Genomic DNA, 947,422 nt, shown 5'->3' on the forward strand with positions numbered 1-947,422 from the left:
CTGTCTCTATTGCCAGTCCTACGTCTCTCATCCCTTCGTGTTATTCGTGTTAGCTTCAGGTCCTCCTTCATGTTATTTATTACTTTTGCTTTGTGGTCTTCGCTTGTGGGAATTTTTCCTGTTTGTTTCGATCTGAGTATCACCAGGTTTGGCGTTGGCAGGAGCGTCTTCCTCTTCTGGTGCGTTGTTATTGTCTGGTGCGTTGTTGTCTGTTGCGTTTCCGTTGGGGTCCTCGGCGCTTCTGAATATGTCGGGGCACGTTGTGGCATTTGACTTGCCCCGCGTTCCATATAGGCCTGTAATCGTGTGGTAGCTCTCTCTTTGTCGAGATGTTCATTATGTAGGATTGTCTCCATATTGTGGAAGATGTTGCCCATACTTCACCACGTGGAGGCTATCCGGGTGTTCCTAGTGAGTCAATTGTACTCTGTTCTGGTTTCGCCACACAAGACAAAACTGCGCAATTGTCGGAAAGCACCGGTGACGCCCACACAAAAATTCTATGTCACTATGCCACAGCTCGCCAGCTACATGAAAAGTTATCATGGTGGAAAAATGAAACTCTGAGACCTTTGTTATTATATGCACGGAATTGATTGAATTTCTCTACAATATTATAAAATAACAAAATATCATATAAATCATTAAAAAATAAAAAAACTGCACATAACTCGCTTTAATTATTTCTTAAGAAGTTAATTCTTTTATCCTCCAACGTGACGATATTTACTCTTTCTGGCACTCATACATTGATCTCTCTCTCTCTCTCTCTCTCTCTCTCTCTCTCTCTCTCTCTCTCTCTCTCTCCTCTCGTATATTATCCCAGGCATGCATTTAATATTGATATCACACACATTTACATTTCATTGCATATAATACTGACATCACATGTGGATATTTCATTACATTTAAAACTGACATGACAACATGTGTTATCATTTTGTATAATGTCCGCTATTGCATTAAACAAATTTAATTGTTGTTTACCTTTCTTTACATTAGCACTACATTTTAGTCGTTATGTTTACCAAGTAAATAAGTTCAGTTAGTAGTGCTTAATGAATTCAGTTGGTAGTGCTTCATTGAATACCTGTATAAAATGCGGAAAATTTAAAAAAAATTTCAGGGATTGAGAGGTGCCGCATTTTACAGTTTTTACTGGCTTTATAGATCAACAAAAATGTAGGCGATAAGTACAGATTAATTCAATGTAAAATTAAAAACTATTCAAATTTACACTTTTCGCAAATATCATTTAATTATTATTAATAGAATAAAAATATATTCAATATAAATATGTAAATTTTAATAAAATAGGTGGATAAAATAATAACTGTCGTCATTTTCACTAATCCTCCAAAGAAAAACTGAAACTACTTACGATGGATAGCCTTCAGTTAATATGCAGAAATTCTTCCCAGATAATGCACATGGAGGCATGGAACCATCTGGCAGTGGTCGATCAGGTCGAGGAATCTTCTGAAGAGGACCAATTTCTGGACAAAGAGCTTCTGTTTTCGACCTAAATGACTCCGTTGGTGCTCGAACCTTTGATGGGAGAGGCGGTGGAACTGGTGGCCTTATTGAAGGAAGAGTGGGATGAATTAATGGCGTTATTGAGGCAAGTGGAGGCAGTGGTGGTGGTGGAGGAGTAGGAGTAGACCAAATTGGTGCTTTTGTAGAAGATGGTGGAGAAGGTGGTAATAGAGTTGGTGGCTTTATTACAAGATGTGGTCGAGTCGGTGGCGTTTTAGGAAGATGTGGTCGAACTGGTGGCTTTCTCGAAGGTGGAGGATGAGGAAATCGAATTGGTCTTGTTGGAGAAGACAGTGGTGGCTGTGGTGTTGGAGAAGGAGATAGAATTGGAGTTACTTTTGGCCTTGATGGAGGCAATGGGTGAATTGGTGCCTTTGTCGGAAAGGAGTGAATTGGCCTTATTGGAGGAGATAGTGATAGTGGAGGTGGTTTAACTGGTGGCTTTTTTAGAGGTCGTGGAACAGATAATTGAATCTGTGGCTTTGTTGGAGGAAGTTTTGGTTGAATTTTTCTTATTGGAGGTAGACTTGGTGATGTTCGAGATGGAGGCTGAATTGGCCTTTTGGAAGGTTCGACTTTTTTGGCTGGTCTCCTTGTTGGGGAAGGTGGTTTAATGGGTGATAGAAATGGTGGTGGTGCCAGAGGTGGTCGAATTGGTAGCAGTGTTTGTGATGGTGGAGAAGGTATTGGAAGTGGTCTGATTGGTGGCATTGTCAATGGTGGAGGAGGTGACTGTGTCGTTGGTGGTAGTCTTATTAGAGGTCTCTGTGTTAGTGGTAGCCTTAGTGGAGGTTGCTGTGTTGGTGGTGGCTTTATTGGAAGTTGCTGTGTTGACAGAGCTAGAGAAGGAGGCATTATTGGAGATTGCCTTGTCGGTGATGGTGGAAGATGTGTTCTCATTGGAGATGGTCGGATTGGTAGATGAAGAGGTGGCCTTATTGAAAGTGGTTGGATGAATTTGATTGGTGACTGTGATCGTGGAGTGGGTAGCCTTACTGGTGGTGGTTGAATTGGTGGAAGAGATGGTCGAATAGGTAGAAGTGTTGGTGGTGCTGGTGGAGGAGGTAGTCGAATAGGTGGAAGTGTTGGAGGAGGTGGCCTTAATGTGAGCGGTTGGAATGGTGGAAGTGTTGGAGGAGGTGGCCTTAATGTGAGCGGTTGGAATGGTGGAAGTGTTCGAGAAGGAAGCCCTACTGGAGGTGGTTGAATAGGTGGAACTGTTGGTGGTGGTGGAGGAGTTGGTGGAAGTGTTGGTGGTGGTGGAGGAGGTGGCCTTATTGGAGGTGGTTGGATTGGTGGTAGTGTTGGTGGTGGTGGAGGAGGTGGCCTTACTTTCGGTGGTTGGAATTGTGGTAGCATTGGTGGTGGATAAGATGGCAGCATTGTTGCTGGTGGAGAAGGCGAATTTACTACAGGTGGTTGGATTAGTGGAGGAGGAGGACGATTTGGCAGCAGTTTTGGTGCTGGTAGATGAGGTGGACTGGTAGATGGGGGGGATTGAAGGTGTGGTTGTGTTGATAGCCTTATCATGGAAGTTTGGGTGATGGGAGATGGTGCTTTTGTTGGATGTCTGAGGGATCTTGTGGGAGGTGACGGAAAAACAGATGTTGTGTGAGGAAGTATACAAGGACATTGGAGACGATTTCCTAATGAATCAGTTGGATAAATGACCAGACGTACTGTTGGATTTGTTACTTCTCCTATGTACTGTTGCCACCATTCTTTCCACCATTCTCCTGCGATGACTGATCCTGCTCCGATGTGCCCCACCCTTTTATCTCTATGAATCTTTTTGCTATCAGTCCACTCTGATAATAATATTAGACAGAAGATGATTAGCCACCACTCCTACAAAATTTAAAAATTTCTCTTTGATATAAATGAACATAATTGTACTTAAATAGGAAACCATAATAATTAAGAAAAACACAATAAAACATTATATAATGAGCCATTATTACTTTTAGTTGTGAAAGATTAATTAATGAACAAATCATTCAGTTATAGAAATAGCAAGTAATTTATTTTTTTATTAAAATAACCATCAATTGGGTAAATTGTCCTCTTGTTGGACCTGTTTCAATTTCTATGTACTCTTTTGTAATATTAGAATCCTTTTGCAACTGGCATCAACAAATAATTACAGTATACAAATGCAGGTCGCCATTCGGTGGAATCATAGGTTCTTTCATATTAAACACTATGTTTTGGTCTTTTTAGTCGATCTGATCATGTGGAAGACAGGTGATCCTTCTGTTTCAGATGGATGCAATTATTGGAGGATATTAAGTGAGATTTAGAAACAATTAAAAAACGAAGGAAATCATGAGTGTGTTGCATTCTCAAAGTGCGTCATCAGTGGAAGATAAAAGGAAATGTAGATGTAAAAGTCGGGAAAAAAAAACCCTCGGAAATTTAATGCATTAGAATAGAAGGACAAAAAATGACTGAAAAAATCAATTCAGGCAAGCAAAGACTCCTTTACAACCGCACTGTGCCATGGGAGTCTAATAATGCGCTTATATGAATGCCTCTTCTTTCTGTAAAAATTTGAACGATTCGGCTGGAGTGATACAGGTAGTAACGAGTGGAGAGGTGAATGAAATGATCCTTGACCCCAGATGTGGAAAGTTTATTTCAACACACTTAGTGGTGCTGCTTACTTCCGGTTGTATTTCTTTTCTAACCTGGCAGGTGTCTCTTCTTACTTCCAGTTCCGCTTGAATTTTTTGTTTTTATTTTCCCTCCACAGATAGCATTAATAGTATTTTCAGGATTTCATTTTCAATTTTATTTTTCCCTTGAGCTGGTCTTGAACTTGGGTCAGTGCTCTCAGTTGCTAGCGATATATATTCAGGGCTGACAGGAAGATACAATACAAATTGAAGACTGAGTTATTCCCATTCATCTTACATTTCGCTAAAAAGTTTTGCACTGTGTTGAAAGGTATTGTGTTCCATATATAATGCTCATAAACTGGGTAAAATGGCATGGTGAATAAAGTTGTCAAGAAATGTTCCTGTTTCAATCTCTCTCTTGCAGAGATTGAAACCCTGGTTGTTCTGATTCCAGAATTTGGAAGAAATCATCGGAATTTTCATATGTTCCATTTCTGAAATGTCTAAGGGTAAATGCATTTCAAGCTTATCGCTGTCACAGAGTCACACTAGAGTTGCAATGGAATTTCCAGTTCCGACGGTCAGTCCCTGAAGTTGTAAAGTTTCTTTCGTGCGACTACGAATGAGAAGGATTTCATATGCCTTTGCTTCCATCCATTGCTTCTTGGACAGTCGTATGTGCACTTTAGAATTTTGCAGTAGCACCACCGGGTCATAATAAAAAAAAAATGTAACTCAAAGAGTTTATCGCATTCCTAGATGTCGATAGAACACTGCATTCTTTTTTACGGTGTTGGATGCGTCATAATTTGTAGCTGACAACTTATGAGTTGGATGCACAAACAGATACCAAAGTTGAAATGACTTGCTCAACCAGAGACAGAACAGACGTACAATGTGATCCGCACAGAAGCGAGTCAAATGATGCAGTGAACATGTGCCCTTATCGAAATGGCGCTTTCTTATTGGCGGACATCCCAGCTCCCTCAAATCTGAGATGGGGAGGGAAGAAAAATGTCTCAAAATATTTTTTCAAGTCCTTTTACAAAAATACGATCGCAAGTGCGAATATTACGCTGTGATTGTTTACCAGCGTCCCAAGAAATTTTGTGAATGTGCTTCTGCAACCACTTATTCTGTGCATGAATTTTAATCGGCAATTTCCACCACGGGCAAGGAGGTAGAATTATTACTGAAAACACACTCGAATAAGAAAAGACGGCTATTTCTTTTATTGTTAATTCCCCATTTTCATTCAGACTTAACTGAAAGTCGCAAACGCTCCTGTTTACGTATTACCAAAACGTGACAAGACACGATCATTAGCCTTATACAGTTCAGTGTGAGTCATTGGTTGTCAAAAGTCAAGTCCTACTATCATCCGACACTTCCTGGAGCACCAGTCTCACTCCTTCAAAGATAACATCTGATCATTATGACTAGAAACAGATGCGTTTATTTCCAAGACACTGTAAACATTTTTGATTAGTCAGTGTGCAAAGTATAACGAACATACATATTTTTCATAGTTCTTTTGAATGTAATTGATATTTTCCCTGAATTGTACTATGGAGAGAATTTTACATTAATTTCATTTATCTTATTGTCAATAGCAGGCTTTGGAAATCTAAAAATTCAGTAGGAAATATGAATTTAAAGCTTGAGCAATCTGATGAAAACCCCACACCTTTATTTGTGTGAGTTTCTTTCACTCGCACGTGTGTCTATTTTTTTAATCTTCAATCTCTCCAACAAGTTTTCTCATGAGAAAATGCTGATATTTACAAAAGACAATTTTAAATTCCAAAAGCCGTGTTTTGCTACTCAGAACAACTACAGTATATCGATTCCGGGCGAACCTGTTACTAGCAACTTGTGTGGTGATTGCACCCAATCGTTACTTCCAGCTTGTGAAATCAGTAATTGTATGTTCAAATCTCGATAAGAAAGAGATTCGTTTTACTATCCACCAAAGAAACATACTACTGTGAAAGCTAACGATATGTTTTTGTTTTTTTTTCTATTCAACACGATTACGCACTTTTCGATTTGAACCGTAACTTCCAACATATACAATTCATGTTACATTGTGCCTCTTCTGTCTACCGTTCAAGGCAAGTGACTCAATTTATTCATAAGGTTGAAATGGGTGAAAAAAAAAAAAAAAAAGTAAAGTGCAGCCATTATCAACCCACTGCAGGGTGGAAGCCTCCTTAACAATTCATACTGAGGGAAATGGACCATAATCTGCCACGCTGGTCCAGTGCGGGTTGGCAGATCGACCGTATTCAGCAGTCAGGGGCTTGAACCCCGGTCTACTCAAAGAGCGTGTGCTACTGCACTCCCGCTCCTGCCCACTCGGCTACGGGGTGAAATGGGTGTTAATTATAGATGTTTACCTCTCCAGACAACAAAATAAAACTAGTGGTTTCTCGTGATGCGAATACGCAAATTTTGATTTCTCGATATGAATAGCCGTTTTCATTCCAATGACATCAAGAAAGTTTCATTTTTTAGTGTCTGGTGAAAACCCATGAATCGAAATGGGTAGCTTTTTTCTAGAATTCAATATAATTTTGAAAGTTTTACTCCCAGTTCAAAATACATTTATCTATCCCAGGGTTGAAACGTATACAGAGATGTCTGCGACCCTCCCCACGGGTCAAAGTTTAAGAATAACTCACTTCCCTTTTCCATGAGAATCAAGGAAACTTCCCTCCCAATGAAAATGGCCAAAAAACCATGCATACATATGGTGGTCAGTCATTTTGAACACATTTCAAGCAAAATGATCAATCCTCACCAGTCTTTAAAAAGGGTGAATTTGAGTGGCATTTTCAATTGCTCTCTTTTCAACATTGTTGCTGTTTTTTCTTGTGATTATTCTTCTGCCTTTGTGATGGAGACTAGTAAGACTCCTGTTTCGACCACTGATGGAGGTCACACACTTCATGAGATGGAGTTTCACTTTGACTCTGATGGTGAGACAGAAGCTGTCAAACTGAAATAAACTGAAACGGAAATTTTATTTAAATTAAAAGTAATCATGACTCAGACCAGAGCAGCAAAACAAAAGGCTCAAGCTTATGGAAGTGCTGTGGCTCAGAGCAGAACTGAGGGGAGCAGTTGCCTTCTGAATCACAGCCTTCTAAAATGCACAGCTTGCATGATGTTTGTGGACATTCAGGTACGGGACATGATATTGCCATGGGGGATGTCTTTGTGTGTGCGCGATGCAAGGAGTGTATCGAAATCAGGCAACAACTCAGCGTTGTTATGGCCCTATATGAGAGCTTGAAGGACAGGGTGGATGCCCTCGAAGGAACTAAATTGAGGGGCCCATCAAGCTCTCAGCTGGCCACATCAACGCCAGAGCTTGCACTTGGTCATCGCGCAACACAGCGGCAACCCCCAAGGCAGAATGCGCTGGTCCCAAAGGAACTAGTAGTTGTTGGTGACTCTATTGTCAGGGAAACGGGGAACATGCTTTGTAAAAAGGATAGGGGGGAACAGGACCAGGGTATGTCTGCCAGGGGCGAAGGTTGATGACGTTGTAGAGCAGATATCATCTTTTAAGGGCACAAAAGGTATAGTTGTACACGTTGGCACTAATGATATCAAGAGTAGGAGACGGCAGAATTGCTTAACAAGTACAGGTCACTGTTGAAAAAAAGCCGTGAAATAGGGTTGAATTTGAAAGTGTCTGCAATTCTGCCCAGACACGATAGGAGGAAGTATATGATGAGAGCCTTGTCGATCAATTCGGCCCTGGAAAGATTGTGCAAGGCTCAAGGAGTAGAATTTTTTTCAGCCTGGACTGTACTTGTTAACAGGAGAGACTGCTTCTACAGGGATGGGATACACTTAAATAGAAAGGGTGCAAGAATATTTGATGATGCTATCGAGGCAGTGTTAGGTGGGTCGGAAAACTGCTGGTTTCGGGGGAGACAAAGACGAATAGATTAACAGTAGCCACTGGCAGAGGTGAAAGAGATTCTTGCATTGCTTCTATTGGAATGAGCAGAAGCCTGAAAAACAAGATTCAGGATATTTCAGAGACAGCTGGGAGTCATTGCGGTACAAGTAAACACATGGGTTGTGTTAGGGTAGCTAAGAATAGAAATAGGTGCATGTATACTTGCGTGTACACCAATGCTAGGAGTTTAGTAAATAAATTTGATGAATTTGAGGTATTGCTCAAAACATCAAAGGCAGATATTGTTGGGATATCAGAGACTTGGTGTCACACAGATGTAAGGAATGCAGAACTGGAATTTGGGGAGTACAACATCTACAGAAAGGATAGACTGGATAGGAAGGGAGGAGGGGTTATGCTATTAGTTAAGAAATACATAAAATCCAAGGAAGTGAAGCCAGTGGACATCTCTGGACAGTGCAGTGTCGAATCAGTTTGGTGTGACATAAGCATTGGGAGATCAAAATTGAGAGCAGGAGAGTGCTATAGGCCTAATGACTCTGATAAGTATAATAAGAAACTGTACAGGGAAATAGAGTGGGCCAGTAAATCAGAGACTCTTATAATGGGAGATTTTAATTTCCCAGATATTGACTGGAGTTTGGGGGCTGGTCATTCACACACTAGCAAGGCTTTTGTGGGTTTATTGGATGATTGTTTTCTACATCAGCATGTTCGGAAGGCAACTAGAGGGAGGAATACTCTTGATTTGATTATCAGCAGTGATTCTTCATGCATTAAGTATCTGCAGATAAATGAACCACTAGGTGGCAGTGATCACAGTGTGCTGAAGTGGGATTTACTCAAAGAGGTAACTACCATTAGGGGTAAAGGGAAGGGTTATTGCTTTCGTAAAGGCGACTACGATGGACTGAGACAGTATTTAAATTCTATACAGTGGGACCAACTGATGATGTTACCAACAGCAAATGCAAAATGGGAAGCATTCAAAGAACTTATCTTGGAAGCTACTAGGGTTTACATACCAACTAAGAAATATTGTTCAAGGTTTAGGCCTAAATGGATGTCAGATGAACTGATGAGGCATATGGCAGAGAAGAAACATGCATGGGATACATACAAATTAACACATGACACAGAAGCCTATGATAGATACAAGTTGATCTGTAACCAAGTTACAAAGGAGGTTAGGCAGGCGAAGGCAGAGTACGAGAAATCTTTGGCAAGGGATGCAAAGAAAAACAGCAAAGAGTTCTTTACTTATGTAAACTCTAGAAGGAAGGGGATGAATCAGATTGGTCCACTTGATATTGATGGGTCAACTGTTGCTGATCCTGCTCAGGTAGCTAACAAACTAAAGGAATATTTTGCATCGACATTCACACTTGAGGAGTTATTTAGGGAGGGGAAAGCCAGAGGTGTATTCAACTCTAGCAATGAGCTAGAGAATCTTGTAATAACTGAGAGTAAAGTGGAGGAGAAACTGTGGAAGATAAACACAGGAAAAGCACCCGGGGTGGATGGGATCTATCCAGTTATATTAAAGGAGGCATCAGAGGAAGTAAGCAAACCCTTAGCCATAATTATGAGAGCTTCTTTGGACTCAGGGGAGGTACCCGCAGACTGGAGATGTGCAAATGTGACCCCAATTCACAAAGGAGGATCAAAGGCTGACACAAGCAATTATAGACCTGTGAGTTTAACTTCTGTTCCAGGAAAATTAATGGGGGCACTAGTTAAAGAAGCACTGCAGGATCATTTAGACAAGACTTCAGTTATAGCTCGGACACAGCATGGTTTTGTTAAGGGGTAGTCTTGGCTGATCAATTTGAGTGGATACTATAATGCAGTCACAAAGGAACTGGATGCAGGGAATAACTTTGATATTATATACTTGGATCTTAGAAAGGCTTTTGATATTGTTGCGCATGGAAGACTGCTGCACAAATTGGAGCAGTGTGACATTGGAAGAAAATTGCTGCTGTGGATAAAGGGGTGGCTGAGGGGGAGAAGACAGAGAGTGGTAATCAATGGACACTGCTCATCGTGGACTAATGTTATTAGTGGAGTCCCTCAGGGCTCAGTGTTGGGTCCATTATTGTTTTCTGTATTCATAAATGATATTGATGATGGTATATCAAGCTTAATGTCGAAGTTTGCAGACGATACAAAGGTTGGCAGGGTTTCCAAGTGCACTACTGACACTATGCTGCTGCAACAGGATCTGGAAAGGTTGAGCAGATGGGCTGAGAGGTGGCAAATGAAGTTTAACATTGACAAATGTAAAGTACTACACTTGCGAAACAGCAACCGCAGAGCAACGTATCAACTCTGTGGTACTACACTGACAGTGGTAGAGAACGAAAGGGACCTGGGGGTGGTTGTGCAGGCAGATATGAAGTTCTCTGAGCAGACGGGCTGCAAGAGTAGCTCATGGTGTATTGTCAATGATATATAGGAATTTTTCTAGCAGGTATAAGGTGGTGATTATTCCCTTGTATAAGGAAATGGTCAGGCCACACCTAGAGTACTGTATATAGGTCTGGAGGCCTCATTTCAAGAAGAATGTAGAGCTGCTGGAACGAGTACAGAGAAGGGCAACAAGATTAGTGAATGGAACAAAGGGGTGCTCTTAGGAAGAAAGGCTTAAGTTTTGCAAATTACAGTGTCTGGAGACTAGGCACCAGCGAGATGATCTGATAGATGGGTATAAAGCATTGAATGGTTTGAGCATGCTCAATGCTGATGGGATTCTTCCTCTCGCTCAGAATAATCACCTGAGAGGGCATAAATTCAAATTGAGGAATGACAGATGTAGGATAGACTTGCGGAAATTTGCCTTTAGCCAGCGAGTGGTTGGTTGGTGGAACAGACTTCCATTCCTTGTCGTGGAAGTTGATAGCCTAAATAAGTTTAAGGCTCAGCTGGACAGGTATTTTGAACGAACAGAGGGGTGAAGTGGAAGTGTTTTTTTTTTTTTTTTTTGGCTGATGCTGCATAAGCTTGCTTTCTTGCATCAAATGCCTCTACTAATGCTAATGCTAACTAGCCGACCGATTCGAGACCGAAACCGAATTAACTTGTCGGATCAAAGTCGAGAAGTTATCTGTCAGGATATAATTTATACTAATATCAGTATTACAGTTTTTCATGCTGCAAATTATAATCGTGTTTAAAACCATCGGTTTCCATGTTTTCTTTCAGCGTGTGTTCTTACTGATTATAATTGACCCTAAAACAGTGACTTACATGTTTCTTCCAGAACAATGATTTCTTTCAATAGGACGAAGTTTGGGGGAGGCAGAATGCGATCATCCCAGCCTCTTGGCATTGCGGTCTGCCCTGAGGACTGCCCCCAGTGTCTTGCCATTGCAGAATACGCGGTACCGCACTTCTCGGCATTGCGGGAAGCTCTACCAATGGCTCCCAAATTACCGTTAACTCTAACGCCCAAGTGAGTTGATGTCTATATTTGTTTCTAAAGTGAAAATTCACGTGGAATCCCCAAGTTTAACACTAAGCATCCAATGGTTCCCGGGTGTCGTCTCCTTTTCGGTGCACCGTTGGTGCACTGGGGATGCCCCCTCCCCCTTTCTACCATCACTTTATGGATGCGCACTGGGGGATGTGATGCCTTCACGAAACGATGGCCAGGGATGCACGGTGGGGAAAATGAGTAGAACACCCCAACGAGGTGTTCTTTTGGGTTTTAATGTGACAATGAAACGTGTTTTTATCGATAAAAAATCAGCAAGTTTTAAAACTATACTCTTTTTAATCAGGAATTGTCAGGGAGAAAATTAAGAGAATAAGGGAAACTTTTAAAATTGGATCTTATTGACTTTAAAAATCAAAGAAAATTTAAATTGGCAACATTTTTTATTTTTCCAGAGACCCTCCCCTCCCTCACCTTCTGTCTTTTTTGTTGCTGGCCCAGCCACACTTGCCTACATAAATACCAGTTCCAAACTAGGCACGTCCACACAAAACATTTTCAAGCATCCATTTACTTGGATCATCTCGGGAGCCACTCAATTGGGAGAAACCACTTTTGTTTTGTCACTACTTGAGCACTGCCAAACTTTAATTTCCCCACCTCCTCAAAGAATTGTTTATTGCTTTTCGGAGCATCAAGAAAAGTTTCTCCAGTACCCACAAACCGAGTTCGTCGAAGGTTTAAACGTACTCGAATTCGACCCATGAGTGAACAATCTGCTCTTTTTAGACGATCTGATCATCCAGGCAAAAGATAGTGGCCGAAATATCATAAACGACTCGCACCAACCATAGAAATCTGAGTGTTATTCTACTCACTCAAAACTTGTTCTGTCAAGGTTCACAATTTGAACCATCAGTTTTAATTCTCACTACTTGGTAGTGTTTTAAAACCATCAAGACTCATGTCAAATCACACATTTGGCCACCCCAGTGTTCCCAGGCGTATCCGTAGATTTATAATGACACAGCGCGACTCCACATTCATATCTGCCTTTTGACTTTAGTGGATACAGATGAGCGATTACGCTTCCAATCACACGTGTTACCAAATGGCAAGGAGATTAGCATGTCACTCTAACCTCATCATGTCTCTCAGAAGCTCATCCTAAACAGGCTACAGTCCTGCTGAAGTTTTCAACTCAGAGCCAGATTACTTCGACTCGTGAAATTTGCAAGAACCTGATTCGTGGAAACATACCAGCAACTCCCTTAGGAAAATGCAAGCTCTGACGTAAGAAGAAGCTACTGCAAACCCTCATAGATAAAAAGATTGCATTTAAAACCCCTCAGAAATAAATACATTAGCATTGTTTCCTCTTCTGGGCAGTCTAATTGTACCTTTGATTACAAGCTTAAATAAACAGATAAATAATTCTCTCTGCAAATTTCTACCTGTCATAGCTCCACCAGAGCAGAACAGACTAGTATCTATGGACAAACACATGTCATCGATTTTAAAAAGAAAGGAGCTGTCTGTAGGATCTTCAGTTAAAAGGTATCTGCAGTCTCTTCAATTGTACTTAGACCTGAAAACGAATGCAGAAATCCATTTCTATGCCCAACATTCAGTCTGAAAGTGGGCGGAAGAAGAAAGAGAGAGAAAAAAATCTGGAAGCGGAAATACGCAGTGCTCACTTTCTTTGCCTTGCCGCCTTAGAAGCAAGTTTCATTGGACCAGGATGTAAGTATGATTTTCAATAAAGAGACATTTGTTTTGTTAAACATTTTAGGAAGTAAATGCTGAATTACATCTAAAGTCGCGATTGATCACATACAAATTGAATTACATCTAAAGTCGCGATTGCCCACAAATCTTTACAATTATATCGGTTTACAATATTTTTCATAGATGTGCCTCTACATCGATATGTTAAGAAAAATGTAATTTGAAAATGAAATGCACAAAGCACAATTCTTATGGGTTTTGGTATTTAACCATATAATATTGGTGTAAATATACCATAGTTAACCCATAAATTTGAACTACATAAGTAGTTAGAAGGCATCGTTTTAACTGAATCTCATATTGTGGTTGCCTTCACTACGAGATAGCGGTATTGCACTACTTCAAATAAATAACGCTTCTCTAGTAGAGAAGACTAATGTTATTTATTTTCAGAGGATTGCCACCAACCAGAAGCTATTGTGATTTTAATGTGAAAAATAACCCATTGGACCAGATCTATTAAACCAAACAATTGAGTTATAAAATTCAAACCTATATCATGGAACTGTTTTGATGAGAGCCTAAGAGATCTAGATTTTTTAATCAAGAAAACGGAATTTTGTAATAAAGGAAAAAAAAAAACCCCAGTTGCTTTTTTTTTTTTTTTTTTTTCCAAATAACCAAAACCAGTACTTTAGCTGAACCTCATCTCCAACCAAACTGCACAGAAGAAGTGGCTCTCCCCACCTTTTCAGAAACTTATCAGAACCTAACCGCCATTTTTCCAACTGTAAAAACCTTTGCATGGAAGCAGACATTGTTTGTTTCAATTCCCACAGGGATCCCCTAAAGGTCCCAAACCTTTTCCGTTTTCGAAGCTTCCACACATGATATTTTGCATCTGTAATTAAAAATATCGTGAACATTTTTTTATTGCCCAAGGGATGATCGAATTGCAAGTAAATTACCTCCTCCAGTATGAACTGCCTTATCCTCAAAAATCTACAAATTCTCTTTCAAACTTCCTGCGCGAATCGACAGTAATAAAATAAATGGTACACTGTTTCAATTTCGGTACAAAATTGACATAACTGTTGCATGTCTGACTAAATCTATACCTGATATCGTTCACTGGTATATTTCCGTACCCAACCCTCCACGAAAAATCAATACGAGATGGGTATTTTCCGCCAATTTTTAGATTTTTAAAAAACAACTGCGCATTATGGTTTCCTAAATTTGGCATTTCTGTATTTTCTGAGGTAAACAGTGTCCAGTAGAATCGTTTTAACCCACCCTTAAAAGGATCTATATCTTTCTCCCTTAACTGCGTGCACATATCCCCAATTTTTTTGTAATATATAGGAATTATCTCTGCTTTTGGCGCTAGATAATTGTCGCCTTTAATTAAGGCTGTATTGAAAATCCCATAAAATATTTTATCAGTACCGCTACTAAATGGTCAGATTGCACCATATTAGCCACGTCCAGCAGTCTCTTACAGCTACACTTCAAATTAATTTTTGGAATACTTATTCCTCCATCTTCCAACGGTAAAAATAAAAAAAATTTCTGCGCTATCTCTTTCCGTTTCTTCCCCATAGAAACTGAAATGTTGGAAGGTAAAACCGTCTCATTGTCCTAGCTGTGATTCCTGTTATAATAAATAATAATAAATAAATAAATTTTATTTATTATTATTTAAAATTTATTATTTAGACAGAATACAAGAAACAGCACCATATTCAGCAGTCGCGGGTTTGAACCCCGGTCACTCAAGGCACGTGTACTTATGCACCCGCACGCCTGACCACTAGGCTACGGCGGTCCTTTTTATAAACACCGTGTATAAGATTATAGGAAGAATTACGGTTCTAACAATAATGGATTTCTTCTCAAAAGAAAATTGCCCCACTTCCCACTCTTTTGAACTTGCCCATATTTTAGTGGTGAGCTCCCATATTTTAGTGGTGAGCTCCCGTATTTTAGTGGTGGGACTCTCTCCAAACGGAACTCCCAATATTTGAATCGGTTTATCCGACTCCACTTCTCATTGTGGTAAAGGCCGATGTACCCATTCCCCTAACAATTTGATCCTAGTTTTATCTTCGTTTATGTTTAACCCCGACTTTTTACCAAAAGAAGTAACGAGTGACAAATTCTTCCAGAGCATAACTCGTAGTGAGAGTGGCGGTAACATCATCCGCATACACTATACATTTACACTGCTCTGCCGGCTTTGGCAACGGTATCCCCTGAATGGCCTCAGTTCTGTCTATTCTTCCCAGCAGTGGTTCTAGTGCTAACGTAAATAACAAAGGACTAAGCGGACATCCATGTTTTACTCCCCTATCAATTTTAATGTTTTTCGAAATTTCTCCATTTATCAAAAGTCGTGTGCTGCTACGTGTATATAGATTTCTCAGGACTGTAAAACAACTGAGATCCTATGTTCGTATCTTTAATTATAGAGAAAAGGTAGTCGTGTTCGATTCTATCGAAAGCCTTTTCTAGGTCGATTGCTATTAACGCTAAATTGTAACTCTTTCGTTTCAGATATTCTAATATATCTCTTAATAGCCAAAGGTTATATTCTATACGTCTCCCCGGTATACCATAGCACTGTGTGCTTCTAACTACCTGGGTTACGTCGCGTTTTAACTTAGCTGCAAAATCTTTGCAAATATTTTGTAGTCACAAATAGCCAACGTTATAGGTCTCCAGTTACCAATTTTCGTTAAATCCCGTCCATGCTTCGGAATGAAAGTAGCATAGGCATTTAAAAAGCCTTCGGGTAAACCCCTTCCTGAAAAAAAATTGTAAAAGACGGCCAGAAGAATAGGCGCTAACAAGTTCCAAAATTTCTTATGAAGTTCAACTGCCAAACCATCCGGTCGCGGCACGCGTCGTAATTTACATGATTTTAGAGCCACAGTTAGATCTCCCATAATTATTTCCCTGTCCTGTAATGTTTTTTTTCTCTGGTGTGAATTGTACAATCGTCCAAATGGAGTTGTCTCTCTCTTTTTTCTGCAAAGCAAGCTTTTTCATAGTAATTTACAAAACTATTCATAACAGTTAGCGTTATCGAATGTGTGTTGTCATCATCTTTAATTTCTTGAACCGTTTTGGCTAAATTGTTTAGCCTTAGTCGTCTTTGGTAAAGCGCAGCTAAAGGACTATCAGCCTCTCTAAATTTCAGCTGTATTTTTCGCGCCTTTTATTTCTCTTCTTCCAATATTATACCGTCAATAATCGCTTCTACTTCTGCTGTCGCCCTTTCATCCCTGCACCGTTGGTAAATTCTTTTTTCTTGTAAGAGATATTTCAGTCTGTTTCTGCGTTGTTCGTTTCTTTCCTTAATTTTTGAGTAATAAAATGATTTAGCACTTTCTTTAATTTTCGGCCACATTTCCACCTTGCTCTACTATCTTTTTAATAACTGTTGTAAAGTCTCAGTCCTCTCTCTCTCCAGAACTGCTGGGTTGAGCTTCCAATAGCCTTTCCCCAGACTAACGTTCGTAAATAAATATCCCTTCCACCTTACTGCCATGTGATCTGAAACTTGTCGACCTTCCGAAAATTTCACATGCCGTATCCTTGTTATCTTATCCTTCAACTGACTCGTTGCATAAGTGCGATCTATCCTAGTTCCTATATTCTGACCGTTTGGTCGTCCCGGAGTATAAACAGAAAATTTATTTATTTATTTATATTAATGTCTATTCTGGTGGCCGCTGGTTTCCCCGGATTTTTTCCCTCCAGACGTCTACCAAGTCCCATTTATACAAACCTCGATTAATTCACGAACCTCCCCCATGTACCATGATGCGGGGTACCCCCATGTACCATGATGCGGGGTACCCCCAGAATTTTGTCGTTAATAGGGACAGGATCGCAGTTCCAGTCTCCTGCCATTACAATCCACTGCACCCCCCTCATATAGTTGCCCAGCCCCTGAAACAGAGTTTTCCTTCCTAAAGTGGAATTTGGACTATAGACACAGATTAATTCTAATTGTGCGCCCCCCCATAACTCCAATCCACTGCCACAACCCGACCTTCTGTATCCCTACCCGCCAGTTGTACAGTCCCTAAAATTGGAGGAACCACTACTATTCCTCTGTGGATCGATTTGTCCCAAAACTCCAAAATCCTAACAACCGGTATCTGTTTTGAAACTGCTGGATGAGAGCTAAACTTGTGAAATGGGTTTCTTGTAGAAACCAAATCTTTACCCCCATGTTCATCGTAATTTGCCCATCCGTTTGTTTGTTAATCGCTCTCAGACCCTGTACATTTAATGACATAAATGTTATTCCGGACATTATGAGCAGAACTTTACTAGAACTTCTGCTAAGATATTCCTATGTTCGGCATTTAACTTTAACTTGTTACTGGTGAGCAACACGGTGAGATCTCCAACATTCTTGTTTTTAATATTGGAAATAATGAAATCGCCCCAATTGAACAGAATATTAACTACTTGACCCTTCTCGTTTTCATTCCAAAGAAAATTCGGCTCTCCTCGAGTTTTCACAATTTCTGCCAAGCTTCGCCTATATTCCCTGTATTCTTTTGTGTTTCCTATTACATTTAACCATTGTATTCCTTCGTATTCCCCTCGTTTGTATGCCATCTGAATCCGAATCAGACCCCGAAAGTGTTTTGCAATCTTTCTTACCGCCTGACAAAATTTATACCTCTTCCCCCTCTATTTGTTTTGTTTCGGTCTCTTCTTGAATTTCCTCTGTTCCCACTTTTGCTCTTTTAGTTTTACCGCTTATTTCTTCCTTCTCCCCCCTCTTATTTACATGTTGTACTGTATTTTCCGCTTCCATATCGTCGGTTAGTTCTGCGTGTTCCGATTGTGTTACCGACATATCGTACGCTTTTGTAAACGTTGGTGTGATTTCTTTAATCTGCGTCTCACCCCTCTGCGCTACTATAGTTTCCGCGCTCTCAGCGTTAGGCATATCTTTTGGCGGCTTGCTCGCTTTCTGCTGTCCTCCCCCACCAGCAACTCTTTCGGCAACCGTGCGTTCCGGGCATTGAATGAATTTATGCGTGGAAGCTCATAAATTCTTGGGGATCTCAGACATGGGGAAGCGCTAGTGCAGATAAAAAGGCTTCAGAAGAGTTTTTGAAAAAATTTGAAGATTTAATCATGAAGGAAGGCTACTTGCCGCAACAAATTTTTAAAGGGGATGAAACTGAGTTATTTTGGAAGCGCTTACCAACTCGAACATACATCACGCAAGAAGTGACGCTCCCAGGACATAAGCCTATGAAAGATAGGCTTACCTTGTTATTGGCAGCAAATGCAAGCGGAGACTTTAAATAAAGCCACTTCTCGTTTGCCACTCTAAAAATTCTGGCTGCTTTGGGAAGAAAATCATCAAGTCAAAACTGCCAGTGATGTGGAGATCCAATGCAAAAGCCTGGGTAGACCAGAAAGTCTTCAAAGATTGGATTTTTGAGGAGTTTGCCCCGAGTGTAAAAAAATTCCTCATTGACAACAATTTTTACCTTTGAAAGCACTGCTGATTCTTGACAATGCTAGTGCCCACCCCCAAGACTTGGCAAACATACTTGAAATTGACTTTGAGTCCAGTTTTTGCCTCCAAACATCACATCACTGATCCAACCCATGGATCAAGAAGTAATTGCCTGTTTTAAAAAACTTTACACCAAGGCTTTGTTTTCACAGCTTTTTGACCTGACTCATTCTTCTGATAAGACACTGAAGGAGTTCTGGAAGACTGAGTTCAATATTCTTCACGCCATTTCCTTTATTAAAACTGCCTGGGAGGGAGTGACACAGAGGACCCTTCGTGCATCATGGAAGAAACTCGTTCCTTTTATCGGGATGACAACAATGCAATCCAAGCCGCTGAAGAATCAGAAGCAACTGCGGCCATGCGAGAAATCATTTCGACGGCGGAGAAACTCGACATAGGAGAAGTTGATGAGGCTGATGTGGAAGAGCTTGTGCAGGATCACAATGACGAACCAACCGTGGAAGAACTCAAAACACTCAGCGAACAGGAAGCAAAAGAGAGAGAAAAGGAAATTTCACTTGAAGAAGACAGGGAAAAAGGGCCGATGCCAACAGCTGTCATTAAAGAAATTTTATTCCATTGGGAGAAGGTGCAGTCTGCTTGTTTAAAATGGCACCCCAACACTCCTGTTGTAACTAGAATGACAGACTTGTTTAACAACACTACTATGCATCACTTCAAGGCTATCTTGAAAAAGAGGGAGAGACAGTCCACCGTTGATCAATTCCTCATCACCATTCAAGCCAAGAGGAGAAGAAAAAGGGTAGAACAAGATAAAAAAACATCCTTCCAACATCTAAGGCTCAATGAAATGCATGTACTCATTATGTATTTTCTAATTTCGTTTGTTATATGGTAGAATATAGTAAAGTCAATAATACTGTTTATTTCTCTCCAACAACGAATTAATCAATTTTCCATAAACTTATATGGAAAATATTGACCCGCAATTCGACAAATTCGCAATTCGACTCTAATTCGGCGACGGATTATAGTCGAATTGCGAGGCACCACTGTAGTGCAATAAATTAATGATTAATTAAAATTAAAAAATTATTCATAAACTACGAAAATCCAGGCGCTGATGTAACAACAGGAATTAATTTTATCTTAATATAATTTCAACAATATACGATATACGCGTATATCGTAAGTTTGCCCTGCAGGTGAACCTTTGTAAGTACAAAGTAGCAAATACGATTCTATTGCTCCGATGAGCGGTAGCGCAGCCGCGCGGGGCCTATACAGCGTAGTATGTGTTTAGTAAAAAATTTTCTGTTTATACTCCGGCACGACAACCAAGTCAGTAGAGTTTACAATAAATCATCAATACAAATATTTATCGTATTTAGTAGTCACGGGCTTGAACCCCGGTCCACTCAAGGAACGCGTACTACGCACTCTCGCTCCTGACCACTGGGCTACATCAGACCCCTTAAATAAATTTTCTGTTTATACTCCAGCACGACAACCAAGTCAGTAGAGTTTACAATAAATCGTCAATACAAATATTTATCGTATTTAGTAGTCACGGGCTTGAACCCCAGTCCACTCAAGGAATGCGTGCTATGCACTCTCGCTCCTGACCACTAGGCTACGTCAGGCCTAATAGCTATGCAGCGTAGTAATAAAAATAAGCGATAAACATACTATCGAGTTTTACCGCCGATTGTAAACTTGTACGTAATTAAAACTGCATATATGAAACCAAAATTGTTGTCATTAGAAAAAAGTTTAAACTTGGAGTTTTGCGGGGCCCTTCAGAAGTCGGGGCCCAGGACGCGTGCCCGGTGGGCCCGCCGTTAAATCCGCCTCTGTAGGCGAAGCTTGGCGGAAATTGTTAAAACTAGAGGAGACCCGATTTTTATTTGGAATGAAAACGAGGAGAGTGAAGTAGTAAATATACAGTTCGCTTGGGGAGGTTTCGTTATTTCCAATATTAGAAACAAGAATGTTGGAAATCTCACTGTGTTGCTCACCAATAACAAATTAAAGTTAAATGCTGAACATAGGAATATCTTAGCAGAAGTTCTAGTAAAGTTCTGCTCATAATGTCCAGAATAACATTTATGTCGTTAAATGTACAGGGTCTGAGAGCGGTTAACAAACAAAGGATGATATGGCAAATTACGATGAACATGGGGGTGAAGATTTGGTTTCTACAAGAAACCCACTTCGCAAGTTTAGCAGACATCCAGCAGTTTCAAAACAGATACCGGTTGTTAGGATTTTGGAGTTTTGGGACAAATCGATCCGCAGGGGTGGGAATAGTAGTGATTTCTCCAATTTTAGGGACTGTACGATTGGCGGGTAGGGATACAGAAGGTTGGGTTGTGGCAGTGGATTGGAGTTATGGGAGCGCACAATTAGACTAATTTGTGTCTATAGTCCAAATTCCACTTTAGAAAGGAAACCTCTGTTTCAGGGACTGGGTAACTATATGAGGGGGGGTGCAGTGGCTTATACTGGCAAGGGACTGGAATTCCTGACATCATCATGAACAAAATTCTGGGGGGTACCCGCATCATGGTACGGGGGGGGGTTCGTGAATTAATCGAGGTTTGTACTAAATGGGACTTGGTAGACGTCTGGAGTCAGTTGAAGGATAAGATGACAATGATACAGCATGTGAAATTTGGGGAGGTCGACAAGTTTCAGATCAATGGCAGTAATGTGGAAGAGAGATTTATTTACAAATGTTAGTCTGGAAAAAGGCTATTGGAAGCTCAACCCAGCAGTTCTGGAGAGAGAGGATTGGGACTTTAAACAGTTATTAAAAAGATAGTAGAGCAAGGTGGAAATGTGGACGAAAATTAAAGAAAGTGCTAAATCATTTTATTACTCAAAAATTAAGGAAAGAAACGAACAACGCAGAAATAGACTGAAATATCTCTTACAAGAAAAAATAATTTACCAACGGTGCGGGGATGGAAGGGCAACAGCAGAAGTACAAGCGATTATTGACGGTATAATATTGGAAGAAGAGAAAGAAAAGGTGCAAAAAATTCAGCTGAAATTTAGGGAGGCTGATAGTCCTTCAGCCGCGATTTATAAAAGGTAAAGGTTTACTAAAGGTAAACAATTTAGCCAAAACGGTTCAGGAAATTAAAGACGATGACAACACACATTCAACAACGCTAACTATTATGAATAGTTTTTTTGCTTGCTTTGCAGAAAAAAGAGAGAGAGACAACTCCATTTTGGATGATTGGACAATTCACACCTGAACAAAAAGCATTACAGGACAGGGAAATAATTTTGGGAGATCTAACTGTGGCTCTAAAATCATGTAAATTACGACGCGTGCAGGGACCGGATGGTTTGGGGGTTGAATTTTATAAGAAGTTTTGGAACTTGTCAGCGCCTATTCTTTTGGCCGTCTTTAACAATTTTTTTCAGGAAGGGGTTGTACCCGAAGGCTTTTTAAGTGCCCAAACTACTGTCATTCCGAAGCATGGATGGGATTTAACGAAAATTGGTAACTGGAGACCTATAACGTTGGCTAATTGTGACTACAAAATATTTGCAAAGATTTTGGCCGCTAAGTTAAAACGCGACGTAACCCAGGAAGTTAGAAGCACACAGTGCTACGGTATACCGGGGAGTCAGGCAGATAGAATATAACCTTTGGCTATTAAAAGATATATTAGAATATCTGAAAACGAAAGAGTTACAATTTAGCATTAGTAGCAATCGACCTAGAAAAGGCTTTCGATAGAATCGAACACGACTACCTTTTCTCTATAATTAAAGATACGAACATAGGATCTCAGTTGTTTTACAGTCCTGAGAAATCTATATACACGTAGCAGCACACGACTTTTGATAAATGGAGAAATTTCGAAAAACATTAAAATTGATAGGGGAGTAAAACATGGATGTCCGTTTAGTCCTTTGTTATTTACGTTAGCACTAGAACCACTGCTGGGAAGAATAGACAGAACTGAGGCCATTCAGGGGATACCGTTGCCAAAGCCGGCAGAGCAGTGTAAATGTATAGTGTATGCGGATGATGTTACCGCCACTCTCACTACGAGTTATGCTGTGGAAGAATTTGTCACTCGTTACTTCTTTTGGTAAAAAGTCGGGGTTAAACATAAACGAAGATAAAACTAGGATCAAATTGTTAGGGAAATGGGTATATCGGCCTTTACCACAACGAGAAGTAGAGTCGGATAAATCGATTCGAATCGATTTATCCGACTTTTAGTGATAAATCCGTATTTTAGTAATAAATCAATTCAAATCTATTTGAATCGATTTATCACTAAAATACGGAACTTTTCGTATTTTAGTGATAAAATACGGAAAAATACGGAAATGGCTCACCACTAAAATACGGAAAAGTTTAAAAGAGTGGTAAGTGGGATAATTTTCTTTTGAGAACAAATCCATTATTGTTAGAACAGTAATTCTTCATAAAATTTTATACACGGTGTTTATAACAGGAATCACAGCTAGGACAATGAGACGATTTTACGGTCCAACATTTCAGTTTCTATGGGGAGGAAAACGGCAAGATATAGTGCAGAAATTTTTATTTTTACCGTGGGAAGATGGGGGAATAATTATTCCAAAACAGAAATTGAGGATTCCATACTAGAACTCCATGCAAATGACACAATGTATCGCCTTCCCAAAAAAAAATTCTGGAAAAAATGCTCCTCATTCCAAAAACGGTCAGATGTATCATCCTGATTGTTTGTTTGTTATTTGGTTTTTAGGAGCATTAGCAACTAAGGCCATATTGCTCCGGGGATATGCGGTGGTCATTCCCTGACCTTTCCACATCCTCTGTATTTGGTGGTGATGGGCTTGAACGCCGGTCTAATCAAGAAGCGTGTGCTACGCACTGCTGCTCCTTCCCACCTGGCTACGGAGGCGCCGTATCATCCTGAACAAAACCTAAATGATACAGACCATTTTACAATGGAATTGCAGAGGCTTTCGTTGCAACACAGACGATATAAAAGATCTAAATTAACCGGTTTTCTCCAATTGCCCTTTGTCTCCAGGAAACTTACCTAACCTTACAAATTTCTCCTTTGATAAAGAACTACTGCCTTTATCGAAGAAACCGTAATACAGCTAATACTGACCATGACAGTGTGCAGTCCTCATAAATTCAAAAATCCCAACTAAACAAAAAAAAAAAAAAAATCAAGTTATTATTTTAGGGTTTCCCGCAATTGAATACATTAACTCGTATTTGTGTCTGTAAATTGCATGTGTTCTATGGTCGATTTGCCTGTTTTGCTGGAATAAAAAAACCCCAATTTCTGGGAAGGAAAACCTTGCTATCTACGTCTGTGATCGACTAACTCAGCCACGGAGTGAAAAAAGCCCATTAAAATTTCTTCGCGTCATCGAACCCGGGCTTTTTCCACCCAGTGTGGGGAGGACGGTGGCGATACCACTGTGCTACCGCGCAGACATCCCAACTACACATACCCCTCTTCAGACTGAATTAGAAGCTGTTGCTGTTCGTGTAACTCTCCATATTGCTATAACGCTTGTCTCAATATACTTACTGCCAAACCATACTTACTCTTTAAAAGATCTTGAAGATCTTATCATACATATTCCTCCACCGTTCTGTATATTAGTGTATTTTAATGGACATCACCCCTAATGCGGTGCTCCAAAATTAGATAAACGGGGTACACTCATTGGAAGACTTCTAGAGGCCCAAGACCTCTTCATACTCAATACTGATGCACGCACTCACATACAGTTCCCAAATGTACACACCTTAGCAATTCATCTCTCCATTAGTTCTCCAGTACTGGTACCGACTATAGAGTAGTACGTACTAAAAGATTCCATGAGTAGTGACCACTTCCCAATTGTTTGTAATCTGCTCACTACACAACCACCATTAAACCAACCCTGCAGGAACTGGAAATTCTCTAAAGCCAAATGGGCCTAATTTCAGTCAGCAATCACTCTGGACAAAAAAAACTATTCAACTACAGTCCATAGATAAAGTCACTCACTGATTTTATCACATTCTTTCTTTTAGTTTCAGCTAAATACTCAATTCCATTATCAAATCTCCCGACCAGACGGCACTTCAACTACTGGTGGAACGAAGAGTGCACAAAAGCGAAGAAGGAAAAAACACAAAGCATTCGATATATTCTGTCGATCTCCAACTACACCCAATCTAATTAACTACAAGAAGCTAAGGGCGAAAGCGCGTTTCATTCAAAGGAAAGCCAAGAAAGATTCATGGACTCGGTTCGCATCTACTATCAATATAAACACCGACTTCCAATTAATATGGAAGAAAATTAGGCAGCTTTCTGGGAAATTTCCAACTACCCCTTTCCCACTTCTTTCTTGCAATGGGCAAGAATTGTCTTCTCCTCTAGATATTGCAAATTCCTAGGCCAAAACAGAAAAACAAGACCGCCACTGAACAGAGATCCATCAACTTTCGAACCTCACAATCACTTCCATATAATCAGCCTCTTCAATATTGCGAACTTTTACAGGCCATTAAAACAACACGAAACAGTGCCGCTGGGCCAGGTGGTATATATTATGTTATGCTGCAGCATCTCGATGACAAAAACTTACAACTGCTGCTAGTCTTTTTTAACCGGATCTTCCTGGAAAATATTTTTCCAACAACCTCCTGGCACTATGCTACAGTTTTAGCATTTTTGAAGCCTGGAAAAGATCCCTCCACTCGTTATAGTTACAGGCCAATCTTTGTCAAGTTTCCTTGGTAAAATTCTCGAAAAATGATCCACAGTCGACTCATTTGGATCATTGAAGCTAAACATGTACTGAGTAATTGCCAACATGGCTTTCGCCAAAACAGGTCATCCTTAGATCTGATGCTCAAGGCTGAATCTGAAATTCGCAATGCCTTTGTAAAAAACGAACACTTTGTTATGGTCTCCATAGATATAGAGAAGGCATTTGATACCACCTGGCGGTATGGCATTCTCAGTGACCTTCATACTCTTGGTCTATGAGGCAACCTGCCCATATTTATTAAGAACTTCCTCCAAAGCCGCACTTTCGAGGTTCGATATCAAAACTCTCTTTCTACTATCTTCTCGCAGAAAGAAAGTGTACCACAAGGGTCCGTGCAACCCTATTTGCCCTTAGAATTGATTCCATTACAAAAGAACTCCCAAATACTGTGAAGGCATATCTTTACGCTGGCGATCTCTCTATTTCTTGCTATGAGATCTATCGAATGGCAACTGCAGACGACCCTCAATAAAGTGAAAAAGTGGGCTGAGCCCAATGGATATCGTATTTCCCATCAGAAAACCTGTTGCGAACCACTTCTGCAATCAACGCAAATTGCATATAGATCCTGAATTTCGGATATCAAATTGCACCATTCCGATTGCCGATAATAGCAGATTCCTGCGATTGATCCTTGACAGCAAGTTAAAATTCTTTGAGAACATTAAATTAATACGCACTACCTGTCTGAAAAAGCTGAACATGCTAAGAGCTTTATCTGCCCGGTCTTGGAGAGCAGGTCGTACAACTTTGCTGCTCTTATATAGAGCACTGATTAGATTCCGTTTGGACTATGGTGCTCCAGTTTATGATTCTGCCCGAAGGAGTGCATTTCGTTGGCTGGATCCTATACAACATAATGCACTGCGGATTGCCCTTGGCGCTTATAGGAAATCTCCAATCTATAGTCTATACATTGAAGCTCATGAGCCCCCTCTCTACCTCCGCAGAAGAATGTCATTACTTAAATTGCAGCCAAAATACAAAGTTGCTCTCCGCATCCTATTCAGCCATACCTCTTTAATCCACCATTCCACAATCTATAGAAATAAACCAAGTAAAATACGACTAGCAGGCCTACGACCCCTTGAAATAACACAGAATTGGAATTTGCTCTCAGCAATAGGCAACAGGTAAAAAATTACTCTCCTCCACCAGGGACCACCTTTCTTCAACTGACATGTGATACATATTTTCTTCAATGGGGAAAGAACTGTGTGACGACTCTAAATGTGCAACAACTCCATGCTAGCCATATTCAAAATTATGCAAACTACGCTGACTTCCTTCTTTCCTACCAACTGTTGGAGCAGCAGTAGTGTTTCTCTCTCTGCTATCATAACAGCTGCTCTTCCACCTGAGTATGTATGTATGTATTTCAGCGGAACTATATGCAGTACAATTAACTCTAGAAAACGACTCTTCACCCATCTGCAAAATATTTAGTTTAGACCGATTCTCTCAGCTAAATTAAAGCAATGCAGAATCCCTTTCGTAAGTATCACCCTGTTATAAATAAGATCAGGAGTTTGCTGTTAAAAACTAAAGTGAAGTTTTGCTGGATTCCAGCACTAAAGGCATTAAAGGGAATGAACTGACTGATATTTCTGCTAAAAATCCATCAACTTTAGACTTAACCTCTTTCTTCATTCCAGCTACTGATTATAATATCATAATTCAAGCAGCATACCATGCACAGTGGACAGAGCTATGGCATAAAGAAACAAATAATAAATTCTTCCAATTGAAACAAGATCCAAAATTTTGGCACTCGAGCATTCAGCAGTTCGGCGAGAAAAAGTGGTACTCGCACGGATTAGAATAGGACATATTCATCTGACACCTGCATCTACTCACAGGTGATGATCCTCCTCAGTGTTCACACTGCTCGGAACATGTAACAGTCAAACATATTCTGATTGACTGTGCACATTATCAACAACATCGAACCTCAGTATTTCTTTCTCTGGCTAATCTCCGAGAATCGATGACATTAAATCATATCATTGGAGAAGAGGCAAACATTAATGAACTTTACTGTTTTTTGAAAGAAATTGGAATTTATGATCGCATATAAATAGTTTCTGAGCTGAAATGAAATTGAGCTGGTTTCATATTAATTATTTTTTATAACATTCCTATGAATAGGGGCACTATAGCCACAGCAGCTTGTGCGCCGTTAAACACCCATACTACACACACAGACACACACACACATGTGTATGTGTTCACATGTGTGATCGAACACACGTGTTCGATCAGTTTGAAAGAATTTTCGTACTCTGATTCCAAAACATTAATCTCTCTACGCCAGGATGAAAGGTTTTTAGGGAACACTATTATCTCTGCCTAGCCTTCAGAAATGTTATTCCAAGAATTATGAACGTAAATTTCTAATAATGCAACTTCCCACTTACCAGTGAGTGACATAGCATTGGACAAAATAACATTAAAATTAGACTGCGTGTTTTTTCCCGATGTGTGTTTCTCCATGCACATGTTACTCGGAAGCATTACGAATAAAATCGTTGGCATGAATCCAAGGTTATACGAGGCAGGATATCTGGTCCACTTTATGAAACATTGATGTTGATTGCATCTCGTTCTCTCCTTAAGTATTTTTCTATCAGGAAAATGTCTGAAGGCAGTTCATCTTTGAGATTAACCTTCTGCAATTGCTGTTCGATCTTTCACTCTATACACAACTGATCATCTCAGTTTTAAAATTTGAGAAACTGTAAACACTTCTTTACTCCAGTTTCCCCAGAATTCCTTGCGAAATGGATGAGAACCACGATTGTCGACTTTAAATTTTAAAATCTATTCTTTGGGTTTTTTCAAGTACAACTTTCGTTAAACAAGGTGACATCAACAGGTGGTATCCCTATAGTGCGGTGCACAGTCGGTTATAAGTGTCGTAAATGTAAGGGAGAACATGAAATATTTCTTGCTTTTAGAAAATGTTATCCATTTAAAGATTTCTTTTTGTTTTTCAGGGTACTGATTTTGGATATGGCAACCTTTTTTTTCCCATCTAGTTGTGTAGAAATTAATATTAGGAGACTTGAACAATGCACGTCCATCTTTATTTGTAAACTCCTTTCCCTAGTCGGTGATCACGTTAAACGGAGTTATTTCTTTAAAAATCGATTTGAATGCCTTTACCACTCGCTGTGAAGAATTTTGAATTGGTCGGACCAAACATATCTCGAAAAGCAGTCTATGCACCCCATTCTCTTTGGATGGACACTTCGGCTTAGTCACACTGAAAAGTGTGAAGTTCCGGAATTTTGTTCCTTGGAAAATTAACTCTTGGTGGCTTATGTTGCAGATAAGTCGGCTCACTGGCCAAGTACTCTTTCGCGATACATCGGGGTAATTTTTTTGTTTTTGTAATGCATTAATACCACTAAAACTACACACTATACGAAGGTCACTGCAATCTTCTAACACAACTATAGGAAAACGCTTCGTCATTCTAATTCTGGTCGTTATATTGCTGATCATCGGAGGTTTTACAATGTACTGCTAGACGAACTGCATGGCATTAAATGTGTCATTGATCAATTTCCTTTAATGTAAAATTTAACGATAAAACCATGCTTTTGTAAATTTTATAATTGTCTGTGTTCATTATCTTTTTTAAGTATAAGTGCTATTGTGGAAATACACTTTAAAAATTAAATGCTAAGGAAAATAATGCCGATAAAAAAAACTCAACTGGTTTTAAATATGCAGACAAAATAGCCTGATTTTCAAACTTTCATATTAAAACTTTTTAAGTTTCAGAAAACACTTTTATTTGCTAGAAAAAATATACACATAAGTAAACTTTAAAATTAAATGCTAAAGAGGTTAATGCTGACAAAAAAAAGAGGTAGACAAAATAAACTAAGCCTAAGTAGAATGATTTTTTTGCATGTAGTTTTTTCTTTCACTGCCAATACTTTGGGTGGAAATTCTAAGTTTAATACCCCTAAGTCAGATTTTTTTCAGCTTTCATCCCGCATACTGAGCCACAACTTTTGGGACAAATACCTACAAACGAGATGCTGGTTTCGGCTTCTCATCCTGCTATCAACAGTGGGGTGGAAATTCTATATGTGAATGCCCACAAGTCCGATTTTTTCAGCTTTCCATCCCTCAGAAGGAGCCACCGCTTTTGTGAAAATTCCAAGTTTAATGAGTACAAAGTCAGATTTTTTTCAACTTTTCATACCACGGTAGTGGACCCCATCACAACACACTGACCCAGATGCCACGAAATTTTCATCCCACACACTTCAACGCTCCCATTTTTAAAACCCCCAGAATTTGGTAGAAAGCCCCCCATTTTAAAACCCCAGTATTCACCACAGTATTAGTGAAAAATTTCCCCCATGACTTTCGTCTCCGTATTTGTATTAAGAATTAATCAATAATTTGGTTAATCATTAATACAAATCATTAATTTGTATTAATGATTAACCAAATCTCTGCCAGTCGATTTGAATAGTTAAAAGTAGTAGATTAATTGAAGATTTTTCAAGTAGGTACACGATTGTGGCTTTGGATTAGATAAGTTAGCTGGAGTAATAGCTTCTGTATTATAATAATAATTAATTGCATGAACTGAGTTAAAAAAATTTGGAAGTGAATTTAGGAGCAGAATACATTTTTAAATATTGTCAGTTATTGATTGAAAATTGAGGAAGAAAAAGAAAAAATATATATTTATTTTGTTAGTAAATTGCATGAGAAAATCGGATATAAGTAGAAGATTATTGGACGGGTCTATGACTTATATAGAAGACAAAATGCGGTGATAAGAGTGAGCGGAGAACTAATAGAAAAAGCTAAAGTTAAAAAGAGAGTAAGACATGGATGCTTACTTTCACCTGGTTTGTTCAATGATTTTGCCGAGGTGATAATAAAGGAGGCACTTGAGAATAAGAAGGTGGGGGATTAAAATAGGTGAAAAGTACGTACAGGCTATTAAGTTTGCAGACGATCAGGCCATACTAGCAGGTTGCACTGCTACGCTGCAAAATACTAAATAAGAAAGCACTGAAGTATGGAATGAAGGTAAACGTTATGAAATGATGATTGGTAAAAGGTTAATTCCTTTCTGAATTCAGTTCGATGGAGTAAGAATAGAACAGGTAGAGCACTTTAGGTATCCGGGGCAGTTATTTGCACAGGAAATTTCATGTCAAACAGATTCAATCCAGATTTGCAATGGAAAAACAATCTTTCAAGAATAAACTGTCCTTGATTACACAGAAAAAGATGTCACAAGAAATTAAGAAGAAGATAATAAAGACATATCTGTTCAGTGGCACTATATGCAGCAGAGATATGGATTCTAACAAAGAGAGACAAAAAGAGACGTGTGGCCTTCGAGATGTGGTGCTGGCGCAGGATGTAAATAATTAAATGGACTGGAAGAACGTGTCAAAGAACAAAAGAAAATTTTAGGTAGAATAAGATCAACAAAGATCAAAAATGATTGGGATAAGGAATTACGTAAAAGTTAAGAAAAATGTTCAGAGTGATATGGATTTGGCTGAGAAAAACGAAAATTCTTCAGTTAAAATTGAGATAGGGAACGATACTGAAGCGAGTATCTTGCCATCGTGTTCAAAAGAAATTAGGAACGAAAACATGAATTTTAATCCTGTTGTCAAAACACATGACTTCTTCTAGGGAGAAAAACTGCCTCGCGCAGATTGTGTTTTCGGAGCAGATAATACTCATAGCTTTAAAATAACATTTAAATTACACAAAGATTTGGAAGATTTCTTTTTTGGCAAGGAGAGTGGTATAAATCGGAGTTCAATCAGAGGGATACTGTCTAGATGGGATCTTCTTGACGCCATGGATTTGGAACTTGGAATACAGAATGAGAAATTTAAGGAACGGATACAATGTATGCATTAATCCGCTCAGAATTATAAGCAAGATACGCATAACCGATAAAATCTGAAACTTTATAGTGATGTAGTTAAGAGTGAATTAACTTCTGTTGCAAAGGGTTGAAAGTGAATTCTTCAGACGATGAAGTGGCTAGATCATATGATGATGAGCATGTTTTATTAATTCAAGCTATTGACGACTCTGTACTTAAAAGTAGCAAAAATGTTCGAAATGCTGTGGATAAAGAAATGAGAAACTCGTTGAGAGGGGTGGGGATACGTAAGGTAAGACAAGTATTTGATCGTGGCATTGTTTTAGAGACGCAAACTAAAAAAGACATAGAAGAAATAAAAAAGTGCAAACAATTGACATGGCTTGGATTTCCCAAGAGCCCTGGAATGAAGTGAATTGTGTATGACGTTAGTAAGGAAGTTCAGAAGGATGATCTTCTACGTGGCATGTATGAGAAAAATCTTTTTCATTTGAGATTGACGAAAGAGGAGATGGTTGCTGAGGTCACTGTTCACTTCATAAGTCGAAACAAGAGTGATTTCGGAGGTTTCACAAAAAATTAATGTTTCTAATGCAATGGCAACACTTGTTTGTTGGACTGATTGTCATACAGATTAAACGATTTCTATCTTGTGACTGTATGTTACAATTGTCAGGGTTTTGGGCATACTATCAAAACATCACAAGCTGGACATTCCGAGACTCTTGGACCACGTCTGACCACAGAGTGATTACCTTTCAAATCAACCGATTCTCTCTATAGAACACCAATAGCCAAACAGATGCTTACCCGCTTTGCGGTGAACAAAGCTGACTGGAGACTCTTTGGGGAGCTGCTGACTCGAACCTTATGCCAACATCGCTTTGACACGGACCGACAAGAAGACCCATACGACATCCAGAGAAAAATTATCAAGGTTATAACAGCGGCCAGTGAGACCGCGATGAAGCAAAATTGTCCACAGCTGCTGCAGTCCCTTGCTAGACTCGGGAAATCCAGAACCTCAGAAGAGAAGTCATAAAGGCAAGAAAACAATTCCAAAGAGCAAGACGATCCTGGCTGGAAGTGGAAGTAACAGCACTCAGACGAAGATACGCAGCAGTCAGAAACAGATACACTGAATTAATACGAAAAAGTAAGCAGAAGGCCTGGAAGCACTTAGTCAGCACGACTGGAAATGCCGACCACTGAAGGGTGGTGTACAAAGTCACCATGAATAAGCTCCCCCAGGGGTGAGGTCAAGACCTCCACCCGCACCCCGCAGGTTACATTGGCCACCACCTGGGAATAGTCTATCATCAACATCCTTGCTAGGTTTTCCAAAAACCAGCAGACCCACAACTGCAGATCTGCGATGGAAATGAAGCATATCACATAGACCAAATGGAACCACCTTTTGCCCTAGAAGAACTACAACAGGGAGCGCAACAAATGAGGAATAAAAAATGTCCAGGCCCAGATCTATCCTCGGGAACCCGAATTTATTAAAAAAGTAGAAGACATCTTTCCGTAGACTTTACTAAACCTCTTCAACACATACCTGAAGACTGGAGCCTTTCCAACCGACTGGAAAATGGCCGACGTCAAATTAATTCTAAAAAATGCAATGACGCCACCGGAATAACTCGAATCATACACCAATTGCCCTGCTCCAGTTGCTAGTAAACTCCTTGAAAAGATGGTTCACAAGCAACTCCTGCGCAACAATGAAACTGCAAATCTCGTGATGTCCACACAGTTTAGGTTCAAAACCGGAACCTGAACAGTGGCTGCACTCCACAGCTTCCTGAGTTCGACTGCTGCTTGCGACCAGAAGTAATTTTTGGTTATTTCGGTCGATTTTTCTGGAGCCTTCAACACCATCTGGGGGTCGAGCGTCCTGGCTAGACTGTAGAAGACAAAAATACCCGTCAACCTTTACAAAATAATCTAGTCATATTTATCCCAGAGAAAAATCCCAAGCCTGTTTACAGGGGCTGCCCCCCAAGGCTCGGTACTTTGACCGCTCCTCTGGAGTGTGATATTGGATGAGTTTCTGGCCTTCGACCTAGGGGATGTCCATTCCCATTCATTCGCAGATGACCTGATACTGACTGTTGCTGCAGAAAACCGATTTCAATTGGAAACCAGGGCAAATCGAGCAATTAAAATTCTGCAAGACTGGATGAAGATCCATTTTCTTAAGATCTCACCGGGAAAAACCTCCTCAATGCTATTTGAAAGGAATATTAAATCTCTGTTGACCACCGAAAATTAAAATATAAAATACAACTATCAGACTACTATTCAGTGAGATGAAATACCTAAGGGTCACACTAGAGGAACCAATCTTTCAACCCACAATTCAAACATATCCTAGAGAAAATCAGGAGACATTCTGTCCTCGTCGGAAGAATTGCTAAAGGGGATTGGGTACTCAAGAGGCACACCTTTGGACTGTATTACAAAACGACATTTATACCGGCCATCACTTAAGTGTCACCCGGCTGCTTCAGGAAAGCAACTACTGCAATTAATAGGCAAACTCTAGACTATCCACCAGACAATACACCTCTCTATTACACGGCCCTGCTGCACTGTAAGTGTGTTTAGAGTCAAGCGACACCAGGGGTTTCCCCCATCTCCGCGTAGTTTACGTTGTGGGTGTTACAGTACGCTATAAATACCTGAGATTTAAAAGTGTCTGGCTCTTGGATCGTTTAGTGTCGTGTACCGTTGTTCTTCTGGTAGTTTAACCGCTAGACCACTGTTGCCCCACTTACGTCCCGTGGAGACAGACCAGGAACCTAGTATCTTATACAGGGTGTCTCAGAAATATTGGTACACACGTTTAGGGGAGGCAAGTAACATCTAAAGAAATGTGAATCGCATAGGAACCCATAACTGGAAACGTCACGGGATAGCAGAGGCACAAGAAGCAGAAATGACACAAGACAGTAATTAGTAGCAAACATTTATTTGACATAATATTAACAATGGAGTACGAGATGGATGCATTTCATAATGTTACAACAGATTCACAAAGGTTCCACCATGAGACGCGATGCATGCGTGATACGGACTTAGTATGGATTTTAGGATACGGTTGAACACACCTGGAGTTTCTTTGATAGTAGCAGCATCGCAGGCGAGTCTCGCCACGAGATCCATTTTCATCTCCACAGGCGATTCATACACGATAGATTTGAGGGCCACCACAGAAATAAATCAAGGCTCGATAAATCAGATGAGCGTGGGGGCCAGGCAACGGGTCCACCACGGCCAATCCATCGACGCTGAACACATCTCTTCAAATGGACACGAACACACCTTCCATAATGGGCAGGCGCCCTGTCATGTTGAAACCAAATATTGCGTCTCACATTTTCTGGAACATCGTCAAGTAACCCTGGTAGAACTTGTTCAAGAAAGATCCGATATTTATCGGAGTTCATGCGGAATGGTAATAGGTATGGGCAGACTAAACAGTCACCGACCATACCTGCCCACACATTTATTGCGAAGCGATGTTGTGCCGCCTGGGGACGCATACCTTTTGGGTTGTCGTGAGCCCACACATATGCTGATTGAATAAGCCTCATCCGGGAACAAAATATAGGCTGGAAAATTCAAGTCTTCAGCACTTTCTTGGAGAAACCACTGCACAAAAGCCTCACGTGCAGGATGATATTGGGGGAGCAGTAACTGAACCCTTTGGAGATGAAAGGGGTGTAAGGAATCGTCATGCCAGACATGCTGTACACTGCAACGAGACACTCCTAAGGCAGAAGCAACGGCACGTGTGCTGGTAGTAGGATTATTCTGGACGGCATTCAACACACTTTTCATGGCGGGAGTTCGCGTCGAACGTGGTCTGCCCTGTTACCTCTAAATGACCCATAATCGCTCAAATTTTGATGCACACGCGCAAACAAACGGTGGTCCGGTACATGTCTGTCCGGGAAGCGTTCTCCAAAATTCGTTGAGCGGCTCGTCCATTGCCCCCTTCTAATCCATACACTAGGTGCATGTCTGCCAGCTCACAGTTCATATATCGATGCATGCTCTTCGTGCGGCGACTACCGCGCCGTCTACCGAATTACGGTGACGTTTCCTGTTATGGGTTCCTATGCGATTCACATTCCTTTAGATGTTACCTACCTCCCTTAAACGTTTGTACCAATATTTTTGAGACACCCTGTATATACTCTGGCAGGTCCTGCAACCTAAGTTCCTGAGATTTCGGCGGCTAGGACCTAAAAAAAAAAAAAACGGGAACACTTAAGTTTTGAAAAAGCCAGGGAGGTTATTGTGGTTCAGGTTTCAATTTAGAAATCGTTAATTTTGATTAGTTGCGTGGGGTGTACGCTGGCGTATTAGTCAGAGTAGGGGGTCGATAGGGAAGGCAACCCCAGTTGGTAAGTAAGGCATGCCCATGCCTCACGAGGGGAAGTATATGGGGTGGCAGGGAACGGAGGAGACACTGCTGCACTGTGAGTAGACATGCACTGCAGGTTCTGGCGGGAGCACTCCCCCTTGACCTTGAAGTGGTGCGTTGATGCTACGAAACAAAACTTTCCAACCACCTGCAACAGGTCTGGCAGGACAGGTGTCCAGAATCCACAAAAGAGGGGATAACGAGGAAATTTCTGCCTAATTTCGGAAGATTATACCTGAAAGTACCATCATAGTTTCACCCTGAACGGTACACAACGTATCTGTTAACAGGTCATGGGGCCCTGAATGCCAAACTAAACAGTTTTAAATTAGCGAACGATCCCCGCTGTGCCTGTGGGGGAAGTGGAGACATGACGTCACATAATATACAACTGTGAAAACTATGAGGATCTCCGCTGCCTCCTGACGACATAATTGACTTTCTTCCCTCGAGACATGGAATCAAACCTGTTGGACTCGCAAGAGGAGTATAAGGAGTTGACAAAATTCACCCAGGAACTGTTCATCCGAAGGACGACACTTATTGCTATCTACAAGGATCAAGAACAGACACCGAAACAAAGCTAAGTCCTTGGACACAACCAAACTGGCTCTCACCCAGAGACAAGACTTTCCTTTGGGACTGAAGTAGCATAATAAGGGACTCGCAGGACCTGACCTAAGGTAGCAAAGACACCTGCTCAAGATTTATATCCTGGATCTGCCAAACCACAGACGGAATCCAAACACCGGACTTCACGGACCGGAATTTATCCCACGATTGACCTTATAATTGGTCTGATTCCTGCTGGGATCAGACTGGGACAGCCGGACAGATCGCAGCTCTGCTGCCAAAAGTCTGAATAGGGTGGTCTAACCCTATTCACTTTTAATTACCTAACCCCTGGCAGGGGGGAGACGGTTTTTTTACTGTTTCCTCCCCCCTGTACAAGATCCTAAATGAACAGAGGTGTATAAAATGGCCGCTTCCAAGCGTGCACGTGTGTGTGACAGCTCTGTAAATTGTGACCTGGTTTACTAGTTTAAAGTTAGCGCCAAACTCTGGATTTGTGTGGATCAAAGCCATTAAGGAACTGAAACACCTTGGTGAGTTTTGTATTAACTTTCTTTGGGTAGAAGTGAGATTCTGTTTGCGTTATTTATCCAACGCTAACGACAATGGGTCTGCCGTTAAAAGCGCCATTGTCTTAGAATTGGAGAGAGAGTGACCACGTGACAACATACGCTCACCACGCCTGAATCACACTTATAGACTGGGGATTAGTGCCCCCCCCCCCCTGTGTGCTACTATAGCGTAGGATTGTGCTCCTTCACTCTACGACCTTGTAAACAACATAGTGAAGTAAATAAGTAAATGTGTCTTCAAGTTCTCCCCCTCCTTCCCTACCAATAGTCATTGCATGGGCGAGCTACAACTTTTCTTCCGTGCTCCCGCACCGAAATAAAATAACTATAATTTTTGTGATCGGCTTCACTCCAACTCAACCAAACTTCACCGTTTCAGTATTCCTGTTTTTATAGGATCATCTTTTCACATCCATTTATCCACCCCCCCCCCCCCAAATTGACTTAAACAGTGAACTGTACGAGAACCAAAAGGGCTACGGACTTGTAGCGGGTATCGTTTTGGTGCTCTTAACAGCCACAAGCTGACCAAAAATAATACACTCCCGAATAACCGTAAACGCCGTTTATCCGAAATATAAAGAGAATTATGGGAAAACATAAAAAGTCGACTGGTACAAAAATAGAGCGGGGAACACGTTCCCAAACTGAAGCAAGGTAACAACCAGAGAGTATGCCATCTACAAAGGACACTGGAGAAGAGAAGCCACCATAGGTTTCCTTGGATCCTACCTTGCCTGAAGGCACAGTGTATGAAAAATCTCTAGCCTTGAAGACGGCATTAGAGAATATTTTCAAAGAATCATCAAGCAGAATTACAACAGGTATTAGATCGCAAATTGCAAACTTTTTCAGTAAGATGGAAGCCATGCTGATAGAGACCTTCCTAGAAAATGAAAAGGCACACGTTAAGATACAAATCTACGAACAATGTGGGGCAAATCAAATGCAACAGCGTGCCCCCACATATGCCCAGGCGCTGAGGAATGGCTCAAACCAGTTACAACCAAACGAAGAAGGGCAACAAGAAAAAAGGCCACCACTCTTGAAAACACCAAACTTGGTGGTTCTCAGACCGACAACCCTGGAAAACACTGAAAATGTCCAATCCAACGAAGAACTAAAGGTTAAATTTATGAAAGAGATGAAAGATGACTTGAGGACTACTAGAATTAAAGCGATAAGAAAAACAAGAAGCACGGGACTAATAATAGAAACAGAAAATGAGGAAGATATACAGGCAATAATGGAAAACCCAAAACTTGTAAAGTTAGGGCTAACAGCGGAGCCGCCAAAAAAGCGTGGGCCTTCAATTATAATATTTATTGTAGACAAAGACGTAACGCTTGAACAACTAGCAACTGAAATTGTCACCAGAAATCTAAGGAATTTAGCCCAGGAAGCACAAAAAAATGCACTGTAACACTAAGGTATTCAACCGGTACCAGATCGGGAAGCAGTAGGAACTGGGTAGTTGAACTAGACCCATCTGCATGGCAACAGCTGAAAAACTGCAACAGAATATATATAGAATGGGGATCCCACCGGTTCCGGGAGCATGCAGCAGTGCTGAAATGCTTCCGGTGCTGCAAGTTCGGACACACAACCCACACTTGTACTCGGACAACGCCTACCTGCGGCCACTGCTCTGGCAAGGGCCATGAGTACAAAACTTGCCCCAACAGGGAACAGGATCCAACCTGTGCCAATTGTAAAGCAACCAAAATGGAATACACACATTCCATCAGAGATCCAAACTGCCTGGTCTATATCAAAGCAAAGGGTCAATACCAAAAGAGAACCGACTATGGAGCCAAACAATAAGAAATATAATACATCCAAAATAGAGATCATCCAACAAAATGCGCAAAGAGCCAGAGCAGTGGCAGAACAGCTAAGGATAAAAGCTGACGAAATCAATGCAGACATTCTCATACTTCAGGAGCCGTACACCCACTCTAAACGGGTGTGTGGATACCCAATCACATATAAGGTAGTACATGAAGAGGAAGATATCCCTTGGGCGGCGGTAGTGGTACGCAACCCAGACTACACAGTCACGAAAGTTAAACAACTATGCTCGTCATGGGCAGCTTGTGCCCACGTATTGACGCCGCTAGGCCAGTTCTACCTAGTAGCACTGTACTGTAGATCGGGGGAGGACATTACCCCAGCTACACAATACCTTCAAGCTTTGGTGGACATGCTCCCGGACCAGAAAATAATCATAGGGAGAGATGTCAATTGCCGATCCCCCACCTGGCACAGCCTGACTACGGACAGAAGCGGAACTCGGAACGGGAAAATACTACACGAATACCTTTCCAACTCCCCGATCGTGGTACTAAATAGGCCGCACCAACTGCCCACGTTCTGTAACACACTGTGGGAGGCCACGATCGACGTCACGCTGTCCACTAGGAACGTCGCAGGCTATATAAAGGATTGGCTTGTTCGGGATTGGTGGACAACGTCCGATCACAGAGTGATTACCTATCAGACAGCAAGGTCACTTGTCAGAGCCCCAATATCCAAGCAAATACAAAGCCGCTATGCCATTCGCAAAGCAAATTGGAAATGTTTTAAGGAAATCCTAATACCAGCAACGGCCCAACATCTAACTGTGACAAATCAGCTCGAGGAACCCAATAAAACCCAAACTAAAGTAACCAAGATAATAACAGAAGCCAGCAATGCAGCAATAAAAAGAAGAACCCCGATCCGGGGGGGCTGTCCCCTGGTGGACCCTGGAAATTCAACAGCTCAGACGGGAAACAATTAAAAGAAGAAAACAATTCCAACGGGCAAGGCGCACATGGCCGGCCCATAAGGTTGAAGCTTTAAGGGAAAGATATAGAGAAGCCAGAAACAGCTACACAAATGCGATCGTTAAGAGTTAACGCAAGGCCTGGGAGACGTTTGTTAGCACAACAGGGAACACCGAACCCTGGGGAGTGGTGTACAAGATAGTCACGAATAAACTTCCCAGGGGAGAAGTCATTTCAACCACCCAGACACCACAAGGTGATTATACCACCACGTGGCAACAATCTATAAGCAATATATTGGATGTCATCTTCCCGGAACCAATAGAGCCAACACTGCCAGAGCAACTTATCATCTGTCAAGATAATGAAGCTTACTCAACAGACACTCAGGAGCCACCCTTCACACGGGATGAACTACAACAAATGGCAACCCAGATAAGAAACAATAAATGTCCAGGCCTGGACTACTTAGAACCCGAAATTATTAAAAAGACTGTGGAGATCGTTCCAGACCTCCCTTACACCTCTATAACAGCTGCTTGGCTAAGGGCATCTTCCCCAAAAAATGGAAGACAGCAAAGGTAAAATTAATCCCCAAAAATTCGAACAAACCACCCCACCTGCCAAACTCCTATCAGCCAATAGCTCTACTGCCATTTGCAAGAAAACTGCTAGAAAGACTACTCTACACAAGGATAAATCAGCATTACCAGACAGCGAAACTCATACAGACATCGCAATACGAATTCAAGCAGGGTTCATCTACTGTGGAAGCCTTGCGTAGCCTATCGGAATCAGCAGCAAACTGCAATAATAAATATCTACTAGTCATCTCCGTTGACTTCGCTGGGCCGTTCGACACCATTTGGTGACCGAGCGTACTGGCAAGACTAAGGCAAGCACAAGTGCCGATCAACTTATACTCCATAATTAGGTCATATCTCTCCGAGAGACGCATCATCCTGGAAGCACCTTATGGTAGAGTGAATCGTGATGTCCGCAGGGGCTGTCCCTAGGGTTCTGTTCTGGGGCCACTCCTGTGGAACATGGTTCTGGACGGGTTCTTGGCTTTGCACCTCGGTGATGTGCGCTCCCAAGATTTTGCTGATGATTTGGTCCTCACCATTGCTGCAGATAGCAAGGCCCAGCTAGAGGAAAAGGCCAATCGGGCAATGCTGATATTGCAAAATTGGACCAGAACCCACTGCCTGACGATATCAACAACAAAGACGTCCTCCATTATGCTAAAAGGCAAGCTTCATATACGTAGACCGCCACAAATAAAGGTGGGACCTACCATAATAAAATTAGTGACCCAGTTAAAATATTTAGGGGTTATACTGGATGGTAATGTTACATTTAAACACCATCTAACCTATATCAGAGCCAAAATTAAAAGATACTCTGGATTGGTGGCTAGGATCGCCAGGCGGGACTGGGGGTTAAACCAACGCACCCTGTCATTGTTTTATAAAACAACCTTTCTACCGATCATCACTTACGCCTCAGCAGTATGGTTTCCCAAAACAGCAACTGTAGTAAACAGACGCATCCTTGATGCAACGCAAAGAACCATCCTACTGACAGTTACACGTGCTTGTAGAACAACTAGTACCCACGCACTGCAGGTCTTGGTCGGGGCTCTCCCCCTTGACTTAGAGATCACACGCAGGGGAATAAACTACCACATAGAGAAAGGAATAACTTGTACATACCATGGCTATACTATGGACATTAATGCACCACAAAAAAATGAAAAGACAAGACTGCAAAAACACCTGATGCAAGTTTGGCAGGAGCGCTGGGCCAACTCAAATAAGGGAAATATCACCAGAATATACACCACCTATTTATTGACTGGTCACGGGGCCTTTAAAGCCAAGCTGACAGCGCTGTGGATCCGAGCTGTGCCTGTGGGGAGCTTGAGTGCTGGGAGCACATTATGTACGATTGCACCCATTATGAGGACCTCAGGTGCAGACTGATCACTGCAATACACTACCTCCCCAAGAACTTGGAATCACATCCATTGGACTCACTAGAGGAATATATGGAGCTAAAGGAATATGTGAAAACTATTTGGTAGGCGTAAAACACTGATAGCCATCTACAGAAGAAGAAGATAAAAATAAAAAACTAACAAAATAAAATAAATAAATAAATAAAACGAGACACAGAACACCAGTGGAGAGGACTCAAGGAGAACCTCCCTCAGCAACCTGCTCACTACTAATCATCTAAAACCAGCGATCGCAAGAATAACCCCATGGAGATGCGGATCTTCCCATGATGAAGAGAACCACAGCCATTGATAACAGACTAACAACGGACCTGACCAGTGTTCATAGCTGAGACAAATCTGGATACTAAAGGCTACCGATGACAGAGAAGACCGATGAAGATAGAGAAACTCCAAGTTGCTGCCTTGACGGAGCCATATTGGCTCAAGGCTCTGCACTCTCTTGTGCAGTGCAATTCTTTTACTCCCACACCCGGCGAGGGAGGTGACGGCTTGCTGTCTCCTCTCTTCCCTGCCACACCATCCCTTCCCTCTGGTGGGGCATGGGCATGCCTCACTGAATAATTGGGGGTCACCTACCCTATCGACCCTCTTCTTCCTATTTCACCCCCCAGCCTTCACTCTCCCCTCCCAGCACTTTCTCTTGCACAGTGCCCTACACATCCAAATTTAAAATACACATATAGTACGGTGAATGGTTCATCTTACATAGATGCAACTTTTGTTACTGGAGCAGTAAGAAATAAGATCAAGAATTGGAGAGTGGTAGAGGGCTTAACCACTAGTGATCATAATGTGATTATGTTTGATTTTGATTCGCAGGATGATAAAAGGGAATGGATTAACCTTGAAAGATTTCTAATTAAGGATGCTGCATGGCCAAGATTTGTAGAAAAGTATAATAGTTTAATGCTAAGAGTTTGCTGGGATGACCTGAGTGCTGAAGATCATGTAAATAAATTAACAAGTGTGATTATACAAGCCTGTGAAACAAGCATGAAGAAAAGAAGTATCACTTCTAGACCTGTTTTCTGGTGGACAAATGAACTGACGATTCTAAGGAAGGAAGTTAATCAACTAAGAAGATTGTGTCAACGGCAACGAAGGAATTGTAACTTAGATTTAATAAGCAATTATATTGATCAGTATAAAGAAAAAAGAAAGACGTATCTATGTAAGAGCAATTAATAAGTCTAAATTGTGTCATTGGAAGAAGTATATCGAAGAGCAAGGATCTAAGGATCCATGGGAAATTTTAAAATTAATTAACAATAAAAAGAGTTTTATGGATATAACAACAACAATTGGTAGTGAGAATGATCAAACATTAAATTGGGAGCGATCTGTGATCTGGGACAAGAATCAAGGACAAGAATTGAATAGTTTGTACCAAGAAGTATTTGAAGAAGGCAAGGAGTGTGAGTTCACACTAGAAGAGGTCCAAAAAGCAATTAGACGGGCAAAATTAAAAAAGGCGCCAGGCCTTGATGGACTTGAAGTTGGCGTAATGAAAAGGCTTTCGAACTGACTCCAGAAATATTCCTTGGAATGTATAATAAATGTTTGAAAGAGGGTGTCTTTCCCGGAGCCTGGAAGGATGCACACGTGAAGCTAATAATAAAAGGTATGGACAAATTACTGATTGAGACCGGAGCATACCGACCCATTGCTCTTCTTCCAGTCTTGGGAAAGGTTTATGAAAGACTTTGCATAAGTCGCCTAATGATTAATTACGAGAGTAGGTCTATGTCCTCTCGGCTTCAGTACGGTTTTAAAACCGGGAAAAGTACAGAGGACGCTATATATAGACTTGTCCAGACTGTTGAGGGGAGCAGTGATAGGTATGTTCTGGCTGTCTTTGTTGACTTCCGTGGTGCGTTTGACAGGCTCTGGTGGGAGAGTATCCTTCTCAGGATAAGAGAATCTGGTTGCTCAAGAAATCTCTATCAAGTTTACAAAAGTTACTTCCAAGACAGGAAAGTGATAATAAGGAATAACTATAGAGAAATTGTTAAGCCTATGCACAGAGGATGTCCTCAAGGATCTGTAACAGGACCATACGTATGGAACATGGTGTTCGATATCTTCTTACAAAATATATTTGAAGGAGTAAGCATGATAGCGTATGCAGATGATCTGGTGATGCTGGTCCAAGCAAATGCCCGTTCTCAACTGGAAACCAGGGCCGAAAATGCACTGTGTTCGTTGAACGAATGGTTGAAAATAAATAAATTAGAAATATCCAAGAGTAAAACCGTTCAAATGCTGGTGAAGGGCAAACTTAGCATGAATAGGCATCCTACCGTTCGAATAGATGGTGAACCTGTATGCTATGTTCAGACAACTAAATACCTGGGTGTGCCTGTGCAGTTGGAGGAACGGTTATTTTTTACAGAGCATGCCAAATATATAAAAGATAAGACAAGGTTGTTATATGCCAAGATTAGGAGGATAGTAAGGACGGAGTGGGGTATTAAAGGACGCTCCTTAAATATGCTGTACCAAAGTTTATTTGTCCCGATCCTTACTTATGCATCTGGAGCATGGGTGCAACGTATAGATAAAACCAAGATCCAAAAGCATCTCATACAAGCGCAGAGATTTGCTCTCCTTGGCATTACCCGTGCATGCAGAACTGTTTCCTCTGATGCACTTCAGGTTCTGGCAGGAAGGAAACCAGCTTACCTAGAAGTATTAATGCAAGGTCTAATTTTTTACACCAAGAATAATATAAGGAAAACCATATTGGGCGTGACTTCTTGTCCGGTAGAAGGACATGAATATACTAGAATGGATGTCCGAGAAGAGAAGAAAAGAATAAATACAGAAATCATAGGACTATGGCAAGAAGGCTGGACACATAGCGAAAAGGGTAGGCAGACTTATATGTTTCTTCCTAATGTGAGAACGGTAGAGACCAGATCTAAACCCTGGTTACAATTTGGCCTTCATGCGGCTTTTCTAATAACTGGACAAGGATTAAAATATAAATTATTTCAGCTTGGATTGCATCAATCTGGACTATGCTTATGCGGTGAAAATGAAACATCACAGCATTTGATGCTGGAATGTAATGCTTATCTGGAAATAAGAACGAAACTAGAGACCTTAGTGAGAGAATTAGAAGAGGATCGTTTGGAGATCCTGTTCGCAGATCGTAGTAAATTTTCATTGTTCAATGAGTTTGTAAATGACCTGTTTAAAAGAAGAGTTTTTCTGGATAGTAGCGACCCACCTCCCCGTGGTAGGGACGTGGTAGGGACTCTGATCAGAATACATAGTTCCAAAATCTAAATGTATTGCTTCTCAGAGTAGGCTAAGTGGTCATTTAAAAATTTTTGAGTTAGAGTTTGAGTTTTAAAATTTTTAAATTATTTTATAGAATGTTCCTAAATTCAGACGCCAAAAATTTTTTGATCCTAGCCATGGATGTGCTTCGGCACTGGTAATGGTAGGTTCAGGTATTTCGAATGTACCCTATCGACCCTCTTCTTCCTATTTCATCCCCCAGCCTTCACTCTCCCCTCCCAGCACTTTCTCTTGCACAGTGCCCTACACATGCAAATTTAAAATACACCAAAAAAATTTCGCCCAACCTTTTAGGCACTTCAGAAACAGGCCTTCAGCGTTAAACCCCATATTAGCGCTTTAATTCAAGTGAATTAAAATCAACCGCGGTCGTTCCAATTTTATTTTAGGTCCTAGGCACTAAAATCCCAGGAAAGTAAGTGGCAGGACCTGCCACTTACTTGACTCAATGGTAACACCCGGATAGCCTCCACGTGGCGAGGTATGGGCAACGTCGGGTCCCATTAGGGGCCTGGCGGCCAATAAGCTGGATAAACAATGGGCACAACATATAACACTACTCGTGACCCACACACTTCTAAATCTCTGGCTTTGACAGGGTACTGTCACCGATACATAGAACATTCGCGGAGATGGGAGAAATCCCAGGAGTCGCTAAACCCTCAAAATACCTCATACTCCTGTACAAATGCCTTCTCTCGCAAGAAAGGATTTTCTTATCTTGGAGTTCTCACAAATTCCATCGGTTTACAATTGTAACCAAGTGTTACCTCTGCTTAGGATATAGGCACACTACACAGTTTTGTTCCCACGAATCCCCTTCGTGAGGTCACTGTGCCCGCAGTGGTCATGTTTTCTCTGAGTGCCCTCATAAGGAAGAGGCGGCTTGCTGCGCAAACTGCAAGCGACGTAAACGGGAGTACAGCCATTCTGTAAAGGACAGTGAATGTTCTGAATATAAAAGAGCATTAGAAACCGCAAGAATAAGGACCGCTTATGAGTAATTTGACTCATCACTCTGTACATAATGTAAACCTCTACCTCTCTAAACAGTTCTACGCCAGTTTCGTCTGTAAGGGAGAAAGGCCGTCTGAGGATTATGCAGATAAACGGGCAGCGATCTCTGGCAGTAGCTGACGAGATTAGGCTTTCTGCCGAGACAAATTGTATTGACATTGTCGCTATACAAGAGCCTTATTTTGCACGCGTCCAGTCTGGACCACAGTCTAAAATCCTGGGTTACTCGTTTTAAAAATCAGAATAATACAACCCGTTGACCAGAATCCCAAATCTTGTATATTAATTCTTAACGACTCTTTAGACATCACGATTCTTCATGGATTTTGCACTTAGTTCTCTACCTGCGTTCTTGTCACACACTCAGTAATGAATTTTTACTTAATTTCTCTCTACTGCCCTCCATCGGAGGACTTTAATCACTCTCTTGCTTACCTCGAGACTGTGACAAATACTTTGGGACCGAATAGCAATATATTGATCTCATCGGACGTCAACGCAAAATCAAACATTTGGCACAGCTCTTCTACAGATGCACGTGGCCTTCTCTTGGAGGAGTTCACAATTAACCATTGTGTTTCAATTCACAACAAGTCTAATCACCCTCATACTTTCTCAAGTTATGCAGGAGAATCTAATATAGATATAACGATGGCAAACTCTCATTCGATTTGCGGCTTACTGACTGGACTGTGTATATGGACTGGTGCACCAGTGACCATAGAGTCATCTTTTATATGCTTTCCCCTGATTCTTCCGTTCCATCTTCACACACTTTCTCATAGCCAGAATTAATAAGATTTTCCATCAGAAATATTGACTGGAATGCTTTTGACTCTTCCATTCTTCTGGACCTTGACGAACAGAAACTTACTTCTTTTGAAACCTCACCTATTTCTCATCAAGTGAACTATATTCAAAATGCTATAATAAAAGCGTCATATAAGTCTTCTAGGAAAAAGAGGGTTAATCAGAAGACGTGTTCATGGTGGACGCAGGAGTTATCCCAGTTAAGAAGGGAAGTTCATCGAGCCCGTAGGTACTACCAAAGGCATAGAGACTGGCCCCAAGCCGACGTTAATCGTTTTTACCAGCAGTATTCTTCATTGAGGAAAAGCTACGTGAAGGCCATTGCCTCTCGAAAGCGTGAAACGTGGATGAATTTCGTTCACACCTCTGGAAATGCTAACTCTTGCGGTCTTCTATACAAGATTGTAAGAGGAAAAACCGCTGGTTCTAACATATTTGGCTCAATTGTGGCGGACTCCGTGGAAACACTGAACTGGCATGATCTGCAAATGCAATCTTAGATGCTCTTTTTCCGTTGGATGATCCTACCTCAGACTTAGCTGTTCATTCTAAAATCCGATCAGACAATGAATTTTATGTGTCCTCAACAACCACCGAACCTTTTACGTTGGATGAACTGCAGGCTGTCACAATTGAGCCAAATATGTTAGAACCAGAGGTTTTTCCTCTTACAATCTTGTATAGAAGACCCCAAGAGTTAGCATTTCCGGAAACTTTTCCGGAAATTTGGAAGGTCGCTCTAGTTAAGTTGATCAGAAAGCCGGATAAGCCTTCTGGAGCGGCTAGATCGTACAGGCAGATCGCTCTGCTGGCTAATTTGGGTAAACGTATGTCGTGTTCGGTTATGCTCTTCATAGATAGCAAGTTCAGTTTTAGTTACTTATCCTTGACCGTACAGCATGATTCAAGTACCAATAGATTCCTCTTCTTCCGCCCACGGATGAGCCATCATCTCCCTCATCAAACAAACAGGTACTTCATGTTTACTTTTCTATGCTATTGCTTCCATTATATTAGCTCTAACCCGTATACAGCCAGCAAACACTAGTGCCCTAAAGGCATATGGCGACATCGTGGTCAATCTTGAGAAGTCACAAAGCCCTGCGCTGCTGAACCCCCAGGGTACGTTAAACTCTCCTATTCTTTCAACTTTAAAAACTCCCCTCTCAGCAGAAATACAGTGGTGGATGTATCGATACTAATCCTCAGAAGTGAACATAAAGGCACTGTATAACCCGTCTTATTCCGAACACCCCCCCCCCCACAGGCAAACCATCATCAAGAGAACACCTAAAATACAAGCGGTTTTAATTCTTCGCAGAAAAGTAATTAGTCGGACAAATTTCAACCTAAAGGCAAAGTATGGCAGAATCAGAAATTTCGACAAGCACTCCCACGTGCTTCCGTTGTAAAGTAGATCATCAGGAAGCAGTAATCCAATGTACGTCATGTCAGCAATCTTACTGCGCGACTTGTACCAAATGCGATATCAAGCGGTTCAATAAGCAGCGACGTCAAAAGTACATCTGCCCATTCTGCAAAGAAAGTAAAGAACAAATGACAAATGCAAAGGAATATGTGGATATCCAGAATGACACGGAGATCGAAAATAAACAAACAAACGTCCAAACATCAAATTTTAGTCAGACTCACGCTGAAAGTCAAACTGACTCAGTAGCGGTTAACCCGGAGTGTGAAATGGACTCAGATGTCTGCATTCAACAACCAATCATCGCGACACATGAAAATCCTGTGGAATGTAGGAAACAAAGCCAAGGGGAAAGTGCCCTCCTTAATGATGAGCAAAACAGGTTCCTGAAAAACATTAATGGCATCTGTACAGAACACATGAAATTGTACCACATGCAAACTGCAGAATTTCTGGAAAACATAATGTGGAAACTGACATCAATTTCTGACAGTCTGCAGAATTTATCTGAAGAGAACCGGCAGCTTCGTGTACAGAACAATGACATGAAACAAGAAATAGGTCTCTAACCAATCAAGTGTGTCCACTAGCAACCTTATTTATGGCAAATGAAAACAGTATATCCAACGTCCCACACAACATGGCTCAGGGAACCTCGGAAAACAAGCCACAAGAAGTAGAATTGATACACGATTCCAACGCTAAAAGGAATTATACTCCCCAATTTATGTATAATGCAATGCCTCATATGCCTGTCACCCTTAGCCCAATGGCAGCGATAACACAAGGAGATAAGAATCAGCTTAATAGCGGAGATGCAGGGCTGAATGACTGTAACTCACCCAAACCTGCATCTAATAACACTGGGGGTAGCCACTCAAAGACCTCTCAGGTGGCCCTCTCCACAATACCGATCCAAATTACTACTAAATCTAAAAGGTTAAAGGAGACACTCAATACTGGAAAGGGTGCATCAAGACCCACATTTGCAGAAGTAGTCACCGGCAAAAAAGATGTTGAGAATAACCAAAAGATCCCACCAGCAGGGCTCATAGGCAGCCTCTACTCCCTGGCATCTCTCACCGACAAACATGTTCACTCAAAAGAAACCCGGATGACATATTCAACATATCAGAACATGGAACATGAAAGACAACATGGCAATAGAGATGCCACAGAACTTTCCTCGAAGGGTACTCTTGCTAATTCGTACAATATCACAGCAGTTCAGACTCGTGGTCGAATCTTTATATCTCGACTGGAACCGACTACTAAACCAGACAGCATTAAGGCCATGTTTACAGAAGTACATGGGATGAATATTGATGAATATTGACAGAGAAGAACCAAGTATCCAACCTACGCCTCTTTCATCCTTACCTGCCACCCAGAGAAGATGAGCTTCGTACTGGGTCCAAGGCTATGGCCCCCTGGAACCCTCGTCAAACCCTTCCTAGATCAGAAGCCAAGAACCGCAATAAACCACTGACATCAACATCAAACGCAATAGCAATTAAAGCTAACAAGCTCCCAAGCCAACAAAACGCATGAGAAATCAGATAACTTCACTGAGAACAAACTTACCATATGAAACAAACTGTCCACATATCATTCAATCCAACTCTCAGCAGATTATAATGACAATCCCCAGGGCTTCAGACCTCTAAAGAATATCCCTGTACACATCGCAATGCACAGTAGACCAGTGCGAAGCTTAAAAAGAGACTTGCCACCTGTACGAACTCCAGTTACTATGGCTACCACCATTCGAATTGTCTATCAAAATGCAAGGAGTATTTGTAACAAGCTAGACACTGTCGAACAGCTTCTCCTCTCTAAAATCTTTGATATTCTCTGCATTGCCGAAACGTGGCTTGGGAATGGGCGGGACTCCCTTGCCTGTGCTCCTCAGGCTGGATACCAGATGCTCAGTTCCTCCAGAGAGGATCGTAGAGGTGGGGGGGGAGTCGCAATATTCTATAATACCACTATCTCCTCATTGGCATATTCTGTGGTAACCAAATCCCTTGCATTTGAAGCTGCATTTGAAGCTGCTATATCCTTCAAGCTCAATGCCAACCTGATATACATAGCAACAGTATACATTCCACCAGGCCCAAACAGTGACATCATTGAAGATGTGATCCACTGGCTGGTAAATCACCTCCATGCCTCTGCTAAGCACATTATTTGTGGAGACTTCAATCTTCCACCTACTCTCACACATCTTAGTAGGAAACTCATTAGAAGTATGAATTCATTGGGTATTGGCTTACTTAATTGCCACCCCACGAGAGGATATAATCTCTTGGATCTGATATTCTCCTCAGCACCATGCGACCTCGAAGACAGTCCTCAAAACCTATTTCAATCCGATCACGAACCCATTGCCTTACTCCTGCACTTAGCCGCACCTAACTTTGATATCCAAGGCCCAAAAAAGAAAAAAGACATCACAGCACCCAAATTCATTGATCCACCACGATGTCTCGAAGCTGCATCCTCGATACCTTGGGAGGCTCTCAATAATTGTGATCTCGAGCTAGCTGTTGACCTCATGACTAGATGGATTCGAACCATTGCAAGTTATGGTGCTACAAAAACTGTCTGAATCACTCTCCGTTCGAGAGCTTGGTGGACACCAGCACTGAACAACAGCTTTCAACGAAAACAAAATCTGCATAAGAGATGGAATGAATCAAACGCTAAGATCGTATTGCCTTCTCCAGAGCCCGAGCAGTTTTCAAACGTCAGAAAATATTTTCAATTAAAAAGCATTTAAATTCAACCCTACGAAAAGGCAAATCGTTTTATGACTCTCAGCACACAGGAATTCCTAAGGCACTGGACCTTGAACTGTGGATGGACCACGTTGCACGGTTCTCAAACACTGTGGCCCCGATGCACCTAGGCAATTTACCTATCAACAACGTCCCTACTGATATGCTTGCCACCGTTCGCATCACCAGGAAGCAGCTTATAACTGCTATAAATGGATTGCCACCCACTGCAACTGCAGGCCCCGATCTTGTGCCACAATTCATGATTAAATGTCTTAGCTCGTTTATCATCGATCCGCTACTATCAATTTTTAACCGTGTATTAACGCAGCACTACTTTCCCCCTCTCTGGAACAGATATGCTGTGAGGCCACACCCTAAATGCCAATCTGCAACCCTCATTAAACAGTTCAGGCCAATCTCTCATTCTTCCAGCCTCTTGAAGCTCATGGAGAAGACATTACTTTCCACCATCACCAATCAATTCATGCCTCACAATCCCCCACAGATTCACTATGGCATTCCAGGTAGATCCACAGTCACCAATTTAACATCGATAACCAACATCATTCTCAGTGCACTAGAAGCTAAAGCACAGCTTTCTGTCACCTACATCAACCTGGACGCTGCTTTCGACTCCATCAGTATCCCCTCACTTGTTCACCTCCTAGAAAACTACTTCTACATAAAAGGTGACATGTTGTGGTTTATCACAGCCCTGCTCTCTGACAGAACCATTCTTCTTAAAGCGGATCAACACACAATCCGGAGAAAGATCACTGCGGGAGTTCCCCAAGGCGGAGTTCTCTCCGGAGCATTATTCACCGCAGTTATTCTTCCGTTTGTGCAACAGAGAGAAGACATACTCTGCTATGCCGATGATATTAAGATATATACTCAGATTAACCCCGGCGAACATCTCTCAAACATGAATAAAAAGATCTGTGAAAAGTTACATAACTTAGGATCCTATCTCCATCAATTTGGCCTCCTAATTAACCCTGCCAAATCAGCACAAATTGTCTTTTCTCTGAAGCGCCAACCCACTGAAATCCAAGCCTCTCTAGACGGCATTCCCTTCCCAGTGGTCAATATGCATACAGACTTGGGAGTCGTCTTCGACTATAAACTGAGCTTCAACCCCCACATTGACAAGCTCACAGCAAAATTCTGTCAAATGCGCTGGATCACAAAACAACAACTGCTCCACGTTAGGGATCTAGATGTGACCCGTCGATACGTATACACCTCAGTATACTCCGTCGTACTGTATGCCTCGGAAATTTGGGGGTCCGCGAGCCCTACCAACATCAAGCGCGTGTACTCCGCCGAATACTGGCTCCTTCGTTGCAACACGCAAAAACATCGTCGTCCACCCCAGCAAAGAACAACTGCGATGGCGATGTCACTTCATTTTACCCGACTTCCAGACCTTGTATTTGAAAAACGCCTTGTTCTCACTGTCAAGATGACAACCGGAATGGTCTCGGAGCCAAGCATCTGGGAACTGTGTGGCTGGAGGATCCGTCTACCCGGACTGAGGTCAGCTCCCACGCTCACAGCTCACTATAACAGACTATCGCTCAGTGACCGCTTTCTTCCCAGGGAGATGCTCCCCACAATCGTTTCAATTGACGTCGACCTCTGTAGGTTTGTGAAGGATCGGAGGTACCGAAGACAGATCCTTAAGAGCCTGACCCTGGCCAGGAAAAGTGCACATTGATAAGGGCAGCATAATAATATATTGTAAGTATATTATTATGCCGCCCATAATAATATGCCCAGTATATTGTAAATAATGTTGAAAGCACGATGTCTTTATGAATGTGTTGTAAATAAAGTCAACAATATCTTTATGAATATAAATATTAATATAACATAATGTAAATATGAATATCTTTATTATTTCATTGTAAATACTGTCAAAAGCATATATCCTGTAAATAATCTGACACTGATTCCATTTTATTGTTGGCTCTGGGGGATGAGCCCGAACTTCGATGTGGGCCCCGTTCCCCCAAGGCTATTGTCCACCAACCAATGTAAAACCCCTGGCATTGCTGTTGTGAAGGGTCTATTGTATATACCATGTTTGTATACAATAAAGATTATATATATATATATATATATATATATATATATATATATATATATATATATATATATATATATATATATATATATATATAAATTGCTAGAGCGACTAATAGCCATTAGATTGAATACCCTACTGGTAGAACAGGATCTGCTTTCAAGGAGTCAATAATGGGTTCTGTCCCGGACGCTCCTGTGTGGATGCTCTTGTGGACTTTGTCTCTTCAGTTCAAAACTCTGTACATAAATATAACCTGGCCGTTTTCATCGACTTCGAGGGCGCCTTCGACTCCCTTTGCTTGGAGAGCGTCCTGGAGCGTCTGCGATCGGCTAGGTGCTCCAACCACCTTTACCTTTTAATCCGTAATTACTTTGCCAATAGAACCATAATAGTCAAGGCTAAACATAGCCAAGTATCAAGATCAGTATCTAGAGGGTGCCCACAGGGCTCTATATTGGGTCCTTTTACATGGAACATGGTGCTGCAGCAGTGGCTCTCCCGATCTTTCGATAACGTCAAAATAATAGCGTATGCAGACGATCTCACCATCTTGGTAAATGGTAACTCTAGGGCCGATCTTGAAACTACCGCAAATTTTGTTCTCCGGGATCTCTACGATTGGACTGTGGCCAATAAGCTTAAAATCAGCTTGTCAAAAACAAAGATGATGATTCTTGGATCAAAGTTGGATATCTCTCGTCCTCCGTTGGTCAAGATCAGCAACATTCGTCTCCCCAAAGTTAAAGAGTACAAGGTTCTAGGAGTGGTAATTGATTCCAGTCTCAATTTTATTCCTCACTTGACAAACTTATCATCTAAAATACGTAGATTTACTGGTGCAATTGTTAGGGTGTCCCGTGTTGAATGGGGGCTCTCCAGAAAAACTTTAAGGATCTATTACAATGCAGTTTTCCTCCCTCTAATCACGTACGCTGCAGGTGCATGGTTTCACGAAGCACGGCTCAAAAACTTCAAAGCAAAACTCGCCTCATTGCAGAGAACCATCTTGCGGTGTTTAGTTAAGGCATGCAGGACAGTCTCGACGCAAGCTCTGCAAGTACTAGCCGGAACATTACCTTTAGACTTGCAAGTTACTTATAGAGGATTTTTGTACAGACTGAAAAAGCAGATTGAGACCGAATTTCTTGGAATAACCATCAACCTTCAAGATGATGCTAAAAGAGAAAGAAGGAGACTGTGGAACGAGTTAATTAACATTTGGCAGTCTCGATGGGATACAGCTCCCGTTGGTGCAACAACGAGAAAATTTATACAACAAGTTTCATTTCTCCTTGATAAACGTGTTCGATTGTGGTTCTGTATGGACATATTCACGTCGAACCTGTTGACAGGACATAGATCGATGAACCAGAGTCTTCTTAGGTTCAATTTATCACAAACAGACCTCTGTTCGTGTGGATCACCAGAGAGTTGGGATCACATCTTGTTTCATTGCTCCCTGTACGACATTGATTTCATTGCTCCCTGCAGACAAGACAAATTCTCGTCACACTGACGAAATTCCTGAAAGAGACCAACACTGAAGCGTCCCAGAGCTAGAGTAGAGCGCCATCTGGCTCTCATATCCTGCACCTGCAGGAACCCCTTTAAACCCCATTTCCTCACAGGGGGAGAACCCTCTTTTCCCCTTGCCACCCTTCTTTCCTTCTGGTGGGGCATGGGCATGCTCCACTGAAAAACGGGTGTCATCTTCTCTATCGCCTCCTTTGCTTCTTATTTCCACCCCTAGTCTTCTGCCTCCCCACCCAAAACTGTCATCTTACATAGCGATCAGCTCAACATCAAAATTTAAGACACACCAAAATTTATGCACGACCTTTTAGGCCTTACAGACTTTCAGTGTAAACCCCAAACGATGTGTAAAAGAACCTTAACTAACTAAACGACGCTCGCGACTTCTCCAATGTATTTTATTTTATATATATATATATACAGGGTGAGTCACTACCAGTGCGACAAACTTGCAGGAAGTGTCGGGGACACAAAGACGAATCGGAATCACATACCATTGCAGGGTCCGAAATGCCTTCGTCATGCGGTAGAGGACGTTGAACGGGATGTCGCGTGAACAGCGATCCCGCTGGAAATCAGCATTTGCGAACCATTTCTGTTGAAGAAACCAAGTAGCAAAAGTCCTCCGGAGTGGATAATCCGCAGGCTCCAATGATTGGACGCGTTGCAGATGATATGAACTCATTTGGTTTGTTAACAGTATCCTCCATACAGTGGATTGGGATTCGTACTCGGATTGCCTTCTGCAAGACGTAGGACATTGTCCTCATTGTCTGGCGTCTCGTCGTTCGCTCCCGATTCATAGTACCTCTTGTGAAACAACCAGTCTCACGTAACCTTCTGTGCACACGTGCGAAAATCGTATGATGAGGAGCACGCCTGTGCGGGAAACGTTCCTGGTACAAGCCCAGAGTGGCGCACCCGTTACAGTACGCAACTGCATACGCGAGGTGCATGTCGGCCAGTTCAACGTTTGAATATTCGTCCATCCTTCTGCCTCGGGAACCGGTTCGCAAATGCTGACTTATAGCGGGATCGTTGTTCACGCGACCTCCCGTTCAACGTCCTCTACCGCATGACGAAGATATTTCGGACCCTGCAATGCTATGTGATTCCGATTCGTCTTTGTGCCCCCTACACCTCCTGCAAGTTTGTCGCACTGATAGTGAATCACACTGTATATATATATATATATATATTTTTTTTTTTTTTCGGTCCTAGCCACTGAAATCTCAGGAAAGTAAGTGGCAGGACCCGCCAGAGTAAAATAGCCTCATTGGGTACACCCGGCCATCCTCCCCATGGCAGGGTGTGGAAACATCAGGTCCCACTAGGGGCCTGGCGACTAATAGGCCGGATGAACAAAGGGCAAAACACGCCACATAGCTCATGAACCATATATATTTAAAAAAAAAAATCTCAGGCTAGCCCGAAACATAGAAAATACGCTGAGATGGGGGAACCCCAGGAGCCGTTAGACCCCCAACACACCTTAAACCTTACCTCCCCTGCCGTCCCCTTTCTTTGCCTGGTGAGGCATGAGCCTGTCTCACTGATCTTCTGGAGTCGTCTTCTCTATCGTCGCCATACTTCTGGCTTTCCCCCCAGTCTTCAGTCTATCCCCCCTCTGCCTAACATGCCATCGTAAACCCCGACAACTTTTCAAAAATTTAAAAAATGTCCAAATTTTAACTGCGCTTATGAAAACCTTTTGGCCTTCTCTATTTCCTAGCGTTTACCCCCATTTTTGTACAGACCCTAGCCACTGAAATCTCAGGAAATTAGGTGGCCGGGGCTGCCAGAGTAAAAAATTCCAACTACTGGGTACCTGGCCTGCCACCATGGGGCCAAGTGTGGGCAACGTTGCACCCCAGCAAGGGTCTAGCGACTAAATGACCAGAAGAATAACGATACATAACACTACACTTACAAAATCCATACACTTTTAAATCTCTGGCCTTTACAGTGAACTGTTACACCCACAATGAAAGCAACGCTGAAATGGGAGAAACCCCTGGTGCCGTTAGACACGAAAAGTGTAAGGTTACACTTTACACTTTTCTTTACCAAAACATGTAGACGACGAGATCCTATAATGCAGCCATTGTACTGGGAAAGGCCATACACATAAGAATTGCAAAGACATTAACAAAGAGGCAGTGTGTTCGAACAGTATTGCTAGAAATGATGTGGGAGACCATTCTGTTCGTGACAAAAGGTGTCCAGAATATCAAAGAGAACTTAAACTAATTAAACTGCGTACGGCTGATTCCTTTGGCCAACAGTCCGAATTACTGTAACTCAAATCACTACGCTCACAATATAAGTTCGTATAAGGGTTTCAAAATAATGCAGCTCAATGCGCAGTATTCTCGATTTGTTGCGGATGAAATAAAAATTGTACATCAACAAGAAAATGTCGATGTTGCTTGCATCCAAGAACCTTATTATGTGAATGATAAGATAGTTGGTTATCCCCTTTCTTGTAGGGTTATATATAATCCATGTCCAGAAGTGAGAGCTGCAATAATTGACTTTAATTCTGATTTAGTATTAACCAAAATTGAATCCTTCTCTATCAGTCATGCGGTTTGTATTAACATTCAATCTACTGTTGGTGCATTTGTATTTGTTTTTGTTTTACTACATTTAAATACAACTCTGACATTCGGCCATATTTAGTTTATATGGATAGTGTTCTTGATAAGCTAAGACATTTGCCTGTATTGTTTGCAATTGATTCTACGGTGAAGAGTTCACTTTTGTTCAGTGGCACTTCTGATGATAGAGGGAAGCTTTAGATGATATGATAGCGGAGCGGAAACATATGGTTCACAGTTTACCTGGGGAGGAGTCCACCTTTAGGACAGTAAATAGTGAATCAAACATAGACGTAAATATAACAAACTCAATTGACGCTAGATTTGTCTCTAGATGGAAAGTCAAATCTGACTGGATATTGAGAGATCATTGTGCGATATTTTAGGAAATCAGTACACATAGGGAAAACAGTGTTGGCTTGAATCAATTACGGTGCTTTTCTGTTAAGCATGCAAACTGGGATAAATTTGAGAGAAGTCTTCAGCGGACCATCATTGCGATCTCTGAATTATCTAACATGACAGGTGAGAACTCTGTGGGGTTTTTGCAGAAACTTATCTGTGATGCGTGTGTAGCTGATCCCCTGCTTGGCACAGTGAAAGACCAGACCGTGGGGGTGCCAGAAATGGTCAGCACCTGGAGGATTACATCTCCAACAGTAATCTAGAAGTTCTGAACAGGCCTAATCAACCATCAACTTTCTCCAGCACACTATGGGAGGCAAATATAGATGTAACTCTGGCCACTCGGTCGATTGTTGGGCATCTCTCCCCCTGGGTGGTACAAGAACACTGGACAACCTCGGACCACAGAGTCCTAACCTTTGACCTCCACCACTCCCTCATAGCACAGTATCCACCTAGATTCCTCTCGCCAAGATACGCCATCCAAAAAGCAGACTGGAACTTATTCCAACAATCATTGATGGAAAAAGCCAGGAATTTCGACCCAAAATATCTCAGTCCAGACCAACACCAACAAAAAGTAACGCAGCTTATAACTGAAGCAGCAAACATGGCCATCAGGAAGAAGAAGCCCGTTCCCAAAGTGGTCCACTGGTGGTCATCAGAACTCCAGGCAATAAGACAGCGAGTGAATAATGCCCGAAAAAGGTTCCAAAGGGCACGCAGATCTTGGCCCCAAGCAGAGGTTGACATACTCGCAGAGCAATACCGGGAGGTCAGGAACCAATATACGGCTAAAATTAAAACAAGAAAGAGACACTCCTGGGAAGACTTTGTATCCACAGTGGAAATCCAGACCCCTGGGGATTGGCATATAAAAATCACCACAAGTAAATTCCCCAGGGGAGAAGTCGTTGCTGCCACCTTAACACCTCAAGGGACATACACTAGATCCTGGCACTCCTCCATTAATAATATATTGGACCATATCCTCCTACCTTCAACAATTCCACACACGCATGAACAGAGAACTCTCTGCGAGGAGAATGATAAATACTCCACCCAGACAGTGGAGCCCCCTTTCACGATAACAGAACTCAACATAGCTGCAGCCAAAATGCAAAACAGGAAAACTCCCGGCGAATTTGATCTTTCAAATAGAGCCGGAAATACTAAAAAAGGCAGTGGAAATTATACCGGATACTATATTAAACCTAGCAAATCAATGCCTCACAGAGGGTTTCTTTCCAACTTCGTGGAAGACAGCCCAAGTCAGACTTATCCTGAAAAACCCCACTTAACCCCAGTACATGCCAGGCTCATACAGGCCTATCGCTCTGCTGTCGATGCTGAGCAAGCTCTTTGAGCGACTCATGTACCACAGAATTGAAAACCGTTACCAGAATGCTCAATTGATGTCAAGAAACCAATTTGGTTTCAGGAGTGGATGCTCCACCACTGATCCCTTCGAGAGGATCATCGATGCAGTCAGAAACTGTAACAAGAAATATTTCCTCCTCATCTCAATTGACTTCGCTGGAGCCTTTGACTCCCTCTGGTGGCCCAGTGTTCTAGCCAGGCTCCAACGGGCTGAAATCCCATCAAATCTATTTCGCTGCATGAAATCTTACCTGGAAAACCGAAGAATCACTGTCAGCACTCCCTTTACCTCTGCATCCAGACCGGTTTACAGGGGCTGCCCCAGGGATCCGTCCTGGGCCGCTCCTGTGGAACCTGGTGCTTGATGAGTTTTTAAACCTGGATGTTCCAAATGTCATTACACAGGCATACGCTGATGATCTGATTATGATGCTTCAAGCAGACAGCAGGGCTCAACTGGAGGCCATAGGCAATCATGCCACACACATGCTACAGGACTGGGCCAAGAGGAATCTTCTAACGATCTCAACCAAAAAAACAAACTCAATACTCCTCAGGGGTCACCTTCACCCTGGTAGACCTCCACTAATCAAAATAAATGGAGCGACCATCAAACTCAAACAGGAACTAAAATACTTAGGAATAACACTAGACAGAAACTTGAACTTCACATCTCATCTCTGTTATCTCAGAACGAAAACAAGAAGGCTCTCGGCCCTGATAACGAAAATCACCAGGAGGGACTGGGGACTAAAGAAGAGGGCCCTTTCTCTTCTATACAAAGCTCTCTTCATCCCTATCCTTTCCTATGGTGCAGGCGCCTGGTATCAGTAAGCAAACACAGCAGTCAACAAGGAAAAGCTGGAGTCGATCCACCGATCCATACTATTGACAACAACTAGAGCCTGCTGCACGGTGAGCACCCATGGGCTCCAGGTCCTGGCAGGCTTCCTTCCCCTGGACCTGGAGATTGTGCACTGTGGGCTGCTACACCAACATTCAAAATGAAGAACCACAACTTATTTAGGCTACACAACAGATCCACAGAAAAGCAAATCCTCAGAAAATAAGAGGTTAACGGAACACCTGCAATCTATCTGGCAAAATAGATGGAATCTTACCACAAAAGGTCAAGTCACCAAAAAATTTATACCCGATGTCAGCAGGGTATATCCTATTTTCCCGTCCTGGTTTTCCCCTGGCTTGAACACCACCTTCCTTCTTACAGGACAAGGCTCCTTCAGAGGAAAACTCCATGAGCTGGGAATCTCTGACAACCCGAGCTGTAACTGCGGTCAGGAGGAAACATGGGAACATCTTATCCATGACTGTGACAACTACGAGGACCTCAGATGTCAGCTATATACACGCATCAACTCCTTGCTAAAAAACCGAGAAGAATAATATTGCAAGGTGAAGATAATTACCGGGCTTTCACCATCTTTGCCCGCAAACTCTTTGAAAGACAAAAATCCTGCCACATCATCACTAACCTATGAAAACACAGACGTAACTACCTGAGATGACTGAGAAACTCTGAAATAGTGACCACCTGAAGCAGATAAAACACATGAACATAAAAAACTGGACCTGACTTCTGGACTTGGACCTCCACTGGACCAATGCAAAGACGAAGATTGAAACTTGGACTCGGACCTTAAAGATTGCATCTTATGATGCCATATAGCGCCCCGGTTCTGTCTAGCCTGCTTTTTACTCCTCTTTCCCTAGCAGGGGGGAGGGGACGGCCTGCTGTCTCCTCCCCCTCCTGCCACCCCTCTTTCTCCTCTGGTAGGGCATGGGCATGCCCCACTATTTCAACAGGGGTCATCTTCCCTATAGACCCCTTACTTCCAATTTCCAACCCCCCAGTCTTCCACCTCCCCTCCCATCTCTTTCTCTTTACAACAGCGCCTGCCCCACACGTCCAAATTTAAAACACCAAAATTCATGCCCGACCTATTAGGAAATATTATTACCTCCAGCGCTTATCCCTTATAGCCCCTCTAAGTTGCGTGTAATGTACCATCTGTGCCCAAAAGAAAAGAAGAATTTTTATTTTAATGATTTATTTATTTTTTATTTATTTTTTTTTTATTTATTTATTTTTTTATTTATTTATTTTTTTTATTTATTTTTTTTTTTATTTTATTTTATTTTATTATTATTTTTTTTAAGGTCCTAGCCACTGAAATCTCAGGAAAATAGGTGGTAGAACCTGCCAGAGCAAACTTTAAGGGAACACCTGGCTGGCCTCCATGTATGTAAACGACAGGTCCCATCTGGGGCCTGGCGGCTAACAAGCCAGAGGAACAAGGGGCACAACATATTACACAATACATGATCCACACACTTTTAAACCTCTGGCCTTGACAGCGTACTGTCCTCGATACAAAGAACATACGCGGAGATGGGGTAAATCCCTGGTGCCGTTAGACCCAAAAAATACTCTGTACTCTGTAGCTTCCTCCATTCCAGACTCCTAACACACTACACAGAAGCTGGCCTACAATACAATTCACAGTATGGATTTCGCCCACAACGCTGCACAGACGATGCTCTCTACCAAATAACACAATCTGCAGCCAGCACTAATTACAAGTACTTCCTCCTCATAACCATTGACTTTGCTGGGGCCTTTGACATGCTCTGGTGGCCAAGCATTCTTCGCAGGCTAAGACTGGCATGCATACCAGCCAACTTATACAAGTGTATACAAAGTTACCTTTCCAACAGGAAGATCACCATCTCCTCACCATACCAGAAGCTCACCAAATCTATCTACAGAGGCTGCTCACAGGGTTCGGTCCTCGGCCTGTTCCTTTGGAACTTCGTCCTTGATGAGTTACTTGGCCTGGATCTGGGCCCTGTTACTATCCAAGCATTCGCAGATGATATTACCATGTCCATTGCAGCAGACACCAGAGAAGCTCTTGAGGCCACCGGAAATCAAGCACTACAGATCTTACAGGACTGGGCGACTCGACACAAGCTCCGGACTTCTCCACAGAAGACACAATCCATACTTCTCAAAGGCACCCTACAAATATCAAGGCCTCTTCAGATCAAGGTACAAGGAAAAACCATCAATCTGGAAACTTCCCTAAAACACCTGGGTATCATCCTGGATTCGAAGTTCTCCTTCTTCCCACACCTCTCATACCTTCAAGAAAAAATCAGAAATTATGCAGCCCTAATCGTCCGAATAAGCAGGTGTGACTGGGATCTGAACCGGAGAACACTCAAACTCTTGTATAAAGCTATATTCCTCCCTGTTATTACAAACGGATCCGGGATGCCGTACCATAGAGCAATAATTGTTCGCAATAAACGCAAACTGGAAACAATTCAGCGGAGTATATTGCTCGTCATTACCAGGGCCTGTTGCACAAGTGTTTTTTTTTTTTTTTTTTTGACAAGCGGCACCGGTGCTTTCGCACAACTCCGCATTTGAATCTCTTGTGAAGTAAGACAGTACAGTACTGTCAAGGCCAGATAGCATATGTTAGTGTATGTTCATGTTTGCTTAGTGCGGGTTATGTTGTTCATCTGGCCGCTTAGCCTAGGGTCTGTGGAACACCACAGACTGCTAGTTACCGTCACTGGCACTGGGAGCCGGACCAGGTATGTGGAAAGAGAACTCTGGCTGGCCGACCCTGGGGTTAGCCTGAGCTTCCCAGGGAGGGACGAGAAAAAAAAAAAATAATAATAATAAAATAAAATAAAAAAGAATAATAATAAAATAAAATAAAAATAATAAATAATAAATAATATAAAAAAAAATAAATAAATAAAAAAATAAAAAAAATAATAATAAAAAAAATTAATAAAAAATAATAATAATAATAAAAAATAAATAAAAAAATAAATAAATAAAATAAATAAAAATAAAAAAATAAATAAAAAAAAAATTTTTTTTTTTTTTTTTTTTTTTTTTGAAATAGGAGAAGGGGTGAGAGATTGAGGAGAAGAAAGAAGGTAAGCAGAAGAGAGAGAGGGTGAGGTAGGGTGGGCTCCCCCCTGGGGGAGCCCACCCTACCTCAGGAAGAAGAGAAAAGGTTGTGAGGTCAAGTGACCCACAAAGTCAGATTGCCTAATAGCATGATCCTGCATTTGAAAGTCAAATGCCAGCCCCACTCCCAGAGGAGTATTTATATGAGTTCCTGCACAAGTAGGAAAATCAGATATTGTCATACACCTTGAAGAGAAGAGGTGCCAGCAAGTGAGTGGGTCCCACAATGGGCAAGGGGCCCAGGGTCAACAATTTAATCTTCTTCATCCAAGGGTGACTTGTAGGCAATGAGCAGTGTCCCACACTGGGACTTGGATAATCTTCTCTTAGGGGATGAGAGGAGGCACATGGATTCATGAAACTCAAGGATTGCTTGGAGTTCTTGTGGCTATTGTAGAAAAGTCCTTTTTGGGTTCGTGGGTTTGTCAGATAGCTTCCTTTGTGAACGTCGAGAGATTCCTGTTAGGTCATGACAAAGATCAATATTCTGTTTGTGTTTTCTTTGATTCCATTCAGGATATGTTCTGTGAATTGAGTTTTGGGTTCATTATAAGATGGGGGTGCGTTGAACAGTTTGCTGTAGGTGAATTTGACGCATTTCAAATACAGTCTGGGCAAAAGTAGTGAACGCTTTGTAGTTGGTTTCGTCAATTATGTAGAGGTGTTCCTGCCCACTGGGTATATTTCCAGTTTTGGTAATTAGGAGACTTCTGGGTAAATCATAAAGAGGGCAATTATACATGAGGTGAATCCAGTCTTCATTGTCACCGCATGTGCAGAGAGGAGAATCGGTGAGACCCAGGGCATGCAGCTTGGCCCGAAACGATCCATGACCAGTGAGGAAGAACGAGACGTGAAGGCCTGGTGAGTACCACGGAGGAGGTTTTGGTGCAGTTATCATAACTTGTGGAAGAAATCTTTTAGTTGTTTCACCTTTGGTTGTTTGCTCCCAAGATCTTTGCCAATGCTGGAAGAGCTTAGAGTAAATCTGTTTCATTTCGTTTTTTGGATCATTAGCTAGATCAAGTGTTATATCCAGAATGGTGGTGGCAATTCCTCTCTTTATGCGGTATGCAAAGCCGCGACGAATAACCTCCAGGTCCAGAGGAAGAGTGCCTGCTAAGACCTGCAGGGCAGGATTACTGACCGTGCGGCATGCTCTAGTCACAGTGAGTAGGATATTGCGTTGAATTGTATGTAGCTTTGCTTTATTACGTGCAATGATGGCACGAGGGAACCATATGGCTGCACCATAGCACACAGCTGGTAAGAAGATGGTTTTATAAAGTAGCATGAGAGTCCTCCTCTTCAAACCCCAGTCTGCTCTGCTAATTCTTACGATCATGGCAGTATAACGACGTATTTTATTGGAGAGGTAATTAAGATGAGGTAAGAATGTTAATCGGGAGTCAAAGGTTACTCCTAGATATTTTAGTTCTGTTTTGAGTTGCAATGTCTGCCCAGAGATTTTAATTTGGGGTGGTCTTCTTATGTCCAAGGATCCTTTGAGGAGGATTGTCTTCGTTTTTTCCCCAGAGATGACTAACTTGTGGTTGTTTGCCCAATTTTGGAGGATCGTTAAGGCAGGGGAGGCAATTTGCTCAAGCTGAGTTCTAGAATCAGCTTTGATAAGGAGGATGAGGTCATCTGCATAGGCCATGCAGTCCACAGGACCCAAATCCATAAGAAGAAATTCATCTAGTATCAAGTTCCAGAAGTAGGGCCCAAGAACCGAGACCTGTGGACACCCTCTAACAACTGGTCGGGAGGTTTTCTGAAAATTTGTTTGAACAGTGACTGAGCGGTTGAAGAGGTAGTTCTGGAGACAGCGGTAGAGGTTGAGTGGAATATTGATTTGACGTAATCTCCTGACAATGCTGGGCCACCAGATGGAATCGAAGGCACCAGCAAAGTCAATGGAAATAGCCAGTAGATATTTTTCTGTGGTTGAGTTTGCTGTGTTGAGCAGATTGTTCATAGCATCTTCAGTGGAGCATCCTGGCTTAAAGCCATACTGCTTTGGAGAGTCTAAGTTGGCTGCCTGGTAGTAGGTGGATAATCTGGATTGAAGCAGCCGCTCCATTACCTTTCCCAAGACCGGGAGAAGAGCAATGGGGCGGTAAGATTTGGGTAGAGTAGGATCTTTATCTGGACCTTTTAGGATGAGTCGAAGCACTGCCTGTTTCCAAGAATCAGGGAAAATTCCTTTCGCAAGGCATTTGTTGAATAGTGCTAATAGGTGGTTTGGGAGATGTGTTGCTGCTTTCTTGATGACCTCAACCTCAATATTATCATGACCAGGGCATTTATTCATTTTTGTTCTGTCAAGTGCTTTGTTCATTTCCTCAGAGGTGAAAGGAGGTTCTATTTTATTGTTGGAGAAGGCCTGGTTGTCTTGTTTAATTTGCTTTTGTTCATCATTGAGGGGACTCTCATCTGTCTGAAGTAGGGCATTCAGAATATTATTCATGGATTCAGGCCATGTGTGTGTTGGATTGCCATCAGGAGTCAGGGTTGCATTTAACATCTCTCCCCTGGGCAGCTTGTTCATAACAATGCGATAAACGACCCCCCAAGGATCTGCGTTACCAGTGGTTGTCACAAGGTTCTGCCAAGACACTTTCTTTTTCTGCCGAATGAGGCTTGTGTAGTCGTTACGATATCTTCTATATGCTTCCCGTAGAGCCTGGACCTCAGCAGGAGGCCAGGAGTGCCTCGCTCTCTGGAAGGCTTTTCGGGCAGTGTGGACTTGCCGCCTTAGGTTTTCTAGTTCCCTGCACCACCAAGGGACAGCCTTTAGGTGCTTCTGACGTTTTTTCATAGTTCTCTCACATGCTTGTTGGAGTGTGCTTGTTAGGAGAGAGAGGTGCTCCTGTGGATCAAGATGGTTTAGTTGGGATGTATCCATTTGTAGCTTTGATTTTATATTGTCCTTGAAGGCATTCCAGTCAGCTGTTTTGGTGGAGTATCTGATGATATCGTGGTAGGTGGGAGGAGTACTATCAAGTTGTCTAGATAGATGGAAGGAGATGGCCCTGTGGTCTGAGGTGGTCCAGGCCTCATGAACCATCCATGATGAGAACTTTTGTGCTATGGACCGTGTGGCGAGCGTAACGTCAATGTTGCTTTCCCACAGGGTATTGCTGAAGGTAGAAAGGTGATGTGGTTTGTTAAGGACTTCAAATGGGGAAGATGAAAGGAAATCTTCTAATTGCTGTCCATTCTGGGAAACTATGTGGCCATCCACACGGCTATGCCACAAGCGAGATCTACAATTGGCATCCATCGTTACTAGGATTTTGCTGGAAGGTAAGAGGGTTATGACTGACTGGAGATATTCAATATATGTTGCGATATCAGTTCGTGGTCGGCAGTACAACGAGACTACGTGCAGAGAGCCTTGTTGGCAGATAATGTGTGCACAAACACCAAAGGGGGTGCATAAGGAGTCGATCTTTGTGACTGTAATTGTTGTATTCCTAATAATGATGGCTGCCCATGGAGTATCTGTGGTTGTCTCAATGATCCTATAAGCGCGAGGGTAGCCCTGTACCCGTCCCTTGTGGGTGTAGGGCTCTTGAACGCAAAGGATATCAATTTCTTCTTCATCCATTTTCATTCTAATTTGTTCGACCACATTTCTAGCTCTTTGGGCATTCAGTTGGAGAATTTTGAGGACGTTGGTGGAATGGCGATTATGGTGTACAGCCATAGTCGGTTTTGTTATGGATGGTTCTCAATACCCTTAAATAGATTGGACATTTGACATCCCGGACGGAGTGATTGGGATCCATTTTTGCTGCTTTGCAGTTGGCGCAGTTAGGGGCTTGATGTTTGTTTGGACAATTGTTGTAGGTGTGTCCGCGTTCAGCACAGTGGCCACAGGTGAAGTCTTGTCGGGCACAGACATGGGATGTGTGTCCAAATCGGAGACATTTAAAGCACTTGATGGTAGGTATGTGCTCCTTGAACCGGCAAGAGCTCCAGCCAATAAATATTCGTTGTTGTTGGAATAATATTTGCCATATCTTCGGGGAGAGTTCGACTACCCAGTTGCAACAAGTACCCGATCTGGATTTGGTGGAGTACTTGACTTTAAGTTCACTTTGAATTTCATGTCTAGTGATATGATCAGCAAGGTTCCTGTCATATATTTCCTCAAGGAGGTCATCTTTGGAAATTCCTTTTTCGACATCGAAGATTACAATTGATGGGCCTTTTGGTTTGGGTATCTCAGCGCTAAGACCCAGTTCATTTATCTGTGGGATTTGAATAATGTTTTCTGCATCTTTTTTGGAAGCAGTCTCAATGATGATTCCAGAATTACGGATTTTTCTGAGGCTTTTAATTTTTATGGTTTTCATTTGAGGTTTCAAGTTGGTAGTAACAACCTCCTTGACAGCCTCGCTTGAAGTAAAGCAACCCTCTTGGGTCGCACGAAGGATGACTAGGTTTTGTTCTCTATTCTGTCTGGTGTTGGGAGGGGCAAATAGCTTATCTGCCATTGGTTGGATCCTTTGCGCATCTGAATAGGACCGGGGGCGCTGTGGCATTTCACTTGGTTCCCGGTTCTTGGTCTGGTGATAATCATTAACTGTGATATTCGGTTCACTGTCCATAAGGTGGCAGTCAGTGTGATTGGGAGGATGGGCATTAATTTTTGGCCGCTGTACCATAGCAGCATAGCTTGATTCTGGGATAGGTGTAGGGAGAAGTGCTGGTCGTGTCTGGCGGTTTGATTGTGCTGTCAGATCTGGGAGGAAAGAGTTCTGAGTGCTATGGCTGGTCCAAGCTGGACTGCTGAGGGCCTTTGTCAAAGTATAATTTGTTTCCCTCAGTTGTTCATTGATTGCAATTAGTTGTTCATTCTGTAGTATTAGGTCATGTAACATTTTCTCGAGGGTACCCCAGCAGCCTGTAACTTTTTGGGCAGCTGGCTTGGTTACTCTACTTCCTTCAAAGCGAAGGCAGCATTCCATCATGGACCTGAGGATCATAATTTTCTCCAAGTGAGAGCAATCCTTATCTAGTGAGGACTGCATGGAGTTCAGTTCTTCTTCTAGGTTCTCCCAGAGAGTAGCTGAAGGAGAACAGGTTTTAGTGGATTTCTTGACCTTTTTTTTGGGTTTTAGCCGTTTTCGCTCAGCTGGAGGGGTGGGGTTATTCATATTGGTGTCCACACCCGCGACCTCCTCATCAATAATAATATTGCTATTATTTGGATCCCGTTGCGAGGAAACATCAGTGCCTAACTTAGCTGGTTGTTTGTTGAGCTGTTTAATCAGAGCTGAGTTTGGGAAGGTGTTTTCAAGTAGTTCCTGGTTGCTTGAGGTGTGCCGTGCTCTGCATGAAGGGCGCAATAGCACAACTACGGGAGTACTGTTTCCCGTTTGAGATTCGATTTTTGACATATTTTCTTTAATTTTATTTTTGTTTATTATTACTATTTTATTTATTATCAATTATTTATTATTATTCACCTATTATTATTTATCCATATATTATAATTATTACTCATTTATTTATTATTATTATTATTATTTTTTGAAGTTGTTCAAAACAGCTAGAATTTATAGCCAATTAGCAGGAAGCTTCTTAATGCCAACTCGAAAAACGTAGGTTCGCTAAGTGAAACAATATGGTGGCGAACAAAGGAGACTGGCGATAAACATGGTAAAAGGTAAAATAAACTGCTAGGATCTAAAATAAAGACGTTGTATGTGAGGTGACCAGTTTAAAAGTTTCCTGGGAGAACTCCGTTCCCAGTCAGTTTCACAGTTTACAGGTTTCACTGCCTCAGTGACACTATCTCTACGGCGACCACGTGGGTTTCCATAGGGAAGATACGACGATATATTTCACTTGCTTGTAAAATGGCCTTCCCACATCAAATAAAAGATAAAATTTTACCTGCAGGTAGAGAAAGCGATGCTGCATCCACTGAAATGGTCGTCACAGTCCAGGGAATTGATAATCCAAAGTAGAATCCGTATTTTATGGGAACACTCTAAACATCGTTGCAACACAGGGAATGAACAGTAGCGCCACCGGCCTGTTGCACAGTAAGTTCTACGGCCTCCAGGTCCTTGCAGGTGTCCTCCCCCTTGACTTGGAGGTTATCCGTCGAGGATTGCACTACTGCTTGTCGCGGGGAATCCCAGCTACCATCTTTGGACATACCATCGACACCCGCACTGACGGTAAGCAAGAAGAGAAGAAACTAGCTGCCATGCTACTACAAATCTGGCAGACAAGATGGGAGGAGACGGACAAGGGCTTAATAACTAAGAAATTCATCCCGGATGTCAAACTAGTTTATCCAAATTTTCCGCCTTGGCTCTCTCCTGGCCTCTACTGTACATATATTATAACTGGACACGGCTATATAAATCATAAGTTGACTACCTTGGGAATCATCAATAACCCGTACTGTACATGTGGAGAAATTGAAGATTGGGACCATTTTCTTTATAACTGCCCAATTTATGACGATCTTCGAGGAACACTGTACACCAGACTCCAACACATACCTCAAGGACAGGAGCTCCTGTTAATTTCTGACAAACAATACTACAAATTATTAACGGAGTACGCACAGAACCTCTTTTCTAGGCACAGGACTCTACAACCAACTCAAACTAGGGATACAAACCTGTAAGGGACTTGCTCAAACTTGAAATAAAAAAATCTGTACTTCACCGTTTTACCAGCATCGACCTGTTAACCCTGGAGCATCCAGGGTAGGATTATCTGCTAACTTTCCACATGATTGGGTAGACTCCAGTGGTGTTGACCACTGCACCACAAAATATAGTCACACTCAGCACTCTCGCTGAGTAGCTTTTCTACCCTTCTGGAGTTATCCCCTTCACCCTTTTCTCCTGGTGGGGCATACGCTCCACTGTCAATTTAGGGGATGCCCTCACCTACATCCCCTTATGCTTACTTTCATCCCCCATCTTCTTCCATACACACTGTACTGCCGCACTCTACCTTATTTTTTCATTTATTTTTATTATTTTTATTATTTATTTATTTATTTTATTATTTATTTTATTTATTTATTTTATTATTTATTTATTATTTATTTATTTTATTATTTATTTTATTTATTTATTTTATTATTTTTTTATTATTTATTTATTTTTATTATTATTTATTTATTTTTATTATTATTATTATTATTTATTTATTTTTAATTGGTCTCCATTCAGGAAGCTCAGGCAACCCTGACAGAGACCTGCCAAAGAATAATGGGCAGGGCAGCCTGGCTACCTCCTAGTGGGCGCCTCCGTAGCCAAGTGGGAAGGAGCAGCAGTGCGTAGCATACGCTTCTTGATTAGACCGGGGTTCGAGCCCGTCACCACCAAATACGGAGGGTGCGGAAAGGTCAGGGAATGACCACCGCATATCCCGGAGCAATATGGCCTTAGTTGCTAATGCTCCTAAAAACCAAATAACAAACAAACAATACTTCCTGGTGGTGTGTGTGGGCAACGTGGGGTCCCATCAGGGATCCCACGCCCAAATGCAAGGACACACAATCGAACCCAACACAATACTACACACTACACTTTTTCTGGCATTTATAGTGTTCTGTATTTCTTCGGTGTACATACGGCGCAGATGTGGGAAACCACAGGTGACGCCTGCCCCTAACACTATGCACGCTATGTAGCTGCTATGCGACTTTACAAGTTATTTACCTTTGTGCTTGCTTACATTTTGTTATCATCTTCTAAAACTGTCTAAGTTAATTTTTACGAATTATTACTTATCTAATTCTACTATGTACCTATAAAAGCTTTATCAAATTTACAAATATGTCTGATGAAAACTCTTCGTCCTCTGATAGAATGCCAGGTGATCTGACTGTTGCACCGGAGCTTGCAGAGGCTAGTCTGAAAGAATTTCAGGAGCCGTTTGTACAGCTTGTTAAAATCACGGAGGTTGAAATTTCACCTGTACAACAGTCCCAGTCATCTGCACAACAGTCAACAGGCCGCTGCTGATAATGTACAGTCTGACGGAGAACTAGAGCAGTCAAGAAACACTGAAAATTTAGATTTTGTTCTAGCACTAATCTACTAGATACGCTTAAATCTGGTTCTAAGGTTACTCCAACAATGGTAATAGAAGTGAGTAAAATATGGAATACCACGGAGAGAATATTAATTGATCTCATAATGGAAAATGAAAAATTGAAAGCAAAATCAGAACCTCCTGCCGTGCCCACGTCTTCAAATGCAGCTAGCTGTGCTACCGTGGCTGCTTCAAACGTGGGCAGAAAGTTAGATCAGAGTGACGTTCCTTCGGGAACGCAAACAAAACATGTAATTATACGTGCTAATGATGAGTGTGATCTTAAAACGAGCGAGGAGATCAAACAAGCTGTATCTAAAAACTTTAAAACAGAATTGAGGTGGGTAAAAATTAAATCCGTACGGAAAGTACGTGAAAAAGGCATAGTTATAGAAACAGCATCGAGTAATGATTTAGAAAAGCTCAAAGCTTGCGCTAAATTTAAAGAACACAACCTTAATATTGAGTCACCAAGAAAATTAAACCCAACCCTTATAGCTTACGACATAAATAAAGAAGTTTCAAACCGAGAATTTTTAGAAGACCTATACGAGAAAAATCTTAGAGGGTCTAATATAAATGAGAATGATTTTAAAAAAACTAGTTAAGATAACATTTAAAATTAAATCAAAAAATAAGAATAATTCACACTGTATTTTCGAGGTTCCTGCTAATATTAGAAATATTTTACTAAGCTCTGATAGTAGCCTGTATTTGGGTTTTTCAGTGCATAGTCTTAAGGATTTTATTATTGCTTCCGGCTGTTTTAAATGCTTAGGTTACGGGCACTCTGCCCGGAACTGCCGTCAAACTGACAGCACATGTGGGCACTGTGGACAGCAAGGGCATCAAATTGAAGAATGTCAAAAGTAAATAATCGCCAATTGTTTGCCCCATTTGCAAGATTAGGAAGAAAATGTCAGACCACTCATATCGTGACTTAAAATGTCCGGAGTATTTACGTGCCCAGGATCAAAGAAAAGTTCGGACCAATTATGCATAGAACAAACAAAATAAATAATAATAATAGAGGAACGGTTAAAATAATTCAACTAAATTGTCAAAGACCGGCTTCTGTCTTACACGATCTGTCTAAAATTAATGTAGAGCAAAATATTGGCATTCTTGGTCTACAAGAATTATATGCCTACAAAGATGTAGTCAAAGGTCTACCCAATGACTGCAAAATCGTACAGTCTGTCACTCAAACCACGCGGATTCGAGGTAATGCTGTGGCTAGGGTTTGGGCAGCCCTGGTCATAGCGGATTCAAACATCACGGTTACTATGATTAATGGCTTGTGCACGGAGCACTCCGCGTGTGCATGTTTGGAGGGCATTTTTGGGGAAATTTACTACATATCACTTTATATGCAATGTAGCCAAACTGGTCAATCAATTGAACCATTCATGAACTATTTAGAAACGGCCTTAAACAAATTAGCTGGGAAGAAAGTGGATGCAAAGCATGGTCAACACTATGGAACAGCCCCGTTTCGGACTCTAAAGGTGAGCAGTTAGAGGAAATTATTCAATCAAAGAACTTACCTAATTGGAATTCCCCAGGACATCCACCAACATTTGTCTCTGCCTCCGGAAAATCCTTTATTGATGTCACATTGCCTAACAGAACGTTTGGTCACTGTGTCAGGGACTGGAGGGGTCATACCTCCTGGACCGGCAGTGACCACAATGTTATTGCATTCAACGTTGTATCATCTTCAGATTCCAGATATCATAATTGGAATTATGACTTTCCTCGTTACTAAACACAAAGTACAGATTGGGAGCTCTTCGATTCCAAGTTAAGAGAAATTTTCACTGATGGCAATGTTGACCGTTTGGGAGAACTGGATTTAAACTGGCAATTGCGAGAGGTAATGAAACTTATTACTGAGGTTTGTGATGGAACTCTCCAAAAGAAAACGCGACGAAGGAATTCTGTCCCGTGGTGGACTCAGGATCTTTCTGCTTTGCGAAGCAACCTAATGAATGCCAGGCGAGATTACCAACGCGCAAAACGTAATAACAGACCAAATGAGGAGATCGAGCGCTTACAGGAAATTTATAAGGAGATCAAAAGAACATATTTTAATCTTATTTATAAAGAAAAGCTTATTTATAAAGAAAAGCATTGGGAACGATTGGTAAAAACAACTCTTGATGAAGACCAGTGGGCCTCCCTTACAAACTGGTTGTTGAAAAGATACATCCGGCAGAGATCTTCTCATCTATATTAAAGTCAAATAATACTGAAACGCTTACATGGTCGGAGACCATGAATGCTATTCTGGACGAAATAATACATCAGGCTGTTCAGTCTCCAGAAAATACCGAACAGACTAGAATAAGAATAAACCATTTAACATACGAAGAACCTTGATTTGAAGAAAATTTCAAGCGTGAGGAGATTGACGAGGCCATTTGCTGCATGAAGGAGGGAAAATGCCCGGGTTTAGATTTGATGGAAGTTTCTGTCTTGAAAAGAATTTGGAAAGATTGTCCAAAATTGATTGAAAATCTACTTAACACCTATCTTAAAGAAGGTTATTTTCCCAAATCGTGGAAGCAAGCGAATTTGAAAATATTATTAACAAATCCGTAAACCAGGCGTCATCATACCGTCCTATTGCCCTTCTTCCCGTTCCTGGGTAGGTACTGGAGAGACTTATTGTTGCAAGATTTCTAAATTATTACAATGGAAAAAATTTACACGTACCTAATCAATTCTGTTTTACTAAAGGAAAATCTACAGTAGATGCAATTAAACAAACTATGGATTTCGTCTCTACTTCAAGTACTAAATATGTCCTCGGCCTCTTCGTGGACTTCAAAGGGGCCTTTGACACCTTATGGTGGCAGAGTGTCCTGGCGAGATTCCGGGAAGCCGTGATCTCTATCCCCATTTACAGAATTATCACTGACTACTTTCAGGACAGATGTCTTGTAGTCTCATCTGGACATTGCTCTCACTGCGCGGGTAGCACAGTGATATCGTCACCGTCCTCCCCACACCGGGTGGAAAAGGCCTGGGTTCGAATCCCGTCGATGACGCGAGGAACTTTAATGGGCTTTTTTCACTCCGTGGCTGAGTTAGTTGGTCTCAGGCGTAGAGAGCAAGGTTTTAACTGGGGTTTTTTCGTCCAGCAAAACAGGCAAATCAACCATAGAACATACGCAATTTACAGACACAAATACGGGTTAATGTATTTAATTACGGGCAACCCTAAAATAATAAAAAATAATAATTTTGGACATTGCTCTGTATCGAGACCAGTTACTCGCGGCTACCCTCAGAGATCCGTTCTCGGCCCTGTTTGCTGGAACGTGGTCCTTGATGGGTGGCTGGTTAAAGAACATGAGCGTATTTCAAACTTGCATATGGAGACGATCTTGTTGTTCTCATATATGGCAATTCTAGACTTGAATTGGAAGAACGTGGAAATGATGTGTTGCTTGACTTAAATACTTGGTGTGTAACCCACAAACTGGAGATTTCCGTAATGAAAACCAAACAAATGTTCTTTAAAAGCAACCTAAATTTACAGAGACCACCAAACGTAAGATTAAACGACCAACCTATTAAAATTGTCCGTACGTATAAATACCTTGGTGTAATGATCGATGATCGGTTTCAGTTCGTAGCCCATGCAAAATATATACTCCAGAAAGTAAAAACACTGACTGGAAAATTAATTAGAATTACAAGATGTGCCTGGGCCATTAAGCCTTCTACATTAAAATTGTATTATGGAAGCATATTTCTACCTATAGTTTGCTATGCAGCAGGTGCATGGAACTAGTATTTGTAAATACCTTGTAAAAAGTATTTTGTGCAAGCTCAACGGTTCTTTTTATTAGCGATATCAAGGGCATGTCGTACAATTTCGACATCAGCTCTCCAGGTACTAACAGGCAAACTGCCTATTCAGTTTGAAATAATGTTTAACTACCTAGAGTATTATAGGCGGAAGGGTCTAACTGCTGGTATTGACCACTACACACTTAATCTAGAGTTACCAGTTAAGAAAGATGTGCAGAGAATTTGTAATCAGTTCCTTGTAGATTGGCAGGAGGAATAGTCTAATAATACTAAGGGTAGAATAGCTAATAAATTCATGCCTAGGGTGATAGAATTAAGTAAATCAAATATGCCTTGGTTTAATCCAGGCTTAAATTTAATGTTGTTGAATTCAGGCCATGGAAGTCTTAATTTTAAATGCATGCTTTTGCCTTGCTGCTTCTCCACTATGTAACTGCGGAGAGCCTGAAACAATGCAGAATTTAATTTTTGAATGTAACTGTTAGTTAGATTATAGAAGGGACTTACAAATATTGACAAATATATACGAGGAGAATGATTGACCTAGATTTCTTGATAGTAAAGAAAATTACCTTGCTCTGGCGGAATTCGCAGATAAGATCTTTAAGCGAAGGAAAAGACTGAATGGAACTAATCCTTAGCAAAAACAATTGTCCCTTGAGAACAACATGATGTTCTCCATTATGTTTGTACTGAGCACAGAGCTTGTGCTTGGTATTTTGATTCCTCAAACGACCTGGGAAAAATTGTGTATAAAAATAAAATTGAGACTCTCACAATTGGAAAGTAATGATAACGCTTTCATTGCTAAGGTTTGCAGAAATTTTGAATTTTGCTGAATTATAGACAAGACTGGATCGAGTCAATTAAAGATTGGTGATAAAATATATATTGAACTTATGAAAATGTTAAAATGAATACCTTGTGTGCTCATGCAGTTGGCCCTTTGTAAATGGTTGATCTTGTGTTCTGGGTGGCTCTGGACATAATTTACTTGAAATGACTTCCCACACGGGATGATGACAGATCTCAGAAAGAAACTTTTGCCTTGCAGCTTCATATTGCTGAAATCTCAGATTGGTTGTAGTATTTTGGGTATAGTCTATTATCTGACTTACTATTTTTTTGCTGTGAGATCAGGATTGCTGACTTGCTAAATTGAAATTAAAATCACTATGAAATTTTGTTAGATACAAATTTGTAGATATTGAGCTGTTTGTTGACAAATTTATATCTTAGGTTGAGGTCAAATTTCAATCGAGTTGACCTGTAGTGATGGGGATAAAGAGGTTATTCGATTATCACAAGACTGATTTCTGGTTTAACGTAGTTGTTGTTGCGTGTTCAGTTTAATAATTGGATGTTTTCAATTGCGTAAATTGCTTTCTTATTGGCTGGGGAAATCCCAATTAGCTAGTACCTTAACCTCTTGTCTTTTCTTCACTACATGGTCTTGTGTTAATAATAATAATATCAAGAGTGTTAATCATAATATCAAGAGTGTTAACGTTAACAGTTAACCAAATCAATTGAAAATTGTCTTTGTATCTGATTGTTGCAGCTATGACATGTTAATTTTCTTTGTAATTGGTAAACAGTTATTGTTCTACAAGATTAATCTAAAAGATTAATTTCTTAGTTTAAAAATTGATTGTCTTTTCCACTAATAACTTTACTCTTTTCTTCCTACTTTGCTTCTTTTCCGGGGATGCCTATTTCTCTCGTCCCCTTGCTTTCTATCCACTTTCCTCTCCCTCCATTTTCCATACTAGCCCTTCTATATCCCTTTTCCTTTCTTTAAATATCTTGGGGCTTCCAGGCTTCTCTGATAGCCCCAGTAAGAGTCTCAGCTAGAAAGTGAAACCTGGTACGCTTCCGCGTGGCCAAGATTGGTGGGAGTCAGTCAGGAGGCAGAGGTCCAGGTGTCCCCTTCCCCCTGGCTGCGAATTCGCCAGATGCCGGCACTCAACACTCAACATAACAGGAGAGACTGCTTCTACAGGGATGGGATACACTTAAATAGAAAGGGTGCAAGAATATTTGCTGAAGCTATCGAGGAGGCAGTGTTAGGTGGGTCGGAAAACTGCTAGCTTGGGGGGGGGTCACAGACTAAAACTTTAAAAGTAGCCACAGGCAGAGGTGAAGGTGATTCTTGCACAACTTCTATTAGAAGTTGTGCAAGTCTGATGGCAGTCATCGTGAAACAGGTGGGTATATGGGATGTGTCAGGTTAACTAGGAATAGGAATAGGTGCATGTATGCTTGCATGTATACCAATGCTAGAAGTATAGTAAATACATTTGATGAATTTGAAGCGTTGTTTCAAGACATCAAAGGCGGATATTGTTGGGATATCAGAGACGTGGTATCACACAGATATTAGGAATGCAGAATTGGAATTTTGGGGAGTACAATGTGTACAGAAAGGATAGACAGGATAGGAAGAGAGGAGGTGTCATGCTGTTAATTAAGGAAAACATAAAATCATAAGAAGTGCATCCAGTTGATATAGATGAACAGTGCACTGTTGAGTCAGTTTGGTGTGACATAATCACTGCGAAAGCAAATATAAGAGTAGGAGTGTGATATAGGCCTAATGACTCGAATGAGTACATTGTACAGAGAAATAGAGTGGGCAAGTAAATCAGAAATTTGTCTTATAATGGGGGATTTTAACTTCCCAGATATTGACTAGAACTTGTGGGTTGGTCACTCACACACTAGTAAGACTTTTGTGGATTTATTGGATGATTGTTTTCTGCAGCAGCATGTTCGAGAGGCAACCAGAGAGGGTAATACTCTTGATCTGGTTATCAGCAGTGATCATTCATGTATTAAGAATTTGCAGATAACAGAACCACTAGGCGGCAGTGATCACAGTGTACTGATGTGGGATTTACTTAAAGATATAGTAAAGGAAAGAGTTTTTGCTTCCGTAAAGGTGAGTATAGTGGTCTCAGACAGTTTTTAAATTTTGTACAGTGGGATCAACTGACGATGTTACTAACAGTAAATTCTAAGTGGGAAGCATTCAAGGAATTAATCGTGGAAGCTACTAAAAGTTTCATACCTATTAAGAAATATTGTTCAAGGTTTAGATCTAAATGGTTATCAAATGAACTAATGAGACTCGTGACAGAGAAGTAAAAATGCATGGGATGCATATAAATTATCAAGTGACTCAGAAGCCTATGGCAGATATAAGCTAGTCTGTAATCAGCTCACAAAGGAGGTTAGGCAGGCGAAGACAGATTACGAGAAATCTTTGGCAAAGGATGCTAACAAAAACAACAAGGATTTCTTTACTTATATAAACTCTAAAAGGAAGGGGATGAATCTGATTGGTCCACTTGCTATCGATGGTTCGACTGTTGATGACTCTGCTAAGATAGCAAACAAACTGAGTGAGTATTTTGCATTTACATTCACACATGAGGAGTTACTAAAGTTTGAAAATGGCAGAAGGTTATCAAATTGTAGCAGGGTGCTTAATGATTTTGTAATAACTGAAAGCAAAGTGGAGGAGAAGTTGTTGAAGCTAAACATAAGAAAGGCACCTGGGGTGAATGGGATCTATCCAGTTATATTAAAGGAGGCGGAAAAGCAAATAAGCAAACCCTTAGCCATAATTTTGAGAGCATTCTTGGATGCAGGGGAGGTCCTCACGGACTGGAGATGTGCAAATGTATCCACAATTCACAAAGGGGGATCGAAGGGTGACACGAGTAATTACAGACCAGTTAGTTTAACATCTGTTCCGGGTAAAATAATGGAATCACTGGTTAAAGATGCATTGCAGGATCATCTAGACAAGACTGCAGCAATAATTCAGATACAGCATGGGTTTGTTAAGGGAAAGTCTTGTCTTACAGATTTGATAGGATATTATGATGTGGTTACAAAGGAACTGGATGCAAAAAATAATTTTGATATCATGTATTTGGATTTCAGAAAAGCGTTTGACACTGTTGCGCATGGAAGACTATTGTACAAATTGGAGCAGAATGGTATTAAGGGTAAGTTGCTACAATGGATAAAAGGATGGTTGAGTGGGAGAAGACAGAGGGTGGTAATCGATGGGTGCTGCTCTTCGTGGACTAATATTATTAGTGGAGTCCCACAGGGTTCGGTGTTGGTTTCACTGTTGTTTTGTATATCTATCAATGATATTGATGAAGGTATATATGAGGCTTAGTGTCGAAGTTTCAAGATGATACAAAGGTTGGCTGGGTTGTTAATGACAGTAATGGCAGTGTGCTACTGCAACAGGATCTAGATAATTCGGGCAGATGGGCTAAGAAGTGGCAAGTGAAGTTTAACCTTGACAAATGCAAAGTACTGCATATGGGTAGAAGTAACCCCAGAGAAACATACCAACTGTGTGGTACTACAGTTAAGGTGGTAGAAAATGAAAAAGACCTGGGAGTAATTGTGCAGTCAGATACAAAGTTGTCTGAGCAATGCAGACAGGCTGCCAGAGCAGGTCATGGGGTTTTGTCAATATATATAAGAATTTTGCTAGCAGGGAAAAGGAGGTGATTGTCCCTCTGTATAAGGCAATGGTCAGACCACGCCTTGAATACTGCGTACAGGTCTGGAGGCCTCATTTTAGGAAGGATGTAGATTTGCTTGAGCGTGTACAGAGAAGGACAACAAGAGGGGATGAAGGGATCCTTTTACCAAGAGAGGCTTAAGTTCTGCAAATTGCAGTGGCTGGAGACTAGGCACCTGTGCGGTGCCTAGTCTCCAGTAAAATAATGGAATCACTGATTCCATTATTGGTGATCTGATTGAGGTTTATAAGGCCTTGAATGGGTTGATCACGCTGAATTCTGAAACCTAAGGGGGGTTAAATTCAAATTAAGAAAAGACAGATGTAGAATAGATGTGCGGAAATTTGCCTTTAGCCAGCGGCTGGACCAAACTTCCATCTGTCGTTGTGGAAGTTGATAGGTTAAATAAATTTAAGGAGGAACTGGACAAGCATTTGCAGGGAATGGTGGGATTTATTTTATTTATTTATTTTTTTTTTTTGGCTGATGCTGCATAAGCTCATACACTTGCTTTCTTGCATCACATGCCACTTCTACTACTACTACTACTATATACACTTGCCGGCCTGGCCTTTGCCTTTTCAGATGCTACAGCGGCATATAGGGGAAATCCTGGAGATCGCAATTAAAACAAACACACCTTGATCTTGTAGCTGCTATGAAACGGAAACAGATAAAACATAGACACCTCAGTGGTGGACAAGTCAACTTACTCTATTGAAAAAAAAAAAAAAAACAGGTTAATAAGGGTAGGAAGCAATATAAGAAGAGAAAACGTAGGGAAAGTACCGTACAAGTTATTCGATTAAAAAAGACTCTCAAAGTCTTGGTAATAAGTATGTCCATGCTATCGCTAAACGGAGATATGACTGCTGGAAAACGTTGGTGAAAACAGCAGGAAATAATTAACCTTGGGGATTGGTTTATAAAATTTGTAATGGCAAATTCAGAGCAGCTACTGATGTTATACTGTATATTCTATTGGCAAGGGCACCACTGAGATGTATAGTTGGGAAGATTCCATGAGTGTAATCTTAGATCACCTTATAGGTAATGATAACATGGCTGATAACCCATGCGTTAAGCTAGAACATCGTCATATGCAGGCGTTGAATGAGTCGTATGGTAACGACATTGAAGAATTACTCTTTACCCATGATGAACTTCTCACCGTTGTTAAGTCCATTAAATATAACAAATGTACCAACTGGAGAGAGAGGTAACAAAAAGTTCTCTAATCTTTATTCGAACGGATTGTTATAAGTTTTTAATAACTGTCAAAGAGATGGTGTATTTCCGTCTCCTCGAAAGATGCACTGCTCAAGATTATCCTGAAATCTCTAACCAGTTTACCTGCTTCAATTAGACCTCTTGCATTGCTTCCTGGTCTTGGTAAAATTTATGAGAAGCTTTTAGCCATGCCGTTTGCTATCTACCAAAGAACTAATATTGGCGTTTCTAACAAACAATATGGTTTCACTCCTGGTATTGAGGATGAGCTTCACTCTATAGTTCGCAATGTACGGGAATCGAATTATAACTATACCTTGGGAATGTTTGTACACTTTGCTGGTGCCTTTGATTCCATTAGTTGGGACAGTGTACTGATGATGTTGCGCAAGGCTAAATGTTCCTTTAATATTTTCTCTATAATTAAAGATTACTTTAGGGATCGCACAGTAACAGTTAAGTCGAATTTTGGATCAATTACGCATCGTGTGACTCGAGGCTGTTCGCAAGGGTCTGTCTTTGGTCCTTTCATGTGGAACTTGGTTTCGGAAGATTGGTTCAAGAGAGTATTTGACCACTCACACACAATCTAGATAGTATGGTAGATGATATGGAAATACTGGTGCATGGAAACACCACAAAGGAGCTTGAAATGAGGTCTGATTGCATATTGAAAGAATTATGCAATTAGTGCAATTTACATAGTTTGACAATCTCTACCTCCAAAACTAAAATCATGATGTTGAAGGAAAGATTGGTTCTTAGTAGACCTTAGCTCATAAGGTTGAATGGTATTTCCTTACAGGCGGGGTTAGGGATCAAATACTTGGGAATATGTATTGCTAGTGGCTTGAAATTTATACCACACATTAATTATATATCAGAGAAAGTTAAGAAATTTATAGCCATGATCTCAAGAATAACTCGTGTGGAATGGGGGATAAAGGGGAAAGCACTCCATTTGATTTTTAATTGCACTTTTCTGCCGATTGTTACGTATGATGCATCAATCTGGGTTGGCCATGCAATCAAGTTAGCAACACCGGAAATCAAAAATCTCTATTCTATACATCGAGTTATGTTACTCAAAATGGTTATGACCTGCAGAACGGTTTCTACAGAAGCTTTGCAAGTTTCAGCTGGCAAAATGGCACTTGATTTGCAGTTAGTGTTTAAAAAATTATCTTTTTATTTGAGAAGACGTACAAAACACGATTTGCTGGACATCGAAATTAACAATTTAAACGACTTGAGAAACGAAAAGAAGAGGATTTGAGAGCTCCTTTTACAAAAAATGGCAAAACAGATGAAATTGTTCGGAAAAGGTAGAATAACATTCAAATTTTTCCCTTATCTTAATGGTGGGAATTAGCATTTTAGCATTAGCATTAGTAGAGGCATATGATGCAAGAAAGCAAGCTTATGCAGCATCAGCCAAAAAAAAACAAAAAAAACTTCCACTTCACCCCTCCGTTCGTTCGAAATACCGGTCCAGCTGAGCCTTAAATTTATTTAGGGTATCAACTTCGAAAACAAGGGATGGAAGTCTCTTCCACCAACCAACTACCCGCTGGCTAAAGGCACATCTATCTTACACATCTGTCTTTCCTCAATTTGAATTTATGCCCTCTCAGGTGATTATTCTGTGCAAGAGGCATTGAGCATACTCAAATCAGCATTGAGCATACTCAAACCATTCAACGCTTTATACACCTCTATCAGATCACTTGGCCGATGTGCCTAGTCTACAGACACTGTAACTTGCAAAACCTAAGCCTTTCTTCGAAAGAGCAACCCTTTGTTCCATTCACTAATCTTGTTGCCCTTCTCTGTACTCGTTCTAGCAGCTCTACATCCTTCTTGAAATGAAGCCTCAAGGTGTGGCCTGACCATTGCCTTATACAAGGGAATAATCACCTTCTTATCCCTGCTAGAAAGGTTCCTGTATATTATTGACAAATCACCATGAGCTACTCTTGCAGCCCGTCTGCACTGCTCAGAGAACTTTATATCCGCCTGCACAATTACCCCCAGGTCCTTTTCATTCTCTACCACTGTCAGTTTAGTACCACAGAGTTGATACGTTGCTCTGGGGTTGCTGTTTCCCATATGTAGTACTTTTCATTTGTCAATGTTAAACTTCATTTGCCACCTCTCAGCCCATCTGCTCAACATTTCCAGATCCTGTTGCAGCAGCAGCATAGCGTCAGTAGTGTCTTTTACAACCCTGCCAACCTTTGTATCCTCTTCAAACTTGGACATTAAGCTTGATATACCATCATCAATATCATTTATAAATATAGAAAACAATAATGGACCCAATACTGAACCCTGAGGGACTCTACTAATAACATTAGTCCATGATGAGCAGTGTCAATTGATTACCACTCTCTGTCTTCTCCCCCTTAACCACCCCTTTATCCATAGCAGCAATTTGCCTCCAATGCCACACTGCTCCAATTTCTGCAGCAGTTTTCCATGTGCAACAGTATCAAAAGCCTTTCTAAGTTCCAAGTATATAGTATCAAAGTTATTCCCTGCATCCAGCTCTTTGGTGAATGCATCATAGTATCCAATCAAATTGGTCAGGCAAGACTTCCCCTTAACAAAACCATGCTGTGTCCGAACTATAATTGAAGTCTTGTCTAGATGATCTTGCAGTGCTTCTTTAACCAGTGCATCCATTAATTTTCCTGGAACAGAAGTTAAACTCACAGGTCTATAATTACTTGTGTCAGCCTTTGATCCTCCTTTGTGAATTGGGGTCACATTTGCACATTCCAGTGTATGGGTACCTCCCCTGAGTCCAAGGAAGCTCTCATAATTATGGCTAAGGGTTTGCTTACTTCCTTTGCTGCCTCCTTTAATATAACTGGAAAGATCCCATCCACCCCAGGTGCCTTTCCTGTGTTTATCTTCAACAATTTCTCCTCCACTTTACTCTCAGTTATTACAAGATTATCTAGCTTACTGCCAGAGTTGAATACACCTCTGGCATTCCCCTCGCTGAATAACTCCTCATGTGTGAATGTCGATGCAAAATATTCATTTAGTTTGTTAGCTACCTGAGCAGGATCATCAACACTTGACCCATCAATATCAAGTGGACCAATCTGATTCATCCCCTTCCTTCTAGAGTTTACATAAGTAAAGAACTCTTTGCTGTTTTTCTTTGCATCCCTTGCCAAGGATTTCTCGTAATCTGCCTTCGCCTGCCTAACCTCCTTTGTAACTTGGTTGCATATCAACTTGTATCTATCATAGGCTTCTGTGACATGTGTTAATTTGTATGTATCCCATGTATTTTTCTTCTCTGCCATATGCCTCATTAGTTCATCTGACATCCATTTAGGCCTAAACCTTGAACAATATTACTTACTTGGAATGTAAAGCCTAGTAGCTTCCAAGACAAGTTCCCTGCATGCTTCCCATTTCGAACTTGCTGTTGGTAACATCATCAGTTGGTCCACTGTATAGAATTTAAATACTGTCTCAGACCATCGTAGTCGCCTTTACGAAAGCAATAACCCTTCTCCTTACTCCTGATGGTAGTTTCCTCTTTGAGTAAATCCCACTTCAGCACAATGTGATCACTGCCACCTAGTAGTTCCTTTATCTGTAGATTCTTAACGCATAAAGAATCATTACTGATAATCAAATCAAGAATATTACTCCCTCTAGTTGCCTCCCGAACGTGCAGATGTAGAAAACAATCATCCAATAAATCTACAAAAGCCTTGCTAGTGTGTGAGGTACCAACTCACAAATTCTAGTCAATATCTGGGAAATTAAAATCCCCCATTATAAGACTCTCTGACTGGCCCACTCTATTTCCCTGTACATTTTCTTATTATACTCATCAGAGTCATTAGGCCTATAGCACACTCCTACTCTCAATTTTGATCTCCCAATGCAAACTGACACCAAACTGACTCGACACTGCCCTGTCCATCGATGTCGACTGGCTTCACTTCCTTGGACTTTATGTGTTTCTTAAGTAATAGCATAATTCCTCCTCCCTTCTTATCCAGTCTATCCTTTCTGTAGACGTTGTACTCCCCAAATTCCAGTTCTGCATTCTTTATATCTGTGTGACACCACGTCTCTGATATCCCAACAATATCCGCCTTTGATGCTTTGAGCAATACCTCAAATTCATCAAATTTATTTACCAAACGCCTAGAATTATATTAAACTGATCTGCTTAGTACCAAATCTACGTTGTACATTCTTACTAACAGGTCACTGATCTTATTTTGCTAAACTGATTGGTCTTGGATTCGTAGCAAGAGGTTGGCGCCTCCGTAGCCAGGTGGGAAGGAGCAGCAGTGCGTAGCACACTCTTCTTGGCCGGGGTTCGAGCCCGTCACCACCAAATACGGAGGTTGCGGAAAGGCCAGGGAATGACCACCGCATATTCCCGGAGCAATATGGCCTTAGTTGCTAATGCTCCTGAAAACCAAATAACAAACAAACAAACGTAGCAAGAGGCAATTGTACGTGTGGTGATCTGGAAACATGGGAACATGCTGTGTTTACTTGTTTGGAATATACTGATTTGCGTTCGGATTTACTGAATAACTTTGATGATGTAACTCCTCTCGTGGATGAGATTGAACCATTACTTATTAAAACAAGGGAAAATTTTATTGCCTTTCAAAATTTTGAAAGCAATAAAATTTTGGCAACAAAAAGGCAAACAAATTCAATTTTCATGGGAAGGAATATATTTTTGCAATTCGAAGAGTTAAGTTTGAATAATGGATGAATTGGTGGACTGTACCCTCTTCTTTGGCGCCTCCGTAGCCAGGTGGGAAGGAGCAGCAGTGCGTAGCACACGCATCTTGATTAGACCGGGGTTCGAGCCTGTCACCACCAAATACGGAGTTTGCGGAAAGGTCAGGGAATGACCACCGCATATCCCCGGAGCAATATGGCCTTAGTTGCTAATGCTCCTAAAAAAAAAACCAAAATAACAACAAATAACAATACCCTCTTCTTTACATGGAACAGTGTGTTATTTTTTATATAGGAACAGAGAAAATTCTTTGCATAGGTGGACAGGATGTTGGTACTCTGTTTCCTTAATGGGTGGGTGTCCACGTTTTATCTTGCCAACTACGATGGCAAGACGCCTTAGTTGTTTTTCTTGGATTTGATCTTGCATTATACACCTTGCATTATAACACCTTGCAGCTTGGCATTTTCTGGTTAATATGAGTAACTTCTATTGAGCTCTCTGGCTGCTGGTAGAGAACTGTTCGTTGAAATCTTTGTCTTTTGGAGAATACTGGCGATGATCAACCTCTACGATGTGATACTTGTGCTCACTGTAAAAGTGTCTCTTTATCGGTTTCTGTTGTAGCCTATTTGTCCAGCTCGTTGTGATGATCATGCTCTAGGATTTGATGCTTGTGCTTATCTGTGGATAGTATTGCTTCATCGGTTTTTCCTGTAGCCTACTTGCAATAGTTGTTGTGTTGTTGTGAAGGGGATGACGTCTGCACAGTACAGTTAATTTGTAATGTGAATGCGAAATTTGTATTGTTAAGAATTGTATACTTTACTATACTATTTCTATATGTATGGTGGATTTGCCAGATTTTTTTTTAGCTAGGGGCCACTTTACTCAATAAATGAATGAATGACTTTATTTGGTAGAATATTGTCCCATGCACATTTGGAGGCTTGTATTATCATTACACTTTTGAATAAATTTTTTCCATCAAAACAGTTGTTTTTTTATAAAAATTATTTTCATTCCAATTGTCTTTATCAGAAATTTTTCGTGGGTATCAGGAATATGTGAGTTTTATAACAAGTGATTACAAGGCCTATATAAATCCGATGGTTATTGGGGACGAAAACTTTTCTCGCTGTGGATTTCATGAGATTTGCTGCTATTTGAATGATATCGGTTATAATTGGTGATATGAAAAACAAAGTATCATTTATAATGTTTGAATTTTTTTTTTAACCTCAAGTTTACATGTTTAATGGAAAATAATTTTATAGGTTTGTGTTTTGAATGTACACTTATCAAAAGAATCGGTATGGTTATTTTCCTCGAGCTTTATTTTGCTTAAATCTAATGGCAGTAGACCGCCACTCCCCCGCTGGTAAATTCTGTTCAAAATGCTCGCACTCCTACTAATGTTATACTTGAAATTTGGGATGTGCTAGAGGAAAAAGCAATGAAAATATATATTCAAAATCAAGTTTTGAAAGCTAGACTACGAGATTGCCAATTACTGCAGAAATGTAGTTGAAAGAAACACATGCAGCGACAGCAGCAAAGAATAACCAATAGGATCAAAGGGAAGAAAACCAGGTTTACACAGTATTGTTGAAATGAGAGTAGTAATCGGAGCGTATAGTAACCGATTTTGCCGTGACGGGTCCCAGGAGGAGGCGGGTTCCAATTTGGCGGGAATTGGTATTTGGGAATAAAAAGTTTTGCTTTTCTCTCGATAGTTGGTGTTAGTTGTAATTTCAGAATTTAAATTTCAATTTATTTTTACCTTTGAGTTGGGGTCGAACTGGGGTTAATGTGCTCAGTGGGTGGTGACGTTTCCTTTTCCTCTCAGTTAATGGCTTCCCCAATATTGGAGGATTACATGTAGTCTTTGAATGTATCGGTTGTGATACATTAAAATGATTCATAGTGAATCATTTTAACGTTATTAATGTGGCAGTGCACTGCGGGTCTTAATTAAGGTCTATTTTGGGGGTGGTTATGCTGTGAGGGAGGGCCGCCGCCCGCCGTCCCGCTTCTGCATCGCAGACACGACATATTGTTTGTGTGCAGGATGAAAAACCTTTTTTTTTCTGAAAGATAAATTCGAGACCTGAAAATAAAATTGTATGCATTCTTAAAGTTTTTCTTGACCAAACTGCCACCTGTTCTTCAAAAGCTGAAAAATGAAACCTGTGTGCTTGAAGTTTTTATCAAGTTTATTTGCAATGGTTATTATTTTTTTGAAACCTTTGTGCATACTTGATGTGTAAAATAATTTTCAAAGTAAAATTTAAAATTAAGCAGTTATTAAAAAGGTAATTACCTGCTCTTGAAAAGCTGAAAATTAAACCTGTATGTTTCCTTGAAGTCTGCGATGATTGTTATTTTCTCAAATCTCTGTATATACTTGATGTGAAAATTATTTTTCCAAAGTAAAATTTAATTAAGCAGTTAACACTTAAAAAGTAATTTTTCTCTTTAATACTAAAGAATCACACAGACTCAGATAATATTTGTAAAAAATAATAATTTTTATTGGCTAAAAAATAAAAAAATAATAAAAATTACGAGGGAAGAATGCTCAATGAATTTTTTTGCAACTTTAAATTCTTTTGTTTTGTCCATACTTTTCTGTAATCCCTCCATTAGTGGCCGGTCGTAGAAGGCTCCCAGTGCCATTAGTATTAGTACCACCAGCACTCCTGCGAGTCTTCTTCGTATGTTTCTTCTATCTGGAAAAGAACAACAAGATGTTAGACGATTACAACGACCCTCGCATTGTAGGTAGTTTCAGTGGCATTACGGTTTTGCAAAAACACAGTTACCCAGTCATATCGTGAAAGAGTATTTGGCAAGTCAGCCGAGTTATGTGCGACACTGACTTGATTTTCCCAGGAACAAGATAGTTGTTCCGGGACTTCACCATACATTTCAGTGTGATTTAGCTGACATTTCCAATCTATCTAAAGTGAATGGAGGTATATCCTATCTTCTCATTTGTATCGACGCCTTTTCAAGAGACGTTTGGGTGAGGCCACTTAAAAATAAAACTTCACAACAAATGGGTAAGGCATTCAAATCTATTTTCAAAGAAAAAACGACCTTTCAATCTCAACACAGACCAAGGAAAGGAGCTTACAAATAAAGAGGTAAAGGCTTTATTTAAGTCTCTTTACATTAATTTCTCGAAGGAAAAAAAGCAGCAATAGCAAAGCAGTTCATTAGAACCCTGAAAGAAAAAAATATCCAAATGGATAATTTATTCTAAAAGTAAGAAATATGTTCATGTGCTTCCAGACATTGTCGATACTTATATCTTATGATCCTAATCTTAATGCCTGATCTTTCAAGTGATCAAGTAACAATCAATGAATGCCTGTCAACTTGTGCATGAAGTTTCAGCAGCGTTGCTCCAGCAAAAGATAGGTATTTTACTAATTTCTCTTTTTGGCTTTGCGACAATGCACTTCTCCAAGATGGACGCTATCTTGTACAGTAGTTATTTCTTATACAGCATAATGGCAGTTAGTGGACACTAGCTAAGTGCTTCGCTGACCAGTAACGTTTCCTCGCTCTTGCTCCGTTTCGTGTCACCTCCTTGTCTGCAGCAATTCCTCTACAGCAGGAGGTCCCGTAAACAGAAAGCTTTGTTTTGCAGCAATGACTAACGGAGTTAAATTGTGTGTGAGCGCCGAATACGTAGTTTTCATTTTCATTTATTTGCTTAATTATGGAAGGGGAGACTCGTACTAAAAATGCAGATATCTGCAAATTATGCAAAAAAATAAATCAATAAATTAAACAAAGGTGTATATATTAAATGTTCGAAATGCAAATGCCAAATTTGCCACAGCTGCTCAGGCCTCTACCATTTAAGCCTGAAAAAGCTATCAAGCGCAGCCCACGCGAAATTTGTCGAATACTGCTGTCGGAAAAAGTCGGCGAATGGTCAAGGGAACTCTTTCCACTCAGCCTTGGGTTCTTCCCCCCTAGTTTGCTGCTCGACTCCCACTTAACGCCGCCTTGCCCGCTGCTGCATAGTAGAAGGCGGCACATAAGAGACAGCCTTGTGGATTCCACCCAGTTTGATAAACACGTATATTTCAGCCAGCTTTGTAAAGAAAGCCATGATGACATGTAGGCGACAACGGGCACACCAACTGAAAACACAGAAGGAAACAAACAGCAAGAGTCAACCCCCAATCTAGATCCCACTCTTCCTGAAGGAAGCATCCTAGAACAGATTCGTACGTTGCGTATGCAGCTGGAGAGCCTGATGGCCAAATCAAATAACAAGATCAGTACAGGCCTCCGTGGTGAGATTATCAATATATGGACAAAGATGGAGATTATTTAATGAACACCCACCTGGAACAAGAAAAGGCCAACGCTAAACTGGAGGCTTTTCGCATGGATAGGGCAAACCAAATGCCACTGTGTGCCCCATCCTGCCCAGACACGCTCCAGCAACCAAATCTTGTCATACTAAAGCCTGCTACAGATGACGCTCCCAAGACAAGTGAGGGAATAAAAAAAACTGCGATCACCAAGTTAAACGATGATCTGAAAACCACAAAGATTAAATCAATCCGCAAGACAAGAAACACTGGAATAATTATAGAAACGGAGACACATGAAGGGGTAGCCAAAATCCTCAGCAGCACAAGAATTCAGTAATTGGGGGTAGTGGCTGAAACTCAAAGGAAAAAGGCCCGGCGATAATCATTTTTGATGTCAACAAAGATCTGATCACGGATGAACTTAAAGAGGAATTGTACTATAGAAACTTACAGGAGGAGCTTCCGGACGCGGAAATGGATCAACTAATAACCCCGAAATATAAAACAAGATCTAGGAATGGAAATGCCACCAACCGGGTGGTCGAGTTGCCCCATTAATATGGCAAAAAATCAGTAACGAAAACAGAGTTTACATTCAATGGGGAAGCCACTGTTTTAAGGAGAATGTGGCTGTATCCCAAGTGTTTTAAGTGCTGCCGCTTCGGCCACACCACACACACACACATGCACCCAGACTGAGCGAACCTGCGGGCACTGTGCCGAAAAAAAGGCATAAATACAGCACATGCCCTAATAAATCCGACGAGCCCGTCTGTGCGAACTGCAAGACACAGAAACTTGACCACTCAATCATGAATAACTCAACAATGCCAAATCAGCCCACATGACAATCGCGAAAAGGAAGGTCAGGAATGACATTCGAGTTACAGTTAATGGTGAGACAGTCCCCAAAGTCTCATCTCATACTGACCTGGGACTAACATGGGATGAAGGCTTAAATTTCAAGGAACACTTCCTAAAGGCAAAGAAGAAGACCTATGCTACTTTCTGGGCTATCCGCCAGGAGCTCGCAGGCTTTCACAACACCAAACTGATCGGGTAATACATTAATAGATGTCTCGCACCCATAGCACTATATGCCTCAGAAATCTGGTCCTCTGCATCTACCACTCGAGGTAACAAATTTCTGTCAATGGAACATTGGATTCTGCGGTGCCTGAACCGTTTGGGAGGGAACCCGTTCACCATCTCGAAATCCATTCTCCTAGTCAACCTACGCATGACCTCCTGGAAGCTCAGTGTCCTCAAAAAAAATCTGTCAACACTCACCAAGCTGCTAACTCGCCAGATTGATGCCCCATCAATAGAAGATATCATCGCACTAACAAGAGGAAGAAATAGAAGCCATCACATACTTAGGATGAAGCTATCAAACTTGGACTCCCTAAAAGGAATGTTCCCATGTAACACCATTGAACACTTCAACACCTTCTCCATTGATCCGGTAAAGTTTGAAGTCAATAAAAGAAGTCAAATTATAGACCAAATCTGGACTAAATCACTAGGATTGCTGTGAAAATTGAGCAGTTTTAATCAGAAATTTGTATGATATGAATAATTAAATGTAATAATATAATGAAAATAAATAAATCTGTTATGTTAGTTGCTGATAAAAAAAAGTCAACTTGTGTATTTAACTCTTCAATTATTAAGATCTATGTTATTTTAAAGTGAATACAATTAAGTAAATGTATATATCTAGTTTAATAATTATTACTATACAATAATTATATTGAAAGATCTGAAAAGTTTTATAAAATTGTATAATGTATATTTCAAAATTTCTGTACACCCTCCTAGCCCACTAGCTATACAGGGGGTGAACCTTGTGTTAATAAACTGATGATAATAATAATAAGGGTTCTGTCTTGGGTCTCCTACTATGGAACATTGTACTTGACGAGTTCCTGAACATAGACCTGCAGAATGTCCAATCTCAAGCATATGCAGACAACTTAGTCCTTACCATTGCCGCTGATACTAGATCCCAACTGTAAGCTGCAGCAAATAGAGCATTCGGCACAACCATGTAGAAATCTCACCAGTGAAGAAAATTTCATCCTGCTCTCTGAACGTAGCGAGGCTACCACAAATCAAAATCCAAGGGAGAACTGTCTGGTTAACAACCGAGATTAGATATCTTGGAGTGATCTTGGACAGGAATGTATCTTTCACACCACACCTGAAATATCTACATAACAAGATTCGAAAATATATTGCACTCGTGGCAAGAATCGCACGTTGGGACTGGGGATTGAAGCGACGGGCGCTCACCCTCTTCTTTAAGGCTATGTTCACCCCCATAATCACCTATGCGTCCGGTATCTGGATCTCAAATGCCACAACAGCAATTGACAAGAGGAAGCTAGACTCGATTTAGCGCGTCATCCTGCTCACGATCACCCCGGCCTGCTGCACGGTCAGCACATATGCCTTGCAAGTGCTGGCGGCATATTACCTCTAGATCTAAAAATAGTCAAATTTTTATGACTATATTTTTATGACTTTATATGCTTTCCAAAGGTAAAGCCATCTCCTGTCTGGATTTTAACACCGACCCCTCAAATAACATCAAGGCCGAGAAAAAGCGCCTCACTGCATAATTGCAGCAGGTGTAGCAGTCTAGGTGACCACAGTCTACAAAAGGAGAAGTCACCAGAAAATTCATACCTACAATAGCAACAGTACACCCAAAATTTTCCACATGGTTCTCCCCTGGCCTATACGTCACCTTTTTGTTAACTGGTCATGGATCTATCATAAGAAAACTCACTGCACTCGGATCACCAAAAAGCTACAACGCCTTGTGGTTCCCTCGAAAGTTGAGACCACCTGATGTACGAGTGCGGAATATATGAAGATTTGAGATGACTCCTCCTGACTAGGATACCTTACCTTCCTAAAAAAAAAGAACAACACATCCTCTAAAGAGAAGACTGTCGCCTTTACGCGATATGCACAGGATTTATTCGCACGACGGAAGACTCTACCATGGATATAATCACTATCTGGATTATCATCAAAACCAAGAGAAGACAACCACCTATATTTTGGGAATCAATGCAGAGGCTTATCAGCAAATGAGACTATACCACCACCAAATCTGAGAAGATCCATTATAGGACAACCACAGTTGCATTCCTATTTATATCCCTACTGACTTACAGATCACCGGATAGGACTTTGACTACCAAACTACACATCAGCACTGAAATTGACATCACGGCCGGACCTGAATGAGAAAAGTAAGAAGATTGTGCCAAATGACGATCAGGCTTGTGCTCCCTCGCACGGCAACTTTTCTCCCACTCCCATCCACTATTTTCGCCTGATGGATGTATTCTATTGTACCTGGGGGATGCCTTCTTCATCCCCCATACTTCTACCTATTACCCACCACCCCTTTCTTGACTCTAAAACATACCCAATCTAACATTTTTTTTTTTTTTGGTCTATGTCAGGAAGCTTAGGCGACCCTGGCAGAGACCAGCCAGAGAATAATGAGCAACCTGGCTACCTCCTAGCGGTGTGTGCGGGCAACGTGGGGATCCACCAGGGGCCCTGCAGCCAAAGGCCAGGATACCCAACAGAACCCAACACAATACCACGTATTCAACACAAAACACTTTTATGGTATTTACAAAACTGTAGTTCTGTATTTCTTCACATTGTACATAATTACGCAGATGTGGGGAAACCACAGGCGAAGCCTGATCCTAATACTATGCACATTATGGTGATACTTATAATCGAACAACGCATGGCACCATCGGGATCCTCCTCCTGCAGACCTCGAAATTACCATCAGGAGATATGTAAAAGGAAAAAACCAGCTTGGGAAAACCTTGTGAGCACTCAGGGAAATAGTGATCCCTTGGGGCTCATCTACAAATTATTAAATAATAAGATTCCTCCTGGCGAAATTTTTTCCTCAATGAGAACAGAAGATAATTTTGATACTTTTTCCTGGGTTCCTACTATAGACAGGATATTGGATGTAACATAAACCAGGAAGAGGAGACATATTACCACCCATTACAACTAGGTATTAAAAGGGAAAATGCTAATTACGTGGGTTCTGATGATGAATTCCCCTTTACCTTCGAGGAGATAGATTTAGCTATTAAATCTATGCGATCGGGGAAGTGCCCGGGTATTGACGGTATAGAAGTTAAAGTGCTAAAGCGAGTTTGGAAAAATTTTTCCAATGTCATTTTGTTCTTATTTAATTCCTGTCTTTCTCATGGTATGTTTCCCAAGACTTGGATGTTGGCTAATTTGAAGATGCTGTTATAAAACCCTAGGAAACCTGTGTCTGATCCCTCTTTTTATAGACCAGTTGCCTTGCTCTCCCTCATGGGCAAGTCTTTGGAAAAAGTTATTGCAAGTCACCTTCTTGCAATCTACACTTCTTCACCAGCTCAGTTTGGCTTTACTCGAGGTAAAGGGACTGAGGATGCTGTAAACTCTTTTGGCCCTTCAGAGGGAAACCACAACTAAGTATTTGCTCGGCCTTTTTGTGGACTTGAAAGGGGCCTTTGACACTCTTTGGTGGAAAAGTGCCCTAGCGAGGTTCCCGGAGGCCAGATTCTCTAAGCCATTGTACAGTCTCTTAACCAGCTATTTTTTCAACGGTCCTTGGTTGTAAAAAGTAATACTGCCCAGGTTTCCAGAAGCGTCACAAGATCTGTATACTCGGACCTTTATGCTGGAACTTTGTTTTTGACTCTTGGTTGTTCAGACGTTTTGATGAGACATCAATGGTCGCCTATGCAGACGACGTAACTCTTTTATTTCAAGGAAATCCATTGAAGAGGTGGCTAACCATGTATTAAATACATTATCTGAGTGGGCAGACATGCATATGCTTCAAGTTCCAACTAGTAAGACTTCACAAATGCTACTAAAAGGTAAGCTAGATAGAGAGCATCCTTCTGTAATAAAATACAAGGGTCAGTCAATCAAGTACAACTCAACAACAAAGTATTTGGGCATAATGCTTGATGATTCACTGGGTTTTATTCCTCATGCTAAGAATATGAAAGAAAAATGTAAGTCTTTTCTATCCAGATTACGACACGTAACCAGAGAGGACTGGGGTTTGAAGGGACACTCCTTGAGACTTTACTACAATTCTGTCTTCCTGTCCATCATTACGTACGGCTCTGGCGCTTGAGGTTATAGGACGACCAAGACCGCTATAATAAAGCAGTTGCAACAGGCACAACGTGCTGCTCTGTTAATGATGTCGAGGGCCTGTAGAACTATTTCAACAGCAGCTCTGCAGGTCATAACAGGGAAATTACCAATACAGTACGAGATCCAGTATTGCTATTTAAATTAACACCTGGAAAAAGCAGTTCCCATATCCTTAAATGATATTCAATTAAATTTGAACGGAACAGACTTCGCTCTTTCTTCTTGCTTGGCTAAGTGGCAAGCTGATTGGAATAATTCGGACCTGGGAAAAGTGACTAAGGAATTTTTGCCTGCTGTTGTGGATTTCAAGAAAAGGGAACACCTATGGTTCTCTCCTGGGTTATGTGGCATATATCTACTGTCTGGCCAGGCAGTATTAATAACAAGTTGCATAAATTAGGTTTGTCACCTACGCAGCTTTGTCTTTGTGGTTTTGTTGAGGACGTCGACCACATCCTCTTGGATTGTCACTTTTATACTGATCTTCGGCTTGAGCTCCAATTGATTGTGGCCTCTCTTAATGGAGACAAAAATTCCTTCTAGCGCAGACTCAAACAGATTTTAACGCTCTTAATACGTTTGCATCTAGAGTGTTTAAGAGAAGAGATGAAATAAGATTTGCTACTTTACACTGAACTGTCTTTAATGAGACAGTAGTGCAGTAATATCTTTACCTTGAATTGTATGGGAAAACTCAGGAACCCTGTTTAATTGGAAAAGCAGTGTTTGAGAACCTGTACGTTGTATATACAGTGTGTTTAAATATTCAAGTATTTAAGTGCTTCATGTCAGGTTCCTTGTTTAAAGTACTTATATGGTGTTTCACACTGTTTTGTATTATGCTTCATATAAAAGTGCTATATATAGTGCTTCATATGGTGACTCATAGTGCTTATAAAGTCCTTCATATAGTGACTCATAGTGCTTATAAAGTGCTTCATGTGGTGACTCATAGTGCTTATAAAGTGCTTCATATGGTGACACATAGTGCTTATAAAGCTTCATATAGAACTTCAAATAGTGCTTCATTCAGTGAGAATTCCTACATAGTATTTATAGGGTATAGAAGTGCTCCTTTTGGTGCTTCACATAAAAAAGTGCTTCATATTGTGCTTTAAGAGTGATTCATAAAAGTGCCTCTTAGTGCTTCAAGTTGTGCCTCTTAGTGCTTCATATAGTGAAACTCATATAGTGCTTCATATAGTTAAACTCATATACTGCTTCGTATAATGCAACTCATATAGTGCTTCAAATAAAAGTGTTTAACAGCTCTTTATATAGTACTTCACTTTGTGATTCTGCTGGATCGTTTTTCTGTTGATAACTAATTGAGGCCTGATGAAAGTTTTCCGCTCAATAGTTTCTTCGTACAGGTCGCCACAGCTTGTTTCTCTGGGTCTGTAAAGTGTTAGGCCTAAAACATTTCTCGAATCCGTGGATGTAATAGCCATAATACTCGTAAGCAGTGTTATCATCACCGCATCTATAAAAAAGTCCTACCTTAACTTCCCCTCCCCATGAACGAGCATTAGCATTAGTAGAGGCACACGATGCAAGAAAGCAAGCTTATGCAACATTAGTCAAAAAAAAAAAAAAAAACGCTCCAATTTCACTCCTCCATTCGTTGCAAATATCTGTCCAGCTCAGCCTTAAATTTATTTAAGCTACCAACTTCCACAACAAAGGTGGAAGTCTGCTCCACCAATCAACTACCCGCTGGCTAAAGGCAACTTCCGCACATCTATCCTACAATTGTCTTTCCTCAATTTGAATTTATGCCCTCTAGGTGATTATTCTGAGCAGGAGGAAGAATCCCATCAGCATTGAGCATGCTGAAACCATTCAAGGATTTATACACCTCAATCAGATCACCTCGCAGGTGCCGAGTCTCCAAACACTGTAATCTGCAAAATGTAAGCCTTTCTTCGTAAGAGCAATCCTTTGTTCCATTCACTAATCTTATTGCCCTTCTCTGTACTCGTTCCAACAGCTCTACATCCTTCTTAAAATGAGGCATCCAGACCTGTAAAAAGTAAGTTGTGGCCTAACCATCGCCTTATACAAGGGAATAATCACCTTATCCCTGCTAGAAAAATTCCTCTATATCGACAAGACACCATGAGCTACCCTTGCAGACCGTCTGCTCTGCTCAGAAAACTTCATATCTGCCTGCACAATTACCGCCAGATCATTTTCATTCTCTACCACTGTCAATGTAGTACCACAGAGTTGATACGTTACTCTGGGGTTACGGCTTCCCATATGTAGTACGTTACATTTATTAATGTTAGACATGATTTGCCACCGCTCAGCCCATCTGCTTAACTTTTCTAGATCCTGTTGCAGCAGCATACTCTCACTGTCATAAGTATAATTAAAAATTCTGCCAACCTTCGTATCGTCTGCAAACTTAGACATTAAGCCTGCTATACCATCATCAATACCCTTTAAAAATACAGAAAATAACAATGGATCCAACACTGAACCTTCAGGAACTCCACTAATAACATTAGTCCACAAAGACCAGTGTCCATTGATTACCACTCTCTGTCTGCTCCCACTCAACCACTTATCCACAGCAGCAAATGGCCTCCAATGCGGACTGCTCCAATTTGTGCAGCACTCTTTCATGCGCAACTGTATCAAAAGACTTTCTAAGATCCAAATAAAGTATGTCTCAAAAATATCGGTACAAACGTTTAGGGGAGGTAGGTAGCATCTAAAGGAATGTTAATCGCATAGGAACCCAAAACCGGAAACGTCACCGTAAGCCGGTACACGGCGCTGTTCATCAGTTCGCGAGAGGAAAAATTTCTGGTTTACTCTTGTTTACTCATTCAAGCAGTAGTCGCCGCACGAAGAGCATGCATCGATATACGAACTGTGTGCTGGCAGACGCACTTAGTGTATGGATTAGCAGAGGGCAATGGACGAGCCGCTCAACGAATTTATGGAGAACTCTTCCCAGACAGACATGTACCGCACCACCTTTTGGTTGCGCGCGTACATCAAAATTTGTGCGATTATGGGTCACTTAGAGGTAACAAGAGTAGTGCGGGCAGACCACCACGTTCGACGCGAACTCCCGCCATAGAAGAAAGCGTGTTGAATTCCGTCCAGATTAATCCTACTACCAGCACACGTGCCGTTGCCTCTGCCTTAGGAGTGTCTCGTTGCAGTGTACAGCGTGTCTGACACGACGATTCCTTACACCCCTTTCATCTCCAAAGGGTTCAGTTACTGCTCCCCCCAAGGTCATCCTGCACGTGTGGCTTTTGCGCAGTGGTTTCTCCAAGAAAATGTTCAACGGATGAGTCTTATTTCACTCGAGAAGGCTTATTCAATCAGCACAATACTCATGTGTGGGCTCACGACAACCCACACGGTGTGCGCCCCCATGCGCCACAACATTGCTTCGCAATAAATGTGTGGGCAGGTATGCTCGGTGACTGCTTAGTTGGCTCATACCTGTTTACATCCCGCGTAAACTCAGCTAAATATCGAATCTTTCTTGAATACGTTCTACCAGGGTTACTTGAAGATGTTCCAGCAAATGTGAGACGCAACATTTAGTTTCAACATGACGGGGCGCCTGCCCATTATAGAAGGTGTGATCATGACCATTTGAACAGGCGTTTTGGGCTTCGATGGATTGGCCGTGGTGGACCCGTTACCTAGCCCCCACGCTTACCTGATTTATCGAGCCTTGATTTCTTTCGTCCCTCAAATCTATCGTGTATCAATCGCCTGTGGAGACGGAAATGGATCTCGTCTGATCTGCTGCTACTGTCAAAGAAACTCCAGGTGTGTTCGACCGTGTCCGCCAATCCATGCTGCGTCGGTGTCACGCATGCATCGCGTCTCGTGGTGGAACCTTCGAGTATCTGTTGTAACATCATGAAATGCATCCATCTCGTAGTCCATTGTTAATATTATGTCAAATAAATGTTTGCCATTAATTACTGTCTTGTGTAATTTCTGCTTCTTGTGCCTCTGCTACTACTTTCCCATGACGTTTCCGGTTATGGGTTCCTATGCAATTCACATTCCTTTAGATGTTACCTACCTCCCGTAAACGTTTGTACCAATATTTTTCAGACATCCTGTATATGAAATCAAAGTTATTCCCTGCATCCAGTTGCTTTGTTACCACATCATAGTATCCAATCGAATTGGTCAGATAAGGCTTCCCCTTAACAAACCCATGCTGTGTCTGATCTATAACTGATGTCATGTCTAGATGATCCAGCAATGCTTCTTGCACTGGTTAAAGAAGCATTACTAGATGATCCAGCAATGCTTCTTTAACCAGTGCCTCCATTAATTTCTCTGGAACAGATGTTAAACTAATAGGTCTATAATTACTTTTATCGCCCTTTCATCATCCTTTGTGAATTTGGGTCACATTTGCACATCTCCAGTTCATGGGTACCTCCCCTGAGTCCAAGGAAGCTCTCATAATTATGGCTAAGGGTTTGCTTACTTCCTTTGCTGCCTCCTTTAATATAACTGGATAGATCCCATCCACCCCAGGTGCCTTTCTTATGTTTATCTTCAAACAATTTCTCCTCCAAATTCCTCTTTGTTATTAAAAAATCAGCAAGCTCACTGCAGAGTTTAGTTCACCTCTGGCATTCCCCTCCCTGAATAACTAGTCATGTGTGAATGTAGATACAATTCACTCATGTAGTTTGTTAGCCACCTGAGCAAGATCATCAATAATTGAACCATTGATAGCCAGTGGACCAATCTGATTCATCCGCTTCCTTCTAGAGTTTACATAGGTAAAGAACTCTTTACTGTTTTTCTTTGCATCCTTTGCCAAAGATTTCTTATAATCTGCGTTCGTTTTCTTGCCTAACCTTCTTTATGACTTGGTTACATACCAGCTTATATCTATTGTAGGCTTCCACGTCACCCATTAATTTATATGTATCCCATGCATTTTCTTCTCTGCCACATGTCTCATTAGTTCATCTGACATCCATTTAGGCCTAAACTTTAGACAACATTTCTTAGTTGGTAAGTAAAGCCTAATAGTTCCCAATATTAAATCTTTGAATTCTTCCCATTTTGAATTTGCTGTTGGTAACATCATCAGTTGGTCCAACCGTATACAATTTAAATACTGTCTCAGACCTCAATGTACCACAATGATTCCCAGCAGTCTCTGAAATCCCCTGCATCTTGTTTTCCAGGCTGCTGCTCATTACAATAAAATAAGTGCAAAAATCACTTTCACCTCTGCCAGCGACTACTGTTAATCTATTAGTCCGTGTATTCCCCCCCAGCCTGTTGAATTTTAATGTTGTTCTGTTGTTCCAACCATGAAAGACAGGCCACCGTTTTTTGACTTGTGTGTTTGTGTCCATGTATCCGCCTGGGGGTAGGACTGTCGTTGTGTTCAGTTCTAGAAGTTGCGGGCAAAGATCCTGCTACAGGCCCCGTGATAGTTATGTCCTGACAGAAGGGGCAACTTGAGCGACCGCTATAAAGAGAGAATGAAATTTGTTGCACGAATATCGCAATATTCTAACGTCATCGAGGGTATATGCCAATAACTCTGACTTGAGACTATATTTCACATGACTTCTCATACTACCATAACTCGAATTCCTTACGAGTTTCTTTCGTCAGGAATTCCAGTTGAAAAAATTTCTGGTCTGGAATTATATCCTCATATTCTAATGTGTCTAATTTCTGAAACTCATGAGGAAAGAAACGCTTACGAACCTCAGGCAGCTCAAACATTGCTGGCAGTTTTCAGAGCAGCACAAAAGGAAAGAGTAAGAATCTAGGAAAACAAGAAAAGTGCCCAAAATCTTCGAGCCATCAAAAATCATGTACCTGTCGAAACAAAGAAGATTATGCACCACTACTCGTACATTGTTATATTTCGGTTCGTTGTGTCGAATTTTTTTGACGTGCCGTTTACGTTTCATTGTCTCCTGGACCCCCAAACAGCTCGTCCAAAAACTCCGCTACGCAAGATCGGACCCAGTATATGCATTCTTGGTCCCCAAAAGAAGCAACACAAAGTACAGCCACGTGTTCATTGTTTAATAGATTTGTTTCTGTATCGAAATAAATTACAGAAACTGAAGATTTTGGATCCTCCAGTTTTTGAATGAAACAGTGTTAAGGCTTTTTCAGAGCCTTTCAGTGACAATAGAATTCTGGATTTTGGCATTAGTATGTGGTTTTAGCGAGATAGGTGCACAAACAAATGCAGCAAGGATGCAGTTCTGAGCAACTATTGTGTTCCCGGTGATAATCCAAACACTCGCTGCCTTTTAAATACCTGTTGCGGGTGTTGCATAAAAGAAGGTTGCTTCCACTATGATGGGTGTTGGTCCTGCACCTATTACATGAATGAGGACAAGTATGTGTTGAAAATCCCTCTTGATTTTAACTCTTCAAACACAATGGGCAGTAGTAGCCACTACATAACAGAGCCTTTATGGAGTCCTCCAAATCATAATGTTCATCGTGGTGCAGAAGGAAAATCTGTTTAGTAGCCTCTATCCCCTGATAAATCACTTCAAACCCACACTCGCGGAAATCACCACAATCTGAAAATTACCGCCAGATCATCGGCGATGAGAACGCGCTGAAACGTTTCCTTCAGCCAAGCCACAAGCAGTTAAAGCAACCCCTGCAATTTCATGTAACTCTTTAGCCCTTATAATCTGCTTATCTTCCCGCACTTGTCGGTATGTTTTGGCATCATCCTGATGGGATGAAATGCCGACTCATAATGCTCTTGAAAGGCACAGCGAATCATCATTATTGAAATGAACTACGTATCATTTTTTTTTTCAAAAATTCGTTCAGATGCAACATACCCCGTTTCTTAATATTCTCAGAACAATGCCTGCCCATATTGGAGATGTTAATGAAAATAACATTCAAGACTAAAATCGTTCGTGATCATAAAGTCTGTATTTGATTGGTCTACTTTTATGAACGCAGCCATCACCCTGTCTAACATTAGATCAGACAGTGCCATGAAGGGTAAATTAATGGAGTTTTTGAGGCTAGGCGCATGGAGGCACAGATATACGTGAGAACAGTTCCCCTGTGCACTCAAGCATCTGATAATTTCCTCTAACATCTCTCGGAAGGCAGAAAAAAAATTTCACCATCATCATCTGCAAGCCTATCTATGTTTCTGAAGTCTTGAACAGCGTACGGTATTTCTTGGAATAACGTCTTTAATGGTGTAAAAATGCTCATATCTTGCAAAAGGGACATCTTCTCCTTCCCCAGGTGGAAAGAAAAACAAAAACGCATCACTTTTCGAAAAAATTACAAAACTTTTGAATTCAACTTACCTGCTATGAGAATCGTCATGCAGAGCAGGGGCATCTTCACCTGCTCTACCTTTAAAAAAACGTGTAATGCAAAGTTTATCCACACATAAAAAAATTATTGCTTTCGAAAAAAATTACAAAATTTAGAGTTCAACTTATCTGATAGTTATCATTGTCTTTATGCTGTGACTTGGTGCTTTGGGTTGTGGCTCCTTCTTCAGGGCTCTCCGCATTGTGAAGAATTTGTGGGCCATTGCTTGAGCATCGGCCTTGCGTAGTGGTTCAATGGTAGTGCACGGAGCGAAAACGTCTAGTTGAGACGGGTTAAAGAACTGCATATCCTGAAAAAATAGAAGATCGTTGTTTTTAGAACTCAAATAATAACGTCCATTGAAAGACAGTAAAGAATAAGTTGTTATTTTTTAAATTCGGTTTAAAAAGCCACTTAAAATTAAAAAGTAGCTCTATATTGTCAATAAGAAATACTTACACTAGTAAAATCCAATTCACGGTAGAAACATCTTTCAGCTGGGATCTGTCTTCTCTCTCAGCATTGACTTTTATACGTTTGCGTATTTCTGCATCCTTCTCCACCTTATCCACCGAGGCAACAGTCTCCATTTCGCTATCAGTATCGCTGTAAAAATCTCGTTCTTGAGAATACATATCTTCAGAATCTACCTCTTCAGAATAAAACAACTAAGTAAACACAGTGGCAGCGATCAGGAAAAAAAGCAAGTGGGGAAGGCGCTAAAACAGCTCATTTTAAACACTGGTTTGGATTAAAATGACAATTGCAAGTAATCAATCAGTACCGAAAAAGGGTTCTGGGGGCAGCCAAGGCGATGGGAAGCCTAGAATAGAAACAAACTAACCAATAAGATTTTTCTTTAAGAACACAAAATCTCATGCATGTCGGGACAGGAAATCATACAATGTATATGAGTCATACGTCCACCTGTTACCACCGGCCTCTAGGTGGGGAGAGGTTGGGATAGAAACATGTGTACCTGTTTAATTTAAGTATTCTTTCAAAAGTAAACTTTCAAATAAAAAAATTTCATTTCACGTTCTTTTTAAGCTGAGAGAAAAAAAATGCTGTTGTTTTTTTTTTTTTTTCGGGATGGAAATACGATTTATTCATGATAATCGAGTTGTTTGTGATCAAGCAGTAAGTTAATAAGGACATAAGTGCTTTGTATATTCGTTACACTGACTAAACGAACCGTCAGCATTGAAATTTTGCGTCTTAAATGAGAGATTTATCGTAATTTCCAGAGCCGGGGTATGATTCGTGATATAGTAGTTACGAGTTAGGATATAAACCAGTTCCAAGGTCACAGATCCGGGAACTGGTTCCAGGAATACCCGAGCGGTATATGGGGTTTTAAAGGCCGTATTTCTCTATATTTTTCTGTCGATTTGTGTGGAGTTAAGATGTAAATGTGATTATTTTCTGTCTGACAGATTAAAATTCGAAATTGAATATTATTTGCTGTTTGTAATATCGATTCATTATCTTGTATCATGCTGATATTGCTATATTGAAAATGATAGCAGATTATCGATAATGCATATTTGGAAATAAACACAGGGTCGCATCTGTTTTTTTTTTTTTTTTTTCATGAAAACGATTATTTTTTTAAATCTGACTTTCGAAAATACAGGTAGCGATGTGGATTTTTTAGATTTTAAAAAAGCTAACTACAGATATGAAAGAAATAATTGTCTACAGTTTTTCCAGTGACAAAATATCCAATAATTTCAAAGAAAAAAATACATGTATATCCATTTAATTCCAAAAGAAGAGTCATATTTTATTGTTTTTACTTGTATGTCAGACGTCAGTGTTATGCGATTATAAGGCCGGAGATTATCGCTTTGATATTCGCCGCCTAATATCCCGTTGTGAACACTAAACCCTTACGCTCCCTTGGAAGAGGATGGGGGAATAACTTTATGTGCTTTCGAAATTAGTATCCTCAAAATAAATTGAAGAGAAAATATCATTGTAAATTCAAAATAAAAACAACATCGGTTTTCCCCGTGAGAATTACAAGACCAAATCTAACGTTATTTGATGATTTCAGATTTTCAAAATGGTAGCTACAGACAGTGGGAAAAAATATAAATTTCATTCCGAAGAATGGAAATAAATATCAGGTTCTATTTTCAACCATGGTCTTTGACGTTGTCACAGACATTTCTAAAATCTGCCAGACAAGCTGTACTTGCAACCTGGGATTCTAAAACGTTGAGGGAACTGATATTCGAGTGACACTCAAGTCAAGTGGACCATTTTCGGCGAAGTCCGGACGGTCTGTGACAGCCAAATACTCTGCTTGCACCTTCACGATGGTGGGACTGTTAATAAACCTGCATAAAACCCCAAGCACAAGCACACTGTGAGAGCACAAAAAGCACACCCAAGTGAACCAAAGTAAGCAGGGTTGTAGGTGTGGAGCACACACCACATGGAAGAATGCCGCCTCTCTGTGTTATCAGGCAATACTAGGTGGTGATTACCCTCTTCAACCGGTGCAATACCACCACTTTGCTTATTGGAGGCTTGAAGTGGCGGAACCCATGTTTAGTCTCCAGAGCAAAGTTCTGGTCAATCCTTCCCCATCATGCAGTATGACAGATGACTTTTTTTTTTATGTAAACTCCAAATACGAGAGGTATTAGAACCTATAGTACTTAGTATCGTGCTTGGGTTGGAGGTTGAGAAGACGAAAGAAGATATTTGTTCATATTGGACTTGAACTTCTGTAGACTAAGTTTCAGGAAATACGTATAAAGGGAATTTGTTCCACAAAACGGCAGTTGAATGAATAAAGAAGGAAGACGAAAAGTTGGTTCTGTGAGTTTGAAGTTCGACAGTAAATGGATGTTGGCTGGTGGCTGCACATGTTCAGAATAACAGTGCCCATGGAAATATCTGTAGAAGATGCAGCGGGCAGAAACAGTAGGCCTATGAGACAGCGAGTGGAGAGACTCTGTTAGAGATGAATCATTAATTAACTTAACTGCCCTTTTCTCAATGGAATGAAGAAGCCTGAGAGAGGTTTTGGGGGCACCAACCCAGATGTGGGAATAATATTCCATGGTAGGGCGGATTTGCGATTTATACAGTATGCAACTGTTTGGAAGAAAAGTAACGCCGAGAGGAAAGAGAAAACCAAGTTTTTTTAGATGCAGTGGAAGCAATATTTGAAATGTGCTTGTGCCAAGAGAGATTAGAAGACAAGGTGATCCCCAAAAGAGATATATCATTTTGCCTAGAAATCGGAGTGTCACCAAAGATAAGCATAGAAGCAATCCTTTTTGCGAGATTTTCGAGAAAAGCTGGTTAAGCAGGACAAAGGTTTCCCAAAATGGAAAGTGTAATGCAATGTGCTATCATCGACAGAACTATGGATAGGATTTCCAGTCATTGGAAGAAGGTCATTAATATACAAGAGGAAAAGAGTGGGGAAAAGAACTGAACCTTGGGGGACACTGGCACTAGTGGAGAAATCAGAAGACAGAGAGCCATCTACCATCACCCTCAGTGAGCGATCAGAGAGAAAACTGGATAACCAATTACAAAAGACAGTTGGCAATCCATAAGATGGAAGTTTGTTTAGAAGACCTTTATGCCAAACACGATCGAAAGCCTTTGAAATGTCAAGAGCAACTACTTGTGTTTCACCAAACTTTTCCATCGAGTTAGTCCATAAATGGGTAACAAAAGCCAGAATATCACCATGGGATCTGTGGGGGGTGGAATTTATGAAAATGTTATTTTTATATATTTGGTTATATTGATTATTTCCCCTTTTAAATAATTCCCTTTTATAATATCTCCCCACTTGCGCATCAGACTTTACTTCTCAGAAAATTCTAAGTTCATAGGGGAGAACTCTTATATGTTTAATTCCCATTGGTTAGGCTTGTGTCCAGTACAACAATTACACACACACAAATATATAAAATGAACATAGTTTATTTTCATATATATATATACAACATACAAAATGAACAATTGGGAAAAGTACAGTTAATGTTCAACCGTGATGGCTTAGTATTAGTTTTATTTTCAACTTCATATATTGAGTATTCTCAATTAACGTTATCCTGTAATTTATAACACAAACGATATCAGTACAGTAATCTATTATCGTTTCTACCTTGCACATTATCCATAATTTTCTTTACATGCTCTATATTTCTTACTTTGTATACAGGTTTAGGACCTTACTCTCCCTTTCAAAAAAAAAATGCTATTCATATCTACAATTTCCAGTAACAACTTATTACAAATATTCCCTTTTTCTCTCCTTTATTATAACATGACATATGTTTGATTAGTAATAAAAGCCATTAATATCAATAACACTCTTATCTTTTTCTTCAGTTCCTTTCTGTAATTACAAAATTTATATCAGTCAAATTTCTATTATATTTCTAACCTATCCCTCCCACTTTGCGTATATAATTTTATACATGTACATATATCTCTAAGTATCATAAATCCTCCCTAATCATTTATTAGGGTCCTAAAGTCCTTTAAGATAATGCGAATATTATGTTAGCCACTTACTTAATTTTTCTTTTGTCGTGCTTCGCTGTTCGAGATCCTTCCATTCTTAGCTGAAAATGTCGTCGTCGTACTTCAGGGCATTCATTCTGGGACTCCTGGCTAATTTCTCTAGTAAGGATCACAATTCTGGCATTTAGATGTCCTCACTGTATATCTGAACTGAACTGGCACTTTGTCGCACGGTCTTACTCCATGGCTACGGGTACTGCTATCTTTCCTTCCTGAGGCTTTTTTTTTCACCCTAGTCGGCTATCTTTCCACAAGGAGAGAGTGCACCGAAGCTACTCTTCTTTACTCTATCTTGCACAAGCTTCTTATTAAACTAAGCATTATTTGACAGTGCTCGTATCACACGGTCACTATCCATGACGGTTTGTCTCGTAAAGACGGCCACTGCTCTTGCCTTCTAATGCCGGACTGGCTTAATCTCCGCACTCTCCCTAACGCTCCGAAAACTCATATATTGCTAACACATAATTTTTTTCCGACGACAAAACCCTCAAATATTAACTGTTACTCACTTCTTTTATTTACGCTGACGAAAATCTTAACAGCTGTTTCCGTTGACTACTTCCATTTCTTCAAACCACTAAAAAAAACCCACACTCCCACATAGCTCACACAGGTCTCTCTTCATCCTCCTACCCTTTCACTCTCCTCCCTGTATATCTTTTTTCTCCTCTATCCTCAATTTGCTTCGGAGTTTTCCACGCCTCTACACAGTGGTTCCTACCAATCCCCTCTTTCTTTATTTATTATTGTTCCTTTAATTCGTTGAAAAGCCTCGGTCAGCCTGCCCCGTAGCACGTGAACAATACTCTCTATTCTCCACCTGTTGGATCTGTGGCCATCCGGTGTGTTCCTTTGAAGTAGCCGGATACTTCCAAAACAACACATTACCCTACACATATAACACTTCGTCTCTAAGGCAATTTAAAACCACAAGGAAACGACATCCGTGACTATAGCATCTGTTTTTGGGAACTTGTGCGTGTGTTTACGAACCGATTTCCTGTCTGCGGTAATTTGGCTGTACTAAAGTGTCTCGGAATAACCCTCACTTGTTTGTCGTAGTAAGCCACCCCCTAGTGTTCCTTGTTCTAGCTTAAGTAAGGTTAATTGTTCTGTTTTCGTTTCATTACCCTTTCCCAGGACAACTAATTTGGTTCTGCCAGTGTTATGTAGGAAATTTTACAATTGGGAATTTTTTTTAATATTTTCAGCCCCTACCGGAATAAATTTGATTTCAAAACTGCAGATTTTATTCCTATATCTCATTAGTGGCAAGAATCTAAACAAAAAGAACTAATTTTCCAAATAAAAAAATCAGAAATTTTTGTAAGATTTTCAATATTCTTACAGATCGACACTGACGGAATCCATACTGGCGATAGTTGATCAGACGGAAGGTTTCTAGGTAGTTTAAAATTTGGCGGTTAATTGATTTCTCCATTACTTTAGAAAGAGTAGAAGTAATTGCAATGGGACGATAATTGGATGGGATGGATTTGCCACTCTTTCTGGAACTGGTTGGATATGAGCAAATTTCCAAGCAGAAGGAAAAATACTTTTGGAATAAGAAAGTGAAAAACGGCGGCAAGAATAGGAGTAAGTTCAGGATCACAAGGTTTTGAGAACAAGTGGATAAATACCATTGGGACCTGGAGCTTTCTTAGCATCAAGATTCGTCAAAATCCTTCTGACATCCTTTTGACGAAATTCCACAGGAGGCATTGAATGGAGCATGTTCAGAAGGTGGGAGGTGTTTTACGAAGATCATTAATACATGAGTTTGAAAAACATTGAGATGCTAGCAAATCAGCTTTATCCTTGGCTGAAGTAACAACCACAACCATATGGTTTGGACAAAGGTGGGAACAGAGATGGGCAAAAGTTGCCGCCAACAGCTTTGGCAAGAGACCAGAATGCTCGGCTACCATTAGAGCAAGAAGCAAGTTTTCTACTTTTACCTTGTTTAAACTCTAGTTTTGAATCATCAGAAGTTTTGAAGCAGTAATTCGGCCAAGCAAAAGAAGAAAAGAAATCATGCAGGTCATCCCATTTTGCATTCTTGTGATGCCCAACAACACGAGGTTCGGAATAGCCATGAGATAAAGGCTCCATTGGAGAAGAGAGAATCACAAAGTTGTGCTCTGAAGTGCCTAAATGACCTCTCACTTCGACCGTGTAGTTAGAACGGTTGTTTGTGAGAAAACAATCAAGCGTGTTGGCTGAATGATTAGGATTGTCCGGTATTCTTGTAGGTAAATGAATAATCTGTGCAAGGTCATTAGTAATTGCAAAAGCCTCAGCATCTTGACCAGCTGGGTCGGTGTGACTATGAAACCGAAGCCAGCTTGATTTGTGAACATTAAAATCACCAAGGAAAATTATTTCGTTGTTAAGAAAGTTGAACTGGAGAAAGTCAAGTTGCAAAGAGAGGAAGTCAAAGAGCTCCAAGTGATTAGTGGAGTTGGGATAACGGCAGAGACAAACAGATTAATTTGACACAATGAGATTTTAAGCCAGAGAATATTGAAGAGAGGAGATGCCAAATTACCAAGTCTCTGAGAGGGAATATCAGAGCGGGCATATGCACAAGTACCTTTGAGGCGAAAGGAATCATACAGCGAATAATTTAGGCATCTGAGATGAGCAGTAGTTGAATCATCCGATAACTGAGATGCTGTCAGAAAAAGTACATATGGTTTGGCAGACTGCAAGTGGAAAGGGACATCGTTGAGATTAGAATTGAGACCACGTATATTTCTGAAATGAATTAGGAAGAGTTTGGGAGGTTTAGATCTTTTCGCAGATAAGCTTGCTCTATTAGTTTGACAATTCATGGTATATTCAATAGTAAGAAAAAGTGAGTGGGACATGTTGTATGAAGTAATGAAATTTTTTGATATACCCATAGTAAAAAATACCCAGATCCTTGACATAATGTTGCCTGGACAATGCACCCCCCCCCCCGAATACACACTACTCGGACTCCTTCTAGTCACTATCTGGCAGAGTAGAGGTAGCAAGATTATACACTAGCTGATCTGGAAGCCTCTTAGAGAGTTACCAATAGGTTCAGTCCGGTGCATTAACTAGCGGCCGGCCTGCGAACGCCGTTTTAGAGCTCAACCCTCGATATGTAAGGAATAATGGATCTCGCCACGTTGTTCATCATAACCTCAAAAGTCATCAACCCTTCCCCATCTCTTCCATCAATCATGATGGAAGAGATGGGGAAGGGTTGATCAGAACGTAGCTCTAGAGACTAAACATGGGTTCCACCATTTCTAGCCTCCAATAAGCAAAGTGGTGGTATTGCACCGGTTGATGAGAGTTATCTACCACCTAGTACTGCCTGGTAACATATAGGGGCGGCATTCATCCGTGTGTGTTTCGGCGCCACATCTTGACACCTGCTTACGTTGGTTCACACCTGGGTGGTCAGCCACCATGTATTTGTGCATGGAGGTTATACCCAGGATTACTAACAGTCCCACCATCCTGAAGTTGCAAGCAGAGGATTTGGCTGTCAGAGACCATCCGGACTTCGCCGAAATTGGATCCACTTGACTTGATTGTCACCCGAATATCAGTTCCATCAGCGTTTTAGAGTCCCAGGTAGCAAGTACAGCATATCTCACAGAATGTCTGTGACAAAAGGACCAAAGGTTATGATGGACCTCATGGCGAGATCCAATCGTCCATACATTTCGAGGGCACAGCTCTAAAACGGTGTTCGCAGGCAGGCCGCTAATTAGTACACTAGACCGAACCTACTGGTAATTCTTTAGGAAGCTTCGGGATCAGCTAGTGTATAAACTTGCTACCTCTACTCTGTGAGATAGTAACTGCGAATCTAAAACTTTGATGGAACTGATATTCGGGCGACACTCAAGTCAAGTGGACCCAATTTTGGCGAAATCCAACGGTCTGTGACAGCCAAATCCTCTGATTGCACTTTAAGATGGTGTGCTGTTAGTAATCCTGGGTATAACCCCGATGCATAAGTACACTGTGGGTGACCACACAGGTGTGAACCAAAGTAAGCAGGGGTCGAGGTGTGGCGCCCACATGACAAAGAGGAATGCTGCCCTTCTGGGTTACCAGGCAATACTAAGTGATAGATAAGTCTTATCAACTGGTGCAATACCACCACTTTGTTTATTGAAGGCTTGAAGTGGTGGAACCCATGTTTCGTCTCCAGAGCTAATTTCCGGTCAACCCTTCCACATCTCTTCCATCATGTAGTGTGACTGATGACTTTTGAGTTTATTATGGACATCATGGCGGGATCCAATCTTCCTTACATTTCGAGGGTACAGCTAAAACGGTGTTCCCAAAGCCGGCTGCTAGTTAGTACAGCAGATCGAACCTATTGGTAATTCTTTAGGTTTTCGCATCAGCTAGTGTGTAATCTTGCTATCTCTACTCTGCCAGATAGTGACTGGAAGGAGTCCAAGTAGTGTGTATGCGGGGCATTGTTGGGGCCACGTTATGTCAAGGATCAGTGTATATTCTTACCATGTGTACACCTAATCCAAAATTTTCATTACTGGAATTAAAATAATGCAGATTAATGGACAACGATCGAGATTGGTAGCGGACGAGATTAGGAAGATTAGTGAGGATTTTCAAATTGATTTGGTGGCAATACAGGAACCTTATTGGGCTAGAGTTCCAGGTGAGCAAACATCTAGAATATTTGGTTATCACTTAACGTCACGAATAATACAACCGGTGCAGGAAGAGCCTAAAACTGGAATTGTGGTCAATAATAGAGATCTAGACGTAGTGGTTGTTCATAGGTTATGCAACCAGTTCGCTACATGTGTTATGGTGGCCTCGGCAAATGTTCAATTCTATTTTATATCTCTGTATTGTGCTCCTTCAATGGACTTTAATAATTGCGTGGATTATTTAGAGTATGTGTTGCTCATTTTAAGACCTAAACAAGTGATTATTTCGACAGACGCTAACGCAAAGTCTCCGTTGTGGTATAGTGCAACATCTGACATGAGAGGTTTATTGCTGGAAGAGTTTTTATCGAGCCATAATTTATTTGTAATGAACAAATCAAATCAACTGTCTACCTTCTGTGGACCAATGGGTGAATCTAATATTGATTTAACTATAACAACTTCTGGTATTAGACATTGTATTTGTAACTGGAAGGTAATGCCTGATTGGACATCAAGTGATCATCGAGCCATATTGTTTTATGTAAAGAATGTGCCGGATTTAACTGGTACTCAAGATCGGATACCGCACATTGTACGGTTTTCATTGAAATCGTTTGATTGGTCCATGTATGAAGCTTCTGTTCTTCGGGACTTTTCCTCGGATAAACAACAACAGATAAGTTCGTGAATCTGCAATATATTTAGCTAATACTATAGAGGATTCAATAGTAAGAGCGGCATATAAGTCAGGTAGGAAGAACGTAATTAAACAAAAATCCTGCCCATGGTGGACAAACGAACTGACTGTCTTACGACGGGCTGTATATCGAGCTAGGAGACAGTACCAGCGGCATCGGAACTGGGGTCATTCTGAGGTAGTTAGATTGCATGAAAATTACGTATCTCTTAAGAATAATTACAAGAGAACCATGGCAACTCGGAAGAGAGAAACCTGGCGATTGTTTGTAAAAGAATCGGGGAGAAATGAGTCCTGGGGTTTGCTATATAAGTTGTCAAGAGATAAACTGAGAAGTTTGGAGGTATTTAATACAATTCAAGAGGATTCTACTGAGACTATTGGCTGGGAGGATTCAGTAAATGCAATATTAACTAGGCTGTTCCCGGTTGACGATCCCATCTTAGACTCACAGTGCCAATCCGAACTGCGGAGAAAAAATCAGTATTATGTAGCTAGAGGTAATACCATGGCGTTTACAATAGATGAATTGGCAGGGGTGTTAAAGAAACTTAATTTTGCAAAATGTCCAGGAATAGATTTGATTGAGAATGCATTTATAGTGAGGTTTTTTAAGTTGATACCTAACATGTTACTTTTGTTATATAATAAGTGCTTAGAGGAAGGACTGTTTCCATTGAAATGGAAGATTGCTTTATTGAGGCTAATTAGGAAGCCTGGGAAACCTTTAATTGAGCCTAAGTCCTACCGTCCAATTGCTTTGTTGGCTAATCTGGGGAAAGTGTTAGAGAGGTTAATGGCAATACGTTTACAAGAATTGCTAGAACGCCATGACATGATTACACCTAATCAGTATGGTTTTACACCGGGGAAATCGTGCGAGGATGCTCTTCTGGACTTTCATACATACATTTCAAACTCTGATTCAAAATATGAACTTGCTATATATATAGATTTTGAAGGTGCGTTCGACTCAGTATGGTGGGAGGCAGCTCTTTCTCAACTGTGTCGTGCTGAGTGTTCTAAGCAGTTATACAGTCTGTTCAGGAGTTATTTTTCTGAGAGATATGTGACTGTAAGGTCTAAACATTTTCTCCTTCAAAGACAAATCACGCGAGGTTGCCCTCAGGGCTCTGTATTAGGTCCTTCAATTTGGAATTTGGTGCTACAGAACGGGCTGGTTCGACCACAAGTAAATTGTCACGTGATAGCTTTTGCTGATGATGTCACATTAATTGTGGCAGGTCGATCACGACACGATTTGGAGCAAAATGCAAACCGTGTAATAAATGATATTAATACCTGGGCACAAGGATTTAAGCTTACCATTAGCCCCAAAAGACCAAAATGATGCTTTTTAAAACAAAACTTGATTTGGGACGACCGCCGCAAATAAAATTAAATGGGAGACAGTTGACTATGGTTTCTGAAACTAAATACTTGGGGCTCCTTATTGATCACAAGTTGTCTTATTATGCGCATATAACACATCTACATAGCAAGATCAGGAAATTTGCCGGTTATATTATAAGAGTATCAAGAGGAGATTGGGGAGTGTCCAATAAAACTTTATTTTTATATTATAAGGTGGTGTTTCTGCCTATGGTTACATATGCAGCGGGAGTTTGGTCTCACAGAGTGGCTCTTGTTAGATTTCGGGCTAAATTAAACTCACTACAAAGAACAATGCTTCTCAGTATATTAAGGGTATGTAGAACTGTAGCTACGACTGCACTTCAAGTGATGGCTGGGGCAGTCCCCTTGGATTTGTTCGTGGCTTATCGAGGGCTGTGCTATGGCATTAAGAAGAAAATATCTACTAGACTTGTTGGTATAGAAGTTGACATAAATTCTGACATTAAGAGGGAGAAGAGAAGATGTTTAAACGAGATTGTTAACTTGTGGCAAACAAGATGGGACACTGTATCTTCTGGTCGAGTGACAAAGAAATTTATTCCTGATGTTACCTTTTTAAGTGACAGAACAGTTCGAAGTTGGTTTACACCAAGTTTACAAACATCATTTTTAGTAACAGGTCACGGCTCGATGAAAGCGAAATTATTTCAGTTGGGACTTTCGGATACAGATCTCTGTTTTTGTGGTGAGGTTGAAAGTTGGCACCATATATTATATGTGTGTACAATTTATGATAATGTCAGGGAAATAATCAGGGAAATCATTGCTGAAAATGAGTTAGGTCGGGAAGAGGTGTTCTTATCTAATAGGAGTGTATTTCAATTATTCCAGGAGTTTGCAAAGGGAGCCTTTGAACTGAGGAAACGCCTGTTAAACACTTGAACCAAAATAATGTGTTGAAAACATTACCGAAGTGTGTCCAGAATGCCCAAGAAACTAATGGTGATGATGAGGAGGATTTTTTTTTTTTATTATTATTATTTATTTATTTATTTTTTTTTATTATTATTTTATTTTATTTATTTATTTATTTATTTTTATTTTATTTTATTTATTTATTTATTTATTATTATTTTTTAATTTTATTTATTTATTATTATTTTTTTATTATTATTATTTTTTAATTTAATTTTATTTATTTTATTATTTTTTATTTTTTTATTTTTTTTTTTTCATTATTTTTTTATTTTTTTTTTATTTTTTTTTTTATTTATTTATTTATATATATGTATATATATATGTGTGCATATATATATATATATATATATATATATTTTTTTTTTTTTTTTTCTAGCTCTGGATTGGGCCCCCAGAGGTTTTTTTTTTTTTTTTTAAAGTGTTGTTGTCTCATAACCTGAGACCTTATGCGTCCCATCTACTGGAACTGGCCCACCTTCCCGTGGTGTGGACGAGTATCTAGAAGCAGCCTTCCTGGTGATAGCTGCTTCTGGGTAGCCAAGAGGTCAGCATAACACAACAACATAACATGCATTAAACTACACGAACATTGCACTATATTACACGCTGGCCTGTTTTGCAGAGTCTGTTCAACCTACAAAGAAACGAGGTGGATTTGAACGGACGTTCTAGGAGCCACCCTACCTATACACACACATGTCCACATGTATTGGTAATTCTTTAGGTTTTCGCATCAGCTAGTGTATAATCTTGCTATCTCTACTCTGCCAGATAGTGACTGGAAGGAGTCCAAGTAGTGTGTATGCGGGGCATTGTCGGGGCCACGTTATGTCAAGGATCAGTGTATATTCTTACCATGTGTACACCTAATCCAAAATTTTCATTACTTCATACAGCATGTCCCCTCCTCCAATTATTTTTAATATTGAATACACTATGAATTGTCAAACTAATAGAGTAAGCTTATCGGCAAAAAGATCTAAACCTCCCGAACACTTCCAAGTTCATTTCACAAATAAACATCGTATCAATTATAATCTCAATGATGTCCATTTCCACTTGCAGTCTGCCAAACTCCATGTACTTTTCCTGACAGAATCTCAGTTATGGGTTGATTGAACTACTGCTCATCCAAAGTTTTCGCTCTATGATTCCTTTCGCTTCATATGTCGTTCCGATATTCTGTGTGAGATAATAGGCAATTTGGAATCTCCTCTGGTTTAAAACCTCTCTGCCCCATTCATTCAAATTCATGTGTTGCTTCTACCGTTCTCCCAACTCCACTAATCACTTGGAGCTCTTCGACTTCCTCTCTTTGCAACTTAACTTTCCCATTCCAACTTTCCTAACAGTGAGGTAATTTTCTTTGGTGATTTTAATGTTCACAACTCCAGCTGGATTCTGTTTTATACTAACACCGACCCAACTGGCCGAGATGCTGAGGCTTTTGCAATTATTACCTTGCGCAAATTGTTCATTTACCTACAAGAATATCGGACAATTCTAATCATACATCCAACACGCTTCATCTTTTTCTCACAAACAGCCCTTCTAAGTACTGTACATGGTCAGAATGAGTGGTCTCTTAGGCAACTCAGATCACAACTTGGGAATGGTCTCTTCTCCAATGGAGCATTTATCTCATGGCTATTCCCAAGCTATTGGTCGCAACTTTTGCCCAAATTTACTCCTACCTCTGTCAAAACCAGATGTTTCTGTTATCACTTCGGCCAAGGATAAAGCTGATCTGCTAGCATCCCATTTTTCTTCCAACTGATGTAATAATGATCTTGCTAAAATCCCTCAAACCATTCCCAATGCACTCTATTCAATGCCTCCTGTGGTCTTCCGTCAAAAGGATGTCAGAAGAATTTTAAAGAATCTTGATCTCAGGAAGCTCCCGGTCCTGATGGTATTTCTCCACTTTTTCTCAAAACTTGTGCTCCTGAACTTGCTCCTGTTCTTCGCCACCCTTTCTCACTTTCTTAATCCAAAGGTGTTTTTCCTTCTGCTTGGAAATTTGCTCTTATCCATCCAGTTCCTGAAACGGGTGACAAATCCCTCCCATCGAATTATCGTCTCACTGCAATTACTTTTACTGTTTCTAAAGTAATGAAGAAATCAATTAACCGCCAACTCTTAAACTACCTAGATACCTTCCGTCTGATCAATGATCGCCAGGATGGATTCCGTCAGCATCAATCCACTGGTGATATTCTGGCTTACGTTACCCATTTATGGACAAATTCAATCGAAAATTTCGGGGAAACACAAGCAGTTTTTCTTGACATCACAAAGGCTTTCGATCGTGTTTGGCCTAAAGGTCTTCTAAACAAGCTTCCATCTTATGGCTTTCCAACTGTTTTTAGTAATTGATTATCCAGTTTTCTCTCTTATCGCTCACTGAGGGTATATGCTCTCTGTCTTCTAACTTCTCCACTAATGCTGGTGTCCCCTAAGGTTCAGTTCTTCCTCCACTCTTTTCCTCTTGAATATTAATGACCTTCCCTTGACTTGAAATCCTATCCATAGTTTTGCCAATGATAACACCTTGCATTCCTCTTTTTAGTTTGAGAAACCATGCCCTGCTCGATCAACTTCAACTTCTCGAATATCCGCTTCCAATTCCTTAAATGCCAATCTCCAGGTAATTTTCAGTGGGGAAAATGCAACTTAGTTGGTTTCAATCCTTCTAAAACTCAGTCTTGTCTTATACCTTGCAAAAAGCATTCTTCTGCTCCTATGCTTATCTTTGGTGACACTTCGATTTCTAGGCAAGTTGATATATCTCTTTTGATGATTACCCTGTCTTCTAATCTGTTTTGACACAAGTACCTTGCATTGCTTCCTCTGCTTCTAAAAAACTTGGTTTTCTCTTTCGCTCTCGGCGTTACTTTTCTTCGAAACAACTGTTCACTCTGTACAAATCGCAAATCCGCTGTACCATGGAATTCCACATATGAGGCGATGCCCCCAAGTCCTCTCGCTCAGGCTTCTTTATTCTATTCTGAAGTGGGCAGTTTGGTTAATTAATGACTCATCTGTAACAGTCTCTCCACTCGCTGTCTCATTGTCGTACTGTGTCTGCTGCTTTCCTTTTCTACAAATACTTCCATGGGCACTGTTTTTTTCTGAATTGGCTTCTATAATTTCCGCCTTCTCTTTCAAAAGAGCCCGAACACGTGCCGCCACCAAGCAACATCCATTTACTGTCCAACTTCAAACTCATGGAACGATCTTTTCATCTTTCTCGTTTACTCATTCAACTGCTGTTTTCTGGAACAGCCTTCCTTCATATGTCTTTCCTGAAAATTACAGTCTACATAATTTCAAGTCTAATATCATCAAATATCTTCTCTCGTCTTCTCAATCTCCAACCTAAGCACGGTACTCGGTGCTATAAGGGTTCTCGTAATTGGGGTTTTCATAAAAAAAAAAAAAAAACAAACAGTCAGAAACGTAATATCAAAAAAGTTCAACGGGATATGACTCATAGTTGAAACGGACAAGTCCCAGCTTGTTTCCGTTAAACACATGAGCCCCTAATTAGGAAAGGAGTGGCGTCGTTGGTCAAGATTACTGCGCGTGTCACAGCCGGCGATTGCTCCTGCTCTGGCTTAAGAAAGTGATTATCAGTTTGTTCTCTGTTTGTGCGGTTCGTAAAAATGACTAGTGCTACTAACTACGATGCATCCGTCATGCAGAAGAAAAATGTTGTTTTCCATAGGCGTTTCGGTACTCACTCAACGATTCGAGTTTTGTTTTTTGATTTCCAGCCATCTCTCTTGTTGGAAAATGTTAATAACTATATAAGACTGTCCAAAACCAATAGCTAGAATTGAAGTCAAAAATTTGTGAAATTGTTGTACTCCTACGTGGAAGGGCAGAAGAGATTTTTCATTTCCACCAGTTAGTAGTTGAAACAGGTAATCCCTAAGCAATCAGTAAAATGCGCTTAGTAAATTAAGCGCATTTTACTTTGGAAAAATATTTTTCACATCAAGTATATACAGAGGTTTGAGAAAATAACAATCATTGCAGATAAACTTGATAAGACTTCAAGGAAACACACAGGCTTAATTTTCAGCTTTTCAAGAACAGGTAATAACCTTTTTAACAACTTTTAAATTTTAAATTTTACTTTGGAAAATATTTTACACATCAAGTTAACATAGAAGTTTCAAAAAAAAATAACAACCATTGCAGATAAACTTGATAAACTTGATAGAAGCACACAGGTTCAATTTATGAGCTTTTCAAGACTAGATGGAACTTTGGTCAAGAAAAACTTTAAGAACGCATACAATTATATTTTCACGTCTCAGCAACAGATGGAAACAGCAAGGAATTTTTATCTTTCAGAAAAAAAAAAAAGGATTTTCATCACGCACACAAACAAATGCGTGTCTGCGATGCAGACGCGGGGCGGCGGGCAGCAGCGACGGCCCTCCCCACCCACAGCATAACCACTCCAAAATAAACTTCGGTATTAAGACGGGGATTTCCCTCTCCCTCAGCATAACTGCCCCCAAAATAGACCTTCCCAATTAAGATCCACAACGCACTGCCATAAAATGAACGTTAAATTTATTCACAAAAATTGACTATGAGGAAACGTCAAAAATTAACTTAGAGGAAACGTCACCACCCACTGAGCACATCAGCTCAAGTTCGCACCCCAACCCAAAGGTAAAAATAAATTGAAAATTAATTTCTGAAATTATAACTAACACCATCTATCGAGAGAAAAACAAAACTTTTTATTCCCAAATACCATTTCCCGCCAATTCGGGACCCGCCTTCGTCTCCGCCAAATCAATTCATATTATCGGAAACCGCCTCCTCCTCCTGGCACCGATGTCCGCAAAATCGGTTACTATACTCTCCCATTAATCAGGTTCTGACAACATTTAAATCCAGTGAATAAATACAACAGGAGTTAGTACAAAATGTTAGGCCTGTATTACATTGGCACTTCAATTCTGAAAAAGGATTAAGAACTGAATTGTGAAGAGGCTTGGGGATGAAAATGTTAGTACAAAAGAGTGGAACCAGATGTTGATAAGGAAACTATGTTGGAACAGACTTTAGAGAGAAATTTAAAACTTGTGTGTATAGTAGATGACATTAAAGAACGAATTGTGGCGCAATCAGTAAATAAAGCAACAGGGAAAAGTATTAAGAATTGGATAATAGAAGTTTCCTCAAATATTAAAAGCTTCTTGTAATAAAAAACGCATATATATTAATTGGTCCTCATACACAGTACGGGATATTGTAGTCGTGCTGAAGTGCTTTAAATGTCTTACATAAGGACTGTATCTAAATATTACAAAGTATCTAAATAATTTAATAATTTTTTTAATAAATAATTTATTACAAGTATCTAAATAATACATGCCTCTTCCTGGCACATTGACCACACTGACGTGAGGTCACTGTGCCAGGAAGGGGTATGTATTTAAGCATTGTGATAAAAAGAATGAGAGTCGAGTATGTGTTAACTGCAAAAATAAGGGCAAAGTAGTGGACCATTCTGTTAAAGATAGAATGTGTCCTGAATATGTAAAGCAGCTAGAAATTATGAAAAAAAAATTGAAATATGGATGAATATGGGTCGATGATTGAAAGGGTGGAATTTCTACATGTAAAATGCAAGAAGAACATGTGTCCTTGCAGTTAACAAAGAAAATGGACGGAAAGGACATTGCTGTTCTCCTCAGGGACGCGTTATCCAACAGGCAAAAAAGACATCTGCGGGCCTCCGATCAGAGGGGCCCCAAAAGCACTGTTTGAAAAACTCATTGCTATTTTTTACCGATATTTTTAAGTGATTTTTATCGGAAACTGACTTTCTACCTGAAGGTCAATGAACTTGAAGATTAATTTGAAAATCACGTTTTCTTCAAAAATGGTTTTACCAATTTTGATGAAATTTTATATTTAGTTCTTCCTTAAATAGTTGAGTTAATTGAAAAAGTAAAGACTTCCTTGTATGTAAACAGCGCCCCTGACAGCCTTATGCTTAAGGGTGTTCCGATGTAGAACACAGGTGACCGCTTATCTGGAACCAGCAGCGAAATACAGCTAAAGCTTCTCACAGGCTATGATAATAACTGAAAGTGGAAGAGAAAAATATTTTTGGGAACGAATTTGAAAATCATAAAAATAAAGATTCGAATTTACAACATGCTGTAAATCTTTTAAAATCATTGTCATTATATACGGTGGCGGACAAAAAAACTCCATCGTCTTAAAAAAAAAGGTAACATTTCTAGTGAAACATATAAGATATTGTTTGATTACAGTCATTGTTTGTCGCAAAGCAAAGGTATTGCGTCAGATAAAACTTCGATTGCATCCGACAGTAATTGCAAGGTACTGCATCAGCCGTTTCTATAAATACGGCTTTGGAAGGGTATACACGCTCATCATTAGTATCCTGTTTTGCGGAGGTGTAAGCATGGCTCCATATGTTCAGTTGACACTAAGAAAAAAAAATGTAGTTGTTGCTCTATCCCAAGAAGGGCTTTCTACGCGTGCTGTCACTGATGAAATACGTTGCCACCAGTCAACAATATTCCGGGTGCTGAAATTAAAGCGTGAAACTGGTACTGTGAAGTGAAGACCTGGATCAGGCCGTAAGAGAGTGACTAACGGCTTCCCAAGATCGATATTTCAACCTTCGTAATCGCCATGCTAGTACTCCTGATCTAAAACTGGACTTTGAGCTGGTGTTGACACTAGTGCACCAACTATTCAAAGACGGATTTCAGAATGTGGTTGGCATGCCTATCGGCCAAAGAAGAAGCCACTTACTTGGGCTAAAATGCATCTTTCATGGACAAAAGAGCAATGGGACACTGTCATATTTTCTGACGAATCGAAAATCAACTTGCAAAAAAAAAAAAAAAAAATATGATATAAGGTCCCCCTTAAATGATTACATCTACCCATATATTTATTTCGTCTGTAAATTGCGTATGTTCTCTAGTAGATTTGCCTGTTTACTGGACGAAAAAACCCCCAGTTTCTGGGGGAAAACCTTGCTGTCCACGACTGAGACCGACTAACTCAGCCATGGAGTGAAAAAAGCCCACCTCGCGTCATCGTGTCTTTTCCACCCGGTGTGAGATGGACGTTGACGATACCACTGTGCTAGCTGCTTAAATAAAATTCAACCTGCATGGCTCGAATGGGAAGCGATATATGAGAAGACGAAAATCGGAGGCATACCATCCTGATGCATAACACCGACTGTAAAGTTCCCCGCCCGCCGGTCAGATGATTTGGAGATACATAACAAGCAAACGTTTGAGGTGAATTAAGTTAATTAATGGAACTGTGAATGCAGAAACCTACACTGCTAGCATTGAGGAGTGCCTGAAATCCGTTATTAAGGATCACCACACAGACGTCCAAAACTGCATTTTTCAACAGTACTCAGCACCTTGCCACACAGCAAAATTGGTAAGTTTTATGCTATTTAGATTTAATGACGAATTTTTCTTCTTGTCTTACAAAGCTTAAAACATACTTACGCCAATATTTACCCTGGTTTTTCTCTCTTAAGGTGCAGTCATACCTCAGAAATGCTGGCATTACAGGGTTGGACTGGACTGGCCCGGCAACAGTGCAGATTTGAAGCCTATTGAAAATTGCTGGTACATAATGTCGTCTAAAATTGCTCAGAAAAAGCAAATAAGTAAGAGAGCATTGTAAGGTTGTGGTACCACGAAATTGGGCAACCTTATATCCCGAATTTGATTAACTCTAGGCCAGATCGTTGCAAGGCTGTAATTGCAGCTCGAGGAGGAACAACAAAATATTGAGGACTTATTTTGCTGATTGACAGTACATAATACTAATACGTCAACTTGTCATTTCAATTTTTACACGTAAATGCAATAAAATGTATGTTTGGTTGTCATGATTGCCATTTGCATGATTTCTCATATTTCCATTGATTACTCATTTATCCTTTGGGAAGATAATAATAATAATAATTTATTTATCCCTATTTTATGTTACACTTTTTTGGGAGATAACAGCAAAAAGGGAGGGAGAACACATAAGCCATTGGCTTTTTAGGGAGCGTTCCCTTAAAAAATTATGAATATACAATTGAAAAATGTACAGTCTTGAAAATGTACAGGTAATGTTCAACAGGAAAAGACATAAATAAATTGGAGTTTTTTTTTTTATACATTTCATTACAGAAGACTTCAAAAAGCATCACTACTTATAACATTATTGTGAACATTTTTAAAATTAAATGAGGAGAGAAAATAAAAATGATGAGATACATGCACAGAAATTTACAAACTATTTGCCAACTGCCTCCTTTAACATTTATACATTATTTCCATGTTGGTGTTTTTAAAATCCAGGAGTTGGGTGGAAGGTAATTTGAATCAGATATCCCTGGTGATGTGTTCAATTAGTAGTTTCTTGAATTGATTTAGTGAAGTGACATTTTTGATTTTTTCAGGAAGTTTGTTCCAGGTTTTAGCACCTCTCTATTTTATGCTTTTCTGACCTATGGCTTTTCTAAAAAGCGGAATCTTCAGGTTGGCTTCATTTCTTAGATTGTATGATATTTCTTCTTCGTCTGTGGTTATGAAAAAGGATCTGAAGAGAGGGGGAAAGTCTATTGTCTTCATAGCATTGTAAACAAGGATCGCCTCGGCTTTCTGCAATAGCTGGTTAGGAGTCTCACTTCCTTGTATCTCGAACTAACCGATGCGTTCCAGGGAAGGCCCAAAATTGAACGAACGCATCGATTGAGAATGGAGTTGATTCTCGCGAGGTTTTCTTGGCTGGTGGTACCCCAGATGATTCCATAGGTGAGGTGCGGCTGAATTAAAGAAAGGAATGCTTGTCTGAGAAGAGAAGGAGACACCCAGGCAGAGGCCCTGGCGAGTATTCCCGCTAGTGACAAAGTTTTCTTTCGTAGGGTTATCATTTGTTTTGCCCAACTTAGCTTATCATCTAGCCAGATTCCGAGAAACTTGGTTTCATGCACCCTTTCAAGTTGTTTTTCTTTGTATGTTACATCTAAATCAATATTTAGTGGTTTGTTTTTCGTTCTAAACACCATATATTTTGATTTTTCTGGATTCAGTATAAGCTGATTCTTTTGAAGCCAATTATGCATCACAGAAAGCAAGGCAGAGATTTTGAGTTGGAGCTCATGATATTTCCATCCTAATCTGTGATTAGGATGGAAATATCATCGGCATACGCTACTAGGTGAGAAGGTGGAAGAGGAGAGAGAAATTCATTGATGTAAAGAACAAATACGATAGGTCCAAGAAGTGAGCCTTGAGGTACTCCCCTGGAGAAATAACAGATGTCAGAGTATGATTGATTTGTTCTTACGACAAACGGCCGATTGGTATGGTAGTTTTCAAGGAGAAGGTTAATTTTCCCTCTCAAGCCAAGGTTATTGAGTTTGTTAAGTAGAATAGTATGGTTTATGCGATCAAAAGCTTTAGATAAGTCAAGAAACAGTGCATAGTGACCCATTTCAAGACTATCAATAATCCTTGAGCAGAAGTCAACAATTGCAAGATCATTTTTAGAGCGATAAGCATACTGTTGTTGATGGATGAGCTGATTTTCTTCAAGAAAACCCATGAGTCTGCTATGAGAAATTTTTTCGAGTAATTTTGCAAAAACTGAGAGTAGAGCTTTTGGTCGAAATTTGTTGTTGGAGTTACAAAGGTTTCCCTTTGGAACAGGAATGATTATTGCTTTTTTTAATTCAGAAGGGAATTTACCAGATTGAAACGAGAGATTGAATATACAGGGTGTTTCAGTTAAACGTTTCAGAACTTCTAAGAGGGGTAGGGTACATCCTGACAACTCGAAATCATATAGCAATGTGGGGTCGGAAATGCTTTCCTGAAGCGGTGTTGTACACAGAAGCACCATAAAGAAAAGAGACCGTAAGTGAGAAATCGTTTTAATAATACATGAAAAGAAGCAAAAGGTACATGGATTAAAGTAAGTGTTCGAAGTTTCTTCCACGGGCTACAATGCACGCCTCACATCTCCGACGCATGGACATCCGAACATTCTGGAATACTCCAGGCGAATTTCGAATTTCTTGAACAAGAACGCCAAGTTAGTAGGATGGATGATTACACGAACGCAGAGTTAGCCGATATGCATTTGGCGTACGGGGCTGCAAATTGTAGTGGGCCAGCCGCACAGCGTTTGTACGCGGAACGATATCCGACGAGGCGTATTCCCAGTCATAATTTCTTTACAAGACTGCACCAGAGGTTAGCTGAGAGAGGTTCATTTGAAAGAGCTGACAGGGACAGGGTAAGAACAGCACGGACTCCAGCCGTCGAACAGAATGTGCTGCAGCATGTACAGGGGAATCCAAGAACGAGTACACGAAGTCTAGCAAACGCAGTCGGGGTTTCCCATTGCAGCGTCTGGAGGATTCTCCGAGAACAAGACATGCATCCGTTTCACGTGCAGCGTGTCCAGACACAGCAACCGGAGGATTATGCACCTCGTATTGCTTTCGCACAGTGGTACCTTGGAAAATGTGCTACAAATCCCCTTTTTCCTGCTGAAGTGTTGTTTTCCGATGAGGCATCCTTCACAAGGGAAGGAATTTTCAACACGCATAACGACCATATCTGGGCGGTCGAGAACCCGCATGCAATACGACGTCGTGCAGCACAGATTCGAGTTTCGGTCAATGTATGGGCCGGTATTATGGGCCATCACCTCATCGGACCTTACCTGTTACCGTGTCGTCTAACCGGACCTATCTACTTGATCTTTCTGCAGAAAGTATTGCCACAACTTTTGAGAGATGAACAGATTTCTGCATCGACGCAACAGACAATGTGGTTCCAACACGATGGAGCCCCTGCCCATTATAGCGGAGATGTTCGTAACTACCTGGATGTCACATTTGGTCAACAGTGGATCGGACGTGGTGGTCCCGTGCGTTGGCCTGCTCGGTCACCCGACCTATCATGTCTTGATTTTTATTTCTGGGGTCATATGAAATCGCTAGTTTATGACACCCCTGTTGACAATGCTGAGGAGCTGGTTGCAAGAATCGCAGTAGCTGCCGAAGAAATTCGAAATTCGCCTGGAGTATTCCAGAATGTTCGGATGTCCATGCGTCGGAGATGTGAGGCGTGCATTGTAGCCCGTGGAAGAAACTTCGAACACTTACTTTAATCCATGTACCTTTTGCTTCTTTTCATGTATTATTAAAACGATTTCTCACTTACGGTCTCTTTTCTTTATGGTGCTTCTGTGTACAACACCGCTTCAGGAAAGCATTTCCGACCCCACATTGCTATATGATTTCGAGTTGTCAGGATGTACCCTACCCCTCTTAGAAGTTCTGAAACGTTTAACTGAAACACCCTGTATACTTCAGTGGCATAAGAATTGAGCTAAGGACCTTTTTCAGCAGAGACGGAGATATTTCATCAAAGCCAGGGGCTCCCTTTTCTTTCAATTGATTCCCTGCTTCTAAAATCTCTTGATCGGAGAGAGGAACGAAAAAAAAAGAGTTTCTGACTGAGTACTTGGCAGATTCTCTCATTTCATTGTCTCTGAAGTCAAGTTCGTCTTGAAAGAGGTTATTCACACTTGAATTAAAGTGGTTACACTTTAATTAAAAGGCAGTAGCTTTTAGCTCGTCATCTGAAATGAGTTCCTCGTTTTCAACTACATCTCCAACATAGCTTCGTGATTTCAGTTTCCTTCCCGGTAACAGTTTGTTCAAAACTGTCCATTTTTTCTTGCTTGTTATGATACCTGTAAGTTGAGAACTATAGTATTTTCTTTTCTCTGACCGAATGCAGTCAGTGACTTTGTTTCTGTACGTTGTGTATTTAGTTTTATCTGCCTCGATTCCTGTTGCTCTAGCAATTCTTGCAAAGCTGTCTCTTTTCTTTAACATATTACAAATCTTATTTGAGATGAACGGGCATATTTTCCCTCTTGGCTTGGTGGCCTTTTTATTCCCTGGGCTCCTGATATATGACACGTATTTTTCATAGCTATTTAGGATATGCTTAAAAAGCAGTTCGTTGCAATTTCAGGATCGCTTGTAGCAAGCACTCCATCCCACGTTAACTGCTGCAGGTCGTGACAAAGCTGATTGAGAGAGTCTGGAGTGATAGATTTGAAACTATTCATGATCTCTGCTTCATATATTTCATTTTCGATTACCATTAAGATGGGACGATGATCCGAAATAGTTGTATCAAGTATTGCATACGTGAGAGAGCATTCCCCAATTGCGAAATCAAGAAGGAAATTGTGGGACTCTTCCATTCTAGTCGGAGTATCTCCATCAGTAAGAACAGAGAAACCATTTGAAGTAATGACATCTAGGAGGTCTTGCACCTGAGAGGATGAGCTTTGAAGAATGTTAATATTAAAGTCACCAATCAGTAGAAGGCTTAGGGATTTGCTTGTGAAATGAGATAGAGTGTTGTCAAGAGTTACAAGGAAGCTGTTAACTGAAGCTGAGGGAGGTCGGTATAGACACCCGATCACCAAAGAGGCAATGCGGATAAAAGTGAGTTCACAAGCTTGATCAGGCAGATTTGAGATAGGAAAGGCAGAGCATCGCAGATGACTATGAACATAAATAGCAACTCCAACACCTTTTGAATCACCTCTGCAACTTTGAAAAAGAAAGTAGTCTGGAATTTGGATTGAAACCTCAGGAGAGAACCAGGTTTCAGTAAAAACCATCAGGTCTGGATGCAGATTCCATGATGTCAGTTGAGCGAGGATTTCATCATTATGTTTTACAAGACTGCGTGCGTTCATGTAGTAATTACATAATACAGTAATTGCATCTTTTGATGCTGCAGTAAGGCATAAGTTGTTTGGCTTAATTGTTGGCAAGTAACAGGGTAGAAAGATGTTTTCACAAGAGTTAGTGTCATTGAAATTCTGGTAGGCTGAAGAGACATTTGTAGACGTTATTTCCTGGATGTCTGAAAAACGCACGGATTGTCATTCATGCTCACTTGTTTCGATAGCTGAGTCACTAGCTGGTAACCTAGGGCCAGGGACAGGGGGTCGTCCGTAAAAAGGCCGAATGATAGTTCCCACAGGCCAACAGTGGTCCTTGAGTAATTCGTCAAAGTCTGTTTGCTGGCATTGAATGTAGAAAGAGCTGTAATGATTTCTAAACACAAGTCGTGTTTAGAAATCATTTTTATTGCCTTTGTTTCTATCTGCAGCTGCGTTCTGATGTGCTGCTCTACTTCTCTATCGCCGAGACAAAAATACCCTTGTCAAAAATACTCTGATGTGCTGCTCTACTTCTCTCGAGACAAAAATACCCTTGGTCGAATTTTTGGTTCTGGGGATTGCTCTGATTGTAGAGTTGGTGGCTGTTCCCACAACAGGAGGAGGATGTCGACATCTGCCTGTGTGATTAGAGGCAGATAGATTCCGCTGTCTTCTGATGAGATCTGTCCGCCGCCTAGAGGAAATGATATCTTATAGGAATGGATTTGCAGTTCGATTGACGTCCTTAGATGTTTTCTGAGACTGACTGGGGACAGAGGCATATTCTGGAGGGTATGGAGGTTGCTTTATAATAGATGCGTAAGATATTTATGGCAATTAGGAATATCAGGTGGAGTCTTTTTATTGGATTTCATTCACAGAGATATATATCCCATCTAACAAATGCATTCGACCATTTCTGCAACCCACAATGCAGAGCAAAACACACAAGTGTTGCAGTTCTTTTGTCCGCCAAAATTTAATAAATGTAATTTAATAAACTTATTCATATGCCATTGACGCTAATGTTTTTAAAGAATTAACGCATTTTATACATTTTGCAAAAAATTAAAATTTATATTCACCTTCTTTAATGTACGAAGCAATTCAAGTAGGACTAATATCAACTTTTCCTAATGTGAACATAATTTTAAAAATATTTTTGTCAATTCCTGTTTCGAACGCATCAGCAGAACGATGGTTCTCTGTGCTTAAAAGAGTTAAGAATTATATTAGAAATTCACTTGGACAAGAAAAGTTAAGTAATTTGTATTGAGAATGATATAATGATTCACAAACATGATTCATTACAATGAACTGATATACAATTTCTCAGCCCAAAAAGCAAGAAAAGTCCATATAAAGTTGTATAAAAATACTTATTAGTTTTAAGTAAATGTATTATTTCTGAATTATTCTTCTGGATTAGATATTTTTCTTATGTTATATAATTTTTTTTTGTTGTCACAATAAAATGAAATTGAAAATGTTCTTTATTAGATGTTCTTATATTAAAAGTAGCTTCAGGTAAGAACTGGCTAGCAACATTTCCAGTAGAGCCTGTGTCCCAGTGGGTTTCCACATATTTGTTAACTAGTTCCTTCTACACCATTTTTCTCTTTTGATATGTGCGGAGAAATCACAATAAATCCTTAGTTTAAATAAAAGTTTTCGATAACTGCATTCAGCCGTAATTGGCTGACCCAGGACGCCTTGTTCCTACACCGATGCCAGCATATTCGCGTTGGATAACGACTACTGCAGTGCAGTCACCTGCTGTGGTTTGGGAATCGCCTCTCATGTCTACAGTGCCTAGCCCAGGATGGTTTCCTTCCCAGATCTGGGCACCAGTTTTTATATCCCCAAAGTATGCTGACGCTTTGAAGTGCCGTCGGATCCCACCGCTGACACTTTCATAGCAAATATTGGAGATAATTTACTAGTAAATAAGTAATCCAACCTACTTGCACTCTACTTAAATAAAAACATTTTTTTTTTTATTTGTGCCCTTCCAAGAAAGCCTAAACGACTATGGGACCAGAGGGCAGCGGTATTCACCTGGCCCGGCTTGCTCTGCTTATCTCCACGGCTCCCTGTAGGCTAACGGCAATACGAAAAAGAAACTCTCATTACCCTACGTTACACACATATACACATACACTAACCACGCACAATATACACAATCTGGCCTTGACTAGTATATTAACTAGTGTCTAATCCATATACACTAGATTTCACAATCTTTTGTCGCTCAAGTCACACTTGAAGTATGCATATTCATGATACACCTAAATAGTGATTGCCGTTGAACTCAATGGAGTTTTTCCGAATCTCGTGGCACACATTTACCTCAGACACTAATCAATTTAGCTATTGGTCTTGCTGTTCCTACATTGTACTGTAAAGTGTAAAGTGTAAAGTGTAAAGTGTGTTTAGGGTCAAACGGCACCAGGGGTTTCCCCCATCTCCGCGTTGCTTTCATTGTGAGTGAACCAGTTCGCTGGGAAATGCCAGAGATTTAAAAGTGTATGGATATTGTATATGTGTAATGTCATGTACCGTTGTTCATCTGGTCGTTTAGCCGCTGGACCCCTACTGAGGCCCAACGTTGCCCCACTTTCGCCCCGTGGAGGCAGACCAGGAAACACCAGTAGACTAAGATTTACTCTGGCAGGTCCTGCCGCTTAATTTCCTGAGATTTCGGCGGCTAGGACCTAAAAAAAAAAAAAAAAAAAAAAAAAAAAAAAAAATATATATATATAAAAATAAAAAATAAAAAAATAATAAAATAAAAAGAGGAAATGAAAGTTAAAAAATAAACTAAGATATATATATATATATATATTTTTTTTTATTTTGGTAAATTCTATGGGGAATAACGCTAAATTTTTGAAACGCCGAGTGTATGGGCGAAAAACGTAATTTGGAGATGATTAAATCAATTCCGATGTGTAGGGCATTCGCTTGCGTATGTGCAGGTAGAGTGGGTGGGGAGACTGAAGTCTGGGGGGAAAAGACAGAAGTATGGAGTCGAGAGAGGAGGCAACTCCAAGTCACAGTGGGGCATGCCCATGCCGCACCAGAAGGGAAAGTGGGAATGGTGAGAGGGGGATGAGACAGTAAGACCGTCTCCCCCCCACCGGGGATATGGGTATTAAAGATGAAGGAGGCTAGGGTGCCCTCTTCAATTCGCCAAATGGCGTTTGGCAGCTGTGCTGCGTTAAGTCTCTTTTCTTCAATATTGAGCCGGTTTCAGTCCAGTCGCTCATGGGGTAAGCGCCGTCCTTGTGTTTTTCACTCACTTGTCTCAAGGTTTTTCTCTGTAGTAACTCTGTTGGATAGTATTTTATGGTCTTGTACAGTTTAACTTGTGGTGATATTTCTTCAGACACGATTTATGGTAATTAGCAGTTTTCTCCTCTCGAAGAGGTCCTGCGCATATTGAGAAAGTGCTCTGTATTCCTCTTCTGTGTCAATGAAGTGGGATTCCAGTCCTTTCGGAAGGTAGTGTATCTTTGTGATCAGGATGCCTCTGAGATCTTCGTATTCTGGGCAGTCGTAGACCAAGTGGTTCCAGTTCTCGATCTCCCCACATGTGCAGTTGGGGTCCTCAACAAGGCAGAACCCGAGCAGCTTCTCCTTAAAGGGACCATGACCAGTAAGGAGCGAAGTCAAATGCTTCCCCGGAAAGTACCAGGCTGGTTGCTTGGGATATATTTTGCTGAGGTTGGGAAGGAATTTTCTTGTGATTTCTCCTTTTGTTGTATCGGTCCATCTTTGTTACCACTCCCGAAGTAGGTAAGCCTGTAATCGGACTTTTTCTGTTTTTGTACTACTCGCTGGGTCAATTATGAAATCCTGGAAGGTGGCAGCAACCCCCCTGGCATGCAGGAAGAGCAAGCCAGCTTTTACAGTCTCCAAATCGAGGGGGAGCGCTCCAGCAAGCACCTGCAACGCTGGTGTGCTTACTGTTCTGCATGCTCGTGTGGTTGTTAGTAAAATGGTCCTTTGTATCGTATCCAGAGTTCTCCTATTGACTGCAAGCGTCGTTTTGCTGTACCACACTGCAGCAGCATAAGTTATCGCAGGGATGAAGGTTGCCTTATAATACAACATTAGTGCTGTTTTTTTTAATCCCCAGTCTTTTCTCGTAACCCTCGCCACCAGTGCCGAGTAACGTCTTATCTTCGTCCTTATATATTGTAGGTGAGGTTGAAAGGATAAGTTTTTGTCTAGGATAACTCCTAGATATTTCATTTGGTTGGCAAGTTTAATGGTCACACCTTCTATTTTAATTTGGGGTGGGCGCCGTATTTGCAGGGTTCCTTTTAGTAGAATAGATGTGGTTTTCGTCGGTGAAATTTTTAACTGGTTTCTTGTAGCCCAATTTTGTATTTTCTGCAGAGCTTGGTTTGCGGTAGTTTCCAGTTGGGCTCTTGAGTCAGCCTCAATGGTAAGAATAAGGTCGTCTGCAAAGGCCTGGGCTCAGATCAGCCCCAGGTCCAGGTTCAGGAGCTCATCTAGAACCATATTCCAAAGGAGTGGCCCCAAGACAGACCCCTGCGGGCAGCCCCTGTATACAGATCTTGTGACTTTTTGGTAGTTGGCATTTATTTCTACTTTCCTGCAAGATAGGTAGTCCTCCATTACCTTGTATAGGTTGATAGGGACTGCAGCCACCCTTAGTCTGGCTAGGACGCTCGGCCACCAAAGTGAGTCGAACGCCCCAGCAAAATCAATTGAAATGACTAGCAGGTATTTTTTTCTGCATTCCTGTGCCTTCCGAAGCAGGTTTCCAAGTGCATCCACTGTGGAGGAACCCGGCTTAAATCCGAACTGATTCCTAGCCGCCAGGTTTGTCCTCTCATAGTGGTTTTTGATTCGCTTGTGCAGCAGTCTTTCATATAGTTTGCTGACCACTGAGAGCAGGGCAATAGGTCTATATGACTCTGGGCAGTCCGGTTTTTTGTTAGGATTTTTAAGTAACAACTTGGTGTTTGCTGTTTTCCATGCTGTGGGGAATTTGCCTGTTTCCAGGCACCTGTTGTAGAGAGTAAGTAGTAAGTGCGGTGCAAATTCTGCAGTTTTCTTCAAGATCTCTGGTTCGATCATGTCCAGTCCTGGGCATTTGCGATTTCTGATCTTGGTGGCAGCCTCACTGAGCTCTTCCAGGGTGAAGGGGAGTTCAATTGTCGAGGTGTTATAGATTGCGTTCTCCTTGCAAATTTCGTGTTGTTCTTGCATGGTTAATATTGCTGGTTCCTTGAAGATTTTGTCCAGTATGTTGCCCATTGACTGCTCCCAAGTGGTCGTTAGGTTTCCCTCCGGTGTCCTGGTAGTACTAATGACCTCGCCCCTGGGAAGCTTATTGGTTATCACCTTGTAGACTATGCCCCAGGGGTCGGTGTTTCCAGAAGTAGACACTAGGCGCTCCCAAGAACCCTTCTTACTTTTTTTTATGGTGTCTGTGTAACGGTTCCTAGCTTCTCTGTAATGTTGTCTGAAGACCTCCACCTCATCTTCGGGCCAGGTTCTGCGAGCTCTCTGGAAGTCTTTTCTTGTTTTTTGCATTTGTCGTCGTAGTACTGCAATTTCTGGTGTCCACCAGGGTACTGTGCCAGGTTTTGGGTTTTTTTTTTTTATCACTCGATCACTGATGTTTAGTAATAATTTTGTAGTTTCCCTCTGAAGGTCATCCGGGTCGCTCCGGGGGTTTATGTTTTCCAGATTGTGTTTAATTGCTGTGGTGAGCAACTCTCTATATAGTGTCCAGTCTGCATTTGCGACTGCATATCTCATTTGTGGTTGGTTTGTTTGAGTTATTCTTGTTAGTTGTCTTTCAACTGAAAAGGTTATTGCCCGGTGGTCTGAGGTGGTCCATGCTTCCTCCACCCTCCAATTAGTCACATGTCCGGCCATACTCCTGGTGGCCAGGGAGACATCAATTGTGGCCTCCCAGAGGGTGCTCGAAAATGTTGGCAGATGGTGGGGTCGATTTAGAACAGTTAGATAGGATCCTGCAAGGTAGTCTTCTAAGAGTTGTCCATTTCGAGTTCCTCGCCTGTCTGGGGTGAGGCTGTGCCATGCCGGGGAGCGACAGTTGACATCAGCTCCAATGATGACTCTTTGATTTGGTAGGGTGTCCTGTAGGCATCGGAGGTAGTCGATTGCAAAGCCTATATCTTGTCCCGGTCTGCAGTAGAGTGCCACGACATATAGAGATCCTAATGCTGTGCCAAGTTGTGCACAAGCAGCCCATGGAGTACACAGCTGTGTGATTTTAGTTGCGCTGATGTTGATGTTTCTTACCAGAACGGCAGCCCATGGGGTGTCATCATCCGTGTGGATCACCTTATAATTGTGTGGGTACCCTGCAACCCGCTTTAGATGTGTATACGGTTCCTGGACTATAATGACATCCAAGTTTTCGTCTTCGGCTTTGGTCCGTAACTGGTCAACCACTGATCTGGCCCGCTGTGCGTTAATTTGGATTATTTTCAGCATATTTGTGTTATAATTTTTAATTCTCGTTCCCATAGTTGATCCTGCTTTGGTATAAGGTCTTGGTTCGTTGGTATGTAGGGCATTTCGGGTCCCTAAGTGAGTGCTTGTGGTCTAATTTCATAGTCTTGCAGTTAACGCAGGTGGGTTCCTTATCTTTGTGGGGGCAGGCGTTAAAATCGTGGCCCTTTTCAGAACAGTGGCCACATGTTGGGGTGGTTTGCGCACATGTGTGTGTCGTGTGGCCAAACTTACAGCAACGGTAGCATTTCGGTATGATTACTCGTTCGTGATAGCGGTAGCTTCCCCATTCAATGAAAACCCTTGTTTGGTCTTTCAGGACCTTCCAGGCCTCCGGGGTAAGCTCAACTACCCAATTTTTATTTATTCCGTTTCTCGCTTGTATGAAGTATTTGGGTATTACTGTTTCTTGTGGGTTCTTTCCCGGGATTTTGCTCTGTAAGTTCCTGTGGTACAGCTCAGACGCTAGTTGGTTAGGTGTGACATCCTTGCCCACGTCATAAATTATTATCGCCGGACCTTTTCTTTTTGGTGGCTCAGCTGTTAGGCCCAGGGCAGCAATCTTGGGGTTTTCAATTATCTCTTGCATCTCTCGCTTTGACTCGGTTTCGATCACGAGTCCTACGCTCCTTAGTTTGCGTATTCCTCTTATTCTTGTTTGCTGGAAGTCGTCCTTCATAGTGCTTATTAGTTTGTTTTTGATTTCGTCACTTGTACCAATTTCCTCGGTGTTTTTGGGTCTTAATATTACAAGGTTAGGCGTTGGGAGTAGCGTTTTTTTCTCTGGTTGTTCCTTAGCTGGTATATTTATTACAGTTGGTGGGTTCCTCAGCGCATTTGCGTAGGTAGGGGCGCGCTGTTGCATTTGTGTGCCCCTACATTCCAGGTAGGCCTCTAATTTGGCCGCGTTTTTTTCTGCCTCGCTGTTGACCTTGTGGAGGACTGTTTCTAGTTTAGTCCAGATTCCCACAATCTCGCCTCTGAGGGCCGCAGTGATTCTGTTCGTTGACTCTTTTAGTTTGTTTTCGAGCTCTACCCGAAGGGCCAGTACCTGGTCTAGCACAGAGCCTTCCGGCAGCCTGGAGTCAATGTTTGGGGATTCAGGCTGTTTGCTTGCTTCTTCGTTGTTTTCTGTTCGTACATCCTCTTTATCTTGTTGTTCTTTATGTTCGCCTTGAGATCTTGTCTCCCTTCCCAACTTCGGGGTGGCGTATTTCTTGTACTTCTTTTTGGGCGTTGGCTGTGGCAGTGCAACGTTGCAGTCTCCACTTTGCTCTGTTATTTGCAATTTGTCGTTTTGATCTTGTTTGTGATGTCCTCTTGTTAGTTTTTCTTCGTCCATAGTTTGTTCTGTGATTTTCTGATTTGAATTACTCATTTTGTCCCAGTTCGTGTCTGACTTCGGATCATCGAGGCTGTTGCGGATTAACGAGTTCAGGACCTCTCCGTCTGGAAGAGCCTTTGCGATGATAGCAAATGATGCCAACCGTGAGTCCGTGGCGAAATTTGTTGCCTGACAACGTTCAGTTCAAGTTTTTAACTTCCCCGTTACAATTTGGTGGGGGGGGGAACGCCCGAGAGTGAAACTAGTCTTTGAGAGATCAAACTAATTTCTGTTGGGGTTTTCTATGACGGAGGTTATAATGGTGAACACAGTTTTTACGCTAATGGTGTAGTTACGATGATTTAATCCGTCCATGAGAGTCTATGGCAGGTGGGGGGGGGGAAACACTAGAATCATTGTTCCTTGCATTTAAGTCCACAATAAAGTTTCAATTTTTGATTGGGACACCTCCCCAGTCAAGTGCAAATACTCTGTATAGTGCCTTTAGATGGACATTCGCAATTAGTGAAATGCGGCAGTCAAGGTCACAACTGAAGGAATACAGTAGATGTATTTACTCACTAAGTCCTGCGCCGGAGGGGAATGCGACACATTCTTGTCACACCAGGGGGTATACATTCCATTGTCACACGAGCCTCCCAAGTCAAGTGCAGGGTATTTGCGTGGCAACCACAGTGTAATTGGTGCCTCTCTATAGCCCTGCTGTCAGCCGCATGGTGACCAGTACGGTCTGGCAACAAAGGATACAGATAGAAAACGCAAATAACCTGCAAAGTTCCCAGTAAAAGAGCAAAAGTTTCTCACCCTGAGATCCACTGTAGTAATTCTTCTAATTAGTACACTTTTCATTAACTAACAGGCACTGTAAACACATATTCAGAGACGAAACCCAGGAGCGCGGAAAACGTGCGTCCACACTGGACGACGGCCAAACTACTCTCCTACATTGTACTGTGTGGTTACCTGGGCCACTGTACAACGCTGTTGCTGTGTTACGAGATGAAACTCATGATGTTAATTACGGGGGTCGAGCAGACATCGCTGTCTCCCTTGTAACATTAACTTGTTCGGGGAAGTAATCGTAGAAACTACTAGAGTTTTTATACCGGCTAAGAGATATTATTGAAGGTTATGACTTTAATTTCTCTCAGATGAGCTGATCAGACTAATGGCAGAGAAGAAAAATGCATGGAATAATTATAAATTATTAAGGAGACAAAACCTTACAATCTATTACGCAATCAAGTTACAAACGATGTTGGGCAAACAGAGGCAGATTACTTACGAACAGGTTTTCGCTAAGAATGCAAAGAAAAAAAAAGAAAGAATTCTTCGCTTATATTAACACTATAAGGAAAAGGATGAACCATGCTAGTTATCAATAGTTATATCCACAGGATATTGATAATATCCTGTTTAGGTTGTGACAAACAAAATGCATATTTTCATGTCTGAATTCTAATGTGAAGAAGTTTCGTAGGGATAAGGATACCACAAATGTAAAAAGTATTTTGTGATTTTAGTCAAAGATTTTTGGTGCAAGCAGCCTTTCAGTTTACCAAGATGTGGGAACATTGCACCTCCAGCACACTCATCCAGTCTAGGATGTCCCTGGACTTGGCTCCGATAATTGAGAGGAAAGTTTAAGAGAAACTGTAAAACTGAATAAGTCACCAAGGCCAAGCAATCAAATTATATGAAAAGAAGAAACAGAAGAGGTGAGTGTAAGTGAATGAGTATCCATATTAGGTATGCATCCTTAAAGTTCAGTGTGTGTGTGTTCCTTCGTCCAGCAAACAAACAGGCAAATCGACCAGGGAACACACACAATTTTCACACTTCAATAATATATACGGCGCTAATGCACCTAAAATCCCTACAAAAACAATGCAATCGCATCACGAATTTATTAAAGGGAGATCTTTTCTGACGAGTCAGATTAGCTATTATGATGCAATTGTAGGTGCCTCATAGCCCCTTCCTGCTGGGCAGGATTTGTACAATAGTGTTCATTTTTCTAGTTGTACAATGAAGAGTATTTAGTAAAAGAATTGGGAGTAAAAAATAATTTTATAAATTATATACAGTATATTAACTAGATTTTAAGACGCTTTTAATATGGTTGCATATTTACTGTTCTACAAATGAAAATTGTTCTACCTGCCCCTAATAATGCCCCTAATAATGTAGCATTAGGAGAAAGCTGCTACTTAAGATGAGTGGCAAAAGACAGAGATAGTTATTTATGGAAGCTGATCTTCTTGAACTAATGTACAGTACTGTACTGTAATTTGTGGAGCCCCTTTAGTTTCAGTGACGGCCCCCTCTTACGGTTTCCAGTATTTATTTCAGATGTTGATAATAGTATATCAAGTTGTTTAAACCGACGTAGTAGCACCCCAAAGTGTAGCAAAGGAGGTAGCAGGACACCTGAGAGGTGCCAATTTTCTGTAAAAGTTCTTGAATTCTGCTTGGATTATAACAATATTTTATCTTTCTTAATGGATTCCATTAAGATAATTGAAATTTATGTCACGTAACGAATTTGGCTGAAAAATTAAAAAACATTTTTTATATGATCTATTAACCACCTTCATTTTCCAATTTAAAAGACTTAAATGCCCGAGATTTCAAACTTGTTCGTGAGAATATATTTATTCTGGTCACCTTTTAGCTACCAACTTTATAATTTCTGGCAAACATTTGGAATTTTTTAAAATTCTGCTTGTACAATGCTTGTTTTTTTTTTTCATTAAATATTACAATACTTATTGTATTAAACTTTTTTCTTTTTAATGCAAAAATAAAATATTTAAAAAATTATGAATTCTATATCTTTTATTTTCAATAACAAAAAAAAAAAAAAACATTCCACTCATAAGAAACAAATATAACAATATTTGGACTCTTCCAGTTTAAAATAATACAAAATAAGCTGTTACAAGTAGAATGACGTTTTATTTAAGAGAAAATAGCGAGTAATGAACATGTTTTTAATTTTTTTTTTTTCATAACTCGTTGCATTTCTACTATTTGTGGCGACTGAACATTGACAAAAAATCATTGAGTTGAATATTAATCGACACCTGATTAACGCGTTAATCACACGTTAGTCATCAACATGGTCACAATGAAATGTAAGAATCACTCTGAATACAAATGCGAAATTAAATTTAATGAAATTCATTTTGTTTCTCATTATTTCATGTATAGTTTCTTCACCTAGAAGAAACTATACATGAAATAAACATAATAATTCAATTAAACTTTTGTAATTAAGGCACAGAGTTACAAAGGTCACACTCACGATCCTCATGGTTGTAATGCTGCAACTTTCAAAAGGCAGTGACTAAATATCCATTCCTTGGCAAGTGAAGCGCAACCCGAACTGCAGATTCTTGCGGAGCCAGCGATATTCGCCTGGTGTCCTAGATTTAGTAAGGCCGGTGTACTCACAGGAGGACACTGAATATTTGTATTTCTCAACAGCGTTTTCAAGCAGAATGTTAAAGGTAGCCAGGCATTTTAATACTTGAGGCTGGTCAGAGGTCATGATTTCGCATTCCTCTCACCCAATAGAGGAACTTTGGGACCAGGTCACTTGCACTTTAGCGTTTCCGAGCTCTTCCGCGAAAGGAGAGTATTTTCTTTCCCCGCTTCCTTTTCCTCCCTTTTTCTCCTAGTCCGGTCTAGGATGCCACAAGCAGCCGTAGGAAATAGGCCATGCTACGTGAAATCTTATGGCGGCTTATCAGTGTGAATCATTTTGTCTTTTAGATGAAACGCTGCTTGCTAATCATGTCCATATCTTTCTCCACACTTAAGAAAGAACTAGGTACGTGACATACCACCTACTTTTCCAGGTAAAGTGCATACTGTCATTATAACCACGGGTAAAGAAGCCCGTCTGCCCTTCATGAATATAGGTCGAGAGATTACTCCTACTCTGCGTTTGTAATAATATATCAAAAATAGAGAATTTTACACTTCGTTTCTCAGATAAGCTATTTTAACTACAACTTCGATACTACGACAATGGTTGACAAAGTAAGGCCATTTCTGTTCTAAATTTTACCTAAAATGAAACATTGTACATATAATTAGGGTGACCATGCGTCCCGGATTTTAAACTGTTTTCCCGGCGAGTTTAGTGCATGTACCGGTTAAAAATATTTTTATTTCAAATGTAAATTTTTTATTGGTCTATTTTTCTATCCCATGGAGATTAATACTAACTTTCTAAAGAATTTATGTCTTCTGAGTTACTTAATAATAGAATTATACACAAATATAGAATCTTACGCAAACAATAAATATGGAATAAATAAATTATAACGCTATACTAAATCTCAAACACAGCAGTGTTACTACTAAACAACCAAACAGTGAAACAACACGGCAGCCTGTGGAAGCCTGGCAGTCTGTGAACTTTTCTCTAGCTACCCTCAGAGCAAATATTTTTCATTAAAAAGTGGAAAGAGGTTACAGCAACGAAGAGTATGCGTACGTGCACTTCATGTATGGTAACGCCAACGGCAGTGCACTCGAGGCTGCACGTTTGTACCAAGAAGCATTTCCCCGCCAAAGGCAGCGCAACAGGTGCACATTCATCAGAGTACATCACGCCTAAGAGAACATGGGCGCTTTGCACATGGAGTGCGAGCAGGTAGGCCCAGAAGCATAACACCTGACTTTGAGGAAAGGGTGTTAGAAAGAATAAAAATTATTAAATTTATCATGAAAGTTTATCATGAAAGTTTGTCATGAAAGTTTGCATCCTACAAAAATTAAACCAAGTCAGTCTGAAAACTTTGAAGCCATATCCGCGTCTCAAGGAAGGCTCAAGAAATCCAAGTCTACCTTATATATCTTCGGCCGGAACACAGTGCTGACACCAGGACCGAGCTTCTTGTTTGGATTTCAGAGAATCTTGGCACAGATATTCCCATGATTGTAACTGGCGTCTTTAATATGCCTAGCCCAAGCTAAAGATCAAGCTAAAGAATACCTTGATGCAACCTTCCAAACCTTAGGACTGACCCTACTTGATACGCTTCCGACTAAGGGAGAGCAGCATTTGGATTTATTATATCATAATCCGATAAACATAAAAAATGTTATCCCTCAAACTAAATTCCAGTCAGAACACAACCTAATATGTTCTGAAATTTCCCTATCCAATAGTGCAGGTGAGCAACGCATCGATGAGCAAACTCGTCACACCAAGAAGATATACTCTCTTAAGTTCATTAGACCTGAAATTATTTTAAACAACTGGAATGCTCTATACAATAAACCGGTGGAAGAAGCTGCCAACTTTTTTGAGGAAGAGCTCCTATTTATTGATGACCTGGGTACCTCAAAAGAGGTAAGGGTCACCGACAAAACTAAACCGTAGTTCAATGAGTATTTAAAACAGGCGTTCGTGGCCAAGCGAAAGCTTATAGCAGATGGAAAAAATCAGGATTGAATGAAGACTTCACGGATTACAAGAAAAAAAGAGCCATTTTCTTGAAAAAGAAAATTCACGCTACGAAGAGGTTATTAGAAAGCTTCAATATTCGAAAAGAATCGTGAGCAAAAAGGCCGCTAAATTTGAAAAGGAAGAAATCACATTCGGACAATGGTCTAAGAAGTGCTTTGAAAGTCTACCAGTTGAAGGTAAAGCAAAAAATGTTCAAGGATATCAGCTGGAGAATATGGCACAACATATTTTAGCGAGAGGAGGCGTTTGCGAGAATGTTTTATCCACATTCACTATTTCTACAGAAGATCTCATCAATGCCATTAATTCCATGCTTACCAAATCTACGATCGGCCCCGACGGGTTTCCTATCTTTATTTTAAAAATATGCAGTGCCTATATTGTTGATGTGCTGTTGCACATTTTCCAAAACATCCTGAGAGACGGAGTCCTCCCCCAGAGATGGAATCACTACTTTGTGCTGCCCCTGTGCCAAAAAAGAGAACCCTAAGGCCTATTCAGACTTTCGACCTATATCCAGTTGTTCTCTTTTAAAACTTTTTGTAAAAACATCCTTCCTGCTTTAACCGAACAATGTTTTGCGCAGAGGCCACCCAACCTCCATACCGTAGTACCGAGACAATCCACTACTACTAATCTGTTGGAGACTCTCTTCAGAATGCAGCACGCTTTAAATGAAAAAGCCCAAATTGACATCATATTCCTTGATATAAAGGCAGCTTTCGATAATGTGCGTTACCTGCGCTTGAAAACATATTGAAAGTTTATTTCCGCATTGAGGGCAAACTATTGCAGATCATCAAGACCATTTTGAAGCCAATTGTACAACACCAAGAATTCCGTGCTCAGTTCCGTGAGGGCATCCCTCAGGGAGGAGTTTTATCATCTTTGCTGTTCGCTGCCGCCCTGGAGCCTTTTCTGGCGCGGAATCAGAATTTTATTTCCTATGCCGATGATATTAGAAATTCTTCTTTAGAAACAACAAAATATGTATTTTGTTGTTTCTAAAGAAGAATCTCTGGTGTCCGACGTCAATTTCCATGCCAACACTAAGCTGTAGGAACTGGAGACATGCCTACGTAAAATCGGTCTGTGGCTCAACTCAGACAAGTCAGCACAACTGACAATAACTAATAATAAGATAAAAAATAAAATGAAATTATCTATTAATGGAGCACAGATTAAGAAAGCCAACTCACACACCGACCTAGGAGTGACGTGGGACGAGGCCCTTACCTTCCAAAGGCACTTTCAGAACACGAGAACAAAAACTCTTACTGCCATATGGGCTACAAGACAGGAAATAACTGGGATTCGAAACTAGCAACTAGTGACCCAATATATCCAAAGATGTATCGTTCCTGTATCCTTATATGCTTCGATATTTTGGTCCTCTGCTCTAAATACTTGGAAAGTTCTCTTATTACATTAGGAAATTTCTCAGCATGGAACACTGGTTGCTCCGTTGGTTAAATAGGATTGCCGGGAAGCCCTTCACAATTTCGAAATCCATACTGTACGCAAACTTGAACACAGCTCCGTGGATTCAGATGATCACAATATGTAACATCTGCACTCTAGCACAACTTCTCACTGGGAGTTTCGATGCCCCTCAAATTGAAAATCTTGCATTAAGGCCCCGCCCTGGAGCCCGCTTCCACAACCCTCGTAATCTCCGAAGCGCTTTCAATAACACAAACGGATTAAGGCGGATGTTTCCTGACAATACTCTGGAGCTGTTTAGAGACCTCAAAATAGACCCGGACAGGTACTGCCACGAGAAAACTTACAGGAAGCTCATTGCAGTGGATCTGTATACGAAACTACAAATATGATGAAGAATGTAATTGAAGAAAGACTTCAAGTGCCCTCGAACTCATAAAAATCTTAAATGAACAATATATTGTCTTTCCAAAAGACTCTTATAGGACTGAGGGTGTTCCTTTTGTTCAGAGAATATGACAGTGAGGACCAATTCATAGTGTAAATGACGATGTCATTTTCTATGTATGTAATGGTTTGTAATTTTTATGGTTTGTAATTATTATAATGGTATGTATAATGGTTTGTAATTTTTCTATGAATGTATGATTTTTATATCTATGTAATTTTTCCTCTATATTTATACAGGGTGTTTCAGTTAAACGTTTCAGAACTTCTAAGAGGGGTAGGGTACATCCTGACAACTCGAAATCATATAGCAATGTGGGGTCGGAAATGCTTTCCTGAAGCGGTGTTGTACACAGAAGCACCATAAAGAAAAGAGACCGTAAGTGAGAAATCGTTTTAATAATACATGAAAAGAAGCAAAAGGGGATTTGTGCTACAAATCCCCTTTTTCCTGCTGAAGTGTTGTTTTCCGATGAGGCATCCTTCACAAGGGAAGGAATTTTCAACACGCATAACGACCATATCTGGGCGGTCGAGAACCCGCATGCAATACGACGTCGTGCAGCACAGATTCGATTTTCGGTCAATGTATGGGCCGGTATTATGGGAGATCACCTCATCGGACCTTACCTGTTACCGTGTCGTCTAACCCGACCTATCTACTTGATCTTTCTGCAGCAAGTATTGCCACAACTTTTGAGAGATGAACAGATTTCTGCATCGACGTAACAAACAATGTGGTTCCAACACGATGGAGCCCCTGCCCATTATAGCGGAGCTGTTCGTAACTACCTGGATGTCACATTTGGTCAACAGTGGATCGGACGTGGTGGTCCCGTGCGTTGGCCTGCTCGGTCACCCGACCTATCATGTCTTGATTTTTATTTCTGGGGTCATATGAAATCGCTAGTTTATGACAATCCTGTTGACAATGCTGAGGAGCTGGTTGCAAGAATCGCAGTAGCTGCCGAAGAAATTCGAAATTCGCCTGGAGTATTCCAGAATGTTCGGATGTCCATGCGTCGGAGATGTGAGGCGTGCATTGTAGCCCGTGGAAGAAACTTCGAACACATACTTTAATCCATGTACCTTTTGCTTCTTTTCATGTATTATTAAAACGATTTCTCACTTACGGTCTCTTTTCTTTATGGTGCTTCTGTGTACAACACCGCTTCAGGAAAGCATTTCCGACCCCACATTGCTATATGATTTCGAGTTGTCAGGATGTACCCTACCCCTCTTAGAAGTTCTGAAACGTTTAACTGAAACACCCTGTATATCTTATGTATTTGCTGATATTTTATCCCGTGTTACACTCTAATAAGTTTAGTTGGATGTATGTATGGGCCACCTTCCTAGATAATCTCTGTACAGGGGTGTGGGTTGTTTGTTGAATAAACTGATAATAATAATAATAATATTTTGGTCACCCGAATAATTAAATTCATCTGCCGTGCTGTGTGTCTTATGTCTGTTAATTGTGTGTGTTCTCTGGTCGACTTTTCTGTTTTGATGGACGAAAAACCCCAGTTTCTGGGGGGAAAACCTTGCTATCTACGCCTGAGATCGACTAACTCAGCCACGGAGTGAAAAAAAGCCCACTAAGTTCCTCGCGCCATCGACTGGATTCGAACCTGGGCCTTTTCCATCCGGTGTTGGGATTCATGTTAATTGTGTGTGTGTGTGTGTGTGTGTGTGTGTGTGTGTGTGTGTGTGTGTGTGTGTGTGTGTGTGTGTGTGTGTGTGTGTGTGTGTGTGTGTGTGTGTTGCCTGAGCGGAGTCCGGAATTTCTCCCATTAGCTGCTTCATGTCTTCTTGTTTATGAGACTTCTTTCTTCTTTCTAACCGGCAACTTAGCAAGTGGGGGGGCAGAACACGAGGTATCCGCTCCCTACTACTGCCACGAGGAGGCGTGCCGGGTTCTACTATCATCTGGCTGAGTGTCCCTGAGAGATTTAGGGGCACTCAATTTAGGGGGAAGTAAGGAAGAGTAACAGAAAGGGGGCAAATCCAAGAGTAGGACCGCCCTAAGAAGAAGAGATGAGAGTTTTAGTAAGGATAAAATATCTCTCACCCAGGGTGGTGAGAGAGAGAAAGAGGAATGTTTGTTGTTTTCAGTCAGGTTCAAGGTTGGTAGTTATTTGTCAAATCCGGTTGTCCATTTTTCCTAATGGCTGTTTGTTGTTTGTTGTTATTTGGTTTTTAGGAGCATTAGCAACTAAGGCCATATTGCTCCGGAGTTATGCGGTGGTCATTCTCTGACCTTTCCGCATCCTCCGTATTTGGTGGTCACGGGCTCGAACCCCGGTCTAATCAAGAAGCGTGTGCTACGCACTGCTGCTTCTGCCCACCTGGCTACGAAGGCACCAAATTCCTAATGGCCTTTTTTCTCTTAGTCGCGAAGATGTTGAATGCCTTGAAATTGTCGTCGCTTTTTGTGAGCTTTGCCTTGTTAATTGGTGGTATTTTTAGTATTTGATATTTGGTATGTTGGGGGTCTAACGGTTCCTGGGATTTCTCTCATCTCCGCGTATGAACTCTGTATCTGTCAAGCCAGAGATTTAAAAGTGTGTGGGATATGTACTATGTAGTATGTTGTGCCCATTGTTCATCCGGCCTGTTAGCCGCCGGGCCCCTAGTAGGGCCCAATGTGACCAATACCAGCCACGGAGAGGCCGGCCGGGTGTTATCAGTGATTGAATCAGTACTCTGGCAGGTCCTGCCACCTACTTTCCTGGGATTTCAGTGGCTAGGACCAAAATAAATAAAATAAAAATTAGAAAAATAAATAGTCGCGAGGATGTTTTATTGCGAATTTGGGGTTTTGCTTTAGGAACACGGTTTGGGGTTTTACGCTGAAGGTTTCGATAAAGCCTAATTGGGCAGGGCAAGAATTTTGATGTAGGGGTAATCGCTGTATGAGATCAGAGATATGGGTGGGAGGCAGAAAGCTGGGGGGAAATAGGAAGCAGAGGGGTCGATAGGGAAGGTGACCCTCAAATTTTCAGTGGGGCATGCCCATGCCTCACCAGAGGGAAATAGGGTTGGCAAGGGGAAAGGAAGCATGTGTCTCCCCCCCGCCAGGGATTAGGGTTTTAAACAAATCTCGCAGGTGCGAGATTTGATAGCCAGATGGCACTCTAGTTCTTATGTTTTCAGAACTGCAGTTTTCGTTTTCAGGAACTTCGTTGTTGCGTGTTTGTATCAAGTCCGAGATGGTTGGCCGCAGGATTCTTGCTTTGGTATCTCCCAGGAGGAGTAGCCTTGCGCATGTCTCAAATAGCGTGTCTATTTCCTCATGCTGAAATTTTATTCTTTTGCTCTTGCTTTGACTCTTCTGTGTCTCTCCTTTATTTCTAGTTCGTCCATGACATTTGGTTTGTAATATATCTATTGAGTGTTATTGTTCGCCTGAGGATCAGGTTGCATTGCGATAATTGTTTTTCTTCTTGTGAATAATTGTATTGCGAAGTTAGTTAGTGCTGTGTACTCTTCCTGAGTGTCTAATAGTCGGGACCCTTGGTGGGTTGGGTTACAATGAATTCTTACAATAAGACTTGCTCTTATATCTTCATAGTTGTTGCAGTCATGTCAATTGGCGGTTTTCTTTTTTTTATTTTTTCCTTGGGCCTATTAGAAAAGCGAGGTTTAATTTGCTGCTTGACTTCCCATTCTGTGTATCCATGATCCTTTAGGTGTTTTGGTACAAATCACTTATTATTTGCTCATATTTTATATTTTTATGGATGTTATAGATGGCCAGTGTGGGGTCAAGTATTTTAGGGACCTCTGCTTGTAGCCCTGCCTGGTGCAGCCCCGGGCATCCTTTGATCTTGTCTAACTTTTCTTTTTTAGGCACCTCTATGATCACCCCATTCGCTCTTATTTTTCTGATGGTTGTGATTTTCATGTCTCTTAGTACTGAGGCTAATTTAGTCTTAACTTCTTCTTTTATCTCCTCAATTGTTGTATTTCTTCCTTCCGTGACTTTGATGATGATGACATGTTATTTGCTTTGTCTTGGCAGGTTAATGTTAAGTCTTTGCAACATTGTGTTTCTTTTGGGCTTGTATATGTCAGTTATTTGGGAATAAGATGCCTGAGTTCGGCTGTTATCATCTTTTTGGTTTAACTTCAGCCAGTGGTGTGCTTCCATCTCCTGTGGAAACTCCAGGAGGGTTTTTTTCTCTTTTTCCTTGGCTTCCAATGTGTTGGGCAGCTTGTTTAGGAGCTGTGTCAGGATATCTGTTCTTGCTTTCAGTTCAGTGGCCCGTGCTTTCCATCTCTCCTGTCCAGCAGAAGAGCCGTGTTGAGGGTCTCCCGCTCAGCCCATAATGAGAGAACACGGCTTGCAGTACCGTTTGGGATATGTTCATTTCTTGGAAGACATTTACACAGTGCTATTTTTATGTTTTTTGTTGCATTGTGAATTTTATTTCGGTCTGCAGTTTTATTTGTTTTTTGTTGCGTTGTGAATTTTGTTTCGGTCTGCAGTTTTATTTATGTTTTTTGTTGCATTGTGAATTTTGTTTCGGTCTGCAGTTTTATTTATGTTTTTTGTTGCATTGTGAATTTTGTTTCGGTCTGCAGTTTTATTTATGTTGACAGTATCTAGGAGTATGGCATCTTGTGTGTCTGTAGTTTCCTGCCCGGTTTCTCTTGTTTACAAGTCTTTTTTTCCCCCAGTGTTTGGTTCTGGAATTTTCCTCTTCAGTTTCAGTCGGGTCATCACATCTACTTAGTAATATTCTTAGGGTTCTTTTCTGTCCATCTGTTGGAGTCATAGTTCTTGTCTCAATGTCTTCACTTTTCCGCTCAGGGTCGGGTTGTGAGATAAATTCATCATTTTCCTTTCGTTGGGATTGTGTTTCTGCCCATGTTGCATCCAAATCAGAATGGGCCCCTGTTCCAGTTAGTTGCTGTAGAGTGGATGGCGTGGAGTGGGTTTGTTTTCTCCCTTTCTTCCTCTTTCTTTTCATGGCTCTTTTCAGTTTCCTTATCATGTTTTTCTTTTCAACTAGGCTTGATTTGATTTTTTCTCTGTCCAGAATCGCTTCGTATATCAGTTTCTCCAACTGAGCCCATGTCCTTTGTGCCTGGGCACAAACCCTCAAAATGTTCACACTTATCACTGTTTTCTCAGTGATAAGTGTGCCCATTTTGAAGGTTTCCTGCCAAGTGGCTCTCAAAGATTGTATAGTGTCTATAATCGATTACTCTAGTTTTGTTTGGTCATAATCTTGGGTCAGATTGTCTCTTGTTTGCAGGGAGTTGTTGGGATCTTCTTCAGAATTCGGTTCATGGCGTGCCTGTTCTGACATGAGGTCTGCAAGTTTTGCAGAGGGATCTTGTATTTCTGCCACTGCTTCCTGTATGGCCTCTTGGGTTGTGGAGACCTCAAGGACTTCTGCCAGATTCATGTCTGGGGTGCAGACCACTTCTGGTCCCTGGTCACAATTGCTTCTATTATTGTTCCTTGTTGTTTCCATTTGCTGCCTTGCAGGCTTAGGAGCCTGTAGGCAGGGGGCCTCTGCCGTGCTGGTTGTCCTCTTCTTCCGAGGGCCTCCGTAGCCGAGTGGGCAGGAGCGGGAGTGCAGTAGCACACGCTCTTTGAGTAGACCGGGGTTCAAGCCCCTGCCTGCTGAATACGGTCGATCTGCCAACCCGCACTGGACCAGCGTGGCAGATTATGGTCCATTTCCCTCAGCATGAATTGTTGAGGAGGCTTCCACCCTGCAGTGGGTTGATAATGGCTGCACTTTACTTTACTTTTACTGGTGAGTTGTTTGGTTGTATTTTCAATAATAATCTAGCGTCAGTTGGTTGGGTTTTATTGTCACAGTTTTTAGTTAAGTTTAACACTCACCTTTCAGCTCACAGTGTGTGTCTCATGAGGTTCAAGTTCAGTTATGTTTATAATGATGCTATAATGCTAAACTACAGTACAATTCAGTTCAATAATTTGTAAGACATAATATATTACAAACTAAAGAAAGAGAAATATATAAATTTTTATTATAACAATGATGGGGTTGCTGTCCCCCAAACTTGAAGATTAATTCTAAGTGTGGTACAGTAATACCCATTACAAATCACAAATATTGTTTAAGATAGAGGGTCTCACGCTAATGGAATTAAATTAAGTGGAGTCTATATTTAATGTAAGAGCAAATATACCATGAAAATAAACATTAGAAAGAGACATATGATCAGCGCCCACTACCTGAAAGAGCAAGCGAAGATAGCGAGATGGAACAGTGGGGGGTAAATTGATGGAATGGCTAGGGACGAATTGCTCGAGAGACTACAATAGGGGTACCAGTTGTAAGCGGTTTTTGTTTACTGCACACAGAGCGGGGGTGGTCATTTATAATAAGGCGAGACGAATCAAATAAATGGACACAGATGTTTTCTGGATGGTTCTGGAAAGATTCTGAGCTTCCGGATGTACAAAGAAAGTTCGAGAAATTTCTGGAAACTGGAAGTCCCCTCTACACCGGAAGGAGCTCGACCTTTTGCCTATTGCACGTGACGTGCAATAGGCAAATGAGAATGTATGTATGTATGTATGTATGTATGTGTGTATGTATTTGTCTTGGGTGGCACCTGGAACGTTAGTTCATCTCCGCCTTGTTTCACTTTTAAATTAGAGGATTCTGCAGAAATGGCCAGAAGTGAACTGGCTGTTTGGCTACCCGGAATCAGCAGGTCGTAAACGCGCCACCACCACCGCCACGAGAAGGTAGACCAGGGGCAACCAACCGGCGGCAGCAGAAGAGAGGGACGGTAAGAGCCCAACAAAGTACGAGCCAAAAATAGTAAAAAAAAAAGAAAAAAAGGAACTTATACAACTATACAAAGATTAAATACTGTACAAAAGATAACCTCAACAGATTGAGGTAAACACAGAAGATATTCTGAAATTTCAAAGTAAACAATGAAAGTGATCTTATGCATATTAACACAAAAAAAAAAAAATAAGGTTTGTGCCTTATTATAACAAACCTTATCAGCTTGATAAGGGCTGTCTTCCACAGATCTGGGAAGTCCCAGCATCTAAACATTTATTGAAAAGTTGTAGAAGTATACTGGGCTTAATCTTGGCGAGCCGTACAATACAGGTACTCTCCAGCAGGGCATTTCTTAACTTTCACTTGTTTGACCGCTGTGTCCAACTCGATGGCACTGTCTTAATTGAAGGCTGTCTTAATTGAAGAAACATACAGAGAATTGGCAGAACGAATATTAGTGTGAAAATCAGTGTCGGAGCTCACATTGTCCTGTAGAAAAAGATTATCTAGAATACTAGGAACACTAGATACCGAAAAAAAAAAAAAAAAAAAAAAAAAATATATATATATATATATATATATATATATATATATAACATAACCGTTTTGGGATATAACTTAAGGATTTAATTTTTGTTTTAAATTTTATTGAATTAAATTGGAATCATGACTCTGACCAGAGCAGCAAAGCAAAAGGCTCAAGCTAATGGGAGTGCTGTGGTTCAGGGGAGAACTGAGGGGGGCAGTTGCCCTCTGAATCACAGTCTATTAAAATGCACTGTTTGCTTGATGTTTGCGGAGCAGTCGGGTACGGGACATGATACTGCCAAGGGGGATGTCTTTGTGTGTGCACGATGTAAGGAGTGCAAGGAAATCAGGCGACAACTCAGCGTTGTTATGGGCCTTTATGAGACCTTGAAGGACAGGGTGGATGCCCTCGAAGGAAATAAATTGAGGGGCCCATCAAGCTCTCAGCTGCCCACATCAACGCCAGAGCTTGCACTTGGTCATCAGGCAACACAGGGGCAGCCCCCTAGGCAGAATGCGCTGGTCCCACAGGAACTAGTAGTTATTGGTGACTCTATTGTCAGGGAAACGGGGAACATACTTTGTAAAAAGGATAGGTGGAATAGGACCAGGGTATGTCTGCCAGGGGCAAAGGTTGATGACGTTGTAGAGCGGATATCATCTTTTAAAGGCACAAAGGGTGATATAGTTGTACACGTTGGCACTAATGATATTAAGAGTAGGAGACCGGCGGAATTACTTAGCAAGTACAGGTCACTGTTGAAAAAAAGCCGTGAATTAGGGTTGAACTTGAAAGTGTCTGCAATTCTGCCCAGACACGATAGGAGGGAGTATATGATGAGAGCCTTGTCGATCAATTCGGCCCTGGAGCGATTGTGCAAGGCTCAAGGGGTAGAATTTTTTTCAGCCTGGACTGTACTTGTTAACAGGAGAGATTGCTTCTACAGGGATGGGATACACTTAAATAGAAAGGGTGCAAGAATTTTTGCTGATGCTGTCGAGGCAGTGTTAGGTGGGTCGGAAAACTGCTAGTTGGGGGGGATACAAGGACTAATAGATTAACAGTAGCCACTGGCAGAGGTGGAAGTGATTCTTGCACTGCTTCTATTCAAATGAGCAGAAGTCTGAAAAACAAGATGCAGGATATTTCAGAGACTGCTGGTAGTCATTGCGTTACAAGTAAACACATGGGTTGTGTTAGGGTAGCTAAGAATAGAAACAGGTGCATGTATACCTGCGTGTACACCAATGCTAGGAGTTTGGTAAATAAATTTGATGAATTTGAGGTATTGCTCAAAACATCAAAGGCAGATATTGTTGGGATATCAGAGACGTGGTGTCACACAGATATAAGTAATGCGGAACTGGAATTTGGGGAATACAATGTATATAGAAAGGATAGACAGGACAGGAGGGGAGGAGGGGTTATGATATTAATTAAGAAACACATAAAGTCAAAGGAAGTGAAGCCAGTTGACATCGATGGACAGGGCAGTGTCGAGTCAGTTTGGTGTGACATAAGCATAGGGAAATCAAAATTGAGAGTAGGAGTGTGCTATAGGCCTAATGACTCTGATGAGTATAATAATATATTGTACAGGGAAATAGAGTGGGCCAGTAAATCAGAGAGTCTTATAATGGGGGATTTTAATTTCCCAGATATTGACTGGAATTTGTGGGTTGGTCACTCGCACACTAGCAAGGCTTTTGTGGATTTATTGGATGATTGTTTTCTACATCAGCATGTTCGTGAGGCAACAAGAGGGAGCAATACTCTTGATCTGATTATCAGTAGTGATTCTTCATGCATTAAGAACCTGCAGATAAATGAACCACTAGGTGGCAGTGATCACAATGTGTTGAAGTGGGATTTACTCAAGGAGGTAACTACCATCAGAGGTAAAGGGAAGGGCTTTTGTTTTCGTAAAGGCGACTATGATGGTCTGAGACAGTATTTAAATTCTATACAGTGGGACCAACTGATGATGTTACCAACAGCAAACTCAAAATGGGAAGCATTCAAGGAACTAATCTTGGTGGCTACCAGGCTTTACATACCAACTAAGAAATATTGTTCAAGGTTTAGGCCTAAATGGTTGTCAGATGGACTAATGAGACATGTGGCAGAGAAGAAAAATGCATGGGATACATACAAATTAATGGGTGACATGGAAGCCTATGATAGATATAAGTTGGTCTGTAACCAAGTCACAAAGGAGATTAGGCAGGCAAAGGCAGACTACGAAAAATCCTTGGCAAAGGATGCAAAGAAAAACAGAAAGGAGTTCTTTACATACTTGAACTCGAGAAGGAAAGGGATGAATCAGATTGGTCCACTGGATATTGATGGTTCAACAGTTGAGGATCCTGCTCAGGTGGCTAACAATCTAAACGAGTATTTTGCATCTACATTCACGCATGAGGAGTTATTCAGGAAGGAGAATGATGTAGGTAAAGTAAACATTGGCAGTGAGCTGGATGATTTTGTAATAACCGAGAGGAAAGTGGAGGAGAGATTGTTGAGGATAAACATAAAAAAGGCACCTGGGGTGGATGGGATCTATCCAGTTATATTAAAGGAGGCAGCAAAGGAAGTATGCAAACCCCTAGCCATAATTATGAGAACTTCTTTGGACTCAGGGGAGGTACCCATAGACTGGAGATGTGCAAATGTAACCCCAATTCACAAAGGAGGATCAAAGGCTGACACAAGTAATTATAGACCTGTTAGTTTAACTTCTGTTCCAGGTAAATTAATGGAGGCACTGGTTAAAGAAGCACTGCAGGATCATCTAGACAAGAATTCAGTTATAGCTCAGACGCAGCATGGTTTTGTTAAGGGCAGGTCTTGCCTGACCAATTTGATTGGATACTATGATGTAGTCACAAAAGAACTGGATGCAGGGAATAACTTTGATATTATATATTTGGATCTCAGAAAGGCTTTTGATACTGTTGCACATGGAAGACTGCTGCACAAATTGGAGCAGTGTGGCATTGGAGGCAAATTGCTGCTATGGATAAGGGGATGGTTGAGTGGCAGAAGACAGAGAGTGGTAATCAATGGACACTGCTCAACGTGGACTAATGTTATTAGTGGAGTTCCTCAAGGTTCAGTGTTGGGTCCATTGTTGTTTTCGGTGTTTATGAATGATATTGATGATGGGATATCAAGTTTAATGTCTAAGTTTGCAGATGATACAAAGGTTGGCAGGGTCGTTAAGGACACTACTGACGCTATGCTGCTGCAACAGGATCTGGAAAGGTTGAACAGATGGGCTGAGAGGTGGCAAATGAAGTTTAACATTGACAAATGTAAAGTACTACATATGGGTAACAGTAACCCCAGAGCAATGTATCAACTCTGCGGTACTACACTGACAGTGGTGGAGAATGAAAAGGACCTGGGGGTAATTGTGCAGGCAGATATGAAGTTCTCTGAGCAGTGCAGACGAGCTGCAAGAGTAGCTCATGGTGTCTTGTCAATGATATACAGGAATTTTTCTAGCAGGGATAAGGAGGTGATTATTCCCTTGTATAAGGCAATGGTTAGGCCACATCTTGAGTACTGTATACAGGTCTGGAGGCCTCATTTCAAGAAGGATGTAGAGCTGCTGGAACGGGTACAGAGAAGGGCAACAAGATTAGTAAATGGAACAAAGGGTTGCTCTTACGAAGAAAGGCTTAAGTTTTGCAAATTACAGAGTCTGGAGACTAGGCACCGGCGAGGTGATCTGATAGAGGTGTATAAGGCTTTGAATGGTTTGAGCATGCTCAATGCCAATGGGATTCTTCATCTTTCTCAGAATAATCACCTCAGAGGGCATAAATTCAAATTGAGGAAGGACGGATGTCGGATAGATGTGCGGAAATTTGCCTTTGGCCAGCGGGTGGTTGGTTGGTGGAACCGACTTCCATCACTTGTTGTTGAAATTGATAGCCTAAACAAATTTAAAGCTCAACTGGACAGGTATTTCGACCGAACGGAGGGGTGAAATGGGAGAGGTTTTTTTTTTTTTTTTTTTTTTGGCTGATGCTGAATAAGCTTGCTTTCTTGCATCATATGCCTCTACTAATGCTAATGCTAATGCTAATGCTAATAATGTTTACAGAATCCGTATAGTTATTGGTCTTCAGACCGTTGTATATGATCGATCCATACACTTCTTGTGTAAATAATTTATTTCTTACAATTTTATAAAGTAGCCCCCACGGGTCTGCATTACCAGAGTTGTACACAATTCTGTCCAAGTTTCCTTCTTCCTGGTAGCAATTGCCTTCACATAACGTTTCTTGAGATCAACGTAATAATTATAAAAGATGCGAACATCAGCCTGAGACAAATGACGATTGCGCTGATAGGTGCGTCGAGCGTGGTGGACCTGTTTCCGAAGCGAAGATAATTCTGACGACCACCAGGAACAAGTTCTGGAATTGACACGTTTTTTCCTTGATGATTTATATGATGCATTAATCAAAATTTTTTGAATCTGTGTCCCAGCTTCAGACACAGACATGGCGTCAAAATGAGAGTTAGTCAGTTTGGAGAAATCAGCATTTACAGAATATTCAAATATGTCCCAATTAATGTTATTAATTGAAAAGCGAACGTACTCAGTCACACAGATACTCGAATCTGAGGGACGAGATGGAGACCGAGAAAGAAATTGTCCGATGGTCACTTGTTGTCCAGTTAGGCTGTACAGTCCAATCGTTGATTACAGAAGAAGAGATTACAGAAGGAATTTGAAAAAGTGATATCAATGTTTGATTCTCCGGAGAAGCTGGAGAACGTAGTGAACTGTTGAGGTCTTTTAAAAATCTTCATATTATTATTATTAATAATAAATTCTTCCAGTAATTGCCCTCGAGCATCAGAGCGTGCACTAAACCAAAACTTAGACTTGGCGTTTACTACCGCTGAAATAAGGACATTGCGAGGACCCAGAAAATTCAATGTGAATGCTAAATAATTTAATGAGTTATTTAAGTCTTCAGATGGAGGGCAGTATATCGAGATGATATAAAAGTTCATGGTAGAATATGTGATAAGGATACAAGTTGTAATTTGGTGACAGAGACCATTAATGACAGTTACATCAATTTTGTCGTTTAATACAACAATACAAGGCTTCGGTTGCTGGGGAGCAGGTTGGATTAATCGGGTGGAAAGAATATAACCTGTGATCTTTGAACAATCTCCCATTCGCCCTTTAGCAAAATATGGCTCTTGAATAGTGATGACGTCGATTGAGTTTTGTTCTGCTATTAATCTAATCTCGTCCGAAACAAATCGAGAATGATGCCCGTTGATCTGCATAAATTTCAGATTAATAGACTGAACACTAGGCAAGTTCGTACTATTAACATCACCAGCAGGGGAATTATTTACACTATATACACTGGAATTGGGTGTGTTTTGTTCTGCTATTAATCTAATCTCGTCCGAAACAAATCGAGAATGATGCCCGTTGATCTGCATAAATTTCAGATTAATAGACTGAACACTAGGCAAGTTCGTACTATTAACATCACCAGCAGGGGAATTATTTACACTATATACACTGGAATTGGGTGTGTTACTCATCAGCAATGCTCAGTCGTGCTGTTTCCAAGGCCTTTTTTGTAGACAGGACAGTTGCTATCTCTCACCGAATGGTGAGAGTCACGTTTTTCCTCTCTTACTATTGATACACGATGGCTCTTCGTTTTTATTAGGACACTCGTTAAACACATGACCACCATGTGAACAGTGACTGCAAGACCGAGACTCGTGCGTGCAATACTGAGCGGTGTGACCATATCCCAAGTACTGAAAGCATTTCGTCACAACAGTATAAGGTCTGTGTCTATGAGAACTCCAGGCAAGAAATATGCGCTCCAGAGTTATCATATGTTTGTAAATCGTGGGAGAAAAACTAACAGCCCAGTTTATAGATAATTTTACCTTGCTTTAGTTGAGAAACGAAAGAAAGTTCCCTTCTTAACCTCCTCAAATGTAAAATCCGAATCGCCAAGATTTCTGTGATATAAATTTTCAAGTATCTCGTCACGTGTCAATTCCTTTGGGACATCATAAATCAGTACAGTGGGGTTTCCCTTTCGAGGAACACCTCAGCTGATACCTGAAGATGTAAAAGAGTCCGAGGAGAACAAACACTCCAGATCTGCTTTAGAGGCCGTTTCCAGCAAGACTCCTTTGTTCCTCACTAGCCTAAGAGACTTGATCTTAACATTTTTTAAATCCGATTTAAGAGTTTTAGCCTCCAATGTCTTAACGTCAGCAATTGACTTACAATCACTGTTTTCAGAAGCTCTAAGAATTAAGACATTGTCAGGTTTCACTTTAGGAACAATTGCAGCGGAACGGGCAGAATCAGCAAAGGTCCTGACAATAGAGGTGTCAGTAGCAGCGTCTTCCTGCAAAGTTGAATCATCCGTGACAATCGGGGCAGGGGACGCATCATGTCTTAATGTAGGTTTGTCTGTAGAGGAACTGTCACTAACAGATTGTTTGGCCAAATAAGCCATATTTGTTGTTGTTATACCGGAAAATGTATTTATAACTCTTTCCAAAAGATTGGTACGTGTATTTATTTCTATGTTTAGGGCCTTTAGCTTTTCGTTCTCTACAAGGAGATAAGTCGCAACAGTCTCCAAATTGAGCCATTTATTCATTATAGTGTTACCTGATTGCTTGGTAATCTTGTTGCCTTCATAAGAAAGGAAGCTAGAGAGATCCCGTCTCATTTTTGCAATTCTGTCGTATAAAATAAGAACATTCTGTCCCGGGTCGCTCGCCTGAGCATTTGTTAAATTATTTTTCTCCTCTGCACCTGCAGTTCCAAGTTTATTACTCGAAGGGAGCTCTGCCTGACGTTCTTTTTCAAGAGTTGATTGTGAAAGAGAATCAGTAGCAACTTTTTAAGATGAGCTTTCCTGAGAGGCAATAGTCGGTTCCGGTGATTGAGTCAATGGCACTTGAGGGGTCAGAGGTGTTGAGATCTCACCAAGAGATGGAAACGGAGAAAAGATATCAGTTGCAGTAGGTTGTTTATCATCCATGTTAACTGAAATCAGAAATATATGCGTAGAGCAAATTTAATATCTAAAAGTGATGGCACTGAGACAAAAGAAGAGTTTAACTTGAAACCTCTTCAGTCTTCGCGGAGTCCAGGAGAACAGACTCTTCAGGTCAGATTTTTGCAGTCTGGTAGCTGATCTTGGCATGAAATGGGTGTGCTGTACAGATCTTTATGCAGATGGTGAAAATTTGAGATGCATGCATGCTATTGAGACAAGCATTGCTGGCACTGGGTAAGTGTTAATAAGGAAGTAAACACCGGAGGCACAAAACGGTGAAACTGGTAGCTTCAATGCCACGCCCGTCCAAACAGCCCGAGTCAAATTAGTAAGGATAAAGACTCTGGTGGTCAGGCAAAGGAGTGATCACCTCCCAAAAGCTTCGGCTATGGCGCCTAAGATGAGTGACCAAAGAACAATAGCAGTGAGAAGAAAATGGAAGAAACTTGAAAGAGAGCTCTAATAACACAAAACTATGCTTACCAACAGAATCCTCAAGTTGTAATTATCTATTTGGTAAAAAACTGCACTTTTAACACGAAATAAATCCATAGTTCTAACACGATAATACATGAGCTAAAATTAACGTGACCTCTATGCTACGGACCCCTCCTTCCACGAGGGGTTGTGTATGGTGCCAGTCGAAATACGAAAAGGCTGGTTGTGCTATTTTTGGTGGTAACTTCAGTCCTGAATGCTCACAGCTTGGAGTTTATCGCTATGCCGTACTTGACAACTTTTTTCAGAAGAGACGCAATTCACAGACATATTATATACGGCACAATATGGCCTAAGTTTCTGATGCTCCTAAAACCCCTACAACTGAGAATGGAGATGATGATGAGAAGATAGAAATGATTGGTTGAGGAAAGGAGGGGTGTTACGAAATTTTGGGAAATAAAAAGGGAAGAGCGCGCGTGATGAAAGTTTTTTTTCAGAGAGGTAGGCTCGGGAAACAGTCCCCGGAAGTGATCCACCAGTAGAAACAGTTATGGTGAGTTGACTAAATTCTGATAGTTTAAGTAAAGTATAGATAGGTTACAGAAAAGGGAACTTTCTCGAGATGGAACATAAAGTCCGAAAGCGTCCACCGAAAGATATATTTAGAAGGAGGACGGCGCGAGATAATGCGGTCCGAAGAACCGGACCGTCCTGCAGCCTACAGAGAGAAATAAAGTAAAGGGAAGCGACTCCTACTGAATGATCTGGCACAGCGAAGAAAGATATGACACCAGGAATGATCGTCGAAGCGAATAGTATCCCTGGCAGATGTTAGCAGTTTCGAAGCTGAAGAAGAGAGATCTCATACTGATGGTAGACCCCGATGCAGAGCAGAAAGTCAAAGACCAATCCCTGTATTAGCTGAGGAATTCAGATCACCAGAAGTAAGTGCTTAACGGCATGTGTACCATTAGGTAATACAAAAGACTGTAGCTAAAGATACATAATGGTTAAAGGGAATTTATTTGGGATACTTGTAGTTAATTCAATACTTATTCTATAGATAAGTGCAGAAATATCATATAGATTGATTTAAAAAAAAAGGGGTAGTTCATAGTTACGTTTCATCTGCCTAACTTTAATGAATATAGAATAAAAACCTTTTGAAAGGATTAATCAATAGTGCTGTCAGAGTTGTATGTTAACATGAATAACGTCCCAGAAGTAGAGGAGTGGCGCTGCTAGCCGCAGATAGCCGAGATTCATTTATCTCTTTATTTTCCTTGAAAATCCTAAGGTGAACAGAACTATTACAGTTTAAATGGAAGCTTTATTAATGTTAAGGTGAGACTGATCTAGAGAAACTTATCAGTTGGACAGTTAGCCAAGGAAGAATAGAATTGTATTAGCGAATGATTAAAGGAAAGATATGTGTAATAACTGTAGAAATAAATGTGATTGTTTTAATGAACTTTAATTAAAAATATATATATATAAACGCAAGAGAGTGATACTGGCCCAACGGCAAGAAAATGATGTATAGAAGAGCCTAATGACCATAATCATAGTCCATGCCATGTACTAATATCAAGTGAATAATGTGTAATGATTTGCTAGATTTTTTTTTATTTGTAAATATGTATAATAAACTAATTGTATTTAACTTAATGCAAATGATGTTTCGTCATTTCTGAACACAGAAAAATCCAAAGGAGGAGTGCACTAATATAGAAACTCCCTCAGAACCAGAATTCTTCTGTGAGATACATACAAGGCAGATGCAAAGTGGGATATAGTAAATATATAAATAATAATAAATAATATAGTAAATAAAGAAATAAAGAAAGCAAATAATAAAATATGTAAACTACCCAACCCCCACAAATTGAAGTTCAATAGATGAGGCTGTCGGCAGCGCTAGAAGAGGGGGGGAGGGAAGAATCCCACAACCACCCAAAAGTGGAAGGCAGCAGGGTTTTTTTTTTTTTGTGAGACATGGAAGTATCCATTCTCAGTTCCCCCCCCCCCCCTCAGCACTGCAGACCACTGGGCAGTTTAAGTTGCCATATACTATAACAAGCTACAATACTAAAGGTTAAGATAAAATCATATATAGTGGGAATCATAATTAAACATTTATCTAGAAGAGTAATGCGCTATCTGGGTATAACACTTGAGCATTATCTCCTCTTGGACTCCTTAATGCTTGAAAGCGGCGAAAGAAAATCCGATGTGGCACATTCTTTAGTATTAGCGCATTCAACTTTAACAACCATACTAAGTCAATCAGAAAAAATTAAACAGTCTGCTCAGAATTGTACACATATTACAGCTGCAAAATTAACTCGCTTAAGGAGTTCAATTTAAAAAAAATGGAGAAAATGTTAAGTTTGTGGATAAATGATATGTCACAACGTCATATGCCTTTAAGTTAAATGGTGATTCAAGAAAAAGCATAATTTTTGTTTAATCACCTGAAATCTAAACAAACTGAAGAAATTACGGAAACTTTTGGGACTTCTCGTGGTTGGTTCGAGAAATTTGAAAAACGGGCCAGGATTCATAGTGTAAATTAACAGGAGAAGCTGCAAGTGCAGATGTTGCAAATAAATTTCCAGAAAAACTAAAGGAAATAATTGAACGTGAAAAAAGGAGAAGCTGCAAATATATTTCTAGAAAAACTAAAGGAAATAATTGAACGTGAAAAATTTCCACCAAATTTGGTGTTAAATGTTGATGAAAGCCGTTTGTTCTGGAAACGGCTACCATCAAAAAGCTTCATTTCTATTGAAGAAAAATCAGCTGCTGGCTTCAAAGCAACCAAAGACCGTTTAACGTTACTCTTTGGATCAAATGCCTCTGGCGATTACAAATTAAAATTGTTAGTAGTTTACCATTCAGAAATCCGAGGGCGTTAAAAGGTAACATGGAAACGAATTTACCAGTAATATGGAAAGCAAATAGAAAACCGTGGGTTACCAAGGAGTTATTTACTGATTGGTTTGATAACCACTTTTGTCCTGAAGTAAAACGGTATTGTCAAAAAAATAACTTTGAAGGAAAAGCTCTTTTGTTGTTAGACAATGCTCCGGGAAAAACATTGGACAAACGTTACACGTTGGACACATGCATTCCTGTCAAAGTTGTGTTTCTTCCAACAAACACAACTTCCCAGATTCAACCATTGAATCAGGGAGTAATAGCATCATTTCAAGCTCGAACATTAAGCAATTTGTGGGAGTTGGAGATCTTATTATTTTATTTATTTATTTATTTTTTTTTTTTGTTTTCGCTATCTCTATTAATGCCTACTCAGTTAATGAGATAAACAGTAATAGAGAAAGGTGCCCTTAAACCTCTGATACCCACTTACGCTACCTGACTGCAGTATCTAATTCAGAAATTTTCCCCGTTCAGAGGGTGTTGTGATTTCCCTCGGTCCTGATAAAACCTAATTATGTCGACAAGCCAGTGTCTGAGTCTATGAATAATTACAAACAATTATTATACCTTTGAAACATCTTTAATACATGTCATAATATATAGAAGTACATATAATACATATTATAAATTTCATAAGTGCAATATCTACAAATACTACTCAAAATGAAGACAGCTCAAACATTATACCAGCAGATTCTAATCTAGTTATCTCATTCGGTTTACTTTCTCTTGGTGAACAACCTAGGTGTACTTTATCAATTCTATTGTTTATTCTTGCCTTTTGTTTTCGCTATCTCTATTAATGCCTACTCAATTAATGAGATAAACAGTAATAGAGAAAGGTGCCCTCAAACCTCTGATACCCACTTAAGCTACCTGACTGAAGTATCTATTTAGAAATTTTCCCGGTTCAGAGGGCGTTGTGATTTCCCTCGGTCCTAAAAACCTAATTATGTCGACAAGCCAGTGTCTGAGTCTATGAATAATTACAAACCTTACTTATACAGGGTGTCTCAAAAATATTGGTCCAAACGTTTAGGGGAGGTAGGTAACATCTAAAGGAATATGAATCGCATAGGAACCCATAACCGGAAACGACACTGTAAGTCGGTACACGGCGCTGTTCATCACTTCGCGAGAGGAAAAAATTCTGATTTACTCATTCAAGCAGTAGTCCCCGCACGAAGAGCATGCATCGATATATACGAACTGTGAACTTGCAGACATGCACCTAGCGTATGGATTAGCAGAGGGCAATGGACGAGCCGCTCAACGAATTTATGGAGAACGCTTCCCAGACCAGACCACCGTTTGTTTGCGCGTGTGCATCAAAATTTGTGCGATTATATGTCATTTAGAGGTAATAGGAGTAGTGCGAGCAGACCACGTTCGACGCGAACTCCCGCCATAGAAGAAAGTGTGTTGAATGCCGTCCAGAATAATCCTACTATCAGCATACGTGCCGTTGCCTCTGCCTTAGGAGTGTCTCGTTGCAGTGTACAGCGTGACTGGCACGACGATTCCTTACACCCCTTTCATCTCGAAAGGGTTCAGTTACTGCTCCCCCAAGATCATCCTGCACGTGTGGCTTTTGCGTAGTGGTTTCTCCAATAAAGTGTTCAAGACTTGAATTTTCCAGCCTATGTTTTGCTCACGGATGAGGCTTATTTCACTCGGTTAGGCTTATTCAATCAGCACAATACTCATGTGTTCGCTCACGACAACCCACACGATGTGTGCTCCCATGCGGCACAACATCGCTTCGCAATAAATGTGTGGGCAGGTATGGTCGGTGACTGCTTCGTCGGCCCATACCTGTTACCATCCCGCATGAACTCCGCTAAATATCAGATCTTTCTTGAACAAGTTCTACCAGGGTTACTTGACGATGTTCCAGCAAATGTGAGACACAACATTTGGTTTCAACATGACGGGGCACCTGCCCATTATGCAAGGTGTGTTCGTGACCATTTGAACAGGCGTTTTGGGTGTCGATGGATTGGCCGTGGTGGAACTGTTGCCTGGCCGCCACGCTCAACTGATTTATTGAGCCTTGATTTCTTTCTGTGGTGGGCCCTCAAATCTATCGTGTATAAATCGTCTGTGGAGACGGAAATGGATCTCGTGGCGAGACTCGTCTGCGCTGCTGCTACTGTCAAAGAAACTCCAGGTGTGTTCGACCATGTCCGCCAATCCTTGATGCGTCGGTGTCACGCATGCATCGCGTCTCATGGTGGAATCTTCGAGCGTCTGTTGTAACATCATGAAATGCATCCATCTCGTACTCCATTGTTAATATTATGTCAAATAAATGTTTGCCACTAATTACTGTCTTGTGTCATTTCTGCTTCTTGTGCCTCTGCTACTACTTTCCCGTGACGTTTCCGTTTATGGTTTCCTATGCGATTCACATTCCTTTAGATGTTACCTACCTCCCCTAAACGTTTGTACCAATATTTTTGAGACACCCTGTAAAACTCTGATAAATGTTTTGGCGGAAAACAAAGCAAATCACTGTGCTAGTTTGAGCAAATATGACAGGAAGTGAAAAATTAAGACTTTTAGTCATCGGAAAATCAAAAACCCAAGATGTTTTAGAGGCACAAAACCTTTGGTAATTGACTATACCTTTAATAAAAAAAGCATGGATGACAAGTGATATTTTTGAAAAATGGGTATTAAAACTAGACAAGTGTATAACAAAATGAAAAAGGAAATTCGTGTTGGTAACTGACAACTGTCCGGCACATCCTGCCAGTATTTCTGCCAAACTTAAAAGTGTGGAAGTTCTTGTTTTTAGCCACCAAATGTAACGTCAAAACTCCAGCCAATGGACCAAGGCATTATTAAAAATTTTAAATTTTATTATCGAAAGAGAATAATAATGAAGATTGTCAGTGCGTTATCAGAAAATAGAAACTTGGAGGTTACAATTAACCTTAGAGATTGCATCGCTGAACTGGCAAAAGTTTGGACAAACGATGTCACCGAATACACTATTCAAAATTGTTTTTCGAAAGCGGGATTTGCATTGAATACAGAAGTCGAAGAACAACTGGATGAACAAGATGAACTGCCCATTTCACAACTGAAAAACTTTTGGACATTATTAGAATTGTCCGGAAACATCGAAAATGAAATAACACTGGATAGTTATGTTTATGTAGATCCGACTACAACAGAACATCCAAATGAAGTTGAAATACTGCTGAACAGTGTTAGATGCGCCCATGATCATGAAGAAATTAACGATGACGCTGAAGATGCATCAGGACAACTCGTAGAAAAGCCAACTCGCGAAGAAATGATTCACGCTTTTAAAACGGTTCGTATGGGTTTACAATTTTGTGAAAATGTTCCTGATAATGTTTTTAATGCTCTGAACAAATGTGAGGTTTTCTTTGAGAATCAGACATTTTTTAATTGTACTGTGCAAACGAAAATTACAGATTTTTTTTTTAATTTGTGGTACTTACGGCGAAAATTGTGTAAACGTAATTTAAATAAGTGTTTTTGAAATAAAATACATTAAAAATAAATGTAGATTCATTTTCATTTTCTAATTAGATAACAATTTCTAATAAAAAAGATATTCTCTGTATAATGAAATTTCTCTATAACGAATTTTTTCACTGGATTTATCGAATTCGTTATAGGGAAGTTCGACTGTATTTCCTTCTCCATAGTGTCCCACTACAGGCCTTGAAATCCTCAGTACCTTGTTTCTGCTCTGCTTCATGTTCCAATAGAAGCAGTGCAAGAATCACTTTCACTTCTGCCTACGGCTTTTGCTAAATTGCATAATTTCTGACCCACATAATACTGCATCGATAGCATCAGCAAATATTCTTGCACCCTTTCTATTTAAGTAAATACCATCCCTGCACAGGGTGTTTCAAAAGTGATGGTCAATAATTAAAAGGTGACCTGTACAGACTAAAATATGCAAAGAAAGCCCAATAAACATGTCCTTCAAGATATCGTACATTTCTAGTTGGGATCCATCACTGACCAGGTACAGAGTTAGGATCCACCTTTGACAAGGTACAGATTTAGGATCCACCTCTGACAATGTACAGAATTTGGATCCACCACTGACAAGGTACAGAGTTGGGATCCACCACTGATTTGTTTGTTTACCTTAGGTTATGCTCATTCTCCTCTTCCCTCTCTCAATGCTCTGAGACATAGCAGGCATACTAGTGCTTGTCAAAGGATAGTTAACATGGAAAGAAGTTACAGCAATGAAGAGTATGTGGACATGCACTTCATGTATAGTAAAGCCAATGGTAGTGCACTTGATGCTGCACGTTTGTACCAAGAAGCATTTCCGCGCCGAAGGTAGCCCAACAGGAGCACATTCATCAGGTTACATCAACGCCTTAGAGAGCATGAGTGCTTCACACATGGAGTACGAGCAGGTAGGCCCAGAAGCATAACACCTGATGTTGAGGAAAGGGTGTTAGAAAGGACATCCTGTAACATATGTAAAAAATCCTGCGGTGTTGAAACCAAAAATTAAAAATGTATTATCATATGTTTAATAAAGCCACCTTTAGCAAAGGATTCACAGCTTTTTTCCTAAACTAGTGCTCCCATAGTTAGTGGCGGATCTTAACAGAATATGTGCATTATCTTGAAAACAGTTCATTTGCGGCCCGATATTTAATGGGACTTTTTTGCTTATTTTAGTTTGCACTTTTTACTGAGGGTTTGCGTTCACATGTAGTGTGTAGACAAGTTGCTCTTCAACCTTTCTCTTCAACAAACAAAAAGTTTGCTCTTCAACTTTTTAAAAATTTAAATAGTTTCTTCCCGTTTATCAAATCCAAACTTATACTAATAGATGCCTTATTGGATGTTCTTCTCGTCCTTCAGCTTATATTATGCAGATTGTCATCAGGTAACCCTTTTTTATTTAATTTTCCTATATGATATGTACATGCGTTAAGCTACTCTCTCCGCTGCCGTATGACACAAGGTCAAAGAGCTCTCAGCTACAAAGGCTTTATAATCAACGGCAGGGAAACTCAAGGTCAAACATTCCTACTTTTCAGGTGGTAAAAGTGTCATCCTACCTCCCTGCCATGGTGACCTTCCAATCTGAAGGCAATTAATTAACGGAACACAACAGTTTATTTTGTCAATAGCAGCGGCCATGTTTCCAATGCATTTTTCGGGAACAATTTTATACACTCTAGCAGTGATTAACATTTATTAATTTTATTGCTTGTTGAACTGATTTCTGCTTGACATCAAAATATCAAAATGAATACTAATCTGGAGTCAAACATTATCAATGTTAAAAAGAAAGTAGAAGGAAGAGAAGAGAGGGACAAGTCACACTCGCTATCTCCTAAAACATCTCAGTCAGAGATAAATCAATTAGCTGATTCTCAACATGGAATATTAGCAAGTAATGAGCAAATTACGTCACCCAGTCAACTGAATTTGCAATCTATCGCAAATAAAGAGGTTAATGTGGGAACAGCTACTAATGTTGAAGTAAGTGATAATTCTTGTAGTACTGATGCGAACGATGAGACGAAGAATAGCAAAAATAAGGACGAAGAGCAAGTTTCTGCAGTTTATGAAATAATTTCAAAAATGAGAAAGAACATGCAGAGAGAAATCAACAAAATGACCAAAACTGTAGGAACATCATTATGGACAAGTGGACAGATTTGGAAACCGTAGCCACAGCACTGTTAATAGAGAATCAAAAATTAAAAGTTTTAAACGAAGACGTTAACATAAGAGTTAATTTATTAGAAAAGATTATTGGGTCTCTTACTATAACTCCCCTGAGGAAGGAAGATAATGAGCAAGCTTATGAGAATAAACGAACGCAAGTGAAAGTTGTAGAGCAGGTAGATCCTGATAAACAATCTGCTGTCTCTAAAAGTTCATATGCAGAAGTTGCAAGTAGAGTACCATCTTCAGCGACAAGGTCACCTAATAGTGATAATATATTGATACTTAGAGCAACTGATAACAGTGAATTAAAAACAAGTACAGAAGTAAAATCAGTGGTTGCTGAAACTTTAAAAATTGATTTTAAATCAATAAAGATTGTCTCTTCGGTTAGTAAGAAACAAAGGAGTGGTATTAGAGACAGCATCAAAATCAGATATAGTCACTATTTCTACTTCTGATTCCTTGTTAACTGGGGGAATCTCAGCTGCGGTTCCTAGGAAAGATAATCCAGCATTATTGATATATGATATTCCCAAAGATCTTGGGAAAGAAGAGATAATCGAAGAGTTGCACAATAAAAATTTAATGGAATGGAGATATTCGCTGGAACAAATTAAACAAGGGGTAACCTTCAGGTTCACTACGAAATCAAAATCGTCTACTAATGTGCATTGGGTCGTCAGTTTTACGCGAAACTTATATAAGAAAATAACTACGAATGACAGAATTTATTATCGTGGAGTTCCCACAAATATAGACCTTTCACTATAGTAACCAAGTGTTTTATGCGCTTAGCTTACGGGCACACAACACAGCACTGTATACACAACTCTCCATCGTGTGGACATTGTTCCTGTGGAGGTCATGTGTCTGCAGAATGCCCACACAAGGACGAGCCACCATCTTGTGTAAATTGCAAACGTCGCAAACGTGATTCTCAGCATTCAGTACGAGATCCAGTATGTCCAGAATATCAGCGTGAATTACAAATGGCAAGACTGAGGATCAATAATGGATAATGTCTGTAATGATGATAATAACAACGGAGATTCAAATTTAAAGAAATCCACTGTTAAATTAAGGATAATACAAATAAATGGCCAATGATCCCGTACAGTATTAAATGAAATCAGGGTAGCTACAGAAGATAACAATATAGATATTAGTGCTATAGAAGAGCCTTATTGTGTTAAGGCTCAGTTGGTAAACCTTCAAAGATTAGGGGATTTCCAATACATTCTAGAGTAATACTAGAGGAAGGAGATCCAAAAGCTGGGATAGTGGTAATGAACAAAAATAGTGATATTGTTACAATACATAGTTTAAATTCTAAAAATGCAGTATGTATCATGGTTATGTATTTTTCAATTACATTTCATTTAATTTCAATCTATTGCTCACCCTATGCTGACTCTAATGAGTTACTCAATTATCTGGATCATGCCATGCAATATCTTAGAGTTGTAAAGTTATTATATCTTCAGATGCAAATGCAAAATCTAGTTATTGGTATAGTTCAACGACGGACTCTAGAGGGATAATGCTGGAAGAATTTATAGATAGTTATAATTTATTTATAGTCAACAGACCTAGTATTTATACAATATATTATAGTACTACAGGACAATCAAACATCGATGTTGCAATTAGTAACTGTAGATTTCGTAACCAAGTAACAAATTGGATGATTCATACTGATTGGATGATATGATCAGTGACCACAGAGTTATCACTTATGAAATTAATGACACTGTGGTTTGTAACTATGATCAGACTCGGCCGGTACAGTTTATTAGATTTTCTATAAGAAATATTGACTGGAATGCATTTGAAACGTCTATAAAGACAGATTATATAACCTTTAACTGGACCAGACTAGACTTAATTTCTACTGCTAATCTGGTCGATCAAACATCTACCTCCCTGTTTAAGGCGTCATATAAATCAACAAATAAAAAGATTGTCACCCAAAGGAATTGAGCCTGGTGGAACCACGAGTTAACAGTATTAAGAAAGTTAGTTCATTCTGCCAGGAAGAAATATCAGCGTCACAGCCATTGGCCGGAAAATGAGGTAGATCGAGGTAGACTATTAAAAATAGATAAACCAAAGAAATTCTAAATAGGTAGCGTGACATGTGGAAGCAATTTGTAACGACGAATAAAACTAATCCCTGAGGGCTATTATACAAAATTTCAAGGGAAAACTGTATACCACTGAGCTATTAGGCTCGGTTGTTAATACGACAGAAGAAACATTAGCATAGATACTGTTGATGCAATAATAAAAAGGTTGTTTCCCTCAGATGATTCGGCAGATGATTTGCAATATCATACGGAAATTCGGGAAGCAAACAGTCATTATACTACCGAAAATCGATGTGAACCCTTTACTACAGACGAATTGAAACAAGTTCTACAGAAGATCAATATTAATTAATGTCCTGGAATAGACACAATCGAAAATATTTTTATATTTTAAATTAAAGTTCTTTGAATTCTTTCCGCAGGTTAGCATTATACAATAAATGTTTCTGTGATAGTATATTCCCCAAAGAATGGAAAATAGCTTTAATAAAACTGGTTAGGAAACCCAACAAACCGGCCCAGCATCCAATGTCATACCAACAAATAGCACTTCTGGCTAATCTGGGAAAAATTTAGAACGTTTAATGGTCCTACGAACAACACAAATGTTAGTAGATAAATACAAGATTTCTGATAAACAATATGGGTTCACTGCAAGCAGATCATGGGAGGATGCTCTTGCTGATTTTGACTCTCATATACAGAATTCTAGTGCCAAGTATGAATTGGCAATATATGTGGATTTTGAGAGGGCCTTTGACTCCCTCTGGTGTAAGGGAGTCCTTGACCGCCTAGGGAAACTGGATTGCCATTATCAATTATATTTATTTTACAGGAACTATTTCTCGGACAGATACATAATAGTGAAGTCACAATATCATAATCTAAAAAGACACGTTATGCGCCTGTGCCCTCAGGGATCGGTGTTAGGACCATTACTATGGAACATGATACTAATGAATCGCTTGAAAGAGATTTTGATTGTTGTAGAATTTTAGATTTCGCAGATGACCTCACTCTCACCGTTCGCTGTACATCAAGGGCAGACATTGAGCAATCTGCTAATTACATCCTTAATGATCTCTACCAGTGGTCTAATGATAACAAATTAATAATAAATCCTAGTAAAACAAAAATGACTATTTTTAAAACTCAACTAGACCACAGAATACCACCACAAATTAAAATTAATCAAATACAGCTACCATTAGTAAAAGAAAATAAATATCTAGGAATTCTGCTGGGCAATAAGTTAAGCTTTCTCCCTCATTTGTACATCTTGCACAGAAAATTAAAAAAAAATTCTCAGGAACGATAATTAGAATTTCAAGAGCAGACTGGGGTCTTTCTAGAAAAACTTTACTTTTGTATTACAAAGAAGTGTTCTTACCTATTGTCACATATGTAGCAGGAGCCTGGTTTTATAGAGCTAGAGTACTAAGATTTGCAAACAAGTTACAGACGATACAAAGATCAATATTAGTTGTCATCAATCGTGCTTGCAGAAGAGTATCAACTGTAGCATTGCAAGTATTAGCTGGAACCATGCCACTGGATTTATATATTATTTTCCGAAGATTGTGCTACAGAATTAAAAGGGAGATACCAACAGTACAGTACAGTATATATCTAAATATACAGGTCAATTTAGAGGCCAATCCAAAGATAGAGAAGAAAAAATGTTGGAACGAACTGATGAAACTATGGCAGATCAGATGGGATACTTCCTCAACGGGAGTAAAAAAGAAGTTTTATACCACAAGTAACATATTTACTAAATAAGTCGACAAAAACATGGTTTTCTATAGGAATGGAAACTTCATATATTATAACAGGAAATGGGCCCCTCAATGAAAAATTATTCCAACTCGGACTACATCATACAGATTTACGTGCTTGTCGAGCTGTTGAAAACTGGAAGCATGTACTTTATGACTGTCCATATTATGATGATTTGCGATTACAAATGCAGAGCTGTGTTTCGAATTTCCATCCAGGTGAAGAAGAGAATCTTCTCTCCAACCGAGCAACTTTTCAGGAATTGCAAGAATTTGTTAAGGAAGAACAGTATTTAAAAGAAGACGAAGGGTGGTTCGCTGAGACTCTGAGAGTAACAATTAGTACTGAAGTGGAATCAGCAGAAGACTATCACCATCTTTTTTTTCTTTTTTTTTATTTTATTTAATTTTTTAAAATTATATATATATATATATATATATATAATCAAATTAATCGAAAAATTACTGAAATATATATAAATAAGAAATAAATAAGATAAATAAGAAAATAAATAAGATAAATAAGAAAAATAATAGAAAAATAAAAATTACTGAAATATATATTAAAATAAATAAGATCAAGTTAATCGAAAAATTAAATAGAGAAATAAAAATTACTGAAATATATATTAAAATAAATAAGAAAAAATAATAGAAAAGCCAACATCAGTGGCAGCAGAAAAGCACAAACCACTACATGTTTCTTATAATAAGCTAAATTAAAATAGGATATTGCCAGTAGCATGGCAAACCAGTAGAGTGAAAATGAACTGAACCAAATAAAATAACAATAACAGAAAAATATAAGGGAGGGCGTAAAGAAGAAAAGGGTAGTGTTGAAGCAAAATTCCTAAAATAATTTAGAAATTAAGCCAATTAAAAGAAATTTAGCGGCGCCCCCTAGTAAGCGCCCGTTTCCGAATTATCTTAAATTTCACTAAGGTGGAAACGTAAACTAACAACATTACATGACCAAATAAACTGAAAATTAATAAAATAAAATAGACTGACCATTATGCCTCATCTCGACAGAGAACCACGAGGCCAATAATAGCAAGGGAATCACTGCATTTCGAACGCAAAACAAATCCATGCAACCATGGAATGATACTAAGATCAAACCGCAGATGCAATAGATTTGCATAGCGGTGGTCCTTATGCATTGAAAAATAATAAAACAGAATGCCTAGTATTCGCATGGCCAAACCACACCACTATATTTTTTCAGTTCAACAGTAGTTGAATTGAAAATATACAGAAACAAATTAGGCTATAGATGGCGGTAAGAACGCAGCGTTAAGTAAAGTGTGTTTATGGTCAAACGGCACAAGAGTTCCCCCATCTCCGCGTGGTATACATTGTCTTGTGATACAGATCACTGTGAAGGCCAGAGGTTTAAAAGTATATGGGTATTGTTTACGTGTAGTGTTGTGTATCGTTGTTCCTCTGGCCAACGATACACAACGATATACAAGCCGCCAGACCCCTACGGAGGCCCGACGTTGCCCACACTTCGCCCCGTGGAGGCAGACCAGGTACACCAGTACTTTAAGATTACTCTGGCAGGACCTGCCACCTAATTTCCTGAGATTTCAGTGGCAAGGACCGAAAAAAAAAAAAAAAACAGTGGCACACACACATATGGAGTGATGATCGCTGCATGGAGTGATGGTCGCTGCACCCCATCTGTGTTCACTGGCACACAGATAGAGTGGTTGTGGAAGACTAAAGGCTGGGAGGAAAAGGTAGAAATATGGGGACAATAGAGAAGGCGACCCCAGAGAGTAAGTAAGGCAGACCCATGCCTCACCAGGTGAAAGGAGGGGTCGGCGGGGGAAGGGAGACAGGGCACATCTTCTCTCCCCATGCCAAGGAAAGGGGAGTTAAAAGGGGAACTAGCCAAGAGAATTAGGTTCAGATCGCCAATATTGGCATTGGGCAGTCTAGCCGCATTGTCATTCATGGTCCGGTCCAGTATTTTTTTTTTTTTTTTTTTTAATTCTTGAGATGTAGGTCTGAGTTTGGGATGTTGTCTTTTAGTACAGTTCTTCTTGTTCTTGATGTAGGTGTCTTCTTTTAGTCCTTTTATAGTAATTAGTGAGTGTGGTTACTTGCGGTGTTTTCGGTCCTGCGAGTTGGTGGTGTTCGAAATTCACTAGTGGGTAACCAATGGTTTTTCTTGTGTCTGTTTGCCTTTTTCAGGATTAAACAGTAGGCTCTAGGGTAGTCGCGGTAGGGTCCATAGTCTGGTAAACATCCCTTGAGCAAATTGCAAGAGAGCCAGGTAATGATCCTCCTTCTGCAGTATGAGGTGCTCCTGATCCTTTGGGTTGAAATGGATATTCGTGATGAGATGGCAATGGAGGTCTTTGTAGAGGGGGAAATCGTGCATTAAATGCTTCCAGGTTTACTCCTCACCGCAGTGGCATAGTGGCGATTCTACAATACGGAAGGCGGCCAATTTTGCATTGAAGTATCCGTGGGTGGTTGATGTGGGTAGACTTGAAGAATGTCAGGGATAAATTTCCGGGTCACAGCACCCTTGGTTGAATCCATCCATCTGGATTGCCAGATTTGTCCAAGGAAGGTTGTAAGGTGTTTCTTCTCCGTTACATTGTTATTGATTGGGTTGGTGGTGAAACCAATACACGTTACTGGTCTTTATTTTTTTAAAGGTGGTAGAGTAGGCCGCAACGGATGATTTCCAAGTCTAGGGGGAGACAGCCCACTAGGACCTGGAGTGCGTGCGAGCTCACAGTACAGCATCCCTTGAGATCGTTAGTAGGATGGAGCGCTGTATAGTCTCTAATTTTCTCCTATTGACTGCCGTGGTAGCTTTTTTAAACCAGACACCCGCAGCATATGACGGCTGGGATAAATATGGCTTTATAAAAGAGGGATAGTGTCCTCTTCTTTAGGCTCCAATTCTTCCGAGTAACTCTGGCAATAAATGCTGAGTACCTCTTAATTTTTTTTTCTGCAGATGTTCAAGATGTGGGAAAGATAAGTTCTTGTCAAGGGTAAGTCTGAGATGCTTCAATTCTGTCGCTAGTTTTATTGTGATATCCTGTATCTTGATTTGCGGTGGCCGGCAAAGAATGTCGAGAGAACCTTTCAGGAGTATCGAGGAAGTTTTGGTTGAGGAAATTCTCAGGTGATTGAGACTGACCCATTTCTGTAGTCTGTCAATGGCCTGGTTTGCAGTAGCTTCCATCTGGGCTCTGATGGCCGCCTGTAGCATGAGAACAAGATCATCCGCGCATGCTTGGGTATCTACTCCATCAAGGTCCAGGCCTGGGAAACTGTCCAGGACAATGTTCCAAAGTAGTGGCTCCAGTACAGGGCCCTGTGGGCACCCCCGATGAACAGGTCAGGTGACTTGGCAGTAGGGAGTAGTTACAGTGACAATTCTGTCAGAGAGATAGGTTTGTATGCAGTCAAATAGATTGCTCGGAATATGTGCTTCCCTGAGTCTGCCGAGGACGCTTGGCCACCAAAGTGAGTCAAACGCCCCAGCAAAGTCAATGGAAATGACCAGGAAATATTTTTTGTTGCAGTTTTGGGCTGCATCTGTTATGCGTTCAAGAGCGTCAACCGCAGAGCACCCCCTCAGGAAGCCAAACTGGTTCAGGGGGAAGAGACCCGCGGCAAGGTAGTGACTTTCAATTTTATTATAGAGAAGGTTCTCAAAGAGCTTGATGATTACAGGGACAAGTGCAATCGGTCTATATGACTCAGGGAGGTCTTGTGGCTTGCTTGGCTTTTTTAGTATGAGTCTGACTTTTGCCAATCTCCAGTTACGAGGAAAGTGGCCTGTAGAGAGGCAATGATTAAATAAATTTAAGATAAGGTCCGGGATATATTCTATTGCCTTTTTAACAATCTCAGGTTAAAGGTAGTCCTCTCCTGCATTTTCCTGTTTTGCAATTTGTTCACTGCCAGAAGGAGTTCTGTATGAGTGAAAGGGGGCTGTTGGAGAGCGGGTTTGTATTTGTTGTTCTCCTCGCAGAACTGGAACTGTTCTGCGGAGTTAGGAACCATTAGAGGAAGAAAAGTAACATCCAAAATTTCATTTACTGATTTATGCCACGTCTTGGTGGCATGAATTGGCAAGGTAGTGACTTTCAATAAAATTGAAAGTCACTACCTTGCCGCGGGTCTCTCCCCCTGAACCAGTTTGGCTTCCGGAGGGGGTGCTCTGCGGTTAACGCTCTTGAACGCATAACAGATGCAGCCCAAAACTGCAACAAAAAATATTTCCAGGTGTCCATGGGTGTTTTGATGGCTGGTATCACCTCCCCTCTGGGTAGTTTATTGGTTGTTATTTTGTATACAACTCCCCAAGGGTTAGTATTTCCAACCAGTAGAGACTAGGTTCTCCCAAGACTGCTTCTTCTTTTTTCTTATTAGAGCAGTATATTCGTTCCTGACCTCACGATAACGCTGTTTTAGGGCTTCCACTTCAGCTGCTGGCCAGGAGCGGCACGCACTGTGGAAGTTCTTGCAGCATGCATTGACTTCACGTCTGAGTCTTTGGAGTTCTGGGCACCACCACGGAATGGACCCAGGGGATGGTCTCTTTCTTGAGATTTCAGCGGTTGCAGCTTCTGTAATAATTGTTGTTATGGTTCTTTGATGTTGGTCTGGTGTGAAACCTGCATAGTCAAAGGTCCGGGCAGCCTCAGTCAGCTTCTCTCTGAAAAGGTCCCAGTTGGCTGTTTTCACTGAAAATCTGTACAGGGTGAGCCTAGGAATAGGTTGATGGGTGAGAGCACGATGTAACTGGAAGGTGATAACTCTGTGGTCTGAGATGATCCAATCTTCTCTGACCACCCAGGAGGATATGTGGTTTGCGATGGAGCGAGTAGCCAGATTGACATCGATGGTGTCTTCCCAAAGAGAGCTTGAGAAGGTGGGTGCATTGTTTGGTTGGTTAAGAACTGTGAGGCTGTTGTTGGTAAGGAATTCTTCAAGGCCCATTTCTGGATTCGCGTCTTTCGGGAGTTGTGCTGTGCCATGCCGGTGACCTACAATTGACATCGGCACAGATGATGATTTTAGCATTAGAAATATCATGTAGGACGTTCTGCAGGTAGTTTACAGCCGGGTGGATGTCTTCACCTGGTCAACAGTATAATGATATTGCATGAAAGTCCCCCAGTGGGGAGGCAATATGGGCACAGGCAGCCCATTTGTTGCACAGATGTGAGACCTTAGTCACCGTGAGGTCAGGATTACGGACGATTCCCACACTTCAAAATTAATACATCAAAACCGCCATACGCCCAGCATTCGGTCTAAGAAATTAAAGCGATAATATTCCCACGTCAACGCAAATAACAAAAAACTCTTTATTTTATTTTCTTGATGACCATTGGAATATGCCACCCAAAGTTTTTTTTTTTTTGGTCTTAGCCGCCGAAATCTCAGGAAACTAAGTGGCTGGACCTGCCAGAGTAAACTAAGTCTACAGAGTTCCTGGCCTGCCTCCACGGGGCGTAAGTGGGGCAACGTTGGATCCCAACAGGGGTCCAGCGGCTAAATGGCCAGAAGAACAACGATACACGACATTACACGATCCAAGATCCATACACTTTTAAATCTCTGGCATTTACAGTGTACTGTAATACACCACAACGTAAACTACGCGGAGATGGGGGGACCCCTGGTGCCGCTTGACCCTAAAAACACTTACACTTACACTTACACTTGTCAAGCGGCACCAGGGGTTGCCCCGATCTCCGTGTTGCTTGCATTGTGATGGGTGTGCCAGTTTACTGGAAATGCCAGAGATTCAAACGTGTATGGATATTGTACATGTGTAGTGTCGTGTACCGTTGTTCATCTGATCATTTAGCCGCTGGACCCCTACTGAGGCCCAATGCGTTAAGTGTAAGTGTGTTTTTAGGCTCAAGCGGCACCAGGGTTTCCCCCCATCTCCGCGTAATTTACATTGTGGTGTATTACAGCACACTTTAAATGCCAGAGATTTAAAAGTGCATGGATCTTAGATCGTGTAATGACGTGTACCGCTGTTGTTCTGGCCATTTAGCCGCTGGACCCCTGTTTCCAGAGATTTCGGTGGCTAGGACAAAAAAAAAAAAAAAAAAAAAAAGAATAAAATAAAGTGAGTTTTATTATTTTCGTTGACGTGGGGGTATAATCGCTTTAATTTTTTAGGCCGAATGCTGGGCGTATGGCGGTTTTGATGTTTTGGACTTTCGCTAACGTGAAGATAGAGGAGGGGAGGCAGAAGACTGGGGGGGTGGGGGAGAAAGGCAGAAGTATGGAGCCAATAGAGAAGGCGGCTCCAGTTTCAGTGGGACATGCCTATGCCTCACCAGAGAGGAAACAGGGGATGGCGATAAGGGGGACCGTGTGGCCGTCCCCGTCTCCTGGGGAGTTAGGAATTATAGGTGAAGGGGGCTAGAGTGCCCTCTTCAGGTCTCCAATATGGCCTTCACTTCACGTCTGTTTCTCTTCACTGTCACTCATGGGGCAAGCCCCATCCTTGTATTCCTTTTTCTTTGGTTCAGCATCCTTCTTTGATTGTGTGGTAGCTTTTTTTTTTTATTTATTTACTTTCATATCAGGTGGATTCTGTTATCTTACACGGGTGGCATTCCGTTCTCAGCTTTGGGTGGCCTATTCCAATGGTCATCAATTATTGGTTTGTATCCCGTCCTTAGTTTCTCATATTCTTTGGTGTCCATATTTGGGTTCATTACCCCTGTTGGCCTTGATAGATGGCTATTTGTAGTTTTCTTCTGGAGAAGACTTCCTGGGCAGAGCGTTAAAAGGCCGCCAAGTCTTCTGGTGTATCCAGGAGATTGTGTTCCTGGGTGTTAGGGATGTATTTAATTCTCGTGATCATTTGACATATGATGTCTTCGTATATTTCACACTGATGCATGACGTGATGCCATGTTTCTAGTTCGCCGCAGAGACAGTGTGATTCTTCAATTATGCCCAAGGCATTTAATTTGGCCTTGAAAGGCCCGTTGCCGGTGAGTAGAAAAGTAGTGTTTAGGCCTGGGTAGAGCCATGCGGGAGCCTTGGGATACTGCTTGGTTACTTGGGGAATAAATTTTTTTGTTATCGCTCCTTTTTCCACATCTGTCCATCTCTGCCAAATTTGTACAAGGTGGTCCACTATTTTTTGTTTCTCATTTTTCCTGTTATTGGTGATGTCAATGGTAAGACTATTAGATACATACTATTAGATACTATTTGGCTATTAGATACATAAGTCTGCAGCGGGTTACGTCTAAATCCAAGGGTAGGGTCCCCGCAATAACCTGTAGGGCACTCGTACTAACCGTGTTACATGCTCTTGTTACTGTTAATAATATGTTGCGTTGAATTGTGTCCAGTATCCTTTTATTCACTGTTGTTCTGGCTTTCTTGTACCATATGGGAGATCCATATGTTATTACCGGGATGAAGATGGCTTTATAATACAGGGACAGGGTTCTCCTGTTTAGCCCCAGTCCCTGCGTGTAACTCTGGCAACGAGCGCTGTGTATTTCCGCAGTTTCTCTTTTAGATAGATTAGGTGTGATTTAAATGATAAGTTCTGATCGATGATCAGTCCCAGATATTTAATTTACGTTGACAGTTTGATTGTTCGTCCTGCCAGCTTGATTTGTGGTGGTCTTCTAAGGTTTAACCTCCCTCTGAGTAGTACTGAGTCCGTCTTCGTTGGTGAGGTTGTTAAGCTGTGTAGTTTTGCCCAGTCCTGCAAGGTTTCAAGGCCTTGGTTTGCAATCGTTTCAAGGTTCTGTCTGGAATCCGCCGCGACCGTCAGGACGAGGTCGTCTGGGAAGGCTTGGGCCTCCACCTCCCGCAGGTCCATGGTGAGGAACTCGTCAAACAATCTGTTCCACAGGAGCGGCCCCAGGACAGCTCCCTGAGGGCAGCCCCTGCGGAGCGGCCAGGTCAACTTCTTGTAGGACGTTTTTACTTGGACGTTTCTGTCCGAGAGATAAGTTTTGATGCTCCTGTACTGATGCTGCTTGGTGTTCTCGCTGTCCTGAGCCTGCCAAAGATGCTTGGCCACCAGAGGGTGTCGAACACCCCGGAAAGTCGACGGCTATGACCAGGAAATATTTCTTGGTACACTGCATCACTTTGGTGATTAGGCCTTGGATAGCATCTATGGTCAAAGATCCCGATTTGAAGCCATATTGCTTGGGTGAATTCAGGTTTGCCTCATTATAGTGGTTGTGGATCCTTTTATGTAATAATCTTTCGTAAAGCTTCCTGAGTGTCAACAATAAGGCTATGGGTCTATATGAATTGGGATTTTCGTGGTGTCTGTTTCGATTTTTGAGGATCAGTTTTAGATTGGCTGTCCTCCATCTGGTGGGGAACTGGCCCTCTGTGATACAGGTGTTGTACAGTCGGAGCAGGAGGTCCAGCATAACCTCCGCTGCTTTCTTGACCATTTCCGGCTCGATGAGATCGGGGCCAGGACACTTTTTGTTCCTGGTTTGTGATACCGCTTCTTGTAATTCGTTGGCTGTGAAAGGGAGCTCTAGTTGTTGAGTTTCATATTCTTCGTTTGCTTGGCAAATGGCTTTCTTGTTCTCTGTTAGTATGCGTGGTGGGTCTTGGATTAGATTGCTGAGTATGTTCGTTATTGAGTCCTGCCATGTTGCAGTGAGTGTTCCTTGCGCCGTCTTTGTTGCAGTCATCACTTCGCCTCTGGGGAGTTTGTTTGTGGTGATTTTATACACCACTCCCCCAGTTCAGTACTTCCCGTTACTTGGACAAGTTGTTCCCAGGATGTTTTATTGTTTTTCTTAATGGTTTCTGTATAAAAGTTTCGGATCTGTCTATATTGTTGTCTCAGTTCCGCGACTTCCGCCTGGGGCCACCTTCTTCGTGCCCCTTGATACTGCTTTCTTTTATCCTGTACTTGTCTTCTCATTCTTTGCAGCTCCGGGGTCCACCATGGCATGGCTCCCGTCATCGGAGTTTTCCTTTTCATGGCCGCTTCCGCTGCGTTGGTGATTATTCAGGTTATATCTTGTGCGAACTGGCTGGGGTCTATCCTTTCGCCTTCGGTCTCCCGTATGTCCAAGTCCTCCACGTACTGTCTCCCTTGGGTGGATAAGAAATTGCAGTAGGCGTCCTAATTTGCTTTCCCGATTGTTACTCTGTTTGCCAGGTATTTTGTGGCGATTGTTCTAGCCTGATTCCTTCGTATGCTGTAAGTGATGGTGGTCAGACATAGTCCACGCGTTTTGTACAGTCCAGTGGGTTACGTTTGTTTCTATATTTCTGGATGTTAAAAGTTATGTCGATCGTTTCTTCCCATAGCATGTTACAATACGTTGGGAGGCAGAACGGCTGGTTTATGACTGTAAATATTGAATTTGCTAGGAAGACTTCTAGTTTCCCTCCATTTGAGGTTCTCCTGCGGTCCTGTGTGGCACTTTGCCATACAGGTGATCGGCAGTTAACATCCGCTCCAATCAAGATTTTATGCCCTGCCAGGGTTGTCTGTACAGATTTTAAATATGTTGTGGCAAAGTCGATTTCTACTCCAGGCCTACAGTAGAGGGCTATTATGTAATAGCTGCCTATGGAGCTATTACATAGGTGCCTGTGCCCATATAATATGGACAGCTATTATGTAATAGCTGTCCATATTATATGGGCACAGGCTGCCCAGGGCGTGCAAAGTTGTGGTATCTTTGTAACCGTTAACTCTGGATTTCTTATTAGTACTGCTGCCAAGGGGGTGTCTTCGTTGCTTTGAACAATTTTATAATTGAGCGAGTATCCCCTTACCTGTTTCTGATTGGTATACGGTTCTAAGACTCTGATAATGTCGGCATTATCTCATCTGCTTGGAGTCGTACCTGCTCAACAACCGCTCGAGCTAGGTGGGCGTTTAGTTGGTGTATCTTTAGTACGCCGCAATTGTATTTTTTATGTTATATTCCTATAATCGATTCTTTCTTGGTAGGTGCCTTTTACCTTGAGGTAGCTGGGACAGTTTGAGTCTCGTATGGAGTGGTTGTGTTCCATTCTGAGGCTTTTGCAATTGGTGCAGATGGGTTCCTTAGTTTTGTTGGGGCAGTTCTTGAAATCATGTCCCCTCTCTGAGCAGTGGCCGCAGGTTGGTTCCTTTTGGGCACAGGTGTGAGTGGTGTGGTCATATTTGCAACATCTATAGCATGTCGGTATGACCACGTACACTCTAAAACGGAGGCAGCTCCACTCGATAAAAATCCTGCTTTGGTTTTTTAGGACCTGCCAGGCGGGCGGAGTCACTCAACTGTCCAGTTATATCCTCCATTTGTTTTGAACTGGGTTCTGTATTTTGGGGTCACCAGTTCCGCCCCTTCTTGATTCGGTAAGTGGATTTTTAGGTTTCTTCTATATATTTCTTCCGTGAGTTGTTGTGGTTGTAGATTTTGGTCCACATTGAAAATAACTATTGATGGGCCTTTCTTTTTTGGGGTCTCTGCCATGAGTCCCCGGACATTTAGCTTGAGGTTTGTTATTATCCCCTCGGCTTCCTCCTTGCTTTCCGTTTCATTTACAATACCAGGAATCCTTGTTTTCTGAATAGACTTTATCCTAGTGTCTTCGAAGTGCTCATTGAGATTGTTTATGACTTTTTGCTTTATTTGTTCACTAGAGGGTGTCTCTTCTCCGGTGGGTCTCAGTATGATGATGTTCGGGGTTTCAATAATACTTCCTTTTGTTGGATTTCCACTTTGTTTGTTTTCTCTGTCTCGTTTGATATATTCCTCAGTGCTTGGGCATATGTGGGGGCGCGCTGTGGCATTTTGTTTGCCCCCAAATTCCATATAGGTTTGTAGCCGTGTAGCTATTCTCTCACTTTCTAAGTATGTATCATGGAGAATTGTTCCGTTTTGTGAAATATTGTCACAATTTGAGACTTCAGTCCAGAGGAGACCCTGTTAGCGTTCTCTTTGAATATATTATCAAGGGCCGTTTTTAAAATGAGTATTTTCTCATAGACGGAGCCCTCTGGAAGAGTGTGGTTCAGGGATGGTTCCTGTTATTTGTCATCGTTGTGTTTCCCTTTGAGATGCTGTGGGATCGGACTGCTCTCTAGACTCGGTCCGGGAGCGGGTCTTTCGCTTGTAATTTTTTCGCTTGGCTTGAGAGGCACCTAATCAGATGTCCTCCATCTCTTCTGTCTCGTCAATAATGTCGAGGTCGTCACTTTGTGACTGCATCAAGGATTCCATAATTTTTTCTGTTTTCCCTTCCACTTAGCGAATTCCGGATAACCGGGATAGTTCGGTTTATCGCGCGTATGTTGAAATGATCTGGTAGGGCACTGAAAATGCTGTCGGACGATGTCCTCCACATATCTGTGGTTGACTTTGGGGGCACACAGTGGTTATTGAAGTTTTGGGCTATGCCCCTCGGTCACTAAGTGGGGGGAAAACAGCCTAGTGTGAAAATGCTCCCAGAAGAGCAGGATCACTTCCCATAGGGGCTTCCTGGGGCGTCGGAGGCGATGGTCTCATTAGTTACTAATTCCGTGGGATGCATAGGTAAAGAGTTCACAGTCAGCCAGGCAAAGTTTATGGCAAGAGGGGGGAGTCACTGAATTCATTGCTTCTGGTTTAATATACACATACAGCAGTTAATACACACATAACATAACATACAGCAGTTAATACACACATAATATAACACACAGCAGTAAATACACACATAATATAACATACAGCAGTTAATACACACATAATATAACAGCAGTTATCAGCACAGTTTGGTGGAGCAAACTTTCTGCTCGGTTTTAACAAGGTTCGAGAACCTCCCCAGTCAAGTGTACACTACCGACGTGGCCACTGCTTTATATCAGTACCTCTCTATAGCCCTGCCGCAAGCCACATGGTGACTATTGTAGGTCTAGCAACAAAGGACACAGATAAAAACGCTGGTAGTTTACTAAATTCCCAGTAGAATATAAAAATAGTCTCACCTACGGAATTCTCCCATTTAGTTCTTTCAGCTTGAACACGTTTTTGAACTATATGCGCATTTTAAACTACTAAATTCCATTAAAAATCAGGAGCGCGATAAAACGTATCCGGACACTAAGGCCACCATATTGGCTATCCCGCCCAATGCGATAGTGTAAAGTGAAAAGTGTGTTTAGGGTCAAACGGCACCAGGGGTTTCCCCCATCTCTGCGTAGTGGGTGAACTAGTTGACTGGAAAAGCCAGAGATTTAAAAGTGTACGGATAGTGTACATGCGTAGTGTTGTGTACCGTTTAGCTGCCAGACTCCCTACTGAGGCCCGACGTTGCCCCACTTTCGCCCCGTGGAGGCAGACCAGGTACCCACTAGTATATAGTTCACCCTGGCAGGTCCTGCCACCTAATTTCCTCAGATTTCAGTGGTTAGGACCTTAAAAAAAAAATGATCGCGTACGCGTCGCAGGAAGCGCTAGGGAGAAGTCCAAAATGTTCGGCGAAATTAATTTAGATTGGTGACTTTAGGTTGTGTGGGGCGTGTTCACGTTGCTGTCAGATAGAGTGGGGAGAAGGCTGAAGACTTGGGGGGGGGGAGATAGATAGAAATATGGAGCCGAAAGGGAAGGTAACTCCAGGTTACCATGCCCATTCCCCACCAGAGGGAAAAAAGGGGTGGCAGAAGGGGGAGAGACAGTAAAACCATGCCCAACCAGAGGGAAAAAAGGGGTGGCAAAAGGGGGAGGAGACAGCAAAACCATCACCTCCCCCCTCCCCCGCCAGGAGAGGGAAAAATAGTAGGCCAGACAAGGGGACTGGCCCAGATCGCCAATAGGGCATGGATGCAAGAGGCTGCAGGCCAGGTGCAGAGGCAACAGGTTTGTGCCATCGGGAACCCAGCGAGGGTGTTTCCATCCAAGGTTTTGGTCTAGATTTGGTAGTGATTTATGTAAGTTCTGGTTATGTATTCACTCATGGGATACAAGTCCCGTCCGTTGGTCGTTGTTCAGTGAGTTTGTCCTCGTCAGTGGTGATTCCGTCCATAGATCATAGATCAGCAAGTAGGAAATCCGGACAGTCAGCCAGGATTTGGGTGGTGGTCCATACAGGTGATGTCATTCTTTGGTTCAGTTCTCTCATGGGATAAATATTCAGTTTCAGTATGTATGTATGTATGCTGTTTTATTCTGGTTGTTCTGGGTTTCATGGCATAGGTAGAGTCTGTCGTCTTTCAAATAAGCACTCTGTAAAGTTAGTGAGGGCATTGTAGTAGATAGTCTTCTAGTAGGTAGTGCTCCTCTAGTAGGTAGTGCTCTTGGTTTTTAGAGTTGAAGCGGACTCGTGTGATAAAGTTTCCCCGAAAATCTTCATACAACTCGCACTCGTGCAGCAGGTTTCAAGGGAGCCACACGCACATGCTGGGTTATCTGTTAGTCCGAGGAGGTTAAACTTATAGCGGATGGCTCCATGTCCAGTGAGAAGGTAGGTGACATGGAGACCAGGGCAGAGCCATGAGGGACATTTTGGGTTTACTCGTTGCAAGTTCGGGAGGAACCTTCGGGTGACGTCTCCTTTGTCAGACATTGTCCAGCGTTGTTGCCATATTGATGTTAAGTAGTTTTGCAGCCTGTTCTTCTCAGCTTTACAATCATTTTCCGGATCCGTGGTGTGTGATACTGGAAGGTTGTGACTTTGCCACGTCTGCGTTGCTGAAGTATGCCGGTGCGAGTCACCTCAAGATCAAGAGGGAGAGCACCCGCGATCAATTGTAGTGCATGGGTAGAGACTGTCTTGCATGCTCGGGTGAGGGTCAATAGGATGGGTCTATGTATAATATCCAGTCGTCTGCGGTTTACCACTGTTGAAGCTTTGTGGAACCAGACACTGGAGACGTATGTGAGTGCCGGAATAATGGCTGCTTTATAAAGGATCGCAAGGGTGCGCCTTTTTAGGTAACAGTCGCTACGTGTGACTCTGGCAAGCATGGCAGCATGTTTTTTCATCTTAGCCTGTATATATTTTAGGTGTGGGGTGGAAGATAGATTACGGTCCAGGATAACACCCAGGTACTTTAGTTCTATGGCTAGCTTAATTTTTCTATTGTTGATTCTTATTTGCGGCGGTTGGGGTTAGGTAGCCCTTAAGTAAAATGGATTTGGTCTTGGTGGTCGATATGGTGAGTCGATGCCTTTCCGTCCATTCTCGCAGTGTGATTACCGCTGCATTCGTGAAAGTTTCTAGTTGGGCTCTTGAATCTGCAGTAAGGGTTAGGGAAGGTCGTCTGCATAGGCCAATGCCTGTACGCCCCCTAAGTCGACGAAGAGGAACTCGTCCAGTACAGAGTTCCACAGGAGAGGCTCTAAGACAGATCCCTACGGGCATCCCCGGTCTGTTTGTCGGTCAACCTTGCAATAGGGGCCTGTACTAGGACCAGTCGGTTGGTCAAATAGCTTCTTACGCTATCATAGAGGTTTGTCGGCAGTTGGGCAACCTTGAGTCTTGCGAGGACGCTCGGCCACCAAAGGGCGTCGAACGCTCCCGCAAAGTAAAGAGATGAGGAGAAAATATTTTTGTCGGCAGCTCTCCGCCATGTTAAGAATGGATTCCAGTGCATAGACGGTGGAATTTACTGGCTTAAATCCAAATTGTTTGTTGGCTGTTAAGCTTGCAGTGGTGTAGTGCACTTCAATTCTCTGTCTGAGCAGCTGCTCCAGTACTTTGCTGAGCACAGACAGTAGGGCAATTAGTCGATAGGAGTCCGGTTTATGCTGTGGTTTGGATGGATTTTTTAGGATAAATCTGATGTTTGCCACTTTCCAGTCGAAAGGGAAACAGCCTGAATGGAGACAGTGGTTGTAAAGGCCCAGGAACAGGTCTGGGGTTTACTCAGCCACTTTCCTAACCAGCTGTGGCTCAAGCATATCTAGCCCTGGGGTTTTCCCATTTCTTATCTTGCTTATGGCAGTTTGCTGTTCTGGGTGGGTAAAGGGCTCCTCCGTTCTGAGGGATTTGTATACTTCATTGGCCTGGCATAGCAGTTGCTGTTCTGGGTGGGGCTCCTCCGTTCTGAGGGATTTGTATACTTCATTGGCCTGGCATAGCAGTTGCTGTTCAGTGGTGTTGTTGCGTTCGATTGTTTTGAAAGTGGCGTCTAGTATGTTATTAACTGTGTCATGCCAGTTGTTGGTCATGACACCTTGTGGAGTTACGGTGGAAGGGGTTACCTCCCCCCTAGGCAGCTTGTTTGTGGTTACCCGGTAGGTTGCCGACAGTAGAGACCAGATGCTCCCAGGACAGCTTTTTCCGCTGCCTGATCATCGCAGTATAGGTGTTCGCACTATAGGTGTTCCTAACCTCCCTGTACTGTTGCCTGAGAGTATCCATCTCAGGGGGTGGCCAGGTCTGTCTGGCTCTTTGAAAGGCGTGTCTCTTCTCGTCCATTGCTCTTCTAAGCTGGTCGAGCTTTTCGAACACCACGGGACAGCTCCCGGCTGGTAGGTCCTCCTCCTAATTGAATGATTACCTGCGTTACTATGGCATTGGTTACAGCGCGTTGATGTTGAATGGCCTCTTTGAATTTACTCCAGTCTGCTTTATTGACAGCATATCTTTCCTGTTTGTAGCTGATTATCTGGATTCGATGGAGTGACCTATGCATAGTGAAGGTGATGGACCTGCAGTCGAAAGTTGTCCAATCCTCTTGCACCATCCAATCGTTCAGGTGACCAGCTAGACACCTAGTGGCCATGGTGGCATCCAGGGTGGCCTCCCAGAGTGTCGAACTAAATGTGAGAAGATTGTTGGCGCGATTGATGACGACAAAGCTGCTGTTGGCTAGGAATTCCTCCATCTGCTGTCCGTTTATAGAGCCTCTACGCTCCTGGGTCTCTCTCTCTGTGCCATAGAGGTGAACGACAAAAAAAATTACTATATTAGGGTTACCCGTAAATGATTACATTAACCCGTATTCGTGTCTGTAAATTGCGTGTGTTCTCTGGTCGATTTGCCTGTTTTGCTGGACGAAAAAACCCCGGTTTCTGAAGGAAAAGACCTTGCTATCTACGCCTGAGACCGACTAACTCAGCCACGGAGTGAAAAAAAGCCCACCGTCCTCCCCACACCGGGCCTTTTTCACCCGGTGTGGGGAGGACGGTGACGATACCATTGTGCTACCCACGCAGAGAGGTGAACGACAGTTCAGGTCGGCTGATATGATAATCTTAGCTCCTGTTAGTTCAGTTTGCACTTTGTGTAGATATTGGATGTATGGGAGGACGTCGGCCTCCGGACGGCAGTACAACGAGGTGATGTAAAGTTCTCCTAGGGAACTAACGATGTGTGCACAAGATGCCCACTCGTGGCACAGGTGTGAGATCCTGGTGACGGTTATGTTCGGGTTTCTTACAACAACAGCAGCCCATGTTGTTGGTGGGGTTGCTCCGTCCACCTGAACGATCTTATAGCTGAGTGGGTATTCCCGGACAGCCCCGACGCAGGTGTAGGGTTCTTTCAGCAGGAGGATGTCTAGGTTTTCTTCTTCGGCCTTTTGCCTTATCTGTCCCGCTATGGCAATTGCTCGCTGAGCGTTGAGTTGGAGGAAGTTAATGCAAGTGTTGTTACTTTTAGGCAGAGTGCCCATATTGAATTCTTAATTGTTGGGCGCTTCTTTCTTTAATATATACCGGGCATTTGTTATCTCTGACTGAGTGTGTATGGGGGAGTTTTTTCCACTTGCAGTTTGCACAGGCTGGGTCTCTTTAGTTGGGCAGTTTGCGCAGTGCCCACACGTAGGCTCCTGCTGGATGCACGTGTGGGTGGTGTGGCCAAATCGGCAGCACCGGAAGCACTTTGGGACCGCAATGTGTTCCCTGAAGCGGTGGGAGCTCCAGTTTATATATATTCTCTCTTGTTTTTTTTATCACCCTCCATGCCTCGGGGGTTAGTCCGACCACCCAGTTTATTGAGCTGCCATTCCCGCTCTTGGTTTGGTGTTTAGGCGCCAGTAAACTTGCGTGGTCTCTGTCTGGTATGTGTTGTTGGAGGTTTCTTGTGTATATCTCCTCGCAGGTGGAAGTGGGGCTCAGATTCGGGTCTATGCCGAATATAACAATTGAGGGGCCTTTTTCTCTAGGTAGCTCAGCAGAGGGTCCGAGCGTAGGTATCTTGGCATTATTTATGATAAAGTTGGCAACGTCTTTTGTTTCCGTCTCGATTATTACCCCAGTGTTACGTGTTTTCCTGATGGCTCTAATCTTGGCTGTTTTGAATTCTTGTGTCAGAGAGTCAATGACTTTCTTTTTGACCTCTTCGCTAGTTTTAAGAGTGTCAGTAGTAGTTGGTTTAAGAACCACAAGATGTGGTGTAGGGAGCAGGGTCTTCCTGGGTGCGGACTTGATGTTGATGGTGTTTCTGATAGCCATTGTTGTCGCAGGTTGATTCCCCAGCGCACCAGAATATGTCGGGGCGCGCTGTGGCCTTTGACTTGCGCCGCATTCCATATAGGCCTGTAGCCGGGTGGTTGCTCTCTCTTCTAACTATAACTAGGGCATGCAAAATGGTGAGCACCCACGCTCTGCAGGTCCTGGCAGGAGCTCTTCCGCTGGACCTCGAGGTGACTAGATGTGGACTCATATTTAAGGATATACCTGCCTCCATCTATGACTTTACTTTGGACCCAACCAACAGCCGGATGACAGAGAAACAACGAATAGTGGCTCACATGTTGAAGATTTGGCAGCACAGATGGGAGATGTCGCCAAAGGGTCAAGTTACAAGAAGCTTCATACCGATAGTCGCAAAAATGTACCCAAAAGCCCCCCTCGTGGTTCTATCCTGGGCAACCTTCAATACAACCTTCCTCTTGACGGGCCACGGCCCATTTAAAGCAAAAATGAACGCACTCGGAATAATAGAAGAGTCCACATGCACCTGTGGAGAACCTGAAACCTGGCGGCATATTATGCACGACTGTGAATGCTACGAAGAACACAGAAGTAGACTTATAACTGAGATTCAGTACTTGCCGAAAAATCAAGAATACCATCTACTGGATTCAGAAGATGAATACAGAGCCCTCAGCCGATTTGCACTTCACGTCTTCAATAGACGACGAACAGAAATAGCCATGCCATCCACAACGAATAGATGACCACAAATAATAAATAAAGGCAAACTGATAAAACATCAACACAGAGGAAAGGATAGCAAAATACTAAGGACAAACGGCATAATATGCAGCAGAATAAATGAAACAGCATCGACCTAGGAACCAATGGGAGTGGCTCCAGCCAGGATGTCGTCGTCGCTCCCAGGATGAACCCACACACCTAGAAAAGGACCAAGCCCCACCAACGAGTCATCATCAGACTGCACTTGCTGGAGGGCACTGCAAATTGCCGCTATGGCGAACTGGGCGGGGCTCCCTTGCCCAGCCCACTTTCTCTCCCTATCCCTGGTGGGGTGAGGGGAAGGTCTTTCTGCCCCCTCCCTACCCCACCATCCCCTCTTTTCCCTCTGGTGGGGCAAGGGCATGCCCCACTGATATACCTCTGGAGTCGCCTTCCCTATTGACCCCATATTTCTGTCTTTTTCCCCCAGCCTTCCGTCTCTCCCCCCTACTCTACCTATATCGCCAGCGAAAAGCGAATGCCCCACACACAACGTAAAAAATTTTAAATTCCAAACTCGACACACTTGCAACCTCTTTCGGCCTAATTAGATTCAAGCGTTTGCCCCTCTCCCCCCCCTTTTTATATATACATTTTGTTCTCAGCCGTTCTTCTGCCTTTCGTGACGGGCCGAACTGATATTATCACCTTCGCCGATGATATAAAGCTGTTCACTGTTATCAACCCCGGAGACACTGCTGACTACACAAATTTCGTAATCGAACATAAAATCCAGAACCTTGAGGCCTTCCTCTCCGGTTTCGGCCTTCACATCAATCCTGAGAAGTCGAAACAGCTCACTTTCTCGCTCAAACGGAACCCAACGATGGTGCAACCCACTATAAGAGGATCCGCGATTTCTGTTGTGCAGCAACACACCGACCTGGGCGTTATTTTTGACGAGAAGCTCTCCTTTATACCACACATAGACCACCTGCAAAAAAAATTCTGTCGACTCCGGTGGATGCTTAAGCAACAACTTATGCATGTCCATGACCAGGCCGTTGGGTGCAGGTATATTAAGACGTGTGTCTATCCGGTCATTCTTTATGGAGCAGAAGTCTGGACCTCAACTGCCGCAACGCATCTAAGACGGATTTTTGCGGGCGAATTTTGGCTATTGAAGTGGGCATATGGAAATTCCGACTTCCCCCTGCACGAAGGACCACCCAGATGGCAGCATCTCTAAACATCAGACGTCTTCCTGCCACTATCCATGAGAGAAGACTCGTCTTTTCTGTAAAAATGATGGTTGGCATTATTTCGCACCCCGACTTCTGGGCCAACTGCGGTTGGAGGATCCCGGTCCCAAGCCTTCGGGCCAATCCAGTCCTCCAGGCCACCCCAAACCGGTTAAAGTTATCCGATCGCTTCATACCCGTGCAAATGCTGCAGTACGTATACTCCTTGGATGGCGACCTCTACAAGTTCGCACTGGATAAAAAATACAGGCAGAACTTACTCCAGCGACTTCCTTCTCAGGACCATGTCACAGGGCATTAGAACCTGCTCCCAAAGACCTGTCCATCACTCCCATGGATCCCTCACTACATTGCTCCAACTTTCTGCGCCTGCTCAGATGACTCCAACACTGTAAGAGGACTGCTCCCTGGAGGATAAATTAGCATGATAACATGCTGTTGTGTATTTACGTTCATATGTAAATTTTCCATTTGCTTTCATTTCATTACACTTGTATAATGAGTAATAAGATTATTTTTTCTCCTATCCCATTCTTGTTTATTGCAGTGTATTAGCCTTTGTAACCTTTATATTAGACTTTTACCTTGTGTTAACCTTTACTGTAAACCCCTGGCTTCTAGCCGTGAAGGGTATTGTGTACGGCATATGCATTTTGTATACAATAAAGATTTCTTCTTCTTCTTCTTCTTCTTATATATAGGTCCTAGCAACTGAAATCTCAGTAAATTAGATGGCAGGAATTGCCAGAGTACTTATCTAAAAATACTGGTGTACCTGGTCTGCCTGCACGGGGCCAAGTGTGGGAAACGTTGGGCCCCAGCAGGTGTCTAGCAGCTAAACGGCCAGATGAACAACAGAACACAACACTACACATGTACAATATCCATACACTTTTAAATCTCTGGCCTTCCCAGTGAACTGGTATACCCACAATGAAAGCAACGCGGAGATGGGGAAACCCCTGGTGCTGTTAGACACTAAATACACTTTACACTTTTGTCAAGATGTTCATCGTGTAGGATTGTCTCCATCTTGTAGAAGATTGTGACAATCTCAGATCGGAGTGCTGCAGACACACTATTTGAGTTTTCTTTGAAAATGTTCTCAAGTGCGGTTTTGAGGAAGAGCGTCTTTTCATATATAGTACCCTCTGGAATGGTTGGGTCGAGGGGTGAGTCCTGCTGTTTGTCTTCTTTCGGGTCTTTTTGTGATGCAGCTATTTCAGGCTGTTCTTTAGTCTCTGTCTGGGAACGTGTTTCCCGCCCAAACTTGGGGATCAGCTGATTGCGATTTTTCCGCTTGTTGAGTTGGGATCCAGAATCTGGGTCTTCCTCTTCGTCCTTGGGTTCCACAATAACAGGGTCGTCACTCTGGCCCTCGGGTTCATTGTGTTTTCCTGTTCTTCCCTCCATTTCACGAAATTCCGGTAACCGGTACAGTTCGGATTATCGGGTGTATGGTAGGATAATAAGATAGGCCACTGAAAATGATGGCAAATAATGCCTACCACAAGTTCAATTAGCTTAATTTGAAGGTACACAACACAGTTGGTTATGGGAATTTTGGGCTATCACCTCTGTCAGTTGTGGGGGGGGGGACCGCTAGATATGAAAGCGTTCCTAGAAAAACGGGGTTACTTCCTCTTAAGGTTTTCGGAGGCGCTAATCACACTGGTGAAATCAGTTTTACTCCAGGAACAATAATTAGAGAGATCTGTCTCTTCCATGGAATGCTCATGGAGTGGGGGGACACTGAGCACATGGTACATTTAGTTCCGCAAAGATAAAAGTAACATAAAATGGTGGGGCACTCTTGCAGCCCAGAGAGCACTAACTGGCGAATCCTCACAAGTCAAGAATCAGATTTTAACGTGGCAGCCGCGTTATATCGGAGCACTCTCCATTACCTCGTTGTGAGCGGCATGGTGACCTGTCTCACAACAAAGGAAATAGATAAAAAACGTAAAAATCTGATTATATTTCCCTAGAGAGTTAGAAATGTCTCACCCTATGAGTCCACTGTTGGTTGATCTTCAGCTAGAACCAATAATTATTAACTGTATTACATTTAAAACACAAATTTCAGACAAATTATTGCAGAGCGATAAACAACACGTCCGTACTGTAAGGCAGCCATATTGGCGATGTAAAGCGTAAAGTGTGTTTGGTGTCAAGCAGCACCAGGGGTTTCCCCCATCTCCGCGTTGCTTACATTGTGATGGGTGTGCCAGTTTACTCGAAATGCCAGAGATTCAAAAGTGTATGTATGTTTGGTATTTGGTATGTTGAGGGTCTAGCAGCTCCTGGGATTTCTCCCATCTTCGCGGTGTTCTCTGTATCGAGTGATAGTACCCTGTCAAGCCAGAGATTTAAAGTGTGTGGATCGTGTATAGTGTAGTCTGTTGTGCCCATTGTTCATCTAGCTTATTGGCCATCGGTCCCCTGATTGGACCCGACGTTACCCATACCGCGCCACGTGGAGGCCAGCCAGGTGTTACCAGTAAGGAAACTAGGACCTATAATAAAAAATAAAAAAGGCATTGCTTTAATCGCTGTTTTTTGACTCTCCAGGTGGTTTACTTAGTCTCGGCAGAGGCCAGGATGCGTCAGCTGCACGTGACAGGCCAGCTACATCTAGGCCCCAGTGTTTGGTCGCATCCAGTTAGGATTCAGTTGTCTTTCAGTTGCTGTACGTTGTCCCCACCACTTGTGTTCAAGTCCTGTAGTCACTCAGCTGGTCGTAAATGGCCAGTTGTGTTCTTTGTGTCCATCGGTGGAAGTGCTCTTTGCCTCGCGAAGAGATTTTGAGCGAAAAGCGTGAAAGTTATAGTTTTCTTCTTCCTGCAGCACTATGTCCTCCTGATTTCTAAGGATGGAGCGTAGTTTGGTAAACAGCAGGCCACGGAGGTCTTCATATATATTACATTCGTAGAGCAAGTGCTCTCAAGTTTCTTCTTGTCCGCATCTACACTGCGCTATGTCCGAGATTCCAAAATCGTGTAGCTTCTTCCTGAAGGAGCTAAGTGGTATGAAGTCCAGGAGAGTACCAGGTCGGGGAAATAGGGTAAACATATCCAATGTCTGGTATGAAGTTTCTAGTTATGCGGCCTTTAGTGGAGTCATTCTACCGATTCTGCCACACTGTTCTCATGTGGTCTGTAAGACGTCTTTTTTCCTGTGGTCTAGTCAGAGTTGGGTCTGTAGTGTATCCCAAATGTGTGATTACCCTTCCTTTGGCATGTTGGTGCAGCAGCCCATGGCCGACAATCTCCAAGTCCAGAGGGAGACATCCCGCAAGGACCTGGAGAGCGTGCGTGCTCACCGTGCAGCATGCTTTGGTTGTTGTTGTTGTGAAGAGAATTATTCGATGGATGGTTTCCAATTTCCTTCTGTTAACAGCAGTGCTTGCCTTAGCGTACCAAGCTCCCGCTGCATAAGCCATTGCCGGGATGAAGAATGCCTTGTAGAATGAGCTGGCGAGCGCCCTCTGCTTCAGACCCCAGTCTCTGCGTGTAACTCTAGCGAATAGGCCAGAATATTTCCTGAATTTTACTCTGAGGTAACTAAGATGCGGTGTGAAGTTGAGGTGTCTTTCGAGGATAACGCCAAGATACTTGACTTCTGTTTGGAGTTTAATGGTTGTTCCATTTATCTTGATCTGGGGAGGCCTCCTGGGATCAAGGGAGCCCTTGAGGAGTATTGAATGTGTTTTTCCGGTGAGATGTTCAGTAGGTTCCCATCTGCCCATCCTTGCGGAACAGGAATGGCATGATTTACATGGGTCTCCAGCTGTGTCCTGCTATTAGCCTGCAGCATCAGTATAAGAACATCGGTATGCCTGCGTTCTTATATTAGGGATTTCCATATTGAGGAACTCATCCAGCACAAGAGTCCACAGAAGGGCCCCAGAACTGATCCCTGGGGGCACCCTCTGTGTACCTGCCTGGAGAGAGTGGCAAAGGGAGTAGTCATTGTAATCGTTCTGTCATCCAAGTATGATCTAAGGCAGCAGAACAGGTTGCCTGGAATTTGGGCGCGCCAGAGAGAATCAAAAGAGCCAGCAAAGTCTATTGATATGAGGAGAAAATACTTCATGTCGCAGTTTTTTGCTGCCTCAATTATGTTTTCCAAAGCGTCTGCCGCTGAGTGTCCTCTTCTGAAGCCGAACTGGTTTGGCGACATCATGTTCGCTTCCTGGAAGTGAGTCTCTAATCTATGGTATAGAAGCCGCTCAAAAAGTATGCTCACGGTAGAAAGCAAAGCTATGGGTCTGTACGATGTTGGCTTATCCAGGGGTTTGGTTGGATTCTTAAGTATAAGTCTTATTCTTGCTGTTTTCCACTTATTAGGTTAATAGCCTTCTGAAAGACAGCGATTGAAGAGATTTAGAATGATGTCTGGTATCTTCTCTACTGCCTTTTTGAGCATCTCTGGTTCAATCCTGTCGTCACCAGGGGCTTTCCTGTTTTTTAATGTTTGCTGCTGCTATGCCCAGCTCCATGATTGTAAATGGGGGCTCAACTGCCGTGGTATAATAAGAGAAGTTTTCTCTGTTCCTCATGTGGTCTAATATGTTGTCAATTGATGATTTCCAGGTTCTAGTATAACTTCCTGGTGCAGTTTCGGTGGCTGTAACCACTTCCCCTCTTGGGAGCTCGTTTGTGAAAACTCTATAAACAATTCCCCATGGGTCAGCATTGCCATTTGCACTGACCAGAGTTTCCCATGTTTCTTTTTTCTTCTACTTAATCTTGGCCGTGTAGTTATTTCTTGCCTCGCGATACCTCTGCCTTAGCTCGTCCACCTGCACCTGTGGCCAGGTTCTGCGTGCTCCTTGGAATGCTTTTCGGGCTCTGTTTGCTCTGTGTCTGAGGTCAGCTAGTTCTGGTGACCACCAGAGAACAGCTCTGGGGGCCAGGTGTTTCTTTTTTATGGCTATGTCCGCTGCGTCCGTGATTAATGTTGTCACCTGCTGCTGGAGGTCATTTAAGTTTTGGCCTTCAGTACGGATGTTTTCTGCTCCCATCATCAGCGTCCGTCGGAAGAGATCCCAGTCGGCTTTGGGAATGGCATACCTTGGCGAGAGAAATCTGACGATCTGTCTTGGAATTAGGGTTCGGTGCAGACTGAGGGTTATAACCCTATGATCAGATGTCGTCCAATGGTCCTGTACCTCCCAGAGGGTGAGGTGTCCTGCTATTGTGCGGCTTGCAAGGGTAAGATCAATGATTTCTTCCCACATTGTACTTTAAAACGTGGGAAGTTGTTTTGGTAGGTTCAGGATAGTAAAGTTACTGCTTGCTATGCACTCATACAGTCGCTGTCCATTGTGTGTACCTCTCCTATCTTGTGTCTCACTATGCCAGGCCGGGGACCTGCAATTTGCATCCATTCCAATAATAATTTTGGCACTCGGAAGCTGCCGCTGTAGGGTTTGCAGATATGTTGTGATGGGGAGAATGTCCTCTCCCGGTCTGGCATAGACCGAAGAGACGTAAAATTCCCCCAGTGATGAGGCAATGTGGGGCACATACTGCCCAGATTGTGCAAAGGTCGGTTATTTTTGTAACCGTGAGGTCTGGGTTACAAACCACGACAGCCGCCCAAGGAGTGTCTCCTTCCACTTGGACAATCTTGAACTTTAGGGGATAACCTCTCACTCCTTTATTATGTGTTTACGGCTCCTGGAGTATGAGAACGTCCAGGTTTTTTTTAATTAGATTTCTTAACTAGCTGAGTAGCAACTGCCTTAGAACGCTGTGCATTATGTTGTGCAATTTTTATCCCGAAGTGATTGTATTGTTTTGGATTACTCCCCATAATTTATCCGTAGGTGTTGTGTATTCCTTGCTTTATTGTATGTATGGAGTGGTCATGTGGCAGCTTCAGGGCCTTGCAGTTGATGCAGACCGGGGCTTCAGCTTTGTTTGGACAGTCTTTATATTCGTGGCCATCTTTGGCACAGTGGCCAAATGTAGAGTGCGTTTGCCTGCAGGTGTGTGTCGTGTGGCCAAAACGACAACATCTGAAGCATTTGGGGACAGCCACATACTCCCTGTAGCGGTGACTGCCCCAATTTACATATACCCTTATCTGTTACTTTATGGATTTCCAGGCAACTGTGGACAGCTCCAAGACCCAGTTGACAGCACCACCAGTCCTGGCCCTAGTCTTGAACCTCGGTGTGATGTGCTGCTCTGGCGTTCCGTACCGTTGCAATTCATTGAGATTTTTCCTGTAGATTTCTTGGACTAACTCTTCAGTGGTGATATCATTATCTAGGTCATGTATCATTATGCAGGGCCCTTTTTCCCTAGGCGATTCGGCAAGCAGCCCCAGCGAGGATATTTTGCAGTTTATTATTATCCCCTGTATGTCTTGTTCCGTTTCAGTTTGAATGATCACGCCAACATTTCTCGTTTTCCTGATGGATGTTATTTTTGTGTATTTAAAGTCGTCCTTCAGGTTGTTCATGACGGTTTGTTTAACTGCTTCACTGGACTTATGTGTTTCCAGTGCTGCTGGTTTCAAAACTACCACGTGGGGTCTGGTTAGCAGGGTTTTCTTCTGCCCCGTTTTGAGGCATCCTGTGTCCGTATTCACACTTGTGATATTTATGTTGTTCCTCAGCGCCTGTGAGTATGTGGGAACGTGCTGTGACATTTGGTTCGTTCCACTGATTGGAGGGACGTCTAGCTTGGCTTGGGCAATTTCCTTTTCAAGTTGCGTCTGGACAAATCGTCTCCATCTTCATCCAGATTCGTTCTACTGATTTGGAGGACCTCTAGCTTGGCTTGGGCAATCTCCTTTTCAAGTTGCGTCTGGACTATTATCGTCTCCATCTTTATCCAGATGGAGACTATCTCTGCCCTAAGACCGCTGAAACCCTGTTTGTTTGTTCCTTGAATAAGCTCTCTAGTGCCGTTCGCAGGGCAAGGGACTGTTCCAGGGCTGTGCCCGGCGATAGTGTCTGGTCTAACGAGGTGCCCTGCGATTTTTCCGGGGGTTTCTCCCCGATGTTGTCTGCCTGTATCACAGGTTGTTCAGCAGGATCCTTATTCTCGCTTTTAGAGCGAGTCACTCTTTCCATATTTGGTGTCACATATTTTTTGTGTTTTCCTTTGGCTGTAGTAGAGCCAGATTGTGCGAAGTTAATGTCCCCACTTTCTATAATTTCAAAGTTTTCGTTGTTTGCCATCTGTGGCTGCGATGCTCTTTATTTTCCTGTTTTGTCATCCGTTTCCGTTGTCTTCGGATTAACGAGGTTGGAACGATTTATGGAATCCATAGCTTTGAATGGATTGAGCAAGCTCAATGTTGATGGGATTCTTCCTCTTGCTCAGGCTATATACACAGAGGGCAAAAATTCAAATCGAGGAAGAATGGTCGCAGAATAGATGTGAGGAAGTTTGCCCTTAGCCAGCTGGTGGTTGATTGTTAGAACAAACTTTCCTCTGCTGTTGTGGTAGATGACAGTTGGAATAAATTCAAGGAAGAACTAGGCATTGGAGGTGATGAATATATGAAATGTCTTTTTTTAAAATATTTTATTTTTGTTGAGTTGATGCTGTATAACCTTGCTTTCTTGAATTGTCTGCCACTACAAATTCTAATGCTAATGCTAATGAAGTACTTCATGCCACGACCCTTCAGTATCACATTTAGTTCCTCCCAGAAACGGCCGATTGCTAAAACATGGGAGTAGTCATAACATTTTGATTGGACCGTTTATAATATGTAAAATATAAAAGCTCAGGCAACCCTGGAGGAGATCAGCGTATGAGGCCAGCCTGGCTCATCTCCCAGTGGTGGTGGCAGGCCAGGAAGGGTCCCACTAGGGATCCTGCGTCCAAGTAGCCAGAGACACAACAGCAGAACATAACACAATACTGCATAAACATTTAAGGTCATTTAAGTTTTGGCCTTCAGTACGGATGTTTTCTGCTCTCATCATCAGCGTCCGTTGGAATAGATCCCAGTCGGCCTTGGGAATGGCGTACCTTGGCGAGAGAAGTCTGAAGATCTGTCTTGGAATTAGGGTTCGGTGCAGACTGAGGGTTATAACCCTGTGACCAGATGTGGTCCAATGGTCCTGTACCTCCCGGGGGATGAGGTGTTCTGCTATTGTGCGGCTTCCAAGGGTAAGATCAATGTTTGTTTCCCACATTGTACTTGAAAACGTGGGAAGTTGATTTGGAAATTCAGGATAGTAAAATTACTGCTTGCTATGCACTCCTCCAGTCGCTGTCCATTGTGTGTACCTCTCCTATCTGGCGTCTCACTATGACAGGCCGGGGACCTGCAATTTGCATCCATTCCAATAATAATTTTGGCACACAGAAGCTGGCGCTGTAGGGTTTGCAGATACGTTGTGACGGGGAGAATGTCCTCTCCCGGTCTGGCAGGCATCGACCGAAGAGACGTAAAATTCCACCAGTGATGAGGCAATATGGGCACATACTGCCCAGTTTGTGCAAAGGTCGGTTATTTTTATAACCGAGAGGTCTGGGTTACAAACCACGACAGCCACCCAAGGAGTGTCCCCTTCCACTTGGACAATCTTGAACTTTAGAGAGTAACCCCTCCTCCTTTATTATGTGTATACGGCTCCTGGAGTATGAGCAGGTACAGGTTTTTTTCATTAGATTTCTTAACTAGTTGAGCAGCAACTGCCTTAGAACGCTGTGCATTACGTTGTGCAATTTTTATCCTGAAGTGATTGTATTGTTTTGGATTACTCCCCATAATTTATCCGTAGCTGTTATGTACTCCTTGCTTTACTGTATGTTGGGCAAGCACTATCCCTTATACAGTGGTCATGTGGCAGCTTAAGGGCCTTGCAGTTGATGCAGACCGGGACTTCAGGTTTGTCTGGACAGTCTCTATATTCGTGACCATCTTTCCATCTTTGGCACAGTGGTCACATGTAGAGTGCGTTTGCCGGCAGGTGTGTGTCGTGTGGCCAAAACGACAACATCTGAAGCATTTGGGGACAGCCACATACTCCCTGTAGCGGTGACTGCCCAAATTTACATATACCATTGTCTGTTGCTTTATGGATTTCCAGGCAGCTATGGATAGCTCCAAGACCCAGTTGACAGCACCCCCAGTCCTGGCCCTGGTCTAGAATCTCTGTGTAATATGCTGCTTTGGCGTTCCGTCCCGATAAATTGCAATCTCAATGAATTGCAACGTTCATTGAGATTTTTCCTGTAGATTTCTTGGACTAACTCTTCAGTGGTGATATCATTATCTAGGTCATGTATCATTATGCAGGGCCCTTTTTCCCTAGGCGGTTCGGCAAGCAGCCCCAGCGAGGATATTTTGGAGTTTTTTAGTATCCCCTGTATGTCTTGTTCCGTTTCAGTTTGAATGATCACGCCAACATTTCTCGTTTTCCTGATGGATCTTATTTTTGTGTGTTTAAAGTCGTCCTTCAGATTGTCCATGACGGTCTGTTTAACTGCTTCACTGGACTTATGTGTTTCCGGTGTTGCTGATTTCAAAACTATCAGGTGAGGGCTTGTTAGCAGGACTTTCTTCTGCCCCTTTTTGTGGCATCATGTATCTGTATTCACATTTGTGATATTTATGTTGTTCCTCAACGCCTGTGAGTATGCGGGAACGCGCTGTGACATTTGGTTCGTTCCACTGATTTGGAGGACCTCTAGCTTGGCTTGGGCAATCTCCTTTTCAAGTTGCGTCTGGACTAATATCGTCTCCATCTTCATCCAGATGGAGACTATCTCTGTCCTAAGGACCGCTGAAACCCTGTTTGTTTGTTCCTTGAACAAGCTCTCTAGTGCCGTTCGCAGGGCAAGGGACTATTCCAGGGCTGGGCCCGGCAGTAGTGTTGGGTCTACGGAGGTGCCCTGCAATTTGTCCTGGTGTTTCTCCCCGATGTTGTCTGCCTGTATTCTTGTTCAGCAGGATCCTTATTCTCACTTTTAGAGCGAGACACTCTTTCGATTTTTGGTGTCACATATTTTTTGTGTTTTCCTTTGGCTGTAGTGGAGCCAGCTTCTGCGAAGTCAATGTCCTCATTTTCTATAATTTCAAAGTTTTCGTTGTTTGCCATCCGTGGCTGCAATGCTCTTGATTTTCCTGCTTTGTCATTCGTTTCGTTGTCTTCGGATTAACGAGGTTGGAATGATTTATGGAATCAATTTTCTTTGGTCTAAATGTAACGGTACTCTTAATTTCGTTTAATTTCTTTAATGTGGCAGCCGGAATAATTGGAGCCGTCCTATAGCTTTGCTGCCTGGATGATTTTACTTTCTATTTTTCAGACGGAAGGTGAGTCGTTTCCTATTTTGCCACAGGTCAAGCTCCGGGAAGGGATTAACTCGAAGAGTGCCTGAACATTTGACTGAGCGAGCACTTCCAGACCTTAAAAAAAAAAAAAAAAAAAAAAAATATATATATATATATATATATATACAGGGTGATTCACTACCAGTGCGAAAAACTTGCAGGAGGTGTAGGGGGCACAAAGACGAATCGGAATCACATAGTCACACAATCACAGGATCCGAAATGCCTTCATCATGCGGTAGAGGACGTTGAACAGGAGATCGCGTGAACAGCGATCCCGCTGGAAGTCAGCATTTGCGAACCGTTTCTGTTTAAGAAACCAAGTAGCAAACGTCCTCCGGAGTGGATAATCCGCAGGCTCCAATGATTGGACGCGTTGCAGATGGTATGAACTCATTTGGTTTGTTGACAGTATCCTCCATACAGTGGATTGGGAAATACCCAATCGTTGGCCTGTCGCTCGAGTACTCGTACTCGGATTGCCTTCTGCAAGAAGATTGTCTGGCGTCCTCGTCGTTCGCTCTCGATTCATGGTACCTTTCATGAAACAACCAGTCTCATGTAACCTTCTGTGCACACGTGCGAAAATCGTATGATGAGAGCACGCCTGTGCGGGAAACGTTCCTGGTACAAGCGCAGAGCGGTGCGCCCGTTACAGTCCGCAGCTCCATACGCGAGGTGCATGTCGGCCAGTTCAACGTTTGAATACTCGTCCATCCTACTGCCTCGGGAACCGGTTCGCAAATGCTGACTTCCAGCGGGATCGCTGTTCACGCGACCTCCTGTTCAACGTCCTCATGACGAAGGCATTTCGACCCTGCAATGCTATGTGATTCCGATTCGTCTTTGTGCCCCTACACCTTCTGCAAGTTTGTCGCACTGGTAGTGAATCACCCTGTTTATACATATAAAATATATATACCTATCCTTTATGCGCTCGCGTGGCAGGGAGGTGCTAGGAATGAGAGGCCGAAAGTAGTGTGCGATGGTGATTTTATATAGTTTAATTTAGATTGTGTGGGGCATTCACTTGTGTGCAGGTAGAGTGGGGGAGTAGATTGAAGGCTGGGGGGAAAGGCAGAGACATGGAGCTGATAGAGAAGACAGCTCCAGTTTACAGTGGGGCATGCCATGCCCCACCAGAGAGTAAGAATGGGGGTGGTGCGTGGGGGGGAGACAGCAGAACCGTCATACTCCCCCACCCGCCGGCGAGGGTGGAAAAGGTGAGCCAGGCAAGGGAGCTGGCTCAGGTCGCGAATACGGCGCTGCGTGCAGAGACTGCGATTTGTCCATGTGGCATTTGGTATAGACCAGTAGGAGTGAATCTCTTCTAGGATTTAACTCCAGCCTTAGTGAGATTTCACATAATTCGGAAACGGGTGCTTACTAGGGGGCGCCGCTAAATTTCTTTTAATTGGCTTAATTTCTAAATTATTTTAGGAACGTTGCTTCAACACTACCCTTTTCTTCTTTACCCCCTCCTTATATTTTTATGTTATTGTTATTTTATTTGGTTCAGTTCATTTTCACTCTACTGGTTTTCCATGCTGCTGGCAATATCCTATTTTAATTTAGCTTATATATATATATTTTTTTATTTATTTTACTTTATTATTTTTTATGTTTATTCTTATTTTATTTTATTTATTTATTTTACTTTATTATTTTTTATGTTTATTCTTATTTTATTATTTTTTTTATTATTTTTTTTTTTAACACCACGAGAACTCTATTTCTTCCTTTTCTTTCCTCATTATTATTATTATTTTATATTATTTTATTTGTTTATTTTTTTTTTTCCTCTGGAATGGGCCGCCACAGAAATCTGGCTCACCTTCTGGCAACATCAGGTATGTTAGAGTCTCGAATTGAGACAGTACGAACACTATGGGATTGGCCCACCTTCCCGTGGTGTGGTTGAGTACCAAGAAACATCTGTCCAGGTGATTGATGCTTCTGGGTAGCCAAGCGGCCAGATACAACAACGCACACATAATACAAAAAAAACTCCGTCACACACGTTATCTGGCCCATCTGTAGTGATACTGTTCTTCACAGAAATAAAAGGCGGACTTGAACTGACGTTCTAGGAACCGCCCTTTACAAAAACACATGTACTTTTCACCTTTAAATTATTGACCATCGTTTTTGAAACACCCTGTAGAAGCAGCCTCTCCTGTTAAGATTGGAAATCTAGTTACTAGCAATAAATTTTGGATTAACTGCTGTTAGTCCAAAATTTTACTGCTAATTAATGTTACTAATCTCAGTATGATCATCACTTGCGTTCTGTAATTTTTCTTCCCTTCAAAAATTTCTATTTATTTATTTCCGTGACCAAGCCAGGCGCAGTAAGAAACGCAAGATAAGTACAACGCGTCCTGATAAAAATATAGCTCTGGTGATTGTCGCTTGTGCAAGACAGTTTCGTGATAGGAAAATGTAGCGAATGGCAAGAGTCATAGAGTATTAACTTCCGCCAAACTAACGTACAATATGTACCAGTAACCTGCTTAAAGGTGACTAACCTCTGTTTTGCCCACTCCTTTATTGACCCTCTCACAGTCTGTTGACCTAAAGTAAATTTCAGGACGAATGTCTTTCACGGCGAAAGTTATTCTGCTTAAATTCACATTAAATATTAACTCGGCTTCTTACGGCTTTTTTTTTTTTTTTTTTTTTTGTTTTCAACATCATTTTATCTTTAGTAGTTAGTTGGTCTCAGGCGTAGATAGCAAGGTTTTTCTCCCCAGTAACTGGGGTTTTTTCGTCCAGCAAAACAGGCAAATCAACCATAGAACATACGCAATTTACAGACACAAATACGGGTTCTTCTTCTTCTTCTTCTTTAATGCTGCCGAATGGCGTTTGCGACTTCGTTTTGATATTGTTCTCTGTCTAGCGCTGCGTGTAGAATTTGTGCTGTTGTCATGTGAAGCCAGGTGTTGATGTTATCTAGCCATGCCATTTTCGGTCTGCCTGGGCGTTTCTTGCCTTCGATCTTTCCCTCCAGGATGAGTGGTAGTAGGTGATATTTTTGTTGGTTCCTAGCGATGTGACCTAGGTATTTGCATTTCCTGCTGATGATGGTTTTGAGCAGGTCCCGTTCCGTGTGCACGTCCTGCAGGACCCTGTGCGTTGGTTATCTTGGCTGTCCACGGAATTTTCAGCATTCTTCGGTAGAGCCACATTTCGAAGGCCTGGAGCTTTTTTGCAGTGGCTGATGTTAGAGTCCAGGTTTCTACACCGTAGAGCAGTATTGGCCAGATGTAGCATTTCAATGTGCGTAATTTGAGCACGATGTTCAAGCTTCTGTCGGTGAGGAGGGTTCTCCATTTGGTGAATGCCTGCCTGGCTTGTTCAATTCTGCTTTTGATTTCGGCCTCATGGTTCAGCTGGTCATCAATGAGTACTCCGAGATACTTGAAGCGGTGTATTTGCTCTAATTTTTCGTTGTTTAGTTTGATCGTGATTTTGCTTGCAGTCCTGCTGACCTTCATCACCTTTGTTTTCTTTTTGTTGATTCGTAGCCCCCATGCTTGGCTTTCTATGTCCACTTCGTTCAAGATGGTCTGTAAATCTTGTTCTGAATCCGCTATTAGTGCTGTGTCATCGGCATATCTTAAGTTATTGATGTAGTGTCCGTTAACTTTTATGCCGATGTTCTTGTCAGCCAGTGTTTGGTCGAAGATCATTTCCGAATAGATGTTAAAAAGAATGGGAGATAATGGACAGCCTTGCCGGACGCCTTTTTTTATTGGAATTGGGTCTGTCAGATCGTTGTCATAGCGAAGCCGGGCTGTTTGATTCCAGTAGAGAGTTGTAATAAAGTTGATATCATTGTTTTCAAGCCCAAGATTTCTCAGTCGGTCAATTAGGCGGTCGTGGTCTACTGAATCGAAGGCTTTCTCGTAGTCAATAAAACATATATACACGTCGTTTTGATGTTCATAGCACCTTTGTAGCAATATTTGTAAACAGAAAATTGCTTCTCTGGTGCCTAGTCCCCTGCAGAATCCGAACTGTGTGTTTCCTAGTGCACTTTCGCACTTACATCTTATCCTTTGCTGAATCACCTTGAGGAAGACTTTTAGCACCTGGCTCATTAGACTGATCAGCCTGAAGTCTTAGCATTTCCGGCTGTTAGCCTTTTTTGGTAGGGCCACAAAGATGGATTGGAGCCATTCGGATGGAATGTCGTTGTTGTTGTAGATTTGATTGAACCATTTCGTTAGTTGTTGGATGTTGCTGTAGTCTAGTTGTTTCAGCAGTTCCACATGAATCTGATCAGGTCCACAGGCCTTGCCTGGCTTTGTTATTCGGATGGCATGTTCCACTTCAGATGTTAATATGTGGAGATTGTCTTCCTGTGTTTGTTGTTGCGTTTCTGCCGGTTTTCTGTTGGTGCCGAACAGATTATATATATAGCTCTTCCAGGTGTCGAGTTTGGCTTGTTTGCTTAGTATAGGTTGATTGTTGTCCGTATATAAACTTGGGATAGGAGCCGGTTTGTAGATGTTTCCAGCTTCTTTAAGCTTCTTGTGCAGGTTATAGTTGTCATTTTTCTTGATTAGTTCTTCGATTTCTGCACACTAATCTTCCATCCATTTTTCCTTCGCCTTCCGGATTTCCTGTTTGATCTTTTGTTGTATTTCTTTGTATTTTTCCCGGTTGTTGTTGTTTTTGAATATTCTCCGTCCATCCATTAGGTCTAGTATGTGCTGGGTCATCCACCGTTGTTTCTTTTTCGACGCCTGATGTCCTAGCAGGGTTTCTGCTGTTTCATTGATGCACTGTTTGAGTGAACGCCCAAATGCTTGCACGTCTGTTGTTACTGCTTCGATCGATCGGATTGTAGTGTTCAGATGAAGCTGTACTTGTCGTCTGTTGGCGGTGTTCTTCAGTTTCTCCAGGTCGATTCTTTTTGTTGTGCTTGTGCGTTTGACTGCTCGTAATTTGAGACGTAGTGTTGCTGTTACTGGGTTATGGTCTGATGATATGTCAGCTCCGGGGTAAGTTTTTGCCTTGAGGACACTTGACTTATATCTGATGTTGATTAAGATGTAGTCAATTTGGTTCCTGACGATATTGTTGTCAGAGTCTTGTGGTGAGGTCCAGGTGTATAGTCGTCGAGGTGGTAGTTTGAACCAAGTGTTGGCAATGCTAAATTTTTCTTCTTGGCAGAACTGGACGAGTCTGTCGCCTCGTTCATTCCGTGTCCCCAAGCCATGTTCTCCGACTATGTTTTGTAGCTTTCCTTGACCGATTTTGGCATTAAAGTCACCGAGGATGACCGTCATGTCGTGCTTCTTCAGCGACTTTAAAGTGTTGCTTAGCTTGTCGTAGAACAATTCAATTTCTTGATCGTCTTTGTCCGCTGTTGGTGCGTAGACCTGGAGCACATTCAGGTTGATCTTGTTGCCTGCTAGCTGTAGTAGTGCGATTCGTTCCGATATTGGTGTGAAACTGGTGACTTTGTTGGCCAGTTGTTTGTGGACAACGAAAGCGACGCCGTACGTCTGCTTGGTGTTCTCTTCTCCTCCGGAACAGAAGACGTGGTGGTCGTTTGATATAAACTTCTTTGTTCCAGGCCATTTGGTTTCACTTAGCCCAAGTATGTTGATGTTAATGCGTTCCATTTCTTGTAAAGCATTGGCTAGTTTTCCTGGTTGTAGTAGGCTTCTAACGTTCCATGTAGCTAGTTTCAGAAAATTCTTCGACGCAAGCTCGGAGATTCTTAGCACCCCTGCCCCATTCAAGGGACGCCGAGACTCGGGGCCGTGGTTTATTTTGCTTGCTATCATTGAAGTTTTCAAGGGAAGGATAATCCAAGTAGTTTCCCGTTGCTTTCTTGGATCACAATTTAGTTGAAAAGGTCGTGTGTGGACCTTTTGAAACGGGTTTCGTCTGACGTCTCCACTGAAACCTTTCCGCCATGGAAGGCCCTTCTGGGAGCATATATCTTTCGGTGCTTTAGTAGTTTAACAAATTAACAAATTAAACTACTAAACCTGCCGCAGCCATATAAATGGAGTAGCTCTTATTCAGTGATGAAGCTGCCTCGTGATGTCACAATTTTACGCAATTTATGCCGAATTTCTAGTCACCACTGACCAAGCAGGTGGCACTGCTGTAGTTTTATCTCCTGGAACATCCAAATGGCTGACTCGGTAAAATTACTGTGACCTTGAAAATACCAATAATGTATAACTCAGCAAAACGTGAGTATTTTTAAATACAATTTGGTATCCTGAAAACTTCTACATCAAAGCTATCATGTAGCACAACTATTCTACTAAGAATTCCCAGTGACTGATTATAGTTCCTTAAAAATTTAATGACCTTGAAATTTCCTATGTCCGAACATAACAATGATAACCATTTTAAAAAGTTCAGTCCGAAAAATAAAACCACGTTTAGGTCTCAAATCTTAACCTATCACTCACCCACACTTATTTTATCTAAAATATAACTTCTTTTTGAGCAACACTCCCGAAAACCTTCTTTATTTATTAATTTTTAAGAGCGCACTAATTTAGCTAGCATACAGCTGGTGCCACCAGCGCCACAATACGGGTTAATGTATTTAATTACGGGCAACCCTAAAAAATAATAAATAATAAAAAAAAATGTATCTTTAGTAACACATAAAAATAAAGTTGACAAAATCACTACCTTGTAAAGTAGTATTATGTGTAGTATGCAGGCAAAGTAGTATAAAGTAAAGTTTTATGTAAAAACCTATTACTGTTATTATATTAGGATCACCTAGAAAGTCACTTCACCTATTCCTGTGTATTGTATTTGTAAATTGTGTGTGTTCTCTGGTCGATTTGTCTGCTTTCCTGGACGAAAACTCACAGTTTTTCTGTGGAAAGAACCTTTCTATCTACGCCTGACATCGACTAACTCAGCCACGGAGTGAAAAAAAGCTCGTAAAAGTTCCTCGCGTCATCGACGGAATTCGAACCCGGGCCTTTTCCACTCAGTGTCGGGAAAACGGTGATGATATCACTGTGCTACCCACGCAGACAAATATTTTGTAAAGGTGTAAGGTATATTGTTGTCATGCTGCACCAGGGGTTTCCCCCACAACCGCGTTGCTTTCTTTGTGGGTGTACCAGTTTTCTGGGACACCCACAAAGAAAGCAACGCGGCAGGACCTGCCAGAATAAATTTTAGTCTACTGGTGTTTCCCGGTCTGCCTCCACGGGGCGAAGGTGGGGCAACGCTGGGCTCCAGCAGGGGTACAGCGGCTAAATGACCAGATGAACAAGGGTACATAGGACCTAAAAAAAAAACTTATGTACACATACATATATATGCACATATACACAACAGTGATACATAATATATACGCATCCATGCAATCGTAATTACTTTGGATGTTTGCATACAGCACGTGTGCATCCATTCATATGGCAGGAGTAGGGCAGTGCGTAGCATAATTAGGCCGAGACTGGGCGAAGATTATTTTTGGGCTAGATTAAATTTAGTGTGTAGGGCGCTCGCGTCGTGTATAGATACAGTGGGGGAGGGGAGGAAGAAGGTTGGGGGGAAAAGGCAGAAGTATGGGGGACACAGAAGAGATTCCCCCAGGTGGTCAGTGAGGCATGCCCAAGCCTCACCAAAAGGAAAGGTGGGGTAGCAGAGGAGCGAGGCAACTGGTCGTCTCGTCCTCCTGCCAGGAAGGAGTATTAAAGGAGAGCCAGGCTAGTGCTTGGCTCAGGCCGCCAGAACAGCTGCTATTCGTCCTTCATTCAGATTTTTTGTCTCTCTTCATGGTTGCTTAGTAGGTCATCTTTGGTGTTATATGCACATTTTGGCTTCTAGCCATTATGTGGCTAGTGTGCATTCAGGTCCCGTCTTCTTCTGTACAAGGCTTCAGCGAACTTTGAGAAGGCAATATATTCCTGCCTCCCGTCCAGGAGGTGTTGTTCTCTATCTCTGGGCAAAAAGGTGATCCGGGTGATGAGCTGGCAGCGGAGGTCATCATAAAGCTGGCATTCATGCATGAGGTGGTGCCAGCTCGCCAGCTCTCCAGCTCTCTACAGCAGCAAGTAGGTTCATCTGTAATGCCCAGGGCTGTAAGTTTAGCCTTAAAGCACCATGTCCTGTTAGCAGGAAGGTCGCGTGGAGTCCCGGCGTGAACCATGCTGGAGCCATTGGATAGAGTTTGCCAACGTTGGGGAAGAATCTTTGGTGACTTCTCCCTTTGGGGAATTCTCCCATCTGGTTTGCCAGGTTTGCACGAGATGATTTGTAAGTCTCTTTTTCTCAGTCAAACGGTTTGTAGTAGGATCTGCGTCGTAGCCGGCGAAGGTGCAGGCTCCTCCTTGGAGAGTTCATATAATACACCACATTTAGCTACTTCGAGGTCTAAAGGTAGGGTTCCCGCCAGCCCCTGCAGTGCGTGGGTGCAGACTGTTCTGCAGGCCCGGGTTATAGCGAGCAGCATGGCTCTATGGATAGAGTCGAGGATTCTGCGATTTACAGCCATGGTGACTTTGGGGTACCATGCTCCGGAAGCATAGGTAGCTATTGGCAGGAAGGCGGCTTTGTAAAACAGCTTGAGGGGCTTCTTTTTCAATCCCCAGTCCCTTTTTGCGACTCTGGTAACAAGGGCTGTATAGCCCTTGTTACCAGAGTTATCTTGTTACCTTGTTATCCGTAAGAAGTAACAAGGGCTGTATAACCCTTGTTACTTCTTACGGATGTATTACAAGTGTGCCTGGAAGGAGAGAGTGGGGTCCAGTATTACTCCGAGGTATCTAAGTTCCTTGGGCAGTCGTAGTGTGACACCATCAATCTTAATCTGTGGGGTCTCCTGTAATCTAGGGCACCCGTGAGAAGAATGGAGTCCGTTTTGGTTGCAGAGATCCTAAGGAAGTGGATATTGGTCCACTCTTGTAGGATTTTAAGGGCATGATTTGCCTTTCTTTCCAGCTGGATTCTGCTGTTTGCCTCTATCATCACGATGAGGTCGTCTGCAAAGGCTTGTGAAGACGCCTCTCCAATATCGGTATTTAGGAATTCATCCAAGACTATGTTCCATAACGTAGGTCCTAAAACGGAGCCTTGTGGACAGCCTCTGTTGATTTTTCTGGTGAGTATTTTACATGGAGCATTCACCATGATGAGTCTACTGGAGCGGTAGCTTTGGATTTCTCGATAGAGGTTGACTGGCATCGCACTCGCCCGGAGCCGGGCCAGGACGCTCGGCCACCAAAGAGTGTAGAACGCCCCAGAAAAATCGATAGAGATAGCCAGGAAGTATTTGTTTTCAGTGGCAGCTGCACGTGTAAGGACGTTCTTCAGGGCATCTACAGTCGACGTTCCCGGTCTAAAGCCGTACTGGTTTGGGGACATTAGGTTTTCCTGTAGGTAGTGAGCCTATATTCTGGTTAACAGGAGTCGTTCCAAGAGTTTACTGCAAACTGTTAGTAGGGCTATTGGTCTGTAGGAAGTTGGTTGGTCTGGTGGTTTTGTCGGATTTTTAATTATGAGTTTAATGTTTGCTTTTTTCCAGTCCTTCGGATAAGTCCCAGTTTGCAGACATAGACTGAAGAGATTCAGTAGCATATCGGGGGATATCTCCACCACCTTCCTGATGATTTCCTGCTCTAAGAGGTCCGGACCCGGCCATTTCTTACTTTTAATAAGGTGCGCAGCCGCTTGTAATTCCTCTATTGTGAAATCCGGTTCCCTGTCTTCTGTTCAGTAGTCGTCATTCTCTGTGCATATCTTGATTTGTTGGGGTGTCTGTGGGTCTACGTGGAAGGTTGCGTCCAAAATATTGTTCACAGATGCCTCCCAAGAATTGGTAGCATCTCCCTGTGGTGTTATGGTGGCTCAAATTACCTCTCCCCTGGGGAGTTTATTAGTGGTTACTTTGTAGACCACCCCCCAGTGGTCAGTGTTTCTAGTGGTTGCGACCAGATTTTCCCACGAGAGTTGTTTACTTCTGCATATGAGCGAGGTGTACTGGTTTCTGGCCTCCTTGTAGATTTCCCGCAGTGCATCCACTTCAGGGGGCAGGCCAGGAGCGTCTGGCTCTCTGGAATGCTTTCCGTTTGTCCTGGACTACTCTTCGGAGCCTCTGGAACTCCGGACTCCACCATGGTACAGCACCTGAGGCAGGTTTTCTTCGTTTTATGGCAGCATTCGCTCCTTTAGTAATGATCGCTGTGACTGTTTTTTCGAGTTGGTCAGGGTCTTGATTTGTGTGAATTGCAGCTTGCTGTGTATCTTTTTCTGCTACTAGAGTGTCTCTGAATTGGTTCCAGTTTGCAGTGTTCAGCGCATATCTCTGCAGCATTTTTCTCTCAGCATATTGTCTCTGATGGTCTCTGTTGAGTTGGAAGGTCAGGACCCTGTGGTCGGATGTTGTCCAGGCATCCTGAACCGTCCAGTCTGTTATATTGCCAGCAATGTTCCTAGTGGCTAGGGAGACATCGATGGTTGATTCCCATCGTAGGTTGCAGTAAGTCGGTAGTTGATTAGGTTGGTTTAGCACTGTTATCGTTGATGCTGCTAGGAATTCCTCCAGGCGCAGCCCATTCCTTGTCCCCTGTCTGTCCGAGGTGTGGCTGTACCAAGCTGGTGACCTGCAGTTCACGTCCGCTCCTATTATTAGTTTCTGGTCAGGGAGGATATTTGTTACATGTTCTAGGTACCTTGTAGCTATCGTTATGTCCTCTCCAGGGCGGCAATAAAGGACGACGACGTAGAAGGCTCCCAGTGCTGAGATAAGATGTGCACAGACTGCCCAGGCCGTGCAGAGGTGAGTGATCCTGGTAACTGTTATATCTGGGTTTCTGACCACAATAGCGGCCCAATGGATTTCATTTTCAGGCTGTATGATCTTGTATTGTAGGGGGTATCCCCTTACTTGATTGGCGGCTGAGTATGGTTCTTGGAGTATGATGATATCTATATTTTCGTCGTCGGCTTTCATCCTGACCTGGTCGGCCACTGCCCTGGTTCTATGAGCGTTTAGCTGGAAGAATTTGATTACTTTAGTGTTGAATTGTTTATGGTGCGGTGCCATAATCTGTTCTGGATTGGGTCAAGCTCTTGTATTTTTGGTATATGGGACACATGCTGTCTCTGAGGGAATGGGAGGCATCCATTTTTTGACTTCTGCAGTTAGCACAAACGGCGTCTGTGCTCTTATTTGGGCAGTCGGTGAAGTTGTGGCCCTTGCCAGCGCAGTGGCCGCAGGTTCGCACAGCCTGGGAGCATGTGTGCGACGTGTGTCCGAACTTGCAGCAGTTGATGATAGCCACACGTTCGCGGAATTGGTGGCCACCCCAATATATATAAACTCTAGTCTGATTTATAAGTATTTGCCAAGTTACCGGGCTCAATTCTACAGACCAGTTGACTGTGCTCGAGGACTTGGTCTTTATGGTGTGCTTGGGTGTAACATGATCATTTAGATTTTTATCCGGCAAATGTTTGGACAGATTTCTATCAAACAATTCTCTTGCGACTTCTTCGGGTTTGATATCCTTATCTAGGTCGTATATAAGGATGGAGGGCCCCTTCCTTCTTGGGGGTTCAGCTCTGAGCCCCAGTGTTGCGATCTTGGGGTTAGCTATTATTTCGTTTATTTTCTCTGTGGTCTCTGTTTCGATGACCACGCCTGGATTCCTTGTCTTTCGTACCGATTTTATTTTCGTGGTCCTTAGGTCATCGGAAAATATATCAATTATTGCCTGCTTAATGCCTTCACTAGAATGTTTGTCCATTTTATTAAGGAGTCTCAACACTACAAGGTTAGGTCGCCGAGTGGTGGATTTCTCCCTGGCTTGTATTGGGTGGCTGAGCGTCACACTGAGCCGGTGTCCTCAGCGCATCTGCATAGCAGGGAGTGCGCTGTGGCATATTTTTTTGCTCCTCCTTCCTTATAAGCCTAAAGTAACAATTTGGCCTCTGAAGCCTGCTGAGATTCTGTTGCTCTGGTCCCTAAATAGGTCTTCTAGGGCTGTCATGAAAGTGCGTGCTTGATCTAAGGGGGATCCCTCTGGGAGTGCAGGGTCCAGGGGGGAATCCTTCGGCTTGGTTTCAATTTGTTTTCCTGGTTGTAAGGAGCCAGGATCATCATGAGCGTCCTTTGGTTGGCTCTGGCTTCTAGTTGCTCTGTCCGAATTAGAGACTATTTGATTTTGATTTTTTCTTTTAGCCAAAGGTGTCGGTTTAACTTCTTGAGTAAGAAATTGGTGTTCAGGGTTAACTTGTTCACAGTCAGAGTCACAGTCTTTTTCGTGTGGTTCTTCCACCATGTTTGTATCCATTTCGGGTTTTCGAAGTTATCCGGATTAGTGAGGTCTAGACGCGTTATTTTGTTTGAGGGCTCTGAGAGCTGTTGGGGGATATAAATCACTAGTCCGTGGTTATATTTGTTGCCGTGTGATCTGAAGGCGAAGATTTGGGCTCTCCCCCACTGGCAGTATGGGGGGGGGAACAGCCTAGTATATAAGTGGCCCTAGGAAAACGGGGTTACTTTGTCTGGGGGTTTTTCTGGGCGCCGATAACAGTGGTGACATCAGTTTTTGCACTACATGTATATTTGCTAAGATCCATTCTGTCCACGGTATGTCTATTGCAGAGGGGGGGAAGACACAAAATACATGTTTCACTGGCACAGTAACGGTAATTCAGCACAGATGATGGAACGCTCTTGCAGCTCGGGTTTGGCACAAGTTGGGGCACCTCCCCAGTCAACTGCAGGGTATTTACGTGGCCGCCGCTTTATATTGGTGCCTCTCTATATCCTTGCTGCCAGCCACATGGTGACCACTGCGGTCTCGCAAACAAAGGTTATAGATGAAAACGCAAACAGCCTGCTAAATTCCTAGTTGAAATTTAAAAATTTCTTACCATGAGAGTCCACTAGTTGACTTCTTTAGGTGAGAACACTTTTTAGGGCAATAACTATAATTAAAACGCATATTTAAGCACATTTTCTTTAGCGTTGATCAGCACGTCCGACTAGTAAGGCAGCCCTCTAGCGGTGGCCGAATATTATATAAAATGTTATAAAATAGAAAGTACTCACTACCTTGTAAACAAAAAAATATTAAAGTCACGACCAAAATACTAAGTCAACTTACATCGCCATGTATTTCGAATTATCTTTGAATTTTTTTTTTATTTCAGAATATTTATACAATAGATTTTTTTTTGTTTTTCGTTTGGTTATAAATTAGACTCATGTAAAGCTGTTTTCTTATCAAAGTAAATAATGCGGCCCAGTAGTAATTACACTGGTCCGCATCAATTTCCTCCCTGAAATAAGTTCTCATCACCCTCTGTTTTCAAATATCGCAGATTAATTACCGAAAACCAAGACCTGTAGTTGATTTAATCATCTTTTCCAACTATTTTGTATAGATTTTTTTTCTGGAACATTCGGAGGATTTCTAGAGTATTCGAGAGATTTCTACAACATTCAAATAGGCTGAGCGTCGATGCGGACGCAAACTCTATGTGCTCCGTGTATTCGTTTAATAATTCGCTGGTCAACACCAAAAATGTTTCTGGCTTGAAAATAGTCAATTCTTCTTAATTTCAGCATGAGAAACTAATATAACATTTAAAACTCTTAGTTAGCTATCGGTTCCGCGATATAGCCCCTCTTATGATTTAGGGGAATATTGGTGAATACTAGGAAATTTTGGAGTCTAGGGGTAACACTGAAACAGGAACCGATACGCCATGTATTTTTGTGTTTTTTTGTATTTTTCAGTGTATTTGTATTTCTGTATATCGTTTACCTTCCAAGTGATGAGTGATGTGCACTTCTTTTTTTTTTTTTTTTTTTCAGATTTATGGACAAAAATTACGTAAAAAGCCAGGATGCCACGTAAATGTGTTAACAGTGTTGACAATTTTTGTTATGTGTATAGTGATGTGATATTTTCCACTCAGAAACGCCAATTGACTCCACTTGTGAAGATCGCGTCCTACTATTATTTCGGCTGTAAGTTAGGGGATGAAGACAAACCCTCGGCACCTCATATTTGCTGCAACACATGTGCTCTAAATCTCCGTGGATGGTTGAATAATAAAAGACGTTCAATGCCTTTTGCCATTCCAATGATTTTGAGGGAGCCTTCAAATCATGTAAATTAGTTATATCTGCATGGTGCTTCCTCTTCAGCATGGCATGTCAAAAAAAAAAAGTGGACTGTGGAATAGCCCAACATCCCATGAGCTATCCGACCAGTGGCACATGGGGATGGTTTGCCTGTACCTCACCCTCACCCTCCTTTGTAGTCTGATGAAGATGAGGATAGTGCGAGGAATGATGGTCAATCTGGGCCTTCAACATCAGAGGATCCTGATTTTGTGACTTACTCAACGTGAACTAAGTGATCTAATGCGAGACCTAGATCTATCGAAACATAAAGCGAGACCTAGATCTATCGAAACATAAAGCAGAGCTTCTGGGATCAAGGCTCCAACTGTGGAATTTTCTACGGGGTATCCCAACAACAAATGTCAAGGTGTCCGTGTAGCAGGCAGAATGCTTTGACTCCATATTTTAAGAGTGAAAACAACCTTGTTGTCTGCTGTGATGTCAATGGTTTGATAACAGCTTTGAATGTGGAGCAAACAACCCACAGAACTGGAGGCTATTCATAGACTCATCAAAGCTGTTTTGCTCCACAATGGCAATGCTCTTCCTTCAATTCCTCGGACACAGCATGGGTTTGTATCAGGACTGTACTTGCAGTTCTCGGGGACCGAGACGCTAATGTCTTGGGCAATCCCCTTTAAAGATACTAAAGTCCAAAAAAAAAAAAAAAAAAAACTTGCATACATAAATAAAATCAGATAAAAAAAATTAAACACAAACGTTGCAATACAACAGTGCTCAACTGAAATCTGTTTCGCAACAGACCGTGAGGGTATGATGACCAGCCCTACGGCTTTGGCGGATCATCACGTGGTCAACGAATCGACTTCCATCGCCGTGTTTCTGGCTTTCCTGAAGTAGCTCTCATTTGACATCATGCTGCTCGGTGAACGCCATAAATTTGGGCACCCACCGGAATCGAACCTGGGCTGCCTACACTGAAGGCTTGAGCACTGAGCTACGGGGGTACCCCAACAACAATAAAGTATAATACACAAATAAGTGCGAAAATTAATGTTAATTACTCATATTTTTACTAATTTTGCTTTAAAAAATTTGAGATTACAGAGGCCATGCGAGGCCCCTTTCTACGGTGAGGTCCGAGGCTAGTGCCTCATGCGCCTGTTCCTAAGTACGGCCCTGCTTATTTACAAAAACACTTGTTAAGTTTATGCACCACTCGCTGCCTGAAACAGATACACTTTTTGAAATATTTGAAATACGAAAGTGCTTGCTTGATGAGGAAGCCACTGGCATAGCGGTAGAGCAGTTTCCGGAAGGCTCACATTTTTCTAGAAAACTCCGCAAAAATACGTTCAAAACTCCGACCGAGTTTTGAACATATTTTGACGGAGTTCTCTGAAAAAAAACTCCGGCAAAATATGTTGCAGAACGACGGAGTTCTGGAACCTTCCAGAAATATCCTGATTTTTCTTCTGCAGGCGACAATATTCTAATACGTTTCAGAACATTCTCAAACGTTGTAGAAGGCATCGGAATGCTACAGAAATCTTTCGAATGCACTAGAAATTTTTTTTTAAAAAAATAAACAGATGAAATACACTGAAAAGATGATTAAACCAACTTTAGGTCTCGGTTTTCGATCACTAAACTACGATATTTGAAATCTGAGGGTGATGATAATTGTTTAATCACATATCTGTGTTTTTGAACATATTTCCTACGAGAATTTGTTGAAATTATTTCAGGGAGGAAATTAATGCCGATCAGTGTTATCTTCATTTTTCACATTAACAATTGCTGTTTTGCTTCTAATAATTTGAAATAAATAAACCTCAGAATCTACCCGTAAAGCATTATATCTATTGATATTAAAATAGTCCAACTAGAATTTTCAAATGTTATTTCATCCATTTTTCTTTGCATTTCATTCAAACGCAAATTATAATATTCATTTAAATCAGTTCCTGGTAAAATCCTACTATTAATACTTTGAAATTAAAATATACCACGTTCATCTTGTTTACGAATAACAATTATTAAATGAATATTATCTTTGAAACTAATTTGCTGTGAAATTTCTTTAATTTTTTTTTTTTTTTCAAAGAATATCATATTCACCTTTTGAATTTCTAAGAAGTTAGTTTTTAACCTATCATCATAAGCTGATTCGATTTTTTTAATTTCATTATTTATTAAACAGTTTTTTAAACATAGCTTTCATTGAGTTTCATTAACTTTTTCAGAATTATGTGTTTTTAAAGTTTTGCATTTTATGAATCGTAAAAACGTTTTTTTTTTTTTCCTTAGGAAATATTTCATACTATCAAGTATGCCAGCTACTCTAGCAAATATTTGTCTTTCAACTCTATCACGTTTTTCACTTTGCAATTTCATTCAGTATATTTAGAACTAAATTTTCGCTATTTCTTATTCTTGTATAGCCACGAAGTTGATTTTCACCGCAATATTTTTTCAATTCACTAGCACTTTTATTTTCAAGAATATATTGAACTCTATTGTTTCTATGTAATCCTGTTTATAAAATTTCGATTCACTAGCACTATTATTTTCAAAAATATATTGAACTCTATTGTTTTTTTTTTTTTTTTATGTGAACCCCAAACACGAGAGGTATTAGAACCTATAGTACTTAGTACCGTGCTTGGGTTGGAGGTTGAGAAGACGAAAGAAGATATTTGTTAACATTGGACTTGAACTTCTGTAGATTGTAATTTTCAGGAAATACGTATGAAGGAAGGTTGTTCCAGAAAATAGCAGTTGAATGAATAAATGAGGAAGATGAAAAGTTGGTTCTGTGGGTTTGAAGTTGGACAGTAAATGGATGTTGGCTGGTGGCGACTTTGAAAGAGAAAGCGGGAATTATAGAAGCCAATTCAGAAGAACAGTGCCCATGAAAGTATCTGTAGAAGAGGCATGCAGCAGAAACAGTACGTCTATGAGAAAGCGAGTGGAGAGACTCTGTTACAGATGAATCAATAATTAACCTAACTGCCCTCTTCTGAATGGAATCAAAAAGCCTGAGAGAGGTTTTGGGGGCACCACCCCAGATGTGGGAACAATATTCCATGGCAGGGCAGATTTCCGATTTATACAGAGTGAGCAGCTGTTTGGAAGAAAAGTAACGCCGAGAGCAAAAGAGAAAACCAAGTTTTTTAGAGGCAGAGGAAGCAATATTTGTAATATGCTTGTGCCAAGAGAGATTAGAAGTCAGGGTAATCCCCAAAAGAGATATATCATTTTGCCTAGAAATCAGGGTGTCACTAAAGACAAGTATAGGAGCAGAAGAATCCTTTTTGCGAGATATAAGACAAGACTGAGTTTTAGAAGGGTTGAAATCAACTAAGTTGTCTTTGCCCCACTGGACAATTACCTGAAGATCGGCATTTAAGGAATTTGTAGCAGATTTTCGAGAAGTTGAAGCTGATTGAGCAGGACAAGGGTTCTCAAAATTTAAAGTGGAATGCTTTGTGCTATCATCGGCAAAACTATGGATAGGATTTCCAGTCAATGGAAGAAGGTCATTAATATACAAGAGGAAAAGAGTGGGGGAAAGAACTGAACCTTGGGAGTCACCGGCATTAGTGGAGAAGTTAAAAGACAGAGAGCCATCTACCATCACAATCAGTGAGCGATCGCAGAGAAAACTGGATAACCAATTACTAAAAACAGTTGGCAAACCATAAGATGGAAGCTTGTTTAGAAGACCTTTATGCCAAACATGATCAAAAGCCTTTGAGATGTCAAGAGCAACTATTTGAGTTTCACCGAACCTTTCCATTGAAGGAGTCCATAAATGGGTAACATAAGCCAGAGTATCACCAGTGGATCGACACTGACGGAATCCATACTGGCGATCGTTGATCAGACGGAAGGTTTCTAGGTAGTTTAAGAGTTGGCGGTAAATAGATTTCTCCATTACTTTAGAAAGAGTAGAAGTAATTGCAATTGACGATAATTGGATGGGAGGGATTTGTCACCCTTTTTAGGAACTGGCTGGATATGAGCAAATTTCCAAGCAATGGGAAAAACAACTTTGGAATAAGAAAGTGAAAAAAGGCGGCAAAGAATAGGAGTGAGGGCAGGAGCACAGGTTTTGAGAACAATTGGAGAAATACTATCAGGACCTGGAGCTTTCCAACATCAAGATTCATCAAAATCCTTCTGATATCCTTTTGACGGAAGACCACAGGATACGGAAGACAACAGGATTGAATGGAGCGTATTGGGAATGGGGAGGTGTTTTACCAAGATCATTAATACATGAGCTGGAAGAAAAATGGGATGCTAGCAGGTCAGCTTTATCCTTGGCTGAAGTGACAACAGAACCATCTGGTTTGGACACAGGTGGGAAAAATACTATCGGGACCTGGAGCTTTCTTAGCATCAAGATTCATCGAAATCCTTCTGATATCCTTTTGACGGAAGACTACAGGATGCATTGAATGGAGCGTATTGGGAATGGTGGGAGGTGTTTTACCAAGATCATTAATACACGAGCTGGAAGAAAAATGAGATGCTAGCAGGTCAGCTTTATCCTTGGCTGAAGTGACAACAGAACTACCTGGTTTGGACACAGGTGGGAGCAGAGATGGGCAAAAGTTGCGGCCAAAGCTTTGGCAAGAGACCAGAATTCTCGGCTACCATTAGGGCAAAAAGCAAGTTTTCTACTCTTGGCCTGTTCAAATTGTAGTTTGGACTGATCAATAACTGCTTTACAATTGTTGAGAGCCTTGGTGTAGTCAGAAAATGAAGCTGAAGAATTAGAAACAAGCCAATTACGATATGCAACATTCTTCTCTTGAACAGCCTTAGCACATTTATTGGAAAACCAAGGTTTAGATAAAGGACGAGATTTTAAAGTGGAGTGTGGGATAAAGGATTCCATTCCTGCAAGAATAATTTCACTGACACCATCTGAGCAAACGTTGACATCAGAAGTTTTGAAACAGTAATCCGACCAAGGAAAAGAAGAAAGGAAGTCTCGCAGGTCATCCCATTTTGCATTCTTGTAATGCCAAACAACACTAGGTTGCGAATAGCCATGAGATAAAGGTTCCATTGGAGAAGAGACAATCACCAAGTTGTGATCTGAAGTGCCTAAAGGACCTCTCACTTCGGCCGTGTACTTAGAAGGGTTGTTTGTGAGAAAAAGATCAAGCGTATTGTCTGTATGATTAGGATTGTCCGGTATTCTTGTAGGTAAATGAACAATCTGTGCATTAGTAATTGCAGAAGCCTCAGCATCTCGACCTGCTGGGTCGGTGTTACTAGAAAACCGAAGCCAGCTGCAGTTGTGAACATTAAAATCACCAAGGAAAATTACCTCACTGTTAGGAAAGTTGGACTGGAGAAAGTCAAGTTGCAAAGAGAGGAAGTCAAAGAGCTCCAAGTGATTTGTGGACTTGGAAGAACAGTAGAGACAACAGATGAATTTGACACAATGATGAAGAGAGATTTTTAGCGAGAGAAGATCAAAGAGAGGAGTTTCCAAATTGCCAAGTCTCTGACAGGGAATGTCAGAACGGACATATACCCAAGTACCACCTTTGGGGTGAAAGGAATCATACAGCGAATAATTTGGGCATCTGAGATGAGCAGTAGTTGAATCTACCGATAACTGAGATTCTGTCAGAAAACGTACATGGGGTTTGGTAGACTGCAATTGGAAATGGACATCGTTGAGATTAGAATTGAGACCACGTATATTTGTGAAATGAATTAGGAAGTGCTTGGGAGGTTTAGATCTTTTCGCAGATAAGCTTGCTCTATTAGTTTGACAATTCATGGTATATTCAATAGCAAGAAAAAGTCGGTGGGACATGCTGTAAAAAGTAATGAAATTTTTGGATATGGCGTAAACGTGGTAATAATTAGCATTAGCATTAGCATTAGTAGAGGCATATGATGCAAGAAAGCAAGCTTATTCAGCTTCAGCCGAAAAAAAAAAAAAAAAAAAAACCCCCACTCCCATTTCACCCCTCTGTTCGTTCGAAACACCTGTCCAGTTGAGCTTTAAATTTGTTCAGGCTATCAACTTCAACAACAAGTGATGGAAGTCGGTTCCACCAACCAACCACCCGCTGGCCAAAGGCAAATTTCCGCACATCTATCCGACATCCGTCCTTCCTCAATTTGAATTTATGCCCCCTGAGGTGATTATTCTGAGCAAGATGAAGAATCCCATTGGCATTGAGCATGCTCAAACCATTCAAAGCCTTATACACCTCTATCAGATCACCTCGCCGGTGCCTAGTCTCCAGACTCTGTAATTTGCAAAACTTAAGCCTTTCTTCGTAAGAGCAAACCTTTGTTCTATTCACTAATCTTGTTGCCCTTCTCTGTACCCGTTCCAGCAGTTCTACATCCTTCTTGAAATGAGGCCTCCAGACCTGTATACAGTACTCAAGATGTGGCCTAACCATTGCCTTATACAAAGGAATAATCACGTCCTTATCCCTGCTAGAAAAATTCCTGTATATCATTCACAAGACACCATGAGCTACTCTTGCAGCTCGTCTGCACTGCTCAGAGAACTTCATATCTGCCTGCACCACCACCCCCAGGTCCTTTTCATTCTCCACCACTGTCAGTGTAGTACCGCAGAGTTGATACGTTGCTCTGGGGTTACTGTTTCCCATATGTAGTACTTTACATTTTTCAATGTTAAACTTCATTTGCCACCTCTCAGCCCATCTGTTCAACCTTTCCAGATCCTGTTGCAGCAGCATAGCGTCAGTAGTGTCCTTAACGACCCTGCCAACCTTTGTATCATCTGCAAACTTGGACATTAAACTTGATATCCCATCATCAATATCATTCATAAACACCGAAAACAACAACGGACCCAACACTGAACCTTGAGGAACTCCACTAATAACATTAGTCCATGTTGAGCAGTGTCCATTGATTACCACTCTCTGTCTTCTGCCACTCAACCATCCCCTTATCCATAGCAGCAATTTGCCTCCAATGCCACACTGCTCCAATTTGTGCAGCAGTCTTCCATGTGCAACAGTATCAAAAGCCTTTCTAAGATTCAAATATATAATATCAAAGTTATTCCCTGCATCCAGTTCTTTTGTGACTACATCATAGTATCCAATCAAATTGGTCAGGCAAGACCTGCCCTTAACAAAACCATGCTGAGTCTGAGCTATAACTGAATTCTTGTCTAGATGATCCTGCAGTGCTTCTTTAACCAGTGCCTCCATTAATTTACCTGGAACAGAAGTTAAACTAACAGGTCTATAATTACTTGTGTCAGCCTTTGATCCTCCTTTGTGAATTGGGGTTACATTTGCACATCTCCAATCTATGGGTACCTCCCTTGAGTCCAAAGAAGCTCTCATAATTATGGCTAGGGGTTTGCATACTTCCTTTGCTGCCTCCTTTAATATAACTGTATAGATCCCATCCACCCCAGGTGCCTTTTTTATGTTTATCCTCAACAATCTCTCCTCCACTTTCCTCTCAGTTATTACAAAATCATCCAGCTCACTGCCAATGTTTACTTTACCTACATCATTCTCCTTCCTGAATAACTCCTCATGCGTGAATGTAGATGCAAAATACTCGTTTAGATTGTTAGCCACCTGAGCAGGATCATCAACTGTTGAACCATCAATATCCAGTGGACCAATCTGATTCATCCCTTTCCTTCTCGAGTTCAAATATGTAAAGAACTCTTTTCTGTTTTTCTTTGCATCCTTTGCCAAGGATTTTTCGTAGTCTGCCTTTGTCTGCCTAATCTCCTTTGTGACTTGGTTACAGACCAACTTATATCTATCATAGGCTTCCATGTCACCCATTAATTTGTATGTATCCCATGCATTTTTCTTCTCTGTCACATGTCTCATTAATTCATCTGACAACCATTTAGGCCTAAACCTTGAACAATATTTCTTAGTTGGTATGTAAAGCCTGGTAGCCTCCAAGATTAGTTCCTTGAATTCTTCCCATTTTGAGTTTGCTGTTGGTAACATCATCAGTTGGTCCCACTGTATAGAATTTAAATACTGTCTCAGACCATCATAGTCGCCTTTACGAAAACAAAAACCCTTCCCTTTACCTCTGATGGTAGTTACCTCCTTGAGTAAATCCCACTTCAACACACTGTGATCACTGCCACCTAGTGGTTCATTTATCTGCAGATTCTTAATGCATGAAGAATCACTACTGATAATCAGATCAAGAGTATTGCTCCCTCTTGTTGCCTCACGAACATGCTGATGTAGAAAACAATCATCCAATAAATCCACAAAAGCCTTGCTAGTGTGCGGGTGACCAACCCACAAATTCCAGTCAATATCTGGAAAATTATATACCTAGATCCAATGTTCCCCGCATACATTGAAGTGGGAGTTACTCAAAGAGGTAACTACCATTAGGGGTAAAGGGAAGGGGTATTGCTTTCGTAAAGGCGACTACAATGGACTGAGACAGTATTTAAATTCTATACAGTGGGATCAACTGATGATATTGCCAACAGCAAATTCAAAATGGGAAGCATTCAAAGAACTTATCGTGGAAGCTACTAGGCTTTACATACCAACTAAGAAATATTGTTCAAGGTTTAGGCCTAAATGGTTGTCAGATGAACTAATGAGGCATATGGCAGAGAAGAAAAATGCATGGGATACATACAAATTAACACGTGACACGGACGCCTATGATAGATACAAGTTGATCTGTAACCAAGTTACAAAGGAGGTTAGGCAGGCGAAGGCAGATTACGAGAGATCCTTGGCAAGGGATGCGAAGAAAAACAGCAAAGAGTTCTTTACTTATGTAAACTCTAGAAGGAAGGGGATGAATCAGATTGGTCCACTTGAGATCGATGGGTCAACTGTTGATGACCCTGCTCGGGTAGCTAACAAACTAAATGAATATTTTGCATCGACATTCACACATGAGGAGTTATTCAGCGAGGGGAATGCCAGAGGTGTATTCAACTCTAGCAGTAAGCTAGAGAATCTTGTAATAACTGAGAGCAAAGTGGAGGAGAAATTGTTGAAGATAAACACAAGAAAGGCACCTGGGGTGGATGGGATCTATCCAGTTATATTAAAGGAGGCAGCAAAGGAGGTAAGCAAACCCTTAGCCATAATTATGAGAGCTTCCTTGGACTCAGGGGAAGTACCCATTGACAGGAGATGTGCAAATGTGACCCCAATTCACAAAGGGGGATCAAAGGCTGACACAAGTAATTATAGACCTGTGAGTTTAACTTCTGTTACCGGAAAATTAATGGAGGCACTGGTGAAAGAAGCACTGCAGGATCATCTAGACAAGACTTCAGTTATAGCTAGGACACAGCATGGTTTTGTTAAGGGGAGGTCTTGCCTGACCAATTTGATTGGATACTATGATGCAGTCACAAAAGAACTGGATGCAGGGAATAACTTTGATATTATATACTTGGATCTTAGAAAGGCTTTTGATACTGTTGCACATGGAAGACTGCTGCACAAATTGGAGCAGTGTGGCATTGGAGGCAAGTTGCTGCTATGGATAAAGGGGTGGTTGAGGGGGAGAAGACAGAGAGTGGTAATCAATGGACACTGCTCATCGTGGACTAATGTTATTAGTGGAGTCCCTCAGGGTTCAGTATTGGGGCCTTTATTGTTTTCTGTATTTATAAATGATATTGATGATGGTATATCAGGCTTAATGTCCAAGTTTGCAGACGATACGAAGGTTGGCAGGGTTGTCAAGGACACTACTGACACTATGCTGCTGCAACAGGATTTGGAAAGGTTGAGCAGATGGGCTTCGAGGTGGCAAATGAAGTTTAACATTGACAAATGTAAAGTACTACATATGGGAAACAGCAACCCCAGAGCAACGTATCAACTCTGTGGTACTACACTGACAGTGGTAGAGAATGAAAGGGACCTGGGGGTGGTGGTGCAGGCAGATATGAAGTTCTCTGAGCAGTGCAGACGAGCTGCAAGAGTAGCTCATGGTGTATTGTCAATGATATATAGGAATTTTTCTAGCAGGGATAAGGAGGTGATTATTCCCTTGTATAAGGCAATGGTCAGGCCACACCTAGAGTACTGTATACAGGCCTGGAGGCCTCATTTCAGGAAGGATGTAGAGCTGCTGGAACGAGTACAGAGAAGGGCAACTAGATTGGTGAATGGGACAAAGGGGTTCTCTTACGAAGAAAGGCTTAAGTTTTGCAAATTACAGTGTCTGGAAACTAGGCACCAGCGGGGTGATCTGATAGAGGTGTACAAAGCCTTGAATGGTTTGAGCATGCTCAATGCTGATGGGATTCTTCCTCTAGCTCAGAAAAATCACCTGAGAGGGCATAAATTCAAATTGAGGAAAGACAGATGTAGGATAGATGTGCGGAAATTTGCCTTTAGCCAGCGGGTGGTTGGTGGGTGGAACAGACTTCCATCCCTTGTCGTGGAAGTTGATAGCCTAAATAAGTTTAAGGCTCAGCTGGACAGGTATTTCGAACGAACAGAGGGGTGAAGTGGAAGTGGTTATTTTTATTTATTTATGTTACTTTTTTTTTTTTTTTTTTTTTTTTTTTTTTTGGCTGATGCTGCATAAGCTTGCTTTCTTGCATCAAATGCCTCTACTAATGCTAATGCTAATGCTAATGCTAATACACACTGCTCGGACTCCCTCCAGTCACTATCTGGCAGAGTAGAGGTAGCAAGATTATACACTAGCTGATCTGGAAGTCTCCTAGAGAGTTACCAATAAGTTCGGTCCGGTGTACTAACTAGCGACTGGCCTGCGAACACCGTTTTAGAGCTGTACCCTCGAAATGTAAGGAATATTGGATCTCGCCACGACGTTTATCATAACCTCAAAAGTCATCAATCATACTGCATGAAGGAAGAGATAGGGAAGGGTTGACCGGAACTTAGCTCTAGAGACTAAACATGGGTTCCACCACTTTAAGCCTCCAATAAGCAAAGTGGTGGAATTTCACCAGTTAATGAGAGTCATCTACCGCCTATTACTGCCTGGTAACATAGAGGGGCGGCGTTCATCCATGTTGTGTGGGCGCCACACCTCGACCCCTGCTTACGTTAATTCACACCTGGGTGGTCACCGAGCATGGAGGTTATATCTAGGATTACTAACAGTCCCACCATCGTGAAGATGCAAACAGAGGATTTGGATGTCACAGACCGTCTGGACTTCGCCGAAATTGGGTCCACATGACTTGAGTGTCACCCGAATATCAGTTCCATCAGCGTTTTAGACTCCCAGGTAGCAAGTACAGCTCGTCTGGTACATCTGAGAATATGTCTGTGACAACCTCAAGGACCATGTTTCTATGTAATCCATTATAAAATTAATCAAATTTTCTCTATTTAAATTTGCATATCCTATATGTACATGTATTTACGACATTTACAAATATATTTTAATTCCATTACAGACTTATGGGTTTATACAGAGATTTTCTCACTCATTTATTAGAAAAAAAAATTAGAAATGACTTAAAAATTAATTTCTTAACAACTGAATATTTTTAAATTTTTATGGGTGAAACGAGAAAAATATTTGGTGATTTGTTTATATTTTTAATTAATTTTTCATTCAATTAATTCATTTTTTCGCACATTTTTTTTCCGTAAGATTCATTCTCTGTTGTTCCTTTTCTATGATTAGCATTACCATTATCGGTGGTGTAAGGTAAGGTATGTTGAGGGTCTAACGGCTCCTGGGGGTTTCCCCCATCTCCGCGTATTTTCTATATTTCGGGCATGCCTGAGATTTTTTTTTTTTTTTTAAATGTGTGGTTCATGTGCTATGTCGTGTGTTGTGCCCTTTGTTCATCCGGCCTATTAGCCGCCAGGCCCCTAGTGGGACTAGACGTTTCCACACCCTGCCACATGGTCGGGTGTACCCAAGTGAGGCTATTTTACTCTGGCGGGTCCTGCCACTTACTTTCCTGAGATTTCAGTGGCTAGGACCCAAAAAAAAAAAAAAAAAAAAAAAAAAATATATATATATATATATATATATATATATATATATATATCTGATAATTAAAATAAATATGATATTTAAAATTTTTATTACTTTTGCCTAACTTTTACCTCACATAATATATATATATATATATATATATATATAAAATAAGATAAATTGGATAAGTCGCGAGCGTAGTTTAGTTAGTTAAGGCTCTTTTAAACATCGTTTGGGGTTTACACTGAAGGTCAGTAAGGCATAAATGTCGGGCATAAATTTTGGTGTGTCTTAAATTTTGATGTTGGGCTGATCGCTACGTAAGATGACAGTTTTGGGTGGGGAGGCAGAAGACTGGGGGAGAAGTAGGAAACAAAGGGGTCGATAGAGAAGATGACCCCCCCGTTTTTCAGTGGAGCATGCCCATGCCCCATCAGACGGAAAGAAGGGTGGCAAGGGGGAAAGAGGGTTTCCTCCTGCGAGGAAATGGAGTTTAAAGAAGATCCTGGAAGTGCAGGATCTGAGAGCCAGATGGCGCTCTATTCTAGCTCTGAGATGCTTCAGTGTTGGTCTCTTTCAGTAAATTCGTCAGTGTGACGAGAATTTGTCTTGTCTGGGGTAGTTTTCCTCAAGATAGTTGTTTTCTCCTTTTCCTGTGAGCAACTTTGATTAGTCTTTTAGGAACTAATGGTGCATTTTTCTCTACTGTAGAATTTTCTTCTTTGATTCTGGTTTGTTTGAGTTTCTCCCTTGTTCTGGTTCATCCATTCCGTCTACGTTTAGGCTTTTCTATTGAGTGTTGTTGTCTTTCTGCTGGACAGGTTGTAGTGCAATAATTGTTTTCCTTCTTGTAAATAGTTGAGTTGTAAAGTTGGTAAACGCTACAAACTGTTCTTGTGCATTCAGGAGTCGGGATTCTTGGTTAATTGGATTGTACTGGATGTTTGTAATGAGGCTCGTCATGTCGTCATAATTTTCACATTCATGAATGACATGAGTCCATGATTCGGGTTCTCTGCAAGTACAATTTCTATCTTCTGTTATGCCCAGCATGTGTAGGGTTTCCTTAAACGGGCCATGTAGTGTTAAGGCCCAGGAAAAACCAGAGTGGAAGAAATTTATGGGTTATTGCTCCTTTGGTGGTTTCATTCCACCTTCTTTGCCAGGTTTCTGTTAAGAATTCATATAGCTTTTTTGTCCCATTATCGGTGGTATTTCTTAACAAGAAAGTACTTTGTTAAGAAACTTAACAACAAATTATGCAAGCAAGCTTAGCGATCGTGTGTAGCAGTGTTTGTACCATCGCCGTCCTCCCCACACCGGAAGGGTTTCAGTTCGAATCCCGTCGATAACGGGAAGAATTTTTATGAGTTTTATGCACAACGTCGCTGAGGTAGTGGGTCGCAGGTAGCATTGTTTTTCTCCCGGAAACTCTGGTTTTTGGTACAACAGAAAATTAGAAAAGAAAACAGAAAACATGGCCTTAGTTGCCGATGCTCCTAAAACCCAACAATAACAACAAGCAAGCAAGCTAATATACATCATCAGCCAAAAAAAAAAAAAAAACATCTCCCATTTCACTTATTCATTCCCTCCAATATTTTGTCTAGTTCTTCCTTGAATTTATTTAAGCTATAGACTTCCAAACAACAGATGGACGGTTTTTTAGCAATCAACCACCCACTGGCAAGAAGCAAACTTCTGCACATCTATTGTCCAACCAACCTTCCTCAATTTGAATTTGTTCTCCTCCTATCTGAGCACGTGGAATAATTTTATCAACATTGAGCTTGCTCGATCCATTCAAAGCCTTAACAACCTCAATCAGTTCACCTGACAGTTGCCTAGTATCTAGACACTGCAATTTGCAGAAATGAAGCCTTGCTTAGTAAGAGCATCCCTTTGTTCCTCTCACCAGTCTCGTTGCCCATCTGTTGGTTCGTTTCAGCAGCTCCACCTCCTTCCTAAAGTGAATCCTCCAGAGCTGTATTCAGTACTCAAGATGTGGCCTGACCAGATGTGGCCTGACTTTCATACAAATGGATAACCACCATCTTAACCCTGTTAAAAAAATTCCTGTATATAAGTGACAAAATCCTATGAGCCGTCCTGGTAGCCTATCTATATTGCTCAGAGAATTTTATACCTGATTTCACAATTACCTCCAGGCAAGTATTTTTCATTTTCCACTACTCTGAGTGTAGTACAACGCAGTTGGTACGTTATTATGGGGTTACTGCTAACCATAGATAGTACTTTGCATTTGTCAATTTTAAACTTCAATTGCCATTTCTCAGCCCACTGTGAAATTATTTTAAATCCTGTTGTAGTACCATACTGTCATTACTCTCATCATCCCCCTGACAACCTTTGTACCATCTGCAAACTTGGACATTGTCTGCTTTGCCTTCATCAATGTCATTGATAAATATATAGAACAACAATGTGCCAAACGTCGAACCCTGGACGACTCCGCTAATAATATTACTCCACCAAGAGCAATGTCCATTCGTTACTACTTCTTCCACTTAACCATCCCTTTATCCATAGCAGCAACTTGCTCTTAATGCCACACTGCTCCAACTTGTACAGCAGTCTTTTATGTTCAACAGCATCAAAAGCTTTCTTGAAATCCAAGTACATGAAATCAAAATTGTTTTTTGCATTCAATCAAATTGGTCAAACAAGATTTCCTCTTACCGATCCATTGCCCTGCTGACATATAATTGCCGTTTTGTTTAGATAATCATGCATTAATTCTTTTATCAGTGACTCCATTATTATTTTCCCTGGAACAGATATTAAACCAACAGGTACGTAATTACTCATATCATCCCTTGATTCCCCCTTTAAGGATTGGGGATACATTCACACACATATGTAGCCCGCCGAGAGCTCCCTTGAATCCAAAGATGCTCTCATAATTATGGCTAAGAATTTGCTTACTCTCAGGATCCCAGGTTCCTTTATTATGTTTAATTTCAATAATTTCTCCTCCACTTAACTCTCAGTTATTACAAAATCATTTAGCTCCCTGTCAGAATTTAATAAACTTCCGGCGTTCCCTTCCATAAAGAATTCCGCGTGTGTGAATTTAGATACAATATACTGTTTCAGTTTGTCAATAACCTGAGCAGGATCATCAACAATCAAACATTCGATATGAAATGGACGAAAGTGATTCATCCACTTCCTTTTAGTGTTTACATAAATAAAGAACCCTTTTCTGTTTTTCTTTGCATTCTTTGCGAAATATTTCTCGTTATATGCCACTGCTTGCCTAACCTAATTTTGACTAGTTTATATGTACCATTATACCTACTATTTGACTAGTTTATATCTACCATTATACATACTATTTGACTAGTTTATATCTACCATAGGCTTCTGTGAGCCCGATAATTTATAAGCTTCCCATGAATTTTTCTTCTCTGTCACGAGTCCCAACGGTTCATCTGACATCCATTTAGGCCTATACCTTGAAGAGTATTTCTTAGTTGGAATGAAAAGACTAGTCGTTTCTGTGATTAATTCCTTGAAACGCTCCCATTTAGAATTTGCTGTTGGTAAATCATCAGTTCGTCTCATTATACAGAATTTAAAAACTCTCTGAGACCACCATAGTCTTGAGGACTTCCCGTTGTGCCTTCCTAATGAAAGTGCGGGTTGCACCTCATTATTCCATTCGGTGGAATACATCACAAAATGTTTAGCTCTGATTTTTTTTTTTTTTTTTTTTTTTTTTTGTATGGTGGTTATCTCCTCTGGAGAGAAGCGGGCAAAACCGTACTCGTGTGTCTCCATATACTGGGCCTTACTCAAGTAGTCGGCAACTACATTGTTTCTACCCGGATGTAACTAAATTGGTGGTTGTATTCTTTTTATCATTATCCTTAGCGGTTGATGATCAGACAGTGCCACTACTTTCCGTCAAGATACACTGAAACCTCCTTTAACAACCCAATTTTAATCTGCTGTAGTATTTCTTACCCAGTTCAAATTACAACAAATTATTTCTATAGTTTCTACTATATCCACATGCAAAAGCTGTCACCAGAACCATTTTCTTCCAAATTTAAGAAATCTCTGTTTAATTATCATGCAAACAGTAAAAATATACAATCAAGTATGCATATGCGTAAGCTTTTTTAATTATTTAATGATAAAAAAAAACAAAAAAAACAGACATTGCAGTTTTTAATTAAGCACCAATTAGCATTTAGCATTATCAAAGGCACATAATGCAAGAAAGTAAGTTTATATAGCATCAGCCAACAGAAAAAAAAAACCTATTTCACCCATCCACTCGCTCCAAATGTTTGTCAAGTTCTGCCTTGAATCTATTTAAGCTGTCCACTTCTACAATGACAGAAGTTTGTTCCAGCAATCAACCACCCACTGGCTAAAGGCACATCTATACTACAACCGTCTTTCCTCAATTTCAATTTATGCCCTCTCAGGTGATTATTCTGAGCAAGAGGAGAATCCCATCAGCGTTGAGAATGCTCAAACCATTCAAGGCTTTATACACCTGAATCAGATCCCCTCACAGGTGCCTAGTCTCCAGACATTGTAATTTGCAAAATTTAAGCCTTTCTTCCTAAGAGCAACCCTTTGTTCCATTCTCTAATCTTGTTGCCCTTCTCTGTACTCATTAAAAAGCTCTACATCCTTCTTAAAATGAGACCTCTAGACCTGTATACAGTACTCAACATGTGGTCTGGCCATTGCCTTATACAAGAGGATAATTACCTCCTTATCCCTTATAAAAATGCTATCATTTTTATCCCTTTCGCCCGCTTTTAAGAAGCATTTATTCCTCAAAGTGCCCTATACTTTTTCCGCACCCTGTGTAACTAAAGTAGCATCACTCCATCAGAATTAGTTGCGTTTCACTTTTGTTTTCACACGTTCAACCAGCACCGCCCAGGGGATGCTACATTGAAACATTATACCTCCGTTAAGTGTCCAGGGAATTAGTGATGTGAGGTCCTTCTCCCGGTAGCAGGCTGGCAGCGAACACGTAATAGCCCCAAGAACAACGAGGGGAGAATGCGACTTTTGTCAGAGAAAGGTGATTAAGCAGAACAAGCGACATGATTTCTTACGCAATCGAATCCGATAAACACACCAATTGTCGTTTCAAAATTCCATACATAAAAGTGTATCGATTTATGTTCGATGACCGCAACTGTAAAACAAAAGAAACTGCCGTACACAAATATGAGATTTCCCTTCTACATATAACATATCATTTTTAGTAGTGTCAAATCCCAAAAGTTGACAGTCCCCAAGTGTAATACTTTGCGTGAAATCAGAACAGGTGATGGGAAACTTAGGAAGGGGGATGCAGAGGTATATATTCGAAAAAGGGGGTAGAAAACGAGGAGTCTTTGGGTAGATTTTAAAGGATTCGGAGTTGTAGGAGAGTCTTTGGATAGATTTTGTAGGATTCGGGGGTTGTAAAGGCTTCTTTGGGTAGATTTTGGAGCGTTCAGAGTGATGAGAAGAGATTTGGAAGTCACTTATTAGATTCAAGAGTTTGAAGAGATTTGGAAGTCGATGATTAGATTCAAGAGTTTTAAGAGATTTTCTAGAGTCGAGTGTAGTCAGCAAAGTCTTGAAGAGCGTCAGATAAAAAAACTGAGGAAGATTGCAGATCTTGTCAATTGAGCAGATATTCCCAAAACCATACTTATAGAGTGAAGAGTAGAATCCAGAAGTGCTGAAGAAGAATGACAATTTGTGGGTAAGTTGACTAGAATTTTTTAGAACAAACCAAACCAAACCCAACTACTCAAAGTTAGTCCTACTCCCCCACCTTTAATTTATCTGTACCCACTGAACTCTCTTCTCATAGACACATTCTGACAATTGTTTATTTAGCAGGTAATGAGACTTAATGACCTAGTTGTCAAAAATACTAATTATAACTGTTAATTTGACATATAACCTTATTCTAGCAGTAGAACAGTTGCATGGTATGACTGACTCCAGCCATTGTGAATACTCATGAGAGTAATGGTGGAAGTGCCGACATGAAGAACACTGTAAAATTGTAATACCAGTAACAGCAAGATTATACCTTCTATTCAGTTTGTTTCCAAGCAATCAATTGCCAATTATGCTAAATTTTGACCGGTTCTTTTGTAACTATTTGTATTATTAATACATGTAATAAACCTTGTTTTGTTGATCATTTTTCCTAGTGACATTTCTCTGCTACACATAACTCACTGAGTAGATGATTGATTATGAACCATAGTTAAGCGGCACTCAAAGATCAAATTACAAAGAAAGGTTTTTGAGTGAAATCGCAATGCAATCTTCGATGCTGCAAGCTTGCTCTCAGTGTCAATCTGAGTGAGTCTTGGGAGCACAAGATTTTTGTCCTAATCCAAACTACTGGACTATCATATGAAATACAGGTTTTCTGGACACACATATTAGCGTGCGTTCTTACCAGCAGTTGTATAATTCACAGAGAGCTTCGATTGACAGCAAGATGGAACCAGCAATACAGTAAGTGCAGACGCTGTAACAGAAAGAGCCTATGGAACACTGGTGCTAATCGTGAACAGGATTGAAGCGTGTTATTGCGGGATGAAAAACCATTTCTCCTGAATGCCCAGGAATGATTGCTGTAGACTGAGTAGCAAAGTACCAGTAGGATCAATCACAGAACAGGTAACGAAACTAAAGAGCTAGAAAGTTTCTACCACCGCTAAACTGCGGTGGTAGAAAGAATAGTGGTAGCACTGATATTTTATGTGTGCAGAGAATAGTTATAGGCATCTCTTTTTATTTTTCAGCAATACAAATAACACAGACGATTTCAGAAGTGCACATTTCGAAAATAGTCAGCAACTTGTAACATTTCGACGTAGAAAATTTATCAAAATTAAAAAGAAAACGAGTTGTTATATGTTCAAGCACTTTTTTTTAGAATTGCTGAGTACTAACGTTATAATTTGGTTTCAGCTCGACGGAAAGGTAACTTCATGCCATTTTCGCGGGACATTAATCTTACACAGATATTAATAAATACAAAATGGAAGAGCACAGTCCGCAGACTACAGGTTTAGAAAATTCAGATCCACTTTTTGGGACCCAGCCGACACAGTCTTTGTCCCAAACTAGTAGGACTCATTTGGCTAATGTTGCGGGTTACCTTGGACTAGTACCAGTTTTCTTTGGCAAACCGGATGAAGGCCCATTTGTCCCATAATTTTTTGAAACTTTTCAAAGCATAGGGGAACGAGCATTTTGGCGAGACCTAGAATTGATAGTGATCTGTAGGGTGAAATTCCATTCTGTTGCTGCAGATTTTCTTGCACAGTCGACTGAATTACGCAAATAAAAAAACTATAGCATGTTCAAAAATGTAGTCGTGGCACAGTGTGAGAAAACAGCACCAATCTTAACATGTTTGCATCAGTTTTCAACTGCTGTTCAAGGGCCTACAGAAATAGTAGCACGTTATAGCGCTAGAGTCCAGAACTTAGCCTGTTTGGCCTTTAAAATGGAAAAATAATTCTCCAGAAGCATTAAATATTCTTGATAAAGCGATGCTGGCTCAGTTTCTCAGGGGAATTTCGAATAAAATTAGAAGATTGGTTCTTTCTCACAACACTTTAACTTTCTCACAAGCAGTTAAGATCGCGAGACAAGAGGAATCGGACAATCTCACAGACACAAAACATAGACCAATTAACATCGTATGTAGTCAAAATCACAGCAGCGATGACGTTAGTCACCAGGAAAACTTTTTTAAAAATATTCTAAAACCTTTGCAAGACCAGATTCAAGGTTTACAACAATCCATTCATGCATTAACAATAGACACTGCTACTCATAATTGCTCAGAAGGGCACGTTGAGGCGGTTAATGTAACAAGACGGCAGCAGAGTGATAATCATTTTCTCCCTCCATGCAAAATGCTCGACATCCAGTATTCACCATCCGACAGGCAAAGCGATGCCAGTGACATTAGAACAAAGGGCAATGACCTTTCTAGTAGTTGTTCTCTTGCTCCATGTTATGCAAGGAAGTATGCACCGAAATCTCTGCTGCAGAGATGGGGAAAATGGTAGCATCAGTCGCGTCCATTCCTGCAGCTCTTGGCCGATGCCAAATCCTTCTCCTCACCCGTGCCCGAGTCAGGGAACGGGTGAGGAGAAGGATTTGGCATCGGTGATGATTATATTAGTATGGGGAGCCCAAAAAATTGGGCTCCCCATACTAATATAATAGACAAGGGTGTAATTTTAAGGGAAATCGAGGTAATAAGGCAAACAGAATGTGTCACAATGAACAAAACAGAGGAAGAACTCCTATACAAAGAAAAGAAGGGGAATATATAGAAATGAGTCTGCGTGTGATCAGACACACTAAACCGATTTTGACAAGACCAGTAATTCAGGCCAGTTACAAGCGAAATAGAGATAGGTATTTGTGACAGAGACAGAATAAAGTGGGTTATCATCATTGTAGAACTGTTTCCCCTTGTCAAAACTTGAACAAAGTTAGCAAATCAAATGCTAATGGTAAAAATATACAACAGGGAGTATATATTCTATATAATGAAGTGAAATTACCATTAATTTCCGGTTATGTTCAGAACATTGAGGCCAAGTTCTTAATCGATACAGGAGCTAGTGTGACGCTGATTTCCACGAATGTATTTAATAAGATCAAGCATGACAAATCGTTAAATCCGAGATCTCCAGACTTGACCATGACTGGTGTCTCAGGTTATATAGTTCCAATCTACACTGCAGTTTTAGCGAATGTTAAATTAGATAACGCAACTTTTCAGGAGAATGTATTGGTAGCATCAGGAAATTTTAAAGGACAGTACGATATGATATTAGGATTAAATGTTTTAAGGTGATTTTCATTCATAATAGACTTAGGTAAAGGAATAATCAGCTCAGTCCCATTGAAAATTCGCTTAAAAGAAGATGGTGTCAGGGAAAGGTTTTTGAACTCAAAACCATCTGTAGCCAAATTAACCAGTAAGCAATTGATTCCAGCGTCTTCAGAGCAAGTAGTAATGGCTTTTTGCAATCACTTTGCTGTTGCTACTGAACAACTTGTATTAACAGAGCCTAACTCTAACCTAAGTAGGGAAGATTTGGCAGTTAGATCTGCAGTGGATAAAATAAGTCTAGATGGGAAGGTTTCAGTTCTTGTTGCTAATCTGATGGCCGAACCTCTGCACCTCCAGAAAGGAATGAAGATAGCTAATCTTGAAAGTATTAATGATAACCCAGTTGCTCGTGCAGATGAGAAAGGGGATGATAGAAATACATCTCCTGTCCCTTTACAAGATTATCATTTGGATCACCTGACCGGTGATCAAAAACACAAATTATCAGATTTGTTATACGAAAATCGCGACATTTTCGTGAAAACTCCATTTCAGCTAGGTAATTCAAAGGTGTTTAATCACAGGATTAAATTGACTGACCATATACCAGAAAAGCAAACAGCTTATAGAGTTCCATTTTTATTGAAAAATGAAGTTCGATGGCAGGTGAATGAACTTTTGGAGTCAAATATCATTAAATCCAGTTGTTCACCATACTCAGCACCGATTGTTCTTGTGATAAAAGGTTCAATCTTACCGGCTTTTTTATCGATTTTCATAAATTAAATGCTAAAACTAACTCTGACAATTTCCCAATTCTGAATATGGGAGAAATTTTACAATTTCTCGGACAGGTGCGTTACTTCCCTTCAGTAGACTTGCAGAGTGGATTTGACCAGATTGGGGTAGACCCAGCAGACCATCATAAAACAGCTTTTACCACTGGCGAACTTTTTACGAATATCAAAAAATGCTATTTGGGTTAAAAAATAACCCGTGCTTTTTTGTGTGAGCCATGTCTCTAGTACTGCAAGATCTACAAAAAGACAATATTTGTACCTAGATGACATAATTGTCGTGTCAGCTGATTTCAATTCCCATCTTGGGAGGCTAAGGAAAGTCTTTCAGCGTCTACGGGAATATGACCTTAAGTTGAAGCCATAAAAGTGTGAATTTTTGAAGGAACAGTTAAAATATCTCGGCCACTCAGTCAACGATGATGGTGTTCATCCTGACCCAGAAAATGTCGCCGCAATCAGAGACTGTCGACTTCTGAGGACAGTCGAACAGGTCCGATCTTTTCTAGGAATGGCAGGATTCTACAGAAAGTGCATTCCAGATTTTGCGGAAATTGCGCGCCCTCTCACACTGCTCACAAAGAAGGAAACACCTTTTGTTTGGGACTCTTCCATGCAGCAGGCTTTCAATCAACTAAAAACTGCCTTGACAACTGAACCTTTGTTAGTTTATCCAGATTTCACTAAACCGTTCGTCCTCACGATGGACGCATCATCTTATTGTGTTACTGTGTGTTAGAACTACAAGTGGATGAAAATTCGAGACAGCCAGTTGCCTATGCTTCTAGACTCTTAAAGAAATCAGAGATAATGTATAGCACCGCAGAAAAGGAAGCCTTGGTGATTGTTTTCGCAGTGACACAGTGCAGACCATTTTTGATGTCCAATCATTTCACCCTGATAATAGATCATCAACCGTTGAGTCACCTGCTTCATCTGAAAAATCCCTCACCTCATCTAGCATGTTGGAGCATGCTGTTACAAGAATACAATTATAAAATCATTTACCATCCTGGTAAAGTACATTCAAATGCAGACTTCCTTTCGAGACCTGCGTTGGAGGCAGATGAAAAACAGAAAAGTGAAGAGGTCAAAAATAACTGAGTTAATTGTTCCCATATCAGCTGATACAATGCAGGAATCAGCTGATAATGCCACATCAGCTGACCGAAGTCTAATTAAAACCCTGCAGAGAGAAGATCCTCTGTTGCAGAAGTTAATCGATCAGTTGGAGGGTACACTCCAACTGTCATTGAAAATACCGGATACTTTCTATTTCAGTATGGATGGAATTCTGTATCACTACACTCTATCTCACTCTGGAGCCACATGTGATGAGCCAAATGAACAGTTGGTCATCCCAGCCAGATTGAACGTAGAGGTTTTGGAGTCATGCCATGATAATGTTCTCAGTGGAGGACATTTTTGCGCTACAGAAGACATTAGAAAAAAATCAGAAAAGATTTCTTTTGGATAGGCATGTACAGTGATGTCACAAATTATGTTGAGTCATGTACATCAGTGTTTCTCAAAGGGTGTGCCGCGTCACATTAGTGTGCCGCAAAATTTTCCAAGTGTACCACAAAATCTTAAAAAACAACTAGCGTCGTTTTTATTTTAACATCATTGTCCGAATATATGTTCAATACCATTAATAAGCATAAAGTACATGAATGATCTTTTTATGACGAATTGAAATTGCATTCAGACGCCAACACTATTTGAATAAAGACCAATTATCTGTAGCCCACAGACCACGTGAATTGGACCGACGCGATACTGTATAAGTGCATTGACCCCTGAATTACCTCAGAAAGTCAAAATACGGGATCCCGTCTCTAGTCTCTCTAGTTCTCTGGGAGTTGTACACGTAGGCATGCGGTGTATTATGTGTTTATATATATCGTGTTTTTAATATTGTCATATTAAACTGTGTTTGTGTTGTAAAGTAAATAATTTAGGGTTAGGCGATTTCTTAAGGTAATTTAAATGCATATAAAAATTTAAAATTCTACAAAACCGTTTTTTGTTTATTAGAAAAAACTGAAAACGGATATACGAAAATTTTTAAATAAAAACAAAACTATTGATATCGGCAACAGTAGTTCTATAGCAGATACAACTATATCCATTGAAAATAGTGATAATATGAACAATACCAGCACCGATGAATCTCAGCCAAAAAGATCGAAAGTTAGTACAAGAAAATATAATGAAGATTACTTAAATTTTGGTTTTACTTGGACAGGGGACATAAATTTCCCCTTACCTTTATGTGTTGTATGTGGACATAAAAAAGCAAACAGTGCAATGGTTCCTAGAAAGCTAAAGCGCCATATGGAAAAAGTTCATCAAAATTTGATGTCTAAAGACGAAAGGTATTTTGAACGATTAATGACAAATAGTGCCAAACAAATACAAAAATTGGAAAACACAATAAAAGTGTCTGACAAAGCACAAATTGCCTCCTATGAAGTAGCGCAACTTATTGCACAAAAAGGGAAACCTCCTTCGATTGGAGAAACGTTGACCGGTCCTGCTTGTCATATAATGGTGAAATGTATGTTCGACAAAGATGCAGAAGCTGAAATAAATAAAATTCCTCTTTCCAACGATACTATAAGTCGAAGAATAATCCATATGTTGGAAAATATAGTAGAAAAGGTTCAACAAAAACTTGATGGTCAAATTTTTGCTCTGCAAATAGATGAGTCAACAGATATCAGCGGGAAAGCACAATTAATGGGATTTGTTCGATTCATTAACGGAGATTTAATTATGAACAAGATTTAATTATGAATTATGAATATTAATTATGTCAAGAATTGCCAGGAAGGGAAATATTTAATTGTGTAGATAACTTTTTCGAAAATACAAAGTTATCATGGAATTTTTGTACAGGCATTTGTGCATATGGTGCTGCATCAATGATCGGACCTGAAAAAGGTTTTTTGGTGTTTGCAAAACAAAAAAATTAAAATCTTATTTCTACACATTGCATTATTCATCGAGAATCTTTAGTAGGCAAAAATCTCCCGACAGAATTAAGCATTGTACTAGATGACGTAATAAAAATTAACTATATTAAAAGCAGACCTTTAAAATCACGAATTTTCAAAGAATTAAGTGACAGCATGGAATCTAACTACAATTGTTTATTACTACATAATGATATTCGTTGGCTTTCTAGAGGAAAAGTTTTAGAATTGCAAGCAGAACTTTGTGCATTTTTTAAAAATGAAATAAATACCGCAGGAAAACAAAAGAATCGTATGAAAATACAAAAATTTTATGATTGTTTTAACAATGTATTGTGATGTGCAAAACTGGCTTACACAGAACATATATTTCCACAACTTAATATTTTAAATACTAGTTTACAAGGGCGAAACGAAAATATCTTAACATCAACAGATAAGTTAATTGCTTTTGATAAAAAATTATGCTTGTGGATGAATAAACTTGATGAAAATAATTTAGCTATGTTTCCTAAGATTCCTGAACAGATGAGAAATTTTCTTGCACCAATGGTAAAAACCATTTGGATTTGCTTCAAAAGGCAATGAAAACATATTTTCCATCTATTAAATCGGAAAAATATGACTGGATTCGAAATCCTTTTATTAATGATACATCAAACTGGAATCTTTGTCTTGAAGAAGAGGAAGAACTGATTTCCCTTTCATCCGATCGAACATTAAAAATCAAACATTCGGAATTTCATTTGGATACTTTTGGATTTCAGTCAGAGATGAATATCCAAAGTTATCTAAAAGAGCAATAAATATTTTACTCCAATTTTCTACGTCGTATTTATATGAGTTAGGATTTTCAACTCTCACTACCATGAAAAATAAAAAACGATCAAGACTGGAAAATGTCGAAGATGACCTGCGAGTTGCTCTATCTGAAATAAGACCTGATATAGCAGAAATAACAAAACATCGTCAATCACATATGTCACATTGACTATAATTTTTTTAAATAAAAATTAATTTGATCTCTATCAAAGATTTGAATAATATAAAGCTTTGCTGAAGGTATACATATTTTCTTTTTGTAATTATTTATTTAATTATTTTTATATTTTATTTTGGTTGTAAGAATTGTTTGCATAACACAGATACAGTTGGTCCTCGTATAACATGTGTTTACATTACATGAATTCGATCATACACGATTTATAAATAGGGGAACGATATCTTATATAACATGACTGAATTCGCTTATGCATGATTCGCCTTTGTGTTTACAAGAAAGGGCAGTCGAATGCAACATGATAGGAATGAAGAGAAGATTCTGAAAATGCATTTATGTTTTTTATATCAGTGAAGGGGAAACACATTTCACCATAATAACATAAAAACCAACACAATTCCAGCTATCGATATAATCGCAAATCCAATTAGATGGCGTTTACTACCAGTTTATAACAGATTCCACTAGCAGAAACGCAACTGGAAATTGTTTTATGGTAGTAACCCCCAGAAATGTGCTTTAGTAAAATGTGAAGTGTTAATAGTGTATCTCGGCCTTTACGGTGTTGTTTATTCAGTTGCTACACCGGCGCAGCTTTGTTTATGTGTATCAAGCATGCCTTCTTGTTTTGTAATTGTGCTTTATTCCCTAAAAATCAGTAAAATACTTAAAAGGTGTGAAAAGGAAGCATCCTGGCAAAGACACTGCAGATTCAGAGAGAAAAAAAAGCAATATCGATAAACAGAAGCGGACTGGCTCAAAAATACTTACCCGGGAAAATTTATAGTGGCCTCATATTGTGGTTTATAGCCAAAATCACACCAGCCTCTGCCCACCGGGATTTCCCGGGTAAGGCTTATGGCCAGTCCGCCTCTGTCGATAGAGAAAAAATATGAAATTGTGAATCGCTTTGAGCAAAATGAAAGACCATGTGATATTGCACGTGCTACAGACCGAAATGAGGCAATGCCGAGAATTAGAAAGAATGCAGAGAAAATAAAAACAACTTTCATAGCAGGAACAACACAAAGTGTAATTAAAATCCATTAGATTAAGACACAAAGAATTGGAAGAGATGGAACGGCTGTCATCTGTTTGGATAGAAAATCAAACAAAAAACAAGTTTGCTTACGATAGAAGCAAAAGCATTAGCAATATTTTATTACGTAATAGTCGTAATAAAGTACATAAGTATTTTATTACGACTATTTTATTTAATATAATTTTTTACTATTTTATTAATAAATTTTTATTATTTAAATAAATAATAAAAAATAAATATTTTTATCATTTATTATATTATAATAAAAATAAAAAAATATAATATTTTTTTTTTTTACGTATTTTAATCGTTATAAAATACATAAGTATTTTATAACGATTAAAATTACCCGATTATTTATTGTGTTTGGTAATGTTTTGGTTCCAAATGTGTGTTCAATCTTGGGTGGTCAGCACCTAACCCCACTTTACCCATAGGGCCTGTTGTTTATATTGCACGATTTTGCATTGCACGAGGGTTTCTAGGAACACAACTATCGTGCTATATGAGGACAGACTGTATAAGTATAAATAAAACAAATTGTTAATATTATTTTTTGTTCTATTTATTTTATTTAGAAATTTCTTCTTATATGACTACGTAGGTGTGCCGCAAAATTTTTCTTCTTTGGAAAATGTGCCACGAGAGTAAAAAGATTGAGAAACACTGATGTACATCATGCATGGAACATAAAGGCCACAACCCAAAAGCTAAAGCAGCCCTGATGAGAGTCCCAGTTGAGAACTCGCCTTGGGTAAGAGTCTCCCTGGACATATTAATACCTCTCCCAATGTCACTTAGAGGAAAAAAATACCTGTTGTTAGCAGTGGATATTACATGCTATGCCAAAGTTATTCCACTCCAGACTCAGAAAGCGGATGAAGTTGCCATAGCCTTTATCAATAATGTGATAACAAGACATGGAATTCCCAAGTACATATTAATGAATCAGGATACGAATTTTATGTCTTCATTGCTACGGCAAGTGTGTGAGAAGCTGAGCATCCACCAACTTCACTCATCATCTTTTCATCCTCAGTGTAATGCAAAAGTTGAACGTTTAAACAGTACTTTGGCAAATATTTTGTCACATGTGGTGAATGATGCCCAATCAGATTGCGATGTGATGGTTCCACTAGCAGTCACTGTGTACCATGCACAGCATGACACAGGAATCCCTCAACTTTTTAATATATGGCAGAGATTTGGTGTTGCCTTCAGACCTATGGCATTCTAAGCAGAGACAGACTTATGCAACATTGGAGAATTATTCTGAATAGATGTGTGCACAACTTAGGAGAACTGATGATATCATCTCCGAGCATTTAGAAAGGGCAGTGCAGAAACAAGAACAATGAAAAGCAGCAGTAGCTGTAGATAAGGATATCCATGTAGGAAATCTCATTTATCTTTTTACTCCTAACGTGAAAGTCTGTACCACCAAGAAGCTAGGTTGTCTTAGTTCAGGTCCCTACTGTGTAATCAGTCAGTGTTCGCCAGTAAACTATGAAATACAGAACTTGTATAACACAAGAGACAGGCAGATAGTGCATGTAGACCGATTGATGAAAGTTGTTGATCGAACAACTTTTATCAATTGATTGATCTTGTAAGATAAATAAGTACATGATAGGTCTTGTAAGTCACTATCTTCTGAGTCTGAAGGCTCAGAAGATAGTGACTTACAAGATCAATTGTGTACACAGTCAGTGCCTAAAGAGACGTGGATCTTTGATGAACCCATTGTGGAAGAATGTGCTTTCATTTCACCAATAGACCCCTGACCCATGTATTTTCAACCAGTTATAACTGCATCTATTCCAGAACCTTTGATGATGTCTCAAAATGAGAGTCGGATTAGGCCCTCAGTGATAAAACGATCTGAGGAGTCAGCTGAATCCACCTGTAGGCCAGCACAGACACATGGCTATAATTTGCGTAGTCATAGCCATGCAACTCACACCCCCCTCCTGTGGTGTCTAGTACCCCTCCATCACAAAATGAAGTGTTAGTCCCTGAGTCGGTTCCAGTTAGAAGAGAGGAGGCAGAACAAAATTATCCAACCATAGGAATGGAGGTTCAGAGGAGTGAACCTCCAGATCAGAATAATGAAGAACAAGGAAGTACAGTAGGGTGGATAGGACTATTAAGTGGATGCTGGGAGGTCCATTTGCCGCGAGGTTGGATGCACCAAGTAATGACAAAGGCTTTGATTTGGCAAGTATTATCAGAGATGTGTGCAGAGATTGAAAAAAAAATGAAGCTTATGATTAATTAGAGGATTGGGCCCATGAATATTTATACTTCTAAGGGGAAAAGAAAAGATAGTTTCCATCAGACTCTATCAATGTGTATTTCAGCACTTTTGTTATGGATGTTGCAATGAGCACAGAGAATTAAATAATGAAGGTAAAAACATGGGAAAGAGAATCTGAATTTCAAATAAAAGCAACAGTTATTTTCAGGAGTCAAAAAAAATAAATAAAAAGAGCAAAGGAGGATAAGTACTTGAACTCCTATTCAAATATGACCATTGAGAAAATATTTTTATGGAACCTATACTATTACCCTCCTCCCACAAAACATGTTTCAATTATATAGGCCAATGTAGAGAGAAAGGATGCAGATGAGGCTAGGGCCTCATGGGTGCACCCCCTAGTTTATTTTTGTTCTCTCTCTCTCTCTCTCTCTGTCTCTCTCTCATTGCATAGCTAAAATTTAAGTTCAAGAGAAAGGATCCTAAGTGAGGAAAAAATATATATATTTAGGCTTTTTCTTTTGAAGATTGGATGAAATAAGGAGCCTGAGGATGGCTAGTTCCACCCAGTCACTGCTTGTTTTGTCGTTGCTCCGAAGAGAAGAGTAGAGTGAAATAAATAGTAACACCCATATTTCAAGAAGATAAGAGGATCTTTTCTTGTGCTATTTTGAAAAGAAAACTCAGCCTTATCCTGAGTTAAGGTTTTGAAACAATACAAGTCAGAATTCTAGTTCCATAAATAATTTTTTTTTCGAAAAGAACTTTATCCACTAATTGCAACTTTATCATGTATGAAATTAGAGGAGTGAGTGATATTGCATCAATGTAAAGAGTGTTTAGACAGTATACATATATAGTTAATGTCAACTGTAATGAAAAGAAAACCGAAACCAAATTGCTGAAGTATCGCACTCGTGCTCATCCCTTCGAAAATCCAGACAGCTGATAATTAAAACAGTGTGCTGATTGAGAAAATCAGAGCTTAATTTCAAGTTAAGAAAATGGTTGCCAATTCCTTTTGATGGGATTCTTGTTAATCTTTCATGCGGGGCTTGTGTGGTTTTTTTTCCAAATAAATTTGGAATGAGGCAAGCCCAGTCCCTGGAACGTGAAGTCAAAATGGAGAGCTTTCAAGACATACAATTTTCTTGTGGCACATCGAGTGAGGGCAGACGAGACTTCCTAAACTGGAAAGGGGAACTGCAAATTGCCTCACTGACCTGGGAAAAACTCAGTGCCCCTGTCAGCCAACCTGGACTGGTTACCTGCAGATGCTGTCTTCACAACACTCCATCAGCCGAGTCCTGTACCTGTCAACAATTGGGTGTTTGTTGATTTTGCCTTTTCCAACAGTGTCGAAGGTACACTCTCCATAGAAGAAGTTGCCTGTCACACTTGGGACAGTCCGTTTGTTGTCTTTCTCCCAATGTCTGGTGCACTCTCCTCACCATGCTTCGAAGCATGGTTTAGCCGGACCACAGAACCATACAACATGATCCTGACCAAGGGAAAAAGTAATGTACGATGTGTGGAAGCAGTTGTCCCATTCAGAAGTGTAGTGAACATTGAATCTTTCTCTTGCCCCAACATGACATTCATGCCCGCTGTGAAGGTCTATCCCCATGAATGTCCATGGAATCACTAAAAGGAATGTTGTGCTGTCTTCGTAGCCGACAAGTGTACACAGTGGCTTGAACTCAAAGGACTGGTGAAGTCAAGAACTCTCCCTATCTGGAGGTAAAGTGTAAAGTGTGTTTAGCGTCAAGCAGCACCAGGGGTTTCCCCATCTCTGAGTTAGTTGCATTGTGATTGGTGTGCCAGTTTACTGGAAATGCCAGAGATTCAAAAGTGTATGGATATTGTACATGTGTAGTGTCATGTACTGTTGTTCATCTGATCATTTAGCCACTGGACCCCTACTGAGACCCAACATTGCCCCACTTTCACCCCGTGGAGGCAGAACAGGAAACACCAGTAGACTAAGATTAACTCTAGCAGCTCCTGCCACTTAATTTCCTGAGATTTCAGTGGCTAGGACCTATAAAAAAATATAAAAATTTAAAAAATCATGTACGCGTCACGGGAAGCACTAGAAGTCCAGAATGTTGGGCAAAATTAAATTCGATTGGTGATTTTAGATTGTGTGGGGCGTGTTCACATTTCTGAAGGCTGAAGACTCTGGGGAGATAGACAGAAATATGGAGCCGAAAGGGAAAGCAACTCCAGTTAACAGCAGGAGCATACCGATGCCCCACCAGAGGGAAGAAATAGGGTGGCAGGGTGGGGAGGGGACAGCAAACTGTCCCCTCCCCACCCTATCCGGACATAATGAGATACCTCATAAGATGTTTGATAACACCTCCAGAAGATCTGGAACAGTTAAAAACTATCTTATTGGTCAGTTAATACAACTGCCGAAATTTTTACAGTTGAGTTTGTATTTTTAGAACATTGCAAGTTAGGTCATATGTAGAAACTTGCAATCATATTTACTCATATGTATTCCTTATATTCAGTGGTTTTATCTTCTTGCAAATAGTATGCACAATTTGCAGTTATATATTTGAGCATTTATATTATTTAACCACTTTGAGTTTGTTGCTTGCTAAGTTTTCCTTTAAAAAAAACGGACTGGTCATGTGTTGTAAAAACTATCTTTACTGTTTACTAGATACATATATAAATACATTCACCATAAGAGGATGGCATATGCATTGTACATCTTTTCTATACTTGTGTTGTCTCAGATGTTAACAGTCACAACGAAAACTATGTTTAGTGATAGGTTATACTGATTATGTTAAAACAAGAATGGATATTGATTCTTTGATTATTCTATGTCACGTAATACTGCTGTGTCAAGTCAAAGGTACAACAAAGGGGATGCCCCCAGAGAATTCTTTGAGAAGAAAGTTCCAGTATTGACCCGGACCAACAATGGTCAGTCTCATCACTATTCCAGTGCTTCAAATTTCCAGTCTCGACGTTACCAGCCAAGGGAATATTCAGTGAAATGGTTACCAAAACATGTGTTAATCCATTGAAAAATATATATATATATTGCTATACTATAAACATTGGAAATGTGATAAACAGGACATTGCACCTCTTTACTTATGATAAAATATACTTTCTTGTCTGTGATTGTTTTTTTAAGGTCTGTGTGAGACCAGTTTGTCTGTTCAACCTCAAAATGCCCTATACGTTTTACGCACGTTGTGTAACTACAGTAGCATCACTCCATCAGAATTAGTTGCATTTCACTTTTGTTTTTGCATGTGCAACCAACACCGCCCAGGGGATGCTGTCATTGAAATATTATACCTCCGTTAAGTGTCCAGGGAATTAGTGATGTCAGGTCCTTCTCCCGGTAGTAGGCTGGCAGCGAACACATAATAGCTCCAAGAACAATGAGGGGAGAATACGACTTTTGTCAGAAGAAGGTGATTAAGCAGAACAAGTGATATGATTTCTTACGCAATCGAATCCAATAAACACACCAATTGTTGTTTCACAATTCCATACATAAAAGTGTATCGATTTATGTTCGATGACTGCAATTGTAAAACAAAAGAAACTGACATACACAAATATGAGATTTCCCTTCTACATACAACATATCATTTTTAGTAGTGTCAAACCCCAAAAGTTGGCAGTCCCCAAGTGTAATTCTTTGTCCCACATGATTAACCCATGAAATCAGAACAGGTGATGGGAAACTTAGGAAGGAACAAGTAGTCTTTGGGTAGATTTCGGAGGATTCGGAATTGTAGGAGAGTCTTTGGGTAGATTTTGAAGGTTTGGAGTTGTAATGGCTTCTTTGGGTAGATTTTGGAGCATTCAGAGAGATGAGATGAGATTTGGAAGTCACTGATTAGATTCAAGAGTTTGAAGAGATTTTCTAGAGCCAAGTGTAGTCAGCAGTGCCTTGAAGAGTGCCAGATAAAGAAAACCAAGGAAGATTACAGAGCTTGTCAATTGAGCAGATATCCCCAAAACCATACTTATGGAGCAAAGAATAGACTCCAGAAGTGCTGAAGAAGAACGAAAATTTGTGGGTAAGTTGACTAGCACTTTTTTAGAACAAACCAAACCCGACTACTCAAAGTTAATCCTACTCTCCCACCTTTATTTTATCTGTACCCACTGAACTCTCTTCTCATAGACACATTCTGACAATTCAATTGTTTATCTACATTTAGTAATTAAAATTTAACAGGTAATGAGACTTAATGACCTAGTTGTCAAAAATACTAATTATAACTGTTAAGTTGACATATAACCTTATTCTAGCAGTAGAACAGTCGTATGGTATGACTGACTCCATCCATTGTGAATACTCGTGAGAGTAATGGTGGAAGTGCCAACACAAAGAACACTGTAAAATTGTAATACCAGTAGTAGCAGCAAGATTATACCCGCTATTCAATTAATTTTTTAAGCAATCAATTGCCAATTATTTTGTGGCCTGATGTAGCCCAGTGGTTAGGAGTGAGAGTGTATAGCATGTGTTGCTTGAGTGGACTGGAGTTCAAGACTGTGACTACTAAATACGATAAATATTTGTATTGACGATTTATTGTAAACTCTACTGACTTGGTTGTCGTGCCAGAGTATAAACAGAAAAATTTATTTTAAACTTGGACCGGTTCTTTTGTAACTATTTGTATTATTAATACATGTAATAAACCTTGTTTTGTTGATCATTTTGCCTAGTGACATTTCTCTGCTATACGTAACTCACTGAGTAGATCATTGATTATGAACCATAGTTAAGTGGCTGTCAAAGATCCAATTACAAAGAAAGGTTTTTGAGTGAAATCACAACGCAATCTTCGATGCTGCGAGCTTGCTCTCAGTGTCAATCTGAATGAGTCTTGGTGGTACAAAATTTTTGTCCTAATCGAAACTAATGGATGACCATATGAAACCCAGGTTTTCTGGATACACATATTAGTGTGCGTTCTTACCGGCAGTTGTATAATTCACAGGGAGCTTCGATTGATGGCAAGATTGAACCAGCAGCACATGGGTAAGCACACACTATAACAGAAAAAGCCCGTGGAACATCCTTCTAGAAAAATTCCTGTATGTCATTGACAAAACACCATGAGCTACTATTGCAGACCGTCTGCTCTGTCAGAAAACTTCATATCTGCCTGCACAAGTACCCCCAGGTCCTTTTCATTCTCTACCACTATCAGTGAGGTACCAGAGAGCTGATACATTACTCTGGGATTACTGCTTCCCATATGCAGTATTTGACATTTGTCAATGTTAAACTTCATTTGCCACCTCTCAGCCCATCTGCTTAACTTTTTTAGATCCTGTTGCAGTAGTGTACTGTCATTAGTGTCATTAACAACCCTGCCAACCTTCATATCATTGCAAACTTGGACATTAACCTGATATACCATCATCAATATCATCTATAAATTCAGAAAACAACAATGGACCCAACATTGAACCCTGAGGGACTCCACTAATAACATTAGTCCACGAATAGCAGTGTCCATTGATTACCATGCTGTCTTCTCCCACTCAACCATCCCTTTATCCATAGCAGCAATTTGACTCCAATGCTACACTACTCCAATTTGCGCAGCAGTCTTCCATGTGCAACAGTATCAACGGCTTTTCTAAGATCCAAATATATGATATCAAAGCTATACTTTGCATCCAGTTCCTTTGTGACTACATCATAGAATGCAATCAAATTAGTCAGACAGGACTTCCCCTTAACAAACCCATGCTCTGTCCGAGCTATAACTGAAGTCTTGTCTAGATGATCCTGCAATGCTTCTTTAACCAGTGCCTCCATTAATTGCCCTGGAACAGAAGTTAAACTAACAGGTCTGTAATTACCAATGTCTCCCTGTGATCCTTCTTTGTGGATTGGGGTCACATTTGCATATCTCCAGTCCATGTGTACCTCCCCTGAATCCAGGGAAGCTCACATAATTATGGCTAAGGGTTTGCTTACTTCCTTTGCCACCTCCTTTAATATAACTGGATAGATTGCACACGCCCCAGGTGCCTTTCTTGTGTGTAACTTCAACAATTTCTCCTCCACTTTACTCTCATTTATTACATGATTATCTAGCTTACTGCCAGAGTTGAATACACCTCTGGCATTCCCCTCCCTGAATAACTCCTCATGTGTGAATGTCGATGCAAAATATTCATTTAGTTTGTTAGCTGGATCTTCAACAGTTGAACCATCGATATCAAGTGGACCATTCCGATTCATCCCCTTCATTCTAGAGTTTTCATGACTAATGAATTCTTTGCTGTTTTTCTTTGCATCCTTTGCCAAACATTTCTCGTAGTATGCCTTCGCCTGCCTAACCTCCTTTGTAACTTGGTTATAGAACAGCTTATTTCTATCATAGGCTTCTGTGTCACATGTTAATTTATATGTATCCCATGCAATTTTCTTCTCTGCCATATGTCTCATTACTTCATCTCACATCCATGTTTTAGGCCTAAATCTTGAACAATATTTCTTTGGTGGTATGAAAAGCCTAGTAGCTTCCAAGATTAATTCTTTTAATGCTTCTCATTTTGAATTTTCTGTTGGTGACATGATCAGTTGGTTCCGTCGTTCAGAATTTAAATACTTTCTCAGACTACTGTAGTCACCTTTACGAAAGCAAAAACCCTTCCCTTTACCCTTGATGGTAGTTACCTCTGATTAAATCCCACTTCAGCACACTGTGATCACTGCCACCTAGTGGTTCCTTTATCTGCAGATTCTTGATGCATGAAGAATCATTACTGATAATCAGATCAAGTGTATTACTCCCTCTAGTTGCCTCCAGAACATGCTGCTGTAGAAGACAATCATCCAATAAATCCACAAAAGCCTTGCTAGTGTGTGAGTGACCAACCTCAAATTCCAGTCAATATCTGGGAAACTAAAATGCCCCATTTTAAGACACTAATTTACTGGCCCAATCTATTTCTCTGCACAATTGCACAATTGAAGGCACTACCCTAGTCATTTGTGTTTCCCTCGAGTGTTTCATGCCCACCGACTAAAGAAAATCTTGTTACACTCTCCTTGTAAACGTGTAGGTGTTGCATAACTGAAAATGTGGCCTCTGTATAGCGCTATTCATTATCTTCAGCGATATTGTATTAGTCACAGTGTTACAAATCTATGGCATTTGAGCATGTGTCTAAATATTGCAGAAATGATCACTTCTGTGGACACTGTTCTGTGAAAGGCTGTTGTTATTTGGCTTGCCCTTTGAGGATGAAGGTGAGCAGAGGCATCAACTGTTGGAGGAAGAACATTATTGCTGAGCATCCCACTATTGATAAATCCTGCCCAGATTATCAATGGGTTTCTGAGATAAATATTTTACACACTCTTTCTCTCTCTCTCTCTCTCTCTCTCTCTCTCTCCCTCTCGTTTAGACTACCGTTTGGAAAATAAGTCTACCGTTTATACTCTTGGTTTTTTTATGTTTTTGCGTTACAGCTTTTAAAATTTAAGTTCGCTTACATATTGATTTTATAGATGATAACCGGAGGAATGGACGGTGTACTTCTTCTTCCTCTGAGCTTAAATTAAATGTAGTTTAAATTATTATGTATTATCTTCTATTTTTTTATTAATTATATTTTTAGAGTCTTCGCTTTTCATACTTCTATAACTCCAATGTGAAAAACGCGGATAATTTAGGCGAGTACCGATAATTAAGCAATTTCTATACTCTTGGTTGAGCATTAAAGCGCAATGTAATCCAGGTAGTCAGTAGTAGAAAATGCTATGGTATACGGGAAAGGGGGATGAAATATAACCTTTGGCTACTAAAGGATATGTTACAATATCAGAAACGAAAAGATTATATTTGGCGTTAGTAACAATTGACTTCGAAAAGCCTTTTGATAGAATCGACCACGACCACCTTTTCTCCGTAACAAGGCAACGAACATATGATATAAGTTGTTTACAGTCCTGAGAAATTTATATACACAATTAGTACATTACTTTTGATAAATGGGGAAATTTCGCAAAACATCAAAATTGATAGGGGAGTAAAGAAAGGATGTCCGCTTAGTCCTTTGCTATTTACGTTCACGTTGGAAACACTACTGGGAAGAATAGACAAAACTGAGGCCATTCAGGGATACCGTTGTCAAAGCCGACCGAGCAGTGTAAATGTATAGTGTGTGTGGATGATGTTATCGCTACTCTCCGTATGAGTTATGCGATGAAGGAATTTATATCACTACTTTTTCATTTGTAAGACGTCGGGGTTAAATATAAATGTAGATAAAACTAGGGTAAAATTGTTTGAGGATTGAGTACACTGGCCCTTAGCACAACAAGAATTAGAATCAGACAAATCGATTCAAATATTAGGAGTTCTGTTTAGAAAGAGTCCCATGCTACCTGTAGGAGGGCTGACTACTAAAATATTGGAACGTTTAAAAGAATGGGAAGTGGGACAATTTTCTTTTGATAATGAATACATTATTGTTAGGACCATAATTCTTCCTATAATTTTATATACAGTGTTTCTAACGGGAATCACAGCTAGGACAAGGCGACGATTTTATTTTCAAATATTTCAGTTTTTATGGGTAGGGAACGGCAAGAGATAGCACAGTATTTTTTATTTTTACCATGGGAAGATGGGGAAATAAATATTCTAAAAATTAAATTGAGGTGAAACTGTAAGAGAGCGCTGGACATGACTAATACGATTAGCCATGACTATTCATTTAGTAGCGGTGCTGTTAAAGTATTTTATGGAGTTTAATACAATCCTAATTAAAGGCGGAAATTATCATGGTCCAAAAGCTGAAACAGTTCCTATATATTATAAACAAATTCTAGATAAGTGCACACAGTTAAGGGAAAAAGATATAGATCCCTTTAAGGGTGACTTAAAACGTTTCTACTGGACACTTAGAAAATCCAGAAAAGCCAAATTTATGAAATCATAATGCAAAATTATTTTTAAAAAATCTAAAAATTAGCAGAAACTAGCCATCGCGTATTGACTTTTCATGGAGTGGGTTACGGAAAATACCAGTGAACGACGTTGCGTATAAATTTTGCGAATGCGAATTTTATACTGAAATAGAAAGAGGGTGCCATTTATTTTACTACTCTGGCTTTGCTCATGAAGTTTGGAAGAGAATTTGTGTTTTTGAAAATAAGACAGTTCAGTCTGGCGCAGGTAATTTACTGCAATTCGATCATCCCACGTGCAGGAAATAGTGTTCACTATATTTTTAATTATAGAGCCAAAATATGTGGAAGATTCGAAAACGCAGAAGATTTGGGACATGGGAATTGAAACTAAATACGTCTGCTTCCTTGCAAATCTTTTTACATTTGGAAAAATGGCGTTTAGGGTCTGGCAAGTTTCGTAAAAGTTGGGGAGATCCACCACTTCTGTGCAGTTTGGTTGGAGATGAGGTACATCTAAAATATTTGGTTAAAAAGGAAAAAAAGGCCGCACCTGATTTTTTTTTTTTTTTTTTTTTTGTTTATTTAGTACAAAATTAAGTTTTCTTGACTAAGTTTTCTAAAATTAAGTTAAGACTAAAATTAAAGACTAAATTATAATTAAAGACTAAAATTAAAATTAAAGACTAAATTATAATTAAAGACTAAAATTAAAATTAAAGACTAAATTATAATTAAAGACTAAAATTAAGTTTTCTTGATTTAGACTCATAACCTGTGATGTTCTCACCAGATCAGTTCTTCTTAATGCCTGAATTAAATTTTTCCATGATATAGGTTTCAATTTTATAGTCCACCTGTTCGAGTTTTTTTTTTTTTTACGTTCTTGAGTCAGGGTGGCACCTAGGCAAATGCCCATTTACACCTTGAACACCTGTGACAGCCAAAACCTCTGTGAAACGGCCTGAAAAAAGTGTGTCAGGCCTCTTCGAACTAGCGAGCAGCGAACATCTGGGCAGCCGCCGCCAAATGCCTATCCCAAGCTCGAGGAGCCAGGTCCGGGTCCATTATTCACTGTCAGTTCTCAGCGCACTAAAATCCCGCACCCGCCAGATGTAGTGCAATACCGGCGGGTGCCAGCAATCCTGCTCCCAGGTTGCCCATACCTGGGAGCTAGCGAAAAAAATTAAATAAATAAAATAAAATAAAAATAAAAATAATTTTAAAAAAATAAATAATCATAAAAAATAATAATAACAAAAAACAAAATAAAATAAACAAATAATAATAATGACTAAAAAATAAATAAAAAACTAACTAGTGGCAAAATCACTGTACAAAAGCTCATTACTTCTGAGAAAACAGTATAGCTAAATTAAGACCGTTAAATTATTTAAAGTTAATTTTAGTTAAAAACCAAAATATTCTCAGCATATTCGAGACAAAAAAAAATTAATAAGTACGTAAGAACCAACAACAAAACATAAAAAAGGTGCTTTTGCGCAAAACTCATTTTGAGTTTGTCAGTTTAACTGTTGGCATTTGTCTTGCCCTTCAAATAGCTCCTGTCACTGCGAGCAGCAGTCACAATGAGACCACTTCCCATTGCAGCCTAAATAGTCCGACAGTCATTTTCTGGAAGTCTTCACAATCTTCATTATCGCCAAATAATTTTTCACTCAAGCTATACTCGTTCTGTCTGAACGCTGGTTTCTTCCAGTTGTTAAGCACTGAAACTTGAACATGGAAGTTTTCCAATAGTCAATGCCACACTGTGTAGAACACACTTAAGATCCGATTTGTCATAAACAACCACATTTCCAAAGTCCAAAGATCTTCTGGAGCACAAAATGCCATATAAAATTCAAGATTGAAATTTTCATCCTCAGTGGCAATTAAATGTTATATCCATTTTCCTGATCCGTGATACTCCCGAGCACGCTTGCCATGCAAGGCTTTGAAATTGAACTTGAAATATTCATCCACAATAGAAAGAGGAACAATTGAACATAATCTATTAAAATGTTCTGCCAGATAACAATCACAACTTGGTCAAGTTATTCTAGGAAATACAAATTTTCCCAAGACTTTCAAAAAATGTAAAATTTTGAAAATCCATAACTCTGGAACTAATTGCCAGAGAGAGGCAGAAAAATCCAAAAAATTAAATACACTGAAGTAAATAAATGTGACTATTGTATATCAATTTTCTAAAATATCAAATAGATTATACCGGTCAAAAGTTTGAGATCACAGAAGCTTGGAAGTGAAGTTACTGACTATTAACTGCAGACCCAAAAGTGGCCTAACCCTTAAAATTTCATACTAATTATTTAAACATATATGCATATTTTTTATCATGAAAAGCTATAAGAGGTATGATTTCCACTGTACTAGCTGAAGCAATGAGGCGCCTATCCATGTTCACCTCAACAGTCCAGACAAACATGTAAACTACTTCTGAAAAAGTTAATTTTTAGATTTCCAGGTCCTCAAAATCAACCAGCAGGAGACTACATGATTCAAAAAATGAACATTTATTCATATATATAAATATCATTCAAGAGCTGAAGACCACATATCCTAAGGTAAAGGAAAATCAATTACCAAATTGACGCCCTAAATTGATCCAATTACAAATTTCTTCTATTTATACTGTCTTGTGCTGAGAATATGATTAACGCAGCAATAACCAGCATTTTGCTACCACCACTGATGTAAATAAATGTGAATATTGTATATCAATTTTCTAACATATCAAATAGATTATACACATAAAACTAACTCGTTTCTTAAAAAAGCTGCTCTAAGTTCCCTCCTTCTGGTAAACACCAAGAAGGAGAAGTTCTGGAGAACCCCAAAGCTTTCGAGATCGTCAACCAAAAGGTGTAAATTGTTTTCATCTAGATTGGGTACGTTGTATAGCAAGGTAGCTGCAATATTGTTGCATTGTATGCAATGTAACAGCACATGCAACCATGTTCCGTCCTGTCAGCAAGGGCACAAAGGATCTGGCTCCAGCCTTCTCTCTTATAACTTGGATCTAAAGGAACCATGTCCTGATAACAATGATGAAGTAAACATTGTAGGGTAAAACCAATTAAACACTGTTCCTTTAGCTGCAAATTCAACCCGCGAAATAAATTTTTTAGTAACTTCCCCAAATACACTTGCGTCCCATCTTCTCTGCGATTCCTCCATAAATAAATTACAAATCCTGTTTTTTTCCTGTTTAAAGTTGTTAGCCGGATCAGAGACAATATCCCAACAACTCACTGAAATCCCCTTTTTTAATTTGTAAGTCATTCCTCGATATTGTATGTAGAGGTCCAGAGGTATAATTCCTGCCAACACTTGCAGGGCGTTATTTGAAATTGTTCTGGGGGCATTTATGATGGTCAATAACATAGATCTCTGTAGTGATATTAATTTTGATTTGATCTTAACCTTAGACACAGCCTGAAACCACACTCCACATGCGTAAGCAATAATGGGAAGGAAAATTGTCTTGTAATATAAATATAACATTTTTTTACCTAAGCCCCACTCTTTACGGGAAAACCGAATAATTGCCGTAGTAAATTTCTTAATATTTTCCTTAAATTTATTTATGTGGACCCTGAAAATCCAGCCTATCATCCAGAATGATACCCAAATACTTAGTGTTGGAAACATATGGTAATTTTGTGCCTCCCAATAATACTTTAGGCGGTCGATCATAATCAAAATACGATTTAAAAACTATAAAGTTGGTTTTATTTACAGACATTTTCAACTTATTTAGTTTTTCCCAGTTTTGTGAATCATCCAACTGGTTGAATTGTATCCTCAAGGACCCTTCGGAACCCTTGAGGATAAAATTCAATACATTACTCCGACCACTAGGTCATCGGCATAAGCCACTTCCATGTAACTTTCACTTTCCTTCTGCAGCCACTGGTCCAGAACCGCGTTTCAGAGGAGAGGCCCTAGAACCCTGAGGGCATCAGAGTACTCTATGGGAGATGTTTGGCTTGAAACTTTATTGCTCTGTCCATGAAATATGATCGCAATACTTGATAAATGTAGTTATTACAGTGGGCCATCCTGCGGGATCTGAGGGCACACTCCCACCAAAAAGAGTCGAAAGCGCCCTCAAAATCCATGCAAACCATCAATACGTACTTGCTTGGTGAGTCAGAAATATAATTTAACACTGTGATAATTGCATCCTCTGTTGAATGCTCCTTTTGAAAGCCATGCTGGCAGTCCGAACAGCGGTGGTTTTCCATGAGCATATTAGTGATTCTAGGGGAAAAAAGTCGTTCAAATAGTTTTCCCATGTTGGCCAAAAGAGAAATGGGTCTGTAAGACCTGGGATTTATTTTGGGTTTACCCAGTTTATGGAGAATCTTCAATAATGCTTGTTTCCAAACTCTGGGAGGAAAGTTCCCTCCCAGTAAACATTTGTTTTACAGATTAAGTAATACAGTACATTTGGAAGAAATTCGAAAATTTGACTTTAATTTGATTTTCTGTTAGTGTTTTTCGGCACTTTTTCGAATTTAATTTTGAAATTGCAGCCCCTAACACAATCATGTTGAAAAGCTCAATGTCCATGGGTCCAGTATATCTCTCATTCTTCAGAAGAATTGCAGCCTATTCAAGTGAATCCAGATCCGAAGAATCCAAGGGAAAAAGATTTTAAACAATCGATTCTACGGTTGTTTTCCAGTCCATGGTTTCCTGGTTGTTATGAACAACAGTATTGTAAACATCCCCACTAAGTAATTTATTTCTCATTCATTTATAAACCAGCCCCCATGGCTCCGTATTACCAACCTATTTCACTAAGTCTTGCTCTCCGCTATCTTCTTGTGAAATTTTCTTCCCTTTAACCTATAATCATCTTTAAGTTGTCGTACATCTAGTTCCAACAGGTCCCTCCCTCCCTCCCTCGTTGGTAGTCCTTTCTCGCGCTCTGTACTTGAACTTTCAAAGTGGTCAACTCTGGTGAACACCATTGGACCGAAGGTTTTTTAATCTGCTTTCTCCTGGTGGAGTACGACATTGCAACAAATAAATGGTACTGTTAACATACTCAAGAGCGGCGATGTTGTTTATTTCCATTAAGTTCTGCGAACCAAAGATCGTTCCTAGATAGACTCTGAATTTATTCCATCTCATTTTGTTCATGCAGAACCTCCTTAGGTCATTCATAGGCAAGTCTTCATTGGTATTCTCTGCCCTAACACAAAGCGTGATAGCACAGTGATCGCTGTTAACTAATTCCGGTTTTACGTACCACCCATGTATTTTATCTACATAGTAAGGTCAATGTTTGATATCCCGTTTACCGTAGAAAAGGTGAAAGGTTTTCCTGCAAGGTTTTGAATGCATAAATTGTATACCAAAATAATATCCTCGAATAAACCGCCTCTGGCACCCGTACAACCACTGTGCCAGAACAGGAATTTCGCATTCACGTCGGCCGTGATTACAAGATTGTTTGCTGCGAATTTAGAACAGAATTTGTCAAGCTCATGTATAGCATTTTCTATATTTTCTGATGGAAGGCAGTACAAACAAGCAAGATAAAAAGAAAAAACCCCTAGAAGAAACTTTAATACAAGTGATGTTGGGGAGCATAGCCCCGTAATTGATATGATGACTAGTTCACTGTTGAATACTACCACTGCTGTCTTTGGAGGGACTTCACTCGTTGATATTACCCTGACGGATGTTGGAAAGCCCATGATCTTGTGGGCCTGCATTGAAAAGAATGGCTCCTGTATACATACTAGATCGTAACTGTATTCAATTGCAGCTGCCCGGATTTCATCTGCTGCTACTCGAGATCGTTGCCCGTTAATTTGTAAAATCTTTATCTCTGCAGGAGAAGTATTCAAACATATATTTGCAGTATTTTCGGTTGTATTATTCATTTATGGTTTTTCTTTTTGCCAACTCTACAGCTCTAAGGTATTCCGGGCACTTGCTGTACGGCACTGAGTGGTTACTATCTTTATTCCTACGCTTACAGTTTACGCACTGTGGAGGATCTTCTTTGTGCGTACACTCTGCAAACACGTGATCACTGTAACCGCAGTGGCCACAGGCCACGGTTTTGTGTGTGCAATTGTTCGTGGAGTGACCGTAAGCGAGGCATCGGAAACATTTATTTACTACTGTAAGTTTATCAAAACCATGAGAGTTGAATCTAAGGTATATTCTGTCTGATTGTATTAAATATCTTAAAATATGAGGGCTGAACCCAATCACCCAGTTGGTAACACGTGTCCTAATTCCAGAGTTAAACCGGAAAGTTGTCTCCCGAGAGACCTCCTTTTGAGAGACCCCAAAGTCCTTGAGGTTTTTAACATAGAGATCTTCGAGGATATCTTCCTTGAGGTTTTTAAAATAGAGATTTTCGAGTCCTTGAGGTTTTTAACATAGAGATCTTCGAGAATATCTCCCTTAGTGTAATCTTTGGGGACTCCAAACACCAACACCGCAGGGTATGTCAATTTCGGGTTTTCAATAGTAAGACCAGCCTGAACCAGAGATGGAGCCTTGCTAATTTTAGAAGCATCTGTAGAGTTGGTGGTCTTCACCAGAACTCGTTTATTCCGTAACAATCTAATGTTTTTAATTTTCAATTCTCTGAAGTATTTTTTGAATGACTCAGTACGAGGTCTAAGTATAAAACCTAGCGAGGTGGTCAAAGAACTTTTAGGACTATAATGTTCCTCCCCCAGTCTGGTTGAGGCTTTTGTTGTAGTTTTTGGTTCCTTGTCTTACTTTCTGTGTAGAAACATCATCCTTAACTATATCTGCAAAGGTCTTTTGCACTGGGCACTGTCCCTCAAATACATGTCAAAAAGCTCTGCTCTTATTTGGACCTCAACTGATTTTGCTTTGAGCCTTTCATTATCAATCATCAGGGCTGTAGTTAGCGGCTCGAGATCCTCCCAAAGGCTATTAATGCGGTTAGAGGCCAGCTTTGTAATTTTGCTGGAATCTGCAGCTATGTAGTCGTCCAAGGTCTTTTTAATTTTAAGAACTTTTGCATGAACCGTTGACATATCTAATGATTCTCCCAAGTCAATACCTTCTGTGTATGACACGTTGTGTACAATTTCAGACTCCGACAAAATTGTTTCTTCATTTTATTCATTATTTACACAATTTACATTACTGCCCACTGCCACTGAGGATGTAGGTGGTATTTCATCCGGAGCAGGATCTTGATCACACCTTGTGACAATGATCTTGAGTTACTTTTTCCCCACAGATTTACTCATGTCTGTTTCTGATGTGCTGGGATTACTAGCCAAATCTTGTGTTTGGTTGCTATCTGCAACTGTTTCCATGCTATCTTGTGTGCAGAATGAAGTAAAAAATATAATACAACATTTAATAAAATTCAATAAAACTGACAGTATTATTGAATTTTAACCTGAAATAGAATCTTCTCTGTTTATTAATGATATTTTCTTTTTCTTTTGTATTCTATCATCTTTAGCTCCAATAATGTTTAAAATACCACTTACCTACTGGGAAGTACCTAGACACAATATACTGTATAAAGTTTTTTTTGTCTATGGCCGAGTCATCCAGTGTGGTAACGTGTTGCATGTCAATATGAGAAAAGTAAAAAATTAAGTTTTTGTATTTCCCCTGTAAACCACCAGAGGAAGCCACAAAAAATATGAAATATAAGCAATTCTTATTGGACTTCACCTGCTAAAGATCAAGTCTTTAGGACCAATGGAGAGGAGTCTCTATATTCAGTCATGTTTACTATATACAATGATATCGACATGGAAAACTGACCCCATAGATGGTACTGGAATAACCCGATGTTCATATTCAATGTTTTTAAGTCCAACAAATCAGTAGCACAGTTGGCGCTAAAAGAAATATGTCTCTTTGCAGTAACTACGTAATATTTCCCTCCAAAACATCGCCGTCATCTTGGCCTTCTTCACAAAATTAATGAAACCTACATTAAAACATGTACTCTGTCCACAAGTGCTTATATAGAGCAGCCATGTTAGGCCAAGGCATTTTGCTTTATGATGGTAGTCTATGGGAAAATGTCTAGAAAATATTTCTAAACCTAAGATATCTTCAAAGTCTGATATCTAAGCAAGCCCCTCTCGAAAACATACAAAAATTATATCTTATTACTCACTGACCCTTTATGAACAACATCCATGTAAATATCCATAAGGGGTTGTTTAAACTAGCCATAATAATCCGATTTGGAAGAGCACAAAACACCAAAATAGCACTAAACACTGGCGAGGCGCCACCTCACCTGTTTGAGTTGTAGAGTGCAGAGAGTGTTTAGTGTCAAACGGCACCAGGGGTTCCCCCCATCTCCGTGTAGTCTACATTGTTGCATGTTACAGAAGTCTGTAAAGGCCAGAGATTTAAAAGTGTATAGATATTGTTGGATGTAGTGTCGTGTACCGTTGTTCATCTGGCCATTTAGCCTCTGGACCCCTACTGAGGCCCAATGTTGCCCACACTTAGCCCCGTGGAGGCAAGCCAGGTACACCAGTATTTTTAAATAAGTACTCTGGCAGGTCCTGCCACCTAATTTCCTAGGATTTCGTGGCTATGACCATAAAAAAAAAGAGGTGCGCTAGAGGTTGGGTCAGGCCAAAGGAGTTTTAAGTTATACAGTGCGGAATTAAGAATTTTGGGTGTAGGGCTAGGATAATTTCGACATGGGATGAATGCTAGTTGGAAAGCTGGAGGGAAGACTCAAGGCTGAGGGGGTGAGAGACAGAAGTATAGGGTCGATAGAGTAGATGACCCCAAAATCAGTGAGGTAGGCCCATTCCCCACCAGAAGGAAAGAGGGGCGGCGGCGGGGAAACAAGGGGACCATCACCACCTTCCCGCCAGGACAATCGATTGCGATCCTGAATCCGTGCAAGGGAGCATGGGTTCAGGATCGCCACGTGGCATTGGCAGCAATGCTGGGTGAAGTCCTAGTTGGCAAAGTCCAGTCCGAGAAGGTTAAATTCGAGTAGTGCAATCTTGGGACAGACAGGTCCCGTCCAGGTGGTGAAGTCATTTCAGTAGTGAGCTGCATGAAGATATATTTGGTAGAGTCAATCCAAGAGGATCAAATCCAGGTAGTGTCAATCCTTGGACAAAGAAGTCCTGTCTAGATAGTGGAGTCATTTCAGTGGTGAGTCAACTTGGTGGGGGCGAAGCCGGAGCGGCAGTAATGGTAGATCGAAGTTATATTGAGGCTGCATTGTAAAGGCACAATTATTGTGCAGGTTGAAAGTCTTCACGGGGATTGTAGTATGCTAAATCAAGTAGTGGTCTTGACACATGGCTGATTAGGCCGTTTCATTGTCTGGTTGGGTCTGATTCTGAGGTTGTGGTAGGGTTTTTCACCTCGTGAAGAGGCCCTGAGCAAAGTTCGAGAAGGCTGTATAGGTATGGTGGTCTTCCAGGAGATGTTGCTCCTGGTCTCTCAGAATGAAATGAATTTGTGTGATGAGAGAAGATCTGATGCATGACTGTCATCATATGGCCACGTGGCCATATGATGGCAGTCATGCATCAAGCGGTTCCAGGTCTCCTGGGCACCAGAGGTGCAAAGGGAGCTGTTGCAAAGTCCAAGAAGGTTCAGTTTGCTGCGAAAGGCACCATGCTCTGTTAGGAGGTACACGGTTAGAAGGCCTGGGGAGAACCAGGATGGTGATTTGGGATATACTTTGCATATGTCCGGTATAAATTTGCAGGTGATGGTCCCTTTGGTGGATTCAGACCATCTATCTTGCCAGGTCTGTTGTAAGTAGATTAGGAGTTTTTTTTTTCCACTGGAAGAGGTGTTAGCAGGATCCGTGGTAAAATCAATAAAAGTGGTAAACTTTCCTTTGCTGGGCTGATCCAGCTTCCCCACATGGGCCACCTCAAGGTCTAGGGGCAGTACACCGGTGAGGACCTGTAGAGCCTGAGTGCTGGAGGTGCAACATGCTCTGGTTATCGTAATGAGAATTGGCCGTTGAATTATGTTCAGCTTTCTTCGTCCTACCACAGTGGAGGCTTTGGTGAACCATATGCCAGAACCGTAGGTGATAGCCGGTATGAATAATGCGTTTTTTGAGCCCCCAATCTCGGCGGGTCACCCTGGCAACCAGTGCAATGTAATTTCTTATTTTCTTCTGTAGATAGTTGAGGTGTGGGAGAAATGTTAGTTTGCTGGCGATGATAATGCCAAGGAGTTTCAGCTGGGTAACAAACTTGATGGTTGTGCCATGTATCTTGATTTGAGGCGGCCTCCATGGATCAAGATAGCCCTTCAAGAAAATGGATTGAATTTTAGTGGATGAGATGCTCAGATGGTTTTTCCGGACCCACTCTTGCAGAGTAGTAAGAGCTCTGTTGGTAGATAAATCAAGTTCAGCCCTGGAGTTCCCTGCCAGGATCAGGAAGAGATCATCAGCGTATGCCAAGGTCTGGACATCGCCTAAGAGTACTGAGAAGCTCGTCGAGTACAGAGTTCCAGAAAAGGGGCCTAGGACAGAGCCCTGAGGGCAACCTCGGTTGACACAACGTTCCACTCTGGAGAAGGGAGCCTGAATCACAATGCTCCTGTCACTGAGATAGCTGGCAATGCAGTTGTAGAGATTTCCTGAGAACTCAGTGCATCTCAGCCGTCCGAGGACGCTAGGCCACATAAGGTGTCGAACGCCCCAGGACAGAGCCCTGAGGGAAACCTCGGTTGACACAACGTTCCACACTCGAGAAGGGAGCTTGAACCACAATGCTCCTGTCACTGAGATAGCTGGCAATGCAGTTGTAGAGATTTCCTGAGAGCTTAGTGCGTCTCAGCCGTCAGAGGATGCTAGGCCACATAAGGTGTCGAACGCCCCAGCAAAATCGATCGAGATGACGAGGAGGTACTTCTGGGTGCAGTTCCTGGCACCATTGGTAATGGTCTCCAGCACATCGACCATAGACATGTCCGGCTTGAACCCAAATTGATTTCGTGCTGGTAGCTGTTCAGTATTGTAGTGGTTTTCCAGTCTCCGTCTAAGGAGCTCCTCAAAGACCTTACTCAGCACAGAAAGGAAAGCAATAGGTCTGTACGAGTCAGGTCGATCGTGCGGTTTAGTTGGATTTTTGAGTATGAGCCGAATGGACGCAGTTTTCCAATCAGTTAGGAACCATCCCTTTAGCAGCCAATGACTGAAGAGGTTTAGCAGGGTTTCAGGAGCAAATTCGGCAAGTTTTTTAATTATTTCGGGCTCGAGCATGTCCAGGCCTGGTGACTTGTTATTTCTCAGTCTCCCAACGGCCATAGAGAGATCCTCGACGGTGAAAGGTTCTTCCACGAGTGTTGAGTTATAGTTGTTATTGTCAAGGCAAAGCTGCTGTTGTTCTGCAGAGTTGTCATCTAGTGGCTGTTTGAAAGCGTGATCAAGTGTTTGAAATTAAATGCTGCCAGGTGGTGGTCACGTGGCCTTGTGGGGTGATTGTGAAACGAATAACTTCACCTCTTGGCAGTTTATTTGTTGTTACCTTGAACACGACACCCCAGGGGTCAGAGTTACCAACTGTTAATAACAAGTGCTCCCAGGACAGTCTTTTACGCTGCCTGATCATGCGTTGTAGGCGTTTCGAGTCTCTCTGTACTCCTGCCGGAGGTATTCAATTTGTGTGGGGGAACAGGATCGCCTGGCCCGTTGGAATGCACGCCTCTTTTGGTTTACTTCGCGTCTGAGGGCCTGAAGCTCCCCTGACCACCAAGGGACCGCCCCCGGCATGGGAATTTTCCGTTTTATTGCTGTATTTGCAGCGTTCGTAATTATGTCCGTGACATTGCGCTGATGGGAGTCTGGATGCTGAACTTGCACATTCTCGGTTTGTAGGCGCAATATCCCATTGATGAGTGTTTCTTTAAACAGGCTCCAGGCAGCTTTGTTCAAAGCGTATCTGTGTTGCTTCTGTCTGAGAATTGTGGACTGAGTGATCGATCTGTACATATTGAAAGTTATGGCTCGATGGTCTGAGGTGAATCAGCCCTCCCGCACGGTCCAATCCTACAGAAATCTAGCAAACAACCTGGTGGAGGGAGTCATGTCAATCGTGGCTTCCTAAAGTGAACTGGAAAAGGCCGACAGGCTGTTGGGCCCATCTCCGTATAGTATACATTGTGGGTGTTTCACACCTACAATGTATACAATGCCAGAAGTTTAAAATGTATACGTTGTTCCTCTGGTCATTTGGCCGCTGGGCCCCTAATGGGATCCAATGTTGCCCACACTCTGCCCCGTGGAGGCAGACCGAGTACACGAGTATTAGTTATTTACTCTGTCAGATTCTGCCAACTAATTTCCTAAGATTTCAGTGACTAGGACCTAAAAAAAAAAACCGCTATAGATAGGGGTCAGCCAAAAGGAATACTAGTTATGCGATTTGACGTCATTAAGTTTTGGGTGTAGGGCTCAAGCAATTTAATAATGATTTGAACGCTAGTAGTTGTAAGTTAGAGGGGAAGGGGAGACCATAGAGAAGATGACCCCCAAATCAGTGGAGCAGGCCTGCCCCATCAGAGCGGAAAGAGGAGCAGCAAGGGGGAGGAGTTCAGAGCTTACCCCCCTCCTTCCGGGTAATGGAGGAAAAGGACCACGCAAGGGAGCGTGGCTAGGAACGCCTAATCGCAGCAGCTGAGCGTTGTGCCAGGTGGTTGTATCCCACCTGGGGCAGCATTCCATAGCATGCTGGCCAGAAACAGCCAACAGCATGGAGGACCTTGTGGTTCATAAGGTTCCCATGGCTATCTGTCCATCTGGTGGAGAGGCTGGAATAGAACATGCAATTTATATCATTCGCTCACTCACAATTTTTTTTCTTTCTTTCTCTTTTCTTTACATTTTATAGTTTTTTTTCCCTACATTTCAAGGCAACATGTTATAGTTTTTACATTTTACAACTTTTTTATACATTTTTTTCTTCTTTTTCCATTCATCCATCATTCTCATTCACGCCAGGGAGGGGTGATTTATTAAACAAGCAAAAGTGACAGCAAGCTATCAATCCCGCCTGTCCAATTATTGCTTTTAAAATAATTTAATGCTTGTTTAACCATTACTTTAAAGACAAAGCAACAATTCAAACAAGCAAATAATTTAAAGAAAGCTCACACAATTTAAATGATATACAAAAAAAAAAAAAAAACACACACATTTATATAACAATTATACTAAGGCTAATTTTTTTTCTTTTAAAACAAACTTCCTGTCATCCTTTTACATTCTGCTTTCGGCATTTATACATTGAACACTATTTATCGCATTCATTCACTCATCCAGGCACACACTTTTACACCCTTACGCAGCCCATTTCACGCAGACTCCACAGTCATTCGCTAATTGTACTCAATTTCCACATTTACTCTTTCAGCACTCACCTCTTCTCACACATTCATCCCTCACACACCCAGAGGCATAAATTATCAATTCACTCACCCTTCCTAGAATTTCCTTTCGTACTCTCGCCTTTACATTCACTTCAGTTCTCATTCATACTAGCATAATTCAGAAACCTGCAGCTTACAAGTTATTTCCAGCAGACAGGTAATCCTGGTTGCATGTCTATACCAGTCTCTTTAAAGTCCTGTCCGTGAGTGTTGTCATGTTTCGGAACAGTCTATTTTGGTTGGACGCATGCTACGAGGAAGGTAGTACCAGACTGCCTTTATTCCCACCAGTCACATTTGGTTATTTTCCTAAATCTATGGTCCACTGGCAATGAGCCAAAGGAGTCCCCAGGGGCAGGGTGTCACCTCTGGTAAAGTCCCGGTAATTTACCTGTTTGAGTTTTTTTTTTTTTTTTAATTTCAAAATATTATGTAGGGTGGCCACTGAAAGACTGAAGGGTTTGAAAAAGTCATAACTTGTTCATTTTTAATCTTTTTTATTTTATTTTTTTACAGGTTATAGAGCATCCCTTGGAGATTAAAATGTGGCCACTGAAAGACTGACCACCCTTTCAGAATCTTCTGAAGCGATGTTCTGGCGATGCCTAGTTGAGCAGAGCGACGACGGGTAGAGGCAGATGGATCCTCAAGGACACTCTGCCGTGCAGGTTCCACCGCTGCGTCAGTGCCCGCAGTGCGCTTAGGACATCTTCCCGGAAGATTTCCGACTGATCCAATTCTTTGAAACCGGGCGATTAGGTTCCGAATCATGTTATCGCTAGGAGGACTTTAAAATGTTGCCGGTATTTTCTCTGAGTTTCAATAATTAATCATTCACTGGAATAGAAAAACCCAGTTTTACTTATGATGTTTACTCGTTGCTGGACATCATTTTAATCTCCAAGGAAAAATGAAAAAGATTAAAAATGAACAAGTTATGACTTTTTCAAACGCTTCAGTCTTTCTGTGGCCACCCTGTATTAGTGCCACCTGTAATTTCTTACATATACCCATTTATTTATTATGTCTGTAAATTGGATGTGTTCTCTGGTCAATTTGCCTGTTTTGCTGGACGAAAAAACCTTGCTAATCCAATGTTTTGTTTTTTTTCACATTATTTCAGAAAGCCTTGAAACGGTGCCGTATGGATGGTAGTATACACCGAGAATAAGTAATACTTACAGTACATCACCACTGCGGAGATGGGGGGGGGGAACCCCCGGTGCCGTCAGACAACTAACACAGTACATCACCACTGGCGAAGCGTTGCTCATTCGAGGTAGTGCAATCAGGGAAACTCGCTATGAAGGCCAGCGGCGGGCCGTTCCGTGGGTGTAAGGGGTGCACTGCACCTGGGCGCCAACGTTCAAGGAGCGCTTGAAAACCTGGAACTTACATACACATAGGAAGAAAATTTAAAGGGGGTGCCAAATTTAAATTGGCACTCGGGCGCCAGATACCGTAGGAACGCCCCTGGTGAAGGCATTCACAATATGAGATATTACGAAAACGATTCCAATTCACCTACTTCGTGGTTTACTTCGAACTAACATGACTATACATTAACTTGTTCGACTATTTTTATGGTGAAATTGAAATTGGTATTAAAATCTATAAATTTAAATTAAGTTTAAATTGTTAAGTACCAAGCGTTTTTAACGTTTCACACGACGACTTTCGATATTCACTGAGTAATAAAGGATTAATCAAAGTGTGCTTTTTGAAAAGATTACTATCACTGGCATTCTAAAATTAACCCAGTTACCGTTCATACATATATTCACAGAAAGGAGAGACAGCAAGCAGTAAACAAGTGGCAAAATCATCACGTGATTACTTCCCACAGATAACCAGTAAAACGTTGCCTGGGGTCACTACGTGTAAACAACACACACACACACAGTGAGCTAATGGGCATATACCATTTTATTGGACTATCTCCATTGCAGATAGCCCAATAAAATTAGACGAGGGGGGGGGAAGAAAACCTATAAAATCTGAGATTATATAGCTCTACATATTATCTTTTATGATTCAATAAAATGAAATTGTGATGCTAAATCAAGAGTGTTACACATTGCAACATACAAAGGGCTCGGAGTTTCACATTTTGATTCAATAAAGCAGCTGATTCAATTAACTAGTGATTCTGGTAGACCAGGGGTGGCCAACGAGTCGATCGTGGATTTAATTTCGGTCGATCACGACGAATTTTAAATATACAGTCATGCCTCGATTTGTGCACCTTGTGCAATGAAATTTTTGAGATGGTAGATCGCGGCACAATTTGAAGGAAAAAAGTAGATCGCATCACAAATTAGGCTGGCCACTCCTGTTGTAGACGGTACCCACTGTATTAAATTTTAATGAATTGTTTTCTGCAACTAAAAAACTATGATAAAATAAAATTTAAAAAAAATCTGCTGTGTACTCTTTAAATCCTTCCGACTACCCTGAGGGTACGCGTACCACACTTTGGGAGACACTACTCTACAAGTGTTCAAAGAATCCTTTTTGATGCTAGGCATTTTAGATATTGTATTTCTTAAAAACTGGTCATGAGATAAATTTAGGCAGCTTTTGATTTTACGGCTGATACAGCCGGAAATTTCAGAAGTATTTTATGTGCAAAAAATTCTGGTTCGTATTTCAGGATTAAAAATGAAATTTTAAGGAGGTAATATAAACAAAATGGCTTTGAAGTTTTGAATGACGAAAATAAAATAAATAAAAATAAAGCAGACTTGTGGATACTAAAATGTTTCTTGTTTATACTCCGACACGACAACCATGTCAGAGGAATTTACAAAAAACCTTAAATACCATTGTTAATCTATTTAACAGTCATGGGCAGCTTGAACTACGATCCCCTCAAGGAGCATACACTACTGCACGCGCGTTCCTAATCACTGGGCTGCCTCATACGTTTGAAATAGCTGATAACTAAAATTCTAAAAGAAAAACGAAGTGAGGTTTGTCGGACTGTATATAGAGAGAAATGGACATCATGGAGATTGATTGATTCTATATTCTGCAACTTGGGCAGCACATATGTCTGAAATAATTTGTACAGTATTGTAAAAATAGATAGCGGGATTGCCAGAAGACCTGGCTGGTACCGTCTAGATTAATAAATTTTTTAAAAAAATCATGGAGCTTGAAAATTTATCCATTGTACGGGTGTGCTTATTCGTATTTTTTTATTATTTCATTATATTTATTATTTTGTACAATTCAGAACTCCATAGCCATTCTAACATTCAAACAGTTCTGGTTCAGTATACGTTCAGAACCAGAAACATGACTTTTTTTCATTTTCTTTCTTTTTGTACTTTTTTTTTTGTCATATTTTGGACTCTATAATAGATCCAAAAAATTCTAGATCTGTTCTGAGTCCAAACTTCATAAATACATTAAGTGGTTGAGTGGACAGAAATCACGGGATACCTACCTACCTAGTAACGGTTAGGCCCACCTATCGCCCGGTTAAAGGACAGTCATACGGCGAGGCTTTGAGTTCACTAGTTCACGAAATCGTTCCACAAATATTTCCATCCATGCTTGCTGCACCGCTGTCCATAATTCCGTCGCATTCCTGGGTGGAGGATCCAAAGTTCGAACGGACCTTTCCAGCATCTAAAAGAGGCTCTACAGGGTTCATGTCCGCTGAACGGGGAGGCCATTCCATGGTAGTAAAATCTGCGGAATGCTCTTCGAACCACGTTCTAGTCACCATAGCTCTTTGGGGAGGCACATTATCCTGCTGGAAGAATCCTTTGCCCTGTGGGTAACCGACGACCATGAAGGGATGCGGATGGTCTGCAAGGATGGACACGTAACCGGGACCGTTCAGAGATACGTCTAGACGTACCAGAGGTTCCAACGTGTGCCAGTTGAACTCTCCCCAGACTATTAGTGACCATCCACATGCCTGAACAGTTCCTGTTGACATGACGGGTGCATAATTTTGTGCGGTTTCCGCCAGATATGCACCTTCCCGTCCGCTCGAAATAACTAAAAACGGGACTCATCGGAACAGGAGACCCGTCTCCAATCATCCGAGGTCCAATGCCGATGTTCTTTCGCCCTGTTGAGGCGTAGCGTCCTGTGTTGTGGTGTTAGCAATGGGACTCTGGTGGGTCAGGGCTCTCATAACATATTGCGGCTAATGATCGCCTCCGGTTGGCTGAAACAATGCGAGGCAGACGTCGACGGGCACGTCCACCATCTTTCTCAGGGCCGGCTCCCTTGCCTGGCCTAACTTTTACCCTTCCCCGGCGGGAGGAGCATCTTTGCTGTCCCCTCCTCTTCTCGCCACCCCTTCTTTTCCTTCTGGAGCATAGGCATGCCACACTGTAAACTGGAGTTGTCTTCCCTATCGGCTCCGTACTTCTATCTATCTCCCTCCAGTCTTCAGTCTCCCTCCCCACTCTACCTGCACGCTAGTGAACGCCCCACACAATCTAAATTCCACAATTCAAAATCAATTTCGCCCACCATTTTTTGACTGCTCCTAGCGTTCCCCTCAACGCGATCACATCTTTTTTTTTTTTTAGGTCCTAGCCACTGAAATCTCAGAAAATTAGGTAGCAGGACCTGCCAGAGTAAACTTAAGCTGCTAAGTACCTGGTCTGCCTCCAAGGGGCGAAACTGGAGCAACGTCGGGTCTCAGTAGGGGTCTGGCGACCAGAAGAACAACGACACATGATATTACACATATACAGAGCCCATACACTTTTAAATCTCTGGCATTTCCAGTCAACTGATACACCCACAATGTGAACTATGCGGAGATGTGGGAACCCCTGGTGCCGTTTAACCCTAAACACACTTTACATCTTTCTCCGACCACAGCGCTGTCCACGATGAGATCTTATTCTGGAAATGGCGTATTCCCGATACACTCTTGATACCGTCGAACGGGAATAGTGCAAGTTCTGTATCACCTCCGCGATAGTGACCCATGCGTCGAGCACTCACTATCATCCCTCTTTCAAAGTCGGTTAACTAACAACGTTTATCCATACTGACATCGAATTACCGTCTATGTGAATGCAGTGTACCTATACACCTGCCAAACGGTGAGTTCATCCCCTAGCAAGAAGGGGGTTTCAGTGTCGCGTTGCCCAGGAACCAGGTATCCTATGAATTCTGTCCTTTCGATGTACTTTTGAAGCACTCTGCAGATCTGCAGGTCTTAATGAAGTTCTATAAACTACATAAATTCAATTCAAATGTCAACATGTTTCTTTTGGCTTTTCAATCCTGAGCCCAACTACATGGTCGCAAAATAATTGAGTTTAACAAACGAGTTTTGGATATTTCAAAAAATACTGTAGTTACACTTTCTTCTGTGAATTATTAGTTATTTAGTTTTTCCTGTTTATAATCATGGTGCCAAGATTTATGTTTAAACCTTTATTTATTAATTTATTTCGAAATTCATGAGAAATGCTGGTTACTGATGCTTTTGGTTAGGTAATTTTACTCGATAACTCATGGCAACACATTCTATTTCAACATTAAAAGTACGAAGAGTGCTGCAATGATGAAAGATAAAACAAACCAACAGATAAGGTAGTACTGTATTGCCTTCGGGTTTAAGATCTTAGATTATCTCATTTAATTGAATGCACTTCCTGTACATGCAGTGGCGTGCGTTATATTGATGCGGTGAATTTTACGCAAAAGATCTGACACTGGGTTATTAAGCAGTATTATTTGCATTAAGACTTATGTAGAAAGTAAATACAAGTAAAAAATTGATTCTCTGCAGTTTTGGGATTGAAATATTCATTGATTTAATTCATTATATTCCTTTTTATTAATTATTTTTTAAACTTCGCTGAACAGAGCTTAGAGTAATACAGGACAATATGCAGAAAAAATAATTACAGAAGCTAATCATATATTGGGAATACATACAAACCATAGTAGCACGCTCAAGATCACTCATATGTCTTTTCAATCCATACAAAGCAATACGGAAAAGAAGCGGAGTGAGTGAATATGAGCTGTACGTTGTTTTTCTCCTTATTATAGGAACATTCGTTACCTATGAGAGAGAGTGCTCCTGGCACGATTAGCTATTTCCTCTTTGATGAACTGCGACTTGCAGTTCATCTATATCATATGTCACATTTCATCTCTTTCATTTATTTGTTGGGTGGAGGAATTGTAATTTTTATTTAATATTCAATTTTTTTCATTCCTTTTGTAAGTGATTATTTTTTTCCTATTTGTTCATGTGTTTCTTTCAAATATTTTTACTAGATGTTTGTTACTGTATAACCTTTTAACTGGCATGCTTGGGACCTGAAGGTTTTTCCCCGATATGAGGTTTTTCCGATTTTTTGCTAGCCAAGCTTAAATTGTACAAAAAATACTAGAAATAATTCAAGTAAATAAATAAATAAATGTTTATTAATAAATATATCTTTAGTCCATTGCTCTGCTTCCAAAATGAATGTATCATAATTTGATTCGCATCAGCTATATGGCATCATCATCAGAAGTAATATCTTCAGAAATATTTTGACTGATTGAAAAAGATCTAGTTGATGGGATAGACACACTAGAAGTTGATAGATGAACTCAGGAATAAATGCTATCTTCCGCTACAGGTACGCTCCCGCCTAAAAGTTTGAAATCGCAGCGTATATCAACAGTTTCCATTAATATTTTTGAAATTATCTGGCAATGCAAGGTTTAATATAAAAAAAAAAAACAATACACTGAAAAGTATTTTAAGATTTTTTTTATTAAGCTCCGTAAACTTTACGGCAAAAAATATTGAAATGATTAATTTTAACAACTATACTGATTTTTCATCAAAATATCCTCAACGAGATTTTCTCAATAACTTTACACAGACGTGTCATTCTGGAGATTAACTTTATAATAGTGTCTTGACTAACATTATCAAACAATCTGTATGGTTCCCATAAAGTTTCTGAAGTTGGGCAGACTTCAAGGACTTGATTGATGATGAAACAATTGAGCCCCTCCCCCACTCTCTCCAGGTGCCACAAGGAAGAGTCCGTTAAGGAAAAAGAAACCAGTAAAATTAAAACGAAGGAGAAAAAGAAACGGAAAGGCAAAATTGGCACCACCTAGTTCTGAAATCCCAGATTGCGACGATGTGAGACCGAAGCTCCCCTTTCATTAGTCTCAGAGAGATCATTAGAGATCATTAGTCTCATCAGACTCTGAGGAGTCTGATGAGACTAATGATCTCTCCGCATCCAAGGCAGAAGATACCACACTTTCCCTAAAAGAACCCACTAAAAATAATAGTGCCCCTGGTCACAGTGGACGTAGGGGTGGTCCATTAAGTCCAATGTGGCCAGGGGAACTATTATTTTCAGAGGAAAATAATAGGAACATGGCTCACTTCTACTATCGGACAAAAATGATAACCTTGATCCCGCACTATTTTACGAAGAAATAACTAATCTGAAAATGACACTGCTTGACTACATGACAATTTAAACAAACAAAAATACAAAACTGGCCAACAACTTCTTTCATGGGGCTTTGGGCTCAATTGGAGTCCATAACTACAGTATTCATTATGAGGAATGAAAAGCTAAAGGTGAAATAGCAGAACTCCAAATCAGTGCTGACCATTTTGACAACCTTATGGCAGAAAGGATGCAAAGGCCCATAACATACGCAGACACTGTAAAGAAGCACACCAGGGTTGGAGTACCAAATATGGTTACTAAGGTCCATAGCACCCTGTGCAAAACTACTGCACCCAACAACTGCTCCATGTGCAAAACTACTGCACCCAACCTCAGATCCCTCAGGCTCACTAAAAAAACCACAGCACATTTTAATCTTTCACCCCATGGGCTCACATTTGGTGAGTATGGGCTTGGTGCGTCTAGGGTTGTGAGCTGGATATCATCATTCTTTCTTTTTTGGTGATTCCCTTCTACCTTTACTCCTCTCTCTCTCTCTCTCTCTCTCTCTCTCTCTCTCTCTCTCTCTCTTTTGGCTGGTGCAGTAAAAGCCTCAGGCTTTCTTGCACCATATGGCTAAATATAGTAATAATAATAATAATAATCTTTCGTCCCACAGAAAAATCGCAGCTTGCATTCAGCCAGGAAAAAAGTGAAAAAACCTTGAGGACTGAGCACAAAGCTATTACAATAAAGAGCATCAGAACAGTCAGAAATAAAGGAGTCCTTTCTGAGGCCGTCAATGATTTGAGCAGGATTACTAGTACGGCAACTCTCAAGTAGTCAGCAGGATTAACTCACGCGAACCGAAAACTTTCGAATCATACTATACTGGTCTACGACGTGCCAAAGGAGTATACACGAAAGAGGAAATACTGGAAGATATCTCTTAAAAAAACATGTAGTAATTCGGATTTTCCCTGGATGAAATCGGAAAGAAGATAAATTGTTGGGCCTCACGACGGGCCACCAGGAACAACTCGCAAGAGCAGATAAAGAAGACTACACGAGTGGAGCCTTAGGCCAGACAACAGTCTGATGTCGCAATAATAAAGGAGGAGTCCCCAGGTTACAGTGGAGCTGTGCACTCGAAGAGAAGTACTCCCATAATGGTGGAGAAGCTCCAACAGACGGCTGATGTTCCGGTTGTCTCTGTCGGTTTAAGAATCATCAAAAGTAGCAAGAATTTGGACCTTCTTGATGATGAAGAATATGATGTACCTACTGGTTAGGAGAATCCTAGAATATAGGGATTATATGGAAGATATAGCCCTAGAATTTCATGGTGAGATCCAGGGACTCAGGGGCAGGATAGAGGCACTTGAGGACCAAGGACCTCATGATGAAAGTAGGGATCATGAGGAACGAGAAGAGATGCTCGAGCAACCCAAGCCAAGATCCATGCAGAGACTCGAAGACTCAGACGAAGTCTAAGCCAAGGACAAAAACAGTCATTGTGAAGGCGACATTGGGTCAATTCGCTTCCAGTGAAGAGATAAAGGAGAAGCTGGTGGAAGATATTAAATTAGACCAGTACTTCCCAAAGTTAAAATAATCGCTGTTAGACCGATAAGGGATCGGAGGGTTGCTATTGAGGCAGCTTTTGATCAAAATGTGCAGCAACTGACAAAATGTCCCCAAAGAAGGGAGCTAGGCCTGGGGTCGAGATGCCTCCTAGGAAACGCCCAAGAATTGCGGTGTTTGACATTAATAAATCAGTGACTAATGACTACTTTTATCAGGAGCTTTACGAGAGGAACCTGGCCGAGTGTGGGGTGACTCGAAATCAGATGCTGGATGAAGTAAACTTTCTGACAAAGAATAAGGCCAGAGGAACCTCTGGCTTTAAATATCTGGAGTTCTCTGATGTAATTCTGACAGCCCAGACTAGAATGTATATTGAATGGTCATCGCATCGGGTGAGGGATCTCCTGTTACCGACCCAGTGCTACAAACGTTTGTTATTCAGCCATGTGGCCAGGCATTGTGTGGCAGATGTCATCTGTGGACATTATGCTGAGCAGAGCCATTCCTACAGAGAGTGTAGTAAGAAGAATCAGCCGCCAAAGTGTGCAAATTGTATGAGGAGGAGGTGTTCCTCCGAGAACGCCTCAGTAGATAAAAAGTGCCCAGACTATATAAGGGCTACTGAATCGTAAGACGAATAACAAATTACGATAGTTGCCACTGTGGTGTTGCTTGGGGGCCCCTCCGTTTGGTGAGTAGAAATGATTGAAGATGTGTATTGACGCTATCTGTGATGGTCCCCTCAGTTAATGAACTCAGAAGCTGCTAGTAGCAAATGCTGCATTGAGTTTTGGGGTCCGTTGCCTGATGTGGGCTTTAAAATAATTTAATTTTCCCTGAAGGAAAGAAGTGTCGGGTTGTACTGTTACAGTATCAATACTTCTGGAATTAAATTACTTAAATTCATAATATGTTATGATTGGAGACACCAATTTTGAGTTATAGGGAGAGCCAGACTCTCTTCATTCGCCTGAGCTAGACCCTCGAGTAGGGTTAGTGAGAGATTTTCGCAACCAGCTCTGTAATTAATTTAGAAATATTTGGTTGTCCCCAAAAATATTCAAATTGAGACTGCCATTGTGCTGTGATAGCTGCCGTCTTTCACAGCATAATAAACAATATTGTGCACATATAATCGTTCAGTTAGTTTTTATTGGCTAGAAACAGCTTCTAAGCTTGCATATTAACAAAATATTATTTGAAAATATCTTAATAAACTCTTTTTGCAGTTATTTAGGAATTGTGTCTTCGTGTCTCAGTTCTATGAATTATGCAAACTGGATTATGATATCATAAGCGTCGAATTGTAAAACCGCTGAGATATGTTGTTATTTGATTTTTTAGAAGCATTAGCAACTAAGGCTATATTGCTCCGGGGATATGCGGTGGTCTTCCCTGACCTTTCCGCATCCTCCGTATTTGGTGGTCCGCACTGCTGTTCCTGCCCACCTGGCTACCGAGGTGCCTCGCTGAGATATAGTGGATATCATGCAAACATATTAATGACGTTTTGGGTTTATCAAGCAGTACGAGCTACTTGGCAGTTATTTGCATGCAAATAGCTTAAAGAAATGGTTCATGAAATATAAAAAGAGGTGAAAAACTTAATAATTCAGAATAATTTGTTAGACCAAACTATAATGTTCAACACATGCTTAAGTGGGTTTTCATGGAATTCGAGCTACTTGGGCCGTAGCCTAATGATCAGGCGCGCGGGTGCATAAGTACACGTGCCTTGAGTGACCGGGGGTTCAAACCCGTAACTACTGAATATGGTGCTGTTTCTTGTATTCTATCTATCTTGTGAACTCCTCTGACTGTTTGGTCGTCCCGGAGTATAAACAGAAAATTTATTTATTTTAAAGAGAAACTTAATTTTTTTTGTTTAAAACGTTGCACACACACACAAAGGCATAGGGAAAAAATTGGATATCCCTTAATTTTTGTGCATGATTGTTCACAGCGCTTTATGATTAGTTGTGGGGTGGTATGAAATTGCAGGCGATCAGTTTGGTTACATTTCAATTGTGTTAAGACATGGCGTCGAAATGTTGGTGTTATTACAATTTCTACCATTCTGTATCTTCAAAATGGATTGCTCGTTTTGGATTTGTGAATTTTCATTCTGGTATTGTTTTTGTGTTGTTATTAAGTGTCAAGAACGGATCTAATTTCAAATCAAATTATTATATTAAGGCCACCCATTATACCTAATATATAAACATATATGTAATTTGTCTGTAAATTGCGTGTTCTCTGGTCGATTTGCCTGTTTTACTGGATGAAAAACCTTGCTTTCTACGCCCGAGACCGACTAACTCAGCCACGGACTGAAAGAAGTCCATTAAAGTTCCTCGTTATCGGGAATTCGAACCCGGGCCTTTTCCACCCGGTGTGAGGAGAACGGTGACAATACCACTGTGCTACCCACGCAGAGCAGATCTAATTTCAGAAGAAACTTCCTGAATTGACAAGATATGTGCAGCAAAACGAAGATAATGAATGTAGAATCACCCAGAACCTGGAAACAGTGTGCGCGAATGGGATTCTGACTATTTTACAGATAACAACGATATTGACGAAGTTGAGTTGGAAGATTTTGAACTTCATACTTTACCAAATAAAACTGTGTCCATTCAAAAAATGACTGCACCTTTTATAGGAGGAAATGCCTACTTCAAACTTGTGGAGAGCATTATTAAATCGCATTTATATCGATTTCCGGAAGAAATTTTTCCACACCGCTACGTTTTTGACCAGTGCAGATGAAGAACATTTCATGGAATATTATGCCTTGTGCATTTAGTTTCCAAAAAGTATACAAACTGTATTTAAAGATAGTGTATCCATACGACGTAGTTCATGAATTAGAGCTGAAATGAAAAGTAAAGGATTCTCATCTCCATTTGATTCTTATCAGGTGTTCAGTGCTGTTATCTGAATTGGGAAGTTTGTTGTTAGACAAAACTCATACTCATTATTAGATTCCTTTAGCTTTCATTCATTAAAACTTGTGTTTCTTAGTGAAACTAAAAATTCATGAACACTTTTTGAAAACATTGTCAGTTGGGAAAATATTTTCTTCATTAAGCACTATTAATTAAAAATAATTATGTTCGAAATAAATACCTCACATTAATTGAAAATTGTGTTCAAATAATACCACTCATTCATTGAAATAATTGTGTTCAATTGTGTACCACTAAATCATTAAAACAACTGTGTTCAGTTTACATTCTAATACCACATTTTCATTGCTGTAAGTCTGGTTAGCGCAATTGTTACAGCACATAGACTCCAGTTAGAATCCCACAAAAAGAAATATTTTTATGGTAATAATCCCATGTCACCATCCAGTAGCAAAATTTAAATTAAATTTTGAAAATCGGACTCCGACCGTCGCCACAGTTAGATAAAGCCTGATCACAGCAAGTTTAACATCATCATAAGTGGGCCATATGAAGCTGCACAGAATTGAGGAAAGCAAGAGTTGAATGCAAATAACTTTATTTTCTGTGCACAATGGAAAGATAATTTATGTTGCAAGGGACAATACGAATAAAATTAATAAATAAAAAAATTACAGCTTTGATAGTAATAATGTGTGATAATTTTTCTTAATCATAATATTCTGAAAAAATTAAGGCAACACAGTTTATAGTTAACTATTTTATTATACTGTATTTTGAATGTTATACATGTAATTTGTAATCCAACTAATGTATACATTTTTTCATTAAATCTAATAATTTGATTATTATAGTTTAACAGAAATTATTTTTCAATGTTTAAGTTTATGCTTTGCTTTCAATACATCATTTCAATTTTACAAAACTTTTGAGCAGAATATTGATAATGGTATTAAATAGCAAATTTAAAATTATTTCTCCAAAATGACCATTTTGCAAACATCATTCAAAGAAAATCAATCAGTAATCAATATAAGGTTTCGGTTGAATTTCATCGATCATTAAACACATTTTGCGCCCTAGAGAATTTAAAAAAAGGTCAATTTCTGTTTAGCATACATCAGAAAAAGATTCTCTCGCTGGTCATCTGGAATTTTTATGCTTTTAGAGAAGAGCAGAGCCTACGAATAGTACTTGGATGAGGGAAAAGTAGGAATGCAGAAATTTGTAGGCATGTGGAGATATCGAAATCATCAAAGGTGAAAATATTAATACTTCGGTTAAAAACCTGTATGCATTCTTTTCACATTCTGAGAAATGTGATTGTTTGTACATGAATTTAAACACTGATTCTCTCTCGCTATTCATGTCTCCCGCAATCGAATTCAGTAAACTACAAGCAGCATTTAAAACAAAAGAAATATTATTAACATCGATTCTGTTGGCAATTACTGGTATCTGTTCTAAGATGTCAGTAATCTAATTGAGACTATTCACCCTCATAGGAAGTTCTAGTGACTTTGACTTGCTTAAATTATTAATTTAAGTACTCTGTGCAAATACCGACAACATCAAATCTTCACTAATCACGAATAAATACAGTAGGCTGAAAAGACGCTGGCTGAAATATTAAATATAAAATCATAATACATGTAGAGTTATTTCAAAAAATAACTGTATTGTGTAAAAATGTTTTCATTTTTCTTTTCGTTTGCCTTTGGATCTATTACTTCATCAAATCACCTTATACTTTTGTCACTGCTATACATGTAGTGTGATACTCACTCCGTGTATCAGGCTGTTTCTTTTTTTTTTTTTTTTTGCATACGCCCATTGACACTGCGCTAGGGAAAACAGCAGTAGAAACACTATTCCATCTTTATGAGACCGGCTGATTCACAGCAAGAGATAGTTACTCGATCGAATCGGATGAACATCGTGGATATAATATTTATAAAGCAGTGAGAAAGTACATGACTTTCATCAGAGAAAAGAGAGTAATGACAATTAAGAAACATACTTCAGGGTGAAATCTGAACCTTATAACTACGGGGTGATTGTTGTCTAGAAATTCCTTGTATAGGGGAAATCGACTTTAGAGCTAGTGACTACTGCTGGGCAGTCTGGAAATTTCACACCCTGCAGATGTGACGTTCCTTTTTCTCCTCATAAGTATGCAGATGGGAAACAAAGAGAGAAGGGTGAGGACAGACAGAACGAAAAAATGAAAAAATCGGAGAGGACAGGAAACGAGGGAACGAAGAGAGACACGCTGGGAGAATGGAGAAGATGGAGAGAGAGACACGGAGAAACCCAGAAGGAGACAAAGAGACAAAGGGAGTCTTGTCCTGTGCGAAGCACTTCTCTTTTCTTGAGGCTATCACCCTACATTAACGACATGATAGTTTAACAGAATGAAAGTGTCGGACGTTCATACCGGACTCTTTTTGTAATAGAGTCTACTGAGAAATATCCCTCCTCATAGGAACATTGACTAAGGTAGTCAATCTATCTCACAAAACCAAGAAATTATAGATTAGGATTCGCAAGATCGATTTGGATTAATATAATACCGTAAGTTATGACTGTTACATGTTAAGTCTGTATAGTACACTTACATATACACCCAGATACTCAAACTGGAGGATGACTGTTGACTCCGAGAGTACGGGCAGCAGTGCCAACTGAAGATCACACGAAGAACACGGACATGTTTATATACATGTATCATTAGCCCTATAGTATATTTTATACCTGTTTTGTATGCTAGAAGTAATAAAACAAGTTTTGTTTAATCATCCTTGCCTCTTAGCCATTCTCTTGCTACACGTTATCCGTAACACGAGTTTTATAGTAAAAGAACCATATTTTGGGGCATTCTGAGGTCTAACTTATATGAGAATTTTAGTATGAATAACACAACACCTTTTCGATGTTGCTAGTCTATTCTCCACGTTCCAGAGTAGGTCTTGAAAATATGAGATATCAGTCCTAGTATATAAATCAGTAGTCGATCATATAAGACCTGACGTATCCGAGTGGTCAGGAGTGAGCGTACATAGCACACGTTCCTTGAGTGGACTGGGGTTCAAGCCCATGACTATTAAATACAATAAATATTTGTATTGACGATTTATTGTAAACCCTACTGACTTGGTTGTCGTGCTGGAGTATAAACATAAAATTTTTAAAACACAGGCGTTTTCTGGAACATCAATATTAACGAATAAACTTGCTCGGAAATCTTGTTATACACATTTCATCCTGAGTAATATTAAGAGTCGAATGTCTTAATCTCCATGTGAAGAATGATGTCCGGAAGAACCCCTGTGGAACCCTGTTGCTAATCGCGACCAGGAAATTTTTCCGGGATGAAAAACCGTTCTACATGAATGCCCGTGAACAATTTCAATTTTTGTGGACTGAGGAGCAAGTTAAAGTAGAACAAACCAGAGAACAGAAGAAGAAACTAATGGGACTACTGTAGTAGAAAGAAAGGTTGACAGTGTTGCTGGTTTTGTGTATTCAGAGAATAGGTAAAGAGGCATTTCTCTTTCACATCAATACAAACAATACAGATGTCTTCAGGAATACTTATACTGTATTCAACAACAGTCAGCAACTAGTAATCATTCTACCTATATACATCTGGGGAAAAAAACGAGTTGCTATATGTTGTAAAACTTTTAGAATAAGTGATAACTAAAATTATTGTTCCTTTTCAGCTCTACATAAAGGTAAGTCACACCATTTTGGGGGACCCTAATTTCACCCAGATATTAATAAATTTAAAATGGAAGAACAGATCCCACAAACAACAGTAGATTTATCAACCCCCTTATTTGGAACACAGCAATCACAACCCCCCTCCCAAATCTGGCAGGCCTCGTTTGGCTAATATCGCGGGTTACCTTGGCTTGTGCCAATCTTTTTTGGCAAACATGATGAAAGCCCTTCTGTCCAGTTGTGTTTTGAGATTTTAGAGGTGTGGGTGAACACCTCTAAGATCACATTTTAGCAAGATCGCAAATTGATCGTGGTGACAAAAGCGAAAATCAGGAATTTAGCAGCAGACATTTTGGCCAATTCCATTGAATTATGCGGAGAAGAATTACAACGTGTTGTAAAATGCCTTTTTGGCTCAGTTTGAGAAAAGGGAACCAATTATTACCTATCTCCACCAATTTGCAACGGCTATACAAGGACTGTCAGGATCCATGGCCTGTTATAGTGTCCGAGTGAAATATTTAGCTCAACTAGCATTAAAAACACAAGGAAATACTCCTGAGACTTTAGCCATACTGGAATAAGCAATGTTGGCACAATTTCTCAGGGGTATTTCAAATAAAATTAGAAGAATGGTACGCCCCCAGAATCCCTTAACTTTTTTGCAGGCAGTCGCAATTTCATGAAGAGGAGAAACCAACGATGAGTTAACCCAGTGGTTTTCCACTTTTTTAATAACGGCACCCCTAAGTAATTATTATTTTGCAGCATCCTACTCAATTTTCTGCCTGTTTTATCTGGTTCTCTCTCTCTGTATATATATATATATATATATATATATATATAAGAACAATAGGGATAAGTATAAATATGAAAGCATAATATTCAGATCAGATTAATGCCATCAATAGCTGATTGTACATTACATCAGTCTATAATTACATCAGTCTATAATTACAGTAAACGAAATAACTTATAAGAACTACTAATTCTGGACACAGTTAAACAGGCAGAGGTCAAACAGAAACAGATAGCTCCGTTAATTGTTGTTGGGATATATTGAGAGGGTTAGCCCTTAAAAAGTTTCCTTTCACTGTATCTCTACACCAAACATTAACTACATAATCACCATTGTAATGAATTATACATCTTTTATATTTTATTAATAAAAATTATTTGTATTTTTCCAGGGTTGAGCCTTGTGGGCCATCATCGGCTTTAGTAGTTCTTATAAGTTATTTTTGGTCGTATTGGCTTACTGTTAGCTGTATACTGTAGGGTTTATATACACATTCAGCTGCAGTAATACTCCAGAACACGGTGCCCCTTTGACAATTATGTCGAGAAGAAGAGGGGGAAAGCAGTGACATACGGTTCGTAACTCCGCCCACTCACTGCGTTCCCCTTCTTCTTCTCGACAACTGCACATGGCGAATGTCAAGCGACATAACAGTATGGCGGAACCTAAAAATAATGAAATTATCGGCAACAGTAATTTTTTCGGAGCAGCAGCCAAAATAATTGCAAATTAAACACTAATTTCGTTCTTCAAAACGAAAAAAAAATAATGAGACACAGCAAGCGACCAACTTTCGACAAATAACTGGCGAAGTCCCGCAAAAAGGTAACTTACCATTTTTAATTAAACACAAACGAAAGACAATTAAAAACTTAATTCCAATTGAAACACGTTCTTCAAAACGAAAAAGAAATAATGAGATGCAGCAAACGACCAATTTTGGGCAAATAACTGGCATAGTCCAGCAAAAAGGTAACCTACCATTTTTAATTAAACAAACGAAAGACAATTAAAAACGTAATTCCCAATATACATTTTTTTTTTCGTACAACGACTGGTTTTTGCTTGAATCCTTCCCAAAAGCGCATGAAAACCTAACCTTTTCTGGCTAAACAGAAACGAAAGTCAATTAACACGTGCAACGAACAATAAAATTGTTCTTTGCATAAGCACAAAACGGCAACATAGAATTTTTTGTTTAAAAAAAAAAGAACGCAACGACACAATACTACGTTAATAATACGTGAAAATAACACAGAAATACAAGACAAACTAAACTCACCTCACAGCAGCAAAAAACAAAGAAACAGTTCACCAGCAGGACTGAACGGGATAACGACAAACTGAAAACCACGAGGCAATAACAAGAAATAACAGCTCAGCACCGTACGCACTAAAAACCAACATTCAAAAGAAAGAATACACAATGAGTTTCGCATTTAGCGCTCCAGTGACGTCGTGTCACGTGACATCCACGTGAAACGAAGAGGGGACGCAGTCAGTAGGCGGGATCAAAACCTGTCAATCACTGCTTTCCCCCGTTCTGACAGCCAATTACAAGGGGGCACCGTATATTGGAGTATGGCCTCAGCTGCTGCTGCATAGTACTTATTGCATTTACTATATATATATATATATATATATATTTTAGTCAATTTTATTTAATGGTATCTATCTGTAGGGAATTAGGTGTATAAGGACCAAACTAACAAGTTAGTTTTTTTTACATTAACACATTTTCATTAACATACTTCTTGTATTTGATCATGCTAACACTTATTGTTCTGGTATAAACACATCATTTCATTTATATAGGTTCCTTCCGACATCAGAGGCAACCCCCCACTAACTCAAATATAAACCCTCTCAATGCTATCAGAACATTTCATTGACATAGGACATATTGCCTACAGAAATTTCACCATCACCCATAGTCAATGAAAAGCGCAGCTGCGCAGTATCATTTAATCAACACATAAAACAACCAGAAGGTGGGAATTGACCCCTTTTCAGTCTGACCACCACAGAACAAGGAGGAAGTAAGAACCTATTCTCTTTAATCTGATACATACCCATAGGGCTTTGTGTCACCTATCCCAGTTTGCTGATTCTGACACTACTTTTACAAAATTTAAATTTAAATTTAACACAAATTTTACAAAATTTAAATTAAACATATTATCTGTTCTCATTTATTAGCACTTCCCATTTAATTTCGATTAATTTCAATACAATCACCTAAAAATTAAAAATTAAAATCTGGCAAAGCTGGAATGGGGACAACAGAAACGGGTAGGTATGAGACATTCTTTAATCTGGCTATCAGTCTGCTCAAAGCCCCCCAAGAAGTAGCAGACCTATAGAGAATGTTATTTACAATTTTCATTGTTTATTATCATATTTACAATTTCATTGTTTATTATCATTTTTATTGTTATTTTCATTGTCTACCATTTTATTTTTATTTCAATTTTCATTAATATAACTTTATATAGGCCTTCCAGGCTAAAGCTGGTTTACTTTTACTAACTTGTTAGTTTGGTCCTTATACACCTAATTCCCTACAGATAGATACCATTAAATAAAATTGACTAATATATTTTCATGTACGTATAATGCCTAATTGCACAACTGACAGATGCCTAATACGGTAAACTTTACCAAATATAATTTTATAGTCTTCAGTAAGAACACAATATATATATATATATATATAAATATTTAATATTAAAATATATATATATATAAATATTTAATATTAAAATATATATATATATATAAATATTTAATATTAAAATATATATATATATAAATATTTAATATTAAAATATATATATGTATATGATATTTATTAAAATATATATATGATATGATATCATGTATCTTCTTCTTCTTTAATGCTGCCGAATGGCGTTTGCGATTTCGTTTTGATATTGTTCTCTGTCTAGCGCTGCGGGTAGAATTTGTGCTGTTGTCATGTGAAGCCAGGTGTTGATGTTAACTAGCCATGCCATTTTCGGTCTGCCTGGGCGTTTCTTGCCTTCGATCTTTCCCTCCAGGATGAGTGGTAGTAGGTGATATTTTTGTTGGTTCCTAGCGATGTGACCTAGGTATTTGCATTTCCTGCTGATGATGGTTTTGAGCAGGTCCCGTTCCGTGTGCATGTCCTGCAGGACCTGTGCGTTGGTTATCTTGGCTGTCCACGGAATTTTCAGCATTCTTCGGTAGAGCCACATTTCGAAGGCCTGGAGCTTTTTTGTAGTGGCTGATGTTAGAGTCCAGGTTTCTACACCGTAGAGCAGTATTGGCCAGATGTAGCATTTCAATGTGCATAATTTGAGCACGATGTTCAAGCTTCTGTCGGTGAGGAGGGTTCTCCATTTGGTGAATGCCTGCCTGGCTTGTTCAATTCTGTAATAAATATCATGTATATGATATTTATTACAATAATATAATTATATAAACTACATTTCATAATACAAATTACATATATATAGTATATAATTTTATTCTTTAGATAGAAGTACTAAGTAAATGTCAATTATAGATCACCACGAAATTAAAAGGATATTGTACACCATTTTATAATGAAATAAACATATAAATTAAAAAATAATAATAAGTTTAAGTAACTTAAACCCAAATTACGTGGCACCCCTAGAATGTTGTTGCGGCACCCTAGGGTGCTGTTGCACTGCATTGAAAACCACTGAGTTAACTAATCATAAAATATGCCAATTCATGTTATCAATAGTCAGGCTGAGTCATGAAATTTGGGATCAACAGGAAAGTAATTTAAAATATATTCTTAAGCCTATACAAGACTTGCAACAATCGTTAAATGCATTAGCAGTAAACAATGCAACTCTTAATAATTTAGAGATGCAAGTCGCGTCTTTGAATCAGAAGTGTTGATTTCAAAATGATAATACCGAGGGTCACTTTCCCCCTCCCCACGATCGCAAGGCACTAAGATTAACGTATTCACAGCTAGACAGGATGTTCCTAGATGATGGTATGACCATGAGGGCAGAGGTCATTGACTGCTCCAAAAGATGCTTCATTGCACCGTGCTATGCTAGGTAGCATACATTCGAAAATGCTGTGAACAACAGTAGAATGCACGGAGGGAGAAGCTTTGTTGACTGCAGAATGCATATGTTTCGTCCACCTCTGTTACCTCCCACTTGCCTGTATATGAACCTCTCAGTGCACAAATATATTGCATTACAAAAAATTGGAATGTCTTATGCTAACAAACAGTGTTACAATTTTAATGGAAACCGGGATAGAAGATATTATAATTATCAAAATAAGAGTAATATGAACTCTAATGTAGGGGTAAGAAGGGGAGTTTCTAGGAATGAGTTTAATCAGAGCCAAACTCAGCCTAAAGCCATTTTAGGTAGGCCAATACATCAGGCAGGCAGTGGAAGTTACAGGCAACATAGAGATAGATATTTTTGACAAAGACGGGTTTCTGAACAAAATAAAGGGGACTTTCAACATTCTAGAACCTTTTCACCTCATCAAAATCTTATGCCCATCGTAAAAACGTACAACATGGGGTATATATTTTAGAGAATGATTCCAAATTACCAAATTACAAATGATTCCAAATTAGGGTACATTCAAAACATTGAAGCCAAATTTCTTGTAGACACTGGGGCAAGTGTCACTTTAATGAGTACAGTTTATTTAACAAAATTAAGCATGAAAGATTGCTAAATCCATGGTCACCATACCTGAGGATTTCACCAATGAGACCGAACAATATCACCTGAAACCAGTGTTTCAGGTAATATTCCTATACAAACTGAAGTTACAGCAAATCTTAAGTTAGACAGTTCAACGTTTCAGGAGAATGTTTTAGTAGCTTCTGGAAATTTTAAGGGGCAATATGATATAATATTGGAATTAAACGTGTTATGACGATTTTCTTTTACAATAGATTTAGGTAAAGGAATAGTGCATTCGGTTCCATTGAGGATTTGCTTAAGAGAAGTAGGTATTAGGGACAGTTCTTGGGTCCCAAACCCCCTGTAGCCAAACTTATCTGTAAGCATTTGTTACCAGCATCCTCAGAGAGGGTAGTAACAGCATTTTGTGAACAGCTTGCTGCTCCTAACGAATAACTAGTCTTACCAGAACCTAATTTTAATTTGAGTCGGGATGATTTAGCTGTTCGGTGCTCAGTTGATAAAATAGGGCCAGAGGGAAAAATCTCAGTGCTTCTTGCGAATTTGACAACTGAGCTTCTTCACCTTCCAAAAGGAATGGGAATTGCTAATCTTGAGAGCCTTATAACAATCTAGTTACCTTTGCAGGTGAGGAAGGGGATGAGAAAAGAACATCTCCTATGACTATACAAGACTTTCAGTCTGATCATCTGACAGACGATCCAAGTCATCAATTGTCAGACTTATTGTGTAAATACCCTTGTATTTACACGATAAGTCTGTGTTCAACAAGTCTCCAGCCCAGTTAGGTAATTCAAAGGTCTCTAGATACGGAATTAGATTGATTGACTATACCCCAGTAAAGCAAATGGCCTATAGAGTTCCTTTTTTATTAAAAGATGAAATGCGGAGGCAGGTAGATGATCTTCTGGAATTGGGTATCATTGAACCGAGTAATTCTCGATATAGAGCACCAATTGTTTTAGTGAAGAAGAAAGATAGATCATATCGTTTAGGTATTGATTTCTGTAAGCTCAATGCATAGACCATTGCGCACAATTATCCAATCCCAACATGTCGGAGATTTTGGATGTTCGCACCAATGCATGTTATTTCAGTTCTTTAGACCTGCAGAGTGGATACCCCCAAATCGAAGTCCATCCTTCAGACCTCCATAAAACAGCTTTTACCACAGGTGAATCATTATTTCAATATGCAAAAATGCCATTTGGACTGAAAAATGCTATGAGCTCGTTCGTTCAGGCTATGTCTTTGGTTAGGTTAGTTTTGGTTTGGTTAAAATAACCTAACCTACAACAGGATATGAGAAAGGACTCGATCTTTGTATACCTGGATGATATCATGATCGCATCCACTGATTGGGAGTCACATCTTATGAAACTGCAGGTCTTCCAGCATCTAAGAGAATATGATCATAAGCTGAAGCCTAAAAAATGCAAATTTCTGAAGGAGCAGTTGAAGTATTTCGGCTACCTGGTTAGCAGAGACAGTATCTGCCCAGATCCAGCCAAAATCACTGCATTCCGAGAGTATCGCCCACCAAGGACAGTTAAACAAGTCCGATTATTTTTCGGGATGGCAGGATTTTACAGAAAGTTCATCCCAGAGTTTGCTGCAATGGCACATCCTTTGACGCAGCTCATCAAGAAAGAAACATCTTTTGTTTGGGACAGTTCCACTTTTGACAAACTGAAAACTGCTTTGATAATGCAGACTCTGTTGATTTATTCGGATTTCACAAGACCATTCTTTGTTTCAATAGATGCTTCATCATGTGCTATCACATTGGTTTTGGAACAGCAAGGTGAAAATTTGAGACAGCCTGTGGCTTATGCTTCTAGACTGTTGAAAATATTGGAGAAAATGTACAGCACCACAGAAAAGGAGGCCTTGGTGTTAGTTTTCGTAGTGATGCAATACAGACCTCTTTTAGTGTCCAATAGTTTCACACTGATATGGACCACCAACCATTGAGCTATTTGCTCCATCTGAAAAATCCTTCACCACATTTAGCACACTGAAGCATGTTGTTAAAAGAGTATGACAACAAAATTTTATACCGTCCTGGTAAGGTGCATTCAAATGCAGATTTATTTTGTAGAACAGTGTTAGAGGAAGAGGAAAAAAAGAAAAAGCCAAAGAAACCAAACACTGCTGAATTAGTTGCTCCTATATCAGAAGATGTAACTTTGGAATCACTAGTTATGCCTCATCAGCAAACCAGAACTTTGATTAAAACCTTTCAAAGAGAAGACCCGAATCTGAAGTTAATTGAACAGCTAGAGAGCGTACTCCAGGCATCAATGAAAATCCCAGATTCCTTTTATTTAAGTGAAGAGGGAATATTGTATAATTTCCCTTTATCTGACCCTGGAGCAACACGTCAAGAGCCCCTGAACAATTAATAGTCCCGGTTGGTTTGAAGACAGAAGTGTTGGTCATGTCATGACAACGTTCTCAGTGGGGGTCATAAGTTGTCGTCGTTATTTGTTTTTAGGAGCATTAGCAACTAGTGCTATATTGCTCCAGGGATATGCGGTGGTCATTCCCTGACCTTTCCACATCGTCCATATTTGGTGTTCATGGGCTCGAACCCTGGTCTGATCAAGAAGGGTGTGCTATGCACTGCTGCTGCTGCCCACCTGGCTATGGAAGCACCCGAGGGTAATATGGCATTACAGAAGACATTGGAGACAATTAGAAAAATTGTTTTCTGGACAGGTATGTACAGTGAAGTGAAGAACTATGTTGAGCAATGTCCATCTTGTATGGAGCGTAAAGGATACAAGCCTAAGGCCAAATGGCCGTGATGAGAGTCTCTCTTGAAAACTCTTCTTGGGTAAGATTGTCCCTGAACATTCTAGAACCTCTTCCAATGATTGTGAGAGGCCATAAATATCTATTGATCACAGTAGATAATTATACCCATTACGCTGAAGTGATTCCACTCCAGACTCAAAAAGCTGATGAAGTAGCCACAGCTTTCATCGCAAGACATTGAATTCCTAAGTATATACTCACAGATCAAGGTAGTAACTTCATGTCTTCATTGTTAAGGCAGGTTTGTGAGAAGCTGAGTATCCATCGACTCCACACATCTTTTCATCCTCTGTGCAATGCTAAATTAGAACATTTGAATCACACATTAGCAACAATTTTGTTACATGTAGTCAATGATGCTCAGTCAGATTGGGATGTCATGGTTCCACTGGCAGTCATTGTGTACCAGGCCACAGCCCACAGTTTCACATAGGAATCACCCAACTTTTTGCTCTATGGGAGAGATTTGGTGTTGCCCTCTGACCTATGGCACACCAAAGTAAGACTTTTTTACACATGTTTGGACAATTATTCAGAGCAGATGTGTGCATGCCGTCAGAGAACTTATGAGATTGTCTCTCAACATTTAGAAGAAGCAGTGCAAATACAAGAACATAGAGCATCAATAGTTTTGACAAGAATATCTATGTAGGAAGCCTCGTTTGTCTTTTCACACCTAAGATAAAAGTAGGTACTACAAAGAAACTGGCTCGTTGGAGCATAGGTCCTTATCGAGTGATCAGTCAGACCTTACTGGTTAACCAGGAAATACAGCACCTGTATAACCCTAAAGATAATTAGATTGTGCATTTAGATAGATTGACACAGGTAGTTGATTGGAAAAATTTTCCCGAACTTAGAACAGAGGAATCAGAAGATATTCAACTTCCAGGTCAAACATGTACAGAGACCGTGCCAAAAGAAACTTGGATCTTTAATGATCCTGTAGTGGAAGAGTGTGATTGGATCACCCCAATAAACCCCAGACCAGTGATAACCCAGCCAACTAAAACTGTAACTAGTCCAGTGTCCATTTCTTTGAAGTCTCTCCCAAATAAGAATCAGAATAGGCAATCAGAGATAGAGCAGTCTGTTAAGTCAGATGAAACTGCTCGTATGCCCACCCAGTCACATGGTTATAATTTGCGCAGTCACAGTCATGTGATTCACACCCCACATGTCGTAACTATTACTTCCCCATCACAAAACGAAGTACCCAAGACAACTTCCATTACAAGAGTGGAAACAGAACATAGTAATCCCATCAGTGAAACAGAGATGGAGAGAGATGACTCTCCAGATCAAAATGTTGGAGAACAAGGAAATTCAGATCAAGTAGAACAGCCTACAGGAGTAAAGAGAACAATACAGTGGATGTTAGGTCCACTTGCCTCGAGATTGGATCCACAAAACAATGACAAAGATTTTTATTTAGCAGGTTCACTTAGAGATGCTTGGATGTGATGAATTTTAAGATCAAAACTCTGGAGAATGAGAGGGCTTTATGAGGAGAAGGCTCGCTATTGTATTTCTTTTGTTTTAAAGGGAAAAGGGAGAGGTATATAAGAGTGACAGTTTCTTTTTCTATCTTTGAAGATTGATTACACTGTGTTCTGAAACAAATATGAAGTTCAGCATGACATTTTTTCTAGGGATGATGACCCTAGGGATATATTTGATGTTTAGTCAAGCTAATATCGAACTTTGTCAAGTGAAGCATGGAGTGTATGTGTGTGTGTGAAATGACCAGACCCTCTGTGACTCTGTGAGTTTATTCCCGATAACAGTTGTTCCATTATGAACTGTGAAAATTGCCTCAAACAGTGGGTATCCAGAATTCTTAAAAATGGCACTTTAATCCCACCAGCGCATTTTATATCGAAACAATCTAGAAGAAAATGGCACTTCACCATTTACCAGTGTCAAAGAGATGGAGACAGTTGTGAATGCAGTAAAGATCAGTGTAATGGAAGCATCACATACTGTTACGAAACCGAGTGCAATCAGCAGGCTTCATGCATATGTCAGAGACAAGCAGTTGAAACATATTGGCTAGCAAATTTGAACCAGATTAGACACATGAGGCATGTGGAATCTGATGAGCAAGCTCATTTTGAAGAGCAAGGGTTGGAGGTCATGTTTACAGAGCCAATTTTCACTACATTAGAGAAGGGTACATTGATAATAAGAAAATTTGGTAATGAAAGAACTTATCTAATAAATAAAGAACCATTACAGGCGGAGGTACTGCGTGAGTTTGTATTAACTCCAGGGCTATTGAAGTTTATTTTTATATTAAAACAATGGAATGTGGTACAAGGAATGATACACTTGGCAAGAAGAGATGAGTGCAAGAGAATGATCTGCATTTTTTGTTGGGAATATTTGTTGTTTCTTCATGCATGGCATGCTCTTGAAAATAAATTAATTTTTTTATAATTGAAAAAGGAAGAGGAAAGGGATCAAGAAAGTTACATTTGAGATAGAGAGAGAGCAAGAAGAGCAAATGAGGTGTAAATGAGATAAGATACCCCTCTCCTTGTGTTTAAAAAAAAAGAGAGAAAGTATGCAAATGAATTAGCATTAGTAGAGGCATTTGATGTAAGAAAGCAAGCTTATGCAGTTTCAGCCAAAAAAAAAAAAAAAAAAACCACTTCCACTTCACCCCTCTCTTCGTTCAAAATACCTGTCCAGCTGAGCCTTAAACTTATTTAGGCTATCAACCTCCACCACAAGGGATGGAAGTCTGTTCCACCAACCAACCACCCGCTGGCTAAAGGCAAATTTCCGCACGTCTATCCTACATCTGTCTTTCCTCAATTTGAATTTATGCCCTCTCAGGTGATTTTTCTGAGCTAGAGGAAGAATCCCATCAGCATTGAGCATGCTTAAACCATTCAAGGCTTTATACACCTCTATCAGATCACCTCGCTGGTGCCTAGTCTCCAGACACTGTAATTTGCAAAACTTAAGCCTTTCTTCGTAAGAGCACCCCTTTGTTCCATTCACTAATCTTGTTGCCCTTCTCTGTACTCATTCCAGCAGCTCTACGTCCTTCTTGAAATGAGGCCTCCAGACCTGTATACAGTACTCTAGGTGTGGCCTGACCATTGCCTTATACAATGGAATAATCACCTCCTTATCCCTGCTGGAAAAATTCCTGTATATCATTGACAATACTTCATGAGCTACACTTGCAGCCCGTCTGCACTGCCCAGAGAACTTCATATCTGCCTGCACAACCACCCCCAAGTCCCTTTCATTCTCTACCACTGTCAGTGTAGTACCACAGAGTTGATACGTTGCTCTGGGGTTGCTGTTTCCCATGTGTAGTACTTTACATTTGTCAATGTTAAACTTCATTTGCCACCTCTCAGCCCATCTGCTCAACCTTTCCAGATCCTGTTGCAGCAGCATAGTGTCAGTAGTGTCCTTGACAACCCTGCCAACCTTTGTATCATCTGCAAACTTGGACATTAGGCTTGATATACCATCATCAATATCATTTATAAATACAGAAAACAATAATGGACCCAACACTGAGCCCTGAGGGACTCCACTAATAACATTAGTCCACGATGAGCAGTGTCCATTGATTACCACTCTCTGTCTTCTCCCCCTCAACCACCCCTTTATCCATAGCAGCAATTTGCCTCCAATGTCACACTGCTCCAATTTGTGTAGCAGTCTTCCATGTGCGACAGTATCAAAAGCCTTTCTACGATCCAAGTATATAATATCAAAGTTATTCTCTGCATCCAGTTTTTTGTGACTGCATCATAGTATCCAATCAAGTTGGTCAGGCAAGACTTCCCCTTAACAAAACCATGCTGTGTCTGAGCTATAACTGAAGTCTTGTCTAAATGATCCTGCAGTGCTTCTTTAACCAGTGCATCCATTAATTTTCCTGGAACAGAAGTTAAGCTCACAGGTCTATAATTACTTGTGTCAGCCTTTGATCCTCCTTTGTGAATTGGGGTCACATTTGCACATTTCCAGTCTATGGGTACCTCCCCTGAGTCCAAGGAAGCTCTCATAATTATGGCTAAGGGTTTGCTTACTGCCTTTGCTGCCTCCTTTAATATAACTGGATAGATCCCATCCACCCCGGGTGCCTTTCTTGAGTTTCTCTTCAACAGTTTCTCCTCCACTTTACTCCCAGTTATTTCAAGGTTCTGTAGCTTACTGCCAGAGTTGAATACACCTCTGGCATTCCCCTTGCTGAATAACTCCTCATGTGTGAATGTCGATGCAAACTATTCATTTAGTTTGTTAGCTACCTGAGCAGGCTCATCAACAGTTGACCCATCAATATCAAGTGGACCAATCTGATTCATCTCCTTCCTTCTAGAGTTTACATGAGTAAAGAACTCTTTGCTGTTTTTCTTTGCATCCCTTGCCAAGGATTTCTCGTAATCTACCTTCACCTGCCTAACCTCCTTTGTAACTTGGTTGCATATCAACTTGTATCTATCATAGGCTTCTGTGTCATGTGTTAATTTGTAAGTATCCCATGCATTTTTCTTCTCTGCCATATGCCTCATTAGTTCATCTGACATCCATTTTGGCCTAAACCTTGAACAATATTTCTTAGTTGGTATATAAAGCCTAGTAGCTTCCAAGATAAGTTCTTTGAATGCTTCCCATTTTGAATTTGCTGTTGGTAACATCATCAGTTGTTCCCACTGTATAAAATTTAAATACTGTCTCAGTCCATCGTAGTCGCCTTTACGGAAGCAATAACCCTTCCGTTTACCCCTAATGGTAGTTACCTCTTTGAGTAAATCCCACTTCAGCACACTGTGATCACTGCCACCTAGTGGTTCATTTATCTGCAGATTCTTAATGCATGAAGAATCACTGCTGATAATTAAATCAAGAGTATTACTCCCTCTAGTTGCCTCCCGAACATGCTGATGTAGAAAACAATCATCCAATAAATCCACAAAAGCCCTGCTAGTGTGTGAGTAACCAGCCCCCAAATTTCAGTCAATATCTGGGAAATTAAAATCTCCCATTATAAGACTCTCTGATTTACTGGCCCACTCTATTTCCCTGTACAGTTCCTTATTATACTCATCAGAGTCATTAGGCCTATAGCACACTCCTACTCTCAATTTTGATCTCCCAATGCTTATGTCACACCAAACTGACTCAACACTGCACTGTCCAGCAATGTCGACTGGCTTCACTTCCTTGGTTTTTATGTGTTTCTTAACTAATAGCATAACCCCTCCCCGCTTCCTATCCTGTCTATCCTTGCTGTAGACGTTGTACTCCCCAAATTGCAGTTCTGCATCCCTTATATCTGTGTGACACCACGTCTATTATATCCCAACAATATCTGCCTTTGATGTTTTGAGCAATACCTCAAATTCATCAAATTTATTTACTAAACTCCTAGCATTGGTGTACACGCAAGTATACCTGCACCTGTTTCTATTCTTAGCTACCCTAACACAACCCATGTGTTTACTTGTACCGCAATGGCTCCCAGCAGTCTCTGAAATACCATGCATCTTGTTTTTCAGGCTTCTGCTCATTCTAATAGAAGCAGTGCAAGAATCTCTTTCACCTCTACCAGTGGCTAGTGTCAATCTATTGGTCTTTGTCTCCCCCCATGCTAGCAGTTTTCCGACCCACCTAACACTGCCTCGATAGCATCAGCAAATATTCTTGCACTCTTTCTATTTAAGTGTATCCCATCCCTGTAGAAGCAATCTCTCCTGTTAACAAGTACAGTCCAGGCTGAAAAAAATTCCACCCCTTGAGCCTTGCACAATCTTTCCAAGGCCAAATTGATCAACAAGGCTCTCATCATATACTCCCTCCTATCGTGTCTGGGCAGAATTGCAGACACTTTCAAATTCAACCCTAATTCTCGGCTTTTGTTCAACAGTGACCTGTACTTGTTAAGTTATTCTGCATGTCTCCTACTCTTAATATTATTAGTGCCAACGTGTACAACTATATCAACTTTTGTGCCCTTAAAAGATGATATTCGCTCTACAACGTCATCAACCTTTGCCCCTGGCAGACATACCCTGGTCCTGTTCAACCTATCTTTTTTACAAAGCATGTTCGTCATCAACATGCTGACAATAGAGTCACCAACAACTACTAGTTCCTTCGGGACCAGCGCATTCTGCCTTGGGGGTTGTCTCTGTGTCACGCGATGCCCAAGTGCAAGCTCTGGCGTTGATGTGGGCAGCTGAGAGCTTGATGGGCCCCTCAATTTAGTTTCTTCGAGGGCATCCACCCTGTCCTTCAAGTTCTCATATAGGCCCACAAGAACGCCGAGTTGTTGCCTGATATCGATACACTCCTTGCATCGCGCACACACAAAGACATCCCCCTTGGCAGTATCATGTCCCGTACCCGATTGCTCTGCAAACATCAAGCAAACAGTGCATTTTATAAAGCTGTGAGTCAGAGGACAACTGCCCCCCTCAATTCTGCTCTGAGCCACAGCACTTCGATTAGCTTGAGCCTTTTGCTTTGCTGCTCTGGTCTGAGTCATGATTCTATTAATTTATTAATTAATTATAATTAATTATGTTATGTTATTAATTATCTTAAATCTAATTAATTATATTACGTTTGTAATCTAAGTCGTTATATGTATTTATTTAAACGTACAATTTAACTGCTAACGAAGTTCAACTAACGCTATCTAGTACGGTATATCGTATCACAAAGGCGGGAAAATTACGAACGGTAGCAGAGTTGAAACACGTGGAAACCTTTACCGATACTTTTATCCAATTACAAGGCCGAGTAAAGAATAAATACACCAAATTAATCAGAAAATCACAAAATAATGTTATACTACTAAATTTAAATCAAAAGTTTTAGAAAAACAATAATTTCAAATCAATAAATAAGAAAAATCCACTTAGCGGCTTTGAACACGACCATCTCTAGTAGCCTCGTCAGCAGACTCTGAAGTGGATCATGAAGTGGATCTTGAAGTGGATCTTTCATCTGAAAGGGAAGAATGAAGAGAGAAAGAGAGTGTAAATGGAATTTTTTTCTTACTATCTTTCTCTCCCAATTCATAGCTTCTACAACTAGGCCCCCTCAAAACTTTTAGCGGATTATGAGCAAGCTTTGGTCCTTCCTCCTCGCTCCTTTATGCTGGTGGTGGTGTGAAGCAATGGCCAGTGAAGGCTTCGAGGAAAACAACTTCCCGAGGTGAGTGAAGGAATGCCAAAACCCCCAGTACCCAGCCAGCCGGAAATCATTTCTCCCCCCCTCAATGGATACCATCAAGATTTGTGCAAAGCAGAATTGGTACACGCCCCCCAACAACTCGTCAAGAGCTGGCAGAAGCATCAGGGAATGAACCACGCCCAGTCATTAAAGGGAAAAGCTGAAGATAAAAACCACTGCAAAAGGTTCTTCCTTCACACCAGACAATACTAATGCGCCCAAGAAAACTGGAGATTTCCTTAATCAAAGGGATGAAGTGCAGGTCTCTGGAAATCACATCAGAGTGGTGGAGCACCCCTTTCAGATGGCCATGATTCGATCTTCCCTATCCCAGATGACATCCACACGTGGTCCTTCCACGCCATTCCCAGTTCCAGCTGACATTTGGGCTTTCATTGACGTACAGTTCTGTCAAGACACTGAAGGTGTGCTCGCAGCAGAGCTGATCACTATAATTGGTTGTGGCAGCCAATATATAACTTCGGTTCAAAAGCAAGGAGTTCTCGCAGCACCTACTTTGAGACATGGATTAGACCCAGCACCAGGTCTTACCAAGTGATCTTTACTGAAGGGGAGGAGAGAGAGAGGGAGAGAGAGAGAGAGAGAGCATGCTACCTTCAGAAAATTCTTGGATCCAAGGCTGTCGTAGATATCAGGGACTTCTCCTGCCCTGATAAGGGTTTGTTGTGGTTCGAAGAAGATGGTCAATTCCAGTGCTATTGGGATCATCCAACAATACACTATGCAGTGCAAGCAGCCAATTTATATGCTCAATGGCTCGAGCGTGAGGGAATGGCAAGAAAGAGATGCAGTCCTGCCCAGTCAGAGTGGTGGGATGAATGAAAGTCGGACAGTCCAAAAAAAAAAAAAAAAGAGATGAATTGCCCATATTAAATTTGTATATGATTTATAACTTACATTTGTTCATGTTCAATTAGTATATGACGCATAACTTACATTTGTCCAAATTTAACCCCGGGGGCTCACATCTGGTGAGTATGGGCTTGGCAAACCCAGGGTCCTGAGCTGGATATCATCATTCTTCTCTTTCTTGGTGATTCCTTTCCACTTCTCTCTCTCTCTCTCTCTCTCTCTCTCTCTCTCTCTCTCTCTCTCTCTCTCTCTCTCTCAGGGGGTAACTTGGGATTTTTTTTTTTTTTTTTTTTTTTTGGCTGGTGCAGCATAAGCCTTAGGCTTCCTTGTACCATATGGCCAATAATAATAATAATAATAATAATAATAATAAGTTAAACTAGTATACAATATATAACCAGCATTAGTTTATATTTTATAGACAGAATTATAACACACTTTCTTATATGCATATATTATTATTGTATCAATATGAGTCATTTGGTGAGAAATTTCCTAAACAATTAATGCTAAATATGGATTTTGTATCAAATCATATATATACAATGTTATTTTAGTGTCATGAAGAACAGATACTAATCCAGTATTTCTTTATGTTTCTATGTATGGTCAACACACCAAATGGACAGGAAGCGGGAAAAGAAGCTACAGTCTATGGAGCCGCTGAAGAGGTGTACTCCACACATCATTCCACTTCAGTGGGAGGGTGTCTCCTCAGTGCGATGCAAAGTTTTTTTTCCCAAGGACAGCTACAAGCAGTGTGCTATTTCTCTTTTACTCACATCAGAACAATAAAAGAAGAGATTTGTTGCGACAACGGCTTAAAAGGGTGACAGACATTCTATGAATATTTTTTGGCAATATCCAAAAAAAAACATTAAACAGATGAAGCTTTTGTGTATTATTTTAAATTGAACTTTACAATCAAGAAGAAAGTGTCCCTTGTGTCTGTATAATGTCACTGTGTGATGGAATACGCCATGTGATTTTTTTCTTAAAAATGAAACAAGTCGAATTAAATGTATGTAAAACAGTTTAAATTTTTCATAACATGTTTTCTTTAGGTACTAAGGTACTTTAGGTACAAAATTGTAAGAGGAAGTATGTTTTGATTTTTCCCCCCACCAAAAGATCCTTCACAGAACCTTTCGACCCTAGTGCAAGCTCCCTGAAGTTTGGACATGTGCATTTTTTTTACACCTGCCCAAAATTGCTGCATTGGAGGGAGGAGTGTAAAAATTTCTTCATTCTTACTTTTCGTTTCCCTTTGAGGGCTGTTATTTCGCCAACTTTCTAATTCTTGACTTGTTTCTAATTCTCCAGTTTCATTTTCTGCCTACAGCAAAGCTCGGAACAATTGTAATGCAGTTATTAATCAGTCCAAACTAGAGTTTGAACAGGCTAAGAGTAGAAAACTTGCTTCTTGCCCTAATGGTAGCCGAGCATTCTGGTCTCTTGCCAAAGCTATTGGCAGCAACTTTTGCCCATATCTGCTCCCACCTCTGTCCAAACTAGATGGTTCTGTTGCCACTTCAGCCAAGGATAAAGCTGATCTGCTAGCATCCCATTTTTCCCAACTCCTGTATTAACGATCTTGGTAAAACACCTCCCACCATTCCCAACACGCTCCATTCAATGCCTCCTGTGGTCTTCCATCAAAAGAATGTCAGAAGGATTTTGACGAATCTTGATGCTAAGAAAGCTCCATGTCCCACTGGTATTTCTCCACTTGTTCTCAAAACCTGTGCTCCTGAACTTACTCCTATTCTTTGCCGCCTTTTTTCACTTTCTTATTCCAAAGGGGAATAAGAAAGTTATTAAGTTTTTCCTTCGGCATGGAAATTTGCCCATATCCAGCCAGTTCCTAAAAAGGGTGACAAATCCCTCGCATCCAATTATTGTCCCATTGCAATTTCTTCTACTCTTGTCTGTATAGTACACTTACATATGCACTCAGATACTCAAACTGGAGAATGATTGTTGGCTCCGAAAGTATGGGCAGCAGTGCCAACTGAAGATCACAGGAAGAACACGGACATATTATACACATGTACCATTAGCCATATAGTATATCGTTTTATCCTCTTTGATAAGAATTAGAGCTCATGTATAACCAATATTTTATACCTGTTTTGTATGCTAGAAGCAATAAAACAAGTTTTGTTTAATCATCCTTGCCTCTTAGCCATTCTCTTGCTACACGTTATCCATAGCACGAGTTTTATAGTAAAAGAACGATAGTTTTACGACATTCTGAAGTCTAACTTAAGCGAGGATTTTAGGATGAATAACATACCTTTTCGATGTTGCGAGTCTATTCTCCACGTTGCAGAGTAGGTCTTCAAAACACGAGATTGTTGTCCTAGTACTTAAACCACTAGTCGATCATATAAGCCATAGGCGTTTTCTGAAACATCAATATTAACGAATAAACGTGCCCGGAAATCTTGTTATACAGATTTGATCTTGAGTAATATTAAGATTCGAATGTCTTAATCTCCATCTGAAGAATGACGTCCAGAAGAACCTCTGTGGAACAATTGTGATTGGCGTAATGTATTTCTATTCAGGCACTATGCTAGTTGTGGGAAATTCTCGAGCTTTTTCATAATCATACTTACTGTTAATACTATTTTCCAAGGCTTTCACAAAGTTTATTCTTCTAATCTTCGCTTCTTCTTTATGGGATTGTTCTTGTTGACTTGGACATAACTTCAAATAACTTGGACAGTTGCAATGGGACAGCTGCGTGAATTAATTTTGGATGCTTGAAATCTACGGTGAGCCTATGATTTTTCCCATCAAATTTCGATGTCGGTCTAACTATCTGGGATGGCTCGAAATGAATCCCACATACCTGTAGCAATATGAAATATATAAATAAAATGTTATCCCCTCTTCCTAATTTCACTTTACTTGTTATTAGCATTCCATAGATGACTGTTATTAGCTTTTACAACTAAGAATACATCGGCATACAGTCCGTATACACCGGCCTATGGTTTATCAAAGGTTGCTTCTAATTAAACTTCGTGTATTTATCTACACAAAAAGTTTGAATAAATAAAATTAACATTACGTATCGTTCAAATATTGAGATTTTTTGATTTCTTGAACAACCATGCACTTTTGTTCAGTGTATCCAATACACGAAATGAATATTTTATATATAAATGGAACCACAAAAACCGAAGTTCTGGCAAGAACATATTTGTTTTGTTTCCTTATGACAGCTAATTGTGTGATTAGATAAATGTACTATACGATCGTTTCATTACTGTTAAAATACTACTACCTGGGTAGTAGCAATTGATGGAGATGCATTACCCATGCTTAAACAGCCTTTTTCATGATTAATATGGGTATGTGTGCTCAGAACTGCTTAAAAAGTTGGTAAAAATGGATTTTAAACAATTGGTAGTGTAAGCAAATAGGACGAATTATAAATTATCACAAAATAAGACGTCATTTTTATTAAACAAACAGAAACTTTTACAGAATAAATAATTACAATTGGAAGAAATAATAGCATGGTGTTTTTATTCAGATGCTATATATTCAAATATTTTTAAACTAGAACATTTTATTTTAGTAATTTGTTTCTGAATATGCTTGTACTAATGAAAAAAATTAATGATTTTATTGGTAGACAAGTAAAATCGTTTTATACTACATTGTAGAATTTACGTGGCTCATATAGAAGGATACATATATTATTACCCTCGCTCTTAATAACTGGTTTTAGAAACTTCCGGATAGTATGTGTCCGGTTAAAATGTTCCTTAGTGTACAGTATTTCATTTGTACTTCTGTGTGTTATGTTCTTTTTTATATCACGGTAAGTACTTAATTTAATTTTTTTCCATTTACACATGTGTTTTTCTTTCAATATTTTAATTAATATTCCATTTTATTGAAATCACTTTTTGTTATATATATATTTTTTTTCCCATTTGTATTTCTAATTCATTCCATTTAAAAATCATTTTTATTGCATTACGATAAGTGTACTTTTTGCTTATCTTTTTCGCAAATTGATCAAAGCTATGTATTTCTTGTAGTTGAAACTGCGTATATTATTTTAATAAATCAACCTATATATCTTAAAATCGAATAAACCTATTTGATTATATTAAAAAAGATTAAAACTGTGTGTTATTTCTGTAGGTTGTGTTTTCATCAAGATGAACAACAACTTTTTTTTTAATGAAAGCGTTTATTCTCATAAGTTCGATTACATTTTTTCAAAGCTCTTTTTTATATCACGGTAAGTACTTAATTTAATTTTTTTCCATTTACACATGTGTTTTTCTTTCAATATTTTAATTAATATTCCATTTTATTGAAATCACTTTTTGTTATATACGTGTTAGTATCTTGTAACTGTAACGTGAAAACAAGTTACAATCCGGCCACAAAACTACCGTTTATTATTTATTTCACAAATATAGACTGATGTGGCTTTTTTGAACAGACGTTGATTCTTTTGAAAAAATGGAATACAGTACTTTGTTTTCTTCTTCCAGTGAATCCAATTTCAGTAAAAGGATGTTTATTGCCAGACGCCTTGCCGTTAGAAGAAGGAATAGCAACTTATTTTTTTAAACAACTTGTAAATATATTAATAACTATTATTTAAGTACGTTATCATATATACTTATGTTAACACATACGAACAAGAGCCTCCTTGCACTCAGCACCGGACTACACCGATAGAAAGGGAGTTCCCAAAGGAAAATAAACAATCGAATCTTTGATGAGGACCAAACAGCCTTTTACAGGAAACTGGGTGAAGATGAGAAAGCAGGAAACGGACCACCCAAGAATATTACGATCGAATAGCTCTGGGGAAATATCTGGAGCAGTGAAGTAAGATACAACAGCAAAGCACCCTGGATAGAAGTAGAAAGGAAGAAAAAGAAAGACACACAAGAGATGAGAGAGTGGGAGATTCGAGAAGGAGAAGTAAAACAGTCGATCAAGAACACCCACAACTGGCAAACCCCGGGAATTGATAACATCTATAACTACTGATACAAGAAGCTCAGCTGCACATACAAGCAACTAGCAGAGCAGTTCACTCGAAAGATAAGGAACCCGGAGACAATCCCGAAGTTTCTCACTGAAGGAGTCACATATCTGAAGCCTAAAGATGAAGATACAAGAAACCCGGCGAAATACAAGCCAATCACATGCCTCCCAACGATGTACAAGATCCTGACCAGCTACATAATTAAGACGATATCAGACCACTTAGAGAGTCAGAACGTAATGGCCGAACAGCAGAAATGATGCAAGCGGAGGAGTAAAGGATGCAAGGAGCAATTAACCATAGATGCCGCAGTTATGGAGCATGCCTTCAAGAAGCACCGCAACCTATACACGGCCTACATTGATTACCGCAAGGCCTTCGACTCCGAACGTCATAGCTAGCTAATAGAGACCCTGAAGATCTACAATGTCAATCTGATAGTGACAAACTTCCTAGAAGCAGCAATGGCGAAATGGAGTACCACCATTCAGGTCGAGAACATCACAACCAGGCCAATTTGCATTAGAAGAGGAATCTTTCAGGGAGATGCTCTGAGCACACTATGATTCTGTGTAGCACTCAACCAGCTATCCACCATGCTTAACGGCAGCAAGTATGGATATAACCTCAAAGAAGGAAGAAAAAAACTGTACAGCCTCACCCACCTGATATACATGGATGGCATCAAGCTCTACGCGGCAACTGAGAAGCAACTCCAGCAACTACTCCGGATCACAGAAGAATTTAGCAAGGACATCAGGATGCAATTTGGTCTAGAAAAATGCAAGACCCACACACTACACCTGGGAAAATTAGTTGGCCGAAAATATCAGTTGCTGACTGGTAGAGATCGAAGCTATGACAGAAGGAGAGACCTACAAACACCTAGGGATGATGCAGGCTTAGCAGTTAGAGCACAAGGAAATCAAGAAGTGCCTGACCGAAAAATATCAACAGAGATTCAGAAGCCTTCTGAAAGCAAAATTGAACAGATTGAACACAGTTAAAGCCATAAACACCTATGCAGCTCCAGTAATAACATAAACATTCAGTGTCATAGATTGGACTAACACCGAGCTAGAAGATATCATGCGAAAGACAAGGACGACCAAGAGTCGCCAACACCACCCGAGTCAGAAGTGGAGATAATAACAATACTTTGGAAAGAGGGAGGAAGGGGCCTGATAGACCTGACAGAACAACAGAAAACAGCAATAGTTAACCTGAAGGATTACTTCGAGAACAACAGAGCACCACTCCACTACACCACACCATAAGGAAGATAGATAAGTGGTATACCCCACTCAACCTAAGCCAGGAAACCCGTTGCACCCAAACGGTACAAGAAACGAAGATAGAAAGATGGGCAGAGAAGACACTCCATGGCAGTCACTACAATGATACATCGATAACATTGCTTCCATCACATTGCTTCTTGTATCTTCGTCTTTAGGCTTCAGACATGTGACTCCTTCGGTGAGAAACTTCGGGATTTTCTACGGGTGCCTTATCATTCGAGTGAACTGCTCTGCTAGGTGCTTGTGTGTGCAGGTGAGCTTCTTGTATCAGTAGTTGTGGATGTTATCAATTCCTGGGGTCCGCCAGTTGTGAGTGTTCCTGATCGACTGTTTTACTTCTTCTTCTCGAATCTCCCACTCTCTCATCTCTAGTATATCCTTGGTTTTCTTCCGTTCTACTTCTATGTTATGTTTTACTTCCCTGTTCCATATGTATCCCCAGAAATCCTCAATTGTCTTCTTCTCGAGTGGTCCGTTTCCTGCTTTCTCATCTTCACCCGGTTTCCTGTAATCCTCCTCTTTGGTCCTCATCGAAGATTCGGTTGTTTTTCAGTGTGTCCAAGTATTCTCCTATTCTCTGATTTCTGGTCTCATATTTCCTGTGGACGCTGTCTCTCTTTAGGATGCTCTTCACCTTTCCAATCAATTTCTTACTTCTATTACCCTGTTGGTACAGGGTCAACTGACCTATCTTGACTCTTAATTCTTCTATCTTCTGCTGAAGTCTTATTTCCCAAGCTGGCGGTTTCTTCTGTTTTTGGTTCTTCTACTGCTGGTCTCTCGTTTCTTTTCTATTAATCCTAGTAACTGTTATGGCAGCACAATTACGGCTGTGTGGATAGCCTCCAGAGTTGCACCCTTGTTGTCAAGGTAATGTGGCATTATTTGCCGATTGAGGTGGTCTGTTACTCTCCACAGGATTTTATTTGGCCTCTGCTTAGGTATGACGTGGGAACGTGTGGGGTTCATTCCTTTGAATTCTGTTAGGACCTTCTTCCACTCGTCTTCTATTCTGGATATCATGATTTCGTCTCTTTCCACTTAAGCTATTCTGGGTTGTATTTCGTCTTGCTGTTCTTCCTCTTGTTCCATGGTATGATGTTCCTCCTCTAGTTCCATATTGACCATATTCGTTGTGCCTTTTAGTTGATCGTTGACATCCTGCTTGATTTTTTCCAAGATGGCAGGAGCTATGAGGCTCTTTGTGACGATGGTCCTTCTTTGGTCTGCTAATCGCTGTTCAGTGACCTGAATATCGCATCGTTCCAAACAATCGGTATGTAGTCGCGAACTGTACATTGACATATCGGTCTCTAGCCTGGTTATTTCATAGTATGCTCTCATGATGTACATATTCATTTCAATGCTGAACTTCATGCCGTGGCGTTTTCTTCCTTATTGGGTGGCAACAATGCGCAGTTGCGCCGAAAGCACTTCCAGCTGGTCGGGCTGAATGATCTTGCCCTTCTCGTGCGGTAGCCTTACGGGAGAAAGCGCCGCTTGCTCCACTGTCTTGCTCGGGAGACTGTCTCCAACTTTTCGAATAGACCCTCTGCCTGAACGCCAATGACATTGTCCTGTGCCACACTCGATACAGTATGAATAATATTTCTCTGCGGCATCATCCTTCTATGGTGGTGGACTTGTTTAGCTTCGGCTTATGTCCAGTGTTTTATTTAATTTATTTTTCTTTCTCACGAGTGACACCAGATGGTGCCAATATATACCTCAGCCGTCACTCCGACCTTGGGTAAGTTAAGACCAATCGGGTAACTATTATTATTATTATTATTATTATTATTATTGTTATTATTGTTGCTCTTATATTATTTCTCCCTGATTGGGGGATTCCACTCTGTGACGGGTACTGCTACCAACTACACAGGATGGCTGTAATGTCTGGTGTTACAGTTGGTAAAGGAAATCTCTGACTATCCTACAGGTGGTCAGAATTGTGACTTTCTGGAGTTCCTTGTAGGTGTTCTCTGGGAGACCTATTGCTGCTATGTATGGTCTTTGGTACCATACCAGTGATCAAAGAAAGTGTACCATTATTATTATTATTTCTCCCTGATTGGGGGGTTCCTCCACGTGATGGGTATTGCTACCAAGTACACAGGGGGTGGTTGTTATGTCTGGTGTTGCTGTTGGTCCAGGTACTCTCTGTCTATCCAATGGATGTTCAGGATTGCGACTTTCTGGAGATCCTTGTAGGTGTTCGCTGGGAGACCTATTGCTGCTAGGCTGTTATGTAGGGTCCTTGGCACCATACCTGTGTTGATACAATGAATGAGATGGTTGTTACTTGTTGCATATGCAAAATCTCTTTGATCTCCTGTCTTAGTTTCATTTAATTCTTGATTTTTTTCCCCATGGGTTTTTTGCAGGTTGCCAGTGTTGGGTACCACTATGTCAATCAGATAGGTAGCCTTTTCCTTCTTGTCCACAATCGTTATGTCTTGTCTGTTGTGCTGGATTGTCCTATCCGTTATTATGGTGCGGTCCCAGTACAGCTTGTGGGTTGGGGTGTTTAGTACTGCCTGGGGTTCATATTTGTAGTATGGTACACTTTCTTTGATCAACTGGTATTTCCTTGCTAGCTTCTGATTTATAATTCTGGATATCTGCTCATGTCTATGAGTGTATTCAGTGTGGGTGATAACCCGCACCCAGCGGGTTATCACCCACACTGAATGTGTTGGAGCTTTCTGAGGCAAGGTGGCATCATTAACATGTGTCATCGGACAGTCCGGGCTATTTGGCGATGTATTTTCTATAGTTTCTGGTGTTGATTACCTGGTCTTGGATGGCAAACATGAATCCTTCAGTCTCGGAGAGAGAGTCCCGTTCATGAACCATGCATTGGAAGCAATTTTATCTATGTGATCCTTGTACAATGATGGAGATCATTGTAGTGTCTTCTCTGCCCATCGCTTGTGCTTCCTGATTGGGGGGTAATCCTCACTTAGGTTGAGTGGGGTATACCTTTAGTCTAACTTCCTTGTGGCCTTCTGGAGTACTGTTCTGTGTTTCTGCAAGTAATCCTTCAGCATTACTCTTCAGAATAACTATCACACTCTTCTGTTGCTCAATGAGGTCTATCAGGCCCCTTCCTTCTTCTTTCCGGGCAATTGTCAGTCTCTCCACTGCAGATTTCGGGTGGTGTTCGCGGCTCTTGGTCATCATTGTCCTTATCTTTCTTATGATATCCTCCAGCTCAGTGTTAGTCCAATCTATGACCCTGAAGGAGTATGTTAGCGCTGAGACTGCATGGGTCTTTATGACTTTCACTGTGTACCCTCCGTTCAGGTTTGCTTTAAGCAGGATTCTGACCCCCTGATGGTATTTTTCGGTCAGACAGGCCTTAATTACTTTGAGTTGTAACTGCTGAGCCTGCATCATGGCTGCCATAGATTCGGTCTCTTTACCAGTGTGCAGCTGGTAGTTTTGGTTGACTAATTTTCCTTGGTGCAATCTGCGGGACTTGCATTTGTTTAGACCAAATTCCATCCTAATATCATTGCTGAATTCTTCGGTGATCTGGAATACTTGCTGGAGGTGCTTCTTGGATCCCGCGTAGAGATTTATGTCATCCGTGTATATCAAGTGGGTGAGGGTGTATAGGTTCTTCCTTCCGTCTTTGAGGTAATATCCGTACTTGCTACTGTTGAGCATGATGGATAGCGGGTTAAGTGCTAGACAGAACCACAATGGGCTCAGGGCATCTCCCTGAAAGGTTCCTCTCCTGATGGGGATTGGCCTGGTTGTGATGTTTTCGACCTTAACGGTGGTACTCAATTTCGCTATCGTTTCTCCTAGGAAGTTTGTCGCTATCGGATTGACTTTGTAAATGTTCAGCGCTTCTATTAGTCAGCTATGAGACACGGAGTCAAAGGCCTTGCAGTAAACGATGTGGCTCTGTACGTGTTGCGGCGCTTCTTTGGAGGCTTGCTGTTGAGAAAGGAGACAGCTGTCTCCGAAAGCTTCGGATTTTCGATCATTGTAGTGTCTGTCATGTAGTGTCTTCTCTGTCCATCTTTCTAGCTTCCTTTGTACCTCCTGGTATGGGAGAATTCCTCAATTAAGTTCAGTGGGGTATTCTGCTTGTCAATCTTCCTTATGGCCTGGTGAAGTGCTGCTGTATGTTTCTGGAAGTAATCCTTGAGGTTAACTATTGCTGTTTTCTGTTGCTCTATCAGGTCTATCAGGCCTCTTCCTGCTTCTTTCCGGGCAATTATCAGTCTCTCCATGGCAAATTTCTGGTGGTGTTGGCGGCTCTTCGTCATCATTGTCCTTGTCTTTCTCATGATATCCTCCAACTCGGTGTTAGTCCAATCTATGATACCGAAGGAGTATGTTAGCACTGGGACTGCATAGGTGTTTATGGCTTAAACTGTGTTCCCTCCATTCAGGTTTGTTTTCAGCAGGCTTCTGAATCTCGGTTGGTATTTTCCAGTCGGGCAGGTCTTAATTTCCTTGTGCTGTAAATGCTGAGACTGCATCGTCCCCAAATATTTGCATGCCTCTCCCTCTGCCATGGCTTCGATCTCTTTAGCGCTCTGCAGCTGCTAGTTTCGGTTGACTCATTTTCCCTGACGCAATCAGTAGGTCTTGCAATTGTGTAGACGAAATTCCATCCTAATATCATTGCTGTATTCTTCGGTGATCTGGAGTAGTTGCTGAAGTTGTTTCTCAGTTCCGGCGTAGAGCTTGATGTCATCCATGTACATCAGGTGGGTGAGGGTTTACATGTTTTTCCTTCCTTCTTTGAGGAAGGAAAAACATGTAAACCCTCACCTTACCATGCTCAAAGATAGCAAGTATCGTTGAGCATGGTAGATAGCAGGTTAAGTGCTAAACAGAACCATTATGTGCTCAGGGCATCTCCCTGAAATATCCCTCTCCTGATAAGGATTGGCCTGGTTGTGACGTTTCACACCTTAATGGTGGTACTCGATTTCGCCATCGTTTCGCCTAGGATGTTTGTCACTATTGGATTGACTTTGTAGGTGTTCAGCGCCTCTATTAGTCAGCTATGAGGCACTGAGTCGTAGGCCTTGCGGTAATCGATGTAGGCTGAGTACATGTTGCGGCGCTTCTTATAGGCTTGCTCCATAACCGCGGCATCTATGGTTAATTGCTCCTTACATCCTTTGCTCAGGCGCTTGCATCCTTTCTGCTGTTTAGCCATTATGTTTTGGCTCTCCAAGTGGTCTGATATCTTCCTGGCTATGCAGCTGGTCAGGATCTTGTACATTGTTGGGAGGCAGGTGATTGGCCTATATTTTGCTGGGTTTCTTATATCTTCGTCTTTAGGCTTCAGATACATGATTCCTTGAGTGAGAAACTTCAGAACTGTCTCTGGGTGCCTTATCATTCAGGTGAACTGCTTTGCTAGGTGCTTTTGTGTGTGCAAGTGAGCTCCTTGTACCAGTAGTTGTGAATGTTATCTATTCCTGGAGTTCGCTAGTTGTGAGACTTCCTGATCGTCAATTTTACTTCTTCTTCCCGAATCTCCCATCATCTCATTTCTTGTATGTCCTTGGTTTTCTTCCGTTCTAGTTCTATCCAGGTTGCTCGACTGTTACGTCTTAATTCCCTGCTCCATATATTTCCCCAGAATTCCACAATCGTCTTTTTCTCAGGTGGTCCGTTCCCTTCTTTGATCCTCATCGAAGATTCGGTTGTTTATTTTCCTCTGGGAACTCCCTTTGTATCAGCATAATCTCTTGCTAAGTACAAGGAGGTTCTGCTTCAATGTATCCAAGTACTCCCCTATTCTCTCATTCTTTGTCTCATGTTTGCTGTCTCTCTTGAGGATGCACTTCACCTTTCCAATCAATTTCTTACTTCTATTACCCTGTTGGTACTGGGTCAATTGGCCTATCTTGACTCTTAATTCTTCTATCTTCTGTTGAAGTCTTCTTTCCAAAGCTGGCAGTTCCTTCTGTTTTCGGTTCTTCTGCTGCTGGTCTCCCGCTTCTCTTCTATTAATCCTTGTGGCTGCTATCACAGCACAATACATGGCTGTGTGGATCGCCTCCAGTGTTGCACCATTTCTGTCGAGGTAGTGCGGTATTATGTGCCGGTTCAGGTGGTCTCTGACTCTCCACAAGGTTCTATTCGGCCTCTGCTTCGGTATCACGTGAGTATTTGTGAGGTCCGTTCCTTCGAATTCTGTATGAGCCTTCTTCCACTCGTCCTCTATTCTTGATATCATGATCTCGTCTGTTTCCACTTCAGCTGCTGTGGGTTGTATTTCTTCTTGCTCTTTCTCCTCTGGATTGGTGGTGGCATATTCTTCCTCCTCTGGTTCCCTATTCTTTATCCTTTGCAGTTGACCGCTCACATCCTGCTTGATTTTTTTCCAAAGTTGCGGGAGCTATCTGGTTCTTCATGACGATGGTCCTTCTCTGGTCCACTATACGCTGTTCGGTGACCTGAATATCCGGGAATCGTTCCAGCTTGGTATGCAGTCTCACCCTGTAAGTCGTCATATCGGTAAGTTGTTATTTCGTAGTATGTTTGCATGATGTACGTATTCATTTCGATGCTCCACTTCATGCGTTGGCGTTTTCTTCCTTCCTGGGTGGTCACTAGTGCAGATGCGCAGGAAGCACTTCCAGTTGGTGGAGCTGGATGGTCTTGCCCTTCTCTTGTGGTAGCCATATGGGGACAATGCCATTCACTCCACTGTTTTCCTCGGGAGACTGTCTTAACTTTTCGATCCGACCCCTCTGCCTAAGGCCTGAATGCGAGAGACTTTATCCTGCGCCACACTCGATGCAGTATGATTAATTTTTCTCTGTGACATCATCCATCTATGGCGGTGGACCTGTTTAGCTTGGGCTTATGTCCAGTGGTAGTTCTCGCGAGTAACACCAGGTGGCACCAGAATCTGCCTCAGCCACCACTCTCACCTTGGGGCATGCCCCACTGGCACATGCTGGGGTCGTCTACTCTATTGACCCCAGTCTTTCCTAGCTATTCCCCCCCTAGCCTTCAGTCTCCTCCCCTCTCTATCTCTATGCCAGCGCAAGACCCACACCAAAATTCTAGCTTCTCTAAATTATTTCGCCCTCTCCTCGGCCATTAAATTTTCAAATGCAACCCCTTAAAACCGGGAAACATGTATGTGATCAACATACAACGTGCAAATTTTTTTTTTTTTTTTTTTTTTTAAGGTCCTAGCCACTGAAATCTCAGGAAAATAGGTGGCAGGACCTACCAGAGTAAATTAATTATAATACTGGTGTACCTGGTCTGCCTCCACGGGGCGAAAGTGGGGCAACGTTGGGCCTCGGTAGGGGTCCAGCGGCTAAATGACCAGATGAACAACGGTACACGACACTGCATATGAACAATATCCACACACTTTTAAATCTCTGGCATTTCCAGCAAACTGGTACACCCATCACAATTAGTAAAATAATAAGAGGAGTATACCTCAATTGATTTGTATTGTGTTAAATTGATTATTTAATTATTTATTTTATTAATTATTTATTTTTTACTCTAATGTACCGGTAAGTTTGCCGATTTTTTCGTTTTTTCCGTTTTAATTTCTGGAGGGTATCATACGGAAGGGTTCTACGCACTATATTGAGGTATACTCCTCTTATTATTTTACTAATATTATTATCAACGTAGAACATATTGAGTAGCACAGCTCGGATTCATACTATCAAATTAACTTTTAAACTCTTATTGACTATTTCATTCACTTCCTGTCTCTCCAGCAGTAAACAGTCGATACACACAACTATGGGATATTTTTTGAATGGCTTGGTACAAAATTACATTAAATCTACACTAAGGTACTCGGCCCAAAGTTACCATATTTCTTTTCTAAAATATTGCCTTCAAAACAACATCGTTCCGAAGTTTGCCAGGGTAAATTTAAATCAAAAAAATATCAGGCATAAAACAACTAACACTGGCGACATCGCGTAATATCGTCAAGCTTGCCTTAAAATCTCGATATTCGAATAAACAAAAATACCTTTCTCAGGTTAGGAAGCTTCGCGATAAATTAAAAAATTATCTACATCCGAACGATTGGTCTATATTGAAGACCTCTATAGATTTGCGACGGGAAGCACAGGCCTCAGAAATAAAAAACAGACACGTTAATAAGTTGCAAACATTATCGGATAGGTCAAGACACGTTCATGCGAATTCTAACACATTGTCGCGGGATTGCGACCAAGTTCATACGAATTGGGTGACATCTCCCCCACAGACACACAACGTGTTACCACAGAATATGTCAGCTAGTTCACGAACACCCCCTCACCAATTATCCAACGAACCGACATATCAACAGGTTACAAACCTTTCCTCGTGCACACTATCACAGGACCAGATTTCGCTTTTATCCAAAGGACTAAATTATAATTTACCACCTCGAAAACTGCCTAAAAAACAATGCGTAATTGATATTGAATTTGGACTTCGTAATGTTCCACAAAAAGATATATTTATTCAACAAGTTAACCAAGTAGTGAATAACATAAAAGAAACGCGACTTCCTAAATTGAATACACATGACAGTTTAGCTTTACGAGAGCTTCGGGGAAATAAGGACATTATTATACAGAGGGCAGATAAAGGAGATACAGTGGTAATACTAGATAAACTTGATTATATTAATAAGTTAGATTCAGTTGTGTCAGATACCTCCACATATCGTGAAGTAGACCCGGCACTGTTTACCAATTTGGTCAATCAATACAATAAAACGTTAACCACGTATCGAAAAAACGACTACATTACCATGGTTCAGTTAAAGGAATTGAAGTCCAGAACATACAATATTCCTGCACTTTTCGGTCAGGTAAAATTACACAAGACTGGGTTTCCTATTCGACCTATTGTTTCCTACAGGAACTCGGCATTTTCATCCTTAGCCACACATGTGTATAACATTATAAAACCCTTTAGACAGGTAATACAATTTGGGATTAAGAACTACGATACATTATTTAATACGCTGAAAGACTGTAGACTCGGCGACAATGACAATTTATTCTCACTAGATGTTACCTCATTATATACGAATGTAAACGTTGAATACACATTAGATATTATTTGGGATATGTTAAATAAAAACTCGACACCGATTAATTATACGAAGCTACCTATTAAGGAAATTTTTCACTTAATTAAACTGTTAGTTGAGGCCAACTACATCACCTTTCGAGACAAGGTATACAAACAAATTTTTGGATTACCAATGGGTTTGAGCCTGAGTGGCTTAATGTCAGAGATCTATCTCTCAACGATTGAGCAGATACATTTGACACCTTTTCGAACCCGTATCACATACTATGGGAGGTATTTAGATGATGTTCTAGTTATTACCGATAGTAATACTATCCAAGACATTTTACATTCGTTTAATAATATTCATTCTAGACTCAAATTTACATTGGAAAGGGAGGATACGGATACTAAGTCATTAAACTTTCTAAATTTCACGCTTACCCGGGACTCGAATAGAATACAATTTAGCATCTATCGAAAACCTACAAACACCGGTATGCTTCTACATTATAATAGCTATCACCCGTTCACCTACAAAAGATCGATTATCTTTAATCAATTTCTTAATGCCTATAAATATTCAACGACGGAATCTGCTTTGGACTCAGAAATACAAATATTAACTAGCAGATTCTTAAACAGGGGTTATTCCATTACCACAATAAACCGAATTAGATTACAAGCTAAGGATAGGATACAAAATACTACACCAATCAACAATAGTAACATCAAAAAATACTTTATTTCTGTCCCATATGTTGAACAGTGGCACAAACAGCTTAACAGATTCTTTAAAGATACCGAATTTAAAATTGTAGCTAGGCCAATACGGAAGTTACACACTATATTGAACAATCGCTCGGTTCTTTCAGCGTTCGCAACACAAATTAATGATTTGGTATACAACATTTCTTGCGGTGATTGCGACGCGTCTTATCAGGGTTCGACCCGATTTTCTCTTAATATTCGTGTAAAATAACATGAAGCCTCAGTTCGTGCTTCTCGTTCAGCAGCGTCAGAATTAGCCTTTCAGGCCATTAACGAAAAACATACTTTTTTATTTCGCGAAGCCAAAATACTTAACGTTCAACGTAATTATACGCGACTATTAATTGCAGAAACCGTTGAAATTAAATTACACGAGAATTCTGTTAATGTTCGTCGGCCATATTTGATCTCCGATTCGTGGACCTTTACGCGCATGCGCGAAGACAAATAATCTCTATTTAAGTAACAGGTTTAACCCGATTCGGTAATTTTCATCCTGTGATCACGACATACGGTCGAAAAGCGTTGTCAGCTTCAGGAAGGAAAATCGTTTTGAATATTTTCGTTTGATTCTTTTAATTGCGTTAATTTGATTTTTAATTGTTTTAAATTGATTTGTATTGTGTTAAATTGATTATTTAATTATTTATTTTATTAATTATTTATTTTTTACTCTAATGTACCGGTAAGTTTGCCGATTTTTTCGTTTTTTCCGTTTTAATTTCTTGAGGGTATCATACGGAAGGGTTCTACGCACTATATTGAGGTATACTCCTCTTATTATTTTACTAATATTATTATCAACGTAGAACATATTGAGTAGCACAGCTCTGATTCATACTATCAAATTAACCTATCACAATGTAAACAACGCGGAGATGGGGGAAACCCCTGGTGCCGTATCACCCTAAATACACTTTACACTTTACTCTGACCTTGGGGTAGGTCGGAGTGGTGGTTGAGCAGCAGCTTTAGAGCAGCTTTCATGATGTTTATTTTATTAATTTTTTATTACTATTAATTTATTAATTATTATTATTCAAATTTATTACTATTATTATACCGGTCTCCCAGCTTGATAGAGCCGTGTTAGCTTCCGCCAAGGCGGTACCCAAGACCGGGTCCATCAGTCTCGTAATCTAGTGCCGTAACCACTGGGCCATCGTGCCCCTTCTTATAATAATAATAATAATAATAATAATTATTATTATTATTATTATTATTATTATTATTGCTCTTATATTATTTCTCCCTGATTGGGGGTTCCACCTCCTGACGGGAATTGCTACCTAGTATGGTTGTAATGTTTGGTGTTACTGTTGGTCTGACTAACCTACAGGTTTTGAAGATTGCCAATTTCTGGAGTTCCTTGTAAGTCTTCTCTGGGAGACCTGTTGCTGCTAGGCTGCTATGTAGTCTTTGGCACCATACCAGTGGTTGACATGATGAACACTGGATGGTCGATACTTCATGTCTCAATTCGTGTACTTACTAATTTTTTCCTCATGGGTTTTCTGGACATTGCTAGTGTTGGGCACTGCTATGTCAATCAGATAGGTAGCCTTTTCCATCTTGTCCAAAGGGTTTAGTCCGGTCTGTTGTGCGGGATGCTCTTATCCATTATTATGGCGCGGTCCCAGTACAGCTTGTGGGTTCAGGTCTCTAGTACTGCCTGGGGTTTGTACTTGTGGTATGGTACACTTTATTTGGTCAACTGGTATTTCCTCACTAGCTTCTGATGTATTATCCTGGCTACCTGGTCGTGTATATGAGTGTACTCCAGTCTGGGTGATCACTTTGCAACCCCCAGTGATGTGTTGGATCGATTCTGAGGCCAGACGGCATCGTCGGCATGTGTCATCTGACATTCCGGGCTCCTTTGAGATGTATTTTCTATAGTTTCTGGTATTGGTTACCTGGTCTTGGATGACCAGCATGAATCCTTCAGTCTCCTGGAAGAGCGTCCAGATTGTGAGCCATGCATTGGAAGCAATGTTATCGATATGATCTTGATGGAGGTCATTGTAGTGTCTGCCATGGAAGGTCTTCTTAGACCACCTTTCTAACTTCGTTCGTATTGCCGTCTGGGAGAGTGGGAGTTCCTCGCTTAGGTTGTCCTCGTCTTTCGCATGATATCTTCTAGCTCAGTGTTAGTTCAATCTATGACCCCGAAGGTGTATGTTAGTACTGGAGCTCCATAGCTGTTTAGGGCTTTAACTGGGTTCCCTCCAATCAATTTTGCATTCAGGAGGCTTCTGAGTCTCTGATGATATTTTTCGATCAGGCACTTGTTGATTTCCTTGTATTCTAACTGCTCAGCCTGCATCATCTCTAGGTATTTGTAGGTCTCTCCTTCTGTCATAACTTCGATCTCTTTACCAGACAGCAGCTGGTAGTTTCGGCCAACTAATTTTCCCTGCTGCAGAGTGAGGGTCTTGCATTTGTCTAGACCAAATTCCATCCTGATGTCTTTGCTGAATTCTTCGGTGATCCGGAGTACTTGCTTGTCTGTTTCCACATAGAGCTTGATGTCATCCATGTACATCAAGTGGGTGACTGTGTACAGGTTCTTTCTTCCTTCTTTGAGGTTATATCCATATTTGCTGCCGTTAAGCATGGTGGATAACGGGTTGAGTGCTAGACAGAACCACAGTGGGCCCAGAGCATCTCCCTGAAAGGTTCCTCTTCTAATGGGGATTAGCCTGGTTGTGATGTTCTCGACCTTAATGGTGGTACTCTATTTCGCTATTGTTGCGAAGGAAGTTTGCTCCTAGGAAGTTTGTTGGTTGGCTGGGTTCTATTGGCGCATTAGCAACTAAGGCTATAATGCGCCAAGGAATTTGTCACTATCGGATTGATCTTGTAGATTTTCAGGGTCTCTATTAGCCAGCTATGGGGTACGGAGTCGAAGGCCTTGCGGTAATTGATGTAGGCCGTGTATAGGTTGTGGTGCTTCTTGTTCACTTGCTCCATAACTGCAGCATGTATGGTTAATTGCCCTTTGCATCCTTTCTGCGCTTCGGCCATCATGTTCTGACTCTCTAAGTGGTCTGATATCTTCTTAGTTATGCAGCTGCTCAGGATCTTGTACATCGTTGGGAGGCATTTGATTGGCCTGTATTTCGCCGAGTTTCTTATGTCTTTGTCTTTAGGCTTCTGATATATACGCAATACTCAAGGTGCGGCCTGACCATTGCCTTATACAAAGGGATAATCACCTCGTTATCCCTGCTAGCAAAATTCCTGTATATCATTGATATGACCCCATAATCTTCTTTGGGAAGCATCTGCACTGCTCAGAAATCTTCATATCTCACTGCAGAATTATCCCAGGTCATTTTCATTCTCCACTGCGCTGAGTGCAGTAACACACAGTTGGTACATTTTGTTGGGTATACTGATATCTATGTGCAGTAATTTGCATTTGTAAAAGTTAAACTTCAGTTGCCACCTTTCATCCCATTTGCCGAACTTTTCTAGGTCTAGTTGTAATAGCATACTGTCGTGAAAAACCCTGCCAACCATCGTATCATCCGACATTAAGCCTGATATACCTACCTTAATATCAATGTTAAAATAAGAAATCAATAATGAGCCAAACACTGGACCCTGAGGACTCACTAATTATATTAGTCCACGAAGAGCAGTGCATTGATTACACCTCTCATTATCTTCTCCCACTCAAACACGCTGATATATTGACTCACTCTGTTTGTCTTTACAGTTGTTCGTTTTATTTGACCTATAACACACTTCTACTCTAATTTTTTACTTTCGCAATGCTTAGATCACACCAAACACAACATTGTATTGCCATCCATGTCAACTGGATGCACTGCTTTAGATGTTATGTGTTTCTTAACTAATAACCCCTCGTCCCTTCCTATCCTCGCTAACCTTTCTGTAAACGTTCTACTCTCCAATTGCAAATTCAACAATAATTGCATTTGATATTTTAACCAGCACTTCATATTCATCAAATTTATGTACTATAATCGTAGCATTGGTGTTCCTGAATCTGTTGTTACCCTTAGTTGCTCTAATATCCCCCATGTGTTTACTGGTTCCATGATAATTCCCAGCAGTTCTTGAAATCCCCAGAAACTTCATTAGTTCATCTGACAACACTGGTTGTCAGATGAACTAATGAGACATGTGGCAGAGAAGAAAAATGCATGGGATACATACAAATTAATGGGTGACATGGAAGCCTATGATAGATATAAGTTGGTCTGTAACCAAGTCACAAAGGAGATTAGGCAGGCAAAGGCAGACTACGAAAAATCCTTGGCAAAGGATGCAAAGAAAAACAGAAAAGAGTTCTTTACATATTTAAACTCAAGAAGGAAAGGGATGAATCAGATTGGTCCACTGGATATTGATGGTTCAACAGTGGAGGATCCTGCTCAGGTGGCTAACAATCTAAACGAGTATTTTGCATCTACATTCACGCATGAGGAGTTATTCAGGAAGGAGAATGATGTAGGTAAAGTAAACATTGGCAGTGAGCTGGATGATTTTGTAATTATTTGAAATTATTGTTTTTCTAAAACTTTTGATTTAAATTTAGTAGTATAACATTATTTTGTGATTTTCTGATTAAATTGGTGTATTTATTCTTTACTCGGCCTTGTAATTGCATAAAAGTATCGGTAAAGGTTTCCACGTGTTTCAACTCCGCTAACCGTTCGTAATTTTCCCGCCTTTGTGATACGATATACCGTACTAGATAGCGTTAGTTGAACTTCGTTAGCAGTTAAATTGTACGCTTAAATAAATACATATAACGACTTAGATTACAAACGTAATATAATTAATTATATTTAACATAATTAATTATACATATAACCACTTAGGTTACGTAACATAAATAATTAGTAAAAACAAATAATTAATACATAACTTGATACGAAAGTTATATAAAGGGATTTTGCAGATAACACTCGTTACTGAAACGTAAATATTTCGTAGATAACACTCGTTACTGAAACGTAAATATTCCGTAGATAACACTCGTTACTGAAACATAAATATAGCGTTATAACTGTGTTGGATACAAGTTTAGGATTTAATTTTGTACAGAAATTGAAATTTTATTGAAAGTAAATCTAAATCATGACTCAAACCAGAGCAGCAAAGCAAAGGGCTCAAGCTAATGGGAATGCTGTGGCCCAGGGGAGAACTGAGGGGGGCAGTTGTCCTCTGAATCACAGCCTTGTAAGATGCACTATTTGCTTGATGTTTGCGGAGCAGTCAAGTATGGGACATGATACTGCCATGGGGGATGTCTTTGTGTCTGTGCGATGCAAGGAGTGTAAGGAGATAAGGCGACAACTCAGCGTTGTTATGGGCCTATATGAGAGCTTGAAGGATAGGGTGGATGCCCTCGAAGGATTACAAGTGAGGGGCCCATCAAGCTCTCAGCTGCCCACACCAATGCCAGAGCTTGCACTTGGTCATCGCGGAACACAGCGGCAACCCCCAAGGCAGAATGCGCTGGTCCCAAAGGAACTAGTAGTTGTTGGTGACTCTATTGTCAGGGAAACGGGAAACATGCTTTGTAAAAAGGATAGGTGGAATAGGACCAGGGTATGTCTGCCAGGGGCAAAAGTTGATGACGTTGTAGAGCGGATATCATCTTTTAAGGGCACAAAAGGTGATATAGTTGTACACGTTGGCACTAATGACATTAAGAGTAGGAGACCGGCGGAATTACTTGACAAGTACAGGTCACTGATGAAAAAAAGCCGTGAATTAGGGTTGAAATTGAAAGTGTCTGCAATTCTGCCCAGACACGATAGGAGGGAGTATATGATGAGAGCCCTGTCAATCAATTCGGCCCTGGAAAGATTGTGCAGGGCTCAAGGGGTAGAATTTTTTTCAGCCTGGTCTGTACTTGTTAACAGGAGAGACTGCTTCTACAGGGATGGGATACACTTAAATAGAAAGGGTGCAAGAATGTTTGCTGATGCTATCGAGGCAATGTTAGGTGGGTCGGAAAACTGCTAGATTGGGGGGATACAAGGACTAATAGATTAACAGTAGCCACTGGCAGAGGTGAAAGTGATTCTTGCACTGCTTCTATTGGAATGAGCCGCAGCCTGGAAAATAAGATGCAGGATATTTCAGAGACTGCTGGGAATCATTGGGGTACAAGTAAACACATGGGTTGTGTTAGGGTAGCTAAGAAAAAGAACAGGTGCATGTATACTTGTGTGTACACCAATGCTAGGAGTTTAGTAAATAAATTTGATGAATTTGAGGTATTGCTCAAAACATCAAAGGCAGATATTGTGGGGATTTCAGAGACGTGGTGTCACACAGATATAAGAAATGCAGAACTGGAATTTGGGGAGTACAATGTCTACAGAAAGGATAGACAGGATAGGAAGGGAGGAGGGGTTATGCTATTAGTTAAAAAACACATAAAATCCAAGGAAGTGAAGCCAGTGGACATCGCTGGACAGTGCAGTGTCGAGTCAGTTTGGTGTGACATAAGCATTGGGAGATCAAAATTGAGAGTAGGAGTGTGCTATAGGCCTAATGACTCTGATGAGTATAATAAGAAACTGTTCGGAGAAATAGAGTGGGCCAGTAAATCAGAGAGTCTTATAATGGGGGATTTTAATTTCCCAGATATTGACTGGAATTTGGGGGCTGGTCACTCGCACAGTAGCAAGGCTTTTGTGGATTTATTGGATGATTGTTTTCTACATCAGCATGTTCGGGAGGCAACTAGAGGGAGTAATACTCTTGATTTGATTATCAGTAGTGATTCTTCATGCATTAAGAATCTGCAGATAAATGAACCACTTGGTGGCAGTGATCACAGTGTGCTGAAGTGGGAGTTACTCAAAGAGGTAACTACCATTAGGGGTAAAGGGAAGGGGTATTGCTTTCGTAAAGGCGACTACAATGGACTGAGACAGTATTTAAATTCTATACAGTGGGATCAACTGATGATATTGCCAACAGCAAATTCAAAATGGGAAGCATTCAAAGAACTTATCGTGGAAGCTACTAGGCTTTACATACCAACTAAGAAATATTGTTCAAGGTTTAGGCCTAAATGGTTGTCAGATGAACTAATGAGGCATATGACAGAGAAGAAAAATGCATGGGATACATACAAATTAACACGTGACACGGACGCCTATGATAGATACAAGTTGATCTGTAACCAAGTTACAAAGGAGGTTAGGCAGGCGAAGGCAGATTACGAGAGATCCTTGGCAAGGGATGCGAAGAAAAACAGCAAAGAGTTCTTTACTTATGTAAACTCTAGAAGGAAGGGGATGAATCAGATTGGTCCACTTGAGATCGATGGGTCAACTGTTGATGACCCTGCTCGGGTAGCTAACAAACTGAATGAATATTTTGCATCGACATTCACACATGAGGAGTTATTCAGCGAGGGGAATGCCAGAGGTGTATTCAACTCTAGCAGTAAGCTAGAGAATCTTGTAATAACTGAGAGCAAAGTGGAGGAGAAATTGTTGAAGATAAACACAAGAAAGGCACCTGGGGTGGATGGGATCTATCCAGTTATATTAAAGGAGGCAGCAAAGGAGGTAAGCAAACCCTTAGCCATAATTATGAGAGCTTCCTTGGACTCAGGGGAGGTACCCATTGACTGGAGATGTGCAAATGTGACCCCAATTCACAAAGGGGGATCAAAGGCTGACACAAGTAATTATAGACCTGTGAGTTTAACTTCTGTTCCCGGAAAATTAATGGAGGCACTGGTGAAAGAAGCACTGCAGGATCATCTAGACAAGACTTCAGTTATAGCTAGGACACAGCATGGTTTTGTTAAGGGGAAGTCTTGCCTGACCAATTTGATTGGATACTATGATGCAGTCACAAAAGAACTGGATGCAGGGAATAACTTTGATATTATATACTTGGATCTTAGAAAGGCTTTTGATACTGTTGCACATGGAAGACTGCTGCACAAATTGGAGCAGTGTGGCATTGGAGGCAAGTTGCTGCTATGGATAAAGGGGTGGTTGAGGGGGAGAAGACAGAGAGTGGTAATCAATGGACACTGCTCATCGTGGACTAATGTTATTAGTGGAGTCCCTCAGGGTTCAGTATTGGGGCCTTTATTGTTTTCTGTATTTATAAATGATATTGATGATGGTATATCAGGCTTAATGTCCAAGTTTGCAGACGATACGAAGGTTGGCAGGGTGGTCAAGGACACTACTGACACTATGCTGCTGCAACAGGATTTGGAAAGGTTGAGCAGATGGGCTTCGAGGTGGCAAATGAAGTTTAACATTGACAAATGTAAAGTACTACATATGGGAAACAGCAACCCCAGAGCAACGTATCAACTCTGTGGTACTACACTGACAGTGGTAGAGAATGAAAGGGACCTGGGGGTGGTGGTGCAGGCAGATATGAAGTTCTCTGAGCAGTGCAGACGAGCTGCAAGAGTAGCTCATGGTGTATTGTCAATGATATATAGGAATTTTTCTAGCAGGGATAAGGAGGTGATTATTCCCTTGTATAAGGCAATGGTCAGGCCACACCTAGAGTACTGTATACAGGCCTGGAGGCCTCATTTCAGGAAGGATGTAGAGCTGCTGGAACGAGTACAGAGAAGGGCAACTAGATTGGTGAATGGGACAAAGGGGTTCTCTTACGAAGAAAGGCTTAAGTTTTGCAAATTACAGTGTCTGGAAACTAGGCACCAGCGGGGTGATCTGATAGAGGTGTACAAAGCCTTGAATGGTTTGAGCATGCTCAATGCTGATGGGATTCTTCCTCTAGCTCAGAAAAATCACCTGAGAGGGCATAAATTCAAATTGAGGAAAGACAGATGTAGGATAGATGTGCGGAAATTTGCCTTTAGCCAGCGGGTGGTTGGTGGGTGGAACAGACTTCCATCCCTTGTCGTGGAAGTTGATAGCCTAAATAAGTTTAAGGCTCAGCTGGACAGGTATTTCGAACGAACAGAGGGGTGAAGTGGAAGTGGTTATTTTTATTTATTTATGTTACTCTTTTTTTTTTTTTTTTTTTTTTGGCTGATGCTGCATAAGCTTGCTTTCTTGCATCAAATGCCTCTACTAATGCTAATGCTAATGCTAATGCTAATAACTGAGAGGAAAGTGGAGGAGAGATTGTTGAGGATAAACATAAAAAAGGCACCTGGGGTGGATGGGATCTATCCAGTTATATTAAAGGAGGCAGCAAAGGAAGTAAGCAAACCCCTAGCCATAATTATGAGAGCTTCTTTGGACTCAGGGGAGGTACCCATAGACTGGAGATGTGCAAATGTAACCCCAATTCACAAAGGAGGAACAAAGGCTGACACAAGTAATTATAGACCTGTCAGTTTAACTTCTGTTCCAGGTAAATTAATGGAGGCACTGGTTAAAGAAGCACTGCAGGATCATCTAGACAAGAATTCAGTTATAGCTCAGACGCAGCATGGTTTTGTTAGGGGCAGGTCTTGCCTGACCAATTTGATTGGATACTATGATGTAGTCACAAACGAACTGGATGCAGGGAATAACTTTGATATTATATATTTGGATCTTAGAAAGGCTTTTGATACTGTTGCACATGGAAGACTGCTGCACAAATTGGAGCAGTGTGACATTGGAGGCAAATTGCTGCTATGGATAAGGGGATGGTTGAGTGGCAGAAGACAGAGAGTGGTAATCAATGGACACTGCTCAACGTGGACTAATGTTATTAGTGGAGTTCCTCAGGGTTCAGTGTTGGGTCCGTTGTTGTTTTCGGTGTTTATGAATGATATTGATGATGGGATATCAGGTTTAATGTTCAAGTTTGCAGATGATACAAAGTTGGCAGGGTTGTTAAGGACACTACTGACGCTATGCTGCTGCAACAGGATCTGGAAAGGTTGAACAGATGGGCTGAGAGGTGGCAAATGAAGTTTAACATTGACAAATGTAAAGTACTACATATGGGAAACAGTAACCCCAGAGCAACGTATCAACTCTGCGGTACTACACTGACAGTGGTGGAGAATGAAATGGACCTGGGGGTAATTGTGCAGGCAGATATGAAGTTCTCTGAGCAGTGCAGACGAGCTGCAAGAGTAGCTCATGGTGTCTTGTCAATGATATACAGGAATGTTTCTAGCAGGGATAAGGAGGTGATTATTCCCTTGTATAAGGCAATGGTTAGGCCACATCTTGCGTACTGTATACAGGTCTGGAGGCCTCATTTCAAGAAGGATGCAGATCTGCTGGAACGGGTACAGAGAAGGGAAACAAGATTAGTGAATGGAACAAAGCGTTGCTCTTACGAAGAAAGGCTTAAGTTTTGCAAATTACAGAGTCTGGAGACTAGGCACCGGCGAGGTGATCTGATAGAGGTGTATAAGGCTTTGAATGGTTTGAGCATGCTCAATGCCAATGGGACTCTTCATCTTGCTCAGAATAATCACCTCAGAGGGCATAAATTCAAATTGAGGAAGGACGGATGTCGGATTGATGTGCAGAAATTTGCCTTTGGCCAGCGGGTGGTTGGTTGGTGGAACCGACTTCCATCACTTGTTGTTGAAGTTGATAGCCTAAACAAATTTAAAGCTCAACTGGACAGGTATTTCGAACGAACGGAGGGGTGAAAAGGGAGTGGTGTGTGTGTGTGTGTGTGTGTGTGTGTGTGTGTGTGTGTGTGTGTGTGTGTGTGTGTGTGTGTGTGTGTGTGTGTGTGTGTGTGTGTGTGTGTGTGTGTTTTTTTGTTGGCTGATGCTGAATAAGCTTGCTTTCTTGCATCATATGCCTCTACTAATGCTAATGCTAATGCTAACTTGCTGTCCACCATACAGCTCATTCCAATAGAAGCAGTGCAAGAATCACATTCATTTCTGCACGTGGCTACTCTGGTCTATTAGTTTGCATATCCTGCGAAGCTAGCAGTTTAGCTACCAACTTAACACTGTCTGGATGGCCTCCTCAAATAAACATGCATCCTTTGTATTTAAGTGTATACCATTCCTGTAGAAGCAGTGTCTCAAATTAATAAGCAGAGACCAGGCTGTGAAAAATTTTCTACCACATTCTACCTTTGCACAGTCTCTTCAGAGTAAACGTTTCTAACAAGATTCTCATCATATACCTCTTTCTATCTTTTCTGGGCAGAATTGCGTTTATTTAAATTTAATCCTGACTCGAGACTGATTTTTTCAACTTTGCTCTGCACTTGTTAAGCAAGTCAGCAGATCTTCTACTCTTAATGTCATTAGCATTAGCATTAGTAGAGGCAGAGGTTGCAAGAAAGCAAGCTCACGCATCATCAGCCAAACCCCCCCCCATTCGTTCCAAATGCCTGTCCAACTCAGTCTTAAATTTATTTAGGCTATCAAATTCGACAACAAAAGATGGAAATGTGTTCCATCAGTCAACTACCCGCTGGCTAAAGGCAAATTTCCGAACATCTATTCTACAACTGTCTTTCCTGAATTTGAATATATTCCCCCTCAAGTCCTTAATCTGACCAAGAGAAAGAATCCCAACAGCATTCAGCTTGCTCATTCCATTTAAGGCCTTATGCACCTCAATCAGATCACTTCGCTGGTGCTTACTCTCCAGTCACTGCAGTTTTCAGAACTGAAGCCTTTCCTGGTAAGAGTACCCCGTTGTTCCCATCACCCTTCTTTCTGCTCTTCTTTGTACTCGTTTCAGCAACTCAACATACTTCCTAAAATGAGGCCTCCAGACCTATACACAGTACTCTACGTGTGGCCTAACCATTGACTTGGATAACGAGATAATCATCTCCCTGTTCCTGCTAGCAAAATTCCTATACATCATTGAAAAGACTCCATGACCTGCCCTGGCAGCCCATCTGCACTGCTCAGCGAACTTCACATTTGACTGCACAATTACCCGTAGGTCTTTTTCACTTTACACTTCCCTCAGTATAGTACCACACAGTTGGTACGTTTCTCTTGGCTTATTGCTACCCATATGCAGTACTTTGCGTTTGTCAATGTTAAACTTCTGTTGCCATTTCCAGGCCATTTGCCCAACTATGTAGATCCGTTTGGAGTAGCATACTGTCTTTACTGTCGTTAACAACCCTGCCAACTTTTGTATTGTCTGCAAACGTGGACGTTAAAGCTGAAAAACCTTCATCAATATCATTGATAAATATACAAAAGAACAATGGGCACAACACCGAACCCGGGGGAACTCCACTAATAACGTTTTACCACGAAGAGCAGTGTCCATTTATTACCACTCTGTCGTTTCCCACTCGACCATCCCTTTATCCAATGTAGAAACTTACCCTTTAATGCCATACCTCTCCAATTTGTACAGCATTCGTCCATATGCCACAGTATCAAAAGCTTTCCTGAAATCCAAGAACTGTATATGATATCAAATTTTATTTTTGGCATTCAGTTCCTTTGTGACCACATTATAGTATCCAATAAAATTGGTCAGAAAAGACCTCTCTTTAACAAAACCATGCTGTGTCTTAACTATTACTTCAGTTTTGTCTAGATGATCCTGCAATGCTTCTTTAACCAGTGATTCCATTATTTTCCCTAGAACACAAGTTAAACTAACAGGTCGATAGTTACTTGTGTCGCCTATCGAACCCCCTTTGTGAATTGGTGATACATTTGCACACCTCCATTCCACGGGGACCTCCCCTGAGTCCAAGGAAGCACCCATAATTATGACTACGGGTTTGCCTATTTCCTTTGCTATCTCCTTTATTATAACTGGCTAGATCGCATCCACCCCAGGTGGCTTTTTTATGTTTGAATTCAACAATTTCTCCTGCACTTTGCTCTCAGTTATTACTAAATCACTTAGCTCCCTGTTAGAGCTTGATAAACGTCTGGCACTCCACCTCATTAAATAACTCCTCCTCTGTGAATGTAGATCCAAAATTTCCATTCAGTTTTCAGCTGTCTGAGCGTGATCCTCAATAATGAACCCATCTATGTTAAGCAGTCCAATCTGATTCATTCCTTTCCTTCTGGAGTTTACATAAGTAAAGACTCTTTGCTATTTTTCGTTTGCATCCTTTGCCAAAGATTTCTTGTAATATGCCTTCGCCTGCCTAGCCTCCATTGTGACTTGATTACAGACTAGCTTATATCTGCCATAGGCTTCTATGTCACCTGATACTTTATATGCATCCCATACAGTTTTCTTCTCTGCCACAAGCCTCATTAATCCATCTGACATCCATTTAGGTCTGAGCCTTGAACAGTATTTCTTAGTTGGAATGAAAAGCCTAGTAGCTTCCATGATTAAGTCCTTGAAGGCTTCCCATTTACAACGTTGGTAACATCATCAGTTGAACCCACTGTGCAGAATTTAAAAACTGTTGAGACTCCTGTAGTCACCTTTACGAAAGCAAAAGCCCTTCCCTTTAGCCTTTATGGTAGTTACATCTTTAAGTAATTCCCACATCAGTACATTGTGATCGCTGTCACCCAGTTGTTCCTTTATCTGCAAATTCCTAATGCATGAACAATCACAGGGGCTTACATCGGGTGAGTGTGGGCTTGGCACACCCAGGGTACAAAGCTGAATATCTTCATTCATATAACGTCAACAAATAACTTCATTCATATACATATAACGACTTGGATTACGTAACATAAATAATTAGTAAAAAATAAATAATTAATACTTAACTTGATACGGAAGTTATATAAAGGGATTTCGTAGATAACACTCGATACTGAAACAGAAATATAGAGTTATAACTGTGTTGAGATATAGGTTTAGGGTTTTAATTTTGTACTGAAATTGAAATTTTATTGAAATTAAATCGAAATCATGACTCTGACCAGAGCAGCAAAGCAAAAGGCTCAAGCTAATGGGAGTGCTGTGGCTCAGGGGAGAATAGGAATCACAGCCTATTTAATAGGAATCACAGCCTATTAAAATGCACTAATTTTAATAGGCTGTGATTTTTGTGTGTGCGCGATGCAAGGAGTGTAAGGAAATCAGGCGACAAATCAGCATTGTTATGGGCCTATATGAGAGCTTGAAGGACAGGGTGGATGCTCTCGAAGCATTAAACGTGAGGGGCCCATCAAGCTCTCAGCTGCCCACACCAATGCCAGAGCTTACACTTGGTCATCGCGCAACACAGCGGCAGCCCCCAAGGCAGAACGCGCTGGTCCCAAAGGAACTAGTAGTTGTTGGTGACTCTATTGTCAGGGAAACGGGAAACATGCTTTGTAAAAAGGATAGGTGGAACAGGACCAGGGTATGTCTGCCAGGGGCAAAGGTTGATGACGTTCTACACCGGATATCATCTTTTAAGGGCACAAAAGGTGATATAGTTGTACACGTTGGCACTAATGATATTAAGAGTAGGAGACCGGCGAAATTACTTAACAAGTAAGCATTGGGAGATCAAAATTGAGAGTAGGAGTGTGCTATAGGCCTAATGACTCTGATGAGTATAATAAGAAACTGTACAGGGAAATAGAGTGGGCCAGTAAATCAGAGAGTCTTATAATGCGAGATTTTAATTTCCCAGATATTGACTGGAATTTGGGGGCTGGTCACTCTCACACTAGCAGGGCTTTTGTGGATTTATTGGATGATTGTTTTCTACATCAGCATGTTCGAGAGGCAACTAGAGGGAGTAATACTCTTGATTTGATTATCAGCAGTGATTCTTCATGCATTAAGAATCTGCAGATAAATGAACAACTAGGTGGCAGTGATCACAGTGTGCTGAAGTGGGATTTACTCAAAGAGGTAACTACCATTAGGGGTAAACGGAAGGGTTATTGCTTCCGTAAAGGCGACTACGACGGACTGAGACAGTATCTAAATACTATACAGTGGGACCAACTGATGATGTTACCAACAGCAAATTCAAAATGGGAAGCATTCAAAGAACTTATCTTGGAAGCTACTAGGCTTTACATACCAACTAAGAAATATTGTTCAAGGTTTAGGCCAAAATGGATGTCAGATGAACTAATGAGGCATATGGCAGAAAAGAAAAATGCATGGGATACTTACAAATTAACACATGACACAGAAGCCTATGATAGATACAAGTTGATATGCAACCAAGTTACAAAGGAGGCAGGCGAAGGCAGATTACGAGAAATCCTTGGCAAGGGATGCAAAGAAATACAGCAAAGAGTTCTTTACTTATGTAAATTCTAGAAGGAAGGGGCTGAATCAGATTGGTCCACTTGATATTGATGGGTCAACTGTTGATGATCCTGCACAGGTAGCTAACAAACTAAATGAAGATTTTGCATCGACATTCACACATGAGGAGTTATTCAGCGAGGGGAATATCAGAGGTGTATTCAACTCTAGCAGTAAGCTACAGAATCTTGAAATAACTGGGAGTAAAGTGGAGGAGAAACTGTTGAAGATAAACACAAGAAAGGCACCCGGGGTGGATGGGATCTATCCAGTTATATTAAAGGAGGCAGCAAAGGAAGTAAGCAAACTCTTAGCCATAATTATGAGAGCTTCCTTGGACTCAGGGGAGGTACCCATAGACTGGAAATGTGCAAATGTGACCCCAATTCACAAAGGAGGATCAAAGGCTGACACAAGTAATTATAGACCTGTGAGCTTAACTTCTGTTCCAGGAAAATTAATGGAGGCACTGGTTAAAGAGGCACTGCAGGATCATTTAGACAAGGCTTCAGTTATAGCTCGGACACAGCATGGTTTTGTTAAGGGGAAGTCTTGCCTGACCAATTTGATTGGATAATATGATGCAGTCACAAAAGAACTGGATGCAGGGAATAGCTTTGATATTATATACTTGGATCTTAGAAAGGGTTTTGATACTGTTGCACATGGAAGACTGCTACAAAAATTGGAGCAGTGTGACATTGGAGGCAAATTGCTGCTATGGATAAAGGGGTGGTTGAGGGGGAGAAGACAGAGAGTGGTAATCAATGGACACTGCTCATCGTGGACTAATGTGATTAGTGGAGTCCCTCAGGGCTCAGTGTTGGGTCCATTATTGTTTTCTGTATTTATAAATGATATTGATGATGGTATATCAAGCTTAATGTCCAAGTTTGCAGACGATACAAAGGTTGGCAGGGTTGTCAAGGACACTACTGACACTATGCTGCTGCAACAGGATCTGGAAAGGTTGAGCAGATGGGCTGAGAGGTGGCAAATGAAGTTTAACATTGACAAATGTGAAGTACTACACATGGGAAACAGCAATCCCAGAGCAACGTATCAATTCTGTGGTACTACTCTGACAGTGGTAGAGAATGAAAGGGATTTGGGGGTGGTTGTGCAGCCAGATATGAAGTTCTCTGAGCAGTGCAGACGGGCTGCAAGAGTAGCTCATGGAGTATTGTCAATGATATACAGGAATTTTTCCAGCAGGGATAAGTAGGTGATTATTCCCTTGTATAAAGCAATGGTCAGGCCACACCTAGAGTACTGTATACAGGTCTGGAGGCCTCATTTCAAGAAGAAATGTAGAGCTGCTGGAACGAGTACAGAGAAGGGCAACAAGATTAGTGAATGCAACAAAGGGATGCTCTTACGAAGAAAGTCTTAAGTTTTGCAAATTACAGTGTCTGGAGACTAGGCACCAGCGAGGTGATCTGATAGAGGTGTATAAAGCCTTGAATGGTTTGAGCATGCTCAATGCTGATGGGATTATTCCTCTTGCTCAGAATAATCACCTGAGAGGGCATAAATTTAAATTGAGGAAAGACGGATTTAGGATGGACGTGCGGAAATTTGCCTTTAGCCAGCGGGTGGTTGGTTGGTTGGTGGAACAGACTTCCATCCCTTGTAGTGGAGGTTGATAGCCTAAATAAGTTTAAGGCTCATCTGGACAGGTATTTTGAACGAACAGAGGGGTGAAGTGGAAGTGGGTTTTTTTTTTTTTTTTGTTTTTTTGGCCTCTACTAATGCTAACTACAGGTCACTGTTGAAAAAAAGCCGTGAATTAGGGTTGAATTTGAAAGTGTCTGCAATTCTGCCCAGACACGATAGGAGGGAGTATATGATGAGAGCCCTGTCGATCAATACGGCCAAGGAAGGATTGTGCAAGGCTCCAGGGGTAGAATTTTTTTCAGCCTGGTCTGTACTTGTTAACAGGAGAGACTGCTTCTACAGGGTTGGGATACACTTCAATAGAAAGGGTGCAAGAATGTTTGCTGATGCTATCGAGGCAGTGTTAGGTGGGTCGGAAAACTGCTAGATTGGGGGGATACAAGGACTAATAGATTAACAGTAGCCACTGGCAGAGGTGAAAGTGATTCTTGCACTGCTTCTATTGGAATGAGCCGCAGCCTGGAAAATAAGATGCAGGATAGTTTAGAGACTGCTGGGAATCATTGGAGTACAAATAAACACATAGGTTGTGTTAGGGTAGCTAAGAAAAAGAACAGGTGCATGTATACTTGCGTGTACACCAATGCTAGGAGTTTAGTAAAAAATTTGATGAATTATTGTTCAAAACATCAAAGGCAGATATTGTTGAGATATCAGAGATGTGGTGTCACACAGATATAAGGAATGCAGAACTGGAATTTGGGGAGGACAATGTCAACAGAAACGATAGACAGGGTAGGAAGGGAGGAGGGGTTATGCTATTAGTTAAGAAATACATAAAATCCAAGGAAGTGAAGCCAGTCGACATTGCTGGACAGTGCAGTGTCGAGTCAGTTTGGTGTGACATAAGCGTTGGGAGATCAAAATTGAGAGTAGGAGTGTGCTATAGGCCTAATTACTCTGATGAGTATAATAAGAAACTGTACGGGGAAATAAAATGGGCCAGTAAATCAGAGAGTCTTGTAATGGGGGATTTTAATTTCCCAGGTATTGACTGAAATTTGGGGGCTGGTCACACACTAGCAAGGCTTTTGTGGATTTATTGGATGATTGTTTTCTACATCATCATGTTCGGGAGGCAACTAGAGGGAGTAATACTCTTGATTTGATTATCAGTAGTGATTCTTCATGCATTAAGAATCTGCAGGTAAATGAACCACTAGGTGGCAGCGATCACAGTGTGCTGAAGTGGGATTTACTCAAAGAGGTAACTACCATTAGGGATAAAGGGAAGGGTTATTGCTTTCGTAAAGTCGACTACGATGGACTGAGACAGTATTTAAATTCTATACAGTGGGACCAACTGATGATGTTACCAACAGCAAATTCAAAATGGGAAACATTCAAAGAACTTATCTTGGAAGCTACTAGGCTTTACATACCAACTAAGAAATATTGTTCAAGGTTTAGGCCTAAGTGGATCTGAGATGAACTAATGAGGCATATGGCAGAGAAGAAAAATGCATGGGATACATACAAATTAACACATGACACAGAAGCCTATGATAGCTAAAAGTTGATCTGTAACCAAGTTACAAAGGAGGTTAGGCAGGCGAAGGCAGATTACGAGAAATCTTTGGCAAGGGATGCAAAGAAATACAGCAAAGAGTTCTTTCCTTATGTAAACTCTAGAAGGAAGGGGATGAATCAGATTGGTCCACTTGATATCGATGGGTCAACTGTTGATGATCCTGCTCAGGTTGCTGACAAACTGAATGAATATTTTGCATCGACATTCACCCATGAGGAGTTGTTCAGCGAGGGGAATGCCAGAGGTGTATTCAACTCTGGCAGTAAGCTAGAGAATCTTGTAATAACTGAGAGTAAAGTGGAGGTGAAATTGTTGAAGATCAATACAAGAAAGGCACCTGGGGTAGATGGGATCTATCCAGTTATATTAAAGGAATTAGCAAAGGAAGTAAGCAAACCCTTAGCCATAATTATGAGAGCTTCCTTGGACTCAGGGGAAGTACCCATGGACTGGAGATGTACAAATGTAACCCCAATTCAGAAAGGAGTATCAAAAAGCGACACAAAAAATTATAGACCTGTTACTTTAACTTCTGTTCCTGGAAAATTAATGGAGGCACTGGTTAAGGAAGCACAGCAGGATCATCTAGACAAAACGTCAGTCATAGCTCAGACACAGCATGGTTTTGTTAAGGGGAAGTCTTGCCTGACCAATTTGATTGGATACTATGATGCAGTCACAAAAGAACTGAATGCAGGGAATAACTTTGATATTGTATACTTGGATCTTAGAAAGGCTTTTGATACTGTTGCACATGGAAGACTGCTGCACAAATTGGAGCAGTGTGGCATTGCAGGCAAATTGCTGCTGTGGATAAAGGGGTGGTTGAGGGGGAGAAGACAGAGAGTGGTAATCAATGGACACTGCTCATCGTGGACTAATGTGGAGTCCCTCAGGGTTCAGTATTGGGTCCATTATTGGTTTCTGTATTTATAAATGATATTGATGATGGTATATCAAGCTTAATGTCCAAGTTTGTCGACAATACGAAGGTTGGCAGGGTTGTCAAGGACACTACTGACACTATGCTACTGCAACAGGATCTGGAAAGGTTGAGCAGATGGGCTTCGAGGTGGCAAATGAAGTTTAACATTGTCAAATGTAAAGTACTACATATGGGAAACAGCAACCCCAGAGCAACGTATCAACTCTGTGGTTCTAGGCTGACAGTGGTAGCGAATGAAAGGAACCTGGCGGTGGTTGTGCAGGCAGATATGAAATTTTCTGACAGTGCAGACGGGCTGCAAGAGTAGCTCATGGTGTATTGTCGATGATATATAGGAATTTTTCTAGCAGGGATAAGGAGGTGATTATTCCCTTAAATGGTCAGACCACACCTAGAATATTGTATACAGGTCTGGAGGCCTCATTTCCAGAAGGATGTAGAGATGCTGGAACGAGTACAGAGAAGGGCAACAAGATTAGTGAATGGAACAAAGGGGTGCTCTTACGAAGAAAGGCTTAAGTTTTGCAAATTACAGTGTCTGGAGACTAGGCACCGGCGAGGGTGATTGATTTAGATTTTATTGGCGCATTAGCAGCTTTGACTATAATGCGCCAAGACCAGGTCATATATATAAAAAAATTTTAATGTTCATTGATCTAACTAATTAGGTCACCATGTCAAAATATATAATAACAAATGTATAATAGGTATAAAAGATAAATCAATAGAAAAGCACAATAAAATGTAAATTTTATATACCAGTAAAAATGTTTATTGATTTTAAAAAGCTAAAACAGCAGACACATGGTCATTGTCAGATAAAATCAGACTGAGTGTATAAGGCTCAGCAATATGGCCTTAGTTGCTAATGCTCTTAAAAACCAAACAACAACATAAGGCTCAGCCGGATGACTAAAAACGGTAAAATGTAAATCACGTTCTTGTCTAAAACGTGGACACACGGTTAAAATGTGATGAATTGTTAAAATGGTGCCACAGTTCTCGCACATAGGACAGTCATCTGCAATCAGCAGAAAAGCATGTGTAAGATGGCTGTGTCCTATGCGGAGACGAGCTAGAACAACTTCCTCTTTGCGGTTCCTGCGTAGACTAGACTGCCACGGTTCAATTACAGGCTTTATACGATATAATTTATTCGCGGTCTGTCTATTCCACGAATCCTGACATTGGGAATGTATCTTTTGTTGTATTATTTGCCTGTAGTCTGTATAGGGGACTGACAGGCAGCTATTATTATTGGGAATTGCTGATTTGGCTGCGGTGTCAGCCAAATCATTTCCCTTAATCCCAATGTGGCTAGGAATCCAGCAGAAGCGGATATCATATTCACGTTCACGAAGGAAGTGAATCTTCTGCTGAATGCTAGACAGAACTGGATGAGAATTATATCTCACAGTTATTAAAGCCTGTATCACGCTGAGAGAGTCGGAATATAAAACGAACCGTTGGTATTGGCATTTACTGATGTGATCCAAGGCTAACTCAATTGCGTGCAGCTCTGCAGTAAATATGCTACATTGCGACGGAATCTGCTCCGATGTAGTGCTGTCTGTAAAGACAGCACTGGCGAGGTGATCTGATAGAGGTGTATAAAGCCTTGAATGGTTTGAGCATGCTCAATGCTGATGGGATTCTTCCTCTTGCTCAGAATAATCACCTGAGAGGGCATAAATTCAAATTGAGAAAAGACAGATGTAGGATAGACATGAGGAAATTTGCCTTTAGCCAGCGGGTGGTTGGTTGGTGGAATAAACTTCCATCCCTTCTCGTGGAAGTTGATAACCTAAATAGTAGTCCTTGTGGTTGTCACAGACTTTCTCTCAGATATGCCAGACAAGCTGTACTTGCTATCTGGGAGTCTAAAACGCTGATGGAACTGATATTCGTGTGACACTCAAGTCACGTGGACCCAATTTCGGCGAGGTCCGGACGGTCTGTGACAGCCAAATCCTCTGCTTGCACATTCACGATGGTGGGACTGTTAGTAATCCTAGGTATAACCTCCATGCACAAGTATATGGTGGGTGACCACCCAGGTGGGGGTCGAGGTGTGGCGCCCACACCACATGGAGGAACGCCGCACCTCTATGTTACCAGGCAGTACTAGGTGGTAGATGACTCTCATCAACCGGTGAAATACCACCACTTTGCTTATTGGAGGCTTGAAATGGTGGAACCCATGTTTAGTCTCTAGAGCTAAGTTCCGGTCAACCTTTCCCGATCTCTTCCATCATGCAGTATGATTGATGACTTTTGAGGTTATGATGAACGTCGTGGCGAGATCCAATATTCCTTACATTTCGAGGGTGCAGCTCTAAAACGGTGTTCGCAGGCCGGCCGCTAGTTAGTACACCGGACTGAACCTATTGGTAACTCTCTAGGAAGCTTCTGGATCAGCTAGTGTATAATCTTGCTGCCTTTACTCTGCCAGATAGTGACTGGAGGGAGTCCGAGTAGTGTGTATGCGGGGAGCATTGTCGAGGCCACGTTATGTCAAGGATCTGGGTATATTCTTACCACATGTACGCCACATCCAAAAATTTCATTACTTCATACAGCATGTCCCACCTACTTTTTCTTACTATTGAATACACCATGAATTGTCAAACTAATAGAGCAAGCTTATCTGCGAAAAGATCTAAACCTCCCAAGGACTTCCTAATTCATTTCACAAATATACGTGGTCTCAATTCTAATCTCAACGATGTCCATTTCCACTTGCAGACTGCCAAACCCCATGTACCTTTTCTGACAGAATCTCAGTTATCGGTTGATTCATCTACTGCTCATCTCAGATGCCCAAATTATTCGCTGTATGATTCCTTTCGCCTCAAAGGTGGTACTTGTGCATATGTCCGTTCTGATATTCCCTGTCAGAGACTTGGCAATTTGGAATCACCTCTCTTTGATCTTCTCTGGCTTAAAATCTCTCTACCTCATTGTGTCAAATTCATCTGTTGTCTCTACCGTTCTCCTAACTCCACTAATCACTTGGAGCTCTTTGACTTCCTCTCTTTGCAACTTGACTTTCTCCAGTCCAACTTTCCTAACAGTGATGTAATTTTTCTTGGTGATTTTAATGTTCACAACTCTAGCTGGCTTCCGTTTTCTAGTCACACCGACCGAGCAGGTCGAGATGCTGAGGCTTTTGCAATTACTAATGACCTAGCACAGATTGTTCATTTACCTACAAGAATACCGGAGAATCCTAATCATACAGCCAATACGCTAGATCTTTTTCTCACAAACAACCCTTCTAAGTACACGGTCGAAGTGAGAGGTCCTTTATACCTCTACCGTTCTCCAACTCCACTAATCACTTGAGCTCTTTGACTTCCTCTCTTTGCAACTTGACTTTCTCCAGTCCAACTTTCCTAACAGTGAAGTAATTTTCCTTGGTGATTTTAATGTTCACAACTCCAGCTGGCTTCCGTTTTCTAGTCACACCGACCGAGCAGGTCGAGATGCTGAGGCTTTTGCATTACTAATGACCTAGCACAGATTGTTCATTTACCTACAAGAATACCGGACAATCCTAATCACAGCCAATACGCTAGATCTTTTTCTCACAAACAACCCTTCTAAGTACACGGTCGAAGTGAGAGGTCCTTTAGGTACTTCAGATCACAACTTGTGATTGTCTCTTCTCCAAGGGAACCTTTATCTCATGGCTATTCCCAACCTCGTGTTGTTTGGCATTACAAGATGCAAAATGGGATGGCCTGCGAGACTTCTTTTCTTCTTTTCCTTGGTCGGATTACTGTTTCAAAAACTTCTGATGTCAACATTTGCTCAGATCGTGTCAGTGAAATTATTCTTGCAGGAATGGATCCTTTATCCACACTCCACTTTAAATCTCGTCCTTTATCTAAACCTTGTTTTCCAATAAATGTGCTAAGGCTGTCAAGAGAAGAATCGTTGCATATTGTAATTGGCTCGTTTCCAATTCTTCAGTTTCATTTTCTGCCTACACCAAGCTCGCAACAGTTGTAAAGCAGTTATTAACCAGGTCCAAACTAGAGTTTGAACAGGCTAAGAGTAGAAAACTTGCTTCTTGCCCTAATGGTATTCTGGTCTCTTGCCAAGCTATTGGCCGCAACTTTTGCCCATCTTTGCTCCACCTCTGTCCAAACCAGATGGTTCTGTTGCACTTCAGCCAAGGATAAAGCTGACCTGCTAGCATCCCATTTTTCTTCCAGCTCATGTATTAATGATCTTGGTAAAACACCTCCCACCATTCCCAACACGCTCCATTCAATGCCTCCTGTGGTCTTCCGTCAAAAGGATATCAGAAGGATTTTGATGAATCTTGATGCTAAGAAAGCTCCAGGTCCTGATGGCATTTCTCCACTTGTTCTCAAAACCTGTGCTCCTGAACTTACTCCTATTCTTTGCCGCCTTTTTACACTTTCTTATTCCAAAGGTGTTTTTCCTTCTGCTTGGAAATTTGCTCATATCCAGCCAGTTCCTAAAAAGGGTGACAAATCCTCCCATCCAATTATCGTCCATTGCAATTACTTCTACTCTTTCTAAAGTAATGAGAAATCAATAACCGCCAACTCTTAAACTACCTAGAAACCTTCCGTCTGATCACGATCACCAGTATGGATTCCGTCAGTGTCGATCCACTGGAGATATTCTGGCTTATGTTACCCATTTATGGACTAATTCAATGGAAAGGTTCGGTGAAACACAAGTAGTTGCTCTTGACATCTCAAAGGCTTTTGATCGTGTTTGGCATAAAGGTCTTCTATACAAGCTTCCATCTTATGGTTTGCGAACTGTTTTTAGTAATTGGTTATCAGTTTTCTCTCTGATCGCTCACTGAGGTGATGGTAGATGGCTCTCTGTCTTCTAACCTCTCCACTAATGCCGGTGTCCCCAAGGTTCAGTTCTTTCCCCCACTCTTTTGCTCTTGTATATTAATGACCTTCTTCCATTGACTAGCAATCCTATCCATAGTTTTGCAGATGATAGCACATTGCATCCAACTTTCCATTTTGAGACACCTTGTCCTGCTCAATCAGCTTCAACTTCTCGAAAATCTGCTACCAATTCCTTAAATGCCGATCTTCAGGTAATTCTCCAGTGGGGCAAAGACAACTTAGTTGATTTCAACCCTTCTAAAACTCAGTCTTGTCTTATATCTCGCAAAAAGGATTCTTCTACTCCTATGCTTATCTTTAGTGACACTTCCGATTTCTAGGCAAAATGATATATCTCTTTTGGGGATTACCCTGACTTCTGATCTCTCTTGGCACAAGCACATTACAAATATTGCTTCCTTTGCATCTAAAAAACTTGGTTTTCTCTTTCGCTCTCGGCGTTACTTTTCTTCCAAACAGCTGCTCACTCTGTATAAATCGCAAATTCGCCCTGCCATGGAATATTGTTCCCGTATCTGGGGTGGTGCCCCCAAAACCTCTCTCCGGCTTCTTGATTCCATTCAGAAGAGGGCAGTTAGGTTAATTAATGATTCATCTCTAACAGAGTATCTCCACTTGCTTTCTCATAGACGCACTGTTTCTGCTGCATGCCTCTTCTACAGATACTTCCATGGGTACTGTCCTTCGGAATTGGCTTCTATAATTCCTGCTCTCTCTTTCAAAACAGTCCGAACACGTGCCGCCACCAGCCAACATCCATTTACTGTCCAACTTCAAACCCACAGAACCAACTTTTCATCTTCCTCATTTATTCATTCAACTGCCGTTTTCTGGAACAACCTTCCTTCATACGTATTTCCTGAAAATTACAATCTACAGAAGTTCAAGTCCAATGTCAACAAATATCCTCTTTCGTCTTCTTAACCTCAAACCCAAGCACGGTACTAAGTACTATAGGTTCTAATACCTCTCGTGTTTGGGGTTCACAAAAAAAAAATAAAAAAAAAAGTAAGTTTAAGGCTTGGCTGGACAGGTATTTCGAATGAACAGAGGGGTGAAGTGGAAGTGGTTATTTTTTATTAATTTATTTATTTTATTTTATTTTTTTGGCTGATGCTGCATAAGCTTGCTTTCTTGCATCAAATGCCTCTACTAATGCTAATGCTAATAATGCTAATTCTTCTCTCTCTCTCTCTCTCTCAGCGTAACTTGGAATTTTTTTTTTTTTTTTTGGCTGGTGCAGCCTAAGCTTCAGGCTTTGGGTGCACCAGCCAAATATGATATTAATAATAATAATAATAATAATAAAAAGAAAAACAACAACAACAATAATAATAATAATAATAATAACAATCACTTCTAATAATCAGATCAAGAGTATTACTCCCGCTGGTTGCCTCTCGAACATGTTGCTGTAGAAACAGTCATAGAATAAATCCACAAAAGTCCTGCTAGTGTGTGAGTGACCAATCCACAAGTTCCAGTCAATATCTGGAAGTTAAAATCCCCCATTATAAGACATTCTGATTTACTGGCCCACTCTATTTCCCTGCACAATTGCTCATTAGTGCTGACTTGTAAAAAAATAAAATATTTTGTGCCCTTTAAAGATATCTGCTGTACGTCATCTACTTTCTCTTGAGAGACATGCCTTGGTCCTATTCCACCTATTGTGTTTTCACGTTCTTTTATTAAAGCGTTCATAGCCAACCTATGGCAATTCCGCTGTCATTCAAATATAATTTATCAGTATCGTATTCTAATATATTCCCTCTCCTTGTTGCTCATGTAGAGGGAGAGAAAGAATGCCACGACCAAATCAGATACATACAAAAAAATAATAAATAAAATAAAATAAAGAGGAAAATAATCAAATTACATAAAAATAAATAAATATAATTAAATATCAGACAAAGACCAAATTTCATTCCAAAGAGCTACATCTGCTCAGAGTCTGTAAGTACCAGACACTCCCGGTACTTACAGATGAATGCTGGCATTCGTTTAGGAAGGAACTGCCGAGAACAGAACTGCCAACACTAGGAGCTGCAGTTTCTGTTATCTTCCTGAAACTTTGGCCTTCCATTCCGCAAAACCCGACCATGGAAAAAAACGCAGTTTACGAACTTAATATACTGACGAATCAGAACAAATTTTAAGTTCGACTAGTATTACTTTCTCCTGATGCAGATTAGCATTGGATGTGTTTTGAAATCGTGGAGTATTTAGAGAAGCGATGTTATATAGAGCACAGAGTAGTAATGTCTTACTACTCTGTGATATAGAGTTTATTGAAAAAATTACAGCAATGGTAACAAATCATTGCTTCGAATGATGATTTTTTACCATTGCCTTTTGTTGTCCTCTGCCCACAAGAAAATTATTCCTCTCATGCAATGAATAGTTACGAGAAAAAAAAGTACTAAAAAAAAAAAAAAGCGCCCGCCCAACTTCCAACATGTTTTGCGTTTTGGAGGTGACGATTATACTTTGCTTTATTTTCATTGGCTTAATCACTTCAACACACCTTCCATATCAGGGATAGCTAGCGAGCTGGTTTTCTAGTTGGCTTTAGGAGAAATCAATTTGGCGTGTGTTGTTGTGTGATGCTGTGTGTTTTGTTTTTGTTAAAGTTAACTTTTTAAGTGTGTGTATATATATATATATATTATTTATTCATTTAAATATATCTTTACTAAGGTGAAATTTGAAATCAAAAGTATTATTGTTTTGGGATTTCGCTGGTGTTTTTATTAGATTACATATCATTGAGAACATGTTTGGATCTCCAGCCACGATAATTGGTAATTATCGTAGACTTATTGGACCACATAACTGTTGGGCACTTTCAAATGTAGCTCTGCAATTGCGTGCTGCGGCAAGTCTATTCTTACAGTCGAGACATTATTCAGACCACGAGGTTCCAGATCATCTTCAATACGTGGAGGAGGCAGATCAGCCGTCGTTTTTTCATATGGTAGAATATTTTTACCACAGGGGTTGGCAAGTAGTGGAAGACAAACTGGTAGAAGATTTTAAGGGTAAACTTAGTTTAGAAGAAAAACGCAAAAAAGTCAGGGGATACTTGGGTATACTTGGACCATGCCATTCAGTATTAGAAATTTCTTTTCCTTTGAAAAGAGATAATGGTGAATATGTGATGATTAATGGATGGAGAGCACAACACAGCCATCACCGAACACCATGCAAAGGAGGTAGGGTATTATAGAATTAAGATATCTGGTTATGTATTTATTCGGGTAACTGAAATAATTATAAATTACATATATTTGTCATTTTTGGAATGAAGTAGTTAATTAAAATATTGCATGTGAGAAGACAGAGAGTGGTTAGCAATGGGCACTGCTATTAGTGGAGTAACCCTGGGGTTCAATTCTGTGCCCATTGTTGTTTTCAGGGGTGGGCTGTCCCGAGGGTGAAAGGGATGCACTGCATATAGGTGCCAATGTTCAAGAGACCTGAAACTTAGATACACATATGAAGAAAATTTTAAAGGGGTGCCAAATTTCAATTTGCACCCAGGTGCCGAATACCCTAGGAACTCCCCTGGTTGTTTGCAATATTTATGAAGGTGAAGGTATTGGGCTTAATGGCTAAGCTTGCAGATGATATGCAGGTTAGCAGGCCGGTTAATGACAGTAATCAGGATGACTACTGCAACAAGATATAGGAAAATTAGGTTAATGGGCTGAGAAATGGCAGTTGAATTTTAACATTGACAAATGCATGGTACTGCATATGGGTTGCAGTAATCCCAGATTAATATACCAATTGGAATTACACTCAGGGTAGTAGAAAATGAAAAATACCTTGGGGGTAATTGTGTCATGTATGAGGTTCTTTGAGCAGTGTAGAAAGGCTGCTAGGAAAGCTTATGGGGTTTTGTCAGTGATATACAGAAACTTTGCTAAAAGGGATAAGAAGGATTATCCATTTGTACAAGGATATGGTTAGGCTGCATCTTGAGTAGTGTATACAGGCCTAGATGCCTCACTTTAAGAAGGATATTGATCTGCTTGAATGGGTGCAGAGAAGGGCATCCAGATTGGTGAAGGAACAAAATTTCTCTTACCAAGAAAGGCTTCAATTCTGTGAATAGTAGTGTTGGGAGACTAGGCACCTGCAGGGAGATCTGAATGAGGTGTTTAAGGCAAGAGGGGGCATAAATTCAAGTTGAGAAAGGATGTTTACAGGATAGATGTTTTGCAGCTTGCCTTCAGCCAACAGGTGGTTGATTGTTGTGGAAGTTGGTGATTTGAATAAATTCAAGGAAGAACTAGATCAATTGTTGGAGGGTATGGATGGGTGAAGAGTTTTTTTTTTTTTTTTTTTTTGGCTGATGCTTTATAAGCTTGTTTTCTTGCATCATTAATGATATCAATGATAGCCTACTTAAAAATAGTATATTGAAAATGAAGTTTTAAAAAGGGGTTCATTTTCCCTTTAACTTAAATGATGGTTGGGCAGAGTTAGGTGGCTTGGAAAACTGCTGGTTTGGGTGCGATAAATTGAGTAATTGAATAATAGCAGCTGTGGACTTCTTGCACTGTTTTTATTGGAACATGCAGATGTCTTTAAAGCAGGCAGCTTCATGTCAGATTACAAAGCCTACATCCTCATGGACCTTATAATCAAATAAAATACAGGGGCTGTGTTAGTAGTAATAGTAGTAATGAAAAATGATGCAAGAAAGTAAGCTTATATAGAATCAGCCAAAAGGGAAAAAACTACACAGTTCACCCATCTGTACCCTGCAAGAATTGGTTTTCTTGAATTTATTCAACCCATCCACTTCCACAACAACAGATCAAAGCCTGTTCCAAGATCAACCACCCACCGGCTGAAAGCAGACTCCTACACATCTGTCCTGCAATCATCCTTTCTCCACTTGAATTTATGCTTCCTTATGTGTGCAGTCTCAGCAAGTGGAAGAATGCCATTAACATACAGCTTACTCACTCCATTAATGGCTTTAAACACCTCAGTGAGATCTCTCTCTGCTGGTGCCTAGTCTTGAGACATCGCAATTTGCAGAACTGAAGCCTTTCTAGATAAGATCACCATTTTGTTCCCTTCTACAGTCTGGTTGTCCTTCTTTGCACCCGTTCCAGCAGATCTATATCTTTTCTAAAATGAGCCCTCCAGACCTGTATACAGTACTCAAGATGTGGCCTATCCCTTATACAAAGGAATAATCACTTCCTTATCCCTGCTAGCAAAGTTCCTGTATATCATTCACAAATCCCCATGAACTATTCTGTCAGTATGTCTGCACTGCTCAGAGAATTTCATTTCTGACTGCTCAATCACACCTAGATCTTTTTCATTTTCCACCACCCTGAGTGTAGTACTACACAGTTGATAAGTTTCTCTGGGGCATATTGCTACCTGTATGCAGTACCTTGCATTTGTCAATGTTAAACTTCAACTGCCATTTCTCAGCCCATCGACCCAATTTTCCTAAATCTTGTTGCCGTAGCTCACCCTGCCAACCTTTATATCATCTGCAAACTAAGAAATTAAGCCTGATCATTCATCAATATCATTGATAAATATTGAAAACAACAATAGGCCTAGCACTGAATCTTGGGAAACTTCTCTAATAACATTATTTCATGAAGAGCAGTGCCCATTGATGACCACTTTGTCTTCTCTCACTGAACCATCTTCTTGAACTGAGCATGAACAGAGAAGGGCAACAAGATTGGTGAGGGGAAACGAAGGGGTTCTCCTACCAAGAAAGGCTTAAGTTCTGCAAATTGCCACAGCTGGAGACTAGGCACCTGTGGGTGATCTGATTGAGGTGTATAAGGCCTTGAATGGGTTGAGTATGCTGAATTCTGAAGGGATTCTTCTGCTTGCTCAGATTACAAACCTGAGGGGACGTGAATTCTAATTGAGGAAAGGCAGTTGTAGAATAATGTGCATAAATTTGCTTTTAGCCAGCCTGTGGTTAATTGTTGGAACAAACTTCCATCTGTCATTGTGAAAGTTGGATAGCTTAAATAAATTCAAGGAGGAACTGAACAAACTTTTAGAGGGAATGGTTGCGTGAAATTTTTATTTATTAATTTTTTTTTTTTTTTTTGGCTGATGCTACATAATCTCATACGCTTGCTTTCTTGCATCTTCTATTACTAAACCAAGTATGTTAAAATTATTTTTTTTGCATCCAGTTTCTTGGTCACTGCATCATAGTAACATATCAGATTGGGTAGACAAGACCGCCCCCTAACAAATTCATGCCATGTAATTGCATGACTGTCCAGATGGTCCTGCATTACTTCTTTAACCAGTGATTCCATTATTTTCCCTGGAACAGATGTTAAAGCTAACAGGTCTGTAATTATTCATGCTGCCTTTTGAACTCCCTGTTATGAATTGGGGATACATTCGCACATCTGTAGTTCATCGGACCTCCCCTGAATCCAAGCATACAATCGTAATTATGGATATTTGCTTATCTTCTTTGTTACCTCCTTTTATATGAATGGATAGATTCCGTCCACCCAACATGCCCTTTTTTTATGTCCATCTTCAAGAATTTCTCCTCCACTTTCCTTTAAGTTATCACGAAGTCATTTAGCTCCTTGTTAGAGTTTGATAAACTTCAGGTATCCCCCTCCCTAAAGAATTCTTCATTCATGAATGTAGATGCAAAATATCTATTTAATTTGTTTGCAATCTGAGTTTGGTCATCAACAGTTAACCAACAGACAAAGCGGCCCAATGTGATTCAACTAATTTCTTCTACTGTTAGTATAAGCACAGAGGTCTTTGCATTCTTTGCCAGAGACTTTTCTTAATCTACCTTTGCTTGCTTAACCTCCTTTGTGACTTGATTACACGCTAATTTGTCTATAAATTATCATGGGATGCATATAAATTATCATCTGATAATTTATATGCATCCCATGCAATTTTATTCTTTTTTTTATTATTATTATAATTATTAGCTATATGGTGCAAGGAAGCCTGAGGCTTATGCTGCAACAGCCTAAAGAAAAAAAAAAATTCCCTAGTTATACTGAGAGACTGAGAGAGAATCACCAATAAAGATGATACTCAACAGATGTGAGCCTTCTTTGCCACATATCTCAATAATTCTTCTGACATCCCATTTAGGTCTAAGCTTTGAATTGTATTTCTACATTGGTATGAAAAAATCCTAGTAGCTTCTTTGAGTACTTCCCATTTAGAATTTGCTGTTGATAATATTATCAGTTGGTCCCACTGCACAGAATTTAAAAACTGTTTGGTGTTTGTTTTCCTAAGGGTGACTTAGGGAAGCAAAAGCTTTATCCTTCACATTAGTTATGTCTATAACTAAATTCCACATTAGTACACTGTGATCACTGCCACACAGTGTGTCTTTTACCTGCAGATTTTTAATGCATGAAGAATCATTGCTGATAACAAGATCAAGAGTATTGCTGCTTCTTTTTGTTGCCTCTCTAACATGCTGCTGTAAAAAAAAAAAAAACAATCATATCCACAAAAGCCCCCCCTCCCTCTCTCTCTCTCTCTCTGTCTGTTTGTGTCCAACCTGCAAATCTGTCCACATCTAGAAAGTTAAAATCCCCCATTATGAGATATTCTGATTTGCTGCTTTTCTATATAGCTTTTTATTATAGTCATTAAGCCTATAACACACTCCTACTCTTAATTTTGTTTCCCCCCTGCTTATATCACACCAAACTGACTCAAAATTGCACCTGTCACCCATGTCAACTGGATGCACTGCCTTAGAGTTAATGTGCTTCTTAACTAACAGTATCATCCTTCCCATTGTATTTCTTTACATTGTACTTCCCATATTCAAATTCATCATCACTGATGTCTGAGTGACACCATGTTTCTCCTATTCTTACAATGTTTACATTTCGTGACTTAATCAGTACTTCAAATTCGTTAAATTTATTTATAATGCTCCTAGCATTAGTGTATGTGCAAGTATAAATGCACATGTTCTTACTCTTAGTTACTCTAACACAGCCCATGTATTTATTTGTTCCATATTGACCCACAGCAGGTCCTGACGTCCCAGACACCTTGCTTTCCAGGCTGCTGCACGTACCAATAGTAACTGTGCAAAAATCACTTTTGCCTCTGCCTGTGGCTCTAGTTAGTCTATTAGACTGTATCCCCGTCACTCTAGCAGTTTTCCAATCCCCTATCACTGCCTGTGCCCCCTCTTTTCAAGTGTATTCCATCCTTACTAATAGGAGAAAATGTAGAAACATTTTCTCCTATTAGTAAGCACAGACTATGCTGAGAAAAAAATCTACCCCATGAGCCTTGCACAATCTTTCCAGGGCCAAATTGATTGACAAGTCTCTCAACATATACTTCCTTCTATCATGATTTGGGCAGCATTGCAGACACTTCCTTCAGTTACTAAGACACCTTGCAGACAATTAGTGTTACTAAGTATAATAACAGTGCAAGTATACTTGCATGTAAAAAATGTACACTAATGCTAAGTGGATAATAAATAAATTGGAATTTAAGTTATTTGGAGTCATGTGGTCACTTAAACATAAGGGTTGCAGAATTTGAATATGGGGCATACAATGTGGAGAGACAGGACAGGAAGTGAAGGAGTTATTCACTTAGTTAAGAAGCACATAAGATATAAGGCAGTGCATGCAGTTGACATAGGTGGATAATGCAATGGTAAGGCAATTTGGCATGAGATAAGCATGGAAAAGCAGAAGTGAGAGGGGGGGGGGTGAGTATGCTTTAAAACTAATGCCTGATGAGTAATAATGAGCAAATTTACAGACAAATAGACTGGCCCCGTAAATCAGAATGTCTTATAATCTGAGATTTTAATTTTCCAGATACCATTGGAACTTGAGTTGGTCACCATGACTTTTGTTGATTTGGTGGATGACTGTTTTCTACACCAGCATGTTAGAGAGTAAATGAGAGAAGGTCTCTTGATCTGATTATCAGTGGAGATTCTTCATGCATTAAGAACCTGCAGATAAAAGTGCCACTAGATGGCAGTGATTACAATGTAAAGGTGACTACTGTTGTGGAACTACTGATATTACTATCAGCAAATTATAAGTGGGAAGCATGCAGGGAAGTAATACTAGAAGCTAGTAAGCTTCTTATGCCAACTATGAGATGCTGTTCAAGCCTGGGATCTAAATGGATGTCAGATGAACTGATGAGACTCATGGCAGGAAGAAAAATATGTGGTATGCATATGTGAGGCAGGATTCAAAAAGTTTGACCTGAGTATGAAGAGGTAGTTGTAGGTACCACATTAAAGTTTACTGTGTAACACTTCAAATGTGTTACACATTTGAAGTTTCATATACGAGTTTCAGTAGCATCTTTGCAAATGGTAACTAACCAAGTTTCATATAGTTTCAGTAACTTTTTTTATTTTAATTAAATAGCCTAAAGTGAACAAAGTATAAAGCAGATTACAGTGTATGGAGACTAGGCACCTGTGAGGTGGTCTGATTGAGGTGTATAAAGCCTTGAATGGTTTGAGCATGCTCAATCCTGATAGGATTCTTCCTCTTGCTCAGAATAATCACCTGAGAGGGCATAAATTCAAATTGAGGAAAGACAGTTGTAGGATAGATCTGCGGAAGTTTGCCTTTAGCCAGTGGATAGTTGATTGGTGGCACAGACTTCCATCTTTTGTTGTGGCAGTTGATAGCCTAAATAAATTTAAGGCTGAGCTGGACAGGTATTTGTAATGAACGGAGGGGTGAAATGGGAGCCGGTTTTTTTTTTGACTGATGCTGCATAAGCTTGCTTTCTTGCATCGTATGCCTCTATTAATACTAATGCTAAAGTTGTGTGAAAGAGGATAGATTGGCAAAATCAGTCGCCCTCATCAAAATTAGTCTTCCAATCTGGGAAAAAAAGGGACTACCACCAAAGGTAATTCTTGGGGATATTGTTACACCATTGGAGGAGAATGATCCTTCCATGGTTAAGAAGTGTGCAGCAGAATACAAGAGGGAGGGAGAGCCGGGAAGATTACCCATGCTATGGAAGACCTGGAACATCCATTATTCTGAAAGTTGACTCATGATCTCATTCACTCATCATGATCTCATGAAGACCTGGAACATCCATTATTCTGGAAGTTGACTCATGATCTCATTCACTCATCATGATCTCATGATGAGTGAATGGAAAAAAGTGAAAAAAAGTGTTGCCAACCCCGGGGGCTCACATCTGGTGAGTATGGGCTTGGCAAACCCAGGGTCCTGAGCTGGATATCATCATTCTTCTCTTTCTTGGTGATACCCCCCTCTCTCTCTCTCTCTCTCTCTCTCTCTCACACACACACACACACACACACACACACACACACACACACACACACACACACACACACACACATGGGGGTAACTGGGGAATTTTTTTTTTTTTGGCTGGTGCAGCATAAGCCTCAGGCTTCCTTGTACCATATGGCTAATAATAATAATAATAATGGATTACCTTCAGAAAGGCCAGACAGTCACAAGGGCATATTATGTAAATAGACCTTGTGAGCCATTGCTCAAAATCATCAAATACAAATATTGAGCAAAAACTCATCAAAGGTGTATTGTTCCACCAGAACAATGTGCCTGCTCACAAGTTTGTCACTGTTGTGGCTGCCCTGTGTGAGTGAATATATATATATATTTTTTTTTTTTTTTTTTTTTTTTTTTATGAAAACCCAAACACGAGAGGTATGTATGGGTTGGAGGTTGAGAAGATGACAGAAGATATTTGTTGAGATTAGACTTGAACTTCTGTAGATTTTAAATTTCAGGAAATACATATGAAGGAAGGTTGTTCCAGAATTTGGAAGTTGAATGAATAAATGAAGAAGAAAAGTTGGCTCTGTGAGTTTGAAGCATTAGCATTAGTAGAGGCATCTGATGCAAGAAAGCAAGCTTATGCAGCATCAGCCAAAAAAAAAAAAAAAAAACCCCACTTCCACTTCGCCCCTCTGTTCGTTCAAAATATCTCTCCAGCTGAGCCTTAAACTTATTTAGGCTATCAGCCTCCACCACAAGGGATGGAAGTCTGTTCCACCAACCAACCACCCGCTGGCTAAAGGCAAATTTCCGCACGTCTATCCTACATCGGTCTTTCCTCAATTTGAATTTATGCCCTCTCAGGTGATTTTTCTGAGCTAGAGGAAGAATCCCATCAGCATTGAGCATGCTCAAACCATTCAAGGCTTTATACACCTCTATCAGATCACCTCGCTGGTGCCTAGTCTCCAGACACTGTAATTTGCAAAACTTAAGCCTTTCTTCGTAAGAGCACCCCTTTGTTCCATTTACCAATCTTGTTGCCCTTCTCTGTACTCGTTCCAGCAGCTCTACATCTTTCTTGAAATGAGGCCTCCAGACCTGTATACAGTACTCTAGGTGCGGTCTGACCATTGCCTTATACAAGGGAATAATCACCTCCTTATCCCTGCTAGAAAAATTCCTATATATCATCGACAATACTCCATGAGCTACTCTTGCAGCCCGTCTGCACTGCTCAGAAAACTTCATATCTGCCTGCACAACCACCCCCAGGTCACTTTCATTCTCTACCACTGTCAGTGTAGTACCACAGAGTTGATACGTTGCTCTGGGGTTGCTGTTTCCCATGTGTAGTACTTTACATTTGTCAATGTTAAATTTCATTTGCCACCTCTCAGCCCATCTGCTCAACCTTTCCAGATCCTGTTGCAGCAGCATAGTGTCAGTAGTGTCCTTGAAAACCCTGCCAACCTTTGTATCGTCTGCAAACTTGGACATTAAGCTTGATATACCATCATCAATATCATTTATAAATACAGAAAATAATGGACACAACACTGAGCCCTGAGGGACTCCACTAATAACATTAATCCACGATGAGCAGTGTCCATTGATTACCACTCTCTGTCTTCTCCCCCTCAACCATCCCTTTATCCATAGCAGCAATTTGCCTCCAGTGCCATACTGCTCCAATTTGTGCAGCAGTCTTCCATGTGCAACAGTATCAAAAGCCTTTCTAAGATCCAAGTATATAATATCAAAGTTATTCCCTGCATCCAGTTCTTTTGTGACTGCATCATAGTATCCAATCAAGTTGGTCAGGCAAGACTTCCCCTTAACAAAACCATGCTGTGTCCGAGCTATAACTGAAGTCTTGTCTAAATGATCCTGCAGTGCTTCTTTAACCAGTGCCTCCATTAATTTTCCTGGAACAGAAGTTAAGCTCACAGGTCTATAATTACTTGTGTCAGCCTTTGATCCTCCTTTGTGAATTGGGGTCACATTTGCACATTTCCAGTCTATGGGCCTCCCCTGAGTCCAAGGAAGCTCTCATAATTATGGCTAAAGGTTTGCTTACTTCCTTTGCTGCCTCCTTTAATATAACTGGATAGATCCCATCCACCCCGGGTGCCTTTCTTGTGTTTATCTTCAACAGTTTCTCCTCCACTTTACTCCCAGTTATTTCAAGATTCTGTAGCTTACTGCTAGGGTTGAATACACCTCTGGCATTCCCCTTGCTGAATAATTCCTCATGTATGAATGTCGATGCAAAATATTCATTTAGTTTGTTAGCTACCTGAGCAGGATCATCAACAGTTGACCCATCAATATCAAGTGGACCAATCTGATTCATCCCCTTCCTTCTAGAGTTTACATAAGTAAAAAACTCTTTGCTGTTTTTCTTTGCATCCCTTGCCAAGGATTTCTCGTAATCTGCCTTCGCCTGCCTAACCTCCTTTGTAACTTGGTTGCATATCAACTTGTATCTATCATAGGCTTCTGTGTCATGTGTTAATTTGTAAGTATCCCATGCATTTTTCTTCTCTGCCATATGCCTCATTAGTTCATCTGACATCCATTTTGGCCTAAACCTTGAACAATATTTCTTAGTTGGTATGTAAAGCCTAGTAAATTTGCTGTTGGTAACATCATCAGTTGGTCCCACTGTATAGAATTTAAATACTGTCTCAGTCCATCGTAGTCGCCTTTACGGAAGCAATAACCCTTCCCTTTACCCCTAATGGTAGTTACCTCTTTGAGTAAATCCCACTTCAGTACACTGTGATCACTGCCACCTAGTGGTTCATTTATCTGCAGATTCTTAATGCATGAAGAATCACTGCTGATAATCAAATCAAGAGTATTACTCCCTCTAGTTGCCTCCCGAACATGCTTATGTAGAAAACAATCATCCAATAAATCCACAAAAGCCCTGCTAGTGTGTGAGTAACCAGCCCCCAAATTCCAGTCAATATCTGGGAAATTAAAATCTCCCATTATAAGACTCTCTGATTTACTGGCCCACTCTATTTCCCTGTACAGATCCTTATTATACTCATCAGAGTCATTAGGCCTATAGCACACTCCTACTCTCAATTTTGATCTCCCAATGCTTATGTCACACCAAACTGACTCAACACTGCACTGTCCAGCGATGTCGACTGGCTTCACTTCCTTGGTTTTTATGTGTTTCTTAACTAATAGCATAACCCCTCCCCCCTTCCTATCCTGTCTATCCTTTCTGTAGACGTTGTACTCCCCAAATTGCAGTTCTGCATCCCTTATATCTGTGTGACACCATGTCTCTGATATCCCAACAATATCTGCCTTTGATGTTTTGAGCAATACCTCAAATTCATCAAATTTATTTACTAAAAGTTGGACAGTAAAAGGTTGTTGACTGGTTGCAGCAAATGTTCAGACTAGTTTTAAAGAGAGTGGTTTTAAATTATAGAAGCCAATCAGAAGAACATTGCCTAGCATCTTCCTGGCTAGCATATAGAAAAGGCATGCTGCAGAAACAGAAGGTCTGAGAGACAGCGGAGAGATTCTTTTTTAGAGACAAGTCATTAATTGATCTAACTGTGCTCTTTTGAATGGAATCTAGAAGCCTGAGAGAGGCTTTTGGGACACTGCCCGAGATGTGGGAAGAATATTCCATGGTAGGGTGGAGTTGCAATTTGTGCAGAGTGAACAGCTGCTTGGAAGAAAAGTAACGCTGAGAGCAAAACAGAAAACCCAGTTTTGTAGATGCAGAAAAAGCAATATTTGTAATGTGTGTATGCCAAGAGAGATTAAAAGTGAGGGTAATCCAAAATAGAGATATATGATCTTGTCTATAAATGTGTCATTCAAGATAAGCATAGGTGCAGAAGAATCCTTTTTGTGAGATATAAGACAGACCTGAGTTTTAGAAGGATTGAAATCAACTAAATTATCTTTGCTCCATTGGAGAATTATCTGGAAATCAGAATCTAAGGAACTGGTAGTGGATATTTTGAATATCCACTACCAATTCCTTAAATTCTGTTGAAATTGAAGCTGTTTGAGCAGGGTAAGGTTTCTCAAACTGTAAGGTGGAATGCAACGTGCTGTTATCAGCACGTTGCATTCCACCTAACTGTGGATAGGATTTCCGGTCAATGAAAGAAGGTCATTAATATACAAGAGAAAAAGAGTGGGAGACAGAACTGAACCTTGGGAACATTGCCCAAGTTGGGCAAAAGTTGCTGACAATAGCTTTGGCAAGAGACCAGAATGCCTGGCTACTATTTGGACAACAAGCAAGTTTTCTATTCTTAGCCTGTTAGAAATCTAGTTTGGACTGATTAATAACTACTTTACAATTGTTGCAAACTTTGGTGTGGGCAGAAAATGAAACTGAAGATTTGGAAATAAGGCAATTACGATATGCAACATTCTTCTCCTGAACAGCCTTGGCACATTTATTGGTTTAGATGAAGGACAAGATAAAGGACAAGATTTTAAGTTGGGGTGTGGAATAAAGGATTCCACTATACAGGAACAATTTCGCTGACACGATCTGAGCAAACATTGACATCAGAAGTTTTAAAACAGTAATCTGACCAAGGAAAAGAAATCTTGCAGATTTCTTTTCCTTGGTCAGATTACTGTTTTAAAAATTCATTTCATTTTGCATTCTTGTAATGCCAAAAAACACTAGGTTGGGAATGGCCACTAGAGAAAGACTCCATTGGAGAAGAGACTATCATAAAGCTATGATCTGAAGTGCCTAGAGGACCACTGCCCTTGATCATGTGCCTAGAAGGGTTGCTGGTGAGAAAAAGATCAAGTGTGTTGGCTGTGTGGTATTCCGGTAGGTAGACAAACAATCTGTGTTAGGTTATTAGTAATTGCAAAAGCTTCAGCATCTCGACCAGATGGGTTCGTGTGACTAGAAAATGGAAGCCAGCTGAAGTTGTGAACATTAAAATCACCAAGAAAAATTATCTCACTGTTAGGAAAGTTGGACTGGAGAAATTCAAGTTTCAAAGAGAGAAAGTCAAAGTGATTAGTGGAGTTTGGAGAACAATAGAGGCAAGAGATGAATTTTACAAAATGTGGTAGAGAGATTTTAAGCCAGAGAAGATTGAAAAGAGGAGATTCCAAATTACTAAGTTTCTGACATTCATTCAAGATACTGTTAGACACCCACCCATTCAAGACACCCACCACTCAAGCCGACGCTTATATGTGGCTTAGAACTTAACTTTTTTTCAACTCATGCCGTATAATGAAACTCAATAATTAATTAATTTAACACAACTCAAAATAACACAAGTAACTAAGATTGAGAGCTCATTATGCCACTTGGCTCAAGCCAAGTGAGATAAACTTTGGACCTTCATCGTAAGTCCCGTCTATCCCAGTGGACTTGGTTTCCATCCCTGCCCTGGGAGGCAGGATCTACTATCTTACTTTTATTTGCTCTCTCCTTTTAAATATAGCATAAACAAAATCATTAAAATAAGCAAACATTTTTCTACTACTACTATCTACTATCTTACTTTTATTTGCTCTCTCCTTTTAAATATAGCATAAACAAAATCATTAAAATAAGCAAACATTTTTCGACAAACATAGTCCATAAGGATCTTGATCAAGTCTTCCCATCAATATCTCCAATCGACTCCTTATATCGACATAACAGCTGCAATAGAACATTATATGTTCAGATGTTTCCTCATGGTCTCCACACGGGCAATTCTGATCTTGTGGCGACCCTAACTCATAGAGTCCTTTAGCAAGACCATGCCCAGTAATAAGGAATGCTGCATTCACACCAAACTGCTGCCAGACTTTCTTCCTTACATCAATAATATTAACTTTTGGCAAGAACATGTAGGTAACTACCCTTATCTGAGGTATCCCACCTCCTTTGCCATTCTAACATTACCTCTGACAGTATCCTTCTTTTCTCAGATTGTACATTTTGTCTAGTAGTACAGCCTAGTATATGGCCCCTGGGCACGAACCCACATTTAATATGGTCTTTCTTATATTCCTCCTTGTGCAGTACATCAAAGCGGACAGAATAATCAACAAATCTGCTGGCAGCCTACCTGAAATAACTTGGAGTGTCTGTCGAAACAGTTCGACATACTCAAGTGATCGACAAAAGAGCGAACCTTTGAGCCTGCAATATATATTTTTTAATTAATGAATTTGTCATTCTATGAAAAGCTGCCGAGGCATAAGTTATTATTATTGGGACAAAGAGGCAGCTATACAATAGATTAAGTGCTCTGCCCTTTATGCCCCAGTCCACCCATATAACTCTTTAGCTTGGTGTATAATGTTCTTATCTTTTTCAAAGAAGATAAGGACAAAACTGATCTGCTCTCCTACTAACACACCCAATTACTTTACTGTCGTGACATTCGAACAGACACTCCATATGCAAGAACCAAAGGTCGCCTTTGCTCAATTGTCCTTTTTAAGAATAGTTGCACAGTTTTAGTTTCAGAAATTTGTAAGCCATACAATGTAGACCATTCCATTAAATCTCCTAAAACTCTTGCAGCCTGTTCTTCTATATGAGTTTGAGCATTACCATACACCAAAAAGAGGTCATCGGCATAGGCTATCACATCAACACCCACATAATTTTGTTTCAGGAATTTATATATTACCATGTACCAGGCCTGAGGGCCAATCACAGAGCCCTGAGGATAGCCTCTCACTACATCTTTTACAATTTCTGTGTAAGCTGTTCTTACGACAACTTTCCTATCTTCAAAATATTGTCAAAACACAGAAAACAATTTTTCAGAACATTTTTGTTGCTCTTAACCTAATTAAGATCCCATCCCACCACAGCCTATCAAATGCACCATGAAAATCCAAAAAAACACCTAGTACATACCTGCCCCTCATACTCCTCACCATCTGACACACGGCATCTTCTGTTGATCTTCCCTTCCTATAACCAAACTGATTACAAGAGGACAACAGGTTTTGTTCATATATAATCATAATTCTATTAATATATAGTTGTTCATATGTTTTTGCCAGCACAGATAGTAAAGCAATCGGGCAGTATGCAACAGGCTCATCTGGTATCTTCTCTGGACTTTTTATAATTAATCTTAATAGTGCAGTTCTCCAGGCTGGGGGAAAGGAACCTTTATCTAAACATTTATTATACATATCCACAAAGACAACAGGTCTCAAATGGAATGCTCTTTTCATTACTTTCACCTCTGTCAAATCAAGGCCCGGCAATTGGTCGTTCTTAGCCTGTGCTAAGGACGACCTCTGAAACCTCATCTTGAGGAAACAACACTTTATCCTTATCAGATTGATATGAAACATTGCCTCTGACCATCCCTTGATGTGCGTCTCTTTGTTCAATTTCTAATTCCGGAAACAACTGATCCAAGATTATTTGTGGAATTGTACCAATCAATGGCACTAAAATTTCCACTATTAATTGCATAACTCATTTCATTAAAACATACTTTTTCGGTTACAACCTTAAAAATTGATCCCCATAGGTCTCTTGATCCTTTCTCATTCACAAACTTCTTCCAAGAAGTTTCTTTTACAACCTTTATACTCCTAACATATTCTTTCCTTAACCTCCTATATTCTAATTTATATATATCAGCCATATTAACATCACCAACACAATGATAAAATTGAAATTATTTTCTAACGGTCCTTGACTCCTTTCTCTGTAAATCCAATAATCCACTCCACCAATTTACAGGATGCCTTGTAAATTTCTTTTTACATATACTACACTTTGATGATACATATAAAGCTTTTTGTAACTCTTGTACATGCTCAATATCCGACAATTCATTCCGTTTGACATTATTTGAGTACAGAAAGCCAGATCGAATTTGGTCCAATTTGCAGTATGCACTGCAAATTTCATTTAACTCCTCTTCTCTGGCAACTACAACACTACTTATTTCAAAGATAACTGCATTATGGTCACTAGTCAAAGTCTTCAAGGACCTGCCAGTTTTCTATCTTACTATAAAGAGAAATTGTACTTACAGTTAAACCTATATGGGACTCCCCATGTACAGTGGAATAAGTAGGCTGATGTCCTGGTGTATTTATTACCACCAGCCCCGAGGCAGAAAGGAAATCCTCAAGAATCTCACCTCTTTCATTGGACTCCCTTCCACCCCAGAGTGGGGAATTCAAATTAGAATCAAGAGCAACAGTTATATCATTAGGTAATAACACATGATATATCCTCTAACTTTTTTTTATATACGGCTTGACTACATTTCCTCAGAAGGTGGACAATATAAGGAAACAAAATAGATCTACCCAAAATTCACAACATATTATACTTTCATCTGAAAGATGAGTTAATTTGGTCACCACCATTCTTACATTCCTTACCAAAATGACAGTTTTGGGATGATCACCTTCAGACACAATAACTCATAGGATATCTTCTAACTTTACCCTTAATACTTCATAAGGTTCTTGAACCAGAGCAATATCTAATTCTTTCTTCTCCATCTCATATGCCAATTGTGATGCTACACCTTTTTGCTCTCTGTGCATTTAACTGTATGTATCACACTCAGTTTTTCAGCCATAATTTATCTTCTCATTATACATTTGCAATGCTCTTTTATATTCTTGGCAATTCTTATCCACTGCAACATGGTTCATTGCCCTCTTCCTCTGTTTGCAATTATTACAAACCGGTCCTTCATTTTTACAAATACAACTACAATCTTTGTAAGAATGATCTGTTTCGGAACAGTGTCCACAAACAACAGTTCTCTGACAATATTTTGAAATGTGTCCAAAACATAGACATTTGAAACATTGTGTTATCGAGAAGATTTTGTGGAATTTATATGCCATCCATAGGGCATATAATCTTTCATGCTTTCCAATAACCTTCCAGACCTTCAGCCTGACCTCCAGCACTCAATTAACCTTATCACTATTCCTAGATTTATTTACAGAAACAAGCTCAACATTCTCATTGAATACCTTCTTTGGACACTTCATAGTCTTTACAGTTCCATAACTGATCCATGTTTACATGATTCTTGGTTTACATCCTTATCTATGTGAAAAATCACAATCCTTGGATGAACTGACCTTGGTACACTCAGTCTTAAACCCACTTCCTGTATCTTGGCACAGCCTTTGATTTTGCATATATCATCATCCCCCTCGGCCTCCACTAGCACACCACAATCTTGTACTATTCTAATGATTTTTACTTTCACGTCTTTCAATACGGGTTTTACTTCTTTTTTAATAATTTTGATTTCACTTCTTCACTAGTTTTGAATCTTTCACTATCATTTTTTATCAACAATACCTTTGGGACTGTCTTTTATTTTGGACTTCCTTGTATTACTCCAGCATAAGTTTTCACTTCTTGAGCCTTTTTATCTAATCGTTCATCACTGCTAATAATCAAATCAACAGTATTATCCCCTCTGTTTGCCCTCGAATCACTGCTAATAATCAAATCAACAGTATTATCCCCTCTGTTTGCCCTCGAATATGTTGCTGAGGAAAACAATCCTCCAATAAATCGACAAAAGTCTTGCTAGTGTGCGAGTGAACAAATCCGCAAGTTCCAGTCAATATCTGGAAAGTTAAAATCCCCCATTACAAGTCATTCTGATTTACTGGCCCACTATTTCTCTGCACAGCTGTTCTTTGTACTTATCAGAGTCATTAGGCCTATAACACACTCCTACTCTCATTTTCCCTTTCCCAGTGTTTGTCACACCCAACTGACTCAATGTTACACTGTCCATTGTCAACTGGATGCACTGTCTTAGATTTTTTTTTTTTTTTTTTTTAACTAACAACATAACCCCTTCTCCCTTCTTACCCGATCTATTCTTTCTGTACACATTGTGCTTCCCAAATTCCGTTTCTGCACTGCTTATATCTGTGTGACACAATGTCTCTGATATCCCAACAATATCTGCCTTTGATGCCATGATCAGCACTTCAATGTCATCAAATTTATTTACTGTACTTCTAGCATTTGCAAGAATATTTGCTGATGCTATCAAGGCAACGTTAGGTTACTCGGAAAACTGCTAGCTTCGGGGTATACACAGACTAAAAGGTTAACAGTGGCTGCAGGCAGAGGCAAAAGTGATTCTTGCACTGCTTCTATTAGAATGAGCAGCAGCATGGAAATCAAGGCAATAGAGATTTCCAGCGAGTCATAGTGGAACAAAAAAATAAATGGGATGTTATGGTAACTAAGAGTAGAAACCGGTGCGTGTATACTTGCATGCACACCAATGCTAGGAGTACAGTAAATAAATTTGTTGAGCTTGAAGTGTTAGTCAAGACATCAAAGGCAGATATTGTTGGGATATTAGAGTCGTGGTGTCACACAGATATAAGCAGTACAGAATTAGAAATTGGGGAGTACAATGTGTACAGAAAGGATAGACAGGAAGGGAGGAGGGGGTTATGCTGTTAGTTTAGTTAAGCTTAGATAAGATCTAAGGAAGTGCATTCAATTGATGTTCGTGGACAATGCAATGTTAAGTCTGTTTGGTGTGACATAAGCACTGGGAAAGGAAAAATGAGAGTAGGAGTGTGTTATAGGCCTAATGAATCTGAGCAATTGTGCAGAGAAATAGTGGGCCAGTAAATTAGAATGTCTTATAATGCAGGATTTTAATTTTCCAGATATTGACTGGAACTTGTGGGTTGGTCACTGGTAAGGCTTTTTTTGGATTTATTGGATGACTGTTTTCTACAGCAGCATGTTCGAGAGGCAACCTGAGGGATGCTCTTGATCTGATTATCAGCAGTGATTATTTATGCATTAAGAATTTGCAGATAAATTAACCACTGGGTGACAGTGAGCACACTGTATTGATATGGGAATTACTTAAGAATGTAACTACCATCAAGGCTTTTGCTTTCGTAAAGGTGACTACACTGGTCTCAGACAGTTTAAATTCTGAACAGTGGGATCAACTAATGATGTTACCAACCTAAATGGGAAGCCTTCAGGGGGGGGGGGTGTTGTTGGGTTTTTTAGGAGCATTAACAACTAAGGCCATATTGCTCCGGGAATATGCGGTGGTCATTCCATTGACCTTTCCGCATCCTCCGTATTTGGTGGTGACGGGCTCGAACCCCGGTCTAATCAAGAAGCGTGTGCTACGCACTGCTGCTCCTTCCCACCTGGCTACGGAGGCGCTCGCCTTCAGGGACTTAAACTTGGAAGCTACTAGGCTTTTCATTCCAACTAAGATATACTGTTCAAGGTTCAGGCCTAAATGGATGTCAGATGAATTAATGAGGCTCGTGGCAGAGAAGAAAAATGTTTGGGATGTATATAAATTATCAGGCGACATAGAAGCCTATGGCAGATATAAGCTTGTCTGCAATCAAGTCACAAAGGGGGTTAGGCAGGCGAAGGCAGATTGCGAGAAATCCGTGGAAAAGGATGCAAAGAAAAACAGCAAAGGGCTCTTTACATAAGTAAAGAGCTCTTTGCTGGAAGGAAAGGGATGAATCAGATTGGACCACTTAACGTAGATGGGTTGACTATTAATGATCTTGCTCAGGTAGCTGAATAAATTGCCAGAAGTATTGATGATCTTGCTCAGGTAGCTGATAAATTGAATGAGTATTTTGCATCTGCATTATCACATGACGAGTTATTGAATGAGGGGAATGCCAGAAGTGCATCAAATTATAACAGGGAGCTGAGTGATTTTGTAATAACTGAGAGTAAATTGGGGGAGAAATTGTTGAAGTTTAACTTAAGGAAGGCACCTGGAGTGAACGGGATCTATCCAGTTATATTAAAGGAGGCAGCAAAGGAAGTATGCAGACCCTTAGCCATAACTGTGAGAGCTTCCTTGCAGTCAGAGGAGGTCCCCATGGACTGGAGGTGTGCAAATATATCACCAATTCACAAAGGGTGTTCAAAAAGTGACTAGTAGCTATATACCTTTTAGTTTAACTTATGTTCTGATGAAAATAATGGAGTCACTGGTTAAGGAAGTATTGCAGGATCATCTAGACAAGACTGCAGTAATAGTTAAGATACAGCATGGGTTTGTAAAAGGCAGGTCTTGTCTGACCAGTTTGATTGGATACTATGATGTGGTCACAAAGGAACTAAATGTCAAAAATAATTTTGATATCATATACAGGAACTCCCCGACTTAAGTAATACTCGACTTACAGAAATTTGACTTTACGTAAGTTTTTACCGGCTGGTGCAAACTTAAAATCGTGGAAATGTATTTTGCATCCCGTAGGAATAAATGGAGGTATTGTAAAAATATTGTAATGCGAACCCAATAACACATTGGTGTTTTTTTTTTTTTTTTTTTTTTTTTTGTAATTCATTCCAAGTTCTTGTAAGTTAAATTTTGCTATATTACTAAGCTATTTATTTCTCTAAAAGGTCATATTTATAATTGAAATCGCACTACCCTTTCATCGTTATCATATGTTCCCGTTATAACAATCAGTTTTGAATGCTTTTTTGGTATTTTTCTAAAACGTGTTTCTGGAGGTCACTACCATAAAACAATTTGCAATTTCCGGTTTATTGGGCTTTTCTGTTAGTGCATCTTTTCAGAAACTTCTCTTCATTCATATTTACGTATTACAATGATGAAGGGAACGCAACCAACGAAAAGTGTAAGTTAGTGGTAGTGCCAGGAAATGAAACAAAATTGATTAAGAAGTACAAGGCAGGACAAAGTTCATCATCTATTTCAAGGGAATTAGGTCTCACTGCTTCAATACTATTGAAGCAGTAAGACCTAACAACGGTGAATACTATTTTAAAGGACAGTGTGCATATAAAAGAATATGTCAAATGATCAGCGCTCTGAAGATCAACAGTGATCATAAAACAGCGTTCAGGTGCTATATAGATTCAGAAGGGAGTGCCCTAGAGCCTAATGACCATTCAAGCAAAAGCAACAAGTATTTATAAAGGTATTAAGGATAAGTACGGCAAACCCCAACCCAAGTTCATGGCAAGCAACAGGCGGTTTAATAGGTTCAAGCATTGCGATGGTTTCCACAACATTAAAGTATGCGGTGAAAGTTGCCAGTGCCAATTCTGCAGCTGCAGAGAAATTTTGTGATTTGTTGGAAAAAATTATTGATGAAGGCTATTCAACACGTCAAATTTTTAATAATGACGAGACTGCTCTGTATTGGAAAAAAAAAAGTTGGATTGCACATACATTGCCAAAGATGAAAATACGATGCCAGGGTTCAAGGCATCAAAAGATACGGCCACACTCTTGTTTGGGGCCATTGCAGTGGGAGATTACCGATTAAAACCACTGCTTGTGCTTGTGCATTTAAGGGCATCAATAAAGCCACCCTACCCATGCATTTCCGATTGAATCAGAGAGCATGGATAACAATATCTCTCTTTGAAGTCAATAAAGCGGCTAAATATAATTAAAAACTTGGCATTTGCCAGAGCTGCAAAATCTTGCATAACCTATCTAATCTCTATCTAAGTTGAACTTAGTCTGACCGTACTGTAATACCTAAGTCCCTTTCCTCCACTACTGGCTTTCGTTCGACTCTACCAACTGTATAAGTTATTTTAGGGTTACTGTTCCCCAGGTGCAATACTTAACACTTTGCATAGCTGCCATTTTTCTGACCATCCCTGAAGTTGATCTAGGTCATTCTAAAGAAGCTCTGCTTGGTGGGGATCATTAACTACTCTATCAATCTTTATATTAGCATTAGCATTAGTAGAGGCATTTGATGCAAGAAAGCAAGCTTATGCAGCATCAGCCAAAAAAAAAAAAAAAATAAATAAATAAAAAATAACCACTTCCACTTCACCCCTCTGTTCGTTTGAAATACCTGTCCAGCTGAGCCTTAAACTTATTTAGGCTATCAACTTCCACGACAAGGGATGGAAGTCTGTTCCACCTACCAACCACCCGCTGGCTAAAGGCAAATTTCCGCACATCTATCCGACATCTGTCTTTCCTCAATTTGAACTTATGCCCTCTCAGGTGATTATTCTGAGCAAGAGGAAGAATCCCATCAGCATTGAGCATGCTCAAACCATTGAAGGCTTTGTACACCTCTATCAGATCACCTCGCAAGTGCCTAGTCTCCAGACACTGTAATTCGCAAAACTTAAGCCTTTCTTCGTAAGATCACCCCTTTGTTCCATTCACTAATCTTGTTGCTCTTCTCTGTACTCGTTCCAGCAGCTCTACATCCTTCTTGAAATGAGGCCTCCAGGCCTGTATACAGTACTCTACGTGTGGCCTGACCATTGCCTTATACAAGGGAATAATCACCTCCTTATCCCTGCTAGAAAAATTCCTATATATCATTGACAATACACCATGAGCTACTCTTGCAGCCCGTCTGCACTGATCAGAGAACTTCATATCTGCCTGCACAACCACCCCCCAGGTCCCTTTCATTCTCTACCACTGTCAGTGTAGTACCACAGAGTTGATACGTTGCTCTGGGGTTGCTGTTTCCCATATGTAGTACTTTACATTTGTCAATGTTAAACTTCATTTGCCACCTCTCAGCCCATCTGCTCAACCTTTCCAGATCCTGTTGCAGTAGCATAGTGTCAGTAGTGTCCTTGACAACCCTGCCAACCTTCGTATCGTCTGCAAACTTGGACATTAAGCTTGATATATCATCATCAATATCATTTATAAATACAGAGAACAATAAAGGACCCAATACTGAATCCTGAGGGACTCCACTAATAACATTAGTCCACGATGAGCAGTGTACATTGATTACCACTCTCTGTCTTCTCCCCCTCAACTACCCCTTTATCCATAGCAGCAATTTGCCTCCAATGCCACACTGCTCCAATTTGTGCAGCAGTCTTCCATGTGCAACAGTATCAAAAGCCTTTCTAAGATCCAAGTATATAATATCAAAGTTATTCCCTGCATCCAGTTCTTTTGTGACTGCATCATAGTATCCAATCAAATTGGTCAGGCAAGACTTCCCCTTAACAAAACCATGCTGTGTCCGAGCTATAACTGAAGTCTTGTCTAGATGATCCTGCAGTGCTTCTTTAACCAGTGCCTCCATTAATTTTCCGGGAACAGAAGTTAAACTCACAGGTCTATAATTACTTGTGTCAGCCTTTGATCCTCCCTTGTGAATTGGGGGTCACATTTGCACATTTCCAGTCCATGGGTACCTCCCCTGAGTCCAAGGAAGCTCTCATAATTATGGCTAAGGGTTTGCTTACTTCCTTTTCTGCCTCCTTTAATATAAATGGATAGTCCCATCCACCCCAGGTGCCTTTCTTGTGTTTATCTTCAACAATTTCTCCTCCACTTTACTCTCAGTTATTACAAGATTCTCTAGCTTACTGCTAGAGTTGAATACACCTCTGGCATTCCCCTCGCTGAATAACTCCTCATGTGTGAATGTCGATGCAAAATATTCATTTAGTTTGTTAGCTACCTGAGCAGGGTCATCAACAGTTGACCCATCAATATCAAGTGGACCAATCTGATTCATCCCCTTCCTTTTAGAGTTTACATAAGTAAAGAACTCTTTGCTGTTTTTCTTCGCATCCCTTGCCAAAGATCTCTCGTAATCTGCCTTCACCTGCCTAACCTCCTTTGTAACTTGGTTACAGATCAACTTGTATCTATCATAGGCTTCTGTGTCACGTGTTAATTTGTATGTATCCCATGCATTTTTCTTCTCTGCCATATGCCTCATTAGTTCATCTGACATCCATTTAGGCCTAAACCTTGAACAATATTTCTTAGTTGGTATGTAAAGTCTAGTAGCTTGCATGATAAGTTCTTTGAATGCTTCTCATTTTGAATTTGCTGTTGGTAACATCATCAGTTGATCCCACTGTATAGAATTTAAATACTGTCTCAGTCCAACGTAGTCGCCTTTACGAAAGCAATATCCCTTCCCTTTACCCCTAATGGTAGTTACCTCTTTGAGTAACTCCCACTTCAGAACACTGTGATCACTGCCACCTAGTGGTTCATTTATCTGCAGATTCTTAATGCATAAAGAATCACTGCTGATAATCAAATCAAGAGTATTACTCCCTCTAATTGCCTCCCGAACATGCTGATGTAGAAAACAATCATCCAATAAATCCACAAAAGCCTTGCTAGTGTGTGAGTGACCAGCCCCCAAATTCCAGTCAATATCTGGGAAATTAAAATCCCCCATTATAAGACTCTCTGATTTACTGGCCCACTCTATTTCTCTGTACAATTTCTTATTATACTCATCAGAGTCATTAGGCCTATAGCACACTCCTACTCTCAATTTTGATCTCCCAATGCTTATGTCACACCAAACTGACTCGACACTGCATTGTCCAGTGATGTCGACTGGCTTCACTTCCTTGGATTTTATGTGTTTCTTAACTAATAGCATAACCCCTCCTCCCTTCCTATCCTGTCTATCCTTTCTGTAGACATTGTACTCCCCAAATTCCAGTTCTGCATTCCTTATATCTGTGTGACACCACGTCTCTGAAATCCCAACAATATCTGCCTTTGATGTTTTGAGCAATAACTCAAATTCATCAAATTTATTTACTAAACTCCTAGCATTGGTGTACACGCAAGTATACATGCACCTGCTCTTTCTCTTAGCCACCCTAACACAATCCATGTGTTTACTTGTACCCCCATGATTCCCAGCACTCTGTAATATCCTGCATCTTATTTTCCAGGCTGCTGCTCATTCCAATAGAAGCAGTGCAAGAATCACTTTCTCCTCTGCCAGTGGCTACTGTTAATCTATTAGTCCTTGTATCCCCCCAATCTAGCAGTTTTCCGACCCACCTAACACTGCCTCGATAGCATCAGCAAACATTCTTGCACCCTTTCTATTTAAGTGTATCCCATCCCTGTAGAAGCAGTCTCTCCTGTTAACAAGTACAGACCAGGCTGAAAAAAATTCTACCCCTTGAGCCCTGCACAATCTTTCCAGGGCCGAATTGATCGACAGGGCTCTCATCATATACTCTCTCCTATCGTGTCTGGGCAGAATTGCAGACACTTTCAAATTCAACCCTAATTCACGGCTTTTTTTCATCAGTGACCTGTACTTGTTAAGTAATTCCGCCGGTCTCCTACCGGCAAAATGAAATGAGAATACAAAATGAGACATGGAATACGTGGGCTACAGTTTGGTAATCAAGTGAAGGCATATATTTGAAGTTTATTACATTAGCCAGCGAGTTGTAAATCACGAATACGTTGTCTCCGGTGCTAAGTGTGACTTACAGCTTGGAGAAATTCAAAGGCCTGCTGCATCGGTAACTACGAGAAGAGAGTGACACATAAGTCACGGTTTTTTTTTTTTTTTTTTTTTGATACAACAAAAGCACAACTTCTTTGCACCGCATGGTCAATATTAATAGTAATAAATTAATTAATATTAAAATTAATTAAAACAATATTAGTTAAATTATAGTAATTAACTGTTATTAAATCATAATTTACTAATTAAATAAATTAAAACAGTTAATTATTAAACAATAGTTAACTTAAAATAACTAAAAGGAAAGGTGCATTTTCTGATATTTGGCCATCGGTGACAAAACTCCTAGTGACGTCTCTGCACAAAGTTAACACTGGACGCTTGAAACCCTCAAGAAGTTCAACGTCAGTCTGAAAGAAATAAGCTATTTCACCTTTTTCTTGAGTAACATCAAGCAGAGTAAAGAGAGAGTTGTCCATTTTTTTATTAGTTTGAAGTTATAACAGAAATAATCTATATACATATATCATCTGCAAATTTAGACATCATGTCCTCTATCCCTTCATCAATGTCATTTATGGAAAATCAAAAACAACAGTTGTCCCGAGAGTAATCCTTGGGGAACCCCACTTCTTACATCAACCCAATCTGGGAAATAACCATTTATCACAACCCTCTACATCCTGCCCTGAAGCCATCCAGCTATGCATATAAGGATTTTCCATGTGATTCCAACCCGTTCCAGCTTATAAATTAACCACTCATGTGGGACTGAGTCAAATTTTTTGCTGAAAATCCAAATAAACAATGTCGAAATTATTCCCGAAGTCAAGCTCTTGAGTGACCCTGTCGAAATAGCTAACCAGATTGGTTAAACATGATTTTCCCTTTACAAAACCATGCTGAGTATCCTTAAGAATTCCATTTCTATCTAAATGATCCTGAATTCCAACCTTGATCATTGTCTCCATGATTTTCTCTACTACTGAAGTTAGACTAACTGGCCAGTAATTTCCCACTTCACTCTTAGAACCGCCCTTATTGGAGATGTTGGCACGTTTCCAATCCAATGGAATTGCTCCCGAGTTCAGTGATACATTCATAATTAGCCTTAATGGTTCAATGTATTCACTTGCTGCCTCCCTTAACAGGGTATATACCATTAACCCCCGGGAGCCTTATTGGCCTGTAGGCTCGAAAGTTTTTTGATTAAATAAACATGTGAAATTTCAACATCATCAATTACATTTTTTTTTTCAACTTCACTCCCATAATTTCTCATTGACATAAATGGTTTTTCTTCTGTAAATATTGATGCAAAGTAACTGGTGAGTTTATCTGCAACTTCAGCTGGTACTATTCCACATCCATTACATAAGGGTCAATCTGATTTGTCCTTCTCTTCTTTGTATTTATACGTATATGTAAAGAATTCCCTATTCTCCCCCTCCCCTCCCTGTTTGTTCTCTTTACCAGCAATTTCTCATAATCTGCCTTTGCCAGCCTAACCTTTTCTGTGGCACTATTACCGATCAATTTGTAGCTGTTATAGGCTTCAGTACTTTTTATTGCTCTGTAACTTTTCCATGCTGTCCTTTTCTGCTCACGTAATCTGGAAACTTCATTATTCATCTAACTTGGAATCCTCCTCATGGAGTATTTTATTTATTTTTTTAAAATAGTATATAAGTATTCAAAGCTTCTTGATTAATGTTTTAAAGGTGTACCATAATTCAATTGTATTCACTCCGTGAGATAACTACCCAGTTAATAGAGGCCATGTAGTACTTAAGGCATCGTGTGTGGTATGGTTGTTTATTGGCACATTGGCTACTATGGCTATAGTGTGTCTCTAAGGCATTGTAATTCCCTTTTCTGAAATTATAACCCATTCATTTGCCTTTAACTACTGCTACCTCTCTCTCTCTCTCTCTTCACCATCCACTGTAGAAGTCCGTGATCACTTCTTGCTACCGGTTCCTGTACTGTCAACCCTATTATGTCATCTGGTTCATGGGTGATGATTAGGTCGAGTATCTAGTTGATTTTAAAATTTTGTCCTCCATGTAGAGTTTCCTTCCCATTTGTTCCAATCAATTAGAGGCAAATTAAAATCACCCATAATTATTTTATTTTTATTAATTATTACTAGCCATATGGTGCAAGGAAGACTGAGGCTTCCTTGCACCATATGGCTGGTGCAAAAAAAAATTCTGACTTACCCTGAGAGAGAGAGAGAGAGAGAGAGAGAGAGAGAGAGAGAGAGAGAGAGAGAGAGAGAGAGAGTTGACCCTCTACATTTGCATGTAGAGGGTCAACCGGGTCAATGCCACGCCCTCATGGTCCGAAAAATAAGAAAGGTGAAGTACCTCCTACTACCCAAGAAAACATGGAGGTCGAGCAGAAGGAGGTACACGAAGATTCAGTTTTGGAGCTCTTTGCTGAGGAGAGAGAGAGAGAGAGAGAGAGAGAGAGAGAGAGAGAGAGAGAGAGAGAGAGAGAGAGAGAGAGAGAGAGAGAGAGAGAGAGTGTGTGTGTGTGTGTCAGTCAGCAGTAGAAAGGAATCACCAAGAGAGGGAAGAATGATGATATCCAGCTCAGGATATCATCATTCTTCACCTTCATGGGGTGTGCCAAGCCCATACTCACCAGATGTGAGCCCCAGGGTTAGTAATAAGAATTTCGCACTTATTTGCCCATTCCATTTGCATGTAGAGGCTCTCATCATAGTCTTCACAATCACCTGGCCTGTAGATTAAGTATTTGTTAGGTTATTCAGTATTATACGTCTTTGCAGTTAAAAAGTCCTTTAGTTCCTGGCCATTTGTCTGTCTGGTCACTAAGTGCAGATTTTGCATTTGATTCCATAGTTATGAATTGAACCAATTGGTCTACTGCATGATCCAGATAGTTCAAGTATTATTCTTTATCTGTGCCTGATTGCTAGTATATATAGTATGTGACGTGTGGCAATAAAGTACTCTGATTGGTGATGCTGCAGTCAATAAATGAACCCCTCGACGTGGGCACCTGTACGTGGTGAGGGGACCTCCCAGTGACGCTGCTGGACTTCCAGACTAGCATCACTGGGATCCAACGCCCACAGCCCAGGTTCCAGGCTTACATCAATGGAATCCGGCGTGTTTGCCGTGCGCTGCGACCCGTGGAAATTCGGAAAGGGGGATCCTGTTGGTTGAGGGGCCCAGCTTCAATACACCACTTTGGCCCCTGCTTCGACAAGACGGGTGGTCCTGGAAGGCCCGGCTAGGATCAATCGGCTAGTAGGCTCGCCTGCGAGGGTCAACCGGGTCAATGCCACGCCCCTACCCTCATGGTCCGAGGGACAGGATTCAGGCTGGCGGCGGTGCGGGTATAGTGCCTGGGTAGCCCTGGCGTTCCACTCCCGAGCGCATTTATTGCATGCCGGGTAGTGGGCGTCCCTTTGGGCTCCGTGGTGGGTGGGGAGCCCGGGCACTGAACAATTTAAAATTTCTATGAATCCTGATAAATTTATTTCTTCAGGGGCCCCAACCCAGTCCCTATCTGAAAATACAGACGGAGAGGCAGATATTATTGCGAAAAAGAGACAGCGAACTGAAACATCATCAGGGTCTGTCCCAAGATTTTTAATTATACACTCGACGAATGAAAAACCGATTGGCAAAATGTCACCCTTCTTTATACAGAAAGGGTTAGATGGGTTAGTAGGGTCACCCAAATCAGTTAAGAGGCTCCGTTCTGGAGACCTCTTAATTGAAACCAAAACTGACAGGCAGTCTGAGCAGCTACTCCGTGCAACATCAATCGGAGGAATACCCATAACAGTAACACCACATACAACACTAAACTCATCGAGAGGTGTCATTTCGGAATGGGACCTTCTCAACGTAACCGAGGAGGAAATCTGCTTGGAACTGAAACCTCAGGGAGTTATAGCCGTCAAGAGAATTAGTGCGCTTAGGGATGGGAAACTTGTTAAAACCAGGAGTGTTATCCTGACTTTTAACTCTCCCAAACCTCCTGATGAGATTAAAGCTGGATACATCAACTGTTCAGTGTGCCCGTACGTTCCGAACCCTTTACGGTGTTTTAAATGCCAGAAGTACGGACATTCTCAAATGGCCTGCCGTGGAGTCCTTGCATGCGCCCGATGCGGTGCAAAGGACCACGAAACAACAGCATGTTCAGCCGCAAAACCCACCTGTATTAACTGTGAGGGAGAACACCCGGCCTACTCACGAGCATGCCAGAGGTGGAAAGAATAAAAAGAAATACAACGGCTGAAGGCAGAGCTAAACATATCGTACCAGGAGGCAAGGAAAGCGGTGAAACCGTTTAACATCAACAAACCTACCTACGCCCAGAAGGTAGCAGGGAGGTGTTCCATCGGAACACAGACGGACATGTCCATCCCTCCAAAAGAATCATTTACACCCATCGCACGTTATCTTTTAAGCTCCCAAACACCTGTACAGAAGGACCAATCAGCTGCCACTCCGATATCTGTACCTCCTAATGCTCCAGAAGTAACAAAGGCAATCACCAAAGAAAAAAATAAGAAAGGTGAAGTACCTCCTACTACCCAAGAAAACATGGAGGTCGAGCAGAAGGAGGTACACGAAGATTCAGTTTTGGAGCTCTTTGCTGAGGAGGAAATGGACACTGGTCAGCGTCCGTACTTCCCCAGGAAGGATAAAACCAAAACTGAAAAAGGTAAGCCCTCAGCACCTCGGAAGCCGCCTGACGGACCCACCAAGCCAAAATAATGGCTAAATTCCTACAATGGAATTGTCGTGGATTCCGGCAAAATACTGATGACATCAAGGCCCTCCTGCAAAAGCACGAGCCAGTTTGCTTTTGCTTGCAGGAGACTTATCTGAAGGCAAATGATGATCCCACCATGCACAACATCGCAATTTTTCGAAAGGATAGAATTGCGGATGGTCTTGCTCATGGAGGAGTGGCTATCCTTGTGGGCAACCAGACCCCAGTTCAGCCATTGGACATTACAACCAGCATAGAGGCTGCTGCAATTCGCCTTTCAGTGGGATTTTTATTAACCGTCTGTTCTATTTATTTGCCACTTGGGACTGACATCTCCCAGGAAGACCTTGATGATCTTGTAACGCAGTTGCCTCCCCCTTTCTTACTTCTCGGGGATTTTAATGGACATAACACCCTGTGGGGTAGTGCTAACCTTAATGCAAGGGGACGAGTCATAGAGCGCACGCTCAATGACGATGACCTTTCCCTTCTAAATACTGGAACAAACACCTTCTTCCACATGCCTACCCGTACCTTTTCTGCCCTTGATCTCTCTATCTGCTCCCTTTCTCTACTCCCCTCACTCTCCTGGGAAGTGGAGGAGAACCCATTCGGAAGTGATCACTTCCCTGTGATAACCTCGCTACACAGTGGGAGACCATGCCTTCCCTCCAGGTTACCACGGTGGAAAATTGATCAGGCTGACTGGACTGCCTTCCAACATCAGGCAAATTTCCACCTGAATACAGTCAGTCAGGAGCCTATCAATGATGCAGTAACGTACATCACAGAGGTTATGGTCCAAGCAGCTGCGAATGCTGTTCCAAAAACATCTGCCCGGTTTCCACCATTTCCCAAACCTTGGTGGAATTCCCAATGCACAGCAGCAAAAAAGGCTGAAAACAAAGCGTGGGGGATATTCCGCCGATATCCTACCACGAACAACCTTATAGCGTTTAAACGTGCACGAGTCAAAGCACGCTACATCCGCCGTCAGAGTCAAAGGGAATCGTGGATCCGCTTTACATCATCTATTACCCAGTCTACCAACTCTAAGGTAGTCTGGGATAAAATCCAGAAAATGAAGGGAAAACATACATCCCACCCTACTTCAATCCTAGATTATAATGGATGCGCTATTGCAGATCCAACTGCAGCCAACTCTCATGGGGAAACATTCTCTAACATCTGTGCAACATCTTCGTATTCCCCAGAGTTCCTGGTCCTGAAACATAAAATAGAAAAACAGGCACTTAATTTTAAGTGTAAGAGTGACTGTCCCTATAACGGGGAATTCACTATACACAAACTGAAAAGAGCCCTCACTCTTTCCAAAGCAAGTGCTGTTGGACCAGATGGCATCCATTATGAAATGATTAAACATCTTTCACCAAAATCTATGGATTATCTGCTCGCTCTGTATAACAGAATCTTTATCGAAGGGCAGTTTCCGGATTCCTGGCGCAAGGCAACCGTTCTTGCTTTTGCTAAGCCAGGAAAGGATCCAAAAGTCACTAGAAATTATCGTCCCATTGCTCTGACTAGCTGTTTGTGCAAAATCCTGGAGAGAATGGTTCTTCTTCTTCTTTAATGCTGCCGAATGGCGTTTGCGACTTCGTTTTGATATTGTTCTCTGTCTAGCGCTGCGTGTAGAATTTGTGCTGTTGTCATGTGAAGCCAGGTGTTGATGTTATCTAGCCATGCCATTTTCGGTCTGCCTGGGCGTTTCTTGCCTTCGATCTTTCCCTCCAGGATGAGTGGTAGTAGGTGATATTTTTGTTGGTTCCTAGCGATGTGACCTAGGTATTTGCATTTCCTGCTGATGATGGTTTTGAGCAGGTCCCGTTCCGTGTGCACATCCTGCAGGACCTGTGCGTTGGTTATCTTGGCTGTCCACGGAAGTTTCAGCATTCTTCGGTAGCGCCACATTTCGAAGGCCTGGAGCTTTTTTGCAGTGGCTGATGTTAGAGTCCAGGTTTCTACACCGTAGAGCAGTATTGGCCAGATGTAGCATTTCAATGTGTGTAATTTGAGCACGATGTTCAAGCTTCTGTCGGTGAGGAGGGTTCTCCATTTGGTGAATGCCTGCCTAGCTTGTTCAATTCTGCTTTTGATTTCGGCCTCATGGTTCAGCTGGTCATCAATGAGCACTCCGAGATACTTGAAGCGGTGTATTTGCTCTAATTTTTCGTTGTTTAGTTTGATCGTGATTTTGCTTGCAGTCCTGCTGACCTTCATCACCTTTGTTTTCTTTTTGTTGATTCGTAGCCCCCATGCTTGGTTTTCTATGTCCACTTCGTTCAAGATGGTCTGTAAATCTTGTTCCGAAGTCATGGTGAAGAGAATGGTTAATTCTCGTTTAATCTGGTATTTAGAATCAAATGACCTTCTCTCCAACATCCAGTGCGGCTTCCGAAGGAACCAGTCCACTTTGGACCATCTTATTAGACTGGAAACATCCATCTGGGATGCTTTCCTAAAACGCGAACACTTGGTGTCGGTGTTCTTTGACATGGAGAAAGCGTATGACACAGCTTGGAGATTTGGCATATTAAAAGATTTGCACAGCCTAGGCCTTAGAGAGCATCTTCCTGTGTTTATTCAAAACTTTTTAGCCAATCGATCTTTTCAAGTTCATGTGGGATCCTCACTCTCTTGTTCCTTTTGCCAAGAGGAGGGAGTACCACAAGGATCAGTTTTAAGTGTCATGCTTTTCGCCATCAAAATAAATTCCATCACAGAACAACTTCCTCCAACTGTAAACAGTGCCCTCTATGTTGATGACTTCAGCATTTTTTGTCAGTCATGCAACATGAGGGTTATTGAAAGACAACTGCAGAAAGCCGTTGATCGACTCAGTTCCTGGGCACTTGCTAATGGCTTCAGGTTCTCGCCGGAGAAGACCGTTTGCGTACATTTTTGTCGTAAGCGTAATCTTCATCCTGAACCTGAATTAATGCTCGGACAAAATGCTATTCCAGTAGTGTCAAGCACAAAATTCTTGGGACTTGTGTTCGACAAAAAGTTGACCTTTCTTGAACATATTCGTCAACTTCGTACAAAGTGCACGAAGGGACTAAATATTCTTCGCTCTCTCTCGTCTATGCGTTGGGGAGCAGATAGGTGACACCCTACTACGTATTTATCGTGCACTTGTACGATCCAAATTGGACTACGGGGCCCAGGTATACTCCTCAGCTAGAGACAGTGTCCTTCGATGGTTGGATCCCGTCCACCATCAGGCTATCCGTATCGCTACTGGAGCATTTCGAACATCTCCTGTCCAGAGCTTATACGTCAAAGCAAACGAACCACCCTTCGTTATCCCTTCGACGTAAGCAGTTGTCTTTAAGCTATGCTTTAAAGCTGAAATCCCTGCCAGATCATCCTACGTGGACATCTGGCTTTGAGCCACGTTGGGAAAACTTGTACAATACCCGTCAGACTGCCAACCGACCTTTTGGTATTCGTGTCCAAGAGCTACTAAGAGAGTTTAACATCATGGTAGACAAGGTTGCACAAACACCAAAAGAGACTTTCCCACCCTGGCATGCTCATACTCCATCGTGCGACTTCTCCCTTAAGAAATGGGTAAAATCTCAAACCTCGTCATCTGTCTACCATCAGCTCTATTCCGCACACCGAGCTGAGTATTCCGACTTCCTGCCCGTCTACACAGATGGCTCGAAGTCTGAATCGTGCGTAGGATCTGCTGCTGTCTTTCGGGCCACTATAATATCTCAGCAGATTCTTCCTGAATCCAGCATATACACTGCAGAGCTGCATGCTATAGAGTTAGCCTTGGATCACATTCGAACTTCTCAATGCCAAAGGTCAATAATATATTCTGATTCTTTGAGTGTATTACAGGCTTTATTATCTTTGAGACACAACTGTCATCCAGTTCTCTCTCGGGTTCAGCAGAAGATATATTCTCTTTATAAATACAAATTTGATATCCGCTTCTGCTGGATTCCTAGCCATATTGGGATAAAGGGAAATGATTTGGCTGACACTGCAGCCAAATCAGCTGCTCCCACTAACAATTGTTGCCTGTCAGTCCCCTATACAGACTACAGGCAAATAATACACCAAAAGATATATTCCCAATGGCAAGAACTATGGCATAGAGAGAGAACAAATAAATTATACCAAATAAAGCCTCTAATACAAACATGGCAGTCCAGTCTGCGCAGGAATCGGAGCGAGGAAGTTGTTCTTGCCTGACTCCACATGGGACACAGTCATCTGACACATTCGTTTCTGCTGAGGGCGGATGATCCTCCTATGTGTGAGCAATGCGACACCATTTTATCCGTTAAACATATTTTATGTAACTGTTCCAGTTTTAGTAATGCTCGTTTTATCGCTTTTAACCATCTGACTGAGCCTTATACACTCAGTCAGATTTTATCCGACAATGACAATGTGTCTGCTGTTTTTAGCTTTTTAAAATCAATAAGCGTTTTTGCTCGTGCATAAAATTTATATTTTACTATGATTTTTTTTTTTTATTGATTTTTTTTTTTATACCTTTTATACATTTTGACCTAGTGACCTAACTAATTAGGTCACTGAATGTTTAAAATTCTTTATATATGACCTGGTCTTGGCGCATTTTTTTTACTTGGCGCCTTATAGCCCTGGAAGCTAATGCGCCAATAAAAAATCAAATCAAATCAAAATCAATAAATGAATGAAAATAAATGGAAATAGTATGTTGTAGTTCAGACTTCATCCAACAAATGGCAGAACAGAATTGCCCAGTAGCTGACAGTTTGCGAATAAAAACCAATTTCATTAGTAGTGTTAACATTCTGTGATATGATTTTGCAATAGAGTAATGAACGGATATCAAGTTTTTCTTTAAACTGGGAGAATCAACAACAGTCCTAATATCCTTGAATGTATTGTCAGTGGAGATGAGTGTTGGACAGATTATGAGAAGCTCAATTATTAAATTATAAGGCTACTGGTTCCTGTACTCAGAAAAGACTTATGCTTATGTTAACTGTAGAAGGAAGGGGTTGGTATCAATGGGTTAGTAACAACTTAGTATCAATGGATTAACTTTGATGACACTGCTCAGTTTGCTAATAAATTGAATAGGTATTTTTGCATCTACATTCACACATGAGGAATTCTTTAGGGAATGTGATGCCAGAAGTTTATCAAACTTTAATTGGGAGCGGAATGATTTTGTGATAAGGAAAGTGGAAGAGAAATTGTTGAAGCAAAACATAAAGCCACTGGGGGATGGATGGAATATATCCAATTATATTAAGGGGGGCAGCAAAGGAGGTAAGCAAACCCTTAGCCATAATTATGAGAGCATCCTTGAATTCAGGGAAGGTTTCTATGGACTGAAGATATATCCCAATTGACAAAGGGGGGGGATCTAAAGGAGACATGAATAATTACAGACCTGTTAGCATAATGCCTGTACAAGGGACTGGTAGAGATCAATTTGTAGCTGTTATATGCTTCAATACTTTTTATTGCCCTAACTTTTCCATGCCCTCTTTTTCTGCTCAAGTAATCTGGCAACTTCATTATTCATCCAACTTGGAATCCTCCTTATGGAATTTTTTTAATGATATATACGTATTCAAGGCTTCTGTGATTAATGTTTCAAAGGTATACCATAATTCAATTGTATTTGCTCTGTGTGAGATATCTACCCATTTTATAGAGGCTATGTAGCACCTTAAGCTGTTGTAATTTCCTTTCCTAAAATTATATCCCTTTCCTTAGCCTTTAAGTACTATTACCTCTCTCTTCATCGTCCACTGTCCTTTAAAATAGTATTCACTGTTGAAGCAGTGAGACCTAATTCCCTTGCAATAGATGACAAACATCCTACTTCGTACTTAATCATTTTCATCTTCATTTCTAAATCAATTTTGTTTCATTTCCTAGCACTGCAAGCACTTGCACTTTCCATTGGTCCCTTTCCCTTCATCATTGTAATAAGTAAATATGAATGAAGAGAAGTTTCTGAAAATTTGTTTTTTATATGATTGAAGATTTCAGTGAAGGGGAACACATTTCACCATAATGGCATAAAAACCTACACAATTGCAGTTATCGGTATTATCGCAAATGCAATAAGATTGAATTTACTACGCGTTTATAATTAGATGTACTAACAGAAAAGCCCAATAAACCAGAAAGTGCAAATTGTTTTATGGTCGTGACCTCTAGAAACGTGCTTTAGAAAAATATCACAAGGGCATTCAAAATTGATTCTTATAATGGGAACATATGATAACGATGAAAGGGTAGTGCAATTTCCATTATAAATATGACCTTTTAGAGAGATAAATAGCTTAGTAATATAGCAAAATTTTCAACTTACAAGAACTTGGAATGAATTCAAAATAAAAAAAAAAAAACAACTAATGTGTTATTGGGTTCACATTACGATATTTTCATGATACCTCCATTTATTCCTATGGGATGGAAAATAAGTATCTACAATTTTTTTCTTTTTTTAGTTTGCACTGGCTGGCAAAAACTTAACGTAAAGTCGAATTTCTGTAAGTTGAGCGTTTGTAAGTCGGGGAGTTCCTGTATCTAGTTGATTTAAAAATTTTGTCCACTGCGTAGAGTTTCCTTCCAATTTGCTCCAATCAATTAGAGGCAAATTAAAATCGCCCATAATAAGATATTCATGCTTATTTGTCCATTCCATTTGTATGTAGAGGCTTTCATCATAATCTTCACAATCGTCTGACCTGTAGATTACTATACTACTCCACTCTTATTATACCTTTGTTTCCAACTATCTCACACCATAAAGATTCTATACTAGCAAACTTCTAAATCCAGGAAAGCTTTTGTCATGCTCAGGCTGCTTTTGTTAAGAAGCGTGACCCCATCACCCCTTCTATCTGCCCTATCCTTCCTAACTATATTGTACCTACCTTACAGAAACTCGTCATCCCCTATTTCCAGGTTGCAACCCATTTCCATAAGCCTTATTATGTCAGCTTTACTTGTCCTAACCAGCAGTTAGAATTCATTCATTTTATTGATGAGACTTCTAACATTACTGTATAAACAATTAAGACTTAATATTAGCATTAGCATTAGTAGAGGCATTTGATGCAAGAAAGCAAGCTTATGCAGCATCAGCCAAAAAAAAAAAAAAAACCCACTTCCACTTCACCCCTCTGTTCGTTCAAAATACCTGTCCAGCTGAGCCTTAAACTTATTTAGGCTATCAACCTCCACCACAAGGGATGGCAGTCTGTTCCACCAACCAACCACCCGCTGGCTAAAGGCAAATTTCCACACGTCTATCCTACATCTGTCTTTCCTCAATTTGAATTTATGCCCTCTCAGGTGATTTTTCTGAGCTAGAGGAAGAATCCCATCAGCATTGAGCATGCTTAAACCATTCAAGGCTTTATACACCTCTATCAGATCACCTCGCTGGTGCCTAGTCTCCAGACACTGTAATTTGCAAAAATTAAGCCTTTCTTCGTAAGAGCACCCCTTTGTTCCATTCACTAATCTTGTTGCCCTTCTCTGTACTCGTTCCAGCAGCTCTACATCCTTCTTGAAATGAGGCCTCCAGACCTGTATACAGTACTCTAGGTGTGGCCTGACCATTGCCTTATACAATGGAATAATCACCTCCTTATCCCTGCTGGAAAAATTCCTGTATATCATTGACAATACTCCATGAGCTACTCTTGCTGCCCGTCTGCACTGCTCAGAGAACTTCATATCTGCCTGCACAATCACCCCCAAGTCCCTTTCATTCTCCACCACTGTCAGTGCAGCACCACAGAGTTGATACGTTGCTCTGGGGTTGCTGTTTCCCATGTGTAGTACTTTACATTTGTCAATGTTAAACTTCATTTGCCACCTCTCAGCCCATCTGCTCAACCTTTCCAGATCCTGTTGCAGCAGCATAGTGTCAGTAGTGTCCTTGACAACCCTGCCAACCTTTGTATCGTCTGCAAACTTGAACATTAAGCAGGATATACCATCATCAATATCATTTATAAATACAGAAAACAATAATGGACCCAAAGGGACTCCACTAATAACATTAGTCCACGATGAGCAGTGTCCATTGATTACCACTCTCTGTCTTCTCCCCCTCAACCACCCCTTTATCAATAGCAGCAATTTGCCTCCAATGTCACACTGCTCCAATTTGTGTAGCAGTCTTCCATGTGCAACAGTATCAAAAGCCTTTCTAAGATCCAAGTATATAATATCAAAGTTATTCCTTGCATCCAGTTCTTTTGTGACTGCATCATAGTATCCAATCAAGTTGGTCAGGCAAGACTTCCCCTTAACAAAACCATGCTGTGTCTGAGCTATAACTGAAGTCTTGTCTAAATGATCCTGCAGTGCTTTTTTAACCAGTGCCTCCATTAATTTTCCTGGAACAGAAGTTAAGCTCCCAGGTCTATAATTACTTGTGTCAGCCTTTGATCCTCCTTTGTGAATTGGGGTCACATTTGCACATTTCCAGTCTATGGGTACCTCCCCTGAGTCCAAGGAAGCTCTCATAATTATGGCTAAGGGTTTGCTTACTTCCTTTGCTGCCTCCTTTAATATAACTGGATAGATCCCATCCACCCCGGGTGCCTTTCTTGTGTTTATCTTCAACAGTTTCTCCTCCACTTTACTCCCAGTTATTTCAAGATTCTGTAGCTGACTGCTAGAGTTCAATACACCTCTGGCATTCCCCTTGCTGAATAACTCCTCATGTGTGAATGTTGATGCAAAATATTCATTTAGTTTGTTAGCTACCTGAGCAGGATCATCAACAGTTGACCCATCAATATCAAGTGGACCAATCTGATTCATCCCCTTCCTTCTAGAGTTTACATAAGTAAAGAACTCTTTGCTGTTTTTCTTTGCATCCCTTGCCAAGGATTTCTCGTAATCTGCCTTCGCCTGCCTAACCTCCTTTGTAACTTGGTTGCATATCAACTTGTATCTATCATAGGCTTCTGTGTCATGTGTTAATTTGTAAGTATCCCATGCATTTTTCTTCTCTGCCATATGCCTTATTAGTTCATCTGACATCCATTTTGGCCTAAACTTTGAACAATATTTCTTAGTTGGTATGTAAAGCCTAGTAGCTTCCAAGATAAGTTCTTTGAATGCTTCCCATTTTGAGTTTGCTGTTGGTAACATCATCAGTTGGTCCCACTGTATAGAATTTAAATACTGTCTCAGTCCATCGTAGTCGCGTTTACGGAAGCAATAACCCTTCCCTTTACCCCTAATGGTAGTTACCTCTTTCAGTAACTCCCACTTCAGCACACTGTGATCACTGCCACCTAGTGGTTCATTTATCTGCAGATTCTTAATGCATGAAAAATCACTGCTGATAATCAAATCAAGAGTATTACTCCCTCTAGTTGCCTCCCGAACATGCTGATGTAGAAAACAATCATCCAATAAATCCACAAAAGCCCTGCTAGTGTGTGAGTAACCAGCCCCCAAATTCCAGTCAATATCTGGGAAATTAAAATCTCCCATTATAAGACTCTCTGATTTACTGGCCCACTCTATTTCCCTGTACAGTTCCTTATTATACTCATCAGAGTCATTAGGCCTATAGCACACTCCTACTCTCAATTTTGATCTCCCAATGCTTATGTCACACCAAACTGACTCAACACTGCACTGTCCAGCGATGTCGACTGGCTTCACTTCCTTGGTTTTTATGTGTTTCTTAACTAATAGCATAACCCCTCCCCCCTTCCTATCCTGTCTATCCTTTCTGTAGACGTTGTACTCCCCAAATTGCAGTTCTGCATCCCTTATATCTGTGTGACACCACGTCTCTGATATCCCAACAATATCTGCCTTTGATGTTTTGAGCAATACCTCAAATTCATCAAATTTATTTACTAAACTCCTAGCATTGGTGTACACGCAAGTATACCTGCACCTGTTTCTATTCTTAGCTACCCTAACACAACCCATGTGTTTATTTGTACCGCAATGACTCCCAGCAGTCTCTGAAATATCCTGAATCTTGTTTTTCAGGCTTCTGCTCATTCCAATAGAAGCAGTGCAAGAATCTCTTTCACCTCTGCCAGTGGCTACTGTTAATCTATTCGTCTTTGTATCCCCCCCAAGCTAGCAGTTTTCCGACCCACCTAACACTGCCTCGATAGCATCAGCAAATATTCTTGCACCCTTTCTATTTAAGTGTATCCCATCCCTGTAGAAGCAATCTCTCCTGTTAACAAGTACAGTCCAGGTTAAAAAAAATTCTACCCCTTGAGCCTTGCACAATCTTTCCAGGGCCGAATTGATCGACAAGGCTCTCATCATATACTCCCTCCTATCGTGTCTGGGCAGAATTGCAGACACTTTCAAATTCAACCCTAATTCTCGGCTTTTGTTCAACAGTGACCTGTACTTGTTAAGTAATTCTGCCGGTCATATTCATGTATAGTTAACTACCCTGACACATCCTTTGAAGTTATTTCAACTTTATTCCCTGGCATTAGCTACCTGCTCTTTCGAAACATTTTTGTCTTCAGAATGTCTTGTTAATATGATCTGTTGCGGTAACAAACAAAAACTCTTGACCATTTACCTAATGATATTAGGTAAATGCATATCTACATTTTCCTTGTTCTCCCCCCTCCCCAAAACTAGCAGTTTTCCTGAACCTTTAAGGTATTGTTAATGATAGCGGCAAAAACCCTTTTGTCATCTTTGTTTAAACGTATGGAGAGTATGGATGGGTGAAATATGTAGGTGTTTTTTTGATGATGCTGTTTAAGCTCGCTTTCTTTCTTGCATTGTTTGCCCCTTCTAGTACTAATACTTCAAAATTATCACCAAGCTCACAAAGTTTTAAATTACAAAACTTGGGATTAGCACTATGCTGATAATTTTTTTTTTTTGGCAAATGGTATGATTTATAAGGAATTTTGTACCTGAGTAGTAGAGTCAATGTTGCATTCTATGTACTGCGGTTTCACAGACTATTGAAGTACATTTCTCAGATGAGGCTGAATTTCGATAGAAAGGCAGCTGATTCTTGTTGCATGATAGTGCCCTCCCCATTTCATGCTTATGAAGGCATTTCTGACAAAACATGGCATAGTACAGATCAACCATGCACCCTACTCTCCTGATCTAGCACCAATCGGACTCCTCCCTCTTTTCCCAAGGTGAAAACTGCCCTCAAAGGAAAGATTTCATGATGTTGAGGACATAATAAAATAAAAAAATAAAAAAAAGATATATGTGTAAACAGTGAACTGAATGTCATTTCTATGAGTGTATTCCCTATCTGTTCATATTGAGACTGGCTCACTCAATATGAACCAATATATCAACCAGTAGCAGAAAACTGCCACCAGTTGGAGCCGAGCCAGTGATCTATTATCTTGCAAACACGGATGTATGCTCATCAATCTATCAATGCTCCTTTGCAAGATAGTAGAAGTCCAAACAAGCAGAAATGACAAAATTAGGAATTAGCCAGAGTAAATAATATATCATATTCTGCTCCCTAATGAATCTATACAAGTAAGCTGGAATAACCATAATCACTTAATCCTTATGTGAAGAATGGACGATGTTCTAATAGACTAGCTCAGGATTCGCCAATGTTAGGTTGCAGCTCAATGAATTGCATTAAAGTCATTGAAGGGAACATTGCAGAACAAGCAACTGCTTTTGCCATTGAGATATACACAGAAGCATAAAGAAAAGTTGTATCTGATTCTGTGCTGTAATAATGAAATGTGCAAAAAGAAATCAACTTGCACCATATTGAGGAAGACCTAAAGATAGTTTTAGACAGTTGAAAAATCACTGAGCATAACTGTCCACTGGAGTTCCTAAAGCAAGCCTAGCACGAATAATCAGACTTCCTGTGGCCATTGGCACATGTTGCTGTTGTCAAATCTGGCCGAGCAGGCTTCACACAGAAGGCTTCTTGTTCTGTTACTTGGACTATGTATTGGAGAATGTGGCAGAAGGAGCAGTATGAAGGATGGAAATTGCAGTACCAGAAACCACATTAGAAGATTGAGATTGTGGTGCAAGGAATAGCATTATGTAAAACTTTCTTGAAAGAGAGATTTAAACCTCAAAGAACTGTCCTGAAGGAATCCAGAAGAAGGCTGTAATGCTTGCTTGAATATTTAGCATTAGCATTAGTAGAGGCATTTGATGCAAGAAAGCAAGCTTATGCAGCATCAGCCAAAAAAAAAAAAAACCACTTCCACTTCACCCCTCTGTTCGTTCAAAATACCTGTCCAGCCTATTTTTAAAGCATAAATGTTCAAAGATTCACTGCAGCATAAAGAGCTGCATTGAAGGTCTCAAGATGCTACAGATTTGTCAGATCAGGAATAATCAGGTTCTGACGTGTTGCTTCTTGCATCCCTATTGTGATTATTCACAGGGTAAGCTATCCACTATTAATTGGAATTGTTACCTCACATCCTATATTTACCTGAACTTTATAACAATTCTGTTCCAATGGCCATATAGGTTTTAAGCAGCTACAAGGCTAAGTGTTCAAGCTCATTCTTGCAAGATTGAATCTTAGCACAACCCATGTTTCGTTATTTCTTGCTGCTCTAGTTGTGGCATAGGGTTTAGGGTAAGGCATCATTGATGGTCTCTCACGACTGCACTCTCTAGTTGCAACAGCAGTTGCTTTCTACAAAAGAAGTCTCTCTAGAAGACCAAGAAATCCTTTTTCATTTTTATTAAAAGCATCGACTAGAGCATTGACTAGTTTCTACAGTCTTGTCTAGCAGTGCGCTGAATTTAATTTTAATTAGTACAGTGGAAAGTATCAATTGACCTAGTATCTGCACATGTATGGCAAGTAATAATAGGTCAGTCTACTAGATTAACCTTTTGAATACTTGCCACACATTGTACAAGGACAAATCCATGACTCACAGAGAAATTGTTCTTGGCTATTCGTGTCTAAGTGATAATATCCTGTGATGAATATTGAAGGTGGATTTTGTAACAATCATTATTAAGATAAAAATTAGACTTTCAAAATAATACATAAATAACTTTATAAAATGTTACAATAATTAAATTAAGAAAATAGTACTGTACAAGAATTAAGCTTTTACTGAAACTTAAGATTTTAAATTTACAAAATGTTATGGGAAAAATAACTGTTCAAAATTACAGAAATTAAATCTGCAAGGTATAATAATTAAGCATATAACAAAAGTTAAGTTACCACTTAAATCTGGACCCAAATCTCTTATAATACATGAGAATAGCAGAGCCTCCATGGCCCCGAGTGCCAAGCGATAGTTCCCAAGCGATCTTTCTAGTGCGATTTTCTAGCGATTTTTCTAGGGCGAGTACTAGTGCTTAAATAATCCCTCCACCGCTCGCAATGTTACTGTTGACCGCTCGCATCGTCACTGCTTCCCTCGCTGAGCAACGTCACTGCTTCAACGCTAGCAACGTCACTGCTAACCCCGCTTGCATCGTTACTGCTATCGCTAGCAACGTACTGCTCTCCTCTTCTGCTGATCGCTTGGTCACTGGTTGGCACCACTCCTGCCTCCACGTGGCGGGGTCGGTAACCTGGGAGAAGGAATTCCCTCTTCCGGGGCTAAAAGGAGCAGCGATGGATTGCGATGCATATCCATCGCTAGAGCCCACGGGCTCCAGACCCGTCAACTCTGATTCAGAGCATGACTTGAATCGTCCAAAGAGACTACGGACAGAAAAACAACAACAGACATGCCAGCATTTCTGATAATGCATTCCCTATCCACACAACCTGTTGGCAAGCTATCGCCTTTCTTAATACAGAAATGTTTAGAATCGGTTGTTGGATCTCCCAAAATGGTTAAACGTCTCCAATCCGGAGACCTTCTAATTGAAGCCTGTCAGCCAAATCACTCAGAAAAATTGTTAAAATTAACAACTTTTAACAATATTCCTGTGTCAGTAACAGCCCATAACACTCTGAACACCTCTAAAGGAGTTATCAGCGAATGGGACTTACTAAATGTGTCTGAGGAAGAAATCATTCAAGAGCTTAGCGAACAAAAAGTGACTCATGCACGGAGAATTATGACGAAAAAAGATGGCAACCTATTACCAACCAGGTCCATTATTTTGACATTCAGTACTCCGAATCTCCCATCTTCTGTAAAAGCAGGTTACTTAAACTGCAAGATTCGACCCTACATCCCGAATCCCATTCGCTGCTTTAAGTGTCAGAAGTACGGCCATTCTCAGACGGCATGCCGAGGCGATGCTGTGTGCCCTATTTGCGGCTCCAAGGAACATTCCCAAGGAGACTGTACAGCTTCCACTCCCACTTGCCCAAACTGTAAAGGAAGCCATCCTGCATTTTCTAAAGCGTGTGACCTTTGGAAAACAGGGAAAAAAATCCAAAAGTATAAAGTGGAGCATAAAGTCACATACCCTGAAGCAAGAAAGCAAATAATGCTAACCATGCCTAGCCGATCATATGCATCGGTCACCAAAAATAGCCGCTCAGCTGCAACCCAAACAGATGTCTCCATCGAACCGAATATTTCCTTTGCCACCTGGGCCAAAACTGTGCTAACTTACAATAACAAAACTACAGTCAGTGAGACCAGCAACACCCCAATCAGCATCCCAACTGATGCTATCTCAACCTTGCCCGAAACAACGAAATCAGCTACTGTTGAAAACCAGAAGAAAGTGAAACCACGCATTAGCAACATGGAAATGGAGGTTCAGTCAGAGGATGAAGAGACAGTACTAGAGTTACATGCTAGTGATACCATGGATACAGGACGCCCAACGTTTCCCAGAAATGAAAAATCAAAACTAAGCAGACAGAAACCTTCCCAGAAAAAACAGTCAGATCAATCTTCCTCAAGTAAATCCAACAAATGAATAAATTCCTTCAATGGAACTGTAGAGGATTACGCAGTAATATAGATGACTTGAATGATTTACTAATCGAAACTAAAGCAATAGGTGTATGTTTACAGGAAACCTTTTTATCACCACAAGTTTCTCTGAAAATTAAAAATTATTCTATGTTTAGGCGAGATAGGGATTCTGACACTCCTGCTCGTGGTGGGGTGGCTATTCTTATCAGAACTAACATACCGTCAAGACATCTCCAACTACAAACCTCTTTAGAAGTTGTAGCGGTTCGGATAGCAATGGGAATATCACTAACCCTTGCATCCATTTATATCCCACCGAATTATCCTTGCTCCCAGACTGAACTTGACAATCTTATCAAACAATTGCCACCTCCAGTCTGTTTACTCGGCGATTTCAACGGTCACCATCCATTGTGGGGATCTTCCATCATGGATAGGAGAGGCCAATTAATAGAAATATTCCTGGATAACCATAACCTGACTCTGTTAAATTCTGGCTCTCCAACTCATATTCAACTACCTACAGGTAGTACATCAGCCATAGACTTATCAATATGTTCAGCCTCTCTTTATCCAAGCATGGAATGGTTAGTGTTAAATGATCCATTGCACAGTGACCATTTTCCTATCATCAGTTCAATTCAAACACAGACGGTGTCATGTCCTAAAAGCCGCACTTCTTGGAACTTTCATAAAGCAGACTGGAAAAACTATTCAACTTGTGTTCTACTTGACAAACTATATGTACAACAAAATCGTATTGATGACGTAACTGATCACATTACAAGCCACATATTATCTGCAGCAGAAATTTCAATTCCAAAATCTAATCAGTGCAAGCGGGTACACCAAAATCAGTGGTGGAATGAAGAATGCTCCAAAGCGAAACGAGAAAAAAATCATGCCTGGAACCAGTTTCGCAAATTTCCAACTACCGCCAACCTAATTATGTACAAAAAACTCAGAGCCAAAGCAAGACAAATTAGGAAGACAGCAAAACGTGACTCCTGGATTAAATTCGCCTCAGATATTAATAAAAATACTGACACTCGAGTCATTTGGAGAAAAATTCAAGCTCTGAATGGGAAATTTCTACCGCAGCAATCTCCAATAATACAATGCAATGGGCAGGACTTATCCTCTCCTACTGACATTGCAAATGCTTTAGCCGAATCTTTTTATAACATTTCTGCCTGTTCCTCTTATGTGATCTCCTTTCAACGCAGTAAAACTGATTCAGAACGCCATAAGTTTAATTTCACAACTAGACTTTCACTTCCATATAACCAGCTGTTTACTCTATCTGAACTGAGAGAATCTTTGAGCAAATCTCCGAACAGCGCAGCAGGACCAGACGGCATTCACTACAATATGCTGAAGCATCTGTGTGAAGCCGATCTCGGCACACTATTACTCTTTTATAACCGGATCTTCTCTGAAAATACGTATCCTCTGTCATGGCGTCATTCCTATATTTGTGCTATTCCAAAACCAGGCAAAGATCCTTCTCTAGTTGAGAATTACAGACCAATATCATTGACAAGCTGTCTGGGCAAAATCTTTGAAAGGATGGTACATAAGAGGCTCACCTGGATTCTAGACTCCGAAAATCTCCTTTCTGATCACCAATATGGCTTCCGTAAAAACAGGTCCACCCTAGATGTACTTGTAAAAATTGAATCCAACATTCGTAATGCCTTTGTCAAAAAACAGCATCTAGTGATGGTCAACTTGGATATTCATAAAGCATTTGACACCACATGGCGTCATGGTATAATTAAAGATATGCATCAGTTGGGGCTGAGAGGACATCTCCCTTTAATAATTCAGAACTTTTTAAAATTGCGTACATTTCAGGTCCGGTATAAAAACATGCTGTCAACATCTCACATTCAAGAAGAGGGTGTCCCACAGGGTTCCATATTGAGTCCAACCCTATTTGCGATTAGGATCAACAATATTTTGGAAGAACTTCCAAAAACGGTTGAAGTATACATGTATGCTGATGATCTCACCATATGCTGCCAATCGCAAACCATGAATACTATCGAAAGGCAGCTACAAATTGCTTTAACGAGAATTAAATCCTGGACCTTACGAAATGGATATAATCTCGCTGAACAGAAAACCACTACCACTCATTTCTGCAAACTTCGGTCACTTCATCCTGATCCAGAGCTAAAGATAAACAATGTGCCAGTTCCTCTTGCTCACAATGTCCGTTTCCTTGGTCTGATACTAGACAGGAAACTGAACTTTCAAGCACATGTGGCCTATCTTCGAACTGTCTGCTTGAAGAAATTAAACATCCTCCGGTGTGTGTCATCCATGTCATGGGGCGCTGATCGTCACACCCTCATCCATCTTTATAGAGCTCTCATCAGGTCTCGCTTGGACTATGGCTCTCCAGTATATGATTCAGCGAGGAAAAGTACTTTAGAACAACTAAACACCATCCAGCACAGTGCTTTGAGAGTCGCTCTAGGTGCATTCAGAACCTCCCCAGTTCAGAGCCTGTACATCGATGCTCATGAACCTCCCTTACATCTTCGCAGGAAATCATTACTTCTGATGTATGCCGCAAAAATCCGTAGTCTGCCCTCTCATCCTTGTTGGAGATGTCTCTTCAATACTGAATGCGAGTCATTTTACATCAGTAAACCTAATGAAAACCGACCTGCTTCACTTAGATTTAAGGAACTGGCTCAAACATGGAACATAGAAATCAGCAATATATTTCAGGACAAAACACCACCAGAGCCACCCTGGAAAAATATCTGTGCAATATATGATTACTACTTTGAACAGTGGGGAAAGAACATGCTGTCTCCCTCCAATATCGCACAGTTACATGCAACTTACGCTCTTTCTAATTCAAACGCATGTGAAATCTATACAGATGGATCAAAAACCGAGACCCAAGTAGGTGCTGCTGCAATCTTCCCATCATTTAGCACTTCTGTCTCATTGCCAATAGAATGCAGTATCTTCACTGCTGAGCTCTATGCTATAAACTTAGCTCTGGATCACATTATTGAAAATCTAATTCCGTCTGCTTTAATATACACTGACTCACTCAGTGCTGTCTCTGCCATAAATACTAATACCAACTCCTCTCATCCTGTAATAAAACAGATTCATTCTAAGTTACTTGCCTGTAAGGAATTGAACCAAACTGTGACATTCTGCTGGATCCCAGGACATTCTGGAATAGCTGGCAATGAAAGAGCAGATCATGCAGCCAAACAACCAGAAACCACTATTTCGCAGTCTTTTCAAGTTCCATATACAGATTACAAACACATTATCCGTAAAGCATGTCATAACAGCTGGTCATTAATCTGGAAAGGTTATCCAGGAAATAAACTCTACCAAATAAAACCGGAACCAAAGCTGTGGCAATCCAGCTTCAGAAAAAACAGGCGAGATGAAATAATTTTAGGAAGGCTAAGAATCGGGCATACTCACCTCACTCACCTGTATCTGTTAACTAATGACAGCGCTCCCCAATGTACATCATGTCAAGTACAACTGACCATTCGACATTTGTTAGTGGACTGTCCCCACTTTCACACCATCCGCTTAGACACCTTTAAGTCAATTTCTAATATGCAGTCTTCAATAAAATTATTACAGATTCTGGGAGATGATTTTAATCAAAAAGAACTATTTGCTTTCCTAAATCGTATAGGAATATATCATAAAATATAGTTATCACAATTAAGATAATATTTCATATTTACCATTTGAAAGACACAATATGGCCCTAGCAGCCTATGTGTCGTTAAACACAACAACAACAACAACAACAACAGAGCCTCCATAGTTGCCTGATCAGTGTTACTGCCCAGGTAATGTCATACTATATATCAGTGCAATAGTAGTAGTGCCCATTTTATGTAATATCATAGTACTGTATATACTATTAATTATAAATTTCCACCTGTTTAACCCTTTACTAGTATGCTGTGATTTTTGTTGCATTATTAGTATTGTGCAGTCCAGGTTTTTTATTTTTTTAATCATAAATGATCAATCTTCTATCAATGAAAGAAACAGAAATACATGTAATAAAAATATAAGTTAAAAGTTAATTACACATTAATATATTTCAAAATTACATACTCAATGTTTTGTAAGCAGTACAGTAAGTCTCTCAGACTGGGAGCAGAATTTTAACTTATTGCACAAAAATAAAACATGTCAGTAGGTATCAATATCTTAATAGATAAGTCTGTAAGAATACTGTTGTGCATGTGGTATAAAGCTACCATATTCTCATTACCATGGGTAAACTAAAACTAGCACAAATGGAAAATTTAAATGTCTTGGTGATGACCAATTCTGTTTGATGGCATTAATTAAATGCATTTGTTAATAAGCAAATTACTAATAATATAATTAATTAGGTTATTTTTTTTTTTTTTTTGCAGGTATTAGGTTCAGCACAGATGTCAGCCTTGATGAAGTAAAAGCACTTTCTGCATTAATGACTTTCAAGTGTGCTGTTGTTGATTGTCCTTTTGGAGGTGCTAAAGCAGGTTTGAAAATAAATCCAAGAGAATTCAGCGAGTTTGAACTTGAAAAAATCACCCGAAATTTTGCCCTTCAGTTGGCAAAGAAAGGATTTTTAGGTATCTTGTTTTATCTTTTCCTTTTTTTATGTGACTAATTTGAACATATTTCTTTCCTTATTTCCCTCTGTCTCTAACCACAGAGACAGAGGGAAATACACAGACACACACAGACAGACACAGTTATTTTTCGGACCGCTGTGTACAAGTAAGAACGAGCTTTGAGCAAGAATGTTATGAAGTTGAACGTGGCTGCCCTCAGGGTTCAATTCTGGGTCCTTACATCTGGAACATGGTTTTAGATGATTTTTTAAACTCTGACATGGAGGACACGCAAGTAGTGGCCTATGCAGATGATATAGTTCTTTTGGTGGATGGGAATTCAAGAAAAGACCTTGAAATTAAAGCTAGTAGAATTCTAGAAAAATTATTAAATTGGAGTAAAAAGCATAAGTTAGAAGTGTCCACAAGTAAGACTGTTACTATGCTGTTGAAGGGTAAACTAAGTCTTACAAGGCCTCCATTAGTGAGAAGTGGTGATGTCTCCATAAAATATGTTAAGACCTTGAAATATCTGGGGTTGTTCCTGGAGGAGCGATTGTTTTTTACGGAGCATGCAAGGTTTCTGAAGCAGAAAGTTAAGCTCCTGTACGCGAAGCTCCGCAGAGTTGTAAGAGTTAAATGGGGTATAAAGGGCCGAGCCCTTAACATGTTATATGAAAGTGTTTTCGTACCCATTATAACCTACGGAGCTGGAGCGTGGTGCAGTAGAGCAACAAACTCTGCAGTGATGAGACAACTGTTGTCAGCTCAGCGATTTGCTCTTCTGGGGATAACTCGGATATGCAGAACAGTTTCGACTGTTGCTGCTCAGGTTATTGCTGGAAAGTTGCCGGCGGACCTTTTAGTGGTCCGTTCTGGCTTATTATATTGTTTGAAACGGGGCATCACCAAGGAGATTCTTGGCATCCGGTCCTGTGCGGTTGGCGAGGCAGTGTCTGATGTACGACTGATGGCGGTTGAACGGAGGAGGATTGAGAGTGATGTGGAAAATATTTGGCAAAATAGATGGCTTAACTCGGATAAAGGTAGAGAGACATATCATTTTCTCCCCTCCGTTAAAATAGTGAATTATAGAACAAGACCATGGCTTCAGTTCGGATTACAGGCATGCTTCGTTTTAACTGGTCACGGACTACGGGCCAGGCTGAGTGAGTTTGGATTATCAGAGACAGGCTTATGTGCTTGTGGACAAATGGAGACGGGCCTCCATGTTATGTTACATTGTCCGTTCTATTCAGATTTTAGAATTATGCTTGAGGTGGCTCTTGGTATCAATCAGAGTACCTTATATACTCTATTTTTAAGTAGAGAGAATTTTAATGTTTTTAATGAGTTTATTGAAAATGTGTTTAAAAGAAGGATATCTTGTATATAGTGTAAATGTAGAGGTCTTCCTCCCCGTGGAAGGGGCGGGAACTGAAGCCATAGGGAATATTAACTTATTCTCTATGGCGACAGGCTAAAGACCGAGCAATTGTAAATCATAGACAAAAGAGTTAGAAGTTTTTAACTTTTTAAATGTCCTTATTAACTTACTAACAAAATTTGTTGTCGTTCATTAACACAATGTTTTTGAGATGAAATTTTCAAAATTTTAAGAATTAAATTGTGCATATGGGCACCTTTGCCCAGGTGGCACTACTACTAACTCAGTTGTATATGATGATGTCTCTAACCACAGTGCTTGTGGAACCTCTTGGATACCCCTGCAAAATGTCAGTTGTGTGTTAATGTTGGTTAATGGTTAACTTTCTTAACTTTCTGCCCTTCCTTAATATAGACAATTTTAGTTGAATAGTTTTGGAAGTGAACAGTTATTGCTTACGTGGAATTACACATGGCAAAAGACCCTGTCAGCTTCTGCACCACTCTATTTTATTACTATTTTTGTTTAGTTTGCATAAACGAGTATATTAATTGCTGCACAATTGTTGCTTCTAAAAGTTGGTATTGTTCATTATACAGAGTGTCTCAAAAATATTGGTACAAACATTTAGGGGAGGTAGGTAACATCTAAAGGAATGTGAATTGCTTAGGAACCCATAACCGGAAACGTCACCGTAAGTCGGTAGATGGCGCTATTCATCAGTTCGCGAGAGGGAAAATTTCAATGTTTTGTTCACAGATGAGGCTTATTTCACTCGGGAAGGCTTATTCAATCAGCACAATGCTCATGTGTGGGCTCATGACAACCCACACGGTGTGCACCCCCATGCGGCACAGCATCGCTTCACAATAAATGTGTGCCGACCGGGCTAGCCGAGTGGGTAAAGTGCTTGCTTAGCAACCCAAAGGTTGCGGGTTCGAATCCCGCCTCGGGCATGGATCAGAGTAGTGCAAAAACCTTGGGAGGTGCATTATGGCCACAGAAGCCGATGCGCGAACAAATTACAAAAAAAAAAAAAAAAAAAACCCAATAAATGTGTGGGCAGGTATAGTCGGTGATTGCTTAGTCGGCCCATATCTGTTACCATCCCGCATGAACTGCGCTAAATATCGAATCTTTCTTGAACAAGTTCTATCAGGGTTACTTGATTATGTTCCAGCAAATGTGAGACGCAACATTTGGTTTCAACATGACGGGGCGCCTGCCCATTATGGAAGGTGTGTTCGTGACCATTTGAACAGGCGTTTTGGGCATCGATGGATTGGCTGTGGTGGACCCGTTGCCTGGCTCCAACACTCACCTGATTTATCAAGCCTTGATTTCTTTCTGTGGGGGGCCCTCAAATCTATCGTGTATGAATTGCCTGTGGAGACGGAAATGGATCTCGTGGCGAGACTCGTCTGCGCTGCTGCTACTGTCAAAGAAACTTTAGGTGTGTTCGACCGTGTCCGCCAATCCATGCTGCGTCGGTGTCACGCATGCATCACGTCTCATGGTGGAACCTTCGAGCATCTGTTGTAACATCATGAAATGCATCCATCTCGTACTCCACTGTTAATGTTATGTCAAATAAATGTTTGTCACTAATTACTGTCTTGTATCATTTCTATTCTTGTGCCTCTGCTACTACTTTCCCGTGACGTTTCCAGTTATGGGTTCCTATCCGATTCACATTCCTTTAGATGTTACCTACCTCCCCTAAATGTTTGTACCAATATTTTTGAGACACCCTGTATTTGAATTATTGCTATAGGTAACACACACACACACACACACACACACACACGGTACTAATAAAAAATTTGAATATTGCACAATTAATTTTGTTCATTGATAAGTGTTTGCATTGCCTATAGTCTTCAATATAATTATTTCTGCAACCTCATAATTACTCACCATGCCTGTCACTTTGGACATTCTTCTTTCTTCATTTTAAAGCGAAAAATTTCCCCCACAAAACCATTTGAAACTACTCTAAAACTGTTTTCTAACATAACATCATATCCATAAACTGTAATGAGCATTTTGTGTTTATTTTCATATCTCATTTTCTAAGTTTAAAAGAGAATTTAACGTTCACCCCAGATTTTGCAATTTTCAGCACACGTTGTGTGTACTGAAAATGACAAAATGGCAATAGATGAGAAAAAAGTGTTCACTCCAAGCAGCATTTTTCCTTAGAATGGCTCATAACAATTAGAATAACATTCTAATTGTTATATATTTAACTAGAATAACATTCTAGTTAAATCTTATTTAACTTGCTCAAATGATGACATAAGTCTTGAACACAACTATTCTTGAACACACACCTGCTGTGTGTGTTCAAGAATTAAAACCATATGCTGAACTTTCTGATCAAGTGTGTGTGTTTTAATTAAATTGAGCAGTTAAAAGGCACCAGGGTCTATCTATCTTGCTTACTTCTCATTAGGTCATTTATTGTCTTCACTTTTTATCATATTTGTGCTGAAATTTTTGAATTTGATGTTAAAATTGGACTAGGTTTTTTTAGATTTTATGATTTTGAAATTTAATCTGGCAGTAGTATCATGTTGCCTGACAAGCCCTCTGGTGACTGACTGATTGAAAATTACTAGTTGTTACTTTTAGAATTTTCCTAATAGTATCTGTAGTCTTCTATGTGCTGGTTTTTTTTTTTTTTTTTTTTTTTTTTTAGCACATTTATATTGTTCACTTTTTGTAAGCTTGATAGGGCCTTGTGAGGCTATGTGATATTATTCATTACCTCATTGTGTCTGGCCAAGTACAGTTCATTTTGATAGTGACTTCAAAGTTTTCAACTGGGATCCTACTTCTTGTGAAATCCCCATTACTGCACATCGCATGGGACTCCCCTCCATGAAGACATAAATAGTCTGAATAACATCAAAAAACCAAAGATGGTTCTGTTTTGGGTACTTGACGTGCATGTATCTACTAGGACAAGGTTCAAACAATGTGCATAGCAGTAAATGCATAATATTTCACTGTTTACATTTCATTTGAACTCTCACATTATATCCATACATAGTAGATACACCATCAAAATAGACTGAGCAAAGCCAACCTGCTTTGCGAGGGCAATACAATGCTTTTAATTTAGGAAGCTCGTTTACAGGATCAAAGCCTTTAAAATTAAGAATAAAATCTGGTAAAAGAGGCTGCCAAACACCATGTAAGCATTCTTTTGTCACTTCATTCCAAGCCTCCACAATTATGTAAATAGAATTCTTTATGTTGAATCGTTTCCAGAAGTTTTAACTGTTGGTGCATTTTCGCCTTCTGTTTCTGCTATCAGCATCTTAAATGTTCGTCTTGTGAAATAGCTCTTAAAAGCAGCAATTACTCCTTGGTCAAGTGGCTGGATAAGAGATGTTGTGTTCGGTGGTTAAAACAGGATTTTAATGTTTGGTGACAGTTCAGCAAGAGTTGGAGGGTGACTTGGTGCATTGGCCTTAAAATCTCTCTAAAATCCAAAAAAAAAAACGAGAAAACCTTGTGCAAGAGAAGTTTTTACGGTTCCGGAAAATAGTTTTTTCTGTTTTATTAACTTAAATTGGCTTAAATTGGGGTATTAACTTATTTTCTAGAGTAGCTTTATATTCCTAGTTAAGATACTTAGTTTAAATTTTAACTTAGATAGAGATATTGTAGGTTATTACTTAGTATCGGTAAGGGTATCCAATCCACATATTTTACAAATTTTGCAGATCCAGTAGATAGGAAGTGTTTTAGCTATATTTAGTATATAGCTAAAAAAGATCTTGACTAAGTCTATAAGTAGCTTATAGACTTAGTCAAGATCCTTGGTTTATTCTGAATTGAGACAGCGAGATTTTGGAAGTTAATTAATATTTAAGGGTCCGTAGATTTAGCGTTCGGAACTTGCCGCCATTGTTATACGATACAACGATATATCCCGAACTAGATAGTTAGCTTAGTATAGTATATACTATATTATCAATTAATATATTATATACTGTATTAATTGATAATATATTATATAATATCAATTAATCAGTAAAATTTATTAATTTTGTTTAACTTCATTGTCAATTAAATTGTACTTTTTAACTAAATACTACATATAACGACTTAGATTTTACAAATGTAACATAATTAATTAATTAATTAATTAATACTAACTTGATACGGAAGTTATAACGGAACTCGAAGATAATACTCGATACTGAAAAAATATATTTAGTGTTACAACTGCGTTGGGATACAAGTTGAGGGGTATAATTTTGTACTGAAATTGAAATTTTATTGAAATTGAATCGCAATCATCACTCGGACCAGAGCAGCAAAGCAAAAGGCTCAAGCTAAATGGAGTGCTGCGGCTCAGGGGGAGAATGGATGGGGGGGAAGTTGCCGAATCACAGCCTTTTAAAATGCACTGCTTGCTTGATGTTTGTGGAGCAATCAGGTACGGGACATGATATTGCCAAGGTGGATGTCTTTGTGTACGCGCAATGTAAGGAGTGTGAGGAAATCAGACGACAACTCAGGACAGGGTGGATGCCCTCGAAGGATTTAAATTGAGGGGCCCATCAAGCTCTCAGCTGCCCACATCAACGCCAGAGCTTGCACTTGATCATCACGCAACACAGCGGCAACCCCCAAGGCAGAATGCGCTGGTCCCACAGGAACTAGTAGTAGTTGGTGACTCTATTGTCAGGGAAACGGTGAAAGTGCTATGTAAAAAGGATAGGTGGAACAGGACTAGGGTGTGTCTGTGAGGGGCAAAGGTTCATGACGTAGAGCGGATATCATCTATTAACAGCAATAAAGGTGATATTGTTGTACATGTTGGCAGTAATGATATTAAGAGTAGGATATTGGCGGAATTACTTAACAAGTACGGGTCACTGATGAAAAAAAGCGTTGAATTAGAAAGTGTCTGCAATTCTGCCCAGACACGACAGGAGGGAGTGTATGATGAGCGCCTTGTCGATCAATTCAGCCCTGGAAAGATGGTGCAAGGCTCAAGGGGTAGAATTTTTTTTCAGCCTGGTGAGTACTTGTTAACAGGAGAGACTGCTTCTATAGGGATGGGATACACTTAAATAGAAAGGGTGCAAGAATATTTGCTGATGCTATCGAGGCAGTGCTAGGTGGGTCGGAAAACTGTTAGCTTAGGGGGGGGATACAAGGACTAATAGATTAACAGTAGCCACTGGCAGAGGTGAAAGTGATTCTTGCACTGCTTCTATTGGAATGAGCAGCAGCCTGGAAAACAAGATGCAGGGAATTTCAGAGACTGGTGGGAGTCATTTGCGGTACAGGAAACACATGGGTTGTGTTACGGTAGCTAAGAATAGGAATAGGTGCATGTATACTTGCGTATACACCAATACTAGGAGTTTGGTAAATAAATTTGATGAATTTGAGTTATTGCTCAAAACATCAAAGGCAGATATTGTTGGGATATCAGAGACGTGGTGTCACACAGATATAAGGAATGCAGAACTGGAATTTGGGGAGTACAATGTGTACTGGTAAGATAGACAGGATAGGAAGGGAGGAGGGTTTATGCCGTTAGTTAAGTAATGCATAAAATCCGAGGAAGTGAAGCCAGCCGACATCATTGGACAGTGCAGTGTCGAGTCAGTTTGGTGTGACATAAGCATTGGGAGATTGAAATTGATTGAGAGTAGGAGTGTGTTATAGGTGTAATGACTCTGATGAGTATAATAAGAAACTGTACAGGAAAATAGAGTGGGCCAGTAAATCAGAGAGTCTTATAATGGGGGATTTTAATTTCCCAGATATTGACTGGAATTTGTGGGTTGGTCACTCGCACACTAACAAGGCTTTTGTGGATTTATTGGATAATTGTTTTCTACATCAGCATGTTCGGGAGGCAACTAAAGGGAGTAATACTCTTGATCTGATTATAAGTAGTGATTCTTCATGCGTTAAGAATCTGCAGATAAAGGAACCACTAGTTGGCAGTAATCACAGTGTGCTGAAGTGGGATTTACTCAAAGAGGTGGTTAAAGGGAAGGGTTTTGCTTTCGTAAAGGTGACTACGGTGGTCTGAGACAGTATTTAAATTCTATACGGTGGGACCAACTGATGATCTTACCAACAGCAAATTCAAAATGGGAATCATTCAAAGAATTTATCTTGGAAACTACTAGGCTTTACATACCAACTAAGAAATATTGTTCAATGTTTAGGCCTAAATGGATGTCAGATGAACTAATGAGACATATGGCAGATAAGAAAAATGCATGGGATACATATAAATTAATGGGTGATGTAGAAGCCTATGATAGATATAAGCTGGTCTGTAACCAAGTCACAAAGGAGATTAGGAGGCAAAGGCAGATTATGAGAAATCTTTGGCAAAGGATGCAAAGAAAAACAACAAAGAGTTCTTTACCTATGTAAACTCTAGAAGGAAGGGATGAATCAGATTTGTCCCCTGGATATTGATGGTTCAACTGTTGATGATCCTGTTCAGGTGGCTATCAAAATAAATGAGTATTTTACATTCTACATTCACACATGAGGAGTTATTCAGGGAGGGGAATGCCAGAGGAGAGTTAAACTCTGGCAGTGAGCTAGATGATTTTGTAAGAACTGAGAGGAAAGTGAAGGAGAAATTGTTGAAGATAAACATAAAAAAGGTACCCAGGGTGGATTGGATGTATCCAGTTATATTAAAGGAGGCAGCAAACCCTTAGCCATAATTATGAGAGCTTCCATGGACACAGGGGAGGTAATCATGGACTGGAGATGTGCAAATGTGACCCCAATTCATAAAGGAGGATGAGAGGGAAACGAAAGTAATTACAGACCTGTTACTTTAACTTCTGTTACAGGGAAATTAATGGAGGCACTGGTGAAAGAAGCACTGCAGGGTCATCTAGACAAGACTTCAGTTATAGCTCGTACACAGCATGGGACACATCAACTTTGTTAAGGGGAAGTCTTGTCTGACTAATTTGATTGGATACTATGATGTGGTCACAAAGGAACTGGATGCAGGGAATAATTTTGTTATCGTATATTTGGATCTTAGAAAGGCATTTGATACTGTTGTACATGGAAGACTGCTGAACAAATTGGAGCAGTGTGGCATTGGAGGCAAATTGCTGCTATGGATAAAGGGATGGTTGAGTGGGAGAAGACAGTGTTAATCAATGGACACTGCTCATCGTGGACTAATGTTATTAGTGGAGCCCCTCAGGGTTCAAGGTTGGGTCCATTGTTGTTTTCTGTATTTATAAATGATATTGATGATGGTATATCAAGCTTAATGTCCAGGTTTGTCCAAACAAGAAGGACCTGGGAGTAATTGTGCAGGCAGATATGAAGTTTTCTGAGCAGTGAAAATGAAGTATTCAGATACAAAGTTTTCTGAGCAGCTCTCTGGCAGACGGTCTGCAAGAGTAGCTCATGGTGATATACAGGAATTTTTCCTGTATATCACCATTTTTCCTCAATGATATACAGGAATTTTTCTTGCTGGGATAAGGAGGTGATTATCCCCTTGTATAAGGAAATGGTCAGGCCAGACCTTGAGTACTGTATACAAGTCTGGAGGCCTCATTCTAAGAAGTATGTAGAGCTGTTGGAATGAGTACAGAGAAGGGCAACAAGATTAGTGAATGGAGCAAAGGGTTGCTCTTACGAAGAGAGGTTTAAGTTTTGCAAATTTCCGTCTCTGGAGACTTAGGCACCTGCAAGGTGATTTGATTGAGGTGTATAAAGCCTTGAATGGTTTGAACAAGCTCAATGCTGATGGGATTCTTGCTCACAATAATCAACTGAGAGGGCATAAATTGAAATTGAGGAAAGACAGATGTAGGAGAGATGTGCGGAAGTTTGCCTTTAGCCAGCGCGTTGTTGGTTGGTGGAACAGACTTTCATTCTTTGTTGTGGAAGTTGATAGCCTAAATAAATTTAAGGCTGAGCTGAACAGGTATTTGGAACAAATGGAGGGGTGAAATGGGAGAGTTTTTTTTTTTCATTTTTTTTTTTTTTTTTTTGGCTGATGCTGCATAAGCTTGGTTTCTTGCATCATGTGCCTATGCTAACGTGTAGGGGATTGGTCGAAAACAGACATTTGTAAAAAGTTTGTAATTGCTAATTGTCGGAATCATAAAGAATAGAGACTAACTTACTGCAATGTTTGAGCCAGATAGGAAATGGATGAGAACAGCCAAACACGAAGATTTGGAGGCTGCCTTGCTTGTTTGGTTCAAACAAGCTAGGTCTCAGAATGCTCCAATGTCTGAACCTCTATAAATGGAATAAGCGGACGTGTTTGGAATTCAAATGGGGATTGAAATCACTGCGAATCCAGGCTGGTTGGAACATTTCAAGAAAAGAAATGGCATAGTTTTTAAAAATTTTAAATTTTAAATATTTAAATAAATTTAAAATATTAAATTTTAAATAGCTGATGCTATCGAGGCAGTGTTAGGTGGGTCGGAAAACTGCTAGCTTGGGGGGAGACAAAGACCAATAGATTGACAGTAGCCACTGGCAGAGGTGAAAGAGATTCTTGCACTGCTTCTATTAGAATGAGCAGAAGCCTGAAAAACAAGATGCATGGTATTTCAGAGACTGCTGGGAGCCATTGCGGTACAAGTAAACACATGGGTTGTGTTAGGGTAGCTAAGAATAGAAACAGGTGCAGGTATACTTGCGTGTACACCAATGCTAGGAGTTTAGTAAATAAATTTGATGAATTTGAGGTATTGCTCAAAATATCAAAGGCAGATATTGTTGGGATATCAGAGACGTGGTGTCACACAGATATAAGGGATGCAGAACTGCAATTTGGGGAATACAACGTCTACAGAAAGGATAGACAGGATAGGAAGGGGGGAGGGGTTATGCTATTAGTTAAGAAACACATAAAAACCAAGGAAGTGAAGCCAGTCGACATCGCTGGACAGTGCAGTGTTGAGTCAGTTTGGTGTGACATAAGCATTGGGAGATCAAAATTGAGAGTAGGAGTGTGCTATAGGCCTAATGACTCTGATGAGTATAATAAGGAACTGTACAGGGAAATAGAGTGGGCCAGTAAATCAGAGAGTCTTATAATGGGAGATTTTAATTTCCCATATATTGACTGGAATTTGGGGGCTGGTTACTCACACGCTAGCAGGGCTTTTGTGGATTTATTGGATGATTGTTTTCTACATCAGCATGTTCGGGAGGCAACTAGAGGGAGTAATACTCTTGATTTGATTATCAGCAGTGATTCTTCATGCATTAAGAATCTGAAGATAAATGAACCACTAGGTGGCAGTGATCACAGTGTGCTGAAGTGGGATTTACTGAAAGAGGTAACTACCATTAGGGGTAAAGGGAAGGGTTATTGCTTCCGTAAAGGCGACTACGATGGACTGAGACACTATTTAAATTCTATACAGTGGGACCAACTGATGATGTTACCAACAGCAAATTCAAAATGGGAAGCATTCAAAGAACTTATCTTGGAAGCCACTAGGCTTTACATACCAACTAAGAAATATTGTTCAAGGTTTAGGCCAAAATGGATGTCAGATGAACTAATGAGGCATATGGCAGAGAAGAAAAATGCATGGGATACATATAAATTAACACATGACACAGAAGCCTATGATAGATACAAGTTGATATGCAACCAAGTTACAAAGGAGGTTAGGCAGGCGAAGGCAGATTACGAGAAATCCTTGGCAAGGGATGCAAAGAAAAACAGCAAAGAGTTCTTTACTTATGTAAACTCTAGAAGGAAGGGGATGAATCAGATTGGTCCACTTGATATTGATGGGTCAACTGTTGATGATCCTGCTCAGGTAGCTAACAAACTAAATGAATGTTTTGCATCGACATTCACACATGAGGAGTTATTCAGCGAGGGGAATGCCAGAGGTGTATTCAACTCTAGCAGTAAGCTACAGAATCTTGAAATAACTGGGAGTAAAGTGGAGGAGAAACTGTTGAAGATAAACACAAGAAAGGCACCCGGGGTGGATGGGATCTATCCAGTTATATTAAAGGAGGCAGCAAAGGAAGTAAGCAAACCCTTAGCCATAATTATGAGAGCTTCCTTGGACTCAGGGGAGGTACCCATAGACTGGAAATGTGCAAATGTGACCCCAATTCACAAAGGAGGATCAAAGGCTGACACAAGTAATTATAGACCTGTGAGCTTAACTTCTGTTCCAGGAAAATTAATTGAGGCACTGGTTAAAGAAGCACTGCAGGATCATTTAGACAAGACTTCAGTTATAGCTCAGACACAGCATGGTTTTGTTAAGGGGAAGTCTTGCCTGACCAACTTGATTGGATACTATGATGCAGTCACAAAAGAACTGGATGCAGGGAATAACTTTGATATTATATACTTGGATCTTAGAAAGGCTTTTGATACTGTTGCACATGGAAGACTGCTACACAAATTGGAGCAGTGTGACATTGGAGGCAAATTGCTGCTATGGATAAAGGGGTGGTTGAGGGGGAGAAGACAGAGAGTGGTAATCAATGGACACTGCTCATCGTGGACTGATGTTATTAGTGGAGTCCCTCAGGGCTCAGTGTTGGGTCCATTATTGTTTTCTGTATTTATAAATGATATTGATGATGGTATATCAAGCTTAATGTCCAAGTTTGCAGATGATACAAAGGTTGGCAGGGTTGTCAAGGACACTACTGACACTATGCTGCTGCAACAGGATCTGGAAAGGTTGAGCAGGTGGGCTGAGAGGTGGCAAATGAAGTTTAACATTGACAAATGTAAAGTACTACACATGGGAAACAGCAACCCCAGAGCAACGTATCAACTCTGTGGTACTACACTGGCAGTGGTAGAGAATGAAAGGGACTTGGGGGTGGTTGTGCAGGCAGATATGAAGTTCTCTGAGCAGTGCAGACGGGCTGCAAGAGTAGCTCATGGAGTATTGTCAATGATATACAGGAATTTTTCCAGCAGGGATAAGGAGGTGATTATTCCATTGTATAAGGCAATGGTCAGGCCACACCTAGAGTACTGTATACAGGTCTGGAGGCCTCATTTCAAGAAGGATGTAGAGCTGATGGAACGAGTACAGAGAAGGGCAACAAGATTAGTGAATGGAACAAAGGGGTGCTCTTACGAAGAAAGGCTTAAGTTTTGCAAATTACAGTGTCTGGAGACTAGGCACCAGCGAGGTGATCTGATAGAGGTGTATAAAGCCTTGAATGGTTTAAGCATGCTCAATGCTGATGGGATTCTTCCTCTAGCTCAGAAAAATCACCTGAGAGGGCATAAATTCAAATTGAGGAAAGACAGATGTAGGATAGACGTGCGGAAATTTGCCTTTAGCCAGCGGGTGGTAGGTTGGTGGAACAGACTGCCATCCCTTGTGGTGGAGGTTGATAGCCTAAATAAGTTTAAATCTCAGCTGGACAGGTATTTTGAACGAACAGAGGGGTGAAGTGGAAGTGGGTTTTTTTTTTTTTTTTTTTTTTTGGCTGATGCTGCATAAGCTTGCTTTCTTGCATCAAATGCCTCTACTAATGCTAATGCTAAATGTTTGCGGTGAAGCAAATCAAGTTTCACCAGGTGTGACATAAGATTGGCTGCAGTTTACATTGCCCACAGTGCTTGAAGAATATAGCACGAGAGATGTCTTTAACCCAAATGAAATGGGGTTGTTCTATCGCTGCTTATCCGATAAAACTTTATCATTTATGGGACAGCAGCGTTCTGGCAGCAAAAAAGTCCAAAGAGAGGATAACAGTAGTGGTGGCTTGCAATTCGGCCGGATCTGAAAAGCTGTCCTTCTTCATTATTGGGAAGAGCATGAATCTGCGCCATTTTAAAAATGTAAAAAAAATTCCGAATTTAGGTAAGCACTTTTTATGCAAAAAGCAAAAAGTTGCCATGATTGTTGATAATTGTTCAGCTCACTCTGAAATGAGATTAAAAGCTATAAAGCTTATATTTTTGCCTCCTCCAAACACTATGAGATTTTACAGCCTTGTGATCAAGGCATAATACAGAAGTTAAAATTTTATTACTGAAAACAATTGCGAAGAAAATATTTGGCCGCAATTGGAGCAGAAGAAGATTTCTCCGTCAACTTATTGGATGCATTGCATATGTTGTGCACTGCTTGGAATCTTGTAACACCAAAGACTATCAAATTGTTTTCATCATGCGGGATTTTCCAAAATGACAGATTTAATACCTACTCAAGAGTCTCAAGAAAATCAAGAACCTGAACCGATATTCAGTGAAATGTTTGCGCATGTTTCATCTCTTTTAGAAAGTTCACTATCTTTGGATCAATTTGTCGCAGTTGATGATTGTAATTTGTGTACAGTGCTGATTTTAACAGATAGTGATATTTTGGATGTCATATGCCTATGGATTTGGTTCCCGTCGGTGAAGATAGTGATGATAATGTAGACAGTGACATCGATTTGTTAGTTCCTGTTCCTACTACATCAGAAATGCAAAAATTGATAAAAAAGTATGTGCAGATATTTAGATGTACATACGAGTGGTGAAATGAATCAAATGATGGACGATATTGAATAATTTGTAGATAATAAGATGATAAATGACACGGTGCAAAAAAAAAATATCAGATTTTTTTACAAAAAATAATTAACATTTTTTAAAATTTTTACATATTGTATGTGTTTTTTATCTGATGAAGTCAATGAACATGTTAAGTGTTAATAAATCGTGTTTGTAAAATGCCCCTTGTATAGTGTTATTTATATAGTGCATAAAATGTTAACTTGTTTAAACTTTCTACTTAACTCTTGATCATTACGACATCAAAAACATTGGTGAGATTTTTTTTTTTTTTTTTGTTTACTTCTTTTAATACAAAAAAATATTTCTGTCCCCATGGTTTCGTGTTAAACGATTTCCATCAAATCTACATTCTTGTTCGCTTCTTGCAATGAATGGCTCTTTAAATACTGAATTGGCTCAGTTTAATCTTTCTGATTCTGATCTTTGTTTTTGTGTCAAGGTCGAGACTTCTGAGCACATTCTGTTTGCATGCTCTATTTATGATGATTTTTGTTAAACCCTTTTTTTCTATAATCAGAATAATCTTATGAAATCAACAATCTTTCTTTTAAACAAAACTAATTTTGTCTTTCAAAATTTTGCTGCTTCTACTTCTCATTGTTGGAGGTCACTTATGTGATGCCATTAGTGGTCTTGACTTCCTATGAAGAAAGTCTTATCCTAAATTTTATTTTTATTTATTTTATTTTTTATATTTTATTTTTTTTATTTTATTTGCCCTTATTTTTTTTATTATTATTTCTTAATTTTTTTTTTTCCTAGTGCCCTGGGTTTGCACCACTCAGGGTTTTTTAAATGAGTGGCTGCTTAAACAATATGATGATTATCAATCAATGACATATATGGGATTTATTGCTGGTACCCACTGGTATAGCACAATCCCAGCGGGTATTAGGTATATTCGGGGTCTGACGACACCTGGGATTTCTCCCATCTCCGTGTATGTAGTTTGTTGTGCCCATTGTTCTTCCTGCCTGTTTGCCGCCGGGCCCCTAGTAAGACCCAACGTTACCAATACCCGCCACAGGGAGGCCGGCCGGGTGTTACCAATATTTGTACTCTGGCTGGTCTTGCCACTTACTTTCCTGGGATTTCAGTGGCTAGGACCAAAAAAAAATAAAATAAAATAAAATAAAAAAAAAAAAAAAAAAATCGAGGTTGATATTAGTGATACTTAACGAGTTAGTATTAATAGTATGCGACATTGGGGCTGTGTGGTGAAAGTGAGTTTTAAAAACCAAATAGGTTCGGGCAAGAATTTTGATGTTCTCTTTTGATTTTGAAATGTAGGGCTAAACGCTGTGCAAGACAAAAGTTTGGGAGGAGGATGAAGACTGGGGGGAAGAAATTGGAAATAAGGGGCCGACAGAGTAGATGGCCCCTGCAAGTAGTGAGGCATGCCCGTGCCCCACCAGAGTGAGAAAATTGGGGAGGCAAGGAGAGGCAAGCCTCTCCTCCCCAGGAGTTTGGGAAGAAAGATCAGCTCAAGAGTGCGGATTTGGGTCGCCAATAGGCTGTTCCGGCGGGAGAGTGCCACTGTATGTCGTCTCCATCAGTTTGCAGGCCCTAAAAAGCTGGCCGTTGAGTCTCATCTAGGTGGGACACTAATAGGGGGTTAAATCTGGGATGTCATCTGTCCAGACTGCATGTGGACAGATGACACCTTTAGGGCAGACAATCATTTTAGTGTCTGTAAGAAATGAAGGTATTATGTAGGAACACTGAGTCAAGGATGGCAGTGAAGAGAAAAGAGGGACAGTACCCCACATCTCAGCATCTGTTGCAACAATCCACATCCTTCTTAAAATGAGGTTTCCATACCCATATGCAGTACTCAAGATGTGGCCTAATCATTACCTTATACATTAGAATAATCACTTACTTTGTCTCTACAAACAAAATTCCATTGATAGAATGCCACGAACCAGCCTAACAAATGTGTGCACTGCTCAGAAAACTTTGTTGGTCTGTACAATTAGCCTAGGTCCATTACTGTGAGATGTGGTACCATCAAGTTGGTGTATTAATCAAGGATTACTGCTGCTCGTAATCAGCACTTTGCATTTTTGAAAGTTAAACCTTAATTAGCACTTCTTAGACCTAATTTTTATAATGCCTAATGCATATTGGTCCTTGAGGTTGTCACAGACATTCTCTCAGATATGCCAGACAAGCTATACTTGCTACCTCGGAGTCTAAAACGCTGATGGAACTGATATTCGGGTGACACTCAAGTCAAGTGGACCCAATTTCGGCGAAGTCCGGATGGTCTCTGACAGCCAAATCCTCTGCTTGCACCTCCACGATGGTGGGACTGTTAGTAATCCTGGGTATAACCTCCATGCACAAGTACATGGTGGGTGACCACCCAGGTGTGAACCAACGTGAGCAGGGGTCGAGGTGTGGCACCCACACCACATGGAGGAATGCTGCCCCTCTATGTTACCAGGCAGTACTAGGTGGTAGATGACTCTCATCAACCGGTGAAATACCACCACTTTGCTTATTGAAGGCTTGAAGTGGTGGAACCCATGTTTAGTCTCTAGAGCTAAGTTCCGGTCAACCCTTCCAAATCATGCAGTATGATTGATGACTTTTGAGGTTATGTTGAACATCATGGCGAGATCCAATATTCCTTACATTTCGAGGGTACAGCTCAAAAACGGTGTTCGCAGGCTGGCCGCTAGTTAGTACACTGGACCGAACCTATTGGTAACTCTCTAGGAGGCTGCCGGATTAGCTAGTGTATAATCTTGCTACCTCTACTCTGCCAGATAGTGACTGGAGGGAGTCAGAGTAGTATGTATGCGGGGAGCAGTGTCGAGGCCACGTTATGTCAAGGATCTGGGTACATTCTTACCACGTGTACGCCATATCCAAAAATTTCATTACTTCATACAGCATGTCCCACCCACTTTTTCTTACTATTGAATACACCATGAATTGTCAAACTAACAGAGCAAGCTTATCTGCGAAAAGATCTAAACCTCCCAAGCACTTCCTAATTCATTTCACAAATATACGTGGTCTCAATTCTAATTTCAACAATGTCCATTTACACTTGCAGTCTGCCAAACCCCATGTACTTTTTCTGACAGAATCACAGTTATCGGTTGATTCAACTACTGCTCATCTCAGATGCCCAAATTATTCACTGTATGATTCCTTTCGCCTCAAAGGTGGTACTTGTGCATATGTCCATTCTGCTATTCCCTGTCAGAGACTTGGCAATTTGGAATCTCCTCTCTTTGATCTTCTCTGGCTTAAAATCTCTCTACCTCATTGTGTCAAATTCATCTGTTGTCTCTACCATTCTCCCAACTCCGCCAATCACTTGGAGCTCTTTGACTTCCTCTCTTTGCAACTTGATTTTCTCCAGTCCAACTTTCCTAACAGTGATGTAATTTTCCTTGGTGATTTTAATGTTCACAACTCCAGCTGGCTTCCGTTTTCTAGTCACACTGACCCGGTCGAGATGCTCAGGCTTTTGCAATTACCAATGACCTAGCACAGATTGTTCATATACCTACAAGAATTCCGGACAATCCTAATCATGCAGACAATACGCTTGATCTTTTTCTCACAAACAACCCTTCTAAATACACTGTCGAAGTGAGAGGTCCTTTAGGCACTTCAGATCACAACTTGGTGATTGCCTCTTCTCCAATGGAACCTTTATCTCATGGCTATTCCCAACCTTGTGTTGTTTGGCATTACAAGAATTCAAAATGGGATGACCTGCAAGACTTCTTTTCCTTGGTCGGATTACTCTTTCAAAACTTCTGATGTCAACGTTTGCTCAGATTGTGTCAGTGAAATTATTCTTGCAGGAATGGAATCCTTTATCCCACACTCCACTTTAAAATCTCTTCCTTTATCTAAACCTTGGTTTTCCAATAAATGTGCTAAGGCTGTTCAAGAGAAGAATGTTGCATATCGTAATTGGCTTGTTTCTAATTCTTCAGCTTCATTTTCTGCCTACACCAAAGCTCGTAACAATTGTAAAGCAGTTATTAATCAGTCCAAACTAGAGTGTGAACAAGCTAAGAGTAGAAAACTTGCTTCTTGCCCTGATGGTAGCCGAGCATTCCGGTCTCTTGCCAAAGCTATTGGCTGCAACTTTTGCCCATCTGCTCCCACCTCTGTCCAAACCAGATGGTTCTGTTGTCACTTCAGCCAAGGATAAAGCTGACCTGCTAGCATCCCATTTTTCTTCCAGCTCATGTATTAATGATCTTGGTAAAACACCTCCCACCATTCCCAACATGCTCCATTCAATGCCTCCTGTGCTCTTCCGTCAAAAGGATATCAGAAGGATTTTGATGAATCTTGATGCTAAGAAAGCTCCAGTTCCTGATGGTATTTCTCCACTTGTTCTCAAAACCTGTGCTTCTGAAGTTACTCCTATTCTTTGCTGCCTTTTTTTCACTTTCTTATTCCAAAGGTGTTTTTCCTTCTGCTTGGAAATTTGCTCATATTCAGCCAGTTCCTAAAAAGGGTGACAAATCCCTCCCATCCAATTATCGTCCCATTGCAATTACTTCTACTCTTTCCAAAATAATGGAGAAATCAATTAACCGCCAACTCTTAAACTACCTAGAAACCTTCTGTCTGATGAACGATCGCCAGTATGGATTCCATCAGTGTCAGTCCACTTGTGATATTCTGGCTTATGTTACCTATTTATGGACTAATTCAATGGAAAGGTTCGGTGAAACACAAGTAGTTGCCCTTGACATCTCAAAGGCTTTTGATCGTGTTTGGCATCATCATCATCAGCCATTTTCAATCCACTGCAGGATGAAGGCCTCTCCAGCAACTTTCCAGTTCCTTCTGTTTTGAGCACTGGCCATCCATTTACTACTCAAAAACTCATGAATTTCATCTATCCATCTCCGCCTTTGTCTTCCAGGTTTTCTTCTAGCTCCTCTTGGGTACCATTCTGTTATTTTCTTAGTCCATCTGTCATCATGTCTTCGAGCTATGTGTCCTGCCCAAGACCATTTTAGTTCTTTAGTTTTGATAAGAATGTCCTTTACTTGAGTTTGCTGCCTAATCCATGTGTTTCTCTTCTTATCTAACAGTCTGATTCCCAATATAATTCGTTCCATTCTTCGCTGTGTAGTTCTTAGCTTCTCTTCCATTCTTTTGGTGAGTGCCCAAGTTTCACTTCCATAAGTCATGGTGGGGAGTATACATTGATTCATTATTTTACGTTTCAGACAAACTGGGATATTGCTCTTCAGTATGTGACTATATTTCCTGAATGCTATCCATCCAAAATTTATTCTTCTCTTGACTTCCAGCCATTTATCATTATTACACCTAATAACTTGTCCCAGATAAGTACATGACTCCACCTTTTCTATTACTGCTACTTCAATCATTATTTCCATTTCCGTGGCATACTTGTTCATCATTACTTTTGTTTTAGCCATATTCATCTTTAGTCCAAAATCCTTACTAACTGTGCATAACTGATTAAGATTTTCCTCTAATTCTTTGGGATCGTGGCTTATGTCCACAATGTCATCTGCAAATCGTAAATGGTTTAGGTACTCTCCGTTCACATTGACTCCTTTCTGCGACCAGTCTAATCTTCTGAAAGCTTCCTCAAGGGCAGCAGTAAACAACTTCGGAGATATTGTGTCTCCTTGTTGAACTCCTTTCTCGATTTTAAATTTCCTACTGTCTTTGTCTAGTCTAATAAAGGATGTAGCACTCTCATATATTTTCTTCAAAATCGTAATATATTGGGTATCTATGGCTTGTCTTTCCAGTGCCCGAAACATTGCCTTATGCTGTATGGAGTCAAATGCCTTTTCATAATCCACAAATGCCAGGCATAATGGTGTTTTATATTCATTTGCTTTCTCCATTAGCTGTGATATTACGTGAAGGTGATCCATAGTTGAGAATCCTGTCGTAAAGCCAGCTTGCTCTTTTGATTGATTCTCATCAAGTATTCTTTCTAATCTATTAGTAATGACCCTTGTGAACAACTTGTAGATGTGGGATAACAAGCTAATTGGTCTATAATTTCCAATTTCTGATTTATCTCCTTTCTTATGCAGCAAAACTATGATTGCATTATTCTACTGCTTAGGCGTCACACCTTTTCTAATGCACTTTGTGAAGAGCCTTTCCAGTTTTTGTGTTATGTCTTTTCCTCTCAATTTTAACAACTCTATTACAGTAACTTCATCTTCCCCTGGGGCTTTCTGATTCTTCATTTTCTTCAATGCATGTTCTACCTCATCAGGAAGAATATCGGGTATGTCATATGTGTTGCTACTTTGCAATCCATCTTCCCCACTCCTGGCGTCATTCCCCTGCTCCTTGTATAATTCTCTATAGTAGCCTTCTGCTATTTGAATTATGCCTTTTCTGCTGTTTATAAGTACACCATCGCTATTCTTCAGTTTCAGTATCATTTGTCTTTCTGTATTACTGCTCATGGCTGCTGATTTAAATCCTTTGTTTTCCCTTAATGCTTGTTCTACTTTTCTTGTGTTAAATCTTCTTATGTCCTCTCTGAGTCTCTTTCTAATGGCTTTGCATAACTCAGTATACTCAATTTTCTCCCTGTCAGTGTTTTTCTTGCTCTTCATTTGTCGTCTTTGGTTCATCATGACAAGTGTTTCTTGACTAATTTTTTCTTCTTTGGATTTCTGTTTCCCTATAGGTTTCTTGGGCTTTATCACTTTCAGAAAGTTGTAATATTCCTCGTCGATATCTTGGTCCTGAGCAGTCTGCAGAAGCTCAAACTTGTTCTTAAGTTCCAGTACATACTGCTTTTTCTCCTCCTCTGTTATTTCAAAGACCTTTGTATTATTTACTCGAGTCAGTTTTTTCCTTTCCTTTCCTACATCTATATCAAGTGTACATCTTGCCATTCTGTGATCACTTCCAACATTTACCTTATTCAGGACGGTAACATCATTCACAATATATCTTCTGTTAGTGAGGATGAAGTCTATTTCATTAGTTGTTAATCCATTTGGACTCTTCCATGTCCACTTTCTGTTCACCCTTTTCTTGAAAAAAGTGTTCATTACTGACAGTCCTTGAGATTCTGCAAATTCCACAAGTCTTTCACCTATTTTATTTCTTTCACCAATTCCAAAATTTCCTATAGTTCCTCTTTCTGCGCTGTTTTGCCTTTTTCCAACCTTAGCATTGAAGTCCCCCATAATAATAGTGTAGTGGGTTTTCTGCTCATCTAGAAGACTCTCAATTTCAGTGTACATTTCTTCAACCTCTTCATCATCATGGCTTGATGTTGCTACATAAATCATTATAATCTTTAGCTTGTACGTCTTAGAAATCTTGAATATTAGTCTTGACACCCTTGGTGATGTACTTTTGAATTCCAAAATGTTGTTTTTAAAATCTTTATGGACCAGAAACCCAACTCCACCTTCACTCCTTTCACTGTTTCCATTGGTGTACAGCAGATTTCCACTTGATAAACTTATAAGTGATTCATTTCTTCTTCTTGTTTCAGCCAAACCGTGTTTGGCATAAAGGTCTTCTAAACAAGTTTCCATCTTATGGTTTGCCAACTGGTTTTAATAATTGGTTATCCAGTTTCCTCTCTGATCGCTCACTGAGGGTGACGGTAGATGGCTCTCTGTCTTCTAACTTCTCCACTAATGCCGGTGTCCCCCAAGGTTCAGTTCTTTCCCCCACTCTTTTCCTCTTGTATATTAATGACCTTTTTCCATTGACTGGAAATCCTATCCATAGTTTTGCCGATGATAGCACATTGCATTGCACTTTCCATTTTGAGAAACCTTGTCCTGTTCAATCAGCTTCAACTTCTCGAAAATCTGCTAGCATTTCCTTAAATACCGATCTTCAGGTAATTCTCCAGTGGGGCAAAGACAACTTAGTTGATTTCAACCCTTCTAAAACTCAGTCTTGTCTTATATCTCAAAAAGGATTCTTCTGCTCCTATGCTTATCTTTAGTGACACTCCGATTTCTAGACAAAATGATATATCTCTTTTGGGGATTACCCTGACTTCTAATCTCTCTTGGCACAAGCACATTGCAAATATTGCTTCCACTGCATCTAAAAAACTTGGTTTTCTCTTTTGCTCTCGGCGTTACTTTTCTTCCAAACAGCTGCTCACTCTGTATAAATCGCAAATCCCCCCTGCCATTAAATATTGTTCTCACATCTGGGGTGGTGCCCCCAAAACCTCTCTCAGGCTTCTTGATTCCATTCAGAAGAGGGTAGTTAGGTTAATTAATGATTCATCTCTAACAGAGTCTCTCCACTTGCTTTCTCATAAACGTACTGTTTCTGCTGCATGCCTCTTCTACAGATACTTCCATGGGCACTGTTCTTCTGAATTGGCTTCTATAATTCCCGCTGTCTCTTTCAAAACAGTCTGAACACGTGCCTTCATTAATTTTCCGGGAACAGAAGTTAAACTAACAGGTCTATAATTATTTGTGTCGCACTTTGATCCTCCTTTCTGAATTGGGGTTACATTTGCACATCTCCAGTCCATGAGTACTTCCCCTGAGTCCAAGGAAGCTCTCATAATTATGGCTAAGGGTTTGCTTACTTCCTTTGCTGCTTCCTTTAATATAACTGGATAGATCCCATCCACCCCAGGTGCCTTTCTTGTATTTATCTTCAACAATTTCTCCTCCACTTTACTCTCAGTTATTACAAGATTCTCTAGCTTACTGCCAGAGTTGAATACACCTCTGGCATTCCCCTCGCTGAATAACTCTTCATGTGTGAATGTCGATGCAAAATATTCATTTAGTTTGTTAGCTACCTGAGCAGGATCATCAACAGTTGGACCAATCTGATTCATCCCCTTCCTTCTAGAGTTTACATAAGTAAAGAACTCTTTGCTGTTTTTCTTTGCATCCCTTGCCAAAGATTTCTCGTAATCTGCCTTCGCCTGCCTAACCTCCTTTGTAACTTGGTTACAGATCAAGTTGTATCTATCATAGGCTTCTGTGTCACGTGTTAATTTGTATGTATCCCATGCATTTTTCTTCTCTGCCACATGTCTCATTAGTTCATCTGACATCCATTTAGGCCTAAACCTTGAACAGATTTAGGCCTAAATGGATCTGACATCCATTTAGGCCTAAACCTAAACCTTTCTTAGTTGGTATGTAAAGCCTAGTAGCTTCCAAGATAAGTTCTTTGAATGCTTCCCATTTTGAATTTGCTGTTGGTAACATCATCAGTTGGTCCCACTGTATAGAATTTTTAAATACTGTCTCAGTCCATCGTAGTCGCCTTTATGAAAGCAATAACCCTTCCCTTTACCCCTAATGGTAGTTACCTCTTTGAGTAAATCCCACTTCAGCACACTGAAATTATTATTTGTCTGGTCCGTTAAATCTGAAATCCCTTATATTGGGGTCCGTTAAATCTAGGGTTTACTGTACTGATTAAATCATTGAATGCAGACATTGTAGGAATGGCAGAGATGTGGTGTTACTCAGACCTAAATTATGCTGAATTTGAATATGGGGAGTATAATGTATACAAGAAGCAGACAGGACAGACAAGATGGAGGGTTTATGCTCTTAGTTAAGAAGCATATTAAATCTAAGGAAGTGCATTCAGTTGACATGCGTGACCAGTGCAACGTTGGGTGAGTTTGGTTTGATATAAGCACTGGGAAAAACAAAATTGAGAGTTAGTGTGTTATAGGCCTAATGACCCATCATAGTCGTTATAGGCCACTATGATGAGTATACCAAATAGTTACAAAGAAAGAGTGGGCCAGCAAATCAGAATGCCTCATAATGGGTGATTTTAAGTTTTCAAATGGTGATTGAAATTTGTGGGTTTGGTCACTCATGCACTAACAAGATTTTTGTGGATTCCTTGGATGACTGTTTTCTATAGTAGCATGTTAGAGGCAACAAGAGGAAGCGATACTTTTGATCTGGTTATCAGTAGTGATTCTACATGCATAAAGAATCAATTAGGTAAACAATCCCCTGAGTGGCAGTGTTCACAGTTGCTAATGTGGAATATAATTAAAAACTTTAACTACTGTCCAGGAAAAAGGGAAAGGCTTTTTGTCTTGTAAGGGTGACTACAGCGGTCTCAGACAGTTTTTAATTTGTGTTGTAGAACCAACTAATGAAGTTAGCAACAACAAATTCTAAAAGGGAGGTATTCAGGGAAGTAATCAAAAAAGCTGCTGGGCTTTTCATGCCAGCAAAGAAATACCATTCAAGGCTTAGACCTAAATGATTGTTAGGTGAACTATTGAGACATGTGGCAGAAAAGAAAAGTACATTGGATGCATATAAATAATCAGGTGATTCAGAAGCCTATTGTAGATATAAATTAGTTTGTAATCAAGTCACGAAGGAGGTTAGGCAAGCAAAGGCAGATTAGGAGAAGTTTCTGAGAAAGAATGCAAAGAAAACTGCAATGACTTCTATGCTCATATTAACTGTAGAATGAAGGGATTGAATCACATTGGGTCATTAGATGTCTATGGGATAGCTGTTGATGATGCTCAGGTTGCGGACAAACTTTGCATCTACATTCAAGGTATTTTGCATCTACATTCAAACATGAGGAATTCTTTAGGGAAGGAGATACCAGATTTATCAAACTGTAATGAGGAAATAAATGACAGTGATAAATGAAAGTAAAGTGGAGGAGGAACTGTTGAAGATGGACCTAAAAAAGGCACCTGGAGTGGATGGAATAAATCCAATTATATTAAGGGATGCAGCAGAGGAGGTAAGCAAACCCTTAGCCATAATTGTGAGAGTATCCTTAGATTCAGGGGAGGTCCCTGTGGACTTCAAGTGCAAATATATCCCCAATTCATAAAGTGGGTCAAAGGGTGATATGAGTACATACAGGCCTTTTAATGTAACCTTTGTTCCAATTAAAATAATGGAATCACTGGTTGAAGAAGTAAGGCAGGACCATCTGTACCGGCATATGATTATATTGCTATCACAGCATGGTTTTGTTAAGGAGCAGTCTTCTTTAACCAGTCTGATAGGTTACTATGTAGTGACCAAGGAAGTGAATGCAAAAAATAATTGTGACATAACATACTTGGATTTCAGATAAGTTTTTGATACTGTTGCATACAAAAGACTGCTGTACAAACTTACTCTTATATGGCAATAACAGCAAGTTACTGCTGTGGATAAAGGGGTCGTTAAGTGGAAGAAGACAGAGTGGTTATCAATCAGCTCTTCATGGATTACCATTATTACTGGAGTTTCCGAGGGTTCAGAGCTGGGCCCATTTTGGTTTTCAATATTTATGTATGATATTGATGAAGGTATATCAGGCATAATGTCTAAGTTTGAAGATGATACAAAGGTTGGCAGGGTGGTTAATGACAGTCATCAGAGTGAGCTACTGCAACAAGATCTAGGAAAATTGAGTTGATGGGCTAAGAAATGGCAGTTGAAGTTTAAAACTGACAAATGCATGGTACTGTATATGGATAGCAGTAACCTCAGAGTAACTTATCAACTGTGTGGTACTACACTCAGGGTAGTGGAGAATGAAAAATATCTGGGTAATTGTGCAGTCAGATATGAATTTCTCTGAGTAGTGCAAACATGCTATCAGGACAGCCCATTGGGTTTTGTGAATGATATACAGAAACTTTGTTAGCAGGCATAAGGAGGTAATTATCCCTTTGTATAAGGCTATGGTGAGACTGCATCTTGAATAATATATACTGGTCTGGAGGCCTCGCTTTAGGAAGGATGTAGATCTGCTGGAATGGGTGCAAAGAAGGGCAACCAGATTGGTGAAGTGAACAAAAGGGTGCTCTTACCTAGAGAGGCTTCCATTCTTCTGCAAATTGCAGCATCTTGAGACTAGGCACTTGTGGGGAGATCTGAGTGAGGTATTTAAAACCCCGTATAGATTGAGTAAGCTGAATGGCATTCTTCCACTTGCTGATACTACACACGAGGGGGCATAAATTCAAGTTGAGGAAGTTTGCCTTCAGCCTGTGGGTGTTGATTATTGGAACAGGCTTCCATCTACTGCTGTTGTGGTGGAAGTGGATGGCTTGAATAAATTCAAGGAAGAACTAGACAGATTTTTGGAGTGTACGGAGGGGTAAACTGTAGTTTTTTTTTTTTTTCAGCTGATGCTGTATAAGCTTATTTTCTTGCATCATTTCCATTGCTAGTAATCAGAACTGCCTGGGAAATTGTGTGACAAATCCGGAACAAGGTCCTTTCACCTACTGTCCGTAGCTCAGCAACTACTTGCTCTACCGAAACCACTTCTTGTCATGGCACCATTAATAATTCTATATTATATGTTCTCTTGCCTACAGATAATCCAAATAATCACCTTCCAGAATTTTGCCAAATTCATATTTGATAACTGTATGTACTCCGTGGCTGCTACTGATCCCTTCACTCAAATTGAAGTTAATCTTGCTGTTGCTAAAATGTGTAGTTGTAACTGCCCTGGTATCTTATTAAAGGAACTTTTAAGATGTTTCATCCATCTGTCTTACCAACATGATATAATATTTGAATGAAGGCCCACTTCCTTCGATTTGGAAGTCTTCTCTGCTAAAATTGATACCTAAATGATTGATTCAACAGCAGTGAAATCATACAGTCCTATTGCCCTTCTCTCCTACTTAGGCAAACTTCTTGAACAGTTGATCTCTATGAGCCTCACATATTTTTTCTTTAGACAAATTACTTATCTCTGTCAATCAATTCAGGGCATGCTACTGAGGAAGCTCTGGTTGAGCTTCTCTTGCATGTCCAAGATCATGACTCCAAATATGTCTATGCCATCTGTTGACTTTACCAACACCTTTGAACATCTTTGGTGGCCCTATTTGTTTTCCCAGTTGCATCAAGCATCTCATCCAGTAATTTATATCACCTAACTAAAAGCTACTTTGAAGACCGATCTGTTACTGTTCTCTCATGCTCCAACTCCATCATTATTCTTGTCATGATTGTCCACAAGGTTCAGTGTTAAGTCCACTCATCTGGAACCTTGTCCTGGATGAGTGGTTCCTTAGGACTGCTCATAACATCTCTAAACTGACATATGCCGATGATCTTGCTCTGCTGGTAAAAGTATCTTGTCAGTCTGATGCAAATGCTATTATGATTGATTTATCTCAATGGTGTACCATCATCAATTTGTCTATTTCATCAACCAAGACTACAATAATGATGCTAAAGGGATTGCTTGATCCTTCCTGGACTCTGGTGGTTTAACTTTCAAATAAGTCAGTCTTTGGTGGCCTTTCAGAAATTCTTCAGTATAATTATAATCATTGACTGCAAACTTAATTTTATTAAACATTTGGTGCATCTTCGTGAAAAAATCAAAAATTATACGTCCATGCTGAGCCAAACATTTCCAAACAACCTTTATACGTGAGATGCAGAGAGCATATCCCGTATAAAGCTGTATTTGCCTCGATTTGTACATATGGTGTCTGGTTTTGGCAAGTCTGTAAAATCTGTGTGCAGAATAAGCTATCTTCCATCCAGTGGTCTATGCTTATGGCAATGTTTTGGGCCTGTTGAACTGTATCAACCCCAGCCCTGCAGGCCTTTAACGGTTGTTTGCACCTTGATTTACTGCTTAATTTCTGTGGTATCAGTTTTTATAAGACATTGGACTTTTATTAAATTTTTGGGTTTTACAGTTAACAGTAGCATTAAAGTCTTGTTGCTAGAAGTTTTTGATTTGGTGGCAAGATAAGTGGAATAACTCTCCTAAGGGATGGATAAGTTACAAATTTATTCCAAATGTTCTTTTTGCTTCTGTGGAAAATAATTCTTGCTGATTTGCTCAAAACTTATTTACATTATTTCTCATTTGGCATGGGTCACTGAATACCAAACTGGCTGAATTCCATATTACAGCTTCACCTCTGCGTATTTGTGGCGATACTGAAAATTGGGAACATGTCCCTTTCTATTTTCACCTGTATGCGAATTTATGGCTGCCTATGATACACCTTTTGCCTTCGCTTGCTTGTAGTCAGGAAGAAATTCTGCTGAGCTCTAAGAAGAACTTTCTATTTCTTTCTATTTACGTCCCTACAACTATATACTGGCCACTGTTGATGCTTCAATCCAACTACAACCAGATTCCTTTTTATGGGTCAGTCTATGTAGGGAACTTCTTCACCAACCCTAGTTTGCAGATAATGATGCTGACAGAGACAGTAACCACTGAACTATTATCTTTTCCTCCTTCCCCTCTCCCTTATCCCCCTACTTTTTTTCCCTTCTCCTTTCTGGCCTTGTACTTGAGGTGGGATTTTGTTGATGCTCAGTTTGGGGTTGTTGGGCACACAATTCATTGCATGAACTGTGTGTTTTTTTGTTTTTTTTTTTCCTGCTGGGTTTTTTATTTTCTTTTTTCTTTTTTGGAGTTGTCTGGGTTTAGGCTTCCTGGGTATGAAATAGCTGGTATCCATGTGGCACTTTTTTTTTCAATTTTTTTAAAAAAAAATTCTTTGTTTTTTATTTTATTTTTTATCACATTTTTTAATTAATTAATTTAATTTTATTATTATGGTTATTAATTTTTTTGAATGATCTCAAAGTCTCTTTGGGCATTCAGTATGGGGTTGTTAGGGTCCACAATGATTCATGCTTAGTTGTAGGCCTCCTGCTCGTGGTGGATGAACACTTATAATATTTGAGGCTTTTTAGGCGATTGTCTTCCTGGTGACATACTGGCCAGAAACAACTAAACCACACAACACACCTGCACAAAACATAGCCTTACACACATTTCTGGCCTTTTACAGAGTTCTGTATCCATCAGAGTATCAAGGCAGAATTGAACTGACATTCAGGTGCTCCTTACATCTCTCTCTCTCTCTGCTATCTGTTACAATTATTTTCAGCTGCACTGTTCTTCTGATGTGGCATCCAAACTTGTAGGACGGCCAACCAGTGTCCACTTGTTGTTTTGTTATTTGTTTCTTTCTCTTATATAGGGGCACAGTGTTCTGTATGCCTCCCAAAAATTTTTGTCATTGCTAACTTTTCTTACTTCTAGTGTATATATCAATAAATTTATTCTAGTTTCACAGCCTTTGACCAGTCCACATTACTAGAAGAGCATAGACTCGCACAGCCTTTCAAAAAAAAACAAAAAAAAAAACACCTATCTTCACTTCATTTTTTTTTTTTTTTTTCTTACTTTTGGTTTCTGTGTCAATATGTCTCTTCCGACTTCCCAATCTTCAACCAATCCACATTACTGAGCTAGCTAGCATATGGCTGTAACAACTTTCACAGTGGTCATCTTCATTTCTTTTCCTTGCTTGTAATGTTTTTTGGTTTCCCACACCTCAATCAGTCCATCCTATTGAAACAACCTTAAAAAACATTGTCAAGCCCCATTTAATATATATATATATACAGGCATACCTCGGTTAACGTTACCTCTGATAACGAAGCCTCGATATAACGAAGTCCGCAATTTCAAGCCCCATTTAACATAAAAAAATATTCCATTTTTGTTTAATCACCTGAAATCTAAACAAACTGAAGAAATTACGGAAACATTTGGGGCTTCTCGTGGTTGGTTCGAGAAATTTAAAAAACGGGCCAGGATTCATAGTGTAAAATTAACAGGAGAAACTGCAAGTGCAGATGTTGAAGCTGCAAATAAGTTTCCAGAAAAACTAAAGGAAACAATTAAACGTGAAAATTTTCCACCAAATTTGGTGTTATGTTGACGAAAGCGGTTTGTTCTGGAAACGGCTACCAACAAAAAGCTTCATTTCTATTGAAGAAAAATCAGCTGCTGGGTTCAAAGCAGCCAAAGACCGTTTAACGTTACTCTTTGGATCAAATGCCTCTGGCGATTATAAATTAAAATCGTTATTAGTTTACCATTCAGAAAATCCGAGGGCGTTAAAAGGTAACATAAAAATGAATTTACCTGTAATATGGAAAGCAAATAGAAAAGCGTGGGTTACCAAGGAGTTATTTTCTGATTGGTTTGTTAACCACTTTTGTCCTGGAGTAAAACGGTATTGTCAAAAAAAACAACTTTGAAGAAAAAGCTCTTTTGTTGTTAGACAATGCTCCGGGACATCCTACTGATCTTAACACGTTGGACACATGCATTCCTGTCAAAGTTGTGTTTCTTCCAGCAACCACAACTTCCCTGATTCAACCATTGGATCAGGGAGTAATAGCATCATTTAAAGCTTATTATCTGCGTCGAACTTTAAGCAATTTAACTGAACTAGAGGATAAAGAGGAAATGACAGTTAAAACTTTTTGGAAAAACTACACCATTAAAAACGCAAGAAAGCATTGATAGTTCTTGGAAAGAAGTCACTAAGAAATGCTTAAATGGAGTTTGGCGCAAAATATGTCCAGAAGTTGTACTAGAAGAAGAAAATAGCATCCAAGAAATTAGAAATGAAGTTATCCAGATGGCTCAATCAATAGGTTTCGAAAATGTCGATGAAGAGGATGTTAGAAATTTATTGAATGTAGAAGATGATGGTTTTTCAGTGGAAGATTTAGAAAGCCTTGTTAGCAACGAAGACAAAGATAATGAATGCGAAGTTAAAGAAGTTCCTGCCGAAAAAGTGTTAACAACCAAAGATTTAAAAAGGTGCTTAAATGATATTGAAAACGTTTTAAATTTTTTTAGTGAAAATGATCCTGACTTAGGAAGACGTGTTATAGTTAAGCGATCAGTGTTAAATGCAATAACTCCGTATAGGCAATTATGAAAGAGAAAAAAAGCATAAACAATCGACTTTAACCTCATATTTTAAAATGTGATTTCACTTTGTATTTAAGTTGACTGTTTATTTAATAAAACTTTTCTTTGTTCGAAAAAAAGCTTTTCATTTTCTTTACGTAGGAACGTATCCCTATTCTGGCCATAGTATTTTTACCTCTGAAAACGAAGTTTCGCTTAACGAAGTAATTTCGTGGAACGCATCCTATTCGTTAATCGAGGTATGCCTGTATATATATTTTTTTTTTTTTTTTTTTTTCCCCTGGGTCAATCAATAAATTTCTTTCATCTTCCGAACTCTGTTAACCAAATCACGCTGTTCGAATTCTTCTGGTTTTTCTTCTTTCCAACCTGGATGGAGTTATACTGAAATAGGCACGTATTCACTCTCCAACATGCCTATGAGAAGGATCAGCATGAATCCTTTTATACAAAATAAACGGATAAAAAATATATTATTTCCTTTTTTCTAATCAGCATTTCTGCACTCCTCTTTTTTTACGTTGGCAGAATTTCTCTTGTTTCCTGAACGTTTTACTTCATTGAATTTGTTAATTCCTGATCTCTGTGTGGTATACTGAATTGTCTCTCATACACTGAATTGTTGCAGCCAAATATTGTCTTTTGCAAAATGGTTATATGCCAAATTGTCATCCACAATAAAATGTCATGCACCGAAGTGTTACATACAATGAACTGTCATGCAACAAATTGACATGGACTGGACCCATCTGACTAGTTTGGACTGGAACTAGTTCTGGGGCATATGATGACTTTTGAGACATTGGTAGACTATTCTGCTCCAGAATCATTCAAAGATGATCAGTATTGAATGGTAGTTGTGCTTTGGGATTCAGTAGGAATGACTCATTGATTTTCTTCCATTTTGTGCAATATTTAACACTCAATTTAACAACTTGCTTTTCAATGATTTGCAATTAGCAGTTTGCGAACAATGCCTAGGAACCTGTCAAATGGAATTATTTTGCTGCATGACAATGTATCCAAAAATTTATATGACAATACATATACAGCAGATGGACAACATTAGCGACTCTATGCTTAGAAATCATTAACCTCTTGACTGGAATTTGGGGGCTGGTTACTCACACACTAGCAGGGCTTTTGTGGATTTATTGGATGATTGTTTTCTACATCAGCATGTTCGGGAGGCAACTAGAGGGAGTAATACTCTTGATTTGATTATCAGCAGTGATTCTTCATGCATTAAGAATCTGCAGATAAATGAACCACTAGGTGGCAGTGATCACAGTGTGCTGAAGTGGGATTTACTCAAAGAGGTAACTACCATTAGGGGTAAAGGGAAGGGTTATTGCTTCCGTAAAGGCGACTACGATGGACTGAGACAGTATTTAAATTCTATACAGTGGGACCAACTGATGATGTTACCAACAGCAAATTCAAAATGGGAAGCATTCAAAGAACTTATCTTGGAAGCTACTAGGCTTTACATACCAACTAAGAAATATTGTTCAAGATTTAGGCCAAAATGGACGTCAGATGAACTAATGAGGCATATGGCAGAAAAGAAAAATGCATTGGATACTTACAAATTAACACATGACACAGAAGCCTATGATAGATACAAGTTGATATGCAACCAAGTTACAAAGGAGGTTAGGCAGGCGAAGGCAGATTACGAGAAATCTTTGGCAAGGGATGCAAAGAAAAACAGCAAAGAGTTCTTTACTTATGTAAACTCTATAAGGAAGGGGATGAATCAGATTGGTCCACTTGATATTGATGGGTCAACTGTTGATGATCCTGCTCAGGTAGCTAACAAACTAAATGAATATTTTGCATCGACATTCACACATGAGGAGTTATTCAGCAAGGGGAATGCCAGAGGTGTATTCAACTCTAGCAGTAAGCTACAGAATCTTGAAATAACTGGGAGTAAAGTGGAGGAGAAACTGTTGAAGATAAACACAAGAAAGGCACCCGGGGTGGATGGGATCTATCCAGTTATATTAAAGGAGGCAGCAAAGGAAGTAAGCAAACCCTTAGCCATAATTATGAGAGCTTCCTTGGACTCAGGGGAGGTACCCATAGACTGGAAATGTGCAAATGTGACCCCAATTCACAAAGGAGGATCAAAGGCAGACACAAGTAATTATAGACCTGTGAGCTTAACTTCTGTTCCAGGAAAATTAATGGAGGCACTGGTTAAAGAAGCACTGCAGGATCATTTAGACAAGACTTCAGTTATAGCTCAGACACAGCATGGTTTTGTTAAGGGGAAGTCTTGCCTGACCAACTTGATTGGATACTATGATGCAGTCACAAAACAACTGGATGCAGGGAATAACTTTGATATTATATACTTGGATCTTAGAAAGGCTTTTGATACTGTTGCACATGGAAGACTGCTACACAAATTGGAGCAGTGTGACATTGGAGGCAAATTGCTGCTATGGATAAAGGGGTGGTTGAGGGGGAGAAGACAGAGAGTGGTAAACAACGGACACTGCTCATCGTGGACTAATGTTATTAGTGGAGTCCCTCAGGGCTCAGTGTTGGGTCCATTATTGTTTTCTGTATTTATAAATGATATTGATGATGGTATATCAAGCTTAATGTCCAAGTTTGCAGACGATACAAAGGTTGGCAGGGTTGTCAAGGACACTACTGACACTATGCTGCTGCAACAGGATCTGGAAAGGTTGAGCAGATGGGCTGAGAGGTGGCAAATGAAGTTTAACATTGACAAATGTAAAGTACTACACATGGGAAACAGCAACCCCAGAGCAACGTATCAACTCTGTGGTACTACACTGACAGTGGTAGAGAATGAAAGGGACTTGGGGGTGGTTGTGCAGGCAGATATGAAGTTCTCTGAGCAGTGCAGACGGGCTGCAAGTGTAGCTCATGGAGTATTGTCAATGATATACAGGAATTTTTCCAGCAGGGATAAGGAGGTGATTATTCCATTGTATAAGGCAATGGTCAGGCCACACCTAGAGTACTGTATACAGGTCTGGAGGCCTCATTTCAAGAAGGATGTAGAGCTGCTGGAACGAGTACAGAGAAGGGCAACAAGATTAGTGAATGGAACAAAGGGGGTGCTCTTACGAAGAAAGGCTTAAGTTTTGCAAATTACAGTGTCTGGAGACTAGGCACCAGCGAGGTGATCTGATAGAGGTGTATAAAGCCTTGAATGGTTTAAGCATGCTCAATGCTGATGGGATTCTTCCTCTAGCTCAGAAAAATCACCTGAGAGGGCATAAATTCAAATTGAGGAAAGACAGATGTAGAATAGACGTGCGGAAATTTGCCTTTAGCCAGCGGGTGGTTGGTTGTTGGAACAGACTTCCATCCCTTGTGGTGGAGGTTGATAGCCTAAATAAATTTAAGGCTCAGCTGGACAGGTATTTTGAACGAACAGAGGGGTGAAGTGGAAGTGGGTTTTTTTTTTTTTTTTTTGGCTGATGCTGCATAAGCTTGCTTTCTTGCATCAAATGCCTCTACTAATGCTAAAACCTCCCTCCTTTCAGTTCGACGTAGCCACCTCTTTGGTTCTCATTTTTTGGATCAATGAAATAGCACAATGTCCTGAATTGACTACATAGTCAACCTATTTCTTTCTGTGCTGCTGGCATCGTTGCCTTGCCATGCATTTCAATAATGTGGAAAAATTTTTAATCTTGAAAGTTTAGAATTTGTGAAAGTTTGAGTAACTTTGATCATACTGGTATCTATATTTTTTGAAATATACTAAGCCATGTCAACCTTTTGAACCATTCTCCTAATTTTAGAATCTGATGTTTTGTGTAGGACTACATATTAGTATATTGGTGTTTTGTGTAGGACTACATAACATTGTGCCTGCTACAAGACAGCCTTTCCACTGAAAGGAAAGTGGAAGAGGAATCTTCCCAGTGGAGTTTGATAAACTCCACTGAAGAATTCCTCATGTGAATGTAGATACAAAATACCTATTCAATTTGTCAGCATCCTGAGCAGAGTCATCAGCAGTTAATCCATGGTTATCAAGTGGCCCAATGTGATTCAGTCCCTTTCTTCTTATTAAGTGTTAATATAAACATTTAAATCTTTGCTGCTTTCCTTTGAATTCTTTGCTGGACACCTCATCTGCCTTAGCTTGCCTAAACTATTTTATGACTTGATTACAAACTAATTTATATTTACCATAGGCTATTGAATCACCTGATAATTTATATGCATCCCATGTGCTTTTCTTTCTATCACTTCTCAGTAGTTAATGTGATGTCCATTTAGGACTTGAACAGTATTTCTTCGAGTTATGAAAAGTCTAATAGCTTCTGTAATTACTTTCCTGAATGCTTCCCATTTAGTATTTGCTGTTGGCAGCATCATCAGTTGATCCCATTGCATAGAATTTAAAAACTGTCGACAGTGCTGTAGTCACCCTTACGAAAGTAAAAGCATTTCCCTTTATCCTGGACAGTTGTTAATGTCTTTAATTAAATTCCACATTACTACGCTCTGATTGCTGCCACCCAGTGGATCCTTTACTTGTAGATCCTTTATGCATGTAGAATCACTGCTGATAACCAGATCAAGAGTATTGCTTCCTCTTGTTACCTCTAATATGCTTCTAAGAAAAGTCATCCAAGAAATCCGTAAAATTTTTGTTAGTGTGTAAGTGATCAACTGACAAATTCCAGTCAACATCTGGAAATTTAAAATCCCTCATTATGAGACATTCTGATTTACTGGTCCACTCTTTCTCTATGTAGCTGTTTGATATATTCATTGCAATTGTTAGGCCTATAACACACTTCTACTCCCAATTTTTTTTTCTCCATGCTTGCATCACACCAAACTGACTCAACATTGCACTTGTCACTCATGTTCACTAGATGCACTGCCTTAGATGTTTGCTATGCTTCTTAACTAAGAAAAGAACAGAACTGCTCCTGTCCTGTCTGCCCTTCCTGTATACATTGTTCCATATATTCAAATTCAGCATCACTTATATCTTAGTGACAGCATGTTTCTTCTATCTCTACATTGCATTTGATGATTTAATCAGTATTTCAAGTTCAAATTTATTTGCAATGCTCCTGCCATTTGTACATGCCGAAGTATACATGCACATCTTACACTTAGTTACCCTTACATAGCCTTACATGTATTCACTTGTTCCATGAAGACCCAGCTTTACCTCTGCTTGCCGCTCTGGTTAATCAGTTAATCTGTGTAACTCACCCCCCCCCCCCAAGCTAGCAGTTTTCCGACCCACCTATCGCCGCCTCGATAGCATCAGCAATTATTCTTGACCCCTTTTATTTAAGTGTATTCCATTCCTGTAAAAATGGTTTCTCCTGTTAACAAGTACACTGAGAAAAATTCTATCCCACAAGCTTTGCACATTCTCTCCAGGGCCAATTTCATCGATTCTCTCAACATGTCTCTCTCCTATCATGTCGGAGCAGAATTGTAGACGCTTTCAAATTCAGTCCTAACTGGCAACTTTTTTGCCAACATTGCCCTGTACGTGCTACAGGGCAATGTAAGGCCTCTGATCTCCTACTCAATATCATTAGTACCAGCATGTACAACAGTATCACCTTTTGTACCATTAAAATATAATATCTGCTCCACAACTTCGTTTACTTTTGTCTCTGGCAGACATACCCTGAATGAAGACACTAAGTGAAGTCATTGGTAATTTCAAAACTTTGGCAGTTTAACTAGCTGGGTACGTTTAACTAGAAATTTGAAGCAAACTGTAATTGTAAATATTAAAATCAATACGTAAAATTACTTTGCTGTTAGGAAAATTAGATTGGAGAAAGTTGAGTTTGAAAGAAAGGAACTGAAATGGTTCAGAATTATTAGTGGAGTTGGGAGAATGATAGAGGTATGAATTGATGTAATGGGCCAGTAGATTTTAAAGCCAGAGAAGATCAAAAAGGTAAAGATTCCAAATTAGCATTAGCCTACTTGTTAAGTAGAAGCATATGATGCACGAAAGATTATATAGAATCAACCAAAAAAAAAAAAACCATTTCCATTCCTTCCAAATGTTTATCTAATTCGGCCTTGAACATATTTCAGTTGTTGACCTTTACTACTACAACAGATGGAACTTTGTTCCAACTATCAACCACCCACTGGCTTAAAAGGCAAATATCCTCACATTTATTCTACAACTGTCCTTCCTCAATTTGAATTTATGCCCCCTCAGATTCGTAATCTGAACAAGTGGAAGAATCCTATCAGCATTGAGCTTGCTCAAACCATTCAAGACCTTATACACCACACTCAGATCACCTTGCAGGAGCTTAGGCTCCAGATGCTACAATTTGCAGAACTTTACACGTTCGCTGCCGTGATGTCGCATCAGTATTGAAGAGCCGATCACGTGCAGGCATGTAATGATGCCACATCCCACGCCTGCACGTGATCAGTAGTATTGAAAAGCCGATCATGTGCAGGTGTGGGATGTGGCATCATTACCCAGTAGCCAATCACATGCAGATGCTGGATTCATTAGACGTTAGTATGAAGTTCTCAACTTCAGTTGGCATTGTGTTTCTGCTGTGTATAGTTGTTTCGGCATCAAGTAAAGGTGTAAACTATATGTAGTATGTGGTGTTGAACATTTTGTTACGTGACGTGCGGAAAAGCCTTGTAATAAGAGTTGTGCAGATAATAGTTTAGCAGGCCCATCGCGCCCAAAAAGAAGAAAAGTGCAATATAAAAAATCCCTTACAGATGAAGAAATTGAAAAATATTGGAAGAGTTATCTGACGTATATCCCAGTGACATCAGTTACGACGATGACGAAGATTTTATCCCTCCAAAGGACGCTTCGGATTTGGAAAGTGTAGATGAAGAAGATATTGTGGAAGAGGCTACACTTCCACAGCAGGATTCCGGTGAGTTGGAAAACGTCATGTGGGAAAACGACGTAACATTGATGAAACAGTTTCGTTTTACAAAATCAGAGTCTTTGCTGCAACCCGTGTCAGGGGATAATCCTATAGATTACTTTCGTCATTTATTGACCGACAATACCTTCGATAAAATAATTACACAAACAAATGTTTATGCTCGTGAAATACTTCTTTCCCCGAGAAAATAAAGAACATTCTCGAATAAATGCATGGAAGGACACCACTAGAGATGGAATGCTGGTATTTTTTGGATTGATTTTACCTATAGGAACCATTCAACTTAACCGCATACAAGATTATTGGAAAACAGAAACTGTTTGGATTACATGTGTTCGCAGATAACATGAGCAGGAATCGTTTCTTATTATTACTGCGGGCCTTGCAAAATGCAGGGCCCGCAATAATAATAAGAAAAATCCAGAAAAGAAAGAATTATGTCCATGGGATCGCCTATATAAAATTAAAAAAAATGGTGAATCTGTTCAATGCATGAATATCGGAAATATATTATCCAGGACGTGAGATTAGCTTAGATGAGTCTATGATATTGTGGCATGGAAGGCTTGTTTTTCGACAGTACATTCAAATCAAACGTCATAAGTACGGCATCAAGTTATATATGATTACAACGCCTACTGGCATGGTTATCAAATTTCAAGTATATACCGGTATGTTATATGATTCTGGTGGAAAAAGACATGCACAAAAAGTCGTCATGAACTTACTTGATGGGATGTTAGATGTCGGGCCTAGCATATTTGTGGACAATTATTACAATAGCTATGAACTCGCTAAGTGTCTCATTGGCAGACAAACCCATTGTACTGGGACAATCAGAAGTAATAGGAAAACATTTCCGAAAGAGGTTCGAGAAAAAAAACTGAAGAAAGGGGAAACTTTATCAAGGTGTGCCCATGGTGTAATGATTGCTAAGTGGGAGGACAGAAGAGATGTCAGTTACATATCTACAGAATACCAAAATGATATAGTGGAAATGCAGAACAAACGAGGTGAACTGAAATCAAAACTATTGCCTATAATTGAATATAATAGGTTTATGTCAAGCATTGACAAGCAAGATCAAATGCATGCCTATTATCCTTTCGAGAGGAAAACCATTAGGTGGCCTACAAAAATATTTATGCATCTTTTGCAACTAATAATGATGAATGCACACCATATCTATACTAAATATTCACATAAGATGCAACTTTATGACTTCCGTTTATCAGTGATCAGATCTTTATTGAAACAGCCATCTGATCTCCCTCATACTGTGCATGATGTACCTGAACTGGAACATGTGCTCAAATCGCGGGGGAAGAAAGAAAAGGTGGAAAGATATTGAGGAAGCAATGCAAACGTTGCTATTCCGAAGGAAAACATAAGGATACAATCTATATCAGCAGTGTTTGTGAAGGATCACTCAGCTATTGCTTAGATTGTGCGAACATTATACATAAGTAACATTCTTACACTTAGTATTTGTAATCTGCACAAATTTAAACATATACACCAACCATTTATAACTGATTTAATAGTAAAATAAAATAAAATGATACAAAAGACTGTAAAATAATATTTATAAATGTGATTATTTACAAAAAACTAATTTACAACAAAAATAAAATAAGTAAATAAGTTAAAATGCATTAAAATATAAATTTAAAAGCGATAAAAACACTATTGAAGCTTTCGGAGGTGTCTGCCTCCTTCCTTGTTTGTAAATATTATTTTACAGTCTTTTGTATCATTTTATTTTATTTTATTATTAAATCAGTTATAAACGGTTGGTGTAAATGTTTAAATTTGTGGTATGAATAATTCCAACCTTAGAGGCCTTATTGCAGATATTTGTAATCTGTATTGGTTTTGTATGAAATAATATGTATTTTTTAATGTTACCATGATTTTTGTTTTATTATTTACATACTATATTATTATGTTTTTGTGTCACGTGCCAGCACGTGATGCGGCATTTACAGCCAAATTTGACTTCCAGTTCCTATCACGTGCTGGCGCGTGAATCTCAAAATCTTTTGGAAACTGCTTATACGACACTTGAATATTGATATGGTATACCTAACAATCCCTTATTACCAATTTTTAAGCTTTTTCGTTATGGAAACACAGTCGGCTTCTAGCGACAGTTTCCTCCTTCTATGCCGCTCTATTGACGATAGCATGCTGACTCGTGACCGGCAGCGAACGTGTTAAGTTCGCTGCCTTTCTCTGTACTCATTCCAGCAGCTCTACAGCCTTCCTAAAATCAGGCCTCCAGATCTATATACTCAAGGTGTGGCCAGACCATTGCCTTATACAAGGGAACAATCACCTCTTTATCATTGCTAGCAAAATTCTTGTATATTATTGACAAGACACCATGAGCTTCTGTTGCTACAGTCTGCACTGCTCAAAAAACTTCATATCGGACTGCACAATTACCCTCAAGTCTTTTCATTCTCCACTATGCTGAGTGTACTACCAATCAGGTGTAGCTTCAGTTGCCACCCCTCAGTACTTTTCAGCTGCTAAACTTTTCTTGATCCTGTTGTAGTAGTGTACTATCATTATTGTCGTTGATATTAACACCCTGCCAACCTTTGTATCGTCTGCAAACATAGACATTAACTGTGATGTATCTTCATCAATATCACTGATAAATACAGAAAACAAAAATGGGCCCAACACCGAACACTGGGGACTCCACTAATAACATTAGTCCACGAAGAGCAGTGTCCATTGATTACAACTCTGTCTTCTCCCACTCAACCATCCTATTATCCATTGTACTTGCCCTTAATGCCACACTGCTCCAATTTGTACAGTAGTCTTACATGTGCAACAGTATCCAAAGCTTTCCTAAAATCCAGGTATATGATATCAAAATTATTTTTTGCATCCAGTTCCTTTGTGACCACATCATAGTATCCAAACAAATTTGTCAGACAAGACTTCTCCTTAAAAAAAACCATGCTGTTTCTGAATTATAACTGCAGTTTTGTCTAGATGATCCTGCATTGCTTCTTTAATTAGTGACTGCATTATTTTCCCTAGAACAGAAGTTAAACTGTAATTACAGACCTGTTGTCTGTAATGATTTGTCACCCTTTGATCTCCCTTTGTGAATTAGGGACACATTTGCACATCTCCAGTCCATGGAGACCACCCCTGAGTCCAAGGAAAATTTCATAATTATGGCTAAGGGTTTGCTTACTTCCTTTGCTGCTTCCTTTAATATAACTGGATAGATCACATCCACCCCAGGTGCCATTCGTATGTTCAATTTCAGCAATTTATCCTCCACTTTGCTCTCAGCTATTACAAAATAATTTAGCTCCCTGCAAAAGCTTGATAAACGTCTGGCCTCCACTTCCCTATAAACATTCCTCATGTGTGAATGTAGATGCAAAGTACTCATTCAGTTTGTCAGCTGCCTCATCAGATTCATCAACAATCGAACTCAATGTTAAGTGGACCAATCTGATTCATCTCCTTCATTCTAGAGTTTACATAAGTAAAGAAGTGTTTGCTGTTTTTCTTTGCATCCTTTATCAAGATTTCTCATAATCTGCCTTAGCTTGCCTAACCTCCTTTGGACTTGATTACAGACCAACATATATCTACCATAGGTATCTGTGTCACCTGAACTTACACTGTTGAAAAAGTGCATCACCCCTTAAAATTGTAATCGTCATCCGAATAACGTAAATATATGGCTATATATTTTACAAATTGCATAAGATAAGATTGACATGTGTAGATAATGACGTAATATTGCATCAGCTGTTACTTTCAGCTATATAAGCACACTCTGTAAGAGTTGCAGTCATTCCTTGCTTGTGTCAGGATGGCGAGTTACGTATAGTTGAAGCCATGAAGAAAGAGTGCTATTGTTGCTTTACGCGAGGAAGGATGTACTTCCCATCATATTTCTTATAGAGGGTCTTGTAATCAGTTGACGGTGAGTAGATTTCTTTCCAAACTCAAGAATACTGTTTCTGCTGATAGAAATAAAGGAACCTAGCTCAAACGAGTCTCTACACCAAAACAGGACCGCGTTTTGATGCATTTATACCTTAAAAACCGTAAAGCTTCTCTATCTGAGCTGAAAAGAGAATTGAAAGAACATACGGGAGTGGCAGCAAGTGAAGTAACAGTCAGAAGATGCCTCTTCAAAAGTGGATTGCACATCTCCATGGACTGGAGATGTGCAATCCAAGATTTGGATATGTAGCCTGGCGTCCTAAGAAGAAACCCCTCCTCACACAAAAAATGAAAAAGGCCTGATTAATTTGGTGTAAGGAGCATGTCAAATGGATCCCCCGAGCAGTGGAAGTTAGTTATTTTCTCAGATGAGAAGAAATTTAACCTGCATGGCTCTGATGGGAGACAAATGATTCGTCGTAGACGTGGTGAAGAATACCATCCTGACTGTATGGTGTCTGCAATGAAATTCTACCAGCCAAATGATAATGGGGAGTGTATTTCATATTGTGGAGTAGTTCATCTGCAGTTTATAAAAGGTTCCGTAAATGCCAATGGATACCTGGCTATATTGGAAGGCAAATTGCTGCCAACCATTAGAGACCATTTCAAACTGCCAAGTAACCACATCTTTCAGGACGACTCTGCTCCTTGTCATTGGGCGAAAAGTGTAAGTAGGCACTTTTATAGTTAATTTAGCTTAATTTCTGCATTAGCGGTTTGACAGTAATGTGTTTACATTTGTTACAGGTGAAAAATTGTTTGGAAGAATGGTCCAATACTCCTCTTAGATGGCCTGGAAACAGCATGGACCTGAATCCTATGGAGAACTATCAGCATCGTGCGAAATTTGAAATTGCCAGAAAGAAACAAAGACTCTTTGTGGGGCCGACCGGGCTAGCCGAGTGGGTAAAGTACCTGCCCGGCAACCCAAAGGTCGCGGGTTCGATTCCCGCCTCGGGCTTGGATCAAAGTACTGCAAAAACCTTGCGAGGTGCAATATGGCCACAGAAGCCGATGCGCCAACAACTACCAAAACAAAAAAAAAAAAAAAAAAACTCTTTGTGAACTTCAGGAAGCCATAATTCGTGTTTGCAACCACGAACTATCAGCTGATTGTCTTCAAAAATTGATTTTGTCAATGCCTCGACGGTGTACTACTGTCATCGGTGCCAGAGGCAGTTCAACTCAATATTAGTTTGTACCTGGTTAACTTTTCATTTTGTTTTCCATTTAAAATGATAAACTGAAGCAAATTTGAGAGCTTCTGATAACATTTCAGCCATAATTGTCGTATTTACCAAAACTGTTTTATTTCTTAATTGGTATGAACTGCCTAGTAGCTTCCACGGTTACTTTTAGCATTAGTAGAGGCATATGATGCAAGAAAGCAAGCTTATGCAGCATCAGCCGGAAAAAAAACAAAAAAAAAACCACTTCCACTTCACCCCTCTGATCGTCTGAAATACCTGCCCAGCTGAGCCTTAAATTTATATAGGCTATAATTTCCACAACAAGGGATGGAAGTCTGTTCCAACAACTAACTACCTGCTGGCTAAAGGCAGATTTCCGTACATCTATCCTACATCTGTCTTTCCTCAATCTGAATTTATACCCTCTCAGATAATTATTCTGAGCAAGAGGAAGACTCCCATTGGCATTGAGCATGCTCAACCCATTCAAGGCTTTATGCACCTCTATCAGATCACCTCGCCGGTGCCTAGTCTCCAGACTGTAATTTGCAAAACCTAAGCCTTTCTTTGTAAGAGCAACCCTTTGTTCCATTCACTAATCTTGTTGCCCTTCTCTGTACTCGTTCCAGCAGCTCTACATCCTTCTTGAAATGAGGCCTCCAGACCTGTATACAGTACTCAAGGTGTGGCCTGACCATTGCCTTATACAAGGGAATAATCACCTCCTTATCCCTGCTAGAAAAATTCCTGTATATCATTGACAAGACACCATGAGCTACTCTTGCCGCCCGTCTACACTGCTCAGAGAACTTCATATCTGCCTGCACAATTACCCCCAGGTGCTTTTCATTGTCTACCACTGTCAGTGTAGTACCACAGAGTTGATACGTTGCTCTGGGGTTGCTGTTTCCCATTTTACATTTGTCAATGTTAAACTTCATTTGCCACCTCTCAGCCCATCTGCTCAACCTTTCCAGATCCTGTTGCAGCAGCATAGCTTCAGTAGTGTCCATAACAACCCTGCCAACCTTTGTATCGTCTGCAAACTTGGACATTAAGCTTGATATACCATCATCAGTATCATTTATAAATACAGAAAACAATAATGGACCCAACACAGAACCCTGAGCGACTCCACTAATAACATTAGCCCACGATGAGCAGTGTCCATTGATTACCACTCTCTGTCTTCTCCCCTCAACCATCCCTTTATCCATAGCAGCAATTTGCCTCCAGTGCCACATTGCTCCAATTTGTGCAGCAGTCTTCCATGTGCAACAGTATCGAAAGCCTTTCTAAGATCGAAATATATAATATCAAAGTTATTCCCTGCATCCAGTTCTTTTGTGACTGCATCATAGTATCCAATCAAATTGGTCAGGCAAGACTTTTCCCTTAACAAAACCATGCAGTGTCTGAGCTATAACTGAAGTCTTGTCTAGATATTCCTGCAGTGCTTCTTTAACCAGAGCAGGATCATCTAGACAATCCTGCAGTGCTTCTTTAACCAGTGCCTCCATTAATTTTCCTGGAACAGAAGTTAAACTAACAGGTCTATAATTACTTGTGTCAGCCTTTGTGAATTGGGGTCACATTTGCACATCTCCAGTCTATGGGTACCTCCCCTGAGTCCAAGGAAGCTCTCATAATTATGGCTAAGGGTTTGCTTACTTCCTTTGCTGCCTCCTTTAATATAACTGGATAGATCCCATCCACCCCAGGTGCCTTTCTTGTGTTTATCTTCCACAATTTCTCCTCCACTTTACTCTCAGTTATTACAAGATTATCTAGCTTACTGCCAGAGTTGAATACACCTCTGGCATTTCCCTCGCTGAATAACTCCTCATGTGTGAATGTCGATGGAAAATATTCATTTAGTTTGTTAGCTACCTGAGCAGGATCATCAACAGTTGAACCATCAATATCAAGTGGACCAATCTGGTTCATCCCCTTCCTTCTAGAGTTTATAAAAGTAAAGAACTCTTTGCTGTTTTGCTTTGCATCCTTTGCCAAAGATTTCTCATAATCTGCCTTTGCCTGCCTAACCTCCTTTGTAATTTGGTTACAGATCCACTTATATCTATCATAGGCTTCTGTGTCATGTTAATTTATATGTATCCCATGCATTTTTCTTCTCTGCCATATGCCTCATTAGAAATCAAGGCTCGATAAATCAGGTAAGCATGGGGGCCAGGCAACTGGTCCACCACTCCACCACGGCCAAACCAGTGACACCCAAAACGCCTATTCAAATGGTCACAAACACACCTTCCATAATGGGCAGGCACCCCGTCATGTTGAAACCAAATGTTGCGTCTCACATTTGCTGGAACATCATCAAGTAACCCTGGTAGAACTTGTTCAAGAAAGATCTGATATTTAGCGGAGTTCATGCGGGATAGTAACAGATATGGGCTGACTAAGCAGTCACCGACCATACCTGCTCACACATTTATTGCGAAGCAATGTTGTGCCGCATGGGGGTGCACACCGTATGGGCCCTCTGCCATTCCATACACTAGGTGCATGTCTGCCAGCTCACAGTTCGTATATTGATGCATGCTCTTCGTGCGGCAACTATTGCTTGAATGAGTAAACCAGAAATTTTCCCTCTTGCTTACTGATGAACAGCACAGTGTACCGACTTACGGTGATGTTTCTGGTTATAGGTTCCTATGTGATGCACATTCCTTTAGATCTTACCTACCTTCCCTAAACATTTGTACCAATATTTTTGAGACACCCTGTATATATAGACATATGTATTTGATCAGTGTATTGAGTAGGTTTTCTGACCTGGTCAAGTGTAATTACAATGGAGTAAATTGAGAATGCCTGCAAGGCAAAAGCAGATTACCTGATATTAAATGAGATTAAGATTAACTTTTTGGTGTCTTTCCTTTTCGGTCTCTGTTGGGTTGGCTATGATGTATACATTTCGTACATATTCATCATAGCAGAAACAGAGACCTTGCCTGTTGCTGTGGCTCCTGTGATTTTTGCTGCCAACCCTATAAAGACGTAGTTAATGTCATAGGACCTACAGCATTAGGTACCATTTTTATTATTTTTGTTATTTTTAAGTTAATCTCATTTAATTTGAGGTAATCTGCTTTTATCTTGCAGGCATTCTCAATTTACTCCATTGTAATAACACTTGGAAGGTCAGAAACTCTACTCAATACACTGATCAAATACATTTTTTTATATTTCATTATGGTTGCTGGGTATTTCTGCTATTACTAGTAGTGTCCCGGATCCATAATCTGATTAAATAAATGAACTTTTTTGTTCTTTTTTAGGCGTTCAGTTTTATCAATACATCCTATTATTTTTATTTATTTATATATACAGTCGGTCCTCGTATAACACGTGTTTACATTACACGAATTCGATCATACACGATTTATAAATAGGGGAAAGTTATCTTATATAACACGAACCGAATTCGCTTATACACGATTCGCCTTTGTGTTTACAAGAAATGGCAGTCGAACGCGGAATCACCCCAACTGAACGCAACAAGATAGGAATGAAGAAGATTCTGAAAATGTATTTATGTGTTTTATATCAGTGAAGGGGAAACACATTTCACCATAATAACGTAAAAAACCAACACAATTCCAGTTATCGATATAATAGCAAATGCAATTAGATGGAGTTTACTACCAGTTTATAACAGATTCCACTAGCAGAAACAATAAAAACAATTTCCAGTTGCGTTTCGCAACTGGAAATTGTTTTTATTGTTTTATGTTAGTAACCCCCAGAAATGTGCTTTAGTAAAATGTGAGGTGTTAATAGTGTATCTCGGCCGTGTTGTTTATTCAGTTGCTACACGCGCGCAGCTTTGTTTATGTGTATCAAGCGTGCCTCCTCGTTTTGTAATTGTGCTTTATTCCCTAAAAATGAGTAAAATACTTAAATGGTGTGAAAAGGAAGCGTTCTGGCTAAGACACTGCAGATTCAGAGAAAAAAAAAAAAAGCAATATCGATAAACAGAGGCGGACTGGATCAAAAATTCTTAACCGGGAAAATTTATAGTGGCCTCATACTACGGTTTATGGCCAAAATCACACCGGCCTCTGGCCCACCGTGGTTTCCCCCGTAAGGCTTCTGCCCGCCTCTGTCGATAGAGAAAAAATATGAAATTGTGAAACGCTTTGAGCGAAATGAAAGACCATGTGATACTGCACGTGCTATAGACCTAAATCAGGCAACGCCGAGAATTACAAAGAATGCAGAGAAAATAAAAACAACTTTCATAGCGGGAACAACTCAAAGTGTAATTAAAATCCATTAGATTAAGACACAAGAATTGGAAGGGATGGAACGGCTGTCATCTGTTTGGATAGAAAATCAAACAAAAAGCAAGTTTGCTTACGATAGAAGCAAAAGCATTAGCAATATTTTATTACGACTTACGTATTATAAAATACGTAAGTATTTTATTACGACTATTTTATTTAATATAATAAATTTTTTACGAATAAAATACGTATTTTATTCGTAAAAAATACTTTTTTAGTATTAAAAATACTAAAAATACTTTATTATAATATTTCTATTACGTATTTTAATCGTTATAAAATACTTAATGTATTTTATAACGATTAAAATTACCCGATTATTTATTGTGTTTGGTAATGTTTTGGTTCCAAATGCGTGTTCAATCTTGGGTGGTCGGCACCTAACCCCACTTTTCCCATAGGGCCTGTTGTTTATATTGCACGATTTCGCATTGCACGAGAGTTTCTAGGAACGTAACTATCGTGCTATACGAGGACAGACATATATATATGTTCGACCGCTGTTGTGCCGACCCACTTGAACTGGTCTACAGATGCCCAGTGGTCTGTGGACCCTAGTTTGGGAAATGCCGAGGTAGAATAATACTCCCTCTAGTTGCCTCTCGAACTTTCTGCTGTAGAAAACAGTCATCCAATAAACCCACAAAAGCTTTGCTAGTGCACGAGTGACCAACTCACAATTTCCATTCAATATCTGGGAAGTTAAAATCCCCCATTATAAGGCAATCTGATTTACTGGCTCACTCTATTTCTCTGTACAGTTGTTCATTGTCATTTTGCTTTCCCCATGCTTAGGACTGACTCAACATTATACTGTCCACCCATGCCAGCTGGATGCACTTCCTTAGATTTTGTTTCTTAACTAACAGCATAAACCCTCCTGCCTTCCTTTCATGTCTATCCTTTCTGTACACATTGTACTCACTGAATTACAATTTTGTATTCCTTATATATGTGTGACCCCATGTCTCTGATATCCCAACAATATCTACCTTTGATGGCTTGACCAGCACCTCAAATTCATCAAATTTATTTACTAAACTCCTAATTGGTGTACATGCACTTGTTCTTACTCTTAGTTACTCTAGCACAGCTCATTTATTTACTTGTTTCATGACTCCCAGCAATTTCTGAAATCCCCCGCAACTTGCTTTCTTGGGCTGCTGCTCATCCAGTAGAAGCAGGCGCCTCTGTAGCCAGGTGGGCAGGAGCAGCAGTGTGTAGCACATGCTTCTTGATTAGACCGGGGTTCGAGCCCGTGACCACCAAATACGGAGGATGTGGAAAGGACAGGAAATGACCACTGCATATCCCCGGAGCAATGTGGCCTTAGTTGCTAATGCTCCTAAAAGAAAAACCAAATAACCAAACCAATAGAAGCAGTTCAAGAATCACTTTCACCTCTACATGTAGTATTAGTCTGTGAATCCTCCCAAGCTAGCAGTTTTCTGATCCACCTAACGCTGCCTGGATAGCATCAGCAATTATTCTTGCAACCTTTCTATTTAAGCATATCCCATACCTGTAGAAGCAGTCGCTCCTGTTAAGAAGCACAGACCATGCTGAATAAAATTTTACCCCATGAGCCTTGTACAATCTCTCCAGTGCCGTGTTGATTGACAAAGTTCTCATCATATACTCCCTCTTATTGTGACTGGACAGAATTGCAGACACTTTCAAATTTTACCCTAACTCACCACTTTTTCTTAACATTGACCTGTACTTGTTAATCAAGTCCACAGATCTCCTAATCTTAATGTCATTATTGTCAATGTGTAAACAATATCATGATTTGTGCCCTTAAAAGATGATATCTGCTCTACAATATCATTAACTTTTGACTCTGGCAGACATACCCTGGTCCTTTTCCACCCGGTCCTCTTTGTACAATTTATTTCCAGTCTTTCTGACAATAGAGTAATCGACAACAACTAGCTCCTGTGGGAGCAGCACATTCTGTCGTGAAAATTGCCGCTTTTTGCACATTGCACGAGAGTGAGCTCTGGCATTGAGTTGGACTGCTTGAGAGCTTGATGGCTCCCCCATTTTAATTCCTTAATAGAGTAAGGCATCTATCCTACTCTTCAAACTCTCATAAATACTCATCAGAACGCTGAGTTGGCACCTAATTTTTTGACACTCTCTGCACATACAGACATCCTCCATAGTTAGATCAGGTCCTGTTTCAGAACGATCTGCAGACATTCTACAAGTTGCACATTTTTTTAGGCTGTGATGTGTTGAAGAATTGCCCCCTTCGGTTCTACCCTGAGCCCAGCACTCCCACTACTCTGTGCTTGTTGCTTTATTGATCTAGTCTGTGGCATGATTTACAATTAAATACTATTTAATTGATTAATTGATTTAATAGTCATAAGGTTAAAAAATTTAATTTACAATTTTGCACTAAGCTAATGCAGCAATACATATTACGCTATCTAGTTCTTACGTTATACCTTACACTATCAAGTACAAATATATGCAAGTTAGCATTAGCATTAGTAGAGGCATATGATGCAAGAAAGCAAGCTTATTCAGCATCAGCCAAAAAAAAAAACACACCACTCCCATTTCACCCCTCCGTTCGTTCGAAATACCTGTCCAGTTGAGCTTTAAATTTGTTTAGGCTATCAACTTCAACAACAAGTGATGGAAGTCGGTTCCACCAACCAACCACCCGCTGGCCAAAGGCAAATTTCCGCACATCTATCCGACATCCGTCCTTCCTCAATTTGAATTTATGCCCTCTGAGGTGATTATTCTGAGCAAGATGAAGAATCCCATTGGCATTGAGCATGCCCAAACCATTCAAAGCCTTATACACCTCTATCAGATCACCTCGCCGGTGCCTAGTCTCCAGACTCTGTAATTTGCAAAATTTAAGCCTTTCTTCGTAAGAGCAACCCTTTGTTCCATTCACTAATCTTGTTGCCCTTCTCTGTACCCGTTCCAGCAGCTCTACATCCTTCTTGAAATGAGGCCTCCAGACCTGTATACAGTACTCAAGATGTGGCCTAACCAGTGCCTTATACAAGGGAATAATCACCTCCTTATCCCTGCTAGAAAAATTCCTGTATATCATTGACAAGACACCATGAGCTACTCTTGCAGCTCGTCTGCACTGCTCAGAGAACTTCATATCTGCCTGCACAATTACCCCCAGGTCCATTTCATTCTCCACCACTGTCAGTGTAGTACCGCAGAGTTGATACGTTGCTCTGGGGTTACTGTTTCCCATATGTAGTACTTAACATTTGTCAATGTTAAACTTCATTTGCCACCTCTCAGCCCATCTGTTCAACCTTTCCAGATCCTGTTGCAGCAGCATAGCATCAGTAGTGTCCTTAACAACCCTGCCAACCTTTGTATCATCTGCAAACTTGGACATTAAACTTGATATCCCATCATCAATATCATTCATAAACACCGAAAACAACAACGGACCCAACACTGAACCCTGAGGAACTCCACTAATAACATTAGTCCACGTTGAGCAGTGTCCATTGATTACCACTCTCTCTCTTCTGCCACTCAACCATCCCCTTATCCATACCAGCAATTTGCCTCCAATGCCACACTGCTCCAATTTGTGCAGCAGTCTTCCATGTGCAACAGTATCAAAAGCCTTTCTAAGATCCAAATATATAATATCAAAGTTATTCCCTGCATCCAGTTCTTTTGTGACTACATCATAGTATCCAATCAAATTGGTCAGGCAAGACCTGCCCTTAACAAAACCATGCTGCGTCTGAGCTATAACTGAATTCTTGTCTAGCTGATCCTGCAGTGCTTCTTTAACCAGTGCCTCCATTAATTTACCTGGAACAGAAGTTAAACTAACAGGTCTATAATTACTTGTGTCAGCCTTTGATCCTCCTTTGTGAATTGGGGTTACATTTGCACATCTCCAGTCTATGGGTACCTCCCCTGAGTCCAAAGAAGCTCTCATAATTATGGCTAGGGGTTTGCTTACTTCCTTTGCTGCCTCCTTTAATATAACTGGATAGATCCCATCCACCCCAGGTGCCTTTTTTATGTTTATCCTCAACAATCTCTCCTCCACTTTCCTCTCAGTTATTACAAAATCATCCAGCTCACTGCCAATGTTTACTTTACCTACATCATTCTCCTTCCTGAATAACTCCTCATGCGTGAATGTAGATGCGAAATACTCGTTTAGATTGTTAGCCACCTGAGCAGGATCCTCAACTGTTGAACCATCAATATCCAGTGGACCAATCTGATTCATCCCTTTCCTTCTTGAGTTTAAATATGTAAAGAACTCTTTTCTGTTTTTCTTTGCATCCTTTGCCAAGGATTTTTCGTAGTCTGCCTTTGCCTGCCTAATCTCCTTTGTGAATTGGTTACAGACCAACTTATATCTATCATAGGCTTCCATGTCACCCATTAATTTGTATGTATCCCATGCATTTTTCTTCTCTGCCACCTGTCTCATTAGTTCATCTGACAACCATTTAGGCCTAAACCTTGAACAATATTTCTTAGTTGGTATGTAAAGCCTGGTAGCCTCCAAGATTAGTTCCTTGAGTTCTTCCCATTTTGAGTTTGCTGTTGGTAACATCATCAGTTGGTCCCACTGTATAGAATTTAAATACTGTCTCAGACCATCATAGTTGCCTTAACGAAAACAAAAACCCTTCCCTTTACCTCTGATGGTAGTTACCTCCTTGAGTAAATCCCACTTCAACACACTGTGATCACTGCCACCTAGTGGTTCATTTATCTGCAGATTCTTAATGCATGAAGAATCACTACTGATAATCAGATCAAGAGTATTGCTCCCTCTTGTTGCCTCACGAACATGCTGATGTAGAAAGCAATCATCCAATAAATCCACAAAAGCCTTGCTAGTGTGCGAGTGACCAACTCACAAATTCCAGTCAATATCTGGGAAATTAAAATCCCCCATTATAAGACTCTCTGATTTACTGGCCCACTCTATTTCCCTGTACAATATCTTATTATACTCATCAGAGTCATTAGGCCTATAGCACACTCCTACTCGCAATTTTGATTCCCCTATGCTTATGTCACACCAAACTGACTCGACACTGCCCTGTTCATCGATGTGGACTGGCTTCACTTCCTTGGACTTTATGTGTTTCTTAACTAATAGCATAACGCCTCCTCCCCTCCTGTCCTGTCTATCCTTTCTATACACATTGTATTCCCCAAATTCCAGTTCCGCATTACTTATATCTGTGTGACACCACGTCTCTGATATCCCAACAATATCTGCCTTTGATGTTTTGAGCAATACCTCAAATTCATCAAATTTATTTACCAAACTCCTAGCATTGGTGTACACGCAGGTATACATGCACCTGTTTCTATTCTTAGCTACCCTAACACAACCCATGTGTTTACTTGTACCACAATGCCTCCCAGCAGTCTCTGAAATATCCTGAATCTTGTTTTTCAGGCTTCTGCTCATTTCAAAAGAAGCAGTGCAAGAATCACTTCCACCTCTGCCAGTGGCTACTGTTAATCTATTAGTCCTTGTATCCCCCCCAACTAGCAGTTTTCCGACCCACCTAACACTGCCTCGACAGCATCAGCAAAAATTCTTGCACCCTTTCTATTTAAGTGTATCCCTTCCCTGTAGAAGCAATCTCTCCTGTTAACAAGTACAGTCCAGGCTGAAAAAAATTCTACCCCTTGAGCCTTGCACAATCCCTCCAGGGCCGAATTGATCGACAAGGCTCTCATCATATACTCCCTCCTATCGTGTCTGGGCAGAATTGCAGACACTTTCAAATTCAACCCTAATTCACGGCTTTTTTTCAACAGTGACCTGTACTTGCTAAGTAATTCCGCCGGTCTCCTACTCTTAATGTCATTAGTGCCAACGTGTACAACTATATCACCTTTTGTGCCCTTAAAAGATGATATCCGCTCTGCAACATCATCAACCTTTGCCCCTGGCAGACATACCCTGGTCCTATTCCACCTATCCTTTTTACAAAGCATGTTCCCCGTTTCCCTGACAATGGAGTCACCAACAACTACTAGTTCCTGTGGGACCAGCGCATTCTGCCTAGGGGGCTGCCTCTGTGTTGCCTGATGACCAAGTGCAAGCTCTGGCGTTGATGTGGGCAGCTGAGAGCTTGATGGGCCCCTCAATTTATTTCCTTCGAGGGCATCCACCCTGTCCTTCAAGCTCTCATAAAGGCCCATAACAACGCTGAGTTGTCGCCTGATTTAGTTGCACTCCTTACATCGTGCACACACAAAGACATACCCCTTGGCAGCATCATGTTCCGTACCCGACTGCTCCGCAAACATCAAGCAAACAGTGCATTTTAAAAGACTGTGATTCAGAGGGCAACTGCCCCCCTCAGTTCTCCCCTGAACCACAGCACTCCCATTAGCTTGAGCCTTTTGCTTTGCTGCCCTGGTCAGAGTCATGATTCCGATTTAATTCAATAAAATTTCAAAACAAAAATTAAATCCTTAAGTTATGTCCAAAAACAGTTATGTTATTTTTTATTTTTATGTTTTTTTTTTTCGGTATCTAGTGTTTTCTACGAGTTCCCTTTATACAACTTCCGTATCACGTGTACCACTATAGTTATGTATTAATTATTTGTTACGATTAAGTCGTTATAAATATATAGAGTTAAAAATACAATTTAATTGACAATAAAGTTTATTAAGATTAATAGATTTACTGATTAATTGACAATATTATATTATATTGTCAATTTAATTGTATTATATTGGCACTATACTACACTAAGCTTATGCTATCGTGTAAAAATGACGGGAATTCTCGAACGGTCTAAAGTTGCACTATACCGTAACGATCAGAATATTAAATTAGTTATATCCTTATCTAAATACAAAAGGTATATGCCAACAAGTGAATAAAATCTTCAAATTACTTATTTATCATGATTAAAACTCTAGTATTCTTCTGCACTACTGTTTGCATTCTGTGATATTCGGGCCAAACACTGATACAGTGGGTTGTAAGTTGTAACTTACAATAATCACTAGTTAAATTTAAAAATAAGCTAATGAACACTACTGAGCCTTTTTTTTTAATATCTTTGTAAATTAGGAAGTCTGATAAGAAATATTATAGTAGACACGTGCACAAGTACTGCCTTTTGAAGTGAAAGGAATTAGGAAGTGAATAATTAGGGAAACTAAGATGAACAGTTTTGAAATAACTGATAATTGAGATTGTCAGGAAATGTAAGCAGGGCTTGGCAGGCTGTTGGTGGATATCGTTGAAATTGGAATGAACTGGATATCATTGAGATTGGAATTAAGAACATATAAATACTTATCTTTATTGTTACAGTATAGTAAAAGTAACAGAAAAAAATATTGTGTGTTTAGTTTTGTCATTAGTCACATTTTTCTTATTTTAATCTATAAAACCATTAGTGTAATAAAATTAAAGAAGTTATATATATTTAATAATACTGTTTAAGTATTGTGAAGTCCAATAGTCTCCAGAGTGTAACCCTGGCATGTTACATTGTTTTGTTAGGAAAATGATTTCTGAGATATGTGTGTGTCAATTTACTTAATGACCTATGTTACTGTGTAATGCAAGGGATACTTTGCATAATATTTATTAAGAGTCTTTTGACAGTTATTATTTCAAACCACTTTATATTACTACAGGACCTGGCCTGGATGTACCTGCACCAGATATGGGAACTGGAGAACGAGAAATGAGCTGGATAGCAGATACATATGCTCAAACAATAGGTAAGCTGCAACTTTAAGCAAGTCTAACTTGAATATTTATCGACTAGTATCCTCAGTTTGGGAGCATTTTAGTCATGCATTCTCTAAATTTTTTTACTTACTACTTCAGTGCTGCTATGTACCTTGGGAGGATGATGCTACTGCAGAAATTGGGACACTTCCTTTATAAATAGTAATGGGGGGGGGGTTATGGTTAGTGTGCAGGATGCAAAATGACCCCGATATGACATTAAATGCGCTAGTTTTACTAGAAGAAACCTTGTAAAATAATTAGCTTGATTTAAAAGAATGATGAAATGAATTTTATGTTATTTATGCTGCACAAATGAGGGTAAGGTTTCAATGTCACAGAAATATAACTTTCAGGATTTATAGAATACTATGCAACTGTTCAGTGATGCATTAGAAAAATATACAATCTCCCACTTACACGAGAGAAGTGCAAGTAGCTATCTGTTTCTTATGGGTTTAAAAGCAAGAAATCAAAAGAAGTCAAAGAAATTATGCCTGTGTGGTCGAGGCAACATGTTCAGTGGAGTTGATTATTTAAGGAAGTATAAAGAAAAAATGCAGTTGTAAAACTGGGTGATTGCTCACGAATATCATTGCTGTTAATATTATTGAAGCTGAACTCATTAAAAAAAAAATCATCACCTGATTGTAAAAGCCACTGTATTGATTCTTGACATTTCTTACGATAGAAATATGGCAGCTTGAGCTATTATTCATTAGGAAGTGAATTTTGTAAAGTAGGTTGGTTCTAAATTGTTGACAGATGAGCAACAAAAAAAGTGTAAGAGACTGAGAAAGAGAGGGTGGCGAGAGTTCTTTGTAGTGCTTCAGAGAAGAATTTTCTGGATCGAATTCCTCCCCTCCGCTCATAGTTGAGACTGTCACTAAAATACTTCCACATTATTGAAGCAAGCTTTGATATGGAAGCATTCTCAATTCACCAGTGAAAAATTCAAGCATACTTTCTGCAGGAAAATTTATAAACATCATCAAATTTCCTGCAGAAGCTGCATCTTCTTGGGTGGGAAGAAGTTCTCTGGATTGATGCTGTGGATCAGTGTTTCCCAAACTGTGTTCCTCAAAACACTAGTGTTCTGTGAGATGTGGACAGGTGTTTCATGAAAAGTCATAATTAATAATTAAAACATAATAAAATACAGGCATACCTCGAATAACGAATAGGATGCGTTCCACGAAATTACTTCGTTAAGCAAAACTTCGTTTTCAGAGGTAAAAATACTATGGCCAGAATAGGGATACGTTCCTACGTAAAGAAAATGAAAAACTTTTTTTTCGAACAAAGAAAAGTTTTATTAAATAAACAGTCAACTTACATACAAAGTGAAATCACATTTTAAAATATGAGTCTACAGTTGATTACTTATTCTTTTTTCTCTTTCATTTAACAATTGCCTATACGGAGTTATTGCATTTAACACTGATCGCTTAACGATAACACTTCTTCCTAAATCAGGATCATTTTCACTAAAAAAATTTAAAACGTTTTCAATGTCATTTAAGCACCTTTTTAAATCTTTGGTTGTTAACACTTTTTCGGCAGGAACTTCTTTAACTTCGTCTTCATTATCTTTGTCTTCGTTGCTAACAAAGTTTTCTAAATCTTCCACTGAAAAACCATCATCTTCTGCATTCGATAAATTTCTAACATCCTCTTCATCGACAATTTCGAAACCTATTGATTAAGCCATCTGGATAACTTCATTTCTAATTTCTTGGATGTTATTTTCTTCTTCTAGTACAACTTCTGGCTATATTTTGCACTAGACTCCATTTAAGCATTTCTTAGTGACTTCTTTCCAAGAACTATCAATGTTTTCAATTGCGTTTTTAATGGTGTAGTTTTTCCAAAAAGTTTTAACTGTCATTTCCTCTTTATCCTCTAGTTCAGTTAAATTGCTTAATGTTCGACGCAGATAATAAGCTTTAAATGATGCTATTACTCCCTGATCCAATGGTTGAATCAGGGAATTTGTGTTTGCTGGAAGAAACACAACTTTGACAGGAATGCATGTGTCCAACGTGTTAAGATCAGTAGGATGTCCCGGAGCATTGTCTAACAACAAAAGAGCTTTTTCTTCAAAGTTGTTTTTTTGACAATACCGTTTTACTTCAGGACAAAAACGGTTAACAAACCAATCAGTAAATAACTCCTTGGTAACCCATGCTTTTCTTTTTTATGTTACCTTCTAACGCCCTCGGATTTTCTGAATGGTAAACTAATAACAATTTTAATTTATAATCGCCAGAGGCATTTGATCCAAAGAGTAACGTTAAACGGTCTTTGGCTGCTTTGAACCCAGTAGCTGATTTTTCTTCAATAGAAATGAAGCTTTTTGTTGGTAGCCGTTTCCAGACCAAACCGCTTTCGTCAACACTGAACACCAAATTTGGTGGAAAATTTTCACGTTCAATTATTTCCTTTAGTTTTTCTGGAAACTTATTTGCAGCTTCTCCTGTTAATTTTACACTATGAATCCTGGCCCGTTTTTTTAAATTTCTCGAACCAACCACGAGAAGCCCAAAAGGTTTCCGTAATTTCTTCAGTTTGTTTAGATTTCAGGTGATTAAACCGGAATATTTTTTTTTATGTTAAATGGGGCTTGAAATTGCGGACTTCGTTATATCGAAGCTTCGTTATCAGAGGTAACGTTAACCGAGGTATGCCTGTAAATAAATTTTGCATATTTGTAGCGTACAGCACTTTTGTATCATTATAATTTTTAACATTTATTTTTTTCCTGGTTATTAATATACTCGCATAGAGTAATAATCAAATAGACCGCAGAACACTTTATTTTGGCAGGCTTTTGCATAAAGAAGTATGTGTAGAGGTAATGACATCTAAAAAAAAAGTAGCAATGTAACGATGTAATATGCCATTCGTATGCGATTTAGCCTGGAGTACATGGGTTGAAGAAGGGGATGCGAATCGATATCATAACTAAACTCACTTCCTTGTATAAATTTTTTTTTGGTAATTATCAGTATTTTGAAATATTATTATTAAAATAAATGACCATGGATTTGTGGTTGAAAAAAGGAACTTTAAACGAGATGCAAGAACTTCTAGTATTGCAACTGTGGTCGATAAAGACGAACACAGTATTGTCACACTTTAAAGTGAAGATGAACAATCGCAGCCTTTTTTGTTCCCCAAAAATCCAAAGTGAAAAAACCGGAACCAACTAATAAAAGACCAAAACGAAAGTATGATGACAGTTATATTTAAAATTTCGGCTTTACATGTTTTGGAAATAAAGATACTCCTGATGTGCAGTACGTCATATGTAATAAAATACAGTGGATTCCAGTTATTTGGGCCACTGGTTAATCAGGTGCAGCCGTTTATTTGGGACAAATCTTAAAGAACAGAACTCAATCGAAAAAATAGCCAGGGTTTACTTTGCTTAATTGGGACAACATGCCGTTTAATCGGGGCAGGAGACCACAGCACTCGAGATTACCCTACAATTGTCTCCGACCATACCACATTGTCTGGAGGTCACAACCATAAAACAATTAGCAGTTTCTAGTTTAGTGGGCTTTTTCTGTTAATGCAATCTATAAAAAGATTTGTAAATAATAAGTTTACCTCAATATAATACGTAGACATTTCCGTATGATACTCTGCAGCAATTAAAACGCAGAAATCGAAAATCTTGTATTACAGTGAAAAATAATTAAAAATCAATCTAACATAATTAAATAAATTAATTAAAAGAAATTTGGTATTGGTATTGTTATTTCTGGCGCAAGGGCTACTAGGGCCATATTGCGCCTATCAAGGGTAAAGGAGTCCAGATATTGTGATTATAAAATCATGTCAGATGCGGTCATATAGCTGTATCTCTTTGAGGAAGCAAAAAAATTCTATTAGATTTGCGTCATTGCCTATAATGTGACGAAGTGTTAAAGGTTCTTGAAGATTTCGTAGAGTACCGAATGAGGCTTTTCTGGCAGCAGTATATAGTGTACAATCAATGAGAATGTGTTTGATAGTGAGAAAAGAGTTGCAGTGAGTACACTTCGGAGGATCGTCTCCTGTGAGTAGATAAAGATGGGTGAGGTGACTGTGACCGATTCGCGCTCTGGACAAGACGACTTCTTCCCTTCTGTTTACACGGAAACTGGAAGCCCATAACTGTGGTTCAGATTTTATTTGCAGGAGCTTGTTCTGCAGTTGAGCTTGCCACAGAAGTGTCCACTGTTCTTTACATACATGTCTTATATAGGATCTATAGTCAATATACGGAACGTAGTAATTCGTTGATGCTATGTTGGATGATTGTTTTGCTGCATAATCCGCTTTTTCATTCCCTGATATCCCCATGTGGCCTGGGATCCAACAAAAGATGACTATTTGCTTGTGTTCTTGGATATGCATCAGCCGAGATTTTATTGTTGCTATTACAGGATGTGTTGGCGAGGAGGAATTTTGCAAGGCTATAAGTGCACTCTGTGAGTCTGTATATATCACAGTTTTTTGGATGGACAGATGGAGGATATTTTCTAAGGCAAGGTTGATGACACATAATTCTGCTGTATAACTGCTGCATTCAGTGGGCAAGGAAACAGAGATAGTGTTATGGGGAAAGACGGCTGCAGCCCCGACTCCACTTTCAGACTTTGATCCATCAGTGTATACTTTTGTAAAATGTGGATAATTTTGTGTGTGAGCAGTATGGAGTTGTTGCATGTTGATATTAGCAAGCGAATGTTTTCCCCAGCTTAGGAAATAGCTGTCACAGGATGCTTTAATAGAATACCATGGAGGATCTGCACTGTTTGAATCTTGGAGGACTTTGTCAAGATGTATATTCCATGTTTGCGATAATGCCTGCAATCTGATGCCAGTAGGTTGAACTGCTCTAGGTTTGTTTCTATAGTGCATAAAGAACTGTGAATCATTAAGTATTGGCCTAATGGGGTGAGTAGATATACTTTGAATTTTGGCCGCATAGTTTAGGAGTAACATCTTTCTCCTGAGTCTGAGGGGAGGTTCATGGGTTTCAATATAAAGACTTTGTACTGGCGACGTTCTATAAGCACCTACAGCAATCCTGAGGGCAGAATGTTGAATAGGGGCAAGACATGATAACGCGCTTTCCCTAGCAGAATCATACACCGGGGCACCATAATCAAGGCGAGATCTAATTAGGGCTCTATATAAGTGAAGTAGGGTGAAACGATCTGCACCCCACGATGTAGAAGAAATAACTCTTAGTAAGTTCATTTTTTTTCTGGGAAACAGTCCGTAGATGTTTAATGTGTTCTTTAAAGTTCAATTTATTGTCAAAAATCACACCAAGAAGACGAACGCTGTTCACAACTGCGACAGGTTGGTTTCTTAAATGTATTTCAAGAATGTATCACATTTTAAAATGAATGATACTAGATTTCTGATAGGACAGTCGGTAACCATTCTGTGTCATCCATAGTTCGATATTATTGATTGATGTTTGAAGTTGCCTCTCAATAAAACTCATGTTTTGTGAACTGCAAGAGACCGTCAGATCATCAGCATATAGGTATGAAGTCACTGTATTGGGAATAATTTTAGTCAACTGATTTATTCTTATTGCAAACAAAGTTGCACTAAGAACAGAGCCCTGAGGGACTCCTTCTTGTATATATGTTTTGGAAAGGACTTGCCGATAGCGAACTTGAAAGGTTCTCTGCTGTAGGAAATTCTGTATGAAAAATGGTAAGTGACCTCTCAGATCCAGGGAATGTAGATCTCTCAGGATGCCAAAACGCCAAGTGGTGTCAAAGGCTTTCTCTATATCGAGACATGCCATGACGAGATGCTTATTTTGAATAAATGCATTCCTAATATTAGTTTCTGCTTTGATCATAAGATCCAGTGATGATCGGTTTTTCCTGAAACCAAATTGATTATCAGATATTATGTTTTGGGAATCAAGGTACCATGTTAGTCTACGGTGTATTATTTTTTCTAGGGTTTTACTTAAGCAGCTGGTGAGAGAAATGGGTCTATAATTATTAGGCATAGAGAGATCTTTCCCTGGTTTGGGTATTGCCAGTACAAAAGAGTGACGCCAAGAACTGGGGAATGAATGTTCTATGAAGATGCGATTATAGAATGTCAGAAGCGAAGATAGCGATTTATTATCTAGATGCTGTAGCATTATGTTGTATATTCCATCAGGGCCAGCAGCGCTGTTTCTTGCAGTGGATAGAGCCTCTTGAAGTTCTAGCATAGTGAGTGGTTGATTGTACGGTAGAAAGGATTTGGTTCTGAAATTCAGGTGGGATTTTTCGGCTGAAGTCTTAATCTTTTGAAATGATGATTCGTATGCTGTTGATTGAGATAACTGTGAAAATACTGCGCCTAGGGCATCTGCAATCTCTGCAGGAGTAGACAGTTCCAGCCCGTTCCAGGTGATAAGTGGAGAAGACAATGGGTGAAATTTGCCGTTTAATTGCCTGATTTTTTTCCATATAATTCTTACGTCAGTATTTTTATTAATTTCAGTTGCAAATCGAATCCAAGAGTCTTTTTTTGCTTTTTTCCTAATATGGCGGGCCTTAGCTCTAAGTTTTTTGTAGTTTATCAAGTTAGCAGTGGTAGGGTATTTATGGAATAAATTCCAAGCACGGTTTTTTTCTTTTTTTGCATTTCTACAGTCCTCATTCCACCAGTAGTTTCTGCTTCTACGGATGCTTGTCTGTGTTTGTGGAATGGCAATAGATGCAGCTACTAGGATCTGTTTTGTAATATGGTTGGCAGCTTTGTCAATTGGTTGATATTCAATGATCTGGTTGTCAAAGGATACATGGGAAGCATACTTTGTCCAATCTGCCTTAGAAAATTTCCATTTTGTGCTGGTTTCTGAAGTTATGCAGAGTGAAGTTTGTATTTTACAGATTATTGGGTAGTGGTCACTATTGAGTGGATCGTCCAGAGCAGTCCACTCAATACTAGGAAAGAGGATAGGAGAGCAGATGGATAGGTCTACTGCAGAGACTGATCCTGTTGGGAGATGGAAATAAGTTGGTGAGCCTGTATTTAATATGGTTAGATTTTGTCTGTCGACAAGCATTTCAATGAGTTGTCCTCGGGCGTCTGTGTTGGGAGATCCCCACAATGGATTATGTCCATTGAAGTCGCCCAATAAACAGAAAGGAGTTGGCAACTGCAAAATGAGATCTTGAAGTTCTTGAAACGTACAAGGATCACTGGAGGAGTGTGGCTACCCCTCCATGAGCATTTGTGGTTGTAAGTCTGTCTTGCCGAAAGAGAGTATAATTTTTTATCAAGAGAGACAACTGCGGTGTTAAATATGTCTCCTGTAAGCAGGTTCCGATTGGATTATGGTTCATAATTATTTCGTGGATGTCGTCAATATTGCTGCGAAAGCCTCTGCAATTCCATTGTACGATGTTTTTCATTGTTTGGGTTTATATGGAGTAGCTGCATCTGTCTGCTTTTTGGAAATCTGTTTCAGGCGGTCAGCTTTCATCTTCTCTCTCTTTGAAAAAACAGGTCTGGTTTCTATTTCGTCTTCTGGATGGATTTCCAAAATGGTTTCATTTTCTTCTTGATTGCAAGCCTCATTTGTGTCCATAGCGGAAGAGGATTCAGCATGCTGCTTATTAATGGGATCAGCATTTTCTTTTTGAGCAGGTCTTACGGAAGTTGCAGCAGCAACAGGTGGTATCGTAACTGGTGTGTTACAAGATCTGGTTGAAGTCTGTTGCTTTGAGGACTGTGGTACGGAAGAGAGTATAGACCGAGCCCACTCAGAAATAGAAATGTTTGGTGGTATTGATGTGTCAGTCTGAACAGATATTGTATGAAATCTTTTGGTAGCATCAGCATATGTATGTTTTGGTATCACTTGCTGTATTTGTTTCCTTGCTTCTGAAAATGAAACTTTTTTTCTACCTTGTACTTCTGAATTTTCTTTTCATATTTCCATTGGTCACATGTTTTAGAGAAGGCTGGGTGGTTGCCTTTGCAATTAGGGCAGAGTGAGGACTGTGATTTACATTCAGCTTGGGTATGCTCCTTCGAGCCACAGTTAGGGCATACAGCATCACCTCGACAGACTGTTTGGGAGTGTCCGAATTTCTGACATTTATAACATCTTAATGGATTTGGAATATACGGGCGAATGCGGCAGTTCAGATACCCGGCTTTCACCGATGTAGGTAGGTTTGGTGAACTAAATGTCAGTATGATGCTTCGAGTTGGGATAAGTTCGCCATCTTTCTTCAGCATAATTCTTTTCGCCTGTGTGACCTTCTGATCTTGCAATTCATTTACAATTCATTTACAAGTACAGGTCACTGTTGAACAAAAGCCGAGAATTAGGGTTGAATTTGAAAGTGTCTGCAATTCTGCCCAGACACGATAGGAGGGAGTATATGATGAGAGCCTTGTTGATCAATTCGGCCCTGGAAAGATTGTGCAAGGCTCAAGGGGTAGAATTTTTTTCAGCCTGGACTGTACTTGTTAACAGGAGAGATTGCTTCTACAGGGATGGGATACACTTAAATAGAAAGGGTGCAAGAATATTTGCTGATGCTATCGAGGCAGTGTTAGGTGGGTCGGAAAACTGCTAGCTTGGGGGGAGACAAAGACCAATAGATTGACAGTAGCCACTGGCAGAGGTGAAAGAGATTCTTGCACTGCTTCTATTAGAATGAGCAGAAGCCTGAAAAACAAGATGCATGGTATTTCAGAGACTGCTGGGAGTCATTGCGGTACAAATAAACACATGGGTTGTGTTAGGGTAGCTAAGAATAGAAACAGGTGCAGGTATACTTGCGTGTACACCAATGCTAGGAGTTTAGTAAATAAATTTGATGAATTTGAGGTATTGCTCAAAACATCGAAGGCAGATATTGTTGGGATATCAGAGACATGGTGTCACACAGATATAAGGGATGCAGAACTGCAATTTGGGGAGTACAACGTCTACAGAAAGGATAGACAGGATAGGAAGGGGGAGGGGTTATGCTATTAGTTAAGAAACACATAAAAACCAAGGAAGTGAAGCCAGTCGACATCGCTGGACAGTGCAGTGTTGAGTCAGTTTGGTGTGACATAAGCATTGGGAGATCAAAATTGAGAGTAGGAGTGTGCTATAGGCCTAATGACTCTGATGAGTATAATAAGGAACTGTACAGGGAAATAGAGTGGGCCAGTAAATCAGAGAGTCTTATAATGGGAGATTTTAATTTCCCAGATATTGACTGGAATTTGGGGGCTGGTTACTCACACACTAGCAGGGCTTTTGTGGATTTATTGGATGATTGTTTTCTACATCAGCATGTTCGGGAGGCAACTAGAGGGAGTAATACTCTTGATTTGATTATCAGCAGTGATTCTTCATGCATTAAGAATCTGCAGATAAATGAACCACTAGGTGGCAGTGATCACAGTGTGCTGAAGTGGGAGTTACTGAAAGAGGTAACTACCATTAGGGGTAAAGGGAAGGGTTATTGCTTCCGTAAAGGCGACTACGATGGACTGATACAGTATTTAAATTCTATACAGTGGGACCAACTGATGATGTTACCAACAGCAAACTCAAAATGGGAAGCATTCAAAGAACTTATCTTGGAAGCTACTAGGCTTTACATACCAACTAAGAAATATTGTTCAAGGTTTAGGCCAAAATGGATGTCAGATGAACTAATGAGGCATATGGCAGAGAAGAAAAATGCATGGGATACTTACAAATTAACACATGACACAGAAGCCTATGATAGATACAAGTTGATATGCAACCAAGTTACAAAGGAGGTTAGGCAGGCGAAGGCAGATTACGAGAAATCCTTGGCAAGGGATGCAAAGAAAAACAGCAAATAGTTCTTTACTTATGTAAACTCTAGAAGGAAGTGGATGAATCAGATTGGTCCACTTGATATTGATGGGTCAACTGTTGATGATCCTGCTCAGGTAGCTAACAAACTAAATGAATATTTTGCATCGGCATTCACACATGAGGAGTTATTCAGCAAGGGGAATGCCAGAGGTGTATTCAACTCTAGCAGTCAGCTACAGAATCTTGAAATAACTGGGAGTAAAGTGGAGGAGAAACTGTTGAAGATAAACACAAGAAAGGCACCCGGGGTGGATGGGATCTATCCAGTTATATTAAAGGAGGCAGCAAAGGAAGTAAGCAAACCCTTAGCCATAATTATGAGAGCTTCCTTGGACTCAGGGGAGGTACCCATAGACTGGAAATGTGCAAATGTGACCCCAATTCACAAAGGAGGATCAAAGGCTGACACAAGTAATTATAGACCTGTGAGCTTAACTTCTGTTCCAGGAAAATTAATTGAGGCACTGGTTAAAGAAGCACTGCAGGATCATTTAGACAAGACTTCAGTTATAGCTCAGACACAGCATGGTTTTGTTAAGGGGAAGTCTTGCCTGACCAACTTGATTGGATACTATGATGCAGTCACAAAAGAACTGGATGCAGGGAATAACTTTGATATTATATACTTGGATCTTAGAAAGGCTTTTGATACTGTTGCACATGGAAGACTGCTACACAAATTGGAGCAGTGTGACATTGGAGGCAAATTGCTGCTATGGATAAAGGGGTGGTTGAGGGGGAGAAGACAGAGAGTGGTAATCAATGGACACTGCTCATCGTGGACTGATGTTATTAGTGGAGTCCCTCAGGGCTCAGTGTTGGGTCCATTATTGTTTTCTGTATTTATAAATGATATTGATGATGGTATATCAAGCTTAATGTCCAAGTTTGCAGATGATACAAAGGTTGGCAGGGTTGTCAAGGACACTACTGACACTATGCTGCTGCAACAGGATCTGGAAAGGTTGAGCAGGTGGGCTGAGAGGTGGCAAATGAAGTTTAACATTGACAAATGTAAAGTACTACACATGGGAAACAGCAACCCCAGAGCAACGTATCAACTCTGTGGTACTACACTGGCAGTGGTAGAGAATGAAAGGGACTTGGGGGTGGTTGTGCAGGCAGATATGAAGTTCTCTGAGCAGTGCAGACGGGCTGCAAGAGTAGCTCATGGAGTATTGTCAATGATATACAGGAATTTTTCCAGCAGGGATAAGGAGGTGATTATTCCATTGTATAAGGCAATGGTCAGGCCACACCTAGAGTACTGTATACAGGTCTGGAGGCCTCATTTCAAGAAGGATGTAGAGCTGATGGAACGAGTACAGAGAAGGGCAACAAGATTAGTGAATGGAACAAAGGGGTGCTCTTACGAAGAAAGGCTTAAGTTTTGCAAATTACAGTGTCTGGAGACTAGGCACCAGCGAGGTGATCTGATAGAGGTGTATAAAGCCTTGAATGGTTTAAGCATGCTCAATGCTGATGGGATTCTTCCTCTAGCTCAGAAAAATCACCTGAGAGGGCATAAATTCAAATTGAGGAAAGACAGATGTAGGATAGACGTGCGGAAATTTGCCTTTGGCCAGCGGGTGGTTGGTTGGTGGAACAGACTGCCATCCCTTGTGGTGGAGGTTGATAGCCTAAATAAGTTTAAGACTCAGCTGGACAGGTATTTTGAACGAACAGAGGGGTGAAGTGGAAGTGGGTTTTTTTTTTTTTTTTTTGGCTGATGCTGCATAAGCTTGCTTTCTTGCATCAAATGCTAATGCTAATGCCCTCCTCTGAGACATTCATTAGGTCCCATTCTGAGATGACACCTTTGGAGGTATTGAGTGTAGCATGTGGTGACACCGTGACTGAAATTCCACCAAATGTGGTGAGTTTCAGAAGGGACTCAGAGTGTTTGGAACTGGTGGTCTCAACCAGTAGGTCGCCAGATTTTAGACGTCTCACCATTTTCGGGGAACCTGCTACACTTTCTAGACATTTCTGTATGAGAAATGGAGATAGATTGCCTATGGCCTGGTTTGTTAAAGAATGCAAGATCAGGAAAGTAGGATGTTCTATTCTGCAAGCATCCGTCTTCAGTCTCTTTCTGGTGTTTGTGTCATCATCGGGATGGTGCAAATCCATTGAGTTAGGATTTGCTGTCTGGATCGGGGGAAAGTTGTCGAAATCCATGTTTTGCTCCTTTTGGCCCTGGGGGTTTGCTTTACCACCCAGGTTTCCGGCCCCGCCACGGGGAGGCAGGAGCAGTGCCACGAGGTGACCAAGCGGCTGTGTTAGTAAGTTAGTACTAATAGAAAAAGGAAACAGAAAGGTGGTTTTCCTTTCTGGGCTTCTGCCTACTCTTTGTAGTGCGAGACAGCTACTCTAATATAGAAATAAAGAGAACGGTGTTTGAAACTAAAAATATAAACTGATTGCTTAAATTCTCTTTTTAGAAAACGCTTTCAGAGATGCACTATAATCGCTTGGCCACGGAACGCTTGGCACCCGGGGCCAAAAGAAATTTAATGAAAAAATTGCAAAACGATTTTTCTTCCTGAAGCTGACACGCTTTTCGACTGCATGTTGTGATCACAGGAACAAATTACTGAATAGGGGTGAGCATGCAACTTAAATAGGGATTAATTTCTTCTTTTTTTTTTTTTTTATCAAAACCCCAAACACTAGAGGTATTAGAACCTATAGTACTTAGTACCATACTTGGGTTGAAGATGAAAGAAGATATTTGTTAACATTAGACTTGAACTTCTGTAGACTGTAATTTTCAGGAAATGGGTATGAAGGAAAAGGGTTGTTCCAGAAAAGGGCAGTTGAATGAATAAACGAAGAAGATGAAAAGTTAGTTTTGTGACTTTGAAGTTGGACAGTAAATGGCTGGTGGCGGCACATGTTCGGACTGTGTTGAAAGAGAGAGAGGGAATTATAAAGCCAATTCAGAAGAATAGTGCCATGGAAGTATCTGTAGAAAAGGTATGCAGCAGAAACAGTACATCTATGAGACAGTGAGTGGAGAGAGACTGTTACAGATGAGTCATTAATTTACCTAACTGCCCTCTTCTGAATGGAATCTAGGAGCCTGAGAGAGGTTTTGAGGGCACCACCCGAGATGTGGGAACAATATTTCATGATAGGGTGGATTTGTGATTTGTACAGCTGTTTGGAAGAAAAGTAATGTCGAGAACGAAAGAGAAAACCAAGTTTTTTAGATGAAGAGGAAGCAATATTTGTAATGTGCTTGTGCCAAGAGAGATAAGAAGTCCAGGTTATCTCCAAAAGAGATATATCATTTTGCCTAGAAATCGGAGTAACACCAAAGATAAGCATAGAAGCAGAAGAATCCTTTTTTCGAGATATAACACAAAACTGAATTTTAGGAGGATTGAAATCTACTGAGTTGTCTTTGCCCCACTGGAGAATTACCTGGAAACCGGCATTTAAGGAATTGGTTGCGGATATTCGAGAAGTTGAAGCTGATTGAGCAGGGCAAGATTTCTCAAAAAAAGTGTAATGCAATGTGCTATCATCGGCAAAACTATGGATAGGATTTCCAGTCAATGGAAGGTCATTAATATACAAGAGGAAAAGAGTGGGGGAGAGAATTGAAACCTTGGGGGGACACCAGCATTTGTGGAGAAGTTAGAAGACAGAGAGCCATTATCCTCAGTGAGCAATCAGAGAGAAAACTGGATAACCAATTACAAAAACAGTTGGCAACCAATAAGATGGAAGCTTGTTTAGAAGACCTTTATGCCAAACATGGTTGAAAGCCTTTGAGTTGTCAAGAGCAACTGCTTCTGTTTCACCAAACTTTTCCATTGAATTTATCCATAAATGGGTAACATAAGCCAGAATAATATCACCAGTGGATCGACACTGACGGAATCCATACTGGTGATCGTTAATCAGCGGAAGGTTCCTAGGTACTTTAAGAGTTGGCAGTAAATTGATTTCTCCCTTACTTTAGAAACATAAGAAGTAATTGTAATGGGATGAGAGGGACTTGTCATCCTTTTTAGGAACTGGTTAGCTATGAGCAAATTTCCAAATAGAAGGAAAAACACCTTTGCAATAAGAAAGTGAAAAAGGTGGCAAAGAACAGGAGTAAGTTGAGGACACAGGTTTTGAGAATAAGTGGAGAAATACCATCAAGACCTGGAGCTTTCTTAACATCAAGATTCGTCAAAATCCTTCTGACATCCTTTTGGTGGAAGACCACAGGAATCATTGAATGGAGCATGTGGGGAATGGTGGGAGGTATTTTACCAAGATCATTAATACAAGAGTTGGAAGAAAAATGAGATGCTATCAGGTCAGCTTTATCCTTGGCTGAAGAAACATCTGATTTTGACAGGTGGGAGCAGGGATGGCAAAAGTTGCGGCCAATAGCTTTGGCAAGAGACCAGAATGCTCGGCTACCATTAGGGCAAGAAACAAGTTTTCTACTCTTAGCCTGTTCAAACTCTAGTTTGGACTGATTAATAACTGCTTTACAATTGTTGCAAGCTTTGGTTTAGGCAGAAAATGAAACTGAAGAATTGGAAACAAGCCAACTATGATATGCAACATTCTTCTCTTGAACAGCCTTAGCACATTTATTGGAAAACCAAGGTTTTGATAAAGAACGAGATTTTAAAGTGGAGTGTGGGATAAAGGATTCCATTCCTACAAGAATAATTTCATTGACACTATCTGAGCAAACATTGACATCAGAAGTTTTGAAACAGTAATCCGACCAAGGAAAAGAAGAAAAGAAATCTCGGTCATCCCATTTTGCATTCTTGTAATGCCAAACAATACCGAGGTTAGGAATAGCCATGAGATAAAGGCTCCATTGGAGAAGAGACAATCACCAAGTTGTGACCCGAGGTGTCTAAAGGACCACTCACTTCGACCGTGTATTTAGAAGGGTTGTTTGTGAGAAAATGATCAAGCGTGTTGGCTGTATGGTTAGGATTGTCTGGTATTCTTGTAGGTAAATGAACAAACTGTGCAAGGTCATTAGTAATTGCAAAAGCCTCAGAATCTCGATCAGCTGGGTTGGTGTGGCTAAAAACCGAAGCCAGCTGGAGTTCTGAACATTAAAATCACCAAGGAAAATTACCTCACTGTTAGGAAAGTTGGACTGGAGAAAGTCAAGTTGCAAAGAGAGACGTCAAAGAGCTCCAAGTGATTAGTGGATTTGGGAGAATGCTAGAGACAACAGATGAATTTGACAGAATGAGGTAGAGAGATTTTAAGCGAGAGAAGATCGAAAAGAGGAGATTCCAAATTACCAAGTCTATGACAGGGAATATTGGAATGGACATATGCACAAGTACCACCTTTGTGGCTAAAGGAATCATACAGTGAATAATTTGGACAACTGAGATGAGCAATAGTTGAATCAACCGATAACTGAGATTCTGTCAGAAAAAGTACATGGGATTTGGCAGACTACAAGTGGAAATGGACATCGTTGAGATTAGAACTGAAACCACATATATTTGTGAAATGAACTAGGAACTGGTTGGGAGGTTCAGATCTTTTGGCAGATAAGCTTACTCTATTAGTTTGATAATTCATGGTGTATTCAATAGTAAGAAAAAGTGGGGGATATATGAAGTAATAAAATTTTTGGATATGGCATACACATGGTAAGAATATACCCAGATCCTTGACATAATGCGGCTTACTCAATGCCCCCCCTCTGCATACACACTACTCAGACTCCCTCCAGTCACTATCTGGCAGAGTAGAGGTAGCAAGATTATACACTAGCTGATCCGGAAGCTTCCTAAAGAGTTACCAATTGGTTCGGTCCAGTGTACTAACTAGCGGCCGGCCTGTGAACACCGTTTTAGAGCTGTACTCTCGAAATGTAAGGAAGATTGGATCTCGCCACGATGTTGATCATAACCTCAAAAGTCATCGGTCATACTGCATGATGGAAGAGATGGGGAAGGGTTGCCCGGAACTTAGCTGTGGAGACTAAATGTGGGTACCACCACTTCAAGCCTCCAATAAGCAAAGATGTGGTATTGCACTGGTTGATGAGTCATCTACCACCTAGTACTGCCTGGTAACATAGAGGGGCGACATTCCTCCATGTGGTGTGGGTGCCACACCTTGACCCCTGCTTATGTTGGTTTACACCTGGGTGTTCAACCACAATGTGCTTGTGCATGGAGGTTATACCCGGAATCTAGACCATTTGCATAAATATGGAGCAGGGAAAATAAACAGGCAGGCCCCGAGGTCTATTTATGCACTTGAATTACTTGAGTCACATTTAGGGGAAGAGGGAGTCAAGTCATTTATTTTAGGACATTTAGGTTTCATCTTAACCTGAAATTAAGTTATGGGTAAGGTTTCTTCACCTGGTTACAAAGATCTGTTTGATAATGTCACAAAATGTCATGTAATTGTGCTCCTCAGAAATGAGGTTCTCGCTACCACTTATGATTGGTTCTGTTTTTGTCATAAGTATGTTTGTGTGGTAATTGGGACAATTATGAAGAATGTGTGCCCAATTAGTGGTCATCCTGATTGGCACTATAGGTGCATCTTGGATCATGTGTAAGTCCTAGTTGGCCCAGCTTGGTATAAATATGGTATATAGACCAGGTGCATACTTAGTTGGGTCTAACTTGTTTTCCTTTCTTGTTTGGTGTCAACATCTAGGTTTTGGGAATTCCCTGAGGTGTCAATAGGAATTTGTTTCATAATTCTGGAGTTTAGTGCTCTTCTGATGACCTCTAAATTCAGAGGTAGTGTGCCTGCTAGCACTTGGACAGCAGGTGTGCTAACAGTATGACAGGCTCTCTAATGGTTAGTAATATAATATGCTGAATGGAATTTGGCAATACTTTTGGCTAGTGTGGCTCTGGTAAACCAAGTGATTGCACCATAGGTGATGACTGGGACAAAGATTGCCTTTTAAATAAGAACAGGAGCCTTCATTTTCAGTCTCCAGTCATCATAGCTAATTCTTGCTGTGATGACTGGGGACTAAAAAGTTAAATGAACAGGTCTGTAATTACTCATGTCACCCTTCCACCCCAACTTTGTGAACTGGAGATTTGCATATCTGCAGTCCATAAGGACCTCCATTGAGTCCAAGGATGCCCTCATAATTATGGCTAAGGGTTTTCTAACTTCCTTTCCTGCATCTTTTTAATATGTTGCTAGGAAAGCGAGGAACTATTCTGGCATGACTGCAAGAATTAGCAGTGAAGATTGGGAACTAAAAATTAAGACTCCTGCTCTTATTTATAGTCATCACCTACGATGACTATAAATAAGAGCAGGAGTCAGGCACTTAGTTTACCAGAGCCACACTAGCCAGAAATGTTGCCAAATTCCATTTAGCATTATGATGCAAGAAAGAAAGCTTACACGGCATCAACCAAGAAAAAAAAAAAAAAAAAAATCTTCCAACTTCACCCAACCATTAACTTGAAGCTTGTCCAGTTCTTCCTTGTGTTCCAGCAGTCAACTGGCTGAAGGCAAATTTCCTCATCTATTCTACAACTGTTTTTCCTTAATTTGAATTTATGCCTTCTTGTGCGTGTAATCTGAGCAAGAGTCTCATCAGCACTGGGCTTACTCAAACCCTTCAAGGCCTTATATACCTCAGTCAGATCACCTCGCAAGTGCCTAGTCTCCAGATGCTGCAATTGGTAGAACTTAGGCCATTCTTGTTAAGAGCAACCCTTTGTGCCCCTCACCAATCTCATGGCCCTTCTCTGCACTCGTTCCAGCCACTTTACATCCTTCCCAAAGTGAGGCCTCCAGACCTGTATGCATATACTGAAGGTGTGGCCTAACCATTGCCTTATACAAAGGGATAATCACCTTATTCCTACAAGTAAAATTCCTGTATATCATTGACAAGACCCAATGAGCTGCTCTAGCAGCCTGTCTGCACTGCTTAGAAAACTTTATATCTGACTACACAATTACCCCCAGGACTTTTTCATTCTCCACTACCCTGAGTGTAGTACCACACGGTAGGTACGTTGCTCTGGAGTTACTGCTACCCATATGCAATATTTTGCATTTGTCTATGTTAAACTTCAGTTGCCATCTCTCAGCCCAACTTTTCTAGATCTTGTTGAAGTAGTTAACAAACCTGCCAACCATTGTATTGTCGGCAAACTTAGACATTAAGCCGGTTAGACATCATCAGTATCATTGATAAGTACAGAAAACAACAATGGGCCCAATATCGAACCCTGGGGGACTCCACGAAGAGCAGTGTCCATTAATTACCACTCTGTGTTCTCCCACTCAGCCATCTCTTTATTTATAGCAACAAACTCATGCTGTGTCTGAACTATAACTGCAGTCTTGTCTAGATGATCTTGCATTGCTTCTTTAATCAGTGACTCCATTAATTTTCCTGGAACAGAAGTTAAACTAATAGGTCTGTAATTACTCAAGTCACCCTTCGATCCCCCTTTGTGAATTGGGAATACATTTCCCCATCTCCAGTTCATGGGGACTTCCCCTGTGTCCAAGGATACTCTCATAATTATGGCTAAGGGTTTGCTTACTTTCTTTGCCACCTCCTCATAGATCCCATCCACCCCAGGTGCCTTATGTTTAACTTCAATTTCTCATCCACTTTGCTCTTAGTTATTATTGAATCACTTAGCTCCCTGTTAGAGTTTGATAAACTTCTGGCCTCCGCTTCCCTTCAGAATTTCCCATGTGTGAATGTAGATGCAAAATACTCATTCAGTTTGTGAGTTACCTGAGCTGACAAAATGAATGCTGATAAGCAGATCAAGGATTGAGTCATTAGGCCTACTCCCTTTGGTTGTCTCTTGAACATGCTGCTGTAGAAAACAATCATCCAATAAAGCCACAAAGTCTTGCTAGTGTGCGAGTGACCAATCCACAAGATCTAGTCAATATTTGGGAAGTTAAAATTCCCCATTATAAGACATTCTGATTCACCGGTTCACTCTCTGTACAGTTTTTCATTATTCTTGAGTCATTAGGCCTATAACAGACTCTTACTCTCATTTTTGCTTTCTCAGTGTCACACCAAATTGACTCAAAATTGCACTGTCCACTCATGTGATCTGGATAAACTGCTTTAGATGTTATTTTTCTTAACTAGCAGCATAACACCTCTTTCCTGTGTATCCTTTCTGTATACATTCTACTCTCCAAGTTCAAATTTTGCATTCTTTCTTATCTATGTGACACCACACCTCTGATATACCAACAATATCCACTTTTGATGTCTTGACCAGCACTTCAAATTCATCAAATTTATTTATAATACTCCTAGCCTTTGGGTACATGCAAGTATACATGCACCTGTTCTTACTCTTAGTTGCCCCAACACAGCCCATGTATTTACTTGTTCCAATGTGACTCAGAGCAGTTCTTCAAATCCCTATTACCTTGCTTTTCAGGCTGTTGCTCATTCCAATAGAAGTAGTGCAAGAATCATTCACCTATGCCTGCGGCTAGTGTTACTCTAATAGTCTGTGAATCCCCTCAAGCTACGTTTTCTGACCCACTTAACACTGCCCCATAACATCAGCAAATATTCTTGCACCCTTTCTAGTTAAGTCTATCTCATCCCCCTAGAAGTAGTCTCTCCTGTTAACAAGCAAAGACACACTGAGAGAAATTCTACCTCATAAGCCTTGCACTCTTTCTCCAGTGGTGAATTGAATGTCAAGGCTCTGAACATGTACTCTTATCTTGTCTGGGCAGAATTTCAGATACTCTCAAATTCAATCCTAACTCGTGATTTTTTTGCCTGCATTGCTCTGTACTTGTTAAGTAACTCCTCAGTTTTCTTACTCTGAATATCATTAGTGCCAACGTATTGAACAATATCGCCTTTTGTGCCTTTAAAAGATATCTGCTTTACAATATCATTGACTTTTGCCCTGGCAGACACGCCCTGGTTCTATTCCACCTATCCTTTATGCACAATATTTTTCCCGTCTCCCTGACAATAGTCACCAACAGTAACTAGCTCTGTGGGTCCAGCAGATTCTGCCTTGAAGATTGTCGCTGTGTTACCTGATGCACAAGAATGAGCTCTGGTGCTGAGTTGGACAGCTGAGAGCTTGATGGGCCCCCATTTGAACTCCTTCGAGGGCTTCTACCCTACTCTTCAAACTCTCAGACACCTATCAGAATGCTAAGTTGGTGCCTAATTTTTTTTACACACTCTGCACCTAGCACAACACACACATGATGCTGTATAAGCTTGCTTTCTTGAATCACATGCCTCTACTAATGCTAACATACATAAGGTGTGGATAAAAAGTTTGTTTGGTGTCAAGGTATTTTAGGTATTATCACCTAGGTATTTTAATTCCATAACCTGGGCTTTTTTTTTGTCTGTTATTTTAATTTGTGGGTCTTGTTATGCTCAGAGAACCGTTTAAAAGTATTGATTTATTCTTGCTATTAGTTATTGCTTATTAGCATTAGTAGAGGTATAAGATGAAAGAAAGTAAGCTTATACAGTATTGGCTAAACAAAACAAAAAAAAAAAATCCTTCCCATTTCACCCATCCTTTCGCTCCAAATGTTTGTCTACTTCTTCCTTGAATTTATTTAAGCTATCAACTTCCACAACAACCGATGGAAGTTTTTTCCAGCAATCAACCACCGGCTGGCTAAAGACAAATTTCTGCACATCTATTCTGCAACTGTCTTTCCTCAACTTGAATTTATGCTCCCTCAGTTGCACAATCTGAGCAAGAGAAGAATCAGCATTGAGCTTGCTCAAACCATTTAAGGCCTAATACACTTTAATCAGATCACCTTGCAGGTGCCTAGTCTCCAGACATTGCAATTTGCAGTACTTAAGTCATTTGTTGCGCATGGAAGACTGCTGCACAAATTGGAGAAGTGTGGCATTGGAGGCAAATTGCTGCTATGGATAAAGGGATGGTTGAGTGGCAGAAGACAGAGAGTGGTAATCAATGGACACTGCTCAACGTGGACTAATGTTATTAGTGGAGTTCCTCAGGGTTCAGTGTTGGGTCCATTGTTGTTTTCTGTATTTATAAATGATATTGATGATGGTGTGTCAGGCTTAATGTCCAAGTTTGCAGACGATACCAAGGTTGGCAGGGTTGTTAAGGACACTACTGATACTATGCTGATGCAACAGGATCTGGAAAGGTTGAGCAGATGGGCTGAGAGGTGGCAAATGAAGTTTAACATTGACAAATGTTAAACTTCATTAAACTTCAAATGTTAAACCAAATGTACTACATATGGGAAACAGTAACCCCAGATCAACGTATCAAATCTGTGGTACTACGCTGACAGTGGTAGAGAATGAAAAGGACCTGGGGGTAATTGTGCAGGCAGATATGAAGTTCTCTGAGCAGTGCAGATGAGCTGCAAGAGTAGCTCATGGTGTCTTGTCAATGATATACAGGAATTTTTCTAGCAGGGATAAAGATGTGATTATTCCCTTGTATAAGGTATTGGTCAGGCCACACCTTGAGTACTGTATACAGGTCTGGAGGCCTCATTTCAAGAAGGATGTAGAGCTGCTCGAACGAGTACAGAGAAGGGCAACAAGATTAGTGAATGGAACAAAGAGTTGCTCTTACGAAGAAAGGCTTAAGTTTTGCAAATTACAGAGCCTGGAGACTAGGCATCGGCGAGGTGATCTGATACAGGTGTATAAGGCTTTGAATGGCTTGAGCATGCTCAATGCCGATGGGATTCTTCCTCTTGCTCAGAATAATCACCTGAGAGGGCATAAATTCAAATTGAGGAAGGACGGATGTCGGATAGATGTTCGGAAATTTGCCTTTAGCCAGCGGGCAGTTTGTTTGTGGAATAGACTCCCATCGCTTGTTGTTGAAGTTGATAGCCTAAATAAATTTAAGGCTGAGCTGGACAGGTATTTCGAACGAACGGAGGGGTGAAATGGGAGCAGTGGTGTTTTTTTTTTTTTTTTTTTTTTTTTTTGGCTGATGCTGACAAAGACCAATAGATTGACAGTAGCCACTGGCAGAGGTGAAAGAGATTCTTGCACTGCTTCTATTAGAATGAGCAGAAGCCTGAAAAACAAGATGCATGGTATTTCAGAGACTGCTGGGAGACATTGCGGTACAAGTAAACACATGGGTTGTGTTAGGGTAGCTAAGAATAGAAACAGGTGCAGGTATACTTGCGTGTACACCAATGCTAGGAGTTTAGTAAATAAATTTGATGAATTTGAGGTATTGCTCAAAACATCGAAGGCAGATATTGTTGGGATATCAGAGACGTGGTGTCACACAGATATAAGGGATGCAGAACTGCAATTTGGGGAGTACAACGTCTACAGAAAGGATAGACAGGATAGGAAGGGGGGAGGGGTTATGCTATTAGTTAAGAAACACATAAAAACCAAGGAAGTGAAGCCAGTCGACATCGCTGGACAGTGCAGTGTTGAGTCAGTTTGGTGTGACATAAGCATTGGGAGATCAAAATTGAGAGTAGGAGTGTGCTATAGGCCTAATGACTCTGATGAGTATAATAAGGAACTGTACAGGGAAATAGAGTGGGCCAGTAAATCAGAGAGTCTTATAATGGGAGATTTTAATTTCCCAGATATTGACTGGAATTTGGGGGCTGGTTACTCACACACTAGCAGGGCTTTTGTGGATTTATTGGATGATTGTTTTCTACATCAGCATGTTCGGGAGGCAACTAGAGGGAGTAATACTCTTGATTTGATTATCAGCAGTGATTCTTCATGCATTAAGAATCTGCAGATAAATGAACCACTAGGTGGCAGTGATCACAGTGTGCTGAAGTGGGATTTACTGAAAGAGGTAACTACCATTAGGGGTAAAGGGAAGGGTTATTGCTTCCGTAAAGGCGACTACGATGGACTGAGACAGTATTTAAATTCTATACAGTGGGACCAACTGATGATGTTACCAACAGCAAATTCAAAATGGGAAGCATTCAAAGAACTTATCTTGGAAGCTACTAGGCTTTACATACCAACTAAGAAATATTGTTCAAGGTTTAGGCCAAAATGGATGTCAGATGAACTAATGAGGCATATGGCAAAGAAGAAAAATGCATGGGATACATATAAATTAACACATGACACAGAAGCCTATGATAGATACAAGTTGATATGCAACCAAGTTACAAAGGAGGTTGGGCAGGCGAAGGCAGATTACGAGAAATCCTTGGCAAGGGATGCAAAGAAAAACAGCAAAGAGTTCTTTACTTATGTAAACTCTAGAAGGAAGGGGATGATTCAGATTGGTCCACTTGATATTGATGGGTCAACTGTTGATGATCCTGCTCGGGTAGCTAACAAACTAAATGAATATTTTGCATCGACATTCACACATGAGGAGTTATTCAGCGAGGGGAATGCCAGAGGTGTATTCAACTCTAGCAGTAAGCTACAGAATCTTGAAATAACTGGGAGTAAAGTGGAGGAGAAACTGTTGAAGATAAACACAAGAAAGGCACCCAGGGTGGATGGGATCTATCCAGTTATATTAAAGGAGGCAGCAAAGGAAGTAAGCAAACCCTTAGCCATAATTATGAGAGCTTCCTTGGACTCAGGGGAGGTACCCATAGACTGGAAATGTGCAAATGTGACCCCAATTCACAAAGGAGGATCAAAGGCTGACACAAGTAATTATAGACCTGTGAGCTTAACTTCTGTTCCAGGAAAATTAATGGAGGCACTGGTTAAAGAAGCACTGCAGGATCATTTAGACAAGACTTCAGTTATAGCTCAGACACAGCATGGTTTTGTTAAGGGGAAGTCTTGCCTGACCAACTTGATTGGATACTATGATGCAGTCACAAAAGAACTGGATGCAAGGAATAACTTTGATATTATATACTTGGATCTTAGAAAGGCTTTTGATACTGTTGCACATGGAAGACTGCTACACAAATTGGAGCAGTGTGACATTGGAGGCAAATTGCTGCTATGGATAAAGGGGTGGTTGAGGGGGAGAAGACAGAGAGTGGTAATCAATGGACACTGCTCATCGTGGACTAACGTTATTAGTGGAGTCCCTCAGGGCTCAGTGTTGGGTCCATTATTGTTTTCTGTATTTATAAATGATATTGATGAGGGTATATCAAGCTTAATGTCCAAGTTTGCAGATGATACAAAGGTTGGCAGGGTTGTCAAGGACACTACTGACACTATGCTGCTGCAACAGGATCTGGAAAGGTTGAGCAGATGGGCTGAGAGGTGGCAAATGAAGTTTAACATTGACAAATGTAATGTACTACACATGGGAAACAGCAACCCCAGAGCAACGTATCAACTCTGTGGTACTACACTGACAGTGGTAGAGAATGAAAGGGACTTGGGGGTGGTTGTGCAGGCAGATATGAAGTTCTCTGAGCAGTGCAGACGGGCTGCAAGAGTAGCTCATGGAGTATTGTCAATGATATACAGGAATTTTTCCAGCAGGGATAAGGAGGTGATTATTCCATTGTATAAGGCAATGGTCAGGCCACACCTAGAGTACTGTATACAGGTCTGGAGGCCTCATTTCAAGAAGGATGTAGAGCTGCTGGAACGAGTACAGAGAAGGGCAACAAGATTAGTGAATGGAACAAAGGGGTGCTCTTACGAAGAAAGGCTTAAGTTTTGCAAATTACAGTGTCTGGAGACTAGGCACCAGCGAGGTGATCTGATAGAGGTGTATAAAGCCTTGAATGGTTTAAGCATGCTCAATGCTGATGGGATTCTTCCTCTAGCTCAGAAAAATCACCTGAGAGGGCATAAATTCAAATTGAGGAAAGACAGATGTAGGATTGACGTGCGGAAATTTGCCTTTAGCCAGCGGGTGGTTGGTTGGTGGAACAGACTGCCATCCCTTGTGGTGGAGGTTGATAGCCTAAATAAGTTTAAGGCTCAGCTGGACAGGTATTTTGAACGAACAGAGGAGTGAAGTGGAAGTGGGTTTTTTTTTTTTTGGCTGATGCTGCATAAGCTTGCTTTCTTGCATCAAATGCCTCTACTAATGCTAATGAATAAGCTTGCTTTCTTGCATCATATGCCTCTACTAATGCTAATGCATTCTTGGTAAGAGCAACCCTTTGTTTCCCTCACTAATCGTTTTCAGTAGCTGTACATCATTCCTAAAATGCCAGAGGCTGCCAGACCTGTATACAGTGCTCAAGGTGTGGTCTGACCATTTCCTTATACAAGGGAATAATCACCTCCTTATCCCTGCTAACAAAATTCCTGTATATCATTGACAAGACCCAACCATCAAATCTGACTTTTGGATTGCCTAGAGTAGTCTACTCTAGATGCTGTGGAGTAGCCTGGCTACTCTAGAGCATCTAGAGTAGACTAGATGCTCTAGAGTAGGCTACTCTAGATGCTCTAGAGTAGCCTGGTTGTGGACTTATTGAAGTAAGATGAGGATGTCATTGAAAATGACCCTGTCAGCCTGGCCAATATCTATCCTTATGAATACATCCAGAATCAGGTTCCAAAAACAGGGCCCTAGAACTGAACCCTGTGGGAATCCTTGGGTTACTGTATATGTGATGTTTTGATAATGGTTTCTGACTGAAACCTATTTCTGAAAGTAATCATTTATGCACTTGGCGAATTTTGGTTTGACAAAGTCTGCTATGCCACAATAATGCATCCAAGGTGCCTGCAAAATGAGATGGAGTAAAATCATTCTTTCTAACCTTTCCCAGAACTGGTAAGGAGGCAAATAGGCCTGTATGGATTTTGGATCTGTTGGTGGTTTATTAGGATTTTTCATTATTAGTGTGAAGTTTTGTATGCTTCCAGGTGCAAGTTAACAAACCCCTTTCTAGACAGTTATTTATACAGTCGTATGAGTAGTTAGGTCAGTTTTTTTTATTATTTTTTTTTTTATTATTATTAAGTGAATTCTTTAATTATTTCTGTTAAGTTATTGGCTTGGACATTTGTTATTTTTTGTTGGGTTTAATATGGTAGTTAAATATTTATAATTCTCAGGACAAATGTTAATTTGTACCCGAGTAAGGGATTGGTCATCAAATGGCAATACTGCATACAGAACAGTGTCCCAGGTGGAGTTCTCTTCAGCCACAGCATTTGTGGTGTTAACCACGTCTCCTCTGGGCAACTTGTTGGTGTTAAAAAGGAGACATGGCCCAAAGCCCAATTCACATTGCATGATTCGGCATTGCCAGTGGTACCAATGAGCATTTTCAAGGGAATTTTTTTTTTGTGTGATAAGGTATAAGCATTTCTTAGGGTATGTGATATTCTTCCCTTTGTGTATTTACTTCTACTGGTGGCCAATTTGTTCTGGATCTTTGAAAATGTTTCCTTGCCTGGTTGACCTGCCTCTGGAGATTACCCAGATCAGGGTATCACAAGCAGGAAATTGTAGGGGATCTGGGCTCTTTCTTTTGCATGGGTGCAACAGTAGCTTTACAGTTTTATCAGTTAATCTTTCAACCCATTCATTTAATGGCAGTTGATTGATTATATTAATGAATTCGTAGACACTATTATATCACATGGTAGCTTCAGTAATTTATAATCAAAATTATACAATTTAATTGAAATTTGACACCTCAGTGCCAAATGCTTAAACTATTTATGGCTACTTTTTGGGAACTTACTGTTTTCCATTTTTAGGCATATTTGGAATAGAATATTGCTTGAGGAGTGGTATTACAAGTTTTCAATATGATAATGAAATTTGATTATTTGCATACAATGTATTCTAATTATACTATACTCCTTTACATGTGCAATTGTATAATTATTACACTTTTCTTATAAATTTAATCAGCTCATCAAATTAATAAAGACAGTTTAGGAAGAATCCCTAGAGTTACTTTCTAAATTAGTTGGAATGGCTTACCTGTTAATTGTTCTGTGAGTTGAGTCTCTTGGTCCAGTTAGGGAAGACTGGGGTGGAAGGAACCTATAGGTAAAAATAAATCCAAAGAAGAAAAAATTAGTCAGGAAACACTTGTCACGATGAATCAAGGACAAAATTGAGTATCCTGAGTTATGCAAAGCCATTAGAAAAAGACTCAGAGGAAATTTACCACGAGGAAAGTAGAACATACATTAAGGGAAAACAAAGAACTTAAACCAGTAGCCACGAGCAGTAATAATGCAATCATAATTTTCCTGCATAAGAAAGGAGACAAATCAGAAATTGGAAATTATAGACCAATTAGCTTGTTGTCCCACATCTACAAGTTGTTCACAAGGGTCATTACTAACTGATTAGAAAGAATACTTGATGAGAATCAACTGAAAGAGCAAGCTGGCTTTAATATAGGAATCTCAACTACAGATCACCTTCTTGTAATATCGCTTCAAATGGATATTGCAGAAAGGAGTCAGTGTGAACGGAGAGTACCTAAACCATTTACGATTTGCAGATGACAAAGTGGTCGTAAGCCATGATCCCGAGGAATTAGAGGAAAACCTTAACCAGTTATGCAGAGTTAGCAAGGATTTTGGACTAAAGATGAGTATGGCTAAAATTAAAGTAGTGACGAACAAGTATGCCACAGAAACGGATATAATCATTGAAGGAGTAGAAATTGAAAAGTTGGATTCATATACTTGGACAAGTCATTAGCTGTAACTATGATAAATGGCTGGAAGTCAAGAGAAGAATAAATTTCGAATCGATAGCATTCAGGAAATATAGTCACATACTGAGGAGCAATATCCCAATTTATCTGAAGTGTAAAATAATGAACCAATGTATACTCCCCACCATGACTTATGGAAGTGAAATTTGGGCACTCACCAAAAGAATGAAAGGGAAGCTGTAAACTACACAGCAAAGAATGGAATGAATTATATTAGGAATCAGGCTGATGGATAAGAAGATAAATGCATGGCGTAGGCAGCAACCACAAATAACGGACTTTTTTTTATCAAAATTATAGAACTGAAATGGACTTTGGCCAGACACATAGCTCGAAGATAATGAGGGCAGATTGACTAAGAAAATAATTATTGAATGGTATCCAAGGGGAGCTAAAAGAAAACCTGGAAGACAGCAACAGATGGACACATGAAATTCACTAGTTCATGGGTAGTAAATTGATGGCCATTGCACAAAACATAAGAAACTGAAAGTTGTTGGAGAGGCTAGTAACCTGCAGAGGATTGAAAATGGCTGATGATGATTGTGACTATAGGAATTGAAACTACAGTTAACCATATTAAAAAAAAAAAAAAAAAAAAAATATATATATATATATATATATATATATATATATATATATATATATATATATCAAATCTAACCTAAAATGAAGAGCTTCAGAAATAATACACAGACACATGCTGTAGTCTCAATCCCAGTAAAGGGATCAAGTCTACAGCTGTATATTACAGCAGGCATACAATGCAAGAAAGCAAGCTTATGCAGTATCAGCCAAAAAAAACAAAAACCCTCCCATTTCACCCCTCCATTCATTCCAAATTGCCTGTCCAGCTCAGCCTTAAATTTATTTGTTATCAACTTCCACAACAAAAGATGGACGTCTGTTCCACCAATCAATCATCCGCTAGCTAAAGGCAAATTTCCGCACATCAGTTCTACAACTGTCTCATCAATTTGAATCTATGCCCCTTGAGGTTCTTAATCTGAGCAAGAGGAAGAATCCAATCAGCATTCAGCTTGCTCAACCCATTCAAGGTTTTATACTCCTCAATCAGATCACCTCACAAGTGCTTACTCTCCAGGCACTGCAATTTGCAGAACTTAAGCCTTTATTCGTAAGACACCCCTTTGTTCCCCTAACCAATATTGCTGCCCTTCTTTGTACTCTTTCTAGCAACTCTACATCCTTCCTAAAATTAAGCCTCCAGACCTGTACACAGTACTCTAGGTATGGCCTGACCATTTCCTTGTACAATGGGATAATCACTTTCCTGTCCCTGCTAGCAAAATTCCTATATATCAAAATTGGCAAGACTCCATAACCTGCTCTGGCAGCCTATCTGCACTGCTCAGCAAACTTCATATTTGACTGCACAATTACCCCCAGGTTTTTTTCACTTTCCACTTCCCTAAGTTTAGTACCACACAGTTGGTACATTTCTTTTGGGTTATTGCTACCTATATGCAGTACTTTGAATTTGTCAATGTTAAACTTCAGTTGGCACTTCTCTGCCCATTTTCCCAACTTATCTAGATCCAGTTGGAGTAGCATACTGTCTTTACTGTTGTTTACAACCCTGCCAACCTTTGTATCATCTGCAAACATGGACATTAATCCTGATATACTTTCATCAATATCATTGATGAATAGACAACACAACAATGGGTCCAGCACCCAACCATAGGGAACTCCACTAATAACATTTGTCCATGAATAGCAGTGTCCATTGTTTACCACTGTTGTCTTGCTCTTAGCCATCCCTTTATCCAACTTAGCAACTTACCCTTAATGCCATACCTCTCCAATTTGTACAGCAGTCTTCCATGTGCAACAGTATCAAAAGCTTTCTTGAAATTCAAGTATATGATATCATAATTATTTTTGACATTCAGTTCCTTTGTGACCACATAATAGTTATTCAATCAAATTGGTCTGACAAGACCTCCCTTTAACAAACACATGATGTGTCTTAACTATTACTGCAGTCTTGTCTAGATGATTCTGCAATGCTTCTTTAACCAGATTCCATTATTTTCCCCAAAACACTACTTAAACTAACAGGTCTATAGGTACCTATGTCACCGTTTGAGCCCCCTTTGTGATTTGGTGACACATTTGCACACCTCCACTCCATGGGGACCACCCCTGAGTCCAAGGAAGCTCTCATAATTATGGCTAAGGGTTTGCTTACTTCCTTTGCTGCATCCTTTAATATAACTGGATAGATTCCATCCACCCCAGGTGCCTTTCTTGTGTTTATCTTCAACAATTTCTCCTCCACTTTACTCTCAGTTATTACAAGATTATCTAGCTTACTGCCAGAGTTGAATATACCAAAGATTTCTTGTAATCTGCCTTTGCCTGCCCCGCCTCCTTTTTGAATTGATTACAGACCAGCTTATATCTTCCATAGGCTTCTGTGTCACGTGTTAATTTATATGAATCTCGTGCATTTTTATTCTCTGCCACATGTCTCATTAGTTCGTCTGATTAACCTTGAACTAAACCTTGTACACTATTTCTTAGTTAGTATGAAAAGCCTAGTAGCTTCCAAGATTAATTCTTTGAATGATTCCCATTTAGAATTTGCTGTTAGTAACATCATCAGTTGGTCCCACTGTATAGACTTTAAAAACTGTCTCAGACCTCCGTAGTGATCTTAACGAAAGCATAAGCCTTTCCCTTTACCCCTGATGGTACTTGCCTCTTTTGAGTAAATCCAACATCAGTCTTAATGCATGAGGAAACACTACTGATGATCAAATCACAAGTATTATTCCCTCCGCTTGCCTCCCAAACATGCTGCTGTAGAAAACAGTCATCCAGTAAATCTACAAAAGCCTTGCCAGTATACGAATGACCAACCCACAAGTTCTAGTCAATATCTGGGCAATTAAAAATTGCCCATTATAAGACAATCTGATTTATTTGCCCACTCTATTTCTCTGTACAGCTGTTCATTATGCTCATCAGAATCATTAGGCCTATAACACTCCTACTCTCAATTTTGCTTTCCTAGTGTGTTTGTCACCCCCAAACGGACTCAGCACTGCACTGTACACCCATGTCAACTAGATGGACTTCCTCAGATTTTGTGTTTCTTAACTAATAGCATAACCCCTCCTCCCTTCCTATCCTGTCTATCCTTTCTGTACACATTGTACTCCCCAAATTCCAATTCAGCATTCTTTATATGTGTGACACCACATATCTGATATCCCAACAATATCTTTGATGTTTGACCAGTACCTCAAATTCATTAAATTTATTTACTACACTCTTAGCATTGGTGCACAAGCAAATATACATGCACCTGTTCTTATTCTTAGCTTCCCTAACACAGCCCATGTATTTACTTGTTCCGCTGTGACTCCCAGCAGTCTCTGAAATTTCCGGCACCTTGTTTTCCAGGCTGCTGCTCATTCCAATCGAAGCAGTGCAAGAATCACTTTCACCTCCTTTGTTGTTTAGCTTTTAGGAGCATTAGGAACTAAGGCCATATTGCTCCAGGGATATGCGGTGGTCATTCCCTGACCTTTCCGCATCCTCCGTATTTGGTGGTTACGGGCTCGAACTCTGCTCTAATCAAAAAGCGTGTGCTACGCACTGCTGCTCCTGCCCACATGGCTACGGAAGTGCCTTTCACCTCCTTCAGCAGCTACTGTTAGTCTGTGTATTCCCCCCCCCCCCCCCCCGAAGCTAGCAGCTTTGCAACCCACCTAACATTGCCTTGATAGCATCAGCAAATATTCTTGCACTGTTTCTATTTAAGTGTATCTCATCCCTGTAGAAGCAGTCTTTCTTGTTAACAAGCACAGCCCAGGCTGAAAAAAATTCTACCCATGAGCCTTGCACAATTTCTCTATGGCCGAATTGATTGCCAAGCCTCGATCACATACTCCTTCCTATCTACAAAATTGTGCAGAATTGCAGACGCCTTCTTATTCAACCAATCTTGACTTTTTTTTAACATTGACCTGTACTTGCTGAGTAATTTCGCTGTTCTCCTACTCATAATATCATTGGGGCCAATGTCCACAACTGTATCACCTTTTGTGCCCTTAAAAGATGATATCTGCTCTATAACGTCATCAACCTTTGCCCTGGCAGACATATCTCGGTCCTGTTTCACCTATCCTATTTTGCACAATATATTCCCCGTTTTCCTGACAATAGTCACCAATAACAACTAGTTCCTGTGGAACAAGCACATTCTGGCTTGGGGATTACTGCTGTGCTTCCTGATGTTCAAGTGCAAGCTCTGTCGTTGATGTGGGCAGCTGTGATCATGATGGGCCCCTCAATTTAAGTCTTCGAGGGCATCTACCCTGTTCTTCAAGGTCTCACATTTGTTACATCAAGCACACACAGAAGGACATTCCTCCTTACACACACAATCCCCTTTGAAATATCATTAGCATTAGTAGAGTCCACAACTGTATCACCTTTTGTGCCCTTAAAAGATAATATCTGCTCTATAACGTCATCAACCTTTGCCCTGGCAGACATATCTCGGTCCTGTTTCACCTATCCTATTTTGCACAATATATTCCCCGTTTTCCTGACAATAGTCACCAATAACAACTAGTTCCTGTGGAACAAGCACAAGCACATTCTGGCTTGGGGATTACTGCTGTGCTTCCTGATGTTCAAGTGCAAGCTCTGTCGTTGATGTGGGCAGCTGTGATCATGATGGGCCCCTCAATTTAAGTCTTCGAGGGCATCTACCCTGTTCTTCAAGGTCTCACATTTGTTACATCAAGCACACACAGAAGGACATTCCTCCTTACACACACAATCCCCTTCGAAATATCATTAGCATTAGTAGAGGCTGATGATACAAGAAAGCAAGCTTATGCAGCATCAGCCAAAAAAAAAAAAAAGAAAAACCCTTCCACTTCACCCCTCCATTCGTTCGAAATACCTGTCCAGCTGAGCCTTAAATTTATTTAGGCTATCAACTTCCACAACAAGGGATGGAAGTCTGTTCCACCAACCAACTACCCGCTGGCTAAAGGCAAATTTCTGCACATCTGTCTTTCCTCGATTTGAATTTATGCCCTCTAAGGTGATTATTCTGAGCAAGAGGCAGTATCCCATCAGCATTGAGCATACTCAAACCATTCAAAGCTTTGTACACCTCTATCATCACCTCGCTGGTGCCTAGTCTCCAGACACTGTAATTTGCAAAACTTGATCCTTTCTTCGTAAGAGCAACCCTTAGTTCCGTTCACTAACCTTGTTGCCCTTCTCTGTACTCGTTCCAGCAGCTCTACATCCTTCTTGAAATGAAGCCTCCAGACCTGTATACAGTACTCAAGGTGTGGCCTGACCATTGTCTTACACAAGGGAATGCCTTATACAGTGAGGTAATTTTCCTTGGTGATTTTAATGTTCACAACTCCAGCTGGCTTCCGTTTTCTAGTCACACCGAACCAGCAGGGCGAGATGCTGAGGCTTTTGCAATTACTAATGCAATTACTAGCACAGATTGTTCATTTACCTACAAGAATACTGGACATGTTCACAACTCCAGCTGGCTTCCGTTTTCTAGTCACACCGAACCAGCAGGTCGAGATGCTGAGGCTTTTGCAATTACTAATGCAATTACTAGCACAGATTGTTCATTTACCTACAAGAATACTGGACAATCCTAATCATACAGCCAATACACTTGATCTTTTTCTCACAAACAACCCTTCTAAGTACACGGTCGAAGTGAGAGGTCCTTTAGGCACTTCAGATCACAACTTGGTAATTGTCTCTTCTCCAATGGAACCTTTATCTCATGGCTACTCCCAACCTTGTGTTGTTTGGCATTACAAGAATGCAAAATGCGATGACCTGCGAGACTTCTTTTCTTCTTTTCCTTGGAGGCACCTCCGTAGCCAGGTGGGAAGGAGCAGCAGTGCGGAGCACATGCTTCTTGATTAGACCGGGGTTCGAGCCCGTCACCACCAAATATGGAGGATGCGGAAAGGTCAGGGAATGACCACCGCATATCCCGGAGCAATATGGCCTTAGTTGCTAATGCTCCTAAAAACCAAATAAATAACAAACAATAATTTTCCTTGGTCGGATTACTGTTACAAAACTTCTGATGTCATCCTTTGCTCAGATCGTGTCAGTGAAATTATTCTTGCAGGAATGGAATCCTTTATCCCACACTACACTTTAAAATCTCGTTCTTTATCTAAACCTTGGTTTTCCAATAAATGTGCTAAGGCTGTTCAAGAGAAGAATGTTGCATATCGCAATTGGCTTGTTGCTAATTCTTCAGTTTCATTTTCTGCCTACACCAAAGCTCGCAACAATTGTAAAGCAGTTATTAATCAGTCCAAACTAGAGTGTGAACAGGCTAAGATTAGAAAACTTGCTTCTTGCCCTGATAGTAGCCGAGCATTCTGGTCTCTTGCCAAAGCTATTGGCCGCAACTTTTGCCCATCTCTTCTCCTACCTCTGTCCAAACCAGATGGTTCTGTTGTCACTTCAGCCAAGGATAAAGCTGACCTGCTAGCATCCCATTTTTCTTCCAGCTCATGTGTTAATGATCTTGGTAAAACACCTCCCACCATTCCCAACACGCTCCATTCAATGCTTCCTGTGGTCTTCCGTCAAAAGGTTATCAGAAGGATTTCGATGAATCTTGATGCAAAGAAAGCTCCGGTCCTGATGGTATTTCTCCACTTGTTCTCAAAACCTGTGCTCCTGAACTTACTCCTATTCTTTGGTGCCTTTTTTCACTTTCTTATTCCAAAGGTGTTTTTCCTTCTGCTTGGAAATTTGCTCATATCCAGCCAGTTCCTAAAAAGGGTGACAAATCCCTCCAATCCAGTTATCGTCCCATTGCAATTACTTCTACTCTTTCTAAAGTAATGGAGAAATCAATTAACCGCCAACTCTTAAACTACCTAGAAACCTTCTGTCTGATCAACGATCGCCAGTGTGGATTCCGTCAGTGTCGATCCACTGCTGATATTCTGGCTTATGTTACCCATTTATGGACTAATTCAATGGAAAAGTTCGGTGAAATACAAGTAGTTGCTCTTGACATCTCAAAGGCTTTTGATCGTGTTTGGCATAAAGGTCTTTTAAACAAGTTTCCATCTTATGGTTTGCCAACTGTTTTTAGTATTTGGTTATCCAGTTTTCTCTCTGATCGCTCACTGAGGGTGATGGTAGATGGCTCTCTGACTTCTAACTTCTCCACTAATGCTGGTGTCCCCCAAGGTTCAGTTCTTTCCCCCACTCTTTTCCTCTTGTATATTAATGACCTTCTTCCATTGACTAGCAATCCTATCCATAGTTTTGCCGATGATAGCACATTGCATTGCACTTTCCATTTTGAGAAACCTTGTCCTGTTCAATCAGCTTCAACTTCTCGAAAATCTGCTACCAATTCCTTAAATGTCGATCTTCTGGTACTTCTCCAGTGGGGCAAAGACAACTTAATTGATTTCTAAAACTCAGTCTTGTCTTATATCTCTCAAAAAGGATTCTTCTGCTCCTATGCTTATCTTTAGGGACACTCTGATTTCTAGGCAAAATGATATCTCTTTTGGGGATTACCCTGACTTCTAATCTCACTTGGCACAAGCACATTACAAATATTGCTTCCTCTGCATCTAAAAAACTTGGATTTCTCTTTCGCTCTCGGCGTTACTTTTCTTCCAAACAGCTGCTCACTCTGTAAGTCGTAAATCTGCCCTGCCATGGAATATTGTTCCCACATCTGGGGTGGTGCCCCCAAAACCTCTCTCAGGCTTCTTGATTCCATTCAGAAGAGGGCAGTTAGGTTAATTAATGATTCATCTCTAACAGAGTCTCTCCATTCGCTTTCTCATTGATGTACAGTTTCTGCTGCATGCCTCTTCTACAGATACTTCCATGGGCACTGTTCTTCCGAATTGGCTTCTATAATTCCTGCTCTCTCTCTTTCAAAACAGTCCGAGCACGTACCGCCACCAGCCAACTTCCATTTGCTGTCCAATTCAAACCCACAGAACCAACTTTTCATCTTCCTCATTTATTCATTCAACTGCCGTTTTCTGGAACAACCTTCCTTCATACGTATTTCCTGAAAATTACAATCTACAGAAGTTCAAGTCCAATGTCAACAAATATCTTCTTTCATGTTCTCAACCTCCAACCCAAGCACGGTACTAAGTACTATAGGTTCTAATACCTGTTGTGTTTGGGGTTCACATAAAAAAAAATAATAATAAAAAATAATCACCTCCCTATCCCTGCTAGAAAAATTCCTGTATATCATTGATAAGACACCATGAGCTACTCTTGCAGTCTGTCTGCACTGCTCAGAGAACTTCATATCTGCTTGCACAATTACCCCCAGGTCCTTCTCATTCTCTACCCCTGTCAGTGTAGTACCACAGAGTTGATATGTTGCTGTGGGGTTGCTGTTTCCCATATGTACTAGTTTAAATTTGTCAATGTTAAACTTCATGTGCCACCTCTCAGCCTGTCTGCTCAACCTTTCCAGATCCTGTTGCAGCAGCAGCATAGGGTCAGTAGCGTCCTTAACAACCCTGCCAACCTTTGTATTGTCTGCAAACTTGGACATTAAGCTTGATATACCATCAGCAATATTATTTATAAATACAGAAAACAACAATGGACCCAACACTGAATCCAGAGGGACTCCACTAATAACATTAGTCCACGATGAGCAGTGTCCATTAATTACCACTCTGTCTTCTGCAACTCAACCTTCCCTTTATCCATAGCAACAATTTGCCATCAATGCCACACTGTTCCAATTTGTGCAGCAGTCTTCCATGTGCAACAGTATCAAAAGCCTTTCTAAGATCCAAATATATAATATCAAAGTTATTCCCTGCATCCAATTCTTTTGTGACTACATTGTAGTATCCAATCAAATTGGTCAGGCAAGACCTTCACTTAACAAAACCATGCTGTGTCTGAGCTATAACTGAATTCTTGTCAAGGTGATCCTGCAGTGCTTCTTTAACCAGTGACTCCATTAATTTTCCTGGAACAGAAGTTAAACTCACAGGTCTATAATTACTTGTGTCAGCCTTTGATCCTCCTTTGTGAATTGGGGTTACATTTGCACATCTCCACTCTGTGGGTACCTGCCCTGAGTCCAAGGAAGCTCTCATAATTATGGCCAATGGATTGCTTACTTCCTTTGTTGCCTCCTTTAATATAACTGCATAGATCCCATCCACCTCAGGTGCCTTTCTTATATTTATCTTTAACAATTTCTTCTCCACTTTACTCTCAATTATTAAAAGATCATCTAGCTCACTGCCAGTGTTTACTTCATCTATGGCATTCCCCTTCCTTAATAACTCCTCATGTGTGAATGTAGATGCATAATATTGATTTAGTTTGTTAGCTGCCTGAGCAGGATCATCAACAGTTGAACCATCGATATCAAGTGGACCAATCTGATTCATCCCCTTCCTTCTAGAGTTTACATAAGTAAAGAACTCCTTGCTGTTTTTCTTTACATCCCTTGCCAAAGATTTCTCGTAATCTGCCTTCGCCTGCCTTAACCTCCTTTGTAACTTGGTTACAGATCAACTTATATCTATCATAGGCTTCTGTGTCACATGTTAATTTAAATGTATCCCATGCATTTTTCTTCTCTGCCATATGTCTCATTAGTTCATCTGACATCCACTTAGGCCTGAACCTTGAACAATATTTCTTAGTTGGTATGTAAAGCCTAGGAGCTTCCAAGATAAGTTCTTTGAATGCTTCCCATTTTGAGTTTGCTGTTGGTAACATCATCAGATGGTTCCACGGTATAGAATTTAAATTCTGTCTCAGACCGTTGCAGTCGCCTTTATGAAAGCAAAAACCCTTCCCTTTACCCCTAATGTTAGTTATCTCCTTGAGTAAATCCCACTTCAGCACTCTGTGATTACTGCCACCTAGAGGTTCCTCTATCTGCAGATTCTTAATGCATGAAGAATCACTACTGATAATCAAATGAAGAGTATTGCCCCCTCTAGTTGCCTCCCGAATGTGCTGATTTAGAAAACAATCGTCCAATTAATCCACAAAAGCCTTGCTAGCGTGTGAGTGACCAATCCACAAATTCCAGTCAATATCTGGGAAATTAAAATCCCCCATTATAAGACTTTCTGATTTACTGGCCCACTCTATTTCCCTGTACAGTTTCTTATTATACTCATCAGAGTCATTAGGCTTATAGCACACTCCTACTCAATTTTGATCTCCCAATGCTTATGTCACACCAAAGTGACTTGACACTGCACTGTCCAGCGATGTCGACTGGCTTCACTTCCTTGGATTTTGTGTTTCTTAACTAATAGCATAACCCTCCTCCCTTCCTATCCTGTCTATCCTTTCTGTAGACATTGTACTCCCCAAATTCCAGTTCTGCATTACTTATATCTATGTGACACCACGTCTCTGATATCCCAACAATATCCGTCTTTGATGCTGTGAGCAATACCTCAAATTCATAAAATTTATTTACCAAACTCCTAGCATTGGTGTACATGGAAGTATACATGCACCTGTTCGTTTTCTTAGCTACCCTAACACAACCCATGTGTTTACTTGTATTGGAATGACTCCCATCAGTCTCTGAAATATCCTGCATCTTATTTTCCAAGCTGCTGCTCATTCCAATAGATGCAGTGCAAAAATCACTTTCACATCCGCCAGTGGCTACTGTTAATCTATTAGTCCTTGTATTCCCCCAATCTAGCAGTTTTCTGACCCACCTAACACTGCCTTGATGGCATCAGCAAGCATACTTGTACCCTTTCTATTTAAGTGTATCCCATCCCTGTAGAAGCAGTCTCTCGTGTTAACAAGTAGAGACCAGGCTGCAAAAAATTCTACCCCTTGAGCCTTGTACAATATTTCCAGGGCCAAATTGATCGACAGGGCTCTCATCATATACTCCCTCCTATCGTGTCTGGGTAGAATTGCAGACACTTTCAAATTCAACCCTATTTCACGGTTTTTTTTTCAACAGTGACCTGTACTTGTTAAGTAATACCGCCGGTCTTCTACTCTTAATATCATTAGTGCCAACGTGTACAGCTATATCACCTTTTGTGCCCTTAAAAGATATCATGTCTCATTCCTGATTGCTCCACAAACATCAAACAAGCAGTACATTTGAAAAGGCTGTGATTCAGAGGACAACCCCCCCCCCCCCTCAGTTCTCCCCTGAGCCACAGCACTCCCACTACCTTCAGCATTTTGCTTTGCTGCTCTGGTCTGAGGCATGATTTCAATTCAGTTTTAATACAATTCAAATATAAATTTAAATAAATTCAAAATAAATTTTATTGTATATAATATATACAATTAAAAAAATTACACTAAACTTCTATCCCAATGTAGTAATAACACTACATATATATTTCAGTATAGAGTTTTATCTCATTCTGAATTATGTTATATTAATTTTGTGTCTCCTATCAAGTTTAAGTAATGTGTACTAAGTTATAACATTATGTTTATAAAATCTAAGTGGTTATATGTATTACGTTAAAAGTTACATTTGTAAAAGCGAAGGATTTGTAATAGATAATAAATTTAACTATGTATTGCCACCCATATGGTTTGAACTCTCACGGCAGCTATCTATGCCAAAACACCGATTCCTAAAACACTACTAATATTATGATTGTTGTACATTATGTCTACATGACAAGTTAACTTATTAAAAGATGTAAGCAGTGCTATAATTTATAGTTTATAATCCTCTGCTGACACTGTTTACACTGCTACAAGTTACGTAGAAACTTCCAGTATCTGCTATACTGATACGAAGAACAATGGCAGCAGATTCATATGCTTCTGTCGATACAATATCGGCAGAATCGACTGTGATTTTTTTTTGCAGTTACAAGGCTGAGTAACGAATAAATGCACCAAATTAATCAAAAAATACTATACTAATAAATTTAAATGAAAAGTTAAAAGAAAACAATTTCAAATCATTAAATAAAAAAAAGTCGACTTTGCGGCTGTGAACACGAGCAGCTTCTACTAGCATTGTCAGCAAACTGTACTTATAAAAGGTAAAGATTATATTTTAAAGATTTAAGAAATTGAAGTTACAAGATAATTTAAATAAATAAAGGGAAAAAAAATTGTCTGCTTCGACACGTGATCTAATCCCTCATCTTAAATACAGCTATAAAGGTTGAGAATCCTCATTTTAGGAAGGGCATCACAGGTACTCTTACGACGAAAGATACTGAATTCAGTAAATGAAATTTCTTCCTACACATAAAGATGAAATTTGAATTCTGTTAATTGCAACATCTGGTCACTAGGCATCTGCTAGGAGACTTAATTGAAGTATTTAAGGTTTTAAGTGGGCTGAGTAAACTAAATGCTGATGGAATTCGTATTCTTTCTAGAATTATACACAGAAGTCTACTTAAATTTAAATTGGAAAAGGATTATTACGAACAGATGTATGGATATTTGTAACCAGCCGGATAGTAATTCATTGTTGGTATAAAATTCAACCTGGAGTTGTGGAAGTTTGTAGTTTTTGAATTTAATCTCTAGCTGCGTGCATGGTATATTCTATATGCAAAAACTTATAAATTTTGTAAAACATGAATTCTAAATATCTGTTAGAATTTTAGTATTCCTCCAGTATGATATTCATTTTTGATCCCCATCATTAATTACCTGAATTGATGGAAAAGCTTTTCTGTAAAAAATAATTTATGACTGTGTGTGTGTGTGTGTGTGTGTGTGTGTGTGTGTGTGTGTGTGTGTGTGTGTGTGTGTGTGTGTGTGTTTTAGAATCAACAATTTCTGTGGGAACTTTCATAGCGTTTTGTTCACTACTCTGAGATCTGGTAGGAAAATATATATATTTTTTTGAATAGCCAGGCTGATGATTCACAACAGGCTTTGAAGTTCCTGGTACCTTACATTCCAGGCTGCTGTATGTTCCAATAGAAGCAGTTCAAGAATCACTTTCACCTCTGCCTACAGCTGTTGTATTCCTGCACAATTTTTATTTAAGTGCATTCCATCCCTGTACAAATACAGACCACATCGAGAGAAAAATTCTAACCCATGAGCCTTGCACAATCTCTCCAAGACCAAATTGATTGACAAGGCTGTCAACATATACTTCCACCTATCGTGTCTGGGCAGAATTCCAGACACTCAAATTTAACCCTAACTCATGACTTTTTTTCAACATTGCCTTGTACTTGTTAAGTAAGCCTGTAGATCTCCTACTTTTAATGTCATTAGTGCCAACATATACAACAGTATCACCTTTTGTACCCTTAAAAGATATTTACTCTACATCATCAACTTTTGCCACTGGGGAGACATACTCTGGTTCTCTTTTACCTATCCTTTTTACACAATATATTTTCCATTTCCCTAATAATAGGGTCATGAACAATAACTAGTTCCTGTGGGACCAGTGCATTCTGCCTTGTGGGTCACTGCTCTGTTCCCTAATGCTCAAGTGCAACTCTGGCATTGAAGTGGGAGCTGAGAGCGTGATGGGAGAGCTAATTTAAATCCTTTGAGGGTATCCACCCAGTTCTTCAAGCTCTCATAAAGGCTCATACTGATGCTGAGTTTGTGCCTCGTATCCTTATGCTCTTTGCGTTGAACACACACACACACACACACAAAGTTCCTTTCATGATAAATCCACAAGCATAATAATTGAGTCATAAAACATAATTTTGAATTCAATGACCATTGAATATAAAACAAAGAAATTACTTTCTATAGCAGATGCTTCTGCCATATATCATCTTACAAGCCAATTTCAAACAACATATGTGAGCAATTGGTTGCAAAACTGCGTGTTAAAGTGAAAGTTAAAAATGGTAAATAGTCAACTGCCTGATAAGTGTGCTATGCAGTCATAATTCCAAAAGTAAACGATAGTTCATTTACGAACCATCTCAAACAAAAGTTTGACTGTATTTATTAAGGTAGGGAAAAACTGAGATTTTTAATCATTAATTGCACAGTTAAAATGTGCACCAATTATTTTTTTTAAGAGACACTTGTTAGGTGCATTGTGGCAGGTGCCAGGTTAAAGTTTTTAGATGTGCCATTTGTTTAAATATATATATATTTTTTATGGGTGATTTTGTGTAAGTTTAGTTTGTTTCATCATTTTACTAATACTACCATTAATTTTATTGCAGATGATAATTTTTTAATCTGTAATTAGGAAATTGTTTTAGAGTAAAAAAGTTAACTGTGAAATGTGACTGCTAAATAGGATGGATGTGTCAATGAGTATCATATTTCACAACCAGTAACATGTTGCAAGATGCTGACATTATTCATAAATTCAGTGTAATTTCATGGTTAGGTTGCTCCAAGTTTTATTTTTGAATTGTGCTTTGATTACTATATTATTTAATATAGTAATCACTATTACTGTAAAATTCTATATATTCTGATTACTATATTATTGTAATATAGTAATCAGTATTTTATAGAATTTTGCAAGTTTTGACCTTAATTACAATTTAAATATGTTGTTATGAACTTTAAGAGTAAGGTAATTCTGTGTTTTGTTCTATCAAGTAAGTATAAGTAATTTGAGCTTACCTACTTGCAGTCTTGTTGATTAGGGTCATTCTGAATCTATTCACCAGAGATATCTTGAATTTTTAATAGAGTAATGTAAAAAAAAAAAAAAAAAAAATTACTTTTGTAAGCATTTAGTGAGTAGAGTTGCTTCTGAGTGCAAAATAGGAAAAGAAAAAAAAAAAAAAAAACCCAAAAGAATGAGAGAAGGCACAGCACTTAATAGGAACCCCTTCCCATATGGGCTAATGGCCAGTGGGCCTAACTTCTTCAGTAACATAAATGACTACATCCTGCTTTCACTAAAAAATATTTTCATGTGAATAGCAAGCAAACAAAGATTTGTTTGCTTGCTGTTCACATGAAATTATGATGGTGAAAAAAATGGCGAATTAGTATTTCTGTAATATTCATTGCAGAAATACTAATTCCCCATTCTCCATGTTAAAATCAAAATAGTGACTCTCTGCCTTTAAGAAACCTGAATTTATCTTAATTTTTATTTTTAGGTCATACTGACCTCAATTCCCATGCTTGTGTAACAGGAAAGCCTATAAATCAAGGTGGCATTCATGGAAGGATTTCAGCCACAGGGAGAGTAAGCACATTTAGTTAAGTTTTATGTTCCATATACCATTTCACACCAGTTTTATCTTGTGTGTATATTATATCTGGATTTACAGTGGCAACCATGTTTTTGGTCTTGCATGTCTTTGTCCCTCTGTCAAAACAGATTTTTTTTTCTCTTTACAAAAAAAAAAAAAAAAATATATATATATATATATATATATATATATATATATATATATATAGTGAAACTACAACCTGTAGTAAAGTCAACAATTTTAATAAATTATGTGAATTCTTGCTTATTTCATTAATGAATTGAGTGCCAGGTTACTAGTTTGTTACTTAAAATATGGGAAACGTGAGGAATAGTATATATATTGTACTACTCTGTGTTGTTACCTGTAGAATTTATTATATTTTTTTGTATGGTGCAATATTAATTCACAATATCCTTCCTTCAGTAAGATGATAAAAAATATAAAGTAACATTTCATAAGACATATGTGAGGTACATAAGAAAATATACCAAGATTTACAGTGCTAATATATTTAAACCTATTTGCCATATTTACTGAAAATATTTTTGCTTACACAAGATGATAAATAATTTTCATCAGAAAATACATTGTGGACTAGATAGATCTTTGGATGCTGTTTTCAGTTTTTCTCTAATATATTCAATTTTTGTGATTAGACCAATTACATGAAATTTCAACTTTGTATTATTAAACATCATCGGAGAAAAAATGTGTTACCTTACTTTTCGTAAACCCCTCGTAATTAGTTAACAATACTATATGAAAGAATACGTTAAAATAAAAAACAATTCGGGCAACGCTGTCTTCATTTCAAAAGCAATAGCGATGACGAAACTGACTATACCACTTGCGTACTTATTCAGCCAATCTACATGAATATCATATTATTTATTATTGCTTATACAATTATCTTTATCTGATTGTTTGAATATATCTATATCCTTGTTATTTCATGTTAAATTGATTTAATGAATTACTGAATCACTTCTTAAAATCACCCCATCAAATTCTGCTGTGTGCTGATCTTTCTAACCTCCCTTTGATGTGGGCACCTGTACATGATGAGAAAATCTTCTAGTGATGCTGCTGGTTCTCCAGATTAATATCACTGCAATCCAGTGTCCATGATCTAGGTTTTAGGCTACAACCCTACAAATCTGGCATGTTTGCAATGCACTGTGACCCATGGAAAGGGGATCTCGGTGGCTGAGGGACCCAAATTCAACACACCACTTTGGCCCCTGCTTCTACAAGAGGGGTGGTCCTGGAATGACTCACCCAGGATCAGTCAGCTTCTGCTCATTCGTGAAGCTGTGCAGCACAAATTTTGCACAGCCTTTTGTTTTCCATAAATCTTTATGCAGAATTTGATGGTGGGTACCTTTACGTGGTGAAGGGACCACCTCCCAGTGATGCTGCTGGACTTCATCACTGGGATCCACAGCTCAGGTTCCAAGGTACCACCATAGCAAACACATCAGATTGCTATGTGCTGCATCCTGTGGAAAACTCACAAAGGGGATCTTGGTGGTTGGGGGAAGGGTTTAGTTTCAACACGTCACACGTCACCCCTGCCTCGATAGATGGGTGGTCCTAGGATGGTGCTTGCACCTTCACGATGGTGGGACTGTTAGTAATCCTGGGTATAACCTCCATGCACAAGTACATGGTGGGTGACCACCCAGGTGTGACCACCAACGTAAGCAGGGGTCGAGGTGTGCCGCCCACACCACATATAGGAACGCCGCCCCTCTATGTTACCAGGCAGTACTAGGTGGTAGATGACTCTCATCAACTGGTGAAATACCACCACTTTGCATATTGGAGGCTTGAAGTGGCGGAACCCATGTTTAGTCTCTAGAGCTAAGTTCCGGTCAACCCTTCCCTATCTCTTCCATCATGCAGTATGATTGATGACTTTTGAGGTTATGATGAACGTCGTGGCGAGATCCAATATTCCTTACATTTCGAGGGTACAGCTCTAAAACGGTGTTCGCAGGCCGGCCGCTAGTTAGTACAATGGACCGAACCTATTGGTAACTCTCTAGGAGGCTTCCGGATCAGTTAGTGTATAATCTTGCTACCTCTACTCTGCCAGATAGTGACTGGAGGGAGTCTGAGTAGTGTGTATGCGGGGAGCATTGTCGAGGCCACGTTATGTCAAGGATCTGGGTATATTCTTACCACGTGTACGCCATATCCAAAAATTTCATTACTTCACACAGCATGTCCCATCCACTTTTTCTTACTATTGAATACACCATGAATTGTCAAACTAATAGAGCAAGCTTATCTGCGAAAAGATATAAACCTCCCAAGCACTTCCTAATTCATTTCACAAATATACGTGGTCTCAATTCTAATTTCAACAATGTCCATTTCCACTTGCAGTCTGCCAAACCCCATGTACTTTTTCTGACAGAATCTCAGTTATCGGTTGATTCAACTACTGCTCATCTCAGATGCCCAAATTATTCGCTGTACGATTTCTTTCACCTCAAAGGTGGTACTTGTGCATATGTCCGTTCTGATATTCTCTGTCAGAGAATTGGCAATTTGGAATCTCCTCTCTTTGATCTTCTCTGGCTCAAAATCTCTCTACCTCATTGTGTCAAATTCATCTGTTGTCGCTACCGTTCTCCCAACTCCACTAATCACTTGGAGCTCTTTGACTTCCTCTCTTTGCAACTTGACTTTCTCCAGTCCAACTTTCCTAACAGTGAGGTAATTTTCCTTGGTGATTTTAATGTTCACAACTCCAGCTGGCTTCCGTTTTCTAGTCACACCGACCCAGCAGGTCGAGATGCTGAGGCTTTTGCAATTACTAATGACCTAGCACAGATTGTTCATTTACCTACAAGAATACCGGACAATCCTAATTATTACGCTTGATCTTTTTCTCACAAACAACCCTTCTAAGTACACGGTCGACGTGACAGGTCCTTTAGGCATTTCAGATCACAACTTGGTGACTGTCTCTTCTCCAATGGAACCTTTATCACATGGCTATTCCCAACCTCATATTGTTTGGCATTACAAGAATGCAAAATGGGATGACCTGCGAGACTTCTTTTCTTTCTTCCCTTGGTCGGATTACTGTTTCAAAACTTCTGATGTCAACGTTTGCTCAGATCATGTCAGTGAAATTATTCTTGCAGGAATGGAATCCTTTATCCCACACTCCACTTTAAAATCTCTTCCTTTATCTAAACCTTGGTTTTCCAATGAATATGCTAAGGCTGTTCAAGAGAAGAATGTTGCATATCGTAATTGGCTTGTTTCTAATTCTTCAGTTTCATTTTCTGCCTACACCAAAGCTCTCAACAATTGTAAAGCAGTTTATTAATCAGTCCAAACTAGAGTTTGAACAGGCTAAGCGTAGAAAACTTGCTTCTTGCCCTAATGGTAGCCGAGCATTCTGGTCTCTTGCCAAAGCTATTGGCCGCAACTTTTGCCCATCTCTGCTCCCACCTCTGTCCAAACCAGATGGTTCTGTTGTCACTTCAGCCAAGGATAAAGCTGACCTGCTAGCATTCCATTTTTCTTCAAGCTCGTGTATTAATGATCTTGGTAAAACACCTCCCACCATTCCCAACACGCTCCATTCACTGCCTCCTGTGGTCTTCTGTCAAAAGGATATCAGAAGGATTTTGATGAATCTTGATGCTAAGAAAGCTCCAGGTCCTGATGCTATTTCTCCACTTGTTCTCAAAACCTGCTCGTGAACTTAATCCTATTCTTTGCTGCCTTTTGTCACTTTCTTATTCCAAAGGTGTTTTTCCTTCTGCTTGGAAATTTGCTCTTATCCAGCCAGTTCCTAAGAAGGGTGACAAATCCCTCCCATCCAATTATCGTCCCATTGCAATTACTTCTACTCTTTCTAAAGTAATGGAGAAATCAATTAACTGCCAACTCTTTAACTGAAACCTTCCGTCTGATCAACGATCGTCAGTATGGATTCCGTCAGTGTCGATCCACTGGTAATATTCTGGCTTATGTTACCCATTTATGGACTAATTCAATGGAAAGGTTCGGTGAAACACAAGTAGTTACTCTTGATATCTCAAAGGCTTTTGATCGTGTTTGGCATAAATGTCTTCTAAACAAGCTTCCATCTTATGGTTTGCCAACTGTTTTTAGTAATTGGCTATCCAGTTTTCTCTCTGATTGCACACTGAGGGTGATGGTAGATGGCTCTCTGACTTCTAACTTCTCCACTAATGCCGGTGTCCCCCAAGCTTCAGTTCTTTCCCCCCACTCTTTTCCTCTTGTATATTAATGACCTTCTTCCATTGACTGGAAATCCTATCCGTAGTTTTGCCGATGATAGCACATTGCATTCCACTTTCCATTTTGAGAAACCTTGTCCTGCTCAATCAGCTTCAACTTCTCGAAAATCTGCTACCAATTCCTTAAATGCCGATCTTCAAGTAATTCTCCAGTGGCGCAAAGACAACTTAGTTGATTTCAACCCTTCTAAAACTCAGTCTTGTCTTATATCTCGCAAAAAAGGATTCTTCTGCTCTTATGCTTATCTTTAGTGACACTCCGATTTCTATGCAAAATAATATATCTCCTTTGGGGATTACCCTGACTTCTAATCTCTCTCTTGGCACAAGCACATTACAAATATTGCTTCCTCTGCATCTAAAAAAGTTGATTTCTCTTTCGCTCTCGGCGTTACTTTTCTTCCAAACAGCTGCTCACTCTGTATAAATCGCAAATCTGCCCTGCCATGGAATATTGTTCCCACATCTGGGGGTGGTGCCCCCAAAACCTCTCTCAGGCTTCTTGATTCCATTCAGAAGAGGGCAGTTAGGTTAATTAATGATTCATCTCTAACAGAGTCTCTCTACTCGCCATATGGAAATTTCGGCTTCCCTCTACACCAAGGACCACCCAGATGGCGGCAGCTCTCCACATGAGACGTCTTCCTGCCATCATTCACGAGAGAAGACTCGTCTTTGCCATCAAAATGATGGTCGGCATTATTTCAGTGCCAGATTTCTGGGCTAACTGTGGATGGAGGATCCCGGTCCCAAGCCTTAGGGCTAATCCAATCCTGCAGGCCATTCCAAACCGGTTAAAGCTAACTGAGCGGTTCCTACCCGTGCAAATGCTGCAAGACATAGTCCTTGGACGGCGACCTCTACAAATTCGCAGTCGACAAGGAATATAGGCAGAAAGTACTCGGTCGACTTTCTTCCCAGGACCACGTTAGAGGACAGTAGACCCTGCTCCCGGAGACCTATTCATCACTGCCCTTAATCCATCATCTCAGTGTACAAACTTTTCAGGAGTCATAATGCTCTTTTTTTTTCTTTATTTTTGTGTTTATTGTATTATATGATTTCTTTTATGTAAACCCCTGGCTTGTAGCCGTGAAGGGAGTTGTATACAGCAATGTGCTTTCTGTATATAATAAAGAATTCTTCTTTCTCATAGACGTACTGTTTCTGCTGCATGCCTCTTCTACAGATACTTCCATGGGCACTGTTCTTCTGAATCGGCTTCTATAATTCCCGCTCTCTCTTTCAAAACAGTCCGAACACGTGCCGCCACCAGCCAACATCCATTTACTATCAAACTTCAAACCCACAGAACCAACTTTTCATCTTCCTCATTTATTCATTCAACTGCCGTTTTCTGGAACAACCTTCCTTCATTCATAATTTCCTGAAAATTACAATCTACAGAAGTTCAAGTCCAATGTCAACAAATATCTTCTTTCGTCTTCTCAACCTCCAACCCAAGCACGGTACTAAGTACTATAGGTTCTAATACCTGTCGTGTTTGGGGTTCACATAAAAAAAAAAAAAAGTACCACCATAGCAATCTGATGTGTTTGCTATGTGCTGCATCCTGTGGAAAACTCACAAATGAGATCTTGGTGGTTGGGGGAGGGGTTTAGTTTCAACACGTCACTTTAGCCCCTGCCTCGATAGATGGGTGGTCCTAGGATGGCTTGCTTGCTAATCATCAGTTGGCTAGTGGGTTTGCCTACAAGGGTCAACCATGTCAATGCCATGTCTCTATTGTCGTGGTCTGGTGAACAGATTCAGGCTTATGACAGTATGGGTAGCCCTGGCATCCCACTCCCAAGTGCCTTTATTGCTGACTGGATTGGCTCTGTAGTGGGTGTGGAGGGCTTGGGTGCTGAACAAAAATAAATAAGATGACTCCTAATAGTCTAAACTTTTCTTCTGGGGCTCAAAACATGATCCCTACCAGAAAAATGGGATGTTGACCCTACTAGTGTCACCTCAGCAAAAATGACTAATAATCCCCAGGGGCTCACATCTGGTGAGTATGGGCTTGGCACTCCCATAGTCCTGAGCTGGATATCATCTTTCTTGGTGATTTCCTTCTACTTTTCTCTCTCTCTCTCTCGGTAACTCAGGAATGAATTTTTTTTTGGCTGGTGCAGCATAAGTCTAAGGCTTCATTGCACAATATAGCTAGTAATAATGTCACTTCAGAAAACAGAAGAAACATACGCTCTATAGGAAAAATTCCAAGCTTCTAAGTCCAGAGGGGGGCTTTGGAAGGGTAGGCAGGATCTCCCAAATCGGTCAAATGGCTTTGCTTTTTCTACATCCTTGTGGAGACCAGAAGTGACACGCATTCAGAACAGCTCCACATGTATAGGAAGAATGTAGATCATAGTCACCCTCCTCCAAGAACACTGAATTCATCCTGTGGTGTCATCTCCTTAAAGTATCTGAAGAGGAAATCTGTTCTGAATTAAAACCTCAAAGAGTGACAGCTGCGAAACAAATATTTGTGCATAGGGTGGAAATCTTGTTCCCTCCTAGAAACATCATCCTGATGTTTAATTCACCAGTGTCTCCTAATGAGATCAAAGCTGGCTATATTAACTATCCAGTGCATAAGCTGAACATATATCAGGAGGCAAGAAAAACTGAAACCTTTAAATACAAACAAACCTACATATGCTCAGAGGGTAGCAGTGAGATGTTCAACTCAAACAGAAATGGCTGTCCCACCAAAAGAGTCATTCACTCCCATCACATGTTACCTGCAAAGCTCACAAAACCCCACACAACAGGGTTTATCTGCCACTCCCATATCTGTACCTCCTAATAACAAATTAGGAGGTACAGATATGGGATTAACAAAAACTACTAAAGAAACGAATAATAAAAAAAAAAAAAAAAAAAATGTCTGTGTCAAGCACACGCGGTAGGTGGTTTTATGTGAAACACCCTTGGGGGCACCTACAATGGATTTATGATTACTAAAGTAAGAGGTGTGTACTTACAATTGCAATGTATATAAATGTCTCTGGAAAACAGCATTGATTTTGGTACCCGATACTTGCAACCTTAGATTTTGTTGATTTCATCCTTGCTCGATACCCTCGAGAATGCTCTGCGCTTGACTTCAGCATTGTTGAACACTCAAATTTTATTTTAGAAAATTATTGATGTGAAAACATCTATAGTGGCACCTAACAATAGAATGTAATGGAAATGTGAGACAAAAAAAATAATTGTTCACAAGAATACAAATTATTTGTATTCTTGCAGTCATATGACAAATATTGTATTTTTGCAATTGTACTTCCTGCAGTAGTAACTGCAGGATTGTGATGTCATATGATTTGAACAAATGGCTACAATCAAATGGGTAATTAGGCCTTTGGCTTATATTTTGTTAACCTCTTCCAAGCCAAGGATGTTTTCACATAAAATAAAACATCTTTCATGCGTACAAGGTACACACATTTTTTTTTTTTTTTTTTGTTTTTGTTTATTGTGTTTTTCTAATGTAGTTTGAAATTCAAACAAATATCATTTGAATTTTGTAAATTGATTCACTAGAACTTGAGATATCGATCCATCACGAAAAACGTGTCACGCGCACTAGTCACACTGTGGTGGAAGCATGAGAAGCACCTCTGGCAAAAACGCCGCACATTATGAAATCAAGCACTGTGATACAATTTTAACTATCAAACATATTCTTATCAAGTGTGAGAGATTTTTAAATGTGCACCTTTTTATGTTTTAATACTTTTAACCGTTTGACTGAGTCTTATACACTTTGTCAGATTTTATCTGACAAAGAAGATATGGGTACGAGGGTAACCACTTGTTGGACAAGATTTTGCAGCTCTGGCGAATGCTAAGTTTTTAATTATATTTAAAATTTGTTTTATTGACTTAATTGGTATATTAAATTATTTTCTATAAGTAGCTAATAGTCCTAGTCAGGCTCCTTGGTTTATTTTGAATTTAGATAGCGATTTTGAAAGTTAATACTTAGTGTCCTTAGATTTTAACGTTTGTAACTTTCTGCCATTGTTATACGATACAGAACTGCATAACATATCTTGAACTAGAGAGCGTAAGGTTTAACGTAAAACTAGATAGTGAAACACGTAGCACTGTATTAGAAATCTGTTAGCTTAGTATAGTATTATCAATTAATCAGTAAAATTTATTAATCTAATTTAATTTCATTGTTAATTAAATTGAACTTAAAAAGAATCATGATCCAGACTAGAGCAGCAAAGCAACGGTCACAGATTAGTCAGAGTGCTGTGGCTCGGGGGAGAACTGCAGGGGGAGATTCTCCAATGCATCACAGTCAAAAAAAATGCACAAAATGTAAAATGTTTGGGGACCTGTCTAGAACAAGACATGATCTAGCCAAGGAGTATGTTTTTTTGTGTGATAGGTGCAGAGACTGTGAGGAAATTAGGTGCCAACTCAGCATTCTGAAGGGTGTCTGAGAGTTTGAGCTGTAGGTAGATCCTTTCTAGTAAATTGATATGATGGGGCCCATCAAGCTCTCAGCTGCCCAACTCAATGCCAGCACTCACTCCTGTGCATTAGGCAACACAGCAGCAGTCTCCAAGGCAGAATGTGCTGGTACTACAAGAACTAGTTCTTGTTGGTGACACCATTGTCTGGGAGACAGGGAATATATGATGGGAAAAGGATAAGTGGAACAGGACCAGGGTATGGCTACCAGGGGAAAAGGTTGATAACATTGTAGAGCAGATATCATCTTTTAAGGGTGCAAAAGGTGATATTGTTGTACACATTGGCACTAATGACCTTAAGTAAGGGATCTGCAGATTTACTTAACAAGTACAGGTCAATGCTGAAAAAAGTCGCGAGTTTGGGTTAAATTTGAAAGTGTCTACAATTCTGACTGGACACCATAGGAGGGAATATATGATGAGAGCCTTTTCAATCAATTCGGCCCTGGAGAAAGTGTGCAAGGCTCACATGATAGAATTTTTTTCAGCATGGTCTGTGCTTGCTAACAGGAGAGACTGCTTCTACAGGGATGAGATATATTTAAATAGAAAGGGTGCAAGAATATTTGCTGAGGCTTTTGAGGCAGTGTTAGGTGGGTCAGAAAACTGCTAGTTTGGTTGGATTCACAGGCTAAAAGATTAACAATAGCCGCAGGTAGAAGCGAAAGTGATTCTTACACTGCTTCTATTGTAATGAGCAGCAGCCTAGAGAGCAAGTTGCTGGGGATTTCCAGAGCTGCTGGGAGTCATCATGGAACAAGTAAACATGTAGCACTGTATTAGAAATCTGTTAGCTTAGCTTAGTATACTGTTGAAGAAGGACACAGCAGTCTCCGAAAGCTTCAGGTTTCATCGCTTTTAATCCAGTTTATTTTAGATAATTTTATTGCTTTGGTATTTTTAACTATGTTTTTATCGTAGTTTATTTTATCGTAATTTATTGTAATATTTTAGTCTTCCGATAGTGTTTTCATTATATTTTATTTTTATAGTAAATTTTTAATTCCTTGGCTGGTGTTTGTCTTTAATTATTGCAGAACAAGTAAACACTTGCTATGTTAGGATAACTAAGAGTAAGAACAAGTGCATGTATACTTGTATGTACACTAATGCTAGAAGTATAGTAAATAAAATTGATGAATTTGAAGTGCTGATCAAGACATCAAAGGCAGATATTGTAGGGATATCAGAGACATGGTGTCACAAAGATATAAGCAGTGCCGAATTGGAATTTGGGGAGTACAATGTGTACAGAAAGGACAGACAGGGTAGGAAGGGAAGAGTAGTTATGCTGTTAGTTAAGAAACACATAAAATCTAAGGAAGTGCATCCAATTGACACTGGTGGACAGTGCAATGTTGAGTCTGTTTGGTGTGACATAATCACTGGGAAAGAGAAAGGTAAGAGTAGGAGTATGTTATAGGCCTAATGAAGCTGATGAGTACAGTGAGTCTTGTATTGGGGAATTTTAACTTTACAGATATTGGGTGGAACTTGTGGATTGGTCACTTGCACACTAGTAAGACTTTTGTGGATTTATTGGAGGATTGTTTTCTACAGCAACATGTTCGAGGGACAACCAGAGGGAGTAATACCCTTGATCTGATTATCAGCAGTGATTATGCATGCATTAGGAATTTGCAGATAAAGGAACAACTAGTTGCCAGTGATCACAGTGTACTTATGTGGGATTTACTTAAAGATATAACTACCATCAAGGGAAAAGGTAAGGGCTTTTGTTTTCGTAAAGGTGACTACAGAGGTCTCAGGCAGTTTTTAAATTCTATAGAGTGGGATCAACTGATGTGTTACCAATGGTGAATTCTAAATGGGAAACCTTCAGGGACTTAATCTTGGAGGTTACTAGGCTTTTCATACCAACTAAGAAATACTGTTCAAGGTTCAAGCCTAAATGGATGTCAGATGAATTTACGAGGCTCATGGCAGAGAAGAAAAATGCATGGGATGCATATAAATTATTAGGCGACACAGAAGCCTATGACAGATATAAGCTAGTCTGTAATCAAGTCACAAAGGAGGTTAGGCAGGCAAAGGCAATAAACAAGAGTACATGCGTGGTCAACCTGAGACATTTACAGGATTAAATATGCAAAATATACAATTGCATGAAGACAAAACAAAGTCTTTGTCAAATACAAATAGGCAAATTAAAACAAAAACAACCAGTCTGTCATGTCCAGGAGCAGGCGAGTATTATAGATTCATTATCTGGTAACAGTTATTGAGGATTTCCTTCCTCAAGGAAATGTATCATGACACCACTCAGGACGTTCTACATCTATTTAACAACATTCATACGAGACTGCATTTTACATTGGAGGAAGAACATATAGAAACAAAAGCTCTAAATTTCACTCTTACATGAGACATGCAAAAAATACAATTTAGCATTTACCAAAAACCCACAACCATCTGCATTATAAAAGTTATCATCCATTTATTTATAAGAGGTCCATAATATTTAACCAGTTCTTTAATGCTTACAAATATTCAACTTCTGAACCCACCTTACATTTAGAAATTGATACACTAACCAACAGGTTTTTAAATATAGGAAATCCCTGACTTACATAATTCTTGACTTACGGAAATTCGACTTTACATAAGTTTTTGCCGGCTGGTGCAAACTTAAAAGAATCGTGGAAACGCATTTATCTTCCTTTTAGAAATAAATGGAGATATCATGAAAATATTGTAATGTGAACCCAATAACATATTGTTTTTTTTTTTATAATTCGTTCCAAATCCTTGGAAGTTGAAAATTTTGCTATATTACTAAGCTTTCTCTCTAAAAGGTCATATTTATAATGGAAATTGCACCACCCTTTCATCGTTATCATATGTTCCCATTATAAGAATCAGTTTTGAACTCCTCTGTGATATTTTTCTAAAGCACGTTTCTGGATGTAAAGACCATAAAACAATTTGCACTTTCTGGTTTATTGGGCTTCTCTGTTAGTGCATAAATGGGTAGTAAATGCAATCTTATTGCATTTGCAATAATACCAATAACTGCGGTTGTGTAGCTTTTTAGGCCATTATGGTGAAATGTGTTCCTCTTCACTGAAATCTTCAATCATATAAAAAACAAATTTTCAGAAACTTCTCTTCGTTCCTATTTACTTATTGCAATGATGAACGGAAAGTGCAAGTGCTTGCAGTGCTAGGAAATGAAACAAAATTGATTTTAGAAATTAAGATGAAAATGATTCAGAAGTACGAAGTAGGACAACGTTTGTCATCTATTGCAAGGGAATTAGGTCTCGCTGCTTCAACAGTGAATACTATTTTAAAGGACAGTGCGTGTACAAAAGGAACATGTCAAAGGATCAATGCACTTAAGATCAACAGTGATTACAAAACAGTGTTCAGGTGCTATATTGAAGATGGAACAGCTGTTAATAATATGGATGGAAAATCAGATTCAGACGCGAATGCCCCTGAGTCTAATGACCATTCAAGCAAAAGCGACAAGTATTTATAAAGATATTAAGGATAAGTATGGCGAACACCAACCCAAGTTCGTGGCAAGCAATGGGTGGTTTAATAGGTTCAAGCATTGTGCTGGTTTCCACAACCTTCAAGTATGCGGTGAAGTTGCCAGTGCCGATTCTGCAGCTGCAGAGAAATTTAGTGATGTGTTGGAAAAAATTATTGATGACAGCGGCTATTCAATGCAGCAAATTTTTAACGTTTACGAGACTGCTCTGTATTGGGAAAAAAAAAAAAAAATGCCGGATCGAACATACTTTGCCAAAGAGGAAAATACAATGCCAGATTTCAAGGCGTCAAAAGATATGGCTATGCTCTTGCTTGGAACTAATGCAGTGTAAGATTACAGATTAAAACCACTGGTTGTGTACCATTCTGGAAATCATCATGCATTTAAGGCATCAATATAGCCATCCTACCTGTGCATTTCTGATCAAACCAGAGAGCATGGATGACAATATCTTTCTTTGAGGATTGGTTTAAATGCTGCTTCATACCCGAGGTTGAAAAATATTGTAAAGACAACAACGTTCCTTTCAATATTTTGCTTCTATTAGATAATGCTCCTGGACATCCTACACATCTAGATGATTTAAATTCGTACATGATTCATATTTCTACTGCCAAACATGACTTCACTCATCCAACCCATGGATCAGGGTGTTATTTCGAATTTAAAAGCATACTATTTATGCACAACATTTACTCAGGCATTGTTTTCAGTAGACAATTAGAAAAATTTTACGTTAAAAGAGACTTTTGGAAATCTTACAGTATTTACTATGCCATCTTACAATCTTACAAATTGGAAATCTTACAATATTTACCATGCACATTAATAAGGCTAGGACAGAAATTACTAAAAGTTGTTTAAATGGCAGTTGGAAGAAAATATGCCCACGGCATGTAAAAGGCTTCGAAGGATTTGAAAAAGACGAATCATATGAAGTGGTTACAGATAAGATTGTAAAGGTTGCAGAGCTACTTCAGTTGGCGGTTGATGTCAAAGATGTGGAGGAGTTATTAGAGGAAGAAGAGAAGGAATTATCTAACGAAGAACTTATTGACTTGCAGGCAGCGATAGTGAAAGAAGAAAATTCTGACAAAGCTCAAGATGACCCAAATGAGGAGCTGAGAAACTTCACCACCAGAAAGATGGCAGTGGCATTTCATGAAATTGCATCGGCAATGGCAAGTTTTGAGAAGATGGATCCTGACAGTGAACAATTCTTAAAAGTTAACAGAGGGGTGAATGATATGCTTGCTTCCTACAAAGAAATCTATGATGAAAAGAAAAATGCCACCGACCAGTCATCCATTCATATGTTCTTTCGTAAGGTTGAGTGGCCGATCCCTTCTAAATCTACACAGCCCTCAACCTCCGCAGTGACGTACTTATCAGCTGAAGACGTTGATTCTGGCAATGATGCTCAAGAGGTAAAACTTACTGACATTATGCTCGTCTCCTCTTTTTTTATAATTTTGAAATTTTTTTAAATTGCATGCTTTTGTAATTTTTCCTGCACACGAGATAAAAAATTGAATAAATACAATAAATAATTCTATTTACACGTTCGTCGAACATTTCTTTTTTGATTCAATCAATTCAACGATTTTGTTTGTTTGTTTTAGGGTTTTATGGCACATTAGCATCTAAGGCTATAATGTGCCAAGTCAATCAATTCAACGAGGACAGTTGCGAGTGCTGCACAACGCGGGGAAAATTCTGACTTGCGTATAGTTCCACGGAATGCAAGTCTTACGTAAGTCCGGGAATTCCCATAGAGGAATTTCATTCCCGTTATAAATCAAATCAGATTACAAGTTAAAATAAGACAGAATATGATACTTATTAATGAAATCAATAAAAACACTTTATTTCTATACCATACCATATGTCGAACAATAGTACATGTAACTCAATAAACTCTTTAAAAATATATTAAATAATATATTAAAAAATTGCACAGTTCTTCCTTTTTGCTCGGTACAGGTAAATGATCTTGTACACAAGATTTCTTGTAGTCAGTGCGATTAATCGTACGAAGGGGCGACCCAGTGTACTCTAGATTTACGTGTCAGGCAACATGCTGCTTCGGTCCACACATCAACCGTATCAGAATTGGCCTTTCACGCCATTAATTAAGGTCACCTATTCCTATTCAATGAAGCGAAAATTTTAAGCATACAACATAATTACATAAAATCACGGAAACCCTTGAAATAAAACTACACAAATTCTATGTAGAATTTATGATGTCTTTACCTAATTTCGGATTTCTGGTCTTTTTTTACACATGAGTCAGTACAAATCTCTCCACTTAAGAGCCTAACATACGCATTCACTTCACAATATTTCCATCCTGTGAACACGGCAATCAGTCAAAGCATTGTCTGCTTAAGGAAGGGAAAAGCTGTGAATTTAGTTTGTTCATCCAAAATTTTAATCTTATGTTTAATTGTGATTTTAATTATTTATTCTCGTAAGCAGTTTTTCGATTTTAATTATTTATTCTGACACACAGTCTTTTCACACTCATGGTCTTGCTGAGTTAGTTCGATGTGTTTCGGGGTCAGATGGGGGCTTTCGATTCCATTGCGCCTCAAATCGGTCATATCTCTATGAGTGAAAGAATTCATTAAATTATTTTATCCATTTATTTTCTTTTTTTATTCATTACATTTGGAGAGCATTGACTAGGAGCATTCTATGCAAAGCATTGAGGTAATCCCTTACTCTTTTAGATATATTGTAATAACAGAAGTTATTGAGCCTTGCAGCTCTGTGTTTTTACTAATAAATCTATGTATATGTAATAATTTGCTTATGTCTCCTGTCCTTCTGTCCAGAACACTCTTTGAGCCTTTGAAAAAACTAAACAAGCTGTTGACCTGATTCCTTATGCAATATCAATATTAATATTATTATTATTATCCATATGGTGCAAGGAAGTCTGAGGTTTATGCTGCACCAGCCAAAAAAAATGAGTTACCCAGAGAGAGAGAGAGAGAGAGAGAGAGAGAGAGAGAGAGAGAGAGAGAGAGAGAGAGAGAGAGAGAGAGAGAGAGAGAATCACCAAATAAGAGAAGAAATGATATCCAGCTCAGGACCCTGGGTATACCAATCCCATACTTACCAGATGTTGAGCCCCTGGGGTTTTATATGTTATGTTTAGCAGTAAAATAAAAAAAAAATCCAAAAAAAAATTTTCCAACTGATTTTGAAATCCCAACAATTGATTTAGTTACCAGTGAAACTAACTAATTTACCATTTACTTTGAAGAGAAGACAATTTCTTAGCTTTTGTCATCACAGTCAATAAATTTCAGGATCAGACTTCCAACAAAGTTGGTGTTTTTCTAATGGACAACTTTACAAAGCAGTTTCCAGGTACAGATAATTTTTGTTCAGTAATTTTAATTTTTTTAAAGGATGATATAGTCATACATGTAAAAAAAATTATCAAATTGCATTTTTACCCAAGTCTGTCCCACTGACACCTTAGCTAGCAACGAAGGGAGCTGAGGGAAAGGTCTTTCTAATTATGTAGATATTAATCTTTACTTCTCTGAAACAGTTGAGAGTCAGAAGTAGAAGGGAATCACCAAATAAGAGAAGAATGATGATATCCAGCTCAGGACTTGGTGCATCATACCCTTAATTGCTCATGTGCCGTAAAATCTAAAATCGTCCACCAAACCTTATTCCTATCTGCCTCATCAGCCATCATTCTGAGGATCAAATGGTTATCTCTTGCCACAATTATCCCAAACTTTTGCAACTCTGTTCTCATTTCAAGAGGATTCCAAATGCCTGCTTCTTGGGTCATCATGAACATCCTTACATCTCTCTTTCAACTGCTTGTACCATTCAAATATACTGGCAAGACTTAGTTTCATTACTGTAAACAATTTTTAATATTTCACTAGTTTCTTTTTCAGATTTTCCCAGTTTAAAGTAAAATTTGATATCCATTCATTGATCCTCCATTGCAAAATTGTAACATGGAACAGTAAAGCTACTAACAAACTAGTTGTTACTTGCAACCTGCTGGACAGTCTGTGTACCACCATCTGTTGGAGGAAGTTGGAACTTCGACTTAGCACTTCCATTTTTTTTTTCCGAACTCATTGAACATTACTGCAACTTTATTATCACATCTCATATACGTGCAGAGTTAGTCTAAGATCACATTAGAACTTGCCAATACCAACGGTTTATTTAATATGTCAATTCTTTGAGTGCACTACTCATCCAACTATCTTGAGTTTATCAGATGATATGCTGTGACTATGAAGGTGAATTCACTATCTTTTTCTGCTGGATCCCCAGCCACATTGGGACTAACAGAAATGATTCGGTTGATACTGTGGCCAAATCAGTAGTCCCCTCAAATAATCTTGGCCTATCAGTGCCCTATACAGACAAGCAAATAATCCATAATAAGATATATTTATATTTACAGCGACAAGATTTATTGCATAGGCAGTTAATGAACAACCTGTATCAGATTAATGTTAATAGTATTTGTCATAGATTTCAAGGAAGCCACTGCCTTTTGCTGCTTTAGCAAAAACAAAACACAAGTAGATAAGAAAATACAAATTGTGTGCTTCCCTCCTCACATAGGTAAATTTAAAGGTCCAGTTGACCTTTGAATTTATTCAAACTGTCAGTTTCAACTACCTGTGAAGGCAAATTGTTCCAGCAATCAACTACTCACGAGCCAAAAGAAAACTTCCTACAATCTAGTCTAAACTTCTTGTCTTGTAATTTTAATTTATGGCTTCTAGTTCTGGAATTCTTTCTAAGAGCAAAAATCCCAACTTCATTCAATTTACTAACCCCTCTTTAGAGCCTTATAAACCTCAGTCGCATCACATTTGAGGTGTCTGGTTGCCAAGCTCTGTAGCCCACATAATTGGAGCCTTTCCCCATATGGTCATCTTTTTGCTGATCTCACCATTCGAGTTGCACGTCTTTGGACCCTTTCAAGAAGCTTGTCTTTTTTCAGATGAGGCCTTTATACTTGAGCACAATATTCCAAATTTGGTCTAAACCAGTTACCTTATACAGTGGAGTGGGTTATGACCTCCCTATCACTATGATAATGTTTAATGAATCATCTACAGAACATGTGCTTTCCTGGCTGCTTGTTTACACTGCTTAGTAAACTTAATATCTGCCCATATCATAACTCCCTCTACTGTTTGTAATTCAATCCCACCAAACGTATAATTTATTTTGGGGTTGCTATTCCTCACGTGTAAGACCTTGCATTTATCTGCATTAAAACATAGCTGCCACATCTCTGATCATCTTTGAAGACTTTTCAAGTCATCCTGAGCACTGCTTGGCACTGATCATTAACAACTCTGCCAATCTTTGTTTTTTGAAAATTTGCTGGTAAGGCTTTGACATCATGCCTTCTGTCCCTTCACTGATGTCATTTATGAAAACTATAAACAACAGTGGTCCAAGAACTAATCCTTGAGGGACCCCACTCCTGATGTTGCACCAGTCTGACAGATATTCATTAGTCACAACCCTCTGCCTGCTGCAAGCCATAAATCTCAACCTGCTAAAGCTTATACAGTATGCTCTCATGAGGGACTGAGTCAAATGCTTTACTAAAATCCAATTAAACTATGTCAAAACTGTTTGCTATATCCAGCTCATGAGTAACTGTGTCAAAATAGCCTACTGAGTTAGTTAAACATGATTTTCCCCTAACAAAATCATGATGCGTGTCCTTTAGAATGACATATCTATCTAAATGTCTGTGGATTGCACTCTTAATCATTGCCTCTAAGATTTTTTCTACCACTGAAGTCAGAATAACTGGTCTGTAGTTATTGACCTCACTCTTAGACCTGCCTTTATGCGTTGGGAATCTCTCCCAATTCCAGAGATGCCCTCACTGTTTCTCCCAATTCCATTAACCTCAATGTTTCTATACACTTCCTGGTGGCATCCTTCAAAATACTGGATATATGCCATATACTCATGGAGCCTTACTTGCAATTAGGGCACTGGGGCAGATCTATTAAGTTATATTAAGAGAGAGGCAGAAAACTTCCAGCCATGATTATGGGAGCATCCTTAGAGTCAGGAAAGGTCTGAATGGACTGGAGATATGCAAAGTTTTCCCAAATTCACAAAGAGGAATCAAAGGGTGAAATGACTAAGTAACACACCTGCAAGCTTCACTTCTGTTCCAGAGAAAATAATTGTCATGAGTTGAAGAAATAATGCAGGGCCACCTAAACAGAAATGCAGTTAAATGGCATTATAAAGATTGGTACTGTAACCACTTATTTCTGAATTTCTTAAATGACAGTGATGAACATTAGCGGGTGGTATGTCAAAATTTGCAGATTTATAGATCAGAAGATTATTTAATGATCAAAGCCAAGTAGTACTTCTTTGTAATGATCTGGATAGGATGGTCAGAAAAGTGACAACTAAATTTGAATGCAAGGCATGGGAGAATACTCCAAAATACCTTATACATTTGACTGAATTAAAACTAAATCACTGAACTAAAAAACAGTAAACTGCCCATGATTTTCTCTCAGTGATTTATTGAACATTTGTTGTAAAAATGAAGAGTTCATAATTCTACTACAAGGCTATTGTAAAGCCACACTTGGAATATTGTGTCCATATATGGATACTGCACCTAAAATAAAATCCGAGCATTTTGAAATGATCTGAAGATAGGCAACATGCCAGATGAGTTCATCAAAAGGGCACCCATAATAGAATTCTTTGAATATGTGGTGTACAGAACAGAACTTGGTAACTCGGGACCTTAGAAAGGACCTGATTGAGGTCTCTGTAAGGCAGTTTATATATGATACCATAACTAGAGCCAAGAACTGAAATTATACTGGCTTATAATAATTTTTCTTTTAGCCAGCAAACTGTTAATTAATGGACTAAGCTTCCTTTTTGTTGGTTGAAGCTTGATAGCTGGAGGAAATTGAAAGGGCTGTTGGTTGAAGCTTGATAGCTTGAGGAAATTGAAAGGGCTGTTGGATAAGCACCAACATATGAGAAAAGAACCACATAGATATTTTATTTATTTATAAAAAAAAAAAATGCTTGGAGCTCCCTTGCAACATATGTCTAATACTAAAAGAAATTATTCTGCAATTTGTATAGACCTGTAAATTTCTTGATAACTGCTTCATTACTTTTAGAGATAACAGCTGGTGTTTCCAATATGACCCTTTCATGACACATCAGAGTCACCTATGGAGGGGAGCCTTATTGCATCATTAACAAAATAATAATAATAAAATAAAATAAAGTGATGCTCAGAAGTTGCAAGTGGAACCCCTGCTGATTGCTGTTTCTATCAAAAAGAGATTGCACATAAGAAGTTTACTGCTGCAGGTGTAACTGTTTATTAAGTCCTTTAGAAGAGTGCTGCTTTACAGTGCTTAATCACAATGATTCATTGCCAATTATCAAGGCTAGATTATCCACAGGACGTAGCGGCCGGAGGTTATGAAGCTCCCATCGGTCTGTGAAAAATGTTTTGGTTTCAAAGAATCTGACTCAAAAATGAGAAATGAAAATCTGTTAAACCAAATTTAATAGTTCATTTTAATTGAATTACTTTACAAAATATACCTTTTTATATTTGGTATACCTTTTTGTTATAATAATACATCCACAAATATTTTAGATAAATTATTATAAGAACCCATTCATGATTATTTAATTAAATCTCTAGTCAGTGTGTGTGTGTGTGTGTGTGTGTGTGTGTGCGCGCGCTTGCTTGCATACGTACTCACTCGCATATTTTATTCAAATAATCATGCATGGGTTGTATGGTTTATTTCAAAAATCATATGATATTAATAGTATCACAGTCAATGAATTATAGTATCACAGCATTATACGTAGGCATGGACCACAAGAAGATAATAGTCATGGACCAGACACAGAGGGATAGGTTGTAAACCAGGGCTCTGGAGTCGGAAGAAAATTTTGCGTCTCCAGCCCTGGCTCCTTTAATTTATCAAAATCTTAATTTAGTTTTGAACTGTTGAAGTGAGCAATGATCATACCAAACTGACAAATGAAAACACTAAGAACATTATAGGCTAAAAATACACAGTTAATTTGACCTTTTGTTTAATGAAAAAAAGAAACAAAAATGAATGATGAATTGAAAACAGGTTATTGCATTATAGAAAAAACATTGACTTATATTTGCCATATTAAAACATGCAAATTAACTTTAATTCACTTAAAAACTGAATTTTCAAATTTTTAATTGTTTTCCCTAAGCAAGTCCTCTTTCATTGATGATTGAATTTCTGATTTAATGATTTTTCGAGCTGAAAATAAACACTGCACTGGCTCGAATAAAGGGCAATGCATTGTGCAACATCTTGTATGATTTTAGGATACTTTAATATTGCATATTTTACTGGCATCTTTGATTGACAATCAATTTTTTCCACTTCAGTGAGGGACGTTAATACTTCTAACTTGAATTTAGTCAATATACTAATAGGAGTAATGTGGTATGCCTTTTTTAAATTCCAGTGGACAGCGTTTTGAGCTATGCTGTTTGTCAGTCTTTTCAAAATCAAACTCATTTTCAGAATTAGTATTAGATGATGCTGATGGTGGATTGCTTTGTATTTCATCTGCTGAGGCTGGACATTCTTAAGGGTTTCTTATTTTGAGTTCTATATCACATAAAGCTTCCTTTTCTTTGCTTTGTTGTCCATCTGTTAATAAACATCTATACTTGGGATCAACATAAATGACAGCTAACATTACATCATTTCCCAATAGAGTTTTTTTCACTAACTTCCATGAAGGTCATGATGCATTCAGCTATGGGACCATATTCATCAAATTCAAAATGGGAAGCCACTAGGCTTTTCATACCAATTAAGAAATATTGTTCAAAGTTTAGCCTTAAATGTATGTCAGATGAACTAATGAGAAATGTGGCAAAAATGCATGGGATACATAAATTAATGGGTGATACGGAAGCCTATGATAGATATAAGCTGGTCACAGAAGCCTATGATAGATATAAGCTGGTCACAGAAGCCTATGATAGATATAAAGCAGGTTAAGCAGGCAAAGACAGATAACGAGAAATCTTTGGCAAAGGATGCAAAGAAAAACAGCAAAGATTTACTTATGTAAACTCTAGAAGGAAGGGGATGAATCAGAATGGTCCACTGGATATCAATCTTTCATCTGTTGATGATCCTGCTCAAGTAGCTAACAAACTAAATGAGTATTTTGCATCTACATTCACATATGAGTTATACAGGGAGGGGAATGCCAGAGGTGAATTTAACTCTAGATGATTTTGTAAAAACTAAGAGCAAAGTTGGGAGAAATTGTTGAAGATAAATATAAGAAAGGCACCTGGGGTGGATGGGATCTATCCAGTTATATTAAAGGACACAGGGGAGGTACGCATGGACTGGAGATGTGCAAATGTGACCCCAATTCACAAAGGAGGATGAGAGGGCAACAAAAGTAATTACAGACCTGTTAGTTTAACTTCTGTTACAGGGAAATTAATGGAGTCACTGGTTAAAGAAGCACTGCAGAATCATCTAGACAAGACTTCAGTTATAGCTCAGACACAACATGATTTTGTTAAAGGGAAGTCTTTTCTGACCAATTTTATTGGATGCTATGATGTGGTCACAAAGGAACTGGATGTAGGGAATAATTTTGATATCATATATTTGGATCTTAGAAAGGCTTTTGATACTGTTTCTCATGGAAGACTGCTGCACAAATTGGAGCAGTGTGGCATTGGAGGCAAATTGCTGCTATGGATAAAGGCATGGTTGAGTGGGAGAAGACAGAGTGGTAATCAATGGACACTGCTCTTCGTGGACTAATGTTATTTGTGGAGTCCCTCAGGGTTCAGCGTTGGGTCCATTGTTGTTTTCTGTATTTTTTTAATGATATTGATGGTGGTATATCAGTTAATGTCCAAGTTTGCAGACGATATGAAGGTTGGCACGGTTGTTAATGACACTAATGACAGTACCCTGCTGCAACAGGATCTAGAAAAGTTGAGCAGATGGGCTGATAGGTGTGAACTGAAGTTTAACATTGACAAATGTAAAGTACTGCATATGGGAAGCAGTAACCCCAGAGTAACAGTATCAATTGTGTGGCTACACTGACAGTGGTAGAGAATGAAAAAGACTTGGGGGTAATTGTGCAGATAGATATGAAGATTTCTTAGCGTGCAGATGGTCTGCAAGAGTAGCTCATGGTGTCTTGTCAATGATATACAGGAATTTTTCTAGCAGAGATAAGGAGGTGATTATCCCCTTCTATAAGGCAATGGTCAGGCCGCACCTTGAGTACTGTATACAGGTCTGGAGGCCTCATTTTAGGAAGGATGTAGAGCTGCTGGAGCAAGCGCAGAGAAGGGCAACAAGATTAAATGGAACAAAGGGTTGCACTTATGAAGAAAGGCTTAAGTTTTGCAAATTACAGTGTCTGGAGACTAGGCACCTGCAAGGTGATCTGATTGAGGTGTATAAAGCCTTGAATGGTTTGAGCATGCTCAATGCTGATGGGATTTTTCCTCTTGCTCAGAATAATTGACTGAGAGGGCGTAAATTCAGATTGAGGAAAGACAGTTGTAGGATAGATTTGTGGAAGTTTGCCTTTAGCCAGCATGCGGTTGATTACTGGAACAGACTTCCATCTGTCGCTGTAGAAGTTGATACCTTAAATAGATTCAAGGCAGAACTAGACAAACATTTGGAGTGAGTGGATGGTTAGGTTTTTTTTTTTTTTTTTTGGTTGAAGCTATATAAGCTTGCTTTCTTGCATGATGTGCCTTTACTAATGCTAATATATCTTGGAGAGGTAGTAGATCAGAGACTTCCATTCCTTTAGGAACTGACCAGGAGTGAAGACTTTACTTTGAATTTTCTTTGTAGTGATATGCACCTGGTCCCACAGTGCTTCTGTTAGTGTTACTTCACTTTTGGCCAGGTCAATAAGGATAGGTAGGTTTCAGTTCCAGTAAGCAATCCATCATCCTACCTAGTAACTTGATCCAAAATTGATAGTTTTCTAGCATGCCGTGTAATTATTGCTTCATTTTTTGGTTTTCTATGGCTATTACAACCTGCCTGACCTTACTTACAAGAGCAGGTGCGTGATTATTTCCTAAGCCATCATGAATTGCCAGCTGTAAAGTATGTGCTGGACTCTCGAGAGGCTTGAAATGCCATCCATAATGTCACTTAAATCCAGTTCTGCTTCTGCGTCATCATCAGGTTCTAATTCTGGAGTCTCACCACTTGATTCATCTATTTCACTTTCATCATCTGTTATTGAATCTCTTGATCTTTATTTAAATTCTCAATGGTACTTGACAAGTTGGAGGCATTATCAGTCACAATGCATAACACACTCTTTTTCTATTTCAAACTCTTGCAGAATGTCTTTCACTAGATGAAAGTACTCACCTTCATCTAGTGAAAGTATGTTGGGCTTTTGTATCCCTTACTGCTAATGTATGTGTAACGATTTTATTGTTGGCATCAACAAATCAAGCGTTTATTGAAAAGTAGTTTACAACGTGTGCAAGCAGCCATTTTAAAATATACAAAACTTCCTTTTAAATCATTTATGCTAGGAGTATAGTAAATAAATTTGAAGGGATGGTTAAGACATCAAAGGTGGATATTGTTGAGATATCAGAGACTTGGTGTCACACAGATATAAGGAATGCAGAATTGGAATTTGGGGAGTACAATGTGTAAAGAAAGGATAGGAAGGGAAAAGGGATTATGCCGTTAGTTAATAAACAAATAAAATCACTGTCCATCTAGGTCAACATACAGTTGACCTAGATGGACAGTGCAATGTTGAGTCAGTTTGGTGTGACATAAATACTGAGAAAGCAAAAATGAAGGTTGAAGTTTGTTATAGGATTAATGACTCTGATGAGTACAATGAACAGCTATACAGAGGAATAGAGTGGGCCAGTAAATCAGAATGTCTTATAATGGGGGAATTTAACTTTCCATATATTGATTGGAACTTGTGGGTTGGTAACTCGCACTATCAAGGCTTTTGTGGATATATTGGATGATTGTTTTCTACAGGAGCATGTTAGAGAGGCAACCAGAAGGAGTAATACTCTTGTCTGATTATCAGCAGTGATTATTCATGCATTAAGAATGTACAGATAAAGGAACCCCTAGGTAGCAGTGATGATGTGGGATGTACTCAAAATTGTAACTACCATCAGGGATAAAGGGAAAGGTTTTTAAATTCATTACAGTGGGACCAACTGATGATGTTACCAACAGCAAATTCTAAATGGGAAGCATTCAAGGAATTAATCTTGGAAGCTACAAGGCTTTTCATGCTGATTAAGAAATACTGTTCAAAGTTTAGGCCTAATTGGATGAACTAATGAGATTTGTGGCAGAGAAGAAAAATGCATGAAATGCAAAGGCGACATATCAAGCAACACAGAAGCCTGTGGTAGATATAAGCTAGTCTGTAATCAAGTCACAGATGAGGTTAGGAGAGCGAAGGCAGATTACAAGAAATCTTTGGAAAAGGATGCAAAGAAAAAACAGCAAAAGACTTCTTAATTATATAAACTCTAAAAGGAAGGGGATGGATCAGATTGGTCTGCTTGATGTCAATGGTTTGACTGTAGATGATCCTGCTCAGATAGCTGCCAAACTGAGTGAGTATTTTGCATCTCCATTCACTCATGAGGAATTCTGTAGGGAAGTGGAGAACCAAAGCTTATTAAACTAACAGGGAGCTAAATGATTTAGTAATAACTGAAAGTAAAGTGGAGGAGAAATTGTTGAAGTTAAACAGAAGAAATGCACCTGGAGTGAATGGGATCTATCCAGTTATATTAAAGAAGGTGGTAAAGGAAGCAAGCAAACCCTTATCCATAATTACGAGGGAATCGTTGGACTCAGGGGAGTTCCCCACAGACTGGAGATGTGCAAAAGTATCTCCAATTCACAAAGGGGGGGGATCAAAGGGTGACATGAGTAATTACACGCTTATTAGTTTAACTTCTGTTCCCAGGGAAAATAATGGAGTCAATGGTTAAAGAAGCATTACAAGATCATCTAGACAGGAGTGCAGTAATAATTCAGACACAGCATGGGTTTGTTAAGGGGAAGTCTCATCTGACCAATTTGATTGGATACTATGATGTGGTTACAAAGGAACTGGATGCAAAAAATAATTTTGATATCATATACCTGGATTTTAGGAAAGCTTTTGATACTGTTGCACATGGAAGAATACTGTACAAATTGGAGCAGTATGGCATTAAGGGCAAGTTGCTACAATGGATAAAAGGTTGTTTGAGTGGGACAAGATAGTGGTAATCAATAAACTGCTCTTCATGAACTAATGTTATTAGCAGATTCCCCCAGGGTTCGGTGTTGTGTCCATTCTTGTTTTGTGTATTCATCAATGACATTGATGAAGATACATGACAGTTAATGTCTGTTTGCAGACGATACAAAGGTTGACAGGGTGTTAATATCAACGACAATAATGACAGTACACCACTGCAACAGGATCAAGAAAAGCTTAGCAGTTGAAAAGTACTGAGGGGTGGCAACTGTAGCTACAACTGATTGGTAGTACTCAGGGTAGTGGAGAATGAAAAGACTTGTGGGTAATTGTGCAGTCCGATATGAAGTTTTCTGAGCAGTGCAGACAGGCAGCAACAGTAGCTCATGGTGTCTTATCAATGATATACAAGAATTTTGCTAGCAATGATAAAGAGTTGATTGTTCCCTTGTATAAGGCAATGGTCTGGCCACACCTTGAGTGCCTGGAGGCCTCATTTTAGGAAGGCTGTACAGAGAAAGGCAATGAGATTGGTGAGTGGAACAAATGGCTACTGTTACAAGAAAGGCTTAACACGTTTGCTGCTGATCATGAGTCAGCATGCAATCGTCAATAGCGCGGCATATAAGGAGGAAACTGTCGCCAGAAGCAGACTGTGTTTCCATAACGAAAATGCTTAAAAATTGGTAATAAGGGATTGTTAGGTATACCATATCAATATTCAAGTGTCGTATAAGCAGTTTCCAAAAGATTTTGAGATTCACGCGCCAGTGCGTGATAGGAACTGGAGGTCAAATTTGGCTGTAAATGCCGCATCACATGCTGGCACGTGACACTAAAACATAATAATATAGTATGTAAATAATAAACAAAAAACAAAATAAAACAAAAAACATGGTGACATTTAAGAAATACATATTATTTCAATATGTATTTCTCAATACATATTGAGAATACATATTTGTAATCTGTATCAATACAGATTACAAATACTATGTGTAAGAATGTTACATTATGTATAATGTTCGCACAATCTAAGCAATAGCTGAGTGATCCTCACAAACACTGCAGATATAGATTGTATCCTTATGTTTCCCTTCGGAATAGCATCGTTTGCATTGCTTCCTCAATATCTTTCCACCTTTTCTTTCTTCCCGCGGTTTGAGCACATGTTCCAGTTCAGGTACATCATGCACAGTATCTTGTTAAGTGCAAGTTTTCAGATGATACAATTAACATTGACAAATGAAAAGTACTGCATATAGGTAGCAGTAATCACCCCAGAAAAATGTACCAACTGTGTGGTTGTTACCCTCAGGGTAGTGGGGAATGAAAGATACCTGGGGGTAATTGTGCAGCCAGATATGAAGTTTTCTGAGCATTGCAGGTCATGGGGTCTTGTCAGTGATATACAAGAATTTTGCTAGTAGGGATAAGAAGGTGATTATCCCCTTGTATAAGGCAATGGTCAGGCCACACCTTGAGTACTGCGTACAGGTGTGGAGACCTCATTTTAGAAAGGATGTAGAGTTGCTTGAGCAAGTACCGAGAAGGGCAACAAGACCTGGTGAGGGGAACAAAGGGGTGCTCTTTTGAAGAAAGGCATAAGTTCTGCCTTTAAGTTCAGCATTTGGAGTCTAGGGATCTGTGAGGTGATCTGATTGAGGTGCATAAGGCCTTGAATGGATAGAGCAGGCTGAATGCTGATTGGATTCTTCCTCTTGCTCAGATTATTAACGCAATGGGGCATAAACTGAAATTGAGGAAAGACAGTTGCTGAATAGATGTGTGGAAATTTGCCTTTAGTCAGCGGGTAGTTGATTGCTGGAAGAAACTTCCATCTGTTGTTGAAGTTGATAGCTTAAATAAATTCAAGGATAAGGTGGATAATCTTTAGGAGTGAATGGATGGGTGAAATGGGTAAGTTTTTTTTTTTTTTGGCTGATGCTATATAAGCTTGCTTTCTTGCATTATATGACTATACTAATGGTAATGAGGGCAAATGTTTCTTCCTTTGCTTTCTCTATTATAACACTTTGAATTATAACACTTTCTATCCAAACTAATTTTGAATTTTTGGTTCATTTCTCCTATTAAAGCAAGCATGGTTTTCTTACAAAAGATAATCAGAGATAAAGAATTCTTCTCCACTAACTCAATATTGTAATTCTTGAATTGATATGTTGTAATGGAAACAGTGACTTTTTGACTAACAGCATATTTAGATATATGATTGATTTACTTGACCATTTGATATTCAAAAACTAGAAATACAGGAAACCCTTGATTAGTGCGGTTAATGAATCCTTGAAATATACCGCAAATATTAAAACCGCACTAATCAAACTTAAGAAACAATGGGAATAATTATAATGAATCCTTGAAAATTATGAAATTGTGAAAATATATTTTTTCTTACTCAATACGTACCTATAATGCACTGCATAGTTCTTAAATTATTAAGGAATAAATTTAAAAAAAGATAGTATGATTTAAATTTTATTTTTTGCAAAAAAAACTTATCTAACTTCAATTGAACAGTGGTGGCTTTCTTCCTTTCCTCCATGATTTTGCGATAACAATCAATTTGCTTATCTAACCCTCAACGAACGTTCATGCTTCTCTCTGCATCTGGATCAATCTCTAGTATGAGTTCTTTTGCTTTTTAAAGTGTATTAAATAGTTCAAGTTTTTTGAATGAAATTTCTTTGGGAGCAAATTGCTTTTCTTCTGCTTCATTTTCGTCTTCTTCCTCGTATGCATGTTGATGCTCAATTTCAAGATCGTCGTTACTTAAGTCTTTTGAATGCGATTCCAATAATTCTCTAACGTTTTCTGAATCTACTTCCTCAAAGCCGAGGTCTTTTCCAATTGTAGTAATTTCATCAATAACTTTGTTGACAGGATTAATGAAACTGCAAAAATCATTTGCGCATTCAGGCAAAAGATTCTGCCAGACAGCTCTCATGCAGCTGTTCGTCATTTCTTCCCACGATTTGTGTATGTTCTCAACTGCTTCTTTAATATCATAATATTAAAGAAGTTTAATATTAATAATAAAAGAATAAAAGAATATGAGTTACCCGAGCAAATTTCAATTTCAGAGTCATATGGGGTGCTGCTGTCGAGCGCTTGAGTCGATTCCCATTCATTTAAGTTAGAAGACCCTGGTGAGTGCCTTTCACGTATTTGCCGCTTTAGGCGCCGTTGTGAGTTGCCAAGCACCGCAAGAAAAAAACAGCGCACTAATCAAATTTGATAACGCATATATTAAGGGGATAGTATCAAAAAAATTTTTCGCACTAATTAAAACTGCATTGTTCAAAACCGCATTAATCAAGGGTTTCCTGTACTTGACTTGTTATTCTTGAGTCTCTCTTACTCTTAAGCATTTCAGGATGATTGCGACTTATGTGACACTTCAAATGAATGATCGTGTTGAAACAATGGTCTTATTGGTCAAAGGTTTACTAATTTTTGATGCACAAGTCAATTTGGCCATCAGTGTCATTCACTTGGCATGTGCAAACATAGTATTTATCATCTACAGTGACCGTAAAGTATTCAAATACATTAGACTTTGTTTTGGATTCTTTGTTCATCATTGAGGGCTTCCAGACATTTGACATTTATGAAAAAATAAAATATGCATTATTCGAAAACCACTCACTGGTTTCAACATTAGAAAAAACTTAGTAAACAAATGGAACAGGGAAATGAAAACTACACCATGAAGCAATACGGCATTTACCAATACTGGAGCCACCCTCATGATTATGACTAACCAAGTTAATTGGAACCATGGAGTCAGTTTTTTTTTTTTTTTTTTTACTGGCTGGAGCCAGTAGAAACCTCTGGTCCAGCCTCTAACTCCACAGCCCTGTTTTAAACATGAAAGTTTTAATTAAATTTTTAAGGAGATAAAAAGTTTGCCCTTAGCATTAGTAGAGGCATATGATGCAAGAAAGCAAGCTTATGCAGCATCAGCCAAAAAAAAAAAAAAAAACACCGCTCCCATTTCACCCCTCTGTTTGTTCCAAATACCTTTGTCCAGCTCAGTGTTAAATTTATTTAGGTTATCAACTTCCACAACAAAGGATGGAAGTCTGTTCCACCAACCAACTACCCGCTGGCTTAAAGACAAACTTCCACACATCTATCCTTCATCTGTCTTTCCTCAATTTGAATTTATGCCCTCTCAGGCTCATTCTGAGCAAGAGGAAGAATCCCATCAGCATTGAGCATGCTCAAACCATTCAAAACTTTATACACCTCAATCAGATCACCTCGCAGGTGCCTAGTCTCTAGACACTGTAATTTTCAAAACTTAAGCCTTTCTTCTTAAGAGCAACCCTTTGTTCCATTCACTAATCTTGTTGCTTTTCTCTGTATTCATTCCAACAGCTCTACATCCTTCTTAAAATGAAGCCTCCAGACCTGTACACAGTACTCAAGGTGTGATCTGACCATTGCCCTTATACAAGGGGATAATCACCTCTTTATCCCTGCTAGAAAAATTCCTGTATATCATTGACAAGACAACTGTGAGCTATTCTTGCAGACCGTCTGCACTGCTCAGAAAACTTCATATCTGTGTGCACAAATCCCCAGGTCCTTTTTGTTCTCTGCCTCTGTCAGTGTAGTACCACAGACTGGGTTACTGCTTCCCATATGTAGTACTTTACATTTGTCAGTGTTAAACTTCATTTGCCACCTCTCAGTCCATCTGCTCAACTTTTCTAGAACGCTTTTCTATACGCTGCTGCAACATCCTGTTGCAGCAGCGTACTGTCATTAGTGTCCTTAACAAACCTGCCAACCTTCGTATCTTCTGCAAACTTGGACATTAAGCTTGATATACCATCATCAATGTCATTTATAAATACAGGAAACAATGGACCCAACACTTATTTCTCATTAGGGGAGTCCCTGAGGGACTCCACTAATAACATTAGCCCACGATGAGCAGTGTCCATTGATTACCACTCTGTCGTCTCCCCTCAACCACCCCAACAACTTAGGCATCCACTTGTGTATGCACTACCAGCTAGTTTGTGAGTGGTTGTCTTCTTGTTGCGTTCCATGGTAAGTGAAAAGCCTTCCAAATACTGAATTTTATTATTTTAGTCCTATGAGTAATTAATTTTTCTTCCCCATCTGTGGCCCCTTATCAGGTACCTACCTGGAAATAATGCTAACAAAAAGAAACACTAAGCTGCACCATCTCCTAAACTCCATTTTCTTATTATGCATTCTATTGGAGAAAAGGAAATTGTTAAAATATCACCCTTCTTCAGGTTGCTGACAAACTGAATGAGTATTTTGGATCTACATACGAATGGCACCTAGAGTTGGATGGGAGTGATTCAATTATTACCGTTAGTAGCGGCATATGATGTAAGAAAGCAAGCTTATAGAGCATCAGCCAAACAAAAAAAAATGAAAAATAAAAACTACTTCCCATTCACACCAAATGTTTGTCCAGTTCTTAACTGAATTTATTTAAGTCATCAACTTCCACAGCTACAGACGGATATTTGTTCCAGCAATCACCACTCATTGGCTAAAGGCAAATTTCCATACATCTCTTCTGCAACTCTTTCCTCAATTTGAAATTTATGCTTCCTCAATTTGAATTTATGCTCCCTCAACTGAATTAGCTGGGCAAGAGGAAGAATCCTATCAGCATTGAGTGCTCAAACCATTCAAAGCCTTATATATCCCAACCAGATCAGTGCCTAGTCTCTAGACACTGCAATTTGCAGAAAAGACTTTTTTTGGTAAGAGCACCCTCTGTTCCCCTCACCAATCTCATTGCCCTTCTCTGTATTCATCCCAGCAACTCAACATCTTTCCTAAATTAGGCTTCCAGACCTGTATGCAATACTCAGGTTTGTATATCACTGACAAGACCCCATGAGCTACTCTGGCAGCCTGTCTGCACTGCTCTAAAAACTCCATATCTGACTGCACAATTATCCCCTAGGTATTTTTTATTCTCCACTACCCTGAAGTTCTACTATACAGTTGGTATATTACTCTGGGGTTCCTGCTATCCACATGCAGTACTTTGCATTTGTCAATGTTAACTTCATTTGTCACCTCCCAGCCCATCTGCCCAACTTTTACAGATTCTGTTGCATCAATGCATCTTCACTGTCATTAACAAACCCACCAACCTTTGTATCATCTGCAAATTTGGACATTAAGCCTGTTATATCTTAATCAACTTCCACAACAAAAGATGGAAGTCTGTTTCACTGATCAACTACCCACTGGCTAAAAGCAAATTTCCACACATCTATTCTACAACTGTCTTTCCTCAGTTTGAATCTATGCCCCCTCAGGTTCTTAATCTGAGCAAGAGGAAGAATCCCATCAGCATTCAGCTGGCTCAACCCATTCAAGGCCTTGTACACCTCAATCAGATCACCTTGCAGGTGCCTACTCTCCAGGTGCTGCAATTTGCAGAACCACACAGTTGGTACGTTTCTCTTGGATTATTGCTACCCATATATGATGGGTAGCAATGGGTAGCATCATGAGTACATGATGATACAAAAGTTATCAGCATAGCTAATGACAGTATGCTACTGTGCAACAGGATCTAGAAGAGTTAGGCAGATCACCTGAGAAATAACAACTGAAATTTAACATTGGCAAATTCAAAGTACTGCGCATATAGTAGCAGTAACCCCAGAGTAACCAACCGTGTGGTACTACACCCAGGGTTGTGGAAAATGAAAAAGACCTGGAGTAATTGTGCAGTCAGATATGAAGTTCTCTGAGCAGTGCAGGTAGGTTGCCAGGACAACTTGTGGGTTTTTGTCAATAAATATACTGGAATTTTTCCTAGCAGGAATGAGGTGATTATCACATTGTATAAGGCAGTGGTCATGTCACATCTTCAATAGTGCACAGAGGTCTGGAGGTCTCATTTTAAGAAGGATGTAGAGCTGCTGGAATGAATACAGAGAAGGGCAACAAGATTGGTGAGTGGAACAAAGGGGGTGCTCTTACCAAGAAAGGTGTCATTTCTGCAATTGGATCTGATTTAGTTTTTTAAGGCTTTCACTGGATTGAGCAAACCTAATGCTGGTGAGATATTTTTCTCTTGCTCAGAATATGCACATGAGGGGGCACAAATTCAAATTGAAGAGGATGGTTGCTGAACCATCCTCCTCAATTTGAATTTGGGAGTTGATAGATTAAATAAATTCAAGAACCAGATAAACTATTGAATAGATGAAATTTTTTTTTTTTTTTTTTTTCTTTTGGCTGATGCTGTATAATCTTGGTGTTTTGCTTCATTTGTCTCTAATGCTAATACCAGATCATGTGGAAATCAGTGGACTCTGATTCCTCTTTCCAACTTTGTCATACAATTAGGTGTATCCACATTTGGAGAAAGGATCATGAGGTATTGGCACCTTGATGAACTGTTTGTGTTCAGCAGGCTTGTGCTGGCGTTTTGATTTCAGGACTGTTTTCATGACATATGAAAACATCAGGATCGTTTCCCTGTGACCATTATTAATCAACTGCTCCAAGGGAATATCAACCTTCGTATCGTCGCTGCCTTAGTACCTTTCCCTTCATGATGACAATGTATCCAGACAACTCTGCTATCTGTCAACAAGAGAACGCACCATGCCACAAGGTAAGGAGTTTGATAACTGGTTTCAGGAATACGACAAATTCTCCATTCTCCCATGGCTGCCCAACTCACCCGGATCTCAATCCAATTGAGCATGTTTGGCACCTGCTGGAAAATGACTATCAGCGCTACGACTCTCCAATGACAGTCTGTAGTCATTGCTACACATTGTCGTTGGAGTCTTGTGGTAGTGCAACACATGGGTAGCACTATTACAGGACACCTTGCAATGCCTTGTTCAGTTCATGCCAAGATACGCATAAGCTGTAATACAGGCAAAAAGTGGCCCCACAATGTATTAGGTAGGGATTACTAATGCAAGTCAACTCAGTGTATGTTAATAAGAAAAGAAAGGTAAATTTCCTTCCTGTGTTCCTGAGGCCGCCATATAGTGGGCAGGCATGCAGGTGCATAAGTACACATGCCTTGAGTGACAGGGTTCAAGTCTGTGACTGCTGAATACTGTGCTGTTTCTTGTATTCTGTCTATTTTGTGAGCTCCTCTGACCGTTTGGTCATCCCAAAGTATAAAGAGAAAATTTAATTTATTATTTGCGACTGAGTATAGAATTGGCTTAAACAAAAACTGCTGAGAGAAAAACAATATTAAAAAAAAAAAAAAAAAAATTTATTGTAAGGCAAGATTGCACTAAGATTGAGATCAAAAGTAGAGCATACACCCTAAAGAGATGGGGTGTCAAGAGAAATAAACGTTTTCCCAGGTATATTTTTCCTATACTGTATATGTGTTGCACTATCTGTTTCCACTGCTTTAGATTATTTCTTTTCTAAATTCAATTCAGCTTGTAATAATTTTAGTCAAGCAAAGCAGCTATATTTCTTGCTGGTTTTCCTCGAGTTTTTCACTTCTGAAACCTCCATGTCTGAAAGAAGACTTGCTGCGTCACAAATATTTTTTTATATTACTTTTCCAACTGTTTATTACTGCATTGTTTATTATGTGGCATTGGAGGCTAATTGCTGCTATGGATAAATTGCAGCCTGTCTGCACTGCTCAGAAAACTTCATATCTGCCTGCACAACCACCCCCAGGTCCCTTACATTCTCTACCACTGTCAGTGTAGTACCACAGAGTTGATATGTTGCTCTGGGGTTGCTGTTTCCCATATGTAGTACTTTACATTTGTCAATGTTAAACTTCATTTGCCACCTCTCAGCCCATCTGCTCAACCTTTCCAGATCCTGTTGCAGTAGCATAGTGTCAGTAGTGTCCTTGACAACCCTGCCAACCTTCGTATCGTCTGCAAACGTGGACATTAAGCTTGATATACCATCATCAATATCATTTATAAATACAGAAAACAATAATGGACCCAATACTGGACCCTGAGGGACTCCACTAATAACATTAGTCCACGATGAGCAGTGTCCATTGATTACCACTCTCTGTCTTCTCTCCCTCAACCACCCCTTTATCCATAGCAGCAATTTGCCTCCAATGCCACACTGCTCCAATTTGTGCAGCAGTCTTCCATGTGCAACAGTATCAAAAGCCTTTCTAAGATCCAAGTATATAATATCAAAGTTATTCCCTGCATCCAGTTCTTTTGTGACTGCATCATAGTATCCAATCAAATTGGTCAGGCAAGACTTACCCTTAACAAAACCATGCTGTGTCCTAGCTATAACTGAAGTCTTGTCTAGATGATCCTGCAGTGCCTCCATTAATTTTTCAGGAACAGAAGTTAAACTCACAGGTCTATAATTACTTGTGTCAGCCTTTGATCCCCCTTTGTGAATTGGGGTCACATTTGCACATCTCCAGTCCATGGGTACCTCCCCTGAGTCCAAGGAAGCTCTCATAATTATGGCTAAGGGCCCGCTTAATTCTCCCGCTGCCTCCTTTAATATAACAGGATAGATCCCATCCACCCCAGGTGCCTTTCTTGTTTTTATCTTCAACAATTTCTCCTCCACTTTGCTCTCAGTTATTACAAGATTCTCTAGCTTACTGCTAGAGTTGAATACACCTCTGGCATTCCCCTCGCTGAATAACTCCTCATGTGTGAATGTTGATGCAAAATATTCATTTAGTTTGTTAGCTACCTGAGCAGGGTCATCAACAGTTGACCCATCGATCTCAAGTGGACCAATCTGATTCATCCCCTTCCTTTTAGAGTTTACATAAGTAAAGAACTCTTTGCTGTTTTTCTTCGCATCCCTTGCCAAGGATCTCTCGTAATCTGCCTTCGCCTGCCTAATCTCCTTTGTAACTTGGTTGCATATCAACTTGTATCTATCATAGGCTTCTGTGTCACGTGTTAATTTGTATGTATCCCATGCATTTTTCTTTTCTGCCATATGCCTCATCAGTTCATCTGACATCCATTTAGGCCGAAACCTTGAACAATATTTCTTAGTTGGTATGTAAAGCCTAGTAGCTTCCAAGATAAGTTCTTTGAATGCTTCCCATTTTGAATTTGCTGTTTGCAATATCATCAGTTGATCCCACTGTATAGAATTTAAATACTGTCTCAGTCCATTGTAGTCGCCTTTACGAAAGCAATACCCCTTCCCTTTACCCCTAATGGTAGTTACCTCTTTGAGTAACTCCCACTTCAGCACACTGTGGTCACTGCCACCAAGTGGTTCATTTATCTGCAGATTCTTAATGCATGAAGAATCACTACTGATAATCAAATCAAGAGTATTACTCCCTCTAGTTGCCTCCCGAACATGCTGATGTAGAAAACAATCATCCAATAAATCCACAAAAGCCTTGCTACTGTGTGAGTTACCAGCCCCCAAATTCCAGTCAATATCTGGGAAATAAAAATCCCCCATTATAAGACTCTCTGATTTACTGCCCCACTCTATTTCTCCGAACAGTTTCTTATTATACTCATCAGAGTCATTAGGCCTATAGCACACTCCTACTCTCAATTTTGATCTCCCAATGCTTATGTCACACCAAACTGACTCGACACTGCACTGTCCAGCTATTTCGACTGGCTTCACTTCCTTGGATTTTATGTGTTTTTTAACTAATAGCATAACCCCTCCTCCCTTCCTATCCTGTCTATTCTTTCTGTAGACATTGTACTCCCCAAATTCCAGTTCTGCATTCCTTATATCTGTGTGACACCACGTCTCTGAAATCCCCACAATATCTGCCTTTGATGTTTTGAGCAATACCTCAAATTCATCAAATTTATTTACTAAACTCCTAGCATTGGTGTACACACAAGTATACATGCACCTGTTCTTTTTCTTAGCTACCCTAACACAACCCATGTGTTTACTTGTACCCCAATGATTCCCAGCAGTCTCTGAAATATCCTGCATCTTGTTTTCCAGGCTGCTGCTCATTCCAATAGAAGCAGTGCAAGAATCACTTTCACCTCTGCCAGTGGCTACTGTTAATCTATTAGTCCTTGTATCCCCCCAATCTAGCAGTTTTCCGACCCACCTAACACTGCCTCGATAGCATCAGCAAACATTCTTGCACCCTTTCTATTTAAGTGTATCCCATCCCTGTAGAAGCAGTCTCTCCTGTTAACAAGTACAGACCAGGCTGAAAAAAATTCTACCCCTTGAGCCCTGCACAATCTTTTCAGGGCCGAATTGATTGACAGGGCTCTCATCATATACTCCCTCCTATCGTGTCTGGGCAGAATTGCAGACACTTTCAATTTCAACCCTAATTCACGGCTTTTTTTCATCAGTGACCTGTACTTGTCAAGTAATTCCGCCGGTCTTCTACTCTTAATATCATTGGTGCCAACGTGTACAACTATATCACCTTTTGTGCCCTTAAAAGATGATATCCGCTGTACAACGTCATCAACTTTTGCCCCTGGCAGACATACCCTGGTCCTGTTCCACCTATCCTTTTTACAAAGCATGTTTCCCGTTTCCCTGACAATAGAGTCACCAACAACTACTAGTTCCTTTGGGACCAGCGCATTCTGCCTTGGGGGTTGCCGCTGTGTTGCACGATGACCAAATGCAAGCTCTGGCATTGGTGTGGGCAGCTGAGAGCTTGATGGGCCCCTCACTTGTAATCCTTCGTGGGCATCCACCCTGTCCTTCAAGCTCTCATATAGGCCCATAACAACGCTGAGTTTTCGCCTTATCTCCTTACACTCCTTGCATCGCACACATACAAAGACATCCCCCATGGCAGTATTATGTCCCATACTTGACTGCTCCGCAAACATCAAGCAAATAGTGCATCTTAAAAGGCTGTGATTCAGAGGACAACTGCCCCCCTCAGTTCTCCCCTGGGCCACAGCATTCCCATTAGCTTGAGCCCTTTGCTTTGCTGCTCTGGTTTGAGTCATGATTTAGATTTACTTTCAATAAAATTTCAATTTCTGTACAAAATTAAATCCTAAACTTGTATCCAAGCACAGTTATAACGCTATATTTATGTTTCAGTAACGAGTATTATCTACGAAATATTTATGTTTCGGTAACGAATGTTATCTACGAAATATTTACGTTTCCGTTACGAGTGTTATCTATGAAATATTTACGTTTCAGTAACGAGTGTTATCTACGAAATATTTACGCTTCAGTAACGAGTGTTATCTACGAAATCCCTTTATATAACTTTCGTATCAAGTTATGTATTAATTATTTGTTTTTACTAATTATTTATGTTACGTAACCTAAGTGGTTATATGTATAGTTAAAAGTTCAATTTAATTGCCAATGAAGTTCGACAAGATTAATAGATTTTACTGATTAATTTTCCCGTAACAATGGCAGATATTTATGAACGGTAAACACGTGTATTTGATACCCTTTCCGATACTAAGTAATACCTACAAAATCTCTATCTAAGTTACTTGAAACTTAAGTACCCTAATAGGAATATAAAGCTACTCTAGAAAATAAGTTAATATGTCAATTTAAACTAATAAAGCAGAAAATAAATCAGAAAAAACTTCTCTGTTCGAAGAGCAGCAGAAAGGCACGTCCGCACCGGCAACCTCGTCCCTCAAAAATTCACAAATATGTACTCACATGTACATATTTGTGAATTACAACTGTTTTGAACAGGAGATTGCACGTTTAACTCTCTACGAAACAAGTCAGTTTAACAAGTTAAGCCTGAGAAAACATTCAGACGTTTATACACGTTCATACGTGCATGTACTGCTGCGTTGATCAACTGCTCATACTAGCATCACATCAAAAGATGTAATTTTCAGTCAGTGTGCAAATACAGTATAATTTATTATAAGAAATATTTCACTCTTCTTTTCCCACTTTTCAGAATAAAAGTGTCTCGGGCCTACAAACATTAAAATCCGGCCCTGATTAAGATGGATCCCTTAACTGCCAGACTATCACTTTACAGCAAGTCCATGGGCCACAGCGCATGGCAAACAAGCTGGATTCTAGTGATGGTGATCTTGAACCAGTAACTTGAAGGGAGACTGAGACTTAGACAGAGTTCTTAGCAGGAGCATCAGCAGTCTAGACTTCTTACAAGGGATGTTGTTAGACTGCTTCATATTGAATGTCAGTTATTCTGGAGTTATTCTGTTAAAGAGCAGATGAGGGCATTGGATCCCAGTAACGCTAATCTGTAGTTCCAGCAGCATCATGACAGGTCCCTTCAATATGGGCACATGTTGAGGGGCCGATATGTTGGGAGTAAACAGAGTAGGTAAAAGCTTTATTATCTGGCATACATTAGATTGGGTTGTTCCAGTTATCTAAACTTTATAGTTACTGGAGAGTCCCATCAACTTAATCCAAACAATTAATAATAGCACTCGTAGGCTTAAGGGCATTCCCTAGGGTATGTGGTGCCTGGGTAGCAATTTCAGTTTGGTGCCCAGGTGCCAATTGAAACTTGTCACTCCTTTAAAATTTTCTTCATATACAAACCATCAACAGTACCTTCTATCTTGGCTGAAGCAGGCACTGAAGTAGTGTATTAAGATGGGCCCCAGGTTCAGATTTTCAGGTGCCCATCGAATGTTACTGCCGGGTGCATTGCACCCTCTGGACAGCCTGCCCCTGCATAGGCTGGTCTGACAGTGAAAGTAAGATGAGGAGTGTTAGGCATTCCTATTGTTGTGTGTCTATACACAGTCCTTGAGTAGCCGACCGGGCTAGCCGAGTGGGTAAAGTACCTGCCCGGCAACCCAAAGGTCGCGGGTTCGATTCCCGCCTCGGGCTTGGATCAAAGTACTGCAAAAACCTTGGGAGGTGCAATATGGCCACAGAAGCCGATGCGCCAACAACTACCAAATCAAAAAAAAAAAAAAAAAAAAGTCCTTGAGTGTGATGTGTCATGAGCAGTTTCATTGAAAAAGTAACCTAGGCTGCTCAAATGGAGGATAGTTATTGTATTTCATGGTTTTCTACTTTTTGCCGTGGGTTTTAACCTTCCTTTCCAGATTTCCAGCCCCATCACAAGGCAGAAGAAATACCACTAAAAGGCCAAGCTGTCAAAAGGGTTAGTTTTTAATAATATACAGGTAGGTCCCATTTTACGATGGTCCGTTTTATGGCTTTTCACATTGACTGTTTCAAAATATTACCTAAACAATTTGAAAAAAATTGAAAATAACAAAAAATCGTAACTCAGTAACGCATCGCAGAAACACCTGCAAGTCCAAACACACAACTAGGCATTTCTTTTGATTTTCCTGGTGCATTGTGGGTGGAATGATAGTGATGCCAAGAATCGTTTACATTCATTGTGCCATGTTGGTTTCATTGTGAATTTTCCCTCAATTGTTAACGGGTTGCACAGTGTTATTAATAATAATAATTTTTGTGTGACTATGAACTCTCAGCACAGGGCAGTGTCTGTGCTGGGGGCGGCAAAAAAGAGCATAAAACACTAACAGTTGAGGAGAAAATGGGTGTGATTTGTCACATGGAGTCTGGTGAGCGTCAGTCGGATGTGTGTGTGTAAGTTGTTGAGTTTAGTGCCTTCTACTGTATCAACAGTTAGAAACACTGTTGATAAAATAAAGTGCACACGCACACAGGGATAACAAGTGTGTTGTCCTCCAGAACAACTTATTCACTCAGTGAGACAATGGAAAAAATGGAGAAATTGTTAGTCTTGTGGGTTGATGATATGAACCAAAATAACATTCCTGTTACACAGGCGGTAATTTTGAACAAGGCGAAGTCATTAATTGACGAAATCTGTGAGGAAACTGGTAACACTGAAACATTTTATGGCCAGCAAAGGGTGGTTTCACCGGTTTAAAAACCATTCTAAAATTTACAATGTGAAAGCGTCTGGTGAGGCTGCTAGTGCTTACGTTGCAGTGGCGGAAGAGTATCCTTCTGAATTTTAACGCTTAATGGGCATAGACAACTACCACCCTGATTTAGTTTTTAATGTGGACGAAACGCGGCTTTATTGGAAAAAAATTGCCAAGTAGGATGTACATCGCCTGTGAGGAGAGGCCTTCCCCTGGTTTCAAGGTTGCAAAAGATCGATTGACATTGCCTTTTGGGTGGCAATACGTCAGGAACAATTAAACTCAAACCGATGTTGGTGTAGCATTCAGTGAAGGCCATGGCGAAGACACGGCTTCCTGTGTTTTGCCGCTCTAACAAAAAGGCGTGGGTGATTCAAACAATTTTTAGCGAATGCCGTGGGTTTTAACACCTTGTACTTTTGTCCAGAAGTTGCTCAGTTTTGTGCAGCAAATGGCTTGCCTCCCAAAGTCATGTTGGTGCTGGACAATGCCCCAGGGCTCCCAGCCAACCTCCAAGAAATCCACAATGACCATTTGGAAGTTGAGATTATGTATTTGCCTCCCAAAACAACTTCACTTTTGCAACAGATGGACCAAGGTGTAATTGCAAACTTTAAGGCGTATTATTTGTATATGACTTCCAAAGGGATTGTTGAGGCTGTGCAGTCTGATATAATTGTGAGGGACTACTGGAAGTCGTATAACATCCTGAATGCCATCACAAACATTGATTGTCTGGGAGGAAGTGTCACAGTCCTGTATGAATGGCATCTGGCATAAATAGTGGTCTGAAGCAGTGATTGATTTTGTAAGGATTGAGCCAGTTTTGGAAATGGCTAAAGATGTTTCTCACATGGCTAAGGATGTTGGCATTGAAAACGTTGATCCAGATGATGTTGACCCATTGCTGGAGAGTCATGGTTGAGCCACTTTTGAGGGAGGAATTGGAGGAACTGATTGCACAACTTCAACAGCATGAGGCTGACACAACAGATGGAGTGGAAGAGTTGGAGCCAATCAGAACATTAAAAACAAAACATTCAGAGTGCTCTTGCCAAATTCATAGTACATTTGATGAACTTTGTGATAATGATTCTGATTGGGAACATAGCCATGGCATGCAAAGAGGTGTCATCAGAACCCTATGACCCTCAACAAGGGACCTCCCATTAATGTCACCCCATTACGCCATTGTCACATAAAATATCAGCGAAGTAAATACGTACTCAAGCGATGGCTCCACAGGACCAAAGTAAGTTAAAATTTTATTTTATTTTTTATGTATAAGTATAAATAAAACATGTGCATTAAATGTTTAAAATATTTAATTATTTATAAAGAACAGAAATATTAGTACATACTTGTGAAAATTTTGGGAATTTTGGTAACCAATCTCACCAAATTACATTATAATTTGGTCTTGTTTTAAGACTTTTCATTTTACAACCCTGTTTTGCTGGAACCTAACCCTGTCATAAAACGGGTCCTACTTGTATACAGAGTCGCCTTTGTATTAGCAAAACAGCCTTGTGTAGGAATGGACTGGTCTGTAATACACTGCACATTCACACGTCATGAATGGCTGATAATAAGATTATAGTTTGCACATGTGGTTTTTGAGTGTCTTCTAGAAAGAATGGGTCACCACTGAGATCTTTCCAACTTTGAATATGGAATGATTATGGGGCAAGATAGGCAGGTGTCATTATCTCAAGAACAGTCAACACGGTTGAGTGTTCCCCCTAGTCTACCATAACTAGCTCTACAGCAGTCAAAAAAAACCAGCCAAAGGTCACATATGGGAAATGGCGCCTCCGTAGCCAGGTGGGAAGGAGCAGCAGTGCGTAGCACACGCTTCTTGATTAGACCGGGGTTCGAGCCCATCACCACCAAATACGGAGGATGCAGAAAGGTCAGGGAATGACCACCGCATATCCCGGAGCAATATGGTCTTAGTTGCTAATGCTCCTAAAAACCAAACAGACAACAAACATATGGGAAATGCCTGTGATGAAACCCAGTGACACATTAGTGGCCCAGTTAACCTCCAGTACGAGAATTTGATGAGGTAGGATTTGATGTGTGCTGCAGAGCTCCACTTGATAATTAAATGGCAGAAGAAGCCAAGGATCCCTACTACCAAGGTTCAACTTATTTGAAGAAATTGAACATGAAGAATCAAAACCACAAGGTAAGTCTCAATGCCTGCAGTTAAAATATCACAGATAAGTATTGGTCGCCAGCCATCGCATAGTAGCGAACTACAGTTTCACCTTTTGTTTGGAATGGTGAGAATACTGATTATTTTTGTGATAAATGGTATCAGATAGGCCTTAATTACCACAAGGAAACTGAATATAACATTTGTAGTTAGTGTTGTACTGTTTTTCCAGATGTCTTTGTTCTGAGTAACGGAATTTTCAAATGTTTCTCCCCCACACGGAACTTGAAACAGGCATAACTTGCAAACTAAAGGTCATAACATAAATTTGGTATCAAATTGTTTGTTAGTAGCGAACTACAGTTTTCCTTTTGTTTGGAATGGTGAGAATACTGATTATTTTTGTGATAAATGGTATCAGATAGGCCTTAATTACCACAAGGAAACTGAATATAACATTTGTAGTTAGTGTTGTACTGTTTTTCCAGATGTCTTTGTTCTGAGTAACGGAATTTTCAAATGTTTCTCCCCCACACAGAACTTGAAACAGGCATAACTTGCAAACTAAAGGTCATAACATAAATTTGGTATCAAATTGTTTGTTTAAATGAAGACCCTGAAAACTAACTCTGGGAATGTTCCAGAATTATACAATGTAGAAAGCTCAAAGGAAGATCCCCCTATTGGTGACAATAACGATGAAATAGACAACTGCTCCCCAGAGCCACTTAGTACAAAGAAAGCCAGTAAAGGGAAACAATAGGCTGAAAGTCAGGATCCTTCAAATAAAGAAACTGTTGAGCCGAACAAAACAGATTCTATACAAGAACCAATTGACCAAATGGTAGCCACAAAACTCTACTTAGAAGACTTAATGGTTGGTCAATCGAATTGAATAGCAGCTGCAATTAGACAAAGAATTATTCACTGCTGGACTAAGGTTGAGAGCATAATAAACAAAGTTTTCAAAGCAAAATTAGAAACAGCAGATACAATTAACAAAAATTACAGACAGGCAAATGTGCTAACTTATGAACAGGCTGTCAGAGCTTCAACAAGCATGGAACAGACACAACTGAAGGAGGCAAGAACAATGACCAAGAAGAGAACACCCCAAAAAGGATGAAAACATTATAATTCTAAAGGCAACAGAAGAATCTTCACTCAGAAGCAGTGAGGAAGTCAAAGAAACAATTCTTACCAAATTGTAACCACACTTGAAGGAAGTTAAAGTTAATGGCCTCAGAAAGACCAGAAATACTGGAGTTTAATTGAGGCAGCTTCCAAAGAAGATATGGAAACAATACAGAATCGCCCTAAAAAAGTGAAAAACTGGGGCTGCATGCTAAAAAGCCGAAGGATAGAAATCCTAACATAATCATTTTTGATATTCCTAAGACCACCCTTAGAGAGACATCATGCAGGATTTTTACTGCAAAAATTTTAGTGGACATCTAACCCTGGATGAAATGGCAAACGAGTTTGACATTAAACATGGAATTACCAACAAGAAAAATGGCCAAGTAAATGCTATCGTCGCACTTTTACCAAGGGTATAGACCATAGGTTCCCAAAGTGGGCGGTACCGCCCCCCCAGTGGGCACTGAAGCCTTCTGGGGGGGGGGGGTGATAGTGGGTTCAGAAGCAATTGGGGGGTAGTCTAGGGGTCGGTGGCTCCTTATCCGTATTTTTATCTCCTCAGGGTCCAGTGGACCCAGTTCAAAGGTCAACTAATAAATTCTATAATTTTTACTCTATGGACTCAGCTGAAATTCACTATAGGTGAAGCCAGAACTGTTTTCTTCGATTTTCCCACTTCAATTTTCAAAACCTTCTATTGAATTTCACACAAATGACAAAAATGTGACATCGTGTGTATTTTTTTTTAGGCCATTTTCTGTTATTTTTCTAAATCCACCCTAATTAGCCTAGGGCCTTTGAAACGCGACAACGCGAGCTACTGTGAGTTGACATAAGAAGCAATAAAGCGAAACAGTAGCAACAAATGTTTTTGAAAGGCGTACATTTTTGCTGTTTAGGAATAAGTTTCATTACAATCATCAGTCAAAAGTGTGATAGATAAGTGGAGTCATCCAAAGTGTAAATTTAATCTTTTATTTTGTGAATATTTTTGCAAATTTTATTACTTCATTATGTCTGAATCTAAGAAGAAATGTCGACAGTACAGTATTAAGTATTTGAATTACGGCTTTATTCAGTCTCCTATGAACCAATTATTACCTATGTGCTTGATTTGCCAAAAAGTATTTTCAAATGAAGCCTTCTAGGCTACAAGAGCATTTGACTAAAATGCATGCTGACGAAAAGGATAAAGATTTGTCCTATTTTCAAGTACTAGAAGAACAATATTTTAAACGTCCAACTATATCAAAACTTTTTGCATCGTCCACTAAACAAGATAATGATGGATTACAAGCTTCTTATAATATTTCATTATTAATCGCAAAAGTGGGAAAACCACACACAATTGGTGAGGAATTAACCTTGCTGGCAGTAAAAGAAGTAATAAACACTGTGCTTCATAAGTCAGCATCAGATATCATCAGTAAAATTCCTTTGAGCAATAATTCAGTGCAAAGAAGAATCGATGAAATGGCTGAAGACTTTGAAAAATCATTGTGCGATTATTTGAAGACATGCCAATTTTCCATTCAACTCGATGAATCAACTCTCTCAAATAATGAAGCACTACTCTTATCAGACGTACGTACAATTCATGAAAGAAGAAAAAGTTTGTCAAGAATTATTATTTGCTAAAAATTTGGAAGCGGATACAAAAGGAGAATCTATATTTAATACTATGAATAAGTTTTTTCAAGAGAAAGACATTCCTATTCGTAATATTTTGTCTGTTGCTACTGATGGTGCTCCAGCAATGACAGGGTGCCACAAGGGTTTCATAGCGCATTTGAAACAAGTAGTACCAAATGTACTCACTATACATTGTGTTCTTCATCGTGAACATTTGGTTGCAAAGAATTTAAGTGAATGCTTGCATACATCACTCCATTACGTTATTAGAGCAGTCAACAAGATTAGAAGCAATTCATTGAGTGACAGATTGTTTAGCCAACTTTGTAGTGAAAACGATGAAGATTTCAATCGTTTGTTGCTTCACACAGAAGTTCGTTGGCTTTCAAAAGGTATTTGTCTGAATCGATTTTAAAATTTGTTTGATTCAGTACTAGAGTTCCTAGAAAACAGAGACGACGGATTGTGGGCCAACCTGATTACATCCAAAAATGACATCGCTTATTTGACAGACCTCTATAAAATATTTAATGAAGTCAATCTACAATTACAAGGTGATGAATGGAATTTAATTAAAACAAAAAACGTTATTGCCGCTTTTGTGGGGAAACTTCTTCTGTTCAATTGTAATCTAGGCCGAGAGGAATATAGCCACTTTTCAAATTTATCAGCAGTGTCTCTCAAAAAGGAAGATTTACTTACATACTGCCAACACTTGGAGGTTCTCCATGCTGATTTTAATGAGCAATTCAAGGATATTCTAAACGTGAATATATCAAATTGGGTTCTAGATCCTTTCTCACATGTAAACACAGCAGGATCATCAAATTTAGAAGAGGAACTCGTAGAACTCACAACAAATGAAGAACTAAAAATAAAATTCAAAAGTGGATACCAAGAGTTCTGGCTTCAGAAATCAATACAGACATTGTACTCTGGATTATGGGAAATAATGCAGAAATTTTTAATTGCATTTCCATCTTTTTATTTGGCTGATCATGGATTTAGTGCTGTAGCGAATTTACTATCTAAGAAAAGGAACCGATTGCATATAACTGAGCGTGGCGATTTACGACTGTTTTTAACGAAAGTTGAACCCGATATTAACAAACTTTTAAAAATGCATCAGGCTTATCCTTCACATTAATTTATTTTTTCTTTGTATTTTCACTTTGTAAGTTCGAAATAAACAATTTTCTAATACATTTGATGGTGTTTTAATTATTACAATAAGATTCTTACTAATGTAATACAATCTCTTAATATGTATTCCAAATTTTCATATTTAAACCATTGTATGAAACTGTGCATAATGTTATTCGAGCATACACTTTACAATCTTTACATATGGGCTATGTTTCATCAAAATCGGAATAGCAATAACTGTGTTCAAGATGAAGCACATATTGGCCACTACCTTTTCAATAATTTAACGGCATAAGCAGTAATGTATCATTAGTTGCTATTTACATCGAAAATATCAAACGGCTTGAACGCGGAAAACTGTTATAATGTGGGGCATTACAAAATTTATGTCTTGCAAAGTGGGCGGTGGCCCGAAAAAGTTTGGGAACCTATGGTATAGACAATCATAAAAAATCAGCAGAGAATCTATGCTGGTTGGACAGGCCATTATACTATTACAAAGTGCTATCACTGCCACCGATTTGGTCACCCAGCCAGGCAGTGCCAGAAAAAGACCCGGTCTGTGACCATTGTGCAATCACTGGCCATGGCTATAAAACATATACAAGTAGATCTACATAACCAAAATGCACTACCTATAAATCGGCTAAAATAGACTTCCACCATAGTATAGTGTCAGAGACAACAATTGTCCCAGTTATCAAAAAATATAGACTTGTAACAGGACTCTTAAGTTCATCCATTTAAATTCTCAGAGAGCTTGTATAGTTGTGGATCAAATTAAGCTTAAAGCTGAAGAAAATAATATAGACATTCTGGTACTCCAAGAGCCCTACACTCAACAGGTTAGGGTCCAAGGATTCCCCAGAACATAGAATAATAGACTCTCACATGGTACATAAAAAAAAACAGCAATAGTAGTTATAAATTCCTTTCTTACAGTTACCAAAGTAAATTCTCTCTCTTCTCCCTTGGCAGTTTGTGCCCATGTTATTAGTCAAATAGGATCATTTCACATTACATCCATATACTGCAGGCCAGGAGAGGATATAAATCCCAGCATACTCTATCTGCAAAATGCATTGACAGTTCTTTTAAATTCTAAGATAATGGTCTCAATAGATGCCAACTGTTGGTCAATCCTCTGGCACAGCCAAACAGAAGACAGACCAGATATGCATAAAGGACAGATTTTAACAGACTACATAGCTACCACAACCTTTCAGGTTTTAAATAGACATCATAACCTAACCACCTACTGTAGTACACTATGGGAAAGTGATATAGGTATAAACCTGGCTACCACTTTCATATCCAGCAGAGTAACAGATTGGTTGGTCCAAGAAGCTTGGATTACTTCTGACCATAGAGCTAACCTTCACCATAAGGCGACATATAGACAATCAGTTACAGCCACCCCAAAATATCATGAGATAGAACTTAAAGAAAATGAACTAGCAAATCTTCACAGATTAAATCCAGAGTGAACTACAGCAACAGCAGGACCAGAATTATAACTACAACTATAGCCTGGATGAACACAACTCAAACGTGACAACTATGCTTCAAAAAGTATGTAACCTGGCAATTCCTAAAAGAAAACTGAGGAAGAAGTTCTCTGGTGGTGCCCTGAACTTGATGTAATCCAGTGAGGGTGCACCAGGCCAGAAAACACTTTCAGAGAACTGCTTTTATCTTGACAACAGAAGTGTAGCAGTATGCACATAGTTTCAAGATATCAAATGACCTGTAACAAAAGGCTGCCCACAGGTTTCTGTGCTGGGTCCATTCTTTTGGACCATAATATATTAGATGAATTTGGACCATAGTATTAGATGAATTCCTGGCACAAGATCTGGGCCCCACGGATAAGGTTGCCTTTGCTGATGACCTTGTACTGTTGGTCAACGGTGATGCAAGAGTGGTAGTAGAACAAAGAGCCAATGCTGCATTAAGATAGCTGCAAGACTGGGAACTGACTCACATGCTAAAAATCTTGCCAGAAAAAAAAAGAAAAAACTAAATGTATTCTATTAAAAGGAACCTTAAATATATGTAGATCACCAATGATTAAAATAGGTAAAACTAAAATTGGATTCTAAATTAATTTTTTATCCTCATTTGATGGAATGATTGCTAAAGTCAGCCGAGCTGATTGAGATCTCAAGCATAGGGCTCTGGCACTGGTCTACCATGCAGTGTTTCTTCCTGCAATCTCCTGTAGTGCTGGCATGTGGTTTCACTCTGCATTTCGCAATGCATACACTGCAAACAAGAAAGTGTGGATGACTTCGGTTATTTTTTGGCAATACGTAAATGATGGGAATAAGGAGCTATTCAAAAAGAAGAAAAATATTTTATTGTTAGTTGATAAGTTCTGCACATCCCCAGATTCAAAATTCATCCAACATTAAGCTAGTGTTTCTGCCTTCCAGTGCGACATCAATTTTACAACCAATGGAGATAGGTGTAATCAAGAGTTTGAAAGGATTTTATAAAAGATATCTAGTTCTACATCTGATCAGTCAAAGAGAACAGAAACTTACTGAGTCTATATCGATATTGGATGCTATAAATTTATTGAATGCATGGAACAACGTTACTTCAACAACCATATCAAATTGCTTCAAGAAATCGAAATTAAATTCAAATGAAATTTCAATTGTAGGTGAAGAAGATGGAAATGAAGAAAACAACTTTCCATTATCTGAATGGTTGCTATGTAACAACGTTGTAGGTTTTAATACAGATAACATCGATGAATTTGTATGAGTCAATGGCAAATTATTAACTAGTGGTCTTCCTACAGAGTGACATTGTAGATGCTGTGCTCAACAAAGACTATAACAATGATGGTAAAGAAGTTTATTGTGATGATGATATGATGACAATTGAAACTGAATCAAAATCAGTGCCAAGTTTGACTGTATGATATTATATTGTTACATTGACTGCAATTATTGACTCTTCTCTCCCTGTGTCTCACAAGCTCAAGGTGCAATGGACACAGTCAATTTTTTTGAAGGAATCTCAAACTAGGGCAAGTAATGAGAGTTAACGCGTTGAGTGTTTTAAGGGGAAACCTAAGAAATATCAAAGTGAAATCTTTAAAGCAAACATCAATTTTAAGATTCATAAATAAAGACTTATTGAAATTGTGTTTAGTATTAAATAGTATTGTTTTTAATTACAGAGAAATAAATTGTTTAGTATTAAGTGTATGGTTTTAAAATTACAGACAAATAAATTGTTTAATATTAAGTGTATTGTAGTTTATACAAGCATATTAATAGAAATAATATGTAAGTATATACTTTCTCTCCAATTTATTTTGTTTTTTGAAGCTATCTTTTTATCAAGTTATTGAGAATTTTAAAAAAATAGGAGGTATATTTAATTCATTACTGATAGTTCATTGTTTAATGGCCCTAGGGGTTTCCCCATCTCTGCTATCACTGATATAGCGAGTAATGGTTATAGCAAGGAAATTTTATTGGTCCCTTGATGCTCGTTATAACCAAGTTTGACTGTATGATATTATATTGTTACATTGACTGCAATTATTGACTTCTCTCCCTGTGTGAGTTGAGTTGAGGGGGAGGTATAAAAAGCTGTAAATAGGTAAACAAAATGGGTTGTTTATGTAATATAGGAAAAAATTACAAATTATAAAAATGTATGAAAAAGTATAAAATAAAATGTATGAAAAAGTATAAAATAAAATGCAAGAAAAGTATAAAACAGAAAATGAAAAAAAAAAAAAAAAAAACTATGAATGATGAGTGAATGAATTGCATGTTCTATTTCAGCCTCTTCACTGGACAGACTAGCTTTGAGAGCCCTGATGACTCCTGCTGCTGGCATGGTGTGTAATGCTGGCACTGGCCAGTATGGTAACCTCGGGCCAGTGTGGGACAACGCTGCCTAGGCACAGTTAACCATATGGATCCATGCCCCTATGTTCTTTCATTCCAACCACCTGGGGCTGTTGTCTCCTTCCCCTAGGAATTCCCCATCCCCCCACCCCAGGTGCTCCCATTCCTCCTATGCCTGGTGGCCCATCCCACAACTCACTTTCAATCCGCTTGGCCAGGATTGGCATCCTGTACCAGGGGGTTTCCCTTACTGTCTCCTGTTTAAAATCAGGAGAGTGCCTCCACTACTACCCCCTCTGTCCTTCTGTCTCTTTTAGCTCATCCTCTCCCTATCTTTCCATATTTCCTTTCAACAAAAATTTTATAATTTTTCTGGGGTCTCCCTAGATGCTTCAGCAACCCCAGTATTCACTCCACCAGAGCTTTCACTCCCTACTGACCTGGCCCACCTCGTGGCAATGGTTGGTAAACTAGAGGGTTTTGTGTTCCCCCCCCACAAGCCCCTAGCTAAATGCCTGAAAGAAAAACACCATTTCCACTAGCACTACTTGAACACACTAACCTACACTGTGCTGCCACTTTATTATATACACCTACCTAGTAGCATGTTGAGCCTCCTTTAAGCCTTCAAAATAGCCTGAATTTGTCTAGGCATGGATTGAACAAGATGCTTAAACGGTGTGCAGGAATGGAGTGCCATGCAAACTTGAGTGTGTCACGCAGTTCAGTTCCTTGAGATTCAATGGAGGTGTAGGCCTGCAGCAAACAGCCCTTTCCAGCTCATCCCAAAGATGTTCAATATGATTTTGATCCGGAGATTGAGGGCCACTGCAGCAAAGAAAAGTAATTGTCATGTTCCTGGAACTATTCTGTAGTGATTTGGGCTTTGTGCACCGGCTCATTATCCTGCTGGAAGTAACCATCTGACTGAGGATAAACTGTCAACATGAACGGATGCACTTGGTCAGCAATGATGTTTATGTACAATGTGACATTCAGACGTGACTCTATGCATTGGGTATCAATGGACCCCCGACGTGTGCCAAGAAAACATTCCCCACACCATAATACTGCCCCCACCACCTTGCACAGTAGTTGTCACATGGATTCATGTTGTTTTCGCCAAATTCTGAGCCTTCCATCAACATGATGCACCAGGAACTTCAACTCGTCAGACCAAGCAACTGTTTTCCAATCCTCGATAGTTAAGTGCTGGTGTTGCTGTGCTCACAGGAGGCATGCTCTCTTGTTCTTCATTGATAATAAAGGTACACAATGTGGCTGTCGGCTGTTGTAGCCCATTTGCAACAAAGTGTGACTAGTGGTTCGTTGCGATATTTTTTGTGCACCAAGGTCATATTCTGAAGTGATGTGCAACATTGTGGCCTGTCTGTTTGCTTGCACAATTCTAGCCATCCTCCTCTGATCTCTCATCAACAAGCGATTTTCTTGCATAGGAGTGCCATTGGGAGGATGTTTTCTGTTCATTGCACAATTCTTGATACACCCTTGAAATTGTGGTGCATGAAAAGTTCAGGAGAACTGCCATTTCAGAGATGCTTTGTCCTGCAAGTCTTGCACCTACTACTGTGCCACGTTCAAAGTCCGTGTTAGATCAATCCTTTTCCCTATTCTTGCTATTTTGTATGCTTAACTGATACTAGAAAGGTTGTTCTGCTGCATTTATATCCACAACTGTGGTCCTGTGACTTGCAACGTTGTGGAACAAACCATTTGTATGCACAGCAGGAGTACCTAATAAATTGGCAGCACAGTGTACACTATCTGGACTTTACAGTGTTTGTATTCATCACAGAGTTAAACATGGAGTTGGGAGAATCCCCTGGAGCAGCATTACAAATAACACAAATAACAACATAGGAATAACAAGACCAGTATTCACATGGACTATGTGATAGATATTAGCTTCTATAGGCTGTGGCAATCAATGGCCATCATGGTTACTCTGCTCACAGCACCAACATCAGGTGCATAGCAAACAAATTTGAAGTGCTGGTCAAGATGTGGACACTGTTGGGAGTTAGTTAGTTATTTTGGTTTTTAGGAGCATTAGCAACTAAGGCCATATTGCTCGGGGTTATGCGGTGGTCATTCCCTGACCTTTCTGTATTTGGTGGTGACAGGCTCGAACCGCGGTCTAATCAAGAAGCGTGTGCTACGCACTGCTGCTCCTTCCCACATGGCTACGGAGGCGCCTACACACTGTTGGGATATCAGAGATGTGGTGTCACTCAGATATAAGGAATGGAATATATATTTCCTTTATTCTTTTATCCATCCCTGATATCTGATAAAAGGGATGGATAAAGGAATTTTAATATGAGGAGTATGCGTACAGAAAGGATATATTGTTGATTCTCAAGTGGCCAGTGATCCACCCAACTCTGCTGTCAAAAAGAATATAGTGTATTTTGTTTATTGTCAAGTGGCACCAGCCCCCCTACTCAACTCCTTGTTGTATATTCTGTGTCATAGTACAAAGTCTGTAAAGGCCAGAGATAGTGTTAGTTTCATGGTCTGCATAGTGTAGTGTAGTGTTGGTGTGCTGTTCCTTTGGCCACTTATCCTTGAGCCCGAGAACAAGGTTCCCCATTGCCCATCCTCCACCATGAGAAGGTGGGCCAAGTTGTTGGATGTGAAAGGTTCTCTGGCTGGGGAAAAAAGGTTTTCCCGAGAAGGCCCCCTAAAAAATAGGTTTTTATTGGAAAGGAGTGCAGAGGAGGCAGTTGAGGTGGGAAGGAACTGTTGTTGTTACTGTTGTTTGGTTTTTAGGAGCATTAGGAACTAAGGCCATATTGCTCCAGGATATGCGGTGGTCATTCCCTGACCTTTCCGCATCCCCCCCCCGTATTTGGTGGTGACGGGCTCGAACCCCGGTCTAATCCAAAAGCGTGTGCTAGTGGGAAGGAACAGATGAAGAAAAGGTGGATTAGAGGAACACTTCCACCTGAGAAACAGAAGTTAAAGGGGACAGAAGGGCACCCCCTCTGCAAAGAGCCTGTCCTCCACGGGGGACCTCTTAAGAGCAGAGAAAGTTTTGTAGTGGTACATTTCACCAGGCAAAGAGGTTGGGATGGGAAGTGGGGGAAACGGGTACTAAAGGGGAGTAAAGATATAGGGCCAGGGTACCCTATCTGGGGGGGAGGGATATTGCACTGTAAATGTACCGTACTTCTCTGTTTTGAATCCTATTATTAATATAAGTAAAGAAGTCTTTGTTGCATTTCTTGGCCTTTTTGCTAGAGAACTGAGTAGTAGAGTGCTTGTGATGCAAGAAAGCAAGTGTATGAGCTTATGCAGCATCAGCAAAGAAAAAAAAAAAAAAAAAACACACCATTCCCTCCAAATGCCTGTCCAGTTCCTCCTTAAATTTATTCAACCTATCAACTTCCACGACAGATGGAAGTTTGTTCCAGCAATTAACCACTCACTGGCTAAAGGCAAATTTCCACACATCTATTCCACCTCTGTCCTTTCTTAATTTGAATTTATGCTCCCTTAGGTTCGTAATCTGAAGAAGTGGAAGGATCCCATCAGAATTCAGCGTGCTCAACTCATTCAAGGCCTTATACACCTCAATCAGATCACCGCGCAGGTGCCTAGTCTCCAGCCACTGCAATTTGCAGAACTTAAGCCTTTCTTGGTAAGAGGATCCTTTCATTCCCCTCACCAATCTTGTTGCCCTTCCCTGTACATGCTCAAGTAAATCTACATCCTTCCTAGAATGAGGCCTCCAGACCTGTACACAGTACTCAAGGTGTGGCCTGACCATTGCCTTATACAGAGGGATAATCACCTCCTTTTCCCTGCTAGCAAAATTCCTATATATCATTGACAAAACCCCATGACCTGCCCTGGCAGCCTGTCTGCAATGCTCAGAAAACTTCATATCTGCCTGCACAATTACTCCCAGGTCTTTTTCATTTTCTACCACCTTAAGTGTAGTACCACACAGTTGATACGTTTCTCTGGGGTTACTGTTACATATATGCAGTACTTTGCATTTGTAAAGGTTAAACTTCAGTTGCCACTTCTTAGCCCATCTGCCCAAATTATCTAGATCCTGTTGCAGTAGCACACTGCCATTACTGTCATTAACAACCCTGCCAACCTTTATATCATCTGCAAACTTTGACATTAAGCCTGATATACCTTCATCAATGATATACCTTCACTGAACCCTGTGGGACTCCACTAATAACATTAGTCCACTAAGAGCAGCACCCATTGATTACCACCCTCTGTCTTCTCTTACTTAACCATCCTTTTATCCATTGTAGCAACTTACCCTTAATACCATTCTGCTCCAATTTGTACAATAGTCTTCCATGCGCAACAGTGTCAAAAGCTTTCCTGAAATCCAAATACAGTGAAACTTCTCCTAACGGACACCTCTCGTTAACGGACATCTCTCTACAACGGACATTTTCAAATTCCCCAACTCACCTCCATTGGTTTTAACGTGTTTGCAGCTTCTGTCTAGCGGACATTCTCTGTAAGGACGCGGACAGGCAATCTGCCCTGTTTCGTTTAGATTAGCACTTTATTTGATCTCCTCATAACGGACAGCGGGCGAACTCACGGCCCTTTTTCTAGGAATGTTTCTTCCACGTATTGCCTCAATCGTGTGTTTATTTTCTATTTCCGATTCTCTGAATTTTATCAAGGTTTACTTCGCGGTTCTAAACCCTTTTTCAAGAATTTTAAGTCACGTGTAAAACTTCTGATGAATTCGGTGTGTGCAGGGGGGGAAATGGTCGGCCTTTCGTCTTTTCAGTTTTCAGTTTTGTTCAGTGTCGTGGGAAGTGCACAATGTCTTCTCGTAAACATTTAACTTTAAAAGATAAAGTCGAACTCATTAATGCGTATGATCGGCAAAAAAATAGTGTTCACACTCTCACTGCAAAATTCAAAATCGGGAAGACGCAGGTAAGCGACATCCTAAAGAAAAAAAAATGAACTGCTCAAACAATTTTGGCAACACGGAAATGATCAGGTTCAAAAATCATTCCCGAAAATTGTTGGACTTCAAATTTGTCGCGCACATGCTAAAAAAATTCCCATTAATGGGCCTATTATTAGGGAAAAGGCTTTGGGGGTTGCGAAATCTATGGGAGTAAATGAGTTCAAAGCTTCTGTGGGATGGCTAGACAAGTTCAAAACTCAGCATAAAACTTCTTGGAAAACCGTAAGTAGTGACGGTGGATCTGTTGATACTGGGGTTGTAACAGAGTGGACCGTCAAATTGGAAGATTTATGTTGTGATTTTGAAGCTAAGGATATTTACAACTGTGACGAAACAGGGTTGTTTTTTTAAAGCTCTTCCTGAAAAAACAGAGTCTTAAAAAAGAAAAGTGCCAGGGCGGAAAAATTTCTAAGGAACGCTTGACTGTACTATTGTGTACAAATATGCTGGGAGACTTTGAACAACCTCTTGTTATAGGAAAACCACAAAATCCTCGTTGTTTCAAGGGCATAAAGTTGAATGTTGACTGGAAGTCTAATAAAAAAGCATGGATGACACGAGATATCATGAGCGAATGGATAAGTCACTTTAACCAAAACATGATTCTTCAAAACAGAGAAATTATTCTTTTCATGGAAAATGCTGCATCTCATCCGCACATTGAATTGTCCAACATTCAAATCATTTTTCTGCCGCCAAACACATCTGCAGAGTGTCAGCCCTTGGATCAAGGGATAATAAAAAATTTTAAACTTCACTACAGAAAACGTGTTTTAAGACATCTCATTGCAAACATGAACGATGTAACATTTGCGAGTGACCTTGCAAAGAAAATCGGCATCCTAGATGCGATTCAATGGATTTCCTCTTTAGTAAACGCAATTAGAAAACAAACTGTCGTGAACTGTTTTGTAAAGTCTGGCTTCTCAAACGCAAAAATTGAAGTTGTGAACAGCAATGTGGAGCACCAAGAACAAGAACTTCAACATCTATTGATAATGTACAATACTTCCGCTGCAAGTGACCCAGCTACAAAGATATAGACTCAAACCTCACTACAGAAGATGGCAACGACATTATTGCTCTAGATAGCAACGACATTATCATCGATATTTTTCAAGAAGTTCCTCATGAGGATGAAGAAATGGAAGGAGGTCATTCTGTCGAAGAACATATTAACGACGAACCACCGATGAAAATAGAAGAAGCGCTCATACAAATCAATCGTTTAAAAATGTTTTTCGCCACTGAAGAAGATACTGAAGGACTTTCGATGGTTTCTTCACTCCAAACAAATGTTGAAAACAAAATTATCAGCCCGAAGAAGGTGCAGAAGAAAATAAGTGATTACTGTATGTATTTTTCTTAAGATAAAGTCATAATATGCATAGCACAATTGTATGTATATTATTTACAAAAATATTGTGCAAAATCTGTATATAATTTAATTTAATTTTACATTAAACGTTTAACGATTTTTCTTTATCTCTTGTGTATGTAATTGTATATTATTTACAAAAATATTGTTCAAAATCTGTATATATTTTAATTTAATTTTACATTAAACGTTTAACGATTTTTCTTTCATTCTTTTTTTTTTTCTCCCTCAGACTTCTTGTTAGCGGACACTTCTCTCTAACGGACACATTTTCGTTCCCCATGGCTGTCCGTTAAAGGGAAGTTTCACTGTATATGATATCAAAATTATTTTTTGCATCCAGTTCCTTTGTAACCACATCATAATATCCTATCAAATTTGTCAGACAAGACTTTCCCTTAACAAACCCATGCTGTGTCTGAATTATTGCTGCAGTCTTGTCTAGATGATCCTGCAATGCATCTTTAACCAGTGACTCCATTATTTTACCCGGAACAGAAGTTAAACTAACTGGTCTGTAATTACTCGTGTCACCCTTCGATCCCCCTTTGTGAATTGGGGATACATTTGCACATCTCCAGTCCGTGGGAACCTCCCCTGAGTCCAAGGATGCTCTCATAATTATGGCTAAGGGTTTGCTTAGTTGCTTTGCCGCCTCCTTTAATATAACTGGATAGATCCCCTCTACCCCAGGTGCTTCTCTTATGTTTAACTTCAACAATTTTTCCTCCACTTTGCTCTCAGTTATTACAAAATCATTAAGTATCCTGCTACAATTTGATAACCTTCTGCCATTTTCAAACCTTAATAATTCCTCATGTGTGAATGTAGATGCAAAATACTCATTCAGTTTGTTTGCTATCTGAGCAGGATCATCAACAGTCGAACCATCGATGTCAAGTGGACCAATCAGATTCATCCCCTTCCTTTTAGAGTTTATATAAGTAAAGAAATCCTTGCTGTTTTCTTAGCATCTTTTTCCAAGGATTTCTCGTAATCTGCCTTCGCCTGCCTAACCTCCTTTGTGACCTAATTACAGACATGAGTACATGTAGAGTATGTGTTATTTTGACAGGCCGGTTGCAGTCTAATTAGGGGAACTGTCAAAATAACACACACTACATGTACTCAATTCTCTAGCAAAAAAAAAAAAACCAAGAAAAGCAGCCAAAGACTTCTTTACTTATTAATGGTAGAAGGAAGGGGGTTGACTCACATTGGCCCACCTGATAATGATGGTTTAACTGTTGATACACCTGCTCAGGTTGCTGTCGGGCCGAATAGGTATGTTGCATCTACATCACCCAGGAATTCTTTAGGGAGGCAGATGCCAGACGTTTAACAGTCTCTAACAGGAAGCTATATGATTTTCTGATAACTGAGAGGAAAGTGGAAGAGAAAATTTGGAAGAAGTTAAACATAAAAAAGGCACCTCTGGTGAACGAACCTATCCGAATGTATTAAGGGTAGCAGCAGAGGAGGTAAGCAATTACTTAACCATAATTATGACAACATCTTTGGATTCAGAGAACGTCCTTGTGGACTGGAGATGTGTGAATGTATTCCCAATTAAAAAGGGGATCAAAGGGTGATGTGTAAATACACATCTGTTAGCCTAACTTTTATTAGAGGAAAAATAATGCAGTACCATCTGGACAGAAGTACAGTTATACTTCAGTCATACCATGGGTTTGTTAAGAAGAGATCTTGTCTGACCATTTTGACTAGAAACTATGATGCAGTAACAAAAGAACTGGATGCAAAAATTAATTCTGATATTATATACTTAGTTTCAGGAAAACTTTGATACTTGCACATAAGAGACCGCTGCACAAATAGGAATAGTGTGGAATTTAGGGAAAGTTGCTTCTATGGATGGTTGAGTGGAAGAAGACAGAGTGGTTATCAATGGATACTGTCCTTTGTGGACACTGCTAGTTGTTAGTGGAGTCCCATAAGGTTTAGTGCTGGACTCATTGCAGTTTTCTGTATTTATTAATGTTAACTGATGAAGGTATATCAGGCTTAATGTATGAGTTTACAGATGATACAAAGGTTTCCAGGGTAGTTAATAGCTGTAATAAAGGTATGCTGCTGCAACAAGTCTAGAAAAATTAGGCAGATCAGATGGGCTGAGAAATGACAATTGAAATTTAACATTGACAAAAAATAATAGATGGAATGGGACCAGGGTATGTTGTCAGAGGCAAAGGTTACAACGTTGTACAGCAGATATCTTTTAAGAGCACAAAAGGTGATATCTTTGTACATGGCACTAATGACATTAAGTGTAAGAGATCTACAGATTTACTTAACAAGTACAGGTCAGTGTTGGAAAAAAACGACCAGTCTGCTGACCGGGCTAGCCAGGTGGTTAAAGTGCCTGCCTGGCAGGCACTTTAACCACCTGGTAAAGTGCCTGGCAGGCACTTCACCTTTACCTCACTTTACCTTTACACTTTACCTTTACCAGGTAAAGGTAAAGTGTAAAGTGTGTTTGGGGTCAAACGGCACCAGGGGTTTCCCCCATCTCCGCGTAGTTTACATTGTCGTGTGATACAGTACGCTGTAAAGGCCAGAGATTTAAAAGTGTATGGATATTGTACATGATTAGTGTTGTGTACCGTTGTTCTTCTGGCCATTTAGCCGCCAGGCCTCTGCTGAGGCCAGATGTTGTCCACACTTTGCCCCGTGGAGGTAGACCAGGTACACCAATATTTTAAATAAGTACTCTGGCAGGTCCTGCCACCTAGTTTCCTGAGATTTCAGTGGCTAGGACCTAAAAAAAATAAAATAAAATAAAATAAAAAAAAATAATAAATAAATAAGTAAAAAAAAAAAAAAAAAAAAAAAAATTGAGAGGTTATCGCATGGTGGTTGTGCTAGAATTGTGAGGCCGAAAATTGTGGGCGAATCAAATTTGGCTGTAATTAAGTTTGGATGTGTGGGGCTTGCGTGCAGGTAGAGTGGGAGAGAGACTGAAGGCTGGGGGGGGCGACAGACAGAAGAATGGAGTTGATAGGGAGGGTGACTCCAAGATTTGGTGGGACATGCCCATGCCCCACCAGAAAGGAAAGTGTGGGTAGCAAGGAGGGAAGGAGACAGAGGGACCATCACCTCCCCCACCCCCGGCCAGGGAAAAGGAAGAAAAGTGGACCAGGCAAGGGTGCCAGGTCAGATCGCCAATAAGGCTAGTGTGCAGAGAGGCTCTGCAGTTTCTTCAGTCGGTGGAATGTCATTTTTGGGACATTGTCCCATCCGAGGTTTACAAAGTCCAGTTTATTTTGTAGCCATTCATTGGTTAAGATCCCATCCGAGGTTATTTCGTCCAGTCAGCTTGGATGTGCATTTGCGATTTCATTTTGTTCCTTCTGTTATGAAGTCGGATCCCTGCGGGTTTGATTTGTTCTGGTGGTCCTTAGTGGTGTCGAATTGTTTTTCAGATTATGGGCAGCTTTGATGGGTACCTGCATTCTCTTCATTGTAGTGGTTGCGGCTGGGGGAAGGTCCGTCTTCTGCTGAAGAGGCCCTGAGCAAATTTTGCTAGTGCTTTGTAGCTGTCTTCTTCTTCTAGGATGTGGTGTTCCTGGTTTTGCAGTGCGAATCGAATTTCAGTGATGAGCCGGCAGCGTAGATCTTGATACAGGTGACAGTGATACATGAGGCGTTCCCATGTTTCTGTTTGGCCACAGTGGCAGAGAGGAGTGTCACTGAGTCGGAAGCCTGACAACTTGTGTCTGAATGCACCGTGTCCGGTGAGTAGGTATGTGACCAGGAGTCCTGGAGACAGCCAGTGGGGATATTTTGGATATACCGTCTGAATTGTTGGCACGAATTTCCGGGTGATTTCACCTTTGATTGAATTTTCCCAGCGGGTTTGCCAGGTCTGTTGGAGATGCAGTGTGAGTCGCTTCTTTTCCATTTTAGGGTCATTGGCTAAGTCAATCGTGTAGTTCAGGCAGGTGGACGTTTTTCCTTTGCTGAGGTGGTGTAGGATTCCGCGACGAACGATCTCCAGGGGGAGGGCACCCATAAGGACCTGTAATGCGTGAGTACTCACCGTCCTGCAGGCTCTGGAGATCGTCAGCAGGGTATATCTTTGTATCGTCTAGAGTTTTCTCCTGTTGACCACGGTGGTCGCTTTGTGGTACCAGACTCTGGAGGCATATGAAATGGCTGGCAGGAATACTGTCGTATAGAAGAGGGCGAGGGTCCTTTTCCTCAAGCCCCAGTCCTTACGGGTGACTCTTGCAAAGAGTGCAGAATAGTTTCTGATTTTATTCCTGATGTATGTCAGATGTGGTGTGAAGGACAGATTCCTATCGAGCATGACTCCCAAATGTTTTAATTCCGTTGCGAGTTTGACGGTTTTCCCCTGGACTTTGATTTGGGGAGGCCTCCTAATATCTAGGTTCCCCCTGAGTAGGACTGAACATGTCTTGGTTGGAGAAATTGTGAGTTTGTTGTTGTCAGCCCAGTCTTGCAGGATAGTGACTGCTCTATTTGCGGAGTTCTCTAATTGTGCTCTGGAGTCCTCAGCAAGCATCAGAATAAGATCGTCTGCATAAGCCTGGGATGTGACGTTTCCAGGGTTGAGATTTAGGAAGCCGTCTAGGACGACATTCCAAAGAAGAGGGCCCAGAACGGAACCCTGTGGGCATCCTCTGTGTATCAACCGTGATACGGAGCAATACGGAGTAGTGACTGTGACTGATCTGTCTGAGAGGTATGTACTGATGCATTTGTATAGATTTGCTGGCAGGTTAGCCTCCCGGAGCCTGCCGAGGACACTTGGCCACCAGAGAGTGTCAAACGCCCCAGCAAAATCTATTGCGATGACGAGAAAGTACTTTCGGTTGGTTGTGGTTGCGGCGTTAACAATATTTTCCAATGCATCTACGGTGGAGTGTCCTTTTCTGAACCCGAACTGATTTCGGGATTGAAGGCCTGCGTTTGAGTAGTGAGTTTCTATCCGATTTCGTAGAAGGTGTTCCATCAGTTTGCTCAGTACAGACAGTAAGGCTATGGGTCTGTAGGACCCTGGGAGATCCTGCTGATTTGTTGGATTTTTGAGGATGAGCCGAAGCGTTGCCGTTTTCCAGGTGTGTGGGAAATAGCCTTCTTTTAGGCACTGGTTAAATAAATTTAATATTTTTTCTGGGATAGTCTCAACTGCCTTTTTTACGATTTCTGGCTCTAATAAGTCTGCACCTGGTGATTTCCTGTTTCTTAGTTTGGCGGCTGCAATGTCCAGTTCGATCCTAGTAAAGGGCGCCTCCTCTTCGATTGTTGTGTAGGTACTATTTCTTAGGCAGAGCGATGTTTGTTCTGGGGTGGTTGGATCCAGGTGTTTCTGGAACATGGCATCTAGGATATTATTGATGGATTCCTGCCACGTTTTGGTGTACTCCCCTTGTGGCTTCTTGGTTGTGGGGATGACTTCGCCTCTGGGGAGTTTATTTGTGGTCACTCTGTAGACCACTCCCCAGGGGTTGTCGTTTCCAACTGTGGATACTAGGTGCTCCCAGGAGCATTGTTTTCGTTCACGGATCTTTGCTGTATATTGATTCCTGGCCGTTCGGTACTGTTGTCGTAGTGCTTCCACCTCTACTGCAGGCCAGCTACGCCTGGCCGTTGAAAATTTTTTCGGCAGGTGTTTACCACACATCTGAGTTGTTGTAATTCTGGGGACCACCAGGGAACAGCTCCCGGAGTAGGTTTTTTCCGCTTTATGGAATTGTTTGCTGCATCTGTGATAAGCTTGACAATTTTATCTTGGTGTCTATCTGGGTCTAGTCCTTCTGTGTCAAGTGCTTGAGCAGCTGTACGTAATGACTCCTGGAAGTTGACTCCTGAATGACTCCTGTTGCATTTGTCTATGTACCATTTGTCTATTTAGTTTCCGGTTTAGTTGAAAGGTAATTGTTCGGTGATCAGATGAGGTCCAGTCTTCTCTGACAGTCCAGAATGCAATGTGGTCCACTAGAGATCTGGTAGCCAAAGTAACATCAATCGTGGCCTCCCACATCGTGTTTGAAAATGTTGGTAGGTTGTTTGGTTTGTTAAGGATCATATAGCAACTGTTTGCCAGATACTCCTCCCGGTGTTGTCCATTTACCGTGGCACGTCGCTCCGGGGTTTCACTAAACCACGCCGGCGAACGGCAGTTTGCATCAATGCCCACTACGATTTTAGCGTTCGGGAATTCCTCCAGAACATTTTGCAGGTAAATTATAGCTGGGAGGATATCTTCTCCTGGCCGACAGTAAAGCGATACTGCATAAAATTCGCCCAGTGCAGTGATGATGTGGGCACATACAGCCCATGAGAGACAGTAATTTGTGATTTTGGTGACTGTGTAGTCTGGATTTCTGATTAGAATGGCGGCCCATGGCATTTCATCATCAGTTTGCACGATTTTATACTTCAGGGGATATCCCTTGACCTTCTTACTGTGCGTATATGGTTCCTGGATGAGCAAGATATCCAGGTTTTCCTCGTTTGCTGTCCTGATCAGCTGCGTGGCAACTGCCTTGGACCTCTGGGCGTTTAATTGTGCAAATAGTACCCTGTTGTTATTATATGGTCTAAGATGTGTACCCATAATCGAGTCTCAATTGGTATGTACTCCTTGCTTTTTGGTATATAGGGCACTTATTGTCCCTGATAGAGTGATCCGCCTGCAGCTTTTGTGACTTGCAGTTTGCACACATAGGTGGTTTGTCCTTTTTTGGGCATGATTTTAATTCGTGGCCTCGTTCAGCGCAATGGTCACATGTAGGCTGGGTTTGGGCACAGGTATGTGTTGTGTGCCCAAAGCGGCCACATCTAAAGCATTTGGGTACAGACACATGCTCCCTGTAGTGGTGGCTGCCCCAGTTTATAAATACTCTGTTTTGCTGGCTGATGGTTTTCCACGCAGCTGGTGATAGTTCCACTACCCAATTTGTGACCATGCCTGATCTGGATCTCGTTTGATGTTTTGGTGTTATTAGGCTTGTGGGTTCCATGTCTGGGTGATCTCGCTGGAGGTTTCTTGTATAGAGTTCATCCTGCAACATTTCTGGGGTCAGATCCTTGTTGGTGTTGTAGATTACAATACTTGGTCCTCTTCTTTTTGGTGGCGCTGCTTCCAGGCTAAGGGTTTGAATCTTTGGATTTGTAATTATCTTTTTAGCATCCTCTGCTGTCTGTGTCTCAATTATCACACCTATGTTACGCGTTTTGCGGACTGACTTTATTTTAGTCGTTTTTAGATCGCCTGCGAGGTTTGTAATGACAGTGTTTTTTACCTCTTCGCTTGTGGGATGTTCCTCTGTGGAGGTTGGTCGGAGGATGACCAAATGTGGTGTTGGCAGGAGAGTCTTTTGTTTGGGAATGTTTTCTGCAGTTAACACTTGCGGTTCTTGTGTTTTGATCCTCAGCACATCGGAGTAGGACGGGGCGCGCTGTGGCATTTCTTTCGCCCTTCCTTCCTGATAGACTTCCAGTTTGGCGTTTGCGATTTCATACTTTGATTGAGTGTCAAGAAGTATGGTCTCTAGTTTGCCCCATATGGTGACTATGTCGGCCCGAAGCACTGTTGTTATTCTATTTGTTTGTTCTTTAAAGAGTGTTTCGAGTGCGGTTCGGAGCACAAGTATTTGTTGGAGAACAGGGCCCTCAGGGATGTTAGGGTCCAGGACATGTTTGTCCTGTTTTTTACTATCACCTGCCAGGTCTATCTGTGGTATTGCAGGATCTTGTTGCTCTTTTTTCTGTCTGGCTACGCGTCTCCCTCTTGTTCTTGCATTTTGGTGCTGGGGTGGCCCTCACCTTGTCTGGGCTTTCCTGCAAGTCCACGCTGGCTGGGTCGATTCCCGGTCCCATTTGGGCATCTGCAGGTGTTTTTTCCATTTTTCCTTCTATAGTTCTCGGGTTTTACGGATAATCGGAAAAACTTGGGATTAGTGGGTACTGGGTCAGCAGTTAGAAAGGACTGCCAACTTGATGATGAATGGAAGTTGCCACAAGTCCGTATAATAGTAGCTGAGTCTATAATAGTAGATGAGTTACAGATGGCAGCAGATTTGGGCTATCCCCCACTGATACAGATGTGGGGGGGGGGGACAGTCAAATTAAGAGATGTTCCCAGAACGGAACAGATTTCTGTGGGGGTATTTCAGGGAGCTGGAGGCGTTAGCGACACTTATATTTGCATAACTTAAATACTTTACAATTTGAAAACAAAAACTATGTAGAGTCTATGATGGGGGGAGTCACTAAATACATGTTTTTAAGTTCATTTTACACAATTTAGGGCACAGTTTGTTGGAACAGTCTTCCAGCTCGGGTTTACACTGGTGGGGCACCCTTCCCAGTCAATTGCAGCGTACTAGCGTGGCCACCGCGTTATATCGGCGCCTTTCTATAGCCTTGCTGCCAGCCACATGGTGACCAGTGCAGTCTGGCAAACAAAGGATATAGATACTAACGCTAGTAATCTGCTAAATTCCCAATAGAATGTTCAAAATTTCTTACCAGGGGGATCCTCTAAACAGCATCTTTGAAGGAGACCACAATTTAAAACTTAAACTATGGTTTAATCACATATTTAAACAGAACTTTTACGGAGCGTTGCGACAGACTTCCACGCTGGTTCGGCGGCCATATGGTTTGAATCCCGCCTCGGGCTTAAATTACAGTAAAATGCAAAATTTTGGGAGGTGCATTATGGCCACAGAAGCCGGATACGCCAACAACTCAGGAGAGATACCCATGGACTGGAGTTGTGCAAATGTGACCCCAATTCAAAAAGGAGGATAAGTAATTATTGACCTGTTAGTTTAACTTCTGTTCCAGGAAAATTAATGGAGGCACTGGTTAAAGAAGCACTGCAGGATCATCTAGACAAGGCTTCAGTTATAGCTCGGACACAGCATGGTTTTGTTAAGGGAAAGCTTGCCTGACCAATTTGATTTGATACTATGATGTGGTCACAAAGGAATTGGATCCAGGGAATAACTTTGATATCATATATTTGGATGTTGCACATGGAAGACTGCTGCACAAATTGGAGCAATGTGGCATTGGAGGCAAATTGCTGCTATGGATAAAGGGATGGTTGAGTGGGAGAAGACAGAGTGGTAATCAATGGACACTGCTCATCGTGGACTAATGTTATTAGTGGAGACCCTCAGGGTTCAGTATTGGGTCCATTATAGTTTTCTGTATTTATAAATGATATTGATGATGGTATATCAAGTTTGCAAACGATACGAAGGTTGGCAGGTTGGCGTACTAATGACAGTACGCTGCTGCAACAGGATCTAGAAAAGTTGAGCAGATGGGCTGAGAGGTGGCAAATGAAGTTTAATATTGACAAATGTAAAGTACTACATATGGGAAGCAGTAACCCCAGAGTAGCGACTCTGTGGTATTACATTGACAGTGATAGAGAATGAAAAGGACCTGGGGGTAATTGTGCAGGAAGATATGACGGTCTGCAAGAGTAGCTCATGGTGTCTTGTCAATGATATACAATAATTTTTCTAGCAGGGATAAGGAGGCGATTATCTCCTTGTATAAGGCAATGGCCAGACCTTAATAAGGCCAGACCTTGAGTACTGTGTACAGGTCTGGAGGCCTCATTTTAAGAAGGATGTAGAGCTGTTGGAACGAGTACAGAGAAGGGCAACAAGATTAGTGAATGGGAACAAAGGGGCTCTCTTACGAAGAAAGGATTAAGTTTTGTAGTTTACAGTGTCTGGAGACTAGGTACCGGCGAGGTGATCTGATTGAGGTGTATAAAGCCTTGAATGGTTTAAGCATGCCCAATGCTGATGGGATTCTTCCTCTTGCTCAAAATAATCACCTGAGATGGCATAAATTCAAATCGAGGAAAGACAGATGTAGGATAGATGTACGAAAGTTTGCCTTTAGCTAGAAGGCAGTTGTTTAGTGGAACAGACTTACATCGTTTGTTGTGGAAGTTGATAGCCTAAATAAATTTAGGACAGCTGGACAGGTATTTGGAACGAATGGTGGGGTGAAATGGGAGCAGTGTTTTTTTTTTTTTTTTTTTTTTTTTTTGAATGATGCTGCATGAGCTTGCTTTATTGCATCATATGCCTCTACTAATGCTAAAAAAAAGTTGCAAGTTAAGATTAAATTTGAAAGTGGCTGCAATTTTACCCAGACACGATAGGAGGGAATATATGATGAGAGCCTTGTCAATCAATGTGCCCCTGGAGAGATTGTGGAAGGCTCATATGGTAGAAATTTTCTCAGTGTGGTCTGTGCTTATCAACAGGAAAGATTGTTTCTACAGGGATTGGATAGTGGGAGACGAAATAGAAAGTGTACAAGAATATTTGTTGATGCTATCAAGACTGTGTTAGGTTGGTCAGAATACTACTAGCTTGGAGGATTCACAGACTAATCGATTAAAAAACTACTAGCTTGGCAGTATTCACAGGCTAATAAATTAACAGTAGCTGCAGGCAGAGATGGAAATGAATCTTGCACTGCTACTATTGGAATGAGCAGCAGCCCAGAGAGCAAGTTGCTGGGGATTTCAGGAACTGCTAGGAGCCATTAAACAAGTAAATACATGGGCTATGTTAAAGTAACTAAGAGTAAGAACAGGTGTATGTAGACCAATGCTAGTAGTATAGTAAATAAATTTGATGAATTTGAAGTACTGGTCAAAATATTGAGATATCAGAGATGTGATGTCACACAGATATAAGGGATGCACAATTGGATTTGGGGAGTACAATGAATACAGAAAGGATAGACAGGACAGGAAAGGAGGAGGGGTTATGTTGTTAGTTGAGAAAGTGCATCCAGTTGTCATAGATGGACAGAGCAATGTTGATTCAGTGTGGTGTGACATAAGTACAGGGAAAGCAAAAATAAGGGTAGGAGTTTGTTATAGGCGTAATGACTCCGAGGAGTACAATGAACAATATACAGAGAAAAAGAGTGGGCCAGTAAATCAGAGTATCTTATAATGGGAGATTTTAACTTCCTAGAAAATATTTTCAGGAACTTGTGGGTTGGTCAATCGCACACTAAACAATGCTTTTGTGGATTTATTGGATGATTGTTTTCTACAGCAGCATGTCAGAGAGGCAACCAGAGGGAGTAAAACTCTTGATATGATTATCAGCAGTGATTATTCATTCATTAGGAATTTACAGATAAAGAAACCACTAGGTGGCAGTGATCACAGTACACTGTGATCACTGACACTTTCACTGATCACTTTTTTTTCCAACTGAAATATACTGTTCTAGGTTTTGGCCTAAATGAATGTCAGATGAACTAATGAAACTCATGGCAGAGAAGAAAAATGCACGGGATGCATATAAATTATCAGGTGACACAGAAGTTGATGGTAGATATAAGCTAGTCTGTAATCCTGTCTGAAAGGAGGTTAGGCAAGTGAAGGAAGATTATGAGAAATCTTTTTTTGGCAAAGGATGCAAACAAAAACAGTAAAGACTTCTTTACTTATATAAACTCTAAAAAGAAGGGGATGAATCAGATTGGTCTGTTTGATATCAGTGGTTTGACTGTAATGATCATTTTCATGTAGCTGCTAAATTAAATGAGTATTTTGCATCTACATGAGGATTTATTCAATAAATCCACATATGAGGATTTATTCAATGAGTAGAAGACCAGATGTTTATCAAACTCTAACAGGAAGTTAAATGATTTTGCAATAATGAGAACAAAGTAGAGGAGAAATTTATGAAGTTAAACATAAGAAAGGCACTGGGGCGGTTGGGATCTATCCAGTTATATTAAAGGAGGTGGCAAAGGAAGTAAGTAAACACCTAGCCATAATTATGAGAGCATTCTTGAACTATGGGGAAGTCCCCACGACTGGAGGTGTGCAAATGTATCTCCAGTTAACAAGGAGTATCAAAGGGTGACATGAATAATTACAGTCCTGTTAGTTTAACTTCTATTCTGGTTAAAATAATGGGGTCACTGGTTAAAGAAGCATTGCAGAATCATCTAGACAAGACTACAGTAATAATTCAGACATAGCATGGGTTTGTTAAGGGCATCCCCTTAACAAACCCATGGTCTTGTCTGACCAATTTGACTGGATACTATGACTTGGTCACAAAGGAATTGGATGCAAAAAATAATTTTGATCTCATGTACTTGGATTTTAGGAAAGTTTGATAATGTTGCACATGCAAGAATACTGTACAAATTGGAGCAGTTTGGCATTAAGGGCAAGTTGCTACAATGAATAAAAGGATGATCGAGTAGATGAACACAGAGTGGTAATCGATGGATACTGCTCTTTGTGGAATAAATTCTTGATTGTCATCTCTACAAAAGATGGAGGTAAATTTAATTATTGAATTCCCAATTATTTTTTATGCACTAGTAAAGATAATTTGAAAATGAAAAGTCATGTTACTACTTTATTTACTGTACACTATTGGTTTAAAATAGTGTATAATTAATAAAGGCAGGGTTATTAATGACAGTATGCTACTGCAACAGGATCTGGAAAAGTTTGGCAGATGGGCTGAGAAGTGGTAACCGAAGTTTAACTTTGACAAATGTAAAGTATTCCATATGGGTAGCAGTAAGCCAAGAGAAATGTACCAAATGGGTGGTGTTACACTAGGGTAGTGGAGAATGAAAGAGACCAGTGGATAATTGTGCAATCCGATGTGAAGTTTTCTGACAGTGCAGACAGTCTGCCAGAGTAGGTCATGGGAGTCTTTTCTAAGATATACAAGAATTTTGCTAGCAGGGATAAGGAGATAATTATCCCCTTGTATAAAGCAATGACCAGGCCACACCTTGAGTACTGTGTACAGATCTGGAAGCCTAATTTTAGGAAGGATGTAGAGTTTCTAGGACGAGTAAAGGGAAGGGCAACAAGACTGGTGAGAGGAATAAAGGGGAGCTCTTACAAAGAAAGGATTAAGTTCTGCAAATTTCAGCATCTGGAGGCAAAGTACTTGCATGGTGATCTGATTGAAGGGTATAAGCCTTGAATGGATTGAGCAGGATCAATGCTGATTGGATTCTTCCTCATGCTCAGATTACAAACCTCAAGAGGCATTAACTGAAATTGAGGAAAGACATTTGTTGAATGGATTTGCAGAAATTTGCATTTAGTATTAGTATTAGTAACGGCCGTATGGTGCAAGAAAGCCTATGGCTTATGCTGCACCAGCCAAAAAAAAAAAAAAAAAAATCCGAACAAAACAATGATAAAAACAAAAAATAAATAAAATAAATAACTAAATAATAATAATTAATAAATAAAAAAAAATAAAAAAAATAATAATAAAATGAAATAAAAAATAAATAAAAAGGAAATTAATCCTATCATCCTATGCCAGCAAGTAGTTGATTGCTGGAACAAACTTCGATCTGTAGTGGAAGTTGATAGCTTAAATAAATTCAAGGAAAAAGTGGACAAACTTTTGGAGCAAATGGATGAGTGAAATGGTTTTTTTTTTTTTTTTTTTTTTGGCTGATGCTTGTTTTCTTGCATAATGTGCCTCTACTAATGCTACTGCAACTAATTCTAAATGCAGGTAACCCTGCCAACCTTCGCACCCTCTGCAAATGTGGATATTAAGCCTGATATGCCTTCATCGATATCATAGATATATACACAAAACAACAATGGGCCCAGCACTGAACCCTGGGAGACTCCACTAATAACATTAGTCTATGAAGAGCCATGTCCATTTATTACTACTCTCTGTCATCTCCCACTCAGCCATCCCTTTCTCCATTGTAGCAACTTTCGCTTAATGCCATACCGCTCCAAGTCTTTCACGTACAACAGTATCAAAAGCTTTCCTGAAATCCAAGTATATGATATAAAAATTATTTTTTGCATCAAATTTGGGTAGCCTCTGTAACCATCATAGTATCCTATCAAATTTGGGTAGCATTAATTCCAGAATAATGTGTCAACTGTACTATTACACTCAGTTTAGTGGAAAATGAAGAGGATCTAGGAAGAATTGTGCAGTGTGATATGAAGTTCCCTCCTCAGCAGTGGAGATAGGCATCCAGGACAACTCATGGGGTTTTTGTCAATGATGTACAGTAATTTAGCATGAATAAGGGGGTGTTTATCCCATTGTATAAGGCAATAGTCAGGCCATATTTTCAGCACTGCATACAGGTCTGGTAGCATCATTTCAGGATGGATGTAGAGGTGCTGCAACAGGTACAGAGAAGGGCAACAAGATTAGCGAAGGGAACAAAATGGTGGTCTTAGCAAGAAAGACTTGATTTCTGCTAATTTCAGTGTCTGGAGGCTAGGCATCTGCGAGATGATCTGATTGAGGTGTATTAGGCCTTAAATTGTTTCAGCAGGCTCAATGCTGATGGGTTTCTTTTGCTTGCTCAGATTTCGAACCTGAGGGGGCATAGATTAAAATTCAGGGAAGACAGTTGCAGAATAAATGTGCGGAAGTTTGTCTTTAGCTGATGCTGTATAAGCTTGCTCTCTTGCATCATATGCCTCAACTAATGTTAAATGTAGTATCCTGCATTAGTAGAGGCATAATATGAAACTGCACAACCATCACTCCTCATTTTGAATTTATGTCCCCTAGTGTGTGTGTGTGTGTGTGTGTGTGTGTGTGTGTAGCCTCCATAGCCAGGAGCAGTAGTGCGTAGCACATGCTTCTTGATTAGACCAGGGTTTGAGCCCGTGACCACCAAATACGGAGGATGCGGGTCCGGGAATGACCACTGCATATCCCCAGCCCGGATAAAGGGTGAGGACTGGGGTCAGGAATAGCATCCGGCCGTAAAAATTGCATGCCAAAACAATAAAAACGCTGATCCCATATATAATGGGAAAAAGCGAGGACAAAAAAAAAAAAAAAAAAGTGTGTGTAACCTAAGCAAGAGTCAGGATGCCATCAGCACTGAGCAAGCTTTCACAGCGTCAGCCAAAAGAAGGAAAAAAAAAAAAAAAAAAAAAAAACTTCCCATTTCACCTATCCATTCACTCCAAACGTTTGTCCACTTCTTTCTTGAATTTATTAAAACTTTGAATTGATTGAGCAAGCTCAGTGCTGATGGCATCCTGACTCTTGCTCTGGCTACACACACTAGGGGACATAAATTCAAAATGAGGAGTTATGGTTGTGCAGTTTTTTTTTTTTTTGTCTTTAAATCTTTGAAAGCCTCATTTTCCGATGAAACCAATGCAAGATATCATTTGATTAGATTAGAAAACGCAATTGTTGCATTCATAAAGCATAGTATGAATCAGAGCTGTAATACTCAATATGTTCTACGTTGATAATAATATTGGTAAAATAATAAGAGGAGTTTACCTCAATATAGTACGTAGAACACTTCTGTATGATACCCTCCAGAAATTAAAACGGAAAAACCAAAAAAACGACAACTTACCGGTACATTAGAGTAAAATATAAATAATTAAATAATCAATTTAACACAATTCAAATCAATTTAAAATCAAATTAACGCAATTAAAAGAATCTAACGAAAATATTCAAAACGATTTTCCTTCCTGAAGCTGACAACGCTTTTCGACCGTATGTCGTGATCACAGGATGAAAATTACCGAATCGGGTTAAACCTGAAACTCAAATAGTGATTATTTGTCTTCGCGCATGCGCGAAAAGGTCCACGCATCGGAGATCAAATATGGCCACCGAACATTAACAGAATTCTCTTGTAATTTAATTTCAACGGCTTCTGCAATTAATAGTCGCGTATAATTACGTTGAATGTTAAGTATTTTGGCCTCGTTAAATAAAAAAGTATGTTTTTCGTTAATGGCATGAAAGGCTAATTCTGACCCTGCTGAACGAGAAGCACGAACAGAGGCTTCATGTTGATTTACACGAATATTAAGAGAAAATCGCGTTGAACCTTGGTAAGAAGAGTCGCAATCACCGCAAGAAATGTTGTATACCAGATCATTAATTTGTGTTGCAAACGCAGAAAGAACCGAGCGATTGTTCAGTATAGTATGTAACTTCTGTATTGGCCTAGCTACAATTTTAAATTCGGTACCTTTAAAGAATCTGTTAAGCTGTTTGTACCACTGTTCAACATATGGGACAGAAATAAAGTATTTTTTGATATTACTATTGTTGATTGGTGTAGTATTTTGTATCCTATCCTTAGCCTGTACCCTAATTCGGTTTATTGTGGTAATGGAATAACCCCTGTTTAAGAATCTGCTAGTTAATATTTGTATTTCTGAGTCCAAAGCAGATTCCATCGTTGAATATTTATAGGCATTTAGAAATTGATTAAAGATCTTGTGTAGGTGAACGGGTGATAGCTATTATAATGTAGAAGCATACCGGTGTTTGTAGGTTTTCGATAGATGCTAAATTGTATTTTATTCGAGTCCCGGGTAAGCTTGAATTTAGAAAGTTTAAATGACTTTGTATCTGTATCCTCCCTTTCCAATGTAAATTTGAATCTAGAATGAATATTATTAAAGGAATGTAAAATGTCTTGGATAGTACTACTATCGGTAAAAACTAGAACATGGTCTAAATACCTCCATTGTAAGTGATACGGGGTCGAAAAGGTGTCAAATGTATATGCTCAATTGTTGAGAGATAAATCTCTGACATTAAGCCACTCAGGCTCAAACCCATTGGTAATCCAAAAATTTGTTTGTACACTTTGTCTCGAAAGGTGATGTAGTTGGCCTCAACTAACAGTTTAATTAAGTGAAAAATTTCCTTAATATGTAGCTTCGTATAATTAATCGGTGTCGAGTTTTTATTTAACATATCCCAAATAATATCTAATGTGTATTCAACGTTTACATTCGTATATAACGAGGTAACATCTAGTGAGAATAAATTGTCATTGTCGCCGAGTCTACTTTAAGATTATTAAATAATGTATCGTAGTTCTTAATCCCAAATTGTATTACCTGTCTAAAGGGTTTTATAATGTTATATACATGTGTGGCTAAGGATGAAAATGCCAAGTTCCTGTAGGAAACAATAGGTCGAATACCAGTCTTGTGTAATTTTAAATGACCGAAAAGTGCAGGAATATTGTATGTTCTGGACTTCAATTCCCTTAACCGAACCATAGTAATGTAGTCATTTTTTCGATACGTGTATTGATTTGTATTGATTGACCAAATTGATAAACAGTGCCGGGTCTACTTCACAATAAGTGGAGGTATCTGACACAACTGAATCTAACTTATTAATATAATCATGTTTATCTAGTATTACCACTGTATCTCCTTTATCTGCCCTCTGTATAATAATGTCCTTATTTCCCCAAAGTTCACGTAAAGCTGAACTGTCATGTGTATTCAATTTAGGAAGTCTCATTTCTTTTATGTTATTCACTACTTGGTTAACTTGTTTAATAAATACATCTTTTTGTGGAACATTACGAAGTCCAAATTCAATATCACTTACGCATTATTTTTTAGGTAGTTTTCGAGGTGGTAAATTATAATTTAGTCCTTCGGATAAAAGTGAAATCTGGTCCTGCGATAGGGTACACGAGGAAAGATTTGTAACCTGTTGATATGTCGGTTCATTGAATACTGGGCGAGGGGATGTTCGTGAACTAGCTGACATATTCTGTGGTAGTACGTTGTGTGTCTGTGGGGGGGGGGGGTTGTCACCCAACTCGTATGAACTTGGTCGTAAGCCCGCTACAATGTGTTAGAATTCGCATGAACGTGTCTTGACCTATCCGATAATGTTTGCAACTTATCAACATGTCTGTTTTTTATTTCTGAGGCCTGTGCTTCCCGTCGCAAATCTGTGGAGGTCTTCAATACTGACCAATCGTTCGGATGTAGATAATTTTTTAATTTATCGCACCTCTTCTCGTTCAGCAGCATCAGAATTAGCCTTTCATGCCATTAACGAAAAACACTTTTTTATTTAACGAGGCCAAAATACTTAACATTCAACCTAATTATACGCGACTATTAATTGCAGAAACCGTTGAAATTAAATTACACGAGAATTCTGTTAAAGTTCGGCGGCCATATCTGATCTCTGATATGTGGACCTTTTCGCGCATGCGCGAAGACAAATAATCACTATTTAAGCTTCAGGTTTAACCCGATTCGGTAATTTTCATTCCTGTGATCACGACATACGGTCGAAAAGCATTGTCAGCTTCAGGAAGGAAAAACGTTTTGAATATTTTCGTTAGATTCTTTTAATTGCGTTAATTTGATTTTTAATTGTTTTAAATTGATTATTTAATTATTTATATTTTACTCTTATGTACCGGTAAGTTGTCGTTTTTTTGGTTTTTCCGTTTTAATTTCTGGAGGGTATCATACGAAAGTGTTCTACTTACTATATTGAGGTAAACTCCTTATTATTTTACTAATATTCATAAAGCATGAACACTTGGTATCAGTTTTCTTTGACATGGAAAAAGCTTATGACACCACATGGAGGTATAGTGTTTTAAAAGACCTCTATCTACTTAGAAGTTGTGTTCCTATATTTGTCTAAATGTCTCTTACAGGTTCATATTAGTTCTGGCATGTCCCATTTTTTTTTTTTTTTGTCAAAAATATGGAGTTCCCCAAGGGTTGTTCCTTAGCTTTACATTTTTTTCAGGCAGAGTGAACATAATTACAAAACAGCTTCCTCCATTAGTATTTCTTTTTGGTACATAGTTCGTACATTTTTCTTTTAGCCTGTGAGTTGTTGATTGCTACAACAAGTTGCCTTTGCAGGTAGCTGAGTCTGACAGTTTGAATAGATTCAAAGGTCCATTGGATAGTGGACATAACGCCCTGTGGGGTAGTGCTAACATCAATGGAAGGGGACGAGTCATAGAGCGTATGCTAAATGACAATGATCTTTCCCTTCTAAATACTGGAACAAACACCTTCCACATGCCTACCCGTACTTTTTCTGCCATTGATCTCTCTATCTGCTCCCCTTGTGTACTCCCTTCTTTCACTTGGGAAGTGGATGAGAACCCATACGGAAGTGATCACTTCCCTGTGATAACCTCGTTACACAGTGAGAGACTGTCTTCCTTTCAGGTTACCACGGTGGAAGATTGATCAGGCTGACTGGCCTGCCTTCCAACATCAGGCAAATTTTGACCTCAGTACAGTCAGTCAGGAGCCTATCAATGATGCAGTAACGTACATCACAGAAATTATTGTCCAAGCAGCTGCGAATGCTATCCCAAAAAAAATCTGCCCAGTTTCCACCATTTCCCAAACCATGGTGGAATTCACAATGCACAGCAGCAAAAAAGGTTCAAAACAAAGCGTGGGGGATATTCCGCCGATATTCTACCACTGTTAATCTAATAGCCTTCAAGCGTGCCCGAGCGAAAGCACGCTACATTCGCCGTCAGAGTTAAAAGGAATCATGGATCTGTTTTACATCATCTATTAACCAGTCTACCAACTCTAAGGTAGTCTGGGATAAAATCCAAAAAATGAAGGGAAAATATACATCCCACCCTTCATCGATCCTAGACTATAATGGATGCACTATTGCAGAGCCCACTGCAATAGCCAATGCTCTTGGGGAAACTTTTTCAAACATCTCTGGGATATCATCCTATTCCCCAGAGTTCCTGGTCCTGAAACATAAAACAGAAAAAGAGGCACTAAATTTAACATCGAAAGGCTTTTTTCCCTACAACGTACCTTTCACTCAGCAGGAACTAAAACGAGCTCTCTACCATTCCAAGGCAAGTGCTGTTGGACCAGATGGCATCCATTATGAAATGCTGAAACATCTGTCACCTGCATCCATGGATCACCTGCTTGTTCTGTATAACAGAATCTATATAAAAGAGCAATTTCTGGATTCCTGGCGCATGGCATTTGTGCTTGCCTTTGCGAAGCCAGGAAAGGATCCTAAACTAATTATCGTCCTATAGCTCTGACGAGCTGTCCGTGAAAAATCCTGGAGAGAATGGTTAATTTTCGGTAAATGTGGTATTTAGAATCGAATGATCTTCTCTCCAGCATCCAGTGCTGCTTCCGGAAAAACAGATCAACTCTTGATCACTTAATTAGACTGGAAACATCCATCCGGGATGCTTTCCTAAAACGCAAAGACTTGGTGTTAGTGTTCTTTGACATGGAGAAAGCTTATGACACAACTTGGAGATTTGCATAGCCTTGGTCTTAGAGGGCATCTCCCCATTTTTATTAGAAACTTTGTAGCCAATCGATTTTTCCAAGTTCGTGTGGGATCCTCACTCTCTCGTCCCTTCTGCTAAGAGGAGGGAGTACCACAAGGATCAGTATTAAGTGTCACGCTTTTCGCCATCAAAGTAAATTCCATCACAGAACAACTTCCTCCAACTGTAAACTGTGCCCTCTATGTTGATGACTTTAGCATATTTTGTGAGTCATGCAACATGAGGGTTATTGGAAGACAACTGCAACAAGCCTCAATCGCCTTAATTCCTGGGCACTTGCCAATGGCTTCAGGTTCTCGCCGGAGAAGACCGTTTGTGCATACTTTTGTCGTAAGCGTGATCTTCATCCTGAACCTGAATTAAGGCTCGGACAAAATGCTATTCCAGTAGTGTCAGACACAAAATTCTTGGGACTTGTGTTTGATAAAAAGGTTGACCTTTCTAGAACATATTCATCAACTTCGTACAAAGTGCACGTGGGGACTAAATATTCTTCGCTCTCTCTCCTCTACGCGTTGGGGAGCAGACAGGTGCACCCTATTATGTATTATCGTGCACTTGTACGATCCAAATTAGATTACGGGTCCCAGGTATACTCCTCAGCCCGAGATAGTGTCCTTCGATGGTTGGACCCTGTCCACCATCAGGCTATCTGTATCGCTACTGGAGCATTTCGAACATCTCCTGTTCAGTGCTTATACGTCGAAGTAAATGAACCACCGTTACCCTTCGACATAAGCAGTTGTCTTTAAACTATGCTTTAAAGTTGAAATCCCTGCCCAGACCATCCTACGTGGACATCCATTTTTGAGCCACGTTGGGAAAACTTGTACAATATCTGTCAGACTGCCAACTGACCTTTTGGTATTCGTGTCCAAGAGCTACTCAGAGAGTTTAACATCATGGTAGACAAGGTTGCACAAACACCAAAAGAAACTCTTCTACCCTGGCATGCTCATACCCCATTGTGTGACTTTTCCCTTAAGAAATGGGCAGTCTGAGACTCCATCATTTGTCTACCAGCAGTTCTATTCTGCACACCGTGCTGAGCACTCAGACTTCCTGCCCGTTTACACAGATGGCTCGAAGTCTGAATCGAGCGTAGGATCTGCTGTTGGCTTTCGGGACACTATAATATCTCAGCAGATTCTTCCTGAATCCAGCATATACACTGCAGAGCTGCATGCTATAGATTAGCCTTGGATCACATTCGAACTTGTCAATGGCAGAGGTCAATAATATATTCTGATTCTTTGAGTGTATTACAGGCTTTATTATCTTTGAGACACAACTCTGATCCAGTTCTCTGTCGGGTTCAGCAGAAGATACATTCTCTTCACAAATACAAGTTGATATCCGCTTCTGCTGGATTCCTAGCCACATTGGGATAAGGGGAAATGATTTGGCTGATACTGCAGCCAAATCAGCAGCTTCCACTAATAATCATTGCTTGTCAGTCCCATATATAGACTACAGGCAAATAATACGCAACAAGATAGATTCCCAATGGCAAGAACTATGGCATAGAGAGAGAACAAATAAATTTTATCAAATAAAGCCTGTAATAGAAACTTGGCAGTCCAGTCTGCGCAGGAATCGGAGCGAGGAAGTTGTTCTTGCTCGACTCCGCATAGGACACAGTCATCTGACACATTCGTTTCTGCTGAGGGCAGATGACCCTCCTATGTGTGAGTCTTGCGACACCATTTTATCAATAAAGCATATTTTAATAGATTGCGTTAATTTTACCCATGTTCGCAATATATATTTTACCGCTTTTACTCATCCGACTGAGCCTTATACACTCAGTCAGATTTTATCAGACAACGACCACGTGTCAGCAGTTAAGTTTTTACAAGCCATTAAAATATATACACATATATAAATTGGATCATTTACTTTTAAATAAATAAATATATATATATATAACAATTTGACGAGGTAACCTTTTTAAAGGTTACCAGAATTTATCTTTGTTGATACTTTAATATTTTCTTGGCGCAGTATAACCTTAGTTGTTTTTGCGCCAATAAAATCAAAATCATCATCATCACCATTGGATAGTGACCTGTGTTTTTTTTTTTTTTTTTTTTCATGACGCCCCCAAACATGAGAGGTATTAGAACTTCTAGTACTTAGTGCTCTGCATGGGTTGGAAGTTGAGAAGACAAAAGAAGATAATTGTTGACATTTGACTCGAACTTCTGTAGACTGTAATTTTCAGGAAATACGTATGGAGGAAGTTTGTTCTAGAAAACGACAATTGAACAAATAAATGAGGGAGATGAAAAGCCGGGTCTGTGAGTTTGAAGATGGACAGTAAATGGATGTTCGCTACTGGTGGCACATGTTTTGAAAGAGAGCTGGAATTATAGAAGATAATTCAGAAGAACAGTGCCTATGGAAGTAACTGTAGAAAAGGCATGCAGCAGAAACAGTACATTTATGAGACAGAGAATGGACTCTGTTAGAGATGAGTCACTTATTAACCTAACCTACCCTCTTCTGAATGGAATCTAGAGGTTTTGGGGGCACCGCCCCAGATGTTCAGTGGTAGGGCAGATTTGCGATTGGTATGGGGTGAACAGCTGTTTGGAAGAAAAGTAATGCAGAGAGCGAAAGAGAAAACCAAGTTTTTTAGATGCAGTGGAAGAAATATTTGTAATGTGCTTGTGCCAATAGAGATTAGAAGTCAGAGCAATCCTCAAAAGATATATACCATCCTGCCTAGAAATCAGTGTCACCAAAGATGAGCATAGCAGCAGAAGGACCCTTTTTGCGAGATATAACATAGAACTGAGTTTTAGAAGGACTGAAATCAACTAAGTTTTCTTTGCCCCACTGTAGAAGTACCTGGAGATTGTCATTTAAGGAATTGGTAGCGGATATTCGAGAAGTTCAAGCTGCTTAAGCAGGGCAAGGTTTCTCAAAAAAAGTGGAATGCAATGTGCTATCATCAACAAAACTATGGATGGGATTTCCAGTCAATGGAAGGTCATTAATATACAAGAGCAAAAGAGTGGAGGAAAGAAATGAACCTTGGACACCAGAATTAGAAGACAGACAGCTATCTACTATCACCCTCAGTGAGTGATCAGAGAGAAAACTGGATAACCAATTACGAAAAAGAGTTGGCAAACCATAAGATGGAAGCTTGTTTAGACGACCTTTATGCCAAACATGATCGAAAGCCTTTGAATTGTCAAGAGCAAATTATTTTTTTCAGTCTTGGATTTATCCTTTTTTGGAGAAGAATGGCTGTTGATCAGTGTCCATTTTTTTTTACTTAGCAAAAAGTTCCAAGACTGATTCATCTGTTATCTGCTTCAATTCAACATCTATTTTTTTTTTAATAATTTTTTTTTATTTAAAAATTGAAGCAGATAACAGATGAATCAGTCTTGGAACTTTTGGCTAAGTAAAAAAAATAGACACTGATCAACAGCCATTCTTCTCCAAAAAAGGATAAATCCAAGACAGAAAAATAAGCCCTCAACACTTGGGAAGATGGCTGGTGAATCCATGAAACCAAAATAATGGCGAAATTCTTACAGTGGAATTGTCAGATTCTGAGAAAATATAGATGACTTCAGGGTCCTCCTACAAAATCATGAACCAGTTGTTTTTGCCTGTAAGAGATATATTTGAAGTCTAATGATGAGCTCATCTGGCATAACCTTACTATCATTAGTGAGGACTTAAGTGGGGATGGTATCCTTATGGACAACCAAACCCCATTTCAGCCTTTGTTACTCATGATCAACATACAGACTTGTCACAATAGGAATAACAGTTAGGTTTCTTTAATAGTATAAAAAAGTTAAACCGCAGGCATTATCAACCCACTGCAGGATGGAAGCCTCCTCAACAATTCACGTTGAGGGAAATGGACCATAATCTGCCACGCTGGTCCAGTGCGGATTGGCAGATCGATCATATTTAGCAGTCAGGGGCTTGAACCCTGGTCTACTCAAGGAGCGTGTGCACTCCCGCTCCTGATCACTGGGCTTTCGTGTATTTCCCACATAGGATTGACATCCTCCAGAGAGTCCTTGATGTTATGATGCAATTGCCTTGCCCATTTTTATCATTATGAGGATTTCAGTGGATATAACACCATGTAGGATAGTGCTGACAATGGCACTTGTACATGTGGGGGACAACCTCCAGTGATATGCTGGTTCTACACATTAACTTCAGCAAGGTGGGTGGTCCTAGGATGGCTTATCCAGGATCATTCAGCTAGTGAGTTTACCTGCAAGAGTCAACTATGTCACTGCCATGCCTTTAACCTGCTGGTTCAAGGTACAGAATTTGGGCTGGCAGTGGTGCAGGTGTCTGGCTTCCCACATCCAGATGCATTTATTGCTTTCTGGGTAGTGGGCGTACCATTTCTGCTGAGTGGTGACTAGGGAGCCAGGGAACTGAACCAAAATAATAATAATAAAAATAAATAAAGTAAAATAATATTAATGCTGCTAATCTAAACTTTTCTTCTGGTGGTACCCCTACCAAAAAAATGACACTAATACAGACATCACCAGTGGAAGATTACCCATTAAGGCACATGCATGTGCCTAGGGGCCCCAAGCCAAGACATTTTCCTATAGTGTTCTAAAATAGATTAATGTTTTCAGTAAACATCATAAAAATCTTGATTAATTTAAGCAAAAATTTAAGCAAAAAATTCAAAAGTACAAAATTTCATTTATTTGCCACCTAACTTTTATTTATTTTTTTTTTTCTTTTTTTTTTATTATTATTTTCTTTGTGGGGGGGGGCAAATATAATTTGCCTAGGTGCCCCAACTATCCTTAATCCACCACTGATCATCACTTCAGGAAAGAAGACCAGAACTGAAGCCCTATCAGATCCAACACCTAGGTACCTGATATCTCAGGTATTTCACCACTCAAGTGGTGAGATGCCCATAGAGAAAATGTCACCTGCTCTTTATTCTGAAGGGTTTGAAGGGTTGGCCACTAAATTTGGATTCAGTTAGCTTAGTATAGTATTATCAATAAAATTTATTAATCTTATTAAATTTCATTTGTTAATTGAATTGTATTTAAACAGAAATCATGACTCAGAATAGAGCTGCAAAGCAATGATCAGAGATTAGTAGGATTGCTGTGGCTTGGGGTCGAAACGAAGGGAGCTATTCTTCAACACATCAGTCTCAAAAAATGTGCAAAGTGTGAAATTTTTGCAGACATTTCGAGAACAGGACATTATCTAGCCATGGAGGATGTGTGTGCTAAGTGCCTAGAGTGTCAAGAAATTAGGCACCAACTCAGCGTTCCGATGGGCATCTACATGAGTTTGAGATGTAGGGTAGATGCCCTCGAAGAAATTAATATGAGGGGCCCATCAAGCTCTCAGCTGCCGAACTCAACACTAGACATCACTCTTGTGTATCAGGCAACACAGGGGCAATTTCCAAGGCAGAATGTGCTGGTCCCATAGGAACTAGTTATGGTTGGTGACTCTATTGTCAGGGAAACAAGGAATATATTATGCAAAACTTTTGACTGACTCTCTCTCTCTCTCAGGGGTAACTAGGGAATTTTTTTTTTTTGTCTAGTGCAGAATAAGCCTCAGGCTTCCTTGCACCATATGGCTAATAATAATAATAAAATGATAGGTGGAACAGGACCAGGGAATGTCTGCCAGGAGCAAAAGTTGATGTTGTAGAGCAGATATCATCTTTTAAGTGCACAAAAGGTGATATAGTTGTACACGTTGGCACTAATGATATTAATAGTAGGAGACCGGCAGAATTACTTAACAATTATAGGTCAATGTTGAAAAAAGCTGCAAGTTAGGATTAAATTTGAAAGTATCTGCAATTTTGCCCAGACACTATAGGAGGGAGTATATTATGCGAGCCTTGTCTATCAATTCGGCCTTGGAGAGATTGTGCAAGGCTCAAGTGGTAGAATTTTCACTTAAATTGAAAGGGTGCAAGAATATTTTCTGATGGTATGGAGGAAGTGTCAGGTGGATTAGAAAACTGCTAGCTTGGGGAGGGGGGGGGATACACAGACTAAAAGATTAACAGTGGCCACGGGCAGAGGCAAAAGTGATTCTTGCGCTGCTTCTATTAGAATGAGCAGAAGCCTGGAAAGTAAGGTGCTGGGGATTTCCAGGACTGCTGGTAGTCATAAGTGGAACAAGTAAATACATGGGCTGTGTAAGGGAAACTAACAGTAGGAACAGGTGCATGTATACCAATGCTAGTATGTGGTGTACATGCATTTATGTATACCACAATGCTGGAAGTATAGTTAATAAATTTGTTGAGTTTGAAGTGCTGGTCAAGATATCAAAGGTGGATATTATTGGGATATCAGAGACGTTGGTGTTACACAGATATAAGCAGTATACAACTGGTATTTGAGGAGTACAATGTGTACAGAAAGGTAGACAGGACAGGAAGGTAGGAGGGATTATTATGCTGTTATTAAAGAATCACACAAAATCTAAGCAAGTGCATCCAATTGACATTGATGGACAATGCAATGTTGAGTCAGTGGTGTGAGTCATGGCACTGGGAAAACCAAGTTGAGAGTAGGAGTAATAGCCGTAATGACTGAGTATAATGAACAGAGAAATAGAGTAGGCCAGTAAATCAGATTGTCTTCTAATGGGGGATTTTAACTTCTCAGATATAGACTGGAACTGGTTGGTCACTCACACACATTAGTAAGACTTTTCTGGGATTATTGAACGATTGTTTTCTACAGCAGCAATCAGAGAGAGGCAATCAGAGGGAGTAATACTCTTGATCTGATTATCAGCAGTGATCCTTCATGCATTAAGAATCTGCAGATAAAAGAACCACCAGGTGGCTGTGATCACAGTGTACTGATGTGGGATTTACTTAAAGATGTAACTATCATCAGGGGTAAAGGGAAGGGTTTTTGCTTTTGTAAAGGTAACTACAGTGGTCTCAAAGTTGTTTTTTTTTTTTTTTTTTTAAATTCTATACAGTGGGACTAACTGATGATGTTACCAACAGCAAATCCTAATTCAAGAAATTAATCTTGGAAGCTACTAGGCTTTTCATTCCAACTAAGAAATATTGTTCAAGGTTTAGGCCTGAATCGATGTCAGATGACCTAATGAGACTTGTGGCAGAGGAGAAAAATGCATGGGGTGCATATAAATTGAGGAGACACAGATGGTAGATACAGTCAGTTCTGCTATAATGCGCATTTTTGCTACACATATTTTCTCCAATGCAATTGATATATTAGGGAAAATTGGATTTTTTTTTTTTTTCTTGGCTGATGTTATATAAGCTTGCTTTCTTGTTTATTACTTTTGTTTTTTGGTTCCTAACCTGTTTATTAAACAAATTAACTCAACCGTTTATTTATCTGTTTTCCCAGTGGCACAACATTGTTTCTCCAATGTACATCAATTAACAATGCTTATGAATACATTATCACAGATTCAACTGCAATACCTACCATTCTTGAATAAATATTTTCTGAAATCACTGCAACTCCATCTTAATCCCCAGAGTTTCCAATCCTGGAAAAGAAAAATAAAAAGTAGGGTTGTTTACCATACAAGAGCTCTCACCTTTAAAAACACTACAGTGTAGGATAGTAAGAATGCCATCCATTATGAAATGATTAAGCACATTTTAACAAAATCTCTCAATTGCTTGCTCTTCTTTTAGTATTAGCAAGGGCACATTATGCAAGAAAGCAAGGTTATATAGCATCAGCCAAAAAACAAAAAAACCACCTCCCCCTTCTCATTTCACTCATACACCTGCTCCAAATGTTTGTCTAGTTCTGCCTTGAATCTGTTTAAGCTATCAACTTCTACGACAGATGGAATTTTGTTCCAGCAATCACTCAACCACCCGCTAGCTAAAGTGTCTTGTCTCATAGTGTTTTGTCAATGATATACAGGAATTTTTCTAGCAGGGATAAGGAGGTGATTGTCCCCTTATATAAGGCAATGGTCAAGCCACACTTGAGCACTGTATACAGGTCTGGAGGCCTCATTTTAAGAAGGATGTAGAGCTGTTGGAATGAGTACAGAGAAGGGTAACAAGATTAGTGGATGGAACAAAGGGTTGCTCTTACGAAGAAAGGCTTAAATTTTGCAAATTACAGTGTCTGGAGACTAGGCACCTGCGAGGTGATCTGATTGAGGTGTATAAAGCCTTCATGGTTTGACCATGCTCAATGGTGATGGAATTCTTCCTCTTGCTCAGAATAATCATTTGAGAGGGCATAAATTCAAATTGAGAAAAGACAGATGTAGGATAGAAGTGTGGAAGTTTGCCTTTAGTCAGTGGGTGGTTGGTTGGTGGAACAGACTTCCATCCTTTGTTCTGGAAGTTGATAGCCTAAATAAATTTAAGGCTGAGCTGGACAGGTACTTGGAACGAATGGAGGGGTGAAATGGGAGCTTATGCAGGATCGGTTGATCCTGCATAAGCTCCCATTTCTTGCATCATATACCTCTACTAATGCTAATGGCAAACTTCCGCACATCTATCCTACAACTGTCTTTCCTCAATTTCAATTTATGTCCTCTCAGGTGATTATTCTGAACAAGTGGAAGAATCCCATCAGCATTGAGCATGCCCAAACCATTCAAGGCTTTATACACCTCAGTCAGATCACCTCGCAGGTGCCTAGTCTCCAGACACTGTGATTTGCAAAACTTAATCCTTTCTTTATAGGGCGCCCCTTTGTTCCATTCACTAATCTTATTGCCCTTCTCTGTACTCATTCCAACAGCTCTACATCCTTCTTAAAATGAGGCCTCCAGACCTGTATACAGTACTCAAGTGTGGCCTGACCTTATAGAATAATAGAATTCCTGAAGAGTGCTTTCTGATGCCAGGTTTAAAGTAACTTACCTGGGCAGTATTGAGTTTGAGCTTATCTTTGCAAAAGACTATTTACGTACATTGTTGTCATTAGCAAAGCCTTCTTCCTAAAAGTGAATTGTGGCTGAAAAAATGCAATTAAAGTTGTTGTTTTGAATCATATTTCATAAAAAGTTGAATATTCTTGAACACATCCATCATGGGATGCATATAAATTATCAGGCAACACAGAAGACTAAGGTCGATATAAAGTAGTCTGCAATCATTACACAAAAGGAGATTAGAGAAGCAAAGGCAGATTATGAATATCTTTATCAAAGAATGCAAAGATAAATACTAACGACATCTTTACTCATTTAAACACTAGAAAAAAGAGATGAATCACGTTGGTCCACTGATGTCAATGATTTGACTGTTCATGATCCTGTTCAGGTTGCCAACAAACTGAATTGTGTATTTTGAATCTATATTCACACGTGAGATATTTTTCAGGGAAGTGGTTACTGTTGAAGGTTTAGGCCTAAATGGATGTCAGATGAACTAATGAGACTCGAGGCAGTGAAGGAAAATGCATGGAATGCATATAAATTATGAGGCTACACAGAAGATTATGGTAGATATAAGCTAAACTGTAATGAAGTCACAAAGGAGCAAAAGGCAAGCGAAGGCAGATTTGAGAAATATTTGGCAAAGGATGCAAAGAAAAACAGCAGACTTCTTTACTGATGTAAACTCTAGAAGGAAGGGGAAGAATCAGATTGGTTGAGGAAAGATAGTTGTAGAATAAATGTGCGGAAATTTGCCTTTATACAGTGTGTGGTTGATTGTTGCAGCAAACATTCATCCGTCATTGTGGAAGTTATTCCTTAAATAAATTCAAGAAAGAAATACTAGACTAAATTTTTAAAGCCAATGGATGGGTGAAATGGAAAGGTTTTTTTTCTTTTTTTGCTGATGCTGTGTAAGATTGCTTTCTTGCATCATATGCCTCTAATGCTAATGTCAAACTCTAACAGGGAACTAAATGATATTGTAATAACTGAAAGGAAAGAGGAAGAGAAATTGTTGAAGTTAAAAATAAGAAATGCCCTTGGCTTGGGTTGGATATATCCAATTACAGTGGACAATTTCTTTTTGATTGGAATCACACAAAGGAATCACTGTATGATCAAATCACTTTACAATGGACTCTCTGTAATAAAATTCGTTCATTATATGATATGTAGTAATTGCTGGTCATGGTGATCACGTTTGTGAATTGACTTGTAATTCTATTGAACAGCAATTCTAATAAGCAAAAATAGTAGGAATATTAACCACAGGTTATAAAAGTAAAGATATAAAGCACAAATTAACATTTTAATACAGTGGATTCTGCTTATTTGGGCCACCTGTTAATTGGGGCAGCCATTTATTTGGGACAAATCTTAAAGAACAGAACCCAATCGAGAAAATAGCCAGGGTTTACTTCGCTTAATTGGGACAACCTGCCGTTTAATCGGGGCAGGAGTCTGCAACACTCGAGATTACCCTACGATTGTCTCCGACCATACCATGTGGTTCGGTTGGATTTCTGGAGTCACAACCATAAAGCAATAAAACAATTAGCAGTCCCCTGTTAATGGGCATTTCTGTTAGTGCTTCAATCATATAAAAAAAACTAATTTTCAGAATCTGCTCTTCATTCCTATTTTTTAAGCTTCGTTACTCCGTTCTCACTTGCGCATATCGTGTTACTTGCAATTTGTGTGTGACGTGTTCTTTGTTATTGATTGCTTATCTTTTTTACTGTTTTAAATTTTAACCACCCACAAATGTCAGTGAGCAGAAATGTCAACTAATTAGTATGTACATATTACAGTATGCATTAATTAAGCTATGCTCGTAAGTGTAAATTTGTTTTTATTTTGCTAACCTGAAAAATATTCTTCCAATTTTCTCGTATCATTTAATTTTTTATTTGGTAACATAATAAAGTGTAAATTTGTACTTAATACAGTATATCTTTACTTTTATAGCCTGTGGATAATATTCCTCCTATTTTCGCTAATTATGATAGCTGTTTAATAGAATTAAACTTTAATTCACAAACGTGATCACAATGATGATCACCCTTACTAATATCGTATAGTAAATGGGACTTTACTATGGTGAGTCCATCGTAAAGTGATTTGATCGTACAGAAAATCAATCTTAAAGCTGTATTTTTAACTATTTACGTGAAACTTCGCTTAATCGGGCCAAAATGAACTAGTCCCGATGTGTCCCAAATAACCGGAATCGACTGTACCTTAACAATGAACAAAATTAAATGATACATGAAAATTAGAATAATATTTTCCACAGGTTAGCAAAATAAAAATAATTTTATTCTTACATATATTGCTTAATTAATATGTACATACTAAGTAATTGATATTTATGTTCACTGGCTTTTTTTTTTGTGGGGGGGGGGTTAATGTTTACAACAGTAAAAAATATAAGCAATCAATAACAAAGAACATGCATGCACAAATTGCAACTAACACAATATGCTCAAGTGAGATTCGGAGTATCTCAAGTGGTTTACGAAGCTTATAAAATAGGAATGAAGAGAAGATTCTGCAAATTTATTTGTTTTTATGCGATTGAAAATTTCATGGAAGGGGAAACACCTTTCACCATAATAACATAAAAACCACAGCTATTGGTTTTATCGCAAATGCAATCAGATCGAGTTTACTACCCATTCATAATTGATTGCACAAATAGAAAAGCCCAATAAACCAGAAACTGCAAATTATTTTTGTTTTATGGCAGTGACCTCCAGAAATGTTTTAGAAAAATATCACAAAGGTGTTTAAAATTGAGATTCTTATAACCGAACATATGATGACGATGGAAGTGTAGTGCATATTAATGATTTGAATTGGTTTTTTGAAATTTGATTCTATAAAGTGATTGATTGTACTAACCATTCATCATTTTAACCGGCGCCCACTCATTTCACTTTTCAATTGGATTACAATTTGTCTTCGTCTATACAACATGGTCCTTCCTCTCAGCCAATACTAACATTTGTAATTGTTGTTGGCTGCATTTTTTTTTTTTTTTTTTTTGCATCCTTTAATCAAAGTGAATTTTTGTGTTGTGCTTATTTGAAATAAATTTACTGTATTAAATTAGTGTACATAAAACATTGTGTAAACATATAAATCACCTTTCAAGGAGATAAACAGCTTAATTATATAGCGAAAATTTCACTTTCCGATGTCATAGAACGAATTACCGAAAACGGTGTGTTATTGGGTACACCTTACAATATTTTCAGAATTTGATGGTGTCTCTGGAATGGATTAATATCATAAAGTGGGGGTCCACTGTATATTAAGTGGAGCAGTAAACCTTTAGCCATAAATATGACAGCATCCTTGGATTCAGAGAAGATACCAGTGGTCTTGAAAAGTGCAAATATATCCACAATTTACAAAGGGGGATCAAAGAGTGACATGAGTAATTACGGAGTAATGACCTGTTAGTTAAACTTCTGTTCCCGGGAAAATTATGTAGCCACTGGTTAAAAAAGCATTGCAGGATCATCTAGACAACACTGCAATTATATTTCAGACACAGCATGGGTTTGAGGTAAAATCTTGTCTGACCAATCTGATTGGATACTATAATGTGGTCACAAAGGAACTGCATGCAAAAAAATAATTTTGATGTCATATACTTGGATTTCAGGGAAGCTTTTGATATTGTTGCACATAAAAGACTGCTGTACAAATTGTGCAATTTAGGGCAAGTTGCTACTATGGATAAAGGGATGGTTGAGTGTCAGAAGGCAGAATAGTAATCAGTGGCCATTCATCTTGGTAGACTAATGTTATTACTAGAGTTGCCCAGGATTCGTTGTTTGGCCCATTGTCGTTTTCTGTATTTATCAATGATGTTGATGAAGGAATATCAGGCCTAATGTCCAACTTTACATGTAATACAAAGGTTGGCAGTGTGGTTAATGACAGTATGTTACTCCAACAGGATCTAGAAGAGTTAGACAGATGGGCTGAGAAATAGCAATTGAACTTTAACATTGACAAATGTAAAGTAGTGCATATGAGTAGCGGTAACACCAGAGTAATGTACCAACTGTGTGGCAGTGCACTCAGGGTAGGAAAAAGCAAAAAGACCTGGGAGTAATTGTGCAATCAGATATGAAGTTCTCTGAGCAGTGCAGACAGGATGCCAGGGAAGCTTGTGGGGTTTTGTCAATGATATACAGGATTGTATATTGCTAGCAGAGATAAGTAGACAATTATCTCATTGTATAAGGCAATGGTCAGGCCACATCATGAGTACTGCATTGGTCTGGAGGCCTCCTTCTTGATAGGATATAGAGCTGCTGGAACGAGTACTGAGAAGAGAATGAGATTGGCAAGGGGAACAAAAGCGGTGCTCTTACCAAGAATGGCTTCAGTTCTACAAATTGTGGCGTCTAGTGACAAGTCACCTGCGAGGAATCTGATTGAGGTTTTGAATGGGTTGAACAAGTTCGATGCTGATGAAATTTTTCCTCTTGCTCAAACAATTTGAAATTATGTTTTCTCATATATAAGGGGGCATAAATTCATGCAGAGGAATGACGGTTGCAGTATAGATGAGGAGAAGTTTGCCTTTAGCTTTAGCCAGTGAGTGGTTGATTGTTGGAACAAATTTGCATCTGTTATTGTGGAAGTTGATAGCTTAAATAAATTTAAATAAGAACTATATAAACTAATGGAGGGAATGAATAGGCAAAGTAGGAATATCTTTTTTTTTTTTTTTTTATATTTCTGTAATACTGTATAATCTTGCTTTCTTTCATCATTTGCCGCTACTAATACTAACTCTGTACCAACTGCACAGGAAGTTTAATCATCTTCTATGCTCTCTCTCTTTCTTTCTCTCCCTCCCTCCCTCATTTCTTGGGATGCAGACCAATGCACCTTACACTGTGTCATACACTCGCTTGTTCTACACTACATGGTAGTATGTACATCTGCCAAAAACAGTGGCTGAATCCCATTTACCATCAGGTTAATCTTCCTATTGCTACTTGTGCATTAAGAACATCTCCTGTCCAGAATCTTATGTGGAAGTAAATGAGCTTTCTAGCTTTGATAGAATTAGTAGTCTTTGCACAGTGCTTTCAAACTGAAATCTCTATTAGACCATCTCCACGTGGACATTGTTTTTTAGGCACAATAGGAAAATTTGTATAATGCTGTCAGATTGCTAATCACTCTTTTGGTATTTGTGTTCAAGGTGTACTGAGAGATATACATATGGCCATCAAGGTTACTCTAATAAACACCAAAGAACCCCCAATCTATTCTGGCATGCTCCTGTTCCTGCATATAACTGCTCCCATAAAAACTCGGTGAATTTCTAATACTCTGCCTTCTGTCTACCTGCAGTTCTATTAAGCATTCCAAGCTGAATGCTGTGACTTCTTGTCAGTCTACACCTCAATTAAAGTCTGTGTGATCTGTTGCTCTCTTTCCAGAGACTATAATATCCAAAATGATTCCTCCTGAATGTAGCATATACATTGCAACGATTAATGCCAAGGATCACAGTACCACCAATGCAAACATGGTATTATATACACTGCATTTGGTTATATCTTGGTTTCAGCAGCAGTTTTTTCTCTTTAAAAATGTGAAATTGATATAAACTCCTGCTGAATTTCTAGCTATATTGGAATTAAGGGAAATTACTTTGCTGATCCCACAGCCAAATCAGCATTTCCAATGAATAATCTTGGCTTGTCAGTCCCCTATACAGACATTACACAATTAATACTAATTGTAATTAATACAAAATTAATTAAAATTAGTATTAGCAATGGCCACATATGGTGCAAGGAAGCCTATGGCTTCCTTGCACCACCATTATTTTATTTATTTTTTTTTGGCTGGTGCAGCTTATGCTGCACCAGCCAAAAAATAAAATAAAATAAAATAAAATAAAAAAAAATAATAATAAAATAACAAAAAAAGAATTAAAAGAATAAAATGAGTAATAATAATAAGAAAATAAATATATATATAATAATAATAATTAATGAATAAGACAAAAGGAAATGGACAACCTAAGTGTGTCCCTCCTCCCGTAGGGGAGTGACCTTTGAATTTCCCCAAATTGTCAGCCTCTACCACCCGTGTAGGCAACTTATTCCAGTAATTTATAACTCGCTGGCTAAAATAAAACTTCCTGCAATCCAGTCTAAATAACTGCCCCGTAACTTGAAATTATGGCCCCTAGTTCTAGAATCATTTATAACTGAAAATTTTGTCCTTATTCATTTTGGTTATGCCTCTCAGAGCCTTAAACACCTCAATCAAGTCTCCTCTAAGGTGCCTAGTTTTCAAGTTCTGCAACCCACATATTTGAAGTCTTTCCTCGTATGGATGCCGTTTTGCCGATCTCACCAGGTAAGTTACCTGTCTTCAGACCCTGTCAAAAAGCACAATGTCTTTCTTTAGGTGTGGTCTCCATACCTCAACACAGTATTCCGAGTGGTCTAACAACAGCCTTATATAATGGGATTGTGACATCCTTATCTCAACTAGCGATTGTTCGATAAATCATCAATAGTACAGGCACCTCTGTAGCCAGGTGGGAAGGAGCAGCAGTGCGTAGCATATGCTTCTTGATTAGACCGGGGTTCGAGCCCGTCACCACCAAATATGGAGGATGCTGAAAAAGGTCAGGGAATGACCACCGCATATTCCCAGAGCAATATGGCCTTAGTTGCTTATGCTCCTAAAAATCAAAATAACAAACAAACAAACAAACAAACAACATCGATAGTACACCATGGGGCCTTCCTTGCAACCTGTCTACAGTGCTCAGAGAACTTCATTTCTGACCGTATCGTAACACCCAAGTCCCTTTCCTTCACTACTGGCTTTAGTTCAACTCTGCTAAGTGTATAAGTTATTTTGGGGTTACTATTCCCCAGGTGCAATACCTGGGGAACAGTACTTTTCTGGATTAAAGCATAGCTGCCAATTTTCTGATCATCTCTGAAGTTGATCTAGGTCATTCTAAAGAAGCTCTGCCTGCGGGGATCATTAACTACTCTATCAATCTTTATATCATCTCAAATTTAGACATCACGCCCTTATCCCTTCATCAATATCATTTAGGGAAATCAAAAACAACAGTGGTCCTAATACTGATCCTTGGGAACCCCACTTCTTATATCAACCCAATCTGAGGAATAACCATTTATCACAACCCTCTGCCTCCTGCCCTGAAGCCATTCAGTTATCTATCTAAGGATTTTCTCTGTGATTCCAACTTTTTCCAGCTTATCAAGTAACCGCTTATGTGGGACTGAGTCAATTTTTTTGCTGAAATCCAAATAAACAAGGTCAAAATTATTCCCAAAGTCCAGCTCTTGAGTGACCCTGTCAAAATACCTAACCAGATTAGTTAAACATGATTTTCCCTTTTCAAAACCATGCTGAGTATCCTTCAGGATTCCATTTCTATCAAAATGATCCTGAATTCCAACTCTGATCATTGTCTCCGTGATTTTCCCTACTACTGAAGTTAGACTAACCGGCCAGTAATTTCCCACTTCACCCTTAGAACCGCCCTTATGTATTGGAGATTTTGGTTTTTTTAAGGAGCATTAGCAACTAAGGCCATATTGCTCCGGTGCGGTGGTCATTCCCTGACCTTTCCGCATGCTCCATATTTAGTGGTGACGGGCTCGAACCCCCGGTCTAATCAAGAAGCTTGTGCTACGCACTGCTGCTCCTTCCCACCTGGCTAAGGAGGCGCCTTATGTATTGGAGATACACTGGCACATTTCCAATCCGGCGGAATCACTCCCGAGTCCAGTGATGCTTGCATAATTAGTCTAAATGGTTCAATGCACTCACTTGCCGCCTCCCTTAAGATTATGGGGTATACTCCAGGAGCCTTATTGGCTTGTAGGTTCGAAAGCTTTTTCATTAAATAAACGTGAAATTTCAACATTATCAATTACATTTTTTTCAACTTCACTCCCATAATTTCTCATTGTCAATGAGAAATTATGGGACAATTCCAATGGCAAGATTCATGAAATACAGACTATAAATAAGTTATATGAGGTAAAACCTGTATTTGAAACGTGACAGTCTATCTACACTGTAGTGTTTCAAGTACAGCTGAAAAGAGGAAATTGTTTTAGCTTAACTCTGTATAGGACATAGTCATCTTATAGATTCCTCTCTGGTGAGGGATAATTATGGCTCTTCATATAGGCTCTCCTATTTGAAATTCCAATTCTTGTGAAATTAGCATTAGTAGTGGCAATTGATGCAACAAAGCAAGCTTATGCAGCATCAGCCAAAAAAACAAAATTTCCCATTTCACCTTTTCATTCCTTCCAATAGTGTATCTAGTTCATTGAAGAGGCCCCTGGAGTCAGGAACTATGATTCATTTATGATGCTACTAAAATACTAACTGAAATCAATAAAATAGCTTTAAGACTGAAATATGTTAAGAGCTTTAGCCTCAGGCTACGAGCAAGTTAGTGCAAACACATCATATTAGTACGCAGCTAAACTCTGAATTAGCAAAAATATGCAAAGGCAGCATCACTTAAGTTATATCTCATATTGTGAATACCTTCACAACAAGTTGCCACGATATTGCACTACTTGGAATAAGTAACGCTTCACCAAAGGAGAAGACTGTTGTTACTTATTCTCATCGGATACCACCACCTAGATGGCACCATTTCAGGGCTATTTGGCCCTTCTTCAGTGGGTAGTTTGTCATTAGCATTAGTTATATGATTCTGCATAAGCTTGCATGATTCTGCATTAGTTATATTCTGCATAAGCTTGCAAGAAAGCAAGCTTATGCAGAATCAACAAAAAAAAAAAAACTCATGTTTCACCCCTCCATTCATTCGAAATAACTGTCCAGCTGAGCCTCAAATTTATTTAGGCTATCAACTTCCACAACAAGGGATGGATGTCTGTTCCACCAACCAATTACCCGCTGGCTAAAGGCAAATTTCCGCACATCTATCCTACATCTGTCTTTTCTCAATTTGAATTTATGCCCTCTCAGGTGATTATTCTGAGCAAGAGAAAGAATCTCATCGTTATTGGGCATGCTCAAACGATTCAAGGCTTTATACACTTCTATCAGATCACCTCTCTGGTGCCTAGTCTCCAGACTCTGTAATTTGCAAAACTTAAGCCTTTCTTCTTAAGAGCAACCCTTTGTTCCATTCACTAATCATGTTGCCCTTCTCTGTACTCGTTCCAGCAGCTCTACATCCTTCTTGAAATGAGGCCTCCAGACCTGTATACAGTACTCAAGGTGTGGCCTGACCATTACCTTATACAAGGGAATAATCACCTCCTTATCCCTGCTAGAAAAATTCCTGTATATCATTGACAAGACACCATCAGCTACCCTTGCAGCCCATCTGCACTGCTCAGAGAACTTCATATCTGCCTGCACCATTACCCCCCAGGTCCTTTTCATTCTCTACCACAGTAACACAGAGTTGATACGTTGCTCTGGGGTTACTTTTTCCCATATGTAGTACTTTACATTTGTCAGTGCTAAACTTCATTTGCCATCTGCTGAACCTTTCCAGATCCTGTTGCAGCAGCAGCATAGCATCAGTAGTGTCCTTAACAACCTTGCCAACCTTTGTATCATCTGCAAACTTGGACATTAAGCTTGATATACCATCATCAATATCATTTATAAATACAGAAAACAATAATGGACCCAACACTGAACCCTGAGGGACTCCACTAATAACATTAATCCACGATGAGCAGTGTCCATTGATTACCACTCTCTGTCTTCTCCCCCTCAACCATCCCTTTATCCATAGCAGCAATTTGCCTCCAGTGCCATACTGCTCCAATTTGTGCAGCAGTCTTCCATGTGCAACAGTATCAAAAGCCTTTCTAAGATCCAAATATATAATATCAAAGTTATTCCCTGCATCCAGTTCTTTTGTGACTGCATCATAGTATCCAATCAAATTGGTCAGGCAAGACTTTCCCTTAACAAAACCATGCTATGTCCGAGCTAGAACTGAAGTCTTGTCTAGATGATACTGCTGTGCTTCTTTAACCAGTACCTCCATTAATATTCCTGGAACAGAACTTAAACACACAGGTCTATAATTAGTTGTGTCAGCCTTTGATCCTCCTTTGTGAATTGGGGTCACATTTGCAGATCTCCAGTCTATGGGTACCTCCCCTGAGTCCAAAGAAGCTCTCATAATTATGGCTAATGGTTTGCTTACTTCCTTTGCTGCTTCCTTTAATATAACTGGATAGATACCATCTACCCCAGGTGCCTTTTTTATGTTTATCCTCAACAATTTCTCCTCCACTTTCCTCTCAGTTATTAAAAAATCATCTAGCTCACTGCCAGAGTTTACTTCATCTCTGGCATTCTCCTTCCTGCATAATGTGTGAATGTAGATGCAAAATACTCATTTAGTTTGTTAGCCACCTGAGCAGGATCCTCAACTGTTGAACCATCAATATCCAGTAGACCAATCTGATTCGTCCCTTTCCTTCTACAATTTACATAGATAAAGAACTCTTTTCTGTTTTTCTTTGCATCCTTTGCCAAGGATTTCTCATAATCTGCCTTTGCCTGCCTAATCTCCTTTGTGACTTGGTTACAGACCAGCTTATATCTATCATAGGCTTCCATTTAACCCATTAATTTTTATGTATCCCATGCATTTTTCTTCTCTGCCGTATGTCTCATTAGTTCATCTGACATCAATTAGCCCTAAAGCTTGAGCAATATTTCTTAGTTGGTATGTAAAGCCTAGTAGCTTCCAAGATAAGTTCTTTGAATGCTTCCCATTTTGAATTTGCTCTTGGTAACATCATCAGTTGTGGTCCCCAATGTATAGAATTTAAATACTCTCTAAGACCATCGTAGTTGCCTTTACGAAAGCAAAAACCCTTCCCTTTACCCCTGAAGGTGGTTACCTCTTTGAGTAAATCCCACTTCAGCACACTGATCACTGCCTCCTAGTGGTTCTTTATCTGCAGATTCTTAATGCATGAAGAATCATTACTGATAATCAGATCAAGAGTATTACTCCCTCTAGTTGCCTCCCAAACATGCTGATGTAGAAAACAATCATCGAATAAATCCACAAAAGCATTGCTAGTGTGTGAGTGACCAACCCACAAATTCCAGTTAATATCTGCGAAATTAAAATCCCTAATTATAAATTAGGGATTTTAGGGAAACTGTACAGGGAAATAGAGTGGCCCACTATTTCCCTGTACAGTTTCTTATTATACTCATCAGAGTTGTTAGGCCTATAGCACACTCCTACTCCCAATTTTGATCTCCCCAATGCTTATGTCACACCAAACTGACTCGACACTGCACTGTCCAGCGATGTCGACTGGCTTCACTTCCTTGGATTTTGCGTTTCTTAATTAATAGCATGACCCCTCCTCCTTTCCTATCCTGTCTATCCTTTCTGTACACATTGTACTCCCCAAATTCCAGTTCTGTATTCCTTATATCTGTGTGATACCCCGTCTCTGATATCTCAACAATATCTGCCTTTGATGTTTTGAGCGATACCTCAAATTCATCAAATTTATTTACCAAACTCCTAGCATTAGTGTACGCACAAGTATACATGCACCTGTTCCTATCCTTAGCTACCCTAACACAACCCATGTGTTTACTTATACTGCAATGACTCCCAGAAGTCTCTGAAATATCCTGCATCTTGCTTTCCAGGCAGCTGCTCATTCCAATAGAAGCAATGCAAGAATCACTTTCACTGCCAGTAGTTACTGTTAATCTATTAGTCCTTGTTCCCCCCCCCCCAAGCTTGCAGTTTTCTGCCCCACCTAACACTGCCTCGATAGCATCAGCAAATGTTCTTGCACCCTTTCTATTTAAGTGTATCCCATCCCTGTAGAAGCAGTCTCTCCTGTTAACAAGTACAGACCAGGCTGAAAAAAATTCTACCCCTTGAGCCTTGCACAATCATTCCAAGGCGGAATTGATCGATATTTAAACTAAGTATCTTAACTAGGATATAAAGCTACTCTAGAAACTCTCATCATATTCTCCTTCCTATCGTGTCTGGACAGAATTGCAGATGCTTTCAAATTCAACCCTAATTCACAGCTTTTTTTTCAACAGTGACCTGTACTTGTTAAGTAATTCTGCTGGTCTCCTACTCTTAATATCATTAGTGCCAACGTGTACAACTATATCACCTTTTTTGCCCTTAAACGATGATATCCGCTCTACAACTTTATCAACCTTTGCCCCTGGCAAACATAACCTGGTCTTCTTCCACCTATCCTTTTTATAAAGCATGTTCCCCATTTCCCTGATAATAGTCACCAACAACTAGTTCCTGTGGGACCAGCGCATTCTGCCTTGGGGGTTGCTGCTGTGTTGCGTGATGACCAAGTGCAAGCTCTGGAATTAATGTGGGCAGCTGAGAGCTTGATGGGTCCCTGAATTTAGATCCTTTGAGGGCATCCACCCTATCCTTCAAGCTCTCATATAGGCCCATAATGCTGAGTTGTCACCTGATTTCCTTACACTCCTTACATCGCGCACACACAAAGACATCCCCCCCCCCATGGCAATATCATGTCCCGTACCTGATTGCTCCACAAATATCAAGCAAGCAGTGCATTTTAAAAGGCCATGATTGAGAGGGCAACTGCCCCCCCCCCCGCCTAACCTCCTTTGTAACTTGGTTACAGATCAACTTGTATCTCTCATAGGCGTCTGTGTCACGTGTTAATTTGTATGTATCCCATGCATTTTTCTTCTCTGCCATATGTCTCATTAGTTCATCTGACATCCACTTAGGCCTAAACCTTGAACAATATTTCTTAGTTGGTATGTAAAGCCTAGTAGCTTCCAAGATAAGTTCTTTGAATGCTTCCCATTTTGAATTTGCTGTTGGTAACATCATCAGTTGGTCCCACTGTATAGAATTTAAATACTGTCTCAGTCCATCATATTCGCCTTTACGAAAGCAATAAAACCCTTCCCTTTATCCCTAATGGTAGTTACCACTTTGAGTAAATCCCACTTCAGCACACTGTGATCACTGCCACCTAGTGGTTCATTTACCTGCAGATTCTTAATGCATGAAGAATCACTACTAATAATCAAATCAAGAATATTACTCCCTCTAGTTGCCTCCCGAACATGCTGATGTAGACAACAATCATCCAATAAATGCACAAAAGTCTTGCTAGTGTGTGAGTGACCAGCCCCCAAATTCCAGTCAATATCTGGGAAATTAAAATCCCCCATTATAAGACTCTTTGATTTACTGGCCCACTCTATTTCCCTGTACAATTTCTTATTATACTCATCAGAGTCATTAGGCCTATAGCACACTCCTACTCTCAATTTTGATCTCCCAATGCTTATGTCACACAAAACTGACCTGACACTGCACTGTCCAGCAATGTCGACTGGCTTCACTTCCTTGGATTTTATGTATTTCTTGACCAGTAGTATAACCCCTCCTCCCTTCCTATCCTGTCTACCCCTTCTGTAGACATTGTACTCCCCAAATTCCAGTTCTGCATTCCTTATATCTGTGTGACACCACGCCTCTGAAAACCTCACATTATCTGCCTTTGATGTTTTGAGCAATACCTGAAATTTATTTACTAAACTCCTAGCATTGGTGTAGACGCAAGTATACATGCACCTGTTCCTTTTCTTAGCTACCCTAACATAACCCATGTGTTTACTTCTACCCTAATGATTCCCAGCAGTCTCTGAAATATTCTGCATCTTATTTTCCAGGCTGCGGCTCATTCCAATAGAAGCAGTGCAAGAATCATTTTCACCTCTGCCAGTGGCTACTGTTAATCTATTAGTCCTTGTATCCTCCGAATCTAGCAGTTTTCCGACCCACGTAACACTGCCTCGATAGCATCAGCAAATGTTCTTGCACCCTTTCTATTTAAGTGTTTCCCCTCCCTGTAGAAGCAGTCTCTCCTGTTAACAAGTACAGACCAGGTTGAAAAAAATTCTTCCCCTTGAGCCTTGCACAATCTTTCCAGGGCCGAATTGTTGATTATTAGTCCAAAATACTTACTGACTGTGCATAACTGATTAAGATTTTCCTCTAATTCTTTGGGATCGTGGCTTATGACCACAATGTTGTCTGCAAATCGTAAATGGTTTAGGTACCCTCCGTTCACATTGACTCCTTTCTGCAACCAGTCTAGTCTAGTCTTCTGAAAGCTTCCTCAAGGGCAGCAGTAAACAGCTTCGGATATATTGTGTCTCCTTGTCGAACTCCTTTCTCGATTTTAAATTTCCTACTGTCTTTGTCTAGTCTGATAAAAGAGGTAGCACTCTCATATATTTTCTTCAAAATCGTAATATATGTGGTATCTATGCCTTGTATTTCCAGTGCCCGAAACATTGCCTAATGCTGTATGGAGTCAAATGCCTTTTCATAATCCACAAATGCCAGACGTAATGGTGTTTTATATTCATTTGCTTTCTCCATTAGCTGTGATATTACGTGAAGGTAATCCATAGTTGAGAATTCTGTCCTAAAGCCGGCTTGCTCTTTCGGTTGATTCTCATCAAGTATTCTTTCTAATCTGTTAGTAATGACCCTTGTGAACAACTTGTAGATGTGGGATAACAAGCTAATTGGTCTATAATTTCCAATTTTTGATTTATCTCCATTCTTATTCAGCAAAACTATGATTGCATTATTCCACTGCTTAGCCGTCACACTTTTTATAATGCACTTTGTGAAGAGCCTTGCCAGTTTTTGTGTTATGTCTCTTCCTCCCAATTTTAACAACTCTACAGTAACTTCATCTTCCCCCGGGGCTTTCTGCTTCTTCATTTTCTTCAATGCCTGGCATAAGCATATTACAAATATTGCGTTCTCTGCATCTAAAAAACTTGGTTTTTCTCTTTTGCTCTTGGTGTTACTTTTCTTCTAAACCGCTGTTCACTCTGTACAAACAGAAAATCTGCCCTACCATGTAATATTGTTCCACGTCTGGGGTGGTGCCCCCAAAATCTCTCTCTCTCAGGCTTCTAGATTCCATTCAGAAGAGGGGCAATTAGGTTAATTAATGACTCATTTCTAACATTCTCTCCACTCTGTCTCATAGATGTACTGTTTCTAATGCATGCCATTTCTACACATACTTCCATGGGCACTGTTCTTAAGAATTGGCTTCTATAATTCTCTCTCTCTCTCTCTCTCTCTCTCTCTCTCTCTCTCTCTCTCTCTCTCAAAACAGTCTGAACACTTGCCGCCAGCAGCCAACATCCATTTACTGGCCAACTTCAAACTCGCAGAACCAACTTTTCATCTTCCTTGTTTATTCGTTCAACTGTTTTTTTCTGGAACAGCCTTCCTTCATAAGTATTTCCTGAAAATTACAATTTACAGAAGTTCAAGTCTAATGTCAAAAGATATATTCTTTCGTCTTCTCAACCCCCAACTCATGCACAGTACTAAGTACTGTAAGTTTTAATACCTCTCGTTTGGGGTTTTCATAAAAAAAAAAAAATAATAATGCTTTTGAGTTGCTAGATTTGTTAACTTAAATTCCTAAAGACAAACGATTAAATACAGTTAAAATATATGTCAGAATAATGGATTTCATTTGCCTGGTGCCATATCTCATCAGGAACCACAAGGAACCAGTGCACATATATAATATTTTAATAACATCTTAACCTACTAAAGAACTTTTTTTAACTTTTTTTTTTTTTGGAAATTTTCTCATATCCAGCCAGTTCCTAAAAAGGGTATATTTCATTTTTTATTTAATGTATTGTTATATTTTTCCATATTGTCCAGTTATCTTTTGTCCATCCCATTTCCGACTAATTTTTCATTTGGGGAACTGTGTTTGGACAGAAGAATTGAATGGTTCTCCCTGTGTTCTTTTTGTCTTCATCCATCATGGGGTAGTACTTTGTTAGTGTTTGCCACAGCCTTTCAAACCATTCTTTGATAGGTTCGGAGGTTATGAATTGCTGTGTCATTGGTTGATTTGAACACTGGTGCTGTATTGGTTTCTGATGAGATCAGACTTGTTAGATGAAATCCTTTTGTATTCCCTCATATTTTAATTACATGCACTAAAAACATATCATTTGTCTTCTTGCATTTTAATTCAGAAATATATGCATTTTCTATGGCAGTATAATCATGTGTTACAAAGGTGACAGTCTTTGTAACATTAATAACACGTATAATGTATAACATTAATAACATGTGTAAATGGAAATTAATAAAATTTCCATTCATACAATGGAAGGTAGAAGACAAGCGAATCTATGGCATCGTTATTACTATTTTATTGCAACCCAGTGCAACAAGAACAATGACATGCATTTTCTACGGATGTATATTTTATCCCAGGACCACAGCCAGCCCTCTTTAAAATATGAATAAGGTGTCACATGTATGCAAAGTACTTTACCTTGTATGCCACACTTACAACCATCATCTCGAGGACATCTGTATAGACCAGTGTAATTCTCTCCTGGGCAGTATTTAGGACAGGTAAGGGCTGCATAAATAAAACAAAGTGTTTCCCCTTTAATTGAAGAACCCTTATTAGTACTAACAATCCTTAAATTTGCATTGTGCTTTAGGACCTATACTGATCACACACACACACATACACACACACACAACACTTCTCTGTGGACATTATGTCCAGGCAAGTAAGATAAGAGAGAAACTGCCCTCCACTTGGGTAATGAGAAAAATAGACTGAATAACCTATCCTTTAAAGAATAATTAGTTTGTATTTATGTACATGGGTTTTATACTGATCCTTGATAACACAAAAATGAATTTGGGAGAACAAAAAAAAGGGGGGGGGGAGTAGGAAAGAACGGGAAACAAACCCAAAATAAAAATGAAACTTCCAGTATAAATTTATATTTTGTCTCCATTTGTTACATTGCCACTGTTTAATTTCAGGGTGTTTTCCATGGCCTGGATAATTTCATTAATGAAGCAAGCTATATGAGCATGATTGGGACAACCCCTGGCTGGGGTGGAAAAACATTTATTGTCCAGGCAAGTTGATTTCATGTTGATATAATTTGAAACAATATTAAACTTTTCAATAACTTTGAATCTGTGTAAAGTATTGCATGAATTTCATAAATAGTATTTGGATAATTTAGAGTTGAAGACAGCATCAAAATTATTGTGAATTTTACAAATTTTGCATAATTTTCATCTTTAGTCAATATACAGCATTAGCAAGTAATATTAGTTTATTTTAAATTGCAGATTTTATTTTGCTTTTTTTTCATGCACGTGATTATATATAAACATTGGGTGGATCATAATATACTATAGAATCATGCATTAAAAATATCAGATAAAGGATTCGCTCGGTGGCAGTGATTGTAATATATTGATGTGGGTTATACTTAAAGATATAACTACTATCAAAGGTAAGGGGAAGGGTGTTTACTTTTGTAAAGTCCTTTGCTAAAAATGCAAAGAAGAATAGCAAAGAATTCTTTACTTATGTTAACATTAGAAGTAAAGGGGTGTAAAACATTGGTCCACAATTGCTGAAGTTAAAAGTAAATAAAGAACCTAGAGCTGAAGGGATCTATTCACTTGTATTTTAAGAAGCAGAAAAAGCAATAAGCAAACTCTTGGCTATAATTATTAGAGCATTCTTGAATTTGGGATGCAAATGTCTCTCTTATTTGAAATTGAAAATCAAAGAAATTGCACACTTATAAGCTTGATTTTTGTTTCAGGAAAAATAATGAAGTATTGCAGGATCATCTTAATAGACATGAATTATACAGTCATCCAGAAGGGGTTGTTATGGGAGATCTTGTCTGACCAATCTGATTAGTTACTATGTGCCGACCGGGCTAGCCGGGTGGGTAAAGTGCCTGCTTGGCAACCCAAAGGTTGCGGGTTTGAATCCCGCATCAGGCTTGGATCAGAGTACTGAAAAAACCTTGGGAGGTGCATTATGGCCACAGAAGCTGAAGCGCCAACAACTAACTAAAAAACAAAACAAACAAACAGCTACTATGTATGATGCAGTAACAAAGGAACTGGGTACAAATAATAATTTTGACATTATATATTTAGATTAGAGTTTTTAACACTGTTCTACATGAAAGATTGCTGTGCAAATTGCAGCAGTGTGGCATTAGTGGCAAAATTACTGCTATGGATAAAGGGATGGTGAATTGGCAGAATGCAGGATGGTTATATGCTCTTCTTAGACAAATGTTATAGTGAAGTCCCTCAGGGTTTAGTGCTTAGTTCCCTTACTGTTTACAGTAGATAGTAATGATAGTGATGAAGAATCAAGCATATTAGCATTGGTAGAGGTATATTGATGCAAGAAAGCAAGCTTATACAGCATCAGCAGAAAAAAAAAAAAGAAAAAAAGCCTCTCATTTCACCCATCCATTTGCTCCAAATGTTTGTCTAGTTCTGCCTTGAATTTATTTGAGCTGTCAACTTCGACAACAACAGATGGAAGTTTGTTCCAACAATGAACCACCCACTGGCCAAAGGCAAATTTCCACACATCTATTGTACAACTGTTTTTTTCCTCAATTTGAATCAAATCATCTCGCAGGTGCCTAGCCACCAGACACTGTAATTTGCAAAACTTACACCTTTCTTCATAAGAGCAACCTTTTGTTCCATTCACTAATCTTGTTGCCTTTCTCTGAACTCGTTCCAGCACATCTACATCCTTCCAAAAATGAGGGCTCTAGACATGTATACAGTACTCAACGTGTGGCCTGATCATTGCCTTATACAAGGGATTAATCACCTTCTTATCCCTTCTTGAAAGATTCCTGTATATCATTGACAAGACACCATGAGCTACTCTTGCAGACCATCTTCACTGCTTTATTCATAGCAGCAATTTGCTCCAATGCCACACTGCTCCAATTTGTACAGCATGTGCAACAGTATCAAAAGCCTTCCCAAGATCCAAGTATATGATATCAAAATTATTCTTTGCATCCACTTCTGCTGTGACCACATCATAGTATCCAATAAAATTGGTCAGACAAGACTTTCCCCTTAACAAACCCATGCTGTGTCCGAACTATAACTAAAGTCTTGTCTAGATAATCCTGCAGTGCCTCCATTAATTTCCTTGGAACAAAAGTTAAACTGATAGTTCTGTAATTATCTTCAGAGACAGTGACACCATGTCTCTGATATCCCAACTTTGATGTTTTGACTAACACCTCAATTTCATGTGTACATGCACCTATTCTTAGTTACTCTAACACAACCCATGTATTTACTAGTTCCGCTGTGACGCCCAGCAGTCTCTGAAATCACCCCGCACCTTGTTTTCAAGGCTGCTGCTCATTCCAATAGATGCAGTTCAATAATCACTTTTTCATCTCTACCAGCGACTACTGTTAATCTATTAGTCTATGCATCTCCCCAAGTAGCAGTTTTCCGACCCACCTAACACTGTCTCAATAGCATCAGCAAATATTCTTGCACCTTTTTTATTTAAGTGTGTCCCATCCCTGTAGAAGCAGTCTCTCCTGTTATTGTACAAGTTTGCTGATTATACAAATGGTGACAGGGTGATTTTTGCCAGCAATCAAAGAAGACTACTGCAGGAACACCTACTTAAATTTGGCACATGGGATGAGAAATGAAAATTGACGTTTATCATAGGTAAATGGGTAACATATGGCTAGCCTTTTTTCCAGAATAACATATCAATTTGTTGTTCATCACCAAAGGTGATGAAGAACAAATGATGAACAATGATGAAACCCACATTCGATGGAATTTTTATGAAAGTGTTTTGAACCCAATCATAGTCTTCTACGTTTAATGATGGAAAATAAAAGTTTAATTTCTCTTCCAGAGTTGTCAAATGCTCAACCACGATAGGAGTCATTTCTTTTATATGTGTTTTTCATAGTAAAGGAAACATTTCAAAATTACTATATCTAGCTCTGTTTTTCCAAAATTACTATCTCTAGCTCTGTTTTTCCAAAATTACTATCTCCAGCTCTGTTTTGAAATGCAATTAGCTTATCTGTCGAAGTTAGAATATTTTCATTTTTGCATTGCATACTTGTATTGAGGTTATTAAGGTGCATAAATATCTCTGTTAAATGTTCCAGCCTGGAAATCCAAAATTTGCAACAAAAATATTAACAAGAATTCATGTTTTTTTTTGGTTGAACAATTCAAGCATCTCTTTTCGGAGTTTATGTATGTGACATAGCACCTTTTCCCTTGACAGCCATCTCACTTCTCTGTGTAAAATTAATTGTCTGTACTGTGAATCCATATCAATACAAATTTGCTTAAATAAACGAGTCTTTAATGGTCTGCTTTCAATGAAATTAACCATTTCGACAAGTTGGTTTAAAACCTTTTGCAATTCAATTCCTAATGTTTTTGAAACGAGGACCTCCCTATGTAGAAAGCAATGAGTTGTAATAACATTGGGAGTTTGCTCTTTTACGAGCATTGTAAACCCTTTCATAGAGCCTACCATAGATGGAGCTCCATCCATAAAAATGGCAACGCATGACTTCCATGAACATTTCCATTTTTCAAGGTAGGCGGTTAAAGTATTAAAGGATGTCTTGACCTCTTGTAGTACCTGGCATTTCTTTGCAACAAAAAAAATTGATTTACTATTTGGTCTCCATCAATAAAATGAATAAATGCAAGTAGCTGTGCTTTGTTACTGATGTCAGTAGATTTGTCAATTTGCAAAGCAAAATCTGAATTCTTAAGTTATTCCATACATTATCTTCTAAGTCAGCAGACAGTTCTGTAATTAGTCTACGAATTGTATCAATTGAGATGGTAATTTTGCTTATTTCTTGTTCTGCTTCATTTTCCAACATTGTTTTAACAATCTTTCTACATGCTGGCAAAATAATTGACTCAGGTAAAGAATGCAACTTCATTTTTTGTGCAACCATATCAGATATCTCATAAGAAGTGATTTGAGCCTTTTCAGAAACTGTTAATCTTTTATTTTTTAAATGTTTGCTTGTTTCAATTGCTGCTCTGACAATATTTTGAATCTTTTTCCTTGTAGATGCGAGTGTTTAGTTGTAAAATGTCCTTTTAACTTGCTAGGAACCACGACTTCGGTCGCCTTTTTTTTTTTTTTTTTTTTTTTTTTTTTGCCACACAGTGGGGCATGCTTATCTTCGTTTCCAGTCCAAGAAGAACCAAACTTTAAATAACTGTTGCAATATTGGTGATTAGGTTGTGTTTTAACTTCATTGACATTTGTTGCTTTTGAAGTAAAGTATGCTCAGTTTCAGATTCACAGTCGTCAATGCTATGTTTCCTCTTAACAAATTGATCCATTTTTATGGCATGCTATATGTTGTAAAAAATAATAATAGAAAAGCTGAATTGTGTATACAATTCAGCTTTTCTAATATTATTTTTAATAATTAACAACACTCACGTACAACATGTATTAAATTGTACATCTCATACAGTCACAGAGCACATGTAGAATATTCCTTAACACGGTCGGAGAGAACATGTAGCCTATTCCGTTGTCTGGCTCAAACTGATATAAGTGAGTCACCAGCCTGCATCCTAAGCGGCCACGTTACATATGTGTTTTGAATGCATTTCAAATGCTCCTCGGTCCTGTTGCTTGCTAGCTGTGTACAATAATAACTGTTACTCTAGAGGCCTAGCCTAGCTATTAATTGATCATGGATGTAATAAATCTCAATACAAATGGGTTTCTTCTCATTTTTAAAATGTACTTTCATAATATTCACAGCATACCTAGCCACTTCTTGCGGCACACCAGTGTGCCGTCTAAATTTTCTAGCCCAGTGAGAATCACTGAGCTAGAAAATTTAGACAAATTCAGGTTTTGGTCAGATGTAAAGGTCTACAGAGGATTAGCAGTGCAAGAGCATCAAACCAATTAAAGTAGTGTTGACTCAATTTATTCTGCACAACAATTTGCAATAAAAAGCACGTGAAGAACCGAAGGTGGCCGGTAGAGGTCGATATCGATATTTGTTTTGGAATTATATTAAATATGGTTAATTAAATTTATTACAGTTTCTTTCTTTTTTTAAAATTAATATTGATAATTGTTTTGGATAATTATTATTATTATATTGAATTTTGAATCTGAAAGTTATTTTTTTATTATTATTTAACTTTGGAAACTAACGTTAGGATTTTATTTATATAAAAGTTTCGGTCAGGCTGGGAAAATCAGTTCGGGTTGGGCGGGTATGGGTAATGAATTTGAAAAACAAATTTGGGGCCAGATAAAAATAAAAAATGTAGGCCCGTGCAGGCCTCTGATGTATATAAACAAATATGCAGTTTGCCAATGGGGTTGGGACTGAGAGGCCTGTGCTAGGGTTTTGTTGCCCCTATGCAGAAATGTATTGGGTACCCTTGAAGATTGTAATGAATATTACAATTTTGAATAAATAGAAATGAAAATGCATTTTTATTAATTTTATTTACATTCTCGCTTTACTAAATAAAAATAAATGCACAAGCTCATAATACATTATGAGCTAAAATTCACTATAGAATTTCAGTGAAAAGACACCATTCTTTGCTCATAATAGTGAACTACAATTGTAGTATAAAAGGCATAGAGTTAATTGTGTCTCATAGTGTGACTCCCTTCAAACGAGTTACCATGTATTGCACTACCTTGAATAAGTAACACTTCACAAACAGAGAAGACTATTGTTACTTATTCTCAGTGGGCACTGCCACACAGACGACACCATTTCAAGGCTTGTTGGCCTATTATTGATTGGTGAAGCTTTACTTATTCGAAGTAGTGAAATACGTGGTAACTCATTGTGAAGGGAGTCACAATATGAGACACAATTAATTGATGCCTTTTATACTGTGATTGTAGTTCACTATTATGAGCAAAGAATGGTGTTTTTTCACCGAAGTTCTATAGTGAATTTCAGCTCATAATGTATTATGCCTTGTGCATTTATTTTTATTTAGTATTTATTACTATGTACACCTTTTGGCATGATTGCAACACTGGAGTATACTTGCCCACCCACCAACCATAGGCCAGCAAGCCTTGAAACTGTGCCGTCTGTGTGGCGGTGCCCACTGAGAATCGTCAAAATATCATAATGTGAACCCAATAACACTTTTTTTTTAAAATAATTCATTCCATGTCCTTGGAAGTCAAATTTCGCTATATAATTAAGCTATTTATCTCTCTAAAAGGTCATTTTTATAATGGAACTTGCACTACCCTTTCATCGTTATCATACGTTCCCCTGATAAGAATCAGTTTTGAACGCCTTTGTGATATTTTTCTAAAGCAGGTTTCTGGATGTCACGACCATAAAACAATAAAAGCAATTTGCACTTTCCAGTTTATTTGGCTTTTCTGTTAGTGCATCTAATTATAAACGGGTAGTAAACTCGATCTTATTGCATTTGCGATTATACCGATAACTGGAATCGTGTGGGTTTTTACGCTATTATGGTGAAATGTGTACCCCTTCACTGAAATCTTCAGTCATATAAAAAACAAATTTTCAGAAACTTCTCTTCATTCCTATTTACATATTACAATGATGAAGGGAAAGGGACCAACAGAAAGTGCAAGTGGCGGTAGTAACAGGAAATGAAACAAAATTCATTTAGAAATGAAGATGAAAATTATTAAGTATGAAGCAGGACAAAGTTTGTCATCTATTGCAAGGGAATTAAGTCTCGCTGCTTCAACAGTGAATACTATTTTAAAGGACAGTCTGCGTACAAAAGAACATGTCAAAGGATCAATGCACTTAAGATCAACAGTGATCAAAAACAGCATTCACATTAACAACTGTTCCATCTTCTGTTAATAATATGGATGGAAAATCAGATTCAGAAGCGAGTGCCCCCATCACACTGGTTTCCACAACGTTAAAGTATGCAGTGAAGTCGCCAGTGAAGATTCTGCAGCTGCACAGAAATTTTGTGATGTGTTGGAAAATATTATTGATGACAGCGGCTATTCAATGCAGCAAATTTTTAACGTTTACCAGACTGCTCTGTATTGGAAAAAAAAAAAATGCCGGATTGAACATACATTTCCAAAGAGGAAAATACAATGCCAGGTTTCAAGGCCTCAAAAGATAGGGCTACGCTCTTGCTTGGAGCTAATGCGGCAGGAGATTACAGATAAAACCACTGTGTACCATTCTGGAAATCCTCGTGCATTTAAGGGCATTAATAAAGCCACCCTACCCATGCATTTCCGATTGAACCAGAGACCATGGATAACAATATCTATCTTTGAGGATTGGTTTAAATGCTGCTTCATTCCTGAGGTTGAAAAATATTCTAAAGACAACTATGTTCCTTTCAATATTTTGCTTCCATTAGATAATTGACATCCTATGCAACTAGATGATTTCAATTCAGACGTGAGTCATATTTCTACCGCCAAACACAACTTCTTATCCAACCTATGGATCAGGGTGTTCTTTCAAATTTAAAAGCATACTATTTACACACATTTGCTCAGGCATTGTATGCAGTAGACGGTGAGAAAAATTTTACGTTAAGAGACTTTTGGAAATCTTACAATATTTATCATGCTATCTTAAACATTAATAACGCCTGGGCGGAAATTACTAAAAGTTGTTTAAAAGGTGCATGGAAGAAAATATGCCCACTACAGGTAAAAGGCTTTGAAGGATTTGAAAAAGATGAATTGTATGAAGAGGTTACAGATAAGATTGTAAAAGTTGCAGACCTACTTTAGTTGGAGGTTGATGCAAAAGACATGGAGGAGTTAATAGAGGAGGAGGAATTATCTAACGAAGAACTTATTGACTTGCAGGCAGCGTTATTGAAAAAAGGAAATGCTGACGAAGCTCAAGATGGACGAAATGAGGACCTGAGATGCTTCATCACCAGAGAGATGGCAATGGCAAAGTTTGAGAAGATGGATCCTAACAGCGAAAGATTCTTAAAAGTTAACAGAGGGGTGAATGGAATGCTTACTTGCTAGAGAGAAATCTATGATGAAAAGAAAAAAGCCACCATCTAGTCATCCATTAGTATGTTCTTTCGTAAGGTTGAGCGGCCAACCCCTTTTAAATCAACACAGCCCTCAACCTCCGGAGTGGCTACTTATCAGCTGAAGATATCGATTCTGGCAACGATGCTTGAGGGGTGAAACTTTTTTTTTTTTTTTTTTATGTGAACCCCAAACATGAGAGGTATTAGAACCTATAGTACTTGGTACCGCGCTTGGGCTGAAGTGACAACAGAACCATCTGGTTTGGACAGAGGTGGGAGCAGAGATGGGCAAAAGTTGCGACCAACAGCTTTGGCAAGAGACCAGAATGCTCGGCTACCATTACAGCAAGAAGCAAGTTTTCTACTCTTAGCCTGTTCAAACTCTAGTTTGGACTGATTAATAACTGCTTTACAATTGTTGTGAGCTTTGGCGTAGGCAGAAAATGAAACTGAAGAATTAGAAACAAGCCAATTGCGATATGCAACATTCTTCTCTTGAAAAGCCTTAGCACATTTATTGGAAAACCAAGGTTTAGATAAAAAAAAGATTTTTTATATTTAAAAAAAATTTTAAAGTGGAGTGTGGGATAAAGGATTCCATTCCTGCAAGAATAATTTTGCTGACACGATCTGAGCAAACATTGACATCAGAAGTTTTGAAACAGTAATCCGACCAAGGAAAAGAAGAAAAGAAGTCTCGCAGGTCATCCCATTTTGCATTCTTGTAATGCCAAACAACACGAGGTTGGGAATAGCCATGAGATAAAGGTTCCATTGGAGAAGAGACAATCACCAAGTTGTGATCTGAAGTGCCTAAGGACCTCTCACTTCGACCGTGTACTTAGAAGGGTTGTTTGTGAGAAAAAGATCAAGCTTATTGGCTGTATGATTAGGATTGTCCTGTATTCTTGTAGGTAAATGAACAATCTGTGCTAGGTCATTAGTAATTGCAAAAGCCTCAGCATCTTGACCTGCTCAGTCGATGTGACTTAAAACGGAAGCCAGCTGGAGTTGTGAACATTAAAATCACCAAGGAAAATTACCTCACTGTTAGGAAAGTTGGACTGGAGAAAGTCAAGTTGCAAAGAGAGGACGTCAAAGAGCTCCAAGTGATTAGTGGAGTTGGGAGAACGGTAGACACAACAGATGAATTTTACACAATGAGGTAGAGAGATTTTAAGCCAGAGAAGATCAAAGAGAGGAGATTCCAAATTGCCAAGTCTCTGACAGGGAATATCAGAATGGACGTATGCACAAGTATCACCTTTGAGGCGAAAGGAATCATACAGCGAATAATTTGGGCATCTGAGATGAGCAGTAGTTGAATCAACTGATAACTGAGATTCTGTCAGAAAAAGTACATGGGGTTTGGCAGACTGCAAGTGGAAATGGACATCGTTGAGATTAGAATTGAGACCACGTATGTTTGTGAAATGAATTAGGAAGTGCTTGGGAGGTTTAGATCTTTTCACAGATAAGCTTGCTCTATTAGTTTGACAATTCGTGGTGTATTCAATAGTAGGAAAAAGTGGGTGGGACATGCTGTATGAAGGAATGAAATTTTTAGATATGGCGTACACTTGGTAAGAATATACCCAGATCCTTGACATAATGTGGCCTCGACAATGCTCCCTGCATACACACTACTCGGACTCCCTCCAGTCACTATTTGGCAGAGTAGAGGTAGCAAGATTATACACTAGCTGATCCGGAAGCCTCCTAGAGAGTTACCAATAGGTCCGGTGTACTAACTAGCGGCCGGCCTGCGAACACCGTTTTAGAGCTGTATCCTCGAAACATAAGGAATGTTGGATCTCGCCACGACGTTCATCATAACCTCAAAAGTCATCAATCATACTGCATGATGGAAGAGATGGGGAAGAGTTGACCGGAACTTAGCTCTAGAGACTAAACATGGGTTCCACCACTTCAAGCCTCCAATAAGCAAAGTGGTGGTATTTCACCGGTTGATGAGAGTCACCTAGTCGTGCCATGTAACATAGAGGGGCGGCGTTCCTGCATGTGGTGTGTGTGCCACACCTCGACCCCTGCTCACGTTGGTTCACACCTGGGTGATCACCCACCATGTACTTGTGCATGGAGGTTATACCCAGGATTACTAACAGTCCCACCATCGTGAAGGTGCAAGCAGAGGTTTTGGCTGTCACAGACCGTCCGGACTTCGCTGAAATTGGGTCCACTTGACTTGAGTGTCACCCGAGTATCAGTTCCATCAGCGTTTTAGACTCCCAGGTAGCAAGTACAGCTTGTCTGGCATATCTGAGGGAATGTCTGTGACAATCTCAAGGACCAACTTTCAATTATTGACGTTATGTCTGTCTCCTCTCTCTTTTTTGTAATATTTTAATTTTGAAATTTTTTTTTAAATTGCACGCTTCTGTATATTTTCCTGCGCATGAGATAAAAAAATTGAATAAATACAATAAATAATTCTATTTACGTGTTCATCGAACATTTCTTTTTTGATTCAATCAATTCAGTGAGCACAGTTACGAGTGGTGCACAAGCGTCAGGGAAATTCTGACTTATGCAGCATTCTGCGGAACGCAACCCTTATGTAAGTCAGGGAGTTCCTGTATATGAGGGCATGTTATTGTTCTTTTATTCTTGGAATATTTATCGGTGTAATAATTTTGGGTTTCTTGACCAGTGCTCTGCAACTAACTACTCATTTGTGGAATTCCATTTGAGGAATAAAATGTTACACATTTTAATATTAATGCCATCTATATAAGATGGCATTAATATGGCATTACAATTATAGTACTTCAATATAGATTCACTATTTTACATATTATCCTCCTCTAAATAGATAAATTACTTAGACTATTTAGACTATATTATTAAATATATATACAGGTCGGCCACCAGTTCCACCTCTAATTTGGACATAATTTCCTCGAACATAATTTGAAATTTCCCGAGTCGGCGTACCGACCTGTGACTACTGTTTTGGTGACATTGGTTGCAGCATCAGCTGTTAGCGCAAACTCGTAAACACTGGCAAGCCATTCTCACTTGTTTTTCTGCATTTATTATTATAACCTGCTCACATTTAGCCCCAGCCATGGTTCCAATTCATAAAGATAGTGCTTCTCGTGGTGTAAAGCGCAAACACCGTAAATTGTCCATAACAGGTCAAGTTGAACTTCTGAATAAACTCAACAGCGGTGTGTCTGTGAGAAGTTTAACTCTGCTTAATTGTAAATTCCAGCAATTTCTCTGTTCCTCTTATTTTAGTAATTTTCTTTTAGCCATTCCTTTTTAGATTTTTTATTTATTTATTTTTTTTTTAACAACACGCTTGTACAAACTTGTGAAAAAACACAACACTATATGATGGATAATACAGCGTGCTAACGAACGTGTTTTCACAAATCTCTAAAAATACTGACAAATTTATTGCGATGCTTGAGAGTTTATTTTATTGCAGCACTCACCACGCGTGCAATAAACTAATCACAAACGACCTTCATATGTATGCCATAATAGCGTCACACGTATGTGGCCGACACGGCTTCTCAAGAAATAAAGTAACCTACTGGGCCACGTCAGCCACTGATATGTGACATAAAAAAAGACACTTTTTTTTTGATATTTTAAGCGGAAAAACGACAACACTGACATTACAATATTTATTTTAGAATTACTAATCAAATTTTTTGCTAAATATTTTTTGGTTCCTGGGGAATTTTTTTCTGTGTGTGCTAAAATAACCACTGGCGATCCGGCAAACTCACTAATCTGGCACCCCACGGGTGCCACAGCTGCTGGATTAGTGATGGTCGATCTGTGTGTGTGTGTGTGTGTGTGTGTGGATTATATTGCATAAGATATTTATAAATTGTTCCTATTATTGATATAAATATATATTCTAGATATGATAGAATATGGTAGAGTAAAAATTTTATCGGATTGGCAATGAGGTAGCAGGTTGAGTGAGATGCAGTCTGCGAAAGACCTGTGTGTCAAAAATGCCCAAGTAACGTGCAAAGGCCCGACGCCGGTACAGTGGCAAAAACCTAGAAGTACAATATGCAATATAAAGTGAGAGTAAAACCAAAATGAGATAAAACGTAAAGCTAAAAGGCGAAAAAAAGGTAGTAGTGGTAGTAGCATAAACGGAAATATGATAGAGCAAAAATATAAAATAAAATAATAAGGCAAAATTATAAAAGTTATAAAATGTGTTAATTATGGGTTAGTAGATATACTGAAAGGGACTTTTTCTAGGGCTAACCCTCTCAATATATCGGCCCATAATTAATGTGGCTATCTGTTTCTGTTAATCGGTGCTGATCTCTATGTTAAAATTTACAAATAATTCTTCGCTTAATACAGAGATATATATATATATATATATATATATAATCCAAATATACTAGTGTTAAATTGTAAGATATAAATATATAAAATTATTAAGTGTTACAATTCTATAAAACAAAAATAAAAATAAAAACAAAATGTTACAATAGAAATTTTTGTATTTTTGTAAAAAATTATAAGCAAATTTTTGCTTATAATTTTGTAGCGATCGGTCGGGCTAAATATCATCCAGTCTGTATTCGTACAAATTATGATTAGACATAACCCACTTTTTGGACGGCCAGTTTTATACTGATTTATAGTATTTAATATAACCCAATGCTAAATTAATTGTATTATCCAGTATTATGGATATTGGAATTGGTATACAGGCAGATGATAACAGAAACCGATGGCTCAGTCTAACTTGGGTTTTTATTTTGTAGGGGTTTAGCCCTCGACAAAGTCTCCTGCAAAATGGGTTCCCAAGTTGGGCTTATTATGTTATTTATCTAATATTTGATATATTTTTATGTAACTTTGCATATTTTTCATATAAGCTGGAGGTACGGTTGGAGATGGTTACATCAATTTTCAAACGATGAGGTACTTGCATTACGTTAACTTATATAATTTGGATATATATATATATATATATATATATATATATATATATATACACACACATACACAGTGCTTTTTTTTGTAAGAAAATAGGTACCGGTACTCATTCTTTGCCATCAGGAAAAATTTAAAATTAAAAGGATATGAAAGGTACTCTAAAATTTTTTTTTTTTCCTGATGCTGTTACTCTAGTATTAATGTTTTTAGAATAAGAGCAACAGATTAAGTATATTAACACAGTTTATTAAGCATAAATTTATTATTCAAGTATATAAAAAAATAAGTAAAATGTGAGTAAAATAAGTAAAAAATAATAACATAGGTAAAAATAATTTCATAATAAAGTTTTTGTAGAATATTCCAAATTTTTATTAAGTTCTCATTCGACACCCTAAGCCAGGGGTCAGCAACCTTTTTTGAGTGAAGAGCCATTTTTAATCTAATTAAAAAAAAAAAGAGAGAATCCGAAGAGCCGTACCTCAGCTGAAGCTGGGGGGGGGGGGGAAGGCGAGAGTCTTTTTAAGAAATGGAATAGAGTGGGAAGGTATTTATAAAAAAAATATATTTTGAAATATTATTTATTAATACTGAAAAAACGTAGCAAACATCCAATTAATTAGGTACAAATTAATGTGACTTTTGCTGATGAACTTCTTGAGCAAGTGTCTCTCAATATCACGTGAGTATGTCGTAATTAAACATGTTCGCACGACGGTTTCTTGATTTATTTTTAACATTGTTCATGTTCAAAAATATTTGCTCGCAGAAATATGTCAAACCAAAAACTGAGAGAAGACCAAATGCAAATATTTTAAAATTTATATATGGGTCCGGTAAGCTACACCACACATCGAACACAATTCGGTCTGCATTTTAAACTGAACTTTCGCCGTCCATTTGTGCAGAATTGCAAGGGCAGCCTTTTGCCTCTCCAAATCCTCAATTTCAGTTTTAAGGCATTTTAGTCTTGCCTCCACATGTCCTTGATTTTTAAGTCCTTTAACTCCATTTAAAATTGTGCTTCATGTGAGCTGTAAAGTTAAAGAATCGCAGTTGTGTTATAAAAGAGCTGCATGCAGCTCGCCAGCCGCAGTTTGCCTACCCCTGTCCTATGCCGACTTCTTTTCTTCCTCTTTGTGTGTCGGTTGCTGAATGACGTTTTTCTGAAGCAGCCATGAATCGACATATTTCGCTGGATCAAAGCGGGTCAGCGGTGGGCCTACAATTTTAGGAAACAGTAGTGAAGAAACTGTATTTGTCATCAACTTGTGAAAATCCTCGTTCACATTCACTCGATGAAATTGGTATCGTACTCAGAGTGTTCATTAAATTCTTCAGAAACCTTCTTATCAATTAGGAATCCACGAATTGCATCTCTTTCATTTAAATTGTAACCTGATTGACAGTTTTTTAATTTCACTTTCACCAAATGCCAACAATTCATGTTTATAAGGATTAATACCTACGTTGCGCTCATTTTCTGTCTCTCATCATCATTATTGTCACTAGTTCTTAAATTTGAATTTTTTTTTTTTTTTTTTGAAACAGTCCAAAATGTTGGTGTCATTCGGATATTCAGGTACAGTGCCATGTAAACAGAGATGGGGAAAATTTACGGAAAAATGTGGATAACGCACATCCGCCAAACAACAGATGATTATTTTCGGGGTAAAAGAAAATCACTTTTCTAATTCTTGAATGGGGAGCTTACAGTTGATTCACAAAGGTATCCAACCTACAGCCCGTGGGGAAAGTGAACTAAAACAGCATTTTAAATTTTGTTAATTATCAAAAAAATTATCATTAAATGTTTTGTTCAGTAAATGTAATTATGTATTGTACTTAATAAAAGTTTCGAATATTTTCAATTTTACTTTTACATACAAGATATGGAAAATGTAACACACTAAAGAAATCTAACTTTGAATTTTTTTGAATATGGCTCCTGTACGGGAAAAGGTTGGACACCACTGCAGTAATAGAAGATGGTCCAGAGCCCGTTGGGAATACACCTTGATCTGTTCACTCTTGACTAGCGCGACTCCTCCGTATGTGGGACAGGTGGTCGGATTGGTTTTACCAGGTACCACTAAGTTGTAGAATGCTTTAGTTCTCTTAATTCGTGCAGCAGGACTAATTGCCTGAAGGCCAGAAATGCGAACAGTGCGTACCGAGTTAATTCTCTCCTAATCCGTTCGCTATATGAAAATTTTCTTTGATCAACGGAAACTATTTTAAAATAACTTCAAAGGGAATTCAAAATAATTTGCTATAAAAGGACTTTGTTAAACAGAGGCCCGACTGAGTAATTTAGAATTATAAAAATGGTTATACAGTTTTATATAGAAAATATCTTAACAATAGACAGTAGTTATTCAGGGAGGGGAATGCCTGAGGTGAATTCAACTCTGGCAGTAAGCTAGATAATCTTGTAATAATTGAGAGTTAAGTGGAGGAGAAATTGTTGAAGATAAACATAAGAAAGGCACCTGGGGTGGATGGAATCAATTCAGTTATATTAAAGGAGGCAGCAAAAGTAAGAAAACTCATAGCCATAATTATGAGAGCTTCCCTGGACTCAGGGGAGGTACCCGTGAACTGGAGATGTGCAAATGTGAACCCAATCCGGAAAGATCAAAGGGAGACACAGGTAATTACAGAACTGTTAGTTTAACTTCTGTTCCGGGGAAATTAATGGAGGCACTGGTTAAAGGAGCATTGCAGGATCATCTAGATAAGACTTCAGTTAAAGCTTGGACACAGCACGGTTTTGTTAAGGGAGAGTCTTGCCTGACCAATTTGATTGGATACTATGATGCAGTCACAAAAGAACTGGATGCAGGGAATAACTTTGATATCATATATGTGGATCTTCGAAAAGCCTTTGATAATTTTGCACATGGAAGACTGCTGCACAAATTGGAGCAGTGTGGCATTGGAGGCAAATTGCTGCTATGGATACAGGGATGGTTGAGTGGGAGAAGACAGAGTGGTAATCAATGGACACTGCTCTTCGTGGACTAATGTTATTAGTGGAGTCCCTCTGGGTTCAGTGTTGGGTCCATTGTTGTTTTCTGTATTTCTAAATGATATTGATGATTGTATATCAGGCTTAATGTCTAAGTTTGCAGACGATACGAAGGTTGGCAGGGTTGTTAATGATGCCAATGACAGTACACTACTGCAACAGGATCTAGAAAAGTTGAGCAGATGGGCTGAGAGGTGTCAAATGAAGTTTAACATTGACAAATGTAAATTACTATCTATGGGAAGCAGTAATCCCAGAATAATGTATCAACTCTGTGGTACCACACTGACAGTGGTAGAGAATGAAAAGGAGGACCTTTGGGTAATTGTGCAGGCAGATATGAAGTTTTCTGAGCAGTGCAGACAGTCTGCAAGAGTAGCTCATGGTGTCTTGTCAATGATATACAGGAATTTTTATAGCAGAGATAAGGAGGTGATTATCCCCTTGTATAAGGCAATGGTCAGGCCACATCAGTGGGAGAAGACAGAGAGTGATAATTTTAAGAAGATTAAGAAGAATGACGTAGAGCTGTTGGAATGAGTATAGAGAAGGGCAACAAGACTAGTGAACAGAACAAAGGGTTGCTCTTACAAAGAAAGGCTTAAGTTTTGCAAATTACAGCGTCTGGAGACTAGGCACCTGCGAGGTGATCTGATTGAGGTGTGTAAAGCCTTGAATGATTTGAGCATGCTCAATGCTGATAGAATTCTTCCTCTTGCTTAGAATAAACACCTGAGAGGGCATAGATTCAAATTGAGGAATGACTGTTGTATGATAGATGTGAGGAAGTTTGCCTTTAGCCAGCGGGTGGTTGATTGCGGGAACAAACTTCCATCTGTCGTTGTAGAAGTTGATAGCTTAAATAGATTCAAGGCAGAACTTGACAAACATTTGGAGCGAAGGGACGAGTGAAATAAGGTGTTTTTTTTTTTTGGCTGATGCTAAATAAGCTTGCTTTCTTGCATCATGTACCCTTGCTGATGCTAATAAGTAGGCCCCCTATTATATGCAAGTAGTCAATCTTTCAGTAGCATAGTTTGGGTCATCGACACTGGGGGCAACATGTCTTCCTGGCACCCCTGATTGTGATAGGTCATTCCTTCAGTTTGTGGCCCTGGTGCTCGGTGCCCTGGGGGAAATTTCCCCCATTGCTACGCCTCTGCAATCTTTATGAATTTACAAAAATTACTTTTGCAACGGTCTATGATTTGCATATATATATATATATATATATATATATATATATTAATAAAATAATTTAAATAATACAAAGAATATAACAAAATCAAAAATATCAAAGAAAAAGAAACTTACTAATATTCATGTATATCTTCACAGAATTTAATTCTATATAAACTACAAAGAAAGTACATATAACTACAAAGAAATTATAAAACCAGATAGTTTATTTATATATCTAGTATAAAATCAAGGTAGTTTGTATATCTAGTATAAAATCATAGAAACAAAATAGTGTGAAATATAGTACTTTTAACATTATAACATAAACTAAAAATATGCAATGAAGGTGTATTATTTTAATTGAATTTTTCTCACTTTGAAGGACCTTTCACAAGAAACTGTTACAGGTAAGGTAAGAAAAATTCATAGCGGTATTTCTATATTTGTTGAAATATCTGTTGATATTTCAACAGATATTTGAAAAATTGTTTGTCCTCCAGTGCTAACAACTGGAGGACAAACCAAAAAGCTCAGGTGTGACGTTACAAAATGGGCCATACTTTGTTGAAGTTTGTAATAGGAGTTTCTCTGTTATTTTCGAAATTTGTAAAACGCTGGTCCTCACTGATATTTTTTTCTGAAAGTGATTATAAATTCCGAATTTATAATTTTTTTTTTTTTCCGAATTTAAAATTTTTGTGATTTTTACAAAATCATAAAAATTTCTGGACTCATAAGTAGCATGTACAAAGGTAATGCAGTATTTCTTTTAATAAAATTATTTTAAACAAAGAACACAAATCGATTAGAAGCTATTATCTGTGTCGGGAATATGCCTTAATCTTTCTACTGGCCATAGAAAGCAGTTGATTTCTTGGTATGTGGGATGAAGGCCGGAGAAGATCAAAAACAAAGCGTACAAAGTTAAGTCTCTCATAATCCATTTGTCATATGGAAATTTTCTTCATTTTACAAAAATTTTAAACATAATTACCAAGAGCAATTCAAAAAATTTTCTATAAAGAAGTTTGTTAAACACAGGACTTGTTTAATTACAGTTGGATTGACTGTAATTAAATCAAAAATGAAGCACTTTTAAAATATATAACTGGTCGAATGCCCTTAAAATGCTGCACCAGGGGCTTGTGCCCCACTCGCACCAAACTATTTCCGGCAATGCTCTACAAGATTCAGGCCTAAATGGATGTCAGGTGAATTAATGAGGCTTGCGGCAGAGAAGAAAAATGAATGGGATTCATTATAAAGTATCACGTGACACAGAAGCCTATGGAAGATATAAGCTAGTCTGTAATCAAGTCGTAAAGGAGGTTAGCGAGGCGAAGGCAGATTATGAGAAATCTTTGGCAAAGGATGCAATGAAAAACAGCAAAGAGTTCTTTGCTTATTTAAACTCTATAAGGAAGGGGTGATTAAGATCGGTCCAATTAACATAGATGGTTCGATTATTGATGATCCTGCTCAAGTAGCTGAAAAAAGGAATGATTATTTTGCATCTACACTCACACATGAGGAGTTATTCAAGTAGGGGAATGCCAGAAGTTTATCAAACTCTAACAGAGAGCAAAGTGGAGGAGAAATTGTTGAAGTTAAACATTAAAAAGGCACCTGGGGTGGATGGAATCTATCCAGTTATATTGAAGGAGGCAGTTAGGGAAGTTTGCGAGAGCATCCTTAGATTCAGGGGAGGTTCCCATGGACTGGAGATGTGCAAATGTATCCTCAATTCATAAAGGGAGGTTCAAAGAGTGACACAAATAGACCTGTTAGTTTAACTTCTGTTCAGGGGAAAATAATGGAGTCACTGGTTAAAGAGGTGATACAGGATCACCAAGACAAGACTGCATAATAGTTCAGACACAGCTTGGGTTTGTTAAGGGGAAGTCTTGTCTGACCAATTTTTTTGGATACTACAATGTGGTCACAAAAGAACTGGATGCAAAGAATAATTTTAATATCATATACTTCAGGAAAGCTTTTGATAGTGGATTTCAGGAAAGCTTTTGATAGTGGATTTCAGGAAAGCTTTTGATAATGTTGCACATGGAAGACTGCTGTACAATTTGGAGTGGTATAGCATTAAGGGCAAGTTGCTGCAATGGATAAAGGAATGGTTGAGTGGGACACTGCAGAGAGTGGTAATAAATGGACACTGCTCTATGTGGAATAATGTTATTAGTGGAGTCCCCCAGGGTTTGGTGCTGGGCCCATTGTTTTGTGTATTTATCAATGAAGGTATATCAGGCTTAATGTCCAAGTTTGCAGATGATACAGAGGTTGGCAGGGCTGTTAATGATACTACAACATGATCTAGAATGATACTACAACATGATCTAGAAAGGTTAGGTAGATAGGCTGAGAAGTGGCAACTGAAGTTTAAAGTTTTCCTGACTACTTGGTTAGTAGATGTTCAGTTTTTCTGTTGCTTCAAAATCATCAGAATTTGTTTTTTTTTTCCCCTAATTTGAACTTTCTAGAGTTTTTTTTTTTTTTTTTTTTTTTTTCCCTCTGTTACTTTCAGATGATTACTGGATGTAATGGGAGGCAGAAGTACTCTCCGATTGATGCAGATTGCGTTTCCTGCATAGGAGATAGGTGACAGTCTTACATCAGATTTGAGTTTCTCAATTCTTATTTAGAATCTACTTTGGGCTTTTCACTTTCAGTAAGCAAATTACTGATCATAGATTGAAGGCCACTTCACAACCAAAGAAGGAATTTTATCACAGTTTTTTTGTTATGTTGCAGTTTTCATTTAATAAGTATTCTTCAGTCTTTTTATACAGAAATGTTAACAGTGTTTCTGTATCAGGAAATATTCTGCCATTATTTGGAATTTTGATTTAGTATTAGTATTAGTAATGGCCGCATGGTGCAAGAAAGCCTATGGCTTATGCTGCACCAGCCAAAAAAAAATAATAATAATAATAATTAATAAAAAAAAAGGAAATTAAACCTATCATCCTATGCGCTTCCTTTACCCGAAAGTACTATCCAGATGACCTTTGAATTTCCCCAAACTGTCGGCCTCTACCACCCATGAAGCGAACTTATTCCAGCAATTTATAACTCGCTGGCTAAAATAAAACTTCTTGCAGTCCAATCTAAACATTTCCCCCCCCCCCGTAATTTGAATTTATGTCCCCTAGTTCTAGCATCATTTATAATCTTGAAAATTTCGTCCTGATTCATTTTACTGATGCCTCTCAGAGCCTTAAACACCTCAATCAAATCTTCTCCAAGGTGTCTAGTTTCCAAACTCCGCAACCCACATATTCGAAGTCTTTCTTCATAAGGACGCCCTTTTGCCGATCTCACCAGGCGAGTTACCCGTCTTTGCACCCTTTCAAGAAGCTCAATGTCTTTCTTTAGGTGCGGTCTCCATACTTGAACATAGTATTCCAAATGTGGTCTAACATAAGCCTTATATAATGGGATTATCACGTCCCTATCTCTACTTGCAAAAGTTCGATAGATCATCGATAGGACACCATGGGCCTTCCTTGCAACCTGTTTACAATGCTCAGAGAATTTCATGTCTGACCGTATCGTAACACCCAAGTCCCTTTCCTCCAGTACTGGGTTTAGTTGAACTCCACCAAGTGAATAAGTTATTTTGGGATTACTGTTTCCCAGGTGTAATACCTTAGACTTTGTTGGATTAAAGCATAGCTGCCATTTTTCTGACCGTTCCTGAAGTCTATCTAGGTCTCTCTGAAGAAGCTCAGCTTGACAGTGATCATTAACTACTCTACCAATTTTAACAGCTGCAAATTTAGACATCACGCCCTCTATCCCTTCATAAATGTAGTTTATGAAAATTAAAAACAACAGTGGCCCTAATACAGATCCTTGGGGAACCCCACTTCTTACATCAACCTAATCTGAGGAATAGCCATTTATCACAACCCTCTGCCTCCTGCCCTGAAACCATCCTATCCATCTAAGGATTTTCCCAGTGATTCCAACCTGTTCCAGCTTATAAAGCAACCGCTGATGTGGGACTGAGTCAAAACCTTTGCTGAAATCTAAATAAACAATGTCGAAATTATTCCCTAAATCCAGCTCGTGAGTGACCCTTTCGAAATAGCGAACCAGATTTGTTAAACATGATTTTCCCTTTACAAAACTATGCTGAGTATCCTTGAGAATTTCAATTCGATCCAAATGATCCTGAATTCCACCCTTGATCATTGCCTCCATGATTTTCCCTACTACTGAAGTCAGACTGACAGGTCGATAATTTCCAACTTCACTTTTAGAGCCACCCTTATGTATGGGAGATACATTTGCACTTTTCCAATCCAAGGAAATCTCCCCAGAGTCTAGCGATGCTCGCATAATTAGCCTCAATGGTTCAATGCACTCGCTTGCCGCCTCCCTTAAGATTATAGGGTATATTCCATCAGCTCCAGGAGCCTTACTGGTCTGTAGGCTCGAAAGTTTTTTCATGAAATAATCTTGCAAAATTTCAATATCATTAATTACATATTTTTTAACTTCGCTCCCACAATTTCCCATTGCCACAAAAGGTTTTTCATTTGTAAATATCGATGCAAAATAACTGTTGAGTTCATCTGCAACGGCAGCTGGTGTATTTATTACTATCCCCTTTCCCTTACGTAAAGGTCCGATCTGGTTTGTCCTGCTCTTCTTGGCATTTATATATGTGAAGATTCTTTATCCCCCCCTCTTTGCTCTGTTTGCTAGTGATTTCTCATAAACTGCTTTGCCTGCCGAACCTTTTCTTTGGCTCTATTACACATCACCTTGTAGCTGTTATAGGCCTCAGTACTTTTTATTGCTCTGTAACCTTTCCATGCCACCTTTTTCTGCTCAAGTAATGTGGCAACTTCACTATTCATCCAACTTGGAACCCTCCTCGTGGAGTACCTCTTTAATGGTATAAATGCATTGAAGGCATCTGTGATTAATGTTTTAAAAGTGTACCACAGTTCAAATGTATTCATTTTCTGCACAATATCTACCCAATTAATAGAGGCCATGTAGTACCTTAAGGCATCGTAATTTCCTTTTCTGAAATTAAAACCCATTCCTTTCCATTTTACTTCTGCTACCTCTCTCGTCATCATCCACCGTAGAACTCCGTGATCACTTCCTGCTACTGGTTCCTCTACTGTCAACCCTGTTATGTCATCTGATTCATGTGTGATGATGAGGTCTAGGATATTCTTTTCTCTAGTACTTTGACTGACATGTTGATACAAATAACAGTCATCTAGTTGATTTAAAAATTTTGTTCCCCATGTCGAGTTTCCTTCCCATTTACTCCAATCAATTAGAGGCAAATTGAATCACCCATAATAAGGCATTGACGCTTACCTGCCCATTCCATTTGCATGTAGAGGCTTTTGTCATAATCTTCAAAATCACCTGGTCTGTAGATTACTCCTACTCGCATTATACCTTTGTTTCCAACTATCTCACACCATACAGACTCTATACTAGCATGTGAAATGTCTGAATCCGGGAAAGCTATCGTCACACTCAGGCTGCTTCTGATAAGAAGCATTACCCCACCACCCTTCTATCTACCCTATCCTTTCTAAATGCATTATACAAGCCGTACTTAAACTCATCATCCCCAATTTCCGGGATGATGAGTTTAAGCAGTTGTCTCTGTTGATGGAGAAGTATTTAGACCAGGAATTTTTTTTTTTTTTTTTTTTTTTCATTCCACAGGAGAATGAAGAAGAAATATTCACCTCTGAAGAATCAGTAGTTTCTGAACCTTGCTAGTAACCTTAAGCCTTTAATGTGTTTTTACTAACAGAACAAACTTATCTGCAAAAAAGATCTAAACGACTTGTACACTTCCTCATTCAATTCACAAATAGACATGGTCCCTTTCCACTTGCAGTCTTCCAAGTTCCACTTATTTTTTTGAATTATCAGTTGATTCAAATCGGCTTTAAAAGAACTTGTTATTTTAGCTTTTGCACTTAGTAGATCTAGGTGGTGTGACTTCTTCATATAAGGGTAGATTATCCCTGCCATCAATGTCATCCATCATTATAAAACAAAATAACAGTCTGTATAATTAGTATTAAAATTAATAGTGGAAAAAAAATGATGCAAGAAAGCTAGCTTATACAGCATCAGGAAAAAAAAAAAAAAAAAAAAAAAAAACTTTCCATTTCCCCCCAATAGTTTGTCCTTACTCTTACAACAGATGGAATTTTTCCCACCAATCAGCCACCTGTTGGCTAAAGGCAAACTTCCACATATCTATTCTACAACTATCCTTCTTCAGTTGCCTCCTCATGTGCATAGACTGAGGAAGAGGAAGAATGCATCAGCATTGAGCTTCCCCAATCCATTCAAAGCCTTAAACCAGTGTGCCGCAAACTTTGCTGAACCTGTATACCTGTAAATAATACTATATGTATTATGATTAAAAATTGACTACTGAGAACTTTTACCTATTGTAAGAAATTAACTGTACATTATTTACTTCCAATTATAGTTTATATATATATATGTTTGTAATGCTACTCATTGTTATATTTCACAATATGCCATTTTTACTGAAATACAATGTCTTACGTGCGGGGCAGTAAATTATTTTGTCATGTGAGTATCCAACACTTGCTTTCTTAAAGTTGTCTTTGCCCTTCCAATATTTCTCGTTTTGTTGCTGCACTGACTGAAATAAGATGCCCCTTGTTAAAGCTAGATAAGTACGTGCTGTTCCTTAAAAATGTAAGGATTAGCAAATCATCGTCTGTCTTTTATTATTTTATTGGCTTGATTTCATATTTGAAGCGTATTGGTCCTGCCTATTACTTTCAGTTTCCTTACAGCTGTGCTCTGAAATAGTCAGAAACCTGTGATCACAAGCCATAACATTGTTGATTTTACTATTTTTTTTTTTTTAACAATGGACAAGCTCCGTAAGGAGTATTCCATCCATCCATGAGTGCAAGTACTGAAAGTGATGAGCCCAAAAAAAAAAAAAGAAACAAAAATTAGTGTGCAGACAGTATAGTGATAATTATTTGTCTTTTGGTTTTTTTCTGGTGCAGTGATAAAACATGCCCAGTCCCCAAGTGTGGTTCCCAGTAAACTGAAATGGCATTTCTCTGGCATGCAAAGATATCAATTATTTTCAACGGTTTTTGCAATAACACAAAAAACAGGCAATGTTCATGACTTTGTTGGTACATGTTTCGAAAAAAGTACGGAACGCTAGCTATAAAGTAGCCGAACTTATCGTGAAGGCCTAAAAGCCACACACACACAATAGCCGAAACTTTAATGCCAGCTTGTAAAGAGATGGTGAAAATACTCCTGGACCCAGAAGCTGCTAATAGAATTTCAAAAATTCCACAATCAGTCGTCAACTCAGTGATATGTTCAGTAACATTGAAGATGTTGTGAAGGAGAAAATCAACAGCAGTCAGTCGGAAGTTCTAACATCTGATCGATGAGTCCACAGATGTTAGCAGTCACGCTCAACTTCTTGCCAACATTCAGTTCATTGATGGAGATGTAATTGCAACAAATTTCTTTTTCTTTTTTTTTTTTTTTTTTTTTGCTCACTTGGTGGCTACTCGAGTGAGCCACCAGTGAAGAAATATTTCGTGTTACTAATGAATATATGCTCCAAACTGAATTAAATCGAAGGATTATGTTAGTGTTTGCACAGATGTAGTCTCTTCCATGACAGGTTGAGTTAAAGGATTTGTAACTACAGTGCACAAAGTGAATCCTGACATACGATGTGACCATTGTCTTATTCACCATGAAGCCATTGTTGCCAAGTCTTTGCCATCTGCTCTGAAAGTTGTGCTGGACGAAGTATTAAAAGTTGTTAACTTCATCAAACCGCAGCTCCTCAATTTGTGGCTTTTTTCCCTTTTATATCAGGAAATGGGATTGATCACGGCACGCTCCTGCTATGTACAGAAGTTGTCACGTGGTAAAGTGTTGTTTTCGTTCACTTGAATGAGCTGAACCGAAAAATGCAAGGCAAGAACAAAAATCTTTTTACGAATATGGGTGAGATTGAAGACTTTCAGAATAAACTGGATTTGTGGATACAACGCATTGCAAATGGGTTGTTTGAGATGTCCCCACCTGTATGGCTGCTTGCTGCTGGTAATAAAGTGGTGATGGACTTCTAAAGAACATTTAGATAACTTGCAGTAGAAGTTCAAGGATTTTCGACTGGATTCTATTTGTTCGGATGCAAAATCTCTTCCGATAATGTACAAGAGGAACTAATAGATCTGAAAGCAGACAGAACATTGTGATTAAAACATTGTGAAGCAGTTGGGCAAATTTTGGTTGTCAATAAGGAAAAAATACCTGGCTAGCTCCAAGATGGCAATTAATGTGTTATCACCATTTTCTGCTACATATTTTTGTGAACTAGGTTTTTTGACCTTGACTGAAATAATAACATCAAAGAGGGAGAGACTCAGTCCATTGATGAAGAAATGAGGCTTGCATTGTCAACAATTCCACCACTCATCAGCTGTCTGTATTCAGCAAAGCAGGCACAAGTATCACATTGAAGGTATGCATAGTTATTTGGTTTAATACTAATATAATTTTTTTTTTAAATTTTTGTTTTGCTTTTGTACCGTGATTTAGGGTTCACAAAATGTTAATATGTGCATGAGCCAATTTCTGTTGAAACAATAATAATTGATTCTATTGTGACTTATAGCATATTTTTATATTAACATTACTGTAAAATATACTTTCTGGGTGATTAACATTTTGATGTGCCGTGTTTTGTTATGGATAACTTAAGGTGTGCCACGAAAAGAAAAAGGTTACAGAACACTGCCTTAAACAACCCAATCAAATCACCTCACAGGTGCCTAGTCTTCAGAGACTACAATTTGCAGAACTGCAGCCTTTCTTGATGAGAGTTCCAGTTGCCATTTCTCAAGCCCCATCTGCCTAATTTTTCCAGATCCTGTTGTAGTGGTATACTATCATTACTCTCATCAACCACCCTGCTAACATTTGTATCATCCATAAACGTGAATATTAAGCCTGATATGACTTCAGCAATATCATTAATAAATGTAGAAAACAACAATGGAACCAGCCATCTGTCACAACCCCAAAACATGTCTCATAATTTGTGATAGAAAATATGCTTACATGCATAACCAGTCATCAATGCATACATAAAAAAGAATAATTTCATGTTTCTACAGTGTTATTAGATTGTATTGGATCATTTTTCATATTTTGATTATTTAAAATGTAATTAATTTTTTCACTGTATTATTTTAACCTTTATACCTTAATCATTTATCATATTAACTTGTGATGGATTCTTTAATTCTTTTTTAAGGGATTTGGAAATGTTGGGCTTCATGTAATGCGATACTTGCACCGTGCTGGAGCCAGGTGTATAGGCATTATAGAAGTGGATGGTAGTATTTTCAATCCAAATGGTATTGATCCAAGAGAGCTAGAAGATTGGAAACTAGTAATTTCTTTTGCTTTATTTGATATATATATATATATATATATATACACACACACACACATACATGTAATACTCATTGCATGCTTTCTGTAATATGAATATATTACACCATCTATATTAATTTTAGCACATACTTTCCTATTAGATGCAGTATCACCAGTTTGCTTGCTTCCTCTTTTGAGAGCTGTGGCTCATTTCTAATAATACCATGTTTATTTGCAAACAATGGGTCAAGTGAAACCTTTCCATCATGACAGCATTTAGTGTATTTATTCGACGTGTTTAACTCACGTCCCCAATATCTTGCATTGCAATGCTCACAGTTGTAACACATTTCCTATGTCATGCTCTTCCACCTTAATTACAGCTTGTTAATTATTCGCATCCAGTACTTCTATTTCATTAGTCCTACGCCGTTTTGCCCATCATCTCATTTCCAATCTTACTTCTCTTTCTTAAATGTTTTTGGTCTCTTAATCTATTAGATCTCTACTCTAATGTTTCATTAGCATTTCTTCTACATTTTCTCAAAGTTCTTACACGCTGTTCAGCCATTTTTACACTTCTTAAAACTTAGAGCGGCTTATTAAAATTGAAGACAGATAAAATAAACTTACAATAAAGAATGCCCTGTTATGGTGGTCGTGTGAGGTGAACCACATGAACGGGTTCTGGTAACAATTAGCAGTTGGAAAAACGTTGGTAAAAAAATTAATAAAGAATGCCTGGTATGGTGGTTGTGCAAGGTGAATTGCGTGAACGGGTGCTGGCAACAATTACCAGTTGGAAAATTTGGGCAGCATACCTAAGCATTTTTTTTATATATATATATATATATTTAAATAATGTTGAAATAGTTGGAAAATGGAATATTTCATAATAAAAAAGGAGGGTACAGCATACATCAGGGGCAGCAAAAAGCATATTCCTCTACATGATGCTTGAAATATAATCATATAAAGTAGAATAAGGTTTAAAATAAAAATAAAATAATGCCAGCAGATTAAATCTCTGTTTGGTGATATTTCACATAAATTTGGACCTGGTGCCCATCAGAGGGGGCACTGTTAAATTTTTATTTAATTGGCTTTTAAATTTCAAAGAATTATTATTTGTACATTTAGATTTTCTAAATTAATTGAGAGTTTCTGCTGCAATATTTTTACTCTTGTTACCCCTCTCTTCCCTCCTTGCTTGATTTGAATAGGTTTAATTTTGTCTTTTCGCTCTTGTCTTGCCGTACTGCTGGCATTATTTTATTTTTATTTTAAATCTTATTCTAATTTATATGATTTTTTATATATATATATATATATATATATAAAAACCAAAAGTTGAACATTGGAAAACGAGCACGAGGAAATCAAGGAGAGAGGAAATCATTCTGACCAGATTATGAATTGGTACACACATCACACGTGGTTATCTGCTGTGTGTCGAAGACCTTTCAAGATGCCGAGCATGCAATACTATTCAAACAATCAAACATAGAATGACTGACGTATGAAAATAATCGACAACAGATTTTGTCATCATTATATAAAGAAAATCAAAATGTAGCTCTCAAAAATATCCTAGGCAACAGGGAACATGTATCAGACATTTTAAGGTTCATGCAGACAATTAATGTCTACCATCTACTGTAAATAAAGATATAATACATATAACCACAGAAAATATTTAACCCTCATACATTCTATCAAGATAATAATATACATACAGAGAACATATTATATAACAAATGGACTGGTGCACTGTGATCCCCATTGTCAATGTGCCAATAAACACCAAAACAGCAACCACCATTATTTTTCCCAGAAAAGAAGTTAAACTAACAGGTCTGTAAAATTCTTGTCACCCTTTGATCCCCCTTTGTAAATTGGAGATGCATTTGCACATCTCTAGTCCATGGGTACCTTCCCCTGAATTCAAGGATGATCTCATAATTATGGCTAAGGATTTGCATACTTCCTTTGCTGCCTCGCTTAATGTAACTGGATAGATGCCATCCACCCCAGGGGGCCCCAGGTGTAAAGCGATTCTGTGATCAAGTGACACCGCTCTAAATTAGCGCTCTTTCTAGAAATAGAAATCGTTTCCTTATTTACAGTCTTCATTAACACACAATTAAATAATCAATCTATAATAAAGAAACTTTACATACAAGAAAAAAAACCTTTTCTTTTCTTGTATATAAAGGTTTCTTTTCTTGTATATATATATATATATATATATATAGATATTAATTACTAACCTACTCGTGCTTGGTCACAGGATGACACTACTCCTGCCTCCACGTGGCAGGGCCGGTAACCGGAGGGGAACAGGGCCGGAGGGGAAAAGCTCTCTCTTCCAGGGCGAAATGGAGTGAACTGACTCCAATACCCAGGAATTAACTGGGTCAGTAGACATGAATAGAACTGATCCATGAGGAATCAAGTTCTCTTGGAGATAATTCTAAATTTACTGGAAAAGGCAATAGAAATGACTCTGTCTCCACAAAGAGATTAAAAACTGCGTTAAAGCTTTAAATTCTCAAACATATATTATTATATATTCAAACACTATGAAAGCAGTAGGCCAGTTGTCACTCTTTCTCATACAAAAGACCCTTGAGAGTTATGTCTGCCCACCGACAAAAATGTTAAAAGCTTAAAATCAGGTGATATTTTATTAGAAACAGCCCATGCTAAACACTCCGAAAGATTGTTACAAATGAAAACCTTTGCAGGAACCAGTAATGGTATCCCCACACAATACATTAAATACCTCAAAAGGTGTCATTATGGAATGAGACCTTCTAAATGTGCCCAAAGAGGAAATCCAAATTGAACTTCAGGAACAAGGAGTCATCAGTGTTAAAAGAATTGCAATTAAAAAAGAAGAGATAATCACCCCTCCCACCAGGAATCTGGTACTCACTTTTAACACACCGAAGCCATCCAGATCAGTAAAAGCAGGATACCTACACTGCAATATTAGACTGTAATCCTGAATCCTCTCCGCTGTTTCAGCTGTCAGAAGTTTGGTCACTCACAGAAAGTATATATAGGTAAATCAACATGTGCAAACTATGGTTCTCAAGAACATGCCCCTTCTATTTGCACAGCTGGAAGCCATAAATGTGCAAATTGTAAAGAAGAACATGCTGCATACTCAAGGGATTGTGAAATATGGAAGAAAGAAAAAAATAATACAAAAATACAAAGCAGAAAATGGAGTTCCATATCAAGAAGCTAAAAAAAGTAATTGGAATAAACATTGCAAACAAACCTTATGCTCAGGTTACCACAATCAAAAAGACTCTGGAAATGAAACTACCTAATTCAAAATGTTGTGGCACACAAATGGATGTTACAATTCCCCCAGGAGAATCCATCTCAGAATGGGTTCGTGAGTTTTACAATCCATCTCCATCACAAAAACAACAAGAAAAAATGATTAATACTCCTTTATCTTTACCACCAGATAATGCGGAAAGTGTAAGAAGAAAAATAAACAAAGAAAGGATAAGTAATACAGAAAAAAAGATGGCAGAACTAATGGACATAGAGGTAAGAAACCACGGAGAAGAACCCGTTAACGAGATTTTTGTTGAAGAAGAAATGGATAAGGGAAGACCCTGATACAATTCAAGGGAAGAGAGAACAAAAATCAGCAAAACAAGCCACTTGGATGAAATTTGCATCCACTATAACCATTTCACACCAGCTACACTTATCTGGAAAAAGATCAGAAACACGACAAACAATTTTCGAATGAAGCCATCTTCATTGCTAAATTGGAAAGGACAGTTGGTTACAAATATGTTAGGTATTGTCAGTATGCTTGGCGAAAATCTTGCCAATACACCTGCTAATTGTTCATACTCGACTGCTTTCAGAACTTAGAAAGCTGAAAAAATAAACCTAAACTTTTCCAGCAAGCACTGTGAACAATATAAATATAACTTGCTGCTCACAGTAGCAGAACTAAAACAAACTCTGCTACAGATGAAACGCAGTGCAGTCCATCCTGATGAAATACACTATGCAATGATACAACAATTAGATGAACAATCCCAATTAGTCCTGTCAGATCTATTCAACAAGATATACCTCGAAAGTACTTTTACAGACAAATGGCACCATGCAATAATACCAGCTTTCCCAAAACAGGGAAAAGACCTATCAGATCCACAGAACTATTGCCCCATAACTTTGACTAGCTGCTTAGGCAAGATCTTAGAGAAAATGGTCAACAATAGACTAACATGGTATCTAGAAAATAATGATCTTCTCAACCCAGCACAATATGGCTTTCGGAAAAATCACTCTACCTTAGATGTACTTATACAACTGTAAAATCAGGTAAGAAATGCTTTTCTCAGAAAACAACATCCAGTCATGGTTAATTTTGGTATTGAGGAAACATATACCACTTGGTGCTATGGTATACTTAGAAGGTTACATCAACTTGGCCTTAGAGGACATCTACCCCTCTACATATGCAAATTCCTTAAGAATCGGACTTTCCAAGTTCGAATGAACAACACTCTCTCCAAAACGTACTATCAGGAAGAAGGGGTCCTTCAAGGATCTGTACTAAGTACCACACTTTTTGCAGCCCACTTCAGCACAGTAATAGAACAAATACCAAACATTTTCACAACTGTTTATGCTGATGATTTCTGCATTTCTTATTAAGACACATCACAACATATAAGGATAATAGAACGACAATAAACAAAGCCATAAACAAATTCATAAAATGACCAGAATGAAATGGATATAGAATTTCTGTACAAAAGACTGTATATATACATTTCTGCAGAAAAAGGAACCTCCATCTTGGTCCCAAACTCAGGCTGAAAGAACAGATCATCCCAATTAAAAATAGTGTTTGTTTCTTAGGACTTGTTTTTGACAAAAAAAATGACTTCTCTAAAGCATATCAGTCACATAAGAGTCCACTGTCTTAAGAAAATGAATATCTTAAAGATCCTATCTGCTATATCCTGGGGAGCAGATGGAACAATACTACTATGTTTATATTGCCTACTAAGTTAGACTATGGTGCCGCAGTCTGACTTGGCAAGACCTAGTGCCCTAAGATGGCTCGATCCAGTACACCACTGCATGCTCCAAATAGCCATTGGAGCTTTCCATACCTTGCCTGTGCAGAGCCTGTATGCGGAAGCTCAAGAACCTCCTTTGCAAATTAGAAGACAAAATCTATTACTTTTTTTATGCAGCTAAAATAAAATCCTTACTAGGTCACCCCTACAGAAAACTCTTTACATGTGAATGAGAATAACATTATCAGCAACAACAAAGAATCAATAAGCCTGTGAGCATGAGATTAAAAAACCTTCTCCTAAGTAGAGATCTTAACCTAGATAATATGACTCCGCTGAAGAAGCAGTCTACACCATTGATAATCAAACAGTCTACATGTTGACTTCTCCTTCCACTTTTCGAGCAAACAAACATGAACTAATTATGTCCATCTTTCACAGTTGAGCACTGAAATTGCTTCAATGAGTTGATATGCAAACATCACTTTCTCACTCTCAAAACCATACTGGAAGATAGAAAAAATATTAGCATTAGTAGAGGCATTTGATGCAAGAAAGCAAGCTTATGCAGCATCAGCCAAAAAAAAAAAAAAAAACCACTTCCACTTCACCCCTCTGTTCGTTCGAAATACCTGTCCAGCTGAGCCTTAAACTTATTTAGGCTATCAACTTCCACGACAAGGGATGGAAGTCTGTTCCACCAACCAACCACCCGCTGGCTAAAGGCAAATTTCCGCACGTCTATCCTACATCTGTCTATCCTCAATTTGAATTTATGCCCTCTCAGGTGATTATTCTGAGCTAGAGGAAGAATCCCATCAGCATTGAGCATGCTCAAACCATTCAAGGCTTTATACACCTCTATCAGATCACCTCGCTGGTGCCTAGTCTCTGGACACTGTAATTTGCAAAACTTAAGCCTTTCTTCGTAAGAGCACCCCTTTGTTCCATTCACTAATCTTGTCGCCCTTCTCTGTACTCATTCCAGCAGCTCTACATCCTTCTTGAAATGAGGACTCCAGACCTGTATACAGTACTCTAGGTGTGGCCTGACCTCCTTATCCCTGCTAGAAAAATTCCTATATATCATTGACAATACACTATGAGCTACTCTTGCAGCCCGTTTGCACTGCTCAGAGAATTTCATATCTGCCTGCACAACCACCCCCAGGTCAGTTTCATTCTCTACCACTGTCAGTGTATTACCACAGAGTTGATACGTTGCTCTGGGGTTGCTGTTTCCCATGTGTAGTACTTTGCATTTGTCAATGTTAAACTTCATTTGCCACCTCTCAGCCCATCTGCTCAACCTTTCCAGATCCTGTTGCAGCAGCATAGTGTCAGTAGTGTCCTTGACAACCGTGCCTACCTTTGTATCGTCTGCAAACTTCGACATTAAGCTTGATATACCATCATCAATATCATTTATAAATACAGAAAACAATAATGGACCCAACACTGAGCCCTGAGCGACTCCACTAATAACATTAGTCCACGACGAGCAGTGTCCATTGATTACCACTCTCTGTCCTCTCCCCCTCAGCCACCCCTTTATCCACAGCAGCAATTTGCCTCCAATGTCACACTGCTCCAATTTGTGCAGCAGTCTTCCATGTGCAACAGTTTCAAAAGCCTTTCTAGATCCAAGTATATAATATCGAAGTTATTCCCTGCATCCAGTTCCTTTGTGACTGCATCATAGTATCCAATCAAATTGGTCAGGCAAGACTTCCCCTTAACAAAACCATGCTGTGTCCGAGCTATAACTGAAGTCTTGTCTAAATGATCCTGCAGTGCTTCTTTAACTAGTGCCTCCATTAATTTTCCTGGAACAGAAGTTAAACTAACAGGTCTATAATTACTTGTGTCAGCCTTTGATCCTCCTTTGTGAATTGGGGTTACATTTGCACATCTCCAGTCTATGGGTACCTCCCCTGAGTCCAAAGAAGCTCTCATAATTATGGCTAGGGGTTTGCATACTTCCTTTGCTGCCTCCTTTAATATAACTGGATAGATCCCATCCACCCCAGGTGCCTTTTTTATGTTTATCCTCAACAATCTCTCCTCCACTTTCCTCTCAGTTATTACAAAATCATCCAGCTCACTGCCAATGTTTACTTTACCTACATCATTCTCCTTCCTGAATAACTCCTCATGCGTTAATGTAGATGCAAAATACTCGTTTAGATTGTTAGCCACCTGAGCAGGATCCTCAACTGTTGAACCATCAATATCCAGTGGACCAATCTGATTCATCCCTTTCCTTCTCGAGTTCAAGTATGTAAAGAACTCCTTTCTGTTTTTCTTTGCATCCTTTGCCAAGGATTTTTCGTAGTCTGCATTTGCCTGCCTAATCTCCTTTGTGACTTGGTTACAGACCAACTTATATCTATCATAGGCTTCCATGTCACCCATTAATTTGTATGTATCCCATGCATTTTTCTTCTCTGCCACATGTCTCATTAGTCCATCTGACAACCATTTAGGCCTAAACCTTGAACAATATTTCTTATTTGGTTTGTAAAGCCTGGTAGCCACCAAGATTAGTTCCTTGAATGCTTCCCATTTTGAGTTTGCTGTTGGTAACATCATCAGTTGGTCCCACTGTATAGAATTTAAATACTGTCTCAGACCATCATAGTCTCCTTTACGAAAACAAAAACCCTTCCCGTTACCTCTGATGGTAGTTACCTCCTTGAGTAAATCCCACTTCAACACACTGTGATCACTGCCACCTAGTGGTTCATTTATCTGCAGGTTCTTAATGCATGAAGAATCACTACTGATAATCAGATCAAGAGTATTGCTCCCTCTTGTTGCCTCACGAACATGCTGATGTAGAAAACAATCATCCAATAAATCCACAAAAGCCTTGCTAGTGTGCGAGTGACCAACCCACAAATTCCAGTCAATATCTGGGAAATTAAAATCCCCCATTATAAGACTCTGATTTACTGGCCCACTCTATTTCCCTGTACAATATATTATTATACTCATCAGAGTCATTAGGCCTATAGCACACTCCTACTCTCAATTTTGATTTCCCTATGCTTATGTCACACCAAACTGACTCGATACTGCACTGTCCAGTGATGTCCCCTGGCTTCACTTCCTGGATTTTATGTATTTCTTAACTAATAGCATAACCCCTCCTCCCTTCCTATCCAGTCTATCCTTTCTGTAGACGTTGTACTCCCCAAATTCCAGTTCTGCATTCCTTATATCTGTGTGACACCACGTCTCTGATATCCCAACAATATCTGCCTTTGGTGTTTTGAACAATACTTCAAATTCATCAAATTTATGTACTAAACTCCTAGCATTGGTGTACATGCAAGTATACATGCACCTATTTCTGTTCTTAGCTAACCTAACACAACCCATGTGTTTACTTGTACCGCAATGACTCCCAGCAGTCTCTGAAATATCCTGCATCTTGTTTTTCAGGTTTTGCTCATTCCAATAGAAGCAGTGCAAGAATCTCTTTCACCTCTGCCAGTGGCTACTGTTAATCTATTCGTCTTTGTCTCCCCCCAAGCTAGCAGTTTTCGGACCCATCTAACACTGCCTCGATAGCATCAGCAAATATTCTTGCACCCTTTCTATTTAAGTGTATCCCATCCCTGTAGAAGCAATCTCTCCTGTTAACAAGTACAGTCCAGGCTGAAAAAAATTCTACCCCTTGAGCCTTGCACAATCTTTCCAGGGCCGAATTGATCAACAAGGCTCTCATCATATACTCCCTCCTATCCTGTCTGGGCAGAATTGCAGATACTTTCAAATTCAACCCTATTTCACGGCTTTTTTTCAACAGTGACCTGTACTTGTTAAATAATTCTGCCGGTCTCCTACTCTTGATATCATTAGTGCCAACGTGTACAACCTTTTGATATCTGCTCTACAACATCATCAACCTTTGCCCCTGGCAGACATACCCTGGTCCTGTTCCACCTATCCTTTTTACAAAGCATGTTCCCCGTTTCCCTGACAATATAGTCACCAACAACTACTAGTTCCTTTGGGACCAGCGCATTCTGCCTTGGGGGTTGCCGCTGTGTTGCGCGATGACCAAGTGCAAGCTCTGGCGTTGATGTGGCCAGCTGAGAGCTTGATGGGCCCCTCAATTTAGTTCCTTCGAGGGCATCCACCCTGTCCTTCAAGCTCTCATATAGGCCCATAAGAACGCTGAGTTGTTGCCTGATTTCGATACACTCCTTGCATCGCGCACACACAAAGACATCCCCCATGGCAATATCATGTCCCGTACCTGAATGCTCCACAAACATCATGCAAGCTGTGCATTTTAGAAGGCTGTGATTCAGAAGGCAACTGCCCCCCTCAGTTTTCCTCTGAGCCACAGCACTTCCATTAGCTTGAGCCTTTTGTTTTGCTGCTCTGGTCTGAGTCATGATTTCTTTTAATTTAAATAAAATTTCAATTTCAGTTTATAACCCTAACTTCTCTCCCAACACAGTTATAATGTGATATATATTTTTTAGTGTCAAGTATTAATTATCTCAGAGTTCCCTTTATATAACTTCCGTATCAGTTATTAATTAATTATGTTACGTTTGTAATCTAAGTCGGTATATGTATTTAGTTAAAAGTACAATTTAAATGCCAACGAAGTTCAAGTTTAATAGATTTTACCGATCACTGAAAATATTATAACCTATACTATACTAACTAGGTTCGGTATATAACGATCGTATGACAAAGACAATGGCGGGAAGTTACGAACGGTAAATCTATGGACACTTAAGTATTAATTAACGTTCAAATCTCGCTGTCTCAATTCAGAATAAACTAACGATCCTTACTAGGTCTATAAGCTCCTTACAAAAAATATTTGATGTAAAAAATATTCAATAAGCGGCTAAATATAGCTAAAAAAACTTCTCGTTCAGCGGAGTTGCGACTTGTAACACGTGGATACCCTTACCGATACTTTTATGCAGTTGCAAGGCCGAGTAAAGAATAGATACACCAAATTAATCAGAAAATCACAAAATAATGCTATACTACTAAATTTAAATCAAAAGTTTTAGAAAAACAATAATTTCAAATCAATAAATAAGAAAAATCCACTTAGCGGCTTTGAACACGTCTGGCCCCTACTAGCCTCGTCAGCAGACTTCATAGCAGACATTTTTCTGACCTTTCCGCATCCTCCATATTGGTGGTGGTAAAGGATGCAAAGAAAAACAGCAACAACTTTTTTACTTATGTAAACTTAAAATATAGCAGACATTTTTCAGTTCCTCAAAGAAATAAATTTCTATAATCTAATATGAAACTAAATATAATCTCTGCAGTAAGCTTTAGTCACTCCATGACTCTTGGAAACTATTCACAGCAACATACAACTAAAAACAAAGCTGTTGTATAAAACCTACCAGGCACATTTTAGCTGCAGTAGCTCTTGCACGGCACCTCCGTAGCCAGGTGGGAAGGAGCAGCAGCAGTGCGTAGCACACGCTTCTTGATTAGACCGGGGTTCGAGCCAGTCACCACCAAATATGGAGGATGCGGAAAGGTCAGGGAATGACCACCGCATATTCCCGGAGCAATATGGCCTTAGTTGCTAATTCTCCTAAAAACCAAATAACAAACATAACAGCTCTTGCACCAAGAATTTCTAAATCAATCAATAAATCCACCCCAGGGACCTTTCTTATGTTTAATTTCAACAATTTCTCCTCCATTTCCCTCTCAGTTATTATACAATCATTTAGCTCCCTGTTAGAGTTTGGTAAACTTCTGGCCACCACTTCCCTACAGAATTCCTCATGTGTGAATGTAGATGCAAAATACTCATTCAGTTTGTCAGGTACCTGAGCAGGTTCACCGACAGTTGAACCATCAATAACAAGTGGACATATCTGATTCATCTCCTTCCTTCTAGAGTTTAAATAAGTAAAAAAGTTGTTGCTGTTTTTCTTTGCATCCTTTATCACCACCAAATATGGAGGATGCGGAAAGGTCAGGGAATGACCACTGCATATCCCCGGAGCAATATGGCCTTAGTTGCTAATGCTCCTAAAAACCAAATAACAAACAAACAAGCATCCTTTGCCCAGGCCTGATGAGAGGGGGGGAAAGCCAGGACAAATTCCGAGGGCCCTGGGAATTTGGATTTTTTTTTTTTTTTTTACAAATCACTATCCAATTTTATTGTTTCTGTAATTTTTTTAATCTCTTTGTCAGTAATCGTAATACATAGTAATACTTGTAATATTTGAAAATACTAATAACACTGTTATCAGTATTTTTGGCTCCTTTGTGGTGTTTCTGTCTCTATCACTAAGCATTCCACAATATAAAAACAAATATTACAAAGAAAACAAACTTTCTAGAAAAAAGTACACAAAAAAAATTATTTCATAAATATTCAAGAAAAATTTATTCTAAAAATTGCCATATACAATTTACTTCTTTATTAATATTTGTTGTCCATCTTCTGCTTTGCTGAATAGCTGAGCGATGTTTACAAAGGAATGATTTGACATAACAATCCGGATCAAACTGAAGCAGTGGTTTTTCCATTTAGATGTATGGTAATCATAATCTTCAAATGAATTGTCAACATTATTCATTCATTCGCACAATATTCATTACGCTGAAAGCTCATTTAGCTTCAGCACTGCTAATCGCAATGGTTTAAAAGATATTTTCTGGCTTTCTTAATTGGAAAGGTAATTTCACTCGATTTTAAAGATACTGTCTTCGACAAAATCTCTAAAATCATTAATTTTTATTTCATATTTTATCAGAAAACTAACTTATTTGCTTTTCACCGTTTTGTTAACAGTGATGAAAGTCTTTTCACATTCCACGATTTCGGATAGCATATTTAAAATTTCTTTCAATGGTATCGTTATTTTCTTTATTTAATTAAAAATCACCCTGTTGCATGAATAACTTATCCTTTAAGGATAAAACAATGCATTTAATAACTTGTCACGAGGTAATTTTTTTACTTTCGATTTTGATTCCTTCAAATTCTTTCCACTTTAACATCCTCTCAGTTTTAGCTTCATAAATTCCTTCAGAATTTTTAGTTCAGAATTCCTTCAGTTTTAGCTTTGAAAAATTCCTTCAGAATTTTTCAAATTAACAATAGCTTTGATAGTTCGAATAATTAATTTGTATGCTTTTACCATAGTGAATCTGTAAAGCTTCCTAAAGGTAAGAGAGCTCCTGCAGGATGTCGATCATTAGTGCTAAATGGTTAAGAAATTTCAAATTTAAAAGTTGATTTAATAATACGGAATATTTAACTTCTTATTCAAAATGTTTGCACAAAGTAGAATAATTCCTCCAACCCACAATTGCTGTCCGCAAGCTACAAGCTGCTCATCGTGGCCTTGAACATGACCGATCTTTATAGTTCCCATATCAGGTTCTTTAGCGATCATCCTTAATTCACACTAGTTTTTTGGAGATTGGTGATAGTTTTTTTTTTTTAATTATTGCCTGTATGTCATTATATTTTAGAACATTTTCTACACAGTGAAAGGCTCAACAAAGTTTCAAAATCTGCCAACATTTCATCTTCATAAAGTTTATATAATATCTTAGTTGCCTCAATCCCCCCCCTCTCTACATTGCTACTCTCACTTCTTCTTCTTTGGTCCTTAGCTGGCAGCTGGGGGAGGCGGTTGGCCACGCAACCAGTATGCTGCTGTAGGTGCCGCAGGGTTTCGGACTTGCTCTGTGATGTTCTTCCATACCTTACGATCCATGGCTTCAGTCCTGGCCTGGTTAAGGTCGAGACGTCGGCTCTTCAAGTCATCTTCCACTTGCTTGGCCCACGTTTTCCTAGGCGCGGTCCGTTGGATGCTCCATTGGATGGGTCGTTGTCTCCAAAGGAGTGTGGATGGTATTCTGTTCGTGCCCATTCTACGTACGTGGCCAAACCATCTGAGCCTTCGCTTCTGGATTTGGTCGGCAATGGTTGGTTGCTGTTGGCATCTGGCGCGGATGGTATCATTAGTGATGCGGTCGCGAAGAGAGATGCCCAAGATCTGCCGCAGGCATCGCATTTGGAATACCTCAAGTTTGTTCAAATCTAACTTGAGACAAATCCATGTTTCCGATCCGTAAAGAAGAATGGGCAGGATCAAAGTCCGGAAGAGTCGGATTTTAGTCTTTGTGGAAATGTTGGTCCTCTTCCACAGACACCATTTGAGCGAGGCGAACGCAGTGGATACAGCGAAAAATGTCGTAATCACATGGATATTCAGCTACAGTGACCATGTAGACAGGAAAAATTTTACTGGGAGGCGTGGATCACTCACTTCTCCGAAAAACGTATGACTTCTTGTAGAATAAAGGGGAACAACAACACAGGTTAACCAGAGGCTATAATCCATATCGAGAATCTTCTTAATCCTCTGACTGGCTATGGAAAGCATATTGACTGGTGCGACTTCTCAGTATATGACTGCAGAGGACACCACTAACATTGTGAAATGGTAATCCCTTTCATCCTTAATTCGCACTTTCTAACTACCTAAATTGCCTAAAGGCCAGAGGTGAGAACAATGCATACACAGTTGTCTCTCCTAATCCATTCGTTACATGGAAATTTTCTTCGTTCAACAGAAACTATTTAAATTTAATTACCAAGAGAAATCAAAAAAATTCACTATAAAGAAGTTCGTTAAACAGAGGTCCGACTGTAATTAAATAAAAAATGAAGCAATTTTAAAATATATAACCGATAGATTGCACCATTAAAATGATGGGGATGGGGCCTCGCTCTTCCCACCGTAGTTTTGGCTCTGGATACTCAATAATTGCATTCAGGATTTCATTTGTAAAATAAATGATCATCTCAACAATGGGCTCGCAAATTTTTAAAAAAAAATAACAATGGGCTCTCGAGAGCATATGCGAGCCCACTATAGCTCACCACTGCATACAATGATTGTAAACCAGGGTCCAGCTTACACTTTTATTCTAAATAATCCACAGGCCAGTTATGTAGTTTATACAACAACAACACAGGTTACCAAGGTGAAGATGGGCTTATTGCACTTATTGTTCAAGATTAGGCCTAAATGGATGTCAGCTGAACTAATGAGACATATCGCAGAAAAGAAAAATGCATGGGATACATATAAATTAATGGGTGACATGGAAGCCTATGATAGATATAAGCTGGCTGTAACCAAGTCTATACTACTGACACTATGTTTCTTCAACAGGATCTGGAAAGGTTGAACAGATGGGCTGAGAGGTGGCAAATGAAGTTTAACATTGACAAATGTAAAGTACTACATATGGGAAACAGCAACCCTAGAGCAATGTATCAACTCTGTGGTACTACACTGACAGTGGTAGAGAACGAAAAGGACCTGGGGGTAATTGTGCAGGCAGATATGAAGTTTTCTCAGCATGCAGACAGTCTGCAAGAGTAGCTCATGGTCTTGTCAATGATATACAGGAATTTTTCTAGCAGGGATAAGGAGGTGATTATCCCCTTGTATAAGGCATGGTCAGGCCACACCTTGAGTACTGTATACAGGTCTGGAGGACTCATTTTAAGAAGGATGTAGAGCTGTTGGAACGAGTACAGAGAAGGGCAACAAGATTAGTTAATGGAACAAAGGGTTGCTCTTTGAAGAAAGGCTTAAGTTTTGCAAATTACAGTGTCTGGAGACTAGATACCTGCGAGGTGATTTGATTGAGGTGTATAAAGTCTTGAATGGTTTGAGCATGCTCAATGCTGATGGGATTCTTTCTCTTGCTCTGAATCACCTGAGAGGGCATAAATTCAAATTGAGGAAAGAGAGATGTAGGATAGATGTGCAGAAGTTTGCCGTTAGCCTGTGGGTAGTTGGTTGGTGGAACAGACTTCCATCCTTTGTTGTGGAAGTTGATAGCCTAAATAAATTTAAGGCTGAGCTGGACAGGTATTTGGAATGAACGGAGAGGTGAAATGGGATTTTTTTTTTTTTTTTTTTCTTGGCTGATGCTGCATAAGCTTGCTTTCTTGCATCATATGCCTCTGCTAATGCTAATTTGGAAGCTGACAAATGGATCCACCAAGCCCAAATCACGGATAAATTTTTACAGTGGAATTGTCATGGATTCCTGCAAAATACAGAAGACATCGTCACTCCCACCGAGCGGGCTAGCTAGGTGGGTAAAGTGCCTGCCTGGCAACCCAAAGGTCGCGGGTTCGAATCCCACCTCGGGCTTGGATCAAAGTACTGCAAAAACCTTGGGAGGTGCATTATGGCCACAGAAGCCGATGCGCCAACAACTACCAAATAAAAAAAAAATTTAAAAAAGTCACTCCTGCAAAAGCATGAATCAGCATGGTTTTATTTACATGAGACTTGTATAAAGGCAATTGATGACCCAACATAGTGTAACAATACCATTATTCATAAGGATAGGATTGTGGATGGCCGTGCTCATAGAGGAGTTGCTGTTCTCATAAGCAACAAGAGTCCATTTCAGACATTGCTGCTTACAACCAGCATAGAAACTATAACAATTTGCCTTAAAGTGGGGTTACTATTAACAGTCTGTTCTGCTTATTTGCCACCTGGGATGGCATGGCCTGGAAAGACCTTGATGACCGTGTAATGCAGTTGCCTCTCCCTTTCTTACTTGTTGGGTTTTTTAATGGACATAACACCCTGTGGGGTAGTTCTGACATCAGTGTAAGAGGACAAGTCATAGACCATATGCTCACTGAAAATGACCTCTCCCTTCTAAATGGAGAAACAAACACCTTCCACATGCATACCCATATGTTTTCTACCATTGCTCTTTCTGTCTGCTTCCCTTCTCTTCCCCACTTCACTTATTTGGGAGGTGGAGGAGAACCGGTATGGAACTGATCACTTCCACACGAAAGCCTACTTACATAACGAGAAACCCTGTCTTCCTTTTAGCCTGTCCTGTCGGAAAATCAAACAGGCTGACTGGAATGCTTGATTGTTAGGCTCCTGACTGACCCTACAGTCAGTCAGGAGCTTATCAATCTGGCAGTCACTTACATCACAGAAAGTATCATCCATGCAGCTAGAATTGCAATTCCAAAAACATCCACCTGGTTTCCACCATTTCCCAAATCGTGGTGGAATTCAGAATGTACAGCAGCAAAAAACATAAAAACAAAGCCTAGGGAAATAATCTGATAATATCCCACCACAGCGCATTTCATAGCCTTTATACTATACCCTCACATGCTAAAGCACATTATACCCAACATCAGAGCCAAAAGGAATCCTGGATCTGTTAATTTTTCTGTTATCCAGGTGGGTTTAATAGCTCTAAGGTGGTCTGGGACAAAATCTGGAAAATGAAGGGAAAATACACAGCACACCCCTCATTGGTCCTGAAATATAATGGATATCCCATTGCAGACTTAACTGCAATAGCCAGCAGTTTTGGGAGAAACATTTTATAACATCTCAGCAAGCTCATCTTACTCCCTAGAGTTTCCGGTTCTTAAACATAAAACTGAGAATCAGGTTCTTAATTTTATATCAAAGGATTTTTACCCACATATTTGGCCATGTACCATGCATAAGCAGAAAACAGCTCTCACCCTTTTGAAGGAAAGTGCTATTGGTCCAGATGACATCCAATGTGAAATGATTAAACACCTTTCACCAAAATCCACAGACCACCTGCTCTTCTTATAGAACAGAATCTTGAAGAACAATTTACAGACATGTGGCACAAGGCAACTATTCTTTCTTTTGCTGCCAGGAAAGGGCCCTACATTTTTAACAAATTACGGTTCTATTGCTCAGACTAGCTGTTTATGCAAAATACTGGAGAATGGTCACCTCTCATATTTTATGGTATTTAGAATAAAATGATCTTCCCTGCATTCAGTGCAGCTTTTGAAGGAACATATCCACTTTGGACCACTTAATTAGAATGGAAACATGCATTTGAGATCCATCTTCTTTGATATGGAAAAAGCTTGGAGATTGGACATTTTAAAAGATTCTCCAAAGATTTTCCCTCTAGGAAAATGAAAGAAAAATTCAATAGGTCAGAGCCAAATTAAATGTACCAAGAAGCCGAAAAATCAGTACAGGCTCAAAATAACACCCGACCTGCCCCGGGGGCTCACATCTGGTGAGTATGGGCTTGGCAAACCCAGGGTCCTGAGCTGGATATCATCATTCTTCTCTTTCTTGGTGATTCCTTTCTACTTCTCTCTCTCTCTCTCTCTCTCTCTCTCTCTCTCTCTCTCTCACAGGGGGGTAACTTGGGAATTTTTTTTTTTTGGCTGGTGCAGCATAAGCCTCAGGCTTCCTTGTACCATATGGCCATTAATAATAATAATAATAATAACTGGTACCCAAACAGAAGTAAGATTTCCCCTAAACAGATGTCAGACTTGGCTCTTATCTAGTAAAACAACTAACGTAAACAAAGCTGTTAATGCACCAATCACTGTTATGCACGCTAATACTTATCCAAAGTATTCAGAAAGCACTGCTCCTGATGATACTATACAAACTGATCAGCAGGCATGGGAATCAAAGAAAATGCTTACCAAGAAGATCCATTTCTCGATCTCTTCCCAGAGGAAGACCATGCTTCCCAAAAAACAAACATGATTGTCATAAGCCATTAGCCCTTCTATACAAACTGAAGTCTGGACTAAACCTAAGTAATGCCCAGATTCCTTCAATGGAACTATAGAGGTAATTGCCGCAACCACTGGGATCTTCTTGTCCAGTATAACCCAGTTGCCTTTTGTCTTCAAGAAACTAACTTAACATAATCTGTTACTACCTCACTCAAACATATCATCATGAAAAGACATCTCATGTAACCAGTACAGCTCATGGATGCATTGTAACTGTAATCAGCTCTAGTGTCCCTTGCCGATCTGTTAATGCTACAAACAAATCTAGGAGCTGTGACTGCTCAAATATCCTTCCATTTTACTCTTACCATTGGTCTCATTATGTCATCCTCAAACCAAGCCATCTCTTACAGTGACCTTAAGTCTTCTATCTCAGCTTCCTTCTGCATTTGGGAGACTTTAATGCACATCATCCTTTATGGGGTAATAAACTAAACAAAAACAAATTATAGAAACGTTTGTTGATAAACTAAATCTGACACTATTGAAAACTGGAATACCCACTTATTTTCACCTTCTGGTTCAAGTTTAACAATTGCCTTCTCCATATGCTCACCAGCTGTACTTCTGCTGTTTAACTGGCCTGTTCTCAATAGACTTCTGGGTAGTGACTTTATATGACTGGGCTGTCATATAAAGGCAAATTTACCACCTTAATCATAGTCAAACTGAACTTTGCAAAAGGTAACTGGGTAAAACAGAGGCAGCTAACAATCCTAGACAAAACAGTTCTATTAAATGTATCAATTAATTCCGTTGTAACTTATATACAGGTCAGTTCCTACGAGGGCATTCAATAAATTATCTACGTAAGGCACTTCCCATAGTTATATTTCAATGATTTATGCTTTATCATGTTCCTACATATCTCAACTTGAATCATACTAATTTTGATCCCATTATTTTTTTTGGTTTTGCTGTTGTAACAGAAAGAAGGAAGACACCTGTATCAAATTATGGATTTGCTGAGATTGGACCATCATTCATTCATCAAGTTTCTCACCAAAGAAGGATATTGGCCAAAGACCATTCATGAAAGGATGGTGTCTGTGTATGGCAGCAGTGCATCTTCAGAGTACCAAGTGAAATTCTCATCAAAATAATCAAAGTGGGGTAGAGTCCATCAAAGATCATCCACATCCAAGAAGGCCTGTCAGGGACCACTCCAGAAATGTGCAAAGATGCGGAAACCCTTGTACTGAATGACAAACGTTTAAAGGTGTCCCAAATCTCTAGGGAATGTGACATCTGAGGGAACAGTTACCCTCCATGAACATTTTGGGGGTGACTAAGGTCAGTGCAAAATGGGTCCCAGATTTCTGGCCACTGTGTAGAAGCAATTCACAGTACAATGCTGTAAGCAGAATTTAGAGCTTTATAGAAGGGATCCTGAAACTTTCATCTTCAGAATTGTTGTGGGTGATGAAACATGGGTTCATCACTGGGATTCTGAGACCAAGCAAGAACCAATGCAATGGAAGCACAAGGGTTCTCCCCTACCCAAAAAATTTCAGACACAACCTTCAGCTGGGAAGATTATGGCCACCATTTTTTTTGGGATGCTGAGGCAATTTTAACTTTACTACTTGGAACACAAGCAGACAGTCACAGGGGAGTAATATACATCCCTACTGTACAACCTAAGGGATATCATAAAAGAAAAACACTGTGGACAACTTTCCAGAGGTGTGCTGTTACATCAGAACAACATACCAGTGAACAAGTCACATGCTGCTGCTGCTGCTTTGAGAGACTGACTTTACAGAACTTACCCATTCGGATCTAGCCTAGAAAATAATCACTTCTGGTCCTTGAGACAACCAGAATCACTTCTGGTTGTCACAGACATGCCAGACAACCTGTACTTGCTAACCGGGAGTCTAAAATGCTGATGGAACTGATATTCGGGCGACATTCAAGTCAAGTGTACCCAATTTCGGCGAAGTCCGGATAGTCTGTGGAATCCAAATCCTCTGCTTGCACCATCACGATAGTGGGATTGTTAGTAATCCTGGGTATAACCCCCATGCACAAGCACACCCTCGGTAACCACCGAGGATTGAACCAATGTAAGCAAGGGTCGAGGTGTGGCGCCCACACCACATGGAGGAATGCTGCTCCTGTGTGTTACCAGGCAATACTAGGTGGTAGATGACTCTCATCAACTGGTGCAATACACCACCTCTTTGCTTATTGAAGGCTTGAAGTGGTGAACCCACGTTTAGTCTCCAGAGCTAAGTTTCGGTCAACCCTTCTCCATCTCTTCCATCATGCAGTACGATTGACTTTTGAGGTTATGATGAACATCAAGGCGAGATCCAATCTTCCGTACATTTCGAGGGTACAGCTCTAAAACGATGTTCACAAGCAGGCACTAGTTAGTACACCGGACAAAAACCTATTGGTAACTCTTTAGGAGGCTTACGTATCAGCTAGTGTATAGGTTATGATGACTTTTTTTTCAGACACAACCTTCAGCTGGGATGATTATGGCCACCATTCTTGCTACTTCTGCTCTGCCAGATATTGACTGGAGGGAGTCCGAGTAGTGTGTATGCAAAGGGGAGGCATTATCTAAGCCACATTATGTCAATTATCTAGGTATATTCTTACCATGTGTATGCCACATCCAAAAATTTTATTACTTCATATATCCCCCACTTTTGCTTACTGTTCAATACACCATGAATTGTCAAACTAATAGAGTAAGTTTATCTGCGAAAAGATCTAACCCTCCCAAACACTTCCTAGTTCATCTCACAAATATACATGTGTATATTTGTGAGATGTTATCGGTTGATTCAAATACTGCTCATCTCAGTTGCCCAAATTATTCACTGCATAATTCCTTTCGCCTCAAAGGTGGTACTTGTGCATATGTCCATTCCATTATTCACTGTCAGAGACTTGGTAATTTGGAATCACTTCTTTTCGATCTTCTCTGGCTTAAAATCTCTCTAGCTCAAAATGTCAAATTCATCTGTTGTCTCTACCATTCTCCCAACTCCACTAATCACTTGGAGTTCTTTGACTTCCTCTCTTTCAAACTTGACTTTCTCCAGTCCAACTTTCCTAACACTGAGGTAATTTTCCTTGGTGATTTTAAGGTTCACAACTCCAGCTGGCCCCGAGTGCCAAGCGATAGTGTCCAAGCGATTTTCATAAGTGATATATAGTGCTCTTTCACAGTGATTTAGTTATATTTTCTTTCCAGTGCTATTCTCATTTCTCTGTAATTGGTTCTGTACTTAACAGATCCTAAGTAAGAACCCAGAAAGGAAAATTACCTTTCTTTTCTTAGTATATTTATTAATTTTTGCACTAACAAACTAACCTCTCCAACCGCTTGGCCACTAGGTGGCACTGCTCCTGCCTCCACGTGGCGGGTCTGGAAATCTGGGAGGAAAAGCTCTCACTCCCAGGGCTAAAAGGAGCAACAATGGACAAAAATAAACAGTCCTCATGTGGATCTTATGATTCAGAAGTAGACAAACATAATCCAGATCATGACGACCCAAATGTGTCCCATGCTAAGAGACAAAAAAAGAAGGAATGGACAAGACCACTCCTCTCTTTCTAATACTACACTCCTCCACAGACCAACCATTGAGTAAGCTGTCCCCATTTTTGATACAGAAAGGTCTCAAAAATGTGACTGGCTCTCCAAAAATGGTTCGGCGTTTAAGATCCGGAGATTTATTAATCGAAATGACCGAACATAGACATGCTGAGAGGCTATTGAATGTATCCACTTTTGGTGGAATTCCCACGAAGGTTACCCCACATGCCACCTTAAACTCCTCTAAAGGGGTGATATCAGAGTGGGATCTATTGAACGTATCAGAGGATGAGCTTGTGTATGAAATAAGAGATCAAAACGTGGTACAAGCCAAAAGAATTGTTATTAAAAGAGATGGAGATACTAACATTCAAAACACCAAATCTACCTACTTCTATTAAAGCTGGTTATCTTAGATGCCAAGTAAGACCATACATTCCAAATCCAGTCCGGTGCTTTAAGTGCCAAAAATTTGGTCATTCCCAAGCTGTCTGCAGAGGTGTAGCCACTTGTGCTAACTGCGGATCAAAAGAGCATACACACACGAACTGTAACACTGAAATGCAAATTTGTCCTAACTGCCATGGTAACCACTCTGCCTTCTTTAAGGAATGCCATTAATGGAAAAGAGAAAAGAATATTCAAAAATATAAGATTGAGCAGAAAGTATCCTATCAAGAAGCTAAAAAACATTTTGCAGTACCTGCTAAGTCACCTACATATGCTTCAGTTACCCAACGGCTACGTTCAGTAGAAACTCAGACAGACTGCTCAGTCCCTCCAAATATCTCAATATCTGGTTGGGCTAAATCACTCCTCTCCTCATCAAAGGAAAAACCTATTCCTAAATATGCTACTCAAGAAGCAAATACTCCTGTAACAATACCTCCGGATAAGAAGCCTAATGAGAAACCAAATGAACGAGCCAAGACCCCTGAAAGAAGCAACACTACTAAATTTATATCCGATACCATGGATATTGATGAAAAGATAGATGAAGATGATTCAATTCTTGAGATTCATCCAGAGGATGACATTGACACAGGTAGGCCAATCTTCCCAAAAAAAGAAAAGGCAAAAGTAGACAAACGCAAACAAAAAATCAACTGTAAGAAACCAAACCCTCCATTTAAAACCAAACAATGCACACAGTGATTCAATGGAATTGTCGCGGATTTCGTGCAAATTTAGATGACCTCTACGATCTCCTAAGTGAATATAAGCCTGTCGCAGCATGCATACAAGAAACAAACCTGACGAATGCAGTATCTATAACAATTAAACACTTCACCATGTATAGAAAAGATAGAAACTGCTCTAATGCAGCACACGGAGGAGTAGCGCTGTTAGTAAACTCTTCAATTCCCTCCAGACCTGTTCCCTTGCAAACACCGTTGGAGGCAATTGCAACCCCTATCACCATTGGCATAACGATAACATTAGTCTCATTGTATCTGTCACCAAACCACGCTTGCACCCTTGCTGATTTAGATGACCAAGTAGGACAAATACCCGCTCCTTTCTGTATTCTGGGTGACTGGAATGGTCATAACCACCTGTGGGGCTCTCAACAACTTGACTGCAGAGGACAAATAATTGAGGAAATTCTTGGATAAACACAATCTAACTATTTTAAACACCGGTGATCACACATATGTTCATGTACCATCTGGCTCAAGCTCTGCCATTGATCTAACATTGTTCTCCAACAATATTTCCTCTCATAGACTGGACAGTTACTGACAACCCTCTCGGTAGTGATCACTTTCTGATCATCTGTAATTTCTGTACAAGTTCTCCTCCGATCAACAGAATTAGAACAATTTGGAAATTTGATAAGGCCAACTGGGCTAAATATCAAGAAGTAGCTCATTTAGATACTACTATCATTGCAACTGACAAGATTGATTCTGCAGTAAGCTATATTACACAACGAATAATGACAGCAGCTGAATCCACTATCCCAAAATCATCATTTAAAATCAGACTCCATCCAAAAATGTGGTGGAATGAAGCACGTAGCATTGTTAAAAGAGAAAGAAATAAATCCTGGAATCAGTTTAGAAAACATCCAACCACAGCCAACCTTCTACAGTTTAAAAGAGCAAGGGCTAAGGCTCGTCATGTAAGACGAATGAGTAAAAAAGAAGCATGGGCACGCTATGCTGCCACAATAAACAGATTCACAGATACTGCTACAGTCTGGAAAAAAAGCAAACGTATCGATGGCAAATACTCACTTGCTATTTCTCCGATTCTATTTCTGAAAGGAAAGGAAATTTCTGAACCTGAGGAACTTGCTAATGCATTCGGCTTGTCTTTTGAATCACTCTCAGCTGTTTCCGCCTATGAACCAGCCTTTCAGATGCTAAAATGCAGTACAGAAAAGTATAAACTGAATTTTAATGCCACTCTCCAACATTCATACAATCTGCCGTTGACCATGACTGAATTGCTTAATGCACTCACAAAAGTGAAAAACAGTGCCCCGGGTCCTGATGGAATTTATTACGCAATGATTTCCCATTTAAGTGAAAGATCATTAAGTGCTCTCTTACTACTCTATAATAGAATTTTGTTAGAGGAATATTACCCCACCAGCTGGCGCCATTCTTATGTGCTAGCCTTCCCGAAACCAGGAAAAGACCACACAGATCCAACAAACTATCGACCTATCTCCTTAACAAGTTGCTTGGGAAAAACAATGGAAAAAATACTTAACACCCGACTAACGTGGTATTTGGAGACTCAAAACATTCTCAGTCCAAGCCAGTATGGTTTTTGGAGAAGTAGATCAACGCTTGATCTCATTATCAAAGCGGAAGCAAATATTCGGAACACATTTCTAAGAAATGAACACTTTGTTATGATATGCATTGACATCGAGAAAGCATTTGATACAACTTGGCGTTATGGGATTCTTCAGGACTTACGTAAATCTGGTCTTCGGGGTCATCTCCCGAAATTTATTCAGAACTTCCTATCTAACAGATCCTTCCAAGTCTTCTACCACTCGTCACTTTCTGGAACATATGTTCAAGAAGAGGGAGTTCCCCAGGGCTCAGTGCTGAGTGCAACACCTTTTGCCATCAGGATCGATTCTATAACCAATTGCATACCTTAACAGAGTTGATGCACACCTGTATGCTGATGACCTTGCCATCTCATGTCATTCTCAAAATATGCGACTTATTCAGAGACAACTACAAGTCACCATTAATAGAATAGTCTCTTGGGCCAAAAACAATGGCTACAGAATTTCTAAATCGAAAACAACTGCAGTACACTTCTGTCGTAAACGTACATTGCATCCTGATCCAAACCTTCAGTTAGACTCCTATTGTATTACATTTCAACCAAGTACTTGTTTTCTTGGTATAATACTTGATAAAAAATGAAACTTCCTTGAACATATAAAATATATTCGTACCAGCTGTCTTAAGAAACTAAATATTCTCAGAGTAATCTCCTCTGTGTCATGGGGTGCAGATTGGTACATGTTGCTACATTTATACTGCTCATTAATTAGATCCCGCTTGGACTATGCATCTCCTGCATACGCCTCAGCCAGGCCAAGTATACTGAAATGGCTTGATCCCATTCATCATAGTGCACTTTGAATAGCACTGGGTGCCTTTCGTACATCTCCCATTTTAAGTCTATATACGGAAGCCAATGAACCGCCACTAGACCTTCGGCGACAAATTCTTCTCCTAAATTATGGCGCAAAAATCAGCAGCTTTCCACATCACCCGATATGGCAATATCTCTTCAGACCAAAATGGGAAAACCTCTATCGAATTAAATCACATCTCAACAAACCATCTGGCATTAGGCTTCAAGCTCTAAACACTAGCTGGGGACTCAGCATGAATAACATAATGCAGGATACTAGCATGCAAATCCAGCCATGGCAAATACCCATGATAGATTAATAATCTTCCAGATATTAACATCAGACAATTACATCTGGCCCACTCCACTCAGTTTAGGAGTTACGTGCAGCTATATACAGATGGATCCAAGACTGCCAGTAAAGTTGGTACAGCTGTAGTCTTGCTGGATGCTATCATCGCCAAACAACTTCCCTCAGAATGTAGTAATTATACTGCTGAGTTGTATGGTATTTTACTAGCCCTGGAGAAAATAAAAGAAGCCTCATATACTCAATCCATAATATATACCGATTCATTAAGTGCCGTGAATTGTATGCAATGTAAACGCCCCAACAGTCATCCTCTGGTACAACAAATCTGGACTCAGCTAATGGCAATTCATGCACGTGGTCACCGCATAATTTTTTGTTGGATTCCTGAACGCTCTGGAATCCCAGGAAATGAACAGGCAGATTTAGCTGCCAAAAATGCTTCAAATCCTATTTCTTCCAATTTCAGGACACCTTATGTTGTGACCATAAATCCATTATACAGCAGACCTCTAAAGAACAGTGGAAACATATATGGGAAAAAGAAATAAATAATAAACTTTTTGAAATAAAGAAAGAACCCAAACAGTGGCGATCCAGTATGAGAGGAAAAAGAAAAGAAGAAACTGTACTAGCACAACTGCGCATTGGTCACACATACCTCACTCACAGTTATTTATTAAGAAAGGAAGATGCCCCACAATGCAATAACTGTTCATGTCCACTCACTGTAAAGCATATCATTATCGAATGCCCACTATATCTAAGAGAACGAAAAACTGCTTTCTCCTTACTTTTCAAAAATAGCAATCAATTAACACTACGTAATGTTCTAGAAGATCGTCAAGATATGGATGACGTTTTTGTTTTCCTAAAATCGATTGATAAATATCACCTTGTTTAAATTTTTATCAGAATCAGCATCAACAACAAAGATATACTAGTCAGAAATCAGTGCATTATAGCCACAGTTGCTGATGAACCAACAAACCCAACAACAAAAACTCCAGCTGGCTTCCGTTTTCTAGTCACACTTAGCTGATCGATATGCTGAGGCTTTTGCAATTACTAATGATCTTGCACAGATTGTTTATTTACCTACAAGAATACCGGACAATCCTAACCAAACAGCCAACACACTTGATCATTTTCTCACAAACAACCCTTCTAAGTACATGGTCGAAGTGAGTGGTCTTTTAGGCACCTCAGATCTCAACTTGGTGATTGTCTCTTCTCCAGTGCAGCCTTTATCTCATGGCTATTCCCAATCTCTTGTTGTTTGGCATTACAGGAATGCAAAATGGGATGACCTGCGAGACTTCTTTCCTTCTTTTCCTTGGTCGGATTACTGTTTCATAACTTCTGATGTCAACATTTGCTCAGATTGTGTCTGAAATTATTCTTGTAGGAATGGAATTCTTTATTCCACATTCCACTTTAAAATCTCATCCTTCATCTAAACCTCGGTTTTCCAATAAATGTGCTAAGGCTGTTCGAGAGAAGAAATTTGCATATTGTAATTGGCTTGTTTCCAATTCTCCAGTTTTATTTTATGCTACCAAAGCATGCAACAATTGTAAACCAGTTATTAATCAGTCCAAATTAGTTTTGAACAGGCTAAGAGTAGAAAACTTGCTTATTGTCTTAATGGTAGCCGAGCATTCTGGTCTCTTGCCAAAGCTATTGGCCACAACTTTTGCCCATCTCTGCTCCCACCTCTGTCAAAACTAGATGGTTCTATTGTCACTTCAGCCAAGGATAAAGCTGACCTGCTAGCATCCCATTTTTCTTCCAACTCCTGTATTAATGATCTTGGTTAAACACCTCCCGCCATTCCCAACATGCTTCATTCAATGCATCCTGTGGTCTTCCGTCAAAAGGATGTCAGAAGGATTTTGATGAATCTTGATAAGAAAGCTGCAGGTCCTGATGGTATTTCTCCACTTGTTCTCAAAATTTGTGCTCTTGAACTTACTCCTATTCTTTGGCGCCTTTTTTCACTTTCTTATTCCAAAGGTGGTTTTCCTTCTGCTTGGAAATTTGCTCATATCTTTTTTTTTTTTTTTATGTGAACCCAAAACACGAGAGGTATTAGAACCTATAGTACTTAGTACTGTACTTGGATTGGAGGTTGAGAAGACGAAAGAAGATATTTGTTGACATTGGACTTGAACTGCTGTAGATTGTAATTTTCAGGAAATACGTATGAAGGAAGGTTGTTCCAGAAAACGGCAGTTGAATAAATAAATGAGGAAGATGAAAAGTGGGTTCTGTGGGTTTGAAGTTGGACAGTAAATGGATGTTGGCTGGTGGCGGCACATGTTCGGACTGAATATATGATTTTACGAAAATCAAACAAATAAAAAAAAAAATTGGATGGAAATATTGCATACATATCCAACTTTTTCTTTTTGTTACCGCTAGAAACAGGACAATTTGTGTCGTTTTACTAAAAGTGGATTGTATTAGCATTTCAGACTTTGTGTCATTAACAAAATTGGCATTACTTTCTTTTTATCTTTGAGAATGCCATTTATGTTGCATTCCAAAAGAATTTCAAAATGATCATTAGAGCAAACTGCATTTTAATTTTGTTTAGTATAACATACAAAAAAAAATAAACTTACCGGATGCAAGCCATTCACCATCTAAAGAAAATTCTATAGCATTGACGCAACCATAGTGAGCGAAAACATCAGTCAAATTATGCTACTTTTGCGAAATTATCATGTACACAATGACGAGGTAGTAGGGAGATGTACTCCCTTACTTTTTAGTTTTCCTTCACAATTATTTTTTGGCCTTTAAAAGTCAGACCGTCCATCAACGCATATTACTTGTTTACGAAGCTACATTAATGACTTTCTTCTGTTGACTGGAAATCCTATCCATAGTTTTGCTGATGATAGCATATTGCATTCAACTTTCCATTTTGAGAAACCTTGCTCTGCTCAATCAGCTTCAACTTCTCAAATATCCACTACCAATTCCTTAAATGCCGATCTCCAAGTAATTCTCCAGTGGGGCAAAGACAACTTAGTTGATTTCAATCCTTTTAAAACTCAGTCTTGTTTTATATCTCGCAAAATGATTCTTCTGCTCCTTTGCTCATCTTTGGTTACACTCAGATTTCTAGACAAAATGATATATCTCTTTTGGGGATTACCCTGACTTCTAATCTCTCTTGGCACAAGCACATTACAAATATTGCTTCCTCTGCATCGAAAAAAAATGGTTTTCTCTTTCGCTCTTGATGTTACTTTTCTTCCAAACAGCTGTTCACTCTGTACAAATCGCAAATCCGTCCTACCATGGAATATTGTTCCCACCTCTGGGGCGGTGCCCCCAAAATCTCTCTTAGTCTTCTAAATTCCATTCAGAAGAGTACAGTTAGGTTAATTAATGACTCCTCTCTAACAGAGTCTCTCCACTCGCTTTCTCGTAGACGTACTGTTTCTGCTGCATGCCTTTTTTACAGATACTTCCCTGGGCACAGTTTTTCTGAATTGGCTTCTATATTCTAAAACGGTCCGAACACGTGCCGCCACGAGCCAACATCCATTCACTGTACAACTTCAAACTCACAGAACCAACTTTTCATCTTCCTCGTTTATTCATTCAACTGCTGTTTTTCTGGAACAGCCTTCTTCCATACATATTTCTTGAAAATTACAGTCTACAGAAGTTCAAATATAATGTCAACAAATATCTTCTTTCATCTTCTCAACCTCCAACCCAAGCACGGTACTAAGTATTATAGGTTCTAATATCTCTCGTGTTTGGAGTTTTTAGTAAAAAAAAAAAAAAAAAAACAAGCATAGACCACATTGACAAAAAATTCTATCCCGCGAGCCTTGTATCATCTTTCCTTGTCCAAATTAATTGACATGGTGCTCAACGTATACTCCCTCCTATTTTGTGTGGGCATAATTGCACACTTTCGTAACTTTTTTTTTTTTTTCAATATTGCCCTGCTGAGTTATTAAGTAGTCCTCAGATCTCCTACTCCTAATATCATTAGTGCCCATGTGTACAAAAAATCCTGGAGACATTGGGCAAGGCTCAAGGAGAAGAATTTTTCTCAGCCTGGTCTGTGCTTGTTAACAGGAGAGACTGCTTCTACAATGATGGGATACACTGAAATAGGTGCAAGAATATTTGGTGATGCTATCGAGGCAGAGTTAGGTGGGTCAGAAAACTGCTAGCTTGGGGGGGGGGAGATGTGGGTGTGATTTTTGCACTGCTTCTATTGAAATGCAATTGAGCAGCAGCCTGGAAAGCAAGGCAATGGGGATTTCCAGAACTGCTGGGAGTCATAGTCGAAGTAAATACATGGGCTGTGTTAGGGTAACTAAGAGTAGAAACAGGTGCATGTATATACTTACATGTACACCAATGCTAGGAGTATAGTTAATAAATTCGATGAGCTTGAAGTGCTAGTCAAGACATCAAAGCATATTGTTGGGATATCAGAGATGTGGTGTCACACAGACATTATTATTGTTGTTGCTCTTATATTATTTCTCCCTGATTGGGAGATTCCACTCCGTGACGGGTACCGCTACCAAGTACACAGGGTGGTTGTAATGTCTGGTATTACTGTTGGTTGAGGAAATCTTATTATTATTAGCTGTATGGTGCAGGAAGCCTGAAGCTTATGCTGCACCAGACAAAAAAAAAGGGATAGACAGGAAGGGAGGGAGGAGGGTTATGCTGTTAGTTAAGAAACACAAAATCTAAGGAAGTGCATCCAATTGATGTGGGTTGACAATGCAATGTTGAGTCTGTTTGGTGTGACTTAAGCACTGGGAAAGGAAAAATGAGAGAATGTGTGTGTGTTCTAGGTCTAATGAATCTGATGAGTATAATGAGCAATTGTGCAGAGAAATAGTGGGCGAGTAAATCACAGTGTCTTATAATGGGGGATTGGAATTTGTGGTTTGGTCACTCGCACACTAGCAAGGGTTTTGTGGATTTATTGGATGATTGTTTTCTACAGCAGCATGTTCAGGAGGCAACTAGAGGGAGTAATACTCTTGTTCTGATTATCAGTTGTGATTGTTCATGCATTAAGAATCTGCAGATAAAGAAAATCCCACTTCAATCCCTTTCCCAAAAATTTGAGAAAATCCCACTTCAATCTGCAGATAAAGGAACCACTAGGTTCCTTTATATGCAGATTGAAGTGGGATTTTCTCAGAGTTAACTACCATCAAGGGTGTAAAGAGAAAGATTTTTGCTTTCGTAAAGGTAACCGTATTTAAATTCTATACGGCGGGACCAACTGCTTATGTTACCAACAGCAAATTCAAAATGGGAAGCATTCAAAGAATTAATCTTGGAAGCTACTAGGCTGTTCATACCAGCAAAGAAATACTGTTCAAGATTTAGGCCTAAATGGATGTCAGATGAACTAATCAGACATGTGACAGAGAAGAAAAATAACAGGTGACACACATAAAATAACAGGTGACAGATATAACCTGTCACCTGTCACTATGATCTGTAACCAAGTCACAAAGGAGGTTAGACAGGCGAAGGCAGATTACGAGAAATCTTTGGCAAAGGATGCCAAGAAAAACAGCAAAGAGTTGTTTACTTATGTAAATTCTAGAAGGAAGGTGATGAATCACATTGGTCCACCGGATATCAATCGTTTAACTGTTGACGATCCTGCTCAGGTAGCTAACAAACTAAATGAATATTTTGCATCTACATTCACCCATGAGAAGTTATTCATGGAGGGGAATGACAGAGGTATATTAAACTCTGGCAGTAAGCTAGATAATCTTGTAATAACTGAGAGTAAAGTTGAGGAGAAATTGTTGAAGATAAACATAAAAAAGGCACCTGGGGTGGATGGGATCTATCCACCAGTTATATTAAAGGAGGCAGCAAAGTCGGTAAACCAACCCTTAGCCATAATTATTAGAGCTTCTTTGGACTCAGGGGAGGTGCCCATGGACTGGTGATGTGAAAATGTGACCCCAATCCACAAAGGAGGATCAAAGGGAGACCACAGGTAATTACAGATCTGTCAGTTTAACTTCTGTTCCAGGGAAATTAATGGAGGCACTGGTTAAAGAAGCATTGCAGGATCATCTAGACAAGATTTCAGTTGTAGCTTAGACAGCATGGGTTTGTTATGGGGAAGTCTTGTCTAACCAATTTGATTGGATACTATGATGGAGTCACAAATGAACTGGATGCAAAGAATAATTTTGATATCATATATTTGGATTTTAGAAAGGCATTTGATACTTTGCACATGGAAGACTGCTGCACAATTTGGAGCAGTGTGGCATTGGAGGCAAATTGCTGCAATGGATAAAGGGATGATTGAGTGGGAGAAGACAGAGTGGTAATCAATGGACACTTCTCTTCGTGGACTGATGTTATTAGTGGAGTCCCTCAGGATTCAGTGTTGGGTCCCCTGATGCTTTCTGTATTTATAAATGATACTGATGATGGTATATCAGGCTTAATGTCCAAATTTGCAGATGATACAAAGGTTGGCAGGGTTGTTAATGGCACTAATGACAGTACGCTGCTGCTGCAACAGGATCTAGAAAAGTTGAGCAGGTGGGCTGAGAGGGTGGCAAATAAAGTTTAACATTAACAAATGTAAAGTACTGCATATGGGAAGCAGTAACCTCAGAGTAATGTATCAGCTGTGTGGTATGACACTGACAGTGGTAGAGAGTGAAAAGGACCTGGGGGTAATGGTGCTGGCAGATGAAGTTTTCTTAGCAGTGGTCTGCAAGAGTAGCTCATGGTATCTTGTGAATGGTAATACAGGAATTTTTCTAGCAGGGATAAGGAGGTGATTATTCCTTTGTATAAGCAATGGTCAGGCCACACCTAGAGTACTGTATACAGGCCTGGAGGCCTCATTTCAACGAGTAACTCCAGAGAAGGGCAACAAGATTAGTGAATGGAACAAAGGGTTGCTCTTACGAAGAAAGGTTTAAGTTTTGCAAAGTACAGTTTCTGGAGACTAGGCACCTGTGAGGTGATCTGATTGAGGTGTATAAAGCCTTGAATGGTTTGAGCATGCCCAATGCTGATGGGATTCTTCCTCTTGCTCGCCTGAGAGGGCATAAATTCAAATTGAGGAAAGATAGTTGTAGGATAGATGTGCGGAAGTTTGCCTTTAGTCAGCGGGTGGTTGATTGCTTGAATAAACTTCCATCTGTCATTGTAAAAGTTGATAGCTTAAATAGATTCAAGGCAGAACTTGACAAAAATTTGGAGTGAGTGGATGGGTGAAATTAGGGTTTTTTTTTTTTTTGCTGATGCTATATAAGCTTGCTTTCTTGCATCATGTGCCTTTGCTAATGCTAAATCACCTTTCATGCCCTTTAAAGGTGATATCTTCTCTAAGTTAGCTACTTTTGTCCCTATTCTTTTTTGTACAATATATTTTCTGTTTTTCTAATTGAGTCACTGAAAATAACTATCTCTTTGTGACCAGCACATTCTGCCTTGGGCATTGCAGCAGCAGCTGTTGCCTGATGCACATGTGAGGGCCTTTCCATTGAGTTCGGCAGCTGAGAACTTGATGGGCCTTGAACTCGAACAGTGTGAATGCTCTCAAAGAGAGCATTCACCCTGTTCTTCAAGCTCTCATAAATGCCCATCAGAACCATGAGTTTGCACCTAATTTCCTCATTCTTTTTATACTAAACACATACTCTTGGCTCCGTCCCGCCATGTTCCAAACATCCCACAATTTGAACATTTCGTTAGGCTATGATTTGTAGGAGAACTTGCCCCCTTCAGTTTTCTCATGAGCAACAGCACTCTTGCTACTTTAAGCCCCATTGCTCTGGTACCCTAGTCTGAGGTATGATTTCTGTTTAAATTCAACTTAATTTCAGAATAATAGATTAAACTGATAGATACTTAAATGCAATAGTACATATTACACTACCAAATAGCAAGAATTCTTATGTTGCTTCTTTGATTTGCCTGTGCATAAAAAGTTCTTGTTTATACGTCAGCACAACCACTAGATGAAAGAATCAATTGCTTTGGCAACCAATAGTCAATAACCATATCTGGAAACCATGCAGGCTTCAATCACAGTCCATTTAAAGTACAAGTACTTCTGCACCCTAAAACCTGACCACTGAGCCACGTCAGGAGTTAATTGATTTGAGCAAGGAAAGTTGACTTCTTGAGTAATTTAAACTTATTTTGTTTTGCTATGGAAAAGCTTGTTTTGTTTTTTTAAGATACAGTCAGTACTCGTATAGCAGGATAGTTGTGTTCCTAGAAATTCTCGTGCAATATAAATAACAGGCCCTATGGGAAAAATAGGGTTAGGTGCCGACCACCCAAGATTGAACACACATTTGTAACCAAAACATTATCAAACACAATAAATAATCGTAATAAAATACTTACGTATTTTATTACGTAATAAAATATTGTTAATGCTTTTGCTTCTATCGTAAGCAAACTTGTTTTTTTGTTTGATTTTTTTTTTATCCAAACAGATGACAGCCGTTCCATCTCTTCCAATTCTTTGTTTCTTGATCTAATGGATTTTAATTACACTTTGAGTTGTTCCTGCTATGAAAGTTGTTTTTATTTTCTCTGCATTCTTTCTAATTCTCGGCTTTGCTTCATTTAGGCTAGTAGAACGTGTAATATCACATGGTCTTTTATTTTACTTAAAGCATTTCACAATTTTATATTTTTACTCTATCGACAGATGCGGAATGGCCATAAGCCTTACCCGGTGGGCCGGAGGCTAGTGTGATTTTGGCCATAAACACTAGTATGAGGCTGCTACAAATTTTCCCGGGTAAGAATTTTTGACCCAGTCTGCCTCTGTTTATTGATGTTGCTTTTCTTTACGAATCTGTAGTGTCTTCACCAGGATGCTTCCTTTACACACCTTTTAAGTATTTTACTCATTTTTAGGGAATAAAGCACAATTACGCTATGGAAAAAACAAAGCTGTGTGCATGTAGTAACTGAATAAACAACACCATAAAGGCAGAGACACACTAACACCTGACTAGTTCACATTTTACTAAAGCACATTTCTGAGGGTTACTACCATAAAACAATAAAAACAATTTCCAGCTGCATTTCTGTTAGTGGAATCTGTTATAAACTGGTAGTAAACTCGATCTAATTGCATTTGCAATAATACCGATAACTGGAATTGTGTGGGTGTTTATGTTATTATGGCGAAAAGCGTTTCCACTTCATTGATATAAAAAACAAATACATTTTCAGAATCTTCTCTTCATTCCTATCGTGTTGCGTTCAGTTGGGTTGATTCTGCATTCGACTGCCATTTCTTGTAAACACAAAGGCGAATCGTGCATAAGCGAATTCGGTTTGTGTTATATACGATATCGTGCCCCTATTTATAAATTGTGTATGATCAAATTCGTTTAGTGTTATACGTGTTATAAGAGACTGATTGTACTTATTTTTTGTGGGTTGGCATTAGCATTAGTTCAGGCATATGATGCAAGAGAGCAAGCTTATAGAGCATCAGCCAAAAAAAAAAAACCTTCCCGTTTCACCCATCCAATCACACAAAATGTTTCAGTAGTTCAGCCTTAAATTTATTTAAGCTATCAACTTCCAAAACAACAGATGGAATTCTGTTCCAGCAATCAACTACCTGCTGGATAAATACAAACCTCCACACATCTATTCTACAACTGTCTTTCCTCAATTAGAATCTATGCCCACTCAGGTTCTTAATCTGAGCAAGCAGAAGAATCCCATCAGCATTGAGCCTGCTGAAAAAATTCAAGGCCTTGTACACCTCAATCAGATCACCTCCCAAGTGCCTTGTCTCCAGATGCTGCAACTTACAGAATTTAAGCCTCTCTTTGTAAGAGAACCCCGTTAATCCTCTCACCCATCTTGTTGCCCTTCTTTGTACTCGTTCTAGCAACTCTACATCCTTCCAAAAATGAGGCCTCCAGACCTGCACACAGTACTCAAAGTGTGGCCTGACCATTGCCTTATACAAAGAGATAATCACCTCATTGTCTCTGCTAGAAAAATTCCTATATATCATTAACAAAATTCCATAACCTGCTCTGGCAGTCTGTCTGCACTGCTCAGGAACTTCATATCCGATTGCACAATTACCCGCAGGTGTTTTACATTCTCCACCTCCCTGAATGTAGTACCACACAGTTGGTACATTTCTCTTGGGTTACTGCTACCCATATGCAGTACTTTGCATTTGTCAATATTAAACTTTAGTTGCCACTTCTCAGACCATCTGCCCAACTTTTATAGATCCTGTTGCAGTGGCGCCTCCGTAGCCAGGTGGGCAGGAGCAGCAGTGCGTAGCACACGCTTCTTGATTAGACCGGGGTTCGAGCCCGTGACCACCAAATACGGAGGATGCGGAAAGGTCAGAGAATGACTACCGCATATCCCCGAGCAATATGGCCTTAGTTGCTAATGCTCCTAAAAAACAAATAACAAAATAACAAATAACATCCTGTTGCAATAGCATACTGTCTTTACTATCATTAACAATCCTGCCAACCTTTGTATCATCTGCAAACTTGGACATTAAGCCTGATATACCTTCATCGATATCATTAATAAATACTCAAAACAACAATGGGCCCAGCACCAAACCCTGTGGGACTCCACTAATAACATTAGTCCATGTAGAGCAGTGTCCATTTATTACCACTATCTGCAGTCCCCCATTCAACCATCACTTAATCCATTGCAGCAACTTGCCATTAATTCCATACCACTCCAATTTGTACAGCAGTCTTCAATGTGCAACAGTATCAAAAGCTCTCCTGAAATCCAATTATATAATATCAAAATTATTTTTTGCATCCAGTTCTTTTGTGACCACATCGTAGTATCCATTTAAATTGGTCAGACAACACTTCCCTTTAACAAACCCATGCTGTGTCTGAACTATTACTGCAAGCTTGCCTAGATGATCCTGCAATGCATATTTAACCAGTGATTCCATGATTTTTCCCTGAACAGAACAAAAGACATTTGCAAGTCCCTGTCTATGGGTACCTCCCCTGAATGTAAGGGCATTTCCATAGGGCTTAGGGCTATCTTACTTCTCTCACTGCCTCCTTCAATATAATTGGATAAATTCCATCTGCCCCAGGTGCCTTTTTTATGTTTAACTTCAACAATTTCTCCTCCACTTTGCTCTCTATTATTACAAAATTATTTAGCACCCTGTTAGTGTTTAACTTCTTTCCTCTCCTTCCTTATATGGTGCATTATGGCCACAGAAGCCGATGCACCAACAAACAACAACAGCCTTCCTTATAGAATTCCTAATGTGTAAATGTAGATTCACAATATTCATTCATTCATTCAGTTACCTGAGCAGGATCATCAACAGTCGAACTACCAACATCAAGTGGACCAATCTGATTCATCCCCTTCGTTATAATAATTACATAAGTAAAGAAGTCTTTGTTGTTTTTCTTTGCATCCTTTGCCAAGGATTTCTCGTGATCAGCGTCTGCTTGCCTAACCCCTTTGTGACTTGATTACAGACTAGCTTATATCTGCTATAGGCTTCTGTGTCACCTGATAACTTTTATGCATCCCATTCATTATTCTTATCTGCCCTGAGCCTCATTAGTTCATCTGACATCCATTTAGGTCTAAATCTTGAACAGTATTTCTTAGTTCGTATGAAAAGCCTAGTAGCTTCCAAGATTAATTCCTTGAAGGCTTTCCATGTAGAAGTCACTGTTTGTAACATGATCAGTTTATCCCACTGTAGTCACCTTTGTGAAAACAAAAACCCTTCCCTTTACCCTTGATTGGTAGTTACATATTTAAGTAAATCCCACATGAGTAGACTGACCATTGTCACCAAGTGGTTTCTTTATCTATAAATTCCTAATGCATGAATCATCACTGCTGATAATCAGATGAAGAGTATTACCCCCTCTGGTTGTCCCTCAAACATGTTGCTGAAGAAAACAATCCTCCAATAAATCCACAAAAGTCTTGCTAGCATGCGAGTGACCAATCCACAAATTTCTGTCAATATCTGGAAAGTTAAAATCCCCCATTACAAGATATTCTGATTTACTGGCCCACCCTATTTCTCTGCGCAATAATTTGTTGTACTCATCATAGTCATTAGGCCTCTAACACACTCCTGCACTCACTTTCCTTTTCCCGGTGTTTATGTCACACCAAACTGACTCAACATTGCACTGTTCACCCATGTCTACTGGACACAGTTCCTTAGATTTACGTGTTTCTTAACAACAGCATCGCCCCTCCTCCCTTCCTACCCTGTGTGTCCTTTCTGTATACATTGTACTCTCCAAATTCCAATTCTTCACTGCTGCTATCTGTGCGATGCCATGTCTCTGATATCCCAACAATATCTGCCTTTATATTTATTTATTTTATATTTATCTACTATACTTCTAGCATTGGTGTCATGGAACAAATAAATACATGGGCTGTGTTAGGCTAGCACAGAGTAAGAACAGGTGAATGTATCTGTTCACCTGTTCTTACTCTGTGTTAGCCTAACACAGCCCATGTATTTACTTGTTCCATGATGACTCCCAGCAGCTCTAGAAAACCCCAGCAACTTGCTCTCTAGGCTGCTGCTCATTACAATAGAAGCAGTGCAGGAATCACTTCTGCCTCTGCCTGCGGCTACTGTTAATCTTTTAGTCTGTGAATCCCCCCAAGCTAGCAGTTTTCCAACCCACCTAATACTAATTTGATAGCATCAGCAAATACCCTTTCTATTTAAGAGTATCCCATCCCTGTAGAAGCAGTCTCTCCTGTTAGCAAGCGCAGACCCCAGTGAAAAAAAAATCTATCCCGTGAGCCTTGCATAGTCTCTCCAGGGCTGAATTGATTGACAAGGCTCTAATGATATACTCCCTCCTATTGTGTCTGGGCAAAATTGCAGGCACTTTGAAATCCAACCCTAGTTTGTGACTTTTTTTTTTTCAATATTGACCTGTTCTTATTAATTAAATCTGTAGATCTCTTAATCTTAAGGTCATTAGGGCAATAAATTTTCTGTAAAGATTTTAGTGATCTTCTGAATGAACTGGGCATTGAACAAAATTCTTATGAATGACATGTATTTATTGATGCTTCAATTAAGTTTAAAAACAGTTTTATACTCCAGTAGTTTTATTCTCCTGTGCAATGGAAATGCATTCCAGTTTGTTTCTCTACTTTATGCTGTTTCTCCCAAGGAAATATGAAAGTATGTCCAAGATCCTTAAGGCAGTAAAGTACCATGACTTTGCTTTTTTTTTAAATATGTTCCACTAGTTGTACCAAAAAAGTTTCTTCTTCCCCCTTTGCATATAAAGCTTGGATTGATGAGGAATTTTAAGGCTATGAAAAAAAAAAAAAGGAAGGAAATGGATTCTGCTATTTAAGGGAAGTGTTTCTCAATTTAACAGATGCGAAACTGAAAGAAGGAAATTTTCATTGAGCCTCAGATAAGGAAACTCCTTAAAAATGATATTTTTGTGATAGAGCTACAGGATACTGAACTAACAGCTTGGTGTCATTTCCCATCGGGTCATTTTGAGACACGATGGCAAAATCTTTATAACACACGTCATACTGCCCATTTGGCATTCAGGTTCAAGAGCTACTCAATGAGCTTAACATCACAGTATACAAGGTTGCTCAATCACTAAAGCAGTCCCTATCACCCTGGCATGCTCAAATACCAGCTTGTGACTTCTTGCCCAAGAATGTAATGAAGTTTAATACCCCATCCTGTGTCTACCTTCATATCTATTCACAATACTGTGCAGAACATTTACACAGACGGCTTGAAGTCAGAATCATATGTGGGATCTGCAGCTGTTTTTCCAGCTAATACTATATCAGAGCAGATACCCCTTGACTGCAGCATATACCCTGCAGAACTGCATGCCATAGAGTTAGCTCTAGAACACATACAAAATCACTGATACCAACGGTGTATTATATATGCCGATTCAATGAGTGCACTACCTGCTTTTATTAACAATATCACACACTACTCATCCAGTCCTGTCCCCATATCCTGCAGATGTTATACACTCTATATGAAGATGGATATGACATCCCCCTCTGCTTAATCCCCAGTGACATCAGGATTTAAGGAAACGATTTGGCTGACACTTCAGCAAAATCAGCAGTGCTGTTGAATAATCTTAGCCTGTCAGTCCCCTATACAGACTGCAGGCAAATAATCCATAACAAGATATATTTGCAGTGGCAAGACTCGTGCCATGGGCAGGTAACCAACAAACTATATCAGAGGTTGAACCTCTTATCAAACAATGGCAGTGTAGTCTACACAGGGTTTGTAAAGAGGAAGTTATTCTTGCTCGGCTCTGCATAGGACAGTCATCTGACACTCTGGTGAGGGCTGATGACCTTCCTATGTGTGAGTAATGCGACACCATTTTATCCTTTCAACATATTTTATCTGATTGTGCCAGTTTTAGAAATGCTCATTTTACCGCTTTTACCTATCTGACTGAGCCTTATACACTGTCAGATTGTAAATGACAATGAAAACATGTCAGCAGTTTTTAAATTTTTAAAAGAAATTAATGTATATAAACTGATATGAAATATCCAATACACTTTCACTTCTTACTGATTTTAGTTTTTGATATACATGAACTTTTGATCAGGTAACTTTTCTAAAGGTTCTTCTTCTTGGTCCTTAGCTGGCAGCTGGGGGAGGCGGTTGGCCACACAACCAGTATGCTGCTGTAGGTGCTGCAGGGTTTCGGACTTGCTCTGTGATGTTCTTCCATACTTTACGATCCATGGCGTCAGTCCTGGCCTGGTTAAGGTCGAGACGTTGGCTCTTCAAGTCATTTTCCACTTGCTTGGCCCACATTTTCCTAGGTGCGGTCCATTGGATGCTCCATTGGGTGGGTCGTTGTCTCCAAAGGAGTGTGGATGGTATTCTGTTCGTGGCCATTCTACATACGTGGCCAAACCATCTAAGCCTTCGCTTCTGGATTTGGTCGGCAATGGTTGGTTGCTGTTGGCATCTGGTGCGGATGGTATCATTAGTGATGCGGTCACGAAGTGAGATGCCCAAAATCTGCCGCAGGCATCGCATTTGGAATACCTCAAGTTTGTTTAAATCTAGCTTGAGACAAATCCATGTTTCTGATCTGTAAAGGAGAATGGGCAGGATCAAAGTCCGGAAGAGTCGGATTTTAGTCTTTGAGGAAATGTTGGTCCTCTTCCACAGACACCATTTGAGCGAGGCAAACGCAGTGGCCGCCTGTCCAATTCTGCTGTGGATTTCCATGGTGGATGCAACTTTCTTCTCTTGAACCAGCGACCCAAGGTATTTAAAGTCCTGCACTTGCTCGATCTGGATGCCTTCGAGATAGATGGTGGCTTGCGACCCATCTGTTGTCAGGGCCTTTGTCTTATCAGCATTGATCTTCAAACCGTATGGCCGGGCAATGCGGGCAATGTCGTAGAGGATGTCCGTGGCTTCAGAGTCGTTACCAGCAAAGATAGCACTATCATCGGCAAACATCAGATCAGTCACATAGTGATCCTTGTCATATTGTATGCCCCGTCTGTTTCTGAATGCTTGCCTCATAATGGCGTCAACCACGATGTTGAAAAGTAACGGGGAGGCTACATCCCCTTGGCGGACTCCAGTTTGGATGGTAAATTCCTCAGATAAATCGTTCTGGATGCACACCTGGCTGGTTAAACCGTTGTATGCAGTTTGGAGGAGTGTGATGACTTTTCGAGGTACATGTTTGACCTCTAGTAGTTTCCATAAGGCAGGCCGATGAACACAGTTGAAAGCAGACTTAAAGTCAATGAAAACAATGACGGTTCGCTGTCCACACCGGATCCTCTCCTCCATCAGCTGACGGATGGCAGAGTTTTGATCACAGCATTCTCGCCCGGGTCTAAATCCCGCCTGTTCTTCTCGACTGGTTTGCTTGCGATGTTTTTGCAGCCTTGACTGGATGATCTTCATAAAAACCTTTCCGATGATGGAAAGGAGGCTGATGCCACGGTAGTTCTTGCAATCCCGGTTATCACCTTTCTTGTGGATCAGTACGATAATGGCTTTCCTCCATGTTAGCGGAATTTGTTCAGTGCACCGGATGGTTTTGAGGAGTGAGTGTAGTCGGCGAAGCAGTACATCTCTCCCGGCTTTGATCGCTTCTGTAGTGACTTGGTCCACTCCTGGTGCCCTGCCATTCTTTAGGGATTGTATGGCTGCTTTCACTTCTTCTACTGTAGGCTCAACATCGACCATGGAGACTTCAGGGGGATCGATCGATAGTGCGGCTTCTGGCGGTCCCTGAGGTGGGTCGTGATTATACAATGCTCTGAAGAATTCACTCCACCGTTGCAGGCGTTCGGACGGTGATCGCACGAAGGTCCCATCAGCATTCTTGATGTTGTCACTAGTCAATTTGGTCTTTCCACTCAGACATCTGAGGGTGCGGTACTCGTTCTTGGATGCCGCCACTTCAAGATCGTCTGCCACTTGGTTCCAGTATGCTTCTCTTTCCGCTGTCATCCACTGTCAGACTTCTCGGTTTAGTTGCCGATACCGTTCAAAGTCGACCAACTTTGCCTGTTTCCGTTTGTCCACGAGGTTGAGGCACTCATCTGATATCCATGGTTGCGTTCGACGTCGGGCAGGTGGACATAGGGGCTTGGCACATTCCAGGATGGCATCAGAGATCTGCTTTTCTTCTTCATTTATATCCTCGGGCACGGCTAGCGTCTCGAGGCAGTTGGATAGGGCGATCTGATATGCCCCTTTGTTGGCAGCATTCATTAGCTGCCTCCAGTCCAGCTTGGCTGACCGTGATGACCTTTTTGCATGCCGTAATTTGAGCTGCACCTTAGCCCAGATGAGGTAGTGATCAGATCCGCAATCAGGTCCCCCTCATGGCACGAACGTCCATGAGTGATGAGCGAAATCAGGCATTGATCAGAATGAAGTCCAGGTTTGCCAGTCCTTGCCAGGATGGATTTCGCCATGTAAGTTGATGTTTTTGAGGGTGCTGGAAATGGCTGCTTCCGATGATCAGGTTGTTAGATGCAGCAAAGGACAACAAAAGTAGTCCGTTGTCATTGATCTTCCCATGGCCAAACTTGCCCACTGTTGTTTCCCAACCAGATCTGTCTACGCCAATGTGGGCATTAAAGTCCCCCTGCGAGGATGATCACTTCTCTCTGTGGAATTGAATCCAGCGTATTTTGAACCTGTTTGTAGAAGTCATTCTTGGTCGGGTCCAGGCTAGTCTCAGTTGGTGCATAGGCGGAGATAATATGGGTCTTGATGGTGCCCTTGACAGTAAGGACTGCTAGGCGGTCCGATATTGGTTGAAAAGCGATCACACTACTGGTGGCCTGAACATCGACCATAAAGCCCACTCCTGCTTCTCGTTTCTCACCACCAGAGTAGAATAGCAACCGCTTCGTTAGTTGCTGGTGGTTGGATGATCATTGTTCCAGACCCGGTGAGCCTTAATTCGGATAATGCCTCGATTGATACTTTGCACCTAAGTAGTTATTGGGCAATGATTTCCTTTTGTCCAACGTGGTGTCCCGTTCAAACATTCCATTCGCCAATGTTAATTGCCCTTTTCGGCGTAGTAAGCTTATTGCTATGGCCAGTGGTCCACTTTACACCACTATGGCCAGTGGTCCACTTTACACCAGCACCCTGAGTCCCCAGTGCTGGTGCATCAGCTACCCCGATTGCAGTAACATTGTTATAAGAGCTTGTTCTGTGGCCAGTGGTCCACTTCACACCAGCACCCTGGGTCCCCAGTGCTGGCGCATCGGCTACCCCGGATGCGGTAACATTGCTGTAAGAGCTTGTTCCGAATTTCATGCGGTTTCTTGCCTAGTTTCCCCGGTTTCCCGGTTCTGGTCATTTCGGCAGGATGACCACCCTCCTCCTTTCGTAGCCGGGCTTGGGACCGTCCATAGCGGAGTTTTTCTAAAGGTTACCAAACTCCTAACCTTTCTTTTTTGAATTTTAACTTTGTAATGGCGCAGTATAACCATGTTGTTTTTCTGGAAAAAAAATCAAATCAAGCAGAACTGAGGGCTTTCTACATAAGAGCACCCTTTTGTTCCCTTCATTAATTTGATTGCCCTTCTCCGCACCTGTTTCAGCAGACCTACATCCTTCCTAAAGTAAGGCCTCCAGACCTGTATACAGTACTCAAGATGCAGCCTAACCATGGCCTTGTACATAATTGCTAGCAGGGATAATCGCCTCCTTATCCCTGATAGCTAAGTTTCTCTATATTAGCATTAGCATTAGTAGAGGCATATGATGCAACAAAGCAAGCTTATTCAGCATCAGCCAAAAAAAACACACACCACTCCCATTTCACCCCTCCGTTCGTTCAAAATACCTGTCCAGTTGAGCTTTAAATTTGTTTAGGCTATCAACTTCAACAACAAGTGATGGAAGTCGGTTCCACCAACCAACCACCCGCTGGCCAAAGGCAAATTTCCGCACATCTATCCGACATCCGTCCTTCCTCAATTTGAATTTATGCCCTCTGAGGTGATTATTCTGAGCAAGATGAAGAATCCCATTGGCTTTGAGCATGCTCAAACCATTCAAAGCCTTATACACCTCTATCAGATCACCTCGCCGGTGCCTAGTCTCCAGACTGTAATTTGCAAAACTTAAGCCTTTCTTCGTAAGAGCAACCCTTTGTTCCATTCACTAATCTTGTTGCCCTTCTCTGTACCCGTTCCAGCAGCTCTACATCCTTCTTGAAATGAGGCCTCCAGACCTGTATACAGTACTCAAGATGTGGCCTAACCATTGCCTTATACAAGGGAATAATCACCTCCTTATCCCTGCTAGAAAAATTCCTGTATATCATTGACAAGACACCATGAGCTACTCTTGCAGCTCATCTGCACTGCTCAGAGAACTTCATATCTGCCTGCACAATTACCCCCAGGTCCTTTTCATTCTCCACCACTGTCAGTGTAGTACCGCAGAGTTGATACGTTGCTCTGGGGTTACTGTTTCCCATATGTAGTACTTTACATTTGTCAATGTTAAACTGCATTTGCCACCTCTCAGCCCATCTGTTCAACCTTTCCAGATCCTGTTGCAGCAGCATAGCATCAGTAGTGTCCTTAACAACCTTGCCAACCTTTGTATCATCTGCAAACTTGGACATTAAACTTGATATCCCATCATCAATATCATTCATAAACACCGAAAACAACAACGGACCCAACATGAACCCTGAGGAACTCCACTAATAACATTAGTCCACGTTGAGCAGTGTCCATTGATTACCACTCTCTGTCTTCTGCCACTCAACCATCCCCTTATCCATAGCAGCAATTTGCCTCCAATGCCACACTGCTCCAATTTGTGCAGCAGTCTTCCATGTGCAACAGTATCAAAAGCCTTTCTAAGATCCAAATATATAATATCAAAGTTATTCCCTGCATCCAGTTCTTTTGTGACTACATCATAGTATCCAATCAAATTGGTCAGGCAAGACCTGCCCTTAACAAAACCATGCTGCGTCTGAGCTATAACTGAATTCTTGTCTAGATGATCCTGCAGTGCTTCTTTAACCAGTGCCTCCATTAATTTACCTGGAACAGAAGTTAAACTAACAAGTCTATAATTACTTGTGTCAGCCTTTGATCCTCCTTTGTGAATTGGGGTTACATTTGCACATCTCCAGTCTATGGGTACCTCCCCTGAGTCCAAAGAAGCTCTCATAATTATGGCTAGGGGTTTGCTTACTTCCTTTGCTGCCTCCTTTAATATAACTGGATAGATCCCATCCACCCAAGGTGCCTTTTTTATGTTTATCCTCGACAATCTCTCCTCCACTTTCCTCTCAGTTATTACAAAATCATCCAGCTCACTGCCAATGTTTACTTTACCTACATCATTCTCCTTCCTGAATAACTCCTCATGCGTGAATGTAGATGCAAAATACTCGTTTAGATTGTTAGCCACCTGAGCAGGATCCTCAACTGTTGAACCACCAATATCCAGTGGACCAATCTGATTCATCCCTTTCCTTCTTGAGTTTAAATATGTAAAGAACTCTTTTCTGTTTTTCTTTGCATCCTTTGCCAAGGATTTTTCGTAGTCTGCCTTTGCCTGCCTAATCTCCTTTGTGACTTGGTTACAGACCAACTTATATCTATCATAGGCTTCCATGTCACCCATTAATTTGTATGTATCCCATGCATTTTTCTTCTCTGCCACCTGGCTCATTAGTTCATCTGACAACCATTTTGGCCTAAACCTTGAACAATATTTCTTAGTTGGTATGTAAAGCCTGGTAGCCTCCAAGATTAGTTCCTTGAATGCTTCCCATTTTGAGTTTGTTGTTGGTAACATCATCAGTTGGTCCCACTGTATAGAATTTAAATACTGTCTCAGACCATCATAGTCGCCTTTCTGAAAACAAAAACCCTTCCCTTTACCTCTGATGGTAGTTACCTCCTTGAGTAAATCCCACTTCAACACACTGTGATCACTGCCACCTAGTGGTTCATTTATCTGCAGATTCTTAATGCATGAAGAATCACTACTGATAATCAGATCAAGAGTATTGCTCCCTCTTGTTGCCTCACGAACATGCTGATGTAGAAAGCAATCATCCAATAAATCCACAAAAGCCTTGCTAGTGTGCGAGTGACCAACCCACAAATTCCAGTCAGTATCTGGGAAATTAAAATCCCCCATTATAAGACTCTCTGATTTACTGAAATATTATTGACAAAACCTCATGAGCTGTTCTGGTTGCATGTCTGCTCAGAGAATTTCATATTGATTCACCCAGAAGCCAATCAATAATGTAGTGGCATACAATGCAGAAGATATTGTCCATGCAGCTGCAGTTACATAGACAATATATTTTTGTATTGTATTATATTGTGTGAGTTCTATCAAAGTTTTGAGAAAGTTGCCCACCATTTCGAAAACCTTGGTGGAACTCGGTGACATCTGCAAGTAAAGCTCAAATGAAGGTGTGGGAAAAATTAATATCCTTTTAATGTGCATGCCGGAGTGTGTTATATTAGACATCAGAGTGAAAAAGGAATCTTGGATCCACTTTAGCTCCTCTATTACCTAAGCTGCTTACTGAAAAGTAGTTTGAAATAAGATTTGGAAAATGAAGGAAAAATATTCACTATACCATTCAGTGATCCAAGAGCACAGTGGATGTCCAATTGCAGAATCAACTGCAGTTGCAATTACTCTAGGGGAAATAGTTGCAAAAATCTCCAACTATTTCTTTCCCCTCTCCCAGAGGTCTTGGCCCTAAAAGAGAAATGCAAGAAACATGCATTAAACTTCTGTTCAAAAGGGCTTGAACCATACAAGACCTTTACACAAAAACAATTAAGATCAGTGCTGTGGGACCAGATGACATCCATTATGAAATGATAAATCAGCTTTCAATACAATCTAGGGATCAGCTGCTAATTTTATTTAATAGAATCTTACTTGGCAAAGAATTTCTTGATTCCTCAAGGGAAGGCAATCATTCTTGCCTTCCCAATATGAGGAACAGCTCCTGAAAATCCAAGTAAACATCATCCCATCATTCTGACAAGCTGTTTGGGCAAGGTTGTGAAAAGTATAGTTGCTGCTGCTCATGTGGTATTTGTTTTCCTTTCCAGGACACAATGTGGCTTCCGGAGAAACATGTAAATTTGACTTATTTAATCAGACTTGAAATGTAATTAATGATGCTTTTATTAAATCTGAGCAACATCTGTTTACAGTTTCCTTTGATATCGAAAAAGCAAGTGACACAGCGTAGCAATTTGGCATATGTCAAGAACTCCATTGGGTCTTGGGGATACCTTTCTGATTTTATTAAAAAAAATTTCTTAATTGCTAGTGTCAAGTTGGTATAGGATCTATACTTTCTTGAGTGTTTTGTCAATGCGGAGTCCCACCCTTTTTTTCTATCAACATAATCTATGTTGATAGAAAAAAAAAATTGAATGGCAAAAAACTGCAAAAAAGACATTGATCATATAGCATCCTGGACAATTGCCTATTAGGTCCAGATTCTTGTCAGAGAAGATGGTCTTTGTATGTTTCTGTCACAAATGGAATCTTTATCCTGACCCAGAATTAAAGCATTCGCAAAACATAATCCCAGTCATATCAGAAGCCAGATTCCTGGGATTATTTTTGATAAGAAGCTGACTTTCTCCAACATATCCAGTCCACCATCGGGCCGTCCTGGCTGCACTGAAGCACTCACATATCTCCTGTTAAAAGCCTTTATGTTGTGGAAAATGAACCTTCTTCTCTATCTCTTTGACAAACAGTTGTCCTTGCTTTTTTAAATTGAAATCAATGCCTGACCAGGGCCTATCTTAGGCCTAGGCAAGCTAGGCATATGCCTAGGGCTCGTACTTCGAGGGGACCCATAAATGGCAATGGACACAGCCAAAATCAGTGATATCCAGTAGTGTAATGGCGAGCATGAGTGCTTGTGTTCCTTATAAAATTTGCAAATAAAATATACTTTAAAATTGTTATTATTAATCCAAAAACATTAAATGCCATTCCATAATAAAAAATTTTTACGTCAAGGTGTATTTGTTTAATTGTGGTCTCCAGGGTTCCCCCTATATACTGCTGTAGCTTCTGAAATGGCAAAAGGCCAAGGCAGGCAAGTGTAGGTGTGTAAGTATGTGTGTTATGTTCAGTGCTGGCACCTGGCAACTTCGCAGCCAGAGGGCAGGGGACACCAGGTCCCCTGCCCCCTGACTCCCAACCTTGGCCATGAGGAGGCACGCCAGGGTCCACTTTCAACCAGAGACGCTTACTAGGGCTATCAGGCAAGTTTGAGAGCCCAGAGTTGTTATTATTATTATTATTATTAATAATCATATGGTGCAAGGAAGCCTGAGGCTTATGCTGCACCAGAAAAAAAAATTCCCAAGTTACCCTGTGAGAGAGAGAGAGAGAGAGAGAGAGAGAGAGAGAGAGAGAGAGAGAGAGAGAGAGAGAGAGAGAGAGAGAGAGAGAGAGAGAGAGAGAGAGAGAAGTAGAAGGGAATCACCAAGAAAGAGAAGAATGATGATATCCAGCTCAGGACCCTGGGTGTGCCAAGCCCATACTCACCAGATGTGAGCCCCCGGGGTTTTCAACTGAAAGGAAAATAGGAAATAGATGGTTTAGTTAGGAAGATGGGAGGGAAAGCAAAAAGAAGGGGAAGAAGAAGAAGACATCCCCGAAAATAAAGAAGTTAGAAAAGAAAGTTTAAAGTGAAGAGTTTAAAGCCGTTAACATAATCTAAACTTATAATACAGTTATACAAAGGTTGCCATGTGCTATTATCATTACTAAATCAAAACTTAAATTACAAATATACAGTGGTCGCCTGTTCCGATGCCATGGTAAAAATAATTTAACAACTGTATGGGAGAATTATCCCCTGCAACAAGAAACCCTCGTAAAGTAAGCCATTAAACAACAATGTCAAACTTATAATACAAGATACAGCAATTATAAAGATACATATCAAGCTGAAACATCGACACAGCTGTGAAGGTAGAACAATCCCAATATTTTAGGCAAGACAACAGTATCAGTTCCAAACTAATACAGTCCAAAACCGGTGAGAGGGATGTCAAATAAACATTCAATCTCATACGTATTTTACAATACATAAGTTACAATACTTAACAGCAGAGTATAGGTCCTAAGAGAGGTTCATATTCATGGTCCTTACACATAGCCAAACTGCCAAATAGTCGGCGTTGGTTCCCAAACTAAAACAGTCCAGAACCTGTAAGAGGAATACCCATTTACTATACAACCTCATGCATAGCTTTGATGCTACAGTCTTCAATGCAGAATACTAAGTATATAAATGCCACAGAGAGGATCTAACACAAAAAAACAAACAAAACCGTGCTATTAATATTCCAATCTATGTTAGCACAATAAAATACTTCTGCCTAAAGTACTTTGGGACAGGAAAAAATCAACCAGAACAAGTTCAGAGAGTACTAAATTAATACTCTCTAAATGAGTACTAAATTATCTAACTTCGATTGAACAGTGGTAGCTTTCCTCCATGATTTTGCGATAACAATCAATTTGTTTATCTAATCCTCGACGAACATTCATGCTTCTCTCTGCATCTGGATCAATCTCTAGTATGAGTTCTTTTGGTTTTTCAAGTGTATTAAATAGTTCAAGTTTTTTGAATGAAATTTTTTTGGGAGCAAATTGCTTTTCTTCTGCTTCATTTTCGTCTTCTTTCTCATATGCATGTTGAAGCTCAATTTCAAAAAGATCGCCGTTACTTAATTCTTTTGAATGCGATTCCAATAATTCTCTAACGTTTTCTGAATCTACTTCCTCAAAGCCGAGGTCTTTTCCAACTGTAGTAATTTCATCAATAACTTTGTTGACAGGATTAATGAAACCGCAAAACTCATTTGCGCATTCAGGCAAAAGATTCTGCCAGACTGCTCTCAGGCAGCTGTTCGTCATTTCTTCCCACGATTTGTGTATGTTCTCAACTGCTCGTGTTTTTTCCAAAATTCATTGAGAGTGATTGCGTCATCTCCAGTTGTAGCTTGAATTGCCTGAGCAAAAGTTCATCTCAAATAATATGCTTTGAATGTAGAAATAACTCCTTGGTCCATTGGCTGGAGTAAAGAAGTCGTATTTGGTGGTAGAAATATAACCTTCACATTGTTATTTAAATCAGTGAGTGAGGTAGGATGCCCAGGAGCATTATCTAAAATTAAAAGGACTTTGAAATCTAAATTATTTGCCTTGCAGTATTTTTCGACTGCAGGACAAAAATGCATAGTGAACCATTCTTCAAACAACTGCTTTGTCACCCAAGCCCTTTTATTTGATTTCCAAATTACTGGAAGGGATTGCTTGTTACAGCCTTTTAACGCTCTTGGGTTCATTGTATGATAAATTAGCATCGGTTTCAATTTGCAATCTCCTTCAGCGTTACCTCCAAGTAGAAGTGTTAATCTATCTTTGGATGCTTTATGACCTGGTGCGGTTGCTTCTTTTCTTGCCAGAAATGTTCTCATTTGCATATTTTTTCATAAAAGGCCAGTTTTGTCGACATTGAAAATCTGACGATAATCATACCCATTTTCTTCAATTATTTTCTTCAGTTCAATGGGATATTTGGCTGCTGCATCTTTATCGGCACTGGCTGCTTCACCTGTTAATTTAATATTTTTTATGCCAGATCGAGCTGTGAAATTTTCTAGCCAGCCTTTACTAGCCGAGAATGTTGAAGTATCCCCTTGATATTTGTTTTCTTTTAATAAAGAAAAAAGGCTCAAAGCTTTAATCTTGATGTTATTTCCATCAATAGGAATGCGTTTCTGATTACAATCTTCTAACCAAATAAAAAGCAAATCTTCCATTTTAATCATTAATGGACTTCTATTCCTAGTGCATTGCATACTTAAAGATGCAGATGCCATTTTGCCTTTTTCCCGGTACTCACCAAAGCCTAGTGCCCTACCTATGTTTGCTTTGCTTTTGCCATTATCAAATCTCTTAATGATGTCAAGTTTAGTATCCAAAGATGAATTTTCATTTATTACCCTTTTTCCTGTCCATAGCTATGAAAGGTAATTTAAAAAAAAAAAAAAAAATATTTTGTTAGGATGAGCGATAAGCCTGCCGCACTTCTACACTCGTCGAGGATTGCTGAGGAACTGCCCAGCGACTAGTGAGAACTTTACGGAGCACTTTCATACAGCTTTCATATAAGATGAAATTAGCGCGAGATCCTCGCTAAACGCTACACAGGAATCACTAAAATTGAACAAATTGTGAAAAATCAGAGTTAAAATAATACAGAATCAAACATACATCATGTACTACTTAAACTACATTAATTGTACATTTAGCATCATGATGTAATATCTGCGTTCACGTTAAAATTATACAAGAATATGAGTTACCAGAGCAAATTTCAATTTCAGAGTCATATGGGGTGCTGCTGTCGAGCGCTTGAGTCGATTCCCATGCATTTAAGTTGGAAGACCCTGGTGAGTGCATGTCACGTATTTGCCGCTTCAGGTGCCGTTGTGAGTTGCCAAGCACCGGAAGAAAAAAACAGCGCACTAATCGAATTTGATAATGCATATATTAAGGGGATAGTATCAAAAAAATTTTGCACACTAATTAAAACCACATTGTTCAAAACCGCATTAATCAAGGGTTTCCTGTATACACACACACACACAACACCAATAGAAAATCAAAATGGTAGCCCCAGTATCTGCCGTTATTTAACACATCTGCCATTTTAAAGTCACATATGATATAATATACATAGTTAATGACATTATGTATCTTATTTCTCTGATGCTCAATATTATGTAATCTATGATGTCATCAGAACAAATTCATGGGACCACTGCCAAAAGGCTATCACCATGAAGGAAGACAAGATGGCAGACACAGTAGAACAAATACATTGTGGATAGCAAGAGCCTATGTCAATTAAAAATAAGGTCAGGCTTTCTAAAGGTGAACAAATAGCAAGCACAAAAAGTCGCCAGCCACCCTACAGTCCAGAATAGGGCTCAAATCATTCGTACACCACAGATTTTGGGAAGAACAAAAGTTTTAACTAAATAGTTTAAGCTGACAATTACAAAACAACTTTTTATGGCAGTCATCATGCAGGAATTAACGTTAATATTACAAGTAGATATCATGAGAATTGAAATAGTTATTTCAACTCAACCCCTTAATTGTCAGCTTTAAAAAAGCACCATTCCACTCACCCGAACTTTAAATTTCTGATATACATATTCTTGAACAGGAGGATATTCAAGAAATGCCAACAATAGATATAACCCATGGAGCTAAAAACTGAACTACACATGGCCACTAGTATGACATCACCAAACATTTTTATAGGGACCCCAAAAAACTTTTGCCTAAGGCCCACATTTTTTTTTTTTTTTTTATGAGAACCCCAAACACGAGAGGTATTATAACCTATAGTACTTAGTACCGTGCTTGGGTTGGAGGTTGAGAAGACGAAAGAAGATATTTGTTGATATTGGACTTGAACTTCTGTAGATTGTAATTTTCAGGAAATACGTATGAAGGAAGGTTGTTCCAGAAAACGGCAGTTGAATGAATAAATGAGGAAGATGAAAAGTTGGTTCTGTGGGTTTGAAGTTGGACAGTAAATGGATGTTGGCTGGTGGCGGCACGTGTTCGGACTGTTTTGAAAGAGAGAGTGGGAATTATAGAAGCCAATTCAGAAGTACAGTGCCCATGGAAGTATCTGTAGAAGAGGCATGCAGCAGAAACAGTGCGTCTATGAGAAAGTGAGTGGAGAGACTCTGTTAGAGATGAATCATTAATTAACCTAACTGCCCTCTTCTGAATGGAATCAAGAAGCCTGAGAGAGGTTTTGGGGGCAGCACCCCAGATGTGAGAACAATATTCCATGGCAGGGCGGATTTGCGACTTATACAGAGTGAGCAGCTGTTTGGAAGAAAAGTAATGCCGAGAGCCAAAAACAAAACCAAGTTTTTTAGATGCAGAGGAAGCAATATTTGTAATGTGCTTGTGCCAAGAGAGATTAGAAGTCAGGGTAATCCCCAAAAGAGAAATATCATTTTGCCTAGAAATCGGAGTGTCACTAAAGATAAGCATAGGAGCAGAAGAATCCTTTTTGCGAGATATAAGACAAGATTGAGTTTTAGAAGGGTTGAAATCAACTAAGTTGTCTTTGCCCCACTGGAGAATTACCTGAAGATCGGCATTTAAGGAATTGGCAGCAGATTTTCGAGAACTTGAAGCTGATTGAGCTGGACAAGGTTTCTCAAAATGGAAAGTTGAATGCAATGTGCTATCATCGGCAAAACTATGGATAGGATTTCCAGTCAATGGAAGAAGGTCATTGATATACAAGAGGAAAAGAGTGGGGGAAAGAACTGAACCTTGGGGGACACCGGCATTAGTGGAGAAGTTAGAAGACAGAGAGCCATCTACCATCACCCTCAGTGTGCAATCAGAGAGAAAACTGGATAGCCAATTACTAAAAACAGTTGGCAAACCATAAGATGGAAGCTTGTTTAGAAGACATTTATGCCAAACACGATCAAAAGCCTTTGAGATATCAAGAGTAACTACTTGTGTTTCACCGAACCTTTCCATTGAATTAGTCCATAAATGGGTAACATAAGCCAGAATATCACCAGTGGATCGACACTGATGGAATCCATACTGGCGATCGTTGATCAGACGGAAGGTTTCTAGGTAGTTTAAGAGTTGGCGGTTAATTGATTTCTCCATTACTTTAGAAAGAGTGGAAGTAATTGCAATGGGACGATAATTGGATGGGAGGGATTTGTCACCCTTTTTAGGAACTGGCTGGATATGAGCAAATTTCCAAGCAGAAGGAAAAACACCTTTGGAATAAGAAAGTGAAAAAAGGCGGCAAAGAATAGGAGTAAGTTCAGGAGCACAGGTTTTGAGAACAAGTGGAGAAATACCATCAGGACCTGGAGCTTTCTTAGCATCAAGATTCATCAAAATCCTTCTGATATCCTTTTGACGGAAGACCACAGGAGGCATTGAATGGAGCGTGTTAGGAATGGTGGGAGGTGTTTTACCAAGATGATTAATACATGAGCTCAAAGAAAAATGGGATGCTAGCAGGTCAGCTTTATCCTTGGCTGAAGTGACAACAGAACCATCTGGTTTGGACAGAGGTGGGAGCAGAGATGGGCAAAAGTTGCGGCCAATAGCTTTGGCAAGAGACCAGAATGCTCGGCTACCATTAGGGCAAGAAGCAAGTTTTCTACTCTTAGCCTGTTCAAACTCTAGTTTGGACTGATTAATAACTGCTTTACAATTGTTGCGAGCTTTGGTGTAGGCAGAAAATGAAACTGAAGAATTAGAAACAAGCCAATTACGATATGCAGCGTTCTTCTCTTGGACAGCCTTAGCACATTTATTGGAAAACCAAGGTTTAGATAAAGGACGAGATTTTAAAGTAGAGTGTGGGATAAAGGATTCCATTCCTGCAAGAATAATTTCACTGACACGATCTGAGCAAACGTTGACATCAGAAGTTTTGAAACAGTAATCAGACCAAGGAAAAGAAGAAAAGAAGTCTCGCAGGTCATCCCATTTTGCATTCTTATAATGCCAAACAATACGAGGTTGGGAATAGCCATGAGATAAAGGTTCCATTGGAGAAGAGGCAATCACCAAGTTGTGATCTGAAGTGCCTAAAGGACCTCTCACTTCAACCTTGTACTTAGAAGGGTTGTTTGTGAGAAAAAGATCAAGCGTATTGGCTGTATGATTAGGATTGTCCGGTATTCTTGTAGGTAAATGAACAATCTGTGCTAGGTCATTAGTAATTGCAAAAGCCTCAGCATCTCGACCTGCTCGGTCGGTGTGACTAGAAAATGGAAGCCAGCTGGAGTTGTGAACGTTAAAATCACCAAGGAAAATTACCTCACTGTTAGGAAAGTTGGACTGGAGAAAGTCAAGTTGCAAAGAGAGGAAGTCAAAGAGCTCCAAGTGATTAGTGGAGTTGGGAGAACGGTAGAGACAACAGATGAATTTTACACAATGAGGTAGAGAGATTTTAAGCCAGAGAAGATCAAAGAGAGGAGATTCCAAATTGCCAAGTCTCTGACAGGGAATATCAGAACGGACATATGCACAAGTACCACCTTTGAGGCGAAAGGAATCATACAGCAAATAATTTGGACATCTGAGATGAGCAGTAGTTGAATCAACTGATAACTGAGATTCAGTCAGAAAAAGTACATGGGGTTTGGAAGACTGCAAGTGGAAATGGACATCGTTGAGATTAGAATTGAGACCACGTATATTTGTGAAATGAATTAGGAAGTCCTTGGGAGGTTTAGATTTTTTCGCAGATAAGCTTGCTCTATTATTTTGACAATTCATGGTGTATTCAATAGTAAGAAAAAGTGGGTGGGACATGCTGTATGAAGTAATGATATTTTTGGATATGGCGTACATGTGGTAAGAATATACCCAGATCCTTGACATAACGTGGCCTCGACAATGCTCCCCGCATACAATGCTCCTCGGACTCCCTCCAGTCACTATCTGGCAGAGTAGAGGTAGCAAGATTATACACTAGCTGATCCGGAAGCTTCCTAGAGAGTTACCAATAGGTTCAGTCCGGTGTACTAACTAGCGGCCGGCCTGTGAACACCGTTTTAGAGCTGTACCCTCGAAATGTAAGGAATATTGGATCTCGCCACGACATTCATCATAACCTCAAAAATCATCAATCATACTGCATGATGGAAGAGATAGGGAAGGGTTGGCCGGAACTTAGCTCTAGAGACTAAACATGGGTTCCACCACTTCAAGCCTCCAATAAGCAAAGTGGTGGTATTTCACCGGTTGATGAGAGTCATCTACCACCTAGTACTGCCTGGTAACATAGAGGGGCGGCGTTCCTCCATGTGGTGTGGGCGCCACACCTCGACCCCTGCTTACGTTGGTTCACACCTGGGTGGTCACCCACCATGTACTTGTGCATGAAGGTTATACCCAGGATTACTAACAGTCCCACCATCGTGAAGGTGCAAGCAGAGGATTTGGCTGTCATAGACCGTTCGGACTTCGCCGAAATTGGGTCCACTTTGACTTGAGTGTCACCCGAATATCAGTTCCATCAGCGTTTTAGACTCCCAGGTAGCAAGAACAGCTTGTCTGGCATATCTGAGAGAATGTCTGTGACAACCTCAAGGACCAAATATCCTCAAGTAAGGCTCTGTGCTGGACAAAATCACATGGATCAGTTTTTGAGCCACATGTGAAAATCTGTATAACTTTGGTCGGACTGCCGACCAACCCTTTAGTATTCGGATTCAAGGGTTGTTAAGTGAACTAAACATAACGGTAGACATTGTTGCGTAATCACCAAGGTAACTCTCCTTCCACCCTGGCATGCTCCGTTTCCATCTTGTGACTTCTCATTCGAGATCTGGGAGGAAGGTTGTCATGCCACTGATAATCTACCAGCAGCTCATTGCAGTATTCTGACTTCCTACCAGTCTGCACAGATGTCACACGTCACAAAGTCATGTGGGATCAGCTTCTGTTCTCACAAAATAGTATCCAACAAGATTCCAAAAGAAACTAGCATATATATATAGTGGATTTGCAGTTAACACGTTGACTGCCATTCCACTGTATACGTCCGACACCATTAGGTTTTTCAGGTGCAGCATCGGACTTATATTGCCAACACCCACTGTTTCAGTGGGAGTTGTGTTGGCTGTATAGTGCTGACGATTGTTGGAAATTGACATTATTTTTGAAAAGCATAGCCTCTGGTGATACATGTGATGAAATTTGCATGGCACTATGAGAAAAAATAAGCGTGTAACTGGTTATTATTTTTGTTGTCACATTGCTCTCTTGTATACCACGTATGCATTGACAAGTGGTATGTATTCTATCGCTAATTTCTGGTACCACTTTACCCCCTTTCTTAATGTTATGGCATACAAACCCATTTGATCCGACAGATCAATGCCTGCTTTTCCCTTATTATATGGTACCATAGCCCAGTGGTTAGGAGCGGGAGTGCATGTTTGGCTTTGAGTAGAACAGGGTTCAAGCCCCTGACTGCTAAATGCGGTTGATCTTCCAACCCGCATTGGACCAGAGTGGCAGATTGTGGTCCATTTCCCTCAACATGAATTGTTGAGGAGGCTTCCATTCTGCAGTGGGTTTGATAATGGCTGCAGTTTGCCCTCTCCCTTAGAAGAATAGGGACGATACAGTAGACATCCCCAAAGATGTTTGTTATTTATTTGGTTTTTAGGAGCATTAGCAACTAAGGCCATATTGCTCCGGGGATATGCCGTGGTCATTCCCTGACCTTTCTGCATGCTCCATATTTGGTGGTCACTGGCTCGAACCACGGTCTAATCAAGAAGCGTGTGCTACACTGCTGCTCCTGCCCACCTGGCTACAGAGGCGCCTCACTTTTTCTACTTTTGCTTTCAATACTTTGTTTTCTGTATTAAGTTCAACCACACTGTTCCAAAACACATCATCAGTTCACTATCTGAAATCGTGTTGTAGATGTAATCCTATTTGTCTGTTTATAAAGAAACCCTTCTAGGAACAGTTTCATTTCTTTAATTTGTCTTATGGGGTTGTTTATTTGATTAATAAGCTGAAATTTCCTCTCTTCCCCTTTTTTTGTTACCTGTGGCTCTAAATTATCATTCTCCTTTTGATCTGTATTTTCTACCTGGTTTTTGCCTTTGCTGTTTTTTTGCTGTCTTTATAATGTTCCATTATATCCAGGGGAGCAATTTAAGGTATATTTTATCGTTGTGGGCCTATTAAAACCCAAGTTGCAACATTTTCCCATTTTAGCATTAGTAGAGGCATATGATGCAAGAAAGCAAGCATCATGCAACATCAGCCAAAAAAAAAAAAAAAAAAAAAATCGAATTTCACCCATCCACTTGCTCCAAATGTTTGTCTAGTTCAGCCTTAAATCTATTTAAGCTATCAACTTTTACAACACATGGAGGTTTGTTACAACAATCAACCACACAATGGCAAAGAAAAACTTCCACACATCTATCCTACAATTGTCTTTTATCAATTTGAATTTATGCCCTCTCAGGCTATTATTCTGAGCAAGGGGAAGAATCCCATTAGCACTGAGCATACTCAAACCATTCAAGGCTGTATACACATCAATCAGATCACCTCACAGTGCGCCGACCAGGCTAGCCAGGTAGGTAAAGTGCCTGCCTGGCAACCCAAAGGTCGTGGGTTCAAATCCCCCTTCGGGCTTGGATCAAAGTACTGCAAAAGCCTTGGGAGGTGCATTGTGGCCACAGAAGCCGATGCGCCAACAACTACCAAAAAAAAAAACCTCACAGTGCCTAGTCTCTAGACGATGTAATTTGCAAAACTTAAGACATTCTTCATAAGAGCAACAATTTGTTCTATTCACTAATCTTGTTGCCCTTCTCTGTACTCGTTCCAACAGTTCTACATACTTCTTAAAATGATATCTCCAGAATTGTATACAGTACTCAAGGTGTGGCCTGACCATTGCCTTATACAAGGGGATAATCACCTCCTTATCGCTGCTAGAAAAATTCCTGTATATCATTGACAAGACACCATGAGCTACTCTTGCAGATGTTCTGCACTGCTCAGAAAACTTCATATCCGCCTGCACAATTACCCCCAGGTCCTTTTTGTTCTCTGCCACTGTTAGTGTAGTACCACAGAGTTGATATGTTACTCTGGGGTTACTGCTTCCCATATGTAGAACTTTACATTTAGCATTAGCATTAGTAGAGGCATTTGATGCAAGAAAGCAAGCTTATGCAGCATCAGCCAAAAAAAAAAATAAAAATAAATAAAAAATAACCACTTCTTCACCCCTCTGTTCGTTCGAAATACCTGTCCAGCTGAGCCTTAAACTTATTTAGGCTATCAACTTCCACGACAAAGGATGAAAGTCTGTTCCACCAACCAACCACCCAATGGCTAAAGGCAAATTTCCTCACGTCTATCCTACATCTGTCTTTCCTCAATTTGAATTTATGCCCTCTCAGGTGATTTTTCTGAGCAAGAGGAAGAATCCCATCAGCATTGAGCATGCTTAAACCATTCAAGGCTTTATACACCTCAATCAGATCACCTCGCTGGTGCCTAGTCTCCTGACACTGTAATTTGCAAAACTTAAGCCTTTCTTCGTAACAGCACCCCTTTGTTCCATTCACCAATTTTGTTGCCCTTCTCTGTACTCGTTCCAGCATCCCTACATCCTTCTTGAAATGAGCCCTCCAGACCTGTATACAGTGCTCTAGGTGTGGCCTGACCATTGCCTTATACAAGGGAATAATCACCTCCTTAGCCCTGCTAGAAAAATTCCTATATATCATCGACAATACACAATGAGCTACTCTTGCAGCCCATCTGCACTGCTCAGAAAACTTCATATTTGCCTGCACAACCAACCTCAGGTCCCTTTCATTCTCTACCACTGTCAGTGTAGTACCAGAGAGTTGATAAGTTGCTCTGGGGTTGCTGTTTCCCATATGTAGTACTTTCCATTTGTGAATGTTAAACTTCATTTGCTACATCTCAGCCCATCTGCTCAACCTTTCCCGATCCTGTTGCAGTAGCATAGTGTCAGTATTGTCCTTGACAACCCTGCCAACCTTCGTATCGTCTGCAAACTTGGACATTAAGCTTGATATACCATCATCAATATCATTTATAAATACAGAAAACAATAATGGACCCAATACTGAACCCTGAGGGACTCCACTAATAACATTAGTCCACGATGAGCAGTGTTCATTGATTACCACTCTCTGTCTTCTCCCCATCAACCACCACTTTATCCATAGCAGCAATTTACCTCCAATGCCACACTGTTCCAATTTGTGCAGCAGTCTTCGATGTGCAACAGTATCAAAAGCCTTTCTCAGATCCAAGTATATAATATCAAAGTTATTCCCTGCATCCAGTTCTTTTGTGACTGCATCATAGTATCCAATCAAATTGGTCAGGCAAGACTTCCCCTTAACAAAACCATGCTGTGTCTGAGCTATAACTGAAGTCTTGTCTAGATGATCCTACAGTGCTTCTTTAAACAGTGCCTCCATTAATTTTCCGGGAACAGAAGTTAAACTAACAGGTCTATAATTGCTTATGTCGCCTTTTGATCCTCCTTTGTGAATTGGGGTCACATTTGCACATCTCCAGTCCATGGGTACTTCCCCTGAGTCCAAAGGAAGCTCTCATAATTATGGCTAAGGGTTTGCTTACTTCCTTTGCTGCCTCCTTTAATATAACTGGATAGATCCCATCCACCCCAGGTGCCTTTCTTGTATTTACCTTCAACAATTTCTCCTCCACTTTACTCTCAGTTATTACAAGATTCTCTAGCTTACTGCCAGAGTTGAGTACACCTCTGGCATTCCCCTCACTGAATAACTCCTCATGTGTGAATGTCGATGCAAAATATTCATTTAGTTTGTTAGCTACCTGAGCAGGATCATCAACAGTTGACCCATCAATATCAAGTGGACCAATCTGATTCATCCCCTTCCTTCTAGAGTTTACATAAGTAAAGAACTCTTTGCTGTTTTTCTTTGCCTCCCTTGCCAAAGATTTCTCGTAATCTGCCTTCGCCTGCCTAACCTCCTTTGTAACTTGGTTACAGATCAACTTGTATCTATCATAGGCTTCTGTGTCACGTGTTAGTTTGTATGTATCCCATGCATTTTTCTTCTCTGCCATATGTCTCATTAGTTCATCTGACATCCACATAGGCCTAAACCTTGAACAATATTTCTTAGTTGGTATGTAAAGCCTAGTAGCTTCCAAGATAAGTTCTTTGAATGCTTCCCATTTTGAATTTGCTGTTGGTAACATCATCAGTTGGTCCCACTGTATAGAATTTAAATACTGTCTCAGTCCATCGTAGTCGCCTTTACGAAAGCAATAACCCTTCCCTTTACCCCTAATGGTAGTTACCTCTTTGAGTAAATCCCACTTCAGCACACTGTGATCTCTGCCACCTAGTGGTTCATTTACCTGCAGATTCTTAATGCATGAAGAATCACTACTGATAATCAAATTAAGAGTATTACTCCCTCTAGTTGAGCCGACCGGGCTAGCCGAGTGGGTAAAGTATCTGCCCGGCAACCCAAAGGTCGCGGGTTCGATTCCCGCCTCGGGCTTGGATCAAAGTACTGCAAAAACCTTGGGAGGTGCAATATGGCCACAGAAGCCGATGCGCCAACAACTACCAAATCAAAAAAAAAAAAAAAAAAAAAAAACCCCTCTAGTTGCCTCCCGAACATGCTGATGTAGAAAACAATCATCCAGTAAATCCACAAAAGCCTTGCGAGTGTGTGAGTGACCAGTCCCCAAATTACAGTCAATATCTGGGAAATTAAAATCCCCCATTATAAGTCTCTCTGATTTACTGGCCCACTCTACTTCCCTGTACAATTTCTTATTATACTCATCAGAGTCATTAGGCCTATAGCACATTCTTACTCTCAATTTTGATCTCCCAATGCTTATGTCACACCAAACTGACTTGACACTGCAATGTCGACTGGCTTCACTTCCTTGGATTTTATGTATTTCTTAACTAATAACATAACCCCTCCTCCCTTCCTGTCCTGTCTATCCCTTCTGTAGACATTGTACTCCCCAAATTCCAGTTCTGCATTCCTTATATCTGTGTGACACCACGTCTCTGAAATCCCCACAATATCTGCCTTTGATGTTTTGAGCAATACCTCAAATTCATCAAATTTATTTACTAAACTCCTAGCATTGGTGTACACGCAAGTATACATGCACCTGTTCTTTTTCTCTACCCTAACACAACCCATGTGTTTACTTGTACCCCAATGATTCCCAGCAGTCTCTGAAATATCCTGTATCTTATTTTCCAGGCTGCGGCTCATTCCAATAGAAGCAGTGCAAGAATCACTTTCACCTCTGCAAGTGGCTACTGTTAATCTATTAGTCCTTGTATCGCCCCCAATCGAGCAGTTTTCCGACCCACCTAACACTGTCTCGATAGCCTCAGCAAACATTCTTGCACGCTTTCTATTTAAGTGTATCCCATCCCTGTAGAAACAGTCTCTCCTGTTAACAAGTACAGACCAGGCTGAAAAAATTCTACCCCTTGAGCCTTGCACAATCTTTCCAGGGCCGAATTGATCGACAGGGCTCTCATCATATACTCCCTCCTATCGTGTCTGGGCAGAATTGCAGACAATTTCAAATTCAACCCTAATTCACGGCTTTTTTTCAACAGTGACCTGTACTTGTTAAGTAATTCCGCCGGTCTCCTACTCTTAATATCATTAGTGCCAACGTGCACAACTATATCACCTTTTGTGCCCTTAAAAGATGATATCCGCTCTACAACGTCATCAACCTTTGCCACCTCTCAGCCCATCTGCTCAACCTTTCCAGATCCTGTTGCAGTAGCATAGTGTCAGTAGTGTCCTTGACAACCCTGTCAATCTTCGTATCGTCTGCAAACTTGGACATTAAGCTTGATATACCATCATCAATATCATTTATAAATACAGAAAACAACAATGGACCCAACACTGAATTCTGAGGGACTCCACTAATAATATTAATCCACGATGAGCAGTGTCCATTGATTATCACTTTCTGTCTTCTCCCACTCAACCATCCCTTTATCCATAGCACAAATTTGCCTCCAATTCCACACTGCTCCAATTTGTTCAGCAGTCTCATGTGCAACAGTATCAAAAGCCTTTCTAAAATCCAAATATATGATATCAAAGTTTTTCCCTGCAACGAGTTCCTTTGTGACCACATTATAGTATCCAATCAAATTGGTCAGGCAAGACTTTCCCTTAACATAACCATGCTGTGTCCAAGCTATAACTGAAGTCTTGTCTAGATATTCCTGCAGTGCTTCTTTAACCAGTGCAGGATCATCTAAACAATCCTGCAGTGCTTCTTTAACCAGTGCCTCCATTAATTTTCCTGGAACAGAAGTTAAACTAACAGGTCTATAATTACTTGTGTCACCTGTTGATCCTTCTTTGTGACTTGGGATCATATTTGCACATCTCTAGTCCATGGGTACAGAGAAGTCCCCTGAGTCCAAAGAAGCTCTCATAATTATGGCTTAAGGGTTTGCTTACTTCCTTTGCTGCCTCCTTTAATATAACTGGATAGATCCCATCCACCCCGGGTGCCTTTTTTATATGTTTACCTTCGATATTTTCTCCCCCACTGTGATGTTCTCAGTTATTACAAAATCATCTAGCTCACTGCCAGAGTTTAATTCACCTCTGGCATTCTCCTCCCTGATTAACTCCTCATGTGTGAATGTAAATGCAAAATTCTCATTTAGTTTGTTAACCACCTGAGCAGGATCATCAACAGATCATCCCTTTCCTTCTAGAGTTTACATAGGTAAAGAACTCTTTGCTGTTTTTCTTTGCATCCTTTGCCAAAGATTTCTCATAATCTGCCTTTGCCTGCCTAATCTCCTTTGTATCTTGGTTACAGACCAGCTTATTTTCTTTTGATGGAGGGAAATGCCATTGCATATAGAGCTCAAGTGGTGGGGAGATCTTGAAAGTGAAGATATATACAACGACTGCAGTGGCCAGTACGATCAGCAGACAAATCCAAACGAACATGTGTGGGACGTCCCTTGGGCATCGCATTGCACGTGAATAGCCAATTCCTCAGAGCCTTGGTGAGCTAGGGTCTGTGCTGGTGGAAGAATTGGATCTGTTGCTACAGAATCTTACATCACCCTGATATCGAGCATGGCTGTCAGGTCTTTAGCCATTGGAGGGATCATACGCTGTACTGATGTCATGTGCCCATACTTTCGGATATCTTGTATATACTTCTCTAATATGACTTTTTTGGTAATTATACAACCCCCTATAAATGTCCCTTTTTACTTGTTCGAAGTTTCTCTGTGTCTCCTCATTTCACCGTTCTTTTGTACACCACGATACAAAATGCTGTCAAACTAGCTGCAAGAGTAACACCACGTTCTCTATGTGTTTTGTTAATTTTGTTGAGCAGTGTACTTATATATAGGAACTGCTCAGTCCATTACTTTGGGGAATCTGTGACTTGATACTTGATTTGGACTTGACATCTGATTGTGTGTTTTTTTGTTTTTGTTTTTTTTTTTTACTAGGCGTGAATTTGTAGGCAGTGTTGCAAAATTTTGGCCGTGACCACCTAGTATAATATCAATAAATAAATATTCATCCACTGAAAAAAAAATAATAAAATAATCGAATGATTAGTAATTGAGATATTTCAATATCAAAATAATCAAATAATTAGTTACTGACTACTAGTCATTCGATTATACCATTCAAATGTAATAATCGAATGATATAATCCGATTATATCACTTTATCCCCAGGGGCTCACATCTGGTGAGACCATATGGCTAATAAATAATAATATCTATCGTAGGCTTCCATGTCACCCATTAATTTATATGTATCCCATGCATTTTTCTTCTCTGCCAAATGTCATTAGTTCATCTGACATCCATTTAGGCCTAAACCTTAAACAATATTTCTTAGTTGGTATATAAAGCCTTCTTTGAATGCTTCCCATTTTGAATTTGCTGTTGGTAACATCATCAGATCTCCACGATAGCAGATAGCATGGTGTGATGTCTGGGCTGTATGGAGGGAGGTTTAGTGGTTGACCACCAATTTTCGCTTAAGCTTGAATTGCTGGTTGTGCGAAATTGGTCCCATTGTATAGAATTTAAATACTGTCTCAGACCACCGTAGTCACCTTTATGAAAGCAAAAACCCTTCCATTTACCCCTGATGGTAGTTACCTCTTTGAATAAATCCAACTTCAGCACACTGTGATCACTGCCACCTAGTGGTTCCTTTATCTGCAGATTCTTAATACATGAAGAATCACTACTGATAATCAGATCAAGAGTATTACTCCCTCTAGTTGCCTCCTTAACATGCTGATGTAGAAAACAATCATCCAATAAATCCACAAAAGCCTTGCTAGTGTGTGTGTGACCAGCCGACTGTTTTCCCGTCGTTTTGGTGGAAAAACAGTCACACACAAAGAAAGGTACTCTTATACACAAGAATATGTTTAATCTAAGCGAAATTCATATTTTTCTTCACAAATAGCATGTATCCAGCTATTTTGATTGACAAATTTATCCCAATATTTGGAATTTTGAAGAATCTTGAAGCATTTAGTTGATTTTAACTATTGTTGGAAAAATCCAACAATAGTTAAAATCAACTAAACTAAAAAATACTAGTTGTTTTCATCTGTATACAACATGAAGAATCCAAGTTCCATGATTTTTGAAGCCGGAAAATCCAAGAAATCCTCTCTCGGTCACTATCTGCTATTTACATCAAGTAGAGCTTCTTGCTGATGTGTCCGTTCACCTCCACGATTGCAGATAGCATGGTGTGATGTCTGGGCTGTATGGAGGGTGGTTTAGTGGTTGACCACCAATTTTCGCTAAAGCTTGAATTGCTGGTTGTGCAACATGTGGCTTAGTATTATCTTGAAGAAGAAACCATTCTTGATTAAGTTTTTTTTTTTTTTTTTTTTTTGCGAATTGCTCCTTTGAGTTGAACTTGCAACATGTTAGCATAATATTCTCCATTTACAGTTTGTTTCTCAGGAACCCAGTGCACAGTATTATTCCGCGGGCATCAAAAAAACAAAATCAACATAAATTTTTGTGATGAACCAAAAACTTCCGAAATTTTTTTGGAAGTGGTGAATTGTGTTGTTTCTATATGCTTTGACTGCTGTTTGGACTCTAGATCAAAATGTTTAATCCAGGACTTGTGACCCATGATTATTTTATTTAAAAGTCACTTTTGTATAACTTTACACAAAATTCAATCACAATTCTTTGTCTAATAATTAACAAAATATCTTTCTCATCCCCCCATCATAAAACACACTTCACATAAACTGTTATAATGAACACAAAAATGAAGACTCCTTGATACACTTGCACAAAGTAACTAAGAAAAGGTGGGGAAACATTCCTAGAGCACAAACCAGTCGCTCGTTTCCATAGCAACGAAGCAGTGTTGCCAGTCCGCATATTTTCAGAACAGCCCTTACTTTATCCATAGTTTTGATATTATCAAATCGAATCCCTCCATTGCCATTTCTATTTTTTTTCTTCTTCAGTTTTAAAATACTTCAGTTTCATAATCAATTATGAAAAAACCATAATTGGTTATTTATAGTACATTTCATAACTGACTAATTTGTGTATAATCAGTTACTTTGATTGTTGACATAATCAATCATTGGTTATTTATGAAAATTGTTCAGTTATGCCCTAATGGGCATAATTGAACAATTTTCGATTTTCAATTGAACAATCACCTTATACAAACTACAGCAAATAATACATGCCAAATTATATTAACAATAGCAAGATTATTGGTGTGGGCAGGCTTCACATAAACTACACCAGATTAAGCCTGTAGCCAAACAATGGCAATCCAGTTTCATAATCAATTATGAAAAAACCATAATTGGTTATTTATAGTACATTTCATAATTGACTAATTTGTGTATAATCAGTTACTTTGATTGCAGAATCAAAAGAGATGAAGCCATTCTGCTTGGCCTCTCAAGGTCACAATCATCTGATACTCTGTTTATTGCTGAGGCATGACATTTATATTTTACCACACTTAATAGTCTGGCTGAACTGTCTACACATTTTTAACTTTTTCCAGTCCATTATTATTAAACATTTATGTTAATTTATACATTTCTGTTTTTGATATTTACCTTAGTATTTTATATTTGTTTTTTGATGTGGTAAATGTTATAGGTTACCGAACTTGTTTATTACTGTTTTTCATTTTGACTTAGCATGTTATTGCCTAAGCTGCCAATGCACCATTAAAACAAGAGCAGTCAATCCTACAATAAGTAAATCAATGTCTTGTAATGGGGGAGTTCATTTTAATATTCCAGATAGTGACTGGAACTTGTAGGTTGATCACTCACACTGTAGCAAGACTTTTGTGGATTTAATGAATGATTATTTCTTACACCAGCATGTTAGAGAGAGAACACAGAAAGCAGTATTCTTGATGTGATTATCAGTAGTGAACCTTCTTGTGTTAAGAATCTGCAGATAAGAGACCAATGAGGTGGCATTGATCACAATGTATTGATTCAGGATTTTCTTTATGAAAAAGATGTAAGAACTGTCAACAGCAAGCAAAAGGACTTTTGTAAAGGTGACTACAGTGGTCTAGGACAGTTATAAATTCTTTGCAGTTGAACCAACTGATGAAGTTACCAACAATAAATTCTGTTGGGCAGCATTCAGGCATGTTATTGTAGAAGCTACTGTGCAACTAAGAGATACAGTTCAAAGCATAGACCTAAATGAATGTCAAATGAACTGAGGATACTTGTAAGTGAAGAAAATTGCATGGGATGTATATAAATTATCAAGTCACAGATGAAGTTAGGTAAGCTTAGGGAGGATTATAAGAAGTCTTTGACAAAGAATGGAAAGAAAACAGCAGACTTCTTTACTTATGTAGTAGCCTCCATAGCCAGGTGGCAGGAGCAGCAGTGCATAGCATATGCTTCTTGATTAGACCGGGGTTCGAGCCCGTGACCACCAAATAGGGAGGATGTGGAAAGGTCAGGGAATGACCACCACATATCCCCGGAGCAATATGGCCTTTGTTGCTAATGCTTCTAAAAAACCAAATAATAATAACAACAACATTTACTTATGTAAACATTTACATATATTTAGATTTCAGAAGAGGTTTTAATACTGTTGCACATAAAATTCCACTATACAAATTGGAGAAGTGTGGAATTGAGGGATAGCTGCCACTATGGAAAAAAGAAATGTTTGAGTGAAAGAAGACAGAGTGATTATTATTAATGGGCACTGCTCTTAGACTAATTTTATTAGTTGAGTTTCCTGGGGTTCAGTGCTGGGCCCATTGTTGTTTTCTTTATTTATTAATGACATATTGATGAAGGCATATCAGACTTAATGTCTAAGGTTGTAAATGATACTAAGGTCGGCAAGGTGTTTAATGAAAGTAATCAGGGTATGCTAGTGCAAAAAGATCTAGACAAATTAGGCAGATTGGTTGAGAAATGGCAATTGAAGTTTAATATGGACAAATGCAAGGTGCTGCATATTAGTAGCAATCATCCCAGATTAACAAACTGTGGTACTAACTCAGCGAAGAGGAAAATGAAAAATACCTGAGGGTGACTGTGCAGTCACTTCTTTGAGCAGAGCAGATGTGGTGCCAGGACAGCACATGGGGGTTCTGTCAGTGATATGCATGAATTTTGCTGGTGGAATAGGGTGATGATTATCCCTTTGTATAGGGAAATGATTTGGCCACTTCTTACGTACTGCATGCAGGTCTGGAAGCCATCATTTTAGGAAGGATGTAGATCTGCTGGAAGAGTGCAGAAAAAAGCAACAAAATTGTTGCAGGTAGCAAACGAGTGCTCTTAGCAGGAAAGGTGTAAGTTTTGTAAACTGCAGTTATCTGGAGACAAACCTTCTCTGAGGAGAATCTTTGTCTTCAGAAAATTGAGGTGTTTAAGGCCTTGAATGGATTGATTAAGTTCAATGCTGATGCAATCTTTCCTCTCGTTCAGGCTACACATGAAGGGAAATAAATTCAAATTGAGGATGGATGGTTATAGGTCAATGTGCAGAAATGTGCTGGAATAAACTCTCATCTAGTGTTGTGGAGGTGTGTAGTTTGAATAAATTCAATTTAAAACTAGACAAACTGTTAGAGGATGATATGGGAAGTGTTGGTTTTTTCTTTTTTTTTGCTGATGCTGCTTTCTAGCATTAGCAAAAACTTGCTTTCTAGAATAATTTGCCACTACTGCTAATAATAATAATTAACCACAGCCATATACTGTGCTGCCATAGCAGCCACTAGGATTAATGGGAGAGAAACAAGAGACCAGCAGCAGAAGAGCCAAAAAAGAAAAAGAAGGAACCACCAGCTTGGGAAAGAAGACTTCAACAGAGTATAGAAGAATTAAAAGTCAAGATAGGCTCCTATTACCAATGGGGTAATAGGAGTAAGAAATTGATTGGAAAAGTGAAGAGCATCCACAGCAAACATGAGTCCAAATATCAGAGAATAGGAGAATAAGCACAATGAAGCAGAACCTCCTCACACTCAACAAGTGACTACGCCTATACAAAGGGAGCTCCCAGAGGAAAATAAACAACCAAATCTTCGACAAAAACCAAAGAGCCTTCTACAGGAGTCTTGCAGAAGAGGGGAAAGATGGAAACAGACCACCTGAGCAGAAGACAATCGAGGAGCTCTGGGGCAACATATGGAGCAGTGAAGTAAGAAATAACAGCCGAGCCCTCTAGGTAGGACTAGAATAGAAAAAAACCAAGGACGTGCAAGAGATGGGAGATTCAGGAGAAAGAGGTACAACGGTTAGTCAGGAACTATCAAAACTGGTGAACCCCAGGAATAGACAACGTCCACAACTACTGGTACAAGAAACTCACTTGCACACACAAGCACCCAGCAGCATTCAGTTCACCTGAATGATAAGACACCCAGAGAAATTCCAAGAGTTTCTCACTCAAGGAATCACATATCTGAAGCCTGAAGACCAGGATACAAGAAAACTGGCAGAATACCGTCCAATAACATGTCTCCCAATGATGTACAAGATACAGATCCTGATCAACTGCATAACCAAAAAGATATCGAGGCCACTTGGAGAGCCAGAATGTAATGGCTGTACAGCAGAGGAAAAGCAAGGAGCAATTAACCATAGATGCTGCAATTATAGAACAAGCCTACAAGAAGGGCCTCAACCTGTACATAACCTGCATTGATTACCACAAGCAGGGCCATGCAAATGGAGGGTGCACTGGATGCGCTGCCAGCGGCCCAAATCGAGGGAGCCATCCAAGTCTCTGCACCTAGTGCCAAGCGATAGTGACCTAGCAATTTTTTCTGCCATTTATATAGAGTGCTCTTACTAAGCAAATAAGTTATATTTATTTTAGTGTCTCTTCTTCCTGTTTTACTCAAGTGATTCTTTACTTAAAAGCTTTCAAGTAAGAATTCAGAAAAGAAATTCACCTTTCTTTCCTTATTAAATATAGTGGATTCCTGTTATTTGGGGCAAATTTTAAAAAACAGAACCCAATCGAGAAAATAGCCAGGGTTTACTTCGCTTAATTGGGACAACATGCCGTTTAATCGGGACAGGAGACCGCAGCACTGGAGATTACCCTATGATTGTCTCCGACTGTACCTTGTGGTTCGGTCAGATTTCCGGAGGTCACAACCATAAAACAATAAAAACAATTAGCAATCACCTGTTTATTGGGCTTTTCTGTTAGTGCAATCTATCATAAACAGATAGTAAATGCGAACTTATTGAATTTGTGATAATACCGACAGCTGTAATTCTGTGGGTTATTATGGTGAAATGTGTTTACACTTCCATGAAATCTTCAATCATATAATTAATTTTCAGAATCTTTTCTTCATTCCTATTTATAGCTTTGTAACTTGCGTGTATCGTGTTACCTGCAATTTGTGTGTGCCGTGTTCTTTGTTATTGATTGCTTATCTTTTTACTGTTTTAAATTTTAACCCTCACCCACAAATGTCAGTGAACAGAAATGTCAACTAGTTCATATGTACATATTACAGTAAGTATTAATTATTCCAATTATCACGTATATTCTTCCGATTTTCACATATCATTTAATTTTTTAATTGATTAGGTAATAAAGGGTAAATTTGTGCTTATATATCTTTACTTTTATAGCCTGTGGAAGATATTCCTCCTATTTTCGCTAATTAGAATCGCTGTTTAATAGAATTAAAATTCAATTCACAAACGTGATCACAATGACCGGCGCTCATTACACATCATATAGTGAATGGTACTTTACTATGGTGAGTCCACTGTAACCTGATTTGATTGTACATAAGTTATGTTCGTGTAAGACGGCACCTGAGCTTTCTCCCATCTTATTTGATTGTACAGTGAACCAATTGTAAAGCGGGGTCCATTGTATTTTTAACTATTTACGTGTGAAACTTCGGATAATTGTGCAGCCGTTTAATCGGGGCAACATACACTAGTCCCAATGTGTCCCAAATAACCGAAATGGACTGTATATACATTTATTTAATCCATACTAACCCAACTAACTTCCTCAACTGCTTAGTCACTGGTGGCACAGCTCCTGCCTTCATGTGGCTGGGCCGGTAGCCTGGGAGAAGAAAGTTACTCTCCCCAGGGCTAAAAGGAGCAAAGATGGACTTAAATAATTTTCCTCCATTAAGCTGAAGTAGAATGCATAGCCTCCCTAACTTTCTGGTGATACACTCTCTGTCTACTCATCTGTGGGCAAGCTATCACCATTTATGATCAAAAAATATTTAGAATCTATTGCAGAATCACCAAAAATGGTGAAGAGACAATAATCAGGAGACCTCCTGGTTGAAATAGCCACCACCAAACATTCTATGTGGCTATTAAAGACAAAAACATTTGGTGGGTTGCCAGTATTTGTTACTCCCCACAATACTTTAAATTCATCAAAAGGCATCATCACAGAGTGGGACCTGCTTTCAGTGTCTCAGGAGGAATTAGTCAGAGATTAGTCCACAAACTTAGTAATCAGAAGGTAATCGGTGTGAAGTGCATAATGATTAAAAAAGATGGAAATGTCGAACCAACTCGATCCATCATTTTAACCTTCAGTGCTCCTGATTTGCCCTCCACTGTAAAAGCTGGCTTTTTAAACTGCCGGATTCGGTTGTACATCCTGAATCCTCTTCGCTGTTTTAAATGCCAGAAATATGGCCATTGTCAGCAGGCATGCAGAGGTGATGCCATTTGTCCCATATGTGGCTCTAAGGACCATACACAAGCAGATTGCTCAGCCTCAACCCCCATGTGTCCCAACTGCAAAGGAAGTCATCCTGCATTTTCTAAATTATGCGATATGTGGAAAACTGGAAAGAAAATTCAGAGATACAAAATAGAACATAAAGTAACATATCCTGAAGCACGCAGACAAATTATGTCGACTATGCCCAGTCAATCTTAAGCATCTCGCACCCGAAGCTATATTTCAACTGTAGCTCAAACAGACATGTCAATACCACCGAACACCTCTTTGGCAAATTGGGTTAAAGAAACCTTATCAGCCTCCAGAAAAGATACTCCTAAACCTAAAACCAGTGAAGCCACAAACAAACACCCCAATTAGTATCTCAACTGATACTGAGTTGAATCGCATCCTAGAATCGCATGCCAGTGAGACTATGGATACCGGTCGTTCCACATTACCGGAAAAAATGTCCCACATCCAAAAAACAGCCAGATGAATCATTCTCAAATAAATCTATATAATGCATAACATCATACAGTGGAATTGCAGAGGACTAAGCAGCCATTCTGATGACTTAGAGATTTAATAGCTCAATTCAACCCTATAGCTGTATGCCTACAGGAAACATTCTTGTCACCCACAAGTTTTGCCAAAATTCTCCAATTATATGATGTATAGCGAGATAGACACTCAGAATTGCCTGCACATTGAGGAGTAGCCATTCTGGTTAATTTTAACATGCCATCCAAGCTGATCCAGTTAATAACAAATCTAGAAGCTGTGGCTACTCATATTGCAGTTGGTACATCAGTTACTCTTGTTACCGTTTATATTCCACCATCTCTACCTCTTCCTCATTCTGAACTTGACAGTCTCATTACACAACTCCCAACTCCAATTTTTCTTTTTGGTGACTTTAATGGACACCATCCATTGTGGGTGTTCGCTACAATGGACAGAAGAGGCAAATTAATTGAAGAATTTATGAATAATAGTGATCTTAATTTACTAAACACTGGATCTCCTACTTACATCCACCTATCTAGAGGATCTACTTCTGCAGTTGACTTGTCAATTTACTCTCCATCCATCTTTTGGGCACCTCCAAAAGAGGGATGGAGACTGTTGCTCCTTCCCACCTGCAACAGTGCGTAGCACACGCTTCTTGATTAGACCGGGGTTCGAGCCCGTCACCACCAAATATGGAGGATGCGGAAAGGTCAGCGAATGACTATTGCATATTCCCGGAGCAATATGGCCTTAGTTGCTAATGTTCCTAAAAACAAAATAACCAACCAAATCCATCCATCTTTTCAATCCTGACATGGTTGGTATTATCCGATCCCTTTAACAGTGACCACTTTCCAATTATTTGCTCAATACAAACAGCGGTAACTCAAAATCATAACCAACGATCCAATTGGAAGTTTGGTAAGGCGAACTGGGATGGCTATTTTGCCCAAATGCTCTTAGACAGAATTTATGTCCAACAGAAACATATTGATGATGTAACTATTTACATCACCAATCAGATTCTGACTGCGGAAAAATGCTTTCGTTCCAAAATGCAAGACTTTTTTTTTTTTTTTTTTTTTTTTTGGTAGTTGTTGGCGCATCGGCTTCGGTGGCCATAGTGCACCTCCCAAAGTTTTTGCAGTACTTTGATCCAAGCCCGAGGCGGGATTCGAACCCACGACCTTTAGGTTGCGCGGCAGGCACTTTACCCACCTGGCTAGCCCAGTCGGCAAGACATTTCCTGCTCACCGAAATCACTGGTGGAATGCTGTTATTGTTGTTATTTGGTTTTTAGGAGCATTAGCAACTGAGGCCATATTGCTCCGGGGATGTGCGGTGGTCATTCCCTGACCTTTCCGCATCCTCCGTATTTGGTGGTGACGGGCTCGAACCCCGGTCTAATCAAGAAGCGTGTGCTACGCACTGTTGCTCCTTCCCACCTGGCTACACTGGTGGAATGCAGAGTGCTCTATTGCCAAACAAGATGAAAACCGTGCATCGAGTGATTTTCGGAAGTGTCCTACTACCAATAACTTAATTGCTTATAAAAGGCTTAAAGCAAAAGTAAGGCAAATTAGAAGGAAAGCATTCGTGGATTGCTTTTTCATCAACCAACACAAATGACACTAACACACAGATCATCTGGAGAAGGATACAGGCGCCAAATGGCAAATTTGTTTGGCTGCCCTCTCCTATACATCACTGGAAAGGAAACGACATGTCTACACCCGAAGAAGTTGCCAATGCATTAACATAATCATTCGCCACCACCTCTTTTAAGAGCATTAAAGACTGTGCAGAACGGTATAAAATTAACTTCTCAACAGTCCACTCCTTTCCATGAACTGAAAGAATCATTAAATAGATCTCACAACAGTGCTTCAGGGCCAGATGGTGTTCATTACATTATGCTAAAGCATTTACACGAAGAGTACTTATGTACCCTGTTGATTTTCTACAATCGGATCTTCTCTGAAAATGTCTATCCTTCTTCCTGACGCCATTCGTTCATTATCGGCATACCAAAACCAGGCAAAGATCCTACCATGGTTCAAAATTATAAGCCAATATCTCTTACGAGCTGCGTAGGGAAAATTTTCAAAAGAATGATTCATACAAGACTCACTTACATCCTGGAGTCACAGAATCTCCTTCCAGACAATTAGTATGGATTTCGGAAGAACAGATCAATGCTAGATGTGCTTATCAAAGCTGAATCTTGTATTTGCAGTGCCTTTGTCATGAGACAACATCTAGTCGTGGTCAACTTAGATCTTGAAAAGGCATTCGACACTACTTGGCGTCATGGTATTATAATGGATCTTTACCATCTAGATCTAAGGGGACAGTTGCCTGAAATAATTCAAAATTTTTTGCGACTTCGGTATTTTCAGGTCTGATATAAAAACACACTCTCTACATCTCACATTCAAGAGGAAGGTGTACCACAGGGTTCGATACTTAGTCCAACACTATCTGCGATTCGAGTTAACAATATGACACGGAACATCCCAAAAACCGTTGAAACTTACATGTATGCAGACGATCTTACCATTTCCTGTCAGTCCCAAAGTATGAACACCATTGAACTGCAGCTCCAACTAGCCATAACCAAAATAGAATCCTGGACTTCAAGGAATAGTTATCAACTGTCAGAAAATAATGCACTGCCACTCACTTCTGCAAGTTACGGGCTCTCTATCCTGATCCTGAACTAGAAATGAACAAAACTCGAATCCCACTTGTTCATACCATTAGATTTCTTGGCCTGATATTGGACAGCAAACTAAACTTCTAAGCTCACATCACTCGTTTAAGAACTGCTTGTCTAAAAGCATATGAATATACTTCGATCAGTTTTGTCAATTTCATGGGGAGCTGATCCGTATATCTTACTACACCTGTACAAGTTCCTAATCCGTTCGTGCTTGGATTACGGTTCTTCAGTATATATGACTCTGCTAGGGTAAGCACATTAGAATGGCTGAACGTCATACAGCATGGTGCTCTGAGGACAGCCCTAGGAGCTTTCAGGACTTCTCCAATCCAGTCTTTATATTGAAGCACATGATCCCCCATTACACCTGCATAGAAAAACACTTCTGCTCCACTATGCTGCTAAGATCCAAAGTCTACCATTGCACCCCAGTTGGGAGTATCTCTATATACTCGGTGGGAATCATTCTATGACAGCAAGCCAAATGAAAATAGACCTGCTTCACTCAGGATTAAAGAGCTTGTTCAGAGTTGGAATGTCAATTTAAATGAAATTTTTCAGGACACAAGTGCACCTATTCCACCTATGTGTCTGTCTGTCACATCTGACACATCGTGACAGACAGACAGACAGACAGATGTGACAGACAGTCTATCACGTCTGTCTCTCACGATGTGCACTTTCTCCAGTGGGGGAAAAATATTATACCATCCTGCAATATCAGACAGTTACACTCAGTTCATGCTACTATGAACAACCATGCCTATAAAATTTATACAGATGGTTCCAAAACTGACAAAATGGTAGGTGCTGCCACAGTTTTTCCTTCAATACGATTTTGGCCACACTACCGCTAGCTTGCAGCATCTTCACAGCTGAATTATAGTTAGTGCTTAGTAAGATTATTGAGCTTTTCATCTCGCCTGCCATAATTTACACCGACTCCCTCAGTGCTGTCTCTGCCATAAAGAAGTTCTCATTTTTTTTTTATTATTATTTATTATTCCAAAACAGCCAAAGCCTTACAGAGGAGGAATATGACAGTAGCAATACAGTAATAATTCTATTTACAATCTGTACCCAATGTCAGGTCTCAATATACAATTTCAAATATACAAGGTCAATTTAGAACATATACAATGTGTATCATACATTACAAGCAATTTGCATTTGAGCAAAGCTGTAGTAACAGAGAAATTTGTATTTCTAAGCATTTTGTTGTTTTCTTTTCTTGTTAGTTCACATTAAGTAGTTGCATTGATTGATTTTTGTTATTATTCTTATTGTTATCTCTATTTTTTTTTTTTTTTTTTTTTTTTTCCCCTGATTGTTATTTCTTATCTTTGTTCCTTGAAACAAAAATTTTTTTTTAAAGCTAATTATACCTATCTTTATAGTATTATTATTGTTATTATTATTAAATTAGTCATTTATTTTCATTCTCTAGTAGTTTGATTGTAAAACCTTTGTAGCTCTTTTTTGATATTAATGTTTTCATTTAGCATATGGATTCATTTAGCAGTTCTGTTGAAGTAATGGAATCTGAGTTGATCAGTTCTGAATGGCTCTTGTGCCAGCATATTTTGTATTCTCAAGGCTCTTGGAGGACAGCTGAAGTTGATGAGGTAGAGCAGCTCGGGGGCATCCAACTTTCCAGCCACGAGATGCATTAGGAATTTGCAGTCTGCCGCAGCTCTTCTTTGGTAGAGTGGTACAATGCCGAAGTGAATGCACCATTCTTCGTAGGATTTTGTGTTCAATTCCAACCTAGATTTGTACACCAGGAATCTGACTATGGATTTCTGAATACGTTCCAGTTGTTTTATAAGAATTTTGGTGTGAGGATCCAGATTTGTGAGGCCTATTCTAGAATTGGGTTGATTATCATTATGCAGGCTGTTTTTATGAGCTGTACATTGGTGAAATCGAAGCAGATCCTTTTAAGCAGTCCAAGGGATTTGGAGGCCTTAGCTGTAGTTTTATTTACATGTGTGTTGAAGTTTCCCTTGTCAGAAAACCATACTCCCAAATCTGAAACCTCATGTATTCTCAATAGCTCACGATTATTAGCTTTATAGGGATAATTAATCTTGTGTTTTTTGTGATAGTCTGTGACAGACATGGTGCAGCATTTGTTTAAGTTTAGTGTTAGACCATTGTTTGTGATCCATCGGGTGATGGTGTCTAGTCCATTTTCCAGTGATTCACAGTCTTGTGTTGTTTTGATGGTTTTGTATATTTTCAAGTCATCTGCGTATGAGAGCACTTTGATGTCAACATGTTGCATACAATCTTGTATGTCGTTAATATATACAGCAAAGAGTAGTGGCCCCAGATGAGAACCCTGTGGGACTCCCCTTTGTATATGGAAAGTGGAGGAGTATCTTCCTTCAAAATGAACTCTGCTTTTCTTGTTGTCAAGGAAGTTAGACATAAGTGATAAGGCATTACTTGATAAACCTATGTGCTTTAATTTGAGGCAAAGCAACTTGTGTGGTAATGAGTCAAAGGCTTTCTGTAGGTCCAGGTATATAATGTCTATCTGATTGTTATTATCAAGGCTAAGTTTGTTGTCATGTTCTATGGAGAGTAGGTTGGTCACTGTTGATCTGCCCATTAGGAAGCCATGATGAATGTGGCTGAATTTATTTTTCATGAAGGAGCAGAGTTTGCACGTAAAGGAGGTTCTCAAAGATCTTGCTTAGGGGGTTAGATTTGTGTATGGGTCAAAATGAGGAAGGTGTGTCTTTAGCCCCCTTTTTTAAAAAGAGGGGTGATAGTGGTTTCCTTTAATCTTCAAGGGAGTGATCCCTTATTGAAAATGGCTTTGATCAGATGTATAAGTTGTTGTTGCAAGACAATAAAGCAGTGTTTCCAGAGTGCAATGGGTAAGCTGCCGCTGTTTGTGTCATAACTTAATTTAAATTTGTTGAGGGTATTCAATAAAGTCTCTGTATTGACTTCAAATTGTGTCAGGGTATCACTGAAATATGAGGAGGGAGAGGTGTTATCAAGCTTACTGCTGTGATCAGCTTTTTCAGTATATAGTTCACTGTAGAAATTTGCAAATTCATCTGATTGAATGGTCTCCATTTTGTTCATATTCTTGTGTTTTTTATAACCCATTTTTCAATGCTTCCAGAATGGACCCATATCATGCCTGTTTAGCATTGCATTCTGTAGGTTAGCTAAGTGATTTTGGTAGGCCAAATTTATATTATTTTTTATCTGCCTTCTTAGATTGGAGAACTGAATGTAAATGTCATGTCTCTGTGTGTTTTTGAAATTGATGAACATTTGTTGTTTTTTCTTGAGTAACTGAATGTTTTCTTTTGTGAACCACATAGGAAATTTATTAGTGTTCGCTTTGCATGGCTCTTGGGTGTATAGTTTTTGATAATTAGGTCTAAGTCGTTGTACAGCATATCCAGAATTATATCTGGGTCTTGACTCCTAAATAATGGTTGCCAGTTGACATTTAAGATTTCATTTCTTATTTTGTCCCAGGGGGCTCTCCTAAAATTGAAGGAGCATTCCCTGACTTCATTGCTGATATATTTGGTCTTGGTATCAAAGTCAAGCAATAAGGCTAGATGATCCGAGTGGAAATAATTGGGAGTATAGTTAATATTTATGTAAAAATTTGTGAAGACCAGGTCAAGGAGTTTCTCTTTTCTGGTGGGGAGTTTGCATTTTTGCTTCAGGTTCAGTCTGAGAAACATATCCTTCAGAAACTGAAATAGGTGGCTATTTTTATTGTTATGGTCTTCCTTGCCCAGTCCATGCTCAAAGTGAGTGTTGAAGTCACCTAGCACTATTGTTCTGACATCACTCCTGGAGGAGATAAGAATGGGTTCAAGTACCTTCTCAAGTTTTTTTAAGGCGTTCATTTTAACAGGTGGTGGTAGGTAGATTCCTACCAATTGCACCGTTATGTTGCCAACTTTAGCTTTGATGTAAATGACCTCAATATCTTTTAGGGAGATGATGTCAGAGATGACAATTTTATGGTGCAGTAAAATCATTACTCCTCCCCCTTTCTTGTTTTCCCTATCTCTTCTGATAATTTGAAAGTTTTAGGGACAAGTTTCTGAGTCTAAGATGTCAGCGGTTAGCCAGGTTTCTGTGAGAACCCAGATATCAGAGTCAGCTTGGCTAATCTCTATTTTAAATTTGTTTAGCTTCTCAATGATGCTTCTACAATTTTGATAGTATATATTTATGAAGATACTGTTGTCTTTGTCTCTGCCATGAGCATTATTGTTCATTGACTGCTGTCTAGTGTGGTTGCTTTCAGCCTTTCCAGGACCATTATTTTTGTAGATGGTGTTGTCTGTGATAGGCCTGTAGATGTTATGTTTTCTAAACCTAAATGCGCCTGAACTGTGACCCCGTCAGCGAAGTTATGTTTTTTGGATGTCATTTGTTCTATATCCTTTTGATCAAAGCTGATCTTAAAGGAGGAGTATATTTCAGGATGAAGTGACTTCATTTTCTCAGCTGATATGTTAATGTTAATTTTTCTCTTAAAGTAGCACTCTAGGTCAGCCTCCTCCATGGAGGGTGCCAGCCTGGAGAATGCCACGAGATATTTTTAGGAACCACTACTAGGTTTCCTTTTTTTTTTTTTATGTGGACCCCAAACACGAGAGGTATTAGAACCTATAGTACTTATTACCATGCTTGGGATGCAGGTTGAGAAAACGAAAGAAGATATTTGTTGACATTGGGCTTGAACTTCTGTAGATTGTAATTTTTCAGGAAATACGTAAGATTCCAGAAAACGGCAGTTGAATGAATAAATGAGGAAGATGAAAAGTTGGTTCTGTGGGTTTGAAGTTAGATAATAAATGGATGTTGGCTGGTGGCGGCGGCATGTGTTCGGACTGTTTTGAAAGAGAGAGCAGGAATTGTAGAAGCCAATTCAGAAGAACAGTGCCCATGGAAGTATCTGTAGAATAGGCGTGCAGCAGAAACAGTACGTCTATGAGAAAGCGAGTGGAGAGGCTCTGTTAGAGATGAATCATTAATTAACCTAACTGCCCTCTTCTGAATGGAATCAAGAAGCCTGAGAGAGGTTTTGGGGGCACCACCCCAGATGTGGGAACAATATTCCATGGCAGGGCGGATTTGCAATTTGTGTGGGCATTGGATCCCAGTGATGCTAGTCTGGAAGTCCAGCAGCGTCACTGGGAGGTCCCCTCACCACGTACAGGTGGCCACATTGAGGGGAGGGATATAGAGAGAGAGAGGGGGGGGGGTTTGGGGACACCGCCCCATATGTGGGAACAATATTCCACGGTAAGGCGAATTTGCAATTTGTACAGAGCGAACAGCTGTTTGGAAGAAAAGTAATGCAAAGAGCGAAAGAGAAAACCAAGTTTTTTAGATGCAGAGGAAGCAATATTTGTAATGTGCTTGTGCCAAGAGAGATTAGAAAACAGGGTAATCCCCAAAAGAGATATATCAACTTGCCTAGAAATCGGAGTGGCACTAAAGATAAGCATAGGAGCAGAAGAATCCTTTTTGCGAGATATAAGACAAGACTGAGTTTTAGAAGGGTTGAAATCAACTAAGTTGTCTTTGCCTCACTGGAGAATTACCTGAAGATCGGTATATAAGGAATTGGTAGCAGATTTTCAAGAAGTTGAAGCTGATTGAGCAGGACAAGGTTTCTCAAAATGGAAAGTGGAATGCAATGTGCTATCATCGGCAAACTATGGATAGGATTTCCAGTCAATGGAAGAAGGACATTAATATACAAAAGGAAAAGACTGGGGGAAAGAACTGAACCTTGGGGGACACCGGCATTAGTGGAGAAGTTAGAAGACAGAGAGCCATCTACCATCACCCTCAGTGAGCGATCAGAGAGAAAACTGGATAACCAATTACTAAAAACAGTTGGCAAACCATAAGATGGAAGCTTGTTTAGAAGACCTTTATGCCAAACACGATCAAAAGCCTTTGAGATGTTAAGAGCAACTACTTGTGTTTCACCGAACCTTTCCATTGAATTAGTCCATAAATGGGTAACATAAGCCAGAATATCACCAGTGGATCGACACTGACGGAATCCATACTGGCAATCGTTGATCAGACGGAAGGTTTCTAGGTAGTTTAAAATTTGGCGGTTAATTGATTTCTCCATTACTTTAGAAAGAGTAGAAGTAATTGCAATGGGACAATAATTGGATGGGAGGGATTTGTCACCCTTTTTAGGAACTGGCTGGATATGAGGAAATTTCCAAGCAGAAGGAAAAACACCTTTGGAATAAGAAAGTGAAAAAAAGGCGGCAGAGAATAGGAGTAAGTTCAGGAGCATAGGATTTGAAAACAAGTGGAGAAATACCATCGGGACCTGGAGCTTTCTTAGCATCAAGATTCATCAAAATCTTTCTGATATCCTTTTGACGGAAGACCACAGGAGGCATTGAATGGAGCGTGTTGGGAATGGTGGGAGGTGTTTTACCAAGATCATTAATACATGAGCTGGAAGAAAAATGGGATGCTAGCAGGTCAGCTTTATCCTTGGCTGAAGTGACAACAGAACCATCTGGTGTGGACAGAGGTGGGAGCAGAGATGGACAAAAGTTGCGGCCAATAGCTTTGGCAAGAGACCAGAATGCTTGGCTACCATCAGGGCAAGAAGCAAGTTTTCTACTTTTAGCCTGTTCAAACTCTAGCTTGGACTGATTAATAACTGCTTTACAATTGTTGCAAGCTTTGGTGTAGGCAGAAAATGAAATTGAAGAATTAGAAAGAAGCCAATTACAATATGCAACATTCTTCTCTTGAACAGCCTTAGCACATTTATTGGAAAACCAAGGTTTAGATAAAGGACGAGATTTTAAAGTGGAGTGTGCTATAAAGGATTCCATTCCTGCAAGAATAATTTCACTGACACGATCTGAGCAAACGTTGACATCAGAAGTTTTGAAACAGTAATCCGACCATGGAAAAGAAGATTCGCAGGTCATCCCATTTTGCATTCTTGTAATTCCAAACAACACAAGGTTGGGAATAGCCATGAGATAAAGGTTCCATTGGAGAAGAGGCAATCACCAAGTTGTGATCTGAAGTGCCTAAAGGACCTCTCACTTCGACCGTGTACTTAGAAATGTTGTTTGTGAGAAAAGGATTAAGCGTATTGGCTGTATGATTTGGATTGTCCGGTATTCTTGTAGGTAAATGAACAATCTGTGCTAGGTCATTGATAATTGCAAAAGCCTCAGCATCTCGACCTGCTGGGTCAGTGTGACTAGAAAACGGAAGCCAGCTGGAGTTGTGAACATTAAAATCACCAAGGAAAATTACCTCAGTGTTAGGAAAGTTGGACTGGAGAAAGTCAAAGAGCTCCAAGTGATTAGTGGAGTTAGGAGAACGGTAGAGAAGACAACAGATGAATTTGACACAATGAGGTAGAGAGATTTTAAGCCAGAGAAGATCAAAGTGAGGAGATTCCAAATAGGGAATATCAGAACGGACATGCACAAGTACCACCTTTGAGGCGAAAGGAATCATACAGCGAATAATTTGGGCATCTGAGATGAGCAGTAGTTGAATCAACCGATAACTGAGATTCTGTCAGAAAAAGCACATGGGGTTTGGCAGACTGCAAGTGGAAATGGACATCGTTGAGATTAGAATTGAGACCACGTATATTTGTGAAATGAATTAGGAAGTGCTTGAGAGATTTAGATCTTTTCACAGATAAGCTTGCTCTATTAGTTTGACAATTCGTGGTGTATTCAATAGTAAGAAAAAGTGGGTGGAACATGCTGTATGAAGTAATGAAATTTTTGGATCTGGCGTACACGTGAGAAGAATATACCCAGTTCCTTGACATAACGTGGCCTCGACAATGCTCCTCGCATACACACTACTCGGACTCCCTCCAATCACTATCTGGCAGAGTAGAGGTAGCAAGATTATACACTAGCTGATCCGGAAGCCTCCTAGAGAGTTACCAATAGGTTCGGTCCGGTGTACTAACTAGCGGCCGGCCTGCGATCACCATTTTAGAGCTGTACCCTCGAAATGTAAGGAATATTGGATCTCGCCACGACGTTCATCATAACCTCAAAAGTCATCAATCATACTGCATGATGGAAGAGATTGGGAAGGGTTGACCGGAACTTAGCTCTAGAGACTAAACATGGGTTCCACCACTTCAAGCCTCCAATAAGCAAAGTGGTGGTATTTCACCGGTTGATGAGAGTCATCTACCACCTAGTACTGCCTGGTAACATAGAAGAGCGGCATTCCTCCATGTGATGTGGGCGCCACACTTCGACCCCTGCTTACGTTGGTTCACACCTGGGTGGTCACCCACCATGTACTTGTGCATGGAGGTTATACCGAGGATTACTAACAGTCCCACCATCGTGAAAGTGCAAGCAGAGGATTTGGCTGTCACAGACCGTCCGGACTTCGCCGAAATTGGGTCCACTTGACTTGAGTGTCACCCGAATATCAGTTCCATCAGCGTTTTAGACTCCCAGGTAGCAAGTATAGCTTGTCTGGCATACCTGAGAGAATGTCTGTGACAACCTCAAGGACCATCCTCTATCCCCTTTACCAATGAAACTTATTTTGCTATCATTAGTGTTATTGAGAGAGAGAATTTCAGTAGTAGCCTTGACCTGGTTTGTTTTCATTCCATCATTGCCTGTTCCTTTCTCGTTTCCCTTTTTAGTGAATTTGTCTTTGTTTTTATTAGAAATATTAAGAAATCCACCGTCAGGAGTGTCCCTGGTGTTAATAGGTTGCGAATGTTAATCCTTACTCTTGTTATTGTGTCTAGGTTGGTTTTTAGGCCCCTTTGAGGTTGGGGCTGTTGATTGACTGGGGTGAGTGTGTACTTTAGTACTAGGTTTAACATAATTCTCATGTTGTGAAGTCTGCTTTAGATTCCTCAAAGGAAGAGAAGAAGAACCATCATTCTGAGAGGTGTGCCTGGGGTCGGATTTGTTAGCTTTGTTTGCCAGTTCTGTTTTGTTCCTGCTCTTGGGAATGGCCCCTAGAGTTATATCATATGCAGTCTGGGTTTGCTTGTTCACTGTCCGTGATGAGGCCTCATTGTGAGTTTGGGTTGCAACAGATTTTTTATTGCTGCTCTGGTTGTACTCAGTGTTGCTTTCTTTATGTGAGTACACCTTCATCTGTGCCTGTGAGTTCATACATGATTTAAATTGAGTGTTGCCCGGGGTTGAGTTGCTGGATTGTTTGGCTAACATTGGCTCCTTGTTTGTTTTCCTTTCACTGTCATTTTTTGCCTGGTAGGAGTTGGAGCATGTATCCTGCAGTGCGCTGACCGAGCATGAAAGGTCTATTATGCTCTCGTTAAGGTTGCTGAGCTCTTTATTGATATTATTGTTTTGGTTGGCAAGGCTTGTTTTGAGCTGATTAATTGCCAAGCTTGGGAGGGATTCCGATTTGTGTGAATTTTCATCTGTGAGAGTTGGAGCTTCAGAGCCGCTGTACCTCTGTTCCAGATCCTTGTGGTAGGGTAACAGCAGCGCCCTAGGAGAACCCTGATCACAGGATTTCATCAATTTTATTAGGGTTGTAAGGTGTTCGGTTAGAAACGCATTCCCATTTTCCAATTGGTGAAATCCCTTTTCCGACGACTGTTTTAATTTAGAAATTTCAGTGTTAAAATGTCTGGTTTGGGCCTGCAGCATGTTTTTGAGTGTCTTCCATATATGCTGGATTCTCAAATTATTGTTTAGCGCTTCCCCCACACCTGAGCCTACGTCATCAAAGTCCAGGTCGGGAAAAGGGGGTATAGAAGAGGTTTGAATTTCCTTTATCAATTGTTTTGGAATTAGGTTTATCTCCACTGGAATGTCAGTCGGTGAATTCATAATGTTTGCGCCGTCGCAGGTTTTGCACAGATGATTTAACGTTGGCACGCATTTACTGCAGTAAGATTTACTGCAGATGAAGCAGGAGGTTAAATTAAGTTTTGAATCCAGGCAGTAATTACATAAAGTAATATATTGCGGGCTGCCTTTGCCCATGAAATTAAACCCTCCATCCGAAATTGCGTTAACGTCATTGCAATCGGCCGCCGTTGCACCAGGGCATGTGCTTCCACCCTGACATCTAGTTTCACAGTTAGTAGCCACCATCTTCGTTGGCTTCGTAACGCTGCAATGGAGCCAAACGCATGTAAAAAAAAAAATTAAAGTGAAAGCTGTTAGAGTGTTATTCTACTTTCCGAGTAAATGATATGCACTTATTTTGGATTAAAGTTTTCACTTAAATCTACAGTACAGTTTATCGGAATACACTTATACGAGAGATACTATTTTCTCGTGCACATTTCCTGGGTGTGCTCTTCTGTGTTGTTGACGTTTTCGACTTTAGGCAGCCGCCATTATTCAAGCACGTACCGTAGTTAGAGAAACCATCTTAGTATGTAAGAAGTAAAAAGAGTACCTATTTGAGGAGAATGCCAGTGGATAGTCTCTCTTTCAGCAAAGGCAGATTGCTTACACAAGACTATTAAGCATCATTAAAAACGAAAAATCAGTACATATTCTCAGGCTCCGCTGATACGAGAGGTATTACTTTCTCGTGAACGTTTCCTGTATGTGCGCTTCCGCGTTGATGACGTCTATCGCAATTCTCATCCTATCTTGAAACAGATTGATTCCCAGCTATTCTGCTGCAGTGTGTGTGTGTCCAATCAGTCGATCGGTTTTTGCTGGATCCCTGGCCATTCTGGCATTCCTGGAAATGAAGGTGCCGATTTTGCCACTAAACATCCTCAAAGTGCTCTCTAACAATATCCTCAGGTTATTGTTAGAGAGCACTTTGAAGCACTCAGGTTATTGTTAGAGAGCACTTTGAGATCACGTAAAGAACTTACGAATGACAGACTTAGGGAAGTCTGTCATTTGTAAAGCGTGCTACGATAAATGGTCGCAGATCTGGAAAGGTAACATTAACAATAAACTTTACCAGATAAAAAAGAAGATCCAAAGCTGTGGCTCTCTAGCTTCCGCCGAAACAGACAAGAAGTGGTATTGGCAAGGTTCAGAATTGGACACACTCGCTATACCCATCTCTTCCTGCTACTGGGAGAAAACCCACCTTGGTGCTCATCCTGTCAGACGCAACTTATGGATCGTCATTTTCTGGCTGTGTGTCCCTTATATTCAACCATTCAATCAAACACTTTCCGGTTACTCTTAATGTTAAACGTTTCATCTAATATATCTCATATATTAGGAAATGAAGCCAATATACAAGACTTTTTCATGTATTTAAAACATATCGCCTGTACAGGAGCATATAATTTAACGTCTCTAACTATATGCCACCTGTAAATAAACTGTGAACAGACACAATTTGGCCTCAGTAGTCCTTGTGTCGTTAATCCCAATAACAACAACTATCAAAGTCTCAACATAAATAAACAATGCCCCTTAACCCCTTTTGCATCCAGGCCCCCAAGACGTTTGCATGGCCCTGATCATAGGCCTTTGACTCTGTGCCTCATAGCTGGCTAATAGAGATGCTGGAGATCTACAAAGCAAATCCGACAGTGACCTCCTAGAAACAACCATAGTGAAATGGAGTACCACCATCAAGGTCGAGAACATCCCAACCAGACTGATCCCTATCAGGGAGATGCCCTGAGTCCACTGTGATTGTCACTACCACTCAACCTGCTATCCACCATGCTCAACAACCGAAAGCATGGATCTAACCTCAAAGAAGGAAGGAAAAACCTGTACATCCCCTTCCAACTGCTGTACATGTATGTATGACAGCAAGCTCTATGCAGCAACCAAGAAGCAACTCTAGAAACTACTCTGGATTACTGAAGAATTTAGCAATCATATCAGGATGGAATTTGGTCTAGACAAATGCAAGATCCACGAATTGCATCAGGTTAAATTAGTCGGCCAAAACTACCGGTTACAGACTGGCAAAAAGCGATCAAAGCCATGGCAGGGGAAAGATCTACAAATATCTGGGAATGATGCAGGCTCGGCAGTTAGAGCACAAGGAGATCAAGGCCTACTGCACTGAAAAATACCATCAGACACTCAGAAGCCTGCTCAAAGCTATGCTAGCACTGGGACTTATGCAGTCCCAGTGCTAGCATATTCCTTCGGGATCACAGATTGGACTAACACCAAGCTGGAGATCACGAGAAAGACAAGGACAGTGATGCCTAACACCACCCGAGGTGGCTGGTTTTGGTGCATTATAGCCTTAGTTGCTAATGCACCAATAAAATCAAAACCAACCAACCACCCGAGGTCAGCCGTGGAGAGACTGATAATAGCTCAGAAAGAGGGAGGAAGGGGCCAACTAGACCTCATCGAGCAACAGAAAACGGCGATAGCTAACCTGAAGGATTACACAGCAGCACTCAACCAGGCCATAAAGAAGATAAGGCAAGCGGCATACCCCACTCAATATAAGCGAGGAGTCCCCTCCCATCCAGATGGGCAAAGAAGACACTCCATGGTAGACACATCAACATCACATAGATAAAATGGCTTCTGATGCATGGCCGAGTGGGACAGAGTACAGAATATTTTTTGGGTCTAACGGCACCAGGGATTTACCCCATCTCCGCGTATGTTCTTTGTATCGAGGACAGTACGCTGTCAAGGCCAGAGGTTTAAAAGTGTGTGGATCATGTATTGTGTAATATGTTGTGCCCATTGTTCCTCTGGCTTGTTAGCCGCCAGGCCCCAGATGGGACCTGTCGTTTAAGTACTCCGCCACGTGGAGGCCAGCCAGGTGTTCCCTTATAGTTTGCTCTGGCAGGTCCTACCACCTATTTTCCTGAGATTTCAGTGGCTAGGACCTATAAAAAAAAAAATATATATATATATAAAATAAAAAAAAAAAATAATAATAATAAATAAAATAAAATAAAAAAAATAATAATAAAAAAAAATAAATAAATAAAAAAAAATAAATAAATAAAAAAAAAAAAAACATTAAAATAATAATTCTTCTTTTCTTTTGGGCACAGATGGTACATTATACGCAACTTAGAGGGGCTATAAGGGATAAGCGCTGGAGGTAATAATATTTCCTAATGGATCGGGCATGAATTTTGGTGTTTTAAATTTGTACGTGTGGGGCAAGCACTGTTGTAAAGAGAAAGATGGGAGGGGAGGTGGAAGACTGGGGGGTTGGAAATTGGAAGTAAGGGGTCTATAGGGAAGATGACCCCTGTTGAAATAGTGGGGCATGCCCATGCCCCACCAGAGGAGAAAGAGGGGTGGCAGGAGGGGGAGGAGACAGCAGGCCGTCCCCTCCCCCCCTTGCTAGGGAAAGAGGAGTAAAAAGCAGGCTAGACAGAGCCAGGGCACTATGGCTGTATACATCATATCTTCAAGGTCCGAGTCCAAGTTGCAATCTTCGTCTTTGCATTGGTTCAGTGGTGGTCCAAGTCCAGAAGTCAGGTCCAGTTCGTCACGCTGATGTGTTGTATCTGCCTCAGGTGGTCACTAGTTCAGAGTTTCGCAGTCTTTCATAGGTTAGTGATATGTGGCAGGGATCTTTGTCTTTCAAAGAGTTCGCGGGCAAAGACGGTGAAAGCCCGGTAATTATCTTCTTCTTGCAATATTATTTCTTCTTGGTTTTTTAGCAAGGAGTTGATGCATGTATATAGCTGACATCTGAGGTCCTCATAGTTGTCACAGTCATGGATAAGATGTTCCCATGTTTCCTCCTCACCGCAGTTACAGCTCAGGTTGTCAGAGATTCCCAGCTCGTGGAGTTTTCCTCTGAAGGAGCCATGTCCCGTAAGAAGGAAGGTGGTGTGCAAGCCAGGGGAAAACCAGGACGGGGAAATAGGATATACCCTGCTGACATCGGGTATAAATTTTTTGGTGACTTGCCCTTTTGTGGTAAGATTCCATCTATTTTGCCAGATAGATTGCAGGTGTTCCGTTAACCTCTTATTTTCTGAGGATTTGCTTTTTTGTGGATCTGTTGTGTAACCTAGATAAGTTGTGGTTCTTCCTTTCGAATGTTGGTGTAGCAGCCCACAGCGCACAATCTCCAGGTCCAAGGGAAGGAAGCCTGCCAGGACCTGGAGCCCATGGGTGCTCACCGTGCAGCAGGCTCTAGTTGTCAAAAGTATGGATCGGTGGATCGACTCCAGCTTTTTCTTGTTGACTGCTGTGTTTGCTTTCTGATACCAGGCACCTGCACCATAGGAAAGGATAGGGATGAAGAGGGCTTTGTATAGAAGAGAGAGGGCCCTCTTCTTTAGTCCCCAGTCCCTCCTGATGATTTTGGTTATCAGGGCCGAGAGCCTTCTTGTTTTCGTTCTGAGATAACAGAGATGAGATGTGAAGTTCAAGTTTCGGTCTAGTGTTATTCCTAAGTATTTTAGTTCCTGCTTGAGTTTGATGGTCGCTCCATTTATTTTGATTAGTGGAGGTCTACCAGGGTCAAGGGTACCCCTGAGGAGTATTGAGTTTGTTTTTTCGGTTGAGATTGTTAGAAGATTCCTCTTGGCCCCCGGCCGAGTGGGACATTCTTCCTCGAGACTGAAGCATTTGTGTCGCCATTGAAGACCAGGTAATTAACACCAGAAACTATAGAAAATACATTGCCAAGGAGCCCGGAGTGTCAGATGACATAAGTCGAGGATGCAAGGTGATCACCTAGACGGAGTGCACTTGTAGACATGGCCAAGTAGCCAGGATAATACATCAGAAGCAAGTGAGGAAATACACATTGATCAAAGAAAGTGTATGATATTACAATTATGATACAGTACTAGAGACTCCAACCACAATTATTATGGCTCAGTCTACTGGGACTGTGCCATAATAATGAACAAGTCAATCCTGCACAACACACTGGACATAACCCGTGTCGACAAGTAGGAAAAGACTACCTGTCTGATTGATATAGTGGTTTCCAACACTGGCAATCTCCAGAAAACCCACGAGGAAAAGATCGGGAAGTACACAGACCTAAGACAGAAGATCAAATAGATGTGGCATATGCAACAAGTAACGACCATCCCAATCATTGTGGCAACTACTGGTATGGTGCCAGAGACACTACATAAAGCCTAGCAGCAATAAGTTTCTCAGAGAACACATACAAGTAACTCCAGAAAATTGCAATCCTGAATACCTGTAGGATAGTCAGAGTGCCTTGACCAACAATAACACCAGACATAACAACCACCCTATGTACTTGGTAGCAGTACCTATCACAGGGTGGAAATCAGGGAGAAATAATATAGGAGCAACCATAATAATAATTTGTGGTTGGAACACTTCCCAAACATTCAAGTCACCGAACAGCGAATAGCAGACCAGAGATGGGCCATTGTCAAGAAGAACCTGATAGCTCCTGCAATGTTGTAAATCAAACAGGATATGAGCAACCAACTACAAACAATAATGAATACGGATATAATGGAACCAGAACTGGAGAAGGAACGACAAGAACTACATAGCAGCTGAAGTGAAAATAGACAAGATCAGAATAGAAGAAGAGTAGAATGGACCCAACAAAGAGACCCACACCATACCGAAGCAGAGATCCAACAGAATCCTTTGAAAAGTCACAGACCACCTCAATATGCAAATAATTCTGGATTATCTTAACAAGAACTAAAGACCATCCACACAGCCATTTACTGTGCCACTTCAGCAGCTACTGGACGAACGGAAGGGAAACCAGAGAACAACATAACATAAAATGCAAAGACAAGAAACCACCAGCCTGAGAAAGAAAGCAACAGCAGATGAGAGTGAAGATGGACCAACTGACTCAGTACCAATGGGGTAACAGAAGTAAGAACCTGATCAGAAAAGTGAAGGCCATCCTCAAGAAAGACAAAATCCACACCAAACATGAGACCTATAATTAGAGGACTGAGAGTACCTTGATACCCACAAGTGGAAACTCCTGGTACTCAGCAAGAGACTTCACTGTTATAGGGATAATACCCAGAGGAAAACAGACAACAGGATATTTGATGAAAACCAGAGAGCCTTCTACAGGAAAATCAGACGAGAAGAAAGAAGGCAATGGTTCCCCCAACCATAAAGTACTCAAGGGGTTCTGGGGAAACCTGTAGAGCAGTGACGTTAGCCACATAACAGCTGTGCCACCTGGATAGATCTAGAAAGGAAGAAAACTAAAAATGTACAAAAGATTTCAGAATTGGAGATTTGGGAGGAAGAAGTACAGCAGTCGATTAGGAAGTTCCACAACTGGCAAACCCTGGGAATGATAACATCCACAACTACCAGTACAAGAAATTCAGCTGCACACACACAGGCACAGCAGAGCAGTTCACCCAGATAATAAGGCATCCTGAATCAATCCCAAAGTCTCTTACTCAAGGAATCACCTACCTGAAAGCTATGGACAAAGACACCACAACCCGGCAAAGTACAGATCAATCACCTGTCTCCCAACAATGTACAAGAACTGATCAGCTGCCTAACTAAGAAAATATCAAACCATTTGAAAAGCCAAGAACATTGTGGCAAGCAGCAGAAGGGATGTAGGCAGATGAGCAGAAGATGCAAGGAGAAATTGGCCATTGATGCTGCAGTTATGGAGCAAGCCTACAAGAAGCACTGCCACCTGTAAACTGCCTACATTGCCTACCGCAAGGCCTTCGCCTCTGCCCCATACCTCATACTTGGCTGATAGAGATGCTGAAGATCGACAAAGCCAACCTGACCCTGACACATTTCGTTAAAGCAACCATGGCAAAATGGAAGGACCACCATCAAGGTCTAGAACATCACAATGACCAGACTAATACCCATTAGAAGGGGAATCTTCCGGGGAGATGCGCTGAGCCCAATATAGTTCTATCTAGCACTCAGCCACACTCAATAACAGCAAATACGGGTATACCCTAAAAGTAGGGAGGAATAACCTGTACACACTCTCTCTCTTACCTGATGTACACGGATGACATCAAACTTTAAGCAGCAACTGAGAGTCAACTCCAACAGCTACTCCAGATCACTGAACAGTTCAACACTGACATAAGGATGCACTTTGTCCTAGACAAATGCAAGACCACGGATTGTATCAAGGACATCCAGTCGGACAAAACTACCAGCTGAAGGCTGGTGAGAAGATTGAAACTATGACACAGGGAGAGACAGAAAAATATCTGGGGATGATGCAGACCCACAAGGCCCATCTGACTGAGAAGTACCATCAGAAACTGAGAAGTCTGCTAAAATCAAAGCTGAATGGTGGGAACATGGTCACAGCCATAAACACATACAGATCATGGCTCATGAACAGAAGTTTCTACCCTGAGACCAAAGGATTCCTGCTTGCCATCCAAGACCAGGTAATCAACACCAAGAACTGCAGAAATTACATAGCTAAGGACCTCAGAATAACAGATAACACATGTTGACAATGCCATCTTGCTCCAGAAACAATCCAGTCACCGTAGGATGCAGGGTAATCACCCATACAGATTACACTCACAGACACAACCAGGTGGCTAGAATAATAAATTAGAAGCTATCACAAAAATACCAGCTGATCAAAGAAGGTTTACCATATTACAATTATGAGTCTTGGGGCGTAAAAGGTTCTACTCTAGCAGACTATACTGAGACCATCCTATAATAATGGACTAGCGATGCCACAAGAGACCAGACATAACTGGCCCCGAGTGCCAAGCGATATTAGTGACCACAGCACCTTTTCATAATGATTATCTGGTATGCTTTACTGTAAATACGTTTCTACTGAGTTTCACAAGCTCACATCTGGTGAGTATGGGCTTGGCACACCCAGGGTCCTGAGCTGGATATCATCATTCTTCTCTTTCTTGGTGATTCCTCTCTCTCTCTCTCTCTCTCTCTCTCGGGGTAATTGGGATTTTTTTTTTGGTTGGTGCAGTATAAGCCTCTGGCTTCCTTACACCATTATAGCTAATAATAACTCTTGAGCATTATAATTAAATAGATATTTAAAATTATATAACCCAGAAAGGAAAGTACCTTTCTTTAATCCCCTTTTTTATTTTTCGTTAATACTAACCGTCTCTTCGCCTGGTAACCCAGGAGGGAAAGATAATCTCCCAGGGCCAAAAATAGCACGTCATGAGTAAATCAAACTCTGACTCATCCGGGCTGCCAGATGCACCCCAGACATAAAAAAAAGAAAGAGTTCTATTGCAGGAACTTCAAAACGTCAGAAAACTGACTCTGAGTTCTATCCTACTCCGTCTTTCCTGATCATACACTCAACTAGTGAAAATGCAGTTGGCAAACTCTTGCCATTTAGAGTACAAAAAGAATTAGAAAGTAGAGCTGGAGCTCCTAAGGCTGTAAAAAGACTTAGGTCAGGAGATATTCTGATCGAGACTTCTAATAGTAAACACTCAGAGCAGCTCTTGAGTATTAATCTCTTTGCTGGAATACCAGTTACTATGACACCCCATAGATCACTGAATACCTCTTTAATATTGATTTAATGTATGTGTCCGAAGAGGAGATGCCTGAAGAACTTATTATACAGGTCAAGAGAATTTCCACCAGAAAAGATGGAGTTCTGACTCCTACGCACAATTTTGATCTTTAATATACCACATTGCCCAGCATCCATTAAGGCTGGATATCTGGTCTGTAATGTCAGACCATATATTCCAAGCCCATTACGGTTTTGGAATATTTTCAATGTCAGAAGTACGGACATTACCAGACAGCTTGCCGGGGAACCCCTGCTTGTGAAAAGTGCGGGTCAGTTGAACACAACTGCGAAGCCTGTACTGCATCCCAAGTGATATACCCAAACTGCAAAAAAGATCAACCCGCTTACGCTAGAACATGCGATCGCTGGAAAACCGAGAAACTTATTCAGAAATATAAAACCAATCATAATGTGTCCTATCAAGAAGCAAAGCAAATCATCTCACCACCAACCCTTGCAAATAGATCTACGTTTGTCCAAATCATCAAATTCCAATAAACCGCATAGCTAACTAACAGTATTAGAACTAACAGTATCCCCAAAAGACTTTCTTGAACTACGTAAAAACACTGGATTTCAGGAAAGCTTTTGACACTGTTGCGCCTGGAAGACTATTGTACAAATTGGAGCAGAATGGTATTAAGGGTAAGTTGCTACAATGGATAAAAGGATGGTTAAGTGGGAGAAGACAGAGGGTGGTAATCAATGGGTGCTGCTCTTCGTGGACTAATGTTATTAGTGGAGTCCAACAGAGTTCGGTGTTAGGTCCACTGTTGTTTTGTATATTTATCAATGATATTGATGAAGGTATATCAGGCTTAATGTCGAAGTTTGCAGATGATAAAAAGGTTGCTAGGGTTGTTAATGACAGTAATGGCAGTGTGCTACTGCAACAGGATCTAGATAATTTGGGCAGATGGGCTAAGAAGTGGCAACTGAAGTTTAACCTTGACAAATGCAAAGTACTGCACATGGGTAGAAGTAACCCCAGAGAAACGTACCAACTGTGTGGTACTACACTTAAGGTTGTTTGTTTGTTATTTGGTTTTTAGGAGCATTAGCAACTAAGGCCATATTGCTCCGGAATATGCGGTGGTCATTCCCTGACCTTTCCGCATCCTCCGTATTTGGTGGTGACGGGCTCAAACCCCGGTCTAATCAAGAAGCGTGTGCTACGCACTGCTTCTCCTTCCCACCTGGCTACGGAGGCGCCTACACTTAAGGTGGTAGGAAATGAAAAAGACCTGGGAGTAATTGTGCAGTCAGATATGAAGTTTTCTGAGCAATGCAGACAGGCTGCCAGGGCAGGTCATGGGGTTTTGTCAATGATATATAGGAATTTTGCTAGCAGGGAGAAGGTGATTGTCCCTCTGTATAAGGTCAGGCCACGCCTTGAGTACTGCGTACCTCCTAAAATGAGGTACCTAATTAGGTCTGGAGGCCTCATTTTAGGAAGGATGTAGATTTACTTGAGCTTGTACAGAGAAGGGCAACAACGCGGTGTATAAGGGCCTTGAATGGGTTGAGCACGCTGAATTCTGATGGGATCCTTCCACTTGTTCAGATTACGAACCTAAGGGAGCATAAATTCAAATTAAGAAAAGACAGATGTAGAATAGATGTGCGGAAATTTGCCTTTAGCCCGTGGGTGGTTAATTGCTGGAACAAACTTCCATCTGTCGTGGAAGTTGATAGGTTGAATAAATTTAAGGAGGAACTGGACAAGCATTTGGAGGGAATGGTGTGATTTTTTTTTTTTTTTTTTGGCTGATGCTGCATAAGCTCATACACTTGCTTTCTTGCATCACATGCCACTACTACTACTGTACAGTGCAACTCAAACTCAGGCATTCAATACGTCAGTTTTTATACCAATTGGAAATCTCCACTTCCCGGACCAAGGATGCAAAGAAAAATTAATCGTAACTTCTGGTTACGATTAATTTATGACTCTGTGCTACACGTTTTTCTTGAAGTAGACATGGAAACAGAAAGGCCTTACTTTCAAAAGAAAGGTGAAAAACAGAGAACCTCAGCACTACAAAAACGCTTGGAAAGTCTAACAACAGATAAACAATGAACACAATAATTCATTGGAATTGTCATGGTTTCCATGCCAATATTAATGACCTGTACGACCTTATCTCTCTGCCTCCAAGAGACCTAATTCAAACCTCAAGACACACCAAAACTGTCTTATTACAATATCTTTAGAAAAGATAGAACCAATCAAAATACTGCACAAAATACTACACAGGTCTTACTGAACTCTCCCCTCGAGGCAATAGCGGTCCTTGTGGCTGCTGACATCTATATTACAATCTGCTCCTTATATATTCCACCAAGCTTTTCCATCCAACAAAGTGATCTAAACAACCTCATAGCTCAACTCCCCACACCTTTTCTTATTCTGGGAGACTTAAATGGTCATCGCACACTATGGGGTAACAAAAATATCGATCAATAAAAAAACTAATTGAAAAATGTTTAGACGATTACAACCTTCTCCTTCTAAATGATGGGTCACCTACTTATTGCGGAACATATACTGCAATAGACTTGTCTATCTGTTCAGCAACTTTGTATCTTACTCTATAGTGGATGATAAACAATGATCCACTGCGTAGTGATCATTTTCCCATTACATTTGAATTACTGAATAAGCCCTCTTATCATCTTACTAGAATTTCACAGTGGCTCATTGATAAAGCAGAGTTGGAGACATAAAAAATTAGCTAAACTGGACTCTGAAATTTTCCAAAAATCCCCAACCAGGGAAGTGGTTGAGTATGTCACAAAAACTATATTACATGCAGCAGGAAAAGCTATACCAAAATCCTCTTCAAAATTACCTGAACACCCAAAAATCTGGTGGAGTGATGAATGCCGTGCAGCAAAAAAAGACCAAAATAAAGCTTGGAATACTTTTCGGCGCAATCCAACTACAGCTAATCTCATTCAGTTTAAACACGCTAGAGCAAGATCAAGGTATGTTAGACGCAGTAATAAAAAGGTCGCTTGGATTCGCTTCACTTCAACCAAGCAACTCCCACACATAAAATTTGGAAAACAATCAGGAAAATGAGAATAGCTGTAGTTGGATGGAATGGAGAGGGCAGAACACTGCTGACCCTACCCAAATTGCCAATATACTAGGAGAAACGTTTTCCAAAACATCAGCAACAGAAAGTTACATACCAGCCTTCAAAAGATTCAAAGCAAATTCAGAAAAACAAAAGTTAAACTTTTCTTCAAAAGCAGAAGAACAATATAACTTACTATTTACTATCCACGAACTACATACAGCCTTGTCAACATCTAGGCATAGCACTGTAGGACCAGATAATATCCATTATTCGATAGTACAGAAACTAAGTGCTGAATCACTGCAGTCACTTCTTGATCTGTTCAATAGAATCTACCTGGAAGATACATTCCCTAAATGATGGCATCATGCTACAGCCCTTTCCTTAAACCAGGTAAAGATTCTGAGGTCGAGGATTTCCTGTGCGGACGTGCCTTTCTGCCACTCTTGGAATAGAGAAGTTTTTTCTGATTTATTTTCTGCTTTATTAGTTTAAATTGACATTAACTTATTTCTAGAGTAGCTTTATATTCCTATTTACGGTACTTAAAGTTAAAATAACTTAGATAGAGATTTTGTAGGTATTACTTAGTATCGGAAAGGGTATCAAATCCACGTGTTTACCGTTCATAAACGGCCGCCATTGCTACGTGAAAATTAATCAGTAAAATCTATTAATCTTGTCGAACTTCATTGGCAATTAAATTGTAATTTTAACTATACATATAACCACTTAGGTTACGGAACATAAATAATTAGTAAAAATACATAATTAATACATAACTTGATACAGAAGTTATATAAATGGATTTCGTAGATAACACTCGTTACTGAAGCGCGATACAGCATATCCGGAATTCGATAGCATTAGCTTTGTATAGTATAGTGCATAATATAATATTGTCAATTAATCAGTACATCTATTAATCTTGTTAAACTTCATTGTCAATTAAATTGTACTTTTAACTATATATATATAACGACTTAGAGTACAAACGTAGCAAATAATTAATACATACTTGATACGGAAGTTATATAAAGGGAACTCGTAGATAACACTCGATACCGAAAAATAAATATAGCGTTATAACTGTGTTAAGATACAAGTTTAAGGTTTTAATTTTGTTCTGAAATTGTAATTTTATTGACATTTAAATCGAAATCATGACTCTGACCAGAGCAGCAAAGCAAAAGGCTCAAGCTAATGGGAGTGCTGTGACTCAGGGGAGAACTGAGGGGGGCGGTTGCCCCCTGAATCACGGCCTTTTAAGATGCACTGTTTGCTTGATGTTTGCGGAGCAATCGGGTACGGGACATGATACTGCCATGGGGGATGTCTGTGTGTGCACGATGCAAGGAGTGCAAGGAAATTAGGCGACAACTCGGCGTTGTTATGGGCCTATATGAGACCTTGAAGGACAGGGTGGATGCCCTCGAAGGAAATAAATTGAGGGGCCCATCAAGCTCTCAGCTGCCCACATCAACACCAGAGCTTGGACTTGGTCATCTTGCAACACAGAGGCAGCCCCCAAGGCAGAATGCGCTGGTCCAACAGGAACTAGTAGTTGTTGGTGACTCAATTGTCAGGGAAACGGGGAACATGCTTTGTAAAAAGGATAGGTGGAACAGGACCAGGGTATGTCTGCCAGGGGCAAAGGTTGATGACGTTGTAGAGCGGATATCATCTTTTAAGGGCACAAAGGGTGATATAGTTGTACACGTTGGCACTAATGATATTAAGAGTAGGAGACCAGCGGAATTACTTAACAAGTACAGGTCACTGTTGAAAAAAAGCCGTGATGTAGGGTTGAATTTGAAAGTGTCTGCAATTCTGCCCAGACACGATAGGAGGGAGTATATGATGAGAGCCTTGTCGATCAATTCGGCCCTGGAAAGATTGTGCAAGGCTGAAGGGGTAGAATTTTTTTCAGCCTGGACTGTACTTGTTAACAGGAGAGATTGCTTCTACAGGGATGGGATACACTTAAATAGAAAGGGTGCAAGAATATTTGCTGATGCTATCGAGGCAGTGTTAGGTGGGTCGGAAAACTGCTAGCTTGGGGGGAGACAAAGACTAATGGATTAACAGTAGCCACGGGCAGAGGTGAAAGAGATTCTTGCACTGCTTCTATTGGAATGAGCAGAAGCCTGAAAAACAAGATGCAGGATATTTCAGAGACTGCTGGAAGTCATTGCGGTACAAGTAAACACATGGGTTGTGTTAGGGTAGCTAAGAATAGAAACAGGTGCATGTATACTTGCGTGTACACTAATGCTAGGAGTTTAGTAAATAAATTTGATGAATTTGAGGTATTACTCAAAACATCAAAGGCAGATATTGTTGGGATATCAGAGACGTGGTGTCACACAGATATAAGGAATGCAGAACTGGAATTTGGGGAGTACAACGTCTACAGAAAGGATAGACAGGATAGGAAGGGAGGAGGGGTTATGCTATTAGTTAAAAAACACATAAAATCCAAGGAAGTGAAGCCAGTTGACATCGCTGGACAGTGCAGTGTTGAGTCAGTTTGGTGTGACATAAGCATAGGTAAATCAAAATTGAGAGTAGGAGTGTGCTATAGGCCTAATGACTCTGATGAGTATAATAAGATACTGTACAGGGAAATAGAGTGGGCCAGTAAATCAGAGAGTCTTATAATGGGGGATTTTAATTTCCCAGATATTGACTGGAATTTGTGGGTTGGTCACTCACACACTAGCAAGGCTTTTGTGGATTTATTGGATGATTGTTTTCTACATCAGCATGTTCGGGAGGCAACTAGAGGGAGTAATACTCTTGATCTGATTATCAGTAGTGATTCTTCATGCATTAGGAATCTGCAGATAAATGAACCACTGGGTGGCAGTGATCACAGTGTGCTGAAGTGGGATATACTCAAGGAGGTAACTACCATCAGAGGTAAAGGGAAGGGTTTTTGCTTTCGTAAAGGAGACTATGCTGGTCTGAGACAGTATTTAAATTCTATACAGTGGGACCAACTGATGATGTTACCAACAGCAAATTCAAAATGGGAAGCATTCAAGGAACTAATCTTGGAAGCTACCAGGCTTTACATACCAACCAAGAAATATTGTTCAAGGTTCAGGCCTAAATGGTTGTCAGATGAACTAATGAGACATATGGCAGAGAAGAAAAATGCATGGGATACATACAAATTAATGGGTGACGTGGAAGCCTATGATAGATATAAGTTGGTCTGTAACCAAGTCACAAAGGAGATTAGGCAGGCAAAGGCAGATTATGAGAAATCCTTGGCAAAGGATGCAAAGAAAAACAGAAAAGAGTTCTTTACCTATTTAAACTCAAGAAGGAAAGGGATGAATCAGATTGGTCCACTGGATGTTGATGGTTCAACAGTTGAGGATCCAGCTCAGGTGGCTAACAATCTAAACGAGTATTTTGCATCTACATTCACACATGAGGAGTTATTCAGGAAGGGGAATGTCGTAGGTGAAGTAAACATTGGCAGTGAGCTAGATGATTTTCTAATAACTGAGAGGAAAGTGGAGGAGAAATTGTTGAGGATAAACATAAAAAAGGCACCCGGGGTGGATGGGATCTATCCAGTTATATTAAAGGAGGCAGCAAAGGAAGTAAGCAAACCCCTAGCCATAATTATGAGAGCTTCTTTGGACTCAGGGGAGGTACCCATGGACTGGAGATGTGCAAATGTAACCCCAATTCACAAAGGAGGATCAAAGGCTGACACAAGTAATTATAGACCTGTTAGTTTAACTTCGGTTCCAGGAAAATTAATGGAGGCACTGGTTAAAGAAGCACTGCAGGATCATCTGGACAAGAATTCAGTTATAGCTCAGACACAGCATGGTTTTGTTAAGGGCAGGTCTTGTCTGACCAATTTGATTGGATACTATGATGTAGTCACAAAAGAACTGGATGCAGGGAATAACTTTGATATTATATATTTGGATCTTAGAAAGGCTTTTGATACTGTTGCGCATGGAAGACTGCTGCACAAATTGGAGAAGTGTGGCATTCGAGGCAAATTGCTGCTATGGATAAAGGGATGGTTGAGTGGCAGAAGACAGAGAGTGGTAATCAATGGACACTGCTCAACGTGGACTAATGTTATTAGTGGAGTTCCTCAGGGTTCAGTGTTGGGTCCATTGTTGTTTTCTGTATTTATAAATGATATTGATGATGGTGTATCAGGCTTAATGTCCAAGTTTGCAGACGATACAAAGGTTTGCAGGGTTGTTAAGGACACTACTGATACTATGCTGCTGCAACAGGATCTGGAAAGGTTGAGCAGATGGGCTGAGAGGTGGCAAATGAAGTTTAACATTGACAAATGTAAAGTACTACATATGGGAAACAGTAACCCCAGATCAACGTATCAACTCTGTGGTACTACGCTGACAGTGGTAGAGAATGAAAAGGACCTGGGGGTAATTGTGCAGGCAGATATGAAGTTCTCTGAGCAGTGCAGACGAGCTGCAAGAGTAGCTCATGGTGTCTTGTCAATGATATACAGGAATTTTTCTAGCAGGGACAGGGATGTGATTATTCCCTTGTATAAGGCATTGGTCAGGCCACACCTTGAGTACTGTATACAGGTCTGGAGGCCTCATTTCAAGAAGGATGTAGAGCTGCTGGAACGAGTACAGAGAAGGGCAACAAGATTAGTGAATGGAACAAAGGGTTGCTCTTACGAAGAAAGGCTTAAGTTTTGCAAATTACAGAGCCTGGAGACTAGGCATCGCCGAGGTGATCTGATAGAGGTGTACAAGGCTTTGAATGGCTTGAGCATGCTCAATGCCGATGGAATTCTTCCTCTTGCTCAGAATAATCACCTGAGAGGGCATAAATTCAAATTGAGGAAGGACGGATGTCGGATAGATGTGCGGAAATTCGCCTTTAGCCAGCGGGCAGTTGGTTTGTGGAATAGACTTCCATCGCTTGTTGTTGAAGTTGATAGCCTAAACAAATTTAAGGCTCAGCTGGACAGGTATTTCAAACGAATTGAGGGGTGAAATGGGAGTAGTGGTTGTTTTTTTTTTTTTTTTTTTTGGCTGATGCTGAATAAGCTTGCTTTCTTGCATCATATGCCTATGCTAATGCTAAAGACCCAACACATCCCACCTCACTTACTATAGACCTATTGCTTTGACCAGTTGCCTTTGCAAAATTCTCGAAAAGATGGCGAATTGTCGACTGATATGATACCTTGAAAATTTCAATCTCTTACATTCTGCACAATTTGGCATTCAACAAAACAGATCAACACTAAATATACTAGTAAGACTAGAGAATTCCATTTGGAATGCATTCTTTAGATCAGAACACCATGTAATGGTTTGCTTTGACTTCAGTAAGACCTATGATTCCACGTGTAAGTATGGAATATTCCACGAATTACATCGCCATGGGCTTCGGGGCCATCTCCCGATTTTCATACGGAACTTCCTAGACAAGCGAACATTCCAGGTTCAATTTAAAACTTTGCTGTCCCAACTATTTTTTCAAGAAGGAGTTCCCCAGGACTCTGTCCTCAGTGATACTCTTTATAATTGCAATAAAAATCGTTGCTGAACAACTTCCAAACACTATCGATAAGGTACTGTTTGTAGATGACCTTAGTATTTCTTGTCATGCGAAAAACATGAATACTGTTGAGAGACAGTTATAAGGGGCAATAAATAAGATCAGTACATGGGCACAAACCAATGTTTTCAACTTTGTCCTCAAAAAACATTGTGCATCCATTTTTGCTGACAACGTAAACTGTACCCACATCCGGAACAACAACTGAATGGAAAACCAATAGCAATTCAATCCAGTATACGATTCTTAGGAATCACCTTAAATCATAAATTTACCTTCCTGGGACATATTAAAAAACTAAGAACATCATGCCAACAAAAACTAAATATCATCCAGGTTCTCTCAGCAACAAAGTGGGGAGCTGATCGCCTTACCTTATTACAGCTATACAGATCTTTAATAAGATCAAAACTTGACTATGGAACACCAATGTATAGCTCAGCAAGGCCTAGTGTCCTTTGTTGGCTTGATCCTTTCCATCATAGTGCAATACACGTTACTCTAGGAGCATATCACACGTCTCCAATACATAGTCTATATGCCGACGCTCACAAACCCCCCTCTCTCTATCAGAAGGCAACAACTTATATTACACTATGCATATAAAATTAGATCTATGCCTGAACACCCAAATTGGGAATTACTTTTCACCCCCCCCCCCCCAACACAGCAGGTTATACCATAACGGCTCTACTGCTAACTGACTGTTAGATATAAGAATAAAACTTCTTCTAGTAGAACTTAATCTAAGTTTTGATAATATTGCAAATACCCCTCCACTACTCCTTGCTCCATGGAGCATTACTCCACCTCCATGTGATGAATACCTTCATAAATGGGATAAATCTGCTCTACATAAAGAAAATTTCTCGTAACTATACCATGCAGTAGTGGAGCAGTTTCCGAACTTCGTTGTAGTTCATACAGATGGATCAAAGAATGAAACCCACATTGGAATCGGTGCAGTTTTTCCGAACATAACATTGGCCTACCAACTGCCACATGAGTTTAGTATATTTTCTGCCGAACTAATGGCAATTCAGGTTGCACTGAAGCATATCGAGTCCTCCAATATTGAAAACGGTATAATTTTCTCTGATTCTCTAGGTGCACTTCAGGCCATGGAAAACACAATGAACATCACCCACCCAGTCGTGAAAGAAATAACAAACTCTTTATATACCTTATCTGAGCTTGGAAGAACCATACACTTCTGTTGGATCCCAGGACATATGGCAATTCCAGGAAATGAATTAGTGGACAATGCTGCAAAAGCAGCTGACTTGCCACCCAATGAACAGTGGAAAGTTCCACATAAAGATTATAGATGAACAATATAGGAAAAATGCATGTACCAGTGGCAATCAACATGGCAAAACCAACTTGAAAATAAGCTTCGAAGTATCAAGCCAGATCTTGAACAGTGGCCTTCAAGCTTCAGTCCAATTCGACAACAGGAGGTAATACTAGCTCATCTGTGAATAGGTCATACTGATATTACTCGTGGTTATCTTTTAAGAGGGGAGATTCACCCCCCCAGTGTGATCACTGTAAAACAGTGCTTTCAGTAAAGCATATCCTTGTGGAATTCACAAATTTGCAATAGAATGCCAGAATCTCTTCACTCCAACAGAAGATTCACTAACGCTTACTTCACTTTTGGGCAATAAAGCAAATGTCTTAAAGATTTTTACCTTTCTCAATGCGATCAATGTACGCCACCTCCTTTAGCTATTCAAAAACCAGTTTTCTCGCTGTCGATCCGTAAAGAAATAGCATACATACTATCATATGTATGGTGCACTATGGCCATAGACACCGATGCACCAAAAAAATTCCCAAACAACAAACGAACAAACCAGACATAACCCTCATCAAAAAGAAGTAAATGGCTACCTACCTGATGAACGTAATGGTTCCAAACACCATCAGAAAACATAAGAGGAAAAGATCAGGAAGTACTTGAAGTACTCAGCCCTAAGACAAGTAATGGTCATCCCAATCATCGTGTCAACCACTGGCATGGTGCCAAAGAGCCTCTGTAAGAACAGCAGGCCTCCCAGAGAACAACTGCAAGAAACTCCAGAAAGCTGCAACGTTGAACATTTTAGGATAGTAAGAGTTTCTCAGCCAACAGTAACAATAATAATAGTAACCTGACATAACTAACCACCCCATGCACTTGGTACCAGTACTAGTCAAGGTCTGGAAAAAATCCCATAAAGGAGAAAGGTTTTTTTTTTTTTAAATAATAATAAAACTATGAAAGATGTGCAAAGGGATTTTAGTGTTTGGTTTAACAAAGAAGTTCCTCCTAAAATGATAATGTTGCAGTAGGAACATAAGCTGTTCACAACAGGATCAATTTAGGATGGGGGAGTCTTAGACAACTGCCAATCCAGTAGGAACCATGTGCAGCAGTAAAGGTATCCTTATCACCCACAATGTCATTATGAAAACAATTCATCCAGACTTGGAATTACTAAAACCATGCTAAATACAGTAGAGTGTTGAAAATCTGAACGTCAATAATCCAAACAAGCCAGCATTTATTTTTTTTTTTATACTGGTGACATAAAATAATTACGGTAAGCACCAGTTAATTTGATCATGTTTGCGAATTGAATTTTGATTCTATTAAATGGCAATTCTAATAAGCGAAAATCAGAGGAATATTATCCACAGGCTATAAAAATGAGGATACACTGTATAAAGCACAAATTTACACAATTTTTTTCAACAAAATTAAATATGTGAAAATCGGAAGAATATTATCCACAATTTAGCAAAATAAAAATAAATTTGCACTTACGTACATAGCTTAATTGATATACACACAGTACTAACTGAAAATAACACTTTATAATCTGATATTTCTGGGCATCGACATTTTTTTTTGAGGTCGTAAAAGTTTAAACAGTAAAAAAAAAGGATGTGTTATTCAATATCAAAGTACATGATACACACAAGTGAGACAGAGTAAGAAGATTCTGAACAGAGTTTTATTTTACCATACTATAGTTTTCTTTTAAAAGGAAGCAGAAATTTTTAACAATAGAATCAAAGATTGAGATTTTTCAGACTTTCAAAGGGAGAAAGCAAGTCTTCATTAGCAAAATTTTACGAGGTTGGAAAGTCAACCATAACAGACATTAAAAACTCACATCGAAACTTGATTCTGATTGTGCAAGAAAAAAAAGAAAAGAAAAACTATGAGGACAACTAATGACCCATCCCTCGAAGATGCTGTTTATTTGTGGTTCACACAGACGACGAAGTTTAGGAGAACCCATATCTGTTCCCTTGTTGTGGGAAAAGGTGTTGGATTTTAACAAAAAATTATGCGGTCCCTCAGATTTTAAAACCAATGTTTACATTTCTAAACTTACTATACTTTTTTTAGAACGGTATTTTTGATAAGTTCGAACAAATCGCAAGTCCGAGCTACCCGCGGCCTCAATTAGTTTGGATTACCGATGCTCTTCTGTACATGAAAAGAGGATCATTTTGTGCTGTGAAAATGGTGTTCATATTGTGCTCATCTGGATCCTTAAACACACTTCGTGTGACTAATATAAATTAAAATAAACTACCCCTCTTCTTTTCTTCCTTCATTTTCTTATATCCATTTGATCTATTATATCTATTCCATGACATTATATCCGTGTGACACAGTGGAGGTGACATGAATTTCAAATAGGTGTAAATTATGCCTTTCACGCAAGATATATGAAATTATTTGTTATGGCTAACTCTAAAGTATACTGAAAATGGGAGCAACCAGCTGAATTAAAGAAAAAATAAATAAATAAATGTTCTTGTTTACACTCAGGCATAACTACCACCAGCTCAGTAGCGTTTACAATAAAGCATCAATATAAACATTAATCATATTTAGCAGTCACAGGCTTGAACCCTAGTCAACATACACGGAGCAATATAGCCTTAGTCGCTGATGCTCCTAAAAACCCTATAAACATGCAAAAGGTAGTTGATTCTCAATAGATGGATATAAACTTGGTAAACAGTTTTAAAAATATATTATATATATATATATATTTTTTTTTAGGCTAGTGGCACTATAGTTGGATTTCCAGGAGCAGAAAAGTACAGTGGAGAAAACCTGTTGCTAGAACCATGTGATATTTTGGTTCCTGCTGCTACTGAAAAAGTAATTACTAAAGTAAATGCAGATAAAATTCAGTGCAAGGTATGTAGTACTACCATGTTTTGAGAACTTTTATTTTGTCATATTAACTGAGCAGTGTCTGCACAAGACCTAAGAGGTCCCTCTCCACAATAATTGTTCTGCATTAATTGTTGGGTTAATTCAATGAAGGAAGTGGTTGAGGCTTGTAACCTTTAAGAATACACTGTTGTTCAAAGAAAGTGCATCACCCAGGAATTTAACATTTCTAACCCTTTTCCATGATGGTAAGTTCTTGATTAGACTGGGGTTCGAGCCCGTGACCACTAAATACGGAGGATATGGAAAGGTCAGGGAATGACCATCACATATCCCCGGAGCAATATGGCCTTAGTTGCCAATGCTCCTAAAAACCAAATAACAAACAAACAAACAAACGATGGTATGTTACATTAATGACTAACATCGCAAATAGAAATATAAACAAAAGATATTTATTAATAGTTAAGGCAAAGCTAAGTAATATTTGACAGGTGCTCTCAAAATATTCCAAAATTAGCATTTGCAACCTTTATACAACAGTTTTGGTAAACACGACAATTATGACTGAAATGTTATCATAAGCCCTGAATTTGCTTCAGTTTATCATTTTAAATAGAAAACAAAATGAAAAGTTCATCAGGTGCAAACTAATATTTAGTTGAACCGCCTCTGGCCCTGATGACAGCAGCACACTGTTGTGGCATTGACAAGATCAGTTTCTGAAGATAATCAACTGATAGTTTGTGGTTCCAAACACAAATTATGGCTTCCTGAAGTTCACGAAGGATCTTTGGTTTTTTTTCTGGCAACTGGAGATTCCACACGATGCCAACAGTTCTCTATAGGATTCAGGTTCAAGCTGTTTCCCGGATAGCTAAGAGTTGTAATGGACTGTTCTTCCAACCGTTTTTTAACCTGTAACAAATGTAACCACATTACTGTCGAACTCCTAATGCAGGAATGAAGCTAAAGTAACTACAAAATGCCTACTTACACTTTTCACAGATGACAAGGAGCAGAGTCAGCCTGAAAAATACAGTTACTTTTTAGATCAGATTGAAACCTGCCAAGTAACTGCATCTGGTCTCTAATGGTTGGCAGCAATTTGCCTTCCAATATAGCCAGGTATTCATTGACATTTACGGAACCTTTTATAAACTGCACGTGACCTATTCCATGATATGAAATGCACCCCCATATCATTTGGCTAGTAGGGAATTTCACTGTAGACACCATACCGTCTGGATGGTATTCTTCACCACGTCTCTGGCAAATTGTTTGTCTCCCATCAGAGCCATACAGGTTGAATTTCTTCACACCCAAGAAAATAAATGACTTCCACTGCTGGATCCATTTGATATGCTCCTTACATCAAATTAATTGGGCCTTTGTCATTTTTGGTGTGAGGAGAGCTTCTTCTTAGGACGATGGCTTCAAATCCATTTTTGAAGAGGCATTTTCTGTCTGTTACTGCACTTGCTACCACTCCTTATGCCTATTCTCTTTTCAGCTGAGGCAAAGAAGCTTGATGGTTTTTAAGGTACAAGCGCTTCAAAGTGCAGTTCTGTTTTGGTGTAGAGACTCGTTTGCATCCGGTTCCTTTTTCCCTATCAGCAGAACCAGTATTCTTGAGTTTGGAAAGAAATCTACTTACTGTCGACTGATTACAAGACACTCTATAAGCAATGTGACGGGAAGAACATCCTAACTCATGTAAAGCTTCAACTGCATTTAACTCACCATCCTGACACAAGCAAGCAATGACTGCAACTCTTGCAGAGCATACTTATATAGTTGAAAGTAACAGCTGATGCAATATTACGTCATCACCTACACATGTCAATCTTATCGGATGCAATCTATAAGAAATATTGCCATATACTTACATTATTCGGATGACAATTACAATTTTAAGGGGTGATGCAATTCTTTGAACACCAGTGTACATAATGGTTGTAGGTTTTAAGACTACATAATGGTTGAAAACTTTCAGTACTGTCTAAATAGAGTCAAACTTTTATTTGAGCAGTTTTATAAATTTTTTAATTTATAAAACTGCCCAAATTAACATAATTTTTTACATAGCATTCTACATTAAGAATCTGCAGATAACAAACCCAGTGGGTCGCATCGATCACATTGTACTAATGTGGAATTTAATTAAAGACATAACTACGGTAAAGAAAAAGGCTTTCACTTTTGTAAGGATGACTGCAGAGGTCTCAGAGAGTTTTTAAATTGCATGCATTAGGACCAACTGAAAATGTTACCAAGAGCAAATTTTAAATGGAAAGTATTCGGGTAAGTGACCAAACAAGTTATTAGGCTTTTCGTACCAACAAAGAAATACTGTTCATTGCTTAGACCTAAATGGATGTCAGATGAATTATTGAGACATAAGACAGAGAAAAAAAGTTCTATGCTTAAATTAACAGAAGAAGGAAAGGGTTGATTCTCATTGGGTCACTAGATGTCTATGGGTTAACTGTTGATGATCCTGCTCCGGTTGCGGACAGAGAAGAATGTTCCATATCGTAATTGGCTAGTTTCTAATTCTTCAGTTTCATTTTCTGCCTACACCAAAGCTCGCAACAATTCTAAAGCAGTTATTAATCAGTCAAAACTACAGTTTGAAGAGGCTAAGAGTAGAAAACTTGCTTCTTGCCCTAATGGTAGCCAAGCATTCTGATCTCTTGCCAAAGCTATTGGCCGCAAACTTTGCCCATCTCTGCTCCCACTTCTGTCCAAACAAGATGGTTCTGTTGTCACTTCAGCCAAGGATAAAGCTGACCTGCTAGCATCCCATTTTTCTTTCAACTCGTGCATTAACGATCTTGGTAAAACACCTCCCACTATTCCCAACAAGCTCCATTCAATGCCTCCTGTGGTCTTCCGTCAAAAGGATGTCAGAAGGATTTCGACGAATCTTGATGCTAAGAAAGCTCCAGGTCCCAATGGTATTTCTTCACTTGTTCTCAAAACCTGTGCTCCTGAAATTATTCCTGTTCTTTGCCGGCTTTTTTCACTTTCTTATTCCAAAGGTGTTTTTCCTTCTGCTTGGAAATTTGCTCATATCCAGCCAGTTCCTAAAAACGGTGACAAATCCCTCCCATCCAATTATCGTCCCATTGCAATTACTTCTACTCTTTCTAACGTAATGGAGAAATCAATTAACCGCCAAATTTTAAACTACCTAGAAACCTTCCGTCTGATCAACGATCGCCAGTATGGATTCCGTCAGTGTCGATCCACTGGTGATATTCTGGCTTATGTTACCCATTTATGGACTAATTCAATGGAAAGGTTCGGTGAAACACAAGTAGTTGCTCTTAACATCTCAAAGGCTTTCGATCGTGTTTGGCATAAAGGTCTTCTAAACAAGCTTCCATCTTATGGTTTGCCAACTGTTTTTAGAAATTGGTTATCCAGTTTTCTCTCTGACCACTCACTGAGGGTGCTGGTAGATGGCTCTCTGTCTTCTAACTTCTCCACTAATGCAGGTGTCACCCAAGGTTCAGTTCTTTACCCCCACTCTTTTCCTCTTGTATATTAATGACCTTCTTCCACTGACTGAAAATCCTATCCATAGCTTTGCCGATGATAGTACATTGCATTCCACTTTCCATTTTGAGAAACCTTCTCCTGCTCAATCAGCTTCAACTTCTTGAAAATCTGCTACCAATTCCTTAAATGCCGATCTTCAGGTAATTCTCCAGTGGGGCAAAGACAGCTTAGTTGATTTCAACCCTTCTAAAACTCAGTCTTGTCTTATATCTTGCAAAAAGGATTCTTCTGCTCCTATGCTTATCTTTAGTGACACTCCGATTTCTAGGCAAAATGATATATCTCTTTTGGTGATTAATCTCTCTTGGCACAAGCACATTACAAATATTGCTTCTTCTGCATCTAAAAAACTTAGTTTTCTCTTTCACTCTTGGCGTTACTTTTCTACCAAACAGCTGCTCACTCTGTATAAATCCAAATCTGCCATGCAATGGAATATTGTTCCCACATCTGGGGTGGTGCCCCAAAACCTCTCTCAGGCTTCTTGATTCCATTCAGAAGAGGGCAGTTAGGTTAATTAATGACTCATCTCTGCACTCGCTGTCTCATAGACGTACTGTTTCTGCTGCATGCCTCTTCTACAGATACTTCCATGGGCACTGTTCTTCTGAATTAGCTTCTATAATTCCTGCTCTCTCTTTCAAAACAGTCCGAACACGTGCTGCCACCAGCCAACATCCATTTACTGTCCAACTTCAAACCCACAGAATCAACCTTTCATCTTCCTCATTTATTCATCCAACTGCCGTTTTCTGGAACAACCTTCCTTCATACATATTTTATGTAAATTACAATCTACAGAAGTTCAAGTCCAATGTCAACAAATATCTTCTTTCGTCTTCTCAGCCTCCAACACAAGCACGGTACTAAGTACTATAGGTTCTAACACCTCTCGAGTTTGGGGTTTACATGAAAAAAAAAAAAAACATTAGCATTAGTAGAGGCATTTGATGCAAGAAAGGAAGCTTATGCAGCATCAGCCAAAAAAAAAAAATAAATAAATTAAAAAAAAATTAAAAAATAAAATAAAATAAATAAAAAAAAAAAAAAGAAACCACTTCCACTTCACTCCTCTGTTGGTTCAAAATACCTGTCCAGCTGAGCCTTAAACTTATTTAGGCTATCAACTTCCACGACAAGGGGTGGAAGTCTGTTCCACCAACCAACCACCCGCTGGCTAAAGGCAAATTTCCGCACGTCTATCCTATCTGTCTTTCCTCAATTTGAATTTATGCCCTCTCATGTGATTATTCTGAACGAGAGGAAGAATCCCATCAGCATTGAGCATGCTCAAACCATTCAAGGCTTTATACACCTCTATCAGATCACCTCGCTGGTGCCTAGTCTCAAGACACTGTAATTTGCAAAACTTAAGCCTTTCTTCGTAAGAGCACCCCTTTGTTCCATTCACTAATCTTGTTGCCCTTCTCTGTACTCATTCCAGCAGCTCTACATCCTTCTTGAAATGAGGCCTCCAGACCTGTATACAGTACTCTAGGTGTGGCCTGACCATTGCCTTATACAAGGGAATAATCACCTCCTTATCCCTGCTAGAAAAATTCCTATATATCATTGACAATACACCATGAGCTACTCTTGCAGCCCGTCTTCACTGCTCAGAGAACTTCATATCTGCCTGCACACCCTCCCCCAGGTCCCTTTCATTCTCTACCACTGTCAGTGTAGTACCACAGAGTTGATACGTTGCTCTGGGGTTGCTGTTTCCCCTGTGTAGTACTTTGCATTTGTCAACGTTAAACTTCATTTGCCACCTCTCAGCCCATCTGCTCAACCTTTCCAGACCCTGTTGCAGCAGCATAGCGTCAGTAGTGTCCTTGACAACCCTGCCTACCTTTGTATCGTCTGCAAACTTGGACATTAAGCTTGATATACCATCATCAGTATCATTTATGAATACAGAAAACAATATTGGACCCGACACTGAGCCCTGAGGGACTCCACTAATAACATTAGTCCACGACGAGCAGTGTCCATTGATTACCACTCTCTGTCTTCTCCCCCTCAGCTACCCCTTTATCCACAGCAGCAATTTGCCTCCAGTGTCACACTGTTCCAATTTGTGCAGCAGTCTTCCATGTGCAACAGTATCAAAAGCCTTTCTAAGATCCAAGTATATAATAACAAAGTTATTCCCTGCATCCAGTTCCTTTGTGACTGCATCATAGTATCCAATCAAATTGGTCAGGCAAGACTTCCCCTTAATAAAACCATGCTGTGTCCGAGCTATAACTGAAGTCTTGTCTAAATGATCCTGCAGTGCTTCTTTAACTACTGCCTCCATTAATTTTACTGGAACAGAAGTTAAGCTCACAGGTCTATAATTACTTGTGTCAGCCTTTGATCCGCCTTTGTGAATTGGGGTCACATTTGCACTTTCCAGTCTATGGGTACCTCCCCTGAGTCCAAGGAAGCTCTCATAATTATGGGTAAGGGTTTGCTTACTTCCTTTGCTGCCTCCTTTAATATAACTGGATAGATCCCATCCACCCCGGGTGCCTTTCTTGTGTTTATCTTCAACAATTTCTCCTCCACTTTACTCTCAGTTATTACAAGATTCTCTAGCTTACTGCTAGAGTTGAATACACCTCTGGCTTCCCCCTCGCTAAATAATTCCTCATGTGTGAATGTCGATGCAAAATATTCATTTAGTTTGTTAGCTACCTGAGCAGGATCATCAACAGTTGACCCATCGATATCAAGTGGTCCAATCTGATTCATCCCCTTCCTTCTAGAGGTTACATAAGTAAAGAACTCTTTGCTGTTTTGCTTTGCATCCCTTGCCAAAGATTTCTCGTAATCTGCCATCGCCTGCCTAACCTCCTTTGTAACTTGGTTACAGATCAACTTGTATCTATCATAGGCTTCTGTGTCATGTGTTAATTTGTATGTACCCCATGCATGTTTCTTCTCTGCCATATGCCTCATCAGTTCATCTGACATCCATTTAGGCCTAAACCTTGAACAATATTTCTTGGTTGGTATGTAAAGCCTAGTAGCTTCCAAGATAAGTTCTTCTGAATGCTTCCCATTTTGCATTTGCTGTTGGTAACATCATCAGTTGGTCCCACTGTATAGAATTTAAATACTATCTCAGTCCATCGTAGTTGCCTTTACGAAAGCAATAACCCTTCCCTTTACCCCTAATGGTAGTTACCTATTTGAGTAAATCCCACTTCAGCACACTGTGATCACTGCCACCTAGTTGTTCATTTATCTGCAGATTTTTTATGCATGAAGAATCACCGCTGATAATCAAATCAAGAGTATTCCTCCCTCTAGTTGCCTCCCGAACATGCTGATGTAGAAAACAAACATCCAATAAATCCACAAAAGCCTTGCTAGTGTGTGAGTGACCAGCCCACAAATTCCAGTCAATATCTGGGAAATTAAAATCTCCCATTATAAGACTCTCTGATTTACTGGCCCACTCTATTTCCCTGTACAGTTTCTTATTATACTCATCAGAGTCATTAGGCCTATAGCACACTCCTACTCTCAATTTTGATCTCCCAATGCTTATGTTACACCAAACTGACTTGACACTGCACTGTCCCGCGATGTCCACTGGCTTCACTTCCTTGGATTTTATGTATTTCTTAACTAATAGCATAACCGCTCCTCCCTTCCTATCCAGTCTATCCTTTCTGTAGACTTTGTACTCCCCAAATTCCAGTTCCGCATTCCTTATATCTGTGTGACACCACATCTGATATCCCAACAATATCTGCCTTTGATGTTTTGAGCAATACCTCAAATTCATCAAATTTATTTACTAAACTCCTAGCATTGGTGTACACACAAGTATACATGCACCTATTTCTATTCTTAGCTACCCTAACACAACCCATGTGTTTACTTGTACTGCATTGACTCCCAGCAGTCTCTGAAATATCCTGCATCTTGTTTTTCAGGCTTCTGCTCATTCCAATAGAAGCAGTACAAGAATCTCTTTCACCTCTGCCGGTGGCTACTGTTAATCTATTCGTCTTTGTCTCCCTCCAAGCTAGCAGTTTTCCGACCCACCTAACACTGCCTCGATAGCATCAGCAAATATTCTTGCACCCTTTCTATTTAAGTGTATCCCATCCCTGTAGAAGCAATCTCTCCTGTTAACAAGTACAGTCCAGGCTGAAAAAAATTCTACCCCTTGAGCCTTGCACAATCTTTCCAGGGCTGAATTGATCTATAAGGCTCTCATCATATACTCCCTCCCATCGTGTCTGGGCAGAATTGCTGACACTTTCAAATTCAACTCTATTTCACGGCTTTTTTTCAACAGTGACCTGTACTTGTTAAGCAATTCTGCCGGTCTCCTACTCTTGTCAAACTCTAACGAGAAGCTAAATGACTTTGTGATAACTGAAAGGAAAGTGGAGAAGAAATTGTTTAGGATTGATATTAAAAACGTCACGAGGTGTGAATGGAATGAATCCAATTATATTAAGTGAGGCAGTAAAGGAAGTAAGAACTACTTAATTATGATAGTATCCTTGGATTCGGAGGAGGTCCCCACAGATGGGACATGTACAGATATGTTCCAAATTACTCATGTCAAAGGGTAACATGAGTAATTGCAGAGCTGTTATTTTAATTTTTTGTTCCAGGGAAAATAATGGAGTGACTGGTAAAGTAAGTATGGGTTTGTTATGGGAAAATCTTGTTTGACCAGTTTGACTGAAGTTCTGCAAATATATCCCCAAATCATTAAGGGGGATTAAAAAGCAACATGAGTAATTAGAGACCTGTTATTTTAACGTCCGTTCCAGGAAAAATAATGGTATAACTGGTTAAAGAAGTAATGCACGACCAATTGGACAGACATGCAATTGCATATAAGGGTGGAATCACAACATGAATTTCTCAGGGGGTGGTCTTGTCCAACTAACGTCATCATGAAACAAGTAAATACATGGGCTGTGTTAAGGTAACTAACAGTATGAACAGGTGCATGTACACCAAAGGCTGATATTGTTGGGATGTTGGCACATGGTGTCAGGCAAATATAAGGAATGCAGAATTAGAATTTGGGGAGTATAGTGTGTGTACAGAAAGGGCAGACACGATAGGAAGGAAGGAGAGGTTATGCTGGTAGTTAAGAAACAGATAAAATCAAAGGCAGTGCATCCAGTTGACATTGGTGGACACTTCAATGTTGAATCAGTTTGGTGTGACATAAGCACTGGGAAAGCAGAAATTAGGGTAAGAGTGTGTTATAGGCCTAATAACTCTAATGATCACAATGAACAACTATACAGAGAAATAGAGTGGACTAGTAAATCAGATGTCTTATAATGGGGGATTTTAACTTCCCAGATATTGATTGGAACTTGTGGGTTGGTCACTCGCACCCTAGCAAGACGTTTGCAGATTTATTGGATAACTGTTTGCTACAGCAGCATGTTAGAGAGGCAACCAGAGGGAGCAATACTCTTTATTCGATTATCAGCAGTGATATTCATGCATTAAGAATTTGCAGATAAAGGAACCACTAGGTGGCAGTGATCACAGTGTACTGATGTGGAATTTCTTAAAGATGTAACTACCTAACTAACTACTTAAAGGGAAGAGTTTTTGCTTTTGTAAAGGTGGCTACTGTGGTCTTAGACAGTTTTTTAAATTCTATACAGTGGGACCAACTGATGATGTTACCAACATCAAATTCTAAATGTAAAGCATTCAAGGGATTAATCTTGGAAGCTACTAGTCTTTTCATGCCATCTAAGAAATACTATTCAAGGTTTAGGCTTGAATGGTTATCAAATGAATTAATGGACGTGTCGCAGAGAAAAAAATGCATGAGAGTATATAAGTTGTCAAGTGAGACAGAAGCCTATAGAAGATATAACATAGTCTGTAATAAACTTACAAATGAGGTTAGGCAAGCAAAGGCAAATAATGAGAAATCTTTGGCTAAGGATGCAAAGAAAAACAGCAAACCTTTTTACTTATATAAACTCTAGAAGGAGGGAGAAGAATCAGATTAGTCCATTTGATATTAATGGTTTGATTGTTGATGATCCTGCGCAGATAGCTGACAAACTGAATGAGATTTTGCATCTACATTCACGCATGAGAAATTCTGTAGAAAAGTGGAGGACAGAAGCTTATTAATCTCTAACAGGGAGCTAAATGATTTTGTAATAACTGAGAGCAAAGTGGTGAAGAAATTGAAGTTAAATATAAGAAAAGCACCTGGGGTTGATGAGATCTATCCAGTTATATTAAAGGAGGCAGCAAAGGAAGTAAGAAAGCAAACCCTTAACCATAATTATGATATCATCCTTAAACTCATGGGAGATATCCATGGACTGGAGATGTGTAAATGTATCCCCAGTTCACAAAGGGGGATCAAAGGGTGGCATGAGAAATTACAAACCTGTTAGTTTAACTTTTGTTCCAGGGAAAATAATGGAATCACTGGTCAAAAAAACATTGCGGGATCATCTAGATCAACGTTATTCAACGGGGGTACTGACAAGAAACAAAAATCTTTTGGAACAATTGAAACATATTTTTTACTTTACATATTCTGTAGTGATTACGTTATTAAACTAAGTGGTGATGATTAATCAAAAATGATGATTTATCCGATTTTTAACTTAAGCTTGTTTTGTGCTGTAGTAAAATAAAGTAGACACACATATACAGGGATACAAAAATAAGAATGTGGTTCTTTGGGGGTATGCGAACAAAAAAGGTTGAGAAACACTGGTCTAGATCAGTGGTCTCCAAACCTTTTTGGTCGTGCACCCTTTTTTTACTTAAAAGGATTAGTGCGCACTCCAGAATAAAAAATTAAAAACATAAGTTTAATATATATATTTTTTATTTATAAATCATTTACATGGAAGGTGTATCTAAAATCACATTTATAAAAAATGAATATAATTTTAAAAGATCACAAATAAAAAAATAGAAAACAAAAATTAAATTGAAGTTCAAACACAAAATGATATGAAATAATTAATATAACAAGTGCAATAAATATAATACTATTTGTTTTATTTATAAATAATTTACATGGTATGCATTAAAAGGGTTCACATCTGGTGAGTATGGGTTTGACACACCCAGGGTCCTGAGCTGGGTCCTGGATATCATCATTCTTCTCTTTCTTGGTGATTCTTTTTTCTACATCTCTCTCTCTCTCTCTCTCTCTCTCTCTCTCTCTCTCTCTCTCTCTCTCTCTCTCTCTCAGGGCAACTTGGGAATTTTTTTTTATGCTGGCATAATCCTCAGGCTTCCTTGCACCATGTGGCTAATAATAATAATAATATCTAGAATCACAAATATAAAATCACGATCTAATTCAATGCAAAAATATAAAACAAAATTGAAATTAAAGTGCAAAGTGGTATAAATGAAATCAACAGCATTTTTTAGTGGGAACAATGTGGTTGAATATTTTTCATTATTGCTGTGGATCTTGGTTTCATATTTTGGGACACAGCTAGCCGAAGATCTGGTTCCAAGTTAAGTTTATTTCTAAACGTGGTTTTTATAATAGTCATCGCAGAGAAAGTCACCTCACATAGGTACGTTGATCTAAATGGAACAATTGCATTGCTCACGCTGCTTACCAAGTCACCCCAGAGATCATCTTGTGCACCCCTAGGGGTATGCACACCCCTCACTTTGGAGACCACAGATCTAGACAAGACTGAAGTAATAATTCATACATAGCATTGGTAAGGGGAAGTCTTGTCTGACCAATTTAATTGGATACTATGATGTGGTCACAAAGGAACTGGATTCAAAAAAATAATTTTTATCATGTACTTGAATTTAAAGGCAAGATACTGGTATGGATAAGTGGAAGAAGACAGAGTGATTACAATAATAATAATAGTCCACAAAGAGCAGTGCTGGGCACTGCCCTTTGAGGACGATTGATTGATTATTGGAACAGATTTCCATCTGTTGTTGTTTATGCTGATGGGTTGAATAAATTCAGGGGAGACCTACACAAATTCTTGGAGGGTATGGATGGGTGAACTGTTTTTTCTTTTTTTTCCCCCCTATTTTTTTCTTTTTTTTTTTCCCCTATTTTTTTTTTTTTTTTTGTGTATTTATGCTTTCTTTCTTTCATTATTTGCTACTACTACTATATGTGCAAATAACCTACTGTCCTGCATGCACGACTAATTAATATTTTAGCCTTCTGCTTCAACTTGTAGTAGTAGTTGTAATGGCAAATGGTGCAAGAAAAGAAGTTTATACAGCTTCAGAAAAAAAAAAAAAAAAACCACCTACACAGTGTACCCTTCAAGAATCTTTTGTTTGCAATGTCACATAAACTGTACATTGCTGAAAATAGAAGTAGCACAGTGGTTTTTACTGTATGAGCTACAGAAATTAGACACTCTTTTTTTTGTTTAATTTTTGTACACAATGGGGTTTCTTTCTGTTTTTTTGATTATTATTATTAGCCATACCATATGGTGCAAGGAAGCTTCAAGCTTATGCTGCACAAGCCAAAAATATTTTCTGAATTATCCTGAGAGAGAGAGAGAGAGAGAGAGAGAGAGAGAGAGAGAGAGAGAGAGAGAGAGAGAGAGAACAAGAGTCAGAAGTAGAAGGGAATCACCCACCAAGAAAGAGGAGAATGATGATATCCAGCTCAGGACCCTGAGTGTGCCAAGCCCATACTCACCTGGGGGTGTATCATCTCTTTACAGTTCTATATTGACTGCAGCAGTTTTCTATAAGAACAACCTTACTACTGTTCATATCACAACAGCTCTGGCATCCATGCTGATTTTCTCAGACATATTGCTGCAATTTAGACAGTTATTTCCAAAACCATGTAGAATTCTGAATTCACAGCAGCAAGAAAGGCACAAACTGTGTGGGGATATCCTGACAGAAAATATAATTGCCTTCAAACTTGCACATGGCTATGCTTGTTACATATGAATTCAGAGCCAGAAGTCTAGAATTTGCTTCTCATCATCCATCAACAATGCCACTAACCCTAAGGTTGTTTATGACAAAATTTGGAAAATGAACTGAAATATAAATTGCACCCTTCATCGATCCTTGTTCATAATGGAGGTGCAATTGCAAGCACTCTAGAGGAGACCTTTCCAACGTATCTCCTGAAACATGATACTGCCAGAATTTCTGACATTTTAACAATACAGTGAAAAACAACCAATGAAGCTGTCTTCTGATAGATTTTAGGTCTACAACTGGCTGTTCACAAACAGGACAGGAAAAGAGGCAATCTCTCTCTCTCTGTGTCTCTCTCTCTCTCTCTCTCTCTCTCTCTCTCTCTCTCTCTCTGGTGAGAAATATTGGGCCAAACAACATCCATTATGAGATGATTAAGCATCTTTCATCAGAATCTATAGAATTGCTGGGTCTCTACAACAGAATCTCTCTCTTGAAGAGCAGTTTCCATACTCTTCACATAAGGCAATTTTACTTGCCTTCTTAAAAGAAGGAAAGAATCCAGAGGGGTCAAACAATTAGCATTAGTAGAGGCACATGATGCAAGAAAGCAAGCAAATGCAGCATCAGCCAAAAAAAAACAAAAACAAAAACTCCCATTTGACCCCTCTGTTCCTTCCAGATACCTGTTCAGCTCAGCCTTAAATTTATTTAGGCTATCAACTTCAAACAACAAAGGATGGAAGTCTATTCCACCAACCAACTACCTGCTGGCTAAAGGCAAACTTCCTAACATCTATTCTACATCTGTCATTCCTCAGTTTGAATTTATACCCTCTCAGGTGATTATTCTGAGTGAGAGGAAGAATCCCATCAGCACTGAGCATGCTCAAACCATTCAAGACTTTATACACCTCAATCACAGATCACCTTGCAGGTGCCTAGTCTCCAGACACTGTAATTAGCAAACTTTAAGCCTTTCTTCGTAAGAGCAACCCTTTGTTCCCTTCACTGTACTTGTCTCAGAAGCTCTACATCCTTCTTGAAATGGGGTCTCAAGAAGGCCACACCTTGAGTATTGTATACAGTACTCAAGGTGTGGCCTGACCATTGCCTTATACAAGGGAATAATCACATCCTTATCCCTGCTAGAAAAATTCCTGTATATCATTGATAAGACACCATGAGCTACTCTTGCAGCCCGTCTGCACTGCTCAGAGAACTTCATATCTGCCTACAAAACTAGCCAGGTCCTTTTCATTCTCTACCACTGTCAGTGGTAGAGAATGAAAAGGACCTGGCTAGAGAATGAAAAGTGGTAGAGAATGAAAAGGACCATGAAAATGATACTTGGCTCTGAGGTTGCTGTTTCCCATATGTAGTACTTTACATTTGTCAATGTTAAACTTCATTTGTCACCTCTCAGCACATCTGCTCAACCTTTCCAGATCCTGCTGCACCAGCAGCATAACATCAGTAGTGTCCCTAACAACCCTGCCAACTTTTGTATCGTCTGCAAACTTGGACATTAAGCTTGATATACCATCATCAATATTATTTATAAATACAGAAAACAATGATGGACCCAAGGCTTGAACCCTGAGGGACTCCACTAATAACATTAGTCCACGATGAGCAGCGTCCATTGATTACAACTCTGTCTTCTCCCCATCAACCACCCCTTTATCCATAGCAGCAATTTGCCTCCAATGCCACACTGCTCCAATTTGTGCAGCAGTCTTCCATGTGCAACAGTATCAAAAGCCTTTCTAAGCTCCAAGTATATAATATCAAAGTTATTCCCTGCATCCAGTTCCTTTGTGACCACATCATAGTATCCAATCAAATTGGTCAGGCAAGACTTCCCCTTAACAAAACCATGCTGCGTCCGAGCTATAACTGAAGTCTTGTTTAGATGATTCTGCAGTGCTTCTTTAACCAGTGCCTCCATTAATTTTCCTGGAACAGAAGTTAAACTCACAGGTCTATAATTACTTGTGTCAGCCTTTGATCCTCCTTTGTGAATTGGGGTCACATTTCCACATCTCCAGTCTATGGGTACCTCTGCTGAGTCCAAGGAAGCGCTCATAATTATGGCTAAGGGTTTGCTTACTTCCTTTGCTGTCTCCTTTAATATAACTGGATAGATCCCATCCAAACCAGGTGCCTTTCTTGTGTTTATCTTCAACAATTTCTCCTCCACTTTACTCTCAGTTATTACAAGATTATCTAGCTTGCTGCCAGAGTTGAATAAACCTCTGGCATTCCCCTCGCTGAATATCTCTTCATGTGTGAATGTCGATGAAAAATATTCATTTAGTTTGTTTGCTACCTGAGCAGGATCATCAACAGTTCAACCATCGATATCAAGTGGACCAATCTGATTCATCCCCTTCCTTCTAGAGTTTACATAAGTAAAGAACTGTTTGCTGTTTTTCTTTGCATCCCTTGCCAAAGATTTCTCGTAATCTGCCTTCTCCTGCCTAACCTCCTTTGTAACTTGGTTACAGATCAACTTATATCTATCATAGGCTTCTGTGTCACGTGTTAATTTATATGTATCCCATGCATTTTTCTTCTCTGCCAATATGTCTCATTAGTTCATCTGACATCCATTTAGGCCTATACCTTGAACAATATATGTAAAGCCTAGTAGCTTCCAAGATAAGTTCTTTGAATGCTTCCCATTTTGAATTTGCTGTTGGTAACATCATCAGTTGGTTCCACTATATAGAATTTAAATACTGTCTCAGACCATCGTTAGTCACCTTTACGAAAGCAATTACCCTTCCCTTTACCCCTGATGGTAGTTACCTCTTTGAGTAAATCCCACTTCAGCACACTGTGATCACTGCCATCTAGTGGTTCCTCTATCTGCAGATTCTTAATGCATGAAGAATCACTACCGATAATCAAATCAAGAGTATTACTCCCTCTAGTTGCCTCCTTAACATGCTGATGTAGAAAACAATCATCCAATAAATCCACAAAAGCCTTGCTAGTGTGTGAGTGACCAACCCACAAATTCCAGTCAATATCTGGGAAATTAAAATCCCCCATTATAAGACTCTCTGATTTACTGGCCCACTCTATTTCCCTGTACAGTTTCTTATTATACTTGTCAGAGTCATTAGGCCTATAGCACACTCCTACTCTCAATTTTGATCTCCCAATGCTTATGTCACACCAAACTGACTCGACACTGCACTGTCCAGCGATGTCGACTGGCTTCACCTCCTTGGATTTTATGTATTTCTTAACTAATAGCATAACCCCTCCTCCCTTTCTATCCTTTCTGTAGACGTTGTACTCTCCAAATTCCAGTTCTGCATTCCTTATATATGTGTGACACCATGTCTTTGGTTATAACTGGATTATAACTGGAGTAACTAGTTACTCCAGTTATAATCCCACGTGTGCAAATCCTGAAATACGATACCTGATACTCTGGAAGTGACAACACAGGTGCGAGCAGGAGTCGCAGTGTGACATCCACACTACACCAAAGATTGCTACACTTCTGTGTTACCAGACAATGCTCATCATCATCAGCCATTTTCAATTCACTGCAGGATGAAGGCCTCTCCAGCAACTTTCCAGTTCCTTCTGTTTTGAGCACTGGCCATCCATTTACTACCCAAAAACTCATGAATTTCATCTATCCATCTCTGCCTTTGTCTTCCAGGTTTTCTTCTAGCTCCTCTTGGATACCATTCTGTTATTTTCTTAGTCCATCTGTCTTCATGCCTTCGAGCTATGTGTCCTGCCCAAGACCATTTTAGTTCTTTAGTTTTGATAAGAATGTCCTTTACTTGAGTTTGCTGCCTAGTCCATGTGTTTCTCTTCTTATCTAACAGTCTGATTCCCAGTATAATTCGTTCCATTCTTCACTGTGTAGTTCTCAGCTTTTCTTCCATTCTTTTGGTGAGTGCCCAAGTTTCACTTCCATAAGTCATGGTGGGGAGTATACATTGATTCATTATTTTATGTTTCAGACAAACTGGGATATTGCTCTTCAGTATGTGACTATATTTCCTGAATGCTATCCATCCAAAATTTATTCTTCTCTTGATTTCCAGCCATTTATCATTATTACAGCTAATAACTTGTCCCAGATAAGTATATGACTCCACCTTTTCAATTACTGCTCCTTCAATCATTATTTCCCTTTCCGTGGCATACTTGTTCATCAATAGTCCAAAATCCTTACTAACTGTGCATAACTGATTAAGATTTTCCTCTAATTCTTTGGGGTCGTGGCTTATGACCACAATGTCATCTGCAAATCGTAAATGGTTTAGGTACTCTCCATTCACATTGACTCCTTTCTGCGACCAGTCTAATCTTCTGAAAGCTTCCTCAAGGGCAGCAGTAAACAGCTTCGGAGATATTTTGTCTCCTTGTCGAACTCCTTTCTCGATTTTAAATTTCCTACTGTGTTTGTCTAGTCTAATAAAGGAGGTAGCACTCTCATATATTTTCTTCAAAATCATAATATACGGGGTATCTATGCCTTATCTTTCCAGTGCCCGAAACATTGCCTTATGCTGTATGGAATCAAATACCTTTTCATAATCCACAAATGCCAGGCATAATGGTGTTTTATATTCATTTGCTTTCTCCATTAGCTGTGATATTACGTGAAGGTAATCCATAGTTGAGAATCCTGTCGTAAAGCCAGCTTGCTCTTTTGGTTGATTTTCATCAAGTATTCTTTCTAATCTGTTAGTAATGACTCTTGTGAACAACTTGTAGATGTGGGATAACAAGCTAATTGGTCTATAATTTCCAATTTCTGATTTATCTCCTTTCTTATGCAGCAAAAACTATGATTGCATTATTCCACTGCTTAGGCGTCACACCTTTTCTAATGCACTTTGTGAAGAGCCTTTCCAGTTTTTGTGTTATGTCCCTTGCTCCCAATTTTAACAACTCTACAGTAACTTCATCTTCCTCCGGGGCTTTCCGATTCTTCATTTTCTTCGATGCATGTTCTACCTCATCAGGAAGAATATCGGGTATGTCGTATGTGTAGCTACTTTTCAATCCCTCTTCCCCACTGCTGGTATGATTCCCTTGCTCCTTGTATAATTCTCTATAGTAGTCTTCTGCTATTTGAATTATGCCTTCTCTGCTGTTTATAAGTACACCATCGCTATTCTTCAGTTTCAGTAGCATTTGTCTTTCTATATTACTGCTCATGGCTGCTGATTTAAATCCTTTGTTTTCCCTTAATGCTTGTTCTACTTTTCTTGTGTTAAATCTTCTTATCTGAGTCTTCTAAGTCTCTTTCTAATGGCTTTGCATAACTCAGTATACTCAATTTTCTCGCTGTCAGTGTTTTTCTTGCTCTTCATTTGTCGTCTTCGGTTCATCATGACAAGTGTTTCTTGACTAATTTTTTCTTTTTCCCTATAGGTTTCTTGGGCTTTATCGCTTTCAGAAAGTTGTAATATTCCTCGTCGATATCTTGGTCCTGAGCAGTCTACAGAAGCTCAAACTTGTTCTTAAGTTCCAGTACATACTGCTTTTTCTCCTCCTCTGTTATCTCAAAGACCTTTGTATTATTTACTTGAGTCAGGTTTTTCCTTTCCTTTCCTACATCTATATCAAGTGTACATCTTACCATTCTGTGATCACTTCCAACATTTACCTTATTCAGGACGGTAACAAATATATCTTCACATTCACAATATATCTTAATACAATGCTAGGTGATAATAACCCTCATCAACCAGATTGCTTAATGGAGGCTTGAAGGGGTCTTTTAATTATTTGCCTTTTGCTTCAAACGTAATACTACTTATGGATATATCTGTTCTGATATTCCTTGTAAACACCTTATTAATTTGGAATTTCCTCTTTTCAATCTTTTATGGCTTAAAATTCTGTCATTCTGTTAAATTGATTTGTTGCCTCCATCATTCTTCCAACTCCAGTAATCATTTGGAACTCTTTCTCTTCCTTATTTTGAAACTTGGCATTCTCCAGTCCAACTCTCCTAACAGTAACATAATTTTCCTTGGTGATTTTAATTTTCACTATTCGAGATGCTGAGGCTTTTGCAATTAATGACTTTGCACGGATTGTTCATTTACCTGCCAGAATACCAGTCTCAACCACACAGCTAACACTCTTCATCCTTTTCTTACAAACAACTTTTTCAAGTACACAGTTGAGGTGAGTGCTCCTCCAGGCGCCTCATATTGTTTAGCATCACAGAAATGAAAAATGTAATTATGTGCAAGGTTTCTGTTCTGTTTCTTCTTTGTTTGGATTACTGATTTAAATCTAATGTCATTCATTGCTCAGATCATGTCATTGAAATTATTCTTGTATGGATGAAATTCTTTATTCTGCATTCCACCTTAAAATCTTGTTTTTTATCTAAACCTTGGTTTTCCAACAAAAGAGCTAAGACTGTTCAAGATTAGTGCATACAAATCTCTAGGTTTATTATCTGCCTACACCAAAGTTTGTAACAATTGTAAAGCAGTTATTAATCACTACAAATTAGATTTTGAACAGACTAACAGTAAAAATCTTGCTCCTTGTTCAAATGCAAGTCCAGCATTCTTGTCTCTTGCCAAAACTGTAGGTTGCTACTTTTGCCCATCTCTGCTTGCACCTCCGTTAAAACCTGATGTTTCTATTTCCACCTTAGCTAAAGATAAATTCGACTTGCTTAGCATCCTACTTTTCTTCTAATTCTTGTATTAATGATCTTGGTAAACTACCTCTTACCATTCCCAGTATTCTCCATTCAGTGCCTCCTGTCAAAATGATGTCTGAAGAATTTTCAGCAATCTTGATGCCAAGAAACCTGCAGATTCTGATGGTATTTCTTCCCAAAACCTGTGCTCCTATGCTTACCCCTGTTCGGTTTTGCCTTTTTACACTTTCTTATTGCACTGACATTTATATTTCTGCTTGGAAATTTGATAATATTCAGCCAATTCCCAATAAAGGGGATCCATTCCTCTCATTTAGTTATCATTGCATAGCACTTAGCTGTTCTCTTTGTAAAGTATTGAAGAAATCCATTAACCAGCAACTCCCGATCTAGAAATTTTCCATCTGATAACACTAAAAATCTTGCTTCTTGTGCAAACAGGTCCTTGAGGGTGTCGCAGACATTCTCTCAGATATTCCAAGCTATGCTTGCCACCTGGGAGGCTAAAACACTGATGGAACTGATATTCGGGTGACCCAAGTCAAGTGGACCTAATTTTGGTAAAGTCCGCTTGGTCTGTGCAGGCCAAATCCTCTGCTTGCACCTTCACAATAGTGGGACTATTAGTAAACCTGGGTATAACCCCCACGTGCAAGTCCTGAAATACAGAACCTAGCACACTGTGGGTGACCACCCAGGTGTGAACCAACGTAAGAAGGGGTTAAGGTATGGCACTCACACCACATGGAGGAATGCCGCCCCTCTGTTACCAGGCAATACTAGGTGGTAGATGACTCTCATCAATCAATGCAATACACCACTTCACATTTTGGAGGCTTGAAGTGGTGGAACCCATGTTTACTCTCCAGAACAAAGTTCCGGTATACCCTCCCCCATCTCTTCTGGCATGCAGTATGATTGTTTTTTTTGAGATTATGATGGACATCAGGGCAAGATCCAATCTTCCTTACATTTGGAGGGTACAGATCTAAAACGGTGTTCGCAGACAGGCCGCTAGTTAGTATACTGGACCAAATCAATTGGTAAATCTTTAGGAGGCTTCTGGATCAGCTAGTGTATAATCTCACTGCATCTACTCTGCCGGGTAGTGGTTGGGGGGGGTCAGAGCATGGTGTATGGGGAGGGGACATTGTCTAGGCCACATTATGTCAAGGATCTGGGTAAGATCTTGATATAATTTTGAATGTCCTCTTTTCCATCTTTTCTGGCTTAAAATCTCTCTACCACATTCTTTCAAATTCATCTGTTGCCTCTATCATTCTCACAACTCCACTAATCACTTGGAACTCTTGACTTCCTCTCTTTGAAACTTCACTTTCTCCAGTCTAACTTTTCTAACATTGAGGAAATTTTCCTCAGTGATTTTAATGTCACAATTCTGGCTGGCTTCCATTTTCTAGTCAATACAGACCCAGCTGATCAAGATGCTGAGGCTTTTGCAATTACTAATGACCTCATACAGATTCTTCATTTACCTACCAGAATACCGGACAATCCAAACCATAGCAAACATGTTTGATCTTATTCTAACAAACAACCCTTCTATGTACACGGTTGAAGTGAGTGTTTCTCTAGGCACCTCAGATCACAGCTTGGTGATGGTCTCTTCTCCAATGGAAACTTTCTCTCGTGGTCATTCCCAACCTTGTGTGGCATTACAAGAATGCAAAATGGAATGATCTGCGTGACTTCTTTTCTTCTTTTCCTTGGTTGGTGTACTGTTTCAAAACTTCTGATGTCAATGTTTGATCAGATCATTGTCAGTGAAATTATTCTTGTAGTGATGGAATCCCTTATTCCACACTCCACCATAAAATCGCATCCTTTATCTTAACCTTTCTTTTCCAATAAATGTGCTAATGCTGTTCAAGAGAAGAATGTCGCATATTGTAATATGTGACATTCTCGTATCCAAAACTCCAGGTTCATTTTCTCCCTTCACCAAAGGGAGAAAATGAACACAAAATTGAACACAAAATTGCTTATAACAATTGTAAAACAGTTATTAATCAGTCCAAACTAGGACATTCAATCAGTTCAAATAGGCTAAAAGTAGAAAACTTGCTTCCTATCCTAATGGTAGCCATGGTCTCTTAATTCTGGTCTCTTATTACTATTGGCAAATGTTATTGGCTGAAGCTTTTGTCCATCTCTAATCCCACTTCTGTCTAAAGCAATGGTTCTATTGCCACTCTAGCCAAGGATAAAGCTGTTTTTGCTGTTTTTCTTCCAACTCATATTAATGGTCTTGGCCACTATCCCAGTACATTCCACTCAATGCCTCCTGTCGTCTTTTTTCAAAATGATGCCAGAAGGATTTTGAACAATCATGATGCTAAGAAAGCTGATGGTATTTCTCCACTTGTTCTGAAAACTTGTGCTCTTGAACTTTCTTATTCCAAAGGTGTTTTTCTTTCTGCTTGGAAATATGCTCATCTCCAGCCAGTTGCTAAAAAAGGTTAACAAATCCTTTCCATCCAATTATCGTCCCATTGCACTTACTTCTACTCTTTCTAAAGTAAAGGAGAAATCAATTAACTGCGAACTCTTAAACTATCTAGAAAACTTCCATCTGATCGATTATCGCCAGTATGGATTCCTTCAGTGTCGATCCACTGGTGATATTCTGGCTTATGTTACCCTTATATGTGGACAAATTCAATGGAAAAGTTTGGTGAAACTCAAGCAGTTGCTCTTGACATTTCAAAGGCTTTAAATTGTGTTTATGTCGTCTAAATAAGCTTCTATCTTATGGTTTGCCAATTGTATTTTGTAATTGGTTTGTACCATTTTGTACCATTACTGCTCACTGTTGGTAATGGTAGATGGCTCTCTTTCTTCTAACTTCTCCACTAATGCTGGTATTCCTCAAGGTTCAGTTCTTTCTCTCACTCTTTTCCTCTTATATATTAATGGCCTTCTTCCATTGACCTGAAATCCTATCCATAGTTTTGCTGATGATAGCACATTGCATTCCACTTTCCAATTTGAGAAACCTTGCCCTGCTCAAACAGCTTCAATGTCTCGAATATCCACTACCAATTCGTTAAATGCTGATCTCCAGGTAATTCCCCAATGGGACAAAGATAAGTTAGTTGATTTCAATTCTTCTAAAACTGTCCTGTCTTATCTCTCACAAAAAGGTTTCTCCTATGCTTATCTTCAATGAGACTCCGATTTCTAGGCAAGATTTAAAACGATTATATATCTCTATTGGGGATTACCCTGACTTCTGATCTATCTTGCCATAAGCACATTTCAAATATTGCTGCCTCTGCATCTAAACAACTCACTCCGTTTTCTCTTTTGACATTACTTTTCTTCCAAAAAGCTGTTCAGTCTGTACAAATCGTAAATCCCTCCTACCATGGAATATTGTTCCCACATCTGGGGTGGTGTCCCCAAAACCTCTCTCAAGCTTCTAGCTTCCTTTCAAAAGAGAGCAGTTAGGCTAATTAATGACTCATCTCTAACAGAGTCTCTCCACTCTCTGTGTCATAGATGTTCTGTTTCTGCTGCATACATTTTCTATAGATACTTCCATGGACACTGTTCTTCTGAATTGGCAAATATAATTTCTGCTCTCTGTTCCAAAGCAATCCAAACACATGCCACAAACAAATAACATCCTTTTACTGCCCAACTTCAAACTCAGAACCAACTTTCCTTCTTCCTCATATATTCATTCTGCTTCCGTTCATACCTTCCTTCATACGTATTTCCTGAAAATTATGATATACAGAAGTTCAAGTCTAATGTCAACAAATATCTTCTTTCATCTTTTCAACCTATGCACGTTACTGCGTACTATAGGTTCTAATACTTCTCATGTTTGGGGCTTTCATAAAAAAAAAAATTCTAACCTAACCATATTCTATGCTGAAATTATGTTCAAGATGGAGTTTAGCATTAGCATTAGTAGAGGCATATGATGCAAGAAAGTAAGCTTATACAGCATCGGGGAAAAAAAAAAAAAAAACCTTCCCATTTCACCCATCCATTTGCTCCAAAAGTTTGTCCACTTCTTCCTTGAATATATTTAAGCTATCAACTTCTACAACAGCAGATGGAAGTTTGTTCCGGCAATCAACTACCCGATGACTAAAGGCAGATTACCCACGGTTCAATTTCCAATGTGTAACACTGAAAACTGTTGAAACATATTTATATGCAAATGACCTCACTATTTCATGTTATTTACACAATATACTCTCAAGAGAGAGAGAGAGAGAGAGAGAGAGAGAGATAATTAAAGGTGTTATAAATAAAATAGACATGAACCATCGTTCTAATGTTGATTACTCGGTACAGAAGACAACTGCAATACACTTCTGTAGAAAATGCAAGATGCATTATGATCTTGAATTATGAATATATAAACAAGCAATTCTACTTAAACAGTGTCCAACTTCTTTGACTAATCATGGGTGATAAACTAAATTTCCTTGGGTACATAAAATATCTAGGTAATATAAGGCAAGATAATTTAATTTTTTTAAAGAAATAAAATATCAGGTCAATATCATTTTAGGAAATAGGATGCAGATCACTTTTCACTGCTGCACAGTTTGCTTAACAGACAAGAAGTCATTCCTGCCAGGCTATGTATTGCCAATACATGATTAAATCGCACTTTTCTTCTGATGAAAAATGATTCTCCTCCCCAGTGTTACAGATGGTGTTCTCGATTGATAGAAAAGTATATTTTTGCAAAACGTTCACTTTTATCATACTGCTTGATAGTTTTGAGTCACAAGACCTGCTAACTAGAATACAATTTTAGGAAACAAATAAAATGTTAATGACACTTTTACTTTAAGTCATTAGCATTAGTAGTGGCATATTATGCAAGAAAGCAAGCTTTATACAGCTTCTGCAAAAAAAAAAAAAAATTCCCATTTCACCTGCCTAGTTCTTCCTTAAACTAGCAAACCTCACGAATCAAATTTAATATAAACTTGGAACATGCCGACAGCAAATTATGATTTTGCTATCATAACATAAATGTTATAATCAAAGTAGCTTTTGCACTAAAACGTTCCCAAACAACACAACACAACACAACAACCTTTTTGCATAATAATATTTTAGTTTTATAAAGGAGGTTTGTGGACGCACTGTATTTTTTATTTTATCTTGCTGTCTACTTTGTATGGTATTTAATTCAAATTAATATTTACACATCAGTATAAATATTAATTTGAATTGAACATGCATAAGTAATGTTCAAAACTGAATTGGTTATATATGCAAGTCTTTGAATTGTTAATCCAGTGTTATGTTTCTTATATTATTTTCAATCTAAGCCCTTCTGGCCATGTGCCACCCAGGGCAAGTACTCTCCTTATCAGTGTAGTTTCTTTGAATATTTGTATGTACCATTGTATGCAGTCTGGCGGCTCTGATATTTTGCTTTTGCACCTTTGTGAAAACAAAATCTCTTCCATTTATCCTTGACAAAAGTTTAAATACATTCTTTAAATAAATTACACCTTTGGTTTCTTTTATCTGTTACAGATGTTGGGGTACAGGTCACTCTGATAGAGTGACCTGTACCTCAACATCTGTAACAGATAAAAGATTTTACTGGTGATGCAGAGTGAATATACAAATGTATATTGTACATTAGAAAGTACCTTAATTGGTAAGGTTAGGAATGTTTATTAAATTAATTCCCCTTCTTTGTCTTAGATATAAGCCAATTTATTTTGATGTTATAATTATAATAAGGGCGATGTTGCTGTTTTTTTTACTTACAGTTTATGAAAACTTAAGTTGTTGTTTATTTAAAACCAACAGTTACTGTAAAATACAAATAAAATCAGAGTAGTTATTTTATATGGATATTTTTATTTAAGGCTTATTCTATAGTTTTCTCAAAGATTATTGCAGAAGCTGCCAACGGCCCTACAACTCCAGCAGCAGACAAGATTCTAACTGAACGTAATATCTTAGTAATTCCTGATCTCTATATTAATGCTGGTGGTGTTACGGTTTCATATTTCGAATGGTTAAAGAATTTAAATCATGTCAGTTATGGTCGACTTCTATTCAAGTATGAAAGAGATTCTAATTATCATTTATTAGGTAAGTTTGGTATTTTGTACTTTTGAAAGCTGATTCAAGTAAAAGGATAATACAAATGGTTGTGATATTTAAATTGTTGGGAAACAGGAATTACTTTTATGTCAGCAAGAATCCTTCAAAATCTTTCAATTGTAATTGTAGTTCTAATAAATTGGCCAATTTGGTCAATTTATTAGGTAAACTTACCCTTTCCTCTAATTGTATTCTCACATTATCCATTGCTCTTTACAACTGTGTAATGTTTCTGGTGGTCATAGACCTTAGAGTTTAAGAAACATTGGAAAAATAAATCATAAACAGGCAAGTATAATGATCACAATTGTCACTTTTTATTATCAAAACAAAACCTGTTATTTGGAAACATTTCCTTTCATAGAAAGCCTTGCAGTAAGTGCCGTGACACCATCCTTTTGAAGGTCGCAGGTTCGAATCCCGCTTTGGGCTTGGATCAGAGTACTGCAAAAACCTTAGGAGGTGCATATGGCCACAGAAGCCGATGCGCCAACAACTAACTAAAAATACAAACAAACAAAAAATCATCCTTTTGAAAACAATGTTTCACATGTTGACTCCTTTTTGCTGAAATACCCTATTACAAATTCTTGTAGCATGTTTACATATAGGGCTGAAGTTAGTGGGGCAGTTTGGACTATTAGAAATTTCATAAACTTATGATGCCAAAAGCAGACACCCCATGGCAAACAGTAACTTTTAGCATTGAATTGAACCAGGTGAACAACTAGTTTTGTCTGTCCACTATCTAAAATTTTGTTAACTTAAAATACCAATTCAAGTGAAAGTTGTTATCATTCACCTTTTGTTGGAATAGATTATGGAAATCCAAACAGTATCTAAATACACGTTTTAATTTCTATATTTTAAATATGTAGATACAGTTTTAAATAGGTCTTTGTTTTGTCTTTAAATAGGTGTTTTAAATAGGTCATTTCCTCTCACTGATTCACTACAATCAGTGAGAGGAAATGAAGTGCAAACTCAGCTATCTGATGGGCATTTTTGAAAGCTTGAAGAATAGGATGGATGCCCTCGAAGAAAGTAAAATGCATCAGGTAAAACAACAGCAATCTCTAAGGCAGAATGCTCTGGTTCCACAGAAGACAGTTGTTGTCAGTGTCTCTATTATCAGTGAAATAGAAAATATATTTTGCAAAAAGGATAATGAGATGACAGTGTATGGCTCTGCCGGGGGGGGGGGACAAAAGTTGATGACCTTCTAGAGCAGATATCATCTTTTAAGGGCACGAAAGGTAACGAATTTGTATGCATTGGCATTATTCATATTAAGAATAGGAGATATGAGGACTTGCTTAGCAAGTAAAAACAGTGTCAAAGAAAGCCTTGTCAAAGAAATCAGCCCTGGAAAGATAGACAAAGGCTGGATAAAGGTTTATTAACAGGAGATTTTCAGGGATGGGATTCACTTAAATAGAAAGGATGCAAAAATATTTGCTGATACTCTCGAGGCAATGTTAGGTCAGAAAACTGCTAGCTTGGGGGGGAATATAAGGACTAATAGATTAACATCAGCCGCAGGCAGAGGTTAAGTGATTCTTTTATTAATTATGTTGAAACATGCAGTAGCCTGGAAATCAAAGTATCGGAAATTTCAAGGCTTGTTGATGGTCTTCGTGGAATATGGGCTGTTAGGACAACTAAGAATAAGAAGAGGTGCAAGTATACCTGCACCTGTTCTTCTTTTTCTTAGTTTTTATTGGTGTACATGCAGATATACTTGAATGTACACCAGTGCTAGGAGCATAGCAGATAAATTTAACGTACTGGTTAAGCCATCAAATGCAGACAGTCTAGGGATATCAGAGATGTGATGTCACTCGGACATAGGGGAGCAGAATTTGAATATGGATATTAAAAGTTGTACAGAAAGGCTAGGCAGCAAAGAAGGGGGGAGAGTGTTATGATCTTAGTTAAGAAGCATATTAAATCTAAGGCAGTACGTCCAGTTGACATGTTCACTAGTCGTTCAATCAGTTTGGTGAGACATAAGCACAGGAAAACAGAAATGGGAGTAGAAGTGTGTTATAGGAATAATACTCTTGCTCTAATGACTGTGATGGGTGTAACAAACAACTTAAAGATCCAGTAAATCAAAATTGGGGCGGAATTTTTCTCACCGTAGCCTGTGCTTATTAACAAGAGAGAGTGCTATGACAAGAATGGGATACACTTAAATAGAAAGGGTTCAAAAATATTTTCTGATGCTATCAAGGCACTGTTAGCTGGGTCTGATAACAGCTAAAATGGATACAGAGACTAATAGATTAACATAAGCAGCAGGCAGAGGCGAAAGTGATTCTTACACTGCATCTATTGGAATAAGAGCAGCCTGGAAAGCAAAATGCTGGGAATTTCAAGAAATGCTGGGAGTCATCAGGGAACAAGTAATTACATGGGCTGTGTTCGGGCAGCACAATGTAACAAGGGGTGCATGTATACTTGCGTGTAGACCAATGCGAGGAGTGTAGTAAATAAATTAGATGAATTTGAAGTGCTGTTGAAGACACCAAAGGTAAATATTGTTGGGATATCAGACAGGTAGTGTCACGTAGATATATGGAATGCAGAATTGGAAATTGGAGAGTACAAGACGCAGAAAACGGATAGACAAGACAGAATAGGAGGGTAGAAGGGGTTATGTTGTTAGTTAAGAAACATGAAATCTAAGGAAGTGCATCCAATTGATGTTGGTGGATAATGTAATGTTGAGTCTGTTTGGTGTGACATAAGCTGTTATTTAGTTTTAGTTTTTAGGAGCATTAGCAACTAAGGCCATATTGCTCCGGGATATGCGGTGGTCATTCCCTGACCTTTCCACATCCTCCATATTTGGTGGTGACGGGCTCGAACCCCAGTCTAATCAAGAAGCGTGTGCTACGCACTGCTGCTCCTTCCCACCTGGCTATGGAGGTGCCTGTGACATAAGCACTAGGAAAGGAAAAATGAGAGTGGGTGTGTGTTATAGGCCTAATGAATCTGATTAGTATACTGAGCAATTGTGCAGAGAAATAGAGGGGGCCAGTAAATCAGAGTGTCTTATAATGGGGAATTTTAATTTCCCAGAGATTGACTGGAATTTGTGGGTTGGTCACTCACACACTAGCAAGGCTTTTGTGGATTTATTGGATGATTGTTTTCTACAGCAGCATGTTCAAGAGGAAACCAAAGGCAGTAATACTCTTGCTCTGATTATCAGCAGTAATTATTCATGCACATGGGGGTACCATACTGCATATGGTACCCCCATATGCAGTACCCCAGAGAAACGTAACAACTGTGCGGTACTGCACTCAGGGTGGTAGAGAATGAAAAAGACCTGGGGGTAATTGTGCAGTCAGATATGAAGTTTTCTGACAGTGCAGATAGGCTACCAGAACAGGTCATGGGGTCTTGTCAATGATAAGTAGGGATAATAAGGCGATTTTTCCCTTGTATAAGGCAATGGTCAGGCCACACCTTGAGAGCAGCATACAGTTCTGAAGTTTAGGAAGGATGTAGAGCTGCTGGAACGAGTACAGAGAAAATGAGTGAGATCGGGGAGTGGAACATAGGGTTGCTCTTCCAAGAAAGTCTTAAGTTCTGTAAATTGTAGCATCTGGAAACTAGGCACTTGCGGATTGATCTAATTGAGGTGTATAAGGCCTTGAATAGTTTGTGCAAGCTCAGTTCTGATGGGACTCTTCCTCTTGCTCAGATTACACACTTAAGGAGGCGAAAAGACAGTTGTAGAATAGACATTCGGAAATTTACCTTTAGGCAGCGGGTGTTGATTGCTGTAACAAACTTTCATCTGTCATTGTGCAAGTTGACAGCTTTAATAAATTCAAGGCAGAATGGCTGGGTGAAAATGGGAATTTTTTTTTTTTTCTGCTTAATGCTGTATAACTTTGCTTTCTTCCATCATATGCCTCTAATGCTAAAGCAGAGGTTAGAATTTTATCAAACACTAACAGGGAGCTAAATGATTTTGTAATAACTGAGTAAAATAGAGAGAAATTTTGAAGTTAAACATACGAAAGGCACCTAGGGTGGAAGGGATCTATCCAGTTATATTAAGGGAGGAAGCAAGCAATTATATATATATAAAACTCTATTACTCATTATATAAATAAATTTAAAAAATCAAGTGGAATGCACAAGCAGTAATTGTGAACTAACTACATTATGACACACGGCTGCCCAAACTGGATAGGCAAGGTAAGCGTTGCTTATGGGCAGCAGTTCAAGAGGGTGCCAAAATATTTTTCAATATTGTTTTTGTGAATTATTTTCGTAGGTTCAGTATTCTGCATATAGGATGACAAATTATATTTTGCTTACCTGGCAGCACAGGAACGCTACTGTTCTTACATTGCTGTACAATATAAGTAAAACGAAAGCCAGTCGTTTGCTGCCAAGTGTAAGAAAATCCTGATAAATCTCAGGATTTACCTGGCTAATGCAAAATTGGCAAGATAAATGCCCAAGAAAATAACGTTTCAGTCCTAAATTTGGAGGTATTATTGTTTGCTTCAGGTATTATTGTATCCCAAGATATTTTGTGTAGTTCCAAAGTAAAAAGTAACATACCATAAAGGCAAAAGGCACAAAAGAGAACGAACATGAAAGCTTCAAAACATATATGGGTATATAAAGTACTAAACTAGTGATTTGTTGTGAACAAAAAAAAAAAAAAAAAAAACATTAGTGAAAGCTTGAGATTAAATTTGTGATACACACAACTGAGCACAGAATAGAAATAGAAAAGAACACAGTAACAGGCTTCAGTGCTAATAACTTTGCTAAGATAGCAATTCTTAGCAAAATACTTTTCTCAATATGCCTAACAAAATAAGATGAAGACTGTAAAACACTAAAAGAGCACGTCAATGATATACAGGAATTTTGTGAGCAGAAATAAGGAGGCGATTAACTCCTCGAATAAAGCAATGGTCAGGCCACAACTAGAGTACTGCGTACAGGTCTGGAGGCCTCATTTTAGGAAGGATGTACAAATTGCAAATGCGAGTAATGAGAAGGGAACAAGACTGGTGAGCAGAACAAATTGGTGCTCTTACGAAGAAATGCTCAAGTTCTGCAAATCACAGTGTCTGGAGACTAGGCACCTGCGAGGCGATCTCATTGAAGTGTATAAGGCATTGAATGGACTTAGCAGGCTCAATGCTGATGGGATTCTTCCTAGTGCTCAGATTACAAACCTGAGATGGCACAAACTGAAATCAAGGAAAGGCAGTTGTTGAATAGATGTGCTGAAATTTTCCTTTAACCAGCGGGTAGTTGATTGCTGGAACAAACTTGCATCTGTTGTTGTGGAAGTTAATAGCTTAAATAAATTCAAGCCAGAACTAGACGAACATTTGAAATGAACAGATTGGCAAAATGGGAAGGTTTTTTTTTTTTTTTTTTTTGGCTGATGCTTTATATTGCTTTCTTGCATCATATGACTCTACTAATGCTAATGAATTTCCTAGCATCCTGAGTAGTCATTCTCGTTCAAGTTCAGATGTGTCACTATCACTTCCCTCGCCTTCTGATTCCTCGTTGTTGTTGTTGTTTGTTGGATTTATTGGTGCAGGGGCTACTAAGGCCATAATGCACCTATCTCAATCTTATTTGATACATGATTGTTATATTAAATAAAAGGATTCAGATCAGGTGATATTTGTTTATCAATTTGAGGAAGGTAAAAACATCATTAATATCTTGTCGGTCTCCGAGAATCTGTTGTAAGGTAAGTTTATTAGAAGAATATAGATGTGAAGAGAAAGCTGTTTTTCGTTCTCTCAGATATAATGGGCATTCAATGATCAAGTGGTTTACTGTGAGTTGAGTTTGACAGTTGCTGCAGAGTGGAGGGTCATCCTGAGTGAGTAAATAACTATGAGTTAGGTGAGTATGTCCTATTCGAATTCTAGCAAGTACTACTTCTTCCTTTCTATTGCCTCTTAGGCTTGATAGCCACTTCTTGTGATCGTTTTTAATCTGAAAAAGCTTATTGCTTTTTTCTCCCTGCCAAATGGATAGCCATTTTTTTCTAACATTGGTATGTATGATGCATTTTAAATCTGTGTAAGGTATCTGCATGTCTGATTTTATGCGACTGGTGTTCTTGGCTGCAAGATCCGCTTGTTCGTTTCCTCTGATTCCAGAGTGCCCAGGTATCCAACAGAAAATTAATTTTTGCCTGTTTGCAAGAAGCTGCACTAACTTGGTTTGAATTTGTTGTAGAAACGGATGACTGGAAGGAAATTTACACTGAAGAGCAGATACAGCACTTAAGGAATCGGTGTAGATAATAGTTTGAGGATATAATGACTGTTTTACATTGTCTAGAGCCATCAGGATAGCATACAGTTCTGCAGTGTAAATACTGTACTCCAAAGGGAGTTGCTGGGATATTGTATTGTTGGGTAGAACTGCAGCTGCTCCAACTTTACTATATGTCTTGGAACCATCAGTGTAAATTTGGGTAAAACTAGAGAACTGAAAGGAGTGAGTTGCATGGATCTGCTGAATACTGCAATTTGGAAGTGCATTCTTTCCCCATTGTTGGAAATGTTGGTCAACATTGGCCAATGGTATTTGCCATGGTGGCATAGCTGTGCTAATATCTAGAATTATGTCATTCATATTTAGTTCCCTGCACATAGTTATGCTTTGTAATCTAATGCCACATGGTTTATTCTGCAAACGTTTATTTTGGTACAAATTATGCCATTTTGGGGTGAATAAATACTGTTTTATAGGATGATGTGGGAAACTTCTGATTTTTGCTGCATAACTTAATAACAGGGCTTGCCGACATGTGCTTCCGTATAGAGACTCTGAACTGGCGATGTACCAAAAGCTCCCAGTGCAATTCGGAGGGCATTGTGATGTACTGGGTCGAGCCATTTTAATACACTTTCTCTAGCTGAGGCATATGCAGGTGACCCATAGTCCAGTTTGGATCTTATGAGCGACCGGTATAAGTGCAGCAGCATGTACCGATCTGCACCCCATGACATAGCGGAAATTGCCCTGAGGAGATTCAGCTTCTTTAGACAGGTTGTACGAATATGTTTAATATGCTCTAAAAAACTAAGTTTTCTATCCAGAATTAGTCCAAGAAAGCTAATACTCTGTTGAAAAGAAATTGGATGAGAATCAAGATGTAAATTGGGATCTGGATGTAAATTCCGTTTACGGCAAAAATGAATTGCTGTTGTTTTTTGTTTTGAAAGTCTGTATCCATTATTTTTGGCCCACTGAACAAGCTTGTTAATTGTACCTTGAAGCTGCCTTTCAACGAAACGCATGTTTTGTGAGTGGCTTGAGATCGCCAGATCATCGGCATACAGATAAGTTTCAGCTGTGTCGGGAATACATTTTGAAATGGAATTAATCCTGAGAGAGAAGAGAGTGGCACTAAGCACAGAACCCTGAGGGACCCCCTCTTCTTGCACAAATGTTTGTGAGAGAGCAGAGTGAAATCGTACCTGAAAGGTCCTATTGCTCAAAAAGTTCTGGATAAATTTTGGAAGATGACCACGAATACCGGATTCATAGAGATCGTGAAGAAATCCATACCGCCAGGTTGTATCAAAAGCTTTTTCGATGTCAAGACATATCATCGTTCGTTCCTGAGAAATGCATTTCGGATGTTTCCTTCAGCTTTGACCATAAGGTCAAGTGTTGATCTAGTTCTTCGAAATCCATATTGATTTTGATTTAGAATGCATTCAGTCTCTAGGAACCATGTCAATCTGGCATTAATTATTTTTTCTAATGCTTTTCCTATACAACTAGTTAACGCTATCGGTCGGTAATTTGCTGGATCTGAATGGTCCTTTCCTGGTTTTGGGAAAGCTAATACAATAGAATGACGCCAACTGGTAGGGTAGTAGTCTTCGCCAAAGATTCTATTATACAGTGTTAGCAGAGCAGAAAGGGATTCTTCACTCGAGTGATATATCATGGCATAGTACACTCCATCAGGGCCAGCAGCACTATTTTTGGATCTTGCAAGTGCGCTACGTAACTCTGCCATGATAAGGGGTACATTATATGGATGCTGTCGTGAAGTACTGAAATTGAGATTATATTTTTCTGCTTGTATTTTATGTGCCTGGAAACTTGGCTCAAATGCGGTTACAGTGGAGATTTTTTCAAAGGTTTCACCTAATTTTTTTAATAATGTATTAGAAATATCGACAGGCTTGCAGATTTCTTTGCCTTTTAGATATATTATCGGAGTGGTTATAGGTGGATATTTTCCATTAATTCTTCGAACTTTAGTCCAGACAGTTCTGATATTTGTGGTCCTGTTTATAGAGGAGGCATATTTAGACCATGTCTCTTTTTTGCTTATTCGCTGTATGTGATGAGATTTAGCTCTAGCTTTCTTGAACTGGATGAGATTAGCTGTGGTTGGGTATTTACGAAATAAGTTCCAGTATCTATTCTTCTCTTTTTGCGCATTGCTACAGGCTTCATTCCACCATATTTTTGGGTGGGAGCGAGTTTTCATGGATGTTCTGGGTATATTGGTTTCTGCAGCTGCTATCATTTGCTGAGTTATATAAGTTACGGCAGAGTCAATGGTGAGGGTCTCAATAGTCTGAATATCTAGATGTGCCAGCTCTTGATATTTCTTCCAGTTAGCTTTGTGGAATTTCCAAACAGTTTTTATCTCAGTTTGAGGAGGAGAGTTAGCCGATAGTGCACATATTACTGGAAAGTGGTCACTATTTCGCAGGTTATCAGTGACCGTCCAATCAATAAGAGGAAGGAGCTTTGGCGAGCATATTGAAAGATCAATTGCAGAAGTTGACCTTGAGGAAAGATGCACGTACGTGTGACTCCCATTGTTTAATAATGTTAAGTTGTGCCTTTCAAGAAATTTTTCAATTAACTGACCTCTCTTATCAAGGTGCGAGGAACCCCATAGGGGGTGATGCCCATTCCAGTCACCCAAGATACAGAAAGGTGGTGGCAGCTGAGTAACTAAATCATTCAAATCTGCTAGAGAGTATGAATAGTTTGGCGAAAGGTATATGGAAACAACTGTTACCGCTATCTTAACCATAACTCTAGCAGCAATTGCTTCTAAAGTTGTTTGCAGTGGGACTGGTCTGAAAGGAGTTCTGGAGTTTACTAGCAATGCTACACCTCCATGTGCTGTATTAGAGTCGTTCCTATAGGAGGGAGTATATGATGAGAGCCTTGTCGATCAATTCGGCCCTGGAAAGATTGTGCAAGGCTCAAGGGGTAGAATTTTTTTCAGCCTGGACTGTACTTGTTAACAGGAGAGATTGCTTCTACAGGGATGGGATACACTTAAATAGAAAGGGTGCAAGAATATTTGCTGATGCTATCGAGGCAGTGTTAGGTGGGTCGGAAAACTGCTAGCTTGGGGGGAGACAAAGACCAATAGATTGACAGTAGCCACTGGCAGAGGTGAAAGAGATTCTTGCACTGCTTCTATTAGAATGAGCAGAAGCCTGAAAAACAAGATGCATGGTATTTCAGAGACGGCTGGGATCCATTGCAGTACAAGTAAACACATGGGTTGTGTTAGGGTAGCTAAGAATAGAAACAGGTGCAGGTATACTTGCGTGTACACCAATGCTAGGAGTTTAGTAAATAAATTTGATGAATTTGAGGTATTGCTCAAAACATCAAAGGCAGATATTGTTGGGATATCAGAGACGTGGTGTCACACAGATATAAGGGATGCAGAACTGGAATTTGGGGAGTACAACGTCTACAGAAAGGATAGACAGGATAGCAAGGGGGGAGGGGTTATGCTATTAGTGAAGAAACACATAAAAACCAAGGAAGTGAAGCCAGTCGACATCGCTGGACAGTGCAGTGTTGAGTCAGTTTGGTGTGACATAAGCATTGGGAGATCAAAATTGAGAGTAGGAGTGTGCTATAGGCCTAATGACTCTGAGGAGTATAATAAGAAACTGTACAGGGAAATAGAGTGGGCCAGTAAATCAGAGAGTCTTATAATGGGAGATTTTAATTTCCCAGATATTGACTGGAATTTGGGGGCTGGTTACTCACACACTAGCAGGGCTTTTGTGGATTTATTGGATGATTGTTTTCTACATCAGCATGTTCGGGAGGCAACTAGAGGGAGTAATACTCTCTTGATTTGATTATCAGCAATGATTCTTCATGCATTAAGAATCTGCAGATAAATGAACCACTAGGTGGCAGTGATCACAGTGTGCTGAAGTGGTATTTACTCAAAGAGGTAACTACCATTAGGGGTAAAGGGAAGGGTTATTGCTTCCGTAAAGGCGACTACGATGGACTGAGAGAGTATTTAAATTCTATACAGTGGGACCAACTGATGATGTTACCAACAGCAAATTCAAAATGGGAAGCATTCAAAGAACTTATCTTGGAAGCTACTAGGCTTTACATACCGACTAAGAAATATTGTTCAAGGTTTAGGCCAAAATGGATGTCAGATGAACTAATGAGGCATATGGCAGAGAAGAAAAATGCATGGGATACTTACAAATTAACACATGACACAGAAGCCTATGATAGATACAAGTTGATATGCAACCAAGTTACAAAGGAGGTTAGGCAGGCGAAGGCAGATTACGAGAAATCCTTGGCAAGGGATGCAAAGAAAAACAGCAAAGAGTTCTTTACTTATGTAAACTCTAGAAGGAAGGGGATGAATCAGATTGGTCCACTTGATATTGATGGGTAAACTGTTGATGATCCTGCTCAGGTAGCTAACAAACTAATTGAATATTTTGCATCGACATTCACACATGAGGAGTTATTCAGCGAGGGGAATGCCAGAGGTGTATTCAACTCTAGCAGTAAGCTACAGAATCTTGAAATAACTGAGAGTAAGGTGGAGGAGAGGTTGCTGAAGATGAACACAAGAAAGGCACCCAGGGTGGATGGGATCTATCCAGTTATATTAAAGGAGGCAGCAAAGGAAGTAAGCAAACCCTTAGCCATAATTATGAGAGCTTCCTTGGACTCAGGGGAGGTACCCATAGACTGGAAATGTGCAAATGTGACCCCAATTCACAAAGGAGGATCAAAGGCTGACACAAGTAATTATAGACCTGTGAGCTTAACTTCTGTTCCAGGAAAATTAATGGAGGCACTGGTTAAAGAAGCACTGCAGGATCATTTAGACAAGACTTCAGTTATAGCTCGGACACAGCATGGTTTTGTTAAGGGGAAGTCTTGCCTGACCAATTTGATTGGATGCTATGATGCAGTCACAAAAGAACTGGATGCAGGGAATAGCTTTGATATTATAGACTTGGATCTTAGAAAGACTTTTGATACTGTTGCACATGGAAGACTGCTACACAAATTGGAGCAGTGTGACATTGGAGGCAAATTGCTGCTATGGATAAAGGGGTGGTTGAGGGGGAGAAGACAGAGTGGTAATCAATGGACACTGCTCATTGTGGACTAATGTTATTAGCGGAGTCCCTCAGGGTTCAGTGTTGTGTCCATTATTGTTTTCTGTATTTATAAATGATATTGATGATGGTATATCAAGTTTAATGTCCAAGTTTGCAGACGATACAAAGGTAGGCAGGGTTGTCAAGGACACTACTGACACTATGCTACTGCAACAGGATCTGGAAAGGTTGAGCAGATGGGCTGAGAGGTGGCAAATGAAGTTTAACATTGACAAATGTAAAGTACTACACATGGGAAACAGCAACCCCAGAGCAACATATCAACTCTGTGGTACTACACTGACAGTGGTAGAGAATGAAAGGGACTTGGGGGTGGTTGTGCAGGCAGATATGAAGTTCTCTGAGCAGTGCAGACGGGCTGCAAGAGTAGCTCATGGAGTATTGTCAATGATATACAGGAATTTTTCCAGCAGGGATAAGGAGGTGATTATTCCCTTGTATAAGGCAATGGTCAGGCCACACCTAGAGTACTGTATACAGGTCTGGAGGCCTCATTTCAAGAAGGATGTAGAGCTGCTGGAACGAGTACAGAGAAGGGCAACAAGATTACTGAATGGAACAAAGGGGTGCTCTTATGAAGAAAGGCTTAAGTTTTGCAAATTACAGTGTCTGGAGACTAGGCACCAGCGAGGTGATCTGATAGAGGTTTGAGATCTGATGAATGGTTTGAGCATGCTCAATGCTGATGGGATTCTTCCTCTAGCTCAGAATAATCACCTGAGAGGGCATAAATTCAAATTGAGGAAAGACAGATGTAGGATAGACGTGCGGAAATTTGCCTTTAGCCAGCGGGTGGTTGGTTGGTGGAACAGACTTCCTTCCCTTGTCGTGGAGGTTGATGGCTTAAATAGGTTTAAGGCTCAGCTGGACAGGTATTTTGAACAAACAGAGGAGTGAAGTAGAAGTGGGTTTTTTTTTTTTTTTTTTTTTTGGCTGATGCTGCATAAGCTTGCTTTCTTGCATCAAATGCCTCTGCTAATTCTAATGCTAATGCTATCCTTTCTAAGCATTATATGATGTTTTATGTTCATCGTTATTTTAGGGGTCAGGTTTGTTTCCTGTAGACAAAGAACAGTAGGCTTATATTCAGTAATTAAGTCATAAACATCATCTAAGTTAGCTCGGAGTCCGCGACAATTCCATTGAATGATTCTATGCATTATTGAGGATTATCGGGTGTGTCTGCTTGCTTACGGGATGTGGTTTGTTTGCACCTGTCTAGTCTTTTTTCCCTTTTTGGGAAATTTGGTCTAGTGACGCCCATGTCCTCCTCTTCTGCATGAAGTTCAAGAAGTGGGTCATCTCGGTGTGAATTTCTATCTATGTCCATGGTATCAGTACTGGTTTTTTGATTATTTCTTTCAGAGCTTGTTTGATTAACTGGCTGTTGTACAGAATTTTTATCTGGCGGTATTGTCAGTGGTGTGTTTACTGAATGAGTTGATTGCTGTTGGGTAGGCTGTTCTTTTAGTGTAGAGAGGACTGACCTGGCCCAGTCAGAAATTGAGATGCTTGGCGGAACTGAACAATCTGTTTGTACTGTTATGGATCGTTGCTTTTTTACAACTGAAGAATAAGAAAGCAATTTATTTGAAATTAAACAATGTCTTTTTGCTTCGTGGTATGTCACCTTGTGTTCCACTTTGTATTTTTGTATATTCTTTTCAGTCTGCCACTGGATGCACTCCTTTGAAAATGCTGAATGATTCCCCTTACAGTTTGGGCAGCTTTGTATTTCAGTGGAGCAGTCTGTGAACATGCTCTTTTGAACCACAGGAGGCACAGGTGGTTACACCCCTGCAGACTGCTTGTGAGTGTCCAAATTTTTGGCATTTAAAACACCGGACTGGGTTTGGAATATAAGGTTGAATTTTGCACCTTAAATATCCAGCTTTAACAGTTGTTGGTAAAATTGGTGTTTTAAATGTAAGAATGACCGTTCGGGTAGGAGTAAGAACCCCATCTTTCTTAATGACTATCCTTTTGTCATTTATTACATTTTGATCGCCTAATTCCTGAACGATTTCCTCCTCAGATACGTTAAGGAGATCCCACTCGGCTATTACCCCTTTAGAGGAGTTTAAGGTGGCATGCGGGGTAACATTTGTGGGAATTCCACCAAAAGTTGATATTTTTAATAGTTTTTCCGAGTGTTTATTCTCGTTCATCTCCACTAGAAGGTCTCCGGATTTTAATCTTCTAACCATTTTTGGTGGGCCCGCCACATTCTCAAGACATTTCTGTATTAAGAATGGGGAGAGCTTACTCAAAGGATTGTCAGTCAAAGAATGCAGTATCAAAAAAAAGAGGAGCAGGGGTTTCTGTTCCTTCTTTTTTCTGCTGTTTTGCATTTCCTGCATTTAAGTCTTCTCTGTTTGAGAGATCTGGATCATGAGATCCATAAGTGGCATGTCTATTTATGTTCATCTTTGCTCCTTTTTGCCCTGGGAGAGTGTTTTTCTTCTCCCAGGTTTCCAACCCGCCACGTGGAGGCAGGAACGGTGCCACCAGTGACCAAGCGGTTTAGAGGTTTAGTTAGGTTAGTACGGATTATATATATATATATACACACAAGGAAAGAAAGGTGTATTTCCTTTCTGGATTCTACTTCAAAGCTTTTAGGTAAAGAATCACTTAAGAAAAACAAGAAGAATAGTGACACTGGAAAATAAATATAACTAATCCGCTGAGAAAGAACGCTATGTATCGCACAAAATATCGCTTGGCACTCGGGGCCTTCTGATTCCTCGTCTTGGTGTTTTGATAGTAAGCTTTCAACAATTGCATCCTCAGTCTTCATTTTTGTTGTAATGTTAATGTTATTTTCAATATCTTCATATTCTTCATAGTGCATAACTTTTTGCAGTTCTGAAACGGCTTCTTATTCACTTTTGGCTATTTCTGGCATCTCCAAGCTTGAAAACTGAAAACCGCAGTGAGAAAAACAGTTCTGAATTTTTGTACTGCTTATTTCTTGCCAACTATTGGCAACAAACGGTACCGCCTCGAGAAGGTTAATCTTTGCACTCACTTTCTTGGCTGTGGAAGATGATATCAATAGATTTTCTTCGATCGCTTCTAGGTAGGATGTGGTTCACTAACACTCTGCGGTACATGTTCAAATTTTTTAGGATTCCAATATTCATTGCCTGCAACAAAAATGTGGTGTTGTTGGCAGGCAGAAATTTCAGCTGGATGTTTTTCAAACATTAGCATTAGTAAAGGCACATGATGCAAGAAAGCAAGCTTGTATAGCGTCAGCCAAAAAAAAAAACCTTCTCATTTCCACCCATCCACTCACTCCAAGTGTTTGCCTAGTTCTGTCTTGAATCTATTTAAGCTATCAACTACAATGATAGAAGGAAGTTTGTTCCAGCAATCAACCACCTGCAGGCTAAAGGCAAATTTCTGCACATCTATCCTACAACTGTCTTTCCTCAATTTGAATTTATGCCCTCTCAGGTGATTATTCTGAGCAAGAGGAAGAATCCCATCAGCATTGAGCATGCTCAAACCATCCAAGACTTTATACAACTCAATTAGATCACCTCTCAAATACTTAGTCACCTGACACTAATTTACAAATCTAAGCCTTTCTTCAGAAGAGCAACCCTTTGATCCATTCACTAATCTTGTTCCCTTCTCTGTACTCGTTCCAGCAGCTCAACATCCTTCTTAAAATGAGACCTCCAGGCCTGTATACAGTACTTAATGTGTGGCCTGACTATTGCCTTAACATCATCATCATCATCAGCCATTTTCAATTCACTGCAGGATGAAGGCCTCTCCAGCAACTTTCCAGTTCCTTCTGTTTTGAGCACTGGCCATCCATTTACTACCCAAAAACTCATGAATTTCATCTATCCATCTCTGCCTTTGTCTTCCAGGTTTTCTTCTAGCTCCTCTTGGATACCATTCTGTTATTTTCTTAGTCCATCTGTCTTCATGCCTTCGAGCTATGTGTCCTGCCCAAGACCATTTTAGTTCTTTAGTTTTGATAAGAATGTCCTTTACTTGAGTTTGCTGCCTAATCCATGTGTTTCTCTTCTTATCTAACAGTCTGATTCCCAGTATAATTCGTTCCATTCTTCGCTGTGTAGTTCTCAGCTTCTCTTCCATTCTTTTGGTGAGTGCCCAAGTTTCACTTCCATAAGTCATGGTGGGGAGTATACATTGATTCATTATTTTACGTTTCAGACAAACTGGGATATTGCTCTTCAGTATGTGACTATATTTCCTGAATGCTATCCATCCAAAATTTATTCTTCTCTTGACTTCCAGCCATTTATCATTATTACAGCTAATAACTTGTCCCAGATAAGTATATGACTCCACCTTTTCAATTACTGCTCCTTCAATCATTATTTCCCTTTCCGTGGCATACTTGTTCATCATTACTTTTGTTTTAGCCATATTCATCTTTAGTCCAAAATCCTTACTAACTGTGCATAACTGATTAAGATTTTCCTCTAATTCTTTGGGGTCGTGGCTTATGACCATAATGTCATCTGCAAATCGTAAATGGTTTAGGTACTCTCCATTCACATTGACTCCTTTCTGCGACCAGTCTAATCTTCTGAAAGCTTCCTCAAGGGCAGCAGTAAACAGCTTCAGAGATATTGTGTCTCCTTGTCGAACTCCTTTCTCGATTTTAAATTTCCTACTGTCTTTCTCTAGTCTAATAAAGGAGGTAGCACTCTCATATATTTTCTTCAAAATCATAACATATGGGGTATCTATGCCTTGTCTTTCCAGTGCCCGAAACATTGCCTTATGCTGTATGGAGTCAAATGCCTTTTCATAATCCACAAATGCCAGGCATAATGGTGTTTTATATTCATTTGCTTTCTCCATTAGCTGTGATATTACGTGAAGGTGATCCATAGTTGAGAATCCTGTCATAAAGCCAGCTTGCTCTTTCGGTTGATTCTCATCAAGTATTCTTTATAATCTGTTAGTAATGACCCTTGTGAACAACTTGTAGATGTGGGATAACAAGCTAATTGGTCTATAATTTTCAATTTCTGATTTATCTCCTTTCTTATACAGCAAAACTATGATTGCATTATTCCACTGCTTAGGCATCACACCTTTTCTAATGCACTTTGTGAAGAGCCTTTCCAGTTTTTGTGTTATGTCTCTTCCTCCCAATTTTAACAACTCTACAGTAACTTCATCTTCCCCTGGGGCTTTCCGATTCTTCATTTTCTTCAATGCATGTTCTACCTCATCAGGAAGAATATCGGGTATGTCGTATGTGTTGCTACTTTGCAATCCATCTTCCCCACTGCTGGTATCATTCCCTCGCTCCTTGTATAATTCTCTATAGTAGTCTTCTGCTATTTGAATTATGCCTTCTCTGCTGTTTATAAGTACACCATCGCTATTCTTCAGTTTCAGTATCATTTGTCTTTCTGTATTACTGCTCATGGCTGCTGATTTAAATCCCATGTTTTCCCTTAATGTTTGTTCTACTTTTCTTGTGTTAAATCTTCTTATGTCCTCTCTGAGTCTCTTTCTAATGGTTTTGCATAACTCAGCATACTCAATTTTCTCCCTGTCAGTGTTTTTCTTGCTCTTCATTTATCGTCTTCGGTTCATCATGACAAGTGTTTCTTGACTAATTTTTTCTTTGGATTTGTTTTTCCCGAAAGGTTTCTTGGGCTTTATCACTTTCAGAAAGTTGTAATACTCCTCGTCAATATCTTGGTCCTTAGCAGTCTGCAGAAGCTCAAACTTGTTCTTAAGTTCCAGTACATACTGCTTTTTCTCCTCCTCTGTTATCTCAAAGATCTTTGTATTATTTACTCGAGTTAGTTTTTTCCTTTCCTTTCCTACATCTATATCAAGTGTACATCTTACCATTCTGTGATCACTTCCAACATTTACCTTATTCAGGTTGACTTGGCGCATTATGGCCTTAGCTGCCAATGCGCCATAAAAAACCAAATCAAATCAAAATCAAATCCTTATTCAGGACGGTAACATCATTCATAATATATCTTCTGTTAGTGAGGATGAAGTCGATTTCATTGGTTGTTAATCCATTTGGACTCTTCCATGTCCACCCTTTTCTTGAAAAAAGTGTTCATTACTGACAGTCCATGAGATTCTGCAAATTGCACAAGTCTTGAGTATTAGTCTTGACACCCTTGGTGATGTACTTTTGAATTCCAAAATGTTGTTTTTAAAATCTTTATGGACCAGAAACCCAACTCCACCTTCACTCCTTTCACTGTTTCCATTGGTGTACAGCAGATTTCCACTTGATAAACTTATAAGTGATTCATTTCTTCTTCTTGTTTCAGCCAAACCGATGATATTCCAATTAACATTTTCAAATTCCTTTTCCAGCTCTAACAGCCTGTCTTCACCGATGAGTGATCGTACGCTATAACAGGCCAAGTTCAGTTTCCGTGCATGGCAGCCTGGTCGCATCCAGAGATTCTTAGCACCCTCTGCTTCCACTCTGATCCTCTCGCTGCCGTAAGAGGGAGAGTGAAAGCTGCTGGGGACTGAGGGCCATTTGTATTGTTGTGCTCTCATATGCTGGAGGGTTTGGTCTTTTCCTCTTCACGCTGACCTTGAAGAGAAACACTCTACATGTTCATTGCCACCTAAGTGACATAACAGGGCTTACCATCGAGAAGGTGTGCATGAGTGGATTTTAGGGAGGCAGGCCAACCTTACTTCTCCTAAATCTTCTGTAATAGAGAGATATTGGATCCATCAGTGTTTTAGGCTGAGTGTTTGATAACACACAGGAAACCTGTTCCCCTCTAAGCCCCTTATACAAGGGTATAATCACCTCCTTATCCCTGGTAGAAAAATTCCTGAATATCATTGACAAGACACCACAATCTAATCTGGCAGCCTATCAGCACTGCTCAGAAAACTTCATGTCTGACTGCACACTAACCCCCCCCCCACACACACACCAGGATTCTTTCATTCTCCACTGCCCTGAGTGTAACACCACCCACTTGGAACATTTCTTTGAGGTTACTGCTACCCATATACAGTACTTTGCATTTGTTAATAAGTTTAACATTAAACTTCAGTTGCACTACTCAGCCAATCTGCCCAACATTTCCAGATCCTGTTGCAGGAGCATACTGTCATTTCTGTTATTAACAACCATGTCAATCTTTGTATCATATACTCTTGCAGACTGTCTGCCCTGCTCAGAAAATTTCATATCTGCTTGCACAATTATCCCCAGGTCCTTTTGATTCTCCACCACTGTTAGTGTACTACCACACAGTTGATAAATTACTCTGTGGTTACTGCTTCCCATAAGCAGTACTTTACATTTGCCAATGTTAAACTTCATTTGCCACATTTCAGCCCAACTCACACCTGTGCTAAACTTTTCTCGATCCTGTTGCAGCAGCGTACTGCCATTAGTGTCATAAAAAACCCTGCCAAATTTTGTTAATTAAGTTAACTGCAGCCATTATCAACCCACTGCAGGATAGAAGCCTCTTCAACAATTCATGCTGAGGGAAATGGACCATGATCTGCTACACTGGTCCAGTGCAGGTTGGAAGATCGACCATAATTAGAAGTCGGGGGCTTGAACCTCAGTCAACTCAAAGAGAGTGTGCTACTGCACTGCCGCTCCTGACCACTCGGCTACGGAGGCCGCTTTGTATTGTCTGCAAACTTGTACATACATTAAGCTAATATATCATCATGAATATCATTAATAACTACAGAATACAGCACTGGAACCAACACTGAACCATGGGGGACTCCACTAATAACATTAGTCCATGAAGAGCAGTGTCCATTGATTAACACTCTGTCTTCTACCACTCAACCATCCCTTTATCCATAGCAACAGTTTTCCTACGATGCCACACTGCTCCAGTTTGTGCAGTATTCTTCCATGTGCAACAGTATCAAAGTCTTTCTAGGGTCAAAAGATATGATATCAAAATTATTCTTTGCATCCAGTTCGTTTGTGACCACATCATAGTATCCAAACAAATTGGTCAGACAAGCTTCCCCTGAACAAACGCATGCTGTGTCCGAGCTATAACTGAAGTCTTATCTAGATAATTCTGCAATGCTTCTTTATTCAGTGCCTCCATTAATTTCACTGGAACAGAAATTAAACTAACTGGTCTGTAATTACTTGTAGTAGTAGTGGCATGTGATGCAAGAAAGCAAGTGTATGAGCTTATGCAGCATAAGCCAAAAAAAAAAAAAAATTTCAGACAATTCCCTCCAAATGCCTGTCCAGTTCCTCCTTAAATTTATTTAACCTATCAACTTCCACAACGACAAATGGAAGTTTGTTCCAGCAATTAACCACCCACTGGCTAAAGGAAAATTTCATCACATCTATTCTACATCTGTCTTTTCTTAATTTGAATTTATGCCCCTTTAGGTTCGTAATCTGAAAAAAGGGAAGGATCCTCTCAGAATTCAGCATGCTCAATCCATTAAAGGCCTTATACACCTCAATCAGATCACCGTGCAGGTGCCTAGTCTCCAGCCACTGCAATTTGCAGAACTTAAGCCTCTCTTGGTAAGAGGATCCCTTTATTCCCCTCACCAATCTTGTTGCCCTTCTCTGTACATGCTCAAGCAAATCTACATCCTTCACAAAATGAGGCCTTAGGACCTGTACGCAGTACTCAAGGAATGAGCTGACCGTTGCCTTATACAGGGGGACAATCACCTCCTTTTCCCTGCTAGCAAAATTCCTACATATCATTGACAAAACCCCATGACCTGTGATGGCAGCCTGTCTGCACTGTTCACAAAACTTCATATCTGACTGCACAATTACTCCCAGATCTTTTTCATTTTATACCTCCTTAAGTGTAGTACCACACAGTTGGTACATTTCTCTGGGGTTACTTCTACCCATATGCAGTGCTTTGCATTTGTCAAGGTTAAACTTCAGTTGCCACTTAGCCCATCTGCCCAAATTATCTACATCCTGTTTCAGTAGCACACTGCCATTACTGTCATTAACAACCCTTCCAACCTTTGTATCATCTGCAAACTTTGACACTAAGCTTGATATACCTTCATCAATATCATTTATAAATATACAAAACAACAGAGGACCCAACACCGAACCCTGTGGGACTCCACTAATAACATTAGTCCACGAAGAGCAGCACCCATTGATTACCACCCTCTGTCTTCTCCCACTCAACCACCCTTTTATCCATTGTAGCAACTTACCCTTAATACCATTCCGCTCCAATCTGTACAATAGTCTTCCATGCGCAACAGTGTCAAAGTCTTTCCTGAAATCCAAATATATGATATCAAAATTATTTTTTGCATCCAGTTACTTTGTAACACATAATATGCTATCAAATTTGTCAGAGAAGACTTTCCCTTAACAAACCCATGCTGTGTCTGAATTATTGCTGCAGTCTTGTCTAGATGATACTGCAATGCATCTTTAACCTGTGACTCCATTATTTTACTCGGAACAGAAGTTAAACTAACTAGTCTGTAATTACTCGTGTCACCCTTTGTGAATTGGGGATACATTTGCACATCTCCAGTCCGTGGGGACCTCCCCTGCATCCAAGAATGCTCTCAAAATTATGGCTAAGGGTTTGCCTAGTTGCTTTGCCGCCTCCTTTAATATAACTGGATAGATCCCACCCACCCCAGGTGCATTTCTTATGTTTAACTTCAACAATTTCTCCTCCACTTTGCTCTCAGTTATTAAAAAATCATTAAGCACCCTTCTACAATTTGATAACCTTCTACCATTTCAAACCTTAATAACTCCTCATGTGTGAATGCAGATGCAAAATACTGATTCAGTTTGTTTGCTATCTGAGCAGGATCATCAACAGTCTAACCATCGATATCACGTGGACCAATCCCCTTCCTTTTAAAGTTTATATAAGTAAAGAAATCCTTGCTCTTTTTCTTAGCATCTTTTGCCATATGATAGTCTGATTACAGACTATCTTATATCTGCCATAGGCTTCTGAGTCGCTTGATAATTTATATGCATCCCATGCATTTTTCTTCTCTCTCACGAGTCTCAACCATTTAGGCCTAAACCTTGAACAATATTTCTTAATAGGTATGAAACTTTTAGTAGCATCCACGATTAATTCCTTGAACGCTTCCCACATTTGAATTTACTGTTGGTAACATTATCAGTTGATCCCACTGTACAGAATTTAAAAACTATCTGAGACTGCTGTACTTTACAGAAGCAAAAACCTTTTCCTTTACCCCTCATTGTAATTATATCTTTAAGTAAATCCCACATCAGTACACTGTGATCGCTCTGCCATCTAGTGGTTCCTTTATCTGCAAATTCTTAATACACAAATGATCACTGCTGATAACCAGATCAAGAGTTTTACCCTCTCTGGTTGCCTCTCGCACATTCTACTGCAGAAAACAATCATCCAATAAATCCACAAAAGTCTTACTAGTGTGTGCGAGACTAACCCACAAGTTCCAGTCAATATCTGGGAAGTTCAATATCTGTGTGACACTACGTCTCTGCTATCCCAACAATATCCGCCTTTGATGTCTTGAGCAACACTTCAAATTCTTCAAATTTATTTATTATACTTCTAGCATTGGTATACATGCAAGTATACATGTACCTATCCTTATTATTAGTTACCCTAACACATCCCATATACCCACCTGTTTCATGATGACTGCCATCAGTCCCTGAAATCCCCAGCACCCCTCGCTCCAGGTCGCTACTTATTCTAATAGAAGTTGTGCAAGAATCACCTTCACCTCTGCCTGCGGCTACTTTTAACCTTTTAGTCTGTGATTCCCCCCAAGCTAGCAGTTTTTCGACCCAACTAACACTGCCTCGATAGCATCAGCAAATATTCTTGCACACTTTCTATTTAAGTGTATCCCATCCCTGTAGAAGCAGTCTCTCCTGTTAACAAGCACAGACCACGCTGAAAAAAAATTCTACCCCTTGAGCCTTGCACATTCCCTCCAGGGCCAAATTGATTGACAAGGCTCTCATCATATACTCCCTCCTATCTTGTCTGGGCAGAATTGCAGACACTTTCAAATTTAACCCTAATTCACGACTTTTTTGTAACATTGACCTGTACTTGTTAAATAAATCTGCAGATCTCCTACTCTTAATGTCATTGGTGCTGACGTGTACAACAATATCACCTTTTGTGCCCTTAAATGATGATATATGCTTTACAACGTTATCAACTTTTGCCCCAGGCAGACATACCCTGGTCCTGTTCCATCTATCCTTTTTACACAATATATCCTCCGTCTCCCTGACAATAGAGTCACCAACAATAACTAGTTCCTTTGGGACCAGCGCATTCTTCCTTGGAGATTGTCACTGTGTTGTCTGAGGCCCAGGAGTGAGCTCTGGCATTGAGTTGGGCAGCTGAGAGCTTGACGGGCCCCTCATATTAATTTCTTCGAGGGCATCCGCCCTACACATCAAGCTCTCATAGACACCTAGTAGAATACTGAGTTGATACCTAATTTGTAGAAACACTCTCTGCACCTGACACACACAAAGACATCCTCCTTGGCTAGATAATGTTCTGTTCCAGAGAGTTCGGCAAACATTTCACAAGTTGCACATTTTATTAGGCTGTCATACGTTGGAGAATTTCCCCCCTCAGTTCTTCCCCGAGTCACAGCACTCCTGCCACTTTCTGCCCATTGCTTTGCTGCTCTAGACTGGGGCATGATATTTTAAATTAATAAGATCAATAAATTTAATTAATTGTCAATACTACGCTATCTAATAGAATCTTAAATTCAGTGATGTGTGTATTACGCTATATAATTATACGCTAGAGCTGCCTAGTTACCACAATTAAAAATTTGAATTCCTACTACTCTATACAAAAACAGTGGCTGCCAGATTCGAACGAAATAACAGTTTTATGTATATTAAGTAGTAATCTACCAAAACTCTTTATCTAAATTAAAAATAAAAATAACCAGGATAACGATAACTATATGACTACGTATAAAGTACAATATAAATTAACAGTTAGATAAATAAAAAGGCAAACACTTATCGTTTTTTCGGAGCCTGTAATTCACAGCTGTATTTTTTAAAGAATATCAGCGCCCTCTACCTGTTGCCCTTTGATCCCCCTTTGTGAATTGGGGTCACATTTGCACATCTCCAGTCCATGAGTACCTTCCCTGAGTCCAAGGAGGCTCATAATCATTGCTGAGGGTGTGCTTACTTCCCTTGCTGCCTCCTTTAATACAGGCGCCTCCGTAGCCAGGTGGGAAGGAGCAGCAGTGCGTAGCACACGCTTCTTGATTAGACCGGGGTTCGAGCCCGTCACCACCAAATAGGGAGGATGCGGAAAGGTCATTCAGGGAATGACCACCGCATATCCCGGAGCAATATGGCCTTAGTTGCTAATGCTCCTAAAAACCAAAAACAACAACAGCCTCCTTTAATATAACTGGATAGATTCTATCCACCTCAGGTGCATTCCTTATGTTTATCCGCAACAATTTCTCCTTCACTATGCTCTCAGTTATTACAAAATCATCGAGCTCACTGCCAGAGTTTAATTCACTTCTGGCATTTCCCTCACTGAATAACTCCTCATGTGTGAATTTAGATGTAAAATACTAATTTTGTTTGTTAGCTACCTGAGCAGAATCATCAACAGTTGAGCCATCGATATCAAGTGGACCAATCTGATTCATTGCCTTCCTTCTAGAGTTTTCATAAGTAAAGAATTCTTTGCTGTTTTTTTTTTTTGCATCCTTTGCCAAACATATCTTGTAATCTGCCTTTGCCTATCTAACCTTCTTTGTGACTTGGTTAGAGACCAGTTGCCGCCTCCGTAGCTAGGTGGGCAGGGGCAGCAGTGCGTAGTGCACGCTTCTTGATTAGACCAGGGTTCGAGCTCATGACCACCAAATACGGAGAATGTGGAAAGGTCAGGGAATGATCACCGCATATCCCTGGAGCAATATGGCCTTAGCTGCTAATGCTTCAAAAAAAAAAAACCAAAAATAAATAAATAAAATAGAGACCAGCTTATATCTATCATAGGTTTCTGTGTAACCTGTTAATTTATATCTTTCCCATACATTTTTCTTCTCTGCCACATGTCTCATTAGTTCATCTGACATCCATTTAGGACTAAATCTTGAACAGTAATTCTTAGTTGGCATGAAAAGCCTAGTATCTTCCAAGAACTTTGAATGATTACAAACATCAAGGATCATTCCCATTTAGAATTTGCTGTTGGTAACATCAGCAATTGATCCCACCATACAGAATTTAAATACTGTCTCAGGCCATCATAGTCGCCTTTACAAAAGCAAAAACCCTTCCCTTCCCTTTACCCCTGATGGTAGTTACCTCTGAGTAAATCCCACTTGAGCACACTGCCACCCAGTGGTTCCTTTATCTGCAGATTCTTAATTCATGAAGAATCACTACTAATAATCAGATCATGAGCATTACTTGCTCTACTTGCCTCGCGAATATGCCAGTGTAGAAAACAATCATCCAATAAATCCACAAAAGCCTTTCTAGTGTGTGAGAGACCAACCCACAAATTACAGTCAATATCTGGGAATTAAATTCGCCAATATAAGATACTCTGATTTACTGTCCCACTCTATTTCTCTGTACAGTTGTTTATTATACTCCTCAGAATCATTAGGCCTATAATACTCTCCTACTCTCACTTTTGCTTTCCCAGTGCTTATGTCATACTAGAGTGACTTGAAACTGCACTGTCAAGCCATGTCAAATGGCTGTTGTTCTTTGGATTTTCTGTTTCTTAACTAATAGCATAAACCCTCTTCCCTTCCAATCCTGTCTTTCCTCCTGTACACATTGTAACTTGGAAATTTGCTTTTGGCTGGTTCACATAAGCCTCAGGCTTCCTTGCACTATATAGCTATTACTACTAATAATAATAATATACATGCACCTGTTCCTGTTCTTAGCTACCCTAATGCAGCCAGTGTATTTACTTGTTCTGCAATGACTCCCAGCAGTCTCTGGAATCCTCCCCTCCACCTTGTTTTCCAGGCTGCAGCTCACTCCATTCGAAACAGTGCAAAAATCACTTTCACCTCTTCCAGTGGCTGCTTTTAACCTATTCCCCCCCCCCAAACTAGCAATTTTCAGACCCACCTAACACTGTCTCGATAGCATCAGCAAATATTCTTGCACCCTTTCTATTGAAGTGCATTCCATCCCTGTAGAACCAGTCTCTCCTGTTAACAAGCACAGACCTTGCTGTGAAAAATTCTACCCCATGAGCCTTACACAATCTGTTCAGGGCCGAATTGATCGACACGACTCTCATCATATACTCCCTCCTATTGTGTCTGGGCAGAATTGCAGACACTTTCAAATTCAACCCTAACTCACGGCTTTTCGGCTTTTTTTCAACATTGACCTGTACTTGTTAAGTAATTCTGCAGGTCTCTTAATATCATTATTGCCAACGTGTACAACAATATCACCTTTTGTGCCCTTAAAAGATATCTGCTCTACAATGTCATCAACCTTTTCCCCTGGCAGACATACCCAGTTCCACTTATCCTTTTTGCACAATATGTTCCCCTTTTCCATGACAGTAGTCACCAACAACAACAGCTAGTTCCTTTGGGACCTGCGCATTCTGCTTTGGGGGTTGCCGCTGTGTCGCGTGAAGTTCAAGTACAAGCTCTGGTGTTGACGTTGGCAGCTGAGAGCTTGACTGACCCCCGAATTTAAATAATTCGAGGGTCCACCCTGTCCTTCAAGCTCTTATATAAGCCCATAACAACGCTGAGTTGTCGCCTGATTTCTTCACACTCCTTACATCCCGCACACTTAAAGACATTCCCATTCGCAATATCATGTCTTGTTCCTGATTGATCCACAAACATCAAACAAGCAGTACATTTCAAAAGGCTTGATTCAGAGGACAGCCATCCCCCCCTCAGTTCTTCCCTGAGAACTGAGGGGGATGACTATATTTTATATATACTGAAATATATATATATATTTTGGTATCGAGTATTATCTCCGAGTTACGATAATTATGGCTTTTGTATCTCCTCTAAGTTATATGTATTTAGTTAAATAGTACAATTTAATTGACATTGAAATTTAATAAGATTAATAAATTTTCCTGATTAATTGATAATACTATGCTATACTAAGCTAACAAATTTCTAATACGGTGCTACGTGTTTCACTATCTAAATTCAAAATAAACCAAGGAGCTTGACTAGCTCTATAAGCTACTTATAGAGACTAATTTAATATAACAATTAAGTTAATAAACGGCTAAATACAATTAAAAACTTAGTGTTCGTTGGAGCTGTAAAATCTTGTCCAACACATGGATTGGATACACTTACCGATACCTTCTGAACACTTGGGGTGTGCCTCACAATTGTCAACAATCAGAAGAACTTTTCTTCATTTCCGCTATAATTCCTTGTCCCACCTCATTAACCTTTTCTTAAAAATTTTGGAAGCCATCTATGCATTCTTATTAGCATAGTACTTGATCGGTAAATTCTCCATTCTTAGCCCCTTAAAGAATCACAGCTTAACACTTTTCCCAATAACCACCAGTTTCTTTTTATCAGTTCCTGATATGTTTGAACAACATAACACAGTTATGCAATCCATTGCTTTCTTTGAACCTGACAGTGTTACATGACTATATCACGGAGGACCATCTGCCATGGCATGATAAAACAGGACTGTTTCATCAGCACTTTAGATATATCTTATCTTACCTTACGTAATCTAATCTTACCTATCTTACTTCAGAAATTTGTGCAGATTATAATCTGCACAAAATTTCTGAAGTAAGATAGGTAGTTTCTTGGATTTTCATTCTTCTGTACTTACAACATCAGCACTATCTCTTCTGCCATGTGCTTTCTTGAATGTAATCTCATGCCTACATTTCCATCAAGATAACCAACTATCTGTTGCTTTAAAATCATCTTGACCCAGCTTCTTAGCTAACTCCTCTGACTTATTTTTCAATGTTGGACCACTGACACAAACTCCTCTTCTATTTACAATGGGGAACCATTGATTTAGGGATCCTTATAAGTCAGGATCCTTTCCTTGATGTTTAAGTTTTCGGGATGCTCCCTATTTTTCATGGCATTTCCATTCTTCTGTCAGTTTATCTTCCTGCTGTATCAAGCGTGCAATTGTAGATTTCGGTACTCAAGTCATCTCCGCCAAATGACAATGACTGATATTATTATTAGCTATATGGTGCAAGGAAGCCTAAGGCTTATGATGCACCAGCCAAAAAAAAAAACAAATTCCAGAGTTATCCTGAGAGAGAGAGAGAGAGAGAGAGAGAGAGAGAGAGAGAGAGAGAAGTAGAAAGGAATCACCAGGGAAGAGAAGAATGACGATTCCAGCTCAGAACCCTGGGTGTGCCAAGCCCATACTCACCAGATGTGAGCCATTTTTTTGGCTAGTGAGAAATCTTTACGTGGCCTTGTTAAGGGTCTGAAATTTTATAAAATTAAAATAAAAAAAGTATCAAAAATCACAGCCCCGAAAAGTTTCCCTTTGTAAGAATTACAACCACCTGAAAGTATAAACAAATTCCATTACAGTACTGTATCAGTAAAAATCCCCTCAAATTTACATGGGCCACTTCTTCTTAGGGTAATGACTTCATGAGATTTGCAACAATTTGAGGAATGCAAAATCTTTGACAGATGTCGAGCATGGGAATGGCATTACCTTAAGAAGAAGCAGCCCACGCAAAATTAAAAGGATGTTTTGCTAGCAGAGATCATCCCTACATGGCTGCATAAGGAGGGGGAGAAGTACAAAGGGTGCCAAAATAAGTGCATCTATGCTGAATTGTCCATATCACCATCTTATCGCTGAAATGCTACTAACCATTGTGGAAGTGCCATTATAGCCATTGTCAGCTTAATTAACAACCTGGTGCTGCAGTCTCCTTACTGCGATTAAACAGCATGTTGTTCCAAAAGAAAACCCTGGGTATTTTCTCGATTACATTATGTTCTTTAAGATTTGTCCTAAATAAACAGCTACCCGATTAACTGGTGGTCCAGATAACTGGAATCCACTGTATATGATGCTTTCATATACCATTTTTTTTTTTCCACTCACTAATTTTTGAATTGGTATTTATCCCATTTTGTTTTCATTGTTATTTTTATTTAATAATGGTTTGTTTTTGTCTCTATTTCTTGTTTTGTAGTGGTGGCAAATGATGGAAGAAAGCAAGCATCAGCCAAAAAGTAAAACCCAAATGCAATACACACTTCTCCAAGAATTTGTCTACTTCTTCCTTGGGCGCCTCCGTAGCCAGGTGGGAAGGAGCAGCAGCGCGTAGCACACGCTTCTTGATTAGACCGGGGTTCGAGCCTGTCACCACCAAATACGGAGGATGCGGAAAGGTCAAGGAATGACCACCGCATTTCCCGGAGCAATATGGCCTTAGTTGCTAATGCTCCTAAAAACCAAATAACAAACAAACTTCTTCCTTGAATTTAACCAAACCATCCACTTCTACCACAACAGATGGAAAACTGTTCCCACAATGGGACACCTGCTGGCTGAACGTAAACTTCCACACACACCTATCTTGCAACCATCCTTCCTCAACTTAAATTTTTTATGTCTCCTCACGTGTATAGTTTCAATGAGTAGAAGAATGTCATGCTTACAGCTTACACAATCCATTTGATGCCTTAAACACTGCAATCGGATCACCCTGCAGGTGCCTAGTCTCCAGAAGCTGCAATTTACAGAACTGAAGCCTTAATAGTTAAGAGCATTCTTTTGTTCCCTTCAACAATCTGATTGCCCTTCTCTTGCCCTTGAATCAACAGATCTACATCATTCCTAAAGTCAGGCCTCTAGACCTGTATACAATACAAAAGATGCAGCTGAACTGTGGCCTTCTACCAAGGGATAATCACTTCCTTATCCCTGCTAGCAAAGTTCCTTTATATCATTCACAAAATCCCATGAACGGTTCTGGCAACATGTCTGCACTGCTCAGAGAATCTTATGTTTGACTGGCCTTGCACTGAAACTGGGGGGGGGGGCAACTGATACCATTAGTCCACGAAGAGTAGTGCCCATTGAAAACCACTCAACCTTCTTCGACTTATGTAGCTATCACTTTATCCATAGCACTACCTTGCCCTTAATGCTACATTCTTCCAGTTTACATAGTCTTTTTTGTGCAACAGTGTCAAAAGCCTTCCTGAAATCCAAGTCTGTGATATCAAAATTATTCCTTACATCCAGTTCCATGGTCATTGCAGTATAATAGCCTATCAAATTGTTTAGACAATACTACCTCTCAACAAATCTATGCTCTGATTGCAGTATAATTGCATTCCTGTCAAGGTTGCTTTCCTTGTGCTCCATACTTCTTTAATGACTCTACTATTTTCCCTGGAACAGATATTAAGCTGACAGGTCTGTAATTACTCATATCACCTCTTGATCCACGTCTTTGAATTGGAAATAGTAGTAGTAAAGGAGGCATTATTAAATATATTAACAATGTATTGACAACAAAGCAAGCGTGTGAACTTTTGTAGCATCAGCCAAAAAAAAAAAAAAAAGAAAAAAACGATTTCACACATCCATTCCCTTTAAAAGTTTATCCAGTTCCTCCTTGAATTTATTGAAGCTATCAATTTCCACAGTGGCACATGGAAGTTCCAGTGATCAACCACCTGCTGGCTAAAGGCAAATTTCCGCACATCTGTTCTACAACTGTCCTTTCTCAATTTGAATTTATGCCCACTGAGGTTCATAATCTTAGCAACAAAAAGAAACCCATCAGAATTCAGTCTGCTCAACCCATTCAAGGACTTATACACCTCAATCAGATCACCTCACAGGTGCCTAGTCTCCAGACACTGCATTTTCCAGAACTTAAGCCTTTCTTGGTAAGAGGACCCCTTCATTCCCTTTACCAGTCTTGTTGCCCTTCTCTGTACATTAGCATTAGCATAAGTAGAGGCATATGATGCAAGAAAGCAAGCTTATGCAGCATCAGACAAAAAAAAAAAAAAAAAAAACACTTCCATTTCACCCCTCTGTTCGTTAGATATAACTGTCCAGCTGAGCCTTAAGTTTATTTAGTCTATCAACTTCCATAACAAGGGATGGAAGTCTGTTCCACCAACCAACTACCCGCTGACTAAAGGCAAATTTTTGCACATCTATCCTACATCTGTCTTTCCTGAATTTGAATTTATGCCCTCTCAGGTGATTATTCTGAGCAAGAGGAAGAATCCCATTCGCATTGAGCATGTTCAAACCATTCAAGGCTTTATACACATCTATCAGATTTCCTTGCCGGTGCCTAGTCTCCAGACACTATAATTTGCAAAACTTAAGCCTTTCTTCGTAAGAGCAACCCTTTGTTCCATTCACTAATCTTGTTGCCCTTCTCTGTACTCGTTCCAGCAGCTCTACATCCTTCTTGAAATGAGGCTTCCAGACGTGTATACAGTACTCAAAGTGTGACCTGACCATTGCCTTATTCAAGGGAATAATCACCTCCTTATCCCTGCTAGAAAAATTCCTGTATATCACTGACAAGACACCATGAGCTACTCTTGCAGCCCGTCTGCACTGCTCAGAGAACTTCATATCTGCCTGCACAATTACCCCCAAGTCCTTTTCATTCTCTACCACTGTCAATGTAGTGTCAGCCAAAAATGTAGTACAAACTTCATTTGCCACCTCTCAGCCCATCTGCTCAACCTTTCCACATCCTGTTGCAGCAGCATAGTGTCAGTACTGTCCTTAACAGTCATGTGCCAACCTTTGTATCATCTGCAAACTTGGACATTAAGCTTGATATACCATCATCAATATCATTTATAAATACAGGAAACAATAATGGACCCAACACTGAACCCTGATGGACTCCACTAATAACATTAGTCCACGATGAGCAGTGTCCATTGATTACCACTCTCTGTCTTCTCCCCCTCAACCATCCCTTTATCCATAGCAGCAATTTGCCTCCAGTGCCACACTGCTCCAATTTGTGCAGCAGTCTTCCATGTGCAACAGTATCAAAAGCCTTTCAAAGATCCAAATATATAATTCAAAGTTATTCCCTGCATCCAGTTCTTTTGTGACTGCATCATAGTATCTAATCAAATTGGTCAGGCAAAACTTTCCCTTAAAACCATGCTGTGTTCGAGCTAATACTGAAGTCTTCTGTAGACGGTCCTGCAGTGCGTCTTTAACCAGTGCCTCCATTAATTTTCCTGGAACAGAAGTTAAACTCAAGAAGTTAAACAGAAGGTCTAATTACTTGTGTCAGCCTTTGATCCTCCTTTGTGAATTGGGGTCACATTTGCACATCTCCAGTCTATGGGTACCTCCCCTGAGTCCAAAGAAGCTCTCATAATTATGGCTAAGGGTTTGCTTACTTCCTTTGCTGCCTCCTTTAATATAACTGGATAGATCACATCCACACCGGGTGCCTTTTTTTTTTTGTTTATCTTCAACAATTTCTTCTCCACTTTCCTCTCAGTTATTACAAAATCATCTAGCTCACTGCCAGAGTTTACTTCACCTCTGGCATTCCCCTTCCTGAATAACTCCTCATGTGTGAATGTAGATGCAAAATACTCGTTTAGTTTGTTAGCCACCTGAGCAGGATCCTCAACTGTTGAACCATCAATATCCAGTGGACCAATCTGATTCATCTCTTTCCTTCTAGAGTTTACATAGGTAAAGAACTCTTTTCTGTTTTTTTTGCATCCTTTGCTAAGGATTTCTCATAATCTGCCTTTGCCTACCTAATCTCCTTTGTGACTTGGTTACAGACTAGCTTATATCTATCATAGGCTTCCATGTCACCTATTAATTTATATGTATCCCATGCATTTTTCTTCTCTGCCATATGTCTCATTAGTTCCTCTGACATCCATTTAGGCCTAAACCTTGAACAATATTTATTAGTTGGTATGTAAAGCCTAGTAGCTTCCAAGATAAGTTCTTTTAATGGTTCCCATTTTGAATTCGCTGTTGGTAACATCATCAGTTCGTCCCACTGCGTAGAATTTAAATACTGTGTCAGACCATCGTATTTACCTTTACGAAAGCAAAAACCCTTCCCTTTACTCCTGATGGTAGTTAACTCTTTGAGTAAAGCCCACTTCAGCACACTGATCACTGCCACCTAGTGGTCCCTTTATCTGCAGATTCTTAATGCATGAAAAATCACTACTGATAATCAGATCAAGAGTATTACTCCCTCTAATTGCCTCTCGAACATGCTGATGCACAAAACAATCATCCAATAAATCCACAAAAGCCTTGATAGTGTGCGAGTGACCAACCCACAAATTCCAGCCAGTATCTAGGAAATTAAAATCCCCCATTATAAGATTCTCTGATTTACTGGCCTACTCTATTTCCCTGTACAGTTTCTTATTATACTCATCAGAGTCATTAGGTGTATCATCATCATCAGCTATTTTCAATCCACTGCAGCATGAAGGCCTATCCAGCAACTTTCCAGTTCCTTCTGTTTTGAGCACTGGCCATCCATTTACTACCCAAAAACTCATGAATTTCATCTATCCATCTCCGACTTTGTCTTCCAGGTTTTCTTCTAGCTCCTCTTGGATACCATTCTGTTATTTTCTTAGTCCATCTGTCATCATGTCTTCGAGCTATGTGTCCTGCCCAAGACCATTTTAGTTCTTTAGTTTTGATAAGAATGTCCTTTACTTGAGTTTGCTGCCTAATCCATGTGTTTCTCTTCTTATCTAACAGTCTGATCCCCAATATGATTCTTTCCATTCTTCGCTGTGTAGTTCTCAGCTTCTCTTCCATTCTTTTGGTGAGTGCCCAAATTTCACTTCCATAAGTCATGGTAGGGAGTATACATTGATTCATTATTTTACGTTTCAGACAAACTGGGATATTGCTCTTCAGTATGTGACTATATTTCCTGAATGCTATCCATCCAAAATTTATTCTTCTCTTGACTTCCAGCCATTTATCATTATTACAGCTAATAACTTGTCCCAGATAAGTATATGACTCCACCTTTTCAATTACTGCTCCTTCAATCATTATTTCCCTTTCCGTGGCATACTTGTTCATCATTACTTTTGTTTTAGCCATATTCATCTTTAGTCCAAAATCCTTACTAACTGTGGATAACTGATTAAGATTTTCCTCTAATTCTTTGGGATCGTGGCTTATAACCACAATGTCATCTGCAAATCGTAAATGGTTTAGGTACTCTCCGTTCACATTGACTCCTTTCTGCGACCAGTCTAATCTTCTGAAAGCTTCCTCAAGGGCAGCAGTAAACAGCTTCGGAGATATTGTGTCTCCTTGTCGAACTCCTTTCTCGATTTTAAATTTCCTACTGTCTTTGTCTAGTCTAATAAAGGAGGTAGCACTCTCATATATTTTCTTCAAAATCATAATATACGGGGTATCTATGCCTTGGCTTTCCAGTGCCCGAAACATTGCCTTATGCCGTATGGAGTCAAATGCCTTTTCATAATCCACAAATGCCAGGCATAATGGTGTTTTATATTCATTTGCTTTCTCCATTAGCTGTGATATTACATGAAGGTGATCCATAGTTGAGAATCCTGTCCTAAAGCCAGCTTACTCTTTCGGTTGATTCTCATCAAGTATTCTTTATAATCTGTTAGTAATGACCCTTGTGAACAACTTGTAGATGTGGGATAACAAGCTAATTGGTCTATAATTTCCAATTTCTGATTTATCTCCTTTCTTATGCAGCAAAACTATGATTGCATTATTCCACTGCTTAGGCGTCACACCTTTTCTAATGCACTTTGTGAAGAGCCTTTGCCAGTTTTTGTGTTATCTCTTCCTCCCAATTTTAACAATTCTACAGTAACTTCATCTTCCCCCAGGGCTTTCCGATTCTTCATTTTCTTCAATGCATGTTCTACCTCATCAGGAAGAATATCGGGTATGTCGTATGTGTTGCTACTTTGCAATCCATCTTCCCCACTGCTGGTATCATTCCTTCGCTCCTTGTATAATTCTCTATAGTAGTCTTCTGCTATTTGAATTATGCTTTCTCTGCTGTTTATAAGTACACCATCGCTATTCTTCAGTTTCAGTATCATTTGTCTTTCTGTATTACTGCTCATGGCTGCTGATTTAAATCCTTTGTTTTCCCTTAATGCTTGTTCTACTTTTCTTGTGTTAAATCTTTTTATGTCCTCTCTGAGTCTCTTTCTAATGGCTTTGCATAACTCAGCATACTCAATTTTCTCCCTGTCAGTGTTTTTCTTGCTCTTCATTTGTCGTCTACGGTTCATCATGACAAGTGTTTCTTGACTAATTTTTTCTTCTTTGGATTTCTGTTTCCCTATAAGTTTCTTGGGCTTTATCACTTTCAGAAAGTTGTAATATTCCTTGTCGATATCTTGGTCGTGAGCAGTCTGCAGAAGCTCAAACTTGTTTTTAAGTTCCAGTACATACTGCTTTTTCTCCTCCTCTGTTATCTCAAAGACCTTTGTATTATTTACTCGAGTCAGTTTTTTCCTTTCCTTTCCTACATCTATATCAAGTGTACATCTTACCATTCTGTGATCACTTCCAACATTTACCTTATTCAGGACGGTAACATCATTCACAATATATCTTCTGTTAGTGAGGATGAAGTAGATTTCATTAGTTGTTAATCCATTTGGAATCTTCCCTGTCCACTTTCTGTTCACCTTTTTCTTGAAAAAAGTGTTCATTACTGACAGTCCTTGAGATTCTGCAAATTCCACAAGTTTTTCACCTCTTTTATTTCTTTCACCAATTCCAAAATTTCCTATAGTTCCTCTTTCTGCGCTGTTTTACCTTTTTCCAACCTTAGCATTGAAGTCCCCCATAATAATAGTGTAGTGGGTTTTCTGCTCATCTGGAAGACTCAATTTCAGTGTACATTTCTTCAACATCATCATGGCTCGATGTTGGTGCATAAATCATTATTATCTTTAGCTTGTACCTCTTAGAAATCTTGAGTATTAGCCTTGACACCCTTGGTGATGTACTTTTGAATTCCAAAATGTTGTTTTTAAAATCTTTATGGACCAGAAACCCAACTCCACCTTCACTCCTTTCACTGTTTCCATTGGTGTACAGCAGATTTCCACTTGATAAACTTATAAGTGATTCATTTCTTCTTCTGGTTTCAGCCAAACCGATGATATTCCAATTCACATTTTCTAATTCCTTTTCCAGCTCTAATATCCTGTCTTCACCGATGAGTGATTGTACGTTATAACAGGCCAAGTTCAGCTTCCGTGCATGGTAGCCTGGTCGTACCCAGAGATTCTTAGCACCCTCTGCTTCCATTCTGATCGTTCCGCTGCCGTAAGAGGGAGAGTGAAAGCTGCTGGGGACTGAGGATCATTTGTATTGTTGTGCTCTCATGCTGGAGGGTTTGGTCTTTTCCTCTTCACGCTGACCAGGCGTCTTGAAGAGAACCACTCTACACATTCGTTGCCACCTAAGTGACATAACAGGGCTTACCAACGAGAAGGTGTGCATGAGTAGATTTTAGGGAGGCAGGCCAACCGGACTTCTCCTAAATCTTCTGTAATAGAGAGATATTGGATCCATCAGTGTTTTAGGCTGAGTGTCTGATAACACACAGGATACCTGTTCCCCTCTAAGGCCCATAGCACACTCCTACTCTCAATTTTCCCAGTGCTTATGTCACACCAAACTGACTCGACACTGCACTGTCCAGCCATATAGACTGGCTTCGCTTCCTTGGATTTTGTGTGTTTCTTAACTAATAGCATAACCCCTCCTCCCTTCCTATCCTGTCTATCCTTTCTGTACACATTATACTCCCCAAATTCCAGTTCTGTATTCCTTCTATCTGCCTGTGATGTTTTGAGCAATACATCAAATTCATCAAATTTATTTACAAAACTCCTAGCATTGGTGTACACCTGTACATGCACCTGTTCCTATTCTTAGCTACCCTAACACAACCCATGTGTTTACGTGTACCACAATGACTCCCAGCAGTCTCTGAAATATCCTGTATCTTGTTTTCCAGGCTGCTGCTCGTTCCAATAGAAGCAGTTCAAGAATCACTTTCACCTCTGCCAGTGGCTACTGCTAATCTATTACTCCTTGTATCCCCCCAAGCTATCAGTTTTCCAACCCACCTAACACTGCCTCAATAGCATCAGCAAATATTCTTGCACCCTTTCTATTTAAGTGTATCCCATCTCTGTAGAAGCTGTCTCTCCTGTTAACAAGTACAGACCAGGCTGGAAAAAAATCTACCCCTTGAGCCTTGCACAATCTTTCCAGGGGGTAGAATTTTTTTTTCATGTTCTACCCCAGGGGTTAGAACATGCTCAAGCAACTCTCCATCCTTCCTAATGTGAAGCCTTCATACCTGTACGCAGTACTCTAGGCATGGCCTGGCCATTGTCTTATACAAAGGGATAATCACCTCCTTTTCTCTACTAGCAAGATTCCTGTATATGGTTGACAATACCTCATGACCTGCTCTGGTAGCCTGCCTGCATTGCTCAGAAAACTTCATATCTGATTGCACAATTACTCTTAGATCTTTTTCATTTTCTACCACCCTAAGTGTAGTACCACACAGTTGGTACATTTCTCTGGTGTTACTTCTACCCATATGCAGTACTTTGCATTTGTCAATGTTAAACAGTTGCCACTTCTCAGCCCATCTGACCAAATTTTCTAGATCCTGTCGCAGTAGCACACTGCCATTACTATAGGAGCCTCATTAACAACCCTGCCAAACTTTGTATCATCTGAAAACTTCGCTATTAAGCCTAATATACCTTATATCAATATCATTGATAAAATACAAAAAAAAACAGTGGACCCAACACTGAACCTTGGGAAGCTCCACTAATAACATCACGCCAAGGAGAGCAGCATCCATTGATTACCACTCTGTTTTCTACCACTCAAACACCCTTCTATTCATAGTAGCAACTTACCCTTAATATCATCCTCCTCCAGTTTGTACAGTAGTCTTCCATGCACAACAGTCAAAAGCTTTCCTGAAATCTGAGTATATGATATCAAAATTATTTTTTGAATCCACATCATCGTATCCAATCAGATTTGTCAGACACGACTTTCCCTTAGCAAACCCATGCTGTGTCTGATTTATTATTGTATTATCTAGATGATCCTGCAATGCATATTTAACCCTTAACATCAGTTAAACTAACTGGTCTGTAATTACCCTGTGTCACTCTTAGCCCCCCCCCCTTTGTGAGTTGGGTATACATTTGCACATTTCCAGTCCATGGGAACTTTCCCTCCATCCAAGGATGCTCCCATAATTAGGCTAAGAATTTGCTTACTTCCTTTGCTGCCTCCTTTATTATAACTGGATAGATTCCATCCACTCCAGGTGCCTTTCTTATGTTTATCTTCAACAATTTCTCTTCGACTTTCCTCTCAGTTATTACAAAATCATTAAGCACCCTGTTACTGTTTGATAAACTTCTGGCATTTTTCTCCCTTAATAGCTTCTCATGTGTGAATGTAGATGCAAAATACTCATTCAGGTTATCAGCTATCTGAGCATGATCATCTTGCTCAGAAGTCGAACCATCGATGTCAAGTGAACCAATCTAATTCATCTCCTTCCTTTCAGAGTTTATATAAGTAAAGAAGTCCTTGCTGTTTTTCCCAGCATTCTTTGCTAAAGATTTCTCGTAATCTGCCTTCTCTTGCCTAACCTAATGGATACTTAATGATTTTGTAATAACTGAGAGCAAAGTGGAGGAGAAATTGTTGAAGTTAAACATAAGAAAAGCACCTGGGGTGGATGGGATCTATCCAGTTATATTAAAGGAGGCAGCAAAGCAACTAAGCAAACCCTTAGCCATAATTATGAGAGCATCCTTGGACTCAGGGGAGGTTCCCACGGACTGGAGATCTGCAAATGTATCCCTAATTCATAAAGGGGGATAGAATGGTGACACGAGTAATTACAGACCAGTTACTTTAACTTCTGTTCCCGGTAAAATAATGGAGTCACTGGTTAAAGATGCATTGCAGGATCATCTAGATAAGACTGCAGCAATAATTCAGACACAGCATGGGTTAAGCTTTGTTTCCCTTAACAAAGGAACTGGATGCAAAAAATAATTTTGATATCATCTATTTGGATTTCAGGAAAGCTTTTGATACTGTTGTGCATGAAAGACTATTGTACAATTTGGAGCAGAATGGTATTAAGAGTAAGTTGCTACAATGGATAAAAGGATGGTTAAGTGGGAGAAGACAGGGGTGGTAATCAATGGGTGCTGCTCTTCGTGGACTAATGTTATTAGTGGAGTCCCATAGGGTTCGGTTTTGGGTCCACTGTTGTTTTGTATATTTATCAATGATATTGATGAAGGTATATCAGGCTTAATGTCGAAGTTTGCAGATGATACAAAGGTTGGCAGGGTTGTTAATGACAGTAATGGCAGTGCGCTACTGCAACAGGATCTAGATAATTTGGGCAGATTGGCTGAGAAGTGGCAACTGAAGTTTAACCTTGACAAATGCAAAGTACTGCATATGGGTAGAAGTAACTCCAGAGAAACATACCAACTGTGTGGTACTACACTTAAGGTGGCAGAAAATGAAAAAGACCTGGGAGTAATTGTGCAGGCAGATATGAAGTTTTCTGAGCAATGCAGACAGGCTGCCAGGGCAGGTCATGGGGTTTTGTCAATGATATATAGGAATTTTGCTAGCAGGGAAAAGGAGGTGATTATCCCTCTGTATAAGGCAATGGTCAGGCCATGACTTGAGAGTGTGCAGAGAAGCGCAACAAGATTGGTGAGGGGAATGAAGGAATCCTCTTACCAAGAGAGGCTTAAATTCTGCAAATTGCAGTGGCTGGAGACTAGGCACCTGCACGGTGATCTGATTGAGATATAAGGCCTTAAATGGGTTGAGCACGCTGAATTCTGATGGGATCCTTCCACTTGTTCAGATTACGAACCTAAGGGGGCATAAATTCAAATTAAGAAAAGACATGTAGAATAGATGTGCGGAAATTTGCCTTGAGCCAGCGGGTGGTTAATTGCTGAAACAAACTTCCATCTGTGGTTGTGGAAGTTGATAGGTTGAAGAAATTTAAGGAGGAACTGGACAGGCATTTGGAGGGAATGGTGTGATTTTTTTTTTTTTTGGCTGATGCTGCATAAGCTCATACACATGCTTTCTTTCATCACATGCCACTACTACCTCCTTTGTGACTTAATTGCGTACTAGTTTACATCTCTCATGGGCTTCTGTGTTAGCTGATAATTTATATGCATCCCATACATTTTTCTTCTCTGCCACGAGCCTCCTTAGTTCGTCTCGCATCTATTTAGGCCTAAACCTTGAACAATATTTCTTAATTGGTATGACAAGCCTAGTAGCTTTTTCTACAATGAGTTCCTTGAAAGCTTTCCGCTTAGAATTTGCTGTTGGTGACATTCACCAACAGAAACACCAACTGGAGATGTGTGAATACATTCACGCATCTCCACTCTGTGGGGATTTACCCTGAATCCAAAGAATGTCTTGGATTCAGCAAATTCTTTAGCAATAATTATGACTAAAAGCTTGCTTTTCTCCTTTGCTGCCTCTCTTAATATGATTGGATAGATCCCATCCACCCCGGGTGTCTTTTTTGTTCACCTTCAACAAGGTGAAGTCATATACCTATCTGGCACAAGTAATTAGCTTTAATAATGATAAATGGCTGGAAGTCAATAGAAGAATCAATTTTGGATGGATAGCATTCAGAAAATAGTCACATAATGAGGCACAATATCTGCATTTGTCTGAAACGTAAAATAATCAACCAATGTATACTCCCCACTATGACTTATAGAAGTGAAACTTGGGCACTCACCAAAGAATGGAAGAGAAGCTGAGAACTACACAGCGAAGAATGAAATGAATTACATTGGGAATCAGACGGTTAGATAAGAAGAGAAACACAAGGATTAAAGCAGGGAATTTCTAAACATCTTACATGACGAAAGTGATAACTAAGCAAAGAAGTTCACTGTTCATTAATATGGTACATCTTTTTTTAATATTGATAGAAGATTGTAATTAAAGTTCAGACAATTGCCGAAGACATTGTGAAGGTCAGAAAAGCTTGGGGTTCGAAACTTTGGACACTGTCAATGTACATGACTCGATTGAATCATGTGCAGATAACTTAGATGATGCAACTCTCCTTGAAATTGATGAGGAAAACAATTTTGAAGTGGATGACACTGAAGTGGCACCAAAAGAATTTTCAACAGAAGAATTAAAGAAAGTTTTTCAGGTGGGGGGGGGTGACATGGCCTGAGAGACAATTATGAATAGAGAACCGAATGTTGAATAAAGCATCAAGGTACGGCAAATTTTACAAGATGGTATTCGATGCTACAAAGACTTGTATGCTGAAAAAAAGAAGAAACAGCTTCACCAGACTTCATTATTGAAATACCTAAATAAACAGTGTTTTTCTCATCTCTATTGATGTTACCTTTTTCATTAATAAAATTTTTGCAATATTTTTTTTATTTCAAAACCTTTTAATTGGCTATCAAGCATTAATTGTTTATAGATTTATTATAATTTGTTTCTAGACTGTTTCTCTGGTATGCATTCAATTAAAACCCATTATATATATATATATATATTTTTTTTTTTTTTTTTATTATGTATTTTATTTATTTTTTACTGGTACATCAAAACCTGGCTTTCATGCACTGTATGGCTGCTACTAATATGAGGAGTATCAAAAAGTTGTGTACCCTGACCTAGATAAAACATCAGCAGGAAGAGGCCATTTTTAATTTAAGTTTTCTGCATAATCAGTAAATAATGTGTGAAATTTCATTCCTGTAGGTGATTGTACACCGAGGTGGAGCCCAGAATCTGAGGAAGGATGCTCTGGTTGACAAAGTAGAGTATCGAAACAGGGATCAACTTCCTGCAGGGTAAGAAAGCTCAGGAAATTGATGAAGAAAGGAAAGCTGTGTATGGGCAGAATTGTCCATTCTGTGACACTGTAAAAATATGGAAACTGGAGTCCTAGTGCTGTTGTACAAATGTCTTTGATGAGCCAAGAGAAGGAAGACCATCTGAGTGAGACTTGCAAAGGTTGAGCAGCTGGTGCTGAGTGACAGACTTGTGACAATTCGTTTCATCGCAAATGCAGTGGGAATTAGTTTTGGGTCTGCCCATGGGATTTTACATGACCATCTTCACATGTCCAAGATTGCTGGCACCTTTGCAGAAGCAATATTGAATGCAACGTTCTCGCCAACTGTTGGATTTGTGTAATTCGGATGTTGAAAACTTTTTGTATCAGTTGGTGACAAATTACGAATGCTGGGTGCACCAGTATGATCCGGAGACTAAAGACTTGTCAAAGCAGTGGAAGCAAAGACCACTCCATCTGCGAAGGTGATGTTGCCCGCGTTTTGGGAAAGAAAAGGGGTTATCCTACCAGATTACCTACTTTGTGGTTCACACACTTACCGGAGAATACTACACAAATCTTTTGAAAAAGTTACGTGATGCTTTGAAGGTGAAAAGGTGTGGAATGTTAATCAAAGCTGTCTGACAATGCACCGGCTCACATGGCCATTGACACCACCAACTTTGTTGCCCAGTGTGGCTTCGAACTACTGCAGCACCCACCCTATTCTTCTTGTTTTGAGAAATGAAGAAACCATTACATGGAAGCCTCTTTGCCGCTTTGATTTGTCTCAAGAAGACATCAATGAAATGGAACCGTGGTTTCAGGCAAAAAGTGCAGACGTCTATCTATGATCAAAGCATTAAACAACTGATCCATAGATGGGAGAAATGTGTTATTATACATGGAGAGTACATAGAAAAGGATTGAAGTTTCACCTTTCCAAGAAATAACAGCCCTTTCTGGGGCTATTATTTCTAGGTAAGGTATGAACTTTTTGATACCTGCTCATATATATTAGTGTTTTCTCACATGATAGACTTTTTGCTATGCTGTAGTTTGCAGCTTGTTACAAACCCATTATTTCTGTTAATAGTCAGTGTAACTATTGTATTTCTGATTTGCAGAGAGTATACCCATGCCACAATATCAAACTGGACATTGTTTACTAGTGTATGCTTTGATCTGGTGAAACTTTTAAACAAGTGTAGGATCACGATATTAATGCTAAAATATACTACTCAGAGAGCACTAGATCAACATTAGAAACAAGGGGGGGAGGGTATACTAACCTTCTAGTTAACTGCTGAAGTCTTATTCTTTCCAGTTATCATACTGGAAAGTAAAAGAATACCCGACCGAAATTTGACATTCTAGTGTTCTCTACTTGGTGGGTCAAAAACAACAGGAAGCACAGACTGAAACATTCAAAACGTGATCCACATTAAACTAACTCAAAAAAAAATAAAACAAGGAACTGAATTAGAATAGAAACTGATGAAAGAAGCAGAATATGACAGGAAGAGGCAAACTCCGAGGCAGTAATATTGTGAAAAAGGGCAAAGAAGAATAAGTTAAAATCCAAAGATATAGAGAAAAACAGCCAATGTTGGATTTCAGCAAGAATGTTATACATTTATCTATTACTGCAGACTTCAACAAGGGCCGTTTTTAAATTAAATTAAATTAAATTTTCTGTTTATACTCCAGCAGGACAACCAAGTCAGTAGAGTTTACAATAAATCGTCAGTACAAATATTTATCATATTTAGTAGTCAAGGGCTTGAACACCAGTCCACTCAAGGAGTGCATGCTATGTACTCTCACTCCTGACCACTTGCTTTATATAGTATTATTCATATATACTGTATTTAAATGTCTGTAAAATGTGTGCTATTTATTCATGAGTTTTAAAAAAAAAAGTTGAATCCTCTCATTTGTAAATGTTTCCAGTCTAATATATGCATTCATTCATTTGTATATTGAAGTATTCATTCACTGTAGTCGGATTTTTTTATTATGAAGAGATAAAATTACTGATCTGTTCCTTATATCTATGTTTCCTGTTATTGCCTTCCTACCATTTAAGTAGACTCTTCCCTCCTTTCCTTTAATCTGTAATGTAGTTCTGCAACACTGTGAAAGCTATAAACTTAAACAGCTTCCTATCCCTAAGGGTACCTTTAGGGATAGGGAGCTGTTTAAGTAAGTTGGATTCTGAATAACACAGTATCCAGTAGTTTGAGGGCTTCGATATATGTATTCAGACCTTTGAGGAGATTAAGAGTAGATATTATTTTTAAAACCCAAATAAAGTAAAATATACTTGACAAAAAAAATAATAATGTGATTCATGCATCGCTTGTATCTGTTAAAAAGCAGCATTAAAGATCATTTATTAGGCAGCTTTTTATTTATTTATTTCAAGAAAGTGTTCAAGAATCACTAGAAAGAAGATTTGGAAAAGCAGGAGGGCGTATTCCAGTAGTTCCTAGTGAGGCTTTCCAGAAAAAGATCTCGGTAAGTTAACTTTATTTATATTTAATTTTACATACACGCAGTGGACAAAATTAGACAAAATAGCTGCTTCTTACTCTGTGAAGTATACTGTATGTTCAGAATTTTCTTTTTTTTTTTAATCAATAATATTCCACGTGAGTGCTTATTTTTGAATGAACTTTGGCATTAGTAGTAGCAAATGAAGCAAGAAAGAAGCTTATATGGCATCAGCAAAAAAAATAATAATAAAAAGCACTTCCCATTTCACCTATCCATTCTCTTCAACAGTTTATCTAGTTTTCATCATTGAATTTATTTAAGCTGTCAACTTCCACATCAGACAAAATTTTATTGGAGCAATCAACTATGGGTTGTCTAAAGGCAAATTTTAGCCCAATCTACTCTGCAATTGTCCTTCCTCAATTTGAATTTCTGCCCCCTCGGTGTGTGATCTGAGCAAGAGAAAGAATCCCATCAACATTGAGCCTGCTTAATCCACTCAAACAACTCAATCTGGTCACCTTGCAGGTGTCTAATCTACAGACTGCAATTTGTAGAACTGAAGCCCCAGGGGCCCACATCTTGTAAGTATGGGCTTGGCACACCCAGGGTCCTCAGCTGGATATCATCATTCTTCTCTTTCTTGCTGATTCCTTTCTACTTCTGACTCTCTCTCTCTCTCTCTCTCTCTCTCTCTCTCTCTCTCTCTCTCTCTCTCTCTCTCTCTCTCTCTCTCTCTCAGGGTAACTCGGGTTTTGGCTGGTGCAGCATAAGCCTCAGGCTTCCTTGCACCATATAGCTAATCATAATAATAATAATAATAATAATAATAATAATTTCTTGGTAAGAGCACCCTTTTGTTCCACTCACCAATCTCATTGGCCGTTCTCTATATATTGGTGTAGATATACCATAGACAACTCTTAAACAAAAAACATGATAGTAGTGCAAAGAGCTTCATTTCATCCTTATCTCATATTGTGCTCATCCTTCACAACGAGTTGCCATATATTGCACTACCTTGAAAAAGTAATGCTTCACTAATAGAGGAGACTATTGTTACTTATTCTCAGTGGACACCACCACCCAGACAGCACCATTCCGTGGCTTGTTGGCCTTTCATCATTGCGAAGGATGAGCACAATATGAGATACAGATGAAATGATGCACATTAGCATTAGTTGAGGCATATGATGCAAGAAAGAAAGCTTATACAGCATCATCCAAAAGAAAAAAAAAAAACCTACACCAATATTATATAGATAATTTATACTCTTAAAAAGTATTATGCCTAGTTGCATTTAGTCTTATTTAAGCATTATCATATACACCTTTTGGCATCTCTCATATTGTGGGATTATCTTCACAACTGGGTTGTTATATCTGCAATACCAGGGTACCTGCCCACCCACCGATGAAAGGCCAACAAACCTTGAAATGGTCACCAAGGGGAGTCTGATATTCACGGAATTTCCGAGAATACGTAACAACAGCCTTCTCTACTGGAGAAACATTGCCTATTCAAGGAATTTGGGAGTTTTTCAGTGGTGTAAGTTGAAGGAGTTACTGTCCCTTTCATTCTTCTACACTGTTACTTATTCAAGGTAGTGCAATACATGGCAACTTGTTGCAAAGGATTAGCACAATATGAGATACAGATGAAATTGATGTCCTTTTTCACTACTATCATAGTTTTTTTGTGTTTAAGAGTTGTCTATGGTGTATCTACACCAATATTATATAGATAATTTATACTCTTAAAAATATTATGCCTAGTTGCATTTAGTCTTATTTAAACATTGGCCTTCTCTATACTGATTCCAGTAACTCTACATCCTTCCTAAAATGAGGCATATAGACCTGTATGCAGTACTCAAGATGTCACCTGACCATTGCCTCATGCAATGGGATAATCACTTTCTTATCTCGACTAGAAAAATTCCTCTATATCATAGACAGAAAACAGTGCAGAGAGGCTGTCCTGGCAGCCTCTCTGCACTGCTCAGAGAACTTCTTATGTGACATCACAGTTACCCCTAGTTCTCTTACATTTTTCACTACCCTGAGTGTAGTACCACACAATTGGCATGTTACTCTGGGGTTTTTGATACCCATATCCAAAGCAACGGAATATACAATTCCAATACTTTTGAATTGTCTATGTTAAACTTCAGTTGCCATTTTTTACCTGCCTAATTTTTCTTTATCCTGTTGCAATAGCATACTGCCAACGATATGCTAAGTGACAAACCATTCAACATCTAAGGTATCAGAATAGGTGGGGCAACAGTGGGATCCACAGTTCTAACCTTATCTACCTTGCTTCTTATTATTTCCTCAAAAGTATATAACTGTCTTTAACAAGTACAAGTAGGGTCTAATTGTGATAAATTAGTACCTCAAAGATGCTAATCACTTGTTATATATATATCCGATAATTCAAAATAAAACATAGGCCAGTAGTATGGCAAAAACTGTAGAGCGAAAAATAACGTAAAATAAAATAAACCAACAGGGAGGGGGAAGTAAAGGTAATAAGACATAAACAGTAGCCGAAAGTCCCCTATATAATTTAGCACTTTAAATCCAATTAATAAAACCAATATAAAATTTAAAATAATGCCAATTATATTATAATTTAGCTTAACCCCACTCGAAGGTACCAGTTCCGAAAAACGTGAAATATCACCAAAAAGGGGTTAAAAGAACTACTAAGAGAAAAACAAAATATCAAAATAATAGACTGACCATTATGCCCCATATCAACAGAGGACCATGAGGCCAATAACGGTCATGGAATTGCTGCATTTCAATCCCTATACAAATCGTCGCAAAGGCGAAAAGATCGAAGAACCAAACCCCCCATTCCTCCTCCGATCCATCCACAAATGCAGAGGATTTGCACGGCGGTGATCCTTATGCAGCGAGAAATAAATTATAGAACAGACAGCACTCTAGAGCAGAGCCACACATTTTTTTTAAATTTTTTCTTATTTTATTACATCTTAACTTTTAACCATTATTTAAATATGTGTACAGATATATATATATATATATATATATATATATATATATATGTATATTATATATGTATATATATATATATATATATATATATTTTTTTTTTTTTTTTTTTTTTTTTTTCAGATATGAAATTTTACTTTTTAGTTCTTTTTAGTTAGAATATAGCTAATTTAAAACTGTGATTCTAATGGTAGCATAATGTGATGGTGCAAGGCATAACATAAAACTTGATAATGTAATACATATCACTGCATTTAGGAATTAAGCTAATAATTTATTAGCTTAGTATAGTATTGTCAATTAATTGATTAATTTTCATTGTTGATCAATTTAATTGTATTTAAATTAAAATCATGCGACACACTAGAGCAGCAAAACAATGGGCACAAAGTAGCGGGAATGCTGTGGCTCGCGGAAAAACCAAACAATGATTTTTCTATGAATCACAGCCTAACAAAATGTGCAACTTGTGCAATGTTTGCGGAACCATCTGGAACAGGACATGAGGGGGAGGGGGTCTTTGTATGCGTTTGGTTTTCTTTACACTCTCTGGAGTGCAAAGAAATTACAGGCCAGCTAAGTGTTTTGGTGGGCATTTATTAGAGTTTGAAGAGTAGGGAAGATGCCCTCAAAGGAATTAAAATGGGGGCCTTTCAAGATCTCGACTGCCCAACTGAATGCCACAGGGCACATTTGTGCATTCGGCAAAACAGCTGTGATCCCCAAGGCAGAATGTACTGGTCCCAAAGAAGGCAGTTATTGTCGGTTACTCAATTGTCAAGAAAACTGAAAATATGTTGTGCAAGAAGGATCAGTGGAAAAGGACCGTGGTATGTCTGTAAATGACTTATAGTGGGTATAACCTTTTACGAGCACAAAAGGTGATATTGTTCTACATGTTGGCACTAATGATATTAAGAGTAAGAGGTCTGAGGAATTACTTAAAAAGTACAGAGCAATGTTGGCCAAAAGTTGCAAGTTAGGATTCAATTTGAAAGTGTCTGCAATTCTGCCCAGGTACAATAAGAGGGAGGTATATGTTCTCAGAGCCTTGACAATCAATTTGGCACTGGAAAGAATGTGCAAGGCTAATGGGTAGAATTTTTCTCAGTGTGGTATGTGTTTGTAAACAGGAGAGACTGTTTTTACAGGGATGGCATACACTTAAATAGAAAGATAGGAAGAATATTTGCTGATGCAGTGATAGGTGGGTCAGAAAACTGCTTTCTTAAGGGGTGGACACAAATGAATAGTTTTATCAGAACCACAGGGAGAGGTGAAGGTGATTCTTGCACTGCTTCTATTGTAAAATGCAGCAGCATGAAAAGCAAGTTGTTGGATTTCACACCCTGCTGTGGAACCAATGAATACATGGGCTGTGTCAGGTAACTAAGAGTAAGAACACTTACATGTACACGAATACTAGGGACATTGTAAATCAATTTGATGTATTTGAAGTACTGATTAAGTCATCAAATGTAGACATTGTAATGATAGTTTGTGACATGGTGTCAGTCAGGCATAAATGATGATGAATTTGAATATGGGAAATGCAGTGTATACAGGAAGTACAGACATGGGTGGAAGAGTTATGCTCTTAGTTAAGAAGAATATCAAATAAAAAGGCAGTGCAATGTTGCATAAGTCTGGTGTGTTATAGGCCTCATGACTGTGATGAGAATACCAAACAGCTATACAGGGAAACAGAGTGGGCCACAGAATGAGAATACAGTAAACCCTCGATTTAATGGACTCCAAATGAACGGATTTTGGATTTAACGAACCGGACAAATAATAATACAGTAATGTAAATATTAATCTCAACCATATTATTATTTTTTTTTTTTTTAGGTTAACAAAACTAATTAAAAATTAATTAAAATTTTTAATTAGTTTTGTTAACTGGACTTTAACTTCTCCCCTATTAGGCCGTTAAATCGAGGGTTTACTGTATCTTAAAATAGGGAATTTTAACTTTCCAGATGTTTGCTGGAGTTTTGCTGCAATAATGGAAATAGGTAATTATTATTAATTAAAAATTAATAATAATTACCTAGTTCCATTATTGTTTTGATAATTACCTACTTTTATTTTTATAATCCAATTCAGGAAATTGTTTTTTATTCTTTCCGAAAACGTGTTCAAATAGCTGTTTTCCCAGATTACAGATAACAGGTAAGAGCAGGCGGTGACTTGCGAGCTGAACGTAACTTGGGACACTAAACTGCAGGCCTACCGATTCACTGTTTCAGTCCTAGTCTGCCTCAAGCTATTGTGCGGTCAGGTTGTATACAGAATGTTTCTGTGATTTCTGAATTGTGACTTTATTTATTAAATAATTTTGCAATCCTTACAGTTTAAAATGGCATCAAGTGATATAGGAATAATAAAAAAAAAAAGCATGTGAACTTTAATGTGGCACAAAAATTAGAGTTAATTGAGAAATTAGAACAAGGCTTCACAGTAGCACGTGCTTGTGAAATTTACAGCGTTAAAAAAACAAACTGTTTCTGATATCTGTAAATCAAAGACCAAATTGCAACATTTTATATTTGAACAAAATATTACATATTCTTTATTATAATTTAATAATTTTATATTGAACAGTACTGTATATTGTATTAAAGCTTTTTTTACATTAAGAACAATAAAAAAAATTCCCCCCCCAGGTTACATTCGATTTAACGGACACCCCTTCTACCCTATTATAGTCCGTTAAATCGAGGGTTTACTGTTTCTTAAAATAGGGAATTTTAACTTTCCAGATGTTTGCTGGAATTTCTGTGTTTAGTCACTCACATACTAGCAAGACTTTTGTAGTTATCTTGGATGACTGTTTTCTAGAGAAGCAGCAAGAGTGAGCAGTACTCTTGATTTGGTTATCTGCAGTGATTCTACATGCATTAAGAATCTGCAGGTGAAAGACCCACTGGGTGGGAGAGATCACAGTATACTAATGTGATATTTAATTCAAGACAACTACTCTCAAGGGTACAGGGAAAGCTTTTGCTTTCATAATGGTGACTACTGTAGTCTCAGACAGTATTTAAATTCTATGCAGTGGGACCAACTGATGTTGCCAACGGCAAATTCCAAATGGGAGGCATTTAGGGAAGTAATCAGAGTCTCTACTAGGGTGTTAATATGAATGAAGAAATACAGTTGAAGGCATAGACCCAAAAGGATGTTAGATGAGCTACTAAAACTCAGGGCAGAGAAGAAAAGTGTGTGTGATGCATATAAATTATTAGGTGATACAGAAGCCTACAGTAGATATAAGCCAGTCTGCAATCAAGTCACAAGGGAGGTTAGGCAAACTAAGACAGATTATAAAAAGTCTGGTAAAGAATACAAAGAAAAGCAGCAAAGGCTTTTATGTTTCTATTAACAGCAGAAAGAAGGAGTTGAATAGCACCACTTAATGTCAATGGGTTAACTGTTGGTGATCCTTCTCAGGTTCCTGACAAATTGAATAGCTGTCTTGCATCTACATTCACACATGACTTTGCTGCCAGATCTCACACTCTTCTCGGCAAGAATAGTTGAATTGGACAGCATTCAATTTGTTTCTAGTACCAAACCAGCACAGTGTTGTTGATGTCATTTTCTTTGTCATCAGCATCTTTGTCCATATCATTTGAAGGGAACAAAAAGGAGCTATTACCTAGAAAGGATTCAATTCTGCAAATTGCATAGTCATTTTACTTTTATTTTTTTCATTAAAACCCCAAACACAAGAGGCATTAGAACCTATAGTACTTAGTACCGTGCATGGGTTGGAGGTAGAGAAGACAAAATAAGATATTTGTTGACATTAGACGAACTTCTGTAGACTATAATTTTTAGGAAATACGTATGAAGAAAGGTTTTTCCAGAAAATGGAAGTGAACGAATAAATGAGGAAATCACCAAGGAAAATTACCTTAGGAAAGTTGGACTGAAGAAAGTCATGTTGCAAACAGAGGAAGTCAGAGTTCCAAGTGGAGTGATGACAGAATGAGGTAGAGAGATTTTATGCCAGAGAAGATTGAAAAGAGGGGATTCCAAATACCCAAATCGCTGACAGGTACTAGCAGAACGGACATATGTACAAGTACCACCTTTGAGGCGAAAGGAACCATACAGCGAATAATTTGGGCAACTGAGGAGAGCAGTGGTTGAATCAACTGATAACTGAGATTCTGCAATAAAAGTACATGGAGTTTGACAGAATGTAAGTGGAAATGGACATCTTTGAGATTAGAACTGAGACCACGTATATTTGTGAAATGATCAAGGAAGTGTATAGGAGGTTTAGATCTTTTCGCAGATAAGTTTGCTCTATTAGTTTGACAATTCATGGTGTATTCAATAGTAAGAAAAAGTGGAGGGAACATGTATAAAGTAATGAAAATTTTGGATATGGCGTACACCTGGTAAGAGTATACCCAGATCCTTGACATAACATGGCCTCAATATTGCCCTCGACAAAACAGAAATAAAATTGGTAAAATATAGTCACGGAAGGACGTTATGTGGTGGTTTTTCATTAAGCTTATTACTATATTTAATACCATTTATATATATATACTACAGATTCAGAAAGAAAAAGAAAAGAAATATCGATAAACAGAGGCAGACTGGGTCAAAAATTCTTACCCAGGAAAATTTGTAGTGGCCTCATACTATGGTTTATGGCCAAAATCACACTGGCCTCTGGCCCACTGGGGTTTCCCCGGTAAGGTTTATGGCCAGTCCGCCTCTGTCGATAGAGAAAAAACATAAAATTATGAAACGCTTTGAGCGAAATGAAAGACCATGTGATATTGCACATGCTACAGGCCTAAATGAGGCAATGCCGAAAATTAGAAAGAATGCAGAGAAAATAAAAACAACTTTCACAGCAGGAACAACTCAAAGTGTAATTAAAATCCATTAGATCAAGACACAAAGAATTGGAAGAGATGGAACGGCTGTCATCTGTTTGGATAGAAAATCAAACAGAAAACACGTTTTCTTACAATACAAGCAAAAGCATTAGCAATATTTTATTATGTAATAGTCATAATAAAATACATAAGTATTTTATTACGATTATTTATTGTGTTTGGTAATGTTTTGGTTACAAATGTGTGTTCAATCTTGGGTGGTCGGCACCTAACCCTATTTTTCCCATAGAGCCTGTTGTTTATATTGCATTGCACGAGGGTTTCTAGGAACACAACTACCGTGCTATACGAGGACTAACTATTAAAATATTCATCATCATCATCCATTTTCAATCCACCAAAGGATGAAGGCCTCTCTAGCAGCGTTCCAGTTTCTTCTATTTTGTGCAATGACCATCCATTCACTACCCACAAACTCATGAATTTCATCTGTCCATCTTCGTTATTGTCTTCCAGGTTTTCTTTTAGCTCCTCCGTTGGGTAGCATTCTGTTATTTTCTTAGTCCATCTGTCATCATGTCTTCGAGCTATATGACCTGTCCAAGTCCATTTCAGTTCTTTAGTTTTGATAAAAATGTCCTTTATTTGTGTTAGCTGTATAATCCATGTGTTTCTCTTCTTATCTCACAGCGTGATTCCTAATATAATTCATTCCATTCTTCACTGTACAGCTTTCAGCTTCTCATCCATTCTTTTGGTGAGTGTCCAAGTTTCACTTCCATAATTCTTGGTGGGGAGTATACATTGGTTCATTATTTTATATTTCAGATAAATTGGGATATTGCTTCTCAGCATGTGACTATATTTCCTGAATGCTATCCATCCAAAATTTATTCTTCTCTTGACTTCCATCTATTTATCATTATTACAGCTAATGACTTGTCCCAGGTAAGTATATGACTCCACCTTTTCAATTACTGCTCCTTCAATGATTATATCCCTTTCTGTGGCATACTTGTTCATCATTACTTTTGTTTTAGCCATATTCATCTTTAATCCGAAATCCTTGCTAACTGTGCATAACTGATTAAGATTTTCCTCTAATTCTTTGGGATCGTGGCTTATGACCACAATGTCATCTGCAAATCGTAAATGGTTTAGGTACTCTCCGTTCACACTGACTCCTTTCTGCGACCAGTCTAATCTTCTGAAAGCTTCCTCAAGGGCAGCAGTAAACAAATTTGGATATATTGTATCTCCTTGTCAAACTTCTTTCTCAATTTTAAATTTGCTACTGTCTTTGTCTAGTCTAATAAAGGAGGTAGCACTCTCATATATTTTCTTCAAAATCATAATATATGGGGTATCTATGCCTTGTCTTTCCAGTGCCCGAAACATTGCCTTATGCTGTATGGAGTCAAATGCCTTTTCATAATCCACAAATGCCAGGCATAATGGTGTTTTATATTCATTTGCTTTCTTCATTAGCTGTGATATTACGTGAAGGTGATCCATAGTTGAGAATCCTGTCCTAAAGCCAGCTTGCTCTTTCGGTTGATTCTCATCAAGTGTTCTTTCTAATCTGTTAGTAATGACCCTTGTGAACAACTTGTAGATGTGGGACAACAAGCTAATTGGTCAATAATTTCCAATTTCTGATTTATCCCCCTTCTTATACTTAATTGTAAAGTGGAATAATGCAAAATTATTATTGCATTATTCCACTCCTTAGGTGTCACAACTTTCCTAATTTATTTTGTGAAGCATCTTGTCAGTTTGTGTCATGTCTCTTCCTCCCTCATGACTGCTGATTTAGGTCCTTTGTTTACCCTTCATGCTTGTTCTACTTTTCTTGTTAAATCTTATGTCCTCTCACAGTTTCTTTCTAATGGCTTTGCTTCTGTTTTCCTTCTTTGGATTCCTCTTTACCTATAGGTTTCACAGGCTTTATCACTTTCAGAAAATTGTTTTATTCATTGTCGATATCTTGGTCCTGAAGAATCTTCAGAAGCTCAAACTTGTTCCTTAGTTAGCATTAACATTAGTAGAGGAATACGATGCAAGAAAGCAAGCTTATGCAGCACCAGCCTAAAAAAAAAACCCTCCCATTTCACCCCTCCATTCGTTCCAAATACCTGTCCAGCTCAGCCTTAAATTTATTTAAGCTATCAACCTCCACAACAAAAGATGGAAGTCTGTTTCACCAATCAACTACCCTCTGGCTAAAGGCAAATTTCCACACATCTATTCTACAACTGTCTTTCCTAATTTGAACCTATGCTCCCAAGTTGCAGTACATACTGCTTTTTCTCCTCTTTTGTTATCTCAAAGACCTTTGTAATATTTACTCGAGTCGTTTTTTTTCCATTGTTTTCTTACTGTATATCAAGTGTGCATCTTACAATTCTGTGGTCACTTCCAACATGTTCAGGATGGTAACATCACTCACAATATATCTTCCGTTAGTGAGGATGAAGTCAATTTCATTACTTGTTAATCCATTTGGGCTCTTCCATGTCCACTTTCTGTTCACCGTTTTCTTGAAAAAAGTGTTCATTACTGACATTCTTCGAGATTCTGCAAATTCCGAAAGTCTTTCACCTCCTTCATTTCTTTCACTAATTAAAAAATTTCTTATAGTTTCCCTTTCTGTGCTGTTTTGTCTCTTTCCAACCTTAGCATTGAAGACAATGTAGAAGTTGATAGCTTAAATAGATTCAAGGCAGAACTAGACAAAAATCGGAGCGAGTAGATTGCTGAAATGAAAAGGATTTTTTTTTTTTTTTTTTTTGGCTGATGCTGTATAAGCTTGCTGTCTTGCATCATGTGCCTTTACTAATGCTAAAAGTCCCCTAAAGTCCCCAATAACAATGGTATAGTGAGTTTTCTGTTCTTCTAGAAGTAACTCAATTTCAGTGTACATTTCTTCAACATCTTCATGGCTCGATGTTCATGCCTAAATCATTAAAACCTTTAGTTTGTACCTCTTAGAAAGCCTGAGAAGCAGTCTTGACACCCTTGGTGATGTACTTTTGAATTCCAAAATGTCTTTTTTACCTTTACAGAGCATAAAATCAACTCCACCTTCACTCTTTTCACTGTTTCCATTGTTGTACAGCAGATTTCTACTTGATAAACTTATAAGTATTCATTTCTTCTTCTTGTTTCAGCCAAACCGATGCTATTCCAAATCACATTTTCTGATTCCTTTTCCAGCTGTAATATCCTCTCTTCACCGATGACCCATCTTACGTTGTAACAGGCCAAGTTTAGTTTCCGTGCATGGCAGCCAACCCAGAGATTCTTAGCACCCTCTGTTTCCTCTCTGATGCTCTTGTTGCCATAAGAGGGGGAGTGAAAGCCGGTGGGAACAGAGGGACATTTATTTCGTCATGTGCTATAGGGTTTGGTCTTTTCCTCTTCACGCTGACCAGCCGTAAAGAGTAACTAATAATATTATATTATTCTTATATTCTAATATTACAATATTACAATTACAAATATACGATTCTAGTGTATTCAATTTGAATTACTGTTACAATAGAAACCAGATATTAAATTAGGTAAATCTTGGGTAAATACAAAGAGATTAAATTCTTACCTGCTGACTGACCTTGCTGATGCTACCAGAAACCTGAGTACGTGCAGGCAAGAGGTTCTGCCAGTAGTCACGAGGGGGTATCAAAAGGTTTGTACCTTTACCTAGAGATATTAGCCCAAGAAAGGTGAAACTTCACAGAAACTTTAATCATTTATGTACTCTCCAGGTATAGTAACACATTTCTGCCATCTATGGATCAGTTGTTTGATGTCTTGATCATAGAAGTCTGCACTTTTTGCCTGAAACTATAATTCCACTTCATCGATGACTTCCTTAGATAAATCAAAGCAACTTCCACACAATGGTTTCTTAATTTCTCGAAACAAGAAGTCTGACGGTGCTAGGTCAGGAAAATAGGGTGGGTGCTGCAGTAGTTTGAAGCCACACTGGGCAACAAAGTTGGTGGTGGTGGCAACGGCCATGTGAGCTGGTGCATTGTCTGACAGAAGACAGACAGCTTTGGTTAACATTCCACATGTTTTTATCTTCAAAGCATTGCGTAACTTTTTCAAATAATTTCTGTAGTATTCTCCGGTAAGTGTGGAACCATGAGGTAGGTAATCTGTCAGGATAACCCCTTTTCTTTCCCAAAATGAGGACATCACCTTCTTTGAAGATGGAGTGGAATGTTAACCAGTAGTCACAAGCCTTTTTGGGAGAGGGGAAGAGGTGTGCTTGTACTGCTTTGATATGCCTTTAGTCTCCAGATCATACTGGTACACCAGCATTTGTCATTTGTCACCAACCTATCCAAAAAGTTCTCAACATCCGCATTATACAAATCCAACAGTTGGCGAGAACATTGCATTTGACATTGCTTCTGCAAAGGTGTCTGCAGTCTTGGTACCCTTCATGCTTAGACCTTAGACATGTGTAGATGGTCGTGTAAAATCCTGTGGGCATTTGCGATGAAATGAATTGTCACATTTGTCACTCAGCATCAGCTACTCAACCTTTGCAACCGTCTCACTGTCTGTGGACATTGGTGGCGGCCTTCTTTCTCTTGACTTGTCAAAGACACTTGTACAATGCACTGAAAGTCCTGTTTCCACTTTTTTACAGGATGGCGAATTCTGCCCATACATGGCTTTCATTTCTTCGACAATTTCCTGAGCTTTCTTGCCCTGCAAATGCAGCAGGAATGTAGCTACCTACGGGAATGATATTTCACATATTGAATATGTAGACAACTTATATTAAAAACTGCATCTCCACTACATCTCCCTCAGGGTATGAAATTTTTAATACCCCCTCTTAATTTATAGGTGATAGATTAAGTCCAATAGCCAATAGAATTGCGCCAAGTTTTCTATCCTGGATCCGAGGTTCTTGTGTAATGGAAGCCTGTCCTGACCTTTGATCTTATACTCTGCACATCAGGGTTGTTGTGCATGCTGATTCTGGTAGTCCGGAGGGGGTTGAATGTGGGCTACTCGGGAAAATTTTCTTTTCCAGGTTTTTCATTTCTTCTATTTTCTTATCAAAAAGATGGAAATATTGCCAATTGAATTCAACTCCCTGTTTTCTGTTGATTGCTTCAGTGCTGACTGATGGTATGTAAGGTATGCATATAGAGGTTCTTCTGTAGAACAGAAGAAAGTCCAGCGAACATCAAGCAGATCTTAAAACAACAGCCAAATAACCCCTATAAATAACTAGGCTATATCTATAAAATAGACTGTAGGGGTGGGGGTACATAAATAGTAGAATAGTACAGACGTCTAAAGTGCAGAATCAAAGAACACAAAATCGATGTACAATACGGAAGAGTTCTACAGTCAAATACAGCCCTCCATGCATTCAAATGTGGTGATACTAGGGATTTCAACAACAAGCCTTTTGAAAAATTTCTTGCCACTACAAGAGAAGGAAATTCAAAAGCCTTTTTCAAAAAAAAAGTTCAGAGACTCAGCAATCAATAGAAAACAGGTATTCGAATTCAACCAGCAATATTTTCATCTTTTTGATAACAAAATTGAAGAAGAAATGAAAAACCAGGAAAAGAAAATAGGCCAGATGTTGAGAGGAATAGCCCACATTCAACCCCCTTCAGACCACCAGAATCAGCATACACACCAACCCTGATGCCCAGAGTATGAGATCAAAGGTAATTACAGGGTTCCCTACAGAAGAACAACCCCAAATCTAGGATAAAAAACTTGGCATGGCTATTGGACTTAATCCCCTACCTAAAAATTAATTGCTGGCAGCACCTCTTGCCTGCGTACACATCAGCTTTCTGGGAGCATTGGCAAGAGGAGGTTTTTATTGTAACATTAATTGTAATTGTAACCCTATCTATTTTCTGTTCCCCCAACAGCATGGTCTGATGATGGGTATCATTAAGTTGCCTGAAACATCACCTTAATGTATAGTAGTTTAGGCAAATAGTTTAATAAATTGTATTATTAATTTCACATGGTATATGAGTGGTATTAAATATAGTAATAATGCATGCAACTGTTTAAGTGGCTTGATCTTTCAGATTTGTAACAGATAAATTATGATCCCTTTGAATGATAAAATTCCATAGCTGGACTGAGGAGTGACAACTGAAGTTTAACATTGAAAAATGTAAAGTACTGCACACGGGTAGAAGTAACCCCAGAGAAACGTACCAACTGTGCGGTACTACACTTAGGGTGGTAGAAAATAAAAAGACCTGGGAGTAATTGTGCAGTCAGATATGAAATTTTCTGAGCAATGCAGTCAGGCTGTTAGAGCAGGTGATAGGGTATTGTCAATGATATACAGGAAATTTGCTAGTAGGGATAAGGAAGTGATTATCCCCTTGTATAAGGCAGTGGTCAGGCCACACCTTGAGTACTGTGTGCAAGTCTGGAGGCCTCATTTTAGGAAGGATGTAGAGTTGCTAGAACGAGTACAGAGAAGGGCAACAAGACTGGTGAGGGACAAAGGGGTGCTCTAATAAAGAAAGGCTTAAGGTCTGCAAATTGCAGCATCTAGAGATTACTCACCTGCTAGGTGATCTTGGGGGCTGCATAAGGCCTTGAATGGTTTGAGCAGGCTCAATGCTGATGGATTCTCCCTCTTGCACAGATTACAAACCTTAAGGGGGCATAAACTAAAATTGGAGAAAGACAGTTGTAAAATAGATGTGTGGAAATTTGCCTTTAACCAGCGGGTAGTAGATTTCTGGAAAAAACTTCCATCTGTCGTTGTGGAAGTTGATAGCTTAAATAAATTCAAGGAAGAAGTGGACAAACTTTTGAAGCGAATGGATGGTTTTTTTTTTTTTTTGGCTGATAGCCTGTTTTCTTGCATATGCCTCTGCTAATGCTAATTGTCCAGCAACTACTGGACCTGCTTAAGAACGTTTCCCTTGTAAGAAGAGCCTCTAGCATCTTATTTTCAATATTCATAGGAACTGCGAAAGCTAGCTTAATATCAACTTCACGTAATGCAAATTGGGTTGCTTTCCTAAACAATTTTTTCTTACCATTTCCACCAAGATAGAATATCAATAATGCCAGTGCTTATTGCATCTGAAGAAAATCACAACTATTTGCTTTTTGGTTTCTCCTCACATCCTTCTTATTTCAAGGCATATCTTTCTGGCCGAAAGAAAAAAATCTTTTGGCCAGAAAGATTCAGCCTGAGACATAGAAATCTTTCTTGCCGAAAGATTTCTGTTTCTCAGATAATGTATTTTCTGCTAGAAAATTTGCAGAAAATTACTTGCAGCACTATGCAAAACATGGTGCAGCAAGTAATGCTATGGCAAGATAAATGTTAGTATTCTTTCATAAGAATTCTGACAATAATGCTCCCTTTAACACCAAATATGAATCTGTCTGTTTGAGAGCAAGAGATCTGAATAAGAATAACCTGGTTTTGTTGTAGAGTATACTATTATGATGGTATGTTTGCCTGTCCAACTTGCAGTATTTCTAAAATTTTCAACATCAATCAGAATCATCTTAATTTGATGCTTTTCATTTTCTCCAGAAAACGACTGTATGAGAGAACCTGGATTTAACATATGAGATAGCACAAAATTCTTTGTACATGTCCCAATTTTTGTGTAAAAAATAACAGCAGCAAAATTTTGAAATCCAGAGATATCTCCTTTAGAAATTTCATTAATGTTGCTTAAAGCCATTTTATCAACTAAACTTTCCACTTAGAAAGTATTCAGTTTAATTATTTGAAATCAATTGAATACTATGTTTCTCAGCCAATATGAGAATCATGCCAAAGACCGTCAAATGTATGCATGCTTCCTTTCCTGCCAGAACAAAGAAGAAGTCATGGTCAATCAATCAAAAAGTCCAGGAACAGGATCTGTTTACTCCATCAAATTTTCTATTAATTGAATTTATCTGTTTCTGTGTAAAGCTTGTTCTGCATATAAAGTTTCTGTTTATGTATTTTAAACAGAAACTTTATATGCAGTTTATTTTAAGATTAATTCATGTATTTTTATATTTATTGCTTTTCTATGGTTTGTACAATGTTCATATAACAATCAGGTTATATTTATTTCCATTGAAATATTTGAAATCACATATTAAAATCTGTTCTTCAAAGCTTAGTCTATTTGAAATCAGCTTGGTAAATTATTAGCATTCAAAGAGAAAAAACTTGTCCGATGCTTTTTATTTATTTTTTGTTAGTTGTTGGTGCATCAGCTTTTGTGACCATAATGCACCTCCCAAGGTTTTTGCATTACTCTGATCCAAGCCAATGGTGGGATTCGAACCTGTGACCTTTGGGTTGCCAGGCATCCAGCGCTTACTGACATTCAATTATCAAGCACGTGAATAAATAAATGTAAACTTTCAAAGTAAAGTACAAGGTCAATATTAGTGTTCCTAACTTGGTATTGGTGTCTTCACCAATGGAACCTCTCATGGCCATTCTCAGCCTCTAACACTTGCTGTTTGGCTTTAGAGGAATGCAAAATGGGATCATCTGTGTGATTTCTTTTCCTTTGATAGATTACTGTTTCAACAGTACTGATCCTATTTTTGCTTAGGTCATATCATCGAAATTATTATTGTTAGTATGAAATCCTTTATTCCACGTTCAACTCTAAAATCTCATTCCATATCTAAACTATACATATTTCAATAAATAAGCTAAGGCTGTTCTAACTAGATGAAAATGTAGCATATTGCAATTGACTTTTATTCAAATTCCCAACTTCATTTCTGTATACACTAAAGCTTGCAGCAATTGTAAAACAGTTATTAATCATACTAAACTTGGTTTTGAACAGTCAGTTTTCTGATTTCTTGCTAAATCTATTGGCTACAACTTCCATCAATATTCCTACCTCTGTTATAACTTCATGGTTCTGTTGCATTTGGAGTGAATGGATGGGTGAAATGGGAATGTTTTTTTTTTTTTTTTTTTTTCTTTAATGCTGTATAAGCTTGCTTTCTTGCATCATATGCCACTGCTAATGCTAAAGAAAAAGCGAAGTTTATAGTGTCCTATTTTTATTAAGGATGGACTGCAGAGCACTATAATGATGAAAGGAAATTACAAAGTTGAGTTGGATGGTGATAGTAATCCCGGCACTCCAGACTTACAGATGGGAATGTTGTCAAGAGATGTGAATCTCAATGTAACACTAGAAGTGTGACATGTAGAAAACTTTGTCAATCGCAGGATGAGCAGACTGAGAGACAGTTACTGAAAACATTGAAATGGGCTTGGTACTATTGGAGAGTGGTCAATGTATTGATCAGCCAGTCACAGATGGTTCTGAACCCATTCAGTAACCCTCGTCTCCAGTGGAGGAAGTTAATGCCAACTTTGAGCCAAACTTCAAACCAGGTAAGATCCTCCAAGACTGAGGTGATGATCACAGAGGTAGATGTCTTACCACAGCCATCTCCACTACCGGTAGTCGAGATGGCTGCGGTAAGACATCTCTATGTACTATGACAGAGATGGTCTGAGCAGAAAGGCGATTAAAGAAAGTTTATCACATTGGGGGAACTTTGGAAAGTATAGCTATTCAGCTGGCTGCACAGAATGAAAATTTGAAAGGGAAAATCTCCTGTCTTGATATTGTGGGCAAAACTTATCAGGCCCAAATAAATGATTTGCAGAGTTTGACTTTCAAACACAGTCAAGTATGAATGACAAGCAAGATGGAAAAAAGCTGTACAGTGATGCAGCTAGGAAAGCTCAGTTGGGAGACGCAGCAACAGGTATACAACTGGCAGAGTCAGTGACAAGCAAGAAAAAGATTAAGGAGTGGAATCGTTTCATTGTTATTATCAAAGCTACAGATAATCCACTTTCAATAGTAGTAAGGATGTGCAGAACACAGTGGGAAAAGTGATGAAAGAAATGCTGAAGGCAGTCAGAATAGGAAAAGTGTGACAGATTGCTGAGAGAGCGATTGTCCTGGAAATGGAGAGTGAAATGATATAGAACAAGTGAAGAAATCAAGAGAATTCAGTGCTTAGGTGTGATTTTCTTGAATCCACAGCCGGTCATAATATATGATGTTGATATAAAGTTTTTGTAAAGGAACCTAACCATAATGCCATTATGGGCATCTGCAACATTTTTCATTGCCAGATTGGAGTAAATTTGACGATGAGCTCCACCGAATCAGTTGAGATTCCAGCAGTGACATGTTCATCGGTGACATGTACCCCACTTTATAATATTAATCAGTTCCAGAAACACCATCGATATTGTTAAAATATCGTAATGCGAACCCAATAACACATTGTTTTTTGGTAATGCATTTCAAGATCTCGGAAGTTGAAATTTTTGCTGTATAACTAAGCTATTTATCTCTCTGAAATGTCATTTTTAAGGTCACAGGCATGACCTTAATGCCATATAAAAGGTCGTGACTGTGGTTTGTAAATTGTATTAGTTATCAATTCAAATCATTAAAATGCACTACATGTTACAGTGAAATGCACTACATGTTCCGTTATAAGAATCAATTTTAAAAGCCTTTGTGATATTTTTCTAAAGCACATTTCTGGAGGTCAAGACCATAAAACAATAAAAACAATTTGCACTTCCCGGTTTATTGGGCTTTTCTGTTACTGCAAGCAATTATAAACGGGTAGTAAACTCTACCTTCTTGCATTTTCGAAAATACCGACGGCTGGAATTGTGTGGTTTTTTTTTATGTTATTATGGTGAATTGTGTTTCCCCTTTACTGAAATTTTCAGTCATATAAAAAACAAATAACTTTTCAGAATTTTCTCTTTGTAAACTTGTTACTCCACGCAAATCATGTTAGTTGCAATTTGTGTGTGCCGTTAAAAAATGCATTATGCATGCAATCGTGAAATTTATAATCAAAAGAGATTATCTTGGAAACAAACGCCTCTTGAAACATTTCTGAAGAAGACGACTCTTTGTGCAACAAACCGAGTGCCGAGCCAATAATGAGTGATAAACGAGTGTGCATTTAGTCGATGATGATAAAGAATAATCATTCTTTAACATTTGTAAGTCGTAAATAATTTCTCTATTATTATAATTTGCTTGATTTTACAGGCTACATTTTCATTTCTTTCGATAAATCAATCATTGTTTAAACAAACTAATTAGCTAACTAATTTCGTTGTTGAGAACGTAACCCCTATTCTTAACCTTATGTCTATGGGAAATAAATTCCTGCTTTATGAGTTTTCGCTTTAGGAGCGCACCCTAGGAACGAATTAACGTGTAAAGTCTAGAACTACCTATATTCTCTATGCAGCAAACAATGTTGCTGAAATTGGAGATTTCCAGGACATAGTGGAACAACTAAATACATGCACTGTGTTAGGGTAACCAAGAGTAGAAGCAGGTGCATGTATACTTACATATACCAATACAACAATGCTAGGAGTATAGTTAATAAATCTGATGAGTTTGAAGTGCTGTTCAAGACATCAAAATCGGATATTGTTGGGATATCAAAGACGTGGTGTCACACAGATATAAGCAATGCAGAATTGGAATTTGGGAAGTACAATGTGTACAGGAAGGGAGGGGGGGTTGTGCTGTTAGTTAAGAAACACATAAAATCTAAGGAAGTGCATCCAATTGAAGTTGATGGACAATGCAGTGTAATCAGCTTGGTGTAAAACAAGTACTGGGAAAGGGAAAATGAGAGTAGGTGCGTGTTATAGGACTGATGAGTATAATGAGCAATAGTGCAGAAAAATAGAGTGGGCAAGTAAACTAGAATGTCTTATAATGGGGGATTTTAACTTTCCAGATATTGACTGGAACTTGTGGGTTGGTCACTTGCACACTAGCAAGACTGTGTTAGGATAACCAAGAGTAGAAGCAGGTGGATGTATACTTGCATATACCAATACAACAATGCTAGGAGTATAGTTAATAAATCTGATGAGTCTGAAGTGCTGTTCAAGACATCAAAATCTTGTCGAATATTGTTGGGATATCAGAGACGTGGTGTCACACAGATATAAGCAGTGCAGAATTGGAATTTGGGTAGTTAACAGGAGAGACTGCTTCTACAGGGATGGGATACACTTAAATAGAAAGGGTACAAGAATATTTGCCGATGCTATCGAGGCAGTTTTAGGTGGGTCGGAAAACTGATAGCTTGATGAAGGGATGCAAGGCCTAATAGATTAACAGTAGCCACTGGAAGAGGTGAAAATGATTCTTGCACTGCTTCTATTGGAATGAGCAACAGCCTGGAAAACAAGATGCAGGATATTTCGGAGACTGCTGGGAGTCATTGCAGTACAAGTAAACACATGGGTTGTGTTAGGGTAGCTAAGAATAGGAACAGGTGCATGTATACTTGCATGTACACCAATGCTAGGAGTTTGGTAATTAAATTTGATGAATTTGAGGTATTGCTCAAAACATCAAAGACAGATATTGTTGGGATATCAGAGACGGAGTCACAGAGATATAAGGAATGCAGAACTGGAATTTGGGGAGTACAGTGTGTGCAGAAAGGATAGACAGGATCGGAAGGGAGGAGGGGTTTTGCTATTAGTTCAGAAACACATAAAATCCAAGCAAGTGAAACCAGTCGACATTGCTGGACAGTGCAGTGTCGAGTCAATTTGGTGTGACATAAGCATTGGGAGATCAAAATTGAGAGTAGAAGTGTGCTATAGGCCTAATGACTCTGATGAGTATAATAAGAAACTGTACAGGGAAATAGTGGGGATTATTTCCCTGTACAGTTTCTGGGGGATTTGTAAATGGGGGATTTTAATTTCCCAGATATTGACTGGAATTGGTGGGTTGGTCACTCACACACTAGCAAGGCTTTTGTGGATTTATTGGATGATTGTTTTCTACATCAGCATGTTCAGGAGGCAACTAGAGGGTGCAATACTCTTGATTTGATTATCAGTAGTGATTCTTCATGCATTAAGAATCTGCAGATAAAGGAACCACTAGGTGGCGGTGATCATAGTGTGCTGAAGTGGGATTTACTCAAAGAGGTAACTACCATTAGGGGTAAAGGGAAGGGTTATTGCTTTCATAAAGGCGACTACGATGATCTGAGACAGTATTTAAATTCTATACAGTGGGATCAACTGATGATATTACAAACAGCAAATTCAAAATGGGAAGCATTCAAAGAACTTATCTTGAAAGCTACTGTTCAAGTAGCTTCCAAGAAATATTGTTCAAGGTTTAGGCCTAAATGGATGTCAGATGAACTAATGAGATATATGACAGAGAAGAAAAATGCATGAGATACATATAAATTAACACATGACACAGAAGCCTATGTTAGATACAAGTTGATCTGTAACTAAGTAACAAAGGAGGTTAGGCAGGCGAAGGCAGATTACGAGAAATCTTTGGCAAGGGATGCAAAGAAAAACAGCAAAGAGTTCTTTACTTATGTAAATTCTAGAAGGAAAGGGATGAATCAGATTGGTCCACTTGATAGCGATGGGTTAACTGTTGATGATCCTGCTCGGTAGCTAACAAACTAAATGAATATTTGCATCGACATTCAAACATGAGGAGTTATTCAGCGAGGGGAATGCCAGAGATGTATTCAACTCTGGAAGTAAGCTAGATAATCTTGTAATAACTGAGAGTAAAGTGGAGAAAAAATTGTTGAAGATAAACACAATAAAGGCACTTGGGGTGGATGGGATCTATCCAGTTATATTAAAGAAGGCAGCAAAGAAAGTAAGCAAACCCTTAGCCATAATTATGAGAGCTTCCTTGGACTCAGGGGATGTACCCATAGACTGGAGATGTGCAGATGTGACCCCAATTCACAAAGGAGGATCAAAGGCTGACACAAGTAATTATAGACCTGTGAGCTTAACCTTCTGTTCCAGGAAAATTAATGGAGGCACTGAGTAAAGAAGCACTGCAGGTTCATCTAGACAAGACTTCAGTTATAGCTCGGACACAGCATGGTTTTGTTAAGGGAAAGTCTTGCCTGACCAACTTGATTGGATACTATGATGCAGTCACAATAGAACTGGATGCTGTGAATAACTTTGATATTATATATTTGGAGCAGTGTGGCATTGGAAGCAAATTGCTGCTGTGGATAAAGCGATGGTTGAGGGAGAGAAGACAGAGAGTAGTAATCAATGGACACTGCTCATCGTGGACTAATGTTATTAGTGGAGTCCCTCAGGGTTCAGTGTTGGGTCCATTATTGTTTTCTGTATTTATAAATGTTATTGATCATGGTATATCAAGCTTAATGTTCAAGTTTGCAGACGATACAAAGGTTGGGAGGGTTGTTAAGGACACTAGTGATGCTATGCTGCTGCAACAGGATCTGGAAAAGTTGGGCAGATTGGCTGAGAGGTGGCAAATGAAGTTTAACATTGACAAGTGTAAAGTACTACATATGGGAAACAGCAACCCCAGGGCAAAGTATCAACTCTGTGGTACTACACTGAGAGTGGTAGAGAATGAAAAGCACCTGGGGGTAATTGTGCAGGCAGATATGAAGTTCTCTGAGCAGTGCAGATGGGCTGCAAGAGTAGCTTATGGTGTCTTGTCAGTGATATACAGGAATTTTTCTAGCAGGGATAAGGAGGTGATTATTCCCTTGTATAAGGCCATGGTCAGGCCACACCTCGAGTACTGTATACAGGTCTCGAGGCCTAATTTCAAGAAGGATGTAGAGCTGCTGGAACGAGTACAGAGAAGGGCTACAAGATTAGTGACTGGAACAAGGGGTTGCTCTTACGAAGGAAGGCTTATGTTTTGCAAATTACAGTGTCTGGAGACTAGGCACCGGCGAGGTGATCTGATAGAGGTGTATAAAGCCTTGAATGGTTTGAGCATGCTCAATGCCGATGGGATCCTTCCTTTTGCTCTGATTAATCACCTGAGAGGGCATAAATTCATATTGAGAAAAGACAGATGTAGGATAGATGTGTGGAAATTTGACTTTAAGCAGTGGGCAGTTGGTTAGTGGAACAGACTTCCATCCCCTGTTGTGGAAGTTGATAGCGTGAATAAATTTAATGCTGAACTGGACATGTATTTTGAACGAACGGAGGGGTGAAATGGGAGTGGGTTTTTTTTTTTTTTTTTTGGCTGATGCTGCATAAGCTTGCTTTCTTGCATCATATGCCTCTACTAATGCTAAGACTTTTGTGGATTTATTGATTGACAGTGTATTACAGCAACATGTTCAAGAGGCAACCAAAGGGCTCGATCTGATAATCAGCAGTGATAATTCTTGCATTAAAAATTTGCAGATAAAGGAACCAGTGTGACAGTGATGACAATCACTGTCACATAATGTTTGGATTTACTTAGAATATGTTTGGATTTACTTAGATGTAACTACCATCAAGGGTAAAGGGAACTGCTTTTGCTTTCGTAAAGGTGACTACAGGGGTCTTACACTGTATTTAAATTCTATAGAGATGGATTAACTGATGATGTTACCAAAGTTGAATTCTAAATATGAAGCCTTCAGGTACTTAATCTTGTAGGCTACTAGGCTTGTCATTCCAACTAAGAAATACTGTTCAGGATTTATTATTATTATTAGCTATATGGTACAAGGAAGCCTGAGGCTTAGGCTGCACCAGCCAAAAAAAAAAAAAAAAAAATCCCGAGTTACCCTGAGTGGGAGAGAGAGAGACTCAAAAGTAGAAGGGAATCGCCAAGAAAGAAGTATGATGATATCCAGCTCAGGACCCTGGGTGTGCCAAGCCCATACTCACCAGATGTGAGCCCCGAATGTCATATGAATTAATGAAGCTCGTGGCAGAGAAGAAGAATGCACGGGATGCATCAGGTGACACAGAAACCTATGGCAAATATAAGCTAGTATGTAATCAAGTCACAAAGGAAGTTAGGAAGGCGAAGGCAGATTACGAGAAATCTTAGGCAATGAATGCAAAGAAAAACAACAAAGGGTTCTTTAATTATGTGGACTCTAGAAGGAAAGGGATGAATCAGATTGGACCACTTAACATAGATGGGTTGAATATTTTGCATCTACATTCACACATGAAGAGTTATTCAAGAAGGGGAATGACAGAAGTTTATGAAACTTTAACAGGGAGCTAAGTGATTTTGTAATAACTGGGAGCAAAGTGGAGGAGAAATTGCTGAAGTTAAACATAAAGAAGGCACCTGGGGTGGACGGGATCTATCCAGTTATATTAAAAGAGGCAGCAAAGGAAGTAAGTAAACCCTTAGCCATAATTATGAGAGCTTCCTTGGACTGGAGGTGTGCAAGTGTATCACCAATTCACAAAGGGGGGTTCAAATGGTGACACAAGTAACTATAGAACTGTTAGCTTAACATGTTCCGGGGAAAATAATGGAGTCACTGGTTAAACAAGCACTGCAGGATCATCTAGACAAGACTGAAGTAATACTTAAGACACAGCATGGGTTTGTTAAGGGGGAGTCTTCTTTGACCAATTTGATTGGATACTATGATGTGGTCACAAAGGAACTGGATACTAAAAATAATTTTCATAACATAAACTTGGATTTCAGGAAAGCTTTTGATACTGTTGCATATGGAAGAGTGCTGTACAAATTCGAGCGGTATGGCTTTAAAGGCAGTTGCTACAATGTATAAAGGGATGGTTGAGTAGGAGAAAACAGTGGTAATCAATGGATACTGCTCTTCGTGGATTATTGTTATTAGGGGTGTTCCCATTGTTGTTTTGCGTATTCATCAATGATATTGATGAAGGTATATCAGGCTTAATGTCCAAGTTTCCAGATGATACAACAAAGGTTGGCAGAGTTGTTAATGATAGTTATGCTACTGCACCAGGATCTAGAAAAGTTAAGCTAATGGACTGAGAAGTTCCAACTGAAGTTTAACATTCACAAATGCAAAGTACTACATATAGGTAGGAGTAACCCAAAGGAAATGTAACAACTGTGTTGTACTACACTCAGCGAAGTGGAAAGTGAAAAAGACCCGGGGTAATTGTACAGTGAGATATGAAGTTCGCTGAGAAGTGCAAACGGGGTGCCAGGGAGTCTTGTCAATGATATATAGGAATTTTGCTAGCAGTGAGAGGGAGGTGATTATCCCATTGTACAAGGTAGTGGTCAGACCATACCTTGAGTACTGTGTACAGGTCTGGAGGTCTCATTTTAGGATGGATGTAGAGTTCCTAGAACGAGTACAAAGAAGGGTAACAAGATTGGTGAGCTGTACAAAGGGGTGCTCTTACCAAGAAAGGCTTAAGTGCAAATTGCAGTGCCTGGAGAGTAGGCACATGTGAGGTTGTTTGTTTGTTTGGGTTTTTTTTTTTTTAGGAGCATTAGCAGGCCATATTGCTCCAGGGATATGCGGTGGTCATTCCCTGACCTTTCCGCATCCACTGTATTTGGTGGTCATGGGCTCGAAACCCGGTCTAATCAAGAAGCGTGTGCTATGCACTGCCGCTCATGCCCACCTGGCTACAGAGGCGCCTACGTGTGAGGTGACCTGATTGAGGTATATAAGGCCTTGAATGGGTTGAGCAAGCTGAATAGGCGCCTCCGTAGCCAGGTGGGAAGGAGCAGCAGTGCGTAGCACACGCTTCTTGATTAGACCGGGGTTCGAACCGGTCACTACCAAATACGGAGGGTGCGGAAAGGTCAGGGAATGACCACCGCATATCCCGGAGCAATATGGCCTTAGTTGCTAATGCTCCTAAATAACAAACAAACAAACAAGCAAGCTGAATACTGATGGGATTCTTCCTCTTGCTCAGATTAAGAACCTCAGGGAACATAGATTCAAATTGACGAAAGACAGTTGTAGAATAGATATGCGGCAATTTGCCTTTTTCCAGTGGGTAGTTGATTGGTGAAGGACTTCCATCTTTTGTTGTGGAAGTTGATAGCCTAAATAAATTTAAGGCTGAGCTGGACAGGCATTTGGAATGAATGGAGGGGTGAAGTGGGAGGGCTTTTTTTTTTTTTGTCTGATGCTGCTTTCTTGCTTGCATAAGCTTTCTTGCATCATATGCTTCTACTAATGCTAATTCTATTGGTTTTTACGCTATTATGGTGAAATGTGTTCCCCTTCACTGCAATCTTCAATCATATAAAAAACAAATTTTCTGAAACTTCTCTTCATTCCCATTTACGTATTACATTGATAAAGAGAATGCGACCAACGAAAAGTGCAAGTGGTTGTAGTGCCAGGAAACAAAACAAAATTGATTTAGAAATGAAGATGAAAATGATTAAGCAAATGATAATGATTAAGATAAATTTTTTGTTGGGTTGGAAAAAATTATTGAAGGCGACTATTCAACGCAGCAAATTTTTAACGTTGAAGAGACTGCTCGGTATTGGAAAAAAATACCGGATCGGGCATACATTGTCAAAGAGGAAAATGCAATGCCAGGGTTTCAATGCTTCAAACAATAGGGCCACACTCTTTCTTGGGACTAATGCAGTGGGAGATTACAGATGAAATCCACTGCTTGTGTTTTATCATTCTGGAAATCCTCGTGCATTTAAGGACATTAATAAAGCCGCCCATGTCTGCAGTAGATAATGAGAAAAATTTTACTTTAAGAGACCTTTGGAAATCTTACAATTTTTACCACACCATTAAACAGTAATAAGGGCTGGGGGAAAATTACTAAAATTTGTTTAAATGGTGCATGGAAGAAAATATGCCGACGGCACATAAGAGGCTTCGAAGGATTTGAAAAAGACAAATCATATGAAGAGGTTACAGATAAGATTGTAAAGGTTGTAGAGCTACTTCAGTTGGAGGTTGATGCCAAAAACGTGGAGTAGTTAATACAGGAAGAAGAGAAGAAATTATCTAACGAAGAACTTATTGACTTGAAAGCAGCAATAGTGAAAGAAGAAAATGTTGACGAAGCTCAAGATGAAATGAGGAGCAGAGATGCTTCATCACCAGAGAGATGGCAATGGCAGTTTTGTGAAATTGCATCAGTAATGACGAGGTTTGAGAAGATGGATCCTGACAGCGAACAATTCTTAAAAGTTAACAGAGGGGTGAATGATATGCTTGTTTGCATTAGCTTTAGTAGAGGCAGATGATGCAAGAAAGCAAGCTTATGCAGCATCAGCCAAAAAAAAAAAAAAAAACTCCGACTTCACCCCTCAATTCGTTCCAAATACCTGTCCAGCTCAGCTTTAAATTTATTTAGACTATCAACTTCCACAACAAAAGATGGAAGTCTGTTCCACTAATCAACTACCCACTGGCTAAAGGCAAACTTCCGCACATCTATCCTACAACTGTCTTTCCTCAATTTGAATTTATGCCCTCTCAGGTGATTATTCGGAGCAAGAGGAAGAATTCCATCAGCATTGAGCATGCTCAAACCATTCAAGACTTTATACACCTCAATCAGATCACCTTGCAGGTGCCTAGTCTCCAAACACTGTAATCTGCAAAACTTAAGTAAACTGTAACTTTTAAGCAAAACTGTAACTGCCTTTCTTCGTAAGAGCAACCCTTGTTCCATTCATTAATCTTGTTGCCCCTCTCTGTACTCGTTCCAACAGCTCTAAATCCTTAAAATGAGGCCTCCAGAACTGTATACAGTACCCAAGGTGTGGCCTGACCAGCACCTTATACAAGGGGATAATCAGCTCCTTATCTCTTCTAGAAAAATTCCTGTATATCATTGACAAGACACAATGAGCTACTCTTTGAAACCGTCTGCACTGTTTAGAAAACTTCATATCTGCCTGCACAATTACCCCAGGTCCTTTTCATTCTCTACCACTCTCAGTGTAGTACCACAGAGTTGATACTTTTCCCTGGGATTGCTGTTTCCCATATGTAGTACTTTACATTTGTCAATGTTAAACGTCATTTTCTACCTCTCAGCCCATCTGCTCAACTTTTCTAGATCCTGTTGCAGTAGCATACTGTCATTAGTGTCATTAACAACTCTGCCAACCTTCGTATCGTCTGTAAACTTGGACATTAAGCCTGATATACCATCATCAATATTATTTATAAATACAGAAAACAACTATGGACCCAACACTGAACCCTGAGGGTCTCCACTAATAACATTAGTCCATGTAGAGCAGTGTCCATTGATTACCACTCTGTCTTCTCTCACTCAACCATCCCTTTATCGATAGTAGCAATTTGCCTCCAGTGCCACATTGCTCCAATTTGTGCAGCAGTCTTCCACGTGCAACAGTATCAAAAGCCTTTCTAAGTTCCAAATATACGATATCAAAGTTATTCGCTGCATCCAGCGAATAACTTTGATATCATATATTTGGATTTGGACATTGCTACAAAGAAATCTACAGTGAAAAGGAAAAAAAGCCATTGTCCAGTCATCCATTAATATGTTCTTTCGTAACATTGAGCAGCCGACCCCTTCTAAATCTCCACAGCCCTCAACCTCTGCCTCGGCGTACTTATCCGCTGAAGACCTTGATTCTGGCAACGATGCTCGAGAGATAAAACTTACTGACATTATGCCTGTCTCATCTTTTTTTTTTTTTTTTTTTTTTAATATATATATAATTTTGAAATTTTTTTTTAAATTGCTCACTTTTGTAATTTTTCCTATGCATGAAATAAAAAATTGAATAAATACAATAAATAATTCTATTTACATGTTCTTCAAACATTTCTTTTTTGTTTCAATCAATTCAGCGAGCACAGTTTCCCCCATGCGAGGGCAGCAAATGCTGCACAAGCATAGGGGAAATTCCGACTTACGTAGCATTCCGTGGAACACAGCCCTTACGTAAGTCGGGGAGTTCTTGTATTGTTGAAATCCCAAGTATCACCACATTGGAATGCTTGTTTCAAACTCTAGAACTGTTTCCATATTGTACACCCTGTTTTTATTCTTTGATTCTGCAGTTTAGGCATCTATATGATTCTCTTATATATATATGTACCCCTTCATTAATAGTCTATTTTATACATAGGACCTGTAGGATTGTGGGGATTATTGGTTGTTTTTTTTTTTTTTTTTTTTTTATGAAAACTCCAAACACGAAAGGTATCAAAACCTATACTACTTAGTACCGTGCATGGGTTGAAGGGAAGTATGGGGGGAAGGGGGATGCTGGAAACTTTGCTCTAGAGACTAAACATGGGTTTCACCACTTCAAGCCGCCGCTTCCAATAAGCAAAGTGGTGGTATTTCACCGGTTGATGAAAGTCATCTAAGAGTTGCTTGATGGAGGCTGGACTCTTGATACAGGTTAAAATTCCAAATTTCCTGGTTTCTTTTGCTATTTTAGTGCTGACTGATGGTATGTAAGGTGTGCATATGGAGGTTCTTCTGTTCTTGCTTGGTTGGGGTTGTGTGATAGTCTTGGGGTTTCTGCTATTGCTTTGTTGATAGCATGTACAGGAAGGTTTGCCTGCCTTCATGGAAAACCTTGTTGTTCATAGTTACTGTTGTAGATTATCTTTTTTACAAATTCTGTAAGCTCTTAGGATGAAGGACGTGAGAATACCAATTTTTGTTGAGAAAGGATGGCAATATTTGTAGTTTAATATGATTCCAGTATCAGTGGGTTTCCTTTAAACTTCTGTATGTAGCTCTGGGGGTTTTCTTGTAAACAAGATGTCTAGTAAAGGAAGGTGGCTGTTGTTTTCTATTTCAATTTTGAATTTGATTTTTTTTATGGTTGTTGAGAGCCTCAAAGAATTTTTGTCTGTTTTCTGTTCCATGGTTCCAGATACCTGCTCCAGAATTTAGCTTTTTTTTTGTTGGTTTTGCAAGAAGTTTTTTATAATGAATAGTATTATATATAGTATTATTATAATGAGATATTAAATATAGTAATAATCTTAATGGAAAACAACCACATAATGTCCTTCCACAACTATATTAACACTACATTTAGTTTAAAATTAGATATGGATTAACCACATAAATGTTAGTCTAGTGAGAATGCCATTAGGGTGTGTTGGTTTATCTTTAGTGACACGAGGGAGCAATGTGGCACTAAGGTCAAGTTACTGCTATGGATAATGGGATGGTTAAGTGAAAGAAGGATGAGAGTGGTTATCAATGGGCACTGCCTTTTTTGGACTAATGGAGTTTCCCAGGGTTTAGGGCTGGATTCATTGTTTTTTTTATTTATTTATTTATTTATTATTTTTTTTATTTATCAATGATATTGATTAAGGGAGATCGGGCTTAATGTCTAAGTTTGCAGAGGATGCAAAGGTTGGCAGGGTGGTCAATGACAGTCATCAGGGATTTCCTAGATCTTGCAGTAGCAAGATCTAGGAAAATTGAATTGATGGGCTGAGAAATAGCAGTTGTTGTCGTCAGTATGCCTCACGACTTCAACTTCAAACAAATCACTGCATGAAGTTTGAAATTTTTTTTGGGATGCTCTGAATTCCGTGTGCCAAAAAAATTTGTACGCATGCCATGGGTTAGCCACCACTTCTCTAGATTGTTATATCTGGATGTCTGTGACAAGCCTCATGAACTATTATTACTGATGCAATATCAAGGGACAATAAGTTGCTGTTGATTGTCTTTGATATTATAAAAATAATAATAGCAACTGTATTTTCGAAAACATATAAGAATGCATAACAATGATAATTTTCTTGTTTTGGGAAGAACCTCTTAACCAGTGAATGATGCACTGCTCCTCTAATATTACCATTGTAATAGTAAAACTGCTTTCTGCCACCAGTCTAAAATATCTTGCTCCACATCCAGTGACATTGTGTGCTGTTGCCGTAGTTTATAGTTGGTTCAGTACATACCATTAATCAGTGATGTACAGAATATGTTAATAAAATTAAACCACCCCAATACAGTACAGTTGACATGGATGAGCAGTGTAATGTTGAATCAAACTCATGGCAGAGAATAAAAATGCATTAGATGCATATAATGCATGTCTGTAATCAAGTCACAAAGAAGGTTAGGCAAGCCAAGGCAGATTATGACAAATCTTTGGCAGAGAATGCAGGAAAAAACAGCAAAGACTCCTTTACCTATGTAAACTAGAATAGACTGCATAAATCCCATTAGCCCACTTGGTTCAACTGTTGATGATCCTGCTGAGGTTGCTGACAAACTTCTCATGTAGATGCAAAATACTTATGTAGTATTTTGCATCTACATTCACAAATGAGGAATTCTTTGGCAAATGAATGCCAGAAGTTTATCAAACTCTAACAGGGAGCTAAATGATTGTTGGAATAAGTTCTTGTGGTGGAAGTTGTGGTTTCCTTGTGTTGGAAGTTGATAGCATGAATAAATTCAAGACAGAACTAGACAAATTATTAGAGGGAATGGATTGGTGAAATTAAGGTGGTTTTTTTTTTTTTTTTTTTTTTCCTTTTTTGTTGGTACTGTATAAGCTTGCTTTCATGCATCATTTGCCCCTACTAATACTAATAAAAATTAAATTAAAATAAACCTGTAAATAATTATTTGCAATGTGGAAGGATTATCAATAGATGATTCAAAACCCCTAAATGGCTTTTGCGTATGTAAATATAGGCATAGTTTTTATATTTTACTTACTTTGGTAGTTTTCCCATAGTTCACCTTTATTTAATGTTTTTATTTTTTTAAATTCTTCAGTATTTTTTCCTGTGTTGCACATCATTAACATGTTTGCTGCCTTTACACATATAAACATAAAACAGCACTATAAACGATGTTCCTGCCGCAATGCATATCTGAGTTCAAAAGGCACCCAAGCACTTTGCCGTAATGCATATGATCAGTCATTCTTATGCGGTCAGCTAATGAGTGCCATACATATAAAGGCACGTGAAATTAACAACTGCTCATTATTGGCATATTGAATGCTAGTCTTTTGTTATAGAATTCATGCACAGTTTTAATTATTCTTTGTTTGTGTTTTTTTTTTTTTTTTTAGTTTATGTATATGAATAAATATTTTATGCCTATTCAGCTCAGCACAAAATTGATTGCATTTAGCAACAAAATCCAAACTTTTCATTTTTAACCATTATTTACAAATTTTCCAGGTGTTGGAATGTTGATTTTTTTATATTTTTTTGACATTTAAAAATTGTCATATTGAACAAGTTCTCTCAAATTCAGGTGACAGCAAACGTATTAACAGGTTATACAGGGTAATTCTAAATTATTTTCGGAGTTTTTGTGGCCTATAATTTTCAAACTGGAAACAACAAAATAAAACTGCTACTCAAAAAGTTTTATTTGGCATTGCTGTACTCTCCACATTGATGTCTGGGAGAGATATTGATGGAGATTTAGTGGTGAAGCAACGTTTTACATATCAGGGAGGGTAAATCGTCATAACCGCAGAATATGGGGATCAGAAAACCCTCACGCCATTCGAGAATTCGAAAGAGATAGTCCAAAGGTCAATGTCTGGTGTGCTTTGTCATGTTTAGAAGTTTTGGTGCCCTTTTTCTTTGCGGAAAAAACAGTACAGCGGCAACCTATCTGGACATGCTACAGCTGTATCTGTTACCTTAATTGGAAAATCATGAGCCAAATATGGTGTTCCAGCAAGATGGTACACTGCCACGTTGGGCTCTTATTGTCTGAAAATTTCTTGACATGCGTTTTCCTGGGCACTGTGTTGGGCGTGGTGGACTGATTCCATGGCCTCTGCTGCACTCACTCAGTCTTACGCCGCTTGATTTCTTCCTGTGAGGATATGTGAAAGACATTGTGTACAAGACCCCTGTTACCTCCCTCGATGAACTGAAACTCAGAATTGTTGCTGCTATCGAAACAGTTACACTGCAAATGCTTGGAGGGAAATTGAATATCACTTGGATATCTTACGAGCCACGAAAGGCACGCATGTTGAAGTTGTTTAGCATTCTACAGTATTGATTCTATAGGTAATAAAACTTTTTGAGTTACACTTTCATATTCTGTAAGCAGTTTTATTTTGTTGTTTCCGGTTTGAAAATTATAGGCCACAGAAATCCTGATAATAATTTAGAATCACCCTGTATTATGAATTTTTCAAATATTTTTTTCAATTAACTTGGCTTTTGTTAGATCCACAAATGAATCTGATTATGTTTACAATTAATTGGTTTCCAATGTCAATGTTTATTTAATGTTGGAGTTCTGTTTTCATCTTAAATCCTAATTTTAATTTCATCTGCCATTGGAGTTTACTTCTATTTGTAAATTCCAAACAGTTTATTTTAAAATTTTAATATCAATCATCATTAAGGTTACTCTCTTATTATTTTTTATACTCAATTGTTATATAAGGTAAGACTACCACAACCTGCTTCATTTTAAAATTTCATAATGCTTAACCTTTTTTTCGTTTACTTGCTGGCATTAATATAAGTGGTGTTCCATCTTAAAATGCTTATGCATTTTAACACAGCAGCCCTAAAATGTCCATCAAGCGTTTATTTTTTAGTAATTCTATCAATTATTTTTGGATTACAATACAGTTTTCTTCAGAATAATTTCATTTCCCCTCAGGGTGCCTCAGAAAAGGATATTGTTCACTCAGGACTAGATTACACTATGGAAAGATCTGCACGTGTAAGTGATTTTTGAGTGTTTTTATATGATTTGTGTGTGATGATTGTCATTATAAATTTATTATAATTATATTAATTAATTGTATCAAATTAACAAAGTTAAAAGTCCTCAGTGTAAGGTATTACTAAAAGTGAAGGTTGGCAATTTTTAAAGGGTAGTGCTGCCAGTAAAGGAAACAGCTGAACTGATCTCCAAATTTCTGTTTATTGTAATAATGACATCTCTATACTCAGAAGAAATCTCAGCAGATTTGGAGATATGCATATTTATTTCGAATTTAAAAGGCAATTCCAATAGGTAATTACATGTATTTAATGTATCAGAAAATTATGGAAATCTTGATTAAGGTTGCATTCCAGGATCATCTGGGCTGCAGTATAATGATATGAGAAAGAGCATGAAACATGGCATGGGTTTGTTAAAGGGAAATCATGCTTAATCCGATAAGCTATTTATGAAGTTGTTGCAAAATCACTTGGACATTCTATATTTAAACTGTAGTAAGATTTTTATAATATGGCATATCAAAACCTTAAATATACAATGTCAAAATTATTCTTTGCAACCAGATATTTTGCAACAACTTTAATATATGTGGATAAAAGGCTGGTTAAATGACAGAAAACAAAAGATAGTCATAAATGGTTACTTCTTTGAGTTTACCTGGATCTCAAATGGGTGGGTTCCATGTTATTTTCGATATTTGTTAATGACATTAATTACAAATAGAACAAAAAAAAAATCATGTTTATTATGTTAGAAAAACTAATGTTAAATATTAGTATTCTGCATCAACGGTGTCCAGATAAATTATTCAGTTGGTTGATAAAATAATTAAAGCACAATATTCAGAAACATAAGATTCTTAATACATTTGAATAATATTATCTTCAACCTACCTTATTACATTGGATGCAATACGGTAGTTTGAAGGAAGTAACTTAATGCCATCTGACAAGTTCTTGCAGTCGTGCAGACAAGCTTCAAGGAGAGCACATGATATTTTATATATGATGTACAAGAATTTTGTTAGCAGGGACAAATGAGTAATTATTCCATTAGTTTAGTAAGGAATAATTATCTCAACAGGAGCAGTAGTAGCAAATGATTCAAGAAAGGAAGCTTATATTAAAAAAATACTCATTCACCCATCCATACCCTCCCTCCAAGAATTTGTCTAAGTTTTTTCCTTGAATTTATTTAAACCATCCACTTCCACAACAACAAATGGAAGCCTGTTCCAGAACTCATTTACCACAGGCTGAAGGCAAACTTCCAAACAACTGAAGTTTAACCTTGACAAATGCAAAGTACTGCATATGGGTAGAAGTAACCCCAGAGGTAAACGTAGAAGTAAACATACCAACTGTGTGGTACTACACTTAAGGTGGTAGAGAATGAAAAAGACCTGGGAGTAATTGTGCAGTCAGATATGAAGTTTTCTGAGCAATGCAGACAGGCTGCTAGGGCAGGTCATGGGGTTTTGTCAATAATATATAGGAATTTTGCTGGCAGGGAAAAGGAGGTGATTGTCCCTCTGTATAAGGCAATGGTCAGGCCATACCTTGAGTACTGCGTACAGGTCTGGAAGCCTCATTTTAGGAAGGATGTAGATTTGCTTCAGCGTCAAGAGCAAAAAGATTGGTGAGGGGAATGAAGGGATCCTCTTACCAAGAGAGACGCAAGTTCTGCAAATTCCAGTGGCTAGAGACTAGGCACCTGCACAGTGATCTGATTCAGGTGTATAAGGCCTTCAATGGGTTGAGCACGCTGAATTCTGATGAGTTTCTTCCACTTGTTCAGATTACGAACCTGGGGGGGAGGCATAAATTTAAATTAAGGAAATACAAATGTAGAATAGATGTGTGGAAATTTTCCTTTAGCCAGCGGGTGGTTAATTGCTGGAACAAACTTCCATCTGTCGTTGTGGAAGTTGATAGGTTAAATAAATTTAAGGAGGAACTGGACAAACATTTAGAGGGTGTGGTTGTGTGAATTTTTTATTTTTTTTATTTTTTTTTTGGATGATGCTGCATAAGCTTTTTTCCATCACATGCCACTACTACTACTACTACATTGATCCTATAACCATCCTTCCTTAACTTGCATTAATGTTCCCTTGTGTGTTTTTTAACACCTGTCATTAACATTTAGCTTACTCAATCCATTCAAGGTGTAATACCTCAATCAGATTTCCTCACAGGTGCCTAATCTCCAGAAGCTGCAATTTGCAGAACTGAAGCCTTTCTAGGTAAGAGCACTCTTTTGTTCCCTTTAACAATCTGGTTGCCCTTCTCTCTACACCCTAATGTGTGAATTCCTCATGTGTGAATGTAGGTGCAAAGACACCTATCAATTTGTCAGGAACCTGAGCAGGGTTACCAACAATTAACCCATTGATACCAAGTGGCATAATGTGATTCAACCCCTTCTTTCTACTGTTAATAAAAGCAGAGAAGTCTTTGCAATTTTTTTTTTTTTTTTTTGTTTGTTTGTTTTCTTTACCAGACTTATAATCTGCCTTACTTTGTCTGAGTTCCTTTGTGACAGACTAATTTTTATATAATATACATCCCATGCACTTTTCTTCTCTACCACATGTCTCAGTAGTTCATCTGATATCCATTTAAGTCTAACCTTGGATCAGTATTTCTTCATTGGTATGAAAAGCCTAGTAGCTTCCACGATTACTTCCCAGAGTACTTACCATTTAGAATTTACTTCGATAACATCATCAGTTCATCCCACTGCATAGAACTAAAAACTGTGACAAGTGTCCTTATGAAAGCAGAAGCCTTTCCCTTTACTCTTTATAGTAGTTGTCTTTAATTAAATTCCACAATAGTACCCTGTGATCACTGCCACCTTAATGCAGGAAGAATCAGATAAGGTGGGTTAGAAAACCGATAACTTGGGGGTGAACTAGAAATGCAGGCGGAGAAGATTCTTGCATTGCTTCCTTTGGAACATGAAGCAAGGTATTGGAGTTTCGAGCCCTGCTGTGGACATTGGAACAAATAAATACATGGGCTGTTTTTGGGGTAAAAAATAGTAAGAACAGGTGTTCTAAGAACTGGCATGTATACTATTTTTGGGAGCATAGTAAATAAATTTGATAAATCTGAAATACTGATAAGTAATCAAATGTAAACATAGTAGGGATATTAGAGACATGGTGTCACCCTTGGGATGCAGAATTTCTATATGGGCAGTATATCAGCACAGGAAGGGTTATGCTCTTAGTTAAACATATTTGATGAATCTGAGGTATTGCTCAAAGGCAGATGTTGTGATATCAGAGATGTGGTGTCACACAGATATAAGGAATGCAGAACTGGAATTTGGGGAATACAATGTGTACAGGAAGGATAGACAGGACAGGACAGGATAGGAAGGGAGGAAGGGTTATGCTATTAGTTAAGAAACACACAAAATTCAAGGAAGTGCAGCCGGTCGGCATCACTGGGCAGTGCAATGTCGAGTCAGTTTGGTGAGACATAAGCATTGGGAAATCAAATTTGAGAGTAGGAGTGTGTTATAGTCCTAATGACTCTGATTAGTCATTAGGACTGTACAGGGAAATAGAGTGGGCCAGTAAATCAGAGTCTTATAATGAGGGATTTTAATTTCCCAGATATTGACTGGAATTTGTGGGTTGGTAGTAGTAGTAGTGGCATCTGATGCAAGAAAGCAAGTGTATGAGCTTATGCAGCATCGGCCAAAAAAAAAAAAAAATCACACCATACCCTCCAAATGCCTGCCTAGTTCCTCCTAAATTTATTCAACCTATCAACTTCCACAATGACAGATGGAAGTTTGTTCCAGCAATTAACCACCCGCTGGCTAAAGGCAAATTTCTGCACAGCTATTCTACATCTATCCTTTCTTAATTTGAATTTATACCCCCTTAGGTTCGTAATCTGAACAAGTGGAAGGATCCCATCAGAATTCAGCGTGCTCAACCCATTCAAGGCCTTATACACCTCAATCAGATCACCACACAGGTGCCTAGTCTCCAGCCACTGCAATTTGCAGAACTTAAACCTCTCTTCATAAGAGGATCTCTTCATTCCCCTCACCAATCTTGTTGCCCTTCTCTGTACACTTTAAAGCAAATCGACATCCTTCCTAAAATGAGGCCTCCAGACCTGTATGCAGTACTCAAGGCGTGGCCTAACCATTGCCTTATACAGAGGGACAATCACCTCCTTTTCCCTGCTAGCAAAATTCCTATATATCATTGACAAAACCCCATTACCTGCCCTGGCAGCCTGTCTGCATTGCTCAGAAAACGTCATATCTGACTGCACAATTACTCCCAGGTCTTTTTCATTTTCTACCACCTTAAGAGTAGTACCACACAGTTGGTACATTTCTCTAGGTGTACTTCTACCCATATGCAGTACTTTGCATTTGTCAAGGTTAAACTTCAGTTGCCACTTCTTAGCCCATCTGCCCAAATTATCTAGATCCTGCTGCAGTAGCACACTGCCATTACTGTGATTAACAACCCTGCCAACCTTTGTATCATCTGCAAACTTCGACACTAAGCCTGATATACCTTCTTCAATATCATTGATAAATAAACAAAACAACAGTGGATCCAACACCGAACCCTGTGGGACTCCACTGATAACATTAGTCCACGAAGAGCAGCACCCATTGATTACCACCGGCTGTCTTCTCCCACTTAACCATTCATTTATCCATTGTAGCCACTTACCCTGAATACCATTCTGCTCCAATTTTTACAATAGTCTTCCATGCGCAACAGTGTCAAAAGCTTTCTTGAAATCCAAATAAAAAGTACAAGTATTAACTGCAGCCATTATCAACCCACTGCAGGATGGAAGCCTCCTCAACAATTCATGCTGAGGGAAATGGACCATAATCTGCCACGCTGGTCCAGTGCGGGTTGGCAGATCGACTGTATTCAGCAGTCAGGGGCTTGAACCACTTGGCTACGGAGATATATGATATTAAAATTATTTTTTGCATCCAGTTCTTTTGTAACCACATCATAATAATCAATCAGATTTGTCAGACAAGACTTTCCCATGCTGTGTCTGAATTATTGCTGCAGTCTTGTCTAGATGATCCTGCAATGCATCATTAACCAGTGACTCCATTATTTTACCCGGAACAGAAGTTAAACTAACTGGTCTGTAATTACTCGTGTCAGCCTTCGATCCCCCTTTATGAATTGGGGATACATTTGCACATCTCCTGGGCACCTCGGTAGCCAGGTGGGAAGGAGCAGCAGTGCGTAGCACACGCTTCTTGATTAGACCGGGGTTCGAGCCAGTCACCACCAAATACGGAGGATGCGGGAAGGTCAGGGAATGACCACCGCATTTCCCCGGAGCCATTAACAGAGTTGTTAATGACATTAATGACGGTATGCTGCTGGATCTAGAAAAGTTGAGCAGATGGGCTGATAGGTGGCAAATGAAGTTTAACATTGACAAATGTAAAGTACTACATATGGGAGGCAGTAACCCCAGAGTAACGTATCAACTCTCTGGCACTACACTGACAGTAGTAAGAACGACAAGGACCTGGGGATAATTGTGCAGGCAGATATGAAGTTTTCTGAGCAGTGCAGATGGTCTGCAAGAGTAGCTCATGGTGTCTTGTCAATGATATACAGGAATTTTTCTAGCAAAGATAAGGAGTTGATTATCCCCTTGTATAAGGCAATGGTCAGGACACACCTTGAGTACTGTATACAGTTCTGGAGGTCTCATTTTAAGATGGATGTCGAGCTGTTGGAACGAGTGCAGAGAAGGGCAACAAGATTGGTGAATGGAACAAAGAGTTGCTCTTATGAAGAAAGGCTTAAGTTTTGCAAATTACAGTGTGTGGAGACTAGGCACCTGCGAGGTAATCTGATTGAGGTGTATAAAGCCTTGAATCGTTTGAGCATGCTCAGTGCTGATGAGATTCTTCCTCTTGCTCAGAATAATCACCTGAGGCAGCATAAATTCAAATTGAGGAAAGACAGATGTAAGATAGATATGCGGAAGTTTGCCTTTAGCCAGCGGGTAGTTGGTTAGTGTAACAGATTTCCATCCTTTATTGTGGAAGTTGATAGCCTAAATAAATTTAAGGCTGAGCTGGACAGGTATGTGGAACGAACAGAGGGGTGAAATGGGACCGTTTTTTTTTTTTTTTTTTTTTTTTTTTCCTTTTGCTGATGCTTGAGCTGCTGCTGCTAAAGCAAGCTGCATAAGCATGCTTTCTTGCATCATATGCCTCTGCTAATGCTAATATCAAATCTAAGGCCTATTAAACCAAATCCAGTCAACATGGCTGACCAGTGCAATGTTCAGTCAGTTTGGTGTGTTATAGGTCTAATAACTCCAATGAGTACACTGGATTAACTGTTGATTGATCCTGCTCAAATTTGCTGACAAACTGACTAGGTATTTTGCTTGTACATTCACACATAAGGAAATCTTTAGGGAAGGGAATAGCAGAAGTTCATCAAACTCTTAACAGGGCGCTAAATGGTTTTGTGATAACTGAGAGGAAAGTGTAAGAGTAATTGTTGAAGCTTAATATAAAAAAAGGTGCTATGTTTATCCATTATATTAAGGGAGGTAGCAAAGGAGGCAAGCAAACCCTTATCCATAATTAGAATATAAAATATTTGGATTCAGGGCAGGTCCCACAGACTGGAGTATGCAAATTGTTCCCCAATTTCCAAAGGATTATCATGGCATGAGTATTACAGACCCATTAAGTTCTATTCTAGGGAAAATAATGGAGTCACTGGTTAAGGAAGTAATACAGGCCCATCTAGACAGGAATACAATTAGACTGGAATCACAGCATTACTACTACAATTGATCTCACCATCTGTTTCATGGCTCTCTTTCTTATTCTTGACCAATCTATTTCAAAAGATTAACAATGATCATTACCCACTTATTTGTCACCTATTAACAAATGACTTACTGCAATCTGTAAGAGGAAAAAAATAGAAATTTCACAAAGCAAACTGGCATAAAATACTAATGTGCTATTTCTTTAGATGAGCAAGCTCATCTACTACTACTACATGGAAAGTAATGCCTCCTATTTTTTCCCTCAGAAAATTTAATTCCTACAACTATGCCTTTTACATCAATTAATCCCCAGTTATTAATAAACACTTATTTTTATTTACACAAAGAATTACATATAAAATGGTGTAAATTTTTACACCATTTTCTATGCAATTCTGCCATCATACGCTGTATTCCAGTCCTGTAAAAGTCCTTACTCTTGCTCTGGAGGGTTTGCAAACACTGTTCTTGAGCTGGTCATCATCCACAAAATGGGTTCCACAGAATGCATCCTTCAGTGGGCTGAAGAGGTGATGTCGGAAGGGGCAAGGTCCAGACTATGAGAAGAGTGGGGAAGAACAGTGCACCCCAGTTTTGTGATGGCCTCTACCTTCATGTGCAGAATAGTCTGGTCATTCATTGTCATGAAGAACCTCATTAAGGTTTTTGTCCAGTTGAGGAAGAACTTCTGTGGATGTGGGCTTCCAACTTTTTAATGTTTCCACATATCAATCTGAGCTGATTGTGGTGCCATGCTCCAAGAAGTCCACAATTGTCCCAAAACACTATCGCCATGACTTTACTGACAGAAGGCTATCTTTTGAACTTCTTTTTGCACAGTGAATTTTGATGGTGCCACTCCATCGACTGTCTCTTCATTTCAAGGTCATGGTGGTGAACCCAGGTTTCATCACCTGTAACTATGCATGTAAGAAAAAACCTCTCCTTCACTCTCTTATCTCTGGAGAAGTTCTGTACAGATGACTTTTTCCGGGCTTCTTTGTGCTCATGTGTCTCACATTTTTGCGGAACCCACTGGGCACAAACCTTGTTGTAGCCTACTTCCTTTATGATTGTTATCAGAGTAGGTTTTCCTATACCTACTGCATTGCACAATTAGTGTGGTCTGATGCAGCGGCCTCTTTGATTAGCACATCATTCCAGCTCTTGTTATCACTGGCGTTACCCGCCGGCCACTTTGGGGCTTGTCAAAAATGTCACTTTCCCCACTCAAAATGTCTCACTGTCTCTTCATTTCAAGGTCATGGTGGTGAACCCAGGTTTCGTCACCTGTGACTATGCATTTAGGGAAAAACCTCTCCTTCACTCTCGTATCTCTGGAGAAATTTTGTACAGATGACTTTCCGGGGTTCTTTGTGCTCATGTGTCTCACCTTTTTGCAGGACCCACTGAGCACAAACCTTGTTGTAGCCTAGTTCCTTTATGATGGTTACCAGAGCAGGTTTCCCTATACCTACTGCATTGCACAATTTGTGTGTTCTGATGCAATAGTCCTCTCTGATCAGCACATTGTACCGGCTCTTGTTATCACTGGTGTTACTGGCCGGCCGTTTTGGGGCTTGTGCTTTACCCAAGTATTGTCACCATAACAATTTCTGAGATATATATGGATTTCGATAGGCTTTACTTCTTCCTTCGTAAGAAATTCAATCACCACTCTTTTCTTGATGCATATATCTGCAAAAAGAAATTCAATCACCACTCTTTTCTTGATGCATATATCTGCAACATCCACCAAGTTGAACTATCTGTGCGCTGCACTCACAAGCCTGATCACAGCACCACTCAGTATGGTGAAACTAGACACCTCTAGTAACCATTCAGTGGCACGTTTGAAAGCAAAAAATTAGGAGGTATTACTTTTGTACCTCATATATACTGACATTAATAGTGCTGTTACTTACATTACAAACTGAATAATCTCTTAAGAAAATATTGCAATACCAAAGACAGTTAATCAGTATTATAAACATTATAAACAGTAGTGGATGAAGAATGCTTGGAAGCAAAGAAATAGAAAAATAAGCCTTGGAATCAATTCAGAAAGTTCCCCACCACCATTAATCTCATAAAATATAAGAAAGCCAGAGCATGTTATATATATTGGAAATGTCAGAAAGAGTCCTGTATATCTTTTGCTAGCAAAGAAATATGGATCACTAGGATAATCTAGAATAAAATCAGACAAATTTCAGGCAAATGTTCAACAGCCTATATGCCGATAATGAGCTGGAACAGTCATGACATAACTGATCCAGAAAAAATTGCAAACCTACTAGGAGAATTGTCAGCAGCGCCATTGTATAGACCAGTCTTTCCAAAATATAAAGGTTAAATTGAAAAATACAAAATTAATTTCCACATAACTCACAAGATTCCATACAACGAACAAACCCTTTACTATAAATCAATTGAATAAAGCCTTAGCCAAATCAAAAAAGTGCAACAGGATTTGGGTAATGGATTCTTGGTTTGAATCCATTACCAAATGATTATGATCTTGCTGCTTTATAATAGAATATACCTTGAGGACCCATACAGAGACTCATGACAGCCAGCACTCTTTTATGCTGGCCTTCTGAAACCAGGGAAGGACCATTCAATTCCAAATAATTATCACCCTATTGTCCTCACTAGATGTCTTGGTAAAACTTTGGAATAAATGGTGAATGAGCTGTAAACATGTTTTTTTGACTTGCACAATCTCCTTAGTCCAAGCCAATGTGGTTTTCGGGAAAGCGGATGAACAATTGGCACAATGACAAAAGCCGAAGCAAATATACACAATGCATTCTTCCGAAAGCTATGATATGTCCTGACATTGTGAAGGCTTTCAATACTACCTGGAGATATGGTCTTCTATATGAATTACACAAATTAGGAATCAGCCATCAACCGAAGTTCATCCAGAACCTCTTGTATAAAAGAACTTTCCAAGTCCACTACCATATGACCACCAAATACGGAGGATGCGGAAAGGTCAGGGAATGACCACCGCACACCGCATATCCCCGTAGCAATATGGCCTTAGTTGCTAATGCTCCTAAAAACCAAATAACAAACAAACAACCACTACCATATTCTGTCTCAAATATACAATCAAGAACAGGTGACACCCCAAGGCTCAGTCCTTAATGCAAACCTGTTTGCAATCAAAATTAATCCTGTTGCAGAAGTTATTCCAGAAACAGTAGAAACATATTTATATGCTAGTGACCTCCGTTTCGTGTCACTCATAGAAACAGCTCTAATGTGCTATAAATAAAATAGAGTCGTGGATCATCTATAATGGATATCGACTCTCAATAAAAAAAGAATGTGGCAATTTCTGCAGAAAACAACAGATGCCTCCTGATCCAGAACTAAGAATAAGCAATCAACAAATCGCCGACCGGGCTAGCCAGGTGGGTAAAGTGCCTGCCTGGCAACCCAAAGGTCGCGGGTTCGATTCCCGCCTCGGGCTTGGATCAAAGTACTGCAAAAACCTTGGGAGGTGCATTATGGCCACAGAAGCCTATGCGCCAACAACTACAAAAAAAAAAAAAAAAAAAAAATCAACAAATCCTATCCAAACATAGTGTCCAACTTCTAGGACTAATCATGGATGATAAATTAAATTTCCTAGAACTAATAAAACATATATGTACAGTGTGTTAAACATTCTCCAAGCAATATCTACAGTGACATGGGGAGCTGATCGTTATTCACTTCTTCACATTTATTGTGCAATGATAAGATCTAGATTAGATTGTGGCTCCCCCATTTACTCCTCTGCTAGGAAAAGTGTCTTAAATTCATTAGATCCTATTCATCATAGTGTTTTACGTGTTGTTTCTGCTATGCATTTGAGACCTCACCTGTGTATACTTTATACAGAGATCCATGAACTTGCACTCAGTATTTATAGAGAAGTACTGCTGAACTATGATGCAGAAATTCAAACCCTTCTCAGACATTCAACATGGCAATATCTGTATAATCCAAAATGGGAAACTTTATACAAGAACATGCCTAGCATTGCAAACCAGCAGGTATCCAACTAAAAGGATTAGTTTCGCAATGGAACTTAAGTATGGATTAAATCTATCAATGTAACCCCACATCCCTTCCACTTTGGGAAAACAGGTCAGTCAAGTGCATCATTGGACCTCACAGAATTGGAGGGAAAAAAAATGACATCCCAAATCAACATATGAACAGCTACATTCTTCTTATGCAATGCTTCTCTTCTCTTCATTCTCTTCATCTCTACACTGATGGCTCCAAATGGATACACACGTTGGTACAGCAGTGGTCCTGTGAAACAATATAATTTCTCAGTCTCTTACAACAGAATGCAGTATATATAGTGTGAATTTCCATGTCTTGTAGATCACATGGACAAAACTTCCCTTGCAAAAAGTATCATTTTTACAGACTAGTTAACATCTCGGCAGAAAAAAAAAACAAAGCATCAGATTTGTTTGGATCCCTGGACATTCTGGAATACTGGGCAATAAGCATGTGGAACAAGCAGCAAAATATCCATCAAATGAAAATTCTTACATTTACAAAATTTCACACAGTGACATTTTTCGTGTAATTTGAAAAGCCTCCAACAACTATGGAGGCTTTTCAAATTTATGGACACAAACCTGGCAATCTCAAGCAAGCAAGCAACAAATTATACCAGATCAAACAGTAGCCAGAATCCTGGAAATTAAGTTCTCGGTTAAACAGACACAAAGAAGTTATTCTCACCTGGCTTTGCATCACACACACAAATTTAATGCACTCTTACCTCCTAACAAAAGACGATCCTCCACAATGTGTCCTCTGTTTCTAATGATACTCACAGTATGCATGTAATCATAGAATGTCCATGTTACCAAATTGCCTGCCAATCAGCTTTAAAATCACATTCAAATTAACTCTTCAGCTTATTCTTGGAGACCAATCTGTCATAAATGAACCTTCCTCAATCTAATAATTCCTACCAACCACATTTAATCTGCCAACACCAGCAAAAAACATAACTGGTAATAACAAAACCTGAACAGGAACAATATAGCTGAAGCAGATTTTCACCATAAAATCACAAAGTACAACAACAGTAAGAACCGGTACAGGTGTACCGGTTCTTACTGTTATTAGTGTATACTTCCATATACACTAATGCTAGGAGAATTGTAAATAAATTTGATGAATTTGAAGTGCTGTTTGAGTCATCAAATGCAGACTTTAGAGGAATATCGGAGATATGGTGTTACTCGGACATCAGTGATGCTGTTTTTAAATATGGGGAGTATACAAGAAGGACATATATCAAATGTGTCATTTGTTTTTGGTTTCCATTCGTCGCTATAGCTGCTGTACTTGGCATGAAGCCAACACCAACCATATGGGTCAATATGATGTATGGTTGTGTTGTTGTTGGTCAGCTTCTGGCATTTTTCTCAGGAGGGCCACAAGCACCTGGCAAATACTCCCAACCCCATCCTTACATGAAGCATGTCAGGTACTGTACAGCTCTGTACTGGACCCTGCTACGAGGGGATGTCTTTTTGTGTGCGCAATGTAAGGAGTGTAAGGAAATCAGGCGACAACTCAGCGTTGTTATGGGCCTATATGAGAGCTTGAAGGACAGGGTGGATGCCCTCGAAGGATCTAAATTGAGGGCCATCAAGCTCTCAGCTGCCCACATCAACGGCAGAGCTTGCACTTGGTCATCATGCAACACAGCGGCAACCCCCAAGGCAGAATGCGCTGGTCCCACAGGAATGTGGGACCAGCGTATTAGACAATAGATGTGACAATAGAGTCCCCAACAACTACTAGTTCCTGTATAATATACAGGAACTAGTAGTTGTTAGTGACTCTATTGCCAGGGGAAACGGAGAGAATGCTTTGTAAAAAGGATAGGTGGAACAGGACCAGGATATTTCTGCCAGGGGAAAAGGTTGATAACATTGTAGAGCGGATATCATCTTTTAAGGGCACAAAAGGTGATATAGTTGTACACTTTGGCACTAATGATATTAAGAGTAGGAGACCGGCAGAATTACTTAACAAGTACAGGTCACAGTTGAAAAAAAAGCCGTGAATTAGGGTTGAATTTGAAAGTGTCTGCATTTCTGCCCAGACACGAAAGGAGGGAGTATATGATGAGAGCTGTGTCGATCAATTCAGCCCTGGAAAGATTGTGCAAGGCTCAAGGTGTAAAACTTTTTTTCAGCCTGGTCAGTACTTGTTAACAGGAGACACTGCTTCTACAGGGATGGGATACACTTAAATAGAAAGGGTGCAAGAATGTTTGCTGATGCTATCGAGGCAGTGTTAGGTGGGTCAGAAAACTGCTAGATTGGGGGGATACAAGGACTAATAGATTAACAGTAGCCACTGGCAGAGGTGAAAGTGATTCTTGCACTGCTCCTATTGGAATGAGCAGCAGCTTGGAAAATAAGTGCAGGATATTTCAGAGTCTGCTGGGAGTCATTGGGGTACAAGTAAACACATGGGTTGTGTTAGGGTAGCTAAGAATAGGAACAGGTGCATGTGTACTTGCGTGTACACCAATGTTAGGAGTTTGATAAATAAATTTGATGAATTTGAGGTATTGCTCAAAACATCAAAGGCAGATATTGGTGGGATATCAGTGACGTAGTGTCACTCAGATATAAGGAATGCAGAACTGGAATTTGGGAGTACAATGTGTACAGAAAGGATAAACAGGATAGGAAGGGAGGAGGAGTTATGCTATCAGTTCAGAAACACATAAAATCCAAGCAAGTGAAACCAGTCAACATCACTGGACAGTGCAGTGTTGAGTCAGTGTGGTGTGACATAAGCATTGGGAGATCAAAATTGAGAGTAGGAGTGTGCTATAGGCCTAATGACTGATGAGTATAATAAGAAACTGTACAGGGAAATAGAGTGGGCCAGTAAATCAGAGTCTTATAATGGGGGATTTTAATTTCCAAAATATTGACTGGAATTTGTGGATTGGTCACTCACACACTAGCAAGGCTTTTGTGGATTTATTGGATGATTGTTTTCTACATCAGCATGTTCAGGAGGCAACTAGAGGGAGTAATACTCTTGATCTGATTATCAGTAGTGATTCTTCATGCATTAAGAATCTGCAGATAAAGGAACAACTAAGCGGCAGTGATCACAATGTGCTGAAGTGGGATTTACTCAAAGAGGTAACTACCATCGGGGGTAAGGGAAGGGTTTTTGCTTTCGTAGAGGTGACTACGATGGTCTGAGACAATATTTAAATTCTATACAGTGGGACCAACTGATTATGTTACCAAGAGCAAATTGAAAATGGGAAGCATTCAAAGAACTTATCTTGGAAGCTATTAGGCTTTACATACCAACTAAGAAATATTGTTCAAAGTTTAGGCCTAAATGGATGTCAGATGAACTAATGAGACATATTGGCAGAGAAGAAAAATACAGAGAAGATATTGATGATTCAACTGTTGATAATCCTGCTCAGGTAGCTAACAAACATAAATTAACATGTGACACAGAAGCCTATGATAGATATAAGCTGGTCTAACCTCCTGCCTAACCTCCTTTGTAACCAAGTTACAAAGGGGGTTAGGCAGGCGACGGCAGATTATGAGAAATCTTTGGCAAAGGATGCAAAGAAAAACAGCAAAGAGTTCTTTACTTATGTAAACTCTAGAAGGAAGGGGATGAATCAGATTGGTCCACTGGATATTGATGGTTCAACTGTTGATAATCCTGCTCAGGTAGCTAACAAATTAAATGAATATTTTGCATCGACATTCACACATGGAGAGTTATTCAGCAAGGGAAATGCCAGAGGTGTGTATTATTAATAATTTCTTGTAATAACTGAGAGTAAAGTGGAGGAGAAATTGTTGAAGATAAACACAAGAAAGGCACCTGGAGTGGATGGGATCTATCCAGTTATATTAAAGGAGGCGGCAATGGAAGTAAGCAAACCCTTAGCCATAATTATGAGAGCTTCCTTGGGCTCAAGGGAGGTACCCATAGACTGGAGTTGTGCAAATGTGACCCCAATTCACAAAGGAGGATCAAAGGCTGACACAAATTATAGACCTGTGAGTTTAACTTCTGTTCCAGGAAAATTAATGAAGGCACTGATTAAAGAAGCACCGCAGGATCATCGGACACAGCATGGTTTTGTTAAGGGAAAGTCTTGCCTGACCAATTTGATTGGATACCATGATGCAGTCACAAAAGAACTGGATGCAGGGAATAACTTTGATATTATATATTTGGATCTTAGAAAGGCTTTTGATACTGTTGCACATGGAAGACTGCTGCACAAATTGGAGCAGTGTGGCACTGGAGGCAAATTGCTGCTATGGATAAAGGGATGGTTGAGGGGGAGAAGACAGAGTAGTAATCAATGGATACTGCTCATCGTGGACAAATGTTATTAGTGGAGCCTCTCAGGGTTCAGTAGTGGGTCCATTATTGTTTTCTGTATTTATAAATGATATTGATGAAGGTATGCTGCTGCAACAGGATGTGGAAAGGTTGAGCAGATGGGCTGAGAGGTGGCAAATGAAGTTTAACGTTGACAAGTGTACAGTACTACATATGAGAAACAAAATGAAAAGGACCTGGGGGTAATTGTGCAGGCAGATATGAAGTTCTCTGAGCAGTGCAGATGGTCTGCAAGAGTAGCTCATGGTGTCTTGTCAATGATATACAAGAATTTTTCTAGCAGGGATAAGGAGGTGATTATTCCCTTGTATAAGGCAATGGTCAGGCCACACCTTGAGTACTGTATACAGTACTCAAGGTACTGTATACAGGTCTGGAGGCCTCATTTCAAGAAGGATGTAGAGCTGCTGGAACGAGTACAGAGAAGGGCAACAAGATTAGTGAATGGAACAAAGGGTTGCTCTTACGAAGAAAGGCTTAAGTTTTGCAAATTACTGTGTCTGGAGACTAGGCACCGGCGAGGTGATCTGATAGAGGTGTATAAAGCCTTGAATGGTTTGAGCATGCTTAATGCTGATGGGATTCTTCCTTTTGCTCAGAATAATGAGAGGGCATAAATAATAAGAATAATGAGAGGGCACACCTGAGAGGGCATAAATTCAAATTGAGGAAAGACAGATGTGTGGAAATTTGCCTTTAGCCAGTGGGTAGTTGGCTGGTGGAACAGACTTCCATCCCTTGTTGTTTAAGTTGATAGCCTAAATAAATTTAAGGCTCAGCTGGACAAGTATTTCGAACGAACAGAAGGGTGAAATGGGAGTGGTTTTTTTTTTTTTTTTTTGGCTGGTGCTGCATAAGCTTGTTTTCTAGCATCATATGCCTCCATTAATGCTAATGAGAGAAGTGAGGGGGAAGAGTTGGGCCTAGGTGTGGTTATGTACTAGAGTAGAAACAAAAAATACTCCAAAGAAATTTAGTAGACAGAAGAGTAAAAAAGGTCAAAAGTGCAGATGGACAGTGAAGTCCAATTCCCACTCCACAAGGGAGTGAGCAGTTCTGATGACATTCGGCAAGCGATTTGACCAAGGAAAGGTCTCTTTTCAGGTTGCATCTATTTTTGATCATACAGCATTTTTATGTAATGAACATATAGAATTTAGGACTTCTTATTGCCATTCCCTGTGGCTTATGTCTAGGCATAAGCCACACAGAATGGCTATAAGAAGCCCTAAATGACCTGGCTTTCCTAATAACACCCTTATTAGTTTCCTTGAAAAGTGTTGAACCTTGTGGTTTACATAATTGCAATGATGTAGGGAAAAAAATGTATTATCTGTGAGAACTTCAGGTATTTGTTCATTTAGTCCTCTCCAGAAAGCTTGATTTGCAAATGTGAAGAAGGCCATGAATTTATCTTTTGTAGCAACATGATTAGGAGATCCTTGGCAATTGGTAATTCCAGTCTGAATTTGCATAGCTGCTCTTAGATCAGTGTAATATAGGCATTCATGAAGTACGTGTGTCAAGATTTCTCTGCTTCCGCAGTGACAGTAATGCATTGCGGACAAGCTCAAATGAAAGAGCTTGTCATTTAAGCTGCCATGCCCAAGGAGAAGAAAAGTTGCTTCAAGCCCTGGATTAAACCATTGTAGTTGTTCTTTTGAGTAACTGTTGGGAGAAAATTGATTTGAACACAAATCCTCTTGGAAGATTATTTGTGTTCAAATCCTACTGCCAGCGCGCCATAGGCTCTTATCTGATCCTTTTCTTTTCTTCTTGTATTGGCTTTAGATGGTCTGGAGTTATTCCATTCATTTCCCTTTGTAATCCCTTCGTGAGGTGGTATTCCAGGTGACAGTAGGTGATCTCATACTCAATGGGAAGCTCTCCACAGACAACTTGTAGGGCTGGGGTAGAGACCATCTTGCAAGCTATTGAGATGGTAATGAGAATATTACGTTAAGCTTGAGAAATTAATTTTTGTATAGCTTTTGTTTCAATTCTGTATCCTTAAACACCTAGGTGATAATGGGGAGAAAGAAACATTTATAGTACAATTTCAGTGTTCTGCTTTTCAGATCCCAGTCTTTATGGGACACCCTTATTAGTTTCCTTGAAAAGTGTTGAACCTTGTGTTTTACGTAATTGCAATGATGTAGGGAAAAAAAATGTATTACCTGTGAGAACTTCAGGTATTTGTTCACATATAAATTTTTTTTGTCATCATCATCATCATCATCATCATGAACTTGGTCCGGCTTAGGTCTTTTAAGACCTGTTCCATTGTAGCTCTTGGAGGTGGTCTTGATCTCGCCATCGTTGTCTTGGTTGACCAACATCTCTCTTGCATGTAGGTTTGTAGTTAAAGGCTAATTTTGGGATCCGGTCTGGGTTCATTCTTTCTACGTGGCTGATCCATTTTTCCTGATACTGTTTTATGTCATTTACTATGTTATCTACTTTTAATTTCTCGCGGATATCTATATTTCTTTGGTGGTCTAGTCTTGTAAAGCCTAATAATGGTCTTAAAAATTTCATTTGTGCTGCTTCTAGTTTGTGTGCATCTTTCTTATTTATGACCCAAGTCTCACAGCTGTAGAAGAGGGCTGGTTTTGAAGTGATGTTGTGCAGTCGTAATTTTCTTTCAGTTGTCATTTGTTTTCCGAAGTGGCGTTTAATCGTTCCATTCATTTTATTATATTTTTGTAGTTTAATGTGGATATCTTTCCCTTCATTTGATATTAAATTTCCCAAATAGGTGAAGTCAGATATTTGTTCTATTATTTTATCATCAATAACAATTTTGACTCTTTGTATATTTTTTCCACATAATCCCATTGATTTTGTTTTTGAGGTGGAGATTTTCATCTCGTACTTTTTACCTATTTTATTAAGTTCATTTGCTGCTATCTGTATTCATCTTCGGATCTTGCAATTATAACTTTGATCATCAGCATATAATATAGTTTGGATTTTATTCCTGTTGTTCAACTGTATTCCATTGTTAATTGTTGTTCGTTTCCATTCTTTAAGAATTTTATTGATGTAGATATTAAATAAATTTGGTGATAGTCCACATCCTTGTTTCACTCCTTTATTGGTGTTAATTGGGTCTGATAGTTGGCGATTAGAATATTTTATACAGACTTTTGAGTTTTTATATAGGTTTTGGATCGCTTTCCAGAGTTATATCCAAGACTTTCTTCAAGTAGAATCTGCCAAAGTTTTTCCTGGTTTACATTGTTATATGCTTTTTCATAATCAATAAAGAGCAGAAATGTTGGTAGATTGAATTCTCTTCTTTTCTCCAAAATTTGCTGTAAGTGAGAAAATGGCATCTATTGTGCTTCTCCCTTTTCTGAACCCACATTGTTCTTCTTCTTCTAAGAATTGTTCACTGTATTTATTAAGTTTATTCTTTAGTATATTAGAGTATAGCTTTGCAGCAGTTGACAGCAGTGTTATCCCTGTTTAGTTGTTAGGTTTATTTCTGGAGCCTTTTTTGTGTAAATTGATTACTATTCCTGTTTCCCAATCTTTGGGTATCCGTTGCTTATGCCATATGATGTTAAATAATTTTAGTAGTGCGTTTTTTAGTAAGGTGCCCCCATATTTAAATAGTTCTACATTCAAATGGTCTATGCCTGGGCATTTTCGGTTTTTTGATTTTTGTATTATTAACTCTAGTTCTTCCATTGTTATATTTTCGTCATCTTTGGTTATCACAGATTCATCTTCCAATTCCCTAGTGCCTGGGTTATACCATAGTTTGGAATAGTGTTGCTTCCATTCTGCTTGGGAGATGGAGTTAGTTTTTATTTGATCATTTGTGTCTAGTTGTAATTTCTTAAAAAATTTTAAAACCTCTTCTCTGTGGGCCCGTGATATCACGTTCTAAAGATTTAACAAATTTATCTCAGTCATCTCATCGGATTCTTCTGGTTAGTTTTCTGACTTCTGCTCGAAGCTTTTTATATTTTATGTGTAGATGTAGGTCTTTAGTTTGTAGGAACAGTTTATAGGTCTTTTTTTTTCTCATTGATTGTTTGTTTCAATTCTTCATTCCAAGTTCTTAGCCAGTTTTTATTTTTTATAGGTTTATATCCAAGACTTTCTTCAGCAGCTCCCAGAACTGATTTTTTCATGTTTGACCAGATTTCCTCAACATTATCACTTTTATCTGATTTGAGTTTATCTTTCAATCGACTTTCATACAGGAATTTAGTGCTTTCGTCTTCCAACAAATGTATTTTTAATTTCTTAGTAGTTTTTGTTGGTATTTTCTTTTTTTTATTAAGATAATTTCTTTTTATTTTAAAAGTGCTTTCTACTAGGTAGTGATCACTGTCAATTCCACTGCCTCTGAATACTCTAGTGTCTCTAATTTTGTCATTTAAATTTTCATTAATGATAATATAATCTATTATAGACCTTGTGTTTCTTGCTTCCCATGTGAATTTATGGATATTCTTGTGTCTGAAAAAAGTATTTGTAATTTTAAGTTTATTAAAAATGCAGAAGTCTATCAGGCATCTTCCTTTATAGTTGACCACGGGTTCGCCTTCTGATCCTATACATTTGTCTACTGATTGAGCACCAACCCTTGCATTAAAACCTCCTGCTAGTATGAGATACTCGTTTTTGTTAGTTTGGTCTATTATCTGTTGTAATTCGTTATAAAATTCTGTGGTTTCATCAATGTTGCCTTCTACTGGTGCGTAGATGCCAATGATTGTTATTGTATAAGATAGAATTTTTAGTTTTAATTTCAGTATTCTGGGTGATAACCAAGAGTAGTCTAGTATTTTGTTTTCCCATTCTTTCTTTATTATAACAGCAACTCCCGATGATGCCCACCTTTCACTTGGTACGCCGGAGTATATCATTATGAAGTTACCTATTTCTTTGGATCCTTTGTTCTTTTTTGTTTTGGTAATGACTGCTATGTCAATATTTTTTAGTTCCATGGTCAATTCATCTAATTTGTGATTTATTCCCCTAACGTTCCAAGTTGCTACTTTAAGTTCCTTAATCGTAGTCCTATATCCATTGCCTAAGTACCCTTGAGATCCATCCAGTTTTTTCCCCTTGAGCTTATTTCGAGTATTTAGAATGTCCCCCGGATAGGTTACCAGCTTTTCGCGGGGTAAGTCTAGTGGTGGGGCTGCCACCTTATAGCCTCTAGACAGACGTCAGGTACAGCATTTCCTCTGTATGTGATGCGACAGTTATACCGCTGTGACTCGGTCCCCAGAGCTTCGTCTGTGGAAACGGGTCAGTTGGCCCCGAGAAGGTGAGGTTGACATTTGGGTAGGAGAGGTTATAGAATGCACGTCACCACCCCTTGAACACACCCTATTTTTTTTGTCCTCAGTTTTATTGTTGGTCTAAGTGTTGTCTGATCTTTTCAGAGCTTGTTAGTGTCACAGTAGTGGCATGAGCCTCAAAGATGGCATTTGAAGTGTTCTTCAGGTGTCACCTGGAGTCTCCATAAACTATGATCGCCAGGTCCTAGTGTTCTTTCTGCACCCACTTTTTATTATTATTAGCTATATGATGCAAGAAAGCTGAGGCTTGTACTGCATCAGCCAAAAAAAGAAAAAAAAAAAAAAAAAAATTCCCGAGTTACCCTGAGTGAGTGAGAGAAGAGAGAGTGTCAAAAGTAGAAGGGAATCACCAAGAAAGAGAAGGATGATGATATCCAACTCAGGACCCTGGGTTTGCCAAGCACTTATCAAATACCACATTCCAACACAGTGGACCAGAATGGGACCCTGGGGTCCCATTCATGACCCCCAGCAGTTCCCGAAATCCTCGGCAACTGGCTTTCTGGGCTGCTGCTCATTCCAATAGAAGCAGTGCAAGAATCATTTCCACCTCTGCCTGCGGCTACTGTTAACCTATTAGTCTGTGAATCCCCCCAAGCTAACAGTCTTCCGACTTACCTAACATTGCCTCGATAGCATCAGCAAATATTCTTGCACCCCTTCTATTTAAATGTATCCCATCCCTGTAGAAGCAATCTCTCCTGTTAACAAACAAAGGCCACACTGAGAAAAATTCTACCCCATGAGCCCTGCACAATCTCTCCAGGGCCAAATTGATTGATGCAAGGATCAGACACGTCTTCCTCTCGGAACTTCTCCAAGATGCTTTGCCACTAAAGGGTGTCAAAGGCCCCATGGAAGTCCACAAAAAAGACCAAGTACATACTTATTGTTTAAATTGATTGCACCCAGGTTGTCTCTTGGACAATCCTCATTTTTGATTGAGAAGAGAATATTCTCTGAGATATAGTGTCAGAAAGTAGCTTGTAAATTAAACCCAAAGGGTATTGCCACCATGAAGAACTAGTTTCTTGCAAGTCTTTCATTTCACATGATAAATTAAGTTGTGAAATTGTCAATTATCTTGGTATACAGGAAGAATATAGTGCACAGTGTTTATTGTCAAGCAGCACTGGTGCCCCCCCAACTCTACGTTTGTAAACTCTGTTGCAATAAAAACTCTATATGGGCCACAGATAATGAGTTTTAGTGTTGATCTGTTGTTCCTCTGGCCATTTAGCTGTGGGAGGCCCCTAATAGGAGCCCATGTTGCCCATCCTTGGGGCACCTCCATAGCCAGGTGGGAAGGAGCAGCAGTGCATAGCACACGCTTCTTGATTAGACCGAGGTTCAAGCCTGTCACCACCAAATACGGAGGATGCGGAAAGGTCAGGGAATGACCTCCGCATATTCCGGAGCAATATGGCCTTAGTTGCTAATGCCCCTAAAAACCAAATAACTAACTAACCCATCCTTGAAGCAAGGATGGGAAACATGGGCTGGGTGTAGTAGGAAATAAAAAGATCTCTAGCAGGGGCAAATCCTGGGTAATGCCTCAACTTGCCAGGTCACCAGGAGAGAGAAAAAACTCTGAAAAGGTGAATGGGGAGACAGATGAGGAACAAATGAAGATAGAGAATGTGAATGACAGGAAGACTTTCTGCCTGGAAATAGGAAGTTAAAGGGGTGTGGGGCACCCCTTTCTCCATGGGGGGCTTTGGAAAGATTTGTGGTGATAGGGTCCACCAGGCAAAAAGGTTGGATTGGGAGGAGGAGAAGGGGAAACAGGGATTGTAGAGGAGTAAAGTCATAGGGCCAGGGTGCCCTTATAGAAAGGAGATCAAACTGCAGATATGCAATGCTTCTTGGTAAGTAATCCCAAACTTTTAAAATTCTATGCAATGGGACCAACCTGATGATATTACCATCAGAATTCTAGATAGGAAGCATTCGAGGAATTAATCATAAAAGCTACAAGACTTTTCGTACCAAATAAAAAAATAGTCTTCAAAGTATGGGCCTGAGTGGATGACAAATGAAATGATGAAACTTCTGGCAAAGAAGAAAAATGCATGGGATGCATATAAATTATCAGACAACACAGAAGCCTATAGTAGATATAAACTAGTCTTTAATCAAGTCACAAAGTAGATCAGGCAAGCAAAGACCAATTACGAGAAATGTTTGGCGAAAGATGCAAAGAAAAATAGCAAAGACTATCTTTACTTATGTAAACACTAGAAGGGGATGAATCAAATTGATCCACTCGATATCGATAGTAACAGTTTCTGATCCTGCTGATCAGGTTGCTGACAAACTAAATGAGTATTTTCTATGTACATTCACACATGAGGAATTCTTTAGGGAAGGAAATGCTGAAAGTTTATCAGTGAGCTAAATGATTTTGTAATAACTGGGGGAGTAATAATAAATGGTATTAATTATTATTGTATTTAATACCATTATATATACTACAGATTCAGACAGAAAAAGAAAAGCAATATCGATAAACAGAGGCGGACTGGGTCAAAAATTCTTACCCGGGAAAATTTGTAGTGGTTTATGGTTCATACTATTTGTGGTTTAGTGGTTCATACTATGGTTTATGGCCAAAATCCACCGGGGTTTCCCCAGTCCGCCTCTGTCGACAGAGAAAAAATATGAAATTGTGAAACACTGAGCGAAATGAAATACCATGTGATATTGCACGTGCTACAGGCCTAAATGAGGCAATGTCGAAAATTAGAAAGAATGCAGAGAAAATAAAAACTTTCACAGCAGGAACAACTCAAAGTGTAATTAAAATCCATTAGATCAAGACACAAAGAATTGGAAGAGATGGAACGGCTGTCATCTGTTTGGATAGAAAATCAAACAGAAAACATGTTTTCTTACAATACAAGCAAAAGCATTAGCAATATTTTATTATGTAATAGTCATAATAAAATACATAAGTATTTTATTACGATTATTTATTGTGTTTGGTAATGTTTTGGTTACAAATGTGTGTTCAATCTTGGGTGGTCAGCACCTAACCCTATTTTTGCCAATAGGCCTGTTATTTATATTGCACGTGGGTTTTTGGGAACACAATTATCGTGCTATACGAGGACTGGCTGCAATAGGAATTTCCACCATCACTCAGAACTCTTCAACTTCCTTTCTTTGAAATTTGATGGTCTAATTTTCCTAATACGGAGGGTCGTTTTATGCTGGTTCACTTTTCGAATTACTGGAGTAGACTGCCCAAAACAAAGATGCAGTAACTTAAATTGTTTGTACATGCAACCCACTGTTATGGTGGTGGTGTAGAGGTTTTGCGGCACAAGGGCAACTGAGGCAATCTTTGTATGCTGAATATAACTGCTGGTAGTTTTTTCTTGATGGTGTGTTTTTCCCCCAGGTTTGAAAATACATATCATATATGGGTTGAACTATGCACCATGGTAGAATGGTCTGTGCAATTGCAGTAGCGATGTTGTCATAATCAAGCTCTCGGCTTAGTAGTAAATCTTTCAGATCGATTCATCCGTGGATGGGCTTGGTATATATTTTCCCAGTTATATGAAAACAGAAAGTCTCTATTTGGATGATCTCTGATAGATTTTATCTTGATGGCATAGTGTAATAACATGTTCTGTCATCTAAGCAGTTCATGGGCTTCTGCATAAAGGCTTTGTATAGGTGAAGTTCGGAAAGCTGCGAGTGCTATACAGAGTGCACTGTGGTGTATGGGGTCTAATCATCTCAATGCACATGGTTTCTCTGAGTTGTAAACAGCTGCTCCATAAACTATTTTGGAATGAATTATAGATCGATAAAGTTTGAGAAATGTATATCGATCTACTCCCCAAGTTGTTGCAGAAAGAACTCTGAGAATGTTTAATTTCTTTAAGCAAGGAAGTCTGAGTTGTTTAATGTGATCAAGGAATGTTAGTTTCTTATCCAAGAGAAGTCCTAAGAATCTTATGCTTGGTACTACTGGGATAATATGTCTGTCAAGTTTCAATTCAGGATCAGGGTGTAAGTTGCGTTTTAGACAGAAATGTATACACACAGTTTTTTGTGTGGAAATCTGTAAGCCATTTGTTTGAGCCCATTTGCTTATTTTGTTTATTGTTCCTTGTAGCTGCTGTTCTATACTTCACATATTCTGAGAGTGATAGGAAATTCTGAAATTGTCAACGATTCTTGGATTGTGCTCGGTTATTGTATTTATTTTAATAGCAAAAAGGGTAGTGCTAAGCACAGACCTCTGAGGCACGCCACCTTCTTCTTGGATGAAAACCTTTGAAAGGGTTGTCTGCAGCCTAACATGGAATGTCCTGTATTGCAAGAAATTTTGGCTATAATTAGGAAGATGTCCACGTAAACCAAGGAGGTATAGGTTTTGGAGAATTCCATAACGCCATGCCGTATCGTAAGCCATTTCTATATCAAAACAGATCATGGCATGGTGTTCCTTTCAGATGAAGGCATTCCGTACACTGTCTTCTAATTTGATAAGTAAATCTAGCGTTGAACGATTTTTTCTGAAAGAATGCTGTGCTGGATCGTGAAGGTTATTTCTGTTTAAAAACCATGTTAAAAGAGCATTAATAATTTTTTTTCATAACTTTTCCTAGGCAACTTGTTAAAGCAATTGGATGGTAGTTGCATGGGTTAGGGAGACCCTTTCCCCTTTTGGGAAAGCTAGAATTATTGCATGATGCCAACTATCTGGAAACTGGTTTGTTTGGAAGATTTTGTTATACAGTTCAAGTAATGTCATTTGAGATTGGTGGTGGTGGTAGAGTTCCTTTATCGTCATGTATTGAATTTGGTCTGGTCCTACAGCGCTGTTTTTAATTCATGAAAAGTTAACGGAGGGTTGTACTGTTCATCATTTCTTGTGGAAAAATTCAGTTTGTGTTTTTCTATTCTTGCCTTTTGTATATTTGAAAACTAGGAGTATATGATGTGGTTGCTGATGTTTTGGCAAGGGGTTTCAGCCAGTGCATTGGCTATTTCTGAAGGCGGTGGTGATTTTTCCATTCCAGTTTACAATTGGAGGTGAATTAATCTGGTATCTGCCATTCATTTTGCTGATTTTATTCCAGACAGTTTGAGATGGTATGGAATTTGTTAAAGTGCATGCAAATTTTATCTGGGATGCGTTGCTACTGGCTCTTCTAACATATCTGGCTCGTGCCTTTTTGAATAATACGAGGTTCTCTGTAGTGGGACATCTTCGGAAATTATTCCAGGTTTTATTTCTCTCTCATTTAGCGTGTAAACATTCTTCATCCCAACTAATCCAAGCTCAGCAGCTTGGATTAGTTTATTTAATCTAATTTTGCAATAGATTTATAAATTTCCCAATCCGCTTCATTTACTTTCCATCTGGGATTTCTACGTGACTGACATATGGTTCTTAATATCATGGTAATGATTATCTGATAGTGATTGCTGCTGAGAGGATCTCTGTGTACAGACCAATCAAGTATTGGAAATAATGTTGGAGAGCATATTGATAGGTCGATAGTTGTGCTGTTTCCCGATGGAAGATGCGTGTATGTATGTGTGCCTTCGTCCAACAGGGTTAAGTCATTCTGTTCTATCCATTTTTCAATATGTTTTCCTCTCTGATCTATGGCTGTGTTACCCCACAAAGAACTCTGTCCGTTGAGGTCTCCCAGTATACAGAAGGGTGGAGGTAATTGAGTTAGTATATCTTCTAAGTCTTGTTGTAATTCTTGGTTTGGGGGAAGGTAAATTGTTATAATGGTTATGCATACTGTAACCGCTTCAAGGGTTGTGTTTAGTGGAAGAAATTGTGAAGGAATGTGTGAATTTACCAAAATTGCCACACCACCACCACGGATCATGCCGCCTGTTACGTCTTTATGGTACATGATATAGTTCTTTACTGTGGGGGGGGGGGGAGTCTTGAGGTCTGAGATGTTTTTTGCAGGCAAAGACACAGCGGGGTATGCTGTGCAATCAGATCATATATATCATGTATATTAGTGTGGAATCCTCTGCAGTTCCATTGGATTACAGTCCCCATTATTTGGTTTTGGAGAATGTGTCAGATTGTTTCTTAGACGTTGCTTTAATCTTTTCGAGCTTAGGTTTTCCCTTTGGAAAATATGGTTTACCTGTATCCATATCTTCTTCCGCAAAAATTTCTAGTACTGATTCCTCTGCTTGATTGGTTGCTTCTGTATCCATGTGTTCCATTGGCTTCTGGTTTATGATATTACGTTTTTCTGTGGCTTTTGTTTCTGAGTGTTTTGCATTGGGAGGTATAGATAGTGGTGTGTTTGTGACTTTCTCTTTTTGTTTTGGCTGGGATGTTATACGTACTCATGCCCAGTCTTAAATGTGCCCGTTTTTGTAAAGAAAGACCCGAAATTAAATGAGTTTTTTCTAGAAAAAATCGCCCCTACTTTGAAGGAATCATGAAATCTGTTTGGGTCTCTATTGTATGCCAATTCTTTATGACTTGTGCATAGGAAGGTCTGTTTAAGATAGTCTGAAGTACAGTTCTCTTAGCTTCTTGGTATGTGACAGAGTGTTCTACTTTATATCGTTGAATCTGCTTTTCTCTTTTCCAATATTCACAGTTCTTACAATAGGCAGAATGGTCCCCCTTACAGTTTGGACACTTTGGTTGCTCGGCTGGACAGTTCTGATTGGTGTGATCTTGAGATCCACAGTTGGAACATATAGCAACTCCACGGCATGCCATTTGTGAATGACCATACTTTTGGCATTTAAAGCAGTGGAAAGGATTGGGAATGTATGGTCTGATGTTACAATTTAGATATCTGGCCTTCACCATTGTAGGTGGTTTGGGAGTGTTAAAGGTCAGTATCAGATTTCTGGTTGGAGTAAGTATACCATCTCTAGTAACTTTAATCCTTCTCACAGCTATGACACCTTGATCTTCCAGCTCATTTTTAATTTCTTTCTCCTGAGATGTAATTTCTGAATGGGACACTAATAAGGTCCCATTCAGAAACTACTCCTTTTGATGTGTTTAGGCTATTATGGGGAGATACCGCTACTGGGATCCCACCAAAAGTTCTCATCTGAAGTAGTCTTTCTGCATGTTTTTTGCATTGGCTGTCTCGACTAAAATGTCGCCTGATTTCAGTCGCTTGACATTTTTTGGTGTTCCAGCTACACTTTCTAGACATTTTTGGATTACAAATGGTTACAGTTTTCCCAATGGCTGTTCTGATGTTGAATGATGGACTAGAATAGTAGGTGCATGAAACGATGTCGTGTCCTTTTTTTATCTTTTGGTTACATTCGTCTCATTATCCTCATTTTTTTTTTACTCAAAGGAGTCGGATCTTTGAGATCTGTGGTTGTGATATTTGGATCATTCATGTTTGCTCCTTTTAGCCCTCGGAGTGAGAGCTTTTCCTCCCAGGTTTCTGGCAACGCCACAGGGAGGCAGGAGTGGTGCCACCTAGTGACGAAGTGGAAGTTTGTTAGTAGAACTAGAAAATAAATAAAAGAAAGGTGTCTTTCCTTTCTTAGGATCCATTGTGCTGATACCTTTCAGCAACTACATATATACAATAGAGAATTTGCTTTAAACTCTATAAATGTGCATCACTATCACTTTAGAAATTGCTTTATAATCACAGAGAAATTGCCTGATAATTAGAAACGCTTGGCACTTGGGGCCTTAAATATTGCATGTATTCGAAAATTTGGTCAGCAAAATTTATTTCTGCCTGCACCCATGCCAGTTAAATATGGTGCTGTTTCTTCTATTCTCCCTACCTTGTGAACTCCTCTGAACGTGTGGTTGCCTGGAGCATAAAGAGGAAATTTATTCATAAAATCACTTGTTACAGAATCACTACACACATAAAGCAAATCAATGCACACTTCTCTGTTCAGAGGTGCGTATTCATCGTTTACTGTGGGCAAAAGGGGAAAAAGGCAAGGACACGAAAAATAACTTTGTGGAATTCATATTACATCTTTCTGTAATCTGTAAATGATCCAGTAACAGGTTTTCAATAAAAATAAATAAATACTGGCACCAGAGTAACAAAATTACAGATTGTTCTGTCAAGTGGTAACAAAATGCAAAGAATAGTGAAAAAAAAAAAAAGAAATCTAGAGCAATGAGTAACATTTTTATCAAAACTGGACAACGTTTTGACTATCACAGACACCATGGATCATTCAACATTTGTGAACAGAGGCAGACTGGGTCAAAAATTCTTACACAGGAAAAATTTTAGTGGCCTCACAACAGTGTTTATGGCCATGCAATTGCACATAGGTCTCCAGCTTCTGGCCCACCAGGGTTTCCCTGGTAAATCTTATGGCCAGTCTGCCTCTGTTTTATGAATGGTCCATCATCTAAACTAATGAAAACTGGAATAATAAATTTACTTACATTTTCAGCCTTTCTATCACAGGTTAGAACTGAATGCTTGTAATGGGTGAATTTTTTTCGTGCTCTGCTCTGAGAAACTCAAATGTAAAATCACTACACTCAACAATGCAGAATCACAGAATAGTAAATGATAAGAGCTGCAGAACTTTCTTTCTGTGCCAATAAAGCAAAATGAAAATAGCTGATTGGCTGAATTTTTTTTTTGTTTCGTTTCCCACTCTCGTTTCTCCAAGTAACTTTGCAATAAATTTTCCCACTGCAAGCGAAAACAGAACAGGTTCATATAAAACATTAAAATTGACAAAGTCCAGTCTTGTTGGCTGTATAGAAAGAAAGCAATAGACAAGGGTAGAATGTTGTGAAAATAGCAAATGACCTCAAAACCATAAATTTAATGAAACCGCATGCTTTGGAGTGATAATGTTGGACAATAAAAACTTGTGTGATCAAAACCCGCTAATTTTTGGGTGACTGAAATAGATGTTTTACTCTTCCTTGTCATTGTTTAATTCGCTCTCTGAACACCACGAGATAAACGCTAATTACACGAAGGGTTCCTCAAACTGCACCGGTCACTTACAGCACGTCATCGACATAGGTGAGGATCAAAGGATCTGGCAATTTAGATGTTTCTGGTTACCATAGTAATAACTCATTTGTAGTACTGTAGTTTTTCATTTCAGATAAACAAGCATAGCACTGTCCACCTATGTCAACTGGATGCACTTTCTTAGATTTTGTGTTTCTTTACTCACAGCATATCCCCCTCCATTTGGCCCCGAGTGCCAAGCGATAGTGCCAAGCATTTTTCTCTGTGCGATTTATAGAGTGCTCTTTGAAAAAAAAATATAGTTTTATTTCTTTTCTCGTGCGATTTTCTTCTCTTTTGTTTGCATCAAGTGGTTTTTTGCTTGCAAAGTCAGAAATAAAAACCCAGAAAGGGAATCCACCTTTCTTTACTTAATGTTCATATCAAATACAAACCACTCTACTAACTTCAATATCCACTTGGTCACTGGTGGCACAGCTCCTTCCTCCACGTGGTGGGGCCGGTAACCTGAGAGAAAATCCATTCCTCAAGGCTAAAAGGAGCAGAAATGGAAACTGACATATTTCCACGCTTAGAGCGTGGAAATATGTCAGTCATAGTCATGTTCAACTCTCAACATGAACATGACTATGACACCGACCGGAGTGATCTCCGAATGGGATCTGTTAAACGTTTCTGAGGAAGAAATTGTCCAGGAGCCAAAAGATCAAAATGTCTCTCATGCAAAACAAATCATGATAAAGAGAGATAGCGACTTAACTCCCACACGAAACATAATCTTAACTTTCAGTACTAACGGGTTCTGTAAAAGCAGGTTACTTGAATTGTTGCATTAGGCCATATATCCCAAATTCGCTTAGATGTTATAAATGTCAAAAGTTCGGCCATTCTCAGACAGCATGCCGTGGAGACGCTATATGTCCGAACTGCGGTTGCAAAAATCACACGCAAGCAGAATGCAAGGCTCCAACACCACAGTGTCCTAATTGTACTGGCAAGCATCCAGCTTACTCCAAAGATTGTGATCTATGGAAGATGGGAAAACAAGTACAAAAATATAAAATTGAAAATAGTCTCTTACCGAGAAGCAAAAAAACAGGTCAACTTAAGTATACCAAAACGCACTTATGCTTCTAGCATGTCAGACAGAAGTATCCATTTCCCCAAAACTATCAATATCAGACTGGGCTCGATCAGTATTCTCGATCCAGCATCCATATAAACCAAATTCGGTAGACGACGCCACTTATAATTCCATTCCAGAGACCTCCTCATTGTCAGGTAGCAGAAAATTTGCCAAGATCGTATCCTGTTGAGGCAAAAGAATCATGTCTAACAAGCATGGATACAGATGATACTATCGGCCAAAAAGAACTGCTTGAAATACATTCAGAAGGTGATATGGACAATAGCAATGAATCAGGACGTCCCACTTTTCCCCGAAAAGAAAAATCAAAACCAGATCATTATAAACAATCCGCTTATAAAAAGCAGCCAGATACATCTTCTACGAACAAAATCAAATAATGGAACACATCATTCAGTCAAGTTGTAGAGGTTTTCACAGCAATATCGATGATATCAATGAACTAATTCACTGCTTCCATCCTGTTGCCATGTGCCTACAAGAAACCAACTCGACGCCCCAAGTTTCCCCTACAGTCAAAAATTACACTATCTTCAGACAGGATAGATCCAACACTAATAGTGCTCATGGAGGAGTAGCCATTCCGTTGGATTCAAGAGTTCCCTCCAGCTGCATTTCTTTGTAAACCTCCTTAGAAGGTGTTGCCACACACATAGTAATTGGAATCACTGTTACATTAGTTTCAATTTATCTTCCCCCTAATCGTCTATATTCTATTCAGGAAATCGCATATCTTGTGTTGCAACTACCACCTCCCTTCTGTATACTAGGTGACTTTAATGCTCACCACCCATTATGGGGTTCCACTAGCTTATACAGGCGTGGTAAGCTTATTGAAAATGGTGACAGACAGATAGACAGGATTTAACATTGTTGAATACTGGCTCTCCTACCTATGTTCATTTTCCTACCAGATGAACCTCCACCTTTCCATTTGTTCTCCAGTGCTTTATCCAAGTATCGATTGGGTAACTCTTAATGATCCTCACAACAGCGATCATTTCCCAATAATATGCAAAGTTCAAACTTCCTGTTCATCACCAAGAGATAATCCAGTGAAATGGAAATTTCCAAAGGCTGACTGGATAAAATACAGCAGGCTTGTCTCATTCGATAACCATATCATACAGTGTTCTTCTATCAACCATGTTACTGAACACATTACAAACCAAATTCTAACAGTTGCAACCGCTGCCATTCCACAATACCAAGTCAGGAAAAGGCAAAAATTAAATTATTGTGGACGAAGAGCAAAAAAAAGACAAAAGCAAACGAAACAAAACAAAGCAAAAAAAGAGAAAAACAAAGCTTGGAATCAATTCTACAAACATCCAACCACTTCAAATCTTATTAATTATAAGTGACTTAGAGCAAAAGTCTATTATATCAGATGAAAAGCAAAAAAAGAATCTTGGATTAAATTCACTTCCTCAGTCAATAAAAATACAGACATCACACTGATTTGGAACAAAATAAAACTGTTAAATGGCAAATTTCCTCCAACGTCTACTCCATTAATTAACTGGAATGGTCAGGAACTTTTTACCCCTGCAGAAATCGCAAATGCACTAGGATCTGTATTTTTTCAGTTGTCCTCAACTGCTTATGACCAATCTTTTCAAAAAATTAAAGATGTAACTGAAAAATCCAAACTGTATTTCACTGACAGATGTGCATTAACATATAATCAACCATTCACCATGGTTGAACTGCAGCACACTCTTACTAACAAAAGGAACAGCGCTGCTGACCCTGATGGAATATTTTATGTTATCCCCAAAAATTTCGATCCAAAATCGCACTTGTCACCTCATCTTCTTCAATCGAATCTTCACTGAACATACATTCCCAAGCTCCTGGCATCATTTCTACGTACTGGCTATCCCAAAACCTGGTAAAGACTATTCTGTTCCTCATAACTATAGACCAATTTCACTTATCAGCTGTCTGAGCATCGTCGTCTGACTTGGTATCTTGAGTCCCAAAATTTGATCAATAACAATCAATTTGGATTCAGAAAAAATTGTCATCATTGGACCTTATGATTAAAGCTGAAACAAACATCAGAAATGCATTCATCAAAAAGGACATCTCATTATGGTCTGTCTGGATATTGAGAAAGCCTTTGACACGACATGGTGTTTCAGCATATTAAAGGATCTACATTCTCTTGGCCTGAGAGGAAATTTGCCATATTTCATCCAAAATTTCTTACAACAAAGATCATTTCAAGTTCGTTATCGGAGAACTCTGTCTAAAAACTTTGTCCAGGAAGAAGGAATCCCTCAAGGGTCCGTTCTCAGCGCCACTATTTGCAATTAGAATTAATCATTTAACTGAACTCATTCCAAAAACAGTGGACTCATATCTTTATGCCGATGATCTCACAATCTCCTGCTATTCTCAAAACATGAACTATATTGAGAGACAATAGCAGATATCAATAAATCGGATCCAGATTTGGATGACACAAAATGGTTACAGACTATTCAGCCAAAAATCGACTGCCATTCACTTCTGTGCCATATGCAAAATGCATCCTGATCCTGAGCTCCAATTAGATAACCATCCTATTCCAATAGCAAATAGTATTCATCTGCTTGGCTTAATTTTTGACAGCAAGTTAAACTATCATAAACACATTGAACATCTCCTGACAGCTTGTCAAAAAAAGTGAACATACTCAGAGCCTTATCAGCAACAACCTGGGGAGCAGATCGTTACACCTTGCTTCACTTATATAGATCCATAATCAGATCTCGATTGGACTATGGCACGCCTGTCTTTGATTCTGCTAGGGAAAGTGCTTTATCTCTCTTGAATCCTATTCGACATTCAGTTCTTGGAATTGCCCTTGGTGCATTCAGAACATCTCCAGTGCAAAGTCTTTATGTAGAAGCCTATGAAGCTCCTCTGAAGACCAGAAGAAAGATGTTATTACTGAACTACGCAACCAAGATCCAAAGCCAGTCGACCCATCCTAATTGGTCAATATTTAATGATCCGAAACTCACGGCCTTTTATAGAAACAAGCCACAAGTAACTAGGCCTGCAGGTGTTAGGTTAATGGAACTAGCAGAAAACTGGAATATACAACTCAAAGTCCACCAAGAACCTATAGATCATGTTCCTCCATGGTCTGTCATCATGCTGTCTTGTGACAATTATTTCCACCAATGAGGAAAACACTCCTTAACGGATAATAACATCCAACAGCTGCACATTGCACATATACAATGTTATCATGACTTCTCTAAAATATATACTGAGGGATTGAAGTCCGAGAGTGGAACATGTGCAGCAGCGGTTTTCCACGAAGCTAACATTTCTGTATCACTTCCGACAGAATGCAATATTTACACCACTGAATTATATGCCATAAAGCTTGCTCTGGAAAACATTATCCATCTCTCAATCCAAAAGAGCATAATCTACACACTCGCAAAGTGCCATATTAGCAATGCAAAGGATTTCCCCACCTACTCATCCATTACTATAGCTCATCAGATCAGAGTTGATTTGTCTCAGAGATCATCAACAAAAGGTTGCCTTCTGCTGGATCCCAGGCCATACTGGAATACCAGGGAATGAAATTAGAGATGCTGCTTGCTGCCAAGCATCCATCCAGCACAGCCCCAATGAATTTTCTGGTCCTGTTCAGTGATTACAAAATGCATATACGAAAATTTTTTATTATTATTTTTTTTTCCTTTGGTAGTTGGCACATAGGCTTCTGTGGCCATAATGCACCTCCCAAGGTTTTTGCAGTACTTTGATCCAAGCCCGAGGCGGGAATCGAACCCGTGACCTTTGGGTTGCCAGGCAGGCACTTTACCCACCCAGCTAGCCCGGTGGGCATATACATTTGCCAATGAAGTCCTTGAATAACGAACTCCTCGGAATTAAATCTGTACTGCCTCCAATTTCCACAGAAACAGACAAGAATAGGTAGTCCTGGCCAGAGCCCGAATAGGCCACACACTCATTTGACCCATATATTCCTGTTATCAGGTAATGACCCTCCACAGTGTTCACATTGCCACAGGCCACTCACAGTAAAACACATACTCCTGGAATGCACCTTGTTATTTTGTTATTTTTTTATTATTTTTTTTTTTTTTTAAGGAGCATTAGCAACTAAGGTCATATTGCTCCGGAATATGCAGTGGTCCTTCCCTGACGTTTCCGCATCCTCCGTATTTGGTGGTGACGGACTCAAACCCCGGTCTAATAAAGAAACATGTGCTACGCACTTCTGCTGCTCCTTCCCACCTGGCTACGGAGGCGCATGTGCCTTGTATAACAATTCCCGTCTAATTTCATTCACTTCTCTCTCAAACTTACAGGAATTGTCACTTAGCCATATCATAGGCAAAAATTCAAACTTTGCAGAATTTTTCTTCTTTCTGAAATGAATAAGATTTATATAACCGTTTATAACTGCTTCCATAGAAGCCAATAAAACTAGTATTAAATACTATGATAGGTGCAATACGGCCTAAGTAGCCTTTGCACCAGAAAAATCTAAACACAACAACAACCCTTCCATTTCAATCCTGTCTATCCTTTCTATACACATTGTACTCCTCAAATTCCAAGTCTGCTCATATCTGTGACACCCAACCATATCCACCATTGATGTCTTTACCAGCACTTCAAATTTATTTACTATACTCCTAGCATTGATGTAAGTATACATGTACCTGTTCTTACTCTTAGTTACTCTAACACAGCCCATGTATTTACTTGGTCCACGATGACTCTCTCCAGTCCTTGGAATCCCCAGTACCATGCTTTCCAGGCTGCTGCTCATTCTAATAGAAGCAGTGCAAGAATTACTTTCAACTCTGCCTATGGTTACTCTTAATCTTTTAGCTTGTGACTCCTCCCCAAGCTAGCAGTTTTCTGACCCACCTAACACTGCCTCGATTGTAGCATTGGCAAATATTCTTGCATCCTCCCTATGTAAGTGTATCCCATCCCTATAGAGGCAGTCTCTCCTGTTAACAAGCACAAACCACACTGAAAAAAAATTCTACCCCATGAGCCTTGCACAATCTCTCCAAGGCCGAATTGATTGACAAAGCTCCCGTCATATACTCACTCCTATCGTTTCTGGGCAGACACTTTTGAATTTAACCCTAACTTGTGACTTTTTTTCAACATTGACCCCTACTTGTTAAAGAAGTCTGCAGATCTCCTACTCTTAATGTCATTAGTGCCAACATGTACGTACAACAATATCACTTTTTGTTCCCATAAAGGATGATATCTGCTCTACAACATAAACTTTTGACCATGGCAGACATACCTTGGTTCTATTCCACTTATCCTTTTTGCACAATATATTTCCCTTCTGTCTAACAATAGAGGCACAGACCTCCTATCCTGTGGGACCAGCACATTCTACCTTGAAGATTGCCCCTGTGTTGCTTGATGCATAAGAGTGAGCTCTGGCTTTCAGTTGGACAGCTGAGAGCTTGATGGGTCCCCCATTTTAATTCCTTTGAGGGCATCTACCGACTCTTCAAACTCTCATAGATGCCCATCAGAACAATGAATTGGCACCTAATTTCTTGACTCTCTGCACCCAGAACACAAAGACATCTTTAGCTAGATCATATCCTGTTCTAGGAAGGTCCACAAACGTTTAACAAGTTGCAAATTTTTTTTAGGCTGAGAATTTCCCCCCTTCGGTTCTCCCCCAAGTCACAGCACTCCTGCTACTTTGTGCCCGTTTCTTTGCTGCTCTAGGCAGGGGCATGATTTCCGTTTGAATACAATTGATTAACAATGAAAATAAGATTAATAGATTTAATCAATGAATTGACAATATTAAGCTATCTAATTTTAAGTTATACCGTAACGATCATAATATTAAATTAGTTATACCCTTTGTAGACACAAAGCTGTAGAACCAATTAGAATTATTAGAATCACATAAAATTAGCTGTAGTCCTCACTACTACATTGCAATCCTCTAATGATGCATATAGATACTAACCATTAGTGGAATGAAGCTTACAATAATGCTAAATGTGAAAAGAACAAAGCTTGGAACTTGTTTTTCATAAATCCTGTCACTATCAACTGCATAAATTACAAGGAACTTACAGCTAGAGCTTGACAAATTAGATGTATTTGGGGAGGGAGGAGACTCCTGGATAAAATTTGGCTCCAGCATTATGAAAGAGATGGACACTAGCCTAATCTGAAAGAAAATTAATCGATTAATTGGAAATATTCTCAGATTCCCTCTCCAAAAATTGTAAGGGACAAGATCTTTCCAACCCTAGTGAGATAGCAGATGTCTTAGCTGACAGTCTCTGCAAAAACCTTATATCATACATCCTTTCAACAAATAAAAGCAGAAAGGTATAAAATAAATTTTAATACTTGCCCTTCCATTCTCTCCTTTATAATCAATCATTTAAAACAGTGTTCCCCAAATGGGGGTCCGAAGACCAGTTCCAGGGGGTACACAAAAATGGTGGTTGACTATATATATATACAGGTTGACCATCACCAATCTGGCATCATTGGGACCTGTGGGGAGCCGGATTAGTGAGTTTGCCAGATCACCGGTGGTTAGATTAGCACATTCAGTTTACCCAACAACTAAACACCTCATCCTATGTTTAAAATACCCTGTAAATCAGTACAAGTTAGTTAAAAAGGAAAAAGAAACATTAAATGAAAATTTAATGAAGAATATGTAAAATAAAGGGTACAGATACAGTAATTCTGTTGACTTATGTAAGAAAATTCATCACGGCTGCTTCGATAGTGAAGAGCCTGAATGGCCGACTTAGTGGCGCACCATTCAAAATGGTGACGAGAAGTGGGAGAATGCAGTGATTGACAGGTTGTTGCTCCACCCACTCACTGCGTTCTGCTCTTCATTTCAGTTGGACGCCAGACACAATGTTATTGTGGCGGTAAGTGCGAAATTCGTATCATTTTGTAGTCACATTTGCTTGCTGGGTTCGGTTTCCACGTGGCACCTTGTGTCATCCTGAGTTTAAAAAAAAAAGTGAAACTTGAAAATATATTTATGAATTGTTCGTATTTTTCCTGGTGTCGTCCTGAGTTAAAGAAAAGAGAAACTTGGAAGAAATGGGGTGAGTTTTCTTTTCCCATCTCATTAACCTACCGCAGTATTGTGTCACTTGTTTTAAAAAAAAAAAAAAAAAATTCTATTGGCGTATTGTGCATATACTGTACAAAGAGGAATTTTATTGTTAATTGCATGTGTTAGTCAACTTTCATTTGTGTTTAGTGAAAAAAGGTTAGATTTTTATGCGACTTCAGGAGGGATTCAAGCAAAAACCAGTCGTCGGCCGCACGTTGCTTTCTGTTTCTTGTTTTGAAAAAGAAAAATTGCTGTTTTCGTGTTAATCTTTCTTCATTTTAACTGTCTTGTCTGAATAAATTGCATTTCTGTTGCTTGATGCTCCAAAAAAATTGCTGTTTTGCTGTTAATTTTGCTGTTTTTCAGCACCGACATACTGTACTGTACTGTTATATCATGTGACATCCGCCACGTGCAGCCCTCAAGAAGAGGGGAAACTCAGTGAGTGGTCAGAGTTACAAACCGTATGTCACTGCTCCCCCCCTCCTACCTTTAAAATACCCTGTAAATCAGTACAAGTTGGTTAATAAAGGAAAAAGAAACATTAAACGAAAAGCAAGTGAAATTTTAATGAAGAACAGGTAAAATAAAGGGTACAGGTACAGTACTTCTGTTGACTGAAACTGGCACAACTTTAGGAACTAGTGATGATGGTGGCAGCACATTTGGGTGAGCAGAATTTGATGGCACTGGATTTTCAAATATCGACTACTCTGTTGCATGATTTTTAGATTTTTTTTTTGAACGTCTTGCAAGCTAAGCTGTGTCATATATTTTGGTCTTTCTTTGATTGCTTTATCCTACAGCATGTAAACATTCATTATTTCTTGTTCAGTTATAAAATTGCATTGCTCTAGACCAGGGGTAGCAAATTAGTCGATCGCAGCTTTAATTTCGATCGATCACGACGGATTTTAAATATACAGTCATCCCTCTATTTGTGTGGTCAGGTATACTACCAAAATTTTATATTGCGCAGCGTGTTCCGCTACCTGCGCGTTGTTTGTTTGTTTTTTTTTATGAAGCTTCAAAAATCGGAATCAAGAGCAGATTTTCATATTTTATTTATTTATTTATTTTTTTTTTGCATGATTGAAGATTTCATTGAAAGTGAAACACATTTCACCATAATAACGCAAAATACCACAGAATTCCAGCTGTCGGTATTATTGCAAATGCAATAAGATTGAGTTTATATACCAAACTGAGCAATAAACAGTGGTGTTCCTATTATTTTGGAAACAACTTCCTCATTTGGGAATCCTTTTCATCAATTATCCTACATTAGCTGTTCAGACAGAATATTTTTCCGGATCACGCAACTTAAAGTGTGGTAAGCATTGCTTTTGCTGTTTTAATAACTGGACAGTACTTATATTTTAATTTAATACCTTTAGATTTAAAATGAATAGTACGAAAAAGAGTAAAATGTATAATTTTCATCAAGAGTGGGAACTAGAATACTTTTTTGTAATGGTGAAAGAAAAATGTTGCTGTTTGATTTGCAATGCTTCCATGGTTATACCCAAAAAAGGAAATTTAGAAAGACACTTCAACGTACTCCATGGTAAATACCAATTGGATTTTACGCCTAATAGTGACCTCAGAAAAAAATAAATTAAAAGAACTTAAATCCAGATTATTCGAACAACAAAAATTTCATTGTGACACCTAATTTTCAATCTAAAGCAGTAACTGTAGCACCATTTCAAGTGAGTCGTCTTCTTGCAAAGAAAATGCAAACCATTTTCTGATGGTCAGTTCATCAAAGACGCATTTTTAGGATTAACAGATTCTCTTTTCGAAACGTTAAATACAAAAATGAAATTAAAAGTGCTCTTCAGGATCTGCAATTATCTCGAAATACTGTGATGCGACGCATCGAAAAAATGAGTAAAAATGTGAGCGAACAATTGTGTCCTTTTCTTTACAACTGGATGAATCTACAGATGTCAATGATACAGCTGAATTACTAATTTTTATTCATATGGTTTTTGACGATTCTGCACTAGAGAAGAACTGCTGGGTACGGTTTTGTTAAAAGAAAGAGCTATTTAACGTTCTTGAATTTAAAGGTCTTGAAATATTTAACGCATTCAAAAATTTTATTGAAAAAATAAATTACCACTATTTAAGCTCGTATCAGTAACAACAGGGCATCTTAACTGATTCATCGCATTGTGCCAAAAGGATGAATTACCAGATTTTTTGAGTTATCATCCACCAACAAGTAAAAGATTAAATAAAATGCTTTCAAGACATAGCTTTCAAAATTGCGAATTCCATCAGAGGACAATCTCTTCAAAGGACTTTTCAAAATGCAACTCGATGAAAATGAACCATATCTGATATTACACACAGGTGTGAAGTAGCTGAGTCGGAGTAAGTTTCTACAGAGAATTCGAAATTTGCTGAATGACATTAAAAAATTTGTTGATCAAAGGGGATATGATTATCAGCAGCTACAAGATACGGAGTGGTTTTGTGATCTAGCTTTTTTTTTTGGCAGATTTTACCAGTAAATTAAGTGATCTGAATTTGGAATTACAAGGTAAAAATAAAAATGTGGGTGACATGACTAGTAGTATTTCTGCACATAAATATCAATTTTTGGCAATAGCTAAGGATCTCAAAGAAAAATAAATTGATCATTTTGCAAATATGCAAGATCATTTGCAAAAAATCCCGTTTTTGAATTTAATGGTGAGAAATGTTTCTGAAATTGAGAATGTTGTGGGTGATTTTGGAACCAGATTCAGTGATTTTAAAACAATTTAAGACATTGTTCAATATATTTCTTATCCATTTAATGTCCACTTAAATATGAAACAAATTTCAGAAAAAAATCTCTGAGATTTTTCACATGGAGAAAATATTATTTCAAAATGAAATTATTACATTGCGAAATGATATCTTCCTAAAAGCCAGATATCAGAAGAAGACTTTTGAAAATATGTTTACCGAGAAAAGTACCCAAATGTAAAAAAATTCAGTGAACTTTTAAATTCCTGTTTCGGTTCCACATATCTGTGTGAATCGGCCTTTTCGTATTTGAAACAAACAAAGACGAAGAATCTATCTATTCTTATGGACTTGCATACAGAATATTCTTTTCCATTGACCTTATCAGAGTATATCCCCGATTTTGAAAGCTTGGAAGATGATATGAAATCACAAACTGCACATAAATTAAAAATTTATGTATGTATGAATTTAAAAACAACATATTTCAATGTGTTGATTAACTTTTTTAACCTTGTGCAATGAAATTTTTGAGATGGTAGATCGCGGCATATTTTGAAGGAAAAAAAGTAGATCCCATCACAAATTAAGTTGGCCACCCCTGCTTTTTAGCACTTCACCTGTCAACTGAATTAACCTATCAATAGAGATCCTTTCTGCTACATCTTCCTCATTTGTATCACTGCTTTCTTCTCCACTATCTTTTTTCTCCGGATTTACAACCATCTGCATGATTTCTGAGTCAGTATAATGATGAACAATAGCTACAGTGTCATCTACATTCATCCATTCTCAATGCAAGATCCTTGGCAGCACGATTAGTTAGATCAAGCTGGAAAGAAAGCAGTTCATGTATAATCTGCTTTTCCTTTGAAACTTTAAATCCTGTAAAGTCATTTGCAGTGGATTCACCAGCTGCAGACTCAAACATTAAACCTGGCCACAATGTATGCCATCCATTTTTTTAGTGTGGATGAGGCATCCAAGGCATACAGACTTCCAAGCATTGGCAATGCAGTAAACCATATCTCTCACATTAAATTCCTTAAGAAACTCCTGTACTGGGCTGCCAGAGTTAACTGCGCTAAGTAGGCGCCTCATAAACAGGGAGCAATACTTACACTTAAGAGAACGTAATATGCCATTGTCCAGGGGTTGACTTAATGACTTACAGTTAGGTGGGAGGTAGATACTGAAAACATTATTTTTTACTAGAAGTTCTGCTTTCAGATGTGCGGAGTTGTTGTCTAAAATAAGCATTATCTTACAGTTGTGGTCCAGGCCAACAGAATCACAGTGAGCTCTTGCTTCGGGAACAAAATATTTTTTAAACCATTCCAGTGTAATGTTAGTTGTAATCCATCTGTTCTTGTTGGCATGGTAAATCACTGGAAACTGTATCATACCTTTGAAGGCCCCGGGACATAAACTTTTGCCGATGACCAGCAACTTGCACCTGTGGGTTCAGCAGCTCAGCACAGTGACACGATCTTTCAGTGCTTTATAACCTGTTGGTGATGCTGCCTCCTCAGTTGTTAGAGTTGTTCTTGGACTCCAATACAAGGCAGTCTCATCGGCATTGTTGCCCTGCTCAAGACTTGATTTTTCATTAGAAACTAACTTGGCGAACTCATCAACAAATACAGCAGCTGCTTCCTTGAACTGAACGTTTTTCGCCGCGCACTGCACGAAACTTTAAGCCATGTCGCTGCTTGAAGCGCTGAAGCCAACCTTCACTATAATCAAGCTTATAATCTAGTACACGTTTTTTATGAAAAAGTTTAGCTTGTTCCTTCAGCAGATCTCCAGACAGCTCAACATCTTCACTTACATGAAGCTTAAACCACATTATCATCACTTTATCCAGTTCTGAACTCTTTCCATCTTTCATTGTTTTCCTTATCCCCATCTGTTTCTTTGATCCACTGTTAGCAAAGAACTGGAGCAATTTTTCTTTCTGTTTATGTCATACACTGTTGAAGAGCCAGTGCTGTGTAATTCACACAAGCTTCTCATAGCCATGCTCAAGACTTGATTTTTCATTAGAAACCAATTTGGTGAACTTGTCAAGAAATGCAGCAGCTGCTTCCTGTCAGCTGAACATTTTTCGGCACGCACCGCTGTAGAGTTTTTTCTGAAGTTTAACTTTATTGGTTATGGGCATTGTACGGCGTTTGCACTTTACACCACAAGAAGCACTTCTTTGATGCATTGGAACCATGGCTGGGGCTAAATGTAAGCAGGTTATAATGATAAATGCAGAAAAACAAGTAGGAATGGCTTACCAGTGTTTATGAGTTAGCACCAACAGCTGGTGCTGCAACCAAAACAGTAGTGGCAGGTTGGTGCGCTGATCTGGGAAATTTTAAATTAAGTCCAAGTAAGCGGTGGAACCGGATTAGTAATGGTCAACCTGTATATATATATGTTAGCATTAGTAGAGGCATATGATGCAAAAAAGCAAGCTTATGCATCATCAGCTAAAAAAAAAAAAAAAACTTCCAATTCACCCCTCCGTTCGTTAGAAATACTTGTCCAGCTGAGCCTTAAATTTATTTAGGCTATCAACTTCTACAACAAAGGATGGAAGTCTGTTCCACCAACCAACTACACGCCGGCTAAAGGCAAATTTCCGCACATCTATCCTACGTCTGTCTTTTCTCAATTTGAATTTATGCCCTCTCAGGTGATTTTGATGGGATCAATTCTGATGGGATCCTTCCTTTTGCTCAGGAGCTGAGCAAAAGGAAGGATCCCATCAGAATTGAGCATGCTCAAACCATTCAAGGCTTTATACACCTCTATCAGATCACCTCACCGGTGCCTAGTCTCCAGACACTGTAATTTGCAAAACTTAAGCCTTTCTTCTTAAGAGCAACCCTTTGTTATGCTGTAATCCAAGGATTATTTGGTTTTGGTTTCTTCCATGAGAACTATTCATTATCTTCACAGATAATGAATAGTTTATATATTTTATTTTTTCTTGTAGAGTTTTCCCGTAAATTTCCTTTATTTTATCTTCTTCGAATCATGATAAATTTAATGTTGCTCAATTGTTCTTTGGCTTCGTATTTTTAAATTTCCATTTAATTGTTGCTGCTAGCAGTTCCTGGATGGTGTCAAAATCTGTACTTCTAAGAGTTTTAACATTTTGAATGGATGATTTCCAGTTGTCATTTATTAAAACGTAGTCGATACATTTTTTTGTATTTCCATCTGGTGATGTCCATATACACTTATGTTGAGATCTGTTGTAGAACAGTGTGTTGGTGATGAATAGTTTATTTTCTTTGCAGAAGTTCAAGAGTTCTTTTTCTTGCTCATTTCTATTTCCTATACCGAACTTTCCTAATACGTCACTGAAATCTATCGTAAAGTCTCCCATTATTATTAAAATATCTTTTTTGTTTGTGTTATCTATGGTTTCTTGTAGGTCTGAACAGGAGGCAGCTGTCTCTGTATCATCATGTGAGGAGTCAGGGGCTTATACCTGGATTATTTTTATGAAGATTCCTTTTTCTTTACCTTTTATTCTTGAGCTGTGTGGGTGAATTTCTGTTATTGAATTTAATAGATATTTATTTACTACGAAAGCAACTCCTTCTCTATGTATGTTGTCTTTTCTCCCTGAGTAAAATATTCTTCCTTCTGTCATATCCAGTGTTTCTTCTTCTGTCCAATGTGTCTCTGACATTCCTACGATTATCAATTCTTCTTCTACCAATTTTATTTTCCCAGTCTTGTAAAGCGATCTTACGTTTAGCATTGAGAGATACATTTGAGTTTTGGCTGACCATATCAGCATGGTATAAGAACAGCTGCATTGGTTACCCCGGACACGGTAGTATAACTGTTTATCTTACAAAGACTGAGGGTTTAAGGCAAATAATGCAGCCAGCTTGCCATTCCTCTGCTGCAGTCCACAATTTAGATGGGACCAGTATCTTGAAAGAGCAACAGACTTCCACTGTTGCTGAAGATAGATCCTTCATCTTCACCTGTAACCCAGGCAGGGGCCCATCCCAGGTACTGTCGGCCAGGGTCAGCCGAGCCCGGGATTTTTTTACATGAGGTATGCTCTTCCTCCTTTCTCATCCGGGCTTGGGAACAGCAATGGTGATTTTGAGGTAAAACCAAAATTCCAGGAACATAGAACCTATTTGTGGAATTGTTGCTGGGAAAAAACCAAATATCTTCAGAGCTATTTGTACTACACTCTACTTCATCTGTATTGTCTCCATCTAATCAGGTCTCAATTAGATTTCAATTCCTCCATTACTGAATAATAGGAAAAGTGTCCTTATAAAGCTTAACACAATTCATTGCAAATGAAGTGTAATAAACTTTGTTTGCAGTGCCCTCAGGATAGACTTCGATGTTTTTAGAATGCCTCTGGTCCAAAGCCTAAATGTGGCAGACACAGCATGGGTTTTAAGGGAAATTCTTCTCTGACAAATTTGATTGGATATTATGATGTTGGTTACAAAGGAACTGGATACAAAAAATAATTTTGAGATCACATACTTGGATTTCAGGAAAGCTTTTTCTACTGTTGCACATGGAACACTGCTGTACAAATTGGAGCAGTATGCTATTAAGGGCGTATTGCTACAATGGATAAAAGGGTGGTTGAGTGGGAGAAGACAGTGGTAATCAATGAACAGTACTCTTCGTGGACTAATTTTATTAGTGGAGACCCCATGGTTGGGTGTTGGACCCACTGTCAATGTCCAAGTTTCTAGATGATACAAAGGAATGGCAGGGTTGTTAATGACAGAAAAGACAGAATGCTACTGCAACAGGATCTAGAAAATTTGGGCAGATGGGCTAAGAAAATTTTAGGAAGGATGAAGAGTTGCTTGAGCGAGTACAGAGAAGGTCAACAAGATTGAAGGGAACAAAAGGGTAGTCTTACCAAAAGAGCCTTAAGTTCTGCAGATTGCAGCATCTGTAGACTAAGCACCTGTGAGGTGATCTGATTGAGGTGTATAAGGCCTTGAATGGGTTGAGCAGGCTCAATTCTGATGGCATTACGAACCTGAGGGGCCATAAATTCAAATTGAGGAGAGATTTATAAAATAGATGTGTGGAAATTTGCCTTTAGCCAGCAGATGATTAATTGCTGGAACAAACTTCCATCTGTCGTTCTGGAAATTGATAGCTTAAATAAATTCAAGGAGGAACTGGACAAGCATTTAGAGGGAATGGATGTGTGAAATGTTTTTTTTTTTTTTCCTGATGGTACATAGGCTTGCTTTCTTGCCTACCACTACGTAGAAGGAAATTAACTCGGGCAAAACTTCAGTCTTCCTCTTCATCCAATCTGGTAATGATTAATCATTATACAAGTAAATCCAACAAAAACAGACCACAATTGCAGGAAGTAATAAAGAGTTGGAGCATAAAACTAGGTAATATATTTCAGGAAACTTGTACCTATTCTCTCCAAGATCCACACATACACCTCTGTGATGATTATTTTCAACGATTCAGGAAAACACTATCAAATCAAGACCACGGGCAGTTCCATGCAGGCCCTTAAGGTTGTCACAGACATTCTCTCAGATAGGCCAGACAAGCTGTACTTGCTACCTGGGAGTCTAAAATGCTGATGGAACTGATATTCGGGTGACACTCAAGTCAAGTGGACCCAATTTCAGCAAAGTCCGGATGGTCTGTGACAGTCAAATCCTCTGCTTGCACCTTCGTAATGGTGGGACTGTTAGTAATATTGGGTATAACCTCCATGCACAAGTGCATGGTGGATGACCACCCAGCTATGAACCAACGTAAGCAGGGGTCAAGGTGTGGCACCCACACCACATTGAGGAATGCCATCCCTCTATGTTACCAGACAGTACTAGGTGGTAGATGACTCTCATTAATCGGTGCAATACCACCACTTTGCTTATTGGAGGCTTTAAGTGGTGGAACCCATGTTTAGTCTAGAGCTAAGTGTCAGTCAACCCTTCCCTATCTCTTCCATCATGCAGTATGATTGATGACTTTTGAGGTTATGATGAACATCGTGGCGAGATCCAATATTTCTTACATTTCGAGTGTACAGTTCTAAAACGGTGTTCACAGGCTGGCCGCTAGTTAGTACACTGGACCGAACCTATTGGTAACTCTCTAGGAGGCTTCTGGATCAGCTAGTGTATAACCTTGTTACCTCTACTCTGCCAGATAGTGACTGGAGGGAGTTCAAGTATCGTGTATGCTGGGAGCATTGTAGAGGCCACATTATGTCAAGGATCTGGGTATATTCTTACCATGTGTATGCCAAATCCAAAAATTTCATTACTTCATACAGCATGTGCTACCAACTTTTTCTTACTATTGAATACACCATGAATTGTCAAACTAATAGAGCAAGCTTATCTGCGAAAAGATCTAAACCTCCCAAGCACTTCCTAATTCATTTCACAAATATACGTGGTCTCAGTTCTAATCTCAACGATGTCCATTTCCACTTGCAGTGTGCCAAACCCCATGTACTTTGTCCAAACCAGATGGTTCTGTTGTCACTTCAGCCAAGGATAAAGCTGATCTGCTAGCATCCCATTTTTTTCCCACCTCCTGTATTAATGATCTTGGTAAAACACCTCCCACCATTTCCAACATGCTCCATTCAATGCCTTCTGTGGTCTTCAGTCAAAAGGATGTCAGAAGTATTTGACGAATCTTGATGCTAAGAAAGCTCCAGGTTCCGATGGTATTTCTCCACTTGTTCTCAAAACCTGTGCTCCTGAACTTACTACTATTCTTTGCTGCCTTTTTTCACTTTCTTATTCCAAAGGTGCTTTTCCTTCTGTTTGGAAATTTGCTCATATCCAGCCAGTTCCTAAAAGGGGTGACAAATCCCTCCCATCCAATTATCGTCCCATTGCAATTACTTCTACTCTTTCTAAAGTAATGGAGAAATCAATTAACAGCCAACTCTTAAACTACCTAGAAACCTTCCATCTGATCAAAGATCACCAGTGTGGATTCCGTCAGTGTCGATCCACTGATGACATTCTGGCTTATGTTAGCCATTTATGGACTAATTCAATGGAAAGGTTCGGTGAAACACAAGTAGTTGCTCTTGACGTCTCCAAAGCTTTTGATCGTGTTTGGCATAAAGTTCTTCTAAACAAGCTTCCATCTTATGGTTTGCCAACTGTTTTTAGTAATTGGTTATACAGTTTTCTCTCTGATCGCTCACTGAGGGTGATGGTAGATGGCTTTCTGTCTTCTAACTTCTCCACTAATGCCGGTGTCCCCCAACGTTCAGTTCTCTCCCCCCCCTACTCTTTTCTTCTTGTATATTAATGACCTTCTTCCATTGACTGGAAATCCTATCCATAGTTTTGCCGGTGATAGCACATTGCATTCTACTTTCCATTGTGAGAAATGTTGCCCTGCTCAATCAGCTTCAATTTCTCAAAAATCTGCTACCAATTCCTTAAATGCCGATCTTCAGGTAATTCTCCAGTGGGGCAAAGACAACTTAGTTGATTTCAACCCTTCTAAAACTCAGTCTTGTCTTATATCTCGCAAAAAGGATTCTTCTGCTCCTATGCTTATCTTTAGTGCCACTCCGATTTCTAGGCAAAATGATAAATATCTTTTGGGGATTACCCTAACTTCTAATCTCTCTTGGCACAAGCACATTACAAATATTGCTTCCTCTGCATCTAAAAAACTTGATTTTCGCTTTCGGCGTTACTTTTCTTCCAAACAGCTGCTCACTCTGTATAAATCGGAAATCTGCCCTGCCATGGAATATTGTTCCCACATCTGGGGTGGTGCTCCAAAAACCTCTCTCAGGCTTCTTGATTCCATTCAGAAGAGGGCAGTTAGGTTAATTAATGATTCATTTCTAACAGAGTCTCTCCACTCGCTGTCTCTTAGACGTACTGTTTCTGCTGCATGCCTCTACTACAGATACTTCCATGGGCACTGTTCTTCTGAATTGGCTTTTATAATTCCCGCACTCTCTTTCAAAACAGTCCGAACACGTGCCACCGCCATCAGCCAACATCCATTTACTGTCCAACTTCAAACTCACAGAACCAACTTTTCATCTTTCTCGTTTATTAATTCAACTGCCGTTTTCTGGAACAACCTTGCTTCATACATATTTCCTCAAAATTACAGTCTACAGAAGTTCAAGTCCAATGTCAACAAATATCTTCTTTCGTCTTCTCAACCTCCAACCCAAGCACGGTACTAAGTACTACAGGTTCTAATACCTCTCGTGTTTGGGGTTTACATAAAAAAAAAAAAAAAAAAAGCCCACTATTTGCCAATTTGCATCTTTATCAAATATATATGGATGGTTCAAAGATGGGAGTAGCAGTGATATTTTCTTTTCCCATCTCTTTTTTTCTCTCAGTCACATACAGCATCTGTTCCAATGAACTATATGCAGCAAACTAGCCTTAGGAAACACCATCTTCGTTTTTCTAACTTGCAACCCATAATATATAATAATTCCACTGGTGCAATAACTGCATTACAAAATTTTCCATTCTCTCATCCCAATATGAATCACATCAAAAATCTTATCTGATAGACTTCCATTGAACTAAGTGTTCAGTTGAATTCTGTTGTATACCAGGACATGCTGAGACCTTGTCCTGGTATACAACAATGAGAAAGCAGATCAGGCCAAAAAGCATCCTCTCAACATCAAACCGTCTGATTTCTATGTATTGTTACCAATTATAAAATCATCATACAGAAAGCTTGTAAACAAGTGCATATTACTACTGAAATAAATAAAGTTTTCTGTGTTAAACAAAAACCCAGCTATGGTGTTTTCAGACTAACACAGAAGAAGTGGTGCTTCCTGGAACACATTGGTCATACCCTGATACATTTCTTTCTTCTCATGGAAGTTGTCCCACACCAATGCATTTTAAGGCAAATTTTATTATAATGTAATATTTTCATACAGACTTTAACTCTGCATCACCTGTTAGAGGATGATGCAGCCATAGCTGAATTATTTCTTTACTAGCATCTATGTTTCATAGTTTATAAATGCAATCTATTAAATACATAATTAGCTGCAGAATAATATAAGAAATGGCACAATTTGGTCCTTGACAGCCTTTGTGCCATTAAACTCCCATACTCTCACTATGACCCTGTCACTACTATAACTGCAGTCAAAAGGGTGGATGGCTGGTTGAATTTGCACTCAGGTTAATTTGGATTATTAATAAATATTTCATTGATTTATGAACTAAATTTATTTCTCCCCTACAGGCAATCATGAGAACAGCAATGAAGTATAACTTGGGATTAGACCTCCGTACAGCTGCATATGTAAATTCTATAGAAAAGATATACAGTACATATAGAGAAGCTGGTCTAACTTTTACATAAAAAAGTACTGTAACTCATTCTTATGTAGTAAACTTTTAGTGTTCGTGTTTTAGTACTTTCCAATAGAAGCTCCTCTAGAAGGGAAGAAAAGGTTTTGCAATTCCTTTGTTGTTATTAAAAAAAAAAACTGAATTTTTTATTATAAAGGGTTTTATGCTAGAAAAATTTTCAGTGTGCAGTGATTTTTGCTTTATTTCTTCCATTAACAACATTATTTTATAAGTATGGTGTTTTGTCTTTTTTTGTATTTAAACGTTTTTCATTGCAACAGTATTTCTGAGCAATGTGTGTGTGTGCACATTCAGATATGAATCATAAAAGTTGAATGTAATCAGGGCTGGAAATAGATGTAGATATAGACTGATGTGAGACCTTCCCTAGGTCCAACACTTGATCTGTTTATAGTACAGCATAATCACATGAGCCACAGTTAATCATTTTACCAATATCTGAGCATGTCTGATCAGCTGCTGTAATGTCCAAATTGTTTTGCAATAGCTAAACTTTTAGCAAACTATGTAAAAAAGCAGTTACAAATATCAATGAAGGTAAACTGAGGAGATAATACTCTCTCCATAAACGGAATACACTGTGAATGAGTTAATCAGTCTGATAAGTGATTCACTCTATTTAAAAGTGTAAGGGGAAAAAATTATATGCTGGATGTGACAATATTTGATTTAATATTGGTATTAAGAGTTATATCAGTGAATGAAACTATAATAAAGTTATTACCAAAAAACACTTTTAAAAAGTAGAATTTTCAATTTTTGGTTTTTTTTTTCTACCTAAAGGTAGAATTTTTGAGCTGTTAGCTTAAGTTTTTTTTTTTTTTTTTTTTTATTAGATAGTAAATTTGTGAAATAAATTTTTCTTAAAAAAAGAAATTCTTCTACCAATTTTGTGTTGTATTGTACTCTATATGACTAAATACAACATAACCGTTTAACAAGTATGCTTTAATAACATATGTTTTCTGGGTATTGTCAATGTAGTATCAAAAAATTATGCCTGTATATGTAGATTCTCTTGAAGCTATTCAGTGACCATCTATAAATTGTCTATCAATATTACAAGTATTAATAGCCATTTAAAATTGGCATAGAAAGGTGTTTAACATTTAACAACCTTCGATCCAATGCCGGCAATCTTGGTTTCAAATTGAAGAAATTGGTGAAAAAACTGAATGAAATAATACATGAATAAACATAGATACAAATAAAAAAAAACTACACACACATGGGGAAGGACAATTTCAGACTACATAGGCTTGCATTTTTGCATCATTTGCCACCAGGTGAGCTTTTGATACTGCTGCACATAAAAGACTGCTGTACAAACTAGAGCAATGTGGCATTAAAGGCAAGTCACTGATATGGATAAAGAGATGGTCAAATGGTTATCAATGGGCACTGCTCTTCGTGGACTAATGTTATTGTGAAGTTCCCCAGGGTTCATTGTTGTTTTCACTAAGTATCAATGATTCTGATAAAGGTATATCAGCCTTAATGTCTAATTTTCAGATGATACAAAGGTTGGTAGGATGGTTAATGGCAGTCATCAGGGTGAGCTACTGCAACAAGACCTAGGAATGGGCTGAGAAATGCTGGATACTGTAAATGGGTAGCAGCAATTCCAAAATAACTTAACTGTGTGGTACAACACTCAAGGTAGTGGAGAATGAAAAAGACCTGGAGATAATTGTGCAGTCAGACATGAAATTCCTAAGCAGTGCAGACTTGCTGCTAGGACAGCTCATGGGTTTTTGTCAATGATATACAGAAACCTTGCTAGCAGGGATAAGGAAGGTGATTATCCTTTGGATAAGGCCATGGTTAGGCTACTTCTTGAGTTCTGCATACAGGTCCGAAGTCTCATTTTAGGAAGAATGTAGATCTGCTAGAAGGTGAAGGAAGCTCTTACCTAGAAAAGCTTCAGTTTTGCAAATTGTAGCATCTCAAGACTAGGCACTTGTGGGGAAATCTGATTGAGGTGGAATGGACTGAGTAAGTTAAATGATAACAGTATTCTTCTACTTGCTAAGACTACACACATGAGGGAGCATAAATTCAAGTTGAGGAAGGATGGTTGCATGCATGAACGATGTGCAGAAGTTTGCTTCAGCCAGTGGAGGCACCTAATTGTTGAGACAGGCTTCCATCTGTTGTGGAAGTGAATGGGTTGAATAAATTCAAGGGAGAACTAGCAAAATTCTTGGAGGGTACACAGGGACAAACTGTTCTTTTTAGGGTTTTTTTTTTTGGCTGGTGCTACATAAGCTTACTTTGTTGCAAGCAATTTATCCATAGCAATAACTTGTCCTTAATGGCACCCAAGTGACAGATACACTGCCTAAGATTTTATGTGCCTCTTAATGAAGAGCATAACCTCCCCACCCTGGCCTCTGCATTTGATGTCTTGCCCAGCACCTCAAATTTATTTACTATGCTATACATAGAAGTATACATGCACATGTATTTACTTATTCCACAATGACTCCCAGCAGTCCTTAAAATCCCCAGCAACTTACTTTCCAGGCTTCTGCTCATTCCAATAGAAGCAGTGCAAGAATTACTTTCACCTCTGCTTGCAGCTGTTGTTAGTCTAGTAGCCTGTGTATGCCCCCACCAAGCTAGCAGTTTTCCAACCCACATAACACTGCCTTAATAGCATCAGCAAATATTCCTGCACCCTTTCTATTTAAGTGCATCTCTCCCTATAGAAGCAGTCAACCTGTTAACAACATATGCCACACTGAGAAAAATTCTACCCCATGAGGCTTGTACAATTGCTCCAAGGCTGAACTGATTGACAAGGCTCTCATCATAATACACCTTCCTATCATGTCTGGCCAGAATTACATACACTCAAATTTAACCATAACTCGTGACTTTTTTCAACATTGCCTTGTACCAAGTGGTTATAAAATAAGTTTCCTATTCAGGAGACCCTAGTTGCCAAAACGGATAGAGATGGTTAGAGAGTTCTGTGAAAATCGGTGGGTATGTCATTTAGGGTATGGGGAAGCGATTTGTAGAAGGAAAAAAAAATAGTTCGAATTTCTGCCACCAGGGGAGAAATTGGCACTGTAAACATGAGACGAAATACTTAACTTAGGATTAGATTTTAATATCAAAACTTAGAAATCTACAGATATTGTTCTATGTGATTTCCTTCACTTGAGCTGACATTCTGAAAATGGAGGAATGTGTGCGACAGTTTCATGTAGCATTGGGGACATCTCCAATGGCTATTATGCTATTTAGTGTTTGCTTTCAAATCGACAAGTATCTGCATGCCGCCACGGTAAACTGTCTTTCAAGTATCCCCATAGCCAGAAATCACAGAGATTGAGATCTGTTGATCGAGCTGGCCAGAACTTTAGGTAGGTTTTTTTTTAGGTATATTGAGGGTCTAGCGGCTCCTGGGATTTCTCCCATCTCCGCGAATGTTTTATGTATCGGTGACAGTACCCTGTTAAAGCCAGAGATTTAGAAGTGTGTGGGTCATGAGTAGTGTTATATGTTGTGCCCATCTTATTGGCCGCCAGGCCCCTAATGGGACCAGACGTTGTCCATACCTCGCCACGTGGAGGCTAGCCGGGTGTTACCATTGAGTCAATTGTACTCTGGCAGGTCCTGCCACTTACTTTCCTGGGATTTTAGTGGCTAGGACCTAAAATAAAATTGGAACGACCGCGGTTGATTTTAAATCACTTACATTAAAGCACTAATATGGGGTTTGACGCTGAAAGCCTGTTTCTGAAGTGCCTAAAAGGTTGGGCGAAATTTTTTGGTGTATTTAAATTTGGACGTAGGGCTATACGCTGTGCAAGAAAAAGTGCTGGGAGGGGAGAATGAAGGCTGGTGGGTGAAATAGGAAGAAGAGGGTCGATAGGGTAGGTGACCCCCAATTTTTCAGTGAGGCATGCTGTGGAAAGTCTCTAGAAATGATGCAATCGTTTCCAAATGTTGAACGGAGCAGTTCCTTCTCTTATTGACCAACATGGGACGGTGCGCCACCTTGCATTCAACACTACTGTCTCCAAGCATTGCCTTTCTTGCAAAGCGTGAATAATGTGATCTCTTAGAAGAGCACAGTACCGTGCATTAGTTACCATACACCTTACAGAGCCATGACTCTTCAAAAAAAAAAAAAAAAAAAAATGGTCCTATTATAAACTCTGCTATGAATCCACACCATACTGTAATGTACGGACTTTGTAGTGGTCTTTCATGCACAGCAGATGGATAAGAAGTTCCTCATATTCGGCAGTTTTGTACATTTAGAGCCCCATACAGCGTGAAATGTGCCTCATCAGACCACAAGATCATTCGAGCCCATGTATCGTCAAGTTCCATACAAGCCAGAAATCGTAGAGTAAAGTATTTGTTGTTGCTGTTCACAAGACTTTGTTCCCGTACAAGATTCATGTAGTTCTTGCACAGGAACCAGCGTCAAATTATTCAAAGCACTTTATGTACAGTAGACCAGGGAAGGTTCAAGTCTCTTGACACACCTCTGGCACTACTGGCTGGTAATGTTTTGCATTCTGACCTAGAGGCCATTGCAACTGGCACTACCTCCGTTCCAATACATGGTCATCCCCTGCCTGGAATTACACCTAACTCCCCAGTCCTTCAAATTTCTTTATTAGTTTTTGAAGCCCCACTGACGTCAAAGGTCCTTTATGCAAGCCTTTCACTTTCCGATATTCACATAGTGCTACATTAGCATTACTATTATTCTGGTTGAAGAATTTACTGAAAGAGCACGTTCCTTTTTGTAAGAGCCATAATGGTTATTGGCAGTGGCCTTGTCCTTTCCACTTTTATCTAACAGGATGTCATTTGCATAAGGAGTGTGTCTTGAAGTAAATAGCAACTTTTACATATGTGCAGTGTCGTTTTTCCCCTGGTGGCAGAAATTTGAATTTTTTTTTTTTTTTCTACAAATCGCTTCCCCATACCCTAAAGGACATACCTCCCAATTTTCACACTGGTAACTCTAACCATTTTGACACTATGGTCTCCTGAATAAGGGAACTTATTTTATAACTACCCGGTACTTGTTAAGTAAATCTGCATATCTGCTCTGCATCATCAACTTTTCCCCCTGGCAAACATACCCTGGTTGTATTCCACCTATCATTTTTCCACAATATATTTTCCATTTCCATAAAAATTGAGTCACCAACAAGAAGTAGCTCCTGTGGGACCAGTGCAGTCTACCTTAGGGGTTGTCGCTGTAGTAGTAGTAGTAGCATATGATGCAAGAAAGCAAGTGTATGAGCTTATGCAGCATCAGCCAAAAAAAAAACCACACCATTCCCTCCAAATGCCTGTCCAGTTTCTCCTTAAATTTATTTAACCTATCAACTTCCGCAACGACAGATGGAAGTTTGTTCCAGCAATTAACCACACGCTGGCTAAAGGCAAATTTATGCACATCTATTCTACATCTTAGGGGCTTAGAGGGGAACAGGTATCCTGTGTGTTATCAGACACTCAGCCTAAAACACTGATGATCCAATATCTCTCTATTACAGAAGATTTAGGAGAAGTCCGGTTGGCCTGCCTCCCTAAAATCCACTCATGCACACCTTCTCGATGGTAAGCCCTGTTACGTCACTTAGGTGGCAACGAACGTGTAGAGTGGTTCTCTTCAAGACGCCTGGTCAGCATCAAGAGGAAAAGACCAAACCCTCCAGCATGAGAGCACAACAATACAAATGATCCTCAGTCCCCAGCAGCTTTCACTCTCCCTCTTACGGCGGCGAGAGGATCAGAGTGGAAGCAGAGGGTGCTAAGAATCTCTGGGTACGACCAGGCTGCCATGCACGGAAACTGAACTTGGCCTGTTATAACGTACGATCACTCATCGGTGAAGACAGGATATTAGAGCTGGAAAAGGAATTAGAAAATGTTAATTGGAATATCATCGGTTTGGCTGAAACAAGAAGAAATAAATCACTTATCAGTTTATCAAGTGCAAATCTGCTGTACACCAATGGAAACAGTGAAAGGAGTGAAGGTGGAGTTGGGTTTCTGGTCATAAAGATTTTAAAAACAACATTTTGGAATTCAAAAGTACATCACCAAGGGTGTCAAGACTAATACTCAAGATTTCTAAGAGGTACAAGCTAAAGATTATAATGATTTATGCACCAACATCAAGCATGATGATGAAGAGGTTGAAGAACTGTACACCGAAATTGAGGATCTTCTAGATGAGCAGAAAACCCACTACACTATTATTATGGGGGACTTCAATGCTAAGGTTGGAAAAGGGCAAAACAGCGCAGAAATAGGAACTATAGGAAATTTTGGAATTGGTGAAAGAAATAAAAGAGGTGAAAGACTTGTGGAATTTGCAGAATCTCAAGGACTGTCAGTAATGAACACTTTTTTCAAGAAAAGGTTGAACAGAAAGTGGACATGGAAGAGTCCAAATGGATTAACAACTAATGAAATCGACTTCATCCTCACTAACAAAAGATATTAGCATTAGTAGAGGCATTTGATGCAAGAAAGCAAGCTTATGCAGCATCAGCCAAAAAAAAAAAAAAAACCACTTCCACTTCACCCCTCTGTTCGTTCAAAATACCTGTCCAGCTGAACCTTAAACTTATTTAGGCTATCAACCTCCACCACAAGGGATGAAAGTCTGTTCCACCAACCAACCACCCGCTGGCTAAAGGCAAATTTCCGCACGTCTATCCTACATCTGTCTTTCCTCAATTTGAATTTATGCCCTCTCAGGTGATTTTTCTGAGCTAGAGGAAGAATCCCATCAGCATTGAGCATGCTTAAACCATTCAAGGCTTTATACACCTCTATCAGATCACCTCGCTGGTGCCTAGTCTCCAGACACTGTAATTTGCAAAACTTAAGCCTTTCTTCGTGAGAGCACCCCTTTGTTCCATTCACTAATCTTGTTGCCCTTCTCTGTACTCGTTCCAGAAGCTCTACATCCTTCTTGAAATGAGGCCTCCAGACCTGTATACAGTACTCTAGGTGTGGCCTGACCATCGCCTTATACAATGGAATAATCACCTCCTTATCCCTGCTGGAAAAATTCCTGTATATCATTGACAATACTCCATGAGCTACTCTTGCAGCCCGTCTGCACTGCTCAGAGAACTTCATATCTACCTGCACAACCACCCCCAAGTCCCTTTCATTCTCTACCACTGTCAGTGTTGTACCACAGAGTTAATACGTTGCTCTGGGGTTGCTGTTTCCCATGTGTAGTACTTTACATTTGTCAATGTTAAACTTCATTTGCCACCTCTCAGCCCATCTGTTCAACCTTTCCAGATCCTGTTGCAGCAGCATAGTGTCAGTAGTGTCCTTGACAACCCTGCCAACCTTTGTATCGTCTGCAAACTTGGACATTAAGCCCGATATACCATCATCAATATCATTTATAAATACAGAAAACAATAATGGAAGCAACACTGAGCCCTGAGGGACTCCACTAATAACATCAGTCCACGATGAGCAGTGTCCATTGATTACCACTCTCTGTCTTCTCCCCCTCAACCACCCCTTTATCCATAGCAGCAATTTGCCTCCAATGTCACACTGCTCCAATTTGTGTAGCAGTCTTCCAGGTGCAACAGTATCAAAAGCCTTTCTAAGATCCAAGTATATAATATCAAAGTTATTCCCTGCATCCAGTTCTTTTGTGACTGCATCATAGTATCCAATCAAGTTGGTAAGGCAAGACTTCCCCTTAACAAAACCATGCTGTGTCTGAGCTATAACTGAAATCTTGTCTAAATGATCCTGCAGTGCTTCTTTAACCAGTGCCTCCATTAATTTTCCTGGAACAGAAGTTAAGCTCACAGGTCTATAATTACTTGTGTCAGCCTTTGATCCTCCTTTGTGAATTGGGGTCACATTTGCACATTTCCAGTCTATGGGTACCTCCCCTGAGTCCAAGGAAGCTCTCATAATTATGGCTAAGGGTTTGCGTACTTCCTTTGCTGCCTCCTTTAATATAACTGGATAGAACCCATCCACCCCGGGTGCCTTTCTTGTGTTTATCTTCAACAGTTTCTCCTCCACTTTACTCCCAGTTATTTCAAGATTCTGTAGTTTACTGCTAGAGTTGAATACACCTCTGGCATTCCCCTCGCTGAATAACTCCTCATGTGTGAATGTCGATGCAAAATATTCATTTAGTTTGTTAGCTACCTGAGCAGGATCATCAACACTTGACCCATCAATATCAAGTGGACCAATCTGATTCATCCCCTTCCTTCTAGAGTTTACATAAGTAAAGAACTCTTTGCTGTTTTTCTTTGCATCCCTTGCCAAGGATTTCTCGTAATCTGCCTTCGCCTGCCTAACCTCTTTTGTAACTTGGTTGCATATCAACTTGTATCTATCATAGGCTTCTGTGTCATGTGTTAATTTGTATGTATCCCATGCATTTTTCTTCTCTGCCATATGCCTCATTAGTTCATCTGGCATCCATTTTGGCCTAAACCTTGAACAATATTTCTTAGTTGGTATGTAAAGCCTAGTAGCTTCCAAGATAGTTTCTTTGAATGCTTCCCATTTTGAATTTGCTGTTGGTAACATCATCAGTTGGTCCCACTGTATAGAATTTAAATACTGTCTCAGTCCATCGTAGTCGCCTTTACGGAAGCAATAACCCTTCCCTTTACCCCTAATGGTAGTTACCTCTTTGAGTAAATCCCACTTCAGCACACTGTGATCACTGCCACCTAGTGGTTCATTTATCTGCAGATTCTTAATGCATGAAGAATCACTGCTGATAATCAAATCAAGAGTATTACTCCCTCTAGTTGCCTCCCGAACATGCTGATGTAGAAAACAATCATCCAATAAATCCACAAAAGCCCTGCTAGTGTGTGAGTAACCAGCCCCCAAAATCCAGTCAATATCTGGGAAATTAAAATCTCCCATTATAAGACACTCTGATTTACTGGCCCACTCTATTTCCCTGTACAGTTCCTTATTATACTCATCAGAGTCATTAGGCCTATAGCACACTCCTACTCTCAATTTTGATCTCCCAATGTTTATGTCACACCAAACTGACTCGACACTGCAATGTCCAGCGATGTCGACTGGCTTCACTTCCTTGGTTTCTATGTGTTTCTTAACTAATAGCATAACACCTCCCCCCTTTCTATCCTTTCTGTAGACGTTGTACTCCCCAAATTGCAGTTCCGCATCCCTTATATCTGTGTGACACCACGTCTCTGATATCCCAACAATATCTGCCTTCGATGTATTGAGCAATACCTCAAATTCATCAAATTTATTTACTAAACTCCTAGCATTGGTGTACACGCAAGTATACCTGCACCTGTTTCTATTCTTAGCTACCCTAACACAACCCATGTGTTTACTTGTACCGCAATGGCTCCCAGCAGTCTCTGAAATACCATGCATCTTGTTTTTCAGGCTTCTGCTCATTCTAATAGAAGCAGTGCAAGAATCTCTTTCACCTCTGCCAGTGGCTACTGTCAATCTATTGGTCTTTGTCTCCCCCCAAGCTAGCAGTTTTCCGACCCACCTAACACTGCCTCGATAGCATCAGCAAATATTCTTGCACCCTTTCTATTTAAGTGTATCCCATCCCTGTAGAAGCAATCTCTGCTGTTAACAATTACAGTCCAGGCTGAAAAAAATTCTACCCCTTGAGCCTTGCACAATCTTTCCAGGGCCGAATTGATCGACAAGGCTCTCATCATATACTCCCTCCTATCGTGTCTGGGCAGAATTGCAGACACTTTCAAATTCAACCCTAATTCTCGGCTTTTGTTCAACAGTGACCTGTACTTGTTAAATAATTCTGCCGGTCTCCTACTCTTAATATTATTAGTGCCAACGAGTACAACTATATCACCTTTTGTGCCCTTAAAAGATGATATTCGCTCTACAACGTCATCAACCTTTGCCCCTGGCAGACATACCCTGGTCCTGTTCCACCTATCGTTTTTACAAAGCATGTTCCCCGTTTCCCTGACAATAGAGTCACCAACAACTACTAGTTCCTTCGGGACCAGCGCATTCTGCCTTGGGGGTTGTCTCTGTGTCACGCAATGCCCAAGTGCAAGCTCTGGCGTTGATGTGGGCAGCTGAGAGCTTGATGGGCCCCTCAATTTAGTTTCTTCGAGGGCATCCACCCTGTCCTTAAAGCTCTCATATAGGCCCATAAGAACGCCGAGTTGTTGCCTGATATCGATACACTCCTTGCATCGCGCACACACAAAGACATCCCCCTTGGCAGTATCATGTCCCGTACCCAATTGCTCTGCAAACATCAAGCAAACAGTGCATTTTATAAAGCTGTGAGTCAGAGGACAACTGCCCCCCTCAGTTCTGCTCTGAGCCACAGCACTTCCATTAGCTTGAGCCTTTTGCTTTGCTGCTCTGGTCTGAGTCATGATTCTATTAATTTATTAATAGAATTAATAAATTAACAAATTTATTGTGAATGATGTTACCGTCCTGAATAAGGTAAATGTTGGAAGTGATAACAGAATGGTAAGATGTACACTTGATATAGATGTAGTAAAGGAAAGGAAAAAACTGACTCGAGTAAATAATACAAAGGTCTTTGAGATAACAGAGGAGGAGAAAAAGCAGTATGTACTGGAACTTAAGAACAAGTTTGAGCTTCTGCAGACTGCTCAGGACCAAGATATCAACGAGGAATATTACAACTTTCTGAAAGTGATAAAGCCCAAGAAACCTTTCAGGAAAAACAAATCCAAAGAAAAAATTAGTCAAGAAACACTTGTCATGATGAACCGAAGACGACAAATGAAGAGCAAGTAAAACACTGATAGGAAGAAAATTGAGTATACTGAGTTATGCAAAGCCATTAGAAAGACACTCAGAGAGAACATAAGAAGATTTAACACAAGGAAAGTAGAAAAAGCATTAAGGGAAAACAAAGGATTTAAATCAGCAGCCATGAGCAGTAATACAGAAAGGCAAATGATACTGAAACTGAAGAATAGCGATGGTGTACTAATAAACAGCCGAGAAGGCATAATTCAAATAGCAGAAGACTACTATAGAGAATTATACAAGGAGTGAGGGAATGATACCAGCAGTGGGGAAGATGGATTGCAATGTAGCAACACATACGACATACCCGATATTCTTCCTGATGAGGTACAACATGCATTGAAGAAAATGAAGAATCGGAAAGCCCCTGGGAAAGATGAAGTTACTGTAGAGTTGTTAAAATTGAGAGGAAGAGACATAACACAAAAACTGGCAAGGCTCTTCACAAAGTGCATTAGAAAAGGTGTGACACCTAAGCAGTGGAATAATGCAATCATAGTTTTGCTGCATAAGAAAGGAGATAAATCAGAAATTGGAAATTATAGACCAATTAGCTTGTTATCCCACATCTACAAGTTGTTCACAAGGGTCATTACTAACAGATTATAAAGAATACTTGATGAGAATCAACCGAAAGAGCAAGCTGGCTTTAGGACTGGATTCTCAACTATGGATCACCTTCACGTAATATCACAGCTAATGGAGAAAGCAAATGAATATAAAACACCATTATGCCTGGCATTTGTGGACTATGAAAAGGCATTTGACTCCATACAGCATAAGGCAATGTTTTGGGCACTGGAAAGACAAGACATAGATACCCCATATATTATGATTTTGAAGAAAATATATGAGAGTGCTACCTCCTTTATTAGACTAGAGAAAGACAGTAGGAAATTTAAAATCGAGAAAGGAGTTCGACAAGGAGACACAATATCTCCAAAGCTGTTTACTGCTGCCCTTGAGGAAGCTTTCAGACGATTAGACTGGTCGCAGAAAGGAGTCAATGTGAACGGAGAGTACCTAAACCATTTACGATTTGCAGATGACATTGTGGTCATAAGCCACGATCCCAAAGAATTAGAGGAAAATCTTAATCAGTTATGCACAGTTAGTAAGGATTTTGGACTAAAGATGAATATGGCTAAAACAAAAGTAATGATGAACAAGTATGCCACGGAAAAGGAAATAATGATTGAACGAGCAGTAATTGAAAAGGTGGAGTCATATACTTATCTGGGACAAGTTATTAGCTGTAATAATGATAAATGGCTGGAACTCAAGAGAAGAATAAATTTTGGATGGATAGCATTCAGGAAATATAGTCACATACTGAAGAGCAATATCCCAGTTTGTCTGAAACGTAAAATAATGAATCAATGTATACTCCCCACCATGACTTATGAAAGTGAAACTTGGGCACTCACCAAAAGAATGGAAGAGAAGCTGAGAACTACACAGCGAAGAATGGAACGAATTATATTGGGAATCAGACTGTTAGATAAGAAGAGAAACACATGGATTAAGCATCAAACTCAAGTAAAGGACATTCTTATCAAAACTAAAGAACTAAAATGGTCTTGGGCAGGACACATAGCTCGAAGACATGATGACAGATGGACTAAGAAAATAACAGAATTGTACCCAAGAGGAGCTAGAAGAAAACCTGGAAGACAAAGGCGGAGATGGATAGATGAAATTCATGAGTTTTTGGGTAGTAAATGGATGGCCAGTGCTCAAAACAGAAGGAACTGGAAAGTTGCTGGAGAGGCCTTCATCCTGCAGTGGATTGAAAATGGCTGATGATGATGATTCTACATCTGTCTTTTCTTAATTTGAATTTATGCCCCCTTAGGTTCGTAATCTGAACAAGTGGAAGGATCCCATCAGAATTCAGCGTGCTCAACCCATTCAAGGCCTTATACACCTCAATCAGATCATTGCACAGGTGCCTAGTCTCCAGCCACTGCAATTTGCAGAATTCAAGCCTCTCTTGTAAGAGGATCCTTTCATCCCCCTCACCAATTTTGTTGCTCTTCTCTGTACACACTCAAGCAAATCTATATCCTTCCTTAAATGAGGCCTCCAGACCTGTACGCAGTACAATCACCAACTTCTCCCTGCTAGCAAAATTCCTATATATCATTGACAAAACCCCATGACCTACCCTGACAGCCTGTCTGCATTGCTCAGAAAACTTCATATCTGACTGCTCGATTACTTCCAGGTCGTTTTCATTTTCTATCACCTTAAGTGTAGTACCACACAGTTGGTACGTTTCTCTGGGGGTTACTTCTACCCATATGCAGTACTTTGCATTTGTCAAGGTTAAAGTTTAGTTGCCACTTCTTAGCCCACCTGACCAAATTATCTAGATCCTGTTGCAGTAGCACACTGCCATTACTGCCATTAACAACCCTGCCAATCTTTGTATCATCTGCAAACTTTGACAATAAGCCTGATATACCTTCATCAATATCATTGATAAATAAACAAAACAACAGAGGACCCAACACCAAACCCTGTGGGACTCCACTAATAACATTAGTCCATAAAGAGCAACACCCATTAATTACCACCCTCTGTCTTCTCCCACTCAACCATCCTTTTATCCATTGTAGCAACTTACCCTTAATACCATTCTGCTCCAATTTGTACAATAGTCTTCCATGCGCAACAGTGTCAAATGCTTTCCTGAAATCCAAATATATGATATCAAAGTTATTTTTTGCATCCAGTTCCTTTGTAACCTGTGTTTCCTGATGATCAAGTGCAAGTTCTGGGATTAATGTTGGTAGCTGAGAGCTTGATGGGCCCAATTTAAATCCATCCTGTTCTTCAAGCTCTCATAAAGTTTCATAATAACGCTGAGTTGGCACCTGTTATCCCCACACCCCTAATATCAAACACACACAAAGACATCCTACTAGGCAATATCATGTCTCATTCCAGCAGTCAGCAAATATCAAGCAAGCAGCACATTTCATAAGGCCATTAGTCAAAGGATAACTGCCCCTCCACAGCACTCCTACTTCCTTGAGTCCTTTGCTGTGCTACTCTGAAGCATGATTTCATTCAAATACAATATCATTAGACTACACTAGATTAGCAATACTACACTAAACTAATATATCTAATGCAGTAATAATACTATGCACCAGTTATGCTTCGAAGTTTATGTTATTAATTATACAGGCAGTTCCCGCTTTACGAGTTCCCGGATTTACAAGTTATTTTTTTCAAGTATCAACAAAATCGAACATATGAACATTAATTGAAATAAATAAATGATAAACATTCATAAACATGGAATTTCAAACCATGCACGTATACCAAAGTAGTGTATTGTATACAATACACTACAGGGCGCCTCTGTAGCCAGGTGGGAAGGAGCAGCAGTACATAGCACACGCTTCTTGATTAGACCGGGGTTCAAGCCCGTCACCACCAAATACGGAGGATGCGGAAAGGTCAGGGAACGACCCCCGCATATCCCGGAGCAATATGGCCTTAGTTGCTAATGCTCCTAAAAACCAAATAAACAGAACAAACAATACACTACTACAGCAGAGATTGTACAAAATGAAATAGAAGCAGTCGTTAATATTGGTAACTAATTGCAGCTTGAGACTTCTACAACTGACACTGATCTGCTTCAAGCACTCAATGGAAAGCTCACAAATGAAGACCTCCTTGAAATGGCAAAATGTGAAGAAGCTGAAGAAAAAGATTTAATAGCTGAAATTCCTGTTTGTGTTTGTTTCTTCCTCTCAAGGGGCTTACGAAGCTTTTCAACACAGAGAAAGCAATCCCGAGTCACAAGATTCATATTTCAAGCACACTAGAAAAGTTGCTAGAGATTTCAAAAATGCTTATGCATGCTGTTGTGAAACTTATATAGAAAAGACTTTCTTGGAAACAAATGACGCATATGTTTCCAAGAGAGTCTTGAAGCATTTCTGAAGAAGATGGCTCTTTGTGCTTCCAACAAACCAACAAGTGCCAAGCCAACAATGAGTGTGCATTTAGTGATGAAGATGAATAATTAGAATTCTTTAACATTTGTATGACATAAATAATTTCTTTATTATTATAATCCGCTTGATTTTAAAGGCTATGTTTTCATTTCTTTGGACAAAAAAAACCATTGTTTAAGCATAAACTAGTTTTTTCAACCTTTATATAACATTACTATGGTAAATTTCACTGTTGAGAACATAACCCCTGTTTTTAACATTGTCTATAGGAAATAAATTCCTGCTTTACGAGAGCATGCTAGGAACATATTAACTCGTAAAGTTGGGAACTACCTGTATATATATTTTGTTGTTGTGATTGTATTTGGGATTGTTTTGGCACAAGAGCTTCTTGGACCATATTGTGCCTGTTCATGATTTACTTATCACTAATTTCACATGTTATTATGATCAGAGACTATTATACAAGTTTATGGATTTCAAATACTTAAACAGTTCTTCAAAATTTACATCATTTGCCAAGAATAGGTGATAAAGTTAAGGGTTCCTGCAGATTGGTAGGGAGCTAATACTGCAACTGGCAAAAGAAACACTGAGGAGGATTCTCTCCCATAAGAAAATACTGATGACCTTTAATGGAAATGACCGATGCACAGTTTTGTCAGAATCATTTGTCGCCTGCTTCTTCTAGAACTAGATGCCCACAGCTGTGGCTCTTTTTTTTATCTACAGCAGTTTGTTATTGATTTCATACAGTAGATTTTTTTTATATTATAAAGAAATTGTTGCAAAGAGGTGAGAATTGAGTCAAGGGAAACTCAGGAGTAGAAACATCTCGGAATATATTCTGGAAGTTGATGTCCCAAATGAGTATGAGCTCTTGCAATCGAAGCCCTGCAGGGCAGTTTTCATTAGATTTATTAAGGTATAGCATGGCATATTGCGGGTCAAACAGATACTGCCAGCTGGGGTTGGGTGGAATACTCAAATCTTTGCTGAATATCTGGAGGCATGTAATTACGCTTGATCTCCTATCAAGTATAATTACATGTATTATGCTAAAACATTATGTTTGTAAATTCTAAGTAATTATAATAGATAATTTATCTAACTAACACCAACCTACATGATTCAAGTTTTTGAGCTACCTATTTTTCATTATTAAAGCAGCTGAATTCCTCTACCACGCACTCAATAGTTTAACAATGGCAGCAGAAGTTGAATGTGGCTCTTTAAGCAATTATAAACGATAACTAACAAATTCTCTAACATAATGAGAGAATCACAAATAATAACTACACTTCAAATTCTAAATCAAAAGTAAAATACAAACATAATACTACCAAGTCTGAGTTATATGCATTAGGCTATACCATTATGCTTGAAAGTTATAAGATAATTATAATATATAATAAAATTATCCAATTAAAGCCAGTCTATGGGATTCAAACTTTAGAGCTACCTATTTACCACAATTCCACTATCACTCACTGTGTAATACTGTAAGCAGCAAAATTTGAATGTTCCACAATGTTGATGGGATTCTTCCTTTTGCTCAGATTATGCACCTGAGGGGGCATAAATTCAAATTGAGGGAAAATAGTTCTAGGAGAGACGTGCAGAAATTTTCCTTTAGCCAGCAGGTGGTTGTTTGCTGGAACAAGCTTTCATCTGTCATTATGGAAGTTGACAGTTTAAATAAATTCAAGGCACAACTAGACAAACTTTTGTAGTGAATAGGAAGGTGAAATGGGAAGGTTTTTTTTTTTTGGCTGATGCTGTATAAGCTTGCTTTCTTGCATCATATCGCTCACTGGCTAAAATAGTGGCACAACTCAAAATTCTTAATTTTTGAGTTATTACAACTGATGAGGTTGGGATAGTGGACTCTACATTTATGCAATAACAGTACAAAGTGAGATCAATATTATCGCGCTATGTGGCACAAGTGTTGTTATGCCATCTGAGTTTTTACTGCATCGAGAAGCGTCAGCAGTGGCACTTCTTCAGTGTGCCCCAACCTTGGGGCTGAATGGAGTGTGGTCTGTGTGCAATAGTGATCTTTTTGTGTTGTGACAGTATAGGAGTGTAATGCAATGCAAATTTCTTGTTGTAGGTCATACACAAAATGAGGGTGACTGTGCAACTCATTATTATAGAAAAATATTAAAATATCACTAAAGTCTGATCCTGTATCCATCCCATCACAATATGTTAAATTAGCTAGAACTGCCAGAAAGACAGGAAACCCTTTCACGAGTCATTGCAATTTTTACAACCTGAAAGATTTCGCCCAGCACACTTCTATGAAATTTAATGAAAATACTGATGAAGTGAAATTCAATGACATTGCTAGCTTTAAAGCAGAAAAGCAGCATTTGGACTCTTTATTTCATAAAACATCATAGAAACAGGATGATTGTAAATCAGTTAATGTTAAAGCTAGTAAAACAAGAAAACCTTTGGAGACATTTGTAGATTTCCAATTGAAAAAGAAACACAGTGATAGTGGACTATCACTGTTATTGTTCAACAAACAGTGACTGTTTGTTGAACAATAACACAATTTCCAAATGTCGTGCCGGCTTTTAGAAGAGTCTAAAAGTTAATTTACGGAAGGAATAAATTTTTCTAAGAATGACTTAAATTCTTCCATTTTCCTTGTTTGTACACCAATAATCTAACTACTTGTTCTTATTTATGCTTTACTACAATTATGTTCTCAAAGATTAAAATGTAGTTGAGACATGTTCCTGAGTTTATGAATATAAATTGAATATATTTAATCCCAGGGCTCAAATCTGGTGAGTATGGGGTTGGCACACCCAGGGTCTTGAGCTGGATATCATCATTCTTTTTCTTGGTGATTCCCTTCTACTTCTCTCTCAGAGTAATTCAGAAAAAATTTTTTTAGCTAGTGCAGCATAAGCCTTAGGCTTCCTTGCACCATATGGCTGATAATAATAAATAAGGCTCTTGTTTAAGGGGTTTTTTTTTTTTTTTTTTGCTCTTCATCCTAATTGCATTCGATCATTAGGAGACTCAAGTCACAAATTTTGAGTATTTGTCAGTGCAATAGTGGCACAACTCAAAAGGGGAGATTAAATTTTCAAGTATCCTGGTTACCCATGAGGGAATGTTGATCAAGCCAGCCTAATTTTGAGTACCACTGGGTATGATGAGATGAATCACATTATATTTCAACAATCACATAATTTCTTCAATTCTAAACAAACTAATTTTAAAAGCCAAATTTTCCTCATCGATTATCTCACAATTACGATTTTTGAGTTATGCCACTATTGCAGCCAGTACAGGTAGCATTAGATATGCCTCTACTAATGCTACATATATTAAGTAGTAATCTCTAGCTAAATTAAAAAAAAAATAAACTAAAGCATGACTAAGATTATTAAGCCACTTATTCGGTCAATAAAAATGCTAAATATTTCAAAACTTATCCATTCACTGCAGACAGAATTTTTTTTTTTTTTTTTTTTTTTTTTTACAAAAAAAATATCTTAGAAAAAAAATGCTAGAAAAGATTAATGGTTAGAATTTTGCCAATTTCACTCTGATACTTCTATTCTTCATTAAATTTATGATATCATAATTTACATATGTAATGCATATCTTTTTTAGAATAAAAGAGAGAATAAAAACTATTCAGTTCTTTATGCTGACCTATTTTATTCCACTTAACTTGCTTAACACAATTCCTCACGCATGAAGAATTCTGTAAGGAAGGTTCTCTATAGGCAAATTCCAAATGGATGTGAATGAAGAATACAAGCACTCTGTCAGCAGCATAACTTTTAGCGGCCCCGGGTGTCAAGCGTTTCCGTGGCTAAATCGATCATTTTTCTTCCCAGCGACTGAGTTTTCCTTTGTTTTCTCTTGCACTTACTAAAATTTTCTGTTAAGTAGCTCTAATTTCTTAAAAGAAATAAGAAGAGAGCCCAGAAGAAGGAAAGCATCTTTTTCTGTAATTTAGATAGCCTTACACTTGGCCACAAAGCGGCACTGCTCATGGCGGGGATGGTAACCTGGATGGTAAAGAGAAACCCGCAGGGCCAAAAGGAGCCATTATGGATAAAAATAATTATCCCCCATTAGAACCTTCGAGCTCCAGATCAGACACCTACATTAACCATGACTCCAATCGTGACGTAGGAAATGATCATCCAAAGAAGCAGAAGACTAATCAGATAGAGCAACCCTGCCATCATTTTTAATTTTCCACTCCCTCACTAGTCAGCCAATGAGCAAACTGTCTCCCTTCGTAATACAAAAACATCTGGAAGATATTGCAGGATCTCCAAAGGCTGTTAAGAGACAGCAATCAGGAGACCTGCTAGTGGAAACTACGAACCGCAGGTATTCAGAGAAACTTTTACAGCTAACAAACTTTGCTGGCATTCCAGTAAAAATATCTCCTCACACAACAATTCATCTAAGGGTGTCATATCCAGTTGGGACCTTTTAAATGTCACAGAGGAAGAAATAACCCAAAAGCTGAGGGGACAAAATGTAATTCAAGCAAAATGTATAATGACTAAAAAAGATAATCAACTTATGCCTACCAGAAATATTATTGTCACTTTCAATATGCCAAACTTACCCTCCTCTGTAAAAGCAGAGGTTATAAGAGGTTATAAATGCCAAACGTATGGCCACTCACAAACTGTATGCAGAAGAATTCCTGTCTGCCCCAGCTGTGGTTCCTCAAATCACATACAAAGTGACTGTATGACTACAAAAATGACCTGTCCAAATTGCAAAGGTGATCATCCTGCATATTCCAGAACTTGTGAAAAATGAAAAACTATGAAAAAAAAATAGTAAAATACAAAGTTGAGAACAAAGTCAGTTGCCAAGAAGTGAGAAGACTAGTTGCACCTACTGTGAACAGAAATATTTCCCATGCTAATGCAGTAAAAAAATGCCAAACAGTCTCTACTCAAACTGATGTCACAGTTCCTACTAATAAATCAATTTCTGATTGGGCTAGAACTGTCCTCTCTGAGGAACAACCAAATGTACTCTCAGACCAAGCAAATAATACTCCTCTGACAATACCAGCAGCATCTCCTCCTTCAATGAGTGCTACCACACCACGTATTACAAACTCAAATATAATGAAAAATATTCAGGACACAGATGACACATCTATACAGGAAGATCCAATTTTAGAAATCCATGCCGAAGAAGAAGAAATGGATCCTAGTCGGCAAGTTTTCCTAAAAAAAAAAAAAAAGACATTAATCGGAATGTCATAAGCCAGAAGCAGTCAGATACAGCTCCATCAATTAAACACAAATAATGGACTAGTAGTAGTAGTAGTGGCATGTGATGCAAGAAAGCAAATGTATGAGCTTATGCAGCATCAGCCAAAAAAAAAAAAAATCACACCATTCCCTCCAAATGCCTGTCCAGTTCCTCCTTAAATTTATTCAAGCTATCAACTTCCACAACGACAGATGGAAGTTTGTTCCAGCAATTAACCACCCGCTGGCTAAAGGCAAATTTCCGCACATCTATTCTACATCTGTCTTTTCTTAATTTGAATTTATGCCCCCTTAGGTTCGTAATCTGAACAAGTGGAAGGGTCCCATCAGAATTCAGCGTGCTCAATCCATTCAAGGCCTTATATACCTCAATCAGATCACCGCGCAGGTGCCTAGTCTCCAGCCACTGCAATTTGCAGAACTTAAGCCTCTCTTGGTAAGAGGATCCCTTCATTCCCCTCACCAATCTTGTTGCCCTTCTCTGTACCCGCTCAAGTAAATCTACATCCTTCCTAAAATGAGGTCTCCAAGACCTGTATGCAGTACTCAAGGCGTGGCCTGACCATTGCCTTATACATTGAACAATGTACAATTGACTACATTGAACAATGGAACCGCAGAGGCTTTCGTTGCAACACAGATGATATCCATGATCTAATTAACCAGTATTCTCCAGTTGCTCTTTGTCTTCAAGAAACTTAACCTCGCAAATTTCTCCTTCAAAAAAGAACTATTGCCTTTATTCAAGTGATCGCAATACAGCAAATGCTGCCCACGGTGGTGCAATCCTAATTAATTCAAAGATCCCAACTAAGCATATCCAACTTGAAATAGAAGCTGTTGCTGTTTGTATAACTCTCCATATTGCAATAACATTAGTCTCAATCTATTTACAGCCTAACCATACTTACTGTTTAAAAGAACTTGAAGACCTCTTCATACAGATACCTCCACCTCTCTGTATATTAGGCGACTTTAACGGGCACCATTCTTTATGGGGCGCTACTAAATTAGATAGATTGGGTCGACTCATTGAAAGCTTTTTAGAGGCACTAAACCTCACCATACTGAAGACTGGCACATACACTCACATTCAGCTCCCAACTGAACATACTTCAGCAATAGATCTCTTCATTTGTTCCCGACCAAAGAGTGGTACGTTATAAATGACCCATGGGCAGTGATCACTTTCCAATCGTATGTAAAGTATTGATAACACAGGCTCCTTTAACTAAACCCTGCAGGAAATGGAAATTTGCCCGAGCAAACCGGGCAAAATTTCAGTCATCAATCTCTTTTGATGAGAAAAAAATCCATCTCCAGCCTACTGATGATGTGACAGATTACATCACATCGCATCTCCTAAATATTGCCAAAAATACAATAACATTATCAAATTCCCAGGGCCGAAAGCATTATAATTATTGGTGAAATGAGGAATGCACAAAAGCAAAAAATAAAGCCAGGAATTTGTTTTGGCAATATCCAATCACAGCCAATCTGATAAATTATAAGAAATTAAGAGAAAGGCATGTTTCATACAAAGGAAAGCCAAAAAAGAATCCTGGACACGTTTTGCATCAACAATTAACAGAACCACTGATAGCAAAATAATTTGGAAAAAAATTAGACACCTTTCTGGTAAGTTTCCAACCATACCTTCTCCAGTCCTCTCTCCTGGAATGGCCGAGATTTATCTAGTCCCTCAGATATAGTTAATGCTTTGGGCAATACTTTTGCTGAAATCTCAGCAAGATCAGTTTATACTACATCTTTCCAGCAAATTAAAAACAGAGAACAGCATTCTATTAACTTCCAAACTGCCCACATTCTACCATATAACATTCTACCAGAAATAGAGTGGGCTAGTAAATCAGAATGTCTTATAGTGGGGGATTTTAACTTGCCAGATATTAACTGGAACTTCTGGGTTGGTCACTCACACACTAGTGTGGATTTATTGGATGATTGTTTTCTGCAGCAGCATATTCGAGAGGCAACCAGAGAAGGTAATACTCTTGATCTGGTTATCAGCAGTGATCATTCGTGTATTAAGAATTTGCAGATAAAGGAACCACTAGGTAGCAGTGATTACTGTGTACTGATGTGGGATTTAATTAAAGATAATTACCACCGAGGGTAAAGGAAAGGGTTTTTGCTTCCATAAAGGTGACTACAGTGGTCTCTTGACAGTTTTTAAATTCTGTACAGTGGAACAAACTGATGATGTTACCAATAGCAAATTCTAAGTGGGAAGCATTCAAGGAATTAATCGTGGAAGCCTACTAAGAGTTTTATACCTATTAAGAAATATTGTTCAAGGTTTAGGCCTAAATGGTTATCAAATGGACTAATGAGACTCGTGACAGAGAAGAAAAATGCATGGGATGCAAATAAATTATCAAGCAACTCAGAAGCCTATGGAAGATATAAGCTAGTCTGTAATCAGGTCACAAAGGAGGTTAGGCAGGCGAAGGCAGATTACGAGAAATCTTTGGCAAAAGATGCTAAGAAAACCAGAAAGGATTTCTTTACTTATATAAACTCTAAAAGGAAGGGGATGAATCTGATTGGTCCACTTGATTTCGATGGTTCGACTGTTGATGATCCTGCTCAGATAGCAAACAAACTGAATGAGTATTTTGCATTTACATTCACACATGAGGAGTTATTAAGGTTTGAAAATGGCAGAAGGTTATAAAATTGTAGCAGCGTGCTTATTGATTTTGTAATAATTGAGAGCAAAGTGGAGGAAAAATTGTTGAAGTTAAACATAAGAAAGGGACCTGGGGTGGATGGGATCTATCCAGTTATATTAAAGGAGGTGGCAAAGCAACTAAGCAAACCCTTAGCCATAATTATGAGAGCATCCTTGGACTCAGGGGAGGTCCCCACGAACTGCATATGTGCAAATGTATCCCCAATTCACAAAGGGGGATCGAAGGGTGACACGGCTAATTACAGACAAGTTAGTTTAACTTCTGTTCCGGGTAAAATAATGGAGTCACTGGTTAAAGATGCATTGCAGGATCATCTAGACAAGACTGCAGCAATAATTCAGACACAGCATGGGTTTGTTTATGGAAAGTCGTGTCTGACAAATTTGATAGGATATTATGCATCCAGTTCCTTTGTAACCAAAGGAACTGGATGCATAATATCCTATCAAATTGGTAAAAAATAATTTTGATATCATATATTTGGATTTCAGGAAAGCTTTTGACAATACTGCACATGGAAGACTATTGTACAAATTGGAGCAGAATGGTATTAAGGGTAAGTTGCTACAATGGATAAAAGGATGGTTGAGTGGGAGAAGACAGAGGGTGGTAATTAATGGATGCTGCTCTTCGTAGACTAATGTTATTAGTGGAGTCCCGCAGTGTTCTGTGTTGGGTCCACTGTTGTTTTATATATTTATCAATGATATTGATGAAGGTATATCAGGCTAAGTGTTGCAGTTTGCAGGGTTGTTAAAAACAGTAATGGCAGTGTGCTACTGCATCAGGATCTAGGTAAGTTGGGCAGATGGGTTAAGAAGTGGCAACTGAAGTTTAACCTTGACAAATGCAAAGTACTGCATATGGGTAGAAGTAACCCCCAGAGAACTTAAGGTGGTAGAAAATGATAAAGACCTGGGAGTAATTGTGCAGTCAGATGTGAAGTTTTGTGAGCAATGCAGACAGGCTGCCAGGGCAGATCATGGGGTTTTGTCAATGATATATAGGAATTTTGCTAGCAGGGAGAAGGAGGTGATTGTCCCTCTGTATAAGGCAATGGTCAGGCCGTGCCTTGAGTACTGCATACAGGTCTGGAGGGCTCATTTTAGGAAGGATGTAGATTTGCTTGAGTGTGTACAGAGAAGGGCAACAAGATTGGTGAGGGGAATGAAGGGATCTTCTTACCAAGAGAGGCTTAAGTTCTGCAAATTGCAGTGGCTGGAGACTAGGCACCTGCACGGTGATCTGATTGAGGTGTATAAGGCCTTGACTGGGTTGAGCACGCTGAATTCTGATGGGATACTTCCACTTGTTCAGATTACGAACTTAAGGGGGCATAAATTCAGATTAAGAAAAGACAGATGTAGAATAGATGTGTGGAATTTTGCCTTTAGCCAGCGGGTGGTTAATTGCTGGAACAAACTTCCATCTGTCGTTGTGGAAGTTGATAGGTTAAATAAATTTAAGGAGGAACTGGACAGGCATTTGGAGGGAATGGTGTGATTTTTTTTTTTTGGCTGATGCTGCATAAGCTCATACACTTGCTTTCTTGCATCACATGCCACTACTACTACATACTCTTGATCTAATTATCAGCAGTGATTATTCATGCATTAAGAATTTCAAGATAAATGAACCAACAAGTGAAAGTGATCACAGTGTACTGATGTGCAATTTACTTAGAAATGTAACTGCCATCAAGACTAAAGGGAATGGTTTTTTCTTTCGTAAAGGGTCTTCAAAGTCTTTGTTATTAGGAGCATTAGCAACTAAGGCCATATTGCTCCGGGATATGCTGTGGTTATTCCCTGACCTCTCCGTATTTGGTGGTGATGGGTTCGAACCCCGGTCTAATCAAGAAGCGTGTGCTACACACTGCTGCTCCTTCCCACCTGGCTACGGAGGTGCCTCGTAAAGGTGACTACAGTGGTCTCAGACAGTTTTTAAGTTTTACACAGTGAGATCAAATGATGATGATAAAAACAGCGAAACAGCCTTCACAGAATTAGTCTTCGAAGCTACTAGGCTTTTCATGCCAACTAAGAAATACTGTTCAAGATTTAAACCTAAATGGATGTCAGATGAACTAATGAGGCTCCTGGTAGAGAAGAAAAATGAATGGGATGCTATAAATTATCAGGCAACAAAGAAGCATATGATAGATATAAGCTAGGCTGTAATCAAGTCCCAAAAGAGGTTAAGCAAGCGAAGACTGATTACAAGATCCTTGGCAAGGGATGCAAAGAAAAACAAGGACTTCTTTACTTATGTAGACTTTACTTCTTTACTTATTAAGGAAGGGGATGAGTCAGATTTGTCCACTTCATGGTTCGACCGTTGATGATCCTGCTCAGATAACTTACAAACCAAATGTGTATTTTGCATCTACATTCACACAAGGAATTCTGTAAGGAAGGGGAGGACAGAAGTTTACTAACCTCTAACAGAGAGCTAAATGATTTTGTAATAACGGAGAACAAACTGGAGGAGAAATTATTGAAGATAAACATAAACAACGAACCTGGGGTGGATGGAATCTATCCAGTTATACTGAAGGAGGCAGTAAGCAAACCCAAAGCCATAATTATGAGAGCATCCTTTGATTCAGGGGAGGACCCTATGGACTGGAAAAGTGCAAATGTATCCCCAATTCACAAATGGTGGCACAAATAATTATAGACCTGTTAGTTTAACTTCTGTTCTGGGAAAAATAATGGAGTCACTGTATAAAGAAAGGTTGCAGGATTATCTAGACAAGACTGGAGTAATAGTTCAGACACAGCATGGGTTTGTTAAGAGGCAGTCATATCTGACTAATTTGATTGGATACTACGATGTGGTCACAAAAGAACTGTATGCAAAAAATAATTTTGATAACATATACTTGGATTTAAGGAAAGCTTTTGATACTGCTGCACATGGAAGTCTCCAGTAAAAATTGGAGCAGTATGGCATTAAGGGCAAGTTGGTACAATGGATAAAGGGATGGTTGGGTGGCAGATAACAGAGTGGTAATAAATGGACACTGGTCTTCCTGGAGTAATGTTATTAGTGGAGTCCCCAAGGGTTTGGTGCTGGGCCGATTGTTGTTTTGTGTATTTATTGATGAAGGTATATCAAGCTTTATGTCGAAGTTTGCGGATGATACAAAGTTTTGCAGGGTTGTTAATGACAGAAAAGACAGTATGCTACTGTAGCATGATCTAGAAAAGTTAGGCAGATGGGCTGAGAAGTGGAACAGAAGTTTAACATTGACAAATGCAAACTACTGCATGTGGGTAGCAGTGACCCAAGGGAAACGTACTGTGTGGTACAACCCTCAGGGAAGTGGAGAATGAAAAAGACCTGGGGGGGGGGGGGTCTCACATCCAGTGAGTATGGGATTGGCACACCCAGGGTCCTCAGCTGGATATCATAATTTTTCTCTTTCTTGGTGATTCCTTTCTACTTCTGACTCTCTCTCTCTCTCAGGGTAACTTAGAAATTTTGTTTTGGGTGATGCAGCATAAGCCTCAGGCTTCTTTGCACCATATGGCTAATAATAATAATTGTGCAGTCAGATATGTTCTCCAAGCAGTGCAGATGAGCTGCCAGGGTGGGTCATGCAGTCTTGTCAATGATATTTAGGAATTTTGCTAGCAGAGACAAGTTGATTATCCCCTCCTATAAGGCAATAATCAGGCCACACCTTGAGTACTGCAGACAGGTCTGGAGGCCTCATTATAGGAAGGATGTAGAATTACTAGAACGAGTACAAAGAAGGGCAACAAGATTGGTGAGTGGAACACCAGGGTGCTCTTACCAACAAAGGCTGAAGTTCTGCAATTTGCAGCATCTGGACACCACGCACTTGTGAGGCAATCTGATTGAGGTTTATAAGGTCTGGAATGGTTTGAGCAGGCTTAATGCTGATAGTATTCCTTCACTTGCTCAGATTACGAACCTGAGAAGGCATAAATTCAAACTGAGAAAAGACAGTCGCAGAATAGATGTGCAGAACTTCCATATGTTGTTGTGGAAGTTAATAGCTGAAATAAATTTAAGGCTGAATTAAACATTTGGCATGACCGGATAGGTGAAATGGGAAGGTTTTTTTTTTTTTTTATTGGCTGATGCTGTATAAGCTTGCTTTCTTTCATCATAAACCTCAACTAATGCTAATTTCTCAAATTTTGAAATAAGTTCCCAATTTCATTTAGGTTTTTTTTTTTTTTTTTTTTGGTAGTTGTTGGCACATCGGCTTCTGTGGCCATAATGCACCTCCCAAAGTTTTTGCAGTACTTTGATCCAAGCCCGAGGCGGGATTCGAACCGGTGACTTTTGGGCTGCCAGGCAGGCACTTTACCCACCCGGCTAGCCCGGTCGGCTTCATTGGCAACTGAGGCAATAAGGCACCAAGTCAAAATTAAAGCCGATACAAAAAATATGGTAGCCTATAAACTGGCTATCACGTCAAGAAGGTAAACAAGATACATTAAATTATAAACAAATCTTTCTATATAAATTGATTGAGTGTAAAAAGTTAAAAAATGTCAAACTGTTCTCTCTGTCACCTAAAATCTGACTGAGTGTAGATGGATTAGCCAGATAATTAAAATCCCTAAAAAATAAACGTTGTGGTTCTATAAAAACAGGACACTAAAAATGCAATAAATAGTTAAAATAGTGTTACACATCTCACACATAGGTCTGCCCTTAGCAAAAAGGAATGTGTTAGATGACTATGACCTACGTGGAGCCAAGCAAGAACAACTTCCTCTCTTCAAACCCTGCATAGACTGGACTGCCATTGCATGATTACAGGCTTAATGTGATGTAGGTTATTTGTAGCCTATCCATGCCAGAAATCTTGCCATTGGGAATATAATTTAGAGCGTATTATTTGCCTGTAGTCTGTAAGGGGGACTAACAGGCAATGAATGACAGGCACTAACGTAGCCCAGTGGTCAGGAGCGAGAGTGCATAGCACGCGTTCCTTGAGTGGACCGGGGTTCAAGCCCGTGACTACTAAATACGATAAATATTTGTATTGACGATTTATTGTAAACTCTACTGACTTGGTTGTCGTGCCGGAGTATAAACATAAAATTTACATTTACTGTAAACCCCTGGCTTTTAGCCGTGAAGGGTATTGTGTACAGCATGTGCATTTGTATGCAATAAAGAGTTCTTCTTCTTCTTCTTTTGATTATCCAGGGAAATGGCTGACTTGGCAGCAGTATCAGCTAATTCATTTCCCCGGATCCCAATGTGGCTTAGGATCCACAGAAGCAAACATCAAATTCTGATTCAAAGAGAGAAAAAGTATCTGCTGGATCCGGGACAGGGCTGGGTGAGAGTTATGCCTCATAGATAATAGAGGTAACACGCTTGATAAGTCACTATATATCATATACCTTTGGTAATCACTATTTTTAATGTGATCAAAGGTTGTTTCAATCTCATGCAGTATAAATACTAGTTTCTTGTGGGATCTTATTAGATAATGTTTTGTGAGGAAACATAACAGCAGATGCCACGTAACATTCTGACTTCGAGCCATCTGTATAGACTGGCAGAAAGTCAGAATACTGCTCTCTATGTGATGCAAAGAGTTGCTGATAAATGGTGTAATAGGCCAGGGTGGAAGGAATTGCCTTGTTGATTTGGCAACGTACTCTACTGTCGTGTTTAGTTCATTTAACAGTCCTTGGATGCAAATACCAAAATGTTTATTGGCAGTCCGATGGGTGTAGAGGTTTTCCCAATGTGGCTCAGCTCATGTGGGATGATCGTGCAGGAATTTTAATTTAAAAGGTGTATTGTAAAGACAACTGCTTATATCACAGAGATAGAGATGATTCATTTGCTTCAATGTAAAGGCTTTGGACAGGATATGTGCAAAAAGTGGCTGTCCGGATGACCTGATGGTGGACTGGCCCTAACCACCGAAGTACACCATCTCTAGCAGAACCATAAACCTGAGACCTATAATCAAGTTTGGAATGGACAAGGGCTCGGTAGAGACGAATAAGGGTAGAATGATCAGCACCCCATGAAGTTGACAAAAGTGCACGAAGGATGTTAAGCCCCTTAGCACATCTTGTCCTAAGCTGACAAACATGTAGAAATGTCAGCTTCTTGTTGAAAATAAGTCCAAGGAATCTAATCTGACTTCTGCTACAACTGGGATCTTGTTTTGCCCAAGCCTTAATTTTGGGTCAGGATGAACATTACGTTTGCGACAAAAGTGTACACAAATTGTCTTCTGTGATGAAAATCTGAACCCATTAGCCAATGACCAAGATGTAAGGTGATTAATGGATATTGCAGTTGGCTTTCAATGACATATTGCATGAATGACAAAATCGTCATCGTCAACGTAGAGGGCACTGTTTACCATAGGTGGAAGTTCTGCAATAGAGTTTATTTTGATTGCGAAAAGCATGACACTTAGAATGGATCCTTTTGGGACTCCCTCCTCCTGAAAAATTACTCAAGAGAGAGTGAGGATCATAAACAAACTTGAAAATGCCGATTCAAGAAAATGTTTTTAATAAAAAGAGGTAGATTACCCCTAAGACCTAAGTTATGGTCTTTTGATATGCAAAATCGCCAGGGTGTCATACGCCTTTTCAATATCAAAGAATTATATGGCTAGTAACAATAATAATAATAAAAAACTGCTACCAGATGCTCGGATTTAATAAAAGCGTTACAAATGTAAGTTTCAATTCAGATTAAATGACTAAAAGTGGATCTGTTTCTTCGGAAGCCACACTGTGTCCTGGCCATTTGTTTCTAAGTATCATATCATACCAGACGAAAATTAACCATTCTTTCCAGGACCTTGCACAAACGGCTTGTCAGAGAAATAGGACGATAATTACTTGGATTTCTAGGATCCTTTCCTGGTTTTAGGAAGGCAAGAACGATTGCCTTTTTCCAGGAATCCGGAGATTGTTTATTAAATAAAATTAAAAGGTGATCCTTAGATTGTGGTGAGAGGTGTTTTATCATATCCTAGTGGATATCATCTGGCCCAACAGCACTTGCACATGTGAGAAAGAGTGCTGCATTTAACTTCCTGTGTAAAGGGCTTGTTATATGGTTGAAGCCCTTTTGAAGAGAAGTTTAATCGATATTTCTCTTTCAGGGCCAGAAACTCTGGAGGGGAAATGATGTTATTGCAGAGGTTTTTGCAAATGTTTCCCCCTAGAGTGTTTGCAACTGCAGATCAATCTGCAATTGGACATCCATTGTCCTCGAGGCTTGGTGCATATTTCCCCTTCATTTTTCCGGATCTTATCTCAGATTACTTTTGAGCTAGCAACCTGAGTTGTGGATGGTGTAAAACAGATCTAAGATTTCCTTTGGCTCTGACGTCGGACATTAGCACATGCACATTTAAATGATATTAAATTTTCAGCCGTGTGATATCGGTAAAATACCCCCCAGGCTTTTTTGTGCTTTTTTCACTGCTGTGCATTCTGAATTCCAGCATGATTTGGGAAATAGTAAGAACTGGCTGGATGATGTTTTGGGATTGCAATTTAAGCTGCATGGAGAATTGTTTCTGTGACATACGTGACTGCATCCTTGATGGGCTCCTGACTGATTGTAGTGATGTCAAGATTTGCCAGATGTTGAAAGGCATTCCAGTCAGGCTGATCGATTTTCCACCATGGTAAACTAAATGGCAGACACGGTCTACCACTAGTTAGGGTGGTTATCATAGGGAAGTGATCACTTCCATATGGATTTTCCTCCACCTTCCAGGTAAGTGAAGGAAGGAGAGAAGGTAGAATGATCAATGGCAGAGAACATACGGGTAGGCATGTGGAAGGTGTTTGTTCCCACATTTAGGAGGGAGAGGTCCCTTTCCATTGATGTTAGCACTACTCCACAGAGGATTATGTCCATTGAAATCCCCAAAAATTAAGCGAGGAGAAGGCAAGTGATAGGCTCATCAATGTCTTTCTGGGAGATGTCAATCCCAGGTGGCAAATAAACGGAGCAGACAGTTAATAAGAACCCGCACTAAGGCGAATTGCTACAGCCTTAATGCTAGTTGTAAGTTGCAAAGGCTGAAAGGGATCTGATTGCCTACGAGGATTGCGACTCCTCCATGAGCATGACCATCCACAATTCTATCCTTACGAATGATGGTGATGTTATGCATGGCGGGGTCATCATTTGCCTTTAAATACGTCTCCTGTACACAAAACCAAGCTGGTTAGTGCTTTTCAGGAGTGACTTGATGTCAGTTTTTCCGGAATCCACGACAATTCCACTGTAGGAATTTAGACATCATTTGGGCTTGGTGGATCCATCAGGTGGTTTCCTGGGTGCTGAGAGCTTAATTTTGTCAGTCTTGAATTTATCTTTTTTGGGGAAGTATGGAAGCTGTCCTGTGTCCATTTCTTCCTCCACTAAGTATTCTAAGACTGAATCATCATGTACCTCCTTGGTTTCGGCATCCATTATTTCCTGCCCTGAAGTGGGCGATTCAGTTTTCTGTGATGTTAATTTAGTGCTCACTTTTCGTAATGTTGGAGCACTAGGAGGTACCAATATTGTAGTGGCAGCTGATTGCAATTTTTGGGTGGGCTTTTGTGAACTCAAGATATATCGAGCAATGGGAGTGAACAAGTCCCTTGGGGGAACAGCCATATCAGTTTGAGTCCTGATGGTATCCTTACCAGAAACTTTCTGGGTGCATGACAGCTTGCTGCTATTTATAGGTTGGATGTGTTTTCTGGCCTCCTGGTAGGAAATGTTCAGCTCTGTTTTTAATTTTTGAATCTCTTTTTATCCTTCTGCTGCTGGCATGCTTGAGAGTATGCTCTCCTTGGCAGTTAGAACAATTTGGCTCAGGAACTAGACATTCCTTGCTCTCGTGACCTTTGGTACTACATTGAGCACTGGAAGGGTTACCACGACAAGCTGCTTGTGAGTGGCCATACTTCTGACATTTAAAACACCTCAGTGGGTTTGGTACGTTCATCCTCACTGGACAATTTAGATAGCCTGCCTTAATGGCACTTTGAAGCTATGGGGTGTTAAAAGTAAGCATGAGAACTCGGATAGGGATGAGATTCCAATCCTTTTGCATGGATATTCGCTTGACAGCTGTCACTCCTTGTTCTTTTAATTCGTTTCTCTTCAGAAACGTGAAGAAAATCCCACTCTGATATCACACCGAGTGACAAGTTCACAGTTTTGTGAGGGGGTTACAACAATGGGTATTCCCACTATAGATGTGGCTTACAAATTTTTTCAGCATGCATTGTATTTGATGATTAGACTAAAATATCTTCCGAATCCAGCCATTTTACATATTTAGCTGATCCTGCCATCCCTTCTAATCCTGTCTAGATAAGGAGGGGTGACATTTTCCCAATTGACTGCTCTCCAGTGGAGTGGAGAATGACGAAAAGAGGTGTCTCAGATGCTGTTTTTATCCTCAGTTCTGGCCCTTTTAATAGAATCGGTGTCATCATTATTATCTAATTGATTAGGTAGGGGCCTTGTTGGGGCCCCAGAATAAGTATAATTTATATTACTCATAGGAGTAAGTTAAAATTCCCAATGCCCTAAGTACCTCACCCACCACGGAGCCCTACAAGGGGACACCCGCTTGTGAACTAGCAGGTACTGCGTAAAAGAATGGCACACCAAGTTTGCTTAGGAGCATCATGCCCACATTTCCAATAAGCCTTGATCCTGTCCCAGGACCAAAGGGAGGGAGACTTATTGGAGTTGACCCTAGCAGTAAGAACCACCCACCGATTGATCCCAGTTGGGCCAGTCCAGGACCACCCGTCTTATCGAAGCAGGAGCCATAGTGGTATATTAATGCTGGGCCCCCTCAACCACCAGGATCCCCCTTTCTGAGTTTACACGGGTTGAAGCACACGGCTGCACACCCGGATCCGAATGGTGTAACCCTGGAACCAAGGTATGGGTGTTAGATCTCAGTGATGCTAATCTGGAAGGCCAGAGCATCACTGGGAGGTCCACTCATCACGTACAGGTGCCCAGATCAAGGGAAACCTGAAGAGGAGGATCCCGGTGGTTGAGAGGGACCCAAGTTCAACATATCACTTTGACCCTCACTTCTTTTCAGTGAGCCACAGGGCAAAAAAGCAGGAGGCAAAGTGGTGTTTGCTCACAGGGATGGAATATTAGTAACAACCAGTCATGTCAGCCGAGTGTATACTTTGCACATTAAGGTCATAAATCCAAAACACAGTAATATGTTTAAAAAAACAAAAATATGGCATTTGCAGATGACCTGCCTGTGCTTGGTATGGCAAAAAAGACCACAAAAGCAAAACATGCTGTCAAAAAACCCACTTGTCATCTGTCAAGGTTAGTACCCTGCATACTCTGGGACACATCAGCAATCCACGAAGAAATGGTCACTGTTATGGAGAAGACTGTCCAGGTTACAGTCAGACGAAGTAATAAAACACTTTAGTCATATAATCAAAAAGAAGCAAGATGAAGAAGAATCAATTGTTAAATGTATAATTTGTTCGTCTTCATTTTCAATTGCATCTGTAGTTGCATCATGTATAGCTAAGCATGATAACATGGAGAGGCACAAAAAAATCCCTTAATGCAAGAAGTTCACCTCAAAAACTTCATAATTATATCAGAAGTGGACATGTGTATATGTAAAGGGCGGCTCTCCTAGAACTTCAGTTCATTCCGCCTCTTATCTCTGTGAAGAGATAAGAGGCGGAGTGACCTGAAGTACTACACTATAAAAGGGCCAGAAATGTGAATGACGTAGATTTCTGTGTGTTCTGTTTTGGCCACTTGGCTACCCAGAAGCATCAGTCACCTGGACAGATGATTCTGGGTAACTCACCCACACCATGGGAAGGTGGGCCAGCCCATGCAAAGCATGTACTGTCTCAAAAGGTACTCTGACCCACTTGGTGTTGCCAGAAAGTAGGCCAGGATCCTCTGGAGGGGCCCCATTCCAGAGGGGGGAAAATCAACCACCCATGGTGCTGGATATGGAAAAGAAATTAATAAAAATGAAATAATGAAGTAGAAGAAAATAAAATATGCACAATAAAAATAATAATAATAAAATAAATAAACAAATAGAAAGTAGTGGTGCTGCTATAAAAAATAAATACATAAAAGAAAAAGCAGTGGTGCCTTTAAAAAAAAATTAAAAGAAACATTTAATTTTGTTGGCAGGCCTAATTCAGAGGAAAAATTACAGTTCTTGAGGATTTGAGTTTGCATATTCAACAATAATTAAAGGAGATCTAACCAGCTATGCATCAGAAGGGCTATTGTGTTGCATCTTGTTGAGATCCGTCGACACTGAATGCCTTTGCAGAAATACGCCTTGAGCAAAAGCCAGATGAATCAGATATGATTTGATCTTTGAAGCAGAGACAGCTCCTGTCCTGGTTAAAAATTAGTAAGTGCACGAAGAGGAAGTCTGAGATCATCATACAGGGGGCAACGAAACAAAATGTGATCCCAAATTTCTGGTGATCCACGAACAGAGGTCTGTTTGTGATAAATTGAACCTAAAAAAACCCTGATTCACTGATCCATATCCTGTCAACAGGTAAGACGTGAATATATCCATGCAGAACCACGATCGAACATGTTTATCCAGGAGAAATGAAACTCATTATTGCACCAGCGGGAGCTGTATCTCATCGAGACTGCCAGATACAGTCAGTCCTCATATAGCACAATAGTTGTGTTCCTATAAACCCTCGTGCCCAAAATCATGCAAATAAATAACAGGCCCTATGGGGAAAAATAGGGTTAGGTGCCCACCACCCAAGATTGAACACATATTTTGTAACCAAAACATTACCAAACACAATAAATAATCGTAATAAAATACTTACGTATTTTATTACAACTATTACATAATAAAATATTGATAACACTTTTGTTCTTTTTTTGATTTTCTATCCAAACAGACGACAGCCATTCTATCTCTTCCAATTCTTTGTATCTTGATCTAATTGATTTTATTACACTTTCAGTTGTTTCTCCTATGAAAGTTTTTATTTTCTCTGCATTCTTTCTAATTCTCTGCTTGTTATTGTTAGTTTGTTATTTGGTTTTTAGGAGCATTAGCAACTAAGGCCATATTGCTCCGGGATATGTGGTGGTCATTCCCTAACCTTTCCGCATCCTCCGTATTTGGTGGTGACAGGCTCGAACCCTGGTCTAATCAAGAAGCATGTGCTAAGCACTGCTGCTCCTTCCCACCTGGCTACGGAGGCGCCTCTCTAATTCTCTGCATTGCCTCATTTAGGCCTGTAGCACGTGCAATATCACATGTTCTTTCCTTTTTCTCAAAGTGTTTCAGAATTTCATATTTTTTTTCTCTATGGACAGAGGCGGACTGGCCTTACCGGGGGAACCCCGGTGGACCGGAAGCCAGTGTGATTTTGGCCATAAATGCTAGTATGAGGCTGCTAAAAATTTTCCCCAATAAGAATTTTTGACCCGTCTATCCATATTGCTTTTCTTTTTCTCTCTGAATCTGTAGTGTCTTCACCAGGACACTTCCTTTCCATACCTTTCTAAGTATTTTACTCATTTTTAGGGAATAAAGCACAATTACAAAATGAGGAGGCACGCTTGATACACATACACAAAACTGGTGCGTGTAGCTTTTTTTTGGTAGTTGTTGGCACATAGGCTTCTGTGGCCATAATGCACCTCCCAAGGTTTTTGCAGTACTTTGATCCAAGCCCGAGGCGGGAATTGAACCCGCGACCTTTGGGTTGCCAGATTGGCACTTTACCCACCCGGCTAGCCCGGTGGTGCGTGTAGCAACTGAATAAACAACACCATAAAGGCAGAGAGACACTATTAACACCTCACATTTTACTAAAGCACATTTCTGGAGGTCACTACCATAAAACAATAAAAACAATTTCTAGTTGTGTTTCTGCTAGTGGAATCTGTTATGAATTGGTAGTAAACTCAATCTAATTGCATTTGTGATAATACCAATTGCTGGAATTATGTTGGTTTTTACATTATGGTGAAATGTGTTTTCGCTTCACTGATATAAAAACCAAAAATACATTTTCAAAATCTTCTCTTCATTCCTATCGTGTTGCATTCAGTTGGGGTGATTTCGCATTGGACTGCCATTTCTTGTAAACATAGGCGACTCGTGGCATAAGCGAATTCGGTTCATTTTATATACAATATCGTTCCCCTATTTATAAATTGTATATGATCGAATTCATGTGTATAAACATGTTATACGAGTACTGACTGTATTAACTAACTCGTTCCACAGTCTCCTTTCTCTTTTAGTATCATCTTGAAGGTTGATGGTTACTCCCAGAAATTTGGTCTCAATCTGGTTTTTCAGTATGTATAAAAATCCTCTATAAGTAACCTGCAAGTCTAAAGGTAATGGTTCTAGCCAGTACCTGCAGAGCTTGCGTCGAGACTGTCTTGCATGCCTTAACTATACATCGCAAGATGGTTCGCTGCAAGGAAGCGGGTTTAGACTTGAAGTGATTGAGCTGTGCCCTGTGAAACCACACACTGGCAGCATACGTGACCAGAGGGAGAAAACCGGCATTATAATAGATCCATAAAGTTTTCTAGAGAGAGCCCCATTCAACACAGGTCACCCTAACAATTACACCAGTAAATCTATGTATTTTAGATGATAAGTTTGTGAACTGAGGAATAAAACTGAGACCAGAATCAATTACCACTCCTAGAACCTTGTTCTCTTTAACTGTGGAGAGACGAATATTGTTGATCCTGACCAACGGAGGAGGAGAAATATCCAACTTTGAGCCAAGAATCATCATCTTTGATCTTTGTTTTTGACAAACTGATTTTAAGCTAACAGGTAACAGGCCAATCGTAGAGATCCCGCAGAACAAAATTTGCTGTAGTTTGAAGATCGGCCCTAGAGAAACAATACGGTGAGATCATCTGCGTATGCTAATATTTTGACGTTATCAGAAGATCCACTGCTGCAGAAATATGTTCCATTTAAACTGACCCAATATAGAGCCCTGCGGGCACCCTCTAGATACTGATCTCGATACTTGGCTATGTTTAGCCTTGACTATTATGGTTCTATTGGCAAAGTAATTACGGATTAAAAAGTAAAGGTGGAGTACCTGGCCGATCGCAGATGCTCTCCGACCAAAGTTGAGGGCATATTTATGTACTGAGTTTTGAACTGAACAGACAGTCCGCAAGAGCATCCTTGCAGGAACGTCCAGAACAGAACAGAACCCATATTGACTCCTTGAAAGCAGATCCTGTTGGACCAGAAGGTAATTCAATCTAATGGCCATTAATTGCTCTAGCAATTTACCCAAATTCGCCAGCAGAGCAATCAGCCTGTATGATCTAGCTGCTCCAGAAGGCTTATCCGGCTTTCTGATCAACTTATCGAGAGCAACCTTCAAATTTCCAGAAAAGTTTCTTCCTGAAGGCATCTGTTGAATAAGTTTAGAAGAACATAAGGTTTTAATTTCACCACTCTGATAATAAAAATGTTTTCTACAAGATCTAATCCTGGGCACTTCTGAACATTAACTTTATGCGAGAGAGCCTGCAGTTCATCCATCGTAAAAGGTTCGGTGGTTGTTGAGGGCACATAAGATTCATTGTCTGATCAGATTTTAGAATGAACAACAGAGTCTGAGGTAGTCATCCAACAGAAAAAGAGCATCTAAGATTGCATTTGCTGAATCATGCCAGTTTAGTGTTTCCACAGAGTCTTTCTTCTAACAATCTTGTACAGAAGACCCCAAGGGTTAGCATTTCCAGAGGTGTGCACGAAATTCATCGAAGTTCCACGCTTTCGAGAGGCAGTGACCTTTACTTAGTTTTTCCTCAATGAAGAATACTGCTGGTAAAAACGATTAGCGTCGGCTTGACGCCCGTCTCTATGCCTTTGGTAATACCTACGGGCTCGATGAACTTGCCTTCTCAACTGGGATAACCCTTGCATCCACATGAACACTTCTTCTGATTAACCCTCATTTTTCTAGAAGACTTATATGATGCTTTTATTATAATATTTTGAATATAGTTCACTTGGTATGAAATAGGTGAGGTATGAAATAAGATTATTTTCGTCTTGGTCCAGAAGAATGGAAGAGTCAAAAGCATTCCAGTCAATATTTTTGATGGAAAATCTTAATTCTGGCTGTGAGAGAGTGTATGAAGATGGAATGGCCGAATCAGGGGAAAGCACATAATATGACTCTATGGGCACTGGTACACCAGTCTGTATACACAGTCCAGCCAGTAAGCTGCAAATCAAAGTGGGAGTTTGTCATCGTTATATCTATATTAGATTCTCCTGCATAACTTGAAAGGGTATGAGAGTGATTAGGCTTGTTGTGAATTGAAAACAATGATTAATTACGAACTCCTCCAAAAGAAGGCCATGTGCATCTGATGCTGAGCCAAAAGTTTGATTTTGCATTGACGACCGATGAGATCAATACATTACTATTCGGTCCCAAAGTATTTATCAGTCTCAAGGTAAGCAAGAGAGTGATTAAAGTCCTCCGATGGTGGGCAGTAGAGATAAATTATATAAAAATTCATTAAGGAGTGCTTGGCAAGAACGCAGGTAGAGAACTGAGTGCAAAATCCACGAAGAACCTTGATGTGTAAAGGCATTAAGAATTAATATACAAGATTTAGGATTCTGGTCAACAGGTTGTATTCTCGTTTTTAACGAGTAACCCAGGATTTTAGACTGTGGTCCAGATTGGACGCATGCAAACTAAGGCTCTATGTAACAAAGGCTCTTGTATGGCAACTATGTAAATAAATTTTGTCTCGTCATTTACTGCCCAAGATCACTGCCTGTTTATCTTCATAATCCTCAGATGGACTGTCTCCCTCAAAGACGAAACCGACATTGAACCGTTAAGAGAAATAGGGTCGTTTACATTATGTACAGAGTGATGAGCCAAATTACTCATAAGGGTCCTTATTCTTTCAGCTTCTAATGCTCTTTAATATGCAGGACATTCACTGTCCTTTACATAATGGCTATATTTCCATTTACGTCACTTGCAGTTTATGCAGCAAGCCACCTCTTCCTTATGAGGACACTCAGAGAAAGCATGACCACTGTGGGCAGTGACTGCATGAAGGGGATTTGTGGGAACGAAACTGTGTAGTGTGCCCATATCCTAAGCATAAGTAACACTGTTACAATTGGAAACCTATGAAATTTGTGAGAACTCCAAGATAAGAAAATCCTTTCTTGTGACAGGCATTTATACATTCTGGGCGAGAAGCTTATTATCCAATTCACAAATGACAACGATCTGCATGGGTAGTAAATCCGAGAGCAATTTCCTGTTTACATTTCTCTAAGGAAAATCCATTGTCAGCCAAGTTTTTCACATGAAGATTTTTGATTATTTCGTCTTTGGAATGTCGTAAAGAAGCAAAGACAGGTTTCCCATGCAAGGAGGTTCGAAAGATATGCCAGCTGAAGTAAGAGACTCAGAAGCAGATAAATTTTCTAAATCTGTCTTGGTAGCAGTTTCTATAATAACTCCTTTATTTCGTATAATGTGTAAGGACTTAACAGTCTTAAGATCAGACTTGAGGGTCTTAATGACAAGATTTTTAACATCGCCACTGGTTTTCCACCCAATGGAGTCTGAAGCCCGAAGAATAAGAATATTATCAGTTTTAACTGTCGGTTGTCCAGTCTTTTGTACCAAAATTCAAAGTGTCTGCGTATAATCTAGGAAAAGAAGAAGCAGGTAGTGCCCTAGAATGAATGATTAGGTTCCGAGCATGACAGGTCTGAGTCCCTTATCAGCTGAGAAGCGATAACCTTGGATCCCATCAGATCCTTTGATTTCTCTCGTCTGGCTGCATCTGAATTCATCACAAAAGCCGGGCAGCTATTTATAATCCTATCAAGATATTTTGTTCTATTCTATTCTGTTCTATTTTGTACCTCCTGATTAAGTGCCTTTAGTTTTTCATTTTCAATGAGAAGTGACTACCAATTTCCAAATTGTGCCACTTTTCTCTTAGGATATATTACCAGCTGTTTTAGTAATCTTGTTTCCCACTTGGGAGAGAGACTCGGAAAAATCATTATGCAGTTTAGATATGGTTCCCAAAATAATAGGTGTGTCCAATTCATTTAGCTTTGTTTTTAAGTTTAATTCACCTTCGGAGACTGTATCCAACTTGTCATTTGTTGGCGCCTCCCATTTGAGATATCACTGACTGTATATTTTTAGCAAGCATTTTTTGCATTGCAGAGTCCTGCAATGAGCCATCCAATTCCATCTGTTTAGTCGAGGCACCTCCGTAGCCAGAAGCAGCACACGCTTCTTGATTAGACTGGGATTCGAGCCCGTGTTCACCAAATACAGAGGATGCAGAAAGGTCAAGGAATGACCACCATGTATCCCCAGAGCAATATGGCCTTAGTTGCTAATACTCCTAAAAACCAAATAACAACAACAACAACTGTTCAGTGGAAAGAGATTTCTGACGAAAAGTTTCATCTTACGAAAACTCAGAATCATCCAATCCCTCAAGGGCAACTTGTGGATTTAATAACCCAAAACGTTCAGCCAAAGATACTAATGGAGGACTCTTCAGTATTAGGAAGTTGTTTGTCATCCATGTGTAGGTTTAAGCAGTTTAAAGACAACACACGTACTACATACAGTTTATTTATGTTCTCTTCAGATGTTTATCCCATTGAAGCACACAAAAGACCACAGATTTCTAAAATCATCATCAGCCATTTTCAATCCACTGCAGGATGAAGGCCTCTCCAGCAACTTTCCAGTTCCTTCTGTTTTGAGCACTGGCCATCCATTTACTACTCAAAAACTCATGAATTTCATCTATCCATCTCCGCCTTTGTCTTCCAGGTTTTCTTCTAGCTCCTCTTGGGTACCATTTTGTTATTTTCTTAGTCCATCTGTCATCATGTCTTCGAGCTATGTGTCCTGCCCAAGACCATTTTAGTTCTTTAGTTTTGATAAGAATGTCCTTTACTTGAGTTTGATGCTTAATCCATGTGTTTCTCTTCTTATCTAACAGTCTGATTCCCAATATAATTCTTTCCATTCTTCGCTGTGTAATTCTTAGCTTCTCTTCCATTCTTTTGGTGAGTGCCCAAGTTTCACTTCCATAAGTCATGGTGGGGAGTATACATTGATTCATTATTTTACGTTTCAGACAAACTGGGATATTGCTCTTCAGTATGTGACTATATTTCCTGAATGCTATCCATCCACAATTAATTCTTCTCTTGAGTTCCAGCCATTTATCATTATTACAGCTAATAACTTGTCCCAGATAAGTATATGACTCCACCTTTTCAATTACTGCTTCTTCAATCATTATTTCCCTTTCCGTGGCATACTTTTTCATCATTACTTTTGTTTTAGCCATATTCATCTTTAGTCCAAAATCCTTACTAACTGTGCATAACTGATTAAGATTTTCCTCTAATTCTTTGGGATCGTGGCTTATGACCAGAATGTCATCTGCAAATCGTAAATGGTTTAGATACTATCCGTTCACATTGACTCCTTTCTGCGACCAGTCTAATCTTCTGAAAGCTTCCTCAAGGGCAGCAGTAAACAGCTTTGGGGATATTGTGTCTCCTTGTCGAACTCCTTTCTCGATTTTAAATTTGCTACTGTCTTTGTCTAGTCTAATAAAGGATGTAGCACTCTCATATATTTTCTTCAAAATCATAATATATGGAGTATCTATGCCTTGTCTTTCCAGTGCCCGAAACATTGCCTTATGCTGTATGGAGTCAAATGCCTTTTCATAATCCACAAATGCCAGGCATAATGGTGTTTTATATTCATTTGCTTTCTCCATTAGCTGTGATATTACGTGAAGGTGATCCATAGTTGAGAATCCTGTCCTAAAGCCAGCTTGCTCATTCGGTTGATTCTCATCAAGTATTCTTTCTAATCTGTTAGTAATGACCCTTGTGAACAACTTGTAGATATGGGATAACAAGCTAATTGGTCTATAATTTCCAATTTCTGATTTATCTCCTTTCTTATGCAGCAAAACTATGATTGCATTATTCCACTGCTTAGGCATCACACCTTTTCTAATGCACTTTGTGAAGAGCGTTGCCAGTTTTTGTGTTATGTCTCTTCCTCCCAATTTTAACAACTCTACAGTAACTTCATCTTCCCCCGGGGCTTTCCGATTCTTCATTTTCTTCAATGCATGTTCTACCTCATCAGGAAGAATATCGGGTATGTCGTATGTGTTGCTACTTTGCAATCCATCTTCCCCACTGCTGGTATCATTCCCTCGCTCCTTGTATAATTCTCTATAGTAGTCTTCTGCTATTTGAATTATGCCTTCTCTGCTGTTTATAAGTACACCATTGCTATTCTTTAGTTTCAGTATCATTTGTCTTTCTGTATTACTGCTCATGGCTGCTGATTTAAATCCTTTGTTTTCTCTTAATACTTGTTCTACTTTTCTTGTGTTAAATCTTCTTATGTCCTCTCTGAGTCTCTTTCTAATGGCTTTGCATAACTCAGTATACTCAATTTTCTCCCTGTCAGTGTTTTTCGTGCTATTCATTTGTTGTCTTTGGTTCATCATGACATGTGTTTCTTGACTAATTTTTTCTTATTTGGATTTCTGTTTCCCTATAGGTTTCTTGGGCTTTATCACTTTCAGAAAGTTGTAATATTCCTCGTCGATATCTTGGTCCTGAGCAGTCTGCAGAAGCTCAAACTTGTTCTTAAGTTCCAGTACATACTGCTTTTTCTCCTCCTCTGTTATTTCAAAGACCTTTGTATTATTTACTCGAGTCAGTTTTTTTCCTTTCCTTTCCTACATCTATATCAAGTGTACATCTTACCATTCTGTGATCACTTCCAACATTTACCTTATTCGGGACGGTAACATCATTCACAATATATCTTCTGTTAGTGAGGATGAAGTCGATTTCATTAGTTGTTAATCCATTTGGACTCTTCCATGTCCACTTTCTGTTCACCCTTTTCTTGAAAAAGGTGTTCATTACTGACATTCCTTGAGATTCTGCAAATTCCACAAGTCTTTCACCTCTTTTATTTCTTTCACCAATTCCAAAATTTCCTATAGTTCCTCTTTCTGCGCTGTTTTGCCTTTTTCCAACCTTAGCATTGAAGTCCCCCATAATAATAATAGTGTAGTGGGTTTTCTGCTCATCTAGAAGACTCTCAATTTCAGTGTACATTTCTTCAACCTCTTCATCATCATGGCTCGATGTTGGTGCATAAATCATTATAATCTTTAGCTTGTACCTCTTAGAAATCTTGAGTATTAGTCTTGACACTCTTGGTGATGTACTTTTGAATTCCAAAATGTTGTTTTTAAAATCTTTATGGACCAGAAACCCAACTCCACCTTCACTCCTTTCACTGTTTCCATTGGTGTACAGCAGATTTCCACTTGATAAACTTATAAGTGATTCATTTCTTCTTCTTGTTTCAGCCAAACCGATGATATTCCAATTCACATTTTCTAGTTCCTTTTCCAGCTCTAATATCCTGTCTTCACCGATGAGCGATCGTACGTTATAACAGGCCAAGTTCAATTTCCGTGCATGGCAGCCTGGTCGTACCCAGAGATTCTTAGCACCCTCTGCTTCCACTCTGATCCTCTCGCTGCCGTAAGAGGGAGAGTGAAAGCTGCTGGGGACTGAGGGCCATTTGTATTGTTGTGCTCTCATTGCTGGAGGGTTTGGTCTTTTCCTCTTCACGCTGACCAGGCGTCTTGAAGAGAACCACTCTACACGTTCGTTGCCACCTAAGTGACGTAACAGGGCTTACCATCGAGAAGGTGTGCATGAGTGGATTTTAGGGAGGCAGGCCAACCGGACTTCTCCTAAATCTTCTGTAATAGAGAGATATTGGACCCATCAGTGTTTTAGGCTGAGTGTCTGATAACACACAGGATACCTGTTCCCCTCTAAGCCCCATTCCTAAAATATCTCACAGCAAAGCAACTTCCTGCCTGTGAGCATAATAGAAGAAAAGTACAGTTGGGGTGGGGAGGGGATAAACCCTAACTTTGTCGCCATGTGACGTTGTCCTTGACCTTGTTAAGCACCGTACTGTCTTAAGCGACTATTGCTGCATTCCGCTGCCGAGTAGTTATAGACCAACTGTTCCTTTCAACAATGAACCGAAGTATGCATGCCTAAAAATTATTAATAAACATATTACCTGTCCAGGACTCCTTTAACGGACTATATATCCATATTCCAGTCACCATAAGCTCTCTGTATAATAATTCCTGTATAATCCTTTCAGGTTAACTTTGATATTTGAATATTTTAGCGGAGCACAGAATTCAATAACTCACTGATCATCAGTAGTAATTTTAGAGAAAACGAAAGTAAATTAACTATTGCAGAGGATCTTTTAACATATCATACAGTTCAACGTAATCACAGCTTCCGCAGTATGGACCACAAAACAAAAATCATCCAAACATTTGACAAGATATTTAGTTGCTGCCCAACTAAATGTGCTTAGTGTATTAATTAAATAATGACTTACAAATGGCCAGATTATGGACATGTCATATGCATCAAACCACAAGAATATACAATTGTATCCAACTTGGGTAAGATAATTTTGTATAAAGGGTGTACAATTTCAGGTGGTAGATGACTTTCATCGACCGGTGAAATACCACCACTTTGCTTATTGGAGGCTTGAAGTGGTGAAACCCATGTTTAGTCTCTAGAGCAAAGTTTCCGGTATCCCCCTCCCCCCCATATTTCTCCTTCAACCCATGCACGGTACTAAGTACTATAGGTTTTGATACCTTTCGTGTTTGGGGTTTTCATAAAAAAAAAAAAAAAAAAAGTTAAAGTTTTTAATTCACCTACGTTGAAAGGAGAAACCCTTCCAGAATTACTTTTTGGAAGGGTTTCCAAAAAGTAAGGTAACACATTTTTTTTTTTCTTAATAATGTTGAAAGGTAATGAGATGAAATGCATTGGATAGACAGACCCGTCAGTAATGTTCAAAAAGACCGCCAATGCAGTGTTGCGATACTGTCACCTCACAGCAAATTCCAGTTGCAAAATAGCGGCTACCATGTGAGTGTGGTCCAAAACAGGTGTTTGTGAAGTTATTCTCTTTTTGCAAGCAAAGGGGGTCTTCTCCACGCGACATTGACCATGAACTGGTTGCTGTGTGTGACGAAAAGTTGACAAAAGAGCATGTATGTTTTTGGTGCAATGAATTTAAAGCAGGCAATGCTGACATTGAAGATCGACATCATAGCCAGTGTTCTGGGATCACCAAGGTGTTCTATTGGTGGATTTATTGCCGAAGGGAGGAACAATCAATGCACAGCTTTACTGTACAACATTGGAAAAACAGAAAGCCAACATTCAACGCAAGTGACCAGGAATCCTGACAAGTGGCATGATTTTTTTGCACGACAATGCAACTCCACACACCACTTGTGAGTGGTTGTGATAAAGACCCATAAAAATTCCTCCTGTCATCAACGAGATTCCAACTTTCTGGTACTGACATCAGTCTAGAGCCAGAATATTGAAGCCAGGAATGGAAGGCAGATTGAGCTTCTAAGTCCTAGTTTTAGTAAACGTAGTAAGTGAGGAGATGCTTATTGTATGAGTGCCTATTTTATGAGTGTGTAAGAATGTCTGGAATTACAGTAATTGAACTCAAAATAACCTCGCTGATTCCTATGGAAAAAAGATACTGGCCAAAATGATTTCCTCCTAGCATTTAGTTTCTTAGCATGCAACCCCAGGGGCTCACATCTGGTGAGTATGGGCTTGGCACACCCAGGATCCTGAGCTGGATATCATCATTCTTCTCTTTCTTGGCGATTTCTTTTTACTTCTCTCTCTCTGGGAATTATTTTTTTATTTTTTTTGGCTGGTACAGCGTAAGTATAGGCTTCCATGCACTATGTAGCTAATAATAATAATAATAATTTTGTGATCTTTTAGTGAGAAGAAACTTTTATCAAAAGAACTTTTGATATTTACAAGGGAATATTTCTATAAAAATGTATGCACTTAAAGCAATGAAATGTAAATGCATTTATTATTAGTCATATGGTGCAAGGAAGCCTGAGGCTTTTACTGCACCAGCCAAATAGAAAAAAAAAATTTCTGAGTTACCCTGAGAGAGAGAGAAGTTGGGGGGGGGGGATCACCAAGAAAGAGAAGAAAGATATCATCCAACTCAGGACCCTGGGTGTCCCAAGCCATGCTCATCAGATGTGAGCCCCTGGGGTTACTTGTGTGTAATTAACTGTAATAGCAGTTAAAATATTATTCATTCAAACTTAGAATATCACATATTGCTTTACTCATGTTGTTACTTTTGAAAGTGTTGTATATGATTGGTCTTAAATGTTTGTTTGTTTTCTAAATGATTGCCTCTCTGCTAATTCTCCTCCACACCAGAATTAGAAACAAGATACAGTAGAACGTTGGTTATCCGGAATAATTTGAAAGGCTGATCTATCTTCATTTTTTTATTAATGGTAGTACAGTAAGCTCTGGTTATAGTGATCATGTTTGCAAATTGAATTGTGGGTTAATCTTTACAAGCTGGTAACCCTTCCAGTTGATCATTGCAAGGAGGCATGACGTCACTGCATATGAATAGTCAACTATGGTTAGTCTTAAGGTGTTTATTTCCCCCTTACCACTGTTTTACTAGGGAACTCATTTTCCGCTATTAAAACATGCAGTAGGGCAGCAGATAAACACCCTAACTAAGACTAACCATAGCTCGGGCTAGGCATATCAATTACTGCTACTTGCAATGATCAACCAGAAGTGTACCAGATTGTAAAGTTTAACCAAATTTTGATAATAATAAGGGAAAGATTGAGTTTACTACCTGTTTATAACAGATTGTATAAACAAAAAGCCCAATAAACTAAAAACTGCAAATTGTTATTATTGTTTTATGGTTGTGACCTCAGAATTCTATGTGACCTTCAGAAATGTGCTTTAGAAAAATATCACAGAGACCTGGGTTTTCTCGGAAGCCATAAGTGAATTTCAGATTAGTTTAGCCTCAGATTCGGTAAGAATAATATTGGCCTGAAACTGTGCCATTTATAATTTTTCTCAATTTTTAACAGTAAAATGTGAACAAAAAGAAAACGTGTAATTTTAACATTGCAATGAAAAACGGAAATTATTAATAGAATTAGAAAAGGTGAAAATTTAGGAAATCTCTTCAAAGAGTTTAATGTGGGGAATTCAACAATTTATGACATCAAGAAAAGTTCCAATGCTACAACAGAATTTCTGTCAATTATGAATAGTGAAGGAGGATCTAGCAGGAAAAAGATGATGTCGAAACCTGAAAATGACACACTCTAGAGAGTGACTATTTGTGGTTTCTTCAGAAGCGAAGTTCAGGTGAAACAGTGTCTGGCCCAACGTTGTATGAAAAGCATGGATTTTAATTGAAAATTAAGAGGTAATGAAGCTTTTAAGGCAATCACAGGTTAGCTGAAAAACTTTAAACTGAGACATGGTATACGTGAACTACATATTCAAGGAGAGAAACTTTCTTCAGCCAAGTCAGCAGCCGTGTCCTTTAAAAGTAAGTTTACTTCAGTTAAAGCAAATTATGAGAAAGAAACGTTTATAATGTTGATGAGACAGGTTTATTATGGAACGCATTACCGTGAAAAACCCTAGCCACTAAAAGAAAAATGCCTGCACCAGGTTTTAAGATTAAAAAAGAGCGAGTTAGTTACGATTGCTTGTGCAAATGCCACTGGGATGCACAAGATTGTCTGTGTTCGTTATCGGTAAGTCAAAAAAAGAGAGAGCATTTAAAAAACTTTCTAATTTTCCTGTTTTGTATAAAAATTGTAAAAATGCCTGGATAGATGTTTGTTTTCCGAGATTGTTCTTTTTTTTTTTCTTTTTTTTTCTTTTTTTTTCTTTTTTTGTTTGTTTGTTTAATTAATCTTATTTAATTTAATCGTAAGATAAGATATTAAACTAATTTAATCTTACCGGTTCGATTATCTGGAAAATTTGGCTATCCGGAAGAGGTCTGACATCAGTTATTCCGCATAACTGACGCTCTACTGTATTGTGGCATTGAAGATGAAATTACCAGCACCTTGGAGGCAAATGAAAACACACCAATCCAAACTGTGGTATTCATTGGAAAGCTTTCCCCTTGAATATTGAGGGTACAGCAATTGTGTTCTATCACCTGCTAGATGATCATTTTGGGGGCAACACTGACCAAAGTAGAGCACAGTGCATGACGTGGAGCCTTGTAACACCCAAATACTGTCACGCTAATATGGGTGTCACATAATAATTCCCCCCCCCAATGCTGGTGCCATAACAATGCTAATACTGATGCTAATAATAACCCATTTATTTACCCTTAATAATGGTGCTGTGAGCAGAATGTCTTGTTTTACTGAGATTCTTAAATAAATGACATCAACATTTAAAACATATGAAGAAATTATGAAAGAAGAGGAAATAATTACTGGTGTTTTGAGAATTTAGCAGAGGAAATTTTGCTTTTCTATTTGAATTTGTTTATTTTAGTGCTATCACAGTTTAGTAATGATGAATTAATTAGCTTTGATAATACATAGTAATGAGTAGCGACAACCTGTAAATCCAACCAATTGCATTTACTTGGCTGAAAGGAAAAATGTATATATAACAAAGTAGTGACCAAAAAAAATTGTTGGAGAAACTAGGCAGAAGAATACATCAGGTTGGGTTATCACTTGTGTGAGCAATTATTTAAAACAATGTTCCAAATATGTACTTTTTTTCTAATCCATATCAGTAATCAATTCCTTTACTGATTAGGACATTTGGATTTTACACACACACACACAATCAAGAAAAAAAAAGTGGGGTGCATTTACATGCAAAATGGATGAATCAAATTTAGAAACAATAGAACTGTTATTTCCGACATAACCCAAAATTGTGAGTGTCAATTCTCCTTTGATTGTGAGATTTATCAGCCTGGTTCCCACTTTATCAAGAACAGATGAAGAGCCACTGGTCTCTGTTTTCTTTCTTTGAAGCATTAGAAGAATGCTGCAGCAATTGCGAACTGCAGAAAATAGCGGTTACGAAATCTAGGTTGAAGGGCCCAGTGGCTGAGTGTTTATCTCACTCACTTGAACTGTGAGCGAGATAAACATTCAAAGTTAGAAAAGAATTTTAATATATTTACGGAAGTCTTCGTCACTCGTTTTGAGAGGCCTTATTCCCGCATAGCACAGTTACAGCAGTTCAGCACAGCTTAACAAGAAACAGGCACAGTAATTTGCCTGTTGCCGGACAGTAATTTGGTTCATCATGCATTTAAGAAATCTATGTAGATCAGCTTTTAAAACCGAAAATGAAACAGAACAGCGTAAGTTTTAACGCTAAGGGATCAAACACTTTTGGCCCAGTTGTTAAGCAGCTGAGTTTGAAGCTAAGGCAATTGGTGTTGAGCCCAAATCCATCTACCTTCCAACAAGCATTAGAAATTGCACAATTTGAGGAACAAAATGATAGGTTAATACAGGATACAAGCTATTGTAAATGTAATTAATACTCAAGAAAACAGTATTGGAGCCAGTCCGAGAACAAATTCATGATTTGCAGGATTCGGTAGATAAATTGTCAACAAATAACTTTGATGTAAATAGTCTAGAGAGAGAGAGAGAGAGAGAGAGAATTCTTTTAGCAACAAATTTCAGAAATACACTATAAAATTTACAACCACCTGAAATAAATCATGCAAAATCAGAATAATCCGTGTTACTTACCTATTGGGCAAGAAAACACAGGCCTAATGGGAAGAACACATGAATGACTGATACAGTATGCTTCTCCACACAGAGAAATTGTAAGAAATCAAAGAGCTAGCATTCAGAGAATATATAAAGTTACACTCGACACAACAATAGACTACAGGGGTCATTTCAAGGTCTTGTAAATTGTGATAGAGGCAAACAATGTGGAAACCCTGCCGGGTTGCCACGTGTCTTCACTCCGAATCAAGAGTCCACATATCAGCATGGTTATCAAAGTCAAACAGTCGCTGGCAATAACTACACTGGTGCACAACAAATTGCAGGTCCTCTGGAAAAGGACGAATGGGCAGCTGTTTTGGGTAAAAGGTTATAAAGACAGGTAAGATGAATAATCTCACCTTCAAACTGATGTAAATTCAACCACTTTTCATGTGAGACCGAGAGAAGAGCTTATAGGGGTAATATAAGATGGAGACAAAGACAACCTAGGTTAATATTAGGCAATCCAGTTATATTAAAGGAGGCAAGAAAGGAAGCAAGCAATCCGTTAGCCATAATTATGAGAGCTTCCTTGGAATCAGGGGAGGTACCCACAGACTGGAGAAGTGCAAATGTGACCCCAATTCACAAAGGAGGATCAAAGGCTGACACAAGTAATTATAGACCTGTGAGTTTAACTTCTGTTCCAGGAAAATTAATGGAAGCACTGGTTAAAGAAACTTATAGATAACACTCCCATTAAACAATAAGTGTACTGCACACAATACGCTTTACAAGAAGAGGTGGATAGGCAAGTAGATGACCTGTTGGGAGCAGGTGTGATATCACCTAGTGAGACACTTTTGGTTGCTCCAACAATGATGGTGAAGAAAAAGGCCAGTTCTTTTCAAATGTGCACTGACCTTTGGAAGCTGAATGTTAAAACAGTGGCAAATAATTTCCCAATACCTCAAACACAGAAATTCTAAACATTTTAGGAATGCTTGCTTTTACAGTATGTGATTTTTGGCAATTACCTGTGCCCCAGCTGACAAGCATAAGACTGCTTTCACCACAGACTGTATTTTATCAGTTTAACAGATTTCCATTTGTTCTGAGGAAACAGTCCTTTCAGTTTTTTGAGAGCTATGTCAACTGTGCTTCTAAACTTAGAGAAAGAGGCTATCTTCTTGACATTGTCATAGCTAGTGAAACATTTGATGATCATTTATGCACAGTACAGTTCGGTTTTGGATGTCTTCATCAGCATGATCTCAAACCATTGAATTGTGATTTTTTGAATCAGGACATTACATATTGTGATCATCATAACAGCCCAGGAGTCCATCCAGACCCTAGTAATGTCTCTGCCATCAAGGAATATCTTCACCCCAAGATGGGGTGAAGATATTCCTTAATGGCAGAGAAATCCTTGACAGTTTTTTATAGAAACCCATCATTCCCTTTCTGGGACTGACAGGTTTCTATAAAAAATATCAGAACCTTTATTGATCTATCCAGATTTCTCAAACCATTCTTTGTGATCATAAACGCTAGTGATTATGCATTTGCAGGAGTCCTCAAGCAAGAAGGGAATGATGGTTTGCACCAGTGGTTCCCAATCTTTTGTCACTCAAGTCACACTTGACTGACTTGAGCAAGTTGAAAGATGAATATTAACAGCACACCAAAATAGTGATTACCATAGACCTCAATGGAATTTTTCTTAACATTGCAGCATACTTGAAAAGGGTTGTGGCACACCGGATGGGAATAACTGGTTTACACCATCATACTGCTTATGTAAGAAGGATTCTAAAGTAGGCTGAAAACTCATAGTAAAGTTGAAAAAGGAGTTTGGCTGTTCTTTACTCTATAATGCAATTTATACCATATGTACATGGGCATCACTTCACAATCACTAGCGACCAAACCAACTGTGATATATGCTTCAACTTAAGAATCCTGTTCCTAGGTTGACTTGCTGGGATCTAATGCTGCAGAATACAGGCCTGGAAGAGTGCACTCAAATGCAGGCTTCTTACTTTGACCTGTGCTGGAGAATAATACAAAACATAATGCACACAAGAAATGTTTCTAAAACAAGTTGCAATGATGTCGAGTGGCATCACTTTAGAAGCACTAGTAATGCAAAGGCACACCAACAAAGAGCAAATGAAATCTTTGCAGAGGGAAGACTCTCAACTAAGTGACTTAATCACAGGGCTCAAGAGAAAAATGCAGTCCTTAATCAAAATCGGACTCATACTATTTAAAAATCGTGCTTCAAACTTTACCTGATGCAAAATCAACTCAAGATCAACTTTAATAGCAATTAGTTGTTTGTTTGTTTGGTTTTTAGAAGCATTAGCAACTAAGGCCATATTGCTCCAAGATATGCGGTGGTCATTCCCTGACCTTTCCGCATCCTCCGTATTTGGTGGTGACGGGCTCGAACCCCAGTCTAATTAAGAAGCGTGTGCTACGCACTGCTGCTCAGCAATTAGTAGTGCCACATTCCTTAAAAGGGAAAATATTTAAAAGCATGCCATGATGATCCTCACAGTGGTCACTTAGCTTTTGACAAGGCATTACAAAGAATTAGAAAAACTTTTTTTTGAGTGAGCATGTATAGTGACGTCAAAAATTATACAAGTAAATAAATAAATAAATAAATTTTCTGTTTATACTCCGTGACAACCAAACGGTCAAGATAGATTGAATACAAGAAACAGCACTGTATTCAGCAGTCACGGGCTTGAACCCCAGTCACTCAAGGCACGTGCTTATGCACCCGCGCGCGCCTGACCACTAGGCTACGGCAGCCTTTCTATAAAAAAATCAGAACCTTTATTGATCTATCCAGATTTCTCAAACCATTCTTTGTGATCATAGACACTAGTGATTATGCATTTGCAGGAGTCCTCAAGCAAGAAGGGAATGATGGTTTGCACCAGTGGTTCCCAATCTTTTGTCACTCAAGTCACACTTGACTGACTTGAGCAAGTTGATAGATGAATATTAACAGCACACCAAAATAGTGATTCCTCATGTCTAAAAAGGAGGGGTTACATTCCAAAAGCCAAGGTGAATCCTATGTGGATGCCTATGGAACAATCACCATGGTACAGAGTTAGCATGGACATACTTGGGCATCTGCCTACTGGTCTTAATGGGGGTATTCAATGATGGTCATAGGCTGTTTTACTTGATATGCTGAGAAGATACATAAAGATACAGAAGATAAAGATACATAAAGATACAGAAGATACACCTTTGAAGATACATAAAGCAGAGGAGGTAGCAACTGCATTCATCAACTTTGTAGTTGTGCGACATGGAATCCCTCAAATCCCCCAAACTGGGTGTTCAGATGCAGACGACCCCCATATAGTCATGCAATGCCGTGGAAAGACTAAACAAGCAGGGATTTTGTCACATGTAATGAACACCGCCCAATCAGATTGGCATCTATTTGTACCTCTGGCACTGGTTGCATATCATTCAGCAACACATGAAACACCTAATTTTCTTATATATGGAAGAGACTTGGTGCTACGACAATAGATCTGGACATCTCAGATGCATCCAACTTTTGCATCTCTGGATCATTATTCTGAATGAGGGTCATTCTGGTCGGAAGGATGCAGCAAACCTATGAAATAGTTCAGCAGCATCTGGAAGAGGCCGCAGAAGGACAAGAACACCAGTGTCGATCTGCTAAATCTGTATACAAACATATTAGGGTGGGAAGTGTAGTTTTTTTTTTTTTTTTTTGGTAGTTGTTGGTGCATCAGGAACAACAGATGCGGTATTTGCTTTAAGGCAGGTGATGGAAAGATACAGGGAGATACAAGTAGAGTTGCACATGTTCATAGACCTGGAAAAAGCATATGATAGAGTGCCCAGACAAGGGGTATGGCAATGCATGAGGGAGAAGGGTGCATCAGAAAAGTACATAAGGCTTGTGAAGGAAGTGTACGAGGGAGCGGTGATGCAGGTTAAGAGTAGTGTAGGTGTGACTGAGGGGTTCTCTGTAGAAGTTGGACTGCACCAGGGATCAGCTCTCAGCCCATATCTGTTTGATCTGGTAATGGATGTGTTAGTGAGAAAAGTGAAGAGTAGAGCACCATGGAGTATGCTGTTCGCGGATGATATCGTACTGTGTGAACCATTTCAAGGAAAGGTAGAGAAGAAATTGGAGGAAAGCGTTGGAAGAGAGAGGCATGAGGATAAGTAGAACAAAGACAGAATATATGTATTAAATGGAGATGAGAGGCCTATAAAACTGCAGCAGGAAAAGCTATCATCAGCTATCATCAGGAACAACAGATGCGGTCTTTGCTTTAAGGCAGGTGATGGAAAGATACAGGGAGATACAAGTAGAGTTGCACATGTTCATAGACCTGGAAAAAGCATATGATAGAGTGCCCAGACAAGGGGTATGGCAATGCATGAGGGAGAAGGGTGCATCAGAAAAGTACATAAGGCTTGTGAAGGAAGTGTACGAGGGAGCGGTGATGCAGGTTAAGGGTAGTGTAGGTGTGACTGAGGGGTTCTCTGTAGAAGTTGGACTGCACCAGGGATCAGCTCTCAGCCCATATCTGTTTGATCTGGTAATGGATGTGTTAGTGAGAAAAGTGAAGAGTAGAGCACCATGGAGTATGCTGTTCGCGGATGATATCGTACTGTGTGAACCATTTCAAGGAAAGGTAGAGAAGAAATTGGAGGAAAGCGTTGGAAGAGAGAGGCATGAGGATAAGTAGAACAAAGACAGAATATATGTATTAAATGGAGATGAGAGGCCTATAAAACTGCAGCAGGAAAAGCTATCATCAGTTTTGAAATTTAAGTATCTGGGATCGAACGTTGAGAGGGATGGAGGACTGATTTCAGAAATACAGCATAGAGTGCAATGCGGATGGTTCAACTGGAGAAAGATGAGTGGGGTGCTGTGTGATAAGAAAGTAAATTGTAAAATGAATGGAAGAGTGTATAAAACTGTGGTTAGACCTGCATTGATGTATGGTGCTGAGACATGGGCAATTACAAGGGCCCAGGAGAAAAAGATGGAAGTGGCGGAGATGAGGATGCTAAGATGGATGTGTGGTGTGACGAGGGTGGGGCCTCTGAGTAAAAAAATGCAGGAATCTAGGTTGAGGTGGCTTGGACATGTGGAACGAAGAAGTGAGAAGCATGTAGGGAGGAGATGCAAAAAGTTGGAGGTGATAGGGAAGAGGAAGAGGGGGAGACCTAAGCTGAGATGGAAGGACAAGGTGGCAGAGGATTTAAAAGAGAGAGGATGGAGGAGAGAGGAAGCCCAGGATAGGGAGGAATGGAGGAAAAGAATTAAGGACAGAAATGCTGACCCCATATAAACGTGGGAAGAAGGCGAAGATAAAGAAGAGGTATTTGTTGGCGCATCGGCATCTGTGGCCATAATGTACCTCCCAAGGTTTTTGCAGTACTCTGATCCAAGCCCGAGGCAGGATTCGAACCCGCGACCTTTGGGTTGCCAGGTAGGTACTTTACCCACCTGGCTAGCCCAGTCGGCACGAAGTGTAGTATATCTTTACACTCCGAGAGTCAAATCAGATCGAACTTGCAAATTAGCAGGTCAGAATAAAGTGTGTTTGGTGTCAAGCGGCACCAGGTGTTTCCCCCATCTCCACGTTGCTTGCATTGTGATGGGTGTGCCAGTTTACTGGAAATGCCAGAGATTCAAAAGTGTATGGATATTGTACATGTGTAGTGTCGTGTACCGTTGTTCATCTGTTCGTTTAGCCGCTGGACCCCTACTGAGGCCCAACGTTGCCCCACTTTCGAGCAGGTCAGAGTAGTGGGTCTTATTGAGTGGTAGCTCAAAGTTCTCCTGTTAACTTCTGAATACAGCATATTTATCATTCTAGGGCCAAACAGTTGGTGCATGTCAATTGGCTAATTAAAATTACAGACCGTAAACCATTCCCAGAACCACATCTGGAGGCCCGTGAAACATCTCGTAAGCAAACCTCAGTGATCACTGACACCAAACACACTTTACACTAAACCAAAGGAGATTTATGAAGAGTCAGAGACAGAGGAAGAGGAATGGGTTGAACCAATTGTGACAAGAACCAAAATCACCAGCTTACCTGTCTCTATGCCAGTGACATACTTGCCAAACAGAAGCCAAAAAGAACAATCAGCAGTGAAAGAAGGAAAACATGTGAGAGATCGTCAACAGCTCAAAAGTCGAGAGCCTCATACCACCTCATGCTACTTAGAGATGAAGAGGGGGTGACGTAGTTTCCCACTCACAGGACAAATTAACCACTCCTGAGGTAATTCAAATACCGGATGAAGAGGCAAACACATTGTTTATTCTGCTGCTGAAATTGCCCTAAGCAAAGCACTTAGGGTAATCTCAGCAACAGTTGTGTCAAAACCAATTGTAATGACTATGTCAAGCAATGGGTGTCAAAGCTTCTTCATTTAAATTCCATATATCAGTGTAAAAGGGGAAATTATCTGTGTGAATGCCCCAAGAATAAGTGTAATGGTAGTTTGGTATACTGTTTTGAAACAGTGTGATCAGTCTTCCTCCTGCACATGTCAAAGGTGTGTAGGAGAAACATACTGGCTGGCAGAAATTGTGTCAAGAGCGATAAGAAATCCTCTGATCATCTCTTATAAGGTGTGTTTGGCACTATCCAAGAGACATTTATTATCAGATGAACTAGCCCAGTTTGAGGAACAGGGTTTGAAAGTAACTTTTATCAACCCAATTTTCAATATTTCACAAAAAGGGGACCTTGATTGTAAGGAAATTTGGAGTGGAAAAAACCATTTGTAGTAAAGAAAGCCTTTTCAAACACATGTACCTCAATTCCTGTTGACACCAGGTGAAGTTCCTGTATATTTCACAAAAAGGTAATGTAGTGCAAGGTGTGTTTCACATCATGGGTAGAGATGGATGTAGGTGATTATATGTTGGGACTTAACTAGAGATAGACACTACCTTCCCCCCTTTTGTTACATATTTAATTTCCATAACAATTGGATTAGTTGTCTGCAGTGATCATTTGGTGCACTAAGTGCATACTTAAAAGATTGTGGCAAGAAATCAGAGTATCAGTTTTATCAGTTGGTAACCCAGCATTGGCTGGGTTACCAACTGATATGCAGTAAGAACAGAATGAGTATGAGGTTATTTAGAGCAAGGTTTCTTAACCAGGGGTCCGTGGAAGGATTTCAACGGGTCCGTGAGCTCATTAATTTCCTTCACTTATGAACGTATGTAATAAATTACAATTGTATTAGTTGTATCTGTAGTCACCAATAGAAATAACAGATATTTTCATATCATATTATAGTTATCTCGAAAAATCGCTTACGTTCATCGTTACTTTGAAATTATGGCAGTTATTAGACCTGCCACTAGATCGCAGTCCTGCTGTGGACAGGCTATCGTGCAACATAGTTGGCAAACTATTCGGCAAATCAGCGCCTAGTAGGCCACTTTTAACATGAATAGACACACTGGCTACAAGTGTCAACCAGGTATGTTCAAACATGTCCTACGGTTTAGATAACAGTTGAAGTGTGTAATTTAACCTTTTTGCTGCTATGTGCGTGTATACCGATCCAACGGTGGAGGCCCCTGCAGTGCTACAGGCGTGTATGCACGCCCACTGTGTGTCTGTAGATACATACAGTTTTCGTATATGCTTTCTTAGTTGCTAATATTGCATTAATTATTTTTACAGTAATTATTTAACATTTGTTACAGACCAAATTTAAGCTGAAATGTCGAAGAAAAGGAAGTATGATGAAAACTATGTATTATTTGGTTTCACTTGCATTAACAAACTTGACGGGACTCAAATACTGCAGTGTTTTTTGTGCAGAGAAATTCTTGCGAACGGAAGTATGAAGCCAGCAAAACTGAAAGACCATCTCAAGTCTGTCCATGCTGAAAATGCATCTAAAGATGCTGTTTTTTTTTTCGTGCGAAAAAATCTGAATTCAAAAAAGCAGGGACACTTCCAAAACTTAGATTTGCCATTTCAGGAAAACCTTTTCTTGAAAAATCCTATAAAGTTGCTCACCAGATTGCCAAGCAAAAGAAGCCCCACACTACTGGAGAGACTTTAGTAAAGCCATGTGCACTGGAAATGGTCGAACTGGTCTGTGGACTGGAACAGAGAAAAAAACTGGAAGCTGTTCCCTTGTCAAATTATGTAATACATTCTAGAATAGTTGATATCTTTTAATATTTTGAAGCAGGTCATCGAGGAAATGGCAGCCTCTCCATTCCCCTTCAGTATGCAATTGGGTGAAACTACAGACATTTCTCAATGTAGCCAGCTCCTTGTTTTTGTTTGCTACGTGTGACGGCAATAAAGAAGTATTCTTATTCTGTGAGTCTCTTTCGAAAACTACAAAGGCTGTTGACGTTTTCGAAATGGTAAAGATTTTTTTTTACAAACGAAACTTTGAATGGAAAGGAAAATGTCATTCTCTTTGCACTGATGGAGCTCCTGCGATGCTTGGTAAAAGCAGCAGTGCGTAGCACACGCTTCTTGATTAGACCAGGGTTCGAGCCCGTCACCACCAAATACGGAGGATGCGGAATGACCACCGCATATTCCCGGAGCAATACAGCCTTAGTTGCTAATGCGCCTAAAAAAAAAAACCAAATAATGGGAGCACAATATGAAGTGCTTCCATACCACACAGAAGTGCGCTGGCTTTCAAGAGGACAAGTCTTGAAGCGCTTGTTTGAACTAAGGGCAGAAGTTTCACTTTTTCTGGAAGAAAGAGAAAACCCACTCTTGGAACATTTTGAAAGGTAGGATTTTATCCATGGGTTGGCTTACCTGGCAGATATTTTTCACCATATGAATGAGATAAACCTTTCCATTCAAGGGGTCATGAAGTCACCATTATGGATGCGACTGAAATATTACAAGCTTTCTTGGCTAAGTTACCAATATGGAAGAAGAGAGTAGAGACCGACATTCTTGCAAACTTTCCACTGTTGCAGGAAGTGCTTTACCAAGTTGTAGTTGAAATGCAAACTTCTCTCTCATTTTTTTTGAAAAGATATATCTGCAAACACTTGGAAACATTACAGAACTCTTTTAAAAGTTATTTCTTTCTATCTTGATGGCATGAAAATTGAACCATGGATCCGAAATCCTTTTCTTTCTGATATAAACTGTATCGAAGATGTTGACTTAACCAAAGATGAACTCATTGATCTTAGGTCAAAAAACTTACTATGACTGGAGTTTACCTCAAAAAGCCTTGGAGAGTTCTGGTGTTCCCTGAGAGAAGCCTATCCTCATCTTGTGAAGCGAGCTATGGAAGCTTTGATACCATTTGCAACAATATATATGTGCGAATCGGGATTTTCAGCACTTGTAACAATGAAAACAAAAAATTGAAATCGATTAGATGTCCAACATGACATGCGTGTTTGCCTTGTCAAATACCACACCACAGTTTAATGTTCTTATTCAAGATAAACAAACAACAGTCTTCACACTGATATGCCCTTAAAAAATAAAATTTAACTTCAACTTTCCTATATTTTAAATGTATTGTATTATTATTCAATGTGTTAAGAAACAAACACATATATTACTGTATAATTTTTTTTTTAAATTTTGGTAACTATTTCATTAAACTGTTTTTTTTTGTAATTTTATTTTATGCATTTAAAAACATTATTCTGAGAAGGGGTCCGTGGCATTCACCTGACTGGCAAAGGGGTCCGTGGAACTAAGAAGGTTAAGAACCCCTGATTTAGAGGATCATGCTCATTTAGTGTTAAGTCCTGAATTGCGAGTAACGTTATTACAAATTTTGTTGGTTTTATCAGCAGTTATATTAGCTGATTCAACTTGTACAAACTGTCAAATTTTGCAGGCAGAAGTTGAATTACAAACAATGGATTACAAACAATGCCTTTGGTTTGTTTCTTATGCTTGACAGGCACTTTCTCAGTTGCAGCTAACTTTCCAGCAAGTGGCAGACTAGACGGATTTATTATACTTTTCCTCCAGATTTGCATTTTATTGGCCAGATAGGATGCCCCAAAATGCATATTGCTCTTGGGGCTACACTGTCATGTAAATTACAAATTCAAATGCTTAACCGAGATAGCAGTGCTAGTCATTTTATTATAGACAGTCAGGCTTGTCTACACTATCAGGTCTGGTTATTTCCAGACTTCACTAAAGCATATGAAGTAAGAAAAATTAAGGGAGTAATTTGCCAATATTGTATATAGTGAAATTCAGACTTCTGCTAATAAAACAGTCAAAACAATACCTTTAAAAAATTTTTCCATCTCCAAAAATAACATATAAATAAAAATGGGGTGAATTCGATCAACCTACTGACATTCTTGACAGTCAGCTAGTAAGAGTAGGATGGCCCACTGAGGCATATTGAGATTGAGAGGTGTCCCATCTAGACTGAAATATGGAGAGATGGGTGATGTACAATCAAATTATAGTATTTCTAAACAGTTTATTTTTGATGAAAAAATGAATACAGTGTCACTTCTATTAGGGAAAGGTTAACTGTCATGAACCAGCAAAACTGCTGCTCTACATGCTTCCTAAAATTCAGACCTCACATCAATTGGAAATTGAGCATACAGGCCAACTTGTATCAAAAATGCTGCAAACAGCATCAATAATAATCAATTTACCTTTCTCAGGCTACAGCTTTTCTTTGGAAACTCATAATACGGTGAGTTTCCAAGAAATAAATACTCCAATAGGATGTTTTGCTTGCAGTACACTTGTCGTTTTAACATTTCAGGTCATGTGTATGTGTCTTACAGGGACAGTAATCTTTAAAGATATACTGCGAACAACAAGATCAATCAAGGAGAAGCCCACTACTCCTACCATTCAATTTAAAACTGATCTAAAATTCCACGAAGAAAGATTATGCCTGTTAGGCAGAACCATATCAGAATGCTAAAGGATAATTTTTTGTTTGGAGGATCCTGCTTTACAAATTAGCCATCCTAATTTCTTCCAAATTTCTGGGTATTCACTGATCAAGCACCATGGACAACATGGCTCCAACAGATAATTGATGATACCCTCTTGGATTAAGATACCATTGATTCTATTGTTGATAGTATTAATGGGATTGTTTATTATAACTTCATGCATTGCTTGCGTCAGTAAGTTAAAAAAAAAAAAAAAAAAAAGACTTATGGGTAAAAACAACCATGAAATTCAATGCTAGCACTATTAAGCTAATACTATTATTTAGCCAAGTGGTCGGGAGCACAATAGCACAATCTCTTTGAGTAGACAGGGGTTCAAGCCCCTGACTGCTAAATACGATTGATCTGCCAACCAGCATGGCAGATTACGCCCCATTTTCTTCAACATGAATCATTGAGCGGGCTTCCATCATGCAGTTAATATTTTCTTAATACTTTTTTTTCAATGCTGATGGGATTCTTCCTCTTGCTGTGAATAATCACCTGAGAGGGCATAAATTCAAATTGAGGAAAGACAGTTGTAGGATAGATGTGCAGATGTTTGCCTTTAGCCAGTGGGTGGTTGATTGCTGGAACAAACTTCCATCTGTCGTTGTAGAAGTTGATAGCTTAAATAGATTCAAGGCAGAACTTGACAAACATTTGGAGTGGGTGGATGGCTGAAATAAAGGTGTTTTTTTTTTTTTTTTTTTTTTTGGCTGATGCTATATAAGCTTGCTTTCTTACATCATGTGCCTTTGCTAATGCTAAAACATATGGAAGAGCAATAAAATCTCAAATAGTCTAAAAAATTAAACTATATAAAACTGTCATCATACCCACAGCAACTTATGGATGAGAGACATGGAGAATAAATAAAAAAGAAAGTAAAAAAATAATGGCATTTGAAATGAGATGTCTAAGGAAAAGCAATAAAACAAATTGAGGGAACATAAAGCTAACGAACAAGTAAGAAAAGATCTAAATTTTGAATACAGCATAATAGAACAGATCTACAAAGTACAACTTCAGTGGTGTGGACATGTGAACCAGATAAAATAACAAAGGCTGCCTAATGTAGTACTGACAGGAAGAATTGGAGACGAGAGACCACCAGGAAGACCCAAAAGAGAATGGCTCCAATTGCCTAAAGGTAAACACAGGCTTTCAGAGCTATCAACAAATGATGAAAGATTCAAGAGACTGACAACAACGGTTGTTATTTGTTGTTATTTGGTTTTTAGGAGCATTAGCAACTAAGGCCATATTGCTCCGGTGCGGTGGTCATTCCCTGACCTTTCCGCATGTTCCGTATTTGGTGGTGACGGGCTCGAACCCCGGTCTAATCAAGAAGCGTGTGCTACGCACTGCTGCTCCTTCCCACCTGGCTACGGAGGCGCCCGACAACAACGGTGGTCAATATCTAAATACAGACTCAACATGTGCCAAACGGAAGAGTAGAATGATGATGATTTGAAAAAGTTTCTCCGATAACAACAACTACCTGTATAAAATTCAGTATTTATTGCTGAAAAAGAACCAACATATTCTGACTTTAAAAAAGCTTCTACATCTTCTGAAGACATCTATATGTATTGTTCCTGAATGACAAATCCAAGCAAACTCTCTTAGTGACAAATGGTGTCAAATAGTTCTGCCAGCAGACAGTGGACTTCCAAATGTTCATTTCGTTTGTGCTACTCACCCCATGTGTGCAATGCATACATGGGGTGAGTTTTCTTATGAACTTATACTGGAGAAATGAATGCAATAAGAGCATCGTAAATTTAATGAAAAGTGAAATTGTGGTAAAGATTGTGCTTAAAGCAAAGGATATCCTCAAAGCAGCAAAGTCAAACAAAAAGTATATTCTTAAATTCAAATAATGAACTAAAACTGATAAAATGAAAATTTAGATTTTTGATTATTTATATATATATATATATATATATATAGATTATATATAAAAACATTTTAGTTCTTGTATTATTTTTTGTTTTCTTAAATAATTTCCTAATTCTTACATGCAAACTTAAGTTTAAGCACTACAATGGCAAAATCCTTGTAATGTACATTATTGCCATACCCACCTCCGCCCATATGATGGCATACCACAGACACTGTCAGAATGTCCTGCAATACAGATGTGACAAGGTGGTCCCACTATGGTTATGATAAAATTAATTCTAGTATTCAACAGTTCCAAAGTAAAACCCAAAATTTATTGGATTTTGGGCTTTACAGTAAAATATATTTTGAAGGTCATTTCAAATTGTGTTTCATTTGATGCTTACATCAAATGAAACTATCTAGAAATATTAAAGTAGGCATTTCCAAGTAATTTGGGAACACAGTTTATAATAGATTGTGATCATAAAATAATTTGGAAAATTGGAAGATAAAACTTAAACCTGTTAGCTCAGGTGTACAATTTGCACTTACAAAAATAATTGAATGAAAAGAATGAAATTGAATAAACTATGAATTTCTAACCCAGAAGCTGATGAAATAGAACCATGTGATACAAAAAATTGGTGTAGTGTATAATACTGCAAATAAAAACTAATAATGAACTCTAATTTTTTATGACTTGGTGATTGTTTTCAGAAACTTATTTTTTATTATTATTTGATTTTTCCAATAATTATCTTTTGATGTTGGGCAGTCAGCCCAAATAAGAGAAAATTAAAATTTAAAAGCATTTAAGTAAAAAGTACTTTTTCCAAAAGTTAAAAATTCCACAAAGATCATTCTGGGAACACTAAATTTTTTTTGCTGATTTTTTTATTCCTAGAGGATTAAAAAAATAGGCATGCCTATTTTCCCCCAATTCGCTGACACACCATACAAAAAAAAAAAAAAAAAAAAATTATTTCCTTTTTAAATTCTTCAAACATTAAAATAATTCATTATTTATGTCACCTTGTAATTTAAATATACAGTAAACCCCCGCTATTTGCAGGGGTTACGTTCCTGAGAAATGTCGCGAATACCGAAAATGCAAATACTGAATTATGGCTCCCATAGTAATAAAGGGGTTCCGTTCCAAAGTGTGTAATATATAAGAAAAACTAGTCTAAAATTTTGTCTATGTATGTATTATATGTACCTTCATAATATGACTATGTACATAGACAGTACATAGTGAAATGCAAGCATATGGCATCGAAATGAAAATAAGAAACAATTTAAATTAAATGTAATATTTATTAGAAATTTCGAACAAATCTTTCAAACCAACGCTTTTGCAAGCTAAAAAACTTATCCCGCCAGTGCTATCACCAGTTTCGCTAAAGTGTTGATAAAGGAGTTTTGCCTTTTCACGAATGATGAGTGAACTTAACGGAATTTTATTTTGAGTTCGATCTTCTATCCACAGATTTAAAGCTTTTTCCATTTTTTCTAATTTAACATCATGAGTTACAGCGCAAATTGTTGAAGCAATTAGCGCGTTTTCACGGACACTACAGCAGATTTTTTCTTCCAATTTCTTGATTGTTCGTACCGTTGACTCATTGATTTTATAATGTTTTGCCACTGAGGAGACACTTTCACCATTAGAAATTTTATCTAATAACTCAATTTTATTCACTAATGTCATCACCTTCTTTGATCTTTTTCACATTTCCCTTGTTATTCATAGCCATATTTTTGTACAGGTTAGAAAGAACTTGTCCACAATAAAGTCACTTTGTTCTGTTAACACACTCGAAAAAGTGTTTTACACTGCAAAACGGTAGATTTATCACTTTTGTAAGCATATCAATTTATAAATTGATAAATTTATTCAATTTATAAGCATATAAATTAAAAGCAAACAACGAAACCTTCCATGACAAGCGCATAACATACTGAACAAGGATTAGTGAGAAATATCCACGTTTAAGATTTTGTCACCCCCATCCACTGAGCGTCGTTTTGACCGGGAAAGATAATTTTAGCCACGCCCATGTTTTTTTATGGCGGAAAATATTCACGGCACTTTAAAATTCACATTTTTTTTAGGTTTCATTTTAAATTAAATCCGCGATCGCGAATACGCGAATACAGATACCGCGAATAGCTGGGATTTACTGTATTATGAACAATCCACTGTTTCAACATTTTTTTATTTTTTTAAATGTACCTCCCACAGCACTTCACACACATGCTTATTTATGTAAATCTTGCACTGATAAGACATATACGAGCAAGTAAGAATACTCTGCTTGTCCCTGAATATTGATGGCATCATGTCAAAAGCAATCTTCGGCATCACAACATATGCATCTTGAATGTTATTTGCATAGAGAATATACATTATATTCTCTATGCAACATGTAGGACACACATGCATGACACATACATGTGTGTGTATACACACACAATGAAATGTAAAGCAATTTGCAGAAAGAAATGAACTAAAAAAAAAAAGCGTAACTATTGTAAAATATTGGTGCATATAAAACTGGGTTATGAGACTACATCTACTAATACATAGCAGCAACACATATGAGGATTGTGTGACATATACAGGCAGTTCTAGATTTACGAGTTTTTTTTTTCCTTAGTATCAACAAAATCGAAAATATGAACATTAATTGCAAAAAACGGATGTTAAACATTTATAAATACTGCATTCCAAACCAAGTGCATAGCTATAAAATACAGTGTACCCCACTTTACGATAATAATCAGTTCCAGAGACACCATAGTATCGTTAAAATACTATGGTGTCTCTGGAACTGATTGTTCCACCCAGATTTCTCTAACGACAGAAATAAATGAAATAACTAGAAGATTATCAAATAGGGGTTACCCACTGCCCTATATAAACAAAGTTAAAACAATAGCCTATGAAAAAATAAATAGCAACAACCTCGCAACAAACATTGCACAAAAATCCGACAAGACCAAAATACATTTCATCACCATTCCAAACGTCGAGTACTGGTACAATAAACTTAACCAAATATGCAAGGGAACTGACATGAAAATCATAGCAAAACCCATGAACAAATTATGCACATTCTTCAGAAATCGACCTTCAAACACCACATTCCAATCACAGCATGACCTGATATACAGGCATCCCATGCAAAAATTGCGGCGCTGTTTATGTAGAATCTACCATGGGAGTGGCACAGCTTCGAGCAAAACAACACGAAGCTTCTGTGCAGGCAGGTCATTCAAATGAATCAGAACTTTCGTTCTACCAATAAATGAATGACATTCATTCGGCTTTAATGAAACAAAAATTATAAATATTCAACACAACTACCACAAACTATTTATTGTGGAACCTTAGATGTGACCTTAAGGCCATATAAAAGGTCGTGAGTGTGGTTTGTAAATTGTATTAGTTACCAATTCAAATCATTAAAATGCACTACACTTTCATCATTATCATATGTTCCGTTATAAGAATTTTAAACACCTTTGTGATATTTTTCTAAAGCACATTTCTGGAGGTCACGACCATAAAACAATAAAAACAATTTGCACGAAAGTTTACTGGGCTTTTCTGTTACTGCAAGCAATTATAAATGGGTAGTAAGCTCGATCTTTTTGTATTTGCGAAAATACCAATAGATGGAATTGTGTGGTTTTTTTACATTATTATGGTGAAATGCGTTTCTCCTTTACTGAAATCTTCAATCGTATAAAAAACAAAGTTTCAGAATCTTCTCTTCATTCCTTTTTTTGAAGCTTCATAAACTTGTTCTCCTCGCAAATCGTGTTAGGCGCAATTTTTGTGTGCTGTTAAAAAATGCTTATGCATGCAATCATGAAATTTATAATTATATCTTGGAAACAAATGCCTCTTGAAACATTTCTGAAGAAGACGACTACTTGTATTTTTTTTTTTTTTTATGAGAACCCCAAACACGAGAGGTATTATAACCTATAGTACTTAGTACCGTGCTTGGGTTGGAGGTTGAGAAGACAAAAGAAGATATTTGTTGATATTGGACTTGAACTTCTGTAGATTGTAATTTTCAGGAAAACGGCAGTTGAATAAATAAATGAGGAAGATGAAAAGTTGGTTCTGTGGGTTTGAAGTTGGACAGTAAATGGATGTTGGCTGGTGGCGGCACGTGTTCGGACTGTTTTGAAAGAGAGAGCAGGAATTATAGAAGCCAATTCAGAAGAACAGTGCCCATGGAAGTATCTGTAGAAGAGGCATGCAGCAGAAACAGTGCGTCTATGAGAAAGCGAGTGGAGAGACTCTGTTAGAGATGAATCATTAATTAACCTAACTGCCCTCTTCTGAATGGAATCAAGAAGCCTGAGAGAGGTTTCGGGGGCACCACCCCAGATGTGGGAACAATATTCCATGGCAGGGTGGATTTGCGATTTATACAGAGTGAGCAGCTGTTTGGGAGAAAAGTAATGCCGAGAGCGAAAGAGAAAACCAAGTTTTTTAGATGCAGAGGAAGCAATATTTGTAATGTGCTTGTGCCAAGAGAGATTAGAAGTCAGGGTAATCCCCAAAAGAGATATATCATTTTGTCTAGAAATCGGAGTGTCACTAAAGATAAACATAGGAGCAGAAGAATCCTTTTTGTGAGATATAAGACAAGATTGAATTTTAGAAGGGTTGAAATCAACTAAGTTGTCTTTGCCCCACTGGAGAATTACCTGAAGATCGGCATTTAAGGAATTGGCAGCAGATTTTCGAGAACTTGAAGTGATTGAGCTGGACAAGGTTTCTCAAAATGGAAAGTTGAATGCAATGTGCTATCATCGGCAAAACTATGGATAGGATTTCCAGTTAATGGGAGAAGGTCATTGATATACAAGAGGAAAAGAGTGGGGGAAAGAACTGAACCTTGGGGGACACCGGCATTAGTGGAGAAGTTAGAAGACAGAGAGCCATCTACCATCACCCTCAGTGAGCGATCAGAGAGAAAACTGGATAACCAATTAATAAAAACAGTTGACAAACCATAAGATGGAAGCTTGTTTAGAAGACCTTTATGCCAAACACGATCAAAAGCCTTTGAGATGTCAAGAGCAACTACTTGTGTTTCACCGAACCTTTCCATTGAATTAGTCCATAAATGGGTAACATAAGCCAGAATATCACCAGTGGATCGAAACTGAGGGAATCCATACTGGCGATCGTTGATCAGACGGAAGGTTTCTAGGTAGTTTAAGAGTTGGTGGTTAATTGATTTCTCCATTACTTTAGAAAGAGTAGAAGTAATTGCAATGGGACGATAATTGGATGGGAGGGATTTGTCACCCTTTATAGGAACTGGCTGGATATGAGCAAATTTCCAAGCAGAACGAAAAACACCTTTGGAATAAGAAAGTGAAAAAAGGCGGCAAAGAATAGGAGTAAGTTCAGGAGCACAGGTTTTGAGAACAAGTGGAGAAATAGCATCAGGACCTGGAGCTTTCTTAGCATCAAGATTCATCAAAATCCTTCTGATATCCTTTTGACGGAAGACCACAGGAGGCATTGAATGGAGCGTGTTAGGAATGGTGGGAGGTGTTTTACCAAGATCATTAATACATGAGCTCAAAGAAAAATGGGATGCTAGCAGGTCAGCTTTATCCTTGGCTGAAGTGACAACAGAACCATCTGGTTTGGACAGAGGTGGGAGCAGAGATGGGCAAAAGTTGCGGCCAATAGCTTTGGCAAGAGACCAGAATGCTCGGCTACCATTAGGGCAAGAAGCAAGTTTTCTACTCTTAGCCTGTTCAAACTCTAGTTTGGACTGATTAATAACTGCTTTACAATTGTTGCGAGCTTTGGTGTAGGCAGAAAATGAAACTGAAGAATTAGAAACAAGCCAATTACGATATGCAACGTTCTTCTCTTGGACACCCTTAGCACATTTATTGGAAAACCAAGGTTTAGATAAAGGACGAGATTTTAAAGTGGAGTGTGGGATAAAGGATTCCATTCCTGCAAGAATAATTTCACTAACACGATCTGAGCAAACATTGACATCAGAAGTTTTGAAACAGTAATCAGACCAAGGAAAAGAAGAAAAGAAGTCACGCAGGTCATCCCATTTTGCATTCTTGTAATGCCAAACAGTACGAGGTTGGGAATAGCCATGAGATAATGGTTCCATTGGAGAAGAGACAATCACCAAGTTGTGATCAGAAGTGCCTAAAGTGCACTTCAACCTTGTACTTAGAAGGGTTGTTTGTGAGAAAAAGATCAAGCGTATTGGCTGTATGATTAGGATTGTCCGGTATTCTTGTAGGTAAATGGACAATCTGTGCTAGGTCATTAGTAATTGCAAAAGCCTCAGCATCTCGACCTGCTGGGTCGGTGTGACTAGAAAACGGAAGCCAGCTGGAGTTGTGAACGTTAAAATCACCAAGGAAAATTACCTCACTGTTAGGAAAGTTGGACTGGAGAAAGTCAAGTTGCAACGAGAGGAAGTCAAAGAGCTCCAAGTGATTAGTGGAGTTGGGAGAACGGTAGAGACAACAGATGAATTTTACACAATGAAGTAGAGAGATTTTAAGCCAGAGAAGATCATCAAAGAGAGGAGATTCCAAATTGCCAAGTCTCTGACAGGGAATATCAGAACGGACATATGCACAAGTACCACCTCTGAGGCGAAAGGAATCATACAGCAAATAATTTGGACATCTGAGATGAGCAGTAGTTGAATCAACTGATAACTGAGATTCAGTCAGAAAAAGTACATGGGGTTTGGAAGACTGCAAGTGGAAATGGACATCGTTGAGATTAGAATTGAGACCACGTATATTTGTGAAATGAATTAGGAAGTGCTTGGGAGGTTTAGATCTTTTCGCAGATAAGCTTGCTCTATTATTTTGACAACTCATGGTGTATTTAATAGTAAGAAAAAGTGGGTGGGACATGTTGTATGAAGTAATGAAATTTTTTGGATATGGCGTACATGTGGTAAAAATATACCCAGATCCTTGACATAACGTGGCCTCGACAATGCTCCCCGCATACACACTACTCGGACTCCCTCCAGTCACTATCTGGCAGAGTAGAGGTAGCAAGATTATACACTAGCTGATCCGGAAGCTTCCTAGAGAGTTACCAATAGGTTCAGTCCGGTGTTCTAACTAGCGGCTGGCCTGCGAACACCGTTTTAGAGCTGTACCCTCGAAATGTAAGGAATATTGGTTCTCGCCACGACATTCATCATAACCTCAAAAATCATCAATCATACTGCATGATGGAAGAGATAGGGAAGGGTTGGCCGGAACTTAGCTCTAGAGACTAAACATGGGTTCCACCACTTCAAGCCTCCAATAAGCAAAGTGGTGGTATTTCACCGGTTGATGAGAGTCATCTACCACCTAGTATAACAATGCAACGAGTGCTGAGCCAATAATGAGTGATCAAGGAGTGTGCATTTAGTTGATGATGAAGAATAAACATTCTTTAACATTTGTAGGTCGTAAATAATTTCTCTATTGTTATAATTTGCTTGATTTTACAGACTATGCTTTCATTAATCAATCATTGTTTAAACAAACTAATTAGCTAACTAATTTCATTGTTGAGAACCTAACCTCTATTTTTAACCTTATGTCTATGGGAAATAATACATGCTTTACGAGCACACACTAGGAACGAATTAATTCGTAAAGTCGAGAACTACCCGTATATAAATTAGGAATGATAAAGTAGCCTTTCATTGTTCGCATGGGGACAGACAGGTGCCACTTTTTAATTTTTTTCTGTTTTTGTCTTTTTTTTTTTTATTTTTGTCTCTTTTTTTTTATTTTTGTCCACCAATATTCTCTAACTGGTTCTACAATATTTTTTGTTTTCATTTTGATATACTATAAATTATGAGACATAAAATTTGTTTGCTGTTTAAGAGATTCCAAGTGAAGAAAAGTGTCTACCTTTCTTCTAGGCAACTCCCATTCGCTGGTTAAATGCAAAGAGTTAGCAAAAACATATGTGCGTGTGTGTGTGTGTGCATGCGTGCGCATGTATATACACAGTAGAATAATGGAAAACTGTTCTTCTTTAGTTTCATTTCTAAAATATAGATATTACGATTGTCCTTGCCAGAAGCTGAGGCAGCTTCCCATAAACAATACTCACTGTAGAAAATACAATTATTTAATAAAATTAGGAGAATTTTGTCTGCATTACAATTACAGAGCATATTGCAATGAGGGCATTTTATTTTTTTGTGTGTGTTTCCAAACAATTTGTGGGCACAGTTTATAATAGATGGTGATCATAAAATAACTTGGAAAATTGTAAGAAAAAAACCTCAAATCTGTTAGCTTCAAGATGTCCAATTTGTGCTTACAAAAAATAATTGAATGAAAAGAATAAAACTGAATATTGCTGAAAATATTTCTGAATTTTTATGTTGTTGTTGGGTTTAATGACACATAGGCTGATAGGGCCATATTATGTCTTTCTAATGATAAATATGAAAAAAATAACTATATTTTTTGATATATTCCTATCCAATTTAGGAAAGTAAATAGTTCTTTTTTATAAGGGTCATCTCCCAGAATCTGCAATAAATTTATTGATGACTGTGTATTAGCAATTGATTTAAAGATGTTTAAGCGGATGATTTGAAAGTGGGGACAGTCCACTAACAAATGGTGAATGGTCAGTTGTACTTGACATGATGTACATGGCAGGTCATGAGACAATACGAAACATGCCAGGAATTTGGCATCGTCTTCGTGAGTCCATGATACGTCGATGCGAAGCCTATATTCAGGCAGAAGACGGACATTTGGGAGCGCTGTCATTAGTTAATAGATACAGGTGAGTGAGGTTAGTATGCCCAATCCTTAGTCTTCCTAAAACTGTTTCTTCTCTGCTTTCCCAGAAGCTGGAGAGCCACAGCTTTCATTCTGGTTTTATTTGGTATAGCTTGTTTCCTGGATAACCTCTCCAGATTAGTGTCCAGCTATTGTAATATGCTTTACAGATAATATGTTTATAATTGGTATATAGAGTTTGAAAAGTCGTCAGAAGTGTAGTATCTGGTTGTTTGGCTGCAAGATCTGCTCTTTCATTGCCTGTGATTCCACAATGTCCTGGAATCCAATAGAATGTTACATTTTGGTTTGACTCATTACAAGAAAGTAATTTAGCTCAATTTCTAACAGAATTAATGACCAAAGCTGAAAATAAAAACACCGATTGAGGGATACTAAAACTGGCATTTGTGTCACTCTGGATTTTTATTAAAAAAAAAAAAAAAAAGAAAGAAAAAAAAAAAGCCCCTATAGCACTAGACAGGTCAGGTCTGTCTATTAGATGGCTAAGACCAAAGGTAGGCACTGTAACTATTATAATAATTATAACAATCATTACTGTTAAATGCTTTACACAACTGATATGCTATCTCT

The 947,422-nt window shown here is 39.6% G+C and overlaps 3 protein-coding genes across 3 annotated transcripts; 2 read left to right on the forward strand and 1 right to left on the reverse strand.

Annotated features, from left to right (window-relative positions):
- Positions 1 to 1,377: 1,377 nt before the first annotated feature.
- LOC150081746 (uncharacterized) lies at positions 1,378 to 138,794 on the reverse strand. The gene is made up of 2 exons (XM_090380305.1): positions 138,783 to 138,794; positions 1,378 to 3,384 (listed from the first exon to the last, which is right to left on the reverse strand). Exons 1-2 carry the CDS (start codon positions 138,789 to 138,791, stop codon positions 1,378 to 1,380), a joined length of 2,016 nt encoding a protein of 671 aa, XP_090236431.1. The 5' UTR covers positions 138,792 to 138,794.
- Positions 138,795 to 237,907: 99,113 nt separating this feature from the next.
- On the forward strand, positions 237,908 to 238,390 carry LOC150081747 (zinc finger BED domain-containing protein 5-like). The gene has a single exon (XM_090380306.1). The coding sequence runs from the start codon at positions 237,908 to 237,910 to the stop codon at positions 238,388 to 238,390; it is 483 nt and encodes a 160-aa protein (XP_090236432.1).
- Positions 238,391 to 340,277: 101,887 nt separating this feature from the next.
- On the forward strand, positions 340,278 to 876,137 carry LOC150081748 (glutamate dehydrogenase, mitochondrial-like). The gene is made up of 11 exons (XM_090378851.1): positions 340,278 to 340,822; positions 389,235 to 389,435; positions 444,179 to 444,265; positions 486,870 to 486,958; positions 589,864 to 589,962; positions 616,452 to 616,589; positions 722,740 to 722,880; positions 747,913 to 748,117; positions 792,019 to 792,110; positions 825,444 to 825,506; positions 875,354 to 876,137. Exons 1-11 carry the CDS (start codon positions 340,384 to 340,386, stop codon positions 875,471 to 875,473), a joined length of 1,674 nt encoding a protein of 557 aa, XP_090234977.1. The 5' UTR covers positions 340,278 to 340,383; the 3' UTR covers positions 875,474 to 876,137.
- The last annotated feature ends 71,285 nt before the right edge of the window (positions 876,138 to 947,422 follow it).

This window comes from Mastigoproctus giganteus, chromosome 8 (genome assembly GCF_048544385.1).
Source record: "Mastigoproctus giganteus isolate SK-2022 chromosome 8, ASM4854438v1, whole genome shotgun sequence".
Taxonomy (NCBI): Eukaryota; Metazoa; Arthropoda; class Arachnida; order Uropygi; family Thelyphonidae; genus Mastigoproctus; species Mastigoproctus giganteus.

What these genes read in the sequence shown, in the direction of transcription:
- LOC150081748 (XM_090378851.1), top strand. Translation starts at nt 340,384, where the DNA reads ATGTTTGGATCTCCAGCCACGATAATTGGTAATTATCGTAGACTTATT. An exon ending in CAGATAAAATTCAGTGCAAG is followed by an intron (nt 722,881 to 747,912) that starts GTATGTAGTACT and finishes GTTTTCTCAAAG; the next exon opens with ATTATTGCAGAAGCTGCCAA. An exon ending in TTCTAATTATCATTTATTAG is followed by an intron (nt 748,118 to 792,018) that starts GTAAGTTTGGTA and finishes ATTTATTTCAAG; the next exon opens with AAAGTGTTCAAGAATCACTA.
- LOC150081747 (XM_090380306.1), top strand. Translation starts at nt 237,908, where the DNA reads ATGGTTCCTAGAAAGCTAAAGCGCCATATGGAAAAAGTTCATCAAAAT.